The sequence below is a fragment of the Chelonia mydas genome, chromosome 16 (genome assembly GCF_015237465.2).
Source record: "Chelonia mydas isolate rCheMyd1 chromosome 16, rCheMyd1.pri.v2, whole genome shotgun sequence".
NCBI lineage: Eukaryota > Metazoa > Chordata > Testudines > Cheloniidae > Chelonia > Chelonia mydas.
Window position 1 is genome coordinate 20,176,045 of NC_057857.1, and position 1,153,433 is coordinate 21,329,477.

The 1,153,433-nt window shown below is 44.6% G+C and overlaps 15 protein-coding genes, 3 long non-coding RNA genes and 1 other non-coding gene across 91 annotated transcripts; 6 read left to right on the forward strand and 13 right to left on the reverse strand.

The window, feature by feature from the left end:
• Nucleotides 1-15,691: 15,691 nt before the first annotated feature.
• LOC122463130 (kelch-like protein 20) lies at nt 15,692-32,681 on the reverse strand. The gene is made up of 6 exons (XM_043530489.1): nt 32,435-32,681; nt 21,372-21,515; nt 20,629-20,762; nt 19,716-19,924; nt 17,751-17,866; nt 15,692-16,760 (listed from the first exon to the last, which is right to left on the reverse strand). The coding sequence occupies exons 1-6, from the start codon at nt 32,647-32,649 to the stop codon at nt 16,694-16,696; spliced, it is 885 nt and encodes a 294-aa protein (XP_043386424.1). The 5' UTR covers nt 32,650-32,681; the 3' UTR covers nt 15,692-16,693.
• Nucleotides 32,682-40,666: 7,985 nt separating this feature from the next.
• Nucleotides 40,667-43,348, forward strand: B3GALT9 (beta-1,3-galactosyltransferase 9). The gene has a single exon (XM_007060987.4). It carries the CDS (start codon nt 42,099-42,101, stop codon nt 43,203-43,205), a length of 1,107 nt encoding a protein of 368 aa, XP_007061049.1. The 5' UTR covers nt 40,667-42,098; the 3' UTR covers nt 43,206-43,348.
• A 3,039-nt stretch (nt 43,349-46,387) lies between these two features.
• PSMD5 (proteasome 26S subunit, non-ATPase 5) lies at nt 46,388-58,847 on the reverse strand. Of its 2 annotated transcripts, XR_006286170.1 has the most exons (11): nt 58,595-58,847; nt 57,313-57,457; nt 56,934-57,047; nt 56,256-56,384; nt 53,664-53,773; nt 52,954-53,096; nt 51,346-51,537; nt 50,377-50,486; nt 49,475-49,615; nt 47,779-48,935; nt 46,388-47,527 (listed from the first exon to the last, which is right to left on the reverse strand). XR_006286170.1 is itself a non-coding variant. In XM_043530488.1 (10 exons), the coding sequence occupies exons 1-10, from the start codon at nt 58,765-58,767 to the stop codon at nt 48,678-48,680; spliced, it is 1,515 nt and encodes a 504-aa protein (XP_043386423.1). In that variant the 5' UTR covers nt 58,768-58,847; the 3' UTR covers nt 46,388-48,677. The 2 variants fall into 2 exon arrangements, 1 of the variants encoding a protein (XP_043386423.1); XM_043530488.1 differs by having other exon boundaries at nt 46,388-48,935.
• Nucleotides 58,848-61,830: 2,983 nt separating this feature from the next.
• LOC102930128 (protein CutA homolog) lies at nt 61,831-79,388 on the forward strand. Of its 2 annotated transcripts, none has more exons than XM_007060986.4 (6): nt 61,831-62,397; nt 65,013-65,161; nt 72,636-72,695; nt 75,236-75,281; nt 76,283-76,332; nt 78,142-79,388. In XM_007060986.4, exons 1-6 carry the CDS (start codon nt 62,314-62,316, stop codon nt 78,242-78,244), a joined length of 492 nt encoding a protein of 163 aa, XP_007061048.1. In that variant the 5' UTR covers nt 61,831-62,313; the 3' UTR covers nt 78,245-79,388. The 2 variants fall into 2 exon arrangements, with proteins under 2 accessions (XP_007061048.1, XP_043386461.1); XM_043530526.1 differs by lacking the exon at nt 61,831-62,397 and adding an exon at nt 62,405-63,096.
• On the reverse strand, nt 70,267-77,807 carry LOC122463135. Its single transcript, XR_006286180.1, has 3 exons — nt 77,306-77,807; nt 76,568-76,657; nt 70,267-71,088 (listed from the first exon to the last, which is right to left on the reverse strand). It is a non-coding gene; the product is annotated as an uncharacterized LOC122463135 (long non-coding RNA).
• Nucleotides 71,835-71,938, reverse strand: LOC114019756. Its single transcript, XR_003564759.1, has one exon. It is a non-coding gene; the product is annotated as a U6 spliceosomal RNA (small nuclear RNA).
• Nucleotides 79,389-85,159: 5,771 nt separating the features above from the next.
• On the reverse strand, nt 85,160-116,141 carry PHF19 (PHD finger protein 19). Of its 3 annotated transcripts, none has more exons than XM_037879798.2 (15): nt 115,837-116,141; nt 111,752-111,955; nt 110,262-110,343; nt 107,038-107,133; nt 105,711-105,811; nt 103,823-103,971; nt 102,031-102,126; nt 100,716-100,784; nt 96,499-96,619; nt 94,758-94,825; nt 94,382-94,552; nt 93,603-93,690; nt 92,613-92,698; nt 91,895-91,990; nt 85,160-90,095 (listed from the first exon to the last, which is right to left on the reverse strand). In XM_037879798.2, the coding sequence occupies exons 2-15, from the start codon at nt 111,938-111,940 to the stop codon at nt 89,747-89,749; spliced, it is 1,761 nt and encodes a 586-aa protein (XP_037735726.1). In that variant the 5' UTR covers nt 111,941-111,955; nt 115,837-116,141; the 3' UTR covers nt 85,160-89,746. The 3 variants fall into 3 exon arrangements, with proteins under 3 accessions (XP_037735726.1, XP_037735725.1, XP_043386347.1); XM_037879797.2 differs by having other exon boundaries at nt 85,160-90,098; nt 115,837-116,138; XM_043530412.1 differs by lacking the exon at nt 115,837-116,141 and adding an exon at nt 113,834-115,165 and having other exon boundaries at nt 85,160-90,098.
• Nucleotides 116,142-136,584: 20,443 nt separating this feature from the next.
• On the reverse strand, nt 136,585-196,979 carry TRAF1 (TNF receptor associated factor 1). 7 transcript variants are annotated; one of them, XM_043530347.1, is made up of 16 exons: nt 196,802-196,979; nt 191,966-192,279; nt 188,758-188,833; nt 187,175-187,273; nt 178,688-178,791; nt 167,273-167,494; nt 164,944-165,028; nt 155,502-155,600; nt 152,310-152,471; nt 146,822-146,893; nt 145,547-145,612; nt 144,312-144,758; nt 143,605-143,782; nt 142,172-142,320; nt 140,776-140,861; nt 136,585-138,975 (listed from the first exon to the last, which is right to left on the reverse strand). In XM_043530347.1, exons 2-16 carry the CDS (start codon nt 192,187-192,189, stop codon nt 138,933-138,935), a joined length of 2,112 nt encoding a protein of 703 aa, XP_043386282.1. In that variant the 5' UTR covers nt 192,190-192,279; nt 196,802-196,979; the 3' UTR covers nt 136,585-138,932. The 7 variants fall into 7 exon arrangements, with proteins under 7 accessions (XP_043386282.1, XP_043386281.1, XP_027679330.2 ...); XM_043530346.1 differs by having other exon boundaries at nt 136,585-140,861; nt 167,273-167,491; nt 196,802-196,977; XM_027823529.3 differs by having other exon boundaries at nt 136,585-140,861; nt 196,802-196,977.
• Nucleotides 196,980-200,666: 3,687 nt separating this feature from the next.
• C5 (complement C5) lies at nt 200,667-257,223 on the reverse strand. 9 transcript variants are annotated; one of them, XM_043530342.1, is made up of 45 exons: nt 257,077-257,223; nt 256,384-256,484; nt 255,061-255,315; nt 252,583-252,750; nt 251,531-251,548; nt 248,275-248,467; nt 247,000-247,162; nt 246,266-246,336; nt 245,183-245,274; nt 242,651-242,733; nt 242,345-242,435; nt 241,595-241,700; nt 238,871-238,997; nt 238,395-238,510; nt 237,984-238,184; nt 236,568-236,771; nt 235,095-235,304; nt 233,636-233,785; nt 232,542-232,671; nt 231,604-231,669; nt 230,667-230,867; nt 230,337-230,427; nt 229,058-229,134; nt 224,669-224,808; nt 223,110-223,331; nt 222,254-222,314; nt 221,552-221,641; nt 220,994-221,206; nt 220,451-220,526; nt 217,966-218,125; nt 217,285-217,380; nt 216,700-216,871; nt 214,268-214,473; nt 213,270-213,422; nt 212,760-212,822; nt 208,049-208,130; nt 207,464-207,515; nt 206,446-206,548; nt 205,828-205,902; nt 205,607-205,712; nt 205,301-205,387; nt 204,836-204,925; nt 202,529-202,612; nt 201,658-201,796; nt 200,667-201,346 (listed from the first exon to the last, which is right to left on the reverse strand). In XM_043530342.1, the coding sequence occupies exons 4-45, from the start codon at nt 252,591-252,593 to the stop codon at nt 201,217-201,219; spliced, it is 5,001 nt and encodes a 1,666-aa protein (XP_043386277.1). In that variant the 5' UTR covers nt 252,594-252,750; nt 255,061-255,315; nt 256,384-256,484; nt 257,077-257,223; the 3' UTR covers nt 200,667-201,216. The 9 variants fall into 9 exon arrangements, with proteins under 9 accessions (XP_043386277.1, XP_037735289.1, XP_037735290.1 ...); XM_037879361.2 differs by lacking the exon at nt 257,077-257,223 and having other exon boundaries at nt 256,384-256,785; XM_037879362.2 differs by lacking the exons at nt 255,061-255,315; nt 256,384-256,484 and having other exon boundaries at nt 257,077-257,214.
• A 2,173-nt stretch (nt 257,224-259,396) lies between these two features.
• Nucleotides 259,397-315,152, forward strand: CNTRL (centriolin). 7 transcript variants are annotated; one of them, XM_037879368.2, is made up of 44 exons: nt 259,397-259,622; nt 260,731-260,864; nt 261,489-261,619; nt 263,657-263,798; nt 264,752-264,938; nt 265,959-266,152; nt 268,884-268,931; nt 269,979-270,098; nt 271,129-271,354; nt 272,836-272,945; nt 273,448-273,642; nt 278,516-278,669; nt 282,283-282,503; nt 283,693-283,869; nt 284,976-285,110; nt 286,192-286,337; nt 286,963-287,170; nt 288,232-288,411; nt 288,817-288,996; nt 289,666-289,782; nt 290,310-290,454; nt 291,456-291,598; nt 292,823-293,003; nt 293,251-293,561; nt 294,249-294,457; nt 294,675-294,867; nt 295,413-295,543; nt 295,684-295,824; nt 295,935-296,061; nt 298,661-298,825; nt 299,831-299,990; nt 302,338-302,453; nt 302,807-303,024; nt 303,428-303,585; nt 303,888-303,961; nt 304,527-304,715; nt 307,478-307,703; nt 308,538-308,743; nt 309,095-309,235; nt 310,580-310,855; nt 311,329-311,391; nt 312,021-312,230; nt 313,600-313,692; nt 314,625-315,152. In XM_037879368.2, exons 1-43 carry the CDS (start codon nt 259,397-259,399, stop codon nt 313,672-313,674), a joined length of 7,089 nt encoding a protein of 2,362 aa, XP_037735296.1. In that variant the 3' UTR covers nt 313,675-313,692; nt 314,625-315,152. The 7 variants fall into 7 exon arrangements, with proteins under 7 accessions (XP_037735296.1, XP_043386274.1, XP_037735297.1 ...); XM_043530339.1 differs by having other exon boundaries at nt 314,628-315,152; XM_037879369.2 differs by lacking the exon at nt 268,884-268,931.
• A 3,636-nt stretch (nt 315,153-318,788) lies between these two features.
• RAB14 (RAB14, member RAS oncogene family) lies at nt 318,789-350,856 on the reverse strand. 4 transcript variants are annotated; one of them, XM_037879374.2, is made up of 9 exons: nt 350,386-350,609; nt 336,945-337,003; nt 335,221-335,414; nt 331,819-331,872; nt 329,939-330,116; nt 325,576-325,642; nt 323,604-323,691; nt 323,227-323,257; nt 318,789-320,996 (listed from the first exon to the last, which is right to left on the reverse strand). In XM_037879374.2, the coding sequence occupies exons 3-9, from the start codon at nt 335,327-335,329 to the stop codon at nt 320,819-320,821; spliced, it is 705 nt and encodes a 234-aa protein (XP_037735302.1). In that variant the 5' UTR covers nt 335,330-335,414; nt 336,945-337,003; nt 350,386-350,609; the 3' UTR covers nt 318,789-320,818. The 4 variants fall into 4 exon arrangements, with proteins under 4 accessions (XP_037735302.1, XP_043386286.1, XP_007061043.1 ...); XM_043530351.1 differs by lacking the exon at nt 335,221-335,414 and adding an exon at nt 348,482-348,616 and having other exon boundaries at nt 350,386-350,608; XM_007060981.4 differs by lacking the exon at nt 335,221-335,414 and having other exon boundaries at nt 350,386-350,856.
• Nucleotides 350,857-382,911: 32,055 nt separating this feature from the next.
• On the forward strand, nt 382,912-435,258 carry GSN (gelsolin). Of its 5 annotated transcripts, none has more exons than XM_037879657.2 (18): nt 382,912-383,294; nt 385,818-385,869; nt 416,727-416,928; nt 417,861-418,015; nt 419,496-419,657; nt 420,086-420,235; nt 420,826-420,915; nt 422,144-422,276; nt 423,404-423,492; nt 424,275-424,490; nt 425,241-425,374; nt 426,054-426,144; nt 427,587-427,757; nt 428,702-428,876; nt 430,016-430,140; nt 433,267-433,344; nt 434,070-434,130; nt 434,869-435,258. In XM_037879657.2, the coding sequence occupies exons 1-18, from the start codon at nt 382,927-382,929 to the stop codon at nt 435,036-435,038; spliced, it is 2,622 nt and encodes an 873-aa protein (XP_037735585.2). In that variant the 5' UTR covers nt 382,912-382,926; the 3' UTR covers nt 435,039-435,258. The 5 variants fall into 5 exon arrangements, with proteins under 5 accessions (XP_037735585.2, XP_037735588.1, XP_037735586.1 ...); XM_037879658.2 differs by lacking the exon at nt 385,818-385,869 and adding an exon at nt 395,643-395,775 and having other exon boundaries at nt 383,205-383,294; XM_037879656.2 differs by lacking the exon at nt 385,818-385,869 and adding an exon at nt 415,186-415,412 and having other exon boundaries at nt 383,276-383,294.
• LOC122463114 lies at nt 417,048-432,452 on the reverse strand. Of its 2 annotated transcripts, XR_006286131.1 has the most exons (4): nt 432,020-432,446; nt 430,650-430,801; nt 428,669-429,045; nt 417,048-417,062 (listed from the first exon to the last, which is right to left on the reverse strand). It is a non-coding gene; the product is annotated as an uncharacterized LOC122463114 (long non-coding RNA). The 2 variants fall into 2 exon arrangements; XR_006286130.1 differs by lacking the exon at nt 417,048-417,062 and having other exon boundaries at nt 427,619-429,045; nt 432,020-432,452.
• Nucleotides 435,259-437,733: 2,475 nt separating the features above from the next.
• On the reverse strand, nt 437,734-466,736 carry STOM (stomatin). 2 transcript variants are annotated; one of them, XM_037879895.2, is made up of 7 exons: nt 466,566-466,736; nt 455,793-455,896; nt 454,780-454,852; nt 453,112-453,194; nt 443,620-443,823; nt 442,727-442,861; nt 437,734-439,710 (listed from the first exon to the last, which is right to left on the reverse strand). In XM_037879895.2, the coding sequence occupies exons 1-7, from the start codon at nt 466,624-466,626 to the stop codon at nt 439,516-439,518; spliced, it is 855 nt and encodes a 284-aa protein (XP_037735823.1). In that variant the 5' UTR covers nt 466,627-466,736; the 3' UTR covers nt 437,734-439,515. The 2 variants fall into 2 exon arrangements, with proteins under 2 accessions (XP_037735823.1, XP_037735824.1); XM_037879896.2 differs by having other exon boundaries at nt 455,793-455,893; nt 466,566-466,722.
• Nucleotides 466,737-467,681: 945 nt separating this feature from the next.
• LOC102934027 (DAB2 interacting protein) lies at nt 467,682-902,872 on the forward strand. Of its 35 annotated transcripts, XM_043530244.1 has the most exons (21): nt 467,683-468,733; nt 469,216-469,290; nt 506,254-506,322; nt 511,101-511,200; nt 539,636-539,750; nt 541,133-541,401; nt 541,546-542,228; nt 673,546-673,649; nt 819,703-819,856; nt 833,080-833,178; nt 835,487-836,041; nt 862,316-862,460; nt 865,300-865,444; nt 871,317-871,553; nt 876,451-876,652; nt 877,379-877,557; nt 879,683-880,556; nt 883,693-883,845; nt 889,850-890,052; nt 893,479-893,566; nt 897,620-902,872. In XM_043530244.1, exons 7-21 carry the CDS (start codon nt 541,794-541,796, stop codon nt 897,785-897,787), a joined length of 3,741 nt encoding a protein of 1,246 aa, XP_043386179.1. In that variant the 5' UTR covers nt 467,683-468,733; nt 469,216-469,290; nt 506,254-506,322; nt 511,101-511,200; nt 539,636-539,750; nt 541,133-541,401; nt 541,546-541,793; the 3' UTR covers nt 897,788-902,872. The 35 variants fall into 35 exon arrangements, 34 of the variants coding, with proteins under 34 accessions (XP_043386186.1, XP_043386179.1, XP_043386178.1 ...); XM_043530251.1 differs by lacking the exons at nt 506,254-506,322; nt 539,636-539,750 and having other exon boundaries at nt 467,682-468,733; nt 897,620-897,690; nt 899,323-902,872; XR_006286127.1 differs by lacking the exons at nt 506,254-506,322; nt 539,636-539,750 and having other exon boundaries at nt 897,620-897,848; nt 899,323-902,872.
• Nucleotides 478,417-480,461, reverse strand: LOC102934258 (N-acetyllactosaminide alpha-1,3-galactosyltransferase-like). Its single transcript, XM_027823481.3, is given in 4 exon segments — nt 478,417-479,552; nt 479,597-480,059; nt 480,061-480,170; nt 480,173-480,461. Coding segments are annotated over 3 exon segments (705 nt in total). The 5' UTR covers nt 480,315-480,461; the 3' UTR covers nt 478,417-479,552; nt 479,597-479,606.
• A 40,915-nt stretch (nt 902,873-943,787) lies between the features above and the next one.
• Nucleotides 943,788-1,060,199, reverse strand: TTLL11 (tubulin tyrosine ligase like 11). Of its 3 annotated transcripts, XM_043530125.1 has the most exons (10): nt 1,059,651-1,060,199; nt 1,039,836-1,039,932; nt 1,037,563-1,037,696; nt 1,022,029-1,022,604; nt 1,019,885-1,019,980; nt 1,019,243-1,019,361; nt 976,590-976,688; nt 965,561-965,818; nt 960,111-960,217; nt 943,788-946,865 (listed from the first exon to the last, which is right to left on the reverse strand). In XM_043530125.1, exons 1-10 carry the CDS (start codon nt 1,060,014-1,060,016, stop codon nt 946,576-946,578), a joined length of 2,142 nt encoding a protein of 713 aa, XP_043386060.1. In that variant the 5' UTR covers nt 1,060,017-1,060,199; the 3' UTR covers nt 943,788-946,575. The 3 variants fall into 3 exon arrangements, with proteins under 3 accessions (XP_043386060.1, XP_027679311.1, XP_043386061.1); XM_027823510.3 differs by lacking the exon at nt 976,590-976,688 and having other exon boundaries at nt 1,059,651-1,060,188; XM_043530126.1 differs by lacking the exons at nt 976,590-976,688; nt 1,059,651-1,060,199 and adding an exon at nt 1,045,410-1,045,597.
• An 849-nt stretch (nt 1,060,200-1,061,048) lies between these two features.
• Nucleotides 1,061,049-1,065,877, reverse strand: LOC114019747. The gene is made up of 3 exons (XR_003564743.3): nt 1,063,529-1,065,877; nt 1,062,042-1,062,095; nt 1,061,049-1,061,820 (listed from the first exon to the last, which is right to left on the reverse strand). It is a non-coding gene; the product is annotated as an uncharacterized LOC114019747 (long non-coding RNA).
• A 7,409-nt stretch (nt 1,065,878-1,073,286) lies between these two features.
• LOC102933796 (carboxyl-terminal PDZ ligand of neuronal nitric oxide synthase protein) lies at nt 1,073,287-1,133,430 on the forward strand. Of its 4 annotated transcripts, none has more exons than XM_037879620.2 (11): nt 1,073,290-1,073,601; nt 1,081,802-1,081,873; nt 1,115,148-1,115,240; nt 1,116,564-1,116,622; nt 1,119,705-1,119,813; nt 1,120,714-1,120,855; nt 1,121,336-1,121,481; nt 1,124,786-1,124,953; nt 1,127,518-1,127,683; nt 1,129,326-1,129,686; nt 1,130,265-1,133,430. In XM_037879620.2, exons 1-11 carry the CDS (start codon nt 1,073,497-1,073,499, stop codon nt 1,130,776-1,130,778), a joined length of 1,935 nt encoding a protein of 644 aa, XP_037735548.1. In that variant the 5' UTR covers nt 1,073,290-1,073,496; the 3' UTR covers nt 1,130,779-1,133,430. The 4 variants fall into 4 exon arrangements, with proteins under 4 accessions (XP_037735549.1, XP_037735548.1, XP_037735550.1 ...); XM_037879622.2 differs by lacking the exon at nt 1,073,290-1,073,601 and adding an exon at nt 1,076,480-1,076,637; XM_037879621.2 differs by lacking the exon at nt 1,081,802-1,081,873 and having other exon boundaries at nt 1,073,287-1,073,601.
• The last annotated feature ends 20,003 nt before the right edge of the window (nt 1,133,431-1,153,433 follow it).

Here is a 1,153,433-nt window from a genome sequence, read left to right on the forward strand (position 1 = left end):
GGCTGCCACCCAGACCTCAAAAGACATAATTTAGATAAGGAATCCAAAGGGAAATCACCCACTGACCTATACGAGATGATTACACAACGAGAAGCGCTAATAGGATTTTAGTGCATCCAGTCCACACTAGCAAGGCTCTGAATCCGAGTAGCAGAGATTTGTTAGTGCATGGGTGTGCCCCCGACCTGTGGCCGGCAATGTTCCCTCTAATTTTTGACAGGCCGCGTGCGCAAAAAAATTCTTCTGTGCAAGTTTCTGTGCGCGAGGTGTTTCGCCGTGTGCGTCGGGTTTAGGATCTGTGTGCGTGCGCCGTGAACGTCACTCACACATCGGACTCAGCAGCCACCAAAGAGCTCACTGGCCCATGCACCGTTGTACACAGCCCAGCCTCTGCGGAGAGCCGTGCATTTCTGCGGTGCAACTGGAGGAGGGGGGGGATAGATTCAGCTTGGCTCGCAAGGTGGTTTGAGGAAGGGAGGCAGTGGGCGTGGGGTGGTATTTAAAGTCTTATGCTGGGGAAGTGCCGTGAAAATGGTCACCATCTCTGCACTATCAAGATGCTAGAGGAGACGGCTCCTGTCCAGGAACAGCTTTATTTCTGTCAGTGCAGTGAAGGAGTCGAGCATGTGTTGTGTGGAAATGCACCTCAGACCCCTCCTTCCCCACCCAAAGGGATCCAGGGAGGGAACATTCTCGGGAAAGGGTCCCGAGCCAAAACCCATCCAAAATCCCGGATCCCCATTGTGCAGCATGAGCCCAGCACTTTGCGAGGGCTGCTTCAGAGGAGCCTTGGCTCCCCTCACCACCTCAAGTCAGACTGGCCTCTTCCCAGCCCTGGATGTGCAGTGAATCCTGATACTCCACATCCCTCCCTACATTCCCTATATGCCCCAAGCAGCTCTGCCATGCCACCTGCAGGGGTTCGGTGTCCGAACATTGCCGGGGGGGGCTTAGCAACAGGGAGATGGTTAGTGTGCTCATACACAGATATAGGGTAACAATGGGTGGAGAATGCCTGTTCCATACGAATGGGAAGGGAAGCTGTGACTTGCCCAGTTAGGCCTGTATTAGAGGGAGAGATGACACGCCCTGCGGGCTGGGCAACTGAATTATTCCTACAAATAAACCTTCCAGGGGACTCATCTGAGCAATCCAAATCCACCGCCCTAAACAAGCCAAGGAAAAGGGGAGGGAAAAGATGAATGACAAAATCCCACAGGAAAAGGAGATAACGACACCACCATGAAAAGAGAGGACATAGCCCCGGGGACAAGGTTAGGATCGGGGCAGGGAACCCTCTCTGGTGCAGGGTAAGGGTGGAGGTCATACGGCTGCCTGGGTTAGGGTTAGGGTCAGGGCCAGCAGGGCTGCCAGGGCGATGGTTCCCTGGGCCAGGATTAAGGTGTCGGGACTTGTAGGGCTCTGAGATCAGGGCATGTCTCCGTAAGACTTTGTACAGGGTAATGGACTCTGCTTCTGACTGGCACCTTGGGGCACGACCAACATAACAAACAAAACCAATTTACCAAGCAGACAATAGGAAATGATTAACTTCAGAGAACGGACTCTGCAAAAATATGCAACCTACAAAGGAAAGTCTCCTTGTCATGGAAATGATTATTATTTTAAATTATAACATTTAGAACCATCTGTAGAGGATTGTGTCCTGATTGTGTATTAACATGTTAATGGCAATCTGCATGATTAATTTCAGCCAGTAGGACAATTATGTTAAATTAGAAGCAGTCAATCACTTTGTGCATTTTAATGGTGCTTTGGAAGCTTTGCCAAAATGTAGGTGAAGTTTAGATTGTCAGTATCCTATTTCGGTTGGAAACACGTGACATACAGTAGGGATGAGACTCCCACGTATACAATAAATACTTTTGTTATAGGCTGGAAGAACAGGGTCAAATTCTGTTCTCAGATGGTTACAGAGGCCTCCTTGTGAAATTCCAGTGAAATTAGGCCTTGAGCCTACAAACATTTGTTAACTGGAGCAGTGTTTACTGCTGAGATCAATCTCCTAATGAAGTATCTGCAGGATTGGGCACTTAGGTTTCATCGAATTTAAAGCCAGAGGGACCATCAGATCATCTAGTCTGACCTCCTGTTTAACACAGGCCTCCAACACCACCCAGATCCCCCTAATACTGAGCCAAATAACGAGATAGACCAAAGCAGTTCAGTCCCTAGGAGACCAAACTGTTATGCATCCCGGGCCGAGACAAGGAGACACCGAGGAGCACCAAAGCCTGAGGCCACTGCAGGGGCAGAGAACTGACTAGGTGAGATATGCCCAAATGAGCCATGCAGGTGATCCATGCCGCATGCTGCACAGAAGACGAAAAACCCCCACGGTCCCTGCCAATCTGACCTGTAGGAAAATCCCTTCCCAACTCCAAATCTGGTGATCAGTGTGACCCTGAGCATGCTGGCAAGATGCACCAACCAAGCACCTAAGAAAGAGGATTATGAACTCCTTTGGACAATCACCTACCTTTTCATTTGCTCTGTAAGCACTATGCACAGTAAATATTAAAAGTGACAGCCCTGGTCCTGCAAGCTGCTCTGCCTGGGCAGATCCTGCACCCAAACTCACGGACTTCAGTGGGGCTCCATGCAGATGCCAGGGCCACCTCTTCGGAGTCTGTAGCAGTGCTGCGGCCATAGTCAACAGGAGCCACACGTGCACGTCATCGGAGGGCAGAACTGGCCCACAAAGTCCACTTGCCAGAAGGAGGGTCGTGCCCATAACACCAAACATGGTGTATGCAAGTCAGTCCCCTGCCCATGACAGGACTTGCCCGTAACCATGCTTGACCATGATTCTGAAAATTAAAAGCCAGGGGACTTCCCAGAACCAGTCTCTAGCCTTCAAAGAAGCCTGCTAAGTGACAGTAAGTCAGCTAGCTAATCAATTTACTCCAGGAATCGAATCTCTACAGGAGAAGCCACTTGCTTTACAATGAGAGCCATGGGACTTCATATTAGCAGCTTCCCATCTACCCACTCCTCCTTTGGACAGTTCAGCTTCTGTCTTGCTCAGACATACCTTGTGGTTTGCTTGATATCCTTCCCACCCATCCCCCATTCCCTTAGAATCAGTTTATTTCTCCACAGTCAAAACATTTCTACATCAATTTTGGCTCTTATAAAATAACATGGTTTTGTTACGGCAACTAACTTGGACAGAATAGGTCTAAAATTGACAGTAACTGAAAACCACGGCATGCATTCTTGAGTGATTCCATGACACTGCTCTTCCAAAGTGTGAAGAGGACTGATTTATAGGTAAATTTTTATATCCTGACTTCTGTCTAATTGTTTGGCCAATTACCATTGTACCCTCCGTTAATAGTCCTATAGTTACTTGTTATTTCTGTAGTTGTTTATATGCAAGAGTTTGCTTTTAATTTAAAATAAAATTATAGCCTGAAATCAATCATTTGTGGCTTCATTTAGTTGGGAAGTGTAGTTATTTAGGAAAAGGGGCTGGAAATCAGGACTTCTAGGTTCCTGTCTCAGCTTTACCATTGACTCACTGAGCAATTTTGGGCAAGACACAAACTCTCTGTGCCTCAGTTTGCCTCTATTTCAAATGGAGATGAACTCTATGAATTAAGATCAGAAGGGCCATTTATATCACCTTGTCTGACCTCTTGTATACCACAGGCCATTAAATAACTCATGTTTGGCTAACGGATAACTTCCAGAAAGGCATCCAAACTTAAATTTAAGACATCAAGGATTGGAGAACCCACCAATTCATTTGGTAGTTGTTCCAGTGGTTAATTACCGTTACAGTTTGCGCCTCATTTCTAATTTGAATTTGTCTGGCTTTGGCTTCCAGTCATTGGTTCTTGTCATGCCTTTCTCCACTCGATTAAAGAACGCTTGGCGTTTGCTCCCTATGAAGGTATTTATACACTGACATCAAGTCACTTCTCCATCTTCTTTTTGATAAACTGATTGAGCTCTATAATCTCTCACTCCGTGGCATTTTCTCCAGACCTCGAATCATTTCTGTGGCTCTTTTCTGCACCCCTCCAATTTTTAACATCCTTTTTAAAGTGTGGACACAGCACTGGACACAGTATTCCAGTATCGGTCTCACCAATATTGTACACCAAAATAAAATCATCTCCCAGCTCCTTCTGACTACTCCCCCATTTAGACGTCCAATGATCGTATTAGCCCTCTTTGCCACAGCATCACTTTGGGAGCTCAGGTTGAGTTGTGTGACATACTGTGGCCCCCTAGATCCTTTTCAGAGTCTCTGCTTTCCAGGATACAGTCCTCCATTCTACAGGCTTGGTCTGTATTTCATGTTTCTAGATGTATAACTTTGCATTTGGCTACATTAAAACACATTTTGTTTGAATGGGCCCAGTTTACCAAGCAATCCTGACCTCTCTGTCTGATTGTCCTGTCCTCAGAATCATTTACCATTCCTCCAAGCTTTGCATCATCAACAAAGATTATTTATCAGCAGTGACTTTATAATTACATCCAGATCATTGTGAAAAGGTTGAATAGCATCCGGCCCTGTGGAACCGCACTATATGTTTTGAGTTCCATCAGTTAGCCAGTTCTTAATCCAGTTAACAATGTGCTCTATTGATATTGTGTAGTACTCTTTTTCTAATCAGAATGTTGTGTGGTACTAAGTCAAACCCATTACAAAAGTCTACGTATATTACATTTACAGTTACCTTTATTAGCCAAACTTGTAATCTCAAAGAACAAAAACAGATTTCTTTGACAAGACCTCTTTGCCATAAAATCTTGTAGACTGGCATTAATTGCATACCTATCCTTTGATTCTTTGTCAACTGATTCCTGTATAAATTTTTCCATGTCATCCCACTGCTCTTTCTGAATATTGGCACAACATTATCACTCTTCCAGCCTTCTGGAATTTCCCTGCTATTCCAAGATTTGGTCAAAATTAACATCAGTGGACTAGAGATCTTCTGAGCCAACTCTTTGAGGACTCTTGGATACCAGTTATTTGGGCCTGCCAATTTAAACATGTTTATCCCTAGTAGATGTTGTTTAACACCCTCCTAAATTACTAATGGACTGGAAAGCACTTCATCTTCACACTACCCATTACATATTACAATACTTAGCCTACCTACTTGTGAAGTAGGTAGGCTTACTTAATGTTTGTAAAGCACTCTGAAAGCCCAAGATGAAAGGACTACTGAATGTGCACATTACTATCATTACCCTGTTTAAATAATTTTAAGATCCTCTGGGCTTTGGGATGTATTTATCTCTGGCCATAATGACCCCTATACTTATAGAGTCCAAGTATGACTCTCAAAGTCATTTCATTAAAATTAGAAAACTCAGATGAGAGCACGCAAAATGTATGTGGTGAAAACACAGTTCAAAGTCTTTACAGAAACTGTTCAAGCTGAGGCTTAATATTGGATGCATTCAGCTGCATCATTGTAAAAGCTCTTTGAAACAGTAATGATGGTACAGCTTCTTGTTTCTGAACAATAGGCATCTCATTAATAAAATAAAAAACAAGTCACTTATCGTATTTACTTTACCCACTCCATGCTGAGCCTCCTTCTTTCAATTTGTTGCCATTTCCACATCTGTGCATCTCTTTTCCATCAGAAAAGATCTGCTCCCTCATGCCTTGAAAGATGGCGTTTAAACAAAGGCTGCTTTGCAGCCTCACAGTTACATTTTGCTTCCTCAGCTTCGGGGTAGTAATTCATACTTTGTCACAACTGACCCGAGTTTTTGGTAAAAATCAAAAGCATTTTAGCAAATACGCAGAGGGAAAGGACAACAATTCTAAGTCCAGGCAAACCAGCAGGTCATAAAAAACCATGGAAAGCCATCAGACAGCGCCGCACAGTGGTAGACAGACTATCCCAGGGTACGTACGAGAAGAGCAAAATCAGATTTGGAATTAAATGGCTCCAGCTGGTAGGAACAGAAGCAGCCAAAGTTGGGACCTTTGGACACTCCAGTCAAAACTGCAGAACATTCTGTGACTTTCTCTGTCCTATGCTATTTGCTCCCCCTCCCCCCAACCGTTCAGCTCAACTCTACACGTGCTCCTCCTACCCTCTCTTCCCCGCCCTGTCCCCCTCACTCTACCCTTCCTTCCCTTTTCCTCACCCACATAAATGAACTTATCTTCACACCCCCTCTGTGAGCCAGGGAGGTGATATTATCGTGATTTTACAGATGAGGAGTTGAGGCACAGAGAGATGCAGACCAAAACTGTCAAAAGTCTCCACTAATTTTGGTGCCCCATTTGAGACACTTGGGGCCAGATTTTTCAGCGTGCTTCGCATTCCATCGCGCTCTGTAGGTTCAAAGTACAGTTTCCAGTCACGTCACATGCCGCTGTGACTGCTCAGAAATCTGACCCCAGGTATCCCAAAGTGGGTCTCTGAAAACGAGGAACACAAGCAGTGTCAACTGAGAAAAGCTTTGGTTTAAATGCCTTGCCCAACATCACACAGGTAGTATGTGGCTGAGGCGGGAATAGAATTCAGTTCTCCAACTGCCTAAATAACCAGACCATCTTTCTCTTGCAACAATTCCCTGCCTTGTTCACTGCACAAACTTCTGTAACCAATGAGGCAGGAGTCCTACATACAATAGCCTCCTTCACTAAATAACTCGGATTCATTTCCTGAGCACCAGCCATTCTGTGCACTGAACAAGGCAGCGGTCTTGTGGGGGGGGAGAACAGTATGTGATCACATAAGACTCTCTCATAATGCGTAAGTACTGAATTATGGTGACACAGGTAACCTTAATTCTGACATTTCCTAGTTTTTGAGTGCTTGGACTTTGCAACCTTTATGTGCTTTAACTGTAGCTTTTTAATTTCATTTTCCAGATTTAAAAGAAAAAAATCTCAAAAAACAAAAGGCCTCACTTGGAACCATACTGACCCCCAAGTGGGTCATCAGCAGAGTTTGGACCTTTAGACCCCACCACCCTGTCTTCCCCTTCTGTCCTTGCTCCTACAACATACCCTTGCAGCCTGTCTCTGCCCCATCCTCCCTCCCCAGCCTGACTCTGTCCTCCCTCAATCTCCCCCCCCAGTTTGTCTGAGCCCCTTCCCCCAGACCCATTGCAGCTTGTCTCTGCCCATCCTCTCCAGGCTGCCCTTGCCCCACCTCACCCCTCTGCATTCCAGTCTGGCTTCTTGTCCTTGGAACCATTGAGAGCGCTGGAGAGAGCCGGTCTCTCTCCTCTCCATTGCTATGCTCAGGATCCTGGTGGTAGCCAGGAGGCCCAAATGCACGAAAAAAGCCGGCTTGGCTGGAGCATGCTCAGTGCAGACAGAATCTTGCTCTAGTGAGCATGTCTGAATGGAGATTTTTCCAAAGCTTTTAACTTGACTAACTTGGGATGGATTTTCATAGGGTTGGCAAAAGGCACATCCCTGACACCAGGGTGATGACCGACCCCCCACTCTGCCAGATTTCAGGTCCCTGCTCCGATGCCTGGAGCTAGAGCTTCTCAAGAAAATAGTTGTAAGACTTTTTTTAGCATGGGCAAAACCTTGTGTTTTCCCCTAACCTTGTTTCTGGAAATGGCTGAACTATTTTTATTTTTATTTTTTTGCTGAAACTAATATCATCATCGTCAGGCAGACCCCTCCTATGGAAACCTCCAGCCCAAGCAGTTATAGTTTAGCAAAATTATAGGCAACTAAAAAGTGTGGGATAATGGAAGGTGTTAGGACACTGCAACTATAGGCATCACTACCTGCTCCCCCAAAAGTAATAGCCTAAACCCTAATGTAACTGATAGTGTCCTGGTTATTGCAGTATTTTGTATGTGGAATTGGGGGAGTAATGTCAGAATGTGACTGAGAAGTGTTCTCCAGTTTGCCTACCATCCTGGCTACAGTCAAAGGTATGGTGCCAGGCACCATATTGGGTTGCACTGGTGTTTCAAATTATGTGTCTCTGGAGACTGGTAGCCAGGAGCTGGAATGGAGAACCAGCAATAAAAAACTAAGGCAACCATCCCCACCCAGCACTGAGTTGAGAGGTGAAAAAACACACCTCAGCTTCTTCCTTGCATGTCTCTCGTTTATGTCCACACATGCTGCTTGGCTGCTGGTGACCCATAAAGTGGTTTCTTGTTTTCTCAGCCCCTTTCTGTTGATTGCCCAGCTCTTGGTCTGAAAGGGAGGCTGTCCCAAAAAGGGGATCTTCTGCTGACCCAGCTTCAGAAGGAGGCATCCCTGGATACTAACCAACTCCAGAACAAGAAGCAGAATGAGGTCAAGGACAGACACAGGAGACAAAACTCTCCTACACCCCACCACTCATCCCTGCACACTGTGGGGGCCCAAGAGCGAGGGAATCTGTAGCCCTGAGGGGTTTATTCGAAAGCCGGTCTCTGCCTGGCCAGTGCTGTATTGAGGTAAAGAGCCCCTGCCCCTACAGCAATAACACCCAGAAAGAGAATCTCCAGCTGAGTATTTCTCTTTGAAAATAATAAACTTCAGACAAATTTATGAAAGACTAATTAAAAACCAAACTGCTTAACAGCACATTGGCCCTACTGGAGGCCCAGAGGGCAGGGAGCCATTGTCTTGCTGACCATGGTTATCCTGCTATTTTGCTGACTTTGAAAAACACCCTCAGGAAGGGCTGGTTGTTACACTAGGCTATAAAAACAGTCAGCCCAGCTGGACATAAATGGCAATTAGCAGCAGTGTGGCTAAAGTTATGAGATGTTGTATATTACGGATAAACATGTTCTCTCTCGACAATTGAGAAGCAGGCTGTACATGTCCAAGTAACACTTTCCTGGCCTGAATCCCCTGCTAAGTGGAAAAAGGGTAGTGGCAAGGAGATTGTTGTAGGTACATCCTGCACGTGGTCTGCATTAGGAAATGAACGCCGTCAGCTGCGAGCACCTCCGCAAACTTCTTCCCCTGGTTGATGGATGAAAGGGTGACCTGGCTTCGCATTGGCGATGACCATGAAATACCTGCAGCTGGTTCACAAGCTCTTCCCAGCAGAGCAACGTTCAACTGTGAGTGAGAAAACAAGAGCTTTCCTAGTTCTGCTGGACCCCACAGGCATGTGCTAGCAAATAAAATCCTAAGAGACAACAATATCACCTCACTCACGCACATACGTTCATTCCCCTGCAGCTTCACCATTGCCATTCCACTGCTGGCCATTTCCTAGGGGAGCAGCACCGTTTGGCAATTCCAGGTCCCACTTTTCCAAAGTAGATGAGGCCTCTGTCTTGGTCTTGGGTTTGGCTTCACAAAAGCAATCAGTTATTATGCTGTCTCCACTCTATGGACTCAGAACTCTCTATGCTCAGCAAAGGCCTCTGAACCCCAAGTCTATAACACAACTGGCTGCCTGCACGCATGTGAAGCCCCTTCTAGGCTATGGGGCAGGACAGGGAGTTGCCCAGCAGCAGCAAACCAATGGACAACAAACTGTCTAGTGGGCAATAACAACCTTCTAGTTAGAGCAAGGGAAATGTTTAGACACCTTTGTACAATTAACCTTTCTGCAATGCTTCAAGGACACAATGCTAATGTGAGTGCCAAGGACTGCTCTTCTCTAAGGTAGACAGGCTCACTTAGCACCTTGGTCTCACTTTTATGATCTGTGTATTTTTAAATGACAGATTTTAGCTCCCTCTGAGGAGATGTGTCATAAATTGCAAAGAACGCTGATGACTGACAATATTGGCAAACCTGTTCCAGGAGGAGATGGAAGAGAACCCAAAACAAATACATAAAGGTGAGTATAACTTTTCTATACAATGACTAGTAAGAATTTCTTATCATATGGTAAAAATCCATGGGGCACAGTAAATCACATTTAGTTTAGCAAGCTAATGTTATAACTATTTTGGACACACTTGTGGAGCTATTTAATTTTGCAAAATAAATTGAAGAGTTCAGTGAGATATTGTAATTCCTGAGTTTGGGAATTCCCAAGCCCCCTGCACCTTAAAACGTACTGAATATTCTCACATGGAAACCACAGTAAAATTGGTCTAAAATAGTACCTGTTGCCAACTTTTATCTTTGTGCAGGCAAAAGTAGTCGAGGAGTCATATCCCAGCAGCTTCTGTGAATAGCAGACTATCCATGCAGGCCCAAGACTTGGTATCAGAGGCCTCCAAAAACGTTGCAGTCTCCTTAGAAATCACCTCAGGAACATGTGGGCCAAATGAGGGATGTAGAGTTAAAAATTTAGCAAGCTCTCAGCAGAGGCGACATGCAGTTCCCTTTAATAAATAAAGTCTTTGCCAGCCTGGTGGTCTAATGGCAACATTACAGGGCTCTGACTGATGCTCGGCATGAACAGTCACTGAGAAATGCTTATTTTGTTTAAAGCGGACTCTTGCCGACCCTCATGTTCTCGAGCTCCATCTTGGCTCTTACCAAGTGTGCGGTCTCACCCAAGACACAGCAGCCAGTACAGCAGCTTTGCAGCCCCACCGGTGGAAGCTGGAGTATAGACACGGGACAGGTGGGTTAGGGTATTTTTACCACTGACACACCTAGCCCTGTCATGAGCCTGGTTAAAATACCTGCAGTCCGTCCACACTACAGTTACCACTGACAGAGCTGAACCCCCTGGGAGTTGACAGGTGTACAGAACCTTTGTGTAAATGTAGCCAGGACAACAGGAGAACCGTTCTGTTAATATGGCAATGAAATAGTTCAGTCCCATCTGCACAATTAAGACCAAACACTGTTCTAACATGGCCCAGGTGCAACAGTGTTGTAGCCCAGGGCTTATTCACGCAGACCCCAATAAGCGCACAGTGGTGCAATGTGTTTCCTTTAGTCTTGAAAGCTTTACACCCATTTCCCATTAAATTACGCACTGGTTTTCTAATTCTTCTTTTGACTTCAGTCAAACCGCATCTGGCCCTTTGTAGGTAAACGTTGCACAGTTGGTTGATCAGTTCAGGAAACTGGAACAAACCACTTCTGCTATCAAGTTGCAAGCTTTGGATACATGGACACTATTTACTTTTGGTTGGTGTGGATTCTAAGCCCAGAACAGTACAACTGGTGTATAAATATCAAATGAAACGTTGTTTCTCTTCTTAGGAACTTTCAGCTAAATGAATTTGAGACAGGTGTCCAAGCGGTGCTGTGCTCCAGCAATGTTACCTGTCTCCTGTAGATGCAGCTTTACAGAATCAGTGTTTCCTAAAATGATTTCAAATGTATTTGCTGTGCCAACCTCATTTCCTTCTCCTTCAGCTCCTCATTATTAATGTAATAACTAACTGGCTCTATAGTTTTATTTTTAGCTTCAGGTAAGGATCGTGTTCGTGCTAAAAAAGAATGACCCAGTTAGATATATGGCTGATGCAAAAGAGCAAGCTTTGGATGCAGGTTCTCTACATCAGCTGTTCCCAGACCTAGAGCAGTTAAATATTCAAGGTAGGATCAAGGTCAAAGGCTTTTTCCTAATGTATTAGCTTGGTTTTTCTGATCTCTTGCTAGGGAGGACCAGACCTAATTAAACTCATGTTCTGCTTCCTTCCCAGACATTATAGCTTACTGCTAGTTTTAGCAATACCCTGCATGTGTAAAGTACCTTTCAGTGGATCTCAGATACCTCTATATTGATACAGATTAGGGAACTGAGGCATAGAGGCTTGTCCAACAAAACTGGACAAGCCAATGGCAAAGTAGAATCCAAGCATCTTCCCTGCTCTCTACATTTTGTTCATCCTATAAGATGTCCTTGGGTGGAACTGGTACTCGTTTAACAGGAAGTGACAGGCTGTCCTGGAGGGGGAGTGACATTAACAGCACTCTTAATTTCTTACTGGGTTTGTTTAACCAAAAGGATGGTAATTTAACTTTACCCACATTGACAGTCTTGCAATAAATCCACTTGTTTGCTTGTAATACCACTATCAAAAAAGTTATTGTCTTTTGAGCTTGTTACTCTCATAATTAAAGTGTGGTTAGAATCTTTTTATATAAATATACATAAAACATAATTACTGTATAAAGTTAGTACTCATAAAAGCGAGAGCAGCTAGAGCCAGAGATAGGTCGAATGTTACCTACGCTGCTCTGACAGGTGTCTACAATTTTTAGTCCGAGGCTTCTACTGCCTAAAGACAGACAATTCTGCCAAATTGAATAATGGTTTTGCAACGTGGACTAACATAGAACCACTTTGCTCACTCATACTGACTTGTGAGCTGCACTGGGATTTGAAGCCACATCTCTGGAAACAGTTGAGTGAATCGGCAGTCCCATTTGGAGTGAGCGAAGGAAATAACATTGCTAATTTAAAATATTTCAGCTTCACTTTGATTCACTTTCAGGTGTAGAATACTTACACCACCTTTAGAAAGAGTCTGTGAACATCATTAAGTAAAGCACTCTGACATGCAAGATATTAATACAGACCCTTGGGTTGCAGTGTAGTTCATAAAAATCTTCAGAGTGCAACCAGAGTACAATATACAGCCACAAATATTTTCAGTCCACATAAGAACCAAGCTGGTTTTGTTTTAAGAGCTACAAACATTGAGGCTCATGGCTTTTTTGGATGAAAATGAGTAGAAATTCTCTCGAGCCTGAATAGATTGGTTTTCTACCTCAAAAATCACACCAAACAAGATATCTGCTCTTGGGAACCTAGCGGCCATTCCCTTTCAGCTTGGTACAGTGGGACCCAGAAGGACAATGTGTCCCATAGAGCTGATGTGTGAGGGCACTATTGTCCTCTTGTAGGCTGAAGATGACAGGGCTGCTCAGCGGCTAATCATTTCCTTGACTGTTCTGTGGCTTAGCTGCCCAAGTAGAGGCCTAGGTTTTGGAAACCCACTATCATGTGTGTGCAGGTGCAGCCAGCCACCAGCGACGGGAGCTGTATTGCATGCAGCCAGCATTCTTTAGTCACTGTAGGACAATAATTTTTAAAACGGATCACTGTAAATTGGGTGAATCGCTCAGAGCCATTTATGGGATTTGCCTGCTGTCCACCATAGCAATGGCATGAGCCTTGCCTGCTAGTATTCTGAGGCTGTGGGCTCCATTATGTGTTCAAGCCCACACTAAAGGGGTTAGTGGAGGAGCAGCTAGGGCTACTGCAATGAAACCAGGGTTCTTGCTTGCATAGTTCCTTGCTCTGTAATGAAGCCTCACAATTGCACTTCAGATGAAACCCCCTCTGGTATTAAGAGTCCCCAGGACCTGGGAGCATCATGAGCCATTTTGCAGCCGGCTGGAAGAACTTGCTCTGCCTTCTCTACTGCAGGAGCAGTCGCCCCTCCTGAGTCAACACCCCAGAGGTAACTAACCCCTTCTCAGCATGCCTCTGAATCTACTATAGAGGAGGATATGCTTCCCTCCAACCCAGCAGCAGGCTTGAGGAAATCTGCTCCTTGTGAACTGATGCTCCCAGAGCTACATGTCAGAAGTACATAAATAGCCAAGTAAAGCATCAGGACCACGTGCTATTAGCCCTCTCCCCTGGGCTAGGCACTGTTTCCTGAGCCTAGCTCAGCAAACACTGGGCCCCGTCCTGAGAGATGCTGAGCTCCGGCTGCAAGGTGCCAACACCCTCAGCAGCCACTGAGATCAGCAGAAGCTGAAGAAGCCCAACAGCTGTCCGCCAGGCTAGTGCAGAGCATAGAGATGGCGAGGCTAATGTTATCTGAACTCTCAAGAGCCAGATTTTGACTACTACACCAGGTTCACTCCATGCAAACCGGCTGCTCAGGCATCACACTGACACAGGGGAGATGGAGTGCACTGTGGGGTGCACAAGGGCCTCCCCATCCGGAGTAGAGCCAGCGTAGCTAATTGTATGCCACCCCCCAACGCAGGCAATGTGTCCGAGGGGAACGGCTGGGGCATTCCTACATCCTAGCTGCCAGAGCGCCCCGAGGGGCTAGTGCAGCTGAGGCACAAAGACAAAGCAGTCGCTGAAGCTGCTTCGCCCCCACCCCCTGATGGGGGAGTTGCATTGTCTTCTCCCCTCCATCCCTGCACTAGACTTAGCCCAACATAGGGCTTAATTCTCTGGGTCTGCCCTCTGGTTGAGCTCTCTAAAATGTCTCTGTGGTTTAGTTACCACAGGGGGTGCCCAGTATTCGTGAGGGTTGCGTTCCTGAAAAGGGCGATGGATACCAGGGAATTTTTCCCCATAAGAAATAATAGCCTGCCCCCCCTCCTCCATTCCCAGCCTGCCTTTTCCCACCCAGTTCTGCCCCCTCCTCTGACCACACCCCGTCTCCGCTCCTCCCCTCCCTCCCAGCGCCTTCTGCAGGCCGGGGGAAGCACCCAAAGAAAAGCCATGCAAAAGGCGAAGCAAGGGATGTGTGGATCAGGACCAGTGTGAATCGGAACATGTTCCCCTACTGATGAGCAATGGATACGCGAAACGATGGATAAGGGGGAGACATATACCAGGGACCGCCTGTATAGCTCATAGTGGTGCATGATCACAATCTTGCTGCCACCTCACTGGAGGTTCCAGGTCTGCTTCCGGAGCTGGGGTTCACATTGGCATCAGGAGGTGAGCAGCTTTCCAGAAACGAACCTCACTCATTTACGACTGCAGCCCAGCGCAGATCCACATAGCAGCCAGCAGGATTCATCCAGTGTTCAGGACAGATCCTGACCCTTTCCCATTCGATCATCATATCGGTCCTTAAAGAAACTGGGAAGCCAAATGCAGCCCTGCACACCTGGCTTCTCAGGAAGACATGGAGATGGATTTCCTAGCTATGTTTAAATTTGAAATATAATCGGGATACGGCACAATGGAAGCCCAGGTCAAAGGGTTACCGTTAAACATTGCTTGTCCACGGAATGTTTATGAATCACATTCTGTGGTGCTTGCATGCAGCTTTCTGAGAAGGGTCAAAGATTAGTTAGTTTTGTAAAACATTCTGAAGGCGAAGAGCGTGGTTGTGATAATAAAGAAACTGCCTCCCTCTAGTTCAAACAAGTAGGTCATTCCCTCACCCTGGCTGTCCAGCTTGGTTATGCCTCATGCAGTGTGGCGGGGACAGGTTTTTTTCTTTTCTATGTACGGGAAGAGAAATAGATAAACCTGTGGGAGGCAACGGTGAGGATGAGTCAGAGGCAGCAGGGAACGAGTGAAAGTAATTTTCTGGGGAGCTAATTAATGCTGTTGGAAAAATTCAGATTTCGAGCATGGCTCAGTTCTTTGGAACTGAATAACGATTCATATAGGGATGGTTTCGTTAACCTCACTAATTACGGTGTAATTAATTCCTGTGGGGGTTTACGGTGAAGCTTACCCAGATACCATATTGTCTTTTCCCCTCTCAGAAGGGAGGAGCCCTCTGAAGTAGGAAAGCTAAGTATTTGACCATCGTGTTTGACAAGAGAGGGACATGCCATCATCATGCAAAGGGATTGGCGGCGGGGGGGATGGGGGGGTGGGGGGGAAGCCAGATGAGCTCTTGGCGCTAATAGCGGTACAAAGCTTGTCACTAACTCTGAGCTTAATGCCAAGGCTTTGCTAGAAGGAAAGGCCTCTGGAACAGTTCCTTAGCTGGGCGCAGCAGGGCTTCCAACTTCAGCTAACTAATGAGTGCAGCAGCCATCCAAGGAGTCCTTTTCCGCCTCCCTAGGCATGTGTCTTTCAACATGAATTTCCAAAGCACCATTTAGCTGCAGGCTGTTGATGAAGGAGAATGGGGGACAGGACGCTCATATTTCTCCTGAGAGAGGAAGATTTGTTTCCTCAAAGTCATACTCGATGCCTGGACAGCAGCCCGGGGCATTCAGTCAGGTTAATCACGTTCGCGAAAGTGACTGTGAAGCAGGTAGAGATTTTCTGCAGGGAAAATAACCTCTACTGCTGTCCCAGCACCAGTTCCATGCTATGCCAATACCGCAAGGTTAGCTTCCCCCCGCTACACATTATCCAGCAGCCCCCACCCGGCAGGGACCCGTATAGAGAGATGGATAGATATTAGCAAACAGTGGTAGTGATACATTAGGTTTTTTGTTCCTGAAACATCTCCCTGCTTTTAAAAAAATCTGGCTCTCCGCTGAATCAGAATAGCATTGTACCATAATAAAGCCAAGCATGTTATATAGTTGTTTGTATAAAAAGCATGAGGGGGCATTTTTCCTTGCTAAAAATTAAACAGGAGAGTGGGCGGGGGCGGCTCTTGAAGAGCTCCAGTCGGTATTATTTATTAGCTGTATCACAGCAGCACCAAGAGGCCCATGCCAAGATCAGGGGTTCAACATACCAGATGCTGAAGAGAAATGAAGTAACTTGACCGAGATCACACAAATTTGTGGCAGAGCTGGGAACCAAGCCCAGAACTTGAGGACCAAGTCCAGAGCTTTAACCACATGGCTCTTCTTCCAGCCAAACAGCTACACTCCATACATGAGGAGATACATTGCAAAAGAAACTGTGGTCATCCTCGCATGATGATCAAAGCATGGACTCTTTAGAGCACAGGGTCATCTTGAGCCTCCATTTACAGTCCCCATGCCTTATGGAATTCCCCTAAGCAAAAAAGGATTAAGTAACTCATTGAAGGCACCATCCCATCTTATCCACTCTGCTGCTGCTGCTCTTTCCTCCTCTCCAGCTTACACTACCACCCCACAAAACCATACTTCATCATTAGTGTTCAGTGCAGTACAGGATGGTTGGAAAGTTCTCAGCTCCTAGATGGTCATTTTCAGCACAGCCACACCTCCACCAGGATGACTGGTCTTGGTATTTCCAAAGGGTCTGCAACAAGAAGAGGCTGTAGGATATTACAGAGTCTCTATTCAAGAAACTATGGGCCAAATCCGCAACCTGCGAAAAGTGACAAACCTCAGCTCAGGTCAATGGAGCCATGACTGTTCACAGCAGCTGAGGACCTGGGCCTTCAGAGATAACTTAGCATTCTCTCCTTGCCATTATTTGTTCTGGGCAACTACTGGAATAAGTGGCTCCTGTCTGATATTCCCGAATTGGTTATAAAGTCCCTCACCTGAAACATACTTTTCAGCTGTGTGTTATCACTGTGTTGAAAACTCTTATCACAGGCAACGTGGTGTCAAGGTGATTGTACGTCTGTTCTAAAATAGATCGCATCATTGTAATGGAGTGAGTCAGGATGGTGCTTCAATCTCACCCCGTTTTAAACGGCCACTGGTGGCAAGGCCATGTTCCCATGCAGATCATGTTTATGAGAGTTCATATTTGGCCCTTACAAGTAGCATCCAAAAGCTGGTGCACTGTGCCAGGCTGTTCCAGTGAGTGGATCCCCAGAAAGGCCCAAAGAGCGATGGCACCCGGAGCGTGAAGTTTCCTCCAACGCCTGCAAGGGTCCACCTGGAACCAGGCTGAGGCAGGATGATGTGCTAGGGGAACGCTGCGCTGCCACCACCCACGCTGCACTTGTTCTGGACAGAAAAGACTCCAGGATTCTTGTATTACGGGTCTTTCATGATCACTAACATGAATGACCCATGTGCAACATGGGATTATTTTAAAATCCAGTGTGGATCCAGTCAGCTCCAGAGAGTGAGTTTCTTTATTTGGAGCTAGTGTTAGGCCATCTACAGGCTGTAGTTAATTTTCTAATCTGTGGATTGGAGGGTCATTAACCCACAGGGCTTCTGGAATGATTTATATTAACAAACCCAGGCTGTAAATACAATTGAGTGAGTGCGAGGGCAGTTAATTGAGCAGCAAAGGCTGATTTAAATAATCAATGCAGCATCGATTTACCTCCACTTGTTGGCATCCAGGTCAAATGCTTCCACGGGGGTCACGCGAGTGACACCATCAAACACCCCCCCACCCCTGGTGGCCAGTAGGTATCCATTGGCTGCAGCAGCTTTCACCTAAACACAAATTCCCAGGTTTCAGAACTGAGGGTGAAAGGAACAAGCCAGGAGGGGCTTAAAACTAATCTGGTCTCATGGTGCTGAAGAGCTCTAGAATATTTTCCACACTGTGGGCAAAAATAAATGGAAAGGGAGGGGATGAGACCCTGAAAACTGGGCTGTTTCCATCTGTAGAGACTCTTACAGCTGTTGATCTTGTGCATTCCGCTGGTCAGTGCTATGCCCAGACTCAGCACAGCAGTGCTCTCCGGCTCTGTTGGTATATTCGAGCCTCTCTGCCCAGAAAGAAAAGAAATCATCCAAAAGCAGGCTTGGCAATTTGAAAAGGAAAACAAAAATAGGCTTGGCATTTGCTAGGAGCGAATGGAGTTTAATATCCCAAACCACTCAGCTCATGGAAAAAGGAGCAGAAGTAACAAGGGCAGGGACTGGGATGGAGGAAAAGAGGCAGAATCTACTTGAGAGCCGCCCGCAGTGCCCGTGTAATCTGACATCTCTATTAAGATGATCTGCAGTGAAATAGTTAACATCAGAACTACTGGCATTCGGCTCCATTGAGCGGAATAGGGCAGTTCTTCCATCTCTTAGCGCGATCATATCTATTTGCAGCCTCAGCAAAGCAGCCCTGCTTCTTCACAGACAGGTGGGCAGACCCTCTTGGTTTTGAAAAGGGAAGCTTAAATTCTGCAGAAGCTGATGAGAAGCCACCAGACAGTACCACTGAATGCCTGCCCAGCCCATCTTCTGAGCACACAGTGATGACCCTGGATGCAGAGATTCCTCTTCCCATCCCATCCCTCACTTTTCAGAGTTTTTTTTTTTTTTTAATAATCAAATTCCAGCTGTGGTGTAGCTCTGTAATTGCGCAGATAATATGCTTCTCTGCAGGTGGCACTTTCAAACACAATTAACACGCAACGAGCAGACAAGGCTCAGAACGTGCTCATGAGGGTGATGCCGTGTCTAATTTTCAGAACGACAAGGCCGCTCACCTTCGCTAAAATACATCAATCAGAGTTTGTTTTACTTCATCATTGCATATGTTTGCCTTCAGCAGGGGAAGGGCAGAAGAGAAAATACACCAGAACAAATATCCTTTCCCCAGCAGGAAGAAAACCTAAAGGTAACCTCATTTGGATGAGGTAACTAATACAAAAGAAGTTTATAAATTATTAAACTCATGGTATTTTTTGTTGCTTCTTCCTGGGCACTGAACTCCATATCCAACTGTTCAGTTGTGGTTCCCATTGGGAACACACTCTACCTGCCCTCTGTGTCCCAAACTGGCTGATGATTGATCTCCGAATGAAATTTGAGGACTTGGAGGTTTATCTGCACCCTGAATTATTTGGGTCCAGGTTACCTGAGCTGTCATGTCTCCAGATTCAATGGGAGAGGAGAAGGTGCTCTTGGTGAGGGGCAACCGACTCGAATTCATTCCTCCAGCCCAGATCTGGAGGTCATGCTGCACACCCTGTCTGTTTCTCCAGCCTTTTCCTGAGGAGGAGGGTATGTCTGGCAGGGTGGATGGAGGAGGAAGGGCATCGGAGTTGGGTAACATTGTAACGTTAACCCAAGACCACCGGCACAAAACTGGACCAATCTAATGGGCTGGAAACAGGGTTCTGGTTCTGACTTTCTGTGTGGTCTTGAGCAAGTCAGTTCCCTGCTCTGTGCCTTGGTTTCTCCATCTGTTGCGCTTAGGTTCCTATACTGTCCCAGCACAGTGATATCCACACCCCACCTGTGATGTGGGAGTAATAATGAACTAGACCCCCATCGCAAAGCACTACAGGATCCTTGGATGGAAGCTTGAGGAGTGTAAAAGACTGTTCACATGCAATACCTTATTCCTCTTTGATTTCATGGGCATCATCGGTGACCATTCATTGGTGACTGGATCAAACCACTCAGCACTGCAGAGCTCCGTGAAGTCATTGTGGCCACCGACAGCGTAGATTTTCCCTTGAAGCACAGCACAGCCAAAATTCTCTCTGTAGGTGCCCAAGGGAGGGCAAGAAGACCATGCATCCTCCTCCGGATTGTAACGTTCCGCTGGGAGAGAAACCAGAAGAAAGATGCCCAGGAAACAGCCACAAGATCCTGGGTTCTAATCCCAACTCTGGCCCTTGTGTCCTTTGGTAAATCTTAGATTTACTTCTGGGAGCTTGGGCCAATCTCTCAATCACTCTGTGCCCCAGTTTCCCCACTATCTAATAGGGAAAATAAAACTCGCTTACCTCACAGGGACACTGAGAGGACTGAGTCAATAATGGCTGCAAAATGCTTTGAAGATTAAAAGCACCCAGCTGCTAAGCTTTGTTACTGACACACAAGTTAAAAAAAAAAAATCCACCCCCCCCCAGCTCCCCCAGGGATCAGACAGCTAGGAGGCTGCCCGCCTGGGCCTCCGTTAAGCGGATTGAACAGTGGAAAGGATTCATAATTGGGGAGCAGCAAAGGGTGGCCAGGTCTGAGCATGGGCAACATGGAACCATCTCTGACTCCATGCTGGAGATGTCACTGGAGGGAAGGTGGGGGTGGCGCCGGGGGCTCTGCTTGCTTGGGCCAGCTTCCTCATTCTCTCCAGGTGGCGGAGGGCTCCCTCTGCTTTTGGAGGGAAGGGCAGGGAGGCAGAGCAGTGGAGAGAGACTAAATTGCCATAGAGCCCCAAGGCCGAATATATTGGTGTGGGCATCAATGGGAATCATACACTCCTCTGAGACGGGCTCATTGCTGTGCCAGCTTAACTCTGTTACCTGAATACAGTGGAGACTGGCCATCCGAGCCCCCGATAGCATAGAGGTAGCCGTCTAGCACTGCCACCCCTAAGCCCGTACGGTGGCAGGTCATGGGTGCCATCTTGCACCACCTGTTCCCACGAGGATCATACCTAAAGCCAGGGGGAGGCAGTCAGGAGTGCGGGAGAATGCACCAGACTGTCCCAGGTACGGCACATGAGAGCTTCTTTCTGGGCTAAGTTACAAGCAGGGTGTCTGGAATTCAGCCTGTCTCTATACAAGGCCCCCTGAGAACAGGATACACACGTTTCCACTCACAATCCTTATCAGACAAGCCCTGTTTGCCCTCCTCTGTCCTTTGGCTGGGGGATCTGTGCCCTTTCACAAATCAAAACAGGAGAATTTAGTGCTGGCGAAAGGTGTCAGATTGAAGAGCCCAGGAGACCGAAGCCCTCTGCCTACAGAACAGGTTCCGACCAGCACCCAGACAGGAGAGCAGACCGCTGGCCATCTTGTGAATTACAAACCAGAATCCTCCAGGTCCCAGCTCCCCTGATTGGCGGAGACTGGGTGCCTCATGGCTGTGGAGGACATCGAGTCAACATTGACACCTCTCTCCATATTAAACAAAAGCTCTCTAGCCAAGATGGCAACCTCAGTGGCTGTAACAATCCCAGTTGTTCACTATGAACTCAGACATTGGCAGTCCTAGAGAGCACAGTCCATGAAAGTTATGTCCATCCGCACACGGGTTCCGATACTTTTCCACAGTGCTGAGGTGTACCATCCCATCACGGCCTCCTACACAGTACAGATAGCCGCCCAGCTCTGCTACGCCCATGTCTCGTTTGCCTTCGCTCAGGCGGGCCACGCCACATCTCCATTCCTGTGTCATGGGGTCATACCTTGTGCAGGGAGAAGAAGAAGAAAGTTTTGGTTTTGGTTTTTTTTTTTTTTTTTTTTTTTTTTTTTTTAAAGGTGACAAGGTGGCAAACTTCTCACATTCCATGCAAGGAAATGTGGGGTTAGAAGCGACACATTAGACACTAATTAGTGGCTGAGTTTGCACTCCATTTTCAGGTGGGAGTGAGTCCCTTGCACTGACTATTCTGAGCACTGTGTAGGTGACTGCACAGAATGGGAATTCAAGAGGAAGGATGGCCTTGGGATTAAGGTCCTAGACTGGGAGTCAGAAGATGCGAGTTCAATTCCCAGCTCTGCCACAGACTCCCTGTGACACCTTGGGCAAGTCCCTTCATCTCTCTGTGCCTCAGTTTTACATCCGAAAAACTGAGTTGGTGAGAATGAGGAATTCAGTACAGCTTGTGAAGGGCTTGGGTACTGTGCTGATTAGGAGGTGGTCACAAGTATACATGGAGCAGCCAGTCAGTAGGTGTCCATCTCTCTGCTATGCATACAGCTATGCTTTCCACAGGGAATATAATGTTTGTTTTAACATACTGGGTATATCACTCTCCCTAACAGTGCACCTATAATGCAGGTAGTGTTTCCTAGTGGTCAGGCCCGGGCATATTACTTAACCTTTCTGCGCCTCAGTTTCCCCATCTGTAAAATGGGGGATATGATACTGATTTCCTTTGTAAACTGCTTTGAGATCTGCTGATGAAAAGCCCTTTATAAGAGCTAGGTAGTATTATTATTTTATCAACAAAGCTCAGTTTTATTAATTTAAAAATTCTTAATTTAAGAAATGATCCTGTATTTAAAAGAAGATACGTACATGGAATATAGATTTAATAGCATATGGTATGGATCTAATTTAAGGCAATGAGGAGGAAATTAGGGTGCAAAGTGGGATGTTTGGTATGTTGTGGAAATTAACATAAGAAGTGGAAAGCTCTCGCTGTATATCACTAGGTGGGCTGGTTTTTTGGCAAACTGATATCTCGGAAAGGAGACAGCTCATCAGGAATAAACTCACCTTAGGGTTTTGCAGCCTTGGAAAGACAACTTAACACATTTCTAACATGCTAGCACTCTCTCAATTCTACTTATATTTAGCAATGTTTCAGAAGCTGAATGTAGCACTTATGGAATGAGCAGAGGGCTTAAAGTAGTCTTTACCAAGCAGTAACTGGTTGTCAAAGCTGTCATTAAACTCAAGCAGTAACTGCAGCCACCAAAGATATAGGGGAGATTCTCTATTCCCAAGAACCCTGTATGCAAAGTGTAGTTAAATGCGAGGGATGTGGTTATAAAAGCATGTTGTCAGCTCAGCTCTAGCCACTCGTTAAACAGAAGAAATATCTCCTTTGCATATTACAAATCTCAAACTCACTTGTCTTTCATATGTCAGCATTTTTTTTATTAATGATGAAGACTTTTTTAAAAAAGTCTTCAATTTCCATTAAAAATAATTCTAAAGATAGCAAGAGAAAGACAAATTTTGTACAAATTCAGTTAATTAAGCCATCTCCTTCCACTGTCTCCCAACCCAGCTGGAGAATTGTGTTCAGAATTGTTTAGAGAGGCAGTGTTACAGTTTTAAGTAAGGACCTTACACCTTTGCTGACTACAAGTGAAATCATTTTTCACGGCCTAGTTTACTTATCACCACTGTTTTAAATGTAGCGAACAGCTTCAGACATGTCGCTTTCTAGTCCATTCCACTTACTGGTTCTTATCCACTAGCAACATACTGCAAAGTTTGGGCTGCAAGCACTGCAGGGGAAAATTTATTGATTTTTAATGATCTGTACTCCCTGTGTGACTTTGGGAAGTTGCTTAGTTTCTCTGTAGCTCAGCTCCCCATGGGTAAATGGCAATAGCCCTTTCTCCTCCCCCCCCCCCCCCCCACTGTGTCTTGTCTATTTCAATTGTCAATTCTTTGGAGCACGGACTGTCTATTACTATGTGCATACATGTGGGCGCCCAATCTCAGCTGAGTGCTCTAAGCACTATTGTAATACAAATAGATAAAAAGGTGCAGTGTAGACATACCCGAGGTGCAAAGGGATTGCTCCAACACTGCAGCATATTAATGAGCCTACCCATCTGTCGTTAGCGGATGCTAACTCAGTCACAGAAATAAAGCGAAACAGAGTAAAGGCTTTAGAGTTCCAGGGCAATTACATAAAGCAGCTAACACCTTCCTGCCTGAGGCAAAAGGGCTTTCAAATATTACATCAAAACCCCATTTTGCAGGAGCAGCATTCTAGGAGACATTGTTTCCACCTCCCCTAATCCTAAGAACCACCACATGTCTCAGGCCTTTAGTTAACTTGTCGGAATCGAGATTGTTCAGGCTCCAGACTGGCCTGACTTTTGTCCATTTCACAGATTAAAGTTCCCTCTCGTTTCCATTTATCTTAATGGGATCAAAGTCTTTCCATTAACACTAAAGGCTTTTCACTTTTGCAAGCTGAAAAGCAAGATGTTATTGTTATAAAAAGCACGCGAGTTGCATACTCCATTAGTCTGAATCCTGGATTTGCATGGGAGATTTCAAAACTATCTAATCCTCAGAAGCCAACACCACTTGTATCATACTTAGAACACAGTTATTTTACCCTTCAGCACTCATTTCTGCTCTTCCTCAGGTTTCTAACCGAGTAGCTCAGCCAGACTATTTAGATCAACAGAATCGCCACATTCTAAGAGCTCAACGTGGGAGCAATAGGAGCTGTAGATCCCTAGCATCATCTTTCAGCTTTGAGAAAGAGCCACGGGTACAGCGGCAGGTGCTACTGTTCTCCATTTCTGAATGCACAGCTTGACTTCTTGGTCACCTAGCTTTCTGCATTTAGAACATGCCCATCGCCATGGTATCTAGGCTCCCCGTGCACAGCTTTAAAACTTAGCATCATCAAAGAGACCTCACTGGCTCCCAGAGGTGTTACTGTCATTCATAGGTGTCATAGGGATGGGTATATTATCACCCAGGAAAATAAACCATCCCATAAAAACTCCAAACACTAAAATTCTCTTTCCCAAATTAAACATTTACTGATGCCTCAGCTGGGGAAAAGCATAGAGGCAATAATACTGCTTTGATCTGGGGCTTTGGGGTGCGTTTTGCTGACTGTTATTCTGGCTCCCATCTGTACAGCCAGGGACAATTCAAGGACAGGTAGGAAGCGTCGTCAGTTTATTGAATTTTTACATCTACAGCATTTTCTGATGGGCCATCAGCAGCTGTTTATTGACAGGCCTGAAGCAGCATCTTTGCTTGGGTTATTAAATTACTATTGCAGTGACTGATTGGAACGATTACTACAATCGCAAGGCAATTTAAAATAAATTATTTCACCACTGAGTACTGCAACCACCACACTGAGCATAACTGGAACCAATTGCAACCAGGAAAATGCAGTTGTGAGTTTGATTATTAATGTTTTATAAATACGTAAGTTACAGTGCCAATATTTTTTTTTAATGGAAATGGTTTTGAATGCTACTTTCATTTGGTCAGTATGTAGTTTGGCAGGGGGTTGGAACTTCTGCAAGGAGGAGTAGAGGTTTTCAGAATTTTTTTTTTGTTTAAATGGGAAAAGATTTTTCGATTAGCTGCTTATTTTTAGCGACAGAATTTAATGGACACTTTTCATGCTGATTGCCAGCTTGCCAAGGTACAAAGAGAAACTCCTCTAACAATTATGAATGTTTTTAAGCTTGAGCTATTAGGTGCTGCCATTCCAACCCAGATGTAAATAATATTTAGAACTAGGCAATCTCCACTTTAAAGTGAACCTTCATTGAAACAATATAGCTGCTGCACACACTTTGCCTCTTCTCAGAAAGCCAAGGGGAAACGTTATATTAATAAACTTTTCACACCCTTTTGCGCTATGAGCCATCTCTCCATTCTAGAACCTGGGACACAGACAACTCGTAGAGCAGAAGAATTAGCTAGATGGGGAGAGAGTATCTTCCTGAAACCCTGTTCTTTATGGTCCTTCATTTAGGATTAAAATATCTCCCCAAGAGATGTTACAGTTCCTCTGTCTGCAGAGATCTGGACATTTACCCACCTATTGGGGGATTATTTGTTACATCAATCAAGAAAAACACAACAGTTCAAGCAACATGGAGGCAATATCACAAGCGCACTCCTGAAGTTCCTAAATAGGCAAACTCACCTGCAAACCAACTCCACGGGGCACACTAATTGCACACAAGTGTTGCCTCGCAGTTAGGTAAGCAGCATGAAGACCTATAGGTAACACATTCAGTGCTTACAGAAGTTAGACACAGGACTGACCTATCTGAGCTTTAGAGCCACAGTTGAGCTCTGGATCCAAAATCACCCCAGAATTTGGGGAGCTCCAAAGCCAGATCCCCTCTGAATGCACCCACAGTTGAGATGATGTTTATTTTTACATGCCCAGAACTATACTGGGTGCCTGACAGTGCAAATGGCTGCATCAGGTCCCTTCCCTTATGAGCTCACAATCCAAATGGAGACAATGTTGGGGTTCAGCCCTGCAGGCACCAGAAACCCATTCTGTGGCCTTAGATAAAGCAACACTCTGTGCCTCAGTTTCCCCAGGAAAACACACACCCAACTCCTCCAGAAGGGCAGGGAGAGTACTAGTTAGGTCATAGAATCATAGAAGTGTCGGACTAGAAGGGATCTTGAGCGGTCATCTTATCCAATCCTCTGCACTCCAGGCAGGACTATGTAATAACTAGACCATTCCTGACAGGTGTTTGTCTAACTTCTTCTTAAAAACCACCAGTGACAGAGATTTCACAACTTCCCTAGGCAGTTTGTTCCAGTGCTTAACTGTCCTGACAGTTCGGAAGTTTTTCGTGGCTATGGAGAACTTTGGACATGAAAAGCAGTAATAATATTTAGTACCAAGTATGATAATATACAATGCAGATTATGAACCACATTAGTCCCTAGTGCTATATTCGTAGAGCTAGGGATATAGACACACTAAGATAGAAACCCCTTTCCTTCTAACACCCCATGTCCCTAGACTACCTTTTCTTCTAGAACTTAGGACTCAATTCAGCACCATTGACTCTGGTGGGAGCTGGATCAGGCTCTTAGAATACAGTGTCCTTTTCCACTCAGAAACGCTGTACTCCCTAGCCTGACACGGATACCTCACCCTACATGCTCAGCTCTGTCTCTACTCCATGCCTCTTCTACCTTTGTATTTTTAATGCCTTCCCAAAACACTGTGGCCAACCCAACGCATCTCTGACAAATTCAACAGAAACAGAGACAGGACAAACTTCTGCTTACCAGGAAAAATGAGCTCCACTTGCCAGCTTGCTTTGTAAGCTCCAGACTGAGTGTCCTGGGTAACCAGTTTCCTTTGCAATTCAAGCTGCTCCCGGAGGCAATGCAAATTCCCCAGTCACAACATTATCCCACAATAGCTCTGCAACTGGGACAGGGCACTATCACATCCTGGGGGAAACTTTAGTGCTGGGCAAGCACACAATACAGGAGAGCTAAAATAGCATTAGGAGACCTTAAAAACAGCTGCTGCATCACCCATCCTGATACAGCTTTAAGCACAAACACTAATGACCCAGAGAGGCCTTAAAGAGCCTTGCAAAATACAGGATCCAGGTGGGAGAGAACTTCTCTTAGGACTATAGATTTGGGTTTATTTTTTATTTCACTGGCTTCATTTGCACATGGGGAGTTTTGGAGTCAGGTGCCCTCTCACGGACCGAGCAAACAGAAGTCCATGAAAATCCCTGACCTGGACAACGAAGCCTGCATCACAAATGTTACTGAGGGGTGAGCTTTGTCAAGTTTGAGGTTTTCTGAACCTAAAGCTCTTTTCAGGATTGCAAAATTACTTAAGAGTTTGAGTTCCTTTTTACCCTTTATAGAAAACTAACTATGGTATTTAGTAAGGATGAAACTAATATGGTTTAATAATTTATGGAAATTTAACAGGGATCTGTTAAAAACCTGTTAAGTCTGTTCAAAAACGTATAGAATGGTATAGAAACCAAGATCCTTCCTAGAGAATTCTAAAGCAGGGAGAACATTCACTTTCAACCATTCTATAGCATTTTAATGGAGGCCTATAAAAAGGTTCCCATTCTCTGTTGTTCCACAGGACTTTAACATGTCTTTTTCAGTCTTGTAAACGAATCTCTCGTCCTCCCTTTCCAAAAAGTAGTTTGATTTTTTTAAAAAACTTTTTTTTTAACCAAAAAGGAAGCCTAATTTTTGTAATAAGGGAGAGAAGAATCTTCCCCAACACCAAAACTAGGTTTGTATGAGTGAAGGCCTTATATACACTATATAGACTACATTGGTTACCTGCTCACTTCTTCACAACTGTTCTCTAGTTGGTCACTCAGCCTCAGTCTTCAGTTAATTTTTCACCCTGTTTTTCCATTGATTTTTTCCCCTCTAATCCTAAGCAGAAATAGGAACCCAACAAAATTCAAACCCAAGACAAACTTTCAAACAGTGTGAGTGGCTTCAGATTTACTCCAGATGAGTTTATTCTACTATCGCTAAAACACCAGTGCCTTTGAATGGGCAGAACTGTAGTAAGTGGGGTCGGAAGAGAAGAAGATTATTGGGGACGGGGGCAGAAGGGTTATGGCTGCTTTAAAGACAAGTATTGAAGTCAAATTAATAATATACAAATTGGGTGCTCCTCTCCCACATTAGCCTTTCATACAATCTACAGTACTCACCCTTTGTCTTCATACACACCCATCCCTGTGCACTGAAGGAGCTCCTAGCACAAAGAAGAGGGTTGGGCTGACCACATCTAGTCCAGATGGAGCCTAGAGACTTGTATGTCAATCCACAAGCCAAAAATAGGAATACTTTGCATGCTTCAGACCATAGAGCATGTGACTGCACTGAAATTCCATTCAATCCATTGTTCCCCTTTGCAACAAAACCAGATGTCCTCCTATCCCAGGAAGATAGATGCCCAAAGTCATGGTGAGCAAATACCTATCAAGCAGCAACAGTATCCATCCCAACTACTTTCCTCATTTGCCATTAATTTAGTTCTTAACCAAGCTCTGCAATTATTTCTTCTCTCCTTTAAGCAAGTCAGGTGCAGGGGAGAACTGAACGAGGCTTAATACATTGCATAAAATGAAAGACAGAATGGCTTAAATTGGCTTATTTCAGCTTGACATCAATGGTCTGAGTTGAGGGCTTTCAGCACCTCGAAGGATGATCAGACTAGAAGTGACCGGTGATGTGACCACTGAGGTAACACTTGCAAACATGCCCTGTTAAACATCCACTGTCAGGGTGCTAGAACTTTGGGAATTCTTGATTCCAAGACTATAACATGCAAAAAGAGACACTGTTTAAAGGAATAACCCTCAAGACACATTTGCTGCCCAACCCAGGGTGAAACACATACAAAATGCAAACCAGTAAAGAATGAAATTGTGCAAACATTTGCATACACCGAGTCGCTCAGTACAGGAGACTCAAGAATCCTTGGAACTGAATGAATGTTAAAGGACGAAAATTTGCTAAGTCACCTAATTTTCTATGTACCAAGACTGAAATATATTCTTTCCTTACTGTTTTTCAAGAAGCACATTCACAAATCACTCTGAACTAGGAGCATTTTTGAAGTGCTAATACAGAAGACCTCATCACTTCCCGCACCCACAGACATTGGATTGTACTTCACTGCAACCCCCAACATGATTGGGCTCACACCAATGTAACCACACTGACTCTGGTGGAGTTACTCCCGTATATCACTCGCACTAGCAGAGGATGCCAAGTTATGGTTTTGCGCAATTTTATCAGTCAAAACTAAGATTAGAGATGGTTCTGATCCAGGATCCAGTTTATCTGCATAGCTCATTGTGTGAGTGATTGGTATCAACAGCAACTGGGTGGGAAATGATTCTCCCATCCCACAACATTTTTCAATATATTTCAAAAAAATTTCTGATCCCAAATTGGGTCAAGAAGTCAATCTCAAAATTTTTCACAAATCAAAAATTAAAAAAAAAAATACAATTTGGTTCAAAATAATCAAAAAGTTTTGTTTGGATTTTGACCAATTTTTATATTTTGTTTTACTGTAACTAGGTTACATTTCAAAATTAAAAAACTCATTTTGAACCAGAAAACTGGAATTTTTCGTTTTGAAAATATTGAAACAAGACGATTTGACAATTTAAAGAGAAAAAAATGTAAAAATTTCCAAGTTGAGAAATTAATCAAATCTGACTATTTCCTGTGAAAAATTTGAGTTTCAACAAACTGGCATTTTTGATTTAAAAAGTTGCATTAAAAAATTCCTGACCAAGCCTAGCGTGAACCCACTTCTTCACGCGCTGTTAGTATCTTTATAGACAGGACACTATATTGGGACACTCATGTTCTTCTCTTCCCCAACCCCTCCCCACAGTAGCTACTGTAGGTGGCATGTAGCTTATGAATTACTGAGCAGAATCTCCACAAGATGTCACAACAGAGTCTGACCCTCTTCCCATCAATGGAAAAACTCTCAGAAGCAGGATGAAGACTTTACCAATGCAGCAAATTAGATGCGACATTTGCTCTACCCACTGTGATGCATTGTTCAGAGTAAGTTTCCTATTAAAACTCACTTGTGATGGACTTTCACCCTGCTGGGGGGTTGTATTTTGCCCTTTGGCTGCACTTAGTCCCAAAGAAAAAATTTTCTGATGGCTGCTATGGAAATTGAGTGAGTGTGGTTAGGTCACAGGGCTAGGAATGGAGACTCCTGGGTTCTAATCCCAGCACTACCACTGCCTCCTTTTATGGATTTGGAGAAGTCATTTATCCTCTCCGAGCCTCAGTTTCCTACCACCTGTAAAATGGGGTGCACAACATATCTGGAAGGCTTAAGTAAAGTTTGTAGTATGCTTTGAAGCCCTCTGATGATATGCATTGTGCAACTGCAGAATATTATCTCCACTTCAAAGACAGAGAAAGAACATTCCTGCTGCCCTAAGTAGGGCTGAGATAAGATTCTAGATAGGGTGACCAGATGTCCCGTTTTTAAAGGGACAGTCCAGTTTTGGGGACTTTTTCTTATATAGGCACCTATTACCCCTCACCCCCGTCCCGTTTTTTGATGGTTGCTATTTGGTAACCCTAATTCTAGAGGAAAGTCATGGTGGGGTTCAATACCCAATGGTGACAAGTTATTAGATACCATCAGTTTGACTCATTGCCCTAAGAGCTAAGATACGTCAGTACAGATGACGGGCTTTTTAGGGTGACCGGATAGCAACTGTGAAAAACTGGCACAGGGGGTGGGAGGTAATAGGTGCCTATATAAGAAAAAGTCCAACAAAACAGGACTGTCCCTTTAAAAACGGGACATCTGGTCACTCTAGCTTTATATCCCAAGAAGTGTAAAACCGCAGTGAATATATCCAAAACCTCTTAAAGGACAAAAATGAAGATAAAATTAAATGGCATGGAATTATCTCTACTCAGCTACTACAGAACACGATACTTGGTGCTTCAACCTTCTGTTTATGAGGGTCATCGATTTGAATTCCAGCAAATGGATTCCAGAAGCTAAAAGCCCTAAAAATCTAGGGGAATTTCCAGACGAGCTACATCAGGCTGTTTAGAAGCAGACACGTGCAAAGCAAGTTATCACTGGACTGTATGATTGGCATCAGAACAGATCAGCCAAAGCTTTAGAGAACATGATATATTGCGAAATGGAGAGAGTAGTTAAACGGTTAGTAGGAGGTTTGAGGTCACCAGTGCATTCCAATAGGGAAACACTCAGCTTGTGGGCTTCCCATTGCCTCCTAAACGGGACAGGAACATCACATTCTGATTCAGCTGAGCTACACTCATGGATTTCTGAAGCCCTGATCACTGCTTGGGTCCAAGCAGCAGGGAAGGAGCCATTTACGTTACGAGTTTTACATTTTACGGGCAGGAAATTGTGTTGGTCGCTCTGCTCTGAGCCCGTGCTGACCCCAGTGGGCCTGCACATGAAGGGGCGCCGAGTTACTGGGGGTGCCATCTTTCAGATATGGCTTAAAGCAGACATTCATTTCATCCAGGCTCCACCTCCACTCCTTGTGTTAGGGACATTCCCATGCAGTTCTTGTCGCCAGCAGCTCCTCAGTGGGGAGCACTGCCTACCTGGTTTGGCTCAGGTACTTTAGGATCTCCCCCCCATCTCCTCTGTACTGTGTGTTAATTGCATCTAGCCTCCCTCCCCACTGCCTCTGCTATCCCTGAGAGAGAACTTTGCTAGTAGAGTTTAAGGAAATTTACCCCGATCAGAGCCATGTTTGGGAGCCAATGCCCTCTCGCTGCAAGAAATCGTCTGCTCTAAAGTAGTTTTAAATTGTAATTAATTCAATTAAACCACTAAGAGTCAAAAGGAAAACAACGTGGGCTGGCTGGCTGGCAGCACTGAAGTGAGGGACTGGCAATAGGAAATGCTGCTTGCAGGGATATCAGTGACGCACAGGTAGGACTGGTAGGGTCACAGTAGTCTCTCTTATCAAGTGCTGTGGCAGTTTGGTGCTGTGGACCCTGATCCACTAGGCACTTGTGACCGAGGGGGTTGCAAGGGGCTCTCGCCTAGTGGTCATGGTTCACTATAGCGACTGTTCCACCTAGTGGCAGTAGTCCAGGGCAGCAGCAGTCCAAGGAACAGGGGAACCAGGTGAAAGTGGGCCCTCCCTACTCCACTGGGTTCCAACCCAGGGTCCTGTGAAGCTGACTCGGCTGCTCACCTATCTTCATGTGGTGTTCAGCTTCCCTGGGTCACTTCCTACTCCAGTCCGCCTCCCATCTGACACCGCCCGACCCTGGGGAACATTGCCTTTGGACTTCTGGGCCGTGTCTCATCCCTTAGGTGCTGTGGCTCCCTTCACTCACCGGCTCCATACTGGCTCCGCTCCAGTCTTCCATGAGAGCTCCCAGGGCACATCCTGCTCCCTGGCTTGCCAGCTCCAGACTGAGCTGCCTGGCTGGCTTTTAAATCTCTCCTCCAGTCTGAGCATGCTCAGCAAGGGCCCCTTTAGCCCATAATTGTTACTTAACCCTGTGATCGGGGGATGTTGCGGGGGGCTCCTGCCTAGTAAGGGGTTCATACACTCAACTGACAGCAAGCCACAAAATTCATTAGGGCTTGTAAGCCTAAGCAGATCCAAAGGCAGCTCTGCAGAGACCAACTGTGAATATGGCAAACCACCAGCCACCTGAGCCCTAGGTGTTACCCCTATAATCAGGCCAACAGAGATTCATGTTTGGCCAACTCAGAACTCATGCAGCTCACTTGCATAAAGCAGTAAGGGGAGATTCGTCCCTTTCCCCATTAAAGGGGTCAGATTGTTTAATCATCCATTTACTGCACTTGCGCCCTCCCTGGCGTAGAACCAGCTCATGAACCAGAAAGTGAGCTGTCCTAACGTTTACACAGGGTTATCCAAGACCAAAGGACCAGCAATAGGAATCATAATCAAATATGCAGTAACTCTCAGTGCCAGAAGGTGACCTGAATGGGCCATAATCCTTAATAGCCTGTATTCAAATCTAATGAGGGAAACCTATCTCGTGAAGTGCTTCTGCTCAGATATAAAGGCGTCTGTTAAACACACATTAAAGACCTTGCCAAGCGTGTATTTAGCGATTGGCATTACTAAATCTGGGGTTGTTTGATATGTTCTCACAGCCCATTTGCAAGAGCTGATGGTCTGGGAGTATTATTGCTGTTCCTGAGCTCACCACCAGCGACAGTCAAAACATGTTGAAAGGATCAGAGACCGAATGCCAGAAAGCATCACTAGTTTGAAGGGGAAAAACATTGTAGCAGGGAATTGTCATAAATATAAAGGGAAGGGTAAACCCCTTTAAAATCCCTCCTGGCCAGAGGAAAAATCCTCTTACCTGTAAAGGGTTAAGAAGCTAAAGGTAACCTCACTGGCACCTGACCAAAATGACCAATGAGGAGACAAGATACTTTCAAAAGCTGGGAGGAGGGAGAAAAACAAAGGGTCTGTGTCTGTATGATGCTTTTGCCAGGGACAGAACAGGAATGGAGTCTTAGAACTTAGTAAGTAATCTAGCTAGCTATGTGTTAGATTATGATTTCTTTAAATGGCTGAGAGAAGAGTTGTGCTGAATAGAATGACTATTCCTGTCTGTGTGTCTTTTTTGTAACTTAAGGTTTTGCCTAGAGGGATTCTCTATGTTTTGAATTTAATTACCCCGTAAGATATTTACCATCCTGATTTTACAGAGATGATTCCTTTACTTCTATTAAAAGTCTTCTTGTAAGAAAACTGAATGCTTTTTCATTGTTCTAAGATCCAAGGGTTTGGGTCTGTGGTCACCTATGCAAATTGGTGAGGATTTTTACCAAACCTTTCCCAGGAAGTGGGGTGCAAGGGTTGGGAGGATTTGGGGGGGGAAAGACGTGTCCAAACCACGTTTCCCAGTAAACCAGATAAAGTTTGGTGGTGGCAGTGGAAATCCAAGGGTAAAATAATTTTGTACCTTGGGGAAGTTTTATCCTAAGCTGGTAAAAGTAAGCTTAGGAGGTTTTCATGCAGGTCCCCACATCTGCACCCTAGAGTTCAGAGTGGGGAAGGAACCTTGACAGGAATAGAGAACCATGTGGAGGGGCAGGTGATCCTAAACTTACCCAGATCCTCAAGAAACCCTTCCATTAGCTTGTGCAAGTCCATCGCAGCTCCACTGACATCTCTTGGATGATTTCAGTCCATATTCATGCAGCACGGTAAGAGACTCCCCCAGAGTCTGGGCATGGCAGTATGCGCCCATATAATCTGCAAAGAGGGCAAGTCAGGAGCCTGCTCTATGCAGCTGAAGGTGGGAAGACAATTACTATTTTTCCTCTGCACCATGGTAACCTACTCGCTGCCTGAATGCTCTACCCAGAATTGGGCAAGATATAGAATCCTTATTAATATTAAATAAGGCTACTAAGCCCTTAGGTTGTGCTTTGCATGTTGCATCCATAGATCTTGAGAAACAGAGACAGGAGTGTGATCAGTTTCGGGCTAGGAGCCAGCAACTCTAGAGTTCTTAGCCTACTTGTGACACTGACTGCTGCAGACTCAGACCAGTCCCGTGAGGATGCATGAGCCAGAACAGAATTCTGCTCCCTCACCTGAAGCTTTGTATCTCTGTAGGGACAACAGGCATAACTCCCTCCTCGCCTTATTTCTTTTTAATTGCTGAAGTCAGCAGGTCTGACCGAATGTTCCCAGGAAACAGATCAGAGGAGTAAGAGTGCGGCGTGGTTACACTCACTTTACTGAGTATAACTGGACCTCTGTGCCTTGGTTTCCCAATCTATAAACAGGGACAGCAATACAGACGCGTTCACCTGACTGAGATTTTCTGGGGATTAACTAGTTAATATTTGGACAGTGCTTTGAAGACTCCTTCCTCCCCTGTTCAGTTTCTTGCATTTACAAGCACTAGAAAGACATCCCCTAATTTAAAGCGCTTTCCATTTTTCACTCTTCTTCTCCCCTGCAAACCTTGCCTCACCCCACTCCTAGACTAAATACATACTAGGCCTAATTAAATAGCAATTAACAACAGGGGAACCATGAAGGAATCATTCCCTTTTGGGGAGATCAAGCAAGCAATCAGCACAGCTTGTTACAACATAAAAACACATTTCACAAGCTGTAGGTATTTTTTTTTTTTAAGACTGTTAACACTGGGCATGTCATTACAGCCCCACCTCCATTTGCCTATGCTCGTCATAACTTTAAATGACGAGAGCACTGCTGTCAACACTACAGGACCCCGTGCAGCTGTTGGAAAGTACAAATCATCAAGGCTTCTGGGCACACCCAAAAAAACAGAGCACCTGTGGGAAAAGATCTCTTCCACATTCCAAGAGGCCCAGGCATTCTCTCCGAGCCATTCCATTCGTGGGACCAAATCAGGAGGGATGGTGCTGAGCCATCTGAGTGGCTCAGCTTGCAACAGTGGGAATCAAGGACACAGTAAGCGTTCGTTGCCCTGCCCAACTGGATATTCCCCCACCATTAGCATGAAGGAAGCAAAGGTCTTGCCCATCCTTCCTTGCAGGCTTTCCAGGGTGCTACTGTTGGATTTGGCTAATAGGCCAAACTTGAAGCCTATGCATGGATGCATTGAAGTGATCAGAGTGCCAGTCACTGGGCACCAGTGAACTACAGTCAAGTCAAATCAAAGCCAACAAGGGAGGGCAGGGAAAACCCATCTCTGTATCAATTCTCTCTTACGCCTGATGGCCCATCCAGGCCATCGTAAACAGGGCACCAGCGAGAAGAGAAGTACTGTAGGCTGGAGCCTGTCTCAGCTTTTTCCATAGTCAGTTTTCCCCTCCCAGCCTCAGAGATGGTTGCACAAGAGACAGACCATTTAAAAAATACCCCCAAAAGGGTGGAGGCGGGGGGGGGGGGGGGGGGGGAGGGAAACCTGACCTTTGCTAAAGGCTTTGGATACAATCCCAACGGTGCTTAACCTGAGGAGATGTAACACAGGGATGTCTGTGAGTAGAGGGGACAGCAGAGAGGCAGCCTGCTACAGCTGCACTTCTGTTTGTCACTAAAGATTTATCTAGAGACATGCTCTAGTAGGACTGAGCACAGGACTAGACTTCAGGAATTACTAACTGCTAATCCTGGCTCTGACACCGACTCACCGGGCAGACTTAGGCAAGTCACCCTCAGTCAGAGTTTCCCCGTCTATATAACAAGGGATACTGTTGACCTACCTCCCAGGGGACTTGGTGAGGGTAAATATTTGCAAAGTGCTATGAACCGTAGAAGCCAGGGAGATGCCCCAAATACAGCACCAAAAGCCACATCAGCATAGGCAGAAATATCTGATCTGCACTGGAATGTCCTCCACAATGTAGTTCCTAGGACAGTGGTTTTCAAACTTCTTAGGCTGCGTACCTCTTCCAAAACATGTAGTCTCCCATGTACCCCCATCTAAGATAGGGTCATAATATACCTATGAAAAACAGAAAAGAAAAAAAAGTCTGTAAAGGAGAAGACGATGCGTTGTCCGCCATTACAGGATTTTTCTCACGTACCCCCTGACAACAGCGCATACCCCAGCTGACCCTCTTCCAAGCCCAGGGCAAGAGGCTCTCCACAGTAACAGGACTTGTGATGATTATATATTTAAAGAAACCCCCATCTATTACAAGACACCAAACCCTAGGGAGGTGGGAGTAGAAGCCACTTTTGTTCTAAGTCTAGCGGCCTTCTGATTGGCACCAGATTCCGAGATGGATGATGATCCTTCATGCGCTAGGGTAACAATGTGCTTCCTGCCCCCCTGAGAAAAGGCTGTACGGTGTCTTCAGATTTGTGTGTTTGTTTTTTGACCAATTTGTGGAGCTGAATGCTCACAAACAACCCAACAACAACAAAGCAGTGCACACAGTCCACAGCTCATAAGCAACCCAACAGCAAAGCAGTACGTACACTGGCTAGGAGAAGCTATATTTTTAAAAGGCGACATGTCAGTTTGGAAGGATTTTAGTTTCATTTAATTAATGCAAAACTCCCAACTTGTGCCTCCTACACGCAACTATTCAGGTTCCTCTTTGCCCAGATCTTTGGCTGCCCTCTGCTCCACTTCCCTAGTACCTTTCAGGAGCCTGGCTGCTGGGAACCTGGAAGTCCTTTTCCACTTTTAAATTGCCCGGCAAGTTCCTTGTGGATCGAGTGGTGGTGATGGCTTCCTTTCACCACTTCAGGAGCGTTGCCAGACTCAGCGGTCACCCCTGCAGATGCCTTCAGTGCTTGTGTCATAACCATAGGGGTAGCCTAAATTCCTCCTTACCTGTGAGGGGTTAAGAAGCTCAGGTAACGTGTTTGGCACCTGACCAAAGGAACCAATGGAGACAAAAGATACTTTCAAATGTTGGGGGGGGGGGGAGAGGTTTTGTTTTTGGGTTCTTTGTTTCTGTGGCTGTTCGCTCTTGGGACTAAGAGGGACCAGACATCAATCAGTGTTCTCCAAATCTTTCTGAACAAGTCTCTCATATTTCAAACGTGTAAGTAACAGCCAGGCAAGGCGTATTAGTTTATCTTTGTTTTCTCAACTTGTGAATTTTCCCTTTGCTAGAGGGAGGTTTATCCCTGTTTTGTTGTAACTTTGAAACTAAGGCTAGAGGGGGTTCCTCTGAGCTCTTTGAATTTTCTGCTACTCTGTAAGGTTAACTACCAGCCTAAGTTTACAGAGGTGATTCTTTTACCTTTTTCTCTTTAAATAAATTTTTTTTTTTTTTAAGAACCTGATTTTTCCATTGTTCTAAGACCCAGGCATTTGGGTCTGTAGTCCTTTTGTAACCAATTGGTGAGGATATATGCTCAAGCCTTCCCAGGAAAAGGGGTGTAAGGGCTTGGGGGAATAGGACTCCAAGTGGTCCTTTTCCTGATAGTTTGTTAAATCACTTGCTGGTGGCAGCGATCCCAAGGCAAGAAAGGAATCTGTGCCTTGGGGAAGTTTTAACCTAAGCTGGTAAGAATAAGCTTAGGGGGTCTTTCATGCAGGTCCCCACATCTGTACCCCAGAGTTCAGAGTGGGGAAGGAAACCTAACAGCTTGCCACATGGACTCTAATTCCTGATTGTTGTGCATCTCAGTAAACTTCAGCAGTGCCTGTATGCCATGCTGAGATTAATAAAGCAAAGGCTCTGTTACACTCATTCTTCAGACACTATATACTCAGGAATCACTGAAGCCATCAATGAAATGCAGCCTCTTCTGGGGTGGGACACAGCAGTTGTTTAACAGGACACAGCAACATTACATGACTGTTTAGGACAAAAAGCAAAGAGAGTCCTATCGAATTGGAACTCCAGAATGAATTTTAGTTTGGCAGAATATAACAACTGCTCTGGCATTTAGGCGGTACACTACATTAACATCCCCGCTCTTACAAAAAGACCACTGGACCTTTAAGGGCTACAAGTTACAAGAACTTTGATTCTGCATCTTAAAAGATCCTTTGTCCATAGGCTGATGGGTCAGCATGCATACATTCACTTGGAGAGCATACATGTTATACTTGGGCCAGACACAAGTTATTGGGCTCAATACAAGGGTAAGTGGATGAAATTTCATGGCCTGTGCTCTACAGGGAGGCCAGACTGGGTGATCTCATGGTCCTTTCTCACAGGGTCCTAGAGTCCAGGCTCCAGTCCGAGCCCAAACATCTACACTGCAATTAAACAGCCCCTTAGCCCACGCCCTGCAAGCTGGAGTCAGCCGACACGGGCCAGCTGAATGCTTTTAATTGCAGTTGCAGACATCCTCAGGGTCCTTTACCGTTCCCTCTGCAGCAATCCCAGCCATGCTGACTTGACTAGGGCCCTTATATTCCCATCTTCCCATGAGCCAAACCCTGGGTTTCACAGCCTGATGCACTCCCACATTCTCTGACCCAGGTAGTACAGCTCCACTTCACTTTCCCTTATCTCCAGCCTTGGGTGTTAGTCCAGCCTCAGGTGTGGCTGCGGACTTACCTTTGCTTTCCATTGAGACAGCCTTTCTGCTCTGCATTATGAAACACTGCCCTCTGCTGGTCATGTCTCAAATCACATCACAGTTCTTTTTCTGCACTTTCATAGCCGTGGCAGGAGCGTATTTTGAGATACCAATACATTGGCACCGGAATTGCAAGGAGAGCAGTAAGTAATGTACGTCTGTGGTGCTCACGAAGGCAATTATCTTAGATTCCAGAAACTGGAGGAGATGAGGGAAGAGATGCTAGTTTCTGCGCAGTTAATTGTTGCAGGAAGTTTTCCATTCTATCAAATCAAAATCTACCCCAAATTTCAGACATTATTTTCCACATGTGTAGGTGTGCCCTTGGGCAGCTGGAGGAACACACAGAAGAGACTGATCAAAAGAATCCCTCCACCAAACAGTACTCAAAGCAAAAGGTAAAAATTAGCATCGAGGACATGCCAAGAGTGGACCAGCATAGACAAGGGTGCTGGTGCCTAGTTCATGCTTTAAGCAACATCTAATGCCATGGGAAGGACTCAAGTTTCCGGAAGGTTTGAAGCAAACTAGACGGTTAGAGAGTTAAGAGCAGCCAAGAAAAGAAAAATAGGGTGGTTCACTTCTCTGTTTGGGTTTCTCCTCTCTCAGGAGCAGCTTGAGCTGGAAAATTCCATTTCATTTTGTTCGCATGGCATTACCAAGAAATGGTACCGTTGAGTATCGTTGGGGAGTTAATTATTTAAAGTCAAATTCCGTCTACTGATGCAGCTCCCATTGTCTTCATTAGGAACTGCATCCATGCATGTGGGTGTAGAATTTGGCTTATAGTTAGAAACAGTACCTGCTGGCCTTTGTAGGCTGTACAAAGCCTGCACTAGCCAGTGCAAGCTACGTAAAGCTCATATCCATGCTAAACATCCCCAAGATGTAGGGCTGAGAAAAAGAGAGATGTTGCAGAGGAAATTATGGCACCCTAAGTTGGACTATGACCAGGATACAAGGTTGAATATTGTTACCCTTGTGAAAAGCATCATACAATGAGCACGAACAGCCAAGGTTTCATTTCTCTGTCTTATCAAACAGCAGCTGCAGCAGAGCCCCCTGAACACCACTCTGGAAAAAGGCTCAGTATTATTCACCATCTTCTCAGTCACCAGCTGCACTGTGCGTTAGAGGTGTCATCCAAGCACCGGCCCAGCCCAGCCTGTGAAGTAAGACAGGATCGCACCACCAGGTGGTAGGACAAGAACAGAAGCTACAGCTACACGTGGACATTAATGTCAAAGGCTCCAGAGCCCAGGAATGACAGGAATTGAGAACTTCTTCACCAAGTAAGAAAAGATAACTACAACATTAAGCTGTGCTTGCATTGTCTTAAACTAGGAAGTTGGTCCCTTTCTTTCATAGGTTTTGCTCTGCAGGAACAACTGCACAGAATAAAGCTTAGAAAGCAGGTGGGCAAATCTTATTGACCACATCAGCTTTTTATTTTTTTACAGAATCTAGCACCAACATAAAAGGATTTTCATAATGCAGATCCACAGCTCTGTGTGAACAGAGGCATGGGCCTTTCATGAACTCATCCTCCACAGACCCAGTATTGATCACAGAAATTGCAGCAGAATAATCACGTACAAATGACTTCCTCTAAACACAAAACCCACACAAGTTGGGCATACATAACACAACTTTATTGTATTAGTACTAGTGTAGCCTGGTCTGCTTTACAGTGTTAATATCAGTGTTACTTTATTCCTTTAGAAAGGGTGTGTGAGGGCAAATATATTTCTATTCAGGTCCCCGCTCCCTCTGTGTATCAGAAATTAATAAAGGGAATGGCTAGAATTCTAATTACTTTGGGTTTTATGCAGCTGCAACATGCAGATTGTCCTGGATTGTATTTCCTTTCACAGTCAGGGGAAATAAAAGGTGCAGTGGATCTGATTACTAGCAGGTAACCTTAGCCTGACAGACCTACATACAACTCTGCCTCTTCAGTTTCAGACGTGGCAATATTGCTTATAAATGTAAAAAAAAATTCACCTAAAAAGGCTCCAGCGATCCTGACAGCACATAGAATTTATTGGTACCATGCAGGTAAGTGCTTTCTATCATTTAGCTACAGTACATGGTGCGGGAGGAGACCATTTAGAATTGAAAATGTTACCGCGGGTCATCAGCTACAATAGGACTGCGCTGACTCCATCCCACTTACTAATGAACATGCCAATAGTAAAGTAACTGGAAAGTGGGTTAATTTTAGTTATTTATGCTAGAAATCATGACTACAAAAAAGCATGAAAAAGCAAGTCCATATCTACTAAATACAGCTTGTACAATTGTGTTAAACTAAGAGGTGGAAGTCTAAAATGATAAATGACGTTCCCCAGGTAAATAGCAGAAGCCCCATCCCTTAGGATATTTAAAATGAGACCAGGCAAAACATTAACAGACATACAACAGGACACAGTCCTACATAGTATGGAGATCATCTAGATGAAATGATCAATTTCTTCCAACTCTAATTTCTGGCATCCTGAATGAGAACAAGTCTCTATAATTAACAAGTCACACAGACTTTCCTCTTTAGTTCACAATAATTCAAGTTATGGGCATTTAAATGTCAAAGACTCTGCTGCATAAAGCTTTTAAAATGATCCAACTCATGCTGGAGCATGCTGTGAAATCTCTTGGGTCATTAGGAACACTGACACCAATAAGTTAGACCAAATTCAGAAAAATATTAGCATGTTATTGTATGTTGCTACCATTTCCATATGCTGAACAAAGTAGGCCTGACAGACTAATGGGCTTATTATCACACTTTTCATCCATGGATCTTTCAGCCCTTCACAAATGTGGGCATCATTCTCTATTTCACAAATGAGGAAAGTAAGGACCAGAGAGGAAAAAGTAATTTGCCCAAAATAGCATAGCAGAAAAACAGAACCAGGCTGTCCTGGCTCCACACTAGCCAGTATCTTCTGAAATAACTACCTTTATAATCAGTTAGAGGTAGAAGTGAATGTCCATCTCTTCTCCAGGTGATGTTCTGCAGACTTCGGACACACCAGTGGTGTTTTATTATATTCAACATCATGCTCTTCCATGCTTTGCTGTTTGGAGGAGATTTACTGGAGGAATACTTTCTACATTCGCTGCCTGTCACCTACACTGACATGAAAATTCTCAAAATCAGGGAGAAGGCCAGGAAATTAGACATGGATCCCCTAAAGACCAATATGTCCAAGTCTTACATCATCAGCAGTTCAGAGGTGTGCTCAGATCAAGAGGTATTTCTGCTTGTTATTGCGTGCAGCAGCCCAGAAAACAGGACAAGGCGTAACCTGATCAGACGAACCTGGGGTAACGTGACAGGCATCAGGGGGTATGCTGTGCTTATTTTGTTTGCTTTAGGAAAGCCAGCTTCAGAAACCATCCAGTTAGACATCAGTGAAGAGTCTCAAAAGCATGGAGATATCATTGAAGGAAACTTCCTTGATTCTTTTGAGAATCAGACACTGAAGATTGTGATGAGCATGGAGTGGACTGTAACATTCTGTTCCACCGCAAGGTTTGTTCTCAAAACCGAAGAAGAAATGTTTGTCAACATTCCAAGTTTGGCTGAATATTTGCTCAGCTTAAGAACACATCTTGAGGATATTTACATTGGAAGGGTCATTCATCAAGATATGCCTGACAGAGACCCTCAAAGCCAGAGCTTCGTTTCTCTCAGTCAATATCAAGAAGAGTATTACCCAGATTACTGTAGTGGAACGGCTTTTGTCATTTCCCAGGATGTTGCTCGGAAGATATACGTTGTTGCCAGGGAAACACCAGTTTTTGTTCCTCCTGACGTCTTTGTTGGAATCTGTGCTAAGAACGCTGGCATCATACCCATTCAAAGTTCTAGATTTTCTGGGAAAAAGCACACTAGATACAATCGATGTTGCTACAAATTCATTTTCACCTCTTCCGAAATGAAAGATGATGAGCTATTTAAAGAATGGAGGGAGATAAGCGATGGGAAAGACTGCACTTTACTGGAAACTTATTATGGGCTTGTGTCCTGCAGAGTCCTGACCTATTTTGACAAGTTTAAACATTTTAACATAGAAACAATAAAAAAGGAGGCTTTGCATTTTACCAATTAAGATTTTAACTTCTCTATGTGAAGAAACTGTACTTACACCTTTACCTGTCATCTTCCCTGTTAGAAAGTTCATCTGATCTTTCGCCTTTTGCGTTGAACATTTCCTCTCAAAGTTAGTTTTTAAATGTGAAAGCTCCCCCCACCCCACCCTGTTCTGACAGTGAATTATTCCTGATGCTAAACAAGGATCTGTGTTTGAATTCAGTGATTTAATTTATGATAATGAGTGCACTGGATGTGCTTTTTCACATAAAGGATGTAGAACTGCATGCAATTCTTATTCTCTAAGTAAAAGCTGTTTTAAAGAACTGGCTGTTTTTTCATGTTGTCTAGTTGTTTGCCCCACTATGCAACTACTTTTGTAGTTTTGATCCAATTTGACTGAGTAATGCATCATTCAATCCCAAACTACTTTGCAAAAATATGGGAATCGTATCACTCTCCAGTGAAATGTAGCTACCTCTGCATCCACTTAAACAGTGTAGGACAGGAATGAAGAATAGAGCATCCCGTTGAAATTACCAGGGGAACAGCTTGATAAGCAGATTTTACACAGGAAACCCAACCTAACTGTCCTGTAGAACTGCCTTGTATTTAATGATCACAAGCAGTCATGACCTCAGTTTATATTTCATTCAGAAGACATGGCCTGTAGCAGCCCTGTACTACATTATTTTGGAATATGGGGGTCAGCATTGAATCAGCAGTAAGAATGTCACCTAATGTCTGCCACCACTTCCTGTAAAGCCTTAAATTCTCTTTGGAAGTCTCTCATCCAAGTACTGGCCAGATCCAATCCAGCTCAGCCTGTGGTTGCTGACAAGATCACAGTATACCATGGAATGGCTGTGATGGGCACAGCCTATTTCCTGTTGGGAAGAGAAACGCAAATTGTAGATTTTTGGCAGGTTTGCAAAAAGTGCCATGTCAAATTCTCTAGGTATTTATACCAATCCTCCTGGAGTAAATGAGATTCATTATACCATATATAATTGTACACACTGAACTTTTGCTCTTATCAAATTCAACACCAGAAACATTGAAATGGCACTAAGGATTTTAACTTTATGTAACACCACTTCCATAAAAAAAAGTCAGTGTAATTAACTCATAACTGTGCCAGTCCCACGTAATCTAAGACCACTGCAAATGATACATAGTCCATTGGTTAGCAGAGAAGACTCAATGTCAGATTTCAAGAATTATGATGGACAGAAAAAACAATCTTCCCACATTCTAGCCCATGCATCATTTGTAGATGAATCTCTGCGACAGCCACACCTTTGCCAAACTGGGCATCCAAGCAGATCAGTTTTTTAGAAAGTAGATAAACCATTAAGTTTAAACAGTACTTTAGAATCAGATTATGAAGGTCTCTGCCTAGATAAAACAAGACACTGGAGAACAAATCAGATGAGACAGCATGGGGATTATTGAGGATGAGAAGGTAGCGAGTTCAGATTTTATTTAAGGAGGGGAGATAAAGAACTTGTCAAAGACTGTTGCAGACAAATAGTTTGCTGTGATGGGAAATTTTTGGTGAAATACCTCTCCCTCTTTCAGCTCTACTGGTGGGAACGCTAGGGTAGACAAGCTCCAGGAGGCATTTAAGGGGCTGTCATCTAACTTTGCTCAGAGCAGCTCTAAGCAACAGAATGCTTAAAGCAAAGCAGCTGGGGAATTTGTGGCAAAAGAGCCTAGTAAAACGATGATTCATGGACCATGAAATCTGGTCTCTCCCCCTCCCCCCAACCCCTGTGAAATAGGGTCTTTTGTGTGCTTTTACCCTATACTCTACAGATTTCACAGGGGAGACCAGCTACCCTTACTTCTGCACTGCTGCTGGCAGTGGCGCTGCCTTCAGACCTGGGCTCTTGGCCAGCAACTGCCGCTCTCCAGCTGCCCAGCCCCGAAGTCAGTGTCGCCGCCAGGAGTAGTTCAGAAATAAGCGTAGCAGTACCGCAACTTCCCCTACAATAACCTTGCGACCCCCTCACAACTCCTTTTTGGGTCAGGACCCTACAATTACAACACCGTGGAATTTCTGATTTAAATAGCTGAAATCATTAAATTTGCTATTTTAAAAATCCTATGACCATGAAATTGACCAAAATGGACCATGAATTTGGTAGGGTCCTAGCGATGACCAAAGAGAGCAGCAGGATAAAAGTTGTGAAGCTAAGGGAAGAGCTGCACTCAGATCTTGTACTTAAATTGCCAGTTTTGTTACACTGGTCTTATATAAGTTGGTGAAAAAAAGGCCACTGAAACTGCTTTTTGACAGAAAATTGGGTCGTTGTCAAAACACTTTTCAAGGCAAATCTGCTTCGGGCCAAAAACTTTTGGTTTTTTAATTAAGTCAAAATTTTCTATGGATTCTTTTTTCATTGATATTTTCAATGGTGAAAGGGGACCCCTCTCCTTTCAGACACACACAGTTTCTGAACAGTTCTAATAATAAGCAGGTAAAGAGTGTGTGAAAGAACACATTGAGTCCTCAGCTATTAATTCAATGCAGTTGCTCTGGCTAGCAGGACTGTCAGAAGTTTACTTTGGAGCATTTGAAAGAAGAAGGCTGTGGGAGTTTGTGCTTTACTTAGGGCTCATTTACATGGGGACATGCCAGAAAATTAAGCCCCTTTATGGACAAACTTCAGAATTAAAATGACCTTAATTCAGTTTAGTTTATTTCACTTTGAAGTGAATTAACTAAACTGAATTAAGGCCATTTTAATTCTACAGTGGGGCCTAATGCAGTTTAACTAATCCATTTTAAATTCACACCTTAGTTAGTTCAGTTTAACTTTGAGTGTTGCTATGCAGACAAGCTCTTAACCTCTGAGATTTTGCCAAGTCATTTTCCTGAATTCTGATTGCATCATTGGTCTTTTTCTCTTTATGTATCTGCCACCTACTACTTTAACCCGAGGAGAAAAAATAGTTATTTTATTTCTCATCTGTGCAAATTATAGGCTATCAACAGCATGCAAGCCACATGGCTTTGAGGAAGGAGTACAGAACAGTGCTTGAGTGGCTAGTGGTAACTCACTGAAGGATCAGTCTCTGCATTTGTCAGAAGGGAGAAAAAAATATATACTTTTTGCTCAGAATTAAAGCGAGCAGCAGCTTTCAGTAAAGCTCACCTAAAAAAAAAATGTATAAATACACAAACATGAAAACATCTCTGTGGCATTGTAAAATATTGTATTAGACAAATGTAGCATATGCAGCCAATGTTCCCAAACACTGGTATACATAGTAGTTTTCATAAGTGACAATTGCACGTGCTCACACTTATCACATAAAGGAAGAGACTTACGAATTGTAGAAAAGTTTACTGAAATGTCAGTACACTGTTCAGATAACTACCAGCATACAAAAACCACTTAACATAATAAAGTTAAACTAGCCAGCCCAAGTGGAAGGTATATTTACATTCTTTTCAACATAATTTTTAATATTTTAAATTTTTTCCACATGCAGGATTTCTGGCATTTTTGGTGCCTGCACTGTGCCAATGGAAAACAGGTCATTAACCATTCCCACGTAAAAAGTGAAACATAGCTAATATTGACCAATACAGCCTGTGCAGAGGTAATGATATCTAAGGTGTTTATCGGGCACCTACAAGCATAGGATTTATACGCCACTATTTGCACAATCTTGAATGAAAGAATCTTTTTTAGAATTCCAGTTCATAAGAATAAGTGACAGACATGTTACATAAAAAGTTATTCTGCATTTAAATAGTATATTACTCATTACCTTTCCTCTCCTGCCACCTAACAATCTAGCTTTTCTAAGTCCTCTTGCACCTCGCCTCACCGTTAAAAGGTCCTGCACCACAGCAATCATCTGGCAGACAGCTGGATGTTGTTTCCTCTGCACCCCAATGCCATTTCTCCCTGGCTCAGCCGGAGGGGTGGCTGCAGTGCAACCAAGGCATCCTATTCATTTGCCCTGGTTTGGGGGACAGGGAAATGAGCAAGCTACTTCTGTACAGATATCCAACTGGATATTCTTCTTACTACTTCCTATGATTACCTTAATTTTCATTTAATACATTTTTTGAGTATTCCACAGATTTTATTTTTCATCCTTGGAACTAAAATAGTATGTAATTCATGGTCTAAAATAAGACAGAAGGAAAAAAATATATAATAGTCTTGATCTGTGGACCAAAATACATTACACGGCCCATCTAGTCTGGAATCCTGTCCTCCATATTAGTCAAACTGTTCTTCAGAGAATGTGTAAAACCTATGTGGTATACCAAATTATAATAGGCTATATAGCAGAGATCGGCAACCTTTGGCACGCGGCCTGCCAGGGAAATCCGCCGGTGGGCCAGGATGGTTTGTTTACCTGCAGCGTCCGCAGGTTAGGCAGATCGCAGCTCCCACTGGCCGCGGTTCACCATGTCAGGCCACAGCAGGCTGGCCACCACTTCCTGCAGCCCCCATTAGCCTGGCACGGTGAACCGTGGCCAGTGGGAGCTGTGATCGGCCAAACCTGCGGACGCTGCAGGTAAACAAACCGTCCCGGCCTGCTAGCAGATTTCCCTGGCGGGCCACAAGCCAAAGGCTGCCAATCCCTGGGCCATAGCCATGAGTTACTTCCTCCAGGGCTAAATTTATGTCCTTAAACATAAGGCTCTCTGCTCTTATCACTTTTATTCTAATTAACATTAACGAAGTTCGGATATAATTTAAAAATGATAACTTTTAAAATTAAAAAAAAAAAAGCAGTTTCCAATTTGGTTTAACACTCACTTTATCAGACAGTATCTTTAAAAATTTAAGATTTTTCATGTTCATCTTCCACATAAGATGTAAAGAACATTCAGAACTATTTGTTTATACAAGACTTACATCCAGCAAACCAAACTGAAAAAAAAAACAAAATTCTTTTTGCACCATCTCTTGTAGGCATGAAAGCCCCTGAAAGTAGCTAGTGTAATTGTAATAAACTAGACCACAGATAGCCATGATTAGTTAATTAAAAACACACTTTCCATTCAGGTGCCATGTCAGAAAGAAAAAGCTACTGTAGCATTTGATGTTATGAAACTGCTTTTTTCAAGTGTGGCTCAGTGAGAAAACACATGGGATCACCAAGCAAACACACACTCAACTTAACTAAGACCAAAAATTTCTGCAAAACAAAATGCGTATCAGCTGTTAAACTGCTTATACAAGTCAATTAGACAATGCTGTTTCAAAATAATATAATAAATGTACAGGAAGCGGATTTAGGTACACCACGATTCTTTAAAGTAAGACATGCTATGCCCTATGGCTGTTTGAGAATTACTCTCCTGACTCTTAGTTATTTTCAGTTTAAAACAACTGAGTCAAGTGCTTTCTAAAGTTTCTTTCATGAGGTTAGAGCCCCTAAACTGGAGCCATTTTGGACCAACCACTGCTCCAATAACACTGGATTGCTAAAAAAGAAAAATGCAATGACGTGGATATTATTCTGCCCCTTCCACAGCAGTAGTAGAAACAGCCTTAACATAATAAGGACCTTCATGAAGATAAGCCCTCAGCCTTAAGTAGTACTGGTTTCCAAATATTTCAGCTATTGTTTTGGAATTTACAAGGGCCTTAACCAGTTCATATTTGGCATCCTTTGAAGCTTTGTCAGGTTCCACAGATCTGTCTACAATATATTCCACAAATCCTGGACTGTCAAGCATCAGTTTCTGTGCCCATGGTTGGTTTGCAATAGCCTAAACATCAGGAAAAGAAAAATAATCAGGTTTGGATTTTTTTAATATGCTAATACAATATGCTGATTGTTAAGCTATCATCAGAGATGAGAATACAACTGAAATCGGATATGCAGTCTGGGCAACCGGAGGATGGACACTAGAATAAGACGTTGTGGCTGTCCAATCAAGCAGTAGTATTTTAATACTAGACACAGATTCTAGAGTTATTTTTCCCCTTTAGATTATAAGTGAATTATGGATCATCACTTTTGTGGCACCAAACAATGAGGAGAGGCTAAAACTTAATTTTTTAGTTTACAAGAGGATATAAAGTGCAGACCAGACTTGTTTGGTGCCCACTTTGGATTCTATTTAGGTTTCGGTCTGATATATGAGTGTTGGACACTGAAGACAAGCTGAAATATCTCTCACCATAGATTTGTTTACAGAAGTCAGTCTACAAAGATAGTATTTACACACATTATAACAACTTGATGCTATCACTAGGAAAGGAATTTACAACTTCTGGTCTCATTTTAAAAAAAAGGGAAACTTACAGTAAACACTCGTAAAGCCCCACAGTGGAGATCAGGGAATGGCTGAGTACTAATACTCCTGAAGAGTTCCAGTGGCTGGCTAGATAAGGCAGCAAACCAGGATTCAGTCATTCCTAGTAGGTCTTCTGTTTGCTGGTCTGGCTACACGTGGAGAGAAAGTATGAAAGAGGCCAGAAACATTGTGATGAATAATTTTTGCATTTTTAATATTCGTTCAAGAGTCAGGAAAATTATAAAGGAAAAAATCAATTTAAAACTAAGTCACCTAGCCAACAGCAGTTTAAACAAAGAATTTTTAAGTATCAAATTTATTTTTCCCCACTTATGCAGTTCACTTTTTGTATTTCACTCAGTTTGGAGGGTAGAATTTTCTCACCGATTCTTAGGAGTTTGACTACTACTGCTGCTGCTGGAATTCACAAGGCTGCAGGGGAAATTTAAATGAGGATGCTTCACTCAAATGAAAAAAAAAAAATCTTGAAACCATTTCTATTTACGTTAAGTGGGGTGGGTTACACAACCTAATTAGTACATTCTGGTCTTCAAATAGTTTTATAATGTCCCTTTAAGCCATAAGTATTACACTACATGCACTTTCCTTTTCACTGTAAAGTTGTCCTATTCTGAGCAAAGTGACAATTTCACAGAACTTCAGAACTTTTCATTCTGAACACTGAAAACAGCTATTATTTAACAGAAATGTTATCATATATCTGCTAAGCACACACACTTCACTTACACGAATTAAAACCACGTTACTCTTCTCCACTAGCAAATACAGTATTTTAAAAAAATACAAGTTTGAAGAGTTCATTACAAAAACAGTAAACCATTAAGAAACCTTGACTTAGCCTCTACAAAACACACAATAGTGTCATTTCTCTACATTTCAAACAACTTACTGGCAAGTAAAGAAGAGATGATATGGCATCCAAACATCGAAGTCTTAGCTCTGCTGGGGGATTCTTTGCTTGGTGCCCTATTCTGTTTAAAAGATGTTCAAATCTACTCCCTTTGAAAATAAAAACATTAAGAAATGTTCATTTGTCATGCACATTCCCAACATACTAATAAAATCTCCAGTAACTTCTGTACTATGTCAAGTTATTAATATTACAGTAGACTGAATTAAATGCTAGAGAAGAGCGCTGAGATGCACAGCCCGAGCAAAAGCAGTTCTAGATATACTATACTGACAATACATATAGCTGCCATCTGTTGGTATGGATATTCACCAAACTGGGTTAGATTTGAACTGGTAGTGAAAAAAGTTCTGTATCGCATTTTGAATCCTCTGGGCCATTTTGGTCAGCCATTTCATCTTGTACTAAAAGAAGTCCTATAATCTTCAAAAACAAAGTGATGTTACCAGGAAACACACAAACATATTCATCTATGTCTGTAGGCAAAAGATGTATATTACATGGCTGTATTTTCCTCCTCCTTTTTAAGAAAGCATATCATGGAGGAAAGATGAACATCTCCTAAAATTACAGTGCTGTTGTGGACTTGCATTATGCTGCCCACTGCAATATGAGGAATTCTAGCTGACAGCCCAAGCTGCAGCTCTGACACTGCCATGTGTTTCATGAACATGGTTTCATCACAGCTAGTAATGCCATATATATATATTAGGCTCCTCTTCAGAGCCAGTAGTATTTTCCTCTTCCCCTATTCTTCCACACCCTACCAAAATTAAAGAGAGACTGTGCATAGAAAATTATTATCCTGGTTCTTTGCAGCTATTAAAACAGAAATCTTTGGTAAGTAAATATATTTTAAAGGTCCCTTTCCCCACTCCTGAGTGTGAAAATCCCTCAGTAAGCTCCCCTTTGTCTATTAGAATATAAGGGAAAAAACTTGATGCAAACCAGCTTTCTGTAAAACCTGTTTTCCTTCCACATTTGATCCCAGGATTGCAAGCGTGTCCACAGCCACTCCAATCATGGTTGGGTCATGGCCTTCAGCCATTCCAAATACTTTTTCCATAAAGACGGGATATTGTTCACAGATCTGCTGTGGGCTGTCTACAATAGCCAGATTTCCAAAAAATTTCACAAATCCTACCAAAAGTAAAGCAAGAAACATTCAACAGAAAGGAAAAATAACTTCAGTGGCATAATTTCAAGTCAATAACCAGGAAAAGATACCAAAAGACTTTTACCCGAATGGCATAATTAAAGTGTGTTGAAGATAAAATTGTTCAGCTGTAAAAAAGTGATATCACTGTGAAAGGACACCACTAGATAAAGCCAGTATTTTTAAAACAAATGTGTATAGCACAAGCAGAGGCAGTGCAAGCTACTCCTACATGCTTAATGGACATCTAGACAAGGATAAGAAATTTTAAGTGGTGTTTTTTTAACCCTCTTATCCCAGCCTAGACATGCCCCAACAATATACTTCAACTTTGCTCTAGAAGTAAGAGAGTTCATTTTCCATCACGCACTTAATCCATCACCTCTCTGCTGAAGCTGTAACAGCACAATGCTTCCTTGCGTGTGTGAAATAGACATCTGTCTACTAATAAATGGGCTGACCCAAGCACCACCAAGTTCCACATAAAAGTTACACACTTATAGGTGGTTTGATCCTGAATTTCAGATCAAAGTTGCAATTGCTTAATATTCAAGCAGCATGCAGTTCATTCATATTCTCCACTCTTTATGATGTTTCCTTCCATTTCAATCACCTTGGACAATGAAAACAGGACTAGTCAGTCTCATTTTCTGATTCTCCAAAAAAAAAAAAAAAAAAAAAAAAAAAAAAAAATCACAAAAATGTTTCACTCTCAATAAGTTCAGGAGAACATTCCTATTAAAAAGTATATCCCAACTTTGAGAAACAAAATGATTTCTACCAGAAGATTTTTTTAAAAGACCTTCTTTTACTGCAAGTAACGCTTCAGATTACTATAACTGAAATATCACAGAAAACGTAGGGGTAGGGTTTGTGTGTGTTTGTTTGGGGGGGGGGGGGGGGGGGTTGACTGTACACTGAAGTTTTGTAAGATGCAGAGTTTCTCCCGCTTGTGCAGGAGTTTCATACAGCAACAGAGGGGAAACTTACATTTTAAAAAATAGTAAAAATATAATCTAGTTTTTGTGGTTTTCCAGACATATCTGGGCAGTGGAGTACCTCAAACTTCTTTGAATTTACATTTTTTAAACTAAGTTTCAAGTTGTTGGGGTCCTTTTAATATCTTGTTTAGCAAGACAACAGCAATCCTTCAACTGTGTGCCTACTATACCTGACAGCGACCCTGTAACTTTTATCTTTTCCCAGTGCCCTTATGTAAAGAAGGCAATCATGTTTTAGATCATTCATAAACATTTCAGGTACATATACATTTATAACATTCTTACTTTCAAAAATACACATTTCCTCTCAGGACAAAAAGTTCAAAGCCCTTAGTTTAACAGTTCATTAGAGGTGGACAACATTACCCAATACTGGAAACAATCAATGCATAACATCACCTGGCAAATAGAAGCCTGAGAAAGGATCAGAATCTGCCCCAATGATTATATTGGAAATTTTATCAATGATTCCTTGCTGGGCAAGATATTGACGTCCATGCTTAGTGTATGCCAATGAGGTCACCATCTCTATACTGGTAGCTCTATAGAAGATAAAGAATAAATGCTCACCTGGCCTATTTCATATCCTTTTTAAAGTAACCTAAATATCTAGATAATCTCAAAAGATTGATAAAGAAATTAATATGTTTTAATATTTCAAAGTTGTCATTTTAAAGGTAACATGCTCCTAATATTTATATTGCACTAGTACCCAAAGAAAAAAAATTTTTTTTTTAATTTTCTTCCAACTCAATTTTTAAAAATAATTGACCTGATTTGTGGGGGTTGAGGCCCTGCATGCATCTCTGATTAAATGATCAAACTAAGGTAATCAAAGTGAGACCCCAATCCTGAATCAGAATCAACTTTACTTTCAAATTTGGTTAAATCAATATTTTGTCAGTGTTTAATTCTCTCCAGTATAGCCTCTTGTGTTTGGCTAGCAGTACAAAATCAAACAAACTTGAACAGAGTTATGATTTCCTCTTCCCCCTCCCCAATTAGAATACAGTTGTAATCCAAAGCCTTTTAAATATTTTTTTATGGATCCTTGTCTGGAAAACAATAAGTACAATCTGCTTTTGAAAACAATCTCACTGTCAACATACCTGACCAGCACATCATCTCCAGTCAGTTCTTCTATTAGCTCAGATATTAGTCCACTGTTCGCACAGTAATTCAAAGAATCTGCAGACACCGAAGAAATCTCAACAATTAACTAAAAAGTAAGCACAGGAAGGGCAGGTGTATAAAAGCATTTGTGTAAGACTGAGTGCTTGCATACCACATTATGATTATAAAGTTATACAGACCTATACGTTACATATTTCAAACAGAATTTTTGCCTGAAAACATTACTGATTAACCCCCATCTTGCTTTAAAAGCTTATTTCACTAATAAGTTTTCAGATTGCAGTATGTTTTTGATTTTTTCTTGCATCCTGCTTTGTTCCCTTTGCTCTGCTAAAAACGCCAGCCTCTCCATTCCTTTCTCTTCCTCACACATTTTAAGCTTTGTGACTGCTCCTTTGCCACCCACATACCTGAAGTTATACACCTACTCTAATGTATCTAGTAGGGCTGTCGATTAATCACAGTTAACTCACACAATTAACTCAAAAAAATTGCGATCACATTGTTAAACAATAGAATACCAATTGAAATTAAACATTTTTGCATGTTTTTCTACATTTTCAAATATATTGATTTCTATTACAACACCAAATACTAAGTGTACAGTGCTCACTTTATATTATTTTTATTGCAAATATTTGCACTGTAAAAATAGTATTTTTCAATTCACCTCATACAAGTACCGTAGTGCAATCTCTATCATGAAAGTAACTTACAAATGTAAATTATTTTTTGTTACATAACTACACTCAAAAACAAAACAATGTAAAAAACTTTAGAGCCTACAGGTCCACTGAGTCCTGCTTCTTGTTCAGCCAATTGCTAAGACAAACAAGTCTGTTTACATTTACGGGGGATACGGCTGACCGCTTATTTACGTCACCTGAAAGTGAGAACAGGCGTTTGCATGGAACTTCTGTAGCCAGCACTGTAAGATATTTACGTGCCAGATAGCTAAAGATTCATATGCCCCTTCATGCTTCGGCCACTATTCCAGAGGACATGCTTCCATGCTGATTATGCTTGTTAAAAAAAATAATGCGTTCATTAAATTTGTGACTGAATTCCTTGGGGGGAGAATTGTATGTCTCCTATTCAGTTTTACTCACTTTCTGCCATATATTTCATGTTATAGCAATCTTGGATGATAACCCAGCACATGTTCATTTTAAGAACACTTTCACAGCAGATTGGTACCTTTGCGTTTTATCAATGTGAGATTTCTAAGAATATATACAGCACTCGACCCAATGTTTAAGAATCTGAAGTGCCTTCCAAAATCTGAGAGGGACGGAGGTGTAGAGAATGCTTCAGAAGTCTTAAAAGAGCAACACTCCGATGCGGAAACTACAGAACCTGAACCACCCAACCTTCTGCTGGAGGCATATGACTCAGACAATGAAAATGAACATGCGTTGGTCCACTCTGCTTTGAACTGATATTGAGCAGAACCCATCATCAACATTGACACATGTATTCTGGAATGGTGCTTGAAGCACGAAGGGACATATGAATCTTTAGCACATCTGGCACATAAATATCTTGTGACGCCAGCTACAACAGTGCCATGCAACCGCCTGTTCTCGCTTTCAGGTGACGTTGTAAACAAGATGTGAGCAGCATTATCTCCTGCAAATTGTAACCAAACTCGTTTGTCTGAGCGACTGGTTGAAGTAGGACTGAGTGGACTTGTAGGTTCCAAAGTTTTACATTGTTTTATTTTTGAATGCAGTTATTTTTTGTACATAATTCTACATTTGTAAGTTCAGCTTTCATGATAAAGAGACTGCACAACAGTACTTGCATTAGGTGAATTGAAAAATACTATTGTTTTTTTACAGTGCAAATATTTGTAATCAAAAATATAAAGTGAGCACTGTACACTTTGTATGGTGTTGTAATTGAAGTCAATATATTTGAAAATGTAGAAAACATCCAAAAATATTTAAATAAATGGTATTCTATTGTTGTTTAACAGTGCAATTAATGTTTTTAGTCACTTGACAGCCCTAGTGGCTAGCTCTCACCATCTTAAATACATGCCTGCCCCCACCCCCCCAGAACTCATTTCCATCAGGGCTTCACATGTTAACCCATGGCAGTGATTTACCATCAGCACTCCCCATATATTTTTTTGTTTTAAAACAGAGATGCACCTGTCTTTTTTATTTGATTTATAGTAATATCTATAGATGTCCATCCTAGGCTCTGGGCCCCCATCCACCATAATTTAAAAACAAAATATAATAGAGAACAGCCCATAAATATCCTCCAGACCTTCAGCCCACCCCATTTCAAAAGCCTTTGAGGGGTTTTTTTGTTTTTTGTTTTTTTTTGGTTGGGGAGGGAGGGGAGAGAAGAAAACTGATTCATGATTTCATAAAGAATTATGGTGTGCTCCTTTCCCACCCCCACCCCATCTTTCTTCCCTCCAGAAATGTACGAAGTTTGCAAGTCAGTTAAAAATGACAGATATGTTCCCTCTCACAAACACCCCATTCCGAATTACAATGCACTAGAGTCGTGGTGCCCTGTAACTTAAACACCAAGAACTACATTGCTCTTACCTCATATACTCTGTATCGTACGACATCACTTGTTGCCATGACATTTTTCAAGTCAACCAAAAAACTGCTTGCAAATAAAGCCTCCAGCCCATCTTGAGTCTGTGCTATTCTCGACAGTGATTTGATAGCCTACAAATAAAGGCAGTGGTTTGTGGTAATACAGACACATACACACACCCCGTAGCAGAACCAATTGTAGAATGAAAAAGCAAGATCAGAAGAGTCAGTTGAATTGTTCTTTTCCAATAGGCTAAATAATACATAAGACATCTAGAGCTATGCTTTATCAATGGGAGAAGACTGAAAATTATTGGTCTCTCTGCTGAGACTGGCAAGAGTGCTACTTATGCTGGTTTCTGTGATGTGAACAAATCCTTTAGGAATCAGACAAGAGACCCCATCAATTCACTTCACAGACGAGAGTTACCAGATGGCAACAACATGGGTGTGTTAGAAAATTTTACCTAGAGTGACTTCAGAGCCTAAGACACTTAGATGCTTTTGGAAGTTTTACCCCAAGGCTGATCCCGGTTTCCTGAGCTATCCAAGCCCCCACTTCTCTATTATCCAAGAATAATCAAGGCTGCTAATTCAGACACTGTAGATATAACATAAAATGCTTTGAACCTTTCTATTAGTGTGAAAAAGAAAAAAGCTTTTATTGTTTGCAACACTTACCTCTTTAGCTACAGCTATTTTCTCTCCACCAATGCAATAAATGATTTGCCTTAGTAATTCAGGATTATTGAGAATTTCTCTTACAGCATCTGAATTTTCAGCTATTCTTCCAACCTAAAAATTCAGTTGAACATATAGTATTAGTCTGTTTCCACCAGATGCAAAACATCAACATGAAAAATTTCAGCAAGTCTATGTAGGATTTCTAACTAGAATCTATATACAAGTAGCAATATGGTGCTTTTGTCCTACTTTGGTACTGGGAGGTAAAGAATTAAACTGTAATATAAAAAAAGTGGTAAGAGATTAAAACTAGCCAAGAATGGTCAAAGATCTACCCTACTATTTACTATTTGAATACAGGAGTTACAGTCCATACCTGGGCTATCGTAAGAAGTTTAACTGAATCATCAGGATGAAAGAGTCCTTTTTGAAGTTCTTCTCTGAAGTTTTGAATTACATACAATGGATCCACTGCCTGAAGAAACCGCTCCAAGATAGAAACACATAAAGCAATCTGTTCTCTGTTTGAAAGGGAAGGAAAAACACCTCTTAGCTCAGTGGTCCCCAAAACATTTCAGAGTCACACCCCCTCTTACCCCTGTCCACACACACACACCCACCCCGGGAGCGGGACCGCAGCTCCAGGGTGGGGAGGGAGGATGACATGGATGGGGTAAGGGGACCAAGGCTAGAGCCACAGCTGGGGACAGGGCTGGGAGTAGAGCCCTCACTGGGGCCCTGGGCACGGGGCCAGCAGACAGGGCCCCGGGTACGGGGCTGGGAGTCAGAGCCAGCAGTCAAAGGGCACTCCCCATGGGGGCTGGCCCAGGCCTCAGCCATGCCCCTTAGGGGGGCACACCCCACAGTTTGGGGACCTCAGCATTAGCTAAAGAATTACCCATCCACAGAATTTAATAATTTAAGGCAAAGAGCAACAACTCTGAAGCTATTTGCCATCAACTAAGCTTTGTCACCATTCTAAATTTTGCAGAGTAATCTAGATTTTACTACTACTACAGGCCTATGCACTTGCAAAACAACTTTGTACTGCTCCGATTCTATTTCCTGGCAGCCATAACTGCCGCAGTTTATATCACGGTAAATAAACAGCACCTTCCATGAGCTTTACAAATAACCACCCAAAAAAACCCAAATCCCAACCTCCTTATGGAGTATCGTCCCCATTTTACAGATGGAGAAACCATGGCAGAGAGAAGAGATTTGCCACAGGCCAAACAATGATTCAGGGACAGAGCCATGAACAGAGGGAGCCCCAGGATCCCAGGGCTGTGGCAGTGCCAGGCTCTGCACACAGGACCCTATCCCACAGGGACACCCAGCACCTCATGCTGCACCACAGCGAGGAGCAGAGCACCCCCCCCCCCCCCACGGCAACAGCATATGGCACAGCAGCCTTGTCCCTACCTCGCATGGCGCCCCCCCGCATCACAGCCCCTCGCCATGACACCCGCCCCCCCCCCACCCACCCACCACACAGCGCCCCACAGCGCCGCCCCGCCCCCACCCACCACACAGCGCCCCCAGGTCCAGGGAGGCAGCCTGAGGTGCCCCCCGTACCTCAGTGATGCCGCATCGCCCACCCCGAACGCCAGCCCCCTCCTCCGGGCGCCCCCATCGCCCAGGCCGCCCCCGCGAACCTGTCGTTCACGTTGAGCAGAGCGAAGAGGCTTCCGAGGCGGATGTCGGGCGCCCGCTCCCGCAGGGCGCTCAGCGGCAGGGCCTGCACCGCCACCCGCAGGGCCCGCAGCTCCTCCAGCGGCTCCTCCAGCCGGGAGACCCGGGCGAGGAGCTCCAGCGCCTCCGCCGCCATCTTGGGACCAAACCGAGGGCGGGGGAACTAGTAGTATCGCGAGAACTCCCCTGGCAACCACGCTGGGCGTAACTAAGAGGTTCCTTTCGCGTCCGGAAATTGCAAACAAAATGGCGGTCCCCTGCCCCTCGCTGGTTGGCTGCTGTCAGGCGAGGGGCGGGACTAGTCTGGCAAGTCCGTGCCGTGGCCTCCTGGCCAGGCCCAGGGCGAAGCGGTCCGCCGGGGCCAGGGTGGCGATGGAGGTGGCCGGGCCGGGCCGGGCCGGGGCGGGGCGGGCGAAGACGTCTCGCCGCCGCCCCCAGTCACTGTGGAGTGTTAGTGACGTCACGCCGTGCTAGCGCCTTCCCAGAGGTGGCTGCAGGGCCCGGGCCCCAGGGCGTGGCCCAACCACAGGCTGCCAGACCCCAGGCTGCGGCCGGGTGCCCCACCCTCCGGGGAGCTGCTGCCGGGAGGTCACACCGCACCCCGCCGTGCTTCTCGGGAGGCTTAACCATACTCCCCCCCCCCCCCCGCGCTTTTAATCCTCCACAGTACTGTTAGCCCCAGTAACCCCCTTGCTCGGCACTGCCTCAGTCAAACGCAAAATCAACCCGACCACGAGGGCGCTGGGTACCCAGGGAGCAGCCTCCCCAGCCCGTCACGCCGCTCCTTCCCGCAGGCCTCCCTCACAGCGCGGGCAGAGCTGTGGGGCGCCGCCCCCAGGGCCTGGGAAAGGCGAGCTCTCCGCTGCCCGGGCATCTCGCTGAAGGCACAGACCCAGAGCGGCTGCCTTTTGTTTCAACGTACTCCGTTATTTACACTGCGCACAACGGCAGTAAACAAGTGCTGAGGAATGTAAAATGAAGATAATATTTATCCGCTGCTGAGCTAATTAGATGATAAATAAGCCGGCGGCTGTGCAGGAAAACTCTACGGATGGGGGTGGCGGGGCAGAAGGGAATTCTCCCTCCATACTGTGGAGTCTCAACACAGCTGCTCCCTTGCCCTCTATTTGGGGGGGGGGGGGGTATTGAGTAGTAGAGTTACGCAGTTGTGGACCCATTGGCCTTGCTTGGCCTAGGCAGCATTGCAAAGTGAAGTGCAGGGGTACAGACTTTCCTTATCCAGGCTCTCCACACTCCCTTATCCCATCTGTGCCGTGCAAGTCTGACAGTACCGTTGTGCTGAGGATGGTCTGTGCCTGCAGGGGAGATCAGAGTAAGACGAAAATGTGGCCTCTTTCAATCTACGAGGAATAGGCCAGGCGAATGAAGCTTAGGTGATACCTGAATGTTTCCATTTTGTAAAGGGTTTTGAATGAGCTATGATATTAAATATCTCTAAAAGGTCACTAACAATAGCAGAGTAACCTGGCCCTCATCCTTTGCCTGGGAATGAGAGAGTTAGCAGTACAGTACTATAATTGTAGAAAGTTTTGGTCTAAAGCTAGACTTAGACCGCTGTGCTAAGAAGTTTGCAATGATCTGCTGATTAATACATTTTCTAGTCACTTGAGAGACCTGACAGTAACATAATGCAGTGAGAGTTTGAGATAGTGTGACTGTCTCTATTCATGAACAGTTGAATTCTTAAAGGGACATTGTCAAAAAGTTTTAGGCCTGAAATGCCTAATACTACTTTTCACTTTTATAGCACCTGCTATCTGAGGATGTCAAAATGCTTTAAAATATCCATGAATTAAGCCCCAGAACACTCCATTGTACAGATGGAGAAAACAGACACATATGTTAAGTGACTTGTCCAAGGTCACCCAGCAATTCAGTGGCAGAGCTGGGAGAACTCAGAGCTTACTTCCTGCCCTTTAGCCACAACTACATGCTTCTTCCAATCAGCTTTGTGTTTAAGAAAAAAAAGTTTTACAGAGCCAACTATTATTAGAAAGGTTTTTTTTTTAAATCAAATTCAATTACTTTTAACATTATTTTTTTTTAAACGTAAAACAATCCCTTGCAGCGTGAAATCCAAAACATTTTCTGATGCTTGTGCATGGGAAGGAGAAAGTGAAGCTGGCTAGAGATAAACGTGGAACAATTCAGGCTAGATATATTGTCCCAACTGACTGAAAGGTTGCAGATACACAGTGTGTGAGATTGGTAACATGAAATAACTTTTAAAACCTCCAGGGTTGTCAAAAGGTAACGATGTCATTAAAAGCTAGGGAGACTTTCTCTCTAAATGCTTCTTAGGTTTGTGCACTTTGAGCACATTGTTTCCTTCATATTGAAATATCTTATTCTGGGAGGCGGGAGCTAAAGACACCCTAGTTTTACTCATATTCAGATATCACAGTGATGGGCATAATAGGCTTTGGCCAAGTCCAGTGAACGTCACAGTGTCAAGTTCCCCATCTTTTAAATGGAAAAATAATAATACTTACCTTCATTACAAGAGCGTTTGGAGGATTAATTAACTATCCAACCCCGGATTGATTTACTCACGTGAGTAGTGTCAAGGAAGCGTGACTCACATAAACCACAGAAAGGAATTTTTAAAGGGGCAGAATGTCTTTTCCCAGCAGGAAGAAAAGGAGTACTAGTGGCACCTTAGAGACTAACCAATTTATTATTCCCAGCATGGACTGTAGCCAGGACTCAGGGCAAGTACTGTGGAGTCTCCAATGACCAAAGATGAGTGATCTGTCCCTAAAACTACAAATCAAAAGCTTCCCCAGGAATCAGATTCTTCTGTGTCTAAGAATGGCAGCGTACATCTGCCCTTGCCCCCTCAGTACCATTCAGGGGACTGGATTAGATGACCTCTCGAGGTCTCTTCCAGTTCTAGGATTCTAGGATTCCCTGAGCCAGCGGCCCCCGGCCCACACTAAGTAGGGTGACCATCCCTCCCATTTGGGCGGGGGCAGTCCCTTTTATAAACCCTGTCCAGGCCGTCCCAACTTTCTGGGGAAAGTGGGCATTTGTCCTGTTTGCTCTTGCCAACTTGCTCAAACGGGACAAATGCCCCTTTGTCAATAAAAGTGGAGTGCGGAGGAATGGGGGGTAGCAGGGATGCCAGCCCCGCTGGGTGGGGGAGGCAGGGCTCGGGTGTGGGGCAGGCAGGGCTCAGGTGAGCAGCGACGCCAACCCCGGGTGGGAAGGGGCAGCCGTGCTCCGGGAGAGGCGGGGACCAGCCCTGGGCAAGGAGCGGGCCCCTCAGCCTAGCCCCACGCGGTGTCCAGTTTTCCCGTTGGGAAATCTAGTCACCCCTAACATGGGGGCCCCGTAATGCATTCTGCAGAGCGAGGAACAGACTGGGCAGCGCACGATCCCTTCCCGCAAGCGAGCAAATCCCAGCTCTACCTTCGGGCTGCCTGAGAGCGGCTCCTGCGGCTCTGTGCCCTCGCCTTGCCCGGCCGGGCGGCAGGTAGCCCACGAGCCGGGCACCAGCCCCTCCTGGCAGCAGCAGCAGGAGGAGGAGTTTCCGTGACCATTGCAAACACCCCTCCCGGCCAGACCCGCCTTGGTGCCGCGGCCACCGGCCCCAGAGCGCTCCGGGCAGAGCGGGTGGAGGGGCGGGCTGGCAGCACCGGCCTTGGCCCTGGACTGCAGGATGAAGATGGACTGGCTAACTCAGCGCTGCCAGCTGCCGGCCGCCCAGAGCTGCCCCCGTCCGGGATGCTTCACTTTGCTGCTGGTAAGATGGATCCCTTGGATGCAGCAGGCTGTGAACCCCTGGAGGGCTGCAGAGCCCTGGGAGCCCAGGCAGGTTGCAGAGACTGTACAGGACAGTGCCCGAGCCAAGGCGATGTCACCTTGAATGATCGTTTCCGCTGGTCCCTGGGGCACGCAGCTGCCCAGCATGGCAGGCAAGGAGACCGGGGGAGCTGCTTGGGGGAAGATGAATCTGTGAGCAAGAGGCATCTCACCTGAACAGCCCCCCAACCCCGCTCCGTTCAACTCCTCACATGCTGCAGAGCAGAGTGTAAACGAGTCAATGTGTTCGTTCCTGTTTTGTTGGGTACTTCATAACAGATTGATTTTTCCGGGACACTAATTGCACACAGCTGAGTGCATTTTCCAGCAAACTTCTCCCCATCTGTGGGAAAGCTGCAAAGATGCACTTAGCAGAGTACAAAATTCTCTGTCTTGGGACAATGCAGATCCCAGGACAACTTATGCTTTCAGTATTTAGAAAAAAGACCCACGCAAATGCCAATCTGTATATAGATAAATTCCTGATGCCCAGACATCTAATCCAGTGGGTGATTACTGAGATGCAGATGGAGAGCCTGGGGGGCCAGGCAGACTTACAAAAAATTGACCTGAGAGAAGAAACACACACATGGAAAATATTCCCTTGTGAACATTTTCAGACTTCTCATTTGTTTGGAAGGTAATTTTTAAAAGTTTTTCACCATTATTGAGGAATCCTTGCTCTACTCAAGGCTGCCATGATGGTTTCATTTTTAGTAATGCATCAACACTAGAGTTGTTTATCAAAAACACTGAATACAGGGATTTGAAACCCAGCTCCAAAACCAGTCCTAGGTTTTGTTTTACATAACCTAAGTGATGAGATTTTGCAAAATCCAGGACATTCGCAATTTTGCAAAATCTCATCACTTAGGTTATACAAGCTTTTGGGCTACACAGAACTTTCCAGTCTTACATTTTTTCAGTGATTACATGGAGTGTTGGTGTAGCCCCATGGGTCCCAGGATACTAGAGAGACAAGGTGGGTGAGGTAATATCATTTATTGGACCAACTTCTGTTGGTGAGAGAGACAAGTTTTTGAGCTACACAAACGTGAAGAAGAGTTCTATGTAGCCCAAAAGCTTGTCTCTCACCAACACAAGTTGATCCAATAATAGATATTACCTCACCCTCTTGTCTCTTTAATATCCTGGGACCAACACAGCACCAACAAAATTGCATATTTTTCAGTGATCTCACTGAATTTAGGATCTCACAACTGTGGTTTTTGAATCTAAGTCACTTTAAATATTGACCACTCTGGGTGTATTCAGATTAACAACCCAGAAGTTTTCAAATCCAAAGTTTTCAATCCAGTTTGGCCTTCACTTGTTGGACAAACCTGAGGAAACAACAGTTGTGTTGTTGCATCAGATTTCTCACTTCTTGTCTGGGGGAAAAACAGGAGGATTGTAAACATTGTATTACTCTTTATTTACAAATGTTGCTCGCTGGGACAGCCTCATGGGATGTTCATATAACTTTCATGAAGGGTCATGATTGCCATGCTTAACAGAAGGGAGCATATATTTCTCCCCTAATAAAGGGAATAGAAACACTACTCTACTTTGGCAAATACCCATGCCAGAATTGTCTCTTTTTCTGAGTTAAATGTAAGTTGGCAATGTTCCTTTAATCTTAGCGTGCACACAACCAAATTCATCCATGGAGTAGCTCTATAATTAGATGTAGTTATTCCAGGGATGAATTTGACCTACAAAATTAAATACACAGCTGAGATAACAGTGGACACTGTTGGGTTTCAGTTTGGGTGCTTTTAAATCAGTGCCTATAACAACCATCGTATGCAAAGACTGTATGAGTGATTTATGATTTCCTTCTGTAAATATGTTTTTGCTGTACTTGTCCATAGTGGAGACAGAAAGGCAGCAATTCCTTTTGCAATAAATTGGATACCAGGCTTGCATAAAAATCTGATTATCTTCAATCTCTACTGTGCAATTTCTCATAAAACAAATAGTCTGATCAGCCAACCAAACTATACATTGTTGTCTTATTTGTATATTAACAGCCCACTCTTAGAGCTTTACTTCCCTTCAGTATTAAGTCTGAAATAATAGTTTATACTGAAGGTCAGTTCAGCTTGTTCTTGGTTTTGTTTAAAGGATGGAATGTAATTTATCCCACCAATGAAGTACTTTATTATTCTCGTTTTTTAAAAAAAATAGAAATGGTTTTTATGATTGTCCGGTGGATATTTTTGTACATGCAAGTTTTGAGCATGATGCTTGCTGAAGCAGCTGACCCCAGACTCCTAGGTTCTGTTCCAGACTCTGAAACTGACCCATTTATGCACTAAACCCACTGCTCTAATGTTGGACTGGACCCACTGCTGGGGAATGTTTATTTGTTTTAAACATTGTTTCTCTGAACTACAATAATAAGCTTTATTGTAATACTGGCAACACAAAGAATGGATACTTTATTTTTGGATCATACATACTGTACATGCTTGGGGTTTCTTTAAAATACAACCTAAATTTGAGGGACACACTTGACCTGGCATTCTCACTGTTGTATTTTGCATTCTTTAGGTAATAACTCTGTCTTTACTGATGTACCCGGTGCTGAAGAGTCTAGGTCTTCAGCTGCACTCTGCAGTCACTGGCAGCTATATCTCGGGAACCCATTCCATTGCTTTCATTAACTGTCCCAATGAACAAGTTGCAAAGGATATTGCAAGGTACAGTGTCACTTTCATTGTTGTTGTGCTTGAATAATTCAAAGGCTGGCTGTCATGAAGTAATGGGTTTTTTGTTTCATTTACAGTAGTTATTTCTGAGGAGGAGTAGGGTTTCTCCCATTTTCTCCACATGACACCCTCTTTCTCTCCCACTCATGCATTAACTCTGTCCCACAAACAGCTCCGTAGAGTAGGAACTCAACCTTCTAAAGGAAGATTGTAAAAAAAAATCTATCTAGCTGGTGCAGAATACAGGTGCCTGCCTCCTTCAAGACCTAGGCTAATGTGAGCACATCAAGCCTCTTCTCAAATTCCTGCACTGGCTCCCAGTCTGTTTCAGATGCCAGTTTAAGGCCTCAGTCCTAATTCTCAAGGCAATTCATGGATCAAGCAACCACCATGACAGCTGAACTCCTTTGAGACAATGCAGATCACACAGCTCAGCAACGCTGCATGAGGGTGGAGAGCAAATCATTCTGGGTCAAGGGGATCTGGCTATGGAACAAACTTCTCAGGTGAGATTAGGTGAATCCAGAGCATGACCATCTTGAGGAAATGTTACCAAACTTTCATCTTTCAAAAAGCCTTATCACCATAGCAAGAATGACACTTACAACACTGACACCCCAACTATCCAAACACTCCTCCAGAAAAAAAAATCCTGTAACAGTCAACCAACCAACCCAAAACAGAAACCAACAAAAATAGCCCAAGCAGAGATGCTGCCCTAGAAAGGATAAAGTGTCAGAGACTCCTATGAAGTCCACTAGGGACTTTGCTATTGCTATTGACTTTATGTAGAAAGTGCCCAGATGCTACAGTGATGGGTGGCAGTATAAAAGACTAAGATAGATAAAATAAAATAAAGAAAAGAAAACAAAACCAGGCCAAAAAAAAGGGGGGTTGGGGGGAGACAAAATCTGCCACTCAATGCCCCTCCCTACTCTAATGTATTTTGCAAGGGCTTCAAATACATCTAGATCTTTTTTATTTTTAATATACCATAGATTTGTATGATGAACACTTCAAAAATTCCTAGCTACATGGCTAAATAGCTGCTCTGTTCAGAATACTGGAAATGTTTATAGTGGACCGTTAAGTTTCCTGCAACACCTCTTATGAGTTCTGTTCCCTGCTAACTCTCTGCTTGCCAAAAACTCTGCCTCTCTTCCCTAATAACAGAGTGTTCCCAAACAGCTATTCAGGAAAGAATGGGCTACCAAAAGGCATTTTGTGTCACCCTTAACACTGCAACTGTATCAAGTGTGTTACCACTTCATGTGTATGACAAAAAGAATAACTGTGCATTACTGGTGAGAGGACCATTTAGTCTGAAAATGCTACACATTAGCAGCTCCACAAACATTCTCTGTCTTTGTTCCTTCTTTTCCAGGGAAGGGAGAGGAAATAAATCACTCCCTGGAGTTCATGCCCGTTGCTGAGATTTACATGTATTTTGCTCACATTTTTCTTGGTATTAATGAATTAAAGTTGAGCTCAGAGGAATTTGGATTAAGTGATAATGGCTCTGTGGATGAAAGCTTATTTTCCAAAACGCTTTAGCTGCTAGTATGGATGTCTTTATCCTTCTCCTTGATTGCTCACTGAGGTACTTATTCCCAGACTCTGCTTGCAAGTATTTTCGTTGGTGTTTGTAAAGGCAGAAAAGGGTTTCAGATTTCAAGGACAGCTCAGCTGTAAACAAATATCGTTTGGGGGCACACCAGTTAGAGCAAGTTATAACCTGAGTGACCTGCATTGCTATTAAAATTGATACTTAGCAGAAGTCTCCCAGTCTTTACAAAATGGAGATTTTGCTTCTTTGCCTGTGTCTGATTTGGGAAGTTGAGTTTTGTGGGTCCAGAGGGCATGATCAGGCCCTGTAGCATTCTGAGGGTGACCTCACAAATAATCTAAACCAAAAATATTTCAGGCTGATCATTATCTTTTATGAAGAGAAGACTGGGTTACAGCTGAATATTCCATCCACCCCCAGTTTTGCCTTGTATCGGTGCACATCTTTCTTTACCGTTCTGCTTATTCATATTTCATCTGTCTAGAGCATGAAGACAAATGTGCGCTAATGCTGGGACACAGAAATACACATGAAATATCTAGCCCAAAGCCAGCATGAAGTATACAGCCATTTTCAGCCACCCATCTTCATCTTGTTATTAATATTTGCAGTTCCCACAGGGTTCGTGTGTTCCCTACATCTCAGTTAATCGGGGGGGGGGGGGAGGGGGAAACGGACCAAACAATATCCCAGGAATTGTACTTTGCACTTCTGTGGTGCTTTAAAAACTTGAAGTCTCACAACACCTCAGTATTAAGTGATTATTATAAGCTCTGCACAGCAGTGACCTCCTGCTCATTGGTAAAATGCATAGGACACTGTTGGTACTCTTTAGAGAACAGTCCCTTTCACATAGGAACTGCCTTGCAGGATCAGACCCAGGAGCCATACAGCCCCATACTCCGTCTCCCACAGTGGCCAATACCAGTTGCTTTGGAGGAAGGTAGAAGGATTCCCGTAAACCTCTCATAGGTGATGTTTCTTCCTTGCTTCCAATCAGTTAGTGGTCATGGCAGCCTGAAAGTTTGTCTCTTATTTTTTATCCTGGTACTTTACCTGTTGTGTGGATTAACTGAGGGCTGCAGTCTCCAGGGCTCTCAATCTGGCATGCTTCACCCGCATCAGCTTGATAACTTTTTTCATGTAATGCATCAGCCACATTCTCTACGTGGTTCTGATTGTGTCTCACCTCTATAATCCCTGTTGACCTTAATCTCAGACCCAAGACTTTTAGAAAAAAAATGTCTGATTTTCCCCCTAAACTCTCACACCTCTAGTAGATCATTAGGACTGGTTGAAAAATTTGTGTCAAAACATTTCTTGATGGAAAATTGGGTTTGACAAAATGAAAATTTCCCCAGGAAGTATCTGCTTTCCTCAAAATAATAATAATAATTTTTGTCAAAAAAAAAAAAAAACCCTGAACATTTTTGGACTTTAGCTATAAACTTTAGTTGTTGGCTGTTTTGGGCCACAAATGTTCAGGTTTTCAACAAAAAGTTAGGTTTTTCCCATGGAAGATCTCATGTTTTCTCATTAGCTGTATAGATCATGTTACAAGTAGTAGGGGTTTACAGTTGAAACTAAGAGCTTGTATGTACATCACTGAATCTGAAGACAGTGGTTTCCCCTAATATCCCTTCTTTCTCCATCCTCTGCTTGCTGAGGTGGCATGTATGCTTTATACAGTTTTCCTCTCCATTTAATACCAATTAAAAGTATGTTTTCCAATTTATCTGGTAGTAATCTGAAATTAACATATCTGAGCAATTGTCATGTCCCTTTCAGTAAGGAGCCTCTTTCAATAATTACGGAACCATCCTTTCAGCTCATCTCTCTTTTAAAATAGACATGGAGGAGTTGGAATGTATGGACATGTTACAGCCGTCAAACTGGGAACTGCTTCCTGTCAGTTGCAAGGGGCTAGTTAGCTTGGCTTTCCGCCATTAAAATCCTCAGCTCAGAATCTGTTCCTGCTGAAGTGTTAATGTCACCATGTCCTCATGCTTCTGTGCTGTATTTTTCCCCTCTTCCAGTCAAGCTGCCAAACAAGTTTGCTCCAGAAACTGCTCATCTCCAGGAATCGCCATCACTGTCAACTTTTGCCATTAAACTTTGTTCTGTGTCCCTTAGGGTGTCAGACAGAGAGGGCAGTGCTAATGTAATAGTAGTGCTACCAAAATACAAGTTAGAGTTTAATAGGATACCTGTAGTAGACAAAAATAACTTACAGATCAGTGTACATTTAGAATTTTTACTGCTATAAAATGTGCCAGCTAGAAGAAGGCCTGAACCAAAGCCCATTGAAGTTAATGAAAGACCAAATGGGTTTGGATCAGGCCCATAATTCAGATACAAAATCTTTGTTTGTGTTCAAACCTTAGCCTAGTTTAACAGCAAAGAAATATAGGTTCAAAGAGCTAGCTCTATGTCCAGCTCTTCCCAGCGGTATAGCACATGTGCACAGCCTAGTTTCTGTGTAGGATCTATAAAAAGTGTAACATTTTGTTTTCTTTTAAGCAGTAATCACATTGTCAAGTAACTAAACTTGACTAAGCAACACATTTGCAACTAGAATGAGCCACTTTAAAGCTGGAACCTAAGCCTTTGGATAGGTTTTTGTGGGAGAGGAGGGGTTGTAAAGAAGCAAAACATTTTGCTATGTAACATGCATTTTTAAATGCCCTTTGTCTTCTGAAATGTTTCCATCTCCAAGTGTTCTTGGTTTGTGCCAGTCACCAACACTTAAACATTCATCAGCAATTGTGAAAATCAAGCATCAAAAATTGTGTCATGCGGTCTGGACACAGATTATCGCCTAGAAAAGCTTTTTATGGCTATTTATGGATGCATAAATACTGAACATTAAACATTTGATGTGCATGAGCCACAGTTTAAATGGCTCCCTAATGGATACCATTTTACAAGAAGTTATATTGCATTCCCTGTCTCAGTCTGTGCTCCCCAGGGACCAATTTCTAACCTGCTAATTTGTAGCATGAATTCTGGATCAAATCTCTGCAGGAAGGATATAAATAGTTTCCTTAAAGGGACAGCATCAGAAGTTTCTTATTATTATGCTTTCTCTGCTATTTGCAATTTTCTGTTAGAAGGCTGATACAGACCTTGTCCTCCTGTTTTTCCTTTTTCATATGGCAAAAATGGATTTTCACTTTCCTGCTCCAGTGTATTTTGGCACATAAGTCAATACCTTTGCTTTGTTTACATCCTTACTTGTGTCAGGGATAGTATTTATTAATTTGTGCTCTGTCTGCTGGCCAACTGATTGCTGCAACAAAGTGAAATATAACATCTTGCATAAAAATTGTGTCTCTTTTGTTTTAAAAGAGATTTTTGCAATCCAGGGGACATTCCTCGTTAGATTAGAGCCAAAGTTAGCCTTCAGCATTATTGCAGAGGACTCCACAAAAGCAATATAACTTACTGGGAAATGGTCACCTATTTCAGAGGTGTCACCTGAATACAGGTGTAGTTCCCAGGAACTCCTCTGTTCTAATTCCAGCTCCAATAGTGTGGTTTGGGGTATGTCATGTAATCTCTCAGGGCCAACTTCCTCCTCTGTAAATTTGAGATGGGAAGGATAAATTCTTACCTACTTTAAATGGTTAAGAGGATTAATTAGTATTTTAAAGCACCTTGAGGAGAACAAGGCTAAGTATTATTATAGCAATCAGCAGCATCTTTTGAAAACTGTCCCCCCTTCTGTAGTATGTTACTGCTTCTTCAAATCACTTAGTAAGATAAGACAATATGACCTTGACCTAAATAGCAACACTGAGTCAGTTTCAGCCAGTCACTGGATCGCATCATTTTTCCCCTGGCAAGATACTCTATGCTGCGTGAGATTCAGGCTAAAAACTCATATCCTGGGGTCACCTGCTCATAGTCTCCCCCATGTTGTTCCACTGGGGAAGAGGTAAGGTTATCTGACTGTCCGTGGGGCATGGCTCCCTCAGAAGGCTGTGCTGCCATACTCTCTTTGGCAGTGGTTGCACCCAACTCGTTCCTCCAGGAGTTTGTAGCCACAGAGGAGAAGTAACTGCTGGGAACCAGCCTAGACCCAAGAGAAGCATGGCCTGGAGAGCAACCGCACGCTGGCGTCTTGCCTCCGCAGTGCCCGATGCCGTGCCACGGAGGGGATTTCCCAGCCTCTGTGGGAAGAAGGCAGTGGAGCTGTTTTTCTCCCCCATCCACCAGTCTGTCTCTTTTCCTTCCTGCTACTAGAGGAGAGGCCAGTCTGTGGTCCTGCATTGCGGCAGGGAGGGTGGTGCAAGCCACCTCCATTGTCTCGTGGATCTGGCTGCGGACTGTGTAGACAGACAAAGCAGGTCTAATAATAAAGATGTGAAAAGAAGCTTATGAAAATCCAGATGAGAACCCAGGCTATCTAAATAGCTTTGCTTTATGGGTTAGGTGCCACATTTGAACCTGTTACATAATTGCATACTGGTACTGTGGCCTGGATGTCTTCAGACAGCTGACATGTGTTAGTTACCATCTGTGCTGATTTAGGCTGCATTTGGGGCAGGTCACCCTGTGATGTTGTACAGTCCTCAATCTACATGTGGTATTTTCACACCTTGTGACATGAAATCCTCCTGTAAGGAGGAAAGATTTACTAGGGGATATAGTTTGTTTCATAAACCCACCTAGGATATATCAAAATCTGGATGTTAGGGTGATATTTTTAACCTGCTCAGAACCAAAGCAGGTTTGTTTTATTTTGTTTGAAGTAGCTAATAGTGTACAAACATCAGGGTTGGTTTAACCATCAAACCCACTGAGGGTTAATTCCTACAGCTGGGTGGATTTATTCTTTAGTCACTCCTGCCTCCTCGTCCGGAATTTTGAGGTCATATTTTTGACTCAAGTGTAATTGCTCGGAGTTTAATGTTTTCATTGCCATAGCGCTAAGTACAAAACACAGGCCAAAGTTAAAGGAAAACAAATTACAAGTCTAACAGGGCCATGCCTTCAAAAAACATTTACCACAATTTTGGGGGCAGAAGGTGCAAAAGAAACAAGCTTGATGTCTCTCCAAAAACGAAGAGACACTGGTGAGGTGTTTTTTTTTGTTTTAATATGGAACGCTTCACGAATTTGCGTGTCATCCTTGCGCAGGGGCCATGTTAATCTTCTCTGTATCGTTCCAATTTTAGGCACAACATTTGACCTAGTACTCCTAGCCCTCTTCCTACCCTCCCCCACAGTTGCTTCTGTGCTCACTTCTGCTGGCAGCCCAGATGTACCGTGCTGGCATTCCTGCAATAACAAACTAGTCCACAACCAAAGGAGGAAAATTTCAGGAAGGAATGGATTTGGGTTTCAGATTTCTAATAACTTTCTGGTATGAAAAGGCCGATGTTGTTAAACCTTTAGTACATTTGATGATTTTTAGTCTGCTGTGCATGCAAGAAGCAGAGTCTCATGGTGTGAGTTTATGACTGGGAGTCAGGGACGCCTTTGTTCTAATCCCAGCTCCATTTCTTAATCTCAGCCTCAGTTTCCCCACTTGTAAAATGGAGATAAGACTGACACATCATGGGGATGGTGCAAGGTTTCATTAGCTAACGTTTGAGACTGCCATCTGTGTCATACAAGTCCTGCATTTTTCCCCAGGCCAGCACCGAGGCTGGAACCTTCAGGGTCTATCAGCAGCAACCTGGAGGGACCCTCCCCCTGGCTGAGCCAGTAGGAGCCAGGCTGAGCTAATCTCTGCTGGAAACTGATTAAACAATCATAACTCATGCCAGATGTCAAGGCTTGTCACTGGAGGAAACAGCTCAAGGTTAACTTCCCAGCACAAGGTGGAGGAGGGTGCTAGGAGTGGAGGAAGCACCGTGTATGGTACAAACTCACCTTGTCTGTTCTGTTTAGGGCCATTATGGATAAAAAGCTGGCTGCCTGCGTGAATATCCTGCCGAAGGCCTCGTCTATGTGAGTTGCACTGAACGTTCCTCAAAAGGACATACAAATGCTTGTCTGCAAATGGAAGCCTAAGCCAGGAATAGCAAACCCAAGAGGTGCCGACGCACCCACAACTGGCTCAGGACTTCTCAGGATTAGGCCAATGAAACCATGCAATTGGGAGACCAAATTATTTGTAGAAGGCTGCACTGCTTTCCGATTGCTAGACAGGGAGATTATAAGTGTGACCCCTGTACTGCCACAGTGCATTAAGCATATTAAGAGTAGGGGGTGGATGGTAGACATGCCTGCCTGTGGCCATTTGTTTATTGGTTACTTAGGAATAGAAATCTTCACAAAGAGGATTTTAGCGACTTTCACCATGATGTAATGTGGGTTGCTTCTTTCATGAGACCTAAACTTATAATATTAATTGAGGTCTTCAGACGGTAGGAAGGGGCAGCCTTTGGTCCTGGAATATGGCAACAGCAATAATACTCACAGGCATCCTGGGCCTTCCACCCACAGATCGGAAACCTTGTCATTACAGAATGAAGCTCGAGAAAGGGGGGGGACGTATTAATAACCTCATTTCACAGCTGGGAAACTGCAGCAGGGAAAGGTGTGGTGACTAGTGCATGGTCACACACACAGAGCCAGGACTAGCACAAAGATCTTCCACTTCCAGTGCCTTAGCCACAGGAACATCCTTCCTCTCTGAGGGCCTGCCCCAAAGCCCAATGAAGCCATCCACTCCAAGGCACACTTCTGTGGGCTCTGGATCAGGCCCCAAATGCACCACACAGCTCCCCACCAGCCACAAATCTATCTGGGGCCCTACCCACCCGTTCCTAACCTGGCTGGTAGAGCCGAACAACAGCGCTCCAAGCAGAGCTGGTCCAAGTAGTGCAATTCTCTAACATTTCTCCCATTCCACTAACCCCTTGATAGCTCTGGGCTCACCAGCCCCATCTCAGGAGGAGTCTCTGTTACGACGTCGATCTCTCGCTGGGCAGTCTCAATCGGGGTGATGCCATTGAACTTGACTCCTGCAGACCCATCCTGTGAATAGCTCCTCTCTGTTTTCGGAATGGTGCGTGATAATCCGTGTAAGGCTGGATCCAGGTCACACATCTGCGCACACAGCTGTTTTAGCCTCCTCCTTCGCAGGCCAGCGGAGCCCCTAGCTGCTGATCACTAACCTCCCTGACGCCTCCAGATGACTTCTGGCTTGAGGCTCCGGGCACATGGGTGGCACGATGGCAGCATTCTGCCAAGAGAATTGTTCTAAAAGGGCATGAGTACGATCAAGGAGATTTGCTCTTTGTCAGTCATTGAGAAAGAAGAGGGGCTGGGATCAGTTACCTGGTGAAAGCCATTTCTGCAGAGAGTTATTCCCCAGCCACCAACACGCAGGGTTCAGCCAGCTATCAAGCAATCATTTTACTTCCTTTCTAGATTTCCTACAAGAGACACCGATATAGCCCTGGTTAGCATGGGCAGGTGCCATGCAATGTGCTGTACACAGAGCTGCTGGCCTGTAGCATCCCCCGTTATTCCAGTCCTGGGCCCCCAAACAGCCCCGGCAACAGACTTTGCTGTTCCCTTGCCGGTCCACACCCCAGCATAGCTCTGCCCACTCCCCTCATTCCTGACATTCAGACTCCCCTACTAATCTTTCCCCCGCCCAGTTCTGCTGGGGCACCTCAATCCTGACCCATGGTAGCTCCGGCCACTCCAACACTACAGACGAGCCCTCATCTCCCCTTTGTAGCCCTAGTCCCAGGCAAACAGCCGGACATTGCCTAGGGTGATAAATGTTCATTTTTCATAAATGCAGGGATTGCTCTTGAGATTGTCACATCCAAAGGGGGTTCTGACATGGAAGTCATTTAAAATGCTTACAGTCGCCTGGTACCTCAGTGACTCTCCCCACGCTTGGATCAGCAACAGGCTGCCAGATTTCTCCTCGCTCTTCAGACACGAGGCTCAGGCAGACAATCTACCCCTGAACGCTCTACCCTTAGTACATGCTTATAAAGCCCATTAGCGTGCTTGGGAAGCGAGCCTCTTTGCCGATAAATTTCATCCAAGGCATTCATTCCCTACCGTGTCCAAACAGCCAGACTTCGTTCCCAAACTTGCAATGCGCTCTGCTTGGGCAGACCCCTGGGCCAGCACGGAGCCCCACTGAGGTCAGTGGGGCTCCACATGGCTGCAAGCGTCCACCTGTGCTGGACCGGGGCCTTACTGAGCACAGGAGAAAGCTTTCAGCAAGCAATCTGCCGAGTTCGTGACTCCCCCTATTCAGTCAAATCCCTAGCAAATGATTCGAAAACATGACATTTCTAGAACGACACAGAACAAAATAAAGAAATGTGACCTTGTAGCATGCACTGAACAGGCAAAAATCAAAACACAATAACAATACCTAGCTCTTACAGAGTATTTTCCTTCAGCAGATCTCAAAGCACTTCGCTGTCTTAAATGGATTTTAATGCCGAGCCAGTATAAATGGGGCTGCAGTCATTTACTATATTTCTTTCTTCTTCTTCTTCTTCTACATGTAGGTATTTTTGGGAAGGAGAAATAGAAGAAGCCACTGAAATACTTCTAGTAAGTGTCTGGTCCCGTGCATCTAGTAGAGACACACGTTTCTAAGAGGGGCCCCATTTCTGACACTCACCTACGATTAATTCAACTATTATGAGGATTTGCGGGGACAGCTCCAGCTCAGGGCAGTAGTGGCCAAGAATTGGTACCGTCTGAGCACTGTGTGAAATGGATTTGGAGGTTCTCTCTCCAGTTCCTTGAGGACAGGGGTCCGCATCACAGAAACCCCCAGCAGAGAGACCCTAGCCTCAATGAGGCACAGTAGGCTGGACTCTCACTTCGGGAAGGTGCCATTCAGGTCAGGGCATAGCAGCAGGCAAGGAGGGGTCAACGTTTACTTTACTCAGCGGGGCTGTCAAGCCAACATTTTTCCTGCATGTACGTGGCTAGAAGCACCAGCCCCATTGTGCTGGGCACTTTCCAGACAGGATGAGCGAGTCCCTCCTCTGAAGAGTTTACAGTCTAAACAGACAAAGCAGGGGAATTACATTTTACACACAACACCGAGCTCTTTTATGATGCTTTTCATCAGTAGATCTCAAAGCACTCTACAAAATGAAGTAATTGTCATTACCCCCATTTTACTGATGGGAAACTGAGGCACAGAGCAGTGAAGTGACTTGTCCAAAGTCACCCAGCAGGCCAATGGAAAAAGCTGGGAACAGAACCAAGGTCTCCTGAGTCCCAGTCCAGTTCGCTAGCCACTAAGCCACACTGTCTCTCAGATGGGAAACTGAAGCACAAAGAGATTAAGTGGTTTGCCAGACATCCTGCTGCAGAAGGTGCTGGTGTATTTCAGACATCTCCCATGGGACCTTAGCTCAAAGTTATCTGAATAATTTGCATATGCCATAATATTGCTATGAGACTTCCTAAGTGACTTTAATTCCCTCAAGAGAACTAAAGTAGATACTGTCAGCACTAGTGTGGATGCATCGGCTGTGAGAACAATTCAGCTGTCCCGGGTTACATTTCTCTTTACTTCATCTCTTTTTCTTTTACAGTTAGTGAAAACAAGGACGTCAAAAATAAGTGAATTATCAGACTACATCAGGTGAGGTTCCTGCCTGTTGCAAATGATATTTTCCCCCTAAACTAAATTTGCCATCTCTAACTCAACCAGTCAGAGGGCAGTTACTTCCACCCAACACCCATGTGTAGTCGTTTAGCTCGTGGACTGCTTCTGCATGTGCCAAATATCACAGACACCATATCAATTCAAAGCTCATGCTAAAATGAAAAACTAAGTAAAACCCAGCTGGTTTCTGGTTGAAATTGAGTCCACATACCTCAGAAAAAATTCTCTAAGGTTCACCAACATGGACGGATGTTCAGCTTTTGTGTTGTAGCCATAGGGAATTCACAGAATCAGTGCAAAACTAGGTGAAACAGAGTTGTTTGCTCTTAGTCGTACCTTTGAAGGAAATATTTTCTCACAACATGAAAAATTAGCTTGTGGAACTCACGGTCCCAAGATATCACTGAATTATCAAGATTCAATTATATGGAGCCACTGATATGGATAACAAGAATATCGAGAGTCATCATAGTAAATAAATAAGAGCTTTGGAGAGGATATCAACCCTGATGCTTCAGGGGTTAAGTCAACCTCTAACAATGGGGGGATAAGAAGGAAACTTTGCCTTAAAGCAGGTTACCCTATAACTGCCTACTTCAGGGTTTCTTGCATCTTTATCTGAAGCATCTGATACTGGCCATGGTTGGAGACAGGATGCCAGGCTAGATGGGCCACTGGTCTGATCCAGTCTGGCAATTCCTGTGTGTGAATGATTCCCTCTCTTCCCTGCCAGCCCCAGGAAGGGAAGTGGTACTGTCCCACTTCTCCCTTCTTGGGGCCCTAGGGACTCTGCAACAGACCCTCTTACCTCAATAACACCCCTCCTTGGGGCTGGTTTGTTACAAAACCTAGTGCAAATAATCCATCGCAAAACACATCCATTTATCATACCCACTGCATATAGTCCTTAGAATCCCCCAACATCTAGCCCATCAGTGTAAACACATACCATAGTCCAGCATCTTCCACCACACCAGGCTCTTCTTCAGTCCTCTCTTGTCCTGCCAGCATGGCCAGCCCAGTCCTTCCAGCAGGAGTGCCACTCCACTCTTCCCAGTAGGAGCCTACCTGCCCTCAGCTTCTCTGCTGGGAGTTCCTCTTCATCAGGGGAGCATCCACCACTCCCTGGTTCCGTTAACCTCTCATCTCAGAAAGGCCAGCAGGTAGGCCCTTCCATTGCTCCCCTGGCCCTCGGCCCCTTCTGTTTCCAGCTCTCCAATGTGCAGACGTCAGCCGCTCTGCTGATTGCCTGCCTTCAGCCTTCCCTGGTGCTTGGCTTCAGCTTGGAAGCCAGCAGGCAACTCCCGCTGCTGCTCTCCTGCCTTCAGTCCTTTCCAGCCCTCTGGCCTTTCCTCCGCTTTGGAGAGATCAATTGGCAAACCGCTCTGCAGGCAGTCCACCTGCTACCCATCTACCATTGCTTCCATCAGGGACCTCCCACAGGTGCTGCCCCTTTCACTTTCTTGGTCAAACTGGCAACAGCTGTACTTGCATAAAGGCGCTGGACCACCTTCATTTAAAGGGGCCAGCCACCCTGTGATGCTGTGTTCACTTAAACCCCAAACTCACAGCAAAAAGCTCATGGATTTTGAATCTACATGATCTGAAGAGAAGGGCCACGGAACTGGTTTGAAGTCAGAGGCAAAGCTCTGGAGGCCCTTCTTGAAAGGTGCTCCTGTGAACTGAAAGTTCCACGTTTCTTGGGGCTGTAAGTAAAATTGAGCTTGTTCCTACAGCAGAAATGATCCACTCCCATTGGGGGGCTGTGTGTGTTTTCCATTTTAGATCCCTGCATCCTTTTGAGATTCCTGAATTTATCAGCCTGCCTATAGACCAAGGAAACCCCCTCTATTTAAAACGGATTGAAGAAGGTGTCTCCGATGACTAGCTGGAATGCACCGTTCTGTCCTTCTCCAGACATACCCAGCGTTTCCTTCCTGTCAGGGGTAGAGGACATTTGCTTTGGCGCTCTAGTCTTCTCTCACTGCAGGCGGGACTGGTGCATACATACCGAGGGCGATAAAATCCAAGGGAATGTAGGTCGTACAAGTGCCTGGGATTTGGAATTTGCCTCCTACTTGAAATACAATTTAACGGACACTCCTCATTTGTGTAAACCTACGTTCTACTGAGCATTTAGCCACACATCGTAAGTGGAGCCCGAAGCAGAGAAAGGGCACATGTTGTCCAAGAATAGTTCCAAAGTTGTGAACAGCGGAGTTTGCAAAGGTGTGTGTGGTGGGATGTGAGCTCCCAGGGAGACTCTGGCTATTTATAGGACCAGAGGGTGAAAATGCACGACAGGGCCCCAGCAACGCAGTCCACGGAGAAGGACCAGAGTTCCAGTCCACGGGCTGTCAGGGGTTGGTTGCACTGCAGAGGAAGCATACGCAGCCCCAGTGACGGTGAGCAGGGATGACCATTGGTCTGTCTGCCCCCTGAAGAAGGGTTGCGGCAAAGTAGGGGAACCAAAGATGGGGAAGGTCCTGCCGAGCCCTCTGCCCCCCGCCCAAATGAACGTAAATCAGGATGCAGCAAAACATCCCATGATGCACCAGCTCACATCATCTCCTGCTGTGCAGCACCATTTGCAGCAACATGTTGCTTTGTATCCTGACAGGGCAGCCGAGGCAGTTTACCAACAGCCAGCCATTCAGAGTGCGGCCCACTGAGCATTTGTGAAAGGATCCCAGGCAGCGCAAACAAGGACCCACTGGGGTGGGACTGGGGGACGCAGCTGACAATAGCCTACTGCTTCTGGGAAGAGCACAAACAGTTAATGCTCCCCAGAGCGTATAGCGATGCCTAAAGGCAGCAGGGATCCAGTGCAGGCCTGTTCCAACATTGCCAGGCTAAGGAGACAAACTGACATACCTGGTCCCAACAAAAGCTTCCCTCTGACTAAAGCAAACGCTTTCTCCCTTGGCAGCCTGTAACACTGCAAACAGAGGCACAGGCTTGTAAATTATGGGGCACTATGTAGTAATTGATGTGTCCGAGACTTAATAAACAGACGCGTTTCTTACTCCTGATGCCTGGTTTGCTCTTAGACTTTTGTGGTTATGAAAAGGCCAGTTGGGCCGAGAGGGGCAGTCCTGCTCTGGCATTGATCTTCCGGGGAAATGTGTGTGCGGGAGGGGGTGGATTCTGCAGCACGCTTTGCCCTCGAGTATGTGGGCCAATGTTTGCGGTGAAGCCACCAGGAAAGAGGGGTCCCTTTGAGAAGGACTAGGACTTTTGGCCACTGTACTGCCAAAATGTTGGCTGTGGGTGACAACTTCAGCCTGGGCCTGCTCTTGCTCCCATTGGTCAGTTCTGCCAGTGGTTTATTAATTCACGTAGGGCCTGATCTAAAGCTGATTGAAGAGTCTCTCCATTGGCATCAGGGGGCTTTGGCTCAGGCCCGTGGTGCTGCTGGTGGGTGTAGCACTTTGCAGGTGTCAGTTGATGTCTCTGCCCTGAATGTAAAGTATTCAGTTAGCACACAAAGACCTCAGCGTGCTGTGGGGTGGGAGGACAGTTCATGGGATGAGGGAGCAAGGGGCCAATAGGAAGGGGAAGGGGTCTGTAATGAGAGCAGAAATTGGGTCACTTGAAGCTGTGTTTAAAATCAGATTAACCCTAAGGAAGCAGAACCGGGCTGGCCTTGCTGGAATTGCTTGGCAGATGCTATCAGGGCTGAGGCAAAGGATGCAGCGCTGGAGAATGCCTGACCACTGGAACCACCGCTGCATGCATCTGCCAGTCAAACAGCACTTTAAATGAAGCCTGGCTCTAGACACTGAAGGAGAGCCATCCCCCGCTCAGAGCTGGAGTAAAGCGTGTGGAGCCTGAAGGGCTTCACTCCCTTGAAGCCAAAAACATATTAGAGCAAGTCGGGGGAGGAAACTTGCACGGTCTAAAATTAATTGAGAGATGTGCCCAGGAGTAGTGACATCACTCTCCCTGTGCTCATTATCACCTGCAGCAGCTCCTACCGAATGGTGTCACTCGAGATTTCTCTGGCAATTTGCTGTGGTTTTAAATGGGCCCTGGATGTGCTAAACTGCGGAATTAATTTGCAGAAAAATGGCCAGCAACCTGAAAATGGGAGAGAGATTTATTAGTGGGGTTGAAGGGCAGATTGGCCAGGTCTATTTGTTTTCTAGTATCAGTTTATTTTTTAGGTCCTGTGAACGTTCCAGTGCAAAATGCAATTAGTTGGATACTGGCAGAGCACTTGGATAACACCCCTGCTCCTGCAAAAAAGGAGCCATTAGCTCTTTAATTAGCACAAGAGAGCAGGATTGCTGTTTGACATCAGAGCCAAAGTAAAGGTCTATCTATACCCTGTCAGATTTGTACCGTGAACCCTGCAAATTGCCTTAGAATTTCACGGTGAAATAAAATGTCCTAGGGCAGGGAGATTTTAACGGGTGAGTCATTTAATAGTCTGACTGTGAGGAAACGCTCTGGGGCACTTAGCTGACATAGGAGCTTTGCAGCGACGTAGCGGAAGAGCTCATGGCACATTCACGCAGCAGGCCAGCCTCACAGCATGTCAAGGATGGACTGGACTATGGAGATCGAGCAGTTCAGGATCGAGGCACCAGCAGAACAAGAGGCCCTGATTGCTGCTCCCTCCACTGCCCCTGTTCTAAAGCCAGTGAGGATGTCAGACTCCAGGGCTGTCAAGCCAGCAGCTTAAGACAAAACTACATCCCTGCTCTGTAAAGAGTCGCTCTCTGCCCTAGGTACATGTTAAAGAAAAGCACAAAATGGTCTGAAATAAACTCGAGTAATTCTGTCTCCCCAGCTCCTGGGGTCCAAACTGGGTGTGAGCCTACTCTTTAAACTCAGAGTGAAATACTGGCTCTTTAATGGTTAAAATACCTCAGCTCCGTTCAGTTCAGTGCTCCCTTTAAGGTCCTCTTGCCTAATGGTCTAGTTTAAAGGATTTCCACATTTCTTAGCCTCTTGGACCAGAGCTATGCAGACTAATCCTGTTACAGTACAAGGCGCATGAGTGCTGCTATAAATCAGAGGCCTCATCTCCAAAATCCTGCATACATAAAGCATGCAGGATACCGTATGATAATCCAGGATAGGAAAAAATGCATCTCTAATCTGCTCCTTTTCATCAGCTGACAGAGTTCTAGCTCACACACCACAAGGAAACAGGGCTTTTGCTTCTTTTAATAGGATATGCGACATCATTGTTGATTATAAACATCGAATTCCCCCAAGCTGAGAACCAGGTCTTTCCACGCTGGCCTTTGTTTTACAGCTAGAAAATACACGAACAGCAAATTAAAACAGCATATTTAGTAATACTGGCTACAGCCCCTTGCGCCGCTGGAGTCCTGTCAGATATCACACCACTAAGCAGGGTCAGGCTGGGTCACAGAACTACCAAGAGCCCCTTGGCGCCCTGGGGAGCGATGCTGGGAATTCAGCGGGTGGCACACCATCCTCTGAGTCAATGTGCCCTCATAGTGATAGTGGGACAGCTGGGCTGCTGCTATTCAGATGAATCATAAAACCACGGTCCTGACCACTTGTAATTAAAGAGCCCACGACCCTTTTTGTTCTAGCCCAAGTGTCCGAGCCAAATTCCAGTCTGGGTTCCATCGGGTTTCCTAGTGCCTCCGGCTGCTTCTGTTGGACTCCTGTATACTATTTTTGTTTCAAAAGTATGTATTCATGAGCTGTTGGCTGCAAATACATGGACACTCTTTAAAATGCCATATTGAAAAAAAAAAAATTCTCTAGCTACCTTTATCGCCACAGTAGGATTAACCCTAGGTTAATCAGCTATTTATTGCTAGAATAAACTGGTTGTTACATTCTGGCTCCCTCAATACCCCCTGTAGAATAAATTGGATATTAGTGTACCGACAGCCAGCTGTGACCTGACATTGTCGTCACTGACGAGGCCCAGAAAAAGATCATCCTTGTCGACGTCACGGTCTCCTTTGAGAACAGGACCCCGGCCTTTTGCGAAGCCCAAACTCGTAAGCTGGAAAAGTACGCCCCCCTGGCCGACACCCTGAGAGCAAAGGGCTACGAGGTGCAGATGGACGCCTGATCATCGGGGACCCCTGCAACAAGCGTGTTCTGCCAACCTGTGGGATCAGTCGACACTACGTATGGCTCTATGCGGTGCCTTATGGTCTCGGACACCATCCGATGGTCCAGGGACGTCTACATCGAACACATCCCCAGCCACTGACAGTACCAGGAGGTGTGAGCCAGAACGACATCGTGCATCAACTACGAGAAAGGGACCAAGAGACTTTTTCCATTGGACCATATGAACTGGAACCATAAACTCACTGAACATTAAATCTCACCAAATGAGGGTAATCCATCCTTGTCATCGTATCCGCTCATTATACTCCACACCTGAACATAGCCATTATATGAACAACATACCCCATATCTCAATGTCTGTACTTTCACCCATTAACCTTTTACCCCCAGTTGGGGATCTTGCAGATTATGTATTCCTTACGCCATCCAATCCTAAACCTAATTTTGCACCCCTTGATAATCTGTACCTTATTCCTGGATAACCAGAAACTTCTACGCTTAAACTCTGTACTGTTTTCTTTTTATTTTAACATTATCTTAATAAAATTCTTAATTCTTTATATCCTAGCCTGAACAGTTGTGCAATTTACGCATTTCACCCAGAGATGGCAGCATGTCACTGGTGCAGAAATAATTCCTCTAAGCAGTATACATAGCTTGCAAATACGCTCCCTCCATCCTTCATATGCCCACTTAGCTCCAAAATAAAACTTTCCTGGGTGGGAATATAGAAAAAAAATGTATGAACCAGCCAACTAAATACCCCAAAAAAGCAAAGGAGGGTCTTATCTCCATAGGAAAGTGCATTTCAATGTATGTGATCAGTTGAAAAATGCCCCCAGGGGACACATTAGCTAAAGTAATGCTACCTTTAAAGACAACGTATTCTGTTCCAATTTATTAAAAATGCCCAGTGTTAGCTATCCATGTTCAGTGACTCATAGTTACTAACAGAGATCCAGCATCCTACCAGCCCAACTAATACAGATAAGTAATGAACAAAGAAAGGAAACCTCAGAGCAGTTTGTAGCAGTGAAGAATGACACTTTCACCTTTGTTATTAGAAAACAGGTACCAGGAAAATTATATTGACACTGACTGAGCTTTTAGAATGCCCAGTGTGTGTGTTTAATAACCCCTGAGGTCATCTGCTCAGGAATTTTAAAAACCAAACTGCCTTTTCACTGTGTATGTTGTTTCTTTACTTGGTGCAGCGTAGGTAACTTGGCCAATAAAGAAATCTTGGCCCCTGTCATGTTCTGACTCTTATGCAGTAGCAGAGTGCGGCAATGATGAATTTGCAAATGCTGCTAGGGCAAGAATTGACTCAACAATAACAGAAAGCAAAGCAAACGTTGCCAGTGGTTTTTTTCCCACCTGTGCACAAAACCTAAATGTCGGGGCTATCTGGTAGGTTTGCATCTCCTGGTCCAGCATGCCCATCCACCAATGCAAGCAGACACCCAAGAGTGCTTTAGGCAGTGAAGGCAGGGAGGAAAAGCATACTGTAGGTGAATAGCCAAAGCCATGCATGGCTTTGACAATATTGCCAACCTCAAGTATTCAAAAAATAAATCACAGATCAGACCCCCCAAATCATGATATTTAAAGAAAAATAATAGCCATGGGGTTCTTTGCTTTGCTTTCCTGGTACCTGAGTCTTCAGGCTGCATTCAGGACAAGTTTCCCTGCTTTTTTCCCTCCCCATACACAGAAGACCTAGAAAGGAAAACAGATTCTCACCACTCCAGGAGATGGAGCTTTAAGTAAAACCCAAATATCAAGTGACTAACGACAAAACCGAGTTGGCAATGCTGCAACCGAGAGCCACATCACGTCCGGTTGATCGGCATGCGGCTGTCCATGCAGCTAACCCTCCACAGCGCGAGATCCGCAAGTAAAGATCGAGTGGGTGGCATATTTTCCCCGCACCTGTAGGAATCCCTGGGAAGTAGTATAGCTGGGGCCTCCCACGGAGCCATGGTGCCATTCCCTAAGAGGCAGAGGACATGCATGGGGTTGGCTCGGGGCCTCCAGTGGATCCCTGAGAGCTGCAGGGCTCTGGGGTGGGATCTTGCTTCTTCTGCAGGACTGACCCCCCTCCCCAGACAGAAGAATTAGCAGAAAGGTTTCCTCCCTCCACCCTCCTTCCCGCACGATCAGCTCCTAAAGGTTTCTGTGAGAGAGGGTATCCGGCCTCAATTAAACCACAGTGACCAGGCAACCAGCTCTGTGAGGGCAGCATTGCTCCACTGGGGAACGAGCGCCATTGCCGTGTGGTGACCCTTCGAGGAGAGGAATGATACTGATGGACTCTTCAAAGGGAGCCTTCTCTGGGACAGTGCTGATCCACACAAGGGATGCAAGTCAAGGGAGGGCTCAAAAGGCCCAGAGGGAAGTGCCGGATCTCCAACAGGAAGACGTCCAGGGAGGTACCTTCTGGCCTTGTCCCATATTCAGCAGCCCTGCATCTTCTGAGAACTAGTCACTTCAGTCTTCAAATGCTACATGCCCCTGAAGGCAAGTGAGCGGAAGCCTGCTGAAAAGTGCCACTCTGCACCTCAACCCTGCGGTTCCCTTTCACTCTGGTGGCCGGCCTTAGAATCCCAGAGACAGACAAGCTGCCGCTCTCCATAAGCCAGACAGCAGAACCCATCGAGTCGTGCTCGGTAGGGCGCAGTTTCTAGGGTCCACGACCACATGATTAATAATGGATACTATAAAGAGCCGGTGATGTTAAAAAAGACTTTTTAATTGTACATCAGACATATTAATTACAACTTGAATATAACAAAAGTTGGTTATTAAAAGCAGCAACTTGACATCATAAATCTTTAGAAGGTGCACAGAATCATTATAAGATCTATTAGAACTAATGCAACACATCCTCTGGAACAAAGCGTTTTTAAAGGCTCCATATTCCCCGCTCTGGAATAGAGGTGGGGGTGGGGAAGGTTGGTTGGTTGGTTTGCAGGGCCTGAAATAAAAAGCATACACCCGCAGCACACTGGGGCACGGACATTCCTGAAGTGTGCAATGGCTTTCTGAGCCTCTTGGTGTCACTGTGCTGCCTATTCTGCCTATTCCTTGGCTTCCAAAGGGGAGGAAACACAATTGAGAGATGAACAGAAAGGCCTCACCTCGCAAGATCAGGATTCATTCATTGCGCATCAGCTGATCACTCCACCAACACCCAGAGCAGATCAGGGAGCTGTGTCCCCCACACTGCTCTAAGCCAAGCCTGAGCCCCTGGACCCCAGCTCTGCAAACTTCTCTCGTCTTAGCAGGTAAGTAACGGAGGAATTGACTTTCTGCTACTGTCTTTTCAAGGGGAGTTGCATGCAATTTCAGCATGCACATGTATTCTGTTTCTGATTTAAGATCTTAAATACTAATTCCCCAACCATGTTATAAGCTCCATACAGGCAGAACCTACAGAAGTTGACAGGTGATGCAGAGCTCATGGCAGAGTCAGGGTCTTGTCTCTTTCACTTCCCCTCTGAAAGGCGATGGGTATTGACCCAACTCTAATGCCTACATTTCAAATACAGAAGGAATAGGGTTATGTCCCCCCTCTCCCACCCCTGATCATTTCTAACCGAAAGCCTCAAAAATCTCTTGGTTTTCCTGGGGCTCCTGAATATGTCCTGAAAACAAGGAGCAGATTTAATAAAGGGTCTTTTTCATATTGCCTCTTTGCATTCAAAGCACTTATGTATTTCACAGGACATGAAATAGCTACAGTACTTCGAATCATTAAAAAAAAGCCTAGCTTTTGGAAACAGCAAAAACAAAAACAAAAAAAACCCCCACAACTAGCTTTTGTGCTCAAAAGTTGCAAAATTATATCCGGCCTGACCCAAACTCTGTTGAAGTCGGTGGAAAGACTCCTGTTGATTCCAATGGGGTTTGGATCATGTCCCAAGAGACCAAAAAACTTACTACTATGCATAGAAAGACCCCAGTCCTACAATTGGATCCACACAAGCAGACCCATGGGCACATGCCCACACAGATCTGATGCAGGTTCAGGAGCCAAGTCAGTTTCTTTTCACTCACAACCTGCGTAATTGGGAGAGTCTTTTAATGCTTTCTATGCACTTGACTAAGGGCTTGTCTATACTGACAGTGCAGCTATGCCACTGTAGCACTTAGAGCTTCTCCCCTTGGCGTAGGAACTCCACCTTCCTGAGCAGCATTGGCTGTGTTGACAGGAGCTCTCCCCTCGACACAGCACTATCGACAACGGGGGTTAGAGCCGTAGAACTGCATCGCTCCAGGCTGTGGCTTTTCCACCCCCGAGCGATGGGGCTATACTGACATAAGACGGTAGTGTAGACCAAGCCTCAGGGGTGAGATGTTACTTTAACAGTAGAGATGTACTACAGATTGACTTTTTAAAGTCACAGTTTCCATTCGCTGGATTCAAACCCAGTCCCAACGACAGACTCCACATTTTACAAACAGGTGGCAGCTTTTCCATCGAGGTGTCGCTAGATCATTTCTGACAGATTAACTGAAAGACTTTTTTTAAAAAAAAAAAACAACCCTGCTACACTGGATGTTCAGACTAATCTGCTTCTGCTACAGCAGCTGATAACAGGCCAGATTCTGATCCTAGTTACTCTGGGATAATCTTGAAAAACCTCCACTGAAGGCAATGTAAATACTTCAAATTTACACTGGTGCATCCAGTGAGAATCCGGCCCAAAAATCTCTAACACTCAAAGGACAGCAAGGAGCTGTATGCACCATTCTGGGTCTCAGCCATATAATCAACTCAGACTACAGAAATACAGAGATCTTAATTCAGATTTGCGGGGGAGGGAAACTACAATTAAAAACAACAACAACTACCCCCCAACAACCTGGATTATCCACGGTGTTATTTGAAGAGTGGCGTCAATGGGAGTTTTACTTTGTTAAGGATCATATAATTTGGCCTTCGGTTTGTAACTTTAACCTGTTCTGTTAAGGCAATATTATGCCATTCATTTGGATGCCAGTGAAGAAATGCTGCTTTTATCATGGGATTTCTGCTTAAAAATGGAGCCTAATTTTCCTCTCTCACCTGTTTTGAACTCTTGATTTACACCTGTGACAGTTAGGGGAGAATCACACGCTGAATGACTGAGGATCTTAAATAAAGTTTTTTCAATAAAATGAGCTTTTCAGTTCATCTTGCAACAGCCAGGTCATAAAATCATTCACACTGTTAAAACCATGTCCTTTAGGGATTAATAAAAGTGAAAGAATTTGCAAACTCTAGTTTGCTTTTTTTGCCTTTATGATGTTTACATTTTAGCACTTCACTCAGTTTGGACAATGAAAGGAGAGTTGTCAGTTTCACTGTTGTTTATCCAGGGTGTGGTTCTAGTCAGGTTGGTCCCAGGGTATTAGAGAGACAAGCAGGGTGAAGTTGTATCTTGTATCAGACCAACTTCAGGTCATGACAAAGACCTCTATGCAGCTCAAAAACATGTCTTTCACCAACAGAAGCTGGTTCAATAAAAAGAGATATTCCCTCACCCACCTTGTCCTTTTTGTTTATTGTCAGTTTCACTCTGGGTTCTCCACCACCAGGCTATAAAGTGTGGATAACTTTTCACTGAATGTTTAAAAGAAAAATCTAAAACATTTCTACTGATATTAGAGTTTGTAAAAGTATAGATATATTTTAAAACAACCTAGATTGTGTCTAAGCTACCTGACAATATCACTTTATATTAGACAAGAGTGGCAATTTTTTATTATTGGGTAGGCAAACTGAATCCCAGAATTCAGCTTAGCAAGTCACTTTCTGAATCCCAATAATGGAAAACATGGCTCGCCCTCCAATAATTTATTACATTCGTTCTTCCGATTCTTAAGTTACTGCATTGCCTCTCCCTTCCTTGCCCTGCAAGGCTACATCCTCTTCTTCCACTATATATGCAAGAGCAACAAAGACAGAGATCATGCAGTGCTAAGTAGAAAGATTTGGTTCAGCTGGTATATGTCAGGTAATACAAATAGCAATATGTATTGTTATGTATCCAAAAGCAGCAGCAACAGAAATTCCCTCCCCCAACACAAACATCTCTCTTTCATTCACAGAGATACAGCCACTTTTCCTTTGTTTTGCTTTTTGTTTGGCTGGTTTTTTTTGGCTTGTCTACTCATTTGGCAGCATTCAACAAAATGATCTTTATAAAAATAAATGCCCATGGTTCCATTTCAGTTAAGATGCCATCAGTGCAAAACAATGCCCTCCTTGGTTTTAAGGCAAGCTCACGTCATTTGTCTGATTCATTCCAAGACTGTGATTGTCAAAAGAATAAGCAAATGGAGCTGCTGCATCCTTTGACATCTTAATATCATGGGACAAGAGCAACTGTAATGTAAATCTATCCAGTGGCTGGAAAGGCTGGAAGTGAATGGCCTAAAAAGTGTACGTATGTATATATCCCATTAATGAATGGGTCTATGATGAGGAGGTAAATACTATATAATTGCTTTGGCCAGCATTTTCTATCAGCACAAGAATGTGATATTTGGGTGCTTAGGCATTATAGAACTGGTTACGTAGGTGCTTTCTGCTTTAGTACCAAGACCAATTTGGTCTGTTATTTAAGGCTCGTATGTGATCGTAAGACACTGGTGGACTTAGATGTGGTTCTTCTGCCTAAGAGCATTTTTATTGTTACTAGAGGGGATGATAGTTTGAGCTCTATACAGATTGATTTTCCTTTCTCCACTCAAACTTCCCCCTTTGCTTTCCTCTCACCACAAGAGCTGCTCCATCAGACATCAGCCAGATGCTGGGTGGTTCGGACAGGCCTACCATGCCTCTATGGCGCAGCAGAGTATCACAATGAAAAGCCATATCACTAACTGCTCTCTTCCACAAAGATGGCTCCTTTGGCTTAGCCAAAGGGTCCCTCGGGGAAGCGTAACTAGGCGATGCCAGTTGTATATACAAATGACCAATAAAATAACCATCATTAAAAACAAGAACTCTATCAGTTTTAGCCACCCGATGCCACAGCTCACAGTAAGTTTGGATGTAACTGCCATGTCCGACTGCCTCTGCTATACCCTGTCCTAAGTCCTTCACGGTTCCCTAGACCGGTAAGTGTTCCTTTCAAACCTCGCCTGCACAACCCACTGTAAGCGTAAGGAGAGCTGTCAAAGCTCTCTCCCATCGGTGCACGGCCAGCGCGGGAGCCCTGCTCATCCACATCCCTTGCCTCTTTTGGTTTAGGTCATGGGTGTTGTTTGATTGATAGATCTATTTAATTCTAGGAGAGGTTCCCCAGGCTGGTCCAAGCCAGAGGGATCAATATGGGGTGGTGCCTTCCCATTCCACCAGGTACTGGACTTTGCCCTCCGGAGTCACCCTGCGGGCTAGCACCTGGTACTTCTCCCCACACACCAGCCTGCCCGCTGCTCCGAAGTAGTTGGTGATGGAGGACTTGAGGTGGGAGAGGGAGGAGTCGTCCTCGCTGATGCTCTCCAAGGTGTGGCTGTCAATCCCGTCATCCTGGCGTTCCGGGGCACAGGCCGTCTCACTGCTCTCTGAGGCGCAGCCATTCAGGGGCCCACCTTGTTCTATGCCTTTTCTCTTCCCCCCCACTGGGGCGTAGGCTTTAGCCGCCAACTTTCGTTTCCTGCTGCCCACGTTCCTTCTGCTGGGGTGGGGAGGGAGAGAGAGAGAAGGGGATGGGGATAAGAGAAATGCTGGCAAAAGAAAACAACAATGCAGCAGCGCTGGCTCTTAGACAAGACATATGCCTGGTGATGTCAAGGGCTCCTGACCCAGCACTGAGCCAGCCAGGTAGGGAGGATGTTTGCTAATGAAAGCGAGTTTTGGTTTTGAGTTTCCCGTCCCAGCTGCTGTGAGACTTTACGTGCACCAAGAAGCGAAGTGCCAGGTTTCGAGCCATTAGCCACCATCTGGGAGCTAATAATCCAAGGCCCAAATTATTAGGAAGAGAGGCAGCTCCCCTTGTTAGGATAACTCTGTTGATGAGTTACAGGACAGGAGGGCATGTGGTCTAGTGGTTAGACCTGGGGCTGGCTCTTGGGACTCCTGGGTTCTAGTCTTGCCTCTGCCACTGATTGTTTATTGTATCAGACTCATCTCTGAACTGGGCTCCCTACTTCTGTAACTCAGGCACTGGAAGAAGGTTGAAGTTACATGGTCTTAGACTCCCTGAGGTTGGTTAAGGATATGGCTACATGGCACAAAACCCAACACAGCAGGAAGTCTCAGAGCCCAGGTCAAGTGGCTCAGGCTTGCAGGGCTAAAACAGCAGTATGGACGCTCAGACTCTCGCCAGAGTCTGGAAACCCAATGAGAGGGGAGGGTCTCGGAGCCTGGGCTCCAGCCCATGTCCAAACATCGACACTATCTTTAGACCTATAGTGCGAGACCTGCGAGCCTGTGGACCCAGGCTGAGACTCGCTGCCGTGGGTCTCTTTTGCCATGTAGACATATCCTAGTACTCCTCTCTGAACATGGCCATCGGTGCCTAGATGGACCCATTTCTGCCATGACGCTAATGCCAGCTTCCCATGGGGCTTGTGAGCTTTAATCTATTTATTTGTGTGAAGTGCTTTTGCCAAGTACTTCATCAGGGCTCTGCACAGCCACAAGAGTCCTTATGCACAGAACGGACTGCAGGGTAGGAGATGTCCCGTGGAGATGGCTAGGCAGAGTGGATGTGTTCAGTAAAGCTGCCAGTTCATTAATAATGAGTCTTTCTATCCCTATGAATGTAAAAACACCCATCAGCTCCAGGTAAGCAAGGGTAGGTCTGCTTACCGAGAAATGCAGGGCCAGTCCTTCCTGCATTAACCACAGCACTTCCCTCACCCCACCAAGGAGATGGCAGGAAAATAGGCAGTTCTATTTAATGACCTCAAATAGGCACTGAACAAACTGACCGCCAGCTGTGGGCATCAGCTGTACAGTGGGCAGAGTCCCCAAGGCAAGCACACAGGAATCCTTATTGCCAGGTGCTCGAGGACCACCTGGGACCAGCTCCTTTGCAGCGTATCCTTGTGAAGAGATTTTAAAAAACAGAAGCTGGGTTTTCCTGCAGCCAGGCATGTATGTTTGGGGACGGTCTCCAGTTAATCAGTGTCTGGTTTGCTTAGTGTCAGGGCAGAGACAGAAAAAGATGAGCAATACTTGGAAATACTGTGGGTGCAGAGTAGCTGGGAGACAGCTTGCCCAGCACTGAGAGAGACGGCAGGGAAGAGAGGAGTCCAGGATAACTTCCAGTGACCCATCATCATCATCATCAAGAGATGACTCTACCTAAGCCAGAGGTTGGAAGGCCGGGGAGAATGAAGAGTTAATGAGGATCACGTCAGGGGTTGGAAGAAACAAAGGGAATTAAAAGAAAGCTGTCAAGCGTAGTCAAGATCAATGCAAAATCAAAGGGCAAGAACCTAGTCTCAGCCATTCCCCTCCCCTTACCTCGATTCATAAGACAGGCTCGTTGTCGCAGAGCCAGATGTACTGGCAGCATCTGTGGAATCCAGGTCAGAAAGAAAAGTCTGCCCTGAGCTGGCACTGGAAGGGAGAGAGACCGAAGTCAATCCTGGCCAGACCTCAGCCACTGTGTGAGCCCAGCATTTCCGGCTGCGTCGGTAGCAGACGCCCTTCTGTGTACGTATAGGACCCGGCTCCAAACAGAACACCAGCTAAAACATGCAGCCCGTTCGGAGACATTCAGGAGAGCAGCAGCGTGCATCCCTATCAGGACAGCCTGGGGGGCCTGCACTGCGTTAGTTAAAAGCCCAGAAGTCAGACAGGAACATAGTAACCAGCGCAGACCCCGAGGACTTCCAGACCTGCCAGGACGGGGCTTTCACCAGCAGCCAGCAAGGGCTCCCCATCCCCCTGCTTCCATTTCCCAACAGGGCACAAGTAGATTAGCTGGTGCTCACTGAAAATCTTGATTCCTCATATAAATCTGGTACTGCCGATTTGTCTGATTAAGCCCCTCAAACATCTTTCACCTTCGGGCATCTCTCCTCTCCCCAGCACACGAGGGAGTGAAGAGGGCAACCCCTGAATCACAGTGATGGCTACCCCCGGCATGGCAAAGAGTGGAGACGCATGCACAGGGACCTGGCATGGTTTCTTCTTACCATCAGGCATCACTGCCCCACGGGACAGATATGCAGTTTACCTTTTTAAGCTCTGAATTTCATCCAGTGTAAAGTCAAAAATGCTGGCCAGGTGATGGTTTGTGCTCCAAGCCGAGGCGAAGTCACTCTGCATTGCAAAAAGGAGTATATTTATTAGCTGACAGCAGGCCACGACTCGGCGTGAGCAACCACCGCCAGCGTTTCCTACCCCCGTTGGCCTCCAGCTTCCATCTACTGCACGCTCTGAGATGACCTGCGCTTTGGACAGTCCCTTACCCCTCTGCAGAGTGGGCATGCAGGAGGCTGCTGGTCGGAGCTGGGCGCAGTTGGAGGGTTGTGGGGAATCCCATCCATTCTTTTTTTAAAGACACCTTTTCCATTAAAAATAATAAAATGTCCCATGCCAGCTGAGGTTCCATTTTCCCTGGTTCTTGTCTGTAACTGAGAAGCTGTGAGGGCGTTTGGAAGGATGGGGGACAATTATACTTGACGCATCTGAGGATGTCAAAGTCTTTTACAATGGTTTAATCAATTTTTACACCTCCTGCTGGGAAACTAAGAGGCGGAGACCAAGTCTCACAGCACGTCAGTGGCAAACCCTGTAACAGAACCCGAGACACCCAACTTTCATCCCAGTGCTCTAGCCACCAGAAGACACTTCCTCCTTCCCATCAGTCTTCTTTCTCCCCCGAGGACACAGATTAAACAGATGGATTTGGAACTCCCTGCTCTGAGCCTCTTGTTACTGGCATCAGAAGGCTGGTTTGTGGCCAGAAGGGCAAACTTTCAATTTGCACTCTGATCCTGCCTTTATTAGTCATCCCTGCCTGGGGAGTGCGCGGGCCATGCCGGATGGAAAAACGGCAAATTGGAGAAAGCACTCAAGCCTCCTAAATGCCTGTCAGTAGCAGCAGCACAAGGATGGTGCCCAGTTCCATGTTTGAAAAACAGGAAGCAAAACACTTCAGTAATTCAACCCTGAAAAACAACATCATGGATAGTAACAAAAGAAAGAGTAGCGAGAAACTAACACTGGGAATAGCATCCTCCAACAAAAATTTTGATCTTTTTCTTCTAGCAACTCGCCTTTTCTGCTGTTGAAATTCATGAGGCAGCAAACTGTGAAAGCAAAGAACAAACACAAACAAAGAACAATGAGAGTCAGACTTGCTGGGAGACTGTAAATCACATAACAGGCCTGAGGGGGGTGTATAGAAAATGTCTACTTTGGTTCCAAGCAGCCAGGAAGAAACCTAGGGTGGGGAGTGTGGTCTTTTGAAAACTGTAAAATTTACGAGCTGTCGTTTGAAATCCTATTCCGGCTTGCAGCCAAGGGGGCTCTAGAGAGAAGTGTGAGACCAAGGCCTAGTAGTCAGTTTGCAGAGAGCCAGTTGCAATAAGGTGGTGAGAGTTTTGGCCTCTCTGTTTTATGGAGCAGCCTGGTTTGTTTCTCTCTGTTTTGGGGTTCTTGTGTGTTCTGAATTCTAAGGAATAAAATAATGTTATACTGCAACCATACAGCAAGAGTGTCTATGTTTTTAATCTAATTTCTCTGTCTGTATGCTGTGAAACAGACAATTATCAAGAGAGCCCAGGAAAGCTGGTTTACTGTAGTGGCTGGCACAGAACTGGGGAATGCTGCATAACCCAGGGGACCCCCGACTTATCATTTCTGTGTCAGAGTTTAAGACAGAAGCAGACATTCTATGGAGGGAAAGCTCAAACGGTTTATGGGGAAGCCAGTTTTCTTAAGAGGACAGATGCAGAGGAGGAGCAGAGGATAGTATGAAGTGAAAGCGTGGACACAGACCCGTTTTTATGGGCGTATTTGCTTTTTCCTCTCTTCTTCAGCTCAGAAGCTCCATTCTCGCCCAAACCTGGTACCTTCTCTGGCAGGAGCTTGCTTGGGGGGTTTGGCGGGACACGAATTCGCAGGCGAAAGATGCATTTCTTCTTCTTGATTTCCTTACCGCACAGAAACCTAGAGGGCACAAGATACAAATCCCCTCGTGAGCTATTGATTTTTAAGCGCTGAATGGGAGTCTTCATGGCCAACTCTTCCCCTCTCCCACCCATCCTACCTCAACACCTAAACCCTGCAAACCCAGTCATTTCAGCCCCTCCAACTTCCCCACACCTGCTGAAGCTGAAATGTTGCATCAAACAGTCCCCTCGCCCAGGCTCACCTGCTTTTGTAGCTGTTGAGTGCATTGAGCAGGTGTGGAGCGCGTTCTGAGGCCGGAGTGCTGGTCAGCTGGGATAAAGCATTGGCCAAAAGGTCATTTCAGTAACTTGAACAGATGATCAGCAAAGCCCAGAGCACACGCTGGCTAGAGAGCTCTTTAGAGTCACCATGGTTATTCAGAACTATAGTTTTCTGCTCTGGTCTAAGCAGGTTTGATCATAAAGTTCAGAAATGCACAGTCAAGAAAACCCCACAGACCTCCAGGATGCAAACATTCAGGCAGTGTTTATTGTCTGGACATCAGCGTGCTGGGTTTTCCCCACTTGTGTTCCTAAGACAGTTAAAATCCCTCCTCTTGCTTTGCTCTATATTATTTTATTTTTTTAAAACAAATGTTGGTTGCATTTACTTCCTGCACTTCACTGGACCTGGACAGTGAAACTAGCCGTGTCCATTTCCCTCTAGCTCTCGCACACCGCCACGAGGCTGACCCAGGTAGGTTAGGACCGGGGTTCTTAACCTTTTTCTTTCTGAGGCCCCCCCAGACATGCGATAAAATCTCCACGGCCCCCTCCACCCCCCATGCCACAGCAACTGGTTTTCTGCATATAAAAGCCGGGACCAGTGTTAAGGGGTAGCAAGCAGGGCAGTTGCCCCCGGCCCCATGCCACAGGGGGCACTATGAAGCTAAGTTGCTCAGGGCCCCAGACTTCAGCCCCATGCAGTGGGACTTCAGCTTTCTGCCCCAAGCCCCAGCAAGTCTAACACTGGCCCTGCTTGGCAACCCCCTTGAAACCTGCTCACGGCCCCCCCAGGGAGCCCCAGACCCCTGGTTGAGAACCACTGGGTTCGGACACATGGCAGCATTGCAATGGTTAAGCACCCCTTTCCCAGGCTCTTTGGAAAGCTACCAGCTATCCTGCCCAACAAGTCAGCTGCCAGGGGGACTACAGCAGGTCTACAATCAACACCTTCCACCTGTAAAACCCAGCTCCTCTGCCAGCCAGAGAATTGCTGGATGGAATCCATGCCAGGGAGCTGGCAGAGTGAGGCGGGTACAGTGTGTGCTCCGTGGGCAGGCAGAATGAGAGGTCAATCTTGCAAGCCCTGGTAATGCCCCAGCCAGGTGCCCTCTGTCTCCCCCATTGCCCTGCACACAGTCATTGACTAAATGATTACAACAGACCCCGCAGCGCCCGGGCACCTTGTACAAACACCTGCTGACGATTTGCTTCGAAGCAGGCAACAAACCAAGTCCATCCAGAGCCACAAAATCCACCCCACTGTGGCAAACCACCCTGGACCCCCAAGGAAGAGTCAGGCAAAGGCGGTTTTATACTTCCTACACTGTACCACTCAAGGAAGCACACTGAAAGGTGACCGCCCTCTGCTCCTTTGCAAACGAGCGCCATTCAAATGCATCCTGTGATTTATGGCTCCTTCCCACTAATAGACACACACAGAGTGCAAAGAGACACAGCTTATCACCATGGGATTTCACTATTAAACACACCTGAATTCACCTTTCTCTCTGAGTGACACTCATGAGCTTCCCCTTTTGCTGTCTGAGCAGACAGGAACAGAGGCTCCCAAAGAAACCCTGGTCTTATTTTCTTTGGAGTCAGCCAGGCCGCATTCCTGGCTTTAAGGGGTGGATGGTCCATGCGTCACTTCCCCTGCAGCCGCCCAGCCTTCCCTCCAAGCTGCCTTCCCCAAGCTGATCCCAGGCCCCATGTATTTACCTTTCCGAGCTGTAAAGGATCCCAGTGGTGATTTACAAAGGCTAGGATTTCCTCAAAGTCGAAGTACTTCTTTTTGCTCTGCACGCCCAGATTATAGAGGGCCAGGTGGACAACATCGACCCTGTGGGAGCAAAGGAACAAGAGTAGCTGAGAGCAGGCCCCACTTAGGCCAGGAGCTGCTTTCATATGCACTTGCATTTACTTCAGGTTTGCAACCCTGAGCTTCCTGCTCTGGCTTTGCCATCACCGTGGCAGCTGCCTTCTCCCCACTCCTGCCATTCTCCTCTGCTCCTACTCCAAGTAACCCCTGGGATGTTCAGGGGGTCTGATGGATGGATTTCTACGTGGCTAACAGCAGAGCAGGGAGAGAAAGTTGCCTGTCCCTTCCCTGGAATTGCCATTCTGCAGACAGTAGCAGATATGTCCTCTCCGTGATCTGTGCGCTAGACATGAATGGAAACCCAGAGGTGCAGCCTGCACTATGGAGAAGGCTTGAGACCAGAGTGTGTTAATCCGCAGCATGGGATGCTGTCTAGGACGTGGACAGAGCGTCCCATTGTAGCTGCTGTGCAGGTCTGTAGAGTCATAGCAGGTTCCATTGTATTTTCACATGCACAAAAGTGGATTAGAGGAATAACTAAAGGGCTGGTTTAAATCTGTCAAAGGGGAGCCAGGAAAAGGAGGATTAAGTGGCTGTTAGGTTGACCTGTTCGGCAAAATCCTGCAAAGGGCTCTGCATGCGGGGAGATTTACCACGTGCTAGAATACCTGAGCCCCACTGAGTTGGCTAACCTGCGGAGTGCCAGGATTCATTCCTAGTTTCCTGGCTTTTTGTCAGTTTCAGCCACATGCTCAGTGCTGCAGTTCAGGTAGTGGGGAGGGGGATTCCTGGCTGATCTAACGTTAGCTGAAAAACAAAGTGCAGGAGGCTGACGGCTGGCCGCAGAGGCTCCTAGTCACATGAAAATAGGTGCTGGCTGCGTTTACATCCTGCCTCCCTGGAAACACGTCCCCAGTTATATACGGCAGGGGCAGGCAGCCTATAGCCCGTGTGCTGAAGGCAGCACACGAGCTGATTTTCAGTGGCACTCACGCTGCCCGGGTCCTGGTCACTGGTCCCGGGGGCTCTGCTGCTGGCCTGGGATACCGGCCACTGGCCCCCTGCCAGCTGGGGTTCCATCCGCCGGCCCCGCTCAGCCCGCCGCTGGCCTGGGGTCCTGACCACCGGCCAGGGGCTCTGCAGCCCCCCCCCAGCTATGGCCCACTGGCCCCAGCCTGGGGCAGTGAGGGGTGCAGACAGGGGCAAGAGGGGGCACAGCTCAGCACCCCCACCTTAAAAATTATTTCAGCGCCACTGTACTGGGATATTTTTACATCCTGATTTGCTGCTTACATCACTATCATGCCACGTGGAACAGCGCACTGCGTTTGACGTTGAGATTAGAATGTACGTGCAAGAACTGGAATCAGTATTTTCTGACAGATTTCAAGATTTCCAGCGATTTGGCCCAATGCTGTCTTTTCTAATTAAACCTGAAAAGTTCAACGAAAGCAACTTGGATTTGTCTGTATTTCAGTGGATGGGTGTTGAAGATTTCGAAATGCAGCTCATTCAGTTAAAAAGCTCAGAATTGCGGGCATCAAAGTTTGGAGATCTGCAGAGTGCACTTGAAGCGACCGAGAGAGATCATGGGGCCTCTATTCTGACCTGCTGGACGTCCATGCCAGTGAAATTTAACTGTTTGAAGAAAATTGCGTTTGCAATGCTTTCAGCATTTGGATCCACATACCTGTGTGAACAGGTATTTTCACACATGAAATCTGTCCTCTGTCCCCCTCGGAGTCGGTTAACAACTGATCACTCAGAAGCCTGTGTGCAGCTTAAAGTATCCAAATACGTGCCACAACTTGGAAAACTCAGCAAGGAAAAGCAAGGGCAAGGATCACACTAAACTGATAAGATCTGCATTTTAATTTAATTTTAAATGAAGCTTCTTAAACATTTTAAAAACCTTATTTACTTTACATACAACAATAGTTTAGTTATATATTATAGACTTCTAGAAAGAGACCTTCTACAAACGTTAAAATGTATGACTGGCACGCGAAACCTTAAATTAGAGTGAATAAATGAAGACTCGGCCCACCACTTCTAAAAGGTTGCCGACCCCTGATATATGGTATCCCTCTATTCCTGTTCTAAACCAGCTGCACAGTAGGGGCATACCCCATTAAACAGCTACTGTATTTCACCCCAGAGGAAGCTGCATTTCAGTGGCTGGTTAAACAATGTCTGCATATCCTTGACTTCACCGTGGCGGGTTGTGGGAATTCATTAATATAACCATGTAAAGCATTTTGAGAACCGCAGATAAGAAGCACTAGAGAAGGGGAAAGTGTTATTTATCCTCTGACCTATGAGGTCTCTGCTATATAAACTTGCACTTAATCCCTTAACTAAAGGGAGAGACGTGGCCAGGTCACCTGGGTGACTTATCTGCTGGCAAATATGTATTTTGGCTCACGTACAATAGGGCAAGCATGCAGCCTGGGTCCAGCCTCCGTAGGAATCCGTGCCACACAACTTGACTCCCGGAGCAGGGTGTGCTCAGGAGAAGCCCTGGGTTGGCTTGTAGGTCAGAAAAGAGGCTCACAACAGAACTAGCCAGGGTCAGTTCAGGTGATGTCTCCAAAGCTGCAAAGATCCTGGCAACCTCCCTGCACCAGGGAGAGGGTGAAATGCCAGTGTGAGGCTCCTGCTTCAGTACTATGCAGGATGATAGACAAGCTGATTCCCTTTGACCAAGAACTCCATGGTTATGGAGCCCAGTGGAAGGTCAGGAGCCTCCCCATTTAGGGCACAAATCAAATCATCCGCTTTCTGTTTAACAGGAAACTTCCATCCACTAGTCCCTAACTGACTCCACAAACACATGCACCAGTTTTAGATGCAAGGCCTAGTCCCCTATGGAACTGAACCACGCTCCAGCTTGCATGGCATAGGTTGATCACTGAAGATCACACACTGAATCCCAGATTAGCTTGAGCTAGCCCAGAGTGACCTGCATCAGCGGATTATAACATGGGTAGCAATTCTGCAGGTTGGGATTAAGGGGCATCAACAAAGCTGTGTGTGGAGCCCTGGACTGGGAGAGCAGGTCAGGACAGAAGGGGCAGAAACATTTTAATGCTCCCTAAACTATAAAATAAATCATGGGCATACCAATAAAATGCAAATGCCCCCTCCACACAGATCCCCAAAGCTTGCGGGGAAAGTGGCCCACACCCAGGGATGCTCACTAGGCTGGAACTCAGGACATGGTGAGCCGGACGTTCGGCGGGGCTGAGTCCGCTCACACTGGGGGGGGATTGCGGCTGCTCAGCTCCTTTAAGAGCCAGGCCCGTTGATTTTTAAAAGCGAGCGTGAGATCAGTCTGCTGGGCCAAGTAACTGCATGAAGATGCAGCTTCAGTTCAACGCGCAGCTTAGGCGGGCATGGGGACGCCATTAACAGGGGAACCCTGGGGACGTCCACATTCTCATCCTACTCCAGCATAACCCAGGCCCTGCTGCATGCAGGACAGAATGGGGAGAGCCAGGAGGCCCAGGAAGGATAAATGATGCCTGATTATCAAACAGCTGGTCAGAGAGCCAGATGGGCTGAGTGGAGTTCTGTTCCCACCCCCGAACTGCACAGAAAGTTCCCAGAGGAAAGCGACAGCTGAAGACACTTCACTCCGCACTCGAAGAGGCACCAAGGGGAAAGGAAGCCATTAGACACTGGCTTCTCTCTGGCCTTCTCCCTGTGCTGATCAGTGGTTCTCAGCTTTGTTGCTGTGTATTCCACTCCACAAATTAAGGCTCCGCTCAGAGAGGCCGGCCCCCTGCCCCTCTCAATGCTGATCCCACCCTTCCTGCAGCAGCCGTAAATAGAGCTCCGGTATAGGAGAAAATATCAAGGCAATGACCTCCCTCTGGTGCAGCACGTGCATCTGCTTGGCTGTCTCTTCCAAGGGACAGTTACAACCCTGGGCCACGTGGAGGCACTTCAGAGACCCTGCAGTTCCGGGGACAACTCTGAAAGTCCCTGACCGAGCGAGAGAGAAATTCAGGTGGAGGCTGGCAGCCAAGGAGTCAGGGCTTCGCCCAGTCAGTTGGGAGCCCCAGGTTCCAGCCCTGATCTCTTGAGCCCAAAGAGACTACTCGCCAACTCTTACCATCTCAAGGGCAGACGCTTGATGTATTCTGGCCCCTGGTTACACACCGCACAGAAAAAAACATAAAACCTGAAAAAGAGAGAGCGAGAAACACAGGGTAAGGTGGGGGGCAGCTCAGAAAGGGGGTGGATTTGGGATCATCTCTCCAACAGGACAGCCTGAGGCTCTGGCTTGTAGAGTACCAGCCACCAGCCCACCCTCCCCGAAGGGCAGCGGGTCTCAGCATTGCAGCAGGATCCTCTGTGCCCATGTGGGGCAATGACTGCGGTAGAATCCATCCCCCTGCACGTTCCAGGCTGTGTTGTCCTCTGGCCCGGACAGGGGCCAAAGTCACTCCGCTCCCCGGGGCAATGCTTGCAGGCTTCACTCCCTCCTCCAGCCCCTTTCAGAGTCCTGCCCCTGCCCCCTTCCTCAGCTGCAGAGAAGGTCACTGCAGAGCCCAGCAATTCAGCCCTTTGGGTCAGCCAAGAGGGCGTCGCTAGAGAGGAACTGAAGCTCCCCTCTGCCTGCCCCAGCGTGGCCCAGGCCATCTGAGCACTGCCAGGTGCTTCAGATCATCGGAGAAGAGCCATTCCCTCTGCTGTGCCTGGCAGTCTCCTGGCTGGCAGGCTGCTGGCCAGAACACTCCGACTGCACCAGGTTGGGGGATTTGAAATGAGTGAGGAGCCATCTCCTAGCCACAGATCCACCCCGCACACAAAGGGGCAAGGACCCCCCTTTCCCACACACAGCCAGAGAATGCACAGCCTGGAACTTGTCCAGACGCACAGTTCGTCCGCAGCGAGCGGGGTGCAGATCTGCTCTGCGTTAGCCGGCCATGCACTGAGGGTCCACGCAGGCCCCGCTGCTGCACACAAACCGTTCCCCAGGGTGCTTTCATATCCCACTCGGGAACTGATAGTGTGCAGCAGCGGGTCCCCATGGACATTTAGTGTCCGCAGGCTAGCGCGGGGCAGACTTGCACCCTAGCTTGCCACGCTCTAAGTGTCCATGTAGACAAGACAGAGGGAGACACTCGCTCAGTCAGTGAACTCAAACTGGCAGCTCTCTCCGGACCGCTGCTTGCTGGAATCCACCAGCTTTTGGCCAAGCAATCAGCCAGGATTTCAGCTGAGCAGCAATTCCCAGGACACCTGAAGGAAGCCCGATCGCCTGGGATGAAGAGACACAACCCCACTGATTCCAGCTGCTCCCAAAGCATCAGTGAGCGTGTTAACAGTCAGCTGGGGGAGGAAATAGACTGACCAATGCACAACTCTGGCTCGACCCTCAGGCATGCATGGAACAAAACAGGGTGAGCTGGGGAAGGACGTACCGGTCTCCAAACATCATGGGGTCGCTAAGGCACTGCGTGCAGGCCTCGTGGAACCACTGCCTGCAACTGTAACACTGCAGCATCTTCAGGTACCATCTGGGAAGAGAGACCAGATTTCAACACTCTCAGAGGTGGTGTGAGGTGCATTAGGACTAGATCACCTCTGCCATACATGGTGCCCTACAGGTGAATGGAGGCAATTCTCGATTGCGCAGCATGTTGGGCAGGCGTTGACACCAGGGCAAAGTAAGTGTGCAAAATGGGTGTGCAACGCTCCCCAAATGGGAATGGCAGAATTTCATACCCCCTCAACACTGGTGGAAATGACGGCGCGAGGCGCAGGACAGTGGAGAATCAGGCCTGATGGGTCTGGGTTTGTAATGTTGCAGGGGAAGGGCTATATTTAAAAAAATCCACCACTGACATTTACATTAAAAAGGGGGAGCAGGGGGGTCCAGACAGAGTTTTCGAAGGAGGCAAAGAAGTCAACCAGCCCCACTGAACTGCAATGGGAGTTGGGCACTTAACCAGGGGCCCCTTGGAAGACCCCAGATGCTACCCAGATCTGGATTTCCAGACAATATTTTTTATCAAATGTAAAGTTTAGTAACTAAAGCTACTTGGTCGCAGCCTTTCACCCTGGATTAGGTATTTTGATCACACTGATAACCTCACACCTCAGCAGCTCGCTGGGACAGCTGGCTTTCTTAGCAGCCTCTCCCAATTAAGCACACAGGAAGCCTCACTGCAAATGCACCCTGCAGCAGCTCTCTAGATGGTTATTTTGGTCCTCTGTGACTTTCCCCAACTGGGTTATTTTCGGATGGGGGATTCCCACCCGCAGCTTGTTGTTACAGCAAGGGGAAGCAGCTCTTGCATCCCAGAGCCACTGCATCAGCGCTGAGTAAACTGCAACCCATCGCCTTCCTCCTGGAGACGCGGCAACATGCTCAGCAGCCACATTCAGGGGAATGGGAAACGCTGCAAACTCAGAACCTGACATGTGCTTATGGGGTGAGAACTGCACCCTCAAAAAAGCCTTCCCCGGGAACGGACCTTCTATCTCACACTTGCCCTAGGGAGGAAGGATGGCCTGGTGGTTAAGGTAATGGACTGGGACACTAGTCCCAGACTTTGTAACAGTCTTCCTCTGCGTTCGTGGGCAAGCCCTCAGCTCTATGCCCTAGTGCCCCATCTATACGGTGGGGATAATGACACGTCCTTTGCCCATCTTGTCTATTTAGATTGGAAGCTTTGGTGTGCCAGGCTCTGTCTCTCCCTGTTTTTGTACCATGCCTGGCACAACAGGGCCCTGATCTCAGCTGCTACCATGATACAAAGATCAAAAACAGCCCAGGGAGTCAGTTCATGCTAGCTAGCTAGCTCCATTTCTCTCCCTCCCCGAGCCAAGGTGATGTTAGACTAACACTGAACAGCCCAGCTAGCATGGGCTAAAGTGCAGTTTGAATCTAAACAGTGACTGCAATTGAAGCAGCCCTGTCTTGCTTCCTGGTCATATTCTGTCCCACCCACTCTGCCTCGCTCTCCCTGGCCCTGCTCAGCAAACAGTTATGGGAGAGGGAGCTGGGTTCTAGTCTGGCTCATGCATCAGCTACAGAGTCGGTAAGTAAGGCTAGCATAGGTCCCTGTCGCTGTGCAGGCCCAGCTGAGCCCACTGGGACACGGCGGTCTCGGTTATACCGGAGGAGGGGGCATGTCACACACATTAGAAGTCTGATCTTTGATAGCCACATTCAAACCCAAGAGCAGTGTGATAAGTTTGGGGCCTTACTCGCCAGGCCCCCCGCAGTAACAGTAACACTGCTGCTGATTGGTCCTGTGCAGAGAATCCCATTCCAGCTGCTCCGGGTTGTAGGACAGCACCATCTTGATGGCTTGCAGCGTCTTGGCGATGGCTCCCTTCTTCAGGGCGCCACCTTTCTGCAGGACCAAGCAGAACACAGGGTCAGCACAGCCGTGCACGAGGAAGCTTGTGACTAGGGGAGCGAGCCTGACCCCATGGAAGTCAATGGGCATTTTGCCATCAGCTGCGAGGACGCAGGCTCAGGTCCCAAATTTGGAGGCTGCACGAAAGTAGCTAATGATCAGATCAGGGGGCCAAGAGTCAGCGCGCTCTGCCAATTGACTAGCCCAAGGCTACCCAGCAGTTACTTCCCCGCTCTCTGCCTCAGTTTCCCCACCTATAAAATGGGGGTCATACCCAGTGGGAAGCATAGAAACAAATCCATGAGGGTAAAGCCCAAAGAGCCGCTTCTAACAAAGATGCTGAAGGAGTGCTGGGCTGCACGACCGCAACTCCTGCCAGACACTCATGCTGCTACTCCCATAATGTCAGTTCAGCCTTAGCTGAAAACATGTCGTCTTTCCCTGCTCTTGCATTCCTGAATTCCCCAATGCTCTACTTCCAGTATTTGCAATCCCCTAGTGTTACATCAGCCTGGGGTTCACGTCTGGGTTCCCGATCAAGAGATTCCTTAAAAAAGGCCCAATCTGCACAGGGGAAAGGGTCAGAACTCTCTGAAAAGCAGGCCCCTTTAAAGGGCAGCAGCTGGGTCGGGCCCCAGATCACTAGTCAGTTTTGAAAATTTAGGTCTTCTTGACCAGGACCTCAATCCTCGTGAAAGGTACTGTGTGAAATCAATCAAACGTGGAATACAGCCCACTGGGGCAAAGAGAAGCAAGTGCCAGGGAAAGCCTGGGATTAGAATTTCTCTTTAAACTGATGTAGGCCTGGCGGTGCTCCCCCCAGAAGTCGGAGGGCGCAGGGCTGAGCTCGGTGGCTTAAGCCCGTCTCTGCTCCATAACCCTGACATGGGCGCTAGCAGCAATCAGGACGACTCAAGGGGGCTTTCTGGCCACTGGCGCCCGCTGGCAGGAGCTGGGGGCTGGCGCGAAAGGGAACACGGCTGTCGTACAGGAGCACGCCATGGAGGCAGGGAACATGGGTCCCTTTCCCCTGTTGAAATGGGCAGGTCCCAGGAGTAACAGTCACTTTTTAATGTTTTCCAGGATTTTCCCCAGTTATTTCAGCTGAGACCTCGACGGAGCCGTGACTTCCCCCCTGCACCATGGCTGCCTTCTGCCAGCTTGGCTGGTGCAGAGGGGCTGCCCTGCCCCCGACTGGTAAACTCCCTCAGTGCAGCAGGGCCCCCCCTGCCATGCACAGAGACAGCTAGGCCAGCGCTGCAGGAGCTCTCCCTGCCCCCAGGTGGGAGGCACGGCCAAGGTGAAGCCTTATGATTCTGTGCCCTGCCACGACCCATGGGGCACAAGTTAGAGTGGGCTTCCAGACGCAGCAGTGGGTGCTGAACCGGCGGCCCCCGAGCAGGGGCGATGCAAGCTGGCTCCCTTCTGTCCCAGCACAGAGCGGGTGATCCTGCCCCCTTGCCATCAGCTACAAAGGATTTCACCCCTCCATAGGAATGCAGGGCTCTTCTGCCCAGTCCCCCTAAGCTAACCCCTGCACGAAGAGCCGGGGTGAGTACCGCGCAGTCAGGCACCCACTGCAGAGAGTTTGCCCAGCAAACATCACCTGGCAGGGCAGGTTCTTGTTGGGGTTGGCAGCCCCCGGAAGGGAAGGAGTTAACTTGTAATCGCCACCCCCACAGAACCAAAAACGGACCGGAGACCTAGCGAGCAGGACGGCGAGCCTCACTCACCCGTACAGCCAGGGCAAATATACATCTCCGACAAAACCAGGGCGTCAGCACGGGGCCGTCGCTGCTGTCCACCACCGGGATGTGGCACTGCTGGTGATAACCTAGAGGAGGGACAATCAGTGTACAGCGAGCCAAGAGCCTTCTGGGAGCACAGAGACCAGCTGGCCAATGAGAAGGCAGTGGTTGTGTGTGCACAGGTGCGGCACAGCCACAAACACACACAATAACAGCAGCCACTAATGATCGGCCACAGGTCGTGGAAGGGGATTAACTGGTACCCCGTAGCCCTGACTGGATAACGGCAGGTTCTCCCGGCGAGAGAAAGGCCAGCCTGGAGCTCAGCATGCATCCAGCATTAACGGCACAGCTCCCCTGCAGCCGGCGTATTAGAGCCATGGGACACCTGGGGGTTTCAATGAACCGAGAGGAAACATTAGCTGCATCCATCCCCCGTAAACATACACCCCCCACGCACACCCATTCACAGCCCCACTCATCCTGCCAAATATATACACACCCACACATGCCCCCCCCCACGCACACCCATTCACAGCCCCACTCATCCTGCCAAATATATACACACCCACGCAAGCCCTCCATTCATCCCCCGCCCACTACACCCCATCCCATGCACAATCTCACTCATCCTCCCCAAACGTACACGCAGCCCCATGCAGCCCACCCCCCGATCATTCCCCCAAACATACATACACTTAGCTCTCAGCCAAATGCAAACAGTCACGTTACTCCTCAGCTGCTTTCTGTGGTTCTAACCTGTCTTGCGGCGGTGCTGGGACCCTGAAGCTGGGACCCCTGGGACCCCGAAGCCAATGGGGATTCTGCCTGAGAGTGGCCACACTGGGCACCTGGTTTTCAGTGAATGCCACCTGTTTTCACTGTATGTCAGAGTGACACATGACACCATACTGGGGAAACGGCCAGCTCTGTTCATCGGGTATCCCTTATTAATAAACTCTGCAAGTATCAGCTTAGTGTAAAAGGGGAGGAGCGGATCCCCTGCTCCTCCATCCCCTGGTCTGCTACTCTGTGAGAAAAGGTCTGCCAAGTGTGCCAAGATCATTTTCTCCTTCCCGCCCAAGCAATGACGTTGTGGCCCTTCAGTACCAGAAAACACAAAAATGAAAGCCATCGTCACTGCCAGGGTCAGCCAGAAATGTCGAAGCAAGGCAGCCATGCTCTCTCGCAGCACAGGGCCTGTAGGAGGGGTGCTGGGCCCTGCTCCAGTCTGAGAAGAGCATCGGAATCTGAAGCAGTTTCCACGATCCGGGGGGCATCACACTCCACCTGGAGCAGCACTCGCTCTTACCTAGACCACATTTTCCACAGATGAGGATTTCGTTCAGGGGCCCTGATGTCTTTCCCAGGCAGATGTTACACTTTGGCTCTTCTCCAGGGACACCAGCTAAAAAAAAGAGCAAGAGAGCAGTGGGTTCAGAGATGCATGATTCAGGCAACATCTTGGCAGGAAATACCCGGGAGGGGGTGGGGAAGAGGGTCTGCTGGCAAAATTCTATTTATACCCTCAAACACACACACACACACACCACATTATATAGTTAAAGGAAAGAACCTGGGCAACTCCTAAGTTCTTTTCCTGGCTTGACCACGGGCTCACCAGTAGTTACACCTCTATGTGCAGACACATATGCAGGCTAGAACCTATCCCAGAACATTCTATGTGGGGAACCCAACCCAGAATCCTCTTGGACACTTGCGCATCCTTCTGTTCAGCCACCACTTTGGGTCACAGAGGAGAACAGTTTCCCCCAAGAAGGATGATATTTGCTTTTCAACTAACATACTTTCCCAGGTCTGTCTGGGAGGGACATCTGTAACAAAGCGAGGGTTGCCGGCATCTGCAGAAACTCCAGCTAAGAACTGACCTGTTGGATCAGAACCAGCAAATTTTGTCTTGGCCCCTACACATGCCAGACTTGGCAAAATACTGAAGTGTGCTTCGAGCTTAGCCAGAAAGCTGGGGTGAAAAAAAAAAAAAATCATTCCCATGACATGCCCTTGTGAAGAGACATCCAAGAGCACGTTAATTTATAGCTTTTTTTTTTGCCTGTAGCAAAGTCAAGATTTCTGTACCAAGGCAGCCCATAAATAGGCTCTAGGGTCCGGACTCTCATCTCACTCACCATGGGGTAAATCCAAAGTACATCCATTGGGTCAATGGAATTGTACTGGTGTGAGAAGAGACGCAGGATCTAACAGAGTAGTTCTCAAACTTTTGTACTAGTGACCCCTTTCACATAGCAAGTGCGACCCCCCTTATACATTAAAAACACTTTTTTATATATTTAACACCATTATAAGTACTGGATGCAAAGCGAGGTTTGGGGTGGAGGCTGACAGCTCGCGATCCCCCCGCCATGTAATAACCTCATGACCCCCTGAGGGGTCCCGACCCCCAGTTTGAGAAACTCCCCTCTAGCAGCACTTATATATTCAGAGTGCAACTCCCAGTCACTAAAATAGAGTCAGGATTTCACCCTTTGTCTTTGGATCAGAAATAAAGTGAAAGGTTTAAAGACGTGCTGTTGCCGCAGGGAAGTTTCAAAGTCATCCTATTCAAGGCCATATTTCTCTTCCGCTGTTTCTTCTGGCTATGAACAGGTTCATGGAACTAGGATCTCTGTTGCATCCTTCATCCAAATGGATGGCCAAGTGCTTACCTTACAGAGTGAAAACAAACTAGAGGCTGGATTTCAGTGCAAGCTCATCCCAATCTTTACTCATATGCACGTTCACAGCCACACCTCATGAGCACACGATCACCGGATGGCAGATTCCATCACTTGCACAGGGAGGTGAGGAACTGCTCCAGAGCAAACGACACGTGGCCATAGTACCAGCAGGGCATGGTATCCTCCTTCACTCCCTGCCCTAAAACTGAGGTGTAAGTATTGCTAAAGGCACATCAAACACCTGCCCCATCCCCGTTTCCATGAAGATGAAGCTATTCCTGCATGTTTTGTTTAAAAAGAAAACTGTAAATGGCATTTTATGGGACGAACAGCGCTTTATAAATGCCACGCGTTATCCCAGAAGTGGAATGTTACATGGAAGCTGGTGCCAAATCCTATTATTTAAACGCCCCAAATGCTAAACTGGATTCTTTTCAGCATTGTTCCTGAAGAGGGTAAACAGAGCTGCTATGACAGCATTGGTCTTCTGCACAGGGCAGGGGGAAGTGTCGCCCTAGGTGGACAAAGGCACTAGCTGAGGCATCTGCTCTTTCTAGACTAAAACGATTCAGCTTGATCATCCACGTGACACAGCAGCGTCTGAGGCCAGTCTGATGGGATTGTGAGCATGGCTAGCCACGGAGCTCTGCACTGCCAAACACGAGACCCAGGCTTGTTTCCTAGCTCCAGTCTCTCATTCCTTGGGCCACCAGTGGCTAAGGCTTCTGCAGGTACCAGACACACAACCTCTGAGAGCAGCAGGAGACATGCCTCACTAAAGAGCACACCCAGCCCTTGGGAAGACATGTTGGTGGCCTCTGTTGGGACTCCTGACCCAGCCTTCCTCGACCATTAGGACGAGGAGTATCCCCCATGGGAAAAACCCAGGCACATCGGCAAAATTCACAGCTCCAAACAAATGGAGCTAAATGATCATACAGGCAGGATGTAAGCCAGAGATAAGAGTCCTGCCACTGGACATGACGCAAGCACCAGCCAGAGACAAACACAGCCCAGCGAACCACCATTAGTCTAGCCAGAACATCCAAACAGTTCTTGTTCCTCCTAACATTTTCCAGACCTCCAGTCAAATAAATGGCCCCAAGGGGTTAACGGAATGTCCACTCAGACAAACCGCTGATTTTCTGGACAGACCTGCTGCTCTGGACAGCACTGAAAGGGTTAAAATGCCGGAGGGTTTTTGTTTTGTTTTTTTTACATGCAACGATGCAAAGATATCCTACAGATCCCAGCAAGGTACATTTGGAGCCTTTATCCAGACCTGGCACATGACACATCAGAAATATCAGCCCGTGAACAGAATGACTTTAGTGGCATCTGCATTGACCCCCTTCCCCATGCAGCGCAGAGTGGGGCAGAAATCCTACAGACAGGGCATAGGGGTGCTGCAAGAAGGGGACCAGTGGCTAGGCGGTATGTTTCCATGGGGCATTCCCTCGCTGCGACTGGGCAGGGGAGGCCGAGTCATGCTGCATCGTACGTATGTTATACCAAAACCTACCATCTAACTTGGCACCCATGCTCGGTGACCCACAGCGCAAAGATCCCAGGAGCACTCCTGCCAAATGGAGAGCCAGTGTAGGGCGGCAAAGGAGTCAGCTGGGAGCAATGGAAGCAGAATGTCCCAGAGCTCCCTTTGAATAAACAACGCCCAGGCCTCACGCAGCGAAAGCCACTCCAGCAAAACAAGAGAAAATGGGAAGTTAGGGGAGTCTTCAGGTCCATCCTTAGGAGCAGAAGGTGCTGAGCCCCTTTTGGGATTTGTCCCTGCCTATTTGAAAAACCCCAGGGCAGGAGAAGAGACCAGAGCTTCACTCACCATGCTGAATATCCTTCCAAAGGACCCAGTACTTGGAGTTATCTTCAAAGGTCACAAGACAGCTCTGTTTGGAGCCACTTACCTGTGCAAACAAGAGAGATGTCAGGTGCAATTTTATCCCCCTCACTTTAAGCATTTTTTTAAACTCAACATTCTGATAGCTCTGCGCAGGAACTCACTGCAGCATGTGGATTTTAAAGGAACATCCAGTTGCATTTTGCTTTGGTGAGGGATGCTAGACTAACAGCCCTGAAAACCAAAGCTGGCTGTGTTGCCACCTACCAGGCACACGGGCAGCACCAGTGCCCACCCCTGCCTTGGAGTACCATCGAGAGATAAGAGAGTCTTTGTTCCCACACTCATCCAGCCCTTAGCATCTCTGCTGAGGAGCCTACTAACGTGATGATCTGCTTACCCTCTAGAAACCGGACGGAAGCCCATCACCTCATTTCACCATCAAATGAAATGATTTCTGGTCACCACTGATATGGGCTGGATGGAAACCAGCAGCCTAAGAATGAGTTCCCCAATTTGCCAAGCCACCCACCTGCAGAATTTGTCTTAACCCCAGTAGTCGGGCTGTTTAGCATCGCAGCACAATCACTGGATGTGCCTCACTGACCCTGGACAGCTTTCACGAGCCTAGTCCTTCTGATAACACTTAGCCAGCATCTTCCACGGAGGGCTCTCAAATTACTTTACAAAAGTTGGGCATGTGTTAAAGTTTTACAGGTAAGTAAACTGAGGCAGAGAGGTTAAGTGTCTTCCAACATGACTCTGCCACCAACTTCCTGTGTAAAGACTAGAACTTGTGGGAAATAAAAAGTACAAATGTTGCCATAAAATTGCACATGAAATATGTTGCTGATTGTTTTTGTTTCAGGTGATTTGATAAAATGACAGCTTCCATCACATATATACAATGTCAAACTTCCAACTGTGTTTAGTAAGAAGGGAAGGAAGACCTGCTGCCCATGCCCAACGTACGTGAGGGAAGCTGTTCTCGGGGTCCTGGAGAGAAGGAGATAGGACTAGGGACTTGCGCACATGGAGGGGGAGTCTAACAAACCTCCAAACAGATTTGTAGGGGTCAGTCCCCTGTGAAACAAACTGCAAGGCTTAGCCTGGGAAGCCCTTAGGAAATGAGCCCAGGAAGGTTTGCACAGGTCTAGTGTTAGCAGAGAAAAGGGCTTCTGTTTAGCCCTTTAAAATGAAACGGATGCATTCACCCAAACTGGGACCTGAATCCAGATTTCAAAACACCCAAAGTTTGGGGGTACTTGAAGGCAGGATTTGGGTCACCCCAATTACTGAGATATCGGGATCTGCTGGGAAGTTCAAATCAGGATCCAGGTTCAGTTTCCAACCCCTCACCCACAATAAAACTTGGAGCATTTGGATCTAGGCTCTGATTCAAGCACATCTCTGGTATATAAGTAAGTAATAGAGAACCGTGACAGATTGCATAGAGCTTTGAACGCCTACTTTACCCTCTTAATCTTTCCAAGGTAATAGAGTCCATCAGTCCACCTGCAGAGCACATACTGCCCCTCAGTCAGTTTGACCATCAGATCTTTGCAGCCACTCCCATTCGCAGAAGAGTTGACGGCTGCTTGTTGCAGGTGGCTGGCAGCTGCATAGACATCTCGGATGATTGGGTTGTGTGCGCCGTTCTCCATGAGCCTCAGCAGACACTGCCAATAAAACACACACTCAGTGACTTTGCCATCATAACATAAGGAAAAGCTAGTTCTGATCATGCAAACTCTCCAGTCCTGGGAGCCATTGGTACCAGTCTCACCATCCTTAATCAGACAAAGCTCTCACCCACTTCATTGGGAGTTTTGTCTCTATAAGAGGGCTGATGTTACAGACTTTATGCATAGCACAGGATTATTGCTAGTGTAACCCACTCCGTGTGGCATTCTGTTCCCCTAGAGTAGTGGCAGGGCCACAAATAGAGGTTGATGAACCTGCTTCAGCCTTGGCTAATAGCCACTCTTTTAGCTCAAGCTGTAGAGGCGTATATGCTTTTAGAACCAGAGGTCCCAGACTGTAGTTGAGAAAACATAAGTTATATTAGCCTTCAGTTAACAAAACCAAGGAAAAGGGGATAGAGCTAAGATCATAATGAACAAAGAGAAGAGCTCCTCTGGTACCACTCATTTCAGAGGGCCCCGTCAGGTCTGAATACTTCGGCCAAAAGATGTACGTTTGAAGGGTTGACAGAATTTACTTTTTATTTCTGTGAATTTTAATTCAAACATTTCTCTTGTTGTGAGTTCAATCCTTGAGGGGGCCATTTAGGGATCCGGGGCAAAAATTGGGGATTGGTCCTGCTTTGAGCAGGGGGTTGGACTAGATGACCTCCGGAGGGCCCTTCCAACCCTGATATTCTATGATTCTATGATTCTGCACTTTTTAATAAACCCCCAAACCCAGCAGCACTGGATCAAGGCACCAGCATGAAAATTCAACTGACTATAAACAGAAAGTGATACTGACCAGCCGAGTTTCACTCTCCTAGGGGAGTGAAGAGCAAAAAGTAAACAAATGGCATCAAGTAAATTTGATTTTTAAAATACTTTCAGTTTTAATAATCATTGATATCATTAGTAAACACAGGTAAGGCAACATCATTGAATGACATAGGATTTTTATCTTGATACTGTCCCTTTAATTGCAACACGAACTCCTGCCTTAGTTTATGCCCTGGAATTGATTTAAAATATAAACAACTCAATGTGTTTTACCCTTGGGACTTTGCATGCAAACATGAATACAGGAGCACACCCTACAAACTACCAATAAGACTTACAGCTTCGATGAGACAAATTTTAGTGGTTAGCGAGTCTCTCAACTAAAGTTAATGCAAGTCTGTCCAAATGTAGCCAAGCAAAGCAAACCCCACAAAGAGCATGGTCTCTGGGCAATCACATCAGCAAGCTGCTACAGGCCACTGAAAAATGCAAGTCACCCTCTGATTTGTTTTCATATTAAACCAGACTATGATACTAAGACCTGTTTCAGTTTCCCCTTAAGTCAATGGGAAGACACCCACTGACTTCAATGTGAATTTGGTTTGGCCTTCAGTTTAGTAAAACAAGTACTATATGGTTATTATTCTGAGACAAATGACAGGTACCAGAGTTACTGAGACAGAAAGGCTAAAGCAGGGGAGGTCAGGGCATTTGGAAACTCCCATCCATAAGCAGTGGGCAAACTTCATTTTGAAGTTTTCTCTTCCCAACTATCTTAACCTCTTGAATCCACAGAATTAGGCCGGAAATTCCTAGACAGCAGCCTCACTCGCTCCTGGTGTCTGCGCTCCGGGACAGAACCCGGAAGTGCAGAAAGCATGCAAAAAATAACATTTGAATGGAAAAAAAAAAAAATCGCCTTTCCCCATCCCCCACGCATAAACGTCCAGTTTCAGGGCAAAGGTTCAAGTAATGTATCCGGACCGGTTCTCCCAGCTCTAGTCTCACTGGGCCCTCCTCACTGGACCATTTGTGAAGTAAGATGCTACCCAACAGGGAAAGTATGAGAATCCAGCCTTTAGCTATCATTACCAGCTAATAATCAAAGGCAGCCTTCACACAGGAGAGGATCCCTCTGACATCAGTGGGAATTTTGCCAGAATAGGGACTGGAACCCCTAATTCAGTGTAATCTTCAGGATGATCTTTTCTCACCCAGGCCCCTGGGATTGCCTGATACGCCCAATGCAAAACTTTCCTGCAGATTCACAGGTAAGTCTAAATCGGTATGACTTGTACTCCACTCCAAGTGGGCTAGAAGAGGAAGTGACAAACACCAGTTTAGACTCCCCTCTGGATTTGGCCCTATTCAAGGAAAGCTGGGCTACTCCTGGGAAATGACACACATTCCCAGCTTGTTAAATATTTGCTAGAGAGCAAGGCGCCTTTCCAGGCAAGTCCAAGGCAGTCAGTCCCAAACTGAAAACACCTCGCTTCCTTTCCAGAATAATGGTTGGAATCATATTCCTTTTCTTCGCATCTCAGAAGAGGATAGAGCGAAGACAGGAAGAGCAGCCGGCCCAGGAACACTCAGTCTCTCCTTCCGCTGAAGTTAAAAAGGGGTGTTTGCCTTTGGGCCCCCACCCCCGGTTGAAATAAAAGCAATGATTCACAGAATAGAATTCATAGACTATCGGGGTTGGAAGGGACCTCCGGAGGTCACCTAGTCCAAGCCCCTGCTCAAAGCAGGACCCACCCCCAATTGTGCCCCAGATCCCTAAAGGGCCCCCTCAAGGATTGAGCTCACAAGCCTGGGCTTAGCAGGCCAATGCTCACAGCACGGAGCTCTCCCTCCCCGTGCCGCTCGCGCCAGGAAGCGACTATTTGAAGATGAAGCATCGCTGCCAGGCCCAGGAACGTCAGCGACTCTCCTACATTCCAGAGACGTGAATCCCCTTTTCGGGAAGGACCCTGTGGCCTCGGAGGAAAAGCTCCCTACGCTAACTACTCCGCCCTCTGCCAGTGCGCGCCCCGGCCGGGCAGCGGCCGGAGCCAGGGGGCGATGCCCAGCGGGCGATGCCCAGCGGGGGATCAGACCCGCGCACCCGGGGTCTGCGCCCAAAGCCCAGGCGCGGGAGCAGCCCGAGCCGTGAGACGAGCCAGGGCCGGGGGACCCCTTTCCCTGGCGGCTCGGCGGCGCTTTGGTAAGGGGCGGATCGCCGGCGCCCCAGCCTCCAGCAAGGGCAGGTTCATTCCCGGGCACAAGCCCCCCGCCCCAGCCCTGGTGGGGGTGGGCGCCACGTGTCCCCCCGCTGGGAGAGGAGAAGGGGGCAGCCCCGTAAGCTGGGGGCGCGCCCAGCTACCCCCCCCCCCCCCGAGTTCCCTTTCTCCCCCAGCCGGGACCGGCCCCCTCCGGCCTCGGCAACAAAACTCTCCGCGGCGGGCCCTCACCTAGGAGCCGGTCGCCCACAGAGCTGTGATTGGCTGATTCAAAAACATTCAAAATTAAAACCATTTTTGGGGGGGTGTGGGGGGGGGCGTTTGAGACGCACCCGGCCCCCGGCCAGCGGCAAACGGGCCCCCCGACAGGGCAGGGGGCGGCGAATACAAAGTCACTGACACGCGGGGCCAGAGCTCCCGTGGGATTCAGGCCCCGCCGCGGGGGCGGGTCGCGGCTCCCACGTTTGCATCCTCGGACGCGTCGCCAGGGCCAGGGCCGGGGCCGGTTTTCTCCGCTCTCCCGCTAACTTTCCGGCCGCGGCCGGCAGCCGCCCGAGCCGCCAACGTGCCCGAACTAACAATCGCTCTGGGGGGGTCTGTCCTCATCGGGGTTGTTGGTTTTTTAACCCACGCAACACCCCCCGCCAAGGAAGCAGGTTCAGCCCCCGGCGAGTGAGTCAGGATCTGCAAAAGACCCCCCCCCCCCCCAAAAAAAAAAAATCTAGATAACCCTACAAAATCCACAAAGTCTGCGGGAGGGGGGAGTTTCCTTCTCGCCTGGATCTCCAAGCGCAGACACCCCCTGCCCCAGCCAGCCCCGCACCCGCGGTCACCTTGCAAACTTTGCTCCGCGCCCCCCCCCACGCCCCCCCTTACCGCTCCGCCAGGTCCTTGGGGCGCTGCCCGCGGGCGGCTCAGTGCCTGGGGCGCGGGGTCCCCCCCATGCCGCCCCCGGGCGCGCCGGCTGCTCCCCGGCTAGCGGCGCTGCAGGCGGGTGAGGCGGGGCGCCATCTTTTTCACTTTTTCCCGCGAATTATTTACGTTTTGCTTATGTAATTAGCACGGGCCCCCCCTCCGCCTCCTCCGCCCGGCTCCATCCTGCAGGAAGCCAGGCAGCGCCCGGAGCCCTGACAGCTCCCCGCCGGCTGCATTTAAAGGGAACGCGCGGCCGGCCTGGGCCCGGGGGCTGCGGGGCCACCCCACGCCGCGCGCAGACCGCACGCGCCCGGCCAGGCTGCGCCGCGTGTGCCCACCCGCCGCTACCCCCACGGACACGCGTGCGCAGGCCCGCCGAGAGGGGCACCCAGCCCGCCCGGCCCTCCTGCACCAGGCCGTTCCGCACACACACACCCCCGGCTGTGCGCACAGCAGTGCGGACACAAACTCACACTCAGCTACACCTGTCCACGTGTACCGGTAGCTACACCCAGAGCCACACACCGAAACACACGTGCACACACAGCTATGCCTACGGCAAACACAGCGCAGAGCTTTGTACACACACACACGCTCAGAGCCATGCACGCAGCGGTGTACCCAGCCATAGACAGAGGGAAACACACACTCAGAGACACCTGCACACATAGACCCAGAGCCGCACACAGAAACCCGTGTGCGCACACACCTATGCATGCTGCAAACACAGAGCAGATATTTTACACCCCAGCCAAGCTACCCACCCAAATGCACCATCTCCTCCACTCAGACCTGTTTCTCCACCTGCCCCGCACTAACCCTCCGGGTGTAGGATGGAGTCATGGAAACTCTGGTACTTTTCTCTTTTGAGAGAATTTCTAGCCTTTAGCTTTTTTTCTTTCCACCTTCCCTATATGTTAAAATTTAACTTGGCCAGTCTACAGTTCCCATCTCCTTGCACCCCTTCTTCAATACACACACACACTTGGCCTGTGAGTGGCAAGGATGTAGATGATCTGAGAATCATAAAACTGGAAGGAACCTCCAGAGGTCATCTAGTCCAGTCTCCTGCACTGGTGGCAGGACTAATTATCTAGACTGTCCCTGACAGGTTTTCGTCCAACCTGCTCTTAAAAATCTCCAATGATGGAGATTCCACAACCTCCCTAGGCAATTTATTCCAGTGCTTAACCACCCTGACAGTTAGGAAGTTTTTCCTAATGTCCAACCTAAACCTCCCTTGCTGCAATTTAAGCCAATTGCTTCTTGTCCTATTCTCAGAGGTTAAGAAAAACAATTTCTCTTCCTCCTCCTTGTAACAACCTTTTACATACTTGAAAACTGTTATCATGTCATGTCCCCTCTCAGTCTTCTCTTTTCCAGACTAAACAAACCCAATTTTTTCAATCTTCCCTCATAGGCCATGTTTTCTAGACCTTTAATCATTTTTGTTGCTTTGTTGCTCTCTCCAATTTGTCCACATCCTTCCTGAAATGTGGTACCCAGAACTGGACACAATACTCCAGTTGAGGCCTAATCAGCGCGGAGTAGAGTGGAAGAATGACTTCTTGTGTCTTGCTTACAACACTCCTGCTAATACATCCCAGAATGATGTTCACTTTTTTTGCAACAGCGTTACAGGGTTGACTCATATTTAGCTTGTGGTCCACTATGACCCCCAGATCCCTTTCCGCAGTACTCCTGCCTAGGCAGTAATTTCCCATTTTGTATGCGTGCAACTGATTGTTCCTTCCTAAGTGGAGTACTTTGCATTTGTCCTTATTGAATTTCATCCTATTTACTTCAGAACATTTCTCCAGTTTGTCCAGATCATTTTGAATTTTAATCCTATCCTCCAAAGCACTTGCAACCCTGCTCAGCTTCGTATCATCTGCAAACTTTATAAAGTGTACTCTGTTCGCCATTATCTAAATCACTGATGAAGATATTGAACAGAACTAGACCCAGAACTGATCCCTGCAGGACCCCACTTGTTATGTCCTTCCAGCATGACTGTGAACCACTGATAACTACTCTCTGGGAACGGTTTTCCAACGAGTTTTGCACCCACCTTATAGTAGCTCCATCTCGGTTGCATTTCCCTAGTTTGTTTATGAGAAGGTCACACAAAATAGTATCAAAAGCTTTACTAAAGTCAAGCTATACCACGTCTACAGCTTCCCCCCTATCCACAAGGCTTGTTACCCTGTCACAGAAAGCTATCGGGTTGGTTTGACAGGGTTTGTTCTTAAATAACAGTCAGGATGGATTTGTCATCACCTTATCATCTTCTAGATCAGGAGTCGGCAACCTGTGGCAAGCGTGCCAAAGGCAGCAAGCAAGCTGGTTTTTAGTGGCACTCTGCTGCCAGCCTGGGGTTCCGGCCACTGGCCCCGCTCAACCCGCTGCCTGCCTGGATGAATGGAACCTTTCTCTCCCAAAAGAAGATAATCTATTTACAGACATTGGAAAACTCAGAAAGGAAAAGCAAGGGCAAGGATCACACTAAACGGATAAAATCTGCATTTTAATTTAATTTTAAATGAAGCTTCTTAAACGTTTTAAAAACCTTATTTACTTTACATACAACAATAGTATAGTTACATAATATAGACTTATATACCTTCTAAAAATGTTAAAATGTATTACTGGCACGTGAAACCTTAAATTACAATGAATAAATGAAGACTTGGCACACCACTTCTGAAAGGTTGCTGACCCCTGTTCTAGATGTTTGCAAATTGATTGCTTAATTATTTGCTCCATTATCTTTCTGGGTACAGAAGTTAAGCTGACTGGTCTATAATTCCCTGGGTTGTTCTTATTTCCCTTTTTATAGACTGGCACTAGATTTGCCCTTTTCAGTCTTCTGGAATCTCTCCCATTTTCCATGACTTCTCAAAGATGAGATAATGGCTAATGGCTCAACTATCTCTTCAGTCAGCTCCTTGAGTATTCTAGGATGCATTTCATCAGGCCCTGGTGACTTGAAGACATCTAATTTGTCCAAGTAATTTTTAATTTGTTCTTTCACTACTTTAGCCTCTTCTGATCCTACCTCATTTTCACTGGCATTCACTACGTTAGACATCCAGTCACCACCAACCTGCTTGGTGAAAACCAGAACAAAGAAGTCATTAAGCACCTCTGCCATGTTCACATTTTCTTTTATTATTCCTCCATCCCGCATTGAGTAAGGGGCCTACCCTGTCCTTGGTCTTCCTCTTGCTTCTAATGTATTTGTAGGATGTTTTCTTGTTACCCTTTATGTCTCTAGCTAGTTTGATCTCATTTTGTGCCTTGACCTTTCTAATTTCGTCCCTACATACTTGTGTTATTTGTTCATATTCATCCTTTAAAAAGAAAAGGAGTACTTGTGGCACCTTAGAGACTAACAAATTTATTTGAGCATAAGCTTTCATGAGCTACAGCTCACTCACGAAAGCTTATGCTCAAATAAATTTGTTAGTCTCTAAGGTGCCACAAGTACTCCTTTTCTTTTTGCGAATACAGACTAACACGGCTGCTACTCTGAAACCATTCATCGTTTGTAATTTTGACCTAGTTTCCACTTTTTGTACGACTCTTTTCTGATTTTTAGATCATTGAAGATCTCCTGGTTAAGCCAGGGTGGTCTCTTACCATACTGCTGATCTTTCCTACGCAGTGGAATAATGTCCTCTTGTGCCCTGAATAATGTCTCTTTGAAAAACAGCCAATTGTCTTCTATTGTTTTTCCCCTTAGGCAACATCAGGTAGAGGCTTGATGGGCATGTGGGCAGACCCCCACCTCCCCTTAAGGTGAGCAAGTGAGCAGTTGCTTTTGACAGGAAGATTACAGTGCAGGGGGCTTTGGAGATGGTCCACAAGAACTTTCCTGGAGTTAAAGGCAGGTTAAACTGCTGTCTCTTTGGGAGGTTCAGTATAGATACACTCAGCACAGGCGGTGCAGATCACCTGCCCATTTGATTAACACCCCCAACCCCCAGTGGTTTCATTTCACATGCTGCTGATCTTGTTATCCAATGCCAGCCTTGAGCATAGGTTGCAGGGACATCTCAGGGCATTTCACCTAAGACTAAAACAGCCTCTTCTGCACAGCTCTGTTCCCAGGGTCCTAATGCAGCTGTCCGCTTAGAAGACATTTCCCCAGCGGCTCGTGAATGGCATGCCGCTGTGATCTGGAGGTGACTGAAACTTGCCCAAACACTTTATGGCAGGAAGGGTCCGAGGATTCAGTGCAATATGTGGGTTCGGAATTCACACCCAGGTTTACAAGACCTGAAGTATCTTTAAGCTACAGGGAAGATGGCATCAACTATAACCTAAGGCCAGAACTGCATTGATCTCACTGAGATGAGACTTGAGATGAGACTTCTTACAGTTCTGTTGATTTTAAAGTACATTAAATAAACAAAATAATGATTGGTTTAAGAAGTAAAGGTGCAGCAGGAGAGTGCACTGTTTCACCCGTCCCCTGCTGCGGCCCCCTGTGTGATATTTCAATTTGTGTTTATCAGAATTCCTAAAAATAGGTGTAACTTCCATATGAACATGAATATACAGCCCCGGACTGCTATACATGCTAGTGTCATCAATACCACGATGAAGTAATAAGGATTGGCTATTTAATGGAAATCACTGCAAAAAGCAAATATTTTCAGAAGCACCCAGACAGTGTTATAACACTGACCTGAGGATATGAACTTTTTGTTACTGTTACAACATTTGCTCCATGATCAGTTAACGTGCAGGTATATTAAAAACTCGTTTTAACTACTGTGTGTAATGCATGTGAGATACCTTCCAGTAGGAAGCTGATTCCTGACCTTACGGCTTGATCCAAAGCCCTCTGAAGTCAGTAAGTGACTTTATTGACTTCAGTCAATGGGCGTTAGATCAGAACACATTAAGTATGTTTTTCTCTAATATTATGTGTTCCTTATCGCATTAGAGCAAACGTGCATTTAAAACAAATAGTTCCTCCAAGCATGATTAAAATGACACAGGGGGAAAATGACATTTTCCCTCTCTATTTCTGTGATCTTAGAACTAATTTATAAAAAGTCAGTTTTTCTACAAAATATTGGACTGCAAACATTACTCAATGAAAGTGTTGCCCTTTTTTACAGGTAAGTATTGAATAGTGTGTATGCAGGAAAATAACAGAACAAGCTTTGTTTAAAGTTTCATAGAACTAAGGTACAAAGCTTTAAAAATATTTATGAGTTCAGAAGTTATAGTAAGTAGACTCTACAACAAAGTACAGTATATTACAGGCCATTAAACATCTTGGCCAAGAAAGATATCAAAGGAAGAGGGGGAAATTAAACCCAACCTTCTTAATGATTAATCACATTTTAAACATAAGGGATGTAAAAACACTAAAGTCAACAGTACAGGGGATCAAAAAGAGTAAGCATGTTATCCACAGAACTTAAACACTGCAATATAGAATTTTAAATCTAATTCAGAGACACTTTAAAGACCTCACAAACAACCTCTTTATTGCTCTTTTGAGAGACAAGAAATTCCTTGCAGTCATTCTAATCAAAAGATAAATATTTTTAGTGTCCTCAGACAGACTAGATTTGTAGCATATAAAAGGGACAAAGAATAATCTAATACAATAAACTCTGTTCTAAGTGTTATTAATATCCTTCTCTAGCCAAAGTGGCCTTGGAAAGATCAGGAAAAATATGGATCCCACAATCAATAGTGTATATAAAATAATCCCTTGCTTGTTGTATAATTCTTTCCCTGTCTAAAGCTGAGGCAAATAGTACAATTACAGTGAAAGGACCACTCGTTATAGGTGGTAAAGACATCTTAATTGGGTAGCGTGAGTACTATAGTGTCCAGAGAAGTCAGTAAAAATATATATAGGTTTTTACAAATACAGATATTAATTCAGAAATGTCTTCCCCTCCAGATACTTCAGGTAAGTGCCACTACCCGAACAGTGATTGCTTTAAAGTAATTTTCAGAAATCCACATTCCTACATACCTAAAGGAAGTCTCTAAGCTCACTAGAACTGTACGTTTGTGTTTTAAGTTGTTCAGATTCCAATTCTCAGTATGAATTAATTTTTCTCCCTGCTTCTTCTGTCCTGTTTTCTCTCGTGAAAAGTTCTGTCACAAAGTGCCTCCAGCTTAGAATCAAACACAGCTGATTCTCCCCTACAGTGTCCCTTGAGCAAAGTGAGTGCAGAGCAGGTCTCCTACTGCCAGAAGGACCCACCAGTGTATCTAGTTTGACCTCCTGGGTAACACAGGGCCCCAACCCCTAACAAGGGTAGGATACTACTGCTCTGATTCGTTAGTGCTTTGCACTCACTTTGCACTGATGTAAATGACTGATCACACATGGCTAAACGGTAAATCCTCTGCCCAGGGCCCTGCCTGAGTAGCCAGGCCAGGCAACTGGGCAACTGCATGGAGGGAGGACTGCAGAAGATGGAAATTCTGCCCTCCCCTACTTCAGACTGCAAACTTGTTGAGGATCCACAGCATGGAGCTAATTCTAGAGTAGCCTCCATGCTCCCTTATGCACCTATGTCATAAAGGGTTGGACACTGGACGATCTGCAAAGCAGCTCACCCAGGCCTGGCCCCCTCTTATCTCCTACGTGCTGCCCTGCCAGGTGTCCCCTGGGAGCTTAACTCTGCATGACACAGAGGGACGGCATTGCCCCATGTGCCTGCTCCCAGAACCATGCCCCACCTTTATGCCATGGTGGCAGGGCCCTTTATGCCATGGTGGCATTAACCCCTAAATGCTGCACAGCCTGTTCTCTAGGCTTGTCCCTCAAAATGTTCAGCCGATGATTTTGTCAGTGAAACAATAGCATAGTCGAGGGTAAATGCGGGTAAATGGAGTTTACCCACTTCTTATTTGGGGAATATGGGGTTTACCTACTTCTCATTAAGGAATAAAGCATTTACTCACACCAGCTCTCCTGTGCTAAGCAAATCATGGCTCTGTGACCATGCAGCTTACGCTCAGCAATGGATCAGTTGCAGAAACCGTGGCCTGTAAAGCTCTGCAATGAGTCATCAAGTGCTCCTGCACATGTGGATTGACTGAATACATGCACCAGCCATTAAAAAGCAGACATCGTTCATTTTTTAACAATTCTACGTAATTTACTTATACTCTGTAGAAAGTGTCACCAAATCAAACATTCTTTTATTTGTTGGGAATAAATAAAATATCTCCTTGACAAGTTCAGATTTGATTCCTGAAGTTCCCATACCTATGTAGCGTGTCTTCACGCATTGTTGTTGTTATCCGTACAAACTAACGGATCTTGTAATGATGCAGCACACCCTGAGTGCCCACCATGCCTGGAACATCAAACCGTTTAATTTAGACGCTTTTTTTTTTTTTTTTACCACTACACTACTACAGTGAAACATTTGAAGAATGAGAGAGGCTCATTTCCCCCGAATTGAATGCTCCTCCTTTGGGTTCACAGGGAACCTGAAACATTAGTAAAACAGTCAAATGATTGAAATTCACAGTGAGTCATGATATATTAGCAGTGAGTCACAGCTGTGTTAAAAATAATACTCGCACCATATTCCTCCTCTTGAAGGAAACTTGACTGTTAATTTTACCACATTTTGTGGTTCTTATTTTGATCAAATGCAGGAAAAATGTGGCCAACTGAAAGCAATTTTGGATCAGAAATTTTACCCCAATGCTCATTTCTACATGAGCTTTATCAAGCAATAAACAGTGTAGTTATAATACACTCCACCCTAGTTAATATACAAAGCCCCGTGTTTACAACAGCACAGTCTGTTGCCATGGATATAAGTATAATGTCACATATTCAACACTATAGACCAAATTCACCACTGGTGTAAGTGGGTGTAACTCTGTCAAAACCAATATAACGGCATTCAGTAACTCCAGCAGAGAATGACTGCAGAGTCCAGGAGATGAGGTGTTGGCTTGTACTTATGAAGATCCTTTTATGAAACACATCTCTTTGTTAAGTAGGAAAAGAGGGCCTGGGAAAACAATGTAACCCACTAGAATGGTGAACACACTGTATGATGTGTAGGGAAGTTTCCCTGGAAAGAAAGCCCCTCTGTCAAGGGAAAAGGACTTTGAGATACATTTTCTCTATATATAATATATATATAATGTCTTCTGCAGTTTCCACGATATGCTATGCATCCGATGAAGTGAGCTGTAGCTCACGAAAGCTCATGCTCAAATAAACTGGTTAGTCTCTAAGGTGCCACAAGTACTCCTTTTCTTTTTACGAATACAGACTAACACGGCTGTTACTCTGAAACCTGTCATTTTCTATATGGTACCTTGGCCCCTAGCACAGATTCAGCTAAGCTATTATATTTGCTCCCTTTTTCTGCAGAGCTGCTTTGACCATGTCCCTGGTCAGACATTCTCGTTTCACCTGAAGTAATTTAGTGAAGAGCTCATAGCAATTATTGAGCAAAACACATCAACAAAGTGCATTCTTCTCTAGCAATAAGCAATAGCTTTTCCTGCTACTCTTTTTATCAATCTGCAGTAGGGGTGCCAAACTGCTAGTTTTTTTGATGTCTGATGGAAAATAACAAGGGACAAAATTCCACCTCCTGTTACACCGAGTCCCGTCTGTGACCAAGGCCAGGCTTTGTTGCCTTGGGTGAAATCCTCCTATCAGTTACACAGGCCCAACCCTAATGAAGACACTTGGCCTGATTCTCCTCTCCCTTAAACCAGTTTCACACCACTGTAATTCCATTGATTCGAATGGAGTTACTCCTGATTTACAACAGTGTGAGAAGAGAACCAGTAGAGTTTTTATAATTTATTTACGTACGAAACCTTTTTCCCCTTTAAACTGAGAAGCGAATTTGGTCCACTGAGCCTGATTCTGATCTCACCTGACTTACTCCAGGGAGAGGAAAATTTGGCCCAATGAATTTTTTGTTTGAAATGGCCCTTGTTGAGCTGAAGTTGAATTGAAAGGGTTTGATTCTCCTTTCTACTACGTCAGTGTAAATCAGGAGTAACTCCAATGAAATCAATGGAATTGCATGGGAGACTCAGGCCCAGAGAATGGGCTAAATCCTCAACTGGTGTAGATCACCAGAACTCCATTGGAATCAACAGAGGTAGGCCAGTTTACACTAGCTAATCACCTTGCCCCATACATGTTTATGAAGCCAAATCAATATTTCATTTGAAACAAGTCCATTTGAAGGGCTAGGGATGCTTCTATGCTGTGCTACCTGGGTTAAAAAAACATTGCCTAAGAATCTTACTGTGAGAGGCTGGGCAAACAAAGATGGCGGAAGAAGAGACTTCCAGGTGGCATGGCTGGATGTCCGGCGGAATGCCAGAATAAAGAGGCATATCCACATGGGGTGTCGAAGATGTTAGGATTGTCAGACCATGGCATTCTTGTTCTGCCACTGCCTAGCTTCCCGGTAACCTCTAGATAGTGGACCAGCGGATGGGGGAAATGAGTGAGAGGCAGAATGAAGCAGCAATTTAGAAGCAGATGAGGCATTTTTTGTAAATAAATAATTTTTAAAATAACTGGCTGGCAGCTCAGCTCAGTGACATCAAAGAGATTTGCAAACTTACAATGACAAATGGCTCCATGATAAAACCAAGTTTTGTGACTGTAAATTACTGACTTGCTGGTATTGAATTTCCATGTAAAATGGTGTTTGCAAATTGTTTTGAATTAAGGGAGGGTGCACTGGAACATTTAATACAAATTAAACAACTTGCATTGGCAGACCACCAATCAGCAAAAGAGTATGTGCACCTAGAATTGCCAATGATTTCAGTGGGAGGTGTTTTGCATGAGTACAGCCTGCAGCCCAAGAGGCGTTGGCTCAGGAGTGCCTCCAAATGTAAGGTTTATTTGGAGGATGCATTTCAAAATCTCCTAGAAATCAGCAAATCTCTTTTTCCTTTTTGTTTTTCTTTCTGGGTAAATGGGAGTGGGAGGAGGGTTTATGCACTGGCTTGTAGTCTTGGCAACCAAAGCATTCAGAATATTATATTAGTGAATGAAACCCAGCTACTAAATTGATTATAAACCAAAGCCTGATTCTGAGCTATAATCTGTGTAAGTCACTTCCACAGACTTCCATGGTGCAAGATCAGTACATTGCAGAATAAAACAGAACCCTGTAGGGTTAGCTCTATGTCAGGTCATTTGTTCCCATTGAAGGCTGGGTACAGAAAGACTGCAAGCCCATATTCTAACCTTTCACATACACCTTTCATTAATTCACACCAATTTGAAAATGCCATTTTTCTTTGGCAATTCAAGATTAACAAGTTAGTAACACACTCATTGCATGTTAGTAAAACTGGTTACAGCTAATGTCTTTTGCTCACCCAGATATACAAATAAATGAAACATGGAGCAAAGAAACCCAGTCCTGTAAAATGGAGCTCTATTCAGTTTTCCTAGGCACTTTGGTTCAGATCAAATAACTTATTTTGACAGTCATTTCCCCAACAAAAGTGATTTGTTGGATTATTTAACACCAGATCTTGTTTTGATTTTCTTTGTAAATCTAATTGGTTTCCTTATCGAGAAACTTATGAGAACTAGATGAGAATCAGGAATCTGTTCCTGGAAAACACGAGTTGGAAACACAACCTCCTGCTTGGAATGCACCACTACTCAATGCATTCCATGTGGCCAGGGTAATGCAGCAGACATTGCTTCATGTACTACAGGATAGGGTGAACTGTTTCTTGTTTGAATCCTTTCAGAGCAGAGTAAAAGTGATATCGGGAAGGGCAGACTACAGCAAAGGTAAGGTTATAATTAGATCCAGTGTAGTTAAATCTGACATTCAGCTGTTTTTGCCAGCTGTGCCTTTTTAAGGAAGACCATTTAGGCAACAGATTTCATGTCTTTTTATTGTTTATTTAATATGAATTTAATCCAGAACCCTTTTTTTAAGACTTAACTTTCCTTGTGTGCAGTTATTCAATTGCAAAAGACATGAAGCGCTTGTAAGTGCCCTTCCAGCTGTGCAAGGTTTATATTAATGCAGCCGTTACATAATTTTGACACAGATACATTATGTACACGTCTGCAATTCCTGTGCAAAGCTCAGAAAGGCCATTTCAAAACGAAAAAAAAACAACCCCCCCCAAACAAACTCTTTCTGTTCCTGGAAAAGCCAGAGTAATTACTTGTGTTTAATAGGTCAAGTTTGGGAGGTTTCTTAGGCAATTATAAGCTTGCTGTAAGCTAATTAATTAATTAATTGTATTTAGCAGTTAGAGGTCCCAACCAAGATCACGGCCCCATCGTGCTAGGCACTGTGCAAAAGTAGTTACAGTCTCTGCTCCAAAGAATTTAAAATCAGAACAGACAAGACAGATAAAGGAAGGATTATTATCCCCGTTTTACAGATGAGGCGCTCAGACGTGGAGAGAGAAAGTGATTCACCAAAGGTCACACAAGAAGTCTGTCAGAGAGCCAAGAACTGAATACAGATATCCTGAGCCCCAGCCCATTGCCTTAAGCACAAGACCAGGCTGAATTCTGATCTCATGCCAGTGTATGTCCGGAGGAACGCCTCTGAAACCAATGGAGTCACTCCAGATTCATTCTGATGTAAGTTAGATCAGAATCTGTCTTAAGATGCCTTGCAGAGACACATGCTAGCACATGTGTCACTCAAGTAATCATGTAGTTTGCAGCCTGATGAAACACACACCGTTCCAGCCCACAGGACCAGTAACGACTCCGATTTACAGATTCTCTTTCTCTCCCTGTCCTGCAAGGCCACAGAGCAAAACCTCACTGCAGCCACACCTCATTGCCAGTGTTCTCTTAGCACCCAGTCCGGCCCGGCACTGAGCATCCTCAGCTCCCAGGACCATCAGGATCAGACTCTCACTAGCCTCTCCTGCTGCTGAGCTCTGACATCTTCTCTAGGCAGGGCCCCATACAGGCGAAGGGAGGTTATTTTTAGTCAAAGTTGCAGACCTGCTTTGCTTTCCCACCACAGCCTGTGAAAAGAGGCCAAGAGCAGGTTTTTCTCATAGGCTTAGATCCTCAAAGGTATTTAGACACCTAAATAACTCTGAGGACCTAGGCCTTAAAGCCTGTGGCCCTTAGTAACGCCTGAGATTCCTGGCCCCTCAGCGACTCTCTCTCCCAGCCACTGCTCTCCACGCCATGAAGAACTCATAATCATACAAGCCAGCTTTGCCCAGACAGGGCCCCGTCCTGCAGTCCGTACTCCTGTGAGCTGCCCCAGTGAAATCCGGAGCAGGCGTTACATCAGAGACCGCACAAGGAATGGAGTAATTGGAGGTGATAAAGATCAGGGGCCTGGTCCTGCTCCCACTGAAGTCAATGGGAGCTTTATGCTTGGGTACCAAAGCGATAGAGCAGGAGTGGCCCCAGACCATCTAAGCCCATCTCCCTACAGCGGATCATGCCTTATCTTACCTTTTCCAGCACCTTGCCCAGGCTGTTTCTACCTCTCCCAAGCAATGGTGCTTCCTCCCTGTTCCCTGGGGAGAGGATTCCACCCCTCTCTCCCCCAGGCCATCCTGGCTAGAGATCGACGGTTTCCCCAGTTGTAGCAGAACAAATCTTCATGCTGATTAAAGATGATTCTTCCCATTGAAATGGGGTATGTCTACTAGCAGGGGGTCAAGGGGCTTTGGAAAGCTAAAGGAATGATGGACTGAAAGGGAAGCTGATCTCTGGAGGAGACATGGGAATGCTATAGGTAAGATAGGGAGGAACTTGGAAAGAACGCGTAAGTCTTCAGTAGTACCCCCAATGCTGGAGCAGGGAGAAACCTCGAACAGCAGCTTGTGCTCTCCTGGTTTTAATTCGTTATGATTGGATTTTTAATCTAAATTAATGCTTGACCTCAGCTTGGCCTGCAGGGAAAGTCTGATCCTGCAGTAAACACAAGTGCGAAGCTGGGGATGTCCCTCACTGACTGGGCCAGCTACGCAGGCCAGAGGGTTCCTGGCAGAGCTGTGTCTGGTGTCCAAAGGCTGGACCACAGCCTGGGATTTCTCTCTCCCCAGAACTGGCCCTTGGAAGAAGCACGTGGTTTTCAGGTTATTGTCCATTCCCTGACCTGCAAACACAGGCAGCAGTAAAGGTGTTATGGGAAGATCATGCAAAAGTGAGCCCCGAGTGACCCAGAAGAGCTCTCCTCCCTGCTCCCTGGTTTGGCTTACCCTGGGTGTGCGGCTTAGGGTTATTTATACCTGGCAGATTAGCAAAGGATGAAAAAATACTGGGGTGGGAGAAAGGAAAAGTCCACTGCACCATCACTGATCCTTGTCTTGCTAATAGATTATCCCTCCACCCAACCAGTTCACACACGCAGAGGGGGACCTCTGCTCACAGCCCTCCCCTGCTGCCTGCGGCCCGTTTATACCTTCCTTCCTGGTCCAAGAGCTCTCCGAGGGGCCAGGGGTCTGCATGCTGGAAGGAGCCTGGCCAGAAGGCAAAGGGGGCAGGTGTGTAGGCAGTGCTATTAGCACTGTCTGCCCCCACCCCCTAGAAGAGGATCCCTCCTGCCCTGTGGGAACCCCTTGAGCAGGAGATCCAGGGGTAGCAGCCAGAGGTGGAACCTATGGGTTCTGGGCACTAACCTCCCTGCTTGTAACCTCATACCCGTCCCCGTGGAGGAGAATCCTCCCCGAACAGCGACCCGGCAGTTCCAGGCCTGGGAGGGGAAGATCTGGCCCATTAAAAGGAAGAAATAAGATGGGGAAGGGCAGAGCTAAACTGGAGAGAGTTCAGTGTCTGTGAGATGAGTTTCCCTGTGTAACTGTATCAGCTGGGAGAGGCTTGAACTCACTGCCTCAGGACCTGTCTATCAAGGTAAGGCATTCTCAATACAGAGGTCCCCTCCTGGTCTGACAGAGCATGTCCGGGGCCTGGCAAGACCTAGCTACCCGGCCTTCTCCTGAGTGGCCGGGCGGGGTGGCCGGGCCTCGTAGGCTGGGAAGAGAATTGACATCTTTGCCTGTCTGTTTTGTACCGCAGGGTGTGAAACACCGATTGCTCAGGCACCTGGCGCTTTGTGCTGGGTCCCTTGTACAGAGGAAGAAAATAAACTTAGCACTTCCCCTGGGGGCCTTGCCCCCGCACTCCAGGTAGCCCCTTTGCAGTGAAGCAGGTGCTGCTGGCTACTCGCACCACTGCGCTCCCCTGCCCCACCAGCTGGCCTTTCCACTGCCAAGCCTCTGACTAGCAAATCTGGTGCTGAGCCTTCAGGGCCAGGGAAGAGGCCAAGCGCTCCCTGCCATGTAGGAGTGGCCTTGCTACAGTGACCAAAGACTGTGCCCCAGCACTCGTGGACACTGTTTCTCAGTAACTCGCAGTGCAGCCTCGAATTACTGTAGTCATGTACCGTCTCCAGTGTCGCCAGCTCGCTCAGCCTTCCACTCCTGCCCCTACTTCCCACCCAGGATGGACTTCTCAGTCCAGTGCAAAGAGTCATATTCTGTGTACCTGAGCAACAGCAGGATACACCCTCACTGGTTACATAGCTTGGATCCAGACCTGGGACTCACTACTGCCTCGTAAAACAATCAAGCTGAGCTTGTACAGTTATTAAATTGTCTGCCTCCCCTGCAAGCAACTGGGGCTGGGATTGAGCCGTCAGGAAACATGTGTGACCAATGTTACACGAACGGAAAGTGAAGCACCTAGGTCCAGGGAGCCAGACTCTGCTGCGCTGATTTACACTGTGCAACTCCACAGCAGCCAAGGGCTATGGGCAGGGGACATATGAGTGCAGTGACACCTGATAGCAGGGCTCTTACGGGATTTAGCTAGATCTGGAGAGCCAGCACCTAGTTTAATGAAACTCTCCTGACTACTTACGCAGCCACGTCTACTAAAAAAACATTCCCATGTCTCTGAAATTTTCTATCACGCAGGCTAAAAAGGAAGCTAACCCCATCTAACTCACTATCAGTATATGATATGGAGACTGCAAAAGTAGGCACAGTGGGAGCTGACCTCCTCCTGGATTGGGAAGAGTTTTAGCTCCTTTCCTAGGGCATCAGAAAGGTATTTCCCCATAGATTGCAGAGAAGTTTCACATGTGCCCTAGAACTTCAATGTTGTGACAATTCCAGCATTCTGGACAAGACAGCAGAGCTGAAAAGGATAACATGTATTGGCAGAGAGGTACAGGAGCCCTGGCAGAGAGTCAGGATAGAACTGCACGGAGGAGGCAGTGGGGAGTCCCAGAACTGGAATAGCAGGGGGAACTTCAGGTCACATTTGAGGGGCACTGACAATGTTGTTGGGGCTACCCTGCCTAGAGAGCCATGGAAACATTCAAGTCAGGCTTGACATGCACGGACAGAGTTGTGCAGAGATCAGGGCTGAAACAGCGGAGGATGTTGTGTGTCAGACTGAGAAATGCAGGTGGAGTTGGGGGGTAGGGCAGAGGGGGACTGGAGTAGAGGGATGCTGTAGATTATGGCTGCGGGGGGGAAGCTTTCTCCCAGAAGTGGGTCTGGCTCTAGCCTTCACAAGCAGCAAATTGACCGCCCATAGAAATTGGAGATGTTAAAACCCGATGAGCTCATCCCATCCACAGTGCGGGATTTTTCCCCGCAGTACATCTTCTAGTGCATTATCCAACCTAGATTTAAAGGTGCCAGCAAGGTGATGGGGCTCCCACCACTGGCCTCAGCAGACTATTTTGCAGACTGATTACATCTCACTGCCTTGATGCATTTGAGCTAAAATTTTCACTTCTTTTATTTCATCCCATTACTCCTAATTCACCCCCCGGCCCTATATACCATTCTTAACAAATCCTCTCCCCAGGGGTATTTTACAGGTTACAAGTATCTGTACATGGATAGCCCTCACTTAGCCAAGTGATTCATACTTTGCTCTTTTAACCTTTCCTTCTAAATCATTCCTATCTGCCTCCTAATTATTTATTTTTGCTTTTCTCCAATCTCCTTCTAATTCACCAATATTTTGCTAGGGCTGAGGTTCCCAGAACTGTGAGCCATATTTCAGGAGTGCTTTCTCCAGAATCCTAGAGAGAACAACCAACGCCTCCTCTAGGCCACATGATGGGAGGTCTCAACTCATGCAGCCCCAAATCAAATTGATGCTTTCCCCTGCTTATATTGCATTGCAAGTTTGTATCCCAGGTGCTTCCTCTACTGGCCCTCATGGCTGCTTTCCAATGGCTCCCTTCCACTGAATATTTAGTTCAGAGTATTTTTCCTTGACATATGAACCTTCCTTTGTTATTTCCTGCCTGTTTCTAGCCTGTCTAGCTCCTATTTTGTAATTTCTCTGTCCTCACTGGTGTTTGCACCACTACCCTCACCCACGTTGGCAACATCGGTGAATTTCTTTAAGGTGCTGCGTGCCTCCTCTTCCAGATAAAGGATGTTGATCTTCCCCAGGTCCAGACCTACCACCAACTCCTGTGACAATGCACTGGAGGCTTCCCGAAAACTCCAGACGTTGCTGCTTATCATCACCTTTTGTTTATGATCCACTGGCCCTGACACTGCTCACTTCCAAGCCAACTGGAAGAAATTATGCAAGACACTAGCAAACTCTTTGCTAAAAGCCAGACATGAGACACCCACCGTGCCTACTTCCAGCCACACTCACTTTCCAATTTTGTCAAAAGTCAAATTTGTTTTTTAAGCCAGCAAGCTGATCTGGCAAGATTTGTTCTGAAAAAAAGTTATCACAGTCCATTAGAAAAGAAAAAATAAAAGAAATGATAAAATCATTGAGCTATTGCAACATAGTCACCCCCCCCCCCACATCTTTGAAACATAAAAAGCCATTCCCATGCCATATTCATTTGTTTCTCTACGAAAAATAAAAAATGTTCCTTTGGCACTTTCTAGTGTAACTATGCAGAAGCTGTATGTTGTTGAGTTTGCTCTATACATCTTCCTTTCCCCAAATCATTCTATTTCTGTAATATGTCCACCTAGCCTTTAAATGTCTACACTATTCCTTCATGCCTTACAAAGATCTCTATCCAAAAAGTGAAATACTGAAAGGTAACCACTTATACAAAGGAGTAAATTAGAAGCTGGTGAACTGCATGCATGTGAGAACAGTAACTCTTAGCATTTTTATAGTACTGACATAGTATTTTTAACCATCAAAGAGTTGTACAACTATGTTAATGCTGTGTGGTAGGTTTTATCCCCAGACGGAGAAACAGAGCCAGAAAGACTAACTGCTTTGCTCAAGGCCAAAGGGCTGGAGAGCATCAGAACTAGGATTAGAACTCAGGAGTGCCCGTTCTGTGCTCATAGCAGTAGGTAAAGGTTAGGCTCCTGGAGTCTTCAAACGAACTATGAAACCAGCTCGTGAGAGGTCTAAACAAATGTTGCTAAGATACATTGTGGTTCAGCTGCAATTTCACTGCTATTTTTTTCCTTAGTGGATTGGGTATTTTGTGCTTCTTTGATGGAACAGAGCGCTCACAGTCAGACTCCAAAGTTCCACACGACACATGATTGACAAGTCTTGACAACCATGATCTGCCTTGCCTTAAATCTATAGAAGCCAAAGAAAGAATGGACGGTTATTCCAATGATTCAGTCAAAAGTCCGACAATGTTTGTTCTCTGTTGATTTCCTTATAATGTAAAGCTATCACTCAGCGATGTAACAGCGCTGCAGTTTCAGGGCTTGACAGTGGCAAATCCCCCATCAGTTTCCACCTTCCCTCCACCTGATTTCACAAATATTTACCCCACATGGAGATTTCTCACCTCACCACTGGGGTCAGTTCTTCAGCTGGTCTCCATCAGTGTTGCTTCACTGAAGTCCAATGGAGTTGTTACAATTTACACCCGAGGAGGGCCTGACCCACAACATAATGAATGCCTGTTTACTATACTCTGGCAAAAGTTACTCAGAGGACCTGCATAGTCCCACAAGCATGGGATGATATTGGTCTCGTTGCTTGCGATTTTTAAATTGAGGATGCACAGGAAGCATGCTGTAGAGGTCACGCTTCTACAGGCCAATATTTGCCAACCACTAGAAGCCACAGTGCTTCTAATCAGTGCTGAGAAGTTAAACAATAAATTCATGCTGACTACGCAGCCTGATAGCTTTTCCTATGTGTTAAGTCCAAGAGCACACCCCAATTTGAAAACTGTAACTAGAAGTCAAATTACTACTAAAATGCTTCAACAACTAACTTTTAAAATTGTTTTTAACAGATAAAAACTGAAAAATACTTTGGACATTAATTTAAACCCCCAAAAATATACCTCTGGAAAATTAGCCAAAATAAACATTGAGTTTATTGAGAGAAAAACAAACATCAAAACCTAGAAGCCTTATATAGCCTATTTGTGAATTGCTTAGCTGTGACAATTTATGACATATTAAAAGTTAATCAGCACTTTATGAATGAACCTGGCATGAACTTCATTTAGTTAGAAGAAACTGGAGTCTTTTAATGTTCTCTCAGGTTTTTCATGGGCTCTTCTAGGAACAGATATTACTGTGCATCTCACTCCCATCTCCCATGCTGCAGCGATGAATTATATTGTTTAAACCACTACAATCAGAAGTGAAAGTATTTATTTGATTCCGTGGGCCAGGCTATCCTGCTCCTGTGGTGTGAAGCTGTGGAAATATTCATGTGGGGTTTTGGGGGAAAACAGGTCAAGATGTATCAGCTGACCAGCAGCTGTCCAGAATGCCAGACATGTTCTTCCCCAGCTGAAGTAAGGCTGGGTTAGGTCTGGGCATGAGTGGAAAGTTGCACGTCACATGAGACAGGCCCCCTTCCATCTTGATCACCACCCTTCTAAGTGGGGAGTAGCGGCTGACGCTCCCTTGGGGACTCGCCCCCTGACCTCTCCCTACAAAAGCATGCAGAGAGCCAAGGCTGAGTGTCACACCTATGGGCTTCCACGCCCTTGCCCACGTCCACGCTGTGGGACCTCCACACCCACAGAGGGGAGGGGTCATGGTGGGAGGCAGCCGGATTTGCCTCTACAAGCAGGTTCCTTTGTCTATTCTCATTTATACACTGGGTTGCTTTGGTGTGACAGGGCAGAATCTGGCCCATAGGAGTCCCAGCATACCACCTCCCACCCTCTGGAGTCTTTTTTCAGCTAGGTTTGGATGGCCCCGCTCTTGCAATTTGCTCTGTTTCTGTTTGATTTAATCTCCAATCTAAAGTAATTCGAGGCTCCTGCCATTAATGGGACACTCACTGTTTATGTGATTTGGAAAATCGCTATAATTTTTAATAATAAAATCATAGGAGGCAAAGGCACAGAAATTCCAAGAAGTCATTCATTCTCTACCCTTTAGAGTCTATTCTGTCACATGCACAAGCACAGGTCACTTTGCTCTTTCTTTTTATGCTGACAGCTGTACAGGGGAAATTTTTAAAAAGCGAAGTTTAAAAAAAAAAAGCATAAGGCAGCAGCAAATCCTTCCTGAGAAATAGCTGCCAACTCTACGTAAAAGCAGCAAGAGCAGCTAATTAAAAAGCCCTGGTGCAGAAGTAGATCCCTAATCAGGGAGGGCGAAGGAAGGCTTACACAGGTATGGAGCAACTTCAACTCCCATGGCAACCAAGCAGAGCTCTGCCATTATCTTACTCTGCAGTAATTCTTGTAGGATCAACTGCTTTCCCCTCCCCCTCTGCTCCCACCACCTTTTCAGTCTGCAGCAGTAGCAAGGAGGTTCTTAACATATCCTGGCAAAGCCAAAGGCTGCAGTATTCCTCCAGGCAGAACTCACACTGGACCAGCTTCTCCTCTCAGTTCCACCAGAGCAACCATATTGATGTAGGTGGGGTTACACTGATTCACAGGAGAATGCAGCACTTCTTGGGTGGGGAGAGGTGTTTGCCTGAGTAATGGTTTGTGGGCCGCCCGCTCCCCTATGTGCCCGTGGCCTTCAATCTGAACAGGAGGCGTACAAGAGGGGAGACACCCATCTCTGCAGCATGCTTTCCCCTCCTCCTCAATTGACACCCCTCTCTGGGGTGCTGGCTCCTTGGAGTTGGAGGGGGCACTGCATCTAGCTAGGTTCCTCTGGGTTATTCCCTTCCCACCAAACCTGCCCGGGGAACATGTGGAAGTCCGTACACAGTCAGTCCTGACTGAAGCTGGTTCCCCTCCCACTGCTGAGTAAAAGAGAGACAGATGCAACATATGACCCTTTGTAGCTTTCCTAGAATTGTATTAGCTTAGAAAGACACAAAACATTTATATTTAAACTTATCCAATATTGCAGCAAATAAAAATGTTACATGTTGGACAACACCGTCCTGCACCACCAGAGAGGAAAAGATGGCCTGTCATTAAGGTACTGGAATGGGACTCTGGAGATCTTTTGGGGTTCAGTTCTCAACTCTGCCACTGACTTCCTGTGTGACTTTGGACAAGTCACTTCATCTTTTTGGGCCTCAATTCCCCCACTGTAAAAGGAGGATAACAACACTTCCTTTCTCCCACTGACTGTGTGTCTGGTTCATTTAGATTTTAAGCTCTTCAGGACACAGACGATCTGTTCATATGTATCTGTGCAGTGCCGAGCATAACAGGAGCCTTACTTTGGTTGAGGCCAGTGGGTCCTACTACCATATAAATATGGGCGTTCAGCTGTGTCTGTAAATAAACTGCTATAATAATGGCTGTCATTCAGTTACCCCCATTTTTTAAATCAACCCACACATTTTTTTAGATTAAATTAGCTTTATTCGCGAAATAAATAAACAGCATGAGAATATGGATGGCTGATGTAAAAACTCCACTTTCTAAAATTACACAGGTAGTTAAAAGAGTATTTTTTTCCCCACATACTACTTCACAGTGGTCATATGGACTGACATTCCAGGAAAAATACTTTTCTGCCCCTAAAAAAACATTTTGAACATGCTTGCAAAATATTAAGCCTAGAAAAGAGAGAGCGAGAGAACACCCAACTCCTTCATAAGCAAGATTATTCAGTTATTTGTCTGTAGTTTTTGGAAATTTGATATTTCATTACAACTAATTATTGAAAAGGGCACTGTCAAGATAAAAACAAGGGATTTGAAAAATCCAACCCTGGGTCAGCAAAAACACTTTAGATTATTAAGAGCAAAAGGACTTTTCACCATTTCTGCTGCATGTCTAACTACGGTCTGCATTTCACTCAGCTTGCACAATATAAGGAGACAAACAGTTTCATCTGTTTCTCGCGAATCAGGGACAGCACTGGGGTATTTGGGCATCCAGCACTGCACAGGAAAATATTCTGGCATGAAAAAAGCTTTCATTGATTAAAACGAATAAAACAATTTAATGAAACCATTTCACTCTCTTGGGCCCTGATCCTGGAAGCTGATCTAATTCAGGATTGGGGGTTATATTATGAACTCTGTGCCCTTCTCCTGCCCAAACTCACATGTTAGGGTGCTGACAGTATCTCTTTAAATATTTTGTTTTGCATCTGAATTATCTGATAACCATTTTCTGCAAGGAGTGAATTTTAAAATCCATTTCTATAAAAAGCAAATGGCTCAGATTTTCCTCACAATATTAACACAAGTTGTTTTTAATTACAACTCAGAACTATTTTTTCCTGCCACCCTTCTATCACGTTTCTAAGCACTACTAAAAATTCAGCACTTATAGGCAGTATTTTAAAGTCCACATTTTAAAATAATCATGTCAGGCAGAGTCAGCCCTTATAAATCACATGTAAAACAGTGCTGCTGATTTACTGTGAATGAAGCAGGCTATTCCACAGTGGCTCCAGAATGTCTTTCATTGTATACTTCACGTCTTGAAGCCCTTTAGTCTGCTGAATACAGATTTCTCTGTGGAACTGATTCACTCGATTAACTGATAAATGCATGACAACTTCCAAGCATCCCAAGCCATGTGTAACTTGTTACAGAGAAGTGGAGGTTGCAAAGAGATTCCATAGGAATACTCACTGGAGCTTTTTAAAGGCTATAGTCTGATGTGCTTTGGCAGTTTGCTTTCTATACTCTATTCAAAGATCTATTGTCCTCTTAATAAACATTTATAACTCCCGTCAGTGTTAAAGGCAATTATGACCCTACATCTAGGAGTGCATTTCATAGAATTATTTAATTGTCGGGCTGGAAGGGACCTCAAGGAGTCATCTAGTTCAACCCCCGGGACTGAGCCAGGACTAAGTATAGCTAGACCATCCCTGACAGAAGTTTGTCTCCCATAGTCTTAAATAGCTCCAAGAATGGGAATTCTACATCCCCCCCAGTAACCTATTCCAGTGCTTAACTATCCTTCATCCTCCTTCACTTCACTAGTACTGTAAATAATGCAGTGTCTATTAAGGCTTATTACATTGCTCTTTAGGATTGCTTTAGTGGAAACTTGACTTGCAGAGTTCAAAGGCACTGTAGAAATCAGCACTAGAAAAGATCCATTAGTTTGTCTATTGTCCAGTGTCCTGCTCGTGCCAAATTGTTCACTTGAAGATATTGGTAAATGCTAGTTTCCAATGTCCCAAGCAATGGGGCTTTGATATGCTTCTCTTTCTGCGTTGCGGCACAAGTCCTGTCATTCTTTGAAGATTTCATATTCAATGGCAGATCTTTGGAATTACACTTCAGTATTCCAAAATTTTCCTTCACAATCCCTGTCCATCGGACTTTCCATGAAAGACGGTTAAATGACATTGGAAAGATTTTCCCAGCACTTCTGACCTATACAGTAAAAGTTAATTCCCACAGCCCTGCAGGAGTGCACTGCAGTACCAAGCAGAGACTCCTTTGCTGTGGCACCAGGAGGATTGTTTGCAGTATTTGGGTTTTCAAACAATTTGACTGGGACATGAGTTACCACTGCAATCTTGTGAGTTACAGCATCAATCCAAAAATAATTCATTGCTCTGCAACCTATTGGAGAATTGCAGTCTCTCTCCTTCTCTTCCTCATCTTATATGGAAGTGTATTTTCTGTTTTCCCTGGCCAATTGCTACCACGTAGTCATTCTTCTTTCTTCGTTGATGTTTTGTTCCATCACTCCATTCTTCTCAGTGTCTGTTTTTCAGTTTGCTCTCAGCAGGGAGTAACTGTAGCTGTGAGAGAGTCTGTGAACCCATGACAGGATTTAATCAGTGGTTAAAGTGTACTGGGTTCAAAATCCTCTCAGTGGTCCACTGGGGCTAAACTTAAACACATGAGTAACTTTACTCATATGAGAACTCCCATAGACATCAAAGGGGCTATTCATGTGTAAAGTTACTCACGTGCATAAGAATTGGCATAAATCCCAAGTGCTTAGATACTATAGTGATCAGTGCTACAGAAAACCCTAAGATAAACAGGCTGCAATGGTTTTGGCTGAAAGTTCAGGAACTCATGCAACAAAAGCAAAAAGAACTTCACTGAATCCACCCAGAATGGCCTGTAAGAAGGGAGAGCAGGTGATGATGAGGCTATGAGGTCAGGGGACTAGGATGGAGAAAGAATGGGGTAGAGACAAAGGGGGTGTTTGTAACTTTCTCTTTGGGATAAAGGGTTGTATTTGAACCCAATATACATATTATATAATAGCTGCCAGCCTTCCCAGCTTTACAATTTTTGTTATTCATTCCTTAGCTTTATTTAAAAAAATAAATGCCACAAACTTTTCTAGTGAGCATTTCCACTGCAACATTTTAAAAATTACTGTGACCCAGAGGAAGGTCCCATCATCAGAGCACATTAAAAAATAAAGAAAAAAGATAAAATAAATAAATATTGTACAATAAAGTCACTTGCCCTGGAGTTTCAGAAAGTGATTGAGCACTTAAAAAACCCCACAGACGGAATTTATCTGCTGCTTGAACTAGTGGATGTGGGGTTCTTGATGCACATAGGAATGTGTTGAGGGCCACAATGGGAACTCCCTCTTCTCACCTACTTTAGTCAGGCTCCTCCCTTTAGTAAGAACAAAGGCATACTCACATGATGCAATGTAATGATTCATATGACACAATAAAATCTGGCTGAATCCAACAATCACATGGCTAATGTGCAAGAATATTTATACAGTGTATAAAATAAACACCAAAATCATATCATACAGTGTAAGGAATTCAAGTTATGAACATTCAGCCACAACCCACTGCTTTCAAAGTTACACACCGATGCGTATGTCTCTGTGTGTGACTGATTGGAGAATCTGAATCCCAATGCAATGATAGACAGAATACAAATCTTTGGAGAGGGTACAGCATACGCATTTCTCTACAAAGGGTGCGGAGTTAAGACTCAGCCTTTACCCCTTCCTTTCCAGAAGTCTGGCAACCACAGGAGCACAAGAAAGGAGCAGGGGCTATGCTCCACCAGGAATCTGGCTAGCCCCGGACATGTGTGTACACATGTGGAGGGAAACGGGCGGGCAGGGGGAAGAAGAGGCTTGCTCCTTCTACCATCCCCACACGTGCACCTGTGCTGGGACTGACTAGAATCCGTCCCTCAGTTTGGAACTTAAGAGTATCAACTGGTTTTTTTAAAACACTATTTTGATAATTTTCAACAACATACTCCAGGACATTTGTACTGGTGGCATGAGGCAATGTGCCTAAGATACTATGGAGAAAGTAAACACAATGGGTAGATCTGCAGCTGATGTAGATGACTTCAGTGGAGCTGCAGGATCTGACTCACTGGATTTTGTGTGGGCATGAAAATACACACAAGGATTCAAGCTGAGGGCTCTCCCTAGAGAGACTTTGCATGGGTATATTGGCAAGTAGCCTCATTCCAGGGTTTATGAATTTGTTTCTATAATACACTTAAGGAAAAGTGTATCTTCTTTGACATAGGCATATTTGGGTGACTGTAATTTGCACAAAGGGAGGAACATGGGACAGCCACTTGCAACATTCATGTCGCTCACTGGCCTTTGAAATGAAGCAGAAGTCAGGTCTGGACGAAAAGCATCAATTACATGCTCTCTGTTGTTCTGGTCAAGCATCATAAATGTGACCTGAAAAATAATTGAGGGAAGAAAGGAACAATAATGATTTCTTGCATTTCAAAACAAACAAACAAAAATCAAAGACACAAAAACATTCGGACCCTGTGCATTTTGACTAGTGCAAATGTGCTACAAAAAACAGCTGAATACTCTATCGAAAACTAAACGCAAACTAAAACCAATGTTTCCCAGCTGGCAAGGTCAGCTAATGAGAACAAGGGAGATTATAATGGTTCCCAGATCAAATGTCTAAAACTTTGCCACTTGTAAAATAAAACGAAGTCAAAAATTCTGTCTAGGTGGAGAATTACATGAAGCAAAGACTTTCCCTCTCCCCCCTCTCCTGACAACGTAAACAATAACCCATGAGTTTTGTTAAGACTGCTAAAGTAACTCTATCATTGTGGTTTGGATTTGAACTAGACAGATCGACTTGCTGTGTGCAAACATGAAGGAGGGATGAACAAAGTAAACAGTCTAGAATTTCCCCTGCTCATTATTACTTTTATTAACTTACTGTCATTTAGCTTGAAATATAAAATATAAAAACACCTTTTAAAAGTGATATGAATTCTGAACGTTGATTCGTTATTCTCTTTGGTTGGCTGGTTGGCACTATGGCTATTTATATAACGGGCGTACAGAACTATTGCTACACCAGAGTCAACGTTAAAACAGGGACCAGAACCTCATTAAACCTTTTCTCTCTTTCCTTTATTATTGTTCCTGATCATCAAGCTATATGTGCAACTGGGTAAAATAAGACACAGAGTAGGTGCCCAAGATCACCCAAGGGAGTTTATGGCACAGATGGGAACAGAATGCAGATCTCCCGACTCCAACTCCTGTGCTTTAGCCACTTCCTGTACTATCTAGGTACATGGAGATATACAAATGATAATGATAGGCTTTGGCTTAATCACAGACAAAGTTTTAGATACAACAAACCCAGAGTTTCAAGATATATGAGATTCTGGGTTCTTGCAAATGGTACAGAGCAGAAGCACAAAATCTCAATATCTTTGGGTACTATCCCAGCCTGTTTAAAGCTGAATTCTGCCCTTGGATTAGAGCATGGCTTGTAGTGATAGGAGAGGGGAATGAAGCCATGCTTCAGTTCCATTGAACTCAGTGGAAAGACTTTGCCTGACATCTGTGGGAGCTGGATTGAGCTTCTAATGTGCGATCAGGTGTGAAGACTGCTTTACCCTTACGTTCTATGCAGCAGAAAAAAAGCTGTGATACCCCAGAGCAGAAAAACCAGCAAAGGGGAATTAAGTATCTCAGCATTATGAACAAGAGAAGTATGTTCTTTTTACCTTGTGTTTGAAAGGCCACGGAAGCAGAGCATCATACTCCCCTTTCATGACAACAAAGAAGAGAGAGACATGTGTTCCTTTCCCTGTTCCATCGCCATTCAGATAAGTCCTCAGACAGACTTTGTAGCCATACTTCGCCGTGTAGAAAGCTGAAAATTAGAACTTGTAGTTAGTCAGGCCAGAGCCTACCAACAGTCTCTGAAAAATTCTGTATTCCTAGGCTCTCACATATGCAACAGGTTTAAAATGCAACAGGTGCTCTGAGACCAAGGTGATGAGCATGGCAGATTAAATAGAATACCCTGTGGATTTCCCGCTGCAAGCACTGAAGGTCCAGTGGGGGAAGCCCTTTGAATGACTCAGACGTTGGTGAAGCTGATCTGTAATTACCCACAAGCACATGTTTTATCTAATCACTTCATTTCCTGGGGGGGGAAAATGATTGCAGTAGCCACTCAGGGCTTTCTCAGAGTGACATCAAATGACTTTACTTGGGATGAAGCAATGCAGATCCAGCAGATGTCACTGTAACCAGCAGCAGTCAGAGGGCAAATAAACTGAAACGAAAGGCCACGTACAACAAACAGTGCAGCGACACTGAACTTGTGGGCAATATCAGGCTGTACAGCATATGTTTCACAACCATTTCTTAGATACTTTATTTGAGGACATCAGATCCAGCACTGTCTATATTATTTTTACCCTTTTATTTTCTGAACTAAATACTTCTAGGCCAAGTTTTTCAGCTGGGCTAGAGTGTGCCTTCCCTTTTTACAGGTCCAAATGGGGCCCACAAAATTCCATTGACATTTTTTTTGCCAGCACAAATATCGGCCTTTGTACCATTAAGTCACTGACTTGTGGCTGTAATTCAAGCTGTTTCCAGCTCCACTGCTATTATTTGTGCCCGCGATGGAAGAACAATTTTTTTCAGAAAAAAATAAATCCCGTTTCTACATATGCACTGCTACAGCTAACAGAAAAGAAAACGTGAGTGCAGAAGCAGTTGCAGGTACACTAGCGAAGGTCAGCATACAGGCGTTTTAACATTCAGCTACGGTCAGACTAGTGACACTAGGCTGAAGTAGCCTCTGAAGAGTGGCTGGACATCCACACAGCCAGCCATGCTGCAAGTATCCCAGCATCAAACATGGCTGCTTGGGTTAGGCACTTGGCCCTGTATTTTGGCCTTTGGGCACCCTTCCCTTACAATCCTGAGGTAGAGAGGGTCAAACTGTAACTACAGAGCGGAAGTTGCCTTGTATTATAAACAGACAGAACTAGTGTGTCCTTTTATAAATAGTGTCTTAGATCTGGGCACTATTTTAAAGAATCACTGGTCAAAAGAGCAGATAAGAGCATCATTCTTGAGACAACAGCTGGGTTTTCAAGAGCTGGATTTTACTGGAGTGTGTATACTTGATGTTTTTTACCTGGGGAAAATAAGCTGACTACTCGTCCAGTCACAGAGTCGTGGTATTTTCTGCTGACATCTGTAATTTTCCATAAAAAGACTCCATCGTAGGACGCTTGTTCGAAAGACTGGAGACGCTTATGGAGTTTGCTCAGGCCTGCATCTTTCTGCGCCAGACATCGGTGCAGCTCTGCAATCTGGAAAAAATTATTCCTGTTCAAACCCACTCTGTTCTCTCTAGAGGACCTTCTGCTGCAAAGGCAGCCCAATAATGCAAGGACTCTCACCTGTGCCTCACACTATGGAGAGTTGTGTGTGCGCGCGCGCACTTTTTTTTTTTTAAACCTCATGTACTAATTATTATAGAAGGCAAAAACACCTCGAGAGGTAACTTTTAAAATGCACAATGTTGGTTTAAGAGGATCGTGCTGTATCTGATTCAAGGTGCCTTGCTCTCTTATGACCTGAATCCAAGAAATGCTGAGCACCCCTAATTCTCCATACCGTTTAGGTGCCTAAACATGGGGTTAGAGGCCTACTTTAGAAACCAAGGTTTGAAAATGTTACCAAAGCTACAGAGGGAGTTTTGGAGATGGGATTAGAACTCAAGAGTTCCTCGCTCCCATTCCTGTGTTTGGACCATGCCTACCCACCCTCCATGATTTTTGTGCATATGTACTAACTACACAAACTGTACATAGACACATGGTCATAATAAATGTTTACCTTCAATTCCAGGCTTTGTATTACACCTTGATCAAGTCCACTCTTCCTCCGAAAGGCTGCAATCTCTAGGTTAGAGGTCTCCACCTCCTTATTGAGCACCGCCACAATATTCTCAAACACGTGCAACTTGTTTTCCAGCTCAGAAATCACTTTCTCCCTTACAAGCCGTTGCAGACTTGACTCTTCCTCACAAACAGATGAGCCAGGAAAACAGTCCACTTCCAGATCTCCACTGACTTCCAGGGCCCCTTGGATCTGGAGATCGGAGACTTTTCTTTCCAAACCCTTCACTTTAGACTCTGCTGTGGCTAAGTGTGGGATGATGCCATTTGCAGCTCCACCAGCAGGGCACAAACTGGCCCTCAGTTGCTTTACATGCTGCAGCAGCATCATTAAGTGGGTCCCCACTGCAGTCTTTTCATGCTCTTTTGTCTTCTCTTTGCTGCCCTATTGAGAGAAGAAGAAGCGGTCATTGAACTAAAGTAACTGACTTAGGGACAAATCCTCATTTAGCCTTTATTCAGGCAAAACTCCCATCAACTTCATGGGAGATAAACCTAAGTAAGGCCTTCAGGATAAAGGCCTGACTCCATAGCGCCAGACTTCAAAGGACAGCAACAGGCTGCCTAGCTCCTGGGCGGTTGTGTGTGTATGACATGTACATATGCTACATTAACAAGAAAACAGTTGTTCAAAATTCCTCCACTTAACAAGGTGCCATGCAAATAAACAGCTAGATTCGCAAGTCGATCAATATTTAACACACGCACTGCACACAAAATATAGGAGCCATGTCTATTTACAAGGCAGTAAGAGCACACTAAAATCCAAAGCAGAATTTAGAAACCAGTTAATGCTGTGGGGGATACAGTTAACTTGCAGAGACTGTTTGACACGTGACAGAGTATCAAACCTGATATAGCTGTAGAATTATAATAATTACAGAACCGCCCCTTTTAATCTGAGTAGAAGATACTTTTTCTCCTGCAGTGTATCCCCCGCTGAATTTCACTCCTATGAACAGTGACAGTCAAAAGCCAGTTCCATGCTCTTCCCTTCTTTTTTGCCAGAAGAGGTTAAGTTTTACCCCTTTACCAAAAAAACAAACAAAAAACCCAACCAAATGAAACCACCCTCGGTTTAGTGCCTGGGCTGGTTCACGCCAGCAGCTGGAGTGTAGCGACTGTACATTACTGGAGACCTTCCAGAATAGGTGCAGGCAGCATTTTACTCACCCTAAACGAGCAGCCGATCTCAGAAAACCGGCAACCCTCTTTGCTGTTCAATGGCGTTGAATGGTTCTGTTAAAAACAGCCACAAAATAATAAGTACCAATTTCAAGGGTTTCATTATGTACTACAATCCACTAGGCCAGATCCTCAGTTGGTGTAAATCAGGGTAGTTCCATTGAAGTCTATGGAGCAACCTCACCGAGGGTCTGGCCTCACACTGTATAGCAAAACCAAAGGTAATTCATTTAGATGCTGCCGGACAAATCACCAAGTCTTGAACTGATGACCAAGCGATTTTGTCATGCACTGCCATGTGTGAGGCCTGGGCTCCATCTCTAGTCACCAGTGTCCTGAAATTTGAGCAGGTGGGATTGAGACCACAGCCAAGGACATATCTCGCCCATGCTGACAGTAATTATATTCTGTTGTGGATGCCTGTAACAATGGCCTGCCCTGCAAGCTTCTTAAGCACTGTTGATTTTATATATCACTAAGAAGGGCCACTTTCTGCAGCACTCAAACCTGGGAAATCCACTAACACATGGGGCAAGAGGGATGATGGTGGATCGCCCCCAACACAGCCTTGCGTGCAACCAAGTGCCTATTCAAGCCCTACGTGCTGTACACACACTAAAAACAAAACAAGGATTAATATCCTCAATACAAATACAAAGACTCCCTCCCAAGTCTCAGTATAACACAGACCCCAAAATAATACAATATAATAAAACCACAATCATCAGCAGGTGACAACTCCTCTATAACACCCCCCCCACACACACACACCATATTAAAGAAGCCAACCACAAAGAATAAGACCCCACGCCCAGTAACTCAAAATCCTTAACTTTGCTCTTCCCAGAGAAGCATGGAGAAGTGTGCTTTGCAACACACTCTAAAGGGTGACCCATTCTCTATCACACCAAGGGGTCTGAGATTAGAATCCAGCCCTCTCCCTCTCCACCCAAAGGCACATGTCTTTTTAAGAAGTTATTTAGTGTCATCTGTGTTGGAACAGCGCTTGTATTGCTCACCAGATTTCCCCTGAGTGTTGAAAAGGAAGTAAACAAACAAACAAAACTTCCAAGGTTTTAGGAGAAATCCTAAATAAGGGGGTGGTGAGGGTGAATCAGCACAACTGATCTTCAGATGTGAAAAGCTCCCGGCTACTGTTGCCATATGGAGATGCCGTGAAGTTGCTTGAGTCAGCCAGATGAAGAGCTGGCACTTCAAGGAACAGAACAAAAATAATACATTGCCCTTTCACGTTTTACCTACCTTTTCCTTTGATGGTCCTTCTGTGTGCATCCGTTTTTGTTCCTTCGATGAATTGCCTTCACATGTGTGCTTCTGTCATTAAAGTAAGAGGACAAAGTGTTGGGTACAATGCTAAAATCATGATGCTTCCTTACCTAGGTCTCTATGAAATACAATCTCTTTGTGTATTACATAATATTATCCCCATTTTACAGAAAAGTGAGCTCTGGTGAAGTTACTTGCTGAGAGCCTCCGGTAAATTGAATCAGGTCTGAGCTAGCAAATAAGAGTTGCACATTCAAACCCTGTTTCTGGAACAGATTTACTAGGAGGCCTGGGGCAAGTCACTTAACCTTGCACAGCCAAATTCAGCAGCGGTATGCCAACAGTAACTTAGATTCCCTTGCACTCATGTAGTCTTCCTTAGACCTACCAATGTCCACACATTTGACGCATAAGGGAGTCTCAGGAAGTGTAATTTACATGACAAAGAGCTGGGGGGAAAGCATAAATTAAAATAGTACTGACCTCTATTCACTTTCACATGGTTTGAGTGGGTTAAGTAGGTCTTAAGGAAACTAAACCTTTCTCCAAAGATCAGGGAAGTCCATTGACCTTAAGAATATGCTTTTACTGCAGAATTAACCTGGGCTCTTATTCGGGTGTTGTGCCTAACCCACCCTCCCATCCACACACAAAAAACTCTGGCTCGAGTTTAGTGGTACATTCAGCCTGAGCTAGCTGGCCCATCCTAGGGTAGGCTGAAGGCTGGGTGAGGCTTTCATTTAGACTGGTAACCTGCCCACCCACTTTGCAGGAGGATGCAGGCTGAACCACTCAAGTGCTGATAGTCCTCCAGTGCTTGCCCACAATTCTCCCAGGGTGCCCAGATGGACAGAAAAGTTCTTCCACAATTCACTGGAAAAGAATCAAAGAGCAGCTCATCTTCCTGCAACACAAAGAAGCATGGGATATGCCCCCCTGCCCCAATATAGTTGTAATGTATTTCTCTCTTTTCTTGTTATATTTTAATAGCCTTCAACCCAGCAATAAAGCTCACTGGTTGTTTGCTATGGGGGGATCTTTTCTGAACAAAACTTCTTTCTAAAAGATAATCAGAAGGGAGGAGAACAGTACTAATGCCATATTATGGGAGAAAGATTTGCAAAACCTTTCTGTGTATCTCTGTAGAGTTCTCAAGCTTTTCTTTACAGGGAATAATGTTCAGAAACTTGGACTAAAGAACTAATATTAGTTGCTGCTGTCCACTGTATGATAAACTGCAGACCTAGAGATTTCCCAAGCTAAACTGCTAAGCCAATTACTCTTCTTCCTCGCATAGTAGGTATTTTCAGTCAGGGAGTGCCAGATGTGGTACCTGTTAAGTGAAAGTACAGAGTGTGATGTTTCACATGTGGGGCCCAGCACTTTCAGAAATGACTTACAGATGCTTCACACAGTCTTCCTGGAAAACTCAGTCTAGGCAATGTGCAAGTCTCACCCAGTTCAAACCCTAATAATCGCATTTATATGCGGTTACATGCAGGTGAACTGTGGACCAGAAAGCAAATATACATATAAACTCTCCATGCATTGGCTTCATATAGCTTGGGTTTACATTCAGGGCTGTATCAGATCTCATTCACTAACACACTGAAGGCCGGAGGCCAAATTTCCTGACATGATGTGCTAATGCAGAATGCATTAGTGCTAACATGAAACTCCCTGACCCTCTTGGTTCAAAAGAGATGGGGAAAATAATCCCCAGACACTGGTTCATACCATGACTGTAGTTTGTGTATTTTAACATAGCAACCCTCAAGCTTTCAATTCAAACTATTCAGAGGTTTCATCTTTAATCTTTATAAATGCCTTTGCTCGCCAGTACATTTTCTTTAGCAGTCTGGAAAGTTCGTATAGCATTGCAGTTCCAGGAACCCACAAAGTATCTTCTCTGCAAAGCGTCCCGAGGTCTCCATTTTAGCTCCACAAAAACACATCCAGAGGTCTTTCCTCTCCCCTTGGCACTTTCTGAACACTCTATATCTCAGACATTATTTATAATGTGCCTTTGTTTTATTCTTTATTCTTTATCCTAGTCTGTTTGTTCATGCAACTTTGTCCTTTTCCCGTTTCTTTTTTGATATGGTGGAACCCAAAATCAAATGAACGTAAGATTGACATATAAAAGCTGCCATTAACACAAGTCTGAAACATGCTGAATCAGGATGCTAAGAATTATACAGAGGAGAAAGTCACGTATCTGATAGGGTTTTCTATTTGCTCCTAGAGTATTCTGGGTAAATGAAGTTTGGGCACATAAACAGAGCTAGCATACCACATAGCCTCAAATTTAGCTAATCAGATCATATAATCTGTGAAATTACAATTTTATAAGCATTAAACAGGCTTTCAAAAAGCAAATGAGCCTGGTTCACGACATGGTACAGCAAACATGATTTCCCATAGGACTGGTCTGTAGCCAGATCACAAATACTGTCTCCATCATTCCAGTAACAGATAGAGGTGATGGAAATCGGAAGGGATTCGCTACCGTAGATCAGATCATGGGTCTATTCTGTCCAGTCTTCTCACCTCATATTCAGGACAGATGAAAAACACCCATAATGCATTAGGACAATTATGCATTAGGACAACATTGTTGAGAGCAGGGTTGGCAGAACACAAATCTCTTTGCAACTCTTCCCTCCACACATGGCAAGCGGCTCACAACCTCAAGCAGGGGCTCTGAAGCAGTGGAGAAGCAGAGCATCCCTCTCTCTCCCCCTCTCCCCTTTTAATCTTTTAAACCAGGATTCATGGAGTGTTGAGCTGGTGTCTGCTCTGGAGACTGGGACACGCTATTCACAGAACAAGCAAAGCACTGGTGGTGGCTGAACAAGTGTCCACACCCTGACCTGCCTATGTACCAGCTCCCTGGCCCTGGTGGGACCATCTCTCCCAAGCTGAGAAGGCATTCCAGTCTCCATAGCTCATTCATTCCTTGAGTTCTTTGCTGAAACTGACAAAGAGGTTGTCATTGGGGAAGGCATTTTTTGTGCTAGGGTTTAAATGCATTAAACTCACTTCATATAGGCCACCAAGGAATCAGCAAATGGTAGCAACGTTTGGTTGCTACTGACCTGCATTAGACTAGGCAGAGGAGCTCCTATTTTATATTCCCTGTTGTCAATTAGGGTAAAAAATTGATTCCAGCTGCACTGAAATTGTTTTCAGTGGAAAATACTCCAGGTTATAAAAATAAAAGAGATGCAAACAGCTTCTTCTCATAGATTACATACTTGCGAAACGGAATATGGGAACTACTGATACGTGGAAGGCAACATTTCAAGGCCAGTCTCCCTACCAGGTTGCCAAGATTTCCTAACAAAAAACCGTATTAGATAACAGATTAAACAGGACGAAGGAAATGAAAACAATTCTTCACCATGGGAAAAAGAAACCAAATAACCTCTGAAGGCAAACCTACTGTATCACACACGTCTGAAGAGAGGAGCAAGGTGAATCAAAACACCGTGCTCAGACCTCTCTCTCCAGGTAACAGAGTATCAGTATGCCTCCTGCACTTTCAGAAGGGTTAAAGTGGTTAGATGTTTCCACTTTCAGTTATTTGTTCTTTTTGAAACACTCACTGACATACTAGTGGTAGAAAGTGCCTGTTTGACAGCCCAGCAGGCTGAAGTCAGCTATTCCCTCTCCCATCTCCCCTCCCTCCCCTCCGCCACGGAACTGGTGAAAAACGAGCAGCAGCTGTGCAAGCTTCCTACACAATCTTTCCCAGCGAGTGTGCCTCATTCCTGCTACGGAGAGACCACTTCCACAGAAATGAGAGGGGAGTTGAGTCTCCATAACCTGTTCAGTTCTTGGCAAGACTGCAAAGGCGGCGAGCAATTAGTGACAAATGTGACATGGAAACGTGCCCATCGTTATTTTTCCCCTCACTATCCTGTTGGAGCCTTCCACATTACAACTCTCCCACCATCTCTGTCGAAATGGCCGTCCTTCCAGGATGTAATTCCTAGCCGGAAAATGATTCTCCTTAAACCACCTGGAGGGTCAACACTTTTCAGTCCTCCATCCCAACCTCTGCAGCATCCCTAGTCCTCAGGCTAAGAGATCACAGAGTCTACAGCTAGAGAACTGAACTACATTTTGAGAACTTTCAATGCAAACCAAAACAGTTACTGCAGCTTTAGCAATGATACAGGTATGACAGTTCTTATATATCCTGCTACTGCTTTTGGCTTAGGAGTTTTATCATGAACTTTTACAATTAAAAAGACGATGATAAGATGTGTACCAGCTAAGCTATCTGTATAGATCAGCAACTATCTTCCCATCCCTTTAACTCTACCCAACTACGCTGTTTCCGCCTTCAGCCACACAGTGTACTATATATCAGCTAGTGTATTGTCCTTAGGCCACCCCCATCAGCACAACCTACTGTACTGTGGTGCACACACAAAAAGGATGGAATCAAAGGCACTGGGATAATTTTTTAGAATAAAAAATTAGTTACGCGTCTGATATAAGGTTGCCCTCTTATAAGAAATTCTAAGCAGGAAGTGAGAAATGCATTTAAATTAGAGTGATAGCAACCTGCATGGACCTGGCACAGTAATCAAAGAAAACAAATGATCAGTTACCATTGGGGCAGGGAAGTTTTTGTTGGGTTTTGTTTTTTAACCTGGACTGACTTTAGACAGACACATCTGGTGGGGGGTCTTCATTTTATATGTATTGAAAGGTCCTCAATTACAACAGTGATAAGCATAATGTAAACATATAAACAAAATTAAATATGCCCGAACAGTCTAAATGCTACAGATAAGAGAGAGATTTCAGAATGAATTTACAATGTATTCACTGCATTAGGCTCTGCCTGGGATCCACAGATACCGTTGATTTGGAAAGTTAGTAGATTCCAAGGCCAGAGGGGACCATTGTGATCATCGAGTGTGACCTCCTGTATAAGGCAGGCCATAGAACTTCCCCAAAATAAAGTTAAAGCTGATGGTATCTAGTATAAATATTGTCTGAATAAAATCTGCTATACAAACTTGCTAATTTATTGGCCAATTTTGAAGTAAGTTAAAAAAAAATCTAAATTCTGGATCTTTCTGTGGTTTTCTGGCTGCATTTCTTATCCTCTTCACACTAAGGTGTGCTGGTTGAAAGGGGAGCTAGAACATGGCAAGAAGTGCTGCCCTCCCCCCAAATGAAGTGTGCACACACACATTTTCTCTCTTTCTCGTAGCACTACATAAGGATGGTCAAATACACCTGTTGTTTTTCCAGCAAATACATCATGGAACATTACACTGCAGTTGAAAAGTTAGCAAAGTCAGAAAAATGAAACATTCTCCGGCTACATAACTTTAACAAAACAAGGAGGAAATATTTAATCAGACAGCTGTGAAAGCTGTGGAACATTCAAGATACGATTATAAAACCCTTATTTTGTTTTAAGCCAAATAAATCTTCTTACTTGGTACTCGTTACTGGATAACCTCCGTTTACATTTCTGGCATGTGGTCATGTTATTAACACATCCATTCTCCAAATGATCTGCAAGTTTCTTTCTCATCACCATTTGTCCACAGCCGGTATGGCAAGGGATTAAAGCATATTCACATAGGCTCTGATGGTCCTGAAAGTTGAAAGTTATAAACCAAGATGTAACCCTGCACAGATACGTGTGTCTACAAATGTCCTCCATTCTGCCTGCATGAATCTTTTTTGCACCATGTGGCCTCTGTGAATAGGCAAATTCCCCACCCCGTTGTCTGACACACAGAACTGGGAGTGTGATTCCCGGCTTAAGCTGATGTACTGATGCACTAAACATAGAGGTGTAGCCGCGGTATCAGGGGTGGCAGCAGCACAGGCTAGTCACCCCCAGCACAAACCTCACCCGGACCCCTTGGATCTCTACTCAGGGCAGCTAGTCCACGGCCACCACTCCCCACTGCCCGTGCTACTATGGCGACACTAGTACGGTAGCTAGCATGAGTGTGTCCAGCTCCAAGTGTTGACATAGTCACAGCCAGGTTAATGTCCAAAACTCACCTCGTTCCTGGGACTTTGTTTTATTCTTAATTTAAAACAACACACACAAAGTTGAGTGTGAGCTCTCTCCTGAGCTGGCTCTTTTAAGGGTCTTCCTTTGTCTCAGCACCAGCCTATCTCCTTGCCTTAGAGACTCCCTGACTTTTATCTTCTCTAGTCAGAGAGCAAATGAGCAATAATGAGATCAAACTGTTCTGGATGGCAAGATGAGCCAGCAGAATAGCTCTATCCCGCTATGCAGGGTACATGAAAGGACATCCTGTCACAGCCTCTAGTACACAACTTGGTCATGGTTCGTAACAGCATTCAAAAGAATTCTTAAATCGAGTTTATTTATCACTATTTGCACTTCTCTCAGCTCATATAATGAAAATCAATTAAGTCTATTTAATTGTTTACAAAATATAATGGAAACATTTCTACTGGCCTGAAGTTCTGTAAAATCTTATTTTACAAAAATCTAAATTTTGAGGCCAAATGTGATCAACAGCGTCCCTTTAACATTACCCCGATTATAACACCTCACTGCAACAATCGCAATGCTTGTCCTCAGTGCATGGAGGAAAAGGGTGCAGAGTAGAAGATTTACGTCTACAATATAAATAGTTTGAACTACTGGAACTTTCAGTAATTATAATGGAGAATAACAATAATTTATAAGGGGCCTTGTGCCCAAGGTCTCTATAAAATCCTGTAATGCTGCTCAGCTTTAAAACAATCGAGTGTTTTTGAATTTACAATCAACCTGGTTTAATTGTCTAAATCAAAAACTTTTTAGAGCCAGATCCTCCTCTGATGTAAATCAGTGTAGCTTTATTGATGTCAAAGGAACTATGCTGATTTCTACCAACAGAGAATCTGGCCCTAAATGTTCCATACTTATACAAAACGTTTATTGTCTAGACATTATGGCCCAGTCCGATAAGGTACCAGTGACTCCAGAGGAAGTTGGCACACTCAACACATCCCTAGATGTGCTCAGCACCTCACGGAATTAGGCCTTATACCTTATTTTTCTGATACTTCATCAAGCATTGAAGCAGGACTAAAACTAGTTTATTACAGTCTCTTTCACTGAGGCTCTCACACTGACCATGTCACAAATGATTTTTTTTTTTTTTAAAGCAAGATAACTGTTCCGGCAGTGAACTCAGAAATGTCAATTTTAATCACACGCCTTGTTTTCAAATCCATTTTTCTGTGTATTCATGCTGAGAGAGGTCCTGGCACCTTTTGAACTCTCAGAACTATGGCACTGAGCAAAACGGGGTAGAGTTTTCTTTAAAGGAGAACAGACAAACGGAAAATGTGTGCAAAATTAGCAAATAAAGGAAAAATATGACAGCAGCATCTCTGCAGCTCCTCATATACAGAGACTGACTGCACACCACATTCCACTTCTAAACTGGGTGGAAAGAGGCCATTAGCTACAGCTCCATTTAACTACGAAGCCCTCTTTTGTCCTCAAGATTATGCAGAGAGGGTCAAGCCCCCCCCGTGTTATTTACATATTGGCTTGAATTTTCTTTTATGATTGTTGTACATGTAGCAGATTCTGAAACACTGTCTGTCTATTTCACCTTTATCATTTCACATGAGTATTCAAAGAAAGACTGTAACATTCTAAATAAACAAGAGTCAGACAGCTATGTTTTTCTTTCTAAGTCTATTTTCTGTTTCCCCTTGTTGTGCCAATATCCCCATGAGCACTGCCTCCCAAATATTACCCTGGGAGATTTATTTTTCTTACAAAAACATAGGAAGCACATTGCTCCTAATAATAGTTTGGAGATCAGGGTATTATGGGCTTCATTGAGGGTTACTTACAAGGTCCTTGCCCATAATGTTATACTCAAACCTACTGGAAAAACTACAGCTGACACAAGCATTTTCAGAGAGACAAGGTGGGTGGAGTCATGTCTTTTGTTGGACCAACTTCTGTTGGTGAGAGAGATAAGCTTTCAAGCCACACAGAACTTTTCTTCAGATCTGCGAAACTCATTCAGAGTGTGACTGCCAAACACAAGGTGGAACATATTGTTTAGCGTAAGTAGTTAACACATATTTCAAGGGACCATTCCAGGTGAATGTATTACCTCACCCACTTTGTCTCTCTAATGTCCTGGAACAGACACCGTACACAAACACACACACATGCATTTTTATAATGTACGCTTCACCATCATTCAAAACATGTTGGGTCTGATCTAAACCCCATTGACATCAATGGGAAGTTTTCATTGACTTTCATTCATCACTGGATCAAATCCTCAGCGAGTATAAATTACTATAACTCTTTTGAGCTTCAATGAAGCTTCATTGACTTACACCAGCTAAAGAGCTGGCTTCATTCTCTTTGTGACCCCAATACAGGAAAACACTTAAGCACATGCTTAACTTTAGGCATGTGCTTAAGACGCATACATTTATGCATGTAAGTAAGTGCTTTGATGAATAAGGATGGACTGCAGAATCGGGTCCTAAATCCCCATGTTTTTCTAACATCACAGGAACATGCCTCCATGACACAATGTTCATCCTCACTAGCAAAACCCCACTGCACACTTATGAGACACAATATGGAAGATGAAACTGTCATCTTTAAACTTACTTCAAAATTTTTCATGATACCAGACCAACTGCATCCAGGGGTCCCACAGTGCACTTTGAATTCAGAAATCTCTTTATTAATGGCAGCATCACTGAAAGCCTGGAAATTAACAACAAGATGGGCAGTCAAACACTGGTCAATAAAATGATCCAAACAGCAGCTATGAGATGGGAACAGGCTGGGACTTTATAGCTTCATAAACCTTGATTTTTTTTCTTTTATGTTTAATCTTCTGCAAAAATATTATTTAGTTTAACGAGTATATAGGAAAAGGCCAAAGGATTGTGAAATCCTATTATTTGTTTCTTATAGCTCAAAAATTAAATGATTTGAGGTGATTTTAATTTATTAAAAATAAAAATGTGCCCTTCCCAGTGAAAACTTTCAGTATAAAGTTTTTTCCTACTCAGAAACCTGAAAACAGGTGTATGCAAAGAATGTGCTGATGGAACCTTAACTATAGAGGGCCCTGCCTCATGCCACTCTAATGTATGCATTTAATTATTGGGGTCATTAACACCTCTTTTACCTGCTGCAGAGAGGATTTAAGACTCAACCTGAATGAGGAGCAGGAGGGGGTACACCCTCTCAAACTCAGGCTGTTTCCATTTAGTTTGCCTAGTGTCCTAGAGAAATCCAAACCATACACATGCATTTTTTCCAGCACTATACAGTATTTTCTTGCATTAACTGTGAAGAACCATGCAATAAATAAATAAAACATGAATCACTGCAGCCTTTTAATATCACATCTTGCACAAGCAAAATAGCCACAGTAGAACAGAGTAGCTCAGTGGTTTGAGCATTGGCCTGTTCAACCCAGGGTTGTGAGTTCAATGCTTGAGGGGGCCATTTAGGAATCTGGGGCAAAAATTGGGGAGTGGTCCTGCTTTGAGCAGGGGGTTGGACTAGATGACCTCCTGAGGTCCCTTCCAACCCTGAGATTCTATGAAAGAGTTTCAACAAGTATTAGGAACACAATGCCTGGAAGACTGCAGATTCCCCACAGATCAAAATATGGAAAATCCAGGGGAGGGAGTGCACAAATGAAACAGCTCATCACTGTACTGAGAATAATAAGAGGCTTTCCCTGCTTTCTAGAAAAAAATTACTCCTGTCAGCCTACAACCTCACTAAGAGACAGAGAAGGAAAAGTGCCACCAGTTCATCTACTTCTTCCCTCTTGATCACTATTTTCAAACAGTGCTCTATCGTATCCAGGTTTAATTAACCCAAGAACAGGGCCTTCACCTCTTCCCTTTGGAAAGATCCTTAGAAAACAATATAGCAATAACAAAGTGCTAACCTGTGCATTATCCATGAGCCCAGGGAACAAAATTATTTGCTCATTTGGTACACTAATTAAAAGAAAAAAGTCACCAGTTCAAAATGAACTAAAGAGATCTGGGCTGTAAGACTGAAATGTCAAGAAACTGTGGAAAAGGGAAAATACTGAGGGGCTCATCCCTCATACTGTAGCAATTGGTTTTCATGCTGTAATTGTACTGTCCAAGCTGTGTTATAACCCGTTTTTAAAAAACATGGTCCTTACACAACGTCTTTTTAAACTGGTTATAAGACAGGTATCATTAGAAAAGAGGAAATATTGAAGTCAGCACCAGAATAGCAAGAGTGAAAGAGATATTCTGGAAGAATAAATATCTGATGAGAAAGGACATAAATCTGAAGACTACATTCCAACTCTTAAGAACTTACAGGTACATTTGGTCTGTGTGGTGGTCTGTGTTAAATTGGTCTGTGTGGTGGTCTGTGTGAAATTGGTTAAATTTGGTCTGTGTGGTGGTCTGTGTGAAACATGGACATTCAAACAATCAATGATAAAGAAACTACAATCCTTTGAATTACGGTGAAAATTCTGAAAATATAATGGACAGCTCACATAACCAACAAAAAAGTATTGGAGATTATTTGAACTCATCAAATACCAGTTAGAGATTTTATGAAAAGAAAGATTCGATTTGTAGGGCACATTTTAAGAGGTTCAGTGGGCAATGCACGTTTACAGGCACTGGAAGAGAAAGCTGATAGCAGAAGAACATGAGGCAGAAAAAGATGACCTGGGATGGATGAGGTGGTATCCTGGGTGGATCAAAAGATCTAGTCATCTACAATACGATTAGCAGAGGATCCTACAGAATGGGCTACCATGGCTGCAAACCTCCAGTAATGGAGATGCCATGTAAGAAGAAGATAAGATGGTTTAGTTCTGTCTACACAGGTCAAACCAATGTTAAAGAACTAGAGTCAATTTCATCGAATAGTAACAATTACTGTTGTAAGAAGAGCAAGAGTACTTGTGGCACCTTAGAGACTGTTCTTTTTGCGGATACAGACTAACACGGCTGCTACTCTGAAACCCGAATTACTGTTGTGAGACTCATTTACATATAGATCTTTGTAATGATTAATATACCAGCAATGCATTGTCAGAAGTTGAAAACATCCTTAAAATATCAGTAAACCGTAAAATTATTTGAGTCCTTTCATTTTAGAAAAAAATCCATTTATATTATTTTACATATAAAGTATTTTTAGACTGCAATCGTATTCAGTTCCTTTTTCTCTTTGCAGACTCTTCACCTTATCCAGCAAGCTTCCCTAAAAGGCAAACACTGACAGCGTTAATCTCTGAGCTGCAGGTAGAGACCCACTATCAGCTCTCATGGTCTTTTTGTTGTGGAGGGGAAGGGGAACTATTTATAAGCTTGAAACAAAAATCTGAAATGGTTCCTGTTCTGACATCCCTTTTCACTAATGCAGTTGATTTATAACACTTTGATGATGATGATATAACTGGCAAAGTAGGACCCAATCCTGCAACCACTGCTCATGCATGTACCCCATTCAAGTAAATGAGACTATTCACTTGAGTAAGGCTGCAGAATCGGGTTCCAAGCTTGTTAATATTGCTCAATGGCACATCGTCTAGAGAACTACTTTCTGCCTCTGCTTCCACTTATAACTTCTGCAAAGGAGTAGAGAGATATTTTCTTGCTTCCTCTGATGTTTCAGTTCCTTGGGCAAAATTACATCAAGACTAGCACCCCTGGGTCTAGCATTTTTACAGATGGGTATTGTGGAGCATCAGGAATTTTTGTGACTTAGCCAGGGTCAGTCAGTCAACAGTAGACCTGGAAACAGAACTCAGGAATTGTAACTCCTAGTTACTTGCTCTAGAACATTTACACTAAAAATCTTTATGCTTCAAGGCATAAGATGACCACTAGCTGGGGTTGGAAGGAATTCTCCCTTTTGGAAAAAAGCAGTGCAATTAGGCTTATGATGGGTGTTTTACACTTTGTCTCTGAAGCATATAGCATTAGCTGTGGTTGGAGACAGGATTCCAGACTTAATGGAAGACGGATGCTTTCTGGAATGGCTGTTCCATGTCTCTTGGATGAACAGTGTCCTCATAACTGTAATTATCTGATTAATTAGTTATATTTTATTTGGTAGACTATTGGTTATATTATTACTGAACCTTGCAATGTCAGGCTTTTATACAGACAAACCAAACTTTATAAATGGGGGGAAATGAGTGGATTTAATCAGTACAAGCAACCTTTCAACAACTTCCTCCTTGAAAATGACATTAATTAGTTAACAAATAGTCACAGTCTTTTAAATATTCAAGAGTTCCAGTAAGGCAAAAAAAATCATTTATTGGGATATAGGGATTTTTGCATTTTGTTGAACAAACATATTTCATGCTGTTTGTTTTGACCTTACTTGTCTGGTATATGTTCTTACACGTACGTGTATTTAAGCAAGAGAAGCAGTCTGTGCTTGGGTCTGTGTGCATTGATGTCATAAATTGTCCTGTAGTGGTATGGAAATCAGCCATTGCTTGGAAACAGAACTAAAAATAAAAGCCTCAGTGGAATCTATTCCATGAAAAAAAAAAAACCTAGAAAAACGAGAACACTTGTACCTTTGTCTGTACATTTAAAAATAGATGCTTACTGGACAGTTTTCAGTCTGCTTGTAATACATAATCCAGTCTATATTTTATAAAAAGATGATAGCTTGCAAACTGTATGTCCAGGTTCTTAAGAACATAGTTTTTCAATAGTAACACTTACCATTTATAGTGTTTTTCATTTTCAAAGCATTTTACATTGACTAATAAACCATCAAACCACACCCAAAGATACATAAATACGAGTATCCCCATTTTACTTGCACAAGGGCACTGATCAAGTTATTGTCAAAAATGAAGTCAGAATTCAAGAGTTCCTGGCTCCCAGTCCCAAACTCAGCCCTCTAGGCCATGCCACCCTCAACAGAACTTCTATATACAAGCTGTAGTTGCATATATTTAAAGCAATCGTGTGAATTGCATAGGTGTGAATGAGTGCAGAATTTGGCCCCAGTTGCTTAATGTAGATTTTAATTCAATATTACAGTACAGTGCAATTCAATATAGTTACTTCTCTGAATCAACCAGCACTGGCTACTGAAGTCCTTCAGTCTAGTGCACAGCTGGAAAATGACCAAAACCAAAGAAAAGAAAAAGCAGGTTAACAACCCCACTGTGGATTTTTTACTACGTCAAAAAAAAAAACAACAACAACAACAAAAAACACAACTTCAGAATTTCCTGGCATTACAGAACAGATTATTATAAATGTATCTAACTTCAGAGGGACAGTCCTGGTGACACATGGGTTTCTCTAATGGCATGTATGTCCTTTGTGCTTTCTGTTTCACTCTCACATTTGTTAATCATTATGGACACAGCTCAAGTAAAGAAGCTGTGAGTGAAAGAACTGCAAAGAGCAGGGGGTTCTCACCTCTTCTTTTTCCACCCAGGCCACTCCCTCAAATGATCATTCACTTGAACCACTAGCTCTCGCCCCCCAGAACATCAATGGAAAGTCTGTCAACAGCAACACCAACACAGAACTTCCCCACCCTCACAAAAGGGCCTGATCCAGAGCCCAATGAAGTAAATGATAAGATTCCCATTGACATCATGGGGCTTTGAATCAAGTCCAAGGAGAGAGAAACAGTATCTTCTCTCTCTATTTCATTATATTATGGTTAACCATCTCTTCTCTATCATTCTGGCCAACTGACAGCAATAATGTTCATACCCTTAAATTGCACTAAATCTTTGGTTTGACTCTAATTCCACAGCAAAAGCTCTTAATTGCCTTGACAGCTCTTTCATCTCAAGCATTCAGATTTATGAACACCAAATATATTGAAAAGCGAATAAAACTATTTACTAAGGGTGGAGGGCGCTGTGGAGGGGGATACCACAAGGCCAAAATACCCACCATATTCTGCATAAGGGTTGACTTCCATCTTAAGAGAAGGAAAGTCAGGCCTGAAGCAACCTGCCCCAGACCCGAATATACCTCAGAACTTGGAGGAAGTTCTAATCCAGAGCCAAATGTCACAGTTGTTCTCTTTTCTGCAATGAGTCCAAACCAAAATCCTGGACTTATTCTATGGGTCATGCTCAGCAGGTTCCAGGGGCAGGGTCCTGGCTGCCGCCCGGCCTCCCACAATGGGGTCCCAGCAGGGTGTGGGGGTAGGATCCTGGCTGCTCCCCAGCCCCCTGTAGCAGGGTCTGGAGTCCAGGCAGCCGGCTGCCGCCCAGCCCACAGGTCTCAGGATCTGGGCAGCTGGCTGGCAGCAGGGCTCGGGGCCTGGGCAGCCGGCTACTGCCCAGCCCCCTGTGGCAGGGTCTGGGCAGCTGGCTACTTCCCGGCCCACACACCAGGGCTCAGGGTCCTGGTAAGGTCTGGGGTTAAGGTCCTGGATGCCCCACAGCCTTTGCGGCGAGGTCTGGGATCCAGGCAGCCGGCTACCGCCTGGCACCATACAGTGGGGTCCGGGGTCCTGGTGAGGTCCACGGTCGGGGTCCTGGCTGCCCCCTACCCCAGCACGGTGGGGGTCGGGGTCAGGGTCTCCAAGCAGCAGGTCCAGGGTCAGGGTCTCTGCCCCATGCCCAGCTCTCCGCACTTGGCCCCACTCTGTGGAGGGGTCTCTAGGTGGAGGGCACTGAGCATAGAGTTTGTGTAGGGGTTTAGGTGGGGGGCAATGTGTTTCTCAACCTGTGGCCCAGCTAACACTAAATAGGTTGAGAACCACTAGACTAAACCAAAATCTTAAGAGGGAAAACTCTTATTGCTGTGGGAAATCCCCGCAAGATACTGTTCAGGCTTGTGTCCCCATTTTATATAAAGTCAAATTTTATTAAAAAGTAACCTATCCTATCATCTTACTTATTCCATAAATGTCTTAACCATCTGATATACCTGTCACATTGGAAAACGCCTTTTATGGTTTAACAGTTGGGAGACAAAGTGAAGGGGAAAAGAAAAAACAGTAATATTAAAATCTCAGGGGTATATATAACTTTAAAAATACATAGGCTATTGGATGCTTCCTGGCACCATTCAGATAAAACACACAGGGGCCATATTTTCTCTGCATTCTCTGCACAAGAAAAATGAAAGGCTTATAGACCTTTTAACAGTTGTTACTTGATGGAGAGGAACAGATGTCACTGGATCTCTGTTGTCATATTATTCTCAAAAAATCAAACATCCTGCTAACATGTAATTTACAGAGCAGTCAGTTCCATGCCAGAGGATGCAAACACAAATGATATTCTGAAATTACTTAAAAAAAACCCCTAACAATGCTTAGACGAGTCTCATGTCTTAGCCTGGGTCCCTTCCAAATCAAGTTTTTAATTTAACGAACAATTTTGGAAAAAGAAATCCAAAATTGCATCTTTTATAACTCCAGTCATGGAAAGAACAAGAGAAAAAAAAATCACATTTGTATTTTAAATACTTTTGATCTTGTTTCAACATCACGAAAGTTCTTCCCGGGACTTAAGATCCCCCAGATTTAGGTTGAATTGCCTAACACACCCACTCAGAGAAGGAAAGTTAACCAATGCCAGTCCCCATGACTTTTTTCAGGGATGGGTCCAATTCTGCTCTCATTTATCCCCTTGTGACTGCACTGAGGATAACGGTGTTCAGAATAAGAATCTGGCTGGAGAACTGGGCCCCACATTCTTATTTCCAGCCAGCATATGACCATATATTGCATGGGTGTAAATGAGAGCTAAATCTGGCCCAAGCCTTTTACAGTCAATTCTAGCCGGTTCCTATGCAGCTGCCGATGGTCCCTATAGAGTGGAATCAGTACAGTTATACTGCATAAGGAGGGCAAGATGTGGGGGAGCCAGGTGGGGATGTGCACCCACAGCACAGGGTAGAAGCCTGTGCCAGGCGAGCCCCCTGCGTAGCAGTGTGTAGGAGGCGGCAGCGGGTATAGGGGAATGCCCTCAGATCCTCCAGCTGAATTCAATAAATCATGCAGCTGCTCAATACCTCTCAGTTAGCTGTAGCACACAGAGGGTCATCAAACAAAGGAGGCAAAGAATCAGCCCAGGAGGCCAAAGGTTACCTCAGTAACAGATCATGGAATAAGCTATTGTTGTTGTGTGGAAAACTTATTTCTCATATTATATACATACATACACACACATAAGCAAACTAATAGTATGCGGGAGCAAAGTCTGACAAAGACACAGGAGAGGTGGAGGGGAGGGCCTTGATAAGGGACAAATGAGCAAACCTGCTAAGGAGTCTATTATTCACAGTAAGAAAAGGAGTACTTGTGGCACCTTAGAGACTAACAAATTCACACTGTTTACAAACCCCAGCCCTGCAAGCTGATTCACAAGCAGAGTCCTCAAGTCTGTGTGAAGCCCCACTGAACTTCCGCAGGCCTCTGTGCAGGCGTTAGGGTCTACCCCTGTGGATCAGCTGACAAGACTGGTGCCTTGGTCACCACATCCCACCTACAGTTTTACAGAAAGTCCCACTAACGGTTTTATAGAAGTCCCACACTACAGAAATCCCGAGGTTTTCACAGAATTGATGAGTATCGTGAGCAGTACAAAACGGTTTCGTTTGTACCTAGGCTTATACCTGGGCCCCCTGTACTCTGCAATACTGTAGCTGTGGGGATTTGCTGCAGAATTGGACATTTTCCCAAGATCCTACAGAATTCAGTATTTTATCTCAAAATTATCATTTTATGGGTGCCTTGTGCCCAGTACTTTGTTTTCTTTTTCCTTTCCCCACGGAGACGTAGCTGCAGATGCCTTTTGCTCCACATCATTCTCCACGAGGGAGACTTAGTTGGATTACCAAGCATGCTTTCTTGCACTGTTCCATGAAACCAGGGAGTAGGGGATTTGGGAGAAAGAGCCAAGGTCCAGTTTGTAGCCACGGTGTAGGGGAGTGAACTGGTCCCCATGGAGAATAGTGCAGCAGCTGTTATCTGAGGAGTTGAACCACTGATGCCAGCTGTGAGCTCCCCAACTCCCTGGCACACATGAGGGAAAGGAGATTCTGAGCCAAGCTGTTCTGAGAACATTTCAGGAGCCAAAACCCAAAATATAGTGAAAATATTCATCATCAAAAATATTCTTAATTAAAACCCCCCTGAAAATTTGTCAGTGAATATTTTTGTCTGATTACTTTCAACAATGAGTTTTTTGTGATGTTCTCCAGGCCCCCTGGCTCCCACGGTGTTCTCCAGGCAACACAGCTAGCCAGTCTTGTCTATTCTACTCTTTTCTATATAGGTTCTTGTACCACACTCATCGCCGTATTATCTGAGCCGCCTTCCAGAAGTGTGTTAGGTAATGTAACTAACATCTGTCCTGCGAGGTTTGTTCTCATCCTCTCCCCAGAGGGAGAAGCGTATGCATTGGTGTGTTTTGGTTTGGTACTGGCTTTTTTTTATATGTAAACATATCTGTTGCTATGTGTTTTTATTAGAGAAGGCAGGTGAAAGAAAGGCACCTTGCACTTGGAACAGAGAGTTGGGAGGTAAGTGATGGTCCTTAGTTCTTGTGGGAGTTCATTTCAGAGTTTTGGATCAGCTCCAGATAAAGTTTTGTCTCCCACCTACATTTCTGCCTCCTTCTATTCCCTGGCTGGCTTTGGTTAAGGCATGGATACATTTTTGTACAGTGCCTAGCACAATGGGGCACTGAGCTGGCTGAGGTCTGTAGGTGCGACCAAAATATGATGTTAAGCAATAACAACAATAATTGAGGTGGTGTGTTTGGGAGTGGGAAGATGGGAATGAAGGGTATTTCATGCCCATAGAATAAGTTAACTTTGCAGCAGATTTTAGGGCTTCTTGGTGCAGAACTTGGTGGAGTTCACAAGGTGCTACTTACATCCGAACACTTTTTGGATCAAGAACTGAGGAAACGTCCAGGATGTTAAGGTATCTAGGTTAATATGCACAACTGCGGAATCAGCCACCATCACTTTCTTTACTATTCCCTCTTCTAAAAAATAATACTTCAATGACTCTAGCATTAGCCCAGAGAGACAAATGAAACATCAATACAAACACGATTACATACCCTTTCTTCTGCCAGTAAGCTTCCTTCATTTACTGTTCCAGGATCCTCTGCATTACATTTCTGACAAACTGGGTTTTTGTTGTTTCTGGTGGAAAAAAATTAATAAAAAAAATTATTTGTGAACTGTAGTTAAGAGAGCCTCTGTTTCAAGAATGACAAATTAAAAAAAAAAACAACAGAAGTATGACTTTCAGCTCAAGGTCAACCCACTTTATGGTAAAAGGGCCAAATCCTGGTCCCATTGAAAGTCCACAATTTTTAAGCATCTATCTGCAAAATCTGAACCATCATGATTACTGTGCTCTACAAAGCCAGCAATGCTGGGAATCTGCTTCTCTCAGTGAGGTAGGCACTAACTTCATGTAGCGTACAATAACCTGAAATCTGAAGTCTTTTAACACAGAAGTGATATACTTTCTTCTCTGGTAGGTGGCTAGGTTTTTAATTGCCAGGATATATCTCAGGGCTCAATCTTCTCTTCATTCACACAGGCCACCATTGTTGTGTTGACTTGTAAAACTGGCTATTGTGTGTACACGTGAAGGGCAATGGCATAGCTGGTGCTGGAGTGAACGCTAAAGTGGCATCATCATACTTTCCAGTTGGAAGGATCACACCGCCACAAAATGCTTTGGTTTTAATTTAACATATTTCTTAAATTAGCATTTATACTTGTGCAATTAAAGGGAAAAACCAACGCTTTTCAGGAAGAGGTAAGCACTTTTGTGATGCTGCAATTACCATCCAGCCGAGTCATGTATTAGCTCAGCAGGTTTGCTTGGTTCAGTTTCCAGCTGCATTACAAGGTTGTCATGAGAAGATATAAGCGCACAGAGCAAATTCTGTTCTTACTTTCAGGAGCGCAAGTCCTGAGTGACTCCACTGACTGCAGCAGTTACTCTGGATTTACACCAGCGTGAGCAAACAGAATTTAGCCTAGGAGGCCAAATGCATTCTGTGTAAACTGCCATTACATCGTAATGCTTTGACCTGCCAGTCACATGTGGCTGGCTGACCGACTCAGCTTTTTGTTACAGTTTAATCAGGATATATACTTAAGGCTTGTCCACACTGGCAATTTACAGCACTGCAACTTTCTGGCTCAGGGGTGTGAACCCCCCCCCCCCCCCGCCCCCCGAGCGCAGCAAGTTGCAGCGCTGTAAAGCGCCAGAGTAGACAATGCACCAGCACTGGGAGCCGCGCCCCTCATGGAGGTGGTTTACGTAGAGCGTTTGGAGAGCTCTCTCCCAGCGCTGCGCCACGACCACACAAGGCACCGCAGCACTTCAGCATTGTCAGCGTAGACTAGCCCTTAAAGAGGAGACGGGAGAAGCAGCTAACCCATTAAGAACAATATCCATCTATCTCCAAGCAAAAAGGCTGCGATGGTTCTGAGGGTTGGCTCCTCACTGGGCACTGACCCAGATTTTACACTGTGCACTTTATAATGTTCTAAAATAATAACATTTTAAACTTCCATAGCACCTTTCATCCAAGAATTGCAAAGCATTTTACACATATTAAAGTCACTTCACAATAGCCTTCCTATGAGCTCTCCCTTTTGGACTGGGAAGGGAAACTGAAATATAGAAACTGGCTTCAAAGAGAAACTGCAGAGCTACAATTCATTTGCAAATTTAACATCATCAATTTGGGCTTGAATAGGGACTGGGAGTGGCTGGCTCACTACAAAAGCAATTTTCGCTCTCTTGGTATTGACACCTCCTCATCAATTTATTGGGAGTGGACCACATCCACCCTGACTGAATTGGCCTTGTCATCACTGATTCTCCACTTGTAAGGTCACTCCCTTCTCTTTATGTGCCAGTATATTTATGCTTGTTATCTGTAATTTTCACTTCATGCATCTGAAGAAGTGGGGTTTTTACCCACAAAAGCTTATGCCCAAATAAATCTGTTAGTTTTTAAGGTGCCACCGGACTCCTCATTGTTTTTGTGGATACAGACTTACACGGCTACCCCCTGATACTTGAAGTATAGAGAGGTAATTTGCCTAGGGTTATACAGCAAGACAACAGCAGAGCCAAGAGGAGAACCTAGGAATCCTGACCACTACACCACACTCGAAGCCTAGAGACATACATCCTGAAAATAATCCCACTGTAAGGAAGAATACATGGATGATAAAATTACTACTATCAACATCCCAGATACTCTCAAACTCTACTCTAGCACTTTCTCTCTATTTAGTAGATTATCACAACAGATCATCCTACTAGGTTTGCAGCTACAGAATCAGCCACTTGAAATCTTTCGGTCTTCTTGGCAGAAATGCATTATCACGTGGTCCCCTGTTGAAAGAACTTACCGTACAACCCATGACAGGCAAGCCGAGCAGTATCTATGCCCGCATAGCGTTTGCTGGGCTTTCTTCAAGACGTTATTACAGCTGCTACAAAGGTATTTGTGATCGGGCACATTCTCACAGATGCTGGTGGGATAACCAAAGGGAAATTCGTTTTCATCAGGAGATGAGTCAGGGCCATCCGGAGAGACTCTGTCTGCCCTCTCAGCCATCTGAAGTAAACTGCTGTGAAAGATGTGGAACACACTAACTGCTGAAACAAGCAGACACCCGCTCTGGTAGATGTGAAATAATACATTGAGCATCAAAGTCCACAAGGCAACTTCAAACCTGTGTAGTAATCTAGCGATCGGTTTAATTAAATCTGTAGCTGACATGTGTGACTAAGTGTCATGGTGGGTTTTGACTAGGTACCAGCAGGAAATTACTGTACAGATTTAAAATTCCCCTGAATCACAAAATGAAAACAGATACATTATAATCAAGAGGAAGCTGGGGGGCTTTGCATAGTTTTCAGGTTTGTTTTCAGGGCAAAGTAAATATGTCTGTTCTTTTTAGAACTATACCACCATTGGTCAATATTGCACAGCAGAATTATTTCCTGTAGAGTAAATCCCCAGTCTCAAGAACTCTAGTTCCCATTTCACCCAAAGCTTGTCCATGATTGCATTTTACAGATGTGGAAACTCCAGAACAGAGAGGTGTAGTGACTTTCCCACAGCCACACAGGAAGATAGAGGCAAAGCCAGGAAAATACAAGTCCACTAACAACTAATGCCATGCTCTAGCCACTAGACACATAGGGCCTGATTTGCTGAGCACCTCCAGCTCTCCCTCTGTAGTTAATGGACACTGTGAAAATCAGGCCAACACTGCCTCTGGAGGACTCAAGAACCATTTGGAAAATTCAGGGTTTTATTACATATAGAACCTGAACAAATATAATTCATAATTGTACCCTTATGAATCACATTTTTCTCATGACAGCACTAATACAGAAGTACCCGTCCTGGTACCAGTGGTGACATTAGCAGAAACTGTTATTAACTAATAATCTGAAAAAACAGAATCAATGTTCATGTTAGCTCAGAGAACAGAATGCAATTTTTTCCTGCCCTAAAAACCCACACAGGCTCTGATCAGCCAGGAACCTAGAGGAATATAATACTGTACAATTATAAGGCCATCTTCTAGACACGCTGCACATTTTTCTGTGGTGATCAGTGCCCTAGATTAGATATCCTGTAATTCTTGTGCAGGAAAGTCTCCATTGACTTCAGTGGGACTTTTGCTTGTGTAAACAGCTGTAAGATTGTACTGTTTTCTTTTCTCTGTGGTACCTTGCATACATATTGTATCCCTAAATGTGTTACATCAGTAAAGATTAATACAAAACTCCTAAGAGAGGGAGGGAGATTCTAACAGGCCTAGGCATCAAAAAGTTATTTTCAGTTAAGATTTGAAATAAGATGAAAAGTCAACAAGCTCGAGAAATAAAAAAGGGTGTTCCAGATAGTAGAAACTGCAGAGAAGAAGATTCTTGCACCAACAGTGGCCAGAAAATACACAGGGGCATTCAGGAGTGTTTATCGCAGCCAAGATGTTTTTGTAACCTACTACTAAGGAGGCCAGCTAGCTACATTCTCAAATACCTCCAAGTCAATGGCTTGCCTTTGCGGCATACCAGCTGCATTATTACTGGGGGGTTGGCCAAAGCCTCCATCGATTTCCCTCCCCCCAGGGTCTCATATAATAAACGCACGACCTAAAGAACGTGTAACCGAAACCATTATTGGCTCCTATACATGCCATAAAGGTGGCTTTACAAGGCTTTTCCTTGATAGGGAATGGGGTGGATTATTTCAGTCGGGGGGCCTGAAAACCCCCCTACTGACTTTAGCGCAAGGAGGAAGCCAGCTCTCCCCCTCTCTCTGTGCAATGACCTATCGGGAGACACGTGTTTCCAGGGGGGACGACAGAGCGGAAGGCCAGACGGGAATGGGATCTCCAGACCTAGCCTGGCCTCCCGGATATCGCAGGCCACCGACACCCCCCGGCCCCTGCCCGCTAAACCCAAACCAGCTCAGCCCAGCAGGGCTGAGGCCGAGCGCTGGGGAAGCAGGATGGGCTGTGGTGGGGGCTCAGGGGGTCGAGGTGGCCCATGCCCGGGGGGGGGGAGCACGGGGGGGTCCTGAGGTCCCTGGCCCGCGATGGGGGAGATCGGGGGGGGGGCGAGATTTCTGGCCCGCGCTCGGCTGCGAGGCTCTGGGGTCCCTGGCCCTGGGGTCCAAGCCCAGCCTGGAGCGGGCGGGGATCCCGGCCCGGCCGCCACCTTACCTGAGCCCCAGGCTGCTGCAGGGAGCCCGCCCGCCGCGCAGCTGTCCCTGGCCGGGGCCCGGTCTGAGCCGCCGCCTGCCGCTGCGGCGCTTCCCTCCCCCGGCACCCGGGGGCCGGAGCTGGCGGCAGCGGGAGGCCGAGGCCGAGGCCGGCTCTTTGTTCAGCCACAAAGAGAAACCAGAGCCAGGGCCTGAAATCCCCGGGGGGGGAGTCATAGGGATGGCCGGGGGGGAGGGGGGCGCAGGGGAGCTCTCAGGGATCCCGGGGGGGGGAGTCCCGGTGTGGGGGCTGGGGGAGCTCACAGGGATCCCCAGTGGGAGCTGGGGGGGATCACAGGGATCCCCAGTGGGACCTGGGGGAGCTCACAGGGATCCCGGGGGGGGGGGGCTGTTGGGCGAGCTCACAGGGATCCCCAGTGGGGGCTGGGGGGGCTCACAGGGATCCCCAGTGGGGGCTGGGGAGCTCACAGGGATTCTCGGTGTGGTGGTGGGGGAACTCACAGGGATCCCTGGTGTGTGTGATGGTGGGGGGTTGGGGGGGCTCACAGGGATCCCCAATGTGGGTGGAGAGTTTGGGGGCGCTCACAAGGATCCCCAAGGTGGGGGTGGGGGAGCTCACAGGGATCATCAATGTGGGGGGGGGGGGTTGGGGGAGCTCACAGGGATCCCCAGTGTGTGGGGGGCTGGGGGAGTTCAGAGGGTTCCCCAGTGGGGAGGGGCCTGGGGAGCTCATAGGGGATCCGCAGTGTCTGTGTGGGGACTGGAGGAATGCATAGGGGATCTCCAGTGTGTGTGGATGGCAGTGTGTGGGGGTGGGTGAACTTCACAGGAATCCCCAATGTGTGTGGATGGCTGGGGGAGGTCACAGGGATCCCCAATGTTTGTGGATGGCTGGGGGTAGCTCATAGGAAATCTCCAATGTGTCTGGGTGGCAGCGTGGGTGGGGGGACCTCACATAGATCTGCAGTATGTGGGGGTGCTGGGGGAGTTCACAGGGATCCCCAGTGGTTGTGGGGGGGAGGCTGGGGGAGCACCTGGGGAGTTCACAGGGGATCCACAATGTCTGTGTGGGGACTGGAGGAGCGCACAGGGGATCTCCAATGTGTGGGTGGGGTGGGTGAAGGTCACAGGGATCCCCAGTGTTTGTGGATGGCAGTGTAGGTGGGTGGGTGAACCTCACAGGGATCTCCGGTGGGGGGGGAGGGCTCACATAGATCTGCAGTATGTGGGGGGTCTGGGGTAGCTCACAGGGACCATCTCTGATCTGTGTTTGTCTAACTTATTCTTAAAATCCTCCACAACTTCCCTTGGAGCCTATTCCTGAACTTAACTGCCCTTATAGTTATAAGATAAAATACATTACCTTACCCACCTCGTCTTTTTAATATCCTTGGACCAACAGGGCTCCACCACTACAAACAACTTCTAGATAGAACACTTTTCCTAATATCTAGCTTAAATCTTCCTTGCTGCATATTAAGCCCTTTGCTTCTTGTCCTACCTCCAGCAGACATGGCAATTAATCACCAACCTCCTTATAACAGCCCTGAGCATATTTGAAGACTATCGTGTCCTCCCTGGGTCATGTTTTCTCAAAACTAAACATGCCCAGTTTTTTCCTTTACCATTTTTCCTCATAGATCAGGTTTTCTGAAGCTTTTATTGTTTTTGTTCCTCTCCCCTGGACTCTCTCCAACTTGTCCCCATCGTTCCTAAAGTGCAGCACCCAGAATTGGACACAGTACTCCAGCTGAGACCTCACCAGTGTTGAGCAGAGCAAGACAATTACCTGCTGTCTTACATATGACATGCCTTTGAATACACCTGAATGACACTAGCCTTTTTTGCAACTGCCTCCTATTTTTGCCTCTCTTTCAGTTTGTACTGCACTAGAGTCCCCAGATTCTTTTCAGTGATTTCATTTAGACCACATACCTAGGAAGGTTTCTTCATAAGAAGGGGGTTCTCTTCCCCCGCCCCTGAGGACAAGTTGAGAGAACAATCAAAGTGGGAATTGAGGGCACTCCATACTTAGCAGGACTGGACCCTTACAGAGAAAGTTAAAGGTGCAAATACTGCATCAGACCAGTGGTCCATCTAGCCCAGTCCTGCCCAAAAGTACTTCTTTGATTCTGCTTGTATTTTCTGTACTGCTTTATAGAAAGGCTGAAAGAAACATTTAGGTAAGATCTTGAACTTCCTGCCTCTCACCTCCCCCCCCTCATGTGATAAAACAGTTATATTAATGTGTTTTATGAAGAGCTCAGAAATATTCATCAGCTCCACTCACATGGCTGTTGTGTGACTCAGCTCTTTGGTTGCCTGCACAATATAGTAATGTTCTTTTTTCAAGTGTTCTATCACATCTGTGGTACGGGCAAGAGAAAAGGTTCCCAAAAATCTTTCCATTAAACTCCCACCTCCCTGTCTTAAATAGACAATGTCAAGTAATATAGGAAAAAATAGTATTTGTCATCATTTGGGAGATATGTTCTCTAGATTTCAAAAGAGTAGTTTAGTTTAAAAATCAAACACAGTTGGAGAGAACTATATCTAAAAAGATAGCCACTTTTTATTATGACTTACAGTATTTATTCTCTCCCCAAAGCTGTGATGCTCTGTGCTCATGCACTAGTGGTGCTCATGCACTCACAATAGGACCATTTTTGCAAGCACCCACTACTGTGAGTATTGTACTCTATAAGCACTGCTCCTGGTAGTGTTTGCACAACACAGCCTATAGAAACCATGATTGTTTTAAGAAAGATAGAGCAGGAAATGTTTGGATGAAATTGTTGGAAACAAATTTTATTTTCAGGCTTCTGAGAGGTCAGTTGAAAACGATAGGAAGTATTAAACACAAACTGAAAACCTGCTACAAAAGGGACAGGGTCTCTTTATGTAACATAATAGATGGGCAGCTGCTCAGTTTTCTTTACCATTTCGAACTCTTATCTGTAACAGAAAACATTTTAGCTCGTTTTGTTTTGTGGCCCAAGACTGTTTTCAAATCACAGCTGTCAGCTAATCTACTCATGGAATTTAGAGATGAATAACTAGCATTTTGTGGTGGCTGGTATTTTCAGAGAGAAGGGTCAAATTCTTTTAGGAGTTCAAGCAGTTGTTCCAAGAGAGGTTTCCCATATTTATGTTCTCAGCCCTTTAATTTTGTTCATTAAAAATCTCCTTCTTGGACCAAATCCCTCTCTCAGTTATACCCATACAATCTTACTGGAGTCAATGGGGTTTCAGGAGTGTCACCAAGAGCAGAATTTGGTCCTTTGCTTTGTCAGAAAATATTACCAGCTAAATAAAAACAAGAATGAGGAAAAGGGGATTGGGGTTACAAAGCTACGTAAATGTAAACATCACACAGTGTAGTCTTATAATTAGAGCAGCAGACCGGGGGTCAGAACTTCTGGATTCTAATCCAGCTGCTGCCATAGCTTCCTTGTATGATGCCAGGCAAATCACTCAGATCTGTGCATGAAAGGTGCCACATACAAGCTAAGTATTAATATTAATTACTGTCGTTGCACGTGCAAATGGCTAATTATAACAACATGGGTATGCAATTACCTGATTTGTGCATGCAGTCATGGTAATTGCGTGTGTAACCTTTTAAAAATCAGGCTTCTAATTTTAATAAGATATTTGATGGTGCAAATGTGAAAGTGGCAACATGATCTAAGTTTTGGTAAGGTTAATGTTTAAACTGATGGCCTTAAAAATAAGGGCGACTTAAGTGAATGGGAGTTTAGGTTGAGAAACAATTGTAGGATTGGCCCCTAATACCATTCCATCTATGCTTCCCGCTTCAATGTGGTGCAAGCTTATTCACAGATGTTCTGTTTTCTGACTGCAAGATAGACAGCGTTGCATACCATAGCATTGGCCTTTATGTTACCAAAATTAAATATGGAAACACTGACACAACCAGAACTTGAGTGGTGTGAATGGCTAGTGGCAAAGATCAGTCAATGTTTCCATTATAAAACTCTGTTTTCATAGTTTTAGAACTAGGACCATAAAATTCACATTGGGTTGAAATATGACGCAGAAATTCTCAGCCAGGGTATGAATTACTTTTTAAAGAAAATATGTCTGAATGTGGCCATTTTTAAGTGGGAGTGCAAAGAAATAGAAGTTAATGGTTTCAGAGGGGAGGCCGTAATACAGTTGGGTCAATTTCAGTTTCTGAATGAGAGAGAGACAAAAAAACTCAATGTGCTAACACTACTGTATGTCTCTGCTGTATGTTAAGTGAGCCTATTCCCTCTCTTTCGCCTTCACGGTTCTGTAAAATATTACACCTTTATCTTAAAAGGCACTGAATTACACAAAGAAACTAAAGATAAGTTTTTGGTACTTTCCAAACTTGAGATATTTCCTCTGGTAAATTTCCCCCACATGAGATCAGTTAACCGAAAACAGGATGTGGCTCACAAAGAGATTAAGATTTGAAGCTTGACTATATTATAGACCCATTACACTGATGTTGGCTTTGCAGGGGCAGTGTATTACTATATAGGGTGGCTTATCAATTTTATATCTAAGGGGAAAATGTAATGCAGTGACATATTTTGATTAAGGGTAAAATTTCTATTAGCACTTAAACTACTTAAGACTTTCAATTACCCATAGGTTCCTAAGTGCCTAAATTACTTTTGAAAATGGGATTTAGGCTTATAAGTCACTTTTAGGTGCTTTTGAAAATTTTACTTCAAGTATCTACAACATTTTCTGGGCTAAGAGTCCCAGTTTGAATACAGACACAAAATGAATGGGATTTGGATGCCCATTCAGTGCATAGATAGTTTTAAATAAAATGGCTGAAAATGCAGGTATGCCGTGGGAGGGACCCTGAAAAATTGTTAAAACTAGAAAAAAAACTCTAAATTAATAAAGTAAGGTCAGTCTCTCAATGAGACGCAATACTTCCAGTAGTTACAGCTGAGGACTCAAAGTCAAGATTCTTGACTGTATTTCCTGTTCTGCCACTGAGTTGTTCCTTAACTTTGAGTACATCACCTTTTTGACTAGCTTTACCCACTTATACAATAGGGGTACTAATAATTTTATACCTACTTTCCAGAAGTGTCATGGGGCTTAACTATAATGTTCGCATTGTGCTTTGTGATTTTCAAATTAAAAGTGCTCTAAAAGAGTAAAGTATTATTGGATACCAATCCAGAGCAAAGTGACAGCTTTGCCACCATCCCATGTCTGGTCTCAGATGCATTCTTTTAGGTTGCTTTTGTTGTTGTACCTCTCACTGTACTTACTGGTGGTTTTACCTTTTGTATGTTACATTTACACACTGCGGACCTGGTCCCACTTTGATTGAAGTAGACGGAAAGATTTCCACTAACTTCAATGGAAGGTGGATTGTGCTCTGGCACAGACGTTGGGAATCAATATTTTTCCCTTGATCCACACTCTACCTCTGTATTTTTCCAGTTTATATTTACTGTGACATACTATTATCCTCAGTTTACTAGTGAAGAAATTAATTTAAGGACCAGCTGTTTGGGAACATCACTTTGGTGCTTGTCAAAAAACGTAAGAAGTGTCCCATGCTGATCTTGTTTTAGTCATTCACTAAAGCAGTTTCCATGATACAAACCAAGGAGTCATCTTAGACAAGAGACGGTCCAAAGACTAAAATGTGCCTCCTTGTCATGATTTGCTCATTAATTTTTGCAAACTACGCTACTGCAGGACAAAAATTAACTGAGAAGAGTACCCAGCTTGCCTCTGGTTTTAAGCATCCTGACTATTCAAGCCCTGTCTACTCTAAGGAAATCCACAACAATGTAACTGTATTGCTGTCACTACTTCAGTGCAAACATCTAATGTAGACATACCAAACTGGCATAAAGCTGGGCTTACCCAGTGCAGTTTACTTTGGCCTCTCACTAGATTACGCCATGCTTTACACCGGTACAGCCCATCTACATTAGGGATTTTTGCTGCTGCAGCTACAGACTCTAACAAGAAACTGCAGAACTGGAATTAATTTGCAAACTGAACACCATCAAATTAGGCCTGAATAAAGACTGGGAGTGCATGGGTCACTACAAAAACTAATACCCTCCTGCTGATACTCACACCTTCTTGTTAACTGTTTGAAATGGGCTATCTTGATTACATTGGCCTCATTAGCACTACAAAAGTGATTTCCACCCCTTCTTCTCAACAGTTGAGAATAGCCAACTTCCACCTTAATTGAATTGGCTCATTAGCACTGACCCCCCACTTGGTAAGGCAACTCCCATCTTTTCATATGCTGTGTATTTATATCTCTCTGCTGTATTTTCCACTCCATGCAGCTGACCAAATGGGTTTTAGCCCACAAAAGCTTATGTCCAAAGAAATTTGTTTGTCTGTAAGGTGCTACAAGGACTCCTCATTATATTATGTTGTTATGTTAACTACATTAATGTGTTTATACCAGTGGATTTTCTTAATGTAGACAGGGCCTGATCCAGACTGGAAAATTCTTACCTGCTCATTTCGTCTCATTGCTTTGGAGGAAACACTGGGGATGTGGCTAGGCCTACCTGGCAGGCTGTCAAAGAGTTCTTCCAAAGCTCCAGAGGTAACACTTGGAAAAACAAGCTAAAATTTAACATCGTCTCACTGTGAAACAGATGGCAAAATATGAATGTTCCATCTCTATAGACAACAATTCATTGTTTGCTGTGGAACCCTACATTAATATAGGTTTCAGAGTAGCAGCTGTGTTAGTCTGTATTCGCAAAAAGAAAAGGAGTACTTGTGGCACCTTAGAGACTAACAAATTTATTTGAGCATAAGCTTTCGTGAGCAAAGTGAGCTGTAGCTCACGAAAGCTTATGCTCAAATAAATTTGTTAGTCTCTAAGGTGCCACAAGTACTCCTTTTCTTTTTGCATTAATATAGGTAAACTTAGTGCCTTTGGTGGGACAGATTAGCGGAAACATTTACAGGAGAAAGGAAACGAGCAGATAAGACATTCCCACTCTCTTACATAATGTCTCCATTAATCCTTACTGAAGGGAAGCAACAAAAAACAAATGGGGTAGAGGGTGAAGGCGGTAATAAACCCAGTGGGCCCCTTTATATTTAGCTGACTGGAGCACCCTTGTCCTCAAGGAGGCATCAGTGGATGCTTAAAAGATGAGTTTGTAATCCTTGATGGAAATAGGAAGAGAGAACTATGTTGCAGCCTTGTATCTCTCTTCCACTGGGGTAGCTTTGATGTAATTGGGATTGATTTTTCTGAGGTTACAGCTATGCAACGGTGTATCCAGCTCTCAATAGAAGGTTTAAAGTGATACTAAGAGAGAAATCATGCGTAAGCTCACTTAAAATGCATCTAATTGTTTTAAGCAGTATAAGACCCCTGCAGTCATCCAAATCATGCTGAATTATTTCTTGAAGGAGTTTCTTTTATAAACATTTGTGTATTGTTTAATTTTTAACTAAAGCTCAATAAAAACACCTGAAGTTAAAGTGAATCCACCTGATTCTACTGTCTGCTCGGCAGGGCTGTTTTTACCACACAAGGAGAACAGGATATTGCCCAGGGCAGCAAAGTGTCTAATGACTGTTTATGTGAGTGACAGAGTGCAGACCATCAGGAATGTACACATTGTCCAGTTAGCCTATGGTAGCAACTCCTGTAGGATCACAGCGCCGGGATCTCAGTTCATCAGTAAATAACTCAGCTCACTACAGATTCTCAGCCTGGCTATCTGCAGACCACCCACAGTGTGCAAAGTACTAACTGATGCACTAATCACACAAACTGATTTCCTTGCCCTTTACTTTTCTCAGCTGCAGCAAATAAGCAAGACTAAGGGCTATCTACACTGGCAACGCTAAAGAGCTGCCGCAGCTGTGAAAAACCCACATCCACAAGGGGTGTAGCTACCAGGGCTGGGAGCATGGCCTACACTGGCGCTTTATAGCGCTGAAACTTCCTGTGCTCAGGGGGGTGTTTTTTCACACCCCAAGTGAGAAAGTTGCAGTGCTGTAAATTGCCAGTGTGGACAAGCCCACACTCACCTCTCCTTGCTTTCTTCAATCAAACACCAACTTCTGGAAGATGCCACACCCAGATGCTTTGATTCCAATGTTGTAGGATCACTGACACTCTGGTAACTATATATTGTTCTGTGAATAATGGGGACTTACGAATAGAGCCAAGATTTTCAAACATGACTGCTAACTTGAGGTGCCCAATGTGAGATGCCTTACTGTGGCCTGATTTTCAGGAGGCAGGTGCTCAGCACTTTCTGAAAATCCAGCTCCTTTAAAGAGTGTCAAGTTGGGCTTCCAAACCTGAGACACTGACAACAATTTTAAAAATGTTGGACTAGATCTTTATTATTACTATTATTTATAGATCACCTATACGTTCGTGTGGCACTTTCCAAAACACACAGAAAGACAAGGGTGCATCCCTCTGCAGTTTATAATCCAACTCAAATTTCAGTGGCACGTCTACAGTGCTTTCCATAGAAGGATCTCCAAGTGCTTTACACACACGACTGAAATAAGCTCCACAACACCCTTTGCAATTACTGTTATCATCCCTATTTTACAGATGAGGAAACAGAGGCACAGAGAAGTTAAGTGCATTGCTCAAGGTTGCACAGGAGGACCCTTGCACAACTAGGAACAGAATCTATGTTTTTTTCCCCTCCCAGTCTACATGATCATGCTTCTTCCCACACATAGGCACAGAGACGTGACTGATGTGAGGAAATCAAAGTCATGAATATTCACAGAGTAAGAGGACTTGAAGGAGGAATTTGAAGGAGAATGTAGGGTGCTTAGTGCTTGCAAAAGAGGAAACTTTCAAGCATGGAGTGGCATGGAGAGTAAAAGGGAAAGTGGGAGAAGGTGGGTGTGGAACAAGGCAAATCTGCATCTTGTCTATGTGCAAGCTAACTGTCTCCATGTCTAGATTCTTGAACAAAGTCATCTTGTGAGGTCAAGTAACTCGGCATCTTTGTCAATGACAGGCTCAAAAAATACATCATTGTACACAAGTTCCCAGAAGCATCCTCAAAACGCAGCCAAGGAAACAGACCTTGAAACTCCATATGGAACATCTGCATCTCGAACTGGACGGGACACAGAGTATTTGGGAAACGAATGCTTCCGTCTGTTCCAGTTCGGTATCAATGGGTCTTCCTGGAAGAAAGAGAAACACAGACATGTTGCACAGTCTAATGCAGCAATATTTTATCTGTTTAATTAAAAGCGCACCTAACTCTTTCCACTATAATTAACTTTTGCTTCATAGGCTAGGATTGGAATGTCTCACTTGTGAACAACAAGCTTATGGGAAGGAGTGCCCTCTACTGGGGCTGTCTCTTTAGGGAGCTGTTCAGTTCAGAACTAGTGACCAAAGAAGGAGAAATAACAAGCCGCATGTACCAGGTATGAACAGAGTTGTATGAAACTTGCTGGTTTTGGGTCATGGGGATTTGGTTTCAATCCATGTTGGCTCAGACACCCTGCCCTAAATTCAACCTAGTGTAAATCTATTTTCTCCAGCTGAGTCTCATGAGGGATGCATTTGACCTCCTGAGTTTCACTTTGAATTTTGGATGCTAACCCCAGACTCAAAGTGAAAGTTGATTCTGCCAAGTTTCTCCTAGTGTCATGTGGAAACTGTGCCAAATGGTGAATTTCACTCAGCTTTGATGGGAAGCCACAAATGGCACCAAAGTCACTCAAGTGATTCACAGAGAGACTGGCTCAAGTTATTTTTGCATAACCACAAGGTGGGCAAGTTTCATACAGTTTGGGGTTTTCTTATGAAAATGTTGCAGAGCTCTAAATGAGAGAGGGTGCTCCCTATGGTAAAAGGGGCTATGTCTCATCCCTTCCCTGCAGCCACCAACCCCTGAGAGATCCATTCCAGGGGTCAATGTTTCTGTAACAAGAAAATCCCAAAAGCTTTGTTATGAAAAACAATCTTTACAAGAGGCCACAGGTTCTGGCCCCTCAGAAGGAACCATTCCAAGATGGTAGCTGCCAGCACCTCCTCTCAGATGTCTTTATACGTTCCACAACTGCCAGGAATAACCCCTCCTGCCCCCAGTGGAATAAGGCACAGGAAGGTTAAAGGCCAGCATCAGTAGCCCACAAAAGCTTATGTTCAAATAAATTTGTTAGTCTGTAAGGTGCCACAGGTACTCCTGTTCTTTTTAAAGGATAATAGAATATTTTACATAGTGGTTTCATCACAAGGTGGTAACATTCCCCCCGTGCAGAGAGTCAGCACAAGACCTAAGTGCTACTTTAGACCACAGCACTGAGCTGAATTTCAGCCAAAGGAGTTCAAAGAACTCACAGATTGCACCAGTGAAACACAGCCAGCTCTGCAGCAGACAGCAATAACCCGCATACAGCTCCCTATAAAACAGTGGAGAACCAGAATACTGGAGCAAACGTCTGTTCTACAGACCAGACTATGCTTCTGTAGTCTTACCTGAAGTACCTATTCTCACACACATATACAGGAGAGCCTGAAATATAATCACTAACAATAGTCATGCAGCTAGAACAAACAGTATCTAATATTCTGTTCCTGCTTCTTGTCTCTGCATGAACAGGCTGGAAGTGTTATAAAGGTAGCATGCACAGAACCACCAGTGGATCACCTTGGATTGTTCTCTAGCAACCTCTCTTATTTCACTGTGAAATACAACACTGATTTTACCAAAAGGGAGAAGAATAAAAAATTAAAAAGAGGAGGTGAGTAGGTGATTCATTATTTATTGCAGGGATTTGGGCAGCAGAAAAGTTATATAGTCACAGAACTATTGGAATTTGCCCAACTATCTGAACCCTATTTCTTTCACAAGTCATCAAATCCTCTTTACAGGGACATCCCCTGAATCACATGATACTTTATGCTACTGTATGACCATGAAAGAAATTGAGCTATCCTGGAAGAAACCCAGAGCAGCATGTTTGGTGAAGTCTTGCACATGCAGTTGTACAATGTCGGGCAAAGAAATAAGAGCTTTGGGAAGTGGACATATTCTCCTGAAGTAATGCCCATTATGGATTTTGGCTTTTGCAGCCACAGCCTCATGAGGAGACAGGGAAGGAAGAGGGGCTGCAGCACTCAAGTGATTGTGTCTTGGGCACTGTGGCTTTTCAGAACAAAGACAGGCAAAATTCCACAGGGAACAATGGAGGCTCCTGTGTTTAAAGGAGTAGCATGTGCTTCCTCCAGTTAACTGCTGCCCAACTCCAGCTGGTATAAGAAAGGAGAGGGGCTTTATGCACATCCTTCTCCTGGTTGGTCATTTCCCTGAGGGCCAGTTGTACAACTAGGCTCCTTGCTCAGCCCCAAGCAGTGTGCTAGGGCTAGAGTCGTCCCTGAGGTGGTGCAGAAACTAGTAGGAGTGACAGTGGGCAATGTTGAGAACAAGTGCAGCCTAGGCAGTAAGATGCCCAGAGGTTGGATTACCGATGCAGCTTTGTGGAGTTGAACCTCTGACCTTGCCCCCTATAACAGCATTGTCCTAGTTACAGATGTTTTAGCATGAACAGTATTCAGTGTGCTGTGGAGTTTCCAGTCACTGAAATTTATTGATTGGCTACAGGAGTCTTTTGGCCAGCAGACGACAAACATTACTAATCTCTCTCTTATATTTACACGGGCGCAAAGCCAAGGTCTTCAGAGATTGTGATGATAAAGGGGGTTCATGTAGTGGGGGAGGATAGTGTAGTAAGCTGATAAATACCAAGGTGATAAATGGTTATAAATACCACAGATGGATAGTTAGTAGGACACAGCTATGAATAGCTAAACAGACACTTCGTCACCAGTACAGTCACAAGGCAGAGGAGGCAACCTCTAGGAATGGGAGGGCAAAAGTGACATACAAAGGTGAGATCAGAAACAACTGGAATCAATAGGTCATGGCTGTACTTTATCTGATTCCAAACTCAGAAAGCAAGCTGACCGCACTTACCCTGAAGAGCTGCCTCTATCACACATATATACAAAAGAATCATGGTGCATTGTTCTGGTTTTGCATTGACCAATAGCCTGGAGAAATAGATACCGTTGAAAAGGTGACCAGACATCCCGTTTTTAAAGGGACAGTCCCGTATTTAAGCCCTCCTGTAGGTGTCCCAACCTCTTCTTAAAAATGGGCAAACTGTCTCATATTTTCTGTCTCCCTCCTCCCCCATCACTACTGGTGGGTCCTGCTGCTGACTGGATCCCTGCTCGCCAGCCACCTGCGATGAGTGGCGGGGTCCAGTTGTCGACAATGAGGATTGGTGTGCAAGGCTGGTGGTGGGGCGAAGCTGCAGCACGCGGAGCTGGCCGCTTCTCGTGCTGGTCCCTCAGCGCAGCCTCCGCTGCGTGCTGGCTCTTGGCCAGCATGGCCCCGCCCCCGCAACCCATTTCCTGCTGGCACTGGCTGGGCGCTGCAAGCTGCGGTGGCTGGTGAGTGTGGGCAGGTGCCACGCAGTGGCTGGTTACGTGTCGCCTCTGCTGCCCACCCATCAGCCCTTTACGTGCTCCCCTCCTCTCCCTGCTTTGCCCCTTCACCCCCGCCCCATTCCCAATGCTCCTCCATATCCCCCCAGTGGGACGCGTCCCGCTCCCAGTTCTGTGTAGAGAATCAGCCCCTGGTCAGAACGCTCAACTCACCAACAGCCTGGCCGGGCAAGCTCCTTCCTTCCACCACTGCCTCTGGCTGGGCAGGCACCTTGGGAAAGCCCAAGACCCTCCAGCTCAGGGCGCTGGCCAGGAGGAGCCAAGCTCTGCATGTGCCAAAGCCCCGCACAGCGCTGGCTCTCTGCCCCTCAGCTAAGCTCTGGAGTGGCGGGTGGGGGCAGGAAGTGATTTCCAGTCTGTTCACACCCTGATCTTGCAGGCTCCACAGCAGCCCTCTGGGCAGGGGCTTAGCACCTTCTTCACCCAGCCTTGCAGTCAGATTCCCTTGTCCCTGGTGCAAAATGCACCCTTAGGACTTAACCCGTTCCTGCCTGCGCTGTAGTTGGGTGACAGGTGGCAGCAGGGTTATGTCGGTGGCCAGCAGCAGCCTGGAGGTGTTAGCTGCCTATTGACACTGTGCGGTCAGGAAGGGACAAGCTGCTTCCAGTCACAGGGAGCAGAGTGGGTGGGAAGACATGAGTTCTGCAAAGACTCGGGCCAGGTCATCCCTTCCTTGCTCCTGTGGCTGGAAGCAGCTCCCGTCCCTTTCCTCCTGCACAGTGCTGAAAGGCTGCTGCTGGCCACATTCTGGTATCAACCCTAGCAGAAATCTGGGGAGGGGGAACATGTGACCCTGCGTGGCCCCCCAACATGGTGCCTTGGGAAGACATGGCAGCATGTACCAGGAGAGGCGGGTCCATCCCCGGGGCTCAGCGAGGCATGGGGGGCAAAGAGCAGCAGGCAGGGTGGGGCGGGTCGGTCAGTCACCCCCCGTGAGAGAGAGATGTATGGAAGTGTGTATGTCACCTCTCCCCATGTGAACCCTAAAGCCTTAAAGATAAGAAGGTAAATAAAAAGAATCCAGCTATACAGTATTTCTTTTTAACAGGGGCTCAGTCAACTTGATGTTAATTTGAACGTTCGTACTGCATAGTTCTGATTGATTGCCATTGAAGTCGTTTGAAGGAATACTTTTACTGGGTGTCCCATATTCAGCATAGGGAAATATGGTCACCCTACTCTTAATTCCAGATGGTCTCAGATTCCTTTTGATTCATCAGAACAAAATAAAAATAATATAGTAGCATTCAAGTCTAAGCTACCGTCTCAGACAAGCAATTTTATCCTTTAACTGGCACTTGGTCATGACATATATTTCAAGATCAGTCAAGAAGGAATGACAATAGTTATGTAAAGATACGCTAGTTTAAGAAGGAGTGACTGTTTACTTGCAAATCAGATCACATACTTTTCTTTTGTTATTGCAGGAGATTCTGTAATTCAAAAAAAGTTCTGATATGGTACTGTGCTAATCCTAATTTGATCTGTGGAGGAGCCAGAAAGAGGTTAAATATACGAATGCTTTCTGCAGTGCTGCATGAGCAAAGGCTGAAAGAGTGGGAGGAAGTTTGGATTCTCGTCCCTGATTTGTCATAGTAGCTAGACCCAGCAGAGTAACACTCATGAATATACCATGGAGTTTCATATGTGTCTGTGCACAAGTTGGTGGACTTTGGTGTGGTCAATTGTATATTAACTCGGGGTCAACTAGATGAACTTGTTGCATGTGCCAGTATGAAAACCTGTCAGAATGAATTATCTGTTTAATAAGTCATTAAAATACAAACGGTGAAGTTCTTAAAAAAAAAAAAAAAAGAGATATAAAAATGAGGACTTAGAGGCTTATGTTGTATTAACCCTTAGAGATATTATTATATCACATCCGATGAAGTGAGCTGTAGCTCACGAAAGCTTATGCTCAAATAAATTGGTTAGTCTCTAAGGTGCCACAAGTACTCCTTTTCTTTTTGCGAATACAGACTATCACGGCTATTACTCTGAAACCTGTCATTATTACCTCAGTGATTTAGCAAATTCAAGCCTAACATATCTGCCAAGAGAGTTCAGTGTGAACCAGTTTAGAAAGGTCTAAATAGACAAATGGAAAAAGTTTTCACTCTTATGCTATCTTGGAAATACATAAAATGAGGATTTTAAAACAAATAGCCCAAATTCTGCTCTTTCTTACAACCTCATTATCTTCAATGGGACCCTTTGTTTACAGAGATCAGTGCACATCACCATACGCACCTTTTTTTTAATTTTAGAAACCAGTTTGACTTTAATGTGCTGGTATAGTGGGGCATGATTTTTAGAAAAATCCTGCTTATACAGCATCCTAGTCATCCTGCCAAGTTTGGTGGAATCAAGTCCAGTCATTTGCTTTCTAGCAGAGGCGAGAAGAAATTTTGACTAATTTATACAGCTTTCCGGGCACAGTGCACTACATGTAATACGTAGGCAGACTGGCAATCAGGCATGCAGAGGTTGGCACTTGGGCAGAGTACGGAACTGTCACATTCAAATGCCTGTTTCTTTGGAAACACTACAGCTGGGATTCAGAGTCTGAAACATCTGGAGACTTCCGGTGGCACCTTGAAGACTAACAGATTTATAAGGGCATAAGCTTTTGTGGGTAAAAAACCCACTTCTTCAAGTTTTTTACCCACAAAAGCTTATGCCCAAATAAATCTGGTGGGACCTGGCTGCAGGGCAGACAGCCCGAGCCCCAGGGAGAGTGGGGCAGGGCAGTTGGGGCTGGCAGCCCGAGCCCTGCCCCCGTGAGCGGGGGAGCCGGCAGCCTGAACCCCAGCGCTCCGCGCGGGACTGACAGCCCAAGCCCCAGGGAGAGCGGGGCCAGGCAGTTTGGGCTGGCAGCCTGAGCCCTGCCCCTGTGAGGGGGAGAGCCGGCAGCCCGAACCCCAGCGCTCTGCATAGGGCTGGCAGCCCGAGCCCCAGGGAGAGCGGGGCCGGGCAGTTGGGGCTGGTAGCCCGAGCCCTGGCAGTCAGCGGGATCTGCAGCCCAAGCTCAGTGGAGCTCAGTTGACCAGAGCGGTCAAAGGGGTCCAGAAGCAGGAGCCCCATGGAGCGCGGAGGAAATTTAAACTTAAATCCCGGGAAATATTCATTTTTAGGAGGATTTTTAGGTTCACGAGATTTCACAGTTTAGTGAATGGGGTTCATGGGCTGTTAAAGTTTGGGAACCACTGCACTATCGGATTATGTTGGCATAATACATCTCTGTAGCTATGCTGCTATATTCCGCATAGTGTAGGCATAGCCTAAAAGTCACTGGGAATAGCTGGGGATCAGAATCTCTTGGGATAAGGTCATAATAAGTGTCTGAAGTCACTCAGCCTTCCTCTTCTAGTTTAATGAGCTGGAGACTATGGAAATTTTCTCATGTAATTTTCTCATTTTGAATGCATGAAGAGATGCATGCTAGTTCCCGCGCACTACATGGAGCCTGAAGATGACGACACTTCTTGCTGGGAAGGTAACTTCCTCTAGATTTGCAACGTTTCAGATGTGTACTTTTTTAAATGGCTCACTGGCTTTACTATGCATTTAGAGAGAAAATTCTGGGTAAAAACAGAAAGCTACCAAGATTAGCACTTTTTAAAAGTCAATGCTGGACAATTATATTAATCCTGAAGGGGTAGCAGATCTATAAACTCGGGGGTACAATTTTCAAAAGGGCCTAAGGGTATGTCTACACTGCAGTGAAATAACCACAACTAGCCTGTGTCAGCTGACTGAGGCTCGCAGGGCTGTAAAATTGCAGTGTAGAGGTTCAGGCTTGCGGGGTCCCAGAGATCAGGCTCCAGCTCAAGCCCAAATGTCTACACCACAATTAAACAGGCCCATAGCCCAAGCCCCCGGAGCCTGGGTCAGCTGAGATGGGCCAGCCACAGGAGTTTAACTGCACTGTAGACATGCTTTAGTGTTTTAGGAGATTAAGTTTTATTGAAAGTCAAGAGGATTTAGGCTCCTAAGTGCATATGTCACTTTTGGAAACAAGACTTCAGTTCTAATGTCAGGTGCTTTTGAAAACTTTGCTGCAAGTTTCATTTCAGAAATTAGACTTGCGAACAGGACCGCAGAATCCAACTAATGCTCAGCCAGGAAGGCCATATTTGTTACCATAGTTTCAGCTATCTTAAGGCTGCTCAGAAGTTCCAAATTCCCTCAGCTGTAGATGCTTTTTATTAGCACGTCAGCATTAAGATTGTATTGATTTGCTGATTCTTAAAATAAATTAGTTGCCATTTTCCTGAGTCTGTTTGAAATAAAGAGGAAATGGCTTTAGGCAGCCATCTATTGTTTTTTCCCATTCCTTCTTTCCTTTTGTTCAGGGAGGCAGAGTAGTCCAGTGGATAGGATGCCCGATTGGGAATCAGGAGACTGATTAATTTCCCAGCTCTGCCAGTGACCTACTGTGTGACCTTGGAAAAAAAAATCAATTAATTGCTCTATGCCTCAATTTCTTCACCTGCAAAATGCAGATAATAATTCTTTCCAACCTTTTTAAGATCTACAGATTTTGCCAAAAGATTCATGAACATAGTCATGGGGTAATGTTGTGAGGATGGGGGTTGTCAGGTTAAATGCTATGTACATGACAAATCCTGCCCTTGCGGGCGGGGGAGGGGATGTACAATGCTGAACCTTATGCAAGGATCATTGTGCGCAATGGAGCTGTGTTCTGTGACAGTCATCATGATCCAGCATATAGACTTTTGGTCATGGGGCCAGGGGTTCTAATGCTCCATATTCCCTTGCAGAGATGATCTAGAGGAGCTGTAGGAAGCAACTGCAACCCTGAAGTTTCAATAGAGGCCATGAATGGGCTTTGAGGGAGGATTTCTTTCCCTTGGCCCTGACAGAAGTCTCCAATGCACAACTTACCGTATTTGGCCCCGCTGTATATACATTGGTTAGAAGATTCTGTTGCAAACAAGTTCTTGCTCTTGCAAAGTCACTTCTTATAATCTATATCCTTATTTCTGACATGGCCCTTTCTTGACTTTAACGATCACTTACCTCATCTGGGTCCAGTGGTCCAGACTGAAGAAAACCCTCTCTCAGACCCTTGATTGTAAGTCTTTCAATCTCCTTGCTCATGACTTCATCTGGTTTTATCTGTAGTACAGTATGATAATTGAAATTGATAAAGAGAATGATGTAGAATATAACATTATATATGATCTGACTGCAATTTACATTGTGTAACCAGAATACTCAGAGGCAGGCACACAGAGCTTCAGAAATAGGGACCATGCAGGTGAGGAGTGAGAACACTTTTTAGCAATAAGAAAAACGAATAACTCGTCTTGTGTTTTCAGGACAGCCTCAGCATAATCATGCTATTTAGTTCTTTCAACATAATATCATGTTAGCAATCTTAATCACTAGCATGTATTTTTGCTTAGAATGCAAATGCATCAAGAACATTTGTGTTATCAGTACCCATGAAATGTGCTGGTCTAAGTAAAGTGTAGTCTTCTAAGATTTTTAAGAGATATTTTGTATTGTATTTGAGATTTATGTAATTATCTCAAAAAACTGAAAATCTATCAAACGATACTACACCTTCCATCTGTGGATCTCAAAGCACTTTACAAAAAATCATCAATTCAGCCTCACAGCACCCTGTAAATTAGGTAAACATTGTTACCCCCATTGTAAAGAGGGGGAAAACAGAGATGGAGATTTTTATAGTGACTTGCCCAGGGTCAAACAGCAAGTCTGTTGGCAGAGCCAGGAATAGAATCCTGATCATCTCATTCCCAGTACTGCAACCACAATACTGTTGTAACTTTCCTATATAACATGATAAACTGTGCAAGATCCTCAAAGCTTGTCATCATCATACTGAGTCCACATAAGCTGTTCTTTTCAGTGTACCAGACATTTACATGCATAATTCCTAATACTGATAATTTGGCTTATTCATGTATCTCTGCCACAAATTTGAGGAGAAAAGGTGAATTAGTGTGCTGATTGAAATGTTCAACATTATCGGTTTCCAGGAGACGACAGCTATATTTAATATATACTTTCTTAGCACATTTCACAAACATAATGGGAGTTGCACTTACTACCACCAGGGCTGAATTTGGCCCAGTGATCTTAGTCCACTGCAAAGCTTACCTACAATGCAAGTTAAGGCCAGAACCTGTAGTTTACTGATATTTTAGCTGTGTGCACCCAGTCATAATGTTATCTGAATACAGCATGTGGTGCTTTTCATATATTAATTTCAATATGCTTTATACACATTTTCTATGTTGCCGTGTTAGAAGGGATGGCTGAGTCAGTGTTTCTGAGGCTTTAAAATCAGACGTGAGAAGAAGGAAGAAGAGTAAGGTGTCTGAGCATAGTCATCATCACCCATATGAGAGAAATAAGTCTCTAATACCCAGCTACATTCACACAGCAACACATTAAACACTGCAGAAATAGAAAAGGAGTGTTCAAAGGGAGACTGTTTAGACAATCCCATCAAATATTTTATTGCAATTCTCTCTGCCATTTGAGTTTATATCCTGGTATTATTGGGATATAGAGTTTTCTTCTTATGTTTCTTAAAAAAGCTTTGGGGATTAATGAGCAAAATTACTCACAGAGCCGAAGTTAAAAATTGCATCATCAGTGACTATTTTCTCTCCACACAGTAAACACTCTGGATCAGGGATGTTTCTGAGAGGGAAAAAAAAGCAATTTTAAAAGTAAAACTCTTGGAAATGTCATTGCATTTGGGCAGCTACTCAATGAAAACTAAAAACTCATATAAATTCATACTTTGGGCCACATTCTCCTCTCAGTTTTATTGGCGAATCAACTGGGTTGCACTAGCACTAGTGAGACGGGAATTTGGCCCTTTGCCTATCACCACTGAGGGGAAAATTCAAGCCTGATAACTAAGTAAATTATTCTAGAGATTGATTGGGCCCACTCTGCCTTAGAGCACAACTAATGCAGTGTATAGACCAGGCATGATTTGGAACTGTTTGCAACAACCAAGCAAAGGATTTAAAATATATATTAGTGACAGTTTAGCATCCATGGAAAGGAAGTGGAACGGTAGCCCTGGAGAACAAAGTCCTCGGTTTATCCATAGAACAGGTATAGCATGGGCACTGGCACTACAACATTCTCCACACAGTCATGCAAATATGAGTCTATCCTAGCATAAAGGGATAACCTCTGGGGTGCGGAGTCAGGCTGCCTTTGTGCCTGTTCAATCCCAGCCTCTCTGCCGAGACCAAGAAGGAGGCCATTTATTGTCAGTTCTGATAGTGGTTTTTAGAATGTGGACATCTGTCTGGAAACTGGACTGAGTCCCAAACTTGTTTTGCACACCATCAAGCAGCCATTACATGATAAATGCATTTGATAACTATCAGCCTGGATATGAAGGGTGACCCAGAGGTGAAATCTTCTATTACTAGTCCATTCAACCTTTCAATTCCCCAAGGTAAGGGTTGGCATGGGTATACATATGGGACATGTGGGAAGATGAGACTCTAGTCATCCTTTCCTTTTCTTGGGTCTCCCACAAAAGTACCATCAAACTTTCTTAAGAAGGAAAAATATCTTGTCTTTGCTCAGAAAGCAAGGCATTAAAAACAAATCACTAAACAGCTCCCCCTGGGCCAAAAAAGTATCTGTGATTTTATGTGCAGCAGAGATGCTGAAGAATAAGTTTCTCATTCTTCATGACCAGAATATCTCCACTTATGCCTACAGAAGTCTGGACTGCTGTCTAAGCATTCACACCCTTGGTGATGCCAAGAAGCCATAAATTATACCAGATTTAGCAGGCAGCTAACAAACCAGGTTTTTCATGGCCATTCCAGATTTGGGTTCTAGCCATGCTGAGCAGAAATTAATAAGCTGTATCATGAATTTTCTGACCCATGTGGTGTCCACCATGAGACATAGAAACATGAGAAGGTTGGAAAACTGTATCCTGTACAACAGAATCGCCTCATAAGCAAGTCAATGATCACCTTTCAGTTGATTGTTGATTGGTTATGTGTCCTGTTGTCACTATCATTTACAAGACCACCTGATAAATTAATACTTGGGTTCTAAGAGCCCCTGATCCTCCTTTTCAGAGTTCTGGTGTTTGCTTGGAGGTTTCTGAGAAAAGTTTTCCACCTATAACAAGGCTTTGAAAACTGCAGTTATCCATTTTTAGGCCATTTTTGCCATTTCAAACAACACAATCGAGCTGCTCTAAGGGACTGAACCTGACCCATCATGGAATCTTCACAATGTTTCTGTCTCTCTGAAAAAGATGCCAATGCAATTAAAATGAAGAATATATAGTACAGCATGCTCTTTGGATCCAGTTTCCCTTTTGGTTACACAGGTACAATCCCACTGACTTCATGTGATCTATGTGAAATTCACAGGGGCGGGTGAGGGGAAGTCATATACAGCTCTTAAAGCTGCAGAATGAGTTAAATATATTCAGCAAATGACAACGCAAGGCATGGAAATAAGAGCTGTATATGACTTCCCCACACCCGCCCCAGTGAATTTCACATAGATCACATGAAGTCAGTGGGATTGTACCTGTGTAACCAAAAGGGAAACTGGGGGCACAGAGCATGCTGTCCTATATATTCTTCATTTTAATTGCATTCTCTGGCCAGAAAACATACTGGGTGGTGAGGAGGCGGGGCGGAGAAAGATTTTCTCTGGCTCCCCTTAATCCCCACCTCTTCCCTTATATAAATCACTGGTTTACTATTGTTATTAGACAGAATTAGAATTGAAACCCTAGATCCATACACACACGCCAACTTTGTCCAAATCTGAACTGTGTTTGAGGCCCCTTTCTACAGCACCATCCCAAGACTGAACCTGACTGCCAAAACAAAATGACATCTTTGCATTCTATAACCTGTAATCAGACAGAGAACAATTTAAAACGAGACTGACTTAAATGGGTCAGTGAAAAACAACAAGGAAATAAGGGGAATGCGATATTGTGAGAAGCCACATATTTAGGCTCTGAGTAACAAAAATTCTATATTTTGGACATTCTAGTGAGGTGGTCATATTTGAAAACTGGGGCTGCAATCTAATCAAACAGGAATATTTGCTTTGGAAAGAAGTATAGATAATGATGCAATTTTTCATGTAAATAGAAATTAAAAAAGAAAAATCCCCAGTCTTGATCAAGTCATGGTCTTTGCTTCATACTAATGAGATATTTTAATCATATTTATGTAAATACCAATTCCAGAGATGTAACAAATTTAAAATACAATATTCATTCTCTTTCCCTCTCTCCAAGTATGGACCTCAAAAATAAAAAGTAATATTAAAACCCCACAATCTTCTAAAATAATTTGTACACATGAAGATTGTATTAAAATACTCTATTCAATATTTATGTAGGCTGAGATTTTGAAAAATACTCAAGTCTCATTGGCTGTCAGCCTGAATGAAAGCCAATGGAAGTTGTGCTCCTAAATCATCTGGACAATTGTCAAAATCCCATCCTGAATCAATATCCAGTTCAAAGCATGGCATCATCTAACCCCTTACGGGATGCTGAGAAATATAAAATGTTATCTTAATAAAAAAAACTACCAACATAACCATAACCAACCCATAACTCTCACTCACATGAGTAGTTCTCAAGTATAAGGATCACTTCAATGAGATGAGATTTGTATGACAGGGCTCTGATATCATATCTTTTTTTTCAGACAGTTTTGCAGATATTGGATCTAGTTCCAGGTCAGTTTTGCTCATGAGGGCCGTAGTGACACTACCTAATCGCAGTTACTACGTTCAGTATAACAGGATTACCTTAATAACCATTCAACGCAGGACATGCAGTAGCTGTGACCACATGGCACCTGTGCTGGATTCTCCAGAAACATTTTGCATAGAGGACAAATATATTTAGAGGAAACATCAGCCATATACTTCTCCAGAGCCTCTCCAGAAGCAGGTGAGCTACTCATAGCCGATGTATCAATTCCTGATGCGAAATCCTCCAAATGCTGGGGCTCTACAGTGTGTTCTGCCATGAAGATGGTCTAAAGGCTTCAGTCTAAAGCTGTTCCCATTATTCGTATACAAACTTCCATCTAAAAACTTCAGACTCGTACGTAATAATTCTGAGAATGCAGAAAAAAATACATGAAAGTGTGTTTTGGGGGTGTTTTTCCCCCTCTGAATTCCTTATTGTAATGATGAACTGCAGTCAGTCAATCAATCTAAAGTATAAGCATTCAGAGAGGAGAAAATATTTCTGGATTACAGTGGGAGCCTGATTATCTAAACTAATTTGATAATGGGCCATTTAAGTATAAGATATATTTGGAAAAATCAATAATATACTGTGGAATTTTACCATGGATAAGGCTGCTGTACTATTTTGACCAAAACTGAGGTGTGAAACACTTTTCACTCCTCAGGGCTTGTCTACACTACCGTGCAGGGTCGATCTAAGATACGCAACTTCAGCTATGTGAATAGCGTAGCTGAAGTCAACGTACTTATATCTATCTTCCGCGGTGTCTTCACTGCGGTAAGTCGACAGTTGACGTTCTCCCATCGACTCCGCTTACGCTTCTCATTCTGGTGGAGTACCAGAGTCGACGGTAGAGCACTCAGTGGTCAATTTATCGCTTCTCTACTAGACACAATAAATTGACCCCTGTTGGATCGATCGCTGCCCGCCGATCAGGCGGGTAGTGTAGACAAGCCCTACGTCATGATAAAAGAATAAAGAAGAGACACAGTTGGGTAAGAACAAGGCTTAAAAAAATGTTTTCCTTGTGAAAGGGGCAGCATCATGTTGATTTAGGACCCAAATTTCACTTTTATAAAGACAAGATTTCACAAAATCTAAAAATCAATAGAAATATTTCCGTTTTTTTTTTTTTAATTTCAACCAATGAAAAATGTGCATTATTTTAATGCATGACCATTCAGAAAGTGAAACAGATTTGTCTGGTCTATTTTATGGGCGGAACAGCATGCTACAAATAAACAAATCAACAGGAATGAAGAAAAAGTAAATGCTTTCAGTTTTTCATTCTTAATCATCTAAATTATTTCATAATACAGGTCATGATTTTACAATTTTTATTTGCAATCCAACAGTGCCCTTTTATTAATATTTTTTAAAATGAAGGGATACAGCTCTGAGGTTTAATGGATAGAGTACAAGGGTGGAAATCAGAAGGGGCTTGTGTTCCCAGTCCCACCACACACTTATTCCTTGATCTTTTGTAAATTACTTCATCTCCTCAAGTCAGATTTTTAAAAGTGTTTAAGTGCCTAAAGATGCAGATAGGAGTCTAGACACTTATCTCCCATTGATTTTAATGGGAATTAAGCATCTGGACACTTTTTAAAATCCCATTAGGCATCTGCATTTTTAGGCACCTGAATGCCTTTCAGAATCTGACCCCTAGTGCTCAGTTTCCTCATGTGTTAAATGGGATTGATATGCTCACCTACCTTTGCAAAGTGCTTTGACACCTATGGATGAGAAGTCTTCTATAAGGATTATTATTAGTGGTATTCATTTTATAAAGAAAAGACACTTTCACCAGTAGAGAAGCCAGAAACTCAAGAATGAACATTGTCTAAGTGGTGACAGCACTTCTAAAACAACAAACACCACAGTTACAGAAAGAGCTATGCTCAGCATTTACACATTGGCATCTCACCCTATAAACTTGCTGACTGTAGAGATTAGAGCCTCAGACAAGCCTTTAAGGGTATGTCTACACAGCACGTAAACACCCATGGCTGGCCCGTCAGCTGACTCTGGCTCGTGGGGGTCAGGCTGCAGGGCTGTAAAATTGCAGTGTAGATGTCGGGGCTTGGGCTGGAGCCCAGGCTCTGGGACCCTCCCCCCTCACAGGGTCTCAGAGCTTGGACTCCAGCTCGGGCCCGAATGTCAAGCACAATTTTACAGTCCTGCAGCCTGAGCCTGTCAGCTGACACAGGGCAGCTGCAGATGTTTAATTGAAGAGTAGACATACCCTACGTCTGGCTCAGGATTCTTCTTCAATATAACTCCTCCAGTGATAGCCTTGGAGGGCAGGAGCCCCTCGGGCAGAATAGCAAAAAGCAAAACTAAAGACTCATAACGTGGCTCCTGCAGGTTTAGCAGCGGGCTGCACTTCCACTGCTCTGGATTTTGTTTGACTGTTTCTCAGTTCCTGTATCTATCTCAGACAGTTGATATCACTTCAGGTGTCATTTTCCTTGCCAGCTACTTTTCTAGGTTCACACACTCCCTTTTGTAAGAATGTTACACCATCCATTCTTATTTTCTAAATATAAAGGCTTCATGTGTTTTTTGAGAATATGATCCTTATTTCCCCATTCAGCTATAAATATTAAGGGCCAAATTCTCAACTGGTATAAATCAATATAGCTCAATTCAAGTCAATAGGGTATTATCCAAAGCTCTAGGCACTGTTGTACCACTGATCAAGACCTCTGTGGGTTTTCGGTCAATTTTTTTACTGCAAGACCAGCAATTTTGACAAATTCACATTGCTGTTATTGGCAGGATGTACATAGCAGTAAAAGGCTTTTGAAGTGAGCTGACTTTGTATAAAATTAAAACCACAGAACAACCTAATTTGCTGAAATATCATTAAGTGTCTGTGCTAAACCCACAAAAGCCAGGAAACTCTAAGATGAAAGAGGAAAACTACTGATAGACCATGCTTTAAATCACGCATCACGCCCAGCTCAAGCAATACTTACAACCAGGAATATTACCCAGTGCTTAAGACTTCTGCAACACCTGCTCATAAAAGGATTAAGTAAAGACATCTGGGACTTTTTCAGCCTTAATTTTGAATTTCCCGGGTTTTGTGGTTTTAAGTTGCAATTCGGTAAACTGTTTCAGCACAAGGGAGCCGAATCAGGGAGCGATGGGCAGGTACACCAATGAGGAGTTCCAAGGCACCGAGCCTCAGTGAGGAGCATGGTAGTTATGCCATCGTTGGACAGGGCGCAGTTTCCCGATTGACTGGCAGCAGCACTTACACTCGAGACTACGACAGCCATTAGAAAGCTCTTTGCACCCTATATAGGGCTTGGCCACTCTCTTGCCCATTACTTTAACATACAATTATAGTTCCTTTGGATAGTGTTAAAAAAATTCACTGCCAAGTAATTTAGATCTAAAATCTGACACATCCACCACGGGATATCCTGCCTTGAGGAATAACACCTACATTCTATACAGCTTTTCATCAGTAGATCACAGAGCTTTACAAAGGAGGTCAGTATCATTATCCCCATTTTACAAAGGGAGAAACTGAGGTTCAGAGAGGTGAAATAACATGTCCAAGGTGACCCAGCAAGTCAGTGGCAAAGCCAAGAATAGAATCCAGGTCACCTAAGTCCCAGTTCAGTGCTGTATCCACTAGGCCAATGATGCTCAGACCACAGAGGTTCAGGAGCCAAATTAGCAATCATCATTACCCAAAAGAGCCAGAGTAGTGAGAATTCATTGTTTCATTTACTATTTTAGATATGTTTTCTTGGTTATTCTAAGTATTATTATTTTATCAACTACAATTAGTTAACAACATAGTAAAAGCATCCTGATTTAATTATTAACCAATCACACAGTGTTTTAATATCATGTGTTGCAAAGAGCCACAGGAGACACATTGAAGAGCCACTTGTGGCTCCTGGGGCCACAGTCTGAAGTATCACTGCACTTAGCCATTAAATAACATGGAGGTCTTGCAGTAAAAAAAAAAAAAAAAAAAAGATTCCCCATGCAGGAAAGGTGAAATTTGAAGGATCTAGCACTGTACCATTGAAACAAACAAAAAACCCACCACCTTTGCAGTCTGGCAGGCAATGATCCCAGGAGTCTCAATATTTGTATGTTTTAAAAAATCCTTCTGTTTTGAGGAATATTTTTTCTCAAAATATTAACTGCTATTTTTACAGGACCTGCACAAAATAATGTCCTTCTGCTCCCTCTGCTGTTTCTGCTACTGCAACATGCAAAGAAGCCGTGATTCAAAAGCTGTACACATTCTTTTGGACACTGCCACAGACACTGGTGAATAAACAAAAAAAATTGCATCATGTTTCTTCAGCAGAACAGAGGAACTCAGGAGAAATCAATATTTTTCAAAAGTAAAAAGAGAAAAATGTTTTTTTTAAGAAAAGCCAACCACACATAGCTGAGAAAAAAGCAATTGGCTGCGTCTCTCCAAAGAGTGACCCAGGTATACAGGATCTGCAACATTTCTACAATCAAGGATCCACCCTCAGGAGTACACTGATTCATTCTTTTCTCTGTTCAAGTACATCAGTAAAATTTAATTCAGCAGGAGTTCTAAATTTTGTTATTGTTATTTAATCAATGCTGTTATCGTGCTAGGAAATATATAAACACAATTGTTGAAAAAATGTCCAGTAAGGATTAATAATACCTAACACAAAATCTGCTCTGTTTAAATACAAGCTGTAGGTAATGTTTTTCCTAATTTTAAAATACAGATTGTTCCCCCGACTCTCCCCACAAATTGATAATATAATCAGCACCATCAAAGAAATATGATATGCAAGAAGAAAAGAATAATGTAAGAAGTGGTTGAAAGATCTCTATATAATAAATAATAATGTTTAAGGACAACTTACCAAACGGGTTAAGAACTTAAAATCCTAAGCCTATCACCAGCAAGAGGAAACACTAAGTTCAATTTCTCTCTAAGTGGGATTCCCCTACATCACATGTTTGTTTTTTCATTACAAGCAGCATGCCTACTTTTTTTGCCTTTGTTTTGCACTGCTTTCTTTTAATCCTTGTACTAGGCACAATACCAAACCATGAAGAGACCTTTCTTGTCCCAAGCATTCTTCTTTGAGTGCATATCAACTCTAAAATCTGATACGGGATTATGGTTAATAACCTAAACAGTATTTTAATGCTCAGAATAAAAAAAGCCACATTTTATTGAGAAGACTACTCAGAAATATAATGGGCAACTCTGATTTTTTGAAAGTACTATTTTTCTCTATATTAGTGTGCTGTTATTTTAAATGTAACACCTATAAACATGGTGACAGGTTTCAGAGTGATAGCCGTGTTAGTCTGTATCAGCAAAAACAATCATGCATCCGATGAACAATCATGCATCTGATGAAGTGGGTTCTAGCCCACGAAAGCTTATGCCCAAATAAATTTGTTAGTCTCTAATGTGCCACAAGGACTACTTGTTGTTTTTACCTATAAACATGAGCACACTGATTTTCTTACTTAGTATTTCAGAGCCTGATTTGGGTTTGTGCATATATAGGGATAACTGAATATCTGAAGATATCCATGATCAATACTCATCTGTTTAAAGTAAGCAAGAAAACCAGGTTGCAGACTGCCTACTTTCGTTTTATACACAAAACAGGCTTGACAAAATATTCTAAAGTTAATTGATTTAGCCCCTTGAGAGCTTTTTATACTGTTAGTATTAGAGTGGAAAAGTAAAATGAGAGTTAATAATGTGTGAGGCTGTTTTAATCAAAAATAGCTCTCATCTTGTAGCACACCCACAGCATGAACAAAAACATATTAGAAAAAAGCCGCATGACACATCACACATGCTGCAGGTGCTTCTGTCATGTCCAAATCCTACTGGCTGCTGCTGTTTTAAAAAATGTGTTATGCTTCTTGGACGGGTCTGTGAATTCTTCAGTGACCTGTACAATGCTGAACACGCTGTCAACACTTTCCAGATAAGAAATAATAACTAGCTGTGCAGATTCAAAAAGCGTCTAACAAAACATGACACACAAATCTGCTTGCTAATAATGACATTTTACAGAGCCCCCGCCATTTGCAAAGATCCTAAAGTGCTTTACAAACTACAGTATAGTCACTACACATCTTCAGTGGCGTGAGGTGGCCACTGCTGAACCTAATCAGCAAGCATTCATCGACAATGTGTGTCATTGTCTGTGTCATGCCGCAGCTGCACAAAGGGCTGTCACGAAGGCCCCAGCGATACTGGTTGGCTGCACAGAGACCTTTCCCGATTCAGAACATGTTCAACAGGGACCATTGGCGACGGGACAGGTCAAAACCAGGTGGACAAACTGTGGGGTCGGCGACAAGGGACTGGTTGGGGATTATAACAGATATCCATTCCTCTCGCCAGAGTGTTTCCGCCCTAACATCCTGGCGTGGCGGATGAGACCATAATTGGTGACGTGACGGCAAAGGTGCAGCTTGTGGTTTAAAAAGGTCACTGTGCAGCGGCAGGCTCGGGTTGGCGCGTACTTTCTCCAGTAACTCATCTGATATGAGGAAGAGCGATATTGCTCAGAACTGGGAGCCATGGGAGTGGCGTCAGACGCAGGGTGCCGGAGATGATGTGCATGGTGGCATGTAACTACATATCCACCAGTTTGGTGTGTGACAATCGACTCCAAACTAGTGCACAGTACTCCGCCACCAAATACGAGGTGGCAAGAGCTGACATCCGCAAAGTTCGAGCACAAGTACCCCATGACGAACCTGCCAATTTGCTAAGAAGGTTGTTATGTGTCTTAACGTCAGCTGCTGTCTTCTTCAGGTGGGCATGATAACTCAGTGTGAGGTCTAAGTTCAGACTGGTTCTACTTCACGCCTCACCTTCTGACCATTCAGATAAACATTCAGTTCTTGGGTTGCACTGGCGTGGTGAAGATGGAACAAACTGGAGACTGTTTTTATGACGCTTGGCTGGAGGCGCCAAGTCTTACAGAAGTCAGTTAACTTTATCATGTCCCGGTTTAAGGTGGCATCAAGCTCGTGAAACGTCCATGCCTGGGTACCGCAATAGATGTCGTCTGCGTAAGTGAACTTTCATGACTGTTGCTGGCAGGTCACTGACGTAAAGTTTGAACTGGTTTGGAGAAAGCACAGAGCCCTGGGGTAATCCATTGCTCTGTTGTCTCCAAGCACTTGTCTTCTCCCCCATATGGACTCTGAACTGCCTATCGCGGAGGAACAGTTCAACAACACCTGTGACCCAAGGTAACAGGACCCGTGATACCTTCACGAGCAGGCCAGTGTGCCATACCATATCGTACACTGCTGTTAGATCAATGAAAACAGTGCCCGTTTTCAAGTTTCTCTGGAAGCCATTTTCAATAAATGTGGTCAGCGCGAGTACTTGGTCGCATGTGCTACGGCCTCGGTGAAAGCTTGCTTGGTCAGGGCTCAGAATTCTCTCCATGTATGGGTAATACGTGCTGTAGGACCAAGTGCTCCAGTGCCTTGAAGCACACTGACAATAATGATATGGAACGATAGCATGATGCTTGACTTGGCTTGACTTCACAATTGAAATGCAGCCAGTCACCTTTCAGGTGCACAGTTGCAGTTGGATGACTATTGGTACACACACACACACCATACAGCACAACAGTGGTGTGGGGAACATTTTGACCAAGGACAGCATGTTAACTATTACTCCTACAAAAGGTGTAAACAGAATACTGAATGTTCACGTCGACCATTTGTGTGAAAGATTTTCAAACAGTAAATGGCATGGAATTCAGTTTATATTCCTCAAAAGGATAAAGAGTTAAGTTATTCCTTCCCAGATTTGTACCTAAAGTTCTAGAGAGCCTGCACTTCATATTTCAAATCTAATGCTTATTCCACTAACAGTAAGTATTTCAGTTGAATATTGTCTTCTTCACTTCCTGTTATAATATGTTTTGCAGTGCACTGTTAAAAAAACAGCTGTATTCCACGCAAGAGATGTCTGCAATTCAGTGTTTGGTGAAATGATTCCTATATATACACACGCAGATATTGTGCAAAAGCATTTTATGAGCCTTCAGGCTAACAGACATGATATAATTTATTAAATTAACAAATCCTGATAAGAATTGTTTACTTGAAAAATAAAGCCCAATATCAAATACTGTTACATACAATTAAAACATGACAGTCTCTCTCAAATTAAAAGGCCATTATGCCACTTAGCTTTCTGATATGTAAACACATTTTTTGTTATTTACAAATTTTGATGCTTCTACATAAATTCATGTCCCTCAAGCATTAATTTTCACAACTTTCTGGTACGTGATTTCAAAATTTTCCAGTTACTCCCTATCTGACCATCTGGAAAACCTTAACTGTTACTAACCATTCAGCAGAGAATGTGCCACTCATTTGCTGAGCTAGGTCCTAGATACTGCGAGTGAGATTCTCTGTTCCAACTAAGAGGTGCAGTACAGAATTTACAGGACGGGGGAGGGGTAATTAAGGTGGTTGCATCCTGATTCTGGGCTGCTCAGAGGGCTTGGGCAGTCCACAGCATATTTTGAACAGCCTTATGACATGTCTTCCACTGTTCCTGCACCAGGGGAATCTTCCCTGGCAGGATCCCGGGCTTTTAGAGCCCCTTTACACTTCACCTAGCATAGTGAGGCTGATGCAGGGGTGAGGAACTTACCCTAGGTACTTAGATAGTATGGTGTGGGACCTGCTATAAAATCTCAGCAGACAGAGAGGTTAGATAGAAATATGTTTAATTTAAAACGTAAACCCATTTTAAATAATTTTATCCCATAAAAAGAGATTGTGTGAGATGTAGCACTGTATATTTTAGTATCAATTTGTATGACAGAATATAAATGAAGAGAAATACAGTTATAAGAACAGTATCTGATAAACAAAAATACAAGGAAAATAAAATTGAGGAAGGATATGTTTTAATAAGATATTGCATTTCAGTGGGTCCAACTGTTTTGGCACAAGGCAATATTTCTCTATTTCTTTTTTTAAAAATGGTGTTCCATTTAATTTCATCTGGCTTTAAAATGTCCTTGCAGTATTTCTGGAAAATTTTCCCTGTCCCACCCTAGCGTCAATGCAAAAAGTTACAATTCTAAAATAATTATCTTATAAAAACAGATGCTGTTAAATATAAGTAAATGAAACATTCCAAGTCAACCTAGCTATGAATGTTAAAGTTTGGAAAGAATTACTAAGCAGCTAAGAATACATTTTTTTAGTGAGACTGAATATGCAATTTTTACTCAACAGAATTCTCCCAAGGAAGTTAACAGCCATTGAGAAAGAGCTCTTCAGAAAATTCTTCCATTGTATCTACAAACTTTTTACAAGATGCACAAGCTGTATTTGAAGGCCACCACTCAATCCAAGTCACAGAGTCTAACGGATACTGGTATCTACACAGACAAAAGAGAAAGCTCATTAGTACATAAGGAGTGAAAAAAAGATAAAAACAAGAGAAAATTCTAATATTAAATGGATTCCTTTGTGCTTAATTTCCTCTGTTTTAAATGTGGACAGCTGAAGAAATGTATTAGCATAAAAACAATGGGTAACACAAAATGGATTAAACAAGTCCTTAAAATATTGAATCAATTACAATAAATGACATGACCAAAGGTGTACAAGCACTTTGCCACTTTTGATGAGAATGAAGCATATCATGCTCTGGAGAGAGCTCAGCACATTCTGTTAATAATTTACTTACTTGAAACTGAAACCAACTGTTATCTGAAAGGCCTCTTTTCCCATGATCAAATACTGATTTCCCGGATTCAGTTTAACATCAGTACAAGTCTTCTTTTTAACAAAGGTGATTTCAGTGTTTTTTTGGGCAAAAGCCTCTCCTGGAGTTGAAGGGAATGCAGTTATTACATTGGAAAATTTCACAGAAAAAATTATTAAAAAAACAGCTGGCTTCAATTTTTTTCAGGGCCACACATGTTAATTAGGCATAACATACTAATTTGGTTTTACTATTTATCACAAGAGGGCAAAGCCACGCCATCCATTAGCCACTAACTATGTAACAGGGAAATTCAGATAAATCAAAACATGGATTTTCAGCCCTTTGGAATCAGTCTAGAAACATTAAACAGGTGGCAATCTGACTTCCAAAAACAGCCTTATACAAACCAAATGTGTTTAACAAGATAACTGCAGATGCAAATCGTAAAGCATGAGAAGACATGCAACTCCCACTGAATTGCTCAGCTAAATCTATGCCAACTTTGCTGCATCCAAATTCTACTTTATAAAAGCAAATATTATTGTTTCCTTTCCTTGAACCATTGTCTGCTTGTTTTGCCTGCCTAGATTGTGAGATCCTCAGCACAGGTGCCAGCATAAACAGCAGCAATAATAACAGTTTTAATAAAAGCGTAAATACAGTGAAACTGGTGAAAGACACTAGCTTACAAATATCAACCCAAGAATCTTCAGATTCATAGAGTACAATTATTCTCTATCTTTATTAGGAGACCACTTAGCACTGATTTTTGTCTGCTGCTTGAGTGGTCATTGAAGGGAGTCTTCATTGTAAACAAAATAATTAAATACATTACAGTTAGAACTCTCACCTGTTTTATAGAGATCCAGAAGAGTTGCAGTATACTTAATAAAACTACCTTCTTCACTGGAGGACAAGATGTTTACCTTATAGACTATAAAGAAAAAACAACAGTTGCTACTGTTTCAGGCAGAATTCTTCCTTTTGCTTTGCACGACATCCATACTACAGATGGATATTAGGGCCATCCGTAAAATGTATTGTTTGTCAAACTGAAACTCTTATAAAGCTAATCAAATCTCATGTTTCAGCATATCAACTGATTGTCCATGGATGGATGCACACCTAACGTACAGCATTTCACAATGAAGTGCAAGGTCTTTCCCGGTTGTCCTCTGAAGCATCTGGCACTAGCTACTGCCAGAGATAGGCTAATGGACTTAATAAACCAGAAAGGTAGTTTCAATGTTCCTAGATATTTTCCAGAAATCAACACAAATACACATATAATGCACCCTAATTCATTAATTAGGAGGGTTTCATTTATTTTTTGTATTACAATGTACTGCTATTATTTTACAAGGACACTGCATGTTTTGCACTAAAGAATGCCAAGCACTTCAAACACACACACACACACACACTTTTTTAGTCACAATTAAGGTTTTTTATGCTGCAATTCTTTAGACTATTCACATGTCATAGTATTATTCATCCAATGTCACTGCTCTAAAACTGGACTTGATTGTAAGTCTCCATTGCATCTAAATTCATTCAGACCTCGGCTACTCAAAACTATGTCTAAATTTTTAACCAATCATTAACAAACAAGCATTACAACAGTGTTTTATTAGGCTAATAGTTGAAGTAATTTAAAATTTCTGTAGACATATAGACCCAAAGGACCTGATGTAATAATTTATGCATATTCAAATCCAACGACAAAGGATTAGTGTTGGGGAAAAAAACTGATTGTTTTTGCCAGTAACAGAGAACACATGATTTAACATTTCACTAACACTTGCACAGAACTGTGCTAGCTTCAAGCATATTTATTTTAACATCAATCTAGCACGGATTTCCATAACTGAAGTGGCCAAAATTTTTAAATCTGAGAACTGCCTTATAGAACCATGCTATAGACTAGCAAGAGGGTAAATGACAGGATGGTGTGGTTAGCATATTATCAAAAAAAATACCAATTTCACACGGGTCAGAAGCCATGCTAGAATGCCTCTAGCCTAAAACATGGTTAAAGTCAAAATCCTTAACATGGTTCTGATCCCAACACTGACAAGTCTTTAAAAAACAAAAATATGTTTAAATAACTCTGTGGGACACGTTCCCTCTTTTTGCATTTTGGGGATAACATTTAAAAAGCAAACAACAAAAAAACCAAAGTCTATGTGAGAAGAATGTTAGGGATTACATTATCTGCTTTTAACCAACAAATTACAGGAAACTCAATTATATCTGATGCTTTGTTCACAACTTGCCTTACGTGTGCCTAAGTGTTAGAACACATTATACAGCACATCAAATAATCACTGTTCAGAGACCCTTACAAAACCCAGACAAACACAGTGTATGTGTGTGGGCGAGTACATTGTCCTCTGGGATTGGTGTAAAACTGTGCTTCTATTTTTGATTACCATTTTTAATAGGGGAAAGGTTTCTTGCACCCTTTCCTGCCTAGTTTGGCAGGCAAAATGAGAAATCTGTGTGTTGTATAGTTTCAGTTCTAGTGCGATGCTGCTTTTTCACAGGAATGAAACAAGACTATCACAGCCTGTAACAAACCCTCAGCGCTGCAGACATATCTGAAATGGGGTAATTTACTTTGCAAAAGTTAGCTGAAAATAACCAAGGGCTTTGATTTTTAATTCTGAAAAAAATGTGTTTGATTTTAAAGAATACTCAGTGAAAGATATATATTGAGGTCTGTCTTTACCCCAGTAGACCTACAGGCAGTCTATGATAAAGCACTGGAACCAATCCTGAGAGGTATTCAGCAGCCTCAATTCCTATTGACTTGAGCAGGAGTTGAGAGCCCTCAGATCTTCTTAAGAGACAGGCAGCTCTTCAAAGATTGGGACCATTAACTCTATGTAATTTCCACAGACATTGCCTTTGTCTAGCTTGAATTATTTTAATTTACAGGCACTAATAGGGGTATGTTCACCTCTATGAGTACATGTTGTTGTTAACAAGAGTCACATGCCTCCAATGTTCTTACAGGTATGTTGAAAAATGCTGCATCTCTCAAAGCAACATATATAAAAATATAAAAGGTGCACCCTGTAGCATCACATCATCACTCATCACACAGTGTTCATTTGTTTTTCAAAGTAATATGTACTGATCATTCATATCTTACCATATGCAATGACTTGCTGGCATGCAGCTTCTCTTCTCCTATCAGCAGTTATTGTCAGATCTAATTTCTTTTGCATTTGACTGCATTCCGCTATGTTTAGTGAAAGAGATATGACGTTAATGCTAGGAAGCAACATCAGCACAAGCCCTCTTTTAAAGTATAATTAATTTCTATTTGCTCATGGCAATCTGTAACACAGAAGCAACAGAGCTAAGCTACTCAATTCCCATTTAGTCCACAAAATGAAAATCAATAAGAGTTGTGCAGCTAAATTCCATACATCTTTTTTTAAAGTTTAGAATGTAATGAATGTTTAATTTATTGCAAAGGCAAAATTTGCTGTTCTGAAATAGAATATATAGCTCCTTTCACTGCTATGTAGTGCTCTCATCCACAAGGATCCCAAAGCATTAAGCTGTATTCTCCAACTAACTGCAACAGAATGGCATTTTTCGCTAAGTTTACCTTCCATGCATTTGCACTCAGCTCCTTCACACAGCCTCAGAAGTTTGTCATTTCCAAAAGGGTTATAAAATATGGTGCATTGTTTATCTACAGAATTGAACAGGAAAAAATAAATGCATGTAGAAGTTGAATTCCAAGAGAGTACCATCCAGACCTCTTCAGCCAGAAAGATGGTGACTGTGACATAAGCCTTAATATAATGTAGATTAAAAGTTGTGAAAAAGGGAGAAACTGTTAGTTTCTTAACAGGATTCAAAGAATCTTCTGAGAGCAAAAGATGTGAATTTGAAGAACTGGAACACATACCTGGTGCATGATATTCATACACAGTGAATGTGGCAGGGCTCCGCATTCCAACACGGTAAATCTCCCCTATTCGGAACGCAACACACATGAATTTATTAGCTGGCACCTGTTTGAAGGATGCATGAATTAGAAAGACACCAAAAGGAAGCTCTGTGTTACCAAAGAAATAAAATAGTGCTTCCAATTGTGAATAATCATAGGAAATAAAAAAGACGATCTACCGATTCTATCTGTAGAACAATATGTCCATCTTTTATCTCATAATTGGTTATCAACTGATCAACTCCACTTGCAAGCTAGGGGGGAAAAAAAGAGAAAGGTTTTTAATCAGCTAATTTAAAAGATTTTACATGGTCTTCCATAAAAGTTTTATGCTTATTGGTTTTAGCATGGTTTTGAGGAGTAAAACATTTTCTACAAATGGATCTTCAGTTACTTTAGTATTGCCATGTGATCCTAGTCATGAACAATTCCATACTTTAAGGGAACTGTTCTATCATCCCCTTGGGATAAAAACAACAACAATAATAATTAGACATCTACTAAAACTATGAAATCTCAACATTCTTGAACTTTGGTGAAGTCTGAGTCCAGATCCAAAGTTCATATTTGTCTCCCATTTTTCTAGGGCATTGACTCCCATTGACTTAACTGGATAAGGCCCATAATGGGCAAAACCCAGACTCTAGACTCAGGTACACGATTCCAATTAGTATGAGAAAAATGCGTTGCAATAAGATAGAGACAATGCTGAAAATCTGTGCTACTACCATAAAAAGATATAAAGCAGAAAGACAATAAATACTGTAGGTAAAGGTAAAATTTTCTTTAATATTTACAGTAGATAAATCTTCTGTATTTGCTTCCAGTCCGCTAACCAAAGTTATATCCATCACTACATGGGAAGACCCTGACTGTGGTTCTCTCTCACTAGGCTTGTACCTAAAATGGACAAAAATATTAATATAGATAGAACTTAGAGCACGGTCCTCAGAAAAACCTCTGGGCAAATTCTACTCATTCTTATGCCATTGTAAATCCATAACAACTTCACTGACTTCAGCTGACTTACTCCAGATTTACACCAATAAAATCAATAGAGAGGAGGGTGAGAAAACCTGGATTTGTGCTGGAAATGGCCCAACTTGACGATCACTTTAGATAAGCTATTACCAGCAGGAGAGTGGGGTGGGAGGAGGTATTGTTTCATGGTCTCTGTGTATATAATGTCTTCTGCAGTTTCCACAGTATGCATTCGATGAAGCGAGCTGTAGCTCACGAAAGCTCATGCTCAAATAAATTGGTTAGTCTCTAAGGTGCCACAAGTACTCCTTTTCTTTTTAAGTATTAATTACATTATAGTAGTGGCCACAGACTCAATCCAAACATAAAATTAAAAGAGTTCCTAACCCAGAGAGCTTACAATCTTTGACCCTGATCCTGCACATGCTTACACACATGCACATAAAAAGGGGTAGAAAGAGGGAAACAAGGGTCACAGCAGTAGTAACACAAGGTGGCAATTATTAGCAAGTGGATGACGAATATTTTAATCTCTTTTTTCCTTCTAACTTTGTTTTTCAAAAGTGCGGGAAATTAATTATAAATGCATATGCTAAAGTAAGTTAAGGCTACAGTTTTGAACATTCAGAAAACAGTAAATGCACAAGTAACCTCTTCATAGTAACCCTTGGCACTGATCCAATGACTTAAGTGCCAGCTGGGAATGGGAAATCCTGTGTAGGGCAGAGCTAGGAACCCAGGAAGTTTAGAGTTTGGATTAAATTTAAAAGATACCTAGACATGTAAAATATTGAAAAGCTCAGATATGTCACTGAAAAAATCAATTGAACTTACTTTGCGCAAGCTTCTAAACGTTCAGGTTGGTTATCATCTTTTCTTCTTTCACCTTTTGTATGTTAAATAGAACACATAATTTATAGCTCTTCAGAAGCAGCTGTCCAGACCACAGCATACTTATATGAATGGGTTCTCATGAACTATTTTCATATTCAGGAGACAAATACTTTTCAGAAATTTTTTCAGCCAATTTTTAATGGGAACCTATGTTTTATTCATGAACAAACAACATAATTTTTCATTTATACCTTAGCCAAAATTTTAATTTTTATAAACTGAACCAGCAAAGCACTTATCCATCTGCTTAAGTAAATGAAACTCACCCGGGTTAACTTAAGTGCACGGTACTTGCAGAATTGAACCCACTGACCTCCACTCCCAGATCCTTCTTCTGCAAGATAACAGCTGTGCACTGTTAAATTAACAGCTATGAATGACATCAAAAATTGATTGGGGTGAAGGTAAAGTTATGCGCACGGGATAATACTGACCACTTTGTTAATCAAGATGCATTTTCCTGTACAGTCCTGATTAATTTAAAAAAGAAAAACATGTTTTTAAAAGTCACCACTAACTCTTTACCTTTATCTGTCAATACATTAACCTTCAACTCAAAGTCACATGTCTCCTCAGAAGTACTGAATTTATGATATACAGTCCTCACCTATAAATGTACAAATAGACAATTAATAGAAAACATGCACAGCAAACAATTCTCAAAATTGATAAACAGGTGTTCACATTTGGAGATGATCAAAGGCAGACAGTCATATGCAGAATTAGATGTCAGTGTCTGGGGGCTTATTTGAACCTTGGAAATTAAGTTTGTCAGGGGTCACAAACCTTACCACACGTAGGTAAGCTTTGGCTGTTATTGCATCCAGAGAAGCCCCTATGAAATCAAACCACTGTAATGTACTGCAATCAAAGTAGACTTTTTGATGTTGAGTTGAAGACCTAACCTGTGGAATAGGTGTTTTGTACTGTGGAAGGAACTTCATCATACAATGGGCCCTTGAACAGCCAATCATTGAGGTAAAGGAAGATGATCACACCTAGTTGCCATAAATGAACGGCTACTACCTGCCATGACCTTTGAGAACATTCCGGGGCAGGGGAGGACAAAAGGAAGCACTCTCTACTGGTAGTGATTCTGGTCAACTGTAAAATGAAGAAACCTCTTGTGACGGGTGAATTGTGATGTGAAAATATACATCCTGAAGGTCAAGGACTGCGAACCAGTACCCAGAATCCAGCGACAGAATTATAGCTGTGAGAGTCACCATCCTGAAATTCTTTAATTTCACAAAGGTGTTTATGAGTCTGAGATATAATATTGGTCTCCATCCCCCATTCTTTCTGGGGACCAGACAATACTTTGAATAGAATCCCTTCCCCTTGTACTGGGCTGGAACTGTTTCTATGGCCCCTATGCATAGGAGACAGATGACTTCCTGTCTCAGCAAATGATCCTAAGACAGATCTCTGAGAAGAGGAGGAGGACAAGGAGGGGTGGGACAGGAAGGAATGGAGGTAAAATAGATGGAGCAACCTGAGGTTACAACTTCCAGAATCCATTTGGCCAATGTAATTTGTTCCTATGCAGGTAATATGTGAAAGTCCAGCTCTGAAGAGTGGGAGGTGGGTAGGCTGGGGCAGCTGAAGATTCACAAAGCGAAGATGTTCTAGATCTCTGACCAAGCCATCAAAACTGACATTTGGTCTAAGACAATGAGTGGGCAGTGATAGCAATCATGGTAGGAGGTCTTTTCTTTTGAAAGCTTGACCTCTTTTTAGGTGGTTCTGTAGATCTACGATAGGTAGAAAATTGAACCAGTCATTATCTTTGTGTTGTTTGAGAGCTACTAAATTTCCTCTTATTTGGCAGGTGTGTAAATGCCAAGATCTGAGCGTGGCTCTAAAGTCCTTCAAGGTATGAACAGATTCATCTGTGGATTCACAAAAGAGTTTCAGTCCATCGATGGGGAGGTCATCCACAGTGTTTTGGATGTCCCTAGGAAATCTGGACATTTACATCCAAGACACTCAATGCATGATGTCGTCAGTGGAGACATATTGAGCTGCAGTGTTGGCTGCATCTAGAGAAGCTTGAAATGACACCCTTGCTAAAAGCTGACCCTCTGTTATGACGGCCTGGAACTGTTCTCAAAGTTCTTCAAGAAGTTTTTCAATAAAATTGTTGAATGTACTGAAGTTAGCATGGTTGTATTTCACCATCAGACCTTGATAATTTGTGATCCTGAACTGCATGGTCACTGAGGAGTACCTCTTGTGCCCAAAGAGACAGACGTTTCTGGTCTTTATTGTAAGGGATTGCTTGCCATGTTCATTGACAGCTTCCACAACTAAAGAATTTGGTGGCGGGTGAGAGAACAAATATTCTGAATTTCTTGCTAGGACATAATATTTCTGCCCATTTATAGTAGGTGGTGCTGTGGCAGGAGTCTGCCATATGGTCTTAGCAGGTTCTGGTAGAGCTTCATTCACAGGTAGTGACACTGTCCAGAGGTGGTGTAAAATATCCAAAAGCATATGTTGTGACTCTTGAGCCTCCTCCAAAGGAATCTGGAGTGAATCAGAAATGCATTTCATCAGCTCCTAGAACTGCTTGAAGTTATCCATTGAAGAAGGTGGTGGAGGCATTACAGCCTAATTAAGCGATGATGGTATGTTTGAGGTGTCACTTTCTTGTCTGCTCTGGCCTCTTGTTCCTCAAAGATCTCCTCTTGGGGTTGAGGAGGACTCAATGGAGCAGAAAAATATATATCCTTATGCTCATCATCAGAGTAGCTAGGAGCTCTTGAAAACTGCTGACAATACAGAACTCAATGTCCCAATATGAGTATTGCGGGGAACCGTAATGTAAAGGAGGCGGCATCCAGTGTTGATCATACCAGTGAGAAGAAGCTCAAAATTGTTTCTCCCTTGCAACTTCCCTCTCAGAATGATTAATCAGGGGGATATCTCTTCTATGGTAGGCAGGAAATCCTTGGATGGAGATCTGGGAATCACAGAAATCATCCTCAAAATAGTCCAGTGGGGGCAGACAATGAAGGTGAAGCTAGATGTCTGTCCAATGTGAGAGGTACCAGAGAGCTGGGAGTCACTGGTGAAAGATAATGTCTTGGTGACTCAACAGATCACAGTAACAACAAAGGTTCAGTCCCCATTAGCAATGGAGACGCCAGTTCCTCTGAAACAAAAAGGTTCCTGAAGTTTCTTGTGGTAACAGGTGTATCTGAGCCAAGGTTGAGTGAGGCCCTAAAACAACTGGCTTCAATACCAAGGTTGCCGACTGCTTTGATGGTCTCTGTCTAGAAGATGGGTGTTGGCACCGGAGGCGCTGATTGCTTCAGAGATGCATATCTAGTGGATGGCGTCAGTACTGGAGATGTTGATGGCTTTTGGCACACTGGCATAGCAGTCTGGGATACCAGTTTGCGTACCAAGGTGGACGTTTCCAGTTTCCTAGAATCAAAGTGCTTGGGGTTCATAGCCTTCCCAGCTTCCTAGAAGCAGTGTACTTACATTCTCTGCTGGAATTATCATGTCTTATTGGCACCAATATCAATATTGAAGCATGCTTAGTATTGCATCTCTTGAAGAGCTTGAAGAGTTTGATGAGCTCCCAGTAGCAGAGCATCATCTTGGAGCCTCAAAGGTACTCTCTCTGGGACCAAAGGTCTCTGAAACAGTCATTCTCTGAGGTGACTGAGATTTCTCTGGAAAGGGCTCTGGTGGGAGATACAGAACTCCTCTTCTTTGGAGCCTGTTGGTACCTTTGGCGCCTTTATCCTGTGAAGATCCCAGCGCATGAGATATGGAGGTCAATGGGGCACTAAGTACACTTGAAGGCCAGTGTACAAAGGGTCCTCTGAACCAAGATCTGATGCTGGTCTTAGGGCTTGCTCCATCATAAGCAATCTAAATTTGATTTCTCTAGATCTGATTTTCTCTAGATTTTCTCTAGATCTGCTCTTTAAAAAAAGTGCAGATCTTACACTTTGCCAGTATGTGGGTGTCTCCCAGGGAAGACACTAAGAATGTCCATTGCTAATGGAGACGGACTTCCTGCAGAAAAAAACGCACTGCATAAGGCCTGGGGATCCTGGCATAACAAATGATGACCACCCCTAAGACAGAGGCATTCAAAAGTGGAGGAGAACAAGGGTGTTCAATTAAAAAAATCCCAGATAAAAAAGGGGCTACCAGATTAATAAAGTAAAACAAACAAACTGGTAAACTAAACTATCTGAAGACTAGGATAAAAAAAGCTAAGCTACTGCTAGGCTGAAAACAGGCATGCTAGATGCTCTTTCTGAGGCCATAGGGCAGCTGAGAAAGAACTGAGGATGGTTCACTCATGCAGTTCTATGTGTACTCTGTATGGTGCATGAAGATGTCTGGTATGCACGATGGACCGAACAGGCATTGTTACAGAAAATTACTAATCAAAGGTGCATGGGGCACATGCGTCCTGAAGTGGCACACCCATAGGGACACTACTGAAGAAGTAGTATACATAAATAATAACAAATATCAACCATCTTACTGAAGTGCTTTTGTGAATTACCTATTGTTCTGTTCTGAAAGGTAGTAATCAATTATTTATTTGTAAAATTCCTGGAGGTATAGAAGCCAAAGGATAAATAGTATGTCATAACAGCATTGTAATATATTTATAAACAATAATACAAAGCACAGAAAAATAGAATAAGAGAAGGCACATTCTCTATTACAAAGTTATTGAGGCAAAGTTTTTCAAGAATGTTCACTAATTTGGGGGTTCTTCATTTTTGGGTGCCCAACTTGAAACACCTAGAAATTGACGTCTCCAATTGCACACTCCAAATTAGTGAGCCCTGTTAAAAATTTTGGCCTAAATATTTAGAACTATGGAACAGATACGTTGGGAGAGGAGGGAAGAATTTCCATTGCTTGTCTCACTACAAATAAATCACCTGAGGTAATTTAATTATTTTACTGCTGTCAAAATGTTCCAGAATTAGACAATATCCTTTAGGAATCACATGACTTAAGACAAATGAGTTGAGTTGGTGTAAAAGCAGGTGTAACTAATGATTTCAAATGGAGCTGCACCTTCTTACACAAGATCTATACGTATCCAAAATGGCTTCTGCCACTTTGGTCCAGGGAACAGGTAACAGAAGTTGGGACATAAAGGAAACTTCTCGGGATCCCTTTCATTGCCCATATTGACAAGACCAAAAAAAGGCTTTGTTTCTTTAAAAATTTTTGCTTAACCACTTACATTTACTGTTGCTAAACCAGTGCTACTCCCAGTGCTTACATATATGTCATCGTACAAAGGTACCTAAAGATGTAAACATAAATATGATTTGACATTAAATATAAATATTTGCAAAGTACTAGTTAAGATACTACCATTAGCAGTCAAATAGATAGAAGTCACATGGATCTTATGATCTTTTTTACATTTCTGATTACAAGCAAAGGGTCAGTCCCACTGTTTACACATGCAACTTTACACATTTGTGTGGTCTTACTGAATTCAATGGGACTATTCATGTAAATAAGTGTTTCGAGGATGTGGTCCTGAATCAGTGAAACCTTTAATCACTTGCTGCATCAATTAAATCTTAGCAGATGAAGACAACAGTTAATCAAATGGTATTTTTCACAGACACGTTTTCTTTTTTTAAAATTTGTCTAGACTTTATTTTTTTCCTTCTCAAAGGAATTTTTGTAAGTTATTAATAAGATTTGTTTTCACTTTTCTAAGGTAAAACTATTCACTCACTTCCAGAGTCCCTCCTATGTAATTTTCTTCTGTCAGTTTATAGTGCTGAAGGTCTCCATAATTCCTGTAAGCCACCTTGACATCCATGTTCAGCAAAAGACGTTGAACGAGAAGGGAATATTCAGTCAAGGCTTCAAGGGCATTAATTGTGTCCTGTCAAAAATCAAATTAGAAAGAATTACTACTGGAATGGAAACTAAACTGTAACAAAACTGATTATTAAACACTTTACTCAGACACTTATTTAGGAAGACAGATAGTGGTAACCTTAACCAGCTAAGCAGTTTAATACTGTGTTATTATACTCTTAATAAAATGATAGGATATTTAACACTACTTTATGGGCATGTTTGTGTAATTTATTGTTTTATTAAAAGTTTGTAAATAAGTGCACAGCTGCTGGAAACAGATGTTTTAAAAATAAGAAAGCTAGTAAATAAGCACAACTATTGCTGTGAAAAATTGCTATATCATAGTTTTTCACTTCATAGATTTTTTTATTTGCAAAACCGGAAAGTTTGCAAGAATTAGCAAATTTGGTCAAGGGTGACTTTTTGTCAGAAAGCATATGGAAAAACACTGAAATTCCACTAATCATTTTTTAAAAACACAAGTGAATTTGCTGTTTTTAATACAAAAAGTTTTTCATCTGTAAATACGGCTTTTCATTTTTTATGATAAACAGTGACAAATTCAGTGTCAAAATATATTGCTTTTGTAGAAATTTTGGCCAAAATGAGTTTTTTCCTGGTACACAGTTTTTTCATCTGGCTGTATCTAAAGTCAATAGAGTGAGCCTGCAGATATAGGAGTAATGATTTGCATGTACTGCTAAGGAAGTAATATTCCTGCAGCTGGAGGTCATGTTGCTAATTTCCTTTGATTCCCACCCAACATAACAGGACACACAAGTCATCAGTTTGGCTCATGTATTACCCTACTAAGGCTTCTCTGATTTCACTATCTGAAGAACGGGAGAGAAACATTTAAAAACACACCTGAGTGGAATAAAATCCACCACCATATCTTTGCTCTTCAGACAACCATCTGACAACTGGATTAGCATAGACTTTGTCCCCACTCAAGAGAGTGGTTAGCAAGGCATAAGCAGTGGTTTCAACAATCTGCGCAGTGCCAGCATTAGGAACATATTTATCTAGTTTAGTGGAAGTATCCTTCCAAAAACGATAAACAGGAGGGTCACCTGGAAGAGTAATAAAATATTAGCAGGGGTTAAAGTAGATTGTAACAGGAGGGGGAGCTCTCACCACACAAGCCAAGCTGGAGTGGGAGTATTGCTTATCCAAGTCAGGGAGAGAAGGAGGAGCTCTCCCTCTGTTTTTATCAGAGATGGAGTTGTGCTCTCTTTATGCCCAAAGGCTATTTAAACATCTGAATATAACCTGACCTGTGCAAAACACAAGTTAATTCTCTAACAGGAAAAGCAGATGCTATTCCTTTGTTGCTACCTTCGTTGTGAAACAGATGGTGGTAGATTTGTGTTCTGTTGGTCTTGGGAATAGAGGAGTTTGATGTATTATAGAATACTGTATTTACAAACCAGTAACAAGTGATTTTTAACTATATTACCATTAATTTTCATGTTTTATACTTATATGTTGTACATATTAACAGAAACTAAATATTAAAAAAATTGTTACGCTCAGCAACTTGTAGTGGAACTGAATTGTGCATTTTGAAATCAAAATGCTGGTGAGGACCACAAGGCAAGAGAATTGCTCGTCTAGGTCCTCTCTGCATCCCATTGCTTTGTTAAGGCAGCCCTAATATCATGTACATATAAATCACTATAACAGTCATCAATCTGCTTTTACACTATTCAATAAAACCCCCACTGAATTTCTTGAAAGGAGATGGAAACTACGGTTACATTAATTTTTTTAACAAACAAACAAAAAAAAAAAAGGTTCCCTACCTTTCATAACTGTTGTTCTTAAGACATATTGCTCATGTCCATTCCATTGTCGGTATGTGCGTGCCCATGTGCACGATCATCGGAGATTCTGCCTTAGCAGTATCCGTAGGCCTGGCTCTTGCGCCCTCTGGAATGCCACGCTCATGCTGCGGTATATCAGGCGCCGCCGGCCCTACGCCCTCTCAGTTCCTTCTTGCTGACTACTCCGACAGAGGGGCAGGAGGGCAGGTAATGGAATGGACATGAGCTAGGCAGGTAATGGAATGGACATGAGCTACACATCTCGAAGAACAACAGTTATGAAAGGTGGGTAACCGTTTTTTCTTCTTCGATTGCTTGCTCATGTCAATTCCATTCTAGGTGACTCGAAAGCAGTATCCCCAAAGGTGGGCTTGGAGTTCAGAGTCTTGCAGATTGGAGCACAGCTCTGCCGATACCAGAGTCATCTTGAGCTTGCTGAATCAGAGCATAGTGCAAAGCAAACGTGTGGAAGGACGACTAGGTCACGGCCCGACAAATTTCTTGAATCGGTACCTGAGCGAGGAAGGCTGCCAAGGACGCCTGCACCCTAGTCGAGTGAGCAGTCACAATCACCAGTGGGGACATCTTTGCCAGCTCATAACAGTAGTGGATGCAGGCAGTGATCCACAATGATATTCTCTGGGCAGACACTGGGCAACCCTTCATCCTGTCTGCCACAGCAATGAACAACAGCATTGACTTACAGAACAGCTTCGTTCTATCTATGTAGAAGGTCAGTACCCTTCTGACTCCAATGAACTCTATGCGTTGGACTGGTGTTAACATGGACTTTTCTGTGTTTATTAACAGGCTCAGGTCACTGCAAGTGGAACATACCAGATCGAGACTCCTTTGCACCTGCTCCAGAGACCTGCCCTTGATGAGCCAGTCATCGAGATACGGGAAGATCTGGATTCCCTGACATCTCAGGTAAGCCACCACCGGTGCCACGCATTTCATGAATACCCTGGGAGCCGAGGACAGGCCAAAGGGGAGCGCTGTAAACTGGAAGTGGTGGCCAGCCACTATGAAATGATTAACTATTTACAGCTAGAAGCGCAAGGCGAAGTTAGAAGAGAAATCACTGGCCACTTGTGAAGCCAGGGACAGAGGCACGCCAACTGACCACCATGGGTGGTAAGAAGGAACTGAGAGGGCATAGGGCCAGCAATGCCTGATATACCGCAGCATGAGTGCGGCACTCCACAGGGTGCCACAGCCGGCCCTGTGGATACCACTAAGGCAAAAGCCTCAGACGACTGCGCACATGAGCGCGAGCAAACCTACAATGGAATCGACATGAGCAAGCACTTGAAGAAGAACATGTATTATAACTTATTAAATATTTCAATTCATCTGAAAGAATCTTTATGGTCAAGTTCATCTGTGTTGCAAACTTTGCTCACTTACCTACAGACCATCTACTTCAGTAACAGGTTCTTTAGGTTGAAGTGATAGTTTACTGAGTCATACCTTTTACAAGAGCTTCCTTCTTCAGTGCAGAAAAGGCTGAGCGTGCACCAGGATGGTTTGAATCCATGAGAGCTAAAGCATAAGAAGCTATTGCCAAGGTAAATGTGCTTTCCGCTGCTTGCACATTTTTCAGCAAATACCCTTCTCCTGCATTTTTAGCTTCTTGGATTTTCTGAAAAGGTGAACAGGAGGTTATATGTATTGGAAGGATAATCATCTATTGTATTACCAAGACATTATGTATTTATACAGTACCTTCTACAACCAAATCCCCAGGTAAATGATCTGGTTTGTTCTTTTGCTTATTTTGGAAGTTGTATCACCACTGTGGCTCACCAACGGCTAGATCAACATGTATATATTAACACTTGACACTGGAAGTAACTCTTATGATAAAAGAAAAGAGCTTTGGTTTGTGGGTGGTTTGGGTTGAGAGAGAATCATAGATCCTAATGATCAATCCTGACTTGCCTTTGGGTCAGGACTGGGGGGGAAGGAGACGGGGGAAATCTAAGGACAGAAGAACACAGAAGCCGAGAATATGATTGCCTGTGGCCTCATTGGAGAAATGAAAGCATTACATACCTGTGTTGGGCATAAGTGAATGGCCTTTGCAAGTCCAATAACAGAAAAAGCTGTGAGATACAAAGTTTTTTCTTTGGCTTCTTTAGGCAAAGTACCCTAAAAAAATCCAAATATGTAAATAAAGGTAGTTAGAAACAATGCGGTCAATTGATAAAAAGAATATTTTACAACTTAGGCGAGGAACTGAAGAAAAATTTCTGTAAGAAGTATCAGCCCAATAGCAATTTTATTTTTACACTGAAGTCTTCTTTTGTGAAGAGGTTAATTTACTTAAAAAAATACAGACAGACGAGATCAAAAATACATGTAAAAGTAATGACAAGCCAATATTTTTTCAGAACTTTTATATCGTGATTAGAAAAAGACAATATACATGTTGCTTTCAAAGCATCTAAGAAGTAACATACAAGTATGTGTACCTGAAAAATATAGTGAAGTTTGAAAGACTGCGCTACGGTAAAAGTGATTTTAGAAGAAGAGATGTGTGAACATGTATTAGAACTCAGTGAATTATAGCAAAATTATCTGTAAACCTCTGATTCAGCATAGCATTTAAGTACTCGCTTATATGCTTTGCTGAATCAGGGCCTAAAACAGCTTGTGTATCAAATAATGGAGTACCTTACAGCAACTTGAGCCTTTAATATATGCACAAATAAAACATATGTTCACTTGTCATACCTGTAGTTTTACTGGCTGGTAACTTGAAAGTTCCTTGAATGACCCATCTGTCATTTGACAATTTTCAATCAGCCATAACACTGAATTACAAACAGAAATTTGATCCAGAGTAATATACAGACTAACTTGTCCAAAAATCCTTAAGGCAAAAGCTGTCAACCTGTGAAGGAAATTGAGCAAAATATAGAAGTTTTGTTCAGTGTGTGAGATTATTTTTTTGGGGTAGTTTAAAATTCCAAGATAGATAGAGAGCGCCTATTTAGGCACAAACTTGCATTACTAAGATTTGGGTTTACTGTATGTTGCCTTGGGTCAACTAAACCTTGTTGCAGCTCTTTCAGAATGGCTGGACAAATGTATGACTTTGACAGGGCACTCTTAGTAGCACCGTGGTCACTGATGTGGCTACAGCATGAAAAAGGCTGCGGGCTAGGAGCAATTAAACACTTTCTGTTGGGGGATTATGAGCACCTGTAATCACTGGGCTAACGATAGGAGGCTATAAGTGGAAGAAACAGGAAGCAAGGGGGAGCTCAGAAGGAAACTCAGGGGGTGACTGCTCCGCACTTAAGTCAGGGGGTGGGGATTGTCTGGTCTGCTGGGGAAAGACGTCCACCTCTTTAAGGGGTGGAGAGGCTACGAGTGACTTTTGCAGCAGCCGCAGAGCAGGTCAGTGCGGGGACACTGACCCATCCCCCACCCTGTCGCTCCCAAGGGATGGATATAAGTACAAACCAGACAGGTGAAACCCTTTTTACTGGGACCTGATGGAGAAGCACCTATTCTCCCATCCAGGGAAGTGGCGAAATACCACGTTTGGTCAGGATCCGCTGTGGGCACTGCAATAGCTGTTCCTTTCTTGGGGGCCTGAGAAGGAATTTTCCCCTCACCAACAGATTGACCAAGGCATAGTATGGTTTTTTTTCCACCTTCTCCACAGCGGGTTCAGGGGGGACTTAGCTAGGGTGAACATGGAATGGGAGTTAAGCTACAATGCGGCAACTCATTATGTAAATATGGGGTGGAGGTCCAATGCAGATACTCTGTAGAGAAGGGATACAGTGATCAGATAAAGGGATATAAAGGAGGTATGCATTAAAGGAGCGGAAACGGGAGTGTTCAGGGCACCTATGACTGGCACGCCAAGGAGCCAACCCCTCCCCTTTATAGTCCACCTTAACCCTCATTTGAGGAGGGGGCATTGGCTGGAGACCAGTATGGTAAGAGGAGGGGACTGATGGAAGCTCCCAGGTGTATATTAAAATGATCACGGAATTACCCACACTGTACACTTTTATCTGCCAGGTACACCCAGAAAATTAATCATTAAGTTGTGACCTAATTAAACCACATGCACGGTCTCCTGTCCTTTTTACAATATAGCTGGACAATGAGACTGGGCTGAAGAGCAAAGGCTGTAGGGAAACCTCCTCTTGCTATAAGATTGCAGTACACGGTTATACTTTGCAAGGAAGGAATAAATACCGTATATACTCGTTCATTAGCCCGTTGGTTTATAAGCTGACCCCCCCAAGATGGATAGGTAAAAACAGTAAAAACCATATGACCCTCTCATAAGCCGACCCTATATTTCAGGAGTTGGCAAACTTTGGCTCCCAGCCCATCAGGGTAAGCCACTGGCGGGTCGGGATGTTTTGTTTACCTGGAGCGTCTGCAGGCATGGAGCCCTTCAGTTCCCTGTGGCCGTGGTTCGCCGTTCCCAGCCAATGGGAGCTGCGGGAAGTGGCGCCACTTCCCGCAGCTCCCATTGGCTGGGAACGGCAAACCGCGCCCACAGGGAGCTGAGGGGCTCCATGCCTGCAGACGCTTCAGGTAAACAAAATGACAATGTATTAGATATTCAATTCAATGATTTCATAGAGTTTAAAATCATCAAATTTTGGTGTAGACCCATTTATAAGCCGACCCCTGCTCTTTGATGCATCACTTTTTTACCAAAAATATTTGGCTTATGAACGAGTATATACGGTACACATCTGGTGGTCAAAAGGTAACAGCCTGGTGTGTATGTCTGTGAGGACGCATGAGCTGGCCAGGCAGTGAGGTACACTGGGTAGCCACAGAGGCACCCGGTAGCAATGATCAACAGTATTTTTAAATTAGCATTTAAAATAAAGTTAATCAAATCTCATGCTGCAGTGTGCGAGCTGATTTCTACAGAGCACAGGAAGGTGATTTTTCCTTAAATACAATACTGTACAATAGTCTTGGCGTACTGTGGGAGATTTTCCACCCTTCTCTGAACCATCAGGAATTAGTCACTGAGAGTCACTTCTTCCTGTAAATACTTAGGCAAAAATGTTGCCCATGATCCATAAGTGGAACTAACAGTGGCATTGATGGAGTACTGTGCACACATTAATGGCAATATGAAATATGGCCCTTAAACATTAGTCACTGTGGAAACACACGACTGAATCAAACCTTTCAAATCCACTGTAATAAAATGATCATTTTAACTCACCAAGTGCTGGATGTCCCATCTTTCCACATGCTGTAAGAGAAGTCTCTGTTTCTGAATGACAGGATGCTTACAATACCTAAGATATACATAAAGCAGACTTAGTGTTTCTGAAGCACTGATTTCTATTCAAATTACGTTTCTTCACTTAGAAGAAAAATTAACCTCTCTCTGATAACTGGCCTTTAATTGTTTTGTTTCTAAAAAAGCAGCAAATGGTTAACTTCCAACTCAAAAAGATAATATTAAATTACCCTAATTGTGCATGTCAACTAAAACTTTACTGCTTCCAAATAAAATAAGATCATATTTTATAGGGTTTGCAACATAGGTGTCAGTTCAAGCAATTTTGTAGTTCAGCCACTACAGAAACATTATGTGAAACATAGTTAATCCCACAGTTTTAGTTTAAAATATTTTTTTTAAAATACATTAGCTTTATTACATTTTCATCAAATATTAAACATTAACTTTCCTATCCAACAGTATCTGCAAGTCCTTAGAACTTTCAAATAAAACCAAAAATTGAAGACCACGTTTTTCTACCTTCTTTCATCTTCCTCCTCATATTAACTCTTGATGTTATGGTTTCAGGGCCAAGTAAATTCCAGTTATTGGACTTTTCCAGGTAGTGAAAGACATAAAATACTGGAGCGATACTCATGAGCTCTGCCTCTGCACTGCCCTTGGGCAAATTAGTAAGAAACTGAACACCTTCACGTTTGAGAGCAGCAGAGATTACTTCACCCATAAGCTGTCCTGTGAAGAAAAACAACACGGTTAATTGCTGCCCCAGAAATACAGGCATAACTCTTATTGACTTAATTGGGAGTTGTGCAAGTATATCTGAGGGTAGAATTTGACCCATAACATTTAGAAATACTCTAATCATTTTCTATTAAAATCTATTAATAAAGATAGGAGTTTAAGACAACATTATCTCTAAAGAAGAGGCTGGTCTAAATAGCCTTTTCTCAAAAGAAAGAGAGAGAACCTGAGAGTATAGTCAGGTGGGTAAAGCAGAAAAAAAGGAAATTAAGAAAGAGAGCAAGTACGTATCTAGAAACTAAACATAAAATACTACAAACATTTCATTCCATTTACCTTTTATACTCACAGTCCTGTCAATTTTCGTTTTGGGGACCAGATCTAATGGTGTCCTGTATCGAAATTCTTGTCGTCTTCTGATTATACCTGCAATTGGAAATAAATACATATATATCTCAACATATTTATAGCATTACCTATGTAATTGCAGAATTTAGACCCTAGCAGCCCTGCTGGGTCAGATTGGGGCCACAGCTGTTTGCCAATTTATCAAACAAACACAAAAACTCATGAAAACTAGAGTTGGGTCTAAAATCCAGATCCAAACAACTCTAAACTTTGAAAAAGTTCAGATCCAGAACCTAATTCCATAATAAATTAAACTAATACTTGGATCTTTAGAAAAGTTCTAATCTTGATCAGAACTCTGGGGTATAAATTCATCTCTGATTAAACTGGATTATTTTCTATTCTAGGGAAAGCAGCACTTGGTAGTTGGTTTTCCTGCACAACTAAATTTAGAAAAATCTCAAAGTCTGCATGCCATATAAGATATGAGTTCTTAATCATTCCAATTAATCAAAATCTAAAAAAAATGGCTAGCTACTTTGAAAGGGACTCCATTACTGTGTGCTAGGGCATGCAATTTCACAATAGAGATATGTGAGCATTGTGCCATGAAGAAGAATTGATTTTGATGTTTGTCTGAGATTGCAGAGTAAAAGAACAAATAATAAGATACAAAATCACTTTCCATACCATGAACACCTTGTGGATCCAGAGAAAAGCCTGCATGAAGTTCTCTCTTAATACCTTCTGGCTGCAATCAAGATGAAGCCAAAACTAAGCAGTACATCAAAGTACTTTGTTTAGTTTAACACACTGACTAAAGCAATAATTTTAAAATATCAAACAATCAGACCCACATAATCTTTGTCTAATTCTCAGTTTAAAGGTTTGCTGCTGCTGCTGCCAGCCATCTGTTTTCAAAACAAAATCTTCAACCAAAATTAGCAACAGATGTAAATAAAGTTTATGGGAATTATAAAACTATAATAAATATATCTTTACAATAAATGTATTTAAGTATTTGAAAAACTGATGCAAACCACATCATCAATATTCTATACTCTATTTGCTTATTTTAAGTTACAAGCTACATACATCATATTTACACCTATTTGCCTACTAGTTGTCAACCATTGTAATCCATACATTTAAAAAAGTAAATACATAAGGGCCCAATCCTGAAGTTGCATCATGGCATAACTCTCAATGAAGTCAATGAGCGTTTTATATGAGAAAGGACTGCAGGATCAGGCAAATGTTTTATGCCTTTTATATACGCATCAGAATGGAGATTAACAACTGCTGCTACTGGTAGATCTGTTAAACAGAATGACAAGACTATTTGCAGGTGTATTGTTTGTTATTTTACAGCACCCAAAAGATTGATAAGCACTTTTTAAACACAAGTAAATTACATATGATCCCTGGATTTCATAAATCAAATGCAGTCATGTTCATATTCTGATTTCATATATTTATAAAATACCATCCATTTATTATGACTGAATCTATTCAAAAAGAGTTCTAAGAAAGGTTTTGGTCTTACCACCACACGCAATGTTTTCACTAAAACTTCACTGTTCTGTTCAGTCATCAATGTAAAGTTGATTGTATGAAGACCTAGTTCCAGAGGGAGTATTCTGAATGTAACTGATGCGACAGAATAACCATCTAGGTTCTGAAATTGACAGCTCTGTAACCCTTGCTGAGCACTTGCAGAGCCTTCGAACAAACAGATTCCATCTCCAACTGTTGCTTTAACACAGAACTGAAACATCAGAGAAGATTTTAAAAGATTAAAATAAATTTTACATTGAGTGTTAGATAACGCTAAACAATTTTACTATTGTTAGCAATGTGTAAAAGTGATTAACGTTATTATTATTGTTGTTATTTGCATTATAGTAGCGCACAGAGGCCCTAACCAAGGATCAGGGAGCCATAGCACTAGGCATCATATACAGTTGCATATAACTTTTCTTTGCAACATTTTTCTGTAAAATTTCACTGTTCTGTTTCAGGGTATTTTTCATCCCTAAAATTTTGCTTTTCTATTAAATCTCCAGGCAACATTATTTATTTGCTTTCAAAAATTTGTAACCAAGAAAACCACCCTCCACCTGAAATTTCAAACTCAAATTTTGAGCAGAAGCATTATATTATTTATTTTTTAATATTTATATTAGGATAGAACACAAAAGTTTCTATGTAATTTCAAAACACAGAGAAAGATGCAGTCCCTATGCCCGAAAGAGCATACAGTTTAAAAAGACAGACAGACAAAGAGAAAGGAAAAGGGATACAACATCCAAGCAAGGAGGTGAGGGTGATAAATGGGACATCCTATTAGTACAGCAGCCATCTTTAAAAAAAATATTTTGTGCACTGTACTTTTACATGAGAGAAGGTGGATGCTACAGAAAGAGAAAACTTCATAATGTTGCTGAATGCTGCTTCTGCTGAACTGACCCCTTCTTCCCTGTCCTGTCCAAGGTTCTTTCTACCAAAGCTAACACTGTGGGCGCTCAAACATGTAGTCTGTGCCTGACCAGTGGGAGGGAAGGACTAGAAAAGGGAGTGAAGCAGAAAGATGCAAAGATTAGTGCATTTCTTGATGTACAAAATTGTTTATTCTTGAGTCCGAAAGTTTTTTCCAGATTTAATCAAGAGCGCTGCCCTCTCAGTTCAGGTTAATACGCAGAAACTCCATCTATGATTCTGTTCACTAGAGTACATTGGGAGCTGGCTTCAGAATTAAGTGAAAGTCATTTCATGTGTCAGTTCCACTTATGCCATTTTGGCTTCCCTTTTTCACCACCTACCATTGAGAACTGGCTAGGCCACACACCAGGATATTCTACAAGCATAGCTATTGGTTCTGCCTGTGCGCAGTTGATTTTTTAATAAAACTTTCGAACTGTGCCCAAATAGAATGTGATGGGCGCTACAGGAAGCAAATAAATTAAATTATGAAGTACAATGCTGCATTTTTTAACAATTGGAGAATCCTGACTCATGCATACTGACTGGATACTTGCAGAAACAAATCCTTTGTCAGTTCATCATAATACTACTTATATAAAATTCAGAAAATCCACAAATTACCATCGTTCTGGAATTTCTGTAGTTGTAAACAGATCCTTTTAACTCAATTTGTTCTCCACGCACAACAGAATAAGGTATATGCATGCTCATGAAAACATCTTTTAAAACCTGCACTTGGAGTGCATCAGCAACACATATGCCTAGGAAGAATTAAAAACATAATAGCACAATATGATATAAGCAGAAGCACACATTTTATGCAGACTAGTCTCTCATTCCAAGAAGCAGGTCCATATCACTCCTCACACCCTTGTCACCTTTCTGGTTTCCTATCAAATTACAAAATCTACTTTGAAATTGTCATCTTGGGTTTTCTGAAATCATCAGGGACTCGCTCCACTTTCTCTTTCTGAGTTGCTATCTGCCTAATTCCTTGTGCTCACTCCAGTCCTCCTACTCTGACTTCTTCTCAGTTCTCTCCTTCCCAGTGCTAAGATTTTCTCTTTCAGCTGTACTACCCCATCTATCACAAACTCTCTGCTCCCCCCCTCTCTTCAAGCAATTAAGTCACTTCCTCTCGAGATCTTATTGCAGAATTTTCTTTTTCTCTTTAGCCTCCTATATGACAACTGTAAAACAGAACTGCAGCCAAGGCAGAAGTATTAACATTTTTTTAAAAAGTTTAACTTCTGAGAAGTACATAACAAATATTCAAACAACAAGCATACTGAAAAAAAAAACCAGTAAACTAGATGACATGATTTAAAATCAGATTATTCTGATTACAGTCTTTCTTTCTGGCCACCCAAAAATAATTTCCACAACGCTTTTGCATAAGAGATTCTCAGAGATTCATAGCATCAAAGGTTGATGATTTATTCTATTTGACAAATAGGATTAGAAATTTTCAGATGGTGTATAAAATTGGTTCTGGTGCTTACAGTTTTACAGAGAGTGGTCAAATTAAGCCAGAATTAAACAAAGAGTAAACACAAAAGAAGGTAACCCAAAATATGATGATTTTAATGTATAATACTTCATGAACCAACAGGGCTAAAGAATAGCACTCTCTTGCAAATAATACATAGTATTAGTTTCTGTTCCTGGCGTTCCAAGAGATATCTGGCCAGCAAACATGAAGACTATATATCAGATAGGCCAGGATACTTTCAGCATTCCAAGCCTCTAGGACCAGTTTTCCCATGATACTGATGATCAAGGGGGAATGTTCAGCTAAATTATATATTAGTAGGGAAGGAAAAGAAAATCTTGGATCTCTCGAGACATCTAGATCAGGGGTTCTCAAACTGGGGGTCAGGACCCCTCAGGGGGTCGTGAGGTTATTACATGGGGGGGGGTGTCACGAGCTGTCAGCCTCCACCCCAAGCCCCGCTTTCCATCCAGCATTTATAATGGTGTTAAATATATACAAAGGTGTTTTTAATTTATAAAATGGGGGTCGCACTCAGAGGCTTGCTATTTGAAAGGGGTCACCAGGACAAAAGTTTGAGAACCACTGATTTATATAGACTTATGTGTAGTGCTGGGGAGGAGCCGGTGGTCGTGGTACATGTAGGTACCAGTGACATAGGGAAGGATAGGAGAGAGGTCCTGGAGGCCAAATTTAGGCTGCTAGGTAAGAGATTGAAGTCCAGGACCTCCATGGTAGCATTCTCTGAAATACTTCCAGTTCCACACACAGGGCCAGTTAGACAGCCAGAACTGCAGGGTCTCAATGCATGGATGAGACGATGGTATAGGAAGGAGAGATTTAGATTTATTAGGAACTGGGAAAACTTTTGGGAAAGGGGGAGCCTATACAGGACGGATGAGCTTGACCTAAACCAAAATGGAACCAGATTGCTGGCACTTAATATTAAAAAGGTCATAGAGCAGTTTTTAAACTAAGGACTGGGGGAAAGCCGATAGGTGTGGAGGAGCACATGGTTCGGACAGCGACATCCATTAGTGGAGGATTTATTGATGGAGATTCTCTATGAACTAGTAAGGACGAGAGGATGGAAGATGATAAAATATGGGTAGGATCTGATGAGAAACAGCCAAATGAAAAAAGTCCTATTCAATTACATCATGTAATGGCAGACAGCTAAAAAGTGAAAAGTTTTTAAAGTGCTTATATACCAATGCTAGGAGTCTAAATAATAAGATGGGTGAGGTGCCTTGTATTAAATGAGGATATTGATATAACAGGTATCACAGAAACTTGGTGGAATGAGGATAATCAATGGGACACAGTAATATCAGGGTACAAAATATATTGGAAGGACAGAACAGGTTGTGCTGGTCGGGGAGAGGCATGATATGTGAAAGAAAGCATAGAATCAAACAAAGTAAAAATCTTAAATGAACCAAACTGTACCACAGAATCTCTATGGATAGTAATTCCATACTCTAATAATAAGAATAAAGCAGTAGGGATATATTACTGACTACCTGACCAGGATAGTGAGTGACTATGAAATACTCAGAGAGATTAGAGAGGCTATTAAAATAAAAAACTCAATAATAATAGTTGAAATCCCCCATCCCCATATTGACTGGATACATGTCACCTCAGGACGGAATGCAGAGAAAGTTTTTTGAGACCTTAAATGACTGCTTCTTGGAGCAGCTAGTCCCAGAACCCCCCCAGAGGAGAGGCAATTCTTGATTTAGTCCTAAGTGGAGCACAGGATCTGGTCCAAGAGGTGAATATAGCTGGACCGCTTGGTAATAGTGACCATAATATAATTAAATTTAACATTCCTGTGGTGGGGAAAACACCACAGCAGCCTAACACTGTAGCAGAAAGCGAAACTACACAAAAATGAGGAGGCTAGTTAAACATAAATTAAAAGGTACAGGGACAAAAGTGAAATCCCTGCAAGCTGCATGGAAACTTTTTAAAGACACCATAACAGAGGCTCAACCTAAATGTATACCCCAAATTAAAAAACACAGTAAGAGAACCAAAAAAGTGCCACCGTGGCTAAACAACAAAGTAAAAGAAGCAATGAGAAGCAAAAAGGCATCCTTTTAAAAGTGGAAGTTAAATCCTAGTGAGGAAAATAGAAGGGAACATAAACTCTGCCAAATGAAATGTAAAAATATAATTAGGAAGGCTAAAATGGAATTTGAAGAACAGCTAGCCAAAGACTCCCAAAATAATAGCAAAAAAAAATTTTAAGCACATCAGAAGCAGGAAGCCGGCAAGACAACCTGAGGGGCCACTGAACAAGGGAGGTGCTAAAGGAGCACTCAAGCACGATAAGGCCATTGCAGAGAAACTAAATGAATTCTTTGCATCAGTCTTCACGCATGAGGATGTGAGGGAGATTCCCAAACCTGACCCATTCTTTTTAGGTGACAAGTCTGAGAAACTGTCCCAGACTGAAGTGTCATTAGAGGCGATTTTGGAACAAATTGATAAACTAAACAGTAATAAACCACCAGGACCAGATGTTATTCACCCAAGAGTTCTGAAGGAACTCAAATGTGAAATTGCAGAACTACTAACTGTAGTTTGTAACCTATCAGTTAAATCAGCTTCGGTTCCAGACGACCGGAGGAAGCTAATGTGACGCCAATTTTTAAAAAGGGTTCCAGAGGTGATCCCGACAATTACAGGCCAGTAAGACTGACTTCAGTACCGGTCAAACTGGTTGAAACTATAGTAAAGAACAAAATTGTCGAACACATAGATGAATATAATTTGTTTTGGAAGAGTCAACATGGTTTTTGTAAAGGGAAATCATGCCTCACCAATCTACTAGAATTCTTTGAGGGGGGTCAACAAGCATGTGGACAGGGAGGAACCAGTGGATATGGTGTACTTAGATTTTCAGAAAGCCTTTGACAGGGTCCCTCACCAAAGGCTCTGAAGCAAAGTAAGCTGTCATGGGATGAGCCTCTCAAGGACTGGTAACTGGTTAAAAGATAGGAAACAAAGGGTAGGAATAGGTCAGTTTTCAGAATGGAGAGAGGTAAATAGTGGTGTCCCCCAGGGGTCTGCACTGGGACCAGTCCTGTTCAACATATTCATAAATGATCTGGAAAAAGGAGTAAAGAGTGAGGTGGCAAAATTTGCAGAGGATGTTGTGAAGGCCAAGACTATAACAGGGTTCAAAAAAGAACTAGATAAGTTCATGGGGGATAGGTCCATCAATGGCTTTTAGCCAGGATGGACAGGGATAGTGTCCCTAGCCTCTGTTTGCCAGAAGCTAAGAATGGGTGACAGGGGATGGACCACTTGATGATTCCCTGTTCTGTTAATTCCCTCTGGGTCACCTGGCATTGGCCACTGTTGGAACACAGGATACTGGGCTAGATGGACCTTTGATCTGACCCAGTAGGGCCATTCTTATGAAAGGAAAATGTCTTGGAAAAGAAAACTAAATCCAAAAGCTCACTAATTATTTTGGTTACCCATACTGAGGTCGCAATGCTTACCTTTATCTGAAATGCCAACACCTTGTATTTCCCATGTAGTCAGAGAATCAGGCAGAGTCACTGAAAGGGCCTTTGATCTACATTACAAATGGTTTTTGAGAATTAGTAAATTTTATAAATTATTATTATTACTTTGTTAATACCAACATTTGGCTCAGCACTATACAACACACAGGTAAAGACAGCCTCTGCCCAGAGGAGTTTGCAGGGTCAAAGGTTCAGATAAGCTGTACAGGAGACCTAGAGCTGTTGACTTAGAACACTGAACACATTTTTGTCTGATTAGGCTTGGTATTGGTTGGCCTTGCAGAAATCAGAGAGTTTTTTGAACTAATATGAACAAAAAGAGAGCTGGGGCCTGACACTCTGGGAATAGGTGGTCAGTTTGCTGCACAGAGACATAATGGAAAAAATGTCAAGGGGAGTCGGGCCCAGCCTCACCAGTGATTGATCATTTACCTTCCAACTGAGACTGATCAAGTGAATATAAGAGCCAGCAAGTGGCTCAGTTGGGGAGAGGAACTGTGGAAAGGAGGGTGATGTCGCTAGCTGGCACTGAATGGAGAGACGTACAGGGAAAGGACTCTGGGATCCAGCAGCCTACTTTGGTCCAGGGAGTAGCTTTGTGTTCATATTCCTGGAGTCGGTAGACAGGCCACTAGCCTACAGTTCTTATAGTTAAGGGCAGTATCATAATGCGTATGCACAAGAGGATAGAATTTAAGTTGCACAGACTATCTTAATTCTGGCATTTCCTAACTTTGGAGTGCTTTAATGTTCTCTTAACAATATTTTAAAAAATGGAATAAATATACAATTCTAAGAAACGATATAAGAATTCAAATCATGGGAGGAGGGCAGGAAAACTAAAAAAAACCTCTTAAAAAAATATGGTCAGTCTAAAAACCCTGCAAATTCATAGCAAAGGTATTTGCCCCCTTGTGAGTCAATATGAACCCTCTCCACCGAGGGTATGTCAACACTGCAAGTGAAAGTGTAATTGTAGCACGGAAAGGCATACCTGTACTAATTTTAATCTAGCTAGCATGGGTATGCCTTACCCATGCTTCAGTTACACCTTCCACAAGGACTAAAATAGGCAGCATGATCACTTCCCTCAGTCAACAGTAGGGGAGTGAATTAGGGTTTCTTTCTCTGTATTGAGAGAGGCCTTCAATAAGAGACGGACATCCTAGTTCAGAAAATGGGGCACCTCAGATTCTATGCAACACTGAGCTATTGCAAGTCAGATGACATTAAATGGTTCAGATTATAGTACCCTGGAGGAACTTGGTGGACTTCCCATAACCAGCTTTCAGGGAAGTAGCTACGAATCTCTGCCTTGTCCAATTCCAGTAGAGCCTTAAAATCTGAAAAGAACAAACAAATAAAGCAATTCAGAGATTCCTAAAGCTTTCCACTCACAACCTCAAAAAATCACTGTTTTTGACTTCTGTGATCATACAGCCTAGAATCTTTGCTTCTGTTTTTCTCGTTAAAATAAAAAAATGGATTTTAATGTTCTTACAAAAAGGCTGTCATTATCCTAAAACAACCATATACACCCTCATAAATGTATGTATACATTCACAGACAGTTTGAAACTTACGCATTCTTGCCAATATTAAAACTTTGTAGGTCCCACTCTCCCGTAGTTTTGTTGCAAATTCACAGCAATCCTTGAACGCTTTTATGCACCTAGGAGGACTCTTAATACGCTCAACTCTCTGACTGCAAGTCTCTTTGAGAGGAGATTCTTTTACTCCACCCATACAGCACTTCCGAATCTCTGGATGCAAATATCTGGATGCTGAAATAATAATAAAATATCTTACATAATCCCTTCCTTGAGATAAAATACTTTTAAACAAATTGCTGTAACTGGTCATAATGAAGTAAATTTTCAATAATTCAGGCAATCATGTACAACCATGATAAACGTGTAGCTTTCAGGAAGAAATTAAATTTGTCATTTTTAAAAATCCCAGTGTTCAAAGTGACCTCTCCATATTATTGTGAATCAAAATTTTAAAACAAATAAGGAAAAAGGATGGAAATGACATTTCAAAAGAAAAAGTCAGCCACAAAAACCATATCTATGTTTTTCTCGCCTATGTTGCATGAATTGGTGGTCTCAGTCCCATCCTTAATGGATCGTATTCATATTAGAAATGCCACCAGTACAACTGGCAGACCTTGTGAGCACAGAGACCAAAAATTTAAAGGGCAAAAGGACAAAACACTCTTCCACCCCTACGAGTAGGTCAAGATTGGGACAGATTGTCATGTTGTTAATTTGTATTGTGGCCATGATTCAGCAAGGAACTTAAGCAATTGCTTAAATTTTAAGAATGCGCTTAAGTCCCACTGACTTCAAGTGAAGCATGTGTTTAAGAGCTTTTCTGATATGGGTCCTCTGACAAATCTGAACAATGACACTGCAATCTAGCTCTTCCTGTGCACACTCAAAATTTAAACCTTCATATTTCTGATTTCTAATGTACAGCCTCTTTTTTTCATATATTCAAGCAAAACTTTTGGAGCACCTCTGTTTTGTATTTCCTCTTCAAAGCTGGATCTTCTTGGTCTTACAATTGCTTTACAACTTTCGTCTGTTAAAAAAACCCCAAGAACATGTTATAATATTTTTTTCCACTAACTCATTCCAGCATTAAAATAAACCAGTGAAAGTATACTATAGGACTGATCTGTGAATTTGGCAAGTTTTGTTTTGCAGAACTACTAACTGTGGTATTTAACCTATCATTTAAATCAGCTTCTATACCAGATGACTGGAGGATAGCTAATGTGATGCCAATTTTTTAAAAAAGGCTCCAGAGGCAATCCCGGCAATTACAGGCCATTAAGCCTAACTTCGGTACCGGGCAAACTGGTTGAAACTACAGTAAAGAACAAAACTGTCAGACACATAGAAAGCCTTTGACAAGGTCCCTCACCAAAGGCTCTTAAACAAAGTAAGCAGTCATGGTGAAAGAGGGAAGGTCCTCTCACGGATCAGTAACTGATTAAAAGATAGAAAACAAAGAGTAGGAATAAATGGTCAGTTTTCAGAATGGAGAGAGGTAAATAGTGGTGTCCCTCATGGGTCTGAACTGGGACCAGTCCTGTTCAACATACAGTAACTCCTCGCTTAATAAAACAGCATTAACCGGAGCAACTTTAAGTTGCTGATCAATTAGGGAACATGCTTGTTTAAAGTTGCGCAATGCTCCCTTATAACATCGTTTGGCAGCCGCCTGCTTTGTCCACTGCTTTTTCTAATTGCAATGAGGCACTCTAGGCCCTAGAATCTAAGGTATGTATTTTTTTACCATAATTACAATCCTTACTGCATTTGTATTTATGAGACAATGATTCCAACATTATTCTTCCTCACTGTATAATTAAGCTCCAACATAATAATTGTGAGCTATGCTACTTGTAGAAAAACAGATTTGAACTTTCATGTGTAAAGGATAAGTACCTGCTACTTTAGAGTCATCTGCATTAGCATTGGTTAGAAATGTAAGCCCAGCTAATCGGAATACATCAACATTGTTCTGCCCTCCTCCAGCACCACATCCAAGATCACTCTTTTCCAAATCTAACAGTACCTGTTGAAAAAAGTAAGCAAGGAGCTAATTTCAATGTGAAATATATTATATGACTGAAGGGAGCATTATGGACCTGTGCGGATTAATAAGTCATTTAGCCAGTAAAATGATATAAGACTGACACAGAAATACATTGTATTCAGTGTTGTTATAGCCATGTCAGTCCCAGGATATGAGAGAGACAAGGTGGGTGAGGTAATATCTTTTATTAGACTGACTTCTGTTGGAGAGAGAGAAAAGCTTTCAAGCTTACACAGAGCTCTTCAAGTCTGGGAATCTTACTCACCCTGTATTTAGCTGTGACGCTCTGAGGAAAATTGCCAGATCTGAAGATGAGCTCTGTGTAAGCTTGTCTCTCTCACCAACAGAATTTGGTCCTGTAAAAGATATTACCTCACCCACCTTGTCTCACAAAAACACATTGTTATTTTTCTCTTCTTGTACTAAACTGTTGTGTAGTGCTGTTGTAAAATGTTAAACAGCTGCTACCTTTCACCCCTGAGGTGGCATTCTTTCAGCTGCAGGTGAAGTGAATTCTACATAAATCTGTGAAAACAGAAATCCTAGGTTATCTACTGAACAAGAACATTACATGCGACAGCAATATGAGTTTCCACCTTACTACTCTACCAGTGTGGCTTAAAAACCTGACCTGCAGAAATCACTACTAGGACTGAGGAGGGGAGTTCAGTCTCTGTGCCTATTCAACCATTGAGCTCTCCAAAAACAGAGCCAATCACTGTGGATTTTTTGATGATGAGAACTGGGCTAAGCCCCACAACTCATTTCCATAGGGCAAACAATAATTGAAAGGCAACTATTTTTGATTACTACTGACCTCAGCTGGATTTGAACTAGTAACCTAGAGGTGAAAGGCTCTAAATCCCATCACCAAGCCTTCTGAATGCATGCAACATAACACAAATTTTTAAACTACCACTATATTTTGTGACTATTACTTAACTCTTTCCATAGACTTCTTTCTTGTTCCTGTGATTCCATATATTGCCTCATCGATAGACGACAAAGCAACAAAAGAACTGAACTGGGTTTTCATGTTAATTGATATAACCTTGCCCGGCTTATGAGAGTGTTCGTTTGATAATAACTGAACCTATAAAAGGAAAACAAATATGGGTTACTGTGACGCATGGCCAGAAAGGGTTAAACATCCCGCAGGATAAATGACACAAATTCAACCTTTAGACAAGCGTTAGAAAAGTAAGTAAAAGGTAATTAGGGCCATTCCATGTCAGATAGGCTAGAACTTTGAAATGCAAATCTGCATTGTTAGAAATTAGAGGTGAGACTAATTGTATGTGTGTACTTATATCATGTTAGAGGTTAACAATGTAACCAAACAGTCCCTGTCTATGCTGTATTCTATTAATTCAGAGATCAAAAGGAAAACTTAACATTTAAATGAACTATATAGTAATATCACTGTATTCATCTTTCTTTGAAATGTCTAGCAAATCACCTGCAAATGGTGGAAAACGGGCAATTGCCTTATATAAATCCCTGTAGCTAATTACTAGTGACGCTTAGGAAATAGGTCTACTTCAAAGTTTCCATGATTGCCTATTGTTCACTTAAGGACTCCGAGTTGTCAAGAGAAGGCCTGGAACTATATAAAGGTCTCTTGGATCCTGATCCTTTTTATCTCATATCTGCTTGATGCTTCACGCAGGGGAAGCTTGAGTCATAACACTGAGATCTCCAGTCCCATCTGGATCACCCTGAATATAAACATTGGACTATAATCTATGGACTAATTCTGAAAGAACTCTTTGCAACTACAAAGCTCACCCTCTCTACTATGAATCTGATCTCAGAACTGTACTCATGTCTGTATGCATACTGCTCTTTTAACCAATACTCTCTCTCTCTTTTCTTTTTTAATAAATTTTAGTTTAGTTAATAAGGATTGGCTTTAAGCATGTATTTCAGTAAGATCTGGAATATTCATTAACCTGGGAGGTAATGTGTCTGATCCTTTGGGACTGGTAGAATGTATATGATGAATTAGATTTTCATCATATTTGACTTGGGTGTCTGGGTGGAGGTCTAAGACTTTAAGGGATCTGTGCAGTTGGCTTCTGGGTAACCAGTAAGGTATTATAGAGGCTGTTTTGTGCTGGTTTGGTAAATCTAAGAATAGGAATATCAACTAGCTTTGGAGATTGTCTGCCCCATTCTTTGCAGTTTGCCTGAATTGAGTAACTTCAGTGCAGCTCTCCTGGGACTCCAGTCACAGTTACTTAAAAAATAATTAAGAGATTTGAAGGCTGACACTTTAACATTTTGGGAAAACATTAGAGAAACTGTGCAGCTCTGAGGGTAGAATTTTGATGATAAAACAAATGGACCACTTAATTTGAGAATGTTTATGGAACTTTTAATACACAGACTCATACACTCACCTGGAGGCTATTCCCACACTTCTGTTCTATATTCAGCCAAACTGAATCAGCTACTAATTCTGCAGTTTCCTCTCCAGTGACAATGTAGTAGACAAGGAGACGGGCTGAAGGAACCATTTCTTGCGTTAGCTGAAAGCTTAGATTTTCATAATCTGAGCTCATAATCCTCTCCTGAGTTCCAAAACTTACTATTTTCCCTTTGGATAATATCTATAAAATGGGGAGGGGGGGAGAAAACAAAAAAGAAAGAAACTAGTCCCAGCAAGTGTTCCTGACTCCCTAGAAAAGTCACTTTGGCAAAGAGAAAGATTGTAGATAATATACTATTCGTGTATCTTAACTGGTGAAAAGTAACAAAAAGGAAATTAAAAAAGTTAAATCTTACTTTTAGAAATACTTTTGCCCTTTTGTATTGATTTTTACATGAACTCAAATCACTTTGTAAACATAAATTAAGCCTCACAACAGCATGTAAAACTGGTAACTTTATCTTGAATTCAGAGCATACGAAGAATCAAGCATTTGAGATGTTTAATGTAGTCTACCTTAAATTAATGTAAAAGACAGTTGTGTCAATTGAAATAGTATTGTTTGTTTTAATATAAACAGATTGTAATACAACTGAAAGTAGCACTTTTTTATACTGTACATCGTCCTATAAGCCCTCAGATACAATGTAATAGTGTACCTGAAAAAAATGAGGAGTCTAATATATCAAGTATTTGCTGGCAGTGTGGGGAAGTTTATCTTCCCCTGTTCAATGGACCAAATTTAGACAGTGCAAGGAAAAGGACATAACTCCCCATTCCCAAACAGAAGTGGATATGCACTGCAAATGCTGTCTTGATGAGTGCCCATAATCTTGCTCTAATCAACCATATACATACACACACAGCACTACTGAGAAGATTCTTGGTGCTGGGATCATGAACTATTTCCCTACATGAGTGTATGACTTCCAAGAGAAGTAAGCATGTGTCTTAGTGTTTGCTGAATGAGGGTCTTCAATCAGGAAACTGTCAAAAAATCAAGTCTACAAGCCCTTTGCTGCTGCCCACTGCTGCATTTTTGAAATGTTGAAGTTCTGTGGCACACTTACTTCACAAGTTTCAGAGTAGCAGCCGTGTTAGTCTGTATTCACAAAAAGAAAGGAGTACTTGTGACACCTTAGAGACTAACAAATTTATTTGAGCATAAGCTTTCGTGAGCTACAGCGTACTTGAGGCTGCTGACAAGCAATTAACACAATGCTGATACAAATGCAGACTGATTTTTCCTCTCATTTTTACAAGTTCTCCCCATGTCAAAATTAAGGTGTAATACAGGAGCAATGGGGGAAATGTGTGTTGCTGTCTGAACAGACCCTGTTCTGCGGTTAAATATAGGACTTTGATCTCTCTAGTGTTGTCGATTTGGCACCTTGTACTAAATTACAAAACAATGTTTTAATGTGAAAATACATCTGTTACTTACCAAATAGCTGTAGCAATGTATTTTATGAATATAGTGGCTATGTGGATACACTTTAATGCTTATATAATCCCCCACACGTAGTAGTTTATAGTTTGAAGCCCAGTCAATGTACAGATAACTTTTGCTGAGCGATGAGTATGCTTTTGCTTCATAGTTTCCAGTAGCCTGATTTTCTTCTGATAGACTTGCATCTGCAGTTTTTAGCTAAAAATTACATAAAGTGCATACGAAGATTTAATACCAACAAACATTCTGATAATGTTTTGTACAATGCCTTTTATTCAGCATCTAAAAGCCCTTCGTCATTAATCAAGTAAACTTCACAATAGCCCTGTGAATCAGGAATTAAAGTCATTTTGTAAATAGGTAAACAGAGTCCAAAAGAGGCTCATGGCCTGATTTCAAGAGAACTAAGCACCCACAGCTCTCGAGTCAGTGATAAAGAAAGGACCACAAGTCAGGCATGCTGACTCCCAAATGCATTCTTTAATTATGAAATTATACTTCCTCCTATTAAATAAATATTAAAATTAAAATTTAATATAATACGTATACAGGATGGATTAAGTAGTTCTGATAAAATGACAGCCAACTCAAGCATTTGTCTGAAATTTACCTCTACACATTCTGGTTTCAGATAGATGCCGAAATCCCAAAATACCATCTTGTCCCTCTGTTTGAGATGGTCAATGAACAATTAAGAAAGGGAAATTCTATGAGAAAGCCTGCTTTGGATAATTTCTAGGCCGAGATAAATTGGTTCATGTACATTTGGATAACCAGGATCTGAGGACTTTGATGTTTATATGAACTGAACCTTTTGAATTAGGTGATCATCGTTAATATATAGACAAATCAATTTCAACCATTTCACATTTTCTTTTATAAAAAAACTGTCAAATCCAAATAAGTAAAAAAACCCAAACCAACAGTAAAGATTTATATATGTATACATATAAGTGGAGAGGAAAAAGGTCAACAACATACTGAAAGCTACTGTCATTTTGATTAGATGCCTCCAGAATGAGAAAAAGCACTTTGAGGATTTTTATTGTTAAGCAATTCATTTGGACTTTTTAATTTTCATTTTAAAAGTCTATTACAACTAATTAGGATACACAGCTATATCTGTATTTGGATTTGTTTTGTTTTCATTTTCTCTTTTCCTCACTGTTGTCAGCAAGGGATTAGTGTCAAAATAGTTTAATATACAAGTAACTTTCCTCTAAAGCAGTAGTATGTGGTAGTATTGAATATTTGTCACAATCCCCCTGTTAGATTATAAAATTGTCAAATTTTCTAATCTACTGGTTTCGTGTGTAAAAACTTCCCATCTGTATTTCAGACTGGCCAAAGTAAACAGTCAGAGAGTACATACTATGCAAGAAATAGAGCAGTCAGAAAAATTTAACTCACTTGAAATTCTAGTGCTTTGCTAGAAGACGGAATATTAACCACAAATAAAGCAGTTCCATCATTCATGCTTGTTTGTCTTGTCCCAGCATCTGAGCCTTCTGGTACCAACTCAATTGAATCCATTTGCTCATCAAATACATTTGCACTGAGAATTACAGGGAGGTTCCCCACAGGCTGGTCCAATGTATCCTTTACCTGAACCTGATCATTAGAACAGAGAAACTTTGCTATAAAAATGCTATTAAATTATTCTTTAAATGTGAGCATGAGCAGGAATACCTTGGCAGAAACAGTCTGTCCACTTGTCACAGTACTTCAAGAGAGTAAATGGGCAGGCAGATCTCAAGTAACATCCATTAAAAAAAACATTATATATTATAGCATACAACCATATTGCTTATGTTAACTAACCTTGATGAAGAATGGAAGACCAGGCTTCACAAATAGAGGCGTAGCTACTAAGTTCAATTTGTAGGGAGATAGCGCATATCTGACTCCCGCAAATTCACTTTCTTCACTAAGTCCACCTAACAAAAAAATATTTTTCTTTTGAGAAGTGTCTTCCAGGGATCCCATTTTCTCCCTCAAAAGTCCTGTTTCATGGCAACCCAAGCCATTTGTTATACTCAGGCCTGAGGAGTCTTTGCACTCAAGGATCAAACTTTTATCAATATGAAATTAAATGAATAAAAACCTTAAACGCTTTTTAAAAAACATGTAAAATTGTGCTGGTGATGTTAAGTCATCCTTCTCATATCCTTTTGGTAAAGGAGATTTCTGAACATAAAAGAAGATCTTGGGCCAGGAACCATGCCTAAACTTTGTATTTTATTCAGATTTTCACATAAGTATGTGCAAATGAGGGACTAAAAAACCAAAAACCCTACCTGTAGTTTCTAGCACTGTTACAGCAATATACAGGTATGACCCATCTAGCTCTTCTAGGCTTTGGTAGCCTATTTCCTTAACTGCACTTTTACTATTAAAATCGACCTCTGCAACTCCATCAACTATCTGGTAATAAAACAAAAATAAAGATAAACAAATTATGCTACTGTACATAGTTTAAAAATAATCTCCAAAGACATGGTGTACAGTGTCTGTCTCAGATGTGGACATGCACAAAATCTGTTTACAGCAGAGACCAAGGATAAGAAATTCTAACAAAGGAGAACAGAGTTACTCCCCTGAAAATTAACCAAGCGATAGTAGATGTTCCAAGTTGTGTCCCTGAAGCCAGCAAGAACTAAGAGCACTACATATCCAAGCAACCTTCTCTGAGAGCCTTCCTGTTCCATGAGCAAAGGAAGAAAGAACGCAAATGATTCTGGAAGTGCACCAAGAGCTAAGTAAGTGGAGGGCTTTGGTTTTGTGGAACACTGGTCCACCTTCTCTGAGGAGAGGAGGCTGTATACTTTGGATGGCCTCCACCTCAATAGAAGGAAGACCAATCTTCTCAGTGATAGGCTGGCTGGAGTAGTCAGGAGGAGGTTAAATTAATAACAAAAGGGAAAGATAAGATATGAGCACTCAGCACAAAAATCAAAATATTGAGAACAAAATTAATCAAGGAACCAAAGCACATCAAGAGAAGAAATTTTTGAATCGCCTATACACCAACGATAGGAGCCTGGGAACAAACAAGAGGAATTGGAATTGCTTATTTATAAGCATAAATTTAATCTAGTTGGTATTACTGAAACCTGGTGAGATGATTTGGATGACTGGAATGTTAAAATCAACAGCTATAACCTATTTAGGATCAAGTGGGCAAAAGGGGAGGGAAAGTGGCACTCTAGGCCCAGGCCGCTGTAGGAAACTGCAAACCCTCCACCCGCCCTGGGCCGAGGCTCGGGGTGCCCAAGAGCAGCCCCCAGCCCATGTACACAGCCCCGGGTCACGCCACCCAGGGCAGGTGGAGGGTCTGGGGTCCCCACAGCAGCCCAGCCTCCCTAGGCAGCTTTTACTATGGCCTGTCTCTGGCTTCTGGACTGGACAAGGGGTGGGGCCTCAGGGGAAAGAGGAGCAGCAGAGGGTGGGGTCCAGTGGTGGGCCCACCTCAGCCCCCCCTTCGGAAAGGCTGGTGCCACTACCAAGGGCTGCACTTCATGGCAGGGGAGCTGATCATCTTATCATCTGATCATCTTATCCCCTTTGCCCCTCCTTCCCCCCTTCCGGAGCCCCTGTCTCGAGAAGGAATAGAGAGGTTATTCTACCTCTGTATTTGGCAGTGGTGAGACAATTATGGAATACTGTGTCCAGTTCCGTTGCCCACAATTTTTAGAAGGATGTTGATAAATTGGAGATGGTTCAGAAAAGAGTGACGAGAATGATTAAAGGATTAGAAAACATGCCTCAAAGAGCTCAGTGTATTTACTTAACAAAGAGAAGGTTAAGAGGTGACTTGATTACAGTAGGGCTCTTCAATCTAGCAGAGAAAGGTAGAACATAATCCAATGGCTGGAAGTCAAAGCTAGACAAATCTAGAGAGGATGTAAGATGTAATTTTTTAACAGTGAGAGTAATTAATCATTGGAAAAAACTTACCAAAGGTCATGGTGGATTCTCCATCACCAATAATTTATTAAATCATGACTGGATGTTTTTCTAAAATATCTGTTCTAGAAATTATTTTGGGAAGTTCTATGGCCTGTGTTTCACAGTAGGCCAGACTGGATGATCCTGGCCTTGGAATCAATGAATCTATGCAGAGGGAGAATCATCATTCACTCAAGGGAGACACCGATTTGTGTCACGACTGAATGACTGAGCCAAAAAGCTAGACTAACCTGAGAGGAGAAGGGCGATTCCAAAGGACACCCGGTAAATTTGGAGTTGTCTAGGTCTTGTTAAAAGATTAATATTATTACAATTAATTCTGTACTGAATTTCCTTCATTTGCTTTTTAATCTTCAGTGTAAAAATTATTTCATGGAAAGTTATAGACACACATTATTTACTTAAATGGCCAGTTGAGCCAAACTGAAACTGCTTTCTGTCTGTCTGATACATCGTCCGCTAAGTTTCAGTCCAAGGTGAAGTTTATGTTAGGGATGTAAATAGGGTTTAAAAATAGTAACCGTTTAACCTATTAAAATTCTATTGGTTAAATGGTTAACCATTAAGGAGTTCACATAGGTGGGGAACTAGGGGAAAGGGGGTGCTGCAGCATCCCGTTTTACGCGGGGCTCCGCTGCCGCCTGCACCCGGCATCCCGGTCCAGGTCTCTGCTGCCTCCCCATGCCTGGGATCCTGGCCCCGCCAGCCACCTCCCAGAGTCACAACCGCCAGCCTAGCCCAGGTCTCTGCTGCCTCCCCGCGCCCGGGGTCCCGGCCACCGGATCGCACCCAGGGTCCTGGCTGCTGGGACCCCGGATGTGGGGGGACAGTGGAGTTTAATCGTTAACCAAAACAGATAAGACTGTGCTTATTGGTTAACCAGTTAAACTTTTACATCCCTAATGGATGTGTTGACTCTGAATAACTGAGAATGCAAACCATTGCATTGGCCTGCAGAGGCCTGCTCCAACTCCCATTCAATTCCATGGAAAGACTTCAATGGAAGCTGTATCAGGCCTGAACTCAATAAAAATCGCTTAGCTTTTTCTTACCTCAGTTACGTGCATTGCTCTTTTCATCATCCTTTTTTCAGTTCCTTCAATTATTCCAAAACGCATATAAACATCTGCCCTGGTGACCTTCTTGTTATAAAAATACCTTGCAAACAATAAAAATACTCCTTTAAAGTTGTTACTGCAATGGACGCAGAAAAGCTGAACATAATATCATATGCACTTATTTTTAATAAGCAGTCAAGCTCTGAACAACAGGAGGCATGGAAAAGAGATGGTCTTGTATGTACTCTGTCAAACCCTCTGACCAACATACAAACCACTGCTGATAAGTATTGAAGGAAAGTGCAGCTATTCCTCTTCCATTGCAGAAAGGACTTCACTGATATGACTTTTTGAGGAGATGGTAGGAAAAAGATGGGAGGACCTCTCAGGTACATCTAGCCTGCAGCTGGGGCCATACCTCTCAGCCTGGGTAGATAGACATGCTCTACCTCTGCTCAAGCTAGTGAACTAAAAATAGCAGTGTGGACACTGCAGCATGCGCTTGCCACATAAATATCGATCCAGCAGGTCAGGCAGGCTTGTACTCCGGTGGCTAGCCCCTGCCGCAACATTCATGCTGCTATTTTTCGTGCACTAGATTGAACAGAGGTAGCACATTATTTACCCAGGCTGGGCGGCATGCTCCCTGCTGAAGTGTAGACATACCCTTAGAGACTGGGGGATTCCTTCCACTGAAGCAAAGAAAAGACAAAAAAAATTAAAACCAAGACCAAATCTCCTTACCTAGCTTTAATAGTAATCCTGAATGTCTCAAATTTATCAGAACTAATTATGTTCTTTTCTGGTTCTATGGAGATGAAAAAGCTTGGCATTGCTGAAAATTAAGCAGAAAGTTAAATATAACAACTTAAATGTAATTTTAGATATTAAGTAATATCAACATGAAAAGATGTCATTGAAAATGGTCCAAAGATTCAAAAGTATGTTTAAAAAGATTTTAATTGCATACTTAAAGGGATTAAAAAATAAGGCTATTACTTTCTTACTTAATATTCAGAATTGAAAAACCCAGGAACAATCATATATTACCATATTCTTTGACTTCAAATTTTGCAACAGCAGAAGTTGTGAAACTCTTTTTGTACTTGGCTTCAATCTTCCAGACACCATACCTATAAAAAAAAAAGACATTTTCAAGATGAGAATTAATTTTGTATCCAATAATATAGTTTTTAATAATATAGTTAATAACTCTAATTTAGAGACTGCTTCAATAAATAATCTACAGTTTTGTGTGGTTTTTGTGAGAGAAAAGCCTGCACAAAGCTGCACATATGTTCCTATCCTAGTCATGCAGGCAAACCTTGACTAGGTTCCTTTTTAACCCATGTACTACAACTGCATTGTCTTCAGTAAAGTTGTAACAAGGGTTAGTTACCATACATTAGTTTAAGATGGGTTAAAAGTACTTCTTTCCACAGCCTTAAGATTTATCTACACTAGATTTTTTATTTAGAGTTGGCTGATTGCTAATTAATTTGAGGTAGTTTTAATATTTGTAACAGCTAGTGTGGACACTCCCCAAATGCTTGCACTTTATCCTGGAACAAACATTTGGGGTTAGGGCTGGCCCAAAGGGTATGTGTTAAACTGTATCCATGTCTACACCAGGAAAATGTGTATTGTTAACACATGTTAAAATCCTAATGTAGATAAGGCAAGTTGTAGTTATAACATGGTAGCTGGCTGAGATGTTAAAAATACATCTTTTTTCCTCATGATGACAAGGTCTGTGTGTTGATCTACTAATAAACAGCTCTTGTAGAGAGACTGCGTCTTAAACTGCAAGCTGTCAGTTTTTGGTTAAAAGTGTTAGGAAAAGATGTATTTTTAACATTTTTTTGGATCAAAGATATCCTCCAAAGGGGACTTGTAGAACTCCAGTGGGTCTGGTCCACGTCTGGAGCTCGCAGACACTAATACAATATAAACAAATAATTAATAATAATAAGTACCGTAGAACCTCAGTTATGAACACCTCTGAACTGGAGATTGTTCGTAGCTCAGAAACGTTTGTAACGCTGAACAAAACGTTATGGTTGTTCTTTCAAAAGTTTACAATTGCACATTGACTTAATACAGATTTAACCCTCAATTTAAACAAAATAAGCACAGAAACAGTTTCCTTACCTTGCCAAATCTTTTAAACTTTCCCTTTATTTTTTTGTAGTTTACATTTAACACAGCACTGTACAATATTTGCTCTTTTTTTTTAAGTCTCTGCTGCTGCCTGATTGCGTACTTCCGGTTCCAAATGAGGTGAGTGGTTGACTGGTCAGTTTGTAACTCTGGTGTTTGTAACTCTGAGGTTCTATTGTACATAAAATCAGTGCCTGAAATCATTGGGGTTTAGGTTCCCCAGTCCAAACGATGTAAGGCTACTGTTATGAGAAACCCAAGACTTGACTGGGATGTGAAATCAGTTTTTTTAAAATAACTGAAAATACTGTTCACTTTTTCTAGGGGAAAAAAAATCAGTTAAAACACTCTGCTCTAAATCTCCACTAGTACCACTTTGCCCACCCAGTGTACTTGCAGCACCCCCTACAGGATTCAAGGAAAACAAGGAGGCATTTATTTTGGATTTTATTACTGCAAAAATATATCTATTCTTGCCATATAATATCTTTCTATCCTTACTACACACACACAGATTATATAGAGAAAAAACAACAACAAATTGCCTGTTTAAATGTTCATACAGTTACTTTCAAACTATAACTAGCACTAGTGTTTGAGTGTATCTAAAAGTTCTCACTCCTGGAAATAGTTGGGTCTTTGACCTCATGCCTGAGTCGGAGTGGAGAGAAGTCTATAGTTTTTTAAAATTTTCTCAGGTATTGGAACACGATAGGCCTATCATTGTGCTATAACTGCAGCTTTATACATCAATATCTTCACCTGCCACTTCTCCCTACTCCCTTTTCCACTGTGGCATTTTCCATATATATCAGAAAGACAAGGAAGTGCGCCTCCTATACGGCTACCGTTAATGCTGCTTTCTGATTTGACTGATAGGAAGAGAGAGCATGGCTATTATTACCCTTATAGCATGGCTGATATACACAATACCAAGAACTCCACACATGCCTCTCCTCCTCCTCCCCTTCCCATTTAGCAAATCCCCCTCCTAAGTACATTTACACACATGCCCCCCCAAAAATGTAGAACTAACATGACATTTGCTGCCATCATATAGTTCACTCTGCTTATGATACAGCCATTCTCCCACACAGTCTGTCTTGTCTATTTAGACAATATTGGCTCATTATTTCCTTGTACTTCTGTCTGTAGCCATCTGTGGTCTCTTGTCTTATACACAGACTGTAAACACTTGGGGACAAAGACTGTCTTTTTGTTCTGTGTTTGTACAGAGCCTAGCACAGAGGGGATCCATGTTTTGGGCTCCTGGGAACTACAGTAATACAAATAATGAATAATAACAGTAATAATAAAAATGACTAGAAATTTCAAGTTCCATGTAACTCAAGTCCCCTCCATATCAGCAAAATGCAGTTTCAACGTTTTTGAGAAATGGCATTAAAACAAACATAAGTCTACTTAGGATTCGAAGGAATCTTGAAGTCAGGAAAAGATAAAATTCCAGTAAAGTCTTCCTCTTCTGTAATATCCACTTTTACTCCTTCTGGATCCTTTAGATCAAAACAGAAAAACAAAAAACAAAGAAGTTACAGACAGGTGAACATCACATGCTCATATGGCACATTTAGAGGAGAGTTAGTCTTTAGTGACTTCAGTGGGAGCATGATCAGGCTCATTTTTTCTTCGGATTTTGTCCATTTCACAGAACAGAAAACAAACCTTTTTCTGAAACAATTCATATGCTGAAACTGCACCTTAATTTTATAGACTCTTCACCAACATGTAGAACTCCTCAGCCTGATGCATTGAGATTTTAACAACACAAAATTAAGACCTAATTCCGAAAAACAAATGCATATGAATAATTTTACACACAAGGGTAATCTCAATGATATTAATTGGACTGCTCCCAGGCATGAAGTTAATCATGTGCTTAAATGTTTTCAGGATCATGCCCTAACTTTGAAATTGAATCCTCTGATGCAATGTGTGATACAGGAGTTAAAACAGCAGTAAACTGTGAACTTGGGAGTGACTAACTCACCAGAATTTGAAACTCTGGCAAAACATCTGACTGGGGCTCCAATAATTAAATGAATTTAAAAGATAGTTATCACATGATGCTCAATATTATCACTATTATATTACTGTGGTAATGACACTAAAGCTAATATTGAGACTATTGATTCCTTTGCATTTGAAATGAAAGAAATGGCAACACCAAAAACAACTTATATGCAATGAAAGCTCTCCCACAAATCCTTTCTTTAGAGATAAGTGGTAAATCAATTTTTTGCACTGAGGCTACTCTTGAGATAAGACTTACAAAGCTCTGTCCAACTATGCCAAGTCACTTTTAGGACTTCTAAAAGGTTATTAAATTGCAATAGCAGTTTCCTGACAAGCACTGTTAATTTTTTAAATATGTGGAGATCAATCATTTTTCATACTATAGCAGAGTGATTTACTATTGAACTATAGTCTCTTTATGGTCTCCAAAATGCCAGTATTAAAAATTAAATTAAATTGCAACAGGCTCACCACAAAAGTTAAGACAGTTTCTCTTCGGGCTGGCTTCAGTTCTTCATTCAAAGAATAAACCCTGATTTTCACTGTAAGAATTATTTATAATAAATTTTAAAAGGTTCAAGTAACCTTAAGCTTCTATACATATTTATTCCTAAAAATCTTCAGTATTAAAGGATATTCTTGATTTGTTGCATATCTGTAACCCCCACTACAGAAATACATTGAGCCATTTATTCATGCTATCAACATAGACAAATTTTGTACTGACAACTGCTTCAGATTAAATCATTAAAATCCATCATAAATTCTTTAACTTCCATGATCCCAGCATTCCATTTTTCTGTGGGAGGAAACTACTATAAACTCAGTCTTGACAAAGACAGTAATCCAATTAATTTTTTTCAATGAAGTATTTCTTCAATAATATTTTTGAACATATTTTCAGCAAAGATCTTTCTCTTGTCCTATGTGCCTCAGTTTACACATGTGTTAAACACTTCATGGTGTAAGGTGGAGAGCGGGAATGAAGGAAGGAATTTTGCAAGAAATAATTAGTTCATAAAGTGCTAACACACTGCAAATTATTATTTTGATGTTCAAACAGACTGTCTGCTTAGATAGCAAGCAACTGGTGAAAATCCAGCAATGTGGTTGATCATTTAAAGTAAATTTAAATCCTAATTCCTTGGCGACATAGACTCACTTTAAAGCTTTAAGCCAAACAGAAGAAACAGACATTACTGTACCTGACTGATCAGGAGTATAAATGGGTTTGTCCGTCTGAATAAAGAGAAATCCATTTTTATAGGTAACTGGCATTTTTTTCTCTCTTGTAAAATGTGAAGAACTAGCTTCCAGATACACATACAGGACTGAACTCGCTGATCCTAGCAAATCTTTTGGTTGAATCTGCCAGGGATTGTGGGGAGAGACAAATAAATATTGGTAAATATTAAAATAATCAAACTATGACTTTCCCCTGCATTTTTTGTTGAACAGAATATCTGAATGATAATTAGCATTCTGTTGTTAATTATTTACTAAATACTTTCATCAACACCAGCATCATGAAGGAATTTCTTCTCCATGTTCACAATGTATAAATGGTCATGAGCTCTACGTTGGGGTTCACTTTTTTCTGAGGCACCATTTACTGGCCATTTCCAGAGGTAAAATACATGACTAGAGGGACCTACATACAGTTACTGTATAACCCATTCAAATTCCATTTCACTCCAAGGGTGAAATCATGGCCCCATCAAAGTTAATGGGAGCTTTGCCATTGACTTCAACGGGGCCTTAATTTCACCCCTAAACTAGTCAGCATGTTTCCTTAGATTGAGCACACAACTAATCAATCTTGTCCATACCCATTGTTTGTCCCTTATTTAACTTTGCCTTTTTTTCCTTGTTAAAGGTTTAATTAGTTGGATGCTTTAGTATCTCTAATACCATTAGTTCAATAAAAAATAAAAAATATAGAACACGTCTGTCTGGTCCATGGAAACAAAGAACATGTTTCGATAACTGATGTGATCATCAGCATGATAAACAGACAATTGAGAGATATGACCATAGGCATTAAAGATAATTAAAGCAATAAAGCAATATTCTTTTGGAGCAATGATTCCTATACTAAAACTAATTGTTTTTTATATTAAAACTTGAACAAACCTTTTTTCTTGCTGATTTTATCTCCTTGTGCATAACTGTACCAGTGAAAGAAAGGGTGTGACTACACTACAGAAAAATGTCACTTTGAAAGAACAAAATTATATTCATACTTTTTTAAATTATTTTTGGCACCTTATTCTCCACTCTATTATACCAGTTTTACACTTTCATAGTGGAGGATTTCAAAAGAATTACATTTACACAAAATGGGTGTAGCAGACTGGAGTATCAGGCCCTTTCTCTTCACAATTAAAGAAACTGGATACTCGTCATAGTGGAGTCAATCCAACCTATTTTTACAGTCAAATGCAAGATAAGAGAGGACAAGAACTGTTTTGAATACATACTGTTAAGGTTACAGAGCCTTGGAATTTGTTGGCTGGAGATAACTGGGTGTGGCCAGAAGCATAAGTAGTACGCTTATCTGGAAAACTTTTAATAGAGATGCTGACAGGAAACGCAGTCTCATATCCAAAGGCTTGAACCACCACTTTCTCCGATGCTAAAATACGAAAGATCTTTGGTGCTGTAATAACATATCTACAAAATTTAAAAAAATCATACAGACAATGGAACTGTCAGTTTCTTTTGTACTTATTTTCATTTTAAATTAACTTAAAGGTATACAGTCAAAGCTGACAGGTTACAGATCTGATCTACTTCTATTTATACTAACATTTTCTATTAAAAATGTTTCCTGGATAGTAAAAAAAAAATTACAAAATGGGGATTCAACAATAGAACCATATTTATGAAGAGTTATCATTTCCTTCAATAGGTGCCTGGTTGTGGGAAGTTCAGTATGCTTATAACCCAGCACACAGTTAGTTCTTTCTAAAGAGAAACCCCTGACACAATTCTAAAGTTCACCCCTGCTATCAAACAAAGCCTAATCCTTGTAATCAGAAGATCTCAAAATTGCAGTAGATTCTATTAATTATAGACAGGAACAATGTTTGAAAGGCTGATCTCCTGCTAAACATTTTTTTAAAATGCAAATTATTTTTTGTGATAGAGAATCCTTCAGCGCTTTTGAAAAAGTAGATTGTATATGTGTCAGACAAAACTCTTCTGATTAGAACTCTCTTTGTTTCAAGTGAATATGTATTGAGGTATTTAAAATAATCTGGTAAAACAATAGGGGCAAAACAACCTCAAACAAACCCCAGTCCTATCCTGTGAAAACTTACACACGATTACCTTTACTATTTTGAGTACTCCTGTCGAAATCAACGAAACTATACTTGAACGTGTACATAAATGTTGGCAGAATTGGTACCTAAATTCATATAGTTCTTTTTAAATTGGAACGGCTATCATTGCAGAGCAGCACATACAGCATTCAATGAATATAATCACAGTAAGTCTGTTTATTGAGAATACTTCTGAAGTTTGTTGAACAAATATTCTATGCATGTACAGTAGTCATCTCCTTTGTTTTAAATATCAAAAGCAGCTGGATTCACTGCTTTCTAAATTTTTTTTGTAGTTATAAGAAGTCAGATAAACACTACAGTGTATTATTTTTAAAACATATTTAAATAACAGCTTACAAATAAGAGTGCAGTGAAATATGTTTCCATGTACTTTAGACAGTCAGGCAAACGTTATTTTTAAATTATTTAAAATTTGCAGCACCCTGGGATCATTCTCCTGTCAACACAGGCAGAACCACCAATGCGCATGAAGAGATGACTATATCCCTTTGGGTTTGTGACAGCAAATAGAGCCCAATTCCGCAGTCCTTTCTTAGGCAAAACTCCAACTCAGATCAGCGCTCTGGCTGAGCAAGAACTGCAGAATCAGGCCCACATAATGCCTTTTGTATTGTTTGATTGATGGCTATCATCATCAAGCAATATTTCCAGTAAACACACCGTGTTTTACTTACGTTTGCTCCTGACTCAAACTTCTTCCACAAAAAGCCAAAATACAAATGAAGCTTAAAATATTCATGATTGGCACAAGCATGAAACCAAAGACCCTAGTGAAACTTTGGTGAAAGGGTATTTGGCTTCTGCTTCACTCAAGTACGTTTGTGTTATCTGTATTTATCTAAAGATTAATCATTAATATCAGATCTCTGAAATACTGCTTTACTAAACACTATTTCCTCCCTCCCTATCCTATGGCTTTGAAGAACGTCAGCACAACTAAACCCCCTAATTTAGGACTTCATTCTGCTTTTGATCTGCGCACAATTACATGGATATCAACATTTTCAGAAAGGAATGTTTTGATTGTTTAATTTAAAAATGACATTTGGTTTAGAAATTTATATTATAAAAAAAGTCAAAATCAGAACAAAAGTGTTTCAGGTTAACTGAAACACATTTTTTAAAATTTCATTTCTTTGGAAATTTTGAAATTTGACATTCTGTTCCAATTTGGAATGAACACAAATTTGGAAATCACAGAGTATCCCACAGAACAGAACATCTGGTTCCCACACAGCTCTCGTAATTTATTACCAATAGCTACTTTTGATTGCCACAGAATATGAACACTGTCAACTATCTTATTCTGCTGACCTTTCCAAAAATATAACCACCAAATGAATGGTGTACCACACAATGAAGAAGATTTACAGAAAGAGTTCCTTACACTGAGCAATGAACTTGATTAGGATAAAGGAAACAGTACTATCAAGCTACTCCGTATCAATTTCACCGTAGAGCTTCTGCCTAAACCAGTGGTGGGCAACCTGTGGCCCGCGGGCCACATGCAGTCCATCAGGGTAATCTGATTGCGAACAGCAAGACATTTTGCTGACACTGACCGTCCACAGACATGGCCCCCTGCAGCTCCCAGTGGCCGCGTTTTGCAGTTTCTGGCCAATGGGAGCTGCGAGGGGATTGTGACTGCGGACAGTCAATGTCAGCAAAATGTCTTGGAGACTGCAATCAGATTATACTGATGGACCACATGTGGCCTGCAGGCCACAGGTTGCGCACCACTAGTCTAGACCCTTCCCAAGCCTCCTCCTCCTCCAAATGTAAATGACAGTGCACGTATCCTCATATCACCCTTTTTTCTATTAACAGTCAATCTTAAAACAAAAAATAAATATATATCAACAAATTAATGATTCAGCTGAGTCAGCAGCTTAAAAACTTATCTGTATTTGGTCATCTCCTCGCCCTGAGGCAGGTTTTGTTCGGTTTATTCAATGGTAGTATTAAATCCTAAAGGTGTAGATTGTGACAGATTTGGCAGTTCCTGCAATGTCTTTGGGAGATTTTCCCGTATTAAGCTTTGTATCATTGCAAGCCAGGGACTGTATGTAATTCCGTGGGGGAGCAGTACCACAACCCTCAAGAAACAGGAACAGTGATGGGTGATTAGGCAAATTCACTCAGGTTGTAACACCTCCCAAGAGGCACCACCACCTGGAGAGACTTGCATATACTGACAAGTATCAGAGGGGTAGCTGTGTTAGTATCTATCCACAAAAACAACGAGAAGTCTGGTGGCACCTTAAAGACTAACAGATTTATTTGGGCATAAGCTTTCGTGGGTAACAAACCCACTTCTTCAGTTGCATAGAGTGAAAATTACAGATGCAGGCATAAATATACTGACACATGAAGATAGGGGAGTTACCTTACAAGTGGAGAACCACTGTTGACAGGGCCAATTCGATCAGGGTGGATGTGTCAATACCAAGAGAGGTGGTCAATACCAAGAGAGAGAAAATTGCTTTTGTAGTTAGCCAGCCACTCCCAGTCTCCATTCAAGCCCAACTTAATGGTGTTAAATTTGCAAATGAATTGTAGCTCTGCAGTTTCTCTTTGAAATCTGTTTTTGAAGTTTTTTTGTTGATGTATGGCTACTTTTAAATCTGTTAGAGAGTGTCCCGGGAGATTGAAGTGTAATTTCCCCCCCCTCACTGCACAGAAGTCTCAGGGTTAGGGTGACCAGATGTCCTGATTTTAAAGGGGTAGTCCCGATATTTGGGGCTTTTTCTTATATAGGCGCCGATTAGCCCCCACCCCGTCCTGCTTTTTGACACTTTCTATCTGGTCACCCTAAACAGGGTAGATAAAAGACCTTCAAAAACTAAGTATTCCAACAATCTATATATATATAAGAAAAACAGTAAGGCATGTATCTATGCCAACAATCCCAGACCATTGTGATATTAGAGGTAACTCAACCAATCATCACTCTACCCTACAGCTAATTTGCATTCAACGATTTCATTGGTTGTAATGAGTTCATGATCTAAGGAGACTGTATAGATGATGGTTTACTTGCCCAACTGCATGGTTCTTCAAAGGTTAATTTGCCACCCATACAACTGAACATAAAATCTCACAGCACAACCCCGCAGACACAAGTCAACACAACTACCCACACAATACCACTACTATCACACAGAATAAACCCAAAACACATAGCCACCCACCAGAGCACATACCCCTCCTTCATCAGCTTCACAAAACAATACAAATCTCCGATCACAATCCCCTGCCAGAACAACACAAATCTCTCAGAACAACTCCACACATATAAATCAACACAACCACCCACAGCAGGATCAGCACACACAATAATCCCTCACCACAGTACACACATCTCATTCGCCACTTACACAAATCAAAACATATCTCCCAGCGCTACACATGTGCTCCCCCACCCTTGCTCATACTTACTACAAAATCATACATTTGACCCGTGCCTTTGCTGCTCATCATTAAAATCCTACAAACATGGTGGCTATTTTAACCAGTTATGATTTCTGTAGCGAGGCTGGCAGGTCACTCAAAAATCATACACCTGCCCCTCACTCCCTTTCAAGATTGGGTCATCAATACGGAAATCTAGGAAAACAGAGACATATTGTTATGAAACAGATGGTATCTGCAGAAGCGGATGTAGACTTCTAGATGACATAAAATGCTAGTACCAGGGATGTGGTCAACATACAGTTTAATTCAGTAATAACTCATTTTATGAATAAGCAATATCATTCAGTTTTAATTTCTAATAATCGCTCTGTCTTGATTTCATCCTAGACATTTTACCAAATTTTCAAGTACAAAAGGCAAAATACAGTTGTTATTTGCAAAGTTAGAAATATCCTCACCGGCCAGTGACGGGACTCTGGATGGGAGAGTTGTGAGTTATTACCGAGAATTCTTTCCCAGGTATCTGGCTGTTGGGTCTTGCCAAAATGCTCAGATCTGACTGCCATATTTGGGGTTAGGAAGGAGTTTTTCCCCAGATCAGATTGGCAGAGATCCTGGGTGGGTTTGCTTTCCTCTGCAGCATGGGTCACTTGCAGGTTTAAACTAGTGTAAATGGTGGATTCTCTGTAACATGAAGTCTTTAAATCATGATTTGAGGACTTCAGTAATTCAGCAGAGGCATGGGCGGTGGGTATAATAGGGCAGAGGAGGCTCTGCTGCGGCACCCCCGGTTGCAGGGTTTGGCGGTGAAGTTTTTGCTTTATTATGCCCCATGCAGGTTCCGGGGCGGCAGAGGAGGCACATACCGCCTCCTCAGTCACCCTGGAATCTACATGGGGCACATCAAAAAGCGTCTTCTATAGACTTTTCCCCTGGGTAGTGGGGGGGTTGGGTCTGGGGAGGAGAGGTATGGCACCGCTGCAGCCAGCCCCAGGCCCCTCCAGGCAGGGGGAGGCTTGGCCCGGGGCTTTGGCCAGCCTGGCTGGGTTCCTCCGGGGTGGGGAGGGGGGGTCTCGTGGCTCTGGCTGTGGGGAGGGCGTGGGCGGAAGGGGCAGAGCTGGTGGCTAGCCTCCCCAGAGTGGGGCTCCACCCACCAGCCATGGCCAGAGGTTATGGGTCTAAGAGTGGGTGTGCAGGGTTCTGTGGCCTGCAATGTGCAAGAGGTCAGACTAGACAATCGTGATGGTCCCTTCTGGCCTTAAAGTCTATAAGTCTAAGTTCTAAAGGTGACATATATCTAAAGTTTCTAAACTAAGCATGAGGGAGAAAAATACTTTTTCTAAATGGTTGTGGTGAAGACAGAAGCTTTACTTGCCAGTCCATCTGTGTGCAATACTTGAGCAAACAAGTCTATAAAACAGTCAAACTAGATAAAAGTTGTGCAAGATTTTGCAAGTTTAAACAAATATTGTAGCCAGTATTTACGGGAAAAGATGTTTACAATAGGTATCTCTGATCAGAATAACATGAAATTATAGAAAGTATAACATGCTACAATTACATTTGCCACAACAAGAGAAACTCTAATAATGCTCTTGGGAGGTAACCATTAACTGGAGATAATATTTAGAAGTCATAATGTTTTCAATTATTATACAAAAATAAAGCTCATATTACTTATTATTAAGAACATCAAGCCATGATGTTCCATACAATAAACAATAAAAAACACTGATGAACAAATTTTTACAGGTCTGTCTTGTAAAACTTAAATCTTTCAAGTAACTGTTTTTAAATCTAAGGTAAAATCTAATGATACTCCTTTCCCCTAATTTTTTTCTGATTTTGTACCAATGCTTGCTGTAAACTGAATCAAACACAAGCTTAGCTGATTTTGAAACCAATGTAAAAAAAGTCATGTAGATTATTTTAAATACTGCTATAAACAAGGTAGCAATTTAGGGCCAGATACTGCAATTTGCTCTGCACAGGTAGAACCTTGCATGCACAGCCTCAGTGACTTCAGGATAGAGGTGCAGAACTCCATAAATTGCACAACATACACCCTGGGTTACTTGCTTTTCTAAAGTAATTTTAAAAGTCATGGGAATAAAACATTTTTTTATCCAAGTAGCAGGAGACGACAGGCTACTGATGAAGTATAAATACTTATAAAATCTCACTCATCTGATGTACACTTCCCTCATTTGAGTTAACTTGGAGACTAAAGAAAGTGCTCCATTTTTCTCATGATGAATTATATTGCATATTTCAAAGTGCTATTTCAAAGCACCCACACGACAAAAAGCATCCACCTATAACTTTATAATGCTATACTCAAATGTAACATATTAAGTATGTAAAAATTACTTATTACAGAAAGCAACAATTTAAAATCACTTCACTTCAGAGTGATTATTGTCAGCTAGACAACTGTTGTGAATTATTCTGGTAAAACAATTCAAAAACATTTCCCTTTTTAAACACAAAACCTGCACTCACCCTACTCCCATAACTAATGCCACTGATTTACTTCAGTAAGAGTACTCATGCAAGTAAGGTGAGTAGGATTTGACCCTCAAGGCCTAATTTTCAAAGGTGCTGAGCACTTGCATTTCCCATTGACTTCAGTTGGAGCTGCGGATGCTTGTCACCTCTAAAAGCCAGGCCCAAGCATTAGGAAAAAAGTTTCTTGCCTCCCTTGTTGCAGAGAAAATCTTGAAAACATCAACTGAGTGCACCCTAGAGTCTCAGAAACTAGAAGGCAAAGAATATAAGATTACTCCTGAGGGCATTCTGCGCCAAAAAAGTCAAAATTGTGTACACAATATTTTAAAATTCTGCAATATTCTGCAAATTTCGTCAAATAAATACGGATGCTCCAGCATGGCATTGGGGAGCAAAGGCCACTGGCTGCCCAAAGGTGGGAGACCACTGTGCAGTTCCCCCCAGCCAGGACATGGACTCAGTGGCGAGGCTGCACCCAACCCTGACATAGCGTAAGGACCAGGCCTGCCCCAGAAACAACCTAGGGCCCTGCCCCTCTGTGCCACGTGCACCAGCTGTGGGCAGGAAGGCTCAGTAAGACAGGATCCAAGTGTGGAGAGGCTCATTGTGCGGGGATCCAGGTGTGGGTTGAGAAGGTTCTTTGTGGGGCAATCTGGGTGTGGGCAGCTGAGTGTGGGATATAGGTTTTGGGGGGATATGGATGCACAGGAGCTTGTTGGGGGCATTTCTGGGTGCAATGGTAATGGGACTCTGCAGGGTGTCCAGGTGAAGGTGGTTGGGGCTAAGTGGGGTTGGGGGGGGGGTATAGATCTCAGCAGGGAGGTCTGTGGGGGGGGGCATCAGTGGGGCCATCCAGATGCTGGGAGAGTGGGGCTCACTGGGGTGGGAAACCACATGCAGCTGGTTGGGGCTCAGTGGGGTGGGGATCCGTGAGTGAGTGTCTCACCAGGGTGGTCCAGGTACAGGGGGAATGGGGCTCATGGGGAGGGGGTTCTGACTGTCAGGGAGTGAGGCATGACAGGGTCTGGATGCATGGGGGTTGGGTGGATGGAGGAGCCACTCCCTGTACAGGTATCCCTCCCCCTGCAGTTGAGGAGCAATGGGTGCAGGAAGCAAGTGGCAGCAGGGGAATTTTGCAGAGCTTCCTGCAGCTGGGGGAGAAATGTGGGGTGGGTCTGACCCAGTCCCAGATACCATGCAGGGGAAGAGGAAGTCCCATCCTCCCTTGCTGAGCCAGGACTAGCAGCTTATCCTGGCACAGGGTAGGAACCACCAGCCAAGTCTTCCCCAGTCCCACCCCTTGCCCCAGTGATTTACCTCTCTGCTGGCTGCCCTGGGCACCCAAGAAATACTGCTGTGGAGGACTGCATGACTGCCTTTGTGGCTTCCCCTTTCTCCCCCTTCAGAAAGTCATTTTTCTATGGGGAAGCAAAGAAATCTGCCAGGGGACATAAATTCTTCACATGCGCCGTGCGCCCAGGGGACATAAATTCTTCACATGCACTGTGGCGCAAAATTCCCCCAGGAGTACTATGTTTGAAAGATCTCATGGTCATAGCCTGGTTTTTGAATGATGGGGGCTGGCAATTCCTGCAGTCATGGCCCGCACGCATCCACCTCTGGGGAGGGCCTCAACAACACTGCTCAGGACACGGCTGAGAGGGGAAAGGCTGGCCAAAGCTTGAGTGACATCTGCCATTTCAAAAGGCAACGTGGGAATAACTCAGCCTAAACTGGGGCCCAACCCCGCAGAGAGGCACTCGAGCCACATCGCTGCGTCTGCCCTCAGCTGGCGGGAGACGGTTCCTCACGCCCAGGCCCTGATCTGTGACCCTCGCTCCGCACTCGCGGCTCCCAGCAGCCAAAGCCCCGCGTCCGACACGCCGCCCCCGCCTGAGATCAAACCTCCAGCAACTCCACCACGTTAACGCGGCCGGGCGGCTCCCCTGATCCCCCCCCCGCGCCCCGCCACACTCGCCAGCCCGAGCCACGGGCCAAGCGGTGACCCACCCCCGGCCCGGCTCCTCCACAGCGCGCCCGGGCGCCGGAGCGGACAGGGCCTTGGGATCTGCGGCCTCCCCTGAGAGATCCAGGCAGGGTCCGCTCAGTTCGCCCGCGTCAGCCCAGGCAGGGTGACAGGCCGGGCCGGACACCGGGGTCCGACACGGAGCCCTGCGGGGAGCCGCCTCAGTCAGAGCCCCCGGGGCGGGGGGGGGAACTAAGCACCGCCCCCCTGAGGCAGGACCCGGCTCCGGCTCCGGCTCCCCCTGCGCCGGGAGGGGCCCGTGATGGAAGGGGGAGGCTGTGGCCGTTAGGAAGGGGCGCGGCCACGACGGGCACCGCCCCTTTCCCGTCAGCACCAAACCGAAATGGCGATGGCTCGGCTGCCAGCGCCGGGCTCTTAAAGGAGCCGCTGCGCCGTGAGTCTCGCGCCGGCGGGGCGGCAGCCGTCGTAGCGCCCGGCGGGAAGCCGGTTTGGCCACAGGAGGGCTGCAGGCTTGCCCAGGCCCAGAACGCCGGGGAAATAGGCGGCGGCGGCGGCGAGGCGTTACCATGTCAACCCAGGTAATCAACGCGGAGCCGTGGGGAACTCCTTGGGGCGGGGACCGGGATCCCCAATCTCCGAGACGAGACCGACCCCCTTGCGCCTCCGTCGAGAGGGGCCCGACCCCCATCCCGACCCCCCCACCAGTGCCTCAGGTGAGAGGGGCCCGACCCCCATCCCTTCCCCCCCCCCCCACCACGAGCGCCTCAGGTGAGAGGGGCCCGACCCCCATCCCTCCCCCCCCACCAGCGGCTCAGGTGAGAGGGGCCCGACCCCCATCCCTTCCCCCCCCCCCCAGCGCCTCAGGTGAGAGGGGCCCGACCCCCCATCCTCATGTCCCCAGCGCCTCAGGTAATTGGGGACTGCCCCCCCCCCCATGTCCTGGCTGGGTCTCAGAGCCACAGGAAGGGGTGCTGGTGCACGAAGTGTGTCAGTCAGAGGGTAGCAGAATTGATGTGCAGTTGTCATGTCAAAGTGCCCTGTGAAGTGCCACTTCTGGGAATTGTTGTTTACTGTGAAGTTTTCTTGTATAGAACTGATGGCTGCCAGGGTGCAGCAGTGTGCTGATTATGAAGTCCTGGTGATGGGGTGTGGAGTTACATTGATGTTGTTTTAGTGTGGCGACATGTGGATGTGCAGTGTAAAATCACACGTGCATGTTGTGTTAGTTCATAAAATAAAGCAAATAAACCTCTTAATTCCTATCGTCTATGAAGAACGAGCTTCTGGCTGTTTTGGAGCCTTGAGGTGGACCAGAAGAGTGACTGTTATACAATCATGGCAGTTATCATCCCCTTTTGAATGAAGAAGTCTCCAAAGCTTTGTGCCACATGAGTGATTACATTGTGTCTAGCAAGAAAACCCCACGATAAAGACCATTAATCTTCAAAAGGCAGATGCTCTCATCTTGGCTTTATAAAGAGTGGGCCAAAATGTGCTTTTGCCTCCTGGCTTGATTTTGTAAAAATCATTCCACAGTGAGGATGTGGGTTTATGGGCTTCCACAAACAGAAAGAATACATTGAACCTCTAGTTGATGAGTAGAATTAACCTAGAGTAAGTATATTTTATTATGTAAGGCATTTTATTTAGGTACCAGCTAATCAAATGCCCTCAGACTATCATGAATATTAACTGCATTGGCTTGCAATCTACTTCCAGATGCATTAAAGTCAGCGGAAGTAGAAGTATCATAGAATATCAGGATAGGAAAGGACCTCAGGAGGTCATCTAGTCCAACCCCCTGCTCAAAGCAGGACCAATCCCCAATTTTTGCCCCAAATCCCTAAATGGCCCCCTCAAGGATTGAACTCAGAATCCTGGGTTTAGTAGGCCAATGCTCAAACCACTGAGATATCCCTCCCCCCAACGGAAGTAGTGTGTGTTTAGTGGAGGGTCTCCATTTGAGGAATTTCCTCTTCCTGCATTGTGGTTCATCAGGACCCAACTTTACTAACTATTAGAGAATGGGGTAAGATACATCTTTTTGTCAAGGATTGTTGCTGAAGAGCTTTTTCTTAGGGTAGGATGGCAGAGGGGATTTTTTTTTTTTTTTACTCTTTATTGTGTGCCATCTAAATATGGCATTTTGGGAATTTATATCAAACACAGATACCAAGACAATGTGTGCATAAACATCATTAAATAAAACAAATATACAGTATTTCAGTTTACATCTAAACAGTTTCAGTAAGATTTATATACATGTACAGTCTGACAATCTTAAATATATATATATTTTTAGTTTTACAGATTTTTGCCAGATGACTGACTGCGTTCTGTGCAATGAAGAAAGGGTCGTTACAAAGAACATCACCCAGAAAAAGACAGATATCACCCTCTCGTACGCCTAGTCCAATGTCGACTGTCACTTCAAGTAGCAGGTCACCATCTCCTCTTAGCAGGCAGGGCACACCTGCAACTTCCAAAAAAAGGGGACAGAGGTATCAACAGCTTGATGTTACAGTAGAAAGTGATGTAGGAGCTTCTTTTGAATATCAGATTGACAAAGGTATTGTGTAAATAATAAGAATCAACCCTAAATGCATTTAATATTGGCAGAATAAAATTAGGTACATGTCCATCTATTATAAGGTGTATTAAAGGGTCATTGTCACATATTTTAGACCCCATATTTAGCCTACCCTATAATAAATTGTCTTAAATTGCTTAGGCATCATCCAGATTCCAAATATCGACATTATATATTTCTGATTTCAAACCCCTAAGAACTGTTTTATACAGAGCATACCCCCTCAGGCAGCAGAGGGGGCATAAATTAACCAATTGCCCCTAATCCTAGACCTGTAAATTGTCATCAGTGAAAGGTGATGTACAAATATAACCGTAAACAAGACATCTTTGTTTCAAGTTCAACTGGAAATCAAACAGCTGGAGAAAGTCAGTATTTACTACATAGACAAGATTAAATTAAAGGGACACTGATATATTAAAAATACATATGTAATAAGTCAGTGAAAACATTTTCACATATTATATGTAATATTAATATTTCAGCTGAAAGACTAGATGAAAAAAGATTTGGATTAATATTTATTTTGCTCCATAAATTTGCATGGTGCTTTATTATGATTTGTATTAAAGTAGCAAGGGCTACCAATATATAACAAAGAGACAATCCTTGCCCTGAAGAGCTACAGGAATAAAAGTCACATGATCCATGCCCCCAGATTTTATAATCCAAACAGGAATTGATGATGATGGGAAAGGTGAGGGAAGCTAGAAATCTCACTTAATCAAGCTCTTGGCACACAAGGACCAGGGCACTCTGATAGCAATAGTGGCACTAGAAACTGTACAGGGGTAGCAAAATGAGGCCCTGACTCCTTTCATCTTCCTGCACTAGACAGTGGAGGTGGACTGGCACAGGGATAATGCACACTGCATCTTGTTAAAGGATTTACCAGATGCCCGTCCTCAACACTCCCAGAGGCATTGTATTTTCCTCAGGCATAACGCTTCTTGGAGCTGCTATCAATGTGTATCTCCTTCTCAGCCTCTATGCAGGTTTCCCTTGTTTTGTTGTACTAACTAAGCAAAAGTATTACACTTTTTTTCTTTCAGTGCTAGTTGAATCACACTTTTTCTATAATTTGCAGATGAAGACTGTATTAGTCCAGGAGTTAAATACATTACAGAATCTCTTATTAAAAACCTGTCCAAACAGGAAAATTTGACATATGTAAAATCACTGAATCTTTCTCTTGCTAAGGATGGGGGCAAGAAATTTAAGGTGGGTTACTGCATGCAATTTCTTATTAACTATAATTCACAATAGTATTAAAGTTCAATACTATTTTAAAACATTGGAAATAATGGTTAGGAAAACACTTTAAGTAGATGAGACGAGCCAGTCTACCTCTCTGGGTCCAATTCTGCAACCGCTACTTATGAAAGTAAGAATTACAGAATCAAGCCTCATCATTGTACAAATTACCATTGATACCAATGAGAGTTTCACATGTGGAACAAAGCTAAAATATGGCTACATGTTTGTGTAATTTCTCAACTTCTGGGTAGTGGTGCCACTTATGGATTTTTTTTTTTTATTTTATTTTAATTTTTTTTGTGGAAAGTAGTCCTTTCTGTAGATGAGGTTGGTCTGCTGCAGAGCTAGTAGCATCTGTAGTTTTCTACTCTTTTGTAGTATGGAAAGCTGCAGGTGTGTTCAGCTGCAGGTGTGTCCCGATGCAAAATTTCAGAGCTCAGATTTGCAATTCTATGGTAAAGGGGATAATAATGATTTGTAGTGGCTTTTATGAAGACGTGATTCTTAAAAACATAAACCTGCTGTTTTGAATGCAAATATAGGTACCATCTTGTATTAACAAACTACTACATATAATTTGTTTTTTAGTACATAGAAAAATTGGAAAAGTGCTCTAAACTAGAGGTATTAAATCTCAGTAACAATCAAATAGAGAAGATTGAGAAGTTGGATAAACAGTTAAAGCTACACGAACTCAATTTGTCCTACAATAAAATCAGGTAAGCCGACACTCTGTTTTTGGTGTGGGTGGAGAATGTTACTTATTTTTAAAAATTTAAGTTGTTCAGATTCTATGGTCAGGAGTGTGGTATAAAAGTTAGATATATTTAAAATATTTCATGCATTAATATTACAAAATGTTCTTGCTGTTTGTTATATGAGAATGGAAAAGATTCACCTTCAGAAAAGAGAACTGAAAGATTAAACTGAAAGGGCCTGCTCATGCAGTCAGTGCACTCATTAAACTCTTATTTTATTTGCCACAAAAGGGCAGCTTTCAGTGTTTTGGGAGGAAGTTACTCGATTGAAAAAATGCTGAGGGGACAGTGGATGGGATGAAAGAGCAACTTCTCCGTGCTCCCCTTAGTTTTACCACTGATAAAGTAGGCTTATTAATTCTTTCTATAGGAGGTTTTCTTTGCAAGTGCAGTAACCACAATAGCAGTAAAGAGGTTAATAAAGGAAGTGTGCAGAAGACTGACTAAATAATATTTCTACATGCTGCAGTGATGCAACTTCCTCTTTCAAGAGGGTTAGAAAACAAAATGAAATAATACCATACTAGTAAAGTGATATATACCTATAAGATTACTTTCCATTTTTGCTTGATTATAATATACATAGCTTAAATGACACCTTGGTTATGACTTGTTTTGTACTGTTACTATGTATTTGAAACATATATTGCAGAATTAAGGTTAATTACAAAAATGATTGTTTGGGCTATTGAGGCACTTCTCTATTGGTGGCCATTCCTAACGTATGGTAGCCAAAAGAATAGGCACTGCAATAGTAACCAGTATAGGTAGTCAACAGCAGTGATGTGACGGCATACATTTTTCTTTTATGTCTATGGCACTATAAAAAACAAAACCTCTTGTATGGTCTATCTATTTGAAGTTGTTCAGTAGCTTCATAAAAATGTGTTCTTCACACCATAATGTCTTCAGGTAGTGCAGACAGCCAACTTGCTGTGTTCCAAAATACGTATGGAAGATATTTGTATTTACACTATTGAAAACCAGGTGAAAGGTACATTAGTGTCAACTCATCTCACACATTTCTTTGCTTTCACTGGTTTGACAAACTACTGTGCTCACTGACAGACCTTTGAGTATGCCATATGATCACTTAAACACCAAATATTACACAAATTATACAAAGAGTCTAAATATAAAATTTACCAGAAATGAATGTGTATTACAAACCATTCCACCCCTTGTGCAGCATGATTGGTTAATGTAAAGGAATAATAGCATTGTCTGTAAAGCTCCACTATGTATGGGAGGTACTGTTGGGCCTCTTCTTACTCTCTTACTTTTGTTGATAAGAAAAGCCTTTTTTAGTGTCTTTTTACATCACATACATACTTGGATTTGCAAAATATAGAAATGCTTTCTGACCACGATTCTGACAAGAAAGTGAAACTCCACTGTGGAAAAAATGGCAGTTATGTGTATTGAGGTCAATTTGAAAAGTACTTGCAAACAAAGGTCATTTAGTTATATATTTTCTGAAGCTGATTTCTTTCCAAAAGAGAAACATTCTATTGATTTTTTTTTTCTTTATACTGTACATATTCCACATTTGAGAGGCTACAGACTAGCCACACCTTTATAATCAAAATTATGGTGTCTGGTTTTTTGCCTCTGCTTGATTCATGTTTCCTAGGGCTGATTCTAAAATGTGAGAGAGGGGAAAGTGAATTTATTAAAATGAAACTCTGAAGGTATTTTCGTCATTTTAATTATCGTGTTAAAATAAGGAGATGTAAGATACTTAATGCATATTACAGAGAAATCTGCAATAAAGTCCAGCTACAATAGGCAACGTCTGTCTTATCTAACCACTTTAAAATATCTCCAGGTTTTCAGTATAGTTTTGTTTGATCACCTTCACTGTGCATCCATTTTTACTGTTTTTTTCGGTGACCAGTTAAGACAGGTTTCACTGTACAGTATCCCTGAGGCCATAGCTACACTGTATATATGATTTGCTTTATGATGTCTAAATTCTATTTCTCTTCTTGTTTCCAGTAAAATTGAAGGTCTAGAGCATATGCAGAATCTACAAAAGTTGAACCTTGCAGGAAATGAGATTGAGCACATTCCTGTGTGGGTAGGCAAGAAATTAAGGTCCCTGCGCATCCTTATTTTGAGGCAAAATAAAATATCATCAGTAAGTGACTTTAACTAGGAGAAATAATTGTTAGAAATATTTTATTTTTAAAAAACTTTCATATTTAACTTCTCAATTAATCAGCAACATGAAAATTACAGGCTCTCTGGGGAAAAGATATAATAATATAGATTTGCTATCTACATAACAAGGCTACTCACTGTTTATCAGGAAAACTCTCCCTCTGTCACAAAGCACTCACATTATACAAACTATTATTAGTCAGGGCAATGTAAGGCTTTGCAAGCTCAAGAAAGACTTCATGGAAGTTGACAAGCTTCTCCCAAATTGTGGGTTCCATTTCAATTCTTCATGCTGTGTGCCCAACTCTAATTAGCATAAGTTAGTTACATATGTGCTTTGTGCAAAGAATAGAAGTGATTGGCATTTCAAAAAAACTTCTTAACTGAGACATGATTAGATTAATGTTTGTGGTCCCCTTTGTGTACTCTGCAAGAATATGGCTGTGAGTAGGGTTCATTTTAGTGGTAGTAAAGCTCCTGAAGGAACCATGCTGTAGGAGCCAAGATGGTCCAGCCCTCTTTGAAGACAACTTCACAGGGTTGGTGTTCCATTTCCTCATGAACCCCAAGGGTGTCTGGGATTGGAAAGCTGGTATTTCACCCCCTCCCCCAAAGTGCCCCTCCACCTGAGGTGACATCTACTTGGAATTTCCAAGGTCAAGATTCCATAACTTTCTGTCCACTTCCCATGGGTTTCTCCCACAGAGAACACTTTAACTCCATAAATTTAGTTCACAATTTGAGCTCTGATATTGCTATATAATTTTGGTGGGGGCATCAGTTTTAGAAATTACATTGTTATATAAACAATGAAATGTAGCCTTCACTTACATTAACAATGTATTTTATTTAAAAAGTAGAAAATGGATGGTAGGGGAGTGATTGTCTTTGGAAAGATGTCTAATCATTGTACCTTTCTCTTTGATTTAGCTCCATGACATAGCTAAGCTGAAGCCCTTAAAAGACTTGACTTCTTTGTTCCTGGCAGACAATCCAGTTGTAAATCTGCCTCATTACCGCCTATATACCATATTCCACCTACGCTCACTGGAAAACCTTGACGGACAGCCAGTGACAAATCATGACAGGAAGGAGGCTCTTGAGAGGTTTAATTTAGGTAATCATGATGATATGTTAGAGCTACTGTGAACTATGCCAAATTTAGAAGGTTATATTTAAAATCTTTGTAATTCCTGATGTCATGATTTGATATGGATCATTAAAATTAAGATTTAAGTACACTGTTAAAGTTTACTGCCAACTTATGATGTGACCAGCTATGTCCTCTTAAAAACCGTTCAAAGGTCCTCCAAGAGAAAAAAGGAGGATTTTAGCCTATTCAGTGTCCAATTCTATTGTAGACACAAGAAGAATTATCTTTTATTTAAATTCATATTTAAGAAGGCTGACTTTATGTATCATAAGGTCACAAGCTATGTTTTACTTCTCATCTCACTTTAAATTATGTCACGTATGGAAAATCACAGCATAGTGGGCTTGATTCTTAGTAACTCCGTTCCTGTGCTTGGGACAGGGATTGGGTGGGCAAGACTGGTATAACTTAAGCTTTGCTTCCCTTAAAAACTGAAGTGCAGTGCACTCTAGCTACACCCCTGCCGTGCTCCTAACTTTGGAGGTTGTGAGAAGGCCAGCATATAGCCCTTATACCAGCTCTTCCCTGGCTAAAGATTCCCTGCATAAAGGATATTTTCAGGGCACCATTTCCACCCACATTGTGATCCTCTTACACTGCCAGAGTGGTATAAAGGAACCTTAGTATAACTTCTCATTCTCTGTATATGCACATAGAGATAGCTGACCAAAAAAAGAAGCTAGAAAGGTTTGAAATTTTGGTTTAATTGAAGATGCCTGTTTAAAAACAAAAGATTTCAAACGTTGTAGATCAGACATAATTCTGATTTACATCTAAAGAACAAGACTTACATGTAAAGCACAATATAAGTAAAACAAGAATTATTTCAGGAAGTTCTCTTAAGTATTTATTTCAGTATAGATTTTAAAAAATTGTGTAAAGATACTAATTGCCTTAAAGTGGAGAAGCACCATTGCTTCCAAGTTTCAGATTGAAGAAGCAAGTGGAAAAATGTTTGAGTGTTTGGATTATTTTGTTTTGCAGAAGAAATAGAAAAATTAGAAAAAGATTTAGAGAAAACAATAAAAGAGATGGAGGACCTTAAAATTAAACAGTTTGAAGTGCTTGAACAACTTCAGCATCAAGATGAGGTGAATAGATCATTAAAACAAAAAACCCTTCAACAGAAACAAATCTACAAAGAACTTGAGAGGGACCTGGACACCAAAAATGAATTGGTAAATTAATCTTTTGGGTTAAAAATAAATACTGAAGAAATATTTTTGAGAATCATTTTGTTTCACTAACAATAAATGCAATATAATATATGTTTAAATGCTTGGGGATTTATGTTTACATTTGTATTTAGATGGCTCAGTGGATTGTAAGTGGGATATGAAGCTTTTCTGGTACAGAGCGATGCTTCAACTCCAGGCAGACTGGTAGTGACCAATCCACATTCAGCAGGTCTCTGGTATTTTGTGTGTAGTGAGTTAATGTTCTTGGACCAGTTCCTTGTGGGAAAGATCCACATTACCAGTTGTGACAGTGGTGGCTTTGGTAATCTTGGGGTGGAGGCCAAAGATGGAGTGGGGCAGAGAGAATTAACTCACTGTAATTAATTTCACTCTACCTGGATGAGGCACAATGGTGAAGTTGCCAGGAGAAGTTTACACTTCCACTGCCTGTGCTGTATCTATATTGTGGATAAAACCAGGACTTTAGTCTCCAGGGTTGTTAAATCTGGCACCTTTCACAAGCACTACATTCATAAAGTCAGCCGTCTGCTCAGATTGCTTAAGACTTACGTAAATGGTATTCTGTTAGACCGAGAACCTAGAGCAATTTACATATTTAGAGGTGGCTGACTAGGAGTTACTGTAGTGGTATCTCTGAGGAGAAATTGCCATCTAAATTTTAAAGCACCTCCAGCTGGGGAAGAAGCAGGAAAAATAACTGAAACTGATCCAATCCAGCACAATATACTTGTGGCCTTCCGTGTCAAACAAGCCCTAGAAAGCCTTATACTGCAGAAGGACAGTCAATGCAGCATAAACGCCCATAAACAAAACTTGTTTAAATGGCCAATAGTTACAGATGCCTGCAGATGAAAATTTGATGAGTTATAACTTGAATGCGCCATGTGTATATCTTCCCTTGCTGACACAGCAGGGGGTTCTGCCTTTTCACCATTATCTATCTCTCCATTTCCCAGAAAATCCTCCCTGGGATTGAAGATTTTGTGGCTTGGGAGTGGGCAAGCAGAGTAATATATGCTGTATCCTTACCAACTTCACAAAGAATAAGAACAAAACTTAATACATCCTGTGGCTTTATTACACTTTTGTATGCATTCCTTCTGTGTTATAGAACCATTGGTAAGCACAGGATGGTTGTGGTTTGAGGATTTTGTCCCTGGACAGCAGAAGTTTCTCTGGCGACATGACTATATTGGCATGGTAATGCTAGGAAGCTGGAGAAGAAACATGGCCTTTGCACAGACTGCTCTGGCCCCTGGCAGATCTCACCTCTGTAGGTTTTGGGCACTGAACTTTCACTGACTTCACTGGAAGCTGTGGGTGCTCATCTCATCTGAAAATTGGGCCCAAGGTATCTAATATTGGACACACAAATTGAGGCATCCAAAATGAGTAGCCACTTTTGAAAATTTTAGCTCTAAATTCTCTAAAAATATTACCTCTGTAATTCTATCCAGCATCTGCATGGATTCCTCCCACATGCCCAAGTAAATTTGCTAAACAGCTTTAATTTGTACACCCACATTTCAAAATGTACAGATTTTTCATTGAAGAACCACATTCTGTATCTCTTTCCCTCGTCACTTACATTCTTTGCCCCATTTTCTGCTCCTGTAACTTTTTATCCTGTGTGCAAGTTGAGTGGCCCATTGAATACCAAGAAACACATGGACATTTGCTTAGTTGTCTTTTCATTTAGTTTGCCTGGAAATAGGTAGTGTGTAATATACACATTTCTCCTGAATTAAGGCTTTCAAGTTATAAAATTGTATGTTTCCTATCACTTTAGTATTTTAAAAAAGCTAATGTCTGTTTGCCTCTAGTCACTTTTTGTTTAAAACTTTTTGTGTATTAGTAAGAGGTTAAGTTACTCATGGCTGCTAAATTTCTAGTGTACTGATGATTCTTCATTGTTTAATTTTTAAATTGCTGCTGTAGTGAAGAAAAATAATCCACACTTACCTTGTGATAGTAAAAGGTGTTTGCCACTGGGTTCTTCTTCATTACTGTTATTGTAGGTCATGTCCATTATTTGCTTCTATTTTGCTCATATCATCCTAAGAGCCTGTATTTGAAGATTATCTTATATCTTTCATTGCTGGGTGTAAAATGTAAAATTATAAATAATTAAATTTATCATTTGATTTATATACTTTCATTAGGTATGTCTGTGAAATCTTATTATTTAATATTTCCTTTCAGCTAAGAGATGAGTAGAGCTATACATTTGTATAAGTATACCCAGTATATTTTCTACCAAACAGCAGCATATTTCTAAAATGTAGTTCTCAGTATAGTGAGAGTTTAGCAGCATATATTTTACAACTTAACCCACTGTTATCCTTTGGATGACAAACTTTGCTTGCTTCTTTCTTCCTTTAGCTGGTATCTTGGTTTGTCACAGTTCCCTTTCCACTGAGCCTTTATTCCTCACTAAAGGTAGTCCCCATGTACAGCTGGATTGCACAATTTTGTATTTTTGCATAGCATATGCTTGCATGATGTCATAGTGTCAAAACATCTTAAATAAAAAAGTTACAATGAGACTAGTCATTTGCTTAATCTGCTATAATTATTCTTCCTCAAATATTTTCTATTCTGAATGTGATTAAAGTTTTGCATGATACCAACTATTTAGATCTCTAAACCTTTCATTAAGCCTTTCCCTTATTCCAGTCTATTCTATATTTCTCTTCTTTTCCTCCATTAGTCCTACATTCTGCTGTCTATTGGAGCCTTGCTGCATGCTCTTCCTCAGGTATTCAGCATGAAAAGCTGACCAAAAAATAAATAAAAATCACATGATGGACCTTTGCTAAAAGTTTAAGTAACAACATAGGGTTGATATACAATGTATTACATTGAAGTTGGCTTTAACAATACTGTAAATATCTTCATAACTAAGTCAGTTTAACGTTAGGAAACTATGGGTGGTGTATTTCTTGCTAAATGTATCACCATTTGATAGCACAATTTAAGTTCCTCTCAGCACAAAAACATAAAAAGAAAAATGTAAGAAGAGTGGTGTATTGTATTAGTAGCCTTATCGTTGTTCACTAGTTAGCACTCTCTAAAACCTAAAGTAGTTTAACAAGATGCACCTGAAACAAAGTTTCTTATTCTGGCTTGTTAAACCATTACTTACAGAAAATTTACATAGTTGATTGATTAGATGTTTGACTAAGTTAGTTATTGACATGCCTGTTTCTTGAGACCTTTAGCACATTGAGTAGCTATATTTGGGTTTCAGAGTAACAGCCGTGTTAGTCTGTATTCGTAAAAAGAAAAGGAGTACTTGTGGCACCTTAGAGACTAACCAGTTTATTTGAGCATGAGCTTTCGTGAGCTACAGCTCACTTCATCGGATGCAGAGCATATCGTGGAAACTGCAGAAGTATATAAAGTATATAATGTCTTCTGCAGTTTCCACGATATGCTCTGCATCCGATGAAGTGAGCTGTAGCTCACGAAAGCTCATGCTCAAATAAACTGGTTAGTCTCTAAGGTGCCACAAGTACTCCTTTTATATTTGGGTTGTCTTTTTTGTGAGGAATATGAAATATAGATTCAAAGGACCTTCATGTGATCATTTGTGTTACAGCAGTTGTTTGTGTTTTGTCTGAGTCTTGTTTATAGTAATTTAATGTTATGTCCTTTGTTCCCAAACCTTCTCATAACTGTTTTCTTGTATAGAGGCTTTGCATCACTATACAGTTAATGCATACAGTGATAAGGGCTAATGTATGTGGTAATTCAATATGGTAATTTGCTGGTGAAAGTGACTCGTGTTTTATACTGGCATTAGCTAAAGCAGAAGACAATGGAGTTAACCCGAGCATGCCAGAAGCAATACGAATTGGAGCAGGAACTGGCTTTTTATAAGATTGATGCCAAATTTGAGCCATTAAGTTATTTTCCACCAGAGGTAATTATTTAAAAAATAATGATTTTTTTTGTGTTTGTCCCCTCTATTGCTTTGCATTCTAATAAAACTAAAAATGAGGCAGGGCATGTTATTTACTGTAATTTTAAATAGATTTTGCTTTCTAAATAGTTACTGCTTGTCATTTGTGCAAATTAAACTTTGTTTGAAATTGGAAGTTATATACTTTTCTCTGCATGTTTTCTCGAAAGGCTTAAAGTCAATATTTTGTAATGTTACTATTAAGTGGCATTTAATATTTAAATATTAATGTTAATAGCTATAAATTTGTTTTGGCTGAGTAAAGCTAGTGAATAGATCATTCATTCTTACTGATAATTATGCAATGGATTTTCCCCACTTTGGGCCTGATTCTGTAGCCTGTACTCACTCTGGGTGAAAATCTGACCCTACTGAAGTCAATAGTAAAACTCCCATTGACTTCAATGGGAGCAGGATTTCTATTCACTATTTTACTTACAGGAATAACCCCTTTTTGGATTGTAGAGTTTGGACCTTCTCCTTTAGAGTGGAAGGAGACATCACAACAGAAGTATAAAAAGATCAATGAGAATGTTAAATACTCCTGGTGAACTACTAATATATAGTTTTTGAAATATTCGAAAGGGTACAGTATGAGTAAAGTTAAAGGGCACCATCAATTAAAATCACACTTCTGCCTGAATTTACATTTTTAGTGTTACAAGTATAATCTAAATTACTATAACTATAAGAGATTAGCAGTAAACAATTCCTTCAGTTCATTTGACAGAAGTTTTTATATGGTCACTTTCACCAATGTGTCTGCAGGACTGTAGCCATAATCATTTTTTTCCATGTTGTTTGTGTGGGTGTCAATGAAAAACTCTTCATATATTTTTAAACTGTCTGTCTGGATTTCAAGTTGGTGGCCCTTTACATGTAGGTTAAATTCAAGTTTAAATGTACAAAATCATGAATTACTTTTGAAGCCTCGTAAAACATTTACTGTGTATGAAAATAATATAAGATATTTGTTCTTGTCATGTTTCAGGATGTTGAACTTGATGATGTACCTGGTGAAAGCCCTTACATTGGTAAAGCCAGGTACAAGAGAAATATGTATACCAAAAAAGGTTACATAGCTAATAAAGCTCAACAAATACAAGTTGGAAAAATTGAACTAGATGAAGATCTACAGAGGAACCAGCAGCTTAAATTGAAACTTCATCAAACTCTAGATGTTCAGCTAGAAGATAAAGAAAAAAAGATTCAAGCTGGTAAAGTTTTAAATTTTCTCAAGCAAAAATATGAAACCAGTTCCATTTATCTGATGTCAGTGGAACATTTTGATTTATGCTGAACTTCCCAACAAACTGCTCAAACTTTAGAATTAATGTGATATCTACATTTAGCATTTGATTGTGTATTTTTAGTCAATGTAGCTACATTTCAAAATTACCATCAAATGACAAACAAAAAATGAGGACTGCAATAAATTGCTTTGAGAATTTAGCATGAAGGGACTTGATAATAAAATATTATTCTTTAATGTTTAACTTACAAAAATGTAGTGTTAAGGGCAAGATTCATATGCAGATTTCAAATGTACTAGAGAGCAGATTTCTCCCTCTCTTATCCCCTCATCTCAACTAAGTAATGTAAGGTGAGTAAAATTGAAGTTGGAAATAGGTTAATGCCTGTGTATTGCAGATAAAATGCTGGATTGTCTCCTTCCATGGGCAACCCATTGGCTGAGAGCAGGGGTGGGCAGGGAAGCTAAAACACTTAGTGAGTTTCACATTTGGTTTTGGGGGATTAGTAGAAGTCCGCCCAACCACATGAAACCTCCAGATTTGCAGGGGCTACAAGAGTTTACATCTTTGCACTGTTGCTTTTCCTTTTACCAGTATCAGCATGGTTTCAGCAAGGGTGTTGCTGCCACTGCCTAAGCTCCTCACAGCTGTGCAGCAACAGCTGTGGGGACGGCAGAGAAACAGACACTGCTTGATGTAGCATTGGTTCCCAATGGTACAACTGGAATACCAGCCAGGAATGATGCCAAGTTAAATAGCCAGTCCCGAGTTCAACTCCCATCCTTATCCTGAAAACACATTGGAGTCAAATTTTCCCCACAGGGCACTCTGAGTAGTTTCTCTAGGGTGAAGAGATGATGCCAGGAGGTGACTTTTTTTTTTTTTTTTTTTTTTCTTTCCCTTCCCACTTCCACGTCCTCAAGGAGTTCTGCCTGAGTTGGCTGAGCCAATCTGAGTCCATTGTAGAGTTAATTAGGATAATCAAGTAAAGCAATATATTGTATATTTATCAAACATACTAGGGAGAAATCAAATTAAGAAAATTGTTATGATTAAGTATATGGCAAAAAGTAATTGTGAAAGATCTTATTTATGTGATGCTTTGTGATATAGCAACTTTGTTCGTCAGGGTCTCACTTAGAGTATGTCTACCTAGCAGCTCGGAGAGGGCTTCCCACTACAGTAGACTGACATGCACTAGCTCTACTTGAGCTAGCACACTTAACATAGCAGTGTGGCTGTGACAGCATGGGTGGTGGCTCAGGCTAGTCTCCCAAGCACTGTACACACCCATAGGGTCAGTCAGGATAGTACTCAGGGGGCATTCATATCCTCAGGGGGACATAGTCTAGAGGGGATATGGAGGAAACAGATAATATATTATCAATGTTATACAGAAATCATTAAAGTGTGTTTTGATTTTTAATTATTTATTAATTTTGCAGCTGAAGGAAGATTAGCAGAACTACAAAATGAAATAGTAAGTGCAGAGCAACACGTTTTAAAAGCAAAGGAGGAACTTAAACAACTGCAAGACACTGTGGCCCAGAAAAAAGTATGTAAAAGCTAACAACAATGTGAAGATAAAGAATAAAAATGTTTTGAAGCAATGTAGACATAGAAAATGTAATAATATGCTCCTCCCAGTTTTGTCAAGAAGTCCGATTAAGACAAGATTTTTTTTCCCCCCTTTTTTTTACTTTCCCTTGGAATTTTTAAAATACACTTAAATGAGGCTTTTAAAATTATTCAGACACCAGGTCTCGGAGGTTTCCTGGCTCATTGGGTCAACGTTACACAATTTTGAGATTCTAAACTGTTTGTTGTCAAAGAGCGAACAACATATTCCTATTTTCATAGCTAATTTGTGAGCACTTGTCACCTGAGCAAAATAACCAGAAACGATGTCAGCAAGCTGGAGTTCCTAGTTTGTATCTAATTTAGGTTAATGCAGACTATAATAACTCCATGTTTATCAACTATATCTTTCAAAAAGATTCTGAATCAGCTATATATTTCCAAGCTTAATGAGCTGTTTTTCCATGCCTCAACTCCAGATTTCAGAAGCAGAAAAGGAAAGTCTTCAACAGCAACTGAGTGGCAAGATACTTCTCCTAAATCAACTACGAGAGGAAGCTTTGGAACTAGAAAAACACATGGGAAAACAGAAGCGAGAAATAGGGAATAAGCAAAAGGAGATTGAAGACTTGCAGAGTTTTATAGATTCCGTAGATCCAAAAGATCCAAGATACGTAAGTAAAGTACTAAAAAGTAAATATGGAAACCTAGTTTTTCTATGTCAGGTTTTGTATTAAGGTATACTTTTTGTTAGTTAAAATTCTGAATAAATATTTAACTAGAATCTCATTACACCTAATTTTATAAAACAATCTGCTTTTCATACTATTTTAGCAATATTTTTAGCTCCTGAGCTACTTATAAGATAATTGTTTCCTTTAGTTGCTTGGTATTTAAAGATGTGTTATTACCACAGAATTTAAAATTGGCTTCCACCTTTATCAAATATATTTATGGAAGTAGAGTCCAGATTCTGAAAGGTATTTAGGCACCTAACTCCCAGTGAAATTAATGGAAACTAGGAATCTTTTGAGGATCTAGGCCTAACTATTCAACTAAAAATGTTTGCTTTGTTGAGGTAAATCACATAAACATTAAGTTTATAAGATGTAACTGTTTGCGTTTGTGAAAATTTAAGTATTCAAGACAAGTTACTAAAAAGTCATAGAAGTTATGGCATTGTGTTCATTTTTACTATGTGCTACATTGTATCTAGATCCTAAAGCCCCAGTTCGGCAAACAGATGTATTCAGGGAGACCCTTGAAGGCAAAGAGGTTCCATGCAGGTGCAAGGGTCTACCTGCATGCATCTCTTTGCAGGATCAGGGCCCAAGTGGTTAAGCCACTGAACTAATCTATGTTAAATAGGAGATAACTGTTGCAGCTCCATAGTTAAGGCCCGGACCCTGCAATGAGCTTTGCACATTGGCATGGTGGGGTCTGCCTTTGCGGAACATCTTGCAGGACTGGGGACCAAAGCTGGAACCAGGCTTCTGTTAAAAGCTGTAATTTTGACAAGAGTGAGATTTGTCCAATTCGTCTTCGGGAGGACTATATTTCTCTCCCCCCTTCTACCCTCCCTTAAATGAAAATATTTTCAACATGTTACCACAACGGTCAGGTGTTGTCATAAATATAAAGGGAAGGGTAACCACCTTTCTGTATACAGTGCTATAAAATCCCTCCTGGCCAGAGGCAACATCCTGTTACCTGTGAAGGGTTAAGAAGCTCAGCGAACCTGGCTGGCACCTGACCCAAAGGACCAATAAGGGAACAAGATACTTTCAAATCTTGGGGGGGAGGGAGGGAAAGGCTTTTGTTTGTGCTCTTTGTTTATGGGTTTGTTCTCTCTTGGGACTGAGAGAGGCCAGACAGAAATCCATCTTCTCCACCCCATCCTAATCCAAGTCTCCAATATTGTAACCAGTATAGGTAAGCCAGGCAAGGCGGATTAGTTTTATCTTTTGTTTTATGTGAATTTTCCCTGTGTTAAGAGGGAGATTTATTCCCGTTTTCTGTAACTTAAAGATTTTGCCCAGAGGGGGATCCTCTGTGTTTTGAATCTGATTACTCTGTAAAGTATTTTCCATCCTGATTTTACAGAGGTGATTCTTTTACCTTTTCTTTAATTAAAATTCTTCTAAGAACCTGATTGATTTTTCATTGTTCTTAAGATCCAAGGTTTTGGGTCTGTGTTCACCTGTACAAATTGGTGAGGATTATTATTAAGCCTTCCCCAGGAAAGGGGGTGTAGGGCTTGGGGGGGATATTTTGGGGAAAGACATCTCCAAGTGGTCTCTTTCCCTGTTCTTTGTTTAAAACGCTTGGTGGTGGCAGCATACTGTTCAAGGCCAAGGCAAAGTTTGTACCTTGGGGAAGTTTTTAACCTAAGGTGGTAAGAATAAGCTTAGGGGGTCTTTTATGTGGGTCCCCACATCTGTACCCTAGAGTTCAGAGTGGGGAAGGAACCCTGACAGGTGTCATTAAGGGTTTCGTGATAATGGGAGGGAGACAGACTAAAAATAAAAAAACAGTGCAACTAACTATCAGACACTTGTATTCGATTATTGTTCTGAAATATTTGAAGAACTTTAGGCCTGAATATTTTTAAACTAAGAGTGTATTCCTTCACTAGCATGGTCAGAAAAAACAACCATTGACTTCAGTGGGCACTGGATCAGACCCTTACAGTTGGGACAGACTCCAGACCTGTCTATGGCTCCTTTAATGCTGTTCCAGAAGGGCAGAATCAGGACCTTTTCCCCCATTTGCAGGGATAGTACAACTGACAAATGTCCTTTGCTACAGCTGGCTGGAGAGGGAAACAAGATGAGTAGAAACAAAGTGTCTTGACTTTTTTCCTCTCTGCCCTTTATTTATGCATGTTTCTGCTTTCCTACAGCAATGCTTGTGGTGGCTGTACAATAGGAACATTATGCAACAGAGAGGTTAATGCACAATTGCCTTTCCATTTCCTATACCCCTGCGTGGACCATGTCTGTGCAAGATTAGTGTTCTTTAGCTTCCGTCCTTCAGCAAGGAGAGCATAGGGATCTGCATTATTGTAGAAGAAATTTCAGTTCCTGAATGCCTAGGATGCAAACACTGACATTCCAAGGAAACTATGTGAATGGGCCTGTTTCTTTTATCTATACAAGCAGTATTTAAAAGTTGATCTTTAACATACTTGTGGTGTATAACTTACATGAATATTATGTACAGCAGGTTTAAATTAGACTACAGTGAGTTTTTTAAAATGTGTCCTAAAATCAAATCTATTATAAAATAAAAACTTTTCAGATGTGCATTCCATATCTATTGTCCATTTATATGAATACACAGAAAAAGTATTCCCATGCCTGGCCTCTGCTTTCATCTGAGACCCAGACTCCTTTTTATTTTTTTAAAATAGATTTCAAATCTGCAGTTAAGAAAATAAAATAGGAGGATTGTAACAGTCTGTGTGTTTCAGGGAGGAAACTGCTTTCTCAAGAGGACAAGCCCAGCCTCTTGGGGAGTAGACTGACTGTTACTAACTCCGTAGTCGATTGGCTACATACACAGCTTCCTGTGTTGTGATTTAAAGCAAACAGGGCAGAGTACAGCTTGTGGAGACAAGTTGAGATCGGAGAGCATGACATGTCAAAAGCTCTCAGCCTCTGCAACTTCCCATAGTTTCAAACCACATGCTTACCAAAGTGTAATCGTCAAATAGAAAAGTTTGGAGGAAAGAGAAGACAGAAGAGAAACCATGTTTCATTTTAAGCTGCTGCTTTCCATCATTTAGACTTCAGTTCATCATTAAAATGGATTCTAAATTAGGGGTGGAGCTGTTTGCACATGACTTCAAAGGAAGAAAAGACAAAGCTGTAAGTGTTTATTTTTAACAATCCTCTTGTGACATTCAACAGTTGTAGCAAAATAATCATTCAAGAACAGCAGCTGTGCTTAATCTTATTAATTGGAACTGTACTTTGGAAGTTAGAAATTAACTTAGACTGGATTTTTTAAATGGGTGACAATGTTTTAGTTTCAGTAATATGAATACTAAGAATTGTAATTTTTTATTTGCATACTTTTAAAAATATATTGAGTGACATATTCCTTACAGACTGCAATTTTGTTTAAAAGTAAAGCAGATATGTGTTAAATCTTATATTGCTTTAATTATAAATCTAAAATAACTTGCAGTAAAACAGCTTTCAAAAAATTATTCTGAAATGTTAGCAAAATTTTAAGACTTTCATACAATAGCTAGATAAAAGTGAAATGTGTATGTTTGGGGCAACGGCATAAGAGAAATTTTTTTTAATAATAAAACAAACTATGTATTATTGGAGGCTTTTGACATTGTAAGAATTGTGTTTTGTAAATGTTTCAGTACCAATGAACAGTGTAGCATTGGTATTGAAACATAAGAATTGTTATGGTCTTTTGTTTGATTTTGTTTGTCACTATGCTGCCAAGAAGTGTTTCATTAGTACATTATGACCAAATTCTAAGAGATACTGAACAGATGAAACTTTGGTTGAAGTCAGTGGAGACTGCAGGTGCTGAATACTCCTCAGGATTTGGCCCTATGTTTGTAAATCAGACTGTCAGATATAAACTTACTATTTGAACAGAGGCCAGCATTCGAACAACTACAGTAAAGTATCCTATTGTAACTGACTGCATTCAACTCTGCAAATAGTTTACACCGCTCAAGTTAGAGAGAGACTTCTGTCAGTGTTCTTAGTTGATATTGGGCCACCACAACTTAAGTGAACGTATCATGTAGATTTAGAAAAAATATTAAGAGCTCTGTTGAGCTTGAAAACTTGTCTCTTTTAATTAACAGAAATTTGTCTAATAAAAGATATTACCTCACCCACCTTATCTCTTAAAAAAATAAATAAATAAAGCTATTCAGGGGTGAAGCCAAAATTATTAGACTATGTAAAGCTTGGCTGGCTTGCTCGTTGTTTTCTGCACTGTTATGTAGAATATCTTGGTGCATTAGCTGATTTCTTCCCAGGCCATAGACAGATAGGGCTGTGGGGGTAGCTGCTCAGCCCTAGGGGAGATAGAGAATGTATGAATGAATGAATTCCTTGTGTTCCTCAATTACTGAAGAGCAGTGTTCATGGGTTTTGAAGGGGGTCTTGTTTACCCCTTTCAGCCAAGAAAGTACAATGAAGTGTTGAGAGTTAAAGTTGGGAAAAGGGCAGTTTTTGGAGCTGTAAGGGATACATAGGACCTTCCCACCCTGGGCAGGAATGTGGTGTTTCAGGGTAGTTTGGGTTGTTTTTTTTTTAAACTGTTTGCTATAGAGACTTCATCTGTCTGAGACGAGTGTCCAAAGACTGTGCCTTTTGGGGCAATAAACAGGAAATAATAAAAATAGGTAAATAATAAATGGAAGGTACAAATTGTTGGTGCAGCTCATTTCCAGTAATGGGATATTTCAAGAGCAATGAGCCAGATATATTGTTAAACTAAAGAAGTTATTTTTTAAATTCTTACTGATAAATATGCAAAATGTATCCATTTATCTGTAATCCACAGGCTCACATGACGGCTCAGAAAGCAAGTAAAGAACAGCAGCTTGACATGATGAACAAACATTACAAACAACTTGAAAGTCGCCTGGATGAGATGCTTTCTAGGATTGCTAGGGAAACAGAGGAAATTAAGGATCTGGAGCAACAGCTTACAGATGGTAAAGAGCACTGTTGTTGTTGTTAAACTTTGTTTCCTTGGAGCATTGAATCTGTATTCTAACATAACTGAGACACAAGAGATGTAGGAAAAAATAGGGCTGTCAAGCGATTAAAAAAAAAAAAATTAATCGTGATTAATCGCACTGTTAAACAATAATAGAATACCATGTATTTAAATATTTGTGGATGTTTTCTACATTTTCAAATATATTGATTTCAATTACAACACAGAATACAAAGTGTACAGTGCTCACTTTATATATATTTTTATTACAAATATTTGCACTGTGAAAAACGAAAGAAATAGTATATTTCAATTCACCTAATTACAAATGTAGAATTATATACAAAAAAAACTTCATTCAAAAAAAAAAAAAAACGTAAAACTTTAGAGCCTACAAGTCCACTCAGTCCTACTTCAGCCAGTCGCTCAGACAAACAAGTTCGGTTACATTTGCAGGAGATAATGCTGCCTGCTTCTTGTTTACGTCACCTGAAAGTGAGAACAGGCGTTCGCATGGCACTGTTGTAACCGGCATCACAACATATTTACGTGCCAGATGCGCTAAAGATTCATATGTCCCTTCATGCTTCAGCCACCATTCCAGGGGACATGCATCCATGCTGATGATGGGTTCTGCTCGATAATGATCCAAAGCAGAGCAGACCGATGCATGTTCATTTTCATCTGAGTCAGATGCCACCAGCAGAAGGATGATTTTCTTTTTTGGTGGTTCAGGTTCTGTAGTTTCTGCATCGAAATGTCGCTCTTTTAAGACTTCTGAAAGCATGCTACACACCTCGTCCCTCTCAGATTTTGGAAGGCACTTCAGATTCTTAAACCTTGGATTGAGTGCTGTAGCTATTTTTTAGAAATCTCACATTGGTACCTTCTTCGCGTTTTGTCAAATCTGCAGTGACAGTGTTCGTAAATCAAACAACGTGTGCTGGGTTATCATCCGAGACTGCTATAACATGAAATATATGGCAGAATGCAGGTAAAACAGAACAGGAGACATACAATTCTCCACCAAGGAGTTCAGTCACAAATTTAATTAACACGCTATTTTTTTAACAAACATCACCAGCATGGAAGCATGTCCTCTGGACTGGTGGCTGAAGCATGAAGGGGCATATGATTGTTTAACATATCTGTACGTAAATACTTGCAATGCCAGCTACAGAAGTGCCATGTAAAATGCCTATTCTCACTTTCAGGTGACCTTGTAAATAAGAAGCAGGCAGCAGTATCTCCTGTAAATGTAAATAAATTTGTTTGTCTTTAGTGATTGGCTGAACAAGAAGTAGGACTGAGTAGACTTGTAAGCTGTAAAGTTTTACATTGTTTTGTTTTTGAGTTCCGTTATGTAACAACAAAAAAATCTACATTTGTAAGTTACACTTTCACAATAAAGAGATTGCACTAGAGTACTTGTATGAGGTGAATTGAAAAATACTATTATTTTTACAGGCAAATATTTATAATAAAAACTAACAAAGTGAGTACTGTACACTTAGTATTTGGTGTTGTAATAGAAATCAATATATTTGAAAAAATAGAAAAACATCCAAAAATATTTAATAAATTTCAATTGGTAGTCTATTGTTTAACTCAAAAAACTTAACGGTGATTAACAGTGTGATTAATCGCGATTAATTTTTTAATCAGATGAATTAACTGCAATTAATCAACAGCTCTAGTAGGAAAGGACTGAAAATTATTCCTAACTGATCTGAAAGGAACAAATGGGATAATTCTCAAGTGTGTCCACCTTAGAGGAAAAGAGCTGGAAAACACAGGTCACCAAAACATTATGTATTTCCCACCAAGGCTTTCATTGGTAAAGGAATATTGCATTGATAAGGAGGTGTTGCAGACACAATATGTAAGACCTCAATGATCAGATCTTGATGGGGAGAGCCAGAAGCAACACTCTTCCGTGTTGCATGGAACATTCAGATCTCTTGCTTAACAAGGTGAGTGTATTTTATCACTTGACAGCATCTTTTGCAGCCAATAAAGGAGCATCATGGATATGCCATAAATTAGTGGCCTTCAGCCGTAAAAATGAGGTGATCCGTCTTCTCCTTATATGAATAAGTGACTTCTTGATAGTCCAAGTGGTATTATGCAGTCTTCTAGTCACTGTTACTACATGTTGATTGAAACTGTTGTCGGAGTCAGAACTTCTAGAAAACTATTACATGGTAGAAAAGCTACAGTCTCTGCTGACTTTTAAGGGATCCTCTAATATCACCATCTGCGTGGAAAGGCTCTATCGTATGCATTGATTTGATCACTTCAGTTTTGAAAACTGATTTAAGAAATCCCATTCTTTGGTATTCCTATGCACAAGATACTATAAATCACTGTTGTGTGAAAGCAAATGCCTCGCTCTAAATATTTTCAAATGCTTAATAAATCTTATAATCATTACGGTTTAAGTGAATTGAAAGGTGAGGTTGTGCAGCCACATAATGCATAGTGAGCTAAAGTACTTATCCTCTGGAGTTGTACACACATAATATCTTGAAGGCAATGTCCTTTGTCCCTGGAGAATATTGCATCCTAAACATCTCTCAGAATTCCTTGTTGGCTATTACTGAACAGCAGTAGTAATTCGTTCTAGTGGGATGTTTTCTTCCCTAGAAGAAAATGGGAAAATCTAATTCCAATAAAAGGAAAAATGAGAGCTTCAATAAAGGTGGGAAATATTATATGAAATAGTGTTTAGTTTTACTTATGTGTTGGACAGTTAAAATACAGTAAATACTATGTACAGGAGCCTCATATAACTGGGGGCTTTTTGCTTTTAGACAGTGTGATTTCAAGCTGCTAGAACAAAAAGAAACATTGCATACTAACATGATATTAATTTTGCAGAAAGATTTATACTCCGTGAATATAAACATGACCTTTCCATTTTGTCTTTATAAATTAAAATATTTAAAAAATTAAATAGTTTAATCCTTGTTGCAGTAAACTAGAAAGTGTACACTTCATATTTTAAGCTGTTACAAATCAGGAAAATATTTAGTGCACAAAGTTGAAGGAGGTCAAAGAGGGAACAATATAGAATAGAAGTATGTGTCTTAAATGGCTGCATATTAACCTAGTATAATGTCACATCTAAAAGGACACATTTTAGAGAAGAAATTTTTTGAAACCTTAATTGTTGTTTCTCTAGAATTAGCTCTATTTCAAGTGCATGAGAAGTTACTCTAAACTAGGTAACACGCACAAGTTGGTTCAAGTAGTAAGTACAATTGAGCCACTAAGTAATAATGGCTTGAGTTGTACCAAAAATCTAACACTGTAAAATGTGGGTGACTCTTTTTGAGAGAGAGAAAACTAGTTTAAAAAAATTAAAGTGGAAAAAACTTAGATTCAGCTAAATTAACTATGTTCCGATCTGCAAAACTTGACAGTTTGTGATTGAACATCTCCTTTGTGACATTTTTGATGTCTTGTATTCAGAAGAGTAACAGTATTGAGAAACTGCACTGGAAGATTAGGAATGTCTGTTTTGTTCATCTTGTATTCCTGGCCCAATATATTTGAAATAAAGAGTTCTCTTGCATACTCTAATTCCATTTTGTATCTTTGTGCAGGTCAAATAGCAGCAAATGAAGCACTGAAGAGGGATTTAGAAGGTATTATCATTGGATTACAGGAATACCTTGAGAGTGTTAAGGATCAGGCCAAGCAGGCCAGTGATGAATGCAGGGAGTTGCGGAAGGATAAGGAGACTTTGCTGCAAAGATTGGCTGAACTGGAGGAGGAAAGAAATCAGCTGGAAATAGTTGCCATGGATGCCGAAAACATGAGAAAAGTAAGATTTAGGAATACCTGTGTCTTCCCAAAGCCAGATACCTGGGAATAAAAATAGAAACTGAATTCTGAACTGCAAAACAAAATTTCCCTAGGACAAATTCTGCTCTCTCTTTTATGGTAACTTCAGTGGGAGTTGAAACTGTAAACTGAGAACAGAATTTGGCCTGTAATTATTAAAACATAAATAGCATACAGCAAATGGAGATTTTAAGGGGAAGTCAATGTATATTTTTCTTATGGTGGAACTCTCCCAGAAATCCAGACTTAGACTTTTGCTCCTTGGACCAAAGGTTGATTTACACTACACTAGCACAAGTTGCTCCAACACCAGTGTGGCACATATACACTAGGGTTTGCATCTATGTGGCTACACTGTTGCAAAACAAACAAACAAAGAAGTGTAGACAAAGTCTTAGATTGAGAATACTCTACTGATTTATTCTAGCAACCACCTTTCCTCCTCGTGCTCTCTCTCTTTCCACCTAAGGAACCATCCCCTTTTTAAATTGCACTGTGCACTACTCTCTCTCTCTCCCAGTGGAGTGTGCAATTAAGTACCTCTGAGGCAGGTATCAAAGCTCCTCAGTGAAACCACCCCACAGGAGATGCTCTTGGAACAATAAGTGCTAAACCATCATTCTCAAAACCAAAGATAAATGACCACCACAGCTGAGCTTCCTCAGCCCAGAACCTGAACTAACTGATAATTCCCATACTCAGGTTTTCCACACCAAATAGTTACCACCAAGCTAATGGGTATGTCATACAGTTGTTAAAGACCAATGTTATTGTCCTGCTAGGAGTAAAGTTAAACTTAAGAGAAACAAATGGCTGTGGCTCTAACCTGGAAGCTCCCTTATTTGTATTGTGTGGGCTTTGTACAGTGCTTAGCACAACAGCACCCTAGACTTTACTCTTATATATTTGTATCTATAGTTATATTTGAATGTCAGCTACAACTAGCTTTAACTGTCCCTGACTATAGTGGTCATGAATGGTACCCTTAATCTGCTCTTCTAGATGTGGTAATAATTGTTAATCCCTGGAAGCCAGGAGAAAGTTTACTGGAGCACATTGCCTGGCTGACAGTTGAATATTCTGCATTTGCTAGCATCAAGAAATTAACTAGAAATATGAACAGAATCATAAATAATATGTATATTTCTAAGTTGAATGTGCAATTTCAGGAAATTGCAGAGCTTGAATGTGCACTCCAAGAGCAACGAGAAGTAAATGAATCTCTTAGAGAGGCACAAGGGGATCTCAGTGCATATGAGGCTGAACTGGAGGCCCAACTTAAAGTCAAAGACGTTGAAGCCAATCAACAGAAGGAAGAATTGGAGAGACTAAAACAACTTAGTCAGGTGAGAATAGAATTACTGTGACATCAAATGAAAATAGTTCTCCTTTTTAAAAAAAAAAGGGTAATCTAGCTTGAAAAACATAAATGGACTTCACTTAGTTTGTTTTGTTTTTAGATCTAGAAATACTTTTTTCCCTTCTGAGTCTGGGAAGAATGAAAGTTCCAGGAAAGCTGTTCTTATCAGGTGTTTTTTTAAAGGCCTGTGAGTTCATGATGAAAATTCTAATATCCATATTTTTGATGAAGACATTTTTTGGCTATTTATAAACACACATTTCAAAATCCAGTTAATCCTGCTTTCAGATATCCATTTTAAGAGTTCTGTTAGTATATTACACAAATTAGAAAACTTTTCCATCTCCGTCTTTGTTACTATGATGGAAGTTTCGTTTGTAATAGTCAGAAATCCCTTTCTTTTAAGGAGATCCCCTTTTAATGGTTTAATGTATGTAGCAAGGAACTTAAACAAATATGAATAATTCCTTTGTTAATGATGGGTCTTATTTTTGCATTCAGTAACTTCAAGTTTAGTAAGGAAATGTTCCTTATGCTAAAGTAGCAATTATGTTTCATAAGGCAATGTAACCAGTATGGTTGGTAGTTGCCATTTTGATATGATTTATACCTTATCCGGAAAGCAAGATACAGAATATTTTTGGGCTCTCCATGGAGAACATACTCTGAATAAAAACAGACTAGCAATTGTGGCTTTCCAGAAATACAGTTGGAAGAATATTGGTTACCCAAACATAAAAAAAAAAAAGTGTCATTACCACAGTCTTCTGAAGTTTAGCATAGGGCTTGTCTGAAAATTGGCTTTTCAAAAATTTCCCTAGCTGGGCACCCTGGCCCATAGAGAATGGGGACACAAGAAGCCAAATACAGTTCCTATTTTTAGACAAAAATTTTGAGTTTTTGCTAAAAACTGTAAAACTCCCTTGGAAAATGTTGATTTATTTTTAAAATTTCATTAGAAATTTCAACAAGGAGGCGGAGTGGGATTTTGGACCAGATCTAGTTTAGCACCTTTTTATAATTCAGTTCATTTTGTTGTTTCGAAAAGTACAATTTTTCTGGGTTTTAAATCTGAAAACTTTGTTATTATAGATGGAACACTCAACCCTGCAAGCTGAACTTGAAAAAGAAAGGCAGGCATTAGAAAATGCTCTTACCAAAGCACAAATATCAGAAGAGAAGGAACAGGAAAACAATAAGCTACTCTCCCAGCTCAAACAATTGCAGGTTAAATACTTATTCATTTTTTGTCTCAGAATTCACCTGATATCTGGGATGGGTTTTTTTTTCCCCCCCAAAGGAAAATTAATACGGATTTTCCTCCTCTATATACTCTGCATCTGTTTGGGAATCTTAAGTAGCATCTCTGACTCTTCTTTTCTCCCTAATGCTAATACTCCTAACCCAAAAGCCCCATGTTGCAGTCATCATCCTTCTGTTGTTGAGGTCTGAATTGGGCTATCAAGACTGCTCCATGATATTCCAGAGGGATTGGTTATTGTTTTATGTTAACATGTCCTTCCTTACAGTTCAGTGCATGTGAATGAGAAAGAGGCTTAGTTATTCCAGGTTTCAGAACTGCTGAGCACACTTGGTTCCCATTAAAGTTGAAGAGAAATATCCTGCAAGAGAGAAACTGAATATCAAGAGTCTGTTGGAGTAGGTTCTAGTCAAAGCAGAAATTAAATTAAATTGGAGGTTGTCTTACTACCTTACACTTCTTGTTTCCTGCCTTAGGGATAATGTGGATATGTGTATTTGTCCTTCTGTTGTCTGAACAGGTATTCCTTAGGGGCAGCACCACAGATACAAAAAGAAGTCTCTGCTCTCCAAAGTAAATAGTCAGCAACTCAGAGCTTCAGACAGACAACAGGGATACAAAAGGAAAGGTCCAGTTTTGTAAAGTGCAGACTGCTCCTGATTCTTGCTGAAAATTGGTTATGTTGGCTTAACTGAGTAATTTTGCTCTGTGTATTATCTTTATACAGTTCTAATTGTTGAAATTTGTGGCTGTTTGTTTTTTCTGAGAAGTTTCTCAATGTTAAGTCCTTGAATGAAATGAGAATTCTATAGTTTGCTTGTGTTATCAGCTCCTTTATGGCGATAGGGTTAACTTACACAAAGATGTATTTATTACTTCATTAGAATGCTAAGAAGGAGATGCAATACAAACAAGCCCATTCTTGAACTGGCATCAGAATATTTTCAACATTTATGAGTAATTGCAAGGAAAGATGCATTTTATATTGGGGAAATATTTGTCAGATTCTAAAGTACTGGAATTTGACCCTTACATTTGGTTCTACAGGGAGACCATAACCTTTTGAAACAACAGCTTAAAGATCTTCAAAATCAGCTAAACCATGCAGTTGACAACACAATTGATCCTGAAGAAGTCACAGCTCGTGTAAGTGAGCTCAAGAGAAAACTGCAGACAGGAATTGGAGAAATTAGGTGGGTAAAATAAACTCAATAGTAACGTCATTAAGTGAGTTAGTATGCACAGATCTAAGTATATAAGAGTAACAAGATAAGCACTCTTTCTCCACCTTTGCTTCAGAGTGCAGCTCTGACACTGGCCCATACATAACCCTGTTGCCATGTCCTGCATTCAATCCTCAAGTTACATACCCTACATCAGTACTGTTAAATATAATAGGTGGGGTATCCTGCCACAGAGCAGGAAGTGAGAGAGCAATCCTTTGCTCCACATCTGCTTAAATATCCTGTGTTGGCTCAGGAACCATGGGACCAATCAAAAAGGCACCACCAGTTGAGTGCGCCAGTTGGACCACTTGCCCCTAGATCTAGTGAGACCCAGCTGGGTGGGGTGTAGGTGAGCAAGACCTGCTGCTTTGCCTCTAGCCACACAGAATGGGAAGGGGAGAGATGGAGATAGGGGGGCACCTCTCCATACCATCTCAGCCATAGGAAAGGGCCGCTATTGAACTGTACCCACTTGTGTCAGTCACCTTAAAGTCTTGCACTACCATATTAGGTTGGAAAAATCCCAGCATCTAAACACCAAGAACTAAAATGATTGCTTGCTTTCTTATGATTTGCATTGTCTTTCTTTCAGATGCCATAATTCAACTGATATTGTAGGGAAAAGCCTTGCAGACCTGCAGAAACAATTTAATGAAATCCTTGGTCATTCACAGCAAGAAAAAGAGGAGGCATGGGCTAGACAGAGACAGTTACAAGAAGAGATGGCATCTCAACAAGAGAAACTGGGAGATGCACAGGAAAAATATAGACAGGCCTGTAACAAAGCTGCAGAAGCAAGAGTAAGAGAATTACAAGTTAGAAAATGGAGAAAATTGAAGTGTCAGCACAAGGATCAAATTTCTCTCCCTACATAGTACTATAGCACTTTTAAAAAGTTCTTGGTTATATAGGTGAAATATTAGGTTGTCTGGAGCAGGTTTGGGACAACTGAAATGTAGAGCGAGACATTACTATTCCATTTCAGATCTGATAAGATGGATTTGTTTTTTTCCTTTTTAATGTGTAGAATGGTTCTTGTTTTCACCTGATTGCAGCAGTGCATATTTCTCTTCAGTGGTAACTATCCATTAAAGGAAAATGACAAAAACAGTTGAGAATAAAAAATTTTCAGAAGTAATTTGACAGTTTTTCACACTTTAAATAGATTCTGGCTACTGTAGGGAAAAATGGATGCCTATGAACACTCCTTTTGTTCTCATGTCTTACAGTAGACTTACCTTACTCACAGACTCCTTATTAATTTTGTTTGCATCAAAAATATGATGCAAATGTATGGAGATGCTGTATCTAGAGACAATGGCTTAATATAGGCATCTGCACTGATATGCTGTGTGCCCCATTGTACTCTTCTGAGATCCTTTATTGCATAGAGTGTGCAGAAGGTTTTCATTTTTGCATAAATGTCTCAGAAGAATTTTCTCATGCTTCCAAAAATTAATAGGGATAGCCATTTTCTGGTGTGTGCGTGCAACAGCTGTGGAGTCTATTGTGTGCTGTCTTTATGAAGTGTACTTGATTATATGCCTAGCCAATGTTCAGACTATAGAATATATGGGGAACAAAGAAAAATAAATATAGGTAGAAAAAGTAAAGATTATGGGTAAGAATTTCAAAAGCTCTGAAGTCCCATTTTCAAAAGTCACTTAAGTTCTTTTAAAATTTTACTCTATTGAAACCATGATATGTTAGTTGTCAATCTCTCTCTTTGAGAAATAGCATTCTACTAATTGCATGTTTTGCAAAACAGATATTTTTAAACTTCAGCAAGATTGTGAATCAAAACATGCACTGTGTATGCTTCTCTTTCATGTTGTTCATTATAATTTTATTTAAACTGCAGATTAAATCTGAGAAGAGGCAGAATGAGACTAGAGTTCATCAGCTAGAGAATGAAATCCAGCACTTGCATGCAAAAATAAAGAGTATGGAAGAAATACAGGGCCTTGCAGATCAACAACTTCAAGAAGCTGATGAGGAGAAGGAGAAAATTCTTGCCCAACTGGAAGATTTAGAGAATAAGGTGGGAGGTAGATAAGCAAGAATAAGCACACACACACACTGAACTCAGTTGCCTGAAGAAGAAAAAAAAACTTTAATTGTTTTGGCAGTTTTGATTTCTAGGACTTACAGTATGTTACCTGGGACCTCAAGTGTAGATGTTGATTGTTACCAGTGATGTTAGTTTGATTCTGGCTTTAATTAAAAAATATTATACAATATCAATTGATGCAAAGCATCTCAAAAATACTTTTAAATGAAAAATAATATGAGAACACTATACAAAATGTGGCATAGTGACTCCTAAAGGCTGTAAGATAAAATGTCCTAAAGCGACACCAGAAGAAAGCTATAAAATATTAACAATGTAAAAACAGTACAAGATAAAAACTCTTATAACAATATACGTATATTTCCCCTATTTCAGAAAAACTTAGATGATGCCAGGGCACAAAAGCAAATTCTTGGCCTAGATAAAGAATTGAAGGAATTAAAAAGAGCAATAGCCACTTCGGATAAACTGGCAACCACAGAGCTCTCCATCGCCAAAGATCAGCTAAAGTCTCTCCATGGAACTGTTCTCAAAATTAACCAAGAGCGAGCCGAGGTGATTCAACATAGAAATAATACATTTATGTAATGTTTACTAATGCTGTTATAATTGGAGGGTTCTTGGTGTTTCCTTTATCATGTGGAGTTTAAGGCTCAACCACAAATCCTCACACTGGACTGAAACTTGGCACATAAGGTCTCAGTCTGGGGGCAAGTCTTATTTATTGTAAAATATATAAATAGTTGATGTAGCCTGGGAAGGCAGTGTAGGTAATTTCAGGGTTGGACAACTTGTCTCATTACGTTCTGAAAGCTTTTGCATACGTAATTTTTACAAAGATTTGAATAATAGCCACTTAACAAATGAAAAACAGATTGCAGTAATACTGTTGTGACTTAAGGTCAAAATAAATTAACAGGAACAGATACAATGTAAGTAAATTCTTAAGACTTCAAGTTATTCAGGTCAGGAACCTTGTCTCCATATTTATAAAGTATCTACAGGTGTGGGTATTTATATAATGTGTAAAAAAAAAAAAAAAAAAAAAAAACCTCTCTTTTTTCATGCAGATATTAGGAATGAAGAAAAAGGTGAAAAAGGAAATACAGAAAGCAGACCAGCATGATTGTTTATTACTATAGTTTTCTCAATGCTGTATGAGGCATCAGCTGCTCTGTAAAATAAGGTTTTAAAATTAAAGGTTTACTCTGTTTATTGTTGTAGGAATTTCAGGAAGCAGAGAAGTTCTGTATGCAGGCAGCTCGTGCAGCTCAGGATCTTGCCCAAGCAGAAGCAGAAATAGAATTGTTGCAGAGACTTTTAAAAGAAAAAGAAGGACAGGTAAATTGTAGTAGGTTTTGCTGTACATCAAGATATGAATGCTAAAGGGGAAAGAGTGAAATATGCAGAGATCAATTTGAACATAGGCGCATGGTTAAATGAGTACCTGAAACAGCCTAACGTAATTAATTAGTCCTGCCACGTCTGCAGAGAACTGAACTGGATGACCTTTCGAGATCCCTTCCAGTTCTATGATTAAATGGTACCTTTTTAAATTACTGACTTCCTAATTACAGTTTTAGGTTTTTAGGGCTGGGGTTTTTTTTTTAAAATTTAGTAATGGACTTTTCCACATACTCATTTCTGTTAGTCCAGCTGATTTTCTCTTATGACTATCATTTGGTAAAATGTTTTTATGTAGGTAATTGCATAGTCACAATCATTTGGGAGGAGAAGGGGAAATCTTTCTTACAGCAAATTCACAGGCTGAGATTGTGAATTTTTTATTTAATGGAGGTGTTTTTAGAATAGGCTTTATAAATTAGACAGTTTTGATTTTAAACTTTTTTTTTTTTTAATATAAATAGTTTCAGTATGAAATGGAAAAACCTGATGCTGGAGCTGTTGCATCAAGTTTTCAGAAGTTTGAGATTGATAAATTAAACCAGACTCTGAAACATCAGAGAGCAGAAATTGACCGACTGAAAAGCTTATTAGACAATGCCAGAGCAGGTAATACTTTCTTCTTTTGTCTCTGCACCTTGCATTCCAGCACAGGCTTAGAGGAAATAAATTTCTACCCCATGTTTCTCACCACCTGCTTGCTTCATATACCTGGGGGTGTATTCAAAACTCTAATAGTCCATTCTGTGAGGCTTCTGAACGCAGGTTTCTAAGATGCACACTTTGTTCCTAGATAGGTTTTTGTTTGTTTGTTTTTTACTTCTGAGGGGTGGGGGCAAAGGGTATGGGTGTATATGGAAATGAAGTGAGCAGGATGTAGTAAGTTTACACTTCCATAATGTGCTTATCATGCATATAATGCAGTTATGTAGCTTCTTTCATCCAGGATGAAGGATCTTGGTTCTTACGGTATTTTGCAAATATTATTGAATTAAACCACACACGCTGCGTGTGATATAGGTGCATATTATCACACCTACAGATGAGAAAGCGTTACTTAACCTCTGCAACCTTGACTAAGGTCTCACAGCACATAAGTGGCAGACCTAAAAAATAGTCTAGGAGTACTGGTGCCCAACTTTAATGACCAGACCACATTATCAGTGTTACACATTCAGTAGATATTTCAGAAACCTACCTTGTAGCTGGGTGGGGGAGGGGGGAGTGTGGAAATCTCATTTCACAACTGATTTCAGAGATCTATTCATGACCAAGTTTAGTAAAAAAGAATGAATGAATTTAGAAGCATTTTAAGTAATTTCAGAAGTCTTAAAGTTTCCTCTGTACTTAAGTACTAAATTTCCTTCATCTAAAGATGAATTTATTGTGTCTGGTGTTTATCTGAAGTGCTGGGTAATAAACTTCAGTATATTGTGCTATTGGTACAAAAAAAATGCAGAAAGAAAATGTATTGGGGTGTGACGGACTTTAAATTAGCATTTTAATTATCTTAAATATATAGACCTCTGGGTACCTCCATAACTATAATAGAGCATTCAGCTTTACTGAAGTACATTCTATGGATATGTAACCATGTTATTCTTTTACAGGTAACAAGGATGAAATAGACAATTTACTGGATGAAATTGCAGCACTCAGACATGCCCTTTCTTACCAGAATGATTACATCACCGGTATAGCAGATCCATTCAAAAGAAGGGGATATTGGTATTATATGCCATCATTATCACAAGTATGAAAACTAACATGGGATTTTGTGGAAAGTAGTTTGATATGGAAAAATTCTATTATGAACCTCATTAATATTTGGAGGAGGAACTAGAGGGAAAGTTGATGGGTGTAAAATAGACAAATGTTGGAATACCAACATTAACTTTTCATACCTCATATTCTGTACAAAATATATGTTCCATAATACAGCTTCTTAGAACTTTTGTTAATTTGGATTTTTAGCTTTTCAGCACATGATAGTCGATGTTTGCATATTTATGTTGGCATGTTCTCTCCACACCACACATGTGGACTAGTCCTTACACTACACTGAAGTATGTACAGTCATGCACAGTCTTGTCTCTTAAAAGTCAGCTCTTTGCAAAATTCAGTACTTTGCAAAGGGCTTCCCACTTAGTCATACAAATTAGCAGCATTCCAGTGCATGTTATAGTGTTTCAGGGTTTAATTTAAGCCACACCTGAGACAACAAGGAACATGTAACTTTAAAGGTCAACTGTCAAGATTTTATTTGAAACAAAATTTTGAAGAATCTCAGATTAGCACAGAATCTAAACTATACACTTATTTAAAGCTAGGACAGTTCTCAAAATAGCTTGTCTACTGACTGCGTCCTTTTCAATTATTTAATTAACTGTTTTGAAAGCTACTGAACATTCCAAGCAGAGCACACCTCCTTTATTGCTAACCTGATAGCCCATTTAAATCCCCATCTACTCAATGTCAACTTCACTAACTGGAGTAGTGGAGAAACATCAACAAAAAGCTTAAAACAAAAAATAAGTTGTGTGGGGATTTATTTTTTAAAAAAAATTGCAGACCTCCAAATCTAGTTTTTAAAATTACTGTTCCTGCCCTAACTATTGATGATAGGAATGCTATTGTAATAGTCCAAAAGGAGCCATATCTAATAAATTCTCAGACTTTTTCATAGTGCAGATAATTTTTGTACAAAGATTGTCTTGTTTGTCATCTGCCTTCTAACTTGTGATCTCATAACAACCCTATGGCAGCCACACCAGTTGCTTACATGGACATAACAACTAAATATGCCTTAAATACGTTCCTATCTTTTACTGCAGTGTAGCAGCTGGAACCAGTAAAAAGCACCATGTGATCAACCAGTTCTTTGAAGACTAGTTTGCAAACATTTGTAATCAGATGTTTATTTTTCCATATTTGTTACTTCTAGAATTTAAACTTGCATTGCTCTTTGGGTTTTTAGGTCTCAACTCCTGGTTCTCCCAGCACAAAAGACTCTGGAGTTGGCTTACGGTATCCTGTCTCATCCTGGCATTGCCAGGGCAGGCAAATCAGGAAGGAAGACTGTGTCTCACCCACTGCAAGAGGATGCTGGGTTTATTCCCCAGTCAGGAGTGGGTTGTCCAAATCACATTCCAATAAAGGTATGTTAGTTTGATCATACTAAGATGTTTAGGGAAATACAAACTGCTTATTTATTTAAAGTTCAGAGTGAATTTTCTGAGCATCAGTGACTGAATTTTTCAAAAATATTTTATTAGTGTTGAGCTTTTAAGTATTCAGACTGAACAAACATAACTGCTGATTTAGGGCCTTTCTTTTGGAGATGCATAATAAATAATATTGTTAACTAAAAAAGAAATTACAATTTTGATTTTTTTCTCTCTAAAGATGGTGAACATGGAGAAGATAATGGAGGCGATGGTGAAATGAATGCTCCCAGTGACTCTCCCTTTGTAGCACCTCCTGGTTCAGTTATTTATACTGTCCTTCCAGATGGTGCCCCTGTACCTCAGGGGACTGTAGTTTATGGACCTCCTCCTATACCAACCAATGGTAGACCAGTTGCTCCTGGAACAGTTATCTTTGGACCACCTCCTACTGGAGCTCAGATTGTTTATGGCCCTGTACCTGCTAACTTTTCTGTCCCTCTCATTCCTATTGGAGTGCTTCACTGCAATGTGCCTGAACATCATGACTTGGTACGTGTATGGCGCAGGCCCAGCTGTATACACTTGACTCAATATAGGTGGTGGTGTTTTTTTTAGTATCATCTCCTGTTTGGTTTGAAAATAAATTTGTAAAACTAAAAACTACACAAATATTACTGACTCTACTTATAAACATCTCTAACTTTCCCCCTCAATGTTTTTTCTCTAGCTAACATAGTATTCATTATTCCATCTAATCATTTCATGGAGTACAGATTTGATGAACATAAAAAGGTTTCACTAAATCCATATACTCCTGCGGAGTATCATCTGACTTTAAAAGTTTACTGGAAGACAGTTCCTAGGGATATGTTTTTCAAAGAGATATGTTGTCTGGTGTCTGTTGAACAGAAGATATACAGTTGGAGTTATACAGGTGGAGACTATATGGCACCGCAGATAAAGGCACAGGCCTGGAAGTAATAAGATGTGACTTTTATTCATAACCCTGCAGCTAGATCACTGTTATATCTTGGGTAAATCTCTTGATCCTCAGTGCCTCCATTTTTCCATGTGTTCTGAGATCTTCAGATTAAAAGTTTTATATAGTCGCACAGCATAGGAATACAGCAGCTCCTCTAGTTTAAAATAACATTAGCTTTGCCTTGGAACATATTTGTTATGGAGGATTGTTGTGGAGAGTCTGTCTTGTCCTAACTTTGTATTTGCATGCATTAGGAAAAGGAAATCTCAAGACTAGAAGATACTGTGTATCGTTTAAGGTCTCAGAGATGTGAATATAAGTGGACAGGAGTATCTGAGCATAAACATAATAAAGAGATGGGAAAATTGCATCAAAACATTGAAGATCTCTTGCATGAAAGAGAAGAGCTGGAGCATGAAGTAGCAGAGCTACGTAAGACAGCCCAGAAACGCAGTAAACGCAAGTAAGAGTAGTATGTTATATGGATTTAAAAGTATGCCTGTTAAAAGATTAATAGACTTTTCAAAATCTATTAGTGAAGATGGTTCCACTGTATTACTATGCACAACTTCTGTTTCTGTAGTCTTTCTGTAAGAGAGTATACCTTTTGAAAAATTGGTCAGATCTTTTGCATTAATTGGTTGGTTTGTTTGTTTGTTTCCTCCCTCCCTCCCTTTCAGGGACTTCATTGAAGGACATGTTGACAGTCTTATTATGGAGCTAGAATTGGAAAAATCTCTCAAACATCACGAAGACATTGTAGATGAAATTGAATGTATAGAAAAGACTCTTCGAAAACGACGGGCAGAGCTCCGGGAGGCAGATCGACTTCTTGCGGAAGCTGAAACTGAACTTGAAAGTACCCGGGGAAAAGTAAATTGTTCTGTATTTTATCTGTTTGGTTTAAGGAAGATATTTTTGTTAAAGTGGGTAGAATATTCATTTTCATGGTGCAAGGCAGATGCAGCTAAGGATGGTTAGATCTGAATCTAAATTTGTTCATTTGCTTTGATGAGAGGGAGATGTAAAGGCAAGTTCTTATTCATTATTTTAAGTATAAATGGCAGCTGTCTGGGTTTCTGTGGCTAACTTTAAAAAGCCAGGGGAAATTTTTCATTTTTGCATATCAATCAATCACCCCTCCCTCCTCATTACTAATAAACTTTGCCATACTCCGATAATAAGACTTTTTATTTAAGTAGGGTGGCCATATGTCCTGATTTTATAGGGACAGTCCTGATATTCAAGGCTTTGTCTTATATACGCATCTATTCCCCACCCCCAGCCGCCTGCCGCCCCAATCCTGATTTTTTCACACTTGCTGTCTGGTCACTCTATATTTAAGTGACACCACCAAATGGAATTGCTGTGAATCTCGTTTCAGTAACTTAAAAAAAAAAAATCCATTTCTTTTCTAGACCAAAGAAACTATTCAGAAGTACAATCATGCCAAGCAACACTTGTCTCGTACCGAGACTGATGCGGAGGAGCTAGAGCGAAGAGCTCAGGAGATGGCTGTTAAGCTTGTGAAAGCAGATCAGCAGTTAAGGTACATTTGGTTCATGTTTCATGTTTTTGGTGCTATGTAATGTAGATTCATGAAATGGAAGGAACAAAAGAAGGTGTGTTTCATGTTGCTTTCGGAGACCTAATGCTGTGATATTATGAGAAATAATGAATGTATTTCAGGTTACTTCAGGCAGATACGAGGGATTTAGAACAGCACAAGACTAAACAAGAAGGTATCTTGAAAGAAATCAATAAAGTTGTATCAGCAAGAGATTCTGAGTTCCAGTCCTTAAGCCAGAAGATAGAAATATTGACTGAAAGGTAAGTATTTAATTTATTTTAGACATATGTTTAGTTCATCTAATGGCAAAGTGAAGGGACTACTTAAGTGTCCTTCTTGAACATATTTTAACCCTAAATTTAATCATTAGTCTTCAGAAGCTGCAGGAAGATATTCAGGTTGCAGAAGGTAATGAAGATCATCATCTTCAAATTCTTAAAGAAGCAGAAAATATTCTTCAAGGCAAAAAAACTGAGCTGGAAAGATTGAAAGATCAGGTAACTTTAAAGAAAAAAAAAATATATATATATATATATATATTATATCTATCCACTCCATGCACTGGAAGTAGAATCCATTATGTTCTGATTTTTTTGCGGTCAGAATCACCTAATTTTGTAGGTTTATTTTAGTGTCAGTATCTTCTCAACATGAAGTTTATACTATTTTTAAATAGCTAGTCCATACATATTACAAATTAAATACTGTATACACCAGTGCATTGATAAATGCATTTTCACACCAGCCAAAACCTTCTTGACGTGTAGATGACATGCCCATTTATTCTGCATTCTTTGTTGTCACTTGTTGTCAAGTACTTGTCAAGAAATCAGGGCTGAGCAGTATATAAAACTTACCAGTAGAAATAATGTCATAGTCCAAGTTTCCTTTAATCTCAAATTTGAATACATTAAAATTGAAGAGCTGTTCCATTTTTGTACCAAAAAATCCACAAAGATGTGGTGTTACTGTAATACCTAGTAGGTAGGCCTTCCACATTACTGTATGGAGTTTTTGCAGAAATTATGCTGTAAAGACAACAAGTTTAATTTGATAGTTGAATATATTACTACTTCCTTCTCTTCCACCTGTTGCTTCTAGTAATAACTAAGGCCCATCCCACAAACACTTGTGCATATAAGTAATCTTGGTGAACTCCATGGGACAACTCATATGCATAAAAGTTACTCATCGGCATAAACATTTGCTGGATTGGGGCTGTAGATTGTAAGCTTCTCGGGTCAGAGACTTTTTTTTTTTTTTTAAACAGTGTGTCTATACTGTGCCTAGCACAATGAGGATCAGGGCTTCAACAGGTTCTGCTAGATCATAGAATATCAGGGTTGGAAGGGACCGCAGGAGGTCATCTAGTCCAACCCCCTGCTCAAAGCAGGACCAATCCCCAACTAAATCATCCCAGCCAGGGCTTTATCAAGCCTGACCTTAAAAACTTCTAAGGAAGGAGATTCCACCACCTCTCTAGGTAACCCATTCCAGTTTCCAGTAATTTCACCACCCTCCTAGTGAAAAAGTTTTTCCTAATATCCAACCTAAACCTCCCCCACTGCAACTTGAGACCATTACTCCTCGTTCTGTCATCTGCTACCACTGAGGACAGTCTAGATCCATCCTCTTTGGAACCCCCCTTTCAGGTAGTTGAAAGCAGCTATCAAATCCCCCCCCTCATTCTTCTCTTCCGCAGACTAAACAATCCCAGTTCCCTCAGCCTCTCCTCATAAGTCATGTGTTCCAGTCCCCTAATCATTTTTGTTGCCCTCCGCTGGACGTTTTCCAATTTTTCCACATCCTTCTTGTAGTGTGGGGCCCAAAACTGGACACACTACTCCAGATGAGGCCTCACCAATGTCAAATAGAGGGGAACGATCACGTCCCTCGATCTGCTGGCAATGCCCCTACTGATACAGCCCAAAATGCCATTGGCCTTCTTGGCAACAAGGGCACACTGTTGACTCATATCCAGCTTCTCGTCCACTGTAACCCCTAGGTCCTTTTCTGCAGAACTGCTGCCTAGCCATTCGGTCCCCAGTCTGTAGCGGTGCATGGGATTCTTCCGTCCTAAGTGCAGGACTCTGCACTTGTCCTTGTTGAACCTCATCAGATTTCTTTTGGCCCAATCCTCTAATTTGTCTAGGGCCCTCTGTATCCTATCCCTACCCTCCAGCGTATCTACCTCTCCTCCCAGTTTAGTGTCATCTGCAAACTTGCCAAGAGTGCAATCCACACCATCCTCCAGATCATTAATGAAGATATTGAACAAAACCGGCCCAAGGACCGACCCTTGGGGCACTCCACTTGATACCGGCTGCCAACTAGACATGGAGCCATTGATCACTACCCGTTGAGCCCGACAGTCTAGCAAGCTTTCTAGCCACCTTATAGTCCATTCATCCAGCCCATACTTCTTTAACTTGCTGACAAGAATACTGTGGGAGACCATGTCAAAACTTTGCTAAAGTCAAGGAACAACACATCCACTGCTTTCCCCTCATCCACAGAGCCAGTTATCTCATCATAGAAGGCAATTAGATTAGTCAGGCATGACTTTCCCTTGGTGAATCCATGCTGACTGTTCCTGATCACTTTCCTCTCCTCTAAGTGCTTTAGAATTGATTCCTTGAGGACCTGCTCCATGATTTTTCCAGGGACTGAGGTGAGGCTGACTGACCTGTAGTTCCCAGGATCCTCCTCCTTCCCTTTTTTAAAGATGGGCACTACATTAGCCTTTTTCCAGTCGTCCGGGACCTCTCCCAATCGCCATGAGTTTTCAAAGATAATGGCCAATGGCTCTGCAATCACATCCGCCTACTCCTTTAGCACTCTCGGATGCAGCGCATGCGGCCCCATGGACTTGTGCTCGTCCAGCTTTTCTAAAGAGTCCCGAACCACTTCTTTCTCCACAGAGGACTGGTCACCTCCTCCCCATGCTGTGCTGTCCAGTGCTGTCACAAAAATAATATTTTGAAAACTTTCCAAGAAAGACACCTTCTTTAGCAATAATTTGACAGCCTGACATATTTTAATGTAGATATGAAAGTGGTTTAGGCAGAAGATTGTTAATTTATTTTTGTACTGTAGATAGCCGCTAACCAGCAAGAGCTGCTGCTCTTGGACCGACTAATGGGTCAAAAAAAAGAAGAGCTGCACCTCCTTCAAGATGACATTGCTCAGAAGAAAGCAAACCTCAAAGAAGCTCTTCGAGAAGGGGAGATTGAAGTTACTGATAAACGACGACAAATAAAAGTAAATTTTCAAACGTCTTAAACAGTTAAGAACTGTTAATCTGTGTAGTTTAGTTCAGTGAAAGGAAAAAAGTTAATATATTTCATGAAGTTTTCAAAAAATTTCCCCACCCCCTAAAAAAAATTTGCAGTTTTGATAATACTAATGCATAAAGGGCCTGATCTGGATCAGTTAAAGTACAGAATCAGTCCCTTGGTTACTTTTTGGTAGTGGGTGTGTTTGTTATCAAACAGAAATGTCAGGATCAGTGGTTCTCAATCTATTTACCATTGTGGGCTGCATCCACACAATATATACACTACCAGTATGGCCCTGAGGATGTCACATGGGCTGCAGCTGTGTGCTGATTGGGCTGCACGTGGTCCACAGCCACTGGTTGAGAACCATTGGTTTGGATAAATGTAGCTAGAATTTCTGTTAGGACAAATGGTTGGTGAAGAAAAACGAATCTGGCCAGTCTGTGTAATATATCCCGTACACCACAACAACAAACAAATCAGTCTTCTGTCCTCAGTTTTCTGGAAGAAAATTGGTGATACTAGATATATACATTTCTGGTAGAAAGAAAGAAATCTTAGTGGCCCAGGCTGTCAGTTCTGCCCTGGTATTGTGAAATTAAAATTCAGCACCAAGACTGATATTGTAAAGCTTTTTCTTTAAGTTTATTTAAGAGATATTGTTAGATTCATGTAGGTCTGTGAAATCAAAAGTTTACAGACTTCAAGAGCAATAGAAATGTTTTCAGTTAAAATATTTCTTCAAAAAAGATCTGCAATTACAACGTTCTTTCATGTTTGCAACCCAAACACTGCAGCATTGTGCTAAAACATGCTAAAGTGAAACCAACTAGTCTATTTTTATTATCCAAACTAAATTAAATGCAAAAAGTAAACACAGCAAGAATGGTGATTTTAAAAAAATAATTCAAAGTGAATTAATCTCTTGTTAGCAATACAGCTAAGGATTTTTTTAAAACATGATTTTAACCCTGGCATATTGATATAGGAAGTAAGGTCATTTCTGGAACAGCTGAATGCTCAGAGAGGAGAGCTGAATGCCCAGATAAATGAAAAAAGAACACACCTTTCCCTCATAAAGCAGGACATTGGAAAAGAAGAAGAAAATCTGCAGGGAGTACTAGGGCAAATAACTAAACATAAGACAGGTATGTCTCTGATGCCATGATACATTATTTGTACACGCTTGGAATGTACATAGATTTTTTTAAGAACACTTAAAGTTCTGCTTTTTTCTTTGGCAACTCCTAATGATTTTTAAACTGTTTCAAGTTATTAGCATTATCAGACACTTGTCAAAGAAGTTGCTTAAAACATACTGCTTTACATTTCTTTTCTGGAATGAAGTCAAAATTTGAATGAAAGTTTTACTGAAAACCTGTCATGGGTTAAATATCTTTAGAAGTTTCAGAAGTGAAAGTCCTTCTTTTCCCCCCTTCAATTAAGAATGGGTTTTCACTAAACATGTGTGTGATGGGGCACTGCCCTCAAGCACACCTCCTCCCCTTGTGGTCCTGCACTTACACAGCCCACAGCACCCTCTTGGCAGTTGGAATCATTTACTCAGACATGGGTTCTGAGACCAAGATTCACCATGTTCAGGTCTCATTAACTCCTTTTATAGTGCACAAAACCCCCTCCTCAAGTCCAGCACTTCTTTTGACCCTGGTGCTAATAATGACAAGCATACTCTCCCAAGTTCAAGAGTCCCCAGCTCTCCTCCCAGAGCTGGCGTATCATTCAAAGCGTCTCACTGGCCCAGATCCACAAAGGGACTTAGGCGTTAGAGCACTGAGCGTTGCAGCACCTAGAAAAATCACAGGAACCGCACTGATCCACAAAGCGTGAGTAAGGCACTTAGGCTCAGTGTACAGTGATTGGGGAGAAATAGGCACCTTAGAACACAATCCACAAAAACCAACATGCTAGGCGTGGAGCTGCCTTAAGCTAGCCAATGGAAGATGCCAATAAGAGGGATGTATCATAGGCCTCACCCTTCTCACAGAAAGGCCTAAGTCTGGGCTTCAGAGAGGTGCCTTTCTCTGCTTAGTGATCCCTGAACTGGAACCTCAGGCAGCTTAGGCACCTAAGTAGTTCCTTGCAGGAATGAGTTAAGTACCTGCCTTATGCCACACAAAATGGAGGAAGGGCAGTGAGATGAAGTGGTGGTGGTGCCTAGTTCATAACTATTAGCCCTGTGGTCAGAGCACTTGATTAGAATATGGGAGACTCATGTTCAATTCCTCCTTCTCTGTCAGAGGGGGAGAAGGTATTTGAACAGGGGTCTCCCACCTCTCAGGTCTGTGCTCTAACCACTCAGCTATGAAATATTTTGATGTGGGGCTCCTTCAGTGTCTCCTGTTGAAGCTGTGCCACTGTGGATAAATAATGAAAGAATGACTGGAGCAGGGAGACTTGAACCCTGGGTCTCCCATCTTCCTAACCACCAGGCTACAGACTTATTCCCTCCCCCTCCCACTGTCTGGCCCTTTGACTATTCTATGAGTACACCTGCTGGATCAGACCCTGCACACAAGGTTCATCCACCTATCTTCTCCAGTTTGTAAGCCATTGTGCAGCTTAGGTGGGAGACAGACATCCAGACACCAGCCTGAGGCACAAATATAGGCTCCAAGGGCACATCTACTCCAAAAACTTACATGCCAAGTCAGTTTAGGCACCTACAGAGTTTGCAGGAGTTTTTTGGTTCACAGCAGAACCTAAACATGTATTTAGGCGCTTAAGTACCTTTTGCGGATTGGGGCTTCTCTCCTTAAATCAGGAGTCCTCAGCTCTCCTGAAGCTGAGTTATACTTCAGACCAGTTGTAGCCCTCAGTCAGCTTTTCCGCAGGTATTCTCTTTTTACTCATTCCTTTCACTTGACAGCTTGGAGAGATTAAGAAGGAAGTCATCATCGTACATCATCATCCCACTAGTATCTCTAAAACCTCCTCTCCTTTGGAGACCCTTATTCAACTGACTCTGATAGCCTTTTATCAGGCTTGGGTGCTCATTAGTCAGCTAGCTGGCAGTCAGCCAGGTGGACCAAGATGGGCTCGTTCTCCATAATGAATTCCATCATAGGTAGACTAGGCCCTGACTCCCCTTAAAGGGCCAGCCACTGTTACAATGAGGATGTGGTACAATATATTTGAAATTACATATAAAAATCTCCATTTAAAGAACACTAATTGCAAAATTAAGCACTCAAAAATTAGAAAACTCTTGTGCATATACATTGTAATACAGTCTTTCATTACATTGTCAAATATTGTATTTTCTCTACTTCACTCAGTGCAGAGGAAGTGTGCCCATTGATGTTTTTAGAAGTCATTAACACTGTGAATTCTTAAGAATTCTAAAGTGGATCCTTTAGTGAATGGGACACTCTTGGCAACAAAGTTCATTTTGGTGAATCCTGTTTTTAATGCATTTTTGCAACCATCATGTTTTGTTTTTCCTATAACTGACTTGATTTTATTTCTTTCAATTAGAACTGAAGCACATTCTAGAAATGTTACAACTTGAAAATAATGAACTACAAGGTCTAAAACTACAACATAGCCAAAAAGTTAATGAATTAGAAAAGACTCAAGTTGCAGTACTAAAGGTAGGTGTGTGGTGGAGTAGGTAACTGAACTCTAGTCTCCCAAATTCATGCCCTAACCACTGCACTATTCTTCCTCTCAAAGAACCTCAATTAAATCTGACACAATGCAGGAGAAAATCCCAGTGTGCAGTTTATATTTCATGATAACTTGTAAAATCACAGGCTGTTTGCCTTTGTGTATAGTTTAGTGAAAGGAGTAGTAAGTGCTGTATATGCAGGCTGCAATTAACTCTGGGAACTTTGTGGATAAAAGGTCCTGTGCAGATGTACAGAAAGGTGGTGTTAGCTTGGTTTTATTTTCTTTAATATCTGCATCTGTTACACACATACTATATTTGTGTCATATTTCATAGGAGAAACTAGAGTTAGAGAATCTCCAGCAACTGTCCCAGTGTCAGAGAGGGGAAATGGAGTGGCAGAGACAGCTCCTTGAGAAAGACCAGCAAGAAAAGGAGATGCTGGCTTCTCAAATGCGCACTCTGCAAAACAACACTGAATCTTTGAGAAAAGAAAAGCAACAACTTGAAGAAAACTGTCAGAGTTTGGAGAGAAAATTGTCACAAACTAAAAAGTGGGTGAAATAAACTTTTTCAAAGATCAGTGATTGGAAAGCTTTTGTTCTCTAGAATTACTTTTTGCATTTATTGTCATGAACAATTTGTTCCTTTAAAAAAAAAAAAAAAAAAAAAAAGATAAATGACTATACTATCCATTACTGTGGAGCTGTCTTTTAATCATTCCTACTTTGGCTTGTGTCTGTGTTTAAAACTGCAGTTGAACACTTGCTACATCTGCGATACTGTGGCAGTGTAGTAAGAGACCATTTGAAAGCAACATGTTCAGTCTTGAAATGGGACAGGAGATGTTACTTCCCATAAAACTGCCTGTAGTAGTATAGCTATTTTTTTTTTAAAATCCTTGCCAAATATTTTAAACAGACCAAGAATGTGTTGTTTTTTCTTCACATTTTACAGAAATTTAACTGCTATTGAAGATAGTAGCAAAGCTGCACTGTCTAATGTAGAGAAAATGGACTTAAATGTCAGAAAACTGAAACAGGAAATTGACCAACTAAACAGACACAAAAAATCACTAAATGGAGACATTGCAGTAATACAGCAGCATCTTCAAGGTAAAGAAAAGTTGTGAATTTTAAGTGACAATGTATAGCTTCATATTTTTACTTAAAGCCACAGTGTATGTCCATCAGTTATACAATGTAGCATGCTGAGTGATATATCATGGGTTAAATTACAGTTTTCTATTAGACACATTCTTCAAATATTATAGAAAGTTCCTTCTGTGTGTGCATAACACACACACACACACACACACACACACACACACACACACACACACACACAGAGTTAATTCATGGATTGTCAGTTCAGATTATTTTCTTTTCTTTTACCAAACATATTTTGTTTTCTGTAGAGAAAAAGGAAGAGCTAGATACATTGACGGGTGAACTGAGTGACTCCAGGCAACAACTTCAGCTGGTAGAACAGGTTAGCTTTGCTTAAAGATTAAATATATGCTTAATCAAAAACTAAAAACTATGTTACAACAATGCGAACACCAAAGCATAAACCAAAGGATGATTTTTCGTTATCCCCCCAGGTTCATATTTTTTCATGTATGTATTGTAATACAGCCGTTTTCTGGATCTGTGCATATTAGCTCAAGGGTGTGGGCCTTACAGATTGTTTAGATATTTTAGACTTCCATCAAGAGGAAAAAATCCTAAATGAGCTCGAGTCACTTGGAGCACAATACCATTTTAAGTAGGATCCAAGATGTTGTGGTGGTGTTGTTAAAACATGGAAGGAAGGTTGATCTGTGACAATGTTCATGTCCAAAGTATAAGTTTCACAGTTTAAGATATGTCCTCTTGCAACTCTGTAGTAATTTTCCCAATCCTGCAATCCTCAATAGCTAAGTTTGGACATCAGCAATAAGGTAACATAAGGTTGGCAGAATATGGCCCAATGAGAGGATTGTTTTGTGTAGGATGCTTAGAGAATTTATTTTGAGCCACTATTCACTTGATTTTGTATTTGATCTATAATGCAGGATCTGAAAAATACCACAAGGCATCAGGATGAGTTGCTTAGAGAGCAGGCAACCCTAAAAGAAGACATCAGTGAATGTTTAAACAAGTATAAGGATTGCCAGGAGAGACAGAAAAGGAAGGAGAACCAACTGCAGCAGCTTCAGAGAGAAATCGAAGAGAGGAAACTAGAACTAGCCAAACAAGAAATGGTAATGAGACTCAGATTATCTCTTTCTTGTCTTTGCATAACTGGTGGAGACACAGCTTCTGTGCTTCTAAAATTATTTTGGCAAAAAGGGTATAGGTGTGAGTTTGCAATTTAATATAATACTTCTATCTAATTTTTTTTAATTTCATTTGGAGAGACTTAGCAATAAAGCATGAGATTTCACATTCTGGAACAGAAACTTTAACACTACAAAACAATGGCAATCCATTATTAATAACAAAGAGCCAGATTCTCCCCTGTGGTGTGACCACTTTGTGCTGAAATGCAGCACAAAGCTTTCTTAAAACAATGGGAAGATCATCCCAGTGTAAGGAGATCTTTTTGCAGAAGAAAGTTGGCACATGATATCTATTCCACCCACCCCACACCTACCCTTCTGGCTGCAGGTGTAGATGGTATCTCAAGGGAAAATGGATCATTGATGAAGTTTCTCTGCACCCTTTTATCCTCAGCTGTTGAGAGCTAGCATAAAGCAGCTCTTAAGCTGTTCTGACCTTCACCAGGGAATTGAGCAAGCATATTGCTGGTTTAGGATCGTGGGAGCATAAAGGTGGGATAAATTGAGACATGATCAGAATTTTGAGTTTTAACATAAATTTAAAAATTTTAAAAATAAACCAGGACAAATGTTAATGAAATTGAAGGAAAAAAAAAAAAAAAGCTAATGCAGTCTTGGGATGCATCAGGTGAGGTATTTCCAGTAGAGATAAGGAGGTGTTAATACCCTTATACAAGGCACTGGTGAGACCTCATCTGGAATATTGTGTGCAGTTCTGGTCTTCCATGTTTAAGAAGGATGAATTCAAACTGGAACAGGTACAGAAAAGGGCTACTATGATGACCCAAGGAATGGAAAACCTGTCTTATGAAAGGAGACTCAAAGAGCTTGGCTTGTTTAGCCTAACCAAAAGAAGGCTGAGAGGAGATATGATTGCTATCTATAAATATATCAGAGGGATAAATACCACGGTGAGAGAAGAATTATTTGAGCTCAGTACCAATGTGGATACAAGAACAAAAGGATATAAACTGGCCATCAGGAAGTTTAGACTTGAAATTAGACAAAGGTTTCTAACCATCAGAGGAGTGAAGTTCTGGAACAGCCTTCCAAGGGAAGCAGTGGGGGCAAAAGACCTATCTGGCTTCATAGAATCATAGACTATCAGGGTTGGAAGGGACCTCAGGAGGTCATCTCGTCCAACCCCCTGCTCAAAGCAGGACCAATCCCCAATTTTTGCCCCAGATCCCTAAGTGGCCCCTTCAAGGATTGAACTCACAACCCTGGGTTTAGCAGGCCAATGCTCAAACCACTGAGCTATAGTTTATGGAGAAGATGATATGATGGGATAGCCTAATTTTGGCAATTAATTGATCTTCGACTATTAGAGGTAGATATGCCCAATGGCCTGTGATGGGATGTTAGGTGGGCTGGGATCTGAGTTACTACAGAGAATTATTTCCTGGGTGTCTGGCTGGTGAGTCTTGCCCACATGCTCAGGGTTTAGCTGATTGCCATATTTGGGGTCGGGAAGGAATTTTCCCCCAGGGCAGATTGGCAGAGGCCCTGGGGGTTTTCGCCTTCCTCCGCAGCGTGGGGCATGGGTCACTTGGTGGAAGATTCTCTGCACCTTGAAGTCTTTAAACCACAATTTGAGGACTTCAGTAGCACAGACATAGGTGAGAGGTTTGTTACAGGAGTTGGTGGGTGAGATTCCGTTGCCTGTGTTGTGCAGGAGGTCAGACTAGATGATCATAATGGTCCCTTCTGACCTTAAAGTCTGTGATTCCCTTTCATGTTTTGACTGGCTATAAAGCTACTTGGAATTTGATACATGTTGAAAAATCAGTTTTTTTTAATTGTGAATTTTTCTTTTGACATCAGTTCTATTCAATGCCATATTTTACACCCCTCTCCCACACCACAGTGTTGTGTGTGCTCATCAGCTGCAGATGAAGATCTGGGCCTCTGTGTGTTACAATAATAGTAGATAACGAAAACCAATTTCTCATATTAGTTATTTTTTTCCATGTGTAGGAGCCACAATCTTACTGAAATAAACCATCATACTTATAACAGTTTTGTGTTTCATGGACAGCAGTTTTGTATCTGGGAGAATGCTATTAGTGTTGGTCTGATGAGTCAACAGCTTATTGCAGTGCTATGTCACACATTGATAATGGGAGTGGCCAGATGCATCGGAGAGACTCAACATCTGTAGAAGAGAACTCTGAACACTAGTATCATGTACAAACATCCAGCTTTGTAATATCTAGCCTAATGAACAGTAGTACAGTTTGGGGGGAAACTGAACTCTTGTTAAAGATTTTATGTAAAGAGAAAACTAAAACAAACCATTTCTTGGGAAATTTTAAAATAAAAAAAAATAGAAAAAAGGGGATTACCCATTTTCTTTTCTTAATAATTAGAGGTTACTTTTGCACCATAATTAAAAGCAGGATTAAAGGATGGAGAAATGTGTTTGTCTAAATATCCTTTAAATGTTAGGAACAAGAAAAAGAAAAGCTAAGACACTAGCTCATATTCATAAAGAAAATCATTTTCTGTGTTTCTCATGTTGATTGCTAGTGTGAAGATAATGGAATTGAATTGACATCAGTTCTGACTTTGCCCCCCTGTATTATTTTTCTAATATAATCTGTGGTGATGGTATTTGCTATTATTGAGCTGATACTACCCAACTGTCTCAACAAAAGTTAACACTTGACATCCTCTCTTTGTAGATTCTTCAGCACCTCAAGGCAGACACTGAATGTGAAGAAAAAAAATTAGAAGAGTATACAGCTAAATTGAAAGATCAGAAACAACTCTTGGAACAGGAGCTGACAGACCAACAAAGTAAATTTGAGCAGGCAATTGCTAAAGTAAGATTGGCAGAAGAAAGGGTTGAGAAACTGGAAAAGGAGGAGACCTGGTATACAGCACTGGAAGAAACAGTGAGAAAAACCAGTAAGATACTACTTACGTTCATAAAACTATGATATATGAGGGCTGATCCAAACCCTGTTGAAGTCAATGGGAGTCTTTCTATTGACTTTGCTAGGCTTTGGATCAGGCCACTGAAGCAGATTCTTAATAAATATTGATTGAGCTTCCCTACTTGGGGATGGAGAGTTCCCAGGTTGATTTCGCTAGACCCAGTTGTTTTACTGTTTGTTTAGAAGACCAGTGTTCATGAAAATGAGAAAAATTGCATGGTAGTAATTTTCATAGGATTTGATCTTGACAGCATGACTATAACAGAAGGAAAAAGCAATTCCTGCTCTACTCTGTTAACCAGCAAGACAAGTGTGAAGAACTGTAAAATTAAATAGGATTGAAAAAGGAATTTCATGATCTCGTAAAGGGACTTGGTGATAACTGGAGAATAATCTATCTGAATACGATTTCAACCATAAAGACCAATGGAATTTCATTTCAGTGCCCTCTTGCAGTTTTTTATTGGCAAGTGTGTAATATGAGGGTTTGTTGTTTTTTTTTGTTTGTTTGTTTGTTTTTTAAGATAAAACAGAAGTTAGTATCATCCGTTTTAGTCTTGCTCGTTTCTCTACCATAAAAGAACCAGTTAGCACAGCAGTATGGAGAAGTTGTGGGTCCCTGAAAACTGAAGAAACTATGGGTTTTGTGTATAGAAACTTTTAATTAAGGGCTTCTAGAGCTTTTGTTGCATGTTCCCTCCCCCCCCCACACACTATGATTTTGCAATGAGTGCCATACACCCAATGTGAGTGGATACATTGACTTTCTGCTGATTTAAAGTGTTTTTTTTTAATTTAATTCCAGGACATCAGCTCTCAGAAAAAGAAACACAGTTACAAGAAAAAAAACAAGAGTTTTTATCCCTCCAGAAAGAACTGGAACTCTCAAAGGCTGAGTTAAACCACCTCCAAGATCAGATCCTGTTAGAGAGGAAGAAAGCAGAAAAGCAAATCACAAGTCTGAAGGAAGCAATCAAAACCCAAAGGACCCAGCTTGAGAGAGCACTTAATGTATGTTTTCATTATGTTGCTGTAAAAAGATCAATTTTAATTACTTTGCATTTTTCTTCAGAGAGAAAAATCCTGTATGTCCTTTTGAGCCTACAGGATACAATTCAGGCAATCAGCTCACAAGTCACCCACCCACACTCTGCTGTTCCTATGATGCCTTGCAAACACTCTCTTACTTGATCCTATTTAGAGTGTACTAACTGTTCACAACAATACTATTTTAAGTCAGAGAAATGGTTTTATATTTACATGTATGTATGTATGTATGTTTGTTTGTTTGTTTATTCTGAAATGAGTTTGTCCATAGGGGAAACAAGTAAAGTTTCAGCAATTTTCACATTTATATCTTAGGAAAAAGAGCATGAAAACAGTTTTTTGCAGAAAGAAATGGCATCAGTAGAACGAGTGGCACACGATAATCATGAACGAGCAAAACGCCTGATTAAGGAGCTGGGCGAGATCCAACAGGATTATTTGGATCTCAAGTCACAGGTATGGTCTAGTACCTAACCATAATTCCATTTTTTCAATGGGAAGTTTTTTTGCCTGGAAATTTATGTATTTTCAAAACAAATTCATTTTCATTTTTAATCTGCCTGTGTTCACTTCTGTTATTAGCATAAATAAATGCATTTAAAACTTCCAAACAACACACAATCTATTGAGGGCCTAATACTGCAGTTCTTACTTATGCAAAACTTGCACTGAAATCATGGACTACAGGATTAGGCACTAATTGCCCTCAAGAATAATCAGTGTTTTTGGAAATTAAATTGATGTGATTTGTGAACCTGCTTTTCTTTATTACGTACACATCAGTGCAAATCCTAGTATCTCTGTCTTTCAGTCAAGCAAGCACTAGTAACATTATCAAGCACACTTTTTGACTGGTTTGGTTAAAAACTCTAACACATTAAAGATTAAATAGAGCCATCTGTTGAAAGTAAACTATTCAGTGAAATGCTTATAGCATACCTGAAATGGAGTGTGCTCTTGATGCCCAGCTTCAATTACTGATGCATGGCTAGGTTTTAGAGTATATTTTGAGTATAACCATGAAATTACTTTACAACTCTGGAAAAACTGAAGCCTCATTAACTGTCAGTCATGTCACATATTTTAGTAATTCCCATTAAATACATGCATGTGACTTTTTATTTTTAGATATAATTTTCACAATCTCTATAGAACTTTTTGTCAGTTTCTAAAGAATGATTGCAGTTTTCAGGTCATAGATATACTGTCTTTTTTGTACTTCACAGATTTGAAGTGTGCTGTAATCCCACAAAAATGCAGTCTCCCTCTTAGTTTAGATTAAACTGTAATGTTCAGCCAATAAAATTGCTGTATTGGTTGAACTATCCTAGTCCACTAATTTTGACTTGAGAGTGCCTCAGAGAGGAATGCTATCAGTACCTATACAGCAATCCAGGAGGACTGAGAGAAGATAGGAAATGGAATGTTCGTGTTTTAATATTGCCGGTCTGACCTCAAGGGACCTTCAAAATTAGTTTACAGCTATGACAGAAGTTCCCTTCTGTTTGAATTAGACGCCTCATATATACATTAGGATAAAACTTCTTAGCTTGGTCTTGCGGGCCAAATTCTGAAATGTTTAGAAAGCTACTACTGTTCATTTTTAACAGCAGTAATGAGAGCAGTCTACAACCATGCATAACTGTTCAATTAGAATGTTTGTTTGTTTTAGAAGTAGGCGTGGGTTGTAAATGCAAAAAGACCATAGGTTGATGCTTTAACTTTTAACAATAATTTGATGGCAACATGGAGTTGTCATCCCTCTTTAGAGCATAAATCTGTCTTTGTACTGCTATTTAGATTAAAACTCAGGAAGATTTGGAAAAGAGACAAAAGGAGATAAAAGATGCAGTGAAGATGCTAAAATTGGAGGTGAAAGATGAAATTAGAACTGGCCTTAAAGACGTAAGCCAGTCTCCTCCAGAGCTGTTGGATGATCTGGAAGCTGTTTTTGAAGCAAAAGAATGCCTGGAGTGTGAACTAGAAAACTTAAAAGAGAACTTTCCATTTGCAGCTAATGAGGAAAGACCGCTGTCATTTGAAGAGAAGAGGGATTTGTCCAAAGTCCACTTAATGGTAAAATTACTTTAAAAAACACTTTGTATATACAATCAAAACACTGCATCTGTCTACACCAGGGTTAAATTTGGCCGTATTTGTCTAAATTGGCTACTTGATTGTGTATTCTGTGTACTTCATGTCACCATTCTCAATCTCCCATGCATAACTGGATACTCCTAGTAACCTCTCTCTCTCATTAAAACTGGATTACTTAGTTGAGCTAAACTACATTTTTCTGGTAGATCTTTTTGGTTACTAATAATCAACTCAATCCCTCATTCCTTTCACACACGCACACACACCCCTTCCCCAAACTCCACTGATTTTAATGGAAGATGTGTATGTGAAAGGAATGGAAGATTGGTCCCAGTACATATTTAAGTTTGTGGTTTATATGGCAGGGTAAAGATTTTTTTGATTTTTTTTTTTTTTTAAACCAATTTAAAACCTTGGATTTTGGCCATTGAATAGGATTCTCTTTTCTAAAGGATGAACAGTGGCGTGGAGAAGCACTCAGAGAAAAGCTGCGTCACCATGAAGATCGGCTCAAGGTTGAATCTCACACACTATATAACGCATTCATTTATTTATTTGCCTAGCGGGGCGCCGTTGAAGAATTCTTTTTTCCTTTGGTTCTTGAACCATAATTTTATATATTTTAAATAAACATACAATATGTCTTGCAACATCGTAGCTCTTTCCATTGGGATCAAAAGGAAGGAGAGGAAGGCACTGTATATTTTCAATGTAAATTATTAATTTATTGCTCAAAGTTCATGTTGTTTAAACATGCTTCCCTTAACACTACTTTTCCAGAAAGGCTTTTGTGTGTGAATGTTGTCATAATTCTTTGGTAATGCAGTGCATTGTGTAAGTTAACAATGTGATAGCCTCTAATACAAGTCTAGCCACAATCACAAATGGAACCAGACTTTGGTTAGCGCACATCTGCTGCTGCTCTTTAAGTAATGTTTTATGATGTTAGAAGATACCATACAAATATTGCTTTTCTGAATGGTCAGAACAGGCAGATTATTAGAACTGATAGGCAAAACAACTTCCATCATATTGTGTTAATTTGTTTTTTTTAAATAGTCTGACCTTCACTTTCAATTAAAAAACACCTGGAACTGAAGCAGAAATTGGATATAAGGAAATAATTTAGTTCTGTTTTATTAAGGCTCAACTTCGACAATGCATGTCCCAGCAAGTGGAAGTATTGATTAGAGGGAAACGGCAAACAGAGGGCACCCTGCACAGCTTGAAGAGACAAGTCGACGCACTAGATGAACTGGTTAGCAGCACCACTGCAGATTCACTCCTTCTGTCCCAGAGCTCATCCAGGCTAATGTCCTCCCTTCATGATGATCTTAATGTTACGCAGAACCAGGTAACACTTCAGAGCATTTTGCAATACCACATTTTCAAATCATTGTGGTCTGTTAACTCTGATGGCCACCCTGCTGTAGCCAAACATACACTAATGCACTTTGTTTTCATAATCTTATGCTGCTGTAGAATTCTCCTGGAAAGTTTAATACAAATATGACAGTGTTTTGAAACACATGCATACAAAAATGGTAGTCTCTCCAGGTACTCTCTTAACTCCTTTTGATTTTATCCCAACTCTGAAATGGCTGGTCCTGAAACTGAATTAGTTTTAAATCACTTTACTGTTTCTTAGACTTAATATTAAAAGCAATTTGTGTAGAACAGGAACTGGGGAGTTCTTAAAGGAATACCATCTTAAAAGTTTCTGCCTGAACATTTCTTACCTAAATTGGTTACAAGTAAACTCTTAAGATAATTGTAGCCAAAACACTAGAGAGGGAGGGGTCCGTTTTTTTCCATTTGTGCATTATCAGTTTTTCCCTTTTCCCTGTGTAGTAGAAAACAGGAAAGTGACTCTAAATCCACAAATTGGCAATAGTAACTGAAATAGCTTTAACTTTTTTTAAAAAGTTACTAGATAAAGGGACACGGTTAGCTTAAACTGTGTATACCAGTTTTACAGAGTTCAGGAAGTTTGTACTATTGCAATACAAGATTCCAAAGCTACATGGCAAACAATGACTTAACCAACTGTACCCCCTGTAGAATAGGTAAATATCCAGGCTTCCATTTTACAGATGAGGAAGCAAAGAGACAGTTTATATTATCTACTCAAGGTCAAATTAAGTCCTGTCTGAATCAGTAGTAAAAACTACATCTCCCCCATTTCTCTCTTGTACCTAAGTCTACTACATCAGAATACCCCGTCAGGAAAGTTACATCCATTTCTTCTGTAAATAGGGGCTACCTACCTTTTATATAATCACTTCCTGGTTCTTAGCCTTAATGCAAAGATGGCCCTCTAAACTGACAAATGAGAATAGCAACATAAGATGAATAGTCTGTGGGAAAGAATTTGCCTGTCAAGAGATGTGGATCTATTTTCTGACTATTGACTGAATCAGTGTGCTATTATGAGGAGGATGTGGGGGGTGGCAGCTTAAACTTTATGTATTTATAAACTTCATGCTAAATTCTGCGATAGCAAACCGATTTGTACGTATGGGACTCTTTTGTGTAAGTGTTTTTCCACAAGTAAGTCTGACACTTCATTTAAAACAAACCAACCTTTGGAGGTGGAAGGTTACCATAACCTTGAAGTTTAAATCCCAGAGTAAATGAGAGTTTCGGAGATGAATTTGAATTTGCTCATTACGTGCATTAGCTTTCACACTTTGTTTCTCAAACCGTTTTACTCTTCTTTCTAGGTTGCTCTGACAGGAGGCCAGCAGGCATTTCATCTCGCTCTCAACGATTCCACCAATATCATACACAAGAAATAATCCCACTAAACCATGGAGGTAAGAGATTTGAGCCAGCTGTTACATTAAATCACAGATCCATACAGACAAGGTTAAGCAGAACTTCTCCTTGAAGACTTGTGTGTAGTAGGGCACAGCATATACTGCATCTTTTCAGAAACATAGTAGGTAGCTAATAGAGCTTTCTTCTATACTGAGACATGCTACCTCTTCTTGGTTCCACATAATAGGTGCTTTATGGACCTAAAACAGGCTCCCCAAGGATCCTAAAACAATCTCCACTGTTTTAAATTCATCTCCAATTTAAAATAGTTTTGGGTCATATGTTTGGTGAAAATACTCTTGCCTTCTGTGTGGGAGTACCCCTTAACCCTCCAGTTTAACAGGTTGTACATTTTTATAGGAAGCAGAGGGGATTGTACTTTGCACAGGGGCATTTTATCTTTAAGCTTGCCAACAATTCAATCTGGCAGGGGCTAAGGTCTAGCTGTAAACCTGTGTGCTATGTTTTTCAAGACAACTTCAGTGGTAGGTTCTACATTGTCAAAAATTCTGGCTTATATTGAATGCAGATCCTTCATCACGTTAATGGTGCTATTTTAATGAGGTACTTTGATTTGAGCCTACCATTCTTACTCAGGTAGGAGCTATCACTTCATGCAGTAGTCTCTAATAGACTGCTGTAAAGGAGTTCTTTGTATATCTCCCCTGGAACAAATTCATGCTGGCCAGTTTTCATCTGCCAAGAGGTAGCCAGTTTTTCTATACAGTGAAGCTGGAAATATGCACATCAAGAAGAACAACACAAGGGCATTTTAAAAAAGAACTGGCAGGATGTGATCCTATGGCTGCCCTGGCTTTCTTCGCTCTTAGAGCAAAAGAGAACATCATCTTGCATCCAGAACAAAATAGCTTGCTGGTGTTCTAACAGAATCACTAACTTTCTCCAAACCTCTTTTTTTTTTTTGTAGTAGAAGAATGCTGACATTTAACAACGCTAACAGCTGTACAGCTAGGAATGACTCTTTCTAGCCTGGTCCAAATATACAACCTGAAGAGTGCTACCTCATTAGCTTGGAAGTCTGGATAACCAGACACACCATATAGGCACCTGTCAAGGCAGCATGGTCTACCATTCCTGAATATTTTTTCCATGTAAATACTGGCTGTAAGCCTCTGTCAGTACTGTAAAGTTTTGTATGGCACTGTAACTTAAGTTACTTAAGCAAGAGATAATGGTAATATTTATGTTAAAGCCTGGTGTTAATGTAAGAGGAACTTTTATTCTGGGCCACAAAGGTTGCAACAATTATCTCAAGTCTTTAACAAATTTAATTTAAAGAAACACCACCACAAATTTGAACTACTGTGGTATTGACACACATCTGGTAGTAGTTCCTTCATCTGCTGTCAAACAAATGCCATTATTCCTCTGTCTTGATGCACATTACTTTGAATGGAATACTTCTTACACAAAATAAAGTTTGTACTGATTCTAAGACGTTACATGTACCATTACATGAAAATTACCATTTTCCATGAATTTGGTATTTCTCTTTTCATAGAGATCATATCAGAGCTGTACTAAGAGTTCCCAACGCCACGTTTGTCACACTTAAATCCCAGCAGTGTGAGAGGTTGCTATTAAGGCAGTGTCTAGAGCTACAGGCCCCAAACTCCTTTCACCTCAGATTTGGTACAGAAAGAAAAGCACAAAAAACTCTGGTTGTGCAGCTCTCTGGTCTATTTAAAATTCCCAGGGTACTGTGCAGTACACTGATACAAACAGAATATGGATACTGGCTATTAAATAGGCTGTGCTAGCGGGGTGGCCTGGGCCCCCCACTGATGTGGGGGCAGGTAGCAGCATATGGCCCAGGACCCCCTGCTAGGCTGGGGGAGAGCCTGGGACCCCTGCTGGTGCTGGGGGAGGACAGGGTGGATGTGGTGTGCAGTGGGACCCCTAGTGGGGGGAGGGTGGGTTGATGGAGTTGGCAAGCTTCCTATGCAGCTTCCTGGAAGCAGCTGGCATGTCCCTGCAGCTCCTAGGGGGAGGGCCTGCAGCCAATGGGTGGTGCCTGCAGGCAGGGAAACTGCACAGAGCACCCTGGGCCCTCAGTCTAGGAGCTGCAGGCACCTCAAAAACTGCTGCTGGCCCAGTGACTGCCTGGCTTGGGCAGCCCATGAGCCAGCCACACCGGCTGCTGCAAAAGTCATGGAGTCCATGACTTACCTCTAGTTACATTCAAAAATGTCTGCCACTGTTTCCATCTAGAAAGTATGCCAGAATCTGTCTGACCAATTCACATCACCCAAATTGACTGAAATCCAAACTTTTATTTATGCAGTTCAGTAAGTGTGCAACAAGTGTTCGACAGGTAGCTGCAGGTCATACAGGCCTCGAGTGAATTCAGAGGTGGTATGGAGACCACATCTCTCTAAAGGTTGGGTTTTCTACTTAAAACTGGCTTTCAGGATTTTCTCTCCAACAAAAGCACTTGATAATGTGCATTCTCAATTCTGTACTCACTAATTAGATGAGCTAGGATTTAACATGGAGTTCTTTAAAAAACAAAAACAAAAAACACACCACCACCACACATCACTTGTGGTCAGTCCTGAATGATTTGATGCCAAACAGTTTAACTTAATCTTGCATACAGGCTACATTTGAAGAAATTAAATTGCAATTGAATTGCATCTTGTTTAGTCTAAATAGGACTGGGTCAATAGTTTAAGTAACTCAGGCAGTCACAACCCTTCCTTTACAGGGAATTTGCATGTTCAAGCTCTGTTGGTTGTAAATAGTAGGAAGAGAGACCAGACAGATGTTAAGTTTAATGGGAAGAGAGAAGTCTTGAGAAGTGCACTGAGATAGCACTGCTAGGAGAGTCTTTAAAACAGAAACATTGGGAGTTATCTCTAACACAGCCCTTCTTTCAGGCCCCCCACCCAAATCCTTGACCTCTCTGGAAAGGTCTTCCCTGTTACCCCTTCATGATAGCTGCACAACCCTGTTCTCATACCTCATAGCTTTGAGATATATTTGTCAGCTGGAAGATTCCACTTTCAGATGCTGGAAGTTTAATTTGTAACTTATATTTACTCATACACAATGGTCAGATTCACCACTGCACAGCAGCTGCTTTGCATTGCTGAGGCAATGATTAGAAGTGACATACAGTATCCTTTAAGTTTTTTCTATGACAAGGAGATTCCTAGATTAATTATGTAAACCAGCATTACAGGGGCAGGAAATGCAGATGTAATAAATCCAAACATGTTATGGAAATAATTAGGCACCCAGGCAACCTCAAGTCTGCTCTATAGAGATAAGAAATAATAAAAAAAATAAATATTTAATGAGAGGATCCAAACATTAAAGTATCTTGATCTTAACTCAGTTTCCTGAGTTTGTAATGCTCATTTCTGTATTCAGATGGAGAGGAAACCCTGACAAAGTATAGTACAATAGCAAGGGGACTACCCTACAGCTGTCTTAGATAACTCAATATATACAAAGTTTTCTAGGAATCTCTTCCTCATATTAAATGAATATAGAAGTATGCACCTAACTTTCCCCAAGCAAGATTCTAGAGGCTTTGTGCACTAGTTAATCTTCATCTACTTGCATGGTCCAGGCTGTTAAACTTGTGATAAGTGGAAGTGCCACTTAAGTAATTCAGCCAAGTCTCCTTTTGGGTCATTGTACAATTTTAAATCCACACTATGAATCTTAAGTCCTCAGACAGCACGTGTCCCACTTAGCAAGGCAAGTGCTGGCAAATGTATTTATGTACAGGTTGTGTAAGCGAGGTAGATGAACATTTCTAGCACATATATACACACAGTGTTTTAGACTGAATGTGGCTTGAAGCATAAAAATTAAGACAAGATATTTATCTGTTGAAAGCATTTCATGAAAGCCATGTTACATTTGAACTCTGCTTAGAAGACTAATACTGCTTTTGTGAAATTAAAGGCTTGGGGGTCAACCCTTCCATTTCCAGTTGACTAGCTAATGAATGGTCATTAACCTAAAGGCCCTTTGTGCAACCTTAACACTAAGTAGTTAAAGAATCTTCACCCAGGTTACATCACTTTCCAAAACAAAGTATTATATCTGCTTAGAAGTACATACATAACAGCAAAATTCTGCTTGTTTGGCCATACAATGATGTTTTTGAAGGCAGAGGGACACTTTAATACTCTTACCAGAGCTTTAAGAGTTGTGGGAGATTCCAGTAATAACTGGAGGAGTGCACACATGGATAAGACATACCTTGTTCTAACTAAGCAGCAAGGGAAGTGGAAGCAGCAAGTACTACTTTAAAAAAACAAAACATTGTATTATATAGAAAGCTTTCCACCAACACAATTGCTTTTATAGGAACTGTTTTAGGAGCATAACCTAGAACTAGTTTACAGAGCAAGTCACCAACATGACTAAATCCACTAGGTGTTCAAGATCTGCTTTCAAGCTTTATAGTGCAGCTGGACAGTATATGTAGTTGACATAAATCCCACTCAATGCACTAGAGTTAGGACTTTTTTTTTTTTTAAACACAGCTGTACAATCAGCAGCTGTTAAGTGTTACTGCCCAGATTCATTTCACCTTCAAGCACATTTTGTCACTTCAATGACTTATTACAGAGGTGAGTGTTCTCTACTCCCAGTATTTGGATCTAGTTAGAGGTTGGAAGATTGTTTGCCTTCATGTTTAACTTAAAAGGAACCATCAATCAAGTGGTTTAAGGCTTCAAGAGGTTCTTGCACTTCCAAGCAGTTGAAAATTAGCTGGTGCCCAGCAATAACCTGTGGCATACCCCACCATTGCACAACAGCTAAAGGCAGAGGGCCCTTCTTTGCTAGCAGAGTTACAGGTACTGAGAAATTCAAGTTTTGGTAATTCTGAACAAATCAAGTTCTCTGAGATGAGATCCATGTGTAATCAGTTTCTGTCTGGCTACTGAGATAAGAGTGCAAAGCAAGAAATGGAGTGAAGCATTACTTACATAAACCAAGTCTTGTCAGAAGCAGCAAGACAGATAGGCAGGAGTATTTTAGATTCTAAAAGTCCATGGGATGACTAAACCAAACTCATGAAAGTCTCAAATAAGGCAACCCACTATAATTTATCTAGATACAGGTACTTTATTTACAAATATTTAGATTAATAGCATTGTTACACCAAATGAAGAGTACAGCAGTCCAAACAAGTCCTTTCTGTCACAGAAACAATGAGACCTACTGTAACTTACTTTGAGAATAAGGGCATTGCACCTCAACTAGCTGTAGTCATTAGAATGCTGTTTACTTCACCCAAATTTTGTTTCATCAGCAGGTCATGGTCCCTGGGCAACCCCTATGCGGTGCAACTTTGTTTTAGCAAAATGCATCAGCCATAAATTTTTAACATTATACCAATCTACTTTAATAATCTTAGGTTTAAAAAAGACTAACCAGACAAAAAACAAGGGACAGTGCACAAGTTACCCAAATCCTATTGTCTGCACATTTCAGTTTTGGCTTTTATTTAACATTGACTGTACAATACTCCGGTACCACTCTTCGCTTAGAAGTCTGAACATTGGATAGTTTCTCTTAGTGTCTGTAGAGAGGGATTTTAAGACTACTTTGTATTTTAAATACTGCAGTTTGACTGGTGTCAATGAATGAATGGTAGGTATAACAAAAGCATGTTCTCTCTTTCTTAGCCACTTATTCTTTCCCCCGCCACCTCTAAATCAAATTTGAAGTTTCAGAAATGAAAATTCGATTTCATGTGAAGCATGGTACTGTGTATAGAGATTTAAATACACTGGTCTAACCAAACAGAAGATACCACATGTACTTTAACAAAGTCTGCATATGCCCGGATACTATTTGAACTCTCCCATTTTATAAAGAGTACTTTCAACATGTGTAATTTTATGAAGGCAGTGTTCTAAATGCTTTTAGTAAGAGGGGACCCTAATTGTTTAAAAAAAGTTTCACTGTAGTGTAAATAAAAATGCAAAAGTAGTTAAAAATCCCTAGAGAGTTCTGACTGTCCAGTTCAGAATCTGACCACTCCCAAAAAGGTATAAAAGCATAAAATGTGTAATAGAACCATTCTATACAATGCAAGGCAGGAAATTAAGCCCAATGCAAAATGCTTACAAAAAGAGAGAAGCAGGTTAGCACACTGTTGATTGCACACAAACAGGGTTAATAAAGAGGCCTAGATATACCACAGTGCAAAGATGGAACAAAGACAGATATTCCACTAGTGTTAATATTGTTGCATTGGGAGTAGAGTTCCCCAGCACAATGCCCACTGTTGACACCAAGGGGTTAAGCCTATGTTAGTGAACTGCAGTTACATCTATCTTTGTACTAAATGGGGAAACGTGGTCACATATAGATCATACTGTACAAACTGATATTTTCTTATATACTGTTCTAATGCCAGTAATCAATTTATTTTCTTCATTAAAATCATATACACAGAATGTATTTAACTGTTAGCTCAGTTCCTTCAAATTTTATACATATTTACGCTCTGTTAACAAAATGTAAAGGATAAAATGGCAAAAAATGATGTAAAGCTACTGAGCACAAGAAGAAAGAGTGGACTGTTTTCCCTGTGCTAGGCTAAGACAGAAGTAAGTTGTATACTCCTGCAACAAGCTAGCCCACCAACACACACACCCGCCACAGGGAATTCCTCCAACAAAAGCACATTGTTATAGAGCCCCTTTTCTACCATCAAGTCATTTCACAGCAAATAAACATCAGTTACTATGGACAGATTTAGAACAGTTACAGATGGGGAAGGAAGGCTGAAGAACCATAAAATTAAACCGTACAAGAAAAGGCCCTGCAAAAGTGTAAAACCATGAGTCCAGCATCAGTGCTCAATTTAAATCATGTATTGGTGACACTATCACACAGACAACTGGAAAAAAACTTCTAGATTTACCATGCAGGAGAGGTTATTACTCTACTTGCCTTTGATAACCTGATTACATCTAAAGTTGTTTAGCAGTTTAGTATTGTGTTAAACTGTTGTCTCGGAGTTTAATTAAACCCAGTAAGATGTACAGAAGACAGTGAAGCAGTCAAAAGTACTGCTTCCAACAGAGGTGAAAGGTCAAAAATGGAGCCATGGAATAGAGATCACTAGCAACCACAGCCTTCTCTCTGAGGCTGGGGTTCACTGGTTAGTCGACCCCCCTGCGGAGCTGAAGGTTTGTGTTGTACACCTGACTCTGCAGCATTCAGATCCAGGCTTCCATCTTGGATATTCTGATAGATTTTCTTGGCAGCCTCCAGGAATGCATCTTCAACATTCTCTCCTCTTAAAAAGAAGCAGCAAAATTAATTCGAGTTGTGCACTACATTACGTTCTAGATTGAAGGAGAAGTCATGAATGTGCTTGGCCTACCATCCACCTCTTTCAGTCACTAGCTGAGATTTTCTAATAGTAGCAATTATGCATTGATTTTATGTTCTGTAAGAACAGCTAAGACAACAGAAAAAGCTGGGAAGCAGTCCAATGTTCCCAACCTGAAGCAGCTATCCCCTCAGAAGATTCTGAAAAAGTAAACTGTCTAATGAAGTCTTTTACAGATTACCAGGCAATGGGGACAGTTTTCAGATGCTATCTCCAGCTTTAGGGGGAAAGAATCAACTCTGTCAGTTCACCCTTGTAGTACTGTTGGACTTCAAAATACATCAGTTTTAAAATTGGCTGCACAACAGAGATGGGCTTTTTCACCCCTGCCCTCCCAAGCATTTTCATATAATGATTTTGACAGTTATAATAAAAGGCACTATCTGTGGTGGTGACTTGCATCAACTGTTCTATTAATTTCTGTAAATCTTTCTAAGTTAGGGTTTACTTGCTTTTTGAGTTTGCATCATCTACCATAGCACCTGTTGCATAGCACTGATCAGCTGTGATATCCTCTCCAAGGTCTCAGTAGCAGCTCAGTACTAGCAGCTTCACATGGGCAAAGAACTGTAGTTCTGGTTTGGAGGATTTTGAGATTTCAGAATTTGGTTTCATTCTAATTTGAAAGAAAAAAGTTTTAAAATTCTCAGCAAAAAAGAGAATTATTGTTCTCTGCTCAGTTCTACCAGCAGACCTGGCACTGGATAGCCTACACTGGAGCGGGGCACCCTGGTAGCCCAGGTTGCCAAGCTGTGAGCCTGAAGCTGTTCTCCCCAGCAGGCAGGATTCCCAGCTGAATTCTGTCAAAACAGACAAGATCCACAAAGCGTTACAGTTCTGACAAATCAGCAAGCTGCAATGATTTTTTTTTTTAAGTTTTCCAACCAGCTCCATTAGCAACTGCTAGAGAAGTTTTACCAGTGTGAACACAGTATAGCATGAAGCCCTTATAATCTGTACAGTGACGTGCTATTAGTGAAGCCCCTGAATTAAAAAAAACAAAAACAAAAAACTATACTTGTTAGTTCTGCAAGGTGCTATGGTAGACCTGGTTTCTATTAAGAGTGTTGCTAGACTTGCCAAGCCATATAGGCTTACCGCACTGAGAGAACACAAATATATAGGTCAACTGGATCTCATAATTCCTATAAAAATAAATTATAGAAGTCCCAGATATGTAGAACTGGGCCTGGCTAAGTTATCTAGTTCAGTCCCCTGCACTGAGGCAAGGTTAAGTGTTATCTTCTAGACCATCTCTGACAGGTGTTTGACTAACCTGTTCTTAAAAGCCTTCAATAAGGGAGATTCCACAACCTCTCTCGGTAATTTGTTCCAGAGCTTAACTACCCTGACAGGAAGTTTTTCCTAACATTTAACCTAAATCTCCCTGGCTGTAATTTAAGCCCATTGCTTCTTGTCCTGTCCTCGGTGGTTAAGGGGAACAATTTGTTACCCTCTTCTTTTGGGGAGGTCAAAAGGAAACTCTCTACAGCAGCTTCTGGCATCGCATCACCCTAATCCAGCAATAGCATGTCATGCAGCTGCATGGCCTTGTACAGATGCAAGTGCACTGCACACTCCATACAGGAGAAGTTTCACACTTCAAGTCTGAACTCTGACCACTACAGAACTAGCAAGGTCATTAAAATGAGGAAGCTGCACAATTAGACCAGTGTAATTTAATCAGTTAAAGTCAGCTTGCAGCTTAAAGCACACACAATAGAGTGCGCCATTTTATCAGTGCAACTCTGATGGAGGAAGGTTGCGTGAGGTCTTAAGTGAAATTAGTTTAGTAGTTTCAGTTTCCATTTTTTTAAATGCCAGCCCATCACAATTCAGCAACTGTTTGCTTGGAAGATGGCCCAAAAGCAGAGTAACAAGATGGTTATTGCAAGTTAAGGTTAAGATGAAGCTAGGCATGCTCTATTCCCCCATCTCCTGATGATATTTTTACTGCAATCTAACCTGAGAAATCAAGTTCACTTTCACCCACAAAACCACAGACTAAGTCCCTCTATGAAAATGTATACTAAACTTAAGAATGTCTCTCTGGGAAGTGTGGTCTTTTTGCTCAAAGAGATGAAGTCCAGGGAACCTAAACATTTTAGTATCAGACAGTAGGCCTATCACTTACGTTTTTGCACTTGCTTCAAGGAACAACAACCCTATTTAGAAACAAAATTGAAATTGTTAGGGTACATGAAATACCTCAAGAGAACCATATTGTCGCACTGAAGTTTGAATCCTGAGATAAACACGTGAGGGCCCACTGAAGTTTCATGCTAAATAATACTTTTGAAAGTATTTAAGGTTCTTTTTTTAAGTACAACTTCAATACGCAAACTGTATTACTAGTACTAAGCTAAGCCAAGTTAGCAGACTATTTGAGGCAAAGTAGAAGTTACTTTGAAAAGTGTGCTTTAAACAGCTTCCAGTTACGAATGCAGAAGGTTCACTTTAAAAACTCTAACCTCATTGAAACATAACAGCACAAAAGAAAAACAAACACACCATTTTCTTCTGCAAATTGTTTGGCTTCTTCATATGTAACGTCTCTCTGTGCTTCCAGATCCGCTTTATTCCCTATGAGGATTATCACCTGGTTCAGAACAGAAAAATATTAGCCTGGAAAACAGTTCAATTGCCTTTTAACCCCAACTCCAAATCAAGTTACTATTAAGCAAAGGGTTCCTCCACAAGGCACGACATTAGAATAATGGCAGCTCTCTCACGCACCCCCTGCCCATGATAAATGGGAGAGGTGCTATGGCACTCACAGGGTCTCTCCCACCGCTCTAAAAAAAACCCGCCTCCACGAGGGGAATAGCTCTCAGTGCTAGGAGTGCGGCTCCCAGTGCTGGTGCTCAGTCTACACTGGCACTTTGCAGCGCTGAAACTTGCAGCACTTGGGGGGCGTTTCACACCCCTGAGTGAGAAAGCTGCAGCACTGTAAAGTGCCAGCGTAGACAAGCCCTAAGATAGCCAGCTAAGCAGTAGGAAGTGCACCTCCTCCCAGGAAGAGGAAGTTGATACAAACTGTCCCAGATCAGAGGGTCTGCAGATGTCCAGGACCTCGGCAAGCTTTTATACAGCATTGCTACCGCTGTCTGTCCCTAAACTATAAGCACTCCCTCCCCCAAAAAACAGGCAGACCCATTTATTTGATTAGGGTGACTAGACAGCAAATGTGAAAAATCGGGACGGGGGCTGGGGGAGGGGGTTAATAGGAGCCTATATACAAGAAAAAGACCCAAAAATTGGGACTGTCCCTATAAAAATCAGGACATCTGGTCACCCTACGTTTGATAGGCAAGACTCAGTAAAACTGAAGACACTGCCCAAAAGTTTAAATGACAGGTCACCCACACAGTCCCTTACTCTAGCAAGTGGGGCAGACTAGTGATAGTATCTTGTTTCTCTAGCGACATCTCCACCATAAAGACAGGAATGATAGGAACTCCAGATGCCACATTCAACCCTTCTCCACTATAGGATTCCCATGGCCCTAGGGCTTGTGAAAAATACAGTTTTATTCTAAAACATGACTATGTTGAAGCAGTCCTATCTCATAACTACCTCATGTGTATTCAGAGTCATCTGCTGATTTGATTTGAATGCACATTAAAAACAAAAAAACCCACAAATATTGCAGAGGCAACACAAGAGTAGGAAAGGGATAGTTCTGCAATCAGAAATGCACTAACTGAAAGAATACGGCTTGACTTTCAGAGTCAAACAAATATGAAGTCTTAGGTCTTGTCTACACTACCAGCTGGATCGACGGGCAGCGATCGATCCAGCGGGGGTCGATTTTATCATGTCTAGTATAAACATGATAAATCAACCGCCGATCGCTCTAGCATCGACTCCAGTAGTCCACCTCAATGAGAAGCGCAAGATGCTCTCCCGTCGACACACCGTAGTGAAGACACCACATTAAGTAGATCTAAGTATGTCTACTTCAGCTACGTTATTCACGCAGCTGAAGTTGCGTAACTTAGATCGATTCCCCTCCCCGTAGTGTAGGCCAACCCTTACAAAGCATTTTAATTAGAGAGACATAAGATTAGAACCACACTACAGGAGCTGGAAAGTCTTTTGGCCTCCAAGAGGGGAAAAGAGAACCCTGGAAGAAAGATACTGGGTAGTTCCTCTGGATAAGATTTAAACCCACAATCAAACTGAGAAGAACAAAATAAGTTATTACTAAGTAAAGGACAAGTTAAACTTTCAGTTTAAAAGCAACAAGTTGTGGAGAGAAGAGGGGCAGAAGAAAGTCAAATGTATGTTCAACATTAAGATCTAACGCTAGGAGTAGAAAACCTGGAATAAACTCATAGCCTACCATATATCAAGGACAGCACACTGTAAGCTTATTTAAAAGATTACCACCATGTATCAAGGAAATCCAAGGTTGAAACAAATGTATTTCTTGCTTTGGGATAACAAGTTTTTAAAAAACATAAAAAGCAGTCCAACTTACAGTATTTGGATTGGTGAGGTTCCTTGCATCTGTCAACCAGCTGCTTAAATGGTTATATGTGCTTCTTCTGTGAAGAACCAAGTGAGGAGAATTTAACTATAGTATGTAGTTACTCCCAATAGTACACTTTTCAGAATTTTAGTGTTTAAGATAGGTTTGTCCCAGAGATGAAGTGATAAGTTCTATTCTGAATTCAGAACAGAACTTAAGCAAGTCAGCTAACCCATGAAGCAGCACAAACTCTGGAGCATAGGCCAGCTACATCAGATGCAGCATTACTGCTTTCCATGAGGGCAACATGTTAAGACACAGTGTTGTATTAAACTCATTAAAGGATTTCCTATCTAATACTCAAAGAATACTGCACTGTAGAATACTGCTTAGGTAACACTGAATAAGATTGTGTTCTTTAAGTAAGACTTCTTTCCAGTGAATTAGGATGCATGAAATGGAGAGAAAGTATAAGGCGGCAGAAAAACTGGACATGAAACCACGCACTTAAGGACAAGGACAACTGTGCCCCAAATGTATGAGGATTTATCTTGTGCAATGCCCATTAAGTTTGTTCTTTGCTTAGAAGACAGGCAATACCTTCAGGTTGCTTTTTTTCCTAAACCATTAAGTCTCATTGATCATTCTGTATTAACTATTCCTTTAAAAACTGATAATTAAAATATTTACTCTTATCTGACTGTATATTCTTCAGCAGATCAATAGCTGAACTTCCTCAAATGAAGGGAATTTGGACTGACAAGATGGGTGAGGGAATCTCTTTAATTGGATCAACTTCTGTTGGTGAGAGAGAAGCTTTAAACTTTAAGGCCACAGAGAGCTCTTCTTCAGGTCTGGCAAAGGTACTCCCAGGAGCACCACTAAACCCAAGGTGCACCAGATTGTTTAGCATAAGTAGTTAGCACATATTCTATTTCCCCATGTTTATCCCCCACAACCCACTGTTCTTCAGACGTTCTTGTCAACTGCTGGAAATGGCCCACCTTGATTATCACTACAAAAAGCTTCTCCCTCCCCCTCCTTCCCCACTCTCCTGCTGATAATAGCTCACCTTAAGCGATCACTCTCTTTACAGTGTGTATGGTAACACCCATTGTTTCATGGTCTGTGTATATAAATCTCCCCACTGTATTTTCCACCGAATGCATCCGATGAAGTGAGCTGTAGCTCACGAAAGCTTATGCTCAAATACATTTGTTAGTCTCTAAGGTGCCATAAGTCTTCCTTTTCTTTTTGCAGATACAGACTAACATGGCTGCTACTCTGAAACATATTCTAAGCGAAAAGAAAATGAGTACTTGTGGCACCTTAGAGACTAACCAATTTATTTGAGCATGAGCTTTCCTGAGCTACAGCTCACTTCAAAAGCTCATGCTCAAATAAATTGGTTAGTCTCTAAGGTGCCACAAGTACTCCTTTTCTTTTTGCGAATACAGACTAACACGGCTGTTACTCTGAAACCTGTCATATTCTAAGCAGCCATTCAAGGTGAAGTGGCTTGTTAACACCTCTGCGTAGGACAAGGGGGTGGTGGGGGGAGCGCTAAATGGGTTACAGATTGTTGTAGTAAGCCATAAATTCAGTGCCTGAGACACTAAAAATCATGGACTGAACAGTTATGAATTTAAGCTCCCAGGCTCATCTTTTGAAAGTGTTGTGCAGGCTTCCTTTGAGGATGAGGACTGATAGGTCAGAGTGACTGCTTTGTGAACAAAGTGTTCGTCCACAGGTGATATGGTGTTTGTGTGTTCTTTTCCTGTGGAGTTAATTCAAGAGCATAGTGATTGTCTATTTTCACCCACATAGTTATTGGGGCATTTAGTGCACTGAATGTAGTACACCACATGTTGTGATAGGCAGGCATAGGATCTATGGATCTTGAAAAAAGTGTGTGTGTGTGGGGGGGGGGGGTGATCATTGTAGCAGTAGAGATATGTCTGCAAGTTTTGCATCTTTTCTGGCAGGGTCTGGTGCTGCTTTGAGTTGGTATGCCCTGGTCTGTGAGGCATTTGGATTGCATGTGGAATCAAAGCCATGAAATGACAATGACCTCCTCTGAGGGAGCCTAATTGATGTATGCCTGCATCCCTGCAGGGAATAAGATTTTTGTATGCTTTGCTCCTTATTTTGGAAAGAACTCACAAAGTTCTTACCCTGCGAACAGCCTATTAACCATTTCCTAAAAGAAACACCTTGCATTCCCAGCCTCTAAACGGAGCTATATCAGACACGTGCCGAGTACCCTCTAATCATTTCTACATGGCAATGCAACTTAAGTTTCAAAACACAGCTTCTCCACGCATTGCATCATTTTATTCATTGTTCTAAATTTTTAACCCACCATTCATTTCTTCATGGATAACAAAAAAAAATTTTAGTTCTCTAAATACACACAAATAAAGGGATGTGTAACAAGGTATTAAATAGGTGACTCTAAACCACCACCACTTAGAGAAGCATGTAGAGTACAAGACATTCATTCATCTGCAACCTGACCATGAATATTCAGTAGTTTTTCCTTATACTGAATATAACGTGCTGATAAAATGTACATCGTTGGTATACCTACATGCAAGTCAATTACAGATTATACACCAAAAAGAAAGGTAGTTGCAGTTGGGAATGTAATTTATGACTATTAGTTAAGACCCTGAAGATATTTAGTTTTACTCTGAAACTGTTTCAGTGACAGGGAAGTTACTACATCTTCAAAATACCAAGTCTTTGCTATAAAAAAAAATGACTACACTGAGTTTGAGTGTGTACAAGCAGCTAGCTACTCACTATTTATTAAAAACAAAAGGAGTACTTGTGGCACCTTAGAGACTAACCAATTTATTTGAGCATGCTCACGAAAGCTCATGCTCAAATAAATTGGTTAGTCTCCAAGGTGCCACAAGTACTCCTTTTCTTTTTGCGAATACAGACTAACACGGCTGTTACTCTGAAACCTGTCACTATTTATTGTATTCCTTCCCATTTAGGGAAAGCTAGGCCACCTCTGTTTGAAAGACTACAGATAAATGGGAGAGTTCAAGAACAGGCCAGAACAGGGGCGGGCAAACTACGGCCCGCGGCCCGGATCCAGCCCTCGGGACTTTGGATCCGGCCCGCGGGGATTACCCCCTGTGGTGCCGCAGGCCCTGTGCCACTCTCAGAAGCAGCTGGCACCATGCGGGGGGGGGGGGGGCAAGGCAGAGGGCTCCATGCACAACCCTTGCCTCCAGGGACCGCCCCCCCTGCAGCTCCCATTGGCCCGGGAACCTGGAGGCATGGCAAGGGCAGTGCAGTCATGGTGCCGGCTGCTTCCCAGAGCAGAGTGGCGCGGCGTGGGGCCAGAGCAGGCACGCAGGGAGCCTGCCCTGTCCCCAGGGCGCACCGCTGCCACCCCGAAGCCACTTTAAGTAAGCAGCACCGGGCAGGAGCCCAAACCCCTCCTGTAACCTGCACCCCAACCCCCTGCCCTGAGCCACATGCTGCACCCTGCACCCTGGTGCACCCCAACCCCCTGCCCTGAGCCCCCAGCTGCACCCTGCACCCCACCTCCCTGCCCACTGCACCCCTCCTGGACCCCAACCCCCTTCCCTAAGCCCCCTCATATATTCCGCATCCCTCCTCTGCCCCAATCCCTTGCCCTGAGCCTGTTCCTGCACACTGCAGCCCCTCCTGCACCCCAACCCCCTGCCCCGCATATAATTTCCCCACCCTGATGTGGCCCTCGGCCCAAAAAGTTTGCCCACCCCTGGGCCAGAAGCTTTTTAATAGATCTGTGTAACAGAATGCCATATCCCAGAATTCCACTACATACTATCTCCAGGGTAGACAACTTGAGTCTGGGAATATTCCTATATCCCCATCATGAAAAATAAAAATAAAATAAAAACTAACTTCCATACCCTGAAATCTTGAGACACAGAACCACCTTTCAGGTAAGACAGTTTAAATAAGCTGGCAGAATGCAGTAACACCACAATGCCTGAAGGGGGAGAGTCAATAACAGACGTTTCCAAGGAGAAGCTTGTTTATGCAGAACTTTGAGATTCTGAAGTCTCACATTTATTAACCAAAGTCAATTTGAAAGTAAACTACCAGTGCTTTACTTTTTAAACAGCCGTTTGTAGAAGGGAGGGAAATAAAGGAGAGGCTGCATAAGAAAGGGTGAAAATCCACTATCCAGATACCTGACTAGTTTAGAAAACCAAGAGGACTGAGACCCAGAGAAAGCAGTCATATACAATGTAGTGACATTGTAAAGCAGTGTCCCAAATAGGCTTGGAAATAAATTGGTAGTCATACCACATGTTCTATTTTAGCTATAACTACAATTGACAAAACTCAGACAATATCTTACCTAGTAATATCATAGACCATGAGTGCTCCTGCTGCTCCTCTGTAGTAGCTTCGTGTTACAGCCCTAAATCGCTCTTGTCCTGCTGTGTCCCAGATCTGCAGTTTAATTTTTTGGCCACTAACTTCAATTATTCTTGTACCAAATTCGACCCCAATTGTGTGGGGACAGTCAGCCATAACTGTTACAGAAAGATAAATAAGAGGTTCACATCTTTCTACTAGAAGTCTTCTCCCTCTTACAGAGAAAAAGATTTAGTAATGCCATCTTTCATATGGGGGGTGAGGGGGGTGGGGGAAGAGAACACTAATCTAAATCAACCCACTTTACAACAGTAAATTGTTTTTAATTTAAACAGCATTGAATGATTGTGTTCAGGAAATAACCAATGATAGTTTTAATGCACTGCCAAACATTTAAGAATGGTCAATTCATAAATCAGAAAATTCCTAATGGAAGTTGCAAAAGTATGCAACATTTAGGTGTTTGGCACTACAAGTTGAGTAACTGAGTCAGTTTAGATGGCTGCAGAACCAACCCTTGTGGAAACAACTTTAACTTGAAGGCTTAGAGAGACTAGCCATGACTTGAAATAATTCAATGAAGTTTATAAATTTCTAACAGATGGTTAAAAACTGTGCACATGACTATAGGAGTGATCATGCTGGATCACACCAGAGATCCATCCAGTTTAGTGTCACATTTTGAAGACTTGCCTGTAACTGTTGTTTGAGGAATGTTTAAGAAACATGTCAGAAGACAGTTCTAGGATAACCTGTCAAAAGGAAAATCATCTTCCTAATCCCCACTAGAGATCAGTTTATGCCCTGTCTTTGTGCTCAAAATTTAAGTTCTATTGCTTCAAGTTTATAGAACTTTTGAGGAATTAAAAATACTTAAAGCATTCTCTCAAAAATCTGATGGTCTCTTCAAAAGTTAGGCCACATGCAAGAGATTGCTTGGTATTACCTTTGATTAACCTATTCACACTGGAAAGTCACTTTCAGAGCCCTAGTTCTCACCACACAAGCACACTTTAAAACTGTGTAACTACTTTGCAAGCCCAAGGACATGAAAACTAAGCTACATTATCCATGATAAGAAAACTGCATGGAAAGGATAAGACGGTATTAAGAGGCACAACAAACTTTCACCACCACTGAAGAAACAAAACTAGCAAAACTTCAGAACTGGGAAGCAACACTTGAGTCAATGCTTATGCACCACATCTCTAACACAGAAGAGAAAAAGGACACTGCAGTTATAAAACAGATATATATACACTCCTTAAGGAGCATGTATCATGCAGATGCAGCAGCTGTGACTCATGACAATCAAGCTATAAAATTAACTCCAGTGTTACTTAAACCTGTAAGAGGCTGCCTTTGATTTTTAGCAGTTATATCCCACTTTGAATGTCAAAAGTATAACTCCCCTCAAAGTGAGCTTTTGCATTCCAACAGAGGCTCTACTCTCACCAAATACCAATGCAAAGAAGTGTAGGAATATTTTTCAAGTGGAGTTTGTGATTGAAGTTTAGTAGCACACTTTCAGAAGCCATCATATAGCACGACCTTTCCCAGCACCACGCCCGTTACAGATACCCGTCTATGTTTTGGGAATGCTATAGCCTTTACTTCACAGAAGTCACCCTCCAGACATGTGGACAGACAAATGACCTGACAGGCAGCAGACTATGCTAAATAACTATTTGCTTCTATCTTCATCATTCTGACTATGATTAGTCTACCTATTTGTAATGGGTGAAGCACCCGAAGGAACTCATGCATGCTGGAAAATAGCTTTCAGAACTAGGGAAGCAGGAAAAAGAGGGAGGAAGCATAACATCAGTTCAAACAGAGGCTCCAAATGAAGATACTCACATTTCTTTTCTGTGAATTGGTGAAGTAAGCAGGACTTTCCTACACCCATGTCCCCTGTTACAGAAAACACAGTTACTGTACTGGTAACAGTGGCTTCAATTTAAAAACATCTGACAAACTTTACATTGAACACGCAAGTGCCTTGCTGGACCATGCTTTGCTATGCTTGTATGCACAAGATGCTTCACAGTGCACCTGGTAACAGTACTTTTCCCTATAGCTTTGTTCACAGGCATAGGGTAGTAGAGGCGTCCAAGGAATAAACAAAAGGAAAGGAATTCAGGTTACAGCCTCATGCGATATCACTATTTGAGGTTTGCAAAGTCATACAGAAAGCTGACCCGTTAGACACCGAGTGGGAGAGATACCAAGGTTATGTGCAACTTTCAGAAGGGTAACAGAAATTTTAAATTCCATACTGACAGACAGAGCAGAGACCTTTAATTATAAACATTTTACACCAGAAGTTAGGCATCTTCCAGTAGCTGAGCAAGTGTGAGGCAGCTGCTGCACTGTCATGTTAGTCCTGTATTAGGCTTCAGCCCAATCATGGCAGTGTGCTTCACATACAGAACTAAATGATCAATTGTTTTAAAGAGAACAAAGAAACAAACAAACAAACAATCAAGGATCTCATAGCAACCTTGATTTGCACACCTTTAAGGCAAAACTGCCCCCAGAGTCATCTACACAAAACCCTTTAGAGTTGTATAAGCAACACAGCGAGCCCAATCCTACTGTGATAATCATAAAAAGACAAACAGGTCAGGAAGAAGCATCAGGAGATCATCTAGTCCAGTGGTTCTCAAACTTTTGTATTGGTGACCCATTTCACACAGCAAGCCTCTGAGTGAGGCCGTCCCCCTTATGAATTTTTTTTTTTTTTTAAATTTTAATATTTAAAAGTATTATAAATGCTGGAGTGAAGCATGTTTTGGGTGGAGGCTGACAGCTCATGACCATCCTCTGTAAACCTCGTGACCCTCTGAGGGGTCACAACCCCCAGTTTGAGAACCCCTGATCTCATCCATTCTCCTGCACTGAGGCAGGATTAAGTAAACTTCGCCATCCCCAATAAGCGTTTGTCTCTAACCTGTTTTTAAAGACCTCTAATAATGGATTCCACAGCCTCCCCTGATAACCTGTTCCAGCATTTACCTATCCTCACAGTTAGAAAGTTTTTTCTAATATCCAACCTAAATCTCCCTTGCTGCAAATTGAGAGGATTACCTCTTGTTCCCCACGTCTACCGAGGGTAGAACAATGGATAACTTAAAAGTTGCTGGAGGACAGTTATTTGAAGACTTCAGTCCCTGCTCAGCCTTTTCTCTTCTAGACTAAACATACACAACTCTTTCAACTTTTCTTTGAAGGTCATCTTTTCCAAGCCTTGTATTTTCATTGCTCTCTTCTAGACTATCTTTCTTAAAAGTGTGATGCCCAAAAATTGGACACAGTATGCAAGCTGAGGCCTCACAGTCCAGAGTAAAGCAGAACAATTACATTCTGTGTCTCAACACTCTTATTAACAAACTCCAGAATGAGATTTGCCTTTTTCACAACTATGTCATGGTGCTGATTCATATTTATGTTCCACTGTAATTCCCAGATCCTCTTATACAGTACTGCTGCCTACAATGGGGAAAACTGGTTGTTTGTGTGTGTTTGACTTTTTTCTTCCTAAGCGTAGTGCTTTGCAATTGTCATTACTGAATTTCATCTCTAGTTCAGACCAAATTCTCCAATTTATCAAGATCATTCTGAATTCTAATTCTGTCCTCCAAGGTGCTTGCAACCCCTCCCAGTGTGGTGTTGTCTACAACTTTTATAAGCCTACTCTCCATCATCCAAGTTGTTAACGAAACTGAATAGTACTGAATCAGAGACACCCTTGCAGGACCCCATGTCTATGTCCTTCCAGTCTGGCAGCAAACCATTGGTAACTATTCTGAATATGGTCTTTCATCCAGCTGTGCACCTGCCTCATTGTCATTTCATTTAGATATTTCCCTAGTTTGCTTATAATTTTAAATGCAACAATATAGATAACCCACAATACTCCACACATCTCTTGTGGTCAAGATAAGGTGCTCGTAGTAAACTTAATTTTGACACTCTGCAGTCAAAAGACACCCTAGGAGTGTACGGGCCTAGTACGTGCAATCATATGTCCTCAAGCAGCTGGCCCCAGTGACTATGCAGCTTAATCTCTTAGTTACATTTTTTATAAATGAAAAGAAACAAAAATTTGTTTTTTGATGCTGTGGGTTCCAAGTTCAACTGACAAACATGAAGGATTTTCCTCCCCACCATACCCCACACATACACCCTAACTGTGCCCCTTTTATGCTGCTGCAGCAGCATAAAGTATTGGAAGAGCCACTTAGCCAAGGGAGGATTTCCCCAGCATAGGCAGAACGTTGCAGGTTTTGGCATAAGGGGTATAATTAGGGTGAGCAGAACCTCCAGAACTGCCCAAATTGCACCAAGGACTGAATCAGGTCACTAGCATTTGAGAGAATGAAGGAGGAGACTTAAAGCCACTGTAGCCTCTCTCCCCCATAAGTTGCACTGCAGGCATTGGTACCCAGGGTAATCTGTTCACATAGCTATTTTTTTTTTTTTTTTTTTTTTTGAAATACAAAGTTGCAGTTTTAAGACAGACATTTAAAAGCAGCGGCATATTTTAGAGAGGGTTATAGAAATCATTACTCTGATTTAACCATGCACTTGCATAAGTTTGCCTGTGCAATCCTGGAACTATGCCACTCAGTGAAACGCAGCAGTACAACGTACCTCACGTGTATTTGTTACAAAAAAGTTTCATAGGTCGTATTGTACATGTGAACAGGAAGTCTCCCACTGCAGGTACATATGTTCACTTCAGTTATTTCTTAGTCAGACTGTGACTGTGGACTAGTTTTTAGTTTTGTTTTTAATCGAAACTCAAAGTACAGAGTGCACAAAAGCTTTCTCCCAGGCTGAGATGAACACCAATTTCCTAATAAAGACAAGCTACATCAGAATAAAAGACAATGGCCCAAATTCTGAAATTTTCATCTAAAAGTGGAGATACACCTTTGTGCCTCCCAAATTCTGGGCTGTCTGTAGATTTGTTGTCTGCAATACAAGTTAGAGCAGTTGTGGGAGCTGATTTCCAGAATCTTTCCACATCCACCCAGGATGGCTTTAAAAAAAAAAAAAAGTATTTTTCAGAAGACCCAACATTTTAATTTTATTTAAATTAAACACTTTTAAAAATGGGGGGGGGGGGGGATTTTTAAATGACAACCTAGATTAAGTCCTAAGCTTACTATGATCTATTAAAATCATTTAAATAAAAACAATGTTAAAGCAGTACCCAATTGCTCCAAAGCTTTAAAGAAAGTCAAACCACTGAACTGGTAGAAGTCATTGGCCAAGAATCTGGAGCCAGAGTTTGTTGAAGTGCTAAACCAACTTTTGACAGCATTAGCCTCTTCTGCAGGTGCAGAGAGAATGTTTTCTTCATTTCTGTCTATTCAACTAGTTCAGTTTTAAGTTGAGAAACCAATTGTAGTTGAGAAAGCAGGAAAGCTTGTTTTCTCTCTTCCCATCTATGAATAAAAATGAGGTGTGAGGATAAGATTTACTAGTTATAAAATCTTGAAGGCCATAGTTACCAGAAACATTCAATTCACTATTTTTGTTTAATAAAAACAGCTTTAAAATGTAAAATGTGTTGACAAGAAAAAAGTTAGGTAACCAGCATATGTAAGGTAATTTAATAAAAACAGTTTTAAAATGTCTGTATTTAATTGAATTCCAATTTTCACCAAATGCAGCAACACTAGATTAAAATTAAAAAATTTATCTACTGAATAAAAATGTATCATTCAAGTTTCTAAAATAGTAAAAACTAAGCATCTGAGAAGCATGTTATACTACATCTGTATACTTATCAAGCGATTATAGTTTATCCTTCTGGTCAACAAGAGTACCACCAAATTATGCCAACCAATGAGAATCAACCTCTCTCTAGGAAAACTGACAGTAGAGATGCAAAACAAGATTAAAATCAATTTAAATCAGCAAGGAAGAAACACTGATTTAATTCATGATTAAAATTGGTGATTTGAGTCATTCTACCCTTCAGCCACCTACACATGATGAGAGGGGGAAAAAAAAGCAAAGAATCTGGCTACCTTCAAGCCCTTTACACTGTGAAAGTGTATACTGGAGACCAAGAATAGCCAAAAATGGGGGCTACAGTCACTAACCCTTTGGGATTGACAAACATTTCTGTATTGTAAGATTGCACCAGAATACAGCCCCACCCTGCTAAGGGAACGAATACTGAACTTGCACTCACTACCAGCTCACAAACGGGTCTTCACTGGGAAGAGCGTGTCTTCAGTGTAGTGCTTTCTGCTGAGACAATTACACTCTACCGAGTATGCTTTTGTTTCAATGGCCTTGTTTGGACTGTTCTCTTTTCTAGCCTTAGAAAGCAACCACTGTGCATATCAACAAACAGTAGCAGGATAATCCAGCTACAAAAAATAAAGCAAATAACTACAATTATACCAGTACTTTAGTAATATTATCTTCATTAATTTTAAAGCAGAGCAAGCAGCAGACTGGCTGAATGTTCTCTATAGAAATGAGTTTGTATTTTTCCCAGATTCCCCCCTCCATCCCATAAGTAGTTAAACTTCATGTGATTTGCAGCACAACTTTTAACAAGCACCAGAAAACCAGGTATACACAGAGCTAAGTGTTGTGGCCTTAGAAATAAGAATTTTGGGGGGAGGTACAATGAAATCCAATTAGAACTACGCCTGGTAAGCGGTGCTCAGAAAGCAAAGGAAGGTGGATTTCAGTAAATAGCGCATATTTATCACTTTAACTTTAAAACACAATATTCCATAGATGAAGTTTTGTGGGGCTGGAGAAAGAGTAGAAACAATAGGAGATGCAAGGTGAAGTGTACATAATGAAAAACATTGCTCTAGATGCACACTTAACAGAAAGATTTCCTTTCAGTAGGAACTCACCCAAAGTTCAGATACACTTTAGAATGTCTGTAAGCAAGTATTTATCCCAATGTGTTTTTAAAGTAAAAACATTTTCAATTTCATACTTACCAATAATGATGTACTTAAATATGTAAGAGTAGTTGTAAGGTGCAGTTGCCATTGTGGCACTATAAAAAAAAAGAAAAGAAATAGATCAGTGGTTTTAAATGGTTAATCTGTATTGCTGATTTAGATACATCCCTCTCCCTGAAGAGTATAAAATGAGTGCATGTTTTTTCTTGAGCTATCCTTTTATTCCAATCTCAGACTTCTACTGCATTTCCATGCAGCCAATGGATTAAGATATGCAAATACTCAGAACACAAGACATCCAGTAACAGGCCCTTCCATGTCATGTATTATGAAGCACTGTCTGCACCAGGGACTTCCATGAACAAATTCTAACTAGTGCAAGTACTAGTCTAGCCGCTCCATAGAGAAAGCTCAAGCAGCTTCTGGCACTAGCGGGAGTGTATAATATACACCTCTACCCCGATATAACGCTGTCCTTGGGAGCCAAAAAAAAAAAAAAATCTTACTGCGTTATAGCGAACTTGCTTTGATCCACCAGCATGCACAGTCCCCCCCTCCCCCGCAGCACTGCTTTACCACGTTATATCCAAATTCATGTTATATCAGGTTGCATTATATCGGGGTAGAGGTGTAACCAGATTCTTTAGTGCAGATGGTTTGACAGAAGATAGGACATTCCAACTTCCACATTTGTGGAGAAGTCTCAGTTTGACAATACAGTGCTAGTTACAATTTAGAACACCTCTTCTGAAGTCCCAAAAGCTCTTCTAAAAAAAGTGCACTTTAAGATTTGAACCAAAGCCATAACCACCATTTTGCCATTACAAATAACTTAAATTACAGTATACCACAGAATGTTTTCCAAAGATAAACACTACAGATTTGCATATTTTAAGTCAGCTAACCTGCTCACTCTAGTTTATAGAGAAGGCTACTTCAGGCCCCATGCTCTGTTGAGTAAGAAGTCTAGATTTCCTACACCCAGGCATTGAGAGAGCTTAAGCCACAGGTCAGATGTTCAGGAAATTGGACAATAATTGTTGCTTTGTCAGCCAGACAGCAGTGAACAAGCCTCAGTAATTTGACTACTTTTACATGAACTGATCATTTTATATCATATCAACCTGTTAATTAACTTTTACTTAAACTTTACTATAAATAGTATACCAAGTAAAATAAGGTGAATTATTCTGGGAAGTTTAAATACATAGGAATAAGGAATGCTTAGTTCTGTCTAGATTGACAGACCAAGTCATTGCCATTATTTACCTTTAATATATGTAATTTTTGGATCTAAACGATTTCAGATACCTGCTTAAAAACTGGAACTATAGTTCTTGTGAGTTTAACATTTGTGAATGACTCCTCTGCCTTACTGAAGACTCTTTTTACTACTTCAAAGTACAGCTATGTCGGAGTTCTAGTCCTGCTCAGATGTTTCCTTGGCAGCCTTGTCCCTTCATTAATTCCCTTAGTGGCACTTCTCATGCATCTTATTTCCTCATTTTAAACAGGTGGCTGGGGTGGGTAGGATAGTGCTGCTCACCCATATGACTAAATGTTAAGTATTCATTGGTTCAACATCTTCTGTACTCACTCATTCTTTTCCTACCCCCTGCATGTCAGATATCCCCCTATGTAACTGGTGGTTTTGGATCTCTAGCCCACTTAAGTCATATTACAAGTTAGTGCAACTTCAACTCATGAGATAGGACAAGTGTGTTTATATATTAAAAGAATCAGTCAAGTAAAATCAGTGGGGAACACTATAGAAATGCTGACAGTTCAACGGCATTTTGATATATACCATAGTAAACACTTCTTCTTACTCACCTAAAAAGGAAACTAATCCAAACCAATGACCACTCAAGGTAAGGAAAAAGCCTGAGTTGACTGACTAACAGGAACTGCATACAGTGTGAATCCAAAAAGATGGTGTGGACAATAGTTTAGAGCACAGCAGGAAGGACAGAAGGAAGAGACTCCAGCAGGGACTTTTGGGGGGAAGGGGTGGGGTAAGAATAGCTTAAAGGTCTTAATGTGTGCCAGGCAAGATATGGCAGTACCAGTGACTTTCCCCTTTCCCCAGCTGTTTTATTCAGAGGAAGTTCCCCTTTCCCCTCTGTCCAACCAGACAGCACTTCTCTACCTTTCTCAGGTCTCTTGAATTAGGCAACTTCCACTCCATGTACCCCAAGCAGCTAAGTAAACCACCTAAAACATCATAAGTTAAATTCTATTAGGCCTAAACTAAGCCTAGATAGCCCAAAGGAGTTTTTGCACAAAGTTATTCTGGTAATGTAATAGCAAGGCAAGTTTCCATCATGAGATGCTCTGCAGTAGCTCAGAGCACCTTTGGCACTATTTTGGTTGGAGAGGGAAAAAGGGGAGAGAAGAGAGAGAAAGAGAAAGAGAGAACTGGAGAGGAAACGATGGTCAGGACAATAGTTTTCTTCCCCTTCCACCCCAGGCTATAGTTCCCCGAACAAGACTTTAGTTCCCCCTCCAGAGACTGTCTGAAAGCAGTGCAAGGCAGTACTTCTGCAAGGACAGTACTTCTTGCTGTTGTACTGGGTAGAAGAGCAATTGTGGGAGTCAAACAACCCACTGATATAGGGCTATAACTTCAGCATCAAGCTTTGTCGTTTCACATAAAAGGCTCAAGTTCTTTCAAGCTTACACCACCAGTTGCTGGATGTGCAGTGGTATTTCTTGCTATACTCCTGAAGATCATCATATTTAGAAAAAGATTACTTCAGTGTCAGATGAATGTTAATGCTCCAAGTACATAAAGAGTTCAATGTCAGTGCAGCTTTTCCAGTGTGGACACACCCTGATGCTGCAGATTTTCTGACTGCATCTTCCAGGTTTTATATGCTGGAAAGGAAGCAGAATGAGTCCCAAGAGCAATACCATTCAGTGTCAGAAAAATCTTAACAGGTTTGTTGAACTAACAAGATCAGAATAAACTTAAGTTTGGCTACTGCTTTTTCTCCCAGTATAATATATAGGGACAATATAAAGAATTCTCTATCAACCTAGACGCGTCTATATTGGGTGTTAGGGCACGAAATTTTACAGCTCTGAGCAACTTCACTAGGTTGATCTAATTTAAGTGTAGATCAGGCATCAGGCTTTTTGCCAGCATAGTGATATCAATTTGGGGTGCAATTCCCCCCCCCCACACACACTTCTAACCATGCCACCAAAACCATTAAATGTAGACTAGACCAGAGATAAAGTTTAACTCCTTCTAATTTTTAAATCTTTAAATATTTGGAGCATTCATCAAAAATAGATATTTCAGAAACAAACCCTAAGTCAAATATTTCTTGATCAAAATATACCTTAAGATTTAAAACGCACATAAAAGCATTTCTCAATTTACATTTGTGCTATAAGATCACTTCAAAAAAAAGTCTATCAGAGAATATCGGGGTTGGAAGGGACCTCAGGAGGTCATCTAGTCCAACCCCCTGCTCAAAGCAGGGCCAATTCCCAAATACATCAATGGATAAATTATGAAGCCACAAAACTTTCAGATGCATACTGTGAATCACCATGTTACACATCAGTAACACTACAAGTGTCTAATCAATACTGAAATAGTACACTACATAAAGTAGCTAAAGAATTGCCATTCTAATTAATACTTCTGAATGTACAATTGAGATACTAAGTTAAAGATCTTAATGACCACTCAAGAGCCTATCAGATCAAATTTAAGATCAAGCCAGGTTCAGTTAACCATTTCCAGATGTCTGAAAGCGTTTTGGTCCAATACAGGTAACTCCAATTTGAAATTAGCATCTAATTTGTTGACGAGTTATATAGTCACTTTTATACAACTAAAAGTTAGATCGCTACTTAGAACACAAAAGAGTGCCCTACTAGGCCACTATCTTATCTCCAACAGTGGACTATCAGATACTTCAAAAGCTGTAAAAATCCCTATAATGAATGTGGATAAAACATGGGCGAGGGGAAATCTTAACCCCAAGCAATTAAGCTATTTTAAGTATACCTAAAGATTTGTCAGGCCATAAATTTTTTATCCTAAGATTAACTACTACTACCGATCATAATGTCTAATCCTTTATGTTGGTTGGCAAAGAGTGTAGTAGGAATGAAGACAGCATTCCATAGATTCGTTTTCTTTTATCAGCTTTATCATGTGTTATGCCTCATGTCCACTGTTTAGTTAGTATTAGTCTTTTTAATGCCATTCAAAAAGATTTTCATTGCCATTCCCAGGACCTTTTCTATTTCTACTATGTTCTTTGGGAAGGCGTAAACTAGACTTCAGACTACCAAAGGACTAAGCATACCAGCAGTTTTACAGAATAGCAGCATGATTTCAATATTCTCTTCCAGCTTAGAAAACAACCTACTGGAGGCTAAGGGGAGGAGGGCAGATATTCATGATTTTATAAACCTCTGTCATGGTATGGAGAAGTGAGTAAGGAATTGTTATTTACCCCTAAACATAACAAGAACGGGGGGGGGGGGTCTCAATTAAATTAATAGGCAACAGATCTAAAACTAACATAAGTACTTCTTAACAACATACAGTTAACTTGTGGAACTCATTTCCATGGGATGATGCAAAGGCAGAAGTGCAACTGTGTTCAAAGAGAATTAGATAAGTTCAGAGAGGATATGTCCATCAATGGCTATTAGCCAAGATGCTCAGGAATGTGGCCCTAAAGCTCTGACTGCCAGAAGCTGGGAGGGAAAGGCAGTGGGGGGGAATGAATTTTTCCAACTGCCCTGTTTTGTATGATCCCCCTGAAGCACTAGTAATGACCACTGTACAAGACAGGATATTGGGATAGAGAGACCAATGGTCTGACCCAGTATGGCAGTTCTTGACATTTCCAAACAAAGTTACTTCAGTGTTAACAATGAAAAGTTGTTCAACACAAAATTGATGCAACAGACAGGATATCAGTAAGGCCCTAAACTTTCTTCAGCATAGATGAGAATTCTATGTGAAACTTGTTTTCGTAAAGAATCTATTAAATCTGAAACTTTACTAACAATTAAGGAATTAAACAAGTACAAAACATCCATTTTACTTCCTTCCCATTTTATTGTCTTAAATCTCTAAAGAATGAGCAACATGCAAGTCAGACTCTACATTTAATTGGGTATCTCTTTAAAGTTTGCATTGTGTAAGGCAGTGGTTTTTAACCTGGGGGTTCAAAGACTATGTCTAAAGAACCTGTGAAAGTTGACTATGAAAATGAAGTTTCAGATCCCAAAAGAGGCGCTCTGTTTTTCTGATCAAGAGTATGTGAATACCCCCACTTAGAGGTCAAAACACGGAATTGTCGTCATCACCACAGAAGTCCACAGTTCAGCACCCTTTTCCACGCTACATCAAATGCCATGCCAAGCACATAAAACATTTATAGCTGAATTCTGTTCAGTCAGTTTTCTGTCTAAGATTCCTGTGTTAGGGGTCCACACACCACAGGTTGAATTTCCAAAGAGGTCTGCACCTCCATTTGAAATTTTAGGGGTCTGCAAATGAAAAAAGGTTGAAAACCACTAGTTTAAGGCAGAATTTTTTTATTTTTTTTTTTAAGGAACAAATTTATATAATTAGGTTGCCTCATCAAGACTAGCTGATTGTCATACTTGACTGCACTGTAAGTAGTCTGAAGATGTCACAGTGTACACTGGAAAGAACAGTGTGAACTAATTATACACAGAGAGACCTAGATGTCATTTGCCATTATTATGCACAAAGAGCAAGATATTCAGGGGAACATAAAAACAGATATATTGGGTTAGACCAATTGACTATCCAGCCCAGCATCCTTTCTTTTGACTTTGGCCAGTGCCAGATGCTTCAGAGGTAATGAACAGAACAGGGCAATTTTGAGTGATCCATGTACTGTCATCCAGTCCCACCCTCTTGCAGCTGGAGGTTTAGGGATACTCTGAGCATAGTGTAGTGTCCTTGACAATAGCCACTAATGGACCTATTCTCCATGAACTTTTCTGGCCATCACAACTTCCAATGGCAATATATTCCACAAGTTAACTGTGGTTTGTGTGAAAGTAGCTCCTCTTGTATTAAACCTGATGTACATTAGGGTCACCAGGTGACCCCTGGATTTTGTATTGTGGGAATATCTGTTAACCAATTCAGGCATCTCTCTCTCCATTTCAGGCAGGATCCTTGTTCCTAGGATGCTGCATCTCCTCTCCCCCATTGCCCCAGATAGATGGGGAAGAGCAGCTGAGCTCGGGGGGGGGGGGGGGGGGTGACACAACAGGCCTACCCAGGAGAGCCTGGGGCAGTTGAGAGGGTCCAGTACCCTCTTTGCATCCTCAGTACCCAGGAAAAGGGAGAGGGGCCCCAGGTACCTAGTTTGTTACAGTGCAGCCTCCACAAACACTCCATGCCACCCCAGCAGCAGCTTCCCTTCCCTGACCAGCAAGGTGTCCGCCTCCACAGCCGAACCCCTTTCAGTGGCATGGAGGAGGCTGGAGATGACTTTACCCCCTGACGGGGCCCGCAGCTCCTGTCCACCCCACAGATCTAAAACACACTCCCCCGGCCTGGTTAGCTGCCCCCCGCAGCTGGGCTAGAGCATTATCATTGACCTGGCCCCTGTAAGAAGAGGCGGGGCTCCCAGTGACCTCTCATGATGCCCGCTCCTTCCTGGTTGCCAGTCACCTCTTACCAGCATCCCAAAATGGCCCCTCTGCTGCAGGAGAACCTGTTCGAGACCCACGAGCAGGGAGTTAACTGTTAGAGTGGGTTAAAGGTAAGAGTAATACTTACCAGTTAACTGCTTAATATTTTACATTCCTAGATATAACTTCTCTATTCACTTTTTCCACATCATGATTTTATAGACCTCTATCATATTCCCCGAGTTGTCTTTTCTAAGCTGAGCAACCCTAATCTTTTTAGTCTCTCCTCAGATCAAAGCCATTCCATACCCTTGATCATCTTTGTTGCCCTCCTCTGAACCTTTTCCAGTTCTACTATATCCTTTTTGAGATGGGGTGATCAGAACTTGACAGTATTCAAGGTGTGACTGCACCATGGATTTATAGAGGCATTATAATACTTTCTATCCCTTTCCCAATTGTTCCTGAAAGCCCAATTCAGTTGACATGGGCCAGCTGCAGGTGTTTAATTAAAGTGTAGACATACTCCATTTGTACTTATTAAAAAAAACCACATTAAGAATTTTTCTTTAGCAAGTTGCTTCTCAAGTTCTTGTGCACCTTCCAATTAACCTCACTAGGATCTGACTTTCAATTTTTAAAGGATGCCTTTTTGCCTATAATGGTCTCCATTACTCTGCTGTTTAGCCATGGTGGTACTCTTGATCCTTTTACTGTACTTTCTGATTTAGGGTATCCATTTAGTCTGAGCCTCTGTTATGGTGTTTTTAAGTTGTCCCCATGCTGCCTGCAGGCATTTAACCTTTCTGATAGCTCCTTTTACTTTCCACGTAACAAACATCCTCATTTTTATGTAGTTCCCCTTTTTAAAAGCTAAATATTACCGTGGTGGATTTTTTTTTGTATTATTTTGGATGCTAAGATGATATTATAGTCACTGTTACCAAGGGGTTCAGCTATAGTTATGCCCTAAGACAAAAAATAAATAAATAAATTTTAGCTTTGATCCTGCAATCACTTATGCATGTGCTGGTCTATAAACACAAGATTAGTTCCACTGAAGTCAAGTTATGTACCTGCTTAAATGTTTACTGGATCAGTGCCTTAATTTCAGTATTTTGTTTTTTGCATATAGCAGTACTGTAAGATTCAAATAAGATAGCCCACTAAGTAATGGCATTTAAAAATGTTTATAATTCATAATTATCAATATTTTTAAAAGGTGACATGATTTAGATCTTTGGCCCTTATCTAAAAAAGATTTAGTTTATTTAACCTACATTTTGTTAGTAGCAGTATTCATCACCATATACACGGCATTAGTAACTACAGGCCATAAGCAGGTCAGGACTTCACTGTACAGACATAGGGCTTAGCTACATTTACATTTTATAGCGCTCTAGCTTGCTGGCTCAGGGGTGTGAAAATCACCCCCCTGAGCGCAGCAAGTCAGAGCACTTTAAAGTGCTAGTGTAAACAGGCTCTCAGCGCACCAGGACCTGGGAGCCCTCCAATTACCAGGAGCACTGGGAGAGCTCTCTCCCAGCGCTCGCATGTGACCACACTCGTACTTCAAAGCACTGCTGCAGGAGCAGTAACATGGTTAAAAAAAAAAAAAAATTAAAAATCCAAGACTAAGTACCCATAAAGGCTTTTTCTTACAATCCTGTTGAGAAGTTTAATCTGAGAGTTGTAAAGTGTTTACTAAGTCTTAGGATAGAAGTGAACAGTAATGTATTTAATGACTTATCTGAGTACTGTCTTCTATATTAAATCCTCAAAGAAAAAGTGGTCTACAGGTGATTTACACTCTCCACCACCTCAATTTATCAACAGTAGTTTTACATGGACACAGTTCAATGTAAAGTCTGTTTCTCCTTATCCCACAAAACTACTCTAAAGCAACCTCAAATATGCCTTCCTGTCTTCGTGCAACTTAGTGCTACTCCAACCCCTTTTACCTACGTAAGTGTAGCAACATGTAGTTACTACTTACATCTCCTACACTCTGAAAGTGGCCTAGTCGTTACTCATGTTAGGACTTGTCTACACTGGCACCTTACAGTGCTACAACTTTCTCACTTAGGGGTGTGAAAAAACACACCCCTGAGTGCAGCAAATTTCAGCGCTGTAAAGCACCAGTGTAGACAGTGCACCAGCGCTTGGAACCGGGCTCCCAGCGCTGGTAGCTATGCCCCTTGTGAAAATGGGTTTAAGAGCGCTGAGAGAGCTCTCCCGCAGCACTGTGCCATGCCTACACAAGCCATGTTAAAGCACTGCCGCAGCAGCGCTTTAGCATTGCCAGTGTAGAGTAGCCCTTAGATAAAATCAGGTTATGGCAAGCTATAATTGAAGCAGTATATCTGAATACTAGTTATAACTGATGTGCTTTAGACATAATGTCGTCTCAGTAATTATGTGCCTACTAGTGATACAGGTTCCCATCAGAGTCACAAACACACCTGCTTCAAACACCCATATAAGCTCCAGAAAGAAACTATACCCTCCAACTATGACTATAGCAAATAATGCACTTCTACTCTGAAAAGTGACATAAAATGGCATCATGGGTTTTCATGTGTGTTTCTTGATCTCCAAGCAGAGTTTGCTCTGTTTAAAACAAAACAAGAAACTAAACTGGCAGTCATGGAAACTCATCCTGAGCTCAAAGTGTCAAGATTATTTTCCCATTGTGTGTACTACCATTAGTAATACTTTCTGCAGGCCAAACTAGGCCCTTATTTATAACTGCACAACTCCACTGTCCTGAATGGGTCTGGATGGGAGTAACTGGTACATTGTGAACAATTCTGCTTATGTGCATGATTGAACAAAAGAACACTTGCTCTCAGTATTGAAAGCCAAAGCAGCCAACAAGAGTAAAATGCAAGCAGTAACTTTGTCACTGGAGTCAGCAAATGTGAGACTACAAGAGGAACATATATGATGAACAAGGTACCAATTTTTAACCTAATCCCTGGGTAGAGTCAGTGTGAGTAGTCCGAGGTTTCTAAAGCACTTTTTATTCTCGTCCCCCTCATCCTTACAGGAGGTGGTACTGGAACAGCCAGGTGCAAAAAGATAACAGCTTTAAATACATTGCCTCTGCAATCTTACTAGTCCTACTCAGAGCAAAGAGGAAGTATCAAGGTCACACCATATTATTACACAGTGGCATATGAATAGTGCCTAGAGCCATCAGAATCAACTCCCAAGTTCTTCATTTTATCAGAAAACATCTCATTGCCCTTAATTTTCCAGCAACATCACTGTTGGTTTTTCTATTGACGGGAATGTCTCACTACTACTAAGGATTTTATATTTCTGCTGTCAGACATTCCTCCATAAAGAGAAAGTGAGTCTTATACTTAAACAGCAGAAAGTATGTCAGATCACCTGATCTGCATTCATTAAATCCCCATTAAATAGTCAGCAGGATGCGCCAAAGCAGGAGTGACTGTTTAAAGAAAAAAATTTTTTTAAAAAATACAGAATGACAGCTTAGTCTACATTACTAATGATCAGGCGCCATTTATGGCTGGAGTAGCACTAAGTTGCATGAAGACAGGAAGGCATATTTGAGGTTGCTTTAGAGTAGTTTTGTGGGAGCAGGAGAAACAGACTTTACATAAATGGCGCCTGATCATTATTAAACAAAAACTAAGTTTTGTTTCATGCTAGTTTTCTTTAAATTCTTAACTAGAAGAGGAAATGTACTTATGAGACTGTTCTTTAAGGTTGTTCCCCCACCAGCCAACTAGTTATATACGTGCCTCTACCCACCATCCCCCTCCTACTCCATCTAACGATAGTGGGACTCAAACTGCAAGCACTTATGAACTATTTGATATAGCAGTAGTTTAAGGTTTGTTCTCTCTTCCCAGTGACAAACTGGTTTCATCTGGTAGAGTTGTACATGAGTAGTGAACTGATGGCACTTATGTGTTCCTTAATAAAGAAAGTTTGAGGCTTTTTGGGAAAGCAGCATATAAAGAAATAAGTCTGGTAGGCACGTAACTTGACCTACCACAAGAAGCTGCTTTTTGGTAAGATTTAAGCAGTGTCTAAGTTTCACAGTTAACCCTGCACTCTTAATCAACAGTTCTTCTGTGACCATACAATAGCACTCTTGAAACAGCAGTTTTTCCTTTTCTGATTTCAATCTGTTTATTTTATTGACAAATAATTCAATTATGTTTACCCCTTTAACACTGCAGAGCCATAGCAACTAATGTTCTTCCTTCCTGGTATCAGTTATACCTTTGCAACCAACCCAAAGACTATGACTTGCATACACAGGTGTCACTGAAGACAATGTATGGATATGCATTATATAGCAAGAACCCAGGCCGAGACTGTAGAGTTAGGAAAAATGTTTCTAACATTTACATTGTATCAAAATTGTTCAGATTCACCAACAATTAATAAACCCAGCAATCCCTTTAACTAAAAGCTGTGTTGGACACAACAACCAAGCCTTTATTGCCCATTGCACTGAAATAATGGAACAGAATATTACTCTACAGATGCGGAGGGGGTGGGGGGTGGCTGGGGGAAGAGGAAAGAGAGAAGGTGCACTGGATGTCCTCTCTGTGTACAGAAGTCTCAATAGCTAGGAGAATTAATCTTGTGCTTATGAGTATGACCACTCAATCAAAACCAGAGATAATGCCCAAGGTAAAACACAAGTCACTTAAAAACACTCCATACCACCTTCAGAAAGCTACATTTTTAGCAACTACCTTGAAGCAAAAGAAAATTTTATATTCATTCAACTGTGTATGAGGCGTTTCCTTTCACTGCTTGTTTAGCAGCAAAGCCACATTCTCCCACAGATATCTATTGCAAGGTAAGCCTGAACAGGCAAATTACATACTACACCAAAAGTTTTGGTAACAACTAGACAGATAACGGAAAGCTACCTAGGATTCTCTAGCAAGTAGTTACTGGGCTGTTTAAGTCACCAGCTTGATACACTCTTGATCAGTAGGGAAAGTGCCTATTTCATTGGTTCAGAAAGATGGGGGGGGGGGCGTCTTGAGAGCCCACTGGATACACTGAAGTATGGAAATAAAAAAAACACTTATAACTAGGTTTCTAAACATAATTTCAAAACTTCTAATTTTAATATGTTAAACAATTCCACCTTCTTTCCTTTAATGATGTCTTCATTCAGGACAAACGTATCCAATACACTTGTTAATACCATGTTTCCCCAATCTCAAGATCACCAACAAGTCATAAAAACATGAGATTGGAGTTTCTTACCACAGCTCTGGTTTAAGTGGTTTCCCCAATCCTTCACAGGAGTTAGTAACTTTCCTTTTAATTCATATGCAGTTAGTTACACTTTTAGATGTTAACTCGCCCAGGGCAGAAACTCTCTCACTTATGTTTGTAAATTGCTCAGCATAACATAGACCAAATCCCAACCCAGGACTTTAAGTAATACTATAATTTAAATGTTTACTTTTTTTGTGGCTAGAAAGTCTCTAGCAGTTTTATGCAAGATATTTCAGTTAACATTTATAATAATACACAAAAGACACATCCACTACAGAATCAGTTTCTAGTTCAAAACCCAATACTAAGAGAATTTTTTAGATTACCTGTCAATTTTTAGTGTAGACAAATGCCATTTTCATGTTGTCAGCATAGTCACAATTAAAAATCCTTCTAAGATCTTGTATCTTATTTGTGTGTCCTCCACCCCTCATGTAGCCACTCAATTTAAGACTATTAGAAAGAAACTGAGTAGCAAGAAAGGCCACAACAGTAAGGACTTGAAAGCAAAATAACTGTAGACAGAGCCTAACACACACCTTTCCTTGCTTCACAGAATTGATGAAGCCAGTGTTTTTGTTGTCCCAAACTTGTTTCCAAAATAAGCCATCCATCCACTCCAGAATATCATCGTTAAAAGACAATTCAGAAATGTGATGGAGACAGAAAACAACGATGAGTCTTTTAATCCATTTTCCTGTGCAGCATCTAGAATAATTTTGCCTAAAAGAGTGAACTACAGAATGTTTTGGGGGACTCTCAGACAAAGATTTGGAGGATTTGTTATTATTCCTACATGAAAGACTCTTTATCATAGTTTCATGCAACATAAATTTTAAATATTGAAGTTAGGGACAGCAGAAACAAACAGCCTACATCGCAAACACATACCCTACTGTATACAAACCCTGAGTGCACATACGATACACACAGACGTGCAGTCACACGTACTATGCAGGGGCACATACTGCACGCATACATAAGGGGAATGCGAGTGTGCAGCAGCGCAGAGGAGGCGGAGGCCAGAGAACCAGCGCAGCAGAGGCCTAGCTCTTGCCCAGCCAGCCTCACCTACCTGGCAGGCCCAGCGCCCAGGACTCTGGCTCTGTCCCCTTCCATTGTGCCTCATCGTTACAGATGGGCAGGCGGCTGATGGCAGGGCAGCAGGCGGGGAACAGGGGGCTTCGGGCCCACTGATGCGGGGTGCAGGCTGCATCCGCCTCGGACCTCCCAGCAAGGGGAGCGGCGCAAAGGAAGGCCGAGGAGCCGGAGCAGACGTCCCAGCGAGGCCTGGGCACGGAGTGATCACCAGGCTAGGCCGCGGGTGGCTGCGGGGCGGGGAAGGAGGGCTCCGCTGCGGCGGCTGAAAGGCTCCCAGGGCAAGGGGGCCAGGAGATGGGTTCCGAGTGCAGTCCTGGGATGACTCGCCAGGCAAGGAGGGGTTCCGGCCGGGTTCAGGAGGAGGCCGGCCGGGCCGAGACCGGGCGGGGGCTGGCTCTCTGGGCCCGGCGTTGTGGAGGAGGTGCCGCCGCTTCCTTATTACCTGGGCTCGGGGAGCTGGTGGCTGTGCAGCTTGGCTCTCTCGGTGGCGGCGGCGGCGGCAGCCCGGTCCCCTCTGGGCGCTGTAGGGCTCTGCTTCGGGCTGGGCAGCGGCGGCCGGGCTGGGTCTCCGCCTCTCTCCGGGGCTCCCACAGGCTCAGCTCTGACGGCTCTACTGCGCCCCCATCCCTCCCTTATCCAAGATGGCGGTGTCTTGTGCACGGGGTTTCCCCGCCCACTCTCAACGGGGCCCGGCCGCACAAAGCGGCGCGCAAGATTCAGAGCTCGGGCCAATCACGGGGCACTCCTAACCGCACGCGGCGGGCCGTGCCCAAAGCAGGCGACGGCGAGCGCGCGCGCGCTCGTGCTGGGCAGGGGTGCGCGCGGCGGGTCACGCGCTCCCTCTTGCTCCCGGGCGCGTCCTGAGTCGCGCGCGCCGGCTGGGGCGCGCGCCGAGTGGGCGGGCGGGAAAAGTCTCAGCCTGGGTCAGTGAGCCGCCAATCATCCCCGCCCACCCCACAGGCGCGGCTGCTCCTCCTTCGTGCCACACCCCCCATCCCGGTGCCCCTGCTCAGCCAGTGGCCACCGGCCCCTAGCGGGGACCCATCTAAACACCAACGGAGGGTGTCCCCGACGCAGCTGCTCGTCACCCAAACAGAGGTGGCGGTGCAGCCTCAAGCAGCGCAGTGCCGGTTCTCTGTCTACTGTGGTGCTGAGAGGAGGCTGGAGACCCTGAGGTGCCCGGGCAAGAAATGGCTGAGGGCACAGACGTGGCACACACAGACACAATGCCCTCACACTAGGGTGATCAGATGTCCCGATTTTATAGGGATAGTCCAGATTTTGGGGTCTTTTTCTTATATAGGCTCCTATTACCCCCCACCCCCTGTCCCGGTTTTTCATATTTGCTGTCTGGTCACCCTACCTGGCACCATAGCGAGGGGATCTGGTATAAACCACCTCAGCCTGCCCCGACCCAGCCTCACAATGTCATGGCAATTTGTTGACTGCCTCAGGGGTGTGACACAAAGTGACCCTGACAAATTAACAAGGGGTCAGGAGGCAAACACTAGCACAGACACAAGGGGCCACATGGCAATGAGGACAGGTGCTGTGTTTTATGACCCCTGGGGTAGCGGGGAGCAAATGTCCCACCTGCACAATAATGAAAGCACACAAGGAAACCCACACAAACAGCTCATGGAAAGACACCAGCCTCTCACAATAGGAGGTAGCAACAATACAGCCTGCCAGATGGCAGTGGGCCATAATGCTACAATGATAGTTTGCTGATGGCTTCCAGGGTCTTAAAGTGTGACCTTCTCACCCTTCTCCCCCTGCCCCTCCCCTACACACACAAATTAATCAGAGGACACAAGAAAAACACACAAATACATTGTTTCATAGAGACACTAGTACATCAAGAAGTTTCACAAAGGGACTATGATTTGCTGTTGTGCCCTAAAAGTGACCCATGAGTAACACTTATAAACATGGTGTCCCATAAAGATGCCAACAATATGATGAGATTAAATTATGATACTATGTCTAAAAAAATCAGCATGTCATAATGCAGCATCACAACATAGCATTTTGCTGGTCCCAATGGGTGACACTCAGACCTCAGCTTTTGTGGCAGATTTCTCAGGCCATCAGTGCTGGCTCGAAAATCTCTGGAATTTTGGCAGCACCAAGGATGTGGGTGCTACACGGAGTAAAAAGAAATTGAATAAAATAGAGACTGAGTGGAGAGATAGACTATCCATGCAGATTACAATAAAAATAATGGTCAAGTTCAAATAGTACAGAGGGGATGAGTGAGGAGGTGTTAGCCAAGAGGAAAATCTTAGACTTTTCATTTTTCCATTGTAGGCAGGTATGGTGATGCTGCTGGAATCCCCCAGTGAAAAGGGAACTATATTTGCATTCACAGTGCCCTCCTGGTTACAGAAATTATGGGATTTTCCCCTTCAGAAAACAATTACTGCAACCAGACGTTAAATTAAAATTATTCTTCTGAGTGAGCCTGCAAAGATAAACCAAGTGGACTTTCTCCCTAAGAAAACAGGCTGTGCACATAGCTTGAAGATTTCCAACTCCACTATATCTGTAACCTCCAGTCCTTCAATCACACAGGACCAAGAACAGCATTTGTTATGTGCCTAGAAATAAAGCAAAGAGAAAGTGTTTGTAATATGCACACACCCAAAATCCAGCTGATAGTTGAAATTTTGAGTCTAATAAACCTTAATGGTGTCATTTTATTGTAACAATAATGTAAAGCATAAACAAACAAAACTGTAAAGAAAATTACCTATGGCATTCAAAATAGCCATGACCTAGAAGGCCATTAATGAGTTAGAAACACATCATGTTTCCCACCTTCCTTCAGAATTCCAATAGTGCTGTTATATGAATGCAACACATTATCGGTATTATTACTTCAGTAAAAAGTATAATTTGAATCAGAGTAATGTTTACCATCATCAGGCATTCATCCGTCCTAAGTAGAGTTAGTATATGAGTTCTGAAAGATGAGGGAGATGTTTCCACATGCACTGGGTTGTCTTCTGATTGCTTTGTTACCCACCACACTCTATGCCTGTTGTAGGGTGGGGGAAATGGAAGTTTTCTAATTTATTAATATTTTTGCTGCTATTCCCAAACTTTTTTGTCTTTTAAGAGGAAATTGTACATATATTTAGTCCTTAGTAAGGGTTTTGGTTATTTAAAGCTTTTTTAAATGGCTGAATAATACATTTTTAAAACTTATTACAAATATGTGCACACTGAAAAAGTACTTAAGAATTTGAGAACTTAAGAATGGACATACTGAGTCAGACCAATGGTCCATCTAGCCCAGTATCCTGTCTTTCAACAGTAGCCAGTGCCAGATGCTTCAGAATGAATACACAGAACAGGGAAATGTATTGTGTGATTCATCCCCTGTTGTCCAGTCCCAGCTTCTGGCATTCAGAGGTTTAGGGACATTAGGAGTGTGGTGTTGTGTCCCTGATCATCTTGGCTATTAGCCATTGATGGACCTATCCTCCATGAATTTAATATTTTTTTGAACACTGTTATACTTTTGGCCTTCACAATAACCCCTGGCAATGAGTTCCACAGGTTGACTGTGCATTGTGTGAAGAAGTACTTTCTCTTGTTTGTTTTAAACCTGTTGCCTATTAATTTAATTGGGTGACCCCTGGTCCTTGTATTATGGGAAGGGGTAAAATATGTGTATTCACACCTCAAGAGTTAATAATATGATTTCAGATTGCTCTAAATGCTATGGATACACAAGTTAGACTAGTGTGTTGGGTCTATATGTTGGGTCAATAATACCCCCTATAGTTTAATGGTCTGAGTGCAGATTATACAATATAAAAGATTCTACATGCAGATTTACACAATGTAACATTTACATCTACGTTAATATAATGAGCTTTCATTTTCCTAACCAATTGTGCCAACTGTAACAGGTATGGCAACACTCAGTTTTTCATGTTCTCTGTGTATATATATCTTCCTACTGTATTTTCCACTGCATGCATCCAATTAAGTGGGTTTTAGCCCACGAAAGCTTATGCTCAAATAATTTTGTTAGTCTCTAAGGTGCCACAAGTACTCCTTGGTTTTTTGTTGTTTTTTTTTTTTTTTTTGCTGATACAGACTAACACGGCTGCCACTCTGAAACCTGTTAAGAATAGTGACATCTCTACTGAGAGAGAGAGAGATTCTTACAATAGCTGCTAGAGGGCAGCCATGTGGCAAGGTTTCAGTGCATGATTTATGATTCTAAGAATGAACAGACTGCTTTGTCAGCTTCATTGCACCAAAAGCAAAAGCCTCAATTAAGGCAGGCGAAGAGATTCCATTTACTAGTTTTAGGATTAAAAGTTCACTAGGTTTTAAGTGAGTTTGGAAAGAGCTAATGGTTCTGCATGTTAGTACATATATTTGATACTAAATCTAGATTCTGTAATTTTTATTCCTACCAAATTATTGAAGCATAATAAGGGCTTAATTCTGATCTCAGACATACAGAATCACACCAACGTGTATTCTTATAAATCAACACACTGTGATGATGGTTCCTGTACAGTAGCATATTTTTAAGATATGACGGTGCACACCATAAATAAGATACAAATCCAGCTTTCCCATAAAACATTAATTTGAGATCCTGGCTGCCCATCCAGATTAATAGTAAAGATCCCATGGCAATATCCTATCCTTCCAGGAGATCTATTGAGTATTTTCCATTTTTAACTACTTTGACCCTATGAATTCCTTTTCCTCAGTGTACAGCTGTGTAGGAAATCCTCCCCAAAATGAACTGACCTCTATCAGCTGTGAAACAGTGAGTCCCTGCTCCCAATTCAGCCTCTCATTGTGCAGGCACTGGAATTCCAATGCCAAGAATATGTGGGCAGAGGTTATGGCATGAGTCTGAAAATAACTACATGAGAAATAATAAGTTTATTTGTTTTTTACATCTATAGCAAAAATAAATACAAAATATGTATGAACAATAAAAACCAGACACCACTGTGACAGGCACATTAGAAAAGGATAGATAGGTAGTCTATTAAATTTGTATTACTGACGTCCATCAATTTGTTTTCTTCACAGCTGTTACAGTCAAAGCCCTAACTATGGTACTTCAAATACTATGGTGATGAGTACAGTATAAAAACATACATACAGAATAACTTTAAACAGATAACACAGATGCAATAGAAAAAAATTCCAATGTTGCAGTACTGTATATGGAATCAGTTTTACTAGAAATATAATTGAAAACAAAACACGAGGAAGAATTTCCACAAGAGGGAGTTTCTCAGAGAAAATGACTCAAAGCTCTTAAAGAGATACAGTGGATGAGGTAATATATTTTATTAGAACAACTTCTGTTGGTGAGAGAGACAAGCTTTCAAATTTAGGGCTTGTCTTCACCTATAGTGCTGCAGCTGCACCAGTGCAACTGTGCCATTGTAGCGCTTTAGTGAAGATGCTGCTACACCAATGGGAGAGCATCTCCCGTCGGCGTAGTTAATCCACCTGTGCGAGAGGCCGTAGCTATGTCAATGGGAGAAGCTCTCCTGCCAACATAGCACTGTCTACACCACAGGTTAGGTCATTATAGCTACATCGCTTGGGAGTGTGGATTTTTCACAGGTTGGCTTAAAAGGGGTAGCATTGGAAAGCCCATCCTTATTTGGGGCACCCTGGGAACATGAAAACGAGGGACCGCACGTTCTTGTCAACATCATTAATAATGATTTAAAAAATCAGTATTAATCATCAAACAAATCATTAATGAAAAATTACAACTAGGCCACAGAACCAGCTGCGGCCCATTGGTATTCTGGGGTTGAAAAAGCAATTGTTATTGCAAACACTGACAGTAATGTCTTGGTAAAAAATGCATTTTCAAGTAACTGGGTACGCAGTAAAGCTACCGGACTTCAAAAATGATTTTATTTGCTCGTGTACATATTAACATATCAGCCTGTGAGTCAGGGTTGCCAAGAATATATTTTCTTTTTAAACTGAAAAAAATAGTTTCCACTTTTATGAATTAATTGAGATGAAAGGCAAGTTTCAGTTGTATGTCATCCTGATAAGAGAATAAGACCTGCTTTGTCTAAGAGACTGAAGTGTGGGTAACAAATATTGTTCCTGTTTGCATCAGGAATTTGCTCCTATCTAGTCTTTGTCCTTCTGTTTCATTTTTACAATGCACAAAGATATATATGTTTTTTCTTTTTAAAATGAATCACCGGTGCTGTAAGTAAAGACAGGTTTCAGAGTAACAGCCGTGTTAGTCTGTATTCGCAAAAAGAAAAGGAGTACTTGTGGCACCTTAGAGACTAACCAATTTATTTGAGCATGAGCTTTCGTGAGCTACAGCTCACTTCATCGGATGCATACTGTGGAAACTGCAGAAGACATTATATACACAGAGACCATGAAACAATACCTCCTCCCACCCCACTCTCCTGCTGGTAATAGCTTATCTAAAGTGATCATCAAGTTGGGCCATTTCCAGCACAAATCCAGGTTTTCTCACCCTCAGAAAACCTGGATTTGTGCTGGAAATGGCCCAATTTGATGATCACTTTAGATAAGCTGTTACCAGCAGGAGAGTGGGGTGGGAGGAGGTATTGTTTCATGGTCTCTGTGTATATAATGTCTTCTGCAGTTTCCACAGTATGCATCCGATGAAGTGAGCTGTAGCTCACGAAAGCTCATGCTCAAATAAATTGGTTAGTTTCTAAGTTGCCACAAGTACTCCTTTTCTTTTTAAGTAAAGACAGTGCTTGAGCAGACAAGGCTAATTTAAAAGCAACATTAGGTCACTAAGAATCATAACTTCAAAAAATGACGAAGTCTTATGCTCCAACTGTTCACTCAGGCACAGAACAATAATACTTTGCACTTATATAGGACATTTAGATGTGTGTGTCTATGAGAGAGAGACCATACTGCTTGCTAGTGATTGGACCCACAGATATGTTAAAGGACCTTTTACAAGTTTAATTAACCTCCTTTAGTTCAAGCAGTAGCAGACTGTGCTTTTAGATTTGAAGTTTCAAAGGTCTAATCCTAACTTCTGAGGCATATGTGTGTGATTTATTTAACAATTTTGTGTGTTGAATTCAGCACAAGTCTTGATTACACCTTCAACCATTACTTCACAACTGAGGGGGGGGAACAAACAAACAAAAAACAGGACTGCCAGAATATTTCTATTTTATACAGTTTGGTTATCCTTCCCAGAACAGCTGATTCCTCCTGATCTTTGCTGGTCTTGGTCAGGAACATCAGCTAATGAAGAATAAAGGAAAAAACTTTCTAACTGACCCCACTCTGCCACATTGCTTGGTAGGGAAAGCAGGTATGTAGCATTATTAATTATTCATTCTTTGTTAAATGTTCATTATTAAGTTTACACATAACATAAAAATGAAGGTTCAGGTGCATGACACTGGCTGAAAAGAATAAAGGAAAAAAACCCTCCCAGGAGAGCCTGAGATCTCTTAGGGCAGAGGGAACTGCCCTTGACTGATTCCTCCTAAACAGAGGCCAATTCTTGAAGATGAAGGGGATATTGCTTGAATAAAGAGTAGAAGATTTGGTCTTAGGAAATTCAGAGAAGAAAGAAGTTCTGATGAAGACTAAAATCTCTAAATTGTGGGGTCCAGCTGTTCAGTTGGCCTGACCGGCAAACTTTCAGTGACTCAAGCAAATACGATAAGGTCAGGCTCAGACTGTAAATATTTGAGCATAAAATTCTAGCTCTGAAGCAACATCCTTGTCTGTCTTCTGTGGAAAAAAGAGTTAATTATAATTTAAAACTAAATATGAGTTTTGCAAAGTGCATCAGCACTTTGTATTGTCATGCTCAGCAAGTTAGAAATAATAACCAAAGAATACGAATACAACGTTGCCTATATTTACAGATAAAGTGAATGAAAAGTTCAGCCTCTGACACAGAACTAAAAGACAGAAATCACAGTTAATAGTTCACAGCTGCTTGCTTTGTAAGTTGCATTATGTTTTGTTGACTCTGTACTTTAAATGATTAATCATTCATTTAAGTAATACTACAGCACCTTGAGATGCAAGATACAGGGCATCCAGATTTTTGCCCTTCTGAAGGCTGCAATGGCAATACATATACCTAAGGGCGACATGTGTTGTGTATAAAAGGGGCCTCACCGGTAGCTGTCCTCATTTTAGGCATAGCCTGTGAAGAGTTCAGATTCCATGGATATACTATGGGAGAAAGAAAAGGAGTACTTGTGGCACCTTAGAGACTAACCAATTTATTTGAGCATAAGCTTTCGTGAGCTACAGCTCACTTCATCGGATGCATACTCTTATGCTCAAATAAATTGGTTAGTCTCTAAGGTGCCACAAGTCCTCCTTTTCTTTTTGCGAATACAGACTAACACGGCTGTTACTCTGAAACCTGATACTATGGGAGAGAGATTCTAAATAGTCTAGATGATTTGCCTTATCTTGTGCCGCAGTGCAGAGGCCAAACGCAACCCCAGTTCTTAATTCTGGCAGAACAAGGCCTGCTTGAGAATAGTGCACAGGGTGATACTGGCTGTCCAAAAGGAAGAAAACAAGGCCTTTGCATAGAGCAGAAGAGTTGGTGCACCACTGAGACAGCATATCTTTTCATCCATGCAATGGCTGTAGCAGTGACCCTGTTTCCCCTGCTCAGGCACATTAACTTCAGGAGCACTCACTAGGCCAATGTGTCTCCAACACCCGCTAGCCCATGGGCTTGTGTCTTAAAGGCATATTCTAATCCTGAGTATGGAAACTATTTCTAGGATAAAATTATTAGTTACTCTTTTTCAGCAAAGGGGAAAATCAGAACCATTTCTTTCAGTGGGAGCAAGATCAGATATTTTATTTGTAACTCAAACCTTTGTGACAGGTTTCAGAGTGGTAGCTGTGTTAGAGTACTCCTCATTGTTCAAACCTTTGTGATTACTTCCCATCCAATCCCCACATGCACCTTAGGCCTGGTCTGCACTGCAAAGTTATGTTAACTGTTGATGTACATCACCTTGCATCAACCTATTTAGGCATGTGTCTACAGTCAAATTTGTCTCTGGCTGATGTAAGCACCCCATTACAGAGACACAGTAAAACAACTTCCCTGAACAGCATAGAACCACAGTCAACTACTTTGGTACACGGTGTGAGTGTAAACACTGCATGACTTGTGTCGACACTAACAGTATTCCAGCCACTGTCTCAGTCCCTGCAGCAGTAACTGCTTTGTTCACAATTTTAAACTCCACTGCCAAGGGGCTGCAGAGACAGGAAGCTCCCCCTGCCTTTAAAAAACCCTGTGTGTTTTTTAAATGCCCTTTCCTGGTTCCCCACCTTGACGAGCACACCTAGCAGCTCACCTTTGTTGCTTGCTTCCAGCCAGCCATGGCTCCATGCACACAGAGGTACTAGACATGCTCCTGCCCAGAGCAGGCAAGAAGTATTGGATCTCCTGGGTCTGTGGGGAGAAGAGCCTTTACAAGCATAGCTATGGAACAGCCAAGAAATGTGGACATCTATGAGCAGACGGAGGCATGGAGGACACAGGCAAGGGGCATGACAGAGATCAGCAGCAGTGCAGCATGAAAGTGAAGGAACTTCTCCAGGGTTACTACCTGGTGAGGGAGGGCAACGAAACATCTGGTGTTACCCTGCAGACCAGCCTCTTTTACAATTAACTGCACGTTATACTTGCTGAGACTGAAAAGTGCTGCACAGTGATGTGGGATATTTAAAAAACTGAAAATTATGGGTTGTGGAAGGTAGTATGGGATGGAAAAAATTGCATTCTGGGAACTTGATTCCTAGCTCCCAGAAATACCTGGGTGAATCATTACTGTCCCATAAAACAAAGGACATTGTACTGGACCACGGCATGCAGCACACTGGGATAGCTACCCATGGTGCACCACGCTTTACATCGACTCAAGCACTCCTGGTGAGTACTGTCACAGTTTCAAAGCAACTGCACCTGTATTCCCTCTCTGTATTCCCCGTTAAGCTTCCAGCTCCAAGCCATTCTGTCTTTTGGACAGAGACCTGCATCTCACTCCCTTCTGATCGAGGATTTTAAGGCTCTATAGCTTTCTGCCTTACACTGTGATATCCCCAGCAAACCAGACTGCCTAATAAGCCAGTGCCTGCACTTTGCTTTCTCTCTGAAGGCTATGACCCCTGTGTTGCTCACAGTTATAAGTTACCAGCCAGCTCCTTGTAAGCAAGCACATTTATTTGTAAGGTGAAAGTGTTACAGAGAAAACATTAAAACAAAAAGTACCTAGACTCATACTAAAAAGGTCATCAGAGGCCACCCGCAGCTCCAACCTAGAACTCTGGTAGATTTGAGTCCTTCAAAACCTACAAGTGGGTTTTTCCCTTGGTTACAAATTCATCTGTCTTAGATCCCAAACCAGCACCCAGACTGTGCATATCAGCTGTTTCTTTATACAGCTCAAGCCTTTGATCATATCAGCTGTTTCTTTATACAGCTCAAGCCTTTGATCTTGGCTTTCTGTAACAAGTAATAAGCAGACAATGACCCTTTCCCCTTTCCAGAGTTAGGAAATTTGCATTAACCTCTCCCTAGGGATTCCCCAGGAAATCCACTTAACACTTATTCTCCTAAAAGTCCATACTTGTCTGGCACATTTTTGATTAGTCTTTTGAACTCCCAGGTCTTACATCTGTCACAAGTACACACAGGGCCAATGCAAGCAACCAAGTCTGCATGCATCTAGGTGATATACACTACAGTACAAGCTTCATTAGCTGTATGCTGACATAATGTGCGTCAGCTGAAGTTTATAGTAAAAAGAAAAGGAGTACTTGTGGCACCTTAGAGACTAACAAATTTATTTGAGCATAAGCTTTCATGAGCTACAGCTCACTTCATCGGATGCATTCAGTGGAAAATACAGTGGGGAGATTTATATACATAGAGAACTTGAAATAATGGGTGTTACCATACACACGGTAATGAGAGTGATCACTTAAGGTGAGATATTACCAGCAGGAGAGCGGGGGGGAGAAGGGGGGCAGGAACCTTTTGTAGTGATAATCAAGGTGGGCCATTTCCAGCAGTTGACAAGAATGTCTGAGGAACAGTGGGGGGTGGAATAAACATGGGGAAATAGTTTTAATTTGTGTAATGACCCATCCACTCCCAGTCTCTATTCAAGCCTAAGTTAATTGTATCCAGTTTGCAAATTAATTCCAATTCAGCAGTCTCTCGTTGGAGTCTGTTTTTGAAGTTTTTTTGTTGAAGAATTGCAACTTTTAGGTCTGTAACCGAGTGACCAAAGAGATTGAAGTGTTCTCCAACTGGTTTTTGAATGTTATAATTCTTGACGTCTGATTTGTGTCCATTTATTCTTTTACGTAGAGACTGTCCAGTTTGACCAATGTACATGGCAGAGGGGCATTGCTGGCACATGATGGCATATATCACATTGGTAGATGTGCAGGTGAACGAGCCTCTGATAGTGTGGCTGATGTGATTAGGCCCTATGATGGTGTCCCCTGAATAGATATGTGGACACAGTTGGCATCGGGCTTTGTTGCGAGGATAGGTTCCTGGGTTAGTGGTTCTGTTGTGTGGTGTGTGGTTGCTGGTGAGTATTTGCTTCAGGCTGGGGGGCTATCTGTAAACAAGGACTGGCTTGTCTCCCAAGATCTGTGAGAGTGATGGGTCGTCCTTCAGGATAGGTTGTAGATCCTTGATGATGCGTTGGAGAGGTTTTAATTGGGGGCTGAAGGTGATGGCTAGTGGTGTTCTGTTATTTTCTTTGTTGGGCCTGTCCTGTAGTAGGTGACTTCTGGGTACTCTTCTGGCTCTGTCAATCTGTTTCTTCACTTCAGCAGGTGGGTATTGTAGTTGTAAGAATGCTTGATAGAGATCTTGTAGGTGTTTCTCTGTCTGAGGGGTTGGAGCAAATGCGGTTGTATCGTAGAGCTTGGCTGTAGCCAATGGATCGTGTGGTGTAGTCTGGATGAAAGCTGGAGGCATGCAGGTAGGAATAGTGGTCAGTAGGTTTCCGGTATAGGGTGGTATTTATGTGACCATCGCTTATTAGCACCGTAGTGTCCAGAAAGTAAAAAGATAAGCTTATGCTCAAATAAATTGGTTAGTCTCTAAGGTGCCACAAGTACTCCTTTTCTTTTTGCGAATACAGACTAACACGGCTGTTACTCTGAAACCTGTCCAGGAAGTGGAGCTCTTGTGTGGACTAGTGCAGGCTGAGGTTGATGGTGGGGTGGAAATTGTTGAAATCATGGTGGAATTCCTCAAGGGCTTCTTTTCCGTGGGTCCAGATGATGAAGATGTCATCAATGTAGCACAAGTAGAGTAGGGGCATTAGGGGACGAGAGCTGAGGAAGCGTTGTTCTAAGTCAGCCATAAAAATGTTGGCATACTGTGGGGCCATGCGGGTACCCATAGCAGTGCCGCTGATTTGAAGGTATACATTGTCCCCAAATGTGAAATGGCCCACCTTGATTATCACTACAAAAGGTTTTTCCCCACCACCCCCCGCTCTCCTGCTCGTAATATCTCACTTTAAGTGATTACTCTCATTACAGTGTGTATGGTAACATCCATTGTTTCATGTTCTCTCTCTATATAAATCTCCCCACTGTATTTTCCACTGAATGCATCCAATTAAGTGAGCTGTAACTCACGAAAGCTTATGCTCAAATAAATGTGTTAGTCTCTAAGGTGCCACAAGTACTCCTTTTCTTTTTGCGAATACAGACTAACACAGCTGCTCCTCTGAAACCTGAAGTTTATAGTGTAGACATGACCTTATTTACAACATATTGTCAAATGAGATGAGGAACAATATAGATTAGCTTTACATTTCACTTTCCTTGTGTTTGTGAATTTGAATTAGACATTATTTTTGTGAACTTTTATCCAATATTTAAAGCACACAAAACACATTTAAAACAACCCAAAGATTGAAAAATGGTATGTATTATTTTTCTTTTGACCTGTTTATTCTAGTATATTCTTGAAAGCCTGTACAAGTCTTGTTAACTGAAGTTTTCAGAAAAGGCTGACTTCAGCCTACTCATTCTGGACATCTGGGACAAACCTAACAACAATAATTAAAACCCACCCACAGAGTATGTTGCTCTACCCTTCTCTGTGGATTGCATATTGCAACAGGAAACTTGTAATTTGACTATCCAGAAGGAAATGCTATATACTACAACAGAACAGCTAAAAGTGCAAATGTAACAAAGTCTTGTCTTAAGTGTTTCATCACTTTCAAGTTACAAAGAGGGCAAAAGGCAGAATTTAGTGGCTTGTATGGTGCAAACTATTTTAACAGGCAGTGCAAGGGATTCAACATATCAGAAACAGAGTTCACGGTAGCAAGCAGAGACTGTTAAATTATGTGTCCTGCTTTATGTAACTACTGCATTGTTTAAAAAATATATTGTCCTGTAAAGATAACAGAAATCTGAAAGTACAGACTACGCCAAATACTAGTTCTTTACCCATCGTACATATGTAGGCCAAGGGAAATGACGTCATTCTTTTAGACACTTTGTTTAGTTTATGTAAGTTTCTAGTTCATACCTTCAGAATACTTTGATAATAACTATGGAAAAGTTACTTTTATATAATAGGTTTAATTTTACTTACAGAACTTACAGAATTTTTTTCTTGTGGTGGGAGGGAGAGGGAGACATATTTTGTAGTTCTACCACTGCATTTGCATGTTAATACAACAAAAATGCAGATACTCTTATATGACTCATATTTAATGTTTCACATTTTTCTTTTTAAGCATTATACACATTTTAATTTCCACAGCAATAATAATATAATAAACATAATTAACTCTAACAGTAAACTCAATTTAACCAACTATCCAAGTATGGTTAGTAATATAATTATTTGTAATATATTAAGCAAAACATTTTCAGGAATTAGTAACGCTTTTCTGAGAAAAATACTTTAAATGCAAATGTCTAGTAACTTATAACCTATTGTCAAAAAATACTACAGTCAGCACCATATTTATGATATATTGTTGCAGAAGATGATGCCAGGATATGTCTAAACTAGGACACAAGATGGGGCTTTGTTTGTTTGTTTGTTGTTTTTAGAATATTTTAGCTACCACATTCTAACTAAAGGTTCTAAATGTCTAGTGTAAACAAGACAAGTTGTACTTTGGCATGTGCTAACTGGCTGAGTGTTAACTATTTGGGGCTACAGAGCCAATAGAGTCAAATCTGTGGCTCAAGCAAAGGGCTTCCTTTGCCAGAACCATTCTTGGGTGGGGGAGAAGGGGAGATGGGGGGCACCTGACTCACAGGGAATTCTGCTGTATGGGTGGGATTTTCAGTTAGGTCAACACTGAGTGCTTTTGAAAATCTTGTCCTGTGTGCCTATGTTTCTGACGTTGCTATAAAGAGAGAACCACATCTAAACTGTACATAATCCAAAGCTCTATTTTAAACTCAGGGCTCTAGTTACATACGCATTGCTCTCTTTATTTTCTCACCACTAACCCCAAGAAAAATGCAGCCTTATATTTGTACAGTTGGTAGAGGGCTTTATTTCAAATATATGTATATTACTTGTTTCCCTGTTGTAAAATTCATGTTGACTGTATATTTGTTGAATGAATGACTATTTAAAGTACTGTATGTGCCAGTATTTGTGAAAGATGTGACATTGAAACTTGTGGAGACTGAAGATCTCTACTTATCCAAAGAACATTTACAACAAGGGAAGAGGCACGGGAAACCTTCCTCACACTGCCATGTTACTGTGCCTGAACCCCAAACAGAAGGACTACCCCACTGAAGAGAGAGTAGTTTACTTTCTGTAGTTTATTCAATCCTTGCCAAATTCTGCTGTCAGTGATACCAATGCAACCCAGTGAAAGGCAAAAGGATTGCCTGGATGATACTGAGAGCAAAGTTCAGTCCTTTGAGTCCATGCAGTTGACCCTAGTAGGTGCAGAAGTCCACCTTCTGTAGCTAGAGGAGATGCAATGCAGTGCATATTTCACACACTTACTCCTGATGAGATGTGAGAAGGGCCATGCCTTTTTTCAGTGCTATTCTTGAAGGCTAGCTCAGAGCGTTCTTTCTGCTAAAGAATAAGGGAGCATGCAAATGGAAATTGTGAGAGATGGCCAGCATTCCACATTGGATTTAAATATAAATAGAATTTAAAACAATTGCACTGCCTAATAAACTGCTTGATCAACCATATCCCTTAGTTCTTCAGGAAATAGATGCTGCAGGCTTCCAAGACAGAAGAGAACCAAAATGTCTGTTTTATACCAACCCCCAAGAGCAATATTTAATGACCCCTTGGAACAAAAGGCTTTCAAATAAGCCAAACAACTAAATCCTTTCTGCTGAGCTCTGCTGACTGTCACATTGCTAATGATACAACCAACCAACAATATTTAATTTTAATCCTGGAAGGCGTTCAGTTCCCTGAGTTCCTCTTTCACTTGCTGAGGTATCGTGCTTTGATCTCTCTGAAAATGTAACAGCAATTATTTTATTTACACCTTAGTTCAGAAAAAGGTGATTATATTTTTCTGCTTTACACCACAGTTAACGTAGCCCTCTGTAATTATAATATACGTTATAGCTAGACACATTCAAGGATCTCAAAGTGCTTTTAAAACATGATGTAATCCTTACAACATCCCTGTGAAACAAGAAACATTAATTAATCCCCTTCTGTAGAGAGCACAGACAAATTAAGCGACACAAAGACACAAAGAAAACCAGTGACAGATCGGGGAGTTGGACCCAGGATTCCTGACTCGTAGCTCCCTGTTCTAGCCACCAGCAATACTCTCCCCCCTCCCGCATTGGTAAACAGGTCCTTCAAATAGATGTAGTCAAATCTCGGTCAGTGGTTGGTTTCCTTATTTAATTACATTTGCATAGAGAAAACAGCAAAAACAATCAGAATAATACTGTGAACTTCTATGACACTTTTCACCTAAGAAGTTCAAGGAGCTTTACACACAGTAACTAGTTAAGCCTCACAAAACCCCTGTGAAATAGGGAGGTAATTTTATATCTGTTATGAAGATGAACAGAGTAAAACGCAGAGGAGTCAAATGATTTGCCCAAGGTCATACAGCAAATCAATGGAAGAGTCACAAATAAAACCTGGGAGTCCAAACTACACAGTCCCTTTGCTACCCAGTACGCTACTAGTAGAATAAAAGCAACAGTTGTTGGTTTTTGCTTTATAATATTAGGAAAATGTTCATAGGAGAGACACACACACAAAAGGAAATGTAACCCAAGCTCAGAATAGACCCAAAAATTACAATGATTTCACAAGAGATTGAGAAATGTATTCAGGCTGGCTAAAATACATGAAAGGATGATCTCAGCTTCTTGTAGTTTTTGCATATCCTCTTGAAGATTCAGTTTATTCATGTGAAAATGGGAATAACACTTAGTTATCTACCTCACAAGAGTTTTGTATGGATTAATTAGTTAATTTGAGGATATTTTTATTGTTTTATTAATTGTTGCTCTTGTACCCTGTCCTAGGAAATATGTAGGCAATAGGAACATTGATGTTCAGATGGTATTTCTTTTCCTTTAGCATCACTGTCCTTTACTATTTTAACAAAGTTATAGTGTGCATTGAGCTGAATTCAAGATGGCCACTCATCTATTTGATACATTACACTTCCTGAAAGAGACAAGCACTAAGCAACATCAAAAAGATTGTTCAGTTCATTGAAAATATTTCTTGGACTGAACCCAACAGGGATTAGCATTAATTTCTGAATGGGTAGCAAAGATTCGAGCAACTGCCAAGCTTTCAGATGCTAACATGACAGGTTGCTCCATGCATTTTTTCCAGTCATTCTGATGCCTATTATAGAGTATGCTGGATTACAACAAAAATAATAACAATAATATTATGCATTTTGACAATATTTTCTATCCCAAATGATCCCCAAGTGCTTTACAAAATTTACTAACCATACGTACAGAAATGATGTCACCCACTACTGAAGTGCAGACACCTCTATCATGAAAAGCAGCTACTGATTAAGGGTACACAACAGAATTACACATCAGCTTAGGGTCGGGAGGGAGGAAAGACTATCCTACAACACAAATAACGTGCACTTGGTTTTGAAATATGTTTGTCCTTTTGCCCTCCTGCCAATAGTTCTGTAGCGTACAAGGAAATGACACTTTGAATAGAGGCATAAGTCTGAAAATCTGCCTCATTTGTGCTGTTGGTTATGTGTAGTCAAGGCTGCATGTGTTTCAGAGGTAGCAGCAGAGCTCCAGGAGGGCTGGTGTGCATCCTGGTTTCCATTGCAACTCAGGTTTCCATTTCTACCTTAGCTTAAAGGTTTCCATTCCTACCTTAGCCTAAAACCTCAACACTACAGTTTTCATAAACTTGCTACCATTCGAAAACAACAAAAACGGACAACCAGGGGGGAAAATTAGGGGGACACTCCTTTTGACTACATGGAAACATGGAGTAGGAAGGCCATGAGAAACAGGTAAATAGGAACAATTTGTCTGCAGATTTTCACTCACCATTCTACTAAGACTTGTCCACATGCATATGAGTCCTCCCACCAGGGGTGACGTTATAGTTTGTAGGCCCCAAGTAAGAGACAGGTTGCAAGATGGCCAAAGGATTGGTCAGCAGAGATGCCTTCTCTTCCAGTTTCACTGGCCCAGGGACTGTTAGTGCATGCTGTGGCACCCCAAAGCACAGGACCTTAAGCTGTTGTTTGTGCTTAAGGTTGATCCTGTCTCCTTCACCTCACCCTGTTCTTTTCACCCAATGCAGGTTACACTCAATCTGCTAGGAAAACCTGCACACACAGACCTAGCGTCATGGATGACTTGTCTCTCCCACCAGGAGTAGCTGAAGTTACCACTTAAACAACAGCACCATCTACTGATTATAAAACATTACAGAACATTATTTAGCTCATACATGTTATTTAGATTAGCTGTCTTCTTGGCATGTCCTGACACTTCATGAAGGAGCTATGATATTTGCCGGCAGTAGTTCTTTGACTCAGGAAGGAAATCTCTTGGCTGTAGAGGAGACGCTGTTTTCCTTTGGAAAACTGTATCAAAGCTTGTGAAAACAAGACAAAATTAGACAATGACATTTTAGGCACTTTAACCTTCAGGAGATGCCTGTTCTGCTTCTGTACAGATCTTGATGCTGTTAACTACTGAGCAGTGCATCTGCAATTTTTCAGTTTCACAGCTTTTTTCAATCATGGGAATAAGCTTTAAACTGTCTTTTGAGCTAACATTGTGATTATTAATTTCTCATAATTTCCTTATCATAATATCTATGAGCCCTCAAATTTAAGAGAAACCTCTTTCTATCCTAAATGAGACCACTATTCACCTCCCTCAGTTATAACAGTCCCTTATAATGACCATATCCTATCAGTTGACTTCCAGCAAAGCATTGTCAGGGACACTTACAACTTGATCAATGCCAAAAAATCTGTGTGAATAGGTGAGTCTTCCACCACACTCTTGAAGTTGTAAAATTAGGGCTTAGCCTGATCTATAGCAGCAGTGAATTCCTTAGCCAGAGCTCCTCTACTGACAACACTCTGAACCTGAGGTGCCAAAAGCAGTCTTCCTCAGCTGAAGCATCCTATTTGCCGATGGGGGCCAGAAGGAGAAGCAGACCCTAAGATATCTGGGTCTCAAGATTTCTGAAGGCCTCTGTGATCTTCTGCACAATAGAGACTAATAAGCATGATGGATCTTCTTGCAAAAAGCAGCTTTTCCCCACCTCCCTTTTCTTTGGTTTTGTAGGATTTTTTAATGGTCTTTGATGATATGTCTGCGTTTTCTTACTCAAAGGGATCTGATTTGTTTGGACACAAATTTTATGTTGCTCAAAGTCCACACACCAGAACAGCAGTAGGAAGATAGCCCCACTGAGGTATAAGAAAAAATCACATTCACATCCACATGCCCCTCCTGTTGGGAAACTGTTACTGGTGTGCTGCAAAAGTAGCGCATGAGCTTCCATTCCTCATGCACACGTAATTCCTACCAAAGTCAGTGGATGTTCCATATGAAAAATGATTGTAGGCTGTGGCCCTGGAAACAACAGAGGATCTGTTATAATTTTACCTAAGACTAAGTAATGCTGATACTAAATTATACTTTGCTCATGGTAGGGAAGAAAGATGGATTTGTGGTTAAAGTACAAAACTAGGATCAGATGAGCTGTTCTACCCCAGCTTAGCGACATACTTGCTGTATGTCAGTCATCTTAATTAATTAGCCTCTTACTCCACTTTTTCATGTTCTCTGTACGTATATATATATCTTCTTACTATATGTTCCATTCTATGCATCCGATGAAGTGGGCTGTAGCCTATGAAAGCTTATGCTCAAATAAATTTGTTAGTCTCTAAGATGCCACAAGTACTGTTCTTTTTGCGGATACAGACTAACACGGCTGCTACTCTGAAACAAAAGTTACTTAAACTCTCTGCAGAACAGTTTACCCAATTATAAAACAAGGATAAAATATTTCTTTGATGAGGAAAAGAAACTTGATTGAGAAACTTATTTAATATTTATAAAGTGCTTTGAGATCCTAGAATGAAAGATGATATAGAAGTGCGAAGTATTAGTATAGTTTGGAGAACTATGTTTCATTATTTAGTTAATTCCATTTGCAGTGAGGTTGTCTGAATATGTACTAACATCACTCAATGCCCCTGATGGCACCAGGTCTAATGCCAATAATAGCAGCTGTATGGCCATAACACAGATATCATAACACAGATAATTAATAATATTAATAACACAGTATTGCTTATTCCACATTAAGCATACAGTTTCTAGGTGAAAGTGTTCGGGTGTAACCTGTTGTTAACATGGGAGACTTATTCCTCCCTTTCCTTGTTATAATACAAGTGATCCAAAAGGACAGCTACAGAAAACTTGACCATTGTTGACATCTGTGGAGCAATATAGGATTCTCATTGTCATTAACACAGTCATTATTAGTTAACATAAAAGGAAAATTAACCTAAATTAATAAAAGCTTGGAGATAGTTGTAGTTATTAACTTGCTGCTGTTAAAAATCATTAATGAAAAAAGTAAAAATATATTGAAATTTGATGTTTGTTGAAACTCTGTCTCTCGTCTTCTGTCCTTGTCTTTTTCTTTTTCTCCCTGTGATTTTGTGCATATATGTATTGTATATATATACTGCTAAGCAACAAGGAAGAACCACATGATATTTCAGGAACTATTTAGAAATAGTAAACGTGGAAGTTACTTCTGCAAGAGTTAATCATTTATTTCTTTCACTCTTTTATAACTTTGAATTACTCTGAAATGACTAATTGTTTGGTATTTCCTTCTTTTCTATTTTAAGTTGCTGAGCTTTTCCGCCACTGTTTTGCCATTTCAGTTTTGTGGTTTCTGTAGGAATTTTCTTCTGTAGCTAGTTTTTATTTTGTTCCTCTTTATTGGTGTAATAGCTTATTCTCAATTCTATTTCTTTCATTGCTGTACAGTATGTGGGCCAAATTGTGTCCGTATTTATGCCTGTGCAATCAATAGACATTGATAGTAAATAATGGTATGAACAAATATGGACCAATTTTACTCCTGGGTAAGCAGATGCAAATCCACTGAATTCTCTCAGTTAATGGTGCAGCTCCACTGAAGTCTGTGAAATAACTAAGAACAGATTTTGGCATTCTCTCTCTCTCAGCATTGGCTAGCTTTTTAACTCTACCCTCGGATACATACAGCAAATTGCTTTCAAATGGCAGGAGAAGTAGTATGAGCTCCCAGTATCTAGCTGTCTCCTCTATTCATTTCCCCCCATGTCTATGAATACCTCAGTATATTCCTGTGTCTATTATTATTGTGTCCATTGCTTTTCTAGATCATTAGTTCAAATCAAATGTGCTTGGCCTATGGAGATTCAGGGTTATTCTGGGGAAAAGTGAGGAAGGTAGTATATACTTTCTCCACCCCTGCATGGCCAGCCATCCCCCCTGGCCAGTTCATAAGGGGATGGAATCATGGCTTTGCTTACTCTTTGCCCCTCTCCACCATCATGGTTTTGTTTCTGTAATGAAATTTGTTTCTCACATGGCAGAACTTCTGGGTCAAATGAACCCTCATGAACCTCACAAAGCCCGACATCGCTCATGTAATGACAGCTTTTAAGACAACTCCAATTTTAATTTGGGTCTCCATATCATACTGGATTTGGATAAAACTGAATCTCAAAGCCAAACTCCAGGCATACAAAACCATACAACCCAAACTGACTCCAAATTCCCCATGAACTAAATCATTAAAAGTTTGTCTTTGAGACCAATGTATTCCTACCTTAGCTTAAAACCTCAACACTACAGTTATGCTCTCATGCATCATTAAGGAAGTAACACAGGTCTGTATGACTGTCACGTTATTGACTTGAACTGGGACCACAGAGAACATGGTTGCAACCAAGGTTTTGTAGTGGCACCAAATCTTGTATAAAGGGGGTCAAATAAGGTGTCCAAGACAAGGTTATGGTTTGCTGGTTATGACTATGTTGTCTATATGCGTGTATCATTTTTGTAGTTGAAGTTATGAATATTGGCTCTATACTGTCTGTATTTCAAACTTATGCTCTGCTTCTGGGTGACATTGCAGACAAGTTGGTGTCAGCTCTGCCTAGCCTGCTTGATGGCCCATTAAGGACCATCAGATATTCAACTGACCCATTGAGAGAAGACAGGCATGCCTTGTGACTCAGCAAGGTATGCAGGGACATGCCTATGGACAGAACTCTGAGGTTTTTCCAGGCCATGTGATGGAATTCTTGTCTTTGGAACAAAGAAAGAAAGACCACATGGCAAGAGACTATAAAAAGCTGCTGCAGCTCCTCCATCTTGTCTTCAGTCCTGCTTCATACCTCTGGAGGGACTTTGCTACACTGAAGCTTTGAACCAAGGACTGAAAGACCCATCCCAGCTGTGGATGTTTGTCTCCAGAGACTTGATTTGAACCTGCAGTTTATTTTATCACTGCTGCAAGCCTGAACCAAGAACTTTGCCATTATCTTTTATCAGACCAACTTCTGTTGGTGAGAGAAAGAAGCTTTCAAGCTTACACAGAGCTCTTACAGAGCTTCATATTTTCAAAGCACTTTACAGCTATTAAATAATTAACATCACCATCTAACATCATCATCTATTCAGGGGACACCATCACAGGGCCTAATAACATCAGCCACACTATCAGAGGCTCGTTCACTTGCATATCTACCAATGTGATATATGCCATCATGTGCCAGCAATGCCCCTCTGCCATGTACATTGGTCAAACTGGACAGTCTCTACGTAAAAGAATCAGTGGACACAAATCAGATGTCAAGAATTGTAACATTCATAAACCAGTTGGAGAACACTTCAATCTCTCTGGTCACACGATTACAGACATGAAAGTTGCGATATTACAACAGAAAAACTTCAAATCCAGACTCCAGCGAGAGACTGCTGAATTGGAATTCATTTGCAAATTGGATACAATTAACTTAGGCTTGAATAGAGACTGGGAGTGGCTAAGTCATTATGCAAGGTAACCTATTTCCCCTTGTTTTTTCCTACCCCCCCCCCCCCGACGTTCTTGTTAAACCCTGGATTTGTGCTGGAAATGGCCCACCTTTATTATCATACACATTGTAAGGAGAGTGATCACTTTACATAAGCTATTACCAGCAGGAGAGTGAGGTGGGGGGAGAGAAAACCTTTTGTAGTGATAATCACCCATTTTTTCATGGTTTGTGTGTATAAAAACGTCTTCTGTACTTTCCACAGTATGCATCCGATGAAGTGAGCTGTAGCTCACGAAAGCTTATGCTCAAATAAATTGGTTAGTCTCTAAGGTGCCACAAGTACTCCTTTTCTTTTTGCAAATACAGACTAACACGTCAGTTACTCTGAAACCTAACATCACCAAGTTCCTTTCCTCTTTCATTTTGAATCCTTGCCCTCCTGACACTAGCTGCTGGATTCAATTCAATGCTTTTGTCAACACAACACTTTGGGAAGGTTTCTTCCTGAAAAGTAAGTGACTCAGTTCCTTTAGTGTTCAAGGTGCAGTTGTGTGCCTCATCGGGAGTAGAGCTGGTTGAAAATTGTACAACACAAGGTTTCTCTGTAAGGAAAAGGCTGTTGCATCATGTAGAAGGGTTTGGCCGGAGCTCGTCCCTCTCCGGGGCGGAGGAGAACCACACCGTCTTGCTACGTCCATCTGGTTACATCCGGGGAACTAGTCTGGCCGCGAGGTCTCATGCCCCAGCAGCGGTAGAGGCAAAACAACAGTTACTCACACCCAGTTGGCAGGCAGTAGCAAGTCCCACGCTCCGGTCCTTGGATAGGGAAGGGGCAAACCATTAAGCAATAAGCCCAGGCCCTGTGTTAGGGCGGGCGGCAAAGAGTCCATGGCTCAGGCCCTCAGGCAGGGGCTGAGCAAACAAATAAGCAACAAGTCCAGGCCCTGGGTCAGGATGGGCAGTGCAGCATTTGCGACTCAGGCCCTCAGGTAGGGGCTGAGCGAACAAATAAGTTCAGGAGGCCCAGGCCCTGGCTCTGAAGGGCCTGGGAGAGGGGGAGACGGCCATCTGCATGTTGGGTGGCAGGGGGGACACAGGCCCACTCACTCCACTGCATCCCAGCCCGGGGCCCTAGCAGCGGCAGATGGCCTACTGCTGTGTCAGTGGGGATCCTGGCAGCCACACACTGACATTGGCTCCAGGAGTGCGGCAGCCAGACTAGGGTTAGCTGCCCCTGGGCTACTTCCTACCTCCCCTTCTAGAGGTACCTGAGTCCGGACGGTGTCCTCCAAGGAATCAAGCACCGTGGGCTCCTCAGGGTACCCGGCGAGCGGTAGGCTTGGCAGCTCCTCTTGGTAACTTGCCACGCGCAGGCTTAACAGCTTCTCCGGGGTCTGGCCAGTCCTCGGGTCGGTCGCCAATTGCAAGAATCTCCCAACCGGGAGCTAGGTCACAGGCATCTGGCTTCTCCAGTGGCTGGGTCTCTAGTGAGCTCTGGGGTTGGGCTTTTGTACTTCCTGTCCTGCGCCTTGACCTGTGGGGGGCAGGCGCAGGCTCCACTGGCTCCGCCCATTTTGGGGTCCAGAGGGGCTCGTCCCTCTCCGGGGCAGCGGGGAACCACACTGCCTCACTACACATCAAAATTGAAATTTTCTGCCTGAACATGTCAATTCCAACAAAATTTCATTTAAAAAACCTCAGAACAAAACATTTCAATAAGGACCTTATCAGAATGGACCATTTCAATTTTTCATTTTGAAACAACTTATCATTAAGAAATTTTTGCTTTGTTCCAATTTGGAACTAAAACAAATTTTGAAATTGCAGAATTTCCCACAGAATTAAAATTCTGGTTCCCATAATGACAGGTTTCAGAGTAGCAGCCGTGTTAGTCTGTATCTGCAAAAAGAAAAGGAGTACTTGTGGCACCTTAGAGACTAACAAATTTATTTGAGCATAAGCTTTCATGAGCTACAGCTCACTTCATCGGATGCTCTAGTCAGAAGCTTTTTTTACAGCCAGTGCTTTTACTCCTAACTTGGGTATAACTCCTAGAGCTGTCTGTTTGATGCAACTAAGGAATGCAGGATATAGCCTTGCTTTTCCAAGTGTTCCAATAAGTGAAAATCCAAAGTTCACCACTTTTCACTTTTCAGCATGAGTCCAGCCAAAACACCATTGGTGATTCCTGGGTTTTCAGTAGAATTTGAGACTTTCAAATGAAGAAGAAATAGGTGGAGCAAACCAGGATCAAAGAGAGGGGGTTGCAGATATCTAGTGGAGCTGGGCTATGTGGGTCTGGCATCTAGATTAATAACAAGGTAAATGAGATAGAGATGAAGTCTCCCCTCACAAAATAAATAAATGGAAGTCCCATACTATGAAAGCAGAAATCTGCATGTGTAGCTCTGTAACAGCATTAGTACCTGACCTCATAGCATATGTTACCGATATGGCAAGGAGCCCCCTACTGCCCTGGTTCACACACCATTACATACCAGGTTGTAAAATCAAAATGAAATGAAAACTTCTTCTCCCTGAAAATATTCTGGCAAAAACCTTTTTGCTTAGAATATGAATTGCACCCTTTTTCTTTAGCTTCAATGATCACCCAAGAGAAACACATTGGCAATTGTTTTTTAACGTTAGCCATGGCCTCATTACATTTTTCTACAACTCCAGCAGTTGTAGAAAGCATTGTTAAAGGAATAGGAATTGTTTTGTAAATTGTCGCACCATGGTGGCATTGTGTCAGTTTATCACAGTACAATACTCCTGTCAGGGTGGGAAGGCACACTTCTCTGATGCAAGGTGTAGAGAAAGAAAGAAAAAACATACCCAGCTGTGTAGGTGTCTGTCTGCCTGTGTCATATTTGCCATCGCACAGCTGTGGTAGGTAAGAAAAGCTTTGCAAAAATGTAATTAATTAGAAATTAAACTCTTTTTGAGAAATGTTGAAAATGTATCAATAGAGCTCGTATATGTTGCTATGTTGAACATGTCACAAAACTCAGATTAGAATTAATGAACTTCAATAGCCACATTCATCCCTAGGGCATCAATGGAGTTGCATGAAGGATGAATCTAGCTCTGTTTGATTTATAACACAATACAGAAGAATAATAAAACAATGATTCCCTTTCGATACAGTTGTAAACTATCTACTGCTGAAATATCTCAGAAGTTAAAAATTGTTTCATTTCTCAGGGGCTCAAGTAAATTGCCCAATAAATAATAATAGCTTACACAGAGCACCTTTCATCCTGAATGATCCCAATGTATTTATCAAACTGATATACACACTATGCACAGGGATCACTTCACCCACCACTAAAAAGAAGAAACTTCTGGGGTGAATTATAACAACAGTGCACAACAGAACTAACCAACCATTTAGATCTGGAAGTGGAGAATAACTTTGCCATTTGAAACTCCATGGGGAATTACGATAGGCAGAATGTAAGTACCCAAAGCCAGGCAACTGAGGTTAAAACCTCTGCTCTTGCAGCAAGTTGCAATCTGATTCTTTTCCTGGTGCTACAATGGAAGCAAACCTTTCATTTTCAATCTATCTAGGTTGTGTTTAAAGCTTTCAACCCTGTACTGCAGCAGGAAAACACAGAAAGTCATGATCACTGAGTATAGAAGAATGAAACTGTTCATTCAGAAATGGCTTGGTAGGGTTGACAAAATCAGCTGCTGTTTCTGCTCCACTGGCTGGAATTAACACTGACATCACCATTACCACAAGTAAGTTGAATGTCTGCATTTGATTTTTAACATGATGGTATTTGAGAGTTTGTTTTAGATTAAGCTAGAGTTCTAAAATTTGGAGGTAAGGTGTAGTGCTTTTTCATGATAATAGTAACAATACTTATAATTTATAAAGGAATTTACATACAGTACCCCGCAATTATTATCCCATTTTAACTATTATTATTAATCCCATTTTAAACTGACCCAGAAAGATTAAGTAACTTGCCCAAAATCACATAGTCACTCAGTGGCCGTCTCTCTTCTTCAATGCTTAGCCAAACAGTTGGCTGCAGCGATCGTTTGCCATTTGTTCTGTTCCTGCGCGGCTCCAAGGGCTTGACGGCCCAAGAGTCCAACATCGGAACAGACTTGATGAACCCATTTAATAGGGTTTGGACTCAGTGGCAGTGCTCAGAAGAAAACCACAGTCACTCTGGCTCCAAAGCCAATTCTCATAAACTGCCTCCAATGTAGGATGCTTAAAAGGTCACTGACAGGTTGGTAGGCTTTAAACTGAACCTATATTGATAGTTTGCCCCTTTTATAAAATCTTCCCATAAGGACTGAAGGATTTTTTTTTAAATTGTGTCGAATTGCTCTCTCTGTAACAGGGATATAACTGTACAGGTCTACTACAGATTAGGAGGTGTATTTTAAACATACAGTCTGTACTGGGATCTCAGATTGTTTGTTTCTTTTTTAAAATCAAGCAATTACTTGAATTGAACACCAAGGTCTCATTGCTCTTGCAGAAAGAAACATCTTCCTGTTAACTCTTGTAGTAGGCGTGCTCGGTGTGGGAAGTGGCAGGTCAGGACTGACATGCATTGGTAGTCAGGTGGAGGACTAGAATAGCATATGGAAGTGCTATCTAAGGAGCCTTTTAGAGCTGTGTATGTGTGAATATTGTAAAGCATCTGTCTACTTTGTGCCTGGGTTGAGCTATTTCTACTCTACCTTCATTTACATGAACAGAAAATATTATTTACGAATACACATTTTCACCCAAAAATGTTTACAAAAACAAAAAATCAAAGATTAACAACATTTTTTTTGCAGGATGAGTCTATTCTGTTAATTTAACATTTTGGAACACGGAGGGGAGGGGAGAAGGAAATTCTCTAATGGCTGAGATGTAGACGTATAAAGAGCGTCCATCCAGTGTATACAAAATAATCATATGTCATGCGTGTGCAATACAACTTCTCATGCAGCTTACCCGGAATTGTTATGATATCACTACACAACATACTTACAGAATGATGTGATGTGATTATCTAACAATCCTGAACTGTATACATCTATGTGATCACTGCATTATTAGATAGGGTTTCTGTATGTATAGATCCAATGATTAAAAGTTACTTAACATCAAAACACAACAAAAAACAAATAAAACAAATTCCACATTAAGAGAAAGTTAAACAGTATTTGAAATTAGTAATGTGAAATAGTAGGAAGATGTGGCAAAAATAAATTCTTTTTAGGAGGGTCTAGGGGAATAGACTGAGAAATATTTTAAACATCTGCCATCTAGTGCAATCTGGCTCACCTCACAGGAAAAATAAATAAAATAAATAAAGAACATTGTTCTTTGGAAGGATTTTTATGAACCAGAGATAAAAGTAATCATTGATGGAGAAGTGTTCTAATCTGGAGCTGGAGTAAGGTGAAACAAGGTTCAGGGTTTATTAAGGAGATAAACTGCTTAACACCTTACATAAAAACTGCATCCATACTAGATAAATTCTGCCTGGTACAGAAGACATCAGGTGTCCGCATAACCCAAACACCATAGAAAATACCTGAGTCAGATCAGGATGGAATTTCCAGGAACTAGACCAATGACATGCCATCTCAATCAGTGCTTCATTTGTAATGAAAGAGGTGCCATGGCTCAAGCAATTATGTACTGGAACTCAAGCAATTTTTTTACATTCATAACTGATGCAGCCAGCCCAGAGGTGCCAAGGCTATGAACTGCCAAGCCTAGACGTGCCAGAGCTCAGCCCTGACAAGCCCTGACACAAATTAAGCACGGATCTCAATGTAAGCTTATTTTGCTTAGCTTGGTTACTTGCCACTTCTTTTGTATTTGTTGGTTGGACTCCCAACCCTAGCATTCTTTTAATGTAATTTTGTATTGAGAATTTAGAACGCAAGGAGAGCTAAATGTAAACCCTAGAACAGAGACACTGACTCCATTTTAGGAAAGCAGCCCCCCACTAAGCAACTGAGCAGCACTGATAAAAAAAGAAATGGACGTCTGATTTGTTTCTCATACTTTGAGTGTACATTTTCTTTCATTCAGGAGCAGAGATGAGATACAATACAGCTGGACAGTGTGTGTGTGCGCGGGGGTGGGGTGGGGGGGTTAACATTTTCCAGGATAACAGCCAAAAATCAGAATTGTGTAACTTTTATATTGCAGCTGTTGCGTCATATTCGTGCATAACTGCCATTTAACTTCTTGGTGTTTTATATAATATATGAAAAAGGAAAGGTAGAAGCCACATTTTTTTCTGCCAGTAATCTCCAGATTGAAAAAAGACAGTAGCCATATGAGGGATAGCACCCACTTAAGAATGGGAGCCAGGCCCCATGTAACTGGCTCAGGAAGCCATGCAAAAGTTAGTAAACTGCAGATTGAGGTAAAGAAGAATATATAATAAGATATTAAGCAAATGATAATGCAAACTACAGACAAACAAGTAGCAGAAGAGAACCACGTTCCCTGGGTGAGAAGTTATTTAAATTATAATTATTAATCTAGCACTACCAGTACCCACACAGCTTTACAGGAAATGCCATATAGCTCCATGACCCTCATTCCTTGACCTCTCTGGTGATGTTGCCAACAAGGTTGCCAGTCGAAAGTCCTGATCCTGCAACTGACTCTGCATGAGTGGATCCCTGAACCAGTGCACAGCCCCACCGACTTCAAATACATGTTTTGGGCAACTACAACACACAGGACAACCGCTTGAATGTGATAAGATGGAGAGATAGCATTAGGACATGCCATCAGGAAGGAGATCAACATAGAAAGGCTTCAGGAAAGAATTAGAGAGGTTTAAGGAGAAGAAAGGAACTGGCATTCTGCATGTTGGAAATTAATCCAAACATGGAGTGGTAGGCCTGAAAAAGGACACGGAAGACAGACAGTTCTTCAACATCAGAGAATTTCCATGTCTTTCTCACCTCCACACCCCCTACAAATAAATCCCTAGGCTGCTACACTGTACCAGTCAGAAAATGATAAGTTGGTCACTGTGCTCCTCAGTTCTTTTGCAAAATCTGCCAGACTATTTAGTTTCAAGTGTCGACCTTGGAAAACAGCTGAGGCTGAATTTAACTGGCTCAGACTGCTACTTGAAATGATCAAGGTTCTTTGCATTCTGTAGTCAGTTTGTTACTGTCTAACATAGGTGTGCTCAGAGTCTCACACAGACCTCATCTCAACGGTTTCATGTCGTAATAGAGTAATGCATTTTAGTGTTCATGTTTATACTTAGTTGTTTTTAATGTTTGCTCAAATTTGGCAAAAGAAAGATTAATTGCTGATATTGTTGAAAAGTTCAATAAAGGTGATGTTATACAGGTGCTTTAGAAATGCCAAGTGATTGTGAGTATGAATTGTTAGTGTTACACACAACCCTGTGGAATGAAATCCTCACTAAATGCACAGAACAGGTGCAGCATGAAGAGCAGTAATGTACATTTCTCCCACTGACATAAGAACAGCCATACTGGGTCAGATTAGTGGTCCATTTCACCAGTATCCTGTCCTCCAACAGCGGCTAGTCCCAGATGCTTCAGAGGGAATGAACAGAACAGGACAATTTACGGAGTGATCCATCCCTGTCAGCCAGTCCCAGCTTCTGGCAGTCAGAGGTTTAGGGACACCCAGAGCATGGGGTTGTGTCCCTGTCCACTTTGGCTATTAGCCATTGATGGACCTATCCTCCATGAATTTATCTAATTCTTTTTTGAACCCTGTTATACTTTTGGCCTTCACAACATCCCCTTGCAATGAGTTCCACAACTTGACTGTGCATTGTGTGAAGAAGTACTTTCTCTTGTTTGTTTTAAACCTGTTGCCTATTAATTTAATTGGGTGACCTCTGGTTCTTGTGTTACATGAAAGGGTAAATAAGACTTCCTGATTCATTTTCTCCATGCCATTCATGATTTTATACATCTCTATCATATACCCCCGAGTCATCTCTTTTCTAAGTTGAACAGTTCCAGTCTTTTTAATCTCTCCTTATACGGAAGCTGTTCTGTACCCCTAATAATTTTTGTTGCCCTTCTCTATACTTTTTCCAATTCTAAAATATCTTTTTTGAGTCGGGGCAACCACATCTGCACGCAGTATTAAAGGTGTGGGCACACCACGGATTTATATAGTGGCAATATGATATTTTCTTCTTATTTATCCCTTTCCTAATGGTTCCTAACATTCTGTTTTCTTTTTTGACTGCCACAGCACATTGAACAGATGTTTTCAGAGAATTATCCACAATGACCCCAAGATCTCTTTTTTATGTACAGTTGAGATTATGTTTTCCAATGTGCATTACTTTCCACTTTTCAACACTTAATGTCATTTCCCATTTTGTTCCACGGTCACCCAGTGTTGTGAGATCCCTCTGTAACTCTTTGCAGTCTGTGCTGGACCTAACTATCTTGAGTAATTTTGTATCATGGTGTCTGTGTATATAATGTCTTCTGCAATTTCCACAGTATGCATCCGATGAAGTGAGCTGTAGCTCACGAAAGCTCATGCTCAAATAAATTGGTTAGTCTCTAAGGTGCCACAAGTCCTCCTTTTCTTTTTGTATCATCTGCAACCTTTGCCATCTCATTGTTTACCCCTTTTTCCAGGTCATTTATGAATATGTTGAACAACACTGGTTCCAGCCTAACTCCTTGGGGGTCACCTGCTAATTACCTTTCTCCACTGTGAAAATTAACCATTTATGCCTACTCTTTGTTTCCTATCTTTTAACCAGTTACTGATATATGAGAGGACCTTCCCTCGTATCCCATGACAGCTTACATTGCTTAAGAGCCTTTGGTGAGATCCTTGTCAAATGTTTTCTGAAAATCCAGGTACACTACATCTACTGGATCACCCTTGTCTGCATTTGTTGAGCCCCTCAAAGACTTCTAATATATTAGTGAGGCGTGATTCCCTTTATGAAAGCCATGTTGGCTCTTCCCCAATTAATCACATTCATCTATGTGTCTGATAATTCTGTTCTTTACTGTAGCTTCAACCAATTTGCCAGGTACTGAAGTTAGGCTTACTGGCCTGTAATTGCTAGATTGCCTCTGGAGCCTTTTAAAAAAATCGGTGTTACATTAGCTATCCTCCAGTCATCTAGTACAGAGGTTGATTTCCAGTGATAGGTTACCCACCATAGTTTAGGAGTTCTGCAATTTCATATTTGAGTTTTTTCAGAACTCTTGAGTGAATACCTTTTGGGCCTGGTGACTAATTACTGTTTACTTTAACAATTTGTTCCAAAGCCGCCTCTCTTGACACCGTGGTCTGGGACATTCCTCAGATTTGTCACCTAAGAAGAATGTCTCAGGTGTGAGAATCTCCCTCACACCCTTGGCAGTGAAGACTGATGCAAAGAATTCATTTAGCTTCTCCACAATGGCCTTGTCTTCCTTGAGTGCTCTTTTAGCATCTCTGTCATCCAGTGGCCCCACTGGTTGTTTGGCCGGCTTCCTGCTTCTAATGGACTTAAAAAAAATTGCAGTTAGCTTCTGTATCTTTTCCTAGTAGCTCTTCAAATTCTTTTTTAACCTGCCTAGCTAGACTTTTACACTTGACTTGCCAGAGTTTTTGTTCCTTTCTATTTTCCTCAGTAGGATTTGACCTCCAATTTTTAAAATACATATTTTTTTCCCCTTTAACTGCCTTTTTTAACCCCTGCTCATGTGCTTCATCCTTGACCTGGGTGGTCCATTAATCCCCATGGTCCATTCAATTCTTGGCCACTACTGATGCTTCTAATAAGGCAGCCAATTAGTGCCAAGCGTAGCGATGGTTTTAGTGAAGTCTGAGACTTGTAAAAAAAGTTTTTCAGTTGTTTCTAATTTGTACACATTTGTATACAGTTCTCCAAAATTACAGATCCTGACAGGACCATGAAAGAGCATGTGCCAGGCAGGCGGCTGCTTGGGTTGTCGGACATTTGAGGACCTCACAGACAACTCCAGCAGGTCCCAACCCAGTTCTCCCTCCTGTAGTGGAATCAGCCAAGGCCCCAGCAATGTTAAGGCTGGCCCTGGATCCAAGAACCGTTAGGAACCTAGATGAAGCTCATTAATTTATTTACTCAGACCACTAGCACTCCTTGCTAATACAAATCATCCTCAGCAGTTGAGTTTACACTGAAACGAAGCGGGCTCAAATAGTTCACATCCAATTAGCTCGGTTGCTGTGTCCTTTTGCTTCTAGGACCACAGGAAAGGGCTGCGGTTGCTGACCCTGGATCACAGGCCAGAACCCTATTTGCACCTGCGGCTGCTGCTCCAGCATCCTCGCAGCCCACCTGCTGCACCAGGAGGTGATCACATCCTCTGTGCTTATGCACCTAACCTCACCGGCTTCCTCCTGTTGCGTCTGCGTCCGTCCTGGCCGCTGCACAGACACAGCGCAGCCAGCCCTACTGCACACGAGCTTCGCGAGCCTCCAGCGGCACAGCCCCGCGCCCCCCGAGCCCAGCTGCTGCACCCAGTCCCAGGGACAAGCCCGGCCCCACCCCAGGATCCCCCTCCTGCGGCTGCTCAGTGGAGGAGAGAGCCGCGAATCACTCGGTGCCCCCGCCCCAGTCCCTGCCCACCCCCGCCCCAGCCCCAGCCCCAGCCCCAGCCCACGCTGCGCCAGCTTCCTTCAGCCAGCCGGGCGCTGCAGTAACTCGCCAAGTCGTCTCCTGCCTTTAAGCAACAGCTGCAGGTAGGTCCGCGACGAGAGCCCCACTGCAGGGGCTCGGGGGATGCCACGGGCGAGGGGGAGGCCGGTGCCTGCGCTTGCTCCGGGCTCGTCTCCATTGGCCGCTCCCTGCTGGAGACAGTCCGGGGCGCAGCAGCTCCCCTGTTCCAGCAGGGCAGAGCGGGGACGTGTCGGTCCCGCCTCCCCAGCTGCTGGGGGCGGAGGAAAGAGTCTTTGCAGTCCCGTCCTGGGGGGAATAAGGGCCCGAACCCACCGCGGGTGGGGACAATGGGAAGCTCCCCCTGGACGCCAGCGAGTCAGGATGGAGGCCTGAGTTGGCTTTGACTCGCGGCAGCTTCCACAGAAAGGCAGGAGCTGGGGTGCAGCCGAGCACCGGGGTGCGGGGCGCCCGGGTGCCCCCGGCACATGAGCGCCCTGGACTCCGGAGGTGGGGTCCCTGGGTAGCAGGGAGCCGCCGTGCGCCCCGGTTTACGCGCGTGAGCGCAGCCGGGAGGGACCCACCCAATCCAATCCGGATGCGCTGCAGGGGGCTGGGGCGAAAGCTGCTGGCCCTCATCCTGTGGCTGCTTTGATGTGTCTAATAGAAACCCACGTAAAATATTCCACGGGTGCCCGTCCAGCACCGGATGGTATCTGTAGTGCCCGGGCGGGGCCAAATCCTGGCAGGGAGCAGGGTGCCCTCCACTCTCCCTGACTCCCAGGGGAGGGAAAGGTGCGCAGCAGCCTGCAGGACCGAGCCCTAGATTCTTTTCGGAGGCATCGTGAATTCTTACTTATTAACCAAGAAGGGAGGTGAATGTTGATATTTAAATAAACTCTCCTTCCTGAGGCGCTGGCACTGTTTCAAAATCTATAATGAAGAAAGCTCATGTGCAAAAAGTTCAAAACCACCCAAAGTTACTAATGGTACTCTCTGCAGAGCTAACTTTGCCTTTTGATACACCACTTTTCACGGGGAAGCGTAGGTGCTGCATCTACACTAAACAGTGACTCATTGGAATTGAAAGGATATTAACACATAATTTTAAATAGCCAGTAAACAAACCTTTCATTAGCAAAGGGACACTTAAAATGTAGTCAGATGTACAACTGTTAACAGATAACATTTTGTTTTCAGTCTTAGCAGCAGAATGGACCCGGCTGCTTTTTGGTTGCATATTTGGGGTGTTCTTTTTGGTAATTATGTAGTAGTTTTAGGGTAATAGCTGCTGCTGTGAATTTTATATGGTTGTAAATTCTAGCAGACAAGATGGAAGGTCACTATGAGTCATCGCTTGCATATGCACACACCCACATCAATGGGCATTACTGAAATGGTTTTGGATGGCAAACCATAGTGGAAATGGAAATATAAGCCTGCAGCAGTTTTTTTGTGTGCCTTAAAAACAAACAAGCAAACAGAATATTTTCCTTTTGAGAAAATATAGTAGTACCGCACAGCTGATTGAATAGCTATGGTATCATTTCACCAACTGATTGATATTAATGGCTGATCAATGAGATGATTTCAGAGGCACAATAAGGTATTTCCTATTACTACAGTGTTGAGTGCAGTATAAGTACCTAGATAGATAGATAGATAGAATGGGGAGATTTCAGAGTAGCAGCCGTGTTAGTCTGTATTCGCAAAAAGAAAAGGAGGACTTGTGGCACCTTAGAGACTAACCAATTTATTTGAGCATAAGCTTTCATGAGCTACATCGTGCATCCGATGGAGTGAGCTGTAGCTCACGAAAGCTTGTGCTCAAATAAATTGGTTAGTCTCTAAGACTGGGGAGAGAAATTATTAACTGCAGAAAAGAGAGCTGATTTAAAATAGAATTACTTTTTTGTAGTCTGCTGAAAACGTACACAGCCCTGTACAGTACATGGAGTAGACAAGCTCTTTGTCCGTAGAATCTTACAATCTAAGATTAAAGAGAATATATTTGCTTAGGTAAAACATTCCCTGGGGTGAACAGAAAATGTATGTTCCAAATCCCTATGTTTTGTGTGGTATGTGAGATTAATGACAGGGCACCTCCTGTGTGATTTGGCATTACATAGTCTAACAACACATCATCATATATTTTGTGTTTCAAGGAATTAAACTTTTTTTTTTTTTAATTCTCATAAAATCACTGACAATGTTGTTACAATTTTTTTCAAAATACTGAAGATGCATGTTGTTGTTGCCCAGAGGCAAAAATACCCTGGTCTAATCTGATACAGAAATCCTGGAGAAGTTTCTACCCATAACATCCCACTGCTGTTCTTGGATATCTTAATAAGAAACCTGTGAAGATTGTATTGGTGGATTTGCAGAGGAGATCAGCGGGTAAAGGGTCATCTTCCTCTGCTTTACAACTGATTTAGGATAGATGCCAAACACTGGTAAAAATAGCACAAGTCTGTTCTCATTAGTGCCGGGAATACTGGGGGCTTTGTGTTTGTTTTTTTTGCCTGGAGTATGTATGTTTTGAAAACACTATTTGAATAGAAATTTCAAAGATGTATACACTTAAACGTATTTAAAATGTTTCCTAGGAAGAGAGTTAAAAAAGTTATGGGGATGACTTGTTTCAAGGAGGCCTCATTAGTAAGTAGATCCTCTTTGAATAAATTGCTTTGAATGTTAACTTGCTTTTGGATGTAAAAATCCAACTTTGCTAACAAGGATCCTACCATCATTCTTTTTCCTGAGTCTGTTATTTCTCTAACTGATAAAATTGCAGTTCTTTCCATCCTCCATAGCCAGCTTTATGCATGATGCAAGTTTATTGGCAAAAAAACTTCCCTTTGCTGGGGCATGGCATGGCTCAGCACAGGGTATTCCTACTTTAGGATAAAAAGGGGAGCTTCTATAGCATCTTTCCTCCTCTAGGTTTCTCAAACTACTCTACAAAGTAACGAGTTAAATACTGTCTACAATGAACCATCGAGGCAAGTGAAGCCACATTTGTGTGACTAGGAATAGTTCTCACACAACCTTAGACATTGCAGCCAAGTTATTAATTTTATCTATGGGAAAGTTTGCACAATAGTCCCTTTGATAAAGTGCCATGAGCAGAAGAGATCCCTCCATTTGATGGCTTCTAGCATTTCAGCAGGCTTCTTGCAGAGCACTGCAATGTATGTAGTGGCTATAGTCTTAAGTTTTAGAATGGACTCCACACTATGACCTCCGGACCTGGTGGTGAGAATGCTGGCCACTGAGTCACAGTGACCCTGTATTGAGTGTTAGCCATTTGAAAGAATTAGTTTGTTATCTCTACCATCTGTTGGCTTGATCATCTTGTCACTAAAGTCAATGGGAGCTTTACCATGGATTTCAGTGGTACTCGGCCTGAAGACAGTCTGGCTTATCTGGAAGCACCCCAGGAGAGTGTGGGATGTAGTTATACCTCATTGAACAGCAATGATCAGTCAGTGACTTTGTATGTGAACATTTTCATATGCATCTGAAAGTTACTGGGGAGATTTTCAGAGACACAACTGGCATTGAATTTCAGTGGGAGCTAGGTATTTATCTGCCACTTGTGTCTTTGAAAAACTCCCCCATAATAAAGTTTAACTTGTAAAACAAACATAGGACAGTGAGTGGCTATTTTCCACAGCCTGATGACAATCAATGTGTTGGGAGGGAAGAGGGAGAAACTGAACCAGAAATCAAGACTTGCCTGTTTCTAAATGACTAAAGAGCAGCAAGGCAGAAATTACAGAGAGTTCTGTTTGTTTCAACTTTAATCTTAACGTAACCTAAACTCAACCCTTGATCATCCTAAGTGTTTTAACCTGGGACTTTCATTACCAAAGCACAGACCTCTACCAGTTGAGCTGAAGGAGAGGCAGCATTAGCCAATTGCAGTAGTGGGCAGTTGACCTCTGTGGACTAATTCCTAGAAGGGGGAGGCAGCATCTACTTTCAAGCATGTGTGACGGGGCAAGGCCAGATGGCTATAGAAAAGTAGTGGGAGATAGATATATTAGCTCCAGGCTAAACAAATCCCTGGTACCAGGTTAAGTGAAATGGAAGCTGCTCCAGGTCAGTTAAGACACCTGGGGCCAATTAAGAACTTTCCAGAAGGCAGGGAGAAGGCTAGGTTGATTGAGACACCTGAAGCCAGTCAGGGGCTGGCTGAAACTAGTGAAAAGCCTCCCAGCCAGTCAGGCGGGGGTGCATGTCAGGAGCTGTGGGAGGAAGTTGTGCTGGTGGAGAGGCCGATAGTACACACCATATCAGGCACAGGGAAGGAGGCCCTGAGGTGAGGGTGAAGTGGAGCTTGAGGAAATGAGGGCTGCTGTGGGGGAAGTAGCCCAGGGAATTGTACGTGTCATGTTTCTAAAAGGTCAGCTACCATAGCTGATACTATTAGGGTCCCTGGGCTGGAACCCGGAGTAGAGGGTGGGCCCAGGCTCCCCTCCCACCTTTGCCCCCTGATTAATCACTGAGACTGGGAGATAACAGAGACTGTGCAAGGAAGGATAACTTCTCCTCCCCTCCCTTGCTGGCTTATGATGAAAATGGCTCAGTAGACTGTGACCCTTGTCTCTAGAGAAAGAAGGTTACGTGGAGGGTCACAGTGAGCCTCTGAGGCTAGCGAAATCCGCCAGGAAACGCGGGACCCACAGAGGCAAGGACAGAGCTTTGTCACAACTGGTGTCAGGAGTGGGACTTCGTTCACAGTGTGGTGGAAGAAAGAGGTTTAAAAAAAAAAGTGCACTGGGTTTTTTTTTGTTTGTTTTTTTTTGTTTTTTGTTTGTTTGCTTTGTACCACAATGGAGGAGGTGGTCAGAGCGCTGGTACAAGCCACGGCAGCCCAGCAGGAGGCCACCCGGGTTCAGGCAATGGCACAACAGGAGTCTATGCGGCTACAGCAGGAAACCAATCAATTATTGATGAGCCAGGTGACCCAAGAATGTGCCCTCTTGAGAGAGGTGGTGGACCAGCTGAAGATCCTCACCACCCAGGCCCAGGGGTCTGACGGGACGCGAATGCTGAGGGCCACTGGTTGTCTGCCACAGATGACGTCAGGAGATGACATAGAGGCATATCTCCTCTCATTCGAAAGGACTGCTCAGCGTGAGGTGCGGCCCCAGGAGCAGTGGGCCAGCATTCTCGCCCCTTTTTTGTGTGGAGAGGCCCAGAAGGCCTACTTTGACTTGCCTGCCACGGATGCCACTGACTATACCCGTCTGAAGGCAGAGATCCTAGCACGATCAGGGGTAACGGCAGCGGTAAGGGCCCAGAGGTTCCATGAGTGGAAATACCAGGAGAACAAACCCCTGAGGTCCCAGCTATTCGACCTCCTACACCTCGCTCAAAAGTGGTTACAGCCCGAGGTGTGCAGGCCGGAGGAGATTTTGGAGACCCTGGTCATTGACCATTACATGCGGGAACTGCCGCCAGATCTCCGCAAATGGGTAGGCCAGAACGATCCGTCCACGTACGATGAGATGATCACACTGGTAGAAAGATGGATGACAGCCAGGGAACTGACCCAACTACCCAAAGAAGGCCCCTTTCGAAGCAAGCACCCGACCCCGACCCTGGAAGGTTGGGCAGCCAAACCCCTGGGGAGTCCTAGGTGGAAGAAGGGGGGGGGGGGGCGAAAACCAGCGGGGACCCCAGAAGGAAGGGATTGGCCTGAGTGGGGGGAACCCTGGGACTAAACCCCCTAACCCCCAGGATAGGGGAGTGATTAAAAGCAATTATAGATGTTATGCATGTGGGGACACATAGCAGCACAGTGTCCCAGCACCGAGGAGCCTATGCAATGTAACTTGGGGGATTGGGAGGTCTCATGCTCCCTTATCCACCTCGCGGGGGTCGCATTAGCCCCGCATAATTACACCAGGCCAGTGAGGATAAATGGAGCAGAGACTACAGCGCTTGTGGACTCTGGGAGTGCTATCACCCTCATATCGGATAAGCTGGTAAAAAATAGTCAGCTGCTACAAGCCAAACGCGTACCAGTGACGTGCGTGCATGGGGCCGTGAGCCATTACTCCATCATCCCAGTGGAGATGGAGGTTCAGGGAAACCCCATTGAAGTGACTGTGGGCGTAGTTCCTAAACTTCCATATCCTGTAGTCATTGGGAGGGACTATCCAGGGTTTAATAATTTACTGCCCCCGGAGAGGCTGGAGGGAGGTGGGGACCCTGAGGACAGCGACTCGTCACCCGGGAATGTCAACCCCCAATGTTCGCTGAGTTTTCTCAGGATCTGTTCTCAGCCCCCCGAAAGACCCGGAAGACAAAAAAAGAGAGGAAGGCTGCAAAGGCCTTGGGAACCCAGATCCTGACCCAGGGCCAGAAGACCTCCCTAGTAGGCAGATGGACATGAGCAGCCAACAGAGAAACTTCCACCACAGAAGGTGAGCCAGAAGCTGCCCCCAGCCATGACGGCAGCGAGCCGTTGAAAGAAGCAGAAGCCGGCCCCTGGGAGCTTGGGCAGGTTAGTCCCGGGAGAGAGACTTTTGGGCTGGACCAGGCAGAGGACCCCAGATATGATAACACCAGGAAAGAGGTGGCCGAGATTGATGGGATACCCGGGGATGGGAAGGTCTGGGGTCCCAGACCTTTCTTTATAGTGAAGAAAGATCTCCTGTACCGCGTGGTGCAAATGCAGGAGCAAGAGATACAACAACTTCTGGTGCCACGAAAACATCAAAAAGCCATATTGAGTCTCACCCACAGTCACCTGTTTGGAGGACACCTAGGGGTAGAGAAAACCCAGGCATGGATCCTGCGGAGGTTCTTCTGGCCAGGAGTACATGAAGATGTCCGGCGATACTGCACCTCTTATCTGGAGTGTCAGTTACATAGCCCTCGCCCGCACTTGCGGGCTCCTTTGATACCTCTTCCAATAATAGAGGTTCCTTTCGAACGGATAGCCATGGATCTGGTAGGGCCCCTAGAGAAGACAGCTCGGGGCCACCAACATGTGCTTGTTGTACTGGACTATGCAACCTGGTACCCGGAAGCTGTTCCCCTGCGCAACACAGCTTCCAAGACAATAGCTAAGGAGCTAGTACAGATCTTTGCCCGGGTTGGGCTACCCAAGGAGATATTGACTGATCAAGGAACACCTTTCATGTCCAAGTTGATGAAAGATCTCTGTTCATTGCTCCATGGACAAGCCCTGTGGACCTCTGTATACCACCGGCAAAGAGATGGCCTTGTGGAAAGTTTCAATAGGACCCTCAAGGCCATGATCAGGAAAGTGGTGAGCCGGGATGGGAAAGATTGGGATACCCTATTGCCTTACCTCATGTTCGCCATCTGGGAGGTTCCGCAAGCCTCCACGGGTTTCTCTCCATTCGAACTACTATATGGGTGCCACCCTCGGGGCATATTGGATATAGCCAGAGAAGCCTGGGAAGAGGAGCCAAATCCCGGAAGGAACATAGTTGAGCATGTACTGCAGATGAGAGATTGGATAGCCTGAGTTACGCCCATTGTACGGGAGCACTTGGAGAGAGCACAGGAGACCCAACGAACCCATTATAACCACCAAGCGAAGCTTCGACGGTTCCAACCAGGGGATCGGGTGATGGTACCGGTGCCCACAGCAGAAAATAAACTGTTGGCCCAGTGGCGGGGACCCTACGAAATAATCGAAGCTGTGGGAGAGGTGAACTATAAGGTGCGGCAGCCAGGCCGCCAGAAATCGGAGCAAATTTACCACCTCAATCTTCTAAAACCTTGGCACGATCGAGATGCATGCTTAGTCATGCAGGAGACCCTTCCCCAGGAGGATAACTTACATGAGCAAGTGAGGATATCATCCAAAAGATTGAGGCAGCCGACATGATTAATCGCAACAGAGATGTGTTCTCTACAAAACCAGGGCGGACGACTGAGACCTATCACCATACTGGCACGATCCCCAGAGCCAAGGTAACATTGAGACCCTACCGAATCCCAGCAGCCAAAAGAGAAGAAATCAAGGCCGAAGTAAAGAAAATGTTAGAGTTAGGGGTTATTGAAGAATCTTACAGTCAGTGGTCCAGTCCAATTGTTCTAGTGCCTAAACCTGACAGTACCATGAGATTCTGTAATGACTTTCGCCAACTGAATGAAATATCCCAGTTTGATGCATAACCCATACCATGCATCGACGAACTGTTTGACCGACTGGGTAGTGCCCGATTCTTGACTACACTGGATCTGACAAAAGGGTACTGGCAGATTCCTCTGACCAAAGAAGCTAAAGAAAAGACAGCATTCTCCACCCCGGATGAGCTATTCCAGGACACCATCCTCCCTTTTGGGCCACCTGGGACCCCAGCCACATTCCAGTGCCTCATGGATAAGCTGCTGCGCCTCGATACTAGTTATGCAGCTGCATACCTAGATGATGTCATCATCTATACGCCAGACTGGGGAACCCACTTGGAGAAAGTTGAGGCAGTACTGCGCACCTTAAGGCGGGCTGGCCTCACTGCTAATCCCGCTAAATGCGCCATAGGGCTAGCAGAGACTAGGTACCTGGGATATATTGTGGGAAGGGGCATAGTGAAGCCCCAAACGAATAAGCTAGAGGCAATTCAAAACTGGCCCCGGCTGACCCGAAAGAAGCAGGTCCATGTGTTCCTAGGTGTGGTAGGCTACTACCGACGGTTTATTCCCCACTTCGCCACAAGGGCAAGTCTCCTAGCGGACCTGGTGAAGGCCCGAGGTCCAGACGGTAAAGTGGACCGACGCAGGAGAGGGGGCATTTACAGACCTTCGGACGGCCCTCTGTAATGGCCCCGTACTCATAGCCCCGGACTTTAACAGGGAATTTATTTTACAAACAGACGTTTCTGAGGTGCGGTTCTGTCGCAAATGGTGGGAGAAGAGGAACACCCGATCCTCTACCTAAGCAGAAAGCTTCTCCCAAGAGAACAGAAATACGCAGTAGTCAAGAGAGAATGCCTTGCTGTCAAATGGGCTATGGAGACACTGCGTTATTACTTCTTAGGCTAGCGATTTACTCTTATGACAGACCATGCACCCCTCCAGTGGATGCAGCGGAATAAGGAAAAGAATGCAAGGGTCACCAGGTGGTTCTTATCCCTCCAACCATTCCAGTTCTGCATACGGCACAGGGCTGGATGCCACCATGGCAACGCTGATGGTCTGTCACGAGCATACTGCCTGGCGTCCCAAGTTGCCCAGCTCTATGGTGTTGAGCACAGGGGGTGGATATGTGATGGGGCAAGACCAGATGGCTATAGAAAAGTAGTGGGAGATAGATATATTAGCTCCTGGCTAAACAAATCCCTGGTACCAGGTTAAGTGAAATGGAAGCTGCTCCAGGTCAATTAAGACACCTGGGGCCAATTAAGAACTTTCCGGAAGGCAGGGAGAAGGCTAGGTTGATTGGGACACCTGAAGCCCATCAGGGGCTGGCTGAAACTAGTGAAAAGCCTCCCAGCCAGTCAGGCGGGGGTGCATGTCAGGAGCTGTGGGAGGAAGTTGTGCTGGTGGAGAGGCTGATAGTACACACCATATCAGGCACAGGGAAGGAGGCCCTGAGGTGAGGGTGAAGTGGAGCTTGAGGAAATGAGGGCTGCTGTGGGGGAAGTAGCCCAGGGAATTGTACATGTCATGTTTCTAAAAGGTCAGCTACCGTAGCTGATACTATTAGGGTCCCTGGGCTGGAGCCCGGAGTAGAGGGGGGCCCAGGCTCCCCCCCCACCTTTGCCCCCTGATTAATCACTGAGACTGGGAGATAACAGAGACTGTGCAAGGAAGGATAACTTCTCCTCCCCTCCCTTGCTGGCTTATGATGAAAATGGCTCAGTTGACTGTGACCCTTGTCTCTAGAGAAAGAAGGTTACGTGGAGGGTCACAGTGAGCCTCTGAGGCTAGCGAAATCCGCCAGGAAACGCGGGACCCACGGAGGCAAGGACAGAGCTTTGTCACACATGCTACAAGCAAGTTTCATAATATAGCAGTGTTACTGTCAGCTCCACCTATAATACAGGTTGTCTAACACTTTCCATTATAAAACCTTGTTTTATAAATATTTTGTGTAAATATGTAAGCAAATCTCGGGCAACTCACAAATTGTTAGTGTGTCTGCCAACATCAGAAAGTTGGATGCGACTGCTGCAAAAAGAGAAAAGCTAACAAGACGACGAGTCCTCTGACAATACAGAAAGCAGTACTAATATTTTAAAGAACCACCTTGACTAAATGCTGCCTTATATGGGTTTGAATACAACTCTTTTTTTATTTTCTGGTGCAGGAAAGTGATCTAATCTAGGGACTTTTGGTGGGAACCATGCCATTCCTAAAATAGCTGTCATGTATTTGGTGGTTACATTTGTTTTTTCATTCTCTTCACAAATATGATCTTTCTGGTTTATAATCCGAGTTTGAACATCAATGCAGCTAATCAATAGCTGTCAGCTGGAGGAGCATGCTGGATAGTAGGGATGTGCCACTCAACACACCAGCGTATCGCCACTTTTACTTCTACCTCAAGAAACAGCTTGTTTTGAAATGGAGCAAGAGTTACCAAATTGCATTTAAACCAGTGGAATTTTCTGAGTCTTTCATTAAAATCAAATGCAAATCACTGTTAAACTGAATTATCAAGTAACTTTTGTAAGACACTAAGTAACACTGGACAACAAAAAGCAGATGTTCTAGGTTAGTTTTTGTTCATTCATACAGTATTTAGAAATATAGGAATTGCCATGTGGACTGTCTAGTCCAGTATCCTCAATCTGACACTGGCCAGTATCATGCTCCACAGGAAGAGTTAAGAAATGCAGTGTGGATGTTCTCATTTTCTGTATACATTTCTAATCCTATTTTGAATCTTCCTGAACTCCTGATTCAGTGATGCCTGTGGAACTCAGTGCCACTAGACATCAGCTGGAGTACTGTATCCAGTTTTGGGCACCACACTTTAAGAAAGATGTGAACAAATTGGGGAGATTCCATAGGAGAGAAACAAAATGATACAAAGTTTGGCAAACATGACCTGTGAGGACAGACTGAAAGAACTGGGCATGTTTAGTCTAGAAAAAAGAAGAGTGCGGGGGGGGGGGGAACAATCTTCAAATGGGTAAAAGGCTGTTATAAAGAGGACTTTCTAATTATAAGGATAGTTAAACATTGGAACAGGTTACCTAAGGAGTTTGTGGAATCCTCATCACTGGAGGTTTTAAGACAAGGCTAGACAAACACCTGTGAGAGATGGTCTAGGTTAACTTAATCCTGCTTCAGCATGGCGGGCTGGTCTAGATGACCTTTTGAGGTCTCTTCTAGCCCTACATTTCTTTGATTATGTTCTACATAAAATCTCTTTATCATTTGTAAATTTGCTGCTTTTCAATTTAATTGGCTGTCCCCTTTTTCTTGTATTATGAGAAAGGATAAGTAGAAGTACCTGATTTATCTTTTCTGCGCAATTAATTATTTTGTATACTTCTGTCATGTCTCCTCTCATTCTTCTCCTCCACATAAAATTAAAATCCCAGTCTTTTCAAGATCATCATGCATTTATCACTCCAAACAAAAGTATGAACAAACAATTTTAGGAGGCTGAGGGATAGAGAAAGAGAGCTTAAAATGGTTATCAGCTTCTCCATAAAGGGATGAATTTGCATTTGGGTCCTGTGTTAATTGGAAATGATACCAGAGACTAGGTTTTAAAAAGAAAACTCCTTGGATGGGGATGGCACACAGCACCAAGCCCACGTGATGTTTTAGTATGTCAAGGATTTTCATAAAACTGACATGTTTTTGATGCAGAAGGGTCCACAGGACAATGATCATGTTAAAAGTTAAACACTTAATGCTCAGGACAAGATGTAGCTACTTGGACAAGTGCAGCAGATAGTTCAAATATATAGTATCAGCAGCCTTGCTGTTTCAAAACAGATTCCGCAACCCGTGTCATGCCCTCTACCCTGACCAAGACCTCAGAGAGGGGGAATCTATATTCGTTAGATCCCAGTTCTGCTTCCACCAAGACCCATCTCAAAGCAGCATCCCCTTGGAACTTACTGGACATGTCCACTAGAATGCTGCCACCTTAAAATGCAGCCGGTGTAACTTCTTTTCCCTCCTGCATGGTCCACAATGGAGGAGTCAGGCTGCTTCTCCGTAATCAGGCAAACCTGTGGGGTTTGTCTGAGCGAAAAATATCCATCTTCCCAAAATAGTTCTCTGAGCGGAAAATTGCTTTTAATGCAGCACTGTGAAAAAGAAAATGGAGGGTAAGACAGAAAGGAGGGGAACTGAAATGCAGCGTGTTGCCCATTATACCTACTCTGCTTCGTACACTGATTTGCTGCTCACGTCTCCATTCAAGGCAGAGTCCTAGAAAAGATGGAGGAGAGAAGTTTTTTGTTTTTTTTTTGCAGGAAAAGGGAAAGTAAAAGCAAAAGGAGTCAGTGGGATAAGCCACTGCACAGACTTCATGCAGAGCAGGACCTGGGATTCCAGAGGACGTCCTCCTGCTTCACCCCCGCTTCCTGAAAGGTCATGTTGGCAAGCGTATGTTGTTTACACCACATCATGCAATCTCAGATTTTCTTGACTGGCAGAGTATGTTAGTCAGGCTTTTCGTGAGCACAATGCTAGATCATGCTGCTTACTATAACTGCACCACTATGTTTGTGTGTGCTCCTCCATTTGTACCTGTTCCAGCATACATTATTTATTTAGTTTTTCTATTGCACCAGAGCAATGATGAGCTGCCAAAATCTTAACAACCGGTTCCCTCCTCACCCCACGAGGGGGTCGTGACCCACCTCGGCCCCCCGGGGACTCCTGCCCCATCCAACCCGCCGCGTTCCTTGATGCCCCCCCGACTCTTACCCCATCCAACCCTCCCTCCCCCGTCCCCTGACTTCCCCCAGAACCGGTCGAGAGGGTCTTGTGTGCCACCATAGTAGGTGCCCACCCCGCCCCTAAGAGCCAGAGGGACCTGCCGGGGGGCGAGGTAGGGAGTCCCGGCGGTGCTTACCTGGGGCAGCTCCCAGGAAGCATCCGGCAGGTCCCTCTGGCTCCTAGGGGCGGGGGAGTGTAGCTAAGGGGGGAACAGGGGGAGCGGCCGCTCCCCCACTGATCGCATCAAAAGTGGCATCTTAGGCACCGACTCCGTGGCACCTTAGGCACCGACTTAGGCTGGAGCACCCACGGGGAAAATTTGGTGTGTGCAGAGCACCCACCGGCAGCTCCCCGCCCCGCGCCCAGCCCCAGCTCACCTCCGTCCGCCTCCTCCCCTGAACGTGCTGCCCCGCTCTGCTTCTCCGCCCGCCACCCCCCGGCTTCCCGCGAATCAGCTGTTCGCGTGGGATGCTGGGGAGGGCTGAGAAGCAGGCGGCGGCTTCGCGCTCAGGCCCAGGGAGGCGGAGGTGAGCTGGGGCGGGAAGTGGTTCCCCTGCCCCCCCCCCCCCCCCCCCCCCGGGATTACCTGCTGTGGTGCGGACAGCCCTCTTCGCCCCCCCCCCCCCCCCAGCTCCCCTCTGCTCCGCCTCCCTGGGCCTGAGTGCGAAGCCGCCGTCTGCTTCTCAGCCCTCCCCAGCATACCGCGCGAACAGCTGATTCCTGGGAAGCCGGAGGGGGGGGCGGAGAAGCAGAGTGGGACGGCACATTCAGGGGAGGAGGTGGAGCAGAGGTGAGCTGGCGTGGGGCGGGGAGCTGCCGGTGGGTGCTCTGCACCCTTCAAATTTTCCCCGTGGGTGCTCCAGCTCCGGAGCACCCATGGAATCGGTGCCTAAGGTGCCACTTTTGGCCGGTTGTTAAATTTAGAAGCCCTTTTAGAACCAGTTGTCCCTCATGCAAACCGGCTCCAGCTCACCACTGCACCAGAGGCTACAGTCAGGACCATTGTGTAAAGTGCTGTACAAACACACATGAAGATGTGAACCCCGCCCAAAAGAGCTTATTTTGTACCTCTTCTACTAGTACTCATCTGTACCTGTTCTGTTTGCAGAGTACTGTTTTTATACTGGTACCTGCTCTATTCATACAGGATTATTTTTCAGGGTGGGTTCTTAACAGGTGTATTAGTAAATTAACTGATTTCCCAGTGCCCTCTAGCAGCATTGTCAGGCACTCAAAAGCCTAGAGCACCTATCTCAAGGCTACCTAGGCTATAAGCATTTTTAAGAACCGATCTCTAGAATTTAACTGCCTGTTCTTTGACCTGATTCATTCAGATGTTGAAGGTGTGTCTAGTAATGGTATTAAGCAATAGCAGCCACCTTGGTGTTTATGGGTATTCTGCATCCAGCTAGGGAAGGGAACAGGTTGGCTAGTATCTGTACAAACATTAAAGTCCTAGGGACACACCTTACCTAGGTAAATAACTTATGAGACTAGCACAACGCTAGGCTGAGGGGAAAGGAAAGCTCTAACATTTGGCTGTCTTCCACAGGGACTAATCTGCCTAATTGCAGTTCTGTCAGCTTCTCTTAAGGGGATTCGTTGTAGCATATGTCACAAGGTTATGCTAGAATGGCTTTGTGGAGCAATATGGGAACTCAAAACATCACATCAATCCATAGCTAGTCAGTATCACTCCATGGAGTGTGAATAGTAGCTTGCTGTGGTATTGTATGTAATTCTGTCCAGACACAGTTGTTCTCTGCATTTGGAACTGCATTGAGATGCATCCAGTTAAGTGTGTGTGCAGGATATTCAGAGTAGGAGTCAGTGACCCTGACAGAATTCTGAGAAGTAATGGGGTGAGAAAAGAACTTGCTTCTGTGGACTCTCAAGAAAACTGGTTCCTTCCTACCTAGCTGAAAAGATAGCCACGTCTCCTGCCCCAGTCTATAGGACGATCTGGGTTTTTGATCACCCTGCTCCCCCAGGAGAATCCCCATTGATCTCAGGCATGGAGGTTTCTATTCTGTGCACAGCCATTACTGGAGAGAAACTTGCTTGTCTATATTAGGAGCTAGTCGGTGAGTCAGTGGGAAATCAGCCGGCAACGTTTAAACATACGGGTTTAGCAAACATTTCCACACACAAAAATGATAGCTACAATTCAAACCAAAATATATAAAATCCAGGATGAAGTGAATCATCCAAAAGAAGCCAGATCTTTCAGATTGGACAGAGCCCCAAATACTAGCTGAAATCAAAATCATTAGGGCTTTGTTCTCTCTCGCTTTCTGATCTGAGTAACACTTTGGTTCCTCAATCCCAAAAGTCTGAATCATGTTAAAAAACAAACAAACAAACAAACAAAAAAAGCCTCGAGAGCTATCTGTGTAATCACCATAAAGGGAACTTTACACACCTTGATATGAAGAGGAACTAGGTAGTATACTGTTTATGTATTAATGATATTGCCTTATAGTGACTGGCTGACAGAGATTATCAGCTAGCTGGTAAGGGACTATGTAGCTCAGGTTGTGATGGACTCTCTTTTTGCAATGAATCAAGGGTTCCAGTCCTGGCTCCTCAAATGTGTACGATGAATGCAGTAGTTGTGTCTAGATTTGTTATATCAGGGGAAAGAATTGATAAAATATACTCTTGTGGTCCTTTGTATTTTCAGAGCGGCATGAAAACGTTAACTTTATAAATCACCACAACAGCTCTGTGATGTTTGACTGTCCAAACTGAATGAAATGAAAGATGTAAACAAATAGGATAAAGGCTGAAAAGTAAATTAGAATGTTACTTTTTCTTTTAATAATGTTGGCTACTGGTAACAAAAGTTTTTCAAATGTGAACCTGATTATTTAAAAGGATACATTCTAACAAAGTCAAGGTTTTGGTGTAAATAATGTGACAGAGATTAAACAATAGACTTGTCATATATGTCAGTATGTATTAGTAAAAACACACCCAGTTACTGTCACAGGAACTTAAGTGCCCACAGGGAGCATTTAGTTTTTGTCTTTGTATCTCATTGTAGGATTATGATTTTGCCCTGTCAGCCAGCTACAATCTGGGGATATTAAGTGGAAAGATAAAACTGGTTTACATGAAGTGGATTGGAATCCATTAATCCTCTTTCTGAAAGACCAGGCTATTTAATACCATTTCTATACTATAAAAATAATCAGGTCTAAAAATGTTGCGCATCTGTTTTGCAAGAGTGTTATTACTAATGTAGACAGAAAACCCGCCAAACATGTTAAGGAACACAATGTCCATCAACTTATGTCAGCAAGTTAGTGTCATTTCTTCAAGGGCTAAAACATGTTTTTCTTTTCCACTCAGGGTGAGAAAACCACGTTATACCATGTTTGGAACACAACCCTGGATCTCATTTGTGATTGAGCCGATTTTGTAGGGTAGAGGGGTTTGGAAAAGAGCAGGGTCACCTTTGACTTTTCATTGGTGGAAGATTCTTCAGCTCTTTCTAAAAGCACATCCGACCTCTTTTAAAGTTCTGAGTGTGGTTGTTCAGCAAGGTCCCCGGCTGTGAATTGGGGTAGAACTCAGAATGTGGGCTGAATTGTCACCTCTGATGTTCCTAAAAAGAAAAGGAGTACTTGTGGCACCTTAGAGACTAACCAATTTATTTGAGCATAAGCTTTCATGAGCTACAGCTCACGATGAAGCTTATGCTCAAATAAATTGGTTAGTCTCTAAGGTGCCACAAGTACTCCTTTTCTTTTTGTGAATACAGACGAACATGGCTGCTACTCTGAAATCTGATGTTCCTGCCATTCACCATTGTCCCAGCCATTGCAGTGAGTGGAAAAATGTGCTGACAGATAAGTAGTGTTTGCACTGTGGAGCCAGTGTAACCACATTCCCTTGATGGAGAGGCAGTAATTTAGCCTCTTCTCCCACAAAGGCCTGAAAATGTTTACTTTCAACTTTGTTTCAGGAGCGATGAGCCACCTGTTATAAGGATTAACAAAAGCTAACCTGCAGCATCTGGTTTACAACAAAAGTTGTTTGTATTGCATTTTAATCAGAGGCCACAGCTGAGATCAGGGTCTCCATTGTGCGAGGCACTGTACAAAAACAGCAAGAGAAAATCCCTGCTCCAAATTGCTTACCAACAAAACAGAGGGGGGAAAAAAAAAGAGGCATGAAGAACTAAATTGATTCACCTGCCATCAGTGACAAGCCAGGCATAAAACCCAAATAGTATGGGCTGTGCCTCAGACACTGTTCAGTAGACTACACTGCCCCTCTAGTTACACTGACTACACTATACCGCTCTTCCAGAATAACTCCATGTGAAGACAAACCCTGAAAAGCAACTGGGTAAATCCTGGCCTCCACTTTTTAAATGCTGCTTTTGAGGAAGGAAGATCCTGCAGCAAAAGCAGGGACGATGATCCGAAAGGATCACTTGTGCTTGTGTGCCCTTGGGATAGGGGCACAATAGGGACCATGCACTAGCGCTCAGAGCTGGACTTCTACTGGGATACGACAAAGTTACAGCTAAATGTTTTTAATCACAAATAGATCTTCTACAAACGTAAGAATTGCTTATACTTCTCTCTCCCTTGATAGGCCGATAACAGTGGTTTGTTGTCAGAGCTCACAAGTCTGAACAATTTGCATCCGTTTGTGTTTTATGCTACAGTTACTGTGAAGAGCCCTGTTTTGGGCCTCTGCAGACTGCATGTCATCTCACTCCTTGATAACACCCATTTTTTCATGTTCTGAGTGTTTATAAATCTCCTCACTGTATTTTCCACTGAATGCATTTGATGAAGTGAGTTGTAGCTCACGAAAGCTTATGCTCAAATAAATTGGTTAGTCTCTAAGGTGCCACAAGTACTCCTTTTCTTTCTACTTCTGCTATGGTTTCCAGTTCCTTTTTTTCTTAGGAATCATTTATTAATTGTTCATTGATTTGGTCAGCGAGTTTGTGAATTGAACAAGAATGTCTGTGCTGCTGGGGGGCGTACAGCTTTGCCAGCTCTACCATACCAGGAGAGCAAGTAGTCGCCTGAGGCTGCAAAACATTGCTCCTGTTTGTGTTGTGTGACTGGGGGCTGGTGGGATGAACATATGCTAGTTTCCTTCCAGTGGATGCTGTGTAGAACCTTGGCACTTGTGCCATCCTCCTACATCAACATCACAGGAGCTTTTGTTTTTTTGCTATTGTCACCTAATCTTAGAGTGGTTTATGACGTGGCAAGACTGTTGGCTTTTAACATGGAGAACTGTATCTCACTGGGTACATATGTCTTCCTCTAAGACGAGAGCTATTCTCAGCATGTTGGCAATGTGCATATCTAGGTCAGTTGTGCATAATCTGTCTGCAGTGCAAACTCATCCTGAGCTACTAAACCAAAGACATATTCTCGTTTACATACTTACCACAGCGGGGAACTGCTGGGGGTGGCGGGTGTGGCGGCAATCATTTCAGGGCCTAGGGGCGGCAAAATCATTAATTCGCCACTGTTCCAGTAAGATGTGTTTACACCTGTCATCAGGGACAAACAATCTTAAATGGATGTGTGTGCACGCACATGCACTTTAGGAATGCAGAATAACCGTTCAGCATGAGTGTGGTCTGGGATTTTTGAGTGAACCCACATCCAAAGCTATTTTTCCTTTATTAAACATATTGACAAGCGTGTGCTTCATGTGTAAAGAGGGGGGTAGGATTTGATATTCACAACCAAAGCAATCACTGGTTTCAGAGTAGCAGCCGTGTTAGTCTGTATTCGCAAAAAGAAAAGGAGGACTTATGGCACCTTAGAGACTAACCAATTTATTTGAGCATAAGCTTTCGTGAGCTACAGCTCACTTCATCGGTTGCATACTGTGGAAAGTACAGAAGATCTTTTTATACGCACAAACCATGAAAAAAATGGGTGTTTACCACTACAAAAGGTGGCAATCACTGATCACGTTAGCGACTGATGAGGCGCTAGTACCTGCTTGAAAGCTAGAATTCAGCAAGTGATGTGAAGGAAGGGAAAGAAGGTCTTGAGGCCGATGTACAGGTCTTTGAGATCAAGTCAGGAGATCTGTCCTCTCTTCCTGGTTCTGCCTCACCCTCCCTTTGTGGCCTAGAGCAAGTCTCCTGGGCCAAAAGTGGCCACCGCTTGTCAGAACCTCAACTTTTGAGATGCATTTTCAGAGGTGCTGAGGAGCCCTGCCATCAACACACATTTTAGTGACACTCCTTCAGTAACACTTCAGGTCCTGTGGGAAATCATCTGCTTTCAGATAAAAGGCAGTATTAAAATTTCATGGTCAGGGGCATAGGATCAGCTCACAGGTGACAATGTTTAGGAAGTATCATGGAAGTCTAAAAAATTGCTGAACAGAGAACCTTCCAAGTGGGGAGTCTCTTTGAATTTGGAAGACAGTATGGAAAACAATGGGTCTGATTCTCCATGGACTTGCATGTTGTGTCCCCATTTACATCATGCCACGGTAGCTTCATACTCACTCCCTTTGCATATGTGCAAATGACCACACAAGATGCAAAGTAGTGGACAATGAGGACCTCCATCTCTCTCAGCTCTCTTAAAAGAAATGTTACAGGCTCAGTGCAGATAGAGAACACCTGTTTACCTCAAACCTGATCCAGACTTGCACAAAGATGTTCCTTCCTTCTCTGAAGAAAGAGCCAGCTCTCCTCTGACAGATTGCATAACGCCTCAGCTGCTATCGTTGGGACAGGCAAGAGCACTAAAGCAGGTTGCAGCCTCTTCTCTCTTATCACTGCTCATCTTATACTAAAGAGATTTGACGTTCCCTTTTCTGTGTAATTGCACCAGGCTGGTCACACCTATTGGCCTGTGGGCCACATACCATGTCATGCCTTTTGTGTACCGCTTAGTGACTCTGTGTGAACTAGAACACCTACTCAGCATTTTAGCACTGATTTGCATTTGAATGCAATTTAGGATTTAGAGTAGCAGCCATGTTAGTCTGTATCCGCAAAAAGAAAAGGAGTACTTGAGGCACCTTAGAGACTAACAAATTTATTTGAGCATAAGCTTTTGTGAGCTACAGCTCACTTCATCGGATGCATGCAGTGGAAAATACTTTCCACTGCATGCATCCGATGAAGTGAGCTGTAGCTCACGAAAGCTTATAAATTTGTTAGTCTCTAAGATGCCATAAGTACTCAATTTAGGATTTGTTTGCTCACAAATAAAAGAAAGCAGCTGGCTTTCCAAGTTCCATAGCGGTGTGTGTACTGTGCATTTAAGAGCATGACTGAACTCCTGCTTACTGTGTTCACTAGGGTAGGGCTTTGTGGTTGAGTCAGTAGATTCTCAGCTGGGTGTGACTGTGTCAGATGGATGTGTCTCATCCTATATGTGGTCCTAGAATGTTCACAGAGGATCTAGTTCTTTTCTCCCATGCCAGTTTGACCCTGGTATAACTTCAGTGGAATTGCTCCTAATTTACAACAGTGCAAGTGGGAAGAGAATCAGGCTCTTAAATTGAGATTTTAAACGTTAGCACTTTCTCCTGAAACCTTGTGTTTAATGGGTGGGTCTCTCTTAAGTGACTAAAAGTCAGCAGCAAAAACCTTGTAGTTGCTGGAAATATCACAATAGAGCTGGAATTATTAATCATGAGGCAAAGAACATTTGTGTCCTGTCTTCTGGCAGTGGCCCGTGCCAGGTGCCCCAGAGGGAATGAACAGAACAGGTCATCATCAAGTGATCCATCCCCTGTCGCCAATTCCCAGCTTCTGGCAAACAGAGGCTAAGGACCCCATCCCTGCCCATCCTACCTAATAGCCATTGATGGACCTATCCTCCATGAACCTATCTAGTTCTTTTTTGAACCCTGTTATGGTCTTGGCCTTCACAACATCCTCTGGCAAGGAGTTCCACAGGTTGACTGTGCCCAGAATATGCATATAATAATTTGGCCTGTTTCACCTGGCTATTCTCATTTGCTAAAAGGTTTCCATGGGAATGGTAATCTCTGAATGCAAAAATCAACTTTGCCCATGACAAAGATATTGCTATGCTTTGGGGGAGGGAAATTTAAACCTGTTCTCTACAGGATTTACACCCTAAAGTTGAGGGGAGAGCTGTTAAAAGGACACCGTCTACTTGAACGTTGTGAGCGTCTAATAAAGCTGCCTTTAATCAGTGTCCTGAATTTCATTTTAAATGTACATCTGTACTGTTCATTTTATATATATCGCTAGGGTGTTGGTTTTCATTGGTATGAATTTTTTCAAATGTGAAAAAAAAAACACAACAAAAGTTTTGGGCTGTGTGTGCTAAAGGGAAAAAGTAGTATTGTACGTACCCACCCTTCTGGCTGGGAGCATAAGCAGCAGCCAGTACTAGGAACGCCATTGGCAATGCTGTTCCTCAGATGGCAAGAGACAAAACGAAAACAGATTATGGAGTCACCGTGGTTGTCCTAATGATGCTTTTGTTACAAGCTTCTCGGCGTGGGGATGGTGTTTAGTTGCGTGTTTATGAATTTAATGCTGCCTGGAGACCAAAGACTGATCTAATCAACTGTTTCAGATATTTTTCAATGCTTGTCACCTTGGTGATAAAGCTGAAATAGACCTTGTGGCCTTTTCAGTGGCTGACTTAAGACTTAGTCACTCAAGCTATATGCAAATTTGGCAAAGAGCTGAAAAAAAAATAAAGACAAATATTTCTGACTGTTTCTAGGGTGCAGTGTCATCAGCTGTTAATATTGTACTGAAATGTTCTCTCCCACTATACGGTCTTGTGGCATGTCAGAGCGTTTCTTTAAAGCTGCAGAGACTCTTTGCTGATCCCACAAATTCCCACAGTTTGTGCAAATTCATCAAGGCTTTTCACCAGTCACAGATGTAGAACAGCTATGAAGAAGAGTGACAATTTTTAGCATCTCAGTGATTGCTACTCTCTGTATCTAGATCTTGAACCTACCTAGAGACTGGATTATGGAAAATAACCCAGGCTAGATGCCTGTCCAAATGCTTGCCAAAGAGTTTCCTCTTATGCCTTCCAAACCAGCTGGTCAGTTGCAGCTGGAAGTACTGAGATAGGCTGCTTGTGCTTTTTGTTCTTGACGCCTTTTATCTAAATAACTATTTATAACCATGCAAAGCAGCATTAGTTGGTAGACAATAAGTCTGTGAAGCCAGCCAGGGGTTATTCCCAATAATGGTGCCACGCAACACTGCCCTCCTGTCTTTCTAGAGGAATAATACTCTTGAAAAGCATGTATGTAAACCTGTAAGCTGAGTAGAAACCAATGTGCAAAGTATGGACTTTTCAAGTAACAAGGCAAAATCGGAATGCAGCAGGGGAATTACTACAAGCAAGGGTTACTAGTAGGAAGTTAGGCAATGTAAAATAATGTAGGACCCGACTGTCTGTGGAACAGTAGGCTCCATAGGCAGTTTATTAAAAGAAAATACATTGCTGGTCATAAGTAATTATACATGTGATACTGATGGCTTTTCAAGAGATTTTCTGGTCCCTTTGGATAAAATGGATCAGCCACATTGTAAAAGCATTTACTAAGCCAAAAGGCAAAAATATGTTAAACTTCCAGAATATTAGTGAAGCCATTCATGCAAATGTGTAATTAAGGCTTTTTTTCCAATGGGTGGAACATGTATAGGACAGATAAGAACATTACATCTCCTGTGTAACTAGTTTGAAAAAAAAATCTCTCTTTTAAGGAAACATTATTCTACGAGCATTTGTCAGGCAGGACTTTTGGACAAGTATGTTTGTTGGTGCAAGTCACCTTTTTATTCTTGAACCCAGTGTTATTACTGGTTTCAGAGTAGCAGCCGTGTTAGTCTGTATTCGCAAAAAGAAAAGGAGGACTTGTGGCACCTTAGAGACTAACCAATTTATTTGAGCATAAGCTTTCGTGTAATAATTCGCAGTGCCAGTTACCATTATTATTTTAACCAGGTAGTTAATTGTATTCTTCACAATGCAAAGTGCGAAGTGATGAAAAAAAAATGTAATGCATGATTAACTCATGGTGAGAGCTCTGTAAAATGTTCCAGCCAAGCTCAAGTCATCATGGTTTCAGCTTTCATTACAAACCCAGACCAAGTTCCTCAAAAGGTTTCTAGCAAACCTAGTATCAACTTATGGGCTTGTGTTAACACCATGCTGATCTCACTGGTTCCTTGTTTCAGTGCAAAGCCAGGAAGGCAGTGGGTTTGGCTGAATTTTGAGTTGGTTTTAGGGTTTGTTCCAACATGGAACTTGGGGCAGAGTTTTCTGAACTGAAAAGCCTTATTTTAGTACAGGTCTACTTGTCCTGGCCACAGATGCGCTGCATGCTGGGAAGTCCCCACTTCTGGTGGAAAAGGGTTAATAGACTCAGAGCCCATACCAGATGGATTCAGGATATGTGGCAGAGAGAATGCAGTGACTGTTTCTCATTTACCATTCAGAGTGGCTCTCTGAGACTTTCCAATGCACTGACATGGGAATTGTCACAATGCCCCAAAGGGGGTGAAGAGGAGGTGGGCCCAGGACTCTGCATCCCCTGCACACAAACTGCATGGAGGGGTTTGTGTTGCACTCCAGAAAGGAATATGTGCACCCCTCAGCTCCCTGAGACAGAACAGTCCCTAAGGCTTCCCTTGGTGTGTGCATCTCTGCACTGCTCCCAACACAGGGCTGTGCAAATGTAGCCCTGCGAATCTGCTGGTGCTGTAACACGGGGGAGAGAGAGCGAGAACTGGCTGACTGCAAAGGCAGGCATGGGCCTTCAGGGTGCAATGTGAAGTTACTGCAGCACGAGTGTTGGTTGTACACCTACTGGACTAAGGCTGGCTATTCACTAGTGTAGGGGTTAAATCTCTAGTCTGCCGCCTGCCTCGCCTCCCCTCCCCCGCTTGTGCAAAGCCCAGCCTTGACAGTCTGCCCTGGGGAGGGTCCTCCTCTGTTAGAAGCAATCAGGTATCTCCTGAAGCTTGGGGTAAAGAGAAGCCACGGACCCAAATTAAGTGTGGAGAGAGCACAAGGGATGAGGGAGGGAAGAGTGCAGGCGTGACAGTGTGTAATTCACTTCTGTGATGGCTGAACATTCCCTGCCATTCAGCTTTCTTCCAGCAGTGAGTGAGGCCTCCTTTATCATCTCCATGTAGCCAGCCGTGATTTCTTGTGGTCCCACTTTGGCTAGGGGAATTCAGTCTGCATTTGTCTACATTAGGGCCAGACAGTGGCCTTGTTTGCATTGCTTATAGCACAGCTTTGTTTAACAAAACCAAACCCTCAGCTTCCTCCTCACTGTAAATGGAATTCCCTGCACAGCAGAAGATAAGGGCTTCTGGGCACAGTGTGCTGGTTTCTTTGGGATGTTAAAGGAGAAGCTGGCTGCTTAGCTAAGAGTTAATTTCTCTTTTTAAAATGCAAAGCAATCAGCTTAACAACTAGATTGCAGCCTTCCCTCTGCCTGCAGGGCAGACAGTTCATGAGTCCCAGGTTTGAAAGAGAGGGCACTCCAGTTAAAGAAGCAGGCACCATAAAGCAAAAAGAACAGCATATTGTGGCCGATCTTGTGCAGACTGGACAGCATGCCAGGTGCGGACCAACAAAGCCAGCTAAAAAGAGGTTTTAAATTTACCTACTTCCAAGTTCTTCACTGCAGTTGTGTAGATGCCAAAATTTCTGATATCAACCTATTACTTAGCTTCATAGAAGGGAAGTAATGTATAGCTCTTACTCCTTGCTAATGAGACACAGCAATAAAGCTCAGATGGAAATAAAATTAAGTGGCTGGTTAGCCCAGTTACTTTTCAGGTTTACACAAAGCCTGCTAGGACCAGTACAGAGTAGGGTTTTCAAGGTCTAGAAACAGTTAAAATCCAAGGAAAGCAAAAAAGAGTCAAGTGATTTTTTTAAAGTTAAAAGAAGAGGAGGACTTGTGGCACCTTAGAGACTAACCAATTTATTTGAGCATAAGCTTTCGTGAGCTACAGCTTTTAAAACTTTAAAACTTTTGCAAAAAGAAAAGGAGGACTTGTGGCACCTTAGAGACTAACCAATTTATTTGAGCATGAGCTTTCGTGAGCTACAGCTCACTTCATCGGGTGCATGCTGTGGAAATCGCACAAGACATTTTATACACAGACACCATGAAACAATGCCTCCTCCCACCCCACTCTCCTGCTGGTAATAGCTTATCTAAAGTGATCATCAAGCTATTACCAGCAGGAGAGTGGGGTGGGAGGAGGCATTGTTTCATGGTGTCTGTGTATAAAATGTCTTGTGCGTTTTCCACAGCATGCACCCGATGAAGTGAGCTGTAGCTCACGAAAGCTCATGCTCAAATAAATTGGTTAGTCTCTAAGGTGCCACAAGTCCTCCTTTTCTTTTTGCGAATACAGACTAACACGGCTGTTACTCTGAAACCTTTAAAACTTTTGTTTTAAATATTGTGGGCTGGCCTGTGCTGCCCTCAGCTGGTGAGCTTTTACTGACATGGGTTGTCATATTGACTTGCCACAGCAGAAATGGTGTGGTAATTTACTCTGTCTCCAGCTGCTTGGAGTAACCAGCCATGAATGTTATCATAGAGTTGGGTCTCCCCTTTCCTAAGGAGATACACAGCGATTCATTGTTTGGGTGCATTATAGAAAGAGGGCACTCTAGCACCTGGCAGAGCAGTTATTATATGTTGTCCATATGCACTAAAGAAATACAGTCTCTACTGGAACTGAAATTTCATTTCAATGCTCTTACCAAAAAAAGCAGTTACTTTATTTATTTTTTTTTAAAAAAGCCCTTATAGTCCTAGAAGCGTAAACAACTAAGAAGCAGACATTTTAGAGGTTTTGTGATATGATGGGGATGTGTGTGTACACTAGCCCAATTTAACTGGACCCCCTAAAAATCTTCCCTTCTTCAAATGCAGTGTTTCTCTCTCAGAAAGGCCTGTAACAATAATAGGTGCCCACTGGAATAATAATGTAAACTGTTGCACAAAGCAATTTTAACTCTAAGGAGTCTTGGTTCCTTTCTCTCCAGTTTATTAAGAAACACAACTGAGTGTTTTTCTACCTGTTTGGGAAAACTAATTTTGATGCTTATACCGCCACTTCCAACTTCGTTTACATACAAGTACACCCCCCCCGCCCCATTTCTCTTTCTGAAACACAGACACTTCTCTCAGCTAAATCTATGCACCAACAAACGGATGTGCCTTTTCTCCCTGTTTCATACTGTTTTTACCAATTTATAAGCAGATGTGGAACAGTAATTTTCCACCTCTGTCCCCTGCCTTGCCATGCATTAAGAGTAAATAAAGGCAGATAAAAGCCTTAATCTTCATGGAATGGCTGAGATGTAGAAGTACTGTCCTCCAAGTCTTACAGCTTTCAGAGCTGCAGCTGTTTGGAGGAAAGACCGGCGTGCAAATTTTTGTTTGTTTCTTTTTTAATAAACCTGAATATTTGACTCTTTGAATAGCCAGTCCTCTTATTCCAGGGTAATTATTAAACTGGAATCTCACTTCAGTGAATTTTAATTTGGAAACCGTTAGAATATTTTTATTATTTTGCACATATTGTGCTCTGCAGTGCTCTGGCAATACCACCAATCAGTGGATGTCTTGGTAGAATTTGTGCATTCCTTAAGCTTTGGTGAGCCTGCTGAAATGTTTGTGGTCGAGTGTAAATCAGAAGCTTGAGTCAAGGGGAAAACTATCTTGTTTCATGCATTGGCTGCAGCATTTTCCCCTTTCTCACTAAGCACCAGATGATTCTCCAGGGCCTGTTATCACCTTTTAAAAGGAAGTTTTGGATAGCAGCAGTAGGAGTTATAGGTGGTGTTTGCTGCGAGGCAGTAAGGGAGTGTTTGAATTAGAGATGCCGGGGTAGGTCAGACTAGAGTCATCGGAAAGTCGATTCCCTGTAATTGATGTTGCAATGGGATACAGCAGGGAAAGTGAGCAGATGCGAGTCTGGACTACAAGTGCCCAGAGATCATGTCATGAATCTGGGCAGTGATAGCTCTTCTTTGTCCATTTTGTTTTTATTTACATAACTGAATCATTTAGGAGCTCTGGTGAGATCGTGCCTGGAATGTCAGAGTCAGCTCCAGACACGTTACCAGAAACATAGAGACAAGTTAGAAAGAATTCAGAGAAGAGCAACAAAAATGAGTAAGGTGAAGAAAGATCAGGTTTATGGGGGATCAGTATGAGCATATCCTCAATGGAGGATAGATCCACCAACTGCTATTAGCCAGGATAGTCAGGCATGCAACCCCATGCTCCAGGTGTCCCTGAGCCTCTGACTGTCAGAAGCTGGGAGTGGACAAAAGGGGATGGATCACTTGATAAATTGCCCTGTTCTGTTCATTCCCTCTGAAACATCTGGCACCGGCCACTGTCAGAGGCAGGATACTGGGCTAGATGGACCATTGGTCTGACCAAATATGGCCATTCTTATGTAGCTTGGCTGCAGGACAGCTGAGTGTAAAGCATGCCAGTCTGCAAATATATGAAGGGCTTAAATGCCCAGAGAGAGAATTATTTAGGGAGGTAAAAAGCAGATATCATTAGGAGTAGTGGGGTGGGCTAAAGAAAAGGTACTCTTCGGTTGGATACTAGGAAAAAAAACTTTACTCTGTGGAATTGTCTCTGGAGAGAATGATGGAAGCTGTGTCCCATAAGAGTTTTGAAAGGAGACTGGACAGCATGCCAGAGAAGATATACGGTAGGGGGACATTGGGCCTATCCCCCTCAGCCAATGCACTAACAAGTGTTCGTTACATCAATATCGAGGATAGGTCACATTTTTTACCAGAAGGGATAGTGACATTGTAATCGGAGTCCCGCATTTCCGGTCTAGTCACTAGTGCACAGACACCCACCTCATAGAATGCCCCACTGCAACTGGACCCCTGGTTCCTAGCCACTCGGAGCGGCCAAGAAGTAAGTGGGCCCAGGAGACGGAATACCCCTTTCCTGGAGGGAGTCTAATCAGAAGAGAATTGGGGCATGCTGGCAAGGACAGCATTGGGACAGAAAGGAGCCTAAACTGCATCACTCTAGTGCTCAGTGGAAGCCCTCAGGACCCAGGGCAGCCAGTCTACCTTTCCGCAGCAATCACATACTGTAGAACAGTGCTACTCAAAGTGGTGGTCCATGGACCGGTGCCGGTCCGCGAGCCATCGGCTGCCGGTCTGCGCGCACATTGGAAAAAAAGATTGTCAGTCCCCCACATCAGACAGCTTGAGAAGCGCTGGTGTAGAAGAGTGGTCTCACCCTAGCGTTCCCGTCTCACAGCTGGGTGTAGCGTAGCGGTTCTTCCCTCTCTAGTGCCTCTTCTTGCAACTCAGCCAGGTCACATTTTAGTTCCACCCCTCCTGGGGTAACAACAAGTCCAACACAAAAATCCAGTGTCCTCAGATCTGGGCATCAGACCCACGGTCCGTACATGCTTCTCTAAGGGCTTTAAAGCATCCTTATCCCTCTGTGTCAGGGGCTTCACACCACCTTCCCAGTGGCAGAAGGAGGAACCCAGGCCCACCCTGCACAGTGAGTTGCAATCCAGGGACCCTGGAAGCAGCCACAGTCTGGCCTATCAGACACCTTGCCTCGGCCTCCCTGGACCCCTACCATGAGCCTTTCTTCACGCCTTTTCCCCGGCCCCTCTTTGTACTGAGCAGTGCCTCCCAGGGCTTTTCCCCAGAGGTCTGCTTTCTGCCCTTTATCAGGGTCAGCCATAGGAGCTTGCTCCAGTCCCGTGCCTTCAGGTATCTTTCCCCACACACGCTTCCTCCTTGCCCTGCAGGAGTGTTTCCCACAGCTCTTGCCTGACTCTAATTCCCAGAGAGCACCTGCACAATTCTTCCCCCTACAACCCCTTCTGTGCCAGACTTTCTGTCCTTGTAGCTCCACCCAGCTCCTCTCCAGCTGGGCTTCATCTTTCATTAGACCCGGGGCACCCTCCAGGTTCAGCCAGGTGGGTTAATTGGCCTTTGGGGCCCACATTAACCCTTTCACTACTTGTGCAGGGTGGACACCTCACCACAGGTCACTGAAAACTTCTTTTGAAAAAGCAGACTACAAACTGGAAGACTGATGTATCCTGCCACAGAGCCATCAGACAGCTAAAGCTCACTCTATGTCTGGGGCACCGTGCGCTGTAATTAGTGAGCGTATCCCCATACTTATCTCAGTAGGAAGATACACATTTATAAGATGTTCTTGAATAGACCTGTCATGCTTACTGAGATGTTAATCACACAGCCGGCTTCCATAATAAGCAGTTGTCTTCTGCTGTTTGTTCAAAACACAGGGGGCTTCTTTCCTTGAAAGCTTTTGTTTTCATCCCTGAGCAGCCAAGCCTCGTTCAGATAGTTCCCCAGCACTGAAACTGTGTATTCAGTGCCCTGTGTTTATGGAGCTTGGCTCTCCTCGAATGCCTTTCCTGTGTGTAAGATGTTGGGTTTACTTTGCATCAGTCGTGAAGGTGATTTGGATGGTTATACTAGTATTTGCTTCACACCACTTCTTTGCCATGCTTTCCACCAGTGACATCATCTTCTCTATAATCTATGTATTGACTTCTGCCACATACAATCATAGAAGATCAGGGCTGGAAGGGACCTCAGGAGGTCATCTAGTGCAACCCCTTGCTCAAAGCAGGACCAATCCCCAATTTTTGCCCCAGATCCCAAACGGCCCCCTCAAGGATTGAACTCACAACCCTGGGTTTAGCAGGCCAATGCTCAAACCACTCATGCAACAAGCTTTGAACCCGTCATACCAAAGCTCAGTTTTCAATGATTCCAGTTAAAGGCATAACTACATTTGCTGATAGCAGTAGGCACATGAATATTACGTGTACTCCTTATGTCCGAAAAGCACCATAATTTATTATTTTCTCACTATGTTGGTCACATTATTTTGTTTCATTCTCCTTTCCTTACCCCTTTCCTTTGTCTGCCTTCATGCTTTGCACTTGTCTAATTGATATTGTAAGCTCTGCAGGACAGGGGCTGGGGATAACATTTTCAAACCCACCTAAGCGACTTAAGAGCCTCAGTCTATGGGATGTAGGAGCCTATGTCACTTTTGAAAATGGGACGTAGGCGCTTTGCCCTGGGTCTTTTTCCCTCAGTCTCAGTGGAGTTGCATGCAAAGTTTTGGCACTGTATAAATGTTTATGAATAAATACTTAAAACTATCTTTCCATCTGCAAGAGACTTGTCTCTCCTTCCAACATTGTTACTAATTTGTTTTCAGTGTAGTCCTCTGGATTTGGGTGGACCACAGATGGAACAGCTGTAAGAGCCATTCATTGATGGCTTCCCAGCACTGCTCAACTTGCCTTGGCCAACACTTATGATTCCAGCAAATGTTTCCTGCTTTTCAGACCCTTAATGCTCTGTGTGAGCTCCCTCCCCAGGGACGGGAAAAAAACCCGTCCAAGCCCAGCCAGATGAATAAATTGTTTTTATTCTCTGTTAAAAATTGAGAACTTCCAAGGAAATTTTGTTTTGATACTTATTCTCAAAGGTCTATTAACAGAGCAAGAGCTTGCCAAGATCTAAAATACTTAATAGCCAAATGTCCAGACACAGAGCACCAGCTCGGAAACTATGGAATGAAAAACACACTGTTCTAGCAAAACAGAGAGAGAGAGAGATCGAAAACGATTCTCATGAGGAGAGGAGAATGCGTGTGTGTGTGTGTGTGTGTGTGTGTGTGTGTGTGTGTGTGTGTGTGTGTGTGTGTCCCTCATCTTGCTCCCATTGAGGTCAATGGAAGTTTGGCCACTGACTTCAGTGGGGGTGGGAGGAGCAGCAGACCCTTGTTTAAGTATCTTCCCAGAAAGTCAGGTAATGAATTTGAAGATTCCACTCAGTTCCGCTCTAGATGCAAGTAGCCTGCAGTATAAACACATATAGAGATTCATTTCCTCCCTACCAGTGTTCTCTGTCTGATCTCCATACCATCACAGACTGTACGGCATGGTTACAACAAACCTCTGCATGGGTTTTCACTAGTGCTTGATCCCAGAACATTCAGCACCACCTGTAGTGCTTGGAACTCTAGGAGTAACTCCATCATGTGGTAGCGGTAGTAGGCTATTATATTCTAATGGACCACCTGAGGGGCATATGACACACACAGTTCTAATGTGGCCCAGTGGTGCAATCAGTGAGAAATATTATTATAGGGCACTTATTGTTTTGTATGCTACTTGGATAAGCAGGCTCATTGCTGGCTCTGTTCACCGAATGGCAGGAGACAGTAGGCCTGGTTCTTGAGTCTTTTGACGCCAACTCTACACTGTTATAGTTGAACTCAATAAGCCCAAAGACTGCTAGATGCATGTCACAGTTATCTTGCTAAATCCCTGACAGCACACAGTGTGAAATTATTGAGCTAGCTCTTGCTCTCCCATCTTGTCTGGCAAGAGAAGTCCTCCCCAGCAGACGAGTGGTCCTTCATTGTTGTACCTAGAACCCCACTGCTCCACAGCAATTTCACTGTAGCTTGTGTAGAGGCTTAAATCCATGTGCAAGAGACCCAAAGCATTTGCCAAATGTTGCTTCTTGCTTATCTATATGTACAGGGAAAGATGAACAAATCATCCTCACCCTCCAATCACTCAGCCGGCTCCCTTTAGCACTCTCTGTCCTTTCCCACAATTCAGTGACATTGGTGTGAGAATCTTTTCCTCCACAGGCCTTGCCATCTGGAACAACCTTTTTGTTCCTCAGCACCCCATCAATTCTCCGTCTATTTCCAGTTCTCAGCTGATCCATTTTTGTCTCCATTGCTGAAGCCTCTCTCTCTATTATTGGCCTGTTGACCAAATATTTAGTTTATTTGTCCATTATTGCACCACCCGCTGTAATGAATACCATATTGTCCTGTATTACTGTCTTTTGGGATTGAGCCTCCATAAATGACTGGACAGAATAAATCTGTGTGGCCTCCAAGTGGACCGTGTGCAAAGCCATGTTACGCCCTTATATTTCAGGGGGATCTGGGTGTGTTTCCTTGTGATAAAACACCGGCTTATGCAGTCTTTATTAACAGGGAAACGAAGAAGGAGCTGGGACTCCTCAGTCCCTCTTCTGTTGGAGGTGAAAGCGTGAAGAACCCCTTTGCTGCTAAAAACGCTTCTTAAATTCCAGTGCAAACAGGGCTAGCGTTGCATTCTTCTCACAGTCTTTTGTACAATGGCTCTGAGGTTAAGCTACGGAAGGTCTGTATCTGTGGCAGGGTTCGGCTATCTTGTTACAGCAGCTGTTCTTTCAGCTGTGGTAAGTGATCAATCATATAATTAAACAATGTAAAACTTTTCCTCTGCTAAGAAAATACTTGCAAGGGTTAGGCTTCCCGAACTGCGCTGTGCCGGCAGTGGAATAGAAACTGTAAGAGGGCACTGGTTCAAGTATCCATTTGATGTCAGGGTTCAGTTTAGATAAGGATTCAGCAGCTAACTTGCTGTTTTGCTTTCCAGTCTGCAGCATTTTGTATTTCTGCCTTGTGAGCTGAACCTAAATTTTATTTTTGTCCATTAACTGCTGAGAACTTTCCTCTTTGTCGAAGTACTGGATGCTTATGATGGAATATTATTTCTTTCTTCTTTGCCTTTATTAGTTTCTAGTACTCAGAGGCATGCTAGGCCTGCCCTGGTAGAGGGACACAGGCCCTTCCTTTAATCTAAAATACATCAGGATTGGTTTATTTCTTTTTAATATTGCTATCCTGAATTCCTTCTAGTTGTAGCCTTAGAACTTTATGGTCTCAAAAGAAGCGATAATACATTGTCTGTGCTTAATAAATAATAATAATATAGAGGCAGCAATGGCCAGTTAGAATTGCAAAGTTTGCCAGGGACAGGGTAGCTTGAAGGGATTCAACAGCTGTCAGGAGCAGAGATTTATTAGTATAATTCCTAGAAGCCACATAAAAGCATTGGAGTAAATCGTGCATCATAATATCACAGAAGCGTAAACATTAGGGCTGTAAAAGTCCTGTTAGGTCACCTATCCATCTCCCTGCCAATGTCACATTGTTCTCTGCCATGGTTTTCCCCGCCTAGCAATGATAGGACTCCCAGCATTTGCCTGTGAGAGACTGATAGATCACAGATGTTATAGGGAAATATAACAGTGATTTTGCAAACCATGTAAAATATATAGATGAAAGGGGAAAAAATATGTATATATTCCCTGGAGCCTTCCAACTTATGGAATGTTTATATACAGGAACCGATAGAAAGGGAACTTCCATGTCTTTTTTCTCCACGCTTCCATGCAAAGAAGTGGCGAATCAACAGAGGAAGAGTAACGGCAAAAATGAACGGACGGGGAGACAGTAATCAGAGAACAGGGACTAGAGGCAAAAAGAGGCTAGGAAGGAAGTCAGGAAATGGAGGTGGGTGGACATGGAAAGTAATAAAGGTCAACAAAGATTTTCCTTAGATGATTTCAGTGCGAGAACCAATGGAAACTTTCCAATTGTTTGGAACTGCAGTAATTAGGAGTCCAGAAAAGCAGTCTTAGTTTAACAAGAGCTTCATTGTACTACACATGCCTAAGAGAAATCTCTATTTCATTTCCCTCTCCCAGCCCGTCAGCATGGTGGAACACGCTGAGTTTCTGAAGGCTGGGAAGGAGCCGGGCCTACAGATCTGGCGGATTGAGAAATTTGATTTGGTACCTGTGCCAAAAAACCTGTATGGAGACTTCTTCACCGGAGATGCTTATCTGCTTCTGAACACCGTCAAACAGCGGAGTGGGAACCTGCAGTATGACCTGCATTTCTGGTTAGGTAAGGTCCGAGGGGCTTGTCTCTGTCTTAATGGAAATTGGCAGTTCTTCCAACTCCTGGAGCTAAACCTGGGAAGGTGAAAGTTCTTGCATGGTGTTCCTCTCACTGCTCCAGGACTCTTGGGTAAACCTGTCCTGCCACAAGGGAAAAGAAGGCAAAAGTGGCACTATTAAGGTCATGTAATTTTATATTCCCATAGCGCCTCTCATTCCAAAATGTATCACGCTTTCTCTGAATGCTGCACTACTGACATGCAGCCACCCCTGGGGTGGAGGGCAGCAACTAATCATTGCCCTGCACAACCACAAGAAGGGAAAATGTTGTTCAGACTCTACAACAAACCCTTACACTTTTGTAAAGTGCCATGGGGTCTTTAATGCTCAGATAGAGCAGACGGGACCTCAGTTGAGCTCTCATACAAAACATGCATCCCCACAGCAGCTCTGCGGTGCTGTAAAGTGGTGTAACCTGCTAACGAGAAACGGGGCTCTAGTTTAGTGCGTTGTCATATCTATGTTGTAGCAATGCCAGATGACAATCCCTCTCTCAGGTTAAGGGTTCCTGACAGTCTGCAGAGCCAGGCTGTTGATCCACTAGTGCCCCCTAAGGGTCTGCTAGATTGCCTGACTTTTGGGCAGACTGAATGCATCTTCTTGCCAAGTCAGCTGGCCAGGCTGTCAGTGGTAGTAGCGCCTAGCTCTTACCCAGAGCTTTTCATCTGTAGATCTCAAAGCGCTTTACAAAGGAGGTCAGGTCACTATAGCTGTTTTACAGACTCAGTCCCTACCTGGCTGTAAGCAAATATCTGGCAGTAGAGGTTTTCCAGGAAACTAGCCCTCGAGGGAATTGTTTGCATAGGGTGAAACAGCGAATGAGAAGGCAGAGGCCCTGCATTCACTCTGCCTTCTTTGATTTCTTCCTTTGATTTCTAGGGGATTTCTGTAGTCAGGATGAAAGTGGTGCAGCTGCCATATTCACTGTCCAGATGGACGATTATCTTCACGGAAAAGCTATCCAGCATCGGGAGGTGCAAGGGCACGAGTCTTCAACTTTCCTGGGATACTTCAAATCCGGCCTGAAGTACAAAGTATGTATTTGCTGGACATCCAGCCTAGCAGGTCTGAATCTGAGTAGAAAGGTTTCCCAGCCTGTCCATGTCACCGAGGAGAAGTAAGAATTGCCCTCGTCGATCACAGGGAATAAATTCCTCACCAGATGTTTTCAATGACAGGGCACAGAACAGCAACTCCTAGTAAGAGAGCCTGGGCTGGATTCAATGAGACAGAAATGAAAGCCCCAGGCAATTGTAGGGACTGGAGATTTGTTTTTCTTGGAAGAAGGGAGCTGCCCCAAGGCGTCTGCAACTGATTTGGGAAATAGAAATCTGAGTTAATGGCAGATGTCTTGCCCTGTGCGTTGATTGTACCCCTCCCCAATTACCCAACTAGCTTTCCAGTATCACTATTTCCATGCCCACCACATTTCCTCTCCTACCTCTCTTGGCATCTATCATCGGTAGTATTACGGGAAGGTGGGGGAAAGCATTGTGGAATCATTCTTCCATAGTGGTGCAAAATGGTGGGATAGGAGGGGGTGGAATTAGATTATCCAGAAATAGTCATCCACATTAGCTATCCACTGGCACAAGCAAAGCAACATTACGCCAGACTCTTCCGCAGTTGGCTATTTTTTTCCTTGTCCAGGATTTTCCTACAATTTTTTTATTTGCTTATTCGTAAACCTAGTAGTTTCCATTCCTTTCTCATTTTAATTTGGTTTCACTTTTTGGGGAATGGCTAAACCTACTGCATAAATTGTCCAAGAATAGAACAGAAGCTTCTGCCAGATATAGACCTTTAATCTGTGGATGTATCATTTTTGAAAGTGTTTTAAACCTCACCTTGGACAAGTGCAGGGAAAAGGACAGGTAGCAAAAAGGTGAGTTCTCTCTTACCGCATGTTGTATGAAGAGTGAAAGAATGTGTGATAGGCAGTTGTCCAGAGACAGACTGCTCAAAGGGAGGCAGCATGTTTTAGTGGTTAGAGCAATGAGCTGGGTGGTCGGGAACTGTGAATACTATTCCCAGCTCGGCCCTGATATGGTCTTTGTAACTTCCTCTTTTGAATTCAGTTTGTTTTCTGTTCACTCTTTCTCTTAGCAGCAGTGAGAGTGAATGGTAGAGTATGAGCAACCGGGAGTAGGTGAAGGGGCATGTTCCACATAGTGCAATAAAAAGGCCAACATAAACTAGGCTTCCTCCACTTCCCACTCACCCCCTTTATATTCATATTCAGAGGCTTGCTTTACACAGCTTGGGTGTGTCCCAGGATCCTTTGCATCTTTTTCCCTGCATATGTTGGAGAAGTGGCTCCGGGGTTGGCATGATGATTGATGTAGTGATATGTGCAGACAGAGACTGGGGACTAGCTTGCCCTCTGAGGCAGCAGTGGGTGACCCCTTGCCCTTGGGAGATGAGAACCTCTGACACAGACACAACAACTTCAGTCTCTCAGTTCCTTCAGGGCAAGCATGTGAGTAGGAGTTACCATCTTCTTTGTTCTTCAAGGCTGGTGGAGTGGCTTCTGGCTTCAAGCATGTGGTTCCCAATGAGGTGGCTGTCCAAAGAGTCCTTCAAATCAAAGGCAGACGAACGATTCGAGCTACTGAGGTTCCTGTGAGCTGGGACAGTTTCAACAACGGAGATTGTTTCATCCTTGATCTGGGCAGTGTAAGTCTGCTAGTGAAACACATGTTTGGCAAATCTTTGGGGAATGGGGGATGTCTTGGCGGGCCGTTTTTCTTCCTAGTCTGTGTTAAGCTGTGCGAGGCTCCCCTAGGTCACCAGTGATTTCACCAACTGCACAGCCGATGTATTAACTCTCCTATTGCCACGTTGGAAAGTGAGCTGTATTTTCCTGGTCTGTTGAGCTGTGGGACTCCAGCCCCCTAGATCCACGCTTCCCAACCCCTCACCAAATGCTGCTGCAGGCTACCCCTTCCTGCCTGCATGAAAAGGCCCTAATGCACCGCTGCTGCTTAGCTCAGCCCTGTTAACCCAGCCATTGGGATGTTCTTTGCATTATGCTGCCTAAAGAAGCCTCATGTTCCTGGGATGGGGCTCTCTGAAATGCCATACTCTTTGTCTGTGCCCTGAAGGACATCCACCAGTGGTGCGGTTCCAAGAGCAATCGGTTTGAGCAGATGAAGGCCACCCAGGTGGCCAAGGGGATCCGGGATAATGAGCGGAGTGGCCGTGCCAAAGTCTACGTCGTGGAGGAAGGGTCAGAGCGGGAGCAAATGCTGCAGGTCACTTTCTTTGTATTTACTGAACGTCACAGCAAAGTCCTCTCTATGCAATCAGCTGCGGGGGTGATGAGTGTGGCATCCAGATGAAAGGACGGCCTGTACGCACGTGTGCAGTGCAGAATGTGTATGTCGATATACAATATCAGCAGGAGAAGCGCTGTCAAATGGCTACAGCGCAGGCTTGTGAGTCACGATATCTTGGTCTAACTCTGGCCTTGCCATTGACTTTGTGTGTGGCCTTGGACAAGTCGTATAGCCTGTCTGTGCCTCAGTTTCCCCATCTGTTTCCTGCACTACAGTGTAAGAATTAATGAATGTGTGTGAAGTGCTTTGAGGTCCTCAGAGGGAAGGGGCTATCCAAGTGCACAGTACTAGTGTTATTTCTGCTGACCATTCTATTGTGCAAGGGACAGAAAACTGGGATTTGAGCCCAGTTTGGAGATCAGAATATCTCAGTTTTGATGTTGTTGACCTACAGTTTTCTCTTGGGTGGTTTTGTGTGTGTGTGTGTGTGTGTTTAGAGCATCTGGGGAGCAGAAATTCTCTTGGATCAACACACATAGCTAGCAGATTGTTTTCCTCTCTCTCAGGTTCTGGGACCTAAGCCCAATCTGCCAGAAGGAGCCTCTGATGACCTCAAAGCTGATGCATCCAATAGAAAGCTGGCTAAGCTGTATAAGGTAACAAGAAGCAGATGGCTCCTGACAGAGGAGCCTTGCAAAGGGTGGAATCACAGAATCATTGAAATGTAGGGCCGGAAGGGACCTTGAGAGGTCATCTAGTCCAGCCCCCTTTGCTAAGGCAGGATCAAGTAAACCTAGACCATCACTGAAAGGTGTTTGTCTAACGTGTTCTAACTAGACAGAGCTGGAGCAGAGCAGAGGTACTCTGATTCTCACTAGTGGCGCTAGCTATTTATGAAATGTTAGCAAAGAAAGTTTATAGCAAGACCATCTAAGTGGCCACCATCACTTTATTGCCTTGATCAGGCCTTACTGACTTCCATGTGACAGCTGGAATTTTCAGGAACGGAGGTGAAATGTCGCACATGCCAGCCCACTGGGAGAGCACGCAGTTGCTGTCAATGAGAGAAGGAAGTGATGTGAAATGAATCAGTGTAGCAGCTGTATTTAGTGGGGGAAGAGGGAGCCCTCCTGTGTCCTGTCAGGGAGATGTCAGGTATGAACTAGAATCAATGAGCTTGGGACCCAACTCTGTTAACTCCTCTGTCGCCGTTGGGCAGGCTGGCTCAACAGCTCTGGAGGTTCAGTGCTCTGGCTAGCCACAGTGTGGGCAACAGCAGGGCAGACTGCCCACAGGGACCTGCCAGTGTCCCTCAGCCCTGCCCTGAAGAGACCACTTCAAGGGGCGAGAAGGGAGTTTGGGTCCATGGCCATTCAATCTGCTGGGGGGTGATTTAGTAAACAAGTATGGACGTGGTTTTGTGATGTCAACACTTGTCCATTAGTAACTCAAGTCTGAGTCCACCAAACTCATTTTTGATGTGGACCAGCAAACCCACCAGGGCTTTTCCTCAGGATAGTCATCAGGATGCCGAAATGGCCCTGTCCAGTCCTTGGGGCACAGGACAGTTCTGCTGAAAAGGCCCCTTTGGCTGCATTTGCACTGAGGACATTGGAGAGATGGGCCACCAGTTCTGTAGTCTCATAGGAAGCTGCAGTGGTGGGAGAAATCCCTGAAATCTGTGGGGCAGACCACCTTCGTATCACATCACTGCTCTGCCAAGAACATCACGGTTGAAGGACAGGAAGCGTGAAAGAAACGAATGCACCCAAGTCATGACGTCCGCCTCCAACTGCTTCATGTAGCTGTGGAACATTGAGGGGAGAAGGTCTCCAGGTTCTTCCACAGTGTCTCTGAACTGATCCTCGTGTTGCATTCTCCCAGGTCTCCAATGGTGCAGGGAACATGGCAGTCTCTCTGGTGGCAGACGAGAATCCGTTCTCCCAGGCTGCACTGGACTCCAACGACTGCTTCATTCTGGACCATGGCTCTGATGGGAAAATCTTCATTTGGAAAGGTACCCTGGGAAGGGAGGAGAAATAGATAAAGGCAGGCGTGCGCTGGATCTATATTCGATTCTTGCTTCCTGCAAGTAGGGGGTGGGGAGGGAGTGCATGGTGCCAGTCAATTGCAGCTCCTCCAGGGAATTAAGGAACAGCACACGGGCTCAGAAGGGCATCTCGTCTGTAGCTCCTCAGGTGGAGGGATGGCTGCTGCAATGTGGCGCCCAAAGGGGGGGTCTCAGGAGGGAGACTTAGCAGAAAATGTTAAGAAGTTCTGAGTGGAAGGGTAGATCATTTAGATTCACGGATACCCATGCAGGGATCTTTGTATAGGGCGCCCCGGCAGGCATGCGGGTCTGCCTATGGCAGTGGGGACACTCATGTGGAAATGGTTCCCCCATGAACTATGCGAGTCTCCTCTCTCCCTCTGTGCAATCCTGATGCCTGAGCACCAGGGGAGAGGGTCTTGCTGACTGTCCCTCTCTTGGAGCCTGCAAGGCAGGGTGTAGCCAGTGCAGGATCTCCGGCTGTGGGGCTCGTGCCCGTCAGAGCATTACAAGTGTTTGACCACAGGCCACTGGGCTGTGGATCATGGATGACTGGGATGGTGCAAGGGGGAGGGAGTTTAGACTGTGTCACTGGGCCAAATGCTACAGGACTTGGCACATACAATTATAGAGTCATAGAGTTCAAGGCCAGAAGGGACCACGAGCCCTCTAGTCTGACCTGTACATCACAGGCCACCAACACCATCCAACCACCCCCACACACAGACCAGCCACCAGAATCAGACCAATGTATTACAGCCGTCAGGAGACTAAACTAGCCTGTGCCACAGCAGAGGACAGGAGGGACCGAGGAGCTCCAGTGCTCGAGGCCCCCAGAAATGGCAGAGAATTGATTTAACGAGCTATCCCAGGTGATCCTAATCATTCACTACACTACAGATGGTTACTGTTTTCTTCATCACCTGCAGGTGGAGCCCTACTGCAGTGCAGCAGTGGAAAGGGTTTAACTTGTGGACTGGGTGACTTGCTTTCCGCTCTGGGCATGAAGGAAATCGGGGGTGGGGGGCTTTGTTTTTAAATCAGAGCGTATTATTGAACAATCATCAACCCTGCCCTTTTTGTTCTTATTAAAGGCAAGAAAGCCAACTCCGACGAGAGGAAGGCAGCCCTGAAAACTGCCTCCGAGTTCATCTCCAAGATGCGGTACCCCAAACACACCCAGGTAAGCAGCGCCGGCGGGGGCGGCTGCACGCCCTGCCCTTGGGCTGATGCTCAGATACCATTGAGGTGCACCTCAAACTCTCCTCAGCCAGCCACCTGGGGCGGTGGTTCAGTCTGTCTGAGGGCCAGCAGGAGAAACAGAGAGAAACTGCCCAGGAAGGACTCAGAACAACTCCCATTGGGCATGAAGAGGCGCTGACTAACCTGTCCCTAGGGGATGACTTGCCCCATGGCTTCTCCAGCATTTTCTTAAGAGAGATTCCTTCTCTCCTAGCCCCACTGTGCTGTGGTAACCAGTGGAACACGCTCTTGAGGTCCATGGTTTTATTGTGGTAGCACACACTTTCCAGGTAGATTTGTGCTTAAAACAGGCTTGAACAGACACATGGGCCGGGTGCAAATGAATGCTTCACAGCCAGTGGTCACTTTGCTGGTGGAAATGCTGTGAGAGCCACGCAGTGGGGTGTGTAGAACAGCACCTCTCTCCTGGTGATAGTGGGAGGGAATGATTGCCAAGTCTCCCCTTATGGGGCCAGTGAGACCTGTGGGCACCTCAGAGGCGGCCGGCTGGCTGTGGGTTTGTGACGTATTAGTTCAGGGCTGCCCCAGGATTGCTCTCTGTGGCTGAATCCTGCCCTGGGGCATCCGCTGTGGAGTCGCCCTAGGGATTTGTACGGCCCCGTGTCTTCCTGAAGCCCGTGTTACAGCTGGGATTGGCTAGAACTGCAGCCCTGCCAGGCTCCGGGCAAGACTCCCCCTGACAGGCCGGCTCCCTCGTTTCAGATCCAAGTCCTGCCTGAGAGCGGTGAGACCCCCTTGTTCAAGCAGTTCTTCAAGAACTGGCGGGACAGGGACCAGACAGAGGGGCTGGGCACGGCCTACATCTCCAGCCACATCGCCCAGGTTGAGAAGGTGCCCTTCGACGCCGCCACGCTGCACAACTCCACAGCCATGGCTGCCCAGCACGGCATGGAGGATGACGGCTCTGGCAAGAAACAGGTAGGAGGTGGCGTGGAGGGAGCCTGGAGGCACCAGCACCCCCAGGGACCAGTTTGTGTCCCCTCTTGATTCTTCCATTATCTGCATCCTGGCAGGGGAGGAGGGGAGGGTGACAGTCTGGGAGTGCATTGGGGCAGGCATTGCCCAAGAGAGCGTCTCCCCTCTCCACCTGGACTCCTGGGTTTGTGCAAAGAAGCCATGCTGAGGTTGTGCTCAGAAGGGCTAAACGCTGAGGCATCCTCTTCTCTCTGCTGTGCAATCCCAGTTCCAACTGAAAAGAGGTCCTGGCCAATGCCTGCCCCTTTGGAAATCTGGGGGGCCAGCCCGGCTGAAAGCTCAGCCCAAGGTCGCCCTAGGCTGGAGAAACTCTTGGGTACCACCAAGCCAGCAAGAAGACTTGTCACCCAGCCCACAGGCACTCGGCCCCACATACACCAAAAGGCGCAGAGCCCTTGGGGTAAATCTGGCCCAAGTCTGGGGTTTGTAACGAAACCAGGCAAGTTTTGCCTTGATTCTGGGCCTCTCTGGGAAGGTTTTGCACAAAGCCGTATGTCACTGGCTGTGGGAGGGGCTCATTGTTTTACCACCTTTCCCCAGCAGGTGGCACTGCAGGGCCATGACTCACAGGAGGTTGAATATGTGAAGTAAACAGGGAAAAAAGCCCCTTGTTAATGTAGCACAGTTTGTTCTGTTCTCACATTTCCTGGTTTAAGGTATTTCCCCTCCCCCTTCTTGCTGCTGGTTTTGTAGATCTGGAGAATAGAAGGCTCTGCTAAAGTGCCCGTGAATCCTTCGCTGTATGGCCAGTTCTATGGCGGGGACAGCTACCTTATCCTGTACGACTACAAGCACGGTGGAAAAACGGGACAGATTATCTATACATGGTAAGAGGGATTTTCTGGAGAGGAGCCAAAAAGCAAATGCCCTGCACTGTAACTCCATGGGACTGGAGTCCACTGCTGTGAGATCATATCATTATGGGCTGCCACTTACCCCAGGATACACCCGGAATTAGATTTCTCCCTGGAGAGGCTCCCCCTGAAGGCCAAATACTAGTAGGGGGATAGGAGGGGGTTGGGGCATGTGGGGGCAAGAAGGGGTCAGTGCGAAAAGGAATCAGACACACTGTGACTGGGCCTTCCAGGCAGGCCCCAGTGGAGCTGAGAAAGCAGCAGCCACTGCCAGGGGAGGAGAGCGCTCTCATGTGGCTTACACACCATCCTGAGCTGTGCAGCTGAAATCTTAAGGGAGTGTTCACAGTGTGGAGGTTGAGTACGTGGCTCCTGCTAACAGCCCCAGCAGCTGTTTGTTGAATCAGCCACCACAGGGTTAGGCACAATGGAAGACTGTGGATACTTAGAAAACCCTGCTCACCTTGAAAAGTATCGATCTCCCTGCCTAAACGTTCCATTCTCTGTCTGTTAGCGGATTCCTCTCCACACCTACAGCAAAATGCTGTGCAAGTTGGTTAACAACCAGGAGTCCCTTGCCTTTTCCTGACCTCTCTAGGGCTTAGGAAATTTCACTGTGATCTGAGGACTTAGATTTTGTTCTGTTTTTCAGGCAGGGTGCAGATTCCTCCCAGGATGAGATCACAACCTCCGCTTTCCTCAGCGTCCAGCTGGACGAAGAGCTGGGAGGCAGCCCCGTGCAGGTAGATAAACCCACCGGTTCTGTAACTAATGACGTGTGTGCCTTTGCCATGGCAAGCCAGTTTCCTGCACCCCACTCCGGTGAGGGACGCCGTCCTTCTGTGCCTCACTGTTAATAATGCTCAGGGGTGAATAAACTTTGCATCATGACAGTTGGTGCAAAGTGTCGGTAGCTGACGCTGCTTGCTGGCAGGGAGGAAAGGAAAAACTTTGGATATATTTAGCTTCCCTTTCTGTAGGCTGCTGTACTGATCTGAAGTGCAAACTTCCAGAGTCAGCATAGACATCTGTTTGGATTCTTGGCTGTATTTAAAAATCAAAGCGCAAGGGAAAAGAAATGTGAGTAAGATCAGAGCCTCTGGCACCAGAGGGTAAATGCAGGCGGGAGAAAGAGGCAAAGAGCTCCCAAGAGCCGAATGAATTGCCCAGGGTTTCCACTGCCCCCTCCCCCACCAAAAGTGAAAGGCCTGAGGGGCTCAGGGAAGTGACTGTTTTGCAGCAGGAAGCTTAAACACGCAGTTTGTTTGTCTTTAAAGGGGGGGAAAAAAAAGTGTGTAACTCATCAGATTCCTGAGCGCGTGGTTCGTAGATTTCTCGTGACTCTAAAGGAGAGGTGGGGACTGAAATCCATCCCATGATGGTTTCAGGATCCTCTTCAGTGCAAACATCACATCTGTGGTGAGGGTCAATTTCCTCTTATGATACTGGATGGCAACGGGCCTGATTGCACGTTCATTTCCCCATGCAGTTCTCTGCCGCCAAACCCCAGCAATGGTGCAGCAGCCTTTGCACACCCTGCCCTGCCAGAGCTGCTTGGAAGAGGCTTTGTGCCAAGTGAAACCAGGAGCCCAGTAAAAGTTATTGACTAAGCCCTTGCCAGCTTTGCTTCCTGTTCTGATCCTGTTAGTGTCTTCTTCAGTTGCGGTGCAAGAAGCCACCTTTTCAGGTGGTTTCTGCAATGTGACAAGGGACTTTTATAGCTGCATCTACATCAGGTGGCCCCGGTCCCACTCAAAGGACTTAACAAAGAACAGTAAAGATGAGGTGGCTGTTCAGCTGTGTACCTAGAAGGCACCTAACACTCTACACTAGTGTTTATTGCTGCTAGTCAGGTCAGGCTAGGGTGACCAAACAGCAAATGTGAAAAATCAGGACAGGGTGGGGGTAATAGGTGCCTATATAAGAAAAATCCCCAAATGTCGGGACTGTCCCTATAAAACCAGGACATCTGGTCACCCTAGGTCAGGCTGCCATATGTGGGATCCCTGCTATGCAATTTTGAGGGCCTAATTTACCCACACACCAGTTCCTGTGTGAGAAGCAGTGGTTTGGTTCCCTGCTCCCAGTGGGGGCATACTCGGAGGGCGAAAAGGAGCAGCCTATTTGGGAATCCCTGGCTGCTCTGCATCATCTCATATGTGACATTGAGTTTCTTTCCCCCCAGAAACGAGTGGTACAGGGAAAAGAGCCAGCTCATCTGATGAGCATGTTTGGCAGGAAACCTTTGATTGTCTACAAGGGTGGAACCTCCAGGGATGGAGGCCAGACAGCACCAGCTGCAACACGGCTGTTTCAGGTCCGGTCCAGCACCTCTGGAGCCACCAGAGCAGTGGAGGTACGTGATGGGAAAGCCAGCTAACCCCGAACATTGGGTTCACACGTAGCAGTTGGAATGTAAGATCTTATATCTTGTCACATCACGTTCCCTCTGAGAGTAGAGGCAAAGCCGGGTTAAACTTTCTGTGGGACTTGTGCTGAATTGAAACAAACTTTGGAGTCTAGATAAGCTATCAAGAGCTTCCCCTTTTCCCATGGGTAAGTAGTAATAATCACCCTGATCCCATGAGTTTATTAATACCATTTTATATTGTTAAGGGCTTTTCTCCACAGTGCCCAAAGGACTTTGCATACTAATATAAAGTGAGACTTTCATGCACCTTTGAAGAGCATCAGCCTCTGGGATGGGATGCAGCAGTTGGTTTAACAGCACACAACAATGGTACTTAACAGCTAAAGGCAGGAAGTGAGAAGTATCTTGTATCCAAATAGAATTTGAGCCAGGACTCGGGTTCATTCCCCTATTCTTGCAAAATAAAATAAAATAGAATAAAAAAATAAATCTTGCTCATTAGTCATAAATACTCCAGCAGCCTCCTCGCTCCATGCTAGGGTATTGGTTCATTACTGACCCAGGGGAAAAATGCCAGCTACAGAATCACCAATGCCAGCAGCATGGAGTTTGTTCTGTGGAGGTCTCCCCTCCGAGTACTTAAGTATCCTGCTGTCGTTTGTGAGCTCTGGCAAGATCCCAGCCCTACCTATTCCGGCTGCAGGTCATCACATGCCACACACACACACACCCCTGTTTAATCTTCTCATGTTTGTTATACAATCTTTCCGCTTCGGCAGCTTGACTGTTATCCCTTAGTCATTGATGTTTTTACAGTGGATGGTTAAAATTTGTTCAGCAGTGCCAGGGGCGCTGATCATAGTCCTTATATAACTGTCAGTGGCAAAAGTACCAACCTGTTTGATAGCTATGGTGCTGTTGCTTTCCAGCTGGATGCTGTTGCCAGTGAACTGAACTCAAACGATGTGTTTGTCCTGAAAACTCCCTCCGCTGCTTACCTTTGGGTTGGCCAAGCAGCCAGCGACACTGAGATATCTGGGGCACAAGAGCTGCTGAAGATTCTGGGAGCTCGCCCAGTACAAATCGCTGAGGGAAGCGAGCCAGGTGAGGGAGGCCTGGCTGGGCCACACAGATTCCTTACATTGTAGCTGCAATTTCTTCCCCTCCTTGGCAGTTGCCCATGGGTATTTACTTTGGGATTCCCACATCAAGGCCAATCAAAGAGGTGATCAGCAGTTCTGCCTCAGGGAAGCTCATCCTTCCAGGCTCTGCACTGAAAGAGATAAGGGTATGTCATACAGGGGGGAGTCCAGCCACTCAGCAGGAGATATTCAAGTGAAGAGGCCTCCGGCTTATCTGGGAGAGGCCATGGGAGTAGGAGCGGTTTTAAAACTGCACACCCCCAAAAGAGGGAAGGTTGCTCTGGGGACCCACTGAACACCCATTGCAAATTATCAGGTCAGTTTAGCAGGCAGGGGCCTAAATATTTGTTTCACCCCATCTCATGGCTGCTAAAAACAGATTCCCCTCCTGATGCCTTTGGTAGTCACCAGGGGAGAGTCATGGTTGGAGCCAATTCTAATCAGGGGACAAAGTCAACCCCACTCCTTCCCTGAGATACAAAGAGTCTAGCTGCTTGACTACCTGATCAATGTGCAGGCAGGAATCTGGGGATATCATGCGCTCTGACTCAGCTTTACCACGGGACCGTGGCATTGCCCTCCTAGGCCAAGGATCCCGCGTGACTCCCTAGGCTGCTGTAGCGTTCCCGCACAGATGTATTCAGGAGCAGATGTGCCACTGAAGCCGCACCGTTGCATAAGTCACTGGAGTTCATGATCAGACTCTGCTGTAGTCCCTTGCAGTCTGTGGGTGGGCAAGGGATGTACCTTTGATGTCCCATTGTTTTGGATAAAGCACGTTATAGGGAGCACAGGAGGGGTCCTTCCCTGCCCCTGCAGCCCCAAGGTTGGGCACAGTTTGGTGCACTGCACAGGTGCAGAATGGCCACTCCAGAGCACCTTGTGACACTCGTGTGTAGTGGCCACTGGGGGGGTTTTGCTGTAGGCATAAGGAGAGCAAACACTCCTGGCCACACTCTGTGCATGAGCAGTGTGTCCCTCTGTCCAGCCAGGTCTCAGGCAAGCAGAGGGAATTAGCGAGGTCCCAGGGTGGGGAGCCCCCCAGTGGCGTGACGGCGGGTGTACATGGAAGGAGCATCAGCATACCCCTCTCTCTTACAGATAGCTTCTGGGAAGCTCTGGGTGGAAAAGCAGCGTATCGCACTTCCCCCCGGCTGAAGGACAGGAAAATGGACGTTAACCCCCCTCGCCTCTTTGCCTGCTCAAACAAGAGCGGACGCTTCATTGTGAGTGTGTGATGGACTAAGAGGCGGCGTTTCATAAGGAATCAAGCCTCCAGCGGCCAGGACTGGGGAAAACCCATCTCAGCCAGGCAGTAGGCTACAGTTCCGCCTCCCAGGCCACTCCCCAACAAATGCCCAGGGGGCTCCTCCCCAGGGGACTCTGCAGAAGGAGCGTATTAGCGCTACTCTGCTGCAAAGAAAGCAGCCAGCTCTAAAGCCTTGTTCCCATTCCACTGAATCCCTGCAGCATCAAGCTAGGGCTCCTTTGCCGGAGGCTGGTGGTCAGGCTGTTTTGGCTTTAACTCCAGCACTTGCTGAGTGACAGGTGTTAGGATTAGGAGAATGGGGTGTGTGAATGACTAAGCAGCACCAGAGACTAAATTCTGTTAGTTAGCTGCATGAACTGTGAATGAACTGGTTTCTATGGAAGAAACAGGCTGCTAACACTGGCCAGCTAGGTGGTGTGAGATCAGGTACCATGCAAATTCCCCCTCCCTTATATGCTAATGCACCTTGTCCCCACCAGAGCACCCCTTTGGGTCATGCTGTGGCATTGCTGGACTTCTTCTCTAGTGCCGGACCCCGTCATCTGTCATCCTGGGCTGTAGCAATCTCCAGCTTCCTTGGCCAGGCCTTCTGGGCGGGTCTTCTCAGTTCAGCCCCTCTAGGGTAACAGGAAAAAAATCAAAGCTGAATGCTCTGTATGCCAGGCTTTCAGCCCCCATCTGGGACCAATCTGTCTTTTGCCTCTTTAAATCCTGATGCTTGTGCTTCCTCTTGTTGCCCAGTCCTTTTGACTAGTCAATAGTACGTGTAGTGATGGCCACTTGATCCAAAGGTAATGTGGTTCTTGTCCCAGAATCAGGGGACACAGAGCTAAAACCCATGAGTTCAATAGCTTGTAGGGACCCTTTGGGCATATGGCAAGGACATGCCAAGTGAGGGCAAAGCCGAGACTTGTATTAAAATAAGGAATAAAGCCAGAAAAGCTCCAAGCCACATAAACAGATATCCCCAATATTGTAATATTCCTGCCTCTGGTATCATTCTTTGCATAAGCTCTTAGATTTGCATAATTACACCCATCCTGGAGGTAAGAGACAAAGGACCAGCATTGTCTCTGGCATGCCAAATGTGTCTGATGGTCCAGATTTCTCAATGCCCAAGACTGGTGGTAGAGTACAAGAGAGTAGAAGGGGCAAATGATGGAACACTGACAATGATAAGAAAAGTTCCCTTCTACATGGTAATTTGCCCTATTATAGGGTCTGAACATCATTATAACTATTCATGTGAAGGCTTAGACTTTCATAGAATCATAGAATACCAGGATTGGAAGGGACCTCAGGAGGTCATCTAGTCCCAACCCCCTGCCCAAAGCAGGACCAATCCCCAATTTTTGCCCTGATCCCAAATGGCCCCCTCAAGGATTGAACTCACAACCCCAGGTTTAGCAGGCCAATGCTCAAACCACTGAGCTATCCCTCCCCACATGCCCAAATCTAACTTCCCCACCCTCACAATATTGGGGTTACTTATCCTATAGGTTAATATATTAATACCATTTAGCTCATTATATTAGTCACCTCTTGCTTGAGCAGATTTGCAGTTTTTACTTCCATGATCTTGCAGTTGCTGTTTACCATTAGGTTTCAACTCCTGTTATTAAGCAAACTATTCCTAGTTCCCCAAAATCTAAGCGTTACCATTAGGCCATTTATCTAGCCAGTGGTCCCAGGCTTACTCAACCTGACTATATTTATGACAATTTGCTTAAACTACTGTCTGACAACATGCAGGCTTGTCATTTCCCTGTGTTACAGCAAAGACTAAGCTAGCCTTATGGGCTATGCTCTCTTACTGGGAGAGAAGGGGAACTTACCTGCTCTTCTAGGCTCCAGCCCAGGGACCCTGTGTTGTGCAGCTAAGGGCTGCTCATTCCAATCCACTGCCACTTCCCTGGGCTGCTCCTACCTTTTCCCTGTTTGTCAGTGTCCCTCACAAGGCTGCAGACTCCATTGTTCCCACTCAGAGCTCTGTCTCCGCATGCAACTTCTTCCCAAGCAGTTACTGAGGAGCTTCCTAAGGCCCTTCCCAGCTTCATTGGCAGCAGCTGGGCTGTACTTCAGGCAGGCAGCCTTTTTCTCTCCCTTTCTGTTTCCTTAGAACAGGAGTCCCTCCTTCCCCCCCAAGCTCTCCCTGGGGCTGAGGTGGTGATTTAGGCCAGCTGTAGGGCCTTAGCCAGCTTCCCCTTCAGCTGACACCTTACCCCCAATTAGACCTCAAGTTTGCAGGATTCAGCAGGCAAATAAGCTGCTGTATGCCAGGAGGCAGCATATATGCTGATCCCCTTCCCAAAGCTCATCCCAATTGGCTGGGAGAGAGGGGAGAGTTGCCCTGCCCACTCTGCAGGGCCTCTGGTCTCAGACCCTTAAAGAGACAGTAACGGGTTTTCTTCCCAATTTCTGTTTATTCCCAGGACCTCTTCCTGTCTTCCAATATTTCCTAGGTCCTTGCACACCTCTTCTTATATGTCATGTCCATTATTGAAGGTTTGTAACCATGGTAGCCCATTCTGTACAATCCTCTGCTAATCTCTTTGTGGATGAATACGCCTTTTGATCCACCCAGGATACCACATTGTCCAGCCAAGATCATTTTCTGCCTTGTGTTCTTCTGCCATCAACTTTCCCTTCCAGTACCTGTAAGAATGCATTGCCCCCTGAACCTCTTAAAATGTGCCCTACAAATCCCAGTCCATTTTAATTGGTTCTGTGGTCTATCCATATTTTCAGAATTCTTCCATAACACCCTAATTTGAAGGATTGTAGTTTCTTTATTATTTGGTTGTCCATGTTTCACTGCCATAATTTAACACAGATGGAATGTACATGTTTTTACACCTCAGATGTCACAAAAATCTTAAAGGGCCAGGTCACGTGACTGGGGTGGGCTGACGCTTAGGCTCCACTGCCCGTAAGAGGATAGACTGTACCATCACACACCTCATTCCCCAGTGGTATTTATCAGCACCTCCATGAACTGGTTTGCCCATGTGACATAAAATGATGCAAACTTGGGTGGCTCCCCCTGAAGGATCTGACCCCCCTCTAACTTCATTCTTTTCAGATTGAAGAGGTTCCTGGAGAGCTAACCCAAGATGACCTTGCTACAGATGATGTTATGATCCTTGACACATGGGACCAGGTACCTCCAAATATATTTACTAGGAGGGAAGCAAAGAGAGGATATTGCATGTGGGCCGTGTGGCTTTAGGGTGAGAGACTGACAGTCACAATAATTAGAAAGGAAAAGATCATGGAATCCACCGCCCTAAAGTTTGGGACCAACTCACCCAACAGAGGATGGATCAGATATTACACTATATGCATTTTAACCCAAAGGTTGAGGGTGGAGTTGGGCTCCTGCCACGTCCTTTGGTCAGATGGTGAATGAAAGGAGACAGGCTATGGTAGATCCTAGCACAGTCTGCTCGTGAGGGGTTGGTCCCATGCCTTGTCTGTATATGACTGAGCATGTAATCAGCATTCAACAAATAATTATATCGGCTACTGGTTTCTTAAGGAAAAAAAGACGGCTTCTTGGTTTCCTTGCCCTGGTCAACCAAAAGGCAGTTTGGTGAGGGGCACACTGTAGCTGTTCAGTGTAAAGATGCAGTTCAAACACCAGCAGATTCTCCCATGTATCAGATCAGCATGTAATTGTCCCCACAGTGAAGACTTATTACTGGCCAGAAGCTCTCTCTTAAACTTCGCCAGCAGTAGCATTCACGTTGTTTACCGGGATGAGTAATTCAGTCAAAGTAGCATGGATTTATTAAAGTTCTGTATCATGCGCCCGGAGACATTTTTCAGACTTCTGTTTCACTCCAGATAGAGGCTGACACTGTTTGTTTGATTTTTAATCTGTAGGTCTTTGTCTGGATTGGAAATGAGGCTCAAGACGAGGAAAAGACGGAGGCTCTGACATCCGGTAACAATCACATGCCCCGCTCCTAAATAACTATTCTCTATTGATCTCCACCTCCAGTTTGATCACTTGGAGCAGAGGGTTGAACGAGTTCATGACAGCATAAAATTGACAGACGAGTACATTTACAAGGAGTCACTTATGTCTGTAGGAATCTGGAAGGATCCCTGTAGCTCTGCCTCAGGAGCTACTGGTTTTCATGCATACGGCCCTCAGCTTCCAGCAGTGAAAAAATAACCCTTAGGATAGATGAATGATTTTACTTGTGACTGAGAGAACCCATAATTTTCTGTCTCAGCTGCCTGCCCTGTAAGCCCTACACCTAAATGCACAGCTGAGCAGTACAGTGGGCAAACAGCTGTTCTTAATGGAAGGTTAAGTCCCTAATGGGAGTTAAGTGATCACTTTGTGTCTGACAGGATAGGATGGCGCTTTGCTGTTTAAATAGTAATATTCACTGGGGGCAGTCATGTAAATCACATGTGAAAAGAGCAGTTTATAACCTTGATTGAACCCTGCCAGCAGCTTGGCTTGTGGTTGAAAGCAGCTCCTGGGACAGGCTGCCAGTAGCCCTAGATAAAACCCCATGAGCAGTGTCACCTCTTTAAAAAAACATTTCAGAAACTAGAGCCAGCCTTACATTATGCCTCTGGTTTACATTTAGCTTTTCCAGAGACTCTTTCTCTGATTACTCCATATGGAGATGTCGTGATTTTATGAGCTCTTCTTGTGTATTTGCAGCTAAAAGGTACATTGAGACTGATCCTGCCAACCGAGATAAGAGAACTCCTATCACTATCATCAAGCAAGGATTCGAACCTCCCACCTTCTCTGGCTGGTTCCTGGGCTGGGATGACGATTACTGGACTGTTGATCCTTTGGAGAGGGCCATGGCAGAGCTGGCTGCCTAAGTAAAGAGGATCCTTTTTTAAATAGAGCAAGTTTGGTGCCTTCAATGCCTACAGAGCTACTTCCTCCTGCAGGAGGCACATTAATGTGGCAACTGTTTCTAATAGCCAACTAGCTGTGCAATAATTAAAGAAATCCATGATGAGTCCTACCACTTTACCCACTGCTTTGAACATGGTATTTAATACAATAAAGCTTACATGGAACATGCGAACACTAAAACTGTTCCCGTTTGTTTTGTTTCAACTACTTGGAAGAAAACTGGGTTAAACAGAAATTGTATTGCAGCGTTGGTCTAAACTTTGGACTATCTTGAAATAGAGACTTAAAAAACCACAAACTTCTTTGTGCCACTTTCACAAATGCATTAGCTGCCACCTGTGAGGTCCCTCTGTTGGTGCAGATCTGTCACTAATGTTTTATTATTGCACAAAACTAGCCAATGACTGGGAAGCAAATTATGGTCTTTTTAAAGTTTTTGTTTTTTGTTTTTTTTTATTCCAGTGCTTCTAAGTGTGTGGAAAAGGACTGAATTGGTAGGAATATATTATGGAATATATTATAGAAGCTAAGTATCAGAGGGGTAGCCGTGTTAGTCTGGATCTCTAAAAGCAGCAAAGAGTCCTGGGGCACCTTATAGACTAACAGACATATTGGAGCATAAGCTTTTGTGGGTGAATACCAACGAAGCGGGTAGTCACCCACAAAAGCTCACGCTCCAATACGTCTGTTAGTCTATAAGGTGCTCCAGGACTCTTTGCCGCTATCATAGAAGCTGCCTCTTTGGTTCACTTGCTTTAGATGTTTTAATGAACTAATGCTAGATCCTTGCAGGAAATTGTTAATTTTATTAACCTGTTGCTCGTAGCAGGCTTGGAACCCCAGCACTAAACGCAAAAGCATCTTCATGTATTGAGTGAAATGCTGAACCCCAGGTTCGAGGCTTGCACTGTGCAGACAGAACAATACCATGCAGCTACACTATGGATCCAATACGTTGGTACTCCCAGGAGAGCTGGTTTCATTGCCATAAAATGCAGCTGAATGGAATAACCACTCTGGCCTTGTTACTAACTGAGTGAGACTGAATTATCTGAGCTGGGCTTTTTATCATCAACAGCTGTTAGCATTGCTCCCCTGCAAAAGCATGTTGCAGTTTCTGCCACAAGAGAGACGCTCTGCAGGTTTCAGCCTACAGCACGCTGGTATTACAGAAAAGGCCTCAAAAAAGGCAGCATACTGGTTCCATAAAGAATGTGCCAGTGGGGAAAGCTGTAGCAAGATCTCTGTTGGAAGAAACAGTAGAAGCTAATGCTAAAAGCAGCTGCTGATAAAATCAAGGCTAGGACAGAATCTCTGGATATAAAGTGCAAATAAAAAAGTAGCCAAGACCGTTCACCTAGAGAGAAAGGAATGGTGCTGCGTTATCATGGCTCCCCTTCACACAGCTGTTCTTGAGTCTGGAAATGCAACATGTCCTAGCAGAATATTAAGTGGAGGGGAGGCCAGCACGCCTGCGTATGCTCTCATGTTGGGGATGACCGTTTCACTCAGGCTGCAATTGCATCAGACTGGACGCTCCCTCTCAATTCTCAAAGAAAATCTATTCTGTCATTTTTACATGAGAACAGTATAAAGTCCCTACAAGGTTTTAGTTCTGAAGGCGGATACACCACAGTTGGCCTTTAGTTTTTAAAACAGTATAGTAACTGCTACTCAGCAGAACTATATTCAGCTTTATTGGTCCTGTGTTTCCTCCCTGTTAAAAGAATGATCCGGGCTCCAGGTCACTGTAAAACACAGAGAAGTTGTGTGTTTCCTTACAAGTGAAACAAATCGTTTGTTACCCTCTTAATTTGCTGCTGTCACCTCCAGGTATCAGTTTGTACAAGAAGTGGTTTTTATATGGAGAGTTTGCCCTGGCTCACACTCCTTTCAGGAGTACAGACACTTCAGGAAAGGAGCAAGAGCTTTTCATTTGTATGAAACAATGGAGTGAGCTAAGGGGGAAGGTGCAAACAAAGGGCCATGCACAGCATTAGTACTAAACTTTGAGCAGTGCTGGTTAGAATTAGGCACCAAGTTACTGTCTGTGCAATCATGCAGCCGCTCTCTGTGTCTTTTCACAAATCCCTAAAAGCCTTTTCCCAGCTGCCCACAGTGATTTCTCTTACTGGACTCCAGAACTAATGGCATCCCCGACCAACTAGCCAGGCCAAGTAGAGCTCAACTGCTAATTCTTACAGCTGCAGAACAAATGCCAGGCACTCAAGTGCATTCCAATTAGACTTTGTATGTTCCAATATCCTAGTAAGTCAAACAGTCCATTACAAATGAAAGGAGCTGGTTCATACTGCTTAATTACACAGTACCAAAACTGGACTATTCCACCACAACCACCACTTACATCGCCAGTATTACAGGTAATAAGCCCTCATGAAAGGATTGTGTACTACATTTTGTCGTACAGGAAATTCTGACTCATAGCATGTAGGTAGAAGAAGAAGACAGACCATTAGTCATGCACAACGTAGAATGGAGTGCTCCAAGAAGGGTTCTTAATGCACATAGTCAGTTTGTGGGGCAGTAAGTATTCATCCAGAAAATGCTGGTCAAGAACAAAAGGTGCTTTTTGGCTCATCATTCCATTACTATAGAAGTGATGTGAACACAAAATGAATCACACCTGAGAAGTGATTAAACAAGAAAATACATACTTTATTAAGGGCAGTGTGAGAACAAGGGCACTTCTGGAATCCATGCATCATTTTCTTTATGTTTATTTTTGTCCTGCACTCCAGCTACCCATGCTTAAAGATGAGGGGCCCAGTTCAGTGGAGTTGTTCCAGTGCAGAATCTGACTCAACATCTCACCACAATCTCTAATTACATCTGCTAAACAGGTGCAAGATATGGCTGTGCATTTCACAGATATACACATGAAGGCAAGGATGAGCAGAACTGAAGAAGCCATGTGCTTCTGATTTAGCAAATCACGGTGAGAATATTTATTGCCTGTTTGCTCTCTCTGTTGTGATCATTTGCTTTGTCAGATGAGACAGATTTGTAAAACCAGTAGCACTGCACAGAGCAAAACCAATTGTAAAAATCAAAGCAATGAAACTTCTAGTATTACATTAGTAAGGGAGTCAAAGCGAATCCAAACTACAAATAAGGAATCCAATTTTGAGATCAGAAAAAGAGGGGAGTTGACTGAATTTTGAAATGGTGGACCAAATAGCTAATTGTCTTTTCTTGCATGATTCTTTAAAACAAGATAATGATGCTAGCAGAGTTATCACTGGAACATAGAAATGTTTAATTTGTACCACACATACACTGCACTAAGATTACCAAGACAAAATGTAAAAGGTTATGAAATCTTCACATAGTATGCAATCACAACTGTAAGTGTTAAATGTCAAATGTTGCTTTTCAGCAAAAAACACGTAAGAATAGTCAAAAATTTCCTCTACCGGACAGAAAAGCTGCATATAGATCTTTTATAAAAAATGAAGTACAAGACTTTAAAATTACCTTATTTGCAAGAGATGCAAGTCTTAGGACTAACATATAGCACTTCGAATTGTTTACAAGCATATTTAAAATCAAGACCAAAAAGGCTACTTATTTACAAATGAAACTCAGAATTTTTTTTTTTTTTAAAAAAAGGAACATTCCTTGAAAAAGAGGATGCACAAATAAAGGCAGATCCAGAGACATTTTAAGTGCTTTAAAAAAAGGCATTAACCAATAGACAGCCACACAAACTGTGACAACTGGATAGCGTATACAAACGTATCTATAACTATAGTGTGCTCATACCTTTTCTGCTGTTACAGGGGTGGAAAGTTTCATTTCAGCAGTGCTGGCAAACTGCTGCATCTTGCAAGAGGGAAGACTCCATTTTAAGAAGCCACTGACCTGATTTTCAGAGATATTGAGTATACGCATTGTTTTACTTGAGCAAATGGGAAAAACTGAAGGAGCAGTCTGTGTGGCTTCCAAGAGATTCCAACTTAGAAGGCTATTGGCCACAAAGCAAGTGGTAAGGGGCCATTTTCCCTCCACACCCAGCGCTAGGGACCCTTTTCTCTAAAGGGAACATCACCTCAGAGAGTGTGTGTGGCTGATGAGAGGTAACCACTTCTCTGGTGAGTGATCATCTCACAGCCCTTCCAAAACTGAGCTTGTCACACAAAGTGGTCATACCATTTGCAAACAGGATGTGTGTGCAGGTTACAAAAGCTTGTGATCCACAGGAACATTAAAATAAGCATCTATTTTAAATTAAGAGTAGAGTTTGTTTATATAAACTGCGGAAGATTTTGATCAGTCACATACACACTCAAGTATCACACAAAAAAGGCCCCCTTAAAGATCCCCTCTGCGAACATTGCTTTAAGCTTTAACAGCTAAATTGTTTTCACAGATCAGCCCTGCTGGGGAAGATCCCTCTTCCACTACATCCCAACAAGTTTAGCATTTTGCACCTATGATGCCCTGCAGCATGTCTATGGGCAGGGGGAAGACGATGGTGGAGTTCTTCTCTGCAGCGATGGTGGTCAGAGTCTGAAGGTAACGAAGCTGAAGGGCAGCAGGGGACTCTGAAATAACTATAGAGGCTTCTTTCAGGGCCCTGGAGGCGTTCATTTCACCCTCAGCCGCAATTACCTGAGGAAGAAAAATGCATGAAACAGCAGGTCTACCACAGTGTCAAATGGAGGCTAGTCTGACTATTTCAGTCTCTTCGGTTGTAAGACAAGACAGTGCTAAAAAGGGGGAGAGCTTCAAACAAAAGTTTTGGGCACCCTTTGTGCAGATTTGGTTTACAACCTAAGAGATTTGTACCTTATGAATAGGGCCGTACCAAATTCACAGTCCATTTTGGTCAATTTCACGGTCATGGGATTTTAAAAAATAAAAAATTTCATGATTTCAGCTTTTTAAATCTGAAATGTCACAGTGTTGTAGGGGTCCTGACCCCAAAAGGAGCTCTGTGTGTGTGTGTGGGGGGGGGGGGGGGGGGGCGAAGAGGCGTTTGCGGTACTTGCTACCCTCACTTCTGCGCTGCTGCCTGCAGAGCTGGGCCCTCAGTCAGCAGCCGCCGCTCTCCGGCGGCTCAGCTGTGAAGGCAGCGGTACAGCAGGAAGGGTGGTGTGGTACGGTGTTGCCACCCTTCCTTCTGCGCTGCTGCTGCTGGCAGGGTGCTGCCTTCAGAGCTCGGTACCCGGCCAACAGCTGCCGCTCCCTGGCCACCCGGCTCTGAAGGCAGCGCAGAAGTAAGGGTGGCAATACCCGTGACCCCCCGCTAATATAACCTTGCAACTCCCTTTTGGGTCAGGATCCCCAATTTGAGAACACTGGTCTCCCCCGTGAACTCTGTATAGTATAGGGTAAACGCACACAAAAGACCAGATTTCATGAGGGGAGACCACACTTCACAGTCTGTGATGCATTTTTCATGGCCGTGAATTTAGTAGGGCCCTACTTATGAAACAGCTGCCAGGACCCTGCCAAACAACCCCCTTCAGCATCCAGCAGAAGGGACTATAACACACGCTGCTGCACCTTGTAGGCACTTTTTGTGGAAATTGTACGACAGAAACCTGAGCAGAGGAGCCAGGAGGGGCCAATTAAACCTGAATCCACTGCAATAAAGTTATACATTAAACATGACTCCTATTGTAAGCTAAATCAAAGCAGCATGTTCATGGACTTTACTGCTAGATGCCCCTGGGAGGGATGGGATCGGATGGGATAGAGAGGAATAAACTTATCTTCATATTTCAGTGACCTAAGATTTACTTTGAATATCAAGCTATGAAACAAGCTGAGAGGTAGATATAAAGTGGCTGTCCTCAGATTTAAGGGTGACTGCAACATACTAAACAGCTAAACCAACAACATCAGTTCACGATTATAGACCTCACCAGCTAGTAATCCCACCGGGGGTCCAGATCAGAGACTGTGCATCAATACCAGATCCCTTTAAACCCACAGAAGCCAAACTAGATAGGATAAGAGTGGTGGCATGGTGAATTATAGTGTACTGGTTCCTGAGTGGGGCTAGGTAGGTATGTGGAGGATACTTCTTTCTATATAATCTAGTCCACTCTGATTACTCTTGCAGTAGTTCTCCATCCTTTTAACCATCAGACTAAGTTAAATTATTTGCAGATTGCAAACTGTTTAGCTACTGCAAAACAGGTCTAGGAATCATCATTTGGAACATACAAGTTATTGCCTAGAACCAAGGTCTTTTTCTAGCTGCCCTCCCAAGTCCACCTTCCATAACTCACAGCACCAGGGTCTAATGAAATACAGATTTGCTTTTCTTTTTATTCCCCCACAGAAATATAAGAGAGTCTGAACAATTTTTAAACAGGAATATACAAGTGGCTCAAGAGGGCTCACTAACTATTTCCCTAGGGGTCTCTCCTCTGTCTGTATATGATAATTAAGACTGCGATTTAATCATGAGTATTTTTAGTAAAAAAGTCACAGACAGGTCACGGGCTAAAAACGAAAAAATTGCGGCCCCTGACTTGTCCGTGATTTATACTAAAAATACTCACCATTGAGTCTTGGAGGGGGCTGCTGCAGGGGGGAGGCAGGGGGCGGGGAAAGCTGGAGGCCTGCTGTGGGGGAGGAACCCCAGGAGGCCCACCGCCGCTCCGGCCCCCACTGGGGTGGGGCCCGCTGCCGCTCTGGCCCATGCCGGGAGGAGGGAGCCCTGGGGGGCCAGCGGCTGCTCTGACTGCCCCAGGACCAGGAGTCCCTGAGGCCAGCTGCATCGGCCACTGTCTCAGACTGGAATTCTTAAACACAACCTGCAGTTTCACATTCAAGCTACCTCAGTAAATACAGGTTTCAGAGTAGCAGCTGTGTTAGTCTGTATTTGCAAAAAGAAAAGGAGTACTTGTGGCACCTTAGAGACTAAACTAAATTTGTTGGTCTCTAAGGTGCCACAAGTCCTCCTTTTCTTTTCCAGTAAATATAGAGCACACAAAATGCTTTCCGGGTTCCCCAGAGGATCGGGAAACCACCAGAGGGAGTAAGTTCCACAGCACAAGGTCCTTTCAAGTGAGAAAGCTTCCCTGAGCTTAGCAACAGGGCTGAGTTCCACCTATCAAAACCAAAAATCTCAGGGGATCTTAAAATGCTTTACATCAGATTTTCCCACCCTGCATTACAAGCAAAAGGGAGTAACACAACCAAATGGATTAAGAGGGCTGCGGAAATGCAGAGGAGTGCAGGTACTTTACAAACATTTAGCCTCATGACCTCCCTAATGCATTATATATATATATTTTTTTCCAAATGGAGAAATGGAGACAGAATATAAGGGCCTTGCCTAAAGCCACAGTAAGTTAATAGAAGAGCTGGAAACAAGGCAGAAGTCATGACAGTCTCACACTTCAGCCACTAGATCACATGATCTCTCAAGACTCCATTCTATTTAAGTTTTTCAGAACTTGCTCTTGGGGGGAAGGTAGGGATTTCAGGATTCACAAAAGTGAGACAGATGGTGTGACCCAGGATGAGTTCTGGCTTCCAAAGACAGCTCTACCAACAAATTTTGCCCTGCATACCCCATGTTAGTCTGGCTGAAGATCTCCATCCTCAGAGAGAGTTTCATGTGAAGTTATTGATAAAAACACAAAGTATGTTGAAGCTACTGTATTACCTTGGCTCTTGCCTCCCGGGCAGCTTCTGCTTCAGCAGCCATTGCTCTCTGTAGCTGGACTGGTAACTTCACATCCTTAATCTCCACACGTTCCACCTTAATCCCCCATTCATCTGTTGCCTCATCGAGTGTGACCTGTTAAAGAGGCAGGACAAAGATGCTAGATTCATTTACTTGGCTACCTTACAAAAACCATAGGTAAAAAAACCCAACAACTTAGTGTTTAAACAAAGACACAGAACACATGAATTGAGAGTCAATAATATTAATACTCGGACTACTCCTTGTATCTGAGGATCTCGATGCACTTAGTTGATTGTTGTGTCATCGTTGATCCATGTAATAGCAAACATTTTGGGAAGGGTGCACAAACTGGTGGTCATCTCTTCGAACTATAACATAGGCCTAAAATACTGGTGCAACCCACCCTTCAGGCAACTGGGATCAGCACAGCGGTCCTCCCTCTGTCCCAAGATTCTGTCTGCACCTAGCTGTGGAGGGTCTTCTCCAGGGTCTATGAACACAATTTAGCATCCCTCTGCAGCTGTCTTCACAGCTCAGGGCAGGACCTTTTTATTAAGAGTCAGGCAGTAGTTTTGCCTCTTTGGGATTATTTTTCTTTACTCCACCCTCCCACCTACAATTTTTAAAGCTAAAAACTAGATCTCATTGCATCACTAGCCCATTATTGCCTTATTTGCTCCTTTTAAAATTTGTATGCTGTTGCAACAGCTCTCATGGAAACTTTTATACAAAACCCCAAATCCAAGGTTCACCTAGATATGCTCAGCTCTTCTCTGTACTGGTGTACAAGCCTGACCCTGCAAGGGACTCATAGCCCTATAGTTTAGCTTTTCTGATTTGAGAAGCAATGCACCCAACAATGCTCATACCTGCATGCTGTGTGCAATTTCTTCTCGATCAGACAGGATCTGAGAGAGGTTCTTGGTCCCCAGAACATTCCTCAGGGTGGTTTGTGCCAGGAGCCGGGTGGCCGAGTCAGCATTTGTGATATTTGCAACAGCCAGGGTGGCATTCTGAACTTTGTAATAAACCACTCCATCCACATTAACTGTCACAGAGTCCTTGGTAAGGATCTATAGGGAGGTAAGAAGGCTAATAATTAAGCAGAACAACAACGACGAATGAAAAAGACGCCTATCTGAGTGAGGCCTAGACTATAAGTTTCTATTTTCTTTAGGTTCTGTAAACTTTTTCTTCTTCTTTTAAGCTTAAGTAGGATTTATATTAATAGAATCTGACAGGTGTTTTGCTCTGAGATGACCTTCATCCAATGAGGTCACCAATTGCTAGTGCTCCAATGCTTTGCCAGCAAAAAGCCCAGAATATTTTAACGAATACTAAGGGAATGAAATATGGATGAATCTAAGGGCATGTCTACACTACCCGCTGGATCGGCACTAGACGCGATAAATCGATCCCCAATTGCTCTGCCGTCGACTCCGGAACTCCACCAGGGTGAGAGGCGGAAGCGGAGTCGATGGGGGAGTGGCGGCCATCGATCCCACGCCGCGAGGACGCGAAGTAAGTGATTCTAAGTCGATCTAAGATACGTCGACTTCAGCCACGCTATTCTCGTAGCTGAAGTTGCGTATCTTAGATTGATTCCCCCGCCTCCAGTGTAGACCAGGCCTAAGTATAAGTGAAATAAGAAACAAGAAGCTATTACATCACTGTTCACATCAAGAACGTGTAGAAACCCAGAGGTACTTGACAATCTGTAACTCCCCAGACAAGGTACCGGGGGCGGAGCCAAAACCACAGCTGTGGGGTTATCTCCTGTTGATCTGATATTTTTGGAGCATGTCTGGTGACATATATTCTCAGACTGCCCGTATGAGACGGACTTTTCGCACTGGCCAGAGGTCAAGCTGTCCCACCCTCAGCCAGACCTGTAACACCTGATATACTCTGAAAAGTTCTGGGGAGCTGCCAAGGGGTGGAGCAAGCTATAATCACAACATTTAAGATCTTGGAAAATGCAAAAGATGGTGTGATCATCCTTGGCCATCACAACACTAAGAAGGGCGGCTGCTTCTCCTTCTCCCAGGAAGGAAAGGACAGACCATGTCAGCCTGACCAGCCAAGTGCCTGGAGGAGCTGCCAGCCAGTATAAAGTATCGAGCAGCGACAACATCCTCTGGTTCCCTGAACTGCAGTCCTGCCTCTGATGTTCTGAAGACCAGTGAACTAAAGAGTCACTCTCTGTTTTTTATTTGAACTTTTTCTTTTCCCTATTGTGGTTTGCCAGGGAAGCCTATCACCCCAGTTATGATTTTTCCTCTACTGCTTTCTAAGATGTGAATGAGCAAGTATGTGTGTGTGTGTATGTGTGTAAGAAATAGCACATGCATATCCAAATTCTAAGACCTATTTTAAATCACTTTGTGTTAACCTGGACAATACAAATGTGTCTGTGCAAACTATTCTGCTCCCAAAGGGAGCTTACAGGCTGTTAATCACTGTGCACCTCAGTAGAAATAAACTGGTCAGGGAATGAGTCAGCTGTAGAAGTCACCTAGTAACAGGGAACCTCCTTAGGTTTCCAGGGAGTGTATGTATAAAACTGATCATGTGTTACATTAACTTCATGAGTCATGTCTTGATTGTATTCATTCAATGAGCTGGTGAACAGTTGATTCCATTCTAACTGTAATTTTGATTTGATACTTGTGCTGTTTAATCCTTAATTAGTTCAGTAAAAATTATAGTAGGTAGGAGTTTTGATTTTAAGGTTGCCTTTTATTAATTTGTAATAAAATCCATAAAAATAATAAAGCTGTTTTTTGTTCAAAATTGCATCAAGAGTCACAATGTTTCCCCCAAGGTTAAAGGTAATTTAGTAAAGTATTTAAGAGCTACTCAGGTCTGTACCTAAATTTATATCTTTATCCCTCACAACTATATGCTGGTAATACTATGTGGGGAACAATCCAGAGTCTGCTAGGAGGGGGTAGTCCTAAAACTGTAGGTTGTTTCTATCTCAAAAGAATACAATATGTAGGGGCACACATGTGTATGTATATTTATATATACGCATATATGTGAATGAACCATCTCAGGCTTAAACTCCTTTAGACTAGGAGGAATTTGAGGTCAAGCCGCTTGTCACTGAAAAGTAACTTTTTGCTAGGTTTGCAATAAGGTGTTATTGACCTCAAGGTCATGAGGTGTTAAAAATCCCCATATAGGTAAACAAACAAAAAAAACCCACTCATTAAAGAGAGATTTACACTAAATATACCTGTCCTGCAGATGGGAAGCTTTGCTAGTTCCAGGATATTTCCCAAAAGCAGAGCAGACTAATCTGTCATAAGCAAAGTTGCAAGATAAAAGGACAGATGCCATATATCAGAGTGTGGGCAAAAGCTTATATTAGCACCCTGGACTGAATAGTAGTGTGAGGCAATGTACATCGAGTGCCCAAATCCCTATGTCCTTCTGGCAGGGGAGGCTCTGAGAACATTCAGAAAGCAATAAGGCTGAGAATACTCCAAGGTTTTTATGTTTTTGTTTAAATGCAAAGGTAGGAGTTTGGACCATTCAATTTGCACATGGTTAAGAACTGCTCTCTGGTTAAGAGCAAAAAAGCAGACTATCAAAATAACATATAATGACAGATGACTTGTTTGATATTTGTATATGTGGGGAGGTCACTTATAACATGGGTGCCATCTCATAGCAGATATAGGGTGCTTGTGATTCTCACATCCATGGTACATTACTTATGAGACCACACTCATCAGATAAGATGCACCTGACTGTGTGTGTCAATATATAAAACAAGAACAAAGTAGGTGACCTACTTAGTAACCAGATAGGAAAAAAGGAAGTGTTACTTTCACTCTGCTCTTTAAAAGGAATGCCTCAAAACAGGAATTTCCATGTAGGTGTGGGTAAAACAGAAGACAATGCCATTAGTCAGTGCTTATCTGACAAAATGGGAATGGCCATATAAACCAACCTAGCCTGTGACCCTATCTCAGCAGTGGCCAATGCCAGCTTCTTTAGAGAGAAGTGTAAACCCCCAAATAAGATACCTTGCCTTATAAAGTTATACAACAGAGAGAGGTTTCTGCCAGTCAATGCCCAAGCCACTGATAATCCTTGCAAGTATTTTGCAACTGCAGATGCTTTTCTTCTGAATAATCCTTTTTGCACTCTCATAGCTGTAGGACATTATGGAGACAAATAGCTCAATTACATGTTGCCTAATCCAGCACTCCAAGTATAGCAAGAGGCAACCAATTTACGTCAGTTTATAACACCACTATCACCTACTTTACACAGAGAAAGGACTGGAATACTTGTGGCACCTTAGAGACTAACCAATTTATTTGAGCATAAGCTTTCGTGAGCTACAGCTACATAGGACTTTGACTTTTTCCATTCTATTCTTTAAAGCACGTGTTACAAAAGTGCATACATAGGAAAAGGAAGGATCAACACAATACCTAACTGTGCTCTTTCCTCTCTGAGCATAAAACAGTTTTGACCTTGGCTGGATGAGGTGGTTTTAAATTGCTCTACCATTCTACGTGCATAAATACAACGTAAATTGCAAGCACTCATACGATAACTTAACCAGACCCAGGGCAGAAGCCCTTTCTCGTCTTCAGGACCAAGTGTTTATATCGCTTCTTAACGGGTTCAAAGGAGAGAGGAAAATACTGTGGTTTGCCAAGGAACACAGAGCTCTGCATTCAGATGCCTCCACAGATTAAAAGAGTAGCTGGAATGGTGCTGCTTAAAAACAGCACTTCCCAAGCAGCAGCCAGCCTTAAAAAAAAAAAAAAAATGCAAGAAAACAGAAGAGGTAAATATGGCTCTTCGGGGGTTGTGTGGGATCTTTCAGCAGTGTGATCTCTCTGAATAGTAGGAACAAACTGCAGCATGGTTATGACTTTTTTTTTTTTTTTAATTGTTAAAGCACTGAATTTGGCTCTCCTGGTAAACTGGAAGAATGGGGAAAAACACTCCAAAACTACTCTAGAAAAGCTTGTGAGGAACCATTCCCCATCACCTGGCTACTTAAGAAATTAGTTTTGCCAGCAAGAAGTCTTAACGGATTTCAGCTGGCCTGGCACCAGCTTTATTGATTGCTTTTCTTATGGATGTTGATAACTGAATGAGACATGGATTTGCTGAGCATCCACTGCATGCTTTTAATTGGACTAAAATGTTATATCTGGATTGCAGTGGGAATGGTACGCTACAGAGACTTTCCAAGCCAAGTTCTAATGATCTATTATGTTTGTATTATTTTTTTAATATTTGTAAGCAGCGCAAGACACACACTTGGCACTTAATTGAGAGAACAAAGATACCTCCTTTCTCCAAGGAGTTTATAGTCAAGGATAGATACAACAAAGTGTGATTTAGGGAGAGATGATCTCTGGCAAGGGAAAATGACATACAAAATAAAGTCATGAGGCTGCTTATAATATTAGTTTATTTTAAGATGATGATAAAAACACATTGCACTGTGCAGGGCTGGGAAAAGTAGAGTCCATGTCTAAGGGATTGTGGCCTTTGGCAAGGGTCATGGAGGAGGAGGGGGCATGTGGTCTGCTTGGCCAGCTTCACTTGCTGCCCTTACACCCCAGAATACATTAGTTACAAACTTGTTGGAGCAGTAACATCATAAGGAAAGAGTTTTGAATGTGTCAGATCACACAGCTCAGAATCCAACACACACAGTTCCACTGGCATGTCTTACAAAACTGATTTGATCAACACCAACAGATTGGTTGGCTGAAAAGGGTGGGAGTTGGGAGTGTTTTGTTTCAGGTGAGCCTGGCTGTTTAAAAAAGCCGGTGCTCCGCGAACCAGCTGAGCGGCGGGGGACAGCAGAGCAGCAAACAGCAGGAGTTTGCCTGGGATCTGTGTTGGTGGGTATCTGGGTGTGTGTTTGGTGAGAGGGTCGGAGTGTTTGTAGTGAGGGCAGCTTGAAAGTTTGAGCGAGTGCTTGATTGGTTGGCTGAAAAGGGCGGGAGTTGGGAGTGTTTTGTTTCAGGTGAGCTTGGCTGTTTAAAAAAGCCTGCGCTCTGCGAACCAGCTGAGCGGCGGGGAACCAGCAGGGGACAGCAGAGCAGCAAACAGCAGGAGTTTGCCTGGGGTGAGCCCACTGAGGCTTACACCCTAACGGCTTCTCTGAGTAATTACTGCATCTCCTGAGGAAGCTCGTAGTAGGAAGGTAATATGGGTGGGGAGTGTTCAGCTGTTGTGACCTGCACTGGATGTGCCATGTTTGTCTTTCTTCCACAGGACAGAAGCGACTTTGCGTGTACAAAGTGCAAGCTGGTCTCCATATTGGAAGAAAAGGTTCAAGGTCTGCAGCAACAGGTATCGACCCTGCGTTGCATAAGAGAAACTGAAGATTTCCTGGACAGACGTCAGGATATGCTTCTACGGGCACAAGGTTCTGAAGATTCAGAGCAGGCTGCGCAGCAGGGACAGGAGGATGGTGAAGGAATTTGGCAACATGTGACCTCCAGAAGAAGAAGGGGGAACCTCCATGTACCAGCAACGCAGATACAGGTAAGTAACTATTTTCATGTTCTCTCCACAGGTACCATTGTGGGGAATGGGGAGTGGATACGTCTGGGGGAAGGGAGCAGAAGGAGACTCCACCAGTTGAAAGGCATGAGATGCACTGTCCTAAGGTTTGGGGTTCTACGACCACCACTCCCAAGAGAAGGAGGCGGGTGGTGGTGGTCGGGGACTCTCTCCTCAGGGCGACTGAGTCATCTATCTGCCGCCCTGACCGGAAAACTGAGAAGTCTGCTGCTTGCCAGGGGCTAAGATTTGCGATGTGACGGAGAGTCTGCCGAGACTCATCAAGCCCTCAGACCGCTACCCCTTCCTGCTTTTCCACGTGGGCACCAATGATACTGCCAAGAATGACCTTGAGCGGATCACTGCAGACTACGTGGCTCTGGGAAGGAGGATAAAGGAGTATGAGGTGCAAGTGGTGTTCTCGTCCATCCTTCCCGTGGAAGGAAAAGTCCGGGGTAGGGATCGTCGAATCGTGGAAGTCAATGAATGGCTACGCAGGTGGTGTCGGAGAGAAGGCTTTGGATTCTTGGACCATGGGATGGTGTTCCAAGAAGGAGGAGTGCTAGGCAGAGACGGGCTCCACCTAACAAAGAGAGGGAATAGCATCTTCGCGATCAGGCTGGCTAACCTAGTGAGGAGGGCTTTAAACTAGGTTCACCAGGGGAAGGAGACCAAAGCCCTGAGGTAAGTGGGGAAGTGGGATACCGGGAGGAAGCACAAGCAGGAGCGTGAGAGAGGGGAGGGCTCCTGCCTCATACTGAGAATGAGGGGCGATCAGCGGGTTATCTCAAGTGCCTATATACAAATGCACAAAGCCTGGGAAACAAGCAGGGAGAACTGGAGGTCCTGGCAAAGTCAGGGAATTATGATGTGATTGGAATAACAGAGACTTGGTGGGATAACTCGCATGACTGGAGTACTGTCATGGATGGGTATAAACTGTTCAGGAAGGACAGGGAATCCAGAAAAGGTGGGGGAGTTGCACTGTATGTAAGGGAGCAGTATGATTGCTCAGAGCTCAAGTATGAAACTGCAGAAAAACCTGAGAGTCTCTGGATTAAGTTTAGAAGCGTGAGCAACAAGGGTGATGTCATGGTGGGAGTCTGCTATAGACCACTGGACCAGGGGGATGAGGTGGACGAGGCTTTCTTCCGGCAACTCGCAGAAGCTACTAGATCGCACGCCCTGGTTCTCCTGGGCGACTTCAATCATCCTGATATCTGCTGGGAGAGCAATACAGCGTTGCACAGACAATCCAGGAAGTTTTTGGAAACTGTAGGGGACAATTTCCTGGTGCAAGTGCTGGAGGAAACAACTAGGGGTGGAGCTCTTCTTGACCTGCTGCTCACAAACCGGGAAGAATTAGTAGGGGAAGCAAAAGTGGATGGGAACCTGGGAGGCAGTGACCATGAGATGGTCAAGTTCAGGATCCTGACACAAGGAAGAAAGGAAAACAGCAGAATACGGACCCTGGACTTCAGAAAAGCAGACTTTGACTCCCTCAGGGAACTGATGGGCAGGATCCCCTGGGAGAATAACATGAGGGGGAAAGGAGTCCAGGAGAGCTGGCTGTATTTTAAAGAATCCTTATTGTGGTTACAGGGACAAACCATCCCGATGTGTAGAAAGAATAGTAAATATGGCAGGCGACCAGCTTGGCTTAACAGTGAAATCCTTGCTGATCTTAAACACAAAAAAGAGGCATACAAGAAGTGGAAGATTGGACAAATGACCAGGGATGAGTATATAAATATTGCTCGGGCATGTAGGAATGAAGTCTGGAAGGCTAAATCACACCTGGAGTTGCAGCTAGCGAGGGATGTTAAGAGTAACAAGAAGGGTTTCTTCAGGTATGTTGGCAACAAGAAGAAAGCCAAGGAAAGTGTGGGCCCCTTACTGAATGAGGGAGGCAACCTAGTGACAGAGGATGTGGAAAAAGCTAATGTACTCAATGCTTTTTTTGCCTCTGTCTTCACAAACAAGGTCAGCTCCCAGACTACTGCACTGGGCAGCACAGCATGGGGAGGAGGTGACCAGCCTTCTGTGGAGAAAGAAGTGGTTTGGGACTATTTAGAAAAGCTGGACGAGCACAAGTCCATGGGGCCGGATGCGCTGCATCCGAGAGTGCTAAAGGAGTTGGCGGATGTGATTGCAGAGCCATTGGCCATTATCTTTGAAAACTCATGGCGATCGGGGGAAGTCCCGGACGACTGGAAAAAGGCTAATGTAGTGCCCATCTTTAAAAAACGGAAGAAGGAGGATCCTGGGAACTACAGGCCGGTCAGCCTCACCTCAGTCCCCGGAAAAATCATGGAGCATGTCCTCAAGGAATCAATTCTGAAGCACTTAGAGGAGAGGAAAGGGATCAGGAACAGTCAGCATGGATTCATCAAGGGAAAGTCATGCCTGACAAATCTAATTGCCTTCTATGATGAGATAACTGGTTCTGTGGGTGAAGGGAAAGCAGTGGACGTGTTATTCCTCGACTTTAGCAAAGCTTTTGACATGGTCTCCCACAGTATTCTTGTCAGCAAGTTAAAGAAGTATGGGCTGGATGGATGCACTACAAGGTGGGTAGAAAGTCGGCTAGATTGTCCAGCTCAACGGGTAGTGATCAATGGATCCATGTCTAGTTGGCAGCCGGTATCTAGTGGAGTGCCCCAAGGGTCGGTCCTGGGGCCGGTTTTGTTCAATATCTTCATTAATGATCTGGAGCATGGTGTGGATTGCACTCTCAGCAAGTTTGCAGATGGCACTAAACTGGGAGGAGAGGTAGATACGCTGGAGGGTGGGGATAGGATACAGAGGGACCTAGACAAATTGGAGGATTGGGCCAAAAGAAATCTGATGAGGTTCAACAAGGACAAGTGCAGAGTCCTGCACTTAGGACGGAAGAATCCCATGCACCGCTACAGACTAGGGACCAAATGGCTAGGCAGCAGTTCTGCAGAAAAGGACCTAGGGGTGACAGTGGACGAGAAGCTGGATATGGGTCAACAGTGTGCCCTTGTTGCCAAGAAGGCCAATGGCATTTTGGGGTGTATAAGTAGGGGCATTGCCAGCAGATCGAGGGACGTGATCGTTCCCCTCTATTCGACTTTGGTGAGGCCTCATCTGGAGTACTGTGCCCACTTTTGGGCTCCACACTACAAGAAGGATGTGGAGAAATTGGAGAGAATCCAGCGAAGGGCAACAAAAATGATTAGGGGTCTGGAACACATGACTTATGAGGAGCGGCTGAGGGAACTGGGATTGTTTAGTCTACGGAAGAGAAGAATGAAGAGGATTTGATAGCTGCTTTTAACTATCTGAAAGGTGGATCCAAAGAGGATGGATCTAGACTATTCAGTGATAACAGATGACAGGACAAGGAGTAATGGTCTCAAGTTGCAGTGGGGGAGATTTAGGTTGGATATTAGGAAAAACTTTTTCACTAGGAGGGTGGTGAAACACTGGAATGCGTTACCTAGGGAGGTGGTGAAATCCCCTTCCTTAGAAGTTTTTAAGGTCAGGCTTGACAAAGCCCTGACTGGGATGATTTAGTTGGGATTGGTCCTGCTCTGGGCAGGGGGTTGGACTAGATGACCTCCAGAGGTCCCTTCCAACTGTGATATTCTGTGGTTCTGTAATTCTATGATTTTAATAGTGCAATAGCTGGGGAGAATTCCTTGGAAAACATCTCCTAGCAAATCAGGAAGTAGTAAGGGGGTTCAGAGAACCTTAAAGAGAAGAAAGGGGTACAGAGTTTTGAACTCTGTTTACATTTGATAATAAGTAAAGAAGACTTAATAAAAGGGAAAACTTACCTCCTGAGGAGGTATATCAAATGAGATTGTCCTCATATCCACCTTGATGAAGCTGTCTGTGCAGGGCAGGATGAAGAATAGACCTGTACACAAAAATCCATCCCACACAATGAGACAGTGGACCATTTATACACGTTTATTTTAGCAGCAATTTGTGATCATCTCATCCTAATTCAGCATTTCTAGATAGTGCTGCTATACTTGTCAAGATCCTGGCAGCTTTTGATTTTTTTTACTACCAGGGTTTTGCAGAGCAGTTAGTGGATCTTAAATTGGGTTCAGACATTATCAGGGGCCAGATTTTCAAGAGTTTAGCACTCTCACTTAGGATTTTCAAGAGATATCAACAATGTGTGACAATGCATTCAGCTCTTCTGGAAATCTGACTCTGGTTTAGGGAGCTGAGCTCTTTTGAAAATCTGGTCCCAAGTGGCTACTTGTAGGAACTAGTTCTTGGAGGCAGGCGTTATTAAGGTTCTATGGCACCGGGGAGGGGATGTCATTATTTACTTCCAATGTGCCAGACATGGGGAAACATTCCAGAAGCACCAAGATCGTGGGATGATACGACAGGAAATGAGTGCTTCCGCTCCTCATTCCCAGCATTAGGCTTGACAGCTGAAGTCAATGTTGTAATCTTTTAAGGTCCTGGCACACTTCTAAAATACACAGATAAAGTTTTCAAAAGTGCCTAAGGGACTTAGGAACCTAAGTCCCATTGTCGAAAGCATCTAGGCTCTTAAGTCATGTAGGCATTTTTGAAAACTTTACCCCACATATTAATTTTCAAAAAAATGCCTTAATTTGATTAGATTGCTTGTTTCATACATTGTTCCCTATTCTCCCCTAAAAATATGCATAGCCCAAGGAGGGCTGGATGAGGCTCACTTCGCAGGGAGGAGACAGGGAAGCTAGGGAGTCACTGCCTCTAACATACTACTCACTGGATAAGCAGAAGCCTTCATTCTCAAGGGCTATGAATCCAGTGCCTTTAATGGAATTAATTTAAGGTTAAACTACAAGGACTCCTATTGTATTACTCCCTACAAAATTACAACAATTTATAATTTTTATGTATTTATTAGGCAAGTTAGCCCTCAGACCCTGAGCACCCTAAAGGTAGAGCATGTTCCAAAAGAAATCGCAACCATTGTAAAGAGTAGAATTCTATATATCCAAATAGCCTGGGGGACAGGGAATCTCTGTATAAACAAAGAACTATTCAATTTAACCAATGCAAGCTGAAGACCTTACCTCCACTAAATATAATTGGGGCTACTTGATAAGAGGAGTTTTACTGAAATTAGTTTGAAAGACATGTCCAACACCATACAGTTCCTCCAATAAATTAGAGAGGGAAATAAAAATTTCTTCAGTTTTGCTCAGAAAATTACCACCATTAAACTCCAGGGGACCTGACATGTAATATAATTTTGAAATATTTTATTTTCTAGGCAATTAACATTTACTTTAAGCTAAGATAGGCCACCCAATGCCTATTTGTTTGAGTTAAATTTCAAAGAAATCCATTCATTCATTTTGGTGGGTCAATTTAAAAAAAAAGTATCAAGCTAATAAAGTGCCTTTATATGGCCAATGTGCTTTCATCTTGCAGATCATCCTATAACTGAATCACATGCCTTATACTGGATCCTACATAGGACTGACCTGGTCCTTTTGCTCCCCCCCTTCCGATGCGTCCAAGTCTAAAGATGATGGCTCGCTCATATTCCTTTATGATCTGTAATGAGAAATCAGATGTTTAATACAAAAGTCTCCATCAAGAATTTAGATATAATATCTTGGCTTTCAAATATATTAAGGATAACTCTGAACAGTCTCTGGTCTTGCAGAACATATCATGCATACTTTTCATGTCCTCACCCCACCTGTTCTAAGCAACATATACTAAAAATATTCTAAAGGATTAAATCTTTTGGGGAGTGGAGTAATTTTCTAAGGATAGAGGTGGCAGCTCTGTCACCTGGAGGGGGACAAAACATTGGAAATACACTATCAGGAGCACTATTGCACTGAGGCTGGCAGATGGACTAGATAGGGTTTAATGGCCTTTCCATTTCTAAATTTTCAAGTTGTGTTGTGTTTTTTTCTTTTTAATAAAAGGTTTATAATTTCCTCTGCCCCAATTGAAATGCATTCAAAATGCATGGTGGATTTAGATTAAGCCAAAATATAAGCAGAAGTTAGCATTTCCCCAGGGTCCAGAAACCCCAAGCTCAGGGAACTGAGTGATGACACAACCTTGTAAATGCTTGTCATTCCATTATAAATGTAAGGAGTGTATCTTCAAAATTAATACTTGTTCTTGCTATTATTTTGACCCTCCAATGCAGTTTAGACAGGGGTGAAAATTTGGGATTCCTCTCTCCTCCTGCAACCTCTCAGCATTTTCCCTTTCCTCTTCCGTCCTACAGAGGAGTAATTGAGATGCCACTGAAATTAGCCTTATGACTGATATTACAGAAACGTGGCAATTCTTGTGCTTGAATACCCTGAGATGTTAAGGACTGTCCTAAACCATGTGTTATGGTCAAAGTAAGAGGGATCAGGAACAGCTGGGTTTTGAGACAAAACAGTAAATTGGACAATGTTGTTAAACTATTAGGAAACATCCTGCACCTTTTAAACTTTAGATCAAGCTTTCATGTGAATGTCTTTACCTTTATGCACAGCCAGATTGAGATTGGAAAGGTAATAAGGACGAAGAAGAATGAAAAGATCACTAGCAGCCATCCACACACACCAAGGCCAGGGTTGATCTCTTCTGGAAGAGAAATGTAGATATTTTAATAGTTAAAGCAGAACCATCTTTGTTCTATTACATTATTGCAATTTAAAGATACAATTACATGTTCCATGCTATAAGTCATCATGAGAAACATCCCTTAGGACAAAGCCAAACCCCATTAGAATTAGAGAATGTTGGCCACATTATGGACTTAATTCTGCTTTTGCTTCCAGTGATGTCACTAAAGCTGCATTTATAATGCTCTGAGATGTAATGCCTTTAATGTAATTCATTTAAGGTTTAAACTACAAGGACTCCTATTTTATTACTCCCTACAAAATTTATAAACCTCTGAGATGTAATGCCTTTAATGTAACCTATCTGAGAGCAGAATTTGGGCCAATGAATGAAAACACAGAATTGAAATATGTTTAATCCACATACCTTAAAGATATAAAGATTAAATTTAAGGCACTGCAATATTTTACCCAAATCAATTTCCTCTCTCTCTGCCAAGAGAGACTGTGGAGTAATAATAGAAACCTGTCATCAGGCCGATTTAGAGGCAAGATTGCTATGTTTGCCAAAGAAAGGGGTAAAACACCAGTTGCTTCTGCAAATAATTCTAGTGATTTACACCACTGAATCCTGAGTAACTTACCACAGAAGGTGCAAAGTGCTGCAGTTGCCCCCCACCCCCAAAATCACTGACGACCAGAGAAGATGCCCATTCTCAGAGCTGTCCTATCAAAAAATATTCTAGAAAGTAGGATGAGATACAATGCTTAGGGAGCTATCTTGACCCCTCAGCAAAGGACATGATCCTGCTCAGCACTTTCCTGCTGAAGGGTCCTTATATTAGAGTAATACATGCTAGTCCTCTACTGTGAAATGGCTGCTCTCTCTCTCACCCACACTCCATGAAGAAGGCTTCCTGGAGCAAAGAAGAACAAGAGCCAGTAGTTCTGAATGGTTCAGGGCTGGAGAAGAGTCTGCCAACTGCCACCAGGGTGATGCTGAGCTGTCAGGTGCAGACAGTGAAAATGGACACTCATTGAAGAGGAAGCTCCCTATCATTCCAGCTAAGATTCTCAACTAGTGGCCAAAAGTCTCTGTTGCCAGCTGTGGAGTTCCCACGGTGAAACTGATCATGGGCAAAGGGTGCATTAATACTAGCAGATTAAAATCATCACCATGCCACTGAAACTCATCCCCACCATCACCCCAACTCCTGAGCCCTTTAAAATCCTTAAAAACAAAAGTTCTGACATGTAGTACAAGAACAGCTATACAAAAATAAATAATGAAATAAAAAAAAATCATAATGTTAAGATGTGTCTGCTAAGATACACAGAACACAATCCTTTAACATCTAAATTATACGACTTTCCTTTGGACCATGCTTCTGGGTTTTGCTATATTCCACAAACATCAAGATGGTGCATGCTCAACTGTAAACAAAAAGAAAAGGAGTACTTGTGGCACCTTAGAGACTAACACGTTTATTTGAGCATGAGCTATAGCTCACGAAAGCTTATGCTCAAATTAGAGACTAACACATTTATTTGAGCATAAGTTTTCGTGAGCTACAGCTCATGCTCAAATAAATGTGTTAGTCTCTAAAGTGCCACAAGTACTCCTTTTCTTTTTGCGAATACAGACTAACATGGCTGCTACTCTGAAACGTGTAAACAAAAAGTCATTTTATCCTGACATAATTGCCATTCTACGCAAACTCCGCTTTTCAATCCATTTCACAGGACCTGGGATTTATTAAGCAATGGACTGTGCTAATCAGATACTGGAGTTCTAAGAATAGCGGTCAGAGAACCTATCAGCTTCAGCTGGGTTTTATTTGAAGACTTCTGTGTCTTTCCCCTCAAGATACACACAACTGATTATTTTCTGTACTCAATAAAATTACAATTCCCTATATCAGGGGTGGCCAACCTGTGGCTCCGGAGCCACATGAGGCTCTTCAGAGGTTAATACGCGGCTCCTTGTATAGGCACCGACTCCGGGACTGGAGCTACAGGCGCCAACTTTCCAGTGTGCTCATGCGGGTGCTCATTGCTCAACCTCTGGCTCTGCCACAGGCTGTGCCCCCACTCCACCCCTTCCCAGAGCCTGCGATGCCCTCGCTTCTCTCCCCCCCACCCCAGCCTCCTGCACGCCACGAAACAGCTGATCGGGAGGTGCGGGGAGGGAAGGGGAGGCGCTGATCAGTGGGGCTGCCGGTGGACAGGAGGCGCTGGGAGCAGTGGGGGGAGCTGATGTGGGGGCTGCTGATTACTGTGGCTCTTTGGCAATGTACATTGGTAAATTCTGGCTCCTTCTCAGGCTCAGGTTGGCCACCCTTGCCCTATATATAGTTCCTACAGCAAAGTAACTCAACAGCTTCATAAAGGATTAACCCGCATGTTCCCTGCTCCCCGCTCTATCAAATCCTGCAGGTAAGTATGGTTCCCTTTCATAGATCGGGGCCCTCTTAGAGAGGTTAAAGTGTATATTTTCAAGTGTGTCCACTGATTTTGGGCACTTAACTTTAGACAACCAGGGCCCGCTTGTTAGGGGGGCTGAGCACCCAGAACCCCAACTGAAATCAGTAAGAGCTGCATCTATTCAGTGCCTCCAAAAAATCATGCTCCAACGGTCTCAAAAATTGAGACACCAAAAATTTGAAAATTTAGGCCTAAACTGATCTGACCAACCTCACACAGGAAGTCAGTAAAAGAAGCCCTGAGGCTTAGTTTCCACCTTCAGTCAACAGATCAGCTCTGAGGTATTCTTTGGCCTTTCAGCTAAGACCATGTAACTAGCTTGCTCTTGATGGGGGATGGACGTCACAATCCAGTATTACTCAGAAAGGTGGGATGAACTGATTAGCCTCCTGTCCTTAGCCAAGAATGAAAAGAAACATCAAAGACAAGTTTGCTCAAGCTCAAGAATGTGCTCACAATACCAATTCAGGGCTTCTTGAAGGAAAGATCCCATGACCTGTTGCTTAGTAGCTCTGAGTAATAAGGTTATTTGTGGGTAATGGGGACATATAGAGGACAAAGAAACTATTGCTGCAGTTTGGTAATCAAGGAAATGATAAACGACTGTGCACAAAACTATTAAGCAACAAGCTGTCAAAAACTGGCCATTCAGGGTGTGTTCACAATGCAATTAAAAATGCACAGCTGGCCCGTGCCAGCTAACTCAGGTTCACAATTCTCAGGCTCAGGGGTTGTGTTTCATTGCAGTGTAGGTGGTCAGGCTCGGACTGGGTCTCTGGGACAGTGATTTCAATACCAATTGGTGGCACTAAAGTCACAGGGGAAAAAAAAAAGAAAGATTATATTGTGATATGTTTGGTGCCCCGTCTCAGCCCTGTGCCTTTTGCTTGGACAGACTCTACATGTCCTGAGATCAAGTAGATTTAAAAAAAAGACTTCACACAGCTTTATATACACCATTCACTCCTGGACTCAGTCCACCTCCCACACACTTTTAACAGATTCTAACTACAGTAACATAGTGCTTGGCAGAGGGTGACAAAGAACAAATCATTCTTTTCACTAAATGCCCACAAAATAATGGACAACAGAATTGCTAAGAAAAAAGGCATGCAGCATACTAGGTTCCAGGATGAAAGCAGCAGCAGATGAATAAAGACACATGTTTTGGTTTCAGCACAGGTAACTGTAGAATGGAGTTCCAGTTCCACTGGAACAAGAGAATCAGATCAAGACAGATTAATGGAATGAGCTAGAAATGGGCAGAGAGGAAGAATGGTTTGTGAACTGGACCGGGATTCTGAGAACTGGGTTCTGTTCCTTGTCCTACCACAGCCTCCCTGGTGTGACTGAAGCTGCCACACTTTCATATCTGTAAAATGACACTCCTCCCATCCCAGAGGCATATTGTGAGGATTAACCTGTGGGTCCACGAGATCATCTGGAGTGAGCACCATATAAAAGCTCATCAAAAACAAATTATTATTAGTTGTATTAATGTAGGGCCTAGGAGTCTTAGTCATGGACCAGGACCCCATTGTGTTAGGTGCTGTACAAATACAAAAAGCCTCTCTGCTCCAAGAAGCTTACAATCTAAGCATAAAATAAAAGTCAACAGATGGATACAGACAGGGGAGCAGAAGGAAACAATATTGGTCAACATGATTGGCAGTGTCCCCAGCACATAGCAATCTAACCTAAAATAAAGGATTTAGCTTTATCATACAAAATATGGAAATCCATACTTTAAACCTCAGTACAACAGAACCCCATTTATCCAATCTAATTGGGACCGGAGCCAGATAGAATAATCAAAAATCCGGTAAACTGGAGAATTGGAAAATAAATTGCTGCAGTGCCATCTAGCGGCCACTGGAGAGATCACCTGCTTCTGGCCCTGAAGTCCTGGTTGTCCGGTTAGTGCAGAGAGCCGGTTAATGGAGGGTCAGATAAATGTATTTGTACAGTAATGGATTTACTGTATCTAGTAAATAAGAGGGAGTCTCTCCCAAATAGAAACAGGTGAGCAGAGAGAGACTGAATTCTGCAAATTCAGAGCAAGTTTATCGTTTTTTCCACGAAATAGTTCAGTGAAATCTGGTTTATGCAACCAATCAAGAAAGTGACAAAAATTGGCTGCTTAAACAGGAGATGGAAAAGAATTTTACTCAGTATATTTTGGGCCACATCTTATACGAAGTAGTTGCCTAATAAGGATGAGTTCCTGTACAGGTGTCACTGTACTGAACTTCAATATTCTGCTCTCCCTACACATTTGGAACTCCTGTGAGGGGAATGCCAAGGGGATAGCCACTCTTGCCTGCAGGGAGAGGGGGAGAATATCAAAGGGGAGTATTATCATATAGATATGAGGAGGATTTTGCCTTAGATTCTTTCCACAAGCTGCCATAGTCTCCAAAATCTGACAGAAAACACACACAGCTAGAAGCTGATTTTACAGGTTTGTGGTCCTCGCACCCACACATAACCACTGCCACAAGTGCATGTTATCTACAATGCTTACTTATTAGATTAACTGATTACATAAATCCCCTCTCACTATGTCAAATTATGCTGAATACCTTAATTTTCAATCAATTTGTAAAGCTGGTGAATTTGATTATCTGTTCTATTAAGACAGGGAAGGTGGGGAAATCAGCTTGTGCAGTTTTGTTACTCTATTTACTATATTATCACTTTAGTTATATAGAGAAGTAGGTTACCAAAAATTGACTATAATATATATCCATATGTTCACAGTCATTTATGTCATCTTACTGGAGATGCAGAACTGGATGTAGATATGATATATGTCAGCAGCTAAAGTGCTACAATCTGTCCTTCTTAAATTTGGCCCTTCTAGTTTCTAAGAGCCTTCAAAATGTAACATCTGTATCTTCCTCTTCCTTCTCCTCCACAAAGAAATTGTGTACAGTGGACACAAAATGCCTGTATATTCAGGAAGGAAATACAGTTTGCCAAACCTGCAAACAATTTCCTGTAGTTCTTGGGCAATCACTGGGTTATTCAACTGCGTCTTGACCCAGTGTATTTAGTCTTTGCTTGTGAGTTCAGATTTTGAAAAGGATCATAAAAGGTTTTGGCTTAAACCTACTAAGGAGCAATCTGTTGTTGTATAGAATCAGATTTTTCAATGACTAGACAAGCTTTTACCCTTCCCAAATCCTAGGAAACTTTTCCCACAATCAGACTTCCAGTCCCACTGCTGCTTCTCAGAGCTACCAATAAAGAGGTTATGGAAAGATCTTTTCTGGATGGAAGTTGTTGAACATGTGTTTGAGAGTTCAGCCTTCTTTTTAAAAAGGCATTTAAAAACAGAATGTTTTAATTCACTTATCCAAAGTCAAACCCAATATAAAACTGGGTAGAATACAGCTCTGCAATGCTAATGGAATTCACATGAACAAACACACTTTTATTGTGAGAGCAGAAAGATCGTTTTCGTCAGTATTTTATTGCTGTAACAATATTTAATAGCATATTTCAGTGATAGGATGCTCATGAGATCACAAGAGAAGTTGTCAGGATGAGCTCAAGAGGCCATTCAAAACAGAGATAGTTCATGCCCTGCTTGACTTTTTATACTCAATTAACGCTCTGGAATTAGCTCATTTAGGAATTCCTACCATTTATCACAGGATTCATCAGGAAAGGAGTGCTCTGACTAATCAAATATTTCACAATCATACACAAATTTCAACAGCATTTCATATGAAATATTAGTAGGAATGAACATTTCCATATCACTACATAGTCAAACCTGACAGGACAAATATTGTCCCACTCCATCTCAGGAGAAGAAAAAAATCACACTTGCACACTGTATGATCACTATCATTTATTGCTCAGCATACATATTTAAGCTTTAATATACAGGAATCTTTTAGGCAACTGCTGAAAAACTGACTTTAATAATTATAATGAACAAAGAGAAAACCTATTAGATAATTCCTCCACAGTAAAAAGAAAAGGAGTACTTGTGGCAGCTTAGAGACTAACCAATTTATTTGAGCATAAGCTTTCGTGAGCTACAGCTCACTTCATCGGATGCTGATGAAGTGAGCTGTAGCTCACGAAAGCTTATGCTCAAATAAATTGGTTAGTCTCTAAGCTGCCACAAGTACTCCTTTTCTTTTTGCGAATACAGACTAACACAGCTGCTACTCTGAAACCTCCACAGTAAGAGACTCAAAAACTGAGAGTAGTTTTACATGCTGGCAAAAATGCCTGAGTACCATCTGCCACCACGGCTACCACTTACAGAATTGCATCATTTTTCAGAGCCATAACTCCCTAGAGCGGTCAAGGTCTACAAAAGTCAGTACCTGTATTACAGCAACTACCAGCAATAGTTCAGCTGCACCAGCAACAGCAAGCTGTTTACAACAGTGCTATCAACCTCCTCAGAGCAGAGTTATTCACAGGCAGAAGTATCGGAGTCCCATGTGTGCTAGCAGCTTAGCACAGGTGAAACTTCACCTATTGTTGTAATACAAATTCTAATTCTTCCGTGTAGATACATCTTCAGCATGTGAAGAGGGGAAAAAAAAAAACTTGCTTGTCAAAAGTGCACAATTCTTTGAAAGGCAGATCCTGCATGTCTATTAAACAGCTTCTGGGCCATTTCATACCACAATGGTTCTCAAGCTTTCCAGACCACTGTACCCCTTTCAGGAGTCTGATATGTCTTGCGTACCTCAAGTTTCACCTCACTTAAAAACTACTTGCTTACAAAATCAGACATAAAAATACAAAAGTGTGACAGCACACTGTTACTGACAAATTGCTTATTTTCTCATTTTGTCTGTATGAAATTTTAGTTTGTACTGACTTTGGTAATGCTTTTTATGTAGCCTGTTGTAAAACTAGGCAAATATCTAGATGAGTTGATGTACCCCTTAGAAGACCTCTGCGTACCCCTGGTTGAGAACCACTTCCATACCATATCACTCGTTTAGCATTCTTAGCTTGCTGTTGATGTCTCCTGTAACTTTTCAAAATACATATTATTTACAAACAATACCATTTGTTTTGTATTTTATTTCTGTCTATTGTTTATTAGAAGAGACATCTGCAAGAAAACAAGGTCTGTTTCATTAACAGATGGTCTTCTGTTGCATACTCCCTATTTAAAAATCAGTCATCCTCTGTTTGTAACATCACATCTGGGTTTTGTAGAGTTATGGGACCATAAACATGATTAAGAAGTCAGGTCAGCATTCAGAGATTTAAGGATCCCCTCAGGATCAGAAATACTCTGACCACTAGACAATATAGCAAGTTTGGCAGTCTCAGTCCAGATAAGAATAGAGAGTTGTCCGTACCACAAAAGCCACCACCACTGGCACCAATTTACCCCCTTAGCAGCAAGGCAGAATAGGAAAGTGAGAACTGAACTATCCACTCATCCCTAAAAGAAAGTCTCTCTATAAGCCAGTGTTGGGGCAGAAACTTGCATTTGTATTGCCCATGCTGTACCTGTACTTAAGACAGATGACTTAACTCTCCAGGTATGTCAGTTCAACACATTTCACGAATATCAATTTGAAAAAAAGTTAAGCAGATGAGGACTGAGTATCTGTCCTTCTAGGATGCTTCCATCCTATTGGGGCACACCCACTGATAACTACTGGGTTTGTTCTTTGTTCCCTTGCGCAAGTTTGTTATTTTGGTCTCTAGTGAACTATTACCACTACTGAGCCTCTCCTAGCCAGTTGGGTATGAGCCTGTCAATCAAAAGGACAAAGACAAATTTGTACCCTTAGCGCCAAAAACAGACCTTTTACACAAGCTTCTCTACTTCTCCTTGGTTACAGTTAAGCAATTCTATCTCCTCATAAGCAATTAATACTCCATTCTGCATTAATGGCTGAAGCGACGAATGGATTTAATGATGGCAAATTGTACTGAATCAAAATAATTATAGACATTAGTAAGTCGTCACAATTTACTGTATAAATACTTCATCTACTATGGCAAAAATAATTTACAGCCGGTATCTTAGCCTCCATAAGAACATAAAACATACAGTAACTTCTGAATGATTGATAACTTGGAATATGAAAAGGTAAGAGAGATATTCACTTAATCTTATTCCAGGCACTTATTTAAAATGACTGGTTGAGTTATTAACATCCAAGATACACAAAAAATGATATAGATCCTTTTAGTGGATACCAGAACTAGGCACTGGTCACATGCCTAACAATACAAACAGGCATGCTGATATTTACACAACACAAACTGCTCAAGTAAACCTTTATATTTAAACAATCTTATGAATAATTCTCTCCACCCCAAACTGGCTACAGTGCAGAACAAACCCATATTTAGTTACATTCTGGCAGTCTCAATCTCCATTACATCATGTATTTAATAACAAAATAAACTGGTTTTCAGAAGTCAAATTAGTATTGTAGGATGATAAGACATGGAAAATATCTGTTATATTGAGTTCATCCTCTGAAAACCAACTCTGAGAGGTCATATGAGATGTTAAAGTGATAAGAACAGATAATATATGACAATGACACCCAAAAGACCAAAGAATGTTGGATATTCTAAATTTTTCTAGTATAGCCCAAACGAATAATATAAAGCACCACTGAGAAACAGAGGAAAAAAGTGGAAATTGAAGAAGACTGATCTGTCTCTAGTGATGTAAGCGTGTATGTGTGTACGTACAAATTAATATTTGGTTAAAATAAAAGTTGTATGAACTTCCACTATGATTATTTTGAAAATCTTGCTGTCAGAGTTGTTTCACATCCCACCAATCCTGTGGAACCATAAGCCGCTTCCTAAATTATAAGCATGTGATCCTATTTTCACCATCTCATCCTTAATAAAACAGTTTGTTGTTTTAAAATCCACTATTATACTGAATAATCTGGTTAGTCAGTATCATCCATCTAACATTTTGCTAATACCAAACACATTTAATGGCGCAAACAAATCAGTTCTTCTTATTCTCATTTACAGTTAGAATTCCCTAAGGGGGGGACTAGCTTTGTTGACAAGGATCTTAATTATACATTGTTTCATTTCTTAGTGATCCAGCCATGTTATTTACTATCCAAAAGAAAACCGCAAAACTGGTACATCATTCTACTGGTCATTTGCTAATGAAACGAACCCCTTTCCCTACCTTCTTATTCCCATTACTACAAGTTCATAGAATCACAGAATATGAGGGTTGGAAGGGACCTCAGGAGGTCATCTAGACCAACCCCCTGCTCAAAGCAGGACCAATCCCCAAATCCGTAAATGACCCCCTCAAGGATTGAACCTTGAGGTTTAAACCTTAAACCCTGAGTTTAGCAGACCAATGCTCAAACCACTGAGCTATCCCTCCCCTGCAAGATATAGTTTATCACCTGACCAGGGATCTGAACCCTGGACCCTCAGATTAAAAGTCTGATGCTTTATCAGCTGAGCTAGCCAGACTCACAAGTTGACACCTCATACGAGGAACTGTGAAAACTTTAGACTTATTAAAAAATTTAACCCAATTTCAAACCTCCGGCTCCTCCATTTTTGCTGTGTACCCCATTCTGAGGCAGCCAGTCTTATAAGAGGCCTGTGCCACACATTTTGCTCTTGGGCATACAGCAGAACCTCAAAGTCAGGAACGCTTTGGGACTGGAGGCTGTTCGTAACTCTGAAAAGTTCATAACTGAACAAAACATTACAGTTCTTTCAAAAGTTTACAACTGAGCATTGACCTAATACTGCTCTGAAACTTTACTCTGCAGAAGAAAAATGATGCTTTCCCTTTATTTGTTTAACACGGCACTGTACTGTATTTGCCTTCCCCCCCCGTCTCTGCCGGGGCCTGAATGGCCGGAGGAAAGTCTCCAGGCTGGCGACGGAGGGAACGGGCGAGCCGGGGAACCGGACACAGGGGGGCGAGGCCCTGCCCGGGAAGCGTCTGAAGCGAACTTTGCCCTGGGTCCGCCCCGCAGGGAGCGGCTACCGGGGGGGCCGCAGGCTCCCCTCGAGACCCCCCCCGCCGCCCGGCGCCCTGGCAAGCGGGGCCCGGGGTCACACCTGACCGGCCAGCGGGGCAGGCGGCGCCCTGAGGGGAGAAGGGCGCGCGGAGCGCGAGGCCCTGCCAGCACCTGGCTGGGTCCGCAGGGGCCGGTCCCGACTGCGCGGGAAGGGGCGAGCCGCGCGCGCCTCACCGCTGAAAGTGTCCGGGACCTGCCGGCTGCGGTCCGCTCTCGCTCCCTGCTTGTCCGCCATAGCCGCGTCCGCTGCGAACCGCTACCCGCCGCTCCGCTCCGCCGCCTGGCCGCACGCCGCCGCTTCCCTCAGCGCTGAGCGCCCCGGGGCCGGCCCCGGCGCCAGACCCCGCCCCGGCCCCGCCGGGCTCGGGGCGGAGCTCGGGGCTCCTCTGGTTTCCGGCTGTCTTGGGGGGAGCCCCTCATTTTCCCCTTGCGGTGAGGGGGTGTGCGGGGATATGGAGTGAGGCTCAGGGGTGTTAGGGATAGGGGGAGACAGAGATGGGGTGTCAGGGATGGGGGGCAATAGGAGGCGGGGCTATGGGGTGTCAGGGATATGGGGAGACAGAGATGGGGTGTCAGGGATGGGGGGCAATAGGAGGCGGGGGTATGGGGTGTCAGGGGTATGGGGAGACAGAGATGGGGTGTCAGGGATGGGGAGCAATAGGAGGCGGGGGTATGGGGTGTCAGGGATATGGGGAGACAGAGATGGGGTGTCAGGGATGGGGGGCAATAGGAGGCGGGGGTATGGGGTGTCAGGGATATGGGGAGACAGAGATGGGGTGTCAGGGATGGGGGGCAATAGGAGGCGGGGCTATGGGGTGTCAGGGATATGGGGAGACAGAGATGGGGTGTCAGGGATGGGGGGCAATAGGAGGCGGGGCTATGGGGTGTCAGGGATATGGGGAGACAGAGATGGGGTGTCAGGGATGGGGGGCAATAGGAGGCGGGGGTATGGGGTGTCAGGGATATGGGGAGACAGAGATGGGGTGTCAGGGATGGGGGCAATAGGAGGCGGGGGTATGGGGTGTCAGGGGTATGGGGAGACAGAGATGGGGTGTCAGGGATGGGGGCAATAGGAGGCGGGGGTATGGGGTGTCAGGGATATGGGGAGACAGAGATGGGGTGTCAGGGATGGGGGGCAATAGGAGGCGGGGGTATGGGGTGTCAGGGGTATGGAGAGACAGAGATGGGGTGTCAGGGATGGGGGGCAATAGGAGGCGGGGGTATGGGGTGTCAGGGATATGGGGAGACAGAGATGGGGTGTCAGGAATGTGGGGCAATAGGAGGTGGGGGCATGGGGTGTCAGGGCTATGGGGAGACATATGCAGGGCTATGAGGGGCAGGGATATGGGAGGCATGTATAGTGGAGACTGACAAGACACAGGGTTATGGGGGTGCTGTCAGGGATGTGGGGCCTGGGCAGAGATATGGGTTACAGGAATATGGGGTTGTCAGGGATATGGGGTTGACAGAGATACAGGGATTTGAGGGGCATATCCTGGGGGCTCTGGGGTTGGGTTTGAAGCTGTGTCCCTGTAAAAAGTTATCCCTTTTGCTTGTCACTCTTCGAGTTGGGTAGTCACCCTTGGAGCCCAGTGCAGGCTGGAAGGGAAGGCAGGGCTGAGACAGGTTTGCAGGGAGCAGCCAGAAAGAATTATTTTGCTACTGAGATGTGAGGGTGGATTAATACTAGGGTGACCAGACAGCAGGTGTTAAAAATCGGGATGGGGTAGGGGATAATAGGAGCCTATATTAGAAAAAGCCCCAAACATTGGGACTGTCCCTATAAAATCGGGGTATCTGGTCACCCTAATTAATATCCCCTCCTATCCAGTTACTGTTCACACTGCGGGCAGTGCACCTGGGGTGACCGTTGGGGAAAGGATGGAATTGTTCAGGCCAGAATATTCTGTGGCAGTTACGATTCCCTGGGTGGGAATTGGGCAGAGGGGCCCTCCAGTGTGGTGGGGGAGGTGACAGCTGTTGAGTGAACTGGGAAATGGGCTGAAGGACCATAGGGCATGGTAGGAAGCTGACACAGATGAGGCAGTTGGGAAATGGGCCTTAAGGGGAAGGGAAAAGGAGAGGCATATAGGCACTGGGCCATTAGAAGAGGAGAGATTCTTAAGAAAGTGCAGTGAAAACAGCAGAGCCCCCTTGATGAGGGGTGAAAAAAGTGAGATAAATTTGAAAGGGTGTAAGCTTACGTATGTGAGGGGAGCAGAGTCAGGGACATGAACATGAGGTGAAAAGAAAAGAAAGGGAGAAGACAGAGAAGAAACCAACCAATCCAAAGAGAATATGAGAGCACTGAAAGTAAACAGGCTGTGAAATTCCCTGGGAAGGTAAGTGAGCCTCTAGTTTGTTTGAATACAAAAATGAAAATTTCTGGGTGTTTAATAGTAAATGTTGTTTCCAGCGGAGGGATAAATGGGCTCAAGGGAGATATTACTAGAAGTAAGGTGTTTCTGTGGGGCTGGGAGTGGGCTCTAGGTCATTCAGTCTGTCTTTTACTTAGAGTCCATGGCCATTTAGGATAGGATTTTCAAAAAAAGTGCTCAGCATTGTAACACTGTTCCTGCTGAAGTCAGCGGCAGGGTGTGGGGAGGGAAAAAGAGTTTACTGTTTTCTTAAATGGGAGGAGAGTTAAGGCAGCTTGAGCACTTTTGAAAATTCCACCTATAGGGTCTTGGCCTTAAGTGGCCCATGAGGCTCTTGCTGCTTCTCTCTCTTACTGAGATGCTGCTGGAGACACTGCTTGCTTAGCCAAGTAAAGTGCTGATCCTATATTCCCCCCCCACCCCCCCCTTTTTTTTTTTTTTTTCAGAAAACAAAGCCATGATCTTTGCAGCTTTCCTATGAGATTCCTCCCAGGATAACAACAATAGAGCCATAGAAGCAGGTAATTACATACTCAGCTGCGGCACTGTAGCAACGCTGCTGTGCAAGGTGTCATACCTGTAAACATTTCAAGGCTGAGTCCTGGCATTAGAAGTTGTTAGAGGGCTATATGTGACCTGTGACTATTCTTTAATCACTCTTTTATTATGGGGAATAAATGTTTTCCACAGTTATGAAAGTGGGGAAGGAACATACACGTATATTTATTGTGTGGCATCATTATATTTACAGTTTATAATCACTAGCTTACTGGATAACTTTGCTTCATTTTCTCCATCTGCAAAACTGAGATAATGATACTTAGCTCCTTTGGAAAGTATTTTGAGCTATATGGATGAACAGTGCTATATAGCAGCTAGGTGTTACTAGGTTAATTCAAAGGCTTAATGTGAACTATAATATATAATAATTCCTCTTTGTTTGAATCTTTCCTTGGAAATGCCCTGGCTTTTGCTTTCCATTATGTGATTAATAAAGCCATGGGGACTAGAGTTTCCTGTTTATGTAGAGTGATTTGTAGCTAAGTAAAACAAATGCATGGTAAGTGATATGTAAGCTTCTCCTCTATATTTGGGCAAGAGAAATTACATTCTTTTTTAGTTAAAATGAAAGATTTTTTTTGTGCACTGCAACCTTATTTCAGAAGCATGTGAATCCCAAGATGATATGAACAGCATCGCTGCAAGAGCATAATGGTAAAACTCTTTCCCACCGGGCCTAAGATGCTTGATAAACAGCCCTTCTCATCGTCAATTGGCATGAATTTCTAATTGCATCACTTTGCTAGCAGATTCCAGACTAGTTCTAAGTAGCAAAAAAATCCTCAGAACAAATCAGGGATAAATGAAAACAAAGACCAAATCTATTTTATGGTCCTTGAGTCCTGTTAACTTTTTTGAATCTCCCTTTTCTGACCACCACTACTAATATGCTTGAGAATATTGTCTGTAGAGAGCTTGGATTAGTATGTCACCAAGGGAGGATTCTCAAGCTGGTAGTGCTTCTATGCTTTGTTTTTCAGTTTACTGTTGTGTAAACTTACCTGTAGTTCTTCTTTCAAAAGATGTCAGACAAACAACCTTGGAAACTGTATGTCTCTTTATCCCGAGAGCAGCTACAGCAGGATATCAACACGAGGTAATCAGATGCCTAACAGTTTAGGGCAGCGAGTTCTATGACTGTATTCATCTTGAATATGGAGACTAGAAGTCCCAACATACATTACTCCATCTTGATCAGAACAGATCTTACAGCAGACTGGAACACTGCATATTGGGGCATTTAGTATCAAGAGGCTACACCACCATATTAAAGATGAAGGAGACTGCAGTCTTCTCTATTTTGTTTGTACAAATTAAGTGCAGTCCCTTGGACTTCTGACAAGTTGTCAGTGCTGATCTCTTTTGAGAAAATGGAGCCATCTCTGCTGTAGGGGATCACTGTGCTGAAAGTGTTATCCAGTGGTAAGGACAACTCCTAACAGTAACCTCAGTAGGTTAAGAGGTAAAGGAGAATGCTGCTGAAATACAAGGAATAGATACTGTGAGCTGATGATTTACTTTAGAGCGAGTTCCAGCAATGAATAGTAAGCAGATAATGGCTAGCTCCTCTTAAAATCAATATCAGTAGTTAAGGCTTGGGCATTTTCACCTTAGTAAAGCTAAGAAAACCACTTCATGAACACTAAAGTATCAAGCTGTTGTATGGAGTCTCATTAACATCTCATGCATTTAGCTACAAACTAATACATATTTATTACAGCATTTTTCTCAAGGATTTTAGAGTAGAAAGCCTTTTATCTTTTTTCTTAAAGAGGATTTCATCCCGTTCCTATTAAAGTCAATGGGAATTTTGCCAGTGACTTCAGTGGTACTCATTGGTGATGGAAAAACTTGGGGATGTACACAAAGGTATTGTTGTTCTGTGGATGGTTGCTGCCATCGAGTGTCCCATACCATGTACTACATCCATATATCTTCCTATTATATTTTCCACTCCATGCATCTGATGAAGTGGGTTTTAGCCCACGAAAGCTTATGCACAAATAAATGTATTAGTCTCTAAGGTGCTACAAATACTCCTTGTTTTTACATCCATGTAATTGCTAGAAACCAGTCTAATCAATAGTTTGTTTTTGTATGTATATATTTTTTTCTTTAAACTGTGTAGAAGTGATTTGTTATCATATTAGTCAAATATGTTATTTTCATCCTTCCTAAACATATAATACTTAAGAGAGGCATGCAATAATAAACATGTCCAGCTACTTCCATCTATCTATGCATAGGTCTGTCTTTCAACTTATCCTTTCTACTTAGATTCATTTGAAGAAGGCTGCTGATGTTTGTAAGTAAGAATTATTTTCTCAAAAACTGATTTTTACAAATATAAATTTATTTCAATTTTAAAAAGAATCAATCATGTTCTCTAAGTATATATGTTTTAAGGCTATATTAATTAGTATTAAAAACTGACTATGTGAACTAAGGCATTCAACAATCTCTCCAAAACCAAAACAATTGGCAGAGTACCCTGAAAATCAAGAAGTCCACAGAGCTTCCTTCCCCTCCCGCCATTCCTATCTATTCCCTCACCTATGGCTCTTGTCCCTTTCTCCCATCTCCTATTATCCACCCTCTGGCTTCAGCCCCTTCTCAATCCTGACTCTTATGCATTCTAGTGAGGCAGCTTTCTCCGAGATGCTGTCTGGGTATCAGTAAGAGTGCATCATCCTTTTTCTTTGTGCTGCCTGGGTGTCACCGTGGGGGACGGGGGCTTTGAGACCACCAGAGAGTCAGTCTCCCTGCTGCATTTCCAGTACCCAGTGTCATAGCTGGAGGAGCAATTGCAAGGAAAGTCATGTTCTGCCCCCCGGCAGCCCCAGGATGGAGCATACTCAGTCCAGTCACACATAGGCAAAGTGAAGAGTTAAGCATGCTCAGGTCAGACAGAATACTCAGAGAATTTGGCTGCTAGACTCTAGCATATCTCTGAGTATGTGTGAACTGAAATTTTCAGAGGATCATAACTTACTCACATTTGGGCAGATTTTCATGGAGGCAACAAAAGGCACACCCCTGTCACTATGGCAAATTTCCAGTCATGTAGGTACTAGAATTTTTCAACAAAATAGTTGTAAGAATTTTTTAACATGGCAAAACAATGTATTTTTCCTTAATCTCAGTCTGAGAAGCAGCTGAACAGTTTTTACTGAAATTTTCCAAAACAATTCATTCTGAAGCAACCCTCTGACATGGAAATATGAACTCAAATGGTTAAAGTTTGGCAACTGAAAAGAGGGTCTTCTGCAAAGTTTTGAGCAACCTTAATTATAGGTATTGCTACCTGCACCATCTACGCTTAAATAATCCTAACACACTTAACTGCTCTAAGACTAGAAAAAAATGGTGTTTTTAAAAATCTGAGATTCATGGAAGACTGGGGTATGAGAAGGAAGCTCCCCTTGGTTAATATAATTATAGAGTATTGGAATTAGCCGACAATGTTACTACTCTTTACTCACTGATATCCAGAAGCCCATTTGTATGATATGGGGAAGGCTTTATAGGTCAGGTATTCCTGGAATTGCTAAACTTCAAGTGAGTTTATTATAGCTGTTACTACTATCAATTTCAGCCCAGAAAACTCAGGTCTAAACAAATACAATATTATGGGAGCTGATTTACATACAGAGTAAAGGCAGAAGAGTTATAATACATGAAATGCATGTATTTAACATTTGCAATATCACTCAATAACAATACGTATATATGTAATAAGGTGTTTCTGTAGCACTGTAGGTGTGTGATGGTTTATAGCTCAGTTAAAGAAAAAAAAAAAAAAGCAATTCTCCACCAAAAATGTTATGCTTATAAAAACCACACGGGATCTTTTATAGGGGAAAAGGCAATACGCCGCGTTTATTGAAGATACAACAATCAGCATATGCATTCAATTACCACACATACACACCCACCCACCAGTTGATGTTATAGTTACCAGTCCAGAGTCTGGATCAACCTAGTGGCCAGCTAGGTTGATCACTGGTAGGGAGGAGCCGGGTTCCATCGGTCGCGACACAATGCTCCGGGGAAGTCTTGGCAGGATGAACCCAAAGTTTTATGGCAAGGCCCCCTGTTTCTACAGTGATTTTCCTTCATTGGGACCAATGAATTTTGCACTGTTATGCTGTAATCAATTGTTATTTGACGAGTGCTTGTTTTCTTAAATTGTTCTTTTCATTCTTTATTACAGCTATTTTGTCCCCATTGATAGGTGCCTGTCTCATCTTTAGAGTCATCAATCTGCCCTCTTCTGACATTTTAATAGGGGCATGTTGCAGTGTCTTGGCGCCCTTGCGTCAGTTTCTGGTTCCTCCCTCGTACATCTGGCTCAGCGATGGCCTTCACACTTATCTTTTAACACACACATTTCTCATTCACACACAAAACAAAATTAATTTACACAGAACATTTTGAACAGGAACATCAAATTGCAATGCAAAAAACCCCCAATCATTGCATTCTTTTACTTATTTTAAAATACTACATCTACAACAAATTGGTGACCCTTTAAGGTCTGTCATTGCCTTTGAAATCAGCACAGACACAGATTCTGGCTGATGCACCTTTACCAAATGGCCTGTTAGGCCATTCCTTTCTACGATTCAAAAAGGGTGGCTGGCAAAATGTAATCAAATCATACACTAATACATTTAATACATGCTACATCATTATCTCTTTATTCTTTATTCTAAATTATATAAAATACAAACATAAAATCCAACTACTACACAAGAAGTGTACAATCTGTTAGGGTATGTCTACATGCAATTAAAACCTGCAACTGACCCATGCCAGATGACTCAGACTTGGGCTAAGGGGCTGTTTAATTGCAGTGTAGACTTTGGGGCTTGGTCTGGAGCCCAACCTGCAGGACCCTGAGAGGTGGAAAGGTCCCAGAGCTTGGGCTGCAACCTGTGCCTGAACCCACAATTAAACAGCCTCTTAGCCCAAACCCACGCCACCAGGCATGGACCAGCCACAGGTATCTAATTGCAGTGTAGACATGCCCTTAGAGTACAAACAAAGGGTGGGAGGGCTTGGGAAAGACAAGCGTTACAAAAGCAAAAGATTGTGTGACCGCCTTCTTACTTTAAGTTAATATGTAATCATTACAGTATGTAGGAAGCAGTAGAGGAAGGCTAATAAAAAGGATCTTTAAGGAGGGATGCAATTCAGTGTGGGTAGTATTCTTTATTCTGATTGTATATCATTGCAAGACACATAATATGAGTGTCCTATGTAAATAAAGTAGCACCCCGTTTATTTAACCCTCCATTAGCTGCCTCTCTGTATTAATAGAAGAGCCAGCGCACACAGGTCCAGAAGCAGGCAATCTCTCCTATGGCCACTAGATGGCACTGCAGGTTCCCAGTTTTCCATTCTCCAGTTTATGTGAATTTTGATTATCCAATCTGGCCCTGGTCCCAATAAGATTGGATAAATGGGGTTCTGCTGTACTCCAAATATTTTATGATTTGCAAATGGCAGTACATAAAACCAGTAAGCTACACTGGTAGGATAAATTGATCTTTAAGTTTTATATATAGTGCACATCATCTATAACTTAGCCTCTAAGCAATGGCTGCCTGCATTTTACTGGATAGGATCACAACATCTTTTTGAACTCTGATCTTTTTGTAAGTTTTATGGTATTCGCCAAATGTAGGGAAACTTATTCTTGAGCGTGTCTGCATGGGGACACTCAGAAAAGTTAAGATGAACTAACTGTAGGTGTGAATTTAAAGAGCATTAAACCCCTGTGTGGGCTTTCTCCTTCAGAAGTAAAGTGTCTTTTATTCACCTTTAATTTAATCCTTTTAAAGGGGATTAAGCTACTGCTGACTTTTATATATTGCACATGGCTGTTTGTGTCAATGCTGTGTGTCTTAGAAATTGACTTAGGCCAAGCTAACTTTGTAATGTAGCCCAAGATTAAGACTCGAATGCTAGCAAGGTTTAATTATGACCTTGTATTTATACAAAGCTTATTTTAGTCATTAATGGCATTTTCAAAGAGTAAGACAATTCACAGTAACAGAACCTGAAGTCACATGGGATGGCATTGACCCATTGTTATGAAATAGGTTGAGCAATGAAAGCCTGTCATTTACATATTACATTTTCTGAGTGTTTCAATAGAGGCCTTCAGCCATGGATCTAGGGTGACCAAATGTCCTGATTTTATAGGGACAGTCCTGATATTCGGGGCTTTTTCTGTTACCCCCCATTCCCTGTCCCGATTTTTCATACTTGCTGTCTGGTCACCCTATAGATGCCATGAACAATGATACATTTTAACAGTGCAGGACAGGCTACTTCAAAGCACTGTACTGACATCCATTTTGCATTGCATATAATATTAAATAACGTAAAATTTTCTCACTGGGTACAGTACTTAGCTGCATAGAGGGGGAACACTAGGATTCTTTTAAACATGTCTGTGTGGTTTTGGTGCAGAATTAATTCCCAAGATGCACAGAGAGTGGGCCTTGGGAATCTCCAGTGAATCTTGTGTACTTTCACAGACTGACAGCTAGATGGTACTATTGTGTAATGCAATAAATATTCCTCTGCCATTTCCCATAAGATGGCAGGTTAAACAGGACCAGTCACCAGTGCCTGTTTATTTTAATTTTCTTAAAAAACTGAATTCGATGCTGGCTAAAGGTGCCATATTATAACATCTTTTCAAAGTGATGTCCAGAGAACAGCTATAGCATAGACCATAGCAGTGCAAGTTTCCCTACATCACTCACTGCCCTAGAGTGACCACTTTTAGGCATGACAGAGTAGTTCAGTCTCCATAGCTATTAAATTTTGTTCCCTCTGCCATGAGATTGCCAGTAAGGGTATCAATTGTGATGGAGATTCTTGTGGTGTGATCACCTGGTCAAGTTGGAAATGGACTGTGACCCAAAAACTCATGGCACATAGGACGGACAGCCATCAGGTGATAGTTTACAGGTAATCGGTCATACAGGTCACCATCCACCTCCAAAACACCTTTTAACAGAAATACATAATAACCAAACTAACAATTTTTGATAAAATAAGAATATTTATTAACATTCAAGATTTACAACAAAAAATTACAGCAAATAATTTAAAAAACATTGTCAATTTGTATTTTAGGAAGAATTTTTAAAAAAAGAAACCTAAATTCAGTAACTGTTAGAAGATGATTTTAAGCCCTTAAATTCATATAGCCAGATGTAATACTATATACAAAACTCAATATTATCTCAAACATTTCCATCCGTATTCCAGATCCAGTCCCAGAATGACAGTGTTGAGGGTGTTTCCTGCTTCCCGTCACTCCATGCGTATTAAAACTCAGGTCGACAGTATTTTTAAATATCCATTTAAGGTGCTCAGGTACTAGGGTGCTGGAAGCCATACAAGCATCTATATACACAGGAAAATCTCTCAACATGATTCTATTTTAATATGGTACATACCAGACTTCCGGATATAAGGCCTCATTGACGCCATTTAATAAAGAAAGAGCAGCCCCAAAATCTCCAAGAAATTTTGTAAAAGGAATTAACTTCTTTATTTAACAAAAAACTCGTGCTCCACCACAAAACAAAAGAAATATTATATCCTTCCCATGTTTCTAGTATTCAGTTTAATAGTTTTGCTAGGATTTCAGTTTCTTGGTGATAAAAATAATTTCACAATATAGTATATAAAAATACAATAGTATGAAGTCATCACATCAACTTTCTTATGGTCATTTTCTGGACCAGGGCTAAAACAGTTACTTTTCATACCATGATCTCATGTTCAGCTCCTAATGGACCTCTTCAAATGTGCCTCAGCATCCTTTGCACTGATTCCCACTGCACTTCTTGTGGTGTACTTCTGGCATATGAAGAGGATCAGTTGCAGAGTCCAATTTAGTGAAATGCTGGAGCCAGGGAATGGAACAAAGGCTCAGTGAAATCTCCAGAGAGCTGATAGTAATCTCTCTGTTGCTGGTTTCAGAGTAACAGCCATGTTAGTCTGTATTCACAAAAACAAAAGGAGTACTTGTGGCACCTTAGAGACTAACCAATTTATTTGAGCATAAGCCTTCGTGAGCTACAGCTCACTTCATCGGAGGCATACTGTGGAAAGTGTAGAAGATCTTTTTATACACACAAAGCATTTCATGTATGTATAAAAAGATCTTCTACACTTTCCGCAGTATGCATCCGATGAAGTGAGCTGTAGCTCACGAAAGCTTATGCTCAAATAAATTGGTTAGTCTCTAAGGTGCCACACATACTCCTTTTCTCTGTTGCTGGAAGCTACAGATATGGAATGCCTGTTCTAGGCAAACATTCTGTTAAAGCAGAGAGAAATCCGGCTGCTTGTGCCCTAACCTGATGGACTATAGAATGAGAACATCACTGAAAGAAAAACAGATAGTTCTCTGAAGACGTCCACGCAGTATGCAACAGCAGTCAAGAAAGCAAACGGGATGTTAGGAATCATTAAAAAAGGGATAGAGAATAAGACGGAGAATATCTTATTGCCCTTATATAAATCCATGGTATGCCCACATCCTGAATACTGTGTACAGATGTGGTCCCCTCATCTCAAAAAAGATATACTGGTATTAGAAAAGGTTCAGAAAAGGGCAACTAAAATGATTAGGGGTTTGGAACAGGTCCCATATGAGGAGAGATTAAAGAGGCTAGGACTTTCAGCTTGGAAAAGAGAAGACTAAGGGGGGATATGATAGAGATATATAAAATCATGAGTGGTGTGGAGAAAGTGAATAAGGAAAAGTTATTTACTTGTTTCCATAATATAAGAACTAGGGGCCACCAAATGAAATTAATGGGTAGCAGGTTTAAAACAAATAAAAGGAAGTTCTTCTTCACTCAGCGCACAGTCAATCTGTGGAACTCCTGGCCTGAGGAGGATGTGAAGGCTAGGACTATAACAGGGTTTAAAAGAGAACTGGATAAATTCATGGAGGTTAAGTCCATTAATGGCTATTAGCCAGGATGAGTAAGGAATGGTGTCCCTCGCCTCTGTTTGTCAGAGGGTGGAGATGGATGGCAGGAGAGAGATCACTAGATCATTACCTGTTAGGTTCACTCCCTCTGGGGCACCTGGCATTGGCCACTGTCGGTAGACAGGATGCTGGGCTGGATGGACCTTTGGTCTGACCCAGTATGGCCGTTCTTATGTTCTGGGACTGTAGCCTGTTTCTGGATGGTTTAGCCACTTAGGAGTACATTTTCAAAGTGTTGTGGGTGGAGTTTTAGGATCAACATCAATAGGAGTCATGTGATTAGACCTCATACTACAAGAATCTCTCTACAGTGGTTACTCTTCCCCTCCACTGCACTCCACCCAATCCCCCTTTAGCTGAATGGAGGTTGATTCAGGGCAATCATTTCTTCCATCTCTTTGGTGCCCTGTTCTTGTTCAAAAGAGGAGATGTAATAGTGCCTTTGAAACATCAAATAATCCTCAGCATCTCCATGAGGTAGGTATATATTGTAATATTCCCATTTTACAAGGGTAAATTGGAGGAAAGGATAAGCAAGTTGCCTAAAGCCATACAGCAAATCAGTACTTAGAACTCAATTGCTCCTCAGTCCCTGATCTGTACTCAGGCTGTAGACCATGCCACCACTCTGATTATAACAAATAACAGAGGAACATGTAACTTTCTAAACACATTGTTATACTCCAGAGACATTGAGAAATCACACTGTAGTCAGACAATGGAAAACTGCAAACTCAAAAGCAGTATGACAGCTTTGCTTTTTTGAGAGATTTCTACTGTTGAGTCAAAGGCATCTTCTCCTTTTATGAAAGCGAGAAGAGATGTGTAGAAGACTTGGACAGCAGCAGTGGATCTAATCAGCGTAAATTTTTTTACCCAGTATTTTCCTTTCCGCCTTGCCCGCTAGCATAAATTAATTTTATTAAATCAGATTTTTACCAAATCTCTGCTGGATGTGTTTTTCATGATAAACAAGGTCAAGTGTTTTCCATCCCCTACCAATATGTTATAATTCTCCAGCATCAGTAAATTATTCAAAAAGATGAGGAATAAATTTTGGCTTATCTTGCAGTTTATGGAACTACATTTTAAAAAAATGTTATTTTTTCTACCATCTATTGGTCATGTCATGATCAGACTCTGAACTCCAGCAGATTAGACTTTCCAATGCCAATGCTACTCTCCCAGTATAAGTAGTAATCTATAAGTAGTAGTAATAAGTAGTAAAGTATAATCCTTTATAAATTAGGAGTTACTTCTGACCTCACCATATTCCTTTGGCATCCATGATAACTTTACATTTTTTATATCACCATTTTTTCCAATTTTGTAATCCCAGCAATATTCCGGAGATAACAGTTTAGTATGCTTGTTTATAAAGTAATATTTGTTTAAGTGGCTTTCATCATGCCATATTGCCTCAGCGTTCCTTTCTTTGTCTTTTATAATCCCTTCATAACATTCCCTAGTAAGGTTGAAAACATGAAGAGGAGTACCTCCAAAGACAGCAGCATGATAATAATAGTCCCCCTGCATCAATGGAATATAAACTGTTGACTGGGGATCTCTCTCATAAGTGAATTTCTCTTTATCTGCCTTATAAAACCGAGCTTGGAGCTGTGCTACAGACTCATCAAGCATCTCCAAACCATAGTCACTCTGGAAAACTTGATCCACATCCATACAAAACATAATTGTATGTTTCATGCTTGATGTGGCTTTCAATAAGGTCCCCTATGGTCTTCATGCGCATCATACTTATATCTTGCAATTGGCTTTCTTTATTAATTTGGAATACTTTATATGTCCCAGTTCTATCAAAGGTATTTTCGAGAGATCATCCACCATAACATAGAAAATCACTTTATGGCCAACCATGAATAAACTGTCTGCAGATATTAAGAAGGTTTTTAAATACTTATCGAGATACCTAGAAAAAAATGGGAAAATCATTAACTTTCTTTATCTACAGCTGGGGAATAAACTAGAGTCAGTGGGCCAAATTCATGTTAATGTAATCCTGTTTCAACAGTATTCCCTTAGAGCAGCGGTTCTCAAACTTTAGCAACTCAAGGATCCCCATTTTGATTTAAAATTTTGTCGCAGACCCCCAAGCCCCCCACTCAGCCACAGGTCTCACCCCCACTCCACCCCTTCCCCCAAGGCCCCAGCCCTGCCCCATCTCTTCCCGCCCCTGCTCCACCCCTGCCCCTCCTCTTCCCTGCCTCTTTACGCACCCTTCCCTGCCCTCCCAGGCCCGGTGCTCCCAGCGTTTCCTGCATGCTGGGAAACAGCTGTTTCCCAGTTTGCAGGAGATGCTGGGAGGAAGTGGAAAGAGTTGATCAGCATGGCCTGCAGACCCCCTGGAATACCCTCGTGGACCCCAGTTTGAGAAACGCTGCACTTGGGAACTTTTAGTGCATGCCAGCAGGGTCTGCCTGGGCCAGTTTAGTGTACAACACAGTAGTGTACACTAGAATTTACACCCCTCTGGTGCAGACTAATGCACCATGTTGACAATCCCTTCAACTTCTAGAAATTATTTTTCAGAGTATTGACCGTTATATAGCACTTCATACGTTCAAAGCACAGCTTCCATTGACTTCATTTACAGATGTGAGTGCTCAGCACTTCTGCAAGTCAGACCCCAGCTTCTCAAGACAGGCACCCAGAAAATGAGGACCCAAGTGAGGCAAATTGGGTTTAAGAGAGTTGCATCACACAAACTCTGTGGTAAATGCAGAGATAGAATCTAATTCTCCCAGGCCCCATTCAACTGCCTTAACCATGAAACTGTTCTTTCTCTTCCTGCAATACCCTGCCACATTCTCTTCATATCTTCCAACTTCCATCAAATTAGATTGTTGTCTGTAGGCCCCCTACCTCCTTACTAAACAATCCTGGTTCTTCACTTGAGCAGATCCATCCTGTGCACTGAATGGAGTAGGGGTCCTAGCATTTCTTAACTGCTGAGTCCCTGATTTGCAACCTTAAGAATGTTCTTTTCACATAGGTTGTGTGTGTAATTTCCTAGGTATTTAAAAAAGCAAATTGAAAAAACAAATTCCATCATGGGGCATCATATTCACACCCTCACACTTGATCATTAGAATTGGAACCTTTAGATCCACCACACAGAACTCTGCTACTTGGTCTAACAGAGTGACTGACGGTAGTAGATCGTTATCCTCTATTTGGACCAGCACTAGAGGGGGATGACACATATTTTTGCCAGTGGTTTTCACAGATATTTGCTGACAGCAGAAGAACACTGAGAATCACAGGTTCCATTCCAGGCTTTAGTGGGCATAGACTCTTCTGCCCCTTTGCCCCAAAGCTTAACCTCTTCTGTTTCATGCTCTTCTGTCTCAGTCCTGTCTCTTCATTAGCTGGTCCCAGTCTCTGCTCCTCAGGCTTCTTATCCCAGTCCCCTTGCGCATCCCAGTCCCCTCATTTCAGCTGAAACAATTCACTGAGATTGACATGAATTTGCAAAATGTTTTGTTTGATCTGCATTTTTCAGAAAAAGTTTTGGCTGAAAAACTTTGCCCAGCTGTGAATTGATGATAGTGTCTCCCACTGACCTCTGGTGATTCTGTTTCGATAAATGTGGAATAGCCAGTACTCAATGCTTCTGCAACTCACTCCTTCTGATGGTTCAGTGTCAGTACATGCATTTCTGCAATAAATTATGTCCAAACATATTTCTGACTCATGATCTGCCAGAACCTTTTTTTCTACAGTATGTTGTGTGTTCAGACAGGATAATCGTCAACAAATCTGGCTGTATATCTCAGCAACAGATGTCAAGCAATTCCACCTTTCCTGTCTTTCTGTCCCTAATGCATTCCTGATGCTGTTCTGCACTAAGGATGGGAGTAGATGAGAATAATCAAGGCTGGACATGTGGAAGGTTGAAAATTATTTTGGAAAAGCAACCAATACCTCTCCTTTCCAAAAATTGGGTTTAACAGTTATGCACAGACCACCATATTCCTTGAAATAGGAATAGAGCCTTGCTAGCAAGACACAGAGAGAAAGACACAGGATTGAACAAATGGAGGTGCAAGACAGCTTTGAAGAGTGTGAAGAAGCTAAAGTGGCCTTGGTCTGGCCATATTGCAAATAGACTTAAAAGGTGGTTGGAGGCCCATGACCAAATAAACTTATAACTTAATGCATATTAATGTACAATAGGCAATTTACCAAGCCAGTGGAACTCCTTCCCCTGGCCTGCATGGTTGGTCTGGAGTAATGTACAACCCTACCAATATTGGGGTGTGTAACAGAGTAGTCTGCCCCTTTAAGGACTGGGGGACCTGGGGCCAGCCAGCACTGGTCAATTCTTAGACCCAACTGGGAAGAAAAGAAGCGATTATAAAAGCCAGCAAGCCTGGCCTCAGTTGAACGGAGTGTTTCAGGAGGATCGTGCTTGTGGTAGGTCCTGGAGAAGGATAACTCCTATGCCATTAGACTAGAGGAGGGAGACAGGTTCTGCAGTAGGGATGTGCGCAAAGGTGAGAATCCAGTGGGAGCTGCAGCCCAGGGTGTTCTGGAAAATGTCTGAGGTTTTGACTAAATTTTATGTTTGGTTAAGTGACTCTGGGTGTGCAGTGAGTCTTCTGTGGGATGGGGAGACAGGCCAGCAGCTTACAGCTTCTGAAGAGAGGTCCTGCCTCCAGAGTTACTTTACCCATGGAGTTCATGCCAGATCTAGGCACTGAAGAGCCCCACTACTGGAATCTCTCCTGCCCTCCTGGACAACCCCTGCTCCCCATTCACACTTCAAAGAATAGAGGAGAAGTTACCTTATAATCACTCTGAAGTGCACTCTGATTTTTTTGCATGCTTTAAATGGGACCTGAATTCTGACTCTGCCCAAATCACGAGGTTGGGCAGTACAATGCTGTGTTATCATTAAGACAGCAGCCTCCAATGAGAACCCCATTTGCTGGGCAAAGAGAATAACTTTGTTCCTTTCAGCTGAGCATCTCAGAGCTCTTTACAGGGATTTTTTTAGGCAGGGCAGCATGTGGAACTAGTAGTCAGGAGGTCTGAGTTCTACTCCTGACTCAGCCACCGACTCATGATGTGACCTTGTTACGTCAGCTCTGTGCTATTTCCTCTGTACAATGGAGGTAATACCTAACCCACACATGGAAGATGCTTCTATATAGTAAGTGATGTATGCAAATGGAAAGTTTTATACAAAGGCTTATTCATTTTGATTTAGATTTTTGAAATACTGATCTATTGAGCCCCATAAGCACAAAACAGACTCCTCAGGCAAATGAGATGATTCCCTTACCCCAAAGAGCTAAGCAAGCTGAAATGAGGTGAGGTGGTCCTATAAAGAGAGGTGGAGGAGGAGAAGGATTACAGCCTGCAAATCCTTGGGTTACTGGGGTTAGTAATATGCGTGGTGAGTGTTTTGTAATTGGAGTCTCAATACTGTAACCTTTCACTGGGAGTCAACGAAACTGTTTGAAAACTACTTGTGGCAGTAGATTGTGGCCTTTAACTCCTGGACAAGCTTGCTTTCTATTCAGTTTGACACCCTTCTCTCTATGTAACTCAATAGCTTTTAAAAGCCAAACCCAATTACTTCAAAAATTTCAGGGAATATTCTAGGCATCAGTGACCAGAACAGTAGTGATTGAGGAAAACTAAAAGGGGAAAACAGGAAGATCCTCCATCTGTTTAGCATAGTCACTGCTTCAAGTACTTCTGCTGTTGCCTATGGGTCAAGCACCTGGTGGATGGCACCCATTATTAGCACCTTCTAGCACAGGGGTGGGTACACATCTGGGTATAAAAATTATATGGCGGGCCATAAATGCTCACAAAATTGGGGGTTGGGGTGCAGGTGCAGGGTGAGGGCTCTGGCTGGGAGTGCAGGCTCTGGGGTGGGGCCAGAAATGCAGAGTTCAGGGTGTGGGAGGGGGCTCCAGGCTGGGGCAGAGGACTGGGGTGTGGGGGGGGGGGTGAGGGCTCTGGCTGGGGGTGTAGGCTCTGGGGTGGGGCTGAGGAGTTTGGGGTGCAGGTGTATGTGAGGGCTCTGGCTGGGGTGAGGGATTTGGGGTGCAGGAGGGTGCTCCAGGCTGGGACTGAGGGGTTTGGAGGGCGGGAGGGGGATCAGGGCTGGGGATAGGGGGCTGGGGCACAGGGAGGATTGAGGCCTCCAGATAGGGATGCAGGCTCTGGGGTGGGGCTGGGGATGAGGGGTTTGGGGTGCAGGACGTTGTTCTGAGCTGGGACCAAGGGGTTCTGAGGGCAGGAGGGGGTTCAGGACTGGGGCACGGGGTTGGGGCCTGGGGGGGAGCTCAGGGATGCAGGCTCCAGGCAGCACTTATCTCAAGTAGCTCCTGGAAGCAGTGGCATGTCCCCCCTCCAGCTCCTATGCAGAGCCGTGGCCAGACAGCTCTGCACGCTGCCCCATCCGCAGGCACCACCCCCACACCACCTAGAAGCAGTGGCATGTACCACCTCCGGCTCCTATGCGGAGGCGTGGTGCCGGCCTTGTGGCTCTGCACGCTGCCCCGTTCGCAGGCACCGCCCCTGCAGCTCCTATTGGCCACAGTTCCAGCCAATGGGAGCTACGGGGGGGCATGCTTGGGGCGGATCAGCGTGTGGAGCCCCCTGGCTGCCCCTACACATAGGAGCTGGAGGGGGGACATGCTGCTGCTTCCGGGAGCCACGCAGCAAGCCCCCGACCCCACTCCCTGGCTGGAGCACCAGAGCAGGGCAAGCCCCCAACCCCGCTCCCTGGTGGAACTTCGAGGGCCGGATTAAAAGCCCTGATGGCCTGGATGTGGCCCATAGGTCGTAGTTTGCTCACTCCTGTTCTAGAATGACAGTGCCCCATCTCATCTCTGCCTGTTTCCCAATAGAGTTTAGCATGTTGATGCCTCTACTAATGACTTATCTCCCAGACACCAAGAATAATGGGGGTGGCAAGGGAAAGGCGGCATGCATACTACCTCTGGGATGAGGCCCTGGTTGGGGGGAATGGGTCACAGTGCCTCTAGCATGGAGGAAATGGTGGTTCACAGAGCCCCAGGCATGAGGGAGGAGGTGGGAGCCGTTGCAGGGAGTCCTTGAAATCAAGGGAGATGGGAGGGTGGTGCAAAGGAAGCTTGTTGTGGGGGATGATGGAGGGAAACAAGAAGCGCCTGGTGTGCAATAAGCTCAGTCTACACAAGCTATGAACCATGCAATGCTCTTGTACTAAAACATGATTAAATATTAAATTAGCTCTGATGCATTGTTCCTAATTGCAGCTACTCTTCTTTCACACCCCATCTTGGAGAGAGCTGGTTTGATCACTATGTACCTTCCATAGACTTAGATCTGGGCAGAGATTATCTGCCAAGTTCTTGGAATGCCTGGCCTCTCAGCACCAGGCAGCAAGGCTCCTAGCTGTCAACATTTCAGGGCTCACACCTGGAATATCCCCATCCCAGGGGCTCAATTTCAAAATCTGGACCCTACCAGCAATGAAATTGACATTCTTGTCAGTTTCACAGCTCAGGCTGTCATCCAACAGGCAATGAACCTAAGGCAGTGTATCTAGAGAGAGTGTGTTGTCCAAATGGTATTGACCTAAGCCTTACGCCTCTCACCAAAGTAGATTTATTAGGTTGGCATAGCAGGCGAGTTACAGTGGTAAGAGGAACGCTGTAGTGGGTACACTTAAATAGTTAGGTTGACGTAAACTCTGTAGTGTAGACTAGGGCTTAGTCCTCTGCATTGAGGCAGGACTGGACTAGATGACTTGTCAAGGTCAGTTCCAGTCCTACATTTCTATGATTCTTGTAGTTATGCAAATTAAGAAATTACAGGGGTAATCAAGACTCTTGGTTCACACCATAGTGAAGATTACCTGTGGGAGATAAGAAGGGAGTTTCCTTGTTTACAACAGTGCACCATTGTCTACCAGCTTGTCTACACTGGCACTTTACAACGCTGCAACTTTCTTGCTCAGGGGGTGGAGGTGGTGCAGCGCTTTGATGTTACTAGTGAAGACATGCCCTCGGTCTCCTTAGCCTCTGATCGTATTCAGGTTATTTATTGTTGAGAACAACAATTGTATTTTCTACTGCTGCCGAAGACAATAAAACAGCTATTGCTTTTGCCAGCAATAATTCTTTTTGCACAGCTCCGGTTCTCTGGAGTTTGTGGTCTGTCTATTCTCAGGGTATACGTATGGTGCACCGTCCTTACAGATGTGTGTAGAATAAATACACTGCACCCCCTTCGCACTGTTTTCACCCTTCCCAGAGCCTTTCACTTCCACGTGTAGCCACACACCACAGAGTGGACACAGCCTGCTTTTCACGGCAGCATGTTGCTATGCTTACCCTATGTGCCACCACCAGTGGTGTGCAGTGTGACCATGCCTTCAGGGTGGCACCTTTGCCGCAAGCAGACCCTTACTGATCTGTTAAGAATAGATTGACAGTGTAATGTGGAATAAATCAGGCAGTCCAAGAGCTCCAACCATTCCATGCTGAAAGCTTTTTTTTTCATGCAGAAAGTCACGGTTCTTCCAGAAATAGAATGTACATTTAACACACATCAAAATTATTATACCATAAATAACTTACTCTGCAAGGGTAAAACATTTTCTGCCAAACTTCTCTTGAAAAAACTTCTGATACATGAAATCCCTCTGGTAAAATCCCTCTGTGGCATACATTTGTTTAGACAAAGCCCTTACTGGCTCTTTTAGAGTTCCTAAATTTGGGCTTTTATAATTGAAAGCTCAGTGCCAACAACCTCCAGGTGAGCTATGCCCTCCTATTACATAACTGCAATTAAGCTTTCATGAGATCCCTTATAAAACTGTACCAGCTGCTCTCAAAGAGCCTCTGGCTCACACATGCAACACATTTCTAGCTGTCCCTCTAGTCCAAATTGTTGAGTTAAATATTTTCCAAGTGGGATTACAGGAGAAAACTGTAGACATGATGGCCATGCCCTCCAGACAAGCTGCAGGGAGAGTAAAACCAGAGTTTCTACAGCAAGCACTTGGAAATTAGACCCCCTAAAGACAGGTTTCAGAGTAGCAGCCGTGTTAGTCTGTATCTGCGAAAAGACCCCCTAAAGAAATCTACAGAGCAGGCAATGCTCCTTTTCCTACTTAGCTATGCCATCTAGTGGCTACCAGCAATGCTTCTCAAATACAAGTCAGTCCATTCTAGGCCTTGAAATAGTAGCATATCTTAAAAGCACTGTACAAACTATATGCACACAGGAATGACTCCCCCCATCACCTGAGACCCAACATCCACCAGGGTGGAAGGAGCAAGGAGAGCTTTTGCAAAAGTCACTGCTGCTAACCTTTGCTGTCGTAAAAATTTCTGTAGGATCTTTGTCAATGGAGAGCAGACATCTTGGTTTCTCTCTTGTCTATGGTGGGCAAAAGTGTGCCTTAAACTATTGACTGGAACCCCTTGAGGTTCCTCCACCTGTACAATCTGTCATGCTCATATGCAGAAGGCATTTATGCCAATTAGTTGCAGTGCTTGTGGGAGGTCTGGAGCTGTGGTCTGGCTAAACCAATCTAGCCTTGTCCCCTTAAAAGAGGCAGAAGCAGAAGAACAAGAGAGCCAGTTCATGAAATCAACATTGTTTGAAACGGTATCTCATCTAGTGCAGACCTACTCTTTTTGTCTCAATCTTTTAAATGACTCCGCAAAGCAGGCAGTCCCAGTTGGAGCCAATGTTAAAAAGAAAAAAGTTATGTGAGTTATTGTGATTTGTCTCATATGGTTTTTATTGTAGACGTGTAATCACAATAATTAGGTTACCACATTGATTTTCCTCTTATAGCTGGTTCTGGGTGAATTCTATTTCCTAATCAGCTTGCTGTCTGCTCTATATAAGCTGCTCCAAAGCCTGGTGTGGTGAAGGAAAAGAAAATCTTTGTTTATGCCTAAGAGTTTAAATTTCAGAAAGACACGTGTCAAAGTGCAACTGTGCAATATGTCAAAGAAAAGACAACCGTGTTTTATCTGCATTAAAAATATTATTTATCAGCCCAGTGGTGCTATTGTTGAGTAAATACATTTGAACCTTTATAAAAAGAGAAATTTGGTTATAAAAGCAGGCAACAGGGAGCTCTTGGTTTCTACCCCAGTTGTGCTACTGACTTGCTACATGACCCTGGGCAAGATACTTAAAGCTTACTATCTTCTCCAGCAGGATATGACTGGCTTTAAAACCAACAATCCACAAAGAATGCACCTGGGTATTTTGTTTTAGCACACCTACATGATTCAGGCATTCAAAAGACAACTGCCATATCATAAAAGAGAAGCCACAGCTAGTTCCATCAGGTAGTCACTCTAGTCAGAGCAGTTTGTCCGGGTAGCAAGTGCACTGGGATGAGGGTCATTTTTACCATGAATCTGGGAAAATGCAGATTTACAACTAAGTTCAAGTTACAAGTGCAAATGCACATGGCAAACACATACTGATCTCTTTTTTAAAGAGCATGTGGCACAGTTAGGAGGCTCTAGTCAAGAAAGACCAAGGACTCTAGTAGCAGGAAGTGTTGCAATCAGGATTGAGGTGCACTGGATGGGAAGTTTTCACACCACTTAGTCATGCTCTCAGGTGCTATGAAATAATAATTCACGGGATTCATGGTTTACCCATCTGTCAGCTAGAGGTATCAATACTCATGTATTTCCTAGAAGTATTGTGAGGTTTCATAAATGAACATTCTGCAAGGGACAAGCAGATAACAGGTGGACAAGAGAATAGTGTGCTGCCTTCCCAAACCAAGACACAAGATGTCACTCTAAGATTGGATAGGCTTCTGAAGTCTATGGGTAAGGATCCATTAGTGATTCATACTGGCACTCATGACACTGCATCAAGGATTGTCTGGTAGATAGTAGATGACTTCAGGTAAATGTGCTGAAAAAGACTATGCAAGCAAGACTATCCTCTCTGAGATCCTTCCTGTCCCATGAGCAAAGGAAGACAGAAGGCAGAAAATTCTGCAAATGAGTTGCTGGCTAGGTAAGTGGTGTAGTGTGGAAGGCTTTGGTTTTGTGGAACATTGGTCCACCTTCAAAGGGATCTGTATAGTTTGGATGGCGTCCACCTCAGTAGAAGGGGGCCCAATCTCCTCAGGCACAGGCTGGCTAGAGTAGTTGGGGATTAAACTAATAAAAAAAAGGAGTGTGATGGGGTGGACTAGGTCTGGAGGCCCCCTGCTGGAGGCCTTGTGGCCATGCCTCACCCTCCCGCCCATCAGAAAAGAACAGAGGAAAAGTCCTCCAGGCAGCGTAGAGTGGCTGCAGGGAAACCAGCCAATCAGGGGCAAGAAGGGCCATATTAAAAGGAGCAGCAGAGGCAGAGCAGTCAGTTGCTACCTGGAGCTGGAAGAGGAAGAACTGGCTGGAGGAGCAGTGGACTGCGGACAGCACAGTGCAGGCAAGACTGAGTCCAGGGAGGGTTTCTGAAGACCAGTGGAGCAAAAAGGGGGCTTCTGGCTGGCTCAGGGGACCAAGCAAGGCCTGAGCCCAGAACCCAGCCAGACCAGGCAAGGATACCGTGATGGGCCCTGCTGGTCTGTTTAAATACTGAGCCCAGGGAGGGCTGCTGAAAAGGACACACCAACTGAGGGTACTGTGATGGGCCCTGTTGGACAGTTATAGAAGGCAGTGTCTCCAGGGAGGAAGCCTTGGCGGTACTGCCCCATACCAGGGTCATGAGAAAGTAAAGGTTGTATACCCCGGAAGGGGTTTGTTTGTTTGTTCCATCTACAGACAGTGTGTGTGACTCAGCCAGAGAGCTGAAGACCTGCTGAACAAACCACCAACCAGAAGAGGGCACTCATGAGGGGTGGGTGCTGACCCTGTTACAGGGAGGATAAAAAGAGGGAAGATATAAGCACTCAGTCAGCACAAAATTGAGATGTTGAGAACAAAACCAAAGAACATGAAATGAAGAAATCCTTAAATTGTCTATATGCTAATGTTAGGAGTCTGGGAACAAATGAGGAATTGGAACTGCTTATTTATTAGCATAAATTCAATCTAGTTGGTATTACTGAAAACCGTTGGGATGATTTGTACAACTGGAATGTTAAAATCAATGATCCTAATCTATTTAGGAAGGATCAAGGGGGCAAAATGGGAGTGGGAGTGAGTAGTACTATGTCAGAAATGGCATTACATCATTTTCTTCTGAGTTGAATGCTTATGGATCATTGTCCTAACAGATAAAGTGCAAGATGGGGTACTAATTGATGTCTGCTACCGACAACCAAATCAGCTAAGGAACAGGATAGGTGCATATGGAGGCAGACCTCTACAATGTGTAGGAATAAAACCTGTGTGATCATGGCAACTTCAACTTGATTGACACATTAGGAGGTCTCATGCGGCTAGTACTAAAACATCTTTGGAATTCCAAAATGACAATTTCCTATCTGAAAAAGTGTTGCTACCAACATGGAGAATTATATATTAGACCTTGTCCTAACAGATAAAGAGGAACTTATCACAAAACTAAGAGATAATGGTAGCTTAGGTACAAGTAATCATAACTTGATTATATTTATAATGTGGCAGCAGAATAAAGTCCAGAACAGCAAATATATATATGGTCCTTTAATAGGGCCAGTTTCACAAAGCTGACAACGAGCTAAATCAGCTGGGAGGAAGAACTTAATTAGAAAAATGTGAATGATAATTGGAAATCATTTAAGAATTCCTTAGTACAAACCCAAAAAGCCACAGTCCCACAATTGAGGAAGAAAGTGGTGTTGGTTTAAAAAAAGTCTGGTTTAGAAGGGAAGTGAAGGCTGCTGTAAAAAATGCCCTCTCATTTATATAAAATTATAACAAATGGATGAAAGGGGAAGTTGATCATAATAAATATTCATTTTCTACAATTCCTAATTTCTGATTTATAAGGGAAGCCAAGGACCACAAAGGAAAAATCTGTGGCCAACAGAGTTAAGAATAATAAGAAAGAGGTATTTAAAATATTAGGAAAACAAAGAATCCTGACAATGATATTGATCCATTACCAGATTGAAATGGTAGAATTATTAATAAGAATGTGGAAAGGACTAGATGTTCAATAAATATTTGGGGGGGGGGGGGAAGGGAGAAGAGATAATGTAGTCTAACCATATAGTAATAATTCTTTAACATCCTCCAGAGATATTAGTGGGATAGAAATGGAAGCTATTAAAGTTAGACATTTTTAAATCAGAAGGTCCAGATAACTTGCACCCAAGTGTTTTAAAAGAGCTGGCGAAGGAGCTCGCTGAACTGTTTTTCTTTATTTTTCCAATACACTTTGGAAGACTGGAAGAAAACGAATATGCCAAATTTTTAAAAAATTATATTTAAAAAGGATAAGCGGGATGACCTGGGTAATTATAGGCCTGACAGCTAATGGGGCAGCTGATACTGGACTTGATTAATAATGAACTAAAGCAGAGTAATGTTGATTTTTTGTTAATTACATGCTTTATGGAAAATGGATCCTGTCAAAATACCTTGGTATCCTTTTCTGATGAGTACCTGTGGCACCTTAGAGACTAACCAATTTATTTGAGCATAAGCTTTCGTGAGCTACAGCTCACTTCATTGGATGCATACTGTGGAAAATACAGAAGATGTTTTTAGACACACAAACCATGAAAAAATGGGTGTTTAGCACTACAAAAGGTTTTCTCTCCCCCCACCCCACTCTCCTGCTGGTAATAGCTTATCTAAAGTGATCACTCTCCTTACAATGTGTATGATAATCAAGGTGGGCCATTTCCAGCACAAATCCAGGTTTTCTCCCCACCCTCCCCAACAAACCCACTCTCCTGTTGGTAATAGCTTATCTAAAGTGATCACTCTCCTTACAATGTGTATGATAATCAAGGTGGGCCATTTCCAGCACAAATCCAGGGTTTAACAAGAACGTCTGAGGAACGGGGGGGGGGGGTAGGAAAAAACAAGGGGAAATAGGTTACCTTGCATAATGACTTAGCCACTCCCAGTCTCTATTCAAGCCTAAGTTAATTGTATCCAATTTGCAAATGAATTCCAATTCAGCAGTCTCTCACTGGAGTCTGGTTTGGAAGTTTTTCTGTTGTAATATCGCAACTTTCATGTCCGTAATCGCGTGACCAGAGAGATTGAAGTGTTCTCCGACTGGTTTATGAATGTTATAATTCTTGACATCTGATTTGTGTCCATTTATTCTTTTACGTAGAGACTGTCCAGTTTGACCAATGTACATGGCAGGGGCATTGCTGGCACATGATGGCATATATCACATTGGTAGATGTGCAGGTGAACGAGCCTCTGATAGTGTGGCTGATGTTATTAGGCCCTGTGATGGTGTCCCCTGAATAGATATGTGGGCACAGTTGGCAACGGGCTTTGTTGCAAGGATAGGTTCCTGGGTTAGTGGTTCTGTTGTGTGGTATGTGGTTGCTGGTGAGTATTTGCTTCAGGTTGGGGGGCTGTCTGTAGGCAAGGACTGGCCTGTCTCCCAAGATTTGTGAGAGTGTTGGGTCATCCTTCAGGATAGGTTGTAGATCCTTGATAATGCGTTGGAGGGGTTTTAGTTGGGGGCTGAAGATGACGGCTAGTGGCGTTCTGTTATTTTCTTTGTTAGGCCTGTCCTGTAGTAGGTGACTTCTGGGAACTCTTCTGGCTCTATCAATCTGTTTCTTCACTTCCGCAGGTGGGTATTGTAGTTGTAAGAATGCTTGATAGAGATCTTGTAGGTGTTTGTCTCTGTCTGAGGGGTTGGAGCAAATGCGGTTGTATCGCAGAGCTTGGCTGTAGACAATGGATAGAGCCAGAAGAGTTCCCAGAAGTCACCTACTACAGGACAGGCCTAACAAAGAAAATAACAGAACGCCACTAGCCGGTCACCTTCAGCCCCTTCAATTAACTTAGGCTTGAATAGAGAGTGGGAGTGACTAAGTCATTACGCAAGGTAACCTATTTCCCCTTGTTTTTTCCTACCTCCCCCCCTTTCCCCCCCCCCCCCCCCCCCCCCCGTTCTTCAGACGTTCTTGTTAAACCCTGGATTTGTGCTGGAAATGGCCCACCTTGATTATCATACACATTGTAAGGAGAGTGATCACTTTAGATAAGCTATTACCAACAGGAGAGTGGGTTTGTTGGGGAGGGTGGGGAGAAAACCTGGATTTGTGCTGGAAATGGCCCACCTTGATTATCATACACATTGTAAGGAGAGTGATCACTTTAGATAAGCTATTACCAGCAGGAGAGTGGGGTGGGGGGAGAGAAAACCTTTTGTAGTGCTAAACACCCATTTTTTCATGGTTTGTGTGTCTAAAAACATCTTCTGTATTTTCCACAGTATGCATCCAATGAAGTGAGCTGTAGCTCACGAAAGCTTATGCTCAAATAAATTGGTTAGTCTCTAAGGTGCCACAAGTACTCCTTTTCTTTTTGCGAATACAGACTAACACGGCTGTTACTCTGAAACTTTTCTGATGAGATTACAAGTTTGGTTGATAAAGGGAATAGTGCTGATGTAATATACTTAGGCTTCTGCAAGGCATTTGATTTGGTGCTGCACAACATTTTGATTAAAAACTAGAATGATATAATTTTAACATGGTACAGATTAAATGGATTAAAAACTGGCTAACTAATAGGTCTCAAAATGTAACTGTAAATGGGGAATCATAGATTCATAGATATTTAGGTCAGAAGGGACCATTATGATCATCTAGTCTGACCTCCTGCACAACATAGGCCACAGAATCTCACTCACCCACTCCTGCGAAAACCTCTCACCTATGTCTGAGCTATTGAAGTCCTCAAATCATGGTTTAAAGACTTCAAGGAGCAGAGAATCCTCCAGCAAGTGACCCGTGCCCCATGCTACAGAGGAAGGCGAAAAACCTCCAGGGCCTCTTCCAATCTGCCCTGGAGGAAAATTTCTTCCTGACCCCAAATATGGCAATCAGCTAAACCCTGAGCATATGGGCAAGATTCACCAGCCAGATACTACAGAAAATTCTTTCCTGGGTAACTCAGATCCCACCCCATCTAATATCCCATCACAGGCCATTGGGCCTATTTACCTTGAATATTTAATTACCAGAACTATGTTATCCCATCACACCATCTCCTCCATAAACTTATTGAGTTTAATCTTAAAGCCATATAGATCTTTTGCCCCCACTGTTTCCCTTGGAAGGCTATTCCAAAACTTCACTGAGTGAGTCCGTTTCCAGTGGTGTCCTGCAGGGATCAGTTGTTGGTCCTAAACTAGTTAACATCTCTATCAATGACCTGGAAGAAAACATAAAATCGTCACTGATAGAGTTTGCAGATGATACAAAAATTGGGGGAGTGGTAAATAAAGAAGAGGACAGGTCACTGATTCAGAGCAATCTAGATTGCTTAGTAAACTGGTCGCAAGCAAACAATGTGTTTTTGATATGGCTAAATATAAATGTATACATCTGGGAACAAAGAATGCAGACCATGCTTACGGGAAGCAGTGACTCTGAACAAGATTAGGGGATTGAGGTGGATAATTAGCTGAACACTAGCTCTTTTGGCCACAGTGTCACTTTGGGAGCTCATGTGATCAGATGAATAAACAGGGGAATCTCGAGTAGGAGTAGAGAGGTTATTTTCCCTCTGTATTTGGCACTGGTGCAACGGCTACTGGAAAACTTATGTCCAGTTCTGATTCCCACAATCCAAGAAGGATGTTGATAAATTGGAGAAGATTCAGAGAAAAGCCATGAGAATGATTAAAGGATTAGAATACATGCTTTACGCTAGTGATAGACTCAAGGAGCTCAATTTCTTTATCTTAACAAAAAGAAGGTTGAGAGGTGACTTGATTACAATCTAGAAGTACCTGCATGGAGAACAGCTATTTAATAATGAGCTCTTCAGTCTAGCAGAGACAGGTATAATGTGATGCAATGGATGGAAGTTGAAGCTAAACAAATTCAGACTGGAAATAAGCTGTAGAATTTTTAGCAGTGAGACTAACCATTGTGACTATATACCAAGGGTTATGGTGGATTCTCCAGCACTGACTACATTTAAATCAAGGTTAGCCATTTTTTCTAAAATATCTGCTCTAGAAATTATGTGGGGGGAGGTCTATGGCCTGTGTTGTACAGGTGGTCAGACTAGATTATTACAATGGTCCCTTCTGGCCTTAGAATCTATGAAGTGCTTTGAGATCCTCAGATGAAGGAGACATGTGAACCCAAAGCCTATAATAAAACCAGTTCTGTCATGTTTACAAGTCCCTCTGTTATCAGACGTTTGGAAGAGAGAACCAAATGGCAAGCAGTGCCAGACCTGAAGCACAGCTCTGTGTAAGCTCGAAAGCGTGTCTCTCTCACCAGTAGAAGTTGTTCCAATAAAAGATATTCCCTCACCCACCTTGTCTCTCTAATATCCTGGGACCAACACGACTATAACAACACTGCACACAACACTGGGGTGTTGTAAGGATCAGTTCATTAACATATGTGAAGCACGCCGATACTACAGTGATTGGGCCATTGGAGAATCTAGCTAGACTAGACGGTATTCCTTCTCTCCCACGCACACTTAAATTCAAGTGGAGAAAAAAGTTGCAGGAGGACAATGAACAAACAAAGATGTGTCTGAGTATTTGCAAAACTGACTTTCAGTAAGTTGCAAGTTTATGAACTGATTTTTTGAAAGGCACAAAGCAAGAGACCCAGGTGAGTCACTATGGCAACTAGAGTTTAAGGCTCTCTCTGATGGGCTTCTAAGAGAACAATCTGTCTCTCCTTTTCTCATTTGGGTGGAGAAGGTATAAATGCAGCACTGGCAAAATCAATATTTGAGTGTTTTCTCAATGTACAGTGAGTGCTTGGGGCCGAAAGCTGCTATATAAATGTCGGGTGACAATCCTTTCTTAATAAATACCATTAGTGAGCTCCTTCTGGAACAGTGTCTGGGATAATGCTTTAGGACCTGCACCTCAGTCAGAAAGGCTATACACTTCCATTCCATCACTGTTCTGTTGTATAATTTATTTATTTACACGCTGTGTGAAAGTGAAGGCACAATATGCTTTGCTAGAGCCCATCATAATGCATGTAGGAATTGTGTAAACCTCCCATGTGAAACTCTGCCAATTCTCAGTCCTGCCTGATCTTCCAGCTGTGCCCCCTCCGACACACCTCCCTCCCCGCTATTCCAGTCCTAGGCCCCCACAAAGCTTTGCCAATGCACCTCAATTGTGACCTACAGCAGCCCCTGCTATTCCAGTTGTGGTTCTTTGTGAAGCAGGCTCCTAATGATGTCACAATTTGTGCACATCACACAATATAGGATATGGAAACATGTCTGCTAGTGACTCTCAAACTCATACCTTGTGATACAAGAGAACCCTGGTTTCCAGAAATGAATGTTGTGACCCATTAATTCATGTTGCTATTTTGGCCTACATTTTGACCTCACATTCTTACATTTTCTGATTTAACTCTCTCAACAAGGGCTAGTTCACATTCTTAAAATTCATTATGTACAGTCTATTCAGCCTTACATCCTACCAGGTTCTTCAGTGGTTTGCAATAAAAACTGATCTTCACTTAATTAACTATTTTGTTCGGAAGCCAGTGGCACCTCGTGCTAGCTGTGATAATTCCTTCACAATTCCATGGGCCATACAAATAGCTTCATTATGAAAATAGCATATGGTCGTGCTTACAATTGGTTGAGGCTAGGCTGTCTTTGACAGTCTTCTAATACTGGCTGTCAGCGCAAATGAAATAGAATGAAATACGTATTCGCACTTTCATTCTAATGAGGAAAAATATTGAATTAAGAATAGCTGAATACTAATGGCTGCCATCTATTTTCACTCTTACAAAAGAAATCATGCCCATCTGCATGGTGCCAGGTTCTGATAAAACAACAGATGGGTCTCGCAACCAGCAAGAATGCAATGCCCTGGAACCTGATTCACAGGCCTGTCTTCTGCACTTTTTATGTACATGGTGGATTTCCATGTGCAATTTAAGTGTATACAGAGATAGGATGGAAGGAATAGATCATTTTGGGATACAACTGAGTGTGGATGTGGAGAAACTGCTCCAGTTACCCTGTATTTCTTTATCTCTGTTGCTTTACATAGATTTGAGCAAATCATTATTTTACAGGGGAAATGGATTTGGATATAAAATAAGAATCAACCCACGGTGTCAACACGTCCCTTTTTGGAGAGTTGAAAAAGTTAGTTAAACTCATTCTCGCCTTCCTGTTGTTTTTCATTTTCTGTACTTACGTGTTTCATCAAAGGGAATGTAAAAAAATACTGCAGGAAAAGTTGGGAAGGTGGTATCTGGCCAGAAGCAGGAAGTTGAGAAATCTTGGGCGGGAGGGGGAAAACCCTCTTCTTGAAATTTGAAGCCCAATTTTAGAGATCTAAAAGATTTGGATACTTGGAAAAACAGCCAGAAATGTGGGTGCTCTTATTTGTCTTTGGGGGTCACCATTCCGTGGCTTCTATTGGGGTTTCTTCAAAGCCATATTTTTACCTAAGTGCCGCTTCAGGAAATGCCTAAGATTAAGCATGTGCTTTAGTGGTGTCTTGACAAGGGATTCTTTCCTGAAGCAAGTGTCAGAGGAATCAAGAATCAGGGCCTTAAATCTAAGAATGATTTGCAGAACAGTAGAAATTTGGTGGAATAGGAAGACCTTTATTTCTTTCCCACTGAGGATTAGAACAAGAGGTGACTGCAGCATCTTGGCTTCCCTGGTAAGTTCTTACAATTAAATAAGAGATTCAGAGCCAGAAAGTATTTCATTAGAACTGTTGCTGACTGAGAGAGACTTTTACTGAGATCCACATCTTGTCTGGTCTCATTGCTGGTGAGAGACTGTAGCATCAAGCCCTATACTTCAGCACTAAACACAGTAAGGACATTGATTCTCAAACAGCAGCTAGTGAGCAGCAGCCTCAAGTTTTCATACTAAAAGCTTCCTGAGATGCAAGGTGAAAAGTTTCTGTGAATCAGACCATGTCAATTCTATTTTAAATTTAGTAGGTAGTTTATTCCAGTGGTTGGGGGTTGTAACACACAACACCAGCCTGTTGTTGTTAATTCTGACTTTAGTCACTTTTAAATTAGCAGACATGGTTCAGTGAAAGGCAGTTCTACCACTTGCATTGTGTAAAAGGGAATGGAAACAGGCAGGGGCTAACAGCTAGGCAGTGTCTCATCATAAACCAACGAATGACACTGCCTTAGCTCTACGGTCAACAGGCAGTCCTCGATCTACGACGAATGTCACTTACGACGTTTCTGAATTGACACCCTGATTCAACATGCAACATTGGTTTTGACTTTATGATGCTCGGTCCCGCAATGGAGTGGGCTGTGGTTCCAAGCTACGGCGTTTTGACTTATGACGCAATTTTCAGGAACCAATTGTGTCGTAAGTCCGAGGACGCCTGTATTTAGCTGGCTGCAGTTATCCCAGTGATGGGCTGTAAATTCAAAAGAGAAGACAAGCCTGCAGAGTTTTATTATGTACTCTCCATGCTTGTAGTACCACCTCAGGTGCATTTTCTTATCCAGTCTCCCTATAGTCCACAAAAAGAAAGGGAGTACTTGTGGCACCTTAGAGACTAACAAATTTATTTGAGCATAAGCTTTCGTGAGCTACAGCTCACTTCATTGGCTGCATACATATAGTCTAGGATACTAGTGCAGAATGCGGGACAAGCTGAAATTCTAGCCAAAGGTTTGAAAGAATCAATGACACTAATGAATTGAAAGAGTGGGTATTTTCCTTCCTTGACTTATAATCTAATTTTTAGAGACAGAGACTCTGTGGGTAATCAGGACCCTGGAATAGTTCTTGGGAAAGAGAAGAGGCCAAAGAGCTAGAGCAGGCAACATATGCATGTCTGAACCCTGACCTACTGGGATCAGAGATGGGTTATGGGAGATTTTGGTATATTTTCCTCCTTTTTTTTTTTAACTTCCTCCCTGCCCTGGAAGAAACTGGACAAGCTCATAAATCTTTTCAGCTGTCCAGAGATTGCAAGATAAACCCTTTCCCCCTATAATTACCTTCTGATATGTCAGGACAAGGAGAAAAATCTCTGTCAGGCAAGGAAACTATTGCAGTTCAAAGGTAGCTTCCTTAATTCCTTCTCATAAATTGGTTAAACTCAATAGGAAGCCTTGCCCCAATAATGACGACAGAACCATCTTGTCAACATGTCACACATACTGATGATGAGGAGAGAGGGGATAATGGCTGAAACAAGGAGTAACAGAGTTCCAGAGTCTCTGCAGATAAAATCCCAGGAATACTTAATTGACTAGCATGGTGCTGGGCACATTAGAAGTGCACCGAGGAACATACGTGCAGTGCTCCCATGTTCTCTTTGATAATATTGTAGTCAGATGCTTTGGGGTTCTTGGATGGTTAGGATGTGACCCCAGTCTGTAGTACGAGACACCTTTAGCTCATGCTTGGAACCGCCTTTAATTCACTTGCTCTGCTCTTTTGGTTGCACTGCTCTGGGAAAACTGCCAGTTGGGTTTCTCTCTGCTTCACTTGGCTCTGTTGACAGGAGATAACACCATCTGACACAACTGATGTTGGCTATCATTCATGCTAGGGCAGTGGCTGCGCAGACCTGACGCATTTGCTGCTTTTTCCAGTGGAAAAATGTCTCGTGACAGGTACAATAAAAAATTAAAAGCATGTTCCTGCCCTCTTTGGCCTCTTCTTCAGAGAAGATTCAGAGCAGGCTGCACTGCGGGGACAGGAGGACGGTGAAGAAATTTGGCAGCATGTGACCTCCAGAAGAAGAAAGGGGGGCGTCCATGTACCAGCAATGCAGATACAGGTAAGTAACCGTTTTCATGTTCTCTCCACAGGTACTAATGCGGAGAGTGGACTAGATGATACGTCTGAAGGAAGGGAACAGAAGGAGACTCCGCAGATTGGAAGGCATGAGATGCACTGTCCTAGGGTTGGGGGTTCCATGACCACTGCTCCCAAGAGAAGGAGGCGGGTGGTGGTGGTTGGGGATTCTCTCCTCAGGGGCACTGAGTCATCTATCTGCTGCCCTGACCGGGAAAACGGAGAAGTCTGCTGCTTGCCAGGAGCTAGGATTCACAATGTGACGGAGAGACTGCCAAGACTCATCAAGCCCTCAGATTGCTACCCCTTCCTGCTTCTCCATGTGGGCACCAATGATACTGCCAAGAATGATCTTGAGCAGATCACTGCAGACTACGTGGCTCTGGGAAGAAGGATAAAGGAGTTTGAGGTGCAAGTGGTGTTCTCGTCCATCCTCCCTGTGGAAGGAAAAGGCCTGGGTAGAGACCGTCGAATCGTGGAAGTCAACGAATGGCTACGCAGGTGGTGTCGGAGAGAAGGCTTTGGATTCTTTGACCATGGGATGGTGTTCCAAGAAGGAGGAGTGCTAGGCAGAGACAGGCTCCACCTAACGAAGAGAGGGAAGAGCATCTTCGCAAGCAGGCTGGCTAACCTAGTGAGGAGGGCTTTAAACTAGGTTCACCAGAGGAAGGAGACCAAAGCCCTGAGGTAAGTGGGATACTGGGAGGAAGCACGAGAGGGGAGGGCTTCTGCCTCATACTAAGAAAGCAAGACAAACAGCAAGTTATCTCAAGTGCCTATACACAAATGCAAGAAGCCTGGGAAACAAGCAGGGAGAATGGGAAGTTCTGGCACAGTCAAGGAATTATGATGTGATTGGAATAACAGAGACTTGGTGGGATAACTCACATGACTGGAGCACTGCCATGGATGGATATAAACTGTTCAGGAAGAACAGGCAGGGCAGAAAAGGTGGGGGAGTTGCATTGTATGTAAGGGAGCAGTATGACTGCTCAGAGCTCCGGTATGAAACTGCAGAAAAACCTGAGAGTCTCTGGATTAAGTTTAGAAGTGTGAGCAATAAGGATGATGTCGTGGTGGGAGTCTGCTATAGACCACCGGACCACGGAGATGAGGTGTACAAGGCTTTCTTCCAGCAACCCACAGAAGTTACTAGATCGCAGGCCCTGGTTCTCATGGGAGACTTCAATCACCCTGATATCGGCTGGGAGAGCAATACAGCAGTGCACACACAATCCAGGAAGTTTTTGGAAAGTGTAGGAGACAATTTTCTGGTGCAAGAGCTGGAGGAACCAACTAGGGGCAGAGCTCTTCTTGACCTGCTGCTCACAAACCGGGAAGAATTAATAGGGGAAGCAAAAGTGGATGGGAACCTGGGAGGCAGTGACCATGAGATGGTCGAGTTCAGGATCTTGACACAGGGAAGAAGGGAGAGCAGCAGAATACGGACCCTGGACTTCAGAAAAGCAGACTTTGACTCCCTCAGGGAACTGATGGGAAGGATCCTCTGGGAGAATAACATGAGGGGGAAAGGAGTCCAGGAGAGCTGGCTGTATTTTAAAGAATCCTTATTGAGGTTACAGGGACAAACCATCCCGATGTGTAGAAAGAATAGTAAATATGGCAGGCGACCAGCTTAGCTTAACAGTGAAATCCTTGCTGATCTTAACCACAAAAAAGAAGCTTACAAGAAGTGGAAGATTGGACAAATGACCAGGGAAGATTATAAAAATATTGCTTGGGCACACAGGCATGAAATCAGGAAGGCCAAATCACATCTGGAGTTGCAGCTAGCAAGAGATGTTAAGAGTAACAAGAAAGGTTTCTTCAGGTATGTTAGCAACAAGAAGAAAGTCAAGGAAAGTGTGGGCCCCTTACTGAATGAGGGAGGCAAATTAGTGACAGAGGATGTGGAAAAAGCTAATGTACTCAATGCCTTTTTTGCCTCTGTCTTCACAGACAAGGTCAGCTCCCAGACTACTGCACTGGGCGGCACAGCATGGGGAGGAGGTGACCAGCCTTCTGTGGAGAAAGAAGTGGTTCGGGACTACTTAGAAAAACTGGACGTGCACACTTCCGTGGGGCCGGATGCGTTGCATCCGAGAGTGCTAAAGGAATTGGCGGATGTGATTGCAGAGCCATTGGCCATTATCTTTGAAAACTCATGGCGATCGGGGGAAGTCCCGGAAGACTGGAAAAAGGCTAATGTAGTGCCCATCTTTAAAAAAGGGAAGAAGGAGGATCCTGGGAACTACAAGCTGGTCAGCCTCACCTCAGTCCCCGGAAAAATCATGGAGCATGTCCTCAAGGAATCAATTCTGAAGCACTTAGAGGAGAGGAAAGGGATCAGGAACAGTCAGCATGGATTCACCAAGGGCAAGTCATGCCTGACTAATCTAATTGCCTTCTATGATGAGATAACTGGTTCTGTGGATGAGGGGAAAGCAGTGGACGTGTTGTTCCTTGACTTTAGCAAAGCTTTTGACACTGTCTCCCACAGTGTTCTTGCCAGCAAGTTAAAGAAGCATGGGCTGGATGGATGGACTATAAGGTGGATAGAAAGTTGGCTAGATTGTCCGGCTCAACGGGTAGTGATCAATGGCTCCATGTCTAGTTGGCAGCCGGTATCAAGTGGAGTGCCCCAAGGGTCGGTGCTCGGGCCGGTTTTGTTCAATATCTTCATAAATGATCTGGAGGATGGTGTGGATTGCACCCTCAGCAAGTTTGCAGATGACACTAAACTGGGAGGAGAGGTAGATACGCTGGAGAGTAGGGATAGGATACAGAGGGCCCTAGACAAATTAGAGGATTGGGCCAAAAGAAATCTGATGAGGTTCAACAAGGACAAGTGCAGAGTCCTGCACTTAGGACAGAAGAATCCCATGCACCGCAACAGACTAGGGACCGAAGGGCTCGGCAGCAGTTCTGCAGAAAAGGACCTAGGGGTTACAGTGGACGAGAAGCTGGATATGAGTCAACAGTGTGCCCTTGTTGCCAAGAAGGCCAATGGCATTTTGGGATGTATAAGTAGGGGCATTGCCAGCAGATCGAGGGACGTGATCATCCCCTCTGTCGACATTGTTGAGGCCTCGTCTGGAGTACTGTGTTCAGTTTTGGGCCCCACACTACAAGAAGGAAAAATTGGAAAACATCCAGTGGAGGGCAACAAAAATGATTAGGGGACTGGAACACATGACTTATGAGGAGAGGCTGAGGGAACTGGGATTGTTTAGTCTGCGGAAGAGAAGAATGAGGGGGGATTTGATAGCTGCTTTCAACTACCTGAAAGGGGGTTCCAAAGAGGATGGATCTAGACTGTTCTCAGTGGTAGCAGATGACAGAACGAGGAGTAATGGTCTCAAGTTGCAGTGAGGGAGGTTTAGGTTGGATATTAGGAAAACCTTTTTCACTAGGAGGGTGGTGAAACACTGGAATGCGTTACCTAGGGAGGTGGTGGAATCTCCTTCCTTAGAAGTTTTTAAGGCCAAGCTTGACAAAGCCCTAGCTGGGATGATTTAGTTGGGGATTGGTCCTGCTTTGAGCAGGGATTTGGACTAGATGACCTCCTGAGGTCCCTTCCAACCCTGATATTCTATGATTCTATGATTCTGTGATTCTTGAGGAGTTGCATAGGATGTCAAAATGTCAGGATTCATTTTTTAAATCTCTGGCCTGTTGTGTGTTGCTGTCTCTGGCTAGCCTATATCTGAAATCTAAAGAAATCTAAATTCCTCCATTTGGGTGAGGATGTACTTCCAATATTCCCATAGCTACTGGATGCTTATATTTATCTTTCTCTCCCTCTCTTGGTGGCAGCATTGTGATATGTCGGCTTTCTGTGTCTCTGCACTGGGTCTGTCTGCAGTAGCAGCTGTCTTCTGTGTGTGGCTTCCTGTGGTGGTTCGACACTGGCTTTACCAGTTAGAGGAGTCCCCCATCCAGTATTTGGACTCTCTATGCATCCTGCATGTGTTGCAACTGAGACGCAGACAGATTCCCATGGTATGTAGACAGCAGCAGGATGAGATGAGCAAAAATGGAAGCTCCTGTTGTATTTAGGAGGTAGCAATGCTGGGCCCTTCTTTCTTATGCAGTATTTGTGTCCTGACAACCTAATAGTCTCACAACCTTGTATAAACCTAACAGAACATTGCTTATTGATATTTATTGTTGCACCTCCTTCTGGGGCAGCTGGTACTGCTTTGTGTCTGAGTGAAACACATATGTCTATGACCTGCTCCAAAGAGACGGCAAAGGAGTATAGACTACTACCAGTTAAAGAAGTTGTCCTATAGCTCATGGTAGCTGAAGGACCAGGGATTTAGGCCCAGCTCCCCAGAAGTGTCTTTGTGATCTCTAGACTAATTGTGACCCTTCTCTGTAATACATTGGCTCATTGCAGTTCGAACAGCATTAACCTCATCTCTTCTGCGACCAGAGCTTGCTTATCTAGCATTCCCCACCATTGTTCCTTATTCCTGCATTTGGACTTTCAGACTTCAACTGCAAAGTCTAGACCTTCATGGCATGGTTCCTCCAAGTTGCCATTTTGTCAGGCTTTGGCAGGGCTTTATCCAGGCTTCCATGAAAATTCTAATGCTTTAAAAACTTGAACCTCAAAATTCTGCAACCCGTTCTTGCAGCAAATCTAAACTTTAGCAGGAAGAAGCCCCTCTTGGGGTTAGTTACCTTTGACCTGGCACCTCTGCAATAGGAACGGGAAGCTGGTTGAGGATGCAGTGGGGAGCTTACTGTAGGCAGCTGCAAAGTTACAGGTCTCGCCAACACTGAAGGTTAGAGTTAGCTCAAACTGCAGTTCTATTATAGTTGTCACTGCTGAAGTTACTGTTGTTCCAGCCTTATGGTGATTGAAAAGAGATCAACTGTTTTATTATGTAGTGGTCATTTTACAGCATGGGCTACAATTAGGATGGGGAGCAGAGCTTGCCTGTTAAGAGCATTTCCAGCCATTTGCTCCCCACACCCTTTGCATCCTACAGACAGTGCCATAACAAATGGTGGAGAGGATTATAGCCACCATCTACAGCTCCTTCCAGTCTCCTGGGCTTCACTTTATTACACTCTTGTACAAGATGCCATTGGATCTGAGGATCTCCCAGCACCATACAAACAGTAATGAATACAGCCTCCCACCTCCCCGGTGACACAGGCTTTATTATACCCGCTCTACAGATGGATAAACAAAACTTGAAGTGATGTACCCAAGTGCAAAGCAAATCAATGCCAAGGCTTTGATTAGAATCCAGTCCCTTGCTCTCACCACTAGCCCACACACTCTTAATGGCCAACATAGTTCCCTAGCCACTAAAACTTCCCCGATAAGTTCTAAAACCTCTCTATCAACTGCAATGAGGTTGAGAAGCTATCACACACACAAACCATATATATATATTTAACTAGGAGTTGTGATGATCTGCTTCAATTTTTCAATTAGAATCTAGACACTACACACCAAATATATAGTGTGTAATGTTGTACTGTGTGTTAAACCAGAACTCAGCAGAACCAAATAAAGTGATATGTTTCTTTATGATCAGCAATTATATTATTTGGAGGGCAAATAGAAATGATTATTTAACCAAATGTGGTTGCCTCTGACAACTTGTTTGGTGAACAAAGTAACATTGGCTTGGCAATTGGGTAAATTTGGCACAAATTATGATGAAATAACTACATTTCTTGTAAAGGGAACCCTCTTCAAGGGGGATATTGATGTACACAGTAAATCTCACTAATGCAGCACTGCTTCCAAGAGCTTTTAATTGAGTTTTCTTTAAAACTGTCAAGATGGCTCTTTAGTCCATGACGTTTATTGCTTGCCTTTGTGCAATGTACATTGTGCTTGTATTATCATATAATCAGCTACTTGGCATCCAGTATGCTGCATGAAACAAACGTTGCATCTTATTTCTGTTGCTTCAGTGAGACAATTTAATATCCAGGGCATCTGTTCTCATTATTCCTAGCTGAAGTAACATGAAGACCCCACAAGAAACTGCACCATAAGGGGATTATATCTTGAAGTTCCTTGACAGGTAAATTGCTTTATGGTTTCCCTATAGGGCTAATTTTTTGCCATATTTTCAAACTTGTTGAGCGGGAAGCCTTTATTTTAGGGTTACTACAACCAAGTGTTTTACTTAAAACAATTAGAGATTCCTTCCTGCTTTACAATTTTACATAATGATGAGGGGAGTTTGCCAAATGCATAAAATTGAATAATCTGACTGAGGTGCTGTGCTGTTCTCTCTTAGTTGTTTTTTAATCAGTGTATGTCAATCAGGAACTGTTGTTTTATCTATAATGTGCTATCCACATGACATGTCCCTGAAAGTTGGCTCTTTTTTACCCTCTGATACCCTACCTTGTACTGTAGTCCCATCAGATTTCATACAGTAAGCAGACTTGGGCTGTGTCAGTGTTCGAAAGGAGGCCTCCAAGGAACACCCATGGTGCTGGGGAAATTCAGTATGAGAGAGTTTTCTCTCAGAGTCAATAGTAAACCAATGCCTGATATTATAGGGAATCTGCTGGAGCTGCTGTCTCTTGCGGAAATGTGAAGCAGAGCTCCTGACCTCTCATGCTGCACTTAAAGATCCCATGACTTTTTCTTGGGACACATTTCCTGTGTCCTGTCTGAATTCCAGTTTGGGTAGTTGTGCCAGACTTCTCTAGATTCCTCTGGCAGTATCACTTGAATTCAGTGTCCTCATTCGTCTCCTGCCCTAAACAGCTGAGATGCTCCTCTGTGCCGTTAAGCAATTGCTACACTTCACCCCAGGTTGTATAGCTTGTACTGAATTAAATCTGTAAAGCACTATGGGATCTTCTGGAATGGCAGGCACTCTGTCAACGTACCGTACCGTGCTATATTTTCACTTTAGTACCTGTAGCCTGACCGGAGCAGAGGTGTAAATAGCAGTGTGCAATATGGCCAGCCCACTGCCTCCTTCCCTCCCAGGGCAGATCTGCCATTACCCACAATAGACTCCTTTACCTCCAGCAAAACTCCCATGGAGCCAGTGAGTATTTTGGCTGGGCAAGGAGTGTAAGATCCTACCCAAATTGATTACAACCCAGCAGGGCCGCTGGAGAGAGTTGCTGGTGTGTTTGATAAAGGGCTTGATGAGGAACAAATTGTGGAGAAGTGTACCCTCCCTAACATGGAGCCTGGACCTAGGATGAGGGCAGAGGCTGTGTCCCTGCCACACAGACATTCCTCTTGTTGTGTATTGTTTTGTTTGTTAAGCACCCACATTATACAGTGCTGAATTCATTATTCATAGAGCACCTTTTTACACAGAAATTCATCTTGATCAGCTTTCCCAAGCCATGTATTATCACTTCACAGCCAATCTCCTGCTTTAAATACCTTTCGGTCTCTTCTATTCCTCTGAAAAAACAGTCTGGCACGTTGGAAGATTTCAGGATATTTTCATTGTTCAAAATAGACTGTATGTGAAATGTATAAAAGATTCCAGCTTAGTAAAAGGAATTTGCTTCTGTTTAATGAAGCTGAATTTTCCACAGCTGGTTTGAATTTAGTAATGAGACCGATTCTGTGCAGATGAATCTAGAAAGTGATGATTGGCTCAGCCACTTTGGGATAACAGAAGTTCCTCAACAGGTTTCAGAGTAACAGCTGTGTTAGTCTGTATTCGCAAAAAGTTCCTCAACTACTGCCTCCTGATAAGCTGAAGAAACAGCTATTTTAAGTGGATGCTGCCCTTTTGGTGGCCAGCAGAGGGCACTATTGTCAAGGACCAGCTGGCCAGCGGCATGATCCTGCATTTTTCCCCCAGACTCAATTCCTGTTGTCTTAACCGGGAGTTTTGCATTGTGTAGAGATTTCAAGATCAGGCCCCTGGGCTGTGACATGCCCAGGATTCGTTTCATTCTGTACACTTTTTGTCAGAAAAGGGCTAAATTTTCTGAGTCCAAACAGAAAATTCTCCATCCACCTGCCTTACCAGATGAACAGATTTGCTTGATGCACAAAAAAGTGGCCAAAAACAGAATAGCTGCCATACAGGTAGAGACAGAAAAAGTTTGGGTGGGTTATTGCTGGGTGAATTAACACACCGACTCCTTCTCTACCATGTTTCAAGTCTCTATCTGCATGCCACTGATAGCCATCTTCAAATATCATTGCTTCCCTGGTCATGATTACTTCTTTGCATAGCACTTAACAGATGAGACGGTATCCCTGTCCCAAAGACTTCCTGACCTAGGTGAATACCATGATTGCAATGGAGGAGAGCTAACAGTTACTGAGGGATAAGGAAAAATGATGCTGAGGCAGCAATGAGAACTTGAGATTGTTTTTGGCTAGTAATGCCTGCAGCCTGTGGAGGTTCCAAAGCAGCGCTGGGTTTGCTGCTGTGTTTTGGTGTGGAGGTGGGATGGGGTTTACAGACCCAGCACTAAAGTAAAAAGAGTGGCGGAGAAGTATTGGGCTGAGAAGCATGCTGGGCCTGCACCCTCTGGAGGGCCTGCTTATAAGGGAGTTCTGGCTGGGGGAGCATGGAGGAGAGACGCTGCCACCGCTGAGGCAGAGCGATCTGCAGGGGAAGGACCAGGACTGAGTAGGATTCAGCTGGGATCCCCCTAACTAAACGGGGGAACTGAACTCTGAAGGACAGCTGAGAAGCATCCCACCCCCCAGCTGGAGCCCCCTGAACTACCAAGACTGTGTAAGCAGAAGGCTGGGGCCAGACTCCAAACTGAGGGGAAAACAGGGAAAATAGGAAATGGTCCAGGGGAGTGATCTGGAGTGGCAGCCAGAAGGCACTGGAACCTAGTTAACAGGGAAGGCCCAGGTCCCCCTATCCTTCCCCTGGCCTCCTGAAAGAGCCTGGGCGACTCTGGGGTGTGTGATGGTGGGGGTGACCAACTGTGGCTTGCCCGCCAGGCCCCTGTACTACCGGGAAGAGCTACCTCCAAGGTTTGGGGAGAGAGTTCATCTGTGGCCTGACCACTAGGCCTGCTGGCCTCCAAGCAAAGCCATGACAGACGAATTAGGATGTTAATGCCCATTCTCTTACAGCAGATGGCGCTATGTTTCCTCCTCCCCTTCCCCGCCATGCCTAAAACCTATTTTCTCTAATCCACTGGCTCCGTGAAGAACAGTAACCTGCAAAAGTAGTTTGCTTTAGCGGTTTGATCTTGTTCCTCATGAAGTCATCAGTACAACTCCTACTGACTTTAATGTGAGCAGGACTGAGCCAGGATCATACCTGAGATGGGCAAAATAGCTCTGCTGTCCTTCCCATATTTCTCTCTTTGAGACTAAATCCTAATGGAAAGGCTTTTTGAACTTTCCTCTGCTAGAGTCCTCATGCATTTGGAAAGAATCCTCTTTTCCATTGCTCCGCATATAGGATCCTTCTTTGGCTCTTTCCTTCAGTAGTTTAAAAATAGCCCCAAAGAGACCGAACAGACTGAGAGGCCCCAGTGCTGAAGCAGTTAGTATCGTGCCAACATTTCCATTATAAACTGCGTTTCTTGGGGTTTTATTACTCAGCTGCAAGTAGTTTGTTGTTGTAAACAAGGTGTCCACTCAGGAGTAAATTGCTTTGAAACTTGTTCTAAGGACTCCATTTGCCCATTTTTGAGCTATTATAAAGCAGGGGGAGGAAAAGGCCTGAATAGTTTGGCTGAGTTTTAGCCCTCATGTACTGCAGAGAAGCATATTATTTTTCTCTGAAATTATGCTGCTGCCAATATCTAAAGGATCCCGGTACATTTGGCTACTGTGCTTAATATTTCTTTCTGTTGCAGTTGCACACTAATAAAAAACTAGAAAAACTGCATGCCCCATCTGAGTCCAAGCGCCCTTCCTAGTTGTATGTACTAAGATGGACTTTTAAACACCCCTGGACATTGAGCTCCCCAGTATACTCAACAACCAGTGTGAGGATACATGGATATTCAAGCTAATATCTGGCAAATGAGAATTTTAATGCAGGAAATACAGCTTAGGGTGCTCCTTGCTGACAGTGTATCAATATTCCAGGCATGTGCAGTGGAATCTTCAAATGGCTTCCTTTGTGCACTCTGCAGAGGGCTTAGGTGACAGAGACGGGGTGAAATTTACCCCTTCCTGAGGGCCAGTACATGGCCTATGAATTACGATATTGCTCTTATTAGGGCATATGAGAGGCATTAGTGGTACACAGGCTTTGTGCTGGCCCTCTGAACAGGAGCGATGTGAGAGTTACTTATTTGGCTACTGACAACTGTGCTCAAACTATTGTTGCGGGTTTCCCCGGGGCAGTATTCTCTTTCTCATACCATTGGCTGCAGGAGGAAACGGCAGCACAGATGTACCTAGTTTTTGCTGAAGCCCCATGTAAATCCTGCATTAGTCTCTCCTAACAGTCTAGTTCCTTTCCCTGTGTATATATCCCTGTACTCAGCTTTTACTATAGAGCCCATTGTAGGTGGATGGATGAACTATTCAGTATCTATTCTATCTTGGTTTATTTAGCCAAGGTGCACAGTACCAACTGAGCAGAAATTAGCTTACGAGGCTCTGGTAAATCCTATTGCGTGACATTGACAATCACGCCTATGTTACATTTGCACCTACAGATTTCAACTTCTTGCTATAGCCATTTACATTTAATGTAAAATATTAGCTACATGATACCATCTGCTGTTCACCACTCCACACTTGAACAGTTTACAGGCTTTCATTATTTACACGTTGTCAGATAGGGTTTGCACTAAGAACACCAGTAATCTGCTATTCCCCTGGGCTGTATGGTACAATTTCATATTAATTTCCCACATTTCTACTCTACATTAACAGCTTCCCAAGGAGTAACATTGACATTGGCTGGAGCAACATCAAGTGGATACCCCTTCTGGCTGAACATCTTATGAAGCAAGCAGGAAACTGAAGTAAAAATGTAAGTGCAAAACATATGAACAAGAGAAGGAATCGGTTCTTGGAGGAAACTCAATGGTCTGAACTTTCATGTTGTGGGGAGAGGGGAAAAAGCTCAGAAGACTTTTTGTACTTCTGTTTGTTATACTACTCTCTACATGATCATCTCATCCATTGGAAGGTCTTCATTCTCCTGGTATGTGTCACTTCCTATGTAGCCAGTGACTTCAGGAGGGGAAAGTCAGGAATGATGATCAGTTAGAGCTGGTTGGAAAATAGAAAAACAATTTTTGAACATTTTAAAAGTTGCTTCCCTTGCACATGGATTGCAGCAATTTAATTTTTTGCTATTTTTTAACTGACTCTTCAGAATTTTGAATCTTCATTTTCTCCCACTTCTTCCCCCTTTTTCCCTTAGGATAATAGTGTATAATGTCCAGGGTTTGTTCATTTTTTCACTTTTTCCACTTTGGAAAAGCTACAAAGGGGCAAAGTGATAGCACAGAATCCTGGCCCCATTGAAGTCAATGGGCGTTTTGCCATTGACTTTAATAGGGCCAGGTTTCTACTCTCAGGATTTTATTTTTCATTTTGCTATTCTTTACTTCTTCCAAAGTTGAGAAAGTTTTGAAAAACTGGAGTGGAAAAGGGGAAAAAAAAGTAGCTAGAAACCTCCCGACCCCAGGGATCATTCTTTTGTGTTCAGTGGCAAAAAAAGGGAGGAGAAAAAAGGAAGGAAAATATCCAAAAACAGATAAATTTTTATAACTAAAATACAAATTTGTATTTCAAATGAAACTTCTCATTTTAAAATTTCTTGTAGAAAAAATTTGAATAATTTTCAACAAAATGCCAGTTTTCAGCAGGAAAGTTTTTTCAGTTGAAAAACTTCGACTAGCTCTGTTATCGACAATGACATCCTGTTATCAGGATCTCAGGGATCTCAACTTGTGAGTACAAGATCCTTGTAAAATACAATCTAATACTACTTTCACTCTCATGTTTAGCCTTAAAAGGTCTTCAGCATAACACATCAAAAGCTATAAACTGAACTAATGGTTTCTGCTTTTTTATTTTACTCTATGCAGAATAGTGCACCCACCACCTGGATCTGAATGCCTGTTTATTACACATCTGTCCTTCCTTTGTTTCTCTGCCACTCAGTGGTTGCTTCCTCAATCCCTGACCACTCCTACTGTGAAAATAAAAATGAGCTTTAGGGTAAGATTTTCAAAAGTACTCAGTATTGGCCTACCTCTGCACTCTCCAAAGCCCTTGTTATTCAGTAAAATGCTTTGTGTTCAAAAAGCCAGAAATCATTTTTTCTACCACCCTGTAAAGCAGAATTGCTGTGCTAACTCTGTTTTACTGTATTGCCCAGTGCTACCCAGAACAGACTTAAGCTGCCTAGCTTGTTTTTGTAAACATTCAGTTTCCTCTCTCTTAAACAATGGGAGAATCTGGGTTTAATTAGCCAGGGGAGAAGGTCTATCTCATACACTGAATAGGTGCCTACCTATAAGAGTAACCAGGGTACTCTGAATGTTACTGAGCTAAATACATTTACCACATTAAAACAACATAAGCGCAGGAGGCATGATTTTCTGATGCTCGCTGAAGGGCTTATTACTGTAAGCAATGGCTTGTAAGTACAAAGAGGAATAATCAAATGAAATGGCCCCCGTGTACAGTTCAGTACCTATTATAGGAACAACTGACAGTGTTAAAAGGACTTTAATAGTATTCTTGTCAGCAGCAACAACCTACATACATTTGTGGCTATGATCAGATCTCACATATCCCGGATCCTATTAGGAAGTGAAAATTTTTCTCTCAACACTTCACATGCACCATTATTCAAAATGTAGGCAGGAATTGTTCCTGTAAGTAGAACAGCATAAACACCAGGTGTGCAGCTAGCCTCATGAACTGGAATAGTGGGCATTCCCCTAACATCATGCCACAGGACAGGTGGAGGACACCTGGCAACACCTCCTGGTAGACCACCAACATCTGCATGAGTGTTGTGCTGACAGCAACAGTGTGAAGTCCACATAGGTCTTTCAGGACCTAGGGAGGAGCCCTAGAGTTCTCACCAGTGGTAAGATTCTGTGCAGCACCCAACACACAGTCCAGGGGGAGGAAGTGCTACAATGGCTTTAAGCCACCTTTGTGCCTTTCTGATTCTGGGCTGCTCTGACGGCTGGAGTGTGACCCCTGGCTTAGCTACAGCAATGTCCCCGGCTACCCTGTGTCTGGTTTACTGCCATGTGCAATAGATTGCCTTAGTAACAAGTTAAAATTTGTCTTTGTGGCATGCCTAGTAGAGGGAACAGGGTCACTACCTATCTTCTATATGGGGGAAAAGAGCAGAAAAGGGGATGTAACAGGAGGGTGCAGGACACAGAAAGAGTGAAAAATGTGACTTCAATTAAGTATCAATTTGCCAGTGAATAAGCATAATATTTTGAAAGGCAACCATATATTTAAAATCAATTGTCATTTGAGAAGCAATTATCCCATTAAATCTAAGTGTTTTAAACGCAATATTTTCTTGGTTTTCTAGTAAGCAGGTACTTATCACAAAGCTTTAGCAATTAGGTGACAGATGAATATAGTAGCAACACGGAATGCTTTTCCAAGTGCATTTATACTGTCTCCTTTGTACTGTCTCCTTACCCAAGTGTTCTCCTCTCACTTCAGGATATATATTTTGACAGGCGTTTAACCTGTTCTTAAAACTTTCCAGTGATGAAGTTGGGGGGGGAGCTTCCTACAACCTCCCTAGGTAACTTGTCACCCACAACTATCCTTAGAGTTAGAAAGTTTTTCCTAATATGTAACCTAAATCTCCCTTGCTGCAAACTAAGCCAAACACTTTAAAACAATGTCTATTGTCAATGGCTTGTCAGGGCCAAGTGTGTGTACAGAGCTTAGAGCTGTGTAACTGGGTGCGCAGTCACCATTCCCAGATGTTTGGTAGATTAACCCCTTTGGTTGTGTCTAGTGCTTTTTTTAATTAGTTCATTGGCAGCTTTCATCCTGAAGTGGCAATTGTAAAGCAATGTGTAAGGAGGGGCTAGCTGCTCTACAGACTCCACACACACATCAGCCTAAGAGAGCCAGTGACACATCTGGCCATCTTTTCCCTTCCCTGCTCTTCTTCTCTTAGCCTTTAGAGGGAGTCAGTTGTCCTACTGCTGGACATCCCTGGTGCTCCCCAGCTTAACAGCTCTTCTCATTACTCACTTCTGCAGCTCTGTCAGCCAGATGTCTGAAGCACGTGGAGAAAAATGATGATAAATCTTGGGTGACTGGTATTTCCAGAGGAATCCAAGTGATTCCTTGGCATTTGTACACACACACACACACACACACACACACACACACACATACAGAGTCAGTTACGTGGCTCTTTTAAACTCCTTAGCAGGATGATAGAGAGTCTATGTTCTTGTCAGTGTCTTCTCACAAACACTGAAATGGGCACACTTCACTCTCAGTTTCATCATGTTTCAGGAAGAAAATGTAGGAAGTTCATTTAAAGTTTTTACTCTTTCCAGTGTCAATAAGCTCAACTTTGAACAAAAGGTGGCTTTGAAATGAGAGGTTTGACATTTTGAATTTTTGCATGTTCTCATTGCCACAAGAGCCGCGTTGTCAAATGTCAGCAAACACTGATATTCAAGGGACACAAAATGAAACAGCAAAAACATTTATGCAAAAATTAGTGGATTTTCATCCTCTGCTCCGAAAAATCTTCCTACTCGTTTGCTTTAAACTCATGGAGGAAAAAATATACCATAGAGGAAAGGGACAAAGTGCATGGGCAGTCTGACTGCGTCCTTACATGCACATTCTGTCTGTCAGGGTGAGCATATGTCTCAGTGTCCAGTGATCAAAAAAGAAGCATTTCCTTATGCCGCTAAGTACATGAGCAGGTGCTTCCTAAATGATGGCATGAAGCCACCTTGCATGTCCTGAAATTGCTTTGTGATTCAGAGCACAATACAATGTGGGCTCCACCGGGACGAGGCACTAGCAAGCTTGAATTTGGCCCCCAGCTGGGCCTGGCCAAAAGTAATTTTGAGTCAGGAACAACAGTGTTCACAGCTTGTGCGACAGGAGGTAAGGAGAAAGGACTTGAAAAGAAAAAATAATTTCAGTGGGTGAGTTGTCACAGGCTATAATAATCCGAACAACAAGCACAGCCCAGTTAAACTGATTTGGACAAATTTTCCCAGCAGCTTTATTCCTGCTTTAATGGCCATCATTCACTGTCAGCAAACTCCATCTCCTTAAGACAGATATAATTATTGAGGCGTAATGTCAAATCTGACAAGCAGCATTTCACATCGAGCACCATCTCTAACTCCCATATGCTCCCTTCACCAACTGTCCTTCAACAGCAGGTCCCTAGCAAGCCTTTTCCATTACATGCCAACCCTGAGCCCATTTAATCTGTTGCAACTCCATCAGCTTCAGTGAAGAGGCTCTGGTGCTACAGGGGCAGAGTTTGGACCACCCATACTGTACTTCCATTACTGGATTTCATGTATGTAATGCCTCCCTAATGGGTACTGCTCCCTCTGGGAAAGTACCACTTCCTGGGCAGCAGTGCTCAGTGTGAAGCAGGAGCACCATGTGGGAGCTCTTCAGAAGAAGTCTGGTTCCAAAGTGAAGAATGAGTGAAGTGGGGGATCTCTAGGGACAAGCTAATGGTTACAGTCTGTATTGGGGCTAGAGGATTAGGTACATAACTTGGAGATTCAGAAAAGCAGGATTTACGTATATATGGCTGGAATCAGTTTAACCCCAGGATCAGATGTCCATCGCCTCTCTGCCACCATGTTCATCAGCTATATTTTGGAGAGTTTATATCCTAATTTATTGTAAATCGAATACAACATGTTAACTTAAATAACATTCACTTCGTAATTGAGAATTGCTTGACGTACTTAATGTCATAAAGATCCAAGTTAGTGCAGCTTAGCTCTTTTTAATACAGTTTTTAAGAGCTCATTGATTTTTACATAAGTACAAATTCTCCTTCGGCAAGTCACGTCATACTTCATGCAGATTCAGCCCAGCATCAAGTTGTAACTTGGAGAGGTAACTAATCATCAATTAGTCCCATGCTTGCAGTTTTAAAAAATGTTTCCAGAACTAGGCCCTGACTGGGTAAAGCACTTAAGCATATGCTAAAGTCTCATTGTCCTCAGTGTGATAACAGCATGTGCTTAGCTGAACTGGGGTCCTGATGAGAGGGGCGTGAGAGGCGGATCCTCACTGGTGTAAATTAGCATTGGTCTGCTGGCTTAGGCAGTGACCTTCAGTGTCCCCTTCAGCGCTCCCCAGCAAATAGAACCATGGAGTGCTGAACAAGAGCAATGGGAGCAGGATCAAACCATGAATGAATCCTCACCAGCCCACTGTGGGGTTGGGAATTAAATATTGATATACCCATTTTACAGTTAGGCACAGAGAGGGGAAGGGACACACCCAAGTTTGCATAGCATGTGACTGTGGAGGCAGAACCCAGGAGTCCTGAATCCCAGCCCTGCCCCCAATCCCTTCTAAATGCTGAAGACATGTAATGAACCCAAACAATGCGTGCACAGAATAACATTCTTGCTGCACACAAACAAAGCAAAGCAGGGTGATCTTCTGTTAAAGCCATTAAGCCAACCCTCCTTTTTTTTTCAATGTGTCTCTTTGGAGCTAGGAATTGCCAAACAGGGGTGGTTCTACGCTTCCTAAAAAATATCCTGAGCCCTTAAGGAGAGAGTTAATTGGAATTCTCATGCCTTCTGCTCGGTTTAACCACTCTGCTGCAGGATTGTGCTGTGTTAATTATCCATGTGAAACTTTCAAATCATAGAGCTGAATGAATTGCTTTTGGATGTACTTACTCTTCACAGGGCCCAGTACACCGAGAGCTGGAGGATCTAAGACAGGAAGGTTGTTCCTAGCTGCTAATGGCATGTTTCCACCAGTCAGAACTCATTAGCCGCCTGTTCTGTGTTTGACAGTGTATTTGGGTGCATTAATAGTTTTCAAAATCAGCCTTAATGCTGGGTAATCATTGGAGCTGAAAAGAAAATGCACCATCTCACTGGTTTCAGAGTAACAGCCGCGTTAGTCTGTATTCGCAAAAAGAAAAGGAGTACTTGTGGCACCTTAGAGACTAACCAATTTATTTGAGCACAAGCTTTCGTGAGCTACAGCTCAGTTCATCGGATGCATACTGTGGAAAATACAGAAGATTTTTTATACACACAGACCATGAAAAAATGGGTGTAGGAAGAATCTGCGGCTCTCATCTGAGCAGGCCTACATTTTTTCATACTTCCAACACTTGCAACAAGGAAGCTGTACAGTATGTCCTTCCCACTGGGACACAGGCTGTACGAGGATAGTGGGAAGTGGTGGGAGCTGCTTTGAAGCAGGGATAAAATGTTGCCTCTGTTGTACCAATGCCTGGCCCCAAAATATTACAGCAAAAGGCATTTTGTTATAGGTGTGCGTAGTCAGCTTCCCTGATGGAGAATAGCAAATAACTGCATCTGTGCTGGGTTTCCTCATCACTGTAACCTAAGCAGCAAGGGATGCCCTCAGTATCGTCTGCATCACACAACTTCAGTTCCAGCTCGGGGATGGGATCCACAGGTAGTTCCCCTCTGAGATTCTCTCTCGAATCACAAGTGAAAGGGAGCTCGGGTGTCTTCCACTGAGGTTCTTTGCAACCTCACTACACAGTTCAGCCCAATGGTGCTTCTCTGCTTTGTGAGGTGCCCAACATTACACTGGCACAAAGCCAGTGTCATTCAGTCCTTTGTTCAAATGACCACTAAATGCACTTACCAAAGAAATTGGGGGTAGGAGTAGGGGGAGAGAGTGTAGGACTCCTGTTATACTGACAGGCAACATGGAGATCTGCTTGTATCTGGAGAGCATTTTAATGGCTGTAACCTTGATCAGCTGAGCCAAACAAAGACTCTGATCCCTGTAGTGCTATGAAACGTCATTATCAGAAAGAACTTGAGATAAAAAGGGCATTAAATGTTTATTTTTATGGATGGACTTCGGAGCTAGATGTTTTCTGAGCTGTACGCTCTGCCTTTGCCTCCTTGTCAGGTCTTCTGTGGCCATCCCCTGCCATCTCGCTGTGTTGGGTAAACCAAGTCAACCAGGATGTACCGTTGTTAGCTTCTTGGCATTGTCTTAATGAGGAGGCAGCATGCTCCAGTGCATTGAATGCTGGACTGGGAGTCAAGACCTGGCTTTTATTCCACTGACTTGCTAGATGTCACAACCTTAAACAAGTAATTTTAACATCTCTGCCTCCAATGTGTATCCCCCTTTGTACAATGCTTTGAGAGCTGTGGGCGGAAAGCACTATGCCAACCGACTGCAATTATTTTATTTCTATACAGTACTGTAATAAAGATCAGTGGGCAGTGTCACTTGGTTGCACCAAGCTGTTGTGTGGTTCAGTATGGCTGCAATAAACCACAAGTCCTCTTTGTCACTATGTAGGTGCAGGTGAGTTTCTACAGTGAATGAATGTGTAGGGGCGTGTTGGATAATAGTTCTTCAGGTGGTGCTGTCAGTGTGATTCAAAGCTGACTTCTAGAGACTGCAAAGTGGTTAGTTCTATCTCTATCGTCCATTTCATCCTTAGTCTTTCTTCATGTGATGTGCGGTTGAGTTAGAAATTGGTCTCTTACTATAAACGCTTACCCAAGCATTCCATAGCAATGTCCCCAAAAGAGTTGAATCATACAGTGAGGTCACCTGTGTTTAGAGCCATTGCTGTAGAGTAGTGTAGGGTTCCTGAAATGTTGAGCGTGTACTCTCTTCTGCTCTACTTCTGTTTCCTTCCCACATCCTGGTCAGCCCTCACCTGGTCCGCAGTCTGTAAGGTACCCATCAGAAGTACCCGTGCTTCGTCTTTCTATTAAAAGCATGGGAGTGATGCAAAACTCTGGACAGATTTGGAAACGACTTCCTCTGTTATGAAGAGAGGATTTTCTTCAGATCCCCACAAGAGGGCGTTTAAGCCTTTTCCAGGAAGAAGATAAAGGGATGACATTAATTTAAAGTGTTCCATGTAATGGAGCAGTAATTAATGTCTGCAATACTCTGTTAAAGGGCCAAATGACTGGGTTGTCCATTATCACAAGTCCTAAGCTGACAGTGTCATTAGATGCTCACACAGATGCTGTACATTAGCATGGGGCTCTTTCTGAAATGCTGCCATCCTGGTTTTGCTCACTTTTTGGGGGGCTCCATAATCCCCTCATTGTGCTTGCAGGGCCCCATGAACATTTATAGGGGGCAGTGCACTGTGGGGAGATGTGACCTTCTGGTGTGCACACAGGAGCCTCTTAGGGTGACCAGATACAAATTATGAAAAATCAGGACAGAGGGTGGGGGATAATAGGTGCCTATATAAGAAAAAGGCCCAAATATCGGAACTGTCCCTATAAAATTGGGACATCTGGTCACACTAGAGCCTGTTGGAATGTTCTTCCATTGTGCTATAGCTCTGGGAGTGCTGTGGACTGTAGTTTGTGTGGGAAGGACCAAATATCTACTCAGACATCTGCTCATTCACCACTTCATCATGTAGCCGGTAGAGGGAGCCCGGACCTCCTCCTCCTCTTCTCTGAAATAACCCCACATTAACTCCTTCACTGTTAGTCCACCACTGCATCAGCTGTGCTGCTGTTCTGTTCCCAGTCCACTGAAGTCAATTGACCTGCCACTTTCCCTTGCAGAGAGCCAAATGAATCATGTCGTAAATGATCTAAAATGGTTCCTGGACGAGGCTGGATGGCTGAGGGAATTGTCAGTGGAACAGGATTCCTTTAGATTCTGGGTGGGTAGGGTTAAACCCCACCAAGATTAACAGGGACTGAAATTTATCACTTGCTAGCTGTTTGGTAGCCTCTGTGTGCAATGAGTTTGGTGGATCTCAGTCCAGAGAAGATGTGTCAATATCATGAAATACGTCATCACACTTGGTGCTAATTGGCTTCCTTTGTGGCAGGGCGTGAGAGAGGGCAGGGACTGAATGGGCTTGGGGGACTAAACTCCTGTCTCAGGGTAACCAGTCTGCATCAGCAATGAGACATGTCAGCAGGTCAGTGTAAGGGAAGCTTGCCACACAACTTCCTCTACTGTACCTGTTTTGTGATGAACAGGGGACTTTCATCTCCAGGCCTGTTCATTTGGTAGCTTTTATAAGACCTGCAGCCATTTGTCCACACCGTCAGACAATTTAAAACGCACTCAGCGTTAGGCCAAAATGGGGCTACTGGTTTTGGTCCTGTGTATCAATTTACCCTCGGTAGCATGTTGCCTAGTGGGCCTTGTAAGCACCCTTCCTACAACACGGAGGCTCCTCAGCAGCTAAAATGAGGGATTAGAGGCATTCCTGGGCTAATGTGAAATCTAACTTTTCTTGATCCTGGCTTTCATCTAACGATGCCTGGCTGGAATGGAATGCCCAACCAATTCTCCTTGCACATTACTCTAGCAATCTACTTTCTACCAGCTCTGGCGAAGTGCATTACACAGACTGTGTACGTGTGTGATATCAGCATCTAGTTCGAAAATAATAATCATGTACCTGAAATGACACCTGGCACCCCAGGCCTGCTGTCATGTGCCAAATCTTTGGTTTTGCACCCACCTGTAGTGTGTGATGCTTAGGGAAATGATCTGGCCTTGTGTGTGAGGAACGGGCAAATATCTAACATAATAGAATATGGGCCCCTCCTCAGGTGCTCCTGGCCGAAATGGCTGGCAAAGCTCCATGGTACTGGAGTTGAAATGGCAGTTCTGAACTTGGCAGTGCTGAAGAGTCATTGCTTCTGGCTATGCCGATTTAGCCTTTTGCATGACCTTTGGACTAGCAATGGGAGGTGGAGAGCAAAGGGGCATGCAACCAAGCCCCCCCCCCCACACACACACACTCCCCCATTCCCCACTACTGTAGTAGCAAGTGAGAAATCTGACGCTAGACCAGCTAAATGGTGACCCTTGATAGGTCTGACTCTGAGTAGCTCTGCAGGTGACCCACCAGGAAATACAAGCCTGAGAGGAAAGTGCCCAAACTTGTAATGCTATAGGCGGGGCCTCTCTAAAGTTCTCCTGGTGATAGTCTTGAGCTTCCAAATGCTAAGAAACCTCGCCTAACACCAGCAACTCCTGAACTTGTGCACTGCAGGCAGTTTGCCTATGCCACGTGTTGGGCAGGTGTGTGTCTTTCATCTGCAGGCAAGAGGGAATTGTTCCAGTGGCTTGGCTCAGTGAGAGGGAAAACAAGTATGAATATCAGTGACCTTGTGGCCTTGCACTGACAAACCAAGTAAATGATGTTGATTGAGGCTGAAAAGCTCTGCTGTGTAGGAGCCAGTCATGGGCTTACTTTTCACCCTTTACCTGTGGCTGCTGCCTTCTCCTGGGGTTCCCTGTGACTCTTGAAATGCTTGGGAGGGTGAATGGGGCAAGGGCAGGCTCTGAAATTGACTGTGAAAACAGAAGTTACCCCCTCGATTAAAATGTAATTTTTGGAGTCTACAAATAGCGTGGCAGAGTGGGGCATCACGCCAGCTTCTCCATGTTTGAGCTGCAAGTTGCTGAAGTGAAAATAGAAAAATTAAAGAACTCTTTATGACTCTTATTGAAACTGTGAGAGATTTCTCCTGGAGATGAAAGTAAGGAATACAGAGAGAGGCCTGTCTCTATCAAACTTCTCTGAAGCTGTCGATTCAAAAAGGGGGTTGCATTAATAGAAGCTAGCGGCTTTTAATCTATTCTAAGACTGCACTTTTATGAAAAACCTTGTGGCTGAATTATACATTCACTTATCCTTAACCAGAAAATCCATTAGAGGCATATGGGCCATGGAACAGATCTTAATTTAAGATCAGATAAAAGAGAGTCCAAGGCAAAGGCACCCAGAGCATGTGGCAAAAGCTTAGAAAACTAAGTTGGAGGGATCCAATTAAGGGCTTTCAAAAAGATGTGAAATATTGAAGTTAACGATTTAAGGGCTGAAGGAAAGCTGTGATAAAATGATCGTGTTGCTGGTGCCAAGAAGGGGGTAGATGGGTGGGCTGGGGAAGCTGCCACCTCCAAGAGACCTGCAGCGAAGAGGGGAAATCATCAAATGGACCCTCTGCTGGAACCACACGTGAGTCTGGAAGCAGAGCCCTGTGTTTAGTTATACCCTGAACAGGCATTCCTGCTGCCAAAGGATAATGCTGACTTCTGGGAGCGACGCAGTGATGGGGGCCCTTCTCTTTCCACCTTCAACTCCAGGGTCATGGACAAAGGTTTCTATCCCAAGTAACTGTGCACCGTTTTGGTATACGTGACGGCCTGCAACCTCAGGCTCTGTCACATGGAGACAAATGCTACCACTTGCAACAAAGTGTCCTCACTGTTTAACCCCCTGTTTATTGTCGAGTTAGGCAAATGGCTATTGCATGTCATCTATGTCTCCAATAAGGAGCTAAACCATATTGCTTCAAGCCTAAGGATTACGAAAGAGGCTTGCTGCTGTTATATATTGGTAAATCATGCCCTCATAACATCTGCTGCACTGGAGAAGAGAGGGACCAGATACAGGGAACTCAAGCAAAAGGGTCTGCACACAACACATCCGCACTCCTTGGGACTTTCAGTCTTGCAGGGTGGAATGGTCTTACAGGGAGATCTGCAAGTACGCAGCTCCACAGTGAAGTTGGGGGGTCGGGGGGAGAGCTGCTGCAGAGAGGCCGTGGGGAGGTTCATCAGTTTGAGTTCGTGTCCTCGCTCTGTCTCATTGCTATACTGTTGTGGGGTGTCCGTCTGCTTCATAGCAGCGAGAGGGAAAGATTTCCGCATAGCACACTTGCTCTCCTTGTTGGAATCTCCGCAGAGGTTCAAGATCAAATGGGCTGTGGAGACTCTGCTCAGAAGTGGGCTCTTCAGGTAACTACAGACACACGGTAGCAGGGTGACGAAAGGGAGACTCACCTAGCTTCTGCCCATATTCCCCTCTCTGGGGGTGTCCGTCCAGCCCCTTTCACTAGCAGGAAAACTCACCATCATGAAGTTAAATAAATAGCTGAATTGTCCCTATTGTAACTGGTTTCCACTCATTCCTTAGAGGGCTCTGCAAATATCTCCATTTCTTTCTATGCTGGCTGCAAAGCTTGATGCTTTTATTCAACTTCTTATAACTCTAAACCCCAGCGTGGGTGGCATTGTCCATCTCCTCAGCACCTGGAGTTGCACTGAAACCACCCTTTTATCAGGAGGGGGAGTCGAGAATGTATTTTTTTCCCTGTTAACAGTCCAAATAAAAGTGGGGTTTTAAAGGCTCTAAGGGATTGGAATCTAACTCAGTGGGAAGCTACTGTAAGCAGCAGAAAAGAGTCGTCTCTGCTTTGAGAACCGATTGTACGACTACAATAGGCAATGCTTAAATGACCACTTCGGAGCATTTAGAGAAAGGGAGAAAGGAAATGCCATGGTACTGAAGTTATTAATTAAAAATGTGGAGTGGTGATTTCTTGCTGACTGCTCTCAATTGCACTTCGCTGGCATTGCAGTAGCTGGACAGCAGTTAAAATTCATTTTAAAATTAAAGGGACTCATTGAATAATTCTTTCCCCTTTGTCTGCATGCCAAAATTGGAGACTGCAAAGGAAGGTGTGTCTGACAGAAAGAGAGAGAATACATGGTGGTGTGGCACAGTCTGAAAGTTTTTCCCATCTGAGTTTGGAATGGTAGCATTACCATGAGTGAGTGATTCAGGGCATGCTGAACAAGTGCCGGTACAGCCTTTATAGCACACAACACTGTCACCTGTTCTGTACGAGAGCCATTTTACAGAGGAACCAGGCTGCCTTGAGCCCAACTGGAAATGCTTTGGTTGAAGAGGAAAATTATAGCCAATATATATATTAGAAAACTCTAAAGATGACCTAAAATAGGGTTTCTAACTATAATGTTGCCATGGTAAAACCTGACACCTGGGGACCTAGCAGGGTTAGAAGTTAGTGCTGTGTATCCCATTAGCAAGCTAGGAGCCTGCCCATACCTCGAGTATAAAGTTCCAACTTCTAGCCTTGCTGGCTCACAAGGTACCTGATCTTACACCTGGTGCTGGTGCAAGACTCAATGGGTACATTTATGCTGCAAAAACCCCCAACAAACCTGCGGCAGCTAGTTTTAGAGCCCAGGTCAGTTGACTCGGGCTCATGGAGCTCTTGCTATGGGGCTAAAACTAGCAGTGTAGACATTTCCACTCAGGTTGGAGCCTAGACTCCAAGACCCATCCCTCACACAGGGTTTCAGAGCCCGGGCTCCAGCCCAAGGTGGAACACTGCTATTTTTAGCCCTGTAGTGCAAGCCCTGCAAGCCCAAGTCAGTTGACCCGGGCTCTGAGACTTGTTGCCATGGGGGGGTTTGCAGTGCAGACATACCCAATGTTTCCAGGCCAGTCAAACATAAGTTATTGGGCTTCGTACAGGAGTAACTGGATGACATTCTCTGGTCTGTGTGATACAGGGGTGTGACATCCCCCAGGGTACAATCTGGACTGTTGAATCGCTGTGTCCCTTTAACTCTCCGGTCCAAGGTGCCTTTTTCACTGCTTTGCTAATGAAAAGTAGATCTGTCCAGGCTCTGATCACTCCCAGCCATTAGCATGTAAAGTCACGCCCAGCTAAGTTACATGAATGCTCTCCTAGTCATTCATGAATTACATCTAGGGCAACACCCACAAATTCTTAGTCCCAGCCTTGCACCTGAGAAATGTACATCTTGCACTGTCAAATGCTCTACTGAACAATGCAAGCTTATTAATAGTCCATCCTTTCATCAGAGGAAATGAATATGCACCACGCTTTGTTAACCTGGGCAGAGATTCCCCAAACACTTCAATCAAACACACTGGTTCTGGTAAAAAAGCAAAACAAGTTTATTAACTAGAGAAAGATAGGTTTTAAATGATGGCAAGTGTTAAGCCATAAATGTCAGCATTGGTTACAAAGGAAATAAAATGATAAAACTGCAATCTAATTCCTAACCTTTACCAAGCTAAATACGATTTGAAAGCAAAAAGGTTTATCTCATCCAAAAACTTACAGCAGTCTGTGCTAGCTGGGAAGCATTCCAGACAGGACCCTTCCCCATCGTTTAATGATGCTCCTCTTGTCTTTCAAGTGATCTTGCTGCTGTGAATGGAATAAGGGGAGGGAGAGGTGGCCTTTCCCCCCTTTCTTATATTCTGATGCTTTGTACTGGAAAATCTTTCCTGGGTCATGGGGTCAACAGTTCCATTGCATAAATGCTCTGCCGCCTGTCCTTCAGGTGAATTGTAAATACTTTGTTTATAACTCCCCTCCTGGTGAATCTCCGATTAAATGGATAATGGCCTTTAAGCACCTAGCTGGTGTGGCCTTTGTCTTTGAGAAAATGTTCTCCCCAGAACTACAGTATCTTTCAGAAAAAATCATAAGTAAAATCTCCTAGCTCCACATACAATGTGGATACACACATTTTAACAGGACAATGATGTTCAGTAGATTATGAGTATTCAAATGATACCTCACAAGGCATACTTTGTACAAAATATATCATAACCATATAAAAGTGGTGGACATGGGGTAGAGGATGTCACATGGGGTACAGCGTGTCACAAGGGGGTCAGACTAGATAACGAATGGTCCCTTCAGGCCTAAAATCCATTAATGAATCTAGGCCGGGATCTTGAGCTAGGGTAATTGTGGCTAAACAGGGAGTTTAACTTTTCAGTGTGAGCCAAATTGTAAAGCTCAGCTGTGGAGCTGAACTGTCAGTGTTCAGGACGTTTTAGAATCCATCCAGGCTTTTGAGTTTGGGCCATCTATAATAGTCTGGTGCTGCCAATCTGGTACCTTACAACAGCATTACGCTTTCTTTCTATAAACAAATCCCAGTTCCCCATGCCTGTTGCTGGCTCTGGTACCAAGCAGGAGAATGTTCTGAAAGAGCCTTTTAGTAAGCTCTATGAATACAAATATTGAAATCGGAAGCAGTGCTTTCCTTGGGCTTAGAGAACAGCCAGTACATATTTTGTAGTAAGAGTTTCTGAGATTTGTCCAAAGAGTCCGTACCCTGGCAGTCAGTGTAACTCGCCATCTTTTCTCATTGCTCAAGAGCAAGCTCCAACCCATGAGTTAATTGAAGCTGAATGAACTCTGTGATGTATTCATGCCAAATACTATAAAAGGGAATATTGAATTGTTCCATGGAGAGGCCCCTGGGCTCCGTGTTCTTTACGGAGATGCAGATGCACTCCTGCGTGTATCTGCAACATGGTAACTTCTATCTGAGCTTTGTTCAGCAGGGGGAGAAGTGAGAATGGGGGTAAGGGGATTCCTGAAATTAATGATCACTATTTGAAAGGTGTGATTGTATCAAATGATGGTATTTATAATGTGCTGTGTGTGGAAGCCTGCTTAGATACTCGCTGACAAAGGTTGGTGTCCTGTGTATGTATTCAGCCTGGTTTATGCTTCATTGTGCTAATCCATTGTGCAACACAGGAGGTGGTGGAGAAAGAAATGGTATTGCTATGCATGACTCAGACCATAACGTGGATGGGGGCGGCCTAGGAGGGTCGAAGCAGCCAGCGCATGTGCTGATTCCTCTTTTGGCATAAATGAAGGCTGTTCCCACACTTCATTGGCAAAAACCCCAGGCGAGAGTACGGTAATGCGGCCTGCCTTCCTTTGGAGTGACTCCCCTTTCCAATTCAGGGGACGTGTCTGGTATAGGAGCTGTAATCATCACTATTGGCAGTGGCCCATCATGTGTCATTTCAGACTGTGGAAAGTCCTTGTCTGGGGAATGTTGGAGCTAGATGTTTGGAGATGGATTCAGGGGATGGGGGAAAGTAGCTTGCCCTTTAACCCTCTCATAAATCAATCCGATGACAGGATTTGCTTCATTACTGTGCTGAAAACCTGTCCTGTTTTGTTTTTTCTGAAGATCTTACTCTGAAACTGTAGAGCCTTGAGAGACCAGAGCCCTTATAAAATCAAATGCCAGAGGATCCCATGGTGATAGCAGGACCCCAGCAGAGTTTAGAACAATTCCCGCAGTACAACTTCATTGTAATTAGCTTTAAAAAGGCATTGCCTAGTCTGGAGAACAGACTGCACCTATTCAATGAAAAACATATTACAGACTGTACCATGTAAGGTTCCCAAAGGTAAGATGCCTACCCAGAGCCATTTAAACATAGAGAGAAACCTATTATTCACTGTACACCAGAGTTTTCCATGGTAACCACTCCAACTTACTGTTTTCTAAAGATTCATGTAACTTAAGCAGTAATGAGAATTACAGTCCCCTCAATACACTAATATCATTCACACTGGTATTCAATATGTATGAAGAATAAGTAATTATTCATTCACATATACACAGACAGACATATATATCAATGTTATGGGGAGCTGGTAGCAATCCCTATATTTAGATTGCTTAACACTTTTTCCAATCAAAAAGATTTTTGCCCCCTTTTCATGAGAAGTTCTAACACTTCCATTGCGTGCAGCAGGCCTTTGTAATTCAGCAAGGAAAAGGCCCTGGGGCCGGAAAAGTGCCTTTTTTTTGTCCCATGAAATTCTGTTCAGACTTAGCTGAATTGCAGACTGCTGAAAAACGGCTACTTCCCTTTTCTCGCTTGTGTTGCAGTGTGCCCAAATAACCGAAAATAATCCTTCTACTAAAGGCTGGACCAACACAACTGCCAAAGCAGCAGGAGGTGTAGTAGCACATGCTGCTCTAGGAATCCCATGAGGAGACAGCCCAGCTGCTACCAGAGCAGCTGTAGCAGGAAGAGGTGGGCCCCGGGCTTTTCCCCAGCAATTCCCCTGAACTCGGTAAATGACCCCAGTGGTCCATCCATCTCTCTGGGGGCATCACATGGGGGAAAATACCTCCCATTTCCTGGAGTGGGTCAGAGCAAGACTAGATTGGGCTTCATCCACCCACCCATCCACAGACCCAGCACATGGCTACATCTCCCCTCTGACATAACAGACTGCTCTGGCTGCTGGCTAATGTAGCAAGTCCTGAAACTCAAGTAGTAGAAGACTGCTGAAGCTTCAGGGTTCAAGCCATAATTATGAGGTGGTGGGGAGTTGGGGAGGCTTACAGTGCATATAGCTGAATTAGTTTGTACCATTTTCCTTTCCTCAGAAAGACAAGGGACACTGTTCTGTGGGTGTCCGGCTTGTGAAGTTAGAAAATGCAAGGAGAGATGAGCACCAACTAGTCTATGGTCTGAGCTTGCTGGTGTTTCTGTGCCACTGGTCACCAGTGATATTTCACTGTGGAGCGATTTCTAATGAGGATGGGGTCAGTTTCTTTCACAGCACAGCCATCGTTTGAAATCCAGGTCTAGTGATAGCTGAGGCACCTGAACCAGGAGCCCATGATGGACAACCCTCAGTGACACATAATGAAGCCGGGTGGAAGTGTCATTTGGGGAACTCAAACCAAAGGGACCTATCACAGTTTCATACCCAGTTCAATGACAGCCAGTCATGGCATTGAAATCTCCAAGCCCTAGCAGTGCTTCTAGTGCCCTAGTGTCTTTCTGAGGATCCTGAGGAAGCTGTGAAAAACACACAGGCCATCAAAGATCACATACTTAATCTCAGCACCCTCTTGGATGATGTGGAGATCACTTGGAGTGGTATAAGTAATGCTATATTACTGGCTGCAACTGAAACAATCAGCTTCAGACAGTTGTACAAGAAACCTTAGCTTTCTGAAGAGGACTTTGAAATATTAGCAAAAAAGACAGAAGCATGCAAGCAGGGAGGTGTCGAAGAATGTAAATGGCCGAAAGGCACTTTCCAGGCCATTGCAAAACATGAACATGAGATCTACATCAACTCCCTGGTTGACAAAGCAGAGGATGGCCTAAGGCACAACAATCTGTGTCCTGCCTACAGAGCTATCAAATGTCTGGCTGGCAGCCATAAACAGCCTTCTAACATCCCCATCATGAAACCAGACGACTCCCTGCTCGTCAACAGACAAGGTCCCAATTAGATGGAAAACACGTTATGAAAGCATGCTGAACCATGCACCTGTTGACAACTCTCTAGGGTTATATGACCTGGCAGACCACCTGGCTGCAGACCCGGGGATGAATATTGATCCTTCATCACTTGAGGAAGTACAAAAGGCCATCCAAAAGTTACAGAACGGATGTGCTGCTGGACCTGATGGTATTCTACCAAAGCTATTCAAAGGTGCCTTGGAATCAGTGAGCATTGGCCTGCATCAATTGTTCTTAAAAATGAGGGTATCAGGCAGAATAGCAGCAGAATGGAAAGATGGCATCATAGTGTCCCTGTACAAGGGCAATGGTTCTCAAACTGAGTGTGGCAACTACAGCCAATCTCATTGCTATCAGTCCCTGGAAAGGTCTTCACTCATGTCCTGCTTGGTAGGATGCAGCCTCTCCTTAATAGACATCATCTCCACTGCAATCAGGTTCCCTGCTGGGCAGCTGATCACAGACGTTGTCCTTACCCTCCAGCTTCTGGCTGAGCTGCACTGAAATTTAATCTCCAACTTCATGTATTATATACTGACAACAAAGTGGCTTCTGATTCGGTTGACAAGTCAGCATTGTGACTTGAACTGAAAGAAGTTGGTGTCCCAGATGTTCTGTCGAATCTACTGTGTGATCTTCACTCTAGAACCAGTGGAAGAGTGCACATTGGTTCATGGCTTTTGACATGTTTCTACAACATCGTGTGTACAGCTGGGATACATTCTCATTGGGCACTATTCTGTTGAGCTTATTGATTGGATATTAGGTCTTGCCACTTCATGTGCCGGAATCATGTTTGGTCAAAAAGTATTCACTGACCAAGACAACGCCAACAATACCGCCTTGATGGGGGAGAAGTCAGAGAATTACAGCTCCATCTTCCACGGTCTTGAAGAATCCACCCATCCTATGGGATTGAACCCCTCATGGCAGAATCCCAGGCTCCAGAACCTTGGAAGTAGGCCACCAGACCCCTGGTGCAGGTGGGGTCGAGTACTATGGAGAGTGTTGATGAGTTCCTCTATGTAAGCTGTAAGCAGAGTTCAGAAGGCTGCAGCAAACCAGATGTCCCTCAACGAACCGGTCTTGCTGCCTCCTGCACAAAGTCAGTGTCTCATTTATGGATACAAAAGGGTCTTTGCGCTGAGGCAAAGTTCAGAAGCTATCGAACCTGTTTATTGCCTGTAGTGCTATACAGGTCAGAAACCCACACTCTTTGACAGGCAGACTCGGAGCAGCTAGCGTCATTCTGTATGCTCTGTCAGCACCTAATCCTGAGCATAAAGTGGTTCGACTTCGTGAAGAATGCCATAATCTCGCAGAGATCTGGTCTTTCTTCCATAGCTCATCATATTGAAAAGCAGCATTGCACGCTCTTCAGCCAGGTTGCTGGGATGGACAAAACACTCCAGCACACTGTGTTCTCAAACTTTCCATCGCTGTGCAAAGGGGTTCCTGATAATGCCCGGGCTTACCTGATAATGCCTGCAGGGCTGCCCCAGAGATTCCTGTATTCACAGGATTCAGCCAGATCTAGGAACTGCACTCTACAATATCATCAACTGTGGTCATTCTGGCTGGCTCAATGGTCCTCAGTAGGCTATGCGTGTTTGATTCTGCTGCGATTTTCCTTTGATTAAAAAGATCCCTAGGAAACTAAATACAAAAATCTACATTAAGAGTATTAACTGAGGTTACAAAGTCAATCATTCAAAAGTTAGGAAATACCAGATTTACGGTTGCCTATGTAAACTTAATTTGGCCTCCCATGTGTATATGTATTTGAAATGACATGATCACATTTTTTTTTCCATGGGACTGCCGTCTCATTCACTGCACCACATGGGACCTGCTCTGGGGACGGAGCAGAGTTGTGTACTAAGGAGTCAGTTGTCTATATGACCCCTGTCTCACTGGTTTCAGAAATACGAAGGTGTGTAGTGAATGAGGCAGGATTGCAGAAGGAGAAAGGATGGTCCCTTTTGCACAGGTGCTAAGCACTCACAGCTGCAAATGAAGTCAATAGGGGCTGTGCTTTGAACATAAAGTACTATCAATTGTGAAGTACGCTTAAATTGGGCAGCTGAAATTGCTTGACTTTATTCTCTCTGTGCCTCAGTTCCCCATCTGTAAAATGGGGGTGATTTCCCCCCCACCTCACTTCATGGAGAAGTTGTGAAGATAAATTATTTAATGTTTGCAAAACACTCAGTACTGTAATGAGGAGTGCCATATAACAGCCCATGAGGAAATTAAGAATTCTCTATTCAGATCCGGGTTTGAACAGTGTGCAGTAAATGAAACCTGTGTCGTGTGATGGGGTGTGTACCCCACACCGGCAATGATAGGGCTCAGGTGGGCCTGAGAGGCCAATTATGCTACCTGGCTGCACCTGAAGAGTGGGCCAGGCTTAATTTAAAGATGAAACCAGTGATGCCTGTAGAGAAAAGAAGCATAGGTTAAAGGAGCTCGCAGGGAGAGAGGAAAATTTCTCTCTGGGTAGTAGAGAGCAGAGGAACTTCAGGAGGGAGTTTAGACCCTGGTTCTGATAGGAGAGGGTAGCAGGGGTGAAAAAGACTCCTGAAGTGGGCTTGAGAGAAAGCCAACCCCCATGCAGATGGCCTTGGGGGTAGATGGGAATTGAGGATCCAGACTAGGGGCAAGACTCCAGGGAGGTAACTCCTGGGAATCAGTGTTCTGCAGAGGACAGAGCTGGGGAGCACCTAGGATGGGCTCAAGTTCAAGCCCAGGGAAGGGGCAGAAGTTGCTTTTGATGTTTAATTTTGCTTTTGAGTTTGGTTGAGAGCCTCCAGGGAGAAGCCCTGAGGCCACTACTCTGACAGAAGAGCGGAACAGAAGAGGAGCCCTGGAGGATGGATGGATGATGAGTGTTTGTGTGAAACATGTGCTTGGAATTTTGATACTATGGAAGGGGAGAGCCTTCAAAGTGGCCTGGTTGGAGTGTTGAGTCAAAGGAAGAGGCAGACCCCCCCATAGGCCAGCGTTGGCTGTTCCTAGGAGGTGTTAGAGAAGGTGAGCCTGTCGTGCTGCACTCAGCCATGCGGGGCTGTGCCGGCAGCAAGTCCATCTTTCTACAGTCCATACACTGAACAAGGAGGAGAAAATAAAATATTAAATAGCTGCTCATTAAGTGATCACTGTCCATTCTGTGCACCATATGAAGCATGGTACTGTGGGGGCGGGAAATAATATGTTGTCATGTAATTAAAGACCTTATCATCATGAATATGCACAAGGGGGCGCAATTAAGGTTGCGTAGGCAACCCTAATAATTTTGGTATTTTTTTACTTTGGGTTTGCAACCTCACTAAGGTTCTTTTAATGTAGGTTTTTGTGAGTGTGTATAATAGAGATATATAAAAAACATGGAGCAAATCTATGGCTGCTTAATGCTCCTCAGTGCCTCAGTTGTTCCTATGCTGTTCAGACTTCATCCCAACAGAGCTAGAAATCTGATCTTCCTCCAAAGGAAGAAGACCTAACAACTAAGTTAAAGGAGATTCTCCTTTATTGGACAGCAGTGTAGAGACTATGGCACAGAGATGAGCAGATTTAATTCCATGTAAGAGTGCACTAGGGTACATACAGAGTTGCCAGTACATTATAGCATTTTATATCACTGTTGTAAGTTACTTTTATAACAAGAAGTATGTCATTTGTTCAAATGTTTTATCAACCTTGTGTGAAATGTATGCTCCACATATCTCAGATGGTGAGAGGTAGTTTGATATTATAGTTAGAATTGGAAAACATTCTTACCATTAGAGTAGTATCCTTTTTTTCCCTCTGTAGCCCTCTTCTCCCTCTTCATCCTGCTTGGAAATTATATGGTACCTCTATATAACTGAGATAACATTCACGAGCATTTCAATGGGCAATGATGTTATCAAGGGCTGCAGTGCTGCTTCCTACATTACATTGCTAAGCAACATACAGTCTAGCAGCATGTTATCCACCTGCAGTTGGGAAGATGGCAAGCTCTTTTATCTAATCAAATATCTTTCTAGTGGTGGGCTTCCTTTCCTGTCACATAAGAATCAGTTTGTTTCACAATAGAAGTCAGGATTTGCAGTAACAGTAAAAAAAAATTCCAAATAGGTGGTGGGGATTTATATTTCCTTTTGATTCTTTCGAATGACTTGGTAAATGAAATTCAAATGGCTTTAGATACATTAATAATCCTTCCCCTCAACCCCCATGAAGCTGGTAAGTAGTATTTTCACTTACAGATGGGGCAACTTCCACTGGCTTTGATGGGAGCTGTACTTGTTGAAGGCACCAATTCAGCAAAATCCGTAAGCGTCTGCATAACTTTAAGCTGATGAGTAGACTCATTAGCTTTAGGTGATCTACTCACATGTTTAAACTTATGCACATGCTTAAGTACCTTGCGGAATTGGTGCCAAACGGAGGGCAGAGATGGGCCCTTGGACTGTATATCCGGAGCAACGTACGTGGTTGTCTACTGTATCTATGTCTATACACACTATTGTATCTGATGAGGTGAATCCTTAATTATCTCATTTATTTCAAATTGCTCAATTTCAAACCATGATAATTGTGAATCTGAAAATATCTGATCTCTGATAGTTTGTGAATCAACATATCATGTTGGATAGCAGAGAGCCTTCTCCCCAGCCTCCCTTATCTCTAAAGGAACATAGATGGCCGTTTCAGTGCAATTCCTGTGACCGTCTCTTTGTTCCAATGTTAATTATTTTTCATGCTTCTTTTTAATCTCTGCATTCTAAGAGACACTGTCTGTCCAAACTACTTAAGATGCTTCACTGGATCACAAGAGAGAAATGGTTGTTATCTTTGCAGATCTAATAGGACCTTTCCTATCAGAGGTTTGGCATTGCCTTTTAAACACCATTAATAGCAGCTGTGATTACCATGCCTAGGTACATAAAACCTTCGAATTGCTGCTATCAAGGGCTGTTAAACATTTTTTTTTATTACCATTAGCCTCTCCAATGGACATCAAAAGGGGCTTCGAATAATTAATCTCCTATTTTAAGGACCTGGAGAGCAAGGTCATCATCAGTGTTATTTAGGGTAATAACATGATGTGTGTAAACAACAAGGAGGGAGAGAAACTAGTTCGGGTGTTTCAAAGGTTTACAGCTAAGAACAGCTGTGCTGACCCTAAGCAAAGGAAATATTGGGGCTAACTTGAGATCTGTTTCTCATCAGGGACATCTCTTCAATTGAGGAACAGTCTCTATGGCTAGTTGTGGAAACCATGATTGGAGCCATTGTGAATTCTGCTCCTTCAATAGCCAGAGGGATCATGACTGAGTGATGCAGGAGCTCCCTTTCTCTCTGGATGCCACAGTGCTTAATGCCTGGTGGCTATCCAAGGAGTGAGAAGCAAGGTCCAAACCCAGACCTCTGTCCCTTTCCTTTCTCCATTCCCATGTTCTGTCTCATTAAAGGAATAGAGAGGTTTTCTGGAGTTCTAAGCATCTGTAAGAGTTTGAGGATGACTGGCTCTCTAGGAGACATGAGGCAGAAAACATAGACTTTGTGGATAAATAATAGTGCACATGGGGGTGAAAGAGAGTAGCTCAGTGTGTGATAAATTGGTTTCATTTGAACAGGGAAGGAGATTGGCTGATCATGCTAAATACTAGGCAATTTCCTTTGAAATTAGCAGATGGAGTGGGAAAGGGATACAAAAAGTGAGAAAAGACCGAGAGGCTAATGATGAATGCTGCAGACTGGAAACAAAATGTTGCTAAAACATCATGAGGAAATGAAGACTCAGTGCAGAAATGGAAATGTGATCGTTGGTCCATGAAGGCAGGGTGAGGCTGCGAAGCTTTGAGCCCATGTGCTGTGTTCCAAGGGTGGACATAATGTACAGGGGTGAGTGAGGGTCACAGACTGGGCAGCAAGTGAGGGAGGATGGGGACTAATCACTGACGCAGAAGCATCTCCAAGTGAGGAGCAAAGAAGAGCTAGTTTAATATACCTCTGAAATGATGTCAAATGATGGAGCTGAGCTTAGGAAGCTGCTAGGCAGGATAAGAAGGGGAATCCGGGCATTTTTAAAGCAGATAAGAGCTTTCTGCCAAAAAGAAAGGGGGAAAGAAGAATTTAGAGCACATTTAATGGGGACTTCAGGTTATGTTGGCAAAGCTAGACAAGGAATTAGTGTGTGTGTGCGCGCGCACGGGGGCAGTATTGCACTGGGCAGATAATCCAGGACTCTTGCCTTGGAACAGCCAACAGGATTAGGTAGTTGGAGCTAACATGTAGCAATGAGCTGGACTTGATCATTCCAATTCGATACACCACAATTATATCAGATTTGCAGTATTCACAGGAACATGTTTGCATGGACGTGGCATAGAACAGTCAATTACAGAGGTCTATTTGCAAAAATGTAATTTGCTTGTAAGGTGTGTAGTGTGTACCTTTCTAATGGTAAGACTACTGAGGATAACAGCCTACTGCTACTGGTTAATGGAGGCACTCCTTTAGCTCAAGTAGTAGAAGTCTATGCTTTAGTACAAGAAGTCCCTGGTTCAGAGCCGCCCCCGTGACTTATGGTAAAAAGTGTTTCGTAAGTGTCATGAGGTGAGTATATATGGCGCAACCATACAGATACCCTATGTAGGTGTGAGCACACACACACAGAGAATAGTGGCCTGCAGAGCAGACACTGTAACATATATATGCACCATGCATGCTGGTCTCTGCATGAAAGTTAGCTACCTGTTTACTACAAGCCTTTGGTACAGTGGAGGTCTAACAAAGAGGATGTGGAAGAATGAATGGGGAGAAGTTGACAAGAATCAACTCAAAAAGAAAATCAGTTTTTGGAAAATGAGGAGGTGTTGCATATAAAACCCTAGATGGGGACAATGTACTCTATTATCATTGAAACAAAATAAAATTATCAAAACAACAAAAGCAGAAGGCACTGTGGTTCACCAGGGACCATAAGGGACAGAAATAAAGAACATGCAAATGAGAGCATTATTAAATAAAAGTGAAGGCAGCTTAAAAATAATTAGAAAAGCCAAAATGAAAAATGAGCATCAAGCAGAGCAAGAATTTCCAGCTAAGATACATTAGAAAGGGTCCGTAAGCGCAGCTCCTGGGCAGCTAGCGAGCAAGATTTGTCATCGCTGTTGAAGAAAGATATGGGGGAGGCTGGAAATGAAGGCTCAAGAATGACTGGAGGTATTAATTATTTTTTGCATCAGTCTTGCAGTGGGGAGGGAGAGCATTTGCCAGCATCAGGAAGCAGATTTTGGTGAGAATTGAAAGCAATACTGTGCAGATCCCACAGATATTATTTATGGGCTCAGGAGCTTTGAAAACAGATAAGGAAACAGGACTTGAAACCTATAAGGCCAAATTCTGGTCCCATTGACCTCAGTAGCAAAATTCCCGTTGGTTTCATCAGGACCAGGCTTTGGCCCCATATCTCAGTGCTGAGTGAAAGGAAGGAGAAACTGGAGAAGTTTCAGTAGCTATTTACTTACCTGTTCACTGAGAAGCCTATTTTTATTGAGCTGTGTAGAGGGCCAGCAGAGCCTAAACCTTACTGTGATTCAACAGGGGCACAGGCCTTTGCTGGCCTTCTGCAGCACATGGATGAATTTCACTCCTAGTTATAGGCCAGATGCAATCCCCACAACCAGATCCAGATTAGGCAGCTGGCCCTCACTCCAAAACGGGCCAAACCAGATCCAGCTAGCCTCACACTCTGGAGAAGTTTGTACTTAGGGTGGAAATGTGCAGTTGCAGTGCATCTGTCGTGGGGTGAGCTGCACCTGGAAGGGGTTAGGGCCCCAAGCTCTGGCTGGTGCCTGAGTCAGGTGACCCAGGGTCACGTGATGACAATCTGAAGATGGTGCCGCCTATAAAATGGGCGGCCCGGTCCCACAGAAAGAGAGAGCTGCGGGCAGTAGAAAAGCTCTCCTGCAGCAGAACCAGGAGGGTGACTGGCTGTGGAAGCTTGCTATGATTTAGGCTGACCCTTGGGGGGAGAGAGCTGTGAAGAGGCCTGCAGGGTGTTCTAGGAGGCTATCCATGGTGAGGATGGCCCAGGGAAAACAGTCTAGGAGAGCCAGGAAGCTTTCAGCTGGAGCCCTGATCCAAGAGCCAAAAGGTTTTGGGGTGAGAAGCCCTGCTGTGAGGGCTAAGGAACTGTCTGAGCCCAGCAAAGGGCTAAGGGATTGTTTGGTTCAGGGAAGAGCCAGCTGGTAGCAGGAAAGGGAGGGAACCTGCAGCCTTGTTCTGCTAAGCCTCATGCTGCAAATCACACAAGCCACCTGTTAAGAGGAACTTGCATAAAATGACATGTGCCTGTAAGGGCCAAAGGAAGCGATTAGATCATGGAACCAAAATGGCTTTAAAAAACAGCCCCCACGAGGGAGAATGTTACTGAAAATGCTGGGTGCGTACAAACTGATTCACTGAAGGAGGAACTGCGGTGCAGATGCCTGTCCCAGCAGATTATGCTGAGCTGACTCTAGACATGGAGGAGATTACCACAGCGTGTTCGGGCGCGGGAGGATTCAATGTGCTTTCTGGAGGTGAAATGCCTCCCAGGGCTTCAACTAGACAGCTTGATTCTGTCCCACTCTCAGAGCAGAGCTGTGGTTAAAAACATAAGAACGGCCTAAGATGATATCCGCCTTTCATCTTAAGCAACCCATTCATAAGAATGGCCCTACTGCGTCAGACCAAAGGTCCATCTAGCCCAGTATCCTGTCTTCCAACAGTGGCCAATGCCAGGTGCCCCAGAGGGAATGTACAGAACAGGGAATCATCAAGTCATCCTTCCCCTGTCACCCATTCCCAGCTTCTGGCAAACAGAGGCTAGGGACACCATTCCTGTCCATCCTGGCTAATAGGCATTGATGGACCTATCCTCCATGAATTTATCTAGTTCTTTTTCAAACCCTGTTATGGTCTTGGCCTTCACAACATCCTCTGGCAAGGAGTTCCACAGGTTGACTGTGCATTGTGTGAAGAAATACTTCCTTTTGTTTTTTTTAAACCTGCTACCTATTAATTTCATTTGATGACCCCTAGATCTTGTGTTATGAGGAGGAATAAATAACACTTCCTTATTTACTTTCTCCACACCTGTCATGATTTTATAGACCTCTATCATATCCCCCTTAGACATCTCTTTTCCGGGTTGAAAAGTCCCAGTCTTATTAATTTCTCCTCATATGGCAGCCATTCCATACCCTTAATAATTTTTGTTGCCCTTTTCTGAACCTTTTCCAATTTCAATATATCTTTTTTGAGATGGGACGACCACATCTCCACATAGTATTCAAGATGTGGGTGTACCAGGGATTTATATAGAGGCAATATGATATTTTCTGTCTTATTATCTATCCCTTTCTTAATGATTCCTAACTTTCTCTTTGCATTTTTGACTGCCACTGCTCCATGAGTGGATGTTTTCAGAGAACTATCCACAATGACTCCAAGATCTCTTTCTTGAGTGGTAACAGTTAATTTGGACCCCATCATTTTATATGTATAGTTGGGATTATATTTTCCAATGTGCATTACTTTGCATTTATCAACATTGAATTTCATCTGCCATTTTGTTACCCAGTCACCTAGTTTTGAGAGGTCCTTTTGTAACTCTTCGCAGAGTCTGCCTGGGACTTAACTATCTTGAGCAATTTTGTATCATCTGCAAATTTTGCCCCCTCACTGTTTATCCCTTTTTCCAGATCATTTATGAATATACTGAATAGGACTGTACAGTACAGACCCCTGGGGGACACCACTATTTACCTCTCTTCATTCTGATCTATCTTTTAACCAGTTACCAATCCATGAGAGGACCTTCCCTCTTATCCCATGACAGCTTACTTTGCTTAAGAGCCTTGGTGAGGGACCTTGTCAAAGGCTTTCTGAAAATCTAAGTACACTATATCCATTGGATCCCCCTTGTCCAGATGCATGTTGACTACCCTCAAAGAATTTTAGTAGATTGGTGAGGCATGATTTCCCTTTTACAAAAACCATGTTGACTTCCCCAGCAAATTATGTTCATCGATGTGTCTGACAATTTTGTTCTTTACTATAGTTTCAACCAGTTTCCCGGTACTGAAGTCAGGCTTACCGGTCTGTAATTGCCAAGATCACCTAAAAATTGGGGTACAGAAACTGATTAAAACAATAGGTTACAGACTACAGTTAGTAGTTCTGGAATTTCACACTTGAGTTAAAAGCCATAAGAGAGCCCACAGTCTGCGTTGGAGTCTGGAGAAATATCCAGGCTTCGGGGTGACTCTTTGCACCTTTTCTCCTTCACTAGGTCTGGAGGACAGTCAGCACACAGCATACAAATGGCCAACACCCCCTCTGTGACATGTTCATTGCCTGGCTCTTACACACTAGCAGCTAATAAAGGAATGCTGCACTTCAGTGGGGTAGGTTAAAGCCCCCACATAATTGTTTTAAAGATTTTCTCTGTGATTCCTCGCCCCCCTTTTCCCCCTACTGGGTTTAATAGTCATGATGATTAAGCAATTGTGTGAACTTTTGCAAAATGGCTATGAGGGCATTGTAGAAAGTAATTGCAAAACAGCTGAAAGGCAGGGTCGAGGAAGAGGGCATGCACAACCAGTCAGGGTCATCTCCTGTAAGAGACCATTCTCAGATGAAGAGAGCTGACAGTCTCAGTCAAAATAAACCCTTCACCCTTGCAAAGGGAAACATCCCATAGGGGGCGCAGGGAGAGTAAAAAATCAGGAATCTGGGTGGGAAAGGGGCAAAACTCCTCCAAGGAATATTTTCTCTCATTGTCCTGCTTTTTGTGCCATCCAAGAAAGTGACAGATCTTAACTTTCTCTTGATGAGCTCTTCCTGTGTCTCTTTGGCAGCCACCCTCACAGTGAGGTTTTTAAAATCAGAACCACTGGGGGCGGGGTGGGGGGGGGGGGAAACGGAACTAAGTGAGAAATCAAACTTGATTAGGTGCAAAATTCTTGATATGTAAAGAGACCTGCTTTAATAGAGAAAGGAACCCGAGACACTCTCTGGGATGCACTGTAGGTGACACGCAGACAAAGAGGCCATGGAGAGCTGTTGCAGGCACAAGGAGCAGGAGATGAGAGAGAACTGAATTAATTCTGAGAGGTACAATCAGTGGAGGATTGGTGAGCCCCCAGGCGCTGACAGGGGAAAGAAGGAAGGAAGGAGGAAGAACTGAAGAGCACAAAAGTGAAACTTCCTTGGAAATGGCATGTGCCCTCATGTGCTAGGGTGCTGTGCTGCTCCAGAGGTCGTCTTTTGGATGAACCGTAAAACAAAAATCCTGACCACTTCTGGTCATTAAAGTTCCCAGGACGTTTCTTGTTAGGATTCAAGTGTTAGATACACTCCAGTGTGACTAGTTATATTTTTGCCTTCCTAAATTTCCCCTCTTCTTCAGTTGAGTGTGGGGGTAGTCTTCATTTCCCGTGCTAGGTTGTAGTGCACTTTTGTGCAAGGAAACAAGCATCTGAAAAGTGCTTTGGAATCCAAAAAGGTGTTATCCATGTCAGATGGTTGGCCAAACCCTGTCGTCCTTACTGGGTCAGCACTCCTACTGGCCTATAGAACTGGATCCAATAGTCTGATTATTTTACTATTCCTAAACTAGAAAGAGCATAGGAAAAGTGACTGTGAAATCAAATGTAACAGACAACAAAGGGAGAGCACGACAGAGGTACATCCGAAAAAAAGGCATTGTAGAACTATTTTGTGTGAAATGATCTGGAAACGTGAGAAGATTTCATCTCTCTCTCCCGCGTGCATTTCTTTCCTTTAGTGCCCAAGCAATAACGAAGCAACAAACAGAAAAGCTATTTTGAGATCTTCGCTTCTTGGTCTGGGGATGTCACATAAAGCGAGACAAATATGGAACAACGTAGCCCAAAAAGGCTACTGAAGTGAAGAGCATCGTTGATCTGGAAGGACAACTGGCCGAATTCCTAAATAAAGAGAGAGGGATCTGCAGGAAATGGCAAATGGAGCAGAGAACAGCTCATTGCAAGCAACCCCGCAGCCTGTGAGGTTTCAGAACACATCTAATTCTAGGTGAGGTGGCATGTCCATAAATATTGTGTTGGATTTTTCCTCCATAAACATTGTGTGTTTGTATATGTGTCTATTGAACTTGCATATGTAAAGCTATATTTCCTTTCATTAGCAAATTCTCTAGCTGTGTGCCCTATCTTGCAGGAACCCAAGACTCCAGAGTGGGAAGAAATCTAGATGCAAGCTTTCTCTTCCAGTCCCACATCTGAATTGCCAACTCAGCCCTCACTCAAAATGCAAGGCCCCAAGTAAGATACTTGCATCGCTTGTATCAAAGGCCCATTTTGGGTGATGTAAGTAATCAGTCGCAAACAAAATCAGAAAACCTCTTATGAAGGATATTAGAACAAATCTACACAAATGTATGGTCTGCCCAGAGACCTGGTACCCTGATGCCAATTGGAGAAACAAAAACAATAATTAGCACTTGCCCCATAACAGGAAACAAACAACATACAGTTAGAATGACAAGCCTGTGTCTGGAGGAGGGAAGAGAAGATGAAATGGAAAGGGATTTATATAATATACCCTCCCACAGGGCTATTTCTCCTACATTTGTTGCTCATATGATGTATGAATTGGCTTGGCTGGACAGTTATTCTAGCCTGAACCTTCACCCAAAACTCAGACTGAACCTCTGCCTAACTTCAAAGAAACTTCAGTTAACTTTCTGTTTCCACTGTTGGATGGAAGCACCAAATCCCAGGCACAACTGTTCTCATGGCTATTCCAGCCCAATGCAGGCACAAAGTAACCAGCTTCTCTTCATCACAGAGCATGCTCTGATGATACCTCTAACCCAGTTCTGGGAGCCCCTTGTGGTTCTGGTAAGTATCCAAATGCATGGATGGGTGCCTCTGTGGACTGTGAACCTTCCCTTGCTATTTATTGTTCATGCTTTCATTACCATTATCCCATTACCTCAATGGCTGCTGTGTTTATCTAGTCATCCTGTTGTCAAACAGCAACCCATCCATTAGGGCTGTCTATCCCTCAAGCAAACATGAATTTGTTGCTGATGGATTCTGAGTGTGGGGAAAGCTGCTGCAGATTTTTCTAAATGGCTTCCTGTTCCAAGGAGATAAATGCAGAAAAATAGTTAGGAATCTGTAAAGTCAAATAAGGTGAAATCTCAACAGACAGCTTACTAAATTGTGCACAACTCTCTGCATGTTGCAAATCTTTTGTTATCTTTGCCCAGGAGTCTGTTTGGTTTTATTTTCCTCCCTAAAATTGCCACTAGGACTCCACCAAAGGCATTCAAAGATATTTACGTCAGTATTGATGTGTACAGTATCAAGAGATAACATTTTCCTCCAGCGGTCCTGGCTTTAACTCTGCCCCCACAGCATTATTCATTTCCCCATCTTAGAGATGGAGCTTGTTTCTCCTCAGCTACATCCAACTGTTTTGTGGCATCCTGCACAGCATATATTTAACGTCCAGTCCTCCCAAAGCTGTAATGGCATTTCTCACTCATGCTTTCCATGAGCCTGTATCTCTGAGGGATGAGGCTGCCATGAGAATTAGTACTTTGGCACATTAGTACTTGCTCAAAGCTTCTGATGAGGAAATCTGAGTCCCTGACAGAGCCTGGTACTTGATCTCTCGTTGTTTACTCTGTCTCTTGGTCTACCTGAAGTGCACTTCTGAGGCTGAATCATTTCAGGGCCTTCTTTCTCTCCGGACTCGGAAGATGAAGATGGCGCAGGGAGGTACGTGCCAGTTTGTGGGTGTGATAGATACCAAACCTCTCTGCTCCAAAGGGAATATTTATAAACTACATCTTGCACTGACTAGCAGAAGAAACCTCATAGACCATATAAAGAGCAAGACATGCTAGAGCCTGACTTCTTTCACACAGATGCAGCCATGCTGTCTCTCCACTGCAGGGCTTCCTTCTTTTCACCCACCCAATCAAACAAATGCCCCTATGATGCCATCTTTCCAGGAGAAGATGGACTTGGCTGTGTTCTGGGTGGAGAAATGTCACCTCAGCTCCAGAAGGGGTTCTACCATGGCGTCATCACCCAGCTCAGAGAAATCTAAGTCATGTTACCTTCATCCTCATTTTTGTGCCTCTCACAGCTGTTGATTTAACAGCACCATGCCTTCCATCTCTCTAGCTGAAGGATCCATGCAGGGCAGCTGCTCCTTTGACTATGCAATGCACATTCCCATCAGGGGATCCAGCTGCACAGGATTTCATGGTGGGCTCAGGCACTGCATTGAACAGCCCAGCAGCCACAATGGAGGACCCTTGAGAGCCCTTGACGAGTAACTGTTCCTTCGACACATATGGTCACATTCATGCACCTAATACTCAGAGTGAGCACTGCCAGACTCAGACATTTTGCTGTATGGAGAGACTCAGCAAGCCCTTGCCTCTAAGACTAGGGCTTTCCAAAATTCCTAGGAGTACCTGATCCCAGACACGTGCCTAAGCTGCCATCAGTCCCCATTGAGGCAGCAGGACTCTTCCTCCAGCTAAAGTAACCACAGGCACTTTGTCCCCGAGTCATGATCCAAACACTTATAACAGACAGTGATCAGGCAGGAGTCAGCCAAAGTGGGGCTTTGGTGTAAGGATTGCGGGGGTGGGTTGAGATCACCCCTGTTCCTCTCACCCAGGGGAAGAGCAGTAGCAGCTTACTGGGAGGAGGCCCTTGCTGTCACCTCTGGCTTTGAGAAGTTGCCAGGTGATGTCAATGCTTTTGCCCACTCAGTTCGGGGAACCCTATAGCTGCTTTCTCTGTGGATTGTTATGCAGCCCCTAAAAAAGAGAAGACTATGATGATACTCCAGTAACCTTGGCAAAGTGTTTTGTTAAGTAGTTCTGTGCTTCGCTGGGTTTTCAGCTCATATGCATTCATCACTCCCTCCTACGTATGAATTTACATTTCTAAGCAAGACTGTGCGGTGGCGGGCAGTGGTAGCATCATGCTGATCTTTTACACTGGCTAATGATTGAATCAAACACCAGGCAAAGAACTGTACTGCGCTCTCACTACAGAAGAGGAGAATCAAATCAGAGCTTTTTCCTCACTCCTTTCTCCTGATTATAGAATCATAGAATATCAGGGTTGGAAGGGACCTCAGGAGGTCATCTAGTCCAACCCCCTGCTCAAAGCAGGACCGATCCCCAATTAAATCGTCCCAGCCAGGGCTTTCTCAAGCCTGACCTTAAACACTTCTAAGGAAGGAGATTCCACCACCTCCCTAGGTAACGCATTCCAGCGTTTCACCACCCTCCTAGTGAAAAAGTTTTTCCTAATATCCAACCTAAATCTCCCCCACTGCAACTTGAGACCATTACTCCTTGTTCTGTCATCCGCTACCACTGAGAATAGTCTAGATCCATCCTCTTTGGAACCCCCTTTCAGGTAGTTGAAAGCAGCTATCAAATCTCCCCTCATTCTTCTCTTCTGTAGACAAAACAATCCCAGTTCCCTCAGCCTCTCCTCATAAGTCATGTGTTCCAGTCCCCTAATCATTTTTGTTGCCCTCCGCTGGACTCTCTCCAATTTTTCCACATCCTTCTTGTAATGTGGGGCCCAAAACTGGACACAGTACTCCAGATGAGGCCTCACCAATGTTGAATAGAGGGGAACGATCACGTCCCTCGATCTGCTGGCAATGCCCCTACTTATACACCCCAAAATGCCATTGGCCTTCTTGGCTACAAGGGCACACTGTTGACTCATATCCAGCTTCTCATCCACTGTAATCCCCAGGTCCTTTTCTGCAGAACTGCTGCCTAGCCATTCGGTCCCTAGTCTGTAGCAGCGCATTGGATTCTTCCGTCCTAAGTGCAGGACTCTGCACTTGTCCTTGTTGCACCTGATGCAGCCTGATGTTTTCTCCTTGTTTTCAGTAATAGCGAGCTCTCCATTCCTGTTCCTCACACGTGCTGCAGCTGGGCGTGGGGTGGCACGCTGAGAATAGACTGGCAGCACTCGGTGTCCGTGCATGTACTAACACCGCAAGTGCAATTGCAGCCCAGTACCCAGCACATCTGTTCTCCATGTGGGATTCTTACTGCAGCTGGTCTCAAGGACGAGCACTTAGTTATAGGCTACCTGCTTCAGCAGAAGCACCTGGCTGACATCAGTGTTACCATGGGCAAAACTCACGCGTGGGTAACGGGTCTTAATTCATTACTGCTGGCAAGTGCATTGGAATCCTTACCTGGCTGGTGCAATAGCTGTGGAAAATAACATTACACTTCACTTTGTTAATGCCATTCTACCTGGAGTGCTGTCTCTGTAATAGTGCATCTTGTGGTACAGGAATACCTGTTCTAGGCACATAATTGAGCTGAAACAGCAGAACCACAGCCCCAGTTACTCTTCTGTTATAAATATAGATTGAGAGATTCCAGTGGCAAGAAACAATATTTACATAATGCATCTTTTAATCTATCATCTGGGGACCACTATAAAAGACCCTCTCTCATTATACACCGTAGACCATTACACTTATACTGTACCCAGTGTATACTGCACTTAGGAGTGTCTAGTGATTAAAGCACAGGGACTGGGAGTCAGGATTCCTGGATCTGAAATTAAGGTCATGTGTGTGACCTTGGACAGCTCACTTCACTTTTGTGCCTCAGTTCCCCAACTGAAATGGGGATATTTACCCAGCGTGCAGGGGATTTGCGAGGCTTAATTAATGCTTGTAACACATTGTGGGGTCCTTGGATTATTAATTAGACATGTGTACCTCATAATAGCAGAATGATCAGTTACCAGGTGAAATATAAAACTACCACCACCTACCTTGAGGTGTCTGTTCATGTCTGGAGGAGGAGAGGCTGTCACCAGGGCCCTGGTGCCTCTGCGCATTTGTACATACACGTTCCCTGGTAACCTTTTCCTATAGCTCTTGTAAGAGGCAGGCAGTAAAGAAAAGGCAATTCTCATAGAACTTACCATCTTTTGTGTCACAGATCTACCTGCTAAATGTGACCTTTAGGGACTCTACATAATATATCAAGCACTGGACCAAATTAATCCCTGTTGTAAATCCACTGAGCGCAAAGGAATTCCACTGGGCTCAGTTTGGTCTCCTATTAGTAATATGCTACTTTACACTTACAGTACATAGTGCTTCTCAGCTGTAGAGCTCAAAGTGCCATACCAAGAGGGGCAAGCGCTGTTATCCCCATGTGACTGATGAGGAAACCGAGCCACAGAGGTGAAGTGACCCGCGAGTCAGTGGCAGCTCTGCAAAGGAAACCCACCTCTCTTGATTCCTCGTGTCAGGGCCTTGGTGTGAAATGATGACTAGGAGGAGCAGTGACTTATCCGTTAATGAAGATGTCTGGCTTTGTTATGGAGAGAAATGTGAGTTAACCAGTAAGTGACTACACATTCCTTCTTATTAATCAGTTACAGGGGACGGTCTCATGCTCATATGCGACTGGACTACAATACAAAAAAGGGTGAAAAACCGCATGCAGACATTAGGTGATTATACCTAATTTCCTTCATTCAGTAATTCTGTCTCAAACTGGCCTTCTAGGGAAGGGAACAGATATTCTGATTAGGCCTAGCCGGAATACATTTAATTTCTATTTCTTTCCAACCATTTCAAAACTCTTTCCCTGCCCAGTCAGCTAGCCAAACGCCAGGCTGAGTGTTGTACAGAACCTCCTAGGTATTCCAGAGAATACACTAACTAGGCCTCTGTTCTCGCACTCATTAGTACGTGTGTGTGGCTCCTTTCCTAGCATTCAGTCCAGAAAAGCCTCTGACCATGTAGGCTATTTGACTGTGTGAAAAGCACTTCCCTTCTTCATTTTTGCAGTTTCTCCATCCACTGCCTGAGTAATTAATCTCCCTGGTGATCAAAGTTCCAGACTTCCAACTGGCACCTTATCTTCAAAATCATGGCATGAGCTTGTTTTCCTAACTGCCTTAGGTCTTTAGCTGTGCTTTAAATTAAGAGCACCTGACAACTGCTCCAAACTGTGTCTGCTGAATTGGCCAAAATATTGACATCATTCCTCTTGGCAGATAGAGGATTAACCCTTGCTAGGACCGCCGCTAGGGATGAGTAAAATGAGAATCAACTCAGTTCTCAAATAGAATTTTGCTGGTGTCTAGCTAACCATTACTTTTCACCGTCCCCTTCTCTGCATTGCCATGCTCTGGATCGCAGTGAAAGCAACGACACATGGTGACCGAGGCTCTATTCGAGATACGTCAGGCCTTGCCAGAAGTGGGAAATACTGTTGTTAACATCAGTTTTCTGCTTCCAGCCCTCGTTTGCTGACTGGTGGGGATCAGCTAAGCAGCCCAACTTTTAGGGTATGTCTCTACAAACAGCTCGACTGCAGCCAGCTGGTGTGTGAATGTACCCTGCACTAGCCTGCCGCACTCTGACTGTCCCTGTGGGCTCCACGGCCGCGCACTAACCGTTTGTTAATGTGCTTTGAGCTGGTTCCATTTCTTATTTGAATCAAACCTGAATTTGGAACTTCTTCATTTTACTTCATATGCACCAATTACTGATGAATTTTGCTTTCCCCTTGCCATAAACCCTGGTATTTTTCTATTCCAAGCCCTCCTCCAGGCCTCTGCAATGGCTTTGATGAATGATATGTTCATCCTTGAAAACACACAAGTTCAGTTCAGCAACTAGAAAGCTTCTTTATAATTTTAACAGAAGAAATTGACTTTTCTCCCAGTCTTCCTTTTGCTTTATAGTCACATAACCACCTGCAATGATAACCAATGACTAAATTCCTTAGAAATCTAGGCCAGGACTGGCCAAACCCAGCCCACACCTGTTGGCCAGTGTGGTGTGGGGTGATGCATCTGCTATACTTTTCTCTTTCCAGCATTAGTGCCTGAAGAGCACTTGGAAACTATGTGTGAGAACGCAGGACACAGGGTAATGGCTTTCCCAGCATTCACACTCTCTCCCTGTGGCTTGAGTGCAATGAAAACACATAGGGCAGAACAGGACAGAGGGAGAGATTAGATTTTACAGAAGAGAGCACTCCAGTGAAACATAGCGTATGTGACCATTTTTCACACACCAGGTTTGGAGCAGGGCTGAGCCTGTTTGTTCTGCTTTAAACAAAGGGATGGGAACAGTTTCTTGGTTTTGGCCAATCTCGTGCTCACAGCTTTCATTGATTCAGGCTGTGCAGCAGCACTCAGATTGGCTGCCATGCTCTTTGATGTCTAATAGCCTCTGGCTACACGTACATGGGCTGCCTTTGGCATTCAAGCTGCAGTGAAAGCATAGAGCAGTCAGGTCCTTAGTCAACAGCCAAGGGGTCTTTCTCCTAGAGAGGTTTGGTCAGTAGGGGTCAGGGCCAAGACTATTCCAGAAATTGATCTTCAGTAGTCATGGTGTCTATTCCCATGGTACCTGCTCAGCTGCCTTAGGAATCCATATCACTCTATCCTCAGACAAGTTCACAGGCTCCCCATTCATTCCAGGATCCAGTTCAAAATCCCCCTCCTTGTCTTTGCTTTTCCTTTCTACGCTCCACGAATTAACCTAGAACTAGCTTCCTCTCTGTCCATTCCCACGCAACTTTGTCACGATTGGTGCAATCCCATGCAACTTTGTCACGGTGTGCGCAAAAGTCTTCTCTCCATCTGCTGCCATTTGGTAGCCTCCCTGTATCCCTCTGCCTCATGATCTTTCCATTTGCTTTCATACATCAGCTAAAATCATCTCCCTTGACTTTACCATGTAAGTTCTTGCTGCCTCTCTCCTATACGTTATTGTTTAGTTCTGCCAAACCTGTTGGGGTGAGGTGAATGCAAAACACTCTGCCAAGTAAAGCTGCATTGTATGTGGGGCATTTTACGGGCTGAGCACACCCACTGTGACTACATGGGCAATGGAGAGTGCGACTCTAGGTTCTGCTGCCAGCTCCTGGGCTCTGAGCTCCATGGGGGAGAAGAGACAGGGCATTGCAAGGCTGAATAACTTTTGGATCCTGATGTAGGCGGCAGAGCTGGGAAAGCCCCATAAAAACTTCATACCAAAACTCCATAAATCATGCTTTGCTGTAGAGTGGGGCCCTAGATAATTAAAAGCTTTGTTGGGAAATTTCCTCCGTGCAGTTAAAGCATCAGTAGATTTTTTTGAAGTCACATCCTTGTCAGAATATCTTGTACCTGTCCTGTTCAAAGCAGGAGTTCGGTGGGTGCTGCAAGGTTGCATTTTGGGGGGTCACCATTGTCTCAGGTACAGTACTTTGCTGCTCATGCAATTTAGGGGAGCAGGGTAGCATGTTGCAGCTGCATTCCTGGAACCTGGGCTGGGTGTAAGGAGAGCATTTGGGTCTGCTCCATTGTGATGTTTTCTCAATTACAGTGTGGAGTGGACATTACCCCTGCTTCAGGTAGTTATAGAGGAGAGATGAATCCAAGCTGTGAAGTCCTGATCTTCCCTTACCCAGATTCGGGAGAAAAGGGGGGATGGATCCAGGGGTTTGATTCAGTCTCAGTTCCGTAATACAGCAAAGAAACTCATCATTAACTAATGGCTCCGGTTCTGCCTTCTTTGCCTTGGCACCTGTCAGCCCTTTGGGTCTTCTTAAATCTCAGTCTTGGGCTTGGGGCTGGTTTATTCCTGCGTCACTGCAGTGAGAGCAGGGTCTGGGCATGTCCCTTCACAAAGGGAACAAAATATCTCTGTGTCTCCGAAAAGCAGTTGGGTGCACTGTACATCAGCGCTGCTGCACCATGGAGGATCTTGGAGTGGGAGTCGTTCCTCCCTCTGAGCTACGGGTCTGCTCGAGTGCTGCTTAGGGACCCTATGAGCTCCGGGACAGTGTTGGTCACGATGGTCTGAAGAAGAGAGGATTTCAAACTGTGACTGTTGTGGGGCTGGACAGAATGTGCTGGTGATTGATGTAGGGACTGTGGAGGGGTCTGTCTGCAGACACTGGTTAGGGAGAGATGGGGACTCTATGGATCCCCAAGCCTCTCCCAACCCCTTCCCCAACCAGCCTCAGGATTTGTCAGGGCAGTGTGGAGAGGGCCAACAGACGTGTCAGTCGGATTAATACCCCTCTTCTGTCATGGATATCCAGGCCAGGATTTGGTCCTGACGACACACAGCAGGTAGAGGAGAGTTAAGAGGCAGAGTGGCGTGTTTCCATAGGTGCAGGGATACTTTCCAGAGGAGGTGGACTGGGGGAAGGTGGAGAGAGGGAGGTTGCGTGGTCTGCGTCAGTGAGTGGGAGAAGTAGAAAAGAGCAGTAAGGAGGGAAGCTGTGAGGAGCGTAGGGAATGTGGGAGGTTGGAACGAGACTATGGGGTTTGCAGTAACATTATTTAGACCAAGGCAGAGATCATTAGCTAATAGGGACCATATGCTGTGTGAAGCTTATCAACAATAAGTGGGAATGTGAGGGGAGTTTTTGCTAATATGGCATAAGCCATGAGAACAGCAATGAAATGCTTCTCTGCAGGGTACAATTACAGTACAGTCACACCAACCTAGTACATACAGAGCCATGTGTTTTTCTCCCTTCAGCTAGCCATTCATTTGTCCGCCTACAGCATCCAACAGGACTCGATAGCTTGGAAGCACTGGTTATATGATTGTACAGCACGTGCTACTGAGGATTGCACCCCGCAGAAGCATTCAAACCTAGGGAGCACACAGTATTTATCCAGTTTCAGAGTGCCAAGGCTGCAGCCTTACCAATTCCCGAGGGCACTAAATCAACTATAGACATGTAGAGACATCCTTGCCCTAGATGTAGGCAGAAGCCTTAAAACAAGAGGAGGTGGGGTTTGCTTGATGTCTCAGTGGGAATTTGAATTCTAGGATCCAAATAAAATGGACCCTGAAACTCTGGGATTGCAGAATTGCTCCAGGTCGAATCGCTGCAGGATCCATTGGCTGAAATTGCAGTGTGGTTTGGACAGCATGAAATTAGCTCTCTGCCAAGCAGCTTGGTACACACACGTTAGTTTTTTTATGTTAATATCGTTTTTCAGAGGAGGTCTTCAGGGCCAGTGAACCACATGTAACTCCCAAACAGACAGCAGGGTCCACGTAGCCCTTGTACCAAAATAAAAATACTTTGCATTTTCCCTGGCATCATTCATCCAAAGAGCTTGAAGCACTTTTCCAACATTACTGTTGAAACTTCCCAGTGTCACTGTGAGATAGGTATTACAGTACCCATATTACTGATTGCCTCTCTGTGCCTCAGTTTTCCAATGTGAAATGTCTGAGGTCTCACAGTGGCTCATTGGTACAGCCAGTATCAGGGAGTTCTGACTCACAGTCCTGTGATCTAACCACTAGAAAACACTGCCTCAGTTGAGACAGGCTGCAGTTGCACTGGACTAGCTTGCTGCATGATTTGAGCATAGCCTCTGCTCACTTCCAATCCTCTTTGCAGAGCCAATTTAGGAGCAGCTGCTGACTTGCCAGGGGAGGTGAATATAGGTCACTGTAGAAGGTCCCTGCTGCAGCTTGTAGCAACTGCCCAGTGCTGTCGTTGAGTTCCCTCCCTTCTGGACAGTGGCTGCTCTATTCATCCTGCAAACAGCCTCCTTCCTTTCCAAGGCAGCACGTGGACACGGGGGAATGGCAGAGTTCATTATAAACGGAGTCAGGGAGCAGGCTATCGCTGGATGAGATCCAGTATTCCAAAAGATTGGTGCGGGGCACTCAATTTGTGTTTGAGTGGCAGGGGCTGGGCGCTGGCATTCCTCAAACCCTGCAGACCTTTCTTGTGGGTTTTGGTGTGATTCTCTGCCGCGCACACAGTCCTGTAGCAAACCCCACTGACTTTTTATTGTATCAGTCGTTTTCTTTATGCAGCAACATGAATTGGAAAACGCTCGCAGGTCCTGGTCTGAATGTGCTCCACTCTGCCAGCTCAGCCTAGTGATGCTGCTTTAACTTAGTCCGAGGTGGGGAGGGAGGAAGGGAGGGAGCGAGGGGGGAGAAAAAGGTTACTGCTACTTTAAATATAATGCATTAAGAGAATGCTGGAAAAGGGCCTGCATGCTGTAATACCCAGCCATCTAGTTGGAAAAGCAGCCAGATGTAATACAAAAGAAGAAACACAGCCTCTTATGGATGCAGCACTAATTCATAAATCAGGTGAATCAGCTTAGGCAACTGCTGTGTTTTTATGCCTCTGCTGCATGGAGAACTGCATGTTGGATGCTTTTATTTGAAGTAATGGAGCCAGATAATCCCTTGGACCAAGACAACTCCAATGGTAAGGAGTAGAAAACATACAAAAGAACAGGGAGGAAGAGCGTCTGAGATACACATCCTACTTCAGGCAGAGGGTTAAGCATGTGTTTTTTACTATCGTCTGCATGGATCAGGTGGAGAGGATGGGGGTAATGTACTTCACTTTATCTTAGAAATCACTGTTTATGGGGAGGAAATGTTGGAGATAAACACACAGTCTGCTGAAAAGTGCAGGATACTGTAAGAAGCAATAGATCAAGCATAATCCGTGCTTTTTCTTATCAGCCTGTGTCCTAGACACTTTGCAGATGGAAGAGGAACTTACACACTACATTATGCAGTTTGGAGGAATTTTTGCCAATAAGAAAAGAATGCAACTTTGTACCTTCTGTTCTGTCAAACGGAGCATTCACAAACTCTATCTGCAGGAAGCTTTGCTAAAGGCAGTGCAGTGGGTAATTTAGTTAGGAAGATAAATTTAGATGGAGACCAGAGGAATTTACCCAGGAATTAAAGTCTGTGGTTAAAACTGCAACCATTCCCTGGATTTATAGGATCCCACAGGCTGCATGTTATTGTGACTGGTACCTTGGAAGGAGGATGATCTGCGTAACATTGGGGTGAAGTTGTTTGCCACTGCAAACCCTTTTTCTCCTTGTAATAGAATGGATGGGTTGCTTTGAGCACTACGATTTATTTGCCATTTTTTTTTAAGTTGTGTTTTTAAGATGGTGATTTTAGAATAAACTCATTGCTGGTTTTTTAATGTGCATTTGGTACCTTTCTGGATACACTTTGAACCCTTCACTCTCTGCTCTTTGCAAAAATATGGTTCAAAGGCTAACTGCAGATTTTCCAGGGTGTGCTCCCTGGGGAAAACTGAGTCCTCGAGAGAGACCCAGCTGCAGTATTAATACCACCGTGGCCCTTAAATGCTGTGGAAGGAATGTAGTTAAGGGAATGAGGTAACATTTAAACTATGCAAGCAGTGGGCTGGCCAGATTTGGGTGGGCAGTGGTGCTTTATCTGGGGCTCCGTGCCACACTGCAGTTGGCTGGTCTAAAATAGGGACTGACGACAGGGATATTTCAAGTGATGATAATTGCACTTAAAAATTAAAAGAGAGAATCATGCTTTTCCCTTTTGATATTCTGGACTCTTTCCTTTCACTTGACTGAGACTCTCTGTTTGCAGGGGTACAACACCTTAATAAACTTACCCTTCTGTCCCATTGGGACATAGAACTGAATCCAAGTTTCCTTCCTTATAGTGCGGAGTTTGAAGATTATTGAAGTAATACTGCAGATTTTGGTCTGTTACTGAAAGTACCACAAGTCTTCTTGCCTTTCCCAATGTTGGAATCTGGGCTTCAAGAACCACAAAGAGAATGTCCCTAATTCTACAGGAAATATGACTTTAGCTCTGTTTTTTCAGATAATGTCAAATATGAATTTCTTACATAATAGCTCCCTAAATATAGAATGAATATATTGAGATGAACAATATTCTCATTCTTCTTTCCGGAGACATGTAAAGTGTTTTTGTCAAGTTCTGAAGAAAATTGTTTTGCTACTGAATATTTGAACAAGGAAGCAGACGCAGGGAAGTGTTCACAAATTGAGGAATTAGGGACTGTTAAGCATTCATGGCACCATACAAGAATGCCTCCAGAGAGAATCCTAGACTGACAAAAAAAATTAACCACTTCTTTTGCTTAAATTATTTCCAGTTACTGTGACTTAAACTGTCCTGGCTGTAGGATAAAGCCAATGGGGTAAGCCATGGTCTCGGTTATGAGATCAGGGACAGGAGATTGTTGGTTTCCCCAGCTGTGGGAGTGACACACAAACTATTTACCAGGACTTATGGGGTAGTTAGTTATTGTGACATACCATGCATTACTCTGCATGAACTCCATCAATAGCGACTCCTCAAAGGGCTGCTAGCAGAGTGCTTGGGAAGAAAGATTTCTCTCCTTTGAGCAGTTTTTCTTGTAGCCATGGTTTCTTGGAAAGGCTCCTTTATCCCTTTCATTCTCAAAAACCAACTGAGCTGCTATAAATTTACTCAGACTCTGAAAACGAATGTGTTCCCCTTGCTCATGTGACACTTAGTGCCCCAGGAAGCAGTCATAATTTGGACCCCTCTCTGCCTCTATCCAGTAAAGACGTCTCTTTTGGCACCAAAAACGTTAATGGAAAACCCTTTCATCCCTGGAAAAAGGGAAGCTATTTTACTATTTTTGAACCACCCAGTGGTCTTTATCAGATGAGTGTTAACCGTCTGGAGCACTTTAGAATTCCAGGTGAAGCCAAAGTCACTTCATGATTTAGTCATTTGTTTCCTTCCCAATAAATGGATCATTAATGGCAGGAAAAGCCAATTTGAAGAATACATGGGAAAAATATCTTCTTGAATTGATCTTTCTTTCCTGCAGCCTTGTCGTTCCCTGGCAGTGCTAGGGTGAGTTAATTTAGTAGGGCCTGGTTGGGATTGTTCAGCACGGAGGAGTCTGCTCTCTCTTTCCTCTCCCGCAAATCAAAGCTGCTTTTGAACAAATTAGGCTACTGGCTTCTCAATGAAGAGTCATTACAGGTATATCGTTCCTTTGTAATTGAAACTTCTGAGAAGGGATTGTCCATTGTGATAATGCCCTCAGAAAGGAGCGTGTTAAGCTGCTCCACCATAAGAGAGTGAGTGGAATAAAATAGAAACTAGTGAGTAACCCAAGTTACTTACGTCTGAATTTCCTCTACTCTTCTCCATTCAGCTGTAGGACTTGCTGTACTTTGAACCTATGGTTGATGCCATCTCTGTGGTTTGTGTAGATGGTCATAGAGTGCTGTAACCTGGTTCTTACATTAGCGTCCAGAGTCCTACCCATGTGGCTAGGTGACCTGAAAGTGCAGGTCTCGGAAAAACACACACACACAGGCCACACAGACCTCCCTTTTCTCTCTGGAACTTGGGAACCTCAAGGAGGATTTCGTTGTTGCCATTTGCTTTTGGTTGCTAGTTCTAGCTTTTAAACATGCTGAAATGGTTTTCTGCTTCTTATGCAAAGAACTCTGCTTGGAACACACATTGCCCTAGGAATGTGCTGATTCTGAAACCATAACCCTAAATTGTCTGTTTGCCAGAGATGCCAGGTCAGTGTTGCAGCTCCCTCTCTTGGGGACATTGGCTGCCTGCAGCTACACGCACGAGTTGCTGACGCTTTCCGTATGTTATAGCTATGCCATTGTTTGCAAAGTATCTGAAGCTTGTACATTCATTGCAGCTTCTGATTCTGTGAGTAACAGTTTATGAGGCTACACTGGATAGTGGTACACTGGTTTCATCTCTCTGAATTTGGTTTCTTGTGAGTCTTGGCAGTATTTCTTTGTGTGTTACTAATTCCATTTTTAAATACGGTACAATTACATATTTTTACAAGTACATTTTAAACAGACTTGTGGGCAAAATTCAGCCATTGGATTCAGTGGAATGAGACCCACTTACACCCTGGATGAATGTGGCCCATAGACTTAAATATAAGCCCACAAAGCCTGGAAAGTCAGACTACCACAACCACGGTTCCTAGGTATTGAAGCACACACTATCTATTGCTTTTCTTAGCCCCCTGAAATACACACACACCTGGGCGTACTACCTGACTTGACTGAACTTTTCTGCTATTCTTAACTTAACTTAGACTCTTCAAGCCTTTCATGTATTCCTGTCCCAGGTGACACTCTGTGATGCATCAGCAGAGCTGGAGGTGGGCCCAAAGACTGGAAAAGCAGAGGTTGCTGCTGGTCAGGACCAACATGGAAACCTGTGAAGGACTGGAATAGCAGGGAATCCGGGATACTGTTGGTGAAGACTGAGATGTGTTTGGCAGAGCTGAGTGGGGGATTGAGACTGGAACAGAAGGAGGTGTTGAGTTTTAAGGCTGACGTGTATTTGGCAGAGCATTGGATTTGGGGGAAGTTTACCCAATGTCCCCCTACCCAGTGCCAGATGTAAGCCAGCACTCCTGGCCCTTCAACTTTGTGGACGCTGAACTCACTTGCACGTTTTAGAAAAGGTAAATGTGTTATTGACTCCGATGTGATCCGCTGGAGGTGATTGATTTGGAGAGCTGGGTGAGCTGCCAATGAAGCGAGCACATATGAGAGCGAAAGGAGGATGGATTGTTCTGATCTAAAGCAGCCCTTTTAAAGTGTATGTGCGAGGATGGCAAAGCAGCAGGTGGGCCCAGGCATCTCCTTCTCAGGGGGAACTTTCTGCTGATGGGCTTCCAAGGACAGAGCAGAGAGGAAGTGAGCAGAACTGGAGATTTCCCCCCAGAATCGCACTGTCAAGCATCTGAGAGTGAGGGAGAAAGAAAGAGGGACCAACACACTCATCCCCAGAACAATACGTTTAAGCCCACACTGGTTTTTGTTCTGTGTGGTGGTGGGGGAAAGTGATAAAGGTTGACAGCGTAAACTCCTCCTCATCTACCAGCAATTGAGAATTTGCAAGCCCCAAAATAACTTGTTTAATTTGTATCACTGTGATGAACTAAACTCACTCTGGTGCAATCCTTCCTCAGCTCTGAATTTCCTGGCTCTGGGGAAATTGCATGCAGCCTCTAAATATTATGTTTTTTGTGTTCTATATGCACTTGTCTAGATGTGCTTGTTGTGCTGTTTCCTGTAGGGGCTGCCATCCTGGGATGTTGCATAGGGAAGCAACATTATTGTTTCAGAGTAACAGCCGTGTTAGTCTGTATTCGTAAAAAGAAAAGGAGTACTTGTGGCACCTTAGAGACTAACCAGTTTATTTGAGCATGAGCTTTCGTGAGCTACAGCTCACTTCATCGCTATGCATCCGATGAAGTGAGCTGTAGCTCACGAAAGTTCATGCTCAAATAAACTGGTTAGTCTCTAAGGTGCCACAAGTACTCCTTTTCTTTTAACATTATTGTTGTTATTGTTATAGAACATTTGTTTATATTACCCTGAATGTGGATGATGGTTTTCAGAGAGAACAAAGACATGGCCCCTGCTCTGAGGAGTAGGTTAGATTTAGATAACAACACAGCGAGAAAGGCCATTAGATGGAGGGGAGGGGAAAGACTACACAGAATAAGGTTGTGAGTTTGTTTTTACACAGCGCACCTTCATGTTTGGTCCTTTGTTGGCTTTTTTCTTTCTTCTAAATAATGAGTTAGGAGCCTGGCATTGTCAGAGAATGTGGGCGGAAAGGTGGAGTTAGAAGTTGGATTTGAGGGAGGTTATTATATATGCACATGCACGTTCCATGGGATCTATTAACAACGGTGCTATAATTGTCTCTGGGTGGCACAGTATTCAGCTTTGTTCTGCATGAAAGCTGGTTTGTTATTATAGGGTTGCTTATGGGCACTGGACTGTGTATGCTGGTTTGTTATGGAGGCTTGTTCACAAATGTGAAGCTGCTGGCTAGGATTTTTTTAAAGGGGATAAAAGCACTGAAATATTGTTCATGGGCAAAACACCCTGTCCAGGACTGTATGCTCTTTTCTAAATGCTATAAGAAAACATAGTGATGTGAAATTTGGGGCTTCTGATCTTTGACCGTGTCCTTTGAACATGCCCTATATAATGAAAGCTTAGGGCTCAGCTTTTGTGTCGAATGGACATTGGAAAGGAACATTCTTAGGAGCTAAATCCCTTTCTTAGATATTTTTAGAAGTTCAGTTCTGAGTATTACCTACAGGGCTGAGAGAAAAATGGGAAAAAGAAATGAGGGATGGCAGCTGAAAGAATAAGCATGTTACACTAATATTGAGTGATTAAAGAGTGCTGTAATGTGGCACTCGACACAGATCATTAACAATTGATCCCCCCTTCCATTTATAATCTCTGCTTCTGTTTGTTTGCAGTGGACTCTTTTTTGCATAAAACATTAAATATTGCAGGAGAGATTTACTGAAGGTATTTCTGGGAAAATTTGTTATCAAAGTGCATGGTTTGCTGATGTTACATTATCAAAAGCATTACAAGATTTAGCTGTGTTTTTCTGAAGAGTCATCTTTAAACTATTAAAACATTATAACATCTACGGGTTCACTTTTCAAGGCTGAGGCAAGCAGAGAACAATGAAGAGTTGCGACAGTTATGCACGGTTTCCTTCTGTTCAGGTTCTAATACCATGTACATCATCTGTTGCCTCTGAGTACTAGGAGAGGTAAAGAATCATATGCATGAGGGTAGGAGAACTGGAGCAGAGGAAGTGAAGACACAGTTTAATACTAGGAAGACAAATGAGCGGAGATGCCTGGATGGAGGTAGATTAGTGTTATATGCACAAGGAGAACTGGTATATTTTGGGAAGTATATTTTTTGTGATACAACCATTGTTTAGAGAGAGCGAGAGCTGTAACCATCATTACTTCACCTGGCCACAGCCCCAAATTGGTCCATCTGTAGTGTCCCAGTATACTGGTTCCTTCTTAATTTAAGGCCCAATCCTACAAAGTCTTAGTGTCCCCAACTTCCATCCAAGAGAATGGGAGACAAAGGTCCTCAGTGCCCACAGGATCAGGCTCCTCCAGGCACTAAAACACAGCAGTAGCCAAAGTAACTGTTTTTCTGAGCAACTCTGCATGGCTGTGAGATCTTTACATTAAAGCAATATCAATTGATTATCATCAGCAGCATGGTGTGTATGGAGAGGAAATACATGTGAAAAAGGCTGGCTTATAGAAATGGCAGGCTTGCACTCAGGGGCAAGATTGAAAGGGTTAAAATAAATCCCACGGAAAAGTATTCTAAATCCTGAAAAGAGGCCAGTACAAGAGAGATGCTGGATGTTCGCCGACAGAAAAGACGGGTGATAAATTTAAATGCCATCACCATGTCCTGGCTGGGGGAATGTTTGTGATTGTCTGAAATAGCTGCAGCCTGGCCACTAACAGGTGTGTGTTTCTGGACTAATACTAGCCTACTGTCCTACATTGCTTGCTGAGCAGCCAACAAGTTAACAGGACAGTTTGGACTTACTCCAAAGAAACAAACCAGGTATGTGGCAAATAATAGAGGCCAGTGAACATTTTGGGAGAGCAATCATAAGTAATTGGTCTGAAATGTCTGTGAGAGTATGAAAAGTAGAACAAAATCCAAGGCATTCAAGAAGACAGGAAGATGTAATTGGAATCCTTTATTGTCCCCAAACTCCAGTTAGCAACAAAGAGAGGGATTTAAAAAAGATATGAGCAATACCTGCTAATTTCAGTATAATTTACAGTATATGGTAAAACTGAAAGATCCACAGTAGTTTTATCAAAGAAGCAGAGAACTCCTGGGAAGTGTAAGAGACCAGGAGTTAGGGAGATTACTTATATAAAACATAGTGTATGTGTGTGTGTATGTATATCTATATATAGCTGTATAGCTCTATATATCTATATCTAATCTATATCTATATTTATATATATAATGCCTCCAACGCCTTTACAGAATTATAAACAGCAATTAAACAGAGGGATTACTTCCCTTCACACACCACTGAAATGTAGCTACCTAGGAGCGGGATGCAGTAACCATTATAACAGCACCCTTGGCAGATTATGAACAAGAAACAAAGGAACACTACATATGTTAAAGCAATGAGGGAAGATGGGTGGATGGAATATAATCACCCAACTGGGATTGGCTAGCAGCCTTGCTCTTCCTGGAAAAACGCCAATGGATCTTTAGTAACTAGGGCTGGTCCAGGCCTCAGTTTTATATGGCATCCAAAAGACAGCCACTCCAGCAGCCTGGGCATTGCTTCAATTCTGACGCAGAGGGAAGAGCACCACTACTGAGGCCCCCACAACAGTTACTACAGCACATGTTCCCTACCCCCGCAGCAGGTGGTGGCCCTGGATTCAAAATCCCAGCATGGAAGGGGAGAGCATCCTCTACTGGCTGTTATGTGGATTATTGATTACTAGAGCCACACTTAAGTGAACAAAACCAACAAAATAAATTCCAGTAATCAAAAGGAAAAACCAATCAGTTGGTCTCCACCATCCAAATCAGCTACTAATGTTAGCTAAGTGTGTATGTTGTAGGTGGACGTTGAATGGAAAGGCTCCTCCAGAACAATGGTGCAGAGAGTGAGTGAGTGAAGGCCTGAGATGTCAAACATTCTTGTTCATGTGTCTCTGCTAAATGAGAGAAGATGGGGATTTTCTGGGAACCAAAGATGCAGAGGAATTAAAAAGCCCACAGCTGACACTCCTAGGTCTTATTTATAGATCAGAAGCTTTTCAACTGATAAGGCACCAGGTGCAGAAAACACTGACAGAAACCGGAGAAGCTGCAGTAGAAATTTTTACGAGTCTTCGGTCAGGAGAGAGCCCTGAAGCCTGGCAAAAGGCCAGAAAACTGTTATTTTTAAGGAAGGGCATGGATATATGAGATGATTAAAGACCTTCAGACCTTTTAATCGAGGGTTATCATCATGTACTGCACATAGCGAAAATATTGGACAACAGCCCCCTTCTCCACAGATGGCCTGAACGGCTGAATGCGGCTGATGGTTTTACTTCCATCTCTGGCAAATGTGCTGTACACCGGGGATGTCAAGCAAATAAATACTGCTTAGCTCCAGACAGTGCACCATGAGATTCTTTATCATGTTTGATTAGGGTGTTTGCCAAGGAGGTTTCTGAGCACAGGAGCTGGGTTATCATGTGGGTTGGAATGTTACAGTAACAATGTTTTCCACTTAGCCTTGCTCCCATCCAAGCATCTGCAAGGGCATTAATGGCTTTAGCTGCAAAACACCCCTGGTGAGGAGGAGATTAGCCATATCAGCTTCATGTTACAGATGGGGATCGGAGGTTACTCAAGGGGCTTGCTGAAGGCTGCTCAATGAATCAGTGACAGAAGCAGCAGTCCGTTCTCCTGACTCCCTGTCCTGTATCCTCTCCATGCACCATGCTGCATCTATAGCTAGGCAGCTTTGCAGATAGGGAATCAGACAGAGCAGGTGTTTGCTGGAGCTCCACACAGGTTTAAGGGGCAGGAGGGTGAAATCACAAAGGGGTTTGTTGGAAAATGCGACTAATGGGCAATGAAGACTGGCAGGAATCAGGTGGGATTTGAGGCGCAAGTCAACAGCTCTGCGTCATACAAGAGATAAAAGGTAAGGCAGGACTAGGCCACAAAGGGCCTTAAAAGTGAAGACAAGTAGCTTGTGTTGGGGGGAGGTGGGAGAGAGACACAAAGTGAGGGTGACATGGAGCAACTAGCCAGGAAGATGTTTGCAGCAGTGTTTTGAATGGATTTAAGTGGGAGAAGGTTTGCTTTTGTTGTGGCTGTGAAAGAAGAGATTGAAATTGTTGACACATCAGAGGGCATGGATGAGCAGTTGCTGTCAGTTGGCTAGAGAAGGGAAGGAAAGCAGACATGAATGAATATGGAGTATATGGGAACTCTCACAGCAAGCAGTGGTCAGAATGGTAGAGCACCAACCATGAATGGTGAAAAGTTACTGACCAAGGTCTGCAAGGCCCTCTTGCAGTGAATAACTGTACTGCCCAGTAATGTGTGATGACTTACAGAGCAGCTGTGTCCCCAAAGGCTCTGCAGAGTTAGACTGGACCGTTAAGAGTTATATCATCCATAAGTTTCAGAGTAACAGCCGTGTTAGTCTGTATTCACAAAAAGAAAAGGAGTACTTGTGGCACCTTGGAGACTAACCAATTTATTTGAGCATAAGCTTTCGTGAGCTACAGCTCACTTCATCGGATGCATCCATCCATAAGAGCAGATACATGGAGATGAGATTCAATGAGTTTTCAGCGGGGAATTGAAATCAGGTGGAGAGTTGATAGGGTTGGGAGATACAAGAGAGCTGTTCAGGTGGCAGGGCTGATCACCGGGAAGCTCTCCCACCAGGAGTGGGAAGACTGGAGGGGACAGAGCTGAGGGTTGTGCTAGACAAACAGAGGGGCTGGGGTGGGAGTGGAAGGAGAGCATGGGATGGTCTGGGAGGCAGATGGGAGCAAGCTCAAAAAACAGACCTGGTAGGAGAGGGTGGTTTTGTTTAGCAGAAAACTTTAAGATTTTGCCAAAAAAATCAAAAAATGAAAATTTTTGGTGGAAAAATTCAGTGTTTGGGTTTTATATTGACAAAAAGTCAAAGATTTCTGCAGGAAGCAGAAACTCCCCATGAAGAATTGCTTCTTGTCAAAATGCAAAACATCTTAGATGGGAAATTTTTGACCAGCCTTATGAAAGATAACAATATCCAACTGGGTCTCAGAAGGAATGGGGAGCCCGCAAGAGGTGCCCTAGGATGGAAGGTGAGGTGGTCTCCTGTCAAGCTGTGTGTGAAGCTTGGCGTTGTCATCCTGGAGTTGAGACACTTCATTCATATCTCCCAGTTGGCCATCATTGCGTAATGTGATCAAGTGTCTCCCTTTGAGCCAATGGCCGAGCATGCAGTCAAACACAAGCCTTGACCTAGAAAAGTGCTCTGCCTGCCTGTCTGTTACTTACATCATGGTAATGAATGCCTTGTTTTCAAATGTACAAATGATGCTAGAACAGTGATACTCAGACCTCAGTGGTTCAGGAGCCAAATTAGCCATCAACATTACCCAAAAGCGCCACAGTCGTGTGAATTCATTGTGTCATTGACTATAGTACTATAGATTCATATTTAAACAGTATGACGGGGAAACATTTAGTTATATATATTTGCACAGCCAAAATGACTGATTGGTTAACAACTTGGATTGCTTGATAATTAAATCACACCATGTTTTAATATCATGTGCTGCAAAGAGTCACAGAAGACAAATTATAGAGCCACTTGCAGCTAAAGAGCCTCAGTCCAAGTATCACTGTGCTAGAACATTAAATAATGAGGAACGGTGCAGTCAAAGATGAATTTAAATCCTTTAAGTACCTGGGATAAAAGTACCTGGGCCTCAGGTGTGTGGCGGGGATGCATTCTCATCACAGCACTTTTCTGCTGAGCTATCAACTGGATAGCAGGACTTGCCACTCCATATGTTGGAATCAGGGTTGGTGAAGAAATGCTTACCAACCAAAACTACACCGACAATGCCGCTTTGCTTGTGGAGAAGTTAGAGAATTTCAGCCCTGCCCTCCAGGGTCTCTAAGATGTTGTTCGCAAATGGAGTTGAATGCTTCATTGGAGAAGACCAGGGTCCAGAACCTTGGAGCTGGGCCACCAGAACCCCTGAGGTCAAATACCATGGAGAGTGTTGATGAGTTCATCCACCTGGGCTGTAAACCGAGTTCTTTGACTAATACGTCTCATGGCCTCCTGCATGAAGTTCTTGTCTTGCTTATGGATGCAAAAATGTCTTTGCGTTGAAACAAAGTTCAGGATCTGTCAAACCTGCGTACCCCCTGTATTGCTACATGGGTTAGAAACCTGGACTGTCTTATTGGCAGTGGCCACGGGCATTCCATGTGTGCTCTCAGTGCGAAATCCTGGGCTTAAAGTGGTTTGACGAAATGTCACAGTCTTGCAGAGATTTAGCGTCCCTTTAATAGTCAGTGTATGCACAGTGGCATGGCCTGGGTAGGGGTGGGAGTGGGGACAAAATCACCCCAGCACACCGTGCTCTCAAGCTCTCCATTTAAGCGTGAAAGAGTGCACACCCTGACCCTACCTGATGTACCTTTGTGGTTGCCCCAGAGATTTGTGGATTTGCAGAACTGAGCCAGATCAGGGAGCCTACATGACGCCTAGTGCTACGCCATCAATTGTGGTCACTCTGTGGTGGAATGGCCCTCAGCGGACTATGTGCGTTTGGTGTTAATAGATGGCAGAAGTAGTATATTGCAGATAAATGGAGGGGTGAGAACCTTGGAGAAAAAGAGGAGAGACTCTGATGAAGGGAGAGGGACCATGCTAACGATTCTGCCCGGGAAGGAGACTGCATGCTTGTGGTTTTATATGATGTGGCCAGGAAGCAGCTGACAAGGGGAGAGGCAGGATGTTAGGCTGAATTAATCATGACTTATATTATAAAACAAAAGAGATTGTTGCAGGGCACTGGCTGTTCCTAACCTGGAGTTCTAAATGCTACCATCCTTACTCAGGCAAATGCACCCTGAATTGATCATGTTTGCTAGCTGAGATAATGCAAATGATGAAAGATGGATGGAGAAATCTTTGCTAGAGAGCATAAAATCTGCAAAGGGCAAATTCCCAAAGATGTGAACCTTGCAATGCAGTTCTTTTCTAAACACCTGCTTAGTGAGCCAGGGAATGAATTTCAGGTGACTGTCATTAATAACAGAGACCTTTTTGTCTGGGACAGATGCTGTTGGGGCAGATTTTCAGTGGATCTGCGGAACTGCCCTTGTAAAAAGTCCCCATCGGATTCAATCGTTAGCATTACTTGTCAGCTCCTAATACCTGTGAGACTCCCCATTGAAGTCAGTGGTGAAAGTCAGATTTAATAGGCCACAGACAGACCTGGCATCAGCAAGTTAATCTCCCATGGAAGGCTCTCGTCCAAGTTCAGTGGGGAATTGAATCAAACACTGGCATTAGTCACGCTCCAAGTAGCCATGGTATGCCGCTTAATGACACCTGCGATGGCCTATCTGGCTACTTTTTACAGCGACATACGGGATGTATTTACTTTGAAGGAAATACAGGAGAAAGGACATCAGAGGGTTGGAAGGGATCAGAATCTGACCCCATACATCAAATTAACTCCTCCACATCAGGGAGGCATCTCTCTAGAGCCCACAAACCTGCCTTGTCCCAGATCCAGAGTGTGGGACCTTACAATTTTTTTCAGCTAATTTTTGTTACAAGCACATTGTTAACTGCAGCTGAAAACTCTGCTGCTGCAGGCCTTGTGCAGAAGCACATTACACAGCTGAATGGAGGTTGCTAAATGTGTACAAAATACAAGGTCTTGTGTTTTATAGATGAAACAGTCTACAGCCGAGCGCAGTGCTTTGTTTGAATTGGTAGCAAAGCGAGTGTGTGTGCTCAGTTAAATCAGGTGGCAGGGTTTCGAGCCTTTTCTTGCTAATTCTTAGTGTCTGTTATTAATCCTTAACCTTTCACATTATATCACAATTGAAAACATTCTTGATCTAGGTCTGAGATGCTTGTGGATATGCCAGAGCCATTCGTGAGACACAGAGGTCTCGGTGTTAAACTCAGAAAACGAAGATCATCCATTCATTCGAAAATGAAAGATTGGGTGTGTTTGAGGAGTGAGGATGGAAGTGGTTGGTCTGGGGCACTGGGAATGGAAAGCAAGGTCTTCCACCTTACTTGTGAAATCCAGCCCAGACCAGCAGTGATTATCATTTGTCTGACAGTGTGAAATAAGGTGGTATGGTAGGTCAGTCGGTCCCGTTCTCATTGGCCAGGTATCCACAGCAGAAGGAATCCCCACAAAAGACACCTCTCTAGCTAGAATCAACAGGGCCTCAAGCACTGGATGGATGGCCCTCAATACTGTAATCCTTCTGTCCACTGGCAGTGAGGTCACTGAGTCCTTGTTGACATACATAGGTGAGATGGTGCATTTAGGATGCTAGCACGGAGGCAACCTGTGCTGTACCTGTTTGGTGGACTTCAGACATGCTGGCTGCAAATCCAGGCCCTTTCGCCTGCACTAAATGCACTTTAAAAATATGTAACAATGTAAAGTAGACACAGAAAGTGGTCAGCATCCTCCTGCTTTGCTGTGTCAGACAGACTTTACCAGCCATATCTCAAAATCCTTCACAGTGTTAAAATACAAATTACAACAGAGGGGGTGAGACATGCTGAATCGCAGACATGGGAGATGTTTTCAGCTGAGATTTGCAAACAGCTGTGGACTCAGTGAGATGCAGAGTGGCAGGGCCCCTGTTCTAGATACTAGAGAGGAGGTGGATCTTACACCACTAGTAGGGAAACTGCATGAAGGGCCTGGGGCAGGAGGAGGGGAGGAGTGAAGAGAGCCAAAGTCTGTGAGGTTGCAAATCCTTGGAGATCTTCGCAAATCCTTGCAAATCTCCTCTGTGTCAGTGTACTGTTTTCTCCATTAATATAAGACACACTCAGCTTGGATTGTTGGGCCAATGCAGCACAGCCATCAGTGAGATGAATTTGCATTTCCTCCAAGTCAGATATCAAGTTGCAATTTTTCTCCTCTTTTAAATTGTGCAGAATTTTACCTTAACAGGCAATACAAGTCCTGGCCAAAGAATGTGTCCATAAAGTATTCACTGCTCAACAGAAACCAGCTGAGCTCTCTGGATGTAATGTGGGTGGACACAAATGACAGTAATCATCCTTAGTGCCTTGATTAGTTTACAGCTTCTGCCTGTTGGATGCACATGTGCCTTTTGTCTGTGGGGCTCTCCAGGCAGAGTGGAGGATGCTGCCTTGGGGGCGGGGGCGGTGGCTCTCAGCTGCAGACATTTTCCCTGCAGTTTTTATTGGAGTAGGTCCGATAACTGAAAAATTGATATTCTGGTTCGGCAAAAATTGTTTTTGAAATCTTTAGTTGTAAAGATGCAGCCTACCAATACACGATGGGACAGGAGTATCAAAATTGGTCTGTTCTTCTTCGAGTGCAGGTCCCACATGGTTTAAACCCTTGGCCCCGAGGAATGCCCCAGAGCCGAGGGAAGGAAAGGGATAGGGTAGATCCATGGTCCCTAACCAAAATTGTAACTCTAAACTATGCTGAACTAAGAACTGAAACCTAAACTAAACCTAACGAAAAAGCTCAGGGAAGCACCTGTGAGGCAAGCAAACGCTGTTCCAACAACCATCACGGGCGGTAAGAAGGAACTGAAGGGGGGGCGGGTCGGCAGGGTCATATATTGAGCACCATAAAGGCGCCACTCGAGGGGGCTCCACGGCTGACCCGACGGGTGCTGCAAAGGGAAAACTTTCCGACGATCGTGCACGCAGTGCGCGCACACCTGATTGGAATGGACGTGAACAACACATCTCAAAGAACAACAGTTACGAGAAGGTGAGTAACTGGTTTTTTTTAGGTCTGACCACATTGGTGAGCTGCCCTGGAATGCCACTACTTGCATTCTTCCTCCTAAGCATCCACTGTGGCTCCACGGCTTTTCTATTTAAACATGGTGAGCTTTCCATTTAATTTCTAGAAGAGTTTGTGTGATCTAGAAAGAAGTCTGAGCTGCTCTGACTGAATCTTCTTCCCTTGAAGAAGAGAGAGGACCTCATGGCATTAAAACTAAATTATATCAAGGTACCTTTGTTATTAGCAAAATGATTTCATATGATTAGTAGCTATGGCCATGAATCCTCCCTACCAGACCAACTTCAGCTGACTTACTCGAGACAAATAGCTGTACAGGAATTGTGGGCTCATTTAATCACTTCTTTATGGAAAGTGAGTATAGTAATTACATTAATTTTTCAACAAGAAATCACCTCTTGTGATCTTGGACTGAAGTGACCTAAACTTGGAACATGCATTGTGAACATTACCTGGTCTGAAGCACCAAAGCTTCCAAGAGCTGGTTTTGTTGTTTGGCTTTTTACCAAGGACTTGCCACATTCTTCATTTAGTGTGGTGATGAAGTGTGCAAGATAATCACAATCTCCTTACTTTCATTATAAAACTTTACTTGAATTGTCATAATGAAAGCTACAGGAAATTACAAATGCTTGAAGCACGTGGCCTTGCACAGTGATTCAGAGAGTAATTTCAAGCAGCTTGATATTTTGCTACATAATAAAAAACGCTTTCGTGAGGGTATGATTCTCTGTAAAATTCTCTCCCAGCTGATGGGCTTTTGCATAAAGTGGTGTCTGATTAGAGCTCTGCTCCCAGGGTTTGTGTTTCTGAAATAACTGATTCTGCAAGCTGATCCACATGAGACCCTTTTGCTTGTTAAGTTCATGGGTGCTCTGGATGAGTATGTGGGTCTGCGCGTTTTGCATCAACTTGCCGGATTGGGACCTAAGCAGTGATGACACATTTCCTCTATTCCCAGGGCCTGATTGTGCAAGCCTTCATGCACAGCTCTCTAGCTGGAACTTCCACGGGCAGGGAGTACCCAGGTCATTTGTTTTAAATGAAAGTTGATATTCTCCCATAATTATCTCACTCCAGGAACTGGGGCTGTAAGAAAAACAGCAAATATCAGAGGTGGCAATGTTGTGTTAAACTTCTGCTCCACTCAGACATCCCTAGAGAAAGCACATAGGTCTGTTACTGGAGAACCCTCTCTGTATGAAAGATACATCAGTCCCTGTGTATACAGATCCAGACAAAGTGCCTTATCCCATGTCCCTAGTGTGATCCAGGGCTGCAGCCCCAAAGTGACAGCATCAGCAGCACCAGTGTGTCGGTTATCCTCCTCACCTCCCCTGAATTCATGACGTTTTTGTGCAGAGCTAGGTGGCTGCTCTTTTAGAACTCACTAGTGGGGTGAATGTAGCAGCTGCAGTGAATAGAAATGGTCGGAAGTTCCTTCCAAAATGAAGTTTCACCAAAAAAAGGAGGAAAATGTCCAAGCAATGTCAGTTTTCCTCCAGCTACCATTCTTTTTTCTGTGTATTCTTTTTTCTGTGTACTGCCCCTTTAAATGCCTGCCCTGGGGCTATGGGGCAGTTCAAGGCGACAGTTGCAGAAGGAGTCATGCACACACTGTGCTGTTTCTCATGAAGGCTTGCATTTATTTGGTGTTTGTTTTTTCCTTAACCCAAAGAGAGTGCACACTGTGTGGTGGTTAGGTGGTAAAAGTCTCCTTTGCATGGTTAAAACCCAAACAGCAGCTGAATCTAGATTTGGCCATTTACAAACATAGAAGTATTTGGGTGTTTTGGAGGAAGGAGACCATTGTTTTATTATTTCCAGAGAGGAAAAAATAGGTATGTGACCTAAAATAAACAAACAAAAAAGCTCACAGTATTTTTCTCGCCATGCAAGTGGTCCCATATTTTACAAAAGTGCTAGTACAGCATTACTCATGGCAGAAAGAGAATCCCTAAAGATTTTGCGTGGTTCTTGTGTCAGAAAGGAATGCACAGGATCAATTTACAGCTATAGCCAGAAATCTGAAAATGTCCAGGGAGATCCTGGGAGGAAGCACGCTTCCCACCCCAAACAACTTCACTGATTTTTAGCTGATTCCACTCATCGCACTGCAAAAATAGAATTTCTGCAGGGACCTTAGACACCTTTATACACCTGTTATTTCCTTGTAACCGCTTCTGCCGTAAGAATCTAGAGAATTTCAATAATGTTTTGGAAGGGTCGTGAGGGTGTTATTGTCTGCAAGGGTGAAACCTGCCTCTAGAATGGAAGTCTGTTTCCATGAGTAACTTTGCTTTGTTTAGCAAGTCATCCTTTACTACTCAGCTGCAGCTGTCAGCACAAGCTAGGAATTTAGTTTCACAGCTGTATCCCAAACTGATCACTGGGTGAGGTAGGGTCTGAGTTGGTTTACAAATTAAACCCTGCAGCTGAGAATATTCTTGAGTCCATTTGTCCTGCTGTTGGGTAGCTGCACTACCAGTTGTGTTCTGCCCTCCTCTGTGCTGCACACACAAGATTTTTTTGAAGATCGTTCCCAAAGTACTAACTAGAAACTCCTGAAGGAGCTTCAGCTGAATGTTTGTAGTGAGAGCAAGGCTTTGTTAATTCATTAGCTCATCCGTTGTATTTGTTCTTTTATTTATTAGAATTGTATTTTATAATATCCATAGTCCATCTTAAACAAGATTGAAGGAAGCATTGATCTGCCCAAGAGAGACTGTTTTGCAAATAATACTGCTGCCTTTTCATGTATCTTGTTCTGCTTTGTAAAAATGGAGAGAAAGTTAGGCCTCAATCCTGCTAACATTTATACTTGTGCCTCATGGTAAACACATGAGTAATGTCACTGAGTTCAAGGGAAGCACTTGTGTGTGCAGTTGAGCATGTGTTTAAGTGTTTGCAGGACTGGGACCGGTGGGAAGCCTCTCTTGCTACTTAAAGTGAGTCTGTGACTTCCTAGGCTTTTTGGAAGTAGTTCCTGAATGCGGTGGGTGGAACAAAATGCACAGGTGATGCACTTACTGTGGCTTGACTAACTCAAGAGTCAGTTGAGAAACTACAGCGAAAGCCTGGGGAAATGTGCTGGCTGTTTGGGATTTACAAAAATAAAACAGGTGCGTTTGTTAGCTTGAAGTCTGCACAGAACCCACCCAGCATTGTTGAACTGGCAGCTTGTACCTCTAAACTGGGGAGAAAAGGGGGGGGGGTGCTTTTACTTTGCATGCTTATTCACTTTCTGCAGTCATTCATCTGCTCTGTCTCTGATACGGTTTTCAATAGCTAGAGTCTGGGAAGTGCTTGGCTTTTGAGTGCTGCTCTCTGATTGGCCCAGGGAGAGCTGCTGTTGGAGTATAATGTGTGAATACCATCTGCTGTGAGAGGTTGAGAGGCTCAGTGAATTTTGCTTGGAGAGGCACCTTTAGCCAGGAATACAAACAAGGGGGAACAAGCTTTTCTTTCTTGTTTCTGATCCAGTCTCTCAGTGGGGGCTGGATTTTTCTTTTCCTCTCACTGCGAAACTTTTCTGCTTAGCTGGAAGAGTGAGGAGCTTGCACCTCTTGTTCCCTGCCTGGGATTCTTGCTCGTTTACAGAGTGGGGGAACCAATACAAGGCTGCATGTCCTTAAAACTTGTTGTTTTTTTGGCTCCAGCTCTCAACATGAAATGGCTGAGTTACTATGGGATGTTAGTTCCAAACATCTGACTTGCTTTTAAAGGTAAGTGATTGGGGACCTCTGTATTTTAATAATAGCTCCTCCCCCCCCATGCATGAGATTTTTTCCGTTTGGGGGGGGAAAGCCCCCCTTTGTAAATGGACAGTTGCCTGTGGCAATGGCTGAGTTGATCAAATAGTGTGTGTTGTCTCAGAACTTGTGTAATCAGCTCTGTGAAATGAGCAGGACTGGAGTGATTGCTAGCTTTGTTTTGCAGTTTTGCTCTCTTGCATAGAAATTATTGTCCTGAAGGTCTTAAAAAAACCCAAACCTTTCACTAGTGAAACAATAGTGACTGCTGATCACTATGTATATTCAGTGTCAATGCAAAGAAAAGTGTCTCAAGACTTTGCTTTCATTATTTTAACAAAAAAAGTTATGATATTTGCAAACGAAACATACCAGTAGGCACTAAAAAGGCTGGATTTTCAATAGCCCATGTTTGAAATCAAACAGAATCAACTTTACCCTGACTTGAAGAGGGTGGAATCTGATTTATTTTTTTTTTAGCCTTTAAAATGCTGAATAATGATGGACTGATAATCGCAAAAGATCAAACTGCAGCCATCTCCCTTTGCCTGAAACCACAGGCTTGACCCTAACCTGGGGGTGGAGGTGATAGCAGTCCAGACAGGCCCCCAGTGTGCTAAGCATGCTGCTTCAGCTCTGCATAGTGCTGCCGGATTTATTTTTTTACACTCTCATTAGTGATCTTTCTTTATGAAGGTAGAGTTCAACCAATCACTTGGGTCAAGCACAAGGCAAGGTCAGCTAAGGGACTGTTTGAAATATTGACCTTTCATAAAATCCCTACATTCCTCCTGTAACTAGATTATGCAGTGTTACTGTCATCGGTCTCTACTAAAGGCTTTAAATGGCAACCTGCAAAACACTGATAGCATGTACTTCTAATACATCAGGTTTGCTGCAGGCTTTAGTGTAACTTTTCTTCTGACAAAATGCCATTTTCTAACTACTCTTCCTTGCCACTGTGTTACACTTTGCACTGTGTTTTAAGCTGACCTTGTCAGAGTAACGTTCATCCATCGCTATATATTTTAAGAGAAACTCTGAAATAAATATTAAAGCTTCTGAGATGGGGGAACAAGGGATTTATATATTTGAGACTTGCTCCAAACTACACTTTTCGGAGAGTCCCTTTTGTAACAAACAAGGAGGGGGAAATCCCTTACATCCAAGCTCCCCCCTTGGACACAAGTCTTTTGAATGCCAAACGTTTTTAATTCAGTGGGTCGCAGGCTGCAGTTTCAATCCTGACAGTTTTTAACTTTTACACTAAAAAAAATTCCCACTTACGGGTAATGGTCAAAGGTGCTCTGGTCAGCATAGGTTTCAGAGTAACAGCCGTGTTAGTCTGTATTCGCAAAAAGAAAAGGAGTACTTGTGGCACCTTAGAGACTAACCAATTTATTTGAGCATAAGCTTTTGTGAGCTACAGCTCACTTCATCGGATGCTGTAGCTCACGAAAGCTTATGCTCAGATAAATTGGTTAGTCTCTAAGGTGCCACAAGTACTCCTTTTCTTTCTGGTCAGCATATTACTCCAAGGTCAAATCTGCAGGTGAATCTCAAAGAACTCTGGTTACAAGTGAATAACTTTTTTTATTTAGAAACAAAATATTGTTTCAAATGGGAACTTGTGTTTTGACAGTTTCAAAATGATAAAGTGGTGACAATTTTGAACCTAGTTAAAAAACTTTTTTTTGACTTTCCTGGGAACAGTTTCTGTTTAGATGAATCCGCATTTTCTGATTTTCACTTTCTGATTGTTTCATTTTCTGCAATGTTTCATCAAAAAATTTTCAACCAGTTCTAACCTTTTCAGCCAACCACATGCAGCTGATGACAATGTTATTTTCACTTGCTGTTTACCACATGCATATATTGCTGCTCCTCTCCTGCGCCCACAGTAGAAATTTTGCCTTCGTGGCCATGGTATTCCATCATGGTTTAACTGAGCTCTGCCTCATTGCGTAGGGTAGAGCCTCTCATTCTGGGAATCGAGATTCACACCCTGTATAGAAGGGTGTGCCCAGCTTTTCCACCTCTCCTCCAAAAATTCCTGCGATAATACCCCCAAATTCACTATTGGTGGAAAATCCCCTTTTTCCTCGGTGGATGAGGAAGCAAAACGCTTCTCATTGCATTTTCTGTTTCTGAGGTGGCCGCGTATGGACCTGTTAACATAGCATGTGAGTGTCTTGTGGTCTTTAATGTATTTACCTTCACAAGACTCTTGTGTTAGGCTCAGTTGCCAACTTTCACGCAGTAAATAAGCACCCCGACTTTCATAATAAGCCAAAAATCAAGCTAATCCCATTTCAAAACAAGCCAATGCCTAAGAACCCCAACACTCTGTGACTAGATCCCCTTGGCATGCAGTCTGGGACTGTAGTGGGCCTGCTGTGCATACTTGCTCCTTATCCCTGCTTCCCCTGCTCCTTATCCCAGCAAGGGAGCCAATCCAAAAAAAAAAAGCTACAAACCAAAAACAAGCATGTTTGGCGTGTCTGGTGTTAGGGCCGTGCTAGGGAGCTGAGGTCCAGAGGCCCAGCTTTTTAGAGGTGTTTCGGTGTTGTGTTGCTGTGTCTTAGTCTCCTTTTCAAAAGTGGTTTAGGCACTTAGGAGCCTTTCAACTGTCAATGGGATTTTGGCTCCTAAACCAGTTAGACACTGCTGCATTCAGCATTGCAGTGCCTACATACCTTTAAACACTGGGCCTGAGAGAATAGGGGTGTGTCTACCCTGTACAGTGAGGCTGGGCTCTGCCTAGGGTTTGAACTCAAGCCACACCCCTACATCAGTACTGAGGACCTGGATCCTAGGACCCCGCTAGGTGGGGTGGGTCAGAGCTCGACCCCTACTGTGACATGGGTCCAAGCCCTGTCGTTTTGCAGTGTGGACACAAATGAAGATCTGTGTAAGCGCAGCTGTGAACCCAGGTCCAGCCACTGTAAGCCCAGGTTTACAGTGCAGTGTGAATGCTCAAGCACACATTTGGAAATAAGCCCAGGTGCCACAGAGCTGGGTCCACAATTCAGGGTAGTCACACCCTGGATGACTTGCCCAGGATCCCACTTGGAGCATGTGCCATGCAGAGGACTTGAACCTGTGTCTCCTGAGTCCTAGGCTAATGCCCTAACTGTTGTGCCATCATTCTGGCATCATTGCTGTCCTCTCCTTCTAATTTTTCCCAAAGAAATCTTCCTTCTGGGAGCAAACCTGCCATTTATCTGTGTGAAATGCCTGTAAAAATGGTCAATCTCAGAAGGTATCCTCCTGTGGACCTTGCTGTCACTTAAACCACAAAGAACGTGAATCCCACTATGCAATGTTTGGGGCCAGGAGCCGGGCTCAGTACATTGCACTGATTTGCCGCTTAGGTTTCAATATTTGTAGCCCCAAGCCTGAGTGTTCATACATTTGCCTTGACATTACTACTATCTCTATAGATCTATCACTGCTGTTTATATCTGGCTTTTTCTATAATCCAATATTTTGTTGCCAAGAATTTAATAGCTGCTATTTTTGAGGGACTCTCAAAAATGTGTTTATGCTTTTGGGACTTCCTCTGCTCAATCTATATCAGTATGTAACAGGACAGATGCAGTTCCTCATCTCGTTATGTGCATCACCTGTGCTCCTGCTCCAACAATGAAGTTAACAAAAGATGGCCATGTTGCTCTATTGAAACTCAAAGGTGGGTGCAGAAATCCAGTGTGTTTTCAAAGCAGGAAAAACACAAAATAGGTAGGACGAGAGATGTTGAGAGACGGGGGACTCTAGTGGCAAGCACAATGAACTGGGACTCAGAAGAGTCCTGGGTTCTATTGCCATCTGACTTGGATGAATCACTTCCCCCTTCTGTACCCCTGTTTTCCCCTGCAGCCATTGTCTTATCTTATTAAATAGTATCTCTCCAAAGAGCCTAGAGTGTGTAACTATGGCTTTCGCAGTGACTAGCACAATGGGGCCTGAATCTTAGCTGCCCCCTCTGGACACAACCAGATTTATTTATGTTGCTTACAGCCTTCTGAAAGGGTCCCTCCAAACAATGATGGCTTGATGTTTGTTTTTAAGATAAATTATGAAAAGATACCTTTTCTAGCTCTGGGCTGTAAAATAATAATAATAAAACAGCTTTAATTTAAAGTTGGGCTTTTTTAGTAAGGTAGGAATAACTTTGATTAAACTTCCCAGAGTAACTTGTTTAGCCGGCTGCATTAAAATCAAACTTGATCCAAACTTGAGAGCTTTTGTCTGCTGTTTTTGGAAGGGTTTTTTTGGTACTTTTCAAACCAGAACATGATGCTTTGTTCTGTAGTCTGAGAGCTAGATGGGATTGGTATTAGTTCCAAGGCACTGACCATGTTTGTACTCTGCCTTCTGTTCCTGCCTGGATGCCCTTTGTGATTGGCACTGTCAGAAATGGAAGGCATCTATCTAAGCTCTAAAGGCTGTATCTGGGTGTTGTGCCAAGAGCAACAATAGAAGATTAACCAGCAAACCGTGTTAGTGACCCTCTCGACCATGAACTGGAGACTTACACATCCTTTATGGGGTAGAATTAATTTAGGCTCCAGAGTGCTTGTTTCTGGGCCTTGCTTAACCAAGACTATCAGTTGCCAGACTAGTGTGATGATGGCCAGGGGTGGGAGGAGATGCATAGAAGGGTAATTCCATGAAGGCTGTGGGCTGAACCTGAAGTACAGTGCAGAATGGAAAACCACTAAGTTGCAAAGTGCTTCTCTGAGGATAGGATTCTTAAACTTGTTAAGTAAGACCAGTTTGCTCAGGGAAACTGTACTGTGTGCATCAGAACCATCTTTAAGTGGAAGATGTGGGAGGTAGAGTGCAAAGCGTACAAAAATGAGGGTGTTTCAAGGGTTTCTTATTCAAACTCTTTCCAATGCGCTTAGCGCTCCGATCACCATCTGCACAGCTGCAAAATGAAGAGGCTTCCCTGTCTTTAAATTACACAAGTTATACTTTCTGTAACACAGAATTTAAGACAAAACTACCATTCCCTGCAAACAAGATGCATTATGTAACTGCAGTCTTTGTTCATGTATCTACCTGAACTAAGTTGAAATGGTTCTATGACCGTATGTAGGAGCTAAGCTTATGGAATTAGGTCAAACAACTTGCCGCTGGGCTGCTGCAGAAAGCATGTAGAGGCGAAGTATCTAAAGAGGGCGGCCTTTGAAATACCCCCGTGTCTCAGTGGAGAGGGAGGATATGGGTGTGGTCTTATTCTCGAATTGAAATATGCAGTGTGGCTGCTGCCTGTATCTATACCATATGGGTTTTCACAGAGTAGAATTCTCATGATAGTATTAATTGGGGAAAATAGTGGTGATTATTGGATTCAAAATGAAATGGACTGGTGGTGTTGTGCATGACCAGTGGTTTTTCCTGTGGTTTAATTGTGTGGATGGGGAGGGGAAATGCAGGGAACTGAGGAGGCAAGGAATTTGCTTTTAAAGAAAAGCCCCTCCTACGAAAGATCCTTATCTTGGGTAGTATAGTTTCCTCAATTGCTTGTATAATTTGGCAGGGTAACTTTATCAAGCAGCCGGTTTTTGCTCTCAAAGCAAAGGATTGAGAAAAATATTTGGCAGGTGTCAGAAGACTTAAGTAAATTTCCCTCCGAGATTGCTGAGCAAAGCCATAGTGATGGAAGTTCTAGGTAAGAGGTTGTCTAAACAGTCTGACCTGCAGAGCACTGCTGGCTCTGAAAAGAGATTCCCCCAGGCAGAGAGGGCAGGTTCATAGCTTCATGGTCTGTCCGCCATAACAGCTTGTTAGAGCTGAAGAGCTCCATCTCAACTGCAGTGAGCAAGTCTCTCTAAAAGTCTCAAGCCTTCAAGTGGACATCGTGAGCTCACTGGGCCTGGAAGAGCTAGCAGAATTCAGACTGCTCTAACTACAGGAAGCAGCGGGTTCTGCAAGGGAGGGGGCATCCAATGTGAGCTTGTTATGGTCATGAGCTTATTCCCACAGTTTAGGAAAAGCCCATTGGCAATATGAGAGAAGCTTCACATACAACTGTGATAACAAAACTGGGAAAGGGACCGAGCAGGGAATGGAGGAAGCATGTGGAGCAAGCCCACAAACAGCTTATTTAAATACTTTAGTTTTGGTCAAGGAGGGTGATAAATCTTGATGAGCCTCAGTGCTAGTCAGTCATTATATTAAGAAAAGGAGTACTTGTGGCACCTTAGAGACTAACCAGTTTATTTGAGCATGAGCTTTCGTGAGCTACAGCTCACTTCATCGGATGCATAGCATATCGTGGAAACTGCAGAAGACATTATATACACACAGAGACCATGAAACAAAACTTCCTCCCACCTCACTCCCCCGCTGGCAACAGCTTATCTAAAGTGATCCTCAAGTAGAGCCATTTCCAGCACAAATCCAGGTTTTCTCACCCTTCCCCCTTCCCCCCCCCTCCCCCCCCCCCCCCACACACACACATACAAACTCACTCTCCTGCTGGCAACAGCCCATCCCCCTTTGAAACCCCTCTTTATAATGCGCATGATAATCAAGGTGGGTCACCTGCAGCACTAATCCAGGTTTTCTCACCCCCCCCCCACACCCCCCCTTTTTTTCCCCAAAAACCCAAAAACCACACACACAAACTCATTCTCTTGCTGGCAACAGCTCATCTTACAATGTGCACAGCAATAATCCAAGTTTAAGCAGAACGTCTTGGGCGCGGGGGGGGTTTGCAGGAAAAAAACAAGGGGAGACAGGCTACCTTGCATAATGACTTAGCCACTCCCAGTCTCTATTCAAGCCCAAATTAATAGTATCCAATTTGCAAATGAATTCCAATTCAGCAGTTTCTCGCTGGAGTCTGGATTTGAAGTTTTTTTGCTTTAAGATAGCGACCCTCATGTCTGTGATTGCGTGACCAGAGAGATTGAAGTGTTCTCCGACTGGTTTATGAATGTTATAATTCTTGACATCTGATTTGTGTCCATTTATTCTTTTACATAGAGACTGTCCAGTTTGACCAATGTACATGGCAGAGGGGCATTGCTGGCGCATGATGGCATATATCACGTTGGTGGATGTGCAGGTGAACGAGCCTCTGATAGTGTGGCTGATGTTGTTAGGCCCAGAAGTCACCTACTACAGGACAGGCCTAACAAAGAAGATAACAGAACGCCACTAGCCGTCACCTTCAGCCCCCAACTAAAACCCAACTAAAACCCCTCCAACGCATTATTAAGGATCTACAACCTATCCTGAAGGATGACCCAACACTCTCTCACAAATCTTGGGAGAAAGGCCAGTCCTTGCCTACAGACAGCCCCCCAACCTGAAGCGAATACTCACCAACAACCACATACCACACAACAGAACCACTAGCCCAGGAACCTATCCTTGCAACAAAGCCCGTTGCCAACTGTGCCCACATATCTATTCAGGGGACACCATCACAGGGCCTAACAACATCAGCCACACTATCAAAGGCTCGTTCACCTGCACATCCACCAATGTGATATATGCCATCATGTGCCAGCAATGCCCCTGTGCCATGTACATTGGTCAAACTGGACAGTCTCTACGTAAAAGAATAAATGGACACAAATCAGATGTCAAGAATTATAACATTCATAAACCAGTCGGAGAACACTTCAATCTCTCTGGTCACGCAATCACAGACATGAGGGTCGCTATCTTAAAGCAAAAAAACTTCAAATCCAGACTCCAGCGAGAAACTGCTGAATTGGAATTCATTTGCAAATTGGATACTATTAATTTGGGCTTGAATAGAGACTGGGAGTGGCTAAGTCATTATGCAAGGTAGCCTGTCTCCCCTTGTTTTTTTCCTGCAACCCCCCCCCCCCCAAGACGTTCTGGTTAAACTTGGATTATTGCTGTGCACATTGTAAGATGAGCTGTTGCCAGCAGGAGAATGAGTTTGTGTGTGTGGTTTTTGGAAAAAAAAGGGGGGGGTGTGGGGGGGGGTGAGAAAACCTGGATTAGTGCTGCAGGTGACCCACCTTGATTATCATGCGCATTATAAAGAGGGGTTTCAAAGGGGGATGGGCTGTTGCCAGCAGGAGAGTGAGTTTGTATGTGTGTGTGGGGGGGGGGGGGGAAGGGTGAGAGAACCTGGATTTGTGCTGGAAATGGCTCTACTTGAGGATCACTTTAGATAAGCTGTTGCCAGCGGGGGAGTGAGGTGGGAGGAAGTTTTGTTTCATGGTCTCTGTGTGTATATAATGTCTTCTGCAGTTTCCACGATATGCTATGCATCCGATGAAGTGAGCTGTAGCTCACGAAAGCTCATGCTCAAATAAACTGGTTAGTCTCTAAGGTGCCACAAGTACTCCTTTTCTTTTTACGAATACAGACTAACACGGCTGTTACTCTGAAACCAGTCATTATATTAAGATTAGATTTGAAGCCCCAGGCTCCCTGTTTGCAGGTGGGAATTACTCTTTGGTTTTTGTGGCTGCAAAATGACCAAAGTTGAGTAGTTGCCTCTATCTATTGTGCCACCTGCTTTGTGCCTGCGATCAGGAAGTCAGAGGTGCAGCAGAAATGTGGATGCAAACTGTCCATGAGGGCTTCACTCCCTTAAAAAATGTTCCCCTTTTGTTTTGATTTTTGGGGAGTTGGGATGGATAAAGAAGGTGCAGGGGTGTTGTGTTTCTGAGTGCTGCCTCACCAAGGATCATGAATAGTTAAGGCACATTAATAAGGCTTTTCCTCAGTGACAGACGCATCTTAACAGATGCGGATAAGCCCTCAAAAGCTGCATAGCAGCTCTGTTCTCCAAACTCTTAGAACGATGCTGCTCTCTTGAGCTGTCTTCTCTTTCTGGAGGTCCTCTGGCATTTCTGCTTCATACCTGGCTGGATCCTGGAAGAATAGAAGTGTGAGAGAATTAAACTGGAAAAAGTTGTTGTTGGGTTTTTTTCTTCAAAATTTCAGACTTTCATCTGAACTGAACCAGCTTGAAGCTCCCTCATTTTCATTTCACCCCTGAGATTACTCACTTGCATGGGTTTGTGGTTGCAATCACAGTCTCTGGGCTTAATTGTGATCGTGCTCGCTGGTTTTATATGTATGTAACTCTACTGACCTTAGTGGGGTTCTGCTCATTTTTACACTAGTGTAAATGAGAGAATCGGAGGCTTGGTGTTGTTTATCTTGGCGCTATTCCATCTGCCCAGCAACTGCTCCAAGGTGCTAGCCTCAAATATAACACAAACAATAAGAAATCAAAGCATGGAACTTTAATGTTTAAAGCCACCTCTTTGGATTCCACAGCTCTGCACAGACGTCAATAGCTTATCGGGAGAGGTGTGCTACTTCAGCTCCTCCCTCCGATACGGCTAGGGTTACTGCCACTGGGCAACAGTCCAGCTGAAGAAGACCTCTTGTGAGAGTGTTTAAATGTTCATGCCTGTCTCAGCAGTTACTACTTTATGTTGGGTTGCCAGTCCTGCAGCTGTTTTGTACCAGGTCCTACTGGGTTTGGAAAGCATTTGTGTGTGAGGTGAGTTATTAGGGGAAAGCATTTATTTTCTCATTGTGTTTGAGGCCCAAAAGGCAAGGGGGTGGGGGGGAAGGGGAGAAGTGGTGTGAGCTTAATTCAGTAGTCAGTCAGGAGCAGAACTACAAAGCAAAAAAACCCCAATCTATGTATCCTGCTTCAGGGAAAGGAACCATAATTAAAAGCAATTACAGAATCTCAGGATTTAATTATTAAATTCCACACTCTATAGATGTTGCTTACTTCCCAACTACACACTCTGTATTCTGTGCAAAGCTTTACTTTCCCCTTGGATGTATTCCCAACATGTGCAACCACTCCCCTCTCTTTCCCCACCATCTCTTCCTCTGCGTATGCACATTTGAATGTGAGACACTGAATCATTTGTAATACGAGGTTTGAAGTTTTGTCTGCATTTCATTTGTCTCCTTTTTGATAGGAGGCATTATCATTCTGAAGGGACATTATTGCCATGTTGACTGTCCCTTGCATTGTGTTGCCATAAATATGAGCGCTGTCTGGAAAAACAGAACCAGTCAGACTCACGCAGACCTCTCCGAAATGCACTATTCGCTTGTTGAGATCTTCAGATACAATTCTAATCTTGTGACTTCTTCAAGCCCTGGGGCACTTTGTCTGTCTGTCTGTCTGCATGAAGCTTAACATTCCAGCACCTCTCTATAAAGATGGCACCACTTAAGCTAGTATCCCATTTTACAAACAGGAAGCCGTCCCCCTTTTCTTGTATTGTGCTGAGACAGGACTGTGCCTTTCTCACTAAGAAGGGGGGTACATGAAGGACTGCAGAGTTGTGCTTTCTCCTGTTTACTATGAAATAAATGTGGGATGTATTTTTCCTTGCAGAAACTTAGTTCCTGAGCAGTCCAAAGATTTAGAATACTTTTATCTTTACTCTAGTCTCTTCCTTTTGCTGTGTTTTTAGCTGGGAAAAAGGTCTGCTTGGGTATAATTTTAAAGCCCGACCCAGCACAGCTAGCCCAAACTTGACCAAGAGCGTCGAGGCCTTTTCAGACCCAACCTGATCCGGACCCAATACTTTCCATCGCCCCACCACCTGATGGGGACTTGGCCTGGTGGGGGCTCCCTGTGCCTTGTGTTGGTATCCATCTCCAGCTGTCTCCTGCTTTTGAGGTCAGTATATCAGCAGCTCTGTGTCCTGCTCACGCTGTCTGCCCCCTGCTTCACTGCACTGTGCATGCCGTGGAGTGAAATGTGCTGCAACTTGTCAGGAAACTTACTCTGCAGTGCATATGGTACAGTGAGGTGGCAGTGGCTGGCAGGAGTGAGGCATGCAGCTGCTGTTCCAACCCCAGGGGCAGGAGGAGGTCATCAGGGACAACCAAATCTGAGCCTGAGCCAGAGCCGGAGAGGATCAGGTTGTTTTCTGACCTGACTCAAACGCAACACTTGTAGTCGGTCCCGATCGTGTTGCAAGGCTGTAAGCTGAGATGGTTTCTTACTTTAAGGTCCTCTAAGGCCTTTACACTGATAGCTCCTTTCAGCTAAAGTATAGTTGTTTGCCCAAAAGTACAGCAAGAGATTTTATTTTATGTAATTCACGCTGAAGATTTTCAGTGTACCCTAGGAGAGTTGTGGAACGTTATAAATTATGCAGATCCTTCAGACTGTCTAAGATATGTGTTGAAAATATTGAAACTTTGTCAGTAAATCATTTCTATTCAGTCCTGGTATTTCAGTATCATGCTCCTTGCAAATGGGTAGCATCAGGAAATGTCCTTAAATATTTAAAGCTCCTTACATATGTACATATTTTGGTATAGGATGGAGATGGTTTTTGATTTATATTTCAACACACAAACATTCCCAGTTGGACAATAATTAGCTTCTTTCCACTGTACAGAACTTAGATCCAAGCAGAAATAACATAAAGGCCATTTGAAAATACTGTAATATTTGAGGGTTAAAAGCCCATCTCCTGATGCTGTGATGTATTTATTCTGCTTGATGTTCTGTCCTGATATAGTACTTCTCTCCATCCTGAATACTTTAATAGTTACAATGACGTCCATTTTTCAGCCTGACAATAAGGGACTAACTGATAAGTGTCAACTTTTTTTTAACCAAAAAAAAAAGTTGTCATCCATTTGTCAGTTTCTAATCTCTCCCTTGTTCAAGGAGCACTGAAAAGTGTCTAACTCTTCTTCAACCATTTCTTCTTTTATTACCTGTAAATCGCCATGGGAATACTATTGGTCTCTGAATTGTTGAATGTGTTTATTCTGAGCCCTCCCTGCCATCTTCCTTGCTAGGTGTATGGTTCTAATAATTCACTGCTTTAAGACTGCTCTTGGGGAGGAGGATTTAAATCCCACTTCAGTATCTAAAATTTTGTTTTGAATTTTTTTCACTTCTGTTTGGACTTTTGGTCATGGGAGAATCTCAGATTGTTCAGTAGTTTGCTTGTCTCCTTTTCAAAGAGATTGTCAGTCTAGCTGATGATTGTTCTAGATGAAATTAAATTGTTTTAAAAAAGAAAATGAGAACAAATAGCAAATCTCCATACGAGCAGAATGTGTCTCACCTCACTATCTTATGTCTTAACTCCTTTCACAACTTCAACTTCCAACTGACAGATTTCTTACATTTTAGGAGGTGGTCTGCAGGAAACAAACATGACTCCCTGTAGTTTGGGTAAACATCCCAGCGTCTCTACTCAAGATTTACGGAAGAATCTAAACAGGCACAAAAATCATCTGACCGCCGCCCCCCCCCACCCCGAAGACAGGGAGGAATGGAACAGGGGGTATAAATAAGAGTAATAGGATGACATTAAGAATAGGGAAAATGAGACTTTAGTATCAGATAAAATCCCTGGCATGGAGCAAGTGCTCTTAGTCTAATAGTCTCCTGTGATAAGTGGTGGAGACTTCTCTCCAAGACCAGACAAAGCACTAGAGAAAATATTGCTGAGAATAATCCTGCACTGGCACAGGGTTGTACTAGGTGGCCTATTGGGGCTTTTTCACCCTTAGTTTCTGTGGTCCTAAGGGTTTCAAGACACACCTGCAGTATATAGTAAGAGGGACTTAGGAAACTAAAGCAGTGTAGAAGATACCGAAAGCCCTTATCTGAGGTTAAAAAGGGAATACATAGGGAATTCTGACTTAATAAAGCCTAGTTATCATGAGCATGGACTATCCCAACAATCTGCTCAGTCATGACTGAGCAATGTTAGAAGATACCTAGGGAGAGGTAATAAAGCATGGAGTATTGCACAAAACACATGTTGAGTATTTATGATATAAGTAGAGTGACCAGATAGCAAGGGTGAAAAATCAGGACAGGGAGTGGGCAGTAATAGGCATCTATGTAGGACAAAGCCCCAAATATCAGGACTGTCCTGATAAAATCTGGACATTTGGTCGCCCTAGATATAAGCATAGCCATGGAGTGTGTAAAGAGCAGGCATTGACAGAAGTGAGGGCAGCTCCAAGTGTGTTGACACCAGTGAACACTGAATGTCAATAGTTTTAGAATACAGATATCTGTACAAGATTTAGTGCTTCTCTGCACCTCTTGATCTTGTGAACCTGGACTGAAACCTGGTCTCATCAGACTGTGTTTGAGCTTATCAGTACCTAGTCATGGTTGAGGTATCACCAGCCCAGCTTTTCCTGAGGTGTTCCAGCAGCTTATCTATTTCTGCTCGTGTCTGGAACCAGAAACTGTAGAGAGAGGGTTAAAATAGAATAAAAACACACAACTATTAGACAGTTAACCATTTATTTTTTTAAAACTTTAAGGCCCATGCCCCCAAAAAAGTGGGGGAGAAAAATGGTTGATTGGATTTGACCTCAGTTTATGTGGAATGCTTTGCTCATTTCTAAGTGCTAGAAGTGGAGAGGACTTGGTGTCTCCACCCTCCCGCCCCTCCCGGGAGAAATTATAAAATGAACCACTGCAGAAGTCCTTTGGAGGAGGAAAACCCTAAGACTCCCTCTTTGTATTGACCCCACTGTCTGACACCAGTGGGGTGGCAGAGCAGAGGATATTAGTCTCTTCCCCCCCCCCCCCCCCCCCGCCTTCTCCAATTCCCATAAACTTTCCATCTGGTTTTGTCTCCAACCAGCTCAACAAACCCACCTTTCAATAAAGTTCTTCTTCTAAAAGTGTGCCTGCTGTTTGCAGTACAGATGTTTTCAGATCCAAGATGTGCTTTAAAATCCTTAGGACTGGCTGCTAAAAATTGCTGTTCCCCTGTGGCTGAACTAAGCTTGTTTCCACATGTTAGTGGAGTGACGCCATCAATGCACGTGCACACACCTCTCTCCCTCCCCACCCCTTTGAGCCCAATTTTGCAAGTGAATGACTTACAGACGTTTTCATTGGCTTAATTTGAAGGGCTGGAGCTGAGTGGTGAGTCGAATTCCTAGTTAACTCCTGATAATCCAGGGTCATTCTTTTGCTCTTGCCCTTCTTTGTCCTTGTGGGGGAACTTGTAGAAACTTTAAAGAAGCAACAGTCATTAATTAAAGCCAGTTATTTATCTTGGTTGTCAACAGTTTGAAGCCCAAATGTTGGGGACATCAATATTAGAGCAATGTAATGAGGGCACTCTGCCAGCGTCGTTGGATCAAGATTATGAGTCATTTGAGGGCTCAATATGACTCTAGGGCTTTAATTTGAGACAGGCAGAGTAATAAAAGGAGCGCAGGGAAATGTATATCTTCAAATAATGGATCTGAAGGCAGACTGAAGCTGAGATACAAATAATTAAATCTTCTGGGCACAAAAGAACACCAATGGTTAGTCTGTTGGCAGTTTCTAAACAGTTCATAATTGTTGGGCTTTCAGTGTAATTGGCTTTTACCTGTTGGCGACCAGGCACAAGCCCTGCCAAAGCCCAGTGTGAGACGTGTGCTGTGGCTCTGGAAAATGCACATGGCTTGTGAGTCTTGCAGCTGCTTTGGTTGTCCAGGAGAGAGGCTGCGGGGTGTTCTCGTGGAGAACAGTGTTTGCAATTAACATTCTGAATGAAGTCCTTAGATTAGTGGGGTAACATTGGAGTCTTATTTCCATTAAGATTGTAAGCTCTTTGGGGGCAGGCTCTGTCTCTTCCTTTGCAATTTGTACAGTGCCTAGCACAGTGGGACACCAATTCTGATGAGGGCCTTTGATTGCTACTACAATACAAAGAATGTTGGTGACTCTGATGGGTGCTGAGGTTGCTCAGCACCCTTCTGGAACAGGCCCTCACTTTTTGTTTTTTAAGCTAGTCAGAATGCAGCACGTCAGTAGCGGTGTGAAGCACATCTTGTGCTTCCTTGCTGCCAGTGTGCATCAGACCCAGTGATTATATCCACCTTGATCACTGCATCTGATAAAGTGAAGTCCCTAGGATGTCACAGGATCAATGTCATCTGCCTCTTTATTCTCTTTCCCATAAATGCCTTGACACTGATCTAGCACCAGGAGACCGTTATCATGCCACAAAGGGCTGTTCCGTTGGCATTGCTCATCCTGACTGTTTGAAAATGTTACAGATGTGTCAATAAAGCCAGAGCGATAGCGATGCGGCTTTAGCGTTGGGACCAAGATCAAAATTAGAAAGTGGGCTGGTGGAAAGTTTAGTCATGAGAGAGAAACCGAAAACTCTGTTAGCTGAGCCTTTTAAAATTGCTGCAAAACTTGTACACAGAAGATCATCATCAAGCCCACACTGAAACCCAGGTGTCGTAGGTTTTTTCCCTCCTCTATCTTCTCCACCCCAATTTTTATTCTTAAAGTTTATAATCAAACTAAACCGGAATGAAATTCTTTGAGCACATCCATCTTTTGCATGTTGGACTGAACGCTCTTTGTTGCTGATCTGTGTTTTTCACAGACCTCCTTTAAGGTGTCTTCATGCTGCATTTGTGAAATATTACATACCTAATGTCCTACCCTCAAATACAAATACTGCATTTCTAATGCACACAAATGACTAGAAAATTACTGAAACTCAGAATGAAGATTCCTTCACGTCACTGCCTGCAGCAAGATGCTTCAATGTGAGAGTTTTCTTGCATCTAATTGCTGGGGAAAATAAAAAATGTTATACCATTATAAAAATACTGTTTTTGTTGAGACTGCAACTCTTCTGGGGTCCCCCATTTTTGATCCTTTAATTTTTTTCTAAAGCAGTCTTGGTTTGGGCCAAATAGCAATTTGAGCTTCCTCTGACCTTCACTGTTTATAGTTCTCCACTGCCCAGCATGACGCTTTAGGGATTTTGTTCATTCCATATACAGTAGAACCTCAGGGCTACAAATGCTTTGGGAATGGAGATTGTTTGTGACGCTGAAATGTTTGTAACTGAACAAAATGTTAATGGTGGTTTGTTCGAACGTTTACAGCTGAACAATGACTGGCTACAGCTTTGAAACTTTACTATGCAGAAGAAAAATGCTGCTTTTAACCATCTTAATTTAAATGAAACAAGCACAGAAACACTTTCCTTTCCCTGTCAAATCTTTTTTAACTTTCCCTTTATTTTTTTTAGTAGTTTACATTAATATGGTACTGTACTGTGTTTGTGTGTCTGCTGTTGCCTGATTGGGTACTTCCAGTCCCAAACGAGGGGTGTGGTTGACCAGTCAGTTTGTAGCTCTGGTGCTCATAACTCTGAGGTTCTGCTGTAACAATATGGGGAGGGGGAGTTGAAAGGAGAAACCAGGTGTTAGGGTGCAGGAGCCTGAATGTGTAACCAGCTCTGCGGGTCTAGGACGGTGTGTGGAGATGCAGTGCTATTCTGCTGGCTCTTCCTGGTACCCAGACCAGGTCAGTCTCATTAGCTCCATTCGAGAACTGAGGTGAAAGAGAGCTTGCTGGAAGGAGAGGAGGAAGCCCAGTCAACTCATTCAAAAGTTGGGGAAGAAGTAAGATATGAGAGGTACAGACTGTCCTATCTTAGGGCTTTATTAGCTCAGGCAAGAAAAAAGGCAAATCCCAAGAAGAGGGGATAAGTTTGAACAATATGACTTTTGTGTGCACTGTGACGGAAATGGGATGGGGACACCACCCCTTTACAGGTGGCATTTCAGCTACTGGGCTTGGTCTGCTTCTGGTTGATGAGTTTATTGGACTCCGCTGAGGTCCCTGATTTGGTTTTCTTTCATAGCATTCAGTATGAGTCGCAGGCTTGGTGCTCAAGAGAAGCAGTATTCCAGCGAAGATGAACTGGTTCAGCCACACTGGAGAAACCTAATTTGTACCTGGCTCTAACTAGTGCTGTCAGTCAGTGCCTTATTTTCATGATCAGTAAAATTCACACCTTCAAATTTAAATCTCCATTTGTCATTGATGCAGACTAGTACATGGCAGATTTATTTCATTCCCCAGATTTATTCCTTTAATGGTGTCAGATAACCAATCTGCTTTAGTGTTTGAGGTGATGGTTCTTTTATTTTAATTCCTTTAGCAGGAAACTGGCTTTAAACATCCTTGCTATCAAATTCAGCCCAGTGCCCAGCAAATTTATTCCTTTCACGTAATTATTTTTATGTCAAGTGGGCTTCACCGCTTGGTGTTCAAATCAAGATTTGCTTAGAATTTATTCTGTGCTAACTGTGATCTGTGAAGTGATGACAAGAGTGTGTTTTGCAAAGCAGCCTGTCCAGCATGGGCTTGGAAACCTTAAAGTAATTGCTGTTCAGGATCATAAGCCATATGATGCATTTGAGAACAGCTATCAAGTTTTATAGCCATCACTATAATCCCCTTGTTCTTTTCAGGCATTTGCATTGCTTGCTTGTGTTGTATGCAAACGGCAGAGAAAACAAGCACCTAGTTAATGCCGGAGAGCACATCAGCCCTATTGATGTAGTTCTGGGTGGTAAATGTATCTGCTGTTGTGACTAGGGCAAACAATTTTGTGAAAGCCGTAGAGAAATGGCCCATAAAGCGCGATGCCAATGCTCAGGGCTGTGTCAGAACTAGCAAGGGCCAAACTTTCAAAACCTTCAGAGAATCAATCAAAGGTCTGGGTGCTTAGTCCGGCTACTCACTGGCAGAAACTTGCCGCTCAGGTAGATAGCGCTGTCACCACCGCAATGTGGGCGGTGGAATGGGCTAGCTGCCTGAGCAAAATCCATCCAAGACCTTCATTATATACACAAGTGGCTGGCCCAGTGGTTCTCAAACCTTTGTACTGGTGACCCCTTTCACGCCACAAGCCTCTGAGTGTGGAACTCCCCCCCCCCCTTATAAAAAAAAAAGTGTTTTTTAATTTATATTTACCATTATAAATGCTGGATGCAAAGCGGGGTTTGGGGTGGAGGCTGACAGCTTGTGACCCCCGAGGGGTCCCGACCCCCCCCAGTTTGAGAACCCCTGGGCTAGCCCATCCTGCTGCCCCTGCCGGTGTGGCTATGCGGCTGGTTTTTAGTGCTCTAGCTTGATCAGAGTTGGAATGCGTACGTCTGCCCAAGCTGAGAGCACACCTCCAGCTCCAGTAGAGATGTACCCACAGCGTAACGATCTGAGTGCGGGCCTTGGAGTCAGGAACTCCTGAACTCTAACAATAGCTCCTTCTGTGGCTTTGGACAAGTCAGTTACCCTTCCTTGCCTCTGGTTCCCCATCTGTAAGGTGACAAAAAGGTATCTCATTTGGGGGTTGGTTTGTAATGTATTGAGTCCTCCAGGTGCTATAGAAAAGCACAATATCGTTAGAAGTGATGTTTTTGGTTCTTCCTTGCCTACACCCCACGTAGGAACACAGGGTGGGATTTTCCGTAGCACTCGGCTTTGCCTAGCTCTGCTCCTATTGAAGTCCTCTCCCTTATTTGTCTAGTACAAATGGAGTTTTACCATTCTCTTCATCTGAGAGCAGAGTTAAGCCAATGCTGAGCGCTCTGGAAAATCCCACCCAAAATACCTGAAGTAAAACTTAAATCTGGCATCGAAGCTTAGCCTTTACATTTTAGAAGCAAGCTATGATTTTTTTTTTTTTTTTTTTAAAGTTAGAATAAGTCGCACTTGTGGTTAGGGTTGCCAGGTGACTGGGCTGTTAAGTCTGGTTGGCAGTGCAGGCAGGCTCCCTATCTGGCTCAGCGCAGCTCCCAGGAAGCGGCCAGCATGTCCCTCCAGCTCCTAGGCATAGGGGTGGCCATAGGGGCTCCTCGTGGTGCCCTCACCCCAAGTCTCTACTCTGCAGCTCTGATTGGCTGGGAACCCCTTCCACACACTGAATCCCTCGGTCCCAGCCCAGAGCCCCCTCCTGCACCCCAAACCTCTCATCCCCAGAGCCCACACTCCCAGCTCGGATCCTCACCCTTTCCCACACCCTGAACCCCTCATTGCTGACCCTACCCCAGAGCCCGCATCCCCAGTTGGAGCCTTCACCCCTCCCCATGTACCAGCCCCTTGCCCCAGTCCTGATCCCTCTCCTGACCTCTGAACCCCTTGGTCCCAGCCTGGAGCACCCTCCTACACCCCAAATCCCTTAGCCCTAGCCAGAGCCCTCACTCCCTTCCAAACCCCAACATCCTGCCCCAGCCTGTGAAAATGAGTGAGTGAGGTTGGGGGAGAGCGATCAATGGAGGGAGGTGGGATGGAATGAGCGAGGGCAGGGCCTTGGGGAAGGGTCGGGGCAAGGGTGTTCAGTTTTCTGCAATTAGAAAGTTGGCAGCCCTAGTTGCGGCAGTTCATTGACAAAGGTTCTGGTCTTGCAAGCTGATCCGCTGCCTTTTCAAGACTGTGCGGGTGGGCGGGATCGCGGCTTAAGGTTGCACCTATGCATCTCAGGCTATATAGTTACTGTCTGTCCCTTTGGTGCTGTCCTGGACTCACCATGGAGAGTTAGAGGCCGCCAGAATAAAAATAATATTTTAAACCATTTGTAGCTTCTGCTACTGTCACTGTAAGTTATTAAAAGAGAATTTAAAAGCATAACTTTTTATTAGTTTGACTGTCTCATTTTTTTGGGCTCTACACTGTTCAGTTTTCCTTCCTCGCTCTCATAAAACTGTTGTTTGTTTGTTTGTTTTTTGTTTTGGGTTCACACCACTATGGAAGGGTTTAAATTCTCCTTTAAAAACTGTTCATTTGTTTTCCATGTAAGGAAAATGTCAGGAGAAGATTAGCTTGTACTGGGCTTCGTAAAAATTGTGTAGCGCTTCAGCATTGGGCTGAGGCTCTGAGAGTGATGTTCCATTAAGGACAAATTGGCAGCCTTAAGTTTGAATTTCCTTGCTTTTGCTAGCTCAGTTCTAGTCCAGTGTAATGATGATAAAAGCCTTTGAAGGCTGTGGATATGTATCTTGGTACACATCATCTTAACCATTTAGATAAGCATTTTCCAGACTGCATGTCAATCTTCTATAACCGAGTAAATTTGGCTGCACTTTCCTATTCTCCAGCAGTACTGACTTTTCCCTCCTTTGAATAGTACAAATGGGTTCCGTCTCTTCAATGGCCCATACTGTCTTTGGGAAGACTATGTATTTTTCTTAGGGAATCCATTTAGAATTACTTGATAAATCCCACTTCATCTCCTGGATATCCAGCCTAATTAGTATAATTTGCATCTCGTGGTAAAAGACCGTGATTGCACTGGGTGATTATAACAGTCTGTTGGTTTTAGTTCTATGTCTCAGACTCCTAGCCGAGTTCTCAGTCCCTTCATGAGGTCCACAGCTGCCCCCTTCTATTTCTTCCACTGGTCAGGGCAGAAAAAACACCCTGCTGGGAGTGTTCTGTTTTCAGAGTGCAGCTTGCTTGGCTGCTGAATGATTCTTTCGCTTTCCTAATTTACCTCTTCTCTGATGCTTTCTTTTTAAGTTCAGTCAGTGCTGCTGAAAGGGCTGGACTGATGCCTGGAAGTTTAAATCCCTGGTTCACAAACTGGTGGACAGCATTGGCATGGTGTCTGTTTTCATGCAAGAGAATATTGGTGGCTCACCCCCATTCCCTCCCATCGAGACTTCCTCACAGGGGAGGGGAATGCAGCTAGCTTCAGGTCAGGACCCAGCATCTTGCTGCTTTGTGTGTAGTTTAGGGCCGCACTGTAGAATGCATGGAATTACCCCCTTTGTCTTGGTGAGACTGGTGCTTATCATGGGAAGGGGGAGAGGTCGGCCACAATCTAAGGTCATGTCTATGCTACGAAAGTACTCCGATTTTCCAAAAGTCGATTTTTGGGAACAGATTGTATGAAGTCGAGTGCATGCGTCCACAGTAAGCACATTAATTCGGCGGTGTGCGTCCACAGGACTGGCAAATGTCAACGTTCCGAGCGGTGCACTGTTGGTAGCTATCCCACAGTCCCCACTGCCCATTGGAATTCTGGGCTGAGCTCCCAATGCCTGATGGGGCCAAAAATTTGTTGCGGGTGGTTATGGGTAAATGTCGTCAGTCAACCCTCCTTCCATGAAAGCAACAGCAGACAATCATTTCACACCCTTTTCTCTGGATTGCCTGAGTAGACACCATAGCACAGCAAGCATGGAGCCCGTTCAGCTCACCGCAGCAGTTATGACCATTGTAAACACTTTGAGCATTATCATTCAGTTTATGCAGAACCAGCCCCTGAAAAATCAGGTGAGGAGGCGACGGAAGCTCAGTGATGAGGACATGAACACAGATTTCTCTAAAACTGCAGTCCCCAGCAATTTGGAGATCATGGTGTTACTGGGGCAGGCTCATGCCGTGGAATGCCAATTCTGGGCCGGGGAAACAAACACAGACTGGTGGGACTGCATAGTGTTGCAGATTTGGGATGATTCCCAGTGGCTCCGGAACTTTCGCATGCGTAAGGGCACTTTCATGGAACTTTGACTTGCTTTCCCCTGCCCTGAAGCGCAAGAATACCAAGATGAGAGTAGCCCTCACAGTTCACAAGCGAGTGGCAGTAGCCCTGTGGAAGCTTGCAACGCCAGACAGCTACCGGTCAGTCAGTAATCAATTTGGAATGGGCAAATCTACTGTGGGGGGCTGCTGTGATGCAAGTAGCCAACGCAATCATTGAGGTGCTGCTATTAAACGTAGTGACTCTGGGAAATGTGCAGGTCATACTAGATGGCTTTGCTGCAATGGGATTCTCTAACTGTGGTGGGGCAAAAGACAGAACGCATATTCCTATCTTGGGACCGGACCACCAGAGCAGCCAGTACATAAACTGCAAGGGGTACTTTTCAATGGTGCTGCAAGCACTGGTGGATCACAAGGGACGTTTCACCAACATCAACGTGGGATGGCCGGGAAAGGTTCATGACACTTGCATCTTCAGGAACTCTGGTCTGTTTAAATGGCTGCAGGAAAGGATTTACTTCCCAGACCAGAAAATAACTGTTGGGGATGTTGAAATGCCTATAGTTATCCTTGGGGACCCAGCCTTCCCCTTAATGCCCTGGCTCATGAAGCCATACACAGGCACCCTGGACAGTAGTAAGGAGCTGTTCAACTATAGGCTGAGCAAGTGCCGAATGGTGGTAGTGTGCATTTGGACGTATAAAGGGTCGCTGGCGCAGTTTACTAACTCGCTCAGACCTCAGTGAAACCAGTATTCCCATTGTTATTGCTGCTTGCTGTGTGCTCCACAGTCTCTGTGAAAGTAAGGGGGAGACGTTTATGGTGGGGTGGGATGTTCAGGCAAATTGCCTGGCTGCTGAATATGTGCAGCCAGACACCAGGTTGGTTAGAAGACCACAGCAGGAAGCGCGGTGCATCAGAGAAGCTTTGAAAACCAGCTTCATGACTGGCCAGGATACTGTGTGACACTTCTGTTTGTTTCTTCTTGATGAAAACCCGCCCCCTTGGTTGCCTTTAAATTTGCTGTAAGCCACCTGCCCTCCCCCCTTCGATCACAGCTTGCTTACAAAGGAAATAAAGTCACTATCGTTTAAAAAACATGTATTCTTTAATTGATTATAAAAATAGGGAGATAACTCACAAGATAGCCCGGGTGGGGTGTGGGAGGAGGGAAGGAAAAGGCCACTTTAAAACTTCTTGAATGACAGCCTTCTGTTGCTTGGGCTGTCCACTGGGGTGGAGTGGTTGGGTGCCTGGAGCTTCCTCCCCTTCCCCCCTCCCCCTGCATTCTTGGGCGTCTGGGTGAGGAGGCAATGGAACTTGGGGAGGAGGGAGGGCAGTTAAACAGGGGCTGCAGCAGCAGTCTGTGATCCTACTGCCGTTCATGAACCTCCACCAGACGCCGAAGGATATCCGTTTGATCCCGCAGTAGCCCCAGCGTTGCCTCATGCCGCCTCTGATCTTCCTGCCGCCACCTCTCCTCATCGGCCACTTTCCTGTACTCTGCTATTGTGTTCCTCCACACATTCTGCTGAGCTCTGTCAGTGCCGGACAACTTCATGAGCTCAGAGAACATGTCATCGCGCATGCGTGTTTTTTTTTCGCCGCCTTATCTGAGATCGCCTTTGGGACGGAGGAGGGAGGCTTGAAACATTTGCAGCTGCTGGAGGAAAAAAGGGAGTGAAGTATTTTAAGATACATTTTTACAGAACAATGGCTATACTCTTTCACGGTGAACAACACTATTCACATTACATAGCACATGTGATTTTGGTACAAGGTTGCACTTTGCATCTTACATTGAGTGCCTGCGGCTTTCGTGTTAGAGATCACACACGCAGTGCTGGGCAACAGAATTTGGCTTGCAGGCGGCCATGGTAAGCCATAGTCTTTCGGCTTCTGCAACCTTCATAACTGCAGCACCCTCCTCTCCCCTACCAAGCAAAGCATGTTGAGTTAGCCATTTTAGTGCTGCGGTTTTCCTGTTAACGTGCAGCAGCGGAAATCAAACTAACCCCAATTCTCTGGGATGATTGCTTTACCCCTCCCCCCACCGCATGGGTGGTATCAGGGAAGATCCCTGCCAGCCAAACGCAAACAGCTCAGCGCCAATGCCCTCCAGCCCCCCCACCGCATGGCTAACTGTGGGGAGGATTTCTTTTCAGCCATAGGCAAACAGCCCAGTAGGAACGGCTACCTCTGAATGTCCCCTTAATTAAATTCCCCTATTTCAACCAGGTTACCATGAACGATACCACTCTCCTGAGGATAACACAGAGAGATAAAGAACGGATGTTGCTTGAATGCCAGCAAATGCCGGGACCATACGCTGCCAGGCTTCGTCATGCAGTGATACCAGATTACTTGCTACTAGCATGGCGTGGTAAAGTGTCCTACCATGGAGGACAGAGTAAGGCTGCTGTCCCCAGCAACCTTCTGCAAAGATTTTTAGAGTACCTCCAGGAGAGCTTCATGGAGATGTCCCTGGAGGATTTCCGCTCCATCCCCAGACACGTTAACAGACTTTTCCAGTAGCTGTACTGACCACAAATGCATCCCAAGTCCTCAGGGCTACTTAATCATTAAACGCTTGCTTGTATAACATGTATTATATTTTAAAAAGGTCCCTTCTCCGGCTTCGTTGGGTTGGGAGGATATTTCAGTCAGGGTGATTAAAAAGATCCTAGTTGTCGGAGAGAACAGTGTGCTGTGTGCTCTCCTCAAGCTCGTCGTTGTCATCCTCTTCTTCCCTACCTGCAAAATCCTCAGGCATGGCGGAGAGTACCCCATCGTCGGAGTCCATGGACAGGGGTGGGGTAGTGGTGGCGGCCCCCCACACCCCCAGAATTGCATGCAGCTCAGCATAGAAGCGGCATGTCTGGGACTCTGTCCCGGAGCGTCTGTTTGATTCTTTGGTTTTCTGGTACGCTTGTCTGAGCTCCTTAAGTTTCACGAGGCACTGCGTTGTGTCCCTGCTGTAGCCTCTGTCCCTCATGGCCTCGGAGATTTTTTGAAATGTTTTGGCATTTCGTCTTTTGGAACGTAGTTCTGATAGCATGGATTCCTCTCCCCATACAGCGATCGGATCCAATACCTCCCGTTTGGCCCATGCTGGAGCTCTTTTTCGATTCTGGGATTGCATGGTCACCTGTGCTGATGAGCTTGCCTGGCCAAACAGGAAATGAGATTCAAAAGTTCCCAGGGCTTTTCCTGTACACCTGGCCAGTGCATCTGAGTTCAGAGCACTGTCCAGAGCGGTCACAATGGTGCACTGTGGGATAGCTCCCAGAGGCTAATACCTTCCAATTGCGTCCACATTAACCCTAATTGGAAACAGCGATGTCAATTTCAGCGCTAATCCCCTCTTTGGGGAGGAGTACAGAAATCGGTTTTAAGAGCCCTTTATGCTGAAAAAAATGGCTTCGTTATGTGGATGGGTGCAGGGTTAATTCGATTTAACACTAAATCCGAAATAAACTCGTAGTGTGGACCGGGCCTAAGTTTGTCTAGGTTCTGGTGTCCTCTGGTATGCAATTTGAAGTGGATCTCCCAGGGAAGTGCCTAGGACAAGACATATCAGCACTGAATTCAGCATGGAGGTTGCGGGGCCTGCTACAGATTATAAAAGCAAAAGGCCCTGTGAAAGAGTGAGAGTCGGGGAGGGAGATATGGGACCTTTAATTGGTAGGGTAGGCACCTGGAGAACTTTTCCTCCTTTGCTCTTGCTGATTCCAGGCTCTCATTAGACTTGCCAGGTTCTTCCTGGTCTGACCAGCAGCAGTGAATACTAGACACTCCTCTCAGATTACAGCTCTGCAGACTCAAGCGGTTTGGATCAATATCCAGACATTTGGGCTGCTTTGCTGAACCACCAAACTTGAGCGATTCTCCTGTCACAAATCTGGGGAAGTGACAATTCTTCAGTTAGAAATATATATATTTTAGCAACATTGTTGTTGCAGCCTACAGATCCTGGACAAACACTTCAGACCAGCAGTAGTCCCAGCATGCAGATCAGAGCTGGCACAGGTGATCTTCTCCAGGAGCACTGCTGGCCATTTCTTTGAAGTCACATTCTGGAAAAAAGAGTCTCGATAATAACAGCAGTGTGAATCAGTTGGACATGTTTTCAAGGCTTCCTGTATTTCAAGTAATTAATGCCATGTTTCATTAGTAATGAAAGCAGGGGCTGTTCCCCCTCCCCCCCATGTCCCAATGCTGGAGCAGTAAAGTGTGACTCGGCAGACCATTAAATCCTGCTGTAACATTACTTTTGCAATTTATCACCTGTCGGTATTGCTTATGCAATGTATAAAACAAGTTTATTGGTATTGAGCCAATGGCATTCTAAAGCCCTGTATTCGTTATCTATTGAAGATATGTAGCTTCAGACAAGTAACTATTTTTTGCAAACAGCCAGCTGGAAATCTCTGCTGTCGCATCTCTCCTTTGATGCGATCTGAATATATGAAGTCTCCTTTCTGCGGGTCTGAACTGCATAAAAGTGATTTTAATGGAGAAACATGTGTGTTTCAGCCTGTCGATCAGGTAACCAAAGGCTTTTATGGCCTTCCAACAAACTTGTAATTACCCAACTATTGCACTTCTTGAATGCAGGGTTTAACCATTGTACAGGTGGGCTGTTTATCCGTGTGACTGTTATCTCATGTCCTTAGTCAAAGAGACAGAATGCTAACACAAGATTAAACCTGATTTGGAAGAAAATGACTTCGCTTTTGATCTTTGTGCAATTTATCTGACTGCCATTCAGATCCTAGCCTTAGAGGGTCTTTGTTAAGTTAGTTTAGGCACAAATTCAGATTTTGTTAGATGATGATGGTTGTTTACTTTACAATAGTGATCACGCTGTGATAGGGTCTGTCCAAACATAAAGGAAGATGCAGTCTCTGCTTTGAAGAGTTTATAGTCTTAAGTGAGACCAAGTAGCCGTCCCATCTGAGAAGGGGCTGCAGGATCAAAGCCTTCATTGAGCCAAATCCTGGAATACTGATTCAAACAAAATTCCCACAAAAGTCAAGGAAGAATTATGTGAATTGGACTATTCTAAATAGAAGTATTTTCATTGATACAAAATAAAAAATCAGTTACTGAAGTTTTTCCGTTACACAGCCCCTTCTTCTTTCCCGGGGGTTTCTCTTATTTACTTGAGTGTTGTAGTCCAGGTTGTGACATTGCACTCTAGCATATTTTTATAAAATCATGTAATGAGTATGAATATAATGTAACTGGAATATGCTTCATGCAAAATTTCTCTTGTAAGGTATCATTACAAAGCTTATAATCTGAGTGTGGTCATCCTATTTGTATGCATGTATCACTTTTGTATCTGAAACTAGAAATCTGAAATATAACTCTGAGGGCCTATTGTAATTTGTGCAAAGTGTGGGCTATTAATGGTGGTTTGGAATCTTAATGGCTCCCATTTAACCAGGACAGTTACCTGTAGATGGCTCTGTTTTACTTGTAAGTCTACCTACTTGCCAGCCCACAGATATACAGGAAAAGAAGTCTTAGTGACATGTGATCATGTCACCTGAACTGGAATCCATCTTTAACCTGGTGCTTTTCCATTGAGAAGGAGGGGTGGGAACCCAGAGGGACAAAGGATTTCCGCCTTATGCAAAAGATATGTAAGTGGATGGAACAGAACAAAGGGGGCGGCAATCATGAGAAATCCCCTAGCTACCAGCTGAGCTGGAACAAGGGCTGTATCAGGGGAAAGGATTGTGCCCAGACTAGGAAGGCATCCAGTCTGTGGAAAAAATCTCAACCTCCGAGATGTTTCAATAAGTTTCTATCTGTATTCAGATTTATTACTGTACTAGACTTAAACTTGCATGTTCTATTTTATTTTGCTTGGTAATTCACTTTGTTCTGTCTGTTACTACCTGGAACCACTTAAATCCTACTTTCTGTATTTAATAAAATCACTTTTTACTTATTAATTAACCCAGAGTATGTATTAATACCTGTGGGGGCAGGCAAACAGCTGTGCCTATCTCTCTGTCAGTGTTATAGAGGGCAAACAATTTGAGTTTACCCTGTATAAGCTTTATACAGGGTAAAATGGATTTATTTGGGGTTTCGACCCCATTGGGAGTTGGGCATCTGAGTGTCAAAGACAGGAACACTTCTTAAGCTGCTTTCAGTTAAGTCTGCAGCTTTGTGGCACGTGGTTCAGACCCTGGGTCTGGGTTGGAGCAGACTGCTGTGTCTGGCTCGGAAAGACAGGGTGCTGGAGTCCCAAGCTGGCAGGGAAAGCCGGGGCAAAAGTAGTCTCAGCACATCAGTTGGCAGTTTCCCAAGGGGTTTTCTGTGATCCAACACAGGTCTTATTGAGCATTTTCTTCTTTTTTAAAATAAATGTTTTGACCTGTATTAATAGTGGCAAGTGACCATCTTGTGCCATATGTTGATGTTAACTGCACCTTTCATTTACTTGGCAATTCTTTCTGTTGGTTTATAGTTGAAATAGGCATTTTATCTCATTGCTCTGGACTGAGCTCTGTAATAGCAGTAGATGATATTCTGTTAGCAGATAGAATCAGTGGTTCTCAAACTTTTGTATTGGTGACCCCTTTGACACAGCAGGCCTCTGAGTGAGACACCCCCTGCCCCCCCCCCCCCCCAAAAAAAAAAAAAGTTTCAAAAGAATTTAACACCATTATAAATTCTGGAGGAGAAGCAGGATTTGGGTGGAGGCTGACAGCTTGCGACCCCCACGTAATAACCTCATGACCTCCAGTTTGACAATCCCTGAGAAAGGAGTGACTTTTACAGTAGCTTATTGCCAATGAAAAGTTACCCTTTTTTGTTCTGTTTTCAGTTTGGTGGTAATTGGAAACCAAATGACAAGAGCCCTGTGCTAGTGCAGGAGAACCATGAAGTTTGGTAAAAATCCCCCACTTTTGTAGGAAACAAGTTTGCCCCACTGTGCCTTACATCTGGGGCCCAAACTGAATTGACTCCCTTCATTTAAAGTCAAACAGTGAGTTGGACTGCTTGTGCCCACTTTCTATTCAAGCCCTTGTTTCCTACTCAAATAGCATACAGATCCTGAATTGAGGAACTCTTGCCATGGGGAGAGCAAGACTTTCATATCCGCCACTGGTTCCTACAGTAGTGAATGTTCTGAGCGGCATCTTGCATCTGATTAGCGTGCTCTTTATACTAATGAGGGTAGAAACAGCGGTGCATAGCCAGGATTGGAGGTGGAGCATAGAATACCACCTATGTATAGGAATGCAGAGATTGAAGCTGACACTCAAATACCAGCAGTGGTGTGATACTGAGCCTCTGTGCTCATGAAAAGGTTGCCATGATTTTTATTCTTGAGGAGATGGCAGATGAAGAGACTGGAGTACATGGATTCCATGTGCAATTGTGACCTATACTTATGGCATTTATCTTCTCATTTGGTACATCACCATAGTCCAGAATCTTACATTCCTATTGCACCTTTTATTCCAAAGCACTTCACAAACTACACCCAGATCACTCACCCGCTGCTGAAATGTTCAGTTGTTTGCATGAGCAGCAACAGCACAGCTTAGGAAAGAAAGTAAAATGAACAACATATCCACCTGAAACTGCAGAGAGAATTAGGGAGGCAGAATGTAAACATGAGAGCTGGATTTTGGCCGGGGTGTTGGAGTTACACGTCCAATTCGTACACAAAGTTCTATGGGATCAGGTGTACAAAAGCTTTTTCTTTTCTTTGTTTCAATTAAGAGTTAAAGATCTCAGATCATTAATGGTATCTATGCACAGGCTTAAATATGACCATGGACAACAGGGTGAAAACCAAACCCTGTGTATATAATTTCTTCCTTAATTTACCTGTGGGGGGCTGCACTCCAGATGCCCTGTGTTCCCTGACCCAGCTTCCCAAACAGAGCATTTTCCAGCACTCTGTGTGGGTTGTGGTTTTCCATCTGGGTTCTAGTCAGAGTGAATCTTGAAGCTGTGCACAACTTGTCGGCTTTGATTCCCAGGGTTCTTCCAGATAGTTGCATCATATTCAGTTTGCATCAGTTTCTGGCTGCAGCTGGCGAAACTGCTGCTTATGCGTTTTTGCTTGAGAATGGACTTGACAAAGCTGGCTCTTTATGTTCAGAGAGTACCATTCAGTTTTGGGAACGTGCGTATTTTAAAATCCGTTATTTACTGAGCTTGTCCTTTCTGTTTTGAGTTTGCCCAAAATACCAGTGCCTGTTGAGATTCATTACAGGTGGCTGGCTGCCCGCAGACCTCGGAGATTTGCCTTCCTCCTGCACTGCCTGGTGAGGACCCTAGCCATGCACACTTGGCTGCACCAAATCACCATTCATCACCGTACTTTTTTACATGGTGGGTTTGGCTCTACAGGCCAAATGCAAAGTGGTAATGAGAAATCCCCTAACTATTAATCAGCATCTGTCTCCTGCTCTATTTCTCAAGGTGCAGATATACCCCATTAGCCTGTTGAGTGTGTGCAGCTGGCCCCCCATGGGGCCAAACACAGTCCTAATTGATTATCTGAATTGCTCTGCTTTAAAGGTCCCACGGTTACAGCTCAAGTTCTGCTGAGTTATTGCACAGCTTTCGGCCTCAGGATTTTACTGACTGCAGAGAATAAATTTGCTGTGCTTTATAGAGCACGGAGGAGCATATTTTCTAAATTGTAATTTTCTTAATAAATTGTTTTAAGATTGTGCTCCGGTAAACCCCAGGAAATTAATGAGAGCAATTCCAGTATAGAGATTCGGATCGTACCGTTCTGATAACAGCACAATTTTCTAAATTGGGCTGGGGGAATGTTTTGGGTTTGCAGAGACCTTGGATGCGGCCATACAGTCATTCACCTCCACCAGTGTTTCTTGGACACTGGTTCCAGTTGCCTGTGGGATCAGCCCCCTCCCAATGGGAACCAGCAGGGATTTTACTGTTTCTCTACGCATCGTTATATGAAAATAAATCCTATGCCCCGATGATCCCCCTTTGCTTGCGTGGGACAATGGAAAGGGAGGGAATGTTGCTCCTATAGCATCACTGGCTCTCCCTGAAACCTCGTGGGTGCACTGTGGGGATCTGACTTCCAGGGTTTTTAGACAGATTCTCCATATGGGTGTCTCCTGCTTCCATGCACGTGAGGGTTCCCTTCCCATAATTCTCTAAACCCCTTCTCTGTGAGAGGGTGTTTCCCAGGAGACTGTGAGATGACCCCTTCCCCTCGTGGGTGTGAATGATTCATTATATGTACCTAGAGTCACACTAGCGTACATTTAGGTGGATAAGACCTATTGGGTTCCATCTAATCCAAACTCTGTTCTTTTCAGGTTAGGTTTTTTTTCCCATTTGGGGGACACTTTTTTTTTTTCTTTATTGAGTTGAACTTTTAAATGTGCTGAGCATTTTCCTCTCCCTTTCCTTCCCCTGGTATAGGGGTACAATTGGCGACTTTCCCCCGTCCTCCACTGCAGAGGGAGTAAAATGTTTGCTTCAGTTCAGTGTCTACTTGGCAGTTGCTGCTATCTTGCCCTGTAACATTTGTTACAGCGCGTCCCTCTGAAGGGAAAGCAGTGGCAAAATCTGGACTAAATAGACCAATGGCAAGAAATAATAACTTGGCATTTCTAGATAAGTGTGTATTATATTACTGTCGAGGGATCCCAGGCATAGACCACGCCACCAGGGTTCTTGGCCCTTTACAAACACACAATGTAAAAACAGTTCAGCATGCTTTGTATTCAAAACATTTAGTAAACATTCGCTAATGGACCCTCACAACCTACCTGTGCAGTAAACAAAATTATCCCTACATTACACAGAGCAAAACGGAGGCAGGGAGTTTATCATGTACCTGAGATCAGAGCGAGAGTTGGTTTCAAAGGTGGGGATTCCTGGCTCCCTGTTCTGTGCTCAGAGTAGTAGCTCACCTGGTGGGAGGGAGAGAGAAGGCTAAGTCTGAGGATGTTGTCACATGTGTCTACTGAACCTGAAAGAGTGAGAAAAAGACCGTTACGGAATATCCAGAAATCCTGCTATATAAGTCTGAGTGGATTTCTTTTCAGCTGCTAACTTTCAAGCAAATCAGAGGTGCCTGCTGCATCCGAAAAGAGACTTTATAGTCAGCAGGTGGCTTTTAAATATTCTTTCTAGTTTGCCTTCAGTCCTGCAGCTTCCAAACAATTTCAAGTAGGAAATATATTAAAGTGACCCATGCAGAATTCAGTGCTCATCCAGCTGCCAGTGGGGATCTGAGTCCAAAAGGGATGAGAGCTCTTCCCCATGTCTCTATTTTCTTTAAATAAAACTACTCATTCAAAGAAGTTCCTCTCTTGGTTGAAGTGAGGCTTTTATGCCTGATGACAAACTTTGGAATCAAATTTCACAGCGATGAGGAAATACTTACAGAGGAAATTGAATGGCTAAAATGCAGGGATTGAGTAGCGGCATTTTGCATGGAGCATAGTCAGATTATTGCCCTGGCTCAGTTAAGACTAAAATAGGAATAATAGCCACCCGATTCAGCATTTTTTCTCGTAGATGGCTTCCTTGGTATTCTTTTCAGGAGTGCTATCACACACACCCCTTTTTATGTGCTGATTTTTAATTCTTGCATAGTGCTGCATTATTTTTATTTGTTTGTGTGGCCCCAGCAGTGTGCTAGATGACCTAAACATTCACATCACTGTTTTAACTGAAAATAGCACATCAGTCTGCCGTCAGGTACGTTTCAGCTGAATAACTCCTGCATTGTCTGTTTTGGTACTTAGAGTGAATCTTCCAAGGTCACTTCTGTATGACAAAACAATAAGAAAGGAGCTTGTAGGGTAAACAATACTGTGGTTCATACTGTTCCTTTCATCCATTGCCATTGAAACATCACCACAAACAGCAGCGCAGAAGCAGTATGCAAGTGCTTGTAGAGTAACAGTGAGTGTGTCATTAAATGCGGAGTGAGGCAGGATGAATGGACCATCTCTGGGTAGCAACACGTTAATAAGGCATTGACAATATCAAGCATCCCATTAAATGGCAGCATCTCCGCATGCGTAGTACAGAGGCTAAAGCTTGTGGCACCTTACTCCTTTTCTTTTTGCCAATACAGACTAACACGGCTGTTACTCTGAAACCTGTACTACGCTTGTCTCTGCAGTAACTGGAGAGAGATGTCATCCTCGGAGAGGGAATGATACTGGTGTCTATTGGGGCTATCACTTACTGTGAAGACACTGAACAAATGAAGCTGAATGGACTGACTTGGAGGGCTGACTCAAAGAGATTTTCCTCTGCAACTCATCTGATCTGCTAACCCCAGATCTCGTCCTGCCTCAGTGTGACCTGATTTCTTCATTGTTCTCTAGCCCATTCCTTGTACACCTCAAACGCTGGATTGCTCCACACCCCATTGCCATCTCCTCACAGAGCGTGCTAAATATTTTTCCCACGCTACCCTGCACGATCTCCAACAGCCTTCTCCCACCGCCTGGGATTCTTGATGCTCTTCAGATTCCATCTCCAGACTCTTCTGTGGTCCGACTCCTAACTGCCAATCAGATCCTACTTCTCATGCCTCCCAGCTTCCCCATGTTCAACGTTTCTCCAAGTTAGTGACTTTTTTGTACCCTCTGCTGCTGCCCTCTGGTACAGGTATTTTGCTGTCTAGACTCTAACCAGCTGTGATCATTTGTTGATGCTTTTGTACATGAAAGACTGAATTAGGGAAGGAATCTGCAGCAACGAGACATCTTGCTGGTGGAAGCTCTGAAGGTAGAAATGGTGGGAGAAATAGAGCTGCCCCAGTTGAGACAGCTGTGTTGTTCATGGTTCCAGCTGCTTCCCGAAGGAGCAGTTTGCAAGACGTCCAAGTTTATGCTGAGTTGACTTTGATGCTGTTGGGACATAGCATTGCGTGATGATGTAGGTGCGTAATGGCTTAGTGGTGAGCATGGTGTGAAACCCTAGACAGGGGAATGTATTATTGCTATTCAGCAGCGCGGTTGTTGCGTCCCATAGGATCAACGAACGGTTACAATTCATGATTGTCACGCTTCCTAAGGCTTGTCATTTGGTTAGCGTCCGAATCTTATCAGAAGGATCAAAACATCTTGAAATGAAAGACCCAGACTGCAAGTCTCACCAGACCCAGCCTTTCTTCTGGTATTTTGGCACTCATGGTTCTGGTCCTGCCTAGAAACCTGAACAGGGAGGGGAACTATCTGACCCTTCATTTCAGTTCACAGTCAGCGCAGAGCAGGATTGGGGAATGTTAGTTTACATACTGGGTCCTTACTGATGAGACTCCCTCTGCTGGTCTAACCCGAAACACTGTATAGAGCGGCTCTGGTGATTGATGAGCTTTCCTAATGGTAATTACAGATGAGGAACAGCAACCAACAAGTCTCGCCTCACACATGTATGAATTATTGCAAGGCGGCCTCTGTAGGCTGGCCAGCAGATCCCTCTAAAATGGAGAGAAGCTGAGCATGGGGCTGCTTGCCTGTTCTTGCCTTATCCCAGCCTCTGAGCAAGCCGGTCTCTGTCTAAATCAATCCTTGTGTGGGGAATTGAGGCAGTGGAGACATGAAGCCTGCCCATAGCCGCATGAAAGTTGTGTCATGGTTACAATTTAGGGGGCTGTGCTCAAGCAGCTCTCCTGAATTCCTCAGTCCCACCAGCCCTTGGGGAGGGGAGTGTGGCACGCATACTTGGCGATGTGGAACTTCTTGCTGTTAACATCCAGTTGAGCCCTGGTGGTCTGGCTCCGAGCTAAACCGACAGGCTGGGTGTTTATACTCTCTGCAACTCCCTGTGTTGTAAAGGGATTGAACAGTGGCAGGCTTGGCAGATATTTTTGATATGAGACCATTAAAATAATTTGGCTGCCAACCATGCTGAATGTTGCCAGATTGTATAAGAACCTGTGACTTTTCTGGGCTAGACCTACTCTGGGGATGGGAATTTGTCAGAGAGAGTAGGGAGGTCTAGTCCAAACATGGAAGTCAGGAATGCACCATTTCTATCTGTGCTCTTAATATTTCCTCTTGTATGTGGTTTGGGGGAAAAGCCACTTAGCCTTCCTGCCTCCCTATGCTAAGAGGGGTTAATGGTATGTCACAGAGTGTTTGTGTGGTGAGAATGAAATGTGTCCAGTATTATCATCATCAAATCTCTAGTCTCAAACAAATCCTGTATTTGTTCTCTTTGCTGGGATATCAGTAGTCCTGGGTTGTTTTTTTTTTTTTTTTATGTTCTTCCACATAAGATTTCTCAGAGATATTTTAAAGGGGCTTACACTCAGCGACACAGAAACTTGGTATCTCCAAAGTCCCAGCTACCAGTTCAGCATGCAATCCATTTGATTGGGCTATATTCATGGGGGCCTTTGCATTCCATTGATTCAGTCCAACACCCTGATTAATTGCTTAACAGGACGTGGTACCGATTCTGGGATCATAAAATCAACCTGCTTTTAATGTTCTAGTTTTGTTCCAACATCCGCGTATATAACTTAATTTAATTGATGCATCTGGGACTGAATTATGGGAAAAGAATCTAAACAAATGCAGCTCTTAGCCTCAGTCATACATCTGTGTTAATCTGTGCACATGTGCTGCAAACAAGATAGCACTCTTGGACAGATTTGTTTGTTTCCATGTGAGCCAAATGCTAATTTTTTTACTTTTTTTTTTTGTGTGTGGTTAATTATTCAGTCCTAGAAGAATTGACTTTGAAATCCCACCGGGCTGAGATAAGACTTAAATCCCTGTTATCTGCTGTTCTACAGAGCGGTCAGTTTAGGGCCTGAATGTGGTGGTGAGCTTTGATATAAGCCCAGTGTTGTTTTAATAGTTGGCAGTAGTGGTCAGACTCTGGTTCTACTTAATGATCCTTAGAAAAATCTACAGGCTTCAATTATTGGGTTCTCGTGGACTTTTTCCCATCCTTTCACTTTGTACCTCTGGAGTCTGTCTTACGGTTTCGGTTTAATTCAGCCCCAGTATAGCAAAGGCAAAACAAGTGAGTTGCTTTAAGCTCTGTGCATTGCAGAGGCTTTGTCCTCCTGCACTATGTATGGTGCTGTGTGACTCTGCCGTCTAGTGGCTGGCCAGTAAAAAGGATGCTGCTTACTATGCTAACACCAATCCCAGCTAAGGGAGCTCGCCTGTAGCTAAAGTACTGGGTGCGGGTGGTCTTTAAAATGGAAGAACCTAGGTTCTAGCCCTTGTGCGCGCGCTCTGTGTGTGTGTGTGTGTGATTATAACAGAAATTGTGTGCATTTGTCTGATGTACATGCATTCGTTACACTCTCTCCAGGAAACCCAAGTGTCACTCTCTTTATGGAACCAAGAAATTTAGTTTTAGGGGGGAAATGCCCGTGTCCAGAGACCGCATAAAAGAAGAACTCCTGGGGTCCCAAGTGCAGCTCAGCTGGTTTGGTTGCTGTGCTCCAGTGGCCAACCAGCAAAATTTCTCCAGATTTTGGGTTCTGATGTGATTGTGTGGAGGCTCCTAAGAGCCAGAGTGACATTGCATGTGCAGGTGAGGTAAATGGACTTTACTCGAAGGGAATCTTCCCAGCATTCTGCTTTGGATTACTCCATTTCTGGCTGTACACAGCTCCTCGGTCACATTGCAGTGGTGTTAGCATAACCTCCTCCTGCCAGCCTCCTGTAACAACATCACTCGCTAACAGAGACGGCAACAATTAGCATTCTTATTTTTTTTTTTTTCAAAAAGCGAAACAAACAAAACCAAACCCCAGCCCACTCTTGTCTTGGACAGAAGAGAAACCAAATAAATTTAATACTGAAGAAGAAAGGCAAGAAATGTGGTTGCCATGGAAACTCCAGAGTATAAGCAGAAACTTTCCTGCAAAAAGAACTTAAAATGAGAGACTTGAGTGCAAAGCGTTGGCGGGAAGCTATCAGCCTCCCCCGCCGCCCTCCTTCTCCTGGGCCAAGATAGTGAGTCTGTTGCCCCTCTGTCGTCTCTGCCATGGTGTGGCTGGGAAAACCAGCTCAGTGCAGCCAGAGTTCGCAGTGAGGACGGCAGCATGGAGCACTATGGTCTGTGTCCTCACAAGCTCTGCGACAAGGCAGCAGCTGTCAAAAGGCGCACTGTGTATGGATCAGCTTAGTTGCTCTTCTCATTGTAAGAGGGGGGGGAGCTGTCTGCATCCCTGCAGGTTCGGGAGTTAGTCCAGCAGTGGGGGATGGCGAAGGAATGTCTGCCTGCTGTTCTTCCTAATAATACTGTGCCCTTCTCTAGCACAATCAATCCAAGGCTCTCAAAGTACATTGCAAACATTTCAACCCCAGAACGCCCTGTGAACCAGAGTACTGCTGTTGGAGATGGGGAAACTGAGGCACAAAGACTTGCCCAAGGTCACACTGTGAATCCGTATCAGGGTTAAGAGTGGAATTTGGGAGTTCTGGACTTCAAGTCCTGTAATCTCCTCCCCATATCACACGTCATCCCCTTTTAGTTTGGCCGTAGGACTTGGCTGTTTGTCAGGTTGGTGGGGCGCTTGGCGTGCATTTGGAAACACAGGGTACTTTTAACCTTTTTGACCTGTCAGCAATATCGTAGCTAAGTGGTCTGCCTGTAGTTAGTGTATTACTGTCAGCCATGTGCTGCTAGGGCCTGTAATCTTTGGGTTAGCTATTATCAAGGCTCCAAACATACTTCAGGGAAGGTATTTCATATCCCCCCTTTATTTTGGGGCTACAGTGTGCCCAAGTGGTGGTGTATGTAGGTGAGGAATTGATGTTGGTGAGAGGTTTTGAGAAGGGAAGCAAATCCTCAGTACTCCAAAAACGGGTGGCCAACCATTTGTCACCTATTGGGGTACCCTCAAAGCAGAGGAACCTAGTCTTTGTCTCCTGCAGGTTTCTTCAGCAGCTGTTGGTGTCTGTTCTTAAACTATTTGCTTATCTGGTCTTAGAGGGTACATCTACATAGCAAAGAAAACCCTGCGGCTGGCCTGTGTCAGGCAAGTTGGGCTAGCAGGGCTTGGGCTGAGGGGCTGTTTCATTGCTGTGTAGACTTCCGTGCTTGGACGGGAGCCCAGGCTCTGAGAAGTTTGGACCCCACGAGGTCCCAGAGCCTGGGGTACAGCCTGAGCCCAGAAGTCTATAGAGCAATGAAACAGCTCCTCAGACCAAGTCCTGCTAGCCTGAGTTGGCCGGCACAGACCAGCCGTGGGTTTTTCTTTGCTGTGTAGATATACTCAGAGAGCTGGATGAGGTGAATATATGTTCAATAATAACTTAAATATAGCCCAATCTCCCCCACTCAGCACCCTCCCCCTACCCAACAAGTCACTCTAGTCACGTGTCCCATTCACTGACCTTGCTCAGTCGTCTCTCAGCCGTGCCCTCCAATAATTGCAATATTAGAATATTAGGTCTTTCTGTTTATATGATGAAGTTTTGATTTCTCTGAGGGGAAAGGAACAATGGAACAAATATATTATTAAAAAGCTGTGTGCTGTACTTTGAAAAATGAGTAAATTTATTTGATGGGCTATAAATCACTGGTCTGCAAAACAAAATATCTAAATAAGTTCTGGGCTATTACTTATTCATGTGGTTGGGGAAAAAATCAATATCCATGCCGGTTTTGAAATCTGCTGACGTGTGGATAGCCAAGATCAAATGAAGTAAAAAGGAAAAGTGGGACTAGCCCAGGGTATTGGATTTGGAGACCATTGGTGTGAAGGATGTTTTTGGGAGAGAAATAAATGCAATAAACCTTGTGTAGTCTCTCAGGGGAGCAAGCTGCCTGCCGCAACCCCAATTCAGTAACAGCAGGAACCCCCAAAAGACTCCACAATGCCCTGCTGCTGCTGAAGCTGCTTACCTTTGCTGCTGTGCCCTGGAATGCACCACGCTGATAGAATCCCGAGTAAGGAGGAAAAGTTGCCATTGGTGGCAGAGGAACCTGGAAAAGGTTGGTGGTTTTTTCTGGCTCAGCATCCCTGAATTTGCAGGTTTAGCCAAATGCCACCTCAGTCTTTTTTGGTGCAATGCACCTTATTTCCAGCTCCTTCTCAAGTGACTTCTGGTTCCAGCCGTGTTAAAAATGCTCTGAGAACACCTTTTGCTAGGGCTGTTTAGTGAACCAGTGCGCGAATGTGCAAACGAAATACAGTAATAAACGGACAATAAATTTGTAAAAAGAAAAGGAGTACTTGTGGCACTTTAGAGACTAACCAAATTATTTGTATTCGTATGCATCCGATGAAGTGAGCTGTAGCTCACGAAAGCTTATGCTCAAATAAATTGGTTAGTCTCTAAGGTGCCACAAGTACTCCTTTTCTTTTTGTGAATACAGACTAACACGGCTGTTACTCTGAAATAAATTTGTCGGGGTTCACTTTGAGTTTTAAGGGCACGAGGGGCCATTAGTTTATTCCATTCATGTACAAGTGAAGATGGACAACCCCTTTCACAGTGTGGTTGTAGCCGATAACACAGGCTGCTTTCAAACTCCCTCACTGTTACCGTATGACCCTGGAAGCTGTGGGATTGGTGTATGTGCTTCCAGCCTTTACATTCATTCTACGTTTCTATCCGTCCGTTTACAAGTATTGTTCATCTGTTGTGCAGGTTCCCATCACCTATTTTAATGACTGCACACGCAGTCCCTGTGTCGAACTGTTTGTCCTTAAGACATTGTCGACCAGCCTGTCAGTAGGAACTGGTGTCCTGTTAAATCGGCAAAAAGCTATTGGTCCATGTGCAGAATGAGAACCCTTTCCAAAGGGCTGGTTCTGAGGGGGGTTGAGCATCTGCATCTCCCCTGGCTTCAGCATGAGAAGGAGCAACTGAGGGTCAGGCCAGAAGGGAGGTGATGGGGAAACACTTATGCCGATTTTTCCATTACTAATAAACTTTAAACTTCCAACATTAGAAGACTAAGATTTTAAAATAGAATCTTGGGGGACTAAATGGCTCCAAGAAATGTCCCCCGGATGCAGAACTTTTACTTCTAGGTCTCTGGTTCCAGTTTGAAACTGTGGGCAGTAACCCAAATTCGTGACTGTCTGGGGACCGTTGAAAGGCCTGCGTGGAGCAAGATGGAGACGACGTGTGCCTTTGTGTTCGATGGATTTGGCAATGTCCGCACAGAGGCTGACGCCTGAATGGGTTATGGAACCTCGGCCTTGCCAGTGGTCCCTCTGAGTCAAGGTTGGGGCACGTTGGCCGAGTTGGGTGGGGGCAGCTTATGCTGACGCTCTCATGCTGCACTTCTGTTCATAGAGACCCTCTGTTCCAGGGCTGTGAATCCACCGTTGTTCATCAGTACGAAATTCACAGAGAACCATTAAAATGTCATTTGCTCCGTTGCCGAGGGGCTGTCAGAGACCAGTATGCAGCCTGATGTGCTCTACAAACCGTGCAACTGGCTAATACAATAGCACCCCAGTATTGTGCTAATTCCCCCATTTCTGTAAACCCCAGGCTGAACAAACCTATGTCACTTACTAAATGGAAACCTCCTGCCTAGAGGCAAAGAGACCACACAGCAGCCAGGCCAAAGCAAACCATGCTTATGCAAAAGCCAGCAGCAATTGCTCCTACCTTCTGCTGCCTACGTTTGGTTTCTGCTCTAAGAAGGAGATGGCTCTAGGAATGAAAATGGTCAGACATTAGAGGCCTGAATGGTGCAGTATCTTTCCTGCATCTGGTCTTCCTGCTTAGTTAGAACAGAAACGAAATGGGACAGACTGTGATCCAATAGCAATGGAGAGTTGAGAAAACCAGCTCCATTTGGGGTTCTGTGACAAAGGACTCGAGCCTGTGAAGCTTGTCAAGGGATGGATTAAAATCAGCATTTCAAGAGCCTCTTTTCTCCAATTTTCTGCACTTTTCAGAGCTGTCTCAGCCATATCCTGGCATATTAGAGCACATCCACTTCGCTGGATAAATACAGGGTAACGTATATTACACATTGAATCGTGTGACAAAACACTGTCAATGTACCTGCTAACCTGGCTACACCTGTACTGTATACAGTGTACCTGCCTGGCACAGCTTTGCTGACACAGCGTTCAGACCAATTATAGTTTGCTGCCATCCCTACATTTGTGCTACAATGTGAAAATTCAGCATATTGCATTCAGAAATTTAAATGTGGTGGGGAGGGAATGGTCTTCATTTGAAAACAGGCTTGTTTTGAGGGAGAGAGCTTTACATTTTGTACTTTGGCAGGGGGAATATATATATTTAGCCTTGGACTGGATGGCTAAAATGTAAAATTTCTGTGGTTTCCTGATTTTGCTGGGAATGTTTTACACAGTCCTAGTTTATTACTTATTTGTAGTGTGTCTGAAACGTGCAGTTATATGATTGGCCTGCTGCACGCATGTCTTTGGCAGATAAATGATATTCTAACCTCTTGGCAAGTTTTGCTGACATGTTACCATGCAATAAAGGCATTTATCATTTGTCTGAGACAATTGAAATGTAGCCACGTGCAGCAGCATCTGTCAAAGTTGCAGACTAGCTCGGTTAGCAGTTTCCTGCTACGTTTTGGTGTGAGCAAGTCAATGGTAAAGATGTAATCAGACGGAGGGAACAGAAAATGAATATGGCACTGATTTAAAAGGCAAGGTATAGAATTTAAATATGGAGAGCAAGTCTTACTGTGTCGGGGGAGACGTGCAGCTAGGGGCTAATTCTGCTCCCATTGACTTGAGGATCCCAGACACTTAGAGACCGAGCCGGACTTAGGGAAAATGGCTTCCCGAGTGAACATGCATTTTGGTGCCCCTGGCCTCCATGGGTGCGGTGCCTCTACATTGGCTCCCCCCTCCCTTCCCCCCCCAACCCCTGCACTGTGCCACCTTCACCCCTAATCCCTGCACCTCCCTCCTGCGCCTCTAACCCTGCACTGTGTGTGGCCCCTTCATCCTAACTCCTGCACTCCCCTCCTGAGCCCCAAGACCTTCCCCTCCTGAGCCCCAACCTCATGCACTGTACCCCCTGCACCCCTTCACTCCTACCCCGTTCTTCCCTCCTGTGCCCCCAACCTCTGCACTGTGCCCCCTGCACTCCCCTCCTGTGCTACTAGCCCAGAGGTGGGCAAGCTGGGCCTGTGGGACCCTCCTACCCAGCCCCTGAGCTCCTGGCCCAGGAGGCTAGTCCCCGGCCCGTTCCCTGCTGTTCCCTCTCCCCCACAGCCTCAGCCGCACTGCTGGCGCAAGGCTCCGGGCGGCCGGGCAGCGCAGTTGCAGAGGCGCGGCCTGACCTGGTGCTCTGGGCAGTGCGGCTGTAGTGCTGCCAGCCACCGGTGCTCCAGGCAGTGCGGTCAGGGGGCGTTGGACAGAGGGCAGGGAAGTTGGGGGGTGGTCAGGGGGCGGGGCGGTCAGAGGGCAGGGAACAGGGGGTTTGGAGGGGGCAGGGCTCCCGGGGTGGGGGCTAGTCAGGAAGGAGAAGGAGGGTTGGATGGGGAGGCAGGGGGCAGTCAGGGGTGGGGCGGTCCAGGGACAGGGAGTAGGGGGTGGTGGATGGGGCAGGAGTCCCAGGGGGGCTGTCGGGGGCAAGAAGCGGGGGGATCAGATGGGGGGGGCCGGGCCACGCCTGGCTGTTTTGGGCAGACACGGCCTCCTCTAACCGGCCCTCCATACAATTTTGGAAACCTGATGTGGCCCTCAGGCCAAAAAGTTTGCCTGCCCTAGCCCCTGCACTGTACCCCCTTCACTCCAACCCCTGCACCTCTCTCCTGTGCCCCCTTCACCCCTACCCTCTGCATCTCCCTCCTGCACCCATGTGGGGAAACTGACCCACCTGGATGCACAAAGCAGCTGGCATTGCCGCTCGCTCCCCCACTGGATGGCTGCTCCTCCACGCTCCGGCTGGGCTGCATAAGGGGAGGGCAGGAGAGCAGCAGTTGCTGATGCCTCAGCCCAGCCCAGGTGGGGAAGTGACCTGGATGCAGGGAGCCCTGGTGTGTGTGTTCGGGGGGGAGGGTGTGTGTGAGACAGTGTGTGTCGTGTTGAGGGAAGTGTGTGTGCGCCTGAGTGTATGAGTGTGCTGTCTCTTTACGAAAGCCCTCAGGGTCAGGGGCCTGAAGGCTTGTGCCGGCAGCAGCACAGCCAGGTTCCCCGTCCCGTCACCCCAGCTCAGTGGAAATCAGGTGCAAGGGGGGGGGGGGGGAAGGGGGGAAACAACCCATCAGCTCTTCCCCCCGCAGTAGACAGGAGGATGCTCCCAGTGACAGTCTGGAGTGGCCAGAGGCGGCTCCGGGGGGCGGGGACAGGAACAACAGCGTCGCCTGGTCCGGACGGCTGGTTGTCCAACTGCCCCCTGCGGCTCGGGTCTCTTTCTCCCCCGCCCCCCCACGCCCCCCCCCATGCTGCTGCTCGTCTGCCTGCCTGCCGTCTCCATCAGCCCAGCTGACTCTTGGCAGGTCAGGTGGGAATCCAAACCCTGTGCACCCACCCTCTTTGGCCGGCCCTGCTTAGAGAGCCGTGCATGAACCCCTTAGGGCTACATCCTGCAAGATGCTGAGCACCATGGCTCCAGTCCAGTGTGAACTGATTAAAGTGATGCACATGGGTAAGGCCCTACCAAATTCACGGCTGTGAAAAACACATTGCGGACTCTGAAACCTGGTCTCCCCTGTGAAATCTGGCTATTGTAGGAGGGCCTTCTGTGCTGCCTTCAGAGCTGGGAGGCCAGAGAGCAGTGGCTTCTGGCCAGGGGCCCAGCCCTGAAGGCAGTGCCACCAGCAGCAGAGAAGCGAGGGTAGCATGGTGTGGGGGGCAGGGCTGGCCTTATGGGTGGGTGACAGCCCAGGGCGCTGTGGTCACAACCTAAGTTCCCTCTAAGCTGCGCGGCTGTGCAGCAGGTTATCAAGGGCCGTGCAGTCGTGCAGCAGGGAGAGGCGCCTCTCTCCTGGCCCTGGGGCTGCTGTGGCGAGAGAGGGCTAGGGGGAGTCCTCTCCCCACCACAGCCCTGGGATCGCCTGCACCCAAGCCCCTCATCCCATGCCCACCCCAGAGCCTGCACCCCAACCCTCTGCCCCAGTTGTGAATCCCCTCCCACACTCTGAACCCCTCTGCCCCACCCCGCCACACATCAGCTCCATACTGGTGCACGTAACAAAAAAATTCCACACATGGATGTAAAAAATTAGAGGGCACATTGGTCACAACTCCCCCACCACCCTTTAGCTCCCGAGCGCTGGGCCCAGAGCCAGGGACAGGCTGGACTGGGGTGCCCCAGCTGGGAGCTCCTATTGTCCACTGGGCTCTATCTGCTAGTCCTGGCCAGGCTGGGGAGGGATGGGACTTTCTTTTCCCCTGCAAGGGCCGCTACCAGGGCTGGGTCAGACCCGCCTCCAGGAACCTCCCCTGGGTGCAGAAAGCTCCATAGCTGCTGGCTGGGAACCCAGCTCTGCAGGTAGCATCACCAGCAGCAGCAGGCAGAAGTGAGGGTGGCAATACTGTGACCTGCAATAGCCTTGTGACTATTTGGGGACAGCTCTGGTCTAACAGTGGATTAGATATGCATGCTTGGGACTTGGGAGCTTGCTGATGGCCTTAGGCGGCTCAGCTCCCCTCCCCTCTGTGTGTCTGAGTTTCCCCCCTCAGTGAGATTGGGAGAAAGAACAAGGAGTACTTGTGGCACCTTAGAGACTAACAAATTTAGTTGAGCATAAGCTTTTGTGGGCTAAAACCCCCTTCATTGGATGCATGCAGTGGAAAATACAGTAGGAAGACACACACACACACACACACACACACACACACACACACACACACACACACACACACACACACACACACACTCTCTCACACCATGAAAAAATGGGTGTTGCCATACAAACTATAACAAGTGATCAATTAAGGTGAGCTATTACCAGCAGGAGAAAAAAACCTTTTATAGTGAAAATTAGGATGGCCCATTTCCAACAGTTGACAAGAATGTGTGAGTAACGGTGGGGGGGAATAAGCATGGGGGAATAGTTTTACTTTGTGTAATGACCGATCCACTCCCAGTCTTTATTCAAGCCTAATTTAATGGTGTCCAGTTTGCAAATTAATTCCAATTCAGCAGTCTCTCGTTGGAGTCTGTTTTAGAAGTTGTTTTGTTGTTGTAATATTGCGAGTTTCAGGTCTGTAATCGAGTGACCAGGGAGATTGAAGTGTTCTCCGACTGGTTTTTGAATGTTATAATTCTTGACTTCTGATTTGTGTCCATTTATTCTTTTACGTAGAGACTGTCCGGTTTGGCTAATGTACATGGCAGAGGGGCATTGCTGGCACATGATGGTAAATATCACATTGGTAGATGTGCAGGTGAACGAGCCTCTGGTAGTGTGGCTGATGTGATTTAATTTATTTAATGTATTTTAAGTCTCTGTAAAGTGCACTGAGATCAGGGCATGGAGATGGCTATCTACAGCAATGCGGAGTGTGACCATTTGGTGTTTGCAAAAAGAAAAGGAGGACTTGTGGCACCTTAGAGACTAACACATTTATTTGAGCATAAGCTTTCGTGAGCATCCGATGAAGTGAGCTGTAGCTCACAAAAGCTTATGCTCAAATAAATTTGTTAGTTTCTAAGGTGCCACAAGTACTCCTTTTCTTTTTGCGGATACAGACTAACACGGCTGCCACTCTGAAACCTGTCATTTGGTGTTTGTTTCTTTAATGCCTCAGGGCATCCTTGATTCAGCTCAAATAAGGAGTGAGAGCTCCACTGCTGGTGGCATTTTCATTCCTGAATTCTGGAATTTTTTTAAGGTCCTTCTTTTAGCTCCCCAAAAGGCTCTGAGGCATTTTCTACAAAGGGGAAAAAAGCTCTCAGAAAAATAAACCACTACAAATATTTTGGCGTTATTCAGGTTCTTGCAGAACCCAAATGTGAGTGTGTCTGGAAACCAGACTCTGTGTCTGAGCCAAGCTTTCTGGAGGAAATACATTGCTGCAAACCAGAACAATAGGGAACCCCAGTGTGATGATTTTTTTTTTTTAATTCGAGCATTTCAAGGATTAAACACCTGAATATTCCTGCAGGGGGCAGCAGAGCTGCAACAAATGGCCACAGCAAGCTGCAGGGCAGGGGTAGGCAACCTATGGCACGCCTACCAAAGGCGGCACGCACACTGATTGTCAGTGGCACTCACACTACCCGGGTCCTGGCCACCGGTCCAGGGGGCTCTGCATTTTAACTTAATTTTAAATGAAGCTTCTTAAACATTTTTAAAACCTTTTCACTTTACATACAACAATAGTTTAATTATATATTATAGACTTATAGAAAGAGACCTTCTAAAAACGTTAAAATGTGTTACTGGCATGTGAAACGTTAAATTAGAGTGAATGAATGAAGTCTCGGCACACCACTTCTGAAAGGTTGCCGACCCCTGCTGTAGGGGAAAGAAATCACTGCTGGGCTGAGAGGCAATACAGCTGTCCCCATGTCTCAGCTTGGGATGGCATTCGTCTGCAAGGGCCTGTGTGGTTTTTTATTTTCTCTCCACTGCATATGGAATTTCAAATAAGGAGGCAAACCACGTGGAGGGCTGGTTACGTGAAAGTGTGTGTGCTGCTGACACGGAGCCAGGGCCCTACCAAAGAGTACGGCTCGGAAAGACTGCGCCCCTTGACCGTGAGGCTGCAGCTTAGGAACTACGGGGTTGTGTGCTGGGGGGTATTAAAGACGCTGTAAAGAATCAGTGGAGCATTAGCAAGAACCTTCTCTGAAGCTGCTCGAAAGCCCCTTGCATGTCCGTCTGACCATTCTCTCATTATACATGAGCACCACACAATCATGCTCATAGCATTTTCACTTGGATACAGTCTTCATCACCTCTGCACTTGCCGTGGGATCGGCAGTGCCTCTCCTGAGTGCTTGGGACAGGCCAGGACTGTGGGGTTTTCTCCATTGCAAAATGGTAACATGTTTTGAGCTTGACTGTAAACTATCAAGTTAGAGGACACCGTGTCAGTCGCAACTTAGCAGTCAGGGTGGAACAGGGCTGATCAAGTTTTTGTACAACTTTGTTTTCAGAGGGTTGAAATCAACTTGGCTGCCATTCGTCAGAGTGTTTTTTAGGATTTCCCTGGCAATATTGCAACTCTGTATTTTAAAATCCATTTTAACTTTGTAGGTGCTGTGAAATAAGTTGTCCAGCCATTCCTGGTTGGTGCAGGGTCAGGAATTCTGCAGGAAACACTGGGCACATTGCTTTGAGTTTTGGGGCAAAAGTCTGAGGATCTTCTTGGCTTTATCTGAATCTGTTTGTCCATTCTTAGTTACAATAGCCAGGTTAATGTGTGGTCCCTGTAAGGGAACCAGCCAAAGAGGGACCCAGGCAGAAGTGGCTGCAGGTTTGAATTTCAGGTTTAACTATCCTTCACTACCCCATAATTGCAAAAATCTTCATCAGTTAAGTAGAGTTTTCAAAGGGTCCTTTTCTGTGGCTACCAGGCTGCTCTTTGAAGTGTAGATGCTTTGCCTGAAGTTGTCCTGCTGCTCTGGAGTGCTTAGCAATGTGGATTTTGTGTCACAGGCAGTCACTTGGGCTGGCCAGACAAATTTGGACCCGGGGGTTGGGGTGGGCTTAGGTGAGTAGCCTGAGCCGCTGCCAGTGTTGCAGAGTTCACACCACTCGTTTTAGTGCACTAGCTTGAGTGGAACTAGTGTGAGTCTGTCTAGCTGAGCTCAGAGGCATACTCTCACATGGGTATGTGCCACAAAGCTTGGGACACCTGTTCCCATACAGATCCTTCCTTTGCAGGATGGCAGCTCAACACCATTTACGTAACAGCTGTCAATGGCAGAGTAATGGGATGAAAGAAAAATTTCCTTGGATTTTCATTCTTTTTTCCCGGGGTGGGGCAGAGCCCCAGTTTCCTCAGAGGTAGCTTCCCTGGATGCACATTTGTCCTTGCATTGCCTACCATTTTATCTTCTTTGTTGTTGGCATCCTTTCGTCTGCCAGAGACTGTGGGAATTGCAGCCTCTCATGTAGATGGTTTGCAATGTCTCATGTGACTGAATAGTCCAGTACTGACGACGAAATCCTTCAGACTCCTCAACTTCTGCAGGCAACAGGTCCACATCCACTGGAGAACAACAAATGCAGGGAATCAGTTGAGCAGCACCAAGAAGGGGTAAGTAACCCAAGCTGCAGCTGGAGGAGAGCGCTTTGGCCTCTTAGAGCCTCTTTCATCCAAAGAGCTCGCAGCGCTTTCAGTGTTAGCTGAGGCTGCAGAATGCCCATGGGGCAGGGTAAGTATTCTGTCCACTTACCCTTGGACAAACTGAGATTACAGAGCATTTAAGTGACTTGCCCGAAGTCAAACGGCAAACCAGCGGCAGACAGGATTCGAACCCAGGTAACTCTCATCCCTTAATCTAACTAGCAGACCATGCGCCCTCCTTGTAATGTCCTCTCCTACTGTCTAAAGTTAGTGAGAGGCTCCTTCATGGGAGTTGGGGAAACAGAAGCACTTAGAGCTGTTCCCTTTGCCTGGTGTATTGGAATGTCTGGACTCCATTGCAGTGAGCAACCTGTTCTTTCAGATTTATCCATGTTGGCCAGACTGTCTCCTCCTTTAAACTGAGCTGCTATGCCGTCTGAACTCCGGCTGGGGAAGAGCTGTACCTCTGACCCTCCAAAGTTCTGTTTGGAGAAAAAGGTCCTTCGTACAAATAGCTGAACGGGAACTTCTTCTTGAGGTGAATGGGGCTTGGAGGGGCTGGTGGTTGTTGCATTTAGCTTGGCACGATAAGCATGGTTTCTGCTCTGTGTGGGGCTGTCTGGAGAAGGAGGAAGATTTGCTGATTATTAACACTCCTTGATCAGCTGCAAAAGATGAATGCGGTCTGTCTGGTCCTCTCCTCTATGGGATACTAGGAGTGTGGCCTCCCTCGTGCTCCCTACCTCTGCTGGACACACCAGCGAGAGCTCCCTGTACTAGTGAGCCTGCATGCTCACTAGCTTCCCATGGTGTAAACCACACTAGCACCAGCTAAGGCACTGGGCTTGCCAGATCAATTTGTTCTAGTGATCTGCACCACCCGAGCCCTATGTGCAGTCTGAGTATAAATGGTTCCTGCGGCTTTCCAAACTGTGAGTTTCAGAAAGCAGGAGGAGTATTTTTCAGCTTGCATTTTGCACTAGATGCTCAGACTTCAACCTCTTAATCCTAGGGTCTCCCTCAGTCTCCTACATTGTCGGGGAGTTGGAACTGAAAATTTCTGAATGGCAAACGTGGTCTTGTCAGGTACTTCCTTAAACCCCTAACCCCATCATCTGGATGAGCATTACTCTGAGCACTGCTCCAGCTCAGCAGCCACGCTTGTTTAACAGTCTCTGAACAATCCAATAGCTCCAGGCAAAGGTCAACGTATAAATACTCTCTCGCCCCATCCTCCCCGCAAACTGCTCCTGGAAAGGACCTGAGACTACACTGGGGATTCTTTGACCTTGTGTGGTCTTAAGTACAGGTTTTATCCTCTACTGGTTATGCGGAGGCCTGTGCACAACAGTTTAGTCAGTCTCTGTCCACTTTCCCGCGAGCAGATGCACACATCACAAAAGTCACCACCAAGAGTAGCACTGTGGCCTTTTCTGCTGTCTACCTCTGGGCACCAGGTAGTGAAACTGGTTCTGAAAGTGGGCTGTGAATAGAAGATCTAGCTGCCCCATTCATTTTGGAAGGTTTGGCCAGTCTGGCTACTTTTATCGTCTTGTATTGAGGCTTCCTGCATGTCCTTCCTCATTTCAGAGCAGCTGGTTAGGTCCAGTCTCCAGGCTGTGTTTCTGCACAGCCCCCCCACCAGGGAGAGTTTCAGGGGTTAGCTCAGAGCTACATGGCAGAGCATGACTCTGACATTCTACTCCCTGGATACCCATGCAACTCCTGTGGGAGAAATAAAGTTGAAATGACCAGTGCTTTTGCAGGGCAAGCTTGCCTGCCTCAGTATTCTCCCTGCATATTCTGTTCCCTCTCTCTTGTGCATGTTCTCCCTTCCATGCTGCTCATGCTTCCTGCATCAACCCCCTTCTTCCCACCATTGGGTGAGGAGACTTGTTGGAGTTGAGTAGCATCAGGCATCTCAGAAACAGTTTTACCCTCCTTGTCCTTAGGCCAACAAAATAGGAAGGAAAAGGCTCTGTTTTCTGTGCAGTCTCCTCTTGGCCTGGCATACCGTTCACTTCAATAATAAAGTGTTTCCTTTCATTCTCAAACAGTCAGGCCCTTGCCAGAGCCATAATTGTTCACAGATGACTCATTTTGGCTGCAGGATCAAAACTAGGGAAAAGTGCTGTTTGCACAGTCTTTGAAATGTACGAGATGGGAAGAGATGTTCACGCTTCATATTCGTACCATATGTTGTTTCCACATTTCAGTAGAGCCTTTGCATTTCAAAAGAAATGCCAGTCCTGTCCTGGGGATGATTTAGTAGGAAAGAAATGGCCAGAGCTGTGAGCAAGCCTGCTAAGCAGAGACCAAAATTGCATATGTGCTCTCTACTATGTGGAACGCTCCAGCATTGGCTGGCTGGGAAGCTGGACTGTAGTGGAGATGATCTAATACAGTAGAACCTCAGCGCTATGAACACCTTGGGAATGTAGGTGGTTCATAACTGTGAACAACGCATTATGGTGGTTCTTTCAGAAGTTTATAACTGAACATTGACTTAGTACAGCTTTGAAATATTACTATGCAGAAGAAAAATGCTGCTTTTAGCCATCTTAATTTACATGAAACAAGCACAGAAACCCCTTTTCCTTACCTTGTCAAATTTTTTTTTAAACTTACCCTTTATTTTTTTAGTAGTTGGCATTTAATACGGTACAGTACTGTATTTGCTTGTGTGTCTGCTGCTGCCTGATTGTGTACTTCCAATTCCAAATGAGGTGTGTGGTTGACCAGCCAGTTTGTAACTCTGTTTATAACTCTGAGGTTCTACTGTAGATTTTTTTTTCTCTCCCTCTCCTTCCCTCTGACGTGAGAGTCGGTCTCTTCCACTGTCTGAAATGTTGCAGGCCCCCAGCTGTGATTTTAATCAAAGCCAAGTTAAACTTTTCTGTATATTTGTAGAAGCTGTTTTGAAATCTTGAGTCGTAGCAAGTGTTTGCACTTTCTTTTCTGTCATGGAAATAAAATGAACATGTGTAGAACCCTCATTGTGCAGCAGGCACTGGCCAAAAGTGGTTACTAGCTGGCAACTGTTTGGTCCAGGTTAGTGAGTTTCAGCCTCGTTCTTAGTGGACAGGTGCTCGTCTCACACAAATCTATTGGTGCAGTCTGAGTGGAGAGGCCGTGGAGATGGAGTTCTGCTTTCACTCTTGGAAATGGTCACTTAAGTTGAGGTGATGGCATGATGCCCGCACTGTTGCCTGTTGCACATCTGTTCTGTAGACAGGGTGATGGGTTGTATGAAGTTGACAGCTGTCCACATGGCAGTGTCCCCAGGCCATCAAACAGACATCAGACCACTGACCCCAGCTACTTACAGCTTGGTGTCAGGGAGAAGCCAGTTATCCCATAACTGTCCTCCTAGGGGCTGTGTGGCTCTTTGTGGGTAGCATCCTCTCTTGGAGACAGGATCTTGACATAGATCATTGGTCTGATCCAGTAGGGATCCAGTAGACCCTATGTTCTATAGTACAGACCTGGCTTGGTAGAATTAGTGACCTGGCAGCGGGAGGCTTTATATCTCTCTGCCCGTCCCCTGAGACATCTGCTTTCCACAAGCAAAAAGATGGTTGGATCCTCACTAGCGTCACCCAGCCAATCTTGTGACCTGGTCGATGCTACTTGCCTATTTCCTGTTTGTTGTTCCTTCCCCTCAGCTCTAATGCTTCCCTCTGCGTGCTCCACTCCCTGTTCAAATTGCACTTGGCCATAAGCAGTGCATCAAGGTCAGGCAGTGACCCTTTGGAGCCAGCTTGTAATCATTAGAGTCTAAAGGCTTGTGAGCCTTGCTGAGTCTGCCTATCGCACTGTTTTTAGTTCATCAAGAATAATTGCAAAAGCTCCCATTTTAAATCATTTTGAAAGGACAGCACTTTGCTGAAGGAGTGACTGTACTGGCCTTATAATAGACCAAAATATTCACCAACATTAAATCCCAGCCCTTTCAGATTAGTGTATCATTTCAACTAATGAATGGTACAAACCATGCAAGGCAGATCACCAATGAGAGCGGTCACACTCGGGCACTAGGAAAAGCGAGACTAGTTTGTCAAGCTGTCATCAGGTGGCTGTTGGCAGGCGGTTGAAGGAAGGAGGTGGCCAGAGGGAGAAATAATGGGACACTACTGAGCAAAGGAAACTGCTGAATACTAGGAACCAGTGAGGCCTGCTGCACTAGGGAGTAGTCATCCCAAGGGAAGGTGTGTGGGGGAAATTGCTTTGGGTGGATGAAAATGGGACTGGATGTAGCACTACAGAACACAGTGGAAGAGTTGGTGGGGTAGCTCTTCTCCATCTCTAACTTTTAAGGAGCTATTGAGAAAATCAGTGCAGTGGACATGTGATAGGTGTTCCCTTGCTGCTGTAGGGGGAGGCTTGTATAGGCACCTAGATTTAAAAAAAAAAAAAAAAAGAAAAAAAGCGCTGTCTGGATTTCAGCTGATAGTCTGCTACCAGCTGGGCAAAGCACTGCACTGACACCTGGCAAGAGCAACTTGATGACCTGCTAGGTTTTTTCTATTAATGACTTTTATGACTATATTGGGGGAACTGAATTCGCTCTGTCCAAGTCTCCTCAGTGGCGCCCCAGTCTGTGAGAGTTTGTTCTGGTAGCCCTAGTGTTGCGATCATGTGCTGGACCAGAAGAACCCTTAGTCTGGGGGAGGTGAGATGTAAATTGTTGCTGTTAAATTAAAATTAATATACATTATAATTTCACCTCTGTGTTACTGATTAACAGTTCGTTATTCTCTACAGATTGAGGCTAGCTGTTCAATTTTTGCATTTCACTGCACTAGGACGGTGAAACAAGATTGATTGCTTTCCCTTTCCACTTCCGCACTAGCACTGCGCTGTTGTGTTTCCATCGTCCACACTATCTGGGAAGGCTTAAATCAAAACAAACAAAACAAGTTTCATTGAAATTTAAAAACTGATGAAAATGTTTCCATTTGGTTTCATAAAACTTTTTAAAATCATGCCTACATTTCAGGTCTAATCTTATTAATGGGGTGCCCCTTTACAAATGTCTGTTTTCCAAGAGACATGGTCTCATCAGACTGCCAGAGTGTTGGTAGGGTTAAAAGATTTAAGAGTTTGTTTGCAAAAAAGATTCCCAGAAGTGTAATGTGATGCCTAGAAGCAAATAAAACCTGGCCCTGAATACAACCGACTCTGTCTGCAGGGTAGCTTGTAAATTATGTGGCAGGGAAGGGGAAAAAGCCATTTATCACATGAAAAATTAAGTTTGTATTATGTACATAAGCCAATGATTTGTTACATAAATGTGAGATCATTATCAGGCATTTACACATGAATTGGATGTGTCTAATCAATTAATCAGTAAGTAAATTTTACACAGTATATGTAAACAATTTAATCTTTCATTCCACTTTGAAACTGGCATCCATGGTGATGTGTGATGTTAACATGAGATTAAACACGCAGGAGAAGCTGATTCATGTTGCTGTGTGCCCTTTCGCTGTACTTGGGGAAACGTCTACACAATCAGGAGATGGGTGTGAAAGTGGAGACTTGTATTCCAACACCACTAGCTTCCCTGGATTAATAAAGGTTATTTATGCAGGGAGCAAATCCTTAAACTTCCCCAGAACACCTGTGAACTTTTTTTTTTTTTTAAACCCCTAGCATTTAAACAGAGCGGATTTCCAAGCAGACAAGGATAGCAGTGCCCTGCAGCAACTTGCAGAAAGGTTGATCGTTTTTCCTGATCTTTCATCACACCGCGTGGGGAAACCACTATGGGAGCACTCAGAACTAGCTGAGAGTTTTCTGCTAATAACATTGAATACATTTGTCATCTGGTGTCTGTAATGCTGAATTTTAACAAATTGCTCATTCCCTGCAGCAACCTGATAGCAAGGTTAGCACTGAGATACAAAGTAAAAAGACTATTTTTAAGGGACTGTTTTTCATTATTATTTATTACATGATTTTCCACATCAAGGTTAGTGCGGAGAAAACAGTTCTGATAATTAGATTCCTCACCTGGACGGGGCGTGACTGTTGTACTAGGAGTTTGCAGATCACAAAGTTCAGAAGGAAGAGTCGAATTCTTGTCTGAACAGCACTGGCAGGGATTGGCATGTTGATGTGTCACTGGCACTAATGCTAATAACTAGCATTGTTGGCATTTAATAGTAGAAGAGGTTTTTTGTTTTTGTTTTTTTTTGATCTGCCAGAACGGGAGTTCCTCACACATCCTTTCTCTCACTTCTGAATGTTTGTTATTCCTTCGAAAAAAGGGCAGTCCTGCCAGCTCAGTCTCACTGCTGTTTTGGTCTGGTTTGAGCCTAAGCACCCCTGTGCTCAGGAGTCTTGTTCCATTGCTTGTCTTTGGGAGTAGCATGATGAAATAAGTGACGATGCATCATGCAGGCATAAAGGAATCTATTCAGATACAATAGCTGACCCAACCCCGACATGAAATGTACGAACTTTTGTGCTGAACCTTGTTTGATGGTGGGCTTCTAGTGAAATCTGGAACTCAGTGCCTTTCAGCTGCTTCGGAGTTTCATTGTGCATGTTTCACAGCGCTCTGGCTCAGAGGTCTCTGGAGGGAAGCACTGGTGTGTATCCAGCTGACCAAACCTTTTGAGCTTTTTTCCTCTTGTTAACTTCAGGTTTTGTCCTGGCCATTGAGAAACTTTCACTGACTCATTTTTCCACTAGGCCACCCCTCGCGCATACTTATGTTACAGCATCAGATCGTTCCACCTTAGGGCTCACTGGGCGTCTGAGCAGCACAGCAACCGTGTTCCACCTGGATGTCCCCAGAACGCACCCAGGAGGAGGAGACCTGTGAAGTTAGAGGGCCCACTTGCCTGTGCAGAGCCAGGCCTCTGGTGGTGCCTTTGAGAGCTGCTCAGAAAAGAGTGACTATATCTTGTGAAAAATTTCAAATGCAATTATGATTTTTCATTTTGTTTGGCAGTTTCTGAGACATTTTAAAAAAATGTTATAAATGAAAATTTTCAGAATTTTGAGCACTTGTTTTGGTGGGAACAAAACACTTTCTCCCCCGACCGTCCGTTCCCCTTTTCTCCCTCCGTTGAAAAGTGGTGGGTGAGAAAGCAAGAAAGTCTGGCTTATTTGATGGTTTTTTCACTGAAATTAAAACAAAATTTTTAATCGCAAAACAAAAATGTTTGATTAAACCAAAATTGCTTTGGTGAATATTTTTGTTTTGGTTACAAAGGATTTTTCCATCAAAAGAAATTTCGGTGGAAAAATGTTGATCGATTCTAGGCCCCATATGGAGGACATCTGGGTTGATATTCTCAAAAAGGCTGGGAAAGTTTCTTCTTTGTCCTATTTCTTCCCATAGTTCTAAATAACGTATTTCTGAGCAGCACCATTACAAGAATGGGGAAGTAAGTTGTCTCTGAATACCCCTGGCAACTTTCTTCAGTCTCTTGTTCAGAGTCTCTGGAGTATCCGTCTTTTGCATCGGTAGCAAGCAATATATTTGGTGTATATTATAGTTTCTTTTGCGCTGAGTGAAAAGTAGGGTTGGTGTCATGTATTAGAAAGAATTCTTTATGCCTGGATCCTTCTGCTTAGAGACAGTCTGTTTTACTATGTTAGCTAGTCACCCCTGTCAATAGCAATGTTAGCTTAGCTGGGCTGCGGGAATGAGTAAAAGAGTTTCAGTGAATTGAGTGCACTGCAAACCTCTTGGCTCTAATTGCAGAGGTCACAACGGGTTCCTGCTTTAATTTTGTCATGGAGAAGGAAACGGCAGATACCTGGAAGCCCAGAGCTATAGGTTCCCCATTAGCCATCCAAAGGATCATTGTTTTATTTTAGTAATAACTTCTTGGTAGAGAATGATCAGACTTAAATAAAGCCCTAGAGCAGCCACTTGTGGAAACCAAAAGGGCCAGGAAATTGTGCACACAGCAAATCTGCAGACTTTCCACTTTTTGTAATATTGCAAAAAAAATTATTCAATCTGCAATAGGATATTTTCTATGGTAGTTTGCTTCAGACCGGAGGTTTATTGTTCTTTGCTTCTGACAAGAGCTCTATATGAGAAATAAAAACTTCTTGAACGAAGTTCTACAATAAGACATTGCACATGTTTCCAGCTTCATGAAGGTCGATTAGACTCAAACACACAGATCTTTATTCCTGTCAGTAATGATCAGGATACAAACCACGTTATCTGAGTCCAGCTTCACATGGTGTTAGAAATGCATAGTTAAATTACTCTAGATTTCAATTTTATCATTTAATCCACATCTCTTCTGGCTGGAGTCAGAAGTTGAACAAACCTGTTTGGGACTTTAGCTCTATTGTTTTGTTGGGAAATCATCAGGAAATATGTCCCTGTTTTGAGGTCAGCCTCTGTTGCTCTCCAATTCTTTGGCAGGCACAGAGTTTATTAGGTTGCCAAGGAAATATCTCTGGTTGGGTTCTCAGACACGCTGACTCTCCTCAGTGTTACTGTAACCTGTCTGGTTACTGAGTGACACTTCCTCTGTGGATCATTGTGGTGGTGTTTACTATGCAGTGAATAACGTTTGTCAACTCTTCTGTTTACCTGTCGCATCCACTTTAATGGAGCTGGTATGTCACATTGATTGAACTCCTTGCTTAGGAAGGAAGTCTGTGAAATACAGAAACAAAAGGTCGCGTTTACAAAATTAACTTTCTGATGGAGGGGCAAATTGTCAGCTGGTGAGATCAGGCAGCTTGGGTGTCAGGTCTCCTGGGTTCCACCTGCAGTCTTGCCGCTTCCTTTTTTTGTGGAACATTGACAACTCACTTAGCCACGTCTTTCAAATGTTTGGAGTTGGGGGGGGGGGGGGTAGGGGGGTTGTGGGTGATCAACATTTCTGAAAATCAGGCCACTATTACTTAGATGGATGTAGGTGCCTAAATTTAGGCACCTGAGTTTAAAAATATTGGGGTTATAACCTGTCTGGAGAATGGGAAAGATGTTATGAAGCTTAATTCATGTTAAAAAAGCCCTTTGGGGTCGTTGGATGAAAGGCAGTCTGCAAGTGCTTGGCATCATAATGATTTTTTTTCCGTTATGAAAGGATTGTCTGGAGAAGAAGGCTCTAGAATAGGACTCAGAAGATCTGGGATCCTGGTGTGACCTTGGTCAAGTCACTTTGTTCCTGAATATTTCACCTGTAAAATGGGGATGATAATTCCTGACTCCCACCATGGACCTGTCTGGTTTAGATAGATTGTAAGCTCTTCAGGGCAGGGACTGTCTGTCTGCATGTACACAGCATAGCGTGACCTTGATCTTGTTCGGGGCCTTTAGGTGCTACCACGCTAACAATAATAAATAATTAATGATAAAACCCATATAATGAGTGTCAAAGTACAGAACAGCACAACAGGTGCTGTGGTTGAAATCCTGCTAGCAATAGCCCCAGTGATTAAATGGTGAGCAATAAATGCTACGTCTGAATTTCAAGTAAAGGATTCAGGTTTTCATGTCCTTTTCTCAACCCTCGTGCAGTATTGCCATGCAACTGTAGACCGGCTGCCATGTTCCACCCCAGAGGTGACTGCATTTCAGTGGGGTGTGTGTGTGTGTATGTGTGTGGCCTGTAAAGGTTTTATTTATCTATTTTTTTTGGTTCTAGAGCTCATCAGAAAATGGTAATTATTTTCCATAAAACATTTCAAAAGAAACAAAAATGATTTTTTTCCCTTCACGGTTTGTTGTGTGGAAACTTTCCTTTTCAGTTTTTCCAACAATATAAAGTCTGAAAAACTGGATGGGGGGAGGAGGTTGGTTGAACAACAAGAACATTTTGAAAGAAAATACATTCTTTTGCAAAAATGTTTGAGGAACTAGATTGTTTCAGTATCTAATCTGTCGGCTGGAAACTTTCTATCAACTCTATTCAGTCCCCATCCAGGTGAAAGGCCCTACAGTGCTGTAAGTGTAAGTTGCACCTGCTGTTTTATTATATTGATTTGGCATCTGATGGTTCTAGCCCGCCTGCGACATTGGCCACATTTTGTAGAACAGCCCTAATTACTTCCTCAGCATTTGGCTTAACATTCTGATTTAATTAGCGAGTGTGTTCTGAGGTGGGAGAGGGCACAAGAAATTAGTCTGATAAGGCTTTTCTTCTTAGCTTGTTGCATTCCTCTTGAAGCATGGATGTGGATGGGTGAGAGCCCACCATGTAAGCCCAGCAGGCGAACTCTTCACATGGGAACGTCCTTGGGAGATGGGGGCACAGATGCTAAAGTTCAGGGAGTGTATTAGTAAAGGAAACATTGGCAGCGTCTCCCGCCAACATAGCGTGGTGTGGACACTGTGTTAAGTTGATGTAAGTTGCATCTCTCGGAGGGGGTGGGGTTCACACCCCTGAGTGATGTAACTTACATCAACTTAAGAGATAGTGTAGACGAGTCCTAAGGGTGGAACAGAAGCTCATTTTATCGCACTCTATTAAACTGGACAGATATAGTCATGGTACGAAACTACTCATTAAAGCATTACTTTTTAAAAACAGGAGTAAAAAGAATGACTTACAAATCTGAAAAAGTTCCAGCTGATGATCTTTGTCCTGGGTTTCTTGAAATAAATTCTTCTGCAACATCTGTAAGTCATCAGTTTTGTCCAGGGGTACATGTAAAATCATATACCTATTGAGCTGTGATTGTCCACACTGGGGATCAAGGCCATTGCTTAATGTGGTGTAGAGCAGTGGCTCTCACCTTTCCAGACTACTGTACACCTTCCAGGAGTCTGATCTGTCTTGCATACCCCCAAGTTACACCTCACTTAAAAACTACTTGCTTTCAAAATCAGATCTAAAAATACAAAAATGCCACAGCACGCTATTTTGAAAAATTGCGAACTTTCTCATTTTTACTGTATAATTATAAAATCAATTGGAATATAAATATAGTACATACATTTCAATGTACAGTATATAGAACAGGATAAACAAGTCATTGTCTGTATGAAATTTTAGTTTGTATGGACTTCGCTAGTGTTTTTTATGTAGCCTGTTGTAAAACTAGACAAATATTTAGATAAGTTGATGTACCCCCTGGAAAGCCCTCTGCATACCCCCAGGGGTATGCGTACCCCTGGTTGAGAACCACTGGTGTAGATCCCTGAAAGTGCTCTCGCTTACAATATTCGCTGACGATACGACCAAATCATTTTTAGTAACTTTTACCACTTCAGGAAACAGCTGATGTTCAGTCTGGTTGAATGAATTGAGACTTCTGAATTGACTTCAGTGATCTTTCTGTAAGCTGACAGTTGGCTTGCAACAGATGAAGCTGTATAATCATGGCTGAAATCGATACGATACACCTGAAACACATCTTGAACTTGCATCTGTGTTATGCTTAGAGTTGTTATGGGAGTTTCAAGATTTTGAATAATGTTGTTGTCTTTCTGTTTAGATCTTTATTGAATACTGGACATTGTAAAAACCAGTGACATCAAAGGAGAGGTATTTATAATATTCCTTTGCTGAATTTGGGTAGCTGGGTTCTATTTCCCTATGTGCATTTTCTTGGGAATTTCTCTCTTCCCTGGAAGCCCAGACATTCTGACTATATCCAGCATTGAATTTTTCTGGCAGATTTGCTCCCAGAGTAAATTGTAGCTTTCATCTGATCAAATGAACTGAAGTACGTTGTCATTTTCATACAGAATTGGCCTTCTGTGGTTGAAATGCCTGAGCCTTGCAGAGTTTTGGATAGATTGTCTACCATGTTTAGGACTTTCGACCTAGTTCAGTACAAAAGAGCTAGTTCAACTCTTCCATTTGAGCTGTTATTCCACCAATGGGAGCTCTCATTTCAGGATCTTTGGTTGCATCCTTTGGTGTCTCCCAAGTTGCATGTGGTGCAAGGGAGTTTCAGAAATTGAAGCCAATGCTTCTGGATAGAAAGACCATCTTGCTGGATAGAGGACATAGATGCCTGGTGTTGTACTGACCACTTCATGTTTTATGTCCTGAAATATAGCCCTTTGTTTGTTTACCAAATGACAAAATTAAATCAACCAGTTTCAAGAGCATCTCTAAGGATAGCATTTTTAAGAGCGGCCTAGCACACCAAATTCAAAGCGTGCCCAGAGCAGTGAGTATATCTAGCTCATAGTTTCTGTTGTTAGCCTGGTTGCTACACCTGAAATTAAGTCTGTCAAGTTAGTGGTGCCATCATAATATTCTCCATGACAATTGCTGATGCTCAAATTTAGACACGATGCATCTTTAATTAGTGAGTTGGTAGCCCCTGCTGAGGTACAGGCTACATTATACTATCCAATGAATATTCATGTCGTCATCCACATACTGCAGGCATAACACCATTTTCTCCTTGTTGGAGAAGTGTGTGTGTTTCATCTACCAAAATTGCAGACCACTTTCCAGAAATGTTCTCAGATATCTTTCTCGCAGCTTTAAGAGCCTTTATCTCATTTTGAATAACTGGACGTGTAAATTTGTCATGACTCATTTTCATCCACTCTGAAATCAAGATCATATTCTGCCTCCAAACAAAGCAGTTGAATAAAGTTACAGTGAACCTCTCCACTTCAGGATGTATTTTCAGCTTGTTCAGACTCATAGACATTAAGGTCAGAAGGGATCCTTATGATCATCTAGTCTGACCTCCTGCACAATGCAGGCCACAGAATCTCACCCACCCACTCCTGAAATAAACCTCTCACCTAGGTCTGAGCTTTTGAAGTCCTCAAATCGTGGTTTAAAGACTTCAAGATGCAGAGACTCCTCCAGCAAGTGACCTGTGCCCCACGCTGCAGAGGAAGGCAAAAACCCCCCAGGGCCTCTTCCAATCTGCCCTGGAGGAAAATTCCTTCCCGACCCCAAATATGGCGATCAGCTGAACCCTGAGCATGTGGGCAAGACTCACCAGCCAGACACCCAGGAAAGAATTCTCTGTAGTAACTCAGATCCCACCCAATCTAACATCCCATCACAGGCCATTGGGCCTATTTACCATGAGTAGTTAAAGATCAATTAGTTGAGTTAAAGATCCCAAGTCCCTGTCTGGCAAGATAACCTATACATTACTAGTGTTTTCATTAGGAGTTGCCTGCTTTCTTCTCTCTACTGAATGTACTTAAAACTCAGGTCAACCCAGCTATATTGCTCACCCTTAGTCTTAGTAGGTCACCAACGTTCTTAGTGGACTTTTGAAGAATATCGGCTACTTCATGGTGAAATGAAGAAGCTTGGTGCCTCAAATTTGTCTCCAGCCTTTTTCTGATTAGAGAATCCAGACTGAGTGGAAACTTCATCCGGGTGCTTAGTCAAAAGTAGTTTGTGTCTAAAAGTTGTGTAACAGTAGAAACCAAAAAGAAAAGGAGTACTAGTGGCACCTTAGAGACTAACCAATTTATTTGAGCATAAGCTTTCGTGCGCTACAGCTCACTTGTATCCGATGAAGTGAGCTGTAGCTCACAAAAGCTTATGCTCAAATAAATTGGTTAGTCTCTAAGGTGCCACTAGTACTCCTTTTCTTTTTACTGGAAAACCAGTTGCTTTGACCTTTTTTATATGTAACCCCCGGGTTCTTTTCTCACTCAGAAACTCTGATAAGAAAAAGACTACAAAGAGGTGACTGTTGGAGGGCCTTCGACCCCCCCCCCACCCCGAACATGATGGTTCTGCTAAAGAATCATGGGCTTCCTGATGTCTGGCCTTCCCCATCCTTTTGTGTGTGTGGGGGAAAGCCCATGGAACTGGGGTAGTGGGAAGAGGAAAGAAAAGACCACCCTATCAGGAGGCTGTGGGAATCAGCCCTAAAAGAGTGGCAGCTAGCTGGCCCTATCTTGGTCTCTGAGAAAGGGACTCAGAGGTCTTTGTGCACAATGGTGAGGCAGAGCAGGATAAGAAGAGCCTTGCAAATGTGCGGGTATTCGCTTTGTATCCGTGTGCCATTTCTGTGGATAGCAGCACGGATGCAGATACAAATGTATCCGCGCAGGGCTCTGATGGTAAGAGCTGGGCGGGCAGCTGTGGAGAACTGCGGCACGGATCCTCCACCTGCCTTGGGTGGGGGGACTAGGGGGCAGGGACACTGGGTGGGGGGCTCCTCCTAATTGCTTCCCTCACCCCCAATTTTTATTTTGTCCCTGAAAGCACAATGATTAATGCTACTGTGGCCATGTAATAGCGCAAGAGGCTGAGGCGGAGGTAGGCAGTGTATCTATGTTTTAATGATCCTTGACCTCTTGATCATTGGTTCCACACAGATTGTAACATCACTGAAACTTATCTCGATCTCGCAACTATGGACAGTAGTCCAAGAAAAAATTTGTGGGTCTCAGTTCAGTTCTTGGTGGACAGGTGTCAACATAAAAAATGAAGTTCACCACAGTTAGTACTAATTTCCTCTCTATAGGTAGTCTAAGAACTGACTGGGCATGGAATCTGAAGTACTCTCATATCCTTGCCTATAAGGATCCCTCCAACCATGGTTGAGGCATAGTGGCGAGGCACGAAGAATAAAGGTGGAGAGGGCCTTTCCATAGACAGAGAACCAGATGAGAAAGATGATGGCTCTCCCCTGAAGCCCTGTGGGAAAGGAAGAAGGCTAACTGCTGAAGCGGTCTCCAGAGAATAGATTCTGGAGAACAGTGATTATTTTCCAGGCATAAACGAGTAGGCGAATGATAAAAGAAAACTACAGCCACTGGAGATCGGTGTCTGCCAGCTGCCATGGACATAAGTCTCTCTGAACTGGTAGAACCCTCAGGCAACTGCACTCTGCTCTTGCTCTCAAAGCAAACAAACCAATCTTTGTGCTTCTCTGCTTCCATCACAGAACTGACTTTGGTGCCGACCCAACATTTTTGCAGACCCTGTAAGTTTTTTTTTTTGTTTGTTTGGTTGGTTTTTTTTGTTTTGCAAAGCAGTGAAATAAATCCTGACTTATAAAGCTGTACAGAAAATACGACAGGTCTGATGGAAAAATCTCATACACTGCTGAGGCCTAGGCAAATACGGGTGGCCAAATTCTGCTCTAAATTTCATCAGTGTAAACCTAGCTCATGGTTATACGTGATTGATAGGATGCTACCATTTGATGACAGTTCAGTGGTCTCCATGCCATGAGTTGGATCTCAGCCCAGTGAACAGGTCTCCATATCACAAATATCCACACCACATTTGGCCCCAGTTGACACCCCCCCCCCCCCCATTAGGAGCTTGAGCTCGTCTCTCTTGGAGGTGGTCCCTTCAGATCTGGTTGTGGCACCCTGGCAGAGATCTGGGCAGAAAGCTTGCATTCCCACTGCCTATGTTATTTTGGAGATAAGTGTAAGATTTTTTTCTCCAGGGCTGTTAATCTGGCTGCTTTTGCAAGCACTAGAGTCTTTCACACAAATGAGCACTTGTGTCAGGACATGGCTTTCAAAAGGGAAAAAAGAAATAGCTCTGGAATAATTGGAAATGTCCAAACCAGTCTCTTACCTCCCAGCTGGGTCATTCATTTTGTTACCGGCTGCTCTGTAGCCATCTGTACTTAATGCCTTCAAAACCTTTATTGAAGTGAGTGAGACAGACCGAGAGTCAGGCTGGCTAAACTTTAATAAAACTCCCAGGCTATTTATGTTCTTATAATAAGACTCCCTTCTCTTGTCAGGATAGTTTATAGCCCCTCATTAACTCTTCCTGTTTTATGGTCACCTGCATGAACATCTTAGGTACTGGAGGGGGAAATAGGAAAAAACTAAATACAGAACAGATGCTTAAGTGCACATGAATGGATGCAGAACCATCACCACACACCACCTGATCACTTCCACCTGTTCACAGAGTTTAGTAAGATCACCAAGTGTCTCTCCTTCACTCCATCCCAGGTGGATCAAAGATGTGTCAGCTGGTTCTGGTTAAACAAGAACAAAGTTGCTGAACCTTACCCTTTTGGACCCTCTGAATTTGGGTAAACTTTTTAAAATAATTTCTCACTTTAAATGTTCATTTTCCATCTATGCCTTCTGATTTTGGGGGATGCCAGAGACATAAATGAGATATGGGAAAGGCTGTTGTGGCATTTTTAGCTTGACCAAAACCTAGGTCCCATTAATCCTGCTGGAGGAGGGTCTCTTCTGAAACTTCCTGCTCACCATATAGAGACCTGAACATTCAGCTGCTGCTCTGAACCAAATCTCCAAACTGAGCCTCCAAATAGTTTGAGATTTCCCCATTGCTAATTTAAATATGTGCCTCTCTCTCCTTTGAAATTGAAAACACAAACCAGTCCAAGAAGAGTCGAAGTTCTTGTGGAAAATGTTTTAGTAGTTTGTTTGCCATTCAGATGGGTGAAAACAAACCGTTTCACTCCTGGGTAGCAGGAGTTGGGTAGAAGTAAAGCAACTGTGGCCTTTTTCTTTTTCTCCTGATCTGCTGTGTGAATTTGGTCAGTGATTGGTGCAGCTGGGTGGAAGCCAGGCAATGGAATGTTGCTCTGTTGTTGCATCTTGCAGAGGGGGGAGAGATTAGAGTCATCTGTTGTCCAGCTGTGACTTTGCCTACTTGACCTAAACTTGTCATTGCCAGGTTGATTGGTTCATTTCAGCACCATCTAAAAGTTAGTGTAGAATTCCTTAGGCATGGCCTCAAAACCAGGCCTGGACTTCAGCAAAGACTAAGACGTGCTGTTTGTCATAGACTGGACTGAAGGGCCTTTCTAAACAGAGAAGTAAAATATGCCTTCGCTGCTCACTATTTAGATAAGATGGATATAACCTATGTAAAATCCTAATGTTTCTCATGCCCAGCTTAATCAGGGAAATTTTGCAAATGTTGGAAGTAGGTGGGCAGGTGGTGGTGGCTGAGACCATCTGGGGTGGAATTAAAGATTTTTGTTTTCTTTAAGTGAATGTAGTGCTAGCGAAAGGTGGTGAATCAAGAGCCCTGCAGAGTGGCAGCCTCTGCCTATCACCAGAACAGGCATGGCACAGGTAAGACAAGCTTCCACGCTTTCCCAGAGATGGCCAAGTCATGGCCAGGGTGGCTTTGTCTCTCTACCTTTTCTCTCCCTGATCTCCTCACTGATATTGCCAATAGGTACATTTCTTGCAAGAGACTGGTAAAGTTAGCAAAGCCAGCCACAGCACGGGCAGGCCCTCTGAGAATGTCACTAGCCAGTAACCCATCCTGCAGTCAGATTTTCCGGCTTTTCCATTAGCTTGGAGTGCAAATTCAGGTTTCCATAGAAGAAAGGGCTAATGTATTAATTCCTTGGCCTACAGCAATTCCATCTTTCTTAGATCCTCCCTGCCACTCTTCTCTCAGAACATTTCCATGCCTGCCGCTGCAGGGGCTTCTCTGGGTGCCTGGATGAGGGGTTCTGGATAACGCACCTCTTAGCTGAGCTTTTTAAACTGGAGACTTGGGAATCCATCCAGTTGGCCTTTTGTGACAAAGTGGGACTGTTCTTAATGTTTCCTCTGAATATTGTGGGGGTGCCTCAGTTTCCCCTATGCAGTTCTTAAGTATCTAGGTGGTGGGATAAGGGTGTGTGATCATTGCAGAGCCCTAAAGGGCAGGTGTGTGCAGGGGTCTGGACACAGAGAATGGCCGACACCCTGTTTCCTGGCAACTGATGGCCTGGCCCTTCGCCCCTGCAAGGTGAGAGCTAAAGGGTTGGAGAACAAAGGAATCAGGTGCCCTCCTGGCCCGGGAAAGGGACAAAGCCCAGAGGAGGAGGGGCTGGAGAGAGTTTCAGTTAGGGGCTGGCTGGGGACGAGGAGTAAAGTGCAGACGTGGTTGTCTGGTTCACTACCCCCCCAAAATGGACCCAGCTGAGGGGTCCTGTTCTCTGCACCTACAAGCTCTGTGTTAGACCATGTTCCTGTCGTCTGATAAACCTTCTGTTTTGCTGGCCGGCTGAGAGTCCCATCTGACTGTGAAGTTGGGGGGCAGGACCCTCTGGCTTCCCCAAGACCCCGCCTGGGCGGATTGGCTGTGGGACGCGCACAGAGGGGCAGAGGATGCTGAATGCTCCGAGGTCAGACCCAGGAAGGTGTGAGCTGTGTGTCCTGCCTGCTCCCAGAGAGGAGACTTCCCCAGAGTCCTGCCTGGCTTCCTGGGGAGCAGTTCCAGAGCATCGCCTGGGGACTCCGCGACACCTTTATTTTTTTCTCTCGCTGTGGTTTAAAGTGTTAATTCTGCCCATTCAAATGTAATTTTTGAGCTCTATGAGCCAGACACAGAATCTCATGTGCTGCCGGAATCTGAATGGTAACTGGGTCTTTTTCTTTAACTCGTGCGACATGCTATAATTTAGTTTGAATGTTGAAAGGAAAAGGGCCTCCAGGAGAGTCCAGTGCTCTGTTCGCTTGAGTTCTAATTAAAGTGATCCCCTCTCAAGTTTCACTTTGTTTTCTGGGGCTTTCACTCCATGATGATAAACATGTGTCCCATGGCAAGGAACTCATTACACCCTTTCCCGATCTCCTCTTTCACAAAGCCCTAGGAACCTCCTGTTACAGATCCTGCTGGCTGAAGCTTCACCCTCAGAAAGATGTAGTGGCCAGAGGCAGGTACAAGCTTGATTACCACCCTGGGCTGCGCAGCCATCCCCTAGCAGGAAGCTTTGCTTTTTCCAGTGTGGCTCAGGCAGATATTGCTGTCCAGTGAAGACGATCCAGTCCAGGATTTCTTCCAGCCTTTTCTTCATATTTCAAGAGCCCAGGCCAACTCTGGCTTCCTATTCCAACTCCAACAGGCTTATCGTTTTGGGGGCTGGAATTGTTCGTACAGTGCATCTTGCCTGCTGCGAGTTCTGCCTCTGCTCAGACATGTGCTCTGTGCTGGGCTTGGGGTTTTTTTTATTTTAAATGTCAAAGTTGAAGAGCTCCCTTTCTTTTTCTCCCTCCTTCTATTCTAAAGAATCGGACTCCTGTTAATTAGACGCTGGAAGTGTTGCTGCTTTGGCGGGAGGGGGGAGTGAGTGAGCGTGTGTGTGTCTGTGTGAAATATAGATACAAAAATGTCAGTGAACAGCAGGAAAAGTTCTGGGAGACCGTCTTACTACTATCGACTGCTCCGGAGGTCGCGACTTCAGAGACAGCGAAGCAGATCCCGGAGCCGGAACAGGCCACTTAGCAGGGGTAATTGCAACCAAAATTCCATTGAATTGAAAGTGCAAGACCTAAGTCGTATTGCTTAAGAGGCAAGTCTATTACTGTAGATGATAAAGACCAGTGTAAATGCTCCTTAGTGTACCTGTGTGCTGCAAAGTTTATAGTGAACTTTAGAAAGGATCTATTGATTGTTCAATGCTGTGCTCAGGTAAGGGGGGAGAGGATTGTCTAGTGGTGGTATGGATCTGGGAGTCAGGATGCCTGAGTTCTATTCCCTACTTTGATGTTAAAATGCTGTGACTTCCATCAGGCAAGTCCCTTTGACTCTGTCCTCAGTTTCCTTACCTTTAAAATGAGGGCAAGAGTACTTCCCCAGCATACTAGGATGTTTTGAGACTTAATTGATGTTTGTAAAGCACTTTGATATCCTTAAACTAAAGATGCTATTGAAGTCCAAAGAACTATTGTTATAATTTGCTGCTTTTCATCAGCTGGGCCCCTGGAGGGTCTAAAAAATTGTGATTGGATATAAGGGCTTGTGCTCCCAAGCCCGCTAGTGAAAGGCAATGCGGCTTGTGTGTTCATAAGCCACTTTGGCGATCTTGAAAAATCGCACTGTAACCGAATGTATTTGTCCTGCGCAGCAGGAGCGGGGCCCGTGGAGTGATGGGTTTTTGGACGTACCCATTCGGGCCGTCCATTCGTTCCACTCCAGGCAGCTACTGACCCAGTTGCCTTTTTTTAAAAATAAGCTGCTCTGGCTTTTCTCTTGCAAGGTGAAACTAGTGTTTGCTGCTGCTCATGCCTAAAGTTAAAGCACTCGGAGAAGTGACCCTGTCCTTTTTTTTAGTGTCTTGGTCATTTTGCAGTTGTAATATCTTTCCGTAAAAGCAGGGAGGGGGTTGTGTGACTGCCTTCCCAAAGCCATTCCTTAAAAAGAAGGGTAATGTTGTCGTTGTGTGAGTAAGAGGATCTGTCAGAAGCCAGCCACCTAGGGCCAGATCCTGCTCTCTAGGACACTGGTATGAATCCAGACCTATGCTGGCTTCACTGGCATTAGCCCAGATTTACATCAGCGTACCTGAGAGCAGAATCTGGCCCCAAAAGCTCTAGCTAGGTTGCAGTGTTGTCTTTCTCCCTTCACTGATAACACACACTGTTCTGTAGGGAGGCTCATTTCAGTGTTTTGAATCGTCACTTGGGAAATATTAAGGAAGCTAAATCAGTCCCCGAATTTCAGCTTTTCCAATAAGCAGACAGTGTATTTCTCTTTCCACAGTGTTTCTGTTTTGCCTGGCAGGGAAGAGTGTGTGTTTGCAGGCTCACAGGCATGTGGCTGTTCCTTCTTCCCCTTTATTTGTGTCTCATTCACAACCAAAATGTTTTCCTGTCACTTGAGCTGCTGTGACAAATGAGATGTGTTTGTTGCTGTAACTCGTTACAGTATGGACTTACCACCATCACAAGTGTTGGATCCAGACTGAACTATTTACTGGGGACATGTAAGCAGATTGGGTTGAAGTGGGATGATGATAGTGTCGAATGGGACGGGGTTAGCTCTTTTCTATAGCACTGCTCATCTGTAGCTCTCCCAGCACATTTCAAAAGTGAGTGAGAATTCTCCTCCTCACCACACGCAGAAACCACGGCACAGAGAGGTGCAGTGACTAGCCCCATGTCACACACAGTAGGTCAGCGCCAGAGTGGAGACTAGAACTCAGAACCTGCGACTCTCCCAGTACAGTGCCCTGTACGCTGGTCTGGGATGGGTAACAGAAGTGCTAGAATGCCACGGGACAGACGGCTTTCTTGAGATTTCTGGCCTACTTGGTGGACTTCACGATGATGAGCAGGCAACTTCATGAGGCGGGGAGTTCCAGGCTAGCTTTGCTGGACATGAACATGAGGATGAGGTGCTGAGCGTTCAGATGCTCGCCATTAGCTGGTGTGAATAGATGCAGCTGCACCATAAGATTGTTCATCAGTTCCCTTTGATTTCTCATTTATAAGATTCACGGTTGTAGTACAATTGTGCTGGCTCTCAGTGGTCTGGTCCGCCCGAGTTCCCACAGGTCTCGGAAGGAAGACAATGGGTGGGTGACTATGCGGTTTTCTAAAGCATCTGTCGTACAAACTGTGTTTGAACTTTACAGAGTTCAATAATGTATAAATGCAGCTGGGGAGAGCAAGTTTTACCTTCCCTAGTGCTGAGCTATCATGATGCCGAGTATCTCGTGCTGCAGCGAGTCACCTCGGGTGCAAGGTTGTCATAGGTTCATTAGCACTGTCCTCATGTTACGGGAAGGAGCTAGCTCCAGCAGCCTGCACAGTCGGCTGTTTATAGAATCTTAGACTATCAGGGTTGGAAGGGACCTCAGGAGGTCATCTAGTCCAACCCACTGCTCAAAGCAGGACCAATCCCCAATTTTTGGCCCAGATCCCTAAATGGCCACCTCAAGAATTGAACTCACAACCCTGGGTTTAGCAGGCCAATGCTCAAACCACTGAACTATAGCTGTTGTGTGTCTGCTGGGCAGCAGGCTTGTGCTTTACCATCTGCATCACCCACAGGCTTTTGTTGTCTCTCTAGATGCCTTAAAGGCATCGTGGCTGTAGCAAGTAGCTGGATCAGCAGTGGCACATACACCCTGAAACACTCCAGTGCATCCAGGGAGTCCTTCGGTGGAGCGGGGGTTGGTTTTGCTTTGGACAGGAAGCAGTGGGGATCAGCCAGCTGTTACATGTTCCCCAGGAAGGGGGAGTTCTCTGCGGGGACCAGATTCCCGCCTTTCTGGTCTGAGTCACTCCACTTTGTCCACTTTGCTCCACTCCTGATGCTGGGCGGGCATAGGTGCTGCCACCTGCTACCGGTTTGGTTCTTATTTCTAAAAAGCCGTAATGGGCGCGTGGGAGCAGGACCGTGTTCAGCCCACGTGCTTCAGAGCAACGGGTCTCTTGAAATGAAGAAAAGTTTGTATTTGTTTCCCACTTCCCCCACCAGCTCCCATAGGGCAGTGGCTCTAACACCAGCCCTTTATGCCTTTCCCTCTGCCTTCCTTCCTGATGAGCTGCACTGCTGGGCCCTGGGGCATGGCTGCTGCCTGCCTGCCAGCCGTATGTGTGGAGTTTAACTTCAGAAGCCTAGTGAGGCTGTGGGCTGGGAACAGTGCAAGCTGTGGCGTGGGCTGGAGCTCTTGCAGCTGAAGGGAGATGGCGGGCACTGGCTGGTGAGGCTGAGATATTAGAAGGTTGCAGAGACCTGAGCCTCTGGTAGGGGTGGAGAGAGAGAAAGACACCAACACCCCCCACCCAAATGCTCAGCTGTGCTCTATCTCTGAAAGACTACAGGGATGGAGTTTGCATTTTCTAAGCAAGCACCTGAGGAATATGTGGGGCCGGGGGGAAATGACTTCTTAGTAACTAGGAAGGCAGGACCCGGTGCAGCATGGGCTCTTGTACTGGCGAAGCAGGGTTGATAGCTGTTTGCAAAGGCAGCCAGCTTTCAGACATCCCGGCCAGATGATAACATGTGAGAGCAGGTGATCTCTTGCAGCTTCCCGCAGGGACGGGGCTGGTAGCAACTTCAGCAAAGGGTGCTGCTGCTGGCCCTGTGTAAGCAGGGCTGGCACCTCTAGATTCTGGGAAGGGTAACCCCTTGCCAAGGCTGGGACGGTCAAGGGAGGAGATGGGCTGTTTAGAGTGGTCCAGGTGGGGTATGGGGATGGCGTTAAGCGATGGACAACTCAAGCCAAACATCCGGAAATGTTTCACCATGAGTGAGAGATCTGCTAGACTGTGGAATAATCTCCCAAAGCAAGTGGTGGGAGGCCCACAGGCTGGATGGTGCACTAGGCACTGTGCTGTAGGGAATAATCCTACGCTAGTCCGGCTGGGGAATGCACTAGATGTAACCCAGGGAGCTATTCCACCTGCATGGTGTCTCTCTGTGCCACCAGTATCGTCACTGTTCCTCTGCCTAACTGAGGAGGGGCTGGAAGCAACTCCCTCTAGAAGTCACTTGAGGAACTGCCTCTTCATCATGCTCCTTTCTCCTCCCCCAGGTCTGAGCAGCCCCCACAGTGATGCTGGCACCTGCCTCCTCAAAGGAAATGTCCATTGCAAACAGCAGCATAGAAACGCTGAGCGTAAGGGTATCTCTACACAGTGACTGGGAGCGTGCTTTCCAGCTCGGGTGGACAGACGTGTAACTCTGCTTGAGCCAGCAGGCTAAAAACAGCAGTGTAACATTGGCAGCAGCTCTGGCTAGCCTCCAGAGTACAAGCCAGCCCCGATGCCTGGGTACGTACTTACGCTGGCTGGAGCAGAGCTAGCGTCTGTCTATCTCTGTAGCTTGCAGCTGTGGTGTAGTCGTAACCTAAGCATGACCGGGTTAGAATACGCTCCTCCAGAGAACCCAGCCTGGAGTGTCTGTTAATGGGGCCAGGCATGCTCTGAAGAGGGCTGCATCTCATTAAGAATCTGACCTCTGCTTGCATGTGAGAGCATCTGTGGAGGGGCTTTGGGACCAGGTATCTTATCACCGTGAGTAGTTCCTGTATTTGGTGACTCATTAACTTTCAGCCATGGCCGTTCTGAGCTGTGTCATAGAGCCCAGCTTCTCTAAGCCAATAAAGAGAGCTCTCCGGGAATTCCCAGGCTCCCTTCTGTTAGAGCGCTGCTCTCCAGAGTTTGCGTCACTCAGCCTGGTGCCTCTGGCTGGGGACTCATCACAAGTGTAGAAGTGGGTGGTTAGAAGGATTCCAGCTGAGCACAGCCCTTCGCCACAACAAAGCAGCATCCTTGCCACGTTGGGCTAAATTCATCCCCATCTTCACCCCATGGACCTGACTGAGTTTGGGCTTGTGCGTGTCTCGACGTGGCCCTTCTCTTCCACGTAGACTGCTGCTCCCCGCCCAAAAGGTCTGAACTTGTGGTGCATCATTTACCTGCCCCATGCCCCCGCCACTGCTAAAATAATGGTAAGTCCAATCAATCAGCAGCACAGAGCTATCCAAACTGCCCCCCTTGTGTCCTTCCTGCCCTCTTTCGGTCTTGCCACCCAGTGGGATGCGGATTCATGGTGTTGGGATCCTTGGCCTCACTTCGGGCTTCAGTCATGCACGCAAGCCACTCCTCGCCCTGCGGCTTCCCCCCATAAGAACATTGGTCCTGAAATGTGCGTTATGTGTTGTCCATCTTGGCTAGTCGTCCTATAGATTGAGGGAGCCACTTTCTAGATCAGACCGAGGGCTGGAAGTGTTGTTGGGTAGGGTGAGAATGTTGCCGCCTCCTGCCTCCATGTCTAGCTGATGCCCACTCTCCAACCTCGTAACCTGCAGGATGCACTTCTGTTCCAGAGAAGGACGTTGTTTGCTGTGGCGCCAGGCTGTGCCACAGCGGCTAGGAGCTCCGGAACTGCATCCCAGCAGTGGGGAGGTTGCGTTTCATGCTCCAGTGTGCTGCTAACTCCATTCTCTGAGTTTGAGGGTTTCCCCTAGCTCGCCCCTGTGCATATGATACACACATCAGTTTGGTACCATTAGCAAGCTGTGCTTTGGAGAGGCCCAGAGCTGGAATAGGTAGGGGTATTCTGCCCATGGGGCACTAGCCGAGCTGGTGGCAGGGGAGCTCAGGCTGCCCTGGAATAGCAGGGGATGCAGTAGGTTGGCATGGGGGAAGCCAGTGCACTCGCGGTCTGCACTGTGCTCAAGCCAGTGATATTTAATTGCTGCTTAAACCAAAAGGCAGCTTTCCCCCCTGTGATTTAAGCTGAGTTTGAAGGATGATGTCTGAAATCTCCAGGCTCTGTTTACCACAGGGATTCTGGACAAGCTGAACATATATTACTTAAAAACCTCTGAAATTCTCTTTTCTTCCTTGGGCCATCTGTTCTGTGTGGAGTTGTGAGTAAATATGTGAGGAATCCTTCCTGTCATTATTATACCAGGTGATCATGTAACTGTAATGGAAGGTTCTTGAGGGTCTGGGGTAAGGGAGGAAAAACTCCCTACAAAAGCAGCACCTGGTTGTAGCCTCTGGCACTTTGATCTCTAGCATGCTTCCTAGCATGTCTGTGTTTACTTAATTAGGGTCCAGAATAGAGGAACAGGTGTTGGCCAGCAAGTCTTGCAAAAGGATGCAAATTCACTGCCTTCCCATAGTAACTTCATTGTGGAAGCAATGCCTGTGGGTCCAGAGTTGAGGCTGAGCTGAGTTTTACATTTAATGCAGAGATTCAACCGCTTTGTTATGCATGAAGAATAAAATGTGTCCTCCCCAAAATTACAGCAGTTATTCCTTGAGTACAGAATTTATTTATTTTGGAGAATTTACAAGCAGTTAATTATTTTGTGGTTTAAAATTCATTTTAAAAAAAACCTGGTCCCTTAAGAAGTTTGCACCTGGATTGGAATATTTTTTTTATCCCAAATGATCTTTAATAATGGAATAACACAGGTATTTCACATTTCCCTTATTGTTAAAACTCACCGAACCCTTGTGCACAGGCTATATTTAAAGACGTTTTTAGAGTTCAGAATAATTTTCCCCATTATTTTTCATAACTGAGTTTCTTCAGCGGGGGCTGCTAAATAATGTTCCAGAATCTAGAACAGAGTTCCATGTGCACCTGCCCTCTTTCCTAATGACTTCCATCTCCCATTGTTCTCAGTGGGACTGAGGCCGCAGGCTGCTTAAATTCTCACTGGAAATAGTGGGAGGTAGTGGCCATTTTGAAAGCGGTCACCTTAACTGAGTGCAGGTGCATTGAGAGCAGTGGGAGGGGACAGCCACTTTGACAGGTGATTCTTGGTAGCTCTGACTTCTGGAGGACCCCCTCTCTCATTCCTGCCTCCTGATAGCGGAGGTCACAAACGGGAGGAAAGAATCTGCTCAAACTAGAAGATGGCCTTAAAGAAATGTTTTCAGATGTACCAAAATATTTCGAGATTTAAAACAAACAAAAATGCAGATGCTGCTGCCTCCAGAGGTGGATGGGTGAGAGCAACTGTGGGACTGTATATGCCTCATATGAGGGCCGTGCAAAGCCTTCTCCTTGGTAAGAGATACAAGCAAATTTCCCTTTGCTTAATTTCATTGTTACTCCTAGTTGATCCTTTTTGAAAACATCCCCTGACTTTATTATCCAAGGGCATCCTCTCCTCAGACTTTCTTAGGCAGTTCTGTAACCCCTGTGAGTTGTTCCCTCTGCTTAACCTCTTACGTTACTTTCCCCGGTGAACTTAATGCGAGCTGCATTCTGGATCGCCATAATTTTTGCCTTCTGCTGCCCTTCTCTTCTCTTTGCAAACTGCCCCTTGTCACTGTGGCTTCCTGCCACAGAACTTTAAACCCTGCCTTCTAAAGTGAGAGCCTAACTTTTTGACCCAGTTGCCACGATGTGATAAAAGGCTTAAAAGTGGGCTGGCATTGGTGGGAGCTCCCAGACATCAAGTTCTTATTTCATCAGTCTCTCTCCCATCCCATCCCTGAGTGCCTTGACAATTGTAAGCTGTCTGTGGGCACTGAAGACTTGGCGGAGTTCTCTCCTTTCTCAGGATTGCAGTAGGTCCCTCACGAGTCCACTGTGTTGTTTTTCTTTCCTGCTGCTGTTCTCTGCAGATGACCAGTTAGCGCCAAAGCCCTGGGAGTTTCAGAACATTGTTAGTATAACCTTTCTTTTGAAAGGTTGGTGTTCCTGATGCTTCTGCTTGTGTCAGCTCCTTGGTCTAGATGTCTTGTCTGCTATATATTTATCACAAATGCTTTTCAGGCTGCTTCACAAAAAGACTTTTTTCATTAAATAGGCTCTTTCCCTCCCCCCACCCCCTTCCTTTGAAGACTGCTGTGAAGAGACGACCGTCTGATCTTCAGCAAAGACCTGTACTTGGGCACACCAAACAGTGAGATCTTGGAAGCTACGGCCAGCTTCTCTGCTTTCTGTCTAAGCACAGGCTGTTCAAATAAGTATCACTGTAATGTCATGAAAAGGGCCAGAATTTAAAGCCTCTAAGTGCCCTTCCCCTGAAGGACCCACAGTTTGGAGTCTGGTAAGAAGAATCTGTAAATAGCTTCAAACAGAACCCTAAAGGGAAAAGCCTAAGCGACACAAGAGGTTAGCTGCTGTATGATCACTAGCATATCACAGAGGTTAAAGTTATCTATGCTGTCTTCACCAGCCAGTACAGGATTGCTCCTTACAATTTAATTTTCTAGTGCTTTGGTTTAATATTACATGCAAGGTTGCCAGCCCTCCAGGAATTAATCTTTGTCATGTGATGAAATCTCCAGGAATTCGTCCATCCGAAGTCGGCAACCCTAATTACATGTCCCAAATGGTGGAACTTCCACAATATTTTGTAGGAAACTCTGCTGTGGCCTAGGAGATCTCACTGTTAAGAAGTTTTTGATATTTGACCCAAATTTTCCCTGTTAATTTCTTCTGATTATTTCTAGCTAAGCCCATTCGCAATGGCCTGTTAGCAACCAATCTAAGATTCTAAGAATACTTGGAGCTCTTCATGGATATGACTTGATTAGATCACCCTAACTGCAGGAGTTTGTGATCAACTTGAAAATCATCTGTTTTGTGCCATGACTCGCACATGCTCTAATTTGTAGAATTTCAGAGAGGGAAGTAATGTTTCGTGGTTAGCACAAGGGCCTTGGTGTCAGAATGTCTGGTAAGTATCTGAACCTAGCTTTTCTGCTGGGTAAGGTCAGGTCGGTACTGGCCTACCTCAGAGGGACATTCCATATATTACTTGATTATGACAAAGAGCTTTGAGATCCAGGGATGGAAAGAGTTAGGTGTGTTCAGCGTATGCCCCTTCCTGCATATTGCCCCCATGCTCACAACTCCCTCCTGACTCTTGTTGCCGAGCCACAGCCTATTTCTTCATTCAAATCCCTCCTGAAAGCTCCAGGCCTGCTGTGGGGCCCAGGATCAATAAATCATGTGTAGTCCTTCTCGTGCTTGGCTAAAAAATAGCTATCACAACCCTTAATGGTACACTGGTCTATAATGAGCTGCCATATGACTGTGTTACTTTAGTCCTTCCCTCTCCTTATCGTTTCCCCCTCTGGAGTGTGTCACCCTTACTCTTTGGGTTGCATCCCGTATTTTAGAGCATAAGCTCCTTAGGGCAGGGACCAAGTCTCTCTGCTAAGCACAGAGCATACTTTAGGTGCTTTGGATTGCTTAAGAATACTCTGTTGTCCAAATAAGTTAAATCTACAGCAATGTGTAGGAGCTGGAAATACCCAGTGTGGCCCTTGCAGACTGAAAGGTGCCCCCATGTTTAGCTGACTCTTTGAGACAGGTGAGACCTGGAAACAAAATGTTTGCCACCCTCAGTTCCTGTTTCGCCACTGTTCTCTGATTCATATCCTACTACATTTGAGCAGACAAGAAGTGATCTCTCTGTTCCAGCACATCTTCCTGTACGGATGACTCACTCTTACGAAGTGGCGCAGCCTGTGCGGTGGGAAGTCAGGTCTAGAAACAGAGCGAGTGTGATGAGGTACGGCTGCTCAGCACTCTGCCTGGATTTTATTTACGCTCCAAAGCAGCACTAAGCAGATTGTCTCCTTCCTGCAGGACTTTTGGTGGCTCCCAGTAGGAGGTAGATCGGCAAAAACCAAACTTTGCCCAGTCGCAGGCCAGGCCAGCAACCTGCCAGAATGCTGAGAGCTGGACAGACTTGCAAAAAAATTACAAATAGTAGTAAAATGAGGATGGCTGCAACCTGCTCCATCTGGACTATAAAGATGCAGCCTTCAGCAGCTGCAGGGACCCGCATAAAATGCCCTATCTTGGTCTGAGCAGAAAAACAAGCCAGGAGGGAGTATGGTATACTGGGAGCTGAGGCCTCCATGGGCCACATCCCCATCTTAAAGTGAGGGGGTCTCCTGGCAGTGACCCACAACTCTGTGGGGTGCTGCATTTACCAGCCATCTGTTGATGATTGTGAAACCACAAATTACCATCCGGGGGATACAGGGAGAGCTGCAGGGCCTGAAATTACTTTTAACTTCTCTTTTGTTGTAATTGAGTAGAATTCAAGTTGTTGGTGGCCCTTTAAATGATTTGCTCCATGGGCGAGGTAGCGGCAGAGCTGGGAGTACAGGCCAGTAATTGTGACACCCACTGACCATTTCCCCTTTCGCTTTCTTTCACTAAGAGGCCAATCCTGCATCTCAGTACCTTTGTTCAACCTTTTAAAAAAGCCATTAACGAAGCACATTTTGTGCTTGGGGCGGGGAATCTAGATTTCTGGTTTTAGATGTTAGCGATTTGTGTTGTTTTTTTTTCCAGAGTAGTGTCCTTAAATATCAGGAAAAGGAGAACTTCCTCCTCAGCAGATGTTCATAATTTGTGAGAGTGATCTTTGCTTTGCTTTTCAAGTTTGCCTTGTGGCATTTTCCAGCCGAATCCTTTCTCTAGTGGTGTTTCCTTTGGACTTGTTAACGGTGTGGGTGACAGCTGCCCACGCAAAAGACCTGAAAAAGTTTTCAAGCTCTGCTGTTTGCAGGAAATGTCCGCTGGCAGCCCAGGTATTTTTTTAGATGTGTTCTTGCTGAGGCTCTGCAATATTTGTTCAATACTTAACTGTCCAATAAAAAATTGGCACGAGTGAATAGATGAGGAAGCAGCATACGACAGTGGCATTTTTGCTCATGGATTGCTTTTAACATGGGCACAATGGGAAAACAATGGGCACAGAAATCTCAATAGATGTCTAACGAACAAAAATTCAGAGTGAATCGAGTGTCCTTGAAGGCAAAGGCATTCTAGAACTGTGCAGAAGCAGGTATTGCTCGAGCTTCCCTTATGTAACTCTGCTGCTGTTCCTCAGCCCGACCTGCAGCCTCCTTCCCTCTCCAGTTCTAGGGTCTCGCATGCAGCTTTGAGGCACCTGTTGCTGACTTGCAGTAACCCCTTCAGAGTGACATCAGTGATCCAGAAATGTTAAAAATCGGCCTGCGTGTTCTTCCATGTGGCAGTAGATTCCTGCTGATTTGGACTTGAGGCCAGCCCTTTGGCTTGGTGACTAGCGAACTCAAAAGCCGGAGTCATTGTGGATACCAAGAATGAGTCTCGAGAGAGGGTTGTGGCCTCTTTGATATATGCATGAGATAACCCCTGTTACTAAGGAGACAACTGTAGCATAATAGGATCTTCCGATGTCCCTGCACATCTCCCTCCCATCACCCCAAGCAGCGGTGTCTGTATCCCCTGGGACGGGAACACCTGACCGTCCAGGTGATGAATAGTAACCATAGAGCCACATGGCCACCTACAGTGTCCAGTACCCGAGGAAGTTAAAACATAAAGCTGTGCACAATATGAAACTTTGTGATGTCAGCAGGTTGCGAGGTGTTGGGGGCATTTTACTTGCCTTTGACAGGCTGAGTGAACGCCTCAGCTCTCTTTATTTTGCTTTCCCCCCCTTCTCTTAACTAATGAGATCTCACTGTTGTTGGGCTTCATTTATTCCTTCCGGGCTGCCCTTTGGTCCTGATGTGTTGACACGGATGTTAAATTTAAAAGAGAAAGCTGTGAAACTGGTGATTTGAGATTTCCAGGGCATGGGGCTTTGATGGAAAGATAAGAGGGGATGGGAGGGAAAAGGGAGGAAAGGAAAAGAAAGACAGGAACACTACAGGGAATACTCTGCTTGTAGGAGCAGTTTATGCGGGGCCACACAGCCAGCTTCACTTAGCGTCAGCTGCTGTCTGTGATAGCATGTAAGGGCTGAGCAGGCGATTGCAGGTCAGACCTCTGAGTGCTGGAAGGAAGGAGAATTGGCAGAAGAATCTGGAAATTTGAGGAAGTGGAAAAAACTTGACTTTTCCGGCACTCTGAGTGTGGGTTATGTGTCCATAAGAGGGTCTGTGGTGCAGCCAACAAATATTAAACTCTGACCAAAATATCTGATTGTGTAACTAAAATACACTTAAAATAACAGTCCTTTGCTCTTCTGTAGCACCTTTCCTCTGAGGATCACAAAACACTTTATAGGTTTTAATTAATGAAGTCTGACAACAGGTAGGTAGGACTTGGCATTTTACAGTGTGAACCCAGCCAAAGAGATTAAGTGACTGGCAAAAAGTCCCACAGGTGGTCAGTGGCAGAGCAAGGTGATAGAATCCAAAAACACCAAATATTATGGGACTTGTGGTAAAATTGCAAGAGTTGGCAACGCTATTTAGGAGCATTTCAGGAAATGACTGCTCTGAGCTGCATGCTGGGAGAGACCTTTGGGAAGTTAGCCACTATGGTGTTAGACACTCATGCCGTGCCATTCCAAAATGTTCAGGAAAGCTGATATGTAACTATCTATCTAAATACCAGGTCTCAGTGCTCTGAGTCAAGAAGCGTCCAATAATTGGGGACACACACTGAACTGCACACTTTCTAAGACTGCCTCTGATCTGTTTTTGAGGGGTGGTTTTTTTGGGGGGGGGTCCCTTTTGTTCATCTCTTGTAACTTCAGTCAGTTCTGCATAATAATATTGCTAAGACAGGCTGGTAACATCAGGCAGGGAATGACTGGCAGAAACAGATCCTGTTGTCTTAAAGCCCTTGTTAATAAAGGAGGAGGATAGAGACATGCAGAGAGTCTGGGTTTTCTAAGCAGAATGGTTTCCAGAAGACTGTTACACAGTGTGGACTATGAAGCATCAGCAGCTCTTTAATGATCTTTAATAAACTAGAGTAAGTTCATCTTCTTACAGCTCTGGCAGGCAACACAGCTTACACACAGAGCTGTCTTTAAAGCAACGCTGTTTTTTACATTTGTGTTGCTCTTGGAAGCTGTTCTCTGTGTTCCCAACACCTTAGGTTATTGCACTGAAGGCATTCTGTAATCCTTTAATTTACTCTGGACTCAGCAGAGACCCTGAAACGAGGCTGATCAGTTTTCATAGAATCATAGAATATCAGGGTTGGAAGGGACCCCAGAAGGTCATCTAGTCCAACCCCCTGCTCGAAGCAGGACCAAGTCCCAGTTAAATCATCCCAGCCAGGGCTTTGTCAAGCCTGACCTTAAAAACCTCTAAGGAAGGAGATTCTACCACCTCCCTAGGTAACGCATTCCAGTGTTTCACCACCCTCTTAGTGAAAAAGTTTTTCCTAATATCCAATCTAAACCTCCCCCATTGCAACTTGAGACCATTACTCCTCGTTCTGTCATCTGCTACCATTGAGAACAGTCTAGAGCCATCCTCTTTGGAACCCCCTTTCAGGTAGCTGAAAGCAGCTATCAAATCCCCCCTCATTCTTCTCTTCTGCAGACTAAACAATCCCAGCTCCCTCAGCCTCTCCTCATAAGTCATGTGCTCTAGACCCCTAATCATTTTTGTTGCCCTTCGCTGGACTCTCTCCAATTTATCCACATCCTTCTTGTAGTGTGGGGCCCAAAACTGGACACAGTACTCCAGATGAGGCCTCACCAGTGTCGAATAGAGGGGAACGATCACGTCCCTCGATCTGCTCGCTATGCCCCTACTTATACATCCCAAAATGCCATTGGCCTTCTTGGCAACAAGGGCACACTGCTGATTCATATCCAGCTTCTCGTCCACTGTCACCCCTAGGTCCTTTTCCGCAGAACTGCTACCTAGCCATTCGGTCCCTAGTCTGTAGCGGTGCATTGGATTCTTCCATCCTAAGTGTAGGACCCTGCACTTATCCTTATTGAACCTCATCAGATTTCTTTTGGCCCAAACCTCCAATTTGTCTAGGTCCTTCTGTATCCTATCCCTCCCCTCCAGCGTATCTACCACTCCTCCCAGTTTAGTATCATCCGCAAATTTGCTGAGAGTGCAATCCACACCATCCTCCAGATCATTTATGAAGATATTGAACAAAACCGGCCCCAGGACTGACCCCTGGGGCACTCCACTTGACACCGGCTGCCAACTAGACATGGAGCCATTGATCACTACCCGTTGAGCCCGACAATCTAGCCAGCTTTCTACCCACCTTATAGTGCATTCATCCAGCCCATACTTCCTTAACTTGCTGACAAGAATACTGTGGGAGACCGTGTCAAAAGCTTTGCTAAAGTCAAGAAACAATACATCCACTGCTTTCCCTTCATCCACAGAACCAGTAATCTCATCATAAAAGGCGATTAGATTAGTCAGGCATGACCTTCCCTTGGTGAATCCATGCTGACTGTTCCTGATCACTTTCCTCTCATGTAAGTGCTTCAGGATTGATTCTTTGAGGACCTGCTCCATGATTTTTCCAGGGACTGAGGTGAGGCTGACTGGCCTGTAGTTCCCAGGATCCTCCTTCTTCCCTTTTTTAAAGATTGGCACTACATTAGCCTTTTTCCAGTCATCCGGGACTTCCCCCGTTCGCCACGAGTTTTCAAAGATAATGGCCAAGGGCTCTGCAATCACAGCCGCCAATTCCTTCAGCACTCTCGGATGCAACTCGTCCGGCCCCATGGACTTGTGCACGTCCAGCTTTTCTAAATAGTCCCTAACCACCTCTATCTCCACAGAGGGCTGGCCATCTCTTCCCCATTTTGTGATGCCCAGCGCAGCAGTCTGGGAGCTGACCTTGTTAGTGAAAACAGAGGCAAAAAAAGCATTGAGTACATTAGCTTTTTCCACATCCTCTGTCACTAGCTTGCCTCCCTCATTCAGTAAGGGGCCCACACTTTCCTTGGCTTTCTTCTGTTGCCAACATACCTGAAGAAACCCTTCTTGTTACTCTTGACATCTCTTGCTAGCTGCAGCTCCAGGTGCGATTTGGCCCTCCTGATATCTTTCCTACATGCCCGAGCAATATTTTTATACTCTTCCCTGGTCATATGTCCAACCTTCCACTTCTTGTAAGCTTCTTTTTTATGTTTAAGATCCGCTAGGATTTCACCATTAAGCCAAGCTGGTCGCCTGCCATATTTACTATTCTTTCGACTCATCGGGATGGTTTGTCCCTGTAACCTCAACAGGGATTCCTTGAAATACAGCCAGCTCTCCTGGACTCCCTTCCCCTTCATGTTAGTCCCCCAGGGGATCCTGGCCATCTGTTCCCTGAGGGAGTCGAAGTCTGCTTTCCTGAAGTCCAGGGTCCGTATCCTGCTGCTTACCTTTCTTCCCTGCGTCAGGATCCTGAACTCAACCAACTCATGGTCACTGCCTCCCAGATTCCCATCCACTTTTGCTTCCCCCACTAATTCTACCCGGTTTGTGAGCAGCAGGTCAAGAAAAGCGCCCCCCCTAGTTGGCTCCCCTAGCACTTGCACCAGGAAATTGTCCCCTACGCTTTCCAAAAACTTCCTGGATTGTCTATGCACCGCTGTATTGCTCTCCCAGCAGATATCAGGAAAATTAAAGTCACCCATGAGAATCAGGGCATGCGATCTAGTAGCTTCCGTGAGTTGCCGGAAGAAAGCCTCATCCACCTCATCCCCCTGGTCCGGTGGTCTATAGCAGACTCCCACCACTACATCACTCTTGATGCACACACTTCTAAACTTAATCCAGAGACACTCAGGTTTTTCCACAGTTTCGTACCGGAGCTCTGAGCAGTCATACTGCTCCCTTACATACAGTGCTACTCCCCCACCTTTTCTGCCCTGCCTGTCCTTCCTGAACAGTTTATAACCATCCATGACTGTACTCCAGTCATGTGAGTTATCCCACCAAGTCTCTGTTATTCCAATCACGTCATAGTTCCTTGACATCACCAGGACCTCCAGTTCTCCCTGCTTGTTTCCAAGGCTTTGTGCATTCGTATATAAGCACTTGAGATAACCTGTTGATCGCCCCTCATTCCCAGTATGAGGCAGGAGCCCTCCCCTCACAGACATTCCTGCCTGTGCTTCCTCCCGGTATCCCGCTTTCCCACTTACCTCAGGGCTTTGGTCTCCTTCCCCCGGTGAACTTGGTTCATAGTTACTTTTGCTTTCTGGCTCTCAGACACTGTCTTGGGGTTGTTGCTTGGCTGCCCAACCTGCAGGGGAAAGTTTTTAAAGGTAGATTTTCATTTAAATCTTACATTTAAAAAAAGACGATATGACTGCTCATTTCATTGTGTTTTGCAATCTAAATACTGGTTCTAAATTAAGGTGTCTCATGAGCTTTTGAAGATCATCATACTCAGAATGAGGTCAGCTTTTTAAAATGGTGAGTTCACCCCAAGTGTAGCACAAACGAGGACCTGAAAGCCTCTTCTCCATAAGTTCATAGGAACAAAGCCCATGATAGGCCATCCATAGGAAAGTCAGAGCTTTCTTGCCATGTACACAGCGTGGAAGTTACAGCCCTGAGTGAATGATACTGGCCAGGTATGTTTTCAAATGGCCCTTAGTTTTGTATCCAAGTTTATCTAGAATGACCTACTGGAAGCTTGAACCTGGAATCCAGTTCTGACCGTTGTTTTTCCCCACTGCACGCATGTGCACATTTGTCTATTGTGGGCTTGCTCAGGAGTGCTAGGCTGCATACGCTGCTTTGTTATGGGAGGCTTGCTTGTGAGTGCTGGGCTGCTGGTGCTGGTGTTGGGTAATTATTTTTGAATGACTGTGGAAGCATTTATTTTGGAAAAACGTGTCCTACACAGAAGTATATAGACTTTGTGAGCAGCGAACAGAGTAGAAGATGACAGGTCAAAGTTTAGACTAATTAACACCGAGGATTCTTTTTCAATGTCATTTTATTTTTTTCCAAGTACTTTGTGTTTCTTTTTCTAGAAGCCAGTCTGCTCTAAGTGCTAGTTTCCTATGTACATCATGTTCTTACACATTGGTTTATGACAGTATTCTACATGAGTGCGTTTTTCTTAGCAGCCGAGGTCAAGCCTGAGCTTGTTCTGAAGTATCCAAATGTGGCAGCAGTGGGTGGATTGCTGTAAAAGTCAGTGTCTGAACTGAAATTACAAGATGCTCCCTAAACTTCTAAGTTGCTATGGTAACAAGCAACAGTCATTCTTCATGATTAAGCGGCGTCCGCCGTGGTAACTGAACTAGCCGTTTTTAATGAAAGATTTTTTTCCTTTTGCATCTTTAACAATCAAAGGTTAGACGGGAGAGAGCTGTGGTCTGGCAATTGTGTATAAAATGAGAATGTCCATGTTTCCATTTAAATAATATTTGTGCTTCCGGAGCCATCACCTGAATGTAGGGTGAATGCCAGGGCAATATTTCGAACAGTGAGGTGTATTAGATTGTGGATTAATCTCCTCCAGGATATTCTTCACTTCCTGTCCTAAACTGTTCGGTACTGTTCCTGTGCTTTGTCAAACAGCTGCCGTGTTTCACTCAGAAGTAACTGCATTTCAGTAGTGAATGAAGCAACCCCTAAATGTAACGTGCATATTTTTTTAGGATGAAGAATGCATGGTGGCGGTGTTAGCGGGTAGAAGCAACCCACTTCAGTCATCTAAACTAGAATGGACAAACAGAGAAATATACTGTAGACAGGCATCTCCTATTAGGACCATTATCTCTAGTATCAGAGATACTCTGTCAAATGGGTGTTTGCATTTGAAGGGATACAGTAGGTGTCACTAAACTCCAGCGACTGTATTGCCTATTAGAAGTACACAAAGATACCATGATTACTAAAGGCAAATGCTGGCAGGGATGTTTTTAATGGTGCCCATTGTATGCTCTTTTTTGGCTTACCACTAACTATTTCTCCTGGGAAATGTTTTGTTTAGAGACATTTGTGCTCACCTTGTATTTTCTTTCCCCTCTTTCATTGCCACTAGGGATCTTTGCTTGAGAACAGGATCTTTGTTGCTTGAAGTGTGGTTCTATTCTGAAGAGTGATGGTCTAAAAATGGCATCCTCATATGTGTTTTCAGAGTGTTGTTCATTGCCTGATGGAGTGAAAAGTACAGTACCTTTCTCCTGTCTTACTCCTGTTAATACTGCAGATCCAGGAGAGCTAGAGGAAAGAAGGCAGGGTTCTGATCTACCTGGCATCTCATCAGTAGTAATTAACTAAGCCTCATTCCACAGGGCCACGTTCTGTCCTCATTTCTATCCATGCAGCAACACAGACTTCAAGTTCTGCCCTCAACTCTAATGAATAAAAACACACGGTTGTGTGGTTGGAACTCCGGTCCCAACATTCCCTGCCAGAATCGGTGGTGAATGAGAGAGAAGGTTAAGAGCCTTTGACGCTCGGATCCCAGGTTGAGTTTGTGGACTTTCAGGTAGGTCAGTCATATGTTTTGGTTACAAACTGGACACATTTAGTCTAGAGTTCTGGAGATAAACAGGGAGCCCGAGATGTCATTTTAATTTTTTTCAGACTAGCATTGCCCTTTGAGTTCTGCTACTGATGCTACTCTGCCTTGCATTAGCACAACTGAACTGTTTGTCCTGCTTTCAGCTGTGGTGTCATATGTAGTGAGGCCATGGAGAGCTCCTTTCCATGTTGGCATTCTTCCACCTCCTTCTGCTTTTTTTTAAAAAAATAACTCCTTCAAATAAATAGAAGTGACACTTCCTAATACCATTAAAGCCCTGATTGTTGAGATAGAAAGTAGGACAAGTGTTTTCTTATGTTGAGATGATGCTCTCAGTCTTAAGCACCAGAGGATGTAAGGCAGATCGTGAGTGCCTAGGAGCCCAATCAGGCAAGGCAATCCTGTTGTGCCTTGGAAAGTGGAAATGGTACTCTCTTAGTGAGCATGACTGAGGGATGTTGCCCTCTAGTGGTTGGCCCCCAGTGAAGGTAAGAGACCTGCTATTACTCCTAGCTCAAGGGATAGAGATGTGTGTTTTGGCGAGCTGAAGGCTCAAAGTGCTAGTCCTAGTTTCCTGTGTGTAATGCTTGTTTGCAACGGATGGATTTTTCCAAAAACAGGAGGCAACTGACCATGGATGATCTGTTGCAGCAGTACCTGAAGCCACATACCACCTTCTGTGTATCTCCCTATGAACCCTCCACCAAACCCCAAATTGTCATTTGTGTCTGTGTAGTCAGAGTTCCGTTGCTGTAGAAGTAACGATCCATGTGACAAATAGGATTCTGATTTCAGAAAGGGAAAGAAACTCTAAAAAAAACCCAAAAAAACAAAAAAAACAAACCCTGTGTTTTTGTTGGTGTTACACCCTTTTTTGTGCTAAGGAAGTTGTGTGAGAAGAGCAAATATACAGAAACGGGGAAATAAATGGCAGTATAAATGTGCAATGAAGTGTAGAAAATTAAGGGAAGCTAGATACATCCAGGAAAAATTCATAGCATGAAGGGCTAAGGACAAATAAAAATTTTGAAAGTATGTTTAAGGAGAAAAATACTAGCAATGGAATGGACCCATTAGTAGACGGAGAAAATGCCTTACAGTGAGAGACTTAAATAGTTCAATTTGTTTAGCTTATCTAAAAGAAGATGGAGAGGTGACTTGATTACAGTGTACTGGGTAAAAAAGGACTCTTCAGCTTAGCAGAGAAAGGCCCAACAAAAACGAATGGCAGGAAGCTGAAGCCAGACAAACTGCATATAAAAATAAGGTGTTTCACTGTTTTTAAAAAAAAAAAAAAAAAAAAAAAGTGAGTGAATAACCATTGGAACAAACTTAGCAGACAAGTGGTGGGTTCCCCATCTCTTGAGGTCTTCAGATCAAAAATTGATGCCAATCTTGCAGTTGTTTTAGCCAATTACAAATTATTAGGGCTGTTGATTAATCGCAGTTAACTTACGCGATTAACTCAAAAAAAATGAATTGTGATTAAAAAAAATGAATCACGATTAATCACCGTTTTAATCGCACTGTTAAACAATAGAATACCAACTGAAATTCAATATTTTGGATGTTTTTCTACATTTTTAAATATATTGATTTCAATTACAACACAGAATACAAAGTGTACAGTGCTCACTTTATATTATTTTTGATTACAAATATCTGCACTGTAAAAACAGCCAATGGGAGTGCGGAGCTGGTGCTCGGGCGCAGCGTGGTGTTGAAACAGGTAGGCACTAGCTTGCCTTAGCTGGGCAGCACCGCCGTCGGGACTTTTAACGTCCCGGTCGGCGGTGCTGACCAGAGTGACCCAGTGCCTGACATGCCGTGACCCAGTACTGGGTCACAACCCGAAGTTTGAAAAACGCTGCTCTAAAGTTTTACGTTGTTTTGTTTTTGAATGCAGTTATTTTTGTACGTAATTCTACATTCAACTTTTACTTTACTTTAAAAAAAAAATTAAAAAAAAAAAAGAGGGTGTAGTGGGTGGGAGGAGAGAAGTGGTTTCTGGTCTCCTTTTGTTAATGAGGGTCTTCTCATCAAGGAAAAAACCGATTGACTGTGTATACAGGGGAAACCACTGAAAGTAGCTATAAGCAAAGTGAAAATTATTTTGCTGTTTGAGTTTGTTTACCCCAGGTGTTAAATAGCAATCGTGTGTGCGTGCGCGCTCTGTTTTAGGAAATTCCTGTGGGAAAGACTTTAAGTTGTCTCTTGCAGTTGCCGAAGAAGAGTATGAATGCCCTGCTCTGTGGAACTAGGTATCCTCCACCAAGCATATTTAATCAGATTATATCCTAATTATTACATCCTGGTCTCCAGTTTTCCAGAAATACACTAAAGTTTATTCAATGTTTAAAGTCATCCGACCTGGCCTAGCTAGCTCTGGGAATTAAGAGGTTTGCAGACTATTATTAAAGCTGCATGTACTATGTGAGCTTCAGATCTTAATGTTTGGTCTATTGTGCAGATGGATATGAAGAGAGAGATGTAGGTGACCTCATTTACTTCTCTAATGAAGTGCTGTCAATCGAACATCTGTTTCTTTGCTGTTGAAAATCAAATCTGATGAATCCCACTTATAAAATATGCATTTGTTTTATTTATTTAATTAATTTATTTTACATGTTGCCAGTGCAGACCTGCTATAGCAGTAGCAGCACGACAGCTAAAAATGGGCCAGTAATTCAACCGTGCAAAGGTTCCTGTCCCTCTCTTGCTATTACGTCGGGTTCAAAGCAAACAATCTGTCCAAACCTCTCAGTAGTTAACCTCTCTGAGCCAGCTGTTTCAAAGGGGTGGGGGGGGGGGGGGAGGAACGCTTATCAGAGACCGATGAGAATCATGTTCCTTGTTTGTGTTTTTTTTTTTTTTTTTTTTTTTTTTTTTTGCATCTGCAATCTCATTTGGAGTTTCCAGTGTGACACCTAAGCTCAGCAGAATTGCCCCAGCACGGAGGATTAGTTGTAAACAGAGATTTTATGACACTTAATGCAAACACCTTACAAACTGCCTTCTCATTAGAGCTCTGAGTGCCTAGGATCCTGGGGTGGGGGAGGGAGGGGCAGGGATGACAAGTGGTTTTAACAATAAATAAGAGCTAGAGAAAAGTTGAAATGAGAACCAGCCTGAACTTTCTCCTGAAACACAATCCTGGACCTATTATAAATTTGAAAAAATTTTGATAATTCGCACCTCCCTGTTTTTAGTTTTCCACTGGTCTCTATACTTGCTGGCTGCCGCTGAGATTGGACGCGAGTAGGTCAAAATACTAAAACAATGGTTCATCCTTGAAATCTTGAGATTTCAAGCTCAATTACTCAACTCCAATGGTTGTAATGAATCAGTAGACTTCAGTGTCAGCCATATAGCAGCCACTAGAGAGCAGTTTTGTCACACATGAGCATGGCTAATATTTCATCCCCCAGCCACTGTGTTACAATGCTCGGCTAGTTTATAGGTAAAGGCTGGATAAGCATTCAAACTATATCACTGTCTGACTAGTGTATATATATGCCACCACTGCCATATACACTTCCGAAGCGTATGAGACTGCAGCCTTCAGAGGATACAAGCCATGCTACTACTGCAGCTCACAGGGATTCCTCGTCAGCTCTGGTGGAAGAGACTTGTTTTTGGTGCCCTGTTCCCGCTGGTGCATGCAGCAGTAGAGCTGATTACCGTAATGTTTGTCTGTATGCAGCCACGGATTATAGCTACCATAAAGGCTCCTTCTTTGTCTTCTCTTGTGTTGGTGAACACGCAGCTGTGCTAGTTAAGTGCTCTGAGAACGCAGCACGTTCCCAATTTTGAATCTTTACTGAGATGTTAAGAGTGATGGATGACTCTAATTTAAATCTCCCCAGAGCTGACTTCTTGTTCTCCAAACTACGTGTAGCTTGTCTTTATCATCACATAGGAGAGGGTTGATGTTTCACTTTACTTTACCACCCCTCCCAGTTCAACCAGAATATTAGCAGTCTGCCCTGTTTGGACCCCGATCAAGCTTGAATTTCATCGTGTTCTGATGTATTTTTTAAAGCTGTGCTTCATTCACATTTCAATGTTACCCTGGGGGAAAACGGCCTTTGATGATATGCTGCTAGGAGAAGCTGAATTTGTTCTCTAGGCATTGCATCAGAGCAAGATAAATATACATATTTTACTTTGGCGACTGAGCAATAAAGAGTAAAACACCTCTAATCTCTATAGCTTAAAAACACAAGGCAGAGTAAAAGCAGAGTTCTTCTTAAGCGGTTGTGGATGTGTATTCTGCTCTGGCGCAATCGGAGTGGAAAGCATTTCTGCACCCGCACCTTGAAGACCAACAGTTACAGAACTGGTAAGTAACAGGTTTTTTTGTATTGATGGCTGTTGAACCAGCCCAATTTGCATATTACTTATTGAAAATTGAACCTTTATTTTTTGGTGTCTCCAACATTCTCTTTCCCTGGTGCAGGATCTGATGCTGGGGTTCGGGCTGGGGACTGTCTTTCTCTTGTACTCAGATCTGTTTTCCCCATTTTGTACTGCAGGGAAATAAAGTTGTAGGTTTCCTCTTTCCTCCTGCTTGGCTCTGTCTAAGGTCTCACCTCTCTCTCTTGTTTGATTTTTCCCCTCTCCTCCTCCTCCTCCTCCTGATTGCTCCACAGGGTATTCTTCCCTGATGCATGGGTGTCTGATCCTCCTCTTATTAAAGTAAGTGGCAAAACTCCCATTGGCTTCAGGTGAGAGCGGAATCTGCCCACAAATGGCTATCATTAGGCACCAGTAAGAGAGGCAGCGCTTCCTCTTGGGCCTTGTGATGGGACAACGACTCACCCCTGAGCGCCTCCTGCTGGTTGTCCAGGGAATTAGCTCTTTTCAGCCAGAAGTGCCCTCTGCTGGTCAGTGTCTCGCCTGCTGCTGCTGGCCCCGTGCCCCTCCCAGACCCAGGTGCCCTTCTAGATTAGGGTTCTGCCCCCTGGCAGTACCCCCTCAGTCTGGGTCTCCCCTCCCAGGGGAACCCCCTATCCCTCCCTTGCCTCAGTGGCTACTGTCAGTCATCGTCTAGCCCCCGCTCCTTGGGGCAGACTGCGGTCTGTATCATTCATCATCGGGAAGGGGGGTTGGACCAGCTGCCTCTGTCTAGGTCTGGGCTGCTCCTCTGCAGCCTTAGTACCCTTTTGTGGGCCTTTACCTCGGCCTGCAGCCTGGGACTCTGCTAGGCTGGAGCTCCCCAGCTCCCTCTGCTCTTCCCCAGCTCTGCTCTGCCCTCTGCCTCAGCTTCCCAGGCAGCCAGGTCCTCCCTTCTCCATGTAGCTAGAGAGAGTGTCTCCCTCAGCTCCTGGCTAACAGCCCTCTTATAGGGCCAGCTGTGGCCTGATTGGGGTGTGGCCCCGCCTGTGGCTACTTCCCCCAATCAGCCTAGCTTTCCTCCGGCTACAGCCCTCTCTTAAGGCTGTTTTAAGCCCTTCGAGGCATGGCAGGGCGACCACTCTGCCACAGGCCATCATCCTAGTCAGTATGAGATCATCACTGGTGCAGCACAGCCATGACTATAGGCGGTGTTCCCACCCCTGAGTGGCAGTGGGCAGGGAAAGGGATCCTCAGGGGATGGGAAGTACAGTGCAGCAGAATGTCACGAGTCCCCTTTTTAACTTTAGCACACATCCATGCCACGTTCGGTGTATTCTCACCCCGCACACACAGTCGCCGGAAATTTCCCCCTCAGTGGTACCCGTTGGGTCAGCTCTAGCGCCCTCTGGGGCCGCATGCTCATGGCTCAGTATAAGGGGACCGGCCAACCCCGCACCCTCACAGTTCCTTCTTACCGACCTGGAACTGCTCCTCTTGTTTTGACAGGCAATTTTCAGTGATTCTCACAGTTTCTCCATCCCTGTCTTTTCTTTTCACTTTCACCAGGTTTGGTTAGGAGCAGGAAGCCATCTACTAGAGCTACCTACCTCGCCAAGTGGAAACGTTTCTCCATTTGGTCATCCTATCAAGGCCTCTCACCTGCTAGGTCACCTCTCCAGACTGTGCTGGAGTATCTGCTTTGTTTGAAACAGCAAGGCCTAGCTATTTCATCTATTAAAGTGCACCTAGTGGTCATTTCAGCCTTCCACCTTCCAGTGGATGGTCAGTCAGTTTTTTCGCATGAAATGGCCATTTTGTTCCTCAAGGGCTATACCTACAGATCCAGGAACCCATTCCCTCGTGGGACTTCAACCGCTGGCATCAATGACTTTCTGGTAGCATTTAGTTAGGCCAGGAGGGTCTCAGAAATCAGTGCCCTTACGTCAGGACACACCTCTCTTCCCCCTCCCTCCCCATGGTGTTCTTTAAGGACAAAGTACAACTTCGCCCCCACCCTATGTTCCTCCCGAAGGTCGTTTCGCAGTTTCATAGTAAGCAGGTTATTTTCCTGCCAGTTTTCTTGCCGAAACCACACAAGAATAGGGAGGAGCAGTGTCTCCACATGCTGGATGTTAGGCATGCCCTAGTTTTCTATATAGAAAGGGTCAAGTTGTTCCGTAAACCAACGCAGCTCTTTGTGGCAGTAGCAGATAGGATGAAAGGCCAGAGAATTTCATCCTGGATCACTTCCTGCATTCGTACTTGCTATGAGTAGGTGGGTGTCATACCACCTGCCATTCTAGGAGAGCACCAAGCTTCCTCAGTGGAGTTCTTGGCCAGCTCCCAATCCAGAATATTTGCAGAGCGGCGACCTGGTCGTCAGTGTACTTTTTCTTCCCGCTATGCCATCACCCAGCAAACTAGGAATGATGCAAGGTTTGGTAGGGGAGTTTGCAATCCGCATATTCATGAACTCTGAGCCCACCTCCTAGGGTATTGCTTGGGAGGCACCGAACGTGGAATGGATATGTGCAAGGACTCAAAGAAGAAAAGACAGTTATTAACCTTCTGTAACTGTTGTTGTTCGAGATGTGTTGCTCATGTCGATTCCATGACCCACCCTCCTATCCCTTTGTTGGAGTTAGTCCGCAAGAAGGAACTGAGAGTGTACAGGGTCGGCCAGTCTCCTTTTACCGCATTATGAGTGCGTGGCACCAGAGGGTGTTAGAGCTGACTCAGTGGGTACCACTGAGGGAAAAAATTCCAGCAACTCTGCATGCGGTGTGCACACACCTTACATGGAATGGATATGTGCAATGCATCTTGCAGAACAACCGTTACAGAAAGGTTAGTGTGTGAGAGTCTGGCTTTTGTGAAGCTTTTCAGTAATGATGTGCCAAACGCAAACTAGAACACAATGTAAATAGGTATAAATAAAATTCTAAGGAACTCCCAAAGCCAATGTGTTTTATATCTTCTTCTTTCTCCTACTACGGAGCGCCCTCCTTCTGTTTGCTGATGTCTGCCCCACAGCCACACGTCCTCATGTTCTCTGTTGGAATTTTTTGTTGTGTTCTTGAGCTAACAGTTACTGTGTTCTTGTGTCAGTTAGCAAAGAAGCTTTAGCTCCCTCTTGTGAGACAGCTGAATTACTGCGGTGTCATAGCACTGGTCCCTTTGCCCCATTTTTGGGTGATAGCAGGTATTCGTAGTATTTCCACTTTTGTAGGGTGCTGGGAATCGCAAAACCAATTAGGAAAGAACTCCCTGCCAAAACTGGGCAGCCAGTGCCCAGCAAAGGAGAAGGAAATAAGGCAAGCAGGTCCCATCTGTAGGCTGCCTATAATAAGAATCTGCATTTGTTGGTGAAAACAGCTCTCCTGCTTGGTGATATTAGAATAGCGGGATAGCTAGTTGTCAAGATTACTGAGCAGTAACATTGCCTATACCTCAGGAGCTATGTGACTAGGATTGAGAGGCAACTCCATGTTCGAGATAAATACCAGTATCACACCAGCATACGGAGTATTGTATACTACACAGATCTTTCCTTGTCTTCAACTGGTATCTTGTTACCTCCAATACCAAGGTAAGGTACACCAGCTGAGTACTCAGACATATCTATGAACATGCCCAGGGCACTAGGTGTGTGGGCCAGTGTTACTTCAGTTCCCTGTAACAAAAATAGGCTCCCTTTTCCCAGGGATCCTTCACCTTCAGTGACGAGCTGATGGAAAATAATTTTGCCAAAGAATTTCTATGAATTTTGTCTTTCCCTTTTCCAGCCAGGTCTAATCAGGGCCTTGTCTTTACACCCCTAACTCAGCTACCGTTCTCCCAGCTGCGGAGAACTGGGCGGGACTCAGGCACCCTTCAATTACACTTTAATAGCCAGCTGGGGACTCCCCCTGCCTAGCTGAATGTGCTGTCTCGTATAACTCTCTCAGCCACTGCAAGAGGGGACTGAGCTCTGGGTCAGGAATTGAACCTGGATGTCCTACTAGACCATACAGAGCACAAACTGCTAGTCAACACAGGCAGCTCCTAACTTGTTAATTCTAACTCATTTGTGTCACAGAGCATCATGGACAGTGGGTGAGTGTCTGTATAAATGGGGGTGTCAGACAATGGCCCGACTTTGTTCTTGTCCTATCGGAATGGTTATGTGAAAAGTGTAGTTTTTTAAAAGGCATAGTGCTGCAAAATGCATCATTAATTGTTCTGAAAATATAGTGAAAGGATGAGAATGTGAAAGATGAAACCTCTATGTGAGTCATTAAATGAACTGGGAGTGAGGTGCCGACTCCAGCAGAGAAGAGAGACGATTATAGGATATGAGCTGCTTGTGCTTTACAAAAGCCCATTTTACATCTTAAGATTCCCAGAGGTGAAAAGAAATAATTTTATTCTAATATAAAAAGTGGCAGTGAACTTTCCAGGAAAGGCTTTAATTATCCCTGGGAATATCCATTATGGATGTTTGTTAGCAGCAACTTCAGCTAAATCTAATTTTCAAGGGGAGTCCTTAACTGATCTAAACCACAATGATTTTCAACAATTTTATATAAAAATAGATATTACTGCCCAATAAAGGGTTCAACTTGTAGCTAATTTTGTGTGGAATGAGGGTTACAGTGTTGCTTTAGGGGATCTAGTGGAATACGCCAATGGACTGTTAGGGCAATGAGTGGTGTGTGCCCATAGATCTCTAGGGGCTCAGGCAAGGAAGCTCACCTTGCATCCATACAATATTTCTAGTCCTGGAATATGCAGTTTAGAAATTGTGATTGAAACGGGCAGATCTTGATAACAGCACTTTTGAAATCCTTCATGAGCTCTTAGTTGATCCTTATCCATTAGAGTTCAAACATTTTGAGAGTCTCTGCCTCCCATATGAAATTATTCCCGAATCTTGAAGGAGAGAGTTGACCCAACACATACATACTCATTTCCGTCTTCATTTTACTCCCAGGGCATTCTGTCCATTTTAAAACTTCTCATGCATTTTTCCTCTACTGCCCTAACAACCCTTCTTAGCTATGTCTTTAACATCCATCACCCCCCAGGTCGCACTTTAAGCTTATCTGGAGTCCTGGGGACCCTTAAAGCTCTCTGGGAATCTCTCTGGGTTGTCTCCCAACCCCTCTTCAACTTGTAGATTCTTATTCAGGATCACACTGATGCTAGAGACATCTTCTCTCAAGGGGTCCCTTTCAACCAACAAATGGTTATCTGAGCCACTCTGAGTATGTCCGTTCTTTCTACATTTGCTGCCTCCTCTCTCCTGTTGTGGTTGGGTTAAAGAGCCATTAAATGGTGCAGAAATTAGTTGAAGAACATGTGAGTTCGTTAGGGTGAAGAGATTAATTCAGCTGCGTGTAATTAAACAGCACGAACAAGAGACAGGTAATTCCAGTTCCCTCTGGTTTCACAGAAACTCCACCCCTTTAAATCTCCAAAGCAGGTCATGGAGTATCAAAACATTCTGCCAAGGGGACAAAATAATGACTCATTGGGTGACCATAACAAACTTTTTTCATTGGCTGATCATATCCGGAGGGCAAGAAAGAGGGTGTTTAACTCTTTTTCATGAGCATTTTATAGACTGTATTTCCCATGTCCATTTCCAGTCCTAATGGACTTCAGTAGTTCTTCAGTATTTCCAGGTGACCTGCTGGAGTTCTTTTATCCTCTAAAGTCTCCATTCCTTAAAGCACTTCAGCATTAGAGTCCTGGCAAAGACATCTCTCCGCTCCCTGCCTCCTGCTGTGCCTCTCCAGCCAGCATTCCAGTCATATTTCACTTTCTTCCTGTAGAAGATGATGAAGTCATCATCTCTGCATCTCATCTTATTCCTGACTTGTTCGGAGTGTCATGGCATAGGGATTGCTAACAAGCACCGTTTCCTTTTGGTGAGTTAAGGGAGATGATTCTTATTGCTAACTTTACGGGCGTGCATTCAGATTTTGTGCCTCCTTTTCTTGTTTGAAGTCAGAACAGTTTCATATCAGAAAGTCCAAGTGAGAACTTGCTGGAAGTCTCTGCTTGTCGGTTAGTAATTCCAGCTTTTCCTTTGTTCTTACGATCCGTCTCTTCCATCGGCTGGCTCCTGGAACCTTGTTCAGCATGAATTATATGGGGCTTTCAGGGAAGTGAACTGAGAATGTTACACTTGCTCAAGTAGAAGTAGTCAGTAAATTTCATTCCTAACAGTGAGAGAGTAATTCTGATGACCTCTTCTTGGACTAGTTGTGACCTACAGGAACAGGTGATGCTACTGTAAATAAGACTTGTCAAGTGGAAAGTGAACAGTATTAATATTGGTGCCATGTGTTACACGTGCTGTTTTGAGTAATTTGAATTACAGTTAAGAAAGCAGCCTTCTTGAGTGGGCTGAGCAGGAGCCTGGGACCCCAGAGCTGCTGACATAGTCAGTTTTGCTGCTGACTTCCTGTAAGCCTTGGGTAAATCGTTTAACTGCTCTATGGTTTTTTCTCCATCTGAAAATTGGGGATATAAAAACTGTGATGAGGATTAGTTAATTTCCTAATTCAAACGCCAGGGATTAACAAATCAAATTAACAGTTAACAAATCAAATCCATTTGTTACAGTCTAGAAATAATCTTCAGACGTAGCCATGTGCCTGACGATCCTAAATTAATTAATGTTTATGAAGTACTAAGTATTTTTAATTATTATTATTTAGAATATTTATTAGCATCATCCTAATACTGTGGGTAGTAAGCTTAGCGTGACAGTAAATGTTCCTACCTCCACTGCTTAAAAAAGTTTCACACACATGGGGAGGCAGATCATTTTATTTATATATATTTAAGAACCTGGGATAAATGTTTTCCAGTCTATTTTTAATGAATTTCAAGGAAGTTAGTTTTATTTTAGATTATCTTACCCGGCAGTGTTGCAAAGCCAAGCACATCACAGCCTTGTGCTAATGGAGAATGTAGGAGAACCAGAAAGTTGTCTATTTGTATCTGCCTTACCTAGCCCACAAAAGCTTATGCCCAAATACATGTTTCCCCAACATAATGCCACATTGTTTCTCTCTGTTATTAAAAGGCTTTTGCTACACTCAGACTCTGTGCTTGCGAGAGGGGAAGTATTGCCTCTTGGAGGCGCCCAGCGGGGCTGGTATATATTTGTCCCAGGTCACTGGGTGGGGGCTCGAGCCGGTTTTGCATTGTGTTATTGGACTGGAACCCCTAGTTACTGAACCCGGCCCTTGTTGCTGCCAATTCTGACAAGCAGAAGGGTTACATGTCTTTCTAAACACTGTCTCACTGTGTCACAGGTGGACTGCTCTATTGTGAGGTAGCTAGATAATAGATGTATCCTGAAGTACTGTTTTATCTATGTTACCTTGGGAATTGCAAGAGTTGCCAGTTTATTCCCAAAGTCAGGCTTTTCTCATGCTTGAAAAAAGCCACAGAGTTGGCCAGCATAATATTTTTTTACTATTTAAAGATTGTCTTGTCTAGATGTGCAGAGATTTACATACTTAATACCTTTTTGTATTGAGGAATTATTTCATTAAAGAATAACTTTAGGAGGTTCTGGAACTGACCAGAAAGGGGAATACTTTTCTTTTGATCTCCTTCAGAATAATTTTAAAAAATTCCCTAAGTGTTTTCAGTGTAGTACTTTTTGCATTGGCCACTTGAGTAAGTTAATATTTTATATTGCAAAAATACCTTCAGGAGTTTGTTGCTCTGCTTTAGTGTCAACCTTCCCTCCCCCACCCCCATTCTGCAGTCCTTCCTCACACCCATGTTACTCTCGGTTGCACAATTGAGTTCTTTGTGGATGTGGATGGATTTGATGCTTGTGGAGAATGGACTAGAGAGAACCCAGGCATATTTGTGTAAACTTCCCTCCCCCGACTGGATTCCTGCCAATGCACCTTAGTCTATACCTGCAATAATCCTAAATTGCTGCTCTTCTATGCTGGGTCTCTGAGTAGAGCCTTCCAGTTGTGCTGAATGGGCCAGATTGGGAGTGGGGTGGGATAGTTCAGTGGTTTGAGCATTGGCCTGTTAAACCCAGGGTTGTGAGTTCAGTCCTTGAGGGGGCCATTTAGGGATCTGGGGCAAAAATTGGGGATTGGTCCTGCTTTGAGCAGGGGGTTGGACTAGATGATCTCCTGAGGTCCCTTCCAACCCTGATATTCTATGATTCTATGATTTGTTAGTCTGTAAGGTGCCACAAGGACGCCTTGTTGTTTTTGCTGATACAGGCTAACACGGCTGCTACTCTGAAACCTGCCTTCACTATGACAGTCGTTATCACTGCTCCATAATTACAGCAGCACATAGCCCCAATCAAGGATCAGGCTCTGACCCAGAGATTTGACAGTATAGGTTTATGACAAGATGTCCCAGGTGGACGGAGAGGGAGGTGAGGGAGAAGGAGCTCAAGGTGACAGCAAAAGGAGCATGTTTTTGCATAAGATGCAGTAGAAGTGAAACTGATGATCACTAAAGTGGTCTCGCTCTCACCGTTTGAGCTGAGAAACAAGCAGAAAAAAGAAGCAAGGCAATCAGTGGCAAAAAGGAAATTAAATGAATAATCTGAGGTGGGGTAGCAACAAAATTCATTTTTGCCTCCTGTGATTTGTATCCCTCTTCTGATCCATCTAAGCGTTTGTAAGGGAACAGCAATACTGCTTGTTTGTTAAGTCTGGCCCAACTTCCCAAGAGCAAGGGCAGAAAATCCGCCTGCTGCTCATTCACATGCTTCCCAGCCGCTTTAGCCTGGCTCGTACAATGAAGGTTGGTGAAAACACGAGGGAACATGGAAGCCATCGCTTTCTTTGCTATCCGTGTTTGCCCACTGGCATCTCTGCTCTGTGATAATGTGGCTTTACCCATTACACCTAAGGAATCGTCGTTCAGATCCAGTTTGTCTGCACGTATAATCCTCCTTTGTAGACTGTTACTTCAGTGATTTCTCAGGCCATGCGTGTCATAAAGGAGAGATTTGGCGGCTTTAAGTTAATAACCTGCTGAAGACTTTTGGACAGCAAATAATGTCCAGAGATACTGTGTGTCTAAGCCCCCAAATCACCTCGGATCTAGAGCCAATAAATGGTCAAATGAAGGTATAATCCAAGTATTTCTATGAGCTGAAGGCTGATATCCAATTTACATAGAAACTCAGCAGCTAGTGAGGAGCGGGTGGCATTTGATAATACTAAGTACTTCTGTAAATGCCACTCTGGTTAGCTGCCTGTAATAACACACTCCTCTTCCACAGAATCTTTCATTTTAGGACCTAAAACAATTTACAGACTTTAATGAAGCCCCATAACACTGCTCTGAGATAGGCAAGTATTAAACCTATTTTACAGACTGAGAACCTAAGCAACAGAGTGCTTAAAGGTCCAGGGTCACCCCGTGAGTCTGTGACAGAGCTGAGAATAGGACCTAGGAATCCTCCTTTGTCTTGTGTGCTAAGACTTCACTCCTGTAGAAAGGAATAACAGAACTGCTTCATCTCCCCCACCCCCAAGTCAAGTCACTAGGACCCAGGCCATCCCTAAGGGCTGTTCCGTTTCCAGATGGGCAGACACAATAGAAGGAACTTTCAGTAGAAGTAAGAAGGAGAGAGGTAAAGTCAAAGATTGACTCTGTCTTCCTACAGCCTGCCTGTCTTTGCTGTAGGCAGGGAGGCAAATGTAACCATGCACTTCATATGGACAGGTGCTGGTGACAGTGGCTCATTTATGGGCAGAGGTAATAGCCCTGCCAAACACCCGTGGTATGGGTGAGTAAGAAACATGCAGGGCTTTCCTGATCAGTAGTCCTTGGGCTAGCACTGGGGATGGGAGAGGGGAAAGGGGCAAATCCAAACCTTAATTTGTTGTTCCTCTCCACCACATACAATTGGTTTTGCTATAATCTTCTGACAGTAAGAAGGGTCCTAATCTGTCTGGGTGCGATTATCTCCTTCCAACAAAACCCCTCCCTCCCGTTGCTGTATTTAGCCTCTTCACAGAGATCCAGGGGGTGCCCAACCTTTGCATTTGCTGTGATACAAACAGAGCTCTGAATGCGTCAAAACTGGAAACTTGGCTGCAAACCCCTTTTGAAATTGGAGCTGGAGGATAATGTGATCCTAACCCATCTGTATGTTTTGATTCTGGGCTCAGATCAGAAGATGGAAGTGGTCTGTGTTCTGGTTTTGGATTGTATGCAACTGAAATCTTGGGGTAAGATCTTGTGAGAACAGCTCATGAGACTTCGGTGCAAACAAATCTGGCTCCAAACCCTAGTCCAGAATGGGCTTCGAGCCTGACTCCCGAGTTCTTGTTTCAACCTACCCCAGATCCAAACACAGTCTTCTTGGCCCACCTCTAATCTGCTTCCTTCACTCCTCAGAATTCTGCCCTGTGCGATTAGAAGATGAAGCAGATTCAGAGGCTATAAAGAGAAAGGCAGACAATTGTGCAACTTGATCTGAAAAGCCACCATGGTGCAAGTCAAAAGTGTTGTGACATTTACATAGAGCAACTGGTGCTATCCCTTTGAGCTATAGGCTCTGGCAGTGTTTGGCTCTGCATTGGAGGGGGAGGAGAGGGCAAGGGATTTCTTGCTGCTTTTTTAATTTAGTTGTCCTACTCTTGTTCTCCAGCCATGTACATGAGAAGAATTGTTAATCTGCCTGTTCATAGTTCTGATAATTAAAAATGCAAAGCAGCCTGTTCGTTTCCATGTCATCTTGAACCCACTTTGGAAACCACTATAATCAAGTGGCTTCTTTATGACAATCCAAAAAAGGAGTCTGATCAAAGGAATCATGTGAGAGCTTTCGTGCAAAAGGGGATAACACCAAAAGACTTGATTGCTTCCTTGAGAAGCAAGAGGCAACATTCTTCAAAGAAGGCAGCTAGCTAATTGGAAGTCTTGGCTACAGATTCTGAGAGCAGTGAATTAGCTGCTTCTGGGACTTTGGCTGAAGGCACAGGTTGCATGGCCAAAGCTCAGGAGCTCCATATGGGCACCCCCACCAATGAAGATGTCACTGAGCGGGCATTTTACCCAGTTCAGGAGGAGACTCTCACAATCCTGCAGTAGTTTAATATGCGGCTCAGCGAGCGCCCTCTGGAATTACGGCCGTTAGTCATTTCTCACGGATCCCAGCTGATGGCAGCCTATGGCAAAAGCAAGGAGAGAATCCTTGCCAAGGCTGAGCCTTTGCCAAGACCTGATTGCAGCAAATTGCAGATCACAGGTGTGGTAAAAGCTGAGAATTGGCAAACAAAGCACCTCTAAGTTACACTAGTTACACGAGGCTCGCTTTTTTCAGACATTCAAAAGTATAGGTTGTCCCAGCTTTAAATTTCTTAGCATGCTAATTTGCAAAGCCCTCCCCATAACACAGTATACCCAGTAATTTGCCTTTGCAGCAAGTATTTTTCTTTAAGCTACCTCTCGTTCCCAACCATGGTCTCAGCAACGTCATCATATTGGTGAGCGGACCTGTTGCTTGTGAAATACGGTATTTGAACAATATTCACAAAATGTTTAAGCATTATGATTAGTTTCTTTGGTTTATCTTATGTTGGGCGGGGGAGGGGGAAGAGCTGGTTTTCTGTAGATTCTGGAATCTACTTGTTTTTGCATGGATCCTGTGCTTAGGAAATGCCGCAAAAGCTCATTGAGATCCTCTCCTCTTTCAAAAGTGGTGAAGCACTGGGGGTTTCTCCAGGCCAGTGACATTGATTAGCAGAGTCACATGAAGGACGTTAAATGGTTCTTTAACTATAAACAATAGGGAGCAATTGGGATAATATACGTTTCCAGCCCCCAGAGGACGTGAATAAATCAGAGCCCTGGAGATCCTAGGTCCTAATAAAATAGGAAGTCTGAGCTTCTAGTTTAGCATCCACTCCCTTGTGCTATTCAGTACCCGATGGACCTTCATTGGAGAGGCACTAGACACTGTCATCGCTGCAATTGGAGGTGTGACTGTTGCCTTGCCCAGGGGCAGCCTGGGAGCTCCCTGGTGTCCCCTGGCCGTTGGAGCACTGTAGGTCTGAAGAGGAGGCTCTGTCCTGCTAGCAGTGGGACACCCGTCTGAGTAGATGTGCAGAAGGGCGGGGAGGCCACTTTGTTCATGATCGGGGACCGTGGAGTTGGGACGTTTGGGTTCTGTGCTCCGGCTGCTTTACTGCAGGCTGCCTGTGTGATCTCAGGCAGGTCCCCTTTATTCTAGTTTCCTGATCTATAAGATGGAGCTGATGTGTTTTATCTCATAGATATCTTGCAAGGCTCCACTAGTCAGGCTGTGAGAGCACTGCGAGATCTGCAGGTTAAAGAGAAGGACAGACTATTATTATTGCTCAAAACTAAGAGCCCGGGTGAAAAGGTGTGGAACCAGTGTAAGGAATCGGCCCCATCGTGTGGCACTCTGATAATACGGCCACTTCCCTGCATCCCACTGTGCTTTTGGATTATGGATTGTGCATTTAACTGAAAAAACACATTTTAATACTAACTCTGTGCCCTAATCTGTAGCCTTCCTTCCGAGATTCCCCAAGCGCTTTATAGATACTCATGAATTTAGCCTCCTCACTCCCTGCTCTCCCGCCCCACTTACTGATTTTCAGTTCTGTTCTTTAGCCCCAAGAGCAGGCTTGCTTTCTGCCTTAGGAGTGTCAAAGCAGCATGTGCATGGATCGCTGATTTGTGTACAGTTTGTATTTAGCTGCTGTGCATTTCCTTTTTACGCACTGCAGAATGGGAATAATGATGGCTCCCTCACGGGTCTGTTCTGGAGTTTAACGAACGTAGAGAAGGCACTTTGAGATCCTGAAATGGAAGGTTCTATAGGAAATGCCAGTCCTTGTAAGCAGAAAAGCCCTGCTGTTTAACCATGCACCTTGGTGACTGTGAGAAATGCGAGTGGTTAGAGTGGGCTTGTTGAGTCAGCTCATCTGCAAGTGTATCTCAAAGAAGAAAGCTGCACCTGCAGTGGCCTGCCCCCGTCCTGCTGCTGCTCTGGCGTTGGGTGTGTGGTTTTAATTGTCCTTTGTCTTCTGTGCCCTTTGCAGAGTCCCCCCCAGAGAGGGCCGGGCAGCGGCGCAGCATGCCCAGCGGGGTCATGGAGAAAAATCCCAGCATGGAGCCCACCGCCACGACGCCATTCCGTGTCACGGTAAATGTCTCTCGCCACCTTCATTACCTCTCCGGGGTTTGACCATGTCAGGGTTCCCTCCCCACTCTGAACTCTAGGGTATAGATGTCGGGACCCGCATGAAAAACCCCCTAAGCTTATTTTTACCAGCTTAGGTTAAAAACTTTCCCAAGGCACAAATTGTGTCTTGTCCTTGAACAGTATGCTGCCACCACCAAGTGATTTAGACAAAAAACAGGGAAAGGACCACTTGGATGCCTATTTCCCCAAAATATCCCCCCAGGCTCTTAAGCCTCCCCAGGAAAGGGGGTGTGAGAATAAACAAGATGAGCACAGACCAGCCTTGGATTTTTAAGATCCAAAAAACCCAATCAGATTCTTAAAAAACAGAACTTTATTAGAAGAACAAAAAAAGATAAGAGAACAACTCTGTAAAATCAGAATAGAAGATAATTTTACAGGCAGTCAGATTCAAAACATAGAGAATCCCTCTAGGCAAAACCTTAAAGTTACAAAAGGACCAAAAACAGGAATATTCATTTTCTCCAGCACAGGGAATTTCACAAGCCAAAACAAAGAAAACCTAATGCATTTTCTAGCTAGATTACTTACTAACTTTACAGGAGTTGGAGGGCTTGCATCCTTGATCTGTTCCCAGCAAAGGTATCACACAGACACACAAAAGCCTTTTTTTCCACCCCCCTCCAGATTTGAAAGTATTTTGTCCCCTCATTGGTCATTTTGGGTCAGGTGCCAGTCAGGTTACCTGAGCTTCTTAACCCTTTACAGGTAAAAGGACTTTGCCTCTGGCCAGGAGGGATTTTATAGTACTGTATACAGAAAGGTGGTTACCCTTCCCTTTGTATTTATGACAGACCAAGAGGAGAGTGTATCTGTCGCTGTTTGTGCTTAGAGATGAGAGGGCCATATTTGCTTCGATTGCTTATTTTTACATAAAGGTGCAGATGCTAGTAGCTACTATTAGAATACACAGCTGTAAAGACCTGCTCAGTAACCTTCTAAGATTTAATTTAAATCAGGGACTGTCTTTCTTTAGATTTGTATGTTGTTTCCCAGTGACGTCTGTGGAAGCACAGACTCTTGGTGTTGCCTTGAAGATCAGGTCTGAGATCTTCATTTTGTTTTACGTCAGAATTTGCACAGAGGTATTTGTTACTGCTCCCCTCCTTGTCCTGACTGAGTCAGCTCTTCTCCATGGCATCCCATACATAGGTGTTCTGAACAGATTTCATTCTGTTCCGCCTACAGGCTGAGCTTTCTGAAAGAATAATATGAAAGCCCAATAATTACATGGGTCAGGAACAAGCTCTGTTGACAAATGGGAGGTACAACCATGGAAGCAAAATAAACCATTTTAAAACTAGGCTGTAATGATCCAGCCAAGAGAAGCCATTTTTTTAAAAGTATCCTCATCCTGGCCCCATCTGTAGTTAATGAAACAGAGCGTGTATGTTGGGGAATGCAGGATTCATAATCAATTGAGGGCACCAAGGTCTTTGGAGTAACCTTCAATAGCAATAATTTACGAGGAAAATCTCTTCACAGCTCTCTCTGCAGAAGGTGTAAGCTTAAAGTGTAACTAGCTAGAGACTGATACACCAGATCTGTGCACTGGCCAAGGCACTTAAAGGGGCACATTTTCAAGAGTGGGGTGTGTGTTGTGCCCAGAGAATAAAGCTGCACATCGTGTTTGTATGTATGAGACAGGCATGTACTCTAGGAGCTGGCTTGCACAGTATGTTTCTGCATTTTCTCTGTGTGCCCACACATACTATACAGGACCAGACACTACGAGCACTCAGATTGTATGCGGGGGAGGGACATGGTAAGCCCAGATATGCAGGGCCAGAATTTCAAAGGAAGTACAATGGGTACAATCTCAAAAATGCGAGCACACCCAGTTCACTTTCAGAAATCCCCACTGATTCATAGCAGTTATCTTTGAGAACTCCTGGAGGACAAGTGAGGTCCCATGGACTGGAGAACGATAAACACAGTACCTCTCTTTAAAAAGGGGAAGAAAGAGGACCCAGAGAATTACAGACCAATCAACCTAACTTCAATATCTGGGACGATACTGGAACAAACTATGAAACAATCAGTTTGTAAGCACCTAGAGCAGGGGTCAGCAACCTATGGCATGCAAGCCAATTTTTAATGGCACGCTGCTGTTTGCCGGACCCGGGCAGACAGCAGCGTGCCACTAAAAATCCGGCCCGGCCCGGCCCGCTCTTTTCCGCCCACCGCTCTCTCCTTGCAGGGCAGGCAAGCTTCCCCGCATGCTGGATTCCTGCCCCTCCTTCTCTACCTCCCTGCGGCCGATCAGCTGACGGCCCTTGCTAGGAGGGGGAGAGGTAAAAGTGGAGCTGCAGCATGCTCTCTGTTCCGGGGACCTTGGGGAAGGGGGTGGAATCAGGGCATATCCCCTCCAGCTCCCTGCTGTGAGCTGCTCAGGGCGGGGTCTGAAAGCACCCCCACGACCCCAGCCCTCTGCCCTGACTCCTACACCCCATGTCCTAACTCTTGCACCCCCCACATCCCCACTCCCACCCCTTGCACCAAACGGGAGCTCCTGCACCCCTCGCACCAAATGGGAGCTGCCCGGGTAAGCGCTCCACACCCAAACCTCCTGCCCCAACTCTGAGCCCCCTCCCTCATTCTAGCTCCTGGCCAGACCCTGCCCCCCAACCCCCAGCCTGCTCCTTCACCCCCAGCCCTGTTCTCAGCACACTCCCACCCTCATCTCAGTGCAGAGAGGAAGAGAATGGCTAGAACCAGGGAGAAGGTAGGTACCTACTCTATGTGGGCAGGGCCGGGACTCCAGACCGGCAGCGGGCTGAGTGGGGCCAGCAGCCAGGACCCTGGCTGGCAGGAGCTGGGGGACGGAACCCCAGACTGACAGTGGGCTGAGCCACTCAGCCCACTGCCGGTCTGGGGTCCTGGCCGCCGGCCCCCTCAGCCCACTGCCGGCCAAGGTGAACAGAACCCCAGGCCGGCAACCGGCTGAGCGGGCCGGCGGCGTAAGATCAGCATTTTAATTTAATTTTAAGTGAAGCTTCTTAACATTTTGAAAACCTTGTTTACATACGACAATAGTTTAGTTATATAATATATAGACTTATAGAGAGAGACCTTCTAAAAAATGTTAAAATGTATGACTGGCACGCAAAACCTTAAATTAAAGTGAATGAATGAAGACTCGGCCCACCACTGCTGAAAGGTTGCCGACCCTGACCTAGAGGATAATAGGGTTATAAAGAATAGCCAGCATGGATTTGTCAAGAACAAATCATGCCAACCCACCCTAATTTCGTTTGACAGGTTCCTGGCCTAGTGAATGGGGGGAAGGCATAGATGTGAAATACCTTGATTTTTAGTAAAGCTTTTGACACAGTCCCACATGACATTCTCATAAGCAAACTAGGGAAATGTGGTCTAGGTGAAACTACTATAAGATGGGTGCACAATTGGGTGAAAGACGTTACTCAGAATAGTTACCAATGATTTACTGTCAAACTGGGAGGGCACAACTGGTGGATCCCACAGGTGTCAATCCTGGGTCCAGTACTATTCAATACAATGGAGTGGAGAGTATGTTTCTAAAAAATTTAGATGATGCTAAGCTGGGAGGAGTTACAAGCACATTGGAGGACAAAATTAGAACTTGACAGATATACCACAAGGACAAAATTACCTTGACGAATTAGAGAATTGGTCTGAACTTAAGATGAAATTCAATAAAGACAAGTACAAAATACTTCACTTAGGAAGGCAAAAATCAAATGCACAATTACAAAATGGGGTCTAACTGGCCAGGTGGTCATACTGCTGGAAAGGATCTGAGGGTTGTAGTGGATCACAAATTGAATGAGTCAACAATGTGACACAGTTGTGAAAACGGTCAATATCTTGCTGGGGTGTATTAACAGGTGTGTCGTCATGTAAGATGCGGGAGATAATTGTCCCGCTCTACGTGGCACAGGTTGGGCCTCTGCTGGAGCACTGTGTCCAATTCTGGCACCACACGTTAGGAAAGATGTGGATAAACTGGAGAGCCCAGAGGAGAGGAACAAATTTTATCAAAGGTTTAGAAAACCTGGGCTCTGAGGAAAGGTTTAAAAAAATTGGGAAGTTCAGTCTTGAGAAAAGAAGACTGAGGGGAACCTGATGGTGCTCTCCATGCATGTTAAAGGCTGTTGTAAAGAGGACGTCCTCAATTATTCTCCATGTGCAGTGAAGGGAGGACAAGAAGTAATTGGCTTAATCTGCAACAGGGAGATTTAGGTTCGATATTAGGAAAAGCTTTCTAACTCTAAGGCTAGTTCAGCTCTGGAATAGGCTTCCAAGGGAGGTTATGGAATCTCCATCATTGGAGGCTTTGAAGAACAGGATAGAAAAACCCCTGTCAGGGTGATCTAGGTTTACTTGGTCCTGCCTCAGTGCAGGTGACTGGACTTCTTGAGGTCCCTTCCAGTCCTACATTTCTATGATTCTGTGCTGCACTGGAAGCTGTTTGTCTGTGGAGCCCATTTTGCACGTGTAAATCCTAGTTGTGTGAGCGCATGTGGACCTTTTTGGGTCTGCATACTCTAGAGTTGTCATTTATGTTAGTACATAAATATGCATGGCCATGTTCATCTGTACTGTGATATTTATAAACTAATTACTCACGGGAGTAAGGAGTGGTGATAAGAGCAGCAATTAGGAGACAGGAGAACGGGGTTCACTTTGCTAGCATTGCCACTGACTTGCTCTGTAACTTTTGGGCCAGTCACTTGACCTCATTGTGTTAGGTTCTCTGACTGTAAAATGAGAACAATGGGGCAGACAGTTGTAAAGCTCTTTAAGATCCTCCTGTCAGATGAAAGGCATTCGGTAAGGGGACAATCATATTCATGCATGTGTGCAATGTTGTGCATATCCGCAAACTGCATAAGACACAGTGACGTACGTTATTTAGTTGTGTGTTCACACACGGCAGTATAAAATATCCAAAGCAATGCATGTTAATGCCCGTGGCACCATGTAGGTCATTTATATTTCGTCTGTCTGTAACCAAATTCAGCTGCTGCAAATTCCTCAAGTTTATCAAACTCATTAAAAAAAAATTCCATTTACAAAGTATCTTCCTTCTAAACGGCCAAGAAAGCCTGAAAACAACAACAAAAAAATGAGAGAACGTTCCAGACTTCGAATACCAAATTTAAACTAATTGATTCTAATCTCTTTAGAGTCGTACTGCCTTAGCAACTGATCTGTACATAGCCCTGAATCCAGAGTGTAAAACTGCCTCCTCTCTGGAGGAGATCCCGCAAATACAGGTCCTAAATCTAAACCAGTCAACCCTTTCTACGTCATGGATACACTGGAACAAGTAAACAGAGCTAAAGGAATCTCAGGATATGTCTACACTGTACCTGGGAGGTATGATTACGGCACCTGTAGACATACTAGAGCTTGCTTTGATCTAGTTAGATCAAAGCTAGCTTGAAGAATAATAGCAGTGAAGCCGTAGAAGCACGGGCGTTGGCCACACAAGTCTGTACCCGGGTCCTGGGAGGAGGGTGGGGCCAGTAGATCAAAGCTAACTTGGATATGTCTACACTTGCTGCACTTCCTGGTTTGTAGCGTAAACATAACCTTAGACACCAACTAATTTATGCTAATGTTGTTAAAATCTGAAGCAAAATCAGCAACCACCAGGCTGCCCCATCTAAACGCTCTTTTTCTTGGGGTGGGGGGGGGGGAATTCTCAATTTGCTGATCTGATCTCTTATTAGGAGTAGAGCCTAATTTTGTCTGTTCTGATGCTGGACTTCTAAATAAATGTTTAGACTTTGGGTATTGTGCAAAATGGTTTTGCCACAAATCCCTAGAGCACTGCAGAGGCCTCATAGGAAAGTCTTGGGGAAACTCAAAAAAGATTCTGCCGATTCCATAGGTTGTGTTTCTCTTTTGCTCTTTTATTACTTGTATTATTGGAAGCAAACAGAACCTCTTGTTGCTGCTCCTACTGCCTCTACCCCAGCTGAAGCCCTAATCTTTGATTTGTAGCACCCGTTGGGCGCAGTAAAGATCACGTATTGTCACACCCAGGAGGATGAGCTCAGGTGAAGGGGGAATGAGCCCATTGGGAGCAGAACTCCTGGGCAGAAATTCTGCTTCCATCTGCATGTCCTTACGCTCAGGCTCATCATCCTCCCCTTCAAGGCTCTGCACGACTCCGCCCCTGTCTACATCTCTTCTTTCATCTTTTCCTACATCCCACTTCTCTCCCTACGCTCCTCGGCATCCTCTCTGCTAATTGCTCCCTTTGTCTTCATCTCCTTAGGCCATTTATTTTATCCCTTCCTTCTTTCAAATTCTTCTTTAAAACCTAGTACTTGCAAAGCCACCTACGTTGTTTCCCTTGCCCACTGTATCCCTGCACTGTACTGCTGGCCTGGTTATCGTGGTGGGGGGGAGCTCTTGGAAGCCTGGACCTTGTCTTTTTGTGTATTCTGTAAAGTACTGTGTTCTACATAATTAACGGCAAATAATGAGGAGTGTGAAATACTAAACAACAGGGTGTGGGATGTTTGTTAGCATTTGCTAGGAGGCATGAGCAATTGTTAGCATCTGTGAAAATTATAGTGTTAAAGGCACCGGGATGGTGTGTACCATACTCTATCAGTGTCTGTGTACAGAGAGATTGCCATGTGTGAAAACACTCACTCTCTCTAGATCTGGTTCTCTCTGCAGTAACTTTTGGCATAAGTGATGTCCATCTTGCTTCTGTGCCACGAGGAGAACTAATTTCTTCTCAAAGACCTGCAAATCCATTCCTCTAATCATCCACCTTCTTGCTGGATGCAGGCTGCACTGGCAAAAAGTAAGGCTTATTAATCAACTTGCTGAACCATCTCTGTAAACTCGGGACATGTCCTGCAGAAGAAGGAAATAGTGTTCCCAAGAAATGGGAAGACCAGCCAGATAACCAGGTTACTTCTTTCTTCTTCTTTTTTTATTCTAGAGTTTTTAAAATGGCATTGATGAGTTTTATGCGCTTGTACCTCCTCTGCATTAAGGAAGCTGAGGGAGAGAATCTGAATCCATTAGGATATTTGTAGCCAAACCCAGCAACCTCCTCTGTCAGCATTGGTCTGATTTCAGCAGCTTTTTTTGGAATGGACATTATTAGGGTGGACATATTTATCAAGGGATGCTTCTACATGATTGATGATCATGTGGGTGCCAAAAAGCATCAGTGGCGTGATGATGTGACCAAGGATGGACATAGACTCATAGACTGAACATCCAGCTAGACCATCTTAAGGCCCTAGCTAGAGATCAATCTTGGTGGTGCTTGATCTGCAAAGATGCTACGTCCCTCTGGGTTTTGCCTTGATGATGATGATGTAGGAGAAATCTTTTCACTTATTCATGGTTGGTAGAAATAAAGCTCTATTTCTCCTCTTTCTTGTTCAAATGGAGTGCATCTACTGTATGTTTCCAGAGGAGTGATTCCAGTCTTTAGCCGGTGCGATCGCCTGTATGAGATGTGGTGGCTTGCTACCAAAACCAACCTGTGCTCCAAAGTCCATATGAAATTTTAAAAAGCATAGTCGGTAAATACACCCTTGCTAGCGAGAGGTTTGGCGTTTGTCTTCTGCATTACACAGTACACTATCATCTAACTTATGTTTCTTCTCAGCCCTTGGAATGTGACTTCCATTAATATGAATGGCTTCATTACATGCATAGTTTTTCTGACTTCCCAGATTTTAGAAGATACGAGAGAGGAGAAATATATTTTTCCTCTCCTTCCTTCATTAACCAGAAGAGGAGCATTAGCAGTCAGTCCACTCCTGCCACTGGGAATAGTAATTAGGGCTTTAGTTTAGTGGTAATGGGATTATTACTTTTGAGTCTGCTGCTGTAGGTTTTGATGTTGTAAGCTTTTCATATTTTACAGCCGATTGTTCTTCCCTGACATCTCCATCATTGTGCTCTGGAGTCTCCAAGGGCCCGATGGGCTCAGGAGCCATTAAATTCAGAGGCTTGGGCTCTGTTGCATTTTCTGTTGCTTGTGTTCATTTGCAATGTGAAGCGATGCAGCGTGGAAATGCCCCCTCTCAATGTAAAGATCTGCCAACCTGCCTGAGACTGGAAGTGGTGGAGGCTCTGCTGTGGCTCGTGCAATGTGTGATGAATGAAAGGCTGGGGGATGCTGGTTTGACGCTTGGAAGTGCTGAGCACCCACAGCGCCTATTGATGTTGGGGACCTTTTGAAAATCAAGCCTGTAATGTCTCTTCCATGTGTCCGTTTTCCCAACTGTTTCAGAGAGAAAAAAACTAGTTGACCTAATAGATCTCTTCCATCCCTGGTCTTTATGCTTGTATGAGTCTGTGCATATATGTCTGCAGCATCCACAGAGTTAACTGCACTCCAAATCATAGCAAAATCCTGTACTGCACAGTGACATTTTTCTTTCCACCTTATAATGTCAATATGATCTTAATAGAGCATCTCAAATGTGAAAAAACCCTCTCACCCAGGACGATCCATATGCTGCAAAATTCTTAATTTCCTTCTTTGTTACCCATCTCCCCAACACTGTGTGCTATGGGAGCAGAGGGCAATCTGATGCCGTCTTATGAACCATGATCTGAAAAGCTTTGCCTTATCTAAGGCTCATTTCTGCACATTGGCATGTCCCTCAGAACTAATGCAATTCCAAATCTGTCAGGGCAGATTTGTGCAGTGTAGGCTGTAGAGATGAGTACAAACCTCTACCCCAGGACTGTTGAGTTCCCAAAGTACATATAGTATGTTAAAAATAGTCTTACTGCTTGCATCTGATTCCTTGGAGACTGGAGCTTGCATGGCTCTTAATGGCCAAGAGTCCCCTGAATACTCCAATGAAGCCAGTGAGAAATGCGGTCTACAGTGTCCTAATGATTGAAAGTGGCATGTGGTTACAGAAATAAGATCACAGAATTTGGTACACTGGGTATACTCTTGAACCAAGTCCCGCATCCTATCTCTGGCCAGCATCTGATTTTAAAAACCAACCAACCATCATGTACATTACCCAGCCAATTACGCAGTGCCGTATGTGGAGTTGGGGATTCCTTCTTGTCCACTGCAGTGATTAGCTAATGCCCAGAAGCATGAGATTTGATTGCATTATCTCCGCATACAAAGGGTGAATCCAGGCCCTGCTGAAGCCACTGGGAGTTTTTTACCCAGGTTCAGGTACCCATGGAGGTTACAGACTCTGATCACTCCCCCAATTAGCTGAAGAAAACCACAAAGTTGAATGGTGTTGATGAACCCTTCTCTGTTTAGTGTGTGCATGGTGACAACAGACTCCTCGGTGGGGGAATTGTAACCAGCATGTCCACCATGAAAAAACCGTCTAAGGACAGGTCTGTTGTGCTCATGTGCAGGTGCTCCTTTATCAGCCAGTTGACAAAACAAAATAATAGGGGCCGAAGGGATTGGTCATTATTTAGTCGTCATTTCAAATCCAACCCAGCTTTGTAGTGACCAAGAGTTGTTCCCATCTGATGGCAGGTTGGTAGTGGGCAGGGGTTGATATTACAGAGCCTCCTGCCACAGTTGGCAGGAACTGCTGCTGCTTTTGGCAGCCCCAGCAAACTAGCCGAGGGCTGAAGAGAGACAGACTAGACTCTTCTTTCCTCCCTAGATTGGGTTTTTGGAGTCAGTGCTTAGATGAGTTATCAGGCAGGAGGTGAGTGAAGCCTGTGGTTGCCTTCAATGTACCTGTTCTGTGGATAGAGAGAGGCCTTAGCCAAAGTCAAATTTTCCTGCATAGAATCCAGACGGCTCAGCGGGTGGAGGGTTTGACACTGAAACCTGTGGTGTTGTTTAATAAACCAGCCAAGCAAAGGACCTGGAACCCGAGGAACTCCACTAGAAATGGATACTCTGCTTCTGCAGGGACATTGTGAGTCAGGACAGAATAACAGTCAGAGTGAAATTACATCAATCCCATCTCATTAGGATACTGCCATCTATTGGTCACTTTTATTAGAGCTTGGTTTTATTAAATTCTCTCTCTGCCTGCCTATGTGTTCCTGGACAGGCAGCTGCCCTGGTGGGGAGAAGGTCTGACCTGCTGAATAATTTCTGCGGCAGTGAGAGAGTGGGCCAAGGAATTGGATTGATTTCTCACTGCTCAGTGACTTTGTGCTGAGGCTCACTTTCTGACAGGGTAAATTAATAGGTCAGATATGTAATCTGGGAAGCTTTCAAAAGGGGTTTGAAAGCAACTCCATTAAAGTACATACTCTGCTTCCCTGATGGGGCTGGATGAAGGGTCCTCTCTCCTCTAGGCTGAATATCCTGCATCTCTATAGACACTCTCTCACGCTGTGCCCTCCTCTACGCTCCCCCACACCCCAAAACCCTGCTGTTGGATTTAGGCTTCTCTCAACGTTCACCGCGCTGTTCCCCCATTCAGAACTGTGCCTGAATGTGATTCTCTGATATGCGAAGTCTGACTTGGAGTCAGTTCTTGTAGACTCTGCTGAAAGGAAAAATATCAGGCAGCATCTTCGAGGCAAAGAGCTGCTCCTAAATCACAAGCCGGAATGAAGCCTCATTGGTTGTAGAAACAAAATATTTAGTCTGCAGGCCAGGAGCTTGGTGGAACATCCTCAGGGTGTGAAGAGGTTGGAAATGGACAGGGATCTCTTAGCAGAGCTCACTGGTGTAAGTGCAGCTTGCGCTAATGACTGTGTGCTGACCAGGACTGTCTCATTGTTTCCTTGTGCTCCCTGTCTGCCTGTATCCATCTGTTGTTGTTGTTTTGTCCTATACTTAGATTGCAAACTTTTGGGGGCAGGGACATCTTTTGTTCTGGGTCTGTACAGTGCCTAACACAGTGGGGTCCTGGTCTGTGACTGGAGCTCCTACCTGCTACCGTAGTACAAATAAATAACATTCAATTAATGACTTTTAAATTTGGGGTTGACTGAACGGGAACTCCAGTTACTCTAAAGATCCCCCTGTGAAGTTTTCCTGAATCCCTGTAGGAGCTGTTCGGAGAGCCCAGTTTGAGGCGCTCTGCCCTAAGAGGACATCTTGCTCTCCCATTTTGAATTTCATTCAAAAAGGGGCTCCAGCAGTTCAAACTCTTTCTGTGCCACTCAGATCCCTTTGCAATGAAGTAATTGTAGTCACAAATAAACCTCCCCAGGATTCCTTGCTTTTTGACCTGTTCACATCTTTAACCTGTCTCTTTATGCTGATTGGGTCCAGATGAGCTGGACGTGCAGCAGCATCTGAAACGCATTGTGGTAGGAGTAGTTTAAAATTTTTACTTCCTCCTAGCTGGCTTATAACCCCGTGATAAATGAAATATTTCATTAAGTGCTAATGGCAGCGTTCCACTAAATAGAAACTCTTGGGGAGATGAAAGAAGCTGTCACCTATCCTTCTCCTCCCTTCAACATAATCTTAAATGCCGGGTCCTGATTCAAGCTGGTTGCTATTGACTAGATATTAAAGAATTTTTTTAAGTTTTTGCCAATGCATAATGTACACTATTTGCCATTTAGTTTCTATTAATTTTTCAAAATGCACTCAGGTAAATTATACTTCAATAGCTCAACTTTCTTTGGAGAATTTTCCGTCTGATATTATGAGGCGAGCTGACTGGAATGAACTGGTGCTTCCCTCTGCATGAGCACCCTATCTCTAATTGAAATGTAATTGTTTACTAAACCATTCCAACTAGAAGGGAAAATTACTATCATTTTGGTCTGTGGCTGCATACATTAGAGCACCCCTTTTACTGGGGATAGAATTTAAGGAGAATAGGAACATTATCACAGATGATATATAAACAGAAAGCTATTATCATTAAACTGTCAACTGCAACTGAATTTGGATAACGAGTGTTAGCAGCGGCAAGAAATTATATGTAAATTACTTTGAGGATTTATCTGTGGATTCAGTCACCGTTTTCTGGAATGGGACACACTCTGAGGCTGTGGCTTTTGCGGCATCTTTGGGTTGGGAAGCAAAAGTGTGGTCATCCTGATGACCATTTGTGGTCATTTAAAGTCCAAGTGACACTGTTTTGCAAGAGTTAGGTGTGTTAAACTTGCTGTCTGAATCCTCCTTAGGTGATTATAACAATATTATGCATTGCACTTAAATGGCATCTTTCATCACAGATTCTGCAAGCTGTCTACAGAGTGGGTATGTATCATCATCCATGATTTACAGTTGGGGAAACTGAGGCCGCATGCAGTTAAGGAATTTGGCCACGGTCACCCAGAAAAGTCAGGAATAGGTCTCCTGAATTTAATTTCTTAATGTCTAACTTCCAGTCCCAGACTAACCACTAGTTTTAGCTGCTTCTAATTATATCTTGCTTCTCTGAATTCCAGCTACAGTTTCTAGAGGATTTAGTATTCTTCTCATACTCAGTACTGACCTGTGAAAATGAATGAGTGGAAAATCTGGCCTCCCAGTTGTTGTTCCCAGACCAGACATGCCCCAGCTTCCTTCACCTCTCTTCTGGTGGCCGGTGTCTTCAAACTTTCCGACTTGTTAATAAACCCTGAACTCTCCTCCTTATCTCTTGAAATCTACTCCATTCATATGTAGGCATATTGCACAGCTACTGCTCACCACCTGGTGTGTGTGCGCGCGCTTTTACAATATACAGGTCAAAGGCAAAAGTTAGGTTTTGTTTCAAAACTTACAAAAATTTATATTAAATAGAAGTTAAGACATTTTCCTCATTTAATGCTGGCATGAGAATCAGAAAATGCAACAGACCAGTCTAGAAACACCGTCCTTTGAGTGAAGTGCAAAACCGCCTCCAACTGAAGAACTAACTAGGTAATTTTACTTTTTATAATCTGTGGTGTAAGTAACAGGGAAAGAATCTTGTTAAAAAATGCATCAGGTGATTGATTTGAATCTTGCCACGTACCTATAAAATTCTAGAAAGTAAACTTCTGGTTTCTTGCAGCTCTGGGAGCACTGGCCTCCAGCATGGTTCAGGGTATGTGGAACTGTCAGATTTCAGCACCGGGCTGCTGCTGAATCCACTGTGGATTTATTCTGTGCATCAAACAGGAGACAGCAATGACAGGATAAAAGACATTGTGTTATGACCTGTTTCACTGGAAGGACGTTGCATGGCAGAGTGTGGATTTTTTTTTTTTCCCCTGTTTGAACTGACTATGTTCCAGGGAGGTCTCCTCATCGGGGCTTGCAGTTGTCCAAAGGAAGCTTTCACAGAAAGAAAAAGACCCTAGGGCTTACTGATGGAGCCAGCTTAATTCACAGAACAGGGCCTATATTTTTAAAACATTAGTAACCCCTTGTTGTGGGGGGGCGGAGATGTGTGTATGTTGATTTGGGGATGACATCCCTGGAGTCTGGCTTGTGGGGATTGAAAGTGGCTCAGCACTGTTAGCATCTAGTGGCTCTTTGGTGGTCTACATCAAATGAGTTAACAGTCTCGGGTCAGTGCCTGCTGGATAGGGATCCACATCACATGCTAACAGACCTGTAGGCTGGCTTATTTATCTGCAGCTCTGGAAGCCTCAGCCCTGAGGCTAAGAGGAGAAAGGTCATGCTCACCAATCTGCCCGCTCCTACCCACCAATTGGGGTTGAAACTCATTGCGGAGGACAACGTGTGACTCTTGGTTTGCTGCTTCCTCTGCTGTTTGGTTGATGGATTCACAGGGCTTCAGTCACATTTCTGTGTTTAAATTTTTTCTCACAACTGATTTGGCTTGAAAGCATCATGTGTGTATATATTACTGGTTTGGACTTTATTTTGTTTGACCATAACAAATGGAATCAAAGCAATCACTCTCTATCTAAACTATGAGCCCACATCCTCAAAGGAAAGTTGCACAACACTTTCAAAAGACAAGCCTGGGAGCTTAAATACATAACTCTGCTGGACACTAACAGTCATGGTCTGAACAGACACTGAGTTTGATTTATTACAATAATCTGGAACCCACTAGCCCCCTCTTGTCCTGTGACTGCAGAGGTGTTAACAGACCACTCTACCTTGAATGGTTTCAGAGTAGCAGCTGTGTTCATGTGTATCTGCAAAAAGAAAAGGAGTACTTGTGGCACCGTAGATGCTCAAATAAATTTGTTAGTCTCTAAGGTGCCACAAGTACTCCTTTTTCTTTCTAGCTTGAATGGTCCCTTACAATATATGTTAACTGCTTATGCTAAACAATCTGTTCCACCTTGCATTTTGCTGGGACTCTGGGAGTTCCTTTCCCAGACCTGCCAGAGAGCTCTGTGTGTCTCGAAAGTCTGTCACTCGCCCCAACAGAAGTTGGTCTAATAAAAGATGTTACCTCCCCCCCCTCCCCTTTTCTCTCTAAATGTCATCTAGTCATGTGCACTTGTACCTCCGCTACCACTGATTTTTAGTTCTGTGATCAATTCCTCTTTATCTGTCAAGACGAGGTCTCCTATGGCATTCCTCTGTGTTGAATGCATCACTGTTTGAGTTTGGAAATTGTCATCTCTAACGTTAAGAAATTCCAAGGATGTTTTAATACTGGCAGCATGAGACCTGCAGCATGTGTCATGCAGACTGAGTCTCCTCTCCCCTGCCCCCCCCCCATGATTACACAGCTTTTCCCCCCTACACATTATAGATATTCATTGAAGAAGCTCATCGTCCTGTTCCCTAGTGTGATTTGGTGGTCTGTAGCAGACACCAACTAGTGCCGTCTTGTACTTTTTTTTCTATTGTTCCATGATTTAAGGTATGACATTGATCCGTCTATTACACCCCCGGTCCTGCTGAGATGGATTGCTCAGGGCAAATCGGAGGTGTGTGGATTGTGAGACTGTGGCTGGGCAGCAGCCCCCGTCTGCAGAAGTTTGAGCTTTTGGGACTGCAGCAAAAGATCGATGAATGGACGTGGCTGATCCAGGCCAGTGGGGCTATAAAACCGCAGTGTGGATATTTCAGGCTCAGGCTACAGCCTAGGCTCTGAAACCCTGCAGGGAGAGAAGGTCTCAGATCCCTAGCTCTAGCCTGAGCCCAAATGTCTTCACTGCTATTTTTAGCCCCGCAGCCTGAGCCCAAAAGCCTCGACCACAAAGGTGATGCCCACACAAAAGCCTGGGTCAGCTGACCTTTGTGTGGGCATCACCTTTTGGGTTGAATGTTTGTTTTGCCTCCTGCAGGGAGATCAAAGGTTGGAATCCATCCAGAAGAATTCAGTAGAATGGTGGCCTGCACTCTGCTCTCTCCTGGAAAGTCATGGGCTATGGGCAGATGCCGGGGAGAGCATCTTGTGCTGCTCCGATGACATTTGTCCATCCGCCTTCAAACACCTCCTCTCCCCCACCCCCTTGTCAAAACCATTGCAGCCATGCCAGAAATACCAGCTGGTGCTGATAAATTACCTTTCAATGGAAAGAGTCCATGGGGAGAGTATTTCAAAGTTAGGGTATCAGTAGGGCTAATAGGAAGTGTTAGTTCACATTTCACTCTTTTGATCAGTGTATATTGAATCATAATCCACAATAATGTTATTTGGCACTTCTGTGGCACCTTTCATCCAAGGCTCTCAAAGTGCTTTGCAAGACGAATTAATTCAGCCTTACCACCCCGATGAGATTGTTAAACAAAGTTTTATGTATTTTACAGATGGGGAAACTGAGGCACAGACTTTCCCGACGGTCATGCAAACTGTCTGTGGAAGAGCTGGGACTTGATATCAAGGCTTGCAGATGCCTGTTTTAACCAGGAGAACTAATTTACAGTGATTTGAAAATTAATTAAAATGGGAAAAACTCTCCCAGAGAATAGGATTTTTTTTTCCTTTGAAAAAAGTTTTTTATTTTTGTGATGGTTCTCAGTTTATTATGCACTTCATTTGTATCTGGTCTGATATTCTTTTGACTTCCAAAGCTGCAGGGGATGTTTAATTCCCCTCCAAACCATACCAACACCTTCCCCCAAATACCAATTCATTGACATGGTTTTTAAATGTCCTAACAATAATTTGATTCATATCCAGGTTTTTTTTAAACGTGTGGTTTCATTTCCAAACTATAATTTAAATGGTTTTGTCCTTTCTTTCTTTTTCTCTTTCTTTCTCTTTCTAAGTTTGAATGTAAAGGTTTCATTTTTCTGTGTTGATGGGATTTTACACTTTCCCCTGCAGTCCTGGAAACCCAAAAGCAACCACATTAAGCAATGCATGAGAACCAGAAGTGAAACTGCCCAGGCTAGTTTCATTTCTATAAGGTAAATGAAGTGCAAAAAGTAAACAAATAGCATGAATGTTGATTTCTTCAAACTGAAAGCATTTGAATATCCTATAATATCAACTGGATATTGTCCCTTTACCAATAATCAAGAAATAAAGTTTAAAGAATTATTCAGAAAACATCAGCGGCACAGTAGGGTCATCCGCTTCCTCGGCAACACTTTATAGCAGTGATATGTTTTCTGAAGACCTTTTTGAAGTCCTGTTGGATGGATTCGGTAACTTGTGAAGCCCTCAATCTCTGAACTTTTCCCATTAGGAAAGAGTTTATTTTTCCCTCACGTTCCTATTAGCTGGGGCATACGCAGAACTGCCGCCTTTGCTACAGCAGTCACTGGTAGTTCTGGCTGAGGACACTGCTTGGCTGTACTTTTCATGCTGAATCTAAAGATGATGCCTGCTGTCTGTACCTAAATTCTAAACCTGTTCCTGCTATACTAAGACTGAACACTTGTCTTTCTAACAGCAGCAATTGCATCATGTCATAGGCTGTGATCTCTTTGACTTTCATTGGGTAAGGTGGCTAATGCTGGGTCTGTCCGCTCTCAGGAAAGTCCGGGCTCTGCAGCAAATGATAGTGAAAGGGGAGCTCTTCCCTTGAAGGGCATGTCTACGCTGTGATTGCAGCAGGCATAGGCATGCCTGAGTTAGCTTTGATCTAGCTAGCTTGCTAAAAATAACAGGGAAGCCCTGATGGAATTGGCTGCCACTCCGGATACATAGCAAGTATCCCATGCTACCACCCATGCAGCTACACTGATAGTTTGGGTGAGCTAGCCCAAGCAAAGCTAGCTCAGATGTGTCTACGCGTGCTGCAATCACACCTCCTGACTGCAGTGAAGACATACCTTGAGTCAGTACTGATCCAGGGTCCTAGCTCTAGGCCACTGTGATGCTGGAAGTGTCATAAAACTTGACCCACTTCCTAAACATTCATGATCACGTCAGGCCCTGCAGCACTTTCCCCATGACTAGGGCTGCAAAGTTAAAGCATCACCAGCACCTGAGTGGTCTTTTTCTGGTCTTCTTCCCCCCAGATCCCAATGGAACTGGTGTTCCTTAGCTTGGGAGATGTGGGGAGACCTTATCTCCAAGTGGTGACACTGCTGAGCCAAACCCAGCACATTTATTTGAGGCAGTGGGCCCAATTCTGATCACTTACCCAGGTTTTGCACTAGTGTAACTCTAATGACTTCAATGGTGTTACTCCGGATTTACATGGGAATTGGGCCCAGTGTCTCCTGAACACCAAGGAAAGGCCAGACAGATCCTTTTCACTCAGTTCCTTTAGCACTCCCAGTCGAGTAACTTTTTATTGCGCCTTCATGTGTGTGTATGCATTAAAGTGACATTGATTTCTGCATACTATTTCGAACTCCAGTTGCCATGGGAACAGGATTCACTTTCCCCTTCATACTGTGTCTTTCCCCAGCTCTGCCCTCTGAAGATGCGAGCTGTATTTCTCCTCCTCTCCCTTTTTTCTAGAGAGCACAGATAATGGTGGCTGAGACATCAGGGATAATTTGACAAAATGATGATACGAGCCATAATGCCTTTGGTGATGCACTCGTGTGGGCCCTGGAGCTCTGCCAGCAGTTAGCCTGTCTGTATCTTGCTCCATAATTACAGTGGGTCATATCTTACCTGTGACATTCTTCACAACATGAAGGAAATTAGTTCAGACACTAATCACGTCTTTATTTCCCAAATATCTCTGAAGTGATGTATGCCACCTATTGTGCTAAGTGCAACCCTCCAGCCCAAATCTCTGGATTGCATCTGTGTGTTTCTAGCCATAGGAGAGGCACTTGGCCTTTCCCATTGCTAGAGCCAACCACGTCCTAAAGCCTTTACTTGCAATCCTTGGGAGCTGTGACCAAATTAAGACTTCAGGCTGCGGTGGTTATGGTAGGGAAAACCTGTGCAGGTCCATGTCAAACTCCAGAGAGCCTCCGGAGGTTCTTGGTGACTGTCCCTTCACCTTGCCGCTTTGGGAGAGTGATTAGCACCTGCGGTACTTGACAGCCTGCTCATGCCACAGGTTGTTTTTTTAGGGACAACAGGTACTCTAGTGGCAGGCAGTGCCCAGGGCCAGTTTGTACGGACATGGGGGCTGTGGGCATGGGCGGAGACCAGGGCCAGGTTTATTTCTTCATAGTGTTAGATGATGATAGATTATACGGTTTAGATTGTAAACTCTTTAGGTAGAGATCTTGTGTTCTGACCTGGCTGGGAAGCAGCATATGCACCTGTGGTCTGGGCGCTAGCTTGGGAGTTGGTAGACCCAGGGTCAATTTCCTGCTCTATCACAGACTTCCTTTATGATCTCGTGCCTCAGTTTCCCCTCTGTAAACTGAGGATAATCGTACTTGGACACTATAGTACAGGGGCCATATTTAGACAGTGATAATTTGCACTTCATCCTAGAATCTCAAAGTACTTTACAAGTATTAATTAAACCTCCCACTGATCCTGTGAAGTAGCAGAAGTAGCATCCCTATTTTACAGAGAGGGAAAACCGAGGTATAATGAAAGCCTTCTAATCAGTAAGGTAGCCAGCTCTCACTGATGACAGCGAGGGCCATTTTCCCATGGTGGTTTTCTGATTGCAGCCTGACTTTAAATGCAGCTCTCTTTGATAATTAGCAAGTGAGTCGAGAACAGTTAAGATAAAAATAAATGAAAGGTAAATCACCTTGACAGATTTGAGTTTCCTGCTGGGTAACAAAATCCTGCTTTAAATGTATCAAATCCACTGCTGATGATTAGGTAGAATACAATCACTGCCGAAACCTAACAGTCTCTGCATTTCCTCCTACCCCTCTCAAAATCTCTGCTGTTGTTTTGCAGAGATTAAAAAGAGCAATAACTCCATTTCAGTTTTCTAATATTTTGGGAGCTAGTGAGCAAATCTGGTCACTGTGTATAGTGGATCTTCCTTATACCACTTGCAAACTTTCAAAGTGAATGTCTTGGATAACATGATTAATTGAAAAGAAAATTGTAGTTATTATGGCTTATTGTTGACTCACAGTACACTCGTCCTTACCCTAACCAGGAGGAGGTGATAGAGGAGACGATACAAGGCTCAAACACAGAGCAAAGTTAGGAGAAAAGGGGGAAAAGCAGGTAGAATGCAGGGTCGGAGTTAGTTTTTATTTGCATTTAAATGACTTATTAGATTTAAATATTTGTGGTTCAAGTGTGAAAGTGTATCATGAGCTTTCCTATATTAATTTGTGTGTGTATCTCTAGATCTGATATGTATGGTAATGTGTATATATGTTGTCCATACATATTTCTTGTTCCCTACCCTTGTTTTAACTATGGCTGGAGCTATCTATTTTATGGATTTGCAAAACCACTTGGAGCTTTTGCACTTTTTATTCCTATCATTTAAAACCAATAGGTTTCCCCCCTTCCCCCAGATTGTTTTTTTTTTTTTTTTTTTTTTTAATTTAAAAACCCCAAACTTCCCTACCCAGTCAGTAGCCTGTGCTGTGTGATGTAAAAGCTAGGAGGCTAGCATACCCTGTATGTGTTGTATGTGCTATGTTTGTTCTTTCATTGGAATTTTTCTTTCCCCTCCCCTGCTCTTTTTTTCAAAGTCTCTTCTAAGCAGAATGTGACTTAACTGACATTTGGATTGAACTATTCAGTGATTTTTAGTATTGCCTTGAAATCACTCCTCTGAGTTTTCCATGCCTAATAAGTATTTTCATGATGTCTGGCCAGGATTAAGTGCCGGGAAAGGTAGATAGTTGGGGATGTACAGGGCTGGTATCTTGTCTGAATTACATGGAGTTCACCTTACCTTTGCAACAGTTAACATTTTTGTTTGATTGGAAATTAGCTGAAACACTAATATTGCAATTCGATTTTCATAAATCTGGCAAATGTGTTTGGAGCCACCAGCATCTGTCTGAGAATTGAGCTTCCCATTTGAATGAGGAACTTTTACTGCAAAATTGCATAACCATGATCCCTTGCGTACAAAGGATGACAATGCTGCTTTCTAAAATGTACGGTCCTAGCAGCTGCTTTTGTACCAATCATGTTACTAAAAAGCACAGAGGATTTGTCAATAAAAGTCAAACAATTAAAGTGCTGGTGCTGTCCTATAAACTTGAAATCAGTTGGCAAGACCGTAAAAGTGTGGATCCCGGTCCTACTCTTACATTTTCAAGACAGAACTGGGCAGGAAGTAGCCTGATGACTAGATATAGCATGAAATCTGCATGCTGTTCAGACCATAAATCAAGACAGAGGAAGAGCCTATAAAATGTGCTCCTGAAACGTTTTTTGTTGTTTTTTTTTGTCATACAGTGAAAGTGGACTTTAAAGGAGAACATTCATGTAAACAGATTTATGGAGACAGTCCTCTTGTCTCCCGTATGGGTTTTATTGCACGGTTTGTGGAGTTCCGTGTATCTAGGCTTGGAAAGATTAGATTTTTATCAGTAAATGTTGATAAACATCGATACACGGACAGACCATGCCTTACTTTGCCTACATGTAAAATGCTGCAGCTGCACCATTGTCATATTTTACTATAGACACTACAGGAATGGGAGGGGTTTCCCGTCGCTGGAGGTAATCCACCTCCCCAAGAGACAGTAGCTAGGTCAACGGAAGAATTCTTCCATCAACCTAGCACTATCTATACCAGGAGTGAGGTCGGCTTAACTGTGTCACTCAGGGGTGTGGATTTTTCACTGCCGGAGAGACGTAGCTCTTGGTGTAGACCACCCTCAGAATAGTGCTGCTTGAGAACTTCTTAGAGTCAAAATCTAGTGATTTAGTCTTGAATTAGGCTTGTTACAAATGGACTAACAAAAGCATTGTAGAAACAGGTACGATTGTTGATTTAAAGATATTTACTATGTACACTTTGACATGTGGTGTTGACAATTGGTGCTAACTGTTTATATAAAGCTTTAACTTTTCAGATTAGATCTTTAAATAATTGCTCCCCTCCACAATTTCATGCAGCTGTGAAAATGTAAATAGAGAAAAAATCTAAAAAAGACTTACCAACGAATGTTGATGTTATCCATCAAAATATAAAAATTGAATTCTGCCAAGGCTATGTAGATAACGTCTGGTGACCATTTTTGTAAGTGGCAGTGTTGTCTAGTTAATAGTGCCCCAGACTGAGAACCAAGCAGTCATGAGTTATAAAGCTGGCTCTGCTGTGTAGCCTTGGGAAAGTCATTTAACCTCTGTATGATTCAGTTACGCGGGGATAATATTTATCCACCACACAAGGTTATTGTGAGCCTTGGTTAGCTTACATTGGCACGTTGCTTTGAGAGGTGCATTGCTACATGAGTGCAACATATTTGTTGTTGAATCCTAGAACTATAAATACAGGAAGAACCTAGTAACTCACCCAGCCCATTCCCCTGGGGCCAGCACAGGGCTGTTCTTCACAGTGCTTTGCCAATCTCAGTTTAAATGTCCCAAACGATGGGACTTCCCTTGGGAGACTGTCCCACAGCTTCATACGTTGTGACTCTGTTTTAGAGGAGATGGCACGCTCTCCATGGCTTGCTACCACAGGTTTGACAATGACCTTGAGTGTCTTGCAGCTGCACATGTCTTTGATATTAGAGGTTGCTTCCGTCTAAGGAAAGTGTGGAAGACAAAGAATTTCTCTTTGATGCTTTGGGTCTCTGTCTGATAAGCAGAGATGGCTGCCCTAACTGAAAGCCAAAGCTTCATTCACAAACGGCAAATGTATCAGTGCTATCAGAGATCATCACCTGTAGTGTCAGAGAAGAATTGCCCTCCCCCGATGCAAGACATTGCATGCCAGGTACTTTCTGGGTAGAGGTTCCCTCTCCTTTCTCTGAAGGGTTGTTTTTTGACCACTGCCAGAAGCAGGACCCAAGGCTAGATGGCCCAGTGGTCTGTTTCAGTATGGCAGTTCAGATTTCACTATCCTAAATAAAGATTAGGAGGCGGTACGATCCTGTGCTAGAAATGGACTCCCAATTTTTGTCCCCCTCTCCCAGAAATCCTTCCTTTCCTCGTTCAAACCCAGTTTCTTTCACTCCACAGTCCTAGAGTGATCACCTCTAAAACGCTGTCTGTGCACCCGCCCAGGCTTGACCTCTCTCGTTTCCATCTTTGTTAGATGGAAAGCTTGCTGTGGGGTGGATCTGTTCATTGTCTTTTGAAAAGCACATGTGCATTTCTGGCATTAAGGATTCAGCTGGTTTTGTTGTGTTGGAAAGAAAACATATTTTTTTGTTTCAATAAAGATGGTGAAGGGAGGAATTCTTCATTTGGAAGGGACAGTGTATCTGACTGTTGATGGTCTTGATCCTGCGGTGAGGGGTCTGGTGTACCTGGAGAGGGTTCAGGGTTCATTAGCCAACTTTAACCAAGAATATGTTATAACAGCACAACTTTTGAAAGCCTCTGTGCTGCTTAGTCTTGAGTGGGCACCTGCGCGGTGGGGGTCAGGCTGTCTGTAGCCACATGCCTGGGTTGAGTTACTTATCACAGCAAGCAAGACAGTTTAAATGGTTAGATCATGGAACCTTGTGCACTAGCTTTAAGTATTAGGAGCAGATAGGTGGTTTCCCTTGGATGCCCTCTATAAAGAGTCTGAGTGATAGAAACCATTAATCTTTGTAGAGTTTGGTTGCTGGTCGTGTCTGAGAGGGATCACCTAGAATCCAAATACCCTTTGCTACCATGTCCTATAAATTCTTTATTTTATCTTCAGTGAAATCACAACTACATTTTAAAAGCAGGACGGACGTAATGATTTACAGCTGATATCAAGTGCTTAAGTCATTATTATGCTACAGAAAGTATTGTAGAAGTTTAGATTTATAGGAGTGTGAATAATTTTCTGTCAGATGGGGATTATCCCTTTTAATCTAAAAGGCACTCATTCTCTCTTTGAGGTTTCAAAGACATTTGTCTGATTGGAATCTATTGCTCTCCATTGTAAAATCTCCTGTGTATACAGTGCACAGGATACTGTAAATGTGAACTTATTAGATTTATTGAAAGTCAAATACTCCGAACTCTTAATGTCATAAACAGTTGAATCCTGTGAACACTATGGGGTATGTTTTAGCTGCATATCTCTTGGATTTGAGGGCTTTAGCTGAAGGTCTGTAGTTATAAAGGTCTTGTGGGGCTAATCCTTTGAGGACATTTCTTGAAAACACGGATGGAAAATTGTAGAATTTCTTAGGAGTCAAGTAATTGGTTTTCTCCCTGTTGCCTTTTATCCTGGGCTGGATGTTTGCTTGAAAAAACCCATGCCTTTCCCAGTGATATGATGTAGAATAGGCCTGTAACGGAGCTAAAACCTTTGAGATGCTGAGTCAGTGCAGCTATTCTTTACACAAAGCCAGATTTTCAGTGGGCCTTTACAACGGTCTCCAAATTATTTGCAGGCACATGTACTTTTACAAGAACATGAATCCCCTTTTATGAACGCAACCCAGGTAATTTCACAGCCCATGTAGTTCCCCCTTGCGGGAATAAATGCAGGGTTTTATGCAGGCTGCGGTCTCTCTTTTAGAGGCACAGGTGATCTAAACTGTGGTATCAAGAGTGTATGTCAGGAAGATGCTGATGGAATGCTAGCTGGGAATATTGGCTTGGAAATGTTTTGATTTCTACATGGCACATAAGAGACCATCCACCCCATCCCATTTCTTGGTCTCTCAGTTGTAAGTTCCAGTAGGGCTGACTTTTCTGCAAGTTGTTATAAATTTAATATAAATTGTTAAACTTAGTGCTTGAGGGAAAACCACTGTGAGCCCAACAAGGGTGAACTCCTGAGCTTCATGTAATAGTGCTCTCTCTCTGCCTGTCTTGCTGATGGGGGTTGCCAGGTATCTGGTTTTTTACCAGAATGCCTGGTCGAAAAGGGACCCAAGTGGCTCCGATTGGCACCACTGACTGGGCCGTTAGAAGTCCGGTTGGCGGCGCAGCGGGGGCCCAGGGCTAAGGCAAGCTCCCTGCCTGCCCTAGCTCCGTGTAGCTCCCAGAAACGGCCACCAGATCCCTGTGGCCCCTAGATGCTGGGGTGGGCAGTGAAGTTCCACACGCTGCCCTTGCCCTGGCTACTGGCTCCACAGCTCCCAGTGGCTGGGAACCGAGACCAATGGGAGCTGCGGTGGGCAGTGCCTGCGGGTGCGAAGGCAACAAGCACTGCTCAGAGCCACCTGGCCACCCATTCACCTAGAGGCCACAGGGACCTGGCGGCCGCTTCCTCAGAGCCGGGGTAAGCACTGCTGGGATCCTGCACCCCAAACCCCTGGCCCAGCATGGAGCTGCCTCCTGCACCCCAAACCCCTCATCTCTGGCCCCAGCCCAGAGCCCATACCCCCTCCCACACCCCAACCTCCTGCCCCAGCCCAGTGAAAGTGAGTGAGGGTGGGAAAGAGTGAGCAACTGGGGGGGGGGGGGAATGGAGCGAGTGGGGGGTGGGGCCTCGGAGAAGGGGCAGGGCCTCGGAGAAGGGGCAGGGAAGGGGTGTTCTGTTTTGTGTGGTTAGAAAGTTGGCAACCCTACTTGCTGATCTTTATTGTTTCTTTGTATGTCGTTTGCCTTATACATAGATTATAAGCTCCTTGGGACAGGGGCTGCCTTTTTGTTCTGTGTCTGTACAGCGCCTAGCACGGTGGTTCGTGATCCATGATTCAGGCTCCTGGGAGTTGTAGTCATACAAATAAAGCCTGCTTCAGTCACTAAGGAGCTTCACGCCTCACTCCTTTTGGCTTTCTCTTCGCAGACAGTGGGGAAGAATGACCTTTTTCAGAGTCCAGAGGATTGGCTCTTCCCTGGGTGTGCTCAGCACTGCGTGTGGGCAGCCGTTGGCAGTGGCCCATTACTGGGCGCTGCAGAGGAAGGTGTGAGCTGCCACAGCATGTGTGACTGCGTGACACTGTGCTAGGGTCAGGGCAGATTCCTTTCGGCGGGGTGGTGACCAATTAATACCATGTAGCATGAGGATGGTGAACTCTGTCTAATCTGTTTCTGGTAGTTCTAACATACCTGTTACCAGGATCACTCCACCTAGCTAGCGTACTGGTAGATGCTGTCCTTATTCATAGTTTACTAATCTGTTTGCTTTCATCTCCTGCCACAGCAAATTCCATAGGCTGTTACTGTGTGTGTGTTTTCTGATTATCCTTTTTAAACAGCTGCCCCTTTTTCTTGCATTAGCGTGGAGGCTTCATAGCCAGGTTGTATCTTTTTTTTTTAACGTTAAACTTTGTATTAAAGAAACTGAGTAGCATCAGCTAGAACTGAGCATCGTTTCATCAGGATCAGGATCTATCCAGCTTCCCCTAACAGATTTCTGCCAAGGCACCTCACTCCTGACCTTCAGCATCTCCTGGTGTTCTGTTTCTGAGCCCCTACATTCTCCTATAATGTACATGAAACTTCTGCTTTTCCAGTCTTAACTGTCAATCATGCGAGACTGCGCAGTGCTTTCTGCGATGTGACCAAATGTCTGTTGGGGGCTACAATGAAACCATGACACTCACTTTTAGCCTGTGATTCAAGCCAAGATATTAATCTCTATGGGCCACATTCATTGTTGGCGTAAGCAGGTACAACTCCACTTGCTTCAGTGGAGTTTCTTTGAGTCATAAATTCTAAGACTGGAAGGGACCACTATGATCAGTCTGACCTGCATAATACAGGCCATAGAACGTCTCCAAAATAATTCCTCTTTGAACTAGCGCATGCAGCTGCTTAAGTCCGATGCTTTGCCTAACCAGCAAGAGCAGTAACTGCATCCTCTGTCTCCTCCATTCATGGCTCTTATACAAGTGCCGTTTTCTAGTAACAACGACCTGTCTCAATCAAATGCGTCTCAGTGACATATCTGATTCCAGTCACATAAGGCAGCTCACCAATCCTTTGGTAGCTTTTTTCAGGCCTTCCTTTACCACACCCCATGGCAATCTGTTCCACAGAGCATCACTGCTGCCATCCGTGTGCCCCAAGAATGGGCAGTGGTGCGGGCATGGCACTTTGGCATGATAGACCTTTGCAACTCCCCTCTTACACCTTGCTTTCTGCATTGTCCATTTGCAACGGAAATTGAAAGTCTAGTAAATGGATCCCTGTACGGTGCTTCCTTTTGGGCTGAAGACAATTTCATCTGAAGAGATGTCTGGCTACATGTAATAGACCAAATCTCCTGGAGGAAATGTTCCCTTACTGCTTATTTACTATTCTGCTCCAACATGTTCTGTCTCCTGGTGTTTTGTCTTTGTCGAGAGAAGCCTGGGAATTGTGACTGGTCAGTTTCAGCGTGCCAAACTTTATCTCATAGCAAGGGAATATCCTGATTCTTGGGAAAAGTTGTAAGATTGTCATTTGGAATCAACACTTGCTGATTGACAGCTCCAGGCTTGCGGTGCAGGAAAGGAAGCTGTTTTGTTTGCATTTTGTGCCTGCTTTCCCCTTTTGGAATGAACTGTGTGGCTCTAGGGTGCAGGAAAAGTCCCAGGTTGAGGCCTGTGGTCTGTTTTTCCCCACATGATGGAGACACCAGCCTGCTTCTCCCTGCCAGTTAACTGCAGCTCTAACCTGGAGGGACCCATCTTGAGGGATGAGAGGTTTATTTGGTCTCCTAATTAGAATCTCAAACTCCACTCAGTAACAATTGGATTAGTAACCACCTTTAGGGTCTGTCTGCACTGCAGTCAGAGGCGTTATTGCAGCGTGTGTAGACATACCCAAGCTAGCTTTGATCTAGTTCGCTCCAATGGTGACGGCAGCGAAGCTGCTGCAGCGTGGGCTGCACAAGCCTGTCGGGGACCTTGTGAGCTGCTGCTGTCACAGGTATTATTTGAGCCGGCTAGATCAGAGCTAGCTGGGGAATGTCTGCAATCCTACCTCGCCCTGCAGCGTAGACAGACCCTCAGTGGCTCCTGACGTGGGCTGGCTTTGAGAGAGATGTATTTATTATTTCCATAGCACCAGCTGCTGTAGGTGCCTTATAGACGAGTAAGAAGAGCAAGCTCCTGCCTCAAATAGGTACAAATAGAACCTGGACCAAGTGCAGAGACAAGGATACCAGCGCGATCAAGGGGCAGCGATAGCAGTGGTGGGATGAAGTTCAGCACCTGTCGTGGTCGGGCCATTGCTTTGCTTGGATTTCTGTTTGTTGACGATGATTTGTTTTTAAAGGAGTAAAAATATTCAGGGCCCTGATTTCATGCCAGTTCGCCAAGGAAAGCGCTAAGGAGTGCAATGCTCTGAATCCCCACTCTGCTGGCTCTGTGGAACGGAAGAAGAGTCCCAAAGCTGCTAACGTGGGCCTGATCGTGAAAGGTGCTTTGCATGCTCCTTTTGACGTTGGGGTGGGGGAGATGGTGCTCAGCACCTCAGAAGAGGCACTCAGCATCTCACCAGGATCAAGCCCCTGTAGTCACCAGAAAGTGACGTGGTGTGCGTGTTGAGAGCTCAGCTCATCTAGCACCAAAGATGATGAGTCACAGCAGCAAAAAGTTTGACAAAGGCAGTTTCTTCTTTGTGAGAGCCAGCACACCGAGTCTGTGAGGAGGCTGTTTCGCCCTGGCATGGTACTTTCCTGGGCAATGCCTTCTCTGATTGCTCTTCATTTCTGTTCTTCAAGGTCATTCTCATAGTAGTTCCTGCATCCTTCATTGCTGATTGCCCAATTACCCTGCTCCTACCTTCCTTGGGAATATTTCTCTGCCTTGTGCGGCTGTGAAATGTTGGCGGTATGCTAATCATGGGCCAGAGAACAAACAGTGCAGGGCAGGGTTGTTTTTGTTTTTGACAGAAGAACAGAAGAGGCCAAATTGAAGACCCAGGTGATCCCTCCCTAGTGAGTGCCTCAGGATGCAGTCCACACTCTGTCTGCTCCCGGCAGGATCTTTCTCTGTCGATCCAGATTCTTGTATTGCCACCGCTCCTCAGAGTGTGTGAACACCTCCGCTGTGTAACCGAGCAGCCCTTCAGCACTGCCCAAGGAGTGCAGCCATGGACTTGATTGCTCCAGTATAGGGTCCTGGCTTGCCTGAACTTTTCACAGAGACCCGCACCTTCCTGGAGGAAAGATGAAGAGCACAAAGCACACTTAGCTTGTCCAATCCGTGACTAGTGTGAGGAGTGACAGCTGAGTGTGAGTACTTAGGAGGTGGCCGTGCCAAGCCAAGAGGGGCATTACCTCCCGATGCAGAGGGAAAGGTGCAATGGAATGAAATTGAGCAGAGGAAAGTTTAGGCTGAGGATCAAGAAAAGTCCCTGGGGGAGGGTGAATGTACTGGCAGGAATATATTTTATTTATTTGGTGAATGCAGTCAGTCAAGCCAAGCCACAGCGTTCTTATCTATGATGATCAAGGCACGAAGACCTCTGGGAAGTGGAGTCATTTTGGAGTCCTCAACAATGTGTGTCATGGTTTGTGGCAGGGAGAGCCTGTTAAAGGGGAGTCCTCTCCCTAAGGTGCAGTGGAACACCTAGGCCTGGGACACTTAAAGCAGGATGGAGCAGAGCACTGGCGAATAGGCTGTAAACCGCAACCATGCCTTAGCTGGAGGTGGGCAGGGACAAAATGTGACCTGCTAGAGCTTTTCTTTCTCTTTCCTATGTGATTGAATGATACTTGCCTGCATTAAAATCCCCAGCCTCCTGATTAAGCCCTGCTCGTTCTCACTAAATGTTCCCAGTCTTGTCGTCCTGGCTAGACCCAAGCTGGCTCCTAGGAGCCTTTTCCTCCAATTTTTCCAATGGACTGATCTAAGTATTTCAATGACGGTGCAAATTGTATTAATCTCTTGTCATACAAGGGCATTGTTGCTAGGCAACCCTTAACAAGCTGCACTGTTTCTTGCATTCTGTGACTGCTTTGTGGCCTGACTCACAAATATACATGTCTGTGCACTCCCATATTGTGTGTCAATGTCTGCCCAGGTGCTCTGCATGCCAGGGCCCACGCCTGGCAAGAGTGTGGAGTGATGGGTCTTTGACCTGCCATGATAAGCATCTGTCACTGGACACATGGAATGTTCCTGGAAATATTTTCTCATGCTATTGGCTTTCATCCTAAGCCTTCGTGTGTATGGGGGAGAGAGAGAGGCTTTCCTGGTCCTCTTTGGACGCAGATATATTAACATTCCATGGGTCATTGCAACTTGGTTCTGCATGGATGGACTCTGCTTGCCCTAGTCACCTGGCATAAGTGCCCCTCACTTTACCTCAGATGGACGTTCCTCTATGGGTTTACAGGGTGGCTGGGAATAGCAGCTGAGGTAGGTACATGAAAGCATGAAAAGATAAATCTGAGATCTTGCCACCCTCTTGTGTGTGTACAGGTTTTCTGCTTTCTGCAAGGGTTGTGCGTATGGCTGTCTTAATAGATACACTAGTCATTGGACCAGAAGTGTGTATTTTTCTCCTTTTGAGCTCTGATCCCTAATGCTCTGTTGACTTGCGAAGGGTTCTCCCCAGGACCCAGTGCCATACATGCGAGGCAGACTCTCTCGATCAGCACGAGCCGGGCATTGTGATGCAATCTGAATCTGAGAGGTCCTCACCTGAGAAGTTTGCAAGGATAACTTGTAAGGTTAACTTCGTGGGAATTTTCATGCAGCTGGTGACACCTGGATTTCTCAGGTGAGGCTATGACTGATGTTTCTCTCTACACTATTCATTAATATGCCTATGCAAAAATGGCATATGCAGAGAATGCACACTCTCAGGCAGGTGGCTCGACAGAGGCTGTCTGCTTTTTAAATTCATGAATTGAGCCCTTTGTCACTTCTGACAGGAATAGAATTGGATGACAGTGACAGGGGAACAGCTTTTAACTTACAAGTTTAAATCGAAAGAGTCAACAGTAATAAATGATATATGATCTATTCAAAAGAGCATCCCCCAGATTCTAAACAAATATAAAGGCACTTGATCTCTGAAGGTTACTTCTATACATGAAATTCACTTGCTTACTTGTATCAATTAAAGGAGTCTGCTTTATGGCTTGCTTTTCCCCCCTCAGACTTGCAGGATAAACTTTTCACTCTTGAACTTTTTGTTGGTTTTATCTTTTATCTTTGTGCTCACTGGTGGAGTTGAATACAGACATGTTCTACAAGGCAATGGTGGAGTTGTACACTGGGTATCTTTGTCATGGTAACGAGGAAATATTGAATACTGCCCAGGAAAAAGCTTTCATTTTATTTCAAATTCTGAAGATCACAAAGATAACTCACTTGTTTGTCCATTGAAACTAATAATACTTTGCATTTCTCTAGCATCTTCCATCTGAGAATCTCCAGCTGCTTCACAACACAAATATTAATGAACTTGTCTTTGCAGCATCCAGACAGTTCTCCATAGTGCTGATTTTGTTTCCGTCTCGCTTTATAATACCAATATCCAACACTAGAGGTTGGATGGTGTCATTTCAGTGAGCCACTGTTATCTCATGAAGGCTGCCATCTTCTGTTTCAGAAAAGAAGATTTAACTTAAAAAGCAAACAAAACAGTTAAGTCTTTGGTCCTTATGCTTGTGAAGAAAACATTAATGTGATTCAAGCATAAACTGGCATGTTCACCTGAGTCTCCAGACAGCAACACGATAGCTCTAAAAAGTGTGAACTGCCTATATTCATTTCACATGCATGTTAACTCTGGAGTATAATGATGGCAATTACATGTCAGTATTTCATGGTTGATCGGTGTGCCAGAAAAGTGAAAGGCAATAATAGTTTGAAGTTCTGTTGTGAGTGAGGTCTTGTTTTGGTGTCTCAAGTGGGTGGAACTTGGTTTGTACATGGAGCTTTTTTTTCTCAGAAGAGTTTAGAAGAGTATCACTGTTTTTTAGCTGTAATTTGATCGCTTCCTATCATGTATTTCAGTACCTTTCGCAAACATCATCCACTAATTTAGCTTCAAAGTAGCTTGTAAGAATAGGTTTCAGAGTAACAGCCGTGTTAGTCTGTATTCGCAAAAAGAAAAGGAGGACTTGTGGCACCTTAGAGACTAACCAATTTATTTGAGCATGAGCTTTCGTGAGCTACAGCTCACTTCATCGGATGCATACTGTGGAAATCGCAGAAGACATTATATACACAGACACCATGAAACAATACCTCCTCCCACCCCACTCTCCTGCTGGTAATAGCTTATCTAAAGTGATCATCAAGTTGGGCCATTTCCAGCACAAATCCAGGTTTTCTCACCCTCCGCCCTCCCACAAACAAACTCACTCTCTTGCTGGTAATAGCCCATCCAAAGTGACCACTGTCTTCACAATGTGTATGATAATCAAGGTGGGCCATTTCCATAAACAATGGTCACATAAACACCACCCTATACCGGAAACCTACTGACCGCTATTCCTACCTACATGCCTCCAGCTTTCACCCTGACCACACCACACGATCCATCGTCTACAGCCAAGCTCTGCGATACAACCGCATTTGCTCCAATCCCTCAGACAGAGACAAACACCTACAAGATCTCTATCAAGCATTCTTACAACTACAATACCCACCTGCGGAAGTGAAGAAACAGATTGATAGAGCCAGAAGAGTTCCCAGAAGTCACCTACTACAGGACAGGCCTAACAAAGAAAATAACAGAAATGGCCCAACTTGATGATCACTTTAGATAAGCTATTACCAGCAGGAGAGTGGGGTGGGAGGAGGTATTGTTTCATGGTGTCTGTGTATATAATGTCTTCTGCGATTTCCACAATATGCATCCGATGAAGTGAGCTGTAGCTCACGAAAGCTCATGCTCAAATAAATTGGTTAGTCTCTAAGGTGCCACAAGTCCTCCTTTTCTTCTTGTAAGAATACTTATTCCTATTTTATTATCATTTTGTATTGTGGTAGTACCAAGAGTCCCAGCCAGGCCCTGAACCCTATTGTGCTAGGTGCTGTACGAACCCAGAACAAAAAGATGGTCTACGCCCCAAACAACTTAAATCTTTGCAAGGAGCTGACATACTCAGAGACCAAAGTGCCTGAACATAATATAAGTCTCCAGAATAAAATGAGACCCAGCCAGACTGAGAGTTGCCCATGGTCATACAAGAAGTCTGGCATTTCAAGGACTAGACCTTGGGCTCCTTCTCTACCTTAACCACCAGATCATCCATTTTCCCTAGAAACTGGACATCATGAGGTACAAAATAATAATGACAGGTAATCATTTATTTAAGACTGGGATTTTTCTATTTGCATGTGAAACTTCAGCTGTGGTTGGCAATTTTATTACTGTGAGTAGCTAACACATTACAGAAGATCTTTGAAAAATACGTAGCGAGGTTTTACTTGAAGTCAACCATGAAACTAACACCAAACTAGGAAAAAATAAATCCAGTGGTTTCTCTGAACATGTCAGTTTATTGTTTACTGTGTGTGGGGCTTTTGGATGGGATAGAGGTCCTGTGTGCTGTCATAACGTTTGTGAGAGACGAGACGGGCTCCTGCCTGGAGTAGACAGCAGGTGTTGGCTCTCCTGGGCCTGAGGGGAGAAGAGGTTGTGTAGGCCCAGCTACGGACCAGATGTAGAAATGTGGGAATCTACCAAAAAAAACTGCAGGGGCGATGCAGGCAAAGAGATATCACATCCGTCAGCAGCAGTGCTGTGTGAAAGCCAAGGAACTGTGGCAGGTGTACCACAAGGCTAGGGAGGCCAACAGTTGATCTGATGCTGAGCTGCAGACCAGCCTTTCTCAGCATGAGCTGCATGCCATGTTTGGTGGAGACCCCACCAGCACTCCTCAGACTGCTGTAGATACCTGGGAGGAGCCCTAAACCAAGATCCCTGCCTGAAGAGTGAGAAGGGGGGCTAGGGAGTCCAGCTATGCCACAAGCCAGGACCTGTTTGAGACTCCACCACGGTCTACCCAGTCATACCAGCTGAGCATGGAGATGTTCAATGAAGGGGAAGGAACCTCGGGTAAGAGTGTGCATGTGTTTTCCCTAACAATCTTTAAATTTAAAGATGGCACCCAGCCCAACATGACACAGGTATCAACTTCTCATTGTTTTGGGGTTTTTTGGATGAGAAGAGGTTGCAGTACAAAAATGGAGGTAGAGTTGGTATCTACTTTCTGTTCCCCTTTAGGGTTAGGTGGGGTTTGGGGGAGCGGGTGGGCCTGTGCAGCCGTTCACATACATAGGGATGTCCCTTGTATCCTCCTGAGAGGTCTTGAAACTTTCACGGAGGTATTCTACAATCCTCTCTTGAAGACGTCTAGGGATAGCTGCCTTATTTCTTCCTCTGCAGTAGGATGCTTTCCCATGCCACGCTGCGATGACATACAGGCCCAGCCGGTTTCGGGATACTGGTAGCAGTTATGCACTCTGTGCCTTTCGTTACACTCAGGAGTGAGATTTCAGCTAAAAACACCACTGCCTGGGGAAAACAGTCGATATTCAGTGGCTCCCCCATCCCTTGTGAAAGGAGAGCTTGGACTTCATGCTTATCTTCCTAAATTTCTTCCCCTGCCTGTGGGGTCTTAACTGCTTATGAATAAGCTTTGTCCAAAGTTGTAGGGAGAAGGAACCCAGATCACATCCAGATTAACTGTCCTGTTTTGAAGTTTGCCTGTCTTGTTTTCAGAGGCGGGGCGGTGGATTCAGCAGCAGATAAGGGTAGCAGCCATTCCTCAAAGGAAACATTTGTTTCTTTTTCCCCCTGTGTCTTATCATTTCAATCTCCTGTCTGGATTAGGACAGTTGTGTTCCAGAAGTGAGTCTGTGTTTAGGGAGACAAACCAAGAACAGCCAAGCCCCTTCCACTTGCAAAAGTTGAATTGCTTAGCTGCAGAGCAGGGAACCTGGACATCTTTTTATTTCTAGGCAATGGAGCACTGTGCCTGAGCTCCCTGTACAGGTGTTGGAACAGAGCAGCTCTCCGGGCAGCTTTCAGGTGGCGCTGCAGACTACGTCTGGCCAGAGTGGCTGCATCTACCCCGAAAAGATCACTTCTTGAGTGGAGGGAGCGTCCACAAGCTCTTAACCCTTTCACTGCTGCTTTGCAGGTCAAGCTGATGGAACTAGTCCATCTGGCAGCATTGGAAAGGTATTTCTTTGCTGTACCTGCTCATGTCCATCACCATTAAAGAGATTGTTTATACACTAAATGCTGCTTTTTTCCAATCCTGACAAGGCCTGATAAGAGTCTGGGGCAGCAGCTGTGTTGGCCACGGAGGAAGTACTGTTCTGTCATGTGCTAAGCACCCTCAGCGCAGTGCAGGATAAGGCCCTGAGTTTGGCCATATGTACATCTTAAACAGAGCTTTCCATCCAGTTAAGAATTCCTCTAATAAAAGACCAGAAAGAGTGTACCCAGGTGTCACGCAAGGGCAAGAAGCTTGGTGGTTTGGTGTGTGCGTTGGGGAAAGCCGGTTGGCATGGCATTCTGGAAGGGGCTTGTTGGCACATCAGGCTAGTGCACTTGCCATTTGTCACTGGAGACATATGTTCAAATCCTGGCATACGTTTCTAGCAAATTGTCTCCTAGGGTCGGGGTGTGTCTCTCTCCCTCCCTCTGCCTGCCTGCCTACCTCCCTCCCTCCTGGAAGCCCCTCCCAACATCAGTGTAGCAGGTAATCTCCCTTCTGGAATAGCAGGAGTGTGCCACCAGGCTTGAGATGCGTTGGCATAGTGGTGGTGTGGGGAAATCCCTCTTTGCATAGCCCGTGCCAGGCTCTAGCTATGTCACCTGCCTGAAGTGCCAAGGAGGGAGACCAAGTCTTCGTTGTGCTGGAATTCTGCTGTCGATTTGTAAAGGGAAACTGCCAAAGAGGTGCATTGGCAGTTTTACGAAAACACGGAGCTCCTCTGGCCTTTCTGTAACATCGGAGCTCAAGGAGTGCAAGTTGAGTTATGTTGAGGAGGGGACTTATACAGGTTGTTGTTTCTGATGACTTTCTAGTGTGGTTGTTTCTGGAGGAATCCTTTTGTTCTCCTTCAGCTTTCTGTGGATTGTCATTTGTATTATAGCCTATTAAACTGTCTTTGTGCTTCTGAATATTTAATCTGTTTAAGATAATAGCACAGTGTTTCCTATCATTTATTTATTAGTACTAAATGCTGCCCACACTGAGGTAGAAATAGACCCTGCCCCAAAGAACTCTCAATCTAAGATTTATAAACAACATACAGAGGACAGCAGAATACTGTATTCTAACCACTAGGGACTCTCAAGGAGATTGTAGCAAGACTGGAGTAGAGGAGTAGTGGTGCTGGAAGATGCAACTAGCATCCCCTGTAGAGACCAGAGTTCAAATCTTGTCTATGGTCACCAGTGAAGACGAGATGGGTAGTCTTATTCTACTTGTTGTTATACCACAAAAGCATGGCAGTCATGCCCAAGAAACCAATTCCTGTTTGTTCTCGTTCTCTCTCTCTCTCTCTCTCTCTTTTTTTTTTTTTTTTTCCCCCCCTTGGGCAAGCCAGTTCCCCACTCTGGGTCTGTGTTACCCCATCTATAAAAATCAGAAATAATAATTTCCCACTCTCGTGAAGTTCCTTATGTATGAACAACACACACTACGTAAGTTTACTGTGTTATAATTTACCGGCATTAAAATCTGACATCTAATTCTCCCACTGAAGCTGGCAATGAAAACGGAAAATGGCACAGTGTGTTCTCCTGCTGGTGGCGATGAATGTTAAAACAATGGGGAACAGAAGGAATGTAATGTCTTATTGCAATCTTCAATTTTAATTTCCAAGCCCTGCTCGAATCATCTAGCAATTGTCAAGATGTGAAATGTAAGATAGCGTGAGATGGCTGTGATAATTTGTTACAGAAAAATATGTATGTTTGCATTCTCAGTTCCCTGTCCAGAGTTAAAAGCTGTCACTGGATTTTAAAGAAGTGGCTTGATAAAGTTACGACGTATAATATTTGTAGCTAGGCCTGCAGAGATAAAGGCAGTACAATCTCTTGCTTCTGGATTGAAGCCGGTTTGCCACAGGGGTTAGGGAAGAATGCAGAATTAGCCAGTTGCATTTTTCCCCTTTGACCTTCCTCCAAAGCATCACATATTGGCTATTGCCCGTACTAGGAGACCACACTTGATGGACTGAGGGTCTGATCTGGTATGGCAGAAACTACAGTATGTCCAAGAGAAGGTTGCTGGGTCTTTCGGTTGCCTTGGAGGAAATAATGGTACGGAGAGGCTATGTTGGTGTAGTGAAATGCTTCTCCCTCCTTTTCAGATCCCAGATACCCCACTGAGGCCAGTGATTATACAACTAGATTTAGACTGCTGTGTGGGCTAAATTCCCTTGGCTTTTCTCTGAGGTGAATTTCACTCTGTTTGTGTTTAATGTTGGGTAACACACAAAAGGTCTGTTTCTCTGTGTGCTGGACAGGCAAGAGACTGTAGAGTGACATAGCAAATATGGGGATGTCTAAGGCATGGATGAAAGGATAAGTGGTCTGGCAAGGCTATGAGGCAATAGATGAGGATATAACCTTTGAGACTTACTGTTTCGGGTTTTTTTAAAAAGACGCCCAGATTTGCTACTGGGCTTCCTCTCGCTTCCCTGTTCCATAGAGAGGAAAATGCTATATTTTCCACAGCTACAGTGCTTTCTGAAAGGGCCTTCACTGTCTTGTACATTTCTCTTGTAGCATGACCTGGTGACATGTTCTGCTATGGATGGTCTAGATAATACTTAGTCCTGAGTGCAGGGGCCTGGACTAGATGACCTCTCGAGATCCCTTCCAGTTGATTCTATGATTCTATCCCCATTCCAATGAAACAAGTGGTTCTGAAAAAATTACTTGGCCTGTGAATACAGGTTACATGCCTCATTCATGGGTGAAATGGCCTTTGGGTGAATCTGAGTAACCTTTACCTGTCTGAATGTCTCTTTTTTGATACAGTTGCAAACTAGGTAGTTGCTTGTGAATCAGAAGCCTGCACACACTGCCCCAGGCAGTCCTGATACCCCAGGAACATCTTATCTGACCCATTGACACTGTTTGGGAATGGGTGTTTTTCTGAGAATGGACAAATTGAAGGTCTGTGTTTCATTTAGCTGTACTTGGTTCTTCTCACAAGTCTCTTCTTAAGAGAGAGACTATTTACACTATGCAGGAGTGCATTAGTTTATATTCAGGAGTCACCCAGAGAGACCTAGAACCGGTTCCCAGGATTGGTTGGAAAAATGGAATAGGCTCGAACATGCTCCATGAGCCCCAGGTGGGGGTACTGCCCCAATTTACTTGCAAGTGATGTTCCACTCTCTCGTATGTCAGAATACTGGTTTGGGCTAAGCATGTCACCACCACCTCAGTGAGGACAGGACTGAGAAGAGGCACATGCTAGATCTCAGCTTGTGAAATAACTGGCTATGACCATGTGTCCCAGAGAGTGGAATTGCTCTCTGGGCTCCTATGACCATGGTTTTGTTCCTTTTAAATGTGTTGTTACCTTATGGCAACTATGCCAGTCCCCTCAGCCCTTCTCCCCTCCTGTAAGGTCTGGGCACCATAGCAGCATGATTCTTTTAGTGCCTTACGTTGCTCCAAGAGTAAATGTAACGTTCAGATTATGTTGGCCATTAACTCATAGCAATAAGCAAATAACACATTAGAAGCTTTGCTATTAAAATATTTAATGCTAGCGTTAAAGCACTGCGGTGACTGCTACTTATATTTCATAGGGGAGAGGGGAGGCACAGTGTATATGCTCTCTGTCCAGCATAGGTCTGTCCTCTCTCTATGCAGGTACTGCCTGTAGGATGTGTATTTAGGTTACTCTAAAGTTGCACATCGTAGGAGTGGGGTGGGGGGAAGATATTTGGTGATACATTTAAAACAGCCTTGTCCAGTTCCACTCACCTGGAGCAAGCAATTGGGGTTTTTTTGGACAGGTGAGTGAATTATTGTCAATCTTATTCCAATTGCAGTGGCATGGAGTGAGCGAGTCCTTGTGCCTGGCAGAGAGTCCTGGCAGCGGTGCCAGGCTGAGTCAAACAGAACCCCGAGTCCGAATGTTTCCTCTCGTTGGGAGTTGCAATATGCTAGTCTTGTCTCTCAGACAGTATTTTTATGTGAGCTGATGGTTGCCAAGGTAACAGAGGCTTAGGGGAGTCTCGCATCTACGTAGCTTGCTGGCCTCTGCAAGCGCTGGGAGCAGATGTTGGATGGAATCCTTGGAGTCGGGGCTGACAGCACGAACAATGCTTCCAGCAGTTGCAGCTGAAGGGTGCTGGAGAGACCAGTTTGCCTAGTCGTGCTTGGGTGCAAGGGAGCAGGTTAAGGGCTCGCTCTTTTTTTCTTTTTTTTTTTTGGGGGGGGGGGTTATAATTTAGTATTCTTGTCTCACCCCACAGGGGTTTCTCAGCCGTCGGCTTAAAGGCTCCATCAAAAGGACAAAGAGCCAGCCCAAGCTTGATAGGAACAGCAGCTTCCGGCACATTTTACCTGGCTTCAGGAGTGTGGACAATGAAAGGTAAGGGAATGCGTCGTGTGTGTGTGTGTGTGTGTGTGCGCGCGCGCGCGGGAGAGAGAATGAGGTTATTGATTTCCCTGGGCTTGCTAATATACTGCTCATCTCACTTGGAGCATAGGGCTAAATGTGCAGTAGAAGTGGGCTCATTTAATCACAGTGAGAGGAGATTTTAATTTGCAGGCGAGCATGCAGTGCAAATCCACCCTTTTTAGGCTATCAGGATTAGAAAGCCATCTAGTCTACTTTTTTTAATTTGATGATAAACTCTAAGCCCCTGCCCTGGCATGCAAATAGCTCGTAGATGCAGCTACAGAAGCATAGAGATGAGGCTGAGGGAGGGAGGTGCTGACAGGCTGTACTACATTGAGTATTACAGGGTCACACAACACTCTGCAGACAGCAATGTTTAACCATATCAACTTATCACGTCCACAAATCCCTCCTGCCTCTGGCCATCGACCCCCCTCAGTTACTGGGCTGGATCCATCAGATGCTTCTTCCTCCTGAGCCGTGACAGGAGCTTTCATTCGGAAGAGGGTTGTGCGGAATGTGCAGATGGATCAGAGGAAGCATTTGACGTGGGATGGCTCGCAGGAGAGACCGATTAAAAACAAAATCAAAGGGGGTGAAATCCAGTTTTTATTCATTCTGAGCTGGAATGAGATGAGCCAGTGAGAGAGCCCTTTATCTGCTTTATAGATGTACATATGTGCGTGTTCATGTCTCTCACACTCACACACACTCACACTCACACTCACACACAGAGTGATGCGTATTTCTATATGAACATATTTGTTTACTGACTCTCGCAGATCGAGGTCAGAGTTGGCTAACTCTGACTCTATGACCAATCATGGAAATGAACCAAACGTTTGCTTGCAAAAGAGAAACCTTTCAGCTTCAAAGTGAGTCTCAATAGAGAGTGACACAATAGGAAAAGAAAGCCAAGAAAACTCCATGTATGAAAAATAGCAATGACCAGATGCTAAGGATGATGCAGATCAACTGTTGGGAACATGTTGTAGCAATAGTGGCTTAAAACGTGGTGTAGTCTTTGCTTTGAAATCCGCTTTGTACTTCTGTTTTAAAAGCAATGACAACATTTTATTTTTGGCTTTATTTATTTGGGTAGGGAAACGGGTGTTAATTTTTGAAGCCCCATAAATGACAACAAGTGGTCTGTATTTTTCTTTGGTGCTGCCTACAGGCATCTCTCCTTCTAGAATCTGAAAGTGAAAGGGTTTTGCTGACCAGTGCAGTGCTGTATTCCAGAGGTTAGCATATGGAGAAGAAGAGCAGATTTGATGCCTCTGCTGAGATTTTCCCATGGACTCTAAGTAGGGCAGTGTGTTCTGCATGGAAGCCAAGGGAGTCTAGTTAGGCATCAGGGGACGTGCCTGTGTTTCTGCTGCTCTCAGAGGAAGAGCTGGCTGCATTAGACACCGTTTTCTCTAAAATATACATCAAAAATCTAGCTAGAAGGTTTGTTTTTCTGCGTGAATTAGCGACATGGGGGAGGGGACTTTACTGTTTGTCACCCCTGCAGGGCAGGTCAAGGACCCCAGAGTAATCACCACAAATTAGGACTTGTAACTTCCTTTCCCGTTCCCTTTTGTGGATAAGTCTCTCTCCCAGGGTGAGAGTCTTAGAGCTCTTGGGTTGTTAGTCTGCTGTCAGATACAAACAGACCTTCCACAGCCTTCATACTGGCGGGTTCTTTGAGTGGCTGTTGTAGGTTTTCAGTGTAAGTCTTAAGGGATGGGGAGGAGTAGAAGTGACATTCACTAGCAGTGAACACAGCCACAGGTAGTTGTGCATAGGAGAGCGAAGGAACTGAAAATGCAAGGGCTTCTGTTAGTGCAGGCGTTGCCTCATAAACTTCACCTCCGGCCACATGCACTCGGGTTTGACTTGTAGGGGACCAGGCAGTGCTTTTTTTCCTCTCGAATGCAAGTGCCTAGCCCGTTGAGCTTTGATAGTTGGGTCAGATCCACAATACTCACTAATATCGTTTTGCATAGGACTAGGTTGCCAAGCCTCCAGGATTGTCCTGGCATATCCAGGAATTGCAGATTAATCTTTAATTAAAGATTATGTCCTGTGATGAAACCTCCAGGAATACATCCAGCCAAAATTGGCAACCCTATGTAGGGTTTCAGAGTAGCAGCCATGTTGGTCTGTATTCGCAAAAAGAAAAGGAGGACTTGTAGCACCTTAGAGACTAACCAATTTATTTGAGCATAAGCTTTCGTGAGCTACAGCTCACTTCATCGGATGCATATTCCTTTTCTATGTAGGGTTGTCTTTGTCGACTGCTGTTCTCCTAGAGGTGAAAGAAATCTCTCAGCTGCATCTGCTGAGCCTCTCGGAGCCACACCCCAAGTTTTCTGTTATGACTATTAACTTAATACTCTTGAAAGTTCCCATGTCTACAAAAAGCACAATATACTGAATTCTGTATATAACAAGACATGAAGGTTTCACACCATTCTTGCTCATTTTCCACACTGCTTCCTTGTGTTCCCTGTGACCTAAGTAGTGTTTCAGAGGAAGCAGCTTGGATCAGAACATTTTGCCTTTTAAACATTTTGTTGGTGACTCCATCTTGTATTCCAGGCTGATTCTCCTTCCTATCTGGTGTGAGAAGCTGCAATAACCATGCATTATTTGTGCATACCAGGGCTTCATAGAATTTTGCTGGGAAAGAGATGCCATGGCAGAAGTGAGCAAAGCAACGGATACAGTCGAAATGTGTGTGTCTTAAGTATTAACCCTGGCAGATTGTAGTTGAGTCTGTGTGTCAGCATCTCTGTTATGTATCATGAACCTTAGTTGCTTTTTTCCTTTGATTCTCACACATCTTGTCTATCCAGCTGTATATGGTACAAGTGAATAAATAGATAGTGTGTGCATGCACGCACTCTGAGATTCAGCCAGACAGAATACAATATAAGCATGACACACACACATCTAGTGCATACAGAGTCTGGATGTAAACGGATGAACCATATGTTTTCTTTTATATAAACAGACATATGCATATGAACTTGAATACATTATTTAAATTGCAAAAAGCAAGTGGTTACCTACCACAATAGGGAGAAAGTCTGTGTGATGGGAGTTTTGTTACAAAACAAAACCAGGAACCATTATTAAACATGGGAAATGTTGGCAGAATGTCTCACTGGCACTGGTGCAGAACTGCCTTGTTAATTTTACAACAGTCTGGCTTTCATACTTTATATTGGCATAAAGAGAGAGGCCATGTTCTCCTGGACGGTCAGAGAGCTGGTCTTAGAGGAGGGATGACAGTTCTGACATGCTGGTTCTCTTCTTGGTTGGAGTTGAAATGGCATCTGCAAAGGTTCCACTTTCATATCCAGGCGTTTATTTGTGAAGTTGGACAGTGGGGGGGGTGTGTGTGTGTGTGTGTGTGCGCGCAGAGCAATTGATCCTCAGGGAAATAAATTTTAATGAACTCTCAGCTGACCCCTTTTGATTGTTTTTTTTCGTGCAGAATGTCTGAGGAATCCTTCAAAGTGCTGGGTAAAATATACCACAGACAGCCCATCAATGCATTAGCTTGTAGCAAAGATTTCCCATGTGCCTCACTCTGTTGGGTTTTATGTTGTCGGGAGAGAGACGTGAATCAGTACCGGTCTGCCATTCTGTAGATCCGGACAAGGCGCACTTCGGTCTCACACTGAATTGACTAAGTTGCGGTGGATAAAATCCGAGTTTTGCGTGGCAGGTGCCAGCTCTTGCCATCCTTGCTCATGCTGAGCAGTACCTTACTCTGTGAAAATCCCCCCCCCGATTTCTACTCCGCGTAAGAGTGGCAGAATCTGACCCAGTATGAGCAACTAGTCATCGGGAGATGTGCATTAATCTGGTGCAATCAGATGCAAGGTATAAATGAGGGCTGTGGAATGAGCTCTCCTGTCCATTTGTTGGCTAGTCAAATTGCTCGTTAGCGGTAAAAGAGGGTTCAGTAAAAGCGGCTGCGGCTTGATTTATTACAGTGATGGACAAAGTTCTTATTGTGGAGTGCTGAATGTTTGTCTTTGTATCGGCCACTTTGGAATCTGCCACAAATCAAGCATTTGGCTAACATGTTCTCCTTAATTGGACCTCCCCCCCCTTCTTCCTTTAAAATACGTGATGAGTTAGTGCTTAGGACAGGTCTGAGTCACAGAGAGTGGAGTTGGGTAGCTAAGGGGGAGGGGGATTGCTCTGCGGTAGTCATTAATTACTGTTGTTAGTTTATTTCCAATTGATTTTTATTATACTGACCTTTTGAAAAATATATTCGAAGAGAAGAAGACTCCCAGGAGTTGAGCCCTTTTACATGGGATTTTTTTTTTTTTTTTTTTTTTTTTTTTTTTTTTTTTTAAGACTTAAGTTTATAAGCAATGTACCTGATCCTCCTTCCTCTGAAATCAATGGGAAGGCCACCCTTGATCTCAGTGGGATCGGGCTGGGGCCCTCATTTAGAAGGGAAAACTGTGTGTCTGTGTTTTTTCCTCTGATCACTGCTGTAATGACTGTTGACAGTGTCCTGAAATCTGAGTGCTCTAACTCTCAGAAATGTATTGACAGGGTCTGACTTCAGGAGCAAATGATAGTCCCTAGCTGTAGGGTTTCCTTTTAATTGAGGATTTTCAGGAGGGTGAGGGAATGGATTTGCTGGTTTGGTCATCGAGAAATGGAGGACAAGAGTGCCCTCCGATAACTGGTGAGGCAGTCAAGCTTGCTAACATAAGTGCTGGCCCACTCGGTCTGTCTTGGAGCTAAATCACAATAAAATTGAGATAATTAACCATCTGTTGGCATGTGACATGCCTATGGCTTTCAACCTGACTCAGATGGACTGCCACGTCTCCCGTCTGGGATCTGTGCAAGACCCTTGTTCAGTCTCTCTAGTGCTCTTGGGAAACATCCCATGAATGGCAAAGATCCTGTGTTGGGGCTTTGTCACAACAACAAAAGGTATTTTAAAAATATCCTCTGAATTCAGTGCTGTCCAGCATGCTGGATTCTCAGCCTGGCAGAAGGAAGTTCCCTTCCTTAGGAAGGGTGTAGAATGGGCAGCCGTGCTACATGTCTCTCAACCGCACACCTCAACCTTAATTGGAAGGAGCCATGTCTAGAGTCCGTAGGTCTCCATGTTTTGTCCCAACTTTGTCTTCTCTGCTGAGTTAACAAGGAAGCTGGCTGTGGCAGCTCTTTTCTTTGACGTGCCAACCTGTCCCCTGGAAGCTAGACTGAGCCCCAAACGCATTGCTCTGAGGCCCCCAGAGAGCCATCAGGTGGTGATAACTTTCAGTCTCTCCCAAGCTGGGGTGGATTTGAACTGGCAGCCTATAGATGAAATAGTCGAGTTTTTCTTTATGAACTCAACTCCAACTCCACGTTATCCTTTTACTTCAGTAAATTAAGTTTAATTCCTTTTTAAAAGAATAAACAAAAATCAAATTTAATGTACTGAATTAACAGACTAGCATAGAATCATAGAATATCAGGGTTGGAAGGGACCTCAGGAGGTCATCTAGTCCAACCCCCTACTCAAAGCAGGACGAGTCCCCAACTAAACCATCCCAGCCAGGGCTTTGTCAAGCCTGACCTTAAAAATATCTAAGGAAGGAGATTCCACCAGCTCCCTAGGTAACCCATTCCAGTGTTTCACCACCCTCCTAGTGAAAAAGTTTTTCCTAATATCCAACCTAAACCTCCCCCACTGCAACTTGAGACCATTACTCCTTGTTCTGTCATCAGCTACCACTGAGAACAGTCTAGATCCATCCTCTTTGGAACCCCCTTTCAGGTAGTTGAAAGAAGCTATCAAATCCCCCCTCATTCTTCTCTTCCGCAGACTAAACAATCCCAGTTCCCTCAGCCTCTCCTCATAAGTCATGTGTTCCACTCCCCTAATCATTTTTGTTGCCCTCCGCTGGATGTTTTCCAATTTTTCCACATCCTTCTTGTATTGTGGGGCCCAAAACTGGACACAGTACTCCAGATGAGGCCTCACCAATGTCGAATAGAGGGGAAGGATCACGTCCCTCGATCTGCTGGCAATGTCCCTACATATACATCCCAAAATGCCATTGGCCTTCTTGGCAACAAGGGCACACTGTTGATTCATATCCAGCTTCTCGTCCACTGTAACCCCTAGGTCCTTTTCTGCGGAACTGCTGCCGAGCCATTCAATCCCTAGTCTGTAGCGGTGCATGGGATTCTTCCGTCCTAAGTGCAGGACTCTGCATTTGTCCTTGTTGAACCTCATCAGATTTCTTTTGGCCCAATCCTCTAATTTGTCTAGGGCCCTCTGTATCCTATCCCTACCCTCCAGCGTACCTACCTCTTGTCCCAGTTTAGTGTCATCTGCAGACTTGCTGAGAGAGCAATCCACACCATCCTCCAGATCATTAATGAAGATATTGAACAAAACCGGCCCGAGGACCGACCCTTGGGGCACTCCACTTGATACCGGCTGCCAACTAGACATGGAGCCATTGATCACTACCCGTTGAGCCCGACAATCTAGCCAACTTTCTATCCACCTTATAGTCCATTCATCCAGCCCATACTTCTTTAACTTGCTGGCAAGAATACTGTGGGAGACCGTGTCAAAAGCTTTGCTAAAGTCAAGGAACAACACGTCCACCATTTCCCCCTCATTCACAGAGCCAGTTATCTCGTCATAGAAGGCAATTAGATTAGTCAGGCATGACTTGCCCTTGGTGAATCCATGCTGACTGTTCCTGATCACTCTCCTCTCCTCTAAGTGCTTCAGAATTGATTCCTTGAGGACCTGCTCCATGATTTTTCCAGGGACTGAGCATGGAGTGGTACTTTCCTTCACAACTGATTGTTTAGCACAGGATGGGTTATTTGGCTCTGGGTGTCATGGCTGTAAGGTTTTTGTTGCTGGAGATTGGGTTTCTTTTTCTTTGGGGTTTTTATTTTTGCAATTATGGATCTTGGTGACTACATGGCAGCTGCAGCTAGTGCTCCACACAAGGTTAAGGGCCTGGACTTCTCATCTCATCTCTCATATCTAAGGCTTTGATTTATACCTGTCTTGTTAGAAATCATTATATAAACTAGAGAAGAGTTAGATTAGGCAGTTGTACAGTCTACTTTTCATTGCATGAATACCCTCAGATTACAGAGACTTGGCGAAATGTCATTCCTTTACTTTTTCCACTTTTATTTCCCTGTGCTTGTTAATCTGATATAAACCCACTGAAATTAATGGGGTTTTGGGTGTTAGCAATGCAACATCCCCTAAATGTTTGTATAGTGTGAAAGGGGAAAAGCCCATCAGCTCCTTCTGTATATAGACAACCACTGTTGTAGCCTGTTAAAATGATCATATGGTACTTCTATGTAAAGATGTAAGTTCATCAAGCACTTGGGACCTTTTGTACCTTCTATTATGAACAAATACAGAAGTAAATCAGCAAAATAAATAACCCTCCAAATTGTTTAATTCCAATATTGATCTCTCCTAAGTATACTTTTCTGTGCATACCTAGAACTCATTTAAAATTAAGAGACACTCAATTACAAAGGTTTGTGGTTATTTTGTAAGTTTTCTACATAATTCCAGGAGATAACATTCCATTTAAGCTTTTTTGTGTCTCTACAAAAGTCTGAACATATGGCCAATTGTTAAATGAGCCTCAGTCTTGGAAGGGATGCAGCGGTGAATTTAATGAATAGCACTGAGGACTTACAGTAGCATTCCCCCCTCCCCAAAATCTTTTCTCTATCATAGATTCTTATTTACAGCCCCCAGGGGGGAGAGAATATGCGCAACCACCGAACTATGACACGTTTAATTCCTGGTGCTGTGCTGAAGCTGTCAGTTCTGTGGGTTTTCAAGCACTTGAAAGACTTCTTTTGGCACCGCAGTAGAGCATCTATCACTTTAAAAAGCTGCACTGTGCTAGTAAAGTACATTTGAAAATGAAATCTTTTTTAGATTTAAATGGCAATTGTTTATTCTCCAGGAATCAGATCGGATACATTTCTATCATAGTGAAGGTGGTTGGGCCTGATGAGAATACGGTGGCCTCTGAACCTCCAGGGTGAAGTCTGAGAAAGTCACTTTATTTCCTGTATGAGGAAGGATGACTCACGTTGCAGAACTAGGCCACTGGCTGGCCCTGGAATGCATGAATGCCTTTCAGAGCTGCGTTAGGAAGTGCCATACTGCTCTCTCCTCCTGCTACTTACTTGAATAGCATGAGGCAGTGAGGGTTTTCAGGCAGGTTCAGTTATTAAAAGCAGGGTGTTCAGTCAAAAGTGAACTAATAGTGTGCTGAACACTGCAAACGGGCCTGATGACAAGCCTGCTTTCCGAATGCACTGTTCAGGCTGTCAAACTTGATGACACCATGTATGAAAACCATTTAGCTCTATCAACAATCAGGGATTGAAAAGCAAAACACAACATCCTAGGACAGAGAGAAACAAGGAGCATTTGACAGATAATTGGGTCCGTTTTATCACGCACTAGATGGTGTCTGCTCCCACCCCCCAATCAGTGAACAATAACATGTGGCTAAGATTTAAGGCATCATAGGGTTGCTGGCCTCCTGTAGTACCTGCACTTATTTCCAGGCAACCTTGTCTAGGAATATGCAAATCAGCCTGTTAATGGGATTCCTTTGCACAATATTTCATGAACCAGAAAATTAATTACTGGTCTCTAATTAATGGCTATCTTGGAAGACTATGGTAAAATGAAAGAGGGAGCTGCTTTGCAGGAAGAGAATATCTGTTCTCCACTGAAAGGTAGTGTTCATCCTCTTTTTATCACAGCATTAAATAAACATAGAGTCCGGGTACTCAAACATTAAAGAAGGGAAGCTGTTCTTAATAGCAAGAGGTTGTTTGTAGTTTGATTCATAGGAAGCACTGAATCAGAAGCAAAGGTTCTCCTTTAGAAACGGAAGTATTGAACCATGTAAAATACAATAACTTCCCTTATACAGGTGGCTTAGGTTTACACCATGTTGACAATAGTATTTATTCCCCTTTGGAATCAAGTTGATGCTGCAGTTAATGACGGATGACGGGGGCGGTATTTGCTTGAGTCAGTTGCCTGGCTGGGGATTCGCTGAAGGAATGCTGGGAGTGGAATTAGCAGTTTTGTTCTTATGTGTAATGGTGATGGGAGCATTTACTCTCAGGGTGATGGGGGGCTCACACCTCGTCTCAGTATTGTTTGCCTTGAATTTTTTGTCTAAGGAAACCCAGTGAAGGCTCTTAATGAGTGTGAACGGAATGAAGATCGGCCTATTGTCAATCCTTCTACAGAGACGGGCAGGGCTCAGTTGTTTCCATGTGGAGGGGTGGGGAGTGTGGGGTGCATTTTGTGCCTCTGAGGCTATCCAACATAGACATGTTTGACCTTCACAAGGGCACAGGTAGGGACTTTCCTTATGTTACCTACCCAAGCTGACTTCCTAGTTTGACAGGGAATTTGTACTGGGTGCCTTTGAAGAAAAGGCTGATCTTCTCCTTTGACGTTTTTAAGCCAAGATGAACTGTCCCAGTGAATGAAGAAAAATAATAAAGGAAGTGGGGTCAGTTGGAATTTGGGATTTGTAGTGATTCTAATTTTCTCCCCTTGTGGGTTTGTATGCTTCCCAGTTTCCCAGCAGCCCAAACAAAACAGAGCACTGTGGCCCCATGGGGAGCCCTGCTGACACTTTGACTTGTCTAGAAGGCATCTAACAAAATTATAAAATCCTTCCTACTTAGCCATATGTGGTGCTACTGTGATAATTGGCTTCATGCATCTTACAATTAGCTTGCAAAAAATATGGCTTTCGTTCCTGACCTTTTCTGCATAAGCAAGGCTGTTGTTTCCGGGCAGTCTTAATTACAAAATATAGCGTTGTGTGAGGATAGAGACGACACCCTTGTATCGTTGGCTCTAATTTGACGAGACATCATAATGGGGAGCTCTCATACCAGGAGCGCCGAATTAGTGTAGCGTGAAGCTACATTTCTCTCTGCCCACTGAATAAGGGGAAGTTAATTTCATGCTCTATCTTTTTGACATTGGTAATCAAAGCATTGTATTGCAGCTGCAGCTGGTTAGCCTTTGAAGAATGTTTGGTAAATAAATATAACTGGAATTCATTGTTCCTGTAGAGAGGTATCAGTTTGATCAACAGACTGGAGGAAGCTTTCCTCTCATTTTACTAATCTTGAGTGAAATTGTGGTTCAGGGTATTGGATTGATGTTCTGGGGTCACGATTCATCCATCGACTGGCAGGGACGGTGCAAGCCCCTTCACCACCATTGTTGTGTTTTACCCTTTCTCGGCTGTGTTAAGAGGATGACCCATTCAGTCCTTTTCTTTCCTGCTAAGACTCCTATCCAGGGTGCCAATTAGTTCCCATTGCAGCTGATTGCGAGGTGATTGTATGGAGCCAGAAATATTTGTAAATCTATATGAGTCTTTGTCATGGCATTGTACAGTACATTGATAAATGTTGCCACTGATTGTGTTGAATTCTTCTTTAAAATCTATTGATATTGGGAACGAACCAGAGTATAGTATTTTTATTGCTTATTAATCCCTTTGTGTTCCCAAACACGCCATTTATTCTCACTTTACCTGGTGAGATTTTCTTATGCAATAAACAAGTCTACTCTAATTTATGTTACGCCTCCATATAGCAGCCAGTCAGTGGCATTAATATTTTCTAATAAATCCAAAGACTGCAGAAGAGAAGTTAATGTGAGAAATAAGAGTCTTGATAAATGACTCCACCATGGCTCTTGCACAAGAAAGGCTTTTTGTAAGTCTAGTGTTTTTCTGTTTGTTTTTACTTATTTCACATTAAACAACTAAAAGACACAGGAGAACTCTATCCCAGGCCTAGGCATCCAGACCCAGAATGAAAACCCCACAGGCCATGATGAAAATATTACTTCCAAAACTGTCTCTCTATATTACATCCATCACTGCAAAGTCCAAAGAATTAAGTGTCCTTAAAATTGTATGCAGTGATATTGAGCACTTTAAATCTTCAAAGCACTGGAGTTACTACTCACGAGTCCCTGGTATCCAAACCCAAGTGCATCCCACTAGGCCATACTGCTACCTTCTCACTGTGTTGTCATTCCAGCTGCCTGAAGAACAAAGGGTTTGCTCATTCCAAGTCCTGTTTATAAAGCAGTCATCTTTTTCTTGTAGAAAGGGAGAGTTTTGTTCACACTGAATTCTGACAAACAAATCCTTTGGTAGTTTACATTCTGCGTGGGCTTAACGATGTGAAATTATTTCTTGCATAGTATATGAGAAGCAGAAGGAGGCTTTTGGGGACTTCTGTTACATCAACTGATTCCTGCATATGCCATGTATATACAGCTGGGCCTTGTAAATAATTCTCTGCTGGCATCTTTTAAATGCTCTGGTGTTAAAATAGTGCTGTATAAAGAAGGTAGTTAGGGAGAGAAAAGAAACAGATTGGGAAGAATGGACTTTTGCCCTGGTGTCTATAACTCATCGTGGCAGGATTGCATATTGAGAACTGCATTTGTCAGGCAAGTGTTTGACTGTGCCTAAAAGTATTTGTATAAGTAGTAGGTCCATTGTCTGATCGTTATTTTAGCAGTGACGACATGGGGCCTTCATTATAATACATGGATATTGTGTGTAAAGTTATAACAGTTTAGTTACAGCCATCTGGAGATGTGGTCTAGTGGTTGGAACTTGGGGTCTCAGCATTTGGTCCACGTACATGCCCTGTGTCTTGGATGGGATTGTACTTGAGGTGGCCAGCCCCTCCTTCCTCTTGCGCCATTGTGGCTGTACTCAATTTTTAGTGCACTAGATCAATCAGTGGTAATGCGACTGTCTCCTCAAGCTAGAATTTACACCTCCAGCTCTAAGTGTAGATGTAACCCGTGTAACCTTAGGTGCGTGAGTCACTGAAGTTTTCGCTGCTTTAGTTCTCCATCTGTAAAATGGGTTGCGTACCTCACTGGAGATTCATACAGTTTAATGGATCAGATTTTGCCCTGACTTTCCCCACATTCACACCATTTGAAATACTGTGGTTGCATGGCATTTCTGAAGAGAAAATTCAGCACATTATTTGTGTGGTGCCTCACCATTAAATTTGCTATAGAAGTATAAAGTGTGCATTAGGAATGATCATAATCTTTGGAAATCAATTAATAAATCAGCAATCCCACCAGAATTTGTAAACACAGTACCTGTATGTTGCAATCATACTTTTTAATGTGGTGTATTGTTTTAAACAAATACTCATTCCTTCCCTGCTTTTTATAGCTGCCTAGCTATCTTGGCCTCACTATGCTTTTTGTAGCAGTATCTAACGGATGATACTTCAAAAGAAGGCAAACCAGGTAGTATTTTATAATACCAGTAATTATCGAGTTGTGCAGTGCCTGAAGTGTGGGTAAGGGGAAAATCCCTTCCTGACCCCTGTCCGTGATCAGCATGCATGTACACCCTGGCACATGACAAGTGATCTCTTTCATGTAACTGGGGTTGGGAAGAGTGGCAGTGTTCAGGTTCTGTCCACACTCCCAGAGTACCTGGAGGATTTGGTTAACACAGTCTGCAGGAAAAATCTTAACCATGCTGGTAAGTTAATTTTTGTTGTTAGGCTTCAGAGTCATCAACTCGCGAAGATGTGCTCATTCACACCTGCCCTCGAGGTATTATTTCTGGTCATTTACCTGCGGACTCAGTAAAAGAACACCGCATAGGGTCACGTTCTGCGGGGCTTTCTGTTATGTGCCCCTCCCAAACCTGATAGCTAGAAACCATTTTGTCGTTTTAAAAATTAAACCTTAAATTCTGCAGAAATTAACAGAACGATAATTGATTGTACGTAGCATTTTGGGGGGCTTCCACAGACATCCTGGCTCGGCGTAGCCCCATTCTTCATACCATTTATAGCTTGTATACTGCAAAGGTTATTATTTGTTATAAAATTATCCAGCCCTTGTTTCAATGAATATGGTTCTAAATCTTGCTTTAGTCCTCTGTGAATTCAGCCATAGCAAATACCTTTCTCTTTTGGTGGAAGGGAATGTTTAAGGTAAAGTTTAGTTCGAGTTCTTTTCTCTTCTGTTTTAAATTCCGCAATACCTTAATTTGCAGCTTTCTGTGGAGGGGGACAGGAAGAGTTGCATATGGAAGTATAACGACAGAGCCTGGGCAACGTTTACAAGCCTTTGTTTGAAGTTCTTCGAAAAGATACAGATGTTTGACATGTATATCTTGTTATCCAATTTCGTATTGCAGTGACCATGCACAGAAATTCATTGATTGTGGCTGGAGGCAACCTGTGCACTGAGCTCACTGCTGGCTGCTCGCTCTACAGAGCACTGGATATGATGATGATCTAGACTTGTGAATACAAAATAACTGTGTCAAGTACATCCATTGATTAGAAGAAAAAGCTAGGCAAAAATGTACCACTCTCCCCCTTCATTACCCCACATGTTAACAGAGCCTTGTGCATATTATAGGGGACCTCTGTATTGAAATTATCATAATCATTAGGGAGCTCTCACTGATTGTTCTGCAGTGCGTATATATTGTTCTTGTAGTAATATTACAGGCTTGTTTTACTAGCTACAATATTTGTGGATTTGATTTTTGGTACATTTACTGTCTCAGTCGCATTCTCTGCAGCAAAATTCAGACCTGTGATTTTTTGAACGACAGAAAGAAGCAAGAATTTAATTTAACCACTTGCATGTTCGGTGCATTTGAGCAGAAAAAATAGCAGTGTGTGAAAATACCTTCCAATTGCCTTGAATCAAGAAATAAATTATGGTGCACTTGGCTTTAACCCGCATGGTTTATACTTGTGGAGTAACGTGATAGAGGGATTTAGCAATTCATTTTACGTAGAGGGCAAGTGGCATTAATTCAGAAAACAATGTAAATGTATTAGTAGTGCAAAAGCCATAGATTTTACATCAGGCTATCCCCTTCCATATAGATTTACAAATATTTCTGGCTCCATGCAATCACCCCAGTGCTCTGTTGCCGGTGCATGAGGGAATACACATGAGTGCTGCTTCCCCATAGGAATCCTTCTGAAAACTAGTCCTGCAACTGTTATCACGTGATTTACATAACTCTGTTGTACCCTGAATAATTAATATTGTGCTGCCCTTGCTGTGAAAAAGCTTTGTTCCATTATATATGTGTTTTTCACTGGACTCTAGACCGTCTGGTGATATTGTGCTGCTTTGGAGATTTTTTTTTTTTAGCTTTTTTTCCTGCATCCCTTTGAGAATTAAGAGCAAGAGGTTGGGGGGTCATCAGCGTGTATTAGCTCATTCCTGTCAGCTGAATGGGATCACATCTGATCATGGCATCCATTGTCCTCTCTGTGCATGCGAGTAATCCTCCTGAGCATTAATGAAGGCCAAAGGCTGTCCCTGTCATGCATTGAGTACATGCCTTAGGGTAGGTTTGTTCTTTCCGAGCCCAAATGCGACACTTCCCTGATGAGGAGTAACATGACTCCCATATCGCTACCTTACCAGGCCATTGTGCTGCCAGCTGCAGGCGCTGGCAAACCGATTCTGCCATTAGCTTAGGATGAAACTTGGAGGCTTTTCTGATCTATCCACATCTCTTGAGTCTGCAAAACTGGGCTGGAGATGTCATAAGAAGAGACTCTTTTGTGAGCCTTCTGGCATTTCCAGTCATAGCTGGAAATAAGATGAGACCAGCTTTTCTTGTGACATTTCAGCAATTCCTGTCTTGGCTATGGCCAGAAACCAAAAGGGAGAGAAGACAGTAACTTGGGTCCACGGCGGTATCGGGATCTAGGGGGTTAGTTGGGGCCTGCAATATGTGACTATTCCTCTGTGCTTGGATTTGGGATGGGCAAAAGTACAAGGGCATTCAGGCTCTGGGCACTGGTTTGGACTCATTTCTAATGTTGATTCTTGAGAGATCTTAGAAGATGGGTCAATAAGTCCAGGGCCAGGTTGCTCCAGTTTCTCTCAGGACTGGAATATTGATATTGAGGGGTAGCGTTAGTTCAGGAAGGACATGCAGGATAAAAAGGGAGGAGGTGTTGTATTGTACATCAAGAATATATATACGCTTGTTCTGAAGTCCAGAAGGAGGTGAGAGGCAGGTAAAGATAAAAGGGATAAAAAATAGGGATGATGTCTAGGTGTGGGGGTCTACAATAGATCACCAAATCAGAAAGAGGGTGTGAATAAGGCATTTCAAGAACAAATAACAGAAATATCTAAAACACAAGACCTGGTAATAATGGGCAACTTAAACTACCCAGACTTCTTTTGGAAAAATAATACAGCAAAACATAAAATTTCCAGTAAGTTCTTTGACTGTATTGGAGACAACGTTGTGTTTCAGAAAGTGGAGGAAGAAACCAGGGGACAACCATTTTAGACTTGATTCTGACCAGCAGGAAGGACTTGGTAGTAACTCTGAAGGTGGAAGTCAATTTGGGTGAAAGTGATTATAAAATTATTTCATGATTGGGACATGGACTTCAAAAAAGCAGAGTTTAACATACTCAGAGAACTGGTACCTAAGATCTCATAGGAAGAAAATCTAAGGGGAAAAGGACTTCAGGAATGCTGCCAGTTTCTCAAGGAGACATATTAAAGGCACAACTGCAGACTATCCTGATGTGAAGCAAAGACAGGAAGAATAGTAAGAGGCCTCTATGGCGCCATCAGGAAGTCTTTAATGACCTGAAAATCAAAAAAGAATTCCACAAAAAACTGGAAAGATGGATGAATTGCTAAAGACAAATACAAAAGAATAGCATGAGTATGTAGAGACAAAATCAGAAGACTAAGGCACAAAATCAGTTACACCTAGAACGGGACATAAAAGGCATATGGATAATGGAGTGGAGAGTGTACTTATAAAATTTGCAGATGACACCAAGATGAGGGGCTATAAGAACTTTAGAGGACGGGATTAGAATTCAAAACAAATTGCTCAATTCAGCAAGATGAAATTCAGTAAAGATAAGTGCTGAGTACTTCATTTAGGAAGGCAAGATCAAATGCATAATTACAAAATGGGGAATAACTGGTTAGGTGGTAGTCCTGCTGAAAAGGATCTGGGGGTTATAGTGGATCACAAATTGAATGTGAGTCAACAATGAGATGCAGTTGCAAGAAAAGACTAATATAATTCTGGGGTGCGTTAACAGGAGAGATGTATGAGAGACACAGGAGGTAATTGACCTGCTCTTGCCACTACTGATGAGTATGCAGCTGGAGTACTGTGTCTAATTCTGGGGACTACGCTTTAGGAAAGAAGTGAACAAATTGGTTGCAGTCTAGAGGAGAGCAACAAAAATAATCAAAGGTTTAGAAAACCTGGTCTTTAAGGAAAAGTTAATAAAACTGGGCATGTTTAGTCTTGAGAAAAGACTAAGGGGGGACCTGGTAAGTCTTCAAGTATGTTAAGGGCTGTTATAAAGAGGATAGTGATCAATTTAAAGGTAGGACAAGAAGTAATGGGCTTAATCTGCATCAAGTAAGATATAGGTTAGATATTAGGAAAAGCTTTCTAACTCTAAGGATAGTTAAGTACGGGAATAGGCTTCCAAGGGCGGTTGTGGAATCTCTGTTGTTGGAGGTTTTAAAGAAGATTGGACAAACACCTGTCATGGATGGTCTAGGTTTGCTTGGTCCTGCCTCAGTAAAGAGGCCGGATTTGATGATTTCTTGAGGTCCCTTCCAGCCCTACGTTTCTATGATTCAGTATCCTGCTGAGCCACTACCCTTCCTCAGAAGATTAAAGGGACAGTCAGGACCACAGTAGACCTAGAAGTCTTGTTAGGCAAGTAGAATTCTACCAAAATACATGAGCCCTCCCCAAGTGGAATGAATTTAAAGACGCGCAGAGCGTGCAGGGTTTTCTGTTTCAGTCTAGTAGCTACAAAAATGTTAGCCAACAGTTCATAATCTGCTTAACCAGTGAGACTGTGTGTAACATTGAATCCTTGGAGGCTTTTCTTGATTATACCAGTAACCGCAGCCTGGGTCGCACTTTGAGATAATTATCCTGATGTTTGAAAGTTAGCAAGTTCATAAAGGAAAACGCCCAGCTGCATTCAAAGGGATTTATAGGAGTATGCTAGCAAACCCTCAATGCTTGGGGATTTATTTAAATTAGCTCTTTTAATTGCTTTCACACCTTCCTCCTCTGATATCCGTTCCAGGAGCCATCTCAGGAAGACAGTCTGGCTAATATTCACCACCACCAGTCATCTTTATTCCTTTAACTCGTTATCCCTGATTGTGTTTTCAAAGAGATTTGAGCCCAATATAGTGGGTAAGGCAGAGGACTGGGTGCCAAGGTTCTCTTGTTCTTATTTCTGTCACCAACTCACTGTGTGACTTCGGGCAAAGCATTGACTTGAGCTTTCCACTTGATCTTCCCCATCTGTGAAACAGGGCTGGTAATCCCCACATAATTGACCTACCTCACCGGTCTGTCGGGAGGCATCCTTAATTACAGTTGGAAAAACACTCTGAGATCCTTCAATGAAAGATGCTAGCAAAGGGCAATTTGCTCCTCAGATAACCTGGCTCTTCCTTTTGATTCCTAAGAACTAGCACCTTCCCCTCAACCGTGGCCAGCTTTTCATAGTGTGGCACTGAGAAGTAGGAATTGTCAGACTGAATCAAACCAGTGACCCACCTACTCCTGTATCCTTTGTCTGGTAACAGCCAGTATCAGATGGTTCATAGGACTCAGAGCATCCGCTGGGATGCAAGAGGGCCTAAAACAGATAATTATGGAATAAGCCATTTATAGAAAAAATGCCTTCCTGACCCCTGCCAGATAGTGGTTGGCAAGGACCCCCCTCCTCCCAATCTTTCATAACTGTGGAAGTTCTCATTACCTATATAAATCTAATTTTGAATCCTATAAAGCTCTAGACCTCAATGACATCTTGTGGCAGTGGCTTCCACAGGTTAATTATGCAATGTGACAAAGAAACCCTTTATCAGTTTTAAATTTGCTGTCTTTCAGTCTGTTCTCTCATTCTTTTATTAGGCGATGGTAGAAGCACCCAGTTTATCTATGTCCTCTATGCCATTCATTATTTGATAACTCTCTGTTATGTCCCCTCTTATTCCTCTCCTCTTTAAACTAAACATCCCCCTTCTTTACACACTTCTCTTGCATGGAAAGCTTGCCTTGGCTCACATCGTATTTATTGCTTTTCCTAATAAGTGCCTTGCACACATCCCTCAGTGCTGGCTTCAGAGATAGCATCTTTTCTACACCAGTTGTTTTGAAAGCAGTGACATATTTTTTTCCTGTGTGTGGAAGTCAGGTGTCTTGGCTGGAGCTAAGCATGTTGGTTTGCACTGGTAGTGCAGACTAGGGCACTGTGGAAAGAAAACTGGGCCTGGTGTGAGTTTGGCTTGGTGACGAGAATGACAACAGCTCTCAGGAAATGCCTGCAGAGCTGCAATGCTTGATTGGCTGCAGCCTGGCTGAGGAAGGTATGGTCTGATTGCAGCTAGTGATGGGTCCTGCTGCAAAGTTGGGTTCCAAACTTCTCCCCAGCTCTGGGTGGTTTGGATCTGGTTTTGAAATAGGGCCTGGAAACAAAATTCAAAGCCAGATCTGAACATGGCCAAAGAGCTGGGGAGTTCAGATTCAGGAGCTCTAACAAGAGGAGAGTTTTGGAGTCCCGTGTTTTGGTAGATGCTGTTTGTCTCTTATGCTAAAGAGAGGATCAAAGGGAGAATTACATGCAGGTGAACAGAGAAGTCTTATTACAAAAGAGAACCTACCTCTCCCTAGGGAACCTGGACACCCATTACCCCCCCATGTCGTGGTCTCCCCCAGGCATTTGGGTGCTTGCTTAGTGCTGGTCTGCTGCTGCCAGCAAACTGTGACTCTGTCTTGCCTGGATTTTAATTTGGATGGAGACAAGTAGCCAGTGATGCGTTGATGCTGGCATGAATCTGATAACAGCCAATAATAGATGTTCGCTTGGTGGTACCCAGCCCCAAGGCCTCTGATGCCTTAAGAGAAATGAGTAAAAACAAAAGGACAGCAAGCAGACGGAAGCCATTTGCCTGCAGAAGGGCCTTCAACAGCCAGCCTGCTAAATGGGCAACGAAACAAGACACTGGTTAACCCATGCTAGGAGCAGTGCTTCGTCTATTGAGTCATAAGCACCTATATCCACAATCTTTCTCCTGGTCAGTGCTGTCAGGCTGCCGCCATGGATTGCGCCAGCGAATGGGAGCAAAGCAGGTGAGGAAGCCCTGTGCCTGGGTAGTAGCAGTTTGGATTGGAGATTGGGCAAAGCCACAGTGCTTGAGTGGGATCTCCAAGTGGTGATGGCTCAGGCAAACAGGATGCCTCCCAGGGCAGGACAGTGCACCAGCATTGAGAGGGGGCAGCGTGGACTGGACAGCTCTGCTGGCCAATGCAGAGAAGGCTCCTCCTCAGACCTCTCCTCCCTTGGAATGGCTAGCTCCCCCTGGAAGCACTAGCAAGGAGCAGTCCTTGCATGCAGGGAAATCTCAGAACAGTAGCCCCCAGCATGAGGCTCCTTGTACCTTCCCGAGGTCAGGCACAATATGGTCCTTAGATGGGGTGCAGTGTTAGCCTCTCGCGTGTCCGTTCTCTCTCTCTCCATCTCGAGGAATCCGCAGCCCTGCTCGTTTCGGAGAGGTACAAACCTTTTCATTAGAGGGAAGTGATATGGAGCTGACATTATGCAGAGGGATGAGTTATAAAATAATGGGACTAATAAGCATGTAAAATAATCTGACTGCACAAGAGTGCAGTCTATGGAATAGCAGCTGCAGCAAATGTATTCAGGTTATCAGTGTGTGGCTATTTTGTGCTGAAAGGGCTTAGGCGTAATGAGTTACTGCTTCGTGGGAATTTCTGGCAATGAATAATATTTCCCAGTAACAGCTTAGAAACCAGCATGAATGTAGTGCTGATTGACAGCCCTGGAGATGTCCCTCTGCTTCCCATCAGAACAGGTACCAACCACATGGGCAGTGACAATGGTAGCTTCCCCCACATCACCCAGCCAATGTGTCTTAACCCAGCCTTGAAGAGGCCACCTCTTATGGTGAGAAGAAAGTCCCCATGACCTCCCTGGGGAGAATGTGCCGGTGTTCGTTGTGCCGGTGAGTCTCTGTCTTAGACATGTGCCACAGAGAATGGGACTGAGATCATCACCTTATTTCGTACAGGCAACCAAGGAGCAATCAGATTGTAACTTTTAACTACTGTTGATCTAATCTGGTGACCTGTAGAGCCCCGGCCCTACAACCCATTGCTAATTTCCTGGGCCAAGTGGCCCTGGCCTCAGTTATTTGAAATTCAGGTACCTTAGGTTTCTGTGATTAAAGTACAAAGCAGCCTGTGGCACGACCGCTCCCACCAATGTCAGTCATCAATCTTCTAGCTTTGGAAGAGTCAAGTTTTTTCTCCGTAAGTTATTTCTCTAAATTAAACCCTTAGAATAATTCCGCTTCTTCCCCCACATCCCACTTTGTTCTGAATCAACATGTGGCATCCTCTCATGATCTTGACTCTGTACTATGAAACAGGCTAGGGTAATGAATCAATACCTACAGAGATCCTGAAGTACACTGTGCCACCTGGCTGTCTGGCATTTTTATATTCTCATCTGTGATGTGTTAAAACTACAGACCTTGTTGCTGAGAGACTGTAAAACTATCATTTGGCACCTTGAGTAGTTTTTCCGGATGCTTTCCTTCATGCTATATTTTTTTTCTTCCTCTAAAGTCCAGCTCATAACATTTCCAGGATTAAACCAGCGTTAGCAAATGCACTCCTTTATAGTTAGCATCTGCTATTTGTGCTCCCCACTCTGAGGAACAGGGACAGTCAGTAAAATACATTGGAGAAATTGCTAATTGCATTCATCTTTGTAAATAAATTCTATTGAATCTATACAAGCCATTGTGTGTGTCTCTGCCAATGTGTTACATGTATGGGAACTATAGCTGGGTAAATAGTACAAAAATGATCAGTAAATATTTATACTAATAAACATGGTGCATTGGCTCTGCTGCTATTCATGTAATCATATTATCATCAGTTTATTCACAAGTATTCTGACAGTCACCAGTATATTTGTGAAAATATTTGTGAAACTCAAACTCAAAAGTTGCACAGATTTTAGCACCAATGCTTGTTTGTCTGAAAAATCTGTAAAGGGAAATGTTCAGTATTCACCATTTTCCTGTTTAAAAATGTATAGTCCATTCAGGGAACAGAAACAGCAGTGTGACTTGTGACCAATTACGCACCACAAATAACAAATAATCAATAGTTAAATTGAACTGTTTGCAAAGATCCCTTAGGCTGACATTTTCTGTCACAAACTAACCACCTAATACATCAAAAAAAAAAATTGCAAAAATTCACACCGGCTGAGGAACTGCCTTCAGGTGCTTTTTTGGCCTGTTTGATCTGAACCTGTGCTGCTGTAGTTCATTTAGATGCCAAAGCATCCTGCTCACGTAGCTCCTCATCATAGACCCAAACTGACCTGCACCGTGCAAACCCAGCTTTATGTTAACTAGTGAGCGGTCCAAACCGAAAGTCACTCAAATAGGAGTTTAAATTCACAGGTGATTCAGGGGAACCATGGCCAGTGGGAGCTGCGGGGGGCAGTGCCTGCAGATGGGGACAGTGCGCAGAGCCCCCTGGCCGCCCCTGCACATGGGAACCAGAGAGACATAACAGCCACTTCTGGGAGCAGCCTGAACTAAACACTGTCAGGAGCCTGCACCGTCTTCTGCACCCCAACCCCTTGCCCCAGTCCTGAGCCCGCTCCTACACCCAAACTCCCTCCCAGAGCCCCCCCCGCCCCTTCCCCATCCCTGAGCCTCCTCCCGCACCCAAACTCCTTCTTGGAACCCGCACACGCCCCCGCACTCTGAGGCCCTTGTCCCCAGCCTGGAGCCCCCTCCTGCACCCCAAACCCTTCATTCCCCAGCCCCACCCTAGAGCCCGCACTCCGAGCTGCAGCCCTCACCCCCTCTGGCACTCCAATTCCCTGCCCCAGCCTGGTGAAAATGAGCGAGCGAGGATGGGGGCAGGGCCTCAGGGAGGGGGCAGGGCAGGGGTGTTCAGTTTTCTGCAATCAGAAAGTTGGCAACCCTACAGAATTAGTGCATTTATGTGTGAAAAAACGCGCACACTTCACAGCTTTCCTCTTTTGTGCTCCATAGTGTGATCTAAAACATATGCTATGGTCACAATTTTCTAAGAGGAGCCAGGAGGGGATATAGTTGTTGGCGCTATGAAGGCGGGGACCTCTGAAATTACCATTCTATCTAAAGGCTTGGAAAGGTGGCTGTCCTCAGTGAGTCCACATTGTGCCCTGCTGTTCCCTCACTGCATTCATGGGGCCAGTTTTCCACTGCAATAATCAGCAGTTATGGCTCTTATCTTAAATAACACGAAAATAAGCCAGTCTGCCTCCAAATGCACTCCGACTTCGGAGTGTGCAGACAGGCGATATTGTTGAATCCTGTTGCAGTAATCACTGATGCTAAATATAGAAGCTAGTGGAAATGGTTCGGGCGCTGCTATTTTCCCTGCTGGGGCTTGGGTGTTTCAGCAAGTGACGTAGTCTCCTAATCCAAATCCAAACCCAAACCATGGCAAATCGGAATGATTTCTCCACTATGGTTTGCTTTCTCTCTGCTTTGCTTCCCTGTTCCTCTTTGCCCTCACAAATACAATACTGGAGCTTATAACTGCAATGTGGGAAGCATCTGAATGGCTAGAAAATCCCTTCGCAGCAGTGGAGATGAGATTATTTTTTTATTTTATTTTATTTTATTTTTGGTTAGTGTGTCTAGAATGCAAACTGGGCTTTCATGCCTAAGGGCTTTGCATTCTTAAAGTAATTCCTTATGACATGTGTCAGGCTCTGTTTTATTCAGGTGGATGGGATGATATTAAACAATAAAGCAAGCTTGCATTTCTCTGTAACTGTATTTATATACACACGCGCACGGGCAGAGAGGTGCTTATTAGTAGAATGTCATAACCGCATGGCTATACCCAGTCTAAGGCATTTTGCAAATCCCAAGTGGGCATTAAGAGAGATCATCTTAAATCAACTGGATAACCTCACCCTCCTTCCCCCACTGTCCTCTCTGTCTCCATCCTTTGTCCAAACAAAGAGGAGGCTGCAAGTTGTGTTCCTTAAATAATGCTCTACGTAAAACAATGTTTGAGTCCAAATTTCTCTCACCTAGAATACCAATATTCTGTGGCCTGCCTAATTGCCTTGCTTCAGAGAAATGAGTCATTATTGGGGGGCTGGGAAGAGACCAAGTGGAAAACCATTGCAAGACAGATAGAAGTAGCTGGCAAATTACTTTGGTTTGTCTCCTAAACATACCAAGGGCATTAATGTGTAACATTCCAAGAATGACTTAAGGTGATATTCTCTTCCATGACACAGACGAGGTGTACGGGCACTTGACTGAGCAAATGGGAGCTGCCAGCGTGACAGGCCCATGCCACTGGCTGAGCATCAAACAGCCATCTGGCTTGAAATATTAATAACATTGCAGCTAGGAACAAAAAGCAGCTAGCAAAGTGATGCCATGTTATGTAATTGACCCTTGCAAAGTGGTGAATCATTCTGAATAGTTTTAGTTGGCCTGAATGAGCACCTTCCAGAGCTTAAAGGCGTTGTCTGTTCCTGCAGACCCCGGTGGTAGAAAGGGCTTTTTGTTTTTATGATGAGTGGTGGGTGCCTGCTGAAAGCCGCCAGATGGACTCTCCTCAGGTTATCCCTGGGGAAGGCACACAATGAACAGTGGAGGGTAAGTTTTCCCGCACCAACCTGCCAGTGTGCTCCCACAGCCTCTAGGGTGAGAGGAGAGTTCACTCTCCATGGACCAGTCAGTCTTTGGCCTTGCTGCAGAGACTATTCACCAGGGGACCAGTTGGTGCCACAGATCACGGTGGGCTTGGGTGATTGCATGGGCACCCATCTACTAAGAAAAGGACTGAGATCCACCAATTAAATTCACACAGACTGTTGAACAGCTGTCAGATGTGACCCATCATTCTGTCGCTGTCAACCAGGGTCAGATGAGAATTGGTGACCTAGATCTTAAACACTCAATGTCCCTTTAGCGATCTCCAGGAGCCATCCAGCCCCTGGGAAGGAAATTTTAATTGCCTGACTTTTCAAAAAGCATTAGCGATGTGCTTGGATTTGGACAGTAAAACACAGTACAGTTAGTGAAGTCTTTATCGTGACGAAGCTTATAGAGACTGTGGAGATAACTATCTGCTCTCCCATATCTAGCCAATAAATAACGTTTTCTAATAACAATTCCAGAAAGTATAGCCTCAAACACATCCTCTTAGCAGAAACTTCTTTAATTTTCTGAAGATTAAAATGCCAAATCAACTAATTACTTTTCTTTGAAAAGCTTCACCACTTAAAACACACATTCTCTCAGTGAAGTAAATTGATTTATATTCAGTCATTAATTCTTTATAGCCCATAATTTGCAGAACAACAAAGCTTATTGGAAAATGAACACTATTCAGGGAAGAGGCAGCTTTCTGAATAAGAAGGAAACATCTTGGCACAAAAAAGGAAATGTGGCATGCGCAGACCCTGCTGGCAGTGTGCAAAGGGAACCAGTTCTGCACCAAGGCTCTCACACAATAGAGCCAACAGAGACAACCACAAGAGGCATCGCACAAGCATCTTTAGCTGGCTGACCCAACTATTGAGATTATTTAGTGTACATAGAAAGGCCAAGTACTTGTACTTAACGTAGGGGCTCACGCACTACCGCAGTGAGAGCATAGTAACTGCTTAGGCAGTTAGACATTTTCCTGATGTGTCCACTACTGTGGATTTTTCCCAACCCTTTGGATTCTCTTCGGTGTTACTGCAGTTCAGGTCTGTCTGTGTACCTCATTCAGGGGCCATGATATGACTTTCTGAGAGACATTCCTAGCAGCTGAAGCATATTTGAAATTTCTGAACCCATTTTTCTTTATCATCATCACTGGAAAACTTTTTTTAAAAAAGGAGAATTGGAAATAACTTAAAAAAAAACCCCTGATTAGGCCTTGGTCGGTACCTGCCTCATTGACTAGCATTCAAACCCTAGTGTTGTGATTTGAATTTCATGGCTTCGGCTATTTCAGCCTAGTTATGAGATGACAGTGGAATTAGCTGGTCAACAGCTAACAGAAACTGCCAGGTCTGTGGCTGGTGGCTATAATGCTCTGTAAGTGTGCCTTAAACAGACAGGGAGGATGTTTCTGAGACTGTGTCTTCAGTTGGAGGGATGTTAGAGCACCCTCAACAGATCCCTATCTGACTGGCTGGAGTTTATAAAAATACCTGGTTTTGCAGCTAGAGTTCTGTGTGTGGAAATTCCATGTTTTCATATTTTTTGTGAACTTGATCTGGTCTGAAACGGTCTGATTTTTGCATGAGGGGACACACTGTTTTCATAGGAAGGAAAAAAAGAGTTTCAAGAAAGTCTTCCCTCTGAACCAAATTTTGAATGTTGGGAGAATTGCTTTTCTAAAAATGTTTATCTATGCCTATACAACACACAGACTGTATGTGTAATAGTGGGAATATTAAACCATTCCAAGAAAAAAGATACAGGTTACATCTGAGTCAGAATCAATGTATGTTGCTTGTCTCTGATATGAAGTGATTTGTTGTCATACAGGACCTTTGTCAAAGTTTCCATATATATTTTCCCTCCACAGGAGCCCACTCTTATTTTACAAGCAGTTATAAGGGACTTGAGTCCTCTCTCACTTGGCTGGTGTAAATCAGGAGTTATTCCCCATGAATCCAATGGTATTACATTGGTGTAAAAGTAAGAAAGATCAAAATTTGGGCCAAAGCATTGAGCCACAGGTAGACAGATGGTCCTGTGTGCTTTTGTAATGCCATCTCTACATTCATTGAAAAAGCTGGAGATATGCGGATTGCTTTGTCGGATAGAGAGTTATATTGGGAATTTCTCTCTCTTCAGTAAATAAATGAATCTTGAAACTGATCAACCTAAAATTAAATCAATTAAAAATTAAAAACCCTACCTCCAGCAGAGTTTTTAGCTCAGAAAGGGAAAAGTACCAGGGTCTCTATGAAGTCCACTAGAGACTCTCCTATGGCAATTGATTTTCTTAGGACTTGCTGTTTGTTTGGTCCCAGGATATTTTACAACACACCAGTTACCTCTCTGGTGTGTGTGTAATTGAATATATGAATAGACAAAAATATAAACTTTGTATATATACATAATAAAAGTGTGTGTGTGTGTGTGTTTAAATATATACATATTTAACCAAGAGGGAACCTGCACCTTCCATGTATATTGCCTCCATTCCTACTTTCCCTTCTTGTGTGAAAGGTATTTTCACTACCTGTGGGAGCCCATACTTCTCTCATGGATAATGTTTGTGGCAGCAGCAGCTGTCTTCTTGTTGGTGACCCTTGTAATAATCCAGATCTTTACAGCTTGCCCTTCAGTTTGACATCAGGCTAGTGGAGTGTGTGTGGGGCGGGGGGGTCTCGGCTGCCTTTCTTTTCCAAGATGGGTTTCTTTTTAATTTATCTTTGCCGTTTTGTTCATATGTAAATAAGGTTTTTTGTCGTTCCACCATGAAATCTCTCTGCAGCTTCATTTGCTGGATCAAGGGGAATGGAGCAGGGGAAAGGGGAAAGAGACTTTCATGCCCCATTGTCAATCTGTGCATTGGCCTTTCAGCTGTCCAGCTGCCAGCACACTGCCCATCTGGATACAAATCCTGGTTAATAAGGAGTCAAATTCCCAGCCTATCTGCTGTGCAAGGACTCTTCCCTTTTTTACTTGGCAAGACTTATTTGTTGTTGTTTGAACTTGCAGCCTCTGAGCACTGATGAATCAATACCCCTGCGAGGTAGCATGTTCAGCAACTGTGCTGACATGCCATTTAGTTTTCGTTTTCCTTTTAAAAGAAATTCTCTCTCTTTAATGTCTGAAGGGTGCACACACTGTGCATGTGGCGTTTCATGGCAGGGGTGGGATTTTGCTAAGTGCATTTAAAGGTACCGTGTGAAATCAGACTGCATTTACCCTGTTCCCAATGGAGACTGCTTACACAGAGATGGCTCATTTAAAAAAAATCAATTTTTAATAATGCTGCTTTTAGTAGCCCTTCCACGTATCCCACAGTGTGTTTATTTTCCCTTCTCTGTGCTTGTGGGATAATTGAATATTATTGTTTTTAAACGGCTGATTCTTCCCAGTCATTTGCAAATTCTCAAGAACATGCTTTTGCTGGGCTACTTGTGACAGCGTTATCACTTCGCTCCTCTCCACTCATTGTAATATACAGGTGTGAGTATTTGTGTGTTTTTTCATTCTAAAGGGAGTTATGATGTGTATGCTGAAGCCAGGTCTACATTACAAACTGAAATAGGTATAACTTTGTCACTCAGGGGTGTGAAAAATCCACACCTTTGAGTGACGTAGTTGTACTGACCTAACTCTCCGTGTAGATAGCGCTCTGTCGGAGGGAGAGCTTCTCCCGTTGATATAGCTACAGTCTCTCGGGGAGGTGAATTAACTACGCCAATGGGGAAAGCTCTCCCATTGGCATAGTAGCATCTTCACTAACTCTGTAGACAAGCCCTGAGAAAGGACTACATCCAACAGAGGACAGGGTGCGGACTCGCATAATAGTTACACAGAGTGTCTTTATGCAGAGTTGCTGATGGCCACATCAAGCAGTATTTGTGCCATAGGTTTCTTTGTTACACTCGCTCCAACAAAGAAGTAAAATGGGAGACCTCCCTTGCTCAACCCGTTACTATCTCTGTTGTTATCCATATTGTTATGAATGCACCTAATAAAATATGAATTTGAATGGCATTTATCTCTCATGTTGTGTTTTAGCCTAGCCCCAGGAGTCAGTGTTGAGTCTGGTTTTATAGACCATCTCCACTCATTCCCCTTAAGAGGCTATGATGAAGTCCATCAAATAAATGTGCTGATAATACTCAGCAGGAAGGTGTTACAACAGAGGGGAAATTCGCATGGACCTAAAGCAATGTAGTAATTAACTAAATGAAATTCAGCCTGGGAAGAATGCAGCTGAATACGCTTCGGAGGGAAACAATCCTAGACACTGAACAATGCTTGGAAATCAGTAAAGGCAAAAAAGACCGTACTTGTGGGAGTGGTTAATAGCCTATATAGGAGGCAGCAAAATAAATTATTTTACATAGGGAGCAAATAAATAAGTCAGTGCTGTTTGAGTTTGTATTTGCAAAGGCTATATGCCCCCTTTAAACTCTGTGTGTGTGTGTGTGTGTGTGTGATCACACTTGGAATATTGGAAGCACCTCCATGCAAACCAGATTTTTACATCGTTGAGGGCACATGGAAGACAGTATCAGAGATTAAGGCTTTGTTATCTATCTTGGCTGAAAGGAAAATGACTGGTGAATTTCATAATCATCTACAGTTATTAAGAGGTATCAACATTGAGGAGGTGCTGGAAATTGTTTAGGGTGGATCGTGGGCAGATAAATAGGAGGCTAAGATGATAAGGTTGGGAAGGAAATATGTAAGCAGCTGGACATCAGGAAGATTTCCTAATGCTCTGATTTATTAGCCTGTGAAACAGACTCCCCAAGGAAGCAGTGAGATCTCCATTGCTGCTGGAGTGAAAAAAATCCCTGGGAACGTGCTGGAGAGGAGGATCTTATGTTGGAGAAGGATATGGCCACCTCACAGGTCTTTTCTAGCTCTGTTTTCTATTATTCATTAGTTAGTTGTGTTGCCAGAGCACCTAGAATCAGGGTCTTGGGGCACAATGGTTTAGTTTGTCTTTTTTTGTCATTGCACACTTCTTTGCCTGTGTGTGGTGCTCAGTCACATTAGCTTGTTGCATTGTATTGTTTTGTTTTTCTTGTGTTGACATTAGTTGTATTTACGGTTGTCTAATATAAGCAGGCCTCCTACACGTTCTACCCCATAACAAGCCAGACAAAACTAGAGATGGGTCTGAGCCACAAAATTTGGATCCAGACCAAGACTTCAAACCCACTGCACTGCTTGAATTTGGGTGTTGGGACTCCTCTCTTATCAAGGTTGGGCCTCCTGATCTTTCAGCGTGGGAAGCATCTCGGGAGAAGGCTGAGCAGAGAGAAACCTGCCTGTGTGTCTTTCCAGGATGGTATGTGAATTATTCCTCTGGATTCAATCCATGTAAAGCTTGCAACACTTGAACTTCTTTAGGAGAGTGTTTTTTTTTTTTTTTTAAATGCCAAAATCAAAAAGCCAAACTCATTCTGAACTTCAGAGTCTCACTTGGATGCCTGTCTAACCTCCCCAAACGGCAACTGTCACAGGATTTGGGTGCAAAAGCATGTGGTGACCAAGGTTCCGTCAAAAGGTCCATGAGCCTGATCCTACGCGGCTGCTGTGAATTGCATGCTTGTAGAAAACTCAGGTGAAGTTTGTGTGTTTTGGAATGTTGCTGTGAGCATCCTGCACAGCTCTAGTATCTGGTCATTTCCCAGTCTTACTGGAACTTCCTACGCCTGGTTCAACTCATCCTCTTGCTGTCTGTCCTGACTTTCCTTTCTTTGATTGTGCCTTGTGCAGCCTGGATGAACAGATGCACTTTTCCTGTTCAATATGGATAAATATTATTTATTTTACCTAGAAAAATATTCTTCCATCTGATTGCAATGTGTGTGTGGTTTGATGTCCAGTCACATGTTAAATGCCTTACGCTTCGTGTTGGTCTCATTTACTGTTCTGGGATTAAGAGTGGATGGATGGACACGAGTTAGACAACTCATTTTACTCTCCTTCAAAATACCCACAGAGATGATAGATGATGCTGGAAACCCTGTAAGGTTGACCTTGGAGGAGGTGTGTCTGTGGTAGGAAGGGGCAAAGAACTCCAGCCTCGCAGAAAGCCTTTCCTCAGGCTGCTTCACTTACACCCTCGCATGGGAAAGGGCAGCTCCTGCAGCCCCTTATGCCTCACCCGTAGAGCCATATCTGTGAATTGCCTTGAAAGCTACCGTTCTAGGCATTAGTAATGGACCTGAGATCTTGCACTACTGCATATAAGGGGGTTTCTATTAACTGAATACTTCAACATGTCAGACTGCTCTTAGCTGGAATTTATTTGCATGTAATAAAATGTGTGAAAACTGAATTACAAAGAAAACTCCAATAGAAATGGTCACATAAATGTATAACATGTTATAATATCTAATAACTTCAGTATATTTTCAAGGAGACTTAAAATAATATATATTATGCTGTAAGAATGACGCAAAACTTAAGTGTTTCATTGGAAACCTGCAGCTCTAACTCTGCACCACCTAAATTTATGACGAAGTCCTACAGTTTGTCTGCTTAAGGGCTTTATTATAGACTGTGCTCTTGCCTAACAACAGGGAGTTATTGATTTTAAGACGCAAATGGCCGACTCTCTCCTGCTCCATTTGCTTGTAGGCTTGACAGCAACATGGGTAGGAAATGAAAGCATGGCAAGGGCTGCCAGCTTCTAGTTTGGACAGCAACCATACGGTTATTTCTCTAGTACCACACTTTGTCATGGCACCTAGTTGCTATTTTCAGAGCCTTTTTGAGTCCTGGGCTCCCCATGGTTCCCTTGGGGAGTGTCAAAAGGGGATGGTGTCTAGTGCCGCATGCTATATGGTACAGCATTAGATCTGGGCTATAATATGGCTAGTGACATGGAGGAGGAAGTGAACAGCACCTTCATTGAACATGCAGATGACTCTGAATTGGGTGGTCCTGCAAAAGCCAGTGAAGACAGAGAAAAGATAGCAATGGATGGGTGGGGATAGAAACACGGGGAAGGAAATAACATGAGATCCAGCTTGGAAAAATGCAGCTAATGCTCCGCAGAGTACTCCAATGGGATGGAGGATCTTGTATAGCCATAATAATATTTATCGTTTCTTCTCCTCCTCTCAGCTACTGACTAGGATCAAAAGGCTCCAGTAAGCCCAATAGCTCAAATTTAATTTCCAAATGAATCAGAGTCCCGTGTTCTTCAAAATAAATAAAAAAAAAATCTCATCTTCCGTCTATATTCACAGCACACCACAGCTCCCAGCCTTCCTTTACAGAAATGGTTTTTATTCTGTGTTTTCTTTCCTCTGCTAATTATATTCAGTTTCAAGTTGGTGTTCTAGATTAACAAATCTATATATTGCAAGTCAAAGTAATGAAGAAAAAATGATTTCATGTGAACCCTCGGTGACCCTGGAATGTAGCAGATATTTTTCTTTAAAAATAAATTGTTTAACTTCTTCAAACAAGGACCTCTGGGACCCTTCTGGAATAGAACCATCTCTATAATGCAGTCATTAGAGATACAGTGGCACCTTTTAAGTCCATGTTAGAAAATTCAAAATTTTCAATTTAGTGAAGTTCTCTCTCTCTTTAAAGTGCTGTAAAACTTGGAAGGTTTTGCAGGATTTCTGATGGCTTCTCACAAAAAAAGATTTATGTTGTGTTGTTTTGTTCTAAAATCTCATTGAGACAATACTGCACATGCTCCATGAGCCAAACTTGTTGCTAAGGTGAAAAATGTCATGAACTGTGTCCACATATCTGTTCAGGAGACACCACCATAGGACCTAATCACATCAGCCACACTATCTGAGGCTCACTCACCTGCACATCTACCAATGTGATATACGCTATCGTGTGCCAGCAATGCCCCTCTGCCATGTACATTAGCCAAACTGGACAGTCTCTACGTAAAAGAATCAATGGACACAAATCAGACATCAAGAATTATAACATTCAAAAACCAGTTGGAGAACACTTCAGTCTCTTTGGTCACTCGATTAGAGACCTAAAAGTGGCAATTCTTCAACAAAAAAACTTCAAAAACAGACTCCAACGAGAGACTGCTGAATTGGAATTGATTTGCAAACTGGATACAATTAACTTAGGCTTGAATAAAGACTGGGAGTGGATGGGTCATTACACAAAGTAAAACTATTTCCCCATGTTTATTCCTCTCCCCTTCTTCCCCCCCGCCCCCCGATGTTCTTGTCAACTGCTGGAAGTGGCCCACCTTGATTATCACTACAAAAGGTTTTCCCTCCACCCCGCTCTCCTGCTGGTAATAGCTCACATTAATTGATCACTCTTGTTACAGTGTGTATGGTAACACCCATGTTTCATGTTCTGTGTATATAAATCTCCCCACTGTATTTTTCACTGAATGCATCCAATGAAGTGAGCTGTAGCTCACAAAAGTTTATGCTCAAATAAATTTGTTAGTCTCTAAGGTGCCACAAGTCTTCCTTTTCTTTGTGCTGGTTAAAAGGACTCTTCCAAGACTGGGGAGCATGCAGGGTAACTGTTCTTTCTTCTGGCAAAGTCCTTGTTGTGTGCCGGGGGTTTGTGGCTTTGTTTATTTTATATTTAGAGATGGACCAAAACCACCCCCAGATCCAAACCCTCCTACAGTGGGGAAGTTCAGGGGTGAACTTTGCAGTTATAACAAGCTGAACCAACACTGTGGTGTGTTTGAAATCTGAGTCAAGATATGAACTTTCAGACTTAGCCCTGCTTCTGTTTAAAGTTAGAAAAGACAAAAGCCTTACACCCTGGGTGCATTCATAGTTGTGTTATAATGAATTGTATTTTTAACAGCACACTCCCAACATCTCTTTGAAAAAAAGTGAGCTCCTCCCCTGAAATTTGCAGCTGCCACAACAGAAGAAGAATAAATTCCTAGGGAACATCCCCAGCCAATAAACAGGCCCATCCATAATGTCATAACACCCCTCCCTGGAAACCTGGCTCAATTAAACTGATGAAAAACAGATTTCTTCCCCCCCTACTCTCTCCCAAACAAATACATTCCACTTTCTTAACGGAACTGAATGCCCGCAGCAGCACACTGCAGGACCCCCCCTACATTAACAAACGAGCGTGTGCAGGTGATGGAAAGGAGAGCAGTTTGGCAAGGAAACTGATTTCAGTTTTGAGCTTCCCAAAGGTTTATTCCAGACAATGAGGGATGAGGTCAGGATTCTGAGCAGTGTCTTGGAAATGTCTGTCAGATTTTGGAATCCATCATAGGCTGTTCCAGGCTAAGAAAAGTAGTGGTGGTTTTAAGCATGGGGGTGAAAATACTTTGCCTTTTTTGCAGAAGTTGGACTGTGCATTTAAAGTGTACTACTTATTTACAATAATGGGTGTAATCAAGCTCAAAAAGGTTGAAATTTCCAGAGGGATAGAGAGGGGAGAAATGCTAAAATCCACATTCTAGCTGTGGAAACCTGAATCCTGCTCAATTTAATGAGTGATCAGGAAACAAAAATCACCCCACTTTCTTCCAAGGTGCTGTGCCTGGATCGGCACTTGGGAAAGAAACATTAACTTGGTAAATTAACGGTCCAGTTTTCTCCAATTGGCGGGGAGTGTTTGTCTTGCTTATATTTTTGTTTTGCTTTCGCAGTTAAATCGCAGGCTGGTGTTTTGATAACAGCTTATTGCTGTTTGTTTTTCTCTTAGCTGCTTGTTTTCTTTGATAATTCAGCCTCTCGCTTATTTTCCTTTGGAAATCCTGGGCTCAATCCTGCAAGCTGTGGAGCACACCTTACAGGCGCTGAGCGTCCTTCGCTCCTAACAGGCCCTGGGCGAGACTAGGAAACCCAAGCTCAAGAGTGAGCATTTAGCTTTCAAAATCGATCCCCTCCCTTTGTGCAGGGGCTGGGTTTGTTCCTGGGGACCTTTGTATGTGCTCTCGCTGGAGTCTCCTCCCCTTTGTTCCAAGGCAGCTGTGGGTTTGTGTTTACAGCAGTGTCTGATGTACCTTTTGCCCTTTTACATCCTAACTGCAGCTTTTGCGCCTTCCCTCTGTTCTGGGCTCTGTGTAACGTCCGCTGATGGAGCCAGCGGACGGCTTTGCAGTGCATCTGGATCCCGGATCATTAAGAAGCTGCAGAGTAGCTTCCGCTGCTCTTTCAAGTCTTTGGCTCTCCCTAGCCACCAACCGGGTCCAAGTGACATCCCTCCCCTCCCCCGCCCCCGGCTAATGGAGGCCCAGCATCTGCCAGCTGCCATGGCTATTGATCCCAATCAGGGCAGGGGAAGAGGGGGGGCTGGAAACACAACCTCAGGCCTTTGGTGGCTCCCTGTCAGCCGGAGGAACACAGTGCTTCTGACCACTGTCATTTGGCCTCTGTCTGGAATGGCAACTGCACAGGGCCCAGGACTGTGTGAGAGTCTGATGGTGGCGGCTCTGTGGAGGAGAGCCAGTCCGCGCAAGGCCAGCAGGCTGAACCATGGCTCGGTCCTTACGCCAGCCCTGCCCCGCCCCCCAGCTCGGCCCGTAGCCCCCTCCCTTTCTAATGAAGGGGAGCTGTGTGCTCGCAGTCGGGCATATCTTGCCTTTGGCGCTTGGCACAGACTAGCAATATTAGAGCGCTACGAATTTGCCCTTTGCTAGCGCCTTTCACCCCGGGTCTCTGTGCGCCACAAACATTGCTGAAGGCTCAGCAGATGCCTCGGAGAGCTGGGTGAATACTGATATCCTCCTTTCGCAGTGGGAAGCCGATGTTACGTGCTGAGCCAGTGACAGCTGAAAACAGGACCCAGCCCTCTTGTGCTCTAACCACTGGGAACTGCTTTCTCCTTCTTTCCCTGTCTTTAGAGCATTTCACCTCAAAGAGCTTCACAAAGCAGCTATGAACAGTACCACGGAAACGCAGCCGCCTCTGGGGTGTGGAGAGGGTAGCAACCAACCAGTACAGTACGCTGGGAAGGGGGAAATTTTGGCCTCACAATTCAGGACACACCCACTACCAAAAGCACCAAGGGGTCTTTAGTGGCCAGGCCGAGCAGATAAAAACCTAATGAGGCCAAGTGGCCAGTTGTTGAAATAAGACCTCATTCCCCCTCCAATACTATAAAACTTCCGTCTGCTCTGTGCCCTGCTCCTATAGAGGGTCCCACTGGGAGTTAAGTTTCTTGTCCGAGAGCTCTGCGGAGGCCTAGGATTGTCCTCAGACTGGGCCTTAGATTTTAAGGTCTGCTCTGAAAAGCTCCCGCACAGAAAACTGCAGGTTACTCCGATTATCTGCCTCAGAAGGATTGAAGGGCTGAGCTGCCCCCGCTGGGATTCAAACCTGTGTATCCAAGGAGCAAAAGCCCCTAACCCTGGTCTGTACACCACTGCCCTCTGTCTATAACACTAACACTGAGTGTGTTGGGGGGGCTGACTCGCAGGTGGAAGAGATGGCACTGGGGGTTGAAAGCAGGCTGGGCTCGCTCTATGAGCTGGGATAGCTTGTGATGCAGGGATTTCCCCAAGAGCTGATGGCAAGGTGTCAGTGGCTCGAGAGCAGTGCACTGTGGGTACCTGGCAGTAGGTGGAGTTGGAAAACTCGTTCCTCAAGTATGCTGATACTGAAGGATGGCTGGCATTGCTATGGGCGAAGAAGGCCAGAGGATCTGCTGTGGCTTCCAGAGAGGCAGCTGGGATATAATGAATGGGGTAAGCCAGCTTTGGAACTAGGGGTAGGGTAAGAAGGCAACCAAGCCAAGAGTGAAGGACTGAGAGACTGGGCTGGAGTTGAACTGAGCACAGTGCTTTGCAAGGCCCCTAAAGGCCGGCAGCCTAGGAACAGGTTCCAAAGCAACCTTATTAAGCCTTGCACCTGATCCCCCGTCACGATGATCCTTCAGTTCCCAACCAAGCGGTTCTGTGCAATCCAGGGAAGGGCATATTTCTTCCCTGCTCTTGACTGCCTTTGATTTCTGCTGTCGGTTATGCACCTGCCTAGCCTGTATTCCCACACCATGTTACACAGCTGCACAGAATTGCCCTTCTCCTACAGGCACCGGGTGAAAGCGCCCCAGGAAAATCTCACGTTGCTCCACCAGGGTTTCTTTTCATTTAGTTTTCTTTCCTCCTTAATGAATCAGATCATAAATCTGAGGGCAGGTTGCCAAGTCTGACAAATAAGGGAGAAGGGAGGGTGTGTTTAGGGTAGGGTGATCATATATCATAAGGTCTGAAATGCTTTCAAGGGCAGGAGGGCAACAGACAACTATAGACCAGTGGAGCTGTAATATAGAGACAGGAAAAATACCTTATTTATATGAAAGGGACAAGGTGCCTCTGACAGGAGTGTATTATGGTGTGCCAGGGCATACTTGTTTCCTTGCTTGCATCCAGGGAAAGAAGTAGAACAAAAGCAGAAGGCAAGCCTGCTTCAGACGAAAGCACGACTGGCACAGAGAGGGAGTCAGGCATGGTCATACCAAACCCTTCCTGTGCTCCATCCACTGCTGTTCAGCTCCCATCAACGCCACTCTGGCCCACGCTGCTGTCACACCAATTGACAGGGAGCTGCCCGGCTTAAAAGCACTAGTGAGAGGTGTCAGTGCTTCCAGGAGTTGCCACGGGGGTGAAAAGCCAGGGGAAGTAGGGAAGCTAAATTAGGATCAAGCGGCACCATTAGCAGAGCCGTGTGCTGCTGGATGGGTTGGGGACTGTCTGGCCTGAACTCTGGCAGTGTTCATTAGTACAATTAGTGTCTCAGGGAAAGATGGAGATGGTTTCTCTTGTGTTTTTTTTTTTTTTTTAAATTTCACCCTCACCCCGTGTAGCCCTGGGGAGGACAAACTGGGATGAAACTTCCTTGCCTACTATAAACAAAAGCCCCACCTTTAACTGTACACCTCTGTCCCTTCCCTTTCCGGAATTCTTTCTTGAGACATTAGTGACGGGAATGTGAGCAGATCTGGACAGTTTCTGTGTGGGGCTGGCAGCTCGGTCCATGTCTCCTGCTCTGAGAGTCCCTTTCATGCACTCCACAAATTGGTGGTAAGGGGTGAAGGGGGCCTGCTGGAGGCAGAAAATACTTAGGATCAAATAAGGAAGGAATAAGGGATGGGAGACTGGGAGCTATCAAGGCCAGGTTGTGTGGAGGTGTGCAGGAATCTGCCAGCGCACTGATTGTAATGAGAGAGACATTGCCATTGTCAGGGCTGTGCACAGGACTGGTCTCTCCAGGACTTTCACTGGTGCTCAAACCACATTAAGGCAGTATTAAGAGACATCCCCATCCCTGTGAAAGCACCCCGACCTTCAGCTGCCGAGTGCTGGGACTGTCATTGTCATATGTCGCTCAGCTCCCTGTTTGGATGGGGTGCCTGGGAAATGATTCCCTAGCTCTTTCAGCGTGAGAAGACATGTCCTTTTCACTGCCATGCAGTAGGTGTTGGGGTTTGTGGCTTGTTTTGCACACCTGATGGCAGCCCGAGAACGCTGCCTTTGCTCACAGGTTCATCGGTTCTTTCTACCTGTCCCTGTGACATTGAAAAGGTCCCCAGGGCTTGACCTGTCAGACTTTTCCTTTTGTGCTTGTTACGGCCACTTGCCTCTCGACCTGCTCCCAAATATCTGATGTATATATTTTCCCCTCCCTCTTTCTGGCTGGCTTCATTTATTATTTACTGATGACATCCAGAGGACACACTGGCAATGGATTCGGTTATGATGACTGCAGTAAAATCACTTGCTTACACTAAATTACTGGGAAGATAATACATTCATTAGACTGGCTGTGGAATTAATTCTTCGGAGCTGCTGGTGGTCTCGTGTTACAGAGTTACAGCTACATGAGTGTTTTTAAAAAATATCATTGAATAGTGTTTAGGTTGGGAGGCCCAAGGACAAAGGCTGGGATCTTCTGAGCACAAGGTGTCTTCGTTCAGCTCAAAAGGGACCAGGGCAGAGCTTGGTCTCTCTGGCTCACGCACTCCTTGGTCTCTCTTCTGAGGCTGCCATGGCAGACAATTCGTGCTGATGAAAAGGCTCCCTACCCCCAGGGCTGTGGTACCTCCCTCTCACTGCAGACAGGCCACTAATGGCAGCTTTCAGTTGCTAACATCTGGGACTGAATTTGAACCCACTGCCTCACGTTGCAAGGCGCCCTCATCCCATCCCCACTCCCCATGGCCCTCGGTGCCTGCAGCCTGTAAGTGAGCTTAGCTCTGGGGAAGGATACTGGGCTGACAGGAAAGTAAAAGCTGCCTTCTCTTCTGATCCGGTCCCGTCACAGGCAGCTTCCTCTTTGCACCCACTCTCAGACCTTCCATTACTGCTTCTAGTAGCTACATGCACCAGTGTGGAGTCACAAATGCCCCTGGGCCACACTGGCTGCCTGAATTCCCTGCCAGTAAGGCATCTCTGGCATATGAGGGGGGATGGCCCTTAATGAGAGCTCACAGAGCAACCTGCGGACAGACGGTGTGGGGACAGCAGCAGGCCTGGGAGACCTCAGTCTAACTGGGGCCTGGGCCTTTACCATGGAGGTCAGTGGGATCTTTGCCTTTGAGTTACATGGAAGCAGGATTGAACCACTGATTTCCGAGTGCCCTAAGAGTTCTCCCGCTGTTGTTGGGATGCTGTTGAAGGGCCTTTGAGCCTTGGCTTGGGAACGTACCTGAGAGATTATTCGTCCGCACAATGGGCACAGATGTTTCCCTGGGGTGCCCAGGCTCCAGTTTGCCAAACAGACTATCCAGCTTGTTTCCCTTTGTTCTGGAATGTCGTTCCCCTGCAGCATTAGCCTCATCCCCAGTGGCATGGGAGTGTCACGTGTGGGATCGTGTAAGGGCTAGTTTTCCAAACTGGCTACGTGAATTGTACCAGCTGTATTTGCAGGGAGTGGTGCGTATAAAGCCAACGTTTGTGAATGTAAACATGGATTTGACTTGGCTGACCATGTGCTTTATATATGTTCTAGTAATGATTACCATAACGCCTGCCCATCCATGTGTCTCCAAGGGGGATAACAAGAACTGGGTGAAAGTTTTGTTCAAACAAATTCTTGATGAAAAAGTGGCCCTTATCTCTCTTCCCCCCCGTTATGAAAAAAAGATCGTTAATTTTGAAATTTTCTCGGTTATTTTTCATTGGAAAACTAAAGTCTTCGGGTTTTTAGCCTTTATATTCTCCCCTCCCTTTCTCTATTTTCCCATCTTTCCCTTTTTCCCTGTGGCAAAATGGGAAAAGGCTTTTTAAAAAAATGGGGTGAGAGGGGAGTGGAGAGAAAAATCTGAGAATTTCCTGAATTTCATGGAAATTCAAAGACCAAAACCCTTCCTTCCTATTTTTCAAACTGCTCTGTGGATAAGCATCTATACCCTCCCTTTTACAGATGGAGAAACATTTACAGAGGGGTTCAGTTACTTCCCCATTACAGCCAATCAATGGTGGCTGAGATTAAAACTCCTGTCTCTTGATTCCCAGTAGGAGGTATTCCTGACCCCCAGTTCAGAGAGGTGCCCACTTTTTGCCCAATATTTTGATTCTAAATATCATTTTGAGGAAAGCCTCCAGGTCTGAATATTCTGACTGTAGAGTGATGTTTCTAGCTTGTAATTATTGTTTCTTTTAATTGTCTGATCTTTATGATGCAGTAAAAATAGTGTCAAACAAAAAGGTGTGCTGTGCTATGCTTTTGCTTACACAAAAAACATCCATCTTCTTTGCGTGGTAATCACTTTTATGCTGTAAGAGTCACAAATGAAGGCCTTGTCTATGCTGGCTGCAGTGGGTAGGGTACAGGCACTACACATGTAGCTACTGTAATGGAATGCTAAACTGCATTATACTGTTCAGGCATTAGTTGGCACTGTGTATAAAATACCTTATTAAGAAACCTCAGCCGTACCTAGAAAAGCATGGTGTGTGTAAGCAAGCTCTGTGACCAGTCAATATCTGGTACAGGAACATGACATAGTGTCAGAAGTAAACTAAGAACAGAAACAGAAGAAAAATAGTAACAAGTAAAAAGGCTACAAACCGAAGGAACAAAGCAACAAAAGTTGCAGGATCTCAGCAACTTTCCACTTTTCAATGCCCCACAGAATTTCAGCTTTGACGAACCTGGACAGACTGGAAACAGTATTTTCCAAGATTTTGCATTGCTACCAAGCTCCACAAAGAAACTAGAGATACCCAGGTATCTTCTTTAATTTATGCTATGGGGATGCAGGAAGAGCATATTTTAAAATCCTTTGACTTTACTGAAGACAGTCACAGAAAGTGTTCTGGCTATGTTTGAGGCATACTTTATACCTCAGAGAAATGTGGTTTATGAAAGACCATGTTTCCACCAGAGATTTCAAGAGTGAGGGGCAAATGTTGAATGTTTTATAAGAGCTCTGCATACATTGGCTGAAAACTATGATTTGGGGGGAATACAAAACATGAAAATAGCAGAGATAGGGTGGTTATTGGGTTAAGAGAGAACCTTTCACAGCAGCTACAACTAAAGAGAGATTTAACCCTAGTCACGGCTATGCAGAATGCAAAGCAGTCTGAGCTGGAGGGACTTGAAAAACAAGAGGCTATCTTAGAAGTTGTTAACAGATGCAGTGTGAGTGCTAAGAGACACTACCGTAAGAGCCCTAGGGCAAGGAGAGAGAACTCTCAGGCTAAGAGGGACAAATTCCAGCCTATGTGGAATCAAGATGTGGAAAAAGTTTTATATCTGAAGAGATGATGCATGTCCGTCCAGAAGCATGAAATATGGAAGTTTTGCAGCTGTTTGCTGCACCAAAGCAATCAGGGAGTTGATTCATATTACAGACAATCAAAAGTCGTCATTGCTGGGATCTATCACTTGTGATGACATGGAGCCTGCCTGGAGAGTGAAATTGAATGTTCATGACACAACTGTTGATTCTAAAATTGACTCAGGAACTGATGTCACAATCATCTCAGAAGGGACTTACAATCACCTTTAACCCCTCTCAAAGCAAAAGTCACCAGACATGGCTCTGACTAGCCCTGAAGGTATTCTGAACTGCATGGGCCAGGTTGCCACAGAAGTAACTTACACTCTGAATGCATAGCTTTTGTCTTGGTATGTGATAAAAGGACCACAGACCAAGAGACTTGCAGCCATGGTAGGCCTAGTGAGAAAGATCGAAGAAATCAATGGAATAATTGGTGATATTGGACTTTTGAAAGGACATCCAGTACAAATAACCTTAAGAGACCATGCTGAACCATATAATGTACATACCTCACAGGATTCCAATCTCATTACTTCATGAAGTGGAAAATGAGTTAGAGAATGGAGCAGATTGGCAAACTGAGAAGATCTCTGAGCCAACAGCACGGTGTGCCCCAATGGTACCAGTCATAAAGAAAAATGGAAAAATACCAATCTGTGTAGCTTTTAAGAGTTAATGAAGCAGTTGTGAAAGAAAAATATAACTTCCCAACATTGGGTGACTTCCTTCTCAAAGTGAAAGGTGCTACAGTATTCTCCAAGCTGGATGCATTGAGCGGATTCTGGCAAATTCCTTTAGCCAAAAAAAGTGCTAAACTGACCACATTTATCACAACCTTTTGGGAGATTTTGCTTTTGAAGATTACCTTTTGGGATTACCAGTGCACCTGAATTTTCCAAAGAAAAATGATAGAACTGTTAACAAACACAAATGGAGCTGTAGTTTTCTTGGACAATATTCTGATATAAGCATCTTCAATGGAAGAACATAGCAAAACCCTCAACAAAGACTTAAGCCTAATCAGTCATTCTGGACTGAAGCTAAACAAGGAAAAATGTGTTTTCCACCTACCACAGATTAAGTTTTTGGGACAGTCATTAAACAAAGATGGAATCAATTCCAGCCCCGAGAAAATAAAAGCAATTGAACAATTGAATGCACCAACTAGTGTACCAGAGCTGAGATGTATACTGGGGATGGTAAATTACCTTGGTCGGTACCTACAATATCTTCCTACAGTGACAAAACCATGAAATGAACTGTCCAACATACCTTGGCTAGGGGGCCATATTAAGAAATTGTCTTCAAAGGGTAAAAGAAATGATCTTAAGAGCTCAAATTCTACAATGTGAACAAACCCACAGTGGTCAGTGTGGATGCAAGACTAAAGCTCATCCATGAAGGATATCAAGCATTGACTAAATGCCATGAACGGGCCAATGGTGGCTTGGCATCAGCAAGGACACAAAGAATAATGTATCTGCATGTGAACATTGCAGAACAAACAAACCAACACAACACAAAGAAACTTTAGTAACAACACTTCTACAAGAAAGATCTTAGAATAGATTAGCTGTGGATTTATGTGAATTCAGAGGACATCATTACCTGGTCATTATGAACTTTTTTCCTGATATATAGAAATAATGTACTTGAAAGATATAATCTAGTGATGGACAACGGACCACAATTCACTACAATAGAATTTGTCATTTTTGAACTAATTATTATTTTGATCACATTACTGACTGCCCCCGTTACCCACAAGCTAATGGAGAGGCTGAGAGCTGTACGGAAAACCAAGGAAATCCCACAGCAGGCAGATCCATTCCTGTTTCTGAGTTACAGATCAAAACCTATAGCAGCTCCTGGATATAGTCCAGCACAACCCCTGATGAGAAGACAACTCATAACTCCTGTTCCAACTTTGGAAAAGAACCTATCTCCAAAGTGGCCAGACACGAAGAGAGTAGCCCAATCAGGTAAAGCCTTAAATGAGCTCATAAACACTTTTACAACAGACATCACTCAGAAAACTAACGAGTCTAGAACCTGGTGACTATGCTTGTGTCAAATTTGATGGAGAAAAGGGATGGACTACTCCAGCTGTTGTCAAGAAAAGGAATTCAGTACTGAGATCATATGTGATCGAGACTGACAGTGGAGAATTCAACAGAAACCGTCAATGTCTACAGTTTGTTCCTCAAAGACCAAACAAGGCAAATTCTAGAGATGGTGGATGCGGAAGAAGATTCAAGGATTCTGGCCCAGCTACAGCCAGTTGTTCCAACTAACGGACAACCAGATGACCAAGTTGTTACGCTTTCAGGTTGTGTAATTAGGAAACCAGTATAATTCAAAGACACTTACCAGGCTGATACATACTGAACTTCAAAGACACTGTGGTACATTAAACATTGTAAATGGTGGGAATGTAGAACTTAAAGGGGGAGATGTAATGGAATGCTAAGTTGTATTATACTGTTCAGCCTCTATGTGGCGCTGTGTTAAAATACCTTAAAGCATTAAAGGGGTAGCCGTGTTCGTCTGTATCCACAAAAACAATGAGGAGTCCGGTGGCACCTTAAAGACTAAAGATGCATCCGAAGAAGTGGGTTTTTTACCCGTGAAAGCTTATACCCAAATAAATCTGTTAGTCTCTAAGGTGACACCGGACTCCTTTTTGGTTTTTAAAGCATTAAAGGATCTTGCTTATACACACCAGTTGTGTTCATCACAAGTTCTGCCACCAGTCCGTACATGGCATGGCAGCTGCACGTGGCAGTGACAGGCAGGCTGCGTCCACACCCAGATGAATAGCTACATGTGTCAGTGAAATGCTCTGTAGGGGGGAGGCAGCTGGACATGACACTGCTAAAACTAGCCGTGTGGATGGAGGAGGCACTGCTTGGGCATGTAAAGAGCCATCTAGGGTGTACATAACCTAAGGTTCTGGCATCTCTATACTTTGCTCACCTAAGGAGTGCCTCACTGTCTACACTGGTATTTATACCCATAATAGGGAGGTGTGCAGTGCATGTACTCCACACACTGCCGAAAGATTTTTGCAATGTAGACGTACCCCAAGAGACAATGATAGCGAAGTCTCCTTGTGGGAAGATGGGTGACACCGGGGGGCGGAGGTTATTATTGGCGTCAGTGGGCCAGAATTTCGCCTGTTGTGTACATCTCCTCGAGCAGTCAGCATCAGAACACAAAATGGCAGTTGTCTCTGCAGCGCAAAGGAGGGACCTTTCTCCATGTAGGGGTGCATTATGCAGAAGGCAAGTCATGATGGATATAAACAAAGGCCATGCACATCAGGGAGTGAAGGGAGTTGGGATAAAAGTGTCATTTGTGGAGAGGGAGGGATTCCCGTTACTATACATGCTACCAGCAAAGCCCTTGGGCTATTACCAACCTATATATGCTCCTCCTTGTTTTCTCCCATGAAATGCTGGTCTCCTGCATCTAACTTCTCATGCACTTAGAAACATCTGCAGACTTTTAATATTTCAAATGGAGTGTGAAACCTTGGATTCCTCATTGTGTGTGTGTGTGTGTGTGTGTATATATATATATATATATATATAAAAACCATATGACTTTCAGAAACTTGCTTTGCTTCTTTTAATTAATTCTGACTTGTTTAAAAGTAGGAGGCTTTTTTGTTCTATTTTTGGGACGAAGGGTTGTGTTTGGGTTTGGTTTTTTTGTTTGTTTTTTTTTACTTTTAAACTGTTTACTGGTGCCAGTTACACTTTTTTTTAAAATTAGTCTCCTTGTTGGATGAGATCTTCCCCTCTCAGTTTCAGCGCTGGCAGTGTCCGCTCCCATTAGAAATATAAAGTCTGGCAAGCGGCATGTTCCCTCAAACAGCTTTACATTCAAAGGCATTGCTGGGAGCAGGTATACCTGCCTTGTTATATGTTCTGTACTTGGGTTTGTTCAGAGGAAGTGAAATTCACGCTGTGCGGAGGGCCAGAACGAGGCCATGCATTCGGTAAGTCCTGCTTAAGCCCAGAGAGGGGAGAGGATGAGATTAAAGGGTCAGTTGTGGGTTTAAGTAGGGTTTAAGCAGTGCATGGGGCTTGTGTAGGCCCTCTGCACAGGCGTGAATTTCACCCTGGTGTCTTTCTAGGAATTTGCTTGTTTGTTTCCTGCTGTAGCTGTTTAAACATTTCCTAGCCTTTGGCTCGAGTGTCCCTACAGAGTTGTATGAAAAAGCTGGCCAGCGTACTTAGTTTTTACTCCGTCTTTCCCAAGCAAAACTCCCACATCTCTACCACTTTTTTGCATTACATTTTTTCAGTCTTTTACCAAAACCATTCTCTCTCCACTCCCACCTGATAAACTGTTTCCACAAATTGTGTAATTTCTCCTACAATGTCACCTGGGCCCAATGTATGAGAATTTCCCATTCCCAAGTTGGGTGAATCTTTGCCATCTTTCAGCATAAAAATCAGACTTTACTTGCGGAAGTGGTTAAAATTCTGGTCCTTTCCTTGAAGTCATGAAGCTCTGCCTTTACGGAATGAGTCTTAACATGTGGGACAGTTGTGCCTTCCAACACCCGCCCCACCCAAGGTAAGAGCATTTGCTCCGCCTCGGGAGGGACTGCATGGAAAGCAATCTTGCTGTGCTTCAGGGACTGCCCAGGAACACAGCCTAGTAAGTGCTATATCGGCTCAGGCTATTGAGCCTCTGTGAATAAAACCTCCCCACAATGACCTCATCAATTGTGTTGCACCTACAGTCTGACCTACAACAGGGAAATCCTTCCCAATAATGTGTCTGATCATTAGTTTCTGTCAGGCCCCAATTGCCATTTAATCTGAGCCACTGGGCAAGACCACCAGAGAATCAACCCAATCAATCTTGTAAACGGTGTTCTCTTCCACCAGGGGTAAGCTGCTTCCTGTCTACCAGACCCTCTTTTCTAAAGAGAGAGAGAGATGACGGGGAGCTTGTCTGAAAGCCCTTTATTTAACGAGGCATATTGTAGCTCCATGGCAGTGCTTTCTGGGTTCATAAGGATTGACTACAATTATCTACTTGACGCACTTAGTAAGCAGAATATACTGTGCAGAGTGGGAAACTACAGCCACTGCCTCTGCCCGCGTGTGCTCTGCTACTTTAGTCATGCTGTCAGTGGGGTATGCTTTGAATAATGCAGGCTCTGAGCTACCACCAGTAAGTAAAGGAATATTTTAAAAAGTGCCTGCAGCGATCTACAGTGGAAGGAACTGTTTCTACCAAACTTCAATAACCAGCTACTAGCCAGATGCCCCTCTTTAGATCCATGTTGGTTGTGCTGCTGAATTTCTGTGTTCTATCTGTGTGTGTGTGTGTATATGTGTGTATACACACACACACACACACACCTCTGCTGTCCTCATTCATCCGTTCTGTAATTCTTTTCCCCCATCACTTCTCTTCAAGAGCTTGTTTACTGGCATTGCTATATTCCTTTTAGAGCCCGCTAATATTAAAGCCACATAAATACGAGGGGTGAATGAATATGAACTGAACTCTTCCATATCTGCCGTTACCCTTCTCCAGGGATTTTGTAAAATAATGGAAACTCTGAGATACCCTGGTGATGCGTGGTATAAAGATCTGGCTAGATGGATGGACAAACAGGTGGACAGACAAATGGATGACTGGTTTTTAAAATGAAAGTTGGTAATTAGAGGGAGGCAGGTTATCACCATCCCTTGTTATATAGCAGTTGAATCTATGGGCACCCATCACAATATTTTGCTGAGTGGTGTTTTATTAAATTACTTTATGTTGTTGAGTTAGCTGCAGAAAGTCCTCTCCATTTATAGCTATTATTCCCCCACACATTCTTCAAGCAATCATATAAACTGTCCTTAAACGTCCAGGTGCCAATCCATACACTATGATGGCCATTGAGTTGCATGAGGCGATACAAGATAAATTATAGGGTAAAATAATTGATTAATGGCCTCTTAAATTTTTCTGCTTTGTTGCTTAGGCCCAGAAGGGAAGGTGTTATCTAATCTTAGTGTGGGAGCCCACCACATAATCAGACCAGTAAATCTTGAAAAAGACACTCATTTCCCAACAGAAGTTTTCATAACATCAGCCCTATGTAACAATGCCAGCTTGGAATTCCCCTACAAGCCCCAATGGTCAGCACTGAGAATTGAGTTTACCTTAGATAACAGCACATGTCTCATACTGCTATTCTTGCCGTGGCTGCATAAGATGGAAATACTGCTAAGGATGCCGCTAGAGGTCCAAAGCGGGATGCATAGCCAATCTCTCTTGTCAAATCATCTTAAAATAGCAGATCTGTAGTGCACAGACTGTACACCAGAGCATTCAAAGCATGAATCTGATAACTATCGAGCAGATAAATCAGATTTGTGGATCTTTCCTGTATGCAGAGGATTCAGAACATCAGTTTTGTCCTCATCTCGGTCTCCAGGGAATGTCTTTATTGAGGCTTCATTGTATTACCATCCTGTTAATTTCTCTGGCTTTCCTTAGTAAGTCTGTTGATTGGTTCCACACTGACCCGCTGGAAACATGAACTCATTGCTTGGTATTAGATCAAGAAGCCCCTGCTTGTTCCAGGATTTGTATAGAATCTTCAGACTGATGGAGAAATATTTTTTCCATGTTAACTTCCCTTGCAAGTTAGGTTCTATGTTGCTCATCCTGTTTCAACACCTACATGTTTATGGTTCTCTCAGATTGGCCATTTGATTCCCTCTCCGAGGTGCTCTAAGCGAATACTGTCCATCACGTATTAGCCTTTAGACTTGCAGACAACAGTTCTCACCTCAAATCTCTGTCCTAATTCTCAAGCCATTGTCTAATAGGCATTTTTATTCTGGAGCGGGATTAGACCTGCTGCTCATTGTGGCCCCATGCTGCAAGATGATGGGCATCTTCGACTACCCTGGATAGAGGGAGTCTAGGGTGCTTGGCACCTGGCAGGATCAGGCCCACATTGGATCTGCATTTGCAAACAGTGTAGGAGGTTGAATCGTTTTTCTGGTGAATTTTTCTGGTTCTTGTGTGTCATTCCTGTGCGGTCTGGTGAGCAGAGTGATGAAACCTCTGGCTCATTCATGAGCCTCGTGTGGTGGAGAAGGCCTCCAGACCTCCTTCCCCACTACCACCACCTTGCCTTTCTGGTGACCTTAACTTGGAAAGGTGGCTTACTGTCTTTAGAAGTCAGAGGTCATCCACATTCCATTCTCCATTGGCACCTTTCATAGCCTGTGGCCTTTCTGAATTTAGAGTCCATTCTAGTGAATTAAGATCAGCCTAGACTGGCATATCTACAGCCCTGGTTGATGGCTCATTTTTAGTTTCAAGTCCAACAGGGCTTAACAGCTTCCCTCTGACAGTTTTGTGATCAGGCCACAAAAACGGTTTCCCTTTAAAAAGCAAATCTGTGTTTCCATTGCATTCTTCAGGGTGACTGACAAGGACTCCACTGTCCTCTGTCTTCCTGTTAATTCTCCTTCAGAGGGAGGTGAGGTCTGAGCACAGAGCTGGGAGCCAGGGATTCTGGTTCCCTAATCCATTTTCTGTGACACTGAGCAGGTCATTTAGCCTCCCTGCCTCGGTTTCCCCAACTGTCAAATGGGGATAGTAATACTTAACTTGCAACGGTATTGATCAGGCTAATGAGGTGGTGGTTTTACAGTGCTGAGCATTATTATAATTATGAATCTCTCTGTATTATTATTTCTATAAATTATTATTGGTCTGTATATGAATTGCAGGAGCAATGAGGGGACCCAGTCAGGCCCCATTGTGCTCGGCACTATCCATACACGGAACACAAAGACTGTCTCTGTTCCCAAGAGCTTGTAGTCCAATACTCATTTTCTTGTAGGCAGGAGGCCCTTGGTATTATGATGCTTGCTCTTTAAAGAACAGTGAGATACATTTCTGTGCCTAGAAAAACGTACTGCTGCAAGGGATCCCCTACGTACACTGGATGACAGATCTGTGTCCTGTGACATAGGAATAGTAGGTAGGGTGGGAATGGGAAAAGTGCCCCACTTGCCTTTTGCATTGTTTCCCAGCTGCTTGCTTTTTATTTTCACTTTTTAAAACTCTGAACTGGAGATTTTCCATGCAGCTTTGGTGCTCAGCGTCATGATCACACCAGTTAAAGCTGGGAACAGTACAGGCAAGCATTTTGCTCTGCTGATGCACCTCAACCCTGACCTGCGGCATCACTGCTAGGCCACACTCAGCAGAGACTCGCTCTTCCATCCCCTGTAAATCCTGAAATATCCTCACCAGAAACCAATCCCAAACCAGCTGGAAGTAGAACATAGAAACATGTCCCCCTGCTAGAGTCGCACAACCAAGAGAGCTAGAGCTGGTTGGAAAATGGGAACTTTTTTTTTTTCTTGCAAAAATTTAAAAAATGAAAATTTCTTATCAGGTTTTGAAAAGCAATGCGTTTTCTTTCATGTGAATCTTTTTGTGAAAATTGTAATCTAAAATGTTTGCTTGTCATTTGTTGCCTCTTTCCCTCCCGTTTTCCTTTTTCCGTTTTGCCACTGAAAAATCAGGGAAGAATAGAAGGGGGAGAAAAAGGGCAAAATGAAAAACGAACATGATCCTGAAAAAAACAAGACAGAATTTTTTTGTTTTTGTTTTTAGGGTTTTATTTAAAAAAATTGAAAAAATGATTTTTGAGGATGAAAATGTTGATTCCCCCCGCTCCCAAAAGATTATTTTATAATGAGGACATGTCCTTCAAAACTTTTGACCAGCTCTAAACACAACAGTCCTACACAGATGGCCCATGACTGAAACAAAGCCATTCTCCCCGTTACTTAGGCTATGTCTACACTACAGCCAGGATCGAAGCCCTGAGATCGATCCGCTGGCAGTCGATTTAGCGCGTCTAGTGAAGACGCGCCAAATCAAAGGCCGATCACTCTCCAGTCGACCCCTGTACTCTAACCCCGATGAGAAGAGTAAGGTAAGTTGACCCCGTGGTAACTCGACCTAAGGTACGTCGATTCCAGCTATATTATTCAGGTACGTCGATTCCAGCTATATTATTCACGTAGCTGGAGTTGCGTAGCGTAGGTCGACTTACCGCGGTAATGTAGACTCCATAGCCTTAGAGAGCAAGTTTGTGCAGTTTCTGTAGATCGTTATTACCAGACTCCCCAGTAGGGCACCTAGCACTGGGGGACCTGAGGACATTTTGCTGTCTTTAACCCTTTAATGTTTCTTGGCTTGAGGGAAACTATACTGTTGAAGGTGAGGGCCAGCTTCTGTTGCCGGTGTTCGTATTGGTAGTTGGTTTCAGATAGGGTGAGAAGATGCTGGAGCTGTCCTAAATCAATTCTTGTGCATACTTGCCAAATGATTGTGCTCCAGACTACTCCTTGCAGTGTCCTCTTTGCTGTCTCTTCACCCACACATTCTGTGGACACATGTCAGAGTGCTCCAAAATACTGAGTAGAGCAAAATTTGAAGCCAGCCTTCCAGTGTTTTTGGCCTTATTATGGTTTGAAAAATGAAATACTGTAGGCTACTGCGGTACGTTCCTTAGAGTACGATTGTGAGAAGCAGAAGCAAGCTTCAACACTGCTGAGCAGCTTGCCTCAGGATCAGAACCTCTCTCTCTTTGGAGACAAAGACTCTGCCCGTGATAGGAGAAAACTAGCCCGCTTCAGTTCAGGAAAGCACTGAGCATGTGCCTAAGTGCCTTGCTGAACAGGGACCTTATTCTGGAAACCAGGAGCGCTGACAGCTTTGATTTAGTTCTCAAATGTAAGCTTTGTGCAAATAGCAGTAAGTGGGGGCTGCAAACTCTGATGTGAATAGAAATGTTTTTTTGAGTTTTCAAAACTTAAGGCCGTCATTTCCAAGCTTTGATGCTTAGAGTTAGGCACCTTAATCCAAATTTAGCCACTTAAGTGGCCTGCTTTTCAAGTGTGCTGAGTCTATTGAAATCAAATGGAGTTATGGGTGCTCTGCACCTCTGAATATCACACCACTTATTTAGGTGGTAATTGTCACATTTGGGTACCCAGTTTTAGGGACTGAAATTTGGTCTAACTGAAAAAAGATTTTAAAAGCTCACTGGCGTCCTCCCCATGCAGTTCTGGGAAGCCAAAACCATCTGCATTAGGTTGGGGCCTGGAATCCAGAAAATGAAACAAGGCTGGATTCTGGCTGTGCAGAATTACTCTGGAATCCCCCACACACAGTGCAATGTGGCCCGCAGACTATAAACTTCCCGTGAAACTGACCACTCTGCTGCCAAGTGTGTTGCTGCTGTTCTTAACACGTCACATATGTCCCCCCTTTCATCCTTTCTCTAGCTACATAACTGATTCAGTGTCAAGTTCAAACTCTCTTTTTACTTCTCTCCAAGGCCCCCATCTGCATGTCTGTTCTCACGTCCCCCTTTTTCCTCTCTAGTCCTCTAGGACCATTCCCATTCAGTCGTCTCTCTTAATTGCTTCCTTTGTGTCCTTCTTTCATTCTCAGCTTCATGCCCCCTTTGTTCCTGCTTTCATGGTGCCCCCTGTGCTTGGAAGCTGGAACAGCCTGGGCCTCTTCCTGTCCACTACAATGCAATACCCTCCCATTTTGCAAGTGCTGGTCATTCCCCTTCTCTTCCTTCAAATCCATCCTTAATATCCATTTCTTGCCTGAAGTCCCCAAACTCTGATCTTCTCCCCAGTGCTATCTCCATTCCTCCCCGCTGCTGTTTTGTTCCTTTGGGTATTACATGGGTCCCAGCTAGAGTGAAATCCTCTGGCATAACACCTTGTTTTTTTTCCTGTTTGCAAAACACTCTCTGTAAATGGCAAAGGCCATTAGCACCATATTATAATGCTCTACTTTGTCTGCTGCCATGTGAAAAACTTCCTCTCAATGAAACACACTACTGGCATCAGCAGTAAAATTTTCAATAAACTCTTAGTTTACTAAGCTACTTCTTTGGGGAGGGTGTGGAGACCCGGAATGGCTTACACACAAAAAATGTTTAAAGGCCAGAGGGATCATGCAAAATGTATTCATTTAAATTCAATTATTTTTCAAGAAAATATATATATATATATATTTTGAATTGGGTCAACATTCTACCTCTGCAGCGCTCAGCCATTTTACATATGACACAGTCACCCACTCTGTTTATCTTGAGGCAATATGCTCTTGCAAACTGCCAGTTAATTGCAGATTGGTGCCTGCTCTCTGGATAAACGTGCGGAAGCAAGAAATGGAAGGAGCCTGGTTCTGACTACTTGGGGAATTAAATCTGTCATTGTCTTAGCCTTGTTATCTGCTATGAAGGCAGACTTTTAACAGAGTGTTCTTCTCGTAAACACTCTCTTTTCAAGCACCTTCCAAATTTACATCACTGGTGTGTCAGGCATTGTTGATTGCTAGGCATCAGTGTTTTCAAGTAACCGCTTTCCAAAACATTAAACGGATACTGTCCCTGCTACAAGACAGGGATAACCATTACCAGGGGTGATGTGCTCTCAACCAAGGTCCTTCAAAGGAAAGGTAAAACCAAGACCTAATAAGATCATATGCTGGCATGTGTTTTGTTCTAGTTTAATTCTACTCTGTGGATTATAAATCCAGATAGTCAGTTGAGGAGTTTCTGGGGACTGGTCTGATCCGCAGACGACCTGTTAGGGAGGGTCATAGGCCCAGATCAGATCTGTCGATGACCTGTTAGGACAGCCTGCATCGTTCTCCAGGGCTGACTGATCTGAGAGTTCTTTTCCATCTCTTAAAAAATCCCCCGAGAATACACCAGAGGGGACAATCCTTCATCAGTGGGGGGATGCACTGAATAGAATTGAGTAGGTCTTGTCTGTTTCTAATTCAATGATGCTCTGCTGCTGAGTGCCTGAAAAGTAAAAAGAGGCTCAGCTGAATCTATAGTGGCACCAGAGAGCCAGGACAAAATCCCCTCCCAAGGCAATCCTCAAAAGGACTTTAAACAGCCATCTTGACACTGACTTACTGTAAATTAACTGTTCCCTCTAGGTAAAGAGTAATGAACTATTTGAAATGAAGAGATAAGTGTGCATATGGATACATTCTCCCAGCCTCTTGTGGACCTTCAGTTGGTTCCAAAACCAGGGAGTACCTGGTGATGGGGCAGTTTCTGCTCTATTACAGTGTAAATATGGAGTAAATCAGTGGAATTACGCCAGATTTATACCAGTGCAGCAGAGTAGAATGTGGTTCATTATTACCCATTTTTATGACCGTATCAGTGCACATAGTGATTAACAAGCCACACTGTTTCTTTATTATTAAATATTTGTATTGAGTGAGCAGCTTGAGGCCACAATGGGATTGTGCTAAGCACTATACAATGAGTTCATGGTCTATCCAGAATAGACACAAACTGAACACTTAAGAGAAGAGGCTCAAGGATGGAAGCAGAGAGGACCATAGTAGAACAGGAGAAGTCAATCTATGATGATTGTTCCCAGTGGAATTCTCAAATTTGCTATGTGCTTTTATCTCTGGTGCTAGAGGCTGAATTTGGTAACTGCAACTCCCAAATGCTTGCTTAGTTACCATATGCCTTCATTATCCATTGCCAATGCGTTAATTAGGGTATTTTACAGCATACATTATCCCCCATTTCTCTCTGTCTGCTCTGATGTTGATCTGTATTTTAGGAGGGGCAGAGAGAGTACCCAATGTCTACACAATATTTTGGAGCCCAGGGCAGCAAGCCTCCTAGCCCGAGTACACGCTTGCGTTAGCAGGGCTCATGCAGCTCTCTAAAAATAGGTGTATAGACCGCACATTGAAATTGCAGCTCAGGCTCTGAAGTCCACCCTCCAGCCTGAGCTCCGGCCCAAGCTGCAACTTCAAAGTACTGTCTATACAGCTGTTTTTAGAGCACTAGTGTGAGCCCAAGTCTGTTGACCTGAACTGGGAGGCTCACTCCGAAATGCTGTGTAGACATTTCCTTATGTGTCTCAGAAATGACCCTTTCTGGATAGAAAGGAAACCAAGCTGATAGGCTCCAAAGGGAGTTCCATCCAGTTGTCTCTAGCACAGAATCTTGGAGATGTAGGGTATAAAGTGATTAGCAGGGGGAAGAGGGTGGAATCCTCAAGACTGAGAAGTACATGAATGATTCCTAAGAGTTTAGGGACAGATACCGTTCAAGTGAGGAGAACTTTCTGAGAAATACAGTAGTATAGAAAATGTCTTCGATCCTCTTGGCCTGTTAGACCCAGGAACACTACTGAAGAATGGAGTTGCCTAACCCCTGTTGAGCCCAAGAACATTGAAAAGCTGATGGGGGGAGAGAGAGCTCATTGGTTTGAGCATTGGCCTGCTAAACCCAGTGTTGTGAGTTCAATCCTTGAGGGGGCCATTTAGGGTTCTGTGGCAAAAATTGGGGATTGGTCCTGCTTTGAGCAGGGGGTTGGACTAGATGACCTCCTGAGGTCCCTTCCAACCCTGATATTCTGTGATTCTATGGTGGAATCATGTGCAGGTGACTTGAAAAACATACGATAATCCAGTTACTACAAGAGACTGTTAAATATATGGTAAAGCAGAAGTTTTGAACTCATGGAACTTGGCTTGTTTAGCCTAATCAAACAAAGGCTGAGGGGAGATATAATTGCTCTCTATAAATTCATCAGAGGGATAAATAGCAGGGCAGGAGCTGAGTTATTTAAAAGTTAGTTATTTAAGAGGTTCTGTGGCCTGATCTTAAAGTCTATGAACTGGAATACAGTCTTGTGAAGAAAATGCCACTATTTAGTCAGTTGATTCAAGACACACCTGGGTGCAGGTAGGAAGTTTCTGGCTTTGTGAGATCATGTGCCCTGTGGTCAGACTCAGGAGGAATATGTTCTGTATTAAACTGGTATTTCACTAGCAGACAGAAGTTTGAGTCATATGAGCGATCAGGAATAACTGTGGGAATATGTCTATGAATGTTTCCCTGAAAGACCTTCGGGAATCATGGATATTTTGCCTTCCCTACATTTTTAAGGCACCTGAAAGCTTCAAATTATGCCCTTTGCATGTACTTGTACCTGGAACAGTAGCTATCTTTTTGTACATGCTGCCCCTGAGTCAAATAATTATAATTTATACCTGTTCTTTATGGCTCCAGGAAGTTTTCCTGCTCTTCCAGCTAAAAGGAAATTGTTACTTCCCTGTCCACAGCAAATACCATGTTGGTAGCACTCCAGATATATGCCAGTTCAGATTAACAACAATGAATGGCTGACAAAGGGCCTAATCCAGCCCTCACTGAAGTCAATGGGAATTTTGCCATTGAGTTCAATAAGCATGGGGTCTGGCCTGTAAACACCTACGTAGCAGTATGAGTCTAATACCCCTTTCCCACTTAGTGTCCTCCTGTCCGGTCCTACTGTAAATGGATCCTCAGGAATGTTGTTTCCTTTTCAGTTGATCTCTTGCTGTCCTAAGTCACCTCGTGGTGGGTATTGCACACGGCCATTCTGATTTCTTGTCTATCAGCTTACAGCATGCCAGGCGTCTGGTACAAGAGCAGCTGAACTCAAGGTAAACATGGTTAGGATGTGAAGGCCTGCACACCACTGTGACTACAGAGCAAGCCGTGTGAACTGCACTCCGTACGTTAGAAGGCTGCCATGTTTAAATTGGAGTGACCGTGAAGCACATGTGGTCATGCGCTAGTATTAGCCAGGCTGCTGGAATAAGATCAAGACATTGTATGGGGTTGCAATAGAAAACATTGCTGTTGCTCTGCCCTACTCCTTCCAACTACTTCCCCCCCAAAATAGGAGTTTCCAGAAACACAGTGGATCTGCTTAGTGTTCTTCTCCTTGTGCCAGGATGCATCCTGATTTTTGTAGCAAGAAATCTGTGCATCCCTTCCCTGTGCACCTTGGGTGCACGATGCAAGCAACCAAAGTAGACAAGTCTAAGTATTCATAGTCTAAGGCCAGAAGGGACTACTGTGGTCATGTAGTCTGACCACCTGTATAACACAAGCCAGAGAACCTCCCACAGTAATTCCTAGAGCAGAGCTTTTAGAAAAACGTCTTGATTTAAAAAATGGCAAACTGTTCCAATTACTCACCATTAAATATTTACATCTTATTTCCAGTCTGAATTTGTCTAGCTTCAACTTGCAGTCTTTCGATTGTTATACCTGTCCCTGCTAGATTGAAGAGCCCATTATTAAATAGTTGTTCCCCATATCAGCATTTATAGACTGTGATCAAATCACGCCCCCAACTTTCTCTTTGCTAAGCTAAATAGATTGAACTGTTATAATGATCGACCGAAAGGCATGTTTTCTGATCCATTAATCATTCTCATGGCTCTTCTCTAAACCACCTCCGATTTATCAGTATCCTCCTTGAACTGTGGTCACCAGAACTGGAAACAGGATTCCAGCTGTGGTCACACTAGTGCCAGACACAGAGGTAAAATAACCTCTCTTCTCCTATTTGAGATTCCCAGTTATGCATCTCGGGTCTCATTAGCTCTTTTGGCCACAGCATCATTTATGCAAGGTCAACATCAAGGCAACGATCATAAACACTCCAGATGAGAAGTATGAAAATTACTGCTTTGGGATTGTAGGACATCAGCCAAACTAGTCATGTTTTCACTTGTGTTTTTGTCACTGGCTGGAATTTCCAAATTGATAAAGGGGAACTAAAATCTGCTGAGCTGAGGCTGCCTATCAGGTCATTGTATCATACTAGAAAATTAAAATAGAAGCACGGCCCTACTGGGTCAGACCAAAGATCCATCTCGCCCAGTATCCTGTCTGCCAACAGTGGCCAGTGCCAGGTGCCTCTGAGGGAATGAACAGAACAGGGAATCATCCGGTGATCCGTCCCCTTCCCATTCCCAGCTTCTGGCAAACAAAGGCTAGGGACATCATCCCTGTCCACCCTGGCTAATAGCCATTGATAGATCTATCCTCCATGATCTTATCTAGTTTTTTTTAACCCTGTTGTAGTCTTGGCCTTTACAACATCCTCTGGCAAAGAGTTCCACTGGTTGACTGTGTGTTGTGTGAAAAATGCTTCCTTTTGTTCGTTTTAAATCTGCTGCCTATTAATTTCATGTGATGGATATGAGGGCACTGTCTTGCTATCAAAAACCATGATTTATTACCACATTAGGCGTCAGTGGAGTTTCCGTAGAGGAGGGAAATTACTGCTACCACTTCATACCCCTTCACAAGAACTGAGTAATGAATCTCCTTAGCACTTACTTTTCCTTACCAAATTCCCACGCTAGAGATGGAGAAGCTGAGGCAGGAAATGGAAGTGGAGTTTCAAGATGCTCTCTGCTAATATCTCTGGTTTCCAAGCCTTAGGCACCAACATTGGTTATTGTTTTTCATTTGTATTGTGGTAGTGCCTAGGGGCTCCAGTGCACCCATGCTATGGAAATACACAGTCCCTACCTCCACAGTGTGCTCTGATCAGACAGAGCTGAGAGCAAGGAAGCAGTATTGCTCAGTGCACTGAGGCTCAGAGAAATTAATAGTCATGGGGAGTCTGCTGTAGAGTAGGGAATTGGACCTAGAGCCCCAAGCCTGTGCCTTACCCATAAGTCCATCCTTCCCCTCTCAATAGGGGATGAGACTCTTGGGTTTGGGGGGAGGCATTTTGTGATGCCCTTTAGTTCATGCTTAATGCCTTGTAGCTGGAATCTCTCTCTCTCTCTCCCCCTCTGTCCATAATTTAAAATGTGATTTATAAACAGCAAGGTAGGGGGCAAAATAAACAATCAGCCTGACAACATTGTTATGGTTTTGCTTTAAAAGGTTAACTGTCTTAAGGAACTAATAAAGACCGTGGCTGTGATTCCAGATGCAAATGTGTGTGAAACAGGCTTGACATTTTAATGATACATTTCTGGCCCAGACCCCGCTATCTCAGGGAGAGTTTGGAAACATTTATTCCTTTCACCTGAACACATTCTCCCCGCCCAGCCACATCCCTCTTTAGTGTTGTCCATCCCTCAGTTAGCTCGGGCAGTGATGGAGATTTCCACTTGGCAGTGGATGGGTGTCTAGTTAAGGGATTTATAGGGAATCTTTAGCTGGGGGGACGGGCGTGTGCATATGGCTGGGCGCACAGGCAGACCCGTGGGCCTTGTCGCTCCCTACCCACCGGTTTGCTGAACCACACCAGACAGGGACGATGAAGAAATGGGCTAGGTTCTGCTTAATTCGCAGTGAGTTCCTTTGCCATGTAAACCAGCTTTGCGGCGCAGTTGCTCCGCTCTGGATGGGAGCCAGTCCCTGAGCGAGCTGCCGGGCGCCGGAGCCGATGCCGCTCCTTGCTCCGCAGAGGAGCGAGCCCTCGGGAAGGGGCTTGAATTACAAACGCGGGGCAGGCGCTGGGTTCCCCTCCCTTCCCCAAGGGCAGGAGGCAGCGAGCTGCGCCCGGCGGCAGAGGAAGGGGGGTGGCCTCGGCCTCCGCTCCCAGGAACCCCAGCCTGGGCCGGGCGCCCCTCCCGGCGTCATTCCTCCGGCCGGAGCAGCGGCGCCAGGTGAGTGCCCCGCGGGAGCCCCCGGCACTTCCCCCCCGGCTCCTTTGACAGAGGGGCCGGGGGAGCCCGCGGGGCTCGGAGCGGGCGGCCCCCGGGGGCGTCGCTGCTGCTCCGGCGGGGGCAGCGGCCGCTGCTCCTCCAGCCGGGCCGCGGGCGGCGCAGTCAGACCCCGGCCGGCAGCCTGCGGGCTCTCAACTGCGCCCGGGCAGCGGGAGACGGGAATAAACCCCGGGCGTGCCCGGCGTCCATCCTGGGAGCGGGGGTGTCGGAGCAGATTCGTGCGTAAGCCCCGTGTGTGGCCTCGCCCCCCTTCCCCCCCCAGACGTGCCCACAACGAGAGCACGCTGGCACCAGCGCTCGCAATCCGGCTGGGAAAGCGGAGGGACCTGGAGCAGCCTGGTGCGTGTGACTTTGTGCCCGCACTGAGGAGCGGGGGTGCCTGCAGGAGGCTGCAATTGCCATCTTTAAAGGGAGACTGTCAAATTAACCCCCCCTCATATAAGAATGCGACTGTCCTTCCCTAAGGGGCTAATGGCAGCTGAGAATTAACCCTGAGGTAGTGGGTAAAGCCTAGCAGCCCTAGTTCATTCCCCCCCATTTATGCAATTTGTCTGCTTTTTGCATTTCATTCCGACTGGGGCAGTGAAACTAGCTAGAGCAGTTTCACTCCCCTCCCTCCCGGTTTAACACTGGTCAGTTCCGCTCTCTGGATCCCCTTGCACTTGTCTGGTGCCTGCTTGATCCTAACACTGCAGGGAAGGTTAAAATTGAAAAGCAAAATGACAACAACAAAAAAACTGGTGTCTTTGAAATTAAATTAAATAATCAAATAACCCCTGGCAAATGTTTCCCTTCATATTATGTTTCGTACAAACCTTTTTAAAAAAATTAAATTCAGTTAAAAACATATCACGATAGTGGATGCGGCTTGAAAAATCTTAACCAGTTACTTTATCTGATCTGGTCTTTGCTTGAACGGTGAATAATGCAACGTAACAAATAATCACCAAGTGAAGATTGTCATGTTTGCTATATTGCTTTACATTAAAAAAACAAAACCAGCAAATCCTTATGGTAACTAGAGCCCCAGGGGGATGGGCGCTGGAACAATTTCTAGTGGGGGTGCTGATGATGGAAACCATGTATTTGATGTTTGTTATTACTGCTGCAGGCCAGGGGGTGAGGCAGCACCGCTGCACACGGGAGAGTCTGACACAGCTTTCTGATGGGGTCTTACCGAGGCCAGGGACTAGACGATGGCTCCCCATGGGGGGTGAAGGCAATGCACCAAGCAGGACCCGGCTTCGAGGTAGCATGCCAGGCAGGAGGAGGAGGATGGGGAGGGAGTATGAGGAGACGAGGAAGGTCACAGCTGTACTTGAATATGTTCCTGTTAAATTGTAGCCTGGCATTTACAGTGGTTCATTTTCACAGGCCAAGTGGTTATTAATAGTCAAGTTAATGTTCGAAGGCAAATTGATTTGACTCCACTTACTTCCTTTTATTTCTCAGCCATCAGTTGTTCAGTTACTTTTCTTGTGTGGGTGCACAGGGGGTGGGAGTGGGGCCATGGCCCCTTTGACAGGCCAGTCCCTACAGCAGCGTTAGCTCTGCGGAGTGCTTGTACCGCATCCCTTTTTGCTGAGCCCCTGGTTGGGAGGCTGGGGCAGGCTCTTTGCCTCTTTCCTCTGTACCCCCATGCAGGAGCCAGGCAACCTCTGGCCCTTAGCAATTAGTACTTGATGTCACCAGGAATGACTGCAGTGCTTGAAGGAGGAGCAATCACTGTGGTTAGGCCCGAAAACACAGCCCAAGCAAACTCCTAAGAGACTGAACTGCCTCTCATGGCCTCATTAGTTGACAGTATTAAAATGAGGAGACGCCAGTGCAGTGAGTGCAAAAGCTGTTTAAACAAAAGAGAATTCTCAGCTCACCAGGAAAGTGTCTCCTTGCTTTCTCCCAGTGAACCATGCATGCTGTGCTCCGTTCTGTTCCCAGTAGGGCTGAGCTGTGTGTGTCTGTCTGTTGTTTTAGCAGAGCAGCTTAGTAGGATTTTGTGGCCCTAGGGTGCATATTTGAGAGGCTGGAAAGATTGTGCACAGAGAGAGAAAGCAATAAGTAATTTCATAGGATCTCAGCTGCTGTAAGAGTGACAGGAATAACACCTTTTCTTATTCAAAATGCTCCCCATAGCTCCGCTGGGGTTTTATGCATCAGAACCGCCCTCCTTCTCTGCTCCTCTTTGACTTTCATAGTGTTAGACATCTGTAATTTTGATGACAGACTTAATAATATAAGCTACAATTGTCTTTTATGTTGCAAAGAGCTTTCAAAGAGCCTGTAACATTATCAACTGGGATAATGGAAGGCAAGACCAATATTTTCAAAACCACTGATTTTTGGGTGACTCAGTTTCTGGGGGCACAGCTTGAGACACTTGGGACGTGTTTTTTTTAGAGGTGCTGGGCATTGCCTTCTGCTGGAATCGTGCATGCTCAGCACCTTTTTGAAAATCAGGCCTAGGGTGTTTCAGGTTGGATACCCACAGTCAGTGACCACTTCTGAACAGGTGGGCATCCACATTTCTGGAAAGATTTTTTTTTTTCCTTGGTAACTAAGGGCATGTCTACACTACAATCTTAAGTCAACCTAGGGTAGGTTGACTTACAGGCACCGTGGTAATTATTAGAGTGGCTGATGTCCACACTACCCTCCTTCTGTTGGTGGTGCGCATCCTCACCAGGAGCACTTGCTGGTGGAGGAGGGGCAGTGTGGGGAGCTGAAAGCCAGGGTTCTCAGCTCCACACAGCTCCCCGCCAGGAGCCCAACTGTCCCCCAGGCTTCTCGCCTCCCTGCTTCCGGCCAGTTGGCTGCCACGCTCCCAGCAGGGAGTCGAGAGCCACAGGAGTGTGTGTGGCGGGGTGGCAGCCAAGGGACAGTAGGGAGCCCAGGTGGCAGCCCAAGTTGGGAGCCTGGATGGTAGCCTGGCTTGGAGTGGAGACCTGGTAGTAGCCCAGCTGGAGAGCCAGGATCCCCGCATTCTTGTCAATTTCAGGGCTTCAGCTGATCCCTGAAATTGACAAGACAGCCAACAGCTGATGTAAGGAGCACAGTGTCTACAGAGACACTGCGTCAGGCTAACTACACCGACATAAGCCCTGAGCCTCTCGGGGAGGTGCAGTAATTATATTGGTGTAGCCGGACACCTACATCAGCGGGAGCAAGGCTGTGGTACAGACACTGGCATAATTAGGTTGACATAAGCTGCCTTGCGTCAGCCTAACTCTTTAGTATAGATCAGGCCTCAAAGACGCTTGGTCGTCTCAAGGGATCCTCTTCCACAGCTTGCGCGCTCTCTCTCTCTCTCCTTTCCCCTTGTAAGGATTTTCTGTGTTTTCCTGACTCAACTGAGAGCCTCCAGCCACAATGCAGCCGCGTCATGTGCCCTGCTTATTATGAACTGAGAAGTCCAGTCCATGATTCCATTGGCACTCTGTGCTGCTGCTCTCTTTAGGTGTGTGGTGCATATTCTCACTCCAGCCCTTGGAGATGACTCATGTGAGGGATGTTGCCTTCCGGAGCAGATTGGCACTAAATCCCAGCACAGGAGATGCCCATGGCAGCTGGATAATATGGTGACGGTGATTTAGAAATGCTTATAACAACCCTGGCTCGCAGTTCCATAAAGAGTCTCCTCTCCCTTATCCTCACTCTGTAGCCAGTTCTTTCAAATGAAACACCTCCCCACGACTTGCCCACTGCCCAGCTGGCTTAGCAGATGCCCTGTCAATAGCCAGAACTTTTGCATCTGAGAAGGAAATGAGCAGGAGCTTAGTCAAAGCTGCAGAACTTCTATAGAGACGCAGAAGAGACGTTTCCCTTGCCCAGCTGGGCACTGTTGTTTCAGCCATATGTTTTGACCTGGAGTGAGTCAGGCGGGATCAGAAGTCCTGGGAAAAGCGCATTGGTGTCAGTGGGTGTCCTCATGCCAGTGCAATTCTGGCAATGGTAGGTCCAGATCGCTGCACTGGTGTGATGGGCAGAGTTCACCCACTTGACTCCCAGCCAGCGAACAGGACCCAGTGAAGGTGGGCTGCAGCCAGTAGATATATGGTAAAGACTTGGGAATAAGAATTAGGGTGATAAAACCAAGAATTTTAGCAAAAGCCTTTAAGCAGTTTGTCACACACACAATCTGATAGGCTAATGTACTGGCTATTAATTCTTTCAAAGTGATTGTGCAACATGGTACGTGCACTGGTGCCATCCCATGCATAACAGAGCTGAAAATCCCAGAGGTAATTTAAACCAGTTCTTCCACCAGCAGGGCATTTCCTCGGAGCCGCTGTCCCTTGAGTGCACCTCAGACTTCAGGTCCTCCCAGTCCCTCATGAAATGTCTGGCACTGGGGAGTCTGTGCTCCTGAGGGCCTTCTTAGGAAGATCCCTCCCCGTATGTCATGAAAGATCATATCCTACATTTTTTTGGGAGTAAGGGTATTAATTCTGGGGTGCTGGGCAAATTCCAGCTCAGGAAATTCCTTTCTGTTTCCAAAAATTGCCCCTGCAGTGTCCACTGAATACAGTATTCTTTGCTTTCTGACTTAAAAGCCGTTGTGTAATCTTGCTGTGTGCTGTCAAACTCTTACTTGTTCCACACTAGCAGTGGCAGCATTTGTGTGCGTGTGCGAGTGTGAAGTGATTCCTATGGACCTTTACCTAGAGGGGTTGTGAAGCTTAAGAAAGCCTGTAAAGTGCTTTGTGATCTGCAGATGGAGGCACTAGAGAAAGATAAAGTACATATCATTATTATTATTGGTATTAAACAATACCACCACCCTTTCTATGCTACCCATGGGTCTGTGCAGTCTGGGTTTCTAGGGGATGTCTGCCCTGGGCTTGGGCACGTGGTGGCAAAAGCTCAATCTGCTGAATGTCAAGTGAAATTGAATAGTGCTGAGTGCATTCTCAGAAGAGAAACCCAGCTCCTTCCAGATGATCCGTGGGCAGTGGGTTCCCCAGCCAGAGTGAATCTGGAGCCTTCACCAGGGACTTGCAACCCAAGGGAGGAACAAAAAGGAGAAAGGGGGAAGTCTGGAAAAGAGTGGCCGACAGCCAGGCTTTTAGAGAGACTCCGACCGTTCCCACTTCTGACAGTGACGACAAGGGACATGGACCCATCTTGCAAACCCCTCCCGTCTAAACCAGAATTGACTGTAAGCACTGGCATCGCAGTTACTTCTGTCAGTGGCAGAGTGGTGATTGGTTTTGGAGCCAGGATATTATTTACCACACTTGAATGATGGCGCAGATGTGGGAAGGAAGCGTTTAGACCTAGGAGCTTAGCTGCGGTTTGTGTGCATGCATAAGTCTTGTCCCTCGGCTGGCTTAGTGACGGAACAGACGGGAATACTGCTTTGGAGCCTTTCAGAGAACCGGTTTCTTGTCTATTTCAGTGCTTGCCCTTTCACAAGAGTGAAGGAGCCATTAAGGGCAGAGGGCTGTCATCGTTTAACAGCACCCAGCAGCACCATACAACAATTTAAGACACAGAATGAAGGAAGAAGAATTCTGATCCCGTTGAAACTGTGAAGGGAATTTAAATGAGCAGAATGATCACTAAGATGGCTTTTGGCCAGGACACAGGGTTATCATCTTGACTCTTACAAAAAGTGCCCTGAGAATTATGACTACAAGTGCCCATGACCTCTGCATCAACTTGTCCATTAATATGAGGGGCCACTAGTTCAGTGCAGACTTACAAGGGGAAACTCTAGGCACAGAACTGCCCAGCACCACTTCCTATAGCATCAGGGTATTCCATGCATGTCTGCCATGGTCCTTCTTAACTTGGTAATATCACTCGGGTGAAGTGACTTGCCCCAGATCAGATGGTGAGGCAGTGGCGAAGCCCTGACACTCTAAATCTAAATTCGCCCCCTGCTCTGAATCACTAGGCAACATTCCCAGCCCCATAGCAAGTGCAGGAGAAATCTCTGGGAAATTCCTGCACCCTTATCTGTGTTGCTTGTTTGTTACTGGTGTCCTAAGCACTTTCCTGTCTCCCTGATTCTGAGAACAGAACTCTCATCCACTCCAATCTGTTACTCCATGGCCAATTGCAGGAGGTGGAAGAACCCTGGGAAGAGCTAGTCACAGCATTTACGGGGATACGTGTTTCCTACCCAGTACTATAGAAATGGCCTTCCCAGAGCTTGGCAGGTTAATGTTAACATAGGCTCACTTTTGACCACGAGCCCCCTGAGCGGCTGGAGAATGCTTAACCGTGGCAGCTTTCTTGTAGTAAGATGAAGGTGTGCTGTTGCTTTAAAGACTTAGCTTGCTGCTTAATGTACACATGAGCTGCTGCGCAGAGTAAACAGTAAGCAGTGGGTGTCCATGTCTGTCCCGCTCCATCAGTCCCTGATCCTGTTCTCTGGGCCGGGGGAGTCAGATACCGAGCTGGTGTCCTTGCAAAATTGGGGTTCACCCCAGCCAGATGGTGCTGAGAGCTTGGCTTGTACGCACTCTGTGACCGTCCCCGGGTGGCTACCCGGAATGCTGTAGCGTATGCCAGCCTCTTGCAAGTTTGCCCCCTCAGCCAGACTGACGAGTAACCCTGGGAATGTCCGAGCTTTGTCACATGTAGCAAGTAAAGTGGTTGACGACACATTAATCACTGATGGCCACGCTGCCTGGGTGCTTTTCAGTTCACTCGTGGAAGCCTGCTGTGTTGCAAAAGAAAAGAAAAAAAAGAAGTCTGATAAAGGGACCTTTGAACCCCAGCATTTGTGTCTCCGCTGTTGCCTGGGCACTGAGCTAGAGAGATCACTAGCACCAAAGGAACTTGTTTGCCACCCCGGATGCTCATGCTTTCAGTCATGGGCTTCAGTAGCATTAACACTTCTCTGTGTTTGTCGATTGCTTTCTGCCTGCTGACTGTGGGGTCACTTCATAAACCACCCGATAATGCCTGGTGGTGGGAGCTGGAAACCAGAACCCCACAGAAACCTCACTTGGAATGTCAGCAAGTTGGTTCCTGGTCCATGCTTCCACCACAGCTGTGGAGATCAGATCAGCCCCGCCCCAAATTGGTACATCTGGGCGTTCTCAGTGGAGGGGCTGCAGCCCTGCTTGTTAGTTGTGTTGTGGTATCCCCTAGGAGCTGCAGACAGGGACTAAGCCTCCACTGGGCTCGGTGCCATACAAACCCAGAGCAAAGAGATGGTTCTTGTCCCAAGGAGCTTACATTCTCCAGCTGTCTCCCGCAATAGCCAGCCCCAAGTTTTCAAAAGTCTCCCTCCACCCATATAATTTGATTGGCTTGAAAATCATGAAATTTAAACAACAAATAAATCTGGGGTTCCTTTCATTTCCCTTCTGGATTGTGAGTCTTTAGGGGTCATGTTTTCAAGCTTTTGTTTGCAGCCATGAGGGCTAGAAAGTTACTTTTTTAAAAAAGCAAAAGCTGAGATTCTGGTATGTTCCCATGACTCCAGGAGCTGGGCCTGCATGAAAAACACCAAATACCACGAGACTCGCAATACGATCACAAGAATTGACGCAATACAATCACCAGAGTTGGCTACACTGCATCTCTTCCTCGCACTTGGTTCAACCGAGCACGAATGTGTTGATCTCTAGGGCACTCTCCAAAGCCTTTGCCTGGGTTGAGTGGGGAAGACCTTATTTGTTGTAGGTTCGGGCATTTGATCTTCCAGCTGATGTTGTGTACACTGTGGTTTGGATTGGGAGGTGTGTAGTAGCTGTCATCAAGGTCTAGGTGCATGAACCATGGATGTGTACATTGTATAAATCAAATAAATAACTCTGTTCTGAATCATGGGGGAAACCCCCCTCCCCCCCAGCCCGATTCCACACTTCAAATCAGCCAGCACCAGCCTTGTCTGTACAGAACAGCCATTTCCTCTCCTTCTGGAAGTAATCTTTAGGGTAGTTTATGTGAGCGGGGCAGCAAGCAAAGAAAGAATCCAAGTTTCTGAAGTAAATGCTGCCATCTGTCATGCAAAATAACAGATTAGGACTCTACGTGTGTGAGGGAGTGTGTGAAACCAAATCTCAAGGGTTGCACGGATACTGTGCCGCTCATTGCCCTTTGCAGACCAGCACACGTTAAAGGGGCTACGCTCCAACAAAGTTCCTATAAAGCTGGCTTGCATTCGCAGCTCCTGCGCGTGGCCCCTTTCACAATGATTAAATTGTCAGGCCAGCTGCCGTTCTCTTCATTGCACTCTAGAATGTGTTCCTGTAACCTTCATAGAAATCAAGTGGTACTGTGTTTGTGTCTTAGATTGTACGTGTATGAAATATATCCTCATACAGAGAGAGAGAGAGACACTCATGTAATGAAAACTTAGAACCGTACCAGTAATAATAGCTAGCTGTTATATAGAGCTTTCTGCTGTAGGTCTCAAAGTACTTTACAAGGGAGGTCAGTATCATTATCCCCATTTTACAAAAGGGGAAACTGAGGCCCCATAATACCCTAATTTGGGCAGATGATAGTTTATCTTTTAATTCCACATCTCCTGCCCCCAGTTGCTGGTGCTAGCAAATGCTAAAGCATTTCTATATAGAGATACTTGTTTTGTTTTCTTATGGGCTTTGTGCTGTGCAGTTTTTGTGGCTGCAGTGTTTTTATTTTTCCCAGACTGAGCCTAGACCTTTGTTTCCTATTGACTCACGCCACCTTTCGCCTGCCCCTTCCTGTCCTGCACATAAACACAATGTGGGAGTGGGAAGTGAACATGACAGCTGGGCCCCCATTTTGATAGATGCATGTGTATTACACCACTTGAGAGCCAGCCCGCTGAGGAAGGAAGCGATAGAGATGTAATGGAGGAGTTGCACACTCTGAAAGCTCTCGGGAAAGGTAAGAGAACCACAGCAGGGTGGGATTTCAACAGAGAACATGGCTATATGTTCAGAGCAGTTAGGTTGTTGTGGCAAGCTTTAGCCTGGCTGTGATTAGCTGGCTCATCTGTGCCTGGCTGTTCTGTCCTGCATCATGTGAGGACCTTACGAACATGTCGTGCTTATAACGAGAGTCTTAGCACTTTTGAGGGACACTTTATTTTTCAAGGCTCTGCCTGCCTGAATTTCTGATGGTGCCATGGAACCAAAAGTTGCCAGCAGGTCTGTTCTATCTACACAGATCCAAAGAATCAAGTTGATTTCTCAGGCTGGCTTTCTGTCTTTTCTTTTTAACATTTAGCAACTGAGTCTTTACCAGACAAACAGTGGAAGTCCTTGAGCTGTCCTGCAGCAGCAGCAACACGAGAGAGCCTGCGTCAGTGTGTGGGCTTATTTTGCCATTGCTCCCAACCTCTAGTGTCAAAAGGGTGGCTAGTCTCCCCTTCATGCCTGTGTACCGCTCTTCACTCCTATTACCACTAATGGAAATTACCCATACGTACGGAGAGGGAGGAGAGAGTCCTAAATCTTAGCGCAACATCAACATGCATTTTCATCACCCAGGTTTCAGCAATAATGAACTGTGTCTGGGTTTAAAACAAAGGGGTGAGAGGGTGAGCGTGTTAGGGCCATTCAGAATATCTGCAGGTGAGCTGATGAAATATGAGCAGTAAAAATTGAATATTTCAGGGTCTAAGCAGCCTATCTGTAGGCACCAGGAATGCCATTTTCCCTCAGTATACAAGATTACCTTCCTTTGAAACATCCACTATTAGCTGCTGCTGGGGGCTAGATACCATATCAGATGGCCTAGGGGTCAGATCTGGGATACTGTGCTAGAGGGATACATAAAAGCACAAAGACGATAAGTGTCTTGCCAAAGGCCATCGAGTGAGTCAGACCTGACCACAGCTCCCAGGGTTCTCAGACTGCTCTTTCTGTAATGATAATGCTTAGTTCATACTTAATACTTATTAAATATTAATCAATCAGTCCTTCCAACAGCTCTGCGAGGTAGGTACCATTGATGATATTCCCATTTCATAAAGGGGAAACCTGAGGCAGAAATTAAATCACTTGCCTAACACAGCAGAGGCTCTGAGTCAGAATAACTGGAAGCTCTTGGGGGCAGGGACTGTGTCTCATTATATGTTTGTACAGCACCTGCACAGTAGGGCCCAATCTCAATTGGTGCTACTGTAATACCCCTAACAGTTGGCCATGCTTTTCTCAGTAAATACTGTGTGGCCTCCCTAAGATTGCTGCTGGTAGCCAAGGACCAAGGGGTGTTACTCTGAAATGGGCTGTGTTTATGAAGAGGGAATTTACCATGTACGTTACAAAAGTGCTACCAGAGGTGACAGCTGTTTCTTTGAATTGTTTTACCACCACCATTTTCCGTGGACATTTTCACTCTTGTCTTCATTTGCTGGTTAGTCGTGAAATAACGAAACCAGAATCCCTGCCCTCCCCTCTGCCCTAATGATCAGCTGACAGAAGGGGCTCATGCACGGACATCTGAACCACATGAGAATCCCTATAAAGTCAAACTGCTGGGCCCCAGAGACCCTCTTAAACACACAGCTGTGGATGCATAGTAAATCTAGCTCTTAAATAGGGTTATTCCCTGATCAAGCACCCTGGAGGCCCCTTAGCCTTCACGGACACTCAACCTGGTGTTAATTATAGGGCTGAGCCTATGAAGGTCAGGTCTCATGCTATTCATACTGGAATCAGATTTCTAACCAAGTTTATTATTTCCCTATGAGGGGTGAACCATAATGCATAATAATATGCCAGGTCCAGGGCTCTTAGGAACAGACCTGAAACTGTACATATTTATGGGCAGTGTTGTGCGAGAACATGACAAAAATGAATGATCACATTCTCTAGTATAATCACTATACAAAACAATGGTTGTGACTGAAGGCAAGTAAAAAAATATACACAGAAGAAAATGTACTACCAGGTTCCATGTTATAGACTGGCGAGATAGAACTGTCTCTTTCTCTGTGTGTGTATATAATATACATGTGTGTCCAAACCATTTAAAGGACACTTAGGCCCCCAAGATACCTTTGCTCATGAAAGAGAAGCTCCATGCAGCAGCCCTGGAAAAATATCTGTTGTATTTTTATAAGACTTATAATGTGAAGAATCACAGAAATGTTGGGCTAGAGGTGACCTCGAGAGGTCATCTAGTCCATCCCCCTGCGTTGAGGCAGGACCAAGTATTATCTAGAGACCATCCCTGACCGGTGTTTGTCCAACCTGTTCTTAAAAACCTCCAGTGGTGACAGGGATTCCACAACCTCCCTTGATAACCTATTCCAGAATTTAACTACCCGTAGAGTTAGAAACCTTTTCCCAATATCTAACTGAAATCTCCCTTGCTGCAGATTAAGCCGATTCCTTCTTGTTCTGCTGTTAGTAGATATTTGGTTCCTCACCAGTGCAATGCTGTGGAGAAGGCATAGCTGCATCCTTGCCAAATGTTCTTATTTAAAAGGGACAATTTCAATATTTTAGCAGATTATTTGGCATTTTCCATCATTCTGTCCTCCCAGAAAGTTCTCTGTAGACGATCGCATTTCTGTGCCGTTCAAAGGAGTGTCCCTATTTATCTGCCAAGTGCTGCCAATTATATTTTGGCGCCTAAGCTGGTTGCATCCTTTTAAAGATTACATAAAGCACATAATTTTAAGAAGGCAAAGGGCCAATTCTTCTGGTTTATTTACTGCTACTGTTATGAGACTAGGCAGTGGTAACTGGAGTTACTCAGCTGTGGAAAGCACTTACGTGTGTTAAAGCAGAGGACATCTGTGCCCATTAACACCAATGTTCGGAGAAGCTCTACTGGGTGGGGAGCCCATTTATTTCTAGTCCCACAGCTGGGTTCTGGTAGAAGGCCTGGACTGGCAGACAGAGATGAAATGGCTGCTAGGAATATTTGGCAATGCGACCATGACAGTAAGTGTATTCAGACTCATTATTAAGAGAGTGACATAGTTTCAGGGCATATTTTATTGTTATCATAGTAGGAAGATAGATACCCATCCCTTCCAGAATGAATGCAAACAAATTTGCAGACTGCACCAATTGATTTAAAAGAAAAATACAGGGATGGCAGGTGTTAGGAGAATGTGCTTGAAATAGAGTTTGGATTAACAGGAATCCAAATAAGCCCCCAGATTTGTGCCTTTGTTTTTGTGTTTTATGATTGTTTTTTCTTTTTCCCATCTGGGATCAAAATACCACAAGATTTGCTCTGCTCGCTTTTATTCGTCATACAGGAACTGAACTACCAGACCCCAGTTATTTCAGCCCAGTAAACAGCTCCCTGAGGCACTGACAGAGCATTCACAAACACAGATAAGCATAAGTAGTTGAAACACAAATACCAGAGCCTGCTCATGCCCCTGATTGTCATTGCAGAGCCCTTGAAATGAGCCCCACTCCACTGCACAGTGTGAGAGCAGAAGTTTAATGGAGGCAAAGTTATCTAATGGTTAAAGCAGTGGGCCAGAAGCCAAAACGCCTCGGTTCTGTTCCCATATCCGTCATTGTCTTTCTGTATGACCCTGAGCAATTGACTTCTTTGTGCCTCAGTTTCACCATCCATAAAATAAGAAATGTACCAATCTGATGTGGTGTGATAGTTAAAGGGATACAACTTAAAAACCATATCTGATTTTTTATGATCCCTGTGACCTAATGTTTTTAGTTTGTTTGCCTCTGGGCATTTGACAGCACTTTGTGTATAGTCAACTTTATTTCTCTTTCCCCGGTGTCGCTGTTTGTGTGAGTATTTCGCATAGCAACTGGAGGGATAAGAATGTGGGTGTGAAACCACACCAATCAGTAGAGAGTCTGAGTCCCCACACCTGCCCCCAACTACTTCTGACTCAGGGGTTTTAATGAACTAGATTTCCAGCTGACAGCATCCCTTTAGTAACAAATTATTATTGATTTATTGGTTATTTTTCTGAATTGCCCTAGGGCCTAGAGGCTCAGCCCGTTTGTACCAGCTGCTGTACAAATTCAGAATAAAAAGGCCACTGTTAATAAAGCCCATCTAGGGCCTCAGATAGAGGTAATAGAGAAATGCCAAATGAGTGTTTGTTTCAAATAAAAGTATTGTCATTTTATTTGAATACCACGGGCCTGATGCCACATTCAGGACATGCTCTAAACTCGTTCTGAAACACATGTGAGCTTGGGGTTTTCCAGGAAGGCAGGATTGGGCCCAACAACACAGGGGCAAGAAAAACCGCTGTTAATTCCTCCATTATAATCTCTGGATTTAGGGGCATTGTTAATTTTTTTAAAAATTTATATTTAAAGTTTGAAAATAAGTGTATTTAAATTTCTTCTACTGTCTGTGAGCTTAAAAAGAAGCTCTGTGCCTTTAAATTTGGAATAGCTGGGAGTTGGAGCACTGTCCCTTTAAAAGCACATTACATAGGTTAGAATATAGCCTTTGTTTAACTAGTGATGATTGTTCCCAGTGGACTGCACTGGAATGGTTTACGGAGACCAGAGGGGGCTAAGGCTTGGGGCCAACAGTCAGCTTACAGATCGTAGCTGTTCAGACCATACAAGGAGGAAAAGAGAGGAACAGGGTGATCTCTGCACTTCCTGCAGTGGATTTGGGAGTTTACATTAAATAGTTCTTCCTGGTTCTGGAAAGTGGGCAAGGAAGGGTTGAACTATGGTAAGTCTTCCATCTTAATTGTGTGTGTGTGTGTGTGTGTGTGTGTGTGTGTGTGTTACAAGGGGAGGCTGCAAGCATGCTGTTCTTTGTGAACATGAGGAGAAATAGCAGCTCCTCGCTTCTGTCAATGCGTTTTCTTTAACCATCTTCGACATCCTTTAAATCTCTGCTTTTCCTGACTTTTTTTTTTTTTTTTTTTTTCAAAACTCAGGGCCTCTTGTCTTTCATTTAATTTTTCATTTAATGAAACAGCCCCTTAATTAAATTTAGTTTAACAAATCCCAGGAAAGATTATTGCATGACAAAAAGCAATCTGATTTTTATTATTATTTTTATTATGGTGAAGTAATGAAATCTGTGAATTTTTATCATTCCTCTCCCCCCTCCCACAAGTATGTGTAATTCACAGGGTTAATGATTTAGGATGAATGGAAATGTCAGATTTGCCACTTACGCTGAACTGATCCGATTAACGTCCTATTCATGTTCTTTACTTCTAGTTTTTTTTTTAGTTCCTGGAATTGTGTTATTCTGGGTTAGATCATATAGTGTATGCAATTGCCTGTAAGTTCTTGCTGGTTTCTGTGCGTTTGCCTGGTATGGTGAGGATATTTGATTTCACAGCTATCAATGAGGATCGGAGAACAACAAATAACAATACAAAGGTTGTTTGGGAGTAGGAAAAGTAAAGAGAAATAACAGATCTCTAGGGAAAAGTCTATGAAGTAACAACTAGTTTGACAGCCCTGCTGAGCTCATAGCTAAGAGAAAACAGGCTGAACCCTGAAAACATCTCTAATTTTCTAAAATTTCCTCATTCGGGAACATTTTGCTTCTTCAACTTGTGCCACAAACAATTGCAGTTACCGTAAGTCAGATCAGACAATACTGGATTTCGTACTGAATTTGACTCGCTTATCGGCGCTCTCTCTCACTCTCTCTCTCTTTGCCTTTCCTGGCCTGAACTGTGTTAAATTATTTCCAGACCTACTCATAAATCCTGGTTGAAGGCTAAGGAAGTGATTTGGACAGATATTGGCAGGCTGGGTTCTGGGAACAAGATTTCCCAAGCTCTGAACACATTCAGGCTCCAGAACCAGGGCTTAAATATTTGGAACAACTGTCAAAAACCAGGTCACTTGAACATCAAAAATCTGTGTAAGGAGGAATATCCTGTCCAGGGGATTTGAAACTGTGCAAGTGTCTGGCAATTGTGGCCTGTCAGGATATCGAAACATGGCTTCGTAAGACACATCCCTTTCCCATTGCTGTCAATACCGCACCAGTTCAGCCAACAGAAAAAAAAATCCTCCAGGAAATTAGTAAATAATGTAAAGGTTAAAGGAGGAGTCACTGTTCCTAATTCAGAGGCTGGCTGTTCAAAATTGTACCTCTTTGGCAAAGGACATATGCAGCAGATCTTGACAGTAGGAGAACAGATTTTATGCCTCACTGGATAGCAGTCTACAGGATGGGAAACATAACTTAAGGAAGTGAGATGCATACTGGAAGTGCAAACAACTGCAGCTCTGGGCCAAAATGACAAGGGAAGCAATATTAAAAGCAAAGAATAATATAAAATAGTTATTCAAGAGAAGGATTTCCAAGCAGTGGGGTTCTGGATCAGGCCCATCTCAGTACAAAACACACAGGATATTTTAGGATAACCCCTCTGAGATGCTCACCGTTCAGCAGAAGCTGCAGTACAGTGCATATTCCCCCCCCCCCCCCCCCCCCCCCCCCCCCGCCGCCGCCGCCTTCCCTCCCAGCTGCATCCATCTCTGTCCCAATCCCCAGCTTGCTGACCTCCATCACTGAGACTGACTGGCAGCATTTGTCTTTCAGACATCTTTCCAGCAGGATCACCCCGCCTGCTGATTGTTATTTGAGCAGCACGCCGCCTGCTGGCTGAGGTTCCTTTCCAGAAGGCAGTACCAGCTCCAATCACCAGGATACGGAATTCCTGCCATGGTCACAATAGGTCCCCTGCAGCAGCTGGGGTTAAACTCACTCCCACGAGTCCGGCTAAATGGCCGGGCATGCTGTGCTCATCCCCAGGCTGGTACAAAGAATATTGGCCTTAATTAAAATGTGAGGAGCCCAACTGCACAGGGAGAGCATCTCGTGTTTTCGTGACTAACAGCTAGTGGATCTGAGGATGTGGAAGCTGAGGGTTTAGCTGGGAGGAGTGGGGGCGGGGAGAGGGAAGGAGGGAGATTTGGACATACTGCTCTGCTCGCGGCCAAAAATGTTCCATTCCTCTGAGCACCCTCCGTTCTGCTTTGTGAGCTGAGTGGGACTTTTTCCCGGTGGGTTTCTTCCCTTCCTGACAGAGCCACGAAGCTCCCCTGATTTCCCCTGCTTGAACTACATCCCTCAGATGAGGAAGGTTGCTAGGTTGACTGATGGGGAGGGGCAGCAGGACATTGTGTGAACTCCGTGCTGGTGAGGGGTGTTGGACCGGGCTGGGGGCGGCTGGCCTGCCGCCACCCCGGAACAAGTACAGCACAGCTGGAGCAGCACCACTCCCTCCCCCGTCCCTTCTGGCCCCCTCAGTGTGACTCAGTCCTGACCTGCTGGGTTAGAGGTGAGTTCACTGCCCACGGCCTGGTCACACTCTGCCCAAGAAATTGGGGGGGTGTCAGTTATGGTGCTGGATTTCTGTGGTGTGAATGCTTGTCCGCCTGGAACTAGACTGAGGCCTCTAGTGTCACCTGGGTCCCCAGACAACCCTCAGAGGTTCAGTCCCACCTCCCTAGCTGTATTGTTAGTCACGAAAACGCGAGACGCTCTCCCTGTGCAGTTGGGTTCCTCACATTTTAATGAAGGCCAATATTTTTTGCACCAGTTTTATGCTGCCGCTAGTGTGGGTTGTTATTAACTGAACGCTAAGGAGAGCACCACATGTACATCCGTTGGTGAGCCGGTCCCGAGCAGGCTCCACCCTGTGGTGCATACAGACTGCATCTCCAAGGATGCCGGTTTAGTGTGTGTGTGCAGGGCACGATGTGTCCCCACCACCAGGCATGGTGTGCAGCAGCAGAGTGGAGGATGCCTGCAGCACCATCCACACCAGGACACTGGAATGCTAGGTTCATGACAGTCGCTGTCTGCAATGGGTCACATGGGACTGGTGGTGTAGAGGGGCCGAAACCCTTTTCAGCAAGTAATTTAGACTGTACCTTCTTGAAATTAATTAAATCATCTAGGAGATGCTGCAAGTTTTCCCACCACAACCTGATTGATGAGAAACACAAATTTAAGATATTTGGTGTGATAATATAATATACATGGCATCTAAGCAAAGCCTCCTGCAACCAGGAAACGGTGACTCCATTCACCTTGCTATACAGACCCACTTTCCCTGAGAAGTGCTTACATACCCGAGTGATGGTAGCTCTAGAGAACCCTGCAATAGCTAGCTAGAAAATGGTGTTTCTTGAGGGACAACAGAAGAGTGTGCGGCCTCCTACCCCTGAGCTGAAGAAGAAAGGGTTCCTTTCCCTAATGTGGAGTGGGTGACTTTCTTTCCTGCAGGCAGTGGGCGCCTGACACTGGATAAGTAGCTTTGATGTGATTCATAAAAAGCTAATTTATAATTTGCCAGAATATAATCCTGTTTGATCAGTGTTATTCAGTTCTTCTTTCTTTTAAAATTCAGTGCACTTAACTACTCTACGAGGGTTTATGAATGTTTAAAAATTGCTTTGTGCTCCCTAAAGTAATTTGACAAGTCTGACAGCTATTGATTAAAAACCTGAAATTATTCAGGCTGAAGGATGACTTGGGGGATTAGATAGAAAGTTTTTTCAAATGTGAAAGGAAATAAGATGTTGGAAAGTAAATATGTTCTTGAATATTTTTGAAAAATCCATTACAACTGTGAAATTAAATTGAAATTAGATATTTGGGGTGGGGATGAAGGAACTAAATGCTGGCTTTGCTATGTAGGTATCAGGGAGCAATCCACCAGCCCAGGTCCGTAAATCTCAATTGTACCCTGCAAAGTGCTAGCAGAAGGACTCTGTGATGAAAAATCCATTCCAGGTCTTGATTAGGAGGCATCCTTAGAGGAACCATTGATGGTCCCTGGTGCCAGCCACTGGAGTAGATGCAGCCATGTGGCAGCCCCCATCCTGAGGCCAGATGCACAGCAGGGCTCAGGGACTGAGAGGGAGGTGCAAAGATGGGTTTGTGTTGGAGTTGCTGGGGCCTGGTTCAGCCCCATACTGAATTAGAGAAACTTCAAGGTTGCCCTAACGGGTACGCCACATGCAATTGGTAAGTGGCATCCAGGAATAGCCAGGGTATTAAATGGCCCCAGCATACCCCGTCCTTCCCCGGCTCAGCCTCTGCATCTGGAGCCCCATGCAAGAGTGCCAGAAAACTGGCTATGCTCTTTCTTCCCCTGTTGGGGATGCCCTGTTTCAGGGCAATCTCCCAACAGGCCCATAAAACAGCTGTTGGGCCACTTTATCCGTGCCTCACCTGCACAAATTGGATTTGGCTCTGGGCGGTCCTGCTTCTTGCTGTAGCTGAATCCGAACTGGGACCCTTGTGTCCTCGGCAGCAAGTCTATCCAGTAACATCTATTGGCTGAGCCAAAAGGAAGCCTCTTCCCCTGGCCTAGCTGCCAGGTGCTGCACTAAACTGGATCCTAGCCCGAGATCAGTCAGCAGATTTGACTGTCTCCTTGCAGAGCAAGACACCTCCAGTACCATGAGAAGTATCTACCCCACCTATCAGAGCTCTCCATTAGGACGAGCTGAAATCCAGCGATGGCAGCTGGGATTGTGGAGTGTAGAGTTCTTTATCTGCTGCCTGCTTTGAGAGGGTGAAGTCTCTCCTCTCCTTGCACCCAGAGAGGGGAAACAGCCCAAGATCCTCAGATTCCCTTTTGAAATCAGTGGGAATTAGGCACCTCAGAACCTTTGAGGACCTGGGCCAGAGACCCCGCTGAATCTGACATTCTCCTGGGAGGCAGTGACAGTGTGTTCCATGTTCTCGAGTCTCAAGAAAGATTTCCATTAACGGGGTGGGTTATTGTTAATATCAATGAGGAAAAATGAATATTTATAAACCGGGAAGAAACAAACCATGATGTGAGCACTGTAGGCTAGTATGAGAGATGTGGCCACTCTTGGTAGGGTGTGACTATTTGGCAAATGAGAAGAATTCACTAACATCTAGCCCCTGTTGTTTAACTGCGTGATTAGTGGTTGCTGCTTTCTCATTGGTTGTATTTATTCTGGTTTTTGCTGTTGATATTGTATTTTGGAATGTATTCTGTACATTATGCCTCTGTCTATGTAGATAATACAGCGGGATCTGGTATTGCTGGCCATGGCGTGCAGTGATGATTCATATCTGTGGATCAGAAATTGCTTTGCAAAAGCCATTTCCCACTGGTGCTGCTGTGCCTGTAATAATCATAAATGTCCTGTGCTTCTTTAGCACCCTTCATTGCATGCTCTCAACACACTTTATGAACATCAATTAATTTAGCCTCACAGCTCCCCTGGGTGGAAGGTTTATATTTTACAGATGAAGAAACTGAGGCACAGGGAAATGAAGTGACTTGCTCTGAGTCACACAGTGAGTCAGTGGCAGGGCTAAGATTAGAACTAGATCTTGAGGCTCTCAAACCTCATGCCGTTAACCTCGCACTTCCAACTTTTGTACTCTGGTTTATCAGTGGGGAACCAGAAGTCAGTGCGCAGAATCTCTTTGATGGTTTTGCAGGTAAGGAAGAATTTCACCCCTTTCCGAGGGCCACTCTGCTGCAGGTAGGAATGCTAAGACTTACGACAGGTTTCAGAGTGGTAGCCGTGTTAGTCTGTATCAGCAAAAACAACGAAGTGGGTTCTAGCCCATGAAAGCTGGTGCCCAAATAAATTTGTTGAGACTTATGAGAGTCAGTTGTGACCTACTGACACGCCTTGGCATTCCAATGTCTTCCAGAAATGGATCTGTTCTTGCAAGATTGAGATTTTGCTTCTGTGGGCGGGGAGAGGGCATGGGGGAGTTCATGTATGATGTGGGATGTTGTGAATATAATGACAAAGCAGCATGGCAGGGTTACCTAAGTTGATTGATTTTGCACCCACAGAAGTCAATGGCAAACAGGAAAAACTAAAGGCCTATGAAAGAGTTGCCTGTGTAATTGGCATTTTGCCATTGCCTTCTGCTCTAACTCAGCTTTGTTTTCAACTGGATCATTCTGTCGAGGTGGCTAGAACCCCTTTTGACCAAAGGCGCTTAGATAGAAATCCAGTGGACGTTGCTGTCTGGTTCAGTGATCATGCCTGCACTGGTCGGTAGCCACATACCACTCACTGAACTCTGGAGGTCCTGTCCCTGCATGCACTGGGCTCAGTGTAAAACCCAGGATGGGTTCACTGGGGTCTGATTTCTTCTTTAGTTGGTAAGGGCAGCCCTCAGTGTGTTACATGGCATGTTCAGTGTCATTTGACTGCGAACGATGTTCTAATACTGTTCACTGTGCATGGCCCTTGGTTGCATGTCAACAGCAGAAAATAAGCTGAAAAATGAGGGAAGAGAAAGCAGAACTTAAAACCTAGTTACTGCTGAAAAAGATCCATGCCACACTCAAGACCAGCTATCTGTCATTCCTGCAGCAAGCCTGGATTATGCTTCAATGCTCTACCTCCAAAGCAAAAGTTAGTAATAATACTGACCCTGGGTGCACTTTGAATTTAGCTATCTCTGATTAAGTGAGTTTTTCTTTCCTCAAGCATGATTTAGTTCTTATCTTCAGAATGAAGGATTTATGGTAAGAAAGTGTAGAGAAATTGAAGGAAAATCCTTCCCTCCCCCCATTCCCCCCCAGTTATAATCTAGGACCTGATGAGGCAGCTCAAAGATCAGACTTCAATGGATTCCTATCTTGGAATTCTCCTCTTTCCTGCTGCAGTGGCAGGAACCGCCTGCATCGGAAGGACTTTTCCCCCTGCTCTACTGGTAATGAGTGTGGAATGCGGAACTCTTTGCTAATAATGTCCCTGCGCCTCAAGGTGAGGTGGCGAGCGTCATAAGGACCCTGCAGTTGTACGTATAGTGGAAAGTCTCCCAAGCATGGGATGAATGTCATTAATGGATTCATCCATCAGTGGAATGTTCTGAGATGTTTAAAGCAGAAGGACAATGCCAGGGTTGGTGCTCAGTACGGAGACTGGGGCTATGTTTGGAGACTTTGCCTGGCGCTGCCTAGACTACCAGAGTCTGCGTGTGGCAGTGACAGATTCCTGGTGGAAGGGACTCTGAGGCACTCTGCAGCATCTCCTGCCGCTGCCTACCAAAAGGAAGTCCCACCCAGGCCTCCTCAGCTAGAAGTTCAGTGGCCACAACTCGAACTCAGCCTCTTTACGGGCAGATGAATGTTGTGTAAAACCCTCTGCCAAATGCATCTACGCTCCAAGGGGAAACTGTTGAGGGGCAGTGTGACTGCAGTAGGTTTGTGGTTTCTTGCTTGTCCTTGCAATGTTTACGCGAGTCCAGAGGACAACGCAGTTCTGAGCAGAACTGTTCGCATACATGCACAGTGTGCCATAGAGCCTGTACCCGTACATTCTGGGACACCAAAAGCATCTAATCCATGGTGGCCCACCCCACTCCAAAGGCAAGGCACTGCATGTGTCAGGGGATCAGCTGCAGCATTCATAACTTCCCATCCACAACAGAAAGGCACCAGTGTGCGTGACACAATTAACCTGGACCTACACAGAAGACCTTACTCCAGGCACTGACACTAGCCCCTACCACCACTACCTGTAAAACACACAGGGCAGCATCCATGCTGTGCAAGCCCTAAGGCATCATTTGCTACACTATTGCCCTCTGGCAGCAGACAGGCCATTAATATACATCTCAAAGCCAAGGCTGTCAGCGTTTTGTTTTAGGCTCACCTGCCTAAGCATGGAAAGCCTGTATTCTGGCCTGGAGAGCCAGGTGGAGAAATACACGTCATGGGCAGGGTGCTGGAGCTTCGCCTGATCTCACTAGCTAGCAGTCCGTGCCTGTTATCTAATTGATTTGTTTCACAAGGAGCTGTGCAAATCCGCTGCTAGGAATAGGTTTGCCGCTACCGGCCAGTTGAATCTGCTCATTTCCTGGAAAGTCATCCAACCACTACTTTCCTAATTTGATTGTGCTGTTCTAGTGTCCTGTGCCGTGCTGGCATGGTATCCTGACAAATGCTTAAGTATTCTGTGCGGGCGTTCAGATTACTTCTGTGTACGGATCTAGCAAAACTTGTCAGAAATGATTCTGCTGATCTCTTAATTAGGGTTTTGTGGGGAGTTTTTCAAAGACTTGGTCGAGTAGAAGTGAGTAGCAGAGGGTAGGAAGGGAGTAAGACTTGACTGAGGGATGTACAACAATCTGCTCTGAGTCTGCTGTCCTGTGTTGGACTGAATGCACTGGATGGCTTTACATTTCTTCTGGTTCCAACCCCGAACAATATTTTAACATTTTTGTTTTCTTTTCCCCCCCATGTAAATGCAAAGCGTGTTTGCCAATCGCAGATCAGATGGAACGATGATCATTACTCGGCAGTTGGGGAATGATCATTACATATTTAATATCACCATCAATATAATTACGTGGGTCTGCTGTCAGTTCTGGTGTAAGCGAATAGCTTTCTCCTAACGCTATGGTTATGCAGTATGTTCATGTTTTCATCTGATGACAGCAGAGGCCTCTTCCCGTGGTAAAGAGAGGTCTGAGCTGCAAGTTTACTCGACACATTGTTCCCCATGGGCAGTAAATGTCAGTCTTCCCAAGCCATTGCCAATGTACCATTTGTTTAAGGAAAATAATTTATAGTTGACAAGACTATTCAACGACTTCTAATGTGTGACAAAGTAAATACCGTGTGGAATACAGTAGATTTCTTTAAAGGGACATTGGCTAGATGGATAGGGCCAATGTTTTACTTACCTTTTAAAATTTTATTTCCATTTTGTTGTTTTGATCCCTTAAAAATTATTCTGCAAGTCGAGCTGGATGAATAGAGGATTGTAAGACAAGGGGAAAAAATTCAGGTTGAACCATAAACTAAAATTTTCAAAAATTTTAATGAATTGAAGAGTCAGGAAAATATCATTTGTGGTTGAACAAAATGTTTAGTTTCTATTTTGACTATTTTAAAATGTTTTTGAAATTTTTAAGACTAAAACTAAAGGAAATTTTGAAGTGAAAAGGGTTTTCAAACTAAAAAATTGAATGTTTTTGTTTTGAAAATGCTGCAACAAAACATTTTGATTTGGATTCGTGAAACATTTTGATGTCATCGAATCTGCATTTTCATCCGGAAAAAAGTGTGAGCTGAAAAATTGTGCCCAGTTCTGTCTGTAAGTACCTACCGTGCCAAATCCCAGGCAGGACAGCTTATAGGGGTGTTCCTGCAGTACAGTGAACTGTTGCCCTAAGGTGCCGTAATGTTTTCCAAAGGGGGTGGAGGGAGTATTTCAGCATCCTACAGTAATGGGCCCAAACACTCCAGTTGACGTGAGTATTTTTGCAGTGTTTGGGGGCCATTCTTGTAGTGCATATATTCTTTTAATAGGACACCCTTCAGAGTTTTGGCTGCAGCATTGTGACATCCATGCCCTGCCCCCATCTTCTGCTCCCTGTGGGCTGGTAGCTTATTGAAATTCTCAAGAATTTATGCCAGGTGCTGAGAGAAATGGAATCCTTGTAAATTTCAACTAAAATATCTGCAGGAATAAAGCAGGCGGGCAGAGCTGAGCCGCAAGGGGAAGGGAGAGAGCAACATTCATGGGACACTTGTTAGCTAAAACACACCCAGCTAGGTCAGGTCTTTGTCCTCCCAGCCTTGGCACACCTTCCCTTTTATTAACAGAGAGCCCAGTGTTCAAACATTTCCAAGATGCTTTTAATGATTTTAGCAAGCTGGGTTGTTCTCTGAGAAACAGTTTGCCTGTATCTCATTTGAATCAACCCAGGGTTGTTGTGTTGCAAATCTGGAAGGTCACTGGATGACAGGAAAACAACTGTGAATTAAATGGGTGCGATTCCGCTCCCCTTGCACCAACATAAGGGCCCAATCTGGAAACTCTTAGGCATGTATGTAGTCCTGTGGGAGTAATGGGATTACTCATGGGAGTAAAGTCGCTCACAGGCTTCCTTGTTTGCAGGATCTGGCCCTCGGTCAGGGTAACTCAGACTCCCTTGATGTGACGGGTACTGCACCAGTATAAAGCAGGTGTGAGAGAGAGGAGACTCTTTACTGGAGCGCGACCATTTTGTTTGTTTAATATTCTAAAAGCAGAGCTAATAGCTATTTTTATCTTCCTCCCTTACCACGTACACAGTCTCTGGTGATGTTTAGCTTGACAGGCCGGGCTGCAGTTATGATGCCCAAAATCTTGAAACTGTCATGGAGTGAGGAGAGAATAAAAACCCTGTCTTAAATAAAAGAGCCAGGGAGTTGGAAATGCTGCGTGCGGCACACTTCTCAATCCTCAGAGAGGCTTATTAAATTGCATTGGGGACGCCTTTACGGTGCACAACTAAACTGGCTTTCAGGCTCCACTCTGGATCTCACTGGATTGCATAGCTGTGATGAAGCTACTTGCACAGCTCTGCAATCAAAGGCGTTAAAGCTTTTTTTTCTCTCTTTCAAGCTGGAAGTGAGGCATGGTGTTAAAGATAGGCCGGGACTAGTTCGACCATGTATATAAAGTACCTCTTGTCCAAAGGCATCAGAGCACTTTCCAAACATTCATTCCTTCTCACAGCCCTCCTGCGAGATAGGCCTGTGAAATTAGACCCATTTTACCCAGTGGGGAAACTGAGGCAGGTAAAGATTAGTGATTAGTCGGGGTCACAGAGCAAGTCAATGGCAGAGCTGAAAATAGACCTCAGAAGTCCTGGCTCCCCGTACATTGGAGCCTGGATCCTCAAGCTTGCAATTTCATCTCATTACTTTCTTTGGTCTTGACACTAGCATTTAACACTGAAGTAATTTGCCTCTTGTGTCTGAGATTTGTCTGTGTGTGTATATCAAGGGCTGCGGGGTTCCCAAGGCCTCCACAGAGCATTGCTAACATTTTGGTTAAAATGCACCTGAAATTCACCACCTCTGAGTTTCACTATAAACCCAGGTCCGGATTGCTAAGTTTTGTAAACCTCGCCAGCAGTGCCGTGTCCAGGAATGTGCTGTGGATTCATGGGGATTTGATGCAAAACCCAGTCATTTTGTTGAGTTTTTGAGTTTGTTTAAAATTCAGAATGAAACAGGGACGGGCGTGAAGGGTGACTGAGAACCAGCAGGCTCAGAACAGGAGCAACTATTTGTCCAACCTCCTGTGAAACAAAATACTGACTTCCACCAGAGCTGCAGGCAGCAGCCCCTGTAAACTCAGGGCAGGGCTGGTGTGGTGAGCCGTGGGTATCGGCCCGAGCGCAGACACCTCTTTTTATTTGGCATGTTCTGAATGATGTGGTTTGGAACCAGTTTTAACACCAAGCCTTTTCCCCATCTCAGTCAGCAGCCTGAGTTTTATTAGAGTGCTCTCTCCAAGCAGGATCCGAACGCTACGTCGTATGCAGACACTTGGAGTTGGGGGCCCCTCTGTGAATTTCCGTACTGGTCTGTTTTCCTTTCGATAAGAGGAGAACATTGTTCATTATTGACAAAAACAGATGGGGAGTGAAATGAATCATCTTTCCCAATTGCTTTGCTAATTGTTAGTTAAACATCAGCAGGGATGTGTGCGCTTAGCAGAATGTGCTCCACCCTGGAGAGTACACTGCTTAGGAGGTTGGGAATAGGGGTGCAGCGTCTCCCCTGCTACGTCAGATCCCAGGTGCCCTGGATGCTCCGTGACCAGTGTATGTGTCTGCAGTGTTAAAGCCATTGCTGGAAGCCTCAGCTAGCACGCCGGCTAATGGTCACAGAGAGGCCAGGGACTGAATTGGACCAGGAGGCTGGCCCAGATGATCTCGCCCCATCTGATTGGCAGTGCAGTGCCGGGGAAGCTTGCTCTGCTGCCTGCCTTGTACCTGTTCTGGGCAGAAACAGAAGCTGTTGCTCTCCCGAGGGCTGGTGTTAACACTTTTCACCAGCTCTAAGCTCATTTAGAAAACAAAACAAAAACCTGCATTAGCGTCCGCTCATTTGTAAAACATGGACTTGCTCGTTGTGGGCCCTTCCGAGAGAAGGCACTTGGCAGATTCTCTGAAGTTCTATATATGCTGCATGGCAACTGTTGGGTTTTTTTAGCAGAATCACGTGGGCTGGACCGGAGCAGGGCGTCTTCTCCATTGCACTGCACTGGGGCAGGATTGATTTCAGTGCCCTTGTGCTGTCCCAAATCATCAGCAGTTCAAATCCCCATAAATTTGTCACCTTCTCAGCTGCCTGAAGATGCTAATCAATCATAACCCCTTTTCTCAATTGCTGGTTTTTATTATTATGACGCTTGCAGTGTAAGGATACTGTGACTGCTCCTCCCCTCTCTAACTGCCTTCACCCCTGCGGGATGTGATTGGTCCTCCTCCTGCTGTGTAAATGAGATGTGAGCCGAGATTATGCACTGACTCAGTCACAGGAAGTAGTAAGTTACTCATAAACAGACAGGGTTCTTTCATGTAATTCCCACTGAGGAGGTGATGATTTCCTAATGGAGAGAGTTCTGAGAGCAGAGGCATGAGCCCTGCCATCCAGCCAGGGACTGGAGTGAGTCAGGCTCCCACGTGAGGCGTCCGGAGAGACCTTTCCTTTCTGTGTGTTTCTTTTCAAAGCCAGCAGCAATGGAACGAGTCTGGAGAATGAAGTCCAGTAGCCACCAATAGAGCCCAGGCAGTGCCATGGGGAGCTGGGTGGCTCAGGGGATTGATAACTGGTAGTGGAGCCTTTCCCCTCCAGGTCACCAGTTTGAACCCTGCACAGGCTGAGCTTGACAGAATGTCGGGTGCCCCTGAAAGCTCCTTCAGGGCTTATATCAATGACCTGATCCCAGGCCATTTCTAGAGGCTCACACCATAAAACCTCCATTACCTCTGTCAACCTGGTTAGCAGCTCCAGCAGCGTCCCAAGCTGGAATGGAGGGGGTGCTGCTTTCCCCTGTCAGTGGTGGAGGTCAGGAGGGCTCATTGGCAGGCCCGAGCTGTGGCTAAAGAGAGCCTGTTAGCCTCTAGGTCTGACAGTCCAGCCCTTACCATCAGCACTAAACTCATGGAGCGTTGGCTGGTCAGGGTGCTCCCGATGGGCCTTCAGTGTTCTGTGAGCCCTGCTCGCCCTGGGGAGGAACCTCACTTTGCTGGGTCCCTGTAGGTGTAGACAGGATAGATGGCTAACACCTGCCCCACTCTGCCTGTTCAGAGGGGCCCGCGCGGTGTGTGCCCACACAACACACTCTTCAGACTGGGCTCCCACAGTTTTATGGAGCCACGTTGGCATGCTAGGGGCACAGCATCAGAGTCGGCTCTGACTCATGGCTCCAGCCACCGGGAGATTAGGCCAGTTTCACCCTTGAGTTTCCTTCTGGGTGGGGCAGCGCTGGATGGTGGCTTTGAGCTCTTGTTTGTGCTGGCAGGCGAAGGCAGTTCTGACTCCAGTTGTGGGCGGGCTGGACTTTGCTTCGTGGTGTTTATGGCGCAGTGGCATGTATGTTTGGCAACTCACCTGCTGTTTTTATTTCCAATCCACTGAAATGGTATGGAAAGCCCTGCAGTCCCTGCCTGCTGGGTTGTGAGGATGGGAGGGTCAACACACAACTAACCAGCCCCGCACTGCAGGAGGGAGGTGAGTCATGCTGACATTCGAGGGGGAATTGCTTAGACCATGGCCAGCCTGGGCCCACCAGCGAGACTGCCCACCCCAAGCCACTGTCAGTAACAAGCGCTCTTCCCGTTGGCTTCCTGTCCATGCTTCGCCTGCTGGTGCGATGCCTGCCCTGCTAGTTGCATCGGCTACTTCAGCAAAGGGCGTAAGGGCAGGGAGAGATGCCCTCTGTGAGCTTTCTCTGCCATCTGCTCTCACTGCCCCAGCTTCCAGGTGGCTTTCGTGTATGCAGGGCTCCCCTCCTTTTGGGCGTCTGTGTGTTTCTAATGGGACCTTTTCTTTCTTCAACCCATGTGCTGCTTTAACCCCTGGGCAGGGAGTGAGGGACGTGTGTAATGGGGAAGGGTGCTTGCTGGGGGGAAATGGGGTCTGAAGAACAGACTGAGTGGATCTGATGTGAAGGGACGAGTTTGTCTGTAACTGGACCCCAGTGTCTCAGAGACCTCGACGCTTGGGGAACTGTGCCCCATTTGGTCTTGAGCCCCCTGAAAAGCCGTTATTCCACCTAGTCCTGGCTTGTCAGTGTTGGGAAGGCTCTTCTGGATGCGGTGCCTGTCCTAGACAGGAGAGAGCCCGGTTGTGGTGGGATAACACAAGGGGCCTGTCTACAAGGAACACAGCAAGGCAGATGCTGCAGTGCAAACGGGGGTGGGTGTCTGTGGCCTCTCCCTTGCTGGCATCTCTGGTGCCTTGGGGCAACCTGGCAACACACACTGCAAAATAGGATGATTGTTAAAGGCACTTGAACCTACAAATCTGCCAGCTGCCTCCCCCAGTGGGGTGGATCCTGATTTACCATTTGCATTGCCCGAGTAAATCTCCCTGCTAACAGCTGACTGAGGGGACTTCAGCATCCTCTGAGCACTCTGCTAGCTACACCTCCCCAGCCTGGCCCAAAATCGGAGCTGGCGCAGCCTCGGGAGAGGCTGCAGCCCTTTGAACACCTGCCTTCTGTCTTATCTGACCTTATTGCTCAGCATAGAAAGGTATGCTGCACTTCAAAGGCCCTCTGCTGAGTATGCAGTGGAGGGCCAGATTCTGATTTCAGCTCTGCTGGTGTAAATCCAGAACATCCCTTCATCAGGGTTACCTAGGGATTCCTCCCGTGTAAGAGAGCAGAATATGGCCCTTCGTATTCAAGTGGAGATTGGTGCCCTGGCTCTTCCCTCCTGAGGAAGGAATTCACATCCAAGCTCTGGAGTAAAAGTGGTTTGTGGCCTACTTCCTTTGTTGGCCTCAGTAATTTCATACAGTAAAACACCCACCTTTGTGGTAACTTCATTTTCAGGGTCAAAACCTGTGTGGAATAAAAATGGTTTGGACGTGTAACAAAAAATAGAACAAAGAATCTGTTGGTTTTTTTCCCAGAGGGATTTTAACCCTTCCCCTGCAAACCTAACAAAGGAGCCTTGGGCCACAGCTGGGGAGCCAGCAAGGAAGGGAATAGAATGGAAAGCCCCCACGTTTCCCCCAGGGATCCGTCCCCATGTAAGCTTAATACAATGGACTCAGGATTGGCCTCTGGCGAAGTAGAGGCAAAACAATGCCCTGTGGAAGCTCTGCAGCAATTATGAGGTAGCCAGAACTGAATCCAGAGGAGGCTAGAGTCCGCAGCTCACTGACTCAATGGTTGGCAGCTGAAATTTACACAGCTCTATTTTTTTATTACTATTTTTTAATCAAAGTGTCTCCAACCAGATACAGGGAAGGTTCTGTCGCACGACACGCCCTGCAGGTACAGGAACATCCACATTCTCACCACATTCCTGAACGCATCCAAAGTCTTCAGTGTACTTGTCTCTGCCTTGGAGAGAGTTGGGCAAGGGGCCAGTGGCCCCTGATTCTTACAAGGTCCTTCTCACTTACATGCTGAACTCATGACCCATGACTCATGTTAAGAAAGAAACTGTGTTGTAATGATTAGGAAGTGAGTCTTCTCAGCTCTTGTAATATGACACCGAGCTCGGAGGGGCACTTGGAATTCTAAAACATGTCAGCAACATCAACTAATCCTGTGATATGAAGGGTCACGACCCTCCTCTTTCAGAAGAGGAAAAGGAAGCACAGACGGGTGAAGAGACATGACCCAGTTTATAGAGAGCTGGGATAAGGGTGCAACATTTCCTCTCTGTCCTTGCTTAATCTGCTAGATCCCGATGCCCTTTCCATATTGTTACGTAGAGATTTGAATAGAACTCCTCACCCCTCTGGCTTTGAGATCCTTCTCGATGATTAATTTTTCGACAACATTTAGCACTGATTTCCTTTCCTCCTCTTTTGAATGCATTTCTCCACCACATTCCCTTGCCCATGGCAACCTGTTCCCAGCGGGGCTGCATCCTTTGGACTGAAGGTGGCCTATCCTATCCTTCCTTACTTTGAAGTACAGTGATTTAGTCTTGTAATGTGACTGTCATCTATGAACCCTGCTCAATCTGTGCCTCACTTCTGGGTCTGCAGTCTAACCTTTTCGGTGTCTTGCAGCCTCCTATCCATAAATTGTGTTCATTAGTCAGACTTTCCGAGGGTAGCAGCAGTGTGGATTATGGATAAGACCTGCATGCAAGCATGACTATGTCCTTATCCACGTTCCCCTCACAGGCATGTACAGTAATTTCATTTAAGGCTGTGCCAGGATTTGACTTTTCAAGAGTTTCTGCATTTCATAAGTTTTAATATATATTTTTTAGCTCCAGTATTGAAAGTAGTTGCCCCTGGACTTGCAGGGGGGGTTGCAGAAATGATGCCTGCAGGCTACTGAAAGACACCAGCGTTCCTGCACTGTGAAATCTACCACTGTATTTTCTGATTGGGGGGCATGGAGCAGTGGCATTCAGCCTTGAAAACTGAAATCACTATTCCAAAGCAAATGCCTGGGCTCTGAACAACGCTCGCTCAATCCTCCTTTGAATATTATACAGCGCTCATCTCCCAGGCTACCTTGATCAGTAGGAAAATCATCCATCAGGAATGGACTGTTAGTGAAAGTCAGTAAAGAAAAATGGAGATGTCAGTGAAAAATAGCAAGGTGATTTATAAAAATAGGTTTCCTTTACCCGTGTGTGTTTCTGGGCTCTGTGGGGATTTTTTAATCAGGATTTACGGCCTTTTATGCGATGGTGGAAATGTGGTTTCTGTAAAAACTGACATGTATGACTGCAGATAAGCCTGTCTGGATCCAAAAGTCAGACCCATGCAGCTTCCAAGGGGCAGGTTTTACGATGGAACTTGGATAGACGTAGAAGTGCTCTGGGTGTTGTGTCAGTAAGACATTGAACTGTCAGTGGAAAATGAGTTTTGTCAGTAGGTAGATGTGGAAAGGGAGGAAGAGGGGATTGCTGCTGGCTGGAGTGAAGAGCGGCTGTGTCAAACCCTGGCCTGTAAACCTGGGAGCTGAATCCAGAAGGCAAAATTAGAGAGCTAAGTGTATTTATCCAATCAAGCACTTTGATTGGCTTAAATGTTTCTTAATGCTTTATAATCTCCTTTTAACTTCTCTGCGTACACTGTCCAGATTATAAGGCACAAAAATGCAACAAACCTACTGAATATCACAAAAGCTTGTGTGATATAGAGTTTTAGTGTGAGGAAAGCAGGGGATGTGGCAACCAGAATCTCCCTGTTATAGCTGTTAAAATAATGTTGAGAATAGCAAACTTAATAGACCCGAATCTTCTCGTTCCATCTGAAGGGAAGAACTTCAGAATTCATATAAGGAGGGGGGTGTCCTTTACACCCATAAAGGGCACAAGCGGTCTATCTGGCTATGATGCAGACAGGCAATTGGAAGAAATTAGCTGTATCTGCTAGTGCTGGCTTTGTGGTGTGTGGGCCTGCATGGATAAGATGCTTACAGTCAAATAAACCCCTCACTTTTATTTCCCTTTAGAAGATGGTTTCATTAAAAACATAATAATGAAAAAGATCAGAAGTGGGTCTTGGAGAACGTAAGCATCATAGTCCCAGCACAAATGTCATGGGGAATAACTGATTGATTGCTTTTCATTTCTGATGAAAAGGCATTGTTCTCCATATATAGCAACTGATGAGTGGAGCAAATGATTATCTTTTGTAATGGAACCATCAGAAGTGTCAAATAGGATGACTCATATATTTCCTTTTACTTATTTATTTTGGTTTTTAAATATTTTTGTATTTTTTTAAGGAACAAAGGAGAGGTGGAAATACATTTAATTTCATGGAACAGTCTCCAAGTTCAGCTGCTGCCTGTAAAACCCTGGGTTTTATATATGCAAATATTTTCATTAAGAAAGATAAAGCAGTGTAAAATGCTGTTTAGATGCTAATAAGTTCATTTGTATTTGCTGTACCCAAATCGTATGATTTTAAAAGGCTACTATCAAGTGTTTTAGACCTAAAATTGATACGATGGATCCTTCAAATGCTCACCAGCTTGAGCTGTGCTTACTCTGTGCCTCGGATCACTGAAGGCATGGTAAGCAACACTGTGCATGGTAGCACGTATTTGCAAGTTCAGGCTCTGGGTTTAGGAGAAAAAAAGAGATTTACAAAACCTGATAGAAATAAAAAATATTAATGATTAACAAATGAAATTGCACTGAAAGCAGGTTTCTTGTTCATTTCAGTTTCCCTTTGTTTGCTGTAGACCCAACACAAAAGCTTAGTGCTTGTGAATGAGCTAGTTTAACTGAAAGTGAAATTGTTTAGAAACAGAAAGAGAAACTGACCAGTCTAGTTCCACACTCCATGCGGAACAAGTGCAGAGAGTAAAGCGGCATCAGTCGCAGGCTAAAGATAGTTTCAGATTAAATATACTTTGATTCAGGGCCTGATGTTCAGAAGTGGCGGACAGCCACAGGCGCTGACTTCTATTTTTCCCAGTGGGTGCTCCTCCCCTGCTCCATCCCCTGCCTGCACCTCCCCATCCTCTGCTTTCCGCCTTCGCCCGAGCGCCTCCCGCCAGCTGCTGGATAGCTGATCAGAGGCCCTGCCAAACGGGTGTGGCTGGTGGGTGCTGAGCACCCCCTGTTTTTTTTCTGTGGGTGCTTGAGCCCCAGAGCACCCACGGAGTAGGCGCCTATGCCCACGGCTCTGCAGCTGAAGTCAACTGTGTTCAAGGTGTGGCTCCCCAACATCTCTACAAATCAGGCACATTTTTAATAACGCTAGGGAGTGAAATCTTTTTAAAAAATCTATAATTTTTATCTTGCTATTGTTCCCCTAATCTTCAAGGCCTGGGTGGCTTTCTGTGCCCTTCACCTCTGGATTAACTATTTATCTGAAACTGAATGGGAGATAAAAATAAACAAATGTAGCACAGTCAAGGTCATTTTGCCATTTGCTGGCATTTCTCTAGCACTGTGACTTTGCAGGTGAGGTTCCACAGTGGGCTGCTGGGAGCTCATCCCAATGGCATCTGTCCCCCCTGTACTGGGCAGTGCCAGGCCAAGCGTGGTGTGTTGGTTTATTGTCTGCCAGGTGTTGAATATATGTCATGGGTTGTGAGATGCAAAGCTGTAAACTGCCAGGTGGGGAGATCAAACAGCTCAGCCTCCAACTTTGTATCCGACTTGAACAGATTGCAGTAAGTAGCCCAGATTAATTAGATGAACTGAACTGACGATGACTAGATGTGAGTGCTGGCGAGGCCTGACTGGAGGAGCTTCTGCCTTCAGCCAGCTGCACTGGGCAGAAGTGGCAGCAACAGAAATAGTCTTGTTTTCCCCCGAGCATTGTTTCGGGGTCTGTGTCTTTGAGCCAGTCCCACCTCAGTGTTCAGGGCTGCTTCTCATCTGAACTTTTCTGCCGGACTGTAGGACCAAGGTAGTTCTCCCCTCTCAGTCTGTCCTTGGGACTTTCAAACCAAACTAGAAACCAGGGGGAAATATCCTCCCCCCAGGCTACACTCCCACAGGGCTCTGTCTGATTTCAGTGGGGGTAGCGTGTGCACATTCCTGGTCAGAAGTTGGCCTAATGCCAATAGCACAGACGTCTGAAGTGACCCTGTAGTAATACATGCTTTTAGAGCTTTGCATCAGGGGATCTCAAAGCGCTGTACGAAAAAGGGCAGTATCATTATCCCCATTGTATAGCTGGCGAAGCTGAGGAACACAGAGGGAATGTGACTGGCCCAAGGTCACCCTGCAGATCAGTGGCAGAGATGGGAATAGAACCCAGCTCTCCTGAGTCCCAGGCTGGTGCTCTGGACACTAGGTCACAGCACCTGCCTTAACACACCAGTGTGTTCCACCCAACACACTTGAAAAAAGTCCCTGTGATAATGCAGCCTAGAACCCATGAGCCAACCCTATAACTGCAGCATAATGCATACGGCCCTAGTACTTGTGATCAGCCCTACCGTGCCAAGAGTACACAGCCTGACACCTCAATAAAACACGGCTGTACTCAGCCCTGCAAACGTGAGCAACTCTACCGGTTTGCGTTATACTGACGAGCACAGGATTGGTTGAGCTTTTTTAAAAGAATGTTGTGTCTTTCCTGGCTTTTGGCAAGAGTTTAGTCTGAACTCCTGAAAAGGAATGGAAGTGACTTGAGTAACCCCCCTCTCCCAGCTTTAACCACTCAGGTCAGGTGACTGAGCTTCCTCTGTGAATGGATGGACTCATCATAAAGCCCAGACATCACAGCCAATACAGAATGAGTGGACTCTGGCTTTAATGACCTGGAGAAAAGTAAACACAGGAGCAGCTGGAAAGGTCACTCAGAAGAGATGGAATGGTTCTCAGAAGAGATGGAACTCTCTGTAATCATGAGCTATGTGACGAATACCTGTTAATGGTGAACAAGGGCAAAACTTTGGTCTTAGGGCACTTTTAAACAAGAAGAAGACTAGTGGATGACTAATGGAAGTCTTTAAGTAATTTGGATGGTGCAAGTGCTAAGGAAGAGTGGGGTTTAATTAGCAGCAGCAGTAATAATAATAGCTGCTAGAGTATTTTACAACTGCATCTAACCCTGCTGAAATGGGTGGCGATGGCCCTCTACAGCACCCATCATGATTAACAACAGGGAGGTGACAATTTAGCGGTAGGATATTGAGATAAATCCTGGCTCGAGGATCTTTATGACTAATAGCTCTGTGTATAGCTTTCCTATAATGCCCATCACAGTAGTATCTAAGCACTGGGTCTCTTGAGTGTAGCTTCTTCAAAGCACAGTGCCTGGCAGTAATTACTGGAACAGAGGTAATGGCCCCACTGACCAAACAGGATCCCGGTTCTTAAGGTTTCAGCTGAAAGACACCCGTCATCGCAGTGCTCTCTAGAAGACGAAGGGTTAAGTTAGCTGTGCTTGAGCTGGAACCTGTAATTCTAAGCCAGAGGTCCCCAAACTGTGGGACGCACCCCTCTAGGGGGGAGTGGAGGAACTTTCGGTGGCGCAGAGGGGCCTCTGGCCCAGGAGCTGCGGCCCCACTCCCAGCCGGAGTGGGAGGGGTGGACAGGGATAAGGCAGGCGTGACCCTGAAAAGTTTGGGGATCACTGTTCTAAGCAGTCTGCTTGTTTCAAAATTTAGGCCCATAAATCACACCCAGCTAAGTGGAGGAAATAAGGAAAATGTGGGATAAGTATCAGGGAAACATTCCTGAGTCTAGGATGTGTTAGAGGGCCCTGGTTGCATCTACACTATAACACCCCCCTCACCTGCCACCCCCCCGCAGGGCACCAAGTCTCAGAGCCTGGCTCAACTGACTCCAGCTACGGGACAGTCCCTGTGAGTAGCATGCAGGGAACAGCCCTGCGTTGGCGGAGGGGGGAGGACTAGCGAGGGCCTAACTGGCCTTTTCCAACTCTACTATCTATGGGCCAGATCCTAGGCTGGTGTGAATCTGCAGACTTCAGTGGACCTGTGCTGATTTACACCATCTGGGGATCTGCTGCGTCTTGATGAATTCTAATGACAAGCGAGATACCAGGCGTATCTGGCGCCGGCTGCTGCACAGGGCGAGAAGCATGTGCTTGCTCAGACCCACTTCTGGGTCGGCTGATATCGCATACAAGCGCACAAAAGGAATAGTGCGAGTGCTGGCCTGCTAGAGCCTCGCTGCCTGTCTCCGCTGACCCAAGTCGCTATGGCTCTCCGCTTGTGGGGCGTGCCAGAGTTGTTCCAAAGTCCAGGTTTTGTATTTTAGCGCCATGCCAAAATGATAACGAGTTAGTAAAACTGTAACTTAACCTTAGCAAGCAGGAGATAAGGAGCAGAAGGAAACAAGGTGAGCAAAGCCCCTGGCTCTCCCGTACTAACCGCCACGCTTTATTGCAGCTTTATGAGAGTGGGGACGGTTGGACACGGGCTCCCTTTGGAGCACTTTAGTGACGTTATTCAGAAGCTCTGCGGAGAGCCTTTCTTCCAGGCGAGAGTGACTCCAGGCTGCCAGGGACCTCCCAGGCTCAAACCAGCACGTAGCGCTCTCCTCTGAGGATCCTAGGGTTGCTGCTGGGGCCGGAACGATTGATTGGAGCTGCCTTTTTGTTATTTTTGGCTACCCCAATAATGTATCCAAACTTGGGAAGAAGGCTGACCCTGGTGCCCTTCTTTATAGGAACTATGAAACCCAGATCGAGGACTCCAAAACCACCTCTGCATGCCACGGCTGCTTGCAAAGGGTGAGGCTGCTGCAGCGCACCCTGCGGGGAGGCCAGACCCCCAGATCCTGCTAAATCCTGTGCAGACTGCGAGAAGAAACAGGCCTCTGTCTGTCCAGTTAGCAATGTGAAATCCATTGACTGGAGGTGTTCTGCTAAGCATGCTGCTTGCCCCTGCATGGCTGGTAGGATGGGGTGGGGGGGCCATTTACTTTGGGAGGAAGGAAAGGGCCCTACTAGAATGTATTAGCAGCAAAGACTGAAGGACGACTGGCCTTTTTTGTGCGAGTCCCACACTAATGCTGTGTCCTTCACTAGCGTCTGCCACCCAGTGATCTCAAAGCCTGTAGCACACGTTAATTAAAGCTGGCATCTAGCCCCCTGAGGTAAGGGAGAGTCATTTCCCCTCTTTTCCAGGAGTGGAAACTGGGGGACATAAGTGACTTGCCTAATGTCCCAGAATGAGTTAGTGTCATAGCAGGGGCAGGAGTCAGGAGTCCAGGTTCCCAGTCCGCAGCTGGCACCGTCAGATTGCTCGCTTCCTTTTTCAGAAGAACGAACCCAACTTCTTGGTTGCTGCGGGAGGAGAAGTCTGGGGATCTGACTCCTCGGTCACTGGGAGGGAACAAGAAGTACCTGCTGCCAGGGAGGTGGAGCTGTGCCCCTTCTTAGAGATCTGCCAGCTTCCAGCCTGCTTTCTCGAAGTGCAAAGTATTAATTATTATTGACCCTCCCCTTGGCTCGGAGATGCCCTTCTAGTGCTGAGCAGCAGGTGCGGCTGGATGCTGGGATTGTCCCCGATCGAGGGCAGCCCTGCTTCTGGCTGTGGGATTTATGGTTTGCTGCAGACATGGACTGTAGTCTTGGAAAGGTGGGAAAGGAAACCCCCATAAATAACCCTCGGGACAGTGCCATGAAGTGGTTTTTCGTTCTGTAAATAGGCTCACTTTGTTCTCGATGAGTAATGGAGGGGTCTGTTTACACCGGTATGATGGCAGCGGTCTGGCTGTGGAAATGTGTTGCTGTGGGCTGGAAAAGGGGGACTGAAACCAGGGCACTGTACCAAACTGTGTCACCTCTCTCCCCTCGTCTTTGCCTGCTCTCCTCTCCTGCTCCAGCACTCTTCCGCCACTGACTTACCCACTGCTTGTTTTAGGCCAGCCCTTATTTTCTGCAGTGCCTGGATTTGGCAGTTTTAGATGCATAACTGAAAAGGAGTGGGAGTGGCTGGTAGCAGCTACTTCCATCTGTTCCAGTCTGAAGGGAACCAAGAAGTACTGTCAGGTTTCAGAGTAGCAGCCGTGTTAGTCTGTATTCGCAAAAAGAAAAGGAGTACTTGTGGCAACTTAGAGACTAACCAATTTATTTGAGCATAAGCTTTCGTGAGCTACAGCTCACTTCATCGGATGCATCGAAAGCTTATGCTCAGATAAATTGGTTAGTCTCTAAGGTGCCACAAGTACTCCTTTTCTTTTTTCAAGAAGTACTGTGTAGCCCACGAGTGTGCCTGTTCTTCTCTAACCCTGAGCCTGGCTCACCGAACCAGGAGAGCCAGAGACAACCAGAGCACTCACCTGAGCGTCCCCTGCTGCTGGCTGACATTCTGCTCTTAAGTGGGGAGGATTCTTAGGTGGACACAGCAGATTTTGATCTTGTCAGGCTCAGATGGGTTTGGTTGCCTCCGCAGACACCAGCCTTTGCTATTGAAGGGGCCGACACAGAGGTCAGTCACTTGGTTGCATGCATCCCCTAGAGCTGGAAGATACTGGGCAGCCTCATCTTTGGGGAGGCTGCTGGATTTCCCCCCTTCTCCAGTATATTTTAATATAAAGTGGAGCTTTCAAAATGAGCATAAAGGGGCGTGATCAGGGAGGAGTAGACACTGTGTAGCTTTTGCAAAAGTAAAAGGTCGTACAGAATCGGTCGTGAATAGAAATGTTCTCATGAGGTTTATTGCAAAGAAATCACCGAAAATCTTTCCCGGGGTGTCGTGAATCCAAACACAACAGTGGTGTGGCTCTGCGTACATGGTGGTGACTTGATATCAGGTATATTAAAAATACGTGCCGCAGGGAGATCAGATAGGTTGCACAATGAGGTGAAAGGCCCTGAGCCGGTTTTGCTGGCTAGGCTGCATAGGAGCAGCAAATGAAGAGCACGAATGGCAGGAAGCAAATTAGGTTTCTAAACTAGTTTTCAGCGGTAATCATCCGAAGTGGCGTTAGCACCTCTGTGAGGAGAATATATTTTTCAAACAGCTGATTGTGTTGCAACACAGCCTTGGTTTGCCCTGACTCCTCTGGGAAACTCTCTGATTTTTCTGCAGGAGATGTTGTTAATGGTCACAATGCCATCTCTGAATTACAGGGGCCTCATTTCAGAGGGTGGGTGTGTGGCCAGCATGTCTCTTGGCTGGCTGCATTATTTCTTGTGGAGCTAATTGTGTGTGGGGGAAGCTACAGGCAGCTCTTGCTCTATAACTGCTTTTCTACCACAGCTAACTGCTGGAACAGATGCCCTGGACCCTGCAGCCCTCTCCGGCACCGAGCAGAGAGAATCTGAGCTGGCCAGCTAGAGGCAGAAGCTGATTGAGGCCCCAATGGAGTACAGTCACCCCAGCCCTTCCCAATCACTAGATCTGTTCCCATTCACTTCCAGAGCTGCAAGAGCTCCCAGGATATTGTTGTCCAAATGTTTTCCTTGATTTAAACCGAATGCATCAGAGCATGGTGCCATTAGGCCATTGCCCAGCTGTTTAATTGCTTCCCCTGGAGGATGGGGGAGCTGCCTTCTCCAGAGTGCGTTAGTTAGTGTATTTTGTGCCTCACATGCCCGTGCTCTGAACAGCAGGCCAGGCCAGCACAGCAATGCTCACCAGTAACTGTACTAATGTTGACATTTATGGTGATTGTAGCTCTCCTACCCAGCTACAGAACAGCCAATCGGATGGCATCTGGAGCTGAGCTGAAGCTTGAACTGCTTTTGCATATCCAGTTCAGCTATGCCTATGGAAGGGATAGGACGAGAAAGGGGGACAGGAAAAAACCTCCAGGAGGTTTGTATGGTGGGGAGTTCCTTTTACGGAGGGTGGATTTTTATAAGCTTTCTGCGAAGCCAGACAACTGGCCTGGTGGACAGAGGAGCTGTGGCAGAGTTAAGAAGAGTTGAAAATCTGGGCCTTTTGGTAAGGAATTGAGAGACTTCTCTCTGTGCGTGGGTGTGTCCATGTGCACACATGTGGGGGGAGTGTGCAAGCAGCCTTTGGCTGGACGGGTGTCAATGTAGAATGGGTTGGGAAGTGGGGAAGCTTTTACTTTTCTGTGCACCGAACAGAAATAGCGAAGGATGGAGAGCGCTGCAGAAAGCGGTGCCCTCCCAGAGGTGTCCGTACAGTCCTGAGCAGGCAGCAGCTCCGAGAGGGAGGGGCTTCTCAGAACAAGGATTAGCTAAAGATTCAGGACTGGTTCCTGCAAACTGCCGGGTGCCCTTCATTCCCCTCCTGTGCTCAGCCCCATGCAGGATGGGCTCCGGGTCCGGATGGGGAGCAGATCTTTGTGAGGTTACCTGTGAGAGTGGCTAATCAATGCCCACTTAGAATTTGTTGGTTTGTTACAAAAGGAGGTATTGGAGTGAGCAGCAGTTTAGCCTTTCGTTGATTCAGAAATCCCCAGGCTGATTAAGGAAACATCTGAGTTGGTTAGCACATCACTGGCGCGAGTGAACTGCCCGGTGACTGACAGGATGTGTCGTGTGCTAACACGGAGGCACGTCCTGGGGATATACTGTCCATGGTGGGAGCTGGAAGTGGGGATGAAGCAACCTCACCCAGACTGATACCACTGCAGTGGTTGATATTGTTTGACGCAAGCCTGCAATTTGCTTTTAGTCAATTTCTCCCCACCAAGTGGCTTATTTTTAGAAGAGTCCCAGCTGTGGTCCCCATGTTTGTTCTTTTTAAAAACGTCATCATTGTCTTCAGCAGCCAGCCATGCTCTGGCGCCTGGAGCTGACACCTTAGCATTACAGGGAAGTGTGGCTTGCCAGCCTCCTCTCCTCATGGGCAATCCAGAAGGAAAGAGACCTGGCTTGCTTTTTCCGCCTCATCCTGCTGCTGCCTCTTGAATCAAGTTGCAGCAAAATAATGTTAGTGAATAAGGGGGAGATTTATAGCAAAACCTTCATCCTCCCTTCCATGGCAACTTCTGACCCTAGTGAATAGGTAGTGGGGCGGGTATGCCTGCCCCGGGTCCTGTCCCCGTCACCTCCAGAGCAGGCTGGCAATGCAATGGAATATCCTAAGTCTGTGTGATTGATTCTGCTTTCACATCAGCATTATACCTGGAGTTTGTCCTGAACATTCTGGTGTCAATGTGATCAGAATTTCACCCTGTAACTTTTGGCAATTTGAGACTTGTTAGTTCTTCATGCCATGCTGTGCCACTCTGAAGAATGGTGGGCCTGATTCTTCTCTCACTTACATCAGCTGTACACAGGGATAATACCATTAACTTCACTGGAGATACTCCTGCTTTACACTGGCGTGAGATGAGAATGAGGCCTGGTGTTTCTGTATGTCGTTGTTGAGACCCTTAGTTTCTTTCAAAGGGATATTGCCAGTCTCAAGTCCTGTATTGTCAAGAAAGCCGTTGATTTCCCTAGGTTGCTGAGAACATTTTACATTATGGAAACCGAACAAATTTTTTGAATTCCCTTTTATTCTTCTCTCTCGGTGCTCTTTCTTGGCTTTTTGCAATTTCTCTCACCTTGCAGAATGCAAACCAATCAAGTTAGCTTCTCCACTGTTTATAATGAGTTTCACTTTCAGGTTCTCGACAACAGTCCTTCCCAAGGAATATTTTGTTAAGCAAATAAACAGGCATACCCAGCAATTTAAAAGATTTTTTAAAATGGCATCATCGCTCGGGTTTTGAGAAGCTTTGTTTGTACAAAATCAAAATGTGGAGCCTTGTTTGAATTGATAGAGTCCCTCTGGTTGTAATTATTTTCCCTGTTGGTTAAAATTGAGGCTCACCTCAAAATGAGGGCAGGACCTATTGAACGTAATTTATGTGTTCGTTATGTGACTGACCGTTAACTGATGCCCCATGCAGAGGACATAAGTCATGCTACTACTGCCAATAAAGCAGATTCTCCAGTAGCGGGGGGTCTGTTCCGGGAGCAGAAAAGCCTGGCTTCATTCCCGCTGTTGCTGGAAGTTCCCATGCAACTACTGAGCCAGTCAAAGAGGATAAGGTTTGATTTATTTTCAGCTGCAACGGGACAAAATCCTTCTCTTGTTTTATGATGCAAATTAATTCCACAGAGTGGTCCACTTTGCTCTCAGTCATAACAAACATTCCCTAATCCCCAGGCTGGAGGCAGCTAGAGTCTCCTCTCCATTCGGCACAGCAGATCCCTTCCTGGCGGCTTTGCTTCTCTGACGTGTGCAGGGCGCCCCTCAAGGAGTAGTGTGCATGTAGGGGACAGCAGAACAGCCTCAGAGATTCCCCTGTGTGGGTGGGAGGGGAGAAGTGTTAGCCCTTGATAAGTGATTTGGAATTGAGGTAATGAATTTTCCCTGTGTTTGCCAGTTACCTGGCCGGGAGGTGTAGTAAAATCTGGGGGAACCGGATGGCTCCAAGCACTGGTAATGGGATGCAGAACCTTTCACCTCCAGGTCACCAGACCAAACCTAGATCCCAGCAGGGTGATAACCAAAACATGTTACCCTCTGATGGCAGTGGGATGGCCTGTGTGAACTAAGTCTGACAGTCTCAGCCTCACTCTGTGTCTAGCACTGCTCCTAGTGTTAAAGGGGAACCTTCATCTTAGAAATCACACTTCTCTCTGGACCTTTCTTACCTGCTGCTGTTCCAAGGGACACTGAAGAGCGGAACTGGAAGATATTCGAGAAGCCATCTTCTTCTCCATTTGTTTACTTAGTGCAGTTAACAGGACTTTGTGGCTCGTCCCCTTTATCTGTACTCAGTCAGTTTCCCCTGTTGGGTGCCTTTCAGCAACAGAGGAGAGGGAAATATTTTAAAAACCAGGAAAATTATCATTGTAAACACACACAAATCAGCAGGTGGATTAGGCAGGTGAGGCCTGAAACTAAAACTGTGGAGATAGTATGTGGATGTTTCCCCTTTAAGAGCTTGTCTACATGTGGAAGATAATATTCCAGAATAAGACAGAGTGTGGATTTAAAGCAGATTAACTACAGCAGAATAACTCCATGTGAACACTCAAATTCCATAATGAGAGTGTCACACATCGAACCGGAACGACTCCATGTGTGGATGAGGCCTAAACCCTGTCCTTGTTTGGAGCCTCAGCAGAGGGCCGAGTTCTGGAATTGAGCACAGAAACTCAGCTCTGCTGATGGTCCCTCCTGTGTACAGCTGAGCTGGGCCAGCAGACATTAACCTGCTAGGCTTAGATTCACCTCATGACCTGGAAGTGAAAGGCTCCATACCCCATTACCAATCCCTGGCACATTGTCAGTCAGGTTAGCTGTCCTGCTGACGGTTAACCCTTGCAGTTTCTCAGAGCTCAGGGTCTAGCCCAAATGTCCACACGGCAATTTTTCTGCCCCGCAAGCCCAAGCCAGCTGACCCGGGCCATCCGTGGGTTTTTTTTATCCCTGTGTAAACTTACTCACAAAGCATCAGTATGCTTGGAGTATTGCTGCACTCTAAATAATAATGTTCAGCATCCCTAATTCTGGCTGTTTTAATAAAGAGTCACGCCAAGAGCGTTAGAATCTCTTAATGCTGAACTGTTCCATTAGGTTTATTATTTAGAAAAACAATCCTGTCTCTCTGCTCTTGGGCAGTAAACATTTTTTCTTTAATAACTAGCTTTTGGCTGCCTCTCTGTTGGACCCTCCAGGACAGTGCCAGGAGGGGTAAAGCTGTTATTTCTCTTTAAAGCTGATGTGATATTTTATGAGATTTCCCCCCCTTCCATTTAAACTGAACCTTGGAGACACAGAAGAGGATTAAAATAAGGCACGTGGCAAAACAAACCCAATGTGCTGTTCGGAGACACAGTTCCTCCAATGAGAAGTCTATGACCTGGTGGATTTATCTGCTGCACTTATAAAAGCCCAGCAACCTAATTTGATTTGCTCATGTAAACCAAGATGGGAGCCAGAATACATCGTGTGTTGTTAAAGAAAGAAATTGACTGTGTGCACATGCTATTTTTTAAAATGTAACTGTAGGGAGATGGATTTGAAGGAAACACCTCCCAGTCCTGGAAGTGTGTATATACAGCAAATGAACACTCTCTGTACTGCTTGGTTAGGTGGCTGGGGGCTATCGTGGTCTCAGTTTCTGAAAATGAGGAAGGGAAGAGGATGAATTTACAGATGCTCCGGTCATTCATGGGTTGCTCTGACAACAAGAAATTCTGTACCTGTTTTACATAGCTGTTCCCTAGATTCCAGAGCCAGAGGGCACCGTTGTGATCATCTAGTCTGACCTCCTGTATAACATATGCCACAGAACTTCCCCCAAATAATTCCCAGAGCATCACTTTTAGAGAAACATCCAATCTTGATTTTAAAATGGCCATTGATAGAGAATCCACCTTGACCTTTGGTAAATTGTTTCAATGGTTAATTACCTTCACTGGCAAAAATTTACACCCTATTTCCAGTGTAAATTTGTCTAGCTTCACCTACCAGCCACTGGATTGCATTATACCTTTCTCTGCTAGATTGACAGGCCTATTTTTAAATGTTTGTGCCCCATGTAGAGACACATAGGCTGTAGTCAAGGCACCCCTTGACCTTCTCTTTGTTAATCTAATAGATCTCTTTGACTCTTTCACTAGAGGTAAGCTAAATAGGTAGATTTGAAGAACTCTGGCACTATAAAGGCATGATTTCTAATCCTTTAATCATTCTCATGTCTTTTCTCTGAACCCTCTCCAATTTATCAACATCCTTCTTGAGTTGTGGACACCAGAACTGGACACAGAATTCCAGCAGTAGTCGCATCAGTGCCAAGTACAGAAGTAAAATAATCTTTCTATTCCTAGCTGAGATTCCCTGAGTTATGCATCCCGGGATCTCATTAGCTCTTCTGGCCACAGCGTTGCACTGGGAGCTCGTGTTCACTGGATTCTCCACCACGACCCCCCAAATCTTTGTCAGAGTCACTGCTTCCCTGGGTAGAGTCCCCCATTCTGTAAGTGTGGCCTGCATTCTTTGTCCTGAGATGGATACATTTGCATTTAGCTGTATTAAAACACACATTGTTTGCTTGTACCCAGTTTACCAAATGATCACATTGCTTTGAATCAGGGACCTGACTGTCTCTTGATTTTTAGTAACCTCTGTAAACGTTATCAGTGATGATTTTTTGTTTTCTTCCAGGCTGTAGATAAAAATGTTAAATAAAGTAGGGCCAAGAACTGATCCCTGAGGGACCCCACTGGAAAAGACCCACTCTGTGACTATTCCCCATTTGCAGTTACATTTTGAGACCTATTAGCTAGCCAATTTTTAATCCATTTAACTTGTGCCATGTTAATTGTGTATCATTCTAGTTTTTTAATCAAAATGTCATGCAGCACCAATTCAAATGCCTTAGAGAAGTCTAAGTATATTACGTCAACACTATTACCTTTATCAGCCAAATTTATAATCTCATCAAAAAAAATATCAAGTTAGTTTGACAGGATCTAGTGTATGTAAACTCACGTTAATTGGCATTAATTAATCCTCCTCCTTTAATTCTTTATTAATCGAGTCTAGTATCAGCCGCTCCATTATCTTGCCCGGGAGCAATGTCAGGCTGATAGACCTATAATTGCCCAGGTCATCCCATTTACCCTTTTTAAATATTGGCACACCATGAGCTTTCTTGCAGTCTCCTGGAACTTCCCCAGTGATCCAAGACTTATTGAAAATCAGCATTAACGGTCCAGCAAGCTCCTCAGCCAGCTCTTTCCAAACTATCTAAAATATTGGAGGCGTGCTAGGAATATCTGCATTGCAATTGTCCCTCCAAACTGGCAGCAAGGTTGTATGATCACGCGCCCATTGTGAGACGACTTTGCTCACAAGTGGTTCCTCTGCAGGGAGCTGGCGACAGGACTGTCCCTTCAGGCTAGAGGTAGGTGCCTCCTAGGCCCAGGGCAGAGCAGTAAGTGCAGAAGGCTCCCACAGATGCTACCCCTGCTGCACCAGCTCTCTGATTAGAGTGGCCTTCACACCGCACCATTGTTAGTCCTGCACTTTTCCCAACCTCTGAAGTCAGAATTATTTTTTTGTTCTCAAATTGCTGCCCCTCTTCAGTTAGAGCAGGCTCAGCCCAAGCATTCCAGGTCTCTTGTGCGTTCGCTGTGAAAACATTATACCTCTCAGCTGCTTCATCTTTAATGTGCATGTGGCTGGTTTTTATTCTCTCTCCCAAGTGACCAGGACAGCAGAATTATTGTTTCAGTAAGAATAATAGTGCCCTCTCCACAGTGAGTCAGCCAGGCAGTTCATGGCATTAGCGGGAATTTCTTATTACTGTTCACACAAAAGGGAAGCCTGCACAACCATGGGCACTAAGACAGGGAGTTACAAACAGCTGCCAGTAAATGGATCCCTGCAGCAAATGTCATGTCACCCACTAAAGGACATGACAAATTTTCCTTCACTAGAAGTGGGTATTCAAATGAAAGGGTACTGTGTCCTTTGCAGACATCCAGTATATATCCACATTCTACAAAGCATTCATTGCTTGTAGCAGGCAGTCTGGACAGCGGCAAGTTTCAGAGGGTTACGGGAAGCATGGGGAGTAGCCTTTATTGATTTTTAAGTGTGTGTGTGTGTGTGTGTGTGTGTGTGTGTGAGACTTTGGTGCTGGTGAGTGGTGTCAGACTGTCCTGGGAGATCCTGACCAAGCAGTGTTCATGCCTGTCCTGGAGGGGTTGCTTCAATGGTGAGGTAGATTTCCGCGGTGCAGTCTGACCCCCGGCGGCTTTTATTTTTATGAAAAAATCCCAATGACTGTACAGTTTCTTAATGTATGAAGGTGCCATAAATTATGGGTATAATGTGAACGCTGTTGAATTTGGTAATGACATAACATAGTCCTATTGTAGTGTCCTTCATTGCTTAAATATATGTAGATGATATTCTGAAGCAAACCACTGTTAAATAACAATGTAACCTGAAAAGTTCTCCCCCCTCAGGTTCCCTCCACTAGACACGTGCACTTCCACACACGTGCCCACACCTGCAACTTCTGACTGATTTTGTTGCAATGTTTGCTAAACTGGGAGAACAGCAATACAGATTCATGGCTTGATAGTGTGTGTGTGTGTGTGTGTGTGTGTGTGTGTGTATATATACATACAATATGTGCTTATTGAATTCTGAGTTCATATTGCCAGAACTTTACACACACTAAGAATTTGAGCCTCAGTCTGATTGCTTAGATTTCCTAGATTTTTCCCTAAATTCTAGAAAGTAAGACTTAATATAAATGTCACCATGGTGAGTTCTTTAGCAATTTGTTAATGGTTTATGCTATCAGCTCCACAGTTTCCAGATATTTCTCTCTATCACTCGCAGCCGGGGTTAACTCGATCAATCTAACTGCATTAGAGTTACTTTGCAGAATCATTCAGGGAATAAGGATGTGGGCCCCTTTTCTTCAAAAATAGTATTAAATTGCCACAAACTACTGAAAAATGACAGTGAGACTTTGCTCAGTTCCTAAAGATCAGTTTTACTTGCAAGAGTGCTCCAGGTTGAGTGGACAGTTTAGAGGATTGCTAATGGGATTTACAGCCTTTTGTTTCTAAGTCGCTGGTTCTAATCCGGCCCAAATCAGTAAGGACCAAAGATTATTAGCTTCTGAGGGCTGCTTGATGTCCTGTGTGAAATGTGTTTGATGGTCATCTTAGTGCAGTTCCCAGTAGACACATTATTAGATACCACCACAAATGGTCTTGGCTGTCAGCCTCAATAGAGAGCACCAAAGACTGAACAGCCCATGGAGACTGAGCTGTCTATTAACCCTCAGATACTGTCCCTCCCCTTTGGTTAATGTTGTCTGTGTTGCATTGGTTCTGCAGAAAAATAGGGGCCTTCACTTCGCAGGGCTGTCAGTCTGGCACTTTTAACTGGACAAACCAGATGAATCATAGAATCATAGAATATCAGGGTTGGAAGGGACCTCAGGAGGTCATCTAGTCCAACCCCCTGCTCAAAGCAGGACCAATCCCCAATCAAATCATCCCAGCCAAGGCTTTGTCAAGCCTGACCTTAAAAACTTCCAAGGAAGGAGATTCTACCACCTCCCTAGGTAACGCATTCCAGTGTTTCACCACCCTCCTAGTGAAGTCTGAACCTTTATCACCTCAGGGCCTGCTCATGGAATGAACCTTTATGGCTAAGCTCGCAAAGTACCTGGTTTATTTTTGGCACTACTGTTGGCTGTTTTCTCGTCTCAGTTTGGCATCTGACTGAAAATGGTGAATTTTGTATACGTGGCCGGCATTTCTTAGTGTTTCTTTCAGCTTTGTTCCTGAGAATGGCAAAACTCAATTCACACAGATGAAGCAATCTGAAACAATGCATGTGAATTGCATCACTTTGTGTGTTGAGGACAGTGTTAAAAATAAAGGCTAAAATCCCTTCACTTTGCAAAGTCCTGTCCTTTGAAGCAGCCTAAATGGTGTCCCTTACAGACAGACCCACACACACTCACAGCTTCTCTGAGAGACACTGAGACTGTTGCCATGGGTTCTAAAGGTCAAAGTTATTAGAGTCAGTTTCTCAGATCTGGCCTCAGTAGAAGTGTTTTATATTGTGTAGACGTGAGATAAAGGGACCGTTTCATTTGCCCTCACGTTTCTTTTCCTGCTGCCCTTTTATATTGTTTTAGTGTTTCCTCCAAAGCCTCATATTTTCCCCATGCCCTCTCTGATTCCTCATTAACAGTTACTTGCACCATTGTCTGTACTGATCCTTGCTGAAAATTGTGCATTGTTCATCATCTGCAGACTTCCCTGCTGTTTAAATGCTGCCCATGCACCTCCAGGGCATTTAAATGAGTCTGTAGGGCTCTCAGGTCCTGTTTTCCACCTCTCTCCTTCGCATGGATGTGTCTGTAACAGTCAGGATGGGCACATCAGCTGCAAAGTGTTAATCCAGCCACTGGCTCCGCCCATGATAGGAATTTGTGCTTTCCTTGCAAATGAAGATGGAGGTGCAATACTGTATCTTGGGGTACCTGGGGTCCTGCATGCTTCCCATATGTTAGCATTCTCCCTGCAGCGCTCCATCCGCAGCTCTGTATTCCCAAGTGGGAGACCCAATCTGAATAAAATCCAAATCTTTTGGGGCTTTGAAGAAAGCACCATTAGTATTGGTTTTCCCTCCATTTTTGTACAACTTTCTACTGTCACCTGGGACTGGTGGCTGTGAAATAACGTGAGATGAAACCCCATGTGAAGGGGATCTCCCATCCAAGTATGGACCAGACCCAACCCTGTTTAAATCTGCAATCCCTGCTATGATCACAGCATATGGCAGTAGAGATATAGTCCATACAGATCACCTCATGTCATGGGGCATATGGCATGTGTACTGTGTATCCTGGTGTTGGTGAGTGTGTTAAACCGGTACTGGTGACTGTTTTGTCCTGCAGTGCCAACCTACCAAATTGACCTCATTTAACTCTGAGGGCTGAATTTGCAAAGTCTGATGCAACAGGGGTTGTGTACCTGCAAAAAAACACAGAAATCTTTGCAGGGACACGTGTTGTGTGCATCTACAAACATGGACTCCTGCTGCACTTCCTTCTCCTACAGCATCAGAGTGAAGTAAACCAGCGTTTTATTATAAACCTCTTCATAATGCAGCCTCTTTACCAAATTACAAAGGGGGTTGCAGAGCAGTCCCCAACGGGCCTGTTATCTCATGCAAAAAATTCCCAGTGGTTTTGTAGATTGACTTGAAACACATGCACCTAATCAGCTCTCTCTGGAGAACAGATGCCACTGATGTCATTGTGTTCTTCCTCTAGATCCCATCTAATGCCGAGGCTGAAAGAATCACGCTCCCACGAGTCTTTGCTCAGCCCCAGTAGCGCCGTTGAGGCTCTGGATCTCAGTATGGAGGAAGAAGTGGTCATCAAGCCAGTTCACAGTAGCATTCTGGGGCAGGACTATTGTTTTGAGGTAAGAGGCTTTTGTGTCCATCCTGCAACATGGTGTTGGAAGGTATCTGTTTAGTGAGTAGTGTGGGGGAATCTTCTTGCCTTATAAACATCTCTGGTGTGATCTTTCGTTTATCAGAGCAATGTCTAATGGAGACAGTTGTTTCAATGGGAGTTTGTGTATGCTCTGTAAAAAAAATTCTGTTGGGAAAAATATACCAATAAAACGAGAGCTCTGACCCCATTTCACAGTGGTAGCAGGACCTGCTGCTTGGAGAGCTACCCAGCAGTCTTAAACACAGTTCGTGCCCTCATAGAGCATAGATAAATAATCCATAGTCATATAAACAACATAACCTGCAGTTCTCTATTCTGTGGCTGCATGGGCTTCATACACTGTTGTCCATGGGGATAGAATTCAGGACCTTATTATCCAAAAACATCAGGCTTCTGTTGCTTGAGTAAAAGGGAGATCTCTGTGAGCTGGCGTATTATTGGGTTTTATATCCTAGCAGGCGATAGCTAAGGGTATGTCTACACTACGAAATTAGGTCGAATTTATAGAAGTCGGTTTTTTAGAAATCGGTTTTATATATTCGAGTGTGTGTGTCCCCACAGAAAATGCTCTAAGTGCATTAAGTGCATTAACTCGGCGGAGTGCTTCCACAGTACCAACGCAAGCATCGACTTCCGGAGCATTGCACTGTGGGTAGCTATCCCACAGTTCCTGCAGTCTCTGCTGCCCATTGGAATTCTGGGTTGAGATCCCAGTGCCTGATGGGGCTAAAAACATTGTCGCAGGTGGGTCTGGGTACATATCGTCAGGCCCCCGTTCCCTCCCTCCCTCCGTGAAAGCAGCAGCAGACAATCATTTTGTGCCTTTTTTCTTGAGTTACCTGTGCAGACGCCATACCACGGCAAGCATGGAGCCCGCTCAGGTAACCGTCACCGTATGTCTCCTGGGTGCTGGCAGACGCGGTACTGCATTGCTACACAGCAGCATCAACCCATTGCCTTGTGGCAGCAGATGGTGCAATAGGACTGGTAGCCGTCATCGTCATGTCCGAGATGCGGCCAGGAGCGCCTGGGCAGACATGGGCGCAGGGACTAAATTTGGAGTGACTTGACCAGGTCATTCTCTTTAGTCCTGCACTCAGTCCTATTGAACCATCTTATGGTGAGCAGGCAGGCGATGAGGATTGCTAGCAGTCCTACTGTACCATGTTCTGCAAGGCAGGCAAGAGATGAGGATGGCTAGCAGTCCTACTGCACCATCTTCTGCCGAGCAGCCATGAGATGTGGATGGCTTGCAGTCCTTCTGCACCGTCTGCTGCCAGCCAAAGATGTAAAAGATAGATGGAGTGGATCAAAACAAGAAATAGACCAGATTTGTTTTGTACTCATTTGCTCCCCCCTCCAGGGGACTCATTCCTCTAGGTCACACTGCAGTGACTCACAGAGAAGGTGCAGCAAGGTAAATCTAGCCCTGTATCAATCAGAGGCCAGACCAACCTGCTTGTTCCAATAAGAACAATTACTTAGGTGCACCATTTCTTATTGGAACCCTCCGTGAAGTCCTGCCTGAAATACTCATTGATGTAAAGCCACCCCCTTTGTTGATTTTAATTCCCTGTAAGCCAACCCTGTAAGCCATGTTGTCAGTCGCCCCTCCCTCCGTCAGAGCAACGGCAGACAATCGTTCCGCACCTTTTTTCTGTGCGGACGCCATACCAAGGCAAGCATGGAGGCCGCTCAGCTCACTTTGGCAATTAGGAGCACATTAAACACCACACGCATTATCCAGCAGTATATGCAGCACCAGAACCTGGCAGAGCGAAACCGGGCGAGTAGGCGACATCAGCGTGGTGACGAGAGTGATGAGGACATGGACACAGACTTCTCTCAAAGCATGGGCCCTGGCAATGTGGGCATCATGGTGCTAATGGGGCAGGTTCATGCGGTGGAACATGAATTCTGGGCTCGGGAAACAAGCACAGACTGGTGGGACCGCATAGTGTTGCAGGTCTGGGATGATTCCCAGTGGCTGCGAAACTTTCGCATGCGTAAGGGCACTTTCATGGAACTCTGTGACTTGCTTTCCCCTGCCCTGAAGTGCATGAATACCAAGACGAGAGCAGCCCTCACAGTTGAGAAGCGAGTGGCAATAGCCCTGTGGAAGCTTGCAATGCCAGACAGCTACTGGTCAGTTGGGAATCAATTTGGAGTTGGCAAATCTACTGTGGGGGCTGCTGTGATGCAAGTAGCCCACGCAATCAAATATCTGCTGATATCAAGGGTAGTGACCCTGGGAAATGTGCAGGTCATAGTGGATGGCTTTGCTGCAATGGGATTCCCTAACTGTGGTGGGGCCATAGACGGAACCCATATCCCTATCTTGGCACCGGAGCACCAAGCCGGCGAGTACATAAACCGCAAGGGGTACTTTTCAATAGTGCTGCAAGCTCTGGTGGATCACAAGGGACGTTTCACCAACATCAACGTGGGATGGCTGGGAAAGGTACATGACGCTCGCATCTTCAGGAATTCTGGTCTGTTTCAAAAGCTGCAGGAAGGGACTTTATTCCCAGACCAGAAAATAACTGTTGGGGACGTTGAAATGCCTATATGTATCCTTGGGGACCCAGCCTACGCCTTAATGCCATGGCTCATGAAGCCGTATACAGGCAGCCTGGACAGTAGTCAGGAGCTGTTCAACTACAGGCTGAGCAAGTGCAGAATGGTGGTAGAATGTGCATTTGGACGTTTAAAGGCGCGCTGGCGCAGTTTACTGACTCGCTTAGACCTCAGCGAAACCAATATTCCCACTGTTATTACTGCTTGCTGTGTGCTCCACAATATCTGTGAGAGTAAGGGGGAGACGTTTATGGCGGGGTGGGAGGTTGAGGCAAATCGCCTGGCTGCTGGTTACGCGCAGCCAGACACCAGGGCGGTTAGAAGAGCACAGGAGGGCGCGGTACACATCAGAGAAGCTTTGAAAACCAGTTTCATGACTGGCCAGGCTACGGTGTGAAAGTTCTGTTGGTTTCTCCTTGATGAAACCCCCTGCCCCTTGGTTCACTCTACTTCCCTGTAATCTAACCACCCTCCCCTCCTCCCTTCGATCACCGCTTGCAGAGGCAATAAAGTCACCGTTGCTTCACATACATGCATTCTTTATTCATTCATCACACAAATAGAGGGATGACTACCAAGGTAGCCCAGGGGGGGTGGTGGAGGAGGGAAGGAAAATGTCACACAGCACTTTAAAAGTTTACAACTTTAAAATTTATTGAATGCCAGCCTTCTGTTTTTTAGGCAATCCTCTGTGGTGGAGTGGCTGGTTGGCCGGTGGCCCCCCACCGCGTTCTTGGGCGTCTGGGTGTGGAGGCTATGGAACTTGGGGAGGAGGGCGGTTGGTTACACAGGGGCTGTAGTGGCAGTCTGTGCTCCAGCTGCCTTTGCTGCAGCTCAACCATACACTGGAGCATACTGGTTTGATCCTCCAGGAGCCTCAGCATTGAATCCTGCCTCCTCTCATCACGCTGCCGCCACATTTGAGCTTCAGCCCTGTCTTCAGCCCGCCACCTCTCCTCCCGGTCATTTTGTACTTTCCTGCACTCTGACATTATTTGCCTCCACGCATTCGTCTGTGCTCTGTCAGTGTGGGAGGACAGCATGAGCTCAGAGAACATTTCATCACGAGTGCGTTTTTTTTTCTTTCTAATCTTCACTAGCCTCTGGGAAGGAGAAGATCCTGTGATCATTGAAACACATTCAGCTGGTGGAGAAAAAAAAAGGGACAGCGGTATTTAAAGAGACACATTTTATAAAACAGTGGCTACACTCTTTCAGGGTAAACCTTGGTGTTAACATTACATACATAGCACATGTGCTTTCGTTACAAGGTCGCATTTTGCCTCCCCCCTCCCCGTGGCTACCCCCTCAACCCTCCCTCCTCCCCATGGCTAACAGCAGGGAGCATTTCTGTTCAGCCGCATGCAAACAGCTCAGCAGGAATGGGCTCCTCTGAATGTCTCCTTAAGAAAAGCACCCTATTTCAACCAGGTGACTATGAATGATATCTCACTCTCCTGAGGATAACACAGAGAGATAAAGAACAGATGTTGTTTGAACGCCAGCAAACATACACTGCAATGCTTTGTTCTACAATGATTCCGGAGTACGTGTTACTGGCCTGGAGTGGTAAAGTGTCCTACCATGGAGGACCGAATAAGGCTGCCCTCCCCAGAAACCTTTTGCAAAGGCTTTGGGAGTACATCCAGGAGAGCCATGAATGCCAGGGCAAATTAATCCTTTCACATGCTTGCTTTTAAACCATGTATAGTATTTTAAAAGGTACGCTCACCGGAGGTCCCTTCTCCGCTTGCCGGGTCCAGGAGGAAGCCTTGGGTGGGTTCGGGGGGTACTGGCTCCAGGTCCAGGATGAGAAACAGTTCCTGGCTGTCGGGAAAACCGGTTTCTCCGCTTGCTTGCTGTGAGCTATCTACAACCTCATCATCATCATTTTCTTCGTCCCCAAAACCTGCTTCCGTGTTGCTTCCATCTCCATTGAAGGAGTCAAACAACACGGCTGGGGTAGTGGTGGCTGAACCCCCTAAAATGGCATGCAGCTCATCAGAGAAGCGGCATGTTTGGGGCTCTGACCCGGAGTGGCCATTCGCCTCTCTGGTTTTCTGGTAGGCTTGCCTCAGCTCCTTAAGTTTCACGCGACACTGCTTCAGGTCCCTGTTATGGCCTCTGTCCTTCATGCTCTGGGAGATTTTGACAAAGGTTTTGGCATTTCGAAAACTGGAACGAAGTTCTGATAGCACGGATTCCTCTCCCCATACAGCGATCAGATCCCGTACCTCCCGTTCAGTCCATGCTGGAGCTCTTTTGCGATTCTGGGACTCCATCATGGTCACCTCTGCTGATGAGCTCTGCATGGTCACCTGCAGCTTGCCACGCTGGCCAAACAGGAAATCAGATTCAAAAGTTCGCGGTTCTTTTCCCGTCTACCTGGCCAGTGCATCTGAGTTGAGAGTGCTGTCCAGAGCGGTCACAATGGAGCACTCTGAGGTAGCTCACAGAGGCCAATACTGTCGAATTATGTCCACAGTACCCCAAATTCGACCCGGCAAGGCCGATTTAAGCGCTAATCCCCTTGTCAGGGGTGGAGTAAGGAAAAGGATTTTAAGAGCCCTTTAATTCGAAATAAAGGGCTTCATCGTGTGGACGGGTGCAGGTTTACATCTATTTAACTCTGCTAAATTCGACCTAAAGTCCTAGTGTAGACTAGGGCTCAGAGAGGGCAATGTAGTTACTGGTACTTCAGTAGGTCTTCGTCTTGCAGAGGGCAGTGGTGTGCACACAAACCAGCATGGGAGTCAATAATGCAACATGCCGTTAGGGAACCTATTATCCTACGGTGTGGAGAGCAGCACATTATTGTGCACCACAGCAGCTGGCTGTAGAAGAGGGAAGCCATCTCCTTCCAGCAAGAGGGTTGTCATTGCTGCTGCTGCTCTGAAAGATGGGCACCGCGTTTTTATTCAGGGGTGGAAGGGAAGACAATGGCGTAAGCCCATACTTGGGTCACGCCTTAGGTTATGTCTGTACTGCTGTCAGAGGTGTGAGCAGGCTTACCTGCACTAGCTTTAACCTACCTAGCTCGCTAAAAGTAGCAGTGAAGACACAGTGGTGCAGGCTTCGGGACAGGATGGACAAGCCCGCCTGTCCCCTTGGAACATACCCTTTTTGCTAACCTGCGCTGAAGCCTGCCCTGCTGCATCTTCACTGCTGTTTTTAGCAAGCTAGCTAAATTAAACCTAATGCAGGTATGCCTACCCGAGCCCCGGTCACCCCTTCAACTGCAATGTAGACGTACCTGGGGGGGAGGGAAGTGTTCCTTTGGCAGATTGCGCTAGATAGGGACAACCTGGTGTTTATTAATGGTGAACCAGCAGCTGAGGTTGGTTTAATTTTTGTTGTTGTAGAAATTAGCAGCAAGTTGAAATTTAAAAATAATTTCTTAAAATGTAAAGAGGCAAAATGGAAAATACTTTTTAAAAGAAGATTATGCCCAAACATAAGCCCTAAAGCAAGAAGAAGGCATAAATTTTCCAGTGTGATTTGCTCTCTGAAGAATTGAGCAAGTGCAGTAGGTCAGGAGGAGAACAGTTTTGTAAATTATACAGCCTCTATTACATTCCACTCAAGAAAGATAAAATAAAGCTAGATGGAAAATAGATGTGACATCCATAATATAAGAGTTGTTTACCAATTCTGCTCAGCACACAAGAGCAGAGCAAGGGATATGAACAGTACTTGTAGAAAGTTGACTGAGAGGGGAATTATACAAATCATGTACTTGTAAGGGGGAAGCACGTTTTATTTTTAAGTGAGTTTGATCAAGAAGAGTTGTATAGGAAAACAGAACATAGTAATGGTACTCCTGAGGGCATTCTGCGCCAAAAAAATAAAAATTCTATGCACAATATTTTAAAATTCTGCAAATTTTATTTGTCAAATAAATGTGGAGGCTCCAGCATGGCATTGGGGAGCACAGGCCACTGGCTATAAGAATGTGGGAGATCACTGTGCAGCTCCCCCCCCCCCTCCGGGGGACATAGATTCAGCAGTGAAGCTGCACCCAATCCTGACACAGTGCAAGGGCCAGTTCTGCCCCAGAAACACCCCAGGGCCCTGCCCCTCCATGCCATGTGCATCAGGTGTGGGCAGGCAGGCTCACCAAGGCAGGATCCAAGTGTGGAGGGGCTTAGTGGGGGGGGGGGGGGAATCCAGGTGTGGGTTGAGAGAGCTCTGTTTTGGGCAATCTGCATATGGGCAGCTCAGTGGGGGATCTGGATGCACAGAGGCTTGTTGGGGGATTCTGGATGCAATGGGACTCTGCAGGGGGATCCAGGTGAAGGTGGTTGGGGCTCAGCAGGGAGGGATCGGGGTGTGGGGAGCTCCATGGGGGGTCCAGATGCTGGGGGAGTGGGGCTCATCGGGGGAGTTCTGGGAAGAGTGGGCTTAGGCTCGGCGAGGGGGTCTGGCTGCATGGGGGTTGGGTGGATAGGGGAGCAGCTCCCTGTACAGTGATCCCTCCCCCTGCAGCTGAGGAGCTATAGGTGCAGGAAGCGCAGGCGGGGGAGTTTGTAGAGCTTCCTTCAGCTGGGAAAGAAATCTGGAGGTGGATCTAACTCAGGCCCGAATGCCGTGCAGGGGAAGAGGAAGTCCCGTCCTTCCCCAGCCCAGCCAGGACTAGCAGCTGAGCCTGACACACAGTAGGAGCCACCAGCTGGGTCTTCCCCAGTTCTGCCCCTTGCCCCACAGTGATTTCCTTCTCTGTCGGCTGCCCTGGGTGCCCAAAACATACTGCTGTGGAGGTCCTTTTGCTTCTCCATCAGAAAGTCACTTTTTCTGCGGGGAAGCAAAGAAATCTGAGGGGGACATAAATTCTGTGCATGCACAGTGGCGCAGAATTCCCCTAGGAGTATAGTGGCTGTTTAGAAATCCTGTGGAGGAAGGAAAGAATGCCAGAAAACTAAAAGGACAGTGTTTTATGACTGATGGGTACTCATCAGCCAGCCTCTATAGGGAAATGCTTAAGGTGAAAGCTAAATGGTGTGTTGTGTTCCTGCCCTCCTCTAACATCTCTGGAGACCCTGGTTCAAATACTGGCTTCAGAAGTGAAAGGAGTTTGCAGGTCTCACCTTAATCCCTAATGGGCATTAGTCTGCCTCTCAAGACCACTACGCCACTGTGTGATGTGTAGGGGCAGAGGATTTGAATTAGCACAGGCAGAGTGGAGGAACACGCAGTGGCTCTCTTGCGGGGGCTAGGACTAGACTAGCAGGGGGTGCTGTCAGAACTGAGGTGCGCTGCATATCCACTCATTCATCAGACCACCACATTTCCACCCTTGTTTTAAAAGAGATGAACAACAATGTATGTTTGGTTCCAAGCATCTGTCTTACTGCCAGTGTGAAAATTGGAAAACGAAACCATAACTGTCTTTAGTTATTTTGTTACTGGGGCATAGATTTTGTTTAAGTTATTGGAAAGACAGAGTCCCCTAATGTCCCCTAGAATAAATCTCATCCCCCGAAGGTCCTCCCTTCAGGCTCTGAGCCTAGCTACTGTAGGTGTCCTGTTATCTGAGGGCTCAGGTCTGACTTAACAAAGGATGTTGGCCTCAGCAGAGGTCAGTGAGAACGGCAATGGCTTCCATGGATTAGAATTTTGAAAGCTTGGGTTCAAGTCTGCAGATGGCAGAGAGAAGAACTGAAGGTGGCTGAGACAGTGGTTGAAAGCCACAACACCGTTCTGCACATGAGAATACTAATGAGGAAAATGTGAACTGATGTCCCAGAAAACGAGCTCTGAGCAAGAAATGTCAAGGCAGAAGGGGCTGCCAAAGTCAGAGGCCAGGGTAACCAAGACATTTTCTGTACAGTGGATTATGAAGATGCTGTGGGATGATAATGCTACACTGGGGGGGGGTGTGGTGGAGCTGATCCTTGAAGATTCGAGTCAGGAAACAGCCAATTTTGTTCCCTTGGAATGAGGAGTTGACTGTTGACGCTGGGAGGTAAATGCCCATCTGGTGCCATTCAGAGGGTTCCTCTTAATAATTCCCTCCTTGCAGAGCTGTGCGTGGGGGTGGACAGAGCTTCCTCCGCCAGACAGTTGGTGTCTGTTAGGTCTCTCTTGGGAATGGTTGTGGTTGAATTGCCCTGTAAGGCTCCAAAACTCTTCCATCTGGGCTCTTGCCAACCACAGTGGGTGGCAGCTTTTCCAGAAGCTGCCTGCAGTCCGGGCTGCCTGGCATGCATCGCGTGGGACGCAGCACACGACAACCCCCAACACCATGGAGCAGCAGCGAGTGCGTGGTTCAGAAGATCAAAACAGCAGGATTCGACACGGCTGCAGATGGAGTTACACTGGAGGGTTAAGATGGAGAAGAGAACTGGCAGCACAGCTAAACTGAGCGGAAACCAAACCGTGCCAGGGCCATCTGCAGTGGAAAAAGCCCAACTCCCTTGATCTGAAGCAGCTGGCTGTTTAAAGGTACAGTACATTATTTCTCTCTTAGCCGAACTCGTTTATTGAGACATTATGTGACTGATTGCCCAGTTATATTCATCTGCAGTGGGGCCAAATTCAGATCAGGTGTAAGTAGATGTGTGCCCTTTGAAGTCAATAGTAATGCACCTGCTTCCACTAGGTCCAAATTTGGCTCACTGTGTTTTAGGATTTTCTTTCTATTTGTTCTCGTGGAACTTCCCCGTCTTTCTAAATCTCGTCCTCCTGCAAAATGTGGGGATCGATATTTATTTGGGGTTTTTTTTATTATTTTTATCCTTCCAAATAACTTATTGAACATCTGCTTTTTCTCTCTCCTAAACAAATGGAAGAAAAGTTTCCGAGCCAATATAATGATCTAGTTCTGATGCATGTGCTGTGTGTGCTAAATCTGTATTAGGCAGTTTAGTCTCCTGAAGGAGATTGGACATCAGAGTTCCTGGAGCCTATTCCTGGCTCTGCCAGTTGAGGAGTTCAGTGATTAGAACCAGGAGTGGGAATCAGAACTCTGGGATTCTGTTTCCTGCCTCTGCTGCTTACCCACTGCAGGCCAAATGCGAGTCCCAGCAGACAGCCCCAGTGTCTGGGCCATGTGCTAGAGATTCTTTCAGGGGATGGGAGGAAGGATGTGCAGCAGTTACAACAACATTTCCTGATTGCTATTGTAGCCTCAGGGCTGCAATTGCTCCTACCCATCCGACCTTCTCTTTCACCTTCACCCCCAACCTGCACAAGGGGATGTCAGCTGGATTGGCACAGTTGCAGTTCCAATTAGCCCTCGCCCTCAGATAACCTTCCAAACACTCTGCATGCCAGCCATAGGCATGGTTCTTTGTGTGTGTGGTACCCCTGCAGTCCAGGCACAGGTCACGTAACTTCTCTGTAACGTGGGTATGAGAATGCTCACCATTCCTGCTACAATGTAGGCTTAACTCTCGTTCATAAAGTCAGTTCAGACCCTTGGCTGAAATAGCTGATGGAATTGCAAAGTTGTTGTTGTTATACAAAGATGAGCCAATTGCAAATGCACGTTATGTAACCCAATTCTGTTTTTCAGATAGTAGCAAAAGTCACAAGGCAGTTTGGTTTAACTAGAGGAACCGTCCATTCAGGGAATGGGGATAATGAGAGTAAATAAGTGTTAGCAATTAACAAGTACTACTAATTGAGTACTTGAGTCCATTAACACTGTTTTAGCAAATCTAAAAATCCTGAAGTGAACAGAATACTGTCTTCATGGAGATCATTAATAGCTCATGAAGATCATTTATATCGCATGACATTTAGGTCACAGGTCAAAGTCTAGGCATTCTTGCAAATCTGGGGAAAATTGCCTTTCCAGGCACATATGCTGGGCATGGCCTTCAACTCCTAATGGGCCAGGAGACTTTCTGGTCTGACACATGCAGAATGCCCCAGTTATGAAGGGTTGTTATGAGAGGAAACCTTAGAATTTAACTTTTGAATAATTATCCAGTGATCCATTGAGTTGGGATTTAATAGAATATTTGTTTGTTAAATTAATGCCAATTTATTGATGGGTAGTTATAAAATATAGTAGATGCACATCTTATTAAACAATGGTAAACCATAAGCAGTTGGCATTGAATTAACAGACATTAGGGTAGAACAAGGGCTAAATTCTACTCTGATTTATATGGGAGTAAATCCTATTGGTTTTAGTGGGAGTTACCTATGTCACAGAGCAGAATTTGGCCCTAAAGAGAATTTCAGCCAATAGCAATCCGAAAATTTTTGGTCCCTCAGGGATTAAATGGTGCAGCCTCATGGAAGGGCTGAATTCTGTTGTCCTTAATCACAATTCCCCAGAATTTAAATGGGAGTTTTGCTTCATTTAGGATTGCAGAATTTGGCCCCTGACAATTGCCATTAAATGACATGGTCATAGCATTAGAGTACAAGACCTCTGTCCTCCAGATTTGAGTATAGGGTACGTTACCTGGTGATTACTTTGGATCTTCCAAAGTCTAATCACTAGGGTAAAAAGAGAAGAGACCCTCAAATTCCCCCACATTTTGGATTCCATTTTGGATCTGAACTGAAGTTCTGTACATTCAAAATTCACCCCTCTATAGCAGTTACTGAGCAATCTGTAGGGGCATTTGATGCTATGTTCTTCCATGTTATTTAGCTATAAAATCTATTGTTAAGTAACTCCGGAAGTAACAGAGTCTACCTTGATCTTTGTGCCTTTAACTCAGTGTTAGCCATACTTTTTTGTATGCGAAAGTGATGCAGTTTTGCACTCTCTGTTTTTAGGGAAAGTTGTCATTCAGGTGCCGTGGCTAGACTGACCACGAGTGCAGCTCCAGGGTATCTTCTGTGCAAATGGTCAAGATATTCTGACAAGCCCAGCAAAAATGCCATAGCAGGAAGAGGAGGAAGTGGGATCATGCAGCCTGGATAAAGCAGACCAGATTTGTTGCAGGAAAACCATGAGGAATGTAGCGGTCATACAGAAGCATGTAAAGATGCCAAAAAGAAAAGTGGGCAGAGATGCTACAAGCAATCCTGTTAATGTGGAGTCTTCCATTCTCAACAGTAATAAAAGATAACTCCATCATGCCCAGAGGAATCCTTTAGATTTATAGTACAGTGCATGGATGCATGGCAATCTAGTAGAAAAGGTTGCTCTTAGCCATTAGCAGTGGTTTGAACAGCTCATGAAGCAGAAGCTACCTGAAATTGGCTGGAATATCAAGAGGTGGAAGGGCTATTGGATCCACTCGGCGAAGGTAACGTTGGACCTCTTCTCTTTTGTCCCATTTGGAAAATACCATAGAGGCACATGAAACCTCTGTTCAAAGGCATAATATGTGTTAACCTCAGCCACGACGGTAGCCAATGAGAAATGATGGCCTGATGCTGATTGCACTGAAGGAACAGATTAAACTTCATGGAGCATTTACAAAGCAAAAGAAGATTGCGTCCCGTGAAAGTGGTGAACCCAGCCTGCCAGGTGGGAAAACAAATGCAGCTGAGGTAAAAGATGAAAATTCAAGGAACTCTGCAAGTAGGGAGCAGAGGAAATAATACTCCAAGGGGGCTTATTTGAAGTGTGAGTAGGATACCTTCAGTCTGCAAACAAGGACGTTCAAAAAGAATATTATTGGATGTGGACAGATGCAATGAATACAAAGGAGGTCAAAGCAGCCGAATGAAGTTTTTATGAATAATACAGAATTCCTAATGCCAAATCATAGTCTATTGATTTGCCAGCAGGGTTTCAAGGAGAGTTGTTTGAGGAATATACATATTTAATAGGCGCATGATACTTCAGAGCTGCAGCTAGCTGGAAAGAAGCTGCTTAGGAATCTTACTGGCCTTTGTAGACCCCTGTACAGTAATTAATGCTGAGAAAACTCAGTGAGGTGAATAGGAAAATGGTTGGCACCTGAGGACTCTTGCTAAGTGTTGCGTCCCTCCTATCCCTGGCCATCAGGCAGCATATGCAGAGGCGGATTTGCTCATGCTGAATTTCTGTGCAGTGTAGGGGGAAGCCTGCTGGAGGCTAGGGAACGTTGTGGAAATGTCATTGATCTAAAGCCATTCCTGGATGGCAATGTCATGATGGCCAAGCGGAGTCTCAGAAATGTTATTAAACTCTTTCTTTCCTAGTGCAGCTACTCCCAGCGAGTAGAGGTGGAGTCAGAGGGACAGGATGCGGTGGCAGGGGCTCGGATTCCCTGTTGGGGAAAGGAAAGAGGTTTGACTAATTGCAGAGTATGGGCTGAATCCTGAGAGATGCTGAGCACTAGAAACTTGCATCACTCAGCCCCTCTCGGGATTGGGCCTTGAGTTGCTCTCACTCGCTTGATGGCTTAATGAAGCTCAGGCTCGGAGGGGCAGGTGGTCCCTGAGGTAACTCCCAGCTCTGGTGCCATCACTCCAGGTTGGCACCAATGTGAGGGAGGGGAAGTGGGCTCAATGTGCCTCCAGGATTAACCCCTTGTGATGCTCAACATTGTGCTTGAGGTCTCAGCCCGACGTGCGCACTAGCCTTAGAGGCGACTCCCTGGCAAAAGCTGTTGGCTTGTGTTAATAAAAGCACCAGCCAGCCCCTTTTTATAATTTCCCCAAAGCCAGGTCTGTAATGTGCTTGTTGAGAAATAACCCCCGTTCCTTTCCATGCAGGTGACGACTTCATCAGGAAGTAAATGCTTCTCCTGTCGCTCTGCAGCAGAACGAGATAAATGGATGGAGAACCTGCGGCGTGCCGTGCACCCAAATAAGGTAGCGGCTTTGAGGAATTGCCTCTGTAATAGTTCTGCTCCTCGTTATTACATTTTATAACCCAGTGCATGGTAGCAGCAGGGGACATAGTGTCATTTTAGTGACTAAGTGTAATTGGGGGTCAGCTTTTTTCCATATTACTTTCTGCCACAATTATATTTACGGGAAAGTGCCAATTATTTCCTGCCCTCTCTTCCCCAGTACGTGCCTCTTGGGCTGTCGCTGAGAAACAATCAAACCTCAAGAACCTGCAGTCTTGTTTTAGTACTAATGATACTTGCTACTTATCTAGGGCTTCCGGTCCTCAGAGTGCTTTACCAGGCGGCCCCCAGACAAACGGTGACGTCAGGGGTAGAATACAACCCTAGATATTCAGTCCTCACAGCAGCCCCTCTGGCACTGGTGGGGTTTGCGAGCCACCTTTGGGGTTTGCGAGCCACATAGAGATGGGGAAATGGAGGCACAGAATCTCAGTGAGTTGCATGTGGCCATGGAGGAATTTGGGCTTGGACATGGCTCCCATTCCTGTACCCAGGCTACCAGGCCATCCTGTTCCCTATATCTGCTGAATTTAAAACTGCAGCAACAAACTCTTTTCTGTCAGTTGAGCATGGGGGGTGGGGGCTGAAAATGTGCCCTTAGAGCTAGTCGAAGCTAAAGGCACCTTAAAAGGGAGCCTAGAGCTGCCCCCTTCTCTGTGCGCCAGGGTAAGGACAAAGCAGATCACCTGTAGGGTTTCACAGCTGACACACTCAACCAACAAGCTGTTTTTGTTGCTCAGAGTGAAGGGGCTCTGTGCATTCATTCTTGCTAGCAGCAGCAGGTAACTGTGTATGCTGGTTAGGCACAGGTCTGGGCCCCCTGCAAAGCTGCTAATGCAGCCCTTAATGTCACAAAGTTTGGTGCCCCAGTTCAGCACCAAATTTTGTACCCTAACTAATGAGCCCTCCATAATACAGGAGGGGAAACAGCAGCGTGGAGAGACTAACTTATCCCTCAGGGCACGTTCTACTGTGTGTTGAATTCAGCCCCTGTGCTGTGGTTGCTTTCAGAGCATGGCAGCTGTTGCTGTAGCCACCTGCAGAGAGCTCTGGGAGACTGGGACGACGTGTCTCCCACCAGCATCTCTAGAACAGTTATTAGGAGGGGTTATTCTGTGTCGATGTAGCTGAACGTGGCCCAGAGCAGCTCTGTTCAATGGGCACTCATTTGGAAACTTGCCACCATCTTGAAAAGTGCCCTGCACTGACTCTGCTAACTTTCCTCCTTTTGTCTGAGTTTCTAGACACAGACTCTCAGTATCTGATTGGATATTTTTATCCCAGGATTTTAGTAGTATTGTATAATTTCCTGCATGTGCACTTCCTGAGCCCACATCACCCCATTGTGTACTTCCACCAACTGTGCTCTCCACTCTCCTAACTGAAGCTGGGTCAGGCCTGGTCGTTACTGTTATAGGAGGCACCCAAGGAAAGCTGAGGGTGCTGCAGAATCTGTTGTTGGTGATTCACTATGGGGTGCTCTTTCCTTGAAGTCATCACTGAAACCAGTACCCCTGGAGCTACCTCATCGGGATGAGTTCATGACCATTTGAGGGTCATTAAAGATTCCATGGTATCCTTCACAGCATTAGTGTTAAAAGTGGCACCCAGGCCAAAGTTTTACTTCTGACTAATAATAATGCTTAGCTCATAGGTAACTCATTCCGTCTCCCTTAATCCCCCTAGTGTTTCAGTTGAATTAAATAGTCTTCGTTCTTGTCCTAAAATATGTAGGCAGTGATGCAACAGCTGCTGCTTTCCACCCCAGAAGTGGTTGCACTCCAGTCACAAATGAAGTGATCCATGTGTGGACTTGAGGATGCTTCTATTCCTGCCATGCTACAGAAAAGGAAATACACTGTTCCAGTGCTGCCACATAACAACAATGGAACAAACAGGGGAAAACACCTGTGCAATAGCTTCTGTTTTACAAAAAGTCATTAATTATTGGTAGGGCTCCTTCCTGTTTTTTGTGAGGCCTTCCTGGCAGTAGAACTGGAAATGGTACATTTTTAATTTGGAGGGATTTTATCTGCCTTGTCCCTTTATATTAATTGGCACCAACAGACATGGAGAGCACAGTGATATTTGGAAAATTAACATAAGTAGTGTTATTATGCAAATTCCTGAGAGCCAGTATTTCCTTAAAATAAAATGTAATTAAGCCTCTGCTCGTTTAGCACATCAGAAATAATTAACTCATTTCTCCGGTTTGTGTACCTTTTTTTTTTTTTCACTTGACCTTTTCCTTTGTGTCTCTTTTCCAGGACAACAGCAGAAGGGTAGAGAATATGTTAAAGTTATGGATTATTGAAGCCAAGGACCTGCCAGCCAAGAAGAAGTACTTGTGTGAATTATGCCTGGATGACGTTCTTTACGCACGAACTACCTGTAAATTGAAAACTGACAACGTCTTTTGGGGGGAGCACTTTGAATTTAATAACCTCCCGTCGCTCAAAACCATTACAGTGCACTTATACAAAGAGACTGACAAGAAAAAAAAGAAAGACAAGACCAACTTCATCGGGCAGGTGAATATCCCCGTGGGCTCTGTAACGGGGCGGCAGTTTGTGGAGAAGTGGTACCCTGTCATCAGCCCCAACCCCAGCAAGGGCAAGTCCGCAGGGCCTATGATCCGCATCAAGTCACGCTACCAGAGCATGAGCATCCTCCCCATGGAGATGTACAAGGAGTTTGCCGAGTACATCACTAACAATTACATGGTGCTCTGCTCAGTGCTGGAGCCTGCGTTGAGTGTGAAGAACAAAGAGGAGATGGCCTCTGCCCTGGTCCATATTCTGCAAAGCACTGGGAAGGCCAAGGTAAGATCCCCACATCACCTGTACCAATCCCCTTATAGACAGACCTGATGCAGAACCTCAGATCCAAATACCCCCCAGCTACACATGGATCTGAACTTTGGCTCGGCCCTTCCCCATTGACCATGTTTATAATTCTTCTTTTACCATAGACAAGTTAGCAGCACATGTAGTGGGCTTACTGGGTCCTGGTCTTTTTAAGCAGACTGTTTTTATTTATTGTCAGTAAATTGCTTCTCGCTCAGTCCATTCACTGGCACTTGTCCCAGTGGGATGTGTGCCTCATTGGTCAGGGCCACGGAAGAAATTGTGCAGTATGTGGGAGGTGTTAGAGAGGAGCCCACCTCAGGCACATGCAAATGGGTCCATTAGCACTGCAGTGTCTCTTGTCCCTGCTTTCGGATTGGTGAGGAACTCACAGGATACTGATATTTCCAGGTGAGGGGGACTGATGTGGCAGAGCTGCAAACTCTGGAAGACCAGCTGTTTTGAGCTCAGCTGGATGAACTGCTAACATCCCTGTGAATCCCCCACCACTGGGCTTTGGGCGGCCGGCCTGGGGGAGTCTGAGATTTCTGCGAGTAGTTTCAATTGTTCTGTGTGAGGATGCAGGGAGGGGAAGAGAGGCGGAGTGACTGACTTAGTGAACCTCACTTCACAGATAGCCTAGCCAAGCACGGAGCATTTAGGTCCGGGCAGGGGAGTACGCACAGAGCATGCTGCGGAGTGTACGTCCCCATGCAACATCAGTATAACTTGGATGGGCAATGGTAGCCCAGCAGCGGTAGTGGGAGGGCGAGGTGTGAATGGGACAAATGGCCAGTTTTCATTTTGTCCATTAATTTCTCCTTGAACTTACCAGCTAGGGAGTGGGGGCCTTGGCTTGATGGCTCAGCAAGCTTTCCAAAGCCTCTGCGGTGCTAAGGAGTCTTGCAGCCTGCTTGAGAACTGGAATTGGGGCTTCCCCTCCTGTCTGCTCTTCACCTCCTACGTGCGGAGATGAACCAGACCAATAGACTGGGTCAAGGCAGCAAAGCTTCATCAAGGGGATTAACTGTCAGGGAGCAGGGAGCTGCTCCCAGGGGCACCAGGGGTACATTGTGCCCTGTTTCAGGGTATGTCTGGGCTGTCTTCCAAGCCTCAGGAGACATACTCATGCCAGCTCTCACCGAGGCAGCGCAAGCGGCAGGACGGGCTAGCGCCCCGAGTACTGGCCTAGGCTCTCTGACAGCCGTGGACTTGGGGTTTCTAGCTCATCCCACCCCTCGCACTGCTGAGGCTAAGTTCCACTTTTAGCCTGCTAGCTCAACGAGAGCTGGCACGAGTACGTCTCCTGGGGCTGGGAATCACACCAGCTCCAAAGGTAGACGTCGCCACCGTCTTCTTGGTCACAGGGAGGAACATCAAACCCAGACATGGTCCAGCGGCCCTTGGTATCGTTGCCTTCAGTGGGTGCAGGATCAGCTCGGCCAGTGACTTTCTGCGATTGCTCCATCAGAAAGCACCTGAGGCCACCTCTGCCCTTGCTGATTCTGCCGCTGACTTGGACCTAGTCTGCACTAGCAAAGGTTTGCTGGGACAGCTGCATGCACAAGCCCTTCTAGTGGAGATGTAGCTGATACCAGCAGGAGCGTGCGTATACAAATGAAATGAGCGATACCAGATAACGCACTATTTTGGCTGGTATAACTGTGTCTGGTTTTGCCGGTATAGGGCTTTTGCCAGTATAAAACGGTCATAAAAAACCTACACCCCAGACCAGCGTGACCATATGGACCAACGTTCTACGTGTAGGTCTGGCCTTGGTAGCTGTGTCTGTCTGTGAGTGCTGTCACGCTGCTACTTGCCCGAGCCCCTCCTGTGGCCAGACCCAGAGAGGCTCAGGAAGGAGCAAGTGTGTTTCCACGTGTCTGTGCATCGCTGCTCGAGAGCCCAGAGATACTCCACTGGGGAAATAGCAAACAGTAAACAGGTTGGATAAATATCCCCCTACAGTGGAGCTTCTGCTTTCGCTGCCTGTCATCTGCCGTCAGCGTTTAGCACAAGGGTTAGAGAGTTGTCAGAGCAACAGGAATTATTGGAGCATGGGAGCCGGGTGCTGCATCTTGTGTAGAGGAGCTGGACAAGCAAAGAGAAATAAAAATAAAAACAGCAGCACAGTGAAAGGGATACTCACTGGGAGACAACGCCCCCTCCTCCCTCTGCCTTGGTCGCCCCTGCCTCGGTGTGACAAACAGGGCGCTGCAGAGTGTTCGCTAGCACAGCAAACCCTCTGCGCCGCTGATTGAGTGATGAGACGCAGTGAGGAGACACGTGCGCATGAGAGCTTCGCGGGCAACAACAAGCTCATGTCTGGGCTGTGCTGTGCTGGGGGTCCTGCGGGACATGGCAAAGCCAAGCACAACCCCCTCCCGCTCCCATGTGACTTAGCCAAAGGCAGGCACGGAGCTGAAGAAAGCCAAGAATGGGCTTGTTGAGTGGGGTGGGGTGCTGGGCTGGTGAGGCTGCTCCCTGGTCATCACTAGCAAAGAGCAATGATACGGGGCGGTGGTTGGCTTTCTACAGGAAAGACCTGATGCCACAAACCCTGCTCACATGAGTCATCCCCTCTGGGATCCACAGGGCTACTCACGTGGGTAGGCAAGGCCGGGTGCCGACTCATGGATTTGCATTAAAGTTATTTTATTTTTAGTACATTGGGACTAGTGAGACGTCAGTGGCCACCCCGGGAGTCCAAAGACTGCAGAGCAAGCTTCCCTCACTGCTCTGGAAAGGGAGCAGCTCCAGGTGCGAGGGGGAATTTCGGCTATGGCCCAGCCTGTCCCCAGCCTCTCTGCTGAGCCTGCTGACAAAGGGCTTAGTGGGGGGCATTGGTCTGGGGATGAGGGAACTAGACTGAGTCTCAAATACTGATTGTTAACAAAACGCTGGTACTTCGGGAGGAAGAGAATGTCTCTCTATTATTTAGCGTTTGTCCTGCAGAAGCTGCGTTCTGCTTGCCGTGCCTAGCACTTCAGTGACCAGTGGGAGTGCAGACAGGCAGGGCTTTCAGCTCAGATAACGGCCTTACCCCATTCTCTCTCTCGTCCGCTCCTGGAAGCTTGTCAGGGGTTCGCAAGTGAATCCTCCAGCAGCAAATGCTCCCATTTTACCTCAGCTCAGGTTTGTGTGTCTGTTTCGAATGGAGCTGGGAGGCTGTTTAATGTGAGGGCCCTGGCTCGCACAGAGAGAACCCGGATCCCTGCTGGAAGCTGGAGCAGAGGGAGATAGCATTTAAAAAGCTCAAATTTTAGAAAAGCCTGATTGCTGTATTGCCATGTTGTCTCCTCGCTCTGTAGCTGTCTGTCTGGCCCTCATCACAGTGGTATTGGAGCATCTCCCATGCATCCAAAAATAGAAACGGTCTCTCTCTTCCTTCCTTCCCAACCTGTAGGAGACCTAGCTGAGTTCGTTGTTTGTTTGCTCTTAATGTGGCTGTTGTGTTTCTGCGGGGTGGGCGTCTGGAGAGCTCTGAACTGTACCTGGTTTGGAGCTGGCCGGCAGCAGCTCCTTCAGACCCAAATTCCCCCCAGCTGTAAGCCCGCTGGCTGGCCCACCTCTGGAGTAAGCCATGCTAGCCCAGGGCGGCTCCAGCCGGGGGTGCGTTAGCATTAGAAATTATTGACACCAGAGACTCCAAGCCCTGAAAATTAGGCAGTGGAAATGATGCCCCATTTGCAGCCTCTGCTGCTTCATCCCTCACAGTGGAGTTTGTGAGTCCAGTAGAAGTGCCAGAGGCCAGGCTGAGGGGGAAGCTTGAGAGTTGGCTCCTTAGTGTCTGAGCTGGAGGATTATTAGGGATGAGCCGGTGAGGCCATTTTCAGATCCCACATCGGGCTAGGCTCAGGTTCAAGTTCGTGGCTGCACTGGGTGCAGCGCTGTGCAGGGAATGCATTAGAGGGCAAATCAGAACCAGGGCATGGGGAGCAGTGTTTGCATTTGAATCAGGGATCTGGTTTGAGTCTGAATGGCGGCCAAAACACAGAAATGGGATGGAGTAGAATTGGGATTGAGGGTGCCGGGCCTAAGGCCAAATGGGATTTGAGGGCATGGGGATGCAGGCAGGGGGCTGAGTCAGGTCAGAGGGTGCAGGATACACGGCTAAATGAGATTGAAGGGCACAGAGCCCAGCTGGGTTCGAGGGCACAGTGACCAAGGCCTGAGGGTATGGGGACTGGGTTTGAACTGGGGCTAGTTTACACGCTGCCCTTGCAAGGTTTGCACTACACATGGTGGGCATACGCGCCGGAGAGTCAGCTGACAACAACCCCTCTCCCTCTCCCGACCCGCCGTAGTCTCCACTAGCCCAGGTAGCCACTCTCATGCCAGCATGTGGCACACGTGCCTGCACTTTCCGAGGAGCTATTTCCACAAACCTCGGCAGTGCTCCAGTCCCTTTCTCCTGCCCTCACTCAGCTGTAGAGCACAGACACCGTAATAAATGGCTGGTCATTAATTTTGCTGATAAAGGTTTTTTGGTGGTTGTTGGCTGCAGTTGCGATGCTAAAGCAGCAATTAAAGATGAAGTGAGAGCTAAGTGTCCAGTGGATTATCATCTATCTGTGCAGATTCGTTAGCTGCTAATTGCTCCTGCTCCCGCGCTGTTTCAGGCCCTGATTTCCATCACTGATTTGCTGTAAATATGGCTTAATCCTTCAATGAAGCATGTAGGTATTGGGCAGATGTGTTCATCCAGTGCAGCTCTCGCAGATGGGCAGAACCTCTATTGAACACGACCCTGTTACCCTGCAGACAGTGCGCGGCGTGGCTGCCTGCTGCGTCCAGCCCTCTCTCTGGGATTAACGGTCACTCTTCAGAGGCCTGCCGGGCGACAGGAGGGCAATTGTTCTCAATCCGCAGTGATCTTTTCAAAACTGTGAGCCACGCCTTGCTATGGGGCTTTGGCATCTGCAATGGAGTGTTTCTGAGCCAGGCTCTGTGTTCCTTCCCTCCCAGGTGACTGATGGAGATTAGACCCAGAGGCAGGGAGGGCATATGCACGGACTGCTATACAGAGATCAGCAGATCCCCCAGAAAGACTGTCCAGCCCCAGCAACATTTCTCTTGTCTGTTCATTGCAGCATAGTTCTGGATTCTGTTTCCTGCTCCATCACTGACTTGCTGGTTGATCTTGTCCAAGTCACGTCACGGCTCTGTGCCTCAATTTCCCCAACTTTTGTAAAATGTGGGATTTGACGTCAGAGCCGTTATAGCAGTGAAAGAACAACTGGGATTCTGCTCTGCCTCATCCAGTAGCCTGGCACAACCCCCCCTTTGTTGGCCCGGGCATAATGAGAAGAGCAGAAAGAGCCTCCCCTGCTTTGCTGATGTCAGGGTAATGTCAGGCAGTTGTTGAAATCTCGTGATGGCGTGGAAGCCAAGTGCAAGTAAGAGGGAGGAATAAATCTGACTCTTGAAGATGTCTTTCTGAGAGCCACTTTCCTGATTGTAACCACATGCTGAGACTCAGTTAGCTGGGGAAGGAGGGAGAGGAGAGAGAAGGAAAACATCTAATGTCAGTAGAGAATTTATACCTGAATGAGGATTTATCGACACACAGTTATACTGGTACAAAGTTATACACCTTTATCACAATACGGCTCTCACCCTGGGGGTTGCATCGCTTAGTTAAATTAGTACAGTGTATAGACAAGTGCTAAGAAAGAGAAGACGCCTAGGTTGAGGGGCGGGGGTAAAGTGCGTGGGTGCCATGCAACATTGCTGGCTGGGGTGGGGATCGAGCAGGACAGTGGGGGCTGCACTGAGCCAAGTGTTAGGGAGAGAATGTGAGCCTCTGGAAGCAGGGCAAACAGCTGCTGAGCTGCACAGCTGACCTTAGCAGTGCAGAGGGGCTGCAAAATCATTCTTGTCTCCCCCTTCCCTCATCGACTCCTGTGCACCATGAGGCACTATGCTACCCCTCCCACTGTCAGAAACATGGGGTTACGGCAGAGTCAGGGCTATATTGTAAGCACTGTACCTTTACTCTCTGTAAAGCAGCGTGGTGCCATATGTAAATGGTCAATAACACCATGGGGTCCAATTCTGCCCCCAGATCCATGCACACCAATCCCTTGGAAATCAGTGGGCATTGCACACCCATGTCAGAAGGCAAAGTCTGGCCCACCGCCTTTCAGGCTGGTACAACGCAGTAGTGGTTTATTAAAATAAGAAATGGGCAGGAATGCCAAAAATACCAGCTCTGTGCTATTTTCCCTTCACTTGGTTAAAGGAGACTTCTGGGGTGATTAGCAGTAAGACCGTCCAGCCTATAATGGGTATGTCAACTACTTAAACTAGTGAAGCACGTGGCTCAGTCCAAGGGCATGTCTTCACTGCAAGGAAAGCTGGGCTTTTAATTTGGTTTAATTTACCCAAGTTAAAACAGGAGTGAAGATACAGCAGCTCAGTTTAGCAGCTCGTGTTACAACCTGTGGGGAGCCTCAGGGTGAATTTGAGCCAGTAACCCAAGTTAAAAGCCAGGTTGCTGTGTCTTCATTGTTACTTTAACCTGGGCTAAGGAAACAACGTCCTTTCTGCAGTGAAGACGTACCACCTCGTTCTACAGGGCCCTCCACCTGGTGTTGAGGTGCTGGTGCCACTCCCGAGAAAAGGCTCCTGGCACGAGTTCTGCTGTCAGTGCCAGCTGGTGTTTCTGGTACGAGAGTTTAGCTGCTTCTCTTCGCTATATCATCCTGGTACTTAAATTCCCTTCAGGGATATCGACGCAGCAGCTGGGAGGGCGCCTCCTAGCGTGGCTAGCCAGACATGCGCTAGACCTGCTCAAGCTGCCAAAGACAGCGCTGGCCACCCGAGGACACACCCAGAGGTTGGGTGGGATTGTATTCAAGCGACTAGCTCAAGCCACCATGACCACACTGCTATTTTTAGGCGCTAGCCTGAGCAGCGCTAGGGCGTATAGGTTTACCTGAGCTGGGAATTGCACCTCCCAGCTGCTGTGTAGACCTACCCCTTATTGGAGAGAGAGCAGCGTGGTGTGAAACAGTAAAGGTCCAAAGTACTGCAGGTCCTCAGGGAAAGCTGTAGCATTTTGGACCATTCCTGTGGACACTGCAGCACTGTTTCATCAGAGGCTCTGGGATGAGGTGGGGTGGGATTGTTAGCATTCAGGCCTGAGAACCACCAGGACAAGCTGTAGTGGCAAAGATTCCTCATCTCATCCTCTTTTTGTTCCTGCCTTTCCTCTCACTCCATTTTCTCTTTGTGTCTGACTGGGCCTGGCCGCACAGCTGTGCCCATGCTGCAGATTAGCCTGTGGAAAATATAGATAACAAGCCCGCACCTAACTCAAGGACAGGGCTATTTTGGGTGGGTGTTTGAGGAGGAAGAAAAGTGTCTCCCGCAGGGCTTCGGAGCTGTGCTCCGGCTCTGCTCCAGCTCCAGGCAAAAACCTGCTGCTCCGCACTCCAGCTCCGGGCTCTGCTCCAAAGCCCTGGACTCTCCCGCAGGCGGCTGGAGAGTTCAACGTGCCTGCAAAACCCTGACCAGTAGCCAAGGCAGAAGATAGCTGGGGAGAAAAGGGAAAGGCATTTGATAAAGTTAAAAGCAAAGGATCTAGGTTTATGGAGCTGCTCCAGCCCACTGGAAAGTCTGAAAAATATCCAGACTTAAATGTGCTCCGGTGCTGGGTGCAGTTTTCTTGGCTCTTTTTATATTTGTGAAAAGATTAACCTGAAAGTGGCACGGTTGTTTCTTTGAAGAGGAGGCATGGGCTTGTGGTTACACAGGGTTGGGAGTTGGGGCTCCTGGATTTGGTTATTGGCTGCCCTATTGACTTGCTATGTACCTCAGTTTCCCCATCTGTAAAGCAATATAATGTCTCCTAACGTGGTGATGTGAGACGTAATCTTTGTAATGTGCTTTGAGATCCTCAGAGGAAAGGCATTATAGAAAGGTGCATCGTCGTGATTAGAAATGCAGCTGTTACTCTCTGAGTTTTGTAAACCTGCAGCACAGTAGTCTCAATGCCTAAATTCATTTCTGGCCCATCTTAAAAATATGTGAGCCAGTTTTATAAACATGTAAACAGATCAAAACTCTCTTCCCCAGATGGATGGTAGAACAAAACCCACCTCCGACTAAGCTCTAACTAACTGGCTGTTTATGTGCAATCGATATTTCCCAGGCTATGAAGTAATGAGGGGTAACACTTGGCTCCTTATTTGTTTGTTCTGTGAGGATTTGCCTCTCCAAAGCAGAAATATTTACTTCCCTCCTGTACCAGCCTGCTGGAAGCTCCCTGCTCTCTCCCTCAGTTTTTGGCCGTGGAAATGCTGGGGTGAAAGAAAACATTCTGCAACTCGTGCCCCATCCTCTCCCCTCCTGGCCCACATGGGTTTGGCCAGAGCCACGCAGCAGTGTGGCTAGTTTGGACCTCATGTAGCTTTGCTGAACAGTGAATGACATGGAGGGCTGCAGGAGCCTGTGTCTCCTAAATGAAACTCAGCAGCCCAGGGAAGAGCTGGGATCCCAGGACAGAGCCCTGCGGTGCAGGCAGCTCAGGAGGGTAGGACATATTGCACAGAGCTGTTTCTCTTGGAACATGCCCTGGGGCAGGGGTGGCCCACCTGCGCCTGAGAGGGAGCCAGTATTTACCAATGTACATTGCCAAAGAGCCACAGGAATACGCCAGCAGCCCCCATCCGCTCCCCCCTGCCCCAGGCACATTGGAAAGTTGGCACCTGTAGCTCCAGTCCGGAGTCGGTGCCTGTGCAAGAAGCTGCATATTAACCTCTGAAGAGCCGCAGGAAGCTCCGGAGCCACAGGTTGGCCCCCCCCTGCCCTGGGGTCCTCTTTGTAGGAAGGCTGTTCAGATCGCAAAGCAGCGGTGCTGTTCCCTGCCCTAGGATGCCATTTCACTCGCGTGTATGTAACTGGCAGCAGCCATATAATTGCCCCCACGAAGAGCTTATCTATCTGATAATACTTTTATAGCAGCCATAGTCAAGCTAATTATGCCTTTAATTGCCTTTCTGAGCCCCAACCCTGCCCCCCTTCCCCTGTTTTCTCCAGCAAGGGAGGCGAGATGGTGCGTGGCAGCTCCAGAGAGCAGTACTGGGTTTCCCAGCGTTGTGTGTTACAAGCGTAGGCATTTCTAAACCATTCCTGTGAGAGCCATTCCCCTCTTACCCGTGAGTTCTGTTCATGCACTCCTGCCTCCTGCCTGAGGGGGTTGTTTTAGGCGCCACACAGTAAGCGCCTGTGGGTTTAGTAGTTATTCAACGTACTAACGCAATATTCCTTCAATTAGTCTCTTCATTGCCTTAAACTAGGTCATTGCTAGAGTTGCCCACACACTGATCCTTTCAATGCCATGGAAGGACGTTACAAACACCCACCCCCCGGAGAGACCTGGAAGTTGTTGAGACTCTGGTTTTAAAGTCTTCACTGGACGACCCCTAAAGTCTCAGTGGAAAAGGGGTCAGCTACCTGGCTTGCGTGAAATGACCACCGTCAGTGCAGATCCCGAGAAGTTAGAAGCAGGGATTAGGAGTCAGGACTCCTGGGTTCCATACGTTGTCCTCTTCCCAGGGCTCTGCACAGCTCTGCACCCGCCTACGTCTCATCACCTGTCACTCACTATAGTTTATATGTATTGTGGTAGTGCGTGGGCGCACCAGGCATGGGTCTGGGCCCCATTGTGCTGGGTGCTGTACAAACTCAGAACAGGTCAGTCCCTGCCCCAAACAGCTTACCTGTCTTCTTGCCGTGTTGCTCTCTTTGTCCCTTGTATTGTACTGCTCCTTGTGTCTAGAACAGTGGCTCACAACCTTTCCAGACTACTGAACCTCTTTTAGAAGTCCATATGCCTCAATTTCTCACCACATGCCCCCTGTGCTGCCTGCTCCTCCCCTGTGCCTGACCCTCGTCTCCCTTTGGAAATTCCCCAGCTCCCACGATTGACTTGTGAGCTCACCAGACATGCTGTTGGCTTTATCTTTTTCCTGTTGCCTCCCTTTGTCTGTCTCTGTGTCCTAGGCTTGTCTAACTTAGACTGAAAGCTCTCTGGGGCAGGGACTGGGGCAGCTATTGCTGTAAAGGTCTGTGCCCAGTGCTGGTGTTACGTCAGCGTATACGAGTAATAATACGCCTCTTCCAAGTGACTGTACAAAGACTAGCCTGCTAACACAGGCCAAATGCATTGTGTAACAGTCATTCCAGTGAAGGCCTGAGAAAACAGCCAGGCCTTGAATGTGTCCTAAAGGTCACAGATTCTGGCTGTGCCGGGCCTTTAGATAAGCACGTAACCCGTCCAAGCATAGAGTAATACACCCATAATACCCGGGTGTCTGTTCCATATGCAAAGCATTGTGTGGCGCTGCAGTCTAATAAACCCACACAGCAATGCAACTGCTACTTCCGACTGAAAGATCGCCTTCCAATGCACGTGCATTTTGCAGGGAGCCTATTAAGCTATGTAATTAAGCAATTACCAACGTAACCTTTTTAATTGTCACTTGCCTTGCAGGGAGCTGTGCGGTAAATGAGATGAGCCTAGTGAGCGGGCAGTGACTGCAAAGGTAGCGGGGGATGGATCTTTCATGGATGGGGGACGCCCTGAGGTGTGGTAGAGCTGCTTTGCATGTGTTTGATGAGAGGGCCAGGTGGGCAATCCGCTTCTTCCACTGGCACCGGATGGGAGCCCCTGTGCACTGCGTCTTCTTGTGGTGTTCGCTGAGGGGAGGCATTGGTTCATTGATCTTTATAGGGCTGCACTAGCTGCAAGTCAAGTTGCATTCCCCACGCAGTCATCTGGAGATGCCAGTAGTTGATCCCACCAGACTCGTAGGCAGATGAGACTTGGTCATGCCAGAACCAAGGAATCCCCCTGCTTCACTGCTGACCGCTGCTGCCTATCTCCCATTCTGCTGTGGCTGCTCTAACCCACGACAGAGATTGCTGTGCTCTCTGTCTCAGGCTTGGGTTGTGGAGCAGTTCTAGCCCCCTGGAAGGCTAGAGCATATACAGCTGATGGGAAGAAGGTAGGCATGTCCCAAGGCAATTTCTTAATCTGAGTCACTGCCCCAGGTGCCCCAGAAGATTGTGAATCTGTCCAGAGTGTTCATGCAGGTTTCCTGCGGTGAGAATTTTTTTGCTGCAACTGGGCTCCTATTTGTTCTGCATTTTTATCCTGCCTTTATAGTCTTCTGGCGCATGGCTTCTGACAGCACAAACAATGAATTTGATGCTGAGTCAGTGATGAAGCCACTCTATGATGGCCACATCATCTGGAGATGTCAGCACCTCCATCCACCATCCTGAGGAGAAAGAGGGCAGTCCGTGACCAGATGGCACGCTCTTTGTTCTTGAGTTCCACAGGGCAGGGCAAGGCGCTCAAGAAACCCCAACAGTGAAGATGTAAATTGAAACCCAACGTACCCTGTTGTAACAAGGAAGGATCTTTTGGTGAATGTGGTTGTTCAGAGGGGCACATGGGAACTGAGCTGGAGAGACTAAGGGACCTAGATCTGCTTTGTCTATCTGCAAAGAAATGAGCCATCGATCCAAAATTTAGTCCCACATCACCTGCTGCTGCTGTTCCTTAGAAAGACTGTGTCTGACGTGCTGTCTGACAGGGTCAGCTATTTCAGAAAAGGGATATCTTGACTTTCGCTGGCATTGTTGACGTGGCTTTGAGATGAAATTGTGAAGTACGCTGTCATGATCGTTGGCTGTGCACAGTAATGCAGCCAGGACCCTGCCTTCATGCCTAATCACCAGGGGACCAATGACAGCCAGGACTGGAAGATTGGAGACTGGAGTTGTCCAGATCACGCCAGTGAGGATGTGAAGGGCAGAGCTGATCGCTGAGTCCAACTTGCCACAATGGCGACTGGAGCCCCATTCTGCCGCACGGTAATCAGCCAGTGGATCATCAAGGATGTACAACCTATCCTGAAGGACGACCCATCACTCTCACAGATCTTGGGAGACAGGCCAGTCCTTGCTTTGAGACAGCCCCCCAACCTGAAGCAAATACTCACCAGCAACCCCACACCACACAACAGAAACACTAACCTAGGAACCTATCCTTGCAACAAAGCCCATTGCCAACTGTGTCCACATATCTATTCAGGGGACACCATCATAGGGCCTAATCACATCAGCCACACTATCAGAGGCTCGTTCACTTGCACATCTACCAATGTGATATATGCCATCATGTGACAGCAATGCCCCTCTGCCATGTACATTGGCCAGACTGGACAGTCTCTACGTAAAAGAATCAATGGACACAAATCAGACGTCAAGAATTATAACATTCAAAAACCAGTTGGAGAAAACTTCAGTCTCTTTGGTCACTCGATTACAGACCTAAAAGTGGCAATTCTTCAACAAAAAAACTTCAAAAACAGACTCCAACGAGAGACTGCTGAATTGGAATTGATTTGCAAACTGGATACAATTGACTTAGGCTTGAATAAAGACTGGGAGTGGATGGGTCATTACACAAAGTAAAACTATTCCACCCCCCAACCCCCCGTTCCTCACGTATTCTTGTCAACTGCCGGAAATGGCCCACCTTGATTATCACTACAAAAGGTCCGTTCCCTTCCCTCCCCCCGCTCTCCTGCTGGTAATAGCTCACTTTACCTGATCACTCTCGTTGCAGTGTGTATGGTAACACCCATTGTTTCGGGTTCTCTGTGTATATAAAATCTCCCCACTGTATTTTCCACTGTGTGCATCCGATGAAGTGAGCTGTAGCTCACGAAAGCTTATGCTCAAATAAATTGATTAGTCTCTAAGGTGCCACAAGTCCTCCTTTTCTTTTTGTGGAAAAATTAAGGCATTGATAGATGTCCATAGGGTTGCAGCACTAGCATCCAGTAAATTGCTGGCAAACCTTCAGAGGAGTGCGACTCTCAGCTAGATTGTGGCTCGTCTTCTCAATGTGTTGTTGAAAGGACAGAGAGCTGTCAAGCTTTATCCCAAAATAAGTAGGGTGCAGTTCAAAAACGATTGGCTGGTTGCTCAGAACGACGTGCCGCTCTCAATGAGCTAACCAGTTGGCAAGATGGATGACACTGTCTTTAATTTGTATAGGTAAGTTGACACTTTGAAAAGTACTTGGCAAAGGTGTCACAGTCAGGCAGGTCTCCAGCTCCTCATAGCTATTGCCAGGCAGAGATCATCAGCATATACAAACTTTGTTGCCAAGGTCGGAGTTAGGTCAGCTGGGTATGTGTTAAGGAGCATTGGAGCAAGTACAGATCCCTGGGGAAGTCCACTGTTCATTCAACGTGGGCCTTGATGGTGTGGGGTAGGAGAAACAGGTGTTTACCTCACAAATTCAATCTACCGGTAGGAATGAGACCAGAGACAGTCTGAGGATCTGGATCCATATTAGATTTAGACTAAGGCTCAGGGTTGGGTTGTGAGGCTGAATCAAAAGCACCAAAATCTCATGAGCATTGGCCAAGACAGCAGAACTCTTAAGAGATCAGCTGTTCTTATGAGATAGCCACCATCATTTCACAAGACACTGGCCACATTGAAACAGAAGCTGGAAAATTAGCCCCTATCAGCTTGGAATGAAACATGGAACCAAAATCATGGGCCTGCCGCCTTCCCCCCAGTTCCAATATATGAAGGGCTTCATAGGTGAGGTTCTGGTTTTGGCGGTTATCTAGCCCCCCAAAAGACACGTCAGGAGCAGCGTTCTTTCCTCTGCTAGTGCTCTGTAGCATTGCAGGCCAGGGTATGTCCCTTCCGAGATGTTGATGTTGGAACGTTTCTACCTCTGTGCGTTTTCCTTGTCTGTTTTCCCAGGACTGTCACTTGAGGGACAGTCTCTGGCACAGTCGGGGGAGTCACTGGCCTCAGGTAGGCCACTGGCACAACACAGGCCATTATTTCATGGCTCTTGCATATATGGAGCTTTAACAAGGTATTACTGGCTCCATGTTGTGCTGCGAGAAAAATTTACATTCCACTTAATTGTGTTCTCAGGGCTGTTCATTGCTTGAGAGCCCAGCTGCTGCCAGAACATCTCCGTCGGCCTTTGTCTTGTACATGTTTTATAGTTTACGGTCTCAGCTGGCTGCTTTAGTTTACATGGTGTTTTAAAATGTATTTAAGGGACGTTCATTGAGCTGCCAATATGTTTTAAAAATCAACTGTTTTGCTGTTGTGTAGTGTAAGCCTAGAACTGAACAGGAATATGTTTTCCTCCTCCAAACTCTGCTTCTTCCACTGCACACAAATCCAATTTTGTATGTGTGATCATGAATGTCAGGAGACACAGTACTTTGCTCAGAAGTGCTGGACTCCACACTGTTTAATTTGAAAATGTACCCTGACAGCAAGTGTATTCCTTGAACAATGAATGACGGGGGGTTGCAGTGTTACTCAACCTTTTGGATACCAGGGACCAGCTTGCTGCCTTCCTAAACTGTTACAGGGAGATTTCAGGGACCAGCGCAGGTCCACGGACCGGTCCTGGAGAAACACAGGGTAAGAGAATGTGAGGGGCCCTAACCAGATAGGTGGTGCGTTGTCTTCACACCTGGTAATAGTGAGCATGCCAATGTCCAGCCACGGGCATTTCCCTGTGGAGGGGCTGGCACTGATTCCACAGATGCAACTACACACCCTCCCCCCACCGCAAAATCTGCCATTTGCCTTTTGTAACTTCTTATTTTTGATGTATTTTTTATTTGTGCAATACTGTGTTGATGGTGGTTGGGTTTTTTCAGGCAGTTCTTCCATGGCACAGTTGTTTCCCAAACAGGCATCTGTAATCAAAGAGCATCTTGTTATCCTGCTTCTAAAACACTGAAGTTCAGGGACTTCTGATTGGAGTATACATACATAGGTCCCTTTCCCAGACCTGACAAGGAGCTCCATGTAAACTCGAAGGCTTGTCTCTCTCACCAACAGCACTGGGTCCAATAAAAGATATTACCTCCCCTGCCTTGTCTCTCTCATTAGTACACATGCAATCCAGCCCCGCCAATCCTTAGCACAACTCCTGACCCACCCTCCTCTGCCCCCCACAAAGAGTATAGCCAGACTCTGGGGCCAGTCTTTGGGATAATTAGTAATCTTATTACCTTTATCAGTTCAATCCTCTTAAGGTTAAGTCAGTCCTATTAATCAGGCTTGTGATGTGCGGAACCTTGTCATTTCAAAATCAATCTGCCCAACAGTCAGTGATGATATTCGCTACAGTAAACTCCAGCACAAAAGGGAGTGCATTTCAGAGCAGCAGGTGTGTGGGGCATAGCTCTGCAGCTCTCATTAACATTGCTAGCTAAATAAACCCCTTGCATGTCCAGTTGTGAATGTATCCCTTAAAGGTGCAGGTTAGATCTTGTGTAAACATTCCCCAGGTTGGCAAGGTTATAAAATGCTCCAAGTACAATCTGAGTAGGACTTGTCGTCCCAAACCTTTTCTGCCTGTTATGCCTCTGGAAAGGCCTTTCCTTGCTAGGAAACGTTGCTGCTTTTTACTCTTTCGCTCATTGCCTCTCCCAAAGAAACTTCCCTTTTGTCTCCTTGTGCTTTCCTTACGGCAAAGTGCCGGCTGGCTGTGTGTTTACGTCCAGAGGGTTGCAGCAGACATGGAAACGTGCCCCAGGAAGCACAGAAGGATGTATATCTACACACAGACATGTCGGAGCTCAGATATGGGCTGTTCCTTATGGAAACAGCCCACGGAATTGAGTAGGGACTGACACTCCGCTACAGAATTCTATAGACTGGCTCCAGAACCATTTAGAAATGGTCTTATTCCCTGTTAACATCTATAGACTTTCAGAGAAATGTCTATAGAACCCTATTGGTTTCATCCCTATTAAATCCTACTGGGACTTTTCCAGAGGACTGGCACCTTACCGATCCATGCAGGCAGGAGTACACCTGTCAGCACAGGTTGGAGGGAAGAGCATCCATGCATGGGGGGTGCGGGGGGACGAGGGGGTAGGGGGCCACAAAGGCATGTGGGAGAGCATGTATCCAGGCTTATTAAATCATATGGAAAGGCTTCCTGACCCTTTGCAGTGTGGGTGGGGCATTGGTCGGTTTGTTTGTTTTGTTTCTTTTCTCGAGTGATTTTAATTACAGAGTTTTATTCAAGTTTGACATTGGCAGATCTGTTGATTAAAATTACGAGCTGTCTGTCACGGCGCTCAGTCCAATACTTGAAACACAGCTAATGCAGGATGGGCTTGTCTCTTAATACTTTTTACATTCTCCAGGGCAGAGGCAGGTTTAAGCATAACCATTGTGGTGCAGAAAGACAACCTGGAGGCAAAGAATGTCAGAATTATTGATTGAGTGAAGGAGTGAATTAGCTGCCTGCTCCTCTCCTGGTTAGTCTCTAGTGAAGAAGCTTTTTCTTCCCATTATTTTGTGTGTCTTTGTTTGAGCTTAGTAATTAATATGCTTTCTCATGCCTATTGACATACGTGATGAAGGGTTGCTTTTCTGAGGTGTGTTGGTTTTTTTTTACACGGTGGACTTTTCAATCAGTTCTCCAAAGTTCAGGGACGATAGTTAGCTGCTGGCTCTGTTACATGTAATGGGACCTGTGGGCCCAGCCTGTCTGTTATCAAGGAGCAACTGGCCTCTTGAGTTTGGATTTCCAGATAGATCATATTGCCCCCTCTCTGCCCCAGTCCAGGGGGGTGGAGACACAGGCATTGGGAGGAAGAGGGGGGACAATGGGCAGCAGCTCTTTGAAATTAGGGCCAGCAAACTGGTTCAGATAAAACAAGACATTGTGAACTCTTTCTGACCAATGTTCTAAAGCAGTGGTTCTCAACTTACCACAATGTGTTACCTGGGCTGAAGGGGCTGGGTGGCAGGGCAGTGGCAGCCCAGACCCTCTCTGTGCGGGGCTGGCCGGCTGCTTGCCCATCCCGAACCACTGCTGTGCCCCAGTCCTCATAACGTGGGGCCGGCTGGCAGCCCCGCCCCCACCATGCTGGGCTGCAGGGCAACCCAGATCCCTCCGTGCCAGCATGCGGGCTGGCCTTTAGCATGCAGCTGAGCTGGGCTGCAGCTGTGTGCTAAGGTGGCTGCATGCGGCCCGCGGGTTAGAACCGCTGTTCCAAAGCTACAGAGGTGTGTGCTGCATTTGTCTGTAGACTTGCTTGTTATTTATGACCAGAGTTTTATTTTGGGGTTCGCAGCCTCCCGCCTGTGGCAGGTGGAACCCGACTCTCATGCCTAGGTTAGAACATAGGGCCCACATGCTGTCACAAATCCACTGTCACAAGGTCTCGCCAGGCCGCTCGCTCCGCTCTATCTCCTGTCTCATGTACTCTCTCAGGCTCTTTCCCTGGGAAGCGGCTCCTTGCATCCCATCCTGGTGAACCACACTACAAAACCACATGGCTACCTGCAGGGGAACAGCATTGTACAACCTAGGGCTGCTGGTGCCTCTCTCCCGAGAAGATCTCACTGTGCTTTACATGTAATTTCCCAGTCCCCTTCCCCCCATTCCCCTTCCCCCCACTGGTCTCCCTGCCCTGACTAAGCTTTTGGGTGAGCCCTATGGAAGGGTAAAACAGCCATGGGACTGAATGTCAGACAGCTGTATCTGTTGAAACACTCTGCATGGCAGGTTTCAGAGTAGCAGCCGTGTTAGTCTGTATTCGCAAACAGAAAAGGAGTACAAGTGGCACCTTAGAGACTAACCAATTTATTTGAGCATAAGCTTTCATGAGCTACAGCTCACTTCATCGGATGTGTAAAGTGGAAAATACAGTGAGGAGATTTATATACACACAGACCATGAAAAAATGGGTGTTATCATACACACTGTAAGGAGAGTGATCACTTAAGATGAGCTATTACCAGCAGGAAGGCGGGGGGGGGGGGGAGGGAGAAGAAAACCTTTTGTAGTGATAATCAAGGTGGGCCATTTCCAGCAGTTAACACAATGCACTGAGCCTGAGGTGGGGCGGAGAATGTATTTACTAACCTTCAAAAAGAAGTTATGGCCTTTTTTTTTTTTAAACAGGCCTGGACTGAGGCAGATGGGGCCAGGGAGGTCATGTTTGAAATTCACCAGGCAAGGCTTTTGGGGGGATAAGTAGGGAAACCCTGTGTGACTCCAGTGAAGTCCACTTGCCTAGGATAAGCCTTTCAAGAGGCAGAATGAGGACCATGAGAAGGGTACAGAAATGCAGGCATGGTTGGTGGCTTTGTGCATTCCACAGTCCGGGGCCACTGCAGCAACAGCTGAGCCAGCTGCTGACTTCAGTCAGGCTAGTGGTGGTTGTGAGAGTGTGCAGGTAGCCAGGAGAAGGCTCAGGGAGGCAGTCTGGAAGGTAGGTAGCAAGATCCTTCCCCGTGAACTGAAGCCTGCAGCACCAGAAGGGATTTTTCCTGACATCCCAAAGCATGTCACAATCCTGGAGAAGTGGAGCCAGCCTCTTCTCTCCTTAGCGAAGCACTTGTGGAAGCCCATTAAGGCGGTCAAAGGGAGAAGGAACCCAGAGTTTCTAATTGCCACTAAGCCAGTTTAACTCCTGTATCGGGGGTAGTCGTGTTAGTCTGTATCCACAAAAACAACAACTACCCCCTGGGCATAAGCTTTCGTGGGTAAAAAACCCACTTCTTATGTGGGTAAAAAACCCACTTCTTTATGAAGCTTAGGCCCAAATAAATCTGTTAGTCTTTAAGGTGCCACCGGACTCCTTGTTGTTTAACTGCTGTGTGTGTTTTCTTCAGAGATCTGTTTTGGAAGGACTGTCGGAGTCATTATTAGGACAGCGCGCACGGCACTTGGGGATAGGTAGGCCAGGCTTGGTTTGTCTAAACGGTTTTCCTGGTAACCAGTCTTGCAGCGCTGCTGTCAGACCCTGGATTTATTCTGCTGGATCTTTGTTCTTTATCATATCAAGGTTTGTGAAGCGACTGGGCTTGTACAGGTTTGTCTGTGTCCAATCTGAAGCAAATACCATTAAACAAACACTTAAGGAGGTCTGGAGAACCTCAGTAGAGCCCTTCTACTACCCCTCTGGACACTGACGGAATTAAATAACAAATGCTATTTTCTTCCATAGCCAGGGGCTCAAACTAAAAACAACCCCCTGCTGATCTCTGCGGCTCAGAACCACGGAGCTTTATTGGCTTTAGTTATTGCATTTGATTCAGCCTCTTTTCGGTGGGTGAGTGAGGCCCCGGGAGGAGTTCTGCAGGCGTTCCGTTGTGTGTAAAGAAGACATTCTGGTTATGTAACCCAGCACTGATCTGCCCCTTTGTATGGGGAAGAGCTGAGTTCTGGCCAACAACACTGCAAGTACAATGGCAGGGTACCAGGATAACGGACCCAGTGACATGCCCTAGCTGGGAAGCTGGGATCCAGATCCAAAGTTCGGGGTGTTCTGTTCTGGAGGTTTGTCTGTGATGGTAATGCAAACGTTTGGGGCCTTCTCAGTCCTCGGAGTTGAGCTAGACAGCTAGAAACCAGCTGCTGTGAGATTCTCCAAACAGCCCTTTCTCAGGGCATTTTCTAGCCCAAACTAGGCCAGGCAGAGGCACGTGAATGGTTAGAAGACTGTGCCTGGGAACATAAGGTTCTGTGTTTTAGTCCCACGGCTGCAGGGGTGTGGCTTAGCTGTTAAATAACAATGTCAGGATTCCCCATTCAGCTCCCCACTGTCACTGCCTGAACTCCTGACTTAAAATGTAGTTGCCATACTCAAGGACTTTGACTTCTCCTGTCTCTGTACCGGGCCAAGCTGCTGGAGGGCAGGGTGTAATTATGACCAGAGCAGGCATGTCAGGGTGTCACGTTATTGACTTGAACTGGGACCATATAGAACATGGTTGCAACCAAGGTCCTGTAGTGGCACCAAATCTTGCATAAAGGGGGCCAAATAAGGTGTCTAAGACAAGGTTAGGGTTTACTGGTTATGATTATGCTGTCTATATGCGTGTATCCTTTTTGTAGTTGAAGTTATGAATACTGGATCTATACTGTCTGTATTTCAAACTTATGCTCTGCTTCTGGGTAACACCCCAGAGAAGTTGGTGTCGGCTCTGCCTAGCCTGCTTGTTGGCCCATTAAAGACCATCAGCTGTACAATCGACTCATTGAGAGAAGGCAGACATGCCTTGTGACTCAGCAAGGTATGCAGGGACCTGCCTATGGACAGAACTCTGAGGTTTTTCCCAGCCATGGGATGGGCAGCTTGTCTTTGGAACAAAGAAAGAAAGACCACATGGCAAGAGACTATAAAAAGCTGCTGCAGCTCCTCCATCTTGTCTTCAATCCTGCTTCTTCCCTCTGGGGGGACTTTCATGCACTGAAGCTTTGAACAAAGGACTGATGACCCATCCCAGCTGTGGATGTTCTCCAGAGACTTGATTTGAACCTGCAGTTTATTCCATCACTGCTACAAGCCTGAACCAAGAACTTTGCCATTCCTGTATTTCATTGATTCCATTTAACCAATTCTAGCTCTCATCTATATCTTTTTCCTTTTATGAATAAACCTTTAGATTTTAGATTCTAAAGGGTTGGCAACAGCGTGATTTGTGGGTAAGATCTGATTTGTATATTGATCTGGGTCTGGGGCTTGGTCCTTTGTGTTCGAGAGAACCTTTTTTCTTTACTGGGGTATTGGTTTTCACAACCATTTGTCTCCATAATGAGTGGCACTGGTGGTGATACTGGGAAACTGGAGTGCCTAAGGGAATTGCTTGTGTGACTTGTGGTTAGCCAGTGGGGTAAAACCAAAGTCCTCTCTGACTGGCTGGTTTGGTTTGCCTTAGAGGTGGAAAAACCCCAACCTTGGGCTATAACTCCCCTGCTTGAAGCAATTTATCCTGAAATGACACTCTCAGTTGGGTCCTGCCAGAACCAGCATCGTTACACATGGGGATCTCTTCTCAGCTTGCTTTATGTTGGGTCACTCACACCCAGAGTTTTGCATTAAGTTGTAGATTCTGAGGAGCCCTATAACTGGGCTGAAGCCACCAAAATTCACTTGATTTCTGGCCAGCCCTTCGGTCCATATATCTCAGCACCCTGGCCCAAGTTTTGCTTTTGTATCAAAACTCCGAGCTCAGCCTGGGTTTGGGTCTCGCTGCCCTGCGGCCAGGAGTTGTTCCAGCTCCCAACCAAGTCCTCAACTGACAAAAAAAAAAAAAAACCACAAAATGCAAACACTTGGCTAAGAGAAGCTCTAAAACTCCATGGTCCTGAGATAATTAGTATGTTGGGAAAGTGACAGGAAAGAGAATCAGGCAAAGCCAAGGTCAGCGGCTGCTAATTAAGAATCAGCACCTTGTGTCAGTCTGTGCTGCTGCTTGGAATTGAAACATACACAGGGAGAAACCCAGGAAGATAAAGGTGATAAAGTTACACAGACAGCAGCTAAAGGGATCTGAGCAGGGGGTTTAAAGTTACTTTCCAGCTCCTCTGATAAAAGGGGAAGAAGGCAGAGAGAACAGCGAGGGGAGGGAAATTCACGCCTGCTTGGTGGCCAGAGAATTATGGAGCTTACTGGGCCCACAAGGTGAGAGATTGTCTGTCTAGAGAAATAATCCGAATGACTTTTTTTTTTAAAAGCTTGTCTTTTATTATCGAGGCTCCTATGCAGGGAAGGCTCTGCTGGCGCGTCGGTCCCAGCCCTGTGAACACAAGGCCTGTGGAAGTCACCTGTGGCCTGCTGTTGCCATCCAGCTGGCTGTGAAATTGGCCAGGGTCCTTGGGCACAGCTGTGCAGCAGCCGTGCATGCCCCTGTGTGTACAATGAAGCCCTCCCCATTACAGACTGCCCTTCAACTTGCCCTGATGACTTTGCTTTCCCATTACATGTGCCTGGTGATGCCTCTCTGTAACCTTTATAGGAAAGTCCTACGGGAGTTTTAAACCCACCTATAGAATTATCTGGCAGGGACGTTGTTCTTTGTTACATTCTCCAGGATGGTTTCAACATTCTAAAGGAAGGCTCTCATTCTCTGTTGATTTCTGTCAGTCTCCAGAGTTTCTGTAGAGCCCACTTGGTTGCATCCGTATCAAATCCTAACAGACTTTCCCAGAAAGGGAAGTGGTTAGGAGCCTCAGTTGATTACACCCACATTCATAAATTAAACTGCCAATGTTGCTAAGATCTTTCCCATTCTGGCACTAGAGCTGTGTCAGCCTGCCCTGTAATTCAACAAGCGCAGCTGCAGATTCATACTCCAAAGACTGTATGTTTGAATCATGTTGATGCCTCTACTGAAATGTTAGGGAAAAGTAAATGGAACGTATCAAGTGCCTGTGTCAATGCATTACTTAGCGGAATGGGATCTGAAAGCCTTCTGACAGAATGGGTAGCAGGGAGGGACGGGGAATCTACGTGATGAATGGCCATACCAGAACATTGATTCTATACCTGCATGGCTCATAGCCTACACAGCTGCACCGAGACTGGGATATGATTCAGCGCCACATGTTCTCTTCATGCACCCTGTTGTGTGTTTATGTCCTGCTGGGCTTTTGTTTTTATTTCAGTGAAATGTTCGTTCATTTTTAAAAGGAGTCAGCAGTTGCAGGAATTGAAGAGATACCTGCCAAGCACCTAGAAGATGCAAAGGAGTATTATTATTATTGTAGCTGCTCATATTATTGCTTTAATGCAGGGCAGGCCGCATAGGCATTCGGACGATACGGTACTGTCCCAGCTGGAGCTATGCGGACCCCTGGATTCAGTGTTTTTCTCTTGTGGGGCACTGACTCTGCATCTCACATACAATGGAAGACTGGCATTTACTTCTGTTCACAGGCATCACTAAAGACAGTTAGACTAATCCATGAGATGCAGTCAGGACTAGCAGTAGTATTGGCCTTACGTGCTGATCAGAATTGCTGCTCCTATTGATCACGGTTGGCACGTGAGCCTTGCCTTTGGACAAGGTGTTTGGAAGGATGGAGTAACTGTAAATATGTCTAATCTTCCTAACAAGGGGAGAGCAAAGCAGTGGCCATCAGTCATGTCAGTGAGCTGCACTACGGCTGTCAGTCTTTGCTGAGGAATCGGACCTCGCAGTGCTTCACAGTCCCTATCAATCTTTCTTCCGTTTTTTTGTTGTTGTTTGTTTGTTTTTAGTGCAGCATGTACTGTGAGCAGTCTGGATTTTTCTTTTTTTTCATGAAAGAGACATGACAATACAGTGTTGGTAAAGAATGAAGTCGCTTGGGGCTGGAATGGGCAGTGTATCACTTTAATAGTCCCTTCGCTTGTAGGTCATGTGACAGAGTCGGGCCAGATGGCTATAGGAGAGTAATCCTATTGGGATCCGGGTCTATAGGAGAGTAATAGAAGGCAGATATATTAGCCCCAGGCTCAGTAGGTCCCTTTTCCCTGGGTAAGGTAACAGGAAAGGTTCCAGAACAATCAGGAACCTTCTGGAGACAATTAAGACAGGCTGATTAGAACACCTGCAGCCAATCAAGAAGCTGCTAGAATCAATTAAGGCAGGCTAATCAGGGCACCTGGGTTTTAAAAAGGAGCTCACTTCAGTTTATGGTGTGCGTGTGAGGAGCTGGGAGCAAGAGGCACTAGGAGCTGAGAGTGAGAACGCGGACTGTTGGAGGACTGAGGTGTACAAGCATTTTCAGACACCAGGAGGAAGGTCCTATGGTGAGGATAAAGAAGGGGTTGGGAGGAGGCCATGGGGAAGTAGCCCAGGGAGTTGTAGCTGTCACACAGCTGTTCCAGGAGTCGCTCTAGACAGCTGCATTCCACAGGGCCCTGGGCTGGAACCCGGAGTAGAGGGTGGGCCCGGGTTCCCCCCAAATCCTCCCAACTCCTGGTCAGACACAGGAGGAGTCGACCTCGACTGTGGGTTCAGAAAAACGGCCAAGCTGAGGGCTGCCGTGAAGCTTCAAGGCGAGCAAATCCGCCAATAAGCGCAAGACCCACCAAGGTAGAGCAGGAACTTTGTCACAGTCACCAGTTCAAATTCAACACAGATTGGAAAGTGACTGAAATTTATCCCCATTTGGCCTACGTGAGATGAGTTGATGTGTCTTAATTCAGCTCCTCGTGGACAGGTGTCTACATCCAAAATAAACTCTTCCAGGACTAGAACTAACTGCCCCCCTTGAAGGCAACCTGGGGAGCCACGGCCAGGGAGTGGAACCTGAATGACTGTCTCCCCCGCAGGCCTTGGGTGAGGCACATTTGGCAGGAAAGCGGACGGGGGAAGCTTGTTCTGTTATGCCTGTGAGTGTCCTTTGGGTGGATGGAGGATGACAGGCTCCAAGGCTGTCAATCTGGCATCACTATATTACTTAATTATCTTGAAGGGTAGGTCCTTCCTCGCCTGTCTGGATGTCAGTGATGTCTTACTGGAAAATATGCGGGGATGGGATCAGACCAAACCTCCAAACTCTCCAGAGATGGATTCTGAGACCCCAGTCAGATTATCTGGCCTGAGACTTGGAGTATCAAGTGTTACACTCTGCACACTCAGATAATCAGAAACACCTCCTTCTCGCTAATGGAAAACTGATTCCCAGGGACCACCCTTCTCCCAATACCAATGCTGCCTTGGTCTTGGAGTCAGATGGCTGGTGTTAGGGCTTGATTGGATTTCATGGGTCCCCAAAGTGAAGAAAATCTATTCAGATCCCATCTCTTTGGAAATCTTGAGACTCAAGACTGGAGGTCTTCCTGGAATGTGCTGCTTATTAGTTTAATCATGTGATACCCCAGCATATCTGTCTGCAGTGTTTGGTTTCTGTAAAAGGGGAAGGTGAATGAGTCGTTACTTTGTCGAAGGGGAGAAAACATTGCGGCCCGGGCTCATTTGCCTTTCTTGACGTCGTTCTGCTGTGCCTATGATAGCCGGGTGGGGCAGATTCATGGACATGAAAAACCATGAGGTTCTTCCAAGCTATGCATGTACCTTGCTGGCCTACTGACTGCGCAGTATTTATTTGGGGAATGCCATAACGAGGCTTGGAGATGGGCACTGCATTCTACAATTCATGCCCCAGCCAACGGGTTGTGTGTTTTACGGATACTTATGGAAGCTGAAGGAAGGAGAATTTCATTATCTCTGTGAAGTTACCACCAAGCACGAGATTTTGTTTTAGTGGAAGGCGGTTTAAAAAAATGTCTTCAGCTGTATAAGTAAATTTACTTGTCAGCATTTCTGTCTCTCTTTCTCTCCTGCACGAGGCAACAGTCAAAGGTTTAATGTGGGTAATTCACACAGTATCTGGCAACTGATTTCCCTTCTGCCCTCCAAATGAATGTCAAAGCGCTGGGAAGGGGCAGGACACCTTTCAGTACCAAGAGCAGTCCTGGGGGCTTAAACAGAATTCCAGAGGAAACATGTTATTAGCAATGCAGATAACAGCATGCGCAGGTGTTCTTAGCATTTAAAACTGTGCAATATTTAACCTGCATTCACAGCTCCTGCCAACTGAATACCAGTGGCTTTTCAGCTGGGCACATGGGGAATCAGGTGAGCCTCCCGCCTTCCCCTGTTAACCCCTTCATTCCAGCAAACACAGTGGTGCTCTCTGGAGTGTGGAAGTGCTATTAGACTTGGCAAGTCAAGGTCAGCCTTCACTAATGCAGAGGGCATGGCTGGCAGCGTGTTTTGCCCCCACTCACCAGGCACATGGCTGTGCAGCACGAAGATTAACGAGCAGTTGGATTCCATGTACATCAAACTGGAAATGAGTCCATCAGCGGGAATGTGGCAGTACTGTTTACTTGCCTGAACACTAGAGTAAATATGACATTGAAGTATCCTGGTGCATATTATGGGCTTGATTTTCAGCTATTATCTGGGGGCACAGCAAATGGCTGTTTTGCTGGCACTGTAGTTAGATGTCTAAATGTAGCTGCAGTTAACAGGGTGGACAAAATTGTGCCCAAAAGAACAGGCGGCCGGGTTGAGAGCCCTTTAAAAAGCAGGCCCTCAGTGAAGACGGTGGTGGTGGTAGTGTTGAAGCTGCATAAGGGCTAGAATGGCTTATTCTCCAGATGGCTACGTAGCAACTCTTCAGAGATGTATTGTACTACTTGTCTCCATCGTTAGGAGTTGCAGGGGAGCCAGAAAAGGGGCAGGGTTGGTAAAGAAGTGACTGATACATGCAGGAGAAGCTAGGGGATTTCATGGACCGCAACACCTACAATGCACTGGCCCCCTGTGAATGTGATAGCCCCGTGGAGAAGGGGGATCGGTGTGTTCTCTGCTAAATGACGCACGTGTCGTAAGTGATAACCCACAATGGACTTTCCTTTTCAGGATTTCTTGACCGACCTGATGATGTCTGAAGTTGACCGCTGTGGTGAAAATGAGCACCTCATTTTCCGAGAGAACACGCTGGCCACGAAAGCCATCGAGGAGTACCTGAAGCTGGTGGGGCAGAAGTACTTACAGGATGCCTTAGGTATGTGCAGGCAGGAGCAGCGGTGGGGTGGTTGGATCTACCCCACGAAATGCCTTAATCTCTGCAGTCCCTTGTGTTCTCCATTATGGAAGGAACATTAACTCAGCACTACCTGCCTTCAGTTCTATCAGGGGCGTCGTAACTTTACCCAGCAGAGGGCTGCTCTGGCACTTCGTCAGGAGCTTATGGTCCGTGTGTATATTGCATAAAATGGAGCAGATTGCAGATTAGTGTGGGGGTGCAGCCTGTGGGACTACAAATCCCAGCATGCAATGCAGTCAGGCCACTTGGATCCAGATGGAGCATCACATGCTGGAGCATGTAGTCTGTGTGGGCTGCCCCGAAGTGACTGCAGAGGGCCATACTTTACAGCTCTGTGGGGCCTCCTTGAGGTCACTGCTGAGTTATCTAATTGTAGCTCTTTAATCTACTTCCAGAGGAGAAAGCAAATTAATACTTTAAATTATGTTATGCACCAGGTCTTCTGCCATAGCATCCCGGCTCCCCATACATGCATTCGCAGCGTCACACAGGCCTTATTGGTTCCTTCCGCCTGAAGAGCAAATCAGTGATCACAGTGTGATTTTCCCTAATCACTAATGGATCTGATGAGAGCTCACAAATTTGAGTGATGACTGTTGCATTCCACATTGTCAGAAACCCTTCATGCTGGTTTTAAAAAGGGCTGGATAACTTTATGACCCAAACAACCAGCTGTACTGCCACAAATCAAGATAATTATAGCTTCTGCTTCAGGGCAAAAGCTGATCAACTTTGGAAGGTCAGGGAGAAGTCCCACATGGGCAGCACTGCACAATGGTCAGGTGCTGTTGGGGGAAGGGTGGGGACTGAATTGCTTTCCTCTGAAGCATAATCTACTAGACTCAGCCAGAGACACAATAGAGGGCTTGCTGGATCCATTGTCTGATCTGATGCACATTCATACATTATTGCTGTTTATCTAGCTATTAATTTCCTTCTCATTCATACTAAATTCATAGCAAGATCCTGGCAAGAGGGTTATGTAACATTAGAAGGGAGGTGATTGTTAATGCCTAAAAGCGGAAGTACCAGATTAAAAATAGTAGGGATGGAGATCTGGGGTTATCAGGCAAATTCAGTCAAACCAGCAGACCTCAGGAGAGTTTTAAAAAAGGGATATTATTTGTTTCTACTTTCTAATGATTTCTGGCTGAAGGTAAGTCTGTAAGCAGATTGCCTTTGAAAATGCTAAGAAGTCAGAAGATTAATGAAGGGCTAGAATTTCCAGGGCTAGATCGCAAATATTCCCACTGCTCCAGGCTGGTGCAGGGGAAGGCTGCAGCAGTTGTTCACTGTTTGGGGCGCGAATTGTCGGTAGATATTTTATGAAGGAAACAATTCATCTTTGTGTGGCAGGGTAACACAATAGTGCATATTGCCTGCTTTAAGCATAGGAAGGAATGGGGCAGGATAAACACAGCAGGCATCACCTGGAGCAAACAGAGAGGTTCCAAAAGCTGGCCGGCTGAGTGGAAAATACATTGGACAGGCTGTCTGGTAAATCACTAAAACCTGTTTCGGGCAATAGAAGGGGGGAAATACAGAAGGGAACTGGCCAAGGAAGGGCCCGTGGTCAGTAATTGTTGATGGGCAAACGGATCAGGATGAAAAGGGAAACTGAACCTCTTCCCAGAACTCAAACAGATTCTTTTTGCAAACCCATCTGCACTGCCTGGGAGCAGAACCTGAAGCAGCCCAGCCTGCTGGGGAAGGTTGTTCTCCTGTGATATCCAGCCCAACCGGACACCTTCCCAGGGAGCTTTGTTCTGTCCAGGTTCGCAGCCTGGTCCTGCACCTCCCGGAGATGCAGAGAGACAGCTAAATCCTGCCTGTATCCCCATTAATGTCCCTCCACTGTGTCTCCACCTCTTCCCTTGGAGCCTGTCCTGGGTCTGACTCTCCCACTGCCTTGGTCGGTCAGCTTCTCCTGTGTAGAAGTTGGTGAGGGTGGGGTAAAACACTCCCCAGTCCGAATGGCGATAGTTCTGCCCACTGTGCACAGGTAGAAATGGTGGTGCAAGTGTGAGGGAGGGGTGAGTCAGGCCCATAACGTGTAACACAGGGAGTGTAATGAATGATCAACTGGCAAATGGGAGTGAAGGGGATCAAGGAGAATGACCTTGAGGTGACACTGCCTGGTGGTTTAGCTCCAAATCAACCAACCAGTAAATTCCTTCTGGGATCTCCCCCTTTGACTGCCCATTTCTCCTGTGGCCCGTGACCGTGTCGTGACATGTCACCGGCACAATCTCCAGCATCGGGACACTGTCAGCTGAGATCATAATGACACGATGCAAGTCCTGACCTCACAAATCGCCCTGGCATGTGTGGACTCTGTCTGCTACGGGAGTGATCTGTCCAAACTGGCACCATCCTGGGGCAAATTCAGGCCAGTAGCACCCTAGGAAAGTTGTGTTTTGGCAAAGCAGCATTACGGCAGAATTTCAATATAACTGCCTCTGGACACATCACTAGAACTGCCAGCCAGGGGAAGAGAATAACACTCACCAGCCAGGGTTTCAGTCCCTTTCCTCCAGGTGTTCCTGCATTGATCCATAAACAAAGGATTCCAGACAAAAATAAGCCACCCAGAACAGTGGGTCCAAATCCCCAGACCCCTTGCAGGCTCTTAGCCAGCTGGGAGGAGAAAGGCCTCACCCTTCCCCCTAGGTATCTTCTCTTGCCTTATAGTCCCACGTGACAGGCAAGGGTCTGGGTTAACCCCTTATACGCTGGGGCTTGTGGAATGCATATCTACCTTGCCACCAAAGACCATCTCTGTCTGTCTGTTTTGTAGGGGAGTTCATCAAAGCTCTGTACGAATCAGATGAAAATTGCGAGGTGGACCCCAGTAAGTGCTCATCCTCGGACCTTCCTGAACATCAGAGCAACCTGAAAATGTGCTGTGAGCTGGCCTTCTGTAAAATCATCAATTCTTACTGGTCAGTATCCCTACAACCCTCATTTCCCTCCACCTGCTTTTCTGCTGTTGCAGACATGGTACTGCTGTAGGTGTGGGATGTACCATCCTAGCACTCAGGCTGTTTTGCATTGTCCTGTCTTCTAGTGGCGAAAGACAGCTGTTCACAGAGCCCTATAGGTTGCAGATGCCCTCAGTAGCTGCTGGGAGTTCTCACTCTCAGCTGGGGGGCTGCCCCGGGACACCAACCCATCAGGGGGTGGGGAATCGAAATGAGCAGAAGCAGGACCCTTAGGGTGCTGTGTAGGGAAGCAGGAGGCAATGTCAATGTGCATGCACGCTCTACAAACACTCACAGCTTCTTATTGGGCACCCTTGGGGTCTTGCCTGGGAAGAGAATGAGGGTGGTCATGGCTGCAGAAATGTGCCATTTTCGCAGTGAAAAGTGTTTTGCAAAAACTGACTTTATTTTGGAAAACGTCACTTTTTTTTCTACAAAAAGTCATCACAGTGACAATCAGTTTGTGCCCAGCTCTGCGTGCCCATTGTCTGCAAGGGGCGAGACTCTGCCCTCCTCCACAGTGTCATTAGTGAGAGAACAAGGCAAGTGTGTTGTTAGCCGAAGTGTGGCTGCAGCATGGCTTTGCTTTTACGTTTCTTTTCGGTGGGTAGGTGAGTGGGATTGCTTGACTTAGTGATTCTTCTTTAGCATTCTTAGTGGCAATCAGGACTGATGCCAAGGGTGGTGTGTGTACACGCATGCACACAAAACTGGGCAAGGGCAATGGAGCAAGAGACCAAGATACGCCTTCCCCAGCGAGACCTGAGGTTAGCAGGTAGAACTCCACTGCTGTTAATCAGACCTGAATTTGGCCCAGTGTGTGCACTGATTCCCACTTGAACCCCCCTAAGAGCCCATTCAGACAGGGACTGCAAGCATTGCAGTGTGACAGACTTGAGCAAAGTGTAGAAATCAGTGCCATGAGCGCCATAGGGAATCAGGTCAGACTGCACACTCCCGCAGACTCATGCACACTGCATGCACGCACACTGTTCACTCACGCACACATTGCGATGCAATTGAAGAGTCTTGGCCTTTTGGCTACAACCAAGTGCAGCATCACGTTACTCTTTGCGATGTCCTCCCTTGGGATCTCTCCTGCTCTTGCAGGGGTTGGAGATCTCCTCAGTCTTTTCCATCTCTGCCACCTCTGATCTTACACTTCTCTAACGTCAGGTGAGGTTTGGAATTTCTGTGTGGCAGGTGGTGCCTAAGTTTCTAACCACGCCTTTAAGGAAGCAGCACTGAACATCGAAGGCACTTGGGCTGCAGGATGCCGAGTTCCCCAGCGGGCGGGGCAGAGCTGACGCTGTGAATTTCCCCATTTCTCTCTCTCTCTCAAGCACCCTTTGGCTCCGTGCTGTGCATGCCTGTGGAGGAGCCTGTCTGTCTACATGAGAAGCAGCCTGTGTCAGCGATAATGGGGAATTCCTCACTTCACTTGCACAGGGCTCTCGCCTGGAATCCTCGTTTCTCAGCTGTGAAGTGATGGAGGCTGGGGCTGTTGGAGGTGTGGCTAGAGCTGGCTTGGGTAGACAAACGCTAATGGCATATGTGTATCACAGCTGGCTTAGCTGCTCTTTGTGGATTCAGTTTGTGGTGGTGCGTATCGATACAGAGTGTTTTCTAGTATTCAGGGCACTAGGAACCACAACTCCTTGGGGCCTGTCCCCAGTGCTCCCTTTAAAGATGCCCTGCAAAGGGAAAAAGTTAGGCTTGTGCCCTTTTAAGCTTCTTTGGTGGGTAAAGAAGGGCCTGAAAGAGTTCCCTCCTTCCTTTTTTGTCATCCTGCTTTTTTTTTTTTTACATTAGAGATTCGGGTCCGGATGACATCACCAGACTCTGACAAATGAAAGCTGAGCAAATGGATGGGCTTTTTATCAGACTGCTTAAGTCTCTGGCTTTAGTTTTTCTTAATACCGGTTTAACATTAATGTTCATGATCGTTTTGGAGAAAGGAAGTCTCCACTAAAGATTCATCCCCCAGCCCTTCCATGAAAACTCTCACTGGATAATCTCCCAAGACGTCCAATAGGTCCTTCGGCAAACCTGGGAAGGAATAGAGTTGATATTTCTCAGGGAGAGAACAGTCAGTCAAATAAATCCTCACTTCAGACCTTCTGTATCCACCACAAAGAAGCAAAAAGGGCAGATTCTTTTCCTGGTAGCTTAGAACTTACTGTGGGCCAGTTAATTGCTCTCTTGGCCTCAGGAATTGCACTTATTTGCTTCTCATGAGTGACACTTGATGTCTTCAGTCATTGGCAAATTAAAGATGGAAAAAGACAGAGATGCAAATTATTGTTGTTTGAATTCATTTCTGGCTAAAAATAACAGAGGTGCCATTAAAAGGTCAAGGTAAAAATAGGCTAGAAAAGAGACGCGGGGGAAGTCAAAGATGCAATGGGGAGATGTGTTCCTCCAGCCCTCCCTTTAGGAAGAGTCTGAAGCAGCCGGGATGTTGTTCTCAGGGCCTTGTTGTTCACTGATTCTGGAGGAATAATTGGGCTGACGATGAGTGTTTTGGATTGGCCGAGAGTTAAGATCTTGCTTGAAAAACAGAGTGGCAGAGTCTGCAGGCGGAGCTGCTGGAGAGAGGAAAGAGGTTCACAATAACTGAAAATTGTTACAATTATGGCATGATTTGGACATCTGGAAAGTTTCACCATAAGCAGAATTTCAGCATGCGGAAGCTCGTTACAGGACAGTTGGGTAATGAATTATGGACCCCTCCATCGCATAAAGCCCTGCTAACCAAATTCCATCCCTCATTATACAATTAAATGTTTATGGTCTCTCTGACTCCCATCCTGCGTTAGCAAAGAGCACTTCGCGTTACTGCGTGTGCTGCTGTCACATACATTTTAAAGGGGTATTTTTCAGTAACTCTTCAACCTGTCCAGATTGTTCAACCCTTAAATTGCTTAAAGGATCCCAGTTTTACTGGGCAGGTACCGTGAAGTAAAGGGGTTTTGCCCATTTATATGGATTGAGCCAGAGCCAGAGGAGGAGGATTTAGCCGGTGTGACTTGGAAGGCTTGGGGTAGAGAATCTGTAATGGCCCTGGGCTTTTATGGGGGTACTGGGAGCAGATCTCTGTCGTGCGCAGCTTTCTGCGGAGACCATTCATTTTTTTTAAATGTCCCCCTCCATCAAGTCCACATGGCTATAAATTAACTATTGTTCTCGTTCAGGGGACCCTTAGCATTTCAGAGTCGGAAAAACAGAGCAGCGTTAAGAAAGGGGAAAGAGAAATGAGCCGGGGACAGAGAGCTGGGGAGGGAAGAGACGTAGAGATGAAACGGACAGAGCGAGGAGAGAGACACATCCGGTGACATTTAAAGAGATCAGCATGTGCCACCTGTTCCCACGCAGTGAGTTCCTGCTTCAGAGCTAAGGCTGATGACGGGACTCTCCAGTTTCTCCATGGGTACCTGCTGAACTGTCAATGGTGACAGGTCTAGAAGGAAGGGGCAGGGGCTACAGGTGACCTCAGTAGTGACTGGGGGGATGTACAGGGTGGGGAGACAAACATGGGAGAGACAGGCAGGACCCTGAGCGCAGAGGAAAACGACACACCCAAAAACGTACTGAACAGGCAGGGTCCCTGCCACGTGGCCAGAGCACTCCGCCAGGATCGGAAGGGGAAGCCAAAGCTACCCGTCCAACAGGAACTACCGACCGGGGCAGCACGTCGACTCGGAGTATCCCCCTCACCGAGAGGCAGGGCGCTCTGACCTGCCCGGAAACCCGCCGGGAGGGCTGAGGAAGGACATATCGGGATTTCCAGGCACTAATGTATTGATGAGTGCACGCTCTGTGTAGCAGAACAGAGAAGTGGAGATGCTAAAAGCCAGGCCAATTAGTAGCCAGGGAAGGAAAGAAGCCATAACAAGCCATTCGGCCGCAGGGCGTGCCTGACTGTGATGGAACACATGCCCCAGTAGGTCCTGAGCTGTGTCACTGGGGAGGAGAACGTGCCATTGGACCAGATGGGCCCACTGACCTCAGCCTGGGGCGTGCGGGGCGCATGGCACAGAGCACTGGCACCAGGAGGGATGCTCTTCCATTAGCATCCTGGCGGTCTGCCACGCTGAGCAGGGAGGAGCAGACCCAGGAGGGTAGTTTTCCCTGGCTGTGCTTCCACTTCAGCGCACCACTGCTGGTGGAGAAGAGCCACCCAGGCTGCCTGTAACGGGCACGGTATGTTCTGGCCAGGCCGGGCGAGTCTCCACCTTCACGCCGCAGGCAGTCAGGCCCAGCGCAAGAGGGGGATGGCAGGAGACAAGTCTGCGCGGGTTGCCTCTCACTGTCGCATAGCTCGTCCCCCCTTCTCGGCAGAGGAGCTGGGACGCTCTCCACTGAGCTGGCTGCTCGCTAACATGGACCGGGCTGCGGTGACCCCAGTCTGGGCGTGCTTATTCCATCAGGGTCTCTGGATCTGTTTTGCTTTTAGACAAAGAGCCTGCTCCACAGGCAGGGCAGCTTCCGGGGGGGTGGCCAGGGCGTTCTGCGCCACTGAGCTGCTGGCAGCTGGCCAGGCTGCTCAGACCCATCGTCCAGCCTCCCTTCTGGGAGCGGCTGGATCCAGCCGAGTCAATAAAACGTGCTGGGAACAGGATAGTGGGAGGCTGGGAATGGGGAGGGGAAACAGGCAAGAGGCTCTCTGGTGAGACGCACCCTCATGAGCCAGAACCCACGGGTTAAACCCAAGTGAATTTGTCTGGGATTCAGGGTAAATGGGCTGGATTCTGGCCTGAGTTACACTGGTGTAAACCAGGAATAACAGCAGTTACTCTGGCTTTACACCAGTCTCTGAGAGCAGAATTTGACACACATGCCTGTACAACACTAACTTCCTATTCCCTGCCCCGGTATAAAAGAAGGGCCCTGGGTATAGGAGCTTTTTAACTTTGTGTGATCTACTAGACTGGGTGTGCGCCCAAGAGACAAAAAGTCCCAAGTTCTAATGGCGGCCCCGTCACTGACTCCCTGTGTCCCCTTGGTAAAGTCACGTCACCTCTGTGCCTCAGTTTCCCACCTGCAGAATAGGGTTGTTAACATTTCCTAACCTTGCCGGGAGGGGGTGGGAAAGAATCAGTTAATGTCTGGACAGGGCTTTGTTGTCACTCTCCGTGCAGTTTACATTTCCCATCTCTCTCCCTTTGGGCAGCGACACGAGCCTGGCCGGTTACATGCCCGGTTCCGTTCCCGGTTCTCAGGCACTAGCACAAGGCTGTTGTTTGGGTTCACAGCTCAGCTGAGAATGTTTCAATCCCAGGACAAATTGTTCTCTTTGCTGAAACTTAAAAAGTCAGGATGATTTTTTTTTCCTATTAGGCTTTTGTAAATCCCGTCTTAATGAAGCCTGGGTGGGGGCCTCGATCCAGCTGATAGGAGCCCATTAAGCAGCAAACCTGAAGGCTGTTGTGAGCCTGCTTTTCTGCACATTCGGTTCCCAGCATCTTCAGTGGAAACAGACAGTGGGGCTATCTCTGCCTGGTGGATTAAGTTGCTTCTCTTGCAAGTTTCAGAGGCAATCAAAACTCTTCCTATGTAGCCCACTGGTTCAGTGTGGCTTCCTATCCCCTTCTAGTGGTAGCTCCACAAAAGAGGATAAGAGCCTATTATTGCTACTGGTTAATGGAGTTACTCTTTCAGCTCAGGGGATGGAGGCCTCTACTTTTGGTGCTGGAGGAGCAGAGTTCATGCCCCATGGATGACTTCTGGGGAAGGGGGTTGTTACGCTTGGTTGTCGTACTTGCCAGCCAGAACTATGAAATAGGCTCAGGTTCCTAGCCCTGAATTTACAAACCCTGAATTCTCGTTGCAGTGTCTTCCCAAGGGAACTCAAAGAGGTTTTTGCTTCGTGGAGACAAGAGTGCAGTAACCGTGGCCGGCCAGACATCAGCGAGCGGCTCATCAGTGCCTCCTTATTCCTCCGGTTCCTCTGTCCAGCCATCATGTCCCCCTCCCTCTTTAACCTGCTCCAGGAATACCCTGATGACCGCACTGCACGCACTTTGACCCTCATTGCCAAGGTCACACAGAACCTCGCCAACTTTGCCAAGTAAGTTGGGGGAAGGAGTTGGGTTTGTTCTCGACAAGCAAGAAGGAGTCTGCAGTGTCAGTTAATTGTGTTCGGTGAATATTCAGTGCTAGCCTGACAGCCTGCAAGGCAGCCATCCTGCGTGGGATGCAGCCAGAACTGCAGGCACCCAGGTGCCATGGAAGTCAATGGCAGTGACTTCAAGGGAAGCAGGAGCAGGGTCTGGTGAGAACGCAGTCCTCGGCCTGTCTGCTGAAACTAGCTGCAAAGGGGCCAATTAGTGCCAGGTGTCATGTCAGGAGCAGGACTGAGATCCAACTCATTGAGATTGGCCACTGAACAGCAGCAGATAAGAAACCATTGCTCAGAGAGATTTGGTGACCATTTTTATTCCCACTAAGGAACAGTCAGTCAGCAAAGGCAATTTTGTCCCTGCTGCTACCTTCAGCCACCCTCTAGACAGACAGACTTACAGAAGTGCCTGCTGTTTCCTCTGTTTTCCACATTCCGCCCACGGGAAACACCTTGCCTTTCCCGTTCCCACTAGGTCAGTGCCTCCAGCCATACCTCGACTGGGAGAGAGACCATTTTATTCTCCAAACCGACATGCTGCTAGGCCTTTTCTGAGCAGAACGGCCCATTCTCAACCCAGGGAGAGGCAGATAGGGCAGAAGCTGAAACGCCCAGTTTTGAAGTACACCAGGGTTGGTAAGAAAGGTGCCATCCACCATTCTGTCCCACAGTTACCTAGCTGGATGGGACTGAAGTGCGTGAACTCTTCACGGTCCCAGTGGAGGCACTGCACAGCCCAGACCCCGAATGAATGATGCTGTCAGAGGCTATGGAGTCTGTAGCTCTGGGGAAATCTGCTCCCTCAAACTGAGCTCAGGGATCACCCCAGTTATTAAAATGAACGTCTCTGAACTTGGAGGATGGGGGAAGAAATTGGGGAAGCTGTCAATCTCTATCTAAGCCCAGAGGGTTGGTGGAAACAAAGGAAGAGATTTCTGAAAATCTTTCCACTGGCTGCAGTGGAAGCTCTGAGCTACTTATCCTGAGCTCTGACAACAGAACCATGAGCTCTTGGAAATGTGAATGGACAACCTCAGTCAAAAGCTTCTTAGAATTGCAAACTAATTTAATTTACAGGCCCACAGCCAGACACAGACATAAGATGTACAAGTGTGTTACTCTAGATGACAGAAAGTATCCATCTTTTTGACCCGTCCTTAACTAAAAGGTTTTCCAAGTTTCTGGACCTTGCAAGAAAGGCTCTTTAACTAAGCTGGCATTATTCAAGCCTGAGCAATAGAGCTGAGCTCTCCTGCAGCCAACGTCACTGCCCACCTCCTCCCCCAGCAAGTCTCCTCGTACCAGCCAGTAGAAGGGGATCTGTCATGCTTTAAATAAGACATTTTCTGTAGAACGAAGACTGGATGACATGGGGCGGAGTGGGGGGTGGTGCAGAGAATCCAACGAAAATAAACTGGCTCCAAAAGAGAATTGGGCAAATGTTGGACAGAAGCTCCAAGGTCCCCGATGATCTGGTGTTCCAGGTCCACGAATGGCATTCAGAGGGTGAATTTAACTTAGTGCTTAGGAACATAGAATATCAGGGTTGGAAGGGACCTCAGGAGGTCTTCTAGTCCAACCCCCTGCTCAAAGCAGGACCAATCCCCAATCAAATCATCCCAGCCAGGGCTTTGTCAAGCCTGACCTTAAAAACTTCCAAGGAAGGAGATTCTACCACCTCCCTAGGTAACGCATTCCAGTGTTTCACCACCCTCCTAGTGAAAAAGTTTTTCCTAATATCCAACCTAAACCTCCCCCACTGCAACTTGAGACCATTACTCCTTGTCCTGTCCTCTTCTACCACTGAGAACAGTCTAGAACCATCCTCTCTGGAACCACCTCTCAGGTAGTTGAAAGCAGCTATCAAATCCCCCCTCATTCTTCTCTTCTGCAGACTAAACAATCCCAGCTCCCTCAGCCTCTCCTCATAAGTCATGTGTTCCAGACCCCTAATCATTTTTGTTGCCCTTCGCTGGACTCTCTCCAATTTCTCCACATCCTTCTTGTAGTGTGGGGCCCAAAACTGGACACAGTACTCCAGATGAGGCCTCACCAGTGTCGAATAGAGGGGAACGATCATGTCCCTCGATCTGCTCGCTATGCCCCTACTTATACATCCCAAAATGCCATTGGCCTTCTTGGCAACAAGGGCACACTGCTGACTCATATCCAGCTTCTCGTCCACTGTAACCCCTAGGTCCTTTTCCGCAGAACTGCTGCCTGGCCATTCGGTCCCTAGTCTGTAGCTGTGCATTGGGTTCTTTCGTCCTAAGTGCAGGACCCTGCACTTATCCTTATTGAACCTCATCAGGTTTCTTTTGGCCCAATCCTCCAATTTGTCTAGGTCCCTCTGTATCTTATCCCTGCCCTCCAGCATATCTACCACTCCTCCCAGTTTAGTATCATCTGCAAATTTGCTGAGAGTGCAATCCACACCATCCTCCAGATCATTTATGAAGATATTGAACAAAACCGGCCCCAGGACCGACCCCTGGGGCACTCTACTTGACACCGGCTGCCAACTAGACATGGAGCCATTGATCACTACCCGTTGAGCCTGACAATCTAGCCAACTTTCTACCCACCTTATAGTGCATTTATCCAGCCCATACTTCTTTAACTTGCTGACAAGAATACTGTGGGAGACCGTGTCAAAAGCTTTGCTAAAGCCAAGAAACAATACATCCACTGCTTTCCCTTCATCCACAGAATCAGTAATCTCATCATAGAAGGTGATTAGATTAGTCAGGCATGACCTACCCTTGGTGAATCCATGCTGACTGTTCCTGATCACTTTCCTCTCGTGTAAGTGCTTCAGGATTGATTCTTTGAGGACCTGCTCCGTGATTTTTCCGGGGACTGAGGTGAGGCTGACTGGCCTGTAGTTCCCAGGATCCTCCTTCTTCCCTTTTTTAAAGATTGGCACTACATTAGCCTTTTTTCCAGTCATCCGGGACTTCCCCCGTTCGCCACGAGTTTTCAAAGATAACGGCCAATGGCTCTGCAATCACATCCGCCAATTCCTTTAGCGCTCTCGGATGCAACTCGTCCGGCCCCATGGACTTGTGCACGTCCAGCTTTTCTAAATAGTCCCTAACCACGTCTTTCTCCACAGAGGGCTGGCCATCTACTCCCCATGCTGTGACGCCCAGCGCAGCAGTCTGGGAGCTGACCTTGTTCGTGAAGACAGAGGCAAAAAAAGCATTGCGTACATTAGCTTTTTCCACATCCTCTGTCACTAGGTTGCCTCCCTCATTCAGTAAGGGGCCCACACTTTCCTTGGCTTTCTTCTTGTTGCCAACATACCTGAAGAAACCCTTCTTGTTACTCTTGACATCTCTTGCTAGCTGCAGCTCCAGGTGCGATTTGGCCCTCCTTATTTCATTCCTACATGCCCGAGCAATATTTTTATACTCATCCCTGGGCAGTGGGCAGAACAGAGTAGCACCAATCAGTGGTTCGGAATAAGTAAAAGCTACCTTGTCTGAAATTGCCAGATTTCAGTGAGGTGTCGTGGGAGTTAGCCAAGAGGGAGGGGATTAATGGAACGTGCTCTTACCCCCAGGGGGGTTTAAATGAGCAAAACGATAGGTTGTCAGATGAGGTCTTATTCCAAACCTTGTACCTCCAGTGGTACAGTACCCGCTACTAGGTCACTGGGACCTTGGTTCCAAGGGAAGGGTCCCACCTACCCCGCTGCTTGCGGTACCCTGGCTTTGCCTTTCCAGGTCTCACAGCCACTACTTAGGCTTGAACCTACTGAGCGTACAAGATCCCAGCATAAGGGGCTATGGCTGAAGATTTCTGCTCCCACTTTGAAAACTAAACGGCACTTAGCAGCTCTGTAGAGGAGTGCACTGACAGCAGGAGGTCTTGCCTGCCTTCTCCCTTTTGCATGCGATGCTGGGCAGTAACAGCCCCACGTGGGGGATGATTTTTCTTAGGCTCCACCATCCCAAATGAGCCAAGCAGACAACATGAAGGGGAGGGGCTGGTCCTGAGGCTGCTGGAGCCCGATGCAAATACACGTACGCTGGCCCCAGTGAAGTCAGTGGGAGTTTTGCCCAATCTGTAGCCTTCATCCCTGTCCTATCTCCCTTTCAACTTTCAGTGAGCATATTCGGAGCTTGACACCCAGCACATTCTCATGCCAGACACATCCTCTCCTTGCAAGCCTTCACACGTAGGAACAGACGCTGTCTCTGACACAGACAGCAGAGACTGTGGCAGACGGGCTACTAGAAATGACATTATTAATGCAGTGGGGTGGCAGCATTCAGGAGCTCTGCCACGGGCTGTCACTCCACACATCGCAGAGAGCGGCAGAGGGCAGGAGAAGGGATTCGGGTGCTGGGCAATGATCATTGGGAGAAAGAGGACTGCATGTTAGCAGTGACTTGGTAGCGATACTTCCAGTGGCTGTATCAGGCCAGATCCCAGGCTAGCTGCTGGAGGGACAGGCCCTTCCGTGAACGTTGGGTCCCGGGTATTTGCTAGACATAGGTAGACCCAGGGGAGGCTTTTGTTTAGCATCGGTCAGGATTTGGATTTGCACAGAGATGGCTCAAAGCAGCAAGATCAGCGACTGCTTCTAGATTGCAAAGACACATCAGTATGGAAGGGTGGGTTGGGTCAAATGCCCCACTTCATCTCAGTCCCCAAAGCGGGAGGCAAAGGAGTTGGACAAATGGAGGTGGTTCCTGGCACAGGAAAGGGTGCAGGGGGCTGGAAGAAAGGCTCAGCGTGGTGCTAATTAGCTCTGTTCCTCCCTGTGCTGTTTACAGCTGGTTACTTGTGCGCCGTTACTCACAGGTTCTAGGTGAGATTCATGTGTCTGTCTTGGCAGGTTTGGCAGCAAAGAGGAGTATATGTCCTTCATGAATCAGTTTCTGGAACACGAATGGACTAACATGCAGCGATTTCTATTGGAGATTTCCAATCCAGAAACCATCTCGAACACAGCTGGCTTTGAAGGCTACATCGACCTGGGCCGGGAATTGTCCACTTTGCACTCTCTACTGTGGGAGGTCATTTCTCAGCTCGAGCAGGTACCCATGGGGAGATGGGGAGCTGGAGGGGCAAGCTCTAGGGGGGTCACACCTCAGTCAGACACTTCCTGGGGTTGTGGGGAGTGACTGGGAGTTTAGCATGCACCACACTACACAGCGGTTCCTTGCAAACCATCCACAAGAAAGACGTCTGTTGGTTATCAGGAAGGGATAACTGAGTAGCAGGATCTCTGTAGTCTAGCAGTGGTTAGCACTTCTGTAGCCTCGCACACATTGTCTGTCTAATCCTCACAACTCCCCTATGAAGCAGGTAAGTATAATTATCCCCTTATCCAGCGGGGAAACCGAGGCGGGGGGGATCAGAACTTAGGTGCTGCTGGTTCCCAGTCCTGTGATGAGAGCACTAGACCTCACCTCTGTCTCAGCAAGTGTCGTGCAGTAGGAAGGAACAGAACTTGCCTCCTGACTTCAGCTAGTTTCACTTTAAAAAAGAAATGTTTTTAATTAATGGGTCTCCATCAAGATCGGTTGGACCAGACTTACACACACCTGCTTTCTTCTGTGTACAGACTCTGTTGATCCACACACGAGTTAAGGAGGGGTACCCCTACTACTACAAAGAGGTGTGGCTGACCGACTGAGGAAATTAATGTTGCTAAGAAAGAGTTCCTTGAGAGACTTTGCAGATCCTGGGACAGCTGGCCAGGGTTCTCTTTATGTAGCAAGCAAGCAGCCTATAACGTTTCTGTCCCCATTTCTCCTCAGGGCACTGTAACAAAACTTGGGCCCCTGCCTCGGATTCTGAGGGACGTCAACGCTGCGCTCAGTAACCCAGCGTGCGTGCAGGTCTCCGTCACAGCTGACCATACTGCATCAACTCCAAATGCTGGCAACAGCATCTCTGCTGGGCTACAGAAAATGGTGATAGAGAATGACTTATCTGGGTAAGAGAGCGAGCATCACCTCAGGAGGAAATCTTCACGGACGCTCCTGGCCATTGACCAGGGAAATAGCAAATACTCTGTGAGTGTCAGCCTGTGGGTACCCGGCTGGCTGCATGCAGAGCCGGGCAAAGCGAGGTGTGGCTGGGAGTTTGCCAGACTTAATCTGGGGAATAGAATACTCTCCTCCTCCCCACCTGTGAGTGTTAGGATGGGAGAAGGCCCAATCCTAAAACTCTGTGTGTGTGTATGCGCACGCACACGTGCAAGTGCAGTGGGATGGGAGGATTTATGAATAAATTCAGTGGGAATTCTGTACGTGGCAAATAGGCAGGATTGGGCCCATCCTGCTTGTAAAGCACTGGATCAGTGCTGAGTACATTTAGATCCAAATCACTGGTTGTTTCCCTAACAGTCACTCACCCTTTGGTAGTTTGCTTATTGGGGTTTTCAGCCCGCTCTGCCTAATCTTTATTATAAATGTAAAACCACTGAGCAATAGCCCACAGGCCCAGTCCCTGAACACACTCTTCTTGGCTTTCTCACTGAGGAATTTCGGTCCCGGTGGTCGAACAGCGGATCGTGTTGCAGAGTTGTAATGCTAGTTTTATTCCTATTTGCTGAAGATGCAGGAACCCACACAAATGAAAAGCCTCCACTAGTAAAATAGGTTCTAAATGGGAGCTAGAAATTACTGAACGATCTAATTAGGAGTGAGGGACCCAGCAAGAGGAAGCCGGACTTGCTCTATAATCAGAGCTTTCATCTCTAATGCTTCTCTGCATGGGGTAAAGCTCTTCACATTTTGTGCAAGGGAGAATTTCTCTGAACAAAATACTCTGGCCCAGATACTTCCTACGTAAATGTAAATGCAGCATCTTTGATCTGACGTATTCACATGAAACTACTGCAAAGCCCTTGCCTTATCCACCGGAAATCAATAGTGTACAACTCTGGCAGTTTACTGTAGGAGGAATGGGTGACGAGGCCTCTGCCTTTGCTTGGAAAGCAGCAGTCAACGTTGGTGCTAGTTATTATCGTCATTATTGCTGGGGGTTTTTATTTGTATTATCCTAGTGCCTAGGACCCCACTGTGCTATGCGCTGTACAAACAGAACCAAAAGATGATCCTTGTGCAAAGAGTTTACAATCTCAGGATAAGACAAGAGACAGCAGACAGATGCAGACAGACAGGGGAGCACAAGGAAACAATGAGACAGTATTGGTCAGCATGGTTGTAACTGGTGATACAAAGCATCCAAGGATCACATCGGGACGATGCCTCTCACTCACACAAGTAGACCCATCTTCCCAGACCTCTCAGCCACTCCCAAATACAACATGCCCACGCAGACACTCTCATTCGCTCATACACATATAACACCCATCCATCCCCAACCACACACCCCTCCCTCATGTACATGTGTGTCTGTGCATTCACACACTTACACACACACACACGCAGTGCACTGACACATCCAACCTCACTGCCTCTTCTTGACAGAGAGGATCTGATGAGAGCTGGCCAGGAATTTTTCCACTAAACGTTCTTTCATCAGAAAATGCTGATTTGTTGAAACCAAACATGTTTGGCAGGAAAAGGCCAATGTCAACAGATTTCCTGGCTCGAAATGTTTTCAGAAAAAACAAGTTTTGAAATTAGTAAAACATCCTGTTTTGACATTTTCAAAATGAAAAGTTCCTGTTTGTCCGTTCTTAACGACTTTTCATTTTGAAATGTAAATTACATGATAATTTAAAAGAAGTCAAAATCAAAAAATTGAAAGGAAACATTGCACCAATTTTTTTCCATGAAATTTTGGCTTTTTGCCATCAATCTGGACCGCTTTTAATCTCTCAACGTTTCCCAGCACAGAATCTCTATTTTCTGTCCAGCTCTAGCCCTAATCCATTCTTCCCAGGGGAACAGTACCGTGACCAAGTTTTGCGCCCCCCTCACATGCGTCCTGGGGGGTTGGCTTGTTTGCTTAGCTGTACGCTGCTGGGCTATATTGATTTTCCTGCTAGTTTCATTTTGCTGATTACTTTTGCCTGCTGCAGTGTAGCATTCACAGCTCTTCTTTCTTCTTCTCCTCTCCCCTCCCTTTATGCATTTATATCCCCGCAGTCTGATAGATTTCACACGGTTACCGTCTCCGACCCCTGAAAACAAGGACTTGTTTTTTGTCACAAGGTCTGCTGGGGCTCAGCCCTCGCCCGCCCGAAGCTCCAGCTACTCGGAGGCCAATGAGCCTGATGTGCAGATGTCCAATGGCAGCAAGAGTTTGTCCATGGTGGACTTGCAGGACAATCGGATTTTGGACAGTGGGGCAAATGCACCCGGGGCCGCGGATTCCCTCAATGACAGTCAGTCGTCTGTCGGGCAGTTACAGGGCATATGGACCGCACGAACTCAGCAGAACAACGTGACTGGCATGGCCACGGTGCGCAGGGTAGGCCAGACCCCCACCACGCCCAGTGCTGAGAGCGCGCCTGGCAGGCCCCAGCTTTTAGCACCTTTATCGTTCCAGAACCCGGTGTACCAGATGGCGGCTGGGCTCCCGCTGTCCCCCCGGGGCTTGGGGGACTCTGGCTCTGAGTGCCACAGCTCCCTGAGCTCCCACAGCAACAGCGAAGAGCTGACGGCCAACAAGCATGGCTTCGTCAACCCTGCTGGGAGCGAGGACTTCACCCGGCGGACGGGGGAGCTGGCCCGCCGGCAGCTCTCTCTGACAGAAAAAGGTGGCCAGCCCACCATGCCCCGGCAGAACAGCGCCGGCCCCCAGAGGCGGATAGACCAACCGCCACCTCCCCCGCCGCCGGTCACCAGGGGCAGGACGCCGCCCTCGCTGCTGAACACGGTTCAGTACCAGAGACCTTCCAGCGGGAGCATGATGTCCTCCTCACCCGACTGGCCGGGCAGCGGGGCCCGCCTCCGGCAGCAGTCCTCCTCCTCTAAGGGCGACAGTCCGGAGATGAAGCCGCGCACCATGCACAAACAGGTTAGTGCCAGGAGGTCATGCCGAGCAAAGCTGGCCTTGTGGGTGGAAGGGATGTGGGTGGGGATCAGGCCCCAAAAGGTTGGAGGGAATTGGGAGCTTAGGCCATGACTTTCCTCCCCTTCCAGTCTGGCAGCAGGATGGGGAGGTGGGGCTGGCTCCAAGCCGCTGAGTCAGTGCAAGGCTGCACTGGCCCGTGTGGGGGGCCATGCGTTGGCTCCTGCCCGAAGCCTGGCCTGAGACAGAGCCCATCCTGAAAAGGTGACGTTTACATTTTTGCTCTCGGAGTTTGCTGCGTCCGTTTCCTCTGCTAGAGTGCGACTGCCTCGGGGCTGCAGGCGGCGATGGGGTTAGAGCCTCTCCTCCATTCCGCTCCACCATCCTCTCACTGCTTTGCCTGCACGTGCCAACTGCTCATCCCATGCCACAGTCAGTCAAGTTCCATCTCACGGCCTCGGATCAGGACCTGATCTCCGCTCAGGAAGAGGTTCCGTCCTGCTGCTGTTTCGCTGGGGACGTGGTGCGACTGGACACTCCCAATCCTGTTAGTTTTGCCTTTTAGAATCTCCCATGGATGCATTTTTGGGGAGGGGAAGCAAAGGGAGGGGTGGAAAAAAGGGGAAAGAGCCGTCATTCCAGCAAAATCAGCAACACTGAAATTCCCTCCTGTGCACAAAGACTGTGCGCCAGCTGAAGTCCACCTTTGCCCGGGGGTGAATTTCACGGCATGTAGCCCTGATAATAAAAGTAGCAGGTCACTCTGCTTTGTCCCCATGCCTGGGACACATCCCGTTTGGCTGGCATGTGGAAATAGTTTTCCTAGCACTTATTTTTTTTTCAGAACTAATCCCATAGGGAAAGAAACACACCGAGGATTTATGATACTTCAAATGAAGATTTCTTTTAAAAAAAAAAAAAAAAAAAAAACCACCCCGAAAAAAGATGTGGCTAGCTAACGACTATCCCCTCCATCTCAATCCAGAAAGAGTGGAACAGCTCCCCGGAGGCAGCCCACTTGAAAGCAAGAGACAGACAGGTGTGCATAATTACTCTTCTTTTTCAAGGACTCTACAGAGCCCTTTACCAGCGCTGGCCATTAAAAGACATTTTGTCAATCAGCTGTGGACAGCGGAGCCGTCTGTCGGCGTAGGCATTAGCAAGCTGGGCATATAGCAGCATTTATATAATAAGGATCGATACTCGTTATGTGGGGAAGGCAGAGAGGTTGGCAAAGCACTTAGGGGCCTGTTCGGGAATGGGGGCTGCTCCAGAGTTGTTATGCTGAGTGGAATGAATGCGTGACGACCCTTCACAGAGCTCTGGCCAATTTGTGTTCACACTCCCTGTCCCCGCAAAAGGTTCTCCTCGGGGGAGCAGGAGTCCCTGCCGTGCCGCTCCTGACTCTTTATCTGTGTATTCGAGTGGTGCAGTAACAGTCCACGCCAATCATAACGAAACTGCTTGATCCCACTCAACGGGGCTTAGTGCGGTTTGAGAGGAAATACATCCCATTCAGTGGCCGTGTCATTTGGATTCCCGAGTCCCTTGCTGCTGCTGATTGGAAGAGCTTCCGACCGCCTCTTTCCTCATTTATTTCACATGGTGGATCCAATTTTGAATCCACTTAGCTCGGGGTTTTCGGTCACGTTCAGAGGAAGAAGCCCAGCGAGGGAGGAGGCACCATTCATGCAGGGCTGACCCCCATTTTGTCAGCACTCACGGGGCTGGAAAACCCCAAACATCTTCTACAGGGCTGAAAGGAACAATAGGGACAATTTCCTCCACCCCTTGTGGCCACGCACTTTTGAGAGACCTGCATTCTTTGCTCCTGCCATGGTCACAATTCCCAGTCCAGAGGCGCCCCAAAAGGCAGGAAGCTAAGGGCCCATCTATGGCAGGGAGATAATCCAAGGGCTGAGTCTGAAACTTCAGGTTCAAAGTGTGAGATCCAGAAGGCAAGTTTACTTGGAGGGGCAGGAGGGGGAGGGGTAGTAACATCAGTGTAATTGTTTCCATTCCCACTGAGCCATCATGGAATCATCTGACTTGAGCTGGGAGGACTTTCCCCAAATGCTCCTATGAAGAATTCTCCATCCAGGGCTTTCCAGCTCAGAGCGAGGGATCTGCTCTCATGCTGATACTGCCGGTGATTGACTAAAAGGACCAGGGAGCTGGAGGTGTGAACAAGTCTCTGACATGTCTGGGTTTTCAGCTTGGATCCTCTTGGCACATTCACTCTAACCCACAACGTTCAGCCTGAGACATTATTGACTACAATTTGTAGCCAGCTGTGATGGAGGAAAAATAGCTGGAAATCCACTTCCTGGAGTTTATAATGTGGTTGGAAAATCTCTAGCCAATTTTGTTTGCCTTTGGGTTTACAGAGACACTGCCCAGGGCAATAGGTGGGCAGGTGTCTTTAGCTTGCTGATGGTAGAGTACTGCTTACAGTAGCATTTCTGTAGTGCAGATGGCTAGAGAGCAATCTCCTTGAAAGGAAACTTACAAGAATCCCATTCTCTGAGCCATTGTAGCATTAAGAAACGCAGAGCCCCAAGGTTTGTTGTTGTAGGGTCCCTCATGTGACTACCTGCCTTGGAAGAACCGTAGATTTTTCAGGAGGCCCCAGTGTGATCAAAAATCGCATTTCACTTTGTAAATCTGTTTGTGGCTGTAGTGAAATCTCCGCAGCAGGTGAAGAGGCATCTCAATGGAGGAGGAGCTCAAGAGTTAAGCAACAGCTCTACCCAGAGGCTGAGCAGACACAACCTGTCTGCCTGCAGCATGAACCCTGACAGGCCACAAGGCATGAGACAATAGCAAGAGCTGCCCAGGAACTAGGGCCTCTTGATCTTGAGCGGATCCCTTTGAAGCCCAATTAACAGCAGTGGATTTGTAGGGCGGCAGAATTGGGCCTATAAAGGCAAGCTGACATTAATAAGCTCAAATAAATAAGGTGCATTAACAGGCGGTGTCCTTGCTCTCTCCCAGACCCCTTCGGGCGCTCTAATCCATTCCTTTCCATCGGAGCAGTACTGGGGCCTTGGGCTTGGTTGGAAGGAAACTCTCTCGCTCTCTAGCTTCACATCCATTTTTGTTACCGATTTTTCTTTTGTTATGGTTGTATGTTTCATTGTAGGCCCCTTCTCCTGTGAACCCCAATGCCCTGGACCGCACTGCCGCATGGCTTTTGAATATGAACATGCACTTTTTAGAAGATGAAAGCATTGACCCAGATTCCAAGCACAGGGATAAGCTCAGGAATAAGGACGAGCTCAGCCAAGCAGAAAAGGTAAAACCTGACTGGATTGAAACAAGTGTCTAACTAGAGAGAGTTTCCTTAAACGTCATTTAACTGAGCTGCACGGGGTGAGGCGGGGTCTCCAGGGGACTCAGCAGCCCTGGGAGAAACCCCACTGTGCCCCTGCCGCACGTCAGGGGCAGAATGCTGGGGATCCTGCTCAGGCTTCACGAACTGGGTTGTCCCTCTTCTCAGGGCAAGAGAGGAACAGAGGGGACAGGAGCGAGTATGAGAAGCTAGAGCACCAGGGCACAGCAGAGCCAGCATAAGCAATGCATGTCAGTGCCCCTGCTCCCCCACCGCAGAGAACAGGGCTTACCAAGTGAACTAAAGAACGGAACGAAATGAACAAGGCAGGACGTAGCAGGCAGCTCTCCTGGCTTGCTCAGGGGAGGTGGGGCAAGATGAGCTCCAGCATTCAGGCTTACAAAAGCCATTAGCACATTCCAAGGAGAGGGGCCAGGTTCTGATCCCAGTTACAGGAGCGTTAGGCTGGCGTGACTCCATTGGCTGGAATGAGGTTGCTGCAGGTTGAGGCCATGTAACCAAGCCCAGAGACCGGTCGCTCTCCAAGAACGTCTCAAAAGCTGTGTCTTGTGCTCGGGGGGGGGGGTGTGTGTGTGTGTGATGCCCAGCTCGAGTGGGCGTACATCGAGCTAGCGCACTGACAGGAGTAGCGTAGCCACAGTAGCACGGGCGGCGGCAAGTGGCAGCTCAGGCGAGCTGTCCTGAGCGCAGATCTGCCGGGTACCCACGGGGACGTGTTCAGAGCGACGAGCCCCTGCCACTGCTGCCTCTCCTACCGCCGCTCGCTGCTGCCTCTCCTACCACTGCTACGCTATGGTCGGTGGTGCGCTAGCTCGGGGAGACCGAGCCTGGGAATGTCCACGCGCGCTGGGACTCGCACCTCCGGCTCCCAGGGCAGGTGCAGCCTCTAGCTGCTGTGTGAAATCTGAGCACCCCACGCCAGGGAGTAGCTCCGCATTAGAGTTGCACAAAATACATTCAGCAAATAGTAAATTCACCACAAAATGCGTTTTTTCCAGGCACTGAAGCTATTGGTGAATTTCAGGTGAGATGTCAGAAATATCCAAAAACAAAATCAAGTGTCAAAATGTTTTGCCTTGACGTTTTCTAAACGAACTCTCTGGAGGTTTCATTTCAAAACTGTTGTAAGCAGCGTTGGTGGAGGCATGTTGGTCCCAGGATATTAGAGAGACAAGGCAGGTGAATCTCTTTTATCAGACCAACTTCTGTTGGTGAGAGAGAAGCTTTGGAGCTTCACAGAGCTCTGCTTCAGATCAAGAAGAGGAAGAGCTCTGTGTAAGCTTGAACATTTCTTCCCCCTCCCTCCCCGAAGTTGGTCCAATAAAAGATATTCCCTCCCCCACCTTGTATCTCTTTCATTTCACAACAGTCTTCTCCAAATGAAACACCGAGTTGAATCGCCATTCAAAACATTTTGTGTGACTCGAATGAAAATTTGGGTTGTGGATTTTTTTTTTTTTTTGTTTCGGCAAGAAAAACCACCCAAAAAGATTCAGTTTTTTGGTTTGAAATGAACCAGATTTTTTCAGCTTTTTCCATTCGGCCACTAAGTCCATTATTTGCTCAGCACTACTCGGCCCTCGCGGTCGGAAGAGTGATGGATTGGCTGGGTTCCCCAGATCCCAGCCCAGTCTGAGGAGGAGACCAGCGTGCCTGGTGAGCAAGTGGAGCTAGAAATCAAGATTTTACAGTCAGAGTTTGTGGAAGATACTGTAACTCAAACCAGATCACTAGGGGAAGGTTTCATCAGGCACTAGGGAAAAGCAAAGAGCTTATGTCATATCTGACCAGGATTACATCACTTTTGTCTGTGACGGGTTAGCCCGTTGGTGACACCAGCAGCTTCATGCCCAGCACAACAAGACCAGTCAGAGTGCAAATCACATACACTGGGGAAGGGGGGGGGGGGGGGATCTTTTTCTTTTTAATTTGCAAGAAGCTCTCCCAGCAGCCAGACACTGGAGGCACTTTGGTAGTAGAGCTCACAAATGCTAATTCTTCCTCCCATTAGCCATTCATTATCACCTGAAACTTGGAGCGCTAGTCCTCCGTGTATTATTCTGAGGGACAGGGACGTTTCTAGTTTTGTAACACTGACTTTCTCTGTCTAATTTCTTTGGTGCTGCACCATTCTCTGGGCTGTCATCTGTTAAACTTGAGTGACATGCCAAAGCCTTCGTCGGGCAGGGACTGAGACGCACAAGGAGAAATCTCCCACCTTTCAAATAAAAGAAAAAAGTCCCTGGATACTTTTTAAGAGTTTACCCCAGTTTATTAGTGGATTTTCCCCCATTTTGGCATCTTTATAACATGAAAAGAAATGGGCGGAGGAAAGCATCTGGTGTGGGGAAAGGTCCGCCAGCTAGCTGCCTTCATTTTTAGGCTATAAAAATCTCGAATGCTAAATGAGAATAGAGTAGAATCCTTGTAATTGGCACAGAGTCCAGCAGGGGTCTCAAAAGTGGTCACCAGTGAAACCGGTGCTCACTGGGGTGTAGCATGGAGCACGGGAGATCAGTATGGCTGGTGTAGTTGCTGCAAGAGAGCTGGGCAGCAGAGTAACGTGAGTGAGGAACCAGGCCTTGGAAGGCTTATGCTCTAATTTACACCTGCAAACTACTCTGACAAGGCAGAAGGTACCCCAGTTAGCAGACTCCGTGTGCCACTTCCCCACTGGTAGTCACTAAACTCCTTCTCACCAAACCAACTCTGTGGCAACCTTGGCTCATCTTTTAACAGATGGCCTCTCAAGTGAATTCCACTCTCTGCAGCTTCTGGCACTGGCTTTCTGCCCTGCCAGAGAGATCTCCACCATGTTTTCACCCACAGGCTGAGGGAGGGACAAGATGCTGCAGGCTCTCCTCCAGTATGTACCCCACCTGGGTAGAGACAGACCACGTCAGGATTACGAGGTCTGACAGTATTTCAATAAATCCTGCTCCCTGCCAAAATATCAAAACGCAAACCCCACCAGAGCCTGGTGTCTCATTCCCATGCAGCATCCTTTGTTACTTTGTTGTCGTATCAGTCACTGGCATTAAAGTTCTTCATTAGCATAATCTCTCTCCCCATTACTGTAAGACTTGAATGGTAACCAACAATGAGACAAGTGTTCTAGAGACAGGAGCGACTCCCACGCTCTCCTGAGGCTTCTCCTGCTATCCCTGGAGCTCCCTTACGCTGCTCCTATTTTAAGTGTAGGGTAGGTATTAAATCTCTCCGTGTTTGAGTGACTCCACTCTATGCACTGTCTGGGCGTTGGTGTCTCCCCCTCTTCACCAGGTGGTGTGCGTGAACCGTGTTGTCTCAGGGACTCTGTAAAAACCTGATTAAAGGAAAACCACAGTGATTTGTCACAGCTGTCTTCTGCCGTGGCCGAAGGATCTACTAGGGCTTTCCCATCTCTGCTTGCCATCATTTGAATACTTCAGCTGCTCACAAAATTATTCAGCATCATGAATTCCTAGCTGTGTGGGTCGCAGTTGTAGTCGCTTCTCAGCCAATGGAAATGACTGTAGCAATTTGCCATCAGTGGAGCTGCACTGATTGACACAGCTAGAATCTGGCCCTTGCCATCTCCAATCAGTGAATGGGGCTCGCGTCTCCCACTCCGAGAGAGCTGCCATTCTACTAACGGTCCCCGGAAGGAGGCCCTGTGTGAGGGCGTACATTGGAACACAAATGCAGCCTGCCGTTTGAATGCTCAGCAGAGGCAGGAGACTTGCAGAGCTATTGTCGAGTACCTTCTGTTCGTTTAGGTTTAAAAACAAAAGGTTACATTACCAGCTATGTAGCCACTATTTACTAAATCAGTATCAAAAGCAACCAGAGCCCTCTTCATTTATTATAACCAGTAATATACTCGATAAGTTGCCTTAGCTCAGATTTGAAAGTCTTCTGCGGTTAGTCAGGTATTTACAATGTCTCAAACTCCTTTAACAGCTCATCAAAATGGCAGGTTCCTGTTTGCTTATTAATCATTGGTAATTTGTTAGAGCGAGGGCACTTTTAAGCAATTGAGAAAAGTCACTCCTTCCAAAGTAAAAATCTCTTCTCTATTGCACATTTGTACACTGGAGTTTTCCTTTGTCTAAGTAAGTTGTACGAATGCTGAGCTACCACAGCTCAATACAATGTTACCGAGTAAAAAAAATCCCCCATGTTTTGAACTTGTTCATTCGTTTTCTGTGAGTCTTGCCACTATTTACTTTTATTTTACCAAAAACTTTTCCGAGTTTTTGTACATGAAAAGCACAGTAGGTGGAGTCTTGGCTTCATGCACTGACTCCTCTCCCATTGAGCCCTGGGTTGAAATTCTGACCCTGTGGGTTAAGCGAAAGTCAGTTTTCTGCACTGATCATCTAAAACTGCACCGGTGTACAACTAACCATCTCTGAGCAGTCATGCCCAGTGCGAGCCCTTGCTCCGAGCTCAGTCCAACTCCCACTGACTTCAGTGGGAGTTGGCTCTAAGCCATGTGTTTGGCTTCAGAAGCACCAGCTTCCTAGGGAAAATGCACATTAATAAAAGCTTGGCCATAGACAATGGGGCATCCGTGCCCTGTGGGGGCATCTGATGGTTGTTTGTTAGAGCAAATCCCATAGGAGTGTTTGGGCCCAATTAGAGTAACTCCCGTGGTACGTGACCAAATGTGGTTATCATTTGCTGGCTGCGTGATGGCCCATGTGCGCTGAGCTTGATGGCCACAGCGGACAGGTATCAGCCTCACAAGACCTACCCCGACAGCAGCTGGCAACGGGGGCAGTCTCCAGGGAGGATGATTGAATTGGCTGCAGAGAGATGCTTTGACGGAGGCCAGTGTGATGAATCTTGCATTGGCGCTGCCTGTGCTGAGACCTTCAGTCTCCAGGGTGGCCAGACCAGCATCTTTCATTGCAACGCTTCGACGCTTCCTTTAAAAAAGCAAATAACCATTCAGCTTCGAAAGCGCTACTCGCTGAGCTCACATGATCAGCGTGGTCTCTGCTGTTCTCGGTCACCCTGGGGTCCAGCTGTGTTTAATGGTGATGCCCGCCATAGCTTCAGCTCCACGTAGCCCCCGGGGGCTGGGTTTGCTCCTTTTGAAAAGGTCTCCAAGCTGGGTGCATCTGTGCAGAAAACCCAGCTGGGTAACAAAATGTAACACATTCCGGAACTAAGCACATCCCACCAAAACCCAGCCCAGCCCGCTCCTGTAGCGTGGCCTGGATTTAGTGGGATCGGTGCCAGATTCATGCTGGGTTTGGCCCTAGGCTTGGAAGAGTGGCTCCTCGATGAGCATTTTCACTGTCCTTTGACTACAGGTGCTGTGAGCTCCAAGGCTGTAGCTGCCCCGGTGCCCAGTCAGGCAGGGATCGCTATGAATGAGCTGTTACTTGGCCTGCAAGGCTTTCACTTCTGGACAGTCAGGTCTCAAATGTTGTCCCTAAACTCGGGCCGTATGAACCCGTAGGAAGGCAGCTTTTTCTAGAATGCCAACTGACTGACTGGATTCAGATGCAAGCGTGTGCAGAATTCACAGTGCCACCCCTTGATTTACACAGACCTGACGAGCAGATGCCTGAAGCCAGAACCCCACCAGTGCTGCCTCACCTGGCTGTGTCTAACCCTGCACTGCTGTTCAGCTTGAGCAGCTGCCCGCATACCTTTGCCAGTCAGTTGAGCTAACTTGCATCCTCATTTTAAGTTCCAAACTATGCTAACCAACCATTCTCTGCACCTGCTAGTGACCTGTCATCCCAGCAGAAGGGCAGCCCCACTCCTCGTGCAGTCTGGAGGAGAAGATGGAAGAGGAGAAGGTTTTGAGCAGCTATTCAGGGTTGCTCCTATGCGGGTTTGCAGCTAGTCTAATGCGAGGAGACGGTCATGGCTGGGTTACTGGAGAGTCTTGGTGAGGGAAAAGCCCTAGCAATAAAAATGCCTTGTGCTTTCTCCTTAAATGCTGCAGTACCAGCAGGACCTGGTGGTGCTGCAGGACAAGCTCCGTATCTCCAACAAGAAGCTGGAGGAGTATGAAAACAGGTTCAAATGCCAGGAGGAGACAACCCAGAAACTGATGCTGGAGTACCAGGCCAGGCTGGAGGAGAGCGAGGAGCGGCTCCGCAGACAGCAGGAAGATAAAGAGATCCAGATGAAGGGGATCATCAGCAGGTATGGTGGGGGGCGGAGAGAGAGAGCAAAACCCCAACATCTAAATGATTGTAGCAAGGAGGTAGCTGCATGTAGACAACTGGGAGCTTTAGCTCCCCTCCACCCCCCAAAAATAATTAGGGATTGTGTTAATAAAGGAAACAATGAGTCTGGAACAGAAGCTGGTTTATGCCATTGTTAATAAAATGGATACATTTAGTTGTGATAGAAACTACACATTAAAGCAATAGGCAGCCACTAGTACCTCATTGTGTTTTAACTCTAGCCCCACCCCGCATTAGCTGTAAGCAAGCAGGATGCTGTAGCTCAGCTGAAGGGGAGCCGCAAGCTTTCCTGGAACCCATGAGGGCCAGTTTAACTCTTCTGAGGTAGCGAAATGAAGGCAGGTCATTGTGTGGGTGTCTCAAATGAAATCTTACAAACAAGGTTCATCACAAGTCTTCAGCACAGCGCTCTACCTCTTAAGCCAGGAATACCCTTCTGTTAGCTGGTTGCAACAGTAGGTTGTTATCCTCTATCGATGAGCCTTTAGAGGAAGGCCTACCACATAGTGAATATGTTCAATCTGTGTGAACAGTCAGGATTATAGGGGTGGGGGATTGTAAGAGTGGAGCGTAATTACTGTTTGTAGCAACGAGGTGCCCTTGTGATGGAGCAGAACTCCATTGTGCTAGGCGCTGCACAGGCACACAACAACACGACAGTCCTGCTAAACGTTCTTTGCCATAATTCCTCTCCTGGCACTGGTGTGCAGTACACTATGGGCCACTGTCTGCTGCCCTCTGTCGCCCTCGTCGTAGCGGGAGTGTGGCGTCTCTAGCTGTAGATTGCAGAGTGCTTGAGGACAGACAGTGCTGTCTAACGCTATTTGCTACACACTCAAAATGGCCAAGCCTGGCAACAGGATATCCTGGAAATGGTGCCCTGAAACCTCTCGTCATATAGTCCCATCTCCCGTGCAGGAGTGGTGCAGTGCCCAAGGCCTTTAATGTCCAAAGATGAACAACTGGCCCTGTGCCCAGTAGTGAAGGGTGTGAATCCGGGATGGATCCAGCCACCTGGAAATTTGTGCCTTCTTTTAGACTGGAAATAAGACATACATTTTTAATGGTGAAGTAATTGCCTATTGGAACAAGTCTGCCGGGGTCATGGTGGGTTCTCCATCGGTGACACTCTAAATCAGGATTGGCTGGTTTTCTAATAGATCTGCTCTAGGAAGTATTGGGGGATGTTCTATGGCCTGTGTCTGACGAGGTGATCACAATGGTCACTTCTGGCCTTAGAATCTATGGATCCAGGAAACCTTCAAATTCAGAGCGGGTTGTGGGTTTACAGGCTAAACCTGGAACCAGGTGTGAAATTTCCAGCTAGCTCCTCTCTCAGTAATGGGCTGAATCAAAACTCTCTAAGCTTCCAGGGGCTTGGGCTATCTGAATGTAGCTCCTGGTGCAGGGCTGTAAAAGTATTTTGGTATTTACATATCACTGTCAGCTCTGAAGCACTTCAGACACTGGGCCAGATTAACCCTTAGCATAACCAATGGGCGTCAATGGCGTTACACTGTTGTATGCAAAATACACAGTCACCAAAGCACTACGTTTTCAATCAATCTGTGTTTCTTGGGCTGCGGGGGGAAGTAGTTCTGAAATCAGCACTGACCCCAAGCTACAAGAGAATCAAACTTCTTCTGAGGTGCAGGCAAGTCTGGGCAACCTTTAGCTTTTCACTGTTTTTCATTTCCTGGGATCCAGCTGGAAATGGAGGGGCCCTCACCCGCTCCCATGTGCTTTCCAACTTCAGGTTTGCAAACGTCAGCTATTTCACTCCAACGACCCTCTGCCCCTTTGGAGGGGCACCTGTCTCTGTTAAAGCTCGGGGTGACGGAATCCATAGATTTGCTTGGTTCATGGAATGGTAGAATTCAGAGATGGTTGAGACCTCTGAACCCAGCCCAGCTCTCTGGGCTCAGGGTAGGATTTTCCCTTTCAGTATATTATTTTGTCCTGTTTTCTATACCCAAAGCAATGGGGCTTCTGCCTCTCCCCTTGGGAGATTATGTCTCCAGCAGACATCTCTCACTGTCAGGAAGGTCTGAGTGTTCCTCTCCATCTCATTACTCCGAGCTGGCATCCCAAGTAACCCTCTGCCTCTATGGTGTTTACATACATATAGGCTGTTATGGCCCAATGTCATCGTCTTTAGCCAAGCTAGACCCGTTCCTTTCTTTTAAGCTGCTCTCCTAAATCAGCTGCTCTAAAGCTCCCTCCCTTCCCACCTCATCCTTTGCTTGCTCATGTCTAGAGTAGTTTAACAGTCAGACAGCAAACAGCAGGGTTTTGAACGATTGGAGCAGAGACTTTTGGTTGGTTTGTTTTTTAACCAACAAGCCTCTCAGGGCCAGCCATTTTCCACAGCCCCACCCCTATTCTGATCTTAACTGCAGAAATTCCACGTTCCCTGAAAGTGGGCTGCTGTGTGTGCAAATGCCGGCAATGTCACGTGAAAAAAACGGTTTTTGTGCTCCCTGAAGGCAGGGATACGATGTGAGAGCTTCCCATTGGTTTGGCCTGCTGTTTCACCCCTCGCTCTGAGCTTTCGAGATGTAAATCAACCCTTTGCCTCCTCTGCTGTCAAGGAGTAAGGGAAGAAATAATCTGTATCATTCATCCCAGGAGACTGATTTAAAAGTCTACCAGACTAATGGCGTGGTGGCTGGAGGTGACAGAGCCGGTATAGATCCTAGCACGTGTAATTAATGGACTCCTGCACCTGGATGCTCTCTACAGAGGGGCACTGCCTTTCAGGGTGTTGGATCCCACAAACAGGTGATCAGAGCAATCTCACCCCCCTGCTAGGGCAGCCTCCTAGGTCACCAGAGAGCTGTGCAGGGCTGACCCACTCTGCAAGTTGAAGAACTGAAATGAGCATGAAAGGGATGAAGGACGAGCAGGGGAACTAGCACTGCACTTTGACGAGTGCTGGCCTGGCGGGCTCCATGGCTTTCTAACAGGGTGCCTGATGCCTTTCTGCTTCAGGCCAGCACTCACAGCGAACCTGCAATGGCCAGGGGTAAGCCAGAGTCATTCCCAGCTGCTGGCTGGGTGCTGGGCATTGGTGGGTCTGAGCATAGTTTCTAATAGACAGGTGTCCCTACCACAAAACCCACCACGCAGCCGGCAGCCTCAGCAAGAGCAGCCAAGGAGCTGGAACGGGCCAGTCTGTCCTTCCAGGCAGGGCCAGGGCAGGCTGGCAGCGGGAGGGAAGAGGTTACCGCTGCTGCCCATGCTCTACTTGTTCTGGGCACAGAGAGGTGATTTTGGTCTCCCAGGCGAGCTCCTTGCAGCAGCAGAATGCACTGTTTAATAACAGCAGCTAGACTCTCTGCTTCTCGGAAGCTAAATGTTCGCTTCTGGGTTCTCTTGCCAGATTGATGTCGGTCGAGGAGGAATTAAAGAAAGATCATGCAGAAATGCAGGCGGCAGTGGATTCCAAACAGAAGATTATTGATGCCCAGGTCAGTACCCTTTTAATGTCAGGATGTACAGCAGCCCTGGGGGAACGAGCCCCACTGACGTGCAGATCCCATTGTTACTGTCCCAGAGGGCATAGCGAGCATTGCACTAAACCGATGACAATCCAGACCACAGGTAAGGTTGTAGCCTGTTGTTATTACCATCATGATGTTTGCATGGCTACAGCACCATCCATCCGAGGGGCTCAGACCTTTGTCTCCCTGGCAGAAGACAGTGAGGGTATGGGGAGGCTGAAATGGAGCTGGGGGATTCTAGGACCCTCTCAACTTCAGTGTAGCCTTAGAAGGGGCTGATTTAAACCCAAAGCAAGAGGAGTCCGAGTTAATGGTGGAAGCCTGTCTCTTTCTAGCCTCCCTTGGGTGCAGCAGTTACGCTGCACAAACAGGATAACATCACCACCTGCTGCTCAGATGCTTCTATATCCCATGCCCACTGGTAACTGCAGGGAGATCTCTAGGGGAGACATTACCATGACAGGCTTATAAGTCACTCCTTCCCTTTATGTACCAGGAAACTCTCCGTTGTTTGTGCTTACTGGCCATGGGTGTTGCAGGATGGAGAGAGGTGTCCTGGAAAGCCACCACAGAGGGGAAGGGAAGATGGAGGAAAAGGGAAGCAAGCAGGTGTAGGTCAGAAAGTCACCTACCATGCACTAGTGATGAAGGCGGAGGACATCAGGGCTTTCCCCATGAAATGCCAGGAGCAATATAAAAAAGTACCATCCAAAGAACATGTACCCTCGAGTAGGGTAGCATAGCCTGTTCCTTCTCGGGGCTGCACGCCCCACTGAATGACTAAGAGCCCTGATAAAGAGTTCAGGGCATGAGCAGGTACCCACCTGTAGGAAGATGGTACAAACTATTCAGACATCGCTCACAGCTCCCCTTTCCATTGAGCAGCTGGGTGGCGGGAGATGCGCAGAAAGAGTCTTCTCCTCCTTCTCTAGGCATTTGGCATAAAGGCAGCTGTTTCCATTAGCAGGTCATGTGTAGGACCCAGCTGCGCTCTCCTGCCTGGGACAGCAGAGAGACTCCTCTTGTCGCTGTTGGAAATCTGCCTCAGCTGAGCTTTTACCTCAGCCCCCTGACAAACGATCAACTTCCTGCCCAACAGTTGCAAAGGCTCCCATTAGCCGATAAGGAGAGAATTCCAGGGTTGGCTTCCATTTGTTCAGGCACAAATATTTGAAGCTAGTTTCCTAGCTAACTGTAGCACCCACAACTCAGCTCATTAAATAGACATGGCCACAATTAGCGACGGGTGCAAAGGTGGGGGCAAAGGTCTGTGGGTGTGAAACAATGCCTGAGAGAGGCGCTGTGGATGCTGACATTCTGCTCCAGTTTGAACACAGGAAAAGAAGATCAGTGTCTTGGCCACCATCTGCAGCCAGGTCCCACTATTCTAGACTACATGCTTAATGACCCTGTTTATCATGGACTGAGTCACCATTCTTGAGTAATGATTTACTGGGTAGCAAATGGGAAAGGAGCAAGGAGAACCTGGCGAAAAGGAATCGGTTTATCTTTACAGTCATTTGTTCAGCGCTAGTAAATCAGCACATCCACCTCTCTAGTGTTCAAGCTGAGCCTAGGAGAGAGAGGGGAGTCCGTTAACAGACAGCTATTGACAGCGTGCCTTCCGTAGCCTGCAAATTGTGCTTGACTCTCGGCCTCGCCTTGGCCCTCACGCACTACCTGTTTCTCCTCCTTTCAGAGCTAGCCTCCAGCGCTGCCTGGCAAGCTTTTTTAACTGGATTTTAGGAACGTTCCCTGGGGCACAGGTAGAGTTCAGAGGAGGGCACCTGATCCCGTCCACTAAGGAGCATTGCTTTCTTCAGAATCTCGCACAGCCAGGCCAGGCACCAATCATTCCCCCCATCGTCCAGACACGGCCACCTAAGAACCCCGCTGATCAACCAGCATAAGAGGCTCCCTCCTTGCTGGGCAGGGGCCTGAACAGGTCCCAGGAAAGCAGAACTGAACAGAAAGTTACTACTTTCTCCCTTGTGAAATTTTACCCGTTCAGGTGGGTTCGCCACCAAACTTCACACTTTTGTCCTTCCTCATTGCTGCTGCCCACAGAGCTCCGGGCAGAAAAATAGATATCAGCATGGTCTCAACTCTGCCAAAATGCCCTTTGATGCTCTAACTTTTCGTGCACAACTCAGACAGACCCATGGCCCATACACTGCTATGGATCAGGCTGAAGGCGACGGCTCACTCGTTTCTTGACATCGGTGATGCTTTAAATAGGAGTGAGAGCAGTGGTTACAACACAGGCCTGCCATAGTTATCCGTGTCCAGCGCTGTTGGGCAGTGCTTTAAAGATTCTAACCCCCTAAGCAGACACAGCCCATTTGCTGGAGTTTCCTTTTGGACTCTTTTCCTACATGGATGTGCTACCATCGGAGCAATGAGTGGAAACAAAGTTTTACTTTGATTTTCTAGTTTAAATTGGCCAAATCCTGATCTCCATGAGCACTACTCCTGAGCAAAGACTACACGCAGCCTCCCATTGTGAGGTGCACGTCCCGGAGAGCGAGCACAATTCAGTGTCGACAAGGTCTGCTTGCTCTTCTAAAGGAACTAGTGCTGGATCTGCTCTGAGTTGGAGCATTAAAGACGGAATTGCACACGTTCCTCAGCCTAGCACCTACACCCTAAATCCAAAGTATTACAGCCCACGGGTGACTAGACTGCAACAGGCCCCAGGCTGACAATAAGCACTGGTGGCCCTCCGTCCCTCCTGAGGCTCCAGCCATGGCAGGGAAATGATGAAGTGAGATATGCCCAGTGACCTGCACCCACGCGCTGCAGAGGAAGGCAAAAAGCCCCAAGGTCCCTGCCAGTCTAACCCGGGGGGGATTCCTTCCCCACCCCCACACATGGGGATCGGTGAGATCCTGAGCGTGTGAGCAAGAACCAGCCGGCCAAGCGCCTGGAAGAGAGAATGCTCAGGGCTACCTCCGAGCCCTGGTGCTCCCCGCTCAGTGTCTCATCATCGGCCGTGGCCAGCCCCAGTGCTTCAGAGGAAGAAAAAAACCCCAAACCCAGAACACCCTGGAGGTCCCTTCCGGACCCTGCCGCTGCAACCCTAGAGCATGAGCGTCACCTTCCCATTTGTAACCAGTTTCTGTGCCTCTGGGTTCCACCCCACCCTAAGATTAGCCTCAGTGCTAGAATCACGTGCGGGGAAGAACGGTATTCAAAGCCGTGTACACACAAACCGTCACCAGTCCAGCCTCTGAGCATCCCTCAGGTAAGTATTTCTATCCCCAGGCTGCAGCTGGGGGAACTGACGACGGAGGGAGGGCTAAGTGACTTACCCAAGTTCACAGAGGGAGATGGTGTCAGAACCAGATGGCAGCACAGGACTGCTTGGCACCCATCCTTGTCGTCATAACGCTGGACTCTGCCCCCTCCGTATTCAGTGCGAAATGGGACCCGGCCTTCGCAGCTCTTCGGGTAGGCTGCGAGGCGTTTGAACGATCAACATCCATTAAAACAAAATCAATTAAACATGGATATGAATAACCATGGAAGGAGAGAATTGGGTTTTAGAACATGAACCTTATCCTCATTCTAACTGCTGCTTGGTGGGAGGAAAAAAACCGCGTGAGGCACATGCCTGTATAATTGGGAGAATAATAGAAGCCATTTTATCTCTGTTTTGTTCAGGGTCAATTAGAACATGATGAAATGACTTTAGCTCTGATTCCACTAGCCTGAAAGCCTGACATGTTGGAGTTTGTGTGAGCCGAGCTGTTATCTGCAGAGAGGCTGGCCCAGGGAGGGCAGGGCTGGCAGTGGTATCTGTTAACATTGTCCTTTCGGACAGAGATTTCCCAATACCCCTGGCTCTGAACTGGTACCGTTACTCAAATTGTCCAACCCCCAACAACTGCAAGCTCCTGTAGAACAGGACCTGCATCTGAATCCTCCCTGGGTTTGCTAAACCAAAGCTGATCCTGCCTTTGCACACCTGTTTCCACAGGCACGCTCACTGAAAGTGCCCCACTTTCTGTTTGGTTGCAGGAGAAACGCATTGCTTCACTGGATGCGGCCAACGCACGGTTAATGAGTGCCCTTACTCAGCTGAAAGAGAGGTACAGCATGCAGACACGTAACGGGATCTCCCCCACAAACCCAACTAAATTACAGATTACAGAGAACGGAGAATTCAGAAACAGCAGCAATTGTTAACCCGCGGAGGGAGCTGCTGCAGGAGAGGAGGCCTGGCCTGAAAGACTGCGCAGCAGCAGGGGTGAGCCGTGCTTCAGAGAATGGCTGCTGTCTTTCCCCCCCGCTCCCCAAGGAACCAGCTCCTTACTGCAGACGGCACACTTGACTGCTCCTTGGTGGGAGACGCCAACGCCAGCAAGTTGAGGGGACCAAAAGACCGAGTTGTGTGAAATGTGTGGCAAAAGGAGAGCTCCGTATACGGGGGGGATTGCTGTCACTGGTGGATTTAAGTCAGTGTTTAATGTTTAACCTTTTCCTTCCCCAACTGCCCCAAGGACACACCTCACACTCCTCCTGGCCCATAATAATGGCCTTGGCGTGCCAGTAAGCAAAATAAAGGGGTCTGGGAAAGCCTGCGCCAGGCCCAATCAGGCTAGTTAAAGTGTGTTCAGTGGTGGGTTCCTGCGCGTAAACGCTCAGTGGAGGAGGAGAATGTATCGGTCTGAAACCCACTTAGTCTAATTCCAGCCCTGGTCAGGAAATGCTCTGCCATGGCACTTAGTTTGCTCGGTGGGTCATTCTGTGTAGCTTCAGGTCGGGGTGGCCGCAGCACATCGCTCCTGTGCACCGCTTGGAGTATGCTCCATGCACTGGTCCCTGCACAAGCACCTTTCCCCCGGCATTGTGCAGTAGGAGAGATTTCCTGGGCCACTGTCGGTTTGACGCTCACCCAAGGGAACTGGTGTTGGAATGAAATCCGAGTGACTCAGGAGAGCAGGGTCTGAAGAGCAAGGACAAAGCTCGCTATGTGTGCGGGGTGGGAGCCAGAGGAATGCTGGCACAGATAGACAACAGGGCAGGTCACCTGGGAGGGGAGTAAATAGCACTTTAGCAAGAATTGCTGGGCTAAGCAGTGTCACCTCTGTAGGAGTCCGGCGCTCCCGGGAGAGTCCGTGCATATTACACCTACGATGGCACCTTGCAGCAGGGGAACAGCTCTCTGTATTTGCTTTACTTTTTGCCAACCTACTAGTCAGACGCCAAGCCAGTGCAGCTGGTGCAGGCTTGCGTCCAAGGCAGTGGGACTGTTGTACGCCAGCAGAGAAGGGGAGCTGGTGTTCTAGGGATGGTGTGTTTATTTCTAGGTGCAGCTTCTTCTTGGCAATCTAAGGAGGGGAGGGAGGGGCACGTTACCTTGTCACCAATCTAACACAATGAAAAGTTCCACGTGAGTAGCATCCCACTAAACTTCCTGCTATTGAACCCAGCAAATATCACGTCCACTCAGCTCACCCAGGCGCTTAGCGGTTGGGTTGCGAAGTGTGGGTTACTAGCCAAAAATCACGCCGAAAAATGTCTTGAAGCCCCATCACGATTCAGGGAGTGGAATCAGTTTTACACCAGCATTTGTTTAGGATGTGGCTGCTTGCTCGGAAAAGGAAGGGTTATTTGTGCGGGGGGGATGCTATATGCAAAGGTGTGTGCTAAACATTCAGGAAAAAGAAAAACCCTGAAGAAGCATGAAGATTGGTAATTGTATTTCTTTTCTTTCACAGTATGCATTAGAAAAAAATACAGCCCATTTTCTGGAATACTGTCCTCTTTAAATTGGGAATGAGCACTGCACGGAAATTAACAGCCTCGAAGAATGTAAAACATGGTCATAAGGGAATAACCAACAAGAACAGCAGCAGCCACCGAAATTCCCATGGTCAGGAGGCACTGTGCAGACATAAGCCAGGATTAGACTTTCCTAACTGCTGAAACAAGTAGATTCGGCACATTCAGACGTGTGTTGCTCAGCGGAGGGGCCATCTCCTTAGAGGGGGATTATGCCACTGACCTGCTGCCAGTGCAGGTTGTTTGTTTTGTTTTTTTTTTAAAGTTAGTCCTTCTTGATTCCCAGTCTCAGAACAGGTCATTAATACGGAGACCCAGAGAGATGGTTTCTCTGAGACATGGATGCCACTGTACAGTGTATAGGACATCTGCCTATTCCGCCCATTAGGAGCACATACTTGCTGTATGCTTATCCTAGTTTGCCCAGTGCCATGTTTAAATGTACAGTCGGAAGGGACTAGGATACTGAATTGTGCTAGGCTTAGGTGCCAACTCCACAGTATCTATTCTGTGCTAGCAGGACACTGTTTGCATTTCTCTGTTGTCCTGCCACCGCAAATCCTAAAAAGATTCACTGTGGAGGGGATTATTTTAAAGTTAAAACTGCTTTTTTCTAAAAGCTTCTCTTCCACGGAAGCCCCAGCCCAGGTCACATAGGGCTGCAACTTCTGCAGCTCCGGATCTTGGATGGTTGATGGGCTGTCTGCGCTCGAAGCTCTCCACACGCAAGGAATGCCGTCCCATCTCTTGATTTAAATTCACAGTGTGGCGTGAACGTAAGACCAAAAAGAGGAGCTCCTCAGAGCCAAGTGACCATTGAATATTGGAAAATTAGCACAAGTGGCTTTGAAGAAGCTCACAAAACTGACAGCCCCTGGAGAAAGACCCAGACAGGTTAGGCGTATACAGGGTACTATGAACAATTTGGTACATACGCTTACACCCGCCTTTGTCTCAGTGTCAAATACCTTAAAGAACCCTGCAAAAAAAGACTCTCTTTAAACAGCTGGTGCCCGGAGATGTACTTTTAGCTCTGGATATTTTTTTAGGATCTGAAATATTCCTCCTATGAAAGATGGCAGCTGTTTCACATAGAATGCTAGGAAGGGGTGGTGGACGGATGCCCTAGCAGGGACTGATTTCTATTCTTACACGGAAACTTCAGGGAATTGTTTTTGGATGCAAATTCAGTGCTTGCCCTAAGAACTGGCAGGGGGATCCCCGAAACAATTGTCTATTTAGTACGGAAGCTAAGTACCATGCATCTTAACCTACTCCTCAGCCCTGAGCCAATCCATTGCTCCCAAAACTTTTTAGGGACTACATTACAAACTCTTGGTTAACACCAACATCTCAGTTAAAGCATGCACGGTGTGCTGCTGGTGTAGCAGAAAAACCTAAACCCTTCCACAGGGAGTTATTTAAAAACTAACATTTCTGGATCTGGCACCTTCTGATCTGTAGTTTCCTGAGCCGGTATGAAAAGGAACTCAGTCCCAGAAGAAATCTCTTCTTTGTAGAGATGTCCCCTAAACTTCAAAACGTGGGATCCAGATCTGGAGGTTTGGTTCAGGCCCATCTCTTAGTGTGTTACTTCAGTTTGTGGTTTTGTTATTTATGAGCTGCACACCAGTGTGGGGGGGGTGTGAGTGCAATTCCTGTCCTCAAGCCTGGTGTTTCGCATAGCAATACCAGAGACAATTTGCAGAGGTGCTCCCAGCAACAGAGAGTAAAACAACCACTCTACTGACCATCATGCGACCTGCTGTTTTCGTTCTCGTGCTTTCTGCGACAAGAGCCTATTCTAGTGCAAAAACTGTAACTGTGTAAACAAAACAAACATTCACAGATTTTTATCTTAATGCAAGTCTTACAATTTTTTGTATATGTTCTTGGTGTTTGACTGTAATGTACCTATTCACCTAACAGTTGTATATAGTAATTTACTTCTGGTGCTGCTTATTTGGTCAGGAGTTGAGTGTCTCTACCGCTGGTTTGTTTGGGGTTTTTTTGTTTTGTTTTTAAACAGAGGTGGGCTCAAGTAAGCAAATTCAGATCTGGGTTCAGATTTCAGCTGCCCCTTGGGGGCTGGGATGGATCCAGGGTTTTGATTTGGGGTGATGGAGAGAAAACGTCGAGGCGTTCGGGTGTGAAATATCCCATGGTTGCTGCACGCTATAAGTCTAATACAGTGGGGGTTGTGCTTTAAGTTCAGAGCCAGAAGCTCCAGGGAGACTTCCTACCAACTACAACAGTTTAGTAACCAAGCGCTTCCCCCCTCCCCCCCAATCTATTAAGCAGAAATGCCCTCCACCCAAACAGGTCCTTGGAAGTCTGCACTCTGTCCCTTCAGCATTGTGGTTTTTGCTTGTCCCTGTTAGAGCATTCCTGGACTTGTGAGCAGTGTCTTGGCTCCACGCTTTAGGACAGCTGTGTAACGTACTGCCAGATGCAGGACACACCGAGTTATGCTGGAATCCATAGACTGGAGGTTTCCCCAGGCACACTGTAGGGATTTGCTGGACCTGGGTGACAATAGCTGTGCTTCATCAGTTCCACCAAGCTCATTACCCTCCCCTGACAGAGCACCAAGCAAATGTACAGGGGGGGACAACCCTGCACTGATCTCCAGGGCCTGGCCTCCCCCCAGATCACCTCTGGGTCTCTTCCATCCCTGTTCTGGCATGCTGCAGCCCTGCCCCAAAAGGGGCTGTATTCAGGGTGAGCCGGGACTCCAACTCCGCCTTTCTAGTCCTGGCCTCTAAAGTGAGTGCAGCTGCTGCTGTTCCCTAGTTCCCAAGCGATTCCTTGAACTGCCCCAGAAGGGAGACCGTTCACTTCTAGCCAGATACTGTGTCTGCGCGAATGGCCCCCCACCTGACGGGTCAGCTACGGGCCCCCTTGTGTGACTGCTGGGCAGAGAAGCGTTGTCATTTTCTGTTCTTGGAGGAGGAGTATCTAATTTGGGCCAGAGAGGAACCTGTTCGTCTGCTGAGCAGAGGCTTTCCAGCCCATGGACAGTCCACAACAATCCTCAAATGCTGGCGCTTTGGAGCAGGGTTCTGGTTTCACTACTTGACTTTCACGGGTAACGTGAGGTGTGACATTGCTGTAAATTTTATGTGGTTCTGCATCAACTATCGGTACCCAAAGTGCAGTCTCCATGGTCCCATATTCCTTTATCATCCATCACTGTGTCTTAAGATATACCTCTCTCTGTATATCTGCTTAGGCTGATACTTGTTCCTGATGAGCAGTCGCTATGTTTTATATCCTCTTATGACGAAAAAAAACAAACAAAAAACCTTTTTTGTAAGTATGTTTAAAAACAAAGCGAAGTGGAAGTGTTTGCTGAAACTCCTTCAGCCTCTTTTAAACTATGTAATAATGTACAGAGAAAGTTGTTGGTGTTCAAAGAGATGATGTGGACGTGCAATTTCTGTACATTTGCAATTAGAAATATTAAAGATTTATTTAGCTATTTTATGTAAGGTCTCCCGTAGCTTTAATCAGTCAGATCCTACCCTGTTTGGCCCTGGGTGGCAACCTGACCTGGCTTCTGCTGTCTGAGTCATTCGTCTTCTATGGGAGTAAATACTCCAACACAACTAGAGGTCTCTTCAAGACCTCCCACTTAGTGGGAGGGAGGATGTTCCTAGACAGAAACAAAAAGATCTCAGGGAAGCAGAAGGGGAGATGCTAGAAACCACCATATTAGGGTCAAGGTCTCAAGGGGGAGGATTGGCAGAAGCCTGATCTCCGGTGAAACTTAGAATAGCACCAAGGCATGAGAGGACATTCACGCTCCACCTACTACCCCACCCCTACTCTTCGGGACACAGCCGTGTTAGACTGATGCCAGACATGGGGCACAGATCTTGGAACCTCCCCCTCCACCAGGAGAACAGTTGAACAAGATACAAAAGTTCCAAGGTGCATACGCATAGGAGAAGGGAATTTTTTAAAGCAAAGCAGGCGGTCCAGGGTTTACTAAGATAATGGCAGCACCAAGGTGTGTGCCAGGGAAGCAAATTAGTCCTGGAAGTAGGGGATGACTGATCAGACATGTTCCCCCTAGCACCAGCCCCCTCCCCTGTAGGACCCCAGAGACAGTGATACCCTTTGGCTACAGCACGCACACCGAGAAACTAGATCCCAGGAACACAGAGACGCTGTGTGCGGCTGGGATCCGCCCCTACGCCGGGCAAACCTGCCCCCCTGCAGGGGAGAAGTACAGCAACCACGGGCACTCCAACAGGCCCAAGGCGGGCATTCTACAGCCCAGGGGCGAGGGGAGACCCCAGCAGTAGGCCGCTGCACCCAGTGCACAGACACAGCCTGGGTGCCAGTCCTGGCACAGAATCCCTGCTCTGACACGCTGGATGCTCAGCCTTCTGGATGCCTCCTGACAGGCTCATTAAAATATTGTCACAATTAAAGTGGGGAAGGAGGGGCCCACACCTGGGCTGGGGGTTTTCTCAGCAGGGGGAGGCAGTTAAAGAAACCACTTTCCTCAGATTTTCCAATTTGCAGCCCCATAAAAGGGAAGGCAGGAGAAATCAAAGTGCCTTCCTGGCGCTGGCTGTTAGGGGAGGCATGTGTATAAATCAGTCCAGAGGGGAGCTGCCACGCTGGAAATAAGAGTCTGGAACAAATGCTTCCTGTGCAGAGCGCCCCAACCCTGTACTCACAGCTAGGCCTCTGGTCCCATTCCCTCCATGCATTGCCTGTCTAGCCCCAGGAAACCAATAGCCTCATTCCACTCACACCTAGTTGCACGTTCCTAATAGCTGACATTGCCTTAGTATTTGGCATCCCCCACGACCCCACTTTCCAAGTGCATGAAAGCTGAATTGCAGCCACCTCTAGGGTGGGAAGCAGGAGTTTAAAGCACAGCAACATGACCATTTAAGTGAGGCACAGACACATACTTTAGCCACTTGACGCACCAGGGAGAATTTAGGAGGCAAAATCCAGTTATCCCAACAAAGACTAGCCAGGGCCTTCGAGGTAGCAGCTCTTTAAGGGGTATGCATGGGCTGAGATTTAGCTATTGCCTTTAACATGCCCCTGGGGCAGAAGGTAATACAGGCCCCAAGGGATTTCCTTGGAGGGCTCCAGCCTGACACGGATTTGCTTGATGAGCTGTCCCATGATTATAGCCCCAAGGTGGCCTATGGCTGCAGCCAGCCTGGGCACATGGAGGTAAAGCGATTCATGCCCTGGCAATGCCACACCAAAGCAGAGCGACTTCCGCAAGGGGCTGCAAGCTAGTGAGAGCACAGAGGAGAGGCCCTCCTGTACTACCTGCATTGGAAGGGGGTTGCTCAGGGGGACACACACCTCACCAGGCTTCTCCCCCTTTTCCCTCAATGGCCCCATTCCCCAAAGGCCCAAGCTAGCCCATTTTGTCATGCAAGCAAGCGTGGCAGTGGGGAGGGGAGGGCACAGTAGGCCCATTCCTTGCTTAGCCCCCCCCCCACCTCCATGCTCCCCTGCCCCAAGGCTCCCCTCTGTTGCTGAGCCCAGCATGGCTGCTGCATCCATGTCACTCACTTTGCCCCTTAACTGGCCAAGCCCCAGCGACCTGGTGGCACAGCACCATTGCCGCTGCGCCACCCAGCGGGCAGGGCCCAGCCGAGCTCCACGCCCGCAGCGCTGCCTTGCCGGGGCAGTTACTGTCAGAAACAAGCAGCCTCGGCAAGGAGCAAAAACGCAGTGAAATGTTTGAGCCAAATGCAGACGTGTCGCCATTTAACGCGTGGCTGACCCCAAACCCATTTACACAGCAACGCGCCGCAGAATCGTTCACTCGCTCGGGCCGGGCGGCAGCGTGTTCTCAAGGGCAATTTCTTCCGCGAAGCCAGTTTGTTTGCAGGCGTCGCTCTGGGCCCCTGAACGGCAGCCAAGCAGCTCGGGAGGCGGGGGGCCTTTCTCACTGGAAACATGCAGTCACATTCCCTCCCCACACACCCCCTTCTTAGACAGCTCAGCTTCCCCGCCCGCCAGGCAGGGGAGCCTGTAGGCTTATGTCTCCACTGCACCCGGGGGGAGGGTCAGGCTCATGCTCCCTTGAGGCGACCTGCTGAGAGGAGCGAGAGCAGCGTCGCTGCGGTAGCAGAGGCTGGGCTGAACTTCGAGCCCACAGAGCTGCCTGCGTGCAGCGGGTACGACCTCCCCCGGCTGCCAGCAGTACACGTGTGACCCACCCGCCCACCTTCCGGGGGTGGTGCTCGGGCCCATCCAGTGGCCCTGAGACCACTTAAACTGAGTCTGCTCTACAGCCTTAACTAACAGCCAGCTGGCTTTTACCTTGGGTGGTAGAGGCTCCTGCACTAAGCTCCAGCGGTCCCCGGTTCAATCCCACCCACCGACCCCCGGGGTCTGTCGACGTTCACAACCTCTGGCCCCTAGTGTAGGCATAGCCACCGCCAGAGCGCTTTCGGCTAGAGCCTCAGCTGTAGGATGCGATGCAAGGCCAAGGTTTGGCACCTGGTGTGGAGATTCCCCATTGCTCTGTGTGTGGTGACCCCTCGCTTGGGATACACCCCGCAGCGGGGACCGGCTGCTAGAGAGAATTCACCAGCAAGCAGCTGGGCCACGTTGGATTGACCACGGCCCAGGTGTCACAGAGCAGAACTGGGCTTGCTCCTTGGCCAGGGCTACAAGATCCCTTTAGGAAGGGATCCCAGGCCTCACTCCCAGAGAAGCCACCCACACAACACGGGTACTTCTTGCAGCAGCGCCAGGTACCCGACTGGCTAGCGGGCTGCGATCACTGCCCAAAGCACCATGCAGGATCGGCTCGCTCACAGTCCCTCTTCAAACCTGGCCTTTGTACCAGGGGGCCGAATTGGCTTCCTGCCCCTCAACCTGCTCGCCCCCCTGCTTTGGGGAGAAGAGCGCTGTCCCTGAGCTAGAGCCGGCAGCTCTGGGAGCCAGGCACGGCCCCAACACCCTAAGCCTGGCTGTAGCATTACCATTACCTGGGAGCCAGGCACGGCCCCAACACCCTAAGCCTGGCTGTAGCATTACCATTACCTGGGAGCCAGGCACGGCCCCAACACCCTTAGCCTGGCTGTAGCATCACCATTGTCTGAGTCCCACTGAGCAGCTGCAGGGATTTCAGACAAAGACCTAGCCCTGGGCCAGGAACTATTTCACTTCCTCTCTCTTATGGCACGCAAGTAATATTTGTCTATTTGCAGCCTGAAGCCCTCTCTCTTAGCCTGCAATGGGTATCTGCAGCGTCACTAACTCTGAGGCCCTGGTTTCTCCACACCTGGGCCCAGAGCTGAGTTGCTTAATTGCCCAGTCATGAGAACTGGACAGCTCTTGTGATGGCTGTGCTTGGAGAGCATGAGGAAGCAGCTTTGTGCCCGACTTCTCCACACTTCAGAGCACCTGGGCTCCCGGGCAGTGACCTGGGGCCCCTGGGGGCTCACTGTAGTCAGGCTTCAACACATTTCACCTGGAAAGCGAAACCAGGCCCAGCTGCAAAGGGTGAATGGAGGAAGAGGGGGAGAGAGGCAGGCTTCTTGTGAATAAGCAGTCTTAGCATTGGAGGTTTGTGCTGATACACTGGGACAATCAATGTACAATCACAGAACTACGCTGCTATCAAGGCCGTCATGTTATTAGTAACTACGTGTATTACTGTAGGGCCCAGGAGCCCGAGTCGTGTCGGGGGACCCCACGGCGCTAGGCACTGTACAGACACAACAAAAAGACGGTCCCTGCCTCACTGGCCGGCTGGGAGGGCTCAGGCAGGGCGGTCTGTCTGTGACAGCGTGCGGAATGTCAGAACGCCGGGGGGCTGCACACAGGACAGAGACGTAGGTCCCTTCCCACCCTGATATTCTATGGAAGATGCTGGATGTGGCGCTGTGAAGGAGACACACGGGAGCGACATGACGCCCAGACACACATGGGGGGATGGAGTGATTGCAGGTGTGTGAGGGACACACCATCACAGGCTGATAGCAGCTGGGGAGGGGGTCCACAGAAAGCACACTGCACCCACCCCCAGCGGCTCTCAACGCTCTAACTACTCCCGAGTCCCAGGAGGGCTGTGAGTTCCCCAGTGTTTACCGAGATGGTCAGAGCGCTGGAAGTGCCAGGCACCTACAGGGACAGGCCAGAACCTCTTCCTCCTGCAGCAAACCCTTTGTTTCCCCTGGGTTTATGTTCTGAGACCCTGGGGGGAAGGGGCAGCCGTAGGGCTTGTTTTGCCATTGAGTGGGATAGGCCCTTTCCTCATGAGCCTATTTGGCATGATTTTGAGAGTGGAGAGCTGTGCACACTGGGGAGATGTTAGAGCTGCAGAGGAAGCTGCTCTACCCTGTGGGAAACCGCTCTGCCTGGAAACGCAGGACAGGCCTGGCCCAGAGCGCCCTCGTCCCACGACGACAGTGGGAGATGAAAGAGATGTCACAGCTCTGCCTGGGCACAAAGCTGCATTTGCTGGCTGTGATGTTCTGACGCTGCCCAGACGCACAGCCAGGGAGCTGGTCCCAGGAAGGAAAGCAGATGAGTGGAGGGAAGGAAAAAAAAAACCTGCACACACAAGATTTTACCCAGCAGCTGGAATCATTAAGGCTGCAAGCAGCACTGATCTAATGCTGGCCAAATCTCAGCTTATGACAGCTGATGAAATGGCTTCATTAAAGAACCCCCTGGCGTCCTTGCAATCGCATTTCAAACCTGGCCATTATAACCAGAGGCCTAATTGGTTCCTTGCACCTCAAATCACTTGCCGCTTTGCTTTTGGGGAGACCAGCACTTTCACTGAGAGGAAACAGCCAGATTCTGGGGGGCTGGCCCACCCCAAAGTTCAGTCATGGCAGTGCTGAGGCACAGATCCCTACAGGGTCAGCCACAGTGGGGGTACTGCTCATGGGGCATTAGGAGAGCAGGGCAGGGCATGCTGGAGGGGTGGCAGAGAACAGACTCAGCTGGGCTTTGCAGGCTGTCACCCACTGTCTGCCCCCTTGCACAAGCCTCAGGTTTGCTAGCTCTGGTGTGGGGGGAATTAGTTCATGGTGGCAAGTGGTGCACTAGAGAGGCAGGTCACCCGACCCCGGACAACACACCACCAGAGACTTCTTTCCTCCCTAAAGGATGTTTGCCAACTCCAGAGAACGTCTCCGTTCCAGCACCAGAGCAGGGAATTGCCGTCTCAATCCCACGTTTACACTAAGGCCTGGTCTCAACCGGCCCCGACCCGGCAGGAAATGCCCAGCGCAGGCCACTCGTTGACCCTTGGCTCTAAAACCCAGGCCTTTCCCTTGGATTTTTATCTCCACAACAGGCCCAGTCCTCACCCAGTGTTTGTACTAGTTTACTTGGGGATGCAAGTTCTATGGTGGGAGAGAGACGATGGGCCACTGGTCGGGGCCCTAACTGGGGACTTAGGAGACACGGATTCAATTCCCTGCTCTGCCACAAACTTCCTGTGTGACCATGGACAAGACAATTCATTCCTCATGCCTCAGTTTCCCCATTTGTACAATGAGGAGAATAGCCTTGCCGTACACCTCCCCCCTGGGAATAAATACACTACAGAATGTGAGGTGCTCAGATACTAGGATAACTGTGGGCCTGCTAGCACCACAGGTGGATATCGCAGCCCCCCCTACAGTGGGCACAGCTATACGCACTGTGGCCAACTGCATCTAGACCAGGAGGTTGCTCTGATCAGATTCCATTTCCCACCCCTGACAGTTACAGCTGCGTCAATAGCGGGTGCTGCAGCCCAGCCGTCAGGCAGCCCCCAGGCCCTTTGCTTCCTGTCTCCCTCTGGCTGAGACACAATCTTAGCCTTCGCCCCACCCCTTCCAAATAATCCCCTTGTTTTGGCCTTTTGAAAAGTAGACTGAAAACTCGGAGGCGATGCATTAAAGCACTGGGAAGAATTAGCACCTGTGCCTCATTAACATCAGCATAATTAGCTCCTCAGAGAACTGAGGGAAACAGCTTGGCTGGATCAAAATGGCTAGAGATGCAGAGAGTGCCCGTGGCAAAGCCGAGCGGAGAGGTACTGGCTCCAAAGCAAATGGGGCTCAGAGGTTTTCTAGCACTTTCAACCACCACCCTTCTAGGTTTGTCCTGGGCCAGCAGCCGGAGGGCTAACGCCCTCCCAAAGTCTGTGCAGTAGCTTCTCCCCTCCCTACGTCGGTGTGTTGCGGACCGCTGAGAGAGGACGGCCCAAAACCCAACCAGCCAAAAAATGCTCAATTGGATCTGGCTTCCAAGCCTTCCCCCCACCCCAGCTTGGAGTGCCTGGAGCCAGGGCTTCCGCCTGGACCCTGCTCCTGGGTTCTTGGCATTTCACTCTGCTTGGGCGAGGAAGAGCAGCCTGTCAGTTCCACGGCCGGGCTCCCCTGCATGAACACAGATGTTGCAATGTCTACCTTGCAAAACACTGCACGGGAGGTGGATTTGTTCACTGGGATCCATTCTAATTTAATATTGGTACAGGAGATTCTTGAATTTTGGCCCAAACTTGCCCTGCCTCCAAGGAAGGTGGTTCAATCTCTGAAGCCCTGGATTTCCAGTGACTCTCAGATCTCCATTTCCCCGTGACTCACCGTCTAGCTGTGACCCAGCAGGAGAGTTCATCAATCTGCTCCGTGACTCCCCCACATCCTAGCCAGGGAACAGGCGGGACAGTGACTCAGTGCTTTAATCATGGGGGTGGGAGGCTCCTACGAGGAATGGGGCCAGGGCAGTGACTCAGGCAGAGCTGAGCTGGCACTGGGGGACCCAGGTGTAATTCTTTTAGGACTGCCTGAAGAAAGTGTCTTCAAGGACAACAGCTTCAACTGTGTAAAGTGACACCTGTCCATGTAAGGACTAGAAATGCTAGAGAATTCCTTCTCCCACCGTAATCTCTAGCCTGGTGCCCTGGAGCGCTGCAGGGAACTAACTTCACTCCCACCTTCCCTGCAATCCCCGCATTTACAGGCCCCCACTACAGTTGAGGTTCTCCCCAACTAGGTCTCTGTTGAGGATTTAGTTTATGTAAGAGAAAATGCTCCTTCCCCTCCCTTCACACACAGCAAAACACCATTCACCGATGACAATAGTAGACTGTTATCCTCATCTACATACCAACCACTTGAGGGAACACACCACACGCTTTCCAAGCCCATTGCACTGTGGTTAAAGACAAGAGCCCAGGGCTCCTCCTGAAAGAACTGCGTGGGTGAAGCTGTTGCTTGCAGGAGGGTTTCCCCTTGGAGCGCTTTGGACTCGGCCTGCCACAGGATGTAGGCTGGAGCGAGGTGCTCTGATGCCACTGCACTTCACTACCAAGCAGCAGAGGTCTCAGCGTGAGAGCCCCAGTTCCAGCACGCTGTAAGCTTGAGTTCCCACCTGTCTCAATTGCTCCCCAAAACAGCTCAGGAGCCCAATTCTCAAGGCCCCAACTGGCGTTAAAGGGCCAGGCCCAGGAGCGGCTGTGTCTTTGCTTTTACCTTCCTTGGTTTTGAAGGTTGTGAGAAACTCGAGCTGGGCAAAGCAAAAGCAATCCAGGAAACAAGGCATTTTAGCCACTGCAGCAAGCAGGGATTAGTCACTAATACCTGGATTGGAATAAAACCCTCTTCAGAGGTCTCTGTTATCGCTTCATTAGAGCCGTGCTGAAAAGACCCAGAACGTCTCTGTGCACTTGACGGCTTTCAGCATCTGAGGCTCCTAGAGTCTCGTGGCGGCATTTCCCAGACGCCTGTTGTCAGAAGGGCAAGGCTGGGAGGAATGAGATTCTGCATTGCAAATCAGCAGGACAGAACAACATGGGGAGCATGGGGCTGGTTTGTATTTTATCTGGAGAGTGGTTCTAGTCCAAATGTCATCAGAGTTAATAACGGTTTAGTAATTATACCCAGAAAGGATTTGAATCTAATTTAGCATGCAAGACAGAGCGCGATTAGAGTCTGGGGTGTTAGAAATGCAGTTCACTCCCCTTCCCTTCCCACCCAAGTCCTTACAAGGAGGGGGATGTTCTTGGGAAACCGAAGAGTGGATGGAGCCAAGGCTGGGCTCCAAACACTCCCCACAAAGCTGGGAGCTGACTGCAAGGGAGCAGCAGGTATGGCTGATGCAACAGACCACGTGGGACCAAGCCAGCCTTTCCAGGCCAGTTAGATGGCTTTTACTTGTGTATCAGAGCAGTGCCCTCATGGGGAGAACTCACACATCTGGCAAACAAACCAGACGGGGCCCATTTATGTGAGTGAGTGAGGTGGGATACAGCGGATGAACAGCATTGCCAATTCTTTAGATTTTTATGGTGAGCATCTCCATATTTGGAGTTTTTCTGAAAGCCCCATCTCCCGGAGTCACATGCTGATGAGAGAATCTCAGCTTTCATGGGGCAAAGGGTCCATCTCCAGGGTGGAGAAGAAGCTGGAGACCAGGGCTCCTTAAGGTTCAAAACCCAGAAGGCAAATGTACAGGGAACCCAAACTTGATTATGTTTAACTCTCGTGCTTTTGGAACCTGACTCCTGGTTTTTGAAGACTCGGGGCTGGAAATTCTAGGACGGATTGGAAAACAGAGCTCTGACCGTGGGAAAATCAGGACAGATGCAGGTGTGGGGCCTGGAAGTGTCCTGTGAGCAGCTCGGGGTGGACATTGAGGCCATTATTTTAAAAGGCTTTAGCCAGAGAGATAGAAATCACCACAGGATGGCTCTTAAAAACCAGCCCCTTTTTGTGCTGGGAACAGAAAATCCCACAGTAGCAAGTTAGTGCCCAATAGCCAGGAAGCTGCCCGGGCCAGTCTAGCTCCCCAGTGCCATGTAGAGAGCCCCTCCCTCGTTAATTACCACCAGGCCATCTCGCTATTGTAACTGCACTTGTTGGAAATGCAAATGTGAGCAGAGAAGATGGGCCTTGTTCCACCCCCACCAGAGCACGCGCTGCCATGTCTCCCTAAAGGGGGCCGCTGCTGCTGGCACTTAGATGTGTACTGCCCTGCATGTGTCATGGGGCCTTCATGCAAAGCCTGTTCCATGGACAAAGTCACACTTTCTTCCTCAAACACCCTGCGGAGGTTCAGAGCTGCCGTGAAGCCGTTTCCACAGATGTCAAGATTTCAATAACTTCTCACTTGATTTTTGTTTTCAGCTGGTCAGGCCAGAATTCAAACACCGGGCTGCAGCCAGCCGCGGGTGAGAGCGAGCATCACCGGAGAACCCTATCGCTCTGTGCAGCGCCACCAGGGCTGGCTTCCTCCACAGCTGACCGCCTGGAACAAGCCTCTACATCACCTCAAACACAGTACACTTCCCCTCCATGTTAGAGTAGATCTCATCACTACAGACCTCCCCAGTTAGGATCCTCCTCACTGCTGAACGAGTGGAGTGCCCTTCCCAGCAAGGAGCCATCAGGCCTACTTTGCAGAAGGGACTTGCCTGCTAGACTCCATCACGTCCCTCTGCTGCTATCCCTGCTGCCTGTCCTGTTGAAGAGCTCAGCGATCTTACCAACAAGCAGCAGCAGCCTGCAGCAAAGGGAGTCACCTGCCCACACCACAGCCCGGTGACTCTTGCAGTGGGTGCATGCCCCCTCTTGTTTTTGGGGCAAGAAGCCTTCGCTCTCTGGCCCTGTGTTTTCAGTTGTGGGCTGATCTTCTCCCATCTCAACATGGCGCCGTCATATTCCAAGTCTCAGTTTGACGTTGGTTTGTGCCTCTCCGTTAGGCCTGTGAGGGATTTCCTGAGCCTCAACGGCCAGGGGCTCTCCAGAGGCACTAGAGAGCATCTAAGGCCCTTCGTCACGTGAAGGCCTGATCTGCAGCGCCCACCAGTCCCGGTGAAATCAGCGAGGGCGGCAGGCCCTCAGCACCTTTGAAAGCCGGCCAAGCGGCAGGTAGCTGGCGCGTTTTCCAACACTATGCTGGGGTCCTGCTGGTGCAGCAGAAGGATGATGCAGTCACCAATAGGAAGACACCACCTACCACAGACAACATCTTGCTAGAGGCCCAGTGCAGCTGACCGCAGGCTGAGGGGCTGCAGAGAGATGCCTTCCTTTAACGGTCCGTTTGAAGTGGAAGGGGAGACAGCGCTGTTCAGTCTGATGTATGGCCAGGACGGGTACACCTGGGAATGGTTTAGTCTTTCCTTCACACACTGGCCCATCTGTTACTGACAGCCCTTTGCCCCTCTCTAGCACCTTCGCTTGAGCTCCCAAAGCCCCAGCTGATGTAGGCAGGTGCCACCAGCCCCATTTCACAGGGCTGCCCATGGTTGCAGTCAGTCAGTCAGCGGCAGAGTGGGAAACAGAACCTGATAGCCTCACTGCATTCCCCTGCACAACCAGGAGCAAACACTCCTCTCCTTCAGACCTGAGCAGGGAGGTGGGGTGAAATTCACTGGCTCGTGGCCAGCCAGGTGCATTGCGAGTGGTGGCGGGGGAGGGTTCGGTTTTGTCCGAAGCAGCTGGTGTGAGCCACTGTTGGAGACCAAAGCCAGTCTGGATGGGTGAATGCCTGGAATGGCACCAGCTGCCTTAATAAAGCAGAGGATGTTTCTGCAGCACACTGGGATGTGGTATTAATGGCAGGTAGACAAGTCGCTCATCCCAGAGACCTGTTTATTATTAGCCGCTTGGTTGCGTTAGCTCTCGACCTCTCCCTTCCTCCTCTGAATGCAGCTTGCATCCCATGCATGCATCAGCCCCAAAGACTGGGCTAAATCCCAGAGCAAACATCCTTGTGGCGAAGCAATTCTTCACAACTGACAGGTGGGTGGGAAAGAAGGGGGCTAGAAGAGCAAGAGGTGGTCATTAGTGGAAACTCATTGTTTTCTCTAATTGGATGATTATCTGGGAACTGCTATTGATGTTACAAGCTTCAGCTCCTCTAGATCTGCAGAACTTAATTTCTCTTCTCTACGGACTCTCTGCTCCCTTTCTCTTCGCAGTTAATGCACAGGAGTGTGCCACACAACTCCTGCAGCCCCAACACAGGATTGCATTACCTGTCCAGGTTCCTCAGACTCCTCCGCCAGGTGCTCTGCCGTATTCAGACTCTTCAAGTCATGTTCTTTTAGTGTCTCCTTGCTCAGCACGAGTGTGCGGGAAGAAAGCACTCATTGTCTCAGAATGGCGCTGTCTCCCCCTTTAATCCTGGAGGGGCTGACCACTGGCCCCTTCAAAGAGAGCTACTCAGCCCCTCGCAGGGTTTGGCCTCTCGTTGATAGAGCCCAATGCAGTGGCCTGGAGGAGGCGGTGGCTGCAGACTGAGTTACCGAAGAGGAGTATCACACAGGTGGACAAGCTGTCCTGGCCTAGGACACATTCAGCAATGTTCAGGAGATGCCAGGCTGTAATGCCCCCCCCCACCCCCCAGCAACAAGCTCTGCTTTGCTTCCACAAGTCCTAGTGCTGCCCTTGCCGCCTGAGGGCACTCACAAGGTTTCCAGGACGCAGCTTTGTCTGTCTTTAAGCAATGCCGTTTTCGGCGAGCGATTTGGTTCAGTATCCATTGTCAGCTCCAAGCCGGCGGGCCAGCTAATGAGCCTCTTTGCCCTGCAGGCTTGTGCAGTGGGGCTGTGCACTGTGAAGCGGATGCAGCCTTTCCCGACAGAGGCAGCTGCATGTTTCTGGGAAGTGGTGCTTGAGTCGATTTGCGTAGCACTTTTGGGGGAGGAAGGCCAGAGAGAAATGGAAGAGGAGGAGTCCGTAACACAGGGAATGAACGCTGCTTGATACAGAAGTGAGACATGCACATCGCTCCGTCCCCAGCCTGGCACGGGACGGAGACCCTTTCACAGTCTGTGGTGGATGCCGTTGAGACCCGCTGCCGATTCCAGCTCAGTCTTTGCACCATGCCACGTGGTGCTCCCTGCTTTCAAAGCCCCCACCCGCTGTAATCATTGCATTAGGGGCCTGATTTGCCAACAGGAGGTGAGCAGCTGCATGCGCCCAATGCACACAATATTCAGCACCTGACAGACAAGCCTGACCACCCAACAGCACGCCTACACCACTGAAGAAAGCTATTTGCATGCAGAATAACCCACCCTGCATGCGCAGCTGCACTAATGGTACAGATTCGACATGAAGTTGTGCCCAGGGGAAACTGGCCCTGATACTGTTCCTGGGGATGCACATTACCAGGCATGTACATCTACGGCTGCTGAAGTTCTTAAAGGCCCCACGTCAGCACCGTATCTATGCATCCATCTCATAGGAAGCACCTGAGCTGTCCCATTGGCTTCAGTAGACAACTCAGGTATTTAACATTAGACGTGCTCAAGCACATCACAGGCCATGCTCACCACAAACCTTGGCCATATGCTCCTGTTAAGTTTGGTAAGGGACCACTCAGTGCAACACAAATAACCCTCCTCACAAGCCTGCAGGCTGGGAACTTGCTGCTTTATTTAACTGCATGCATCATGACAGGGGGTGGAGTGGGTGGGAAGAGTGACTCAACAGGGAGGGGTGGAGCATAGCTCCAATCCATAATACTCTGAATAACCCAGTTAACCCCTTGATGGCCACTTTATTACAGTCAGCAACACAATCAGCATGCCAGTTAGTAAATCCCCTTCCATACGCTTATTTCACCAGCTCATAAAAACCCAAGCACAGACCAGTGCATCCCATCCCTTCCGTTAGAGTGCAAATGCCCAGACAAGACAATGGAGACAGGCCTGTCACACAGAGGGAGTTGAATCAGCACCACAAGGCTCAGGGGGCCTGAGGAAGGGACTCACTCCACCAGCAAAGGCCACGCCAGCCCGTGGGATGAGAAGCACGTCCTCCCGCATGCCAGCGGCGGATACCTTCAGTGAACACAGGAGGCGGCTTCCCAGGGAGGAGGACGTCGTCAGCTTTCCGAGCCTGCTGAACGCAGAGGAGACTGATGAGGCAATAAGGGCTTTCAGGGCTCCCGCGCCACATTGAGGCACCAGGACCCAGTTTCTCTTCACTGGCGTCCCCATTCTAATTAACCAATATTTTACACCGAGATCCCTTCCAGAAGGAAACGGGGCTGGCACCTAAGATACTGAATATTCATCTTCGTCAGCTGAATGGAACACATATTGCTGCTTCCCACGTGCTGTTTTGGGGGACAAAAGTATCAGCCTCTCTGTGGTCTCTCTGTACAGCCTACGCGCTCCAAGAGCCAAAGCACCTTACGCTATGCCTGCGCCCCCGCTGCTCTCTGTGCCGTCCAACCCTCCATCCCAGATCTTGCACCGCCTTTCCTGTAGCTCTGTAGACCCAGAGCCCCGCCCAAGGCGTGTCTGCTATGCACTTCCTTTCCCTCTCTTAAAGAATGCTCCAGCCCCGGGCACGGCCGCGCTCCAGCTGAGATGGGGTCAGGTTTAGCTGCGGCCACAGACGCAGATGGGGGAGCCCCTGATTTTCAGCAATGAAATCGCGCACGTGCACGACCTGCCGAATGCACAGAAACGGTCGTGCTCTCTGTCACACTGTGCTGGATCTGCTCAGCTCTTCAGACGCACTCCCCTCCCCGTGAGGCCTTTTCTCCTGGGCACGGCCACCGAGAGCACAGCGCTGGGTCCTCTTTTGGTGCAATCTTTATATGCACACTGATACATTGTCAGCACGTAGCCTCTATGACAGAGGCATGCGCCATCCCTGAATCTGTGCACGGAAACTGGGAAACCAGGGAGTGGAGTCACTGCGTGTGTCATATGGCTTTGCAGTTTCAGATTATTTTGAAATACGGCCCAGTATGTATGTGTGTGCAGAGCAGGCCAGCCAGCTAGCTTTCTGCTATGCCTGTGAAGGCGGTCGCAGCTTGGGGGAGACGGGGGGGAGGGGAGTCTAGTGCGGAGGTGCACAGGAGCAGCACTGACGTGGGACGAAGCTACCTGGCACCCAGCCCTCTAAGAATATGCCAGCTTCCAGCGCACATGTGCACTGCTCCCCCAAATACCAGACTCGGTCAACTGTGTGTGAGAATGCGGCTGGAGCACCTGAAAGGCCACATGGCATAAGCCCCAATGCCACTTCCATATGTTTTTGGTCATGGGTGCAATTAGCCAGGGATGGCAGCACCCATTTTATTACTGCACATGAAAGTACACTCAGCCACCGCCAGGGAAACCAGCCCCAGGTCCAAACACATCTGTCAGATGCTAATTAGAAAGAACAATGTTAACAGAGAAAGAGAAGATTGCAATTACCAAGTGAGCGGCATGGGGGGAGGGGAGCAGGCTCCACGCTGCTTTCATTTAACGCGCCAGGCCACTAGTGTCCAACTCAATTAAGATCAAAACCTCTCTCAGGTTGGGTTTTAAGACACGTTCCCTTCACTTGGGGGAAAAGCGTTTTGCAGTTTGTCTCTACACACCCATGCTGTCATCGATCCAAGAGACGCTCCAGATCAGGTTAGTTGGCTATTTAAAAACAACAACTCCCCACCCCCCAAAAAACAAAAAAAACAGAAGGATGTGGACCCCTTTAACAATTTCTGTGTTCTTCTCTCATCTGCTGCTGGGCGATTCATCCTCACAGAGCACATATTGATGCTGGCCCTTTACATTATAGGATTTTCCCATTGTTGGTATGAGCTGTAACAGAATAACCTCAGCCATTTGATTTTTGTGCCATATCTTGAAGGAATGAAGCCTGAATAACTGAGGTCCCATGTTGTGGTCTTTGATTTAGGACAGTGACATATTTTTCAGCCCGGAATCCATATTTCCCCCTCATCATTAGGAGCTAGAATCATTCAGTGAGACCAACCCACCCAGGCGGCCTGCACAGAAAAGAATTATTTGCCCAGTATTAATGACCAGACCTAGGGACAGCAAACCAAGGAGCTGGGGTTTGTGTGTCACAAGCATCCCCACTTCCCCTGTACATTACTGCAGCGAAGCAGGATTATTACACAGTGACATTCTGACCTGCTTCTCGCTGGCTTTGGAGCTCTCTCAGCTGCAGCCATTCTCTTGGTTCTAAAGCCATGCGACGGCTGGTAACTGCAGGGTACGGACTGCAACATGACTTGGCTAGTGAGAGCCTAAGGAAAAAAAATACCCCTGGGTACGATGATCAGGGAAACTACTCACCTCCTGCTAGTCCCATAGCCAAGATCATACGCAAACACCACTGACAGCATGGGCTTTGTTAAAAAAGGAAAGTTCAGGTCAATTTTATCCCCCTTGTAATTCCACTTGCTTCAGTGGAGCTGCAGGAGCGAGGAGTTCAGCCCCATCATTCTGCACCGTGCCATGAAAACACTGGGAAAAGGGGTGGAAGATTGGCAATGGGGACTGGAAGTTATCGCCATGTGACTGCAGCCCAGTGACCTATAGGCAGGAATCAGTGGTGCCGGGCTAGCAGACGGGGACCACAAGCAAGATTAAGACTGGCTGCTTTCCCGGAGGAGGAAGCCAGGCCATAGAGCTGGCATAGAGCATTTCCCCAGAGTGGATCATCTGAATTCCTGTGTATTATTATGCTCCCCGGACACGTGTCCGGCACAGAAAAGAGCTCACCACTTACAACCTAAAGCTCTGATCCTGCTTCCACTGGAGTCAGTAGGAGCTTTCCCTAAATAAAGACAAGCTTTGGCCTCCAGCCCCTTAGATCCAAATCGGTCAAGAAGCCAAGCAGGCCTGCAGAAGTTGAATTTCTTCAGGATCTGCGTCGCACAGTACAGTCCCGCCCTGCGCCATGAGGATGATCGGTAACTATTTGTGTGTCTCCCACTCTCCAGTGCAAGCGTCCGACCTGGCACCCTCCACGCAGCAGGTGGTCCAGGAACGCTGTGCCTGGCTGCACGCTGAATTCCCACAGCACCCCTGCTAGCCGGGGCCTACCTCCATTCACCAGGACCATTGTGTTCTCGCAGCGCTTTCCTACCTTTCTCCACATTTCCCGGCTCTAGCTAAAGCCTGTCCATTTTCCTTACAACAATGCCGCTGACGACTGTCAAAATTCCTTGTGCTCTTGCTCCTGGTCAGCCTGCCTCCTCGCTCAGCTCGGTCACGGACCCTCCCTGGAGACACGTTACTGGGCTGCAGGCATTGCTGACGAAGACTCAAGAGACAGCCTAGTTTTGCCGTCAGTCTGAACTACACAGCCAACACTCTGCTCCTGAGCCTCATGCTTCCACTGCATCCCCCCGAGACGGCTGGCTCTTCGCAGGCCAGGAGAGGCAGCAGGTGCAAGGAATCAGCCCTTCGGGTGGTTGATAACAAGAATCCCCCACACAACTGAATGACCAAATGCCCAATCAGCCTCCAAGTTTGCAGGCTCAACGCCCCATGCAATTCTTTGCACTGTCAAAATGGCACCTGAACCTGCATTTGCCCCTTCATCCTGGCTAGTCATGCACCTAGAGTGCCCCCCACCCCCAGACACACACGCACCCCCACACACAGTCGCTGCATTTTCGTGTGCAAAACCTAGGCCCGGGGCATTCTCCAGACGCATTTGTGCCCCTGCAGAGTCCTAGGCCATGGCTGACAATGTAGCTCAGAGCTTGGCCTTAGCCAAGAAGCGACTGCCACGTACCGACGAGAGACAATGCGACTCCCAGCCTGTACGGGGCAGAGAATTTATTTCTGAGATCAAGTTTTATGAAAACATATGCAAATTCGGTGCTGCTTTCCCACTGCTGGCAGGAGCCAAAGCCTGGGGCTGGCGATTCAGAAAACGCTGGGCCTAGACAAAGCACTGGGGGTCCCTGCCGCAGAGGAAGGACAGGCTGGAACCCAGTAGCTCTCCAATTCCATTGCCTCCACTCAGCTGGGGATTTGCAATGTGCATCAGCCACTGAGTGGGCTTGGTCAATGGCTCCTGAGTTGCATGCAAAAGTTCCTGACAGGGGCCCTGCCTAATGATCCAGGTACAGAAGTGGGACTCAGATTAGGGTTATAGTCCCACGTTGGTCCTGAGAGATGGGGGACAGGTTACACATGGGACAGGAAGGGATCTAGGAGCACAGTAGAGATGCTGGAGTCATGGACAGCTGAGGAATAACTTAGAGAAAGAGCACGGCATACAACTTTTAATTTCCATTTCCAAAGAGGGGGGGAAACAGCCTCAGACCCCGATGGCAACTCCAATCTGCCCTGCCCCGAGGATCAGCTGCAGCAACCCCTCCAGCGTGTTCTGCAGCCCCCAGCCCTTTTCTGCATCGATGTCTTCCAGCAGACTGCTTTGCATGATGGATGGGTGGATGGATCCTAGCCAGAATATGCTCAGCTCCAGCTGCACCCATCTCCCAATCGCACAAGGCAGAGAGGGAGAGATGAGCCGATTGGAGAGAGAAAAGGGAAAGAGGCAAACTAACCTCAAGCATCTCTTCTGAAACCATCTCATGCAATTTAGAAGTGAACCTTAGCCAGAGACCCATTGCTATTGCTGAGCTTCCCCAGCGCAGGCGTGCCTAGCACAGCTCCCACTCCCGGGACATCTACACTAGAAACGCTGGAGCAGCAATGGAAGAGGCTCTTTGGTTGCTGCAGTGCATCCGCCTCTCTGAAAGGCGGTAGCTAGGTCAAGGGAGAATCCTTCTGTCGTCTAGCAGTGTGTCCACTGGGGCGTACGTCGACAAAACTACATCTCTCGGGGGGGTGAATTTTTCGTGCCCTGAGGGAATGTAGCTAGGTTGACCTACATTTTTGGTGTAGGCCAGGAGCAGGGACCCAGCAGGGTCCCGCTATTTCTTCAGCGGTGTGACAAGAACTGCACACAGGACTTTCATGCTGATGATTACGAAGAGGAAGCCTTGGCACTCCTGTGGACCTTTGACTGCGTCCTCTGCAGCAATTTCACATCATTCCCTCACGGCACTACATCAAATCGGCAGCAAGTGGAGGCAGTCTGGCTTCTCCCATTATAACTGGAACACTAACGGTCTCCTGCAGAGACCCTTCTGGGAAGAAGTAAGGAACTTCCCCTACCCAGGAGACTGGAGCAAGCCACACACAAGCCACACCCGTTTCCTTGCGGTTATGGATTACCACTATGTGCTAGCTGCTCTCCAAACACCCACCAACTTGTCCCTGCTCTGAAGTTTGCAGTCCAAGGACAGACAAGCAGGCCGAGCCTAGGAGGAAGGGGAGTGAACTGGACAAATTATACACAAGCCAACTCGATTCTCCTTGAGCAGCATGGCAGGCGCAGGTCTCTGTCTGGGGCAGGCAGCAGGGAGAGGACAGAAAGGTCAGTGCCTTGCGCTCAGGAGTTGTGGAGTGAGCCACTCTCCCGATCTTTTCGCCACAGCCCTTCCACTTGCCGTCACCGAGTTCTGTTTAAAAAAAACCAACCCCCGCTGCACCAAGAAATTAAAGTGCATTCTAATAAATCACCACACACTTAGACAATGCCATTAGCTATTAGCAAACACTCCTATGGATCAAGATAATTCAGTATGATATGCTTGGGCATGCAAGGTAATAGGTTTCAGCTGAATACCATGTGACACAGTCTCTGCTAGGGGAGGTGAAATGAAGCTGAGAAGGAGACCAGATGTATTTAGCTGAGCATTTCTGATTTATTTTTTTTTTTTTTTTGCCAGTGCACTTAAGGTGAAATGAAGGAGCGAAGGTAAGGCAGGCTGAAAGAAGCGAACAGAAGAGCATGCAGCTATATTAGACTGGCTGGGCGGGGCTGCTGCAGGCTCTGGCTGGCTCTGTTTGGGCTTGGAAAGTTTTTCATGGTTTTAAATTAATAAATAAATAAATAAATCCCCCAAACAAGCCAGCAACAGGATTTTCATGAGATTCCACAACAACAAAAATTGTCTCTCTCTCTCAGGTGGGCTCGCATGTGTGCGCATGCATGCACGCACACACACACACACCCCCACCCCCACCAGTCAGGCTGCATGGGATCAGACTTCTCAGAGATGTGGGGGTTTATCCCTGCACAGCTCTAGGCAGAGGCCTGCTGAACTCTCCCTTTCCTGCTGCAGTGGCTTGGCACCAGGCCAGGGTGATTACGGAGCTGCCCCCAGAGCAGAGGGGAGGGAGAGCAGGTGTAAAAGGCCAGCCTCCAAAAGGTGCCAAATGCTGGAGGAGTCGGGGATTTGCTCATCTCCTCACCCGATACCACAGACCCAACATCGTCCATCTCCTGAGGGAGGCGCCCTGGGACAGCACAGAGCCAGGGCAAACCTGGGCACGTCTCTGCCTCAGGGACCCATCTGGGCCCACCGCTGTAGCATCTGTGCGCCTCACAATCTTTACTGTAGTTTAGCTCACTCACCATACCCCTGTGGGGCAGGGCTGGGCTATTTATCCCCATTGGACTGAAGGGGAACTGGAGGGCAGACACACCGTGAACTAGCCTCCCAAGGGTACTTCGGGGTTTGGGGAGGAAGGAGGCGCTCCCTCCTAGCCTTCGGACCAGTGGTTAGGGTACTCCCCAGGAGGTGGGAGAGCCCGGTTCAGGCCCCCCCTCTGCCTGAGGCAGGAGAAAGGACCTGGGCTGGGCTCTGCCCCCTCCCAGGTGAGAGCCCTAGGGATTGGGCTCGTGGATATTCCGACACGCTCCTGATGCGACTCTTCCACTTTGGATAAATCATCCCGTTGTCACTGAGGGGGGAGAGCCCGAGCGCGCACACACGAGCATGACTCTAGCCTCGCCCTTAGAGCACGACCCCGGGACACGGGGTCCCCTTGCTCCAATGACTCCCTAACTAGCTACCGACAGGAGAGACCAAGGGAGCCCCACCCCAGAGCATCCCAGTGGTTAGAGGACACACGCGAGAGGTGGCAGGTACCTTGTGAACCGATGGGCCTGATCCAGCAGCGGTGCCCCGAGCGCACCTACCGGCTTGGGCGCTGCACGCCAGCTAGGCAGCCGCAGGCCTCTCTTCCCTGCTGTGCGAATCGCTCGAGGACGGAGGCGCCGGGACCCCCTCGCAAGACGACAGTGCGCCCCAGAGGCGGGAACATCGGCACCGAGGGGGTGAGCGAGTTCACGTGCTGACCGGTTTCAGAGAGTCACAGTGAAGCCAAAACTGGGCTTTAGGCCCCTAAAGCCCTTTGTGACTCCAGGCATAGACTTGCCCCAGGTCACAGGGAGTCCGGGGTGGAGCCAGGAGCTGGTCTCCCAAGTCTCTACCCACTGCACCCTTCTCCCTCCGTACACGGAACGTTCCAGCATTCCTCACCAGAGCCGGGGCGGGGGGCAGTTTGCACACAACCCCCTTCCAAAATAGCAAGGGCCTGGCAGTCTTCACTTGTGTCCAGAGCCACCAGGGGCAGGTTTGCTCGGCAACGAGTGTCTGAAACAGAGCATCCTCCATTGGTAAGGACAGGCCGGGGTGGCAGGAGCACGGGGGATGGGACACCACATGCTCCAAGTCGCTGCCCTGCCTATACCCGCAGCAGGGCCACCCAGATAGCTCTGCTCAGTCTGGTGGTGACCAAAGGAACCACCGTCCAGCTCACCGCAGGCACCAGGCAGATCAGGGGCATCGTTATCATGTTTGCTCTGTTAGTTCTTCTTGCTGCCCGGCCCGGCCCGGGGTGCTTGTCTGCATGTGCTGGGAGTTACAATTCCCATGATCCATGCTGCTCCCAGGGCTGGCTCTGCGGGGTGCACCCAGCTGCATGAGCCTGAATGGCTACCCTGCTAGTTTTAGCCCCGCAGAACCGAGTCAATTGACCAGGGCTGGGAGACCCGGCGCCGTGGGCTTTTGTTGGCAGTGCAGATGCACCCTGGCAGCCGAGGAACAGAGAGGTGCAGTGCCCGGGACACGGTCAAACAGGGAGCCAGTGGCAGAGCTGGGAATAGAACCCAGGAGCCCCGATGGCCAGGTCAGGCCCCCTTCCCCCTAGATCCTGTAGCGAAGTACTGGAGGCGTGGGAGGGGAGGGGTTACTGTTCAAGCCAAGCAGACCATCACCAGGGCCCACTCCCGAGGCTGGCTCTCAACATTTAGGAGTCTAGTCCAGCTTCGTATCATTGACCTGTTCCAAAGCCCACAAAGTCCAATGGAAAAAACTCCCATCGACTTCGGTGGGCTCTGGGCCAGGACCTTAGCAAAGAAGAGTCACAACAATGCCTTGCCTCCCCTGTCGCCTTCCACTGGGAGGTGCCACAGCAAAACTGAAGCAGAGGGAGGCCCGAGCCAGCAGCAAAGCTCAGAATAGCACCTGTTAGCCTGCAGCCCAGCTCCCTGCGCTAACCTGGGGGCCACGTGAGCTGCTGCTGAGCGCTCCCTTGTTAGAAAGTGCAGGACTCTGTGCTGCTCAGGAGTATGACCCAGTAACGATTTTCTAGGCAGAGACTGCAGGGTGGGTAGGTCCAAGATGCAGAATTTTAGGCATATTTGCACTATTTTATGCTATTTACGAGTAGAATAATGGCTGCAACGTTTAGCTCTTGAGAATCAATAAAGTTAAGAGTCATCATGGTATTAAAAGGTGGAGCACACAGCTGCTGGGACCAGCTTTTCAAGGTTTGCTGGGCATTCCTCTTCCCGCTCCCCCAGTCAATAATTGCTGCCCGCTGACTGCCACGGTGAGCAGAAAGACTATGGCACAGGAGGGCATGGCACATTACGTAGGCCACTGAAGCGTGTTCATTGCAGAAACACTGCAGTGCAGGGACTGCAGCTGTGCAAAGGGGCGTTCAACACCAGGTTATGGGTAACCCAGGGAATCCCCATTTCCCAGCCAGTGAGACAGGTCAGGTTTTAAACCAAAAAACAAATCTCCCCTCTCTTCCCACCCCACTCCCACATATCAAGAAAATTCAGTTTCCAGCAACAAAAAGCCACAAATTTCTGCTGGGCAGGTGAAAATTTTCATTCAAGCCAACATTGTTTTGTCCAACAAGCTAAAATTAAGAACAAACAAACAAAAAACAAAAACAAACAAAAACAAATGGAGGGCAGGGGCCAAGTCAGTTTTCAGCTTTTTGGTGAAATTCCTAAAAAATTCATCAAGAACGGACGTTTCCTGGGGAAATTTCTGTTTCTACAAATTGGCCACTCTCTAAAAAAACCTTTCACAAGCTGGATGAAAAGCTCCACAAATCTGGATCAGCTCTAGCCATCGGCACCGCACATGAGGGAAGGCACACACGAGACGAGCTTTAATGCTTCTCTAATGCCATCCTACGTCTCCATTATTTATCTGCATTACAGTCGGGGTCCCATCGTGCTGGGGGCTGACAAACGTGCTGAATGACAGGCCATCTCCCAAGAAGTTTACAACCCAAGCAGACAAGAGTGGGAGAAAGCAGCAGCTGTACTGCTGTTTCACAGAGCGATTAAGGGACTTGCCCAAGGGAAGCTGGAAGGCAGTAGCAGGACTGGGGACTGAACCTAGATCTCATGCGTTCTACGCCACTGCCTTACCCACAAGACCATCTTTCCCACCGAGGGCAGAGCATATTTAAGTGCAAGGGGAACTCACACTTTTAAAAAGTCCTTTCACAATAAACTGTTTCACCACACACACACACAGCTTGAAACATGCCTGATGCAGACAGGCCGGACAAAGTGCCAAACACTTGGGGGGAGAGAGGCAACCCACCCCGCAGCGATGACTTGGGGAATCCAGCCCCACCTTGCTCTCCCTGACATACAAGAGATGTCCAGGGCCAAGGAATAAAGACCAGTCCACTCTGTCCCACACCCCTACCAGGAGGTGGCCGGCTGCTGGGATGCTACACCTGCCCCGTGCTCCATCACCACATCAGCCTCTAGATGTGGAATGTGATTGGTCTGTGGGAGGGCTTGAACCTGGGACCCCTCCGTCTAAGATCACGAGCCTCCATGGCTAAAGCTAACAGGCGAGGTGCCCCAGCTGGGCGCTGTAGCCAATTCATTAACCACTCAGATGGACCAGCCCCACACTGTGGCCATGGGGGCTAGAGGTGGCTCTCTGGTTGCCTCCCCCAACCCACATGCATCCTGTGATTTTAAAGAGGGTGAACCCGGCTCTTGGCTCCGAGGGGCTGTCAAACAGGGAGCCAGACAAGGCCAAAGAGCCGGCGTGCAGCCCCGGCACACTCCTGGGCCCTGCCCCGTTTAATATTCCGAGCCAATGCGGACTCCGACTTTTTGTAAACAAGGGAAATTATAACGTAAGTTAAATCCTGCGCCTGACTGGGTTCCACTAGAAAGAACAACTCCTCGTCGTTAAAATGCTAAAGCGCTCTAATAGATTTAATGAGTTACAATGACAGCTCTGGGGCCAGAGAGACTCCTTCCCAGTACACACCGCACTGGGGCTCTTTGGAGTTTGCTTCTGTTCTGCCCTTGTAGGCAAGCCAAACCTCTAAGGTCCTTCTGTGCTATGGCCAGACACCGGTCGGTGCCTTCGGTTCTACCCACCTTTGCCCCCCATTTCAGCCTTCTCTGATTATCATTCCTAGCCGGGTGCTCTGGAGCCATCCTTTCCCTCTGCAGAGGCTTGCAAGAGGAGGAGGAAATTAAGAGGACTAATTGCCAAAATAACAGTGCAGACTCCAAAGGGAAATAACGCAACCACTGCGGAGAAGGTTTCTGCGATGAGTAATGTGGCATGGCAAGCTAACTGAATCACATTTCTTGCTGGGCTAATGTCAAACACGTGAGCGCCTTTCTCCATCTACAAAGTCTAGATGCACCTTTATTAGGCTCCTTTGGCCACAGTTTCCTTAGGCTCAAAGCAGGAAACCTGCCAAACCAGAATGAGGCTTGATCTGGTTACCTTAGGGGCTCTTGACCTTCCCTGAGTCTTTAGGGGGCAGGTCATGCTCAGGCTTCAGAGAGAAGCAGCTCACAGGGCTCAGAGCTGCGCATCCAAACTTCACTGTAATGCGCTAATGCTGGATCACATAGACCACCCTACGCAGACAGCAGGCTCCAAATCAGAGTGTTTGCCAACACGCCTGTAATTCTGAAATTAAAGCCATGTGTGGTTATAAGGCACTCAGCTACCTGTACTCAGCACCTGAAACAAGGTGGGAACAAGCCATCCAGGGACCAGAGGTGGGATCCAGCAACCAGATTTTACTGTCAGACACCAGTGCCCTCCCAAGGAAGCTGGTGGGAGTAACAGCAGAATTTAGCAGAATGGAGCAAACTTCTTGGGGGTTACTCCCTGCTGAGGAGCTGGTTCCATGGAGCACTTGAGATTACAGAAGTGGATGTGTCCACCTACAGCAGGCTTGGCAAATCCACAGACTCTCCACGTGCTCAGCATTTCCTTGGAGGGGAGTGAACACAACACATCTGGAGGTGCCCGAATCAGACAATTAATTCAGTGCTGGGAACTCAAACTCCTCACCAGGTTCTTGGAAGCAAAACCAGTTAGTTATTTACAAGGAACTAAATGATCCTACTAAAGCACCAGCAATCATGTTTCTCAGCCACAACACACAGGCCTCCCTGGCCTCCTAATTTACATAATCTCCACATTTATATTCCTACTGTGAATCTGACAGAAAACCAGGGGAGGCTCGGGGAGAGAGCTGGGGAGCCTGAAACAGAACGATCAGGAGCATGGGTTGGAGAGGAAGGAGCCCTATGCTGAGACTGTAGCAAGGACTTGCTTCCATGGCATGGCTCTGGGACCGTATGTTTCCAATGAGTCCGTCTGAACCGGAGTGCTTGGAAGAAAGATGGAGGAGGGTTTGCTTCTGAACCTGGAAGCAGGAGAGCTACAGCGCAGCAGCATCTGAGTAACTGGTCACCTTCAGCTCTTTTATAGACGGTTGTCACAAGCTCAATAAAAAAGGTGAATGGGGTGGGGAGAGGGGACAACAGGTGGTGCTCAGCTGGGATTGCCCATAAATCACTGAAGAGCATGAGCATCAAAAAATTATAATGGTCAGAGCTGATCATAGCGTCTCATCCCTTGCAATTCAAGAGCAGATGCAAGACTGAACAAGGGCCATTATGGAAAAAGTAGATGGCAATAAATACGTTTTAATTTAAACTCCTCGAAACGTAGTGGTGCTGCGTAAACGCCGTGACAGGATTTATGGGGCCACATCTGGCAAGCAGGGCTTTTACAGCTCATGTGCAGCCGCCACATGCCCTGGACTGGAACGTGCCCGTTGCTGAGGTGCGTGGGAGAGAGGGCAATTGTTCCTTTTATGCGCCTATAACACAGAATTAATGCCACTGCTCCAGCAGGGCTTTGACAGAAAAATGAGGCACCCAATGGCAGAGAAACTTGTTACAAAGTGAAATCTCAGCTTGTAGGTGCCTTCTAGGATGGAAGCGGAGATGTGGCTTAGCTCAGGTGGGCAAAGGGCAGACATTTGCCAGTCTGCCCAGGCTAGGGTGGAACAAATCCAGAGCTGGGGCTGGATAGAAATGGCCGTACGCATTCCCCCGTTTTAACTGTAGAGCCACATGCCTCCTGGGGCTCTCGGCGAATTCCCCTCTCTGCTGCGTGCCTGGATCTGTATTTATTCTATGGCTTGGGCTGGTGTCACATCTCTTCGCCCCGATGCCCTCTTTCCTTGGGAGCTGTTGATATAGGTTCTGGAAGCACTGTCTGCCTCACCCCTTCCATGAAGGGCCTCGCCAGCAGTGAGGGCGAGGGTCTGTCTGGCACGAGTATGGGAAGTCTGCTTCCCCGCAAATCATTGTACGAAGGAATCTCTTGGAGGTTTGTAGTAGATGTTAGATCTGGATAACGGACAGCCCAGCTGACCTGGGGGATAAATTTCCCCAGGTATCAGGCAAGCTGATATGGCCATCACGGCTGGGTTCACAGTCAGGAGATAATTTTAACTCCAGCCAGAAACAGAAGCACAAGGAAGGGCAGTGCTACCCACCCAGAGCTGAGCAATGGCTCTGGATGGGACATAGCAGACCGCATTGCTTTACAGTGGTTAGCTGCTAACCAAAGGTTTGTTAAATGTCTCTCTCAAATGCACCATGCTTCTTCCTGCAGCCGGAGAGGTGGTGACTGGTGCTGGTCCCTGCCCCACCTGGAAAATTCTCTGCTGTCCACAGGCTAAGTCCTAGAAATGCTGCTGACTCCAACGGAGGAAGGGGGAAAGGCTGCAGCATGGCTTGGAGCGTAGAGCACTTACAGCTGGTTGGCAGAGGCTGCCTCTCAGCACAGCACGCTCGGACTGTACGGGGGCGGGTCCATACAGCATGGGCAGACTGAGCCGGGGGTGCTGATTACAGTGGGGTGCAAAGCAAGCTGGGCCTGTGTCGCCAGGCTCTCTTTGATGTTCCGCCGCAGTCCCAGGGCTGGCTCTCCCCTCAGCAGCTCAGGGGCCCTGCCGGCAAAGCCAGCACCGGCACCAGGATCTGGATGAGAACGCTTAGGAAAGGTGGGGTGAGCTGGTCACATCTGGCCATTGGGGTTTCTCACCGGTTCTTGCCTTCTACAGCCAATGGTAACAAGCCTGTCCTCAGCAACACCAGGTGCAGGGAAAGTGGGCTGGGGGAGCACTACCAGGCCATCCAGCCCATCTTCTGCCAGCATAGGAAAAGGGACTCAGGGATCTCACTCCTCTCCGGGCTCGGCACTATTAGAGGATTTCAAGGCACCTGACAGACTCCACATCCCTGTGGTGAGGAAACTGAAGCACAAGAGGTTGACTCCCCCAAAGTCAAGTCAATGCCAGGACTTCTAACCACTAGGCCACGCTGCCTCCAAGAGTCAGAATTCAACCCAGGAGTCCTGGCTCCCAACTCCTGGCTCTAACAACTAAACTACATTCCCAGCTGGAGATGGCGTGAGCTGCTTTATCCTGCCTTTGAAAGGCATTCCCTAAGCCGGACACGTGGAGAGCCTAGGCCTAGGCCGTGCCTGGGAGACGTGGAGACAGGCAAAGACGGACACAACTTGTCCATTTACAGGACCATCCTGTTGCAGTCTGAGGCGCCTGCACCGCTCCTCTGCCTATCCCCATGCCAGAGCAATGGCAAAGGAAGTGCTGGAGGCTGAGCAATCTCCCAAGGGAAGTCTCACATTTTTAGGACATGTTTCTCAATACCAAGCACACGTGAACGCTTGCTATAGGGCTTGCTTGCCACTGCAGGCTGGAGCGCCGTGGCAGTCGTGCCAATCAGTGTCTGCGAAAGGAAGTGACCGGTGTACACACAGTCCCTAGCAGTGAAAGTGTTTGCTCTGTGCCCTAACATGATTTGTGCTTCCTCTCGTGGTCAGGAAGAGCATGTGGTAAGCATGTTAGGGAACCAGGTTTGAGCCCTGCTGGAGACCTTGCCTACAATGAGAATTTGCCCTTGTTCCAGCCAGGAGTGACCAGTCACTTGCTTAACTGGACCAGTGCAAACCCCCAGTGTAGACAGGAAAAGCTATGAGCCACTTTGCATTGGTGCTGCCCCAGGGTAGGTAAAGCAATACATGGTTCTCTGATACAGTTATAACCACACTGGCAAGGGAAAAACTCATGTGACAACATGGCTGGGCCACAAGCATGTTGGAGCAGTGGGGCTAGCAGTCTGATCCAGCTCCCATTGAAATTGAGTGCAGTGAGGCAGGATCAGGCCTTAGCTGTGTAGTGCAGATGGGGTGTGAGATCTACACAGCCCATGGCCCCAGCAGCCACGGAGGGGACTGCATGGGCCCCTCTCCTACTATTGCCATCAGACCCGAGATGGAAGCGCTCGCTACAGGAGAGGGAAGCTGCAGAGAAGCATGTAACCTGGCAATCTCAGCTGACCTGCTCAGGGTTTGTTTTGACAGGTGGCTGGGTGAGGGGCAGCTGCCCAGGAATTCGTCCTCCACAGCAAGCTGGCACACGCTGCATGTTTGTGAAGCAGAAGGATTTGAACGAGGCCTGGTTCTGACAGCAAGCTGGCACCGGCGGTCTGCTGCAGAGACATCAGGGGAAGGGGGAAGAGTGGTGTTGCAGGAAGTGTGGCCATGCCAGCGAGGAAAGCAGCTACTGCTGAGCCGGTTTGTCAGGCTACTTACCAGGCATCCAGCATTCGACGCAGCCTTGCTTTAAAGCTTGACTCTTCCTAGTGTGGAGCGTCAGTCAATACCCTGTCTAAAAACAGCCATGCCAAGGGACCCCTAAACCCACCCATTTTTAGCCTCTGTTTTCTCAGGAGGCTTAGCTCCCTATGCAGAGAACATGCCGATTGCCTGGAGGTCAGTCGTCAGCTGCCCAGTGGAGATCAGAACTGGGAAGAGTCACCCAGCAAGCCAGCTCCATTTTTAGTTCAAAACGGGGCAGAGCGCAACCAGAGGGCAGGACGAGGAGGCGAGAGCTCTGGGCTCTATTCCCAGCCCTGCCGCTGGCTCAGCGGGGCCTCATCTAGGTTAGCAGAATTCAGATCTGCACCCACCTCTGGCAGTAGCAACAGCTCTAGTGTAAACCGGGCTGGTGTTTTTTTACCATCCTGCCATGGGAACCTGCTCCAAGCAGGGCCAGATGAGTCAGTGGCAGCACTGCACTGGGGAGGAACTGCGGGAAGAATTCTGCTAGTGCAACCTGAACAAATCTCAGCTCCCATCTGCATCCCTTTGTGCATCTATGAAATGTGGATGTTACTTACTCTGTTCACAGGGGCTGGCTGGGAAGCTGAATTAATATTTGGCAAAAGACTTTGAGATCCCAGGGTGAAATGTATTCATATAAACCACTGCGCCATTTTACCCATGTTGGCATAGGTGCTACCACTGGGTTAGGACACCAGCATTGCACCTCCCCTGACCTGCATGCAGACTCTGCAACAGACACAAGGGGACCTCTCACTCCAGCCCACAGCAGAGCAGCCCCTGAGAACAGTCTGGGCTTTGTGAATTCGGCCCTTACAGTTACCCACAAAGATCTTCATTGTTGCTGCTATTGATCCTTGCCTGCCCCCTGTAGCCTGCTGGCTACACGCTGGAGGTATCAACCTGCTGTTCTTTGAATACGATGCTCCTTAGAGTTCGGGCTGAGATTTAAACACACACTTTAGTTCACTTTTGGCCTGGTGAGTGCCTGTCAACACAGACCTTCCCAGGTTTTGCCATTGCTTTACACAGCGCGGACACAACGCAAGCTCTCTGGGATTAGATATATCCACCCACAGGGCCTGTGGTGGCCCCCACACCAAGAGCAGAGTGTATTTGTGACTTAGACCCAACTGAGCAGTGGTTCCCTGGCTATGCTCCTGGAGGGCTACACCGCGGGAGGGCAACTGGAAGGCAGCCCCGCAAGGGAGTGGGGAGGATTGTTGATTCAGCACATCCTCCCACCCATCATCCTCATATTAACTCCCAACCTGGACACTCTGGAGTCACTGGGTCAACCCTGGGCCCCTGCTGCAGCTGGGCTGTTGGGGAAAGTTGGTTAAAGCTCTTGGAACAACTTTGCTCATTGAAAAATGGCCCTTTTCCAAACATAACAATTTTTTTTCATGAAAATGTTCAAAATCCTGTTCTTAGTGAAACCCACCGAAGTGAAAATGTTTGTTTCAGCTTTCCCTCGCCTTTTCTTTCCCTCCCCCACACGCTTTAGTGGCAAAATGGAAAAAGGTGGGGAAGACGAGTGAGAAAAAATAATAAGGAAACAAAGGAGAGGATGGAGGAAAGACCCATAAACCGAAAACCCTTAAAACCCCAAAATTTCAAAACCAAAAATTTCCCATGACAATTCTTTGAAAAAAAATTGAATAAAGGGGAAACAAAAGTTACAAACAAAACTTATTTCAAAATATTCCGTAGAAAAATGGTGATTTTTTTCCATCAGCTCTAATTGTGCCTTATGCCTATGACCTCCATCCATCCCTCCCTCCCTCCCCTGCGCTCATGTGGGAAGCGAGCACCCCCAGATCGAGTCCAGAGTTTTCACTCACTGCCTACCGCTACATAAACTCCTGCAGCATCATTTGTCAAGAGTTGATTACGAATTTATTTCCTAACAGCATTTACAAGGCAACGGTGAACTTCGCTTCATTTAATAATCACTTGAACAATATTAATAAAGCCAGCGCTAAACACAGCTCTCATTTAAAATGCTCCTAAGGAATTCACAGGCAGTGTGTTAAGTCAGAAGCAGCCCCTTTGGGAAGATACTACATTAATCCAGGATATCATACCACCCCGACAACTTCCATAATCTCCTCGCGTTGATCAGATACACAGACAGCTCCATGTTTTACAAGGTTTTGATCAACTAATGCACATGATGGAGATCAGAGCAAAAAACCAGCATAGAACAGATGTACCAATTGCTTCAAAACCATCTTTCTGTTCCCAATTAATGAACTGCGCAGTGGCACGCTCATGGAGCTGTCAGACAGCTGTTAATAATGTCAAGATCCAAACAGGGCTACTACAGTCTCTGCCTTCCCCGCTGATGAAAGAACAAGGAAGATCATCAGGAAAAAGGCAGGTTAGTTTAGGACAAGCTGACAAAACCCGTCCACAAATAAATACTAATCTGACAGGATTACTGAGCTCTGATACCAATAAATCCGCAATTTGTATCTTTCTGGTAACAACAGCGCTCGACGAGTCAGCCCCTCTGAGTGCGATAACACACGCTTTGCACAGGCCTAGAGCAGTGCAGCACAGCTGTTGTTCTGAAGAATTCCTTTTTTGGGCCCAGATTCTGCCACCCCGTACACAGAGCCACCAGAGGCTCAGGGGGATGCAAGTGGTGCACAGATCTTGTGCTGACTTTCTGCACGCTGCTGATTTTCCCCACATCTGTGATTGCTTCCACCCCATAAGAATGGCCATGCTGGATCAGACCAAAGTTCCATCTAGCCATATATCCTGTCTTCCGGCAGTGGCCAAGGCCAGGTGCCTCGGAGGGAATGAACAGAACAGGTAATCGTCAAGTGATCCATCCCCTGTCGCCCATTCCCAGCTTCCATTGATGGACCTATCCTCCATGAATTTATCGAGTTCTTTTTTGAACCCTGTTATAATCTTGGCCTTCACAACATCCTCTGGCAACGAGTTCCACAGGTTGACTGTGCATTATATAAAAAAAAACACTTCAGTTTGTTTTAAATCTGCTGCTTATTAATTTCATTTGGTGATGCCCTAGTGCTTGTGTTATGAGAAGGAGTAAATAACACTTCGTCATTTACTGTCTCCATATGAGTCATGATTTTATAGACCTCTATCATATCCACCTCATGATGGCCTCTTGACATCAGTGGGAATTGCACACATTTAGCAGGACAGACTTTAGCTCTTTGGATTCCCTGTTAATTAAGACACATCTTTGCATTAACAGAATGGCTTCCAGTCCTGATTCTACCACAGATTTCCTGTGTGACTTGGGGAATGTCAGGTCATCAGATACTACAGTGGTGAGTGCAGTGTAAGAACCTAGCTGGAATAGAATCCAATTCAGCTTTTAAAGATGTCACTAAATACAGATTTGCTAGGTAAGACCATAGAAAAGTTTTCAAAAAATTCCATCTATTGGATTTAAAAATAAGATGCATTTAAAAATACTTCTAATAGATATTTACAGAATAGGCTTTCATGGCTGCAAAGAAACCATGAAAGTCTATTGGTTAAGTTAAGAATTTTTACAGAGGATCTTCAGTGCACATTTACATGGCAGGCTGAACCTAGTATATACTGATTTAATAAGCTCCATTTAAAAGCTCCCTAAGTGGTGTGTTTTAATAGCACTTGCATAAGTATCCCTGTGATCAGTTCATTAAGATCAACTGGTTACAGTCTGTGTTTTATAAAAACTCCTAAAATGGTACTTAAAAATCGGCCTTACACAACCAAGGGGTTCTTCTTTTATGGCTTGTTTACATTTTTAAGATGAAATCAACTAAAAAAGTCAGGGAATTCAGTGATCGCGAATGCTGCATGGCCAGAACCAGACTGGCTCCCAGGGCCTCAGGCTGGGAGGAGGCTGCCAGGGGCTGCCAGTGGCCACAGTCACACTGAAATAGGGACAGACAAATGGCTTTACAGGAGATTTCTCTGCCACTGCCACTGTTTCAAGTTAATTTCAGTCGCACTCCTCTCTATACAGTTTCAAAGTGTGTTTTGTACAGAAGAAAACTGGTGCAACAGTGAATAAACATCTGTTAACGAAAGAGGACTTTAATTCATTTAAAAGGTGCATTCGTTCACTTCCATATTGCTGTTCAAAACCTACTCAAGGAGGCTATGTAGTTGCTTTCACCTTCTGATCATACATCCAGACCCGTCTTGGCAATGGGGCCAATAGACCAGATTTGCCTTACTCTGAACACTCATGGCACAGTCCCCAGCCAAAAATTACATTCAATCCACCTGCTCCTCTGAATTCAGCAGCATCACAGCAGAGAGGAGAATGTTCTGGGATGTGTCTTTCCTCACTGCCAAGCACATGGTCACAGCTGATCAAGGCAAGTTAATTTCCAGCTGATAAACACCTGACTTCAATGAGCAATGCACTAATACCCTGAAATTCTTCAATCCCTGGCTCAGCAACTAAAAGGAATCAAACCCCAGCAACATTACAGTTCTCTTTGCATAACAAGCGCTTCTTTCTAATGTTGCCTCACTATTCAAACACCATTGGATCTGGAGCCCCACTCTGGGACAGCAGTCTTATCAAATGTCTTTCTTGAATATACAGCAGCAAATATAGAAGTTAAAAGCATGCATGGAGGTCATTATGTTTGTAAATGAAGAATCCATTCTTATTTGAAAAAAGCATCAAGAGATTGTTTGCCTCACAATCAACAAAATGAGTGATTGTATTTAAGTGATTAGGGTTTGAGTGAGTGTTTGCCATACAAGCAGCCCAGTGCTACACACAGGTTGGTAAGGGGACGCACAAAGCACAGGGGGTCTGGTGGCTGGGTTGCAGACAACACAGCTACTAAGCAGCCTTCTTACTGTGGATGAGAGGACACAGAGCCAGTCTGAATTGGGGAATCCCAAGGCCTTCCTACTAGTGTTGTTTTACTGGGTGGCCCTAACTTGTGTAAAGGGCTGTTTCCAACTCCCATGTCTGTTTAGTTTACCTATTTAAACTTGTTATTGATTTTGACAAAGTCCTGTTTGCCCACCACCCCCAATATTAAAATAGGCTATCACCCCCAACAAAGGTAGCAATGGATGATGGTTACTTAGTTATACGATATGGTAGGAGAGCAGCAAAGCCATGCCCACACAAATACAAACATGTAAATACAGCATACGCGGCTACTTACTGGTTTGCGAGCTCCTGTGCTATTGCTCTGGGCAGGGTAATTGGAAGAGATCAACTACTCACAGACACGCATCCTGGTGGAAGGCTTGTGGCCTCTGTTTGGCTCGGAAGCAAATCCACTGACACAGCAAGAGATGCAGAGGGAAGGGAGTACCCAGGTGTTTCTTATATAGGTAATTTTATCCCTTGGACAGATAGGAATTGTTGCTCACTTGCAAAGCATGCTGGGGTTTGTAGTTCTCTAGCACAGTACACGCACCAGAAGAATTGTCACTCCCTTGTGAGGTGAAAGTGAAACACAGCTGAATGGAGACAGCATGGCCTGGGATTATATGTTACTCACCTCTTTTCTTCCCACTTTGGTATGGGACCTTGAAGGGAAGAAACTAAACAGAAGTAACTTTGGAGCTGAGAATTTGAAATCCACTTTTTCTGCTATTGATTCTTCTTGTGGGTCTATTTTGTTTAGTGGTTTAAAGGGCTTTAGTGATCTTTAACCTCTACATTAGGAGACTGAATAAATAACTGCTTAAACCTATGTCACGTCTCTCTCTCTGATATGGCCTCATTTCCCACCTTCCCTCTCCCCCCATCCACACTGAAATATGCGCATGACGACACGCGTGCTGCTTTTATAGCTGGCTACCTTGTACCAGGCATTCTAAAAGATGGCTCCTAAATATTTAATATATAGATCATTACCCAGAAATGTATCTCATCAATGATTCATAATCTATGTATATTACACAAAGCCTGTTTTCCTACTTCAGAAAAATTAAAGCACTAAACATTCAATGATTCATTCATATCAAGGATAAAATATAGCACAACTCTCTATGCACTAACAGAATCAATATCTTAAATAGATCAAAATATCCACAGCAATAAAGTGCAACATTTTACAAACACAGTGGTACAAACAATAATGACATTTATTGTTTCAGGACCAAGTGAGGAGAGCAAATAGCACTTTAGTTTTGCATTGGTAAGTGATCACTCTGAGTTGATTCAGGTCCCTGTAGTTTACACTTGGGTTAATAAATGCAAACATTTTAGTATGTGTCATTGGCAGTGCCAACATGACAACTGCAAAGGTGGAGAGGGTTCTGGCCCTCTTTCTTTTCTGCCTGGCATCCTGAACCATAAAGGAGTAGGCTCAGCACAGCTTCAGTGCCAGGTTGTGCCCTTTTGATTTTAAGCCCCTACTGCTTTGAACTGCTGCGTACAGACACACTGCCTCCTGTCAGCCAGAGACTGGAACTACTGACTTGGTGGGGAGAAGCTATGAACAGTTAACAGAGGCACAAGGGCTGTAGCACTCTTAAGAAATTCCCCTCTCCTTCCATATCCTGCAACGATCTTTCTGGGTATTGTTGCCCTCAGACCCACCTGTAAAGCCACAGCCTGCAGTCGTGTTCAGAGACACATTCTGAGTTGTCTCCACTCCACACTACACTGATATGTCAATTATTTTAATCTCTGCTGATGACCTTAAGATGACACAAATATTTGCATTCATTACGAGAGGCCCATTGCTGCAGCATCTGGACCGACTGAAGATTAACTCAGTGAAGCCAAACATTTGGCTGAATTCTATTTCTATTACAGTATTTGCAATAGAATTACTTCAGCGATTAGTCTGTAAAATCGGGGGGGCATGTACCTTGTACCTCATGTGTTTGATGAAGTGTCCTGGATGTGTCGTGCTCCATAAGCAATAACTCTTTGGTGGTGTCTCCGTCGGATGGAGCAGAACACCTCTTTTTGGTTTCACTTCCTATCAAGTGGTTCTCAGTGTTAGAAACGTAAATGAAAGACAGAACTGCATCATTACCATTTCCAATTTTTTTTTTTCCAGAGTAACAATAATCAGCTCCCTCGGCTCAACTCTGCCCTCAGATGCGCACAGTGAAATCAAAGGTAGTTGCACACAGAGTTATAGATGAGATTTTGCTTTATAGGCGCAGACAGCCTGCATATCAGCAGTACCACACTCGTTAGGGGCCAGCACAGAAAGCACTGCCATTACCAAGCAGCCTTTAAAGGCCAGGGAGAAGAGGGCTCCAGCACTTTCAGCACAATACTCAGGAGAAATGGTTACTTATTGTAACGGTGGTTCTTCGAGCTGTGATGCAAATGTGCATTCCATTACCCACCCTTCATCCCCTCTGCACCAGAGTCTCATCTCGTGGGCATTCAGTGCGGAGGAAGGGAGGGGAGCCGGGTGGCGCTGCCTCATCCAGCCCGGGGTGTGTGTGTGCGCGTGTGTGTGCGCGCGTGTGTGTGTGGGGCCTGGAGCATCTCTGTAGCTCTGTGGGTACTTCCAGGCAAAATTCTCCAACTCCGGTGTGCGTACATACCTAACTGGGATACACAGCTGCATCTGCTCAAAGAAGAACCCCTGGCTCTCGGTGCGGGTGTTTGTAGTCAAGGAGAACTTTACAGCTTCCAAACAGCACAACTTGTCAGAGCAACAACAGCACCCCAAGCCCACCAAGCTGGGCGTTATTAGAAACAGCAGCACTGTCTGGCAGAGTCGTATGATGAGACAACATCCTTAGCCAACTTGAAAACAACTTCGACACTAAGATGCTTCCATTAATTTCAGGGTTTCATGATGTTTCCAAGACTCTCACTTACTTTATGTATTAAATTAGGATATTCGGCTCACGTCTGGAATTTAATGTGTCATACACTCTGATGTGTGTTTATGATAACTAAAATACACTATTATTGCTGTTCTTTTAAAAGACTAGAGAGCAGCACCATACTTACTGCTTCGGCTAATATCTTATCCTTAAAAAACTACCTGCCAAGGAATCTCCCAGCCTGGCGTTATTCAAGGCAAGACTAGACAGAAAACCAACTGGATTTTGGTAGAAATCTAACAATGTATCTGGTTGCAGGGTGAAGTGTAGATGGGGTTTTAATGCATCTACTCTACCTTTCAACTGTAGCTCTGTAGATTTAAAAGAAATTGTGCTGTGCCATTTACTGAGAGGTCCCTTCGGTAAATTTGATTCAAGACATTAGCTAAAAAGATTAGATTTGATTTATTTTATCCCTTATGTTAATTATAACCAGGCAGATATTCACTTTCAAAGGTTAAAAAACCAAAGCCATTCTCACTGGGTGGAAAAAACGCACATGGTGTGAGAACCAGAGCCTGCGAATTGTACAGCTCCAGTCAGTAGTGGCACCAAGGACAGTTACAACTTGGCCTCACTTGAGTTGGCTGGGAGGTTGGTCAGGGGTCTCTCTCCAGTAAGGCAGGACTGGATTTAATGATGACATAGGCATTCTTGTACAATGAAGCGCTAAGAAAGCCCACCCCCTGGAAAGCAAAGCACTATATTCTAAACACAGGAAAAGACAGAGCTCATCTGCTAAGGACAATTGATCAGGTTTTGTGTTAATGAGCAGAAAGGTAGGAGAGGAGTCCAGCTCTCGGCTTGAAGGGCTTGCACTAACTGAATAAAGCCACAGCTAAGCTCCATCATCTAATCAACAGCTGCTCAGTTCAATAGGATGGATGATAGCTTACCAAGCTGTGACAGTTACATTGGTACAAATGGTTCAGTTGCACCAGGGCCCACAAGGGTCCAGGGGGAAAACTCAGATCTAGCTGTATTCATGTCACTGGCAGAAGTTCAGCTGTGCCACACCACAGTGGAAAAGGGCTGCTGGAGGAGAGCAGGTTAGGGACAGCTGGGATTGGGGGGCCCCTCCAGCTAGGGCAACTTCAAGCATGACCAGTCAGCAAAGATGCACAGAGAAGGTGTGTGTGTGTGTGGGTGTCACAGCGACGAGGGATGTGAGGGGGAGAAGGGGCGGATATGGGAGATGTGCCCCTCACTTCTAGACATGGAGCCCCAGGTAAAAGCATTGGCCATTTTGAGGCAGAACTGGCTGAGCTAGGAGGCTGGACTAGAGCTGTGGAGGATGGGGGAAGGGAGTTGGAGTGGCGCTTGGGGGTTTCTGGATCAGAGCTGGGGGCATGGGTGGAGTAGGGGGCTGGAGTGGAGCTGGAGCAAACAAAGGGGGTACCTGGGGGAAGACTTTGGGGGCCTGAAATGAGAGTGAGAGGTGGCTCAGGGAAGCAGAAGGTAAGAGGAGTGATTGGATCGGGGCTGGGGGAGTTGGGGGCTGGACTGATGAAGGCTGGAGGTGGGTTGAGAGAGAGCTTGTGGGGCTCAGAACTGCAGGGTTATGGGAGGAGCTGGCAATCTGAAGGAGGGCTGTGAGGGAAGCTAAGCAGGGGCCGAACTGGGGCTGTGGCTGGGCTGGAGGGGGTGGATTTTGGAATTGGGACCCTAACATATTCTTGCACCCAGATCCTCTGGGACCTTTCTATACCCCTGCTACCAAGAAGACGGAGCAGGAAGTTTTCATCTTTATAGTCAACTAAGGAGACAGTCACATTCTAATAGATGCTCCATAGCAACATAAGAAATTACACTTATAGATTCAACATGGTGCCAAATTAACAGAAATCGCTAATAAAAGCATCAATTTACTGTGTGCGTGGGCAAGCTGAAAAATAGAACCATGGAATTAGGCAGAACAAAGAGAGAACATGTGGTGGAAAAGAAAACAGATGACAGATGAATGGGTAATATCTGGAAGCTGAACGGTCACTGTCCAACAGACATAACAATTGTTAGTGATGAAACATGGAACAAGGTCAGACAGTGATGAACACAGGCTTGATTTTTCCATATGGTGTTTCCATGAATGAGTGGAAAGATTTCAGTGGTAACCAGTCTAATAAAATACATCCAAGTACCAGTCTCTTACTGCTTTTCTCCCTAGGATGAGTCATCAGGATTTACTGATTAACATCAGGACATTAGTATTCATATCCTGAATTAAACCTCTCTGGTCATTTTTTTTGTGCAGACTGCACTAGCCCAAGGGTTATGTAAAATTCATTTTGCTTTGGACTCTAAATAAGTTTCAGAAGAAATTGCCAGAAATGGAGGATGGGGCAGAGAGGGAATGTGACTTTGCCATTAAATCCCCAAAGAACAGCCCTGTTCTATGTATTCTCTACAGGGAATAATATGTCATGCAGTTTCCCAGTTGTATAAATACATGGACTTAGGGTTACAAACGTGTTGACTATTCTACAACGCATTCTTTGTCTTTGAAAATTGGAGGCAAATCAGCTATATCACATAAGCAAGAAATAGATACAAGCTATGAAAAATCTATATTACATCCATCAGACCAAATAAAGAGTAGCAATATATAGAGATCCCCTCGTCTGAGTTTATTACAAACTGCAGTCTTCTATCTCACCTAGATAGAGAACTGTTATGAGATGAGACAAATGATATTTCAGGGCATGGATTGTACCACTTGAAAGATCAAAGAAAAGGCACTCACATTCATAACATTTCAAATCCAACTCTTATACAAGACTGTCTTTATAGGACATCAATCACAAGATGAGAGAAACTGTACGCTATTTTCTAGTAACACACTGCCAATCGCAAGACAAATGCCAGATGCCACAGAACGAGAAGTAACCATTTTTCAACTAGTGAATGTCTTCAAATATATTACAATAAAAGTGTGAAAAAAGATCCTTTCAGCTTCATCTGTTTTGACAGATGCCAAAACTTGGAGCATGGCATTTTATCTTCATACTGCAATAATCTTTATGAAACTTAAACAAGGCTGAGGATGGTGGCTTCAGCCTAAAATTACACTCTTCACTGCACAATACACAAAACATTTCAAGCAGTCTGGCCATTGCAGGAGAAAAGATCTGCCTTTGAAAAAGGAGAGGACAAGTCTGAGAAGATAAAAGTACTGCACCATCTGACATTAACATGGTCCAGTTCATATCGTTTCTAATTGGCTTAGTTTGTCTTCTCAATGCACTCTGCAGTACCACTACTGACTACCATTAGTAGGAAGTTATAGGCTGCATGCAGCTTTTCTCCAATCAAGAGCATAAACTCTAAATTTTGCTTGTGTAAATTCATTTAGCCCATTATATTAAACAGGTGTCAAGCTGCTAAATCCTCCACTGCAGCGGAAATGTATCCCCAAAGGTCATGTTCAGAGGAAACATAAAATCTTGTGTAATCTTTGGTGTTTCTAATATGCCCATCACTGCAGTATCTGATTTTCTGCATGCCTTAAAACTGGAAGCAGTAACTTTTCTGTTAAAATGTACGTGAAATCAAAATATACTGTACTCTTTTGGGCTTTTCATTGTCCTAAAGGACAGCAGGTTAGAGGATAGGATGTGTAGGTCCGAAGGGAGACAGAAAAAACAACCTGACACCACTGATGTCGTTACAGCCCATTGCATGAAGGCAAAATCTGAAATATTTAGGAAAAGGGGATATATTATTTTGGAAAGCCCTCAGGTACCACGGTGAAGGGTGTGATATAAAACCTAGAGAAAGAGAAACTGTCCCAAATCATCTGGTCCAAAACCAAAGATTGTTATACAATTTTCCCAAGACATTCCACTTGTCTTTAAAATAGGGTGTGCAGATTTTCCTGCCTCTTTCTCTTATTCTAGAACTAAGATCTCCTCTACTGCAGTCAATGCAAAAGCCGATCTCCCCTCTCCATTTGTGTGGCCCTACAGTAGGCTTCCTCTGTGGTGCCCTGAGGTATATCCATGGTGTACAGGATCATGTACGGTATTTCATTGTGTAACATCTTGTGTAGAACTTCAGCACCACAGAACTCCATTTGGGAGAACACCCTAATGATGGTGACCCTAGTGATGTTTAATAGAACTCTGAAACATCAAGCAGTAGTCGAATACCAGTGTAAAGATCACCACTATCAGTCTGACACTGAAGTATTATCGTTCTCGTCCCTCTGTTTAGGGGACAAGCGCATGGGTCCCAGGGTTCTCGCTGTGTTGCCTGGGAGACGATCCGCTATGCAGACTACATACAATTTCATTAAATATCACAATAAAGACAGTGGGCCAAATCCTGTCTTTAGCTACACTCACTGCAACCCCATGTAGGCTTAAGTGGGGCTTAACTGATGTCCAAGCTTTTTGCTAGCATGCTGCACGTGAAGGAATGAATTCACCTGATTACCTCTGACAATTGAGAGAGATGAGATAGGTGAGTTAATATCTTTTACTGGAGCAATTTCCAATAAAAGCTATTACGTCAACTACCATGTCTCTCTCAGCACCCGGGACCCACACAGCTACACCACCACTTTGGGAATTCTAAGATTTGCCGTTTTCTTTCTTTACTAAACCAGAACCAGTTTTTAATGAAAACACCTCTTAAAATGCCTCTCTTTTTGCTTGATTATTGAGTTACCTCAATCCTATAATAAAGAGGAAACACCAAATTTCAAAATTCGAAATTCTGAAATTTAATCAAAGATCAAGTTTCACAGCAAAAACTGCTGAAATTTTAATTTCAAAACATACCATTCAAAATCTTTTTTGCAAATAGCAACAATTTTTGTAATAAAATCCAGTAGATAATTACTAACATTTTTCTGAAATTTACTGAAAAATAGGCAATTTTATAACAGACCTGCTTGCAGAATTTTGCAGTAACCGTGCAAAATTTGGCCCATCCTATCTTAGATCCTTGTACAACACCTGCCACCACAGTATCGGAACACCTCACCATCTTCACTGTATTTGTCAGCACACTATCCCTGTAAGGTAGGACAGTGCTATTATTGCTGTATTACAGATGGGAAAATGAGGCACAGACAAAGTGACTTGCCCAGGATCTCTGAGAAAATCAGTGGCAGAGTACGGAATTGAACCCAGGCCACTCAAGTCCCAGAATGCCTTAAACACTAGGCCATACTTCCTCCTCTTCATGTCCTGTAACTATGCTAGCTCGGTGACAGCATGGACAGCTTTCAAATTAGCCCTGGTTCTTGAATTCTAAAGAATAAAAGAAAGGATTTTTTCCTGCAGCCATTTGGGTAAGTGCATTACCATTAGCTGCAATTATACAAGGGAAGCTTCCTTGTCAACAGTACCGAAGTTCTAAGTGTTAAAGTCTTGCTGAGGCTAGCCCCCCAGTAAGGTCAATGGGAGTGCAGACTAGTGGGTCCCACAACTTCTGTCCTATGAAATAGGAGTAAACTACATAATTGTATTTAAAAAGAAATCAAGTAACATAATCCAGCAAGGATTACTGTGTTCTCTTGTACATCTTTGTTCTAATACATATTTTTTAAAGAGAAATTTGAGGACATATGCAAAGGTACGGCTCTAGGGACCATTCCCGGTCCAAAAATGATAGCAAAAATATCCAATATGCAATTTGTCTAGCTTTTTACTGTTAAATCCATTAGTTACAGTAACAGACACTTGAAAAACCAGCTCGGCACAGTTTGGTGCTGTATTGTGACAGAATATTAATGACAGCATTGAATGCTGGCCAAAACATGCTACAAGTACAGAGAAAATATGTACAGTAGCTGTTCAAATAATTATTAAAATAAAAAACGAAGTATGGAATTGCTCCTATCTACAGAGCACGGTTACAGGGTAACATGCAGTGGCACAGAGAGCTAGTGCTCATGCAGTAAATAAAGCACTAAACTGTAATGAACAATTCTAGTTGTTTTCCTCTCCAAAGGACCAAACAAGAGAATTACCTTCATTTTAATTTGCAGTCTGGCCCCAGATCATTGCTCTTTTTTATTGCTGTAACGGTGCCCAGATGCCTTGAAAGCCTCTCAGTCAGATGGAGCTACACCGATCTACACCCACTAGGACCTGACCTAGATCTTAATGAATTCAGAGGTCTGCCATAATACTAAAATAAAGGAGTAACTAAGGGCCTAATCCAAACTAATGGGAGTCTTCCATTGACTTCAACAGACTTTGCTTTCAGGCCCTATGGGCCTGACTCTACATGATGCTAAGTGCCCTCAACTCCCAACCCAATGGGAGTGAAGAGTGCTGTGCCCTGAATTCAAACTCAGGCTCTCACAGAGGCTTTCAGGCAAGAATGCCCTCACACTTGTCCCAGAAGATGAAATGCTTGGATCAATCCAAATTTCTTTATTAATTGTGTTGGACCATGGGAAATTGGAGATCTCAATGGCGGGGTCCTCAACCATTCAAGGCCATGAAGATCATAACCAGCAACTTGGGATCTGATCCTGCCAACTGTGACTCACCGAGGCCTGACCCAAAGGCCACTTAAGCCCCACTGACTTCCCGGGGCTTTAGGTCTGGCTCCTAGGCCCTGACCCTGAAAAGAGAATAATGTTGGGGTGAGCCTTTGCAGTTCTCTTTGCAGGATCAGTGCTCATCACTCCATATGCATGCAGTCCTGCTGAAGTACCACCTATCAATTTAGTGAACTTAATGGAGCTGATTTTGGATATACGGGTGAGCAGGACTGGTAGCCATTTTAACCTTTTCTTTTGACATATAACAGCAGTTGGAGTAACAAAGGCTGTGTACAAAGAGCTGGGTCCCAAAAGTAGTTATGATTTCAGCGCTTTAGGATTGACTTTTTAAAAAATCCAATATGTAGCTGCTGGCACCCAACAGACAAAATCTGTATTAATACACACGAAACAAAATACAGTTAAACCCTCATAAAAGAGAGACAAAGCCTAAAATGTGATCAAATGCATAATTTTCACTTTTAGTTTTTAAAAAAGCACACAATTTATAAATGCCAGTTTGCATCTCCTTACTTGATTTCAAAACAATGTCCAGAACACACAGCGCAGCTCAAAAACTATGTTGCTCATGTTGCAGAAATTGGCTTCTCCTAGACATTACTGAAGCTGAAATTCCTTCCGTGAGGTTGCTCCTCTCAGTCAGTGCTACCAACCCCATGATGCCAGTTATCGTAACATTGCATTTTTGCCCCTTTGTCTTCATAAATGATTTTCTATAAACTCTGAATAAAAGATGCAGTTTGTCATTTCAGCTATCTTGTACGTCCACTGGGGAAATAATAAACAGCCATTTCCACTGAGAGTCATTACGTGGAAGGGGAAGTTTGCAACACAGTCATTTCTGAAGAGCATAAATGAGGGAAAGCTGTAATAAATAACGGTGACTGTCAGATGGAAGAACTCAAGAGCATGTGTTCAGGGATCAGTTTCCAGCCCTGTCGTTGTCTTTTTTCCTTGATAGCGCCCATCAAGACTGATAATTTCTATAATCTGTAAGTTTATTGGCAGCAGTCATGCGGTTCAGAAGAGGTGCATGAGTAGCTGGGGTGAGGTGGAGTCCATCTGGCTGACAGGTAACCAGTGCTGCTCGGCGTTCCGTTATTCCTCGGCTGCAAACCAGGCGCTTCTCATCAAGGATGGCTAGATGGTATTCACAGAAATCAATCAATGATGCCACTTGCTCATGAAGTGGGAGTGACTTGTATCTTCTTTGAGCCAGGCAAAAGAAAGCTTCTACGAAGGCTTGCAAGCACATCCCTTCAAATAAGAAGAGAGTTTATATTAGAATCATGGCACAGACTTCTCTCACATGCTGCAGTCTTGTAATCTAATATGTCTCATTTCTATACCCCTGTTCATCCCAAAGACTGGAAGTGAATGTACACACACACACACACTCTCTCTCTCGCTATTAGTTAACTCCTTTTTAATTCAAGAAGCAACTGCCTAGAATGGTCACAAGCAAAATACCCATCCTTTGCCCTTCAAAGACCAAAATGAGACATTTTCCTTGCATTTGACACATTAATCAAACAGCACAAAGATTTAAAAGAAGTGTCCCAGAATAGCAAACATGCCCAAATTGGGTTATAGACGGGTGACATTCCTGAAAGTAGAACCTATTCATAGGGATATGCTGTGATCTCTACAAGCATCAGTCTGACCTGATAGTCTGGCATCTGGAGGTAAATGGCTACAGGAACTACTGATTCTAAGAGGTTGTGAAATTGAATTGACACAAGATCAGCCCCGATTCTTGTTGCTTCAGACATTACATTGAAATTGAGTCTGACACATACATGCTGAGCTCCAGAGAATATAATCTGCCCAAGGAAAAAACAAGTCATATTTGCAACTGAAGTGTGTCATTTTAAACTTTGCCTTCTTAGAGATTGGACCAAACCAAAAATCTCAGATCTGAATATACTCCAGATTTCAGGGTATTTCTGTTTATGGCTCTGTAAACCTGGTCCCATTAATGGGTGCCCTCAGAAACGTACAAGTGAGTTATCCTAAACTTCCTACCCTCTCTGCTGACAATGCCCTGTCCAGCTAGCCATAGCTGGCCTTTCTGCTGAGATGCCCACTAAGGCTACCAATTAGTGACAGTCCTGGTAGTGGTGTTGGCAATGTGGACACTTTTCCACTAGGAACTGGACTGTGACTCACCAACTCATTTCACATAGGTCACCAAACAGCCATCAAATGGTAACAACTTGGTCTCTACTGACCTAGGTTGGATATGAACTGGCACCTGGAAGTGAAAGGCTCCATGTTCCATCATCACTCCTCTCAGCAACTCAGTCCCTCCATTTTTTTTGAAATTTACACTCTGTTGTTGCACATGCAAAAGCAGAACTTTCCAGTCCACAATTCTTTGCAGCTGCTTTTCTTTTCCAACTAAAGGAGGCCACAAATGGGAGGTTGGGGCCTGGCTGGCCACACAGTACTTCACAGGCCAAGTGCAAAGACTGGAACCTGCACTGTGGGCACAGATGGGATATTCAGCTCATGGCACCTAAATGCTCGGATGGGTTCTCTGCAGCAGCTTTTTGGCCTACTTTGGCTTTTCTAAAGTCTCTTTCTCTGGCTCCAGGGAAAGCTGCTCCTGCTATGGTTTTGCATTTTTTAGATGTTTGCTGTCAGTCCTTACTGCACTAAGGACTGGTACTTTGACTTGAATGTTCTTCATTAAGGGATTGCAGATGAATACTCAAATTCTCTCTCCTCCCCAACAGCAGCCCTTAGCTCCTGCTGCCTTCTTCACCCCTGCCTTGGTAAGACTAAACATTCAGCTGAAACACCAGCGCTAACACCCCTGCTTTGATGAGAGGTGCCCTGAGATCTTTAACAAACAGAAGGGGTTAGGAGCTCAGGTTTCTCCCTCCTCCAGGAGATGGCACCTCCAGCCACACACACAGCATAGAATGCACACAGAACCCCTTACTGGATCACCATCACCACTGCCTCCAAAAAGCTGGGTACTCCTTTAGGTCTCCTATCCAAGTACTAACTCCCACCCCTTCTTACATTTGTACGATGGTAAATTCATATCCCAAGGTGGGACAGACAAAGGCACACAGCAGATTGATCATATGCACCTCAGTTATTCTAAAGGACTGGCTTCCCTAGTCGGCTCCAAGAAGAGTCTGCTAAAATTACTTGTGGGAGGATGAGTTCCACTCCTTTTTCTACATATCTCCCAGGTGTGTGTGTAATTTTACTGACATCAGGAAAGAGAATCTGCTTAACCTGAACAGAGCCCTCTAGCACAGATGATCTGTTTCAATTGTAGGAAACCCAAGCTCTTGGAGTGTGCAATAAGGGAAAGCAGAGCAATGGCAAAGATTCCTCTGCAAAGTTCAGCTTCTCTGATTCCCCGCAAACAACCCGTAGAGAAGCCAGACACTGCAGAACCAGGACTTCTAAGGTGTCCTCTGATTGTATCACATTAACAGCATGTTACAATGGCCATGGGAAAGGGTAGCAGCACATAATGCTAATTCCTGCATTTTGGAACCTTGCCGTAATACCCTATTTAATTCTTAATTAAGGACCTATGCACCACTGTACCTTTGTAGAATGTCAGCAACAAGGAGGAGCTGTCATATCTGGTTTGCATCTTAACTGTCTCACCCAGTTAGAGCACACACTTAAGGGGATTATTTTAAGATAAGATGCTGAGGGGTTTTTTTAAAACTCAATTTAGGTTTAATTGATGTTGCAAGAAAAAGCATCTTTTTAAAAATTACCGTTCCAGTCTGAAGTATAATTTCTCTTAACTAAGACGGCAATTGGGGTCACTTACAAGCTCCGTGGTAAAACAGCTTGGAAAGAAATTGTTGCGTTATCTGAACGCAGCAGCTGCCAGCTCAGTACATTATTTTATCAGTCATGGGGAGCTATCATGTGGGGAAAGGGCCGATTCGCTAGCATACACATTTCCCCCCAGAAGTGACACTCATGCGGAGTATTTAATGGGAAAAGGTAAAAGCTGCTGTTTTACAATAACAGAAACAGCTATGGTGTGATTTACAGTTGGAAGTGGGCCAAATTCAAAGCCAAATTGCCACAGATCGCTCAGGAAGATTATTATGTACAGATATATCACATTCCATTTTTATTTTTCCCAGAAAATTTCTGGTTCACTGTAACCCTAAACAAATCTGGTAAGTCTCGGATGCTGAAATGCTGGGCTTGACAGTTCACCTGCCTGTGATTCTGTTGCTAATACAGTTCGGTCAACTCATCTCAAATAAAAGACTCGGTCCCACAGTGAAATTCTAAGGGGAAGTCTGCACATTTTCTGTATGATTCCTCTCTGTAGAAACACCACCACCCTCCCTCTGCAGAGACAGTACTTTGAGCACCTGGAAACCTCATTACTGTTTTGTCATTGTAAAAATAAGGGGGTTCCTAATGTAGCTATACCAAGTACAGTGCAGCGATTCAGACATTATTAAACATCTGATGACTACTATCTTATTTTCAATATACATTCAATTTTCCCCTCTGATATTAAGACTACATTTGTTCCCTCTATCACTCCTTTGAGCAATATATTTTATATATTCCCCCATGTGCCTGATGTGTATGTCATCTGTTATATATAAGGCTAATATATAGTATAGTTTATCTTCTGATAAACTAGGTAAAATAATACTTGTCTAAGGGTGCAGGTTTCATTACAGTCTGTGAAGCATTTTTAGATCTTCAGCAGGATCTAAGTATTTTTACAGGTGTGATATCTGGCCACATTCTAGCAAATTACCATTGTGTATCATTGAGACACTTGGTGTTTATGTAGGAGAGAGATAAGAGCCATTTTGTAGAAATAAAATACTGATAAATTATGGAAGGGAATTCTCAGCTGGAGTGATTTTTTATTATTCCACCGGTTTGTTCCTTAAAAAAAAGAAAAAGTACATGCACATGGGTAGGTGTATAATTAGAATGACTAGATATGTGTGTGTGTGGAGAGGGGTTGTTTGTTTTCGATTGGGGGTGTTGGTTTTGTTGTTCTAAGTACACTAGGTTTAGGTCTTAGTTGAAAGATACTAGCCTGACAGCTCTTTAGTTTATTATAAAGCGAGCATTTGAGTCTAAACTAATACCACCTAACTGATATTGTGCTTTTCATCAGTAGAGTTCAAAGTGCCTCACATCCTTAGTGTATTTATCCTCATCACAACCCCCCTGTGAGACATGGCAGTGCTATTATCTCCCTGGTTCGGACGGGAACTAAGGCACAGGGTGGGGAAGTGACTTACCCAAGTCACAAATGGAGTCCGTGGCAGAGTCGGGAGTGAATCTGGGTCTCCCAAGACCTAGGCTAGTTCCAAACCACGGATCCTTCCTTTCTGATTCATAGAGCAAGTGCTGTACAACAGACAGTGGCGATGCAAGGTTCCCTCAAACACCCCACTGTGACTTAATTCTCACCTTGAAACACCACCTTTGTCACTGGGAAGGCATTAGGTCTCTATGGTCATTCCATCCATAAAAATAACGAGAAGTCCTTAGAGGTGCCCCAAGAACTCCACGTTATTTTTGCTGATACAGACTAACATGGCTACCTCTCTGAAACCTGATTCCATCCCTAGTTTTACAGCTATAGCTGCCAACAGTGGCAATGGTATTTTTTGAGATGGGGACAGCTGTCCAGTAAAAAACACCAGACTTATTTCACAAAAGCAACTAAGCAGCTGTCAGAAACATATAGCCTTATTTTCTCATTGGACTGTGATAGCAATTTTAGAGTTTAAGTTATAACACTTGATATATTTAAGCCATTACTGCAACAAGAAAATCACCTCTGAACTCTATCTTGACAAATTAGTGTGTCTCAGGTTTACACATGTGAACGGAGCAAGTATGGAGATCATTATCCACTAAAGCAGGCTAGTGAAACTATCTATCAGACAGAAGTATGCTTTCTTCATTTCATTAAATGACAGACAAGCCAGCTCACTAAGAATGGTGATTAGCAAACTGAGGCTAGTCCAGACCAAAAGGTCAGCCTAGACTCCCATTAAACAATGTAATTTATATTTCACCAGAATACAGACACACATTGCCTAGAGTATTGCTAATTTAGCTGAAGATGTCACAGCATCAACTCGTCGTTCGTTGTGATTGTCTCATGGAACTTTGGCTGTGTAGAATACGATTGACTGCTCATGAAACGTTTTTAAAATGTATTACGCAGAAGTGATTTGTTAGTTACGGAAACATATTTTGCGGCATTCTTTATTTATTGAGGAAGGCAAACCTTGTCTCCCACTAATAAAAAAGGGTGGCAAGACCGTTAACAGGTAAAGTGATCTTAGATATTTCTATTTAAAGAGTGTTAACTGCAAATGTAAAAGTACTGTAACTATTTTATCAGACAGTAATAGACTGAATGTTAAGTGTTTACTGAAATCAATGGATTTTGCAGAGATGTAAAATAGGTCCCAAAGGCTTTTACATAAACATCGACTTCTACCCCGTGAATGAATCAAGATTTGCTAACAGGTTCTTAACACAATCTCAATGAAATGTAATAGTAAAAAAAAAAAAATCCAATGAATCAAAGTCTGCCTTAAAAAGTTACAATAGTGTCCTGATCTTGACCTAAGATTTCATAGCATGGCTTTAATCCAATTATAAGGTACCTATGGGACATATTTAAAAGAATGATTAGTAAACATACCTCAGGCACATTACATATATACTAGACTACAATACCTTCAAATAATGAGTTTGTAACACTAAACCATACATTTAAAGGCTAGCTAAATTAAATGATTCATTACCTTAATATTGTCCTGCCATATTGTACAGCACACAAAGCGAAGTCTCAAGAAAGAGACTTAAGACTCAGTCCGTGCTTAAGTCAAGCAAGTGTTTAAGTAACATTTCTGAATATGGATACTTTCCTGAACTGGGGCCTGACCGATTAATATATTAATTCCATGTTGTAAGATGCTCTTATCTGTGCAAGTTTGTGTCCCGCACTGTGAATACTACCAGCAAATTACAGCACATTATATACTTATTAATCTGCTGATTATACAAGTAAAGTAATCACAGATGTGTTTTCCCAGAGAGGTATCAATATAACACCCACCTTACTGCCACAAAGCAATAGTTGCAGAAAATAAGACTCTATAGCGTAATCATTTACATGAGGTTGGCCTCCATGATATAGCAAAGCTTTTGATAATTTAGAATCCACTCTGTGACTAATTAAATATGCCATTCCTTTCTTCATATAGCACCTAGATGGCAAATCCAATGAGCAGCAATTCTGCATACACTCCCCTCCCACACTATGTATATGCAGCATCTCTTTATACATTGCCCTCCTCCACCCATGCACAGGGATTTGAGGCAGGCAACAGAACTGTACTGTGAAGTCCCAAAATGGCATCATGTGGCTTTCAGTTATGGCTGAGTATTACAATTGGCTGTAGTGCAAAGTGTTGGGCTGGCTATTTTAATATCAGCATAAGAGGAAGACAGTCGACAGCAGGGGATCCCTTGATTTTCTCCATTTGAGCCTCATGCTCAGATGCCAAGGTGATGGGTGCCATATAAATGCTCATGATAATAATAATAATATTTTGAAGGTACACAAGAGCAAGCAGCTTTGTTTCCTATTTTACAGAGCTTAATCCAGACAAAAATTAATGGAAGAAAACTACTGTCTATCTCTAGTAGCCAAACCTTCTCATAAACAAATCATTTTCTTTGGTGACCTCAGGAAAATATGTAATGCAATTTGCGTTAAATAGCAGAAAATGCAGCCATCGTAATAGCATCTCCACTGTCCGATATTGCAAAGTCATTTAATGGTGCAGCAGTAATTTGCTGAGCATTAAGTACAAAATTGTAAATTAATTAATTTGGAAAACTAATTTTGCAAAGATTTTTGAGGAAAAAACCCTCCTCTATGCTTAAAAATAGAAAATGTTAAAACCAAAGTCAACCCAATGATTTATGTGTGTGCACTCAACTCTAGTCCCAGGGGTTATCAATGTGTACTCAAATCTATTATTACCATTGCTCACCATGGGGAAAAAAGTAATTACATAAAAGAAAGTCTACCCTTTAGTGGGAGCAAAAGATAAGTGCCATACTCAGGAAAGAGGAAAATGCTGAGATTTCAGTTAGCTTGTTTTCCTTTGAAAGGAAGTAACAAAAACACCATTATATAAGCAGAGGGAATAAACACATAGCAACCCTTAGAATAGGCACAAGTCAGCTAAATACAATGGCCCGTTTTTAAGACTAAACAATATGATTTATACTGCAGACATCTGTGTGGTGTATTGGAGACTTTTGTTTAGGGGAGATGAAACCACTTTTAAGATCTACGTATAAAGTCACAAAAAGCATCAGGTGAATAGTATACTGAGCATGTTAATATACCACTATTTAGAATATATGTCTTTCAAAGAATTCTATAAAAAGAACGAGGAGGACTTGTGGCACCTTAGAGTCTAACAAATTTATTTGGGCATAAGCTTTCCTGGGCTAAAACCTACTTCATCAGATGCATAGACTGGAAAATACAGTAGGAAGATATAGATATATATAGATATAGATATATACACACTGAGAACATGAAAAGATGGGGGTTGCCTTACCAACTCTAATGAGAAATCAACTATCACTTTAATTGATTTAATTAAAGTGACAATTGATTTGTCTCGTTAGAGTTGGTAAGGCAACCCCCATCTTTTCATGTTCTCTGTGTATATATATATCTATATATATCTTCCTACTGTATTTTCCACTCCATGCATCTGATGAAGTGGGTTTTAGCTCATGAAAGCTTATGCCCAAATAAATTTGTTAGTCTTTAAGGTGCCACAAGTACTCCTCGTTCTTTTTGCTGATACAGACTAACACTGGCTACCACTCTGAAAAGAATTCTATGGGACAGCTTATACAGAAAGTCTTTGAGCTTGAGAAATGGAGTTTGTATTGACTCCTGCCCCAGCTGGCATCAGACTCTGTACCTTTCATTGGAGACCCTCAAACCTATCATTGTTATTCATTATTTATACTGCCCTCATCAGGACGAGGGCCCTATTGTATGGGTGATTTACAAACACCAGAGAAGACACAGTGCCTGTCCCAAAAAGCTTGCAAACTAAGAAAACAGAAAATATAGCAACAGACAAAGGGCAGGTGAAATCTGGACATTAAACTCTGGTAGATTTCTTTTAATGAGTTAAGCAAAGGATTAAACTTCACACGCCCACTGTGTGGAAGGTAAATATTAATACTCTCATTTTACAGACCACTAGACTGTGGTACGGAGAGGCTAAGTGACTTGCCAAAGGTCACACAGCAAATCAGTGATGAAGCCAGGAATAAACCCTCGTACCCTAACAAACATTTTTCATTTGGCTTTTGGATTCAAGGGGTTCAGCGTTGTTCTTTCGGAAACATCCTATTTGCAGCCTTTGCCCTGGGGTTGTTCTGACTCCCTTTCAGCTGCCATATTTTTTATTTAAACAAAAATTCCAGGTGAGCAATTTCTAATTTGCCTGACAGAGACTGTTCATCAGAAGGTGAAGTCTAAGTGGCAGAATGCCCTGGCAAACTCCACTCCACACTTGAGCTCTTCTCTCATCGCACTCTCTCTCTTGGATTAGTGCTTTCTCATCTCTCACTGGGAAGTGGGAACCTGTAAATATTTTGTTATGACAAGCTCTTCCATTTCTTCAGCCTAGAGTGGCCCTACTAATCCCTCTTCCTCTAAAGCCGACTCTAGTGGATTGCGTCTGGAAAGTCATCGGGCCATGGAAACAGATGCAATTCTCACGAAGTTTCTCAGCCAAATTGGGAACTTATTTAAAATGTGGTTTAAAATCACAAGTTGGATGTAAAGAAGTTCTAAAGTGGGTTTTAATGACAAAGCAGCCTAACTCTGACTGATGGTATTTGGTGGGTATGCACAACTAGTCAGAATTCCAGGCAGGGGGATGGTTGTAGCAAAACAACCAACTCGGGGGAGAGAATACGATAAAATTGGCTCCCTGCTCCATTTTATTGCTGTTATTTGACACTGAGGTTAGCATTCTACAAAACACAAGCATCAAGACTGTTGCTGTAACCAAGGCCCTACAGACTACAAGACAAGACACAGAAAGATAAGAGGCCCTGGGAGAGGCAGAGGAAGGAGTGTACGGTTTATCTCTTGATCCAGTCCTTTTCTGTGTGTGCCATATGGACCTCATGGAAGAAGTGGGTCTGTAGAAGAGATCAAAATGAGGAAGGGCTTTCCATGCACTAGGGCAGAATAGCAGAAGGCATGAAGGCAAAGGGGGAGAAGGAAATTATGTAGAGTGTAGGTTTCAGAGTAACAGCCGTGTTAGTCTGTATTCGTAAAAAGAAAAGGAGTACTTGTGGCACCTTAGAGACTAACCAGTTTATTTGAGCATGAGCTTTCGTGAGCTACAGCTCACTTCATCGGATGCATAGCCTATCGTGGAAACTGCAGAAGACCTTCTTCTGCAGTTTCCACGATATGCTATGCATCCGATGAAGTGAGCTGTAGCTCACGAAAGCTCATGCTCAAATAAACTGGTTAGTCTCTAAGGTGCCACAAGTACTCCTTTTCTTTTTATGTAGAGTGTAGAGTGTCAACACCCTCCCACCACTTTGAATGAGAGTCTCAGTAATTCTACAAAAAGAAAAGGAGTACTTGTGGCACCTTAGAGACTAACAAATTTATTTGAGCATAAGCTTTCGTGAGCTACAGCTCACTTCATCGGATGCATTCACACTCACTAGGCTGATACAAGTTGTTCTGCTTTGCCATTTACATCCATTTCAGGATTAGTTTGTACTTGATGCGGAATTTATGCTGCGGCTTACATCCTAACTGTCTTTAGCCCACTGCCCTTCGAGGCTGCCTACTCTGCGAGCTCCCTGAGGTACAAAACCCAATGGGCAGACGTCCCCCAGGTGCTCTGCACTTTTGCTTCTCAGCAGACACTGCAGATATACCACAAACCCTGGAACATGACTGATGAGGAGAGCTTACATCTAATAACTGCCTTGGCATGGCTAGTTTCACAAAATTTGTTTGCTTTATTTGCCTATGTGCAGTTAGGGGTCCCAAACCCCTTTGGTTGACAATACCGTCATTCACATTTCCACTTCCTAATACAAAAGTTACATGAGGATATTATAAACCCAAGCCTTTCACATTTTTAATAAAAATGACAATAAGATTGGCTCACAAGCAGCAGAGAAGCTATTTAGAGCTACCTATTGTTCAGTTTCATCAGGGTCCCGAGTACATATTAAAACTCTAATAGAGAAAAAAGTCATTTTTAAAATAAATGTCATCGTTTTCTAAATGTGCGGGTTTTAATTTGCCTTTTAACACTCTTGCTTCCTTTATGGGTCCTAGGTGGGAGACTGTTTAGCTCTGGCTCCCCTCCATGCAGGTTTATCTTCATTCAGACAAGTATCAGACATAAGGAGTTTATTCTTCCCTTGTTGTGTGCACATAAGTTTCATTAAGCTTATTGGAAATTCTATGAACGCATAAAGAGGCCCCTTTAGAGCTTCAAAAGAGACTTGTGAGATATACCAAAAACTAGTCTACTATATGTGGTTGGTATGTAGAGTAAGACAAAGTATAAAGCTGATACTAGTGGGAATAAAGGTAGCAATCTAGTATAAATATTTTAGGTCCAACTTTTCTGCCCCTGCAAAGCTGAGGGGAACTGTATTCTTAGATCACAAGCTTTTTGGGACAGGGATTATGACTTTATAGGAGATTATACAGCACATAACACTATCAGGCTCCAATCCTGTTGGGGGCTTCTAGGCACTATCACAGTATAAATGTTTAATAAGAGTAATACATAGTAATAATACTCTGCTTTAGATAAGGGAATTCTGCAGAGCAAGGAACAAAATCCTCACTGCTAAAGCACAAGTAAAGAAAAGAAGATGACAGGGCATTAGTTGGGAAAAGTACCAGACTGGCCAAGACGGTCAAGAGAGACTAATGATTTTTGGGTGTCCAACCTGAGACACCCAAGAGGGGCCAGATTTCCCCAGTGTCCTGAGAATCCACTCTAGGTCTCAAATTGGGCACCCAAAATCACTAGTCACTTTGGAATAGTTTGACCTCTAGTCCTATTTATCCACACACAGTCCAATGCAAGCTTGTCAAGATGGAGTAGACTGGGAAAGACTGAATGGTCCATCTTAATTACAATCATGTACCACGAAATCCCCTACTTTGAAGGGCTAAACCCCATTAGTACCTTAGAAGTGAAAGGTTCCATATCCCATTATCATTCTCCTGCATTATCAAGCCCTCACAGCTTTAGGACTAAACTCGGAACCATTATAAGCAATTGCATCTCCACAGTCTTCAGTAAGTAGCATCTGCTTCCATGAGAACTGAATTAGCCCTTAAGGCCCAGCCAGAACAATGTGAAGAGACTAAACAAATATTCTTATTATTTAATAAAGCGGCAGCTCCCCAAGCTTCCAGTCAGGACTGGGAGGGCTCACGGTACTGGACACTGGACATGCTCACAGACAGTAACTCCCCCTGCCCCAAGCAGCTGACATTTAAGCAGACAAGAAACACAGGAAGGGGAGTGAGGGAGCCAATCAAATGGATATCTTTTTAGGGACACTTGTTGGGGAGGTGCTAGTTTTCTAACTATATAGATAAATCAGGACTTTCCCCAGCTGCCCTCAGCCTAGCCACTAAACGTTTGCTGATTTCTTGAAGACATCATGGCAGAAGTGGGTCTTGAGAAGGGATATGACACAGGAGAGGGTAGCAGTGTAACTGATCATTGTCATGCATAAAGGGTGTCACCTGGGGAAGTGTGACGGCAGTGGTGAGCAGAGCAGACACGTGGCAACTGAGGCTGGCATAACCAACAGAGCCCAGAGGATGAGGCAGCAACACAAGAAGAGAACAGATTGGTTAAGTAGGAAGAGACAGAATTAAGACAAGAAGCTGGAACCTGGGTAGGCGGTAGAGGGGGAGTCAAAAGATGATCTGCATTTTGTGTGGGCCAGAGAGGGAAATGGAGGCGTGAGGGAAGCCAGAGAGGAGGAGGATGTTGCTAGCTGGAGTGTACAGAAAATAAATCTCTCCCCCATCTCCTTGTTCTGGTCAGCAAAACACAGAGAAACACTGATAAACAAACCAACAATCTGTGCTAGCACAACTACACGAGTAGACTGGACAGATTTTGCTTATACACAGTAATTTAAGACGCAAACAAAACATGAAAAACTAATCCAGAATTAACAATGGGCCAGATGGTAATGCTAGTTTGAAGCAATAAACATGAAAAACAGCTTCCTTCTGCTACTACTGATCAATTTCCCTATTTAATAATGTAATCAAAAAAGGCATGTTTCTGCTACCACACATATTCAGCATTAGAGATGGGGTTTCTTTTTCTATTCTCTTCTTCTTTGCTTAATCCAGCAGCAAAATTTCAGAACTCATTTAAAACATGAGAACTCTTAGCCCTTAAAATGATAATTAAGATGAATACTTACCCTCAAAGGTTCAGATTTAAGCCTCACTCTCTATTGCCAACAAAGCTGTAGTAACTTAGCTGCCATCTGCAGTACCTTGATAGGAACACCTACCCTTGCTGCTCCAGTGAATTTTGTTATTTAATGAATTTCTCTTTTGAAAAAAAAAAAAAACCAAGCTTTTTGATATCATTTAAATTTGGAGCCAATTTAACAGCTGAGTTGTAGTGTAAGTTCCTGCTACAACGCATCATACATCCCTTGCTCATCACAAAGCCAAGGACAGAGAATGAAGAGCTGTAGGGTAGAACCTACTATCTGAAAAGTAAATGAATGCAGTACTTGGATTTTACCAAAAATAACCCAGTTGGGGAGCAGAATTCACCAACAAAGCAGCTAGACATATCTGTTTGGAGCTCTTGAATTGATGTCTGTTTTATTAGCTGTGTAAATTACTGTCTGAATGCAGGGTGCACCAAGTTATGCTGGAATGGAGACCTCACTGGGAGTGTTATTAAGGATACTATGGATTTGGTGGACCTGGATGAGGCATCACAGCATCTACTTATGTGAACATAAATGTAAGGCACTTCAGCGTGTGCATTAACAGGTGATTGGTAAGTGCCTTGAATTCAGTGCAAGGCTGAAGGCAAAATGCCGTCAAACACCAGATGAGTTTGCAGGTGCAGATGATAGTAAATGCACCTCCAAAAACCAAAATTACACTTGCAAAATTGCAAGCACAAAGAAGAGGCTTTGTGAAACCCAAGTCCAATGAGGACCTGAAAACAAGGGTGACCTACCCTACACACATGAAGGGAAGCTAGTATAGAACTAATGGGCCAAATTCTGCAGTCAGATGCAGAGGCACTGTTCCCACAAATATTAGTGGAAGCTGGATGTGCATTTATAAAGACAAAATCTATCTAGAAACAGAAACTTACACACTCTCCCAATATAGAATGGAATTACCTGATTCTCTTTGGTCTAGTCCCATACTATTCCATCTTCTTGTGATATCGATGTACAGAATATCCACGGAAGCCATTGAAAAATTGCTGTTACTCAGCTTGCAGTTCCTGTTAAATATAAACCAAATAAAGAAAGAAAAAGTCTGATTACTTCCAAAGTTAGCCAAATTGTGGGAAGGGAACTGGGATAAAGGGTTTATCCAGACCAGATGGGCAACTATGAAGGCACACAGAGCTCAACTGAAAGCCATGGCCACCTAGCTTGCTGCAGATATCAATCAAATTAGCACTCATTAAATATACATGGCCTATAACAGAGAAAGTCCTGTATGGTCTCACTTATAACATCACGTATACAACCAGCCTTCCCATTTGCTCAGAGCGCTCGGACACCAGCTCTGATAGGGTCTAGCTGTCAGCAGATCCAGTGTTGTGGATCCTGCCACACCTCTAAGTATGTTCTGAATGTTCAATGTGTTCAACTTCATATCAATATCCTGAAAACAACAAGATTAACAAGCTGCTATATATGTTTTTCGATCAGCTGGGGGTTTTGCAAGAGATAACCAAAAAATCCACTTACTATTTCTCATCAAAAATATGGCTTGACCAATTGTTACGACCTGCTACCCTTTAAAAGAGGGGTGGGCAAACTACGGCCTTTTAATCTGGCCCTCAAGTTCCCGCCGGGGAGCAGGGTCAGGGGCTTGCCCTGCTCCGGCGCTCCAGTCGGGGAGCGGGATCAGGGGCTTTCCGCGCAGCTCCAGGAAGCAGCAGCATGTCTCCACTCTGGTTCCTACGTGTAGGGGCAGCCAGGGGGCTCCGCACACTGCTCCCGCCCCAAGCTGCCCTCCCTCCCCTCCCATAGTTCCCATAGGCCGGGAACTGTGGCCAACGGGAGCTGCGGCCAATGGGAGCTGCAGGGGCAGTGCCTGAAGACTGGGCGGCATACAGAGACGCCTGGCCGTGCCTCCGTGTAGGACATGGCACTGTGTCCGGGAGCAGCTTGAGGTAAGCGCCATCTGGAGCCTGCACACCTGACCCGCCCCCCCCCCCGTACCCCAACCCCCTGCCCCAGCCGTGATCCCCCTCCCAGCCTCCGAATCCCTTGGTCCCAGCCTGGAACACCCTCCTGCAGCCCAAACCACTCATCCCCAGCCTACCCCAGAGCCTGCATCCCCAGCCAGAACCCTCACCCCCTCCTGCACTCCAACCCCATGTCCCAGCCTGGAGCCCCCTCCCACATCCTGAACACCTCATTTCTGGCCCCACCCCAGAGCCTGCACCCCCAGCCGGAGCCCTCACCCCCTACCCCAATTTCGGGAGCATTCATGGCCCGCCATACAATTTCCATACTCAGTGGCCCTCAGGCTAAAAAGTTTGCCCCCCCCCGCTTTAAAACAAACAAAAGGAAGTTTTGTTTCTCACAACGCACAGTCAACTGTGGAACTCCTTGCCAGAGGATGTTGTGAAGGCCAAGACTATAACAGGGTTCAAAAAAGAACTAGATGAGTTCATGGAGGATAGGTCCATCAATGGCTATTAGCCAGGATGGGCAGGGATGTTGTCCCTAGCCTCTGTTTGCCAGAAGCTGGGAATGGGCGACAGGGATGGATCACTTGATGATTCCCTGTTCTGTTCATTCCCTCTGGGGCACCTGGCATTGGCCACTGTCGGAAGACTGGATACTCGGCTAGATGGACCTTTGGTTTGACCCAGTATGGCCACTCTTATGTTCTACCCTCCTGGAGTTATTATTATTATGAGTCTACCACTGAATGATACTCACTGATCCATTTGAAATGCCTGTATAAAGCTACACGGAGTATCTAAGAGATTGATCCTGCAAGATATTTCTGCTGAAAAATATTACGTGTTTTGCTGTTTCGCACTTCCAAGTAGCTTTTTAACCCACTTAGCTATAAGAGAGATGGTAATGGTTCTTTAGAGGTAAAGGAGATCTAGAGTGTGGGTTGAGCTGTTCTAGGTACCCTAGGTGCAGCCAAGCAAGGGCTTAGGCTGTATTTCATAGTATTTCATTTTGAGTTCCTTTTGTGAACAAACTGAACCCACCGAAAGAAGGTAAAGCTCTCATTGGCTACAACTTGTGAGGACAGTTTGTAACCACCTGCTCATTACACACACACTGATATACCTTCCATTTCATTCTTGAGGAAAGGAATCTAGCAAATGCTCTGACATGGGCAACAAGAACAGAATCTTTTATAAATTTACTAGAGGATTCTTGGAAGAAGGGCACAGAGACTGGATAACTCTGAGAAAAATCTAGATTTTACTGATATTAGAGCTGAATTGAAGAGTCACCAGAGAACATGAAGGAAGACATTCTTGCAGTGAGGTATGTTAGGCACCCATTGTGGGCCCACTTGCCCTGCCCAGATTTCTCTGCGATGTCTATGTGGCATGAAGAATGGTCTGCAGCTAAAGTCAGAAACCATTCTCTTAATAACTGACCCCAACCATGTTTGTACCTGGCTTTGATTTGCCACATCACTCCTCGATCTTTCTGAACTGATTTTGAATGGGCCAGGTCAGCGTGCAACTAGCCTTCACGCCTATGGCCAATGAGACGATCCCACATGCCAAAGGCAGACACTATCACACATCACTGACGAATGTCCTCTGACAAGATTTGATGGTGGTCTGAGGGCTCTGTACTTCGCCAGTGAGGCTGCTGCAAAATGGCTTTGCAAGTTCAACATTCAAGGACAAGGAGAAGAAGAAGAAGATGAATTATGGAATAATCTTTCAGAAGAATATCTATCCGTCATTTATAGTGAAACGTTTATACTATGCTCGTCACCAAGGTATCTAAATCAAGGCTTTATTCAACAGTAAAAAGCACACTGTAGTGAACAATCCTGCACTGGCCTGTGGATGGGGCAGATGCCCCACAGTCTTTTCTATCTATATAACTCTATTTGTTTTTATTCATTCTTGACTGCTAAGGGCATCTGCATGGAAAGAGGATCTCTGTATTTTAAGAGTGCATTTGCTCCTGCTGCTTATTTATTTTGTCATAGTCAATGAAAGACAGAAAATGGGATATGTGTACCATAAATGGAACATGTACAGCCATTAAAAAACAATGAAAATGACAAAATAAAAGTATATGAAAAAATAAATTGAATTCCTTGCCAATGCAAGTTGCAATTTCCTGATGCAAATCATTAGTGCACAGTGTAGCAGTGAGCAGCATTTGGAAAGCCTCCCTCCTGGCTGGGAACAGCAGGGTATGCACCCACAGCTAGGGAAATCACCCTTCTTCAATATCTCATCTTCACAATGTCTCAATCCAAACATACTCACATTCCTCTGGTTTACTAGAAATTAAACAAGTAGATCTGGACTATGAAAAATACTAACATTTGTTAGAGACCATCAACTGGCAGTGGAATAAAGGCCCAAGTGTTCCTACTGAATAAAGCTTTGGACCACAGGTCAGTCTATGCCCATCTTCTTTTAAGGATCTATTACCTTTCTAAAAAAGCTAAACACGTATCTAAATAACAAGTATTGTAAAAGGAAATTACCTTTGTCTCCAATGCTATTACTTTCCTCATTTGTGATATCTGAATTATGTTTGCTACAATGTTCCAGAACTTACTTTTCCACATACAAATATGGGAGGAAAAAATAACTCTTCAATAATGTCTGTCCCCAACAGATTCAATCCACAATGCCAGCTGAATTGAGTGACAAGCCTAACCACTTCAGAACTTCCGTTTGTATAAGCAAAGATCCAGACCGACATTTAGCTGGATGTTTTCAAAGCAGCACAGGCAGGTACACAATCATTTTATTTGGAGCTTAATTCTTCAAAACAGCAGGCAGGAGTTTCCCAAAAGGGTGAGAGGACACGTCAACGTCAGCACCAGGAGGTGTAACAGACTCCCTTACTCTGAACACCCCCTTGTACTCTAGATTCCCTCCAACCTTCTCACACCTGCTCCATCCAAGTATAAGGGAGTCTCAGTTGCTCAAACATGCATATTGAAGAGCTGGAAAATGGAGCAAGAGGGAACAAGTTAAAGCAAAATGGGGGCTTTAAAAAAATAAACTAAACTAAGCTCTACGAATAAATTCTAGATTCCTGTTTAACTATTTTAGGAAGCCAGTCATACAAAACTAGAGTCCTTCTGCTCTTCCAGCTTGTTCCCCAGCCAAACGGATAATCCTCAGTTTGTGGCATCACAACAGTTTTCACGACAGCTCATGCCACTGTCACAGACAGCAAGTACACCATCATCCAGGTGCATAAAAAGGGTACTTAATAAATGCTGACGTACACTGTTCTTATGCGCATAGTGAGACAGTGATGTAGGTGAGATAAATACACTTAGATATTCCCCATTTTACCAGAAGAAAAAAAATATGGGGCTTGCCAGATATTAGCATAATTCACTCAATAAACTGCTGACTCATGTAGCACATTTCAAGAGATGGACACTGTGAAAACGAATTAAGGTAGAGTATATTATGTTTATTTCCCCACTCTGTTCTGTTTTGGGAGGTACAAGTTAGAGTATCCGTGTTGCCAGAATATAGTGCAACTATATTGCTCCTGCAGATTATATCTACTGCATTTTCAGAGAAGGAAATATGATCAAAATATTCATTTATAATGAGGCAGAATTTAAAACCAAAAGTGCCTACAGAGAGAGGCTTGTTAGCAACTACAAAACACTAAATTCACCGGCCAAATAGCTTCGGAAACTCAGCTGTATCCAATGCCAAAGGAAGATAAACACAGAAAGATTACCAGAGTGTCCTTTCATTTTGAAGAGCTTTTGATACTGAATGCTAAATTTTGAAAAACATTCCACTCAGTAACAATTCTGTTCATAATATTTGAGCAATTTCTTCTTCCCTCATTTACATCAAAGGATACTGGTATGAAAAAAATACCCAAGATTTTATTTTTGAGACCTTCTGCTCAAGCTACTTGTTCCTTTAAAGAGACAATCCTCAATTTAAGGAATGACAGTTTCTACAGCTGCCAATGGCAATGTCACCTATTAGCCATTTCCTTTTCTTTTCTTGTTAAATACCAAGACAAACTGCAAAAAATGGGAACTCTCTTCTTGTTCCTATTAACAAGAATTCAGGTAGGGTGTCCCCCAATCCCACGCTTGGGCCACCACAGTCCACTACCATGCAAACAAGTGTGTTCTCTAATACTGGATGAAGCGATCACTAAAGGAATCAGAGCAATAGACTGATTATAAAAGAAGAAAACTTTTGTATTATGCACATGTATTTATTTCAGTAATCAGCAATGACAAGAAGGAAAATACAGAAGGGTGTGCAGTTGTTCAGCAGGATTTGGGGGAAAATGTTTTCTCTGGTCTTAACTATTCTATCACATAAACACAAGACTAGCAGTGCTATTGGATAGGTCTGGGAGATCTTAAATCCTTTACTACTAACCTTATAAATGTTCTGAAACCTGTTGGTCCCAACTTCATTGTCCCTTTTACTCCAAGGAATCGGATAAACAATGCAGCCATTCTGTCCACCAGTCGCAGATAGTTGAACTGTTTGGCATACTTTGGAAACACTTGCTTGAGACAAAGGGAGGGTAAGCTGGCTTCTGGATTTTTGCTGATATCATGTTCCAATTGGTCTGTTGATCCTGGTTCCAATAGGTCGTCTTTTGTGTCTGATGAATTCTCAGACAGTTGAGATCTGTAGCACAAACAGTAACTGTAACTTGTGAGACATTGTATCAATCCACTATGATTCTGTCAGCATCTTTATCATTAAAACCTATTTCCAGGGATTTAAAATTCATTCTGGGCTGGAAAAAACCATACAAGCAACTTTGTTCAAAATTAGAAGATTAAAAAACACTCAGTTGAGCTGTCTAAGTTTCAAGAAGGAAAAAAGGATTTCTGGTTTCGGAGACCTTTATACTCGTACTACTAGATGAGTGGGTAAAGAGAGATGGGCCAGTTTTCAAAATCTGCTGCCTAAAGTTAGGCACCTAAATTCACATTTAAGCACAAAACTAAATGCCCTGATTCTGAGAGCTACAGAGTGTCCATAAGTCCCATGTAAATGAAAGGGAGTTTGGGGTTCTCAGCACCTCTGACAATCAGACAACTTTTATGTAGGTTTGAACATTCAAGGCTGTATCTCATTTTCTTTTTTAATTTTAAAGTGAATTTCCACATTTGTCAAAATGCTGGATTAACAGCTCTGAGAATGTCAGCCCTGCATTCATCCAAAGACCAGGGACAGCATGAGCAGTGGCAGAGCAAGCTTCCCAACACGCTCCACTGATGTGCTTCCATCTGGACATGGAGGACCCACTTCTAGGGTGAACTGTTTTTTCACTCTCAATGCCAGTTCAGTCTGTCATTTCTGCACAATCTGCCATCAATAATGCCAATGGAGATGGTGGTTTTTGTGACATGGACCCTGGCCAAGGCAGAAAAGCCAAAGCAGGGACTGCTGGACTTTCAGAAAACTCTCTACAGTTTTGGGTGGACTCTCTCTGGCATGTGCTGATTAGCTGTTTGCTCCAACCCTCTCCCTCCCTCATAGCCTCGTTGCCTCAGCAGCACTCTTTTTACCCTCTTCTCCACTTCTTAGCCCCCCTAATCCCCTTCCCTTCAGCTGATCCCCTCTGAACTAACTCCCCACACATCCCCAAAAAATCATGGAACTAACATGACATTTGCTGCCATCACATTATTCACTCCACTCGTGTGTTATCCCTTTCCCCCTACCCTGCATCGGTCTTGTCTATTTAAATGTAAGCTCCTGGGGCAGGGTCTGTCTTTGTGTTTTAGGTTTGTATAGCACCTATCAAAATAGGGTCCTGGCCCATGACTAGGCCTCCAAGGTACTACAGAAATACATATAATAAATCATAATAATAAAATGCTGAACCAGTACCCAGCATGACATGATGGGTCATGATGTGGATGGAGGATGAGCTGAAGCTGAAGTCCAGACAATTTCTGGTTATTAAGATCCTATGACACTTTTTGAAAGAGTGATGTTATTAGCCTAGGTTTTCTGGGCACAGTCTGTTTTTGGTTAAGAAGATCCTGCCTATTGAAAATGAAAATACAATATTCTTCTTCACTTCTATTCCTAAACTATCATGTGATGGTGCTGTGAGCTGTTAACATCTGCTACCTTTCACCCTAGAGTTAGGTGAATTGATTCCCATGGATAGTTATGCAAAGCATTTGAAGGGTGAAAGGGGCTAGATAAGAATGATCCTCTATTGTCAATATGGTTACCAGGGAATCTACAAAACAGCCAGGAACACAACTTTAATACCAGTTACCTCTGGCACCCAAAGTTGTTATTTGGAGGCAGAGATGAAAAGTCTGGGAAGAAGAACAGAGCTCTGGTCTCTTTTGTCTGCCTCAGTTTCACTTCATTGTCACTATCTGAATGATCCAACAAAGGATTCCATTCTATGGCATTGTAAGTCCCACCGCTATCATGTCAGTGCAAACTTTCCCACTTCTGGGTGTGCATATACCAGGTGTCCTTCACAGCAATCTCATTTCCCCCAGCTCACTGTGGTAGGCTTCCATCCAATACCTCAACCTTTCTGAGTCTCATTTTTGTATTCCTTGTTACCTGCCTATGTTTATCCTAACAGCTCAGAAATATTTCTAATTATTTGTGAAAAGTACTTAATTGGGTAGACAATGCAGGACTAATGTCACAAATCACCAAAGGAAATGAAACCCCACACTGAAAAAAAATTCATGAGTTCTAAATAAATTAACTTTCTTGGACTAAAACAGTTCAATCCACCTATTATCATAATGTATTCTCTACTTCAGTTTTCCATGGTCACAAACAGAATGAAAATGTGATTTATAACATAAATTATATCTTTTTCTTAATGCAGAAACATTATTATATAATCCATCTGAACACTCTTGTGCTACAAATCATTTTATTATTGCAATATCTGATATCCCAAAGTACATGGCATCAAACTGAGATAAGAAGAGCGAACAATTACATCCTTCCCCAGTTTTCACAAGCAGAAGATTATTCAATCTTTAGGCAACACTTTTCCTATAATGCCTTAACATTTAAATGAGGTCTTATTTAGTTCCATTTACATAGTATGTTTGCATACAGTAATATGCATTGATTTACAAGATGAATCCAGTTTATGTTCTTTAAAAAGATCAGGTCTCTATAAATAGATTGGCTCAGTTACTTTAATGTCAGCCAGTGATTCATCTATTATTGTTACAAACTTTCAAAATTATACAGTGTGAAGATAACAATATTTTAGACCCACTTTAGCGCTTCACTACTTCAAATTACAAGATGCTCAGTCAGTAACTGCCAATCTAGGCCCTTTGCAAGTGTATAGAAAACAGAAGCATCTTCATATCTGGATGCCCCCCAGAATCTAGAGGAGTTGTTTCATTTACAAGCAAGATCCCTATATATTAAGGTACACAGGGAGAGATTACATGGAATTTGGCCAACTTATGCCTGTGACTGTATTTAAATAAATAATCACACACACAAAATACAGATATGTTTAAATTTTCTTATATCTCTGCATGCACTTAAAATCACTCCAGTAAATTACGAGGCAGAGAGCTCTAATGAACTAAAAGAACAGTGCTGGGTGCACCCAGCTACTGAGTTCTAATTGTGTCTCTGCCAATGACATGTTATGTGGCATTCAACAAATTGGTTAACCTCTAAAAGTCCCAGTTTCCTTATCTGGTGAAGGGGGAAAAAGGTAGGTTGGGGTGACAATATTTAATTATCTCCCTCAATGGAGTGTTTGTGAGGATTAATTAATTAATGAACGTTTGAACACTTTGAAAACACAAAGCTCTACATAAATGCTAAGTGCTAGCTAGCTACTCATACCACTGCCAGCACAGTGATAGCAGAGAGCTCCCAACTCCACAATACGCTATTTTTCCCACTTGCTTATATTTAATTTCTCACCCATTTTGTCCTAACATAGGAAAGACCAATTCCTCCTTGGCTGCATGTCTGATGAATATCTCAGGGAATGCCCTCACCCTGATCTAGCACTGGCACAGTCCTTTTACTACCTTGCTCAAAGCAGGACGAGATGGTACTAATAATGCTGGTAATCAGTCTATAGTAGCACTCGCTAGACCAATGCAGGAAGAACTCCTCAAAATTCTCAGTGTAGACAAGACCCTTGCAGACAACCTACAAGCTCAGGTTCCAGTTCCAAGAGCAAAATGTTTGTATCAGAGGGCAAATTAAGGTGTTAAAAATGTTTCTTAAAAGCAACACTTTCTCACACATTTAAGTCAAAGAGAAGAGGTATTTTATGAACCATTAAAAAACCCCTCACCTTTGTGCAAAGAAAACACACAAGAAATTCCTGCCCATCAAATACTTTTCCCAAAAAGTGGTAAGAACCTTTAAGCGGGCACTTAAATGAAAATCTCATCTCCGCCCTAACTATGGGTATCCTGTCAGCACGGCTGAGCTACATACTGTACTGTACATCTTAGCCTCCTCGTGGCCAGCCTGACCATGGCATGTCTGGAGATCGCAGCCAATTGAGACCCTGCATATTTGCATTAAGGGCATGCAATTCACCCAGCTTCTGCCCTAGATTTAAAGCCAGCAGGAGAAAAGTAGAGGAGTAAACCTATGAGTATAAGCAACAGAAGCCTGATCATTTGCGTGAGCAGAAGAAAACCCTTTATCTCCAGGTGTCAAATCCTCCCCCACAAAATGTGCTACACAGATGACTATTCTGCCTGAAGTTTGCCACAGGTCTGTCTGAGGCCTCCATCTGTTTTTGCACGGGGTGTCTGGGGTCATTTTACATGCAGAGTCAGAAATAAAGGCAAACTAGCAAAGAAATCCTCATATTTATATAAGAATTATAATCTCATTATTACTCCTCATTATAGCTACAGGTATTGAGGAGCTAGGTATTATCATTATATCATGCCCATGACATGTTTCAAGCTTCAGCTGCTTTTTGTTTAAGTCCTCCTTAAACAATTTTTCTTCTTGCAAGGGGCAAATGCATTCAAATCTTCCCTTAAAGCACCTTGTGTTTTCATTGATAATTCACCAAAAACAAAGAAAAATTTCCAAAAGTCAAAATCTGCACCACCTTCAAACCTGGGCTTCTACCCTGCCAACCAGTGAATTGTGCATGCGCTAAATTATCACTGGTGTAATCCAAATGACATTATTGTGAAAACAAGAGTCATACTAGAAAAAGTTTAGGAAGTTTAACTTTAGGATTGCTATTAGATTCTTATTAAATATTTGTATAATGATAGTGCTCAGAAGCTTCAGTCAGGTCATGTGCTAAGTGATACAGCAATACATATGAACATATGGTCCCTCTTCCAAGGAGCATACTATCTAAGAAAATATTCACATACAGTACAGTACATGTATCAGCTTCAACACCATATTAAAAAAGACAGTGTGTGGGCAGTGCTGTTGTTTTTTGCTCAAAATCTCTTGCATACACTGTCACAATACATTATTGTGCAGATCGAGGGACATGATCGTTCCCCTCTATTCGACATTGGTGAGGCCTCATCTGGAGTACTGTGTCCAGTTTTGGGCCCCACACTACAAGAAGGATGTGGATAAATTGGAGAGAGTCCAGCAAAGGGCAACAAACATGATTAGGGGACTGGAACACATGACGTATGAGGAGAGGCTGAGGAAACTGGGATTGTTTAGTCTGCGGAAGAGAAGAATGAGGGGGATTTGATAGCTGCTTTCAACTACCTGAAAGGGGGTTCCAAAGAGGATGGATCTAGACTGTTCTCAGTGGTAGCAGATGACAGAACGAGGAGTAATGGTCTCAAGTTGCAGTGGGGGAGGTTTAGATTGGATATTAGGAAAAAAATTTTCACTAGGAGGGTGGTGAAACACTGGAACGGGTTACTTAGGGAGGTGGTGGAATCTCCTTCTTTAGAAGTTTTTAAGGTCAGGCTTGACAAAGCCCTGCCTGGGATAATTTAGTTGGGGATTGGTCCTGCTTTGAGCAGGGGGTTGGACTAGATGACCTCCTGAGGTCCCTTCCAACCCTGATATTCTATGATTCTATGATTGTATCTTTCTTGTTATTGCCCAGTTCCCTAAACAAAAGCTGAGATAGATAATGATGTTCTCAAATAAATGCTACGTGTTTATTCAGCATGATAAATTTTTACGTTTTTTCCTCCTTTTGGCATTTTTGGATATAACTGAAGGTTGCTATCATTATAAGTTCAGAAAGTCTAAAAACTGATGGTAATTACTTGGCACCTACTAAGCATACTCAAGTTTTCATCTTCTTTCCAATATTTTTTTTAAGTGCCCATTATCAAGAATAAGTTAAATTCACACTAGTGTTCTAAGAAATTACTGCTTTTAGTACACTGATCTTTTGTGTTCCTGACTAGATTTAGTGCACCTCAAAAGTTCAGTTCAAGTACCGAATAACAATCAACACAGCCATTAGCCACCTACAGCACCATAAAAATGATCAAGTCAGACATACAGTAAATCTGTACCGCGACGTATTCAAATGGTTTCAGAAATGGAGCAGATTTCCTTAGCCCTGTTGCAGCCATTATGTGCTCACAGTCAACCTGAACACACCTGTCCCTATGTAATTATTTCCCTTCCTCTTCTTTTCTGCTAACTTTCCCCGAAAGATGTGACTGAATTGGCAAACCACATTTTGCCCTCTTTCGTTGAACTCCTTTCTGTTCTAGAGCTTTTTAAAGGTTCCTAGTAAAGTCTCAGTGGCTTCTGTGTCACACAAACTGAATCATCAGAAGTCATGCTCAAAGTGGAAAATGGCTGCAGCTCTTTCCAAAGTAAGAATGTAAACCAAAAGCACCACCACTCACTGCATGTATTCAAACTGCTATAAAAAATATTGGGTGAAATTTTCAAAAGTGCCTGCATGACTTAGGAGCCTACGTTCCATTTACCTTTCCTTTTGAAAACAGGACTTAGGCTCCTAAGTCATCATGGCTTTTTTGGAAATGTTGCCAATTATCTAATTAATCCTCACACCACCACAGTGAGTTATGTAAAACTCATCCCAATTTTACTAATGGGGACTGAGACACAGAGGTTAAGGGTGGAATTTTCAAAAACACTTAGTGTTGGCCTAACTGTCCTCCCACTGAAGTCCATAGTAAAACTCACAGAGATTTCAATGGAAGCAGAGTTAGGCCAACACTGAGCATTTTGGAAAAGCCCACCTTAAGTGCCTTAACCAAGTCAACAAGGTGAGCCAGTAGCAGAGATGCAGATTAAAACTAGGGAGTTCCCATCTTCCAGACTCCTTCTTAGTCCACTAGACAATACTACTATCTAACCTGCTCACCAGGGCATACTTAAAAAAGATTTCAATGCACCAGTCTGAATATTTTCTCTCTAAGGATTGCACTAATGTCATATGACAGGATGATATGCCTATTGTATTTATATAGTGTATGCATTTTAAATCTGTTGTAAAAAATGAGGCAACTCCCAGTATATTACACATGTATGAATGAGGATGAACTACCACCATCAAAACAGAGCCCATCTCTGTGTGTCATTGAATGACATGATCAGGTCCCTAAAGTATAATACATATCTAGAGAAGAGCTAAGTAATTTTAGCTCACATCCCCATTAAAGTGCATGTGCCACATACATAATAACAAATATAAAGATGGGGGTTAGATAACCAGTGTTAGATGTAACAATGGGCCCAAAAGTGCTACAAGAACTAAAACTGCGCAACTAACTAGTAATACGGTATAACACTTTTTGCTCCTAGTGATGTATGTCCACATTTATGGCAACTTTCCTTGCAGGAAAACCGGTTGCACTAATCTACTTTATATATAACTAAAAATGAAAAAATATAATTACTAAGATCACGTCTATTTTCTAAACAAACATTTTTAGGGACAAATTTTCAGACCAGCTTCAAGTTGGCCTCTGAATTTATGCACACATTTTACACGTGCAAATGTCTGAGCTGCGAAAGACAGCATCCAACTGCAAAAGCTAAATGGCTGAGCATCCACATTAGACAGTGCAGTCAATTGCAATCACAAAGTGAAAATTTGTCCCTAATGGTCTCCAGAAACATCACTTAGTTGCCAATCACTGGCTCGTGGTACTTTTCTTTCACTTTGTAAACGTAAACATCTTGTTAGAAGAAACTATAGAGTATACTTTGTACTTTCAATGAGTTCACAGTAGTTCTTCATATCAAACATGTGTGTCTAGCCTCTCCTAGTGCCTAGTAATTGTAAATGCCAGGCCATTGCCTGCTCTCATGAGACTATCATGCTAAGTTACACAAAGCATCTGTTTTTGAAACAAGACTGTTTCGTGAAAACTCTAGAGATAATGGTCTGTTTTTTGTATATATGCAACCACAACGTGTTCACTGAAGCTGAATATTTCTATATGTGACCAATTTCTTAAGAGACACAGGACTCAAAAATTATAACGAAGAACACTATAATGAGGCACTCCTATATGTTCCTCATATTCTCTCTGTAATACCAGAATCTACAGCAGTTAAATTGTTCCCTGAACCTAGTGCCTGTAGAGATTGTGCTTAATCCTGCAAGGCAGTTCTTTTCAAAATTTCATACATATGGATCTTCCCATCTGCTAGATGGTAACCTGCAATTTCTCATCAGCAAGTTATTCATCTCCTGTTGGCTACTGTAAAATTGACTGGAATAGGTGTGCTGGCACACATACCAACAATCCTCCTTCCTATGTAGCACAGATGCTGTGGATTCTATTAAATCTGAGAGAAGTTGTGATACAAAAGACAAGGATAAGATTCCCATCATCAAATAAATAGGGACAATGTACCAATATGGTTAATAAACAGGCTTTGTACATAGTCTTGTGAATATCAATAAGCAGATATAATGAAGTAAGAATAGTGAGCTCCATCAAATAAGAATTCCAAAAATGTAAGCTTGTCAACTAGGTGATCCCACTGACAGTCCCAAATATAACGAGAAATGTTATAACAATCTCTGGTGTACTCATTGTAGACAAGGGACGAAGCAAAAAGACTCAAGATTCCCTGAACGAGCCAGAAGAGTTCCATCACAAAAGAAAAGCTACAGTTATTTCCAGAATTCCCACCACATTGGGATTCTAATTGCTGGCACAACTTAGAAGAGTTGTTCTCCACAGCAATAGCCAAAACTGTAAAATTAAATGAATAAAATTTAAATAATAATAAAAAAAATAGTGAAAACAAAGCTTTTTTTCTGGCTGGTGCTGGAGGAATAGCTGGCAGGAGATTGCTATTGTCTCTGTCCAGCAAGCGGCACAGCAGATAAGGATAATCTTATATTTGTTTTCAATTAAGTAAAGCAAAAATTATCACTAGCTCTCTTCTCTTACATGGAAGATCTGGTGGTGGTTGCACAGAACACGGCATACTCTGCAGTTGCCAAAGAGCATACATAAATGTACGCAAGAAACAGGAGAGATATACTCTATACAGGTTTATTGTTTCTTGTTAAAAGATTTCTTCAGGAATTTAATAATCCCAAATTTTGATTTTATTGCAACTGGGCCTCAAACTAAACTTTTGCTACTCCAAAACCAAAACAAACGACTGTACTTGGCTTACAACAGTCATAATATTTTATATTCATTATAATAGTCATATTCATTTTAGCCCAGTCTTTATGGCTTCCAGTGAACTTTTGCTGTTCTGAAAACACTGCATACTTTTTAACTGCAAATTCAAGATTATCTCGAACTGTACATTAATCTGTTAGTGTGGCCAATTATATTTTCAGTTTAGCAGTATTAAAGCTTTGGTTTTGTTGCAATTTCAGTGGCTATGCTAGCTGCTAGCTCTTTACATTTAATTTTCAGAGGGAATCCTCAGGAGCCAGTTGTTAGACTGATCAACTCTGGGAGAAATCAACTATGCCAATGCTTATTGGTTTGTGTGGGTGGCTGACTTCATATGCGGCGTAGCTGAAGCATTGCTCATCATATCTCCATGGTTAAGAAAAAGAGGTATGGCCTGCTGAGACCACAGCTCCCATCGTACAATATTGAGCTGAAAGCCCAGACCTCCTTATTAAAAATGATGGCTACTGTATGCCCCATTTTATGGAAACTTGGGTGTAGCCCTCAGTTTTATAATCAAAGGCCTCATCCTGTCAGGCGCAAAGTCCATCCTGAGAATTTTGTGACTAATACGTTAATTTCAACTTATTTTCTTTTACAAAACAATAAATCTGGATGATCAAACAGCTCCAAATTTAACTTTTGGAGTAGAAAGTGAATTAAAAGTGGCTGAAAGGACCACAAACTGCATTGAAATGGGAGTCCCTGGGAATTCCATGGAAAGGTGACAGTTTAAAACTGGCATTTTTCTGCTCTTCACTCTGCAAGCCCATTTCCAAAGGTTATCTTAAGAGTTAATGGGCGAGACCATGAAAACCATAAGTGGCACAGGCCCAGAATATTGTGTGCATTTCAACATTGCCAATTAGTGCATGATGACGACATCACAAAAACCCAATTAGCCAATCAGAATGTGGTTTTGGGAAAGCTGAGTCCCCAGCTGATCTCTGATACCACTTCAAAAAAAGAAAACGAGTACTTGTGGCACCTTAGAGACTAACCAGTTTATTTGAGCACAAGCTTTATTTGAGCATAAGTGAGCTGTAGCTCATGAAAGCTTATGCTCAAATAAACTGGTTAGTCTCTAAGGTGCCACAAGTACTCCTTTTCTTTTTGCGAATACAGACTAACACGGCTGTTACTCTGAATACCACTTCAGTTACTATTGTAATAACATCCTGTTGAATTTATCACTCGCATACATAACATATAGTCTGTCTCTCTCTGGGTTAAAAAAGATGTGCAGTTTAGCTAAAAAATTTACTGGCTATCCAAGAAGTCGACAATTACGTAAAGTCACATGCTGTTTACTAACTATGCTGTTTATGAACACCGGTGGAGTAATTTCATTTTGTGCCATTAGTAAGTTAAGGTATCTGTTAACTGGGAAATTTAATCACCAGAGTGCTTCCCTCTCTTCTGTATTAGCTGAAGACATCCATGCTGTACACGGCATTCTGGACACTTGCAGGGAGGAGAGTTACAAAGGCACAACTGGGAATAAGGCAATCAACTTCCAGTGAACACCTAGCTGTCCTTTGTGCTTCCGATATTCTCCTCCCCAGTCTGTTACTGCCTCTCACTGCTCACATTTTTCCCACCCCAGGGACTCAGTCAAGTAAGCTTAGTGCTATTTCTATTATAACCGATGATGGCCACATTATGGATCATCTTTGTCCTGTTTCCTGTAGCATAGGGACAGAAACTTTAGATGCTTACTAACTAATCGTATCTACTGGTAAAAGAATAGAGTTGCAGGTTATCACACATACTCTTAGCCCTCTAAGTGTAACCACATCTCCTCATCACTAGAATACCTGACTATTGCAAACTTTGAAAACTGAAGATTTGATCGTGGCAATCTGCTTGAGACTGGAGGAAATCTTTGCTTTGAGACCATACAGGTATCTGGAAGGCTGAAATTAAAAAGTATACAGAGGCTATTAATGTATCAAATGCAAATAGTCATTTTTCAGAGCTAATGAAGCCCAGGCGTCCAACCTTTGCACACTGAGGGCACATTGGCAGTTTGCCAGCAGCCTGAGGCTTGTGCCTAATATATATGAATATAGACAATTTTAAAATCACAAATATTACACACAACCACAGTATTTTGCTTATATTTTTATCTTTCTTAAGAAATTATTTGCCCTATGTTGTTTGCATTCTTTACACCAAAAGTCTGCAGCTTTGACTTCAGCTTGTAGCTACAGGAGAGGATGGACAATTCATATAATCTACTTTGGGGGTTTGTTTTTTCCTACATAAATATTACAGTTTTGAAATTAACCTTTTCAATTCTCATTTTCAAGATTTTGATCCAGGACATTTGTCTAAGTTTTATGGACTCTCTAGTATGAAGCTAGAGCTAATCTTTATCCAGCGTAATCAAACTATCTGCTTGCTCCTTAACCAGTTGCCAGTGGGATACTGAAAATGAATACATGTCCGTGTGGCTCCAGAAGAATCCAAGATAGCTATGGGAACACCTATCTTCAAGCAAGCATGCACTGATCATGGGTTCTTTTCAAACTATTTCAAGGATTTCACATTTGACAAGCAATTTAAGATTCATATCAAAAGTGATTGAGAAGGTAGTGGTTCCCATTTGGCCCCTAATTCAGAGAAAAAAACGGTTACCTACCTTTCATAACTGTTATTCTTCAAGATGTCCATTCCATTCTAGGTGTGTGCGCGCCCATGTGCACGGTGGTCGGAGAGTTTTGCCTTAGCGGTATTTGTAGGGCCGGCTGTGGCGCCCCCTTGAGTGCCACGCTCATGCATTGGTATGTCAGGCACTGTCCCTGCACCCTCTCAGTTCCTTCTTGCCGGCAACTCTGACAGAAGGGCAGGGGGGCGGGTAATGGAATGGACATGAGTAACACATCTCAAAGAACAACGGTTACAAGAGATAGGTAACCGTTTTTTCTTCTTCGAGTGCTTGCTCATGTCAATCCTATTCTAGGTGATTCACAAGCAGTATCAATGGAGGTGGACTCAGAGCTCACAGTCTTGCAGCTTGCAGCACTGCTTTGCCAAAGCCAACATCATCTCGAGCTTGCTGAGTCAGTGCATAAGGGGACAGATGACCAGGTAGCAGCCCTACAGATCTTTGGATTGGTACCTGTGCCAGGAAGGCTGCTGACAACACTTGTGCCCTAGCCAAGTGTGCCATCAGGATCGCCGGCAGAGGCACCTTTGCCAGCTCATAGCAGTAGCGGATGCAGACCGTGACCAGGACAAAATCCTCTGAGCAGCCACTGGGTGACCTTTCATGCTGTCTGCCACCGCAATGAAGAACTGTATTGACTTACGGAACAGCTTTGTTTAATCTACGTAGACAGCCATCGCCCTCCTGACATCCAGGGTGTGTAGCCTGCACTCCTCATCTGATGCATGAGGCTTTGGAAAGAAGATGAGTAAGTATGTGTCCTGGCCAGTATGAAACTGGGAAACAACCTTGGGCAGAAACTATGGGTGCGGTCACAGCTGTACCTTATCCTTGTAGAAGACTGTATAGGGTGGCTCCGAAGTAAGCACCTGCAGGCCAACGTTATCAAGACCAGGAACAAAGCCTTCCACGAGAGAAGCAGGAGACAGCAGGAAGCCAGAGGCTTAAAGGCAGGCCCCATGAGCCTCGACAGCACAAGATTCAGGTCCTGGAGGGGATGGGATCCCAGACTTGTGGGTAGAGATGCTACAGATCTTTCAAAAAAACGTCCCATCATGTCATGAGCAAAGATCAACCTGCCTTGGAACGGAGGATGGAAAGCCAAGATAGCGGCGAGGTGGACCTTGATCGATGACAGGGACAAAACTTGGAGTTTGAGGTGCAGCAGATAATCCAGGATCTCCTGCAGTGGGGCCTGCTTAGTCCAACTACCACACACGTGGGTGGGCGCACACCAAGAATGGAATCGCCATGAGCAAGCACTTGAAGAACAAAGGGCTGCTTGTTCTTACAGATAGGATTAAGGGGTTAAAGATGGAAAAGACCTATTTAGAGTGTAAGCTCTTTGAGACAAGGACTGTCTAGTACTCCGGGTTTGTACAGTGCCTAGCACAACGGGGCCCCAGCATTGGTTGGCTCTTAGGCACTGACCTAACAAACATGATTATTATTAATAACAAAATCTCCCTGAAAGTGGAAGCTATTAGTCTCCAGAAAGGGGACATTTTAGATCGTAAACCAAGAAGACAACAAGAAAAGGAATACTTGTGGCACCTTAGAGACTAACCAATTTATTTCAGCATAAGCTTTTGTGAGCTACAGCTTACTTCATCAGATGCATACTGTGGAAAGTGTAGAAGATCTTTTTATACACACAAAGCATGAAAAAATACCTCCCCCCAACCCACTCTCCTGCTGGTAATAGCTTATCTAAAGTGACCACTCTCCTTACAATGTGTATGATAATCAAGTTGGGCCATTTCCAGCACAAATCCAGGTTTTCTCCTCCTCCCCCCCCACCCACAAACCCACTCTCCTGTTGGTAATAGCTTATCTAAAGTGACCACTCTCCTTACAATGTGTATGATAATCAAGGTGGGCCATTTCCAGCACAGATCCAGGGTTTAACAAGAACGTCGGGGGGGGGGGTAGGAAAAACAAGGGGAAATAGGTTACCTTGCATAATGGCTTAGCCACTCCCAGTCTCTATTCAAGCCTAAGTTAATTGTATCCAATTTGCAAATGAATTCCAATTCAACAGTCTCTCACTGGAGTCTGGATTTGAAGTTTTTTTGTTGTAATATTGCAACTTTCATGTCTGTAATCCCGTGACCAGAGAGACTGAAGTGTTCTCCGACTGGTTTATGAATGTTATAATTCTTGACATCTGATTTGTGTCCATTTATTCTTTTACGTAGAAACTGTCCAGTTTGACCAATGTACATGGCAGAGGGGCATTGCTGGCACATGATGGCATATATCACATTGGTGGATGTGCAGGTGAACGAGCCTCTGATAGTGTGGCTGATGTTATTAGGCCCTGTGATGGTGTCCCCTGAATAGATATGTGGGCACAGTTGGCAACGGGCTTTGTTGCGAGGATAGGTTCCTGGGTTAGTGGTTCTGTTGTGTGGTATGTGGTTGTTGGTGAGTATTTGCTTCAGGTTGGGGGGCTGTCTGTAGGCAAGGACTGGCCTGTCTCCCAAGATTTGTGAGAGTGTTGGGTCATCCTTCAGGATAGGTTGTAGATCCTTAATAATGCGTTGGAGGGGTTTTAGTTGGGGGCTGAAGGTGACGGCTAGTGGCGTTCTGTTATTTTCTTTGTTAGGCCTGTCCTGTAGTAGGTGACTTCTGGGAACTCTTCTGGCTCTATCAATCTGTTTCTTCACTTCCGCAGGTGGGTATTGTAGTTGTAAGAACGCTTGATAGAGATCTTGTACGTGTTTGTCTCTGTCTGAGGGGTTGGAGCAAATGCGGTTGTATCACAGAGCTTGGCTGTAGACAATGGATCGTGTGGTGTGGTCAGGGTGAAACCTGGAGGCATGTAGGTAGGAGTAGCGCTCAGTAGGTTTCCGGTATAGGGTGGTGTTTATGTGACCAGCGTTTATTTGCACTGTAGTGTCTAGGAAGTGGATCTCTTGTGTGGACTGGACCAGGCTGAGGTTGATGGTGGGATGGAAATTGTTGAAATCATGGTGGAATTCCTCAAGGGCTTCTTTTCCATGGGTCCAGATGATGAAGATATCATCAATATAGCGCAAGTAGAGTAGGGGCGTTAGGGGACGAGAGCTGAGGAAGCGTTGTTCTAAGTCAGCCATAAAAATGTTGGCATACTGTGGGGCCATGCGGGTACCCATAGCAGTGCCGCTGATTTGAAGGTATACATTGTCCCCAAATGTAAAATAGTTATGGGTAAGGACAAAGTCACAAAGTTCAGCCACCAGGTTAGCCGTGACATTATCGGGGATAGTGTTCTTGACAACTTGTAGTCCATCTTTGTGTGGAATGTTGGTGTAGAGGGCTTCTACATCCAACATTTGAAGACAACATTTGATCTTAGCCAAGAGGCCAAAATATGGGTTACAGAAAATTATTATTATTATTATTGAATAATGACAAAATAGAGGCATTGCTGTCGGGTTCTTCAATGTAGCTGTCACTTAGAATTTCCTTTCTTTCTTTCTCTAGTCACCACGTCTGTAAACCACCAAGCTCCTTTGGGAACCTGGGTAAAAATGTCTGAAAACCAATTTACTATTTGAAACTTGTATTAGAATAGCTCTTAAACACAGTTAGAACGTAAAAAGTTTATCAAAAATATATTTCTTTTTCCAAGCACTATTGGATGTCTCATACACCTTAGAATGAAGGATTTTAATTCTTAATAGATTTTCCTAATGCAGTGATCAGAACAGCTATACTTAATTCAAACCTCCATTGCTAAATCTTGAAGTTGCATTAAGTAAAAAGACAATTTAGTTCTTTCAAAGACCTTTTGTTGTTTTTTTATAGTACAATAAAATTTAGTTTTAATTTGTTTTGTATTAGCATTTACTTTTTCTCTCAGGATTGTTACAATATTTCTATTTTGAAATGCTGTAGAGCTTAATTATATTAATAATATTATATATTCAAACTGTGAGGAAAAGTAATTCAAAGTGGTAATGATGAGGTCTGAGAATTTTGCATTTTAAACAATTATACACATGCTAAGAATAAACCATACTAAAGTCAAAGGCTTGTATGAGCAACCTACAAGCATGAGAGTTCTCACCCACATCTGTGAAATTTAATCAGCATAAAGTGGCCTATTCTACATGCTCATATTAACCAAAAACATGTTCAAAAAACATATTCAAAGCTCAATTTTCAGTTATTACCCTAGATACCAAAATTGGTAGTTTTACTTTCTGGAGATTTAATCCCTTCAAGTTATACACAACCAATTTCTGCTCACTGGTTGACTTAAATATGTGGTCTTAATGTGGCTAATTAAATAAAGCTACCTAGCTAAGTGTACCAGAGCCAGACACACAGTCAGCTTAAGTTTGATCTGCATTTTTTTGGCCAAGGAAACAATGCACAACATATTTTCCTACCCTACTGCTAGATAAATTTTCCTTGTTTGCAAATGCATCATTACATTTTTCAGCTGCCATCTGCCATTTATGCAACACAAGGGTAAACTGGATGACATAACTCCCAAAGGGTCATTCAATCAAGGAACAGTGTGAGCACTGTCATATGTGCATTAATGAAGAGGAGAAAGTATAAAAAATTTCCAGAAACAAAGGCCAAGGAGAGAGCAATCACACAGACAATTTATGGCAGAATTTCCTTTTCCATTTCCACCATTATTTCAACAACTAATTGCAAAATACACATGAGCACAAGACACATCCCATTTTTCTAATGTTGCCTGTGAGGTATGGTACAATAAACTAAAGAGGAAACACAAACTCAAAACCTGATGTTCAACAAGACTCCTAAGCAACATTTTCCATCCATTTCTTACCTGCTGCAAAAAGCAACTTCCAAGCAATGGCTCATTCAGTCCTTGATTCTGGAAGTCCCTGCATTAATGCACAAGGTTGTTATGCTGCAGTGTAAGTGTGACTGGATGCTATGCGTGGGCATAAGGCTAAACACAAGCCATAGTTAGATACGTTTCAGGCTTGCTCCACAGCCACTCAAATATGCAGGATAACAAAGCAGTGGGGTACAGGGGTAGAGAATGGGTGTGTCTGAAGGGACATGAAGTGAAATCAACAGGAGTTAGGTCATTGATCTCAATGGGACCAGGATTTCATCCACGCTGTTAAGCACTGTCCCTTATCTTGGCTCACATACATACTCTTACTGATAGGTAGAAGTAACCTGGGGGTTGTTCTCATTAATGCAGGGGTGGGTTCCCCTGTATTCTTTGTTCTGCTCATCACCTTGTGCCTGGATGCAGCGTGTTGCACACCAGTGCTGTGCAGGGTCAAGCCTTGAGATTCATTTTTATGTAAAATTACATTGCTATGAGAGCATGAACAACTTTACAATAATTCAAACTACCAAGCCACAAAGCTGACTAATCAATCAAAGAAGGAACTCCTCCTGCCATACAACATCCCGCACAATGCTGGCACTCTCCCTCAGTCTAAACTCCAAGCAACAATTGAGCCTTGCAAGCATACCCTAAACTTCAAACTGTCTCTGCTGGACCAAAAGTTGGAACAAACTCTAGGACTTCAGTCCCCTAAAATTCTTACCAACCCCCCTCAGATAGATAGAATGTCCCAGTTGAACTCAACTGCCAATATGGTGCATATGGAAAGAGGCTAGTTTTAATGTGGTGAAGACTCAAACCATACCTGCCTTTTTAGACCAAAACCGACTTTCTGAATTGCTTCTGGAAGTGCACTGGTAGCTATACATGCAAACATGCCTACTAGACTTGTTAATTACACATTTAACACACTTGCTAGAACATTGTGTATTGCAATTCAAATTCTCACTACCCCACCTTGAACCTTGATAATTAAAAAAAAGGAAAGAAGGAAATCAGATTTCCTCTTGCTGAGGTTCTTAGCCCTGGATGTGTCATGGAAACAGCTTATTTTATCTAATGGGTTGATACATATATCTAGAGCTTTCAGATAATTCTTCTCTTGGTACTGGTGATTAATAACATATTCTTTGAACACAGAAGCAGTAAGATGTGTTCGGATGCCATTACAGTGAAGTTTCATAAAGAACATTTTGTGAACAACAGAGATCAGAATATACTTTTTAGGGAGTGCTCTGCAGGATGATGGTGCTGGTGAGGAATCCACCCCAATGGAACAATCTGGGGCAAATCCCCAGGAAGAGAATCTTGCAGAGATTTCCTCTCCTTTAGTCCCCTTCCCCTGGGTTTCCGGCCGAGGAGAACTGGGGCAGGGCACGGCAACTGAGCCATATATTTTGAAGATATTACTTAGAATTAATTGTTTTGACTGACATAGTTGAGTTGGGCTAAATGAACAAAAGGTCAAATATCAGGTAATGCTCATAGTGGCATACAGAATAAAAACAAAGTTTAATTTACATATTAATGTCTGACCTCAATACATTAATTTCTGTAATTCTGTAGCTCATGACAGATCTCTCTTTAAAAAGGATCAACAGTGGAGAAAATATTAACTACATCTTAAAAAAAGAATTTCAATTTTAAATAAAGCTTATGGAAATGACATCTAAGACTACTTATCTTTTATACATGATTACTAATTTATTAATGTTTTTTCCCTGTCTGTGTTATATCCCCTTCATTCTTACTGGCCTTAATCTTTATGCAAATACAAGTTGCTGAGGGACAAACAAATTTGCAACTACTAATTAAAGGTTTCAAGATTCACAACATTGTGTATACCAGTATCTAAAATTTAGCTGTCAAGTTCAGAGTAAAATTGGGAACGAGTTGCTATATTAATATATCCAAGAATGCTCACTTGGTGTATTTCCCATTTGGGGCATTGCTAGAAGTTAAGATTAAGCAATTTTTGCATCAGCTGACTGTTACTTACCTAATAAAAGGAAATGCAGTGTTCTGGATTCTTAAGCTTTAATTATTCCCTCAGTTGAGCCTCTATTCTCAATGCAATGGATATACTAATATAGCTCAAAAATGCTGGAGATTTTGCATGACAAATGTATGTACATTCTAACATATTGCTGTAGTATTTGAGCACCTCCCAAGAACTGAAAACAAACAATAGTATCTATAAAAACAACAAGGAGTCCGGTGGCACCTTAAAGACTAACAGATTTATTTGAGCATCAGCTTTCATGGGTAAAAACCTCACTTCTTCAGATGCATAGTATCTTGTCTCCCTTATCAGTAGCTAGGAATCTGTTACCAGAGAGAGAGACAGACAGACAGAGTGTATGGTTTTGCATTTAGTCCTAGATGCAGTGAGATCTGTGGTCATTCTCATCTTTTGGGGGAGTAAGTCCCATAGTTTAGGTTCAGCTCATGTGAAAATTTTGTCTCCTTTACTCAAGACTCTGCCCCCATTTGTCCACATTTCATGGTACCAGCAGAAGCAGCTCTTGAAGGAGAACATGGTCACAGGGGCCACTCTTACTGAAGGAATATCGGGCTCACAGAAAGCATCCTCAAACCACTCACCACACTAAGGGCCAGTTTCCTCCAGAACACAATCGACTTTCTCCAAAAAATCTGCACATTAACAACCTCCCTCAAAACACCACATCTGCCACCCTGGATGTCACCTCCCTAGACATCAACATCCCTCACAATGATGGCAATGCTGCCTGTCTCAAATATCTACAAGACAATGGACAATATTGTAACGTTAACAACCTCCACCTAAAACACATCACCAAGCTCATCCATTTCATCCTCACCCATAACAACTTTACATTCAACAACAAACACTTTGATCAAACCACAGGAACTGTCATGGGTTCTAGGATGGCTTCCCAATATGTCAGCCTCTTCATGGGCCATCTTGAGGAAACATTGCTAGACAAATGCAGCACAAAACCAAATGCTATAACTGAAATACAATGATGGTGTTTTCATCCTCTGGACAGACGACCTAAACTGCCTCATAGATTTCCATCACAACTCTAACCACCACCACCACCCATCCATTAAATTCTCTCTAGAACACTCCCACACCAGCATCAACTTCCGGGACAATACAATCAACTTCAACAAAAGACCCCCTTCCAGACAACTCTACACAAGAAACCTAAGGATCACCATACTTATTTTCATAGATCCAGTATCCACCCCAAACACACCAATAAATCGGTTATCTATAGCCACACACTCACATACCACTGAATATGTTCCAAGGAGAAAGTCCAGGATATGCATCTTAACACACTGCAAACTACCTTCACCAAACAAGGACACTCCACCAGAGAAGTAGATCACATAATGGAATGGGCCACCCAACTACCCCAAGTGAAGCTGCTTCAATACAGGAGGGAAAAAAAAGAAATCTCCAACTGCACACCACTAGTTGCCATCTGTCATCCCAAACTGGAACCCATACAGGGTACCATTAGACAATTACAACCCATACTCGATGGGGACCACACCCTGAAATAAATCTTTCCCAAACCCTCTCTTCTGGCCTCCAAACTCACCAAGCTCATCAGCATAAGAAAGCTCCCCACAGACCAGGACATATCAACCCAAAGCAGCACCATACCGTGACAGAACAACAGATACAAAACCTGTAGACATATCTCCACTGCTACGATGATATGCCCCACAACACACCTTTCAGGATGCATGGCTCCTATACATGCCTATCACAACACGTGGTGTACCTCATCCAATGTGCTAAATGCCCCAATCACAACTATGTGGGTGAAGCAAGACAATCAGAACGCTCTCATATGAATTCACACAGGAAAATGATAAAGATAAAAACACCATATCACCTGTGGGTGAACACTTTCCACTAAACAATCACTCCATACCTCACCTCTCAGTCCTCATTCTCAAAGGAGACCTGCATAACACCTTCAAAAGAAGAGTTTGGGAGCTTAAATTCATAACTTTGCTAGACACTAAAAATCCTGGACTCAATGAAAACACTGGATTTATGGCTCAATAGAACAATCCATAACCCACTAACCCTCTTTTGTCCTATGACTGCAGAGGTGTTACCTGCCCACTTCACATTTAATGGTCTCTTACAACATGTGTTAACTCCTTAAGCTTACCAATCTGTTCCACCTTATATTTAGTTGTAAGGCTCTGAGTACCTTTCCCAGACCTGAAGAAGAGATCTGCGTAAGCTTGGAAGCTTGTCTCTCTAACCAACAAATTCGGTCCAATAAAAAAATAGCACCTCACCCACCTTGTCTCTCTAATATCTTGGGACTAACATGGCTACAAAAACACTGCAAATAACCAATGTTATCATCTTGGGAGTGACATTTGATGTTAATGGAAGAGGATACTACTGTTAGTATGTATTATTTGTTAAGCACCTAAGAGAGCATACTCTGTGCTGTACAAGACACAGAAGATGACATGGTCCCTATCTCTAGAAGCTGAGTTAAATCATACATTACAATCATGGCATTGTTGACAGCTAACTAGTTCCAAATTACACGCAGCACTCTGAAGCAATTTTATAATAATAGAGCATTTTCAGAGATAACAGAATGTTAATAATTGGCTCTCCATTATTAATTTATATCCAAGTCATTACATACATTTTCATTTAACATTTATCTTCTGCATTTAAGACATTTTACATCAACCGAAAATCTTAATTTTTTTCTCTGTGATATTTCACATGGTCTATGCACTGGCATGTCCACAAAGTATTTCAGCTGTATTCAGTCTATTAGTAAATGCATCTACTGCTAGTAATTGATAAAAATAAATAGCAAAGGTCTAAGAACAGAACATTACTGTCTCATTAAAATGAGAAGTTCCCTGCCATGTTTACTGATTGGAGCATCTAGTTAAAATAATTAAACCACTGTACGCCACAGAGGACAGACGTAAGGTACAGGAGTATTTGTTCAATGAGAAAACAATTTCACTTGTAACATTTTATAAATGAACAATTTGTCAGTTTGCTTTGAAATCCAGATTATCTGTCAAAATTTAATTTATTCAGGATTTGCTGGTATATTTACATTTCTGTAAATTTGGGAAAATGGCTTATTTGTTTGGAATTAGAAATTCTTCAGGCTATTTACAGCTTACACAGAAGATGGTAATTTATTTATTTATATACAGCACCCACCACTGTAGTATCTGGGTACCTTACGTTAAGTACCATGGGGCAGACCTCAAAGACACAAAGGGTTATGGTTCAGGGTCAAAGAATCTCAACCTGGAAATCTTTGCCAAATGTGACCCCAGGCCAACACTCTGCACCAGAAACATACATGTGCTATACCCCTGAATCCTGAGGATGGCAGTAACCCACTCCGGGGCAGCCACATTTGGGTGAAAAAATTAAGGGGAATTTTTTTCCTTCCTTATGCCTGTAGCAGTTGCTTTAAACCCATGGAACTTCCTTGGGGAAAAATCACCCAGACTATGTGATGAGAGACAGAGGCATGACAGAGGAGCGCTCACCTCTGGGCATGCAATAAAGGCAATTAGGACATGGAAACAAACTTGGAGGTAGAAGGAATAGACAGGAAAAGCCTGTTCCACTTGAGGGATTTTGCTCTACATCTTGCATGCATATTTTATGTCTGTGCTAGTGTTGAAGGACAATGCAGCAGGCCACCGCATATGTTAATGGTGAATCCTGCATAGGAGATGTTATGAAGCTTACTCATGCCTTTAGTGCCTCTAGATTATATAACTGTAATGCACAGATTCATGGTTCATCAAGCAGAATGATTACTAAGCTTCAGCTTGTGCAATCTTCCACTGCTAGCCAATGCATCTTTTACAAATAGGCAGACAAATAGGCATCTCGGAATTAGTTGCATCTATTTATAAGACATAGGGTTGGTTTAAATGTAATTCACATTTATATAGCACCTTTCATCTGAGGATCTGAGAGCACTTTATAAATATTAACTAAGCCTAACACCACCCTTTTGAAGCAAGTAATTATTATCACCTTTATGGAGTACTAGGGAGGCTAACAGTTTGATTTTCAGAGCTGCTGAAGAGCTTCAGCTTCCATTGAAAGCAGGAAAAGTTATACGGTAACTCTGCCCCTTTGAAGATCAGGCCCTCAGTAACTTGCCTTAGGTCACAGAGTGAGTTAGTGGCAGAGCTGTGAATGGAACCCAGCCGTCATATTTTTAAATAGAGTTCCCTTTTTTCCATTACCATTAACTTCAATGCACATCAGAGTCCTAATTGTACGACGTTCCAACTATTGAAACTAGGAATGCAGACAACTTTCCAGAGTGTTTACAAATTATTTTTTCTACTTTGAAGTGGGTACAAAAATCACTCTTAATAAGGTATTTAGCTTTTCAAATTAAAGAGCCAAATACAAATCTAGGACTTCAGTGGGACACTGTGTGGGAGCCAAGTTCTACTCTCATGAATTAAGCAGAATAGGGTAAATTTAACAAAACTGAAAACAATTTTGAGCCAAATCAGCTGGGAAGAAGAATTTAAACAGAAAAATGTGAATGATAATTGGGAATCATTTAAGAACAGAGACCCCAAAAGCCAGTAGCCCACAATCAAGAAAGAAGACTGTACTGGTTAAAAAACTGACTACTTTAGAAGGGAAGTGAAAGCAGCCATTAAAAATTAATAACATAATATATAAAATGGAACAAAGGAGAAGCAATGAATATGTATAAGAAGCAAGGAACTGTAGAAAATTGAGAAGGGAAGCAATGGGACAAGGAGAAATCTATGGCTATCAGAATAAAGCACAAGAAGAGTTTTTAAATATATTAGGAACAAAAAGAATTCTGAGAATGGTATTGGTCCATTACCAGATGGAAATGATAGAATTATCAATAATAATACAGAAAAGTCAGAAGACTGACTTTCCCCACCCCGCACTGTTCCTCAGAAGTTCTTGTCAACTGCTGGAAATGGCCCACCTTGATTATCACTACAAAAGGTTCCCCCCCCGCCACCCCCGGTAATAGCTCACCTTAAGTGATCACTCTCGTTACAGTGTGTATGGCAACACCCATTGTTTCATGTTCTCTATGTATATAAATCTCCCCACTGTATTTTCCACTGAATGCATCCGATGAAGTGAGCTGTAGCTCACGAAAGCTTATGCTCAAATAAATTTGTTAGTCTCAAAAGGTGCCACAAGTACTCCTTTTCTTTTTGCGAATACAGACCAACACGGCTGCTACTCTGAAAGAAGACTGACTGTTTTTCTAAAAGATCTGCTCTAGGAATTATTTTGGGGAAGTTCTATGGGCCTGTGTCATACAGATGATCACAACAGTCTCTTCTGGCCTTGGAATGTATGACTATGGAGGTCTCAAGTGGGGTTCCACAGGGATCTGTTTTGGGTCTGGTGTTATTTAATATCTTTATTAATGACCTGGATGTAGGATTAGAGAGCATACTGATCAAATTTTCAGATGACACAAAGCTGGGTGCGGGGGTTGCAAACACTTTGGAGGATAGAGCTAAAATTCAAAGGAATCTTGATGAATTGGAGAACTGGGGTACCGATAATAAAATGAAATTCAGCAAAAACAAAATGTAAGGTGCCACAGGTAGGGAAGAAAAAACAAAAAGCAAAAATATAGAATGGGGGGTAACTGGCTTGGCAGCAGAACTGCTGAGAAGGATCTGGGAGTTGTGGTGGATCACAACCTCTCAACATGAGTCAACAATGCAATGCTATTGCAAAAAAGGCAATTTTAGATTGCATCAACAGAGGCCAATGGGAGTGTGGAGCCAGTGCTTGGGGCAGGGGTAGTGTGCAGAACCCTGTGGGCCCCCCACCTAGGAGCCGGACCTGCTGGTCACTTCCGGGGCACAGCACAGTGCCAGGACAGGTAGGGACTAGCCTGCCTTAGCCCTGCAGCACTGCCGACCAGACTTTTAATGGCCCGGCCAGTGGTGCTGATCGGAGCCGTCAGGGTCCCTTTTCGACTGGGTGTTCCAGTCGAAAACCAGACACCAGGTCACCCTAGTGAAGACAGAATTTGACCCCAAGCTTCTACTCTACAGTATATATTACCATTCAGATGCTGGATAGATTGTCTATTGATGTGAAGAAAACTCTGACTGCCAGATGCTGGGACTGGACTACGGGGGATGGATCACCTGAGGACTGCCCTATTCTGTTCATTCCCTTTGAAGAATCTAGCTTTGGCCACTGTCGGAAGACAGGATAGTGGGCTAGATGGACCATTGGTCTGACCCAGTATGGCCATTCTTATGTAATCATTTCCAATATTCCACAACAAATGAATACTAATTATGTACGTTCCATAAAAGAGCAATCTGACCCACAGGCACCAGTGAAATGCAGCCATCCACAGACTCCTTACTCTTGCACATTGTAAAGATAAAGTTTTGGCCAGGGACAATGAAGTAAATCCCTACTCTCCTTAGCAGGTAGGTTGCTTGGGATCGCTAATATCTTACTGCGCAGACAGGACCTAATTTTTTTCAAGGTCTCAAAGACTCACATATAGAAAAATGTTTTGATTCTAATCTTTCTATTTTGGATGCATGAAAGGCTCAGTTGGCTCTCCTGAGATTTAAACCGGAGGTTTCAGACAGTTAAAGCATTTCAAACCCAATGCTTAGAGCATTAAGACTTCCCCAGTGGCACAGGGGACGAGCCTGATTAGATTAGAGTATATCCAAACACTCTGAATGGTTCTGATTATTTAAGAAGTCACAAGGGAACAAGTGTGATTTGGCAGAAATGAGTACGACAGCACACCACAGTGATGAAAGACAGAAAGGTTAAAAGCACAGGGATCAGGGTTCTATTTCCAACTCAGCCACAGAGTAACTTGCCTGACCTCAGGTTTCCCCAGCTGTATCACTCATCAACCACACATGATTTCTGAGAGTCTTAATCCATTAATATATGAAAAGCATTTTGAGATGCTATGTGCTAAAGAAATACAAGATACTATTGTTGTTACTAAATGACATTAAAAATGTTTTAATTTTCTTATTCAAAAGATATATTTAAATTATCTAATTATTTAAATGTATTCTTCAAATTATTTAAAGAATAATTATAACAAAATTAATATTAGCTAAAGGCTTATTACTTCAGATGTAACTGATTCTGCTGACAATACTGCCTAGAATATTTTGGGGGGCTGTAAAACACAATCAAATACTAACATAATGGAACCTGAATGTAACATGCACTGAAAGAGTCTATTGTACTCTAATAAGCATTCAATGTAGAACAAAGATGATGAAATTTGGTCCCCAATACTTGCATATTTTCCCTAGAGGTAGATATTATTCATAGTAGATTTAGACCTGCTCAGTTAATACTGTTTCTAATAGTACTTCACTGAGATCTTAATTACATGCACGTCTACGCTTTCCATCTTTATCTACTCATGCAACCTATTGTTTCTTCACAATATGTTTTGTTTCTGTATTAATATGTACTTTAAAATCAAAAACACAAGATACCCCAGAAGGAAATCAATTGTCTCATCAAGTTTTACAATTACCAAGATCTTAAATTAGCCCATCACATGGTTTACAGCACAATAGAGAACACAGTATTTCTTCCATATGAGAATTATTTTTGGAGAGCAATCATTTCCATGTTACAACAGAAAAGAAGCTTTATAATGCTCTTCAATGGAGTGGGAACAATACTGAAACTGCATTTGATCAGTAGTAACCCTGTCCCTGAAGAGGATGCACTCTATAGACACCAAAAATGCTGCCAGTGATCACACTGCTGCAAGTCATGTGGCTTTATGCTTTCTTTCTGTGGGGGTTAGGAAACAGTTTCATTGCTTCCCAATTTTTTCAGGGAGTAGAGACCAATTATTACTGAAAAATAAGCCAATCAGTCCCCTTTGTAAAGTAACACTAGCAGTAGAAGTTAAATAATATAGTACATGGCTGCCCCCAATACATTAATTTCTGTCACTCTGTCACTGTAAAAATTTACAGCAGATATAATATCTTTGAAGGGGGATCAAACTGTAGAAAATACAAGCCTAGTTTTAAATAGAATTTTAATTTTAATGAAAGCTTCAGGGAATGCTGTTTATGCTGCTTATCTTTCATACCTGGTGATTAAGTTAATTTATACTTAATGGAAGAGGATATTTCTAATCCCCAAACAGGCTCAACATCTGTCTGTGACTATGTTTTTGGAAGCCTTAAGCTGCTTGTGATGGATGTAATAAAACCAGGATACTGCAGAACTGACACCTGAAGGATATTTGAAAGAGGGAAAATGTTATTTTTCTGCTCAGTGCTTGTGCTTAAGTCAAGCCAAAATCCCAAGCACTTAATTTTGCTGTCCCTTAAAATCCTGCTTTGCAGTCCTTTTACATTATTATGTGAATATGAATGGAAAAAGGAAAGTAAACAGTTCCCAGATATGGTGATGACCTAATATTCATATTCATTATGTGTGGTATCTAAGAATGACTAGCTTTTCGATGGCCTGGAGCCGATGAGAGTGATAAAGTTTTGCAAAGTTGGAGAAATGATCTCTTAATTCCATCTCCAATTCATTTCTCATTCCACATGCATTAAAGGCCAAATGCTAGCAAAATAAACACTTGCATTTACCACTCAGTTATGACAGAGAGTTATGTCTCTTGCTAGAACAACAGTACTATATATGGCTTTCAAATTTTATCCCAAGAATTCACATAATATTTCTGTAACTAAAGGAAACCAGAAAATTATGTTGAGAAAAGTGTCCTTTCCAGCTATCATGGACATGCTTAATGATTTAAAGTGAATCCCTTCTTCAGAGTGGAAAAAACCATCAGAGATACTTACTGAAGTAGTTATTCAGTATCCTCGTATACCAGAAAGAGAATTCCAAATGTTCAAAGCAACGCAGGAGTTTTGGCAAAGAGATGTACAGATCCAATGGAACTCAAGTAGCAAAAAACACTGCATCCTGCTTTCAGAATGGAGAGTTCAAAGACTCAAGTGGGATGTATTTCTAGCAAGAGGAGGACAATGTCCAAAATACTGCCCAAAGAAATCTCTGTTAGAATGACAAGCATTTTCTTGACTGCGAACAATGTGCATGTGTCAAAGGTGTGCAGGAACATTTACTGTCCAAATAAAGTGTCTTGGGTCAATGTCTACAGTTCGTAGCTATCATTTCCTCAAGCCTATAAACATCTTATTACCTTCAACATACACCAGAAAACAGTGACTTGAGAGAAGGACCTTGATATTAAATTGGGAGTCTAAGCAGTAGCTTGTTCTTGGCAATAAAACAAATTGAGGGCCATTCATTTTTTTCTTTTCAAGTAGCAGTACTTGTATACTGAGAGTCAGCCCAGTTCTCTCTCCTTGCAGACAAGTTTGTTACAATAACTATCTATTGAACGCACTGTGGCAAAGATGATTACCTTGACTGAGAGGAAAGGATGGCAATCCTAGAATAAATGTTTTCATTTAAAGTGATTCTTCCAGATCCAGACCCAAAACCATACATGCAATTCCAGTATCCCACTAACAAGTCTATAAAACAAGAAGCACTGCACATAAATGTATCAAAAGTATCTGTTGTATAGTTTTCACAGGTCAGGGACTTGAATTTAAAAATTGTCCTCCTTTAACCCTTGTATTAGTAGAAATAACAAATTCCACTGGAGGTGTCCATCTGTAAAATTAATTTGCATTCCCAAAGGCAAATTAAGATACTCCCTAATTCATCTTCTTAAATAAACTTTATCCAGCTGTAATTCTGTTTCCTAATTCCCCTTCCATTTCTGTGGGCCCTTAAATTTGTTTCACCTTCCTCTTCCACATTCTTCTCTTAAAGACATCACTTTATAGCTTAGGGTAGGTGATGGTTTAGAGGGTGTTGAGTTTCTCATCTCTCTATCAGTATTCTCTTGAGCTGGAAAAAGGTCTTATATCAACTTCTGATGTCTGATTTCAGAGGTTCCTGGTTGAAAATACATAATTTAAGTAAGAAAAATCATTGGGTAAGAGACTAAATATCTCAGAAGTTCTCTGGTGTAGTCCTCTACACTTACATTCAGATCTTCTAAGTGCCAAATGGAATTTTTCCAGTGGTCCCAAACAATCTTTAGCCTGATTTTGAACACTCTTCATTCACAAAGAACTCAAAATGTTAAAATGTTATAACATAACCAATTAGATTACAGGTGAAACGTCAGTGTGAACAAAGCTTTGAGTCTCAAAAGTCACTAAATGATTTCTCAGTTTCTCAAAGGATAGTGAAAGAATTCATGGTTGCAAGTGGAGGTCAGCAGAATTAAGATTATGCAATTGTCTATGGATCGCTATAAGATCCTTACGATTAAGAACATAAGAATGACCTACTGGGTCAGACCAAAGGTCCATCTAGCCCAGTATCCTGTCCTCAAACAGTGGCCAGTGCCAGGTGCCTCAGAGGGAATGAGCAGAACAGGTAATCATCAAGTGATCCATCCCCTGTCGCTCCTTCCCAGCTTCTGGCAAACCTAGGCTAGGGACACCATTCGTGCCCATCCTGGCTAATAGCCATTGATGGACCTATCCTCCATGAATTTATCTAGTTCTTTTTTGAACCCTGTTATGGTCTTGGCCTTCACAACATCCTCTGGCAAGGAGTTCCACAGGTTGACTGTGCATTGTGTGAAGAAATACTTCCTTTTATTTGTTTTAAACCTGCTGCCTATTAATTTCATTTGGTGACCTCTAGTTCTTGTGTTATGAGAAGTAGCAAACAACACTTCCTTATCTACTTTATCTACACCAGTCATGATTTTATAGATCTCAATCATATCTCCCCCTAGCTGTCTCTTTTCCAAGTTGAAAAGTCCCAGTCCTATTAATCGCTGCTCATACAAAAGCCGTTCAATACCCCTAATAATTTTTGTTGCCCTTTTCTGAACCTTTTCCAATATATTTTTTTTGAGATGGGGCGACCACATCTGCACACAGTATTCAAGATGTGGGCGTATCATGGATTTATATAGAGGCAACATGATATTTTCTGTCCTATTCTCTATCCCTTTCCTAATGATTCCCAGCATTCTGTTCGCTTTTTTGACTGCCACTGCACATTGAGTGGATGTTTTCAGAGAACTCTCTACAATGACTCCAAGATCTCTTTCTTGAGTGGTAACAGCTAATTTAGACCCCATCATTTCATATGCATAGTTGGGATTATGCTTTCCAATGTGCATTTCTTTGCATTTATCAACATTAAATTTCGTCTGCCATTTTGTTGCCCAGTCACCCAGTTTTGAGAGATCCTTTTGTAGATCTTTGCAGTCTCCCTGGGTCTTAACTATCTTTAGTAATTTTGTCTCATCTGCAAATTTTGCCCCCTCACTGTTTACCCCTTTTTCCAGATTGTTGCTCATCTCAGAAGCTCTGTAGCGTGACAAATCAGCCTGTTTTGAGATTATTCAAAAATATCTTAAAATCATTATGAAAAAATGCCTCTATTTCTATTTCAAAGCAACACCAGAGCTGACCTGACTTTTAAGATGTCTAGAGCCTTTCCTGAGACATGCATCTGAGCGAACTTACTACGTGCTGGAACTGAAGAGAGGAACGATCAGTTATTTCCAATACGTCATGAAAAAGATGGAGTGCTCTTTGCTGAGAACTAACAATATCAAAGAACTGGTGTTTATACGTTTCAGAGCAGTAATTAATGGCTTGCATCAAATGAAATGAAAAACACATAAATGAACAGTGTTTTTCTTATAACTACATGGGGCAATTATAAAATCATTAATCTCACTCCATAATTCACAACTCCACCAAGAGTGAAAAATTACTTGCTACCACAATTCACATTCTTAGACCTGATATTTTATTACATTACAAAGAACTAATTCTTAGAACACATTTGTATATAGAAAAAAATTGCTGTGGGAATCACGCACATAATCTATATCTATCCATTAATTTATTCCATGTTATTCTAACATTAATAAGGTTATATCACATAGCCCTCTTTCACAGAAATGATTTGTAGCCTTTATTAACATGGAAGGTGATGTATCTGAGCCAGCACCTGGCTGATCTATTCATCATAACATTGTCCAGATTGCAGCAGTCATATTTTTAAAATAAGTATGTTTCTGGACTGTGTCATTCTTGAGGGGACAGAAAGTATAAGCTGCAATTCCATAGCCACATTAAGAGTTTTCAAAGCTATTTGCATACCAACAAGCTAGGTCAAAGGCCATACAGACTGTCTGACCCTGCACCTCCATTGAAGTCAGTGTGAATTTTAGGTGAACAAGAAATGCAGGGGCAAGCTCTAAGACCTGGTAGGGTTGGGGCCAAGAGGTAAAGCATGGCACCCTTTTACAACACAGAATCCTTCTTCTTTTGGTCACAGGCAATATGCTTTCAAATAATTATTTCGGGCAAACCTCAGCATTACTATCAAAGGGGAAAAAATTAATCGCAATTAATCGCAGTTTTAATTGCATTGTTAAACAATAGAATACCAATTGAAATTTATTAAATATTTTGGATGTTTTTCTATATTTTTCACATATTTTATTTCAATTTACAACACAGAATACAAAGTGTATAGTGCTCACTTTATATTATTTTATTACAAATATTTGCACTGTAAAAATGATAAAATAAATTATATTTTTCAATTTACTTCATACAAGTACCGTAGTGCAATCTGCTTATCATGAAAGTGCAACTTACAAATGTATATTTTTTGTTACGTAATCGCACACAAAAACCAAATGTAAAACTTCAGAGCCTACAAGTCCACTCAGTCCTACTTCTTGTTCAGCCACTCACTAAGACAAACAAGTTTGTTTACATTTACGGGAGATAATGCTGCCCGCTTCTTATTTACAATGTCACCTGAAAATGAAAACAGGTGTTTGCATGGCACCATTGCATTGCTAGGTATTTACGTGTCAGGTATGCTAAACATTTATATGCCCCTTCATGCTTTGGCCACCATTCCAGAGGACATGCTTTCATGCTGATGATGCCCATTAAAAAAATAACGCATTAACTGAATTTGTGACTGAACTCCTTGGGGGAGAATTGTATGTTTCCTGCTCTGTTGTACCTGCATTCTGCCATATATTTCATGTTCTGGCCATCTTGGACAACGACCCAGCACATGTTGTTCATTTTAAGAACACTTTCACTGCAGATCTGACAAAACGCAAAGAAGGTACCAATGTGAGATTTCTAAAAGTAGCTACAGCACTTGACCCAAAGGCTTAAGAATCTGAAGTGCCTTTCAAAATCTGAGAGGAACGAGGTGTAGAGCATGTTTTCAGAAGCCTTAAAAGAGCAACAATCCAATGTGGAAACTACAGAACCCAAACCATCAAAAAAGAAAATCAACCTTCTTGGTGACATCTGACTCAGATGATGAAAATGACCGTGGGTCACTCCGCATTGCTTGGATCATTATCGAGCAGAACCCGTCATCAGCATGGAAGCATGTCCTCTGGAATGGTGGGAGAAGCATGAAGGGACATATGAATCTAGTGCATCTGGCACGTAAATGTCTTGTGACACTGGCTACAAAAGTGCCATGCAAACGCCTGTTCTCACTTTCAGGCGACATTGTAAACAAGAAGAGGCAGCATTATCTCCTGTAAATGTAAACAAACTTGTTTGTCCGAGCGATTGGCTGAACAAGAAGTAGGACTGAGTGAACTTGTAGGCTCTAAAGTTTTACATTGTTTTATTTTTGAGTGCAGTTTTTTTGTACATAACTCTACATTTGTAAGTTCAACCTTCACAATAAAGAGATTGCACTACAGTACTTGTATTAGATGAACTGAAAAATACTATTTCTTTTGTTTCTTTCGTACAGTGCAAATATTTGTAATAAAAAATAAATATAAAGTGAACACTGTAAACTTTGTATTCTGTGTTGTAATTGAAATCAATACATTTGAAAATGTAGAAAACATCCAAAAATATTTAAATACATGGTATTCTATTATTTTTTTTAATCGCGCGATTATTATTTTTTTAATCACGCGATTATTTTTTTTTAAATCACGCGATTAATCGAGATTAATTTTTTTAAATTGCTTGACAGCCCTAATTTGTTTTTATTTAGTGCTGTGACTATAACAAAGCCAATATTTCAAGGGATACTGTGGTAATGGCCCTAACAAACCACAATAAATCATTTACACTATTTGCATTAATATATTCAAAGTATGAATGCAAATTTACTTTCACTGGCACAGAAGTTACATTGACTAACCATATACATCATATTCTCTCCACAACCAAAACCAGAACGGAAACACCAACCTAACTAATGTTTTAGTCAACAGAAATCTGATCCTTTGTCATTTTGTTCCTAGAGAGTATATAGTTTTCATACAAAGGCAATATAAAATATGAACGATTCTTATTTATGACAGAAACAGTGGCTAAAGTCCTTTGTTTTGAAACTCCCTTCACATACAGAGATCACAAAATACAATTGTCATTAAAGGCATTAAATTCAGTTTTCACAGCTATAATTGCCATCAGGAATCAAGGGTAACAAAGACGGGCTGATAAGATAATACTTAGTGATAGTGAGCATCTCTTAAATTTTTAACCTTTTTAAAGTAAATCTGCTTTTCTTCATTAATATTACTGTATTGCAACACTGTACTTAATTTAATATGCACATTTAACATATCATCTGTCTAGTCGTAACAAAAAGGTTTTATTTGTCTCTTCCATTCCGTTCCTTTTAAAAATAATAAAATTACTTACATTAATTTAAAGTTTCTACAGTAAGAAAAAAAACAGGAAGTCATCTGTTTGATTTCTCTCCCCTGGAAATGTTTCCTGCACTTTTTACCATTAAGACTCATTGAGCCGGATTCACGTTTACACTAAGGACACCTTTCACCACCATTATATTTTACTTCTGACTCCCAACTATGTGATCGGCCATCAAATTAACACCTTTTCCAGTGCAAGAGAATTTTAGGTGTCACATATATTTGGAGACAAAAGCTGTGCAGAAAACTAAGGATTTCAAGGTTTCTATCATAAAGCACTCCCTGTTTTTTCCAAGAATAAAATCACACTCACAACATCTCTTATTGTGGAACATTTCACACAGGCATTACAGACTTAAATGGATATGCATAATTTACAAATGTGTAAAAAGAAGGAAATATTTACATACAGGGGAGGTTACTGAAAATGAAAGCAATTACCGGCTAATCTACATTATGGATTAATTGTCTGCAAAATCTAATTTAAAGATAGAGCTGTTTTTAAGTAATACAAATTGGTAAAACCTGATATCCAGGAATAATAATTGTAATAAACCCCCAAAATTAAACATATACACCTCCACATACTGCACACACACAAACTAACTAAAAGAACATTAAGGTTGTTAAGTCAAGAACTCTGTAGTTAGGAAATGCCAGGTTGTCTATGCAAACTTCATTCATCCTCCTTGTGAGCATTCATTATGATACAGTCTTTAATTACATTATCATTTCCAGGGAAAGTCCCGCTCAGCTCCAGGCTAGAGCATGCCCAGTGTAGATGACAGCTTCAGGGAATTTACCTGCAGAGCTCAAAGCAAGTCTCTACTGAGCATTTGTGAACGGCAATTTTTCATAGGCTTAGAACTTGCCCAAATTTGGGCAGATTTTCATGAGGATGCCAAAAGGCAAATTCCTGGCACAAAGGCCACCTCCTTGCCAAATTTCAAGTCCCTGCACCAAAGCATGGAGGCACTTGAATTTCCTAAAGAAAAAGATGTCCAAATTTTTTAACATGAGCAAAACAATTTATGTTTTCCTAGTCTCATTCTTAGAAACAGCTGAATCGTTTTGGCTGAAATTTTCAAAAAGAAATGAAGCCTGAGGTGCACTCCTGGCATGGAAAATTTCAGCCTGATTAAAGTTTGGCAAAAAGTTATAAACAACTGAAAACAGCATCTTATGATGGGAAGTATTGGGCAACCTTCACACTAGGTGGAGCTACCAGCCCTGCCTATAACATTATATAATGTTCCTAGGCTGAGAGTCTATAAACCAACTTTCAACCAAGAACACATTTTATGGTGGAAGTTTATAATGGAAATTGTGGCAGATCCTTAAGCAATAACAGAGCTACCTTCCAAGGAGTATAATGGAACGTCCAGATTCTCCTCTAGTGTAAATCAGTGTAAACCAAGGGAGTAAGAGTCAAGGAAGCTAAGTCCATTTACATCAGCTGAAATCTGGCCCAAAGAAATGAATAATCAGCCTAGAGTGACTGCAGAATCTCAGATTCATGTTAGTGTAGGAACCTTTGCGAGGAAATGGAAAGGAGAAGCAAAGAACTACCAACATGAGAGAGATGGCGAGATTAAAATTTATTGACACACTGGCTTAAATCTTGCTCACCTTACTCACTTGAGTAATGCTGCGCTAAAGGATGGCAGCATGCCAACTTGTGTGAGTAAAGCAAGCAGGCTTTGGTCCATACTCCAATACTGGATGTCCCAAGACGTAAGAAAATATGTATCATTAATTGCAAATGCTGCAGCCTTTTCTATGCTGAAAACGAAGAAGTAAATTATGCCAGACCTGGAAAGAAAGACACTGCATATCTCGTAAAAATGTATGAAATTTTTAAAAAGGCTGAGCAGCTCCCCAACACCGAAAACATCTGTTCATTTTTCTTCTCCTTTCGGGCGCCAGACAGGCTGTGATTAATACATTACGGCTGAGAAAGAGATGAGATGGCATTTGCAGAATGTGAGCCAAGGCATGATTTTTTTTTTCTACAGAAGGGACAAAGTACATTTTAATCAAATCAATTTCATAGGCAGAAAGTTACTTTCCTAACTGGCTCCTCAGTGACACTTCAGATTCCTGGGCTAGGGTTACCATATTTGAACATTCAAAAAAAGAGGACGCTCTGGGGGCGGGGAATTTGCTCGCCCCCCCCCCCCCGTCCCAACTCCACCCCTTCCCCGCCCCCATTCCAACCCCTTCCCCAAAGTCCCCTGAGCCGAAGCCCGACCAACCCCCAAGGTCCAAGCCTGCGTGGCCAGCCAGAGCCGCCAGCTGTGCAGCAATGTCCACGCTGCTATTTTCAGCACACTAGCTTGAGCTGAGCTAGCATGAGTCAGTCTACCCACACTGGGAATCACATCTCCCAGCTGCAGTACAGACATACCCTGAAGTGGAGAGACAAGGAAGAAGCAGAGCCACACTGAAAATAAATTAGACATTAAGCCCTTGCTAAATCCAGTGACATTAACCCCTCTCAGCTTGAAAAGGTGCCAGCTTTGAGGTAGTACACCAAGAGTCCGGAATGCTGGAGTTAGATATTTCTCCAGTGTGTTAAATCAGTAGGCCTTCCTTAGTGTGAAAGGAAGATCCACGAGTCTTACGAGCTACACCAATTTTTCTGTCTCAGTTCAGTAAAGCACTTATGCACATGTGATACTGCATTGATGAATCCTGGCCTAAATGGTTAATTTTCTTTCATCACTTCCAGGGTAAGAAAGCAAATATCACAAGTTCAAATTCGTGATTGTACTTAGTTTAAATTCCCATTTCTTTCAGTGGAAGTTTGCAATCAGCGAGGGCTGAGGCCCTTATTCAGCAAACAATCCCTATTCAGCAAAACATTTCAGCATGTGCTGAAGTGCTTTGTTGTATTGAGGCCTCTGTAAAGATGGCAGGATTGAGTCCATAATGCTGCAAAGCTGGGCAAAGTCAATATTTATTGATATTGAACTCAAAATGATTATTAACATTTTGAGAAAAATCCATATGCAATCACAGGACTGTGAAAGAAATCCTTTGCATCGGTTAATGAATTCTAAAATGAAAACCAGCTTTAAATGAAAAATATTGGTAGCTTAATTATAAATACTCTGTAATAGGCTACCATATAATTACTGTCTGTGTAAAAGGAGACACTGCCAATCTGCAACTTTGGCATTTATGCTCTTAAATACGTTGGTATTTAATATTCAACTCACACCATGTCCTTGCTTTCCGATGCATGTTTGGCAGATCAAAACGAGCAGCTCATCTTGGTCTGGTTCAACAGAAATTGGAGCAAGAGTTTGTGGGAAAACTGGTATCAACACTTTACTTATGGCCTCAGATGCTAAACACCGTCCAATACTACAAACCGGTACTGTCTATCATGAGCACACTGAAATCAAGAAGATTGCTTATGCTACTGAGTGCCACACGAGTTGTGTTTGCAAGAGAGGATCATAAAGCAGGGCACAATATTTGACTTGTTTATATCTCAGTTCACTGTATGTACATAAAGAGCCATGCTCTGCCCTCATTTATATCCCTGCAGCCCCACTGGCTTTTTATGCTGCTTAGGATGGCTGTTCTCCATTTTCTCCCAGCTTCTTCTTTGCCAAACCACCATTTGCTGCACGGACCCATAGGTTACAGAGAATTTTTGTGGCTGAACTACAAGAGACTGAAGGGGTGGGAGGGAGGAATGCGAGCACCTTTCCTGCCTATACGTTATATCGCATAGTTTTGTTCCCATTGGAGAATCACAGGGAGGGAAAGGGAAGCCAAAAAGCTTAATAATGATCAACTTAAAATCTAATTATATGAAAATAGCTATGATTTAATTCTATTTTTGTGATACAGCAGGATGACCGACCAGTTTACACTGTATGGAAACATGTTTAATTCTGAACAGGTTACATTTTCTAGTTCATTTTCAAAAGCAGAAACTTTTAGTATGAGAATGAAAAGTAAAAAGAAAGGAAAACAGATGCCAATAAAAATTTAATTAAATTAGCTGCTTCTCAAGACATTATGATTCAACTCTAATTGGACAAGCAGGTCTCCTTTCCCAATCTGATAACATAAAAACAGACTGAGGTTAACACTAGAACTAAGGGCACTGCAGCATACCAATTACTGCAAACGTATGGTACATTTTTGGGCCAATTAATTGCACTGTGCTGAAAACGAAACCTTTTAAAATTCTGCAACTCTCATCAATTCTTGTCTATTAACATTTTTAAATGAACAGGGCCTGTCATTTGTCTTGCTTGCTTGGTATGTTCTAAGCGCTTCCAGCTGTCCCTCAACATGGGGTCATTTCAGAGATTCAAAATAAAACTGAATTCACTCTCTATCTATATACAGGAGTTAATGTAGTGACTTTAAAAATCATAAATAAATGTTCAGAACATTGCATATGAATACACAGAAAACCTTGAAGAAAAGTGGATTGTGGATAGCAGAAGTCTTATGCAGTGGTGAGAGTTAAGACAGACAAGTCATAATCCTAAATGACAGGTTTCAGAGTAGCAGCCGTGTTAGTCTGTATTCGCAAAAAAGAAAAGGAGGACTTGTGGCACCTTAGAGACTAACAAATTTATTTGAGCATAAGCTTTCGTGAGCTACATCCGATGAAGTGAGCTGTAGCTCACGAAAGCTTATGCTCAAATATATTTGTTAGTCTCTAAGGTGCCACAAGTCCTCCTTTTCTTAATCCTAAATGAATCTGTTGTCGAGCTTGCAGCAATTTAGTGCAATATTTATGTGAGTTGAGTGACATTTCATTAGACCTCTGACTTCCTAAATAAAGAACAGTCAAAATGAGAATGAAATTGTGAAAACAACCTCATTGCACTTTGTGTGGATAACTTTGAGGAGACACCCTCTGTTTTATTGTAATGTCAAGATGAAAATGTGCTCAAAATGGTGCTTAAGATACCGATTTAAGGTGTTGTAAAAAAAAGTAAAGATTACAGGAACTGTGTGCAGTAACTATAGAGCACAAACGGAGTGGATATAAGGTGCAAATAATCAGTAACTACTGATCTGAGTTACTACGAAGAATTCTTTCCTGGGTGGCTGGCTGGCGAGTCTTGCCCACATGCTTAGGGTTTAGCTGATTGCCATATTTGGGGTCGGGAAGGAATTTTCCTCCAGGGCAGATTGGCAGAGGCCCTGGGGGTTTTTTGCCTTCCTCTGTAGCGTGGGGCACGGGTCACTTGCTGGAGGATTCTCTGCACTTTGAAGTCTTTAAACCACGATTTGAGGACTTCAATAGCTCAGACATAGGTGAGAGGTTTGTTACAGGAGTGGGTGGGTGAGATTCCGTGGCCTGCATTGTGCAGGATGTCGGACTAGACGATCATCATGGTCCCTTCTGACCTTAAAGTCTAGGAGTCTATGATTCTAAGATGGCAAAATGAAAGTATGCCTGAGAAGGGTTAGTAGATATCATTGAGGACAAGAGAAGAGTGCACGGTCTCACCTTACACTTTCCTTTTTGAAAATTTGTAAGTTTTACTGCAAAATTACTAACAGTGCAAAGTTATTAATAATTATTAATTCCTATCTACATTACAGTAGCACCTAAACTGAGACTGGGCCCCATTCTGCTAGGCACAATATATAGCAAGTGAGAGGCAATCCCTACCCTGAAAAACTTACACTCTAACCAGACAAGAGAAAGGGTGGAAAGCACTATTATCCCCACCACTTCAATGTAGAACTGAGGCACAGAGAAATTAAATGATTTGGCCAACATCACACAAGAAGCCTGTGAGAGAGATGGAAATTTAACTTGCATCTCCTGAGTTCAGTCCAATGTCTTAATCACAAAAGCAATCTTCCTCTTTTAAAAATACCTATGATGGTTTGATAGAGGAAAGTATTTATGTGGATTATTGAATATATGAATGCCAGGGATATAATTTTATTTATTTCTGAAGACTTAAATCTATTACTGTCCAGATGTAGCTAACTGAACTGCAAATTTTTGTCCATTAAAACATGACAGATTAAATGTGAGTTAAATTCCTTTAATAAATACAACAAATCCATATCTCTATTAGCAGATCTCTTCTTCTCCACATTACATTTAGTTCCAGGGCATGTACAAATTATTTGCTGTACTTTTTAATTGAAGATTGCAGTGCTTGTTGTAGTAACCTTCTCCCATCAAGTGGCTTTCCAAGCCATTGTCAAACAACCCCCTACCACCATGCAGTGGCGGATTCAAGATTTTGCCGCCCCTAAGCCCTGAAATAATTGCCGCCCCCCAGCTCACCTCCACTCCTCCTCCTCCCCTGAGCACACTGCCGGGTCCTGCTTCTCCCCGTTCCCTGCCAGTGCTTGTGTGCGAAACAGCTTCGCGAAGGAGGGGAAAGAGGGGGGAACGTGGCGCGCTCAGGAGAGGAGGCGGGGCCTGGGTGGGGATTTGGGGAAGGGGACCAATAGGGGCAGGGAGGGGGCAGGGAATGGGTGGAGTTGGGGTGGGGGCGGAGGGCACAAACCGGCGCTGGGGGAAGCAACCGCTGGCTGCTATTATAAATTTACCGCCCCTGCAAATTTGCCGGCCTAGGCATTAATACACCGCTGCCACCATGCCCACCACCAGCTTCATCTGCTCCTCCTCCATTTCACAAATTCTTAAACTTGGAGGTGTTCGTTATAAGAGAACTATTTTAAGTCTGTAATTAATCACTGGAAGCCCAGACAAAAAACTCTTGAGACTGAAGGAGGAATAAGAATGGAGAAGCAATTCTGGAGAAAGATGGTACCCAGGCATCTACTAGATTTGCTTCACACACTTTTAAACACAGTAATTCAGGCTAGTACTGCTCAAGCATTAATTGATATAAGTTTTAAGTTACCCATCACCCTAGTCTCTGTACAGTACAGAAAGACAAGGTTAACAGATTTCACCGATTTGCTTCAAGACACTTGAGACAAAGGGTCACTTGTGAATGTTCCTCTCCATATGGCTAACTCAGAAGCTGACTGAATGGGTAAAGGAAACAGAGAAGGAATGATACTGAAGTTGGCAGATTGACTGATGAAGGAAAAACACAAACCATGTAGGGAGGAAAAAGGGTCTGCTCAGTGTACTCAAGAAACTGTATGCCAGAGAGCTCCTGAACAGAAAACTGGGTCACATTTAGAAAAACAGTAAGATGTTAACATTAAAGGGCTGAGAGAGTCCAATGTCAAAAGAGCAATGTGGATGCGCTTTGTCCACTTCCAAGTCATATTTCTGCTTTAAATGGAGAACTGGAGGGTAGAAATTCCTTGAGAAGAACTTGAGTAGCTAGAAACTTGACCAGATTTCTAAAGAAGAACAAGAGAACAAAGATTTCTGTAAAAAACAACGAGGAGTCCAGTGGTACCTTAAAGACTAGCAAATTTATTTGGGCATAAGCTTCCGTGGGTAAAAAACCCACTTCTTCAGATGCATGGAGTGATGTATATAAAAGCCAGGGCCAGCGTTAAGAGGCAGCAAGCAGGGCAATTGCCCAGGGCCCCATGCAATGTTCCCTCTAATTTTTGACAGGCCGTGTGCGCAAAAAATTTCTTCTGTGCAAATTTTTGTGCTTCTGTGCAAATTTTTATGCGCGCGGTGTTTCGCCGTGTGCGTGGGGTTTAGGATGTGTGTGTGCGCACAGCTTAGAGGGAACAGTGGCCCCATGCCACAGGGGGCATCATGAAGCTAAGTTGCTCAGGCTTCTGCTTCAGCCCCAGGTCGGGGGGGCTCAGGGCCCCATGCTTCAGCCTCGTGCAGTGGGACTTCGGCTTTCTGCCCTGGGCCCCAACAAGTCTATCACTGGTCCTGCTTGGTGGACCCCCTGAAACCTGCTTGCGTCCCCCTCAGGGGGCCCCAGACCCCTGGTTGAGAACCACTGTGCTAAAGGTTCTAAACAGAATATAGACATGATGACTCTTTAATTGCTTCCAGTACCATAGCTAAGAATATGAATTCTGAAAGTAGAAAAGGGGACTCTAACATCAGCAACAAAAATGCCAAGATTATACGAGTGGTAAAAGAAGAACGGAAGAATGAATGATAATGTAGTAAATGGATAGTAACAATAAGAAAAAGGAAGTAGCAGCTAAGTATGTATGGCTGCAGAGTGAGCACAGTGCAAAGCACTGATTGCACAAGGACATGAAGCAATGCACTTATCTATCAGGAATTGTCTTGATGAGCTACAAAACCACCCTTGAGGAAACTTACAGGTAGTGGAATGTGAAAGAGCATGCTCCAGTGTAGTTCTATAACTCCTGGCCTTCATGGACGCAGAAGAAACAAAGGATGAAAATTCAAGGGTCTGTTGTAGTGAAGCAGACTGGGTATCGAGCAGCCCAGTATTCAATGGCCATCAACTCATAGAGTAGTACAGAATTTTGTAATAGGGCACTTACACTAAGTATTAGGTGAAGAGATGAGTCCTGTTTGAGAAAGAGCAACATGGAAAACCAAACTGAGATGGACTGAATCTGAGGGCATCAGAATGCAGCATATGGAAGTAAGGTCTTTTTTGATCTATAACATAGTTCTACTGCAGCAGTGCTTGCCTAATGCAGCAACAAGCCAGGACAGGATATAACATAACGGGTGTAGGGATCATTTCTGTGACCTTCAGTGATGAAGTCTCATCCACTTAACTATTAACTAGTGCAAATCTATGACATCAAAAGGCACAGCTGCTCAGAATGTAGCTTCAGACAATCAATCCAAATCTCTTGTTAGATCAATGCAACTACTGTATAGCTCTTCCTTTATTAAGCTGGGTGCATGCCGGTAACTTGCTTGAAACTATTCGTCTCTGATAATGGGCCCAAAAATGTACAATTTATGCCAGAAAAGCTTTTTTTGTGTAGGGCATGCAAACTCAGCCCTTTTTCCAGTTAATGAAGAAGCAAAAAAATTGAACAGAAATGTGCCAACATTGGTTTAATTCTGTATCATGCTACACTGTAAATAGGCCAATTAATAGTAGCAAAATAATAATACACCTTTTACAATTTTCATTTCTTTAACTCAGCAACACACCAGAATGAATGCCATTACTTTATCTGTCAAAAACTGATGTTCAAATATTATAATTAAAGACAAATCAAACTATGGTATAGATGTAAGCTAACCTAGAGTTTAATTTTGAGAACTCTTATAAACATATCAGGAAGTCTTAAACTTTCCCCTTAAATTATACTGAATCTTTAAATATTTGCCAGTTAGCATAATAAGCTCCCATAAGATGGATCCTAACATCAGGACTTCTACTTTTTGAACACTAGGTTAAATCACCACTGTGTTGCTCCAGTTCTAATGGAATCACACCAGCCCAGAAATGAAACAACACAGTGGTTAGTCAGGCCCGTTATTTTTTAATGTATGCCTTTACTTCCCTATTTAACAATGATCCAAAACATTAAATTTGTATTACCTCTATTTTTAATTCCAGCATAACACTAGGGTCTAACAGGAGGTACTAGCACACCATGGTTTCACACTACATGCTCAAGGGGATTTTAGTTTTAAATGATCTCAGCTGTATACAGTGACTGCTAATTTTCTCTCTCTTATTTCATTCCATTGTGTTCACAGCATGGTTTTCATATCCTGGCCAGCTCCCTAACTGTAAAATCCATTTATACTGGCAGGGTTATTTTCTTTGGAGATGAGGTAGAGTATTCCTTGAAGGGAAAAAAACTAATTATTAACAGGGGTTAAAAAAAAACAGCTTAGGCAGCAGTAAAGAGTAGCTCGTTGGCTTTATGGAACCTGTAGTAGATGAATTCAGTCTTCAACAAACAGTGCTGTAAGTAGCAATAGAGAGAATGCCTTTAAATAGTGGGTTTGACTGAGTGACCCTGCAAGCCAAGTATACAAAACCACAAACCAGATCTGTGCCACAGATTTTGGTTTAGATGAGATTCTGCTACACCAGTCCCGTTGTAGACTGATTCACTAGCTACTATTGTAATGGTTCTAGAACAGTGGTTCCCAAACTAGTTCCACCATTTGTGCGGGGAAAGCCCCTGGCGGGCCGGGCCGCTTTGTTTACCTGCCACGTCCGCAGGTTCGGCTGATCGCGGCTCCCAGTGGCCGTGGTTCGCTGCTCCAGGCCAATGGGAGCTGCTGGAAGCAGCGCAGGCCAAGGGACGTACTGGCTGCCGCTTCCAGTGGCTCCCATTGGCCCAGAGCAGCGAACCGCGGCCACTGGGAGCCACGATGGGCTGAACCTGCAGATGTGGCAGGTAAACAAACCAGCCCAGCCCGCCACGGGCTTTCCCTGCACAAGCGGTGGAACAAGTTTGGGAACCGCTGTTCTAGAAGATGTGGTCTACTAGAGGGTGATGACAGAGGAACATGTCAAGAGCACAAATGAAAAATTGGAGGTTGAAGATAAAAGGAGCAGATTGGGGTTCTAGATCGCCCTTGTAAAGTTAAAGCCAGATGTGGCCTGAGAGAACCATGCTCTGAACATCAGACTGGTGCACTTGGTCCATGGCCTCTCTGTGGAAAAATAACTTAGGATTCAAATGAAAATTAAGCAATGTGCACTTGTCTAAAGTTATACTGTCTTAAACAAGTACAGCTGTTCTTATAGCTTGACAGCAGCGCATTTGTTTGTGCATGCTGGAGGCCTGTGTTGTATTCCCACTAATGACCTCTCCCCATAAATTAATTTATTGAGTGTGCATCTTGTGATGTCTGTACAGAGATTTGTGACAGCTTCCAGTTGTGTAGATGTAAAAACAGTTACATTTCAGAAAGTTGGCTGCTGTGATAACAGCACAGGGTTTACATTAATTCAGTTTCCACTTTCCTTCCTGACTGGTAGATTGTCCTCTGAAGAAGCTAGCAGTCCGATGGGTGACTACAGAAACGCAGCAGTATTCATTGGAATGGACAAAACGCATCCTTTGGTGACAAAAGCCAACATGTTTAAATGAATCTTTAAAAGTGAAAAATGAGGTGAGTTCAGCAGTGAGAGGAGTAAGTGTACAAGCATTTCACCTCTGAAGGCTGTAGCTTAAATTAAGAATAAATGAGAATGGGCTGTGGGTCTCTGCTTAGTCCCCTTTTAAGAACATCACAAAATCACTGCATAATCCAACTTCCTCTGCACAGGAGAAACCTAGGACTAGAAGAGGAAGTGCTGCATGTCAGGGTGCAAGGCACTCTGAGAGTTGGGGGAAAACTCTGACTGGAATCACAGGAACTGCAAACGGTCAGGCTTTGCGTGCACTGGAACTACAGGAGAGGGAAAACTGCCAGCTCAGATTCAGATACGCTAGTAGTGGTGTTGATTGGGAAAGTTTAAGATCCTACCCCAGCCTTCCCCCCCCCCCCCCACACACACACACCCCATGCCTCCCTCTCCAGGCAGTGTTACTCCTTTATTGTTGTGAGCACCAGACTCCAAAATAAAATATATGGAAAGGAATGCACTGGCAATCGTAAAGATAAAATCACTGCAGGCAATCATACAGTTACCTGCATAAGCAGACACTAATGGTTCTAGAGGATACTAAAATAAACAAATTTACAACTGAATTGCAGAACAAATAAGGTCACAGAGTTTCTCATCAGTGAGAGCTGTAAAACCAGTATTCTATCATCCACCTTCTCGACACATTTTGCATTGAGACTCTGATCTATTAAACTTGCCAGGGTCACAATACCCTTGTCACAGGCCCCATGATTGAAACATGATTGTGCCAGAGCTGGTGCTCCCAGCAGAGCCAATTAAAGGGGTGGACCTGCACCTGGGCTATAAAGGGTCAGAGGAGAGGGAGTTCAGTGACAGCAGGGCTAGAAGGGGAACTGCAGAGTGAAGCTGCAGAGAGAGAGGGCCTCCTGCAATACTCCTTGAAGAAGGCGGGCCCAACCTAGCATCTTCTCCAGCTGCTCAGGCAGCCGGAAGGGACAGTACCTCAGGGAGGAGAGGCTGTGCCTGGCTTAAGGCTGAGCGGAAGGTTCGGCTTTGTGGTTGCTTTTTGGAAATTTGTGTTAATAAAGAAGCCAGACCCCAAGAATGGTTGTGATTGAATAATCAAAACTATGTGGAGTTTTGTTTTAAGATCCTGGAAGAAGGGGAAAAAAGAAGCAGGGTATCCCTGACCAGGAGGGGGCATCGGGTGGTAGCCACCCTTTTATAATCATAATCTCAGACATATGTACAATGAGATAAATCAGTAGTCAATGGCGCGAATGATTGATTTTATTTTCATAAATATAAAATACACCATTACATATTCCATATTTCTGTATTCTCTTTAAACAGAACTTGCGAGCATTGGGGAAGGGAAGATTGGGAAACTGACTAAAAAGCACCTGGAAAATAAACTAAACGCAGCAGTCTAGGTGATCCACTCCTTTTTTAAAATGTAAATGCAAATACCAGAGGCCTATTTGATTCTCAGATCTAGGTATTAGCAGTAATAGTAAGAAATGGGATCAAGTAGTAGGAAGGTTCACAGCCCTCTTATAATGGTTTACAGCTCAGCTGGCAGAATTAGACCTGCCAATCACTGGCAGAGAGTGGGAGCAAGAACATAAGAACGCCATACTGGGTCAGACCAAAGGTCCATCTAGCCCAGTATCCTGTCTTCCAACAGTGGCCAGTGCCTGGTCCCCCAGAGGGAATGAACAGAAAAAGTAATCATCAAGTGATCCATCCTCTGTCGCCCATTCCCAGCTTCTGGCAAACAGACGCTAGGGACACCATCCCTGCCCATCCTGGCTAATAGCCATTCCTCCATGAACTCATCTAGTTCTTTTTTGAACCCTGTTATAGTCTTGGCCTTCACAAAATCCTCTGGCAAGGAGTTCCACAGGTTGACTGTGCGTTGGGTGAAAAAATATTTCCTTTTGTTTGTTTTAAACCTGCTGCCTATTAATTTCATTTGGTGACCCCTAGTTCTTGTGTTATGAGAAGGAGTAAATAACACTTCCTTATTTACTTTCTCCACACCAGTCATGATTTTCTAGATCAAGAATATAAAGAATATTTCATTCTTTCATATCATCATTGCAGAATATCATGTTCTCCCCAACCCAGAGCCCACTATTTTTGCCCCATATCAGCAGAAGTTGCCAGAGTGAGGCAGATGTGTGACCTTTCCACTGGAAAAAAAAACAATTACTTGTTTTCTTATTCTTCTGTGCAGGAGTCTCTGCAAGTCCTTAACTGAAGTTTCCTTCCTAGCTACACACAGTTAAAATAAACCCTGATACAAATTAGAATTATAGTTGGTCTCTCAGAACAGTGTGGTATCAACTAATACTTGCACACTGATCTTGTAAAAATTTATGGACTTTCCTGAGCAGAAGAGTAGTTAATCTCATCTGTCACTTGCGAGAGCCACATAGCGAAAGAGTGGGAACTGAGCATATAGCACCAAGTATCTTCCAAGAAAGTAAATCAACCACAATAACACAAATAAGTTACAAGACTGAACTCAAAACTGAAAAGCCCGGGAGTTGTCTGTTCTGACAACGAGCCCTTAAGAAGCAATACAGATGGACAGTACAACAGCAAGGTCACACCCGATAATGAACACCTGGTTTTGCAAACATCATGAACTGATCATTTTTGTAAAAGCCACAGATTAAATTCCACTTGGTTTGTAAAATGTTTCTTTTCTGTTATCATCATTAAGGACTTCAGTGCAGAATAAAAGGTGTATATTACTTGTGGATTTGTACCTCCATCTTTTTTATTAGGTGAGAAGCAGGTATTATTCCATGACCAACTGATATCTTTAATAATAATAAATATGAAATAACTGTGAAAATGCACTGCTAAAAACCCATGCCCCGTTACATTTTGCATGTTTTCTATGTCAGAAGTACAGAATGCTTAGTATCTCTCTTGAGCCATGTAGGAAATATTCAGCTTATTCTAAGATAAACATGTAAATCCAAATGATCATAATGGGACCCATAATAAGCATTGAGATTTAAACAGTAACTATAACAATGGGTTACTATAACTGCAACTATTTTCTGAAAAACAATTCTCCTATTTTCTCCAGGCTAATTAGCATTAAAAAGCCAAGACTCCAACATTTCCTTTCGGCACAACAGGGAAGCAAATCATCGGTGCTGGAAGGAAAAAGCTAAGATAATATGAATGATTTTCAAAAGATATTTAGAGCATATACACTCTAAATGATATACATGACTACCAATTAAACACCAGTCAAACTATCTGCATCTAACATCCAATTGCGAATATGCAGAGTGTGCTATCCACACTTAAGTTTAAGTCTGCTAAAGGAATACACTCTCCTCCTTAAATCCAAAGCTTTCTGAAGAGGAATAAATTGCTTACAGGTAAGAAATGGCTATTAACCATTTTAATTTAAATTCTTTATTATTGGTACTACAAACACTTAAAATTAGGTACCAAAAAAGAAAAAGTTTTGTGAAACCTTCTGAAACAGATTTTCAATTGGAGACACAATCTGAACAATGATTTGCTTCAGTGATTATCTTAATTAAACTGCTGTTTACATGAGCAAAGTTGATTTATTTCAGTATTGCTTAGCATCATTACACCATCCATTTAATTGTGCAAATTTCCTTTAGATCAAATCAAGCACTCCACCTCAAAAAGTTATGAAATGCATGTGAACCACAAAGAGCAAACTTGGAGCAAATGTAACTGTAGGAAACATTGTAATATAGTAGGATGTGTTTTACATCACAAGATATAAAAGACTAATACTACATCACAAGACTATCGGTCTAGACCAGCATTTCCCAAACTGTGTTCTGCAGAACATTGGTATTCCGCACAATGTGAATAGGTGTTCCGTGAAAGAATCGTAATTTAAAAAAAGGGTCTTGAACTTGATTTTTGTACTACTTTATACACGCTTTCCAGTTAGAAATTGTTAGTTCAAGTTATTTTAAATTTGTATTTTTGCTTTGTTTTATAAAATAAAATATATTTGAGCATAAGTAACAATTTTTTATTTGAAAAACCAAACGACTACAAAATAATATTATAAGTGTTCCGTAAATATATACCAGGTGTTCCGTGGCCAAAAAAGTTTGGGAAACACTGGTCTAGATGATTTCAGAGTAGCAGCCGTGTTAGTCTGTATCCGCAAAAAGAACAGGAGGACTTGTGGCTCCTTGGAGACTAACAAATTTATTAGAGCATAAGCTTTCGTGGGCTACAGCCCACTTCATCAGATGCATAGAATGGAACATATAGTAAAAAGATATATATATATATATAAACACACACACATACAGAGAAGTTGGAAGTTTCCATACAAACTGTAAGAGGCTAATTAATTAAGATGATCTATTATCAGCAGGAGAAAAAAAACTTTTATAGTGATAATCAAGATGGTTCATTAGACAGTTGACAAGAAGGTGTGAGGATACTTAACTTAGGGAAATAGATTCAATATGTGTAATGACCCAGCCACTCCCAATCTCTATTCAAACCCAAGTTAATGGTATCTAGTTTGCATATTAATTCAAGCTCAGCAGTTTCTCGCTGGAGTCTCACTGGATACCTCTGTATGCTAACCATGACCACCAAGAAGGACATACGTCTTTTTATTTTACATTCAATTCCACGTTCATCTTGACAAGAAAATACACTCATGATCTGATGGTAGAATACTGGCTATTAACGGTGCTAAGATGAAGGTTTTCAGCAGATCTTAAGTTTGGGAACAAAATAACTACAGTTGCTGGTTAATAAATGAAACCTGGAAAACACATTACTTTATAGTGTAGTTCTGAAATCAGAAGTGCATAGAGGTTCAAATCAGAAATTAGGAGGACAGTGCATTTATTGGCCATTCATTCAGTAAATATTCATGCTGCAAGAAAACAGACAAGTTTTCAATGATGTTATTCAACAGATTTGTCGAGAGTTCCAAATACATGCTCTCCAAGGAACAAACTTTGCCCCAAGTTATTGGGCTTAATGCCAAAATTACTGGGTAAGATTCTGTGGCTGATGTTCTGCAGCAGATCAGACTAGATGATCATAATGGTCCATTCAAGCCTTAATGTCTATTAAAACAATACTACAGCACAAAATGAAACTCACTGAATAGTGGCTTCATTAATGTTTTATTTACTTCCTTTTACTGATTGTGAGTGAACCTCCAGTTCTGAATTAAGAATGCCTAACGAAAGGAGAATTAGGGCTGGAGATGAAAGCTACGGCAAGAAGAAAACCTAAATTTTGGCTCATGGGAATTTATTTGATAATGTCTAAAAAAGAGGATTTTTCTGTAGTCTTTAACAATGCATTTTTTTCAGTTGGACCCATTTTTTAAAATGAGGAGAGCAAAAAGGAAACGAGCAATGAAAACATGTGTTTAGTTAGCTGCCTTTTTGCTTTAGTTCTCATAAGAGCTATCCTAGGCTCTTGTCTGTAAACTACTGAGCAAAAAACTGCATATACTGGCTAGAGTTATAGGGTATGTTGAAGGAAACTTCCCAGATGAACCTCATGGAGTTGGCTCTGAATTCTCCGCTGCGGGATACGGAGGGATTTTGTCTCCAGGCAAGAGGCATAGAGTCCCAAACCGGAAGAGATTGGGGATTCAAAGGAGATAGGAAGTTCCAATCTTGTAGATTCTGCACCCTCAGAATAGTATACCTCTCTTGCCCAAATAGATCTCTCTCAGGAAATTTTGCTATGATTGGTTCCTCTGCAGGCAACTGGCCCTTAACAAAGAATACAGACACAAGGAGGAAGTTAATGCAGCAAAAAAGAGCATTAACTTGTACAAGGTTATCTGCCATTGCCAGACAGGAACATACTGCAGACAGTGAGAATCTCATGCCTCCTTTCCAGCTCAGGACATACTTCAAAAATACTCAGCCCATCAACATGGTTTTGATAAGAAAGAAGGGCTTCCATGGGCTTGGGGGAAGAAAGGCCATGTTGGTTCTGCTCTTCCCTTCCACTCTGTTTTGCGTCTGTGTACCTCACATCATTGGGCAGCACAGGACCACTCTCAATACTACACTAAAAGAACTCTATTTCTCTATTATTCAGTGTGCTACAGAGCTCCCAATCATGCAAACAAACAAACACTTATGCATACACTTAATTGTAAGTACGAGTAGTCCCACTGAAATCAATGGGGCTACTTTGAGACATAAAAATTATGCAGATGCACAAGTATTTGCAGGGTCAGGGCTAACTAACACTGTAAAGGGCTATAATGCTAATCAAATGCCAAATTCAGTACACATAGCAAATATAGTCCACAGATGCATTTAGTGGTCCTCATTGAGCTGATCTGTATCGCTGTAAATTTTCAATGACTTCTTATTGGCTTTGCCAAAATAATTATTGGCTCCTAGTGGACCTGAAGGCTCTGACTGTTGCTGGAGATCATCAGATGTACAGCATAATAAATGCACTGCTTTGATTTTGCTTAACTCGCACTTTCAATGTAATATATCACTTCACAGAGGAAAAAAAAATCAAAGCTCCATAAAGAGTAAAAACTAAAGAAAAAATTAAACTACAGAATATATATGACCTATTAATTTTGCCTGATAATGAAGTATTTTTGGATGATTTCTAAAACTCACTTTCATTTTGATGCTTCATTTATTTTAATCTAGGAGATAATTAGAGGGAAATCAAATCCATCCCCAAAGCAGAATAGTCACCTGTCTAAGATGACATTCATTTGCAGCTTGCGATTTCTTTCTAAATTTTTTCCCATGTGTTCAAACTGAGTGTTACATACACTGCCAAATTTTATTTAAATCAATGTCCATTAACAACTTATCACTAAAAATAAACTGGAGGATGTTTGATGCATGGTTGGTTTTCAAAACATGACTTCTTTATGTTATTTTACTGGTCTTAATGGGCCTGATTCAGTTCTAACCATGAAACCAATAAGAACTGGAATAGCAATAATATTGCAATCGATACATATAATATTTTGCTTAGTCCTCTGTGTCTTTAGCTGGTTATTTAGCTATAATCTTTAAGCTGGACCCTTACAAAGAAGGAATGTGTGTGGAAAGGGGAAACACAGGCACATTTTAGCACTCACTGAAATCCAGCTGAAACAGGTGAGAGAGGAGAGGCACAAAATGAAAACGCTATAAAACATTTTCTAAGAAAACAACCCAGAGGTATTTGGTGCTTGAGTCCTATCACACTAAAGTTCTGCACCAGCCCAATATTGTTACACTAGTATAAAACTGGTAAAGGATTTCAGAATCAAGCCCTTGACCTTTGCATATAGTGAAGTTTGCACTATGGCCCACAGCCCCCACCAGAATCTACATCCAATCAACCACCTTAAAGTCCCCTGAATGTTTTGAGTACAATTCTGTTCCACCTTTGATTGACTACCCATTCCCCACTAGGCAACTGACTATTTTCCGGACATACTAGCACATGACTCCAAAAGCTTTTGTAGACTTTAAACAAAATTAACCCTTGTTGCACATTTTCAGTGACAGTCAACCCTTGAGTGAGTCCTCCTGGAAGAGGCACTCTGGCAGGAGCATGCCATCGTCAGTACAAGAGACGGTATTTACAAAGAGGAGGGATAAATCGTATCTTGATGCAAGGAGAGCTGTTGCACCTGAATTGCTATCCATCCAGACGAAAATATAACACATACTAAGAACTCAGCTCAGACATGGCAAAGACCTCCCTGAGAAGCACTGAACAAGACTGTCTTGTGCTGATGATACCAAGATACCCAGTAACAAGATCATCTGTAACCAGATTATCTTGAGAAAAGCTATGTCACTGATGAATTCACGCTGTGATGAGACAGTGGTTTATCTCATCACAGGATAATCCTATTATAAATTATTTTGCAGTGAAAATGTGCCATAAAAGATGCTCAGTGGGTGAGTATTCCAAGCACATACTGGAGTGCTTCACTAACTTCCTTATTTGTAACCATATGCTGCACCTTGCATCCCATACTTAAATATAGTTAATGAATGCATGGAATAATGGCTGAATAAATATAAAGGAGGCATAGCTTAATTACAGGAATCGAAAATAAGATCCACTTTGCAGATCTCAGTGTTGAAGTACTCTTACTAAGGATTAAAATTAAATATAGTTAAGAGCAGAGAAAGATTGCTAGGTAATCAGTCAGCATGTATACTGGCTGCTACAACAAATAAATGTAAAAAACACTACATTTGAAAAAATTTAGCTGATTTTGTCAAAAATCATGCCTTGATTGCATGCTCCTTAGCAAGCAGAAGATAAAACTTTCCAACTGTATATACACCCCTCCCCCCCCCCACATATTCACAATTCTACTTTTCCTGCTCTTTCTTTCAATACAAGGATAGCAAAATTGTCCTTGAACTCATCATAGAATATGAATAACCAATTTAAGCTTACTGCTAAGTGACAAGAGGAGAAAGGCAGACATTTTAGAGTAGAGACAGACCCATAGGCAAAGGTTCCTTAGTGAAACACCATTTCCCCCTTTCTTGGCTCCAAGAGATTGCTTAAAAACAAGATGTTTCATTAAAACAGAAAGCATTTCTGCTTTCTCTTCTTAATCTTGTCCCACCACTGCCACTTCTGTGCAGGCTATTTTACTGTTCCTCCAATGTAAGTCTCATTCCCAGATCAGCTCCAACTTTAAAATACAGTAGTAAGTATTACTAGTTACTGACTGACTATTGTGCTTTAGAACGATTATGTTTATTGTCACAGAATAAGGAAACAATTTTTACATGCAATTTCTACCTATTTCAGCTCAGATGGGGGCAAGTCATTCCTCAACAGAGCATTGTGTGACTTTCAAAGCAAATGTATATACAAATCTGCATTTCCTGACTTTGTGAGTCAAAAATGATGCTTGGGAACCAAAATTTATGGATTACTAGATCACTGGCACTCATGATGGATCAATTTATTAGAATAAAAGTGCTCAAAAACTACTAGGATGAGTATGCAATAAGGAGCTATGCACAGGTAGTTAGATCTGATCTCACTAGATCACACTGTAGTTCTTTAGAAAAGCATGAACAACTCTGAAAGCAAGGTTTTAAAACCCAAAAGCTTTTGAGCATTACTTTTAGGATTATTGGTAGGCACTACTGACAAACAGAAGTCAAGTCAATAAACTTACTGATTATCTTTTCTCTTCTTTTTGTGCGGGTCCATTAGACGAAGGGTATCTCTGATGACAGCTACTTTTATTTCTTCATCAACGGGGCTCGGGACATTTTCAAACACTCCTGGAGAAAGCTTTAATTTGCAAAGGATACAATTGTTCAGTGTAGAACTGCTGCTATTTATTACGTAGCTGCTCAAGTCTTATTCATATCCCTTAGATCATAAATATACAATGACAGAGCATAGAAGTCTTCAGTAAAGAATAAAAATTATCTGTTAACATATACAAAATGACACTATGGAAATTTTAGTCAAGTCACCTAAATACATTGAAAAAAAGATCATTGCCGTCAATGTTACCATTTATATACACAAACATGAAAAATGGTTAATATTCACCCAAATATAATTAACTCAACTGCCAGGATATGGAATAAGTACATTTCTGACAAAGATGACGGAGAGCTTTCAAAATTCCAATAAGTCATGTTTCAAGAGTATCAGATTAGCAATGATTGCAAAGCCAAATATTACAAAAAGCCTTACAGGTTTCATATTAGCCAACAGCTTCCATCTTTCAAAAACACAAAAAGACCAAAAAAACCAACCCCCAAACAATTACATTCTAATATCATGTCAGGCTGGAAGGTCTTACCTCTTGCTCATGTTCTATTCTCATGCTGGGGTTTGCATTTACTTCAAGTAACACAGGCTTCAAATTTTTCATTAGGAGAATGTCAAATCCTAAAATCTGTGCATAACGCAACACAACATTACTTTCACTCGCTGCGATTTCTTTTAGAGAATTGCACATATCATTATGTAGACAAGTTATCCATCTAACTAAAGAAACTTCTCTCCCATCCATGGAACTGGAGAGCTCAAAATGATTATCTAAATTCTTTGTTTCCCCCCCATCATTGGGGAAGCACTTACCCAGAGTAGGGACATGCAGAATCCCATTCCCACAGAACATTTTAATAATGATCTTTTTAAACCCCTTCCTTCATGAACAGGCTGTTATGACATCATGCTGTAATAAGAAGTGGAATGATGGAAATGGCTAAGGAATTTGAGTGGGATTCAGGAGATCTGGGTTAAGTTCTTAGTTCTGCCACAGCCATCCTGCATGGCTTTAGGCAAATCACTTAAGTTCTTCATGTCTCACTTCCCCACCTATACAACAAAGCTAACATTTCCCTTCTCCTGCACTTTATCTGTCTTGTCTGTTTAGACTGTAAACTCTTTGGGACAGGGACTGTCTCTTCCTATGTGTTTGTATGGCATTTAGTGCAATGGGGCCTTAAGTTCTACCAGGATTTCCTTGGTGTGGTCATCTTTCGTTGCTGAGCCCTCTGAGTCTTCTCTGTAGCACACCAAAACACAGTGTCTGCTCAGCCTTTGCAAAAGTCCTGCTGAAGACACTACCTGCTTGCCTTCAGCCTGTTAATGCAATTGTGAGATTTGTTCAGATCTTGTTTAAAGAAAAGTGACCATCCTTGCCTCCACTTTCTCCAATTCATTCCAGTATCTTAGCTCTACACTCAACCTGCTATTCCTTAGACAAAAAACCAAAGTCTGATTTCACAAAACCTCTTTTACTGTGACAGTTTTTTCCTCAGATAATCTGGTGGTTTGTACAGCACACCACAACATGGACTTCTCCCTTCCTGAGGCTGCTAGCACACTATAGAGACCATTAAGGTAGGTGAAAACCCGCCACTCTCCTGCAGAGGAAACCAATTTACTGTGGACTCATCTAGTTGTTCTGTGTGACCAGAATACAGATTTGGCAATACCTACAGGCTCTTTGTTGTGGGGAGGGAAATAAAAAACGTCTGAAGTGTAGTTATCAGTAGAGCATTTTATTGTGGAATTAGACACTAATTGGTAAATTGCTGCTTCAGAGGTCATCTCCACTTTAATGACAGAGTTTGTTAATATAATCATAGCCTGTCATGGTTTTCTGGTGAGACCAGCCTGAATTACAGTTCTGCAAAGGTCATTTGTGATGCTGGACATTTCAAGACTCATCTTTCTTCCTGTCCTCTCTTACAAAAAGAAGCCAGCAAAAATCCTACATGGATGGAGAAAATTTTTCCTGGTTTAGCGAGTTGGTTCATAGAACACATAAACCATTTAAACTGACTGGGCCAGTTAGAAACGACAATGTGACAGACCACCTAACTTATCAAAGTGGCAATAATCTGAACTGGTCTTTTATGTGGAGAATGCAGGTGGCCGTCCAGATGCCAGCATTTGGACGGTAGAGGTAAAAGGGAATGAGAGGGAGGGTGGGGGATTTGGAAATGTGCTAAGTGCTCAGCATTTCCCTTATGTACTGCCAGTGGTGACCTCCTCATGCTGTTTATACTACAGTCATCACTGTCTGAGCATCTATGATTATTATGATTTGGAGTTTTCAGCATTACCATCTGGAAGCTTCAAAGGGGAGTGTTTGAGTGTGACTGAAACCCCACAGAAACGATGAGGGTGTTTTTAAGGGCGGTGGTAAGGTGGCTTCAGGGACACTGATGAGGGTCTGCAAGCCAAAAAATGTGGTGAAGAGAATATAAATTGTGAACTTGCACAGGACATTGCCCAATTTTCAACTACTATCCCCACTAGTGATCAACAAAAAGAATTCGAGAGAAAACTTGTAGGAAGAGAATTAAACATACAAGCTTAATCTATGCATAAAAAATACCGTCCCTCCAATATTGTTACAGGAATGGCTATAGCAATGATGAGGTTATATTACATGGGACTGCACCCCTTACATAAAAATTCCTCACCTACCTGGAAGCAAGTTGGCCCAGGCTTTCCAGCTGGTATATCAGATTGGTAATAAACTTTCAGCTCTGGAGTCAGTGCAAGAACAGTCTTAATCACCAATGAAATGATATCCGACCACAGTTTCTTGATGTCAACCCCTTTGGAAGACAACCTGTAGAGGACGCTTGAAAAAGTCCTTTTGCTGCCGGTGTTTACATTGTCCGAATGGATGAAGTTCCCGCTGTGAATATTCAGTGAATAGTTGGTTAAGTGCATAAATACCTGGTGCAAGTTTTTCAGGGTGGGTTCTCGATAGGGCTCTGTACAAAATCTAGAGAGTCCATCTTTGGCTATATAAATCTCTAATGGTTCTAAAGATTTCAGTAAGACATATAGACGAATATCAAATTTCAGTTTGTCAATCAGCAGCGGTTTGCTGATATATTCCTGGACTACAACTGGCCGGCTCTGTAGGTTTCCTGCCAGTCTAATGTCGCTGGGGTCTTTAATGAGGTAGATTCCATCCCCTTGACACCCGCCATCAGGTTTCACGATGAAAGTGGGCTTCCAGGGTGGATCGCTCTCTTTCATCATGCGAACCTAGAAGGAAAGAAGGATGATTAGATCAAAGAAGGACATGAATACAAGGAAAACACCTTGCTTATTTCTGAAGGAAAAGCTTTAATGGTACAACAACATGTGAAAGGAAATTCCATGTATAGGTAAAATACGCAGCATTACAGAAGTAAACATCATCCAAGTAAGAGTGGAACATACACAGTGGTGTTGACAAGAACACAAAAATCAGATCAAAAAAAGTGGGAGAGGAGTTACCAGTGAGGAGGAGTTGCAGTTTATATAGCATCCCAACCTGTAAATGGTCCCAGGAACCTCCTTTTAATGCAGTGTGACAATATACAGCCTGAAACATTTCTTGTTCTTGATGTCCTCGGCCAGTGAGGATGCAGAACGACTCACTAACGTAAATGGAGTTGTGAGACTAAGCCTTCTGAACACTTTCTTAATGAAAATCATGAAACCTGGAAAAAAGCAGCCTCATTTTTTCAAGTTTAAATTTAGGCAAACAACACCGAGGAGGGGGAAGATAGAGCAGTAACTTGACATGACCCTGTTATTCATTTGTGATTAATGCTCTCTAAAATGGTTTGAAATAATAGCCTAAACCTTAAAGGATGGCAGCCCTGTCCTGAAGACACTGTATCTACCACTATCCAGCTATGATAAAATAGCTGCCTGCATCTTCCCAACCAATAAATCTTCCAATCTGAAGTTCACTTTTCACTATGTCCCAGTCACAACGGTATGGAATAAACTAAGGGATTGTCTATATGGGGAAAGAGCTTGAAGTAGCTGGTGCACACTAGCTTCCCCACACTAACTCCTGATGTGAACACTCTTACTCTGCATCAAGACTGCCTTTGTGCAGCCTAGCTTAAACTGCACAAAGGGAATAGCTAATGCACTTGAAATTCACATCCTAGCTTACTCCACATGTAGACAAGCCCTTAGAAGATGCTCTTTACACCAGTTAACCAAATCCAGACCTTAACTTCAACATGAATAGCACAAATGTCTGTGGTGCCTTTTACTTAATGAAGTTTTTGCAAACTAAGGTTTTATTCAAGAGACATGCACTTGAAGTTTCTGCCACGTACTTGCACCCTCCCGGTAAGGCTATGTCTACACTTATGGTGGTGTGTAGAGTACAGCCACTACACATGTAGCTACAACCAGAGGGACAGGCTCCAGCTGCCAGAGCCTTTCATTGGGGGGTGAGGAAAGGTTCCAGCAGGGAGAAGGCAGTGGGGAAAGGACCATCATCAAGGAGCTCCCAGAGCCTTTCATTGCAGCGAGGAAAGGCTCTGGCAGCAGGACACTACAATGCTAAAACAGCTGTGTAGATGTGGGAGGCATAGCTTGGCCATGCAGAGAACTGTGTAGAGTATATATCTTGGGGGTTCAGGCATGTAGGAACTCGACTATTTGCCTAAGCTGGCCTTACTGTCTGCACCGCTATTTATCCCCACACTAGCTGGGCATGCTGGGTCTGTACACTACACAGCACCATAAGTGTAGATGCACCTTTGTGAGCACGTAAAAAGGGAATGTACAATGAAAGAACATTCAGTGCCGTAAGAAAGGCTAACTCCAGTTATCTTCCCTTTAAGCATTTCAAGGAAGTCCACTCATTTCCACCAGTCTAAGACGTTTTCTTAAAGCCACATTTCCAGGCTAACTGGGGGGACAAACAGATCTCTGAATTTTTCCTCCAATTTCAACTTTCAGTCAAAGTATCTAGCTGTCATGGTTGCAAAGAAAACCTTCAAAACATGAAACAAGTGGAACAGATGCAGAAACAGTAACCTGATTTTGCAGAGAGAGTGAAACAAAAGTTCTGAGGTGTAAATTGCCCCATTCATTTCCAGAGACACTAACTCATACCTTAGTTCAGGTCTTTAATAACATGGCAGGGTTGTAGGCATGTACAATTGGTTTTGTTTTCCTGAAACGCAAATTCCTCAAGTGTGGGAAATTCAACTTTAAGAGGTAAATATTGAAAATTATACTGAGTTTTACACTGAAATGGACATAGATCAAGAAACAGGGATAGTTCAGACTGGCTGGCAAGGATGTAAACTGGCTCAGGAGGGACACACCTCACTAGACACAGATCACTGTGTTAGTGCGAGGTTTACTGTGGATGCTCCAGGGTCATGCAGAGTGGAGTACACACATCTACATCAGGAGGCCTCTCCCTATATGTCTCTCTCTTCTTCATGAATTACAGGACCCCTACCCAAGCAACCCAAATATACATCAGGTCAGGTCCTATTTCCCTATCCTCCCTTCCTCCTCTAGTCCTGCAGGACTAAATCTCTTCTGTTGTTTGACATGCAGTTTATGGCAAATCCATGGGATTACTGCACACAAACTCTTGGGCCTTGAAATCAGCACCCCCTCCAGACATACACACCCCGTTAGATGTGCGGCAAGCACAACTTTGATGGAACCAGATCTGTCAAGAAATGAGAAATGTTCATTTTCCATCAATGTGTGGTTTTCATCAAAGAGATAGGTTGTGTTAGTGAAGCTAGGGCATACTAACAATACAATGTATCACAACAAAAATATTTCCCCCCATTGAATAGCATATTCTACATATGCCTCTAGTGGCCACTGCTCTTCAGTCTGTAACTGAATATTTCCTGTAAATTACACCAATGCCATATTCAGGCCTGGAGCTCAACTACTAATTTTCTGATCAAAAGGAGCAAAAAGTTCTGTCCACCATGATCACAGCAACTTCTAGAAGTGGTTTTACGTCACATTAGAGAAATCTGTTCCTAGTGGATTACAATTTGTCCACACACACAGTGTGAAATAAGCAAGTGAGGAAAGTTAGCCCAGAGAGTTTGATGGTATTTAATATTGTAGCTAAACCTTTGGTTGAATCTGAAATGCATGACACGCCTAGCCTTGTATCCTTTCCAATTTAGCATACTTCTGAGATTTTCAATTTGCCTGTGTTAGTTCTCCTCTATTGTATTAGTTTTGCATGACATGTATTGCCCCCTAGTGGACAACTGAGTAAACAACAATTAGTTATTTGAAACGAAAACATTAAAGACCGGTTTCAGAGTAGCAGCCGTGTTAGTCTGTATCCATAAAAGGAAAAGGAGTACTTGTGGCACCTTAGAGACTAACAAATATATTAGAGCATAAGCTTTCGTGAGCTACAGCTCACTTCATCGGATGCATTAAACAAACAGATATAAATGTGAAAAATCTGTTCAGGGAAACCATCACACAAAATAATTGTTAGTTGTTTTACAGATAACTTTATGTGCCTAGATAAATCCTCTTAATTTGCATTTTCATACTGTGGATTTCTCAAGAATTGAGTCAAGTGTTTTTTATTGTTACTGGGTGATAATGTATATTCCAACACGTTTTCTTTGCAGAAATGCATATTGGCTATTGACTTGATAACCAGTGTGGGTTGGACTGGGGTGGGTAGAGGGAGATGCCATTACTAGAAGAGAAATTACTGGGTAAGAAATACTCCATTCTACCATATTTCATCCCCTAATGTGCACACAAATGGAAAGCAGCTAGTCACCGAGGCAGAGAGCGAAGGGTAGGAAAATAGGACTAAGATGGCCCTTATAAAGCCCATACTTTCCGTTCATTTTGGTACCACGGCTCACAGCACCTTCCTACAAAAGAGGTCTCTGTTGATGAAAGAAAATTGACTTTGCAGTGCTTACTAAGGCCATGTCTAAATGGGGACACTAAGGAAAATTAAGCTGAATCAAGGTGTGACATGAGAATGCATATAAAGAGCATTAACTGCCCTGTCACTCCCACTCCCCATGTGGATGCTCTCATCCAAGGAGGATTAAGTTACAGCAAACGAAGGCCACTTTGCTCTTGAATGAGACCATCCACATGGGGGTTAACATGCTTTAATTTATGCACATTGACTTCCAGAGGGTCCCTATGCAGACATGGCATAAGAGCATTGCTCGTAGACAGGAGGCCTCTTTTCAGATTCCTTCCAGTGTAGCAATGTCCTTTCTGCTTACGGTACAGAGTAGGCATATAACATAGTCTTGATTACTTCTGACACTTGTTTGACTGATACTTAGGCCTCCATGATACGTAATGCAAGCCATCATGCCAGGGAAATGTTTAACTCTGTAATACAGAATCTGTATCCTAGATTCTTGGGGTGAATATAGGGCATGGTAACCCCAAATCCCTATGTAATATTGTCAGCCACTTCCCAAAAGCCCCCTCATGGCTGGGTGGCTCTGCAGCACCCTGTCTCAGTTTCCCTCTCTCATGGGGCTTCGCAATAACTCACCCACTCCACAGCCTTCTAAAACATTCCCCTTCTGGAGAGGGATCAATTTAATTACTTCAGACACATATTAATACTTCATGCCAGCTTCATCCAAGGTTCCACAGGTCCAGTAGTTCTCTCTCCTTGATACAGGAGCCCCCAGTCCTGCTTCCCTGCACTGGATTCAGTTCGTTCAAACTGTCCCTTTATTCCTTGCAGCATTCACTTACAGCTACTTTTCTTCAGTCAGCTGCAGTTCCCCATGCTTCTGGCATACTGCCACTCCCAGCCCTCCTAACTGGAGAATTAGGAGCTCAAGTGGGAGCCTTTCTCTAGGGACCGCTCCAGGAAGGCTGTCCCTTCCTCCCTTATATTCTCAGCCCTGGCCTCTTCGTTTATTTTTAACCACCTGAGGATCTTGTCACAGGTGGGCCGAGGCCCCTTTTCCCTTTAAAAAGTCCAGTCACCCTGTGATATCCCATCTCTGCTACCATTAGCTGTGGTCTTGTCAGAACCCAAAACCCCCTACCAAACTCCAGAGGTGACCTATAACGCTCAAAAGCGTAAATGAAGCAGGTAGAAAGAGCAGGTCAGTTATGCAGCAGAAAGCTTCCATTTACACACAAGTGTAGAACAGCAGTAATGACAGAGAATGGGAGTTACAAAGTTCAGATCTTGACCCAAATGCCCCCAAAGTTCGAAGGCATATAGATTTGGAGTTTTTGCCTGGTCCTCTGTAATTTCCAGACATCAGTATCAGCAGGCTTTTAACTTTGGTTGCATTAACAATGCTGGCGGTAATAACAGAAGATGGTAAACACAGACTTCTATGGTAACTACTGTAATAACTTCTTGGACCAGCATCAATAAATGTCTTTTTACACGTCAGCATGAGTTCCACCCAGGAGTGAAAAAACATCCTGGCCAGTTTTTCTTTCCTAAAGAACCAGTGATCTCATCCGTAAGAAAATCAGACCATCCCTCTTAGAAGAGATTGCGGTATTTTGGCAGGACAAAATATAATTATTTTTAATTCTAGTTGGCCTTTGAACACCACTTGTTAGTTAGCAGCTAGCAAGAGATGTCAAGAGTAACAAGAAGGGTTTCTTCAGGTATGTTGGCAACAAGAAGAAAGCCAAGGAAAGTGTGGGCCCCTTACTGAATGAGGGAGGCAACCTAGTGACAGAGGATGTGGAAAAAGCTAATGTACTCAATGCTTTTTTTGCCTCTGTCTTCACGAACAAGGTCAGCTCTCAGACTGCTGCGCTGGGCGTCACAGCATGGGGAGTAGATGGCCAGCCCTCAGTGGAGAAAGACGTGATTTGGGACTATTTAGAAAAGCTGGATGTGCACAAGTCCATGGGGCCGGATGAGTTGCATCCGAGAGTGCTAAAGGAATTGGCGGATGTGATTGCAGAGCCATTGGCCGTTATCTTTGAAAACTCGTGGCGAACGGGGGAAGTCCCAGATGACTGGAAAAAGGCTAATGTAGTGCCAATCTTTAAAAAAGGGAAGAAGGAGGATCCTGGGAACTACAGGCCAGTCAGCCTCACCTCAGTCCCCGGAAAAATCATGGAGCAGGTCCTCAAGGAATCAATCCTGAAGCACTTACACGAGAGGAAAGTGATCAGGAACAGTCAGCATGGATTCACCAAGGGTAGGTCATGCCTGACTAATCTAATCACCTTCTATGATGAGATTACTGATTCTGTGGATGAAGGGAAAGCAGTGGATGTATTGTTTCTTGACTTTAGCAAAGCTTTTGACACGGTCTCCCACAGTATTCTTGTCAGCAAGTTAAAGAAGTATGGGCTGGATGAATGCACTATAAGGTGGGTAGAAAGTTGGCTAGATTGTCGGGCTCAACGGGTAGTGATCAATGGCTCCATGTCTAGTTGGCAGCCGGTGTCAAGTGGAGTGCCCCAGGGGTCGGTTTTGTTCAATATCTTCATAAATGATCTGGAGGATGGTGTGGATTGCACTCTCAGCAAATTTGCGGATGATACTAAACTGGGAGGAGTGGTAGATACGCTGGAGGGCAGGGATAGGATACAGAGGGACCTAGACAAATTGGAGGATTGGGCCAAAAGAAACCTGATGAGGTTCAATAAGGATAAGTGCAGGGTCCTGCACTTAGGACGGAAGAACCCAATGCATAGCTACAGACTAGGGACCGAATGGCTAGGCAGCAGTTCTGCGGAAAAGGACCTAGGGGTTACAGTGGACGAGAAGCTGGATATGAGTCAGCAGTGTGCCCTTGTTGCCAAGAAGGCCAATGGCATTTTGGGATGTATAAGTAGGGGCATAGCGAGCAGATCGAGGGACGTGATCATTCCCCTCTATTCGACATTGGTGAGGCCTCATCTGGAGTACTGTGTCCAGTTTTGGGCCCCACACTACAAGAAGGATGTGGAGAAATTGGAGAGAGTCCAGCGCAGGGCAACAAAAATGATTAGGGGTCTGGAACACATGACTTATGAGGAGAGGCTGAGGGAACTGGGAATGTTTAGTCTACAGAAGAGAAGAATGAGGGGGGATTTGATAGCTGCTTTCAACTACCTGAGAGGTGGTTCCAGAGAGGATGGTTCTAGACTATTCTCAGTGGTAGAAGAGGACAGGACAAGGAGTAATGGTCTCAAGTTGCAGTGGGGGAGGTTTAGGTTGGATATTAGGAAAAACTTTTTCACTAGGAGGGTGGTGAAACACTGGAATGCGTTACCTAGGGAGGTGGTAGAATCTCCTTCCTTGGAAGTTTTTAAGGTCAGGCTTGACAAAGCCCTGGCTGGGATGATTTGATTGGGGATTGGTCCTGCTTTGAGCAGGGGGTTGGACTAGATGACCTCCTGAGGTCCCTTCCAACCCTGATATTCTATGATTCTATGATACATTCATTTAGTAAGTAGTGTTTGGAGGCTAACAACATTCCTAACTGGATGCAAAGAATCAGAATTTAACAGGACACTGATAACTAATCGCTGGGCTTAAGATCTGCCCATTTGTAAACTGCACCTCTTCTGTCAATTCTTTCAAAGACAATATAATTAAATTATTTTTACCTTAGAACAATCATGACATCAACAATTGCCTACATTATTACATTCCTAAGAAAAAATAAAACCTCATAAACTTCAACTTTTTATTTAAGAGGACAAACCAGAAAAGTAGTAACTAGGTCACTGGGAGGACCTGACAATACAGCTGGATATATAGATCCCTAATGATGCATCAATAACTCCTACTACCTAAGTTTTATTTTCACCGTACAGCGCAATAAAATCAAACTAGAGAGACTGTCAGGTCTCAAGAAGGACAACAAAAATTGTGATAGAGGGGCAGGAAAGCTTCAGAGCAATCTAAAATAAAAAGCATTCAAAAATATAGCATGCTTTACAACATGTTACAAGGAAAGGAAAGAGCACAGATATATTTTTAAGTTAGTGAAGTTGACATGCTACAGAATTCATGGGCATGCCAAGGATAAATCAAACTACTTGGGAACTGGAGGACTCAGGAATCTCTCTCATGTACATAAGGAATTCAAATCCAGCCAATGTCAGTGATGCCCAATGGCTGTTACTATTATGGTTGTTTGGGATTGTAAATGCACTTAACGGTTGGATCCTTACTGTACATCTCAAGAATGGTATAAAACTACCAGGAGCTGGCTCTAACTGGCAACCTTGTTGACAGTCTCAGCAGAAAGGCCAAGGACTGAGTGAGACTGAACTATTCTCTCACCCTTTAAAAGGTGGTTCCTGAAGTTTAGGGTTGAGGTTCAGCGACAGAGCCAATGTGAGAAAGCTTGCACTGCTTCTGTCAATGCCACATATGATCTACGATAGTGCTACAGTCCACAGGGCTGGTTTTCCAGCCACTTTCATGAGCCTTAATTCACAAATATTTTACATTTTAAAAGTGTTAAGGCACATTCTGTGTTTTCCAGTTAAAAAACAACCACCACCACCTTACAAAATCCAAGATCCCATGGAAAGAGAACGATAGGCAGGAGACCATGAAATTCAGAACAATGCAGACAAAGGAGCCCCAAACAACCAGGGGCAGCCAAGGTAAGTGCAGGATGTATTGCAGCGGGCTACACTGTCTACTACACAGGAGATCCAGTGGTTCAAGTCTTCAAGAGACTTTTTAAAAACAATCGTCTCTCTCCAAAGCAGGTGGAAGCTACGCTAGTTTCTTGAATACCAGGAATAGTCTTAGTACATTCTGTTCTTTTCTTGAATTCATACATCACCAAACAAAAACAAAAAAAGAAAATGAAAGAGACAGAATTAAATTGCCAAACTAAACTAATCTAGCAATACGCAGGAAGTGGCTGGTGCTGTTGTTTTACATGTGTTCACAGCAGTAGCCTGCCCTCTCTCTGGCACTGCTCTGAGATTATTTTTCTTCGTTAGCTGGTATCCTGAGACACCAGCAAAGTCGATCGATTTTCACAAGCAGTCCTGGTACTGCAGAGGGAAAGAAAAATTGGGACATAGCAGAAGGCTGGCTATCACTAGGAAAGTCATGGAATTTCAGGAGTGACTGTCTTTTTCTAGTGGCTTCATTAGCTAGTCCATCCACACTACTTAGTTCTCTTATACCACCCCTCAGATTTTCAGGGGATAGTGCAGAAGTTTTTCCATGTGACTCATTTACTTTATTGGGAACCACACCACTCTTCCTCTTCACTATTGTGTGAATTCAAATCTAATTATTTAAACTAGGGATTTTCTCAGGGACAATTAATCTTAATGGAATGAAAGGTCCTTTTTCAGAATAGGTGGTCACTTCAAGGGATAGGGAGGCAATGGACAGCAGATATTTTCCCATGTTTTCTACATAAGGCCAAGTCCAATTAGATCAATGGGACTAGTTGGGATGGGAGAATAAGGAAAGCAGAATTTGGCCTCTAATGCTTTTATCCACAAGGGAATAACTGTCTACTCAATTATGTTAAACTACAGAATAGATCTTTCCATAATAATATTCCAGTTTTTTATTCACTATTAGAAAGTAAATGTCACAAAAGGGGTATTTGGTTAGGCTTATACATTAAACTCCCTGCTATAATTTTTTACACACACACACACACTTTTGTGCCATTAGAAGGACAGAGACAATCTGTCTGTCTCCCATTCCCCATTTCGGGCTGCTCCTGCCTCAGGCTTTTTCTGTTCTGCTGCACAGGCTCTCTATTAAAGAGGAAAGTGCTTTTGGGAACCACTATATTGAGGATACAGTGGCAACCTGCTTGTGCAATATTGTATTTTAAACATCATTTCAACTGCTATTCAAGTTCAGAACAAAACACCTGTTTCCTTCAGACAGAGGCCAATATTTTGTAACAGCACTAATAAACCAGGTGCTCCAAACCTGTTATCTTCAAAGGGCTCAAGCAAAGAGCTTCCATCCTGTATGCTCCAACATCAAACATGACAGTAACTCATTTCTCTGACCAAAGAAAAAGCGAGCAGTGTCTCAGACTAAAGTCTGTCTGGACAAAACACAGATGAATCACACTTCAATCCATGCTGGCTCAGGAGAGATGCAGCACACTCAGCCTCATAAAAAAATGGCAGAGTTGGTTTATTAGAAGATTTGTTACATTTAAGACAAAGCTGGTTACAGAAAATATCAGGGAGAGAATGCAAAATGCAAGAATGAGAAAGGAATCCCACACGCACAGTCAGGGTAGCCCATCAAAGGAAATTCAGAACCCAAGGCTAAAATTATTAGTTACAGCAACGTTGCTAATTCAAAGCCCCTATTTGTGTTATTAATGAAGATCAACCTCCCTTTACTGAACTCCTTCCACAATTCATCCATTTCCACCGGAAAGGGCACCATTTTTCAACTTTCACAGACATTTGGGTAAATCCATTGAAACTGACAGATGTCTGGATTTTATCTATATACTTTTCTTAGTCATTTGTATTTCAAGACCAGTAATAAAGCAGGAAGGCATTTCCTTATATTTCCAGGTGAGGTGAAACCTCTGTTCCTGTCCTGGAAACTACTCACTGCTCTCCTTAAGCCTTCCAGTCCATCATATCTTACATACACTGATCAACAAGAACAAGACGTAAAGAGAGGATGATGATCTGGGAATGGATCAATCTACCTTCCAGCAGATTGACTGGCCTCAAGGAAGTAGAATTCTTGGTCTTGAAGGCACCTCTTGAAGGTCTTCTTTATAACCAGCAGAAGCCTTCAAATACTTTCTTTGAACAGTCATGGTTTGTGTAGACTGGGAAAATAAGTCATGTTGGAAAATGAGTTAACTAACAATTTTAAACACAACTTTGCACTTAAGGCATGTTGTATTTGGAAACATGTTAGCTGGTCATGGTCAACACTGGGAGGAGGGAAGGGGCCTAAGACTGACCATGACCATATAATACATTTTCAGCATGACTGACCTCATCTACACCTTGGGCAAAGTTGTGTTTTTAACAAACATAATTTTAATATCTTCAGACATGCCTTATTTTCCCCATTTGTACAAACCCAAGGGGAGTGGAGAGTATAGTAAAGGAATAAACCTTGGATGACGACATCCAATTTGGACTTCAAGCAAAGTTCATACATTTTTACAGAAAAGCGGAGGAGATCTAGAACAGAAAATAGGTCTTCTTGGCAGGCAATAAACCACCACCGTGATATCTGCCCACTAGCTTCCAATTCTGTTTGACATAGATTCTTAACAAGGAAACACCAAGATAAGTCTAAGAATCCTTCATTTTATTTAACAAGACAAACTGCTAAGAGTGAATACCTTTGAGATATTTCCAGATCTGCTAAGCAAGCTGAATTTCAAATTTTCTTCCACGGCTATGTCTGATGTGATGAAAAAATGTTTTTTCATAAGCCAGGTGGAAAAATGGCTTACTCAAGAAATGCACCGTTCAACACCATAGACTAGTTAATATCTTTGGGCTGAAGCTAGTCCATATAAAGAAATTGTAATGAGTATCTATAATGGGTAGACTTAAAATACTGTATTGTTGGCAATGTTAAAAGTATGAAACAAAGCAAGCTGATACAATCAGGGTTGACTGTTTTCATCCTGTAATATTGCTCCCTAAGAACTGATTTACTCCAGTTTAATACCAGACATGTTCCCTTAAGTGAAAGTGCAAGAGATTTCACACTTCATGACAATGCGTAAGAAGTGGACCATGGAGTTTTCCAGAATCAGAGAGAACATGTAGCAAATCCAGACCTCAACCTTTGTTTACTAACCTGAGATTCAGAGAAACCAAACTGATTAGTGTAATGTATTTTTTTGTTTTTGAACAAAGGAAACCCGAGTCTCATTCCAGGTTTTATTCAGGGGTGGGGAGGTGTGCGGGGTTGTTCCCCTGGCTTAATCCAGATAAGTCTTGATTTAACTTGTTTGGATAACACTCTAAAGATACCCAAGGATCTTAGCAAATGAAATTATCTTTACAGATTTCAAACCCCTCCAAAGTGAAGGTCCCACTTGTAACCAAAATCTCAGTGAAATAAAAATTCCTTTCATGGAAGCATCAGTGCAGTTTGGAGATAAAGAAATTAGGTAATTTTTGGAAAATGAACACTACTATGCCACTGCCTAAAATGTGAAGTCTAGAATACTAAAAGGGATTAAGTTCACATCCGTTATTTTAAGAGATCACAGAAGAGCTACATATTTGATATTCTCCTTCAGGTCAGGTAGCTAGATGTCTACGTTTTCTCAACACACACACAAAAGACTATGGGCAAAATTAATTGGAGTACAAATTGAGAAGCCAGATACAGACCTGGTTGAAAATCTGGGACAACTATGGGTTTTCTCTTTAGGTTTCCCTTTGATGGAAATTTTATTTGATTTATATTTTAGTTGATGATTTGGCAAGAACATTAAATAAACATGCTGTTGGATTTGATTGTACAGAGACTTGAATGCCCATACTTATGAGGTCTCCAACATCAGAAAACCAGATTAACACAACCTATATTATGCTCTGCCTGAAAATTACACTGTCTAAATTAGATTCTTATTAAAAATTTTAAAAAAAATGCCTATTCATCATGCCCAAGACAGGCAACTGTAAGAGGCCTATGTAAAGGCAATACCATTTAAAGCTAGTGGGAAGATAAGTTCTGAAACTCTTTATTGCATCAAGACAAATTTTGCAGAGCTTTAGGTAACAGAACAAACAGGATATCACTCCTTCTTTGAAGTGGTTGGGCATCTGACAAATTACAAAGAGTAGGTGTAATATTTTACTGTTAAATATACTGTATATAATATACAATTATATATACTGACTGAAAAGTTAACTTTTAAAACCATTGTTAGAAATACCTGTCACTATTTCAATTTCATATGAATGATGCTCAGAGAATTGCCATTTTCCTGATATTTCCCAAATTGTCAAGATGGCAGTTCTCTTGCCAATTATTATTTTTTAAATCAGGGAAAATGTTACTGAAGTGGTTGCAGTATTCTCTGACTGGGAGCAGGGCTGGGGGAGGACAGAAATGGGAAAAAATGGACACCACTTGGCTGGTCCAGTTATTTATACACATCCACAATATGACCACAGAGTCTTGTCCATAGAATCTGAGGAATGTTAAAATATGTAACAGAAGATTTTATTTTGGCATGCTGTGGGGACGCAGCAGAAAGAAGCAGGGAACTCAGAGAGCTCAGGGAATTGGTAATGATATAGCAACTTTAGGTTGCCTGTTCAAATACAGACAAATCTTATAGCTGTTTGGTGTCTGAGTCTAGCTCCAAGAGACAATATCTCACATCACAAGGCCACAAACATGGATGACACTGAATTATCCTCTCACACTCGGAGGTCATCTTGCCATATCAGCGCTAAGGCACAGTGGGAGAACAATGTGGGGAAAGTTGTGCAGATGTTGCCCATTCTGTATAGTACTTGTCTGGATAAACAGACGACTTCAATCTCCAAGGGCTGCCAACAACTCCTCACCAGCACTAAATTCCCACAACAATTAAAACAACTGAAAAAGCAAAGCATGGAGAGTTCCTGTTGGGAATGGCCTCACCAAGCTACAAGTGACATGTTCTCCAAGCTCCACCCAATCATTTATGGTTTATGATACAGAGTTTTATTTATTTTTTACATTGCCAACATTTTGTTAAGTAGAACTAACTCTTACAGCATAAACTATATTGTTTGATAACAAAAATGATACTTTTCTCAAACACAGATGGAAGAACACATGCAACAGAAACTCCAAGCAATGTTTTATTGGACATCTGCTCTTCTTGGAATGGAAACCAAAAATCGTCTTCACATTGATGAGCACTTACACAGAGAGCAATATTTGTTTATCTGCAGTGCCACCTGCTGACAGCATAAAGGTATTGTCCTTCTAAATTGCTCTACGGTATGATGCATTTGCACCGCTGCCCAAATAATCAGTGCATAATAACTAGGAGTCAGCATGGCTCTCAGGAATCAGTTACAACCCAGTGTACTACTTGGAAAGTTTGCTCCCAAATGGTCTTCACTCAAGTGCTTGCAATACCTAATCTGATTGTAATTTACACCTCCTTTTACAAATCTGCTTTACATCGACAGCTGAGGATACTATAGGAATCTTGCTCATTTTTACTGTCATTAGTGAAGTGTCAGAAAGATGACCCAGCACACTGGAAGAGTACACGTTAGATGATGATCATGAATTTAACTGGACTGCTGATAAAAAGTATCATATTAAAAAGTGACAGAGTGTAGAGGTCTAATAAAATCTATACCTTTTCCTGCTCACTTTTCCAAGCAGAGGATACTGTAGAATGCAAGAATGCACTGGGTGAGTCAGACAAGGTTAAAATAAAAACATACAATATTTTAAAATACTAGCAATAACAAAACAATAAATCATTACACAAAAGCAAAAAAAAATTTTCTGGGTTTCATGAAACCAAACAGTTTTATTACATTTTGAACATTTAACCAAATCCTTCAAACACCAGTTAAACACAGAGGAATATGCGAGTATATATAAACACCAAACACATTAAGAGAGGCTGCTTGGAAGGACTCATATAAAACACACAGGATACACTAAAAAGACTTCAGTGACAATGACACTGGTGGGATGTCACATTCCACAGAGTCCAGTCTCAGAACATCCTGCTACTCACTCTTTCTAAACTCAGTAAGATATGCTGGGGAAAGGAGTTTAAACGTCTGCTGTGTTTAACATTCAAATACCCTTTTTGGTGGTGAGGAGGCAGCAATGTTGTTTTGATATCAATTCTAGAGCATAACAAGTAAGAGCAGCTCAATTAAACTATGTCTGATCTGAGGCAAACTGAAAAGGGTGGATAGATTCCGTGGAATACAAATGTAGTTTTAAATAGTCTAACCAATATGAAAGTAAAGTAAGTGAAGAATGACATGGTCACAAATATCTTACTGGTTTCAGAGTAGCAGCCGTGTTAGTCTGTATTCACAAAAAGAAAAGGAGTACTTGTGGCACCTTAGAGACTAAAATTTATTTGAGCATAAGCTTTCGTGAGCTACAGCTCACTTCATTGGATGCATGCATGATGTAGCTCACGAAAGCTTATGCTCAAATAAATTTGCTAGTCTCTAAGGTGCCACAAGTCCTCCTTTTCTTTTTGCAAATATCTTACTGGCAGCATTATTCAGAGAGTATGGAGAAAATTGATCTACCTCAGCAACAAAGAGGGGAAACTCTTCTGGCAGAATCCATGACTGGGGATAGAAGTTGTACTCTTCAGGAAATAGATCCTGCATTGTTCGCACTGCCCGACTCAGGGTAATTTTACGCACCATTTCTGTCATGCCTGGAGAAAATAAAGAAGTATTTGGAAGTGTTCAAGATTATTCACTTAGGCTTTGCTCTGAGCAGCAAAGTAAAGTAAGCCTGTGTGTTGTTACTTACCATATGTTTATGTGCTCTGGCCGTTGTTTTCAATAGATAACTAAATATTTGAAGCTACAAGTGATACTGAGTGATTTGTAGCTTTTTACTTGGGTATTTATTTATATTGCACTTACCACCATATCACATGGTTTGGGAAAGCTTTAAGGTAGTTGCCCAAATATAAATGGGAATAAAGGAAGGAGAATTTTTGTCGAAACATTAACTGACTCTTTGCTTCAGTCTGGAATTTTTACCCTATTTTGCCAGTGTTGCAGAGAAGGAACAGGAGACATCAATTGCTTCAGACAATTAGAACTGTTCCTTCCTAAACTATTAACCCTTATTTAAACAATTACAGTTTCACATAAAACAACTGTGAGGTCTAGTCTTTCAATGGCCCAATTCTGCCAAGAGCCTTCAAATCTCATGGAAGTAAATGGGAGGTGGAAATGTTGAATACCTCACAGGAGGTGCTTAGCAGATCATGGGATCAGGCCCCATTAACATTCCTGGGAGTTAAAAGTGCCTTGTGAAGATCTTCAGGATCTCGCTAACCTGTTTTTGTCAACTCTGCATCCTTCTCGCTCACCACATGGGAGGCAGGGTACAGCTAGGGTAAATATCATACACATGGCATGAGATTTAAACAACCAGAAAACTATAGAGCTATACCAGTGTAGGTGCATTGTCCACTTTTGTCTATATTTTTGTTCACAATCAGACAAAACTCAGTAAGTGGAGCAAAAAGTTCTATATATGGGGTTTCTTACTCACACAGCATACTAACAGTAGCAATATATCTGAAGTGAAGGGCTTATATAAGTCAATACCTAAGCTCTTAATTCTTATTCAGTGGGATCTATGCTGGAATTGAATGAGAAATAACGGATCTTAAAAAAGTAGAATAGTCATAATAAGATGAGAGTTGACATGAACTCTTCAATATTAAAAAATCCATTTAAGGAACTGTGCTTTGAGATTTTCCCAGAAACAAGCCAGAGCTCAATACAAAATAGATTTTTTTTTTTTTTAGTAGAAACAAATCCTCTAGGAAGTAGCATTTTTACTGATGTTACAAGACACACAAGAATTGTTTAAATTATTTTAATTTAATTACAACCTAAAGACCAAGTTTCTCTGAATTAATGTTCTATATGTGTACTGTTCCTTAGCGTCCCATTATACTCTCAATCCATAAAGAGCTTGAGTTACCCATTCTGGTATTCATACCATGTCTTAATTAAATCTCTAATTATTATTGATTCATAAAACATGCCCAATAACATGAGTCAGAGTGATCCAGTTTGAACATCTTTTTCAATATAAAACTACTCACAAATGAAGAATATGGTATACTGTGCATCAAAGCATCTACTGATGAACACAATAGGAAATTTGCCATTAAATTTCAATTGGACCATGATTTGATCTGATAGATTTTTATCTGGGCAATAGTTGAGCTCTGGGGTCCACTCCCAACATAAGAAGCCATGAAGCCCCGTTTCATTTCATATTTATCTTCTGGTTAATGAAGGCTTTCAGTAGCATCCAAAACGCTCTTTCACTTTACTTAATTACTGGTTAATTTTAGCATCCCTTTTACTTGATCAAAGCCTCAGGATCTAAATCCACTGTACTTTATGCGACTTCTACCCCTTATCATGATTGCATCTAAGAATTTAGATATTTGATAACTGCAGAAAGCTATCAACAGGAGAGTGCAAAAGACTGAACACAATCTAGACAAAAGGTCCAAGGAAGATTCAAGATAACAAAAGATGGCACCATTTGTTTAAGGCTTTGTTATTCCAACTGTAATCAGCACTACGCAAGCAGCAAACACTCTCCTTGATGGTGAAACAGATAATCAGCCATTTACTTGCATCAGGATGAGAACACCAGACTTTTGATCAAAATAAGATGAAACCTTTCCTATTTTGCAGAGCGTTACAAGTGGTAACTGCCCAGCATATTACCAACAAGGTGGGTGAATGATTCAGAAACAACATGAAAAACAGTTTAAAAACATTTCTTTAACTTCAAGCACAAGATTAATTACCTGGAAACTTGTTGACTTGACCTGAGAATATGTCATTATCATGAAATGATACCCCATGCCAATAGATATCACAGGGCAAGCGTCGACCAAATGGAAACTGGAAAAAAGATACAATACAGATTTTGAAAGAGATTGGCTACACGTACAAGTTTCTTACCTTTGTAAAAGTTCAAATAAAATATAAGCCCTTCAAAGAACAGCATTCTGGACATCAGTAAAGTCCACGCTTTATATCTAGTGCCCAACTTTAATGGGAAGAGCTTATTGTAAGATATCAAAGTTGGGGCCTCTGCTAGTGTGTGAATTAAAAGCTATTTTTAAAAAAAATTATTCAACTTTCTTTCTCTCAGTAAATACGAGAGAAAGATGTGGGCTTCTTTGCCACTACTCTTTTGTAAATAATTATTGTTAAAATTTAAATTTACTAACTTAACTCTGGACACACACAAATTAATAATAATTTAAATTAGCAGTATTTAAAGTATTACTTTTTCCAAAATTTGACTGCAGCTTTTCAACCAAACTGAATCATATGTTTGAGCTCAGGCTCAAAACTTAAAACTGAGTGCTCAGAACAGGATGTTTAAATCTAAATACAGTTGCTTTACATGGTTTTAAAACTCCTCATGGGAAACCAGGAAAAAAAAAAAAATCAAACTGCATAGGAGCATGGGACTGGGGGAACAGTGATGCACAGATAGGTCTTGTCTCCTGTAACATTCCTCCACGCCCCCTGGGGGCTGTGAAGGGGGAGCAAGGAGCATCACTCTTCCAACCTGGGCTGTGAGGCAAGCATCAGAAACTGCTGCTCTCCTACCCTGCCCTTACGCAGGGAGCCCTGACATCCCTCCTCACCCCCCCTACAGCCCTCTAGGGGTGCATGGAGGAGCAATGTTCAAGGAGGGCAGCGAGCAGCAATGCCAGCTGCTCCATGCATCCAGGTCAGTTTCCCCACATGGACGCAGGAGGGGGGTGCAAGAGTTAGGAGCGCAGGAGCAAAGTGCAGGGGTTAGGGACACAGGAGGGAGGTGCAGGGATTAGGGGTGAAGGGGGCACAGTGCAGAAATTAGGGGTGCAGGAGGGGGTGCATGGGTTGGGGCAAAGGGGGCACAGGGCAGAGGTTAGGGGCAAAGGGGGGGATGGGGAGCCTATGGATCCCACAGAGGCCAGTGACAATGGGGGGGCACCACACCCACAGGGGTCAGGGATGCCAAAATACAAGTTCGCCCAGGGTGCCATTTTTCCTAAGGCCATCCCTGTTACCAGATTTTAAATAAATAACACATATTTCTAAAGTACAAAGTGAGGAAGATGTACTATACTTTTCAGTATCAACCAGGTGCCAACTATAATTTATACTTAGGGGCCTACCAAATTCATGGCTGTGAAAAACATGTCATGGACCATGAAATAAGCCCTCCCCCATGAAATCTCGCTATTGGAGAGGAGAAGAAGGGGCAGGGCTGAGGGCACCCCATCTGGGGGCTCCTACAGTTCCCCGGGCTCCAGCTGCTAGTCCCCGGGCTGGACAGGGACAGGATTTACTCTTCCCCTGCACAGCCACTCTCAGTGGGAGACCAGACCCACCTGCGGGTACCTCCCCCCACCGCAGGAACCTCTGTGGCAGCAGTTGGGCTCTGAAGGCAGCACAGAAGTGAGGGTGGCAATCCTGCAAACTCCCCCCCCCCCCCCCCCAACACACACACCAGCTTTGTGACCTCTCCACATCCTTCTTTTGGGTTGGGAACCCGACCATTACAACACCATGAAATTTCAAATGTAAACCTCTGAAAATGTGAAATTGACTAATTTTCAAATCCTGTGGCCATGAAATTGACCGAAATGGACCTAAATTTGGTAGAACTGTATTTATAATATTTTGTTCATTTTATTAGCAGCAAATGGACAGCTTTTTAGCTCTGTGATAGGAGGTACGTAAAGAAGGAATGAGAAATCCATTTTTGTCATTTTCTTCTGGATATTAGTATTATTTTTTAAAGAAAAAAAAATAATAACAGAAGTTAAACAAACAAACAAGCAAGCTTGCAAACAGACCAATCATAGGTGAAATGTTTATTTGAATTTATCAACTGGAGCAGAGAAATTATCCCTACAGCATTAGCCACTCACACATGTGAAAAGGTAATTCTGCCATAATTACATATACCGCACTTTTGCTTCCTATTATCAAAAGATAGATCATTCAAAAAATTAAGCAGTGAATTAAAACAGTGTAAAGCCTCTCAACCTCAACCAGTCAACCCTAGCAGGAAAGGCTATATTCATGAGGTCAATTTCCCAAATACACAATATGTAACCCATAAATCAAAATGTTGTTTGGTCAAAATGTATACACTAATTTTCTCTAAATCACTCCTCTAGGGCTAGTCTCTTGAAAAATGGACTACACAGTCATTCCTACCTATCCAAAATCAACATCTTTTCCTCCTGTGAATCTGTGTAGGTACATTAATTAAATGTGTCCTATAGAGAATTATTTGCAAGAAGATATTGTACTAGGAGATTAAATCACTTCAAGACAAACATGTTATACTTCTGCTTCCAGTCATAATACTTTTAGGATTCTATCCTGTGAAATTTTAGCATCCTCAGTGCCCACTGACATTAAGCAATTTAACTATTAAAAACAAACTCTAGCAGCACATTGAGCCCTTACTAAACTCAATATACACTATAGCAATTTCTCTGGCTGTTTATGGTTAAGTTTAATTTCCCTCCGTGAAAGAAATCCTTATTAGCCCTGACTTATTTTAGACAAAAGAAAGAAAAATTTTAAAAAAAAGTTAGAAACTTTTCATGAATCTGTTCCTTTATTTGCAGCTTTAGTTAAAATTTCAGTTTATTTAGTAAATAACTTTGAAAAAATAATCAAAACACTAATTTAGTAATGTATTCCTTTCTCCACTTCCTAATTCATAGGAGTAACATGCACAACATAACAGAGCTAGAAAGCTCTGGTCTCATTCCATTATTATTCAGGCTGCAAAGAGAAAAAAAATGTGTTTTTGTATGTGTGAAAATTAATTCCGTTAGGCTTTGAAAGACAATCAGTGGCCTTAAACCTTCTCTCCACAGGTATATTCAGAATAGAAATTCTGTGCTGGTTCTCAGACTGCCCTTCCCACTAAAAACTTGAACAATTTATTTATTTATTAAAGGAAATTGAAATGAAGTGAATAAAATTTGCATTTATATAGCACCTTTCATCTACAGAGGATATCGAAGAACTTTACAAACACTGTACAGAAACCATTTCACAATGGATGAAGCGTAAGCACCTCAGGGCTGGAACATGGCTGCATTTTGCACCAGAATGTTACTCAACAGTTTGAAGGGGAAAGGGACTTCCCAACTCTGAGCAAATCAAGTGAGTATTTACGCAAATAAAATTCTGGATTTACCCAAAAGCAGGTAAACACCCTGACTCTTCTGAAATGCCACGGGTTCTTCAGTGTCTAAACCAGGGGTAGGCAACCTATGGCACGTGTGCCGAAGGCGGCATGCACGCTCATTGTCAGTGGCACTCACACTGCCCGGGTCCAGGCCACCGGTCCAGGAGCCTCTGCATTTTAATTTAATTTTAAATAAAGCTTCTTAAACATTTTAAAAACCTTATTTACTTTACATACAACAATAGTTTAGTTATATATTATAGACTTATAGAAAGAGACCTTCTAAAAATGTTAAAATGTGTTACTGGCATGTGAAACCTTAAATTAGAGTGAATGAATGAAGACTCGGCACACCACTTCTGAAAGCTTGCTGACCCCTGGCTCTAAACCATGATTTAAACTTCAGAATATAGTTTATAAACAAACAGGTCAGCACCTTGGGCCTACTCTGGCAGCTAAACCCATTTTAAATCATCCCTTTGAGGAGTCTCTCTATGTTGGGGAATACATAAGTAGAACAGAGATGTTTTAATGGCTCTTTTTTCATGCCCACCTGATGCAGAGGGAAAAGGGGACATTATTATGGCATCCTTTGAACCCTAATAATACCCAGACCTATGGTTAGCTGGTATAAGCAGCCTCAGGTCTCTAATTTATGCCAGGCACTGGGCAGATGCACAACAGCCACAGGATTTGGGGACCATAAAAATAGCTAAAGCCACCTTTCTCCCTTTCTCTTCGCAGTCTTGTGCTGAGATGACAAGAGAATCTGGTCCCTGGAGCTTTCAGTACAAAACAACTTTGAGGCTGTGCCTGTAAACAATTAATCTTAACTCTTCAAGCCATTTATTTAATGCCCTCCAAGTCTGAACAAAAAAGATCTTTGTCTGAACAAAACCAGGAGAGAGAGCATAAAATGAACAGATTTGTTTTCACAGCTCTGACCCAATTAATAATCAATCAATCACAGTCAAACTGCTCTGACAAGGCTTTTCTAGCTCTTGATAGGAAGCCATTAATTTAAACTGTGTCCCACGGGTCACATCAGTCTGTTCCATCATGTTACGGACAAGCTAAGTGACTCTTGGCTTCTTGTCAGCTTTTACTACCATGGAATTTCAAACTGTTTCTCTGCTGCTGTGCCTCTACTGAATATATAGATAAATGGAGCATTTAATGCTAGGACATTTGAGGTCTCAGCCATATACTTCTTCCATTTTCCTGTTTGTGTCTAGTGAAGGGTTAATCTACTGAGAGACGAATAAATTCAAGGTGCAAGCTTAATTTATGCCCATTATTTTATTTGGCACATCATGTCCATTTCAAGAATCTGACACACTAAGTCAGATAGTCACTCTAGAGGCATTAATACTTGCTTCAGTGGTATGACATTACAATTCTGCAGTGCATGTTGTGAGCTCCACACCTGTGCATCAGCCAAGACACAGCTCTTGCTGTTGTAATTTTATTCAAAATTCCCACACCTGAAAGTTATATTGTTTTCCTATTTGTTGCTTTTGATAGCAGAATTTGAACCTGTCAATTACCCTCCTCGGAATCTTTCCCATCTTCTTGATATACCAATGTTAGCATATATATGCATTCTCTACTCAGCTTTAATGTTATTGTTCTCTATGGTATATTTAAACAATTTAGCTTCATTTACTCAACCAACTTTGACCAAGCTGATTGTCAATCACAGCTGAAAATGGTAGACAGGGCCCTCTTTGATTACTAACTAACAAGGCAATCACATTATCTCTCACAGATCATATTTGCATGGCCCATCACCACTGTTCCCTCTAAGCTGTGCGCACACACACAGATCCTAAACCCCGCGCACATCGCAAAACACTGCGCACACAAAAATTTGCACAGAAGCACAACAATTTGCCCAGAAGACATTTTTTGCGCACACGGCCAGTCAAAAATTAGAGGGAACATTGCCCATCACTGCAAGTTAAAGCAAATCACTTCACCCTTGGTTTTCAGTCATCTTCCTAACTACAGAATTTCAAATAATTCCTCTGCCCTTTTTTATTACTTCATATACCAGAATGACCCAGGATATTAGAGAGACAAGGTGGGTGAGATAATATATTTTATTGAACCAACTTCTGCTGCTGAAAGAGACAAACTTTCAAGCTTATGCAGAGCTTACCTCACCTATCTTGTTTCTGTCCAACATAATGATCTTCTGGAAAGCACTGAGGAGTAAAAGTTATTCCCAAACAAAATGTTTATGTAAAAAAAAAAGTTATAATGTGAAGGTTGATAGTGTTTCAGTGAAGTCCAGCTAACCTTCCTCTGCTATACCGCACTGAGACACAGTAGCATCCTGGTCTCTGAGGTTGCTACAGTACTGGGAAGACTGCAGATTTAATTAAAGTCAATTAACCCATTTCGGTACTGACACTTGGGTGGCAGTTATTGGACTAATGAGGCAATTGGCTCAGTACTGTAATTGGGAGGATATATATTTGGGAGGAAAAGGAAGTAAAAGGGACTTAGAGGATGAGCATGGGAGAGGAGAGGAGAGAAAGCTGTGTGGCAATCACCTCCTGCTATATACCTGTGGTTCTTTATGTTTTAAAACTGAAGATTAAATGCACACATGGTGAAAGAAAACAGCTTGCACAGATTTGTAGCTAGGAGACCACAAGAAAAGGCTAGGCAGCAGTACTCACTCAGCAGGTGAAGAGATGCCTTGTGACAGGCACCCGAAAAGTTATACTTTCTTTATAAAAACTCGACACAGCTTTGAGGAAAAAAATTAAATGACAAAATATTAACAGTTAAAGGATCCAGTTAGTTCCATACTGCCATACAATCATTCACTAATACCCCCAACCAATTTCCAACACCCACCCAAATTAAACAGTCACCATATTTGTTCTGTAACGGAAATATGATGTTGAATGCATATGGATTACTGTTATATGTTGTTTATTAAATGTATAGTTAAGACTTTGAAAGAAATATAGTCCCAGGGGACACTATAGCAATATTTGATAATTCTCATCATGTAGTATGTTGGAGTAGAGAATTACATTTCATTAACAGAATTGGAATATCAATCTGGTGTTATGAAATGCAATTGATTACATGGTGATGTATTTGGAGAGAAGTTAGGATTAGAGTTTAAAGACAGGCTTATAATGAAAAGCTTACTTCAACCTTAACTATGGAGCAGCAGCACAGGAATGGGCTAGTTCCTTATATCCGCATTTGAAGAACACCAAAATGAGACGAAAAGCAGGGACTATACTGACATTCAGCATGACAAGTCAAGTTATCCCTGCTACAAAACAATTCTTTCTAAAATAAGAACAGGAAGAAGTCAGTGCAGCCTTCCAACATGTAACAGCAAGAGAACACACAAAGGGACGAACTAGTCTCTAATGCAAGGACCTCCATGGGTTATACAAGGGGTGAATTTAGCCCAACAGCAACATCAGCCTAGTCATCTTTTGTGATATGTAGGATATATATAAGGGGCAGGGATAGTGAAGCTATAACACAGGATGCAAGAGTTTCAGAAAGTGTCTTTTTTATTTTTTTAGACAATAAAAACAAAGTTAAGCTTATTTTGAATATAACCCCCACGGACATGGTACACTAGTTCTAGATGTTCTTACATTAGTCACTGCTCTGTATTCTTGGCAGTTATACCATTACTGTCCTTGTTAGATCCAGATGTGCTTTATGGTATAGGAGCTCTTCCCAACATTCACATCTGTCTGCAACTGGCCCTCAAAATTCTAGAGAAGCAGGTAGGTGCTATGCTACCAGAGCTGTTGCGATGCACCTCTCCAATGCAGGCTGTAATACTTGGGAAAGAAAAATAAAGTTCAAAGCACCAAGTTCCTCAGAACTTATTTGTTTCACAATGGCATTTAATCCAATTTGCCAGACTTACCAAGCACTATTTAGGGGAGAGGAAAGTATCGTCTTCATTTTATTCCTGAAAACCCAGTTCTAGGATGCCTATCTGGTAACCTAAAAGGCAGCAGACGTCCCAGATAGATCCTAGTTCTTCCCAACTCACAGTAATGAAGACAAGAAAGGGCCTTGGGGTGCTGGATAATCAAAAAAATCAGATATCTCCATCTGTGTATGGTCACATTGATAAAAGCCACAACAATACTCTAAGCCAAGTTAACAGAAGTGGGAGTTACATAACAGCCTGGTTCCCTAATTCCCTACAAAAATGGGATAGATGGGGGGGGGGGGAAAAGAGTACCCATACACCCTCTTATTAGAAGACAAACCCTTATTCAGACACAGAAGTTTTTAACAGGTAGAGTAAAACCCCCAACCAAAGTCAGGCATACACAGCCTGTCATTCTTCCTTTGTCCTTCCTCGGCCTCCACCCACATCTCTCCCAAGGCAGCAGAACCTTACACAGCTGAAGATCCACCTGGGCTTGTCTACACACACAATTTGCACTGGTTTATACTAGAGGTGCGATGTTGCACCGATTTAGCTATCATTGCAACCTTGTATGCAGATGCTCTTAACATACTTTAAACAACAAAGGCAAGCTACATTCGCACACAAAGTTACGGTGGGTTAGCTAAACTGGTGCAACATTATCGGTGCCTCAGAAACCGTTAAATTATTACAAAATAATCTGAAAGGTAATTTACTGCTCAGACTGTGTTCCTCCTACGAGAACTGACAAAGAAGCCTGTAACAGAAATGGGAGTGCAAGAAAATTCTGTTCTTTGGGCCACAAGGGAGAATACCATCTGCAACACACGAAATACAACTTTAGCTTTGGTAGATATAAGAAAGGAGTTATTTGACTTTAGAGTATATTTGCTTTAGAATATATTCATTTGTTCTAACACATACAGCTATTGAGATCTTAAACTTAGTTTTATCTTCCCTTTAAGAAAAGCATTTCAACTCACCTTTAAATCTACATCAAACATCTAACAGAAAATATATTTGGAGAAGACTGAGAATGATTGACAGAGATGTCTGTGAAAGAAATCCTTATAATTTCAGCCAGAGGAGATAATAATCTTTCTTGAAATATCCTTGCAGAAGTGGAAAATTAATTTCTAAAATTCCAAATGAAAAATCTCTTACAAAGATGTGAACTTAGGGGTCAGTATGGGCACACTGTCTATGTTTTTTCTAATTCTCACTGTTTTAAAAGCACCCCTTATTGTTTAGGCTTCTATTCCTTCTCTCATGTTAAATCCAGGATAATGTGGGTTTCCTAATAAAATTCATAGAAAACTTCATAGCATTGGGCTGATGCAGTTTAGCTGTTTGTATCACAGTGCAGCAATATTGCTGAAACAAAGCCATTCTGAAATGCCGCTGTAACTATGGCAACCAGTGTTCAGAATGTAAGAATCCAACCAGAAGTAGCATATGTCACACTGTAATATTGCTTACTATTAGGAATGGAAATTACCAGTAAGTGGATGCCTACTTTATGAGAACAGAGTCTAGCAGTGCCTCCTGCTAGTCATGTAAGCAAACACAAGTCAACCTGAATCAAATATTATAAATAGGAGCAAAATAAAAGGATGGAATAGGCTAGTTAAAAAATATGTATAAAGGAGGGAGTAAAAGGTAGGGACGGGAGAGAAGGGGACATAAGTTAAAGCTCAAAATCTGACAAACCTAAAAGGTATTTAATCTGGAGCAGGAGAAGGGGAAAACCTCCAAATCGTTAGCTTTAAATATATAATTTTTACTGTTATTGCCAAGAAGTTTTAAGAAGTTGCATTTTTTTTTGTTTGGGTTTTTTTTTCCTGGTGGTTTGTTTTGTTTTTTTTTTAAATGATGGTGTGGGTGGCTGCAGGGCTCCCACAAGAAACAGTTTGTGGTCCCTCTGCTGGGTCTGTAATAGAAGTTAAACACTATTCCCAGAGCTGTACCCGCATCAGTGATACAAGTTTACGAAGAAGGTGGCGGTACTATTGTCAATATCTCATATGCATAGTGTAGCCTTGCTTAAAAGTAATTTGTTTCTTGGATCATTAGAGTTTAGTGTTGCTCATTTTATTTTCTGTTCCATATTTCTTGTCTTTTCTAACCCATACACATGTATCAGCTAAACAACAGATTTCACTTTCTTCACTCTCCTCCATTGTACCAAAACAGAATATTCAGCTCTTATTAGTATAAAATCTTAATTTACATTTTTCTTGTTCCTTCTTTATATAATATATACTTATTATTTCATAAGAGGAATCAAATTCAAATCTGATGGTATGACACCAGACTTTGAAGGTGAAAATATATGTTCAGCATTTAGTATTCAATATACAACAATTCCAACGAAATAAAATCATTCCAGAATTCCATTGTAACAATGGTAGCATACATTCAATGTACTTCAACTGAAATACTGCTATAATTGGAGGAAAATGTGTCCCTGGAGTATGCATTTACAGTACAGAACTCCCTTCCCAACATCCTTATGGAGAAACTAGTCCTTTGTGTCCTATACTCAGTCAGGATACAAATGGTAAGCCAGTTCAAAGTGATTAAACACCTCCAAGTGCTTTGTAATGGAATTTAAAATGGGATTTTTTTTGTAATCAGTACTACCATTTTATTTTCCTTTTAAGTGTCTATTTTCCTGGCCTTAGAGACAGTGTGTGATGAACTCCCGCTAATGTTAAAGTGAGCTTCAAAGCCACATGAGAGCATTAAAAGAGAGAGAGAGAGAGACTCTCTCCCATACTAGCCAAAAGCAGCATGTGTTTGGGTATTTATCAAATAGCCACCACCGGCCCTACCATAAAATGAAGCCTTTAAAACATGTAGGAAATATCATGGTATTTTTAGTTTGAAATTTCAAAATCATGAAGAACAGCACTATTTAAAAGTTGTTGGAACTTTGTAAAGAAAAATAAATTGTCATATAAGAGAAAGATGGAAAATGAGTGACTAATTTACAACAAATAGTCTTTCTGAATACAGAAATAACAGTATAGACTACACCATACACTGGATACATGCATTTCTCTGGTGGCCTCCCACTGTCTAATCAGCATCTGAAAATGCACAGCCGTACAGCAAACAAATAAACAAAACTGAATCAAAGACGTCAGTCTAGAATTCTGTAGATTAATTAATTATCCAGCAAAGGAAGACAAAGCATTCAGCAAACAGCAATTCTTTCTGAATTAGGTGAATGTTGCTGAAAATAAAAACAGCCTCTGAAGCTTCAAAAGACTGAGCAGAAGCAGAATACATCGAACAGGATCCCTCAACATGTGTTAAAGCATTGTATTTTATACCTAGTAGTATATATTAATAATTATGCACACTTTCTGTAAGGTCCTGGCCTCTAAAACTTTCACCACTCTCTCTAGTCTTAATATTGTACTAAAATTAGTGGCTCTTAAAGAAAATAATATGATATCATTTGTGGAAGTCTCTAGCTTTAGGTTCTCTCAATGTTTATTAGGCTTGGCACCCTCGCACTTGGCTCCCGAAGGCTAGCAGTGTTGTGGAGTTTCATACGAAGGCCATGTCTACCTAGAGACCTTATAGTGGAACAGCTGTACCGATGTAAGATCTCTTGCGTAGCCACTCTATGCCGACAGAAGAACAACATAATTAACATGTCTCCTGTCAACATAATTAAACCATCCCCAATGAGCAGCAGTAGCTTTCCCGCTGACATAGAATTGTGCACACTACCACTTAGGCTGGCAAAATGTATATCACACAAGGCTGTTGTTTTTCACTCCCCTGAGCAACATAACTTTTGCTGACATAAGTGGTAGTGTAGACATGGTGTAATGTTAGTTAAGATATGTGAAAAGTCTTACATGACTAATCCCCGCACAGCCAGTGAAGCTGACAGCTTGTGAAGGAAGAGTCATTCTCCTCCTGCCTCTGGCGGAGGACAGAGAAATGAAGCCATGTTGGAGGATTGCTGAGGCAGTTAGAAGGGGTAAAATGCTGTGGGGACCTTTATGGGCAGCCCCAAGCAATTAAAAGAAATGCAGAAATCAGACAGATACCAAATGACACAAAAAGATAAGAAATAACAGAAGAATTGTCATCTGGAGCAGCTCAATGGCTCCTCCTATTGGCAAATTCCATAAGCAAACTTTTTTTTTTTAAATCAATTCATCTTTAATCCACTTGCTGAACACTCCCTTGTAAACACTGATGACAACACGAACATCAGATGTCAAAACAGGCCAAAAAACATTTTGCTACATTTCTCTGTATTGTTTTTAGATGTTAGTAGCAGCATTATTTAAAGGAAGTGAAAATACCTCCTAAAGAAGTGAATCCGCTGGAAGAAGAAGGGGGAGAAAACGAGGTTTGTTTGGGACTGGATGGGGGGGTTCTTTTTTAAACAGATTCAGAAATAAAAAGTCTCCCAGAAAATCAAACTTTTTACATTTTCAGAATTAATCTGTGATGGTAAAGGTAACAATCCTGCATAAAACATTTATTTATATATGGAAGTATAAATTAACAGAGCTTCAATAAGTGAAGAGTCTATTTTTCTACAGGTGTTTTATTAATGTAAAATGCAGTGCTTCGGTGTTTTTGTATGACATTCGTTGTTTCCAGTTATAAATACAAAGTATTGCTTTTAGATTCCTATTCTCATTAGAAGCCTTTAATATTACTACATGAATGACAAATTAATATTTATATTTCAGAAAGATATTGTGCTTGATTCTCCATGGTCCTGTACTCTGTGTAGTTATTTACACCAGTGTAAAGTGGATATAAATTGCTACCCAATTTGCCCTGGTGTAAACGGTGCAGGGTAACAGAAAATTGGGCCTATTGTTTACCACCGACGTTTCAGACATTAACAATAAAACTGCCCATTAAGTTAGGTTAGACATGTCAGCTATTTTCAATATAATGATCTTATATTGAAGTAGCTCCTTTGATCCCAAAGGATTCTAAAGCACTTTAAAAGCTATCTATAGAAATCACTTCACTCACTACTGAGCTATAGCCACCTCTAGGATGAAACATGGTAACTGGCACATACAAGCAACAGTACAGAACAGTTTAGGACCAGAAGTGACGAATGCTGCAACCAACAGCAACTGCAGGAGCCAGAAAAAAGTACTCAAAGTGGAATTTAAAGAGGATTCTTGGAGGTCTGAAGGCTACATGCCTGCTCCTTCGGCATCCCCTCTCCCCCCCATCCCCTCCCCACCTTTGTCTTCCCCCTCTGGAAATCAATACAGGAGACTCTGAAAGCATTGCAATGGTTTATGTAAGTGATTACTGAAAACACAGCACAATATATGCTGTTCAATACAGGTAAACCTAATTTTACAAAGTTCTCAGAGACATCTAAACCCTTCATAAAAAACTGGGGGTTTTGATAATCAGGAGATTTGTACTACAAAGCTGTGAAGCCCAAAAGCTGTGAAGCTCTTAAGAAAGCAAGTTTTCAAGTCTCCAGAGCACTTAAGTGTAAGGATGCAGCAACTACCATGCTGCACCTAGTACAGCAAGGTGTAGTAACCAGTGTACTAGCTGGAGCTGCAGCCCAGTGCAGAAGACTAGCAAGGACTCATAACAGAACTATGTGCCCAATGGAAAGTGTGGTAGTACAATGGCCAATGAATACTTTGGTGTCTTTGTCAGGGCCACCACCCAGGAGCCAGAAGACAACCGTCCTGGGCTGTCCCATAAAATGAACTGTTCAACAGCAAGTCACTCTTGATAAAAGCAGCAAGAGAGGCATGTCTGACTGATGCCTGATACAGCCATAGAGAAGGGATGCAGGAGCCACTGCAGGGAAGATGTTCAGTGAATAGATCACAGAGACAATATGAGGAGCCTGGACTTGCTAAGGAATTTGGAGGACTTCAAAAGATCAGAAGAATGTTCAGGGTAACAAAAACAGGGAACACAGAGAGAGAGGTTGCAAGAAAACAGGAGAGCAGTGGTCAAAGAAAAGCAAGGGTGAAAGAAATCAGGGAGGGAGAAGGGCCAGAACCATGTGGTGGGGCTACAAGGGGTCAGGTCAGAAAGGAGCTCTAATCCCATCTTGCCCCAAGCACTATGAATCCTTCTAGAACCCATACAAGTCAGTGAATCAGCATTGCCATCCCTATTTAATAAACTGCTTTCGATCAAAGTTACTTTAGTTTTCTTTGCTCAGATTCGTTTGTTTATCCTCATGTTTATTTTATCATTACTCCTGCCTTTATACAGACAGTGCCAGCGCTTAGCTAAATGGACAGATAACTCACCTAGTTTCACTATAGCCTCTGTGAACACTTCTAAATGCTTGGCTGAAATGCTCTTGGGTAAGTAACTCTTACAGCAACACTCAGTGAACAACGTATCCTTGAACCAAAACTCTTTGGAGGACAATTTTTCCTCTCTCCATTGGTCACAGTCTACTACTGTCAAAAAAGCTCTGCTACTTCAAGCATTTGTCCTCTACATCACATGATGTGGCAGACCTAAAAATTGCTTATAAATGAAGGAAAAACTGCCAGGAACTGAGTGTAAGTGGAGAGTGTCATACTGCAGAAGGTATATATGGGTCACAGTGAATGGTATTTGCCACTAATTAGCAAAAATGGCAAATCTTTTGGATAGTAAAAGATTACTACTAATGCAAAGTAAGTGTTGCAAAAATAAGGTTTCCTATCTTGTAGTTGTAAACACTTTTGTCTCTTTAACATGCACTTGCTATTACACCAGAGACATTAGACCACTAGTTTGTATTACACTCCATTTCTCTTTAAGGAGAAATGTCACCATCAAGATGGACCAAGAACAGAGCACTAGAAAGTTTCTTCATGGCTGATTACACAAGAGATCAGAAACACATATGCTACACCCATTTCTTACAGAAACTGACAGTTCATGCTTAAGGTAAAACCTAACACTGCTATTAACAGCTGTCCCTTAATTCTGTATACTTTATAAAGTTCCATTAAATATAGCGCAATCAATACTAAAGTCAGTGAACTAATATTCGTGTCAGTATAGTAAAAGTAACTCAGGAGTTAATGAACGATTTTCACTATGCTATGGACCAGATTTTAAACTGCCCAGCAACTGCCTGAAAAAGAACAAGTCGTCAAAGACATTCAGTGAACATCACTGCATATTTAGAGGATAGAATCTGGCCCTTAATGAGGTAACAGTTAGACCTAATCTACATATGCTATTTAAAAGCCCCTCTCCCCCCCCAAAAAACTGGTTTGCTAAGCCAGTTGTTATTATAGCAGCTGCTTGCCAGTTGCTCCAGTTCAGGTAGCAGGCAGTTTCTTGTCATAAACCTCATTTTCAGCTTCCCTAAAACCAAAGAAACTTCCATGCAATTTCACAGGCAGCATCTTGTTGTTAGATTTTGGGGAGGAGAAAATTTGGTGGAAATCAAGACATGAATTTCACAAGCTTGAATTTTTTTCTTTTTTCAGCATTTTCCTGAAGTTTCTTTGCCATCCCATATCTGACAAGTAAAGACACTGTACTTATACAAGTGCATTTTCATAATTTTAAATCTCCACTAGGTGTTGTGAAAGGCAATTTGCGTGTTCCCTCTGCAAGCAGGCAAGGGAATCTGACCTATTCTGTCTATTCAGTGACAGTGCAGAATAACGATAGTATGGTATGAGTGACCAGAGCGCAGCCTGAGTATATGGTCCCTATGAGCACATAAGATTCAGCTGCTGCCCAAAGGGAAAAAGGTGCTTTAATCTGGGACCTAAGAGGAAGCAAAAGGCTTAAAAAAATAACCCCCTGGTCAGACGCCACAGCAAGATGAAACTGCCTCCTATTTTGAATAACTATCCTGCTCAGACACCCTGTTCACCTTCACCAGACCTGAAGAGCTCTGTGAAGCTCAAAAGCTTATCCCTTCCACCTACAAGAGTTGGTCCAATAAAAGATATTACCTCAACTACCTTGTCTCTCTCTTTATGGTATATCATGTCATTTAAACTACCTGATAACCAGGGTTCCTAGTTTTCCATGATAAAAAAAACCAAAATTCTCCAATAAAAAACATAAAAATCCAAGGTTTTCCACAATTAAAATGAAATGCTGAACTTTAGTTTCCCTAGCCACAGTATATATATATTTTATTGATATATTTACAATTTTCAAGATGACAGCCTAAGCCCCACCCATTCTCTGAATTTTTGATTATCTGACCTGGCCCCGGTCCCAATTAGATCAGATAACTGGGGTTCCACTGTAGATGTTTTTATTTTTTCACAAAATGTAAAAACTAAAGATTCTCTGTAAAAACACAAATTCTGCATTTTTCCACGTTCTTCTGCGGCAAATGGATTTCTAGGATCCCTGCCGATAACTGAATATTTTTGGTATTCAGATAAAACGAAAAAACTAGAAGGACTTGTTTTAAAATGGCAGACTTGGCATGTATGTCCTGGATAAGGTTGATGGTGGGGATGGGCGTGTTAATCAAAATCTATTCCAATCCAGTCTTTAACTTGGGGATTACGCATATTTTAATGAAATGCTGTCCCTGATCATTCTCAGATAATGACCACTCCCTTCAGTCACACAATAGTTGGCATTCTAAGGTTATGGCTACACTATACTGCGTCGCTAGAGCGCTGTTAGGGCAGATGCTCAGCTTTACTCCAGCCCCTGCAAGTGGCGGTCGCTCTGTCAGTGGGAGAAGCTCTCCCACCTACACAGCGCTATCCACACCGGTGCGTAGGTTAGTGTAACTTATGTCACTCAGGGAGTGTCTTATTCCCACCTCTGAGTGACATAATTTATACCGACATAGCCTAAACTGTCACCGCTATTCCTCATTCAACCCCCTCTTCTACCTGAAATGTTGTGTTTGTCACACATTAAAATTTGTTCACATTTTTGGGGCATACACTTCATTTCTTACCATGTTTCTATCACTTTAAAGGGAGGACCAATCCTTTTATTGTGATAAAGTTCCTACTGCAGAAACTTAAGATCACAAACACCTCCAGCTAATCTACTAAATGTTTAACATCTTTGTCTTTCTATCTGAGCTTTAGCCTCATAAATTTCAGTCACTCACGCAGAGGTAACAGAATCTGAGAGAGAAAGCAAAATTTTATAAGTATACCATTCAAAACAGGCACAGATCATCTCTGATGAACTAGAGAAAAGACATGGTCTCACTTGAATATATCTAACCCTCTTTACTATAGTGGGTTGCAAACCTATACAAATTTATTATGAGGACTTGTGTGGGCTGAATGAATTATGACTAACTGTAAGTGGTATAGCCAAATGCCTTATGAGTCACTATTTTGGCTGAAAAGCCATTATTAAGAAGAATGGAAAAGAGGTCAGAGGGAGAAGCAAGGCAGACTAAATGAAAAATATTGACTGAATTAATGGTTGGAGGAGAAAGGATATTTGTTTATTGTCTCCATCAATAAAGATTAAGCAAAGCCAAAGTGATTGCGACTGTGGGATAAAGAGCTGGAAGAAGAATGCTGAAAATACAATGTACTTGTTCAAGAGGAGAACAATAGGGTGCGCATAGTTCCGTTTCTGGAACAGAATACATAATACTGAGCAATCTGGGGAATCAGACGCTCAAAACAGGTCAAACATATGAGAAATAAATTTAGTCCTGTGGATTACATTTATAATCAGCTAAGTTTATCAGTTAATTTTAATATTTATCAGATTTTCAGAAGCACTCATTACAATAATATGTGGATAAGTCTTGTATAAACTTTAACTCTACAGCCGACAAATTAAATGGTAGAACACTGCTGTTCTGCACTTTACCTACAAAAAGACTGGAGAGAAGCTGCAGGTGGACACTCAACAGGTGCATCTACATAGCAGTGTAACAAGGAGCAATTCTATCAGGTTATAATTTCACACCATTGGTTTTGTTCCTATTTTGTAGTGTGCACATAAGAAGATGATTTGAGCTTTTATGTAAGGGAAGATTGACTTTCTGCAACAAGATTTAAAAAATAAAAGGCTAAAATACAATATATTCTGTTTCCATAATGTTTTAAGTATATACATATCAAATAATAGGAAACAGGAGCAGGGATGTATTTAAAAATACTGTATGAAATTCATCTTGGTTTACAAACTCTGTTGTCCAGTGCCATGAGTCAAACCTAATAATGATGATGAAAGAAGTTTCCAGCATCCACTGAGGAGACCGTTTTCTTTTTCCCCCAATCAACTTCACATGATGGATCAGTGAATTGGTGTTTGTAATCTATCACTGCACGTATAATATATGGGCTGAAATCCTGGCTCTGCAGACAGTCAATCCAAAACTCCCACTGATTTCAGCAGTGCTACAATTTCACCTACAGACCCCATCACTGCAGTGCCAGAAAGTCCATGTGGTTTAACATGAACACTACAGGATTTTGTTCATACTTTAAGATGAGTGCATCATCTACTTCCCATTGCAAAAAATCAGATTCTGACTCTGCAAATACTGAAAAGTTTTTCTAATTAGTGTTATCATACATACTAATTAGAATACAACTACAGCCATGATTATATTACAGTGTTGCTAAATATAAAAGCTGACACTGAATCTGTTGGCAGTCATAACAAATCTATGCAATGCAATGTTACCTTAAAGAAATGTACAGAATAAGAGTTAATGAAGAAATACTTCTCAGTTTTCAATTTATAAGTAACTCACACAAAAAACTGAGGAAAAGTAAAGTTATCAGACGTGTTCAGTCCTATTTTACCTAATAGGACACTATGCAATGTCATTACTTGATAATTAATGCTACCTACAACTGTCTAACAATACAATACACAAGCACAAGGCAAAAGTTAGACTGGAGAAAACAACTGATTCTAATGTTATATACACACGTTATTAGAGTAAGTAATATCCAAGTTCTTCATGGCAGGGAATGTGTCTGTCTTTGTGTTGTAGGGCATTCTGAATATTATAAATGAACAGGAGAGTCAGATTTACTCTGGAGCAGTTCTCCAGAAAATAGTTTTTGGGGTTACAAATGTCCAGTTCTGTTTGGTGTAGTGGACTGGATTGTATCCCTCAGATCTATACCGGCAGGGCCTCCTCCATGCAAAGTTCTCTCCTTCCCACATGGAAGAGGGGGCAGCTACCTTCATGGAGCTATGGGATCATCTGTGGGATGAAGGGGAGGAGGGCATCAGGGAGAAGCTGGCATATCAAAGGCAGCAATGAAGCGGGGAAGATGTGCCATGTAACATTCCCTCCCCCCTCAAACTCTGTAGGACTCAAGGTAAAAAGATAATGCATTCCCAGGCCTTATTACAACCCTGTGCCCCCAACCACACTATAGAGATCCTTGGGGAAGTGGCCAGCTACAAGAGACCTAACAGCACAGCTCCATGGAGCCTTGAAGCCACTGCAGGTGAGAAGTCTTTAGAGTCTGAGAACTGTTTAACATTTTGCAATTGGGGAATATTTCTGAAATATTTCAGTGTTTATCATGTGAAGTTTTAAATATTATCTTTATTCTGTCCCCTATACAAACCTTTCAAGGAATTTCCTATCCTTTCCAGGTTTAGTTATTTTAAAAAGCCAAAGACAGTTATTTTGTTAAACTGTTTAACATTGTCATTTTGCTATTAGTACAAAATGTTCTTTATCGTGATTTCAAGCTCACCTGTATCTGAATTTACTTTTACAACATAACAGAGGATTTGCCACATCAAATGAGATTTCTGGTCCATCAAGGCCCCATTTTCTATCAGTGGTGGTGACCTATATTTAACATTTCTTTGGGGAGGAAAACAAAATGCACCAGGCAATTGTTTCCTTCTTGCCCCTTACCATGATCAATTTAACTCATGAAGCACGAAATCCAATTACCCTATTTTAGCATGCATAACTACAGACGGTATTAACGGTCACAAAATTACCAAGTCCTTTTAAAATCCAGCCACGTGATCTGACACCTAATTGTGCAATACAAGAAACGTCAAGACAGCAGCCAGAAGAGTCCAAATGGAAGGTAACCTTTGCTACTGAGCCCGCTGCTGCACAAGCGCCATCCCGGGACTGGATTACAGAACGACTGGGGGGAAACGGGGTGGTCGAGACAGCTACTGGAGCACAGCAAGAGATTCTGGACAGGGCTTGCGGAGCACTACGGGCCTAGCAGAGATCCGGGGGCTGACCGAGGAATGCGGGAGCGGGCAAGTGGAGTTTTGAGAGAAGGAAAGAGGCCGGGCGAAGGGTGCCGCGCAGAGAGGAGTCCCGGGGGCTCGGAGCGGCCCACCAGGGCTATGGGGGAGCACAGAGCTCGGGGAAGGAGCACGACTGGAGATCCGGGGCGCGGGGAGAAAGAGCCGCTAGGGAGCCCGGGCCCTGGGGTGCGGTGCCCCGCCAAGGGCCAGCCAGGCAGGTCTGCGGGGAGGAGGCGCCGGGGAAGGCCCGGGGAGTGGGAGCGGGTCCCTTACCTCTTTCCAGCGGAGCTGCCGCAAGCTGATCTTCAGCGCCTCCAGCGAGGTCTTGGCCTTGGAGCTGTCCACGGTGACATGGGCCCGCCGGGCGGGCCGGCCCAACTCCTCCCCGGCACGGCGGGTCGAGCCCCGCTTGCCCCGGCCCCCCTTCCCGGCACCGCACCGCTTGGCCTGACCCTTCGAGCCCGGGCCGCCGGGCCGCCTGCCCTGAGCAACCGGGGCCGGCGGGGGGACCCCTTCGGCCTCCTGCTGGGGCGCCGGGGCGGCCTCGCTCGGCTCCGGCTCATCGGCGGGGGGGGCCGGAGACCCTGGCGGCTCCTGGGCCGGGGAGCAGCTCTCGGGCTCGATCCCGGGCGACTCCATTACCAGGCGGCACCACTCCCCGGGGCCCGTCCAGCCGCTGTCATTGCCGCGTCCCACCGGGCGGCGCCGGTTGCCATGATCGCTCAGAGGGTTGGCAACGGCCGAGACGGGGACCGCAAAGGGCCAATCAACGTCAAAGGCAATCTCGCCTCCCAGCCCCCCCTCCCCTGGGGAAATCACAGATGCGAGGGGCGGGGCGTCGCCCCTTGGCTATAGTCACGTGACTGTGGGTCAGGCCGCCATCTTTGCAATGGGCAGAAAGCTGTTCACCTCGAGGGCTGAAGCTATGATGGAGGCCATTTTGGAAGTAGGAGGCAAGCTCTGAGATAATAGACCTGAAGCTATCGAGGTAGCCATCTTGGAAGTGGGAACAAAGAAGAGGACGGCAGCCCCCCCCTTGTCCTGGGTGCCAAACCCTAAGGAATCCCTCCTATGGGGAATGTGTTTTGGGGGATAGGGGAAGAAGGGCGAATTGGTTGAACCACAATAACAGTGGGATATGTAATGTACTACAGCTTCTTGAGGGGCAAGCTGCTCTTGCTTTCAGCTTGGCATCCCCAGGTCTTCCAGTCACAGGCTAAAAATCCCTTTAGCCTGGGTCCAGCCGTTCTCCCAGTTCAGTCTTTGTTCCTCAGGTGCTTCCAGGAGTCTTCTTGAGTGGGGAGCGAAGAACACCAGATGATGTCACTCACTGCCTTATATAGCTTTTGCATATGGCAGGAACCCTTTGTTTCCGAGCTTGGTTCCCCGACCAGTCTGTGGAAAAACAGTGACATCCCAAGATGGTGTCTAGAGACATGTGGTCTCGTCACATGTCCTTGCAGAGTCATAGCAGCTATTACTGGAGGCTGTCTGTAATGTTCTCAGGAAGGCTCCCCAGGTAGGAGATAAGCTTCTCCTAAGGGCCCATTCCCCACCCACTGTCTAGAATGAAAGCAACTTGCCTAGTGGGTATTCCCCAGGTGTAACTACATTTGAAATGCAGAGACATAGTCAATATTAATAACTTCAGATACAAAAAATGATACATGCATGCAAATAGGATAATCATATTCAGTAAATCATAACCTTTTCAGTGACATGTCACATGACTTATCTTGCATAAAATACATCATAACTATGTCATAATCATATCAGAATAATATGACTGAAGAATATGGGCTGCAGTGTCACAGAAGGCTTTCGTGGGAGGACTTACTGTGGGCAATGTTCGGCATGGTGTGCAGGGATTGAGGCCTGCAAATTAATCCCTTTACGATTAGCAGGGAGCATATGCATCCTCCCCCTAGCAAATGTTGTAGAAGTCACCCTGTGTAGGGATCTTTGTCTCTCTCCTTTGCAGTGAACAGTTTCAGTGAAGGGAGGAATGACTTCCCCACAAAAATCCCAGGCCAGCCAAGGAAAATTCACCCTTAGACAAGGATTATCAAATCTCTGTCTTTAGTTTCAGGATACATTTTAAAAATCTAGTACAGCCCAGCAGATGCACAGTCTGACTTCCCCCTTTCCCAACCCTCCTGCCCAGTCTGGCTTTTACAGCTGGGCTATGTGGAATAGGAGAGGTAGATGGGAAGAGTAAAGTGGTGTGATTTCTTATTAGCCACTCTAGTTTGGGCTTGACAAGATTCATCACAGGCACAGTTCCACTAGTCCAAAGCCAGTACAATGTTCTGCAGCAGTGCCTTAGGCTCTTCATCTTCATGGTGGATTTCCTTTCCCTTTCTCTGAAATGACTCATCCTGAGATTAGAAGCGTGCACTGGAATAATAACATCTCCTTGGAGTCAGACATGTCCTTTGTTTGCCTAAAAATAATAATTCAAAAAGGTGCAAAATTAGAGAGCAGCACAGGAAGTCGCCATCCCTGTGTTTGCAGAATGACAGTTTCCTACATTAACCCTGTACTACAACAGAACTGGGTGTTCAGGAATCTTGATCTTGGAGGGCACTTGTGTTCCTAAACCCTTTATATCTCCTCCAAAATACACACACTCCAAAATCAGCCTGGTCTTTCTTAGTAACGTACCTATTAATTGTTGCTGAAAAGGAATCGCTGGACTTGGCTTTCTTGAAGGATGGCCTGGTAGCATAATAAACAACAATAAAATAAATAATAGTAATAATAATAAAATAAAGGCTGTTCACAGTCTAACGTAAAATGGGTTGGATATAATCTTGTCTAGGACCTAAAATCATCCCCAAAATCACCATCATTAATTGGCCCCCTTATTCACAGGGTCAACAGAGGAATGATGCACTGAATGGGCTTCAGAGAATGAACTTGCCAGCAGAGCTAAGACCCTTTGGCAAAGCAATGTGGGGAAATTTACAGGCTCATGGCTTGGCTGTACCTGTTCTGTCGTTAGAGAACAACCATTTCCAGCTTTGCCAAACTGATGTCTTTCATCAGAAAATACTTGAATCATTTACTGTAAGATTGATATAAACAAGGACAGAACTTAAGCAGGTCCAAGTTCAAAGTGTGAATCTAGTTTGTAAGAAAATTGTTAATGAAGCTACTAATCTAACATACCTAATTTAGCTGATACAGAGCTGGCCAATAAGGCCCTTTGTCATCTTGAGACTAGAGGACTGTAATGCTTTGCATACTGAGACCACTCGGAAACTGAAGCTAATACAGAACACAGCAATACTCTTATTAAAGTGAGTTTCATTACACCAGTGCTCTGGGATCTGCACTGATTGCCAGTAAGTTTATAGATGAGATTCAAGACATTGAACTCCCCAAACAAAAGAACTCCCCAAGTTATTTAATGGATCAGATGGATAGCATGAAAATAATAGACATTTTTCAGTGAAAACAATTGCTCTTATAGATATATAAAATAAGCGCTATAATACTTTGTTTTATGCGCAATTAAATCAAATATATCAAAATATTAATTCAGGAAAGACAATGAATCTGAAAACTCCTGAGGGAACCTGAAGAATAGTTTTTAAAATAGCAGAAGTATGTCTTCTTTTTGGGATTAGTAAAGTTAAATGGAAAACAAAAAGTCTTGGATGACATGTTTTCACTTTGCCTGTAGGTGGCACTGCAATCTGCTATGAAATTTATTTGTTACTCCAGAAAGTGCACCACAGTATTCTGTTACAAAAAATTAAAATATTCTGTGTGAGAAAGAAGGATCTCCAGAACTAATTAGAATTCAGGACAAGATGGTAGCTCAGACCATGCTATCAGTCACTGGAATCATGTTATTTATGTGGCAAAGGGGACAGGGCTGAATGGGAGGTGAGGAGGAATCACTTTAATAAAAAAAATATTTTTTTTTAAAAGGGACATCTAGACAATGGTGGGAAGTAGAAAGGAAAAGCACTGTCAGGAAAATTAAGATACCATCTTTGGAATTCTAAGTACAGAAGATAGGAATCCAGGAGTTACCAGAGTAGGTCAGATTTTAGGAACAAGACTGTGTCTAAAGACTGGTATCCCATCTTCATCCACCACCTCCTGTTTCACAGAAAAGGGGGAAATAGAAAACAATGTACCTGACTTATTGTATGCTTCTGCTGAAGTAGGAACAGGGGTGACCCTTTGCCACAGGTGGTCAGCAACTCAGCGCACATCACAAAGCATGAAGTTTAATCAGCCTGATGACATCTTATTACAGCAGCCTGCATAGCCTCACCTGAGATCATAAAATTAGCCACATCTTTTTAAAATCCAAGTGCAGTATCTATCCTTCTGACATCCACTCCCTGCAGGGCACTGAGAGATTAATTAGGGAAAGACTCTACCTAAGAAAGCGTCAGTCATCGCCAGATGGCTATTAAATGTAGTGCCTTGGCTGCTTGATAGCTGTACAGATTCTTAATGAAAAACTCTGGAGATTCCCTGAGAGCATGACTTTTATGCTAAAGCACTGAGGAAGACTCTATTCAGAGTTGCACCAAGAGCAAATTGTGCCTCAGGTAGGTACAGTCTCTCCAGATGTTGTTCCTTATGCATGTGTCCTTTTAAGGTTAATGATCGGCTCTTCATATCAGGAAGAATCTTTGTAGAGTGTGAATGTAAAACTGCTCATTTCACAGACCCAGAAGCTGAAGTCTTCTATCAGATACAGCACAGACCATGGTAATGTCCCACACTAACCAGCATATATCTAAGCCTTTTCTGACGGGACCACCTCTGGGAGGAAAAGAGGAGTCTCTTTTCTCATTGCTCATTCAGTCTTTGGCGTCTCTGTTGAGACTGCCTAAAAGGGTGCCAATTCTAGTGGTGGTTTTAGTGATGACAGCTGTCCACCAACGCCTCTCACACAACAATTATGATTCACCAACTCATGTCACACAGATCACCAAACAGCCACCAGATGGTAGCAACTGCTGGTGACTGCCAGCTAGGGTGGGATTTAAACCGGTGACCTAAAAGTGAAAGGCTCCTTATCCTATTATCAGCCTCCTGAGCCATTTAGCCCCCTGGCATAACACTTTGTAATGTATGTTAGAGCTTTTTCCATCACAGATGTCAGAAATGCTAAAGGAAAACCATGGATTTAGCTGACATGGGCCAGAACATTGACTAGCTTTTTGAGCACTGGAAATGTCCCGAAGATGCCAAATAAAATGACTGCATAGGAGTATTTTTAAACACAATTTTGATAGAGCCATATTTCTAAAAGGTTAATAATTCACAACCTACTTCTACCCAGTCATACACCAGATACCTGGTGTGCTTTATGCTACAGGAATAAAAGCTTCATTTCCTGTTGAGATAAATGGGGATGGTATGTACTGTACGGCGTGAAGTCAGACTGTATGTAGTATTCCTGTACTGCAAGGTAAGGGAGTAAAGTATAGGTTGAGTAGTAATGAGGTAGCAATGGCACAGCAGAAGGAGCAGGTATCATGCTGTATATTGCAGGTTAGATCTAGTGGCAGGGGACAAACAAGCATGAATTTTTAAATTCTCTCTTGTAAGGTCAAGGGAAATTGAAAGTTACTGTGTGCTGCTAAACACAGATTTATATCCTAGAGAGCCCCCCATCCAGAGATTTGCTCAATCAATCCTTGTGTAATAAAGCTCAGACACATATTCCCGGTAGGAGCTATATACAGAACTATGCTGGGAAAAAGTATTTATGAAGAGTGTCTACCTGAAGAAACTCTTACATCTAGCAGTAGCCATGTCAGCTTTGGTGGGCCTGACAATACAGGGGGCCACCATGATACCACAAATCAGATAAGGTCTGACATTCTGTCATCTGAGGGCACAGTGGTGCTCTCATACACATTAGCCAATACATTATCCAGTCCCAGTAATGTACCTGATAATGGAGTACTCTGGCCAGTAAGAGACCTGGATTTGAGTCCTACTTTAATGGCCTTTGTAACTGTATTACTGTAAGACAGGGCTAACAAATCACACAGATGGCAGTCTCACCCCCCAGGGAGGTAGCAGGCTGGCTGTGAGTTCAGATTGCCCTGTACTCTACCTATCTCCTAGCCAAAAGCCTTGCTCATCTCTGTGCTGATTCACACTTTATTGGGTCATCTACAGCATGGTATATTACATGTGTGTACATGCCTTCCCAAAAGGTGTGTATGTAACAACTGCTCAGTACTGGATCGATATCAGGTCTATTCCTGCGGGATCACATTGCCCTTGAATGGCTGCAGCCCACTAAAGGGAGAAGCCTTAATACTACTATATAAGCACAAACATTATTTCACTGACTAATGCTAAATGTCTACTTTTGATCTGTAAACATCTGAGAACCTGATTCTACGAGTTATGATCGTGCAGTCAGGAAACTGATGTGTACCATATGACATCCAAATCAAAACAACACATTAGGAATATCAACAGCATTGCAAGCTCCAAGCATGCAAAACTCATGAGTCAGGCTTCAAAAAGTATCAGGAGATTATCTTAAAATTCATGGGAATTTTGTGAATAATAAATTTGGGGATCTTTTTATTTGCCCTCTGGTTTCTACGTCTTTACAAAAAGAAAAGGAGTACTTGTGGCACCTTAGAGAATTTGTTAGTCTCTAAGGTGCCACAAGTACTCCTTTTCTTTTTGCGAATACAGACTAACACGGCTGCTACTCTGAAACAAGTCTTTACAGTGAACTTGGGTCACAGTTTCATGCTTTTCCCTGTAGCCAGGAAAACTAGCAACTTACATGAAAGCTGAGATTCTCATGTAATCACAGGACTCCAGAATCTGGGTATTTAGGATCAACATCAAATATCATGAGACTTGTGATATAAAAAAAAAAAGTCACAACTTTTGTATCAAACACCAACACCAACCTGGTCTCCTGCAAGCTGCAGAACAAGAATTATTTGCAGATATTGTTCAGCAAATCATTTTGAATACAAAATAAATTTGAGAAAACCTATGGTGCATTCATGGACAATTCACAAACCGACACAAGGAAAAGTTAATCAAATAAGTTATCCATAGGAACTATCCACTCTGCTCTATAGTAAGCGTTTCCTTCTGTAACCCTGGTGGGAGGGTTTTTGTTGTTTTTTTTATAATTGTGCCTTTACTGGTCAACAGGAAAACAATGCTTTAAAACTGAAAAAATCAGGAGAAAACATGTCTGGTAAACACAGTCTCTCTTTGGGAAATGTCTCTGTTGTAATTATACTTCCCAGGCTGGGTTTAAATTGGTTTACATAAGCATATGCTCACAATGTTTATGTTAGACCACTGAAGATTTGTGGTTGGCCTACAAATGCAAACAAAACAATGGCTGCATACTTTGGAAAAAATGTTCATGATAGAAGATGATGAAAATATGCATAATAGTAGATGACATTTCTCATTCCTGAATCCTCTTGTACACAACTTAGGAACTGGCCATGCATAAAAGAGGCTTGCAGTTGTAATGGAGAGATTTTCTGGATACACTACAAATCTGAACCTTCAAGACATTAGGCTTCTGTTTCTCCCCGAACACCACAAATCTGTATAAATCATCTAACCAAACAGAACCTCCACCAGCCAAGCAGATATGTGACACTGAGAGAGAGGGACTGACAGTGATGAAACAATGACAGTGCTACCCAACCTGATCCACATGTCACGTCCTGATTTGGTTCATGTGGCAGCTCAAGAGGCTCACTGCAAGATTTTGCCCTTTTTTCATCTAAACCCCACTGCAGCTGAGGGTAATACCAGCTAATTTCAACCAATAGAACCTTATTTATCTAACCTGCTCCTTTGGGTTTAATCAAACATTAGCATTTACAGACATGTGAGGGTGTCTCCAGGTATTTTTGGCTAACCAGGATTCTAGTGTATCACCTTACTGTCCTGAATAACAAACAAGGGAGCTACCTGATTTGCAATGCACAAGAGGAATCCAGGGTCAAAATCTTCAGCCAACTGTGAACTAATTCATCCATCTTTATTTTATGCAGAAAAGCTCAGCTTGGGTTGAGCACATGGTTAATGTTCCTGCTTTGTTACCAATTTTCTGTGTTAAATTAAAGCACAAGGTCAGTTTTTTTTAATCAAGGTCGGACACTGCCTTAGTCAGGAATAGAAACACAGCCTGCTCCTTTGTTTCCAAGTTTGCTCTAGCTACGAGAAAGCGTCAGCTCCTCGGGCAATGGAGAAGTGGAGCACGTATGGGGGTCTTCTGGCTTTACAGTGAAACCCATGGCAGCATGTCAAGGCAGAAGAGAATTCCTGAGATGTGTGAAGAGCTGGTTGGTAATGCCAGTTCATGTTCCTTTTTCATTTCTATCCCGATTCTGTGAGCCCTGCTTACAGACATCAAGTGAAATTGACAGATTTTTCTGTCTTAACAACAATGCTTATTTCTGATCCTCTGTGTTTGAGGGTAAAGTAAGTGATTAGTTGGAAAAAAACCAAAAAACCCTCACCATGAAGTACTGAATGTCTCAAGCTTTGGAAATACAATCAGGACTTGCATTTTATTTATATTGTTAAACGTGCATTCTTAAAATGTTAAGCCCATTATGATGGTGTCCTCTCTCCCCTCCCCGACATTCTTCAGCTCATCTTGCTTTGCAGTGGGAAGGCAGGCAGGCTTTTGGAATTGGTTCTGGGCTTGTTACACAAAAAAAAAAATCCACCCCAACATTTAAATAAATATTAAAGTCCTGATCCAAAATCCATTGACGTCAATGAAAGACTCTGATTCAGGCCCCAGATGCTTCATTTTTATTTACCTCTCTCCAGGAACGAAGCCAGAGAATTTGTTCCCCCACCCCCAACATGCATGTTTCAGATTTAGCAGCCTTCAAACACATGTCTCAAAGACACATCAAAACTACCGGATTTTGATCCCCAACTTCACATCTGTCCCAAATCCCCTCTTCATCGTAAAAACCTCACCTCAACACCCACTGGCTCTCAATATCCTGAAAGTGAGAGAACACTGTCTGTTTCCATGTTCTTAGTAAACATGGACAGCAAGACTCTGCTTTGCAAACAAACTCCCATCTCATAATTAGTGGTAAGTGAATTAACCTTTTAAATCTTATAAAGCTGTCTGCCAGAACGCTTGAGGACCTAGCTTTAAGACCTCACCTGCCCATGGTGCTCTTGCTACCATACTAGCTGGTGTCGGAGGTACTGCTAAAACTGGTGCGACAAAAAGTTAGAGGAGATCAAATACACTGAGCTGGGAGTAAAGTGCATAGGGCTTTCAGGTCTTGCAAGTAAGCTCTGGAAGTGATTCCTGTAATAAAGATTTTCACTAGCATTACCCTAGGTCTGGCTTGTTGTTTTTGCTAAGCCATGTTATTTATTGTTTTAATCAGCATAGCTCTGCAATGCAGAAACAAGTCATCCTTGCAAATATAAAAACGTTAACAGAAGAGGGGGAAATAATCTGTGACATCAAAACCAGCTTTTTGGTCTGTTAAATGTGTGTAGTCAGAGACTTCACTCAGGCCTGCTCTACACCTAAAACTTAGGTTGATCTAGCTACTTTCCTCAGGGGTGTGAAAAAAATTCACGCCCCTGAGAGATATAATTAAGCCAACCTAAGCCCAAGTGTAGACAGCACTAGGTTGACAGGAGAACTTTTCTGTCGACCTGGGTACTGCCTCTCGGAGAGGTGGATTTACTACAGCACCCCTTCGATCGCTGTGGTAAGTGTCAATACTGCAGGAGTGGAGCTGCAGCAGTGCCTCTGTGCCGCTGTAGCGTTTCTAGTGTAGCCAACCTTCAGCTTAATAAAGTCACTGGGGTGTGTCTTCACTAGCAACGTTAAAGCGCTGCTGCGACAGCGCTTTCATGGGGCTGTGTAGTCGCGGCTCCCAGCACTGGGGCACTGTCTACACTGCCACTTTACAACGCTGAAACTTGCAGTGCTCAGGGGTGTGTTTTTTCACACCCCTGAGTGAGAAAGTTGCAGTGCTGTAAAGTGGCAGTGTAGACAAGGCCTAGAAATGACATGTCATGGGTGTTGTAATGATGCTCACTCTGTTATAGGGCAACACCCTGATGGGCACGAATGGTGTCCCTAGCCTCTGTTTGCCAGAAGCTGGGAAGGAGCGACGGGGGATGGATCACGTGATGATTCCCTGTTCTGTTCATTCCCTCTGGGGCACCTGGCATTGGCCACTGTCGGAAGACAGGATACTGGGCTAGATGGACCTTTGGTCTGACCCAGTAGGGCCATTCTTATGTTCTTATGTACTGTTACTGTATAATGTCCCTTTAAACAAAAGCTCACTGTTGTTTTCTTTCTGATATTTACATATCAAATATTTGTAAACCTGTGAACACTTCCTAAATAAATAAATAGTTTTTTAAAAAGTCTTCCTTTAAAAGGTTGCAGTGTCCTTGTAAGGTGTGAGAGGTAAACCCCCTTGTCCCAATTGTTAGGCTGGCTGGGACTTGGAAGAAACACTTTTAAAGCTGGTGGGTGTGGCAGCCACCTTCCATTCCGGCTAGAGGAGGAAACAATTAAATAAGCCTTTGTTTAGAGATAGCTGAAACAGCAGCAGCCACCACCCAAAACACAGGCCACATGAAAAGCCTCAGGAATCTGAGCTGGGAGGGGAGAGCGGGGGGCTTCACTGTGGGCTTTTTAACCAGCATGTTGTCTAACTTGGCCCATTGGGCTCCCAGGGCTGTCACCACTGGAAGACTTGAACACAACATCTTCTGCCAGCAGCGTAGGGGCTGAATTATTGCACCTGTCCCACTATGCTCAGCACAGCTCCTTGCAGCAAGTGTCTAATGTCTATGGTTTATAATGTCTACGGTTTGGAACGACACCTCCTACTGCTTCCCACTGAGACTGGGAGCGGAGGTTGTGACATAGTGGCTAGCGTTGTGTACAGCAGGGACAATCCAAGCGGTAGTGGGAAACCTGAGCACATGGATAGCAATTGTGACTAGAAATGTGGGGTGAAATCCTGTTGCCAGTGAAGTCAATGGGAGTTTTGCCACTTACTTAAATGAAGCCAGGATTTTACCCATGGTGTGTTACAGGCATGCTGGGTTAGCACACTAACTGGTTAGTGTAGACAATGCCTAGGTGTACTGCCTCCCATTCAGCGAGCGTGAGTCAAAGGAGTCTTTCCCACGTGAGCTCCAAGAAACTCTTTGAGGCTCACATATACCAAACAGCAGCAGCAGTGCTAGCAAGCAGTTTTAAATGAGAGGTTGGGATAGTGGCCATTCTCTTCTGTTTTAAGGAAACCAAACAATTTCACCTTACCCCATTAGTTCAGCGACACTCACAAGAAGGTAATCTAGGTTATTGATTCAGGCTGGGTGGATTTTATTTCCATATTTTATTAAATTAAGACTCCTGAAAATATAAAGAAAAAAGCACCAATCACCCTGAGCATTCAGCACACAAGTGAGCGTAAAAAGCTCTTGTCTAAAGAGAGCTCATGAATCTGCAGGTGCAATGCAGAATCTGAAGAGTGGCACATTGGATAGAAAAAACAGATTCATTTAATTGCATATGTAAAATGAAACCTGTATTGGGGTACTCTGAACAAATGAAGGATTAGCATAAATCTGTGTACATTTAAATGGGAAATGTGATATTATAGCCAGGGAAAAAAGAAGGAGCCTGGAGACAAGACAGACAAAAGAGCATAGCAAAGAAGAGGCTAATTGAAGGACCTGTCATTGCTGACTCAACCCTGAGTGATGCCCACAATATCAGGAAGATCTGCCAGCAACCCTAGAATTCCTGAACGCATGGACTCCGACCAATGGTACATAGAAACAGTACTAGTTCTTCAGGCTGCCCCTCCCTTTATGATGAGGTTCTGTAATTGGCCAGAGTTTGTGGCTTCTGCCTTCCTCCCATTGATTTGTGCGTGCTCAAACCTGCCAAGCCACTTGGGCCAATCGCAGTCATGGGAGTGAGGCTTGGAGCAGCACAGACTCCACTGTGGCATAAAGTGTGCATAACTGAATGGGAGGAGGTAGGTCCAGGCTGGCAGAGCGAAGGACTGTTGTCACAACTCTTGCAATAATATAGGTGTCTGGGCAGAGGATCTGAGACCAGAATACCACGAACAACCACTTGGCAGTGCATATCCTTTGATTTATCAGTTAGCAGCCACACTTGCAGTATCAGTCACAAGGTTACAGTTCAGTAATGGGAACCCCACATCCTCTGTGGTTTTAGAACTAGATACCCTGTTATGATATCACTGATCAAGCTCCATATCTTGAATTCTGCTCATTAAAAAAAAAAAATCTCTCTTGTTAAAATAGATATCACAGAGTACAGTGTGTGATCATATTTAAGCATGCATGGGGATATTATTTGTATGATAAAAGGTTATAGTCACTCACTTCATAAACAAAGGCCCAGATTAATTCCTGGTGCAGCTGTACTGAAATCAGTAGAGCTACCCCAAGGATAAGCATGTCTCTGACTTTTAGGCCCTATTCAACTTATACCTTTTAAACCAGATTTTGCAACTGGTTAGTGACAGGATTGCCTTAGAAAGTTGCACATTAAATGCCTCAGCTTTTCTGTCATCATCACAACCGTGCTTGTGCATCTGCTGTTTGCGTAAGTTCATCCTGGGAAATTTGGATAGCTACTCCACAGCTACTCCACACTGCCTCAGCAAGGGATAGGCCACTACAGAGCAACATCAGCAAGCTGTGACACAATACACCATGGGATGCCCTACCGCAGAAAAGGCTGGAAGGAAAGAGGACCAGCCAAACTGGTTGCACAAAGATGGCAAGGATGCTTCACTGCAAGAACCTGTAACTGGTTCAGCACCTGTGGGAAGTCAGCCACGTGACACTATGCCTCTGGCAGGGGGGGATACAGGGCTGTGGTTATTAACAGAGCCTTAACCATATTGTGAATTGATAGGAAACATGGTTAAAACCTGCTGTATCTGGTTACAACCTTGGCTAGAAGTTGTAGCGTGGACACGGCCTTCCACTGTATCATTTTTTGCACAGTTGTACACAGTAGGGAAAAAGGCACAAAATCAAACCAGAGTTAAAATAACAGATATACGGCTAAAAACAGAGAAAAGACAGACAAATCAGTTATAGCCGATATTCCATCCTTAACTCATCCTGCCATGTCTCTAGCACTGCAGCTCAGAGGGTAGGCAACATCACCCACTCTTTTAAGATGCCCTAAGAGAAATTGCCCCATGATGTAAACTTCATTTCCTCCATAATCAGCTAACAATTCAGTTTCAGGCTCCTTGTGCGCTTCTTCAGTCAGTTCCTTACTATTATTGTCAGCCCTGGGTTTGTATGTAAGGGGACGCTGTCAGGCCAGCACAGCCCCCAGTGCGGAGTTTGTAAGACAAGATTCCATGAGGCTAAACGCCAACAGCGATGTCCCCGTGACCGGTTTCCCGGGTGGGCGCACAAAGCCTGTTTCTAAAGGGGTCACATTTCCCACCGCCTCTGGCAGCACGCTGCGCCCCGCGCTGTAATGCAGGGAAAGGAGAAAGTGAAACGGCTCCGAACTGACGCTAAACCGAGCGGCGCCGGCTCCACCCCGCCCGCTCGTGGCGGGGGAGGATGCGGGATGCCGGGCGGGCCAGGTCCGGACCCGCGGGGGGGAAGCAGATGCTATTGACAGGTCTCTGCATGTGCCCTCTGGGGCGGGCTCAGTGAACCACAAGGGGGCTGGCTGGGGAAATGGCCAGGCCAGGGCTGTGGGGCCGGGCTGCTGGGCAGGGCCCTATGCCCCCCCCCCCCCCCCGGTCACGGCAGGCCCCGAGGGAGGGGAGGGGAGGGGGGGCAGAGGCAGGAGCCAGCTCCCCCCCCAGCAGCACCGCCCCCGCCCGTCACGTGAGGGAACTTGGGGCCAATGGGCGCGAGGCGCCGCGGGCAGCCGGGGGAATCTCGTTCAAAACGCGGCCGCCTGGCAGCGGGGTGCGCGGCGCTGGCTCGGGGCCCCCGCCGCCCTGCCGAGCCGAGCCGAGCCGGGCCGGGCCGGGCCGAGGGGGCGGCAGCGGCAGCGGGCGATGCGCGCGGGCTGGGCGGCGCCTGAGCGCGCGGGAAGATGCCGGTGAAGAACAGGTACAACCTGGTGGACGATGGCTGCGACTCGCGGGTCCCCCTGCACAACGAGGACGCCTTCCAGCACGGGATCCACTTCCAGGCCAAGGTGAGCCGCTCAGGCCGGCGCCTGCTGGGGAGCGGAGGGGGCTCCCCCGGCTGGGGGGGGGCGGGACCCCCCCCAGGGCCCCGGACAGTGCAGGGCAGCCGGGCCCCCTGCCCCGCCCGGGGACCGGGATGCTGCGGCCGGTGTCCGGGGCACGTGTCGCCGGGGCACGTCCAGCGCCAGCGAATCCCCTCGGGGCACAGGGGGGCCCCGGCGCCTGGCTGCGGCTGCCCGCGGGCGGAGGACCGCGCGGCGCGGTGACAAAGCCGCGCAGTCCCGGCCGAGCGGGGCTTCCGTGCCTGCGGCAGACTCGTGCCGGGGCCGAGCCGCCCGCCCTGGCTGCTCCCTGGGTCGGGCCCTGCCGGGGCGGCTTGGCGCAGCAGTCGGGCAGCAGCGTGGAGAACTTTGCGCTCCGGGAGGCGTCCGCGGGGGAGGGAGTTCTGGGGCCAGAGCCGGGGAGGGTTCGGGTCCCAGGGAGCAGCCCTTCCCGAGGCTGGTCTGCACGGGGTCACTGCCCAGCAGCCCTGGCCGGGGTGGTACCATCCTGCCGCGGTAGCTGCGCTGGCAGTCTGGGTGGAGTCCCTCTCTTCCGGAACAAGTGCCTTTATTCCCTTATCAGCACCTGGGGCGTTATCGGAGCATAGTTCTGCTGGTCAGTTTCCCCCAGCCCCTAGCGGTGTAGAGTTTGGGTTCCCTAAGAGCGGTCAAACTAAGTCAGACCAATGGTCCATCTCGGCCAGTCTCCTGCCTCCCACGGGCCAATGTCAGATGTTTCAAAGGGAATGAGCAGAACAGAGCAATTATCCCCTGTCATCCAGTCTCAGCTTCTGGCAGTCAGAGGCTTAGGACACCTGGAGCATGGGGCTGGATCCCTGACCATCTTGGCTACTAGCCCTTGATGGATTTATCCTCCATGAACATATTTAATTCCTTTTTGAACCCAGTTCTAGTTTTGGCCTTCACAACATCCCCTGGCAACAAGTTCCACGGGTTGACTGGGCGTCATGTGAGGAAATACTTCCTTTTGTTTGTTTTAAACCTGCTGCCTGTTAATTGCATTGGGTAACCGCTGATCATTGTGTTATGAGAAGGAGTAAATAACACTTCCCTGTTCACTTTTTCCCCACCATTTGTGATTTTTACAAACCTCTTTCGTATCTCTCCTTAGTCGTCTTTCCCCAAGCTGAACAGTCCCAGTCTTTTTAATCTCTCCTCATACGGAAGCTGTTCCAGACTGGTCATAATTTTTGCTGGCCTTCTCTGTACCTTTTCCAATTCCAATGTATCTTCTTTGAGACGGGGCAACCAGAACTGCATGCAGTATTTAAGATGTGGGTGTAGCATGGATTTATGCAGTGGCATTATGATATTTTTTGTCATTTTGTAGACTGTTCCTTGTTCACCATGAGTAGTTGCATCCTCTGCTTGTGTTGCCAGATTATCAATATAATGCTGTTTGTCCGCTCTCCCAAGGCGTTTGACCTCCCCATGTGCCTTGCTATGCTGCTCATGGCATTTGTCCTTACCTTCTGGGATTTTGTGTCTAAAACTTTTTTCTTCAGGGCTCGTCTGGTTTCTATGGCATTCCATGTGCTGGGTGTAATCGACTCCTTCCTTCTCTTCTGCCTGTAGCCTAGACAGGCTTCACTGCTCTGTTTATAAATTGCTGTTACTTTGTCCCACTTCTTGTTGATCTCCCCATTTGCATTCCCCTCCTCTTCATCAAGGTCTGCAAGTGTTTGAAACCTGTTCTTTAACTGCAGAACGAAGGCTTTCTGCACTTCTATCTGTGCCAAGCAAAGTACTGTGTAAGATCATAGTCCAGTGTATATCAGAGGCCGTCGATGGTGTTCTCAGAAAAGAGCAAGTGTGGCTGCACAGATCACATCTTCATTCTACGAAACATAATAGAACAGTGCTTAGAATGGCAACGGCAACTCTACATAAATTTCATAGACGTTGAGAAGGCTTTTCACCTATAGGAGGAAATCATAGAATATCAGGGTTGGAAGGGACCTCAGGAGGTCATCTAGTCCAACCCCCTGCTCAAAGCAGAACCAATCCCCAATTTTTGCCCTGATCCCTAAATGGCCCCCTCAAGGATTGAACTCACAACCCTAGGTTTAGCAGGCCAATGCTCAAACCACTGAGCTATCCCTCCCCGCTTTTGATAGCTTTCACAGGACCAGCCTATGGAGCATTCTGCGGGCATATGGAATTCCTTTCCCTATAATCAATGTCATCAAAAGCTTCTACTTCAACTTTACATGCAGTGTTGATCACAGTGAGCTCAGTGTTGAAATCAAAACAGGAGTACGTCCGGGGTGTGTCATGTCTGCAATCCTCTTCAACATTGCTATCAACTGGGTAATGCGGCGTACAACAGAAGACATGCCAAGAGGCATTAAATGGACACTCGTCTCATCCCTTGAAGACCTGGACTTTGCAGATGATGTCGCTCTCCTATCACATACCCAACACCATATACAAGAAAAAACAACTCGACTCAACGCATTCAGCCAGCAAATTGGACTGAACATCAACCACATAAGACAGAGATCATGACCTTTAATATTGCCTCACCATCCCCAGTGCAGATAGAGGGTTATTTTCTCACCAATGTAGAAACATTCACATACTTGGGCAGCACCATCAGTCAGGACATCCAGAACAAAATCAGTAAGGCCAGGAACACCTTCAGGAGCTTAAATACAGTCTGGAAATCATCAAAATACAACACCACAAAACCAAACTCAAGATTTATCAGAGATGCATACTTTCAACACTACTTTATAGTGCAGAATGCTGGGGAATGAGAAAGTCTGACATGTCCAAACTGTCTTTATTCCATACAGCCTGCCTCAGAAAAATCCTCCATATCTTTTGGCCCAGAACAATCTCAAACCAAGATCTATTGACAGTGCAGCCAAGAGGATCCGAGCACCATCGTTGCCAGGAGGCGTTGGAGATGGATCAGCCATGTGCTTCAGATAGAAACTGATTCCATCACCAGAGTAGCAATAAGATGGACACCTGAAGGTAAGTGAAAATGAGGCTGCCCGAAAACAACGTGGAGAAGAGCTGTGGAAGCTGAGCTGTAAAACCTGGGGCACAGTGGGGAATCATTGAAAGACTTACCAGAAACAGACAGAAGTGGAAGAGCTTCATCACTGCCCTAAACGCCAGAGGCGTAATAGGAACATGATGATGATGATATTTACTGTCTTATTGTAATCAGATAATGGGCAGGCTCCCATTGAAGTCACTTAACACATGGTGTGCTGAAAAGAATGGACTTGATCAGGCAGGGCTTGGTTGGGAAGAGGAAGAGAAGCTGTCACTGACATGGTTGCTGGTACCCAAGAGCAGTTGTGAGGCATCTACTGCACTGTAGCTCAAGGAGACATTTGGTAAAACATGTAACATGGAAGTGCAGAGTGGAGCCAGGTACGAACTGGACAGCCAGGGAGCGAGTTGCAGGAGGCCCAAGGCTGAGGAGATGTCAGTGCACTATGGTTTTCAGCCCCCTTGCCTGTTAAAACATTGAGGCCAGTGCTTTCAGAAGTGTTCGCTGACTTTAGGTGCCTTGAATGTTGGGTGCCTAGCTTCAGGACCTTGCTGTCCTAGAGGTGCTGGGACATGGCTGCCTTCCAACCCTGGACTTTTGGGTGGCCTTGCACTCTAACTATCAGGCCCACGATCAATAGACACTTCAGCATTTTTGGCCACCTGGCTTTAATTTGGAGCTGCAGGTGGGTGCTGGTACTAAATGGCCATAACTGGAGTTCTAATGCCCTTACCAGGCTACTAAAGTCACATGTGTTAGTGTTGGTGTCACGGGTAATAAACCATGAACAAGGCCTAAAAGGCTTTCTGACTCTCTATCTTTCTTTAGTGTTCTGAACCTGCTGTTCCCACGCTAGTTTCAGCCTCTTTCAGAATATGTTTCTCTCTGCAAGTGGGCTTTAAAAAAAAAAGCAAAGGAACTTCAAAACATGCCAACAAAACTTATAGTGCTTTTGAGCAGAGGAAGTGTGGAGGGGAAAATAGCAAAAGGTCACAGAGACGGAGCTGTTATGCTCAGATTAAACTGGTTTGCACTAGATTTTTTTTTTTTTTTTGGTAGCTGTTTTTGGAAGCCTAGCTTGGAAACTTTCCTGTGTAGTTTGCTTGGGAACTGATCTGGAAAGGCTCCTGTTGACTGCACTGGACTTTGTATCACGTCCTTAATACTTTTCTGTCTATGGCAGGTGCCAGTGGGTGCTGGGTGATGATGGTGGCCTGTGCTATACAGGAGGTCAGCCTAGATTATTTAATGGTCCCTTCTGGCCTTGAACTCTAGTACTAGGATTCTAATAGTATTTGTATCATGAGCATTTGTACTCAGAGGCTCCACTTGGACTGGGGAATTGTTCAGACACACAGGGGTACACTGACCCTGCCACAAGGAGCTTAATAGTTAGAAAAAATACTTCCCTGGAAACCAACATAGCAATGGCCATTGTGCTAAATTCCATGTTAGCGTATTGGCCCTTTTGACCCACTGTGCTGCAGGAAAAGCTATAGAAGGCCAAGTGTTAATTTAAATAGAAGTAATCTTGAGGCTGGATCTGAAGAACTGCTGGTATCACTGTCAGGGACTTCATATTGATCATGAAAAATGTCCAGGCATGACTACATCTGCCTTTCAGTAAATGACTTCATTGTAACTGGCTTTCTGTAGTCAGTGCAGGGGGAATGAGTTTATAATTTAGCTGACAAAATGAATTGCATTTTGCAGGAATAATTCTAGCTTGTTTGCAGGTGGCCTGACAGATTAGAAATGGAATTCATTTCTCCCCTCCCCTGAGCTGTAAGGAAAGGGAACGCATTCAAACAAAGCTTTAAGAACGTTGATCTTGTGCAGCTCAGTTTTCCTGCTGAAGGAGCTGTAGATTTAAAGAGGATGTGGGAGAGAGATCTGTAAATTCTCAACTGCGTGTATAAAAATCCAGCTTTGCTGAACAGGGAGATACAGTATTTTGAATGCTTAAAACATAACAGCTGATCTACTGGATACCACCTTGACCAGGCAAAAAGCTGTTACATTCAGGAACTTTTAAAAGTTACTATGAAATGAATTTGCACTTCTAATGGGTAGGATAGCCACCTGCAGTCAGCCAGCTTTAGGACTACCATGCTATAGAGAGAGTGGATAGCTCTACAAAGTATTCAGCTACTTGCCCAACTCTCCTCTTCAAGTTGTAATGGGCTGGCTTCTCTTCCACCCTCACAGATGAAGTTTGCAATACCATAGTAACATGCTTACTTAGTGCTACTATAGGGTCTGTCTCTTCCAGTTAACAGTGTCTCACTGCAGGTACATCAGTCTGGCTGTGCCTCTTAAAATGACCAGCCTATTAATTATCTAGCTTGCTTCGTGCAAGACATTTGTTTATTGGTAGTGTTTCCCATCTCTAATTCTTTCCAGGTTGTAAGTACCAGGCCACATTGCATTATATGAATGAGTTTATATTTCAGATCTTTAGGGATGAACTCCCAATGCACACACAAGAACCTGATACTGCAGGTGAGCAGCCTTACACTTGGGTGGAGCCCCCGGTGAACTTGATGGGGCTCTCCATAGGCAAACACAGAATCATAGAAGATTAGGCTTGGAAGAGACCTCAGGAGATCCTCTGGTCCAACCCCTTGCTCAAAGCAGAGCCACCCCAACTAACTCATCCCAGCCAAGCTGGGCCTTAAAAACCTCTAAGGATGGAGATTCCACATAGATCAGCTTGCAGGATTGGGACCCCAATACAAGATCTGAGAGCAAAGCCAATAGAAGTGTTCTTAGACACTGGCTCTCTCCCCATTGCCTACTGATAACAAGATTGCAAAACGCCAACCTACTGCATTAAACAGAATTTTTTCATGTGACTCTATAGATCATGGCCCTTTGTGAATGGGGAAAACCAAACAGATCCCATTTTGTGATGTTAATGTACCTTTGCCACTATAGAAAGTGGGAGGAAAAGCTAGTCCTTTCCTTCCCAATGTACCCCAAGTACTCATGCTCTGGGGCCTGGATCTCTCTTCTGGCTCACCGAGGGGTTGCTGTCAGTAGTTACAAAATGGCATGTCTGTAGAAGCTGTGGAGACATTTACAGATGGTGCAGGGAAATGAGATGAACTTTCAAGATGCTTGCAGTGCTTATTTCTAGGCAGTTGAAAGAGCAGTAAATACTGAGCTAAGACGGCCAGTCTGTGTGGAGAGCTCTTCATTGAATACAAGCTTGCAAAATAAAACTCTACAAGCTGTTGGGTCTTGCCAGCTTCAGCTCTTGCATCAGTGCTTTCAAAAACCCATAAAGATGTCAACATGTCCAGTGAGAGCCATGGGCTGGTCTTTAGGAAGAGCAGGAGCTGCCTGCCAAGCTTCCATGGGGGCTTCCCTGACTCGCTGACTATAAAACTTCCTCTAGACTCACAAGCCAAACCCTCTTATACATGGAGGCTGAGCTTTGTCAGCTCCAGCACCCCTGATTAACGTGGGGGAGGAAGGCAGGCTGCCTGCATGGCTGTGTATGAGGGGAGAGGGGCTGCATGCTCCACCTATGAGAGAATGCTAATGCCAACATATTGGACTGGCTTTTGGAATCGGACTCCCTCGCTCCAGCTGTCCGACTTCCACAGCATATGGCCTGAGGACAGCAACCCGCACTCCCCGGTACTGACAGGATGCTGATCACCCACTCGGTTCTGTTCTGTTCTGTTTACTGGCTGACTCGGGCTATTCTCTCTTCGCTCCCCCTTCCAGTCAGTTATGCTGCAGATGAGCCAGAGGCCCTGTGGAGAGTTCACTACCCTTTGCATCACAGGAAAAAACTGCTCTGCCTGTGGGAGGGTTGGGGTTTCCCCCCTTGCTTGGGGCAGGAGGGCAGCCTGGATCTCAAGCTTTGCACTGGCTTGCTTTGGTTGGTGGCCGTGTGGGCATATTCATCCCGCCCTATGTGCCATCACGAGTGCCCCCGGCCTGCAGCAGAGTCCTCCCAGCAGAGCAGTTTCTTCCCGTCACTGTTCAGCTCACTTCCCTTGGCTGGCTTGGCACACAAGTGTGGGCAGGCTGGGGCTGAGCATACGGGAGCAGTGCTGCCACCACAGGGCAAACGTCTGTGGGAGGGTTGGCTCCTGCTGTATCAGGTAGGCGGTCAAGCTACATTTTTGTCCAGAGCAAGCGTATGACCAACGTATATGGTCCTGATGCCATCCAAACCCACGGGCAGGACTAGAGGTAGCCAGGATACAGAAGGCTGCATTTGTTAATTGGTTGTGGGCAGGTTTCCAGGCTGGACCTGGAACTTGCCATCTGCCTTGAGCTTGAGCAGCCCTTATTCAGCAGGCAGAGGTGCTAACGCTGCAAACCTAAGTTTTGCATGTCCTGTTACAGGATGCTGGGCAACTTGCTGTTTCCGGTGGAAATGTAGGGCTGCAGCTCCCATTAGCTCCTAGTTATTGACAGGCTGGGCCAGCACAGAATACCAGTTCTGGCACGTTTTCCAGGATCAGGTAGAGAATTCTGCTAGGCCAAGCAAGCAAAAAGGCAACTGATGTCCAGAGAGGCGCAGAGGAAACAACAAAGGGTGTTGACCAGGGATGCAGACACATTGCTCCTCATCAAAGCCAGTTGCCACAGAGCCATGCACTAGCCTCAGTCCTTGGGGGTGCCTGGCATTCTGAGGTTTTCAAGCTTTTCTTGGTGAGCGGAAGGAAGAAGATAGGAACCAAAATGTAGCAATCAGCTTGTCTGAGATGCAATATATCTAATGATTTGGCTAGCAGCTGTCCCTCTGGTTGTGGTTGCCAGCAGTAATCTCCTTTCTCCAGTGCAAAGTATTATGGTCTCTAGTGGAGTCCAGCAAACTGGATTGGGCTTCCAGGAAAGGGGCTAGCTTTTAGTGGGGTAATGTGAATTTAATGTCTAATGGATCTAAGGGCATTTCCAGAACTGGAAGAGCTCAAGGGCTTAAACCTGACATTAAGGATCCATTGATACCTGCGAGGGATCCTCCTTGTAGGTGCTGACAGGAGTTAGAGGTGTCTAACTGACCAGCCACTTATGGGCTAATTATCAGTCAAAGATGCTGTTCATTTTGAAGACGTTGTGACTCCTTCACTGCAATTTGTTTTAAGACCATCCCACCACTGTTCTGTCTTTCAGTACATCGGTAGTCTGGATGTGCCGAGACCCAACAGCCGTGTGGAGATCGTGGCAGCCATGAGAAGGATTCGGGTGAGTCTGACTGGGAGCCCTAGTACCACTGCTCATGGCAGGTTACCGTGAATGGAAGTATGCAGGTGTAGTTGCTCTGTGCTGCTCTTCCCCAGACCCGACTGCTTTTCTTGTATAGCTTTGGAGCCACGCTCTTGAGACATACCAGGACGAGATCCAGCACCCTGTCCTCCCCAATTCTCCTCTCCAGAGCAGGGAGAGGAAACCAGCTCCACCTCCACTGAGTTATGTAAGGTTTCTGTTTTCCTCTCTGAACCTCACACACTTCACATTTCCCTTTTGCAAATTCTTATTTTAACAAAGACTTGGCGAGATTCCACTTTTCTTCCTCTACCCTCTTATTCATCAGAAGGGCTTGTGAATGGGCACTGGAATTAACCAACAAAGTTATTAGAATTTCTGTCTCAAACCAGTTTTGAAGTTTCTCAAGTGCAGGTTTATTTTCTCAAAGCCTCCATCCAAGAGGTAGCACTGATGGCTGCTCTGACAGTCTCCATGTTTGTTATATTCTTACCCATCTGAAATACTAGGGTGTTTTTTAATTAATTCAGAGACTGTTCAGAAATGTTGCAAACTTCAGCTGAAGTAGGTGTGGAATTGTGCATTTGAAGCCTTCAAAGGGGATTATCCTGGTTTTCTTTTGGTGTTTAAAAATCTAATGTCATTTAAAATGGCTTTAAAGAAAAAAAAAAAAGCTTTGCCTGTAACCAGCTGGAGAGTTGATTTATTCATCTCCAGCCAAGTGCAGAAATGAGATTCCCTGCCTCCTGCCTGCCCAGAGACTATTAACATAGCTCCTGCTCATAAAGGACACAGTGCAGTGGCAATCTAAATTGCCAGATTATTTATCTTAAAAGTAGAAGTTAATAGCAAAGAGGCAACAGATGGGGGGCCAGTGGGGCAGCTCAGATGCTGCAGTGAATAGCAGTATATCTTGGGCTGCATCATATTTTTGGCCTGTCAGATTTAAAATTGCACTGCAAAAGAGGTTCATTTCTGATCCTTCAGTGGCTATTTTAAAAAAAATAAAATAAAGGTGTTTAATTCCTGTTCCCAGCAACTGTGGACAGCCACTGATTGAGCACCTGCTATCGGCATGATGAATGGCTTAATATCGATCCGGGAATTCTGGCAGTGCAGCAACACGCATGGGTGTTGGGAAGCACGTGACAAGGCCCTTCTGCTCTCGTGGATGCAACTGATTAATCTGGTGACTGAGTTGCAGCTTTATTGCAATGTATTTTAAAGCAGCTATTCTGTTAAAACAGCTATAACCTCAGCCCATTGTTTGAGGGCAGGGCTTCCCCTTTTCACTTGTGTGTGCACTGTACCGCAGGACCTTATTCAGACACGTCCTAGCTGTGTGGAGCAGAGGATGCTGCTCTACTGAAAAGTTAACTAGCTCGGACCTCTTTCTAGAGGATAAGGAACAGGGTTTTTGAGAAGGATACTTGAGCACAGACAGCATAATAATAGGAACTCTGAAGAAAGGTAGTGGCTATTTAGTGCTAACTTGCATACAGAGGCCTGGTCTACACCCGAATTCTTTATCTCTCCTGTCAGTGTAGCTGTCCCTGTAGAAGAAACCATGGTACAGCAACAGGCCATTTGTGCCTATTACTCTTTAAACTGTGGTCTCCTGGAATGCCGGCATCCTGTCAGTGCTGGCACCAGCACGGCTCCACTGCTGGGAGCAATATTGGGAAACTCTAAGATGTCCTACCCTGCCCTTGGCAGGTTGCAATCTATGCAGACAGGGCATCTGGGATATTAAAGACTATTAAGGAAAAATTGGGTACATACAAAACTAGTGCTTGTGAGAGGCTCTGGAGTGACAAGACCAGAGATTGGCGTTGTCTAGCCATAAGACGGGGTACACAGTGCAAGCCTCATGCCACCCATTTTGCCTCCCCAGTGACCTGAAGGGGCCACTTCTAGGAGTGAGGGCATTTCCACCAAGATTGGCAACAGAGCGAGCTAGCTGGGATGTGGGCACTTGCCTAGTGGCTCTGAAGAGAGGCCACAAACTCATGTAGGCTGCTGCCACCCTGGATTGGCACCAGTCATCTGTATGAGAAGCTCAGTGTCCCAATCCCCTGAGTCAGCCAGCCCCACCCCTCTTTTTATTTTTCCAGGCTCTGGCAGAGCTGGTTAGTCCAGTCACTCATTTCTGGAAAAAATTGTATATGGGGTTTGAAACTGAATCTCTACTCCATGTCTATGGCCAATCCTGGATCTCCAGTCAGGGGCGAAATGCTAGCTCTCTATGGGGGGGGGCAACAACACAGGCTACTTATCACATGCTAAACTCAGTGGCACCCACCGAGAGTTGCATAGAGACATAGAATGAGGGAAACAGCAATTCATGCATCTCGCTGCTCAGAAAGTCTCCTCTCCTTCAGGCCTCATTATGCCAGGCCACATTCTGCATATGGCTGCTGCAGACTTGCTGCTAAAGCTGCAAATGAAATATAGGAGAGAGACCCAGGGACACTAATCCATTGATGTGCTCTTCCAGCTCAGCAGACAGTTGTGCACAATAAGTCAGTTAGCCATAAATCCTGGGCAGTTGCTATCGGAGATTCTCACTCATGAATCTAACATTGGTCTGTTAAAAGCACAAGCTGTTCTTTTGAGGCATAGGCTTTTTATACAACTTTAAGTGGTAAAAATTCTATCCATAACCGATCCTATCACTGAGTTAGTGGCATGCCTTTTGTTCGTACTCATGGAACTAAGTTCCATTTGCAAGACAAACTGAAAAACCTTGTTGCAGATCATGTTTCCTCAGTTAGAGGAACCGCATGCAAATCCAGTAGGTAGAACAGGGGGAATTGCCATTCTCTCTGCTTAGCTTTTCATTATGCAGCGCTAGTCATACATTTAAAATTTCCTAATCCTCCCCCTGGATTATTAACTACATACAGTTGCCATGTTATTATAGGATTCTCTGGGTTCAAGCTAATCCCCTGCCCACTCCTACACTGACAAAGAAGGTGATGTAATTGTTTAGTACCTGAATAATAAGTAGGACCAGAAGTATGACACACTGACAGGCATATCTAGTTCCAACCACTGCTTGGTCAGAATCAAGTTCTTAGTGCAGCTGTGGCCATTCAGTCCAGGAGGGAATGCTTCTAGTGGTGATGCCGCACAGAAGCTGTGATCTGGGGAACTGGTGTCACACAATAGCTGCCTAACTTTTGTTCCATTGCCTGAGGCACTCCAGGTCTAAGGCTTTGTCTACACTAGCACTTTTGTCAGCAAAACTTTCGCTGGTCGGGGGTGTGGGAAAAAGCCAAACCCTGACATAAGTTTCACCAACAAAAGCACCGGTGTGGACGTGGTTTAATTATGCGGGCAGGACAGCTCTCTCCTGCCGGCACAGAGCAGCTACACAGGAGACCTTCCCGTGGCACATCTGCAGCGGTACAGCTGTGCCGCTGTAAGATCTATAGCGTAGAGCCTGCAAGGCTTTCTCTCTGGCTGTCAAGCCCTTGCCACGTGCAGAGGCAGTAATGTATTCCGAGAGCGTTGGAGTTGATTGATCTGCAGGAGAACTGCAGGTGACATGACATTCCTGGAGTTCCAGAATGCCAGGGTGTGATTGCAAACATTTTCTTTCTGCATGACTCCAAGGAAAATTCATTCTCATGAGCCAGAATCAAAGTGATGCAGCAAATCTCTTGGGGGCAGGTGTATCTGCTCCCTTATGCCTTCTAGGGAGAAATTAATGGGCAAGGGTCTGCCCTTGTGCACAGGTGAAGCTCTCCCTGAAGTCCTTGGGAGTAGAGGGCAGGTCTGAGGGCAGAACTGGGCCTGCTATTTGTAGGAAGGTAGCTGTGGGGAAGCTATGGCTGGGGAAGGGGTATTTGAACTGTAGGAATGCTAGCTCAAAGATCATGGGGCCTACGATGTGCAAATATGAGTCTTCCCACCCTGTGTGGTGCGTGTGTGGATGGTATGAATGGGCAAATAGGCATCTCCTGCCAATGCGGAGCTGTCTCTCCCTCTGCGGTCTGTCAGCACTTCACGTGGCTATGGCATAGGAACGGCTACTGGCCCCTTCTCAAGGCAGTGGGATTTAAGATTCAGAGAGCATCAGAATTTACAGCTGATGTGTCACTGGCTTGCTCTCTGTGGCCTGGGGGTGGGGCATAGACTTAGCCGATGGCAGCACACCAGAGCCCAGAAGTACAAAGAGCGTAACCCAGGCGTGGGCAAACTTTTTGGCCCAAGAGCCACATCTGGGTATGGAAATTATATGGCAGGCCATGAATGTTCACAAAATTGGGGTGCAGGAGGGGATGAGGGCTCTGGCTGGGGGTGCAGGCTCTGGGGTGGGCCAGAAATGAGGAGTTCAGGATGCAGGAGGGGGCTCCAGGATGGGGCAGAGGGTTGTGGGGGGTGAAGGCTCTGGGGTGGGGCTGGGGATGAGGGTTTGGGGTGCAGGAGGGTGTTCCAGGCTGGGACCAAGGGGTTTGGTGGGGTGTAGGCTCCAGACGGCACTTACCTCAAGCAGCTCCTGGAAGCAGCAGCATATGCCCTCTCCAGCTCCTACACGGAGGCACAGCCAGGCAGCTGTGCGTGCTACCCTGTCCGCAGGTGCCAACCCTGCAGCTCCCATTGGCCGCAGTTCCTGGCCAATGGGAGCTGCGTGGGCGGTGCTTAGGGCACGGGAAGTGCGCGGAGCCCCTTGGCTGCCCCTAAACGTAGGAGCCGGAGTAGGGACATGCCGCTGCTTCTGGGAGCTGCGGGGAGCGGCCCCTGAACCTTGCTCCTCCACTGGAGTGTGGGAGTGGGGCAAGCCCCAGGCCCTGCTCCCCAGCAGGAGCTTGAGGGCTGGGTGTGGCCAGCGGGCAGGATGTGGCTGGCAGGATGTAGTTTGCCCACCCCTGGCATAAACCATGCTCTTTTTCTCCTGCCTACAGTAGATCCTGGAGTCTCTGAACACTACCAAATATGTATAGTAATATGAAGTCATCTTACATTTTTTTGAGATGCCAAAGCACTTTAGACTGATGCAGAATTACTGAAATGCAGCCACCTTTTTGGGATGAGGAGTGGCCTAAGAACACAAGTGCAAACTCCTCTTATGAGAAGCGTCGTAGGATCTGCAACATCCTTATAGAGCAGATCTCCAACAACTCACATTCAGCTGTGTGGATCTCCAGTTATCTACTTTGAATTTATTTGCCAGGTAGTCTAGAGGTTTCAGACTTGATCCATACACCCCTGTGGCTATTGTAGTTCTGAGCAAGTTGTCTCGACATCTAGAAAGAAGCCATAACACCAGTATTGGAGGTTTAACATAAAGCCTCTTATTTGTAATTCACTGATACCGCTTCCATCGTGCATTATTAATGTCCAAACAAAAAGTTAAATCTCCAAACTGGCATATTCCTCCTCCTGTTTCCTTCTGATAACTCTAGGCTTCTCAGGGTAGGCTGTTAAGTCTCTAACAACTGAAACCCCAAAGAAACAGGCACGCACTTACAAATCCTCAGAAGATACTGTGTAGATTCCTGAGGTTGGTTTTTTTTGTTTTGTTTTTTGCTTGGAATAACACCACAAGGAATCCAAACCTCGTTTATCACTGCCAGTTTACTAATACTAGCTCTGTTTCCATGTTTTTAGCAAGTGTCTTGAATAATTCTTGCATTTTAATGCCAAGTTAACCTGCCGCTGAGGGGCAGGACTCTGAGCTGGACAGGAACAGCTCAGACGGGTGTGGTGGGTGGTAGTTTAGTAATACTCTGTCTCAGAATTTCAGTAAAACTCCAGTACAATTGTCATGGATAGTCTCAAAGCTTCCTAGTTTAATTTTAGCTTGGCAAATAGAACACCTACTGGGGAGGAGAGTGTTTGTTTTTCTGTTGCACAGATGCTTCCAAAAAAATCTCATTTTATGGCTCCAAGAGACTCCTTCCTGAGTTGTTATGCTTGGAGCCAAGTTGGGTTTCCCTGCCAGCTTTGCATTGTTTACAGCTCGCAGCCCTGTAGCTTAAACCAAACCTGACAAAAAACCCAAGACAGTGGGATTTCTTGATTGGTCTTTGCAGCCTGTGCAGCTTCCTTATTCTAATTACACTGCCGGTTCTGTGGTGGTCGGAGTTCAGACCTGAAGTGTGTAAAACTTCTTTTGCATTGAGCACGCAGAGCATTTGCACCTGTACGAGGCTATGTAGCTGCATGACAGGCGCTGTTGCTGGATAGGGATGTTGTGCTGCCAGAAGCTGCTGCAGGCCATTTCCTTTTTACCTCCCCAGAAGAAGAGGGTGACAAATTGTTCCCCTTAACCGCCGAGGACAGGACAAGAAGCAATGGGCTTAAATTACAGCCAGGGAGATTTAGGTTGGACATTAGGAAAACTTTCTGTCAGGGTAGTTAAACTCTGGAACAAATTACCTAGGGAGTTATGGAATCTGTCATTGGGGGTGTTGAAGGACAGGTTAGACAAACACCTGTCGGGGATGGTCTTGATCAGCATTTCTCAGTGACTGCTCCATGGGCTGGTGCCGGTCCCTGCGATCTCCCTGACGCCATTTAGGAAGGCAGCAAGCTGGTTCCTGGTGTCAAAAAAGGTTGAGAAACACCAGTCTAGATAATACTTCATATTATTCAATACTAGATAATACAACTTGCTTCACTGCAGGGGACTGGATTAGAGGACCTAGCAAGTTCTGTGAAAAGAAGCCAAAATCCTCAGGTAATGGCTCAGAGGCAGAAGGGGACAGACACACCGCATTAGTGTGCGTTACTTCAACAGTTCTCAGATTGACAGCATGGCCCATACTAACAATCTGGTTGACACCTCCCTTCTCATTCACAAGCTGGAAATATCCCTTTGGCAGCTCCAGCCATTGCTGCCGCGGGACAGGAGTTATGCAGTCTTAGCTAATACACTGTAGGGCTGGAAAGGAGCATTAGCATTATGTGGCATCCATCTCTCTCAGCAGCCATCAATACATACTTTGCAGGCTATGCTGAGAACCACTGCTTGTCTTCTGCGGGGAGGATAACCCAGACTTGTTTGTTTGTATTGGCAGTGCATGAAGGCCCAACCAAGACCCGGGGTCCCATCACGCTGGGTGCTGTACAGACAGAGGAGACAGGGCCCTGCTAGCTTCTTCCCTGAGAAGGAGTCCATTGACAGTTATTGGTGTCAGACTCTCTGTGGCACCTCCTTGAACGCGACAGTACTGGAGCAGATGGGCACCTTAGCTGCTGTGGTCCTCGATCTGCATTCACATTTACAGCGGCAAGATGTGCAGGCAGCAGGGCCAGTGCAACCAGTAGGCGAACGAGGTGGTCACCTAGGGCGCCAAGTGGTTGGGGGCGGCCAAAAGCACCCTCCAGGGAGGCGGTGGAGCAGAGGTGAGCTGGAGCGGGGAGCTGCTGTACGGCGAGGAGTTGTCGCACACGGCTCCCCAGGCTGAGGGGAGCTGCCGCGGGGAGGGTGCCAAGAGGAGGGAGGGAGGGGGCCGAGGGGAGCTGCCGCGGGGTGGGGCGGTGCCTCAGGGTGGGGGGGGGCGGGGTGCTGCTGCAGGGCTCCCAGGGGGCGGGGGGCACGCAAGGTGGAAGTTTCGCCTAGGGCGCGAAACAACCTTGCACCGGCCCTGGCAGGCAGAGAAAGCGGGTTTGTAATGGGAGGTGAGGCAAGTGCTTCAGGAGGGACCAGACACTGACCTGCGTGTTCAGTGTTTCTACACTGCTCCACTATAAACTAACCAAAAAGCCCACAGCTGCCTATGTGTGGAAACCGCTGCCTGAGACCTGCACCTTGTGCAGTGAGGTCAGGGGAAACCAGTGTGGTGTCCCAGATTAGAACAGGAAGCCACAAGTTTCCCTGAATGAGAGCAGCATCGCACAGGTCTTAGAACCAAGCCCTCACACCATGCCCAGAACCCAAGACTCCTGTTGAGGCCGCTGCTCAGCGTTTAGAAGGGTTATGCTGACTTTTTGGTCCCTAGCTCTGTATCCATCATAGGGTAGTAGCTGCAGATGTGCGGGGGGAGGGGGGTGTCTTTTGGTAACCAAGAGCTCTTAGATAAATAGGAAAGTCTCCCTTCCCCCAAGGGAGTGCAGGACAGAGACAATGTTGCCGCGTCAGAGTACTGCAGAGTCTTCTCCCTGCCGCCGTCCCCCAAAATCTGGAAAGGCTGTTTCATTTTGAGCACCATCTAGGTTCTACTTTTAAGCCAGACCCCTAACAAAAAAAAATTCAGACTGAAAGACTAGAACAGATCTAACGTTAACTTGCGTTTTTCTTACTGTGTGGTGTCGTACAAAAGTAGTAGAAAGAAATGTGCCTGGCACTTCAGGCACTAGTCTGATTCTTCAGAGGGGACCAGCAGTTTTGGGGTACTTCCATTTTGGGGTGTCCAGCTTGAGACACTCCTAGGAACCCAAAGTGCTGAGCACCCACCCTTTAAAGGTCAGGCCTTTTAAGATGTCTCAGGTTGGGTTCCCACAATCAATGGTCACTTCTGAAAACAAAAGTCTCGGATTCCAGATCCTAAGTCAAGAAGACTCTGTAATGAGGGATGGGAACAAACATTAGGGGGACAGGATGACATGGGTAACTGGCACGATGCTGTTAGTTAGCTTAACAACATATGTCATTTGGATGGGGGATTCTAACATCAGTTGGACTCCTTTTCTCCTCCTGTCTCCCTTCACTTCTTACAGGAGGCTTTATCCTCATCTCCCATCTAATCTCTCCTCCAGCTGCACTGACACGCCTTCCCTGATGCCTTTTGTCCCCAGCCCCTGTGGACAGCGCACCGCGGCCTGGTGTGTTGTTTGCCATCTGCTCTGTCTCCTGGACATATCGATGAGCACTATCAAAATCAATATCCCACTAGATGAAGCAAAGCTGCAGCACTAGAAAAGGACAATTAGTCACCCACACTAACGGGCAGGGGTAGCAGAAGTGACATCCTGGAATCAGGAAGCCAACAGCGCAGAGCAGGCTGACTTGATGCGGGGTGTTTCTCTGCAGTGTGTGCTTCTCTATTGCAGCCAGTAGAAGAGTCACCCCGTTCCCTGTCCAGTAGGTCTGACCCTGGTACCCATCTGCTGGCCCTGTGGGTCACTCAGGCTAGCATGCTGAAGATCTCTGCCGCCTCAAATGGTGTAAAGAATCAGTAACACCTCACAGGGACATGCAAGGTCCTATCAGATGCAGAGTGACAAGATTTAATGCAGTTTAAAGTTTCTGTCACAAATGATTAGGCTAATCTGTTACATTTTTAAGGGACCTGGTCAATACAGCGTCTGGGATTTTTTAGGCTATTAAATGTTAATTGCAGCTATATTTAGCTTAGATCCCTCAGTCCAGATTTAGTTTTCCTTTAGTCGTTGCAGCTCCAGCTCCTGAGTCTCCCACATGGCACCATGATTGCTGGCAGTAGAGTTGCTGGTATCCTGGCAGAATGGCCTTTGCATTTTCAAAGCCTGTGTGGATGGGGGTATCCTGCATGAAACCCTGGAGTTCATTAAGGTTATTAACAGGCCCTGAAGGGAATCCCAGCTAGCTCTCCATGCCCAGGGGGATGGTACCATATTCTAGTTACCATATAGATGGGCTTGGAAGGATTAGATTTTTATTGGTAAATGTTGATAAACGTCACTTTTGTCTGTGTGTGTCCGGTGAAACAATTTCCACCAATAATAACTGAAATTTACAGGCACATTCTGTATGTCTAGACAAAGTAAGAAATGCTGCCTGAGAATTTAGAGGCAAAAATCCAGTGGTTTAGACATTTGAATTAGGCTGGTTACAGGAGGAGTAGAGAAGGAACAGTAAGAACGGGTTCGATTTGTTGATTGAAGGGTATTTACTTTGTATATTTTGACATGTGATATTGACAATTTGTGTTTTAACAGTTTATAAAGCTTTAACTCTGAGTCTCAGCCTCTACTTTCGTTAAATAATTGTCTGACTCCCCCAGAATTTCTCACAGACTCCTAGATGTTAAGACCAGAAGGGACCGTTGTGATCATGACAACGGTAGTCTGACCTCCTGCACATGGCAGGCCACAGAACTCACCCACCCTATCCTGTAGTAGGCCCATAACCTCTGGCCGAGTTACTGAAGTCCTTGAATCCGGATTTAAAGACTTCAAGTTACAAAGAATCCATCAATTACTGTAGTTCAAACCAGCAAGCGACTTATGCCCCACGCTGCAGAGGAAGGTGAAAAACCCCCAAGGTCTCTGTCCACCTGACCTGGAAGAAAATTCCTTCCTGGCCCCAAGTATGGCAGTCAGTTAGCCCCTGAGCATGTAGCAGAACCCACCAGACACACACCTGGGAAAGAATTCTCTGTATAACTCACAGCCTGCAACTGTGAAAATTTAAAATTGATACTCTCAAAAATTGCTGAAGAATAAACAGGCATTTATCCATCAAAATTGTAAAAAAAAAAAAAAAAAAAAATTAAAATCAAGTTCTGCTACGCCTTCACAAGGACAAGTCTGCATGAGAGATTGTAGCATTTGTGCCTGGAGATGTACGAGCCGACACCCACACTTAATAACCTACAGGCTGCCTTGTTGTTTCCATGGGCCCGTGTCTCATTTCACGAGAGCCACAGCAACAACTCTTCCTTTTTTATTCTGCGGCCCTCCCTTGCCAGGGTGCATTAGTTGCTAGAGTTCGTTGAATACCCGCATTGAACGCTACTAATTTTTCCAGTGTCCTGCTCTTTAGGGGCAGGTACTTTTCTGAATATCTGTTGGGGCCACACAGCAAGTGCCACAGACGTGTTTTGTTTGTCTTCGTGAAGGGAACAGAAGTAATAGCCTCAGCTCCCATGGGGCTTCCATACGCTATATTCGAGAGAAACCTGGCTGTTGCAGGCACTTACCTTTCTGCAAGGAGCTTGCTGCCTCAGTCTCAATCTGTAGATGATCTCCCTCTTGTCACAGTGTTGTCTAGTGTGTTCCCTTGTGATGGGAAAACATGGCTCTCCAGCCAGACTAGAGATTCCTCCCCTTCCAGAGCAAGCAAGAGTACCAAACAACCAAAATCCATTCTGCCGTCCCCTGAGGCAGGAGTGTGCAATAATCCATCAATCCTTTGCATGCTTAGCTTTCCCCCTTGATGGAGGGCTCAGGTCAATAGCTTCTTCACCCTTCCACAACTAACAGCTTGATAGTCCTTTTCCCATCGGGGTCTCTCCTAGCCTCTCTAGGGGAGGCAGACTTAGCTGATGGTGGGACTTCCTCCCTCCATTGGTCCAGCCTGGGGCCTCTAAACAAAGACAGATGCTAACACCAGGCTTTGGACCCTCACCATTACTGTGGTCCCCAGGCCTCTTCATTCACTCCGCTGTTATATCCTGCCCCTTTGGGACTTGTACAGCTTATCCTCCTTTACATCCCCTCCTAGCTACTCCTCCCACTGTCTAGAGAGAACACCCCTCTCCTATGCTCTCTCAGCAACTCCAGCTCCCTGCAGGTCTTTTTTGACTGGGCCACAGGCAACTTTATATACAATTACCCACTCTTACCCAGCATGCCTTGAAGCAGCCTACTATACCCAAGGTCCTTCTTGGGACTACATCTCCCATAATTCCCATAAAGGCCAAGCACCAGGAACAGTGGTAACTGCTCTTAAAGGGGAGTATGTCCTGTTACACTCCTGCTGAAGACTTCCTTGTTGTTTAGCTGGTAGCCTATTATGCACATGCATTGACTGGAGTGTATTTCAGATAAAAGCTTCCTAACTAGTTTTATGGTGATATTTTCATTTCTAAGCTGATTGCAGAAAAAGTTTTAGAAACCTGGAAGGTCTCTCTGAAACCATTTGGAACAACTCCCTGGGCCATATCTCGGACTAAACCTAGAGCAGCTTATGCAGCTGCTGCTTTTGAGAAGTAGTTAAGATACCATCATATTGTCAAAAGAAAAGGAGGACTTGTGGCACCTTAGAGACTAACCAATTTATTTGAGCATGAGCTTTCGTGAGCTACAGCTCACTTCATCGGATGCATACTGTGGAAATTGCAGAAGACATTATGTACACAGACACCATGAAACAATACCTCCTCTCACCCCACTCTCCTGCTGGTAATATTGTCATAAGGCAAAGGGAAGAGGCTTTTAATTAAACTTGCATCTGCAGAGTCTGCACCCAGCCTTATATAGCTGTTGTAGAGAACAAACTATTCCCAGCTCATTAAATCATGATGGGGGAGGGGAAGGAAATAGACTGCTTTTGTATACGACATCAGGAATCCAAGATAAAATAGTAGCTTCTGTCTACCCTTTGGGGACATTTAATTATGGTATGACACTGGGGTACAAGTAAATAGCTACCCCTGCTGCTTTTATGTCCACTAGTCACCTCACAGACTGTTTTCCTTTGTCCCTTAGGAGTGCTTACACATTTCTATCCTAAAAAAAAAAAAACAACAAAAACCCCACAACCTTTTGGTGGAGAACAGTAGCTGACATTCTCTTTAAACACTTAGGCTTGTAAGTTTGAAATCATTGAGCCTAGTTCTGCTCTTAGGTACACAAGTTTACTTCTGATCTTTTGCCACTGTAACAGAAAGGAACTTGGACCCTTTGCTGTAGCCACATTCTGTGGCCGAACTTTTCAAAAGTGACTAGTGATTTTTGGATGCCTTAATTTTTAGATCATGTTCAAAGAGGATGCTAAGTATGACTGATAACAGATGGATGGAGGCATCAGTAAATGAAATGTGTAATCTCTAAATAAGTGACCTTTTAATGCCTTCCTTGGATTGCTGAACACTGGTTGGCTTCTCAAATGTGGGGGATGAAAATAGACATGTTAACATAGTTTTGCATGGGACTCATGCTAGACTGGGATTAGTTTAGAGGCTAATAAATGGAGCAGTTAAACAGATAAAAGTTAAATTGAACTGTTAATACCAAACTGAGTAAGAGAGAGCTCTTTAACTGGCAGTGCTACAAGGCAGGTGCCTTTTTTATTCTAAAGCAAAGTGGTTTTAACAGTACAATCATTTTATTACACCATGTACTAGCACTTGGATTCATTCAGTAAAATATTGCTGGATAAGATCTCTACAAGGACTTTTAGCTGGTTTGAAATAAAGTGGCTTTTTCAACAAATTATATTACTGGGTAGTAGAGACTTGTAGATATGAAATATAATGGCCTTCAAATTACATTACTGTGTAGAACAGTAAGCCCTGCCTTAGATCTTTTTCTGTCTGGGTGTCTGAAAAAGTGTAATTGAGATGGCAACCAGAGAGGGAGCAAGCACATTCGATGAACTCATTAATGAGAAGGTACCTTAATTCAAGTGACAGTTGCACTGGGAGACTGTCCAAGTTAACCAGGATCTGACTGGTTGTTTAGAGAATGCCTCAGCTGTATTTCTGTAAAGCGGTGTGGCCCTTGCTTGTAGACCAGATCTGAGCTACTAGCTGGTTTCTTCTGTAAGAATTACTGCCCAAGGCATGTTATCACCACAGCAACTTGACGTGATGCAGAGACGGGAACAAAATACAATGATCCATGAAAACACACAAACTTAAACTGCCTCTATGGTGACGCTTATAGAAATGAAGGGGGAATTTTTTTCTTTTTCTTTTTTTTTTTTTTTTGCACTCATCATGAAATTCTTGCTTCTCTAAGTCAGCTACTAGTCTTAGTGCAAACTACTGCCTAGACACCCCCTCCCTTGCTGCCTGTTAAAATCACATTGGCTCTGCTCCCTAGACACGGGAAGTGCTAGTCCTGATGCTGTGGGGCTGGGGACCTTTATAGATTAGTTACTGTTGTTATTTGTACGTCCGTGGTACCTTGGAGCCCCAGTCATGGCCCACGACCCCATTGTGCTCAGTGCTGTGCAAAGCCAGCCCCTGTCCCAGAGGTTGTGCTGGTTTCTGTTTAAGCTCCTATACCTCACCTGGCAGCATGGCACCTGAGTCCCTTATACTTTACAGGGCCCTGTTAGTTCTGGGGGGTTCTCTGGGGCCACAAAGCCGTCTGGTGGTTAACAAAATATGTGACTCACCAACAAAGGCTTTGTTCCACACTTAAATTCTTCAGTCGGCTTTCGCTCGGTACTAAATGAGGCCTGAAGGCAAATGGAATCCATGCTGCTTAACATCATCATCTGACAAGTTACTTCATGTTTTGACCAAATAACTCTGTGATAAATCTACACAATACAAATTCTTAATGGATCCCTGGAGGAGGGGAATGCTTTGGCAGGGGAGCAGCGAGTCTTAAAAGGCTTTAAATTAGTTTTCTTCCTCTTCTGCTATAATTATTAGACACTCTAAATAGCCTTTCCTTAGGCCAGATGGGCTCTTTGGACTAATTGGCAACTGCTTGGCTGTTTTCTGAACACCTGAGTCACTTCCCCTCCCTGCTTTTCTCATTCCATCACCGTTGGTGACTAACTACCAGCTGCGCTTTGGGAGTGATAGAGAACACGGGTCGACCCACATCGCAAACTGTGCCATAATCCTAGGGGATCTCTGTATCATTGCCCTGTCTGCAGGGCTGGGTATAAAATGCATCCAGGGGACCAAGCTGAACTCTGTTGCTGGGCTTCCAAAGCTGCCAGCCAAGCCAGTTATGGCTTTGTTGTATTGTAGCTCTTGGCTTCAGGAGAAACCTTAATTTTTTTCTCTTCTAAAAATAAATGTGTCTTTCTTTTTTGTCATGGGGTGAGAGAGCAGTGAGATTTGTAGGGCTAAATTGTACCCTCTGCCTGCTCGCTGGAAGAAGCTCTGTAATGGAGGAGAGGGTTTCGGGTAGCTTGGGACTTCTGCTCTGAGGTTGGGAACACCTCACCCCTGCTAATGGGCATTGGGCATGCCCTTCACTTCATGTTGCTGCCTCCCGCGGGCAGCACCAGTCTCGGGCTAGTCCCAGCAGCCCAGGTTGTGAGGCATTGCAGTGTTGTGGCAGGGAAGCACCCTGTAAAGTTAAGTATTCGTGGGTAACTGGATGTGCTGCCATCACAGGCAATTAGCATCTTCAGCTTTGTCTCCCTGTAAGAAATGAGAGTAGGAACTCTGGGCCAGATTTTTCAAGGTATTCAGGCGCCTAAAGATTCAGACAGGCAGTTTTGAAAATCCCACTAGGTGCTTACCTCCCACTAATGTCAAGGGGAGTTGCTTGGTGCTTTTACCAGTCTGGCCCTCTGTGCTTATTGTGCTGAGGAGGTGGGACCTAGCAGCAATCCAGGGGCAAGGGGAGCCAGATATTTGCTAAAGGAAGGGCATTGTAATGCGGGCATTACAGGGACTCTGGCAAAGCTGCCGAACTCCATCTGGGAGTGCTGGGAGCCAGTGGCCTGATCCAATATATTGCACCATCAATATCGAAAGATGTGCACAGCCATGGGCATTTCCATCCTTTGCAATGCCTGGGGCCATGGCTAAGTTTGACTTTCTAGGCCTTCTAAGGTTGTGGTAAATGTTCTCTTCTGTGGAAATACTCTTATGTAATGGATACAGATTGACAGTGTTAAAGCAGCTGAAGGTGGTTCTCTTGCCTGGGAATAAACAAAATGGTTCTGTGTCAAGGTGCACCAGCCCTGATCTGACTGAGACCAGGTGGGTGTTGGGTTTGTTTGTGAAGGCTGCTGGCTTAGGAATTGAACAGTTCAGCTGTACCCAAGGTTGGAGTTAGCAAAGGGCACTCTTCCATGAAAGCAGAGAATGAAGCCTAGTAGCATAGAGCCAACGGGGCATGAAACACAGTGTGAACATTGTCATGTGTCGAGTGCCTCAGCACCTCTGGTGACTCTTCCTGATTGTATCTGTCAGTTGAATGCTGGGTTATGACTGTAGATGGAGTCGGGCTCTTCAGTGGTAACCTGCTCTCCTCTGAGTTATCGCCACCAACCCTCTGCTTGGAGGCAGAGAGACATATGCCTTCGCCTGGCTTCAGACCTCCCCCGGTGGCCTAGTTAGTCTTCATTGCATTCTGCATCGCAGGCTGAGTAATGTTTTGCTCACGGTTGGAGCGTTGGGTGTGGACGCTTGGCAGTTTGCAGGCTGAAACTCTGCTGCTTAGGGAACTTGATTGACCTTGTTTTCTTGTTTCTGACTGTTGCTTTTTCTGTCTATTTTTGTGCCTAAACGTTGCTACACTGCTCAGCTCCTGGGTGCTCAGCTCAATGCGTCTGGCAGCTAGCCGAGCCACTGGGGCTCCCCTGTCTCCTCCCTCCTCTAGGGCTTCTGCCTCCAGACTTCATTTATTGAAATCAACTGTTTCCTTAGAGAAAAGAGCTTGGGAGTGGGAAAGGGGGGCACTGACCTTCTTGCCCTGTCACCCTCTATGGAGACTGAGCCCAGACTGGTCTGTAGAGGGAAACCGCTCGAGTTAGCTGGGCCATGTCGTACCTCACTCCCTTGTGCCAACTTCCTGGCCTCGCCACCTCCCCTTCCATACAAGGAAGATATGTTTGAGTTCCGCTGTTCTAGGAGTGGGAAGCCCCGTGGGGCTTATATCTTCTCCTCCCGATTAATTGTGTTAAACCACTCTAGCCAAACACAGCTCTTTCCAGAATGTAACGCAGGCTGGTTATCCGTCCCACCCAACCAGCACTTCAGATGGCTGCGGTACTTTATTCCTCCACTTCTGTTGCTAGCAACACAAAGACACTTTGCCGTGACGTCAGAGGGGACAGTCCACTGGGGGTGGGGAGAAGACATAGAACACTTCTTCCCCTTGTAGGTGCACCTAACAAATACTGCTCTGGGGGGAAGGGACGCGGGGAGGCGGTAGCTGAACGGAACTTAATATGGGAGGTAGGAGGGCTGAACAAAAGCCTAGAAAACATGGGATGAGTGTATCTCAGAGTGCAGATACTTCTCAGAACATCTGAAGTCTGCAAAATGGGGATGGGGGAGTCAGGAGTGCAGACGTGCAGGCTTTAGCAGTTTGTAAACACTGGCCTGAATCGGATTTTGCTTACACCAGCATGAGAGCCGAATCAAGGCCTTGTAGCATTGCTCTCTGTTAGGATGGGCGAGCGTTTCTATTTGTATGCATTTTGCCCTTCCAGCCCTTTGGCAGTGTATCATGTATGCCAGGAAAGAGGTGCTTCTCTCTCTTGCAGAGGGTCTCTCCTGTCTGCGTGCTGTTGGCTAAGGATTCTTGTTCCCTACGCACAGCATGCTGGCAGAGCAGTGACAGACATGCTGCTGGAGTCCCTGGGCCTAGAGTATTTTTTTCTGGAAATTGTTCTATCGTGCACGCTGAGGGTTCCTGAGTCCACATGGGAACACGGCCCCACCAGGCCTAACACCTGGCAAGGCTCCATGCTGTCATATTTCATGTCTTGCCGCCTCTGCGCTCTACTGGTCATTGCAATGGGATTTCTGGTGGGGGTGGCTGGGGAGGGCAATGTCTGCAATAAATTACCCCTGGGATGAGATCATAGTAGAACTTAAAACCAAAGTTAAACAGCTCAGGGACAGGCACCTGTGAAAGAAGGGCTTAGGCTCCTTATGCAGTATTGCCCCAAAACTTCTTTCATATTCCACTCTCTGGTGAAAGCATCAAGGGTCACATCATCTTCAGAGACAGGGATTCTCTTCCCACAAGCATAGCAAAGCAGAGAGAAGCCACAGATCTGCCTACTGCTAATGCAAAAATTCACCCCAACTACAGATGAAAACTGTGAGATGTCCATGTCTGCACGAGTTCATATAGCACCCAACCTGCACAAGGCACTTCAGAGCAAATAAAAAGCCATGCCATGTCCTTGCCCTGAAGAGCTTAAAAAAGAAGTGGGTTTATTCTTAGGGTGGTAGGAGCAACATCTCCAGCATGAGATGAGCCTTGCAAACAAGCCAGGCTCTGCTTTTCATTGGGGTAAATAGCTTTGCTCCTAGTGGATCTGGGATTGGAAATACTCAGCACAGATCTTCTCCAACACACCGAATTCACATGCTGCAAGAAGGTCGCAGTGGTGTGGAGGCGGGTGCTGGCAGCCTGTGGCCTCAGCCAATGAAGGAGGGACACCACAGCCAGAGTTGGGCCCTTTTACCTTAGGTAGGAGTTCAGCTTTATTTCTTCACAATAAAGCCGTTCCACACACAAGCCCAGTCATTCCCCCGCCCAGGGTCTTCAGTTCCCACTGTAGCAGCCACTTGTCTGAGAGATGCCACCTGCTCCCTGTATCTCTCCACATCAGCTGCGCTCTTTCAGCCTTGAATAGGAATCAGGGGCTCATTAGGCAATCACCTGAACCCTTCCCAGCTGGATCTGATGAGCACCTCTAACAGGCCTGTTCTGAAAGGGGCTCTGCATAACCACGGGGCTGGCCGGCCCCAGGCCCCCTAACCACCCTGTTACATGGGGACTTCCAAGCATCCTAGAAGTTAGATCTGGAAAAGAACTCTTAGATGATGCGATGTGTCCCCTTGTGAAATGAGGGGGTAGTCCCACAGCAGCTAAGCTCCTGATCTGATCCGAAAGGCCGCGGCCCCTCTGGCTTGCACATTCTTTAGTGTCACTCTCCATCTCATGCCGTTTGCAGCAACAGACACATTTGCCTCCTGGTATCTGGGTCGTATGGAGTCTGCCGTGCAGCCCGGTGACTCTGAGCACCTCCTGCCTGTCACACTCAGTCCTTCCTGGAGAGCACGAGGTCAGAGCTTCCTCTCTGGCTGCTCTGGTTTGCCAGAGGAATAAAAGTTGTGAGTTCTCATTTTGAATATATGGCCTAAAATAGCACCATTACATAAATGTACAGGGAAGTGCTGCATTATTTAGTGTCCTGAAATCCCAACACCCACCTTCCCTCAGAACCATCGCATCAGGAATTCTCACTGTATCTGTGTCAGCGTGTTCATTAAATAGCCCCGAGTGTAATGAGGCTCGGCTCAGCCACCCTCTACTCATACGCTGCTGCTCTTGCCATCCCTGAAAGCATCCAGATAGGAGCAGACATGGTGGGGCCCTACCCACGCCCACATTAATACCGACTGCTTAAAGTCTAAATAATTACATGCCTCTCTGCAGGATCAGTGACATGAGAGTTCCCGTGAAGAGCCACAGAAGAATTAAAAACGGCTCTTAATTTATATTCTGTCTTTCCAAACAAGTTCTACCATGTACAAGCAATAAACTCTGTCTCCCTCAGGCATAGGGATGACACAGTCCCATTAATCACCACTGTGTCCTTTCCTCCGACCTCCTTTTCCCCTGTGCAAGCCACAGATCCTCTCTGCTGCCAGAGGGAGCAGCTGCCAAGCATAGCCATTGTACTGGCCAGTGAGGAATTCAGCCAGGAGCCTCCAAGAGGCTCGCACATCTTGCCTAGCATGTCGCCCTGTGACTGGGCTTGTAGGGCACAGTGTGAGAGAGGAGAGGAACTGACTGGACAGAGAGAGCTTTGGAAGGAGTAATAGGAACTTGGGCCAGTGGCACTGTACAAACACAGAGTGCGGGACGGTCTGGGCCCAAAGAGCTAACGCTCTAAATAGACAAGACCGACAGTTATCCTCACTCTTCAGATGGGGAACTGAGCCCCTGAGAGATCAGGGGCCTTGCCCAAGGACACCCAGGGAGGCTAGAGCCCCCAAGTCCTAACACAATGCCCTAACCACAAGCCCATCCTCCTCCCACGTGTGCCAGTGCTGAGCGTGGCCCTGTTGCCTGAGCTTTGCCATGGAGCTGTCCCATCCGGTGGGAGGGGAATCGGGCGTATTCTTGTCGTTTAGGCTTTTACTGTTTGAACATTTAGGGTTAAAGTTGCAAGAGCATCAAACCTGACATCTTGCCATTTGTGCAACGCGCGGTGCCAAAGGAGACACCAGAGGCCAAAAGGGCAGCGAGAGCATGAAATGCCACGTGTCCAGAAAGCGGCACAGAGATGTGCTGTTCTCCCTGCGCTGAGCTGGGCTCCGCTGAGTCCCCATTCACAGAGAAATGCTGGAACGGGCTGGCATCACAGCCTACAAACGGCAGCATCCGTTCAAGGGGCTGGGTGAGGTGAACCTGATCTGCTTCTCCTCAGATTAGCATCTCTTGCCGTGTCTTTAGAGTGTATCAGCTCTTTGAGACAGGGACGGTCTCCATTTATGCATGTGTGCTACAGTGGGGACCTGATCCCTGGCCAGGCGCCTCAAGCCACAACCTCAGTACAAGTACTAATGAATACTCCTGGCTGTCCCCATCCACCGGGAGGAGGAAGGGTACCGTGAAGCCTCTGAACAGCTCTCTGGGGGGGCATGAGTCCACACAAACCGCCTGGATCTCCACGCGCTGAAAACAGCAGGCGTTGTGAATCCGTGGAAGTGGGTGCAGTATATAAACCCGGAACAGCTTGGTACTCAGACTGCAATGACAGCTAGCCAGGTCTAGTGTTTGATCGATGGGGCACAGTGCAAGAGAGTGAAAGTCTAATTCCAGTACAGAGAGAGCAAAGGGGTGTTTCCAAACTCCGGTCCTTCAGTGCTCTCCACCGGTCTGGAAAGTCGAGATTGCTGCACACGTACCGGCCCGGCGTGGATTCTCTACTCACAGGAGAAGCTGCTGAGTTCACGTCTGGCAGAGAACTAGCCTGTTCTGCTTTGATGCCAAAGATGCCAAGCGATCCACATGCTGCTCAGGCTCCACAGGACAATTTATGAGATGCCGGCTAATGCCGCCTTTGCAGCCCTCCTCTCCAACCCACCCGACATGGGTATCAATGCTGTAGCAGCCTCGCCCAGGCTCCCTGCACTCTCCCCCCAGTACTTGTCTCTCGTCGTCAGCCCTGCCCTGGTGAAAGTTCCCGTGCGGATAGCCCTGAAGCACAAAGGCCTGAGCAGGCACAGTGCTAGCAGCAGGAGGGCAGCTTCCCTGCCACGGGCCTCCCTCCTGACTGGGTCCGGATGCTCTTTTGTGGGCAGAGGGTAGATGAGTCTCCATGGGCCTGTCACAGCGTAGCCATCTCAGCTGGGAAGCCAGGAAAGGGGTGATTCTGGGATAGGCCAGATTGATTCACCAGCTACTGGATGGTAACTTTTGGGCCCTGGGCTGGATTGAACTGGGTCTCTAGAGGCAGAGCCGCCATGGGGGGGGCAAGTGGGGCAATTTGCCCCAGGCCCCAAGCCCCACAGGGGCCTCCACGAGAATGTCTGAGGTCTGAGACAGGGAAGGGGCCCCCGAAATTGCTTTGCCCCAGGCCCCCTGAATCCTCTGGGCGGCCCTTTCTAGAGGTGACGGGCTCATTGGCTTTCATCCCTGCCTTTGGCCCGGCTGTCCGCGGCGAGAGGAAAGGCAGGGCCAGGATAGCACAGCAGCCAGGAAAGGTGCCCTTGTTCCCTTTCAGTGAGTGAATGGCGCTGGGCACCCCTGGTGAATTGGGCCTGGCCCACCCCAGCAACAGAGCAGCTGTGTGTGGGAAAGCTCCCTGTTAAACCTGGGCACGATGGGGGGCTCCTGGAGATGACAGTCACATAATGGTGCTTTTGTTGGAGAGGCCCCAAAGGGCAGATGATGTCACCTTGCACTGGGCTGTGCGGCCACTCGGATCACTGGGGGAGAAGCTGCTGAATCTCTTTGGCAACAAGGCAGCCAGGAAAAGGCTGCTTTTATCCCATCCCTTTCTAAAGCGGGTGAAGGGGTTTTGTTCCCAAACAGCACACGTGGTTAGGAATGAAAACCTCCAATTGGAGCTGTCACCTCTGCCCCCTTGTGTGCCCTTGGCAGCTCCCTGCACTGGGAGAGCTCCCACTGCCCACGTCCTTTCGACCAACGCCAAGGGTTTGGGCTCCAGACACACCTTTTTGCCTTCGCTATCCCCCCTTCCAGGTGGACGGGGTTGGCGGCAGGAGAGGCCGTCTGCGTGAAACACCCAGAGGGCAGGAGTTTTCTTAATACCAGATCTACTGAAGCCAGAGAGCACCAGATCAAAAGAAAGGGTTTGCAGTGTGTGCCCATCTGAATGCTCTTCATAGCCCAGACAGGCAGGCTCCCCTCAGCCTCGTTACAGAGAAGAAGGGAAGATCTGGTGTGCCTGGAAACAGTTCTCTTCTCTGACCCCCCCAAGGTCAGACTGGCACCCCCACCTTGCTGCAACCAGAGAGCTCATTACAGTGCTCCTCGCTATTAACCCCCTCAGTCCAGGGTAGGACCTCCTCCTGTTTTCCCAAACTGTTTACATACAGTGTTTGTCTTTTCCAGGAGACTGTCAAGGGAGGGGAAGAAAGTTCTTCAGAGGAGAAATAATTGTTGCCTTTCAGATGCTTAAAGACTGAACTCAAGTACAGGCTGTCACAGTTCATTTGGCCTGGCTATCTCCAGTTTCTTCAGCCCCCTTTTAAAAAAACCCCTATCAGTTTTCCCTTGACATGAAATGTAAAGGATTGACAATCCCCAGCCCCCCTCTCCCAGGAGCACAGGGTAAAACCTTTACTAACAGCCTGAACTCCACCCCAGGGGAGCGGACCTAGGAGGATGCTTACTTACATTTCTCCTGCTTTTAATTTAATCTCAAACCCACTGGCTTTTCCTTCCTCCCTGTAAGGAGCAGCTGAGCCTCTCTCTTCAGATCTGTCTGAGGCTTTGCATGAGCTCTCTGGCAGAGCACACATGAATTGAGATGCCATGCCATGCAGCCCTGATTACCCCAGGGTGCTGGGCATTGCACATCACAGGGAATCGTTAATGTAATTAAATGACAGACATTGGAGGATGGGACTCTTCTGGGGAATAGCAAGTTTGCAACCGCTGTACAAGAGAGCAGTGTGATCATAAACACGTGAGCAGGAGCCAGGAACTCCCAACTCCTAGGCCCAGCTCTGCCATGACTTGCTAAGTGGGCCTTTGGCAAGCCACTGTGTTGTGGTTTCCAAAACCGTAAAATGGGGTAATGTGTCCGTGTCTCAGAGCGGTGCTGCGAGGATCCGTGTTTGCAAATGACAGAAAACCTCTGTTTCAGCAGGAAGTATTTGGATCAGTCACTTTCTGGTTGCTTTTGGATTCTGAGGTTGGGTGTTTCTGAAAGCAGGAGCTGCTCAGGATCTTGGAGGGATTCTGCTGAGCTGTGCAGAGCAGGCCCCTTTCCTATAGGGAAGGTGTTTGCAGTGCAGTGTTTCTACAGGATCTGTTTTCAGACCTAAAGCCGCACTTAGGCACTAGCTAAGGGAAGGCTTTGGCAGTAACACGGGCTGATGTTTTCTGGAATGGATTTTGGAGGTTCCTTTAGATATTTGGCCTGAAACCAGCTGGCAGTGCCCTTCTTCAGTGCAGTTTCAGCAGCAAAGCTGGTGAAAGGAGGGTGTGTATTCTGGAAGGCCCTGATCCACAACTTGGCCTTCTGCTGTCCACGAACTGTGTTGGTTGTGGCTTCCAGACTTGTATAGCGAGGGAGGGGGTCGGTCTGTACTGCTGTGTAGGAGAATTTTGCAAAATTCTGGGAGCTGTATTCTGGCTTCACACACCTGCACACGCACCCCATCAGGAGGCTGGTTTGTCTCTAAGGCCAAAATATGAATTAACAGGAAGTGGCCGGGGTGGATTTCACCCTGAATGTGCCTAATGTACCTACTATAGCTGCTGGTAGAAGCTTTTCTGCCCCCTGCACAATGCCCCTAAGGGAGATGGAAAATCCCTGGCACTGGGCAAGGATCTGAAGTATGGCAAAAGGCTGAATTAAGAGGAGCTGTACTGAGCTGTTGCTTCCTTTTACAGGCAACTTTCAAGAAGGAAGTCTCAGAGCTGCATTTACAAGCTGAGCACATGAACTGCCTCTGCCTGACCAAAATGACCTGCTCATTTAAGGGTCACTGGGCTCAGGGCCAAGAAAACCTGTAGGTCAGATCAATTAGAAACAAAATGTTGCTGGGAATGCCAAGCTGGAGGCTTTGGGAAAGGCAAAATGTTCTACCGCCTTAATCCCAGGAGTTTGCAACCCTGGGCCCCTCAGAGTGAATTGGGCAAGCCCAGTCTGCAGTCACTCGCAGCTTTGGGTTCAGCGGGTATTGGCTTGAACCAAAACACTCCAGTCCAGTAATCATTAATTGGACTCTCCAATGCTCCAAGGTGATTGTATATGCTGCAGCCCAGTCTCTTCCTCACACAAGTTTCCATGCAATAGGATGTCCCTTTGGCCATAATAATCACGGGCTATGCAGGCTATGCTATGGCTGGCTTGTGGGTGGGGAATGGGCTGCAAAGGCTTTCGCTTCTCTCTCACCTGCTCAGATGCCCATGCGTATCCGTTCGTAGCCCATGTGACAAGAGCTGGTGCTGGCAGTCCAGTTCCTCGTGGATGGATATCTGCAGAGACTCTGCTTGGCTCCTTGGTGACGGGCTTGGCAGTGAGGCTAAGGATGGAGGGTTGGCGGCTGGCTCGAGCAAGGGACTGGAGCTCAGGTTTCCTGGGTTCCGTTCACAGCTGTTTGACTGTCTTGTTGTTACTTCCACTTACCAGCTCTGGATCTGTCTATGCTTCTATTTCCTCACCTTTCAAAGGGGTAACCGCTGCCTACCTCACAGAAGCATTGTGCAGCCGCCTATTTAAAGAGCTCTGAGACCCGTGGGTGACATGGACCAGAGAATTTCTGGGCTCGGAATCCAGATTCCCTCTCACTCCTGAGACAGTGTCTGCGCTCAGGCTCCCACACCATTACTCTACCGCCACAGCCGCTCCCCTCGGTTAGCATCGGTAGGGTTCTGGCTCTGGACCAGCTCTAGGTGACACAGGTCGAAATGCCCCTCCTGATACTAGCAGCAGTGGGAAAGCTGGAGAAGCCAAGGCCCCAAAGCAGTCCCGGCAGACCAGGGCTGTGGCGGGTGAAGCTTCCGCCCACGCTGGGCTTGTTCTGGGCATAAACATGAGGCTTTTTAGTGGGTCCAAGCCTAGCTGTGAATTTTGGTTGGAAGTGGAATCCCCGGCAAAGAGGATGAAGATACGGCACATGGGGATCCCACGCCTGTCCCAGAAACCCACCTGCCTGCTGCTCGTCTGCCCACACAACTTATTTCCATGAGCTGACTGCACAGAGCAAAAGGCTGTTTGTAGGACCGCCTGCTTCCATTGAACTAGCAAGAAGTGCTGAGGGATTACAGACCTTCCTTAAGGGGGGCAAGATGCTCCTGTTTGTTCTTCCCGTATGGGGCCTATGGATTTGGAGGTGCTCTGTAATAATTTGTTAATACTGTATGTTGTCTATTTATTGGGATGTTTATGGTAAATGGGGTTAACTCAACAGAGGGCTGGCTGGGAAAACAGGCAGGAAGGAAAAGAATGGCTCATGATAATCACCCCTCAACAAACACTAAGGAGTTGTTAAGGAACAATGCCAGAACTATTAGCTGTCATGGTTTTACCTCCTCTCCAGCCAACCTATAGAACTAGTTCTGACCAGGACAGGAAAAGGCCTGGAACATGGAAGAACAAAGGAACTGTGCCAGGATTTATAGGGTCCCTCTGAAGAGAGGTTGAGTACTCATGGGAAATGAGACTGAGATCCAGCGCCCCACTGGGGTCCTCTGGGGAAGCTAGGCTTGATTAGATCGCCATCACAGGATGGTAGGCCTTCAGGGAAGACAGGCATGCATGTAGACTGTTGGACCCTTTGGTTTGAGAAGGCTGTCTGATCATGGTATTTGTCATTAGTCATAGATGGCTGACGTGAAGAACCCCAGGTGTCCGAACCCAGTAGCCCTGCAGGGTAAGCAGAGTGGATGCCTGGTGCCCAGTGTGAGAGTGGGAGGCCTGTGAAATTCCACCCCAGGAGCGGTAAAGGCACAAGGCCTGACACCCGGCTGGCGCCTTCCGAGAGGCCTGCGCGGGGACAGAGTGTAGCTAGCCCTGCACTGTGACAGTAAGCCCCAGGGGGCAGTTATCCAGGCAGAGCAGGGGTAGGTCTGCCAGAGAGCTTTATGTGGGGAATGAACCCCAGGCTCAGGGATAAGTCAAATGAAGAATGGGCAAACGTAAATTAGAAAAAAAGCATATTCAGGACATTTTGCCAACATCCCCCTTGTCCAGTGTATTCCCTGCTCGTTTTCTGCTTTCCAGTGGCCACTTTTATGTTTCCGAGGATCATAAATCCTCATTTTTCCACTGGACGGGAGGTAGGACAGTCTAATCAGCAGCGATCTGTATAGGTATTGTTTACATGTTGCCCAGTTACTGGGAGCACAGGCCCAGACTGTGCTCAGCTACATTCAAACATGCCAACTTCCTGCGAATGTTTGACTGCTCGCCATACACGGGGCTGGGACAGTCGAATGCTGTGAAAGGGGGAAGAACCAAAGCCCTTCCCTCCCCCGCCACCCCTTGGCAGGTCTGGTGCGCTGGTAATGCTCTAAGTCTGTGCTAGCTAAGATGCTGAGAGGGAAACTCATGGGATATTTAAAAATAAAAAAGTAGAGTTTAATTTTCTAATCACATCAGTTTCAAGGGTCGGCACTTCTAATAGCAATACTGAGATGAACACAGAGAGCGCGAACATGGCCTCCATGTGTGAGGGAGGCAAATTTAGTTTGAAACAAGTAATGTTCCATATATTGAAAATACTCACTCTCCCTGCATTATTAACGCTTACAGAGACACTCTCCCAGCTTCAGAAGCTCCAGCCTGCAATTGCTGTGGGAGGGAAAGGTACCTCATTAGGTTGCATAGATAAGCTACTCGCTGCATCCAGTTTAGGAGCAGAAGGATGCAATAGATGTCCCGCAAGCCACGCAAGTGGGATACTGTGACTAGCCGTTCTGTCAGTGGAGCAGAATTGGTCAGAGTTCCATCTACTTCCTGGGTCTGTTACTTCACCTGCAGTCTCTAGTAAGGTGTGTTTTGGGGAAGGAGGTGGAGCTATTTATTTTTCTAGAACATAAGGGTCCAGAAACAGCCATTTACGGTTGAGAAATAGTGGGCACACGCCACAGTATTAACTTTAAATGTACATTCTAGCTCCCCGTACCCCGGTTCTTTGAAAGCTAAATCTGCAGCTACACCAGCCTCAGCTGTGATCTGGATCTCTAGGAGCTAAATAAGATTAGTCCTGCTACTTTTTGGATAGAAAATCCCACAGGAAAATCCTGGTTATTCAACAGGGTGGGAGGTGGGGGTGGGACTTTGCTCAGGAGTAATCCTATATCCAAACCATTTCCTTCTTTAGTATCAGTGAGACACTGATGCTGGAAATACTGTCTTTCGCCTGACACCTAAAATGAAGGTCCTGGTCATATTAAAAATCCTGTGGCATTTTTTTTCCCCATTCACTGTCTGGGCTGAATTCCCGTTTGGGTAATTGCAGCCTGCCTCCGTAGACTCCTCTGCAGTGTTATCTGGACAGAGGGTTCTTCTAGACTCCCTTCCTGAAGTGTTCTGTCCTCCTTTCAAAGGATGCTACAACCCAGTGGCAGTGATTGTATGAGATTAGATTGTAAACTCTTTGGGGGAAGGCCCTTGCCTGACCTTTGGTGCAGGGCCCAGCACAGCATTCCTGATTGGGCCTTTTGGGGTACCACACTGTAAATGACAATATGGAGTTTGTACGTTTAGATTTTTTGCTATGAAATTGATCGGACAGGGGAGCTGCAGTTCTCTCAAATTGAGGTGCAGAGGAACCACCACTGTAGTCCAATAGCTAGCTGAAGTCCTTGTAACTGACAGCGAATCAGATAGACATTCATGACTGCAGTGCCTTTGAGCGATCGTTCAGAAAATGCTAGTGTTTCTGGCTCAGAACAAGTGCTATGATCTGGTCTCTGTGGAGAGGCATTTGCAGGCTCTCTTGTATTCCTGCTCCAAAGAGCCCAAGCATCTCTGCTTCAGAAACATTTTTCTCTTAATGGGACAGCTGTGAGAGGATGACAAAACCTCAGGTGTTATGTCAGTGGTCCTGGCCATTCCTGGCTCTGGGCGTTCTCTTCTGGCTGCTCTTTACTAACGGAGAGGCTACATCTCGCAGAGACCAAGTCAATTCCAAAGACCCACAAACCTTTCCATTTTATCATGGTTTTTCATTTACATAATAAAGGCCCCAATACCTGGAGTAATTAAGGCACTTTAAGAATTGCTTTCTCGAATAATTCTCCATACATGCAAGTTATTCCTAGCCCGGGGTACTGCATGTGATTTCAAATGTGCATTAACCCATCTCTTTCATCAGCAGATGGAAGCTAGTATCTGCATATGTAATTTATATCTACTTGAGTGGAATTAGCAGATGAAATATGCATTACACGGCTCCATTAACATTTTTTACTCATACAGCTTTTAGCTCTTGGTAAGTTAATATTACACACCAAGAGTGTGCAGGTCCTTATGCAAAGCAAGGCGTTGCACACAGGGATTTAAAGTAGTTACAGAGTGTATTCCAGGTCAGGCAGGTTTGACTGTCTCTAAATAGAATAAAATTTAGCTGCTAAATGACAAGAAAGCAGGCCAGAAAACGGCATTGCCTCTTCTTTGAAGCATCATATGTAGGTTCTTTAGATCAGACAGACCCTTGTCTGTGCAGTCTCCCCCTTGAATCTCCCAAACCTAGGGGCATCTTCAGAATCATTAATATCCAAAGGTATTTCTACCCCACCCTGCATGATCATCAAAAAGACTAACTATTGAAACCTGGAAGTCAGCAAAGAAAACCCATGTTGCTGAATAGAATTTGGTCCTCGGTACCACTGGCAAATTTTGGGGGTAGGGGAGGACACAGAAATTGATTCAATAAAATAAAAAAAATGCAAGGAACATTGACCCCTTTCTTAGAAGCCAATGCCAATGAACCATCTACGTTCTTCTCCGTTCGTTTACACACCGAGCATTTCATCTTTGCTAGGTTATAAAACATACTAGTTTGAGTCCAGCTTGGGGATTTTTTTGCATTTGCTTTTTCCTCCAGATAAAAAATATAAATGCTTAATTACAATATAACCCCACTGATTCTTACTAGAAAGGAAGTGAATAAATGACTCTGCAATTGGATCCCATCTGCCACTTGTGCTCAGAGATTGAAAGAGAAGCATTGACAAGAGTTGGTGTGCAGCTTTTTAATGGGATAGTAATGACCTCTCCTAGACGTGCCCTTTGCAGTGCTGATCGCTCTTGCCCAGCTGGCATAGCTCACTCCCAATGCGAAGTGGCCCAAAATGGCAGTGCCATCCTCATGCCTCTTGGGCTTTGAAGGATTTCACTCCTTGGAGATGCACTTCAAGGCCCAATGAGTTTTAATTATTTCAAAGCCAGGCTAATGCTGCTTCCCTGCTCTGCTGCATCTTGCCTGTCACTGGAGACCTGTCGCCTCCCCTGTGCGAGAGATACATTGTGCACTAGCCCATTAGAGGTGATCCAGCAGGCAGGCTGTAGCCAGGTGGGAACAGGAATGGCCACAGCCAGTGTGAGGAAACCGGTACTAGCTAACACACATGCCAACACATGGTAGATCCACAGCCAGAGAGCCAAATCCGGGTCTGGTGAGTGAAGTCTGAACAGTTTGCTTCATGATTGGCTTGTCCTCCCTCCCTTCCCTACTTTGCAGCTATATTCCTAAAATAAATGGAGCCAGGCATTTAGCAGCGGACAGGATCTCAGCATCGCAGAGCAGTGTGGGGCAGCCCAGTGCTGGACCAGCAGAGTAGAGCTGCGGGTCAGGCCTGAGTTGCAGGACGGGGAGGAGGGTTGCACTTGCTGGCCGTGCAGAGAGCGACTGAGTGACTGTGGAAGGAGTTTGCACTTTCTGCCAGAATTACGACTCACGCCAGGGCTTTCGTCCCTCACCTCTGCGACCATTAACGTTCACACCTCCATTTAAACACAAACGCCCGTCTTGTACTTTAGCTCCTGCTTCGCATGCTACCGCGCTGCAGCTAGATTTTTAAACAGCTTGTCTCAGAGTAATAATGCATGGAGAGATCAAAAGGGTACATCTTATCCAGGGCTTGCCTGCCATAAACAGTGTGAAGTGCTGGAATTTTATGAGCAGCAGCAGCAGAAGCCTGATAGACAGGAAGGCCACCTAATGTTTCTGGCTGTGAGCCTGATGTGGCGTGTAATGGGTTTCAGAGGCTCCTTTTCTGCAGTAGGTGCTCAGAGACCTCACTGCTCTGAGCTATATATGAACCTAGGTACCACATGCACGTGTCGATGCAAGGTGTCCACACTCCAGTGAGGGTGTTTAGCTGGCCCCATCTGAGCACCTCACACTTGTTAAGGGACTTCGCCTGGCAAGTGACAGCCTCAGCGTGATAGAGGGGATCTGTGGCAGAGCAGGCCATTGAACCTGGGTATCCCCATTCCTAGCTATTGCTCTAACCACTGCACCCTCCTGCCGTGAGACATAGGCTTCTCGTGGGCCTTGCCTGGGCAGCGTGGCTCCGTTTCGGGAGGTTCCAGCACCGAAAATGTGGTTTTCACCAGGGGTTCTCTCACCACTCATGGCACCTCAGTAAGGGAACTGCCTGGCTTCTCCACTCCGTCTGCTCTTGTAGATCAGTGGCTCTCAGCCTTTCCAGATGACTGTCCCCCTTTCAGGGGTCTGATTTGTCTCACGTACCCCAAGTTACACCTCGCATAAAAACAACTTGCTTACACAGCCAGACATACAAATACAAAAGTGTCATAGCACACTGTTACTGACAAACTGCCGACTTTCTCATTTTTACCATGTAATTATGGAATAGATCTATTGGAATTTAAATATTGTACTTACATTTCAGTGTATAGAGCGGTATAAACAAGTCATTGTATGAAATTTTAGCTTGTCCTGTCTTCTCTAGTGCTTTTTATGTAGCCTGTTATAAAACTAGGCAAATCTCTAGATGAGTTGATGTACCTCCTGGAAGACCTCTGCGTACCCCCAGGGTACACGTACCCCTGGTTGAGAAGCACTGTTGTAGATCATAGTGAGACCCAGACCCACAGTTAGGAGGTAACATTCTCTGGGGGCAGGTTATCCCAGGGCTGCCTACTGTGTCTGGGCTTGGCCCCTGCAGTATGGCAGTCTCTTTGTGCCTAGAATACGTGTGTTCAAAACTGACCCTCTGGACCAGGAAACGATGAGGACCTGGAATGGCAGCCCAGGAATCCTTCTACCAAAGTAATGGGAGGAACCAGTGCCTGTTATTTTAGAATTCCATGAAATATGCTGCAGAATCCCTCTGGGAGTCTGTTCGCAGTTAGTTCTGGCTGTGGGAAGGGGCTCCACCACCCTCCGCACTGGGGCTGAGTCCAAGCAACATGTGGTGCCCCAGAGCGCCCAGAACTACCTGAGCCCTCCGCCCCCTCTCCACTGGTGGCGACAGAGCAACTGATTGGGTATGCGAGGACTGCCCCCTCCCAACTGCAGAAGCTACTTCTGCCCAGCCAGGTGCTTGGGGTAGCAGGCTGGCCCAGGAGGTGACCATGATGTGTCCCCGCCCACGGCCTGGTTCTACGTGCACTGCCACAAAGGCCCTTCTGGGCTCACCCTAGTCTGAATTTTAAGAAAAATGAGAAACAACCCAACCCTGATCTTGCAATTTCAGAAACAACAATGTCCAGACTGACCCACTGCGGCAATCTCACCATACCCCATGCAGGGAAAAAACAAATCCTAGCCCTCAGGCCTGGGTCGTGTCTCTTGCTATTTTGAGTTGCAAATTAGCAGCAACGAGGCATGAGTCCTTTGCCTTTTAAAAAAAAAACCAACAGTTTAAAATCTCTCCCCTTTTAAAATGAAAATGGAGTAGGATCTGTAAGGAGGGGAGGGACATCCCCTTTGGAGATGGGAGAGCCCGTGGGGGTAGCAAAGCTGCCTTTGAATTCATTGCCAGCATCTGGATACTACCCAGAATCAAGACGGATGCGCCTGCATCGGGGCCTCCGTGACTCTTGCAGGATCTTGCGCAATTTTGAAGTGTATGTAACGTTAATGTTCACAGCCTCACTGCTGCTGTTTACATGGCTATGGCTGTCAGGCAGTCCTTGCAATGGCTCCCTTGCTGATTTCACCAGCTCAGTTACAGCTGAGTTTATGTTATTAGACTATTAAAACAAGGATTTATTCTCACTGTTGTCAACTAACAGCAATTCTTACACCAAGTTAATCCAGAGTATTTTTTTAAATAGATGCATGTGGCCAGATTGTCAGCCGGCTTAAATCACTGAAGCTACACTGATTTCAATGGAGCTGTGTTGGTTTACAGCAGTTGAGGGTCTGGCCCATGCATGGAGTCCATTGTTCATACGGGGCCAGCTAAATCCTGTGTAAAAATATTTAGCAGCTCAGAACCAAGCCCAGAATGGGGACGTAAGGACTGGGTCCGTGATGTAAGTGTCTGCACACAACACTCATGGATGTTCGGTCTAGCTGTCTCTTGGCTTGCTCCTTAGCTTTTGTCAAGGGCAATATTTAAAAAACAAACCCCGTAATTTTTAAAATAAGTGGCATTCAGCAAGAGCCTGCAGATAGGAGCCTGAAGTGTTTCAGGGATACTGAGCCCATCGAAGTGGATACGATTATGTTAATAGCCAAGATGACTGCATTTTTGCTGCCCCTATGGTCCTCCCTCCAAATGGTCCTGTGCTGTGCACTGCAGTGCCCAAACCCAAGGACAATGGACCTGCCAGAAGTCATCAGTTCCTAGCTTTTCCTGCAGGCAAATCCCTCTGAGTTAACCCTTTGATACAGAGGCTGGATTTGCCAGCATTTTAACTGCTACCAATGGAATTTCCATATGCCAGCAGGTTCTGGCTGCTGCCCCCTTCTCTGACGACAGTGCCTCCCCCGACTTTATCCAGACTATGTGTGCTGTGTCTTCTCCCTGCATTGAAAGCCCATTTATGTCACTTGCCACTTAACTAGTCATTAGCACCAGCAAAACCCATCCACCAAACGCTTCGCTCCCCCACATTCCACTGGCACCCTCTCCTGGGCTTGGCAATCACACGCAAGTGAGAGTCTACCGGTCAGTTCCAGAGTCGGCTCAGGTAGATGCCAACGTTCATGTTCCAGCCACAGGCCTCAAGAACATGGCATTCGTGGCCAGATTTTCAGTGCTCAGGTCCCATTAAGAGCTGAGGAAACTTTGGGCTTTGAAAATAACCCACCAAAGTCAAGGTCAGTTTGTCTCCTCTACAAGGGTCATTTTTAATTAAAAACACACACACACACACACACACTATCACACACAAAGAAGCCTTTGCCAGCGTGCCTTTTGAACACGCTTCCCTCAGCGGCACAAAATGGCTCCTCCTTCAGCTAGAACTAGATTTTTTTAAAATAAAATTTAGGCTAAAATTGCCTGTTTTGTCTAAGTCCATCCCAGGTGTTAACTATTGACCTGAAATCTCTTCTAACTCGGGTTTCTTTTCCCTTAGTATGAATTCAAAGCAAAGAACATCAAGAAGAAGAAAGTGAGCATCATTGTTTCTGTGGACGGAGTGAAGGTGATTTTGCGCAAGAAGCAGAAGGTGAGACTTCACACCGAATGTGTCTAAGGGATTAGCCATGGCTGGATCAGAACCCAAAGTCCAGCAAGCCCAGTGTCCTGTCAGCCAGTGGCCAGGATCAGCTGCTTCAGAGAAATCTGTAAGAACCTCACAGTCGCCAGATGTGGGATAATCCATCTCCCACATTAGGTCTCATCCTAATCTCTAGTCGTTAGAGATCGGTTTAAATGCCGAAGCACAAGATTTAATATCCCTGCCAAAATTTGTGCAATTATGGAAACTGAGGGTGCTCTGCTGTCCATATAAATGTCCAGTCCCTCTTTGACTCTTGTGAAGCTGTGGCCTCATTTGGCTGCCATCTGTGTGTTTGTTTCCTACAAAGGAGCTTTTTGTATGTGGTGTGAAGATAGTCAGGGAAGTGAGTGGGGGGGTGGAGGGAGGGGTTTGCACTGCCTGGAGTCGGCACTTTAGCTGCTTAGTGGGAAATTCTGACAAGAGTGAAGGATTCTGTGAGGCCAAACCAGATTAATTTTGCAAACAGGCTTTTCTGTGAGGCCAGGGCTGTGTCCAAGTGCTTGAGCTGCTCACAATGGTTCTGAGGGAGCAGAATTTTGATGAAAAATGACCTTTCTTGAAAGAATTTTCACCAAAAAAAACCCGTTTTCTAAATTTTCCATCAAAAACAATTGACTGAAAAATGGTTTTGACAGTTGAAACTGTTGGGTGGTGGAGAGGGGTGTGTGTTTTGTTTTGTTTTTTTCTTTTACCAAAACAAACAATTCTCAAAGGAAGTTTCAACAAAAATTATTTAAACAAAATTTCCCATAAAAAATAATTAGCGGGTTTTTGACCAGCTCCACTAAGCACCTCGCAGACATTAATACCTTAATGAGCTAATCCTCCACACGCTGGTAGGGCAGGAATTACCATTATCCCCATTTCACAGATGGGGAACTGAGGAATCGAGATGAAATGATTTGCCCATGATCACACGTGAACTTTGAGGTAGAGCTGGGAATTGCACCCAAATCTCCTAAATCCTAGTCAGTCCAGTGCCAAACCTGCCCTTCCTCTGTCTGTGTGATAACCGAATTCTAGCTCCCGACCATTTTTCAAGCCTGCGGGAGGGCTAAATGGTCCGAAGTGTGCACTTACATCTGAGCCACCAGCTTTTCTTCAGCCAAATGACTGTCACTAAAATATTCAAATCATCGCCTAGATTCTGGTTGAGGTAAAACCCACTGTTCTCCTTGGGTTTGCGTTACAAACAGTTCATCAGGCAGAGCAGTGTGGCTTCAGCTCCTAAGGTGTGTATTATTCCTTTTTTCTCTTCCCTGCTTACAGAGAAAAGAATGGACTTGGGACGAGAGTAAGATGTTAGTGATGCACGATCCTGTCTACAGGTAGGCTGCAGAGGATTGCGCCAGCTAGCTTGAGAGGCAACCAATCAAATGTAATAGGATGCATCCAGCATGGCTCCTATGTGCCAAATTATTGCCTAGCCACAGTTGTGCTTCCCAAAGGCCTGTGTTAAATTAACGAGGTGGCTACATTACTTAAGAAAGGAATTCTGATTCCCTATGTTTTTGGAGAATTCCTCCGCCCTTTAGGAAAATGTTAGTTTAAAATAGATACGCGTTATTTGTGTTAGAAGAGGAGGGTGACTGAAAACCATTGTTCTTAGTGCTAAGAACAGTTAGTTGTGATGCAGACTGAATTAAGGAAAAATCCACCCCGTTTCCTCTTCTAACCTAGCCTCGGTGCTCTCTGCCGTGCCGTGTGCTCCCAAAGACAGCCTTTGTTAATCGTCCTGTCTAGCATGGACAGGATAGGGTGAGGAAACTGACCCATACGAAGGCTGGTACAATAACAGTGCCCTTCCCTACAGTCTGTCCCAAGATCTCCAAGCGTTTGCAGGCAGAAAGCTCCCTCAGGAGGCAGGTGTTCTCCACGCTTTACAGATGGAGGGCGGGGACTTCAGTGATTTACCCCTCCCCCCACATCAAGTCAGCGGCAGAGCTGGGATTAGAAACCAGCGCTCCTGTCTGCTAGGTGGCTGTTCTAACCACTGCACCACAATGGTCCGTCTGGTCTGGGCATGTGACCACGGCCAGATACAGTCACATGGTTTTAAAGCCAGTGGGATTCTTTGGTCTATGGAGAACGGGTGTGTGGGTGCAGGCTGCCTTTCGGCTATGGATGCGTCAGCAAGATGCAGGGAAGACTGAAGGGAGAGACCGGGGGACTGGAGCAGCCCCTTTGTCCATTAGTTCTTTGTGACCGCAGCCTAGGCTGTGCCTGGCTCTGAGGGGTTAACACTTGTACTGGGGCTGAACAAGCGGAGCCCCTGCTGGAGGGTTTCCATCCCAGAGGTTAAAGAGTTAATGCTGGGTGGGATGAACCCCCCAGCTAAGAGCAGACCCTTTCTGTACAATGGGACAAGAAGAGATGACGGGTGAATCCACAGCTTGTCATCAGGCTCGGGGAGAGCCCGCAGGTGCTGTACACACTCACTGCCTGGCGGGCATACAGTGGAAATTGTCATAGAGATTGGGGCCATTGTGCTTGGCACGAGAGCAGCATTTCTTCCCCAGGAGCCAAACGTGGTCCAGTTCTCAATCCCCAGGCAGAGCTACAATACAACACCTGGGCAGCCATTCAACGACAGGGGATTGGAACACACAGGGAAAGTGGGTGTCCTTTGATTGCCTCTGACACTGGTAACTGAATCTCAGGTTCATCTCTTGAAAGGACTAAAACCAATCACTTGCCATCTCCACCCCGGCCATATGTCAGGTGGGCAGATTAGACTCGATAGTGAACATCTCTGAATTCTGGTGTGTGAGCTGTCTCTCGATTCTGGCTGCCTTAGGACATATGGAATTCCTTCCTGGAATTCCTTCCTCCCCAGCAGCCATAATGATGCTAGGTAATCTATAAAACTAACTTTCTAAAGGCCCTAAATTGGTCCAGGCTGTTAAATCTGTTAAGCCAGTAATTGCATCGTTAGAGCAAAGCCCACAGCACTAGGAGCTCAGATACCTACATTTTACATCCAGGGAGTGGTGGGGAAGAGTTTCCAAGAGGCACCATTGATATTTGTCTTATTCTTGTCCCTCTCCCTTCTGGCATTCTTAAAGGAGACGGGTCTGTGTGCCAAAGGGAGAGGGTAATTTCAGTAGATTCTCTAGAAAGGAGCTTGATTGTTACTAAAATAATCTTCAAAGAAGACAACTTGCTTATTACAGGGCCGGGTCCATGTTCTTGATAATTGTCCTGATTGCGGATTCAAGGCAGAATTCAAAGACAGAGAACTGGAGGGGGAAGGAGAAACATGCGCCCGTCTCCCTCATTTCCTCCTCATTCACAGCTGAAATTACTCAGTGCATTTTTACCCAATGAAATAACTGTGGGGAATAAAATGGACAAAAATTTGAGTGGAAAAAACTGTAACGTGGTCTGTGGAAATGGATTTTGTCAGGTGGAGGACGGGAAGGAGCCAGGGCTAACAGGGGTAGGGGTAGGGGAGGTAAAGGGGGACTGAAAATCCCTTGAGCTGGGAATGGGGTGGAGAGTGAATTCAGCATCCTCTGCAGAAGCATCAGAAGGAAGCTGGCTTTTGTATTGTACCATCTGCCTGTCATTAATGATAATGGGCCTATGCTACCACTTTCTGCCTTGTAAGCTAGGACAAACTAGCTAATGGCTTTTGACGTGGCTCGTTGCAGAGTGTGTTTCCCAAACTGCGGTGGGTTCCTGGACTTAGGAACCCCTGCCCTGAAACTGCCCCTGCCAGGCAGGTGGTCATCTGTGGTCGTTCTTGACACTGGCTAGCCTGGATCTTTGCTCTCCGGTTGAAAGGGCGCTGGTTCCTTGTCCGCTGCGTGGCAGAGCTCGCTCAGCTGACGAGGGCTGAGGCAGAAGAGGTGAACACGTGGAGGCTAATGGCTGAAGGTTAGAAGAGGAAGGGCTATTTCTGCTGCCATAGCAGAGCAAAATGCAGACTGCTCCTGTTCCCTTTGATGTGACAGGAAGGCCCCGAAACACCCCCTGTAACTTCCTAGCCCAGATGTCACTGGGCTGACTGAGTGCTAGGCACAGTGTGACTTTAGATGTTAGAATACCCGGTGCGGCAGCCGGAGACTAGATTCACTGTCAGGAGCTAGGGAGATGCTTGGTCTCTAACGCTGTAGTTTTTTAGAGTTTGTACCTGCTTTAGAAACAGGTGATTTCTCTCAGATATGCAAAGTGCCATCTTACTAGCTGCTCGCTGGCCTTGCTAATTGTGGAAGGAAAGAGGAATCTCTCTTCCAGACCCGTGTGGCTGTTCCTATTTTTCCTTTGCCCCGGGATCCTTTTGACTAGCCGCTCTGTGCCTGACCCTGACTTTGGATGGTTTGATTCCCGTGTCCCGTTTGCTATACTGGAATCTAGATTTTTGCCACGCTTAGTGTCTCTGATTCACTCTGTGTCTTTTCTAACTAGAATCTTCTACGTGTCGCACGACTCGCAGGACCTAAAGATTTTCAGTTACATTGCAAGGGATGGCGCCAACAACTCCTTCAGATGCAACGTTTTCAAATCCAAAAAGAAGGTGCGGTGGGTCATTTGCAGTGACTAGCTTTTCAGAGGCGTGTATCCTTTGTAACGGTCTGGGTTATCCTGGGAGGAAACCCCCGCCCCCCCAATCCCTGATGGGTACTTGGCAGAGCGAAGGGGCAAGTGAGTCTTGCTGAGAATTCATCCTGGATTTTACCCGGAGAACTAAGGAGATATTGTAGGGTTAATTATCCCATTTATGGCAGACTACTAGGGACACTGAACGACATCAGTAGGCTCATTAACTTTGGCTTAAACATATCTCCATCCCGACTAACGCTTCCCAATGCAGTGGCTGCAGAAGTTAAAGTTTATCCAACTCAGGCTTGCCTGCACTCCCCCAAACTCTCTCTAGCAGACAATCGTACAGTGCAGTTCTAGGAAGGACACTGCCCCAGCCCCTTCACACAGATAACTGCCCAGACGACGCTCCAGACCTAGCAAACCAAGGAATAAAGTCTGTCAGGGAGCCAGGAGTAAAACTCCATTGTCTGGGGAGACAATGGCACAAAGGGATGTAGAATTATCTGTGCAGAGAATTGGGAGCTCCAGTCAGAGGCAGCTGCATTTCAAAACGGGAAGTGATTAGTGCTGCTCTAGTCCCCATTATCTGATGCCTCCTAAATACCGCTGCCCCAGAGCGCCTTATGGAGGTTCCTGGGGCCTGCATGCTGCTAAGTGTGCCCAGAAGGCTCCCTTTTGGGCAGGGGGGAGTTTGGCTCTCCAGGCGGGCCCAGGCTCTGTTTTGGGATGTGGAGGGATGGCTCCCCATCAGCGGAGCCGTGGTGGGAAGCAGGGAATAGCAGGAGTCTCCTGGGAACGGCTGGTTTCTGCTCCGTGACATAACCTGTGGCAAAGCTCCTGCTCCAAAGGGCTCTAACCGTCTGCTCCCCAGAGCCAGGCCATGCGGGTGGTGCGGACAGTGGGCCAGGCCTTCGAGGTGTGTCACAAGCTGAGCCTGCAGCACGCACTGCAGAACGCGGACGGACAGGCGGACGGCGCCAGTGACAAGTCTGTGGAAGAGCAGCCTCTAGAAGGTGACCGCTCCCCGGGGACACCTGCAGAGCCCCCTCCCGAGGCAGCTGGCGCACTGGGTGCTCTCGGGTGGGGGACGGTCTCTGGTGATGCATCGCTGTCTTGGTGCTAACCCTGGCCGTGGGTTATGTCCGCAGCTGGGCTCACGGCCCAGAGAACGTGCGTTTTAGACTCTGCTGCTCCCGCCCCTTCAGTGCAACGACAGCAGAGTGCCTTAAAAACATGCAGAGGAGGGAAGTATCCCCCATGGGGACGCAGCCCTGAGGGGCTGAGGACTTGGCCCAGCCCAGTGCTGCACTGACCCTCCAAGGCACGTTTCCTGTCTGTTAGCTTTGCTCCAACACGTGGAGATGGCTAACGAAAGCCAAACTAGTCTTTAGCTGCTCTCCCTTCTCCTGCCAGCCCGGCCCTGCCACTCAGTCTCCTTGCTCTGATCTGCTCGCATTTTGGTTCCTTCATTTGTTTTACTCTCACCTTTGAAGTTCACCAGCAGGGGGGAGCCAAGATCGTGGATGTCGATGAGGCTGACGTGGACTCCGCTGGCATCGGTCTGTCTGAGAGGGGCGCTGAAGAGCTGCCCTCCCCCATGGGGGAGCTGGGCATCCTGAAATCCGGACAGAGCTGCCAGGTAATAACGGGCGGAGCTGGGGGGAATTTGATAGTGACGCCCATTCGCTGATATGACGCATTTTCTTCTGGGGGTTCATTCCACAGCCTCGCTCGGGAGGGCAGTTCACAGCAACAGCAGTCACGGGACACTAAACTGCCTTCGTTTCAGCATGTCTCTGGGCAGAAAGCCAGCAGGACAACCCCTTCCTTTGAAAGCTGCAGTAGAGAGGCAGGTCAGGTAGCCACCTGTCCAGGCTTCCCCAGCTCCATCCTACACGCTGCATATCTTGCCTGCAGGGCATGCACTGTCCGGCAGATCTGAGGCTCCATTAATGTCTCTAAAGCATCCTGATAGAGGACTGTTCCTGTAGGACTTGCTATACAGAATGTAATTCCCCATTGGCTCACTGCAGCTGGTCACTGGGAAGTGAAGAGGAGCAACAAACAGGGAATGCAGCAACTGCAAACAGCTGGCCTTCCAGGGTGGGTTTGCATCATTAACCTGTGGAACTTGCTGCCACAAGATATCACTAAGGCCAAGAGCTCAGCAGGTTTTTAAAAGGGGTTAGATTTTTGTGTGACTAAAGAGAACACCCCACACTGTTAATGTTAAACAGGACCAAAACTAAGGACTATAAATCCTCATTCTTTAGGCAATAAGATGTCCAGCTAACTGATATAATTTAGGAAAAAGCTTCCCCTGTAAGCAGATTATTCTGCATTTGTCCAGTCTGGTTTTCTTGCACCTTACTCTGAAGAATCAAGTACTGGTCACTGTTGGAAAAAGGATACCAGGCTGGATGGACCACATCTGATCTGCTATGGGAATTCCTGTGTCCCTTTCCTAGCCCAGTTGCTAAATAGTGGTATCCAGAGGGGTGCTGGAGACAGCTGTGTCGCAGTGTTGAACTCACACAGTGAATATGTTGCTATTAAACTGACATAATGTAGCAATGAAAAACTGAGCCGAAGATTTGTTTCGGTGAGCATTTCCTGGCTGACTGAAATGCTCACATCACTTGCTGAGTCTGGCTGAAAGTGACTAGTGAAACAGATGAAAATGGGATGTGTGTCATTGGCTTGGAATGCAGGTATTTCCAAGGGTTTGGCTTCCAAAGGTGATCTGTCTGAATGACTGATATGCAGGACTGGCCCTAGTCCAGCTGGGCACTGGAGCACCTGCAGCTGCTTGCATTGCGCCAGCCAAGGGAAGGAAATGAGTTTTAAATGCAAATTTTTAGGGCGAGAGGGACTGGTTGGCCATGGCTCCATGTACTTCCCCAGGACAGAGTGGGTTAGTGGGAGCTGCCGCAGGTTGACAAGACTGGCTTCTCTCTACAGGGAGGTCACTTTTTCTTCCCAGGTGGAATGCGATTTTGTTTTACACCCTTGACTTGCAGGTGTTCCACTAGAGAGGCGCTGTGGAAATCCTTCGTAGCCAAGAGAGGAATGGCACCGCCCCCCCGGCTCCCTGAAGGGTACATTAGAGAGCCCGATCTGAACCGCCTCCCACTAGAGAATGCGCAAACACATCGTGTAGCCCAACGCTGTCACTCCCACCCTGCCTGGAAGCTCCTGTGCCAGAGCCATGCATTGGCGTGGGCCTTCTCTTCCTAAAAGTGGAGAAGCTTCGCCAGTCTGTAATGCCATCGCATCAACTTCCCTAGTGATTGTAGCAGGGTCCCTCCCAGGAGCACCAGCTCACTGCCACACGTGGCGTGTTGGTGGTTAGCAGCACGTGGCTCGTTCCCCTCCGTGGAGAGCATGTGCTGTTTGAGGCATCGCTGTCTGGGGGTACCGCTGCCCACTGAAGACACCCTGGAGTTTTTCACAGGAGTAATGGTGTTAACCTCAGACCTTGCTAAATGAGGTATTCCCTCTGAGAGCTACATTCTGTCTCTTTACATTCTTCCTCCACCTTTCCTGGGCTGCGACAATCACCTCCTGCCTCACGCATTGCTGCGTGCTCGACACCCGTGGCCACTGCGTAGTCGCAGTGTGTCATCGGGGGGGACCCTCACAGCCTGTGCAGGGCTGGCTTCTTTGCTAAAGCCTTGGGAGCCATGGGGATGAAAGGTGCCGCCGAGCAATGAGGGGACGCCCTCTCTTACCCGGCTGCAAGTTGACAGCTCTGGGTCTCAATCACCAATGAACTTCTCCCCTCTAAATCTGGGTTTCCTTTTGGAGGGCACCCAACGGGCTAAACCTGACAGTATTTTGTTAGTGGTCCATTTGACTAGGGTTAAAAAGAGTGACCCTAGAGTGCTGTGTCCAGAGAACCAAGCTTTAATTGATTGCTTTGAAGAGTCAGCCACTCCGCAGTGTATAAACAAGGGCTGATTTAGGACGGTGACGCAGGAGAGCATTAACCCAGGGGGCTAGGGTTTAAGAGAGAGAGAGAGAGAGAGAGAGAGAGAGAGAGAGAGTGTAAAACTCCTGTGGGTTCTGAAACTGCCCAGCACGAGAGAGGGAAATTCACCTCCACTCACCTATGAGCCAGAAAGGCAGCTCTGAAATCAGTCAGATTTACTCTCCAGTGTCATTTTAATTTCCAGTGATCTGACAGGGGTGGGGCTTGGGTCTCTGAGGTTTACTGGAGGGGGAGGAAGCCTGCTTTGCTTAATTATTAATGTTGTCTGCCTGCAGTGTCTTAATACACTAACGGATCTGGCTCAAGTCCATCTGCTGTCATTCACTTTAATGGAGGCAAACGTTTCTGGCTGCCAAACAGCAAAATTCCTAGTATCTGTCGGTGATTCTGGGCAGCTGGAGCATTTTGGAGACTAGCTCCCATTGGGTGTTTGCTGGGAGATTCAAGCCACTTTCTGCCACTGCTTCCCAGTAGGGGAAGGTACCAGGGGAAATAAACCCTGCATTCCTATTCTGAGCGCCACATAAACACACAGGGATATTACTCATTGCAAGTGGTGTCACTGGAAAACGTACTCCCTTGGGAGCCGGGAGAGCGGGTGCATACACATGTACAGCGCCAAACAGCAGGACCCTGTTCTTGCTTCCGCACGTTGTTCAACATACTGAAGGCCTCGTCTACACTAGGGTTTTCAAGTGTCAGTAGCCAGGCACTGGTGCAAACCCCTACTATGGATAAGCAAAACCGTTTTAAGCTGCATAGTACATCAGTGCAGTGCTGCTGGGGTACGCTGCACCAGTGCAAAGAGTAGCTTTGCCTGCCTACGCTAGGGAGCGGGACCAACGACTCTAGCCAGAGCCGACCCTCCATGGTAAACAAGGCCTAAGTCTCAGCAACAGTTGATCTGGGAACTGCTACACTCGTGTCACTAAGCCCGTTTCTTTGTGCCCAGGATGCTGAAAACTGCTCCATCTACCCCTCTGTGTCCCAGCAACTGCTGAGTGCAAGCAGCCCCTGCTCCTCTGCCTCGGCAGCCCCCCTGGCATCTCAGCACTGCCTGCAGCTCCTCCAGCATCAGCTACTGCAGCAGCAGCAGCAGACCCAGGTGGCTGTGGCACAGGTAAGGGGCTCCGCAGCCCTGTTTCGGGGGGGGGGGATCACACACACACACACACACATACTCTCTCTCTCTCTCCACTTAATGACCTTTGACTGGCAACCATTTCCTCTGCCTTGTTCGAGGTTCCTTTTCCTACTAGCCCAGCTGAATTAGCCCTCGGATAACTCAAGCCCTTCACAGCTCCTTGCTCTGTTCCCTGGCTGGGGCCCCTGGGAGTCTTGCACAGCAATCCGGGGTGGAACGTGGCCCTTAGCGTCACATGCCGCTAGAAGCAAAGCGGCAGGATTGCGTGATGAGGACTTGGACACAACAACGGTGCTCTGCTCCGTGAGAGCACTGGAACTCAAGCACTTTATAGACCTTCGCTTCATTGTCTCCCAAACCCTTTGCTAGAGAGGGAAGGACTATGAACGCTTTACAGGTGGGGAACTGAGGCACAGTCTCTCCTCCTCCCCCTCCAGCAAAAAAAAAAAAAAATGGTCCATGTCAGAGGTGGGTCTAGAACCCAGAAGTCATAATTAAGGCTACGATTTAGTCACGGAGGCCATGGCAGTCACAGACTACATGACTTCATAGAATCGTAGACTTTAAGGTCAGAAGGGACCATTATGATCGTCTAGTCTGACCTCCTGCACAACGCAGGCCACGGAATCTCACCCACCCACTCCTGCAATAAACCTCTCACCTATGTCTGAGCTATTGAAGTCCTCAAATTGTGGTTTAAAGACTTCAAGGTGCAGAGAATCCTCCAGCAAGTGACCCGTGCCCCACGCTGCAGAGGAAGGCGAAAAACCCCCAGGGCCTCTGCCAATCTGCCCTGGAGGAAAATTCCTTCCCGACCCCAAATATGGTGATCAGCTGAACCCTGAGCATGTGGGCAAGACTCGCCAGCCAGCCAGCCACCCAGGAAAGAATTCTTTGTAGTAACTCAGATCCCACCCCATCTAACGTCCCATCACTGGCCGTAGGGCATATCTACCGCTAATAGTCGAAGATCAATTAATTGCCAAAATTAGGCTATCCCATCGTATCATCCCTTCCATAAACTTATCAAGCTTAGTCTTGAAGCCAGATGTGTCTTTTGCCCCCACTTTACTGGACCTCCGTGACTTCTTCAGCTTCAGCTGGAGCCGGGGCTGTGTTCTTCACACAGCCCCGCGGTGGGGGCCGCTGCCGGGGCCGTGAGCCCCTGCTCTGCAGCTTGTAGTGGGGGCTGCAGCTGGAGCTGTGCACCTCTGCCGCAGCTTGTACAGTTAGTTTTAGTAAAAGTCACGGGCTCCATGAATTTTTGTTTGTTCCCGTAACCTGTCCGTGACTTTTACCAGAAATAACCGTGACAAAATCTTAGCCTTAGTCCTAATCCCCAACTAGCTGCTGTACCAGGGGGCTGCTCTTTTTTTAAGCCTATTGTTGTTTTGTTAATCCAGCCAGTGCTTGATGGGCACGGACCACCTTCCAGCACCTACTCACCTAAACCAACAAGGTGGGGACTAGGCTCCACTGGAGCGGCTCTGACATGGCCCATTGGGGGAGGGGATAGTTTTAGCTCAGAGGGAAGAGTCCCAGCTCCTACCTTTGCATCGCTATTCCACAGCACGTTCCCCTATGTATGGCGGGCAGACGGTCAGCCCCACATCTGCCGTCGCATCGCAACCGTCTCAGCCACTTGGCCTGACACCACAGCCGCCAGGCGGGGGTCAATGAGTTTGCCTGGTTTCGGCTGCTGACAGAGAAAGACAGGGCCAGAGCAGCCTCGTCTGCCCTGGGTGTGCAAATATGCATCTCACTGTTAGCTTCGGGGGGTGGGTATGTACATGAGGGGACAAGGTATTGCAGGGGGGCTGACTACAGCCTGCAGAAGCTGCCTCTCTGGGGCCGAACTGTCCCGGAGCCTCTGGAATTCCCAGGCCCTCAGACACATTTCATTGTGGATTTCCTTCCTTTTGTAGGGGGAAGGGAGATAAAGGAGGGCTTCCCTGCAGGGGAGCAGCCAGTTCCTGTGGAAGCAACTCCTGCGATGTGCTACGTTCCTACAGCACAAAGGGCTTTGCAACCTCCGTGCATGCTGCCCCACTGACATGCAGCCGCCTGTGGGGTGGGCCCTAGTTCACTGCACAGCTGGAGTGAAGGGGCCGTTTTGGACAAGAGCACGCCCCCGCTTCCAAAGAATCTGCCCTGGGATATTTAGGGGTCACACAGGGCAGACAGGGCCCTGGTTTTTAAGGTGGCAGCGACCTATGCTGCATGAAGTGCACAGTGGGAGTATCTGCTCTGAAGGCAGAGCTCACCCAGCTGGGACCAGACCCTGGGCTGTCAGAAAGAGAGGGGGAGACCTGAGGAGAAAGAACAGACTCAAGTTTGTCAAAAAAAAAGATCCTAGCCAAATTACAGAAACTTTCCCACGCTGCAGACTCGGACTGGGGTTGGGAGAGAGATTCACACAGAAGGGAGCCAGGGTGCAGGTCTGGGTTGTTGCCGTGCACCCCTGGAGCTGCGGGCAGCGTAGCTGCGGCCTGGCCATTCCCCAGGAGAAGGTGACGTATCGGCGTCTCCTGACCCTGCAGGTGCAGCTGCTGAAAGACCAGCTGGCTGCCGAAACAGCCGCCCGCATCGAGGCTCAGGCCCGGGTGCGCCAACTGCTGCTGACCAACCGCGACCTGCTGCAGCACGTCTCCCTGCTGGTGAAGCAGCTGAAGGAGCTGGAGATCAAGGTGCAGCACAGACAGCCAGGTAGGAGGGCGTGGGGGGTGTGGTGCTTATAGAGCCTCCCGACAGTGGTGGGGCTGAGAGGCTGGGACATCTCTCCAGCCCACAGCCAGGGGGAGCTGCTGAGAACAACCCAACTCGACTCCTACAGGCAGATGCTGAGAGCGAAGGAGAGGACAGTGCTCTCGTTAGGGGCACCCCAGGGCATGGGGACTCTGGCCACAGAGCCCTCCCCAGCCCACAAGCTCATCCAGCCCAGAGCCCCAGCGTTCCCCTGAGTCAGCCCAGGAAGCAAACGCTGCTGGGACCGAGCTGGCTCCAGCCATGAATTGCTCTAATCCAGCACCCTCCCCGCCACGCTGGTTTTGCCCTGCCCCAGCATGGGCTGCAGCGCAGCATAGCACCGAATCAGGGCAGAGGGCTCTTTGCCGGCTCCCTGCCAGGGCCCAGTTCTGCCCAGGAGCCTGAGCAGTGACGGTGCTGGTGACACTTTGGCCTGGATGAGAATTTCCTGCTTGTTGGTGGGGAAATGTCTGCTCCCATTTCCAGCCCCTGTGTATGGGGCTGCAGCTCTTGGGGGGGGACTGCTGCAGGCAGCCTCCGGTAACCCCCCTCCTCCTCTGCCAGGCCAGCCCCTGCCTTTGCCCGGTTTATGGAATACACCTGTCCTAGGTAGGGTGGCAGGCTGCTATGGAGAATCCACACCTCCACCCTTCTTGAGCATCTGGTGCTGAGCAAGGCAGGGAGGCCGCTCCGAGTTCCAGCCAGCCTTTGTGCTCTCAGCCGGGGTGCAGGCAGGGGGGTGTTAACATGGCAGATGAAAGGTGCCCCCCTGCACTGCAATATGGGTACACCAATCCCCGAGGAGCCCGCTGGAGGGGGGAAGTTCTGACCCCGTTTCATAGATGGGGAATGGAGGGAGTCTGGTCAGACCTCAGGATGGGAACCAAATGCCAGACCTCAGCCTCTCCACCCTGGGCCTAGCCCCACGGTCGTTCCAAGGCCAATTCCACTGCTTCACACAGCAGCTCCTCCGGCCTGAGACGACCATGGGCCTTCAGTGCTTGTGAGCGGCACTGGGTTGGCAGTTCCGGAGACTGCTGGCCTCTGTCCACAGAGCAGAGCGAGCTCCCATCTGCCCTGCCCGTGTACACCATCCCGACCCCGAGGGCAGGGCAGCTCAGCCTGCACATCCTCCAGCCAGGGGCCATGCAGCCCCTGCGGCTGGCAGCTGGTTGTGGGTTTGTTATTTTATGCTGCAGACAGATGGCTGCTGCAAATTGAGACCCAACGCAACTCATAGAGCCTCTGACCAGCCCCAGAGGGGCTAATGGCAGAGAGCGTGGTGGGGGACACGCGCAAAGCCAACTCTGGCCCCAGGCAGCCATCCTCTTTCTCCCTCTCCCCGTGCAGGAGGAGGGGAGCGGGCCTGGCTAGCTGGGGCTGGAGCCTGTGCTGGCTTTGGACCAGGGCTGCTCTCATCTCCCTGTGCCAGCAGAGGCCCATGCCTTCACTGATAGGGGCCAAGGCCGCCAAGCCCCCTCTTTCCCTGCCCCACCTTTGCTGGGCCTGACCAGGCCCTGAGGGGAGCGGCTGGGCCTCGGGGAAGCGTCACGGCTGGGGGCTGGTAGCACTTTACCCAGGCTGCTTCTCTTTGCCTTGGCAGTTGACAGATCCTTGCAGAACCTGTCCCTGGCTCAGTCCCTGTCTCTGAACCTGAAGAACCATTACAGCCTGGAACTCAACCTGCCCTCCACCTCCACCCCAGCCAGTGTCCTGGGCAGCCCGCTGGCCCCTGGCTCGCTGGCTCTGCTGGGCACCAGCGCCTCCTACCTCAACCTCCTGAGCCTGGAGAAAGGCGGCAGGGGCCCTACTGCCACGGACGGGGACGAGCGCCTGGTGGTGCTGGAGGGGCAGAATGGTCTTCACCGGCGGGTGGAGGGCTCCGAGGTCAGTGACCAGGCTCTGCTCAATGGTGGCGGCAGGCAGAAGGCAGGCGACCCGAGCAGCAGAGCAGAGGACGAGAGGTAGGTCGGTCTCCCTGTTCCCCCCAGCTGGTTAACAGCCACCCACACTTAGTCCGAGGCAGTGGGAGGAGCAGGGACCCTCCCCCACTTGCTGGCTGCTCCGTTCAGCGCGGAGTCTGGGCCAGTGGCCTTGGCAAGCCCGGGGGTAGCCCGCAATGGAGAAAACCGGGCGAGTCTTGCCCAGGGGCCAGGCAGCTGTGACCAGCCCCGAGCGCTGGGGGCTGTGGAGCACAACTTAACCCAAAAAGGAACAGGAAGAGGACAGGGGGAGCGCATTCCTGGCTCCTTCACACCGGCCCCTGCGGGCACGGCTGCAGCTTCCCTGTCTCTGCACAGAGCTGGGGACAGCAGGGGTGGGGCTCAGTCCCCAGCCTGCTTCCCCCTCACACTGCCCCCACGGCCCCAGGAGCGACCAGGGGGCTGGGCGGGAGGTGCTGCAGGTCCCCCCTGCCCCCCCCGATGTAGCTACCGCAGGGTTGCGAGAAGGCAGCTGGCCTCTGAGATCTCTTGCAGCTGAGCCCAGAGCCTCAGCAGAGACGTGCTTAGACACGGACATCTCTTTGCTCTGTGCTCTCAAGGTTGCAGCAGCCCATCCCCAAGCTCAACCCGCCCCCAGCCATCCTGCGGAAGAGGTCGAGCAAGACCTCCCCGAGCCTGGAGGTGGAACCCAAGCCTGAGAACGCTGCTCCCACGACGCTGCCCAGCCCCAACGCATCCAGTCTCACCAACGTCACCACCTGCTCGCTCGCCAGCTCGGAGTTCGAGTCGGACGTCAGGACTCCTGCCCCCGGCACAGAGCTATTCCCCAACCAGGGGGCCCGGCCAGCATGGGGCAAGGACAGGACTGGAGAGAACGGCCATGCTTCCCCCATGTCTGGCACCTGCCATCCTTCAGAAGAGGCCCCTGCAGCTGGAGACATGGCTAGCAAGAACCCAGTGAGAGACCCGGCAGGCATGGCCTGCCCCATGGACAGCACCTTGCCGTTCTCCTCCGCGGGCACCGAAACATGCTTACACATCAGCTTCTCGGAGGATGAGCTGCTGGAGAATGAGGTGGATGAGGTCATGGGGCTCAGCAGGGTCCCTGCTTAGCCTCCCAGTTAACTGGCAGGTGCCATCACTACCCGATGTTAGAATTTAGATTGGCAGAGACCTCGGGGTAACTAGAGTTCTTAGTACTTAGCCCAGGAAGCAGGTTGCTTCCCCTGGCAACACGTAGCAGCTAGGCTGGCTTTGTAGCGCCCTCTCCAACAGGCTGCTGGGTGCTACAGGACGAGGCCGGGTTAGTCCAAGCCCCCTGGAGCCCCCCAAGTGGCCACAGGCCGTGGGCTGCAGACACTGGCTTGGAGAGCAATGCTACAACCATCCTCCAAGCCCCCTGATGGCCGAGGGCCTCTCCTCGTCCAGCCGGCCTGCCACGGGCACAGTCCAGTGACGCACACGCAGCAGGGTGCCTCTCTGAAACGCTGCCCCGCTGCTCTAGAAGGGTGCTGCTCCTTCACTGCCATGACTCTCCCTGCCCCAGTCATGGTCGGCTGCTGTGTCTGCCGGACAGCGCCATCCTCCGCCCACGGAGCGCCACGCCCCAACCTGCCATTCCCACGGCTCTCCGGCTGGGATGCCCCACGGCTGTTGCCCCACTGAACTGGCTATGGCGCCAGGGCAGGTGATGGTTGTTTACCCTGGCCAGAGGAGGCCAGTCTGTGTTTGCTCCCTTGCTGCTAAGCCCAGCTGGGGCCCAGGTCTAGCCTCCCCCGCTTCACCAGCACTGGTGTCTGACTTGTGACAAGCAGCGTTCCCCCAAACTGTGCGATAGGAGTCTCTCGGCTGGGGGGTATTAGGTACTGCCTAGCGAGCCCCAAACAGAACAGGGGCCCAGAGGAGAGGGGCACAAGTGCAAATCCTCAGATGCTCCACTCCTGACCACTTGGGAATTGAATCAGCTTTAATATGTATTAGCTGCTTGAACAGGAAACTCTGCAGCGATAGGGCTGGGAGCAGGCAGAGCAGGATGGGGTGCTGGCAGGCTCTTTGAAATGCCCGAGGCAGCCCCAGCTGCGAAGGGGGAAAGTAGGCTGGGGAATACCCTTGGAAGCGGTCCGTGCAGCACTATGACCCTGGGTTGATTGACAATCCAAGTCCACCGGTCTCCCCAAAGCAATCTGCATCTGACGGGGACAGACAGGTCCAGGATGTGGACCTGTTACGCTGGTTCCAGGGGTCTGTTCCCTTCTCATACTGATCCCCATTGGCTAACGGGACAGGAAGAACAGCCACTGTTTGATAGGGGCATAAATAGCTGGGTACAGACTAATCCAGCCACTGTTACCAAGGCCTGAGAGTTCACTGTATCCCCCCTAGTAGGGATTGGGACCATCCCTTATAGAGGTCACTGCACTGGCTTCCAGACCCAAGCCATCTAAGGGTTTGATTGGGAGGGTTGCTGATGCTAAAAATCCATTGCTAGCCACTTCCCCCACCCCCAGGCCCTCCTGGGAATGGAGGGGCAGGAGGCACCTGGTTTCATTTGTAGTATGGCCACCAGACCCTCCCAGCCTTGCAGCCCAGCTTGTATGCATGTGACGGGGGCTGTGCATCCTACTGGGGACAGGAGAGGGGCTTCTTCCTGCGCCCTGGGGAGTCTGCTCTGAGCACCTCACCCTGCAGCATTGGCTTCCAGCGTCCCTGCTGCACACTGTGGAAGCGACTCCTACTCATCGAGCTCGGCCGTGTTCCTGCTGGCTGCTGCATGGGAGGAACTCACTGCTCTCCTCTGAGTGCCCATGCCAGGGTAGCTCGGAAGGGGGGGGCCGCTCGCCCAGGAAGGTCAATGGTGGCTCGTTCCACTCCCCAGCCACAGGCATGTAGGAGCTGTGCTCTGACGTGCAAACAGCTGCTTCGTTGCACGTTCTGACCATGGGGGGAGGGATTGGTCCGAGGTTTGGGCGGTTTGCCAGGTTATGGATCAGTTTTTAGGAGTAATGAAATGTGTGGGGCGGGGGTTGGGGGCTGCCCGTAATGTTCATGCTGTGAACTCTGGGGGAGCTTTGCTGCAAACGGGTAACCTAGGCCCAGGGCCGTGTGTTAGGTGCAGTTTAGACAAGGTGGGGTTAAGCAGATATACCCCCGCCCCCGACTGCGTGGTGAAAGCTTCTGCAGGTTGGAGTAAGGGAAGTGAGCAGGCGGATGGGCCGTGCAGCGTGGGGCGAAATGCAGCTCTGGGCAGAGGAGTCCGAGCAAGGCTTCGCTACCACTTCACGCTCCCAAGGGCTAGGCACCACAGGGGCCCTCCTTTGGGCTGGAGGGAGACTCGCGTGGTGCCAGCCTTGTGCGGTCTGTGCCCAGGGTGACGCTGCCCTGGCTGAGGACGTGCGGGTGGATGGCGAATGTGTTGAACCTTGGGCTGGAGGGTGGTGTGCGGGAGATCAGCAGAGGGGAGGACTAAGGGGGCGGCTGCTGAGTTAGATCCAGGGGATGGATCGGCCCGCACAGCTCTGGTGATGCGTGGACTCTGCTGCCTGTCACCAAGGACCAGGCCAGCTCCAGCTGGGATGTATTTCAGTCTGCTAGGAAACACACAGACCTTGTGCTGAGACAACAGAGGGGTAGGCGGTTTGTTACTGGACTTGGAAGGAGATAAATGCTGTGTTCTGCTCTCCCGGCGCCGTGGGATTTCCATGCAGCGCCCTGTTGCCGGACAAGCGGACGGGAGCCGGTGCTGTAATTACAGATTAGTTTTCCACTGGTGCGTGTGCCCGGTGTGTTTATTTTAAATACCAGGGCCCTGAAAGCCCCTCGTTCCTCGCTGGGGGCTCTGTGCTGGGCACCAGGGATCTGCCCGCTGGGACTCCGGCCCCGAGAAGCAAGGACGGAGCGCCCCATCCCCATGTAAACCCGCAGCGTCACTGGGGTCGTGTCCACACGAGGAGTGCTACTCCAGCAGAGCGGCACTTTATCGCCGTGTGCCAACCCCCGCCTCCCACCCACGCCCCAGGTGACACACGTCAGCCCGGTACAAACTCAGCTGTGCCAGCTTGTGGGGTGGGGTCACCTCTCGTCCCACCCCTCCCCCCAGCCCAGCAGAGCTGTGGCAGCCGAAGGCTGTAGCGTAAACCTGGCCTTGAATGGGGTAGGCCGGAGTCGCGCTTGGGCCACGTCCAGTGCAGACGCTGCAGGGAGTGTGGCCCATCGCCTCTAGCACGTTACAGCCTCGTGGTGCTATGCCGGCAAAGGGCAGGCCTGGTGCGTCACCTCGTGGTGACAATTGGCATTACACGCGGCAAAGCACGCACACAGAAGACCCCGGGCCCTCCCCGGCACCGGGTGGCCGGAGGCTGCAAGCTACATCATGGGTCCTCAGAGCATGGCTCAGCAGGGACGGGGGTAGCTTAGACGGGGCTGGTGGCAGCATGCAGTGGGCTGAACGGCTGGGGAGCAAGCTGCTCTCCCTCTCCCTGACACCAAGGGACCCACAAAGAGCCCCGGGGGGGCCAGGGGGGTGAAAGCGGATGATTTTGGAAACAAATCCTGCAGGTTAAAGCCAGCCCATTTTCTACCCTCTCAGTCTCCCCCGACTCCACCCTGGTTCCTGCGCATGGCTTGAGCTTGCCACAAAGCTGCTGCTCCTGGCTAGGCCCGTGCCCTGCTTCGAGCAGGGGTCGTGCAGGCTCTCTCGAGTGACAGGCCTACATTTTTGTTATTGTTACCTCGGCGACCTACCTTTGGTGAGGGCTGCAGGCCCAGCAGAGACGGCTGGGTAGCCCGAGCATGAGCGCACAGCCCACGGCGCAGGCAAAGAGGTCAATACGGGGCAGGATGTGCAGCGAGGTGACCTGCCTACGCCCAGGGAAGTGCAAGGCCAAAAACGACGGGCCAGCCAGGTCCACAACTGTCCCACTCTCAGCACTAGACCCTTGCTCTCCGCCCAGCAGAGAGGGGTCTACAGCAGCCTGCCAGTCCCTCCGAGTGAGCACAGCTCTGTCCTGCAGCATGGACTGATCCCAGGCCGGCGTCAGCTGGAGCGAAATACCCGGTCTACTTCAGCAGGCTCCACCTCGGCTCTGAATTCATGCGAAGTCCACTCAATGGGCAACGCCTGGGTCTGGTGCATTAGACAACGCCCGGAGAACTGCTGTGGCCCATTGGTAGTCCCAGGCGAGGGAATCACATGCCCATGTGCAGGCCTCATTTTGACATGTCCGTAGTTTGTGGTGAGCCAGGGTAGGAGGTTCTGAAGTCCTAAGGGGCATAAGTGCACCGAACACTTATGTGCTGTTGACAACCTGCCTCCCCTGCTGAATGTGACTCCAGCCCCCTTCCATAAAGGGCTGGCGGCCCCTGGCTCCAACCCTTCCAAGAGCCATTTTCGGTTTATTGGCAATAAAAATGACGTGGAATTTTGTCAGATTCACTTTGGCTCCTGTCTCGTATGCAGTCATTGACAAACGGTTTCCGCAACTGGAACAGCCAGCCCCGGTCCTCCCAGGCTGCCTGCTGATCTGCTCCCTAATGCAGAACATCCCGTGAGATCTGGGCACAAAAAGCTTGTCGCCCTGGTACTTTCCCTCCTTAGCAATGGCGCATAATCAGGGCAAGCGTTCCCGGGCTACCTTGCTGGGGTAATTTCCTCCTGCGATTAGCCTGAGGGGGAGGGACTTCATGCCACTGTCTGTTCCCCACATTCTTATGCCCCCCCTTCCAAACACCAGCATGATTCAGAGCGAGTCCCTGCAGCAGGGAGGGGGCAGTTTGCTAACTGCCTTAAATGGTCCCAACTCCACCGCAATCCCACCCAGTCTGTCTCTTAGACAGAGAGTGGGTTTTCCTACACACCACCACTAGGGGTCAGCCAAACTTCATTTTCCTCTACTCCCTCAACCCAGAGACGCTGACAGGCTCTGTGTGGCCATGGGTTGTAGTCACACAAGCAGAACCGCTGGGGTGCGCACCGGGGCCAGCTCCCTGCAGAGACGTGCTGCATGTCCCACGGGGCCTCCTCCCCAGAGCTAAGGCACCAGCCTAGCAATAAACAGTGGGGGCCAGCAACCAACCCAGGGCAGACCAGGCCTAGGAACGAATGCACTTAGGCTCTTCCGGCCCCGCAACCCTAACCCCGCGAGGGCTGCTGCTTTAGGGAGCCCTTGAGGTTACTGCTCTCTAGGCCACTGCAGTACGGAGTACGAGCTGGTTCTCCAGCACGTCTCCCCATCAGAGATGCTGCCCGCAAGGCCTGGGCCCTGGAGCATGAGCCTGTCCGGAGAACAGTCGGGCTGCACGCAGCACGGGGAGGCCTGCTGGAACCCTTGACCAAGTGGCCCAAGTGGCCCGCTCAGTGAAGGGATGAGGCCGCGCCCCCTTCCCGGAGGTCTCAGACTAGGGCTGGAGCCCGCGGCGGTGCAGGGGGGAGCTGGCTGGGCCGTACCTGCGCTGCTGGAGGAGCTGCCTCTGGGCGAGCGAGGGGGGCAGGCTGGAGAACAGCGAATAGCAACGACCCCGTGTTAAACAAAGGACGTTCTCATACTGCACCCAGCGCCAGGCCGGGCTGGCCCAGGACAGCATCAGCACCTCACCCCTCCTTGGAAATCACTGTCTGGATGAGTTGCCCAGGCCTGCCACCCAGCACCGGCGCTTTGCCTGCTGCCCAAAGGGACAGGGGAGGAGCAACAGGGGGTTGGGAGTTTGCTCAGCCTGAATAGCAGCAGCCATTCTCCCAGCTGGACCCTGAATTCCACGGAGCAGGGCCCTGCCTTGTAGGTTTGGCAAGTGCAGGCCGCCTCCTTCTAGATCTTCACACTGTGCCCATCACCGTGGGCTCTGGGTGCCTCAATCTCTCCTGCCCCAGCTGGCGCTTCCAAAGGGAGCCACATTCCCCACAGCCAGTTCCAAAGCCCCGCCCCAGGCTAGAAACCAGCCACAGAAAACGACAGGTTACAGGACAGGACAGAGCCAGCAGCCCCCCTGGGCCGGGGGGGGCAGCCAGCCAGGGAGACAGATGGAGGCCACATAGCTGGCAGCATAGCCAAGAGGCCCACAACATCCCAGTGCTGCCCATAGAGGCCAAGCACGCTCGGCAGGGATGCTCGAGGGACCCGGCAGGGGGCTGGGTGCACACAGCACAACTGCTCTCCAGGGTGTCATCGTGCTAGCTAAGTGATGGATTATGTCCAAGAGTTTTCTTAACCACACATGGTCCTTACAAGCCCTGCACCTCTATGGACAACCCAGACGCTCTGGCCAGTCAGCACAGGGTGTGTGTGGGGGGGTGCCCCCTTTGTCTGATGGGTGTCTGGACAGCATCTCTGTCCCCACCATCTCTACCAGCTGCTGCGCTAGTCCCAGATTGCAGGAGTTCAACGTGCCCCTAATCGCACACTGGCCTGTGGTCCGACGGGTCCAGATGATGCCCAAACCTCAAGGCATCTCTGCTTCCACCTGTCACCCCCACACAGCCCACTGGTACAGTTACAGCTCTTGCAACCAGCCTGTCGATTTTAGGTCGCGGCTTTGCCCCCTGGTGCTCACTCATTCAAATTGCAGCTGGGAAAGTTTGGGCTGCTCTGGCTCATGAGATCCTTGGCAGAATGGGGGTGGATGCACGTTAGGGGGGGCTGGAGCGCTGAGGAGCCGGGGCTGGGGGGGGAGTTAGGCCACAGTTGGCACCACATCAAACAGGCCTACCTGGACCAATGGTCCCAGAAACGAGTATGGCGGCTTTGGGCGTGGGGGTTTGCTCACCGCAGGGGAGGGTCTGTCCGCAGAATCCCCACCTGAGAGGTGGAGTGGAGGCATGGTTTGGGGCTGAGCAGGGTGCTTGCGGGGATCCACAAAAATTTTTAAATCAAGATGGGGGTCCTTGGTTTCCTAAAGTTTGAGAATCGCTGCCCTAAAGCATAAAAAAATGCAACTGCCCTGCCTTTAATTGGTCACCTGTTTTCCCAGTTACAGCATCAGCCTAGGTCAGGCATTAGTTAAAGCACTTTGCACCATTTGGCTGCTCAGTGGCCAATGGAAAATGGTCCCTGCCCAGTTCATAAGAACGGCCATAGGGTCAGACCAATGGTCCATCTCGCCAAGCATCCTGTCTCTGACAATGGCTGGTTTCAGAGGGAATGAACAGAACAGGGCAATTTCAAGCGATCCATCCCTGTCATCCACTCCTAGGTTCTGGCAGGTGGAGTTTTAAGGACCCTCGGAGCATGGGGTTGCATCTCTGACCATCTAGGCTAATAGCCATTGATGGACCTGTCCTCCAGGAACTTATCTAGTTCTCTTTTGAACCCTGTTATACTTTTCGTCTTCACAACAGTCCCTGGCAGCGAGTTCCACAGGTGGACTGTGCGTTGTGGGAAGTACTGCCTTTTGTTTGTTTTAAACCTGCTGTCTGTTAATTTCATTGGGTGACCCCTAGTTTTTGTGACATGTGCAGGGGTAAATAACACTTCCCTGTTCACTTTCCCCACACCGTCCAGAGCTTTATAGACCTCTCATCTCCCCCACACCAAACAGTCCCCGGCTTTTAAACTTGTCCTCATAAGGAAGCTGTTTCCTACCCCTGATCATTTTCATTGCCCTTTTCTGCACCTTTTCCAATTCTAATGTTGTTGGGGGGTTTTTTTGTTTTTGTTTTTTTTTTTGGGGGGGGGGGGGGGGGGAGGGAAGAGATGGGGGTTGAGATGGAGAGGCCAGAACTGCAGTATTCAAGGTGTGGGCATACCATGGATTTACATAGTGGCATTATGATATTTTCTATTTTCTCATCTATCCCTTTTCTTATGGTTCCCTATATTCTGTTAGTGTTCAGTGGCCAAAAAAAAAAAAAAAAAAAAAAGTGGCGTGGATATTTCCAGGGAACTATCCACAATGACTCCAAGATCTTTCTTGACTGGTAACAGCTAATTTAGACCCCGTCATTTTATATGTACAGTTAGGATTACGTTTCCAGTATGCATTACTTCGCATTTATCAACACCATTGAATTTCATCTGCCATTTTGTCGCCCAGTCACCCTTTGTAACTCTTCACAGTCATCTTTGGACTTAGCTATCTTGAATAATTTAGTATATTCTGCAAACTTTGCCACCTCGCTGTTCACCTTTTCCAGATCATGTATGAGTATGTTGAACAACACTGGTTCCAGTACAGACCTCTGGGAGACCCACACTATTTACCTTTCTCCACTGTTAAAACTCACCATTTATTCCTACCCTTTGTTTCCTGTCTTAACCAGTTACTGATCCGTGAGAGGACCTTCCCTCTTACCCCATGACAGCTTCCGTTGCTTACGAGCCTTTGGTGAGGGACCTTGTCAAAGGCTTTCTGAAAGTCCAAGTACACTAAATCCACTGAACCACCCTTGTCCACAGGCTTGTTGGCTCCCTCAAAGAATTCTAATAGATTGGTGAGGCATGATTTCCCTTTACAAAAGCAGTGTTGACTCTTCCCCAGCACATCATGTTTATTATCTATGTGTCTGATCATTTTGTCCTTTACTGTAGTTTCAACTAATTTGCCTGGTACTGAAGTTAGACTTACCAGCCTCTAATTGCCAGATCACCTCTGAAGTCTTTTTTAAAAATTGGCATTACATTAGCTATCCTCCAGTCACCTGGTCCAGAGGCTGATGTAAGCTGTAGGGTACATTTACCACAGTTAATAGTTCTGCAGTTTCATATCTGAATTCCTTCACAACTCTTGGGTAAATATCATCTGGTCCTGCTAACTACGGTTTAATTTATCAATTTGCACCAAAATCTCTTCTATTGACACCTCAATCTAGGGCAGTTCCTCAGATTGGCTCAGGTATGGGGATCTCCCCCACATCCTCTGCAGTGAAGACTAATGCAAAGAATACATTTAGCTTCTCTGCAACAACTTGGTCTTCCTTGAGTGCTCCCGCTGACTGTTTCTTATGGACTTTTTTTTTTTTTTGCTGTTTGTTTTTGTGTCTTTAGCTAGGTCCTCTTCAAATTCTTTCTTGGCCTGCCTCTTAGACTTGACTTACCAGAGTTTATGCTCCTTTCTTCACCAGGTTTTGACTTGGAATTTCTAAAGGATGCCTTTTTGCCTCTAACTGCCTCTCTTATTCTGCTATGGTGGCCTTTTTTTTTTTTTTTGGCTCTCTTACTGTTTTTTTTTTTTTATTTGGGGGTTTACATTTACTATGAGCCTCTATTATGGGGTTTTTAAATAAATATTCTCCATGCAGTTTGCAGGCATTTCAACCCTGTGGCTGTTCCTTTTAGTTTCTATTTTTGTGTAGTTCCCCTTTTTTAAATTAAATGCTATTGTGGTGGGTTTCTTTGGCATTTTCCCCCCTACAAGGATATTAAATTTAATTACATTATGATGGCTATTACCAAGAAGTTCTGCTATATTTCAACTCTTGGACCAGATCCTGTGCTCCACTTAGAACTAAATCAGGAATTGCTTCTCCCTATGTGGGTTCCAGGACAAGCTGCTCCAAGAAGCAATCATTTATGGTGTCTAGAAATTTTCTCTCTGCATCACAGCCTGAGGTGATATACACACAGTCAACATGAGGATAGCTGAAATTCCCCATTTTTGTAGTGTTTTCTGCATTTGTAGCCTCTCTACTCTCCCTGCACATTTCACAATCACCATTCTGGTCAGGTGGTTGGTAGTATATTCCTACTGCTACACTCATTGTTCAAGCATGGAATTTCTATCCAGAGAGACATTTCTATCTATCTAGGGGGCAGTTTAATTCATTTAAGATTTTACTGTATTTGACGCGATGCTTTTTTTCCACATATAGCACCACCCCCTCCCCCCACCAGCACAACCAACCCTGTCATTCCTATGTATTTTGTACCTGGTATTACTGTGTCCCATAGATTATCCTCACTCCACTAAGTTTCTGTGATACCTGTTCTATCAATATCCTCCTCTAATGCAGCTACCCGGCTACATGAGGCTGGGAAACTGAACTCTAGAGCTTGTCCTCTCCAGTGGTGGGCTGGGCACACTGGCAGCAGTGTGGTGAAGCTGGCCCTCCTACCACCTACGCAGAGACCAGGGACCCCAGACCCCTGGAATAGCAGGTCAGCGCTTTCTCCACCAGTACAGTCACAGAGAAACATTTGCAAATGCTTTAAAATCTATTCCGTGGTCCATACTTTACAGACTAAGCCATGCCAACACGACTCCGTTCTCATGCAGAGCCTTCGGGGGGCCTTTTCAGTGATTAACAATGTCCGACTATTATTATAATTACAGTGTATCAGGATGGAAGCTCTCGGATGAGATGGACTATTTGTCTGACCCAACAGAGTGGCAGGCGAGAGGCTGGACTAGACGGGCTCTTGGTCTAGTCCGGTCAACATCTTGCTCATTCATATTCTGGGAATTCTTGAATTATTCTTTAATCACACTGCACCTAAAGGAAAACCCTATGGAATTTAATAGGGATTAAACTGATGAGGTTCTATGGCGGTCACGCTGAAAGTGTATTTATGTTAATTGGTTATCTCGATATAGGGTGACCACATAGCAAGCGTGAAAAGTTGGGATGGGGTTGGGGGGAATAGGTGGCTACATAATACAAAGCCCCAAATATCGGGACTGTCCCTATAAAGTCAGGACATCTGGTCACCCTATCTCGATACTTTTTCGATGAGATTTCCATAACATGCTGTATAGCTCCATAGTAGGGACACGGTTCTCTGTTATTCAAGCATCCTATGGAAAAAGTGTATTGTTTTCTATTGTCCTTTTGGAGAAGACCTACAGAATATAAGTTCCAGAAGACACTTGGCTGTAGGGGATACGTTGCAGAAATGAACTCTTTGCGGGGAGGGAGGGGAGGAAGAGACACTATTACTATTTAACATTTTTATTACGCTTCCTTCAGAGGAAGAAACTTTTCCCCCCTCTTTGCTGTCTGGTAAGCTGCTAGCAATCATCAGGCAGACAGGTGGTAAAGATTCAGACCCATCAAACAATGCCATTTAGTTTGTAACCTGTGACTAAATCTGGTGTTAGCTTTAATTTCAGTCTGCTTCAGGGCTCGCTTGTTAATCTCTATGCAAAGCAGATGAAATGAATATGCAGCATTTTGGATGTAATTGTGCAGCTTCAATTCAGCTCTATAATTTTCCAAACAGGATCTTGCAATCAAGCTTCTATTCATTAGTGTATAAACAATTTAGTTTCTCAGCTCTCCAGTATGCCAATCATTTCAGTGGAGTGAGCATCTCTGACAAAAAGGGAGGAAAGTTTCCTTTGTGTAATAGAGGTAAAAGTTGCTGGGTAACTTTAGCCCACTTCACACAAGAGAGAGATTCTGGCTGTTTTTAAAGAATCCCTTTGTTTTCCTGTGTCTGGCAAACTGGTTCTGAAGGACTGAGTGGCATTTTCCCCCCAAGTGAGAGCCCCCCAAATCTGGCCAGTAATGAGCCCTTTCATGACTAGACACAAAACCAAGGTCCTGACCACATGTGACCATTAAAGATCCTCTGACAGCTTTTGCAAATGGGGTCTGGAACCCCGAGAACAATTTTCCCTTGGATCATGTCATCCTGCGGATCTTCCTTCCTCCTGGCATTTCGATCAGAGGTTTTTCTCCTTCACTTCCTGTCCTAAATCATCACGTAGCATTGCTGCTCTTTATTAAAACAGCGGTCACATTTCACCCCAGAGGTGGCTGCGTGTCAGTGGTGGAAGCGATCCTTCTGTCTAGGTGGTCCACAGCATTCTATGGCGTAAGTATGGATTTCTGCTTGCTAAGCCTGGTAGACTCTCTTGGATGGGATTCCCATGCCAGTGTCAGATGGTGACCCTAGTATGACACTGGCTATAGTGCACCATACCGAGTTTATCCTGGAAACTCATCAGAGGTGCTCAGAATCTAGGTAGATCCTTCCTGCAGCGTGACGGTCACAACATTTGGTCCCAATGCAGAGACAGAGCAATGCAATGCAGAGCTGCCCAGACTAAGCATCCCTGTGAAGCCTTCATTCAGCAGCCCCCCCACCCTTAGGAGCCCTCTTGCTACCCACATGCACAGCACCTCTTTGGGACATTTGTGCCTGGAAGAGAAGACTCTTGTCCCCTCTGAGAGGGGCTCATAATGTCCTCCCCGGCTCTGAGGCTAGAATTGTGTCTCGCCCCCCGCAGCCCACTTTCTCTGTCATGATTAATACCAGTGCTCTCCCTTTCCATATTCCCCTCAGGCTTCTCCCTCCTGTCATTTCCCCACTGCCCTCTCTACCCCCTCACGTCCCCTTGCATTCCTCCAACCCTACTCACTCGCCCGCCACCCCCTTACCCCACTCCATGCATGGGGCAGAAAGGGAAAGCAACTTGGTGAAGCATTTCTCTGCCTCTCCAACCCCTTGGTCAGCAGGGCCAGCTCCCAGGCTGCCCTGCTTTGCTTCCCCTCCTCGAGGGTCTCCGGGCGCCCAAAGGGAATTGGGCCAGAACCCAGGGCTGGAGGGTATTTTAGATATCATCTCTCTAAAATCTCACATCAGCGATACCGGAGGTTTCCACCCCCTTGCTTTGGGCTTGCCAATAAGATAAAGTCTGAGTGCATGACGTTTTAGAAAGGAGGAATCATTTAATTTAGGAAAGTGTTAGCTTCTGGGGGCTAGACGGCCCTGGGCATTAGGTCCTTCATCTCTACGGCACCCATTCAAATCCAGCCCTGGGCCAGTACTGGCCAAACATCCTCCCATGGCTGGCACGTGAGCTGCTGGCTGGGGAAGGCTAGCCCTCAGCCCTGCCCCTTCTGCCTGAGGCCCCGCCCATTCTGCCCCCCCATGCTGGAGTCCAGGGCCCCCCACACTGTGGCCACCGGCGCCCGCCCCAGGTTAGTGCCCCCAGCCCTGGGAGGGCAGGCGCTGGGGCCCCAGTCCAAGCTGGGGCCACGGCACAAGGGGAGCCGCAGAGCGGGAAGCAGGCCATGCCTGGCTGTTTGGGGAGGCACAGCCTCCTCCAGCCTATGATACCTGCTGCCCAGGCATCCTTCCCATGAGATGGCTGTTGGCTAGGCTATGGGAAGCGGGCTTGGGGGCACTCAGGCCAGCTCCTAGCAGGCAGGTGCCAATAGCAGAAGCACAATCAGCAGCACAACACAGAGACGAAGGGTTGAATGGACTAGCGAGAAGGCAGGATGGCCCAGTGGTTAGGGCATTAACCTAGGAATCGGGAGACCTGGGTTTGATTCCTTACAATGCCACTGACTTCCTGTGTGAGCGTGGGCAAGTCACTAGGCATCTATGTGCCTCAGTTCCCCTCTGTACAATGGGGCTAACAGCCCTGCCTTGCAGGGCTTTGGGAAGATAAATACAGTGAATATGGTGACGCACTCGGATACGATAGCCATGGGGCCGTATAACTGGTAGCTAGTCGTTCATTCTAGCTGGCCAGGCCTGGCTGGAACACACTGAGGGGTGTAGCATAGACAAGTCCTGTGCTCCAGGAGGTAGAGCATTTCTGGCTCCAGGGCTGTTAATCCACCCAGTTAGGTGAACTTTTTGTTTAAACATTGAGGGTGTTTTATCTACTTCAATCCATCAGCTAAGCACGTGCGGCTATCGACCGCATGGGAAACAGACAAATCCCATGCAAGCGGGGGCCAAACCTCGCCATCGGCTGGACTGCTGAATATGAACTCCTGGCAACACACCCTGGTGCTCCCCATTCAAGCTCTGCAGAGACATGACCGACACTTACAACAATCTAGGGCTTGCATGGCCCAGGCATTGCTGAGAACAGCCACAAAAGGCAGCGCCGTCAGCGGACATGCTTAGCGTAGTCTCCATTTCCAAGTGAATACCGACAGGTCTAATTACAGACTATCATGCAGGCAGCTTATTCGCTCATCACACAAAAACCGGTACTGAACCCTAAGCCATAGTATTCACAGAACGCAGCAAGACACTGCTGAGACCGCACAGGGAACTAGGCAGGCAAACCACCTCCAGCAAAAACTAATTACTTCCTGATTGTCTCAGGCCACCCACTGGGTAGAATAGTATAGACTAAATTCAGCATATACATAACTAAGTACTTGGCACCAATTTGGAATACAATAATCATCCTCTGCGTTCCATAATTAAAATCTGATCACTCGGAAGAATTATTTCCTATTCTAAGTATTGGGTAAGGATTGCATAATGCGGAGGAAGAGAAGAACGCAGCCTAGCAGTGAAACACTCCAGTACTAACGGTATTCAGTCACACACTGGCTTTCCAAAAATGCACGTTTAAAACATGGTGCAGTGTGAAATGACGGCAGGGGAGGAGCGGGGGAGTCATTAGCAGACAGGAGGGTTTATGACCCTAGTTTTAGCAACCAGTTGAGGTCATCTCAGGTTTAAGCAGAGATGCTGCAAAGCCCTACCAGCAGCATTCGATGCACTACAACAAGGGACCTGCAGCAACCTTAACTCTGCCCCTTTATGTGTATGCAGCACAACAGGCTCTTTCTTCACAGGGCCCTTCTACACAGAGGCAGCTTCTGACATTAGCCACCTGATGGGACAGGAACAGGTCCAGGTCCGAGCAGAGAGCAGTTTGCAATCCTCTGTATTCTCCGATCTCACGGGAGAGGGGAGAAGAACGGCCGTTACTGATCAACCCATTTTGGCTTCTTTTGTAACAATGTAGCAGAGCCACATCACTCCTTTTTGGAGGGAATTGGACACCAGGCTGCTTTCACTCCAAGCCACGTCTGAGTTACAGGAGCATGGGAAAGGCAACAGGGGAGAGGTCAATGGATTAAAAAAAAAAAAAAAAAAACAGAACAACCTCTGAAACGGCAAAATTGGAAAGGATTCCTTGGTGTGCTGAGCAGTAGCACTAGCCATGCGCACCGCGAAGCTCCGTTGGGGGAGTGATTAGAAGCCACTAGAAATAAAGATTTAGGATTGGAACCAGGAAAGCACTGGGGAAAAATAACTACCCATGAGCGTTTCACAAACATTGGTTCCCATTTATAAGTGAATTCACTTTGGCCAGGTTTTCTTGCATTTCCTTTTCATGCACACGTCGCCCTTGCTAGCTTTCCGTGCAAGCATCAGTGCTAATGGTAAGCTCAGCCGCTCACGTACCCGCCACCCTGAGCCTTGCAGTAGATGCTCCCTTGGCATAACTGGGAAGCTTTGGGGCCTAATCCAGTTCTGTCACACGGGTATAAATCTGGAGTAATACCACTGAAGTCAGTAGGGTTACTGCAGCAGCAGAGAGAGCAGGATCTTTTCCGTTCACTTCCTCCCACTGGTTTGCAGCTGGATCATACGCTGGCCATGCAGCAGGGGTGGGGCTGCTCGGCTGCTCCCAAAGCACGTGCACCTTCCTTTACGTTGACCCTTCGCAAGCAGAGAGTTGACCTCTTACCTACAAAGCAATGAGGCTTCATGGCCGGGTCTATTGTGATTGTGCGTCTGCTAAAGGCGTTTGGAAGGACGCAGTAATAAGAAATAAAATAAAATGGAACGTGTGTGTCTGATCCATTGGCTTCCCTTTGAGGCCCCCTGGAGACTCAGCAAGAATGAGAAAGAATACATGGATATTGCATGAGCCCTGGCATCTGACAGCAGGCCAGCCCTGCGGTCGGCCACTGCCATGACTTGCACTGTCCAAGCTCATAAATCACCCGCCGTGACATCCTTTTCACAACTCGATTCCCAGCCAGGATATTCCTATTCCTGCTGATTACACATCAGTGCGCTCGGGGGAAGTTGTATCTCCCATTTCCAGGAAGGGAGGCACCGCAAGGAAAATGCATTGATAAAAAGGAGAATGAAATCAGCTTTGTTCATGCTGCGAATCCTCTATTGTTCCTGCTGAAATCGTCAGCCATCACTGGAGAAAGTATTTCCTAAGCGATAAATCTCCTGGGCTCCTCTGCAGCCTTTGCCTTGGCACGAGCTCCTTCTTGGGTTGTTTTGAAAGAAAAGCAGCCTTCGCCATAAGGCTGTCTTTGCGAGATACAGACTTTATTTGATTAACACTTTCACCTTCCACCCCTGGCCCTGTGCTGGGGCTACACCTCTGCAGGACGGATGCCAAGCACTTTGAGAGCCCCTGAGCGCTCTTGGGATGGGGGTGCTTAGGTCTTCGGGGCCGGACTTGCATCGGCCTGTAGCTATGCCGTGCTGCATCCATCAGAACTCGCAGGGCCAGGCCAAGGACCCCAAAGGGGCACCTAACATAGCAGGAGGTGGAGTTGGCAATTCCGTAAGTCAGCTCCTTAACCAGTGCCCCACTGTGGTGCTAGGAGCCACCATGCTGCTGGACCTGCGTCTTGCACAACAGCAAAAAACCAGAGCTTGTCGATGTTAGGCCCAGAGGGATGATTATTACCACCTAGTCTGAGCCCCTGCATAGAACAGGCCAGAGAACTACACCCAGGGATTCCTGCATGGAGCCCATCACTTCTAGATGAGAGCCGTTAGAAGGAGAGCTCTGATTTTGGGGTCACTGAGAACACATGGCACTTTGCAAGACCAGGGCTGCTGCTGACCATGCTGTTCTGCTTTCTTAAATTCACCAGGCAATTCCAATTAGTGACAGCATTCTTCATGTCTCATCCCAGACTACAGCGCAGTGTTACTGCACACAGACGGACAGCTCCTGCGTTTCAACCCACAAGAGGCTGACTCAGTAGTGGGGGAGATAATGGCCGTACAGAGGAGGGGTGTGGCAGCATGATTCAAGTACAGTGTCATCAAGTGTTCTGGGTTCTGTCCCAGGCCGTGCCACAGACTCGTATTTGATGGACAAGTTGCTTTGCCTCAGTTTCCTCCCATCTGTAAAACAGGGATTAATAATACTCACCTGCTTTCATTAACGGATGTTTGTAAGTGCTTTGGGATCCTCGTTAGCTCTATGCTACTGAGCTGGTTTTCCAAAGTTTCAGAGGAAACACTTAAGTTAAACTAGTTTCTCACTGACATTTTAAAGGCACCCATTAAACACATCTATCCACTTGGCGGCTTGTAAAGCCTGTTCTTTAGAACACTTGTGTCCCTTTAACAGAACGTCCCCCTTTGCCAGTGCCCAGTGTGAGGCTGGGGCCCAAGGAGCTCATGCGATCCTGGGCTGCATGCAGCGGGGAATCTCGAGAAGGAGCAGAAAGGATATTTAACATCCGTATCTGGTACTGGTGCGACCGCTGCTGGAATGCTGGGCCCAGGTGTGGGGTCCTCGATTCAAAAAAGATGTTGATGAATTAGAGTTCAGAAAAGAGGCACACAAATGAGAAGAAAACCTGCCTTACAGTGATAGACTGAACTCTTTGAGCCTAGTGTATTTAGCTTAAAGTTAAGGGGTGACTTGATGATCGTCTCGAAGTACTGACATGGGGAAAAACATATATGAGAGTGGGCTCCTCAGTCTAGCAGAGAAAGGACTGACACAATCCAATGGCTGGAAGTTGAAACTAGACAAATTCCCACAGAAGATAAGGCCTGAAGTTGTAACACCGGGCAATTACCCACCAGAATATTTCACCATGGGTGCTGGTGAATTCTCTAACACTGACAATGTTTAAATCAACAATGGCTGTTTTTCTAGATCTTCCCTAGGAATGATCTGGGGGAAGCTCTCTCGCCGGCATGCTACAGCGCAGTCTGGATGATCAGAATGGTCCCGTCTGGCCTCTGATGAAAGCTTCGGGCTTGGCAATTCCATTGACCTGGTGTCATTTATAAAGCTCCAGGGTAAGGCTTGCTAAAGCACCGAAGTGACTTAGTGTGTCAATCAACGGGACGAAAGAGCCTAAGCATCTTAGGGTCTTAAGAAAACTATCCCTGGCCTGTTTTCTTCATGTGGACACAGAGTTTCCAAAGGCACTCAGCATGGTCACTTATTTGGGGACCTAAAAGGGAGCTGAGGTCTCTCTAAAATCTGGCCGTACGTGGGTGGAACTTTGAAAATTCTGGCCACTGAGCTGCTCTACATCATCAGGATGAAAGGAACATGGTCCAGTGGGTTCAAAAGCAGGAGCTTCCAGCTCAGTACCAATGTGCTTGGCTAAATACAGGTATTAGGTGACCTCCCGCAAGGCCACGGAGAGCATCTCTCAACGCATCAGGCTTCCCCTTACTGGTGGGTGGCAGTGGTGGAGGAAATAATCACTTAATTTGACAGTTGATATTTTGGTAATTGAGATAATCATCTCCGAGACCAAAGCAATCAAACCGGAACCATTCCACACTCCCCTGGGGAGAGAAGCACTGTGAAATTCACATTGTAAGAATTCAGACACCGAACCTTTCCAATAATCAGGAATTAGGAGCATATTACCCAGGCATGCACAGGAAACACTCTGTTAGGCCCCAGCTTTGCAGCCTCTCCATGGTCCAATCTCCCTTTGATTCCTACGGCGTTCCACAGGCAGAGTGGGTACAGAACTGAGCCCTTGGTATGCTAGAACGGGCTAAATTATTCAATATCCCAGTTTTTCTGCAATTCTTCCTTTTAAATACTTCTTCCTGGCACACAACACATTACAGCGGAACATCTGCCTGGTTTAGCCTAGGGGATACTCTAATGTTACAACACGGGTCTTACTGTAAACTAGCAGTCCAAAACTGGGATTGCATCAGAGGCTCAGTGGGAGTAGTAGATACTGGGAAGCCATAGAACAAAGAAAAAGTTCTGACATGAACCCAAATATGCAGCCCTGTGCCCTTTGGAATTAAACTAGGCTTACAATACAAAGAACTGCATTTAACCTAGATTCTTCATATTATCTGATTACAGGTGAGGATCAGTCATCACCAGACATAAGCAAACCGCAACCATCACGCACTGAATCCAAAGAGGAGACCGTGCTAATCCATCTTTTCTGTTACTCTCAGAGCTGACAAAGACATAGGTTGCTATTGCCAGGTATTTAAAATGCAGGAGTCAGGTTGATAGTTGTACAAGAAAAATAGATCAAATTTTAAAATAAATACAAGCAAAATGATCTGATTTTCATCAGCATCATCAGCTGCCTTTCAGGAAGCCACAGTCATCCCCCTGTTCTTCATTTCTGGTTTATAAACTACTTCATTCCTTGTTGCTTTGGAAACCATCACAAAGACCCTCTGCATCACCCAAAATAACTAGCAACAGATGCTGCTTTGACCTTAGCAACTTCCTGGAAACATACATTTGTCAAAATGAAAATAAAAAGATTAATGTGAGGGAGGTGCTTGAAGTTACAAGGAAATAGCCACACACAACCCCAGACATGGGAGCCTGCCATTTGTAATAGCAACGCAATGCTTGGCCAAGCAAAGGACAGATCGGCTACAGGCTCCAGCTGACTGATGTTGCGCCACCCTCATCTCCACATGGCACTCTCTGGGCGGCTCGCCCATGTTGGCGAGGCGACCATACAAAGCTTCCAATCCTAGGAGATGCTGGGCACCAGCTGGAAGGTGATGAATGCCCTTAATGTCATGATACAGGGAATCATGGACTCTCCGGGTAAGGTTATGCGAGAAATGCTGCCGCGCTGAAGTGTAGAACGGAAGGGGTACTTCCTTCCCCGCAGTAAATCCACCTCTCTGAGAGGCGTGGGTGGATTGCCAGGTGAGCTGTAGCTCACGAAAGCTTATGCTCTAGTAAATTGGTTAGTCTCTAAGGTGCCACAAGTCCTCCTTTTCTTTTTGCGGATACAGACTAACACGGCTGCTGCTCTGAAATCTGTTGATCTAGTGGTGTTTACACTGGAGCTTACATTGGCTTAGTTAGAGGGCTTAGTTTTCATAGCCCTGAGTGATGTAGTTGAGCCGCCCTAACTTTGTAGTGTGGCCCAGCCCCTCAGTTCCTATTAACCAGGAGGCAGTTAAGCTATACACCAGACAAACAGGCTTCTACACACAGTGCCACCTGGATCTGCCTTGGTTTACCAGGACCACACCTGTCTGAATCGCCAATAGAGCACACAGTGACATCCAGTGGCTGCATGATGTTACTACAACAAAACAGGACACTGCGCTTACCGGCTTCAACAGGAGTTGGGGGTGCTTAGCGGCACCTCCTGTGAGCAAGACCCACCTCAGGAGTACAGGCATTTCCTGAGTATTCATGACCAGCCCAGGAAGGGGTGATGGCTCAGACTCCAGCGTTATCAATCTGGCATCTTCCCTGGGCTCTCACCTCACTTGAGAAGAGAGACACCAGCCACCTGTTTGAGCTTCACATTTACCTTCTTTATCCAACATGGCACAGGAAACAGAGAAGGAAATGGCCTTCTAGTCTAGCTCCATAGCAATGCAGGGTAGCTCCCCGGGGGTGTGTTTACTAGTGCTTTGTGCAGCCTAGTTTTACATGTCCAGGTAATGGGGTTTCCAACACTTTCCTTAGAAAACTATTGCACAGCTTCGTACATGTCGCACTCAGGATTTTGTTATCACTTAGTGTCCCAAATCATCATGCTGCGTTACTGTGCAACTGTTAAATAGCTGCCACATTCCACCCCAGAGGTAGCTGCATTTTAGGGGTGGGTCAATCATATCCTTGCTCTAGCTTTACATAAATTTACAAGATGCACTGAAAATAAGTGTTAAACAATAACAATCTGTAGAATGAAAAGTTCTTTAGCAATATATGTTTATCAATAGCATTTAACAGAAAGACCACCAGTTTCAGGCTTATTCTTTGCTGAACACTGTACAAAAATTAATGAGACAAGGTGGATGAAGTAATGTATTTCATTGTCTCTTTCACCAACAGAAGTTGGGCCAATGAAAGATAGTACCTCACCCACCTTCTCTCTCTCTCTAATATCCTGGGACCAACAAGGCTACAACACTGCAATCAATCAATCCATCAATAATAATTGCACTTAGACTGGGTTCTCATTCGAAATGCCCTGTGATATTTATAGGTTCATTTATGAATATCTTCCTTTGCATTGCTTCAAAAATGCATTGTGTAGATAATATTGAGACTGAAGCAGCATAATTATATATAAATCATGACATTTTTATTTTAGGATGCTTACAAAAATATGGTGTTAGCTTAGAGAATTTTTTTTTTTTTAAACCTGTCTATAGTGCAACAGTCTGTTTCAATTACTCTGCAGTGGTCATCTCCTCTCTTTTTGGTTGCTCTCTTGCCTTTTGTTTCCTACAATATGCAGAAGACTCCATTTTGGGAGGAGGAAGAAGAGCTGCTACGAACCATGGTTTCTGTGTTACCACCACCACACACTAGCCAAGTGTTCTACAGCCACAGAGGATAAGAGCTTATTACTGCTACAAGCTAATGGAGTTACTCCTGTATCTCCGGTGCTTAGAGGCCCAGGCTTTTAGTGTTGAAGGCTGCAGGGTCAACCCCCCTTAATACCTTTTTAAGAGGTGCGAGCTTTGTTAACGGACAAATTGGAGTGTTACTTAGGAAGCCCTTGCACCCCACTAGGGTGCTCAGGATTGGGCACAGCACAGTCACATGACTGAAGCCAGAGCTAGTCCAGAAGTAAACACACACAGGGAGACTCTGGAGCCAGAACTTCCTGGCTCTGGTCCATCTTCAATTCAAATACAATCAAAGCATAATAAAAAACCCACCCTCTTAATATTCAGAGCAGTAAAGGCAAGCCAGCAGACTCAATACAGCGTGAAATGCACATGGGGGAGGTAATAAATGTAGAGGCAACACTGGGCATTCTCCAGGAAAGCAACAGTCTTGGACTGAAGAGCCTGGAGGGATTTTCAGATGCAGGGAAAGAGTGAGTTGAGAGTGAATTCTGGAGCACCAAGTGTCACATCCCTGGGGCCCTCTCCGCGAGGGCACAATTGCCTGCCAACCTGAGACAGGCTCCTAAAAAACCAAACACAGCTGAGAGAAGCCTTTTGGTTCAAGGAGGATGAGGGGCGCTTAGATGTAGCAGGCACCTTTGCTGTTAAGGTCTTAAAAAACAATCCCTCTGATCAGTCTCTGTGAATTATAAAGCTCACGCAAAGGCCCGCACTTCCTCAGCAATAAACTATCCACAATAGGAGCCAAAAGCACTCACCAGCTAGCAGGGAAGGAGACACAGTTTGTTGCAGCCAGATGATAACTTTGAGCATCCACCTTCCAAGTAGAAGACCTTGTCTCGCCCTGAGTTACAGGGGCACCTAGCAGATGAGCATGCTGGGAAAGGCTCCTTCTAAAAGAAGGGGGGGGCCCAGAGTGAAGTGAGAACTTGACTGTTGCTGAGAAACATTCCCAGGGTAGGGGTGGAATTAACAGCATGGGGAGGGGAAAAGTTTCAGGGCTGGAGATAGTTCTGGCCTTTAATTTCCCTTTAATAGCATGTTTCCATAATACAGCCCAGAGGCACCTGGCTGTGAGCTGCTTCTTGGCTGGAAGGGCCTCACCACTGCATCACAAGGACTAGTATTTCCTCTTGTATTTAAAGAGAAAGTGCATGAAGAAGAAGGTGTGTTCTTGCCCTGCTTGGGGGCTTCTGTATGTCTTATCTAGAATACCAGGAAGGGGTTCTCTCTCCAAACAAGATGGGTAAGGGTTTTTTCCTGCCTATTTTTCACCTTTCAAAGATCAGGTGTGTCAAGTGCGTGTCCCTCCTCCTGGAGCAGTTAGAAGTGGGGCAGCCATCTCTTGTGATCAGTGGTGTTTTTCTTAAAGCCCCAGCTCCTGGAGTCATGTGATTATGTGAGAATCTGTTTTCATTTTTTCAAAAATATAAGTTTCCAGCACTCACGCTGATGGAGAAAATCTTGATAATGTGACGCTGAAAGGCTCAAAAGGCAAATAATACCCACCCCCTCCAAAAAAAA

Excerpts from the sequence above, each read along its gene's own strand:
- LOC122463130 (XM_043530489.1), bottom strand. The coding sequence starts at position 32,649 with ATGAACCCCTTACTAGGCAGGAGCCCCCCGCAACATCCCCCGATCACA. Across the intron at positions 21,516-32,434 it reads GCGGAGCCAGTATGGAGCCG|GTATGACCCCATGACACAGG; the intron begins GTGAGTGAAGGG and ends TCCCTGCACAAG. Across the intron at positions 19,925-20,628 it reads CCAGTCTCCACTGTATTCAG|CGGAACGTTACAATCCGGAG; the intron begins GTAACAGAGTTA and ends TTTCTCTCCCAG.
- B3GALT9 (XM_007060987.4), top strand. The coding sequence starts at position 42,099 with ATGTTCTGCAGACTTCGGACACACCAGTGGTGTTTTATTATATTCAAC.
- PSMD5 (XM_043530488.1), bottom strand. The coding sequence starts at position 58,767 with ATGGCGGCGGAGGCGCTGGAGCTCCTCGCCCGGGTCTCCCGGCTGGAG. Across the intron at positions 56,385-56,933 it reads AAATAGCTGTAGCTAAAGAG|GCTATCAAATCACTGTCGAG; the intron begins GTAAGTGTTGCA and ends CTTTATTTGTAG. Across the intron at positions 49,616-50,376 it reads CATCTCTTCTTTACTTGCCA|CCAGACCAGCAAACAGAAGA; the intron begins GTAAGTTGTTTG and ends CTCCACGTGTAG.
- LOC102930128 (XM_007060986.4), top strand. The coding sequence starts at position 62,314 with ATGAAGATGGACTGGCTAACTCAGCGCTGCCAGCTGCCGGCCGCCCAG. Across the intron at positions 62,398-65,012 it reads GATGCTTCACTTTGCTGCTG|GTAATAACTCTGTCTTTACT; the intron begins GTAAGATGGATC and ends TGCATTCTTTAG. Across the intron at positions 72,696-75,235 it reads CTGCCGAAGGCCTCGTCTAT|GTATTTTTGGGAAGGAGAAA; the intron begins GTGAGTTGCACT and ends TTCTACATGTAG.
- PHF19 (XM_037879797.2), bottom strand. The coding sequence starts at position 111,940 with ATGGAGAACGGCGCACACAACCCAATCATCCGAGATGTCTATGCAGCT. Across the intron at positions 105,812-107,037 it reads CTGTGGAAAATGTGGTCTAG|GTTATCACCAGCAGTGCCAC; the intron begins GTAAGAGCGAGT and ends TCCCTCCTCTAG. Across the intron at positions 91,991-92,612 it reads GAAATTCAGAGCTTAAAAAG|TGCCAGCTCAGGGCAGACTT; the intron begins GTAAACTGCATA and ends TCTCCCTTCCAG.
- TRAF1 (XM_027823529.3), bottom strand. The coding sequence starts at position 192,189 with ATGGCAGAACACACTGTAGAGCCCCAGCATTTGGAGGATTTCGCATCA. Across the intron at positions 167,495-178,687 it reads GTTCCATATGGAGTTTCAAG|CAGTTTACTTCAGATGGCTG; the intron begins GTCTGTTTCCTT and ends CATCTTTCACAG. Across the intron at positions 165,029-167,272 it reads TGCCTGTCATGGGTTGTACG|AAACAACAAAAACCCAGTTT; the intron begins GTAAGTTCTTTC and ends TTTTTCCACCAG.
- C5 (XM_007060983.4), bottom strand. The coding sequence starts at position 249,898 with ATGCTTGTGCCAATCATGAATATTTTAAGCTTCATTTGTATTTTGGCT. Across the intron at positions 230,428-230,666 it reads TTTAATATTGGCAAGAATGC|ATTTTAAGGCTCTACTGGAA; the intron begins GTAAGTTTCAAA and ends TGTTCTTTTCAG. Across the intron at positions 223,332-224,668 it reads ACAGAAATTCCAGAACGATG|TTCTGTGTTAAAGCAACAGT; the intron begins GTAATTTGTGGA and ends CTGATGTTTCAG.
- CNTRL (XM_037879368.2), top strand. The coding sequence starts at position 259,397 with ATGAAGAAAGGGTCGTTACAAAGAACATCACCCAGAAAAAGACAGATA. Across the intron at positions 287,171-288,231 it reads ACAAAGCTGCAGAAGCAAGA|ATTAAATCTGAGAAGAGGCA; the intron begins GTAAGAGAATTA and ends TTTAAACTGCAG. Across the intron at positions 310,856-311,328 it reads TGTCCAAAGTCCACTTAATG|GATGAACAGTGGCGTGGAGA; the intron begins GTAAAATTACTT and ends TCTTTTCTAAAG.
- RAB14 (XM_037879374.2), bottom strand. The coding sequence starts at position 335,329 with ATGAAGAAAACATTCTCTCTGCACCTGCAGAAGAGGCTAATGCTGTCA. Across the intron at positions 325,643-329,938 it reads ATGGTCTATGATATTACTAG|AAGAAGCACATATAACCATT; the intron begins GTAAGATATTGT and ends GGTTCTTCACAG. Across the intron at positions 323,258-323,603 it reads ACAATTTGCAGAAGAAAATG|GGTTGTTGTTCCTTGAAGCA; the intron begins GTGTGTTTGTTT and ends GTTTCTAAATAG.
- GSN (XM_037879657.2), top strand. The coding sequence starts at position 382,927 with ATGCACCTAACCTCACCGGCTTCCTCCTGTTGCGTCTGCGTCCGTCCT. Across the intron at positions 385,870-416,726 it reads GTTTCAAGGAGGCCTCATTA|CCCGTCAGCATGGTGGAACA; the intron begins GTAAGTAGATCC and ends TCCCTCTCCCAG. Across the intron at positions 433,345-434,069 it reads TCCTTGACACATGGGACCAG|GTCTTTGTCTGGATTGGAAA; the intron begins GTACCTCCAAAT and ends TTTAATCTGTAG.
- STOM (XM_037879895.2), bottom strand. The coding sequence starts at position 466,626 with ATGGCGGACAAGCAGGGAGCGAGAGCGGACCGCAGCCGGCAGGTCCCG. Across the intron at positions 455,897-466,565 it reads GGTCCCGGACACTTTCAGCG|AAGAGATCAACCCTGGCCTT; the intron begins GTGAGGCGCGCG and ends TTTCTCTTCCAG. Across the intron at positions 439,711-442,726 it reads CCCGGGAGGCAAGAGCCAAG|GTAATTGCGGCTGAGGGTGA; the intron begins GTAATACAGTAG and ends TTTCTTCCTCAG.
- LOC102934027 (XM_043530243.1), top strand. The coding sequence starts at position 541,794 with ATGCCAATTGGAGAAACAAAAACAATAATTAGCACTTGCCCCATAACA. Across the intron at positions 865,445-871,316 it reads AAAATCATCAATTCTTACTG|TGTCTTCCCAAGGGAACTCA; the intron begins GTCAGTATCCCT and ends TTCTCGTTGCAG. Across the intron at positions 877,558-879,682 it reads ATAGAGAATGACTTATCTGG|TCTGATAGATTTCACACGGT; the intron begins GTAAGAGAGCGA and ends ATATCCCCGCAG.
- TTLL11 (XM_043530125.1), bottom strand. The coding sequence starts at position 1,060,016 with ATGGAGTCGCCCGGGATCGAGCCCGAGAGCTGCTCCCCGGCCCAGGAG. Across the intron at positions 1,039,933-1,059,650 it reads GGCAGCTCCGCTGGAAAGAG|TTTCCATTTGGTCGACGCTT; the intron begins GTAAGGGACCCG and ends TCTTTTTTCCAG. Across the intron at positions 1,019,362-1,019,884 it reads GAATAGAACATGAGCAAGAG|CTTTCTCCAGGAGTGTTTGA; the intron begins GTAAGACCTTCC and ends TGCAAATTAAAG.
- LOC102933796 (XM_037879620.2), top strand. The coding sequence starts at position 1,073,497 with ATGCCGGTGAAGAACAGGTACAACCTGGTGGACGATGGCTGCGACTCG. Across the intron at positions 1,115,241-1,116,563 it reads TTTTGCGCAAGAAGCAGAAG|AGAAAAGAATGGACTTGGGA; the intron begins GTGAGACTTCAC and ends CCCTGCTTACAG. Across the intron at positions 1,120,856-1,121,335 it reads GGAAGAGCAGCCTCTAGAAG|TTCACCAGCAGGGGGGAGCC; the intron begins GTGACCGCTCCC and ends TCACCTTTGAAG.